Source organism: Apis florea, unplaced genomic scaffold (assembly GCF_048593485.1).
Source record: "Apis florea isolate Af1SG1 unplaced genomic scaffold, ASM4859348v1 contig_3203_pilon, whole genome shotgun sequence".
Classification (NCBI taxonomy): Eukaryota; Metazoa; Arthropoda; class Insecta; order Hymenoptera; family Apidae; genus Apis; species Apis florea.
The window spans coordinates 4276543-5154880 of record NW_028256723.1 but is presented as its reverse complement, the minus strand read 5'-3'; the positions used below and the strand labels follow the sequence as shown (position 1 = coordinate 5154880).

Sequence of the window (878338 nt, the reverse complement as noted above, 5' to 3'; positions counted from 1 at the left end):
CTTCATCGTCTCTTCATACAGATTTTTATTTCTCTCCATACATTGAGAGGTGGAATTCGAAGAAATTTGAAGATCGAAAGTTCGAAGATTCATTGATTACTTTAAAAAGTAAGAACAAAGATTAAAAAGTTGAAAAAAGTTTGAAAATTCAGAAGAAAATTCGGAAATCTGAAATTTCTAAAATTCGAATGATCGAATTGGTTTGATTCGGATGTTATTCTTCTTCTTGATATTCTTATATTTAATATTCGAGTTTTCACGAGTTTTTCTTGGAACATCGAGTTAAAATATGTAGATTAATCGGGATTCGTATATATAATAAAGAATGCAACAGATACATTCAAAAGTCTGTTTAAATCAGTTTGGATCAATAAACATGACGTTCGAGTTTAGCAAGAATTAATTGAAGAAAATTTGCTGAGTAATTTCATGAAAAAATAAAGTTGTGTCTTTTTTTCTTTATATATATATATATATCATTATTTTGAAATCGAAATTGCAAATACTTTATTTGCATCGTCCATTTCCAACAATAATATATAATGAATTGATCAACAAATCAATTATTCCCCAATATTTATTCAAGCTTTCGTAAATACCCGCATAATTATTTAATTGCTCATCCAATCAGAAACCATTACCGAGATGCAAGATTAATGCCTTTATTTTCGATTTTCTGAGGCTGACTCGCAACACTCGATGGATCGTCTGTCTTTATCCTTTCTATAGGAACTCCATTAATACTCGGTAACGCAATAAACTATATTTAGGGGGCGGCATGGCGTACACGTAGTATGATTTGATATCTCCTGAAACGCCACATGGCCCCTCTGAATTTCTCTTTTCCTCTCCGCTACTGCTGACTTAATCTCACTCTTTCTCCTTCCTTTTTTCCATCTTTCCTCTTCCTCTACCTCCTTCTCTTACCTCTTCTGTTTCCTTCCTTTTTCATCTACTGGTGGAACTTCACCATTTATATAGCCGTGTAACTTGTACTCTTCTTTGAGAGATTAACTTTTAATGATTATCGATCTTTTTATAAATTTCTTTAAAATTTTTTTTTTTTTTTACTTTTTCACGTTTTTCTTTTTTTCTTTTGCGACTTTTTTTTTCCTCCGAATCGATTGAAGATCTTCCATTGCACGTGAATGGATCAAGTTGTGAGATGATAAAAATTTCTTTGATGATAAAAATAAAATCTCGAAATTATTACATTTAAATGTATTATTGTTATATCTTTCGTTAAGAAAGTTCAAATTATTGGATTGGATGGAAAACAACAAAAAATTAAAGAAAATAAAAGTTGAAAAAAAATATATATATATATATATTTTAAGCTAAAAGAACAATTGAAGAGTTTTTTTTTTTTAAAAAGCAATCGGAAATTTGAATGATCGTGTTGGAAAGTTGCACGGGAAATTCGAGAACTTAGAGAAAAATGAAGAAAGATGGGAAAAGGAACCACGTGTCATCGCGAGAAAAATAAATAAATTCCGGTTGCTGCGTTACCGACAGAGCGCAGAACACCATGGTCCAACTCTTTGTTTACGTCTGCTGACGTTTTCCGAAAAAATAACCTACTTAACGACGGAAATAATAATTAGTGAGCGAATCAGCCCAGAAACCCACGAGACTGGCACGCGTTTCGTGCAAAAATAAAATTGTTTCTCCTTTAAATAGGTCACTAATTGTAATAATATGAGATTTGATTCATTTAATTGCTATTATATCAAATAAATATAAAATTGATGATTTAACAATACATACATATATATATATATCAACTTAATGATGAAATAAAGTTGAAGTTTTGTAAACACGATTATAGAAGAGTACAGAAACGATAATAATAATAAAATAACTTTATTTTAAAATAACTTAAGCACTATATATATATATAGTGCATATGCTTTTTCTCATACCGTATAACCCATCTTCAATTCTTAACCTTTAAAACCAGTCACTAGTCACTGTTATCTCAACTTAACTTAACCATACATGATATTCGACTAATCGACATTCCACCTTTCGATTTTCGTTATCGCCGGAAGTCACTTAGCTGCAATATATATCTATTTAAGAAATAATCGCGACAACTCCACTCGGAGGATAAAAAAAAGGGAGCGTGCGTCGCATGGCGGAGAAGTGGGAGAAAGCAGCTTCCAACCACGGACTGGAAGGGTCTCGTATTAGCCCCTTGGCCGTCCAATTCGGTGTCTGCTGCTTGGCTCGAGGGTGTAAAAGTGGCAAAGGGACACACGCATCGCATCGAAACGCCGGCAGCTTTTGCGCTGTTGGAACGCAATCCAGAACACCTTTTAATCATCCTCTAATCTATCCCTCGTTTGTGGGAAACCGCGCATCGCCTACATACGAATGCACGTACATAATGCACATCATTAACATATGTACTTTTTCTTATTTCTGTAAATATTAGGAAACAAATTGAAAAATTTCATTTGGTTCGTGAATTTGCCAATTTATTTTGCTAATGTGAGTTCAATATTTATTTGAAATTTTCATAATGTTTTCTAGTTTAATTTAAGTTTTCTTTTAGTCTAGTATTTTTTTTTACAAAGGTTACCTTACACGCGTAAATAAAATTATGATGGAAAGTGAATATGTACTTTTTCTTATTTCTGTAAATATTAGGAAACAAATTGAAAAATTTCATTTGGTTCGTGAATTTGCCAATTTATTTTGCTAATGTGAGTTCAATATTTATTTGAAATTTTCATAATGTTTTCTAGTTTAATTTAAGTTTTCTTTTAGTCTAGTATTTTTTTTTTACAAAGGTTACCTTACACGCGTAAGTAAAATTATGATGGAAAGTGAATTGATATATTTACATCGTGATTAAATAATGTGTGTTCTCAAACAATTGGAAAATTGGCCCGATTGAAAAATTATTCCTGAAAAGCGTGGCTCTCAGGGAGGAGCGTGGTAATCGACCGCCTGGCATCAAAGGGAAGAAATTAGTCGTCCTTAGAGAAGTGGTGGATCGCGCGGCGTCTGCCTTTGACAACGTCTGTCAAGAAGTTTCTGCGACCAGACTAGCAGTCAACCACTTGACCAATTGCTTTCTCCGCTATCTATTAGGAAAAAAAAAAAACCTAAAATAAAAAAGGAGAATATATGGAGAAAAGGAATTAACGGGGGAAAAGTAAGAGAGTAAGCGCCAGGGAAGAATTTCGGAAGAGAATTTCAAGCAACAAATATACTACCAGTCGCAACATTCCATTTAAAAAAGATCGATTCTACGTATTATACTGATAAGTATAACAAATTATTAAGCGTGGATACTATGTCTGGTAACAATCGAGTATAAGGCCAGATGCCTTTCGTTATCATTAATAATTTATTACATTTTTTTTTTTCTCGACATTTTTCTAACTCTGTCATATGTAGGTTTACGAGCGTGGTGATTCATTCAATTAACATTCTTCGATAATGTAGTTTTTAATCCGTATACTATTTAATGACTCATACTTGTGCAATACGTTTATTATTTAGTTTACGAAAACATTATTATTATTATAGGCACTATCGAGTATGTATTTATTATAAACTGTCACTTTTTACCATTTACCGTTAATTTTTTTTCATTTAAATATTAATTGATGAAGTGACACACGATGGAGAAGCATATGTGATGATAGAACAGGAAAACAGGTGCCAGTTTACTCAATATTTATATGATAGGTTCTCTCTTGGGATTGCTACCGTTTAGAATGAATCCCTTTGGCGGCAGGGGGATATTCCAGGAGTCATTTTTCTAATTTTATTAGTCAAAATAGTAGAAAAAATGGCAGTTAATCTTGCTACACAGGAAATTGTGGTCATTACAATTAAAAATAATCATTAAGAAACAAAAGTTAAATTAAAAAACCAGAAGTTTCAAAATGTTTCAAAAGTTTAATTTTATTTATATATTTTGATAGATATTTATGTTTTTTCTACATTTTTTTTTTTTTTAATCTCTACATTACTGTTCTAAAAAAGTAAATAGTAATAAATATTTTATTACTGTTAAATGATATCTCGATTATCTTGTATCTTGGAACAAAAACGGCGTCGTTTGATGTCGAGCACGCCATTTTGGTAGTAATGGGTAAAGAGTCGAAAAGAACCGCTGAAGGAGAGGATAAAAAAGTTTGTCAAGAAGGGAAAGAAGTCACTGGTTACGCCCTCATCTCGAATTTCTCGCGATGAGATCGCCAATAGTAGTGGGCGTCAATCGGTAGGCTCTTTACACGAAATTCGATATGGATCTTTCTCCCATCGACTGTGTAAATGCTTAGCGAAGTTTTCATCCAAAATCTTTTTATCATTCATTTTTTTATTATCCATTCCTTACTCTTTAACATACATACATCATAATTCTGTTTAGGGTTAAAATTTATTTTAGGATCGCAATTAAAAATTAATAATTACTCTGAACAAGAATAGAAATGTTTATATAAATATACTTAAAAAAAGAAAGTATCGAATAACGGATATATCTTTTTATTTATACCATTTCTAAAGTGATGTAATAGTAAGAGGCTGACCTTGAAATTTGTTTGGCGCCAGTCTCTTATTGCAGATCTTTTCCTAGAAAATTTACGAGTTTTCCTCGGTTTTCGTATATACCAAGGAGAAAGAAGAGACTCTAATCGTTGACGTAGGTAACCGAAAAGCTTCGTTCCTCATGTGCAACCACTTGAACTTTTTATACATGTCTCTTTGTATTTCACACTCCAATCTTCGATTCATCTTCCTTCTTATTTCATTTTCTTTCACCTTCTGCGAATCTTTTGACATCCTGAAGATCCCTTTGCAAAATAAATATTTTATTTGAATTTTATTTTAGAATGATTTAGAAAAAATTATTGAATTGTTGTACAATTTTGTTAAAATTGTAACTTTATATTTTATGCTGTAAAAATAAAAATTTTTATGAATAAAAATATGCCATGACTTTCTTCGATAGAGCATATGCTATTTTTTTTATCATTCATTGACATTACTCTTGTTTCTTATTTCTTTGTTTTGTTTATTTATTACATTACATAAAAAGGTTCTAAAAATTGTTCAAAAGAAAATTCTGCACGTGTGTGCCAGATCCGTATTTCCTCCATACTTAAGATTCGAAAAGTTGCGGCAGCCGATTACGAAAGCAGGACGAATCTATTGTACTCTAACTTCAGACACAGATGTAGTCTCGTGAGCACAGTATTGTGCGTCCCTAGCTTCGGATTACACTTTATTGAGGCACTTGTCTTTCCTCGATGGCGCGTGACACAGGTTAAGTTGTCTTTTGAAGGAGACAGTTTTCTTTCATTTTTTTGGTTTCCTTAGTTCATCGAGGGAGGTCGGCGCCAGTCTCATTGCGGGATTCCGTCGATATCATAGAAAAAGGACACAGTTTCTTTAAATATACGTATTGGTATCCGGGAAATTGGAGAACGTGCACAACGTGTAAAAGGTCAGTCTGGAATTCGATTTGTCTCGTGTTCTCTTTGAAATTCAAACCAACCAACGGAAGTTGGATACATGTAATTTTTATGGCAGACTGCAAAATTTTTTAATTGCAAAAAAAATTTACACTTAACTAAATTTACACCTTATTAAAAAATATCTTAAAATTCGAACAAATAATCCAAATGATACTTAATTTCATCATTAATAAAATAATACGCGCATAAATATATATATATATATACATATTATAAAGTCTAGATATTTTATAATAATAATTTCTCCTAAAACATCTGTTTCCATATCATTCCAAAAATTATCTAAATCACTTTCCACATCACTCTCTCGAAAATCCTCAGTAAATATAACAATTGCGTTTTGAATTGCTTTTCTTACTTTACCAATTCATTGTGCATGTTAATAAAGCGTAAAAAAAAACGGACGAGCGGTAAAGATGGAAACTACTATTGACTAGGACATAAATAACATTCGCGAGAAGAATGGAAGACACAAATGTTTTTCCGTTGCGAGTGTTCATTGCGGAAAAATGGTGGGTTCTCGCAGATGTCGACCACATTGATGACGACCTGGCACTGAAATTCGCTCCCTGTTTTCTTCGCTGCGGGATGTCTACTATTTCCACAGACTGCGACAACCTAACCCCAATTTATGCAATCACTACTTGCCATTCACTCCTCCGCAATAACTAAATGCATTTCTTTCCGAGTGGTGGCACTATTAGCAATTGGAACCGATACTTTTGCTAAAGATGGTTCTATTATTGATGAGATGCGTTCATAAAGTTATTAACCAAAGATTTTTGATTCGTTAACAGCAAGAATGTTGGAATTATCTATATTTTTTAGAAATTTAATTATTATTACTATTATTATTATTATTATATATTATTATTAATTATTATTTCTATAAATACACAAATCATTTAAAATTGGAATTTTAAAAATTACAAGTTACTATTTATTACTAATAAATATTTTTTCATAATAATAAAAAAAGAGCATAGAAAATAGAAAAAGATTTTACAAATATATCTTACAAGATATAAATTGTAAAATATAAGATTTGTGCAAAACTATAATTTAATATTACTTGATGTATATATATTGCAAAAAAAAAAATCTAAGTAAAAGTAAATTATATAATTCTTATAAAAGTCAAAAAGTTTTTTCAACTTAAGAACTTTCTTTTCGAACTATAATACTTGTGAGATTTTTTTCAATTGCTTGCCCAAGTTGTTAATCGTTCAGAAAGCACGAGGATCCTTTTTTAAATACTTGACCGAAGTGTTCATGAAAATACAGGATCTGTTTTCCCACGAAAGGGCGAACGTCCCAAGGGTGTTTTAAGCACGTGTTGCAACTGCACTTGCAACCCTTAAAATGTACTTAGTTAATGATGTCATCAAATTCCCACATATTCACCATTGTCTATCTTTTTATCTAATAAATCATTCATATAATTCTCCTGATATTTTTTATTTAATTGCTATTCTCGATCCTTTTAGATAAAACGACATTCTTATTTTTATAATAAATTATAATTATTTCTTTATTTCTATTTTTCAGATAATTTTATCATTTTATATATTTATTATTTATAATTTATATTTTTTAACAATTTTTTTCAATAATATTATATTATAAAAATTGTTTGGATACAATTTTCTACTTTTTTTATACAACATGAATTTTTTATACAACAATAATTTTTGTATAAAAAAAAAAAGTAGAGAATTTCATTTAAATTGAATTTGAGGAAAATCACTTTCTCAAAAGGGTCTCTTGATCGTATCGATTTCTTCCACGGATAAAACAAGCAGTTCTTTCTCTTCTCGGTTTACTCGCTGCTTCTATGGATTGCGTGTAAGAAAGAAAAATATGTATCCGTGTAAAAAAGATCGGTCGAAGTAAAAACATTAGCCTAAGTAAACAGTGACACGAGCTGAGGCTAATATACTAGTAACTAGAAATTAACCTGACCTCTTTTACTCTTATTTTAGAATTATAGATCATTACGTATAGCTAAAATTTACATATAATAAAATTTTGCACTAATATTGCAATAGTTTAATCAATCTTTTTTATCAAAAGCTTCATATGATTTTTATTTCCATATATTTCTTTAATTTGGTGGAGTTCTTTATTTTGATGAAGTTGGATTATAAAGAAAAAAATAAAAAATAACCATATTATATCATGTATTAAATAATTTTTTTTTATTCAAAAAAGAAATAAAATATATTAAAATAAAAACGAAATTTTTTATTAGCATGAATTATAAATACATTATAAAATATTTAAATATATACAATAATATTAATATAATAAGAATGTTACTAGAAAAATATCGATGCTATATAAATAATGTAAACAATATTAGTAATTCGTTTTGTTTGATATACAAGAAAATAAAGCGTAGCGAAAGAAATATCTTCACAAAAAAGGAAACAATCTAATAACTTTATTTCTGTTTATTTTTAAATCTCTAGTATTGAATTCTATATATAATCTATAGTTACAAGATTTAACATTGATTATTTAATAATTAATTAGTTTATAATACTGTATTTTATATATTATTGACTTAATTCATAAAATAGAAGAAAATAAGTATAGATACATAAAAGTTAGATTAAATAAAATATTTATAAGTATTGAATAAAAGGTTAATTGAATTTCTTAAAATCGATAATTGATCTGAACTGATAAGAAATCCGTCGTTCATTAGTATACAAAATTATTATTATTATATTATTAGTACCTATATTTAAGTAGCCAATTATTGAATTAAATTAATCCAAATTTCTAAATAATTATTATTTTCAATTTTTTAATTGGCTGTTATTAATTTAAATTATAAACTAAAATGAAAGACTATAGTGTTTTCTATTTCTACTGGTTTTACTTTCTTCACACCTATCAAATCTCATATATCATAAATTGATATATATATAAAGATATTTTTTAATTATGTTTAATAATTATCGATGATTTTTCACAGCTGATTTGTACCTTCATTTCCTGACTAATCTCTACGCATTTAAATTATTTTTGATGGATCAACATCGAGTTATCAAATACGCTTTGAATTGGAACAATAAATACAGAATGGGCTCGAATTAATAATATAGTTGAAAAACAGTGATTTTTGATATAGTAACAAATCGAAAATATAATAGAATTTTAATTTTTTTTCTTCACGAAAATCAATTTTAAAAATTATCTAACTCAAAATAATATAACATATACATATTTATATAGAAATCCTATTTTTATGAATGACTAGATTCGGTGTAACTTGGATTATTTATATTTTTTCAGTTTATATTTTCAATTAAAAAAAAATTTTTTTTCTATGATTTTTCTTTCTTGAATTTGAATATTAGAAACTGAATAAAAATATTTTTTAGCTAGTATGTAATAAATATATAAAATTTATTTATATATATATATTATATATAATGTATTTAACACATATATTAAAAGCTATGTAATAAAATTAAATTAAATATGTTAGAATGTTTTTAGCTAAAATGTTGAAGTTGAATTGATCTCAAAGAGTTATATATAGATTATTTAATCTCAACATTAAATCTCAACATTAAATAATCTATATATATTTAAAATGTTATATTAAATAATTCTTAAGAATTCACTTAAAATTTCATTAGATTAAAAGACATTCTTAATTCACATACAAAAAAATCACTGTTTACTTGATTATATTCTATTCTCAGCCACATCCAAAAATAACTAGCATTTTTGAACAATAACAAAATAAAAAAAATATTCATCAGTAACACTAATATCAAACAAATATTTTCAGATACAATGTAACATGCTATTGATCATTATTTATAAAAATCTTTATATAAACAAACAAATAATTCTGGGATAAAATATTATCCCGCTTTTTTTTATTGTTATTTCCTAATTTTTCTTTCAATTATGTGTAAATAGATGCTTGACCAGCAAGCAGATTTAATATCTATGAATCGATTAGTTACTATTATTAGTATTCATCTGATTCATTATTTGAAGTTTTTCTTCCTGATCAAATCCTGATTTACGGATGATTCATAACTATGATCTATTCTAGTCTCCATTCCAGAATTCAACTGAGTTTTATCCGAGTCCTCGCTATAACCATTATTGTGATGGACATTTCTCATTTGTGACCACGAATTTTTGTCTTCAGATCCGATCACAAAAATAAACGGACACTTGTCATCTTTATCATCGTCTTTTAAATTCTGATCGTATATACTGCCTATTTCAGATTTCTGATTAAAAGTATTTTCAGAATCTTGTATCATTGTAGATGACGAATCTTCCGTAGAACGATAGATTTCTTTGCTGGAATCGGTAGAACCAAACATTTTTTCTTGGTTTTGTTTAGAAGATAGATTCGACTGATTCTTATGAGACAAAAAAGCACGATCTAACGTCATAAATGGCATTTCGAAGCACAATGTCCAAAGTGCAGAAAGAAACATTGTGAGACAGAGATTGCTGAAGAAGCTGCGAAGCTAAATGTTTTGATAAATAATTAATTAGTTAATGATATTTATAAAATGTAAATTTAAGATTAATTTCAAATTTAATTTAAATTAAAAATTAGATTTGAATTAAAACTTAAATTAAATTATTAGATTATTTATTAAAATAGATATTTATATTAATGTCATATATTCAAAATTTAGAATTTACATTCTGAGAATTTGAAAGTTTGAATTGTATTTATTAAAAATTGATATCAGAATTAAAATTTTTTAAATTTATGATCACTTACAATTGCCATAGTCGAAATTATACCAGTAGTACGAACTGATCCAGCTTCTACTAATAAAAATACGAAATGGCACAGATAAGCGCTGTAAGTTAATTTACTGAAAGGAACCCAACCCTTCCAAGAAAGAAAATGATTCACGAAACCTTAAACAAAAAAGAGTATTATTGGAAATTTCATATTTATTATTTTATTAAATTCATTATGAATTTCATTAATAAATATAATTTTTATGATATGATATAAAGTATCTCAGTATTCTAGAGGTTTAGGACAGATTTTCTTATAAATATTAAATTAAATATTTTTTAAGCATTCTGTTAATATAAATACTCGGCATAAAGAATATATGTATATTGTAATATCAATTAGGCAAAGAAAATAAAATTGATTAAATATCGGAATTGTTTTTTGTAAAAATTTTATAGAACAAATACAGAAAAGGAAAGAAAATAGTGGGATAAGGATAGAAATAAGATAAAAATTGGGGAATTAGTGCCATCTTTAGATTGCCGCAAATGAAACATAAATATAGACAAAGAAAGTAGATAATAGAACAAAGTAGAGATAAGATAAAAATTAATTATTAGCGCCATCTCTTGAATATTAAAGCAACATCTTTTCCAAAGTATTCAAGAGATGACGCTGATCTATTCTATCTTTCTCTGCTTTTGAAATATTTTTGATATATAAGAAATGGCGCTGATAGTCAATTCTTATTTTATCTCTATTCATATTCTATTATTGACTGTCATTTCTATTTGTATTTTTTTGTAGCACTCTAGAGATGGTGCTGATTTTCAAATTTTTACTATATATCTTTCTTATTATTCTATTATTTTTTCTTATTGTACAAAATTTGTAAGCTCAAAAAATGATTCCAATATTTAAATAAATTTATTATATCTTCTTTATATAATATATTGATTCAAAATTTAAAAAATCTTATTTATGTTTTATTGTTTAAATTTGTATTGAATTTGCAAATATTAATATTTCTTATTATATTATAAATAAATAATATTATATACAATATATATAAATAAATTTAATTATATTATAAATAAAAAATATTATAGAAATTATTATAGGTATATTTTAAATGATAAATTTATTCTATGTCAATATATAGAAATATGTTGATAACTTAAATATAATATAAATTAATAATAGTAAATCATTAATAAAGAAGATGTAAAAAAAAAATTACTTTTTTCGAGATTGATATTTTAAAAACATGTATGAAATTCAAATTTCATGTTTATTTTATAATTCGTTTGTGATGTTTATGTTGGAACTGAATAATTTAATAATACAAAATATATAACAAAATATATAATATATTACATTTAAATAAAAATAATGGAGATTTAAATCTTACCTCCATATCCATGGGCACAGCAAAAAATAAGCCAAGAAATGGAAAGTGCAAAAATTTGCCTATGAAAACCTGCATAAAAACTCGCTTCTAGTTCGTTATAAGAATAGTTATCGAAGTACATCCATAAAGGACACATGAATATGAAAAAACCAGAAGTTATAGCTATCAGCCAACCAAGAATCACATATATCTGAAAAAATATCGATTTTATTAATCGGATATTGGAATTAAAAAAAGAATACATCGAAATATTTGCTTCTCTGTTTAATAAATATATTTAATATATTATGATAATTTTGTTTTCATATTCTCATAGAATATTTAATGAAGTTCTATGAAAAATTTTATGTATTAAAAAAAATTTAAATGAATCATAATTATACTTTTGATTTATATTATGTTTATTTTATGAAAAATATACTTACGGTATGAATTTTTATATTTTTTGATTTATTTTTGTACAATAGATAACCAAGAGCAATACCAATAATATACGATCCATATCTATTGTAAACCTTTGTATAAATTTGCATATAAACGTTGACCAAATCAGTGTTACTAACAATAAAAAAATAAAAATATTAATGAACAGAATATAAAAATATATAGACAACTAGTTTTTATAAAACTAATTAAAAATATTTATAACCAATAATGATGAAAATTTTTTAATATACATATGTATGTTCACATATTTTAGATTTATGAATATTATGTTTAAATTGTTTAAGTTAATATCTAAATTATTTAATTATCTAAAAAAAAAAATGTTTGGCTTAAAAATCTGCATAATACGTCCTTATATATATTGAAATAATATATTTCATTATTAATAACATTAAGATATTAATTATAAATTGAATATTTGAAATCCATCCAATTTGTAACAAAAGAACAAAGAAAAGTCGAAGCAAAATATCTTAAAATGAAGAGTGAGTAGTTATATGCCAAATAAATCAGACATTCCAACACAAGACATGATAATAAAATGAAAAGAAAAAAGAAATACAGGATATTCAAAAAAAGTTGTGCTAAATATTAAAGATATATAGTGGTTAAAATTAATAAAATAAATAATAAATATAATATAAATAATAATAATAAATAATATTATTATAAGTGCAATAATTAGCTAATGCATTTATCGATTGATATTTCGATTATAATTCGTTATTTCTTCAATTATAGTAATCGAAATTAATCATTTATAAACATTTTTAAAAAATAAATTTTATTATATTATTAATTGATCTATTGATTAATTGATTAATTTATCGATGTTCGAAAACGAAAAAGAAATTATATTTGTACATAATTTTTACTTAAAAATTGAATATTTTATTATTTATATAAACATTTATTATTTATAAGTTAAACTTGTATGATTTTATATGTAATGAATAAATCAAAAATATAAACAAATATTTACTCAATATTATTCTTTTAATCTTAATAAATATTATTTACTATTAACATTTAACACATCTTTTTGTCGATACTTTATAGAAAACACCAGAAAGTAAAAGAAGTAAATTGCTGCACTCACTCCTTATAATAGAGCATAGTTCCATTGAGCCTGAGATTGAATGTTATTAGGAATGGTATTAGAATGGAGGTAATTAGGCCTAGCAGGAAAACGAGCCAGAAGAAAATTTCTCGCGTGAACTTGAGCATAGGGTATAAGAAAATCGGCGACAGCCAGACGAGTTGCATTTCGGTTGCCAAATACCAAGATTGAGACATGCACTAAAAACAAAAGTAAGAAATAAACAATTATTGAATAGGTTGCATTTAAAGATTTTTCCATTTACTGTGTACAGCATATTAATTTTTTTCTCTTTGTTTTCTTTCTCTTTTTATTGTAACTTAAAAATAAAAAACGTTAGAAAATGAATTTAAAATATTTAAATTTTAATAAGAATGTTTATTAAATTTTTGTTGATTAATTATATGCATATTTTTTAATTTTTAAACAAAATATAGAAATAAAAAATACAAATGCACAACTGCATTACTTCCTTTCAAAGTCATGCAATATAGAAAATGATAGATAACAGATAGAAATCGATTCATAATCAAATAATGCACAATGCACGCAAAATAATTACATCATTATATCCTACTTACGATTCTAGGTAGATGAATATAATTGTTCAAGTAAAGTAAGTTTGTCCACCAGTTTTCTCGACAATAATCTCTATTGGCACCTATCCATTGATCCCAATGGGGGCCTGAGCTAACTTTGTAAAACAAAGTGGCGTAAAATCCAATCATCATAGCATAAGCCGGAGTTAATCTTAAATAACGATGAAGATAAAGACCGATCACATTGAAATATTCTCTTGGACTTTTCTCCTTTTTTATTAAAGCTGTGTATGCTATTAGAACACCGCTTATGAGAAAGAATGTGTCGGTAATGAGATTTGCATTGAGTACTAATATACTAGCCCAATTTTTATGCATCTTGAAAAGTATTAAAAAAAAAATTAAAAATACCTATATATTTTATATTTAATAAAATATACTACTGTATACTTTATTTATGCGCTAAAAGTTATTAAAAAAAAAAAAGCAATTGAAATTTTTGGTATTATTACCTGTAAAATCTCGTTCAAGTTCATTTTAACCCCGACCACTTCTGTATAATAAGTATGACCATAAATAATCCAGCAAATACTGATATAACGTAGTCCATCAAGGCAATTGATCGAATTATAATGCCTGTTCGTTTTTAACAAATTTTTTCCATTCGTGTAAACAGAGAATGAAGTCAAAAGGATATGTTTCTTATCTAGATAAATACAATTCATTTATATATTAATTATAATAATGAATAAAATTATGAATTCTTAATAATGATATTATTAATTGAAAATTTATTAAATAATAACAAACAAAATGAAAGTTTATTTTGTTTTTAAAATTTTTAATATAAAAAACCTTAAAAAAATAAAGAATCTATAAAAAACTTTCCATAAAAATATCTTAAAAGATATTAAAATTTTTATAAAAAATTACAACAAATTTTTACATATTGAAATAAGTATATCGAAAACTATATAAGATTGATATGAACGTTTTATGCAAGACGAACAACGTGTCCTTAACACTGATTATTATCGCATGATTAAGAATATTTATCGGTCATATTCGATGTAATCTCGCGATTCGATCTTTTCCTGACTTCTTTCCTTCGTAATTGCAATGAAAACAAGATAAAATGATTGATCGATGGATTTTATCAATTATCGATCAATTAATTTTTACTTATATAATTGAATGTATATCTCACCTTTTTGGTTCAACGTACTCAGATGGCCTTGTTTAGCCATGTCGTAACTCGTGCTGGCAATTATCACTATTACGAATATCACCAAGATCGATCTGAAATTTAATTCAATCCATAACCACGTTGCGGATATATAGATGAAAAATTATTTTTAAGAATTAATTTAATTTTATAATTTATAATAATATAATTAATAAAAATTATATTAACTTAATAATTTGTATATGTATTTATACAAATGTTGTTTAATATATATATTCGTACAAAATGTTATTTTAAGGAAATATCTATTATTTATTATTATTATTTATCTTTATAATTAAACATTTTTTGTTGTAACAATATTATCTATTAAAAAAAAATAAATAAATATTTGAAAAATCATTATAAATATATATCACATATTAGAAAAATGTCATAATTCAAAATTTTCACTTTTTGAATTATTGATATAGAAAAAATTATATTTGTTAGTAGAATTTTGGATATGATATTCTTATGGATTTTTAAAACGATTCGAATTATTCAAAGTCGTTTTCTCTAATCTAATAATTTTTAAAACATGTCATTTTTCAAATGTGCTTGAGGAGATCAAAATAAAATATGAAAATCTGATAATATTTTCCAATTCCACTTCATTCTACTTTAATATTATTTTTGAGAAGAATCTTTATCTTTATTAAATAATAATATAAAAAGTATATATAATAGATAAAATTTCGATTGACAAGTTTGCCGTGCGATATGCGCGTTCAACCTTGCCCTCGAAGCACCGAGCAAACAACGATGCCACCGGTTTCCCGTTACTGCAAAAACCGCTCGTATTAGAATACGATATGTGCATAAATCTACATACATGTAAACCCAGTCACTTGTGTCGAATACAGCTCGATCTGTCTCTGCGGTCCGGCACGAAACATTTACCACCATGTCCACGCGGTCCTCTACCTTCAGAGGGTCGAGGCTGAGTTCGAGCGCCTCCTGGATATCTGTTTGATTGCAACTTGACGGAACACACCACATCCATTCGTAGTTCGACGAACGACCCGATTTCCAGCTCGTGTGTCCCTGAAACAAGAAGAAAAATGCTCTTTCCTTAAAATTTTGCTTTTATTTTGATATAGAATAGAGGTGGATAAATACCCAAAATTTGGAATAAGTTGATAAAGTTGGCAAGCATTCTGAAAAATTTTGATATGTATTAATTAATTGTCGCACGGAATTCCTGAACGGAGATGGAATACGCTACTCCTTCTATCACTAAAAGTAGTTCAATTCTTTTCTGATGAATTTTTGCAAAAGAACATGACTCCTACATTATTCCTATTGTTACTACTACATTAGACATGTCACGTGACATGATTCTATGCTTGGTTTTGGTGAAAGCCTGATCACGTGACATATTTCTGCCTAGTATAACAATAGTAGTGGGGATAATATAACGTATTCTCATTTGTATTCTTATATAAAAATTCGCCAGAAAGAAATCAAGTTATTTTTAATGGTAGAAATGATAGTATAGTGATCTTTAGTCCAGCAATCCTGTTGTCGTACTTAAAATTCTAATTGTACCTGTTACAGAATCTTTCCCGAAACTTGAGAATCTAATTTCTCAAGTTTTCTTTTTAATTTCTCAATTTCTTTAATTTTCAAGACATGCATATGTTTTTATTAAAAATTTAAGATACAATGAGGAAACACAAACATTTGTAAGAAATGTTTTTTTCTTTTACTTCCAAGTCCAACGAAACGAATAAAATAAAGAAAGAAGCTTGTCTCAAAAATTCTCGGAATTTAGCATTTGCTAAATTTTACAATTTAACATAAAAAATATATATAGATATATAATTGTCTGAGAGCACTGAAAGCATCAAGATTGATGTTGCAATCAAATCCAAATGTCAACTCCTGAATCCCAATTTATTTATCATGCAAATTTAAAAAATGATTATTCATAATAATAAATTATTCAACGTTTTCAAATAATCATCTTTTAATGAAACATTTTGTAAACATACATTCAATAAGTATCAAAAATTAAAATTACGTTATTTTTGTGATATTCTAATTATCGTAAAAACTTCTGATTAAAGATCGATCTTGATGTAATACGTGATGGTATTTTATATCAAATAACGATAAAACGACAAACTGTCAAATGAATCTTAGTTCAAACATATTTTCGTGATAAAACGTTTGTAATAACATTTTTAAAAAAATTAGGAAAATATTCTTCCTTCTTCATTCTTCTAAGATATTATTAATCAAATATATATATTGTTAATAGATGAGATACGAAATAAACCACATCGATATACTTCTTTTTTTAGAAGTAAATTTCACGAAAAGAAGAGTCTTGATATGATACGTTTCGTGTTACTGTGAGTTGCACAACATTCTTGGTAATTTAAGAAATGTGACGTAATTGCAAAATCTTGGTCAGAAGTTGGTTGGAAATTTATAAGATTACATGTATGCAATAAATTTTGATTGTTTCAATTGAAACTCGAAAATCTTTTTAAATTAGCAATAAAATGATTTTTAATAAAAACCAACAAATAAAATGTTTTTAATTAATCAAATTATTATACAAGTTACATACAAGTGATCAGAAGTACTTTTTCTCAATAATAATTGATCAAAGAAATGGATAAAAAGAGAATGAAAATTATTAAATAAATATTTGTATCTACTTACCGAGGCAATAGCTATATTCAGAAGTAGATCACCTATATCGAGTTGGCGTGGTTTACCATTGTCCTTCGCGATTTCAAAATTTACCGTGGCGCTGCAAGCCTTCCCGGTGAATCCGTGTTCATTTTTCACTTGTAAACATTCATCATAATTACCTAGTTGCTGATAATTGCCCGTAATTACGCCTGGTGGGATTTTCACTGAGGCATCGTACACTAGAAATGAGAAAAAATGCATTTTTCCGTTTAATACTTTCTTGTCTTTTTTTCTTTCTTCTCCAATTTAACCTCAATTTAACCTACAAAGTTCATTTTATACAAAAAAGTTTAAAAACTGAAGCTTGCACGCGCACTTGTTTAACAATAAGTTATTGACAAATTTAAATAGATGTATGAAAATTGGGAACGAGATGCAAAACGTGGGATGTATACTTACACGATGCGTATATCTTGACTTCGAAATGTGATTAGAAATAAGGATAATGATTGAATAAAACCGTATCTTTTTTTAAGATGACAAGCAATACGTAATTTAAACGTATTCGAGAGAGACAAATTAACAATTAGTAAATAACAGGAAAACTGTTGTATCACATAGAAATGCAAGAATTGAACGAAAAGAAAAATACATATATATTGAAAAAAAAAAAAAAAAGAATGTGTTGAACTTATATTTAAAAATAAAAAAAAATGAATATAATATTTATAAAATTAAATAATTGAATAAATTGAAATAATAGAAAAGAAGAAGTTAATACATTTATAAATATAATATTAAATATATATATATATATATATATATGTATGTATGTATTAAATTCGAGATAACAATTTTCGAGGAAAGAAATACTCCAAAAAAATGTTATTGAAATGTTTAATCGTAAAATTACTTTGAAATTCAGAGAATTTCGGGGGGATGCATTGCATAATCCTATTTATTTAAAATATTAATTGTCAAATTTTTTGGGCTAATTTAAATAAATCTTGATATAATATGATATATTTTTAATTTTTTCATGTTAAAATAAATAATATAGTTATATATTCAAGATCCACTAGGCCGTAGAATATCTTAATCTTCGCGGTTAAATGTCAATGCTCTTTTAATACGAAAGTGTACATGCAATGGTCAATCAGACAGGAAGTATACGGAAATAACGCGGGTAACGCATGAATTGCGAAATTGGTCGTCTGATAACGGATTAAAAACGAGAAAAAGTGATGTGCGCAATGGAGCGGATTTTTCATTCATGTTCGATAGCGAGAACACACTGGCTACTCGCAAACAACCCTGCCTAGTTATACGATTATACAATTTCATCTATTTAAAGTTGATTGAACGAAGCGCATCGATATACACAACGCGCGATTGTAACGTGTAAACACGCCGTGTTACATAAACTGGTAATCGAAACTCGTAAGCATTGCGCAAAGTAGAAATCGCAAAACTCAGTTCAGAAAATATATGCTTCTATCTGTGTTCATTACAATAAATCAATAGAGATATTTAATTGACAAATATTGAAAATATAATCGTATGATTTGAATCGTGTCATATTTGAAGAAAAAATGCTATGTAAGTACAATGGCATGCGATGTAAATATGTCTTCTTATGGTTTAATAAAAATATCACTATTTTTATATTTTTATTAGTGACACTTTTTTTATATTGTTCTCTATTGTTCTCCAGTTAGAATTTCATTACTTCATTAAACTTCTTGCAAATAAGATATAAAACTAATTATGTGCGATGACTATTCTAAACTATTCTTCGATGAAAATTTTCCATAATGATAATTACACGCCATTTTAACAGAAAATACGTCATCTTCGTAGAAACGTCTGATCGGGTGTCTTTTACCTTTCGCAGAACCTTGAGATCGTTCACTCAACGTATACTATCGGTAACCTTCAGCCACAAACCACGAGGAATTATTGTAATTGTTTGTTAATACTTTTTCTTCTTCTTACAAAAAATAACATTGGATAAGAAATTCGTGATATAATAAAATTATTATATATACGTATTACATATGAGTAAAATCATAAACGTAAAAAAAAAAAAAAAAAAACTTTGATTTGAAATGAAAAAGATATTTCAGAAAAATATAATAAAAGTATTAGATAATATTTGAAGATATTAAATCATAAAAAAAAATATAGAATTTATAGGAAAATTTAAATTAAAAAAATTAAAAATATAATGTACAGATATGAAATAAATTTTCTATAATCTAAATATATTTCTGATCTAAAGAACATGATGCAAAAGACGGATTTTTATATATATATATAAAATATTGAAAACATTTTCAAGAATTCATTTGACTACTATAAATTATATGACTAGTAAACAGTATTACATTTTCATTTGAAATTCCGATAAAGAAAAAAAAAATAATTATATTTTTCTTAGAAACGACAAAGGTTAACAACATCTTGAGAATCAATCTGCTTAAATGCGCACTTGCAATGAATGAAGCGTTCTAAGGTCATGAGTTCGTTTGCTTCCTCACCGGTATCTATGTACATCGATGACCAGCTAGTTGCATTCTAAGTATCGCGCCAAGAAATATTTTTTTTCGAAAGAAAAATTTTCTAGTTTGCGATATATACGAAGTGTGATTCAGTAACACAGTAAATTCTTGCAATTTTATGATTATACTTTCCATTGCACGCTATATATCGTACGTATTACGCATATTACTTGCGTATATATTTTTCTTTTCTTTGTAAAAAAAAAAAAAAAAAAAAAAAAAAGTATTTTTCCAATAGATAATGATATGGAAATTTAACAACGATATAGATTTAAGGAGAAATTCTTTCTTTGATTTTGTTTTTAAAAAGGTTGTGTATATCTTTAGCCAAAAATGTAACAACTAATAAAAATATACATATTTTTTTGATATAAATGAATTATTTATTTTATATCGAGCATGATATATAACTAAAAAAAAAATTAGAAGTGGTTATAGAATTATCGAAATAATGGTAATACAACGAATAAATAAGATCAATAAGATTACTCGAAACGACTTTGGTGATATTATTAATTATACAACTGATTATCCAACAAATTATCCAAATATATTTGGATAACAATAATCAATAAAACAAAGCAAAACAATGATTTGACTCTAAATAAATTAAAATTAAAATGGAAGGTTATTGTATAAATCATAATGACTTAATAACATAATATGTATCTAAAGGTCATCAAAATATGAACTGGTCTCTTTTTAAATAATACTTATATTATTAATGGACATTATGATCAGCAGATAACATATCATAACAAAGATTATTTGGTTGTAATAACACTAATGTTTTGTAAAATAATGTTTTCTAATTGGTATAAGAAAAGTCAGAAAGAGGAAAGATCGATCGATCGTCAGCGAGCAAAAAGATCGGTTCTGATATACAAGGACGGTCATCGGCACAGACGTTATTCTTTAGTGACCCAGTTTATACTTGTCTCATGACGCACAGTTCAATTCACCGATGGTGAAACTTTTTCCTCATTCAATTATCTTTTTTTTTTTTTTTTTTTTTTTTTCACATTTCCTTCTACAAATCCTTGGTAGTTCATTAACATTTCGTCAGATGACATCACTAGTAACTATTTACCATTTCTGCAAATTTAATCAAAGATTAACATATGCCTGTTTGATGTCTTAAAGAACAAAAAGAGACATTTTTATATCATTTTTATCTGTTCCGTAAAGCGATTAAAATAATAACTTGTCGAAACATAGTGAAGATAAATAGAAGGTCGTTAAATAGAAAAATGCAGGAAGATTGTATGATGTTGCAACTTAACCTTAAACACCGCTTACAGTTCTTATCGAAAAAAACAGGAATGTGTCGAAACGTTACAGGAAGAAAAATGTGTATGCTAACTAATAATAATTAATAATAATTATTATTGATGATATTGTTATTATTATTGCAGGATCGGATTTTTCTTTCTACATTGTTCTTTCATCGTTTGATGTCCGTTACCGACGGTTTTAATTCACATTAATAAGTGTTCTTCTTTCAGCTTTTAGAAAGAAATGCTTGATAATGATAGTAAATGGAAAATATGATACATATTAACATTGACCCTAATAATCTTGCAACAGTTCTGACTGGAATAAATGATTAAATGTTATCAATTCGAAAATTAAGAAAAATTTTTTCATTAAATTACGAGATTCAATAATGCAGCAATTTAATGTGTCTCCCTCGTATCTATTCAAAGTTAATTTAATGTCAATATTAATTAGTTATAATGAAAATTATTATAAGAAATATTCATTGATTATATGATTATGAAATTATACAAAGTTTGACAAAATTTTTTATAGCCAGAACAGGTTTGGACATATTTCATTTAATATTATGATTCTTGAATTTTAAGAACTTGCTTAAATTTTTTGTTGAAACAACATTAATCATCGGTTCGAAATTCATCCGATTTGTCAATTGTTTTTTTTTTTTTTTTTATGTTAATAAGAATTGTTTACTTTTTAATTTTAAAAAAGAGAAGATCTATCTATTTATTTAAATATAATTCATATAAAAATTCAATATAAAAATTTTCACTCGAGGTAAATAACCTGTTCCCACCTTGATTTCTCCATGAGATCATTTTACGAATTTATTCAAAGAAGAAGAAAAAAAAAGGAAGAAAGTAAAGAGATCATCTTGATCCAATTTTTCGATTTTGTTCTGAAGTCATTCGAATATTATAAAGAATAAATAAATAATAATTAAATATTAATTATAGCAGAAAGAATCAAGTTCAGTGATATTTTCTACGATGATTTCTATCCTTTCTATTTTGAAGGTCCTTCTGCAGTTCACTGGCCTATGTTAAATCAATTGAACGAGTCTGAACCAAACAGATAATCGCTTACCCAAAAGCTATATGTATGAACATTCTAAAAATGTTCAGATTACAGAGAAAATAAGTTTTATCTCGTCATTTAAATATTGCATTTAATTTTTTTTTTTTCTGTATAACGTTAATCTTAAATTTTAGATCAATTATTTTATTCTGTCGCTCAAAAGTTTTTTCAGTTTTTTTTTTCTAATCCCGATTTTACTTTGTCACATCATGGCTCATATTATACGCATATGATATACATAGATTTGCTGGGAACTGGAATATTTTATATTAATATTTCAATATGTTATATATAGTTTTATGATCGAAAGAAATGATTGGAAATTATATATAGGGTGTCCATAATGATTCGAACTATTCCTTTAAAAAATTAGATTTAAAAAATTGTAATAACCTTTTTCCATAATTTTACGCATTCCTATATTTTCAATCAAAGAAACAGATTCTATTTTATATTATCCAACTTAATTAATAAATTAAATAATTACTTAACAAGTTTTTCAAAATCACCCTTCATTTGTAATGAAGTGATTCGTTTTCTTTATTAAATTTCGTACATATTCGTATATATTGAAAATTCTTTGAAAAAAATTTTTTTTTATCATATCTTACGTTATATTATTCGTATCATATTCAGAAATAACGGAAATTCTATCTACCTTCGCTGACAAGTGCACAACTGCACATAGAAGCAACGCTACCAGTTACCACTCATGGCAGTGTCCGTAGCACTACCAATTTAGGTAATAATATAAAAAAAAACCGTTGTAGCTAGAGGAAATAAGTATAGATTTGTAAACATTGTTTTTAAATATTTTAAATACATAAATTTTCTAAAAGTTAATTTACAATTTTATATGAGAATCAGAAATTACAGGTTGATTTTCAATACTTGTGATGCTGTATAGTAATACAGTAAACAATTTCTCTACAACAACATCTATCTGTATATAGTAAAATTTAAAAATATTGTTTCCCTTATTATCAAAAATAATGAATGTATAAATTTTCCCTCCTTAGAAAAAAGATGAAATGAACATTTTCTTTGTTCTATCATATATCTGTATAGACATTGTTTATAAGTCTATTTATATCTTACTCCTTTTTTTCTTTTTTATTTAATTTACAATTGTTTGTAATATAAAAAATAACAATGTTTCTTATATTTTAAATAAACAATTAATTATACTGGATCTATAAATGAAATTACGAATCTGATTTATTATTTGTTCTAACGCATGCTATGATTCATTACTTTTTATTTTTCATTTAAACCGTATAACAAAATTATAAGATAAGGATTTAAAATAAAATAAATTTGATAAGAATCTTTTAGCAACAAGTTCAAATTCTTATCTTTTTGTTTATCTTTCCATATTTTCTTTCATTTATTTGTTGTAAAAATTGACTTCTTCTCAAAAACTCAAAAATTTTTATTTATAACGTTCAAGATGATTTTTATACATAAAAAATTTAAAATGTTGTGCTTCTGAATATGCATTTACACAAATACTATCAAATATTCTTAATATTATTAATAGATTTTTATAACAATTTATTTTAGGCAAGTTTATAAATTACATTTTAAATTTAATTCGAATTCAATTAGATTCAAAATACAACGCAAATTTATAATATTAATTTGTGATAATATATTGAGGTTATCTTATCGATGCGCTACTAGCGGGAAATTACAACTCGTTACTTTAAATAAAAAAAAAAAAAAAATGCAAGAGAGGTAAACAAAAAATCAATATCGATTTGATATTCATCATGATATGATAATTAAATAAGAATAAAAAATTCTTAGAGAAAAATACATCAAAAAAAAACGATTGAAATGTACAAATTTCCATAAAAAACTAAATAAACAAATAATATATTTATTTAAGTTAACTTAAGAAAAATAAACGACAACAAAAGTAAACGAAATCAACAATTCAGAAGTGGAAAATAGATCGACTAATTGTTATTGTTATTAATTTAAATGAAATTGATCGCAATCTCTTAAAATAAGAAAAAAGTATTTTATTTTTAGCTAAATATATATATGTATATGTATATGCACGTAGATTTATATATATTATATAGAATTAAAAAATAGTGCGTTAACCTATCTTCGTCTTGGTTTAATCATGGCTTGTAAGAATCATTTGCTTGTAAAAATGAAGGAAGAATCTAATTCATTATCTCTGTGTAATCTGTACTTTATATATTCTATATCCTACAGGATATCTTATGCATGTCTACATTGCATCTTTCTTGATTAAAATGCGACAATTTATTATTTTTTTGTTAACAATTTATTTTGTTACCAATTGGATAGTATAGGATGATCAAATAAAAAAAATTTTAAATTCGAATTTATCCGAAAGATTGAGTTAGAAAACATCGTGGACACAGTGAAATAATTCATAACTTAAAGTTATAAATTTATTCATATCAAGGAAGCTTTTCTGAAATTGAAGAAATAGAAAGTAAAAATCATTGTCAGTTTATACATATATTATATATATTTATAATTATTATATTTATATTTATTTATAATTGAATAGCTATCTAAATAGATAAATATTTTGAAATAAAAAATTAAAAAAAAAAAATAATACTCAAATATTATTATAATAGATAATATTATGTATATTACTATATATATTTATACTATATTATTATGTATAAAATATATAAAGCATTTCATATATATATAATAAATTCTTTAATGTTAATTATATTTGCATATACAAAAAATTGTTTTGAAATAATTCTAATCTTTTTGCAAAAGGATATTGTGATCTTCGATTTGATTGGCATTTGAATATTTTTAGAAATATATCGGAAATATTTATATCTAAAGTAAAAATCTATAATATTTACCGACACGATCAAAACAGAAAGTCTTCTTTTCTATCATTTTGTTTAAAATATAAAACTTTTTCGCAAAAAAGCTATATAAAATGCGTAATATAGTAAGTAAATTCCGCTAGAATATTTTTCGGGAAGAATTTATTAACATAAGAATATAAATTTTCAGCCACGAAGAAATGAAACATGCAATAGAGAAATAAATGATGACTAGTAAAAGTAAATTCTATTGAATAAATACTTATTAAAATATATATATATATATTAAATATACTAAAAAGAATTGTAACAATATAATAATATTTTAAATTTTCTGGATTAAAATTTTATTAAAAGCATATATTTATTTATAATGTTATTATTTTATGGAAAACTTATAAAAACTATGAAAATTAGAAAAGTGAGATATTATCATTATATACTATCAGTTTACTAAAATCCTATTATTTCTTTTGAGCAAATTAGAAATCTTACTTAAAAACTTCCATATTATTTCACAATAATGATGACTACTAATTCCTCTTTTTGATTAATCTTTCATAATATTCACATCCATTTGAGTAAAAACAAAATTTCATTTTTGAAAATTTTTATTAAATCTTAATTAAGAAATTTCTTAACTGGTTTATAAATCTATTAAATAAGGAAGCAGTAATAATAATAAATAATCATAAATTTTTCAGAATTTATATATATATATATATATTATATTGAAAAAATTTAATTCAAATAAAATGAAACTAAGGATACAATGGTTTCAATGTAAAAATTCTTAGTAACTTTTTAATTTTTTTAATTTAAATCAATTGTTGTACGAAGCTCTATATGATTATTATTAAATATCAATTATGATACTGATAGTAATAAAATTATCGATAAACTTGATTCCTTTAAATAAAAAGGATATTGATTTAAGATGTCCTCTCCATATACATGCAAGTCTTCATTGGAATAGAGGTTGCAGAATATTTAACTTTTGATTGATTTTACAACTTCGTTATATTTCTTCTATTGACTATAATCTTCATTATATCTTTTCTACTAACTATATGTTTTAGGTAATCGTTACCTTGTTGGTGATCTGAAGTGTTGATTGAGAAATTGATATTAGTTTCTTTTTATAGCAAATAAACCAGAGATCTCTATTACAGCGGCGATTGGTCGTTCGTTTGAAAGATTAAGATCTGTGATAGCCGAAAAATCTAAAACCCATTTCTTTAAGTCACTTTTCTACTTTCTCTGTTTAGTCATCTACAACCGCCGCATTATGTTTAACTCTTAAATTACACATTTGTTTTACTTTAATCAAACTTTTATTTTTGAATGTGGAAAAAACTTATAATTTTACAATTGAATTGAAATCATAATTGCAATGTGCAATGGATACAATCCTTTTTATTAACTTCGATTTTGATGAATCAACTTGATGAAAAGATAAAAATGAAAAAAAAAAAAAAAAAGAAACGAAAAAAATACAGAAATAAAAATTTGAAGAAAGAAAAAAAAATTTCAAAAAGACTATATTTATATCTCAAATTTTATAGCATATAAATAAAAAAAAAAATCAAGAAAAAAAAAAGAAAATATTTTTGCTATCATTAAAAAAATTTATAGAATTAGAATTATTAAACTTAATATTTCATATTTACAACATCAACACTTTTGATTATTAATATTTTATTTTACTTTAATAAGAGTAAGAGTACTTCAAGATAAAAAATAAAATTTGTAATAAAAAACTATTTAATAAATTGTACTCACTCTGCAGTGCCCATGGTGTATAACGATTAAGCTCTTTCAAGTAAACAGAGCTGTCTTTGAGGCACTCTTCTGACGCTCCATCGAGGGGTGCAAAGGGTTTTGACAGAAAATCCAGTAATATTCTTTCAGGTTTATCAACTGTTAATTCAGTGAATCCAACCGATATTAATAAAAGAAACAGAAAACCAAACGAAATGAAACAATCAGATTTACGATTAAAAATTGGAAATCTATAAAATAGAATATCACAAGATTCCATAATGTCAGATTATTTAGTGTAATTTGACATATGTGTCTTTTCGACTAAAGCACGTGGTGTACGTAGTCACGTGTACACTAGTGGCCCTAAGTATGCACGCGTAAAAGGAGCGTAAGAGACGTCAAAACGTGAACTGTACGTTCTGTCAATCGCTGGTGCATTTATATATTGCTCGAACCGCAGGCATGATGAGGGGGATAAGAGCATTCGACTTGACGATGGGTATACCTCTTATCGATGCGACCAAAGGATTACGCGTGCGAGTAATATAGTATTTCTTTTTCAAGGGGCATACGATGAAATAGATAAGGATGAGGGAAAAAAGAGCAAAAAAATAATAGGATCGCGTTAAATATATATATATATATATATATATGTACAGGAACAAAAGGATCGAATGGAAGAGAGTTGTATAGAAAGATATCTTCGGTTGTAAATCCCTGGATGGACAAGATTTTTTCCCTGCATGAATCAACTTTTATTTATTATGTTTCAATTGTTTGTTTATTCAGTTCAACAATAATATTCAAATTAACAATATGAATATTCCTCGTCCATTTTTACACAATACAAATTATTAATAATGAAATGTATTTTATATATGTATTTATTAATTTATAATAGTTGTTATTGGGAAAAGTCCTTTAAATTAGAAAAGTGTTAAAAGTGTTTATATTATAATAAGGAAAAGTGAGGAAATATCGGACAGTCAAATATTTAAAATATATTTGTTTTTTCTCTATTTTATTTCTGATCCAATTAATTATTATTCAAAGATTCGAAGATTCGGAATTGTTTGCAAAGCAATATATACTAAAGCATTTAGTAATTAATATTTTGACGTAAATAAAAAATAATAAATATGTATTGTTTTGATTAATTTTTTAATTTTCTGTTTTATAATATATCAAAAAAAATAATAGAAACAATTATTTCTTAGAACTATAAGATTTTATTAAGATTAATTTCTGATTATGTTTTTGTATATTTATACATATTATACATATTATAGATTTAATTATTAAAATTGTAAATGTAATGTTTAATTATAAAGATTTAAAAATTAATAATGTACGGTTCAGTAAAATTGATTATAATGTTTCAGTTAAGAATGAATGGAATCACAAAATAGTTATAACCAAAAACAAGAGCAAAATCATATCTTTATATATACCGGTAATATATATCGTTTCTTTATTACTGAATATTATTACTTTTTCTTAAAATGAATAAAAAAATAGCGAAGCAATTCAAAAAACAATTTCGTTTAATATATATTTTACATACATAAACGCGTGGAATTTAATTTAATTTGGATAATTTTACTATTTTCTGATAATCAATTGATTAACTATATGTTCCCTAAATCATTTCGAATTCTTGTAATTAATATAATTATATTATTTAACACTACAACTTATCGAATAATAAATTTGTTTTTTTTAAAATATAACTTTCATAAAAATAGAACAAGATTTAAATAAATATAGGAATTAAATATATGAAATGTGTAAATTTTAATACTTTATTATCTAATTGAAAAAAATGTTCTCACAAAAAACTGTATTTCAAAATTTGAAAAATGCTAAGATTTTAAGGAATTTCATTCCCTATAATTAATAAAATAAAATTAATAAATATCACATCATTTTAATTTTCAAAGATACTTCAAAACTTTCTAGAATTTTTAAAAAAGAAAAAAAATTAAAAAATTTAATATACTTTTAATCATTTATGTGGTAAATTAAATTTGAAATTAAAAAACTATACTAGCAAAAAATTATTTAATTAATGTAAAAAAATATTATTCGAGAAACTATACAAATTTCAATAATTCATTTCATTAATAGCAGAAAAGTTGGCAATCGAAAACAACTAAGAAGAATAAAACGAAAGAAAATTGATGTTATATAAACCTGTGAAACGGCCACGTATTTAGCACGTAATTGTCGTATACAATTAGAGGAAACTATCAGGAAAAATATACGATAAGTTTATTGACCGATAATCATATGTACAAAGAATATTGTTGCTAGGAAAAAAAAGTCAATGCGTTGATGTTTTAATTGAAAAATGAGAGAGAGCAACACAGTCAAAGCAAAAACAAAATAAAATTAATGCTCAATCTATATCTAAAAAATAATGCTCAATATCTAAGAAATTAGAATGGTTAGGTAAATCTTTTTTCTTTTTTTTTTTTTTTTTTTTTTTGCATAAATTACTGAAGATAATATTCTAAAATTTAATTTTATTATAAAGAAAACATAAGTGAATTGAAATCTATGATTGACATAGCTCCTTAATATCAGTAATCAGTATGATTTTATATAATTGGACGATTTCAGATTTATTTCATTTTATCTGACAAAATTTAGAACGACTTTGAAACTTCTTACGGGTATTAACCTTCGTTACATAGAAAGTTGGTGACTTCGAGGAATTTAAGAAAGTTGTCTATATGAACTCTACTGTTTGTTTCATAAAAATTATCAAAAATGAAGAATGTAGGTTAGGGTAGAAATTGCATTCAATTCGTCCGTCATCAATTGGTTTAATCTTTCTTTGTAAAATTAATTCAAATTTTAATTGTAATCTGTTTATATTATAATGAAATTTCTCTTAATTAATTTAAAAGATTTTCAAAATTTATAATTTATATAACAATAAAAGTTTGGTATTTCGAGAAAATTAGAAATCCAATTTTCTTTCGATTCGTTATTATATCAATATAAATAAATAATAACAATCGAATCTCTATGGATGAAACGATATCTAGATTCAATCCAATAAACTTTGTATTAATCACGATGATTATCCATACAATAATTTGTTTATACAAGATAATGCAAATAAGATTCGAATCTTCATTACACTTTAAAATTTTTAAATTTTGAATTCTAATTCTTAAAGTAATTCTTAATTCTTTCTTAATTCTTAATTTTTAAATTATGACGTAATGATAAATTTTTCTCAAAAATATTTTTAATTTTCATTATAAAATCTATAAACGATGTTTAATATCTTTGATATTACTAATGTTATCGAACAGATTGCGGTTATCACTTTTAAGATCTTTAGCAAAGAAATCATCTTATTATATATCCTTAGTATCTGTGTATATAAATACAAATAATTAAACATTCTGCACAATATAGAAAAAAAGAAAGTAAAAATTGAAAACATAAATAAGTAAAAAGAAATATATATTTAAAAAAAATATTTAAAAATCATATAAAAAAAAAGTTTTTAAGTGAATTTTCAATCCCAGAATTATTTTCACACGTCAGAGTTTCGTGGTAGTTGTAATACCTTATTAACGATACATATTTCGGTTATCTCGATGAGAAAGTTGAAAACGGGTCGATCTTTCATTGGTGAAGGCACGTTAATACGAGAGCAGGGGCCAGTTTATAAGAAAAGAATTCAATGCTCTTTCAATGTAAAACTTTATTTTTTCCATTTTATCTTTTGTCTTGTAGTTTATAAATTTGATTATGATTTTTTTTTTATTTCAATGTTAATATAGTCTTATAAAAAAGATATATTTTTTATATATATTTATATCGTATATATTATATTTATATGAAGATGGAATTATAGATATGAGTAATCAAAAATATTACTTAAGAATCTTTGTACACTATGCTAGACAACATTCATATATGTATATCTTCAAAGTTCAATGATTCATACGTAACTATACACGACCTCGGAAAGAATCACGTCACTGTGAATTAATTTTGTTTACATTTCTAGTATAGATATATTATTAGCATATGATATTGTTAAATAACATGTAAATAATTATATCGTAAAATGTAAATTTGTACTTTTTTATCTTTTTATCTTTCAATAAACTTTTTTATTTTTTTTTCTTTTAACATTTTATTAAATTTTTATCTAAACTTTTATATATATATATATATTTTTTTTTATAAAGAAAGTGAAGAATTAAATTTTAAAAAGAATTATTGCATTATTTGATCACATATCAATCTAGTTTTGAAAAAAAAAATATAATGATAAAAAGATAGATCATATTGATTTTGATGACAATGATAATGATAAGAGATATTGCTTTTTTCTAAAAGTTTATCAAATATAACAAAAAGAATTAATAGCAAGAATTTATTGAAAAATAAACAAACAAATATTGTACTTAGAAAAAATAATGTCAATTGACTAATATTTTAATAAAATATAGAAAATAAAGGTGTTTAAAATATCTAAAATAAATTTTTAAAAAATACTGCGTAATATAAAACTGATATTTTCAATTATTGTATTTTAAGAATTTATAAATATGTCATTAAAAAATCAAGTTTATAAAAAGGATATAATAAAAAAGCAAATTAATATTGCATCAAAAATATATTTTACATATAATACATATTCATATAAGCATAATATGTATATTTATCTCTGATCATGTTGCTAATTTTCCTGCATTATTTTCTCTAAACAAAACAAACATTTCATAAACATATTTGGGAATAATTTTATCCAGAAAATTTTGATTCTATATAGATATTAAAAATCATAGCAAAATATTTGCAATTTTTATACAAAATATTATTATAATCTTAAAGGTTATAAATAATGAACTTTACAAATCAATTACATTAACTACATTAACAAAACAAAAAATATTGAGACAATACATTAAAGTTGGAATAATTTAATATCTCCTAAATGCAATATAATACAAATATAATACATTATACTAGTCTGAATAAAATATTTTTACAAAATATATATATTTTTTTCCGTAATAAAATAATTAAATGCAAATAGGACATAATTTGATCTCACTAAGATCATTAAATTTTTTTATTAATTCATCACCAACCTATTTTAGATAAAATTTCTTTAGCTTCTTCAAATACTTTCTCTGGTAATTGCATACTATTTACTTTATATACCAAGCCTTCTTTCTCAAAATATTCAATTATAGGTAACGTATTAGAGATGTAAGTTTCATGTCTTTTGACTAAAACTTCCTCATTATCATCAGATCTTCCACTACCTGCTGCACCACGATTTAAGCATCGCTGAGTACATACTTCTTTACTACATTGACAGAACAATACTCCTTTTATTACACATTTATTGGACATTGCCTATTAATGAAATAACATGTTAAAAATGTATATATAAAAAAAATAAATATTATATCAATTTATCTTTTAAGAATATAATTTTCAATTATTTTAACGATGTATATAATACTAATAAATTTATTGTTAATTTTATACCTCATTCCAACCATCAATATTATCTTGATTTCGTGGAAAACCATCAATCAGAAATCTTTTATGCGGACTATCAGTCATCTGCATCGCACGATCCAGAAGACTACAAGTAATTGCAACAGGTACAATTTTTCCATCTTTAATATAATTTTCAATGAGTTCTCCATATTTCGAATTGGAATTCATACGCTCCTCTCTTAATAGATCACCAGCTGATAAATGTACATAACCATATTTTTCATTAATGTTCCTGCACAGTGTACCCTTACCTGCACCAGGACCTCCCAAAATAAATAAAACTTCGAATTTCTGAATTTCAGACATTGTAAAAAGTTGAAGTTTACTTGAAAATACCTTGAACATAAAATACAGATAATCAGTTATACTTAAATACTTAAGTTCTCGGAAGTACTTACTTATATACATTTTGAATACAACTTCAAAACATTAAGGCGGGCTTTTCAAAATTATATACAATTTTATTAGAATTAAATTTTTAGCTATTATAATTATTTACATAGCCATTATTATATTATAATATAATAATTTTAAAATCATAAATATATTTAAAAACTTAATTGATATATTGATATATTTTTTTATAGTTATTTATATTCTATACATTTTGATAATTTAAATATTTAATATGCACATTGTTCGAAATACGAAATTTCATATACAATAATTTTATAAAATAAAAACTTTATAAAATATTTTATAGAATAAAATAAATAATCAATTTTTATAATAATCTTATTTTAATATATATTCATTTATATAATGTAATATATTTTTTATATTATTTTATATTATATTTATATATTATATATGTTATACTACTTACTATTATTCAAATCAATATGTTCAAGTAAAATCTGATTAAATTTGGCTTAAATCCTCTTTTATCTTTCAATTAAAACAATTAAAACGTTTTTTATTACTTATTTCTTCTATTAACTATTGCGTCGAATTATTATATCGAATTATTATATTATTAGTAAGTACGCATGCGCAATATACGCTGTTATATAATGATTACAAATATATAAGTAATTCTGCACTAAAGCATGACAAATTAATTTTTAGCATGGTTTAAGGAATTCCTTACATAATGTAAAAAAATGTCAAAGGTTTGTTATGATGACGTAGAGTTTGTAAATAATAATATTATTATTTTATATGTACGAATGCTAGTTTTAATAATGCATATTTATCATAATATAACTTGAATTAAAGGAAATTGAGGTTATATAAAAGATCATTATTATTTATAAATAATAAGAAATTGATAATGATGATAATGATGCGGTGGTATCAACAATTATTTAAATATGATAAATGTTTAAGATTTTATATGCGATTTAATAAAAAAAAATCTGTTATTCATTTGTGTTCTTCTAATGATACAATTCACACTATATCTTACATCTACAACAAATATAATTATGAAAATGGTAAAATAGAGACGCAAGAGACATTAAAGTTAAATAAATCGAATAAAAGAAATAAAATAACAGAATTTGCTAAAATTGCAAATATTCAATTAAATCAAAAAACTACATTTTCTAAAAAATTAGTAGATAATTCTCCATCTTTAATACAACCATACTTAAGACTTATAAGACTAGATAAACCAATAGGTAAGATAAGAGTTAATATAAATTATAATATGAATATGGTTATAGATTTTTTTTATTTAATAATTTTATATAATTAAACATTTTTAAATTATAATTTAATTTGAAAATAAACATATAATAATTCATTTTGTTATCATAAAATAAATGTAAATTATTAGTAATTCAAGTAATTAAAAATAGTTTTTATATATAGGGTCTTGGTTATTATTTTGGCCTTGTGGTTGGAGTATAGCTATGGCAGCAGCACCAGGTGCTCTACCAGATTTTCAACTTTTAAGTCTTTTTGGAATAGGGGCATTCGTTATGCGTGGAGCAGGATGTATTATAAATGATATGTGGGATCAAGATATTGATGGAATGGTAATATTGATTTTTAAATATTTTAATATAACATATTATAAAACAATTTTAATGTTAGGTAGCCAGAACAAAAGATAGACCATTGGTTACTAGAGAAATTTCACCTCTACAATCATTGATTTTTCTTGGAAGCCAATTAACTTTGGGATTGCTTATATTGTTGCAATTAAATCTTTATAGTATTATATTGGGAGCAAGTTCACTAGGTATTATTAAAAAAATTTTTAAAAAGTTTATATAAAACGGTATTTCTTAATTTTAATAATTAATTGCTAAAACTGTTTTAATTTGGAAAATGCTTTTATTTTAAATTATTATATATAAAACAAAAAAGCAATTAAAAATCATTAAGTTTTTTGTTATAGTCTTAGTAATAATATATCCTGTTATGAAAAGAATAACATATTGGCCTCAATTAATTCTTGGGATGACTTTTAATTGGGGTGCACTTTTGGGTTGGTCTGCTGTGCAAGGATCATGTAACTGGTCTGTATGCTTGCCACTTTATATTGCTGGAATTTGTTGGACACTTTTATATGATACTATATATGCACATCAGGTAAATTAAAATTTTTTTTTATTATATTATATTTATTATTTTGATTTTGAATATTTATTATTCTGATCATGAATTTTTGAAAAAAATATTGCACATTAATTTCCTTATATTAATATATTGTATTTTTTAAATTAATTCAATATTTTAAGTAATATTTGAATAAATTTATATTTTATAATAATACATGTTATATATTATACCCAATATATATATATATATATATATATATATACATATATGTATATATATATTGTATTTAAATTAATATTTATTATTTTATTTTTTATTTTTGAATTACAGGATAAAATGGATGATGTTATAATAGGTATAAAATCAACAGCTTTAAAGTTTGGAGACAAAAGTAAAATTTATTTATCTGGATTTAGTATAGTTATGATAACAGGATTAATTGCATCAGGTATATTAGCTGCACAGACTTGGCCATATTACACAGCAGTAGGATTAGTTGGTACTCACCTTGTCAATCAGGTATATCGTAATTATCATATAATTTTTAAATATCAAATATTATAATTAAAAGATTTAAATTACATTAAGATTACTATTTTTATTTTTTATATTAATAACGTTGTGTTATTTATTTTAATTTTATTATTATTTTATTTATTTCAAGTAAAGAAAAACTTACTTTTAATATATGTTATAGATATAAAATTTTAATAAAATAATATTTACTATATTTTTTAGATATATAGTTTGAATATCAATAATCCTGCAGATTGTGCCAAAAAATTCATCTCTAATCACAGGATAGGAATGATCCTTTTTACAGGAATTATTTTAGGAAATCTTATTAAAGTTTCTAAAAAAGATAGCAATATTGTACAAGAATCAGAAAAAAAATCTATTCTTATTAAACAAGAATAACAATAGTTTCATTATATTATTATAAAAAATTATTAAATATACATATTATAATTATGCATAAGTAAATTCTATATATTAAACATAGAACATGAGATAAATAACTGGCTGGTTCCAGTAAATTAAAGAATTAGTTTTAATTACATGTGTGCCATAAAACAATTTTAATTTTCACTTATAATTTTATCATAATGTTTTAAATAGATAATACAGTTTCTTAAAATATTTAAATAAAATTTTTATATAATACTATTTTAAATTTAAAAATTTAAAAATACACCAAAGATGAGGCTATTTATATTGTAAGTAGTAACTATTAAAGTTACTGTTATAAAAAATTGATTATAATAATAAACAAAAATATAAATAATGTTTTTTTTATGCATAATCCCAGTTTTTCGGTAAAACTTATCTCATAATATTTTATGATTAAATAAGAAAAAATTATATAATAAACATATGCTTAATAAATATTTTATTAATTATTAATTATTAAAAAATTATAATAAAATACAAAATAACAATAGATCAATTATATAATTAAAATTTTTTATTCAATACTATATAGATCAGTTTAGCATCATTAATTTCAATACAAATCAAAGTATTTATGTATAACAACTATAGTAAGTGAATAATATTTTTGCAAATATAGATATTTTGCAAATAAATATTAAAAAAAATTTTTTATTCTATATCAAATAAAAACTAGTCATTTAGTATTTTCATTATAATTTTATAATAACCTATGTTTATAACATTCTTTTTTTATTTTTATTCATAAAATAGGCTAGAATGGTTTACAAAAAAAGCATAGGATATTATATATATAATATTCATTCCTATTTAAAATTTAAATAAAAAAATATAATAAATAATTATAATATGATGTTTTTATATTATTAAATCAACTTACTTCAGATAAAGTAATTTGGTCTTTATTACAGTGTGTTTGAGTTTCCTTATTTATAATTTTTAAATCATTATTCAATAAAGTATTTGTTGTACATACTTTTGATATTTCCAAATGATTCATAGTAACTTTTTGTTCTAATATTTTCAAATTATATTGTTCCTGAGTTAACAAAGATTCTTTTATTTTGTCTAAAAGTTTTATATTTGGCAATATTATAGCTATGTAGCCTCCTTTATGTGGAGGTTCCAATAAAAGTTTAGGATTTTCTATTAATGCTTCATTTACCTCTACTAATTTTCCAATTATACAACATTTAATAATGTATGTTTTTTCATTTGAACAAGTAATTATACAAATATTGGAATTCATTTGTAAAGGTTGAGCACCATGTTTACTTTTACCAGAAACTTTATTCAAAACTCTATCTAGTTTATTACTAACTTTAAAATTTACTTTTGTTATATATTTATCACCTTGAAGAATAGTATGACTTGGAGCAAGAGTAAGCATACAAATACGATTACTATGTATTAAAATACAAATATCATCTGCAGGACTTTGTACATTTAATTTATAATAAGCAGTAAAATATCGATCTGTAATTGTAGGAAATAATCCATGATATTTTATTCCTTCCAACATATCTGTAACATCATAATCTGGAGGAAATGGAAATAAAGTATCATCATCATCATTTTTATTTGATAATAATGTACTTTCTTCATTATCTTCATTATCTGTTAACTCTTCTTTTTCCTGATATTCTGAATTTTTATCTATGTAATTTTTGTCTTTTAAAACACAAAATGAATCATTTTTTATATTATTAGATTTAGTTCTTTTTTTAACTGGTTCACTATTATCTGAATCGATATTCATTATTAAAATAATTAATTTTGTTGAAGATGAACTGTAAATTATTTATTAGAGTTAAAATACTGTCTCATAAACATATATATTAAAAATTAATCTAAAAAAAATTTTGTATATTTATTTTATTGTTTCAATTGAACAATTATATTTTCCCAATTTTTTCACTAAAAAATAAAATATTATATATTTAACATATAATTATAATTAAATATTTTATTACATAAATTTATAAAAAATAATTTAAATCATTCAAATTTTAATTATTTAATAAAACTTACGTTTCTGTTTTATGAAATAAATTATTTTTTGAAATAATTATATAGCTGTAGAAAAAAATTTTAAATGTTCACATTTATCTATAATACACATATAGTGAACATAACCATTTTTCACATTCTGTTATTTGTGTTTATCATGAACTGTAATTATTAAATGAATTTATTGTAATATAAGTATTATAACATAACTTTTAACTTCAAAATATTAAACGTATTACATACAATAAATAATTTGTAAGTTTTAACTTTAAAATATTAAACATATTATATACAAGTACAGTAATTGCTTTCATAATATATTATCGATAGATAATTATAAAAATTTATATTATAAATAATATTTTTTAAAATAATCTTATGAATATATTTAACACGATTCATAAAATTTTATTTAAATATTTCAAATTTAATTTTCAATGAACTTACAGTATAATAATAGTTATAAAATTATTTAGAAGTAAACAAAATCACGTGATCAAAATTTAGATAATAAGAATTAGCTTTACAAGTCTGGAATATAGAATATGGAGTTTTTTTTCCTCATAATTTATTTATAGAATTGCATGTTATCTACAAATATAAATAATAATAATAAATAAAAATTGTTTCCAAGATAAAATCTTATAAATACAATTCATTTTCATGAAAAAATTGATTTAATGAAAGCTTCAATATAGCTTGTATCTAAAGAACTTAACTAAATATTTAAATATCTAAAATAGATTATAAAAATGATTATTCTTTAGCAATAATTAAATTTGTATTTAATTTTTTAAATAACAACTATCACATATAATTTCTTAGAAGTAATTAATTTTTTATTAGTCAAATAGACAAGTGAAATTTAAACATAGTATATTATAATGTTAATAAATTGGCAGTCAAAATGGGAACAAAAAGAATATTCTTTTTCATCAACGATAATTTCATGTCATCACGATACTACATAATCTCGTATGACATTTTCAGTCAATATGCATGTTAATTTTATGAATGTATTATATGAACTCGTTGAAATCAACCAATCAGAATAGCATTCCCTCGATTGCCAACTTACTAACAATTACACTATAAAAGCGATATTAAACCATAGTAAAATGATATCTATAAAAGTTAAAGAACGTTAAACATCTACTTTCATTTTGCTTAAAAATCTTAAAAAGTTCCTATTGTCGTATTTGCGGTTATGTTTGTTAGAGGTTTAATTTATTTTAATATATATATTTTTAAAGTATAAATGGTGCCGAAACCTCAAAAATTTTATAAATGATTTGGGAAAACACAACGCTATTTTTATATATCTACCACGTCTAAACGGGAAAATATACTTTAACGGTAAAATATGTGTTCATCAGAACTTTTAATTTTATAATTTGAACAAAACATGTCAGATAAAAAAGTGGATACAGAAATTGTGCGAAAGCAATATACAGATGATGCAAGTTTTATTGATGAATCTGAAATTATTGATGTGTCTGTTTTTGATTTTGATGATATTGATAGCTGGTAAGCAGTTTTAATATAATTATTAATTATATGGCAGTTATATATATAGGAAAAAATTATTGAGAATGGTTCTGATTATATATTTTAAGATTGATTGCTTTTTTGTAAAATATTATCTATAATTTGTTATTATAATCAAGAATTTAACAATATTTTTTTATAATTTAAGAATGAATTATAAAATTATAATTTAAAGAGATAAAAAAAAATGTATATGCTAATTATTGAGAATTTTCAGCAATATTTTAATAATCTTGAAATATATTATCAGATTAATATTTTAAATAATTTTTTTACATATATAATCGCTATTTGGCTTTAATTTTTGAGATATTTGAAAAAAAGTTGCTATTATATTGAATTTCATGACAGCGCGACTTTATCACGAACATATACATACATGAAATATATATGAAATATATATACGTGAAATTTAATGTAGCGACAATTATTTTTTTGCAAATATTTCTAAAACTATGACGAAGCAGTCGTTATATAAAAAATTGTTAAAAATGTTAATTTTTATAATATTTGAAAATCATTGAAATCATATTGACTCTATTTTCAATAATTATCCAATAATTAAATTAATATTTCATTAATTAGAGTTTTTATGGACAAAAATTAATGGATTTTAAATGAGTCATATGTTAGATTCTATATAAAATGCATTTGTCTAATTTGAATCTAATTTGAATTTGTCTAAAAGTTTTGATTAAATAATGATATAATTTAAATATTTATTATTATTATTACTTTTTGATAGGTTGTATATACCAACAGAATATAAAGGAAAACCCATTGTTCATGATTTATACACTTGGTTAAAGACTGAGCCAGAGTTAACTTTTTCAGGTATTAGAAATGTGATATTAATAATCATTATATCATAGAATTATATTTATAGTTTTATATATATTATTTATATGTTAATTCAGCTAATAAAAAATCTATTGATACAAGAACATTTACAAGATCCAAGAAACGATCTTGTAAAGCTAGTTTTGAATCTATTTTGGAACCTTTATCTTCACCTGTATCAAATACATGGAGAACTTCAAATTTTTCAAATATAGAAGAAGATGTAAGTTTATTTATGTTTTTTAAATATTTTATATAATTTTTATATTTATTAATATATATATTATTTTAGTGTATATATTATATTTTATATTATAAAATTTTAAATATATTTTCTTTCATCATACAGTTAAGTAAATATTCAGACATATCTACTGCCAACAAAGAAGAAATTGTGCCTCCTATATTAAAAATGCCATCTAATACAAATGTTAATCTTTTTGCTGATGAGACTTTAACATCGGGTCAAGAAAGCATGGAAATATTCTTAAATATGTCTCATTTAAAAGGAATTGATTCATTTATTAATTTAATGGAAACTGGTCTTAGTGATCCATTAATGAATGTTTCACAACCTTCCATTTTTTATTCATCTATTACTTCATTACCTAGAGATGATTCATTATGTAATACAGAATGTGATAAAAATGAAAAAGCTTCAAATATGGTCCATTTATGTAACCAAGAAACTAAAAAGTGTGAGAGTTCAAGAAATTCAGACATTAATGAAACTTTTTTGAAAAATAAAGAATCAGACAATAATAAAAGCTATTGTCTGAACATAGCGAATAAAACATTTACAAATGAATTTGAGACTGAAAAAGAATTAAATGAAACCTATAGTGCAAATACAACTTCTGCAATGGTTGTATCAAATTCAGGTAAAAATAAATCTAATATAACTAATTTGTCTTCCACATACGTAAATAAAATTGATAATATAAAAATATTAGAATCAGAAAATAATGAGGAAAAAGAATCATACAATTTAAATACAACATATCCTTCTGCTTCTCAAAAAGCAGAAGATTTATTTATTTTAGATACTACATATTGTACAACTAATACTGAAAAAGCAATAAATAATATAACTTCAAATGATACAAATAACATGCAATATAATAAAGATCAAATGTATGCATTGGAGAAAACCATAGTTCATGATTCACCAAAAAATATGGTTGAATTTCCCATACCTTCTACAAATCCCTCTTTTTCACTAATTCATGATGATGCTTTAAATTCTATGTTTAAATTGCCTATTCCTCTTTGTAATCAATCAACTCCTAAAAATACAACTATGTTAAATTCTACGTATCGAATGAATAAAAAACATTTAGCATCATTTCAAATGCATAATACAGTATTAAATTCGACATTCAAAGCACCAACATTATTGAGGAAAGAATTATTAGCAGAAATATACAAAAGCAGAGATCATAAACTAGATTGTACATTTAATCATGTAGTTAAAGAACACCAAAGTGAAAAGCCTAAGAAGGAAATTGATGAAGTTCCAAATCAGAATGCAAAAAATGATATTCCTATAGAGAATAAATATAATACATATAAAAAGGAATCATCTATTAGTAAAATAAAGTCTTGTGCTGAAATAGCAAATGAAACAAGTGTCTGTATTAAAAATTCAACAGATAAAAAATACTATACATTTACTAAGAAAGGTAATAATCATGGTGGTAAAACTGATATGGAAAATGCAGAATCACCTGACAATGTGGATACTACATTTATAAAGCCATTTTCAAAACTGCAGAAGCGAAAGCAACATATTCCGCGAGCACTTTCAAAATTGCCACAATTTCTTCAAAAGTCTAATCCTAATCTTGTATCCAATTCATTGAAAACTGTTAACATGACAGGATATACAAATACATCTAATTTTGGTTATATGAAAGGTTCACAACCAAATATTGTAAGAGATATTGAAAAAAGTGTAGTAAATAAATTTTATTCTTTTGGAAAAATAAAAAGCGGTTCGGAACAACGACTTTTGGAATTGAATACAGGTGTAGAAGAACTTCAAATTTTGGGTGGTGGAGGATCTACAGAAAGTATTGAAAGTACACAGAGTGCTCATAGTGCACCTGATTTAGATGATAGACTCAGTACTTGTTCAGACAGTAGTCACAATTCATATAGGACACAGCCAATGAATATTGAACAATTACATCAGATAGTAAAGATGCAAGAAGAAAGTAAGTTATCTGATATTATAATATTAAAGATATATTATATGAAATATATTATTTTCTAATTAGGTTTGAAACAAGATGTAACATCTCAATTAAATAGACGAGTTTTAGAAAATGCCTGGGTTGATATGAAAAAAGATTTACCTTCTCCTATATTAAAAAATAATGTTAATTGTGATGGTGATTCGCCATTGAGTATGGATTTTAGTGTTAAAACAAGTTCTCCAATAATAAGTCCCACAAAATCTAGTCAATCAAATATTGGTGGTATGTTCATTTTTCAAAATTGTTGCAATTTATAAAAAATATATGAATCTTTTAAATTAAGTAACTAAATAATATATAAATAAAACATAAAAAATACATAATTGATCTTGTACATTTCATTAAGATTAGAATATTTTAAATTGAAAATATTCTAAATAAAATAAAAAAAATTTGTGATAAAATTTTCATCTATTTATATTAGATTTCTTTATAAATTTTTATAAATGATTTCAATGTATGAATATATATATGAATTATATAAAAATTAAATAGAAGTATTTCATTTTCTATTATAAAATATATATTTTTAAAATTTAAGAACTTGTAATGTAATAATTATTATTTTTACTTAAATTAATTATCATTACATGCATTATTATATAAAAATCGTTCAATTTATTTTTTAAGGTCATCCTACGGAAACTGTATTAAAACAATCAAATGAAGCGGATATAATAAAGAAAGTTGAAGTGAGTTCATTATTTATTTTATGTATATAAATTTTATTCATAAATATATTTTAAAATTATTTGTTAATATATATTATGATATTGTATAGGCTTTTAATAAACCAATTGTTGAAAACAAAACAAGACTGCGACCACCAATGAATTGGAAAACTGGGAATAGATCTTCAAATCTTACAAGTGCTATTCCCAGACCACCATCGCGTATACCAGGACCTAGATTTGGCAGGTCAACTATAAAGAATATCCCAGGTGATATAAAAAAAGGAGATATGTAAAATTATAAAGAATATTCATAATCAAAGTATGCATTTTTAAATAATATTTCTAATTTAATTTATATTCACATTACAATATATGAATATATATTAAATTAGTAATATTTAAAAATGCATATTCATATTGTAATCAATATTATAATATGTATAAAAGACGTTTTAAGTTATGATCTTAAAGGGAGGATTCTTCCAAATATAATAAAATTCAGTATTAATATATTTTCAAGAATAATAAATTAAAATTGAATTTATGTCATATTCTCAACCTTATTATTTTTGTTTTTATTTTAATACCTATTTATTTTTTTAAAACAGTGATAATTAAAAATTAAATTTTTTTGTCATGAATAGTTTGATTAATGAACAGATTAATTAAAATTTTTAATATTGAAAAATTATTTAAATTATATTATTTTATGATAGTTTTTAATTATTTACTAATTTGATTTTATTTAAATTACTTTGCTTAAAACTGCGATCTTTTAAACCAAAAATTACTTTTCCAAACTTTTATTTCTTCAATAATTATTTATAAAGTGCTTACATTTCAATTTGAATTAATGATTTTTATCTATTGCAAAAATGCAATAATATAATGAATGTGAATTGCAACATGAGATAGTCCCCATTACATGTGTAAAAATATAAAAATAATTTTTTATAAAAATATTGTTAAATATGAAATAAAATTGCACATCAACAAGAAAAAAAATATATATATATATATATACATATGATGTATATTATATTTGCATGATTAATAATATACCAATAAAATTATCTATATAACTATAAAAAACATTTTCTATATTGACATTTTTATAAAATTACTGCCAAAAATATCAATGAAAATAGATTGATACAAAAAATATTTAAGAGTAAAAAAATATTTAAAAATAAATTTATTTTATATAAATATCATAGAAATGAATTCAAATTCCATTAAAAAAAAAAAAAAATTGAACAAAAAAATTATTAATGAAATAAAACATATAAAAAATATGAAATTTATATTAAGTAAAAATATAAATTTTTTTTATAGAAATATATTATCAAGATTTAAAATTTAATCATATATAACATACTTTTATAATAATATTTAAAATTAGAATCATCTCATCTTATTTGTAGTACTGATATAATACTACATTCATTTAAAATACATAAGTGATGTATATTCTAAATTAATTGGACATACAGTAATTTATGGTATATCATTAAATCTATGCAATATTTTTGTATATTTTTGATATTCTTAAATATAATTTCTTGCTGATTTGCAATAACTATATTTTTAATGATAATTTTGTATTAGCTCCTATATTCTGGAAAAAAAATGTTTTTAAATATAGTGAAAAATTAGTAGAATGCTTTTATAATTTTATTTATATTTTATCTTTCTCTAAGTTATAATTATTAAAAATTAATTGCAAAATTGTTCGCATATCATAGTATATAATCTATATGCTATAAACTGTAAATTTCTAATAATCTTATTTATATATTACACTACATTTTGTATGTTGACAATTAAAAATTTAAATTGTACGTATTGAATTTGTATATAAAATATTTCAAGCTAAAGTGTCTTTTGATACATTCTAAATAGCCTTTCATTAAATAATAAAATATGTAATTGATTTGAAATTAGAAAATATAATTCATAATAAATAAATTTATTAATCTATAATAAATAATAAAAATGAGAAATTAAAATATCTATATTGAAATGTATTAATTGTATTTAAAATATATAGTAAGCTCTTTTTTGAATAGATTATTATTTTCAATTAAATATTTTTCTTTTTTTTTTTTTTTGTTTTAAATTAAATATTCTAAAATGATATTTTGTATATGTAATTTTGAATGAAATAAATATTTCATGTAACTTTTTGTTTTATTATGGAGCTTACTAAATAATGTATACAATAAGTAATTATTTATTGTATACTTTGTGTATTTCATTTCCGTCCCAAAATATCATTTAATGCATTAAACCAAAAAATTTAAAAATATTAAAACACATGTGTTTACGAAAACATTATACAAATGTGTTTACAAAAAATACATTTTCAAAAAAAAAAAAGAAAAAAATAAGTATATTTTGGATTTCAATAATTTCAAAATAATATTTTAATGTTAATGAAATAATATACTATGATAAATATATTAAATATCAAAACTTTGTAAAAATAAATTGCTAAAGAAATAATATTTATAATTAGAATATCTGTAAAGGGTTCCATTATACAGTCTTAAGAATTTACAAATGAATAGACATTAGAAAATGAAACAATTTCTGATATTTTCAAAAAATTCAATTTTAGAAAAGACTATGCAATATTATTGACTCTTTAAAGATATTCTATATTTATGAACGAGACTATTTTATGTCGAAATATTTTAAGTTTCTTATCAAGTTTCTAATCAAGTTTGTGAACGATTTATATTAATACTCTTATACTTGATGCTCTATTTAATATTCCTCTTCTGTAATTCTTTGCTCGAAGTAGTAATAGTAAGAGGAATAATAAATAATTCATTAATATAAATTTTAGAATTATACGTAGTTGCAACTTATCTATTTGTCAATAAATTTTAATGCTACATATTTTATGGTAAATCGTTGCGCTTATTGCATTATGTTTGAATTTCTAACAATACAAAAATGAATTTATAGTTATTTCATGGAATATAATACAAAATATATTTGATCGTATTTTAAAATATTAATTCTTAATATAATAATGTGAAATTAACTCAGCAATTTTATATAACTGATAAATGAGAATTGAATTTATAGAAATAGAAGAAAAAATTAAAAGATCTAGTTTTATATGACACAAGTTTAGATATATTTTAAAATGACAAACAAAAAGATAAAACTGGTAAAAAATAATAACATATTTAATGAAATATATGAATAATATGAAAATGAAAAATATAGATTTTTGAATAGTATTTTTTTATCATTTCTTTTTTTCATTGAAAAAATCCACGGAAAAAATTAAAAATATGTATTAATGTAAATAACAAACAAAAGAATGATAGTCGTATTATATTCTTTTTATGTTTTTAAATTTTAGACCTTAAGTGCCTTTATTGTATTTCAATACAAAAAAATTTTTTTGGAGTATTTAATGTGCAAATTAAGGTATCTAAATATTTGCTCATTAATTTTATTGTTCAGTATTTATGTAAAAATTTCATGTGATGTTTTTGTATTGAAGATAATACTAATAAAAATTTTATAGTAATAAATATTTCATATTAACTATTTTCTATTCCATACCAAAAATATAATTTCTTAATATTTTTTAAAGAATCAAAAAATTATTTTTATTATATTAATTATTATTAAATGAAAATTGTACGTATAAATTTTTTTAAATATATTTATTAATATATATTATGATTTATTTCACATAAAGATCTGAAAACCATAAAAAGTTGCAATTTATATTTATTCTTAGTGATTAGTGAAAATTTAATTCAATCCATTGAACACTTTAACTTACAATATTAAATGCGATAAGCTAATTTTACAGATTTTATTTTTTAATTCATACACGCGAACACACATAATTAAATTATATTAATACATTTGATTAAATTAATACATCTTAAATAACATTTGATATTTACATCATCAAAGAAATGTAAGAAATAAATAAAAAAAATTAATCAAATATTTTAAAATGTTCAATTAGCTTTCTAAATAATATTAATATTATTTAAAAAATTTAAAGTATTTTTAAATTATTTTAAATTGATTTTGTTTTTCTTAAAAAAAATTGTTTTAAAAGAAATATTTTTCTTTGATAAAACATATATTTATTTTATATATTATATATTTTATATATTTTATTACAAATGAAATTTAAGATGTATAAAATTTATAAAGCTATAAATTTCCAACATTTCTATAATGGATTACAATTTATTGCAATTTTTTATTATTTTATCTTATATTACTTTATATATAAATATTTAATATTATGTGTATACATTTATAATATATACTAATGATTTTACAAATTTTTAAATAATAAATTTTATTTTCTGTGTATGCTTGGTATATGTCATTATATAATATTTGTATTTTTGACGAAAACATTATATTTTTCTTATAAAATATACAGTAAAATTAATTATTTATTTTAATGAAATTTATTTAAAAAATTTTCATGATTTAAATTCTTACAAATGGGAATTTGAAAAGAAGAAAATAGAATTAATTAATTAATAAAATTAAAATTTGTAATCTGTCTTTTGTAATTTTCTATTGTACAATTAATATTACATAAAAGAATAGTATTAAAATATTTTCGTCAATATTTTAATTTCATTTATTTTACATTGAGAATGAATATTATCATTATATCTTTGGTATTTTTATAAATATAAAAAATTTTATATTAATAATAAAATAAATGTTTCAAATAACAAAACATATATCAAATAAATATTTGATACATATTTTAAGTAACATGTTTAAATAATAATTAATACAATATTATACAAAGATAATATTTATAGTAATTTAATAATAACATATTTTATTAATATACCTAAATATTAAAAAAAAATTCTTCAAACTGTGAAATGCTATATTATTTAATGAAAGCTATGCATAATATATTTTCGTGTAAATAAAAATATCATTGTAAATTGTGAGATTATTGCATAAGAAAAAATATTTTTATATAAAAGTAATAAATTATATATAATTAAGTGATTATCTAAATTTTTAATGACAAATCTAGAAAAACTTATAGACAAATATTCTCTTTCATTTTAATTTTCAAAATTATATCAAATTTATATAATTTTTTCCATTATAATTTAATTAATAATAGAATATGCTTGATATCTTTGTTCTTCATACAAAGATACATAGCATAAAAATAATTTAACATTTATATACTCTGTACATAATTTTGATATGAAAATTTTTTATCATCTGTATCATAGGCAGTAAGTTGTGCAGTATTAATATCAGTATTATATTAATATGTTGATTTTGAGCATATAAAAAATCATTTTTGTAAAAATATTCATGATAATATTAACATGTAATGTAAATATCTTGTAAAAACCAAGTATTTGATTGCACAAACACAGTTTGTAATATTTCAAGTATTAATTAAGGAAATGAATATATAAATGAAGAATTCAGTTTTTTTTTCAAATAATAATTCATTAAATATTATTTCATTAAATATTATTAACGGTAAAATATGAATGTAAAATATGCATATTGAAATGCATATTATAATACAATATATTAAGATTAACAACGATACAATATATCTGTAGTATCTTAGTTTGTTATCTTAATGTTTGCATAATACATCAATTGTGAAATATATATTTAGTATTTAAAAACATTTTCCATATAAGAAAAATGAACACATGATTTATACTGATTATTCTTAGTCAGAACATTTTAATAAAATAGTTACGGATATGTTTGTAAAAAAACATCATTGCAATTGATTGTCCATTGCAAATTCTTCTAATGTAGTTTATCATTTATAGATGTATGATTATTTTTATATTCAATTATATTATTCACAAGCTAATTTACTATCAAAGCTACTTAAAGCAATAGCGAATGCTTGAAGTGTACATAATGGAAACCTGTAATCCATTGTAAAAACATCCTCTGCAACGCGGCCAAATTGCATAACAACATAATCAACTAAAACACAAAGAAAATTATAAAATAATTTTCGAAATTTGATACTTTATTTTTATGAAAAAATATTCTAAATCACTACTTTTAAATTGTATGTTGATGCATAAAAAAAATTATTTAACCAAGAATTCAAATTCTATATAATTTTTTCATATTTTAACTAATTATAAATATTATTATTGTTTCAGCTTTCAAAAAATTAAAAGTTTTTCAAAAAATGACAGAAATTGAATATTATTATTCAAATTATATAATATTATATAATATTATATTATTTAATATTATATAATATTAAATAACTAGTAATTTAAATTAGCACTTTTTAATTTTTTTATTAGTTAAAATAAGATAGTCTTTAAATGTAAATTTAAATTTTATAAGAAATATATTAAAAAAAAATTATAAGATATAATATTTTTAAATTGCATCTTAATTCATAAAGAATATATTATTATATTTTATAAAAAGAATGTAAATACTTAAAAAACTAAATATCTTTTTAACTAAAAAATATGAAATACAAACCATCACTATCATGTACAACTTGAAAATTTTTCACAGAAGCTTGTGTCACGCGTCCATGAAAATTAAGTACATATGACTGCGTATCGTCGTTCCATACAGGAGTTTTATTATGTAATTCTATTAAATTATCCATATTTTTTGTTTTCCATCGTTCTGTGAAAAAAAATACAAATATAGTTTTAATAATATTTATATTGAAATAATAGTTTAAAAATACCAAGTAATGTTTCAGATTCATCTCGTGGACAAATTTCAACTCTTTTTTGATCCGATGTCATTCCCGGAATAATGACAGTCATTTTACGTGGTCCTTTAAATCCTAAAACGTTAGTATCGTATATCACTGCAGCTAACTCTTGTCTCGGATTAAAACGATCGTCTCTTTTGTCATCTTTTATTAATGAATATCCATTATCATATACAGTAAACTGTGTTCCCAGAAGATTCGATCTTAATTTTCCAATATAAGATTCGCCTGCTCTTGAAAGATCAGTAGGATCAGTAGAAATTAAATAGTTACTTGTTGTACTTTTTTTTCTTTTACGTCCAGCCAATAAGAAAATCTATAAAAATAAAATAAAAAATAAGTAAAAAAGAATATTATTTTCATTTTATTTGTAATAGACTTTCTTTATGAAATTACATACCTTTTTTCCATAATCACGTTCTAAATGTAAAAAATAGGTTGGATAAAGACCACGATCCATACCTTTTCTATCTCGTGTTATTCTACATTTATAATGCATTTTTTTATTTGCTGGTTGTAATACAAAATGTTCTATATTTCCTTCCACATTTCCCTCTAATTCTGGACTCTAAATAAATATATATTCCAATTTTTAAAACATTAATTGTTAATTTATTTAAACTTATTAAATATAATTTATTGAAAATTATTTTTTAAATTCTATCATCTAAGTTACTGTTAAATATTTGTATTTTTAAAATAAATTTTAAAAATTTATTACTATATAAATTATTTTGTTTATTTAATTATTTTTTTCAAAAAAAGACTTACTGAAGAATTGTTTTCTCTACTGATAAGTGTACTAGAACCATCTGAAGGTGCTACTCTAAGAGGTGAAGGACATGGTAAAGATTCCGAAGGTGAATGTATATCTATAGGTGATGATTCTTCATCTGCACAATCAGCAGCTTCCATAGCTTGATAAAAATTTCCTTCTGTGCTAACTTCTATAACAAAAATGCAACATTTTTATATATTATTTAATACTTAAAATTAAGCAGTTGATTAATATATTATAACCATTAATTCTTGCTTCCACATCCTTATTCTCTATAAATGTATTTAAATCTGTATTTGTTTGTGATATATTAAACTGTAACGGTCCATCATATCCTAAAACAAATACAATTTTTTTATATATATTTTCAGTCTATATAGTTTTTTTAAATTATTAAACATACCTCGAAGCTCTTTATGTGGATTCATCCATTTTGTAGAATGACTTGTAAGTTGAGTGCTCGATATATTAGATGCTTGTACCATTCCACCAGCACCACTTTGTCGTTTTTGTTTCATTTTTTGTGCAATTAATTGTCTCTATAATTGATTAAAAAAAATTAATTTTAAGTACAACATAAAGCAATTTGAGTTTCAATATAATTCTATATATATTATTGTATTTCTTGTAAAAATGTAAATATATTATCTTTTTAAAACTTTAATGTAAGATAAAATTTTTTAATTTTTTTAAATAATATTAATTTTTAAAATTTATACTCTAAAATTTGTATTAAATTTCTTTAAATCTATATTTACAATATTTATACAAAAAAGTACATTTTCCAGTAAAAAGAATATTTTTTTATAACTACTTTGAAAATATTTATAAATATTTAAATGACCTATTTTTTATTTTTCTATGTATATATATATACATAATTATAATTTAATTTCAAATCGTAAAAAAATTATAAAATTATGTATATTTGTTATTCAAGAAACAATATATAATTTAATAATATTTTTTTTTAAATATACAAATATAAAATGCGCAACTACAATTTAAATTTTAAAATACAAAATCATTTAAAGTTATTATGCATATACCTGTTGTTCGAGTTTCTGTTGTCTTAAATCTAGAGATGTCATATTGTCGATATGTACTAATAAGAAGTATGACATGCAATTGATTTCCAGAAAATAATCCAAATCTCCTCAAAAAATTAATTTGTTTACGCTAAACATATTTTGTCGCCCATAGCTACCTAAGTAACTATAAAATAAAAAACCCTAACGTATTTTTAAGAAGAAATTTAAAGAGAATCATAAAATAACTATAAAATGAAAATTCTGTAGTACTAAAATTTTAAGAAAATTTATTTTAAACTTATATAACATTTATAATGAACATTTATAATGAAAATAAATAAAATAGTAAATAAAAAAATGAAGTATTTTATTTTAAAAATGAATGAAATTTTGATCTAAAAAATCAAACATTCAAAAAAATCTATTTTTTTTCATTTCTTTTTATTCTTTTTTTTTTTAAATACTATAAAAATAATTTCTAGAGAAATACATATAAAATAATTATTATTTCAAATTGAATAATTAATATATTAATAAAATTATATATAATATATTAATATTATAAGATTTAAAAAGAATTATTTAAAAATTAAATTTTTATTAAATTCTGATTTATGACTTATTATTATAATTAAAATAAATTTCACATGAAAATTAATGATATTAAATATTTTTAATAGTATTATTATAGTGGTATCACATATTAATATTATCAATAAAATCATAATAAATTTAAAATTAATATCAATAATTTAATGTTTTCAACTTATTTTAGATTCAAACATTGTATTAAAATTGGTAATTTTTGCTAATATTGTGACTATGATTGTAAATTTATAATTTATATAAATTTATGTTTTAACATTGCGATAAAAGAAAAAATATAATGTAGTTAACATTTTTCTAAAGAAATTGGTTTATTCACTACCTTTTAATATAAGTATTATAAATGTAATAAATTAAATAATATATAAATATTTAAAATAATAAGTATATAAAATTTGGGAAAATTTAAGGTTATATATACTGACATATCAATGAAAAAATATAATAATGATAATTAAGATAAAAAATTGATTTAGTTATAACAGTAAATTGCGTTAAAAAACAATATTAAAATTTTATTAAGATTGTAGTATTAAAAAGCTATATAAAAATATCATATATATGTAAATGTATAATAATAGTATAATAATAATTATATAATAATTATATTTCAAAATTATATTGTATCATTATACTGTTAAAAATTAAAATAAAAAGATGCAAAATAAAATTTTTTAAATTCATAATTTTATTTCTATTAAACAATTGGGGTATAAATAAAAAAAATAAAAATAGGGGATATTAATGTATAGTTATTATTAAATAAAATAGTAAGTTATATTAAATATATTTAATTGTTATAATTGTTATAATTGTTTTAATTATAACTATATTATTATTTATATAATTTCATTTCTTGAAACAAATATTTCATAAAGTCACAAGATATCTTAGGAATCCGAAATTTATATTTTTTAATAATTAAATTAATAATTAGATAAATCTGCCAAATTTATTTTTTTCATGATTTTTACAATTATAATTTATTTGTTATATATATTATTGTATATTCAGTTATTTTTTGCAGATATATTTAAAATAATTTTATATATAAAATAAACTGCATTATCAATTATAATGAATTCAAAATTACTATGATTTTTATATTTTAATTGATTTGATTATTTACAGAAATAAAATTTATGTAATATTAAATAAGTATTTTATTTAAAAAATGATTGGTGCATATAAATATTATAATAAAATTTGAGATATTTAATAAAAACTCAATTTACAACTTATTCAAGTTATGTATAACATTTATTAACATTTACATATGTTATTTCATATATGCAATATAGATTTTATTGATTCATTAATTAAGAATATATTTTATATTATGTATTTAATATTTGAAAATAAATTATTTTTCATTTTTCTTGTAATTTATAAAATACATTAAATACATTAAGTACATTATGAAGTAATTAAATTAATTATGATTCCCAATAATCATTAATTTTATAAATATAAACTTTAGAAAATTATATATTATATGAAATAAGTATAATAAACTATAAAAATAAACAATAATTAAATAATTATAATTATATTATGAATCTCAAAATAATAATTGCATATATTTATGAATGATAATAAAAGTTGTACAATATAATCAACTTTTAATTATATTTTTAATATTTTTTAAATTATTTAACATATTTATTTAAAAGAGAAAAGATTTGTAATTACTAATAATTGGGAATCATTGATTTACAAAGATCACATTTACAGTTCTGAGATCATGTTTGAAAACATAACAGATGTAGAAAAATATAGAATATAGAACAAAAAAATTATAGTATTTATTTTATAAAGAAATACTGATTTGTATTTTAAAAAAGATATTAATTTTTTATGCCAATAAATGTTAATTATTCAAAATATTATTAACAATGTAAATAAAATATAAAAATATTAAAAAATAATTTACATAATTATCTTAATTATTAAATTAGAAATTATTGTTTAAGTTGAAAATAATAGAATTAATAATTTTACTTATTATTTTCAATTCCAATAAATAAAATTATATTTTTTTATCACAAAAAATAAAATTTAGTTAGATCATATGAAATTCATGTATAAGTATATGAATACACATACACGAATATATATATATATATATATATATATAAAATTCAAAATAAAAATATTTGTAAGAGATTATTAGATTTGAATTAAAGTTTTGTTTTTAAAACAATACAGGAAATATTTTCTTTTATTGTATTACATATAAAATTTCATATATTTTATTGCATTTTTTTTATTTCTATAGATAAATTTTAATTCATTATCTGAAATATAATATATGGCATAAAATAAATAATTAAATTTTCTTTTTATTTTGTGTTAATAATATAATTCTTATGTAATATATTCTATGATGCATTCTTTCTATTAAGAATTAAATGAAACTGTAAAAATTTTCAATTAGTTCTAAAATATTAATAATTTTTTGATTATTATCTTTTCTGTTTCAAAGTAATCAAAGAATGTAATTGTTGAGTCTTTTATTTTATAAATTTTTCCAATACTTTTCAAAATTTTATTTTTTCAGAATTTCAATTAAATAGAATTATTTGTTTATAAAAAATTAATTCTTTATAGAAACTAAACTTTCTGTTAATAATACTTTCAATGTTTTAATACTTTCTGTTGTTTTCTTATTTTTAAAAAAATGAAATATTTATATAAAAATAACTTGCTTTTTTTTCTATGTTTATTCTAATTTTTCTAAATAATACTAACTAAAATAATTATAACTTTTATATTTTATTTGAAAATATTTATTAAGAAATATATAATCTTTCAGAATTCTTATTAATCTAATACAAAATAATTATTATAAACTGATTTATAATTGTATAAATGTATTGATATATAAAATTAATTAAAAACAGAAAAGAAATAATTTAAAAATTAAAAACTTAACAAATAACTTTTATTTACAAAAATTGACAGTTTCATTCAATCCCTGATATTTTACAATACTTCTGTAACATTAAAATACAATGTGGAAGCACAATTATTGTTACAGACAAAAAGATGTAAAAGAAAGAGAACATATTTTTAAATTATAAATTTAAAAACAATATTCAAGCATAAATTATTAAAATTAAATAACATGTATTATTAAACATATGATAAATATATTAACAGTCTTTGTTTTAACTCTATCAATTAATAAATTCTGGCATTCAAAAGGAACTTATTGAATATAATGTATACAATACAATTATAAATAATAATCGCGACTATTTCAATTTTTTATTTCATATAAATAAAATAATTTTTACTTTTTTATACTAATTTAAATTTATATTATATTAATCTTCATTCATAATAAATTTAAAACTTTTGAATTTATTAGAAAAAATAAAAATTATATTTATGTATATTATTTAAATATACATATATTTATTATATAAGAAGTTAATGAAAAAAAAAAATATATATATATATATATACACATACATATATATATATATTTTCGTAAATTTATTAATACATACATAAGAATATGAAAATATTTGAACTATATAAAATAAATAATAATTTACTAAATTATATAGTAAATTATTGTACCTTCTTTAAACTAACCAAGGGGAGACCATATTTTTGCAGCAGACCTTTATAACAAAAAAAAAATTATGTTTAGTATATAAATAAAATAATAAAATATATTTAATAATAAATTACTTATTATTACAAGTAAGTAATCCCGGGAAGGACGATCACATTTAATCTCGATTAAGATTTTATAAAATTTAATTTTATGATATAATAACATTTTTTACACAAATATTTTTTCATAAAATTTTATGATTTTTACTTAACATTGATTAAGTAATCGCGAATATATCTATTTTTTTTTATCACTTATCTATATTTGAAAACTATTTTACTTATATGTTAAATTATTATATAACATTTTCATACAGAAATAATATAAAGAATAAAAATAATTTTTATTTTATAGTAAAAATATTAAAGTAATATAAAAGTAAAAATATTATATTATATTATAATACATACCTTAGACATGAATGTGGCATAGTATTTACTTGATGCCATAACATCATTGCTAAAAAAATACTCCATGTACGTAAGGGACATAATATAGTAGCTAATGTTCCATATGCTAGCCAGAAAAAATAAGCCATACAGGTTTGCATTATAATTAATAATATTATTGGTAAATATTGTAAAATAAAACAAATTTTAGACAATTTATTATTTGGCTTAGTAGTATTTTGTAGCCTGTAAAATTATTTAATTTTTTAATTATTACATATATATTTCATATATTACATTATTTACTCAGTAATAAATATAAATATAATTTAAAACATTTGATAAAAAATTATATTTTTTATCTTACCGTTTATCTACTTTATTAGCTAGAATTAGCATTAGTGGTAGATGGAAAGAAAATAATTGAAAAAATCCATAAGCATAAGTAAAAGCACCAGGCAAAAAAGAATTTCCAATGAATGTTCCCCAAGCAAAAATTATACCTGTTTGATTTTCTATTACTTCACCAACTGCCCATGGACCTTAAAATTTTTTTTGCAAATTGAATATATTTTCCATTTGAAGATTGAAATAAAATTATATGTATTAATATATATTAATATTTGAAATATAACAAATATTTTTTTAAGAAATTTAATTTTCTATTTAATCATATGATTTTTAATAAAATTATACTCATTATCATTTTCTTACCAACTGTTAAATATAATGCATACAATACTAATGGAAAAAACAGACGATCAACAGTTGATAATATCCATAATTTTCTAAGCCATGAATGAAAAAATTTTATTCTGAATCTTGGTCGATGTATTTGCTTTCCTAATTAAAGAATATTTCAATTACAATTTATAATTAATATTAAAAATTTTACTTATATGTTAAATTATTACATAGAAATAATCAACCTAACATTTAGTTATTTAATAAATTAAAATTAATCTTTTTTATTTTTTTAAATTTCATATAATATTTTAGTGTTTTAAATTGTAATACTTAACATATTATATAACATGTAATTTACTCACTCTCACATAATATATGAAGAAAACGAAGTATACATAATGGAATTACTAATAAAACCAATACTGTTCCAAATAAGAATTGAAACTGTAGAAGAAAAAATCATATTAATATATAAACTTACATAAATATATAATTATTTCATGATATATATTATATTACGTACGATATTACTGACATTAGACATAAGTATAAGTCTAGGTAAAATGCGAAATGATAAACGTGATCCATCAAGAGCAAATGGTTGAAATATTGTTGTTTCTCTTCCATCTATATCTATAACTCTTACCTGTAATAATTTTTTTTTGTTATTAATTTTCAATTTTTAAATTGTTATATAATAATAATATCATTCATATATGGCTATAACCATTAAAATTGTTGAATTTATTAAAAATTTTAATGAAAAAAATACCATTAAAAATAAATAAACATATTTTACTAAACTCGAATAGTATGTATTCCTTCTCTGTAGTTTGTTGTATTCCATTTCAAAACATAGAGAGGTCCTTTAATATGTTCACATTCAAACCAAAGTTTATCATCTAACTGAACTTCAACAATTTTTATCAGTGCTATTGAAAATGCCAATATTCTACAGAATAATAAAAAATAAAAAATATTATAAAATTTTTAGTAGTAAATAGTTACATTTACATTATTCATTAATTATCTAAATATATATATTTCATTATAAAAAGATATTTACCTAATATGAGTAGATTTAATAACAGACATTATATTTTCTTTTCTAGGCATCATATATAAAGCATGTTTAGGATTAGTAATTAATACTACAGGCCATTCCTTATGTTTTACATCAATAAATGAAAATTGACCATGATCTATTACTCCTAAACGATACCTAAAAATGAATAAACACAGTAATATTAATTTTTTTAAATCAACACTATAATTATTTATAATAATATATAAAACAAGAAAAATATATATGCCTCTACTTGAAATATAATACAATAAAATATATTACATTCTATTATCTTTCCAATCTGCTAACTCTAGCTCAAGAAATCCTGCTTGTTGTAATGTATACATATTAGGCACTGCCCCACCAAGAGTATGATAATGCCCACAAAGATATACCATACTTTCTTTATGTTTACCTGATATATATATATAATATATGAATATATTATAAATAATATATATAATATATATATTTTATATATATATATATATTTATAAATAAATATATATATATTTTTTATTACCTATAATATTTCTAATATTAGTTTGTGATAGTATACAGGATGTAGGATAGTGACCAAACCATATTATAAAATCCGTATTACTATTTTTGGATTTATTTACTAAATTATATATACTTTTAATTTCATGTTCATCTAACATGCCAACAAAATTGAATGGTCTTCGCGGGCCAGGTTTTAAGCAAGCATCTATTGCAATAAATGTGTATAGTTTAGAACCAATATTTATAGTATACATATAAGATCTAGGATGCTTCTTTCCTTGAATAGAATAATTTGAATAATAATTATTTTTTGATTCAAGAGTTAATACATTAAAATTATCTGAAATAAATTTAAATAATATTGTATTAATAATTAATTATGAATATTATTATAATATATTACAATATACAATATTAATTTTAATACATATATTTTATGTATTATATATAAATAATAAATTTAAATTTTCATTTTATAAGTTTATGTAGATAAACATTATATATTATTATTTAGTATTTTAATAAATAATAATAATATGATGTGCTTCTTACCATGATTTCCTCTTACATCTAACCATAGAGTTCTTTTGCTAACTTCAGTATCATCTAAAATACGTTTATAATATTGCCATTCTTCTAATATTTGTTTTGATCCCATTTTATCTTTGGCTTTTGCATCTGTGAGATCACCTATTAAATTATTATATTACATATATTATATTACAAATATTAAAAAACTAATTTTATAAAAAATTATTTTAATGTAAAAAAATTACCTGAAGCAAGCACAACAGAAGGTTTTATGGTACCCACAGTAATATTACAAAATTCTTTTAATTCTGTTATTCTAAATGGATCTTGAAATATACTTATGTGTATATCTGATATCTAAAAATATGAAAAAAAGTGAATAAAAAAATATTTAAAAATTAATTAAAAAAAAATTAATTCTTTTATATAATTTTTAAATAAATAAATATTTTTGTTATAAAATAAACATATAAACATACAAACCTGTAAAAACCATATTAAATGATCAAATGATGTTCCAATATCATAAAATTTTGGTTGTGACCATTCTTTTTTCATATCTGTATTATGCAAGGTATCATCTAATACATGATTATCAACATTGATCAAGTCAGCAACATTTGCTACAAATATTGATAGCATTAATACAAAGACCAAAAGAATTACAGTAGATTTCGTTATTTTCATTTTTAAAGGAATGTCCTAAATATTTTCTTTTTGAGGCTATTTTCTTGTGGAAGTTAACCACCTGTATATTTTCAATGTTTACAAATTTTATATATTAGGTTATGCTTTATAATAAATATGACGTTCATAATAACACCATTTATTAAAAGCAAAAAATTTAGAATTTCGGTTTTTCATAATTTTACGATTTTTCAAGATTGATTAATAATTATTATATCAGAATACAAACAAATTGAATTTCTGATCATTGCAGAACAGTAATGAAAAGAGTTGACATGTCTACGCATGGCAGTAACAGTGGTATTCATTCAATACTTAAATCATTAATATCATTACATCACATCTTAATCTAATATTCTATGAAATTTTCAAAAATTGTATATTATTGTAATTAATAAATTTATAAAGATTTATAAAACTGTTTTTATATTTTACTTTATATTTTTTATGGTTAGAATAAGTATTTTATATTGCAATTGAATATTGCTTAAATCATATATTTCATTTAATTATACATTAAAAATGATCTCATTTTATTTAATTAACAGAGATGTAATTTTGAGAAAATTTAATTAAATTTGTGGAAAATTCAATATTTATTAATGAAATGTTTTGTAAAAAATAAATCATAATGAAAACCACTGGAACTACCATTACTAATAATTTTCTTATTACACTGAGGCATCTGTGAATGTTGTGCAGTGTCAATGTGTCCTTCTTAGGAAAAATAAGGGTAGTGCTCAATAGTGACATATGTGGCTGATTTTTAATTGAAGCAACATAACGTTCTTCTTCGTGATGTTCTAATTTTTTTTCTCTTGACACTATTTGCAGCTACTTGCAACCGTACGTTATGTTTATTTTTTTTAATCGTTATTACATTTCATACTAAACTTATTTTATTTTTACATTTTAAAGAAATCAATTATACATTCATATAACCTAGTTTTACATAAATTATATTTTAATACTTTTGTAAAAACTTTTTATTCTATTGTATTGTTTAATTTATATAAATTAATGAATATTATGTACATAAATATCTATATATAAATAGACTCAGTTTAAAAAAAAATTCAATTTTTTTAATGATTAAACAAAATTTAATTCGTTTTTGAAATATTTGAATTTTCTTATAATTTTGATTAATAGAGTATATAGCTAATTAAGGTTAATCTTTTTTCGTTAATGAAATTCCTATTTTTGATAAAATGTTTTTATGTAATGTTTAATGTATTTATGCAGAGAAAAAGCATATAAATTGTAAAATATAAATCTTGTTCATATATTAAATTATTTATATATTTTATATTTATTTGGAGGAATTCGGAAGTAAAATTCTTCTTGAAGCAGCACGATAAAAACGTGATATGAATATATACTTTGATGTTAAAAATATTCAACTTAATATAATTGATAATCTATTAAATTTATAAGAACTGTATTTTATTTAATATCTGATCTTAAATAATTTTAGTGAAAATGAATTTATGTATTTTATTATATGAATTTAAATTTATATTTTATATTCGTGAAATAGTACAAATAATTATACTTTCTAATATGTAATTAAAATATTCAAGATTATCATTTTTAAAATTTGAAGAAAAAATAATTTACATATTTTTAAATTTTAAACGTAAATAATAACGTTTTAAATTCAAAATGAATTAAATTTTTATTTTTCTTCAATATAAATTTTGTATATTTTAGATGGCATCTAATGCACTTGAGGAAAAAATAAATAAAATTCGACAGCAAAATGAAGAAATTAGAAGAAGATATGAGGTATATAATTCTATATTATATTTAATATATAAAAATTTATAATAAATTTTATTTATATTTTTTAATGTAATTATAAACATATAATATTTTATATTGTTGATAAAATTTGTTTTATAAAATTATTTTTATTATATTAGGAAGTTGAAGAAGATAAAAAAAATGCAGCAAAACTAAATGCTTTGGTACAAATGGTACCATCAACAGATTGGCCAGAAAGAAAAGAACCACCAGAATTTGTAAATCCCCCTAAAATTAAACCAAAATCAACCAAAGAAAAACATGAATATACATCACATTCCCATGCTGGGGAAGGAAAAAAAATTCATTCTTTTGCTCAAGTACATAATAGAATTCATATTATTAAATTTATTTTCTATTATATGTATGTTTAATAATTTGAATTTTAAGATAAAATAAAATATCACTTAGGGAGAGGGACCACCACCGGATCCTAAATACAATTTTTTAGCAGATTCTGAACGAGAAGAACCTAGTGTAGAATACATAAAAGAAAATAATGGGAATAGATCTCATCATAAAGTAACAAAAGGAAGTTTCAGAAAAAAGATTAATGGCAGAGAGGGTAACCAGAAAGTATGTAATAATGTTGTTTTTATAAATCTATTTGATCAAACATAAAGAACTTCATTTTTATATATAGGATATTAAATCAAATAAAGGAAATTACAGAGATGAATCTCAACCAGCATATGATGCTTGGAGAGCAGAAAGAAATCGTATTGATGAAGATCGTATTAGTAGACAAAGAACTGCAGAGGGCAATTGGCGTAGGGAATGGGATAATGATAAAGTATAAACAAATTTTCATAATATATTGAATTATTAATTATAAAAATTTAATTTCGAATTTAAATAAAAAACTTCATAAATATTAATAATATATCATTGTTATTAAATTAATATTTAAAAAATAATTGTTATTAATTTGTATTAATTTACAATAATATTATAAATTAAAAATACTTTACATTGTAGGTACATATTATATATGATGCAGTAAAAAAATCATCAAGGCCTACATTAGGAGATTTTACAAAAAAGGATAAAGATTCTGATAAGAGATATCATGTTAATAGTATGTTCATCTGTTACTGTTAAAGTTTCATGTTACATAAAGATATTAGAAATTATTTTTTTTTTAGATAATGAACATGTCAATTACATTCGTGGAAATCATCGTCCTCATCGTGGAACAAAGAACTTTTACAATAATTATGAAAATCGGTCTTATAATACTTATGATCAACATAGAAATAATACAGCAATATCCACAAAAACTCCTGTTTCTCCAACTTCTGAAGAAAGAACTGTCATTGCAACTGATAAAAGTATTAAAGTCACAGTAAATCAAAGCAATATAACAAAAGGACCTGTAATGAGTGTTAAAGGTAATACATATATTATATTTATATCAAAATTGCATGCATTTGAGATTATATAATTTGATAAAAAATATAAAAAAAGAAAAAAGTTAAATGATATATTTTTTTTATTTTTTTTATAAATACAATAATGTATTCATGTAAATACACTATTTTTTATTCGAATCAATTTTTTGAAATATTCTTTATGAAAAAAATATTAAAATATAATATTTAAAAAACTTATGATTGGCATGTGCGCGCGTGTTATATAATATATGTATACATATATATATGATTTACATATACGTATATATATTAATCTTTGTGTAATTTTGATATATGTAAATTTCTTAAAATATGTAAATTTTAGTGAATTCACCAAGTATAGCCGGAACTGGAAGAGTTGGACCACGGCAAAGAACTCGTTTAACATATAGTCATTCAGATGTCGATACACCCTCCTCTGAAGGTGAATCGTTTTTCCGTCAAAAATCATTTGAAGATAAATCCAAAGGAATTTATTTTAATAATCAGAAATTCTCTAATATAAAAAGATCTCATTCACAAAAAAAAAAGGAAAATGAGACAAAATATCAATATCATTCAAAAAAAGATATAAAAAAGGAAGATAGTGATTCATATAAGCATTACGAAAATGAATTTAAATCTTATACACAAAAGGATCAATATAAATCTCATGCTATTAAATCATCAAAATCTTTAAAGGAAAATATAAAAATGACAGAAGATGATTCTTCAAATGTAAATGTTTCGCAAACACACGAAACTCAAGAATGTTCAACTCCTAGTAAAATAAAATTGGAAGAAAATGCTGAAATGAATATAGAACATAATGTTGAATTAAATATCAAATATAATGATGAACAGAATATTGAATATAATAGTGAAAAAAAAATTAAATGTAATAATGAACAGAATATTGAACATGATGCAACAGAAAATTGTTGTAACATTCAATCTATTAAAGTATCAAGTATAGAAAATGTGCAATCAAATATTGAGAATAAGATGACAAATAAAATATCATCGATAAAAGAAATAAAAATTGAAGAAATTTCTTTGTCTTCTATATCAAATGCAGATAATTTTGAACACATTACCAAAGATGATATCGATAAAAATAGCTTTGAAAATAACAATGAATGTTTAGATTCTCTTATGAATAATGTAACAAAAGATTTACAAGAAAGTATGTCTTCCGAAATATCGGTTCCAATTAATATTCAGTGTAATGAAAAACAAATATTAGAAAATAATGAAATATTTAATGATGTTATTGAGATAGATACAGATCTTCTGTATAAAGATGATCAACAAAAATCAAAACAAATTACAAAACAGTTTGTAAACGACTGTGATAATATCGAAGATGAAATTACAGTGCAACAAAGTGTAGAGGAGATAACAGATAATTCTGTATCTTTGTTGGAAGATAAAACACATTCTGTGATAGAAATTAATAATCAATCAGTATGCAATAATAAGTTAATAGAGAAAGAGCAATTAGTACAGAAAGAAATATTGAATTTAGAAAATACAGCAAAGAAAAATAACGTATCTGATAACAATTTAAAGGATACTATGAATTTTTGCGAAATAAAATCTGAGAATATTTTTAGTCCTGCAGATGGAAGTGTAGATGGAAATTCAATACAAGAAAGTAAAGATAAAATTGAAGAAATAAAAGAAAAAGTAAATGAAATAAATGATAAAATATTGCAATAAAAACAATATCAAGTTTTAATAAAATGTGTAATGAATTACACCTATACTTTTTGATATTAGAAACATTTCTATTGTTCATTATGATAAAAAATATTGTTTTAACGTATCATTAGGAATGAATTTTAAAAATTTTGAAAATACTAATAACTGCGAAATTTCTTTTAATAGTTAAAAATTAAATTGTTAATTTTTGATTTGATTTTAAAATATTTCACAATAATAGCAATACATTTTAATTGGTTAATTTATCATTTAACATTCATGAAAAATTAAAACATTTATTTTGAAGATTATAAATATTTTCAATAAAATATTTATAAGATAATTTTAAAATAATGAAAGAATTATTATTATTACTAAGTGATACTATTTGCGCACAATCGTCAATGCTATTTAATTAATCCTTTGTGAATTTACATTTAATCATTCTTTGTATTAGTATTTGCTTTAAATGAAAAATTTTTTTTTACATACGTTAATATATTGGAGATAATACTATTTATATGATTATCTTCTATTTTCATCTACAGAAGGATCCATTTTTATCTATTTTTTTCTTTTTTTTTTCTTCTAATATTACATTGTTACAAATGAAAAAAGCAATGTAAATATTTTGTATAAAATATTCGTTTTTGTTTTTTTATTTTTTAAAGAAATAAAACTGCAAAGGATTAGTACATTAAAAGTTAATCTACTACAGTGCTTTTATAATATATAGAAATTGACAAGGCCAAGATTCGTATTTCTTGATACTTTATATAAAATTTTACGACAATAGAATACTAACATCTGTTCAAATAATATGCGATCTCGAATGATATTTTTGTAATTGGCTCTAGGAATTAATTGTATATTGAAGATTGATATATGTGTACACAAAAAATGTTGTATACTTTAATATCATTGGAACTGTTGATTTAGGAAAGAAAAAACAGAAAAAGCAATCATTTATAATATTCTAAATATTATAAACATTAAACTATAGGCTATATTTATTTGTCTTTAGTCTAAAAACAATGTTACGTTACTTTATAGTTTATATAATTTATTTGCTTCTTTTTACTAAAAAATTATTTATTGCACGTTTTTTTTTTATTATTATACGATATTTTGTTATATGCTTGCTTTATGTTTTATCTTTCATTTAAAATAAGATAGTAATGAGATGATTAGCCGAAAAGGATATCATTAAGTGTTGAAAAAAAAATTAAATTTTTAACAATTCAAAGAGGGAGATGATTTATAAAATATGAATATCTATTATTATTATAAGAAAATTTGAATATTTATATGTTTATTTATAATTAATAGTTTTCAAATTAATTAAAATATATAAATTTTCAATTAATAAAAATTAACATTTTTTAAAATATATATTATGAAATATATAATGATAAAATGTAATAATATTAAAATTGATTAATGAATAATGTTATTAATATAATTTTTTATTAATTGTATTTATTTTCTTTATTATATTATTTTCAATAATTAAAAATAAGTGCCATTATGATTTTTTCTTTATTAATTCAAACTTTCTTTTTTTCTCTAATTCATTATGGTGCCATTAATTTTAAAATTGTTCCTCAGATCCCTCTATATTATGATCCTCGACAAGATCGTTGGTTTCTATTAAATTTGGTGGTGCGTAATCCAAAGCCTCCATCATGTTCGTTATTCTCAACCACAGTTTTCTATCTGTAAGATTATTCTGATACTTAAAAAAAAAAAAAAAAAAAAAAAAAGAAAAAAAATAAACAATAAAAATTGTTAGTAAAATGAGATATTGTTGTATATTTTTTCCTTTATTATATAAAAAAAACTTATAAAAATAAAAATGTATTCAAATTATAATATATTTTTTTCATAATAAATTTTTGAAATAATTATTTCATTATTTTATATTAATATGTAACATTTCATTAAGACTTCTATTTCCAATCGAAATAGATAGGAATAAAATTATATAGATTTCATTTGAGTAAAAAAATATAAAAATTAGATCATAATAAAGAATATTGTTTAGTTTATTTTTGAACGAATTAGATATTTTAAAAACATTGAAATTTAAAGAGCATTTTTAATCCTATTATTTTTACTAGTTGGTTTATTAACAGATTAATATTTACGATAATATTTTTTTATTAGAGAATTAATATTTTTTATAGAGAAATATGATTTCAGGACATCAAAATATAATTTTACAAAATACTAAAATATCACACTAGAATAAAATGTTATAAAAGTTCTCAAAGATTAATTCACTATAAATAATTAGAAAATTTCATACTCTATATAATGAAAGATAGAATTATGCTTTAATAATAAATATAAGAAACTATACTATATAACTATATAAACTTACTTTGATTATTTCTGCATAACATTGCATAAACTCGTCGTATCTTCTAAGAGTCATGTTCAAAAGACATAAGTAACCCCACACTTCTGGATTCTGATTATTAATCCTGTTTGCTTCTGACAGGGATATTTCTGCTTCGTGAAATTGACCTAACTGAAACGAAATGATGTGTGTAGAAAAAAAAAAGAATTTAAAAATTGAAGACATATGTCAACAATACTAAATTATTAAAAGATATTATTATAATTAATATTTATTACTAAATGAGATTTTTCAAATTAGTAATATTTATTATTAAATTATTATTAAATTAGTATATATATAGTAATAAAATAATTTAGGAATATATATAAATACCTCATAACAACTTTTACCAACCCCTAACCAGGTTAAGCAAGAGGGTGAAGATTTGCATACACTCAAAAAAATTCTTTTTGCTTGATCAAAATCACCGTGACTGTGAAAATGATATCCCAATCTATAATTAATGAATGAAAATATATCAATTTTATTATTTCATTTTATTTTATAATTTTGATATTTTTTATTCAAAATATCAAATTACTTATATACAATATAAGAAACAGAATGTATAAATATTATATATATACTATAAAGATTTTGAACAAATTAATTAAAAATTATTGTTTGATATTTTTTATACGATTATTAATTACCTAATTTCTACTAAATGCAAATCTTTAGGCCTATCGAAAAGCATACGCGCATGTTGATACAATTCTATTGCTTTTTTGATATCTCCTATTTTGAAATAACAGTGGCCCATTAAACTACTAATCGAATAATCCTGAATAGATTAATTAAAAGATATTAAAAAATTTGTTAATAATTTGTTTATAATTATTTATAAACGTAATATTTTAAAATTATTTTGTTTATAATTCTATTGCTAATTATAAGATATCCTGTATCTACTCATTATATTTTTGATTTTTTTTATATTTAATAAATTATTGATAAAATTTGAATTATATAAACCATTCCATAAGTGTATCGAATTTCCTTTAAATGAGATAATGCATCTTCATATCTGTTAGATAAATAATGTTCCACTGCCATATAGTACAAGACATGAATCGATCGATTGGAAACTGACATTTCTTCTGCTAATGCCATTTCTGCAAACTGAATATTGTTATATTATAATATTTTTGAAGATATATTTATGCAAATTGTTTTTTATTATAATTTTTTTCTTTACTTCATTTTTTAAAACAAAACAATCAAAGATATTTTACCTCACAAAAGTTCAATTTCAATAAAAATATTACAACATTTATATACAAATTATTTTTTGGACAATAATCCGTGGACCATAAAAGCGGTTTTTGATCGAGTATTATAATGTGAGTTTTATCTTGCATACATTTCTCTGCTATACGAAGCGTGAGATCCACTCCTAAGATATGAAATATAATACTAAATACATTTTCATTTATTTGCATTTATTTTTTGATTCGTTTATTTGTATTTTCTTCTATATCTTATCTATTATATATTATTTTATATATTATTATTACTATTATTATATATTATTTTTTTTATATTTTAATCTATTATACATATATTTTCAAAATTTTTATCGTTAATTTTGTTTATATATATAATAATAATCTCATATAATTAAATCTATTATTTTATAAGTAATTATATTATTAAAAAATTTTTATACCTGGATAATAATCGGTTCGTATAAAGAAAAGATGTAAAATTGCCCAGCCTTCAAAGAAGCGTGGATGTAAATAGACAATAGCTCTCAAAAATATCTCAGCCTCTTTGTATTCTTTATTCTCAAAAAAGATTATTGCGTATATCAACAATCTAAAATCATTATAGTTTGCAATATAATATATGTTATATAATTATTCAAATAAAAATATATTATTTTAATTTTTTTATAAATTCTATAGAAAAATTATAGAAAAATTATAATGAGTGGTATTAGATAATATTACTTTACATACGCAATTGGGTGTTGTCGATCTAGCATAAGTGCTTCTAAACAGCATTGCTTTGCACTTTCTATATCACCTATTTTCTTAAGAAAGATTGCATATAATGTCCAAACATATGGATCATTTTTATTCGATTGTATCAGCTGGGAAAATAATAAGATTATTATTATATTTATAAAATAATAATTAAATTAGTATATCGAAATAATTATCGTTTTAATTATTAAAGAAATTAGTTAAATTACTATACTCATTTTAAATATTTTTTTTTTTTTTGAATTGTCAATTAAATTATATATGAAACAAAATAGGATGTACTTTATATGTATACTTTTTATGTATATATATATATTTTTATATGTCTTCATACATTTTATATGTATATTTTTGTATTTCTATTTTAAAAAAACAATAAAGTTAATCAGATCAGATATCAGAATCATCTCTTGAGAATTTAAATTTTGTGGAACAAATGTAGACAAGAAGATGAGAAAAGGATAAGATAAAAATTAAGGAATCAACATTAATTCTAAAGTATTGCAAATGAAACATAAATATAGATAAAAAGAGTAAATAATAAAACAAGAATAAGTATAAACTAATAAATGACTGTCACTGTCGTCTCTTAAATAACAGACAACTTTTTTAAATATTTAACAGATGCCGTTGATTTTTATCATATCAAATTTTTATCATATATCTCTGTACTTTTTTCTCTATTTGCTTTTTTTGTTCTTATTTTTGGCATACAACTTCAGATAAGGATTATAGGATTATTATTAATTTTAATTTTTATCATATCTTTTGAAAAATCTTTTCAAAAATATGTCTTATATTTTGAATGAAATTAAAAAATATGTTATTTTCTCAGACATACAATGTATCTTTAAAATGATGACTTTGCAAAACATACGTATTTTATATGATATATAATTTAAAGCCTATTTTAAGAATCCAAGAAAAATATATTTCGCATATCATTTCCTTTTTCATTAATTACATTTATTATTATTATTTCATTAATTATAATATATTTTCCTGATATAAAATTATAAAATTTCGAAAAATTTTTATTTTAATTTTGTCAATTTTTAATATTTTAATATTTTATAAAAAATTGCAATTATATTATATTAAGAGAATATAATTTGAGAGAGATTCATAAGCATATGCATGTTATATAATTAATTAATTATAATTAATAATTAATTAATTAATTAAATAATGATCTTTATAATTTACTTTTAAATAATTTTGTTTAGCTTCATTCAGATTTCCAAGTTCATAAGTTTCTTCAGCATACAAATATATCATTTGTATATTTGTACTTTTTTCTTTTTTATTCATCAAATCATTTTCATTGTTTTTCGTAAATCGACATTCAATTATTTGGTTTAGAGCAAGATGCATTTGCTCTACTAAATATATATATATAGAAGTGATAATATTCTGTGAAAATATAATATAAATAAGAAATTTAATATAAGGAAATTTAATATTATATAATTTTAAAAAAATATATTTTTTTTTTTAGTAAATATTATATGATGGTTTAATCATTTTGAAAAAAATTACAATTTTTAATTTTTTATAAAGGAAACTTATAAATAAATAATTAATTATTTTTTGTTATGTTGAGAAAAAAAAAGTGTAAAAGTATAAAAAAATATACGTACATGAGATTCCTTAGAACCTATAAAATTTAAAGGCAATTTGAATTTTTGATCTATCAAAATAGGAATTTTCATTCTTAACGTATTGCGAATAGTTAAGTATATTCCAGTTTTATAAAGATATTGTTTGAAACATGTTATTTCATCCTGAAGTTTAAAGAAATTTAAATATATAATAATATTTTTATTACAAAGAATTATTTAGCAATCCTCTGAATATCTTAAATATTATCTTTTTATCTTTTTTCATGTTTAAACCAATTTTAAAACTAAGATTGCATTAATTAATAAATTAATTTTTCAAAATACTTTTTAATAATTTTAACATTACTAGTTTTGGATCGAAGCAATATGATTCTTGTGCCTTTTGACCTTTTTCTTTATTTTCTTCACAAAAATCCTAGCTTAAGAAAATATAAAAAATTCTATAATTATAAATATTTTATATTTTTATAATTTATATTTTTCAAATTTTATATTTATAAATTTTTGATAGAGAAAAAAAAATAAAAAATATAAAATAAATAAAATAAAAATAGAAAATTTTTATCATAACATTGAACATTCTCATACTCGATAAGATTCTGTAAGAACTTCTGCCAATTTTTGAATGCAATGTTTATACTGTTCTTCTGCTACGTTATTAGAGTATACATAATACGGTTTTTTTTCCATTTTAGATATTATTTCATCTATCCTATATTAAAAATAAATTAAAAATTAAATAAAGATATAATAATTTTATCAATTATAATTAATAATTTTCTCTTTTGAATGGAGAAATAATTTATTTTTCGTGAAAATTTTCACGAAATAAAAGTGAAATTATATTAATATAATAAAGCAGGATTCTTTGACTTACAAATATGTGAAATCCTCCTCGATTTTACAAGCGATCAAAGGTTCGTAGAATTCGATATCAACTACTACAATTGTAGGTTCCCCATTTTCATTAAATATTGGTTCCCTTTGATTTTTTGTTTCAATTTCTGATTGATTCGATTGCGAGTTATTCTAAAATTATATATATTTTTCAGTAAAATATTTCATTACTATTATTATTTTTTATTTTGATTAAAAAAAAAAAATGAATCCATAATTTAATTTGTGACTTATTATAATAATTTTATATTTTTTTTACCTTTGATTTTTCGACTTTATTTTTTTTGTCTTTTTCTTTTAAGTCTTTACGCGATAATTCGAAAACAAAGATATTTTGATCGATTCCTAACTTTTCCGATAAGTCTGTTGCATTATACGTATATAATTGGCCCACGGCTCGACAACTTGTTCCTGTACATAAAATATAATTTTTAACACGTTTAAAATTTCATAGACACGTATACTCTTATATTGGAATATAATAAAATTTACTTCCTGGAAAAAGTAGTTCCGAAATATCGATGTAACACTGATACAGCTGTTTCCTAGTCGATAAATCATTTTTAAATTTCATTGGCGAACCTGCTGCTACTATTTCAAATTGGAAAGGCCATAATTTGTGTCTGTAACACCAGTCATTTCTAATAAATTTTTTCCACACATATAATAATAATGATAAAAGTTATTTTAAATAAAAAAAATATAAATATTAATATAATATGTAATATAAATATAAATATGATCAAATATTTATTATTAATATTTATTAATTTTTATTATTTTTCTGTTATCTATTATTGTTGATTTGATAAATTTATGAATATATTATTATTTGTCATTATAATATTAAAAAATCAAATTGTAAAAAATATTTAATTTCATACTTTGTAATATGATCTCGTATTGTTTCAAGTCCTTTCTCCCATGCGACACAACGAATCAAAGAATTCCATTCTATTCGCGGTATATCTTGGGATATCTTTTTCTTTAAAAATTAATAATAACAATTGTCAATAAAAGATGCGTGTACTAATGCATATTAACATTTTATTCCTTTTTTTATACCGCTAAATCGAATTGCTTTTTGAATTCATTTTTAATTCCCATAAAATCACAGTCTAGTTTGTATTTCGATAATTGAGCACGGTTTTCTATGTAACGCAAAGTATTCCATCGTTTCGTTCTCTCGATATCGCGGTGTTTCGTCCACTTGCCTTGATCGAAAATTAAATTTTTTGGAATCTAGAATGAAATGTAAAAATCAATGAAATAGTAGAAAATATAATAATAGAAAATATAATAGAAATATTGATAAAAAATTTTTACAAATAAAAATATACCTCGCTATCGGTATACGCTATCGTGCCAGCTTTATATTTGAAATTATCCGTAAAAGTTTCTGGAATGTTGTATATACTTTCGACTGTGATATAGAGTAAATTAAACGCATTATTTGCATCAGTGATTAATGTTGAAAGATTAACTGGAAGATGATCTTGTGAGGCCGTTACTGTTAAACGTGGAAGATTCTGCCACGATACTAAATTACCATCAAAGAAAAAATTAGGCGTTTCTAGAATTAATTTTTCAGAGAACTCTTTTTCACCTAAAAAAATTTGAAATTATGAATTAATAAATTTGAATTTTCTTCAAATCTTTTATCATTAAAATTTTGCAATTTAAAATAAAATTTAAAATTTGAACATTTTGAACATTGAAATTTTGAAGATATGAAATTCCTGTGAGTCCTGAAATTTTTCAATTTGAAAATTTTTAAAATTGTTAAATATAAAACGAAAATGTAAAAATTATTAAAATAGAAAAAAGAAAATTTAATTCATAGTTCGCATATCTATATTATCAATTCGTTGGTTTCAAAAAATTATGAATATAATAATAATAATAATAAATATAATAAATAATAAAAAAATTAGAATAAAATTATTTTAATTACCTAATATAATTGGAATTATATCAAAATTACATATTCCAAATAATTTTGATGTGAGAAATAATCCAGATTTTGTGCTGAATATCGATTTTTTTTTATTCTCATTTTTCTTAAATTCTTCTGAAATAGATAGATTCTGAATAGATTCCTCATCATTTTCTATTATTTCTACAGCTTTAACTACATAAATATACAAATATTAGAAATTCATATATTAATACTGCAAGCAGTATTTTATCATATAACTATTAGATACATAAAATGAATTATAATAATATTGATTTTTACTTAATATAGGAATTGATACAATTGAATTAATATTTTCTTTATCACTGGGAATGACTGGTAAATTAACATTAAAATTGATTATAGAAATGGATAATTCATTAAAAGTTGATTTGATTAATAATGGATCACTCTCTCCCAAAACAGTACCATTATGTTCCACTATGAATAGCACATTTATATCCTCTTTTCTGAACTAAATTTTTAAATAATGTATTGTTACATATACATTGTTATACACACGAATTGAATTATTAAAAATTTTCTTTTTTTGTATAAATATTATTTATAATAAATTCGATATCGATTTTATACGTATAAAAATGAAAAAAAAATGAATATAAAATTATTTGTTTTCATACATAATATAATTATATATAATTAAGAATTCAAAATTTATATTAATTAAATATTTATGTTCATTTAAATATGTATATACATTTTTGATTTAAAGAAAAGGTTATCCGTTATATTGAAAAAAATTTTATATATTGCTAAAACTTACAATATTTTCAATGGTATGTAAAGATATTTTGATATTTTGTTCATTCTTTATATTTTGCCATTGTACCCATTCTTCCATTTTAGGAATGTTTTTCTGGAATATATTTAATAATATCAAAATTATATTCAATTCAATGCTTCAATTGTTTCATAAAAGGAAATGCGAAAGAACATATTTAATGAAAGATTAATTTCAAAAAGTAGATTATATAACACGATATTCTCGAATGAAAAAATCGTTAAATTATCACATTCGTAAATAAAACATGTATACTTTAAATACGAAATTCGTACATAATTTTAAATTATATATAAAATCGAGCGCGCGTAACTTCAATGTGTCTAAACAGTACAACGATCGATGCGGAACTGAGTTGTTATGAATCTTTTGATGACGATTATTTAATATGAAAGACGATTATAAAATATGAAATATTTAAATGTTATAAATTTCAATATTTAATATTGTATTTTTAATAATTAATAATTAATAATGTGTTTTTTTTTTAGAACAAATAAATATATACAGGTATAATTAAAAAATATACGATATAAAAATAAAAATATCATAAAAATAATTTATTGCATAACAGTTAAATGAATTATACTTTTCATTAATTAATTATAGGATTCAATTTTTTTTTTCTTTTGTCTTTCACATAAAATTTTTTGTTCTTCCATATTGTACATAACTATTTATATATTTACAAATTTGTAGCGCTTTTTCTAAATTATAACAATAATTCGAAATAATTTTCTATAACTATATAAATAAATATAAAATATAATAATTTATAAAATTCAAAAATATTTTTCATATCAAATAATTAGTGATAATATTTTAATTTTATTGATAATTTTTTAAACATTGATGTTTAAACAAATTATTAAATAGCAAATTTATAAAATATTTTAAAATGAATACAGATTTTTATCATTAATTAATAATTTTTATTATTATATCTGTTATTATAATATTTTATGTTATAATGTAAACTGTGATATATTCCAATTATTTGATGTTAATAATATTTGTAATATTATTCTTTGAATAAATTAAAAAAAATTTTATTTTTTGAAATGGAATCATTGCCACAAGCAATGCATACCTTTCTTTAATTATAATCTAATCATAATTTCTTCCTGCAACTCCTTGTGGAAGAGTTGGTGAAGTAAAAAAAAGCAAAATTTTATCGAAATTTTGCGAATTATTAATTAAATTTATATTGTTTATAATTTACTTTCAGTAAAAGTTAACAATACCATTTCACGCATATCATATTTTATTTTATTAATAATTGCAGCATAAAGACAAGTATTTGTTTGAATAAAGAAACGTGTAAATATTTGAAATTTTTAAATAAATCTTTTCTTTCATTCCGTAATTCATCTAATTAATTTTATGTTGTTAAAATTTATATCTAATGTCTACTGAACAATTACAAATTTAAAACATTGGAAATACCATAATTTCAGTATTTTTAATTGAATCAATAAAATTTTAAGTTTTAAAACTTTATATAAATATTATTTATACAAGAAAATTATTACTATAAATTATAATTCATTTAATTAATAAATTGAGCATTCTGATTATTGATAAATCATTATTGCATTATATTAATCTGTATATAATTTCATAAATTTCATTAACATAACTCTGTATAAATTTTTTATAATTACATGTTTCTGATTTCTCAAGAGACAACATTTCGAATAAGTATTATTGAAAACAATTTCTGAAAGTAACAATTACATTAATTGATAAATAAAGTATCCAAAATAGAATTGTAACTTTAAACTTTTTTATCTTTTATATTTAAAAGTGTGACGTAAAAATTATTTTATTATATTTCTTGTTTTTTTCTTAGAATAAAGTTTACATTTTATTATTGAGCATAAATTATTTACATAATGTGAATTTCATATATATTTAAATTTTAATTAACTATTTGTTTATTAACAAACAATAAATTTTTTTAAATTTAAAAAATTATACTCCCGTATCAAATTTATCTGATATTTTGAAAATTATATTTTAAATTTTATAAAAAAATTCAGATGCAAAGCATTATAATAAAATAACATTGATTATAAAGTATTAAAAATTCACATTATGTAAATAAATTTTTTTTTTTTTGTTTCTAAATATGTATGCTGTTTATACAGCGGTATAAAAAAGAAATGTACGGACATACATCAGAGTATCAAAAAGTTTGAAACATTCAAATCAGTCATTTTAACAGAGCAATCATGCTTTCATCTTTCTTCCATTTGGTTTATGTGTCAAGGAAGAAAACATATGTTCGTGCATACAGGAAAAAAATAGCAATAATGTGAAAAAAATGTCTTTCATAATCTAGATAAAATTCTTTAATTTTTCCCCGTGCACGAAGATCGCATCGAATACGCCACTGAAACTCATAAACAGCTTCAATTTCATTTTTCACAAGAAGCAGTTTCGTTGATTGAACAAGATCCAGACGGCGAAGCGACATGCAAGATTACACGATCAATTATTTGATTAAAGGGCTTTTAAGGTTTTGTCAATGTGTCTTAAAGTTGTTTCCGGTACAGCGTCCGTAAGAGCTTTTCGAAATCCTTCGCAACGTGTAAGCCTTCGAAACATCTTTTTTGCATGATTTCTAAAAAATTATAATATAAAAAATATAAATCATTTTGTAAAATGTAATTATGGAATAATTTATATTTTTAATTAAAAAATATTAATCGATATTTTTACCTAGCATCCAAATTTCCATCAATTAATAACCTTGCACCTGTAGAAAGCAATTTATCCCTTACATCTTTTGGTAGAATTAAAGTATGCTCCGGTCCTATCCGATCGACTATCGAAGCCAACAATCTAGCCGTAGCAGCTCTTACGATAGCATTTTGATGGCTAAATAAAGGTATAAATAATTTTTTCATCTAATTTTTCAATTTATCGTTAATTGCATGAATTTTTTATATTCATAAATAACAAATAATTCACCTTGCACCACATTGTACGATAACCGTGATCGTTTTATGAGGCGGAAGATGTTCTATCATTCGATCCAATGCTGCATTACTATCCGATCGAAGAAATCGATTAGTATCTGCTGTTCTGTGTAACAATGATCCAGCTATATCATCGAATTCCTATTAAAAATAAAAATTCATATCATATCTAAGCATTTAATGAACACAAAATAAAATAATTTACCTGATCTATGCCACGAATCTGCGAGCTAAAAATGTCTCCGGCGGCTAAACATGCTGTTCGCGCCACTTGAGAGCGAAGACTTTTTATTTGACGAGCTACAAGTCGATTTATCGTTGCTGCAGCACATATGTCTAAATATTCGGGTTGTTGTTTTGCAATCTGGGATAATGTTTTTAATGCTTTCATAATAATTTCCCTGTATGAGAAATAAGAAATTAACAATTGTAGCAATTAATTGTATCTATTTATTATTTAGTTAAAGTTTTGTTAAATAATAAAAACTGAATATATAATATTGTTAAATAAGATAATAGATGCTGATTTATTTTTTAAACTAATTTTCCTTTTTAATTATTTCAATGATTTACCAGTCTTTATTCTCAAGTTGAACAAAACATTGTTGTACTATTGGTTTTATCTTTTCCAAGTTTCCTTTGCTTCGGCCTCGCGAGCGTACTGAAATGCGAGGAACTCTTGAAGGCTTTCGTTTGGTTGTAGGGCCTGGTTCTACAGATTGAGTCTAGATATAAAAATTATTTAATATATTCAATGTATTTAAAATATTTCAATAAATTTTGTATAAAAGAGATTTTTTTTTTTATATTAAAGAATTATATGAAAATATTTAGTAGAAGATTAGCAAAAGTTAGGACGAAAATATTACTTCAATTTTTAAAATTCCTGGTTCAGTGTTCGTCTCACTGGAACTATCTTTATTTTGTCCATTTTCCAAATCATTGTTCTCACTGGATTCATTAAAAAACTATAAAAAAAGAAAGCAATAAAAATACGAAAAATCTTAAATGAAATATAAATATAAAACAATTTAAATATTTGTTATAATAAATGTGTTACCCTGAGATTTTCTTCTATTTGAGTACTAGTTTCTAGACGGTTTTCAATATAATTAGAAATTTCAGAAGATGAGTGAGGTCTAGAGGCAATAATGATGGCTGGTGATTCTTCTGATTTCGATTCTCTTCGCGATTGACTTAATTCTTCTGATTGAATAATATCACGCTGTATTGTGGAGGAAATATCTTTGTCTTTATTTAAATCTGTTGAATCATTGTCTTCGGATTCAAAATTCTGTAAAAAAAATATAATATAAACAAAATATACACTTTCAAAAGTTTATTTATCATTGATCTAATATTTAAATAGGTTATATCGTTATATATATTATTATAATTTTGATTTTTATGTTTTTTAACTAACCAATTTATGTGGACTATTTCGAGAATCACATCTTGATGATTTCGACGTCTCGAAGTTAATAGAATTTCTACTTGATGATCGATTTGATTTTTGTGAACTGGCGGACTTTCTTGAAACCAATGTTTCTTCATTTTCAGAATCCGATTGTAAATTCTTGTTTGTCAAAACAGCTTCATTTATTTTTTCTATTTCATCAGAAATACTAATTTCGTTCTCAGTTTGATTTTCTTCGAAATATTCAACATGTTCTGAGTTTCTGGATACTGTACGATTTCGATCTTTAAATTTTAATTCTTCATCACTGTTCCAATCATCTTTGGATCTATCATCGTCGATAGATATATTTGTTACTTCTATTTCAGTTTCGATTTTTTTATCCAACGATATCTAAATAATAAATTTTTATAATTGAATTATAGCTCCCTAAATTTTATTTACATTTTTTATCATCAATTTTTTTTATTTCAAATAATTTTAATTTTGTTGTCAGATTTTAGATAAATATATACCTTATTCTAGTTTTTATTTCATTTTTATTTTATTTATATTATAATTAAAAAAAATATTTTTAAAATATAAATATATAATAATATTAAAACAAATATTTACAAAATCGACTGTATCTCGACCAGGAGGACTTATTTGTCCGGTGATAATATTAAACGCTGTATCCACATTTTGTCCTTCAGGAGTAGACGATCTGAAATCACTATCATCTTGGGTATTCTGCACGTCTTGTTCACTATCTTGATGATCGTTATTTTCTAATGTTTCTGAGGATGAAAATTCTTGGTCATTCACTGAAAATTTAATTTTTCAATTAAAGGAATTAAACAAATTATTTTTTTCTTTAAAAATTAATTTTAATAATTCTTTATAAAAAAAATTGTTCGTTTAGACAGTTTAAACGTTACGGGTAAAGTATTGATTACATTCTAACGCTTTACACGTTCGTCCGAGGTTAAGAACCTCGCGTTCCAGTTCGTGGACTTTCGATCGTCCTACAGATCCTAAACGTTATTTCACTTTGCTTTTAACGATTAAAAGTTTACTCAAATACTTCAATGATCTTAATTCATTCCTTGTATTATAATTGTTATTTATATATACAATTTATTGATCATTTGAAAAAAAATCAATATCTTTATGAATAAAACAATATATATTTACATGTTGTAATAATATCAAATCATTAATATTGTATTACATACATGGATATTGTTTTTCCTTTTAAATTTTTAAAGTATTTTTGAAGCAATAAAATTATTTCTATTATTTATATATACCTTCATATTGTGTTTGAGCGACATTCAACGTTTTCCGTCCGAAATGATCATCTGGTAAAAAATAATGTTTATTTTTTTCGTTATGTTCTTCTTCCTTTACCGCTTTGTCTCTGGAACAAAAATTTTGATAATGAATAATAATTAAAAAATATTTGATTCCTAGTTTCTTTATTTTAAAGAGGAAAATATAAAAAAATAGTATTGATTCATCATATGTGAATTCACACTATAGTTTTCTGAATACATAGCTATTTTTCTTGCATAAAATAATCTTAATAAATATCCAGGACATAAAACTATAAAGGATGTATTGTTTATAAGAAGATACTAACTTTTATTATATTACAAGCATATAGAATATTCAAAATTTTCAGAATATTCATTTAAAATTTGTTATTATTGAAAAAAAAGGAGATCAAATATTTTATATTTATTTTTTTTTATTCTTGATTCATTTATAATTTTAAAACAATTTTTGTTTCAAATTCTCAAATTCGAATTATTTTAAATTAAATTTCTTAAATATCTAAGATAATTATATTTCTCATTTAAAACTTTCAAATTTCGCGAAATTTAAAAAACGTACATTGTTTCGTTACTATTCGATTTCAAAGGAATTACTGGTGTGGTATTAACCGTAGTAACAATAGTTAAAATAGAATCCTCCTCTTCCTTTTCAATGTCCACTGGTTGCCTGCATCGAAAAGCGCATGGACAATAACGAAGAATAGTATTTGCGATCTTATATTCTTTTTTTCGTAGATCACGAGATTCTTCGTTGAAATTCTGATCTCTTTCGATCGAATTCGATGCTTTATTTTTCAAAACTATGGCTTTGTCGCCCTGATTGCCCTCTTCTGGCCAGGCACAGTACTTAAAGATCATTTCGATTGATAATGTCTATCAATCACGATCGAAAGTCTTTGTCATGCTAATGACGCTGTTTGTATAGTTTATTAAAGTTATTTTTGTACAACATCAACTTAGCGCGCACGCGTGCATTCTTGTTTTGCAATTTAATGAATTTTTTAGGTTATCCTCGCTATAAATCCAATATGAAATTATTTCTTCCGATATGAAAGATTTGTTTAAATCATTAGAAAATATTAATTTATGAGTAATTTTATGAGATAATATCATATTAACATTTGTTATAATGAAAAATTTTTTTTCTTTTTTTTCATTTTTTTATAAAGTTTTATTAAGTTTTCGTCATACTAATTAATAAAATACGTTATCATCATGTAGCATAATAATCATATATAACATTTTTCTTATTTATTTATTAAAAACACAAAATTTTATTTTTAACGAATCCATCTAATGAGATTTATATATGAATTAAGAAATATTTAATTTAATTATTGATCTATCCTAAAATAGTATCTATTAAAATAAATTATTTCCATTTCGAATCTATATAGTATAAATGATGAGTAATTTTTATCCAGATAGCTTTGAAAAAACTTTGAAATAAATATTAATATTTCAAAAAATTATAAATTTGTGTTTATCTTTTTAAATAACGAATAATCATAATATCTTGTTATGAAATATTCAATGTGTATTTAATACAAATATAATTTTATAATGAAAATCTTTGAATGTTATAATTTATTAATAAAAAATTTATAAAAAATATTTATATTTTAATTTTCTTTTATTTTTTTAGATATTAAAATAATAAAAAAAAAATTTGGATATAATAATTGTAAATAAAAATAGATATATAACATGTGTTGTAAATAATAAATTTATATATTAAAACGAATATCAAATAAAATAAAAAAAATATTTATATCAGTTAAAAAAAATATTTTTTAATATAATTTTCATTAAGTTCTGATTAAATTTCAATATTTTTATTATAATACTTTATTTTTCTAATTTTTTAAATTAATGTAACTTTAATTATCTTATATTTTTAACACTATTGTTTTTTGTACAACATTTATAATAAATAATATTTCATATATTTTTATTATAAAATTTCCTTTTAATTGAAAGAAGAAAATAAAAGTATAAAAAATAAAATCAATTCGATGGCTATAATCGGTGCACACACCGATCAATCATCATAAGATGTAAAATATCGCGATAATTATACTGAAAGTGTATCACATTCGAACACATAATCGCGTACGATTAATTTTCGAATCATTTTAAATCACTTTAACGAATAAAATGAAAATGGTCGAGCACACGATCAATTAATTCTTTTGTTTTTTTAGAAAACAGAAAAAAGAAATCGAAAAAGGGGATAAAAGGAAATTCCAATAACGCGACAAATAACGACGCACGCACGACTGTACCCCAGCGGTAAACGTCGGCTGTCCCGATGCTGACCGTTGCTGCTCCCTCCATTCCGGTCACCCCCTCTGGTCCCCCCGTTTCTCTTCTAATGCCGTGATACTACTACTGAATGACTATACACTGACCGATCGAGTCCTTTCGGACGCCTAGCTGAGAATTTTATAAATATAGGCATTATAAATATAAAGTGAAAATAAACAGATATCGTAAATTGTGATTCTGTGTTCTTTTTTTTTTTTTTATTGTTTTTTTAATCATATCTTTTTGATTTTCGTACTTTTAATATTATTATGTTATCAATAAATCAGGAAAATGCTATAAAATGATCCATTATATTTTAACCTTAACCTTATGATTTAACCTTCTACTATGAACTTGCTATAAGATGTTTCTTATATGTTATATATGTAGATTTCATATCAACAAAAATATCGAATTACTTTTGATATCATTATATTTCAAGTCACATTATTTTAATATTATTATAGTTATTAATTTAATAGTAGTATATAATATAATATTTATAATAATGTTTACATAATATATGTATATAAATCCTAATTTTTTTTATTTTAAATTATAATCTCTAAATTATGAATTTTTATATTATTGATCTAACCTAACATGTACATATACTAATCATATATTTTGTATATATATAGATTTTTAACTTTTTGATCTAAATTAAATTGTATAATTAAATTATATAATTTTTTTAAAAATTTTGATTTTAATGAGTTTAATTGTTATATATTAGATTATATTCACGGCGTAATTATTCAATTTGAAATATAATTGCAAATTTGCTCTTTCTATTCTTAGAAATATGATGTTCGTAAATAAATAAAATATAAGATTAAAGAAATAGCCATTATTGCTCATTTTTCGCACTGTATAATTATTTCTTAAAATAAATTATAATTGCTAAAATTTTTCAAAATTATTTTAAATTAAATTTATCATTCCATGAAATTAAACTCTATAGTATAAAGTAACAAATTATTTAATATATTATATAATATATTAAAAATTATTACTGAAGTAATTTTTTCTTTAAAAAAAAGTTAAATTCAATCAATTTAAAAAACATTAATAACACCATAAAGAATAAAATGGCCATTATTTAAAGACGATTCAAGGATAAAAGATAAAGTTCTGACTCACGTTCATTTTAACACTGTGCTATGAAATCGATCGAGTAAACAGAATAGATTCGTTCCGATATTATCGATTCAATGTGTAAAGTTTTCTCTTGAAAAGTCATTTGTTATATTCTTAGAAATGTGTTAAGAAATTTCTTCGGTGTTATATATAGTGATATTATGATTGAAATATTACAAAAACTGTGCATTTGTCACCTTCCCAGAAGTATAGTTAAAAAGTCATAAAAGTTGCACGATACGTCTAGCAATGTATCAGTGATTACAGTAATTTTCCATGCATATATATGTGGAAATAATAATTTCCTGAAGGGACAATGGTAAAGAATAAGCAGAAAATCGACACTAATACAAAGTTACTGATAATACCACCATGAAATAGCGTCACTAATTGTAAAGTGAGATATAAAACCTGTAGATATATATATATATATAGTTACGATTATTGAATTTACTTTGTACATTTCTTACAAGTAAATGTATAAATATCTAGAAACATTTAAATTGGTATTGGAATTCTTATGTAATTAAAATTTTTAAATTTTAAAACATTTAAAATTCTAAGTATCTAAATTATTGATATATAATTATGGATATATGAATTCTCGAGTATTCATTTAAATTTTGAATTCTTATCCCGACCATTTGAATTCTTATCTGAAGAATTATTATGTACTTGAAATCTTTAAATTCTTGTATATCTCTAAATTACTAAATTTTTTCATTCACTTGTGAATTTTTCGAATTTTATAAATATAATTTGTTATGCGATTATCAATTCTCAATTATCTATATATTGATCATATTTATATCGTCATAAATATTAAATATTTATAACTGTTTATAAATATTTAGAATTGTCTAAAATTAATTATTTATAATTATTAATAATCACAATTATTTATTATCTGAGATTGTCTATAGAAAGTGATTACTAGTATTTAGCATGTAATTAATTATACCTAATCATATTCGTAAAATAATAATTGCATATTATTTTCAAACAAATACGATTTAATTTACTATTTATGAATACGAAGTTCAATCTATTGATTTAATTTAGAATATATGCAAAATAATTAATAAAAAAAATTAAAAAAGAAAATTAATAAATATCATGCATAAATATATTTACACTTTTTTATTTTTAAATTAATATATATTTTATAATATTTATTTGAAAAGCGTAAAATATTTTTAAAGAATTAATTATTACTTACATATCGAACATAGATAATGCATGAACCTCGTTAGAAGTCGTTCTAAACTGTTGACGATGATATAATTGAGATGGTGATAACGAACGTAATCTTCTTCTGTAAGGAGTTTCAGTGCTAATCGCAGGAAAATATTCGCTAGTTTGAGCGTCTGATGATGTTAATTCAACATCATTAACTTTCTGAGCACCTACGTCTTTTGTTTTACGATAAGATTTCATCTATAATGAAAACGTATCTTATTAATAATATTTAAAAAGCTTTGGCAAGTTGCAAAGTTTAAATTTTAATATATATTATAATATTTTGATGAAAATAATGATACTTACATATGATAAATTTTTATCATTATTTTCGCCGGTTCTAATAAAATCTATTTTACTGTATGGAGGAGTCTTTTGCAATGGCCGAAAAGAATTTTCATCCACAAATCGTCCTTCTCGATGTAAAGGTGTATTGTACCTAGAAAATTAATAAAACAAAGAAAAATTTATGTAGATATCACGTAATATAAAATATTATAACAACATAAAATTAATTTCTTTTATCTATTTATAAAGACAATACTTACATATTGTACATAATAAATGTTTGTGATTGATTATCATTTCTTGATGGTTGATGACTTTCTATAGAACTTGAACGCACATATTTAGACTTGATGTCAGATTTTCTCGAATGTCGATCTCTTTCCATAAACTTTTGATAAAATCTCGAGTTATTATCCAAAACTATTTGATTCGTATGTTCGTCGACATTCTATAATATTTATTATCATTTATTCTATTTATTGTATCATTTTTGTAATTGTAAATTGTATTCGATTATTATGTAATTATTTGTTAATTCAAGTGCTTACATTTGTATTACAATCTACATTTGTATTATTTAGATTCTTCATTGAACGGCAATTGTCATAATGCATACTTGTACTATTTTCTTGTTTATTTTTTCTTCTCTGATACATAGTTCCACAGCTTCTATTAATTAATTCCATTATTTCCAATCTCTGTTATTATTCAAAATTTAATTCATTCAGAGCTGTGATTTTAATGAGTATTTTTTGATGATTTTTAACGATAGTTCCGAATTTAACTTTTACTTAATAAAATAATTTAATAAAAAAAAAAGTACTTACTTGATTTAATAGTATTCATAAAATAAAAAAAATTCATTTATTTTTTTTATATATCATATCGTATATTTTTTTATATGTTAATTGTTTAATATTTTATTTATTTATTTAACTTTTTCAAAAAATTCAAAATACGCAATTTCACATAAAAGCATGACGCGGCGTGATCTTGCAATTATTAATATTATAATTTAAATTTTTTTATAAAATACAAAGATTATATATCAGCTGTGAATGGATTAACAAATATATAATTAAAATTATATAATACCTAATATTTTCTTCTTGAGAAGTTCCACGATTGCTAGAATTTTCCATAATATTCTTTGATTTTTTCCTCAAATTAACATTTATTAAATCTAAATTAGAAGATTTGTCTATTAAAAAATTATGTTCCGTGGATTTCGGAGCACTCTCTCGAGTATAAAATAAAGGAATTCTAGATTCTATTTTATTATTTTCCTGTAATGTATTTATTATTACTAACAATTATAAATTATTGTATAATGAATTATAAATTGTCATTGTTATAGTTATAATTGATAAATAAGAAAAATTAGAAAGAAACAAAATATTAAGAAAATTATTTTATCGAAGAAATAAATTTTTAAATATAATACTTCGTTAACTGACCATTATAAAAGATCAACAAAATTTCTGCATTTTCTCTTACTTTTTCAATTGTATATTTTATTATCATTGTTATTATTAAAATCATTTATTATTATATATGAAATTATTAATTTAAATTATAAATTAATTTTATATAAACTAAGAATATAATTTATAAAACTCACTCTCTTTTCAAAATTATTTTCAATAATATTACGATAATTCGCAGATTCTCTAGTAGTTCCTAGATTTCTCGTTTGATTTCGAAATTTTATGTTTGAATTGAAAGCATTACCTAAAGTGTAACAAGATAATTTAAAATTATTAATTGTTCTTATATCAAATATAAGAATAATAATTATATAAAAATATTATAGTTACCACTACAAATACTCGTATTTACGTTTCGATTTGTTTGAAAATTCAATTCATCTTCACATAGTGTATTCTAAATAAAAAATAAAAATATGCATATACAAATACATATTAATTGTACATAATTTTGTATACATATATATAAGGTTATAACAATAATAATATAAATGTGAAAATAATTTACAAAAATAATTTACTGTATTACTATTTTTAAAATAATATTTTTTTGTAATTAATAATTAAAAATATTAACATACTAACCTGAAATATCTTTAAAAATTGGGTAAAATTTAGATAGGACATAATATTATTCGAACATCGTCGGAATTGATTATCATCGGTTTATAAACGTGTTCTCCACGCGAAATTAAAAATAACCCAACTCTGCGAATGAATTTTCTCATATCTATTTACTCGATAAACCAATAAAAAACAAGACAAATGGTATTTTCAACTCTACTGTACTGAATTCATCTACAGATATCACGATACGATTAATCGTTAATATAAATATTGCAAATCATGATTGTATAATAAAAAATTTCGTTTCTTTATAAGTCAGTTAATGTTAAAGTGAAAACTATGAAATGTGATAAAACCATATGTTACTTATATACATTGCAATTTAAATTCGTGCATATATATAGATCCAAAATAAAGTCATGATTTGCAATTTAATGCTCCGATTTAAAATGTTATTTTATAAACGAAGTTGACTTCACGGCACGCGAACGAACTTCAACAATAATAAAATTAAAGTTTTTTTCTCAAGTTTATGTTTTATTAATAAGGTCTTTGAAATTATTAATAATTCAATATATAAATTTTTTTCTTATATAATGTAATAAATTACGATATATAATGTTCTTTTAATGCTCTATATTAACTCGATTCTATTTAATACTTATTTAATATCCATATATGTATATCTGTGTAATTTGGATATTTGAATATTTGAATTATGTTTAATTATATGAAAGAACAAGGTTAAGGAAATTTAAGCTTTTTCATCCTTTTTTTCAAGGCAACATATTCTATTTCTATTATAATTAAATTAATATAATTATACAATTTTTATCCAAACTAATTCCATATAAATTAATATTAATTTATATGGAATTAGTTTGAAACTTAGAATTTTACCTGATTTTGTGATGGAATTATTTGCCATACTACAGGCTGTTCTGTCTTAGAATGCATACCAACTCCAAGTGCAACGAAATTTGATCTTTCGTTCCATAAATTCTCACGATAATTTGTATTTTCATTTCTAAAAATTACAATTACATCAATTTTCTACTAATTAAGTGATATATAAAGATTATTATTATTTACAAGAGAATTTAAAAAGAATTTTTAAACAAAATTTATAATATTTATTTGTAAAATTATAAATTATACAGAATAAGTTTTTTATATCATCATAATTTATGAAAAATACATTATAATAAGTAGCTAATTTTAAAATTAAATTATTATAAATATGATTATTTTTAAAAATATATAACTATAATTAGAGAAATGAACAATTGATTTAATGTATACTTCAGAAATATATAACTATAATTAGAGAAATGAACATGAATTGATTTAATGTATACTTCAGAAAATTACCTTGCAAATTTTTCTTTATTGGAAGAATTCTTCGTTGTTATAAATTGGCCTTTAGTACGTCCGATAGCAGGTGAGATTGAACCACTTCCAGCTACGATCCAATCGACATCAGGACCTACACAAATTTCATATATATTAAAATAATACATATTACCCGAATAAATGAAATTTATATTATTTTTTATATTTTATAAACAAAAGTAATCTATTTTTTCCAAACATTTTAACTGTAACTGTAATTATTCGTAAATTTTTTTAAAATTAATTTGACGAAGAAATAAAAAGGATTCGTCAGTAATATAATAAAAAAATATACCTGTAGCTATTTGCACAGTAGGTGAAATTTGTAAACCATATATTACAAGACCGTCCGCAGAGACCAGAGGCAAAGATTTTCGTGCCAGACGAGCTCTAATAGCAGACATCATTGCCTCTCCATCGTGATAACCTTCCGATGCTCGTTTTCCTGCTGCTAATACTTCCTAAATGTAGGATAAATTATATTTTATTATTATTAAATACATTATTATTAAACATTTTTCATAAATAATTTGTTTTTGCGTTTGTAAATAATTATAAAATTATTATTATTTTACAAAAACAATAAAATATCACCTCTGATTCATAAATTTGTGCTAAAACAGCTAAAGTATCAAGTGCTGCTTGCCGAACTCTGCGTCGTCTATCCCTCAACATTTTAGCTACTTTATTAGCCATAATGTCCACTTTGAATTCCGTACTTGGAAATGTTATCAACGAAAAAATTAACAATTGTAAGCAATTTTCCCTGGTCTAAAATATCGAAAGGATAAGAGAGTAGAATTATTATGAGAAAAAAATGTTGATAAAAATAATAGAGAAATCTCACCTTCGCATTCCTAGCATTCAAACATTGTGGTTGCAGAAGCTGTTCCAAGAGAAGAGCAGGCCTGAGCCTAAGCATCGCGATTCTGGCCAATTGAGCTGCGCTTGGTCCACCATGCCTTGCTAAACCCCATGCCAATTGTGGTAAACGTTTTCTCAAAGCTTCTTCGCTTACTCCAACTACGACTACCTGATGCCAATAAATGAGAATTAAGAACTTTATTTTTAACATGAGAAATCAGAATCACAAGAATTTGAATCAGAATACAAAATTTCTTTATAAAAATAATATTACCTAAAAATTTTATTTTATTCTCTTTTCCGCTTTTTAAAATAATCATTTTTTATTTTTAAATCATATAAGATAATAAAAAAGTAATACCTTTGTTGTTAAATAGTAAAATATCATTCTACTTTTACGTGACTCTTAGGCAACGAGTAATTTATGGAACTTTTTCTTGTGACCCAGCTGATATTTCAAGTCGTATCGTATCTTAAAAAGTGCTTAACAATTTAGAACTGCATTTATATTGAAATTTAAAAAATTTCAAAGTATAATTTCTAAACTATTTACTTTTTTAAATATTAGCGTATATATTACTGCACACAATTTAGGGTAGAAAAATTTCACACTCAACAATCAATATAAACAATATATCATATAAAACAAAAATAAAATCATTACTTTCATTATAAATAAATGAAATAAATCATTTGATCCAAAATGGAATGCTTCGATGACTCATATTATATTAAAGCAATGAGTAAAACAGTTAGATTGAAGGAGTAAATTTGCGAGTTACCTTCGCCACAGCCAAACCAGCAGCAGCTACACGACAGCTCCTTTCACAGCCTAGCACTGCATGCAAAAGAGATCCTAATCGGGGTTCTATCGCGATTAGAGCAGAAGACGTTCGCAAAGCGGACGCTACTCTCTCTAAACCTCTGACACGGGCACGCCAATCATCCTGGAATGATTATTTAATTTTATAGAAATATATACAATATTTGATTGAGTTAATCAAATTATATTTTATCTTTTCTCTCTTTTTTCTTTATTTTTTTAGTAAAACATAAATTTTTCAACAAAAAACAGAGAATATATAATGAAAAAAATTCTATAAAAGTATTTTGTTTGATTTTAAGACATTATATCTCTTATATTTATATCAACATCTTTTTCTATGTATGATCAAAATTGAATAAATGTTCGAATTCAAGCACTTGTGAAGTAATGAAATTGAATTTTAATTTTGATACAGCTCAACTAGTGTTAAAAATTCTTTATATTTTGCTGAATATAAAAAGGAACAGTCAACAAAAGAGAAAAAAATGTCAAGAGTTAAAATAAACAGTTTCATAACTTATTAAAGTGAATTCTACAGTAATGGGAATATGGGAATGACTAATGATTACCGAGTATTTACATTGTAAATTTTCCGATCTAACGTTATCTAATTTTTATTGTAATTTTTTTCTTTTTTTCTTATTTTTTAAATATAATTTTTATTTATTTACTATTTATTACACAACAATTCAGTGTTATTCATTTTAATCTTCATTTTAATAATATGTAAGTACAAATTTCATTTCATACTTCTAATTTTATATATTCTCTTTTATCTAAAGAATAATAAAAAATTATTCTTCTTTGCCAAAAATATAAACTATATTATACATATATAAAATATTTATATGAAAAATGTTATTTATAAATAATGTCGTTGGTCAAGAATCAGCAGTCGTCGACTGAACATTATCGATCGTTGCAGCAAGTCTGAATGCAATGCACTGGTAATATCTATATTTGCTTTCCGATTTGGTTCTATTTACATGGAAGTGGTCAATATTCTCGACTTTTTATAATCAAATCTATTTATTAAATCTATGAAGAATAATGATATTATATGTCACATCAAATCTTTTTAACTTAATAAAACGAATATATCGTGTCTTTATTCTGAATTCATCAGATAACATTTCATGCCTTTTTTTTTTGCTTCAAGCTCTATTATCACTTTTTATTTAATTTAAATGTAAAATTATTATCATTTTTAGTTATAATATAATTATAAAAAAAAATATAAATAACTGTATTCGATTTATTTAATTTCTAAATTACATAATGTTTAAGCGGATTAATATCTTTCTTGCCAGACTAATTTCTTATGCTTCTCCTAAGTAGTACATATAGATTGTAAGACCTAACAATCTTTCTATATCACATGCTTTATAATAAGTTTATATATATATATATATGCATAATCTTAATCAATAATAGTTTATCAGATATTTAAAAATAAAACAATCGTATTAATTAATCTTAATTTGACAAATTTTAATTTATTAATCGCTAAATAAATTTTTTTTTAAAATAAAACTTTGTTATATCTGAGTTTTGTAAGCTTTTAAAAATGTAAAGTATACATTCTTATCCACTTCTTATTCTTATATGCTGTATATATTTGATTTTTATCATTCCATTCCAGTTTATTTCTAGATTATTTTAGAGACCTAAAGTTCATTCTAGATCATCTTTTTAATTACAATGAGGATTCTTTTCCTTGTAACATTAATTGCATATGTTTCTATCGGATTATGTTTATTATTTAATTGCTAAATATCAATGTGATCAATATAAGAACAATACACAATCAATAAAATAGGTAGAAGACCGATATTTTGCAAGCAACACATTCCTAATTATTTTCTTATTATCAACAAGTCGCGCTGTATAATATTACGCACAAATTTCTTGTTTTTCATCCATGGAATATTCATACTGGCGCCCTCCAACATCTAGAACTATTTCAATGGTGTCCGACGGCTGGAAAACGAAGCAGCATGCATAATTCATCTAATGCTTTATTGCTACGAAGATGGGAACATTGTTCAAAAGAAAATACCTGTTAGAAATATGATTAATCCTAGTCGAGTAATGCTGTGATTCTTTATGGAAATTATGGTAATGAAGAAATTCCATGAAGAAAAAGATAATAATGGCAATTAAAATAATATATACATACATTTTAAATAAAAACGATAAATCTATGTGAACATTATTTATATTATATTTGACTCATTGAAAATATAGAATAACTATAAAATGATCATAAATCATTAAAATTGATTGTTTTGAAATAGCAATTTGTTTAATTATATATAATTATATATATATATATATATATATCTTATATATAGATATATATATCTGTTAAATAAAATTGATTATAAAAAACATACAGTTAAAGTCATAAAATACAAAGAAAAATGATATGATAAAAATTTTGTAATCTAAAGTGTAATTAAAAATAATAAAATTTTTAAATATAAAAATATTAAATTAATTATTTATTTAAACTAATTACACTTTCTAAGAAGTTCTTAAGAAGAAGTTTAAAAGAATCAAATAATGACTTTTAAAATTCCATATGTAAATTGAAATAATAAATGTAAATTTTGAAAAAAAATAATTTTTTCTAGAAAAATAAATTAACTTAAAAGTTAGATGAATCATTAATTCGTGTGTGAAAAAGAACAGTACTTCTTTTGTGCTGAGAATTATATGACATAGAGGATCAATATTAAACGATTTAGTTTGCTTTTTTAGTTCTTATTACACAGTACGTACAATGATATTCATGGAAAGGTTTAGAAGGACCTTGAACTTCCGTTCAAGAAGAATACTTTTATAATATTTCAAGTGCATTATTTCTTCAGGATATTAATAATCACAATAATGTTTCACTGTTTTTTTTTTAGAAATCTTATACATATAGTCAATTTTGTGCATATAAATATCACTAATATTAAAAAAATTGTACTCAATATTCACTAATATATAAAGAAAAATGATAATTACAAAATTTAAATTTCTTGATTTTTATATAAAATTTTTTATTTAATAATTTTTTTCAATAAAAGATTTTCTAAATAATAAAAATTTTAAAATAATAATTCACAATAAAAATTTTTTTTCTAATTTTGAAATTTTATGGTAAAATATTTTTGTAAATTATATTTATTTCTATTGTATAATATAATAATGATACAAATCTTTTTTTTAATTTACACGATTATATTTCAGCATAAAAATACATTTTTATCCACTATCTATCTGACCATCGAAATACCAACTAACCAAATTAATATGTAACGGAGTCTCCTAGTCTTCGTGTCGAAATGCATTCAACTTGACTTTAGGAATGAATTTACTTGATAACATTAGATAAGTTTAATCTAGTTGATAATGCAAAGAAACCTTCATCACCGGAAAAATTTCTCTTGTTACGAATATTTATTCAATTTATATCTTCTTGTAAGAAATTTTTTTATTTAAAAAATTTAAATACTTAAGAACTTTGTTAGAATAATTAGAATTATTATTAAAAGAATATTTTCTCTAACGTTTAAATAAAACACATAGTAGAAATATTTACTTAGCAAATTTGAATATAAAATTTAAAATTTTACCATGAAAATTTTTGCTACAGGTTTAGAATATTCTAGATCCATCACTGTCAGAATGCTAACACGAAACCGGTCAGTCAATGCCTTACCAGTGAAAAGAGATAATATTTACTTCATTCTTCTCTTAAATATTCTTTTTAAAGTAAAATTATAAGCATTTTGAAAATAATTTTTAAGAAAGTTTTTTTAAATAATTTTTTCTAAATATCTTTTTTTACCATTTTGAAAAGTTTTAATATGTGAAAGTAAATAAAAATTTTTCTGAACTATATTGTGTAATAATTTTTAATTTTTTTTTATGTATTATTATTTATGATAAATACTTGTTTCTATAATAATCAAAAAATTTTCTTAATAATTAACTTTTTTAATAATTTTTCTTCATATTCATTGTTCTTAATTAAGTATCAATATATAATTATTTTTAATATTTATATTAAAATTTTTATATTTTAGTAATCGTTATATTTCAATAAATTAAATAAAATTAATTGAAAATTTAGTATTTAATAATTTTTATATAATATAATAATGTATAATAATTTTTTTATATAAAATAAATTATATAAAATAAAAATCATGTTCAGAAATCGTATTAAAATTTTGAAAAGAATTCTGAAATATATTATTGGTTGTGGATTAATTTTTTTTATCATAAAATCTCTTCTCGATAAAGATAAAGATGAAACAAAATTAGAAGATTTAAACAGATTATTAGTACGTAAATAAATATAAATTTATAAATAAATAAATTATATAAGAAACTTTTTTACATCAATAGAAGACTTGATAAAAAGAATTAAATAAAAAAACGCATTTTAATAGTAAGATTTATTATTTTAGATTGAAACAGAAAATGAAAATTTAAAACGATTATTGATTGTAAAAAACATATGTAAAAAATATAATTTAGGAATATACAAGGAATTTAATAAACCATCCATATTTAAACATCCACCAGCACCACAATATAGTGTTTTTTATATTATCAGGTTAGTTAAATAAATCATTTAAATCAATTAATAAAGTATAATAAGAAACTATAGTAATAATTTATTATTATTATATTTGTTGATATATATTTTATAATTTCTTAATTATTTTAATATCAATAATTATATATTTTCATAAAATCTAAAAATAACTTTTTAATTCATTATATATAATATATGTGTAACGAGTGTTGTTTAAATCAAATTATCCATTGTGATTATTCTAATAATAACTGATTCAATTAGCAGTGTATCTATGTACATTATTTGCCACGTAGATCACGCGATCTATCATACTGTCCAATTTACAAAGCCGGTAGTACAACGTGGATATACAATTTATGTCTCTTAATGAATGTTACCGAGGAGGAGTTGAACAACGGAAAGAAGCAAATATCGACCATTGCTAGAGGAATAATACCGGAACTCGAATTTCCAGAAGCAGAAGAGGTAATGTATTGTTCATTAATAAACAGCACATTCGTATATAAATTACATTGTAAACCAAATGTGATATATCGTTGATAATATGATCAACAATATATAATGAAACATAATCTATTAAAAAGAATAAATTATAAATATTATTATTTTGAACGTAATCTATAACCTATTTTAGCTTATAGCGCGAATTATATTGTATATAGATATATTTCGAATACAAAAAAATAAATGAACAAAAAAATGCAAAATTACTTATTTTTTTATTTATATAATAAATAATAAATATATTTTATTTATATACTGTGAATTAATTATTTATAAATTGTGTGAATAAAACATCATAATAAATAAATATAATACTCACGAGCTTAACAATTTCTGGAATAAATAAATTGAAATCATAAATTAAATTATAAACGGAATAGCATAACTCAACTTCTCATAGAAACTTTCATTAGAATTATATATCTATATTTCAAAATCTTTGATTAATTCCGTTAATATCTATTCTTGCAAAAAGACTAAACCTAAGAAATTCAAATAGGTGTTAAGGACTACGAAAAAACTGCTAGTGGTAAGGCACCCATTTGAAAGATTGTTGAGCGCGTATCGCGATAAACTGGAAAACTCTGTGGCTGGAAGGGAACACGGGACACTTCACTTTTATCAGAAATATGGTAGCAAGATTGTTGAAAAGTACCGTGGTGAGTCACGAAAACCTATCGACCGCAATGTATTCATTGCTCAAATACTAGGTTAATAACGAGATATGTCACTTGCTTCTTAAGGGGCAAACTTCACACGGCCCAAAAGGAATCAGGAGATCAGACAGAAAGGCGTACCTCCACCGGCGGGAATTGAACCAACTTTTCGTGAATTTGTGCAATATTTAATTGATACTGATTTGCCCAATTATGGAGATGATCATTGGATGCCGTATTATTGGTTCTGTGCACTTTGCATTGTAGATTACGACATAATTGCAAAGGTAATAATTCATATAGATTAATTTTACAATTAAATTTTGAGGGATTACGATACATAAAATATGATAATACTTTTTTTTCAATTACTTTTTGTTCCCCAATAATTTTTTTTTATATGTTATCATATTTGTCATGTTTCATAGGTGGAAACATTATATCAGGATCAAATTTACGCGATTCATAAATTAAATCTTCAAGGAAAAATTAAACCAAGATGGCAACATAATCGTAGTCACTCGAATGCATCGAAAATATATTTCAGCCAGTTAAATAGAGATATGGTAGAAAAGTTATATGAGAAGTTCAAGTTGGATTTTGAACTTTTCGATTATTCACCATATGAGTATTATCAATATGTAACAATTTCCTAATATTTTGTAATAAATTTTTCGATAAAGATTCTACACACAATATTTTTTAATTTTAATTCATTTAATTATATAACATTTGATTAAAGTTTGTAATTTATTTCATAAAAAAATGATTTTCATCATCATACCACATAATTATAGAGAAAAGACAATTTTTTTATAAAATTGTGACATATTCCTTATCAATAGCGAATTTTACATTGCGTGATTTTCTCAGTATATCGAACATACCCTATTAGCTTTTCGTCTCATTCCACTCATTAATTCGACTAAAGGGGGAACCATCAACTTTAGGACAGATCGTTCTGATATATTACACCGAACTAGGTCAATCGATTTCTATAGCAAAAGTTCGTCGCGTGGTGTAACGTGATTTAAACAGCATCAATTAGACTCACCTATGCGTGTATCGACTCTTCGTTTTGTTGTTCTTACCTTATTCATCTTTTTTCTTATTTCCAGCAACTATCGCATGTAATGTATATGTACGTATATTCGATGGATTTGTTTAATGTAGAAATTATGAATAATTATCGTCGAATGTTTATGTTTAAATATCTTTTTTTATTAAGCATTGTTTATTTTAATTTTTATTAATTTTTTATTTAATCGTTAATTTAAATAATAAAAGATAATTGATACACATATTATATTTGAAAAATTAAATTATATATTAGTTATTATATATTATATATTATTTCTCAGAAAAATAAAAAATAAAAAATAAAAAAATTTTTTGAATAAATTCAGTAGTTATTTACTGTATATGTATATATGTGTTTCTAGAAATCTAATTCGTGATGGAAATAATTAGTTTGATTAAAATTGAATGGTATGAAGAGAATTCGTGGAGGAAGTAATTAAAATTATTAAGTATTCGAGAATGATGAATATTTGATAGATATTAGTACGAAGCAAAAATTTTTTAAATGGAATAAAAAATTTAACAAGTATTTGACATTTGAAAAATTAAAAGTTAAATTCGAAAAGATTTTAAAATAGAAATTAAGAGAATAATAATAATAATTTGAAAAATATTATATAATATTTAAAAAATTATTAGAAATATTAAAAAAAAATTAAATGATAGTCAATAATACATATAATACATATAAAAATCATTGAAATAATAAAAATATCGAATTATTAAAAAAAATGTAAAAAAATATGTAATTGAAAAAAAATATGTAATAAATAAAATATTTAATTGTAAAACTTACTTTGTTATGTAGATCCTCCAATACTTCATGATCAACCAGTCCTAGATCTTCCCAATTTGGTTCATCTGATATAAATTCCATTTTGTCAGACCTATAAGTAGTATTTTCATTTTTTCTGATAATACTTTCACTTCCTTCGTCATATTCACTTATTTGTTCACAAACAACACTCTTCGACACATAATCACTATTATCGTTTCTCGAGCTATTCATTTTATCACTTTTTAATTTTACATCTTTCCGTATAACTCCATCTTGATTTAATTTTATATATTTTAATTCTGTTTCATTTTTCACCACAGAACCGAAAAAAGAATCAACTTTTTGATTGATATCTAAAGATTCATTTGTTTCTTCCATATTGTTCTTTTGAATATTTTCAGATGTTTTATTTTCCAAACAATCTTTGTTAACTTTAATATCAATTATTTTATTCTGCATTCCAAAATCGTCAGATTCTACTTTTGAATCATTCTTAGAAGTCTCTATTATTAAAGAAACATCTTCAGAATGATTAATTTTTATATTTGGATTTATTGCACTAATATTTTGACTATTTTGTACTAACACAACTTCTGGCTTTTTAATTTTGTCCACTTTTCCACCAATTTCAACAATCTTCGTGTTCTTACCGTTTGCACTAGACTCGATGTTATATTTATTATCTTTATCTTCTTGTCTGCTTATACTTTTCTTTTTTCTCGTTTCATCAACGGCGTTATTATTAAATAGAAATGGACTACTAGTCCTAGTAAGAATACTCTTTTTAGGACTCAGTTCCGCATTATGTGTATATATCTCTCTCTTGGGGCTATTAGAAACAGACCTGGATATTCTTCTATATTTTCTAGGCTCTCTGTGAGGACTACAAGGCTGAGAAGACGGTCTAGAACGGTTAATGGGCATTTTAGTAACAGGTGAAATCGGAAGCGGAATTCTAGTTTTAAGAGTAGTTTCTCCAGACTCTGTATCATCACTATCAGGAGTCCTTAATTTAACTATTTCACCTCCAAAATGAACTCTTCTAGGTGTCTTCCTTTTATCAAGATCTTCCTTCCCTTCAATCACATTTTTCATATCTCTTCCACTTTCTTCTGCATTCTGCTCGTCTCCACTATTATCCTTCTCCTCAAGAATCGTCATAGTGATAGCTGTCTCCTCGTTGAACTTAATTTCTGTTTCTAATACCACTCTGGCCGCTGGCATATTAGTAATCTCGTCCTCTTCTTCAGCTATACCAGAAGTGTCGCTGTCGTTTTCCCATTTACCTTCCAAATTTTTCTCTACTTTTTCCACGTTCTTTCCATCCGTACCCTTTTTTAGGTTCTTCCTATTAGATTTTATATTATAAATTTTGGATAAAATCTCGATATTCTTCTTCAATTTGTTGTCATAATCTTCCAGATAGCTCTCGAATTCTTCCACGCCTATTGCATCCCGGATCTTCGTTAACGATTTTAATACCGCCTCTTGATGCGGTACCTGGGCCAGCCGGGAGGCCAAGGCTATTGTTACCTCCTTGACAAATCGGGAATCAGGCGATGGACTACTCGACGATGGAAACAGGAGGGAGGGTACGCTTAAGATCACACCGGTGGTAACGTTCGTCTGAAAGGAATTCTGTACTTCCGAACGATTTAGACCATCCTCAAGAATCTGCAAGAGAACGATCAATACAATTGCGTTTAGATATCGATCCATGATAATATACAAAATAGTGGGGAGATTGCAAGGTCAGAAATTGCTTGTGCATGGATCTGTCTATCTATCTGATATGTTTGCCGAAAATTTTGAAACATATTATGAATATAACATGAAAATGGAAAAGGATAATTTGTGAAATGTTATTAGATTTATATGTAATATCCTATAGCTTGTAAATAAATTAACGCTCTTCCATACGCATATCTATGAATGATTTTTATTCAATTATTTTAATGTTACGAAATAAAATTAAAAAGAAATATATCATCGAATAAGATTCTTACGTTTTTAATAGTATTTTCTCTGTCATTACTATGAATAAGGAAAACTCGGAAGGCGTCCAAGGCACCTTTGCGAACGGCTGGTGCAGGGTGACCCAAATTATTGACCAGTTCTGGTACCACTGGTTGCATGACCTTGTCCACGATGTCAGCATTCAAAGTCGGTAGCACATCTATAAGCACACGAAGAGCGTGCTGACGCACTTCCCATTCTGGATCACGTAATCTATCAGATATTTCCAAGAAGGTTGAACGGGTATCCACCTCATTTGGAAATTTTCTAGTGCGTACCTGAATAGTGCAATAAACAAAAAGAAGTATGGATAAAAAATCAATCCTTGAATATCCTTTGTTTTCTTTATTTATTATAATGCATTGTTAAATAGAAATTTCAAAACTAATGAAGATTAAGTGATTTTGAATTATTAAATATTATTACAGTTAAATTTATTTAAATATTAAATCAATTAATTAGATTATAAAAAAAAACTCTACTTGAGATTAATATAAAAATTAATTATTTGATATAATTTATATTTTTTAGTTTATTTTTAATTGTTATTTAAAAAATCAGATTTCAAACAATATTATTTGATTCATAAGACACATTATGACGCGGGATAATTATACGAACCACGTGTTCCCAAAGAGGAGTAAGTTGTATCGGTTGGCCGTTCGACGAGGTCAATGTCATCTTTCGAGAGAGTCGTTGACGGTGACCTCGAAGCGTCGGGCTCTCTGGTGTCGAATAGAGATCGAAGGGAGAGAATCGTGCCAGAAGTGGCGAGGAATCCTTTTGGGGCTGCAGAGGCCCCGAATTCGTCGATCCTGTCATAGATGAGGCGAATTCCAGACACTCGGACATACGTTTACTGTTACGTCTTGTTTGGCGAAACCCATGGGTCCTTCATTGTTTTCCACAAGGATCGTTTCTCTAATTCCTTTAGATCGTTCATGCTGTCATTTAGTTGATTTATCAGTCGGCAATAACGGTAATTAAATAACGAAATAACTTGATTACGAAACTTGATAAATTTGAATATAGCAGAATCATTTTTAGGTCCTACTATTTCGCTTCGTGACTTTTATTTCAAATGTTTATAATCAAGAAAAGATTTGAAGTAAAATTTATCCATTCAAAATTTTATTTTCCAAAAAATTAAATTTGAAAATTTCTCGCAATTAAATACACATTCAATTGACTTTTTATTGAAAAATGTCAATAATTTTAAATTCAATTTTTTGAAAAAAGAAATAATAATAAACAAATAATAAACTTTTATTTTGTTCTATAATTTTTTATTATTTCGATTAAATTTTTAATGATTCATGACGAATTTAAAAACTATTAAAAGCTATAAATTTCTCATATTTTTAATAAAAATAAATAATGTTTAAATTTTATTAATCTAATTTTTTGTCTATAATTTTTTTAGCTATGCTACAAAACTATTTGTTTAACATGAATTAATTTACAATCTAGAATATAGAATATAGAATATAGAATCAAAAATTCTATATTTGATATTTATAATTTTATAATTAATCATCAATAGATATTTTTTGTTACTTCCGGAAATACATACCTGTAAATAAAATGATTGACATTATAATAAAAATTTTAATTAACGAAATCTCATTTTCGATTTTAGTAAAATCTGTTTCATTATTAATTTAGATTTACTTAATATATATCGAAACACGATTATATCATTATCTATATTTTTGATACATTTATATCTTATTGTTAAACATTTTCCCACAGTTCTTTTACAAAAATACGATTAACAATCGATTGACAAAATCAACCAAGTAATTTTCATTTCCAAGTATTATAAAACAAGTTACAATTATAAAACAAGTCTCCCCTAGTAAATATTTAAAAAAAAAAAAGTAGAGGTAAAGTCGTAAAGTTTATCATTGGATCTTGAAACACGAACGTTGCATAAAAGTAGTACACGAAAGGCGATTGCATAATCCAAAGAAAACATGCGTGTGTCTCGGAAGAAAGAAAGGGTTGTCCATTTGCCGTAATAAAGGATACATATTTTTCTAGCGCATTTAATTTTGCCTCAACCGTGAAATTTTTTTCAGACGTTTATTTATTTATTTATTTTTTTTTTTAAATCATCTTTATATATTAGATTAACAATTATAATATCGATGTTATCGAATCATCATCTTTGATTTTCACTCGTGAAAATTTTATCAAGACTGCTCATAAGACATCATCTCACTTTGAATATAGTTAAAAAGACTTAGTTTAATGTCGTTGACCTTTCAGATGTTAATACACTAATCGTAGATTTTAATAATGAATTGAATGCAATGTAATTATGTTGTATTGAAAATAAGACAAAGAATTATTAATTTTATATGAAATTATTCTTCTTATTAATTTTTTAATTATTTAATATAAAAAAATAGAATTAAATGTTATTTTCTGTTAATTTCATAAATGTTATGATATAATTTTCAAATTATAAAACATATTATAAAGATATTATATTTACAAACGAATAAAAATACTTAAATTGATTTACATAAAAAATAATATATGAAAATTTGTTGTATAATTATTTAATTTAAAAAAAAATAATTCTCTTTAAAATACTATTTTAAGTTCTATTTTATCATAAATTCATAGATAATATTAAACTGAATTATTTTATTTTAAATTATTAATCCATATTTTTGTAATTATAAAATTCTTAAAAAAAATTATATCATAAATACAAATAAAAATATTTTTAATTATTAAATTAACAAATAGCAACATTGCTAAAATTATATTTTAACTGTTAAAATAATATTTTATTTATGAAAATATATAAAATTTACCTTTAATTTATCTTTTCACATAAGAGATAAGAATTTTTTAAATTGCAGTAACATATCTTACAATTTGTAATATAATTTTCTATATCACATAGGAAATCTTTGTTTTCTTTTAAATGTACACTTTACGACAAGCAGCGCAACCATCGAAATCATGTAATACGGAGTCCACGTAACGGTAGTCGACATGTGACTGCCACTCTTCTATTCCAAAACTAAGGTAGTTGCGGGTAATATCGACCATTCTCTCCCCACTTCTCGAAAAATAGTCTTATATAGTTACTTACATATATGTATTGTAATCATAAATGAAAAATAATTGATCTCAAAGAAAAAATAAAACTAAAAATAATTTAAATCATTTTTTGATATTAATATCAAATTTAATAATATTTTTTAAATCAAATCTTCCCGCCAAATAAAATTTCGATAAATCGAAAAATTCTTCTTTAATTTCAAATTAATTTTTTATAGAAATGTTATTTATTAAATTTTATCATTATATTTTAGTGCTTTAAACTGAAAATAATTTTAAATAAATTATTATTTTTTATTATTTCATTATTATTTTATATTATACATTTAATAATATATGTTTTCAAATTATTTATCAATAATCACATATTGATATATCATTTAGTAAGTTAAAATAGGCAAATATATTTCATATTTTAAATTTTTATAAAAGAAAAACATAAAAAATATTTTTTAAGTTCAAAATACTTATATTAATAATTTATATAAAACTTTTTTATAAAATTGTTTTTCATTATCAACTATATAAATAAATATATAAATATATCTATTCCAATATATTATATCTATTTTATATATTTACATAAAATTTTAATATAAATCAATAATTTTGAATGCACAAAATAAATTGAGAATATATACTAATAAATAATAATAGACAACTTATTAATGATTTAAAAATACATATATATATACATTAATATATATTATTATTTGTGAAGAAATAATTTCAATTATTTAATTATATATATATAAATACAATACAAAACTTCCAGTATAATTTAATCACTATTTTTTTTTACAATATATAATATTAATACAATTAAATTTATTAAAAATATTTACTGTACATTAACAAATTTTTTTTAATTCTATAATTAAAATTCGATTCTTTAATTAATAATATCACTACATTTTACTAAAATTTTTTACTAAAAATCATTATGCAGTAATCAAAATGATTTCAATAATAAGTTTTCATTTTCTATGTAATATAAATATTTAAAAAACAATACAATAAATAATGTAAAAATTTATAATGAAATTATCTCTGTTTAGTAACTATCTAAATGTGTTATTTACGTTTACTTAAACATATATATATATATATATATATATATTATAAAACAATACAATATGCATTGCATAACGAAGATATAAATAAATCTGCATCAGAAATTGATGTACAAAGTTAGTGAAATTTTTTAATTTACTTCTACTAAATTAAATTATCAGCCTTCATTCGTTCTTTGGTCCGAATATTTTGTACAGGATTTTGTGAGTACAATATTACTGCATAACTCACTGTAGCAATAGAAAGTATTGTATTTAAATGAATAGGAATATTAAATATTAACCAGCATAGAACTGCTGTAAATATAAGTTCTAACGCACTGGCAAAAGTTTTTAAAATAGAGTTCAAGTTTTTCAAAAAAAAACTTGTGATAATCCCAATTGCTGTATTGTTTAACATTATTATAATGATTTTTGGTTGCATAAGTATACTAAAATCAGCATTGTTTAACAATCCAGAAACATTATTTTCCGATATAAAGAATAAAATGAAAACTATAAGATTGCAAAGAATACTATCAATGTACATAAACACATTTTGTACAAAAATATTGATATTTGCTCCTTGTTCTTTAAGTAAATATTCATTGTAAACTCCGGCTAAACAAGAGCAAATTGTCTGAAAAAAATTTAAAGATTATTTAATTTCAATTTATATAAGTTATTATTATTCGCAATTTAATTATTTTATGATATAAAAAAATAAAAAAATTTGAATATCAAATTTTTTAATTATTTAAATTTTAAAAGTTTCTAAATTAAAATATTTTTTTAATAATATAATGTGTACCTGTACAAAAACTAAAATTATGTTACTATTTAAATTAAATTTGGTGTTAAATATGTTAACATTAAATTTCAAGTCCATATGTTTCACCATACATCCAATAGTTAATAATACTAATGATAACCATTGTTTTAATGATAATTTTTTATTAAAAACAACCTAAAAAAAATAATATTTTTAAGAAATGTTGTTTATAATTTAATCTATTAATCTATAGAAGAAAAGAGTTTAATATTTACCTGGAAAATAACTCCAGTCATAACAACACGAAATTGTAATAGAACATAATATGTTGTTGGATCAAATACGGATAAGTTGATAAATGCCAAATTATTGTACAAACAATATAAAAATGATGGTATCATATATAGCAATAGCACTAAAATAAAAAAATCATTATTGATATTAAATTTATGATTTTAATAAGATTGTTTATACTATTTTTTTATAAAAAAATTTCTATAGTATAATTTTTTGTATGTAATATTTTACTAAAAATATAATTTTTACAAATATATCAAATATCGATAAAAAAAAATTTTATAAAAATAATAATTCGTATTACAATAAAAAAAATCTTTTATAAATCAAAATAGATATTAATCACATTAAATTTCATATTACAATAAAATAAAATTATTCATATGAAATAATGTTTCTTCAAATATACATAATCATAAACTTTATACTATAGCAAAAAAGAATTCTTATGAATTAATAATTTTAATTTATATAGTTTCTTCAATTTTATAAATACACAACATATATATAAATAACATAAAAAAAAATTATAGAAATTGTAACATAGAATTGTTTTAATTAATGCAAAAATGATTCTATTTAAAACATTTCCTATAATATTATAACAAAAATATTTAAATTTTGACTTTAAGAAATTTTAGAATTTAGCAAATCAAGTTTTATTATGTAAGAAATAAAAAATTTAATAAAAAATAAAAATAATAATATATTAAGAATTCATTATTAAAAAAATAAATAATTTACGAAATAATTCAATCTTCATACATTGAATTTATTAAATATCTTTACTAATTTTATAAAATTATTTGAATCAATTATTTATATTATGTTTAAATAATATAATAATTTATATAATTATTTATTTATTATTATTTAAATAATTTTAAATAACATGACATGATAATTTTGAATTATTAAACCATTATAGATTATTATATACATATGTATAATTTATAAATTACCTGTTTTATTAGTTCATAATTTTCGTATAATTAAACTTAATTATTTCAATTTTAAATCTCTAAAATATATTTTTACCTTTCTTATTTCCTGTTACTTCTTGGTATAAACTTGTAAAACTATTGCTAAAAATGAAATGATTAAATTTTTAAATATTTAGAAACTTAAATGAATAAAATTTAATTCTTTGACTTACTCTTTACAATATAATATTGTACAAGTAAATAATTTTAATACTTCTGTCATCAATACTACCATAACAATATTGTATTCATAGTGACCATCTCTTTGAGACCAAGTTACAATAATACCTATAATAATGATAATTTCACAATTAATTTGTATATTAAAAATACATTATGTAATTTGAAAAAAATTACAAATTTGAAATTAATAGAAATTTTTATAGAAATTTAATAATTAAATCAAATTATTATAAATAATAATATATATTTAAAATCGATAAAATGATACATACTTTATTAATAATTAAATATAAGTTCATATTAATTTTTTTTTATATTGTTATCATTTTTATTTATCATTTTGTAATATTTGTTTAATACATACTAACAGAGAAATTAAATGAAAAGAAATAAAGATAGAAGAACTTAACCACACTTGATGTGTACCTTGATTCACAAAAAGGGCCATATATGAAATAAAAATGATAGGACTCCATCTTCCCGGGAATAATTCCCCCCAATTGATGGTTCCCATTACAAACTGTTTTATGTGATATTATTACATTAAAAACATTCGTATAATATATATATGTATATTGATGTAATTGCTTCTCTAACAAGACGTATTATGAACTGATAATACGAATGAACGATAATACGATCTATGCTGTTAAATATTATCATATAAAAAATTTGTTTACTCAAAAGATAACGTTTTTTATTTGATTAAAATTTTCCATTAAATTTTAATATTTCATTATTTTTAATTTCTTATTTTATTTATTAATTATATTAATGTAAGACTAAAATATAATTTTTTTAATTGATTTCATATCTTTCATTAAATTAATAAAATGTGTCAATAAATTAAAAATTAAAAATTTATTTTCCTTTAAATTTAAAAAAAAATTAATTCATTTTTTGTAAAATTTAAAATAATGATATAAATAATAATAATATAAAATAAAATTAAAACATTTAAAATATAATAAGGTTATTATTTTTTATAATATATAAGAATAAATATAATTACATATTTTATTTTTATAATCTTTTGAAAATACATAAAGTTTAAATTTATTCTTGATTTTACATAAAATTTATTTACATATGGAACAAAAAATTTGTATTTAAGAAGAGCTTTACAACATGCTATAATTTATTAAAATTCTGTGATTTTTTTTTATAACTATTTTATTATTTTATTATTCATTTTTAGCTTTTTATTCGCTATGGAAGCATATAAATAGAAAAAGTTTCTATCATACATAGAATTTATTATACATATGTACCATGAAATATATTACAGATCACTATTATTACAAATATTAACAATGCTGATATTATACAAGATTAAATGTTCAGACATAATTTTATTAAGTGTATGTTAAATTATATTTTTTTATAATTTTTAAACATAAAAAGGATATTATAAATAATTTTTTTAGTTTAGAATGATAAAATAAAAATCAAATTAAAATATTATAATTTATAAATAATTATAAATAATAAGTATTGTAAATAATAAATAATCTGGATTGCGAAAAGATAGCAGAATTATGTATATAAAAACTCATTATGAAATTTTTAAACATGACTATCAGCATAGTTTTAATAGAAAATTGAAAAAAATTGAAAAAGTCATATTACTTAATCTTTTAAATATAAATTTCAGAAAAAGACATACTCACTATGAAAAATTTTTGTATGAATTATAGATACATATTTTCAAAAGATCAAAAATCGTAAATTTTAAAAATTCTTCGAAATCAGGCAGTGTAATAAGTATGCCTGTAAAAGTGATATAACTGTTTACTTTTCAATATATTTTGTACCTTCTGTAAATATTTTGTAAAGACATTTACTGACTATTACTACAAAATGTAAATATTATAACCATTTCTCGAATCGTATTATGTTAGGACCAACTATAACATACAGATGTTATATAGAAATATATGCATAAAATGACAGATTAGCTTATAATTCATAGTTTTTTTTTCTGTCAAAAAAAAAAGAAATTAATTATTTAATATTCATAAATATCAATGTCACGAATCATATTTATATAAAAAAAAAAAAAACAATAGTTTGGTTCATGGCACTCAATCTTCAGTTATATTCCATTGTAGATAATCATATCAATGATTTGCAGAGTCCATTACCTCTCCTATTCAGTTTCATAAGGCCACTGTTTAGCCATAATATAATAAAGCCATAATAAAGTATATATTAAATAGTAAACTAAATTAAATATTATTAATATTAATATGATATTATTACAAAAAGAAATGCCAAAAATGCTGTTTCATGTAAGTGAAATATTTCTGAAAATAGGTAAAGAAAGATTATAAACGCAAATATAATTATTAAAAGTAATGACTTAGTAAAATCACCAAAATCTTAGAATCCAAGTACGAACCATATTGGCCATCTTATCGATGATACATCGTGTTAATTTCATATATGAAACACTCAGGTTATTCTTAAAATCTTTTTTTTTTTAAATCATACTAATAAAAAATATACTATAATTATATATTATTTAATTATACAATATTTGTAGTACCATTTAGTTAAGAAAATTGTAATCAATCAACAAATAAAAAAATGTCAACTCTTTTTAGTCCATAAAACTGATTTAAAACAAATAAATTTAATTACACGTAATTTTTTACTTAACATCAATTTGATGTTTTCAATTGTTTTAAAATCTGTTGTGTAATTAATTTAGTAGCCTCACTCGCGTTAGGAATAAGAAATTTATCCATATCTGAAATAACTGTATCATTATATTGCGTTGTACCATATTTAAATGTAATCAAATCTGAATGTCTCTTTCTAGATGTTATTTTAACAATACTCGTTAATGGACGTTTCACAATTACATGAGCTGCACCTTTTCTTTCTTGTATTTCTCGAAGTACTATAAGATAAGTATCAGTAACCAAAAGTATACTGAAAAAAATGATACATTAATATATATAATTTAAAATATAATATTAATAAATAATAAATGATGCTAAGTAATAAAATACTATTAAAATATGATTAAAATATTTACCTATCACAGAGATCTCCATTAACTTTCACTTCTTGACATTTAAAGGAATGTAATAATTTTGGATCTTTCATCCACTGTTGAATAGAAACAACTTCAATAGGTTCTTCACTTTCATTGTTCGTCATTGTCATATCTATAATATATAAATTATTACATATAATAAAAAATGTTTACATAGTGCAAAAAATTAAATTCAGAATCTTATATAAATATTTATCATAATAAAAAACTATTATAAAAAAAAAAACAAAAAAAATGTAATGCTTAAGATATTAATACTTAAATCTAAATACCATACCTAATTCTTGATCATCATCTATACTAAATACTGGAGCCGTCTTTTTTTGACGTTTGATATATTCTAATTCTTTGCCATTTCTATTTTCCACATTATTATGAACGCTTGCAGATGGATTAACAATGTAATCAAATAATTTTCCTTTTACTTTTTTGATTTTTCCAAAAAAATCGGAATTATTATTTTTAACTTTGGCAGGACTTGTTTCATTTGAATTTGTCTCCGAAATATTAGCACTACACACTAAACAATATTGTGAATTATGATCGACAAGACTAGAAACTACTTCATCACCAAAATATTCATGTATAGCTATAATGAAATAATCTTCCATAAATTAATTATTTTACAACAAATTTTAAAATTAGAATAAGATATAAAATAATTACCTTGATATCCTGATGTAACCATACTAACATACTGAGTATGTTTTTGTAAAAAAGATGCAACTACCATGTGTGTATAACGATCTTCTTCTTGTCTACCGCTTCCCAAAAAGCAAAGATGTTCACCACCAGCTTGTGATCCAACAGCTAATGCTTGTCGTTGTGCCTGCAATAATCCTTGTACAGCTGTAGCAAAAGCAGCAGGTTCTTGCAGCATCTAAAATAAAAATTTATAAATCATAAGATTCATAATTATCAATAATTAAAAAATATAAAAATAAACATACCAAATTACAATCTAAATGAAATGCAGTTGGCAGATGCCCTGCATTATATTGTTCAGCAGGTCTACAATCTACTAAAAAAAATCTAACAGATTCAACAGAAATATTAGGTGTGGACGGATTCTCGATTGAATTCTCAACTAATTCTTGAGCTGATACAGGTAAACAAAGTGCATGTGATATACATTTTTCATCGAAACTATCACCAAACATAATAGGATATAAATCTTGTTTAAATGATGATGGTGTTTTCATTGCATAATACTGTGCCAATGAACAAAAATCTGTCACATCTTCTGCTTCTAATGCACAGGGCATAGCAGCAATGGCATCTATTATACTCTGCTTATCATTATCTGTCATACTTAAGATTTGCTCCCTATAAAACATAGTAAATTTCAAAATAATTTTATTTTTTTATTTTAGCATTGCTATACATTATATTACCACAATTGAAAAAAAATAAATTTTGTAATTCTTACCTAGCATTAATTACCATAATAAGTGAAAGAAATAACATGAAAAATGGATCAGCTTGCATAAAATATAAATCCCACATTGTACAAACAGCTGGCAATGAACATACTCCAGCAAATAAAGTTGTTACCCATCCCTTTGTATACTGATCAGGAGATACCCTTTTTGTATCCAAGAAAGAACATAATTCTGGTTCATGATAAAGTAATAATAATCTTAACACTGAACTATATGTTTCACCTCTAAAAAAATATAAAATATCTTTATAAAAAGAAAGATAGCTGTACTAATATAAGTTTAAATATAATAAATTGCTAACTATAATCTCATTTTAATAATCCATTTTGATATTTTTTATTATTTTTATTTTGTTAGAATGCAAATAATCGATTATTAAGAAAATTATTGATATATTCCATAATAATTAATTTTCATTTTTAATTATTTTTTATCACATTATTTAATTTCTCCTATATTTACATTAAACAATTATATTATTTTTCAATAAATAATTTGATAATTTAATAATTAAAGTTAATATTTTCAAATCATCCAATTATTCATTTATCAGATCAAAAAGGATGAAAGTTCACAATATTTTTTAAAATATAAAATTTATTAATTACAGAATACTATACCTAGGAATATAAAAGTCTATTATTGCTTCAAATAAATTATATGTTGCACTTCGTGGAAGTTTTAGAGCTACTAAAGGACCCAATAATTCTATCCAACCATTTCCTCTTTTATATTGTTTCCCTTTACTCTTACAATAAAATGTTAAAATAGATTCTAAATCAGAAACAACAGAAACTTTGTCTTCATCATCATTTCCTAATTTTGCTGCAATAAAAATGCATATTTTTGAAACTATAGCTTGAAATATATTAATTGATTTATTAATTAATTTATTCTTATATTATCTTCTATTATTTTTCCAACATATTTGCTTAATTATAATATATAATATAAAATAAATTTTAATTTAAAGTAAATTGAATATTTATATTTATAATAGTAAAATTAATATATTTATGCATATGTATAACATAACAACATTATTATTAATTATAACATATTATTTAAACAACTTACCAACTAATTGCTGACAATCATCACGTATAATATTTTGTTCTGGTAAATCAAATACTTCATTAAACTGATTTAATTGATTACCCCGATCAATAACATCTAAACAAGCTTGCCATATATCAGGTCTTAAATTTATAGGAACAGACCGTCCTTTACAAATTGCGTATATATCAGATGCAGATGGTGCTTCAGTATCAAGTAAAGCTGCTTCTAGTTCCAATATCCTAAACAATTATTTTTTATTAATAAGAAAAATATATAAAAATAAGAATAATATTAATAAGAAGATAAAAAAATAATATATTAGAAAATAATTTCCTAATATAAAATTATTTTTTTAAAGATTTATATAATAAATAATTAAAATTAATATTTTCACAAAAAATTATTTCAATTTATTCATAATATTCAATTTTTTTTATTTTATTCTTTTATTAATGCAAAAGATATAGTAATAATTTGTACAATTTTAAGATATAATTGATAAATATATTAAAAAAAAAAATAGAAATATTTAAATATCTTTTTTTAACCTAAAAAATTAAAACAAAATTTATCATGTAAACTAATAATAGAAAATTTGGAAAATTATAATATAGATTTACTTATTTTTAGTACTTTAGTATAATTCTTATGTATTTAAAAAACGTAAGACAAAATAGTGTAAAAAATAATATCGGAAAAAGTTAATCGAATTAAATTATAAAAAAACATATCCAAATATTTTTTGATGAAACAAATGATTAAAACTCATGTTTATTAAAATAAAAATTTCTTCTAGCTAAAAAAATGTTATAAAATTTACCAGGTGTTTTCATCTTCTTCTAGTGCCATTTTGATAAACGTCACACTTATATTGTAATGTGTGAAATCGTAAATTCGATATGAATTACAATTTTCTAGAATGCAATAAATATTTTTGATCACTTAGCATTCTTCGTTCAATTTCATATCTTTTATTACATTTCTCATGTTTTATGTTCTTCTTAAAATTCAACAATCTATAGATAGCACAGACAAAACTTTGCTCTTGTTGACAAACCGTTGCCATCTTTTAAATAAAATCTTACGCTAGCATAAAAATACTCGCTAATATTAAATAATGTTATTTTATATATATTTATTTGAACTTTATATTCAAAAGCAGATGTTTTATATTGATTTATAAAATTTCTTTATTAATAATTTATACTATGAAGTATTTTTTTAAATTTTTAATAAAAATTGGAAAAATTTAATAAAGAAATTATACACATTTATATAATAAGTTTTATATATTTTGTATTGTAAGATATAAAAGATGCTAAGAAATTTACATTTTATAATATTTATGGAATTCAATGACTTTTGTACTTTAAAAACTTACATCATCGATTTAATCTAATCTATTACAGACTTGTTATCAAATATTTATATAAAATATTATAAAAAACAATCCTATATTTATATTACTTTTTTAGATTTGATATGATATTTATATTTATATTAAAAATATTTATGACAAGAAAATAATTTTTAAATACAATCAATAATAAAATTATAATTTTTTTTTAAATTTAATATTGTATATCATCCTTTATGTCATAAATATAACATTATTGATAAGACTAAGCGCTAAATTCAGACAGTGGTAGAAATGTGTACTAAGCGAGTCGTTTCTCCGAGGATTCGTCTGCAAGTGATCTTAGTGATCTTTCCGCATGGTTGCTAGATTGTATATTAGTTCTCACTGTCAATTTTTGTATCGGTGAGATTAGAAAAGAAAAGTAAAATCAACAGAAATCCTTGTCATTTCAAGTTAGTGAAAAATTCGTAAAGAATGACTGGTGCAAGTGGCGCGAGCGTGACCGGTCCGCTACCAAAATGGCAACTTGCTTTAGCTGTTGCAGCGCCGGTCGCACTAGGTCTTGGTTATATGTATTATAAAAACAGCTCTAAGCCTTCTTCAAAGCCTAGTCGTGGTAAATCAAAGAACTCAAAAAAAAATGGCGCACCAGCCACCGATAAACAAATATCAATCGATATTGATTGTCCTCCAAAAAGTACAACTGAAACAGAGGTTAGAAAAATTTTGACGATTTATGTTTTATCATTAGCAATGTATAATATATATTTCTTTAAGCATTTTCAAAAGAAAAAATTAATTTTTAATATATTAATTTTTCATTATTAAATTTTTACAAATGAATTTAAATAATAATAAATCGAATAAAAGTAGAATAAATATTTGCACTCTTTGCATTTTACATTTCATTTATATAATATCGAATATATAATTATAGACTCTACTGGAAAAAGCTCAGAGATTAAAAACTGAAGGAAATAAACAGTTCAAAATAGGAAAATACGATGAAGCAATAAATCAATATAATAATGCTATTGAAATATGTCCAAAAGAGAATACAGAAGCTCTTGCTACATTTTATCAAAATAGAGCAGCTGCTTATGAACAACTGGTAAAAGAAGATTTTTTATATTATACTTAAATATTTTATAATAAATAAATATAACTATTAGTTTAAATGACATTAAAATATATTATAGAAAAAATATAGTAGTGTAAAAGCAGACTGTACAAAAGCTTTAGAATTAAATCCAAAATATGCCAAAGCATTATTACGCCGAGCAAGAGCAATGGAATATTGTAATGAATTAGAATCAGCTTTAGAGGATGTGACTACTGCTTGTATTTTGGAGAATTTTTCTAATCAAACTGCAATTGTAATGGCAGATAGAGTTCTAAAACAATTAGGTAAATTATACATATGTAATATAAGATATATATTTAATAAAATATAAATATGAATTTTACACTTTTTTCAGGTAGACAGCATGCAATGGAATATTTGGCAAATAAAAAATTAGTTATGCCTAGTAAATATTTTATTAAAACATACATCATTACTTTCCATAAAGATCCTGTTTTTTCAATGGTTCAAGATATTAATTATAATAATTTACCTATGTAAATATTTTGAAATTCTCTTTTCATATCATTTTTAATTTATATATTTTTTAAAATTGTTATTAATTTATATAATTAAAATTTTACTTGCTTATATTTTTTATAATTTTTTAGGGGTTTTGCAAAAGCTTTAAAATGTGTAAAAGAACAAGAATATGATGATGTAATACCGCTTTGTACTGAAATAATCAATAGTTCTGAACCAGATATACTGCCATACAAAATGAAAGTAGTATTGTTACGTGCTACATTTTACCTTCTATTAGGACAACATGATGCTGCATTAGAAGATTTTGGAACTATTATAAACAATTCTACTGTTTTAAAAGATATAAAAGTGCATGCCTTAATAAAAAGAGCTGCCTTATTTATGCAATTAGAAAATCCAGATAAGAGTTTCTGTGATTTTGATACTGCTATTGAGCTTGATCCTGAGTGTGGTGATATTTATCATCATAGAGGACATGTAATGACATTTTTTATAATATAAAAAATTTTTTAAATTTCTTAAATGTACTTAACTAAAAGTAAAATTATATATATATTAATAATATTATATTGTAATGTAATAATTGATAAAAATGTATTATGTATTATATGATTGTAGGTAAATTTACTCATGGAAAAGATAGATGAAGCCAGAGAAGATTTTAAGAAGGCTGTTGAACTGAATCCTAACTTTGGAGTAGCATATGTACAAAAGTGTTATGCAGATTATCGTTATGGAATGATGGAAAGAAGTAAAGAATTAGTAGAAGAAGCCATGAGAAATTTTGAAAATGCTTTTGAAAAATTCCCAGATTGTCCAGAATGTTATACTCTATATGCACAGGTACGAAATCAATATTTCAAAATCAATAATAAACATAAATTTACTATATTATATTATATTATGGTATAGATGTTAACGGAATTACAAGAATATCGAAAAGCTGATATTTATTTTGCTAAAGCAATTGAAAAAGACCCATGTAATGCTACAGTTTATGTACATAGAGGTTTATTACATCTACAATGGAATGGTGATGTAGATAAAGCTATTGAATATATTAATAAAGCATTAGAAATGGATGATAAGTGTGAATACGGATATGAAACTTTAGGAACGATTGAAGTTCAAAGGTAAATTAATATTTTAAAGCATATATATATATATATATTTCTAAATTTAAATAATAATAAGCAATAAAGATAATAAGCATTAAAGATAATAATAAGCATATAATATATTTATAATAATTAATAATAACACTTTTTATATATATTTTTTGAATTATAATTTTTTATTTTTTTAATAGAGGAAATGTAGAAGAAGCGATGAATCTATTTGACAAGGCCTTAGCGTTAGGTCGCACAACAATGGAACTTACACATATTTTCAGTTTGAGAGATGCTGCAAAAACACGGCTCAAGATAAAAGAGAGATTAGGATCAGATGTAATGTTAAATTTCCAAAATATTTCATAAGTTTTTATGAAGCTATTAAACATTGAAATTTCAAATAAAAATGCACGTGGTTACCAGAAATAAGAAATGAAATTTGATATCTTCTATATGAATATAATTTTATACAAGGTTTTAATAGAAGTTCTGCAATAATCGAGACATTCATTGCTTTTACAGCTATTTATACTATATAGTTTAATATAGTTGAAGTTATATTGAATTTACATAATTTATTTGATTCATGAAATTTGCTTCTTTTATGAGAAAAATTTCATATGAAATAAAAGTTAGTATTATAATATGAAATTATTTTCCAATAATTTCTGTAATAATAATTTTTTAAAATTGCATTTACAAAATATTTAGTTTATTTTTACTAGATTTAAGATTCTACAATAACTATTCATTTTACAAATTTTATGCGATCAATTACTCACTTCTTTCACGAATTTAATACAATGCTATTTAATACAATAATATTATTACATTTAAATTGCTAAAGTATTCTAAAAATTCTTTGCTATATTTAGAAAAATATATTTTATATATATATATATATATATATATATGTTATGCGATAAAAAAAAGATGATTAAAAATTCGCATAATTTAATAATAATATTTGTAAAAGTTTACCATTTATTGTAATCATGAATTTAAAACTGTATTTTGTATTATTTTGTATATAAAGCTTATAATTTTTAATCAAGTTATGTATAATTTATATATAAAAATATTAATATTATTGTGTTATATTATTTCCTAAGTTATAAATTTCATTTTGTTGTAACCTAGTTCCTGATGAATTGTGATATTTGTGATTAAATACCATTAAAACTTATAAACTGGAAAAAAATATATTTTATTTATTTATATTAATAAAAAATAATATTTACATAATATATAACTGTTCATAAATGTACACTCAGAATGATTACAAAGTATAAAACTATATTTTAAAAGATTTTATGTAAAAAATTTTTTTACATAATATACATATATTACTTCATTATAAAACAACAAAGTAATTTTGTACTTTTTAAATATATGTTTTTAAACTTCATAGAAGATAGAAGCAAGAGGATATCTTATGAGAAATGCTAATGAACTGCTAATAATCTGAAATATCAATAAATTTTAGCATATGTATTAATATATAAATAATGAATATATAGTAGAGTGCAAATTATTAGATTTCACATTTTTATGTTTTTCATATATAAACATGAAAACATTTGATGTTTTGAATAATATCATAAATTAGTATTAATTGCACAGTAAATATAAAAATCATTTTTTTGCAATAATTTTATCTTCTAATTATAATTAATTTGTATATTTTTATTTAATATATTATATATTTAAAATATTTAAACATTTAAAAATGTATTGCAAAATGTATTGTATGTATTTGCAAATTTGTTTATCTGCCATTTTTATTATTACAAATTTAATACATATATCATATTAAGATATTTTTAAATTTTTACGGATAATATTGATTTTGTTTTAATAGAAGAAAGATTAATGATTATCAATTTTGTTTTTTATTACATAAAATTTAAATTTGTAGCAAAACAAAAAAAATAATTTTAGTTGCACATCTTAAAAACACAAAATTCACGATCGTAATTTATAAAAAAAACTTTCTTTTACATATTTTTTTATAATTTTTTATTTCTCTTAATAATTTGCACATTTTTACGTATAAATTGTTTATAAATTATTAATTAAATAAATTATTTCTAATTTCTTACCTGAATTAGCAATAAAATCAATGTAAGTGTAGGTTCTTTCATCGGACCAGTTTTTATAAGTACATAATTAATTAATGTAAAATTATTACAAGTAACAATACCTTTATCATCTTCTTGCCATTTTATTATGTTTAATTTCCTAAATATCCATGCTATAAATTTACCTATAAGAAAAATTTATTTAATTTCAAATTAAATTGAAAATCGTAAATAATCGGAAAAAATATACATAAATTATGTATTCTCATACCTATAATGCCTATATCTTTTTTATTAAATACTGTAGTACTAATTTCTAATTTATCAGTTTTTTTATTATATCTATAAATAAATTTTGTTATGTAACAAATTTTAAAAATTATTATAGAAGTACATATTTCATTTTTTAAAACTTACTTCGGCAATCTGTGTCTAGGGCATGGTATAAAATGAAATAATTGTGGCACACTATAAAGAAAATTAATTATTTGTGGAATGAAAAAAAGTAAAGTTGTTTTACTGAAATGTCCAATAATACCAACAACAGCAAATGTCATTCCAGATAAATAACAAAAAGTATCACCTACAAATACTTGTGCTGGATACCTTGAACAAAAGAATAAAATTTTTGAAAAATTAATTTCATTATGTGCAAATATTTTTTATATATTATCATTCATTATTAAAACGAAAACATTTTAACAATTGTAAAACAATAATAAAATAAATAATAAATAAAATTAAGGAAATATTCTTAATTATATAGAAAATGGAAATATAAAATAAATAAGTATTAATCCTTCTAATTAATTAAAACGAATTTTTTTTTATTATTACAAAAGATAATAATATAAATATAAAGAATTTTATATAATTTTATATAATAATCAAATGTAAATTAGATAGGTTAGATATACAAGCTTTTTTAAATTACTAAAAATGAAATATTTGTAATATTAAATATTTTAATTTAGATTAAAATATAGATAATGATTATCAATTTATAAATTTTATTCTATAATTGAAAAAAAGGAAAAATGAGTACTATTTTAAATAAAACATTCGTAAATTATACAAAAATTCATGGTTAATATATATTTAGTTTAATATTAATTTATGCAGCTAACTTCCATTTATTATTATTATTCGTAACTAAAAAATTTTTCATAATTAATTAATTGCTAATATAAGACGCGTGCGCCTTAAGAGAAATTACAAACGCGCTTGCCAGTGAAATACAGTAAAAGAGATTGCGTAGAAGGAAGCATTTGGACAAATCGGGCGTGGTTTTTCAATTCGTTACACTCTCAGCAGGCGGTCCAAGTATTTTAATGGAACGATGGAATATTTTTGAATAATAAATTAAATTTGTCAAAAGATGAAAATGTGGCGAATAATCTTACAATTAGTAAAATACCAAAAGTTGGCTAAAAAATATTCAAAATTTCATGTTTTAAAAAAGTTGTTAACAAGCGATTGAGGTCATTTAAAATTAAATGGCACGTCGGGGAGCAGTGACATCACGATTTAAACGTCACGACGCGAAGGTATTCATATCATTATTAGCGTCAGACCATATTGTGAGTTTGTATACAAATTATGTACACCTTGTATTCGAAACATCATTGGAAATTATTTACCGATTAATATTCAAAATTTCAACACAAGGTGAAAACTATACTCTATACACAAATCTTCATGTAATAGAAATTTTTCTGACATATATGTTTTTTTATTACTTTTATATTTTAAAAATGATTTTTAACTATTAATTATCACTTACGTTAAGCGTAACTGTAGTAACTTTACTTACTACAAAAATGAAAAAAAAAAGTGAATTATAATTGCTATATAATGTATCATCAGCAAATTCAAACTTCATTTCATAGACATATACATACATATTTATGGATGGGCTCTTTTAGCAACAAAAATGTTATGATTAAAGTAAAATTTTTACAAGGCATAAAATGAAAAATTAATAAATTGAAACAAAAAATAGTGCCATGCAGCCCCGTCTAGATGGGAAACTGGCTTTATTATATACATTATTAGTTCTACAAGTCCTGATTGTTATGATTTATGTTGCTACAACTCCACCTTCTGAATTAACTGTATCCACAACTCATACTTCCGTTACATTTGTGAAATTTGAGGAATCACAAGTAAGATTTAAATTTTATTTAAATTTACTTTTAATCCAATTTTAGCATTTTAATTTTATTCATAATCTTGAATATTTATGTTAAATTCCAGGAACCAAAAATTCAACAAATTAATTATAAAAAGTTTCCCATCTACCAGACAATCAATGAAGAAATAATATTAAATGAAATTAAGACTTTTACTTTGTTCGAAGTATACAATCATACTATTTGTTGGAAATATGGAGTGGATGAATCAAAAATGAGAGGCAATGAAGATCTTCAAAAATGTATTTGTATACATGGGTGGCATGGCTCGGATTGTGGACAGCCAGAAGTTGTTTGGAGAGCAATCATGGCATCAAAGCAAAATATTAAATTAAAGCATCGTAAAATAGCTAGACGTATCATTCATACATTTTTTCTACATGAACATAATTCAGCAATTGCAGAAGTGATAGTAGAAGAACTATATAATGTAGTAGATCTTTTTGTAATCTGTGATTTTAGTAATGCAGAGGATAATTTCCATCATAAACTACTTAAAGGTTTATTACAACAGAAACAGAAAAAAATTTTATATATTAATATATCAACGAAGTTGCATAAACCATCAAGAATATTAGCTAAATATATTTGGGAAAAGCTTAAGACTATAATACGAAATTTAAAAGACGACGATATTTATATAACAACTGAACCAGAACAAATATTAAATTCCAGGGCATTAATGTTCCTCAAGGTATATAATGGATGGCCCCAACCTATTGGTTTTAGATTAAGATGGTCTGTTTATGGATTTTTTTGGCAACATCCTCTTAAAACAATGATAACAGTTGGTGCATGTACAATTGGATTAATGCGTGAAGCTTATCAATCAAATTCTATCATGTTGGAACAACTGGAAGGAGATTTAAGTGAAAGAGATAGTCTAGGTTTAGTGATAGGAGATTTAAATCATTATGGAGGGTGGTACTGTTATTTATGTCAGGCACCCGCAAATATTATAACCAGTTTACATAACAAAGTTAAATCTAAAGAAATTCAAATAGAAAAAACTATTGATGTACCATTCATTGAGGACCTAATAGGAAGTGGATTATGGTTAGATGGGAAAACTAATCTTCTAAGAGTCTCTAAATCTCAGGATCTTTATTTTGCGCCTGAAACAATACTTAATAATACATGGAAGTATGACTGGCTAGTAGAAAATTTTTATGCTAAGTTAGACTATTATTGACATATTAGTCACACCTGACTGTGATATTAACTCATACTCAATACTCAATGTAAACTATAATATTGTACTGAATTTATATACTAAAATAATATGTTGAATTAATTATAAATGTTAAATGATTTATATACATATAACTTATAAAGAAAACATATAATTATTTCTTTCTGATTTATATTCCTTCATATTATTAAAGATTTTATTATTTATATATATTTATTTACTTAATTTATATATAACTTACCAATTAAATTTTAATAATCCCAATGATGTTGCTATATATGGAAGCATGAAATATAATGAAAATTGATGTGCTTTCCAAAGATCTCCTGATAATTCTATTAGATTAAATAGAAGAATACTAATTGAAATTATTAAGCTTTGTCCAACTTCTAAACCATTTATACCAGCTAATATATTTATGGCATTTGTACAAAATACTGCTAGCATCCCCATATATAAATAGTAAAATATGCAGAGATCTACTGAGAAACCAAACCATGGTCTTAAGGGTTTTGGCACAATAATTAATGTAGAATTGAAATTAATATAATACACCATCAAAAGTGGTAATGAAGCAATAGTTGGTAATAATAATTTATGACGCCACCGAAGATCCAAAACATCATCAGCAAAACCCAATAGTAACATACAACAAATTGAAAGTAAACCTGCCAAAAACTCCATAAACTGTAATTGAAATTTGTTACATTATATCCTATTTATTTTTAAAAAATTTATTTAAAAACTATTTATAAAAATTATTTGTTACCTCATTATGAGGAAAATTTATATCATTAAGAATATATTTTGTAAATGGTATAGGAATAAACAAAAAGAGTGTTATAAGAAAAAGACATCCAGTAACAACACCTAAAGCTTCAGGCCTGTAAATGAATTTATACATATAAATTACCTGTACTTACATTAATATCCACTAGAAGAATAGATGATGTATATAAAAATTATTTTTGATAAATTCACTTACACTTTTTCACCACTCTTTTTATTCATATCAATACCGTATAGGTTAGCTTTAATAAACATATTTTTTATTTTTGGGATTAAACGTATAGTTAAAAAATACATGATAATTGACATAAAAAAGTTAATTAAAATTGGAAAAATAAATTTCCAAGTATCTTCATTGTATTTTACATTGAACATTTTTAAAATCTTATAAAAATATTAAACAAGTCGGATTACACATAACAAATGGATGATTGACGTGGTCAATTACAAATATAATCAGTTATATATATCGTTCTTTAATATAGATAGTGTAAATATAATATTATTTCTAAAATGATATATAAAAAAATGATAATTTAATAAATATATATTTTATTTTCAAATATACATTAAACACATTATATTATTTAGAAGGTACTACATAAGTCATGATGGTACACCTACATAAGAAGGAGAAAAAATCGTTACAAAATTTCACTCCGATTTGTAAAATTTTAATAACAACAAAACTAACAAAATATTTTTATTTGTTTTATTTATTATTTCATTTTATAATATTTAATACTTTTATAGTATTTTGTATTAATAATAGTTCTTTTGATTTTTAGATGTTCAAAATTTTTTATGAATTATATACAATTTTAATAATGGTAAAAATTTGGTTTAAAAATGACATTTTAGTCTTATTGAATAAAATTCATATTTTGATAAAAATTTCTTTTAAATGAATATATAAATTCATTATTAAAACAAACATTTTTCTTAGAATACAACTGAGGTAATACAGTGTAACAATTTTAAACATTGTTGATATTTAAATATAATTATTTAATTTATTGTTTTATTTTCGATTTTAATACATAAATTAATTATATTCTCTAATTTTTAATTAAAATTTAATATGCATAAAATTCATAATGATGATTTTAATTATATTTTAATATTGTTTAACCTAAAACTGTCAAATATAAAATATATTTTTCTTCACAATGAAGAGTGAAATGAAAATAACATATTAAATATTATATATTATTAATTAATAATGAAATTAATATGTATATTGTATATATAAATTTTTTATTTTTCAGTGCAAACATTATTTTTTATACAATTAATTATCTAATTTATAGATGGATAGTGAAAAACAAAAAGATGAGATTATTGCATTGGAAAGTATATATAATTCAGAAGAATTTTTATATCACAAGGAAGATGATCATTATCAATGTACTTTTATGATATTTATAAATCTTCCAGCAAATTATCATATTATATACAAAAATTCTACACAAGATGAATCTGAGCAAAAGATTAAAATCTCTTATTTACCACCATTAAGACTTCATGTTTTTTTACCAAAAAATTATCCTTCTGAGTTACCACCTAAGTTTACTTTATATTCATCTTGGTTACATCTTTCATTATTAACTATATTATGTAAAAAATTAGATAAATTATGGGAAGAAAACAAAGGACAAGAGATATTATTTACATGGGTAGCTTTTTTACAAGAGACTTTAGAATTCTTAAATATACAAGACAATCTTAATATGAGTTGTGCTTACACACATTATAAAGAAGCTTTAGAAATAGCACACAATATTCACAAAAATAAAATAGATAATGTAGATAAAGAATGTAATGTTGAAGATGCAAAAAATAGAACAATGAAAGAAGTTACTACCAAGTATTTAAATAAAAAAATGATAAGAAAATATTACGATAAAAGAGCTATTTTAGATTTTCCTATTGGAAGAAACCCCATACAAGCATTAATTGATTATAATGAGAAGCGTAATCAAATCGAATTCAAAAAAAATTTCTATACTTGTAAGATTTGTTTTGTGGACAAAATAGGAGAACACTGTACACAATTTTTACCTTGTGGTCATGTATTTTGCAAAGATTGCATAACTGGTTATTTAGAAGTAAGAATTAAGGATGGAAATGTGCAAAATATTTATTGTCCAGAAGAAAAATGTACCTCTGAAGCAACTCCTGCTCTGGTAAATATTTCTATTTGTTTTCTTTTAAAAATAATAATAATTTTCTTAAATAATTCTTAAAAAATATATTTCTTAAAAAATAATAAATTTATTATTTAATATAATCAAAATCTTATTACTTTATTTGTAGATAAAAGACTTAGTAAGTTCAGAATTATTTGCAAAGTATGATTCTATATTATTAAATGCCACATTAGATACTATGGGCGATATAGTATATTGTCCGAGACGTAGTTGTCAATATCCAGTTAGTCGTGAACCAAATGAACAAATGGCAAATTGTCCAATTTGCCAATATGCATTTTGTGTTTATTGTAAAATGGTATATCATGGTATAGAACCATGCAAAGTTTATTCAGGTATATATTTTATAAATTAATTATTAATTTTTAATATTATTAAAATATTATTTGTAATATTTTATTTAATATTTTAAAAAGCTATAAATTAATGTCTTAATTTTGCCTTGTTGCAGCTGAAATACATAAAGTGATAGCTGAATATCAAGAAGTTTCTGATGATAAGAAATTACAAATGGAACAACGTTATGGAAAAAAACAACTTCAAACTTTGGTAGAAAATGCCATGTCTGAAAATTGGATTAAAAGTAATAGTCAGAAATGTCCTAAATGCCAAGCTGCCATTGAGGTATTTAAATTTGTGTGTATATATATATATTTTATTATATATAGATATACATGTAAATATATTTATATAGAATATACTCTTAGTATATGCTCTTTATTACAATTATTTTACAGAAATCAGATGGTTGTAATAAAATGGTGTGTTGGCGATGCAATACATTCTTTTGTTGGTTATGTGGTACTATTCTTGATCGTAAAAAGCCATATAAACATTTTCAAGATATGAATTCTAAGTGCTATAACATGTTATATTATGGAATGTTAATTCAAGATGATGATAATGCAGATATTCATAACTTTCCGCCTTATCCAATTTATGAATTAGAAGATGAAGACTTCTTCGAAGACATTGTAGCATAAAAATAAAATAAAACATTATCACGTTCAAAAGATAATAACCATTACCTGTTACTTTTTTTTTTTTTTTGGTGAATATATAATTAATTTTGAAGATTCAGGCAGCACATAAAATATGTTAATTAAAACTACGTTTGTTTAATTCCTATTTATAAAAGTATTCATGTACAAAAAAACATATAATAAATGTATATAGCAGAATTGGGCAAAATGTAATCTGATTAATGATTGAAAATTACAATTAATATTAAATCCAATTATTAATAGTGATTGCTGATTATTAAATAATCAATAATCATTGATTAATGAATAAGAAAGGAATAAGAAGTTGTAATCAATGTTCATGATTGCTTTATTAATTAATTATGAAATAATTATATTTTTGATTATAATTTAATCTGTACTTTCGCTGTAATAACAAGACTGTGGATATTTTTTTAAAAATATATATATTTTTTACATAATTTTACATTCTTAAGAAAATCCTTAGAATAAGTTATTTATTTTTAATGTAATTTGCTTTTAATACAAACATTTCAAAAATTTTATCTATATAATTGTGATAATTTGTGTTTTTAATACGTTTATTGTAACATATAAAAATGTGAATATGAAAATAATCTCTCAACAGGAGCCAAAAATGGTAGTAATGTATATAAAATAAAAACTTTTTTTATTGAAAGATATTTATCTAAAATACTTAAATTTCATTATTGTTCATATATTAAATATGATATTTCTAATTCTGTCTTAGAAGAAGAAATAAATTTATAGTTGAAGTGTCATTATTAAAATCGTCTAAGTATCTAATGATAATCATTGAATAATTTAAAAAATACTGATTACAAATTATATAAGATAATCATGATTGCCGATTTATTTCAATGATGATTGACTGATTAATAATTACTACGATTACATTAAATAATCGACTACAAAATCGATCACAAAAAAATTGTCCAATTCTGGTATATAGTATATAATATATTTTTATTGTATTATATACAATAATCATATAAATATCGAATAAATTAGAAATTTCTCATTTTATAAAAATTTTGTATTAAATATAAATATGTATATTATAATATTTTATACTCTTGTGAGTAAAATTATATTCATTATAAATAATATAAATATTAACAAAAAAAATAATTATTTAATATAAAAGGTTTAGGTTTTCTGAAAATAAGGACTTATTGTTGCTCATGACAATTTGTCTCTTTATTACCAAAAAAAAAAAAAAATATATATATATATATATATCAAAACAGTCATAATACTCGAATTATTTAGTATTCTTCGGCACCTTCTCCTTCACCTTCAGCGGAATCCATACCGACTTCTTCATAATCTTTTTCAAGAGCCGCAAGATCTTCACGTGCTTCAGAAAATTCACCTTCTTCCATACCTTCACCAACGTACCAATGGACAAATGCACGTTTGGCATACATCAAATCGAACTTATGATCAAGACGAGCCCAAGCTTCCGCAATAGCGGTTGTGTTTGACAACATGCAAACAGCACGTTGTACTTTGGCAAGATCACCACCAGGTACCACAGTTGGAGGCTGATAATTAATACCAACTTTAAATCCAGTTGGGCACCAATCAACAAATTGAATAGTACGTTTTGTTTTTATAGTGGCGATCGCTGCATTTACATCTTTGGGTACAACATCACCTCTATACAACATACAGCAAGCCATGTATTTTCCATGGCGAGGATCACATTTCACCATTTGGTTTGCTGGTTCAAAACATGCATTCGTAATCTCTGATACAGAGAGTTGTTCATGATATGCTTTCTCTGCAGAAATAACAGGTGCATATGTTACCAAGGGGAAATGAATTCTAGGATAAGGTACTAAATTTGTTTGGAATTCAGTCAAATCAACGTTCAATGCACCATCAAATCGCAGAGAAGCTGTAATGGAGGATACAATTTGGCCAATTAATCGATTTAAATTAGTATAAGTAGGTCTTTCGATGTCTAAATTACGGCGACAAATATCGTAAATAGCTTCATTATCAACCATAAATGCACAATCGGAATGTTCAAGAGTGGTATGTGTAGTGAGAATTGAATTATATGGTTCAACAACTGCAGTAGAAACTTGTGGAGCAGGATAAATAGCAAATTCCAATTTTGATTTCTTGCCATAGTCTACAGAAAGACGTTCCATCAAAAGAGAAGTGAAACCAGAACCAGTACCACCTCCAAAAGAATGGAAGATAAGGAAACCTTGAAGACCAGTACACTGGTCAGCTAATTTACGTATTCTATCTAATACAAGATCTACAATTTCTTTTCCAATTGTATAATGACCACGGGCATAATTGTTAGCTGCATCTTCTTTACCAGTAATCAATTGCTCTGGATGAAACAGTTGACGATAAGTACCAGTACGTACTTCGTCTAAAAAATTAAAATTGATTTAATGATAGATTTATATAATAAATTTTAAAATATAAATAAAATTTAATAAAATTAAAAGATATTAACCAACTACTGTAGGTTCCAAATCAATGAAAACTGCTCTAGGTACATGTTTTCCTGCACCAGTTTCACTAAAAAACGTATTGAAACTATCATCTCCCCCACCAATAGTTTTGTCAGATGGCATTTGTCCATCAGGTTGGATACCATGTTCCAGACAATATAATTCCCAACACGCATTACCAATCTGGACACCAGCTTGTCCAACATGAACTGAGATACATTCACGCTAAAATAAAAATATAAAATATGTTAATCATAATAAATTTTTAATAAATTTTTCAAATAAAGAAATCAAATATTAAATATTCTATATTTAATAATTTTCATATTTAAAAATATTTAATTGAAAAAATAAATATTTAGTTTTTTAAATGAAAAAAATTTTATAATATTTAAAGTTTAACGAACTCAACTGTTCAAATATTAAAAACGAATTACCATACATTGAGCAATTAAGAAAAAAAAATTAAATTAAATTAAAAGAATATTTTAAATAAAATATCAAAATTTAATCAATGTTTAAAATATATTATGCAAAAAAATAATTAAAATAAAAAAAAAATTAAAAATATATTATTTTAGTACAAAACCGGAAGCCGGCCGGCATTTAACCGTTACAAAATGGCTGTCTTGTTCTTAGTAAGGAAGTATCTTTTAATTTTTTTTTAAATATTTTTTAAAATACCAAAAAAGTAAAACTTACCATTTTGTGATGTAAAGAAAACTTTCAAAATTCTTAAAAAAGAAGTAAAAAAAATGGACGTAGGACGATAGATAGTTGGCTAAAGCAAGTAATGGAGCTTTCGCTAACAACTACGACACCTCCGTCCGAAAATCGTCAAACGAATGCATTGCCGGCCATCACAACGGCCATTTATACCCTCGGTAGGCAACTTCATCAGTGTACACTGATTGGTTGTTGATGGCCTCATTCCTTTTCGTGATTGGTCTTTTTTTGACCGCAGAACTCATGACGACTGAACACAGTCCTTATACGGAAAATATAGTCCCATATTACAACATAATTATTTATTTTATTGATATTAACAACAATATATTTATTTATTTTTGTATACTATATTAAAAATAGATAAAATTAATTTTTAATTAAAACACATTTGAGCAAAATTGAAAAATAAGTATGAATTTTACGTAGAAATGAATTTTATGCAGTTGCAATGCATGATTGTTTCTTCCATATTTGGATTATGCATTCTGATTGGTGACTCATATATGTTCCTCTTATAACAAAATATAATTCAATAAAATTTTTATCATATATCAAATTTGAAAGAATATTTGATCAAAGACTTAAAAAAATCATTATTCCGTTTGTTTATCTGTCTTTTTTTTACATATATATGATTTTATATTAAAAAAATATAAAATTAACAGATATATGTAAAATAATTTATAAATTTATTAATTCTTTAATTATTTAGCAATATATATTTTCATTTGATATTTGCCTAATAAAAAATTATTTAATTTTAAATATAAATTGATATGAAATATAAAAATTTCGAATTTGTAAGGTATAAAATAATAAGTATAAACAATAATTTTTTATTAAACTCTATTTACTTATATATTTTTTAAAATTTTTTATATATAAAATTTATAATTATATATATATTCTAATAAGTATCCAATATATCTTTAAATTACATTTAAATATTGTAATTTACAAAAATAAATAAATTTTTAATACAATTTTGATATATTATTATTATTATTAAAAACTATTATTGTAAATAATATAATTTATAAAATTTATATTAAAACATGTTGTATTATTTCATTACTAAAGTGAAATTAAAAAATTTTAATATGACAATGATAATGTAGATATATATTTCACAATATTTGGATTATATTATATATATCCATATTAGGTATTGATCTTGTCTCTGTATACTGGGTGTTCTAAAAATATAATTATAATTTTTTTAAAAAACATTAAAATGATTATACAGTAAAATTTAATAATTATAATTTTTTTTTCATTGTCAAAATATAAAAGATTGCTAAATTAATATATTAAAATATTATAATAAAAAAATCCAAATTGAAAAATAATTTAAAAAAAAATTAAGAAATTTATTTTAATATTACATTCAAAAAAAAAAATTATAAATATTTATAAACAATTTTAAAAAAGTATAATTAATTTAGTATTAATTAATTTTTATTTAATCATTTTAATTTAATATTATATATATTTAATATAATATTAATTACAATATCTATAATAATTAATTCTAAATTTTTCTAAATTCAAAATTATATAAAAATAATCATAAATTTTTGAAAAAAATATTATTTATATATAATTTATATAATTTACGTAAATTAATATATATTTATATATAATATTATAATATATTATAATATATATAAATTAAAAAATATATAATAAATTTAGCAAAAATTATTTACATCATTATTCAATCATTATTAAAAATAAAAAATATTATTTTATTATAAAAAAGATAACATAAAATCAAAAATACAAAGAACTTAAAATTAATTTAAAATCTAACATAAGATTGTCTGTAAGCTTTTGATAGATTGAATATATGATGAATTGTAGTTGATATATTTCCTGTTTACGAGCACAAGCCATATCCATATCCCTTTATTTTTGATTTTGCGATTGTAATTTATTAAATAATGAATTGTTATTATTAAATAATGAATTTTTAACTTTTTTATTTTTTATCTTTTTCAATTTTATAAAATCTTTTAAAATCGATTAAAATGACATAATGTGATTTAAATAGAATCGTAGAAAATAAATAGAAATAAATAGAAATAAATAGAATCAATTATTATTTCTATGTTATAATATAAAAGTTTTTGAAATTTAAATCGATTATAAAATAAATAAAATAAATTATAATATTTTTTCTAATTAAATAATAAATATGTAATTAATAATTTTTAACTTTATTTAAATACATATGCATTTATTATAATATATATTTTTTTTATATAATTTTAAAATTTAGATAAAAATTTACAAAAATTATATTTGTATAGAGTTTTATATAGAATTGTGTTATGTAACTTAAAAATATAATATTAATTACATTTCAGATGATGAATTTATGTATTAAAAAATGTTATATTCATAATAATTATTATTACTATAAATAGTAAATTAATAATTTTCTAGTATATTATATTAATATTGAATTCTCAGATGGCACTTTCATCGCTATTTATATGTTACTAAGCAACATTTTTAAAATAAACATTAAATGAATAAAAGTATATGTATCAATTCTATTAATATTTTTGTGATTAACTTATGTTGCTTTGTTAAATAAATATTATTTTAAATTAATACAATATTAATATGTCTAATGAGGACATTGATTTTATTAAAGGATATTCACAACATATTGAAGATAAAAACAAACAAAATTTAAATCTTTGTTATGCATATCCTATTATAAATGAGAGTTCTAACATCAATATTTTTACTACTGACACTAAAAATCTACGTAAATTATATCAAAAAATCACATTAGTTGAAGATGGATTATATGTTTCTGACACTCCATTCATTTACAGTGATATTAAACTTTCTAATTTGAATCACATAAAAATCTTAGAATATGAGTCAAAACGTAAATTTTCTGGTAAATTAATAGAAATTGTAATTCGTGAAGTAAAAATTAATACTTTGACTGATGACAGTGATTCTGTTAAAATCACATCTGTTTATTTATTATTCAAAAGAAAAATTATTTGCAAAGCAAATAGTCCTTTTAATAGAAAATTACATAAATTATTAATTAAAAATTCTGAATGCAATAATCTTTTTATACAAGTACATATTAAAGGTGGTCAGTCTAGCATATTACCATTACCATTGCCGAAACATAATATTGAAAATTATAAAACAGAAATAGATTTTGCAATAGGTGACAGTTTTGGTAGAATACATGCTGGAACAGTAATATATACAATTACTTTAAGTAATTATGGTGAAAATAAAGAAGAATTATATAAGAGTCATTTTAATAAATTAAGTAATGATCCAAATGATCCACAAAATAATTTATCTTTACTTAAGTTACCAAAAAGTATTCATAAAAAACAAGTAAAGTATTTTTTGCTGGAAGATCCAGCATTAATTTTCAATGCAAATTTGGAAATGATTATTTCTAAAAAAGTTGAAACAGAACAAATAAAGTTACCAGATATAGTCATAATGGAACAACCTATATTTTCTTTATTCAATATATCATTTCGAGATTTATTTCAAGTTAAACGTCCATTAGAATCTTCATCTAATACTTTTAGACATCATACAATAGGAAAAACAGTTTTATCTGTTACTATTTTGCGAGGGATAGAAATACCAATTAGAGAAGAGTCTGCATTAGTTCAACCATTTGTAGAAGTTGAATGGGGTAACATAATACATTCAACTTCTATAGCAGAAGGTTCAGCACCTGTATGGCAACAAACAATGTACTTTGAATTACAATCAAGACAAAATGACGAAAATTGTATAAAATTTCGTTTGTATGATCAACATCCTGGTTGGGGTCAACAATGGTTAGGTGAAGCTAGAATTCCTCTTGAATACCATAGAAATTATCAAGAGCTTGAACGATGGATTACATTATCTCCTTTATTTAGTCCAAGTTTATTATTTGGATATATACAGGCTAGTCCTGGCCAATCATGTACGCGAATTTATGTTTTGATTAAAATAGAACGTTCAAGTACTCCTAAATCAGTTGACAATATTACTATAAATACATTATTAAAAGGAATTCAACGATGTCTTATTACATCATATAAAATCAATGGTATAGAAACTCCAAAAGATGCTGCAAGATTAACAATGCTTTTACCATCATTACCTAATTATTATGGACCAATTACTCCACGTCAAATATTGAATATTAAAAAAGTGGATCATTATGGAAGAGCAGCTTTACTTGCAGTATTATTACAAGGTTTTAATCTACAAACATATGTTTTATTAGGTATGAAATAACTTTAAAATATATGTATATTTAACATAAAAAATGAAATTAAATTTTTTTATGAGATTTTACTAATATCTTAGGCTCTTCTCAAATAAGTAAATGGACGTCATTTGTTTTAAGCATTAGCGAAAATGGAACATATACATTATGGGATCCTGAAGTTGGAAATTATTATAAGTTAAATGATAGCCATTGTCCTTTAATGAAAGTATCTCATTTGATTAATCATTTTGGTGTTAGTAAACAATTGTTATTATATTAATTTAAAATAACATATACTTTTTTTACTAAAATTTTTTTACTAATATTTTTAGATATGGGAAAATTTGCAGAAATCTGCTTTACCTCACAATCTTAAATATGATGTAAAATTAAATAAAGAATGGCGATGTATTGAAACTACTACTTTAAAAAAAAGTGATCATATTATTCAAATATTAGATTTAAATATAACAGAAGAAGAACAAAAGCAAATGAAAAAAACCGCTATAGATATAGAACAATCTTTAAAAGATAAATTAGCTTATTGGAGAAGTATACTTGGTTTACCAACACTCTTTAATCGACATGCAACAACTATTTTAAGAAATTTTATTTCTAAGATGGAACAATCCTTAGAAATACAATTAGATAAGAAAAATTTGAAACAATTATATAGATCTTATCATGTTCATGGTTTCATTTTAAATAAACGTGAATGTCATATTGAAGATTTGAGTGAACATTTACATGCAACAAAGATTTATGATATTAATGAGTCAGTTGAATTTGTTGTGATATGCCAAATACAACCTTATATTGGCAAAATTTCTTCAATTTGGTTGGCTGTTATAATTCTTAAAAGTCGTGATTAGTTTATATATTAATGTTTAATAATATTTATTGATTATATTTTATTTATTAGATACTTATATATTGTATATATACTAATATACTTATATATTATAATTAATATTACAATACATACAATATATACAATTTACAAAATAGAAAAAAAGCATCTCTTTTTATCATATTTATTTTAATATTTACTTAATTATAAATATTAGTTTTAATATAAATTATTAAATAAATATTTTTTATTAAAATTAAAAGATATATAAGAAAAATAAGAATGATTTTTTTTTTTAAAAAAAGATATATATATCTGCAATTTTTTATCATCAATTCTTAGATACAAAATTTAATAAAATTGTAATAAAAAAATATAAATTTTTATTGAATAAATTAATGAGTTATTCATTATATAAACCAAAGATTTATATAATGAATCATATAATATATAATATATAATAAGTGTATATGAGATTAAAAGTCCATAATAAAATTCTATATAAGAATTATAAATTATAATTATATTGTCTTTAATTAGATATATATTTGTCAAAAACATAAATTTTTGTAATTCTAATTTTTATAAATTCAACATATTTTATAAAATAATATAAAATATATAATATTTTAATTTTATAAAATTAATTATAGCACAATAGTCCCTAGATGAATACAAATGTAAATTTTTAAAATTTTAAAAAATAAGGAAAAAGAGAAATGATTTGTAGACATTCATTCATCAACATTCATTCATTCATCAAAGTTTGAATTTTTATATTTTCATCAATTAGATTTTCATGAAATTATTGATAATAGATTGTTTAAATATTTACAACAAAAATGAATGTAAATATGTTTTGTTATAAACTAAATTTAATTATATGTATATTTAAAGTAATATATATTTTTATTTTACTCTTTTTTGTATCTATAATAATAGTAATAATTGAAAGCATTCATTTTTATTAGGAAATTTTTGGTAAATCAAAAATATAAAAATTTAAATTTTTGTTAATGAATTTCTAAAATTTACTTTTTTGATTTATAAAAATTTCTGTCAGTTTTATGTATGTATATTATTGCTATACAGTATATTACAAAAAAAAAAAATTGAGTTTAAAAATTTTATGAAAGAAATAAATATTCTTACAATATAGTAAGAATATTATAATATTATAATTAGTCTGGTTTTAATACATTATAATGACAATATAACATATACAATTTATAATTTGTTTATCTAATTTTATTACCTGCTTGTATGATTTCAATATTATTGGAAAGGTATGACAAACTATTGAAAATAAACATAATGCATTTGTTGATTTATTGCATTGCGCAGCAATGCGCTTTTTATAACAATTGCAATGTTCTTGTACATATTTCGCTAGTAATAAAACATAATAACAATATTTTAATGTTTAATAATTATAAAAGTAGTTTAAATAAACAAACATGTGTAAAAAATTCCAATTAATTGTTATAAATGATTATCATATATTTTGTGTATTTTCTTATACTTCAAAAATGAATTTAAAAATTTCGTGATGATATTTTGTTTTTATGGACGATTTTCATTTGTGCGATAATATCTATATTTTTTCAAATTTCCAGAAAATTCTGTATAAAAAGTCTTATTATTTTGATACTTTTAGTTGGAATGTGTAAAATTTTCTACACATATAATAATACATTACGCGCACATAATATTTGTAAAGTATTAATTGTAGAAAAATGTTTTATATAAATCTTTACCTAATTTATTAATATCTTACCAATTGACATAGTGAATTAGTTTTTGTTTCACATTATGTCCAAATAAAAATTTGACTATTACTGCTAGTTTGTTACAAACAAATTGATCTTTGATTGTAATATTTTATTATTATGTCACAAAAGCCATATTCATAAAAAATTTCATTAAATAAGAAAAAACCATGTATAAAGAGGGATAACGTTAGATATATAACTATAAAATTCTAACAAAATTTTTTACAATTTTTAATAGTAATTTATATGTTAAAATGTTATTTTCCATTTATTTAGAGAGGCTGTATGCGTAATTCGTATAACATACTCAAGTATCACGATAAAGTATTAACTAGACGTCAAATGTGCAAATGTTAGTACAACCTTTACGTGATCGCCATATTTGAATTCTAACCTTAGATCTATTGCAAGAAAAAACCAAAGGCAGTTTTCGACATGACGATTCATTTCATTCTTTTTTTTTTTTTTTTTTTACAATGCAAATTTTAACTACTGGTCACAAAAAGATCGCTTAGTTTAAGCTTATATAACATTACCGTAATCGATCACATTGGATCTTATATAATTCACCTACTGATAACTAAACTGCTAATGAAGTTGACTAATTTATATTTACAATACCTTAGACCAGCAATTCGTCAAAGTTTGTGTTGCTGATCCAAAAATAAAAAAAAATTCCAGGCCGATGTATAATCGCATTTACGTTAATTCGTCAGAGAAATATCGGGTCTTTATATTAAACCCAATTTTTCTATAACGGTATAATGTATTAAGCACCGCGAACAAAACGGCAGTTGCAAGAACTAAAAATTTCGATCAAATAGATTTGGTTTATCGTTATCGATTTTCCAATTTCTATTCACTTTGATTTTATAACTAAATATGTATATCGTAATTCGATCTTTAATATTTTAAAGAAGAACTTTGCATTTTTCACTGAATCTTTTTACATACACCATTTGCATATCCATTAGCGTGTCCATTTGAAATATTTCCATTACACACAGCTCCATCGATAATTTCTTTCTTCGATTGAGTATCTACTTTCATTTTTTCTAATTGTCTCTCCGCATATGCTTGTTTGCCCTAAAACATTGATAATTCAAAAATTTTTTATGAATTTAAAAAAAATTTAACTATTAAATTTATATTTAGACAAAAATTTAAAAAATATTTTGTGAAGATTACTTTAGCAATATAAGCTTTGGCATAAAAGTTTCCAAATAAAACGATAAAAGAGATCATGTAAATGACAAGAGCATATTGCATCCAAAGTGGAAAATCGCATCCTGATCGGATACCATTGATGCCAAGAATTAAGGCAGTGGTAAACTGGATCAATTGAAGGATCGTCAAATATTTTTTCCACCAGAGATATTTAGCTACGGAAGGTCCCAATGCGGCCAAACCATAATATGAATACATAAGGACATGGATAAAACTGTTTACCATTGCTGGAAGGAAAGCTGAAATATAAATATTTTCAATTAAAAATTATATTCATTTAATTCAAATTAGCTTCAATAAAAAAATAGCTTTAAAGAATAAAAATTTACTTATAAATTTAATATATAATTCATTTTTATTCATTTTATCAAATTATAATTCATTTATATCCAATAAACAACAATAATTTTAGCAAAAACAAGTTCCTATGATTTCTAGTCAATGTATACCAAGAGATATAATTTTTTATAATTCGGCAAACTTTCTATGAAATTTTTTATTTATTACATGGAAGCGATTAAAATAAGTACAATTAGAACACATTTATCTATTGTTTAATATCATTCAAATTTAAATTTTATTGTACGTATAATAAATTACATATTAATTATAATAAATATATTAAATATTAATTAGAAAATCAATGTAATTAGAGAAATGTAAGTAACTTATTATTTTTTAATTATGTGAATATATTTTATTTCTTTTATTTGAACAGATATTAAAAATAATAAGGAGAAAGTAAGAATCTTTTTACTTTCTTTGTTTATTAACTTTTACTAATCCTCAAAAATAAATGAGTGAACGAAATGTTATTTCACTTTGTTACAAAAAAGCTTTTTATTTTCTGATAACTGAATTTTAAAACTTAATAAAGAATATAAATATAATTTTATATTCTAATATTAATTAAGAAAAAAAAAGAAATTACGAATCAAATAACTTATTCGATAAAGTAATTTGAATAATAAATTAATTGTCAGAATATATAAAATAAATGGTTAATAAATTATTTTTCTTATTTTCAATCTTTAGATTGTTTTTAATTAAAAATAATATATTTTTTTAAATAATAAAATTAAAAAAACTTAGTCTATATATATATAATTAATTTCTAATTTTTTATCTTTTTGACATTTTTACAAATGATTAGAGAGAGTTTGATATAAATTGCTACTTACTAGATCCGCTTGGTACCCACTTGATACCAATCCACCATAACGAAAACATGGTAGAATGATGATAAACATGAAGGAAGCTTAATTGATTATCTTTTTTCCGTAAAATAAAGAAAAATGTATCACAGAACTCCAAAAGTTTGCTAAAGTAGTACCACCAGACAGCATGAGCAATCTAATAAAGAAAATAAAAAATCGATATTAAGTAAATATATTTTTTTATGTATAAAATTTATTTCAATTAATATTTTTAACATACCTGCAATTCATCTGGGCGAGTTACATGTCTAATTGGTTGACACACATAACTATAACGTAGTCTAGTGGATGCTACGAATAACTGCAAATAATAAATTGATGTATTAAATATCGATTGGTATGAAAAATTATAATTTTTATAATAAAAAAAAAAATATACTTGTATCGCGATATACGCATTAAGACAGGCCATTGCAAGATTATACGGAACAAGGGCCCATGTTAGCTTGAAGGCTTTCCGATTTCTCATGATCTTTGGCCCAGCCCATACAATGAGTAAATACAACATTGTATATATCAAAGTAGGTTTCGGAGAATCAACCAAAAGCCATCCTCTCGTTCGTTCATCTGTAGATTAGCATCAATTATAAATGTATATATTTTCACTTTACTAAGAATGAATCTTTATAACATAATGACTTTGACACTTATTGACTTTTTAAATGTTATTCTTCAAGTATTTATATTAAAAAAAATTTTCTTGTTATATATATGTATATTATAATTTGAGATAAAGGACTTAATTTTTTATTAGTTCATAATATTATGTTCATTTTTAATATAATAAATATATTACCAGCGAGGGATAACGTCCAAAGATAATAATTGTAGGCATCGTTTATTAAAGTTGTTGTAGAATTAATTAAGTTTGCCATTGCCTACAACAAATATAATAATTACAAACTTTTTATAAAAATTTGTGATATATATATTTTTTATAATTTTTCTATATTTATAAATGTAAATAGAATGGAAATTATTTGGAAGTTAAGTTAATTATAAATGATAATTTCGCAAGATAATTTCTTATAAATAAATTATATATTATTAATAAAAAATACTTAATAAGTATTTTTAATTTTAAAAAAATATTTTTTTTTGTATTTACGCAATTTTTCCTTTACTATGCAATATATTTATATTTTATATATTTAGGAAAAGAAAACTAATGTATGTTAAAATAAATATCGATTGTAAAACAATATCATATATGTATATATAGGTTTATATGTTATTATAATTACAATCATATATATAATAACAATCATATTTAATTAACAAGATTTTATGACAATAAGAAAAAAAATTTTTCTGTAAAAATTTTATAAATCTGTAAATTTTATTACTTGAATTTCAAATATTCAAAACATCTGTGTTGTATTTAATTATATCTGTATTATAATTATATCCAAAAAATATCTGTATTATATAATTTTATATATTGTATTATTGAACCTGTACCAAATTATTATATTATATTACAAATAAATACATGCAAAAATAGTTTATAGAAATGAAGTTTATATTTAAATCTTTTTTATAAGTCTTGCGTTTATATCAGAATAAACTAAGTATTTTCAATACATAAAATAGATTTTTTTTTTTTTAGAAATTTTTATGTTAAATATATATATCTTAAATATATCAATTTTTATGTGATAATTTTTTAGAATTTTTATTGTCTATGAAATTCGGTTCAACGTTCTAAAATAAACTTAATTATAAAATAAACGAGTATCAATATATATATATATATATATATTTGCATTTAACATAAACATTTATCTATAATTTTTTTGAAATTACAGTACAATTTTCATCAAATTAATAAAATTAAGAAAACATATTAAATGAATTATTGCAATAAAAATAAAACAAGTTTTTTTTGTATTGATTGGCGCATGCATTCGATTTACCATCATTATTGTACGCTTAATGAACAGCTTCTACGTATATACATTATCTGGTCGTTCACTTAAAGATAGAAACGTCATATGTAGTAACTTTCACGTTATACCGAATAAATCTAACGCTATCTCCCAATAGCGTCTGCGTGAAAACACGTTTCGTTAGATCTTTCAAATAGCTTGGTTTCAAACTGATTCGATGCTCCGATGGCAAAGTAGGAATGTCTACTTTCATTTACGATCTAATGTTGCCGTGAACTTGTAACAAGTGCAAGTGTATGTTCTCCCTCCGCTATAGCTTATTTAGCTTTCATTTTGTTTTAATTAAAGCATCTTATGAGGCGTTGATTCAATCTGTGAAATCTTACGATGCTGTTTCCAGCTATTTCTTGTCGAAAAATGCTCGATTATTTCCAGATTTTTTAATTTTTTTTTTTTTATATATATGTAATATATATATATATATATATTAATTTAAATATTATTGCTATTATTTTTATTTTTAATAAAATTTTATCATTGATCAATGATGGAATTAACTATAATGTATCGATTATCTTTTTATAATTTATTCTATAATATGTTAAGTAGTAATATCAATCGCTTGAAAATTTATTAATTTTTTAATAATATTAACAACCTATTCGGAAATATTTTTTTCTATATCAAATTGAAAACATAAAATAAAATTTTTATATCAAAATATTGGAAATGTAGGTAAACTTCTTCAGGCTCTCTCAGATTTCTCTCCTCATGATTAAACCAGTGGAACAAACTGACGTTTTTATGCTACTTTAGAAATAAATTGCGATTCATATTAATCATTTCTACTACGTATAGTGACAATAGCTGATTCAAATCGTTTATAGCATTCTAACGAATGATCTCTTGTGGAGAAAGTCTTTGATAAATAAATTCGTAATCTTTGGAAGCTGAGTGAAATTACCTATAAACCAGTTTTTTCTTATAACAATGAAACGTGCCGCGTGTATCTCACAGTCAATATACTTTTTCTTTATATTTTCTTTCTTTTTTTTTTTTTTCTTTTTTTTTTTAATAATAATAATAAATTATTATAGCTTTAAAAAATTATAAAAAAAATATATAAACATTTCTCCTTTGATATCAACTATCAACATATCAACTATGAAGTTATTCAATTGTAAAATTGATTTATGATTATGCTTGCTTTGCATTTGATGTCGCGTTTGCAAAAGAGATATATGTATTATACGTCAACGTATGATATATTCTTGTAATACTTTCTTTTTGCCTTTAACGAATCGCTCTAACGAATTGGATTATGCAATATAATATAATATATTATTAATAATTAATTGCATTTTATCATATGATGAAATATCTTATAATTCGATTTTTATTTTTTACAAATATCAAAAGTTTTGATATTTTATTTCTATTATTATTATTTTCTTTTTATACCAGCGATCAACGTATGAAATAATTAATTTTCGAATGGTATTAATCCCAATACCGAACGACAGTAATTTAATAATAAAATACAGAAAACTCTTACCTCGTATAACACTAATCAGAGTTAAGAAGCTAATGACGGTACTCTCGTGTCTCCTTCTCGTCTTCTTCGACACACACCAACGGCGAATCTCAATTAAATATTCAATAAAAATGTCTATGTCGTCGAATATAAAAAAGAAATTGTCACAAAAACGGCCTCTAACGATCTCCCCTTTGATCTTCTCTCTCCTGCACAACGCGATCGCGGCGTTGTCAAAGTGACATGACACGAGTATCGATAATTTCCCTTACGGAACCAGGGATGACACCGAGCCGGGAGGTGTCGCCGAATGATCAATATTCCGATTCTTTTCACGAGAAAAGGATCGTCATACGACGAGTTCGATCGGCAAAGTGGCAGCGTCTCGTAGCCTCTTCGCCGGTCCGCTTTATAACTTTGGTGTCGTCCGTCTGGCGATGCTCCTGCTGGTAGCAGACAAGCTCACGTTCCCGGAGGTGGTACGATTTCATCGGCACGTGAAACGTTAAACGAGGCCAAAACCCCTCCGCTGCTCGAGAGGTTATATCGATCGTGGGGATAGATCGCGTGGAATCGGTCAAACCGATCAAGTCCCATGTCCCACCCCGACATTCGTTGCTTTCCCCTCTGCGGTTATGGAGGATCGGCAAGCTCGGAGTCGAGAAGAGCCCTCTGTCGCCGCTTCTTCCGTTTACCACTACTTTCGTCGGATCGAACAATCGAAGATTTCGAGAGCACTGGCTACACAACGTTATTTTGTGCGTGGCCTCGATTCGACGAGGTGAAGGTTACGATGTGCGGCTGGCTTCTTCTTCTTTTTTTTCTTTCTTTCTTTCTTTCTTTCTTTCTTTCTCTCTTTCTTTTTTTCAAACCATTTAAGTTTCGACTTGACAAGTGGAAAAGTTTCTGGACCAAGAGAAAGGGAAAGGACGCAGAAAGATAGGATGAGTAGAAAATGTAAGATCGCGACGTTTAAAATTGTAGGATCCGTTTGTAAAAAATTGCTCTTTTTTTTTGAGAAAGATTGGAATTTGAGGAAGAGCTTGATGATGAAGTACCATAGTTTAATAGTTTACGTGATAATTATACATGTTAGTAGTCTGATTGGATTGGATATATAAGCGAAAAGTGTAGGTAAATAAGGCATGAATTTTAATAAAATAGCGGAAATTAGATATTAATGGCAATTTTTTTCAAAGATTGAAAAGGAAAAGATAATCTTCAAGAAGATAAATAAGATGAATTTCAAATAAGCAATTATTATCTTTAATTAAAATCAAGAGAAGTTTGCTTTTATTCCATTTACTTACCATTATATTTCTTTCTCATAGAATATTTAAATTGTTCGTGAATTTTTATACAGTCGTTAAATACCAATAGAAATATGCACAAAGCTATTTTACGACATTTTTTAAGAAAGGTAGCACAGACAGATGCGAGGATGTAAATATGGATTTAAGAGAAAGCGATACGAGGCATAAAAGTTGTCTTCGGGGCGACAAATTAAAATAGGTCAGTGGTCCTTTAACCGTAAAATACATTTCCAAATATTCGAAATTAATTCGACCCTAGATCTTGATAGTTTGTCATTTAAATCGCTGTGCGTTCATATGTTAATGCGTAAAATATTTCCCGTTGATCATGGCTGAAATTTTTTAATAAATTAAAAGGATAAATAAAATGATTGAAACATGTACGATAATATTGTAAAGATATATTACGCCATTTCATATTGACATATTGAAAGTTAGAAAAATCAATTTTCTAACATGTTAATTTGCTAAATTAATTTATAGACTGATTAGAATAACGAAGAAGAAAAGTTATTGATGAAGCATTCTATCCGATTCACTTCTTTTATAAATTATTATAAATTTATTTTTACATAAGTAAATTTTTATTATTTCTATAAATATCATTTGAGAACCATGAAATGAAACGTAACATTTAATAATAAATTGTACACTCATTTCGAGATAATATTCTTACAATATAAATAACCAATGAGAATTCAATAAGAATCGAATATTATTAGAAATTCAAATAGAAATTCTACACTAGTTTCAAGGTGATTTATGTTAAAATAAATAAATTTCTCCGGAAAGCAAGAAGAAAAGGATAAATTCGAATTTGCTAAACTCGAATCTTGCTTAATTGCACGAAAATTATCACAACACACAAACCTATTTCTTGCGCAGTAAGAATTTGGGATTATAATAATCAAACTGTATTGCAAATCTGATGAATCGTCAATGAATTCGAGTGGAGAAAGAGCATGTGCTTCTTTTAAGAAATCTGTAGACGGAAGTAAGAGAAAACCAGTTTCGATTCATCTCTCGGACATTTAACGGGCAGACTGTTCTGAATGTTTTTCAAGCGTATACTGGCATAATCGATATAGGTATGTAGCGCAATGAAGTTATAAATTAAATTTTTCCAATAAGTAAACTTCGATTATAATTAACGAATAGTCACCGATATGTATATATAGATGCGTGTTATTTTTATTTCCTATATTGTAATGTATATGTAAAAGTACACGTGCAATTATCCGTACTTTGTATATTCAAATTATAACATATCCCTTAAAACGAGTTAGTAAGATAATAAACGATGACAAATACATATCTAATTTCATTTCAAGAAATCAAAGAACGAATGTAAAATAAATAAATAACTTGAAGAGAGGAAAGCATAATTGAAGATCATTCTATTTCGCGCCACCTGAGATCAAAAGGAATATTGCGTATGTAATTGCGGGTGCTTGCAGTGCTTACAGAATGTATCCATCGTAATTGTTGTTGATTCATTCTTTCTTTCGTTGCATTTCGATAAAACTCGAAGACGGAGGAAGTAAGGAAGAAAAAGATACAGGAATCTGACTGCAGAAGGAGAAAGCGCAACCGGTTACTTTCGTCGGCGTATATACTTGTTCCATAGTTCAACCTATGGTTTTTTTTTCTTCGCACTTCTTTTTTCCCATTCGCCTTATAGTATATCTCGGTCAAGGAAATGCTCGTTGACGGAAGTTCCGTTGCTTTTTTCTTATTTTCATTGATTTTTTTTTCTTTTTCATTGCTAAATACGATAAGAAAAAAATCAGTGATTTTTTTGATACGAGAATGTATTGCATTTTAAATTTTTAAAAATATGAATGTTACACACACACATATATATATATATATAAAATTATTATTATTACTTTTATTTATATCGCTTCCAACTTAATGAGAACAGATAGAAATTTGTAAGAAGATCGAGAATAAAATGAGATCAATAGAACCCAAGTTGCCCAGAGCAAACTTTCATCCGAATTAATCTTTCCTTCTATATATTTCTATATGTGTATATATACATGTATTGTATAGTTTATGGTGAAGTTAGTATCGTTATTATTGACAGTATAACAGATTATCACACTATGTAATAATTATCGTGCATGTGCAAAAATTAACTATACGAATGTATATTTATTAGAATAATATCACATGTATTTATCAATGTTTGCTAATGTTGCAAATTGAAGAATTTTTAATTTAATAAGAATAATTTCTCTAAATATTTCTCTTTATTTAATATTCCTCTTATTTCTCTAAATTTTAAAAATGCATTTGAATTAAAAAATAAAAAATTATTTTTCTTTAAAAAAATGTAGCTTTCTTTAATCATTTCGAATATTTTTTGAATAATTTTTTAAATATTCTTTGCATTTCAAAAATTAACAGTCAAATGTAAGAAAAATCTTGAAAATATAATTTCATTAAAAACATTTCGTTAATCGGAAATTTTTATTCTTTGAAAACAATTCTCCTCGTTATTAAGAACAGTGAAAGTAATAATTTTAAGTAAATTAAAACCAATTAATATTCTGCATACAATTGATTGATTTCATTATAATTATAAAAATTATAAAAATATAACGACAATAATATATCATAATTATAATAATATAGAAAAAATTTTTATAAAATAAAGAATTAAAAAGAATTTTTGTTTCTTTCATAATTATTTCCTATGCACTTTTTTTGGCACTACGTATTTGTAATATCGTAAATCTTATTGCAATAGAGAAAGTTACGAGCTATCGTCATAGTTCATTTTATGCATATTTTACTGCAACAAAAATATAATGTTTTGTTCAATTACATACCATACTCGATGAATCTTTTCCTTGTGTTAACAATTTTGTTAACAATTTAAATGTGTATCATATATTTTAAAAAATATACATATATATATATATATAAATATAATAATAATTGAAAAATTTTGTTAAGATTGTATAATTTGAATATGAACATTTTTTTTCTATAAAACTTGAAAGTTTAATGTAGAAAGTTTAATATATAATATAAAATATAGAAAGTTATAAGTTTTGCTTTAATTTTAGATTGCAATCGAGCAATTTTATAATTAATTAAGACAAATTATCGTATTAAAATGACTGTTTGTTGAAATTGACTGATACTGATGCAATATTACGCGAATTGCATATGCTTGCATTTTTATGACCTGTAAAATTTGCAATTTAAGCGTCATACTTGTCGTTAAAGTTGCAATTTCGATGAAACAATTTATGTGATTTCAAAATTCACACATGTTTTTTTTTATATTTAAATGGACAATTTCTTAATATAAGACTTTTTTCTTAATGAAAGTTAAGAAATTTTTATATAATCAATAAATTTTTTTCATTAATGGAGCAAAATTAAACTCAACTATCTATCTATCTATCTATCTATGTATAGATAATATGTATATCTGTTTATAAATCAATAATTAAATGAATTTTTGCTTCGTTGTACATAGTACGATCCATTTTTTTAAGACTAATATTTTATTAAAAAAAAGTATGTCATCATTTCACAAATCCATTTTTTTTTTTTAAATATGAATTGAGAACACATAACTTTGAAAAGTGTTACAACTATGTACTATGAAGTATGTGCTTATTCTGCACAACAGGATCAAATGGATACGAATCCTAGTCAAGCGTCATAATGTCTATAGATATCTATTACTGTCAAGTCAGATAAATTGCATACTTCTCTACAGATTCTCGATGTTAAAATTATAAACAAGAAAGATGCAGAAAGATACTAGAATAAATTTTGCAAATCTTTTAATATATTTAATTATATTCATGCACAAGTATTTTAAATTTAAAAATTTTGTAATCAAAATATTGTAATAGATAAAATGTCGATTAAAATGTCACTTGATATTTTTACGTTGAAGCTAATTCACAACGTTAAGTTTCTGAGTGAGATACGAGGTGTTAAAGTAAGTTATGAGGCCAAACTATACTACCATCTTATATTTGTAGCTGCAGACTATAGAAGACTATAGAATCATTCATGATTTCTAACCTCTTGTCTGCATTCCACATTTCATCTATAGGTTCGACAACGACATTTGACCTTACTTGAATATAACTTTCCATATTTTACCTGTAGCATTTTATGTAAATATAGATTTGTTCACAGTATCTATTTTTTATAAGAACTAATAAAAAAATCAGATTCATCGGCTTATATTAGCTTCATAATTATTTGGTTCTGGCTGATAACACATTTACTTATATCACTATACTATTAATACGAAGAATAGGTAAATATTAAGTCTCTATGGCATATAAACTTTATCCTCGATTAAAAAAATTTTTTTCATTTTAGATATACACTTTTACGTTTTGTCACGGTTTAATGACAATTATAAATTCATCAAAATTATGCAGTAAATGTAAATTAGTCGTTTCCGCTATTTCCTCGAGGCTACGACTTAATGAGTAAAACTTAAAGGTTAGATCCTAATTTCTTAATTGGAATCGTATAAACTCGTATTGATCATTATCATGGTACAGCGCTGGACCTAAATCTAACTTTGTGAGAATGAGCATGCCGTGGGAATGCGGCCTAATGCTATACCTACTGGCACACTTCAAATTTGTGAACGATCATATCGTTCGTACGAATATTGCGGAAACGAATATTGCGAAATGTTGGTCAAACATGAATCTGAAGTGTTAATATTTGATCATGTTCATTAAATATTTGTCAAGTGTTACAAACGTTCCGAGATTCGATCGTAAATATTTCATTGTTTAAAAATCGTCATTTTTCATCATTGTTGAAATTATGAAATGTATACGATGTTTATACGATGTTTACGTATACGATGTTTTACTACGTTCGATGATTAATCAATGAACAATATTCGAGAATTGTTATTAATTAAAGAAATACTTAATACTCAAATATTAAAAAATTAAAAGAAACATTTCGAAAATATTTAAAGTCCATGATTTCTTAGTTGACGAGTAAACGTGATAATAATTATTATATAATAAAATAAACATATAAATAGAATAATGGATAATGTAAGAAGATTTTAATCTTCATATATGTCAAGCACAATAGTATTGAGGCAAACGTGTAAGATTTCTAGCAAGTACAACAGCTTCGATCCTTTGAAACAAAAGAATTAACAATAATATGAATAAATGTAAAAATATGTCTTTTTCGGGTTTTAACGCATCCATTCGTCAAATTGGCCTATTCTAATTACAATCATAATGTTTATTAATTTTCAATTATTTGCATATATATAATCCATAATAATTCTGATTAGTTTCTCTTCTATTATTTTCTTATTATTTAATTTAATTTAATTTTTTCACTTTTCTTTCATTAGCAATTTTAAATATTGCGTACGTTTCATTATACACACACACACACACACATATATATATATATATATATATATATATATATATATATATATATGTGTGTGTATAATGAAAAGGATATGAACAATTTTTTGCAATGATTGAGTTCATATTGGATATTTGTATTAATTCTTAAAATATTAATTTTTTTTCATAACTATATATTGATAAAAAAATATACATTTTTTATTCGCGCATTCTTTTTGAATATACGCAAATATCTTTATTTTCTCAAAACGGAATAAGAATATATGTAATTTAAAAGTTGAGATTAAAAAAAAATTGCAAAGAAAATTTATTTTCATTTATTTTGAATATAAGAATTAAAGTTCTCTCTTTAATTTAAAGTTTTCTTCATTCTTACAATAGAATATATTTATTTGATTATTAATTATTTGATTATTTGATTATAACTTTTTATAAATACAAACATTTACAAATTACAGATATAGATAAAATCATGATAATGAATAAAATGAATAATGAATATGCAGAAATTAATAATCATTGCAAAAATATATGTTGATGAAAACAGTACTCATGACAAAACAAAAGTAATATTGCTTACTCTTGAAAATTTCAAATATTCATACGATTATTTCAACACAAGTGTATCCGATTAAAAAATATTTTCAATGGAAAATTTGAAATATTCCAAATTTTTTTAAATTCCTTATATTAATTATCAATTATTAGTTTTATCAAACTAATATTCCATAAACGATTACATTGTTCGAACTTTTTATGAATTCGTCGTCGTTTATGTCGACATTTATATTTTTATTTATTGTTTTCGACAGCATAATACATAAAATTTCCAAATGAAAATTTGTTCTGAGGCGAGTAATTTGAAATTGTTGTATCTGATACTTGATCTGAATAGCTGAATCAGTGAAATTGCTTTCCATATTCTTGCGATAGTCGACTGCAGGTGAATGTTCTGTCTAAACGAAGGGAAAAGTTGTTAGATAGAGAGTGGTTACCACTTCCTTTCGAGGTAAGACAGATACTCGTATAAATCAATTGAAATTATCGATACTCTTTGAACTCTTTGAATCTTGCTTTTGTTGTTATTGTTATTATTGTTCACTCGATTTGAACAAATTGATATTATTTATAAAAAAAGAATTCGAAAATTTCAAATAATAATAATTGATTGTTCGATGTTTAAATTAAATTTGTGATTGCAATTAGAAATATATACTATATTATAAAGTAAAAGAGAAAAATAGAGAGAGAAAGAGGGAGAAAAAAATAATATGAATATTCGTGAAGCTAAAAGTAAAGAGTTAAGCAAGACGAGAAACGTTATAGTGAACGTTTTCATTGCAATGTTCAATGCCATTATTATCGTCTGTATCGACACAGATAACATTTTCCTAACACATGACTAGATTGGAGGCTGCATCGTACTTTCTTCTGCACCGGTCGCTTGAACTTACCATGATCACCTTACTTTCGAGGTCAATGTCTAGATCCAAGAAAGCATGCAATAACTATTGTGTTAACAATTTTTTCTTTGTTTTATTGATTATGTTCAACGATTACATTCATTTATTAAAATAAACGATCATAGGAAAAAATGATAATAATAATTGTATTAATCTGTTTTTTGATTTTGTTAAATTTATATGTAATTAATATGTTTTTTTAGTTTTGTTATTTTTCATTATAAGATTTTATCGAAGAAGTACGAATACTTTCATTGCAATTTTTTATTTTATTACATCTATGAATTTTATTATAACTGAATAAAATTTCTCTTTATATTCCCTCAATTATTGGTTAGTGATGAAAAATAATTAAATTTTATTTAAGTATTATCAATGTCTAATATGTTTTGGTATATAATTGATCAGTTATTATGCTCTTTTTTTTAAATCGATTTCTTTTTTTTTTCAATCAGTTGATTTCTCCACAATGTAGATTTGCAGCGAAGAATCGATCGAGATTGAAGAAGCAACGAAAGTGAAATTTCCCCGATACAACAGGTACAGCGGGATATGTTTACTTCGCACATTTAATCCTGATTGTGATTTTTCTAACTGATTATAGTATAGAATTTCCATTTGAATAATCGGACAACGAAAGTTACTTAAACCAAAAGAAATATCTATTATTTGATAGCGCTAATGTTTGTAATTAAAATTTTTTGATTTTGTTTGATTTAAAGAAAACGTTAAAACACAATTTTCGAATACAAAATTTATATTTAAATTTATATTAAATTATATATTTAAATGAATAAATAATTTTTCTTTTTTAAATGTATATATTATAAGTTAAAAAAATTTAAGTAAATTAAATAAATCAAATATCGTTAGAATAAAACATTTTTTATAACTATTTTTTATAACTTTATATTTTATCTGAACCGGATGTAACTATTTATTCAGTAAACTTCAATCACATTTTACATAAAGCAAAATTTTTGAAGGTGAAGATTAAGAAAAAAAACTGTTTTTGTACTTGTATAAATGTTTGATCCCCATTCCATTTTTAAGCAAATTCACCATTATTTGTTCATTATTAAAAATAAGAAAGTACAAAAACTAAAAATCATATGTTTAAAATTTGTCGAATATTGAATATTTAGCATAGTTTAAATTTCAAAGGTTACGTACATATATCTATAATATATATTTATAATAATAAAAGCGAATGTATAAAATTATTTTCTAGCATATTTGTTAAATTTAAATTATCACGATTCTTGAGTAATTTCGTTTGAAACGTAATTGTGAGAAGTATTATACAGATTATCATAAATCATGTATTACCATAAATCATTGAATTAAAATTAACATTGCTAGATTTACTCTATGTAATCAAATATTTGATTTATAATCATTTCAATCGTCACGTTGTTCTCGTACAGCGAATTTCTTAGAATATCATAGTCGGGACATGCGCCACGAGGGAAATACGAAATTATAACCTTTAAAAAATTTTAAAAGAATGTCGACCTTTACTAATTATCCAATATTTTATTTTTAAACTTGGAAGTAGTAAAAATTGATATCACAAACATAAAATTCAAGATTAAAAGCCATCTTTGCTTTATCTTTTATGATTGTCCTTCTTATTACCAATCTTAAAATTAATAGGCAATCTATCGGGATACTTTTAATTTAAGAATTCAAAATATGGATAATTAAAAACAATTTATTAAAAATAACATGTTTTGCTGATCCTGTCATATAGACATCTTACTCGTTCAAATTCAATTTGACTAATTCTCCAAATTTTTATTTTTCAGAAAATTACTCACCGTCTTTTTTTTTTAAACTGCCACAAAATTCGCAAAATTCATATCAGAAACTTGAACACCAGTGGTGGTTTCGCGTCAAGGACCTCGTAGACATAGACCTCGTCGAACATCGTTGGTTATCGTCGAATCTTCATTTCGTCGATCTTCTACGAATAATCGTCCAAATTCAATAGAGGAACTCACGTAACGTATATTTAATCGAGTTTCAAATTAATCCAAGTCACTATGCACAATTCATCGATGTATTTGAACAAAAACACGAAAAAATTCGTTTTAGATTTCTCGAGCGTGCACGGTGCAGGCGCCGACCGGCCGCCATCATAGAAATCAATAAACCGCTAAGGGGAGTTTAGTACATCGATTCTATATTCAACGAAACGTACAGTTTCATGGTTAATCACCGTTCCTTGCTGAGTATCAATGAAATCGAAAGAAATATATTTAAGAATTGATGATACTTTGAATGATATTTTTACTTACGAAGTGATAATATTACTAATTGTTTTGATTTTGTACGTAATTTAGAATCAAATATTTATAATAGTTATATATACAAATAAAGATAACCTAATCTTTTTTAGGTGTCAATTTAACACGTGTTGCGGACTGTTCTGTGATTGTTCTACTGTTTTATCCATTTTAAATAGGTATGATCATCTGTATCTTAACTTAAAACTATAAAAATATCAATTTATTATGTATTACGGAGAATATATTATTTTATATTGATTATATTTTCTCTTCGTAGACAAATTATCTATGTCATGATTCTAATGAGAATAGAATTGTGATTTCAATAAGAGAGTTAAAGAAATTTTTAAGAATCCAATACTTCAATAATTAATTAATTGCTTAATTTTACATGTTATTTATTGATTGTATTGATTGTAGTGAAGCCAATAAATTAGATTTTGTATAAACACTAAGATTTTCACTTTTTTCACGTCACGTAAGTACATAAATTTAATAGATGTAAGAATAAGAAAATAATAAGAAAAAGATACGAATTGTGACATCAAAGAATGAAAGTGCACAAATTACGTTAGAAATAAATAATTGTTCACAAATATGCTCATAAAAGTTCATTAACGCATATCCGCTTTATGATGATTCTTTAGATGTTTTTATCGATTCGGTTTTGATTGATTGTTTCTGCTCAACATAATTTTTATTACGTATAATTAGATTATTTGAAAAAAAAACAATGGGTGTTTGACGAAGAAGTAAATGAAACGGAATTTACCTGATGGAAATCAGGAAATATAATGAAAGAAAGAAACCAAGAAAAGAATTGATGAAAAATTTGTATGCGTTATATATATGAACAAAAAATAAAATTTTTATTTTGTGTTATAAAGTTATTTTAATCATGTTCAGTATTTTTATTTTATAATTTTTTTTTTATGTTGTCCTAAATCCTTAAAATTTTCATAATAATTTCAAAATAGAATAATTCGAATGTTGGAAAGCTTGAAAAAAGATTTTCATAAAAAATGCGGCATCGATTTAAACATGAATTTATATATAATAGTAAAAGGTAGTACAAAAAAAAAATTAAAGATTATGTTACGCTTTCTTGAACTGTATGTATGTAAAGCTTGTTATAATACAAGTGACTATTGTATGTAGTTCTATTACATGTCTGTAATGAGATTCCATTCTTTTCCAATTCATTTCTATTCGATTGAATTTCAATGTCTTTAAAGAAACTCGCCTTCAAAAATTGATTGTGTTTAAAAAAAAAGAATAATTTTTAAAATATAATGCAGTAAACTTCAAGATATATTTATTTAAACAATGTAATCAATTTATGCTCAATTTTTTTGTAACACATATTATAAAATTTCACGAAATATATTTAAAATTAAAAATTGTTAAGCTTGTAAATTTTCACACTTTCGATCTTTTATATTTTCATAATCCGACTTGTTAATGTTATGTTTTCACGATTGCGGAACTAATCACGTATATCGCATCATTCCAATGAAAGTTTCTCAAATACCAACATTCTTAACTTTTTCTAACAACACTTACTGGATAATTATTCCATTAGTTATTACAATTGTATACTTCACTTCATATAAACAATCCAGCAGGTTTTCCTTATAGGTGAAACATAACCTTACGTATTTAAACATCTTAATATATGTAAAAAATCAAGGTGCTCAAATTTAGAAAGAATCTCCACTATCTATAATTAATAAGAACAATGCAATTCGCGAAAAAGTTCTCAAATTATCTTCAAAAAAGATAGAAAATTGAAAAATTTTTGTGAACTACAGGTGAGTTACCTATCAGCCAATCGTATTTCTATCTTCTGTCAAGAGTATTGAATATAAAAATATTGTCGGCATTGATATTTTCACGAGAAAGAAAAAATGGAAGATATTTAAAGTATATAAAAGTGTATAGATATTTAAACGTGTGCCTTTTATGTTCGAGGAGAGAAATATAAATGGGACAAGCTAAACGGTCACACAACCATGACTTTCTAGACGTTGTGACTTTTTGTCGGGTAACCGGTCGCTGTTTATACTTCCGCCTACGCCATGCTTGAATTGTTTCCCTAAGCAAAATTTAAAGTTTATTTGGTATTTTTTATTTGGTGCAAATTTATTTTTGCGTGAAAATTTAGATCGAATGAAGAAAGTTCAAGAAAATTGCTATGAATGATTTTGAAACGATTAATTATTTAATAAATGTTATTCGATTGAATAATTAAATTATTATATAAATATTCTTCTTATACAAATTGATGCAGAAATTTTATTTGTATATTTTTATAAATTTAAAAGTAAAAATTGTACGCAATATTAATTGCAATATTAATATTGCAATCCAAGATACTTCAAAAATCTTTAAGAATAAGAAATGGAATCTCTATTTAAGCTTGCAATCTTTTGATACGGTGTATAACATTAATGATGGCATAATTTATAAGCTAGTATGGATGCATGACAGTGATATGCATCCACACTACCATTTAATGCATTCACTATGTTTTAAGCCAGGTTGACACCGTAATTATATGTACTTATATATTCTTACAGCATGCATATATATAATAAAAATGCATATATATAATATATATAATAAAAAAATTAAATAAAAAAAAATCTTATAATATAACAGAAAATAAAATAATCTAAAAATAAATAATTCAATAACATATTATTTGTAAAAATTTTCCAAGAAGAAAACTTTCAAAGTGAATAAATACAACACTTTTACACAAAGTGTGTAAATGAATGATTAATGATTTTCAATGGTTGTCGTTCGTGACACAAATTACAATTTCTAAAAAATCATATTTCTTTTATTTAAGAACTTCGATTCTTTTAAATATTATGTTCTATATATGCTACAGATCTTTCGTTATTACTTTAATACAATTTTCTTGACAACGTCTTTTAAGTTACATCATAATACGCACATATGTAAGTACAAATTTAAATAATTTAATAATATAGAAGTATTTTTTCATATAATTCTTCGTTATCTTCATACCTTTTTCAAAATCATCGTCATTATCCATATTAATAGAGATTTTGATGTCAATTTAAATATCGGACATCATATAATTAATTTTTCTATTATACATTGTTTTGTTTTATATCAAATCAAACTATACAAAGAAATCCGGAAATTGAGAGGAAGACTCATCGAGGTCGCCGATCGAGGTCGAGTTTTAGACGCTGTGACGTCTAATCGTACATGTGGATGATGTTGGCGATGTCGGTACCGTTGTTTTCTCATAAGATCCTGGAGAACGGGGATGTGAATAGTCGAAAGATCGGAATCTCGAGCTCTCTTTTGACGTGTGTTGAGCAGCGCGCCTGTTTTCAACAGCCACTCACTCTCTCTACTTTTTTCTTTTCCTTTTTTTTTTGATACATTTCAGAAACATGTTAAACAGAAAGTTATCTATGATAACATTCGATATCGCTGGAATCTTCCTTTACGATAAGTTTTATGGATGTATCTAAAACGATTTGAGGATTATAAGAACATAAAAAATATATTTTTTTTTATTAACTGTTTAAAATTAATTAATTTTCTACTGTTGAAAGAAAAATTGTTTTGTTTGACCTTGTTATGATGATTGGTGATCATTAATATCTTATTGTATGAATTATAAAAAATAATGATTATGCTAACGTTATTAAAAAAAGATTTTATTTTTATTTAATAAAAGTAAAGAAATTAGATAAAAGATTTCAGCTTCATATACATGCTGATTTATTAAATTATATTATCAGATATTCAAACAGGTTTCAAATAATCTATGAAACCTTATAATTGTAACACATAATGGTTTTATTCCTTTATTTCCTGAAATTCAAAAATTCGATGATTGTAATATTTTATTGAAACAAATATTTCTGTATCTATAAATTTATTTATACTTATTATTAGTACGCAATTGTAAATATTAATATTAATGCATACAGATAACAAAACATCTATAATTTCATTTAGTAAAAAATAAAAACGTTTTATTAGAAGAAAATCGCAAATGTTTTTTATTTTTATTTCTTCTCATCAGCTTTCAATTACTTTGTTTTTTATACAAAATGTTAAATGAATAACGTAACATATTTGTTTCTCATATTAAAAATATAATTGTCAAAATATTTGAAAATCAGTTCACATTTGTCTCAAAATATCAAACATAAATTTTATATAGAATAATTATGGATAAAAAGAGTAAGTAACAGAAAAAAGATAGAGATAAATAAAGAGAGAATTAATATCATCTTTAGAATATCGCAAATGAAATATAAATATAGATAATAAAAAAGAAAAATAAGGAAAAAGACAAAGATATGGTAAAAATTCGAGAATCAGCGCCATCTATAGAGTGTCGCAAATGAAACATATATAAAGAAAAAGAAAGCAAATTATAAGAGAAGGATAGAAATAGAGCAAACATTTATCGAATTTACCTTTAACGCCATCTCTTAGGTTTTTTAAAAACTGAAAAAAGTAGAGTTAAAATTGAAAACTAGCGCCATCTCTTGAATATTAAAAATATATTTCTAAAAGCAATCAGAAGATGGCGTTGATAGCCAAATCTTACACTGTTTCTATCTTTATCTTAATATTTGCTGTCTCTATCTATACTTGTGTTTCATTTACGGCACTCTAGAGATGGCGCTGATTTTCGAATTTTTTTATCTTCGTCCTTTTCTTATTATTTCCTCTTTTTGTCTATTGTTTTCAACGCGTGATCACAAACGAGATACGGAATATGAATTAAAGACACTTTTATTATTTTTCTTTTAAAATCATGATATGTTTTAATTTTTAATGTAAAAAATATAGATATTATATTCCCGACTTTAATGCATTTCTAGGACAACAACCTCATAAAACATAGTTTGCAATTTGTTACGCATTTCTACATGTCGTATATCTATTTTATATAGAGGTTATCTTAAGTATCTTGATTTACGTCGATGTTTTTTTCTGTAATAAAAAATGTTTCAAATAAAACTTAAATATTTCAAGGAATATATTTTATAATTGTTTATATTTTCTTAGAATTTTCTTATGAAAATTGAATTTTTTTTAAATTATATATTTTTTTATATATAGATAAATGCATAAATAGATTTCCTAATGTACAATTAAAATTTTTAACAATAAAATTTTTAGATTAGAAAATATAATTTAACAGAAATTTGCATGGATATTGAAATTTCTATCTAGGAAAATATAATCCTAGAAAATGACTCACGAAATTTTTCTAGAATATGATGTAGTTATTTGTTATACTTATTATTTACAATACTTACCGCTTTAAGTTGACATATTGGCAGGAATTTTATGAAAAGTAACATATTATTCTGTTTCATATTTAATTTTTTTCAAATGTTATATTTTCAGAAAATGAAAAAAAATATAAAAAGATATAAAAAAATATATCAAAAAAGATATATAGAAATATAAAAATATATTCTATACATTATATTAGAATATTCTGTATTATGTACAACCGTATTAGAAGTAATTCTATCTGAAAAAATAAGTTGAAAATATAAAATAAAATTTATTCATTCGAGGCTTTATTTTCGAATAAAATAAGTTTAAAAATTGTTCAAGTACAATTAATTAAAATTGATTATTTCTCGATTAGATACGAATAAACTATCGATAAGTAATTATTCTACATGTAAAAATAAGCAAAAAATATATAAAATTTTATTTTATATTAAATCTTTGTCTTTTAGAAAATTAGAAAAATAGAAAATTTAGAGATTGAACATGTACATATAATCGAGAAGTCGTGTAATTTGTGAAAGTTAAAAGTGAATTTTCAAATTCAATTTTTTTCTTCGAAAAATAATTTTTAACCTAGAAAAATTTATTTTATGTTTTTTGCTTATTTTCACATGCCCATTCTTATCTAATCAAATACGAAATAGTACCAATTTTAGTTTGAATTTGAAAAATATTTATTTTATTTGTTTTATTCGAATCTTTTAAACGAAGTTTCAAATGAACAAATTTTATTTTATCTTTCACATACACTCATCCCTTCGATTGTATCATCAGTTATCCTGTATAAAAATACAAAATACATATAAAATATATAAACACATATACAGAAAAATTATGTTATATATAATATGTTATTATAATATAATTTATATATAAAAATACATAGATTTCTGGCACGTATATTTTTATATATACGATTTACGATAATTTAGAATAGATATAAGATTAAATTATTGCTGCTGACAACTTCTATCGTTGAATCGTTGTACAACTTGAAGAAAAGCACTGCTAAACCGAAGATATTTGACGATATTTGCAATTGAAATAGATTGCACGTAACTACCATAGTAATAGGTTAATTGAAACGCGTAATAGCCGGGAGAATGGTTGATCAAAACGTATCGGCAGTTGACGAAATTTTATGATGAAGAACACGATCCTAACAGTACTCTTTTACTCATGCTTGAAGCTTTTCGCAGTGTGTTCCAGTGTGAGGTATAATAATTTAAAAAAAAAAAAAGAAAAAAATATTAACATTTCTTCAATTTACATCGATTTAATATTTTGCTCCTTATTTTTTGCACACTTGAAATGTTTCAAATATTCTTCTCATCTTTTATACATAAAGTTTTTTACAATTTAAAATTTTTTTTTTTTTTTTAATAATTTTATCAAATATTCACCTTTTTCGTAGCTTATTGACCGATGATGCGAAAAATTCTACTCTTAAGTCAAGGATCGTTCTCCCGGAGCATTACGTAAAAGGTTTGTCAGCATTTCAACGAAATACTTTTTCTTGGAATTTAACCGGAAAAAATACATTCGATGTACAATTAACATACAATACGTACACATAATGTTTCTATCAGCAATATTTTTATTATCATCGTTTCTGAGACTTGCAACATTTTTTAGATAAGTTATAATATAACAACTTATCAACATATCAACAACTTTTTTTCATTTTCATTTTTTCATTTTCAAAATTGAATTATGAAATTATTCTAAACAATAATAATATGACGAAGCAATATTATTGTAATTAAAATAACGTTGAAATACTGTGTGATTCACAATAATTAAATTACACATTTGATATTAAATTATGAGGAATTTTTGTAAACCTTTCATTAATGAAAGTGCGAAATTTTTCATTATTTCCAAATACATATATATATTGCGTGTCAGACAAACAATTTATGCACTTACTTAATTAGATAAATAATGAATTATATTTTAAAATCTGCATTCATTTTCATTTGTATTGTAGAATTTCTCTCTTTGCCGTGTTATAATTGATCGAACTTTCCCTCAGATATATTCTACAATATTTAAACTGTTTAATTCAATAGAGATATGCAACTCGAATTCGATGAATCATTATAAATCAATGGTTCTCAATTTGTAGGTCGTGACCCACAAAGAGATTGCAAAATGTTCTTTAAATGATCAATTTGGTTCTCATTTTTAATTAATATTGATTTTTAACATTTTTTTTTATATATATATATAATGGTATGGCTCCTCTATTACTAATCGTGTAAAAACAAAAGATTACCTTATCATTTCTTCTTTTTCTGATAACGCAAGATTTCACACGTGTCCTCCTTTCATTTCCACGCGCTCTTGACACCATAGCACGATAACTATAAAAAGCGAGCAAGTAACTGTCTTTAACAAAAAAATCAAGTTTTTTTGAATATATTTTTGAAAATATCTTTTCTACATTTTTTTTCTTAATTTTTATTAATTTCTTTTCTTTTTTTTTTATTAATTTTTTTTTTTTTTTCGATATGACAATGAACGAATTATTTGTGCCCCCCTTTCAATGTTTTATGGATATTTTATATCGATTACATGTATCGAATTATCTACCGATCCAAAAATATTTTTATGCAATTTTTATAAAATGCAGACGTAAATCAAAGAATATATAAATTTCATTGAAAGATATGGGCGCGTGTGAACACTTTTTGAACATAATACTTCATTTAAAGGCGACCAGCCAAAGCAACTTCGTTCGTTTACTATGTGAAAATATTATTAAAACCAACTATTTTGAATTATCTCGATGAACATTAAATTTGGGATATTGTATATGCGCAATTTGTTTAATGATCTTAGGTGTAATTATATTCTAATGTATCGTATTAATTTTTTTGTATCAATACAAAAATGTAAACGCAGAGATCAGGCCTCCGTCAAAGCAAGGTTTGCCGGTGCTCGTGGATTTCAATATCTTCGTAGCTGATATTAATTCAATAAATGTGGAGGATATGGACTTCCGGTAAGCCAAGATCGGCAATCGATCAATTATCATTTATTGTATCAGATTGGTCAATGAACGATTAGTATCTAATTGCCTGTGTATGCAATTTTCATAAAAAAAAAAAAAAAAAAAGATAGAATAAAAATTATATTATAAAATAGGGTGGATATGTTCGTTCGACAAAGTTGGATCGAATCTCGACTCGACATGCCGGATTATATTTTCGAGGAAGGCGACGATTATGTCACGTTACCTCCTGAATTCTTCGACAGTTTATGGCAACCGGATCCTTATTTTTTAAATGCAAAAGTTTCCGGTGAGTGATATCAAATATCGATACCTTCGATTTATTTTAACTTAGATTAGACGAGATTTCATTTGAATCAATCAAGATAAATTTTAATGTTAACGGTTACGAGATATGAATAATATTATGGTTAAAAAAAAAAAAAAAAAAAAAAAAAGTAAATTTTCAATTCGTTCAACTCTTCGGAATTGTTTTTGTTATAATGATATTATACGTTTCGATTCCGTCATAAATGAAAGTTCACAATATGACAAGATATGACATAGACTAAACTTTCTAATATTTTATCGCAAGTTTTCATTAATCATCTGTGTTATCTATGTACGTGTTATATCCGACAGTATGTCGATAACAATCTTGATTTAACTTGATGCGAGTACTACATCTATCTATCACTGAAGTGAGAAAAAAGAAATAATAATAATAATAATAATAATAATAATGTAAAAAGTGACATTGAAATGACCTTAATGTTTTTATTTTCGTAATGACTTTTCGGAATAACATGTATACGTACGGATTTCAATTTCGAATATCCTATTTAAATTTATAAATTAAATTAAAAACACTTTCTTCGTTTTCTTTTTCCTTTTCAGAAATTGCAGCGTTGAATCACAAATTCTCCTCGGTAACGTTGTATAGGAATAAAACGGTGAAATATTCGGCACGAATGCATGCCATCATCGCATGCCAAATGGAATTTCAATTGTATCCGATGGACATTCAGATATGCCCTATCTACATAGAAAGTTGTAAGTTCAATGGCAGGGAAAAGGATTATCGCATTATTTATATACACATTCCGTAACTTACTAATTACATTTTAACTAATTAATGCGATTAAAATCAATCCATTCTGCAAAAATTCTATACACTAAACGACTTATGAGATTATATATTATACCGAGTAGCGTAGAGTATAATGATAAAACAGATTGTTAAAACAGATTGCAATTTTCAGAATGACAAATGAAATGGACATCATTTGTATTCTACTTATATTCATGTAAATTATTAAAGATGGAACATTTGTCTCTTAATCCAATCTTCTTATTAATTAGCATTATTAATTTGTGTTTTTTATTACGTTATATATTCACATATTGATAATAATTGAAATTAACAAGCAGAGTGTATCCTATAATGCTATAAACTCTGGCCCATCAATTATCATTCATTTCTATCCAACAAGTCATCAAACTCGACAGAATCAAATTCTACATTAACTTGGAAAAATTGCTATACTCGCGATAGTTTCCTATCACAAACGGAAGTTACGTTTGAGATGGGGAACAGGTGCTGTCACGGTGAATCCAGAATTGAAACTTCTACAATACGACATCGGGAAGCCTGTAGTTGCCGAGGAAACAGTCGATTATATGCTCGAAAAAAGTGGTATGATCTTTCTCTAATAATTTTGGAATATTACGAACAATATGTATGATTCGATGATTTGCAGGAAATTTCTCACGATTGGTAGTTTTCTTCCGTTTCGAGAGGCAAATTGGTCATCATTTGATACAAACGTTTGCTCCGTCCACGTTGGTAGTAATGTTATCTTGGTTTAGCTTTTGGCTGGGATTAGACGCGATTCCTGGTCGCGTAGCTCTTTTAGTGACCAGTATGCTGACCTTAGTTACTATGTTTACTGGTTTAAAAAGCGATATTCCTCCAGTTGCTTATGTGAAAGTAAGTCCTTTTATTAATATTTCATTTTATTAACACATCTTATGAATACTTATTTTAATATTTTATCTAAAAAAAATGAAAGATTCAATAGTGAAAATAGTGAAACGGTTCAAAGAATCATAGCATATTTCTTTGCTTTTATTAATCATTAGATTATTTTATCGTATTATTTATTATAAATTAATATTTATTATTTTTTTTATGTTTAGGCATTAGACGTTTGGATGGCAGGTTGTATGATGTTTGTATTTGCAGCTCTTGGGGAATTCGTAGTAGTCAAAGTACTCGATTTGCGATCCCAGTTGGAGTACGATTTGCAAACGTCGATAATATCTCGACATTATTCAACAGTTCGTATGACAATTTTTTCATTATTTTTATAAATATTATTAAAATTAGAATAAAGATTTCATTTAATACCAAAATGAAAATTCCTACGAAAGATTAATTATTTATAACGTCATATAACTTAGAAGTTATTATATAATATTTTTATTTTTATTTTTAAAATTTTATTTTATCTTCTTATTATTGTATACATATATATTATTTATAACATATTGATAACACTTATCTATAACAATTCTTAATTTCATATTTATTTAAAAAATTGTGATCACAATATTTTTCTTAATAATTTCTTTCAAATATCGATGTTCAAGTGATCTACACAATATTTTGTTATATTTTTTTTTTTTTTTTTCATATTTATCAAACTTTGTCAATTTTCTCTTCAAATCAAAAAATTTTGAATATTTAATTCATTTCATCTTTCATTATGTCTTTTGATCCTTATATAAATTCTTAATCATTCAATATATATATATATATATATATATGAGCACGCACATTACTCAAGGTTAATACCGATATATTAATCAACCAAAGAATCTTATGAATTAATGATTAACAAGGAATTCAATGAATGCGTCATTAGATAAAATATAATAAAAAGAAAACATTAGATAAGATACAATAAGAAATAAATTTTTTGTATAAAAGTAAATTATCACTGCCCTTATTTTCTTATATATCTTATTTATTTATTTATTTAATATTATCTAATATTTTTTCAGTCAATGAGTATTTAAGCAAATTAAAAAATTATTGAATAAAAAAGATATTTTTTTTTTTAAATTAGATGTCATAAAAAACATTAAAAAAGAAGGCCTTGCATAAATTAAGTAAAATTTAGTGTCTCTCTAACATTGATAAATTTCCGTGAAATTTCTCATATTCTAAATCATCAATTATTACACTTTACCATCCAAATATGATGCATGCAAAGATTAGATAACATATTATATTATTCATATAAAGACATCTATTAATAATTTTTTCGCTATATTTTTTTTTTATATTTTCATATGCCAAAAATATCTTTTAATAATTTTTGTTAAATTTATTTTAATATTTATTTAATTAAATTAATTATTATTTAAATTATGGAATTCTATATATATAAAAGAACTGAAAATAAATTTTATAAGTAAAAAATTTATTGTTATTATTTCAAAAATAAACTTTGCCATTCGTAATAGAAAAATTTCATTAAATACTAATTACATTTTATTAATTTATAACTTATAAATAATAATTTATATTATATCAGACATATACCAAAACTAATTAATTATAATATATAGTCAACTTAAAAATAAAAAATATCGTATTATTTTTAGCGTGCAATTGCTATCGAAAAAGGGCAAAGCATCTGGGATTATGATTCAACATATATATCAAAATTAAAAAATAAGAAAGTTGGTAGTAAGCATCTTTTGCAAAATGCATGGTTAGATCCTGAATATCCAATGATACGTGTATACAAAACACAATCACAAACAATAGATACTTATAGCAGAATAGGTTTTCCTATATTATTTATGTTATTCATCATTTTGTATTGGCCGATACTTCTACTTAAAAAAGCAATGTAAAATTATAAAATATATATAGTAAATAAGAAAATATAAATTATCAGTAAAACTATCATGTTATAAAAAATTTTTCATAATTGTAATATCTTCAAATAAAAAACTCTATTAAAATGTTATATAATTAAAATATATGAATAATTTAATTTAATATATAAATAATAATATATATTTTTATATATAGTTAATTTAATATATTAAATGAAAATAAATAAAATAAATATTATATGTTATATAATAATTAATTTATTCTAAGTTCTCAGTTATTATAAAAAAAAACTATATATAATTTATATAAGTTATACATAAAATATTTATATACATATATTTGTATTCATATAATATTTATACGACATAATCTATTTTCTTATAATATATATTTTATAATTATCTTATATTGTATATTTTAATTATTTTCTATTTCTTCTATTAAAGATTTTTCAAATTTTTTGTCGATTTCTATTATATCTATTTCAGAAACAATTCTTTTAGCTTTATAAACTCCAACTTTTTTTAAGTAACTCATTGTATATTGATTGAAATCACATCTGTAATAATAATAAAAAAAATATTAGAAATTATTAAACAATTTATAAAAATTATATATTAATTAAAATTATACTACTACATTTTACTTAGATCATCATATTTCTTTTGCATATTTTTTTGCAACATCAACAATATTGGCATTTGAAGCGCTGCATTTATTCTTGGTCCATGTTTGGTCAATATTGTTTCTATCCAAAGAAGATAAAAATGTATGTGTCTAGTAAATTCCAGTTCTGATGCTATGAATTTCAATACTTTCTCGATATAAATATCAGATAAATTTGTCACGGTTAAATCAACTGAAATAAAAAATATAATAAATATATATATATATTGAATGGTAAATGACATATTAATAAATTATTAATAACTTACTATCTGAACAGAGAATATTTTCTATAACATATTTTATTAATGATTTTTCATTTAATTTCAAAGCCATCATTAATGCTGAAAAAATTTTTTAATAACATTTTTTTTATTGAAGAAATTGAAAATTATATATAAATTACAAACCTTTTGCATATTGCATTTCATTTAAAGTTTTTTTCACAGTTTCTGGTGTAATTCCTAATTCCAATTGAAATGGATCAAATGCCAATCCAATGTCTAATGAATATAATAATAATCCTTCCGTCGTTGCCGCAGCCCAAGCTTGACCTGTATAAAAAAAAACAAAATTAAAATTAGAATTAGAATTACTTATTCATAATAATTAATTAAAATAAAATAAAAAAAATTTAACCTGTTGGAGAAAATTGTAAACTATATACTCTAACTTCTGGTTTTATATTTCTACTAGCCATATCTCCACTTCTAACACCTGGTAATCGTATTTTTACATTTCCTCCTTCGTATTCATCACGTTCTTCCACTAACGCCAGATTTCCAAATTCTGTTAGATTTCGTCTATTTATAATATCCTATTAAAAAATAAAATTTTATTGAAAAAAATAGTACTATTTTCCATTATAAAAATATTTTAAAAATATTATAAAATTAATATAAAAAGTTACACACATCAACTGCATCTAATGATCTATTTTGTGTTATAATAAATTTTTTTACAAGTATATATTCCTGTACATTATAAATGCATATATTTTTGGATTGTCCTCCAGCTAATATACATGTACCATCAGCTGAATAGCAAAGAACTGAAAAAGCTCTAAAAATTTAATTTTAATTTTTGTTTAAATTACTTTTATATTATTATATATTATATAATATAATATTTCTTATAACTTGTATCTATAAAAATACTTACTTGCCCTTAAGACTTTTTTTAGCGGTAATAAGATCAGTATCAGATCTTCCACTGCCTAGATCATTTCTTCCTTCAATACTACCAATTTGTACTGCTGTTTTACAATGAAAAAATGAAATTTGTCCATCTAAAGTAGCAACTGCTACTTCTTCACCATTTGGCTTATATGTAACAAATAAACCATCAGCAGTTAACTGTAACGTTTCATGAACAGAACCATTTTCAATCGCATTCCATATTTTTAAAGTTTTGTCCCAAGATACAGATACTAATTCGGTGCTTGCAACACTTGGATTAAATGCCAAACTAGCAACTGGACCTTCATGTCCACTTAATATCTAAAAATAATAAAAAATATTTAAATACAATTTTTAAAAATTTTTAAATTTTGAAATAACAACAAAAAATAATTTGAAAAATTTAAAAATTTGCAAAATTTTGTTTCAATTTCATATTCTCTCTTTCTTATTCAGATTAAAAATTTTTTATATAAAAAAAATGTTATTTAAAATTAAATTCATATAAAAACATCAATATTCAATGTAAAATACCTCTAAAAGTGTACCCAATTTAATACTCCATAAATAAATTTCAAAAAAATCTTGACCTCCAGCTGCAAGAAACTCATCATTTGAATCTAAAGCAATGCAGGAAAATTGTACCGGTCGCGGCGAAGTAAGAGTTCGAAAATTCCTATATCTTGCTAAATCATATGCTCTAACAGTGCCATCAAGAGATGCAGAAACAATAAATTTTCTATTATGACTAAATATCACTCCTGTTATTGTAGATGTATGTTCCTGAAATGTAATAGAACAAAATCCATTCATTGTATTCCATAATTTAACTTTTCCATCATCGCCTCCAGTAACTATGTATTGACCATCAGGACTGTATGCTAAACAATTCATATTGTTACTGTGACCTTGTTGCTTCATAGCATAAGTTTCACTTTGCCACTCCCATACTAATAATTGACCAGCTGTAGAACATCCTAAAGCTATCCAATCACCAGTTGAATTTATGGCAATAGATGTAATACACTGATTTGAAATACTAAAAAATAATAAAAATTAAAAAAAATAAGTTATATTAATATTAAAACAATTGATAAATTGAGATATGATTATACCTTAACGAATGTATCATATTTACATCAGGCATTTCATATAAATAAAATGAACCATTACTAAATCCTACGACTAGAATATTTGTTTGCTGATGATATGCAGCTGCAGTAAGTGTTATTTTTTTTTTCTCATGCTTTTGAACTTCATTACTTAAATAATGACGACATAATTTGGTATAACGTAATTGCTTAACTCCTGTTTCATTTTCAGTGTCTTTTACATCCAGTTCAGATGAATTTTCTAAAATATATATTATATTATATATTTCACAATGTTTTTATTACTATCATATATATAATATAAAATTATAAAAAAAAATTACGTGATTGCTCTAAGTTATATTCATAAGCTTTCACTTGTTTATCTGTTTTTTCTTTAGCCTTTTCAACATTGATATCATCTTCTTCGTCACTATCTGCTTTCTTGTTTTTCTTAAATGGTGGTGATTCTAATGGCATTAAATCTTCTGGATCAATTGTACATTCCCAAATGCATAGTTGTCCATTTCTTTATAATATATGTATATCATACTATAATAAAATGTTTTTCTAAAAATTAGATTCAAATTACATACCTGCTAATTGTAGTCAAATCATAATTTTTTTTTTCAAAAAAACATGTTACAATTTCATCAGAATGACCACCAAGATTAATATATCTAAAATTTACATATTTTTCTAAACTATAAATTTTAGTAGCCATATCTTTAGAAGCAACAGCTAATAATTTTGAATCATAAGACCAATTAACAAAAGTTGTGTCATCCATAGCTGCATGGAATACACGTTCCATAATAAATGGATTATATTCACCAGTTTGCAAGCCAGGTGCATTAAAAATAAATACTGAAAAAATAATCATTATTTATCTTTCATAATTAATTTAATAAAAAAACTTAATTATATATTAATTATATATAAATAATTATACCATTATTTTCTTTGCACACTGCAAAATGTTTACCATTTGGAGAAAACTTTACACATCTAACACGTCGTTTAAATCTGTATTTGTGTATTACCATTTTACTAATCATACTAATTATATGAGCTTCACCTTCTATAAGAAAATTATTTAAATAAAATTATATTGAAATTTTAAGATTATTTTCTAAATAAAGTATATAAAAATTATACCTTCATTAATTACAATTAATATTGATCCATTAGGCGATAAATCTATGTTTATATAATTATATCGACTTTCTATAGGTAAAGTATTTGATTTATTACTGAAAATATTTATAAAATTATTTTATTTATAATTATATATAATATTATTATTTTATTTATTTTATATTTATATAAAATTGAAATATTATGATATATATAATAATAATATGATAATAATATGATTTAAATGGCATAAAAATTTTTGAATAAATATTATACTTACTTTTTTAAATCATATATTGTTATTCGATTTCCTACGGGACTAATAACTGATGATCCATCTGGAGTAAATATTAAATCTCCTTTACGATAAACTGCACCAAGTAGATTACTAAACTATAAAAAAAAGTTAAAAGTATAGTTATATTTTGTCAATTTTTAATATTATTAATTTAAATATATATTATATAATATATATATTTATATAATATATAATTGTTTTTCATTGGATCATAGATTTTTGTTATTTTGAATTTAAATAAAAATATATAATTTCATTTAAAAAAATTTTTGAAAATTAATACTATATATTATATTAAATATAGTGTTATACATTGTATTAAAAAGTAAACCTAGGTTAGGAATACATTAAATAATTTTAACATTTTTCTATATATTTAAAATATTTATTTGAATAATTATTATTTTATAAATCATAATAAACACATTTTTTTTACCTTATATGCAAATTTCATGATGCTTTAAAATATATAATTTTTTATCAATTCTTTAACAATCACGTTTAATGCCACATTTGAATTAAACATACTATAGTTACAGTCACTGCATATGACTTCCGTTCAATGAATCCAATCATGTATAACAATTAAGGCGTTGGCTCAAAATTTCAAAATTTTTTTATCAAATTTGACAATTCATATAAAATAATATGATAACAAATACAAAATAATTACAATTAAATTATTAATATTGTTTTAGTATACATATTCAAAAGATTATTAATAATATCAATTACAATTCTCATGATATTTTATATAAATTTCATTTTTTATAAATATTTAATAAAAATTTAAATTTAAAAATTTATATATATGAAAAGTTTATTATTATGAAACGAATTAAATTAAAATAATTTATTCAAAATAAAATATATATAACAAATTTCATATACAAATGCAAAATTTATATCCAATTTTTTTATAATTTTATCTATAAAATCATCAAAAGAACATCTATATTTTATATTATAAACATATTAAATCATTACAATTTTATTTAATTAATTTTTTTTAATCGAAAATATAACTGACTATATTTTTGTTTAAATTTAGTCACGTGTTGAAATAAATTTTAGTAAAATAACCTCAAAGTTCATTATAAATTTTTTATATCTTTTTTTAATAAGTTTAAATGATAAATGAGATTTCCAAAGCAATATCCAATATATTTCTAGATGAATTTAAGCAATAGAAATGATTGTAAAACATAAATAAATACAGGAAACGCGTGTCACGCGCTCCAAAGAGCAAAAGCTTGCGCAATAGGCGTGCGCGATGATCGAATAGAGAGACTATAGCGCGACTGACGTCAGATATAAAAGATGAAAGACGGCACAGGATTCGCTTGCAACGCTGTAGTCCGCAGTCGCGAACCAATGGCAAGAGAATAGACATTACCGAGCTTCGGCAGCCTCTTCTTCTCTCACTCGTCACTCGTCACATGACCCGCACTCCTGCACGATAAGCCATATTTGACAGTGGCACTAGTTTAGCGAAGTGAGTGCGTGAAGATCGCTCTTCATCCGACGTTCGCGTTTCGACAACCTGTAAATACTCGTGATCGATTTGACCTACGAGTCTTGAACACATCACAATGTCCGACGAAGATCATCCTATTTATGCGCCCTTCTTTGGAGTAATGGGCGCTGCCTCAGCCATTATATTTTCTGGTGAGTTTCAGTTGTTTAAATTTGGTCTGGACGTTTGATCAAAAAGAGCGCGAATACAAGAATTTACAATTTGTAAAATAAAAGACAATACAATTATCGAAAGAATAACCCTTAAAAATATATTATAACATTGGCAGTTCTATCATACACACGCCATTTTCTTTGCTACAAATGGCATAAAGTATGGAAAAATAAAATAAATGTTGAAGATTAATCAATTTGTGTAATCAATGTCTTAATGAATATTTATATTCATTGATTGTTCATATAAATTGTATTCTATTCTTTATTCATTACCAACTAACTACATTTTAACGATTAATAAGAATAAATACCTATTTTCATGCTCTCGTAAATTTATTTTGGTATGCTTTATTGTTGTCAAATCTGTCACCCGGTGATATATAATACAGTACGCCCAATACAGGTGTGTCCAAATCCGAAGTACTGAAGATATCAAGGATAGAGATTCAATTTTGAAGCGCCATTTTTTTAGGCACACAGATCTAGGATTTCGTAATGTTCCGTAAATGCAGTCCAACCAATTTAATTTTACATTACGAGAGAAACATTCATGCGCCGCGTTTGAGAACTGAGATATTGGCTGTTATTTCGTAATGCTGACCTCGTTGGATAGTTTTTGAATAAAAGTCTGCATGCATTGGTTCATGGGCGCGGGAGGTAGCTAATATAGGATTTACGGAGATCAATGGAAGATTCCACCAGATGCAATTATCGATATTACGTTTATTAATTTCAATTTTAAATTGATTTTTCAATTCTTTTTATGTCCTCTTATGATAGCAAAAGAGAAAGCATGTTCAAGACACGCAAACTTAAACTTTGAAGTATCGTCGGCGAGTCCCTATCAAGGAAATCAATACGAATCCCTTTTCCCGTGTGCGCCAGTCTTGAATGGACGATAACATACAAGAAAAGTTTGATAATTTATGAAGTTCGAAATGCATAAAAAATCTTGATTCATATCCATATAAAACTTAGAAATTAAATATTTCGTGGTTATATTGTCTTTATTTTATATGTATATATATATATATATATGTATATATATAAATATGTATATATATATATATATTATATACATATATATGTAATAAATACTTTCTTAACTTATTTAAAACGTAAACTTGATCAAATTATGAAAATTAAAAGAAAAAAAAATTATCTACTTGTGCCACGCCCCCTACTCGCGGAATGGGACTTACATGATTATCATGTGACTGCCAACGTGAGAATCATGTGACTACGATTTTCACTCACGAAGGAATTATTTGTCATGGCATTACCTGAAATTTTATATATTTTTTTCAATTTCAAAATTTTGAGAAATATCTATAAATTGTGATATCAATATCATAGACATTGGCCGTCTGTGACCTTTTAATTAAAGATCAATATTAAACGAAATCGATAGTTCTTGATTTCTAAAGAATAATTTTAATGCAAGATTTGAAATCTTTAATAATTAAATGAGAAATAATTTCAATAATAATAATAATTATCTTAATAATTATAATTTATTGTTGTTTATAATATCAATTATAATTATCAAGATATAAAATGTTTATTTAAATGGAGTTTTATAAAAATTTAATTATAAATTTAAATATAAATATAATATATAATATATAATATAAAACTTTTGTATAATATCTGGATATTATAATTGTTGAATGATATATATAAAAAAATTTATATCATGTATAATTGTAGATCTAATTATGAAATAATTGTTTATGTAATTGATAAATAGAGATAAATGAAATTAAATAAAATATTGTTTTATTTTCAGCTTTAGGAGCAGCATACGGCACAGCAAAGTCAGGTACAGGAATTGCAGCCATGTCTGTTATGAGGCCAGAACTTATCATGAAATCAATTATTCCTGTTGTTATGGCTGGTATCATTGCCATTTATGGTCTTGTAGTAGCTGTTCTAATTGCTGGTGGTCTAGAAGAACCTAAAGGATATACTTTATTCAAGTATGTTGTATAATATTACTTATTCATAATTCTTTTAGGATAGTTCAAATCAAATCAATAGAAATATAATAATTAGTATGCATACAAAAAAAGTTTAAATTTGCCCTTTATATGTGTAATATTGTACATATATTTGAAGCCTAAATTATTGTTGTATTGATTTTTTATTTATTATTGTTTCTATTGATATTTTATATCCAAAATATAATTTAGGAAAAAGTTATTATATTAATATTTATATTTATATATTTATATTATTATCTATAATTAAAGATTATATTATTATTTTGTAAATATTAAAAATTTAATGATTTTGAATTAACTTTAAACATGATTTAATTTATGATTTAATTATATAAGTATTGTTCATTCTTTACATATTGAGAAAAATTTAGATTTATTTCAGATCATTTCATTAATTATTCTAAAAATCTAGTAATACATGTTTTTAATTAATCAGTTTTAACTTAATTTTAACTTTTTTTGCTTTATCAAATATATATATAATCAACTGTTATTAAATGTATATAATCAACTGTTGTTTTTTTCTTTCCATAATTAACAAACAATTTTTGATCTTTTTACTAGGGGTTTTGTACATCTGGGTGCTGGTTTAGCTGTAGGTTTTTCTGGTTTAGCTGCTGGATTTGCCATTGGTATTGTTGGTGATGCAGGTGTAAGAGGTACCGCACAACAACCTCGCTTGTTTGTCGGTATGATCTTGATTCTAATCTTCGCAGAAGTATTGGGTCTCTATGGTCTCATCGTTGCCATCTACTTGTACACCAAGTAAAACAATTTTAGTAGCAGGAATGCAAGACTCGTCGCCTGCAACCAACAACGTTCCCCGACTCTTAAAATATTACGACTTGTTTCGAGATTTTACTTAAACACATTTTTTCCATGCATACTCACATTGATTCATCTAAGCATCCTTCTGTAATACTGTATTCAAGTTGATATTAGAATCCAAGCATTTAATAAGTACATATTCATTACATAAATGACATAATTGTTGATAAATATTGCAAACAAGTAACAAGAGTGCTGAAAATCTAATTAATTGAGTAAATATTTTGAATTGAAAACAAATAATTCTCTCTCTCAGTCTTGCATGAAGAGGATGTATGTACAGAAAAGCAACAGGCGACAGGGAGTTATACTAAAGAAAGACCTTAAATATCCCATGTCGAACATTTCTCTTTCACTGTATAGTAATCATTTGTAGTGTAGTTTGACATTGAATTATCAATTAAGATAATCGGCTCTACTGAGTGTATAAAAGAAAAAACTGTTAATGATAAAAGAATATTTAGCACAATTATATATATTAAATGAGATTGAAGTGACAGTATACAGATTGCAGATGAACGTCTTTTATGACAAAAAAAAAAATGAAATTGTAATATCTGAATTAGAAAGTGAAAAGAATACGCAAGATTGCGCGTAAAAAACAGCATAATATGTGATGGTTGTACAAACTTTTATCTTAAACTGAAAAAGAACATAGACATTGTACAATCGAAACTATAAGACACAAAGTATAGTATGTGGAATGAAGTTTTAGGGAGAAAAATGAAATGAATGTGAGTAGATAATGGACAGATACATGATAGTATTAAGTCAATTCAGAAGCTGCTGGACGTATCGGGAATTTGCACTTATAGGTAGCAATGTATGTATGATTTACAAAATAATTTTGGGTGACTGCAAAGGCCAGCGGTAATTTCCCTTTTTCAGCTAAACATGCTTATTTCACTTTTCATTAGATATATATGCATAAATATATATGTTAATGAAGTGACAAGTATGTTGATGCAACACAAAAAAATAATTCCATACGTTCCAGCAGATGTATGACTACCTAAGAAAAGGAGTTACGAGATAATAATGGTAAAAAAAAATAATTTGTACATTCCATAATAAGTTTGTTCAGTACAGGCGAGCGGGCGCTTATAATGGCGCAACAAATGTAAATTTTTTGGATAAAAAAAAAAAAAAGAAAAAATTAATTACTTTACATTTCTTTCAGGACGAAGTTTTTAAATAAATATAATTATGAAATTATTTAATATAAATAAAATTATTTTGGTAAGTTCATTGTCATGGGAGCTGGCAATGAACTTCTCATTCATCATGGCCTTTTAATCGGCCATCTCTCTTTATAATAAATATGTATATCATCTCATAGTCGAGGACAAGAATTCGTTGCGCCCGCTTGTTAAAATTTTATTGACTGCGCAGTATTTTCTATCTAAAACACAATAAAGCTCAACGTGTAGGCGCATTTCCGGGAGAGAATAAACATGTAAACACTTAATGTTTAAAAATGTTTTAGCTTGCAACTATAGTGCATCAAAAAATGAAAAATTCTTTTAAATTTATCTAATCGAAAAAAAAAAAGAAACAAGAAATAGAATGAGTTTATGCTTCAATGTATCTTTTCATCGTTTATAATCCTCGCTTGAAAATGCACCTATATTATATTAAATTACATTATTAAAAAAAGATTTTCCCATCAAATAGTCATTAGAAATTGAATTTTTAACAACGATAATAGAAAGAAATGGAATAAAAACGGCATAATGGAAATAGAAGAAAAATTGAAAATCTTTTGAAAAATTCGTAACTACAACGTATAACACAAGTGAAATACAAATGCGAGCCGGGGAGCGGTGGTGGTGACTTTCCGCAACGAAGGAAAAAACGAAAAAAAGAGAGTTACAGAGAGCATAAAAATGATCTTCACTTCACATTCGATAAAATGCAAAACAGCACATGAATATATTATGCCAATTACCTCTGTTCCTCCTTTTTCCTATCTTCCTAGATTCCTATTTCTCTAGTAGCGATAATTTAAAAAAAAAATCTGCTATAATTATAAACTATGCCCGTATAATGTATATATCACCCGCCATGCTTTACAGAATATAATTAAAATTTTTTAGACTAGATTAGGTTAGGTATTATAGGATACCAAAACCTTTTGTAGTTGTGAGTGAACGTAAAATCGATATGCAAATAAGCATGTATGTGTGCGTTATGTGTGTATAGTAAAAAAAGGAAGACCGATGAATGCTAGTACGCGTGAAGAAGAATGAATGAAAAGCAAAAAAATAAAAAAAAAAAAGAAAAATAAACGAAAAAGCACTGGCAGATGGAGGAAAGATACCGCCGCCGCCGCTGCCCCCAACGTACTATCTTCCAGTGTTATTAAAAAAATAGTCTCATTGTTGAGCGCAAAAAAGTGATACTGATCAATAATAATTATTTATGTTATAATTCGTCCTCGATGTTACAGAAAGAAACCGTGTTTAATAAAAATTTAATTTGGACAAACAGTATCAGTACTCACTTATATCATCGAAAATTTACCTAGCTGTATACATACACTATATTATTAGCGATAAGAACAATTAAACGCATGATGTTGATAATCCATTTTTTTATCACTGCCATTCAATTTAAAGAACCATGCTTTCTATATTGCATCATTGGTACCTATACGTCTCATTGTAACATTTGATGTTTTACGTGTTCGAAAAAAAAAAAAAAAATATAAAATGAGATAAAACAAAATTTGTGTAAAAGTAATTGGACAAAAAAGAATCACGAAAAAAAAGAAAATTTTTATTAATTCGCCAAACATTTTCTTTTAACTTTTTAAATAATTGTCAAATACTCAACTTCAATATATTTGTTCGGTACTTGTAAATATATAATTGTTTGCGTAATATGTTTAGTAAACATAGAAAATTAAATTAACATTGAACGAAAATTGTTCTTGAAACCGCATATAAAGGAAAATGCAAATTTATTATGTAACCGAATTTGTTCCATAGATAGAAAATTTTATCTGCGCGTTTAAATATATATGTATATTTACATCCCTTCATATGTCATATACCTACACATGCGTATATACATATATCCGTACATATACGCATATACGATGCATAGCCAAAGTAAAATCAGGTCATTCGCGAAAATAAATTGATATCCGAATTACTTTGATTTAAAATAGTACCATTGTTAACCACAATATCAGAGTTTGTTAGAGAATTGTTAAATGAATCGAAAGTAATAGTAAATATTACTTTAACGATTTACCTTTATTAAAGTTTGTGTAAATATCTTTAAAAATATATATCAAGATGGAGTCTGATTTATTTATTTTATATTATATTTCAATGATGGTATAATATTTCAGTTTATTTGATACTAAAAAAATCACAAAATTGAATTATAATGACATAAGAGACCGTTCGCGCGCGTAAAAAAAAATAGATTATTGCACACATTATTTTTTAAATATATCTATATTGTGTTTCAACAAAATATTTTGCATCATGTTATAAAATGCATATGCACGATTTGAAAAATGCTGACACAAATTAGATTTTATATATACTAACGTATACATTTTGTTGTATTTATTTAGCAAATTATTCGTTATTTTTTTACTAAATGTAAACTAGATTATTGACTGCCCCCCAATGCGAGAATGAAATTCGCACAAAAACTAACATGTAGAAAGCATTGAAATCTTTTTATCGATTTCATGACAAAAGTATATTTTAAAAGGATCAGTAAAATAAACAATTGTTAAGGTAAGATCAACAAGTAATGTTTCGAACGTTTCGAGATAACTTTTTATGATACGACAAAAGCATTATATATGTATATTGTTTATATATATAAGACTAATGGCAGTTGATAATATATTACAATAGTTTAATGTAAATGTTATTAGTAAAATAGAAAAAAATGTAGAAAATCGTAGAAAAACAAGGAAAAATATCTTTACGTATTTAGATTTATAGTTATCTATAATTTGTTTATGTATACGCAGTTATGTTTTTAAAACAGGCTCTACATAAACACCAAATAAATACTTTTTATTAGAGCCAAATGTGTAATACTATATTGCATGCAGTAATAATATATACTGAATGCATCTTTTTTTGTAATAGTAAATTTAGTATATTATTATTTATTTTAGTAGAAATTATCTATTTTATTCGATAAATTTCTCAAAATTTCAAAAAACGTCATATATATTTATTATTTGTTTTCATTCATTATATTATATATGTCTAAATGTGCAATATATATATATATAAATAGGAATATTGGTACGAGAAATATTGTTTTTAATTATTTTGAGCGATTTTAATTTACAGATTCAGCAATCTATTTTGTGTACTAAAATATTAACAATTTGATAGTCAAAATTTTAATTTCAATTTAATTATTCCTTTTGTCGTGAAAACTTCATAAAAAAATGTAAATAAAAATAGTAAAAGCAGAGCTATATTCTTCTTTCGTAATCAATTAACATTAAGTGTTCGATTATCGATACACGTAAGTATACTAGTTACGTACTTCAAAGAAATTGATGATACGTATACGTATACGTAAAATTGCAGTTACAAACTTTATTAATTGCAATTATTTTACTATTAGGTTACCATTTTAATTTTTAAACATATATATAAATATCAAATGATTTATATTCGTGAAATATAAGTACTGAAAAAAATATCAAACATTTGTCAAATCATATTTTTTCCAAATTTAAAAATTAAATGTACTCCACTGTCGCATTTATAATTTAAAACACTTTTTTTTTCTTCTTTCATTGTCGATTATATAAATGTAGTTCAATGATGAATTTTTAACCGATGAACTATATTATACAAAACTTTTTTTTTTATTATATATGTCGTTTAAATAACGTGATCTATTCTTTATGTATGCTACTCGAATTATATATGTATATTCATTTATCAAAACAAAATTTAATACAGTATTACATATCTGAATATTTTTGAAAAAATAAAATATACACAAAAAGTCATATCAATTTTGAATTAATCTTCAAAAATGTATACTCCGTTTTTCATATACACGTTAAAATAACGATAATTTTAAACCGATGAGATGAAGAACATAAACGTGATTTCAAAGCGATGTACATATAAATTGAGATTCTTATGCTAATAAATGGATATATGTATATATATATGTATATATATATATGTATATATATATACATATGCCAAATACATTTATTAAAAATCATCAAGTAAATATAACAAGAAACAACAAAATAATAACAAAGAGTGAATATTCATTACGTTGATTTTTATAAAATTCGAAATAATTTTAAAATCGATAAATAAAATTAAGATTTCCTAAGCAAAAAAATTGTTAAAAAAATTTTAAAAAAACATAATAAGCATTTTTATAATAAGAAACTCAATTTTTTCATAAATTTTTGTTTACCGTGAATGGCGAAAGAGCGATGGACACAAAGTCATAAAGATGATAATCCTAGGAACAAATTTTATTGATAAAGATAAAAGAGATTTCTTATCAGTTTAATGTCTATGATCAATTAAAAACGTTTATAATGTAGTCCATTACGTGAGAAATAATACTGACGATATTATACATGATTCGTATGTTGCATTATTGTTTTTTTTTGTTCATTTTCAATTAATTTATAATATATGAAGAAAAATAAATTAATAAAGTTGAAGTACAATATCGCATGTAACACAATGCTGAAAAATTGAATTGTATCAATCGATATTATTCATTCACTAATTATCATATTTAAATTATTATTATGTAAATATTTTTTTTCATTCATCAAGTTTATAATAAAAAGGCAACAAGCAAAACACATAAGTATACCATAAATACCCATTAAAATATTACACTATCGCTATTAAATATATTCCATGTACACAAAATATTTTCAAATTAATATTAATTCTTCGCAGCGACGATGAAGTCATTATTCTCAAGAATTAAAAATAAAACAAAAAATGAATACACATTCGATACACATGATTCGATGAATTCACTGATTTTTTTTAAACAAACTCTGGAATATATTTTTGAAAATTTCAGATTGATTAATTTATGAATGATGCGTATCAATGATGTATTCAAAAAAGAAATAGATTTAACAATGATCGATTCAACATAAGTATTTGGACTGATCATGCTCTGATTACTGGTACATGAAGCAAAAAGAATGCAAAGTTGAATACTTTAATCTGGTAACAAAAATTAAAAAGCAATGTGGTAATAATAATAATAATAGTAATAATAATAATAGTAGTAGTAGTAGTAGTAGTAGTAGTAGTAATAGTAGTAGTAGTAGTAGTAGTAGTAGTAGTAGTAGTAGTAATAATAATAATAATAATAATAGTAATAGTAATAATAATAATAATCGTAATAATAATAATATTAATAATAATAATAATAATTTTAATATATACATTGTTCTGAAACATTATTCATAAATGAAAGAAATATATATATATATATATATGTATATATATATATCCAAATTCTTATGTTCAATTAATCGGTATATAATAATCATTACGTACAAGAAGAAGTTTAAAAAGATTAATTCAATTAAAATTGCTACTAATTGGAAATGAAGAATATGTAAGAAAAATCCATGGATTTGTTTCTAAATCAATAATGTCTGCTTTCTTCTTTCACCGATCACGAAAAACTGCGATATTGCACTAACTTTCTTTTAGGCGAACTTATGGCATCGTGTCGGTCTAAAGGTTACGCACTAATTAAAAAAAGATTGTATGTCGATGCATAGAACTCTATTAGGAAAGACTACAGGCAGGAAATGAAGGTAAGGTGGCTGTTGGTTCATCGACAGAACAACCAGGGGGCCATCTGTAATAAATTACACCAAGGTATGTTTATTTTTATAATACGATTTAGTCATGTCACTAATTTTTTTTTTTAATGTTACGTTAAAGTGAATTGTGATGTTGGCTGCTGGTTGTTATTGAATAGTTAGAGTAGAATTAAATGGAGCAGCAAATAGAGGTACATGGGCAAAAATGGTTTGGTTGATTGGTGTGTATAAATATGACTCAGTTTTGCTTTTCAAGATCTACAAATTCATTTGTTTGATTTTTTTTTTAATTTTAGAGAGAATTAATTAATCGCGCTTCATATATTACTGAGTCAGTTTCCTGTTCCTAATGGATATTTTCTTTGTTTCTTTAGGAAAAGTAGATGTATTTCGACTGTTGTGATGAATTATATAATAGTAATAATAATAATTAATAATAGATAATAATTCCTCATAATAAATGTAAAAGCTGGTACACAGAGATAACAAGCGACTCGTTGGTGCCGCGGACAAAAAGACTTACAAAAACGTGACACATGCACAATACTAGACAAAAACTTTGACAACACAAATCACCAGACTAATTTTTTTCTTGTTTCCTTCTGCACCGATGTTCATACAGCGGCGAATGTTGATATATCTGCTGGCCGAATATGATTACAAATCATATCAATATTCAATTATCTAAAACATTCTAAAACTTCTTGCTTAGAAAGTCTGTTGCAAACCACTCGAGCGGTTGCAAATTTTCCATATTTCCATTTTTTTTCTTTCTTTTTTTTTTTTTTTTTTGTTTGGACATTATTGTAAAGTCCTTTTCTTCCTTGTCTTCATCTTCTTCTTTGAACGAGGGCTTGACACAGACTAACAAGATGTTTGTGGCAATGGATGGAGACAACTCAATTAGTAAACTGAAACCGCTTGGTCCAGTAATATAGATAGCAAAACCCTATTCCAAATTATAGGTAGCCGGAAGAACATATTCTTCTCACAGTTTTTGCATTCTGTAGTTTTTATTGTTGTCATCATCATCGTTATGATCATCACTTTCTTCTTCTGTAGATGCATTATCTAGCCATGTTAACCAACTATTTACCTACACCATTTAATTATCATTAATTAATATACTATTTTTATTTAGTTATTATAACTTATTAATTATTATTATAATTGATTAATAAATTATAAGACTTCTATATAATATAATAGATATGTTTTACAAAAAGACAAAGTTTTTACATAGATATATTTATACTTATATTTGTGATAAAATAACAAAGTCATTACCATTAAAAAATATTTATCAAAAATAAAAAATTAAATTTTAATATACTTTTAATTTATAAACATACTACAATTACTAATTAGAACACATTACTAACTAAGAATTACATGAAATTTTAATATATAATATTATAAAATAAAATTCTATTTACCTCAAATAATGCTTTACCCTTGCCTGGATAAGCATCAGTAACACATTCTTTCCATTTGAAATAAGCGTCTTCTTCAATCACTTCTAATCGGTAAAGCCCATCAAACCATCGCAATAGCATTCCTTTTGGAAAATTGTGCGAAAACCAAAATGCTTGAAGTGCATGGAGAGCTGTCACTTGAGACTCTATATCGACGAAGAGTAAGCGCATCAAACGAGCATATTTTTCCAATAATGCCTTTTCTTTATCTATTATTGATTTGCCTACACTAGAAGGATCAACACCAGGTGCCAGTATTGTTTCCTAAAAATATAAAATATATAAATAATTTAAATATTAATATTTAATTATAATCAAAACATATACATTAATGATTGAATTTATAAAATTTAATTATTAAATTTGACTTTTTTTTCATATTTTTATTTTTTTCCCTTCAGATGTAAAGTGATTCTATAAACAGTTATTAAAAAATAAATCAAAATTATTAAATTTAATTATTTAAATTAAATTATTTAAATGATTTGTCATTTCTATTTAAATTTTTTGAACAAATAAGTTATAATTAAAAACATTTAAAAAGTAATATTATGAAGATTTAAAAAATAAAACATTTAAGAAAGCATTATTTTATTAATATTTTTCATGATTAATTTTATAAAAGAATTTATAAATTGAACAATTTAATATTTTAATAGCAATTAATGTTTGCAATGCTCTTATAAACAAAATATTAAAAAATATAATATGTATATATAAGAAATACAATACAAATACAATACAATTAATAAGTACAAATTATAAATAGTTTATATATAATAACAATTTTAATATATTTTTATACTAACCTGTGTAATGTATTTTAAGAGAACATTCATCAAAGCGTTAATAAATTCTGAATCAGAATGATGCGAAGGTTCTAGCTTTTCTTTGATCCATTTGTAAAGAGTATTAGGATTTGGGTCATATTCTAATTGACGCCATATATCTCCTTGGATCTTAAGAAGTGGATAAAGGAAAGTCAATTCTCTGTCCTCTAAAATCTCAGCTAGTCTTTCTTTTGTCTTATCTGCTTCGGGTAGCTGACTGATAAGATTCACCTTGCTGTCATTAAAGATTTGTGTTAATCTTGCTTTGCCTTGGCTTTTATGTAATTGCTGAAGTGTAAGTAAAAATAATGGATGATGTTGGCCATTTTCTGTCACAGCGACAAGATCGGTTAATTGAATTAAATTATCCACAATAGCCTTGGCTGTTAAAAAGGCAACATGAGAAGCTACACAAGGCACAGTACTCTCTTTTTCTGGTATATTGGATACTAGTTCTTTCCATCCTTCATGTATCTGCTGTATAGTAATCACGTCTGCTTTCTCCAATTCAAGTATAAGTTTAGCTGCAAGTTCACGGTCAGAATCTCCACGATCTAACGTATTAGAATATAATGTATAAACTGCATGTCGTAAAAATCGTTCAGGTATTTTAAGATCTTGAAAAGCTGTTATTGCATCTTGAATGTTCGTATGCGAAACAAGATCGTCCATTAAGGAATTCACCTTCTTCAGTATCTCCTCTCTAGAAGTTCCTTTATCCTTTCTATCACGAGCTTTTTCTCTTTTATCTACAGGACCTTGCTTTATTACAATTGCTGGTGACAATTCCTTGTGCAGTAATGGCGAGCTGGGTTTTAATGTGCTTGTACGTAGAAGAGGTATTTCTGATGCTCGTCCTGGGAACAGATCTATTAATATAAATAATAATTAAAAATTGTTTTATTAATACAATTTTACATAAAATATTTGTATTAATCATAAAAATTTAAATTATTTATTTATTTATATATTTATTAAATTTAATTAAAAAAATATAAATGAATGATATATCATTATATTTTTTTAACCAAATATTATAAACAAATTTCTAAAAAATTAAATAATATTTTATATTGATTAAAATACATACCACTGTTGAGAGGTAGATTGGGATTAATATTCGTTTGTTTAAACATCATAGAATTAGCTGATGGTCTTAGTGATACTTCTTCTGGATGTCCAATCAACATCTTATTTTTATTGAAGCGTAATTGTTCTTTATTGCTATCTATAATTTAATTAAATATATTAATAATATTTCAGCAATAAACTATCATTTAATCAAATAATACGTACTGTTATTAAAGTTTTGTGGTGAATTATGTTGTTGTTGATTGTGTTTCCCTTGATAATTGTTTTGGTGACGATTCTGGTTTTGATAGTAACCAGGTTGGTTACGTTGACTATGACGGCCATAAGTAACCCCTGAAGTTCCTGAGAATCCATTGGGGCTGAATGGAGATGGCATGCCAAATGATGGAGAAGTTAATGGTATACCTCCCATCATATCCATATCTAATCCGCCACGTCCCATTTTTCTTAAAAATTCAGCTCCGAGACGATCCTCACGTCTATGGAAGCCATTTCCCCTCGAAGACTCTTCATTATCACTGCGGATTTGATTGATGGGCATTGGACCTTCAGTGCTGGTAGCCTTACGTGGTACCCAGCCATCACGGCGTAACTCAATAACATCACGTAGCATAAACTTGATGCGTAGAGGAAGATCTCTGCTTTCTGCCAAGGAGTTCATACGTTTGAAATATTGATCCATGAGTCCGCGGCCTTTATCCGAGTCAAGGATGCGGCCACAGGTACGCATGATTTGGCAGAGGCATTCAATATCCTCAGCAGTGTCCCCCCTGGATCTCCTTCGCCTTTTCTTCTCCAATAATTGCAGGATGCAACGATGTAAGATCGTTTCCGATACGATTCCCAATTTTCCCAATTCTCCGATGAATTTAATGTTACCAAGCATTTTGCGCTTAGCCACCTGTCGGCGTTCCTCTTCCTCTGGGCCAAGTTCATCCTGATTTTCGAATGCCTCACTTGCCTTTGAACGATTTTCAAATTCGTCTCTGCACTTATTAAGAAGAAGAACTGTGAATGTGCTTTGGCCTTTTTGACTTTCAATGAGAGCTTTTTTTGGTTCAAAGTTTGCAGCTTCGTCAGACAGCCGTTTGCACAGCTGTGCGTACATAGAACTGTACTTGGGTTCATCAAGTGCTTTTTCAAAGATCTAAAAGAATAGTAATTTGATATAATATTAATATAATAAAAATTAATAATAAAATGTTTATATTCCTGTTTAAATAAGATTTACATTAAAATTATTTAATATTAATTATTTAAATATTTTATTGTTTATATATGAAAATATGAATTAAAATCCATAAATATGTAAAAAATATTTATCATAACAAAATATGTTAAAAAATTTTTTTTTTAAATATTTTTTATTATATTTAAATTATCAATATATTTTATTACTATTAATAGAATATTAAAAATTTTATAAATATATATTTATGTAAGATAGATCATTATATTTTTAATAGTAAGTAGTTTATATTTTAAATAGTAAATAGTAACGCAATAAAATATTTGAATAATTTTTTTGTAAAATAAAAACAAAGATTAATAGATTAAAATATAGTACGATGTTCAATATCATAAATAACCATGAAATACCATAAATAAATGAGAAAAATATAAAATCTTTTTGGTCTGATATTTTTGCATGTTATTATAGATCTTATTGTTAGATTTACATAGTATAGATTACATAGTATATATATATATATATACTTTATAAAAGATTTATAGATTTTATGTATTTCCTTATAATATTAGTTAAAGAAATTTTAATTAAAAAAAACATAATAAATGAATTATAATAAATATATTTTTTATTATTCTAAATATATTTGAAAGATTATTGAATTGATTTGTTCAAAAATTTATTTGATTGCACAATTTTGAATATTCTTTCTTATATTTTTTTAAAAAATAATACAAATTTATTTTTGTTTATACCATTTTTATATATTGCTAAATACTTACCAAAAAAATGACACCTTTGAGAATCACATCAGAATTAAGCTCAACGTTGAGCAGGTCGTTGCTCAGCTTTGCGAACTTTTCCGGCGTAAGCTTATTAAGAATACCCCGCACCTTTCTAAAGATGAAATTATTTCTGCTTTCTGGGGTGAGTGCATCGCGTCTAAGAGTTGAAGGAGGGATCCAGCGTTGCTCAGTGGATAGGGAGCGAATATCGTCCCTGGAAGGCATCGAATTTTTTTAATTTGTGTATTATAAGTAAAAATGAGCACAGAAGATTGATTGGGTGTAAAAAGAAGCAGCTCGTATGATTGTTACAGTCAAGGTAACTTTGTAAACCCTGACCTTCCTCCCGAGACACGAGAAGCACCCCCCGATCCTGTGGGGTTGTCCGTTGTTGCGCGTGTTTTGGCCTCCTAAGTGATAAATCACAGCACACAGATCTTCCTTTAGGAAGCTGAAACAAAAAAAGATTACAATAAGAATATCAGTCATGTTAATAATAATTTATTGCTTACACGCATGCTACTCCATCCATGTTTGACTATTAATATGCAGCCTTTTGTACCTAATGATACAAAAATATGATGTATTAACACACATGCAGTTAGAATGCTTAGAATACAAGTTATTGTGCAGCCCAAAAAAAAATATATTATAATTTTACTTCTTTTACAACATTAATATATCAGTTATTTTTCAATTTATTAAACCTAATTTATATTTATTGAAATATTTGAGTTACATATAAGAGATATATAGAGAATTTTATAGTACTATTATTAAAATCATTTTAAATTGTTTTTATTAACATTTTATAAACTAAATTTTTTTTATAAAAATTTATCAAAAAAAAAAGATTAAATCATGAAAATAAAATAATAATAAAAGTAATTTCAAATGAAGATTCTTTTGATTTTCAAGTATTAGTAATACATATATTCATAAAATATAAAAAAAGAATTTATTTTCAAAAATAAATTAAACTAAAAATATAAAATATATTAAATAAAGATAAGAAATATAAATTTTGATTATGTTTTAATATGATAATGTTGTAATATAATTCTTCGTAGTTACATATTTCTACAAATTGAATCATGTAAAATATGAAATGGAAAAAATTTTAATATAACCAATAAATATAACCAACAAATAAATTAATAATTATAAGAATATCAAAAACATGTTTAGTGTCATATGTACTGTTTCACTTTTAATAATAAATATTATGGAACAGACATTTAAAACCATTTATATGACATTAAAAAATAGAATAACAAATAAAAAAAAGAATAAAATAAATTTGCTTTTCTTCTATATGTTGCATATAATAATTAAAAAAGAATCAATTGCTTATTAATCTTATAATAATCAGATTTTTAACAATAGGAGGCACAGATTAATGTGTGCAGCCTTATTGCGCTCACAAGTAAAGGTCTTCAACGGACAGGACGAGGACCTTCTCCAGGGAAACGGCTTTGATCTTGAGGTATCGGTTACGAACAAAACAACCAAAAGCCGTGGACGATGAACGTGGAGAGGATTGTATGTGGGGCGCGGCTCATGGTCAGACGGTCAATGAACCTTTCCTCGCCTCACCTCGACCGATCTCGGCTTCTGTCGTCAGCTTGATCGGGCGAGGTCGGACAACTTCGTCCTAACTTCGACTAAGGTCGTCTTTGACCGTCTCCACTGAGCAATCCATGTATTTAGGGTGCGTGGCTGAAAAACCTTCATTGTTTTCAATTATATGGTGATGGATTGAGAAAAAGAATGATTTTATCTCGAAAACAAAAAAATTCCAATATCAATTTTATGCATAGCTCTTCATGCGATGTTATTTTTCTGCGAAATAGCAAGTATTTTTCTTCAACACGAGAAATACTTATCATTTTTATATATTACATATTCGCTATAAATAGAAATTTTGTTTAGCGAATATAAATATGCAAATTTAAATTTGCAAATATTTGATTAATATATATATATAATTTATATATAATATATATATAATTAATAATTTATCACGGTAATATTATATAATTATAATTTATTTATAATAATTTATACAATAAATGAAATTCAAGTATTGTGTTCAATGTTATGCTCATCTTTATTAGTAATATTATTAATAATATTATATAATGTAATATTTTCTAAGAGAATAAATACATAAATTCTTTTTAATTAAAATAATTTTAAGAATAAATTGATATTCTCAACTATAATAACATATTATAAAAGAAATAAGTATATAGTACTTATTTTTTATGTTATTTTGAATAATTTTTATAAATAGAAAGTTTAATAATGTAACTCACAAAAATTAGTACACAAATATTAGTACAAAGTTTCTCACTTGATAAAAGCGAAAATTAAACATAGTCAAATACGTACATACATACATTATGACTTAAGAAGAATTGCTTTAAAGTTGCACGACGAAGGTCGTCGTCTGAAACATGCTTCGCATTGAAAATTTCTTTAGTGCATTAAACCGGTATCCAATCTCGTTTTCTTTTAAACTTATATTACCTTTGTTGTCAGACAAGTAGTTTTATGAAGGTAACTACTAGTTCAATTACTAAAATAACGATTGAAATTTCTTCGCAGCTCTAAATTTATCTGCTCAAATTTAAATTTAAATATATATATTTAAAGATCTATCGCACGAATATTTTTTAATTACATGTGACAAATGAAATATTTATATTCGAAAAAGCTTTTGTAAATATATGATCAAATTTTGATTAATTACTGATAGTAATATTTCACTTTTATATTTTAATTTTTTCTTTTTAAACAATTTTTAAACAATTAAATAATTTTGTAAATGATTTTATTATAAGTTATGAATTTACATAAAACATGCACACATTACGAAGATAATGCATTCCAATATCCATGGAATTCTGAGATCATGACACCGGAAGTTCAAAATTCCAAGAGAAACAGTTACAGCAATATTATATTGTTTGAAACAAAGTTATAGCTCATATCAGATTAAATGCGTTGAAATTATATTTATAAATTTATTATGCTAAAACAAAAAAATTTTAAATTTAAGATTTTTTCATTCTTTCGAAATTATTTCTCAATTTCAAACAAATTTATATTTTTTAATTTTATAAACTTTTAACTTTTAAGAATATCTTTAAAAATGACTATATAATAAAAATTTTATATGAATAAAATTAAAATATATTAAAATTGATAAAAATGATTAAATAAAACAAGAATAGAAATGATATAATATTTTTAACATGTATTATTTGAAACGATATTAAACAAGACCTTAAAAAATAATTATGCACAAAGAGAGACACGTGTCGTCAGTAAACGAAGAGATAACAAGGAAATGTATAATGAACAGTTGCTATCTTTCTTTGAATACTTTGAACACTCCAATACTCTGTTTCCTCATGACACGTCACTGATGCGCCGTGACGGTTGCTTTCCACAAGTTAGAACAAGGGTGCCAACTTTTGAAGGCCGACAATGCATAAGATCAGCAGAAATTGTAGAAAAAAGAAAGTGAAATGCTTCAAAATCGAATAAACATTTTCACCTCATATTTAAAACAATCTATAGAAAATACTTTCAATAAAATTCCAAAACATGTCTTTAAAAAAAAAAGATAACAAGTATATTCATTATAATACTACCAACATTATAGATTATAATTATAAAAGGAATAGCATTACAAAGGAAATCCAAATTCTTTGTTTCAAAAATTTTTGTATAACGATAATTCATATTATTTAATTTATATAATTCATTTCATCGTTTAATAAATTTCATATAACCCAAACATTTTTCGAATTCAATTAAAATCTTATTGTTATAATTGCAATTTTTTGTAAAATAGACATAATCGCTTTTATTCGTTTATATCTACATAAATGATACGTGCATACTTATAAAAATTAAAAAATTTCTAGTAGATGACACAATTACGTATCAGAGTGCAAATTAGTCGTACAAAGTGGACAGCTGAAAGAAAATCAGTACGTCTATTCATAGTACGATAAACGTTTAAGTCTGCTATAACAAAGAGGCCACATACGGTCGTCACACGTCCGACGTAGAAACAGTCATATGGGCGAGCATTTAAAGGCACACGGTAAATGCGTTTGCTATGAGTGCGCGTAATACATTGCCCCAAGTATTAAATGTTGCAATCGTTAAAATTCCAGACCATTAGTATACTATTATAAAAATTAAAATAACAAAGTTCTTCAGATCAAAATAAATATTCCCATTTTAATTAATTTAATGTAAGTTATACTTCGCAATATAAAATCCTTTATTCATTAATCATTATAAAATCATAACTTTCTTTTAAGTTTTTTAAAAAATATAATAATTTCAGTTTTTATTAAAATTAATTTTTTTCAATATTGTGGTAAAAGAAAATAGATAAAGAATAATTGCCAAAATGCAAAAAGCTAATTTGCCAATAATGCAAAAATTAAATATTAATATTTTGAATTTTTTAATTTAATTTTAATAGACAATAATGATTAAAAAAAATAGATAAAATAAAGTATTAAAAAGAATCAGATTTAATGTTAAATATATAAAATAGATCTAATATATACTTAAAAGCTTACTGCTCTGTATTTTGACTTTATACTCAAAATTTAAAATCATATTTGCACAAAAATTCTAACAAAACGTCAGAAATGACAGTATACGCCTGCTTAGTTTCGTGCATGCTTATGCGTGTGCGTGCACATTGATCGATGATACATATGCATATTTGTACATATGTATGTTTATAAGAGTCTACCGAGCATCCATTGCAAAATGAATGTTTTAAATAGTGGAAAATTTATCGAACCGAATAAAACATATTGTCAGAAAAATAATTAATAAAATTCAAAAATAAAATAAGATATAGATAATTTTTTGAAAAAAGAAATGCTTGACGTAAGCAGTAGCAATTTCTAAAATAACGATTCAATTTAATCAAGTGAATGAAAAGCAACCAACAATCGATACTGAGGAAACGTATTAATTTCAAAATTTGTCCAAAAGGAAGCCAGATAACATTATATAAAGAAAATTACTATAAACATCGAAAATTATGTTCATGCATGTCGGAAACATTAGAAAAAAATATGTGTTTTGAATTAAAATATAAAGTTCTTAAAATATAAAATAAACATGCAAAAAGCTATAGAACAACCTACGCTAAAAGTCACACCGATTAAAATGTCAAAAGTAGAAGTTGCGTAGGTGCTCGAAAACAACACTTGATTACCACTCTTGAATTACAATCTTTTTTTTTAATACTAAAACAAGGATTAATTAATTAAGTAAAAAGATTGCAGTTATACTTGAAAGCAATTAATAAAATATGATAAAGAATCGACAAATGGAAGATGCGTTCAGGACCGACATGACGCACGACCTATGTACGAGCTATATTGACTCCAAAGCAACCCTCGAGAAAATTCTATTAAATTTTAAGATTTTTAGTAAGATCTTTTGTAAAGAAAATATATACGGCGTGGTAATCTAGCGTTAAATTCGTTATCGCGGCAACCACACAACCAAAAATGCATAATTTTAGGAATTAAAATGATGAGAAATCACAATAGCGTTTACTTACGGCCGACGGTTGTTTCTGAAGGCTTTCGCAATCTGTCGGTCGTACTCGGGAACTTCCGTACCGTATGTCTTGTCAAGCCAGTGTCCGCCATGCGACTAACCTCCGGTTCCGCAGGAAGATAGCTTTTTCATGATTTCAACTGCTCAACAGAAAAATTTATTATTTTTTTTTTTTACTTTTATCGTTTTAAATATATAAAAAAATATTAAAATAAATTTATTATTAGTTTTGTTTTTGATTCTAGCGGTAGTAATATATAAGACGGCATTTCAGACACATTTCTATAAGTTGTTAAAAAATAATTTTATATTATTAATTAATTTTCTTATTAACTTAATTTAATAACAAATTTTTATAAAAAATTAATTTAAAAATTTAAAGATTTATAATTCGTTTTTTTATATTGCAATAAGATATAATAATGTTTATAAGATATTATTTTGAATTTAGTAGTATCGACGGTGTTATAGACATGTTAAACTATAGTTATTTACTTTTATATTACAAGCAAGTTTAAAATGCGATAAATATACATTGTATTATTAATAATTTATTACCAAAGAATAAATATAGTTTTATTATACATTAATTAAAATGTTTGTTTCCAATTATCATATTAGAACTTAAAAATGTGAAATATTGATAATATAGGAATTTATTAAATTCGCGGCTGTGAATACAAAGAGACTATTGTCACATGGGCGGTGGATTAGATCATTTAAGCAACTGTCAGTTTCTAAGATTCGATACATAAAAATAGTTCTTCTGATTTTTAAATGTGAATTAATAAAGCAATTTATATTTAGATATTAAGAATATTTGTGATAAAATAATTCAGGTTTGTTGCACAGTTCGTGATGTTTATTTTCATTTATACTTTATATTTTTAATTTACATTAATTTAATTCTTCGTATATTCGTCATATAGTATTAGATGATTATTCTGTTCTATGCAATCACGCAGAATGGTTTTAATACATTGATTAAGATTTAATTTATTATAACATTCATATAACATATAAAATTGTATGATATTATTGGGTTAATATATCCTTTTTATAATAATTTTAAAAATATTCATTTAATATTTACATTATATTATTTTATGTAATTTAATAAATTTTGCATTTATTAACGGTATTATTATCGACAAAAGATATAAAATCATAATTTATATAGAATTTTATTAAAATTCTATACATAATTTGAATATACGAAATATATATTTATTTAATGGTATAATAAAAATTATATAAAAAATTACATTAATTTTATATTAATTTAAATAAACTACAATATATAAAAATGTTATTGTACATGTATACGTTGTTAAAGTTTTAATAATGATTCATATATATGATAGCATATCAATGTTCTTCATAGATTTGTCATAAAACTTTTATTACATATTTATATATGAAAACATTAGTTGCATGTAAAAAAATTGTTAGATGAAAATGTTCATTAATATTTATAATATAATTTATAATATTCATAAATATTTTAATTTTTTGTGAATGAAAGAGATTATAATGCAATTTGTTTTTATTTTTAGAATGGCTTATAGTTCTCAAACATATGGGTCCACAGATCAACGGACAGATGTACCTGATGTAGGATTTAGTCCTACTGAACTTTATAGTCTCAGTGAAAATATTACAACTAATATATATACAATTAATACAAGTTGGAGAACACTTGAACGAGCATATAAAAATGTTGGAACCAATAAAGATAATCAGGGTCTAAGAGATAAGGTGTAAGTAATTTTTACATTGTATTGTAATATAAAATATCACCTAAAATAAAGATCATGTAAGACTATATAATATTTATTAAAAATATTCATGAAAAAAAATTATATATTGTTAATATAAACACAATAAAAATAATATTAATAGCTCATTACATAAAATATATATATAATAATAAATAATAAAATATATATTTCTTTATTTTATATTTTATTCATATTTATTTTCTCTTTATTTATTTTTTATAAGACATGTCACACAATTAAGCACAAATCAAGTAGTAACACAAACAAGTAAAGATATTGCAAGACTGACAGTGTTAATGAGGCGAGGTGATAAACAACAGAAGTTGCAAATTGAGAAACTCACTACTGATTTCAAGGATGCTTTGCAAAGATATTCAGATATGCAAAAGGTAAGTAATATTTTAATATGTATTTTGTAATTTTATTGAAGTATAATTTTATTATTATGAAATTTATTATAAAATTTATAGTCAATTGTGGAAAAAATGAAGAGGCATATTTTGCTTACAACTAGTATAGAAAATCCTATGAATTCAGAAGAAGAGGAACAACAACGTTTACTTCAAGCTCAGGAGGATGAACACAGAGTGACACAAAGGTTTGAATGTAAACTATACATTAACTTATAAATAAATATACATAGCTATATTTGCACATATAAATAGTGAAAAAAGCTTGACTATTTCTCACAGTCTGCACACAATGGGTTCAGAGATGGCTAACATTATTAATCTTATTAAAGATTTAAAATTCAAATAGGCTTTTTTCATGATTTTTATAAGATGAGCGTATTTTTGTGGATTTTATAATATGAATATTGAAATAGCTTGAATGTAAAAATTTCACTGAAAAGATTAAATAATTACAACATATATTATTAATATAGAGAAGTTATAAAATACACTTGAATGTGTGGTAAGTTTGTTTTAATGCATATTAATACAAACTCTGAAATAACATTATTCATTATATCAAAAAATAATAAAAATGTAATCTGCAAGTAATTTCATTTTTCTGATATGCGTAGGAATCTTGAATTTCAACAAGGTTTACTGTTAGAAAGAGAAGATAGAATAAAACGGATCGAAGGAGATATTTTGGATGTGAACCAAATAATGCGTGAATTGGCAGCATTGGTATATCAGCAAGGAGATACAATCAGTAAGTGATTCTGTTTTATTTCATATAAATACTTAATTTTTGTAAATTTTCTTATAATTTTTTTTTGTTATAGATACAATAGATAATCATATAGAAAATGTACATGGGAATGTTGAACTAGGAGCACAAGAGTTAATCAAGGCAAGTAATTACCAAAGTAAATATCGACGAAAAGTTTTTGTCCTATTGTTACTCGCAATTATAGTCGTTATTATATTAATTATTGTTCTAGTCACTAAATTAAGTTAGCGCTCCTAATTATCCTAGATACTGCGAGCGAATGGAAAGGGTTGTCTCAATCTATCTTACTGATTGTAAAACTAATATTATGGAAAAATATAAATTGTCACTTTATGTATCAGATATGCAATATGGGGAGAGGATAGACTTATTTTATATTCATTTGTAAATTGATTAATTCAAACACATTATTTTTGTTTATCTTTGAACTTGTAAACATATATTATTTTCATTGCATATTTGTTTCTTATTTTCATTTTAAATCAATTAAAATTTAATAATTTAGATTAAAATTACATGTACAAGGATATTAAGTATCTGCATTATTCTTTATAACATTTGTAATAGAAACAAATCTTTATTTTTGTTACATGAAAAAATTAACACAATATTGATTATTATAAAGAAATAATTTTTGTCGTACCTGTAACCTATTATTTAGCAAAATCTTCGATAAATTTTAATTGTATTATACATTATTTTCACAATAAATTGTACAGCATTACAAATACAACAAGTGTTTAAGTAAAATGTTAATGTTATATTATAATTTCAAATTTTATGGTAACATATATTATTTACTAAAAATTTAAATTAAAAGTATATATACTCTATTAACTAATTACAACAATTTGATTCTTATTATCATTGAATAATTATTCATTTATTAAATAATTTTTTAAATAATAAAATTATTTATTTATCTTGAAAATTCTATTAAAAAATACTTTCAATATTTCATGATCAATGTTAAAAAATTATAAATAAATACATAAAGTAATTATAAGACATGAATTTGTCTTAGAAATAAATAATATGAAATAAATAATGTGGCACTAAAATGATCAATATTAAAAAATTAATATAGACAATATATTGTAAACAAATTTTTTGTTTGCATTTTCTATGCATACTATAAATGCTACTTTATAATATGTTTTTACTTAAATGTAATTTTCTATTGCATATACTTTGTTATTCATAAATGTTACCTATATTTCTTGCTCAATTTTTATTAATCAATAGAGTATAATGAAAAGTGATAAGTAAAAATTATATTTTAAAAAATAAAAAAAAATTTGTTTTATTATTATATTATATATAAATAAAATAAAAAAATGCTATGTTATAAAAATAATATCATATATTGATATTAATATATTAATATTATATAAAACTAATATTATTATAATTATATTTTTTTTATTTCAATTTGGAAATATAAATTATTAAAATGGAAATTAAATTATAATCAAATCAATTACTTATTGCTTTTCATTTTTTTACATATGTTCAAAGTTATGTATAAATTAATATATATTTGTATGTATATATATATACATACACAACTTCTTTTACAGATTAGTCACTTCAATATAAAATATGTGATATTAAGGAAAAAATAATGATTTATGTTTTTTATGTATTTGATTTTTTACTTTTTTATATGTATATGAATACAGGTACTAAGAGAAAATATTAAAAATATGCATTGTATTACAAGATCTTTATCACATCATATAGAAGATACTTACTGCTAATTTTTCCAAAACTGTTTTCAAGTTCACATTTTCAAAAAAAACTATATTATTATTGTAATTCTTATTTACTATGTTTAATAATTTATTGAAACAAAAACTTCTATGAATATATAAGGAATGACAAAAACATCACATTTTAGTCTAAGTATAACTAAATTGTATAAATTGTGAATATATAATTTTTTATAATCATTCTTTAGTAGAATTATGATATTGTTTATTATGGATTGTGTTATCTTTGGTAAAGCATGCAACATTAATAATGAAAAAAAAAAAAATAATACGATTAATTATCATAAGATTGAGACAACCATTTTCTTCAATGTTTTCTTGTGAATCGATTTGACTCTTATATGATTATTAGGCATTCCAAAATCTAAAAATCCAGTGTGATTATATTATTATTAAGGTTATAACTTGAATATTGTATATATATAACTAACCACTGACATTCAAAATAAATTGCATTATATATGATACTAATATTGTTATATCGTTAACGTATATACATATGACAATTGTTTTGTAGAATAATGAATTCTATCATGCTTTATTGTATTAAATAATTGAATTACGTTTCGCTCTTTTGTTTTTTCTTTTAAAATGTATCATGTTGTTTATAATATTTTATTAAAAAAATTCAATTTTGATTTATTTGAATGTAGAAACAATAAAATATGAAAAGATATATATATATATATATATATATATATATATATATATATATATACATATATATATTAATAAAAGATTTTAAAAATTATTGAATGATATAGTTTTGTATTAATTTTTTTATGTTTCAAATTTTTTTTTTCTATTATAAATATTTTTGTGATAAGGATCATCAAGTTTAATAATTATATATAAATAAAAATATGATAAAAAAATATAAACAATTTTATTAAGCTTTAAAAACAATTATTGTTTAATATTTTCATTATCACAATATTTATAATTTATTGTAATCGAGATGTACAAATTATATGATATTATCAATACATGAGATAGCACTTTAATATTTTTTACTACATTTTTTTGTTTATGTTTATTTAAATTGTGTTTAGTTTATTTTATATACATAATATATATATTTATTTATTATATATATTAATGGTTTAATGTCACTATGAACTTATTCTATAACATATACTATATTCTATATTTTATAATTATAATAATAATCACTTTTATATTTACATGATTATTTAAAAATTTATGATTACAAATTTATTTTTGAAAATTAAATTTTTTATTTTTTATAAATGTAAGATTTATTTGTAATAACGTAAATTATATATTTGAACAATATATAATATATTATATATAATATATATATTATATATAACATATTAACAACGAAATTTATATGATTTGAACAATATCTAATATACATTTATAATATGTAGCAAAAAATATCATACAAGAATGAAACAGAAACATGTTCTAATTTGAATAAAATGCAAATATTATATTAATTAATAATATTAATTAATATTATATAACACAATTATACTTAAATATTTGACAAAAAATTTGAAAATGATTCATGAAGCACTCAGTCTTAATACATTTATGTATCATTTTTTTTTTAAATTGAAATCATAATCATATATGAATATATTGAAAATTACAAAAAGACAACAACAGAAAAAAATAAAAATTATAATACTAATATGAACATAATATTTCTAAGTTTTTAATTTATTTTGTTGTTGAGATCGTCTAGCTTTTATTCTTGCTTGCAAAGTAAGAAGGAGTCCTGCGAGAACGTCATGATTAGGCAATTTCTTGGCAAATAATAGACGTTTTACTGAATCATCATAAGTTAATAAAGCAACCATATTTTGTAATAAAAATCCCTGACAGTATTCCAGAAGTTGCATAGCATTGTAAACCTGAAAATAATTATTAAAAGATACGTTATAATATTATATTATATACATATATTATATACATAAAATATTTAATTAAAATACCTTTGCATGAATGTACATAGAAACGATATTGTCAAGATCAACCATTGAAGAACATTGTGCCTCACAGTACCTAAGTAAACCATCTAATTGAAAGAAATTCGCGGCAGCCATTAATTCCAAAACGTCACTTTGATTAACTTCTAATTTAGCACAACCACCATGATATAAAAACTCCATAACCATCTAAATATTAAAATACAAATTTAAGTTTTAAATAGTTAAAATTCTTTAATTTTTTTAAAATATTACATACCTGAAAGATATGATAACGAATATCATTAATTTGTACAATAGGAGGATTTCCCTCACACAATTTCGAACTTAACATATTCCTAAATCTCGGTGATGATGTAACCAAAACAATTTTATGACCATAGAAAACTCTGCCTTCTACTCTGAATTGTACATCGCTTAATTCTGGATTATTTACAAATTTAGGATCTATTCTAGATCCACTAGAAAGTGTTGTGTCTCGAATGGGTTTTATTGGTTCCCATCCAAAACATGTACAAAAAATATCTGCAAGAAGAAGCGTCGTACCTTCTTTCTGTAGAAAAAATACAAATCGAAAAATATAAAAAAATATTTTTTATTATAATCTTTTTAAAATCAAGTTGAACTATGACTTACCTTACTGTATCTAAAAATATTGAATAATAAAGGAAGACATTCTTGTACGAACTGTGTTGAATAATCATCTGGACATACTTGAAGAAAATCTTGAAGCAATTGATCTATTATAGAATCTAATCTCATTTCATGAGCTGTTGCTAAACTATGCATCCAACAATGTAATGTCCAACCCACTTTTAATCCACGAAGTTCCATTGTGATATCTACAAAATTATATTTAAGTATTCTTTGTATAGATATATTTAAAATTCTTTTTTCAAATAGTCATTTTCAAATTTTTGTTTTACCTAAATGGTTGCTTTCCGCACTATGATACATCGCTTCTTGTAAAGCTTTATTTTGAACTTTATTAAAAACTGGTTCTTTTCCTTCTCTTCTATTTCCTCTTCCGTCTACAGTTTGTTGTTGTGGACTAGTATTGGCACTACCTTCTGCCAAAATTTCTTCTAATGATAATACTTCTTTTTCTCCTCGTTTGGCCGAGAAATTTAATGGATGAGATAACAATTGATGTAGACAATTCCTTTGACCATGAACTGTTGCTACTGATATTGCACTATAAATATATAAATTAACTTCATTTTATTGTTCTTAAACAATTTAATTACTTAAACAATTTTTTTATATAGGATGAAATGATGAATTTTTTTAAAAATTATTTAAAATATTCCTATTTTGATTTCTCAAAATCAAAAACTATCGAATTTTACTTGATTGAAATGTTAAAAGTTTTTATTAGGATAAACAGATACGTTTTACTTGCCTATAACAACCACGTTGAGCTGAACCAGAATATGAAAATGAGTCTTTTATCAAAGTTGATAAAAATGGTTGGGCTCCATGAGCTAAAAGTAGTGCTACCATTTCAGAGTTACCAGATGCCGTAGCTGCTTGCAATGGCGTAACCGTGGATTTATCTTCGCTTAATTTAGCACCACCTTCAACAGTTGCACCTCTTTCTAATAATATTCTAGCAATGTTACAATGTCCTAATAATGCTGTGTAAGTTAAAGCAGTCCAATGTTGTGTTTCTGCATTGAATCCAGATTGATTGCAGCATATGTTATTAGAAATACTATTGGATATGTTTGGTGAACTGGAAAACGAATTTGGAGATTGCATATTTTTTCCTGGAGTCATTATAGATGATGATGATGCGACTGGAGTTCTAACATTTGATATATTTGGAGTAACTGGTGTTTTGGAAGGTGTATTTGCTGATTGTCCAGTAGTTGGAGGTGGACTTTCGATATTCAAATCAACGCCAGCGTCTAATAATGCTAGAACAGCTGTTTCATCATTATTTATACATGCTATCATTAATGCAGTAAAACCATTATCGTTCACAGTATTAAGTTTTGTTGATGGCAACAAAGGTATAGCTTGAGCTATGAGATCTGCACGACCACTTGTTAACATCTTGAATGCCATATCCATAGTTAAAAGACGAACATATTCAGAGTCATCGATACGTTTCGAACACACTGAAATTTCCTCGAAACTATGAAAAAAAAATTGAATATTTGTTATGATATATTTTAATAGAAAATATTTTTAACGAAGAAAGTAATAAACATATATAGAAAAATAAAAAACAAATATAAAAGTTAACTTTAATAGTTGAAACTAAATTTTAGAACGTAAATATATATATGAATATATATATACCATATGGGTCTGACGGGACAATCTACACCAGGCAATAACAATCTGGCAGTTTGATTAATATCATCTTGATCTACAACTAGTCCGTGCCTATGTTCTGCATGAGCAGTCGCAACTCTTAACCATTCGACAAGCGGTGGAAGTACAACGTATGCTCGTTCATACGCAAGCTCTTGTATTCCAGAACCTCGTTCACCATGTTCTAACTGCATAAATACTGCTTCATTATTTTACATTTAAAAGACAAAGCCAATAGTTAAGGCAGTAGATAAGAATCAAATAGGCAAACCTGTGAACACCTCATGTAATAAAAGAGAGCGTTCAATGCCTTTGTTGTCAAAGGTATAGTTGAACGTCCAGCTTGCGCCACTTTCGAGATCAAATCTATTAGTTCCGATATCGATCCTACACAGGTGGTTAAAAGTGATGGTTCTAATGTTGATCCCGCTGCATCTCTTCCGCTACGGGATGATGACGAAGAATTTAAAGAACTGACACTGGCCCAACGTGGCATGGCAAGTGCGCCTGAAAAATATTATACTATATCATACTAATTATCATAAATTAATAATACCATATATACAAATATTATAATATAAAAAAAAATATTCATGTATTAATCAAAATATTATTCTTTATTCAAATTATTCAATAAATTTATTTTTAAGAACAATTTAAAATAGAATACTTATATTAAATTAAGAGCAATAATATGACAGATATAAAGTTTTATTTATTTATTAAATATTATTATATATATTCTAAAATTTTGTTTTTTTGAATGTCAAAAAAATAGTGATGATTATTATATATTTAAAAAGTTTTATAATAAAACGGAAAATTTTTCTAAGTTTAATTAATATTTATTTTAAATTAATAAGATTTTTAATTCAATTTATTTTAAATAAATCCCTTTTTATTTTTTTTTAAATAAATTTTTCTAATATATTCATATTATCTTTTAACAGTTATTAGCAATAATAAATACATAATTGTTAAATAATAATTAGCTTCTAAATTTACCTGATGCTGTTCGACCAGCATTAAGGTGTGCATAAGGTTGAAGAAGACCCCATAAATCTCCACTATTTGCAATAGCATGTTCCAACATAGTTGCAGTTAAAGTTGTATGAGAATCAGTCGGTATACATTGCAATAGTATTTCTTCCAATAAATTTTCGATTCCAGCGGTTAAATATATAGCTGCATATTCATGTATCATTCTTCCTAGTCGTACATCAGACATCCAGCGAAAAAATCGTCCTACTGGTAATTGTAGTCCTGAACGAGATGCTTTTGATTGTTTTAGTTGATCACCGGATACGGCGAACATTGCTGCAGCACGCAAGCACGCCTAATAAACAGATTATTAATTGATAAATATTTATAATATCTAAATCATTGATAGTTTGCTTGATAATATATATGTTACATAATGGCTAACAGTTTGAAATATATTTATTATTCAAGATTTTTGAAAAAATATATTTCTATATATTACGATGAATTATAAATTCTTGCTTTTACACATACACATATATATAATCCTGTTTTATCGACTGATTGTATTACAAGTAATATTACACACGATAGAATTATTTATAAAATAGTTATAGTATTAATTATTAAAAAAATTACTTCGATATTAATCTTTCATATAATTTCTAAATTTTATATCTTTTTTATATATATATATACTTTATTATTTTATAATCTGTATTTATTTCAATATAGTATATTTTTATATTATTTTATTATCATTACCTTTTATGAATCATTTCCTCTAAAGACATATATAAAGAAAAATATATATAAATTAATGAATTTGATTAAACTATCTTAAATTTATCTTAAATTATTATAAAATTTATAAGTTAATAAGTTTTTATAAGTTTTTATAACTTAATCTGTAACTTGATCTATAAAATATTTTATATTATATCTATAAATTTTTATATTAAATATTATCTTCGATTAATTATTTATTTGGATTATTTCTTAATTAAAAACTATTTTGATTATTTAATAAAAAATAAATAAATAATAAATTAATTTTATTTAAATTTAATTTTTCTAAATGTAAATTATATAATATTTTTTAATATTTTTAATAAAGAAAAAATTAAGGAATATGTCTGAATAAATTACTAATAATCCATATGATTGATTAATTCTTCATTCTCAAGTAATTAATTATCACATAAATAAATTTCATGCTCTATTTCACATACCTTGGTGCAAGAATCTGCCAAAGCCGGACAGAGCACAATTTTGAATGCGCTATATACTTCGTGCTTGCTACATAGACCAACAGGTTTAGCCAATCTCTGAGTTTCTCGACCAATTCTGACCAGTGCTCTTTGTAGCAAGTAAGAAAGACGTGGTATCGTCTCCATAGAAACTTGCTCCATATGCTCCCTAGTACGACCATTTTGCAATACACGAAGGACGTCATGATGCGTCCATGGTAATTGCTGTAACTCCACCAATCGATTGTGAGAATCTACCCAAACGAATTCATCCGCACTGGTTACATTGGTATTGATAGTTTCTAAGCTCGAATGTCTCATCAGCCTCCTTACAGCTGGTTCTGAACTTTCGGATCCACTTAAAGAGGAATAGGTGGAAGACGATTTATGAGAACGCATAGTAAGCTGCTGGATTGCTAGTTTTATGTCTTCTAGACCAGAGCCTGACCAGGGAACCTGTAACTACAATAAAGTTATTGGATAAAGAATTTAAGAATTTAAAAATTGGATTGGCAATTCTATTAATAGCATATTGAAGACACAAAGAATAAATTATATGTAATTTTTTACAAATTAAATATGTTTTATTTAATGATTAAAAAAAATAAATCTATTAATGTTGATTTGATAATATTTATAGATTTTCAGAACGAACGATATTTTAAAAAAACAAAGATTTTTTAATTATATTTAAAAGATTTACAAAATATATTTTTTTCAATTATAAAATAGTATTATACTATATATATATATATATTTGTCAATATGTCATTTAAAAAAACCAAAAACACACCTTAGCAGGTGTAGCTCTATGTCTATTGCGATTCTGTCCAGATCTACTCCTGCCATTTCTTTGGGTAACCGAAGCCGATAAACGATCGTCTTCTGGTACAGAGTTTAATTGCTGCGGACTGTGTGCTCTATGGTGACGGTGCGGTGGTGAACTGCTACTCGTATGCCCACCTGTGTCCGACATACTTGCATGTCCAGAAGATCGATTCTCATCCGATGAGCTATTACCGGTACATTCTGGTCGCCTCTATAAAAGATGTTTCTTTTTCAATGTTGTAGTAATAGATTTCCAAATGATGGATCGTGAAGAAGAATAGATTTTTTTTTTAAATAGATTTGAAAAATTAAAATAAAATTTCTTAGAATTATATAATGATTCTCTCTTTTGAAAATAAGAATGAAGAAAGTTCAGTTTCATCTTTTTATATTTCAATTTAATACAATTGCAATGATATGATTATTTTATATTAACAGTTTAAATATTCTTATCTTTAAACATTCTTATCCATTATACCCTGTTTCATAAAATTGTTTTATAAAAAATTGTTAAATACCTGAAGGGCACGAATTTCATGTAAACTAAGATGATGATGTTGAGAGTGATGAGGATGTTGAGGCGTTGGTGTTGGAGCAACGCTATCCGTGTCCCTTTCTGCCACCATATGAACCATATTGTGAACTCCGTTTTTCGATGAATTTTCCGTGAAGTCTTTCGAATATGGATGACAATACAATTCTCGTCCGCTTCCACCAGCCGGCCTGGTAAGAAAAAGGTAAAATGATTTCTTGAAATTTAAAAAATATTTTTAAAAATTAATATTTAATTTTCTATAATTATTATTTAAATACCATCATTATTATATTATATTCACACAAGTAGAAGACAGACTTTAGAATAAAAATGTTAGAAAATGTAATCTTTAATAATCACCGGAAATATTTAATATTGATTCTTGATAAAATCTAATTCATGACGTAAACTGTGTAAACACATTTTTATTGAAAAAAACCTCATCAATCTATCAAAAATATTTTTAAAAAGATAAGATAATAATTATAGAAATTTAAATTTTTATAATTAATATATCCGCAGTATTTTTTTAAATAGCATATTTATTTTATCAATAAGCTTATCAATACGTTTATCAATTTAAGCTTATTAATTGATAAGGCAGTAGAGCTATAATTTAAATAATATTAAAAAAATTTTAATTCTAAGTAAATGTTTAAAGTTTATTTCATATAAACTTTATGTTTTATATTTATGTAATTTAAAAGATATTCGAAGATTTTCTATCCATAAATTAATAAGTATATAAATATCTAAAATTTGTAATTTTAAACATTTTTTCAGACAAATTAATCATTACCTCGCATCTATTTTATTGATTTCTTGAAAGTTCTCTCTCTCTCTCTCCCTCCCTTCCTCTCCCTCTCTCTCTCTCTCTCTCTCTCTCTTCCCAAGAATTAATTCACGGAGGCATTTGATCGATAAAATCAGTAGATAAAAATTATAATTCTTCCTATATTTATCCTATTTATATATTTTTCTACGTTCCTATAATATTATATAATCTAAAATTACATATGAATCAACGTGTTTCTAACGTATAAATTAATCGATAAAATACTTGAGGAAGACAGATCCACGTATATCCTGATTCTGATCTCTTTCTTTCTATTGTTTCTCGTGCTTCGAATTCCTCGACGAACAAAAGGAATATAAATTTGATTCGTGCTGGATTCAAAAAAAAAAAAAAAAAAAAAGGTATCACGTTTCAAAAAATCTATACGATCGTTTTCTTAGTAATCCTCTCTTGGATCCATAATTAATGATCCGGTTTTCATGTAAGCGACACATCGAAGTTTATATATTTCCAAGTCAGATCGCGTTTCTATCGAAGATAGAAAACGAAGAATTTTAACATTGAAAAGATTAAAGATTCGAGATATATCAGATAAATAAGGATTTAAATAAAAACTATTCGATTAATTTTTTTTTTTTCTTTCGTAAGAAATATGCATTTTCAAGTCTCGGTTAATCTATTATCTATAAATTAATTTAAATATCCACTCAAAATCCTCGTAAAAATATCCATATCTAATTAGCAATTTAAATCGTTCGCATTATAACCTCGTTTCGTTCAACGGATCACGGAGCAAAGATGCCAACTGACACGACACGTTCATCAAATCTCCCAACCTATTTCTCGCAACCACTTATAACTATTTGGAAAAACCGTTAACCACAGCGAAGACAGGAGCACGGCGTGGTTATGCGAATTCCATGCACGAACCCTACGGTACATACTCATTTTTCATCGTCACGGTAAACGTAACATTCGCTTGATTTACCCCCTCAGGCGCCACTGCTGGACGAAGCTCCAGTCTGCCTTGAACCCGGTGTTGTCCCCCGGCAAGGACCAATAATCCACGACCTGGCTCTCGTCCTCCTCGATCCTCAGCACGTCCTCCCTGCTGGGGCTAACGTTCACCACGATTTCGTGCGTGACCTTGGTCTTCTCCACCTCTTCGTTGCTCTCTATCAGGCCCAGTGTCGATCGTTGCCTCTCATTTTTATCCATATCGCCACACCTTCCGTCCTCTGAACTTTTATCAACTTGCCCCTCCTTTTTGAAATCCCCTATCTTTCTCGATTCCTCCTTTCTCGCAGCCGATTGAACGACTTCTTTGCCATTTAATTTGTTCTGCCTCTGATTAGTGTCGCCAAAGTAGATCACGGTCCTGTGAGCCACATCTTTATCGTTTTTTTTCAAATTGTCACCCACCACCACGTGGTGCGCCATCGACTCTCCTCCCATCTTACGCCTGTGATTAGTCTTCTCCGTTATGATGCCATCTTCGTCGCAAGCTGATTTAGGCGTGTTGTCGCTTACGTTTAACCATTCCTTGGTCGGAGATTTACTTGCGAAGGGGAGGCCGCGACGTAGAATGAAGTTGACGCCCTCGCGGCGAGGTGGAGCCTCGAGATTAGCCGGCATCCTGCAGTCACTCAGCTCGCGACAAATCATACATTTGCAATCCTTTCCTTCGCATGATTCTCGTTTTGTCGATGGCATGTCATCAGAAACTTTCGTGTAAAAATCCGTACATTTTGCGGTAGGTGAAGTTTCTGTCGATTCTTTGGGAAAAAGGAAGGATGGTTAAAAATCGGAAATGATGAATTCTAAGTGTGTGGTATAGTAGGCTCATTCACCCATATCTCAAAGGATGTCCGCCGATTGACCGCTTTTTCTTGGTTATTCGAAGAATTATTGCGATTGTCAAACACGTAAAAATAACTTCCTCGATTCGGAGGAAGGAAGTTAAATTTGATGAGCAATTTGTTGATGATTAATGCTCGAGGAAATTGGAAAGTGATGGTTTCTTGAATCATTCAAATTGATTTGACGAAAGAAATGATTTTTCAGATGCTCGAGATAGAAAATTATTTTCTTATATCATTCGCTGTTGCTTCAATGCTTATAATACTTTTATAAATTAAAAATCATCCTTTTCACTTTGCAATTTTGCAAGCACAATTAAAAAATCACAAACAGTTTCTTCTTCGACACTTTGCACATAGTACAAGTTTGAATACACGAAAGTTTCATCCTGGAAATTAGACTATATTGGATCCAATTCCATTTTATCCACGCTCATTCTACTACAATCTACGATCTTTCGAGCTGGCTTCGATAAGTTCGTTTCGATATTGGATCGATACGTTTCACCTATGATATGAAATAAATCTCGAATGATCGCTGATTCGTTTTTGTTCTGTCCCCGTTCCGACACGCGACTGAAAACACTGTGATCCACAGTGACGGGATCAACAGGTGAAACGCATGCACTTCCTGCGCGAACCGCAATGTCGGCGAATAGAGCACAATCTCCCGTATCACTTTCCTTTCGTTGTTTCTTTTCCCCCTTGAATTCTACCACAACGTAACAGTGTCACAAAAGCGGGAGCATCGACGGTTATCGCGTGCGAATATCTTTCTTTCTCTTTTCCTTTCCTTCTTTCACTATATTCTATCCTCTTCCTCGGTGAAAATATCCAATAATGATGAATTTTGACTTTTGCGCCAAGAAACATACAGATTTGTGGAAAATCTTTTTTTACTATTTATATTTTTGTGTAGATTAAGATAGGATGCAAGATTGATTCAGAAAACACTATTTCGAACACTGTTTTTTTTTTTTTTTTATGTCTCGAATTGGACAATTGGTATACGTTGTAAATCATTTTATTTCCTCTTTTAAGATAAACATTTCACTGGGCAGAACTGGTGAAAAAAAATTATAAAGCTTATGAAACTTTTTCGTTTTTCCATTGTTGTTCGTACAATTCAATTCAAAAAAATTAAACCCAATAAATCTCAAACACGATTTGCCAAATCTCTCGCATAGTTGGAGAATGCGACGAACTCGTGAATGATTCAACTCTCACTCACTTCTGATTCAAATCCATTTTTGTCCGGCAGAAATTTCGTTATCCAAGAATTCGTGAGAAGAAATCGTAAGAAATGGTTGCAAGAACACCAAACATAGAATACAAGAGATCAATTACGCGCGTTCACGCACACGGACTTTCACCGTTCTGCTCCGTGGAAAATTGATTCCGAACGAAATATCTCCAATTTCTAGTTACGGCCATCAATCTATTAGAACTCATCCATAAATTACTTTGCAAATATCATTTTATACTTCAAATGATGCTATCTCTTTGCTTTATTTAACTGTGAACTTGTTATTATTATGCTATTTCATAAAATTATCCAGTCATTTGGATTATATATGTTTCAGAAGAAGTACTGTTAGAAGAAGATGAATGAAGATTTTACGATTTACAAGCATCGACAGATATTAAAATGTTCCTTCTAGGAAAATTAATCATATGAAAATTTCATATGATAATAAATCGATTGATTATTAAAAAAATATATATATATATTTATAGATCCTTCTTTTCACAAACACATTAATATTAAAAGTATATCCACAAAAATATAAATAGTTATAAATGAATTAAATGTATTAATAATTTTAAATTAAATCACTTTAATTCGATAAAAAAAAGTGCACAATTACGTGATTAAAGAAATTGTTACAGTATCCATTAATAATTCCTTGCCAAACTGTTTTACATTTCAAATGATTATCCACTACACTCTTTCATAAGATACGTACGAATCACAAGAAACTTAAAAAGCTACTTAAAAAAGTAGCTAGAATTACAAAAAAAAAAAAAAAAAAGAGAGAATAAAAAACAGTAATGATAACAACAACGAGATATAGAGATATAAAATTCTCGATAATGTTTCGCGATAGGACAAGATTAACCCACGGCGCAGTGTTCTACTTTGATCCGTGATCGGTGTATTACGCACGCGTCATCAGTTTCTTGTCCTGCTCCGTGGCGTGGTTAAGTGCTGGCTGCCACTTGTAAACTGTTATGCTCTTTTCACTGGGCAGAGAGCGTAGGAAACGGGAGAGTGCAAACGAACAGTGTCTTTAGAAGCCCCACCATATACGTATGTATACATATACGTGTATACATATGCACATAAGCGTTTACATTTGCATTTGTTTCGAGGGAGAATTTCCGGCGACCATCCTACTTCCTATGACTCGAATCGCCCTAACCACGTCCCGTGACGATTCTTGAACATATAGCTGTTCGCCATCCTTTCATCGTACTCTTTCAATCCCTTTTCTATGCAAAACGTCGTTTATCATGATCAAAGGGCGTAAACTGTTAATTGGTAAGGTTAGGAAACGTGATTCACGCATGTGTGAATGAAAGAATATAGTAAACGGTTCAGTGAACGGTTTTTAACTTTGTGTGTGATATTATAAAAAGTGTAATTATATTTCAAGTAGTTGAAATATATAAATAATACTAATAATATTTTATTTTTTATCTTATATCTTGATATTCGATCAATAAACAATTGAAACATATGAACAATTGAAATAATAATATTTATATTTTCGTACAATATAGGAAATAATGAAAAGAAGTAGGCAGATAGTGTCTCCTATTTCCGGTAGCCTTTTACAATGGGAAAGAAAATTCTCAAGAATTTTTCTAACATGGATAATCGTGGTGGAAGACATACAATGCGGAAAACAGGCAATTAAGTAGGTCAAAATTATTTCGAAAATACTACGCATAAAAGAATAAAATTTACTTATACGTGAATGAACATATTTCTTTTTAAATTAAAAAATTATTAAAATATATTTTAATTGAAGAAAGAAAAAAATAATTATTTTCTTATAGATACAATAAATTTTAAAAGATCAACGATCATAAAACATTCTAATTCATCTCGAATAGCATTGTTCCTATTGAAATATACCCATGATAAATTCGCGTGAAAGTCATAAAGTAATTTTACTCTCTAGACAAACCGGTCTTTATTTTTTCTTACTTTTATGAACTACATTCTAATATACGTGTTCATTGTACATGAATACAAACTAGATTATTATTAAGCTTTGTTAAAAATTTTTGCTAATCTTAATCTTACATTTGAAAATTGTACATGATTTATTATTAACTTTCAACTATTAATATAATTTACATAAATTGATTGACTGAATGATATTTTATTAAATAATATGTAGCAATTCATGATTTATTTTATATAATTTTACTTTTTTATCATTATCTTTTAAAAGTTTAAAAATGTTTTAATCTATTTTTATAAACTGAAATTTTAAAAAATATCTAAATTTAGTTCGTTAATACATTCAATAATAAATTAAAAAATTTATCGATAAAAAGTTGTTCAAATAATTCTAGATTTTTTTTTGTTTAAATAATTTTGTTGTAACATTTGAATAAAAGTAATAATTTCGAAAAGCAATTGAAATTAAAAAAAAAAAATCTCGCAAAATCATTTTAATCCATCTTCTTTTCTTGAACATTAGTCACATTTCACCAGCATATAATTCTTCATTCATAAATTCATTTTCGTCCCATTTGAATAAAGAGTTCTTTCTCCTTTATATCGCCTAATTAAAGACCAATTAAATTTATCTGAATTATCGGTTCTCTGAATTCTCTTTCAATGAATAAACAGAACATTTGGCCCAACATTCGTTTTATTCGTGTTGCGGACATCTTTTCTGAGAATGCAGAGAACGACGGAAGTTTTTAATCTATAACGCGTCCACTAAAAGAAAGGTTTTTACAAAGAGGAGTTCAAGGCGTATACACATTACATATATTGTCCGTGCTCATCTGGCGAAACTCCGGTGTCAAGGGCGACAACCATTGCGACTGAAAGATATTAAATTAATTAGCGAACCGTGTCTTCTTCCTTTAACGTCATAATATAAGTAATAGAAAAATTGTAAGAAAAATTATGTAGGTAATTGTGTTGAAAATTGTAATACAGTTTTTCTATTTGACTTATACATTATAAGTGGATCAGTCTGTAAAATTAATAATACAAACACTATAGAATATAAATAGCTTTCGCAATTTTGTGTTCATAATATCATCTTATCCTCTATCATTTTTATCCTCTATCATTTAATATTCAATATTTTAATACCAATAATACTAAATTTATTTAATATTAAACTTTTAAATTTCACTATTATATCTGTGTGACACAAGCCATCTTTTAACCGTTGTAATCAGTTCGTAAATATGTACTATATATTCCTATTTCAAAGCCTAAATTCATCTAAAGTTTGACTCACACATCCGGTAATTAAGAATTAAGCCTGACTCATCAATTCATTCACTAGAGGACTGAAGCCATCTTGTTCTAATTAAACTCAGCTATTCTAGCAAAATCATTCTTGTACATCGTTTCCAGCAATTATACATATGTCGTCTAAAATTTCAAATTCAAATCTAAATAAAAATTGCATGGATAAAAATTATTGGAGGTGAAATGATATATAATCAATTGTACGAATTCCAACGGTAAAATCTCGATTGAAAAGAGATGACACGGATCTGAACAGAACGATATTTAAACTACTCAAAGAGGAACGACTAGAGTTTAACCAGGTGGAAAAAAGATGCTATACATACATAAATTTTAGTGAACTGAAACGAAATATTTCATTGGTTAGAAATGTTAGAAGTGGAATGGAATAGAATCAGAGCGGAAACTTCGATATTTATCTCGTTGAATAGTTTTTGCCACCTATTAACATAGTATCTAATATAGGAAATAAATAAGTAAATCGTATTTCACCAGGTATGAATGTGCAAAACGAAACAACGCATGCTTCCTCATCCATAAAATCTATTACATCGCATCGAATCAGTGAGCGAAGTGGTGATTTAATAGTGTTTGGAATTTTCCAACATCAAGTTCTATTAACTGGTTGGCAGGTGTCTGAACCTTGGGTCAACCCTATCATAAAAAATATATCCACCAAACTTCGATTAAGGATATGATAGGATAACAATACATTATATATATATATTTTTAAATTTTAATAATTTGCTATCGAATAAATCGAGAAAAAAATTTGTGCGTCAAAAGATAAGAAAATAATAATTAATGTAATCAATAGAATATAATAATATTGGTTTGTTCACATTCAAACTCCGATGAGATGACATTTCATGTACTAACCTAACCTTCACGCGGTTGAAATTAGCACACAATTAAATCGATTCTCCAACATAAATTGTAACAATACACTTTCCATTTTTATTCAATTCACTAACGAACAAGGACGAACATCATCGGTTCTCACTTTTCATCTTTCGTTTTCGAATTTCCTTTCATTCATTAACTAATTAACAAATCGTTGCATACTACTTCTAGTTTCATAAAAAAATCAATCTAACTGAATCACATTATCATTTTTTCACTCTTCAGTTCTAATGTTGAGCAATGAAATAAAAATTTCGAAGAATTTCGCGCAATCATGTGAAAGGAGAGTTTTAAATTCATTTAATTAGTTATTTGAAAGTAGAGGAAATCGTAACGGGAGATAAAGAGAGAGAATGAGAACCGGGTGATCGCGATAATGATGCGCGTGAGAGGATGTGCGCCAATGCTTAGTCAGATCTGATCGAGATATTTAGGTTAACGGCCTTTCTTATTTGTCTTCCTTCTTCTTTTCGTATAGATGATTTTAACTGTTCATTGACAAAGCTAAATTGATTTAGATTTTTATTCTTTTTCTTTACGCGATGATTATTATTATCATTCGTTAACGGTGTTTAAATGTACATTTCAAATTATAAATTTACGAAGTTTAAAATTAATGTAATAATATTATGTTTTGAATTTTATCTGATATTCAATGGTTTAATAGTTAACAATGGTAAAGGAGAAATCTGTTATAACATTATTAGATAACTATAATGTTTTATTTCTTTTTTCTATGTTCTTACTACTATTTCATTATTATTTTAATTTGATTACATTCGTCAAAATATAGCCTACAAAATTTTTTAGTAATTAAAATAATTATATATATTTCGTATTTATCAGGATTTTAAAAAATATTATTATTCTAATAAGGAAAATTACATATTTAATATTTACAGTTAAAAAAAATTTTATTTTAAAATCTTAAAATTTAAAACAATCTCTATACATTCCAATAAACACTTTATTGCCACTTTCAATTTCCCACACCCAAACTTCAATTAAACTTTCACAAGTAAGAAATAAAAAGCAAAAAATAAATAAAAACAAGAAAGAAAAAATCTAAATAAACGCTAAACAATAGTATAAACTATTCCAATTGAACAATTCGTCCATTGTTAGTCTTTTTTAACGGTTCGTTGAGAACGTATATATATATGGTTCACCATAACATTGGGAAAAACATTCGATATAAGTATTTACACATGATCATGTTACAGTTTAACAGTGCTTATAAAATTGTATTATATAATACAACATAATTCAAGACTCAGAAGTTAGATAAATGGGAATTTATATCCTGATAAACAAGAATAGTCCTTATTTAGCAATATCAGAATATTTATTACCTTTTTGTTTTCGTAAATAATCATTATAGTATGAATTAATTAATTTTAAAATATTTTTATTTTAACCATTAATAATTTATATACATAACACCATTAATAATTTTCATGTTATTAAATAACTTAAATCAAATATAATCCTACTTTAATTCTTTTTATTCGAAAAATAATAATTTCTTCTTGAACAATTTTTACTGAAAATTTAAATTGCATGAAATATAGAAATTGCAATACTTTTGCATTATTTTTTATTTTTATCAATGCTAAATTTAGCATTGAAATGGATCCTACATATTGCATTACACCCGGTTTGAGGACAATAGTGTATTTCAATGGAACGGGACCCGGGGGAGTATCGCGTCACCGTAAATCGGTCAGGCAACAAGCTACACGGACGGGCTTTCTCTTCGATAACCCTCGATAACCTTAACTCGACACGCGGAATATTTTGTGCTTGCGCATCTTCGTCGTTTGCTCGTATGCGCGCGCACTTCATGTCTTCGCGATTCTACCAGTGATTTGTCCCCTCGGTTGTTTTATGGGGAACCTTACTTAATTGCACGTCAATGCATCTAAAACTTTAATTTTATGTTTAAAGATATTTTGAAGAGGTAAAGTAAATAATAGAATACAGCGATAAGGAAAAAATTTGATTAATTATATCTATTTTTTATTATTCTCATTTTCAGAATGACCAATCTTCTTTCAATTGTGATTCACAAAAAGATCAACCTGATAAATATCGGGATAAATAGTTAAAGTTATTTTCTTTCTATTAAATTCGTATATTATATCTTTTTAAATTATCTAATCACTTCTTCAAGTTACAAAATAAACATATATATATAATGTGAAGTTTCTCAATGTACCATAACCTTAAAGCACAGTTCCTTCTTCCGCGAGTAGATAAATACAACATAAACTTGGTTTGATATTCAAGGGACAAAGATCTAATCATTGATTAACTACGTCAAATAAATTTCGATTTTTCATATAGTTGGAAAAGATGAGGGTAGAGAGAGATGAGGATTATTCGTTATACTGTGAATTTTATAGAACTTCCCGTTGATTTAATAAATAATTCTCGTGTGCTTTCAAAGAAGCTTAGAAGATACACGTCACCTCGTCTTCTTATCCCCGATGATCATTCTTATACCATAGAGATTGCATCCGCGCATTCCTCATACATACGATTACAGCGAAAGATGACTGGCGTATTTTTTGCGGTCGTTGACTCGTTCGAAATACAACGTGCCCGTCGTTTAAGCTTCTTTAAACTACCTTGTGCACGCACACGCATATGTTTCTTTGATCTTCTACTTCTTGTATGATTGTGTGTATTTCAAATACAAAGTTTTGTTGTATGATTTACTTCTAATAAATTAGGATTTATATTTCCATATGTCAAATTAATTTTGGACATAACCTATAGTATGAATCGCATAGTATTTTGTGTAGATATATATAATCGTTTTAAAGTTGATTAGTTAAAAATCTGATCATGTAATTTAAAGATAATCATGTAATAATATTCATTTCTATTGTCGATTCATATATTCATGTAAAGAAATAAGTTTTATGATCCTTTATTTTTTTTTATAAATTTGTGTTAAAAGATACGCATTAAAATAGATAGTATTTAACTTGTTTTTATTATAACAAGTTACATATTTTCCTTTAATAAGTTATAAAGTTATAAGTTATAATTAAATTTAATAAAAATCATCTATTAATTTGTATCGAAGATGAAACTGAATTTCAAAGTTCTTATGAAATGAACTTTAACCTTGAAACAGGTCAGTGACCGTTTTCATGTGGAAAGCTATTTTTAACCGAAGGCAAAATCGAGAGGAATACGATACGCAATCGATAATTTTAATGTTACGCATCGATGGGCAATTATTATCGATTATAATTCGGTGTCATACATATTGATAAGGCCACGATGTGCTGTGTTTTACATACGAATCACTGAGCGTGCACACGACACGCTCGAGCGCTGGAATACCAATGAACCATGCATATACAGAATCTCAAAGCAAAATCCCGACCTAGAAATCTTAAATTTCGTGTCACGAAACGATTCTGTTCCGCCTTTTAAAAATTACGTGGGCTTTTTTATACGTTTTAAATTCTTTTGCCTCCCTAAATAATTTGGATATAACATAAATCTTTGTCCTTTCCAATTATTACTTTTTCGTAACCTTATTTTTTTTAAATATATACAATTACTTTTTTTTATAATATTTTTCGCATGTTAAAGTCTCTATAATTATTATTCCCCCCCCCCAAAAAAAAAATATTAAAGAAAATTATCTTTTGAATCATAATAAGTTCAATTTGATAATCACTGCTATTTGATAATCAGCATTTTTTCACTATTTATAATTTCATGAAACTTCGTTATAAGCAATATAAAAATCTTAAGAAACTAAAAAAAAAAAAAAAATATATATATAAATAACAATTTATTTATATTTGAAATTAGTTATCGTATATAAGCCCGTTATATTGGGTGAACGAACTTCGAAAAGAACAAAATTTGTGAGCCTATTACGTGAACCCTTAAATTTCAATGCCTATTTGTATGCCGAACAGATTTTTCAGGAACCGAAGCCGTGGTGCGCGGCATGGTGTCGATGGAACTAAATGATGGGGAAAGGGGAGGTGTGTCTTACGAATATATGCTCGTTCGACATCGTTAATCGAATCGGTCGTAATTACGTACATCGTAAATTTTAATGATCCTTAATCGGATCGGTAAGTGGAGTGGCTTCTCTTAACGGTGATGTTTTGAGATCCCGCTAAACACTGAATTAAAAAGAAAAAAAAAATTTTCATTGCATGCCGAGAACAAAGATCTCTAAATTTGAATGTTTTAAATTATTACGGAAAAGGAATTCCTGAAAACCATTTTTATAACGTAAAATTTTTCATTATAACAATTTTCCTTTTTTTGGTTAAATTTCGATGATGCTTTAATAATAAATAAAAATATCGATATAGCGATATTGAGATAATAGGACTCGATAATCTATATTATATCGATTTATGACATTTTTATATTCTGAATTCCTATCATCAGTCTCATCCGAAAAAAAGATCTTCTCTCTTTGAAATTATGAATGCTTCTCCAGCATTACAGGGATGACGCATCAATACTGAGTCATCATTAGGAAGCCCATGTTTATGTTACAGATCATCGATAGCCAACCGTAAACTTACATTACAATTAATTGACTACTTGAAGAACAGTAGCAAGTGATTTGACATGTAAACGACAGCCAATATCTTCATCGGTATTCGTGATTATCATCAAGAAAATTATCAACTATGAATATCATGAATCAATCGCTCTACATAAAACATGTAATCTCTGTGCACACGATTTATTTCATATATCAAGTTAATAAACTAGTAATAGATGATAAATAAATCACTCAATAAGGGTTTACAAACGATTTAGCAGCCATCTAGTGCTCAAAGTAATACTTTACCTCCATTTTCATATTTATCAACGCCCTCTAGATAATAACTGTAACCTGTTATAGTTACCTATATAAACCAAAGATGAATTGCCGTCGATAATATTGGCATTTCATTATCTACTAACCTATATTTGATATTCCAAAAAAATAATTAACAAAAAATATTAATAAAACAAATCATATTCATTGCAATGTTAATAATTTCATGTTGGAGGAGACTGAGAATGTTCCTATGTTTCTTGGACGGTTTTAATCGATCTTTATCAGGACTAGCGGATTACCATGAATACAACCATTAATCAGATCTCTGTTAAGATCGATATCGATTACAAATGGATTAGCAGTAGGGTTCACGGAAAATAAAAGAATACTTACCGACGTGGCTTGGGTCGCAATATCTCGTGACCAGAATCGGATATGCAGATACTCAGGCTTAATGGTCCCCCATAGTGTTCTGGAGGCGCACCGGTTTGGACAGTCTGCTGCTGGGGACTGGATATACCGCCAGAACCGGAAGTGCCGGTCAAAAACAACGGTTGCTGCCCACAACCGTCCATCGTGGCTCGCTCGACGTTCATTCTGCCTCCCGTTGCTGATTGCACTGGAAGACCTGTGAAATTAAAAATAAAAACACTTTGAGGTCCTGTACAAAACATGGTGTTAGCTTTTCTTCGCAGAATTATGGATTTATTGTTATTGATAAAATTGCTGTATTATACAAACCGAATTATATAACACACCTGGGATAATTTTATTTGTATGTTCTACTAACAAAAACTACTTTTCTATGTAAATGAATTTCTATGTAGAATAAAAAATTAGATTTTTAGATTATAAATATTAAATATATTACATTTAAAATTATTTAAAATTAAATTTGACTAAATTTTACTAATTCTAAATTTCTATAAAATTTCATATTATATATTTCATATGTATTATTTTTCGAAATAATTTCATTAAATATCGAAAAATATAATATCAATAACATTTTTTTTTTATAATAAATATCGAGCGAAACTGATTTGTGAACACGTATAGAAACTCAGTGCGAGAAATCCGCTCGATAGGGAAAATCTTTGGTGGAAAGTAATTATATGAAACTTTCTTCTTGGGCTCGAAGGTCATTAACGAGCATCTGGATGATTCTGAGAATAATTAGCAATGCGATAACATCGCTTGCAAGAAACAATTATTTCTCTGTTCATACGAGCAGTGTGTATCTTCGCACCACGAGCGCGGCGCTAATTACCGTTGGAAATGTGCCGAATACGTTAATAGGAAGAGTGTATCTCTTGGTGTATCGTTTGTTCCGCGCGACGTTCTGGTATCTTTTGTGAAAATTCATTGAAACTTTCTCCATTGAAAATATCTCCACGTATAAAATATACTGGAAAAAAGGATTGAATAAATTAGAGTGAATTCAGACTCTTATAGGAGAAAACCTTAGAAAAATACATTGCAGTTATTACAATAATGATAATGTTGGATTCCGGATGACGAGATAAAATCGAGAGTAAAACATTTTATACTTTTAACTTTAAGATTAATTTGTAAAATGTATTACGTTCATTATATATTTTTCACATTAAACATAAATATTACATTTATTATTATCGTCATATGTATATATATATATATGCGTGTTTAGTTATATACATTCCATTTGTTTTATCAGAAATAAATAATTAGTTCTGCGTTCCTTTCAAAGAATTTCAATAATATATGTAGGAAGAAAAACGAACGACTACATGAATTTATGAGATTAACATTTTCATATAGATGCATCGATATGAAAATACTCATGAATAATTATTATAAAAAATATATATATATAATAAATATATATAAAATTACAAAAATATATATACATATATAATACATTTAATTCTTCTATTTCGTGGTAAATGCTTTTCTTAATCCCGATGCTAGCGCAATCTGTTCCAGGAAGTGGTCCAGTTCGGTCCAGTTGATAACTGGTTTTCAATAAACCGTTCGTAAACATGTTCAGACCCAGATATCACATAGACGACAAACCTTCTATATTAATTATTAAATTATTTATTCATGTAGAAAATTTTTAAAAAATTTTTAGACATACAATAATAATATTTTCAGAAAGAAAGTAATTAAGGATTTATTTAAAATCGAACTTTCTTATGAATATTCTTTTGCAATTTCCTTATAAAAAATTGATGAATGTACAAAATGTATAAATGCATTACTATATATAAATAAACATCGATATGAAGATCAATACATAAATAAATGAATATGATTAACAGAATGATATTAATTCTTTAAAGAGTTAAATGAAATTCGCACATCAATATCTTGTTTAACCAACTATTATATATATAAATTATATTTTATTCGATTATGTAAATATAAGATGTAGTTTGTAAATATAGTGTAGTTTTCATGTTAAATTTGGTCAATAATGTTAGTGAAAATAAACAACTGTATTTTTAATAAATTTTTAACATCTAAAATTATTCAAATATTTGATATTTGAAATGCGAATAATATATATATATATATATATGTATATATAGAGAGAAATATGTATTGATACACATATCATGATTAAAAAATCTTTTCAATTGTTATTTTAATTCAAATTTTTGTTAAAAATTGATCTACAAATTTTCAAAAGAAAACATATTCTATAATATTCTATAATAATATAAATTATTAAAAAATAAAATAAAATATGTAAAAAAAATAAGAATCATTAATCCACATTGCAAATATTAAGCACAGGTATTGACATGACGCGGTATTGACTTATTAGAAGTTTGCACCAACAAGGATCGGCGAGAGCATGATCTCGTGTTGCTCGCTTTGATAGGCTCTTGTATGCAATTACTCTGGTTGGCTCCCAAAATGCTTCCTTAAGTGTGCATATCAGGAACAACTCGTCTTCCCTTCTTCCAATCTTCTTGTTACTCTTTTTCCACGCAAAGTGAAAGCACACGCCCTTTTCGCGGAATTTTTATCTATGTGATGTTAATGAGATGCCGATATTTTTTATAATTTTTTCTTTTTATTAGAAGTATTTATACTATTTCAATCATATAATAATTTTTCGATTAGGTTTGAAAATCTTTATCATAATGATAATAAAATAATTTGACTATATTTCCTTTTATTTGTAGATACAATTCATTATAATTCAGTTTTTTTTTATTCTGTTCTACTTCTACCATGCTTCATTTTCAATCTTTCCACAATTCAATTTTTCTATTTCATCACTCAAACACAAATAGAATATAATAATTTTCAAAATTAATAAAAATTTGAAGCGTTATATAATACAACTATTTAATTATATATTAATTTCTTTTACAATTTGATTATTCTCAAAACAATCTGAAACTAACGTACTAAAAAATGATGGTGCATTATATTTTTTTATCTTGTTAAAATATGATTTGTCAACGATAATAATAGTCATTTAATTTCCATAACTATCAACTAGCAAGTGCAGATAAAAATCAAGAATCACGCTTGAGGCGGTTAAAAACCTGCGATGAAATTCCTATTAGGTGATTTTTAAAAATTACTATTTATTATAGAAAATTAGAATTAAAATTATAATTAATTTATACATTATTAATATAAACACTATTAATATAATTCATCGTTCATACGAAAAGATTTATTATATTTGCACATGGTGACAATAAAAATAATTTGATGGTCGAGATATTTGCGAATTGCTAAGGAAGCAACAGAAAATTCGTGTTCCATGAAGCTACACGTGGGTGTAAACAAAAGTATGATTCTGCTTGGGGCACGGAATGTGCTGGACGCTGCGCTGTGTCCTATACACCGGCTATGCCGCATGGCAGATTAAGCGTATACGTACTTACATACGGCGTGGCATGGTATACAGCCGTCCGCTTCGCGGCCGCCGCATTCCAACGGCTGCCCAAACCAAAACCTATATCGCGTATACCTATCTCACTCTTGCCTTCTCCTTTCAACCATGTGTTTGCTCTTTTTCCCCCCTTATCCCCTCCACTTGTTCCTTTTCACCCCTACCACAGCACCTTTTATTCGACCCTCTTCGCAGGAGAAAACGTGGCTGCACATTGTCTCCCTTCTCTGTCTCTCTGTCTCTTTCTGCCATGCTGTTTCTATTTGTCTTTGTTTCTTCTTATTATATTAATATTATTTTTAATTAGTATCGACTGTTGCTAATTATTAGCCAAAATCTTAAGATTTAAAGTGGATTTCGAATCTACCGCCAATAATAATACACAGTGTTTCCAAGCGACACTTATTCTATATAAGTATTAACTGTGCCCGATATACTTTTTAACTTTAATGATCAAACGGGATTTTACGTGGCAAGGTCATTGGCGTTTCTCTTTGATATCACATTTGTCATGATTTTGCAATGAATTTTTTGATCGATTCGATCGATCATATGTTATTTGTGTTTAATTGGTGATCGAACAAATCACAACAATCGGTTTCCTTGTTTGTAGGATATTGCGAAATCTGAATAATTAATAAGGACGAAAGTCTATTTGTCATTATTGTTTTATACGTTTCTTCATTATCCGTTATCCATATCCTCCATCTAATCGATTCAGCAATAAGATACATATAGATTTTCCATACATTTCTCCAACATATATTACGAGAATAACATCTTAATAACCATTTATAATAATTTTTTCCTGATTTTTGCACGAGATTATTGAAATTTTACAATTAGATTAACATTCAACAATTAGAAAACACATGTATAAGAATTGACAAATTTATAGATATAGTTCAACACAATGATCAATGATTTAATAAGTTAAAGTATTTGTATAATACTAATCAGTTTACGATAGAATTGCGTATAAAATCATTGATAAAAATTTGAAAAAACATGATTTGAAATTATGCATTATATATATATATATATATATATATATATATATATATATATATATAAATTAATTGTAAATATATGCAAATATAAATAAGTGAATGAATTATGTACATATTTTCAAAAAAACATAATTAATATTTATACATATAATTTTGATAAAACAATTTCTTTTTCGATTATCTATTAGATATCAGATGAGAAAGTTAAATCTTGGACCCGTATGAGTGCCTTCGTATACGTCACTGAACAGGCGAAAGTCTGAGAAGAAGGATCATGATCTATCAGACGAGTGTGCAACCTACGCGATAACCGGTTAGCTGTAAATCTTTTCAGAAGTCCAAATCATTCTTTCACAAAGATTTATATGATACCTTATGATTTTTGAACAAATCAGAATCGATGAATACTTGACTTTGAGCGAAGAAATAATATTAAACGGACGGACGAGTTCGATTTTCATGAGAATGTTTCATGTATTTGAGAAAAATTTAATTTTCGGAAAAACCGGTTTCAAGCAGTTATTAGATATTAGAATGCACAAACTTTATTATATATGTAATATTACTTTTTGATAGTGAATAGTTTTTTAATATTTTATTTTAATTATAAAAATATTATTAAAGTTATTGAAATATTAAAATAATTTTATTTTATATAATTTATATTATTGAATAAAATTATAAATTTATAACGAATATGAAATATAATTTATAAAATTTAATTATTAAAATAATACCGAATCAATTTTTATTTTTATATTTTTTAATATAATTAATAATTTATAAAATCGCTTTTTAAGTAGAATATATGTATTTTAAAAATCTTACCGAATTTTATTTAACGTATTGGTAGAGATGAACATATGTATTTATTCGGGACATGATGGGCACTCAAGGAACACTGGATAAAATTATGAACAAAAATTCACTTTTGCTCAATGTTCACGTTGTACACGAACATTTTTTGTTTTTACTATTCTATCAAAATATATATCACGTCGCAAAAGCACATATAACTGTATGTACATTTCGATGTTCTGTAAAACTATAAACACATAAGAACTTTTTAAACTGTACCATGTAGCAATGATATTGGTATAAATGCATGATGTGAAAATAACAATAGTCAAGGGCTACAGAAATAAAACAAATTCACCTTGTTTCTTTTAAATCGTCACTAATATGATATATTCTATTTTTTTAATAAGACGACATATCCGCACATGCATCCGATCAAGTCGCCGCTTTTCGACAGCTGTCAATTACGAACAACACAGGCGCCGCGTTTGTACAGCATCCCAGCAAAACCACTTTCGGTCCAGACTATACAGAAATCTCTTGTACAAGGAATAAACGTGGAAGACGATATTTCTGCCATCTATCGATTATTGTGAGAATCAGCGTTTCGTGATAAGTATGATGGGATTGACAGTTGTTTGAAAAACAAGATGTTTTAAATTTTAAATTAAAATTTTAATTTAAATTAAACTTTAAATATACCATTTATTTGACATAATATAAAAATAGTGATTTAAAATTTTTATACACATTAATATTGAATAATTATATTCTTTTAATTATTTTAAAAACAATTCATTATATTTCAAATAATATAAAAAATATTTAAAATATTCATGAACTTATAATATATATAATATTAATAATATAATTTAATTTCATTTTTTGTAAAAAAAACTTAAAACTTAAAATTTTATATATATTTTAATTAAAGAATATAATTTTTCATAATTATAAAAAAATTATTTTTAACATTAATATATATTATATCTTATAAGATAGAATATCAATATCTCAAGAATTAAGCCTTGATTATAATAATATTTGTAATAAGAAGCATTTAAAAATTGATTACTTTATCTTAAATACATAATTCTTAACAGTACTTGAATATGCATATATGTATATATAGCTACGAATTCAACACATACATAACTATTGTTTCTGATTTATTGCTAGTATTTTAAAAAGAAAAGGTATAATATACGTCATTAGCTAAGTATTATATAATCTCGAAAATTCAACGAAGAAGTATGTCTTTATAAAGCACAATTTTTAAAATTATAAAGTTTAATCAAAATTGTAAATATGGATAAATATATATATCTATTTATAAAATTTTTTTTAAAAAATAACGATTAAAACTTGAAACTTTCAAAACTCTTAACAAGAACAACTCTTAAATTATCATTCATTATATATTTATTTATTTAAATATAAAGTTATATATTTATAATATATTATAAATTTAAATATAAAATTTTATGTATATTAAATTATGTTGAAATTTACTAATGATATATGTACAAAATATTCGTGCAATATTAAAAAAAAAATAAAGAAATAAAGAAATATTTAGATAAAGATTATTTAATAATCAAATCATAAAAATATCTTGAATATGGCTATTTGTGTTACTTGATATATCGAAGATACATAAAGAACAGAAACAACTTCATGTGAGTTCGACTAACGATAACGATACAAGTCAGCAAGTGATCTGAAGCAAACTGCATCCGTGGACAGTTAAAGGGGTGTGCGCCCCGGTTACTTAGATACAATTGTGATTCTTATATTTGACAATAAACTTTAATTTATACTATATGAATTGGAAATAATACGTGATCGATATGGGTGAGTTGTGTGATAATTCATGAAGGTACATGTTTCCGAAATCACACTGAATCTATCCAATGAATATAAATCTGATCGGTGGACGATTCATCTAGTTTTTTCGGGATATATTTGTATGTAATTTCGACTCTTTTGTCTTTCTAGGAGGATTACTCAGTTATTTTCGTAATTTACTCGGCAGCCGGGAAATGCGAATTTTAATTTTAGGCTTGGACGGAGCCGGAAAAACTACAATCTTGTACAGGTGTATTTCACATTGACAATTTTCTATATTCCGCTTGACAGTTTATGTTTTAATATATATGTTTTAATATGTTTAAAGTTTGATATGACATTATAATTAATTATTTATTCGCCTTTATTTTCATGAATGGTTCATATATTTGAATGTTTATAACCAATAATTAAATATATGTTTATGTGGCATAACAATTTAAAGCTATTAAATGTAAAATAACATGCATGTGAAATTGTTTTCAATATTATATTTACTAGATTGCAGGTTGGTGAAGTGGTTACAACAATACCTACTATAGGATTTAATGTAGAACAGGTCACATATAAAAATTTAAAATTTCAAGTATGGGATCTAGGAGGTCAAACTAGTATAAGGTATGTAATGATAGATATAAATTAAAAATATTTTTTATTTATTATATTTTTATTTTATTTAGTTTTACTCTAATTAGCTATTTTAATCTAATCTTTAAAAATGTAATATAAGATATAATAAATGTATAATTATATTTTAAATTTATAGACCATATTGGAGGTGTTATTATTCAAATACAGATGCAATAATTTATGTTGTGGATTCGGCAGATAAAGATAGGATAGGCATATCAAAAGATGAATTAATTTATATGTTAAGAGTAAGTATTATGTTGCTAACATAGAAAACTATCAATAATTTTAAGTATTTTGTCTGTAATTAGATTTTATTAAATAATAATGTATGAACAATTTGATATGAAAGTGATATTAACAGCTGAATATGAAGTGTTCTTAACATACAAAATATAATTTATAATTTTTTAATTTTAAAATTATAGGATGTTCTTATATTATTAATAATATATAAATGTATATATAATATTTGTATATATTCAGGAAGAAGAATTGCAAGGTGCCATTTTAGTGGTCTTGGCAAATAAACAAGATATGGCAGGATGTTTAAGTGTAGCAGAAGTTCATCAGGCTCTTGGATTAGATGCTCTTAAAAATAGAACGTTCCAAATCTTCAAAACATCTGCAACAAAAGGTGAAGGTCTTGATCAAGCAATGGACTGGTTATCAAATGCACTACAAAGTAGAAAATGATTAATATTATTAAGAAATTTTTTTACCTAAGCCTTATTAAAAAGACTAGTCATATGACTAGTCAAATTGAACAAGCCACGCAAAGCTGGACACTTTATTCCGTTTATTTATTATAATTATATTTTAAATAGTCTTATTTAATCGAATTTCATCGAAAAACGATATTTATAATTTTCATAATGTGAAGCAGGGAATAAAAATAAAAACAAAAATTTTATCTTTCTATAGAAGTTTAAATGAAATAAACAAAAATTTATTCAATTTAAATATTTTTTTTCATGTCATTTTATATCATTGCTGTATTCTTTCTATGTAATTTTTATTATTTCTTAATATTACAGCATCTTCAGATTTTTATTATCATATAAACAATATAAACTTCATCGATCCTTTTATTAAATTTTTTAAAAAATTATAAATTTAATATTATATTGGCAAACAATAAGTGTAAAAAAAAAGTGTAATGTATATTAATATAAATATATTACTTTTTATTATTAATCAAAGAGATTATTTATAAATATTGCAGTAAAATTGGAAATCGTTTGAAGTGTCAACATTTTGACATACTGTGTGAATAGTTATGTAAATATATGTAATTGGTTTAATTTCATTCATATAATGTTAAGGTACATATGTAAAATGTTCTTTTTTATACAAAAGAAAAACCTAACATAGAAAACAAAAAAGATTTTGTGAAAAATTGAAGCACAATATCTTGAATGATATTTATAAATTTGTTAAGTATAATAATACTGCCATACAAAAACAAATTTAGTATTTCAATCATATTTAATATTTGACAAAATTAAAAAATATATTTCATTATTTTTATTTAATATTGAATTATTTAGTTTTAATACCAAATATTAAATTCTAATTAAAGTATTAATTATTCAAATAAACTTCTTGAGCAATGTTATATAATTAAGATTTGATAACTAATTTATGTATTTAAAATCTATATAAATACTATTTCATAATAAATATTTCGCAATTATTAATTGCATTTTAATTATTCATTCTAATTAATAAAATTGATTGATCTAATTAATAAGATTATATAATTTTTGAATTTTTAAAATGTATCTATATATATAAAAAAAAATTTCAATTTATATATAATCAAAAATATATGTTATATTAAATTATATTATTATAAGAATTTATCCATTTTTTTATGTATAATTTGTAAAAAAAAAATTTACAAAAAAAGATTAAATATTTTATATTAATAATGCAATATTTGTGTTTTATCCTAGTTTTTTTATTTTCAGCATTGATATTGTTCTTATTTTGATTAATATATATATTTATTTTAAAGTTATCTTTTTTGTATTGAATCAACAACACATAAACATACCTGTTTACTGATCTATTGATATTACCATGATGGAATTCCAAATCTTTCAATTCGTTTCATTTGTGTATCTAGTTCCAATTGAACTTTCTTTCTCATATAGAATATTGGACAATCACGACTGAAAAGATATAATATTAAATTTAATATCATTATATCCTAATTTAATAAAAATGTATGATATTTTTCAATTGTTTAAAGAGTGCACCTTGTGCATAATACTTCTTGATGAAGACTTCCCTGACATCTTTGACATTCTGTCCATAATCTACAAAACTTTTCTTCTAATTTTCTACCAAGATACAATTCATTTTGATATAATTCTGCTTCTTTTGGTTCACAATATTTACATAATGCCATTTTCTCTCTTTCCGGTACAAGAACGGCTTTGCAGCCTAAGCATACTTCCTTTTTACGTGTAAATGCAGACAAAGCACCAACTTTTGATGTAGCAACAGATTTTGTGCGTGTATGATCTCCTTTCAATAAAAGTGATTCAGCTTTTTCACCAAGAATTGGTTCAAAAATACGTACTAGTGGTTTAGCTAATTGATTTTCTAAATAATAATTTGTATCTATAGGAATGTTATTTTCTAAGACATAAATTGGATCTTCTGCTTTTTGATAAGCTGGTGTGCCTTTGGCTGCTCGTATAAAAACATATGGTACTCTATCACCAAGTTTTGGTGCATTTCCAGCATCTCGTTTTTTCATTTTTGCTGCTAATTCAACATGTGCTTGTTTAGCTGCATAATCAGTTTTAGTTAATTCTTTTGTAATTACTAACTGAGAAATATCTATACGATTACATAAAAGGTCACTTATAATTTGTTTTGCATAATTCATGGCATCATTGGGATTTCTACAAAAAAAAAAAGCATAAATATAACAGATTGAATACTCTTATTTTATTATATAAATATGTTATTACCTGTCAATAAGTAATTTTTGTAAACAAGTATTCATCATATTAGCTACTAATGGACAATTATCTCTTCGTACAGTTTCTAGACCTTTGCAATCCATTTTATCATATTTATCTGGACGAGTAAAATATAGACCAGCGTATCGTTTTTTATTAATTAATAAATACGGAAAATATACTTTTTCAAATTCCAGTTTTATTGGTTTTAAAAATTTTGAGGATACATATTCCGCTGCTTCTCTGCCAAGTTCCATAGCTTCTTCCACTGTTTTCACACCAAATTTAATCATAACAGAATCAGTATCACCATATACGACCACTGCATTATTTTTATATCCTTTGGAAATGCAGTATTGTTCTTCTACTTCCTGTTTTGTTCGTTCTATCATAGTACGTCCATATGCAGTGACACTCTAAAAATTAATATTTTTTATTATATGTATAAAATAGTGTAATTTATTAAAAAGTTTAAATATTAAAATCCTACTGCAGATATTTCCAAACATGGCAGTTTTCCCATTTGTGCTCCGGTAAAACCATACACAGAATTAGCAGATACTTTTAAAGCATATTGTCTACCATCTAAAACTTTTTGTTTCAATGGATCAGTTTCTTTTTTCAGTTCAGCTTTTGCCGCTTTTCTAGCTGATAAAAGATTTTCTAAAATTTCTGGAAGGATTCCTTTTCTGATGTTAGCTTTGATAAATTTTGAATCATTAGGAGTTATAGTAATATTATCTGATTGAATATTGTTTTTAGTCTGTTTATCGTATTTTAACAATGTTGTGTAACATAAGTTGTGGGCCATAATAATACTAGGATATAAAGAGCTAAAATCTAAAGTTGCAATAGGATCATTATAATATCCACGTTTTGGTTCTATAACTGTTGCTCCTTCAAATTGTTCATCACTAGCTTGACCTCGATGCACTGGCATTAAATAATCTTTTTCTCGAGTCTGAAATTAAATATTTTTAGTAGAATTTTAATTGGAATTACAATTAACTAGTTTATTATTGTTATTAACCTTTCTCAATAATTGTGAAACAACTTTAATTTGTTGACCTCGTGTTAATAAACTAGATATGGAAACTCCAGTAACTCTTGCCATTTCCATATAAATGAAAATACACATTAACTTATCCAATAATCTAAGTGGTAAATATGCATCTTTCAAACAATAAACAGCAAGTCTTCGACGTGTTTGTGCATTACCATTTTGTAAATCTGTGATAATACTATGATGAACATCTTCTTTTTGTTCTTGTAAAAAATGATAAGAGACAGCATTTAAAGTATAAGATCTTAATTTATAATCTCTAACCAATACCTAAAAACATAAATGTAAATATTTATTGTTATACAAGTTTATAATTAATAATTCTAAGATTATTGATTTTACCAGTAATAAATCAAATGGAACTCTTCCTTCAAAATTAATAGATTTATTTTCACGACGACCCATTTGTTTGCTTTGAAGTACTTGAGTTTTAATTACAGATTTTATATTTTTTATTCGACCAAGGAAATAAAAATCTCTTACATTAAGATGACTTGCTCGATTAATTAGGTAAGGAAAATCAAAATTATTTATGTTATATCCAGTAAAAATATCAGGATCTAATTGTCTCACAAAATCGGCCCATTTCTAAAAAAAATAAAATATAATATGTATTGGTTGATTTTCCAATATGATTAATGCAAAGTTAAATTTAAAATAAGTCATACTTCTAACATTTTATGTTCTGTCTCAAAACTTAAAACTTGACAACCAACAATTGGTGCACAAGTGTCAAGAGTGAAAATATTTCGTAAAAATGGTTCTGATTCTCCTTGCTTTATTACCATATTAGCAATTTGTATCACTGGATCATGATTTGGTTCAGGAAATATACCTATATTTATATTAAAAAAATTAAATGAATTTATGTATCATATAAAGAGAAACATTTGTTTAATCAAAAAAATGAATTTTTACCTTTGCGTCCTGCACACTCAATATCAAAACTAAGAATTCTAAATGGAGCAATTTTTGACCATTCTCCTTGTGGAGCATGTGCAATAAAAGTATCCCATGCAACATCAACTTCTAACTGACATCTTGCAGTTAATGGTAAATTGTGTCCAAAATGTTGTCGAAGCTTCCAAGTTTTAGGTGGTAATTCAATCCATGAACATCCAACTACTGATGTATCAACCATAAATCTTAAATAAATAATTATTTATTTAAAAAAAAATAAAGATTAAAAAGTGAAAGATATAATTCAAATGCACACCTAATATCAAAATCAATATTGCTTTCAAAAGCAGTATATTGATGCCTAAATTCAGATAAAATACTCTCTTCTTCAACTATTTTCTTACAACGTGATATTAATCTTGGAAGTGCTAATGTAATTTTTAAAAACAATGATTTTTCATCTCCTGTATATCCATACATGTTTTGCTTAAATACTCGTTCAACAGCTAATACAGCTACTTGAATGTTTTCTGGATTGGATCTCATATCTTTCAATATTGCTTTATCTAAAGCCTCCTAAATAAATAAATAAATAGATTGCAATAAAATAATTTGTGATATTTGTTTAAAACACACTGATACATATTGATTTTTAAAATAGATAAGATAGATAGATACCTTAAATAATTTACAATGGTGATCATTAAAATTTGTTGGTGCTATAACATATAAATAAGGACTAAAACCATGAACATGACAACAAACTGAATTTCCTAATTCTGTAACACCAAACATTCTCATTATTGGTACAGGAGGTATATTACTACCTGGCATTCCAGGCAATGGTATACCTTGAAAAAAATTTATTTATTATATTATTTTTAAGAGCTAGAATAGAATAGATTTTGTTGATATTTATAGTATTATTTACCACTATAATGATCAATTTCTATTTGTTGAAAAATCAATGCATCTTTCTGTGGATTTAATTCTGGAGGTGAAGGCCTATTCCATTTTGAAGATGTATTTTCTTGTTCAGGACCCTAATGAAAATTTATTAAAAATGAGTAATTATTCAAAAAGATATGCTATATAATATATAATATACATAATAAAACAAAGATATACTATATAATATATAATATAGGACATGATAAAACAATAAAAAAATATGCGTACAATTAATAAAAAAAGCATTTAAAAGCGAATTAAAAATAAGTCAATGAATGAAACATAACATTAAATGCATGATAATTAAATTTAATTATTTATGAATATAATATATTAAGTTGCATTAAAATAAATAAATCATTGCAAAAAAATAAATCATAATGTATATAAAAATATATAATAAGAATAACTGGAAATTAATATATTAATTTAGTAATATATTTATGCAATAATATGCTTAGTAAGTGTTTTTATTTTAACAAACATACTTTTGTTACACTCATTAACTCACTGCTTTTGATGTTTTATTTAATTGCACAGGAATTGGCTAAAATAATAATAAAATATTAATAATATAAAATTAAAATGTAAAATTACCTTATATATAAAATTATTGATACAAACTTTTGTCAAAAAAGAAATTCATATATTATAATTTTTATTTAATAAACATAATTGATATAATATTTATATACCTCTTCAATAACTTGAGACATTGTATTTCCAAATTCATCTTCCATTTCATCCATAGTAGCCAATTCTGCTTCAAATGAACCAGGATATTCATCGTCATCTTCATCTCTATTACTAAATAAAAAATATATTAAAAGTTTAATAACAATAATAAGTAATAATAAAAATATATAAATGAAATAAAAAATATAACAACAATAAAGATAACATACATGTAGAATTGAAAGATATAATATGAAAGATATAATATTAATTCTTTTTATTTTATTTTATCAATTATTTGTGGCATATACATTAATTATATATAAAAAATAATATGTAAATTAAATTTTTCTCAATATAACTTTTTTTTAATAATTTAATAAGAGAAATGTAAATGTACAATAATAAAATAAGGTTAAAACAAATTTGTTAGCAAATATTGTAAATATTTACCGATATTTTGCCTTTTTTGCATTGGAAGATGCTGAAAATTGTCTCTTATTCATCTTATTTTATTATATTTAAAATGACATTAATTAAATACGAATATTTTGCTTATAAATGTTGAGAGTATATAGAAATGGCGCGAAAATATTTCAATATCTATAGTTACTTTCATTACAATTAAAATTACATAACAAGTTGTTAATATTGGAAAATAAATAGCTTTCATATTTTTAATAAATTATTAAAGATATAATTTTTATTTAAATTTATTTGAATTAAATGTTAAAAAAAGTTATTAATTGTTTTTAATTTAAAAAATAAAAATATATATAAATATTTAGTGAAAAAATTACATATTCAAATAAAAAAAAAATCACTAGTAAAAAATTTTTAATATTCTAGTAAAAATAATCGAAATAAATAAATAAAATTGCACATAATAAAATTTGTATGTAAATATTAAAAAGAATATCCATAAAATAAGTTATTTTATTATACCATAAAATAAATAGCAATATAAATGTAATAATGTAATTTGATTAAGTATAAAACTTAGCTTATTGATAATATATTAAAATGTAATTTTAATTTAATATTCAAATAACAAATTAAAATAACAAATTGTTATCATTTCTTAGTAATTTTTATTCACTTATTTTAACTACATTTTGATTATACCGTACCAATGAATTGGAATAAATTTTTTTCCCGTACATCAGATCAGAGAAATAATGAAAATGAGAATGAAACGGAAACGGATGATGATAAGGACATCACTGATAGCAATGTAACTGGATCTACCGATAAATATTCACATTTTCTAGGAACGCATTTTGAAAAATTTTCGCATAGTGGCTTATTGCAACGATTTATTCAAGTGACTTTTTTGATAATTAATATTGTAACATTTGTAAGTAAATAGTATATAAATAATTATTATAATATAATCAGTAGTAAATTTTTAATATATTAAAAAATGAATTTGTATTAAATTTTTTTTATTTAATTTGTGATTTGCGTAAATATAATTTTAAAAAATCGTTTATTACAATAATTTTAATTTATTTAATATTTTTTAGAATTTTTTAGAATAGAAATGATTATGTAAAAGTATTCTTGTAAGAATATTTTTATATTGATTTTTATATATTTATTTAAATAGTTTTTACATAACTTTATGTAAATTAATTAAAGCTTGCAGGCATTGTTGGCATTGTAACCTCTACATGGATTTTCACAGATAGTAGGATAATGTTAAGATTGATAGATCAACACTTTTTTATTACAATATTATTATTTATAAGTTTAATTGCCTCATTAGTGTCATTATTGGGAATTCTTGGTTTACTTCGAAGAAGAAGAAAATTCTTGAACATTGTAGGTTTTGATAATAAATTAATAATTACAAGCTTGTTATATGTTCTTTCCTTCCGATACAATATTAAATCTTATTCAATTAAAAAAAGACACTTAAAAAGCTATTTTATTACAGTATGGTATTTGTTATTCGATATTTCTATGCATTATATTTATCAGCGCTATAATGAGTTTTTGGATTTTCGAAAAAATTACAAAAAGAATTCAGGACGACATGAGCGCCGCCATAGAAAACTATCATTCTTCATCCTTGAGTAGAGAAGCTTGGGACAATACCCACAGATATGTAAGACCAGTTTCTTGTACTTACCTCAAGATGTCTCTGAAAGATTTTAACTGGACTTCCTTGTTTTAAAAATTAGTCCTTAAAAAAATTATATTTTAGTTAAAGTGTTGTGGAATAAAATCCGCAAAGGACTGGACCAAGTATCGTGTTGATATTCCGAAGAGTTGTTGTCTCGGATCTATCGAAGAAGTAAATTTTTTTTTGTTTGTAAATAGTTTCTTGAATACATACATTAGTATTGATTTTCATATGAAATACCTGATATGAATATGACCCGTAATGTATATAATTGATTTTAAAATTGAAAGATATCGAGAAAATATTTAATCAAATAAATTTTTTAATATTGTGCTAATAATATAGATCTTCTTCCCATATTTGCAAATCAATAATGCAATATATGAGTTATCACGCTTAATTATTAAAGGTCGTAAAAAATAGTCAGATAAACTTCAAACTATCTTGTATTATCATTATTGACAATAATTATTGAAAATTTTTTTGTTTTTCCACAAACTAATATAAATTATATATTTTTGAATTATATAAATTGACTTTACATACCCTTGAATTATTGTAGAATGTCTCTTAATATGTTTTAACATAAAATATCATGTATCAGGCATGAAACATTTCTAATAATTATATTAATCTTTTCGTATTAAACTATGAATTACGAATTTTGCGTAACATTTATCCACATGTCCAAATTTTTATGGCAATATATCATTTATTGTTTGATTAGAATTATTTGTTTAAAACAAAATCCGATATTTTTACTTCTTTTTCTCTTATTAAATTTACAAAAAAAAAAAATTGTTTATAGTGTTTACAAATGACGGAAGCGGTATCTTATAAATCAGGATGCTTGAAAAACGCTGTGTTATTACTCAAGTCTCATATGCACACGATTAGTATGTCCGTGCTGTTGATTTTTATAACTACAGTGAGTCGAACGATTCCTCATTGAGAACATAGACAGTTCAAAAACATTCAATTGACTTTTCATTTCAGTTAATGAGTTTTCTTCTCGCACTCTGTGTACTTGCTAAAATGAAGAGAGAAGACTGAAGTTCCAAATCAAAAACATCAGAACATACGCAAAACGATATTTTATTCGGAATGAGACGAAGGTGAACGAGGATCAATGACTGTAGATGAGAGAATAACAAACTATAAAACGTTTTCCCGCTTTTATTATCATATATAGATCATATATTTTCTGAAAACACTTAATATATTGTACTTATGATAGTAATATTGTAATTGTTACTGGACATGCTGGTTGGGTTTTCGCGACACACGTGTACGACAGCGGAATTTGTTTCGAAAAAAATTTTCTTTCTTGTCTCTCTCTAATAAATGGAACCATCGATCGATGGATGGCAGTTCGAGATGGCAGTCGTTGAGAATTTTTTTTTCATCGCGCGATACAGATGAATAAAATACGTTTATAAAAATTGTCTGACCATCGTTCGCTTTCATCCTCGAAAATGGGCTTTTGTATTGCACGCCGAATTTATCGAAATTCACGAAATTGATCGTAATATTAATAACAGTAGGCAAAGTTATAACGAGAATAATCTCGCCGTTATATTATGCGACGCGAAATATTGACATCGTAATAATTCGTCGAACGCGATACAGAGTATATCTTTTGTCTTTATCTCTCCCATCGTCACTGGGCTACGCGAGCAGCACCTGTGCTTTGCACCTCTTATTTTTTTTTTATCCCACGAATTATCTCTTATCATAATCATGTACAGTAATCCCTGGATAAGTGTCCACTTTTCTTCACAGAAATTATATTCTTTATCTTTTTTGTTAATTAGAATAAATTGCAAAAAATAATAATTTAATATGTTACTTCCCAGATTATCGACGACTCATCATCAAATCTAAATTCTTCAGCTTAATATTTATTTCATTGGACTAAGACTAATGAAATGAAAAAAATTGAAGTGTCAAGAATTCAGTATCATCATTGTTTCTCTTATAAGTAGGTATTTCAATATAATATTTAAATTTATATAATTAAAATAAACTCTATCCTATATTACTCGCATAATTAAGTAATTATTTATTTCATGTTATTTGAAATTTCTTATTTGAAATTCATAATTTTTTTTATATAAACTTTGGAATAAATTTTAATAAATTAATACAGATTCCATTCCTCAATTGAATTCGATTGACGGACGTGTTAACCAGGTGTCACTGTATACATTATACATATAATACCTACTTACATACTTCTGTATCCGCATACGTGTTACGTGTACATGTGTTGAGACACACGCACCAGTCTGATGTGTTTGGGTATGTGTGTGTACGTGTATAGAGAGACATTGATCGGAGGACAGGGCTGTGGGCGCAGTTTCCAGGCAAGTTCCATCCAATTACAGATATATTATATCATAGCAAACATCGTGACTATTTACAATAAATACAGTCGATTAGATTATATAAATAAAATATATCGTATCATTAGTTTAGGTTTACAGCAACACGTGACAGTAAACAATTAGATCAGCGGCGAAGTAGCATAATCTACTTAGGGTAGTGGTCGTAGTAGCTGTAGCATGACTGACTGCGCATTCATTCTCCATCTTTCTCGCATACGTTTCTTTCACGCATACATTCTTTCCAATTTTTCTTTCATTCTTCTCTCTCTCTCTCTCTCTCTCTCCCCCTCTCTTGATAGATCATTTCATATACTCAAATTTCTGTACTCTTCCTGATCTCAACTTCGTCATTTTTAGTATAATCCAAAGACGAAGTTCGTTTTGTGAGAATCGAGTACACCTCACGTGGTCCGACGGATTCAGCTAGCTCGGCCATAACTATTTAATAAAGACATTTTGCGATCATTTCCCATACAATCTGTGTCTTTGCACCGTAATGATAATTAATGCGATAATAATAGTAATGATGACCATCATATTTCGTTCGAGCTTTTTCTACCCCGTTAATTCCAGAAGTATTTATATTTATATATATATATATATATTTTTATATGTATATTTATATATTTATATTTATACTCGTATTTATAAATATGCTCGCGCGTTAACTCCGCAGTCGAAAACTTCGGAGTACATATTCATTTATCTTTTCTTTTTTTTTTTTTTTTTTTTCTCTTATAGAAAGTTTTTAGTGAAACGAGACGAAACTTCACGGAAGTTAAGAGAGCGAATCTGTTCACTTGTTTTGTCTTTTTTTTTTTTCCATTTCATTCCATATTTCTTTTTTTTTCTTTTTTACTTTTTTTTTGATACTAATCAGATACTCGAACAGTTTAATTGAGTTCTCGCGACCCTGCACGTTGAATCCGCCTTTTGAAACATCGATCAACCTGCGTCGATCTGATCCGTTTTAATAATTTGACACTCGATATTTCTTCTACTTCTTCAGTCATTTTTGAAAAATAGTTAATTTTTTGAACGCCATTGCCGATTCAACGATTATACACAGTATATATATATATATAGATTATACGAATGAATAGGGGCTCAAGGGTGGAGGGAATCGGAAGGGTAGGGGTAAGGATCAAGTGTGGAATTTTTAAAAGTCCACAAAATAGAAGCTGTAATTCGATCACCAATTATCTCAGGGTCCATCGCGCGAATATAATCGGTCCTTCCGCCATACAGAAGAAAATTGGCGGAAGGATAAAGAACGATAATTATAGGTTATGTACAAGTGTCGAACGCGCAAAAATGTTTGTTTGTTTTTTTTTTAATATATTTAAAAAATTGCACGCACAGAAAAAAAAGGGAATCGAAAGAAGATATTCAATTTTAATCTCATTAGAGACATGAGAGCTCGTTTGGACCACAGAGTTTGAAGAATTTTTGGTGTTCAATGCAGCTCTAAACACTTGCTCGAGTTAAAAATACGTTACGAAGCTTTCCTATATAATCTCTTTTTTCTTTCTTTTCTTTCTCTTTGTTTTATATATTTATATATTTTGTATTTTTTTTGTCTTTGTTTATACATTCAGCGTGTAAGGAAATTCTTTTTTTTAAAATGTTTTTTTTAATTCTTTTCTTATTTATTCAGACGATAATGTCCTATCTATCCATCTTAAAAACGGCACCGTCTAAAGCCATATTCATAAATTATTCGATGATAAATATTCGAAGAAACGGGATTTTAAATTGCAAAGTGAAGAGATCGAGAAAAAGAATTGCGGAAAAAATTTAGATACAGTTGGAACGGAACAAAGAATCGTGACACTTAAGAAAGGACGGAGTGGGGATAAAAAGGGCGGGGCTCAGATAAGTTCGGACGCTATACACGTGGAGCGGGCAGTGAGTTGCTAATTGGGCAATTGTTTTAAAGGTGAGGATTTTTAGCGGAAACTGGTGCTAAATAATATTTTTACATAGATGTACCTATATGGCGTTCAGTATACAACATAAAATCGATCGATGCATATCGAGCATTAAATTTAGATACACACCCTTAGTACTCGGCGAAGAAACATAGTTAACGTTCCATTATTCATATCCAGCAAGCACAAATATGCAATAATATCTCATGTATACGTATTATTACTGATAATGGAGCTTATTCTTTGTCTATCTCACTTTCTCTTTCTCTCCCACACACATTCTCCACATTTTCACACTTTCTTTCATTTTCAATTATAATTTAAACAAATTGATATTAATTTGATCGTTCGACATTTCCTTCTGCTCCATTCATTCTAGTTGCAGAAAACGAAACGACGATAGATCTTTATTTATTGTTTTCTTATTGATCATTCTCACGATAATTCTCTCTCTCTCTCTCTCTCTCTCTCTCTCTCTCTCTCTCTCTCTCTCTCTCTCTTCCTCTTCCTCTTGAACAACAAATCATACGCGACGCGACATCAATTCTCGAGGAAATGGTCGCTAGCGCTAAGTAGGGGAAGTGGGTAGGATACATCCATCGTTAAAAATATCTTAGCCACGCTATGCAGTGTACGTGTGTGTGAATTGTGTGTTCGTGTACATCGACATTCTTTTAATTAGTCACGCTCATTGTCGAATGTTGCACCGATAATTTCTTTCTTTGCATGGAAAAGCACCACTTTTATAATACACCTTAAACACATCGCCATTTTCTCCTTTTTCTCCATTTTCTCCTTTTTGCCCCATCGACCATTTAAATTCGGAATATCGACTCGAAACGTGCTACGTTAATCACCTGTCTCGATCGAACCACTTACTTCGCCATCATCTCGCGTTCTTGCAATACATTCATCGACACATTGGACGCTGATCAATCGTTATGCATAGCGACGGAACTTGATTTTTTTAACTTGATTTTCCTCAGCATTGACAGGGCCATTCATTGTCGAGATACACGTGCGCATGTTCCTTCCGCTTTTATTTGCGATCCGTACATAGGTTATGTTTATTCCTATCGTCTTATCTCGACAGAATCGTCTTTTTTATTAATTTTTTTTTTTTATCTTTTTTCATTCACCTAAGTACAACTAAGGTATCGCGTGTGTAGACAGGTAGATGGATACACAAAGTTTGTTTCTTCGCATGATAAATCGACGAACGTATGCTTCGTATGCTTATCTTATTGGAAAAAGTTTATATGTCAATGTAAAGCTATATATTGACTAGTTTCTCTCACTCGATTCGCTCGAACGACGAATGGCCTGCTTTCTGCCTTTATTTTTCGTCATTCTTCTTTCATCTAACGACGCAGTGATTCGTTACGAGTCAACGATAGTGAACGCACATAATTTTCGTGATTCCACGATCGTCTTCATTAAGGAAGTCTTCCTTATCTCGCGAAGAGGAAAACGATGAAATGGTCCACGACCTCTTTGTCGTTTCCCGTAACTATAGCAAGAACGAAAGGCTTCCTAACGAATTAATAACGAATTTCCTTAATATGGCCGACGACGATAATATATACTATCAGTCCGCAAGAGTCGCGAGTTATGGCAACACGGTCGTGCGCGGAGGCAAAAATTTTCTCCGAGATGCTTACACACTACACCCTAAATCGCGATACAATATAATCGATATAACGTTAAATGTTTTTGGCATCTTCGAAATACACAAATAGACTTTGGTATAAAACTTTTTTTTTTTTTTTTTTTTTTTTTTTGTTTCTTTTGATAGTGTTCGGATAGTGTTCCATACGAAGGACTGCCGACTCGCTGCGGCTCAATTTCTTCCTTTTTTCTTCGATCCAATTCTCCAACCTCTTCTTATTCGTTCAGTCGTTCGTTTGGAAATTCCTGTTGCTTTAACGATTGGACAATTCTCCCGGCAGAACAGAATGTGAATCAGGAGAGGAGGACTCCCTGGTTTAGAACGGTAACTTACTGAGATTAGCAGATTTTGTCCAACCACCAAAGTTTACAAGTGGGGGCGCCTCTCCTCCTACGCCGTTTTTTACTAGACGGATCCACAGCCTTCTTCGTAAATCGGATGTTATACGGATCTTCCGCGAGTTCTGGATACAACTGTGCGTCGTGGATGTATTCACCCTCGTAATTGGACGCGGATCCAGATTTCAGAATCTCATCTTGTTCGGCCACCATCCATTCGATGGCCGTTGGCGTGTTGGCCTTTAGCGCCTCACGTTCCCTGTGCCAGGCCTTGCGAATAGCGGTCGCCTTGGCGTGATGGAGCAGTCTTTGTTTCTCTTTCTCGGCAGTTGTGCCGTAACGCAGATTCACAATATAACTGGAGCCGTGGATCTTCACGTCTATCAATGAACTACTACCACTTCCGTTTTCGTTTTCGTGAAACGTTGTATTAACTTGGCCACCTAAACGTTTCAACTGACCACGATCTTCACTAGCTCGCCACGTTTCTTCCTTCACGAAATAAAACGCGTCCTGCTGCGCACTGTGCACCACAAACGTGAAAGGGAGAAAGTACGAACGGTTAAATACCGACGTGAACACATCGCCATAGATGGCGTTCGCGGTTGGCACGCTGGACACTACTGCTTGGCCATCTGCAGTCCTCGATACTAAAATTCCTTTTCCAAATGGAGGATCCGAGGCTGCACCCAGACGGCTGGGTATCAAGTCGCTGGTGTCCTTTTTAAGGGCTGAACGAGGCGGCGCTGATAAACTGACGGCATCTCCCGAATGCCTTTGTGCGATATAGGCTAGAAATCCCGATTGAACACCGAGGTTCCTGGTTCTCTTCTTCTTGCCAAATATGGAAGTGCCTGGACCCAAAGCTGGAGGAACGAGGCTATCTGGCAGTTCGTCGGGGAAAAGTTGAGGTGCGAGAGTCTTTAAATCGTATCCAAGAAGCGACATCCATGATATGTGATCTGAGAATAAGATACCAATAAGTAAATATTTGATATATTTTTCGATATTCGTATTTATTAATTTGTATCGTATAAGTATTATTATAATATGATGTAAATTAAGTTTTTAATTCGTTAATAATTTATTTTTAACTTACCAGTTGGTTGATTTGGTCGGTCCGTGTGCCTAACATCAATAGGATCGTTCCCATTGAATCTGTACAAATGTAGATGTGTCGGTGTATCCACTCTGTCGAGAACATTCTCCCACAAGGGAGACATCCACTGGCCTATCAATGGATCATAAACTTTACCGTTTGGCATATGCACTAATGACGTTACCTAAATTAAAAAAAAAAAAAAGAAAAGAATTTAAAGAAATGAACATATCAATCAATATTATAATAGAGAACAATCATGATTAAATTTAATTCACCTGATCTAGCAATCCTCCGCAAAAATCAACAGGCAAATATAAATAAGGATTCGAGTCGTAAACAATATGCCCGTAAGGTGATCTCATTATTTCTCTGATACCTTCGCCATACTGGCTGAAAATCATGATCGGAGTTCCACACTGATCAGTGGCGATATAATATTTGTGCCGATAAACTTGAGCATAAATCAAATGCCCTCTATCGTCGTACACTAACGACATTAATTTACCATCCCTTGGACTATAAATTTGACTCACTTCGTGGGGACGTTTTTGATTGTTATAAAAGAATTGAGTAACGTTTCCATAATTATCCTTTCTTGTAGCCAAACGATCCAGATGATCGTAATAATAACGAACATCAAAGCGTCCACGTTTAGTCGCGCGAACCAAAAGTCCTTTAGCATTATAGTTAAATCTTTCTTCTCTGGCATTCTGCACCACCAAACCTCTGTTGTCATATTTATACAATCCTTCACCGAATTTTACTATCCTATCCATGCTATTGTACTCCATAGGTATAGTGTTTCCTCGATATGTCAGTGACAACATGTTTCCATTCGCATCGTATTTAAATCCCCATGGCTCTTGAGCTTCGACCCCGGTCAATTGGCCGTCACAATCCCAGGTGTAATTCTTCACGTTGGTATAAGTATTGACGGCCACATTGCGAGTGTAAGTCCTAGTCTGATTAATACGACCACGAGTATCGTGTGTAAATTCCATTCTGAAAACCTCTAATTGGTGAATCGTCAGTGTCACTTGTGTCTCTAAAAATCTGTCATCTGTAATTCTCGAAAACAATGCAGTACCATCGAACACGGTGGTCTCGTTGGGCTGAGGTCTGGTTACTTTGAACTGTCCAATTTGTTCCAACATACCTGTTTTGGGACTATACGCTATAGTATGAGTTGGAAGAGTTTGGCCACCGATTCTACCTTGAACATTTACCAATCTGAAGTTTGAATCATAGTCGAACGTAAACTTTGCATTGCTCAGTCCAGTCTTTGCACCGAAATCTATGCGTTCTTCCACCAATAGACCAGCGCTATACTGATAGTCCCATTTGTACTCTACGTCTTTCTCAGAATGAATCACTTCCGAGGGCAAACCGCTTTCTGTATATCTAATTTCACTCTTTCCATCACCGTGAACGACTTCAGCAAGTTGTCCTGAAGTGTGGTACCTGTACACGATACGAGCTCCATCACCAGGGAACACAGTTTGTAACAAGTTTCCGTCGTGACTGTAGTGTTGGAGATAGGCTCTGCTGCTGCCTGGTGGAGTGTAAGTCACTCTGAGAAAACCTAGAGAAGTTTGACACGAGAACGAGTGTTTAGTTCCCGATGGGAGGATAATGTGACGTAGTCCACCATCATCGTCATATTGCAAAGTGAAATGTCTGTCACTGGCCAGAGTAATGTTGGATAGCACATTGAAATCGTTATAGGTATATCGTTTAGTTCCATCCTGACTACTAGTGACCTCTGACAATTGTCCATGACGATCGTATCCATACGATTCATCGGATGGACCCCACTTCCAACTTTCTATTCGATTGAATCTATCATATGTGATCGTGAGATTGTAACCTTGTTCATGCGGTTGCCAAGTCAGGGGTAAGCCAGCAGGATCGAAGGTAACAGTAAGCAACGGGTTTCTCGTTTTATCATAGAAAGTTTCTCGTCTGAAAGCTTGTTCGAATTCTACCCCAATAACGCGTGTATCGTTCACCCAAATTTCTCTGTTTAAGGTCTGTTGAAAGTGGCTAACGTCGCCGACTAGATTGTACGTAGTGGTCATAGTGTTGGTTAATTCACCAAGAGACATCAACTGATAACTCCACATTGGCAACATTTCGGCCTCGACTGGTAACGCAGCTTCTAGAAGTGGATGTTTTGTAGTGGCTGCACTTAGCACTCTACCACCACCAGGAAGGAGAACCTCTAAACTGCTGTTAGTGAAAGCGATCGCTTTCTTGATTTTGGTACCATCAGTAATCGTTAGCATCTTTGATCTCTCATTTTTCATTTTAAATTCTACGGTTCTTTGCTTGTCTCCTTTTGACAAAGCTTGAAGCGGGGCTGACACTTTGACCAATAGACCTTCGTCGTCAGATAGATCCGAGAATAGCTTCAATTTTTCACCAGTAGGTAGAATGACATCGGTAACACGACCCAAATTGTCATAATTGTAGATATACGTTTCACCACCCCCTGATCTGCTTGTCAGTAATCCTGTTGAACCATCATAGGCAAGTGCAATTTCAGCCCTTCCTCGTTCAGACAGTTTCTCCAAGAAGCCAACTGCGGAAATCTTTAATTCAGATTTATGATCTTGTGTATTCTCTATAGAACTGACCACACTGCTGTAATCCCTCAAGAATTGAATCTTATTTCCAGCACTGTCCGTCACGGTAGATAATTTTCCAAAACTTGTGTTTTTGCTATACAAGAACGAATAACGGGTCTTACCAGATGTTAAATCCTTCGTGGAGATGTGTTGACCGTAACGATTGAACACGTATACCTCGTTCGATGGTGGGAAAGGAATATGGAATTCCCCACTTTCATCATGATTTGGAAGGTACGGTTGCAGTGCTAAAATGTGCAGGCTGCCTTGATCAGCCACATGAAGGACGCCATCTGGTGACACGGCCAGAGCAGAAATGGCTGTGAATTTAGCATTCGATGACAGCAAAGTTTCTGTACTACTAGTGTCATCAGTACATGCGCAACTTTCCAGATCTTTACTGCTTGGAGTAGTATTATTACATTCACACTGACCACGCAACCTTTCTTGTTGTTGTCCAGCAAAATGGGACATTTTCCCAGAACTATCTACAATTTTTATAGAATTCACTCTGTGTGAATCGCTTTCTGCTATGTAGAGTTCACCAGTTGGACTGAAACTAACGGCAAGTACAGAGCCAAGTACTTCGTCAGATTTCTTTGGACTCGTGGTTGTCGTCGAATTTACTTTTTTTAGATCACCATCGTTACTGTTTCCATTATTATTGGTATTACTAGTGCAATGGAGTGGTGTTCCAGCTACTACGCGAACTTTTAAATCGCTTGTAAGTTTCAAAACGAGCCTGTCATCGATGAAATGAAGGGATCCATCCAGAGGGCTTAAGGTTAATCCAGTTGGCCATTGTAATTGGGCTTGATGAGCGGGTATAGCACCAACGCATGGAGCCGGGGACCAATGATTGTGATGTCCGTGGTGTCCAACTAATGTGTGAATAATTCCATGAGGATCTACGGCGCGTATGTTTCTTCCATCGGCGATGTACATAGTCTTATCGGCGGCAATGGCGATTCCTGTTAATACAAAATAAGTAGCAAGTGATAATATAATGGTAAGGAATTAGTTTATTAAGTTATATGAAAATGTACCTTTCGGATGAGCCAATTTGGCGCGAATAGCTGGACCTTCATCGCCACAATGACTTTCGTCACCAGGAATACATCTTTCTCCACTTCCAACTATGGGCTCGATGTTGATACTGGGATGTTCGACATCTTTTAGAGATAAAGCTCTCAATATTTGATGTTTTTCAGGATCACTGATATATAAATGGCCATCCGCAGGGGAAACACAGAGATAATAAGCATAAGCCACTTGAGTTGCACTGAAAATATATATTTCTCATTATTCAAAAACTTAAATCTAAATTTATAAAGTAAAACATTTATAAGGGATAAACTATCTTTATATTCCATATTTCAATATGGCCTCTAACTCACCTTAGTGTCAAAACAGTGTATACTTCCCCTTCAGGTGTAATCCTGCGTACTAGATTGAAATCGCCAACATAAATGCTTCCATCTGGACCACTAGTGAGCGCCACTGGTGTCAATAGCCTAACGTCTTTAGCCAAACCATCGCAATCTTGACACACCAAGCTTCTTTGCAATCCAGTGCCCATCACCACTTTCACAGTGCGAGGATACTGTTTGAAATGCAAAGTGGTACCATCTCCTTTCTGAAGTATTCCTTCGTGAAAGTTGTAGTGATGGTGAATGTCCAATCCCCAGCCTCCAATATCCGAAATATCGACGTCGAAACCTTGCAACATGGCTGTCTGCGTTTCCCAAATCACCGCTGGACAAGTGGAATGTTGATAGCCTATTGAGATCCTTGCCTGTGCCACACCATACACCTTCTGTTTGTAAACGTTCCTCTTGTTCCAAGCAAACGTGTGCGTCAAATTTGGGTCTGCTTCATAGGTCTTCGCGTGCAATGACCCCTCAATTTCAACGTGCACGTGCACATGTGTCAGCGACTTTGGGATAAACGGTCCAGTCAATTGCATTCTAACAGTCGATAAATAGCCGGCCGCCTGGCTACTCTGATACATCAAATGCAAGTTCGAGCCTGGAATGGCAATGCTTTCTTGGACGATCTGCAAGGAAAAAAAGAACAAAGAAAAATTCATAAGTTTGGTTTCAAAATAACGGTTTCGATATAATAAAAAATTAATGGATAGAAATTTTGTAAAAAAGGAAAATATGTACCTGACTTTCAGCGAACACCAAACTTTTGCCCGGAAGACCGCCCACCTTTTCCGGCATCCAAGTGCTGACGATGATTGGTCTCAATAATTCATGATCATGTTCCAAGCATGGACCGTGCTCGCTAAATAGTCCCATCGATATCCCTGGGAAGCCTATTATATTGTATGCCATAAATGGTAAGGAACTTAAAAACATAAAACACTTAAGGACGGAACAAAGACGGCACACACGATCAGCAATGGGTCCCTTATGAATTCCTTTGAATTTCCCTTATGAATTTCTTTGCATGTTGAAAGACAATGATGAAGCAATAAACAATTAACATACATTTTATCCATAAAATAAAAAAAGAGAAATTAAAAGATAAATAAAAAAAATAAAATAAAAAGAATGAAAAATTTATTACAAAAAAATAGTCATTCAATGTTTTAAGTATGAAATATATTGGACCATTGTTTATTTTAATTTCAGTTGATTTCGCAACACGATAAAATGTGAAAAAAGACAAAAAACTTAAAAAAGATAATGATAATAAAAAGTTCGTACTTACCAACGGCTGGACTGGGTGGTTGGTTGGATTTAGGGGATTCGTCTTCCTCGTTAAGAGTCATCACCACAGGTGGCAGGACTACTATTTGATTCCATGGCACGAACACCGTCCTCGTGAGGGGTTTGAAAGGGCTACGTTGAAACTGAAGTGTTACCGCACCACCACCATTCACTAACACATCGAACCTGGTCAAAATACGAATGTATTTCAAATTTTACTTTTCAATATTACATTAGGTTATAATAAACTATATATTTATTTGATTCTCTTAATTTCAACTAGAATTTCAAAATTCTAATTGCAAAAAATTATAATTCCGAATTTAAAATTTTTCATAAACGTGTTCAAAAATTGATATTAATATTTGTAATTATGTATTGCATAAAGATTAATTTCAAAATATTCTTTATCACTTTTGAAAAATCTCACTTAATAAATTAAAATGTAAAAAATTTAGGATACAAAAATTTGAATTATACAAACATATCGTTATTCAATTTCAAGGAAACATTTCAATAAATAGTTCCCTACGCGTCCTCATTCCCTCTTTCATTTTATTGTGCGTTCTTGTCACGTAGCGACATCAACAGGCGACAAATTGAACTAAGCCGTAAGGTCCAGTCCCCGGAAACTTTTGCCTGGACACGTTTGAAATCCGATTTTGAAAGTTTCTTGTCGCGTTACAAACACATGAATCGTGGAAATGTTTCGCGAACAGGATACAATATAAGCCGTATTCGCAATCAAACAGTGATAAATGCGTATTTATCAGGGAGTCTGGCTGCAATAACTGCCAATCTATCACGGCCCCGTATTCATTAACCCGTGAATACAACGAGAGAGTTCTATCTCAAACTTTCGTTTGGGATTATGTGAAACTACGAATGCGAGAGAGAGAGAGAGAGATAGAGAGTGAAAATGAGACAAGGATAGGGACAGATATATATATATATATATACACGGAAATATTATCGGTGAACACATATACCAATATATGCATATTCTCTCTCACGTTTGCAGTTTAGTATATTATGGTAAAATTTTGCTGGTGATCCGACAAAAGAGGGAAGAAGGGATAGACATAGGTCAGACTAATCACGCAGGTTTGCACGGAGTAATTAGGAAGCTTTCGACATCATTAGCTCGAGCTTTGATGTGGTTTACAGGGCCAACTCCTCCGGCTCCGTGTTTCAGGATTATCCTCGCCAGGATTACTATATACCTGTTTGATATAGGTGTTTCATCATCTCCCCACACCCCTACCAGATCTCCCACAACCTTCATTACAATGCACCCTTGATCCTATTACGAAGGGCGTCCAAGCTGGCATACACATTCATCAAGGACAAATACTAATATCACGCCATATGTTTATGTGTTTATTATCGGTACGAGTGTTTGTACACGTTTTTGTTTTCTTAAGAGGAAAAGAGGGCGTTTGTTTCGTTACAATCGTATGGTTATGATTGATTGATTGATTCAAAGAAAGTAAATTCGCACTTTAAATGGATATACATATATCGTACGAGATAATTTCATCTATAGTTTCTACTTTTACTCTTCTCGTATCATATTCAAAACGATATACAATAAAATCATAAAATCAGTCACTCACCATCCATCAGCTCTAGTTAATGTGAATCCAAAGCGGGGGTCTCTGTCCACGGACACCCTGATGCCTACTATTCCAATTCTTTGTTCGGTTACAACTTGGCCTCGCATCACCGCAACTCGACTGTTACAAATCAAAAATATATCGAGGTCTTTTGAAATTGGATCGTATCGTTGATCCGTTGAACCGCGAAATGAACTGATCTAAAATCCTTTCAAATCATATTATCATCGATATAACAATTAACAATAAAGAAAATTTAATTATGCATCACTTCGAATTGTTTAAGAGAAAAAAAGATTACATATTGACAAATTTTACAAATTTTCAAATAATGATAAAAATTATAGGAATAAAAAATTAATTAAATAAAAGGAAAATTGTCGAATTTAGTAAAATTTTAATCGTGCAATTCAAGTATCGTAAGATACAGTTCGCTTCTGTCCATCAAATCAGCTTCCGCGGTTCAACGGTTCAATGCGATCCAATATTCTCACATCGCTGCCAATACAATCCGCAACTCCATTCGAGTCGGCATTTACCGGCCGCGTTGACTCGCACAAGGGCAGTTAATGGCTTTGGTCGTATCTAGAAGCGATACAAATTGATTTTACAAACGAAACAATGCGCGGCGCCATGTGTTCGCGCCGGGCCAGATGTCGCCATAGTTGGTTTCTTGATCAACTAGGTTAGTTGTCGCGTATCGTATTGGCAACGACGCGGAACATTTTCTTTCAGTCACATTCACTTTCTTGCAATTTGCGTGATATTTATTCATGGTTGCATTCTTTTAAAGGTTTTGTTCATTTTTTTTTTTGGCTTGATTGTGGGTAGTTGACTTTTTTTGTAAAGTATCGAGCAGATTGTCAATTCGGGAGCAAAAAAGAACACGATCGTCCTGAGGCAGGTAATAATAATAATAAATAAATAAAAGGTGGGTGGTAAATTTTCGTGAAAGTAGAACTGCATGCATATATAATCATGTATAAATAGATACTTAATAAAGGCAATGAAAAATTTGTACGTAATAAGTTTTAGGGCTTGGATTATCTGCGGTATATAAAAGTTGGAATATGTTGAAGCTGAATATTTTAAGCGATTTGTGTATAGTGCTGAATATAATGAGATTGATGTAGGTAGGTAAGATAATAACAATAATAATGATGATGATGATGATGGCAATAATAATATAATATATAGAAAATATGCTGTGTATCAAGCATATGTACGCAGCTTGTTATATCAGATACCGCTTAATGAACTATATGTTTGCAAATAAAGATATCGCGTATGAAAATATTGATTCTTAATTATCTTCTTATATGTACTTGCTATTTGTTGAAAATAATAATTTAAATAAAAAATTGAGAAAACATATTATTTTGCAAATTATATTTGAACACTATGAATTATAATTTAAAAGTCGAAATGAATTCAAAAATTTGCGGCGTTCCATGTGCCAACTTAATATTTGACATGTTCAATTTACTCGCAACAAACAAGATTTATAAAGCGTAGCCGTCGAGAAACAATATAAAAAATATTCGCTTGGATATTGTATGAAAAGTCGATATAATAAATAAATATAGATCGTGTATCACATGATAACGTCAGTGTTTAATTATTTTTGAAATATATTGCTTATATCTGTATAATATTAAGAAAATAATGAAATGAACACATATCTAATAAAATTTCCACATCTGAAAAGATTTTTTTTTTTTTATACATATTGAATAAAGCCATAGAGATGCTGAAATATTTATATCTATATTTGTCACTTTTAATGTCTAATTAAGAAATAAGTTCTAATAAATTAGAACAACAAAGTTACAAGTTCACGGTTAATATTCAGATTCTGCTATCTGTAACACACATTTCAAATTATTCTCACATAATGAAAAAACATTTTTCCTTTATCATTTTAGCAAATATCAAATATCAAAGTATGGTAGAACACATACAACAAGCTGCATAGATGCATTTGATATTTGTATATATATATACAATATATATATATATATATTCATTTGTCCCTAAGGAATTGCATATGGGGTCATGATTCGTTCTTGGAGGATCCAGATATTCCCCCATGAGAATTAAAAGTCTGACGATATCCAATGGACAAACGATCGTGTCGTTCTCGAGAACGATCAAAGCCGTGTATAATTCCGGCTACGCGCACCATGCCACCGTTCTCGTTCCTTCGACGACTTGGGGATCAAACATTACCTGGGTGCTGATCCTCCAAGTACGAGCATAGCAAGGTGGCAGGCACAGTCGTCACTACTGGTAAAAAAAAAAAAAAAAAAAAAGAAAACAAAGAAGAAAAGAATCTGAAATCATAGTGAATCGTAATATAAAAGGAAACAATTCGAATCGAATTGAAAAAATAAATCGAAAAGAAGAGAGAAACGGATATATATATATTTTTTTTATATCTATATATATATATATATATATATATATGTGGCTCAATCTCGAACACACCGACATCTGGTGGCGAGCGCGTAAGACTGAATAACGAAAAAACAAAGAAAAATAATAAAGAAAGAAAAATAAAAATATGGACGGTCTCGCGACAGAAAGATCAGCGCGATATAGCGACGCAATGCCGAATTCTGTCTCTCTTTACTTGGATTTTTTTCATTCTTATTGCTCTGTCAGCGATACGATGTTTATATATTTTATCGCGCCATATTTCTTTTCCTCCCGCGCGCGCGACATTCAAACGTATCGAACGACTTTCCTCTCTTTTCTGCCTTCTCTTTTTTTCATCTTATTATTTCGAAAACTTTTTTTCCTTATTATTTATTTTAGATTATAGATACTCGTTCGTTTCCTGTTCAAGAATATATATAATAATTGAACGATTTAATCAGAAATGATTTCATTTTCTCTTTTTTTCTTTCATTTTCTTTCTCTTTTCAAAAAATTTAATAACTCACGAATTAATTCACCAATATCGAATCGAAAAGAAATCTTTTGCAGTCTTCTTCTGATTTATGAGAAATTATTATTATTGGCTTTAACGTGAACCACGGACGGATAAGGACGAATCGATTTTTCTCCAAAAGAGGGTTTCTGTCGTGTTCTGTTATGAGATTATAACTTTCGGTGGGTTAGATAGCACGGATCGGTTAAAGACAGACACAGGGCTTTGGTGTAACGGGGTTATTGGCACATTGTAGACAGGTGATAACAGACGTAGACAAGGGACAAGGGAGGGATTGGTCGTTCAGGTCCTTCGTATCATATCATGTATCATAAAGCTGTGTATTGAACGGTTCCGATTTCGTAATTATTGCCGATCCGTCGATTCGGAACAATACATCATAACTTGTTTTTTTTTTCTCATTCTCGTTTTCATCGTCATCGTTTTACATTTGATTTTATTTTATATACCACGATTAGTTAGATCTCTTCCACCGCTTATGTACAAATATCTATTATGCATAAATATAAATGTTATATGATGATGTATATATATATATTATTAGGTTAATAATCGACAAACGACGGAAAGGAACAATTGAACAAAAAAATGGAACGCAAGAATATATATGTTTTTGACGCAAGAGGCGCGCAATAAAGTCAGCGTTCGTGTATAAGATGCTAGGGGGAAAAAAGTCACTAGAGACAAATTCGACAAGGGCTTATGAAATACACAACGTACATAAAAAAGTGCAAGCCTGGCAACACAAAAAACAACACAAGACCAGACAGGATATTGTTACGTAAAAAATGACACGATTCTCAAACATACTATTACTTGGTTTATGACCGGTTACGTTATATATCAGGATAATCGTAGTAATAATAGCTAAGAACTCAGCGCTAAATAGGACAAGATGACAATACATAAACAGAACAATAGAGAAAGAACGGAACAGAACAGAGAGAGAGAGAGAGGGGGGGGGGGCGGATAAGAGCAGGGTTATAGACAACGATCATCCGACGACATATCACAGATAACACAGAGACAATTCGATACGATTGTACTTTCAATGTAGATGTGAAGAGAGTAACAACCCTTTAGCTGTAGCCATACGTTCGCGATTTCGATTTCGATTTCATTTTAAGTTCAAATTTTTCTCATCTAAAGATAAGATAGATTTATTCTGTTACCGATCGAGTAAGGTTCTAGTATAATTTCTAATATACAGATAAGATAAATGCAGTTAGAATTAAAATTCAATTGATAAATTAATGTAAATTTCAATTGATAAATTATTATTAAACATTGATATTTCCCACAAAGATATTGTCGCACAAAGATATTGTAAAATTGAAGACGTTGGATCATAATTTGTTTCACGCGAACTATAAGCGGCAGCCGTCGGGTCAAAAATGACAAACAATACGCAGGTAGATAGATAGACAAGATAGACAAATACAGAGAGAGAGAAAAAAAAGAGAAAACAAAAATGATTGAGCGAGAAAAATAGGAAAATGATAAAATGAAGAAACAAAAAAAGACGATAGACAGGCGATTGGAATTCAGAAGACTCGGGGATATGTAGAGATGAGTTGAATAAGCGAGGTTATGTTCAAACACTGGCAAAACATAATTGGCAACGTAACTGAATCGAAAAGACGTTAGGGACAATAAAACGGAAGAAATACATGTGGGATGAGCGAGAATAAGATCAAACGAAGATATATATATATATATATAGACAAAAGAGACAAAGACATAGACAAAAAACGATAACTGAACAAGGGAAACAGAGAAAAAAGAGAGACGTGATACGCAGGCTAAGGGTATGAACATACGTATAAATATATAGATAGATTACATGTAATGGGACATACGAAAAAACATATAAGATGAATGTTACGAGCGAAACGAGCAAATAGATGGTACTTTTTTCAATTTTTTTTTTTTTTTTTAGTTCATAAAAAAAAAAAATTTTTTTTTTCTTTTGGATTAATGAACGATTAGCGAGAGAGCTGCAACTTACCGCGGTGTAAAGGAACTCCAGAACGTACTACGTGTGGGAAAAAACCAACGAGAAGAAAGGGCGTTACCACGGTCACAGAACCCGCGTTTGCGGGCAAAAAAACGGACGCGCGTACGCAGCATTGCGCGAGCAATCGTTTATTTCGCATTTTCATCGATTTCTTTTCTTTCTTTTTTTTTTTTTTTTTTTTTTTTTACCGCGTCGTTTTTCATTCAAATTTTCGCGCCATCATACGATATTGCTTTTCACGTGTACGTTACGACCGATGGTTAACTTTCGGAGAAGTTCATCCCCACCACGCCCGTATTCCCTTCACCCAATCCACGTCCGCGCCAACGTTTTATCGCGTACTTGCGAGTTCCACGACGAAAATCGAATGCTCCATCGCAATGTTCCGCACGCCGTTACAGAAACAATAGACGTAGACACACACTAATCAAGCATACCCATCACACACACATGGTTTTCGTCAGTCACGCAACATGAATACAGTCACTCGCAGACTCATTCAACATAGAGTGGTAATACATGACAGACACAAGTTGGAAACTACGCACACACATTTGTATATATACGATTATATATATATATATAAATATTTATATACATATTTTTATATTATTTATATTATAAATATATATATAATATAAATAACATGTAAGTAAATAAATAATTTTATATATATATATATATATATTAATAGATATATATATATATGTATTTGTAATGTATAGAATAAAAAGAGAAAGAGATGGAGAGCTCGAATATCTTCTCGCATAATCAATGCAACGGATAATGCACACGTGTTAACGAGACACACGGGTGTCGCGTCGTATGGAATCCAACATTGTCGACTCAACGTCGATTCGAGATTCGTCTGAGTATCGAGTGAGTCGAGAGTAACGGAAGGATCCTCTTATCGCGTTGAAGCCAAGCTTGGAACTGACAATGAGGAGAAATTCCATCAGAGCCTGGACTTGCCATGTTGGCAGACGATCTTCGAATATTGATTACGCTCTGTCCGAGCAATCCTGATGCCAGCCTGAATTTCTGATTCACAGGGATACTTGTACGCTGCCTGTTGTCCGCTCGAGATTCTATTTCAAAGAAGTGAGCGAAGGGGGCAGGAAGAGTCTAGCGTTTTCTCGTTTTCGTTCCATTGAAAACACACCTTATTCCGTTCCTCGAAGTAATTTGCATCGCGAGTCGATCGAATTAATTTCACATTAATTTTAGATTGCATCAATCGTAAATTAATTTTTGGACAAGTGAATCGATTTTAGAATGAAAAGTGTAAGTTATTACGATTGATTAATTCTATGTAAATATAAAAGTCAACGATGGAAGAAATGAATTTGCTTCAAGGATATACATTGAAGTTTTTTTTTTATGTAAATTTTATCGATAAATTATTATTATTCTTTATATAAGTTTATTAAATATAAATGTTGAAAAGTAAATAATTTACAAGGGATTTCAGATTTCGTGTTCAATATTAAAAAATTTTTATTATCATAAAAAAGGCAAACAAAATGAGTTTATACAATAATTTGCTTCCAAAATAATTGAAATTATTTTTTTCATAAATTAATTGAAAAATATAATTGAAAAATGTAATCAAAATTATGTTGTTGATTCCGAGAAATATAAAGTTTTCGTTATATTTCGAATTTTTCTATGCTTTCATTGAAATAAGAGCTAAAGAACTCGCCTTTAATCTTAATTTCTAGAATTATATTATAAACCACTTTTCCTGACATCTTGTTAAAGTTAAATTTTTCTCTTCATCTATAATTTAATTAAAAAAGTAATAAACACGTACAGTATAATAATTCAATTTGTATTTGTGCAATTTGTTACGCGACTGTTCTAACAAAACATGGAAACTATCTAATTACACTTTTTCCCCCCTTCCAAAAAAAAAAAAATCATAACGTTATGTATAAAGTTGACTTGCTTTATTTACAGAGAATTACTTTCAACCGTAATTTACATATTAATTTAATACGTTCTTTTTCTCTTTGAACTTTTATATCAAAAACAAGTTTCCATTTCATCGTATTTCAAAGCAGATCGTATAAGCTTTTATGCTATTCCTCCAACCGGTAAAACGTGCCCGAATCCCGAATAAAGTTGTTGGATTCGTAAAAATTCGTAAAAAAAAATTTTGTTGGATCCGAAGTCGAAAAAAAAAGGTGTTTCAAGATGGCAGCAAACATGCTTGGAAAAAGCCAACGATTAATATCGACGAAAGTACTTCACAAGATCAAAATAAAATTGTGCTCTGCTCTCCGTAGATCTCTTTCTCGGTCACACACTGAAACTGTGTGGTGTATCGAAAACGAATAACGTTTCGTTTCGTAAAAACGTAGAAATTGAGTGAGTGGACGCACGAGAAAAGCGACCGAACCGCGACAGATTTCAAACTTGTGTCTACCATTTCTAGAAATAATTTTACTCGGGGACGATCGACTCTCGGAATTCGTCCTTTCTTCAATTTCGTTTCTAACATCTAACAACTTAATAATAACCGATTAATCGTACAAGTTAGATTCGTAATGTTTTAGGTTAGGCGAGTACCGCGACTCGAGCGTCCCCTTGCGCTTTATCTATGAATTTCCCAATGTCTGTGAACTGCTTTAAAAAATGGCCGAAATAGCTGGTAAGTCACAAGAGAAATTTGGAAAACGACACGGTCTGCTTATCGCGTTACCGTTCTAAGGTGAAATACACTTCTTGTTTCGTTCAAATAACGCGATGCCTGAAAGCTGTACATGTAAAAAAGAAAAAAAGCTTCACGCGGGAAATTTAATCCACAGCAACCGATCGAGAATATACCGAAAATCGAGTCTCTAGAACATTTCTCCGTGTGCAGACTTTTTTTCAATCTCTCTTTTATTTTTTCATTCCTTTCATTTTCTCTTTTCTCCGTTTTCTTTTCTCTTTTCGTTTTTTAAATCTTTTTCGATTTCGACACATTTTTTTCTTTTTTTTTTTTTCTTTTTTCTTTTTTTTGGTCTGTACTTCACAATAGTCTGTACGTGAAACGGAGCCTCTTTCGATCTTCGGCTGTAGGGTGAATGGTGATTTGGTGGTGGCAAGGGTACACACAGAGGATAAACACTAGACAAAATACACGAATCCCCCGAAATGCGCTCGCTGCCGCGCCAATGCGTCGGCCAGCACGCGTCCCGAGCAAATCTTCATCAGTGTTGAACAAAGGATGCTGACCGTGAACGCGCCAGACTAGACTTCCTCGGTTCTATGCTTTTATTCATTTAACGAGTTACCAACGTATTGTCTTTGCTTAATTCTCAACGTAATTCCTAAGATAAAATTGAACGAATATACTGCTCATGATCAAATATATGATTTTTCTACTTTAGAGGTTATGTTATGCGAGGAAAAAGCATTCTTTCGGATCCTTTAAAAATAATAATATAAAAGTAAATAAATTGAAATAATATTAATCAATTATTATGTTAATTTTTATTAAAAATTTTATGATTATAACATGATTCATCAATTGATTCTTTCGCATAATTTGGGCTATTTAATGAATTTATTAACGACACTTTCGTTTTCTTATAAACAACTGACTTTCCAAATTTTTTACATTTTTCTTTTGAAAAATATATCTCTATTTAATATTTCATTCAATACATTATTAAAAATATTTTAATATTCCAAGAAAAGATGTCATCGATCTCGACTCTTCAAAACGGAAGTGCGATTATTCGACGAAACTTTTCGCGAATTCAGGTCACGAGACAAGATTCATCGCGTGACACGGAAGTGAATTGCAAGTTAATTAATATCGGATGTTGCACGCGAGGAAAGCACCTTTGATCGACAATGTTTCCGAGATGATCACTGACGCATTCGGTATTCGGGGGAGGGAGGGGGTGAAACACGAGGAGTAGGATGGTCAGAGGGTTGGCAGGGTTGTCACCCACCGGGGGCTCTCTTGATAATTCAGCTGTCACGGATACACCCGATTGTTTGGCATGGCGATACAAGTGAATCGAATTGAATCTTTTCTTTTTCTTTCTTTCTTTCTTTTTTTTTTTTTTTTTATTTTTCAACACTTTCTTCGTCACTGAAAAATCGCTCACGATGGGGAAAACGTTATTCGAGTGAAAAAAAAAATCAAAATTTAAGAAAAGAATTCTTTTAAATTACATATTTTTTTCTCACTCTAATCTTTAACCATGTATATTATAATATTTTCTACGATGTAATATTTGTTTCGAGAAAAAAAAAAAAGAAAATAGAACAACGATTAATAACAAATATTTCAAATTGGAAATGTAATGTGTAAACAAATTTAATAATTAAAATATTTTTTAATTGTGTAACAATTCGATTATTAATAAATAGATCGATACAGAAATCTGTAAAAATTGTGTTACGAAGAATTTTTCAACGATATCCCCATCGTCGAGCTTCGAAAAAATGGACCATGTAAACAAAACTCTTGAGCGGAATCATCGTCCGTGTGTGTTCAAACACGTTTCTCGAATGATGCGATGTGCTTCTCTCACATTTTGTTTTTCTACAGTGTATGTAACACACACTGCACATGTGTGTATACATATATTCCTCGAGCTATTTTATGTGAAACACATCACGTACGTGCCATACGGACAAACAAACAAAAAAAATGTCCCTTTTTGAATGAAATCAATGATCTGCGCAGTTCTCGTGGATGATAAAAACGAGGAAAGTAACAGCCGCGTAATATGTAAAACGCATTCGAAAATTGTGAAAGGCCAGAAACTATGTCACGCAGCTATGCTATATGTTTCTCTTTCTATATGTTTTTCCTTTTTCCTTCTATCTTTTATCTTTTCGTTAGTTCAACAATAACGTGTATCGATGATCATCGAACGAGCCAGTCGTTGTTAATTGAAAATTAACATTTTTGTTTAAACTTTATAAATCTTGAAAATTATAAAGTTTTAATTAGCGCATGCAATTCAATAGATATTTTAATTTAAAAATTGTATAAAAATAGTAATTCTTTTTTTTAAGATCTCAATGCTAAAGAAATTAATTCTTCCAATAATTACAAAGATAAATCTTTCCCATAAGAGGGGAACCATCAAAAAATTTTAAATAACTCTAATTAAATATAATTTTTTTATCGAAATGAAACCTTAAAGATTCCTTTCCTCCAATAAAATTTCTTAATTTCCAGAATCTGATACGTTCAAATCTTCCCTTTCATAACCAATATAATTAATAATCTTTCCATTCAATCGGTTGATAAAGTAGAAATTTTTCTTGAAAAGAATGAAGAAAAATTTCAATTGACCGACGGAGCAACGACTCGCTCGCTCGCACGCCTAAACGCAATTATCCTGTTAGACGTCGTAAAAATAAAGTATATATACAACTAAGCGTTCATCTATAAATATTATAATGATTTGACTGAATGTGAAAATCGTATGAGAAGAATTGATCGATCTTACCTTTCGGTGTACTCGTTCATATGAGCGTAACTTTGTACGCTATTCTCCTCAACGAGGAATTTCACGCGCTGGTAAAAGGACGCGGTCACGCTGGGCGGTTGTTTACGCAGAAGGACGTCCACGGGATTATTACTAGTAAGGCACATGATATGCTCTGCGCAAGCTGCGTGCGAGCAACACTCGCTGTCAGAACAGTCCATCATGCCATCTGAGAAACAGTTCTTTTTGGATCAAATTATTCACCGAATAAAACGCAATTAAAAATTATAAATTTCGTTGTGATATTAATTTTTGATAAATTCAATAAATTCTATAAAATAAATCTATAAAACCTTCTTTGGAATTGAAGAGAAAAAAATTTAATTCAACTTTGCTGAAATTTTTTGAAAATTTGAAAATGGACTTTTTCGATTTGTTTAAATTTTGTAGAAAAAATATTAATTATAGCGTTACAGATACAGAGAAATTACTCGATGTAATAATATATATTCCTTTCGTTTCTTTTGATTTTTAATATATTTTACTTACCCTGATCATTGTCAATAAAGTCATTACATTCCATTTCCAGTCGTATGCTACAATCCCTGCCTGCCCAACCGGTTGAACACTCGCAACTGTATTCGCCATCTTGCAGAGTGCATAGTCCGTGCCGGCTGCATCCGTTCTCGCATCCAGCTGTCAAGAGAATGTTTTAATTGAAGATATCGGGGCAACGATCGAAGTTAATTGAAAACCGATACTACCTATTCGAGAAATAAACGATACAACGATACATGATTTCGTGATAGAATGTATACATATATATCTATCGATTCGGAAAAAATTACATTTCTATAGAAACGATTCTCGATTAAAATGCCATCATCGATTTGTAATAAATACAGCTCAATTGAGCTCAAACTTAAACCTAGATTTGAAAGTTGAAATACGTATTTTAGTTTTGATATTTTAATATTGGATTATACATTATATATATCTTTCTATCTTTTTGAATAGATTTTTTTTTTTTTTTTTTTTTTTTTTTTAGATAATGTAAGACACAAAAACACGTAAATAAAAATAGATCTGTAGAATAGATAAATTTAAATACTGTTTAAATTTTACATTAATTAATTTTTGGCTGATTATATAGTCTCATACTTCTTTGCCTGATAAAGCGTTGAGTCCTTCTACTTATTTTAGTCTCGGATAAATATCGTGCAACAAAATTAATAAAATAATGATTACTTAAAGCTTCAATTTTAAAAAGACTCCATAATTTATAGGATCAAGTATCTATAATTATAAATTTAAATGCTTCATTATGGGTATAATTATAATACTTACGCAGCGTGCAATGTCGTCCGTTCCATCCTTGACTGCAGACGCAAGTTCCATTCTTGCACTGGCCATGTTCCGCGCATCGTGGATCGCACGGTTTCTGATCGCATTTCGTGCCAGTCCAATCATCGTTGCACCTATAAAACCCATATTTTCATCAACCCTTGAAAATTCAATTCCAATTCTCCCGTTGTACAATAATTACGATGAAATTTTAATCAAACGTTCAACCATATCGAAAATAAATCCGCGTCGTTAAACTTCAATTAATTTTAAACATCATAAACTTTAATCTAGCGATCTTAAGTTTAAAGATCCACCACTTCAACATCCAGATTCCTTTTCCAGATCCTTTCGTAACATTATATTCGTCTTCTTTCCACTCGCTCAGAAGAAATCAGAATCCGGTTTCAAGAGATTGCAACACGATTGCGATTCAAGATAATATTCCGAAAGTGTCGTGGACAATCCCTATTGGGAGGGATGCACTCAGCTTTATCTCCCAAATGCAAAATTGATTCCCTCCGCGTGGAATCCTTGAGGAGGGAAGGGAAAGGACACGGGTTCCGCCAAGTTACGAACTCGTCATCCGCGGTTGGGAACTTTTTGCGCTTGCAGACGCTCTTTCCAAGGGGAGGGGAGGGGGCGAGAGAGGCGCCAGCTTTAGAATATGAGAAAAGAGATCCTCTTTCGCGTCCTTGATTCTGACAAAGGGAAGGGAAGGTGGGAAGGGAGGACGGTCCTCCGGAGTAGTGATAAGTTGGCGGCCACCCCTAAGACAGAGCCTTTTTCTCGCAATTTTTCACCTCCTTAGCCTCCGACTTTTCGTGCCTCCGATCTCGCCGGCAATTTACTCATTTTTAGCCCCTGCACTCTAAGCGCCACCCTTCCCCCTTGCTTAGGATTCCGCCACTTTCGAATTTCCCTCCCTTTTTACTTTATTCCTTTTTACACGACGTCCCTTATCCTCTCAACTCTTAATTTCAACTTAATAGTCGAATCGTGACATATAATTTAATATTATTTTATTTATAATAATTATAACTACCCAGTTGAGATCCCTCGATATTTTTCAATTTCTTTTTTTTTTTTTTTTGCTAAAGTTAGAAAATGTTATCTCGATTAAATTTTATATAATTTAAAGTACACTTATTTTCAATTCGAGAAAGATATCTCTCTCTGTGATATTGAGCAGATTGAGAAACGAGGTTAAGAGGAAGGATTACACGCATCACTTTTCCTACTGAATACGTACGCGTCCGGATGATTAAATTTAAATTCGCGAAGGACGATAACAGCCGCATGCGAATTCAATGCAGAACGCGTACTAACTTGCAAAGACCCTGTTCGCAGGTTCCGTGTGGCCCGCAATCGAGGCCGCAGCTTGGTTGTGAACAATCCACACCGGTCCAGTGTCCCTCGCAGACGCAGCTTCCGGATTCGAGATCGTACGTGCCGTGGTCAGAGCAACGTGGCAGGCATTGGTACACCTGCTGATCGACCTGGTTGCACCTTTCACCCTGCCAGCCTGCTTTGCAATAGCATTTACCGGCAACGCATGCGCCGTGGCCACTGCAGTTCGGATCAGGACAATCAGCTGGAATTTATCGTTAATTATCGTTTGTTGTTTTTCTTTTGCAGCGTATTGTTTAAAAAAAAAGAAAAAATGTTTTTTTATTCCATAAAAATCTAAAATTCTTAATCTAATCTAACATAATCTAGCACTATTGACGATCAGTCAATTATTGACAAATTTCGAAAATATATTTCTTTCTTTATACGAATTATTCAAATCTAACCTAGCATTATCGACAAGCACTTGTCGTCATTATTATTGACAAATTTCGAAAATATATTTCCTTCCTTCGAGTTATACGAATTATTCAAATATATCAAATGTTTAATCTAGTCTAGGCTATTGTGCTCAATTTCAGGTTAATCTAACATAACCTAACATTGTCGACAAGCACTAGTCGTAATCATTATTGACAAATTTCGAAAATATATTTCCTTCTTTCGAGTTATACGTATTATTCAAATATATCAAATGTTTAATCTAACCTAGGCTATTGTGCTCAATTTCAGGAAAGTAGTACAAATAGTCTACACTTAGCTTTGTTTTGGACCGTCTTTTGAGAGAAAGCCGCTAAAGGGGATGGGCATCGGTGATTGTGCCCTGGGCACCGACGAATGAGCTAACTTTTTAAATTATGGCATCGGAACAATTGCATTATTCCCGTGGATTCCAGCTGCCCCGGGGAAATTATGAAACTTAATTCCAAAGCGTCCCGGCAATGTGTCGTACGTTACCATTCACCTTATACACCACCGGGACCGGTTATACGCCATCTTTTGACAATATTTGACAACTCGTATGAAGTATAAAGTGAAAAAGGTCATATAGATGTATGATTTATGAAGTACATAAAAAAAACGCTTAGTTGCAAATATAATTCTTAATTTCACAAATATCACATTATGTTTTCACGTAACAAATTAGATTCGAATTCTAGCCTAACCTAATCGTCAAACAAATGCATCCTTGATCGTGATATCAATGGTAGACTTTAATGCGAAACGAATATCCCCCATCGTTTGTCGAAGAACGATAGGGAAAGAGGCGTTACGACGAAATCGTGAGAATGTCAGAGACAAAGCGTCCCTTTTCCCGCGAATAATTTCCCCATTCGTTTCAACAACGTCATTTTTCCGTCCATGTTTCTGCGGAATAGGTCTGGCAAAGAACACTTGTGAGGCGTTTAACTCAAATTTTATTTCTTCTTTTTAAACGTAGAATCGTCAGAGAGATTAGAATAGAATTTTAAGAGACGTGCAATTTAAAAATCGTTAAACTTAATTACAATTATAACTGTATTTTTAATTTCAATTGTAACTATAACACACGGAAAAAAAAAAAAAAACGACAAAAAAAGCACTTTCACACCGATCCTTTTAAAGTACGATGATACTAAATCAAAAATAATGCCAAGATGCTCCACGAAAGGATTAAAACAACCATTAAATAGTACGAAACTAATCGTCCACTTGAATTGCAGCGATGGTTGACCCATATATAAATTCAACGAGGGAACGTGCATTAATTATAGGTTATACACAGAGACGTGCGGTATACGCTCGGCTGGCGTACGAGGGAACGTGCATTACTAATACCTTGAATCTGTCTGGTATAGTAAAGGGCAGGACGTACGGTTGAATTATGGTGAAATTAATGGCGGCGTGACAAATATGAAGAAACAACATCCGACGCAGAAATAGACGTTAGGAGGTAAACGTTCATCCGCGAGCTGTACGCGTTTCCACTGCTCATTTTTAATGTTAAAATATGGCGTGACACATTGCGCATGCGCGCACACGCAGTTAAGTACAATGTTATCCTTAATGAACTCAAAAGTTGGATCTATCCGAGACATTTTAAGGGCACATTTAAATTCCGTGTCCCGTGACATTCATTTTTTTTCTGCCCCGTTCCTGTTCCTCCTCTTTCCCTTTATTATTTCTACGTACAGTGTGTCACGAGAATAAGTAAAAATCTACTCTTTTTAAATTGTTCTTATCCTCTTGAGAAATAAAAAGTAATGGAAAATATGAATTATCGAATACGTTGCTTAACTCTTCCAATGATTAATCGTTATTAGATAAGAAAAATCAATAAAATTAATTAGAAAGATTCATAAGATATATAAAACGATTCGAATTTTCATTAATTAATTAGGTAGAATACCAATCTTTTTAATCACGAACGCATATATCCCGGATAACCTAACGTTTTAGTAAAGCAATTTTCGTTCTGGATGGTTTTATCACTAGGAACGTTCTTAACTCAAGGGTAAGCGAGAAGCCGGTTAAACAATTGGTCTTAAGGGGTCGTTGCTAGACGTCGAACGCAGACTTGGATCATTCGCCTAACTAAACTTCCCCGTTCTCCTTACTTCGTTTATCTTTACCCTCTTCTACGCAGCTAAAGTCGTTAGCATTTTTATTGAGCAATTCCATTATGAAATTAGAATATTTTTTTTTTTTTTTATCTTGCATTTAAACTTCTTTCTATGATATAATCACTTTAAATGTTCCACTCCATTCTCTGAATTCATATTTTATTTCTTTTTATTACATGAAAATAGTAACTTTAACTTTCCGTCTCGCGCAACGAAATTACTCGTTAAACGTATCCACAATGTGTAATAACCAGACATGTTTTTAACTTACGTTCGTCGCAGAAACCGCCTTTCCACCCAGGATTACATACACACGACCCTCTAACACACTGTCCGTGTTGATTGCAATCAGGAACTTGGCAGTCTCCTAATGGTATATCACATTCGGCACCTTTCCAGCCGTCTTCGCAATGGCACATACCGCCACCATATTGTCCGTGAGACGAGCACAGTACCGGGCACACGCTTTTACTGCAATCGGCTCCCTGAAAATTTTTATCGGTTCCTCTATTATCTTTTATTCTCTCTCTCTCTCTTTCTCTTTCTCTCTCCTCCTTCATAAATATGATCGACGAGCGACGTTAGCGACACCATTTCGCGATCTAATCGTTTCGATCAATGTGCAAGTAATTCTTTCGAGATCGTTACGCGAGAATAGTACTGATGGACGGAATTGAATCGTTTCAGATTCAATAATACAATTGTGTGCAAGATTTGTGGCACCGGATTTTAGAGATTCTGGTTTGAACAAATGTTATTCTTTAAAATTATTGTCAGTTGGTATTACGATATTACGGCGTTCTTAAATTATTTTTTTGAGGTTAGATTGCATTCATTCTTTTGATTTTGATTTTTTATGACTTTGTGAATTTATCTTCAGAACGATAGAAATTTGTGTAATTTAGAACAATATTAAAATCTTCTATTGTTGCTTGTTAAGATAATTAATAAGTTAATGACTTTCACATTTATTCTTTTGAAACATTATATATATATATATAATCGCAATAATTTAATCATATTAATCTTAGAGTTTCGTAATCAATTAACGTAATATTAATGTGAATATGGCCATATGTTTATCTAGTTGAAGCGTATATATTCTAGCTGTCCACTTGATCCTGATTAAAATGACCTTACCTTGCCCGTTACGTAACAGATATTTCACTTCATCAGTCGAGGACTAACAAGAGAAGTATATATATCGTATAGATGAACGGTTCAACATAAATTTTGCACATCGAGTATTGTACAGAGATATATCAAATGGAGTACATTGTTTAAAATTTCGTAGAAAAGATCGAATCTACGATTAATATTGTAACGCAATATATTCCTAATTAAAATCGATCTTCAAAACTGCTCAACGTCTCAGTCTTGCAAGCTTAAACCTTCCAAGAAACCTGAGAATATCTACGCACCTGATACCCGTCGATACAGTCGCATTTTCCAAGATAACAGGATCCTCTTCCAGAACAGTCGTTCGGGCAGGTTGTCGATACACCCTCGGCTTCGGTCACGACCAGGGTGACCTTGTATGGCTGCAACTCATCGTTATACACCGAAAGGAACCAACGTCCAGTATCCAGATACTGAAGCAAGCTAACGTTCACCATCATCGGTTCCACGATCGTTCTCTTGATCAACACATGTTGGTACGAGCGACTGTCACCAGATCGAGCCTCTGTCGCCGCCGTTTTCATGAAACTGACTGCCTCCGAACTGGTATCTCTTTTCAACCTGTGATCCACTCTACCACCTTTCACAAATTCCACAAAATCATACTGCGTGACACTTGGCGCGACATTTCGCCTCCCGTAGACGGCAAAGTTCGCGCCCCAGGGCAGAGTAAGATTCAGTCGAATGAAGGCGGGCTGCTTGTTCCGGAACTCAGTGTTCCAGAAATGGTAAGGCGGGATCATGGCCGAGTGAGCCACGTTGTACGCCTGGAGCTCGAGCACCGCCGGCCATTGCTGGGCTGATTGCTGAATCTGAGGATCGCTCTGTTGGTCTCCGGCGCTGTCCGACGCACTCGAGTGCTCCGCGGTGCTTGTCGGTAACGACTCTGCATGGTAGAAGAGAAATTTGATTATTTCTCATGTATGTAATAAACGTAATTCTAAGTATTTTTTAGAAATATCAAGAGATGTTGTTCCCAAAAAAAAGCATTGTTAATTTAAAATATTTTATTGGTTAAAAACTGTAACCGGTTTTTAAAGTTCTATTCTGTTAGTATTCTTTTCGATTTCAATAGTATTTTTGTAATAATATTCACGTTGTACGTATTGTGTTAAATTCTCCGTTAATTTTGACTCCGTTTAAACGTTTGTCGTGCTATTTAGTAGCTCATAGTCTTGCGACAAATGCATACCAATAGTGTAACTCGATGAATGTAGGTACACATCGGAACCGATATTATTCTCGATGCGGCCATTGTATAGTTATATATGAGACGGCCGATATCAGGACAGGGGAAGCCATTCGAACGCGGCAGACGTCTCCCAAAAGCAATTACCGCGAGACGTCGTACATCGGAGTATTTACATCATGCATAGTGGATGCAAATTGATACCGCCTGATATTTACCTTCGGTGGGTATTTGCGTTGATATCGGGTCGTGAACGTGCGCGTTCTCATGAGTGACAGCCTTCACGTCTTGGACTACCACGCATTTCGTGCTGTCTATCGGCCGCATCGAGCTCACTGCTGAAAAGAAAACAGAGTTTGCCCTTTAACCATTAACCAGGAATATGTCAATAATGTCAAAGAGAGTCATTTCTGTTTCAGAATAATTTCAGATTTTCATGTCTATGAATGATACTTTTGAAAAAATTATATTCATATGAATGTACGGATTATTTAATATACAACAAAGTGAAAACATTTTGTTTTTAGAGGTTAAAACGTTTCCACATTCTATATAAAATCTATTTTCTCGCAAACCGCGTGATCTCGTTGCGAACATTATTTGATCTTGCAAAGAATGGCATCAAGAATGACACTCGAGAGAATTTCTACAATGCTCGACCACCACGATATTACATCGCGTATAAGAAAGTTGTAGTACTATCGTTGGCCAGCTTTCTTTATAAATACAAGCGCATGTATACACACAGAAGCACGTGTATATATTTTACGGTCCATACAACAAAAGTGCACGCAATCAACTTGTTATATTCTTAATGTAGGTGGCCACCACTTCAGACAAAATACCGCCGTAACGCGACTCTTTTATTGCACGAGGAATCAGGAACAAGGCTTTGGCCGAATGTACCGTGATGTCCTAATGGCTTCATAAATTTAAACAATCGCTTTCGAATTACATGGGACACTAGATATCCATGAGGCGACCTCTCTTAGTAACTTTTCAAGATGGCAATCCGAATGACAAAGACCGCGTCTTCTTTGTTTCCGTATTTAATGCGTATAATCGATAATTGACGAGCAGACAAGGTAAAAATTTGTTCTTTGTGGAGTATGTCTTTGTATTGCGAAAGCGAATAGACAGAAAAAGTCTGAACGCAATATTTTGTTCAAATTATTCTCTGTATTTTTAAGATTATTCATGAGAACATAACCTAACCTTTAATTATTTATTAGTAAGTAAGAAAAAGTGATTTTTTTCTTTGCTATAAAAATAAAATTGCGTGAAAGTATAATGATTTCATAGGGTTATAATGTAACTATAAATCATACTTCTATTTATGTATATATTATGTGTATTAGAATGGAAAGGAGCCATAAACTATAAAATATATGATTTTTATTACAAAGATTCTATCGCGTATATAATGATACATGATTTTCTCTATAAATCGATTGTATATTCGATTAATCTATATATGATTTTTTACATATCATTAGTTTATATATAGCAAATTCTTAATACAAGCAATCATAATTCTAGTTAAACGATTGTCATTTGAGTTTGCAACGATCATTAAAATACCAACATGCCATATTTATGATAACACTCTACAAATATAATTTCAAGCGATATTATTGTACTCGATATTAATTTCAACCGATATTTATCTACTCGATATTAATGGGATTGTAAAAGAAACAGGACACTTATACTCTTTCATAACGATCTATACATATGTATATGTATTCAATTTATATATGGACAAAAATATTAGCTTGAGATTGAATGGAGGAAATAAATTTTAATAAAAGAGGTTAAAAGTGCAGATATAAGATATTTTAATTATTATAATTTTTGCTTCTTTCAACTAAATATTATTTTTTCCTATAATTTTTTTCTATAATAAAAAACGAGATATTTAAGATGCTTTAGATGATATTTATTACATCTTTCAGATAATAAGAGCAATTTAAAATGTTATAATAAGTCTGGCAATAAAATCGTTATTCCCGATCAAGAATTATCATGATTGAAATAATTATCTTTCTCTATCTATTTGCAGTATAATGTATCTAACAACATCTTAACTTATCAAGACACACCTCATTTTGTGCTTTCAGCTAAATTCACGCATTATCATCGAATAATTTGACAAATAGAGAATCACATTTTGATTATTAATATTTCACTGTATATTCGTCTATTTCTCTTTCTCTTTTTAAAAGCTTTTTTTCATGTTTTGTTGCATTCTTTTGATTTATTGGACATCTCTTATTGCATGTGCAATAGTATTTCCGTGCAGGAGTCACATGGTCGGCAGTAGCGAAAACCATCCAATCACACGCGAAGTCGTTGTCATACTGACAGAGATAGTAATTTATGTGCGGAGTAATATTTTCTTTTCCGCGTCATCCAGTTGAATTCATGGGCCGGCAAATAGAATTCCCATGTGCATGACATTGTACGAGTGTGTTCCATTAGTGCATCGACGATTGATATGTATATTTGTCAGGATGATCTTTGATCGTGATCTGTTGTTAACGGATCTATTTATATCGAGTTAAAAATCGTCGATGTTTGTCGATCACATATTTCGTTTTCATTATGCATTTGATTATTTTTTTCTCTATGCATTTGATCTATATTATTTTGTTTTCTTTTTAATTATCGTAGTTAAAACAATTAAAAAAGAAATATCAATATAAAATAAAAAACAATTATTCTGTATCAAAATTTTCTTTTAAACTCTATCAATTTACCATCGATTCATCATTCTTTGGACAAAGGAAAAAGAATGAAAGAAAATAAGATGAAAAACTCCAAGGATGCAATTTCAATTACGATCATCGCCTGTTTGATTCCACGTGTCACTGGCGAAAGACAAATTACTGTCTCTTGCGCGTGAAAAAGTACGCATGCGACCTCTGTGTTTCGGTGATTTGCACGCGACTGTACAAAAATAGACTAACTCTGGTTGCAGATACCGTGCACTGCGAAATAACTGGAAAAGAAGGGGCGTCCTCACGAGATCGACGCTGCTCGTTACGTAACTATCGTTGGAAATTGAGTTGCAGTGAACTGTGAACTGACCTTATTTCGTTAGCATCAAGAGCAACCGTGGCGTCGTTTTCGTCCTCATTTCTCGTCGATCGTCAACCACCGTTTCTACGTGCGTTACGTGTGTCACATGAGTTTCTCTCTTCTGTGTATGTGCTCGTATGCAACTATGTTGCCTAACCTCGAATTACGAATTCGAATTGCATTTCTTCTATGTGTGTGTTCAGTGTGTTAAAATCCGTACGTGTGGCGAATTTTATTGTAGGAAAGGTGAATTGAAATTCGCGATAGCGAAACTCCAAATAAGTTGTTCGACTTTGAAGATGAGATTCGGATTTCCCTGTGGGCAGTGTGAATAGTGGAAGTCGAAATTCATAACGTAAACACACATACACATATACATACCAAAAGAAAAAAAATGTAATAACTTATCAAAGTCAGTTCAATTTATGAAAAGAATATCGCGTTTCAATGAACTTTTGTTATTTTTTTATCATTTTATTTCAAGATAAATATCATAGGAAAGTTATATTTCAAATTTAATTAGAAATCGAAGTATTATATATGTATATTCATTAATTAACTCTCAATTAAGACTAGTTTCTCATTAATTATCAATAATGAGAAATTTTTAAATATTCGTTAAAATTTTCAATATTTTTTCAATATCATCTTTATACGCTTTTAAAAGATAATACCAAGTTGCAAATTGCAATATTAAAAGAGAAACTCGACGAGATGAGGGAGACAGTGAACTTTCATTATCAAAATCGCCGGAAATTTGAAATGGGTTGAAGGATGAAACACGTCCCCCTTCACTCCCCCAACCAACTCATCCTGTTCTAGCACCTTGATTCACCCTTTGATTCGAGACAGGGAAAGGTGAAGTCGGCTGAGAACGACAGGCAACTCGATCGACGAGAGCAAAGGAACAACTTTTTCAATTATATTCCCTCAGATCGATAGAGCGATTCATTCCCGAGAATGATTCCCGGATTATCGAAGGATTATCCGTTCACCCACGCCCACCTTGTGCTTCCGCTTTCTTTCCGCGGGTTTTAATGAAATGTTTACCATCGATCCGTCCATCGTTCCTTCTAATCCATTGATACTAATGTAATACTTCTTTTTTTACCAATATTTCAAAATAAAATCGTCCAGATCCTTTTTAAAATTTCTTTATTCAACGCTTAACTTTAGAAGGAGATTCTTAGAAATTTTCCCATTTATTCTTTTTGGAAAATTTGAAAAAAATTTTACTTTTCTAATTTTTAAAATTTCTAAAAAATTATTTTAATAGTCACTCTTAATTTCAGGAAAACCTGCATTAAGATATTTTTCTTTCTACGCACTGCAAGTAAGTGGTTTGACTCTTGGTTTTTCTAGAATTAAAATTGCTATTTTTAATTATTTTTAGAGATTCAGTTTGTCTTAATTAATACACATTGTCTCCCATAATGTACAATACACGTAAAACGTGTATTATATATTATTTTTAAGAATGAATAACAATTAATGAGAATATGATATCAAAAAATTCGAGAAACATTCTTTGAACGAATATATTAAAATCTTGTTGCAAGATCATTTTTCTTCAAAAGGTATGCTCCTATTGCATTTTTTCTCGCCAGTTTATGCACCGTCGTAACGATAACTTTAGGAATCCATGTAGAAATCAAAACATTCTAGTTCGACGGGAGGAAAAATGGCGGCGGGCATGGAACGATTCATTTCCTCCTCTTCCATAAAACGCTTCGATTTCCTTTTCACAATTCGATGGAAAGAAGTGGGTGCAAAAATTCGTTCGTGATTATTAATAGTCGATTCGAGTTATAGTGGCATCAACAACAAATACCTCGAATATGTTCAGAATAACGAGAGCAATATTTAAAGGTGGAAAAACCGGGTCTGTTTTATTCGATTCTGCGTCTCTCTCTCTTTTTCTCTCTTTTGTTGTTCGTCTGCGGAAATCATTAAATTGCCGCATAAGAATTATTTACGAAACGATTCGTTTTATCAATTTAAACGATTTTTGCAAAATACGGTTTTTAAAATCAATATTCAGAGTAATTTCGTTTCAAAGAGATAAGTGAACTGAAGATACAAAATTCATTTAAGAAAAAAATCACTTTACAGGAATTTTCCAAGTAAGGTCCTCCGTCCAGCTAGGAAAATCCGTCTCGAAGACCTAGGAGGAACGCGTGGAACAAGGGAAACGAGAATAGAGACAGAGAAAAAGGGAGGAAAAAGGAAGGCGTGGGTATGGAAGAGGGTAGTTTGGATGCAGTAGCAAACAGGCAGATTGGATTCCCGACTCGATTTACCGGAATGCAGAAATAACAGCTGGCGAGGTCTCCTCGAGGCCGATCCGGCTTTGCAATCTTCTCCTCTTTTCTTCCTTCCGCTTTTCAGACACACGAGAGAAAGCGACATGGGGCGGACAGAAGAAGAGGAAGAAGAATGCAGACGCCGGCTTCGAGGGACAGTTCAGTAAAGATGAACTCAAGAATGTTTTATACACAGGATGGATTCACATAACTGGACCATCCTGAATAACATTTAAGGCATGTGTTCTGGCAAAAATTGTTTTCTACTGCTATTTTTATCGTCCCATGGTCGAGTTTATTATAGAAAGAAAATTTAAGATTTATTATAGAAAAGAAAATCTAGTGAAGATAAATTTGAATGTTAACGGAGTTAAAGACTTGGCCAAACCGTAGGAAAGTGGATAAGCGTGGCAATGTTCAGACAACTCGTTCGAAGTAGAAACATCGGTTAATGATCAGGCACGTTATAGTTAACTTATAAGCTATATTCTCTAAATTATTATAATTCAATATTCCAATAATAATTTTGCCTACATCATAATTCCATATATATTTTTTTTATTTATACAAAAAATTATGCCAAAGTCTTGTAAGTAGAAATAACTGACATTTCTCAGACACGTCATTACATAAAAAATACTTTATTTTCTTATTCTTCCATGATACATCACTTTCTTAATCATTTTCCAGCTTTCATTCCATCCTTTAATAATCTTTTAAATTTTAGTAATTCTCAATATTTCGGAATTATCAGTAGAATATCTATACACTTTACCAGTGACAATACACGTCGAGAGAACAATATGATCCATCTCTAACTTTGCTTCCTTTCTTTCACGCTAAATTCCCTTTATTCCATCTGCTTTCGAAAAGATAAAGCGTAATTCCAGGATAAAAGGGACCTTGACCGCCGAGGCTTTGGATTCAGGGATTTGTCGAGCCGAACCAAATGCAAAAACGCAATTCCGTCAGTATACTGTATCACCGCTAGAGGGAGCTAGTGTTTCGCGCAGATAACGAACAGGCGTTAATTTCTCTAATCGGTTCCCTTCCCGCCTTCATCGCCCCCTTTCTTTCGACCGACGATGCAATTTTCGTGTAACAGCGTCGGCTAAGCTACTCTCTTCTCTGGACTCTTACCACTACCGCCCTCTACTGTTCTTTGATCTCACGTTTCTTACTCGCTACCGCGTGGAATAGTTAATCAACGAGTGAGCTGGGAGAAACGTGGGTCGAAAGTTGTGAAAGTTTTATTGCAGAGTGGCTTGCGAGTTGGCTTTTAAGTGTTACGGGCGCATGTTGTAGGTCAGTTTTAAGTATGTGGCTTTTGGAACGTGAGTAGTCAAGGAGGGAAATAATTTGGCGGAGATTCAGTTTAAAATTATATGCTTTTATATTAGCTTATTAAAAGTAAATAAATATCGAAATATTGTTGGGTTTATATAAAAGAAAGTTAGAATTTAGACGTTTTATAAAATTTGTGAAATATATACAAAGAGAAATTTAGAATACGGAGCATATTTTTAAGATCCATCAGCTTCAAACTTGTTACTGTTTGCAAGTTGAGTGAGCTACAAAATCTTCAATAAACACGATTATCAAGAGGCAAAAATACGATCGTAACTACGCATAAAATACGATCTACATTTAACCATGGTAAAGAAGAAACGTTCGAGCCGTTTCCTCCCATTTAAAGTTAATGCCTATCGCGGAATAGAGGGATTTTCTTTGAATCGACCTCATAAGCTCCTCCGAGGATCCTAAATTTATCGCCAGTAAAACCTGATACGAATCGTCTATACGTTTCAAAGTCGCGGCTATGATATCGGGCATCTACTTAACTTGTTAAAAAAAAAAATATCACTAAATACATAATTTGCAATAAATATTTCACATTTTTAATCAAATTCGACTTAAAATACAATATCATATATTTTACCATAATACCTCTTCTTATCAAATTTATTATTACACAAATGATAAGATAAATCCAAATAATCCACTTTCCCTTTTAATAATGTTCGAACAAAAATTTTCGGTCTCCCAATTTTCTTGCGAGTGTCAAAATCAAGCCGATATCTCTTTCCATTTCTCGTACGATCGATTCTCGCGTGACCATTCAGGCTCGCCCTTTACACTCTCCCCAACGAACACCGAGGCATAGAGAGAGAGAGAGAGAGAGAGAGAGAGAGAGAGAGAGAGAGAGAGAGAGAGAGAGAGAGAGAGAGAGAGAGAGAGCATAGTGTTTCTCGAGGCTGATCATTATTGGCCGGAAACGCGGCCACGCTGTCGAAGCGCTTCCTCGCCATCGGTCGGCAATATTTTCACCTCTCCCCCAACCGGATGGAGGCAACCGCCGCTTGCTACTAAATGAACCATTGCGCTAGTAACGTTTACTACGCGGTTCCGCGCGCTTCCTATCGAAGATCCGGACTTCCGTCGTTAAACGGTATTTAATTTGCTGATATACTGGGCCACGAGGAGGACATCTATGTTCGCTGGCTAGATCTCTAGCTTCCCTTTTAGACCGCTGGATGTCACTTTCTCCGCCCAAGGCAACTTTCTATCCCTAGACGCTTTGATGAATGCTTGCTAAAGATTATGCGTTTTTTGTAAATGTATTATAGGCACGTGTTTCGTAACTGATCGATTTTTATTGAAACTTTTTTTGGGGGGGGGGGAGGGGATAAAAAAGGAATTGAAAAAGGAATCTTCGCTCTTGGTTTTGTTAAAAATTTCTGGCTGGATGGATACAATGAAACGGTTGGAAGATACGAGGTTAAAATTTTGACGCGGTTTATACCAATAATGGAACAAAGGAAATAAATGAAGAAGCATTCATACCTGCGAATGGGAAAAAATGGTTGATTTCCAGCGACTAATAGTTGGATTTTGATTTAAAAATTTCATTAAAAAAGAGAGGAACAATAGCTTTTATTGAAATATTATGTTTAAAAAGAGAGGCAAGCAAGAGGAATCTAGTGAATATATTTCACGGCGAATGGGGAAACAAAACGGAGTGGCATGGTTAGAAAAGCAGGAAGCATGGCGAAAAATTTCGATCCCCATGCGCGTGGGGTTAAACGGTACCCATGCAAGTAATATGGGGGGAGCAGGTGAAATGCTAGATGAATTTTAATTTCAGCTCCATTACCGCTCGTTCATAAAACGCCACTGATGTCGTTGTTCAACAGTGCGTGCAAATTCGAGGAGGGAACATTTGCATCCTGATTGATCTTCATTGGAATAATAAACCATGAAATTTACCAATTCGAAACCAGGCATATCGAATTTTTTTTTTATACGAAACGATGAATTCCACGATAAATTCAGCGAAATAAACAAGGTGAAACGAATATCGAATTTTTTCCTTTGTTCTTGATAATAAATAAAAAAAGATGTGCAAAATATATTACACATAGGATAGATGGAATAAAAGAATACAATTTTTACAAAAAAAAAAAAAAAAAAAAATAAATTGTTCAAAAGAACGACTCTATCTTCTTAAATCATTAACTCACAGACATATAGCATATCATCAGAAACACATCGCAAGTCCAAAAGACAATTTTCGTCGTATCGAAAGCAAATCGAAATCAACGTTTGTAGGCAGATTGTATATTTCGAGTTGGGGAAACCAAAGTCCAAGGAAGTGAATTTCAATCTCGTCTCTTTAACCGGATCTCCAACTCGATAATGAGTTATTGTAGCATAAACTGTGGATTAACGGGCAGAACTGTGGATTTTCCTGGGGAGGGGGTTATGGCGATAGATTTACGGAGACCAGCGTAAATAAGAGCCACCTAGTGGCTGATCGACGAACCTATTCGTACATAATGGATGAATTAACTGTATTTTGATTCCCGCGCACAGGCGGCCTTTTCAATCGCGGCCGTTTCCGCGTCACCGCGAACCGCATCAGCGAATTTCTGAATGTAGCCGCGTGCATCGATTCGCCACAAACCAAATTCGAGTCCACTAAATTTCGAAAAAAATCTATGATACGGTTATTGATGGAACGACGAATCCCTGTACTGCGATTTTAGTATTTTTTTTTTTTTTTTCTCTTTGAGGTTAGGTCGATTTGATCGTGTATCGATGCGTGTTACATTTGGTTTGTTGGTGATTCCGTGTTACCAGTGAGAAAAAAAACGCGTGAGAACGGACGAAGGTCGTCGAAAAAAAGCGATTTTCGTCCGTCTTATGAATTACATTATATGCACTTTTATCTATTATACCGCCTCCGTTCTTTCGAATATATAATCCATTAATTGCAATTTTCAAGGTAAACGGACAAGAAAAAAAAATAGAGAGAGAGAGAGAGAGAGAAGGAATGAGAAACGCTTCTTAAAATTCACGAACTTCCCCTGTAAGCTTATTAGTCGATTGAATATTCCACGTTATATTGCGTTTACTTACTGGCGAAGTAAGCCAGCATCGCTGTGAGCGCAACAGCGAGGAGGATCAGTGCAATCGAGAAACACTTCCAGGAGCATCTGTGCTGGCACCGTTTGTCGATGTGAAAACGTGACGGCGAATAAGGTGAATAATGCGGCACCGCTGCAGCGCGAAGTGGAAATCCTGGCATTACCATGGCTTGACCTTGGGCGCCCACCGTGCCTGTACCACCATTTCCAGCGGCTGCCCCCAAACCACCACCCAGAGAGCCGACTGTCACCTGCTGCTGCGGCGGAGGAAGCCTGCAACACGCGTAGAAAACCATTATTTATCACGTTGCCGATCGAATTATTTATTTGTATCGTTGTTTCGTATCGTAATGGAGGATTTTTTTCCTTTTTTTTTTTTTTTTTTTTTTCATTTCACTTGAAAAATATCAAAGTAAGACGAAATTATCATCCACATTTGCCTAGACACGATCGTATGGAACGATGGGCAAGCTTTCTCGACTACTTTTCATGGAAGAGACGCGTTTAAGGTTGGGGACGTCAAACCTACGTCAAGGATTTTATTTTCATCACAGGCGATATTTATCTTGATCGGTATCGAGAGGACACCTCTTCTACCCGGTCGTGAAAGAGGTCGTGAAAAAGGGATTCGATACAGGGTGTTATGAACAAGTAACTTAACCAGGATTTTTCATTCAACACGATAACGTTTCGAGATGTCAATACCGCGTACGTTCTCAGAATTCAGGATGATGGATAAGGTAGATATAACGACGATTTATTCGAGGATTATAAATCGACGGAAATTAATTTTTTTCTATTATCTTTTACACAAAATTTGAGAGGAGATTATCATTTGATCAACGTATTTGAAATTATCAAAATTTTGTAGTCGCACAAGAACCATTAAAATATCTGATATTCCGAGCGGCGAAAATTCGACGGAAGAATAATGCCAAGGCAATGGTCGGATGAAAATCGAGCTAAGCGGCTGCACGAACTTAACAATACCACCCCGAAGCGCCAATATTGAATTTTCCGCTTAAGATTCAACCGAGCTTCCAACGATGGGCAGGTGTTGTAACAACGGGACGGAATTACGCGGCCTGAAAACGACGCAAATTGGGCCACGGCCTGCCGCTGGTCGCCCCTTCGATCGAACAAAATGGCGAATGAATATTTAAACCTAGGACGAGCAGATATAATTTTCGTAAAAGAGGCGAAAATTTTTAGATAGAATTTTTGAATATAATTTTAATTCTCTTCGAGTCGTAAATGAGAAGATTAGTATGATTAATCAGTTTCGATCATCAAGATTCAACGCGAAAGAAAGATTTCAATAACACCCATCTGTCATAAGATAAGCTTACGAAACTTGTTACAAATATATTAAAGAAATAACGAGGCGAATTTATGAAACGAAATTTCAAAGGAATTTCCAACCATAAAGTTCGCTCTCCGCCATTATATCATATTCTTTTTTTATCAATCTCGCCGAGGCTCGAAAGAGAGGGCGATCATTAAGATGTTTCACGTTGCTCGTGTAACGTATTAGTTATTTAACAACGCTCGATAAACATCATAAATAATTGGGAGTTCTTACCGAGCCTATAAACGTCTGCTCATATTTCTTTGGAGGCAATCGGACGAGGCAAAGCAAGGGATCGAAGCAAGGGAGAGAAAAGAAAGGGTATGGGCGACGCGAAGGTAAGAGAGCGAAACGGAGGAGGAACGAAGAGAGGGAGAAGAAAAGCGAAACATCACTGGCAGAGGGCCCGATGTCGGTGCTTTACCGACCGAGCCCGACGGAAGAAACAAGCGAAAGAATAGTAGCGAGCGATAAATATTGCTTTTTCTTTTGGAGATCATTAAGTTGAGAACAGACGGCGGTAGAAAATTAATTTACTAAAAGTATCGGCGGATTCGTCGCAAAAACGGGCCGGCGAAAGAACTTTAATGGCGAAATAATGGGGGTCTTAAAAGTTGGACGATAGCCAGTGACATCTTTATTCGATCTCTGAATCGTCGTCTCGCTTCCCAAAGGCTTCCCTCTTTGTCACGCTTTTCCAGAGTAGAGTGTGTCGCCGTTGCTTGTTCTCCGCGAGTCGCGTGCAATTCATCGTGAAAAAATGCGTGGCTTAATGAACTTGATCGTGGCGCTGCTATCGAGTTATATTTCACTCGCTACGGTGTCCTTGGTCAACGAACTTTTTCTCGTTCGAAAACGTTACGATATTATTAGTAACGAGATTGTGAATACGTGTTGAGTTATTCATTTATTTTTTTTATTTACGTACGTATACGAATTGAAAGAGGAACATATAATGAACATGCCATTTTTTGATAATGATATTTTTAAGCGGGTACACTCGTTTCATGCGACAAAATATTTCGTTGACTTTATTACGAATGCTGATGGAAAATTCTTGTACTCGTATATAACGCGTACATTTGATACGATAATAACAAAAGGAACTTTGACGAAGCAAGTTGCACTTCATTGTTTCGTCGAAAGTTAACTGCACTAACGTTTGTTATAGAACCAAGTTGCACGGTGCATATAATGAATAATGAATGATAATGCCGTATTATCATACCACTCGATACCACTGGCACAACTATGCTCGTACTTCATTTATCATTGTTATCTAATCAATAAACATAACCTCTTTTTTACCACAACGTATAGTATATTCATAAGTAGATAATTATAGATTACTGTCTAGATATTATAAATGGTTACTATAATTACTGTAACGTTTACAATATGAAAACGACACGAAATGGTTTAACGCGTTTTTAAACGGGTTAAATGAAAAGCGAGTTTGGCACTTCCTCTTTTCACCGTTTCAGAGTGTAGTTGTCGCCGTGATTGAATAAAGCAAAGGGCCATGTTTCCAGCTCGAACGTTTAATTGTGATCGGAAACGCAATTCCGTAACGCGCAGCACTAATCAACACCCGCGGCGCGAATAAAGCTTTAATGAGATTGCGAGTGTAGTGAGGGAGGGGGACAGACAAGGGCGGCGAATTTTCTTCCGACGGTGACAAATAAATACAGCTTAGGTTAAGAACCTTCAGACAGCTGTACAGCCGTTTCACTACGGACAACCAGATTCCTGATTGCACGTAACGGACAAATGAAGCGAGGGGAGAGAGTAGCTGAAAACAAGATGAACGACTGTGCAGTGGAAGAGAAGGAATGGAGTGGAAACGAGAACGAGAGGGGAAAAACATGGCGGAAGAACGAAGTAAGCAGCAATTCGGCGCGTTAACATCGTGGCCCCTCTTCAACCCGAGTTAATCCATTTGCGCCAGTAAATCAGTTAACTGAAATTGGGTTATATTTCCTAATCGATACGATGGATTAGGTTATCCCATGGTACGCTCGATTCTTTGTCACAAGATTCTTGTTTTGGGATAATATCAATTTCTGTTTCATAATGTATAGTAGTTTCGATAAGATTTCTGAAACACTTTTACCTAAGAGGAAGAATATCGAGTACGAAATTTTTGAGAAAATTCAAGATCGAATAAAATTTTTGTATAAATATAATTTTATAACTTGTGATGAAAATTATTTAAAATTCAGGGAATAAAACTGGCAAGCGTCGCATAGGGGAAATTTCTACGGTTCGCTCGAACAAAATTCCCTAGCCATTACAATCCCTCGCGATGGTGATAAAATTTCTACTATTGCCACAATGTTTCCCGTCCCGTCACTATTTCTCCAATATTCTAATTCGAGACACGTTCAACGTTTTAGGCTACAACGTTCCAAAGCTTGCACATCCGCATTTCCTCTACCTTCGCCTCTCCTATATACGTGTTGCCAACCGTTCAATGTTCACGTTGGCACACTTGCGCGCGCGTCCACGACACCTACACCGATTAAGGGAATTGACCAGCTATCTGATATATTGGAAGTTAAAAGGGTAATTGCGCGTGGCGTTACTGTCACATATTGAGTCGAGTGTTGTCTGAGTGGAAGATTGGAGGATAGGGACGAGCGTGTGATCCAATTATGATGTAACGAACGCGTCATTACTCGGAACACGCTCGACAACGAGGCGCATAAGCTCCGAATTGTGGTCAGGCATCAAACGTCCTTTTCTGTCGAGTCCCGATCACTTCGTTACGTCTCGTCCCTCTCCGTTGCCTCGACGATTAAGAGCGAGAAAGGAAGGGTGAGGATGAATGACTAAGAAAGATAAAAAAAAAAAAAAATATGTTTCGAAGAAAGGCAGTTACAGTTGACCTCTTAAAAATAAAGCCATGCGAATAATTCGTATATTGAACGAAGTCATTTTTTTTTCTTATACACAATTTTAAATTGTTTCATCGAAATCATTGCGTACAGATATTTGTTATTTATTTAAAAAAAAAAAATATTAAACTATTTTAGTGGAATTGCAATGATATTGATTATGAAAATTGGACAAGTTAAATGGATGTATAATATATAATTGTCTTAACAATATATCGTTTCAAATATTTGCTGCCGAGTGAGGAGCAAAGTGAGAGGGAGAAGAAGAGATAAGCTGGTTTATTCATTGCGAATACGATCCGTGGAAACGCTGATTGTAGGTGCGCGCACATGTCGGAAAGGAAAGACACGTCCAAAGAATTCTAATAAAAATCTGACCCCTTGGCGCGTTCTCGAAAGACAGGTAAAGCGACACGAGAATCCGTAACTCGACGCCAGGGGTCGTCGTCGCTTGAAATTGAATCGTACTTTCAGATGAAGAAGACAAAAAAGAAAAAAAAGAGAAGAATCGTGACTTTTGGTGCAATAGAAAGTTGAAATATTGTCCAGCTTCAATCTCTTCCACGTAATTTTTTTTATTTTATTATAATTTATTACCAAGCTTGCTTCGTTTTATAAATTACACGAACTTTCTAAGAAGGAAAACGTCCATTCCAAAAATATCATGGTTCGACGAACTGGAGCAAAATTTGACTCGTCGGGTCAGTGGTTGTTATTAAGTAAGAGATGAATTCTCAAATAAGTCCCATAGTTTCGTATCTCTCCAACAGTTGAACTCGAGAACAGTGGCTAATGTCAGCGATGTTATAAAATGTGACACCAGGCAGCTGCCGCGTGCTCGGTAATACAATCTCGTGTAAATCCTGTCTCCTCTTCTTCCATGCCCAGTACCAGTTTCCGTGGTTTATTGCTATCCGGCGTCGCATTAAAAGCGACTACAAGGGACAGTTTCACTGAAATCGAACCTTTAACGTTTGTACACATACTCGTTAAATCGTTTCTAACCTCAATACATGAGCAAAATTTATAATAATCGATTATAAATTATAAAATAATTGCTTTCTTTTTTAAATATAAGTTTTATTTTGAGAAAAATAAAAAGTTTAATCTAACAAAGAAATATTCACACATTTCACGAAACGCATTAGTTGAGAAATTTCCCGATCTGCGATCCTAGCGCTACGGTAGAAAGATAAAATTACGTGGCACGTGAGAGGAATCACTTCTCCTTTCGAACGAAAATCTAATCTTTATTTGTCATGTTGGATTTAATGTGTGGCTTCGTCATCTATTGATATTTCATGTTATATCTTTTTGTCCCTAGAGTATTTTTCTTAACCACGTGAGCAAACAAATAAGAAGAGAGCGAAAAATAAAGAAATATTTTGATCTAGTGTCTTCTTTTTTGGTGAACGAAGTTGATACGAGGAAAAGCGATGAAATTGTTTTTATTACATCCGAAAAATATTCTCTAATGTTTATCGAAGATATAATAATAATAATCGAATACTTTTATTACATATAAGATTTTATTTGTAAAACCGAAGACGCGTAACTTCTTTTTTTATTTTCTCTTCCAGATCATGATTGAACACCATTTATAATGCGCGATAAGATATGTGGCGTATGCGCGCCCAACACTCAAATCACGCGAAAACTTTCATCTCACGGAGAAAAATACTGCAGCGCCTTCGTCTCTTATTCTGTTTCTTTATTGCGGTCGATCAGAATTGAATAATGCAGAGGATGTTCTGCATTCAAAGGCGAATTCACCAAGAAACGATACTATCGTGGAGACGTGTGAGGATACGTTTGTGTCAGGCTGTCACTATTCTTGCGTATAAACAGTGTAGCGTGTGCTGCACAAAAATTTATGCACGAAAGACTTTGAATTCGTTTCGCCGGTTTAGTATTAACGCAGATTTATGCCGTTACGCGGCGCTCGTGAGAGAAATAGTCAGGTACGAAATAATCAGATACGAAATAAAGAAGCAAAAATCACGATCTACGTATTTATAAGATCGTGTGTTAATTTTGTGTTAAACAAAAGATTTTGCATCAGATCACGGAATAATTTTTTAAATGTAAAAATTCATATTATAATAACATTTGAAAATCGTTTTGAATCGTTTCTCGATTCGTCTTGAACAACGAAAATCGCTTATCTTTCTCTTTTTTTCTCTCTCTTTTTTTGCACTGTCGAATAAAATTGGCATTTCAGGTACGGAACAAGCACGCTGACAATCACGATTTCCCGTTTCGAGGCGACGAAACGAGCGAGCCAGCGCCGTGCTCCTTCTTTTGTCGTCACGGCGCAATCTACCGACAAGCCTGCCAAATCGACTCGTCGATTCGTCCGCGAAATCTCATTCCTTCTGCTAGCTGCATCGTGTGATCAGTAATAGCAGTTTATTTATATTTATAGGGAAAGAAATTAATATAAAAGAAATTGTATAATGTGACCATGATTCTCCCATGAAATTTTTTATTTATCTCTTTGAATGTATTTGTTATTAAAACAAGCTTTATATATTTATTGCTGTTTACCTTTCATATTTTTTATCACGTTACATTAAACGTGAAAGAAAGTTGTTGAAATTCAGCTCGACGCAGAATCGCAAAAGATTAACGAAATTAAATTATTTGTTTGAAATCGTATAAATATAAAATTACATTTGCACATAAATTCAATGCTTCAAAAGAGACATTAGTTTGCGAGTTTTTATCCATTCGTTGAAGAAAATATCCATATCACAGCGTCGTTGCGAATCAAAAACAGGCCACTTAACATGATATTACGTCAAAAGAGTGCTGTGAGCTTAATTTATGAATAATGAATAATCCCCATTTTCTGTGCTTCGCTTTAGGTTAGGTTAGGACGATTGAATTTGACGAATATCGATATATGCGAGGCACACGTGACAAAGGTCTTGGTTGAGAAGTTTTTTTTTCATTTTTTAATTTGATATCCAATCGTCGCGGTAGATGGCACCTCTGTGTCCATCTCTTAAATTCTTTGTTCCGTGTCGCGTTTAGTCAAACGTAATATTCGTTTCAATTCGTTACACCACCATTGTCGGTTCGAAAATCGTCAGCGTTTCAAAGTCATCGATAGAGAGACGAGTAATGCGAGGAAAACGTTTCCAACGAGCGTTGGAGAACGCACTAACGAGAGGATTTAGTGGACCGTTTTTACTCGAGACATCTCTGTGAACGATTTTCTTTAAGCGTTCGTTAGAATCGACTGCAGGTTAGACGACCTCCTGTGTGTGTGTGTGTGTGTATGTGTGTGTGTGCGTGTATGTGTACGTTCATGTAAATATTATAAGTGTATAGATAAACTCTTTTTTATAATGTTTACGAATGTTTCATCAGCGAAGAATTTTATCGATTTTTCAATGGTTGATTTGTGTGAAAGGATTTCCGATTTATCATTCCAGTTTTTCTAAGCGTTGATCGTTAACTGTGAACAGATGTTTGAAAGAATTGGATGAATATAGACCATGAAATGGGAAGCATGTTATTTGTGGATCCCCGAAGATCTATTTCCAGAATCTTAATGAATCAAGAAAAATGATCCACGTTTCTTTTGCTATTATTTATAATTTGTCACTGTTGTTACTTATAATGGTACGTCTGCTTTGTTTACAATTTTTTTTTATAATCTTTTTTACAATATTGCATATATCGAGCGATACACTTTGCACAGAGATTGCATTTCCAAATAAAATTCGCGTGATGGATTACACGTTTGTTGTGCAACATTCTCGTTCATAGGAAATATCAAGCGCAAAACCCATGCGAATATGGAAAATTACTCAGGCATGTCGGGGATTCGCGTACCGCAACGACGAGGAGGCTCTCTTTCTTAGACACGCCGTATCCTTTAAAAAGGTACGTCGCCATTGTCAGACCGCATATGCGCGCCCTTCCGTAGCGAAAGGGTTGCTCTTTCGCAGAGACCGACTTGAAAGCGCCTTCGCTTTGCGTTCCCGTCGAGATTGAGACGTGAAACCATTTGAATTACTACGAATGCGCGATGGAAGTCACGGATCATTTCGAATGTTATTCCTTCGGTATAGTGACGTGAACTCGATACTCGTGTACAATATACGAATATTTTGATTCGATACAAAATATCGGATATCGTTGCTTTGTGATACGGAGAGATGTCGAAAGATTTGTACGAATTTTAAGAATTCGTTTTGAGATTCCTCCATATAAAACAGAAGATTACGTAATGTAATCTATATGCAATTATTGTGCAATAATGTAAACTGAACAAAATAATAATTCTATTTAACAAAAGTATACATTTTGGACAAATAAATACAATTAAAAAATATCTTTAATAAATATATTTCACAATTTTAAATAGGAAAATATTCGATCCTTCGAATCCCTCGCCATTGATACACCAATCTGCTATCTTCGTTGCCAACAAGCCCTAAAATTATGCACATCAGCACCCGAAACTTCGAAACATCGTTTCGCAGCATCGGATCACGGGAACCGATACACGATGGCAGCACGATATTGTCCAAGCCGGTCACGTTCGTGGCTGCTGTTCGCGACACGCGCGCCCCACCGACAAACGAGCGCGTCCAGAGAGAGATAGACAGAGCAGCCGAAAAAAAAAGACGAAGAAGCGTCATTCGATGGGAGAAGAGACGTTATTACGAGACACGGACGAACGGAGCAGGTTGAACTGGGGAAAGGTCGACTACGTGTCGAGATGAGTTAAGAAAAAGATAGCGAAGAACAAAGACGTTTGGGGTTAGGGTTTCCACGATAGCTATCTCTCTCTCTCTTATTTTGCGCTACACATATACACTTTTTCCTTTTTCACTCCCTATCTCTGCCCTTCTACGACACAACGCAAAGCTTCGAAGGATCGACACCGAAGTATATGTATCATCACCCGTGGTTGCAAACTTTGCCACTATTCGATCATCCACCCTTCTGGTTCCATGGTGGATGAGCATCGCCTGTCGCATTCTAACAATGCGAACAACGTGGCGAAAAAGAAGGAAGGGGGGGGGGGGAGAGAAAAGCTGCGAGAACGAGTCCAGAGAAAGAAGGTGGTAGGGATGATGCCAAAATGGGAGAAGGGGAGAATATTACGCCACGTGTGCCGGTAATAAGAACGCGCGCGCGTGACGATAATGCAAAAATACCTGGCCACCGACGGCGTTTTTGTCCTCCTGTCTTCCCATGACTCGCGTTCCTTCGTTTTCTCGTTATCTTCACGCCTCCCACGACCACTCTTTCTTCCCTTCCCCCAACCACTCGATATTGCGTTGTTCTTTTCTTCGACCGATGACGCTGTGTCCCCCTGGATCGTGTCTTATTTTTGTACGGTCGCGACCATTACAACTTTCACGTAACTTACCGACAGCAGGTATGGTCGGTAGGAGAGAGAAGGGAAAAGGAAAAGGAAATTGAATTTAATTCTAATTTAGATAATTATATTTCGACGGAGATCGAAATGTATTTAGAGATGCATATGATTTGGAAGAATTTTAAAAAAAGGAATTTCAAATTAGAAAATGGATTAAAATGAAAGGATTAAGAATAATTTGATAGAAATGTTGCGAGTCATTAATTTTGCCCCTTGAAATATTTTTTGTTTTATGCAATGAAAAAAAAAATTAAAGTATATCGAAATTTATAATTCCACCTATTCTATTCCGAAAAATATCGTTCCGATTTCTTACTTATTAAATTTTTCTTCAAAAATATTCTGCTCGTATTTCATCGTTAATCACATTTACGTTGGAAAGCAGCTTCGAGGGGATGGCCGTGCCATTATTCACGGTTTCCTCGAACACGAATCGTTGCTCGTGCTCCTTTTCCAAAACCTCCAAGTGTCCCATTAGCCTGGAAATCCGGGAAGTCTCCGGTCAAGTACGGTTCACCGGAAACGGGGAAACAAAACGAGTTGAGCTTTGACGTTTCTGTTCAACCCTCTTTTCACCGTTCGTCGTCGGTGAAAAACGATGAACCAGAAATGTTTTGAAGTTTGAAAACACGAAGGCGAATTCAAACACGAATAAATCCCGAATAATCGAAAGATGCCAATTTTAAACTTATTAATCAAAATAAATAGAAATTTCCAATTTTTATATTTCCACCATTCCAAAAAAATTAACTCGTTCTAAATCGTGCGAATATTATTTTCATCACTAAACCAAAAACTCATAAAATCAATGATAAAACGAAACTACAATATAATATTATACTTCATCTAATAAAATACGATAACTTTTCACAATTCTTTTTCCATTCGCCATATCGGCGTGCACCATTGCTGCAAAGTACCCGGAGAGCTCGCTGAACTCTCCTGACTTCGGCCTTCAAAAGAATTCTTCGCGAGCAAATCGCTCGAAAACTCGTCGCGTAAAGACAATTGAGAAGAAGAAGGAGAAACGTCCCCTTCCATCTCCCCGCTCCTTTGTCTCGTGAAACTCGGCTCACCGCGGACGGTTGGTCAGTGACGTAACGAAGAAAAATCTTAGAAGCGTACAGTGGAAGAGAACGGCTAAAAGAGGAGCGGGGGGGGAGGAGGAGGAGGAGAAGGAGGAGGAAGGGAGGGGGAAGAGGAGGCAGTAGCCGCAGCATCGAAGCGCGAGCCGTCATTATTTTGAGTGCGACACGGAGGACGAGCGGCGCCGAGCCGACGAGCCGAGAAAAGGTCGGTGTTTTCTCTAACGACGATGATAATGCTGTGTTTGCAAGGCTCGCTCGTCCGCCCGGCTCGTCCCATTTCCGAGGAATAACAAATGCGGCCAGATCGTTACGCGGCACGCGACATTAACGCGCGCGATCCGTCCACAGCTGTCTTCAATGACCCGAAAACTACAGCGAAGGAACTGGGGAACATGGCCAACGTGACGAGTAATTGTTCAGTCATCCATTTCGTCTCCTGTTTCATCGCCTCTTTCTTAGGATTGGCTTTCTTCTTTTATCTTTCATTTTATTCCCGTCCCTCTTTTTTTATTTTCTTCTTGTTGCGCGCGATGTGTACACGTTTTAGATTCGTATCTTGCTCGGAAGATGTGGTTCTTTTGTTTTTGTTTTTGATTTTATCATGACAAATTATATATTTTATTGTAACAAATCGAAAGAAAGAAAGACACTTCTGTTCGAATTTTTTTGACAAAAGCAAAATGTGTACGGTGTGATACATTATGTAATCTTTTATGGAAAAAAAATCCGCGAATTAAGTTTGCCCAGTTAACGTGAAAACATTCGTATCGGCACAATTACGGCGGACTAGTTGTTACGAGATAAATAATATTTGCTCTTCACACGAGTGGGTCCCAAGTACGGTGCACTTCAAGTAGCCACTTAGTCATGCTGCCAGTCCATTGTCTGACACGAAGTATCTCTTGTCGATCAGCCGCCTACTCGCCGTATAATAACGTTAATTTATCTTTTATCAACTTTCACGAACGATTAAGAACTTCTTATCCTTATTCCAATGTTATCGCCTTGTATCTTCGGCACAACAATACTTATTCTGCTACCAAAGGGGCCATTCAGAATCATATTTTCCCACTATTTCTCTCTTCTTTTTTTAATCTTGCCACATTATTATTTCCTATCTCGTTTTTCCAACTATTCTTCTTGAAATTCCTCATTTCTTTCTTCTTCCCCCTTTTCATACTTCATATCCACACTTCTGAACGCCATATTCGTTTTCTTTTCTCTTCTCATTTGTTCCTTTTCTTTTCACGCTTCATTTCTCACCATTCTACAATTTCTCTCCCCATCCTCTCTTTCCGTCATTTTACTAACACCTTTTCTCTCTCTCATCAGACTCTCTAGTTAAGAAAAATTAATAAATCACAAAAAGGAAAGAAGAAAAAAGCGTGCAAAAATGTATTCGATCCGCAGGTACAAGATAAACCTTTTCAATCATCGAATTCATAATTCATTAACAGACGACACGTCAAAAGTTTAAACTGAAAATCGCATATAATTAGCATATGATTTTAAAAGCACGCGTCACTTGTCACGTAATATATATATATATATCACTCATATCGCGAAAATCACATCGATTTCGACGAAAATGCATCGCATCCTGCGAGTGATCTTTAGTACGAGTAATCACCGCACGTTAATGATTAACGTCGCCCCGTGTCACGCGCTCTCAAAACGAGTTCGAATTTATTAGGCTCGCGAGAAATCGTTGTGAACAACGTAATTAATGAACGTCACGTAGCCGGCCGACCAGTGAAATTAATTGATTCGATGCGACGCCCGTGTTTCTCGCTTTTTATCTCGGCCGGTGGCTATCATTAGCTTCTTGCCGACTAATTATTCAACGAGCCCCTCTCTTAATAATTGTTCTGTAAACCGTGCGAAACGAGCGTTAACGATGCTTTTAACGATTTCGCTCGATTCGATTATACTCGAACGGGCGGCCGATAGAGAGAGAACGAGTTATTGACACGAGCGAGTGCTGAAATATAGGTTATGGTCGATTTGTGTTCTCATTGCTTGGAAGTAATAACCGAATTGAGTACGAAAAATCCGAGTAGAATTCAATTTCTTGAAACAATCGAAATATCATCAGTGTTTTGACGATATTATGCTCGAACGGGAGAGTATTATCGAAAGATAGGTTATGATTGATTTATGTCCTCATTGTTTGAACATAGAATAATAAGAATCTATGGAATAAATTTTTCGAAGGAAAATTTGAATGAATTGATATCGAAGAAAATATTCAAAGAATTAATTTGTACGAGACGTTCTTACGTAACGAATGATCTTCTTGAATTCGATCCCCTTTAGCGACCACTTCCACTTCGATCCGTTTCCGGAAAAGCTGACCTGCGTTGTCCTGAGTCAACTGTGTGGGCCAGATAAATCTAATTTCAAGGGTCACGATTGTACACCCTGCATTATATATGCTCTGTCTACAGACCGACCGCTCAAGTTGGCCGATATTTGGACGTGGTTCTATGTACGAGGAACGAGTGGCTACGTCTTCCCAAGTTCCGTCCAATTTTCTTAGCGTCTCCTGACTCGTGGAAAAATTAGTGGCGACTCCTGTTGGATCTTCAAAGAACCAATTTATCGCAATTAGCGCTGCCTTCATTCGTAATTAAAACTTCCTCTCCCGATTGTGTTTTCAATTGCAAAATTTGTTTCTTAATTTAATTGATCGGAATAAAAAAATATACAAGAATCGCGAGGTAAAAATATATATATATATATAACGTTAATAATTAAGGCGATGATAATAATTTCATTTATAAAATTATTAATTTAAATGTTTTACTTTAAAGAGAGTTGTAATTTAATTTTGCTATAGTAATTTATCTATTATTTATATGCAAATTTCGATCATGCATCATTTGATAATAGTAAAAATCCAATAATTAATATCTGTTCACCGAAGCAATGCTATTCGTTACTGCGCCTATAAGTGGTATAAACTAATTTTACCACGACCGATAAGTATCAGAGTGATCACAGCTCCCTCTCTCCACCGTTTAATGAACTCGAAAATTACTCGATCGCGCAAGCTTTCGCTCGTCGACTTCCGACCACAGGACATAACCCTCGTTCCTCATTTAACGTTCTATATACGTACACTAGTCGCGTACTTATCTATTTATACATCGAGAGTGTCCGTGCACCGTTCATTCAAGCCTGTGAGCCTGTGGGCATGCGCAATAAGAGAAAAGAGAAGAACTCGACGATTTAGAGGTTAAAATGCCGGTCGTTACTCGATTCATTCACGATATAACTACTCTTTTTCAATGTGTCACACCTAGAAACGAAGAAATCGAACGACAACCGTGCTTGTTGTTCAACGTAGTGATATCGTTGTTCAATCGTTGTTTTCGATACGTGAAAATTGGAAGGCAAATGATTTTATGAAGATTAAAATGATTAAAAGTAATACGGAAACGTTGAGAAGGGAGTAGAATTTCTTCTTTTTAAATTCTATAAAAATAAACTTACCATAAATGACTTGTATTGATAAAAAAGCGAATAAAGGAAATTCTTGAATTCTGTGGGCTAAGCGTGTGCGCGAATCGTTTCTATTTATTGCTCTCAAACCGTGCAGGTGGACAAGATTTATGACAACAGGAAACCCGGGCTCGATCCGTTGCAAATCTATCCACCGGTAATATTTCATCCGAGCATGTACTTTACAGTTTTTTCCGGAACTTATCTCGGATATCGGAATAAGCTTCCTACCGATCGATGCCATTTCTTCCAGCCAGTGTGTTACCAAACGACAAATAAGCAAATAATAGGCAGCCATCCCGTACAATGGAATAAACAAGGATATTTACACGCTTATTCCGCAAGACAATTCGCAAGACAATATCAAAGACAATCAACAACGTACATTATATATCTCCCACACAAATCTTCTCTTATACCTTATCAATAGAATCAATTTCAATCGAATAGAAATTTTTCTTACCTAAAAAATTCTCCCCCTCCTCTCTCTCCGTAAAACGAAAATATTTAATTAAAATCAAACGGATTTAATTAAAATCAATTCGCCACGAAAGCTGTCGCTGAAATGCGAAGACGTGATTCTAAATTTATAAAGATCGACGACGCGTCACACCGTAAAGGGTCACATACCATAGGAATGGAAGCTATAGTGGACGGGAATGGACGCTGGGAAACGGAGGACACCGGCGCGCCTCCTGGCGGAAGCACTATTTCAACGTAATTGTCGTCTCATCGTTCCCTTTCGCCCGTGCCGTCTCCGCGTACATACCGATTGCCATTCGGGATCTTCGTTTCGGTGTGGGCCCGAACGCACACCATATTACGTCTGCATAGCTACGTCCTCGGCTGGTAGACACCTAGCCAGACGAAATTAACCGTGGCCGCACGAGGAAAATGCCGGCAGGAAATGACGGGTACGAGCCTCGGGTATTTATCGACTTCCGCTGGCCAGCGTTCGCGTCGTTCATTTTCGTTTCAGTAATCGGCAAGCGGAGGAGGCAAACGGAACGGATTCGAGATTATGTCTCGAGTGGGAGTGGTGGGGGAGGAGGCAGGAGTGGGGGTAGGAGAGTTCTTAGAGCGCGTGTGTATTTTGGGACACGTCCGTTTTGCGAGCGTATGAATCTGGTAAGTCAGGTGTGCCGGCCAACAGGAAACAGGGAATTGGTGTTTCTTTTTTTTTTTTTTTTTGGTTATATATTCGGAATGAAGGAATGTTATATGGAAAATGTTCCCTTTTAGAAGCGCAGGGAGGAAAGTAAGTATGCGAAACCCGTCGGTTCGAAATATCGTTATGATTATAGCGTAGTAGACGTTGCAGACATACATGTACACGAAATGATAAACTGGAATCGAAAATGAGAGACGAGAATTTATCTATTAGAGATATTTATTTAAAGAATGTGAAGAAACTATTACTTATAATATCTCACCGTGCACTCTCGCAAACGAAATTATTACTAAATCTATTATTCTCTCGAAACACGAACACACGATAATGTTGATCATACCAATTTCCACTTCTCGATTCCGATAAACTGTACCGGTCGATGAAACGATCACACTCGTATCGAGGCCGCGCGGAATACAGTTTCGAAAGGCATCGCGGGTAACAATACAAATCGATCGGTAGGCGCAACGATACAAGGACGACGATATCGACAAATTGGTCGGCCGCCCGTGGACGGATATATCCGACAGAGTTTGTTAGTCTCTCGCGCCCAATTTGTCACGCATCGCCACGACGTTTCCATGTGTACGCCATAACTCTTCGCCCTTATGTACATCTATGTACACCTTTTGCCTCCCTCTCTCTCTCCAACTTCCTTCATCCTCGTTTCCTTCCCTTCTTTTTCTACCTCCCTATCAATTCTATTTCCTATCATCCACTCCTTCACCCTTCGACTTGGAAAGTCGAGTAGTATTTATTTCAAGCCGAGTTCCAAGAAGCGGCGAGAAGAAAAACAGTAGAAAAAGCGAAAAGGTTGGAAGGAAGAAAGGAAGGATCGTTGCTTTGAATAAAGGAGTTTGGGTCGTCGTAGGTGTTTAATCGAAGGGTGAGAGTCGAGATAGAGAAGCAGAGAGGATCGTGAAGATGGACGCTGTTTATCTCGCACCTGGGCCTCTTCTAATTAAGAGGAAGTTATATATTCGCGAGCCTCTTCGCTCTTGGAAATGGACGACCAGATTCGTTTCTTCAGTCCTTGATCGAACGATTCGGAACAATTTTAAGGAATTCCTTTTAAGCAAAATCGTGTAACGTGAATCATGTTACTTATTCATCGAATCGTAGGAAAGATATATCTTCTGTTTCGTTTTTTGATATGAAAAAAAAAAAAAAAAAAATAGGAACAACAAACGTTTCAAAATTTACACGTTAACAATCACTTAAGTTGTTATATAAATCGTGAACGATTTTTCAACTCTTTGATACTCGGTAAAATTTCATCTATTATTTGAAAAAAGTCGCGGAATTGAATTTTTGAAAAAATAAAAAGCCTCGTCGCTGATTCTCTTCGTTCGAGTTTTTTTTTTTTTCTTTTTCTTTTCGCCGCGGAAGGGCGAAAAGTGGCGCGAAATTCCATTCTTGCGATATTAATTATGAACAACCGCGACACAGATTACAGGGAAACTTAGCAAATTGCCGGCCGTTCAAAAGGGGGGCGCGCTATCCGGTCGGTATACACACGCTTTTAGATTTTTCACGTGGATAGAAATTACAATGTTGCGTAACAGCGGCCCGGCACGCCAAAAAACTTGTCGTTTCGCTTCAACGTGGATTTTAAGAGCCGCGCCAGGTGCGATGAAAAGCTTTATAACTGCGAGTCACGCTAATTTTCCCCGCGACCGCGATAGTTGCTCTGTCCTTCTCCCTTCCACGAGCGAAGATCACCATCTACTCCCATGGTAAACAATAACGCGTATTCCCTATTTTTTGGGGAGAGGGGGAGGGGGAAGCGCAAATAGAATACAGAATGGTGTGCTATAGTTTGTTTAATCAATCACCATTAGAGAGAATATTACATGGAGCAGCGAAGCGTGTAACGTAGTCATGGTCCTCTGTTTGTAAACACAAAATGCAAATACAATAGCATAACAATCGAGGAACGCATTATCGCTCGGTCAATCCACTTGTCCCCTCGTGCTGCCTTATCGACAATGCTAGAATATAAACACAATTAACGAGCAACGTAATCGAGTTAAGTGTTTTGTAAAAATGAAGTTCTGGGGGAAGGGGGAATGTGGAACGAGGTTTCCACTGTATTTTTTAAGAATGAAGGATATATTGCCATTGAACGTTATAAATGTGTATATAATGTGAAAAACTTTTGTTTTTTTCTTTCTTAAATATGCTTCCGGCGCTTTTTCAGCTTTATCGAACATTCATGTATTTTTCAATTCACGATTATACGCATTTTTTTAAAATCCTTTTCACATTTGACAATAAGTTTATTGTCCTTTTTTATCTCATTTCACGTCTATCTGTTTTATAACTTAAAGATAATGTTTGTACAGGTTTGGAGGCTGATTTACATTTACGACGAAGTAATAGAATAATGTATAAAAGAAAAATGTACAAATCCTATTTTATTCCATAGAAACAAAGAAGTTTTTTTTTATTATATTCAAAAACCTATATAAAATCCTGGTTACTATTCGAATACAATTCGTCATGTTAAAATCTTTTTATTTCAACCCGTGATCCTCACGAAATTAAAAAAAACTTTATCCTCTTATAGTCTATCCATTGTTATCAAACTTCTACACGATCCTTCGTTATTACAATTTTTTTCAATTTGCTGAATATAAATAAATAAAAGTAAATAAAAAAAGTATAATAAAATTATACTCGATAATTACATTCGAAAGAATTACATTTCGCTTACGCCATCTTATTCTCCTTTCGTTCCACATCGCATTGAATATTATTTGTAATGTATTAAAAAATAAAATAAGATACGATTATTGAATACTAAGGCAAACTTTCATTAATCCGTTTTTTTTTTTTTTTTTTTTTTTTTTTTACAAAGTGACACATTCATTACACACTCTTATAGTCTCTTTACGTTATGTCGAATAATCATCCTCGATCCCAGCAAACGCGATAACCCAGTAAAGGGTAACGTTGCACGTCGAAAGCAACGCTACAAAAGCGCGCTCTCGTGCGAACGGTATTAGTCGTATTGTGCGAATCGGCGAGGCAACATCTATTCCTCTATACGTCAATCCCTCGAGAGAATATTAGACGCGGGGAGCCTCTGGTTAAAGCTTGTCGCACAAAGACCCGTTGGATCCGTCATGAATGCCAATAGACATTTAGATAACGGTCTCAATAGGAATTCGAGTAAATCCGGGGACGAGGGGAGGGAAGGGGGCAGATTAGTCGAGGCTCGTGTCATCGTTTCCACGGAGATTAGTCGCCGCGATAAGATGTCGCTCCTGTTCGTCATACATATAGTACAAAGCCAGAAAGAAGAATGCATTCAGAAAGTAAAAAGTGCCGTTTATTGGTTATTTCTTACAGAACCAATATATGATTCCACGCGTATAAAACAGCACGTGTATGATTATTATGTAAAAAACTTTTATGAACGTGTATATTTTCTGTAATATAATCATTTGTATATAACAGTTTTGTAACATAACCTCAAAAACAAAAACGTACGACGTATCTTGTTAAAAAGCAGAGAATGAAAACGAAACGAGAAGATATGTGAAAGGGGAAGATACGTCTCTGTGCAAGTTCGAAAAAACGTTTCAGAAACCAGTGAGAGGAAGCTAATTAAGTCCGCGAGATGTCTCGTTAAGATCGCTGATGAAGACGTTTGTCCGTGTTGCTTTGGCGGAGAACTTTGAACTTTGGTGGAAAAGGCGACGATGTTTTTATGTTTCCGTCTCCCACTCTCCCATCTCATTTGAACTCTCTACGCTCTGCGTCGACGACGATAATTTAAACCAACGGCCTCATGCTTGCGAGTATTGCCGATAAAGAAGAATTCGGGAAGTTCGAGTGGAAATATTTCGAGCGTCCCGCGAGTCAGCAGGCTGAACGAAATAATTCTGCGAGAATTACGCGATCGTTCTGCATCGTCGAACAATTCTCTACTCTCCGAGGATTTGTTTTCAGAAAATAAGGAGGTTTACGAGCGAAGGAAACATGTTGCTTTGAAAAAGAGACGGCTTTTGGATTTTTTATTATGAGATTATTGCACATTTTATTTACAGAAAATAATCGAAGGATTAAAAGTGAGGTTAAGTGAGGAACGAGATTTTTGAAGATATGTATCTTTTTATCGAATCGATCTTATCATTCCATTCCATATACAGAATGATTCAAAATTCATGGTATAAATTCATGGAATCAGAGAGATCCTATGGCTCGAAATAAAATCAAGAATAATATTGGAGACTTCATTTTCGAATGTATGAATGTTTGACAATTTTTCAAACATAAGTAAAATTAATTCCTTGTGACATATAAATAAGCAAAAAATATAGAATACATCTTTTTCATTTAAAAATTAGTTTTCGAGAAAATTGAATTTGAAAATTATACGACTCCTTGGCTGTATATGTTCAATCTCTCCTCATATAATAGGACTTAATATATACAAGTTTTATTCTTTTCTTATTTTATTAACAATTTCTATTCAATCAAGAATTTCACTTTTATTTGAACAATTTTCAAACTTCGTATTATTTTCATAAAACCTCCCCTATATCATTTTTTGAAGCTTACTTTAAAATCTGCCACGCTAAAAAAGATCAAAGAACAACAAATAAAGGATTTTCCATCCCTTGTTATTCTTAACCTCAAATAATAACATTCATCTTTCTCGGGGAATCCATGAATCCCTTTATTCGAAATCCTGTTGCTCATCAAAAGGGATGTATTTATATTCACGCGAGTCGAACACGAGGGAGGAAGGAGTCTATCTAGGTGGCGCGACTGTATCTCGGAAGATAACAAGGCGACGTATCAGGATCATTCGTAAAGCTGTCGCTCGGGCGATATATCAGTATCCTTTTTGGTCGTTACGGTGACACACCCCTTCACGTGGAGAGACCCTCGAATGGGACAAGTGTCGACGCGTTAAACGACGACGCGTGCACAGCGACAATACGAAGAATATTTTTCGGCGCAAACTGTACCCTCGTTAGTTAACGAGCATTCATCATCGTATTGTTGTCGTTAGCCGCGGTCTTCATGGTTATTCGAGCCGCCCCATCGAAATCACAATGTGACCAGATGCAGACACCGGGTACGGATAAATTTTCCTCATTGAACGCTCCTTCTTTTTCGACAAATTTAAATTTTTCATTCGGTTGAACGAGAATTGAATTTTATGTTGGAATGGAGGTTAGGTTCGTACGATTTATGGAAAATATATTTATAGAGAGAAAATTTAATTCTTGATAGAACAGAATGTACACTTAATTCTTCTTCTTTAAAACATTTGATGTAATTTATGTTTTTACGACACTTTTTATTAATCTACAAAATAGTCGGGATTTAAATTTAATCGAAATCGGTTACATTAAAATAAAGTGACCTACTATCTTAGATTACTAGACGCTTGAATTACGACACAACGGGTCAACAATTCCCTCGACGAAAAAAACCTATTTTCTCAACTCGACACCCAACGGACGAGAATTTGAAACGAGGCTCGAGACAATGTCGAGTTACGTTTGCAACCTGTTCTTGGACTGATTCAACTTAGAAAGTTAGCTTGCTTTCCCGTGGCAAGAGAGTAAGTTACGAAGGGATGAGGGAGGGAAAGCTCGTGAAAAGGAAGGTGAGACTTTCGTGGAGCTGTTGGCTCGCTATGAGATATATATTTGCAGTTTTCGAAAGAAACTTTTTTATTTGCTGACACAATAAATATTTGACTTAAGCCAGGCAGCAGCCTGAATGGATTCTTTCATTCTTAACGAGCATTCTGATTCTCGATCTGCTACCTTCCTTCCTTCCAGATAATCTGTTGTTACAGTTTCTTTTTTTTTTAAACCAATTATTAATTTATTTATCGCGATAAGAGATTCGATATTTGAATATTTTTTTAATAATATTAAATCAGAGGTGTTGAAAATGAAAATTCTCTTATCACACACACACACGCACACACACACACACACACACACACACACACACACATAGAAAAACATCGAAATTTTTCGTCATGTTTTCGATTCAATGAAAGCTCAGAATAAGCTCACGAGTCATAGGAAATCGCGAGGAGGGAGGGGGGGGGTCTCTCTCGCTATTCTTTCTGGGTCGCTTTTAAATTCGGATTTTCCTGTATCCCGGTCTGGCCTACTTCGCTCCCGGATACCATTCTGCATGTAACTGGATGGAATGCTCGTCGAAAATAGCGAAACACAGAGAGATCGAGAGATAGAGATAGAAAGGCAGAGGGGGAGGGGGGAGAGGAAGAGGGAGAAAGAGATAAACCCTGTTCCAGGACTTCAAAGCGTTCCAGTTGGCGAATAATGACATATATACAATATGAAACCGATGCTGCGTGATCGTATTTCAGTCCCCTCCCCTCTCTCTACCCCCTCCTCGCCATCTTCCTTTCTAGGGTATCAAGAATCTACGCGAGATGTCGCTCGCATTTTTTTTTAAGAATAAAAGAAAGAGGGAGCGATGAATCGGGTCGTGATATTATCTCATATTAATCTCATATTTCGATTTTAAGGATAGATTTTGATATTTTTTTATATAAGGCACAAATAAATCGAAAATACGCAACATAAAATCTTTGCTTTATTTGAGAGATTTTGATTCATTGGCATGGTTAAGAAAATTTAAATGTTGAAATAATTTATATTTTATAAATGAATTAAAAGTATTTCAGAGAATCTTTTCTATTTATTTTAATATCTTTCAATATTGTTATTTAACGAAAGTATCTCTCAAATATTGGTTACTTAATTTGAATGGATGATCCAATTATTTCAAATGGCTTATTATTGGAGATGAATACGTTAAATGCAAATTTGCACATCATTTGAATTGAAAATATGGTTGGCAAGCAAATTTTATAGCCTAGAGAGGGAAATTAAAATTAGAGATGACTGGATAAATTGAATCGTATGAAAACATACTTTGTCAAAATAAAAAAATGTTATACAATTTATCATAAAATTTAACAAGGAAAAAAAAGTATAGACTTTTATTTAAATTACTTTAAAATTGTTCGTACGATATTTATATCAAATCCATAAATTTCAATACATTCAATGTAAAATATCATTCGTCATTTGATCAATTTAAAAAAAAGTACGTGCTTAAAACATCTTAAAAAATTTCTATCAACTTGTGAATTTTTCAATTTCAGAAAACAATAAATAATATCACCTACTCTATATCTTCCTTTGAAATCACATTCACGAATGATGTAAAAAAAACCTATTCCAAAACAGCATAAAAATATCGTCTTAAACGGATAATATTTATCCAGCAGCGGAGAAGCAAAGGCATGTCTAGTATCAAGGGGAAGAAAACGACGAAGAGGATTTTTATTTCAATCGTTCGAGCTTCCACCAAACCCCTCTCTCCGCTGCTGTCAGGATACCAGCACTATTTTTCCAACTTGTTTTGGACCGTGTTCCAGGTATACGGTCGATGGCCGGCCTCGACGGCTGGGGAAACGTCGAACAGATTGACCTAGTTCAACGCCGGCTAATATTCACAGATAATGCGAGAATTTTCTCATTTCTGCGACGCTCCCATCTCTTTTGCTTCAGATAAGGAAAGAGAGCTGTACCTTTGTAATTTCTGTCGTCTTGAACCAGAATACCGACCGAGCAAACTTTTTTTCATTGCCAGTTATCGTCGTTGTTGGCCTCATCAGCGCCCTCTCTGTTCATCTGTTTCCAAGAAAACATTGATCTCCGCACTAAAATTACTAAATCTTGGAAATCTTCTGGATTTTTAATTAGTGTAGATCAAGAATTTTTGAAATAATAATAGAATAATAATTAATTTTTAATGTCTAAGTTGGATGCAATTTCTGATAAGTAATAATTGTTGCATGACAACATTATCGACGCTATCATTCGCATTTTCCATTCTAATTTGCATAATTACCGTTCAGAGGATAGGAATTTGTGCAATTACAACCATGGTGAAACATCACTAGTGGGCTTTCCCGCTTGGATTCTATGCTTGCAACTTCTTTTATCTCCTATTGTTTTCATAGAATACACGATGAGAATAAATTAAACACAAACTTTAGAATTCAATGGAATTTCTTCTAGAAGTAAAAAATTGTTTAACAAAGGCATAGTTTAGATATGTATTCAATAATTTATCCATTTTTCAACGAAACAAAACCTGCATTTGTAACATAGACGCATATAAAAAGAAGACAAAATTCACCTCTTCTTTACCTTCTCCTTACATTTTTCAACAAAAATCATAATTATTAATTATCGTTATTGATTGCATCTTACAAAGTCACAATTTGTAGAATGTCAGCCATTCACGTCGTTAATATCTGGATGATCACTCCTATCGCGATTACTGCTCGGATTATCGCAACTGCTCCAATCACAAGTTGCGAAAGCGCGGCTGAGATCGCAATTCGCATGATCGTCGCGAAGTGCAGCTCGTAGGCTCGCAATTATCGCGATTGCAGTTTAACCAAGATCGAAACTCGCGCACGATTGCAACTATTCCGATAGTAACTCGAAGAATCGCAACTATCGAGATCACCGGATCGTGAGAATAAATTTTTGGGATTGCTGATTCCCGAATTGGGAATATTGAATATTAAATGTCGACTGATAGCACGAAATTAATAATGTGATATTTATTAATGTTTAATTTTTAATTTCAATATTTAACGTGATGCTACTATTTTATTAAATTTATTTAAATGTATAAATTAATCGAAAAATTAAGTAATAACATCGAACTGATTCATTATTGAAAGATCGGATATTATATCTTATTATATTTTTTATTACAAAATTTTAATTGAATATCAAAAAATCAATTTGTTATGCCTTTCTGAGAAGCTTCTATTTTAGCTGTTTTAATACATTGATAAATCTTTCGATTCTTTACGATTCAAAATTGAACAACAAAATTCGAAAACACGAAATACATACGTCAATCCACTCAAATTCGACTGTAACCAATCAGATATGACACTTCGGAACATCAGTTGAAACCATAATACACTATGTAACGAGTTGTTTTCAGAAACATCCTGACCGAAGTTAAAGTTAACAGCAAAACAAATATACGAATTTCTCTTGCAACAGTTTCGAATTCCCTCTCTAAACGTGCTACACGAACGTTACACGTTAAAAAAATTTATTATTTTTTATTATAATTTATAAATTGAATCTAATTTGCTTTACCTGAGAGGCCTACTAATATTATCTTGTACCTTTAATAAGTGATATATTTGTTACGAAATCTATTTCTTTATCATAAAATTTTATTTTCATAATTCAGGCATTAATTCTTTTAGATTGTAACATGATGTCTTGCCGCGACTAGATTGTGCATCGATCCTTAGTACTTACACTGCCGCTAGAGGGACATAAGCGCCACCATTAATCTCGTTAGCATTATTAGTACTGTCGGATATAAGTATTAGACCGGCGGAAGAAAACTCCCGTGTTCGAGATTCGATCTCGTTTTTAAAGGATCACCAAGTCTTGACTTATTTTCTTTGTAAAGCAAAGGATTAAGACTTGTTTTTACTTTTATGATATGAATTTTTATGACATGTATTTCAGCATTTTCAGGGATTACAAAGGAAATTATACTCCATCTATCATTCAACATTTCAATTCCATCGCATCCTTGAAGAAATACTTTTATGTAATATTAATGTAAATAAATAATGTTAAAAAGAAAATAAAAATATTTTTCTTTAGATAGAAAGTGTCTTTTTATTTTAATATAAGAAAACAAAGTAACTTTTTCTCCTTATTAATAAATAAATATATTATTTATTATTCCTCCTCCCCATGAGTGAGGAAAATATATATATATATATGCATATATATGAATTTTTTTATTTCAATACATATGTTTAGCGTGTAAAAATTTTTTTATGTTATATCAATAAATAAAAGAGAAAGCGGGGAATATCCCCAAAAACAAATATATAATATAAATTTTTAAAATGAAAATAGGTGATGTGTCTAAATGGCCACAACTTTATTTTCATAAAATATCAAAAAAATGAAATATATATATACTATTTAACAACTATTTCAATATAAATGTGCCACAGTTCTTCTATTTTGTATCTTTTGTTGCGTATTTTTTCTATTTAATATTTCAAGATAAATTAAAAAGAAAAATATTTCAACACATGCCATATAAGAACATTAAAAATATTAACTATGAACATTTTTAACTATGCTTCAAAGGAATTAATAAGATTATATAATTTCTTATATATATTATTTAAATATTCTATTTGATTAAATACTTTCATACATCATTTTTGGAACAAATGAATCGAAAAGTGAATAAAAGTGAATAGAGATAATGTTAATAAATATGTTGTAAAAATACGATATCAGCGTTTAAAGATATATTTCGACTATACAGAAAGAACATCTTGGAATATAACCTCGTTTCCTTTTCGGTCAGATTTCCAATTTCTCGAGTTACCATATAGACGGTCGTTGCCAATCTGTCTGTTGGATTTTGGCGTCTGACTGTCGTCGAGCAACTTACGTCGCGTATCGCATCGACGCACACGGACACACATATACATAACCGCTGCACGCGTCAGCTTCTATGGGATCTAATCGACGAACTTGTAATTACTTCGTCGACTCGAGATGGGCAAGGGACAGAGAGGAAAGCGGATGCAATTGATGAAACAAGAAACGCGATGGATGAGAAACAAACAAGAAGGAAAAATATGGAACAAAAGAGAAGAAAGTGGAAAGAAGATAAACAGAAGATGGTGGCAGTTTTATTTGATCGCGAATCGATGGAGATATCGACAGATGTAATGCCACTTCTCAAACTGAACCAGCTCGTAGCTATCTGCCACTTTTCTTCATCTTCTGCTTCTTCTTTCGTTCTAGACTTGGGTTATAGAGAGGACGATGAGAGGAAGGAAGGAGGGAGATTCTTTTCGCGAGTGTGATTACCGAACACCTTGGAAATCCATTACTTTATATCAGTTTTTCTTAAAGGGCTTCCAGTGATGGCGCCTCCTTAGAAAGTTCCTTGGTCAAGTGCTCGGTCGTCTTCGGCTTTATTCATCCCACCACCGTTATCTCCAGAATTTTTTTTCTTTTTTCTGTCTTTCGTCGCGTCCTTTTAAAAAACCTTTGGGTTTTTCTTTTATTTTTCTTTTTTACACGATTGTTAAAAATCTTGTGATAAACGAACTACTGAAACTAACTAGTTAAATGCGATTAATCACATTTCTAAATGATAAAAAGAATTCAATGGATTTATCTTCTATAGGAAATCTGTTACTGTTAGTGCTGAGAACGTAGAAAAGAGTATTCATTCATCTCATCATGTTCATCTCGTGTTTCGCCAGAGATTTTTAATCACTTTGAGCGAATTCTTGGCATCACAATGAAATTTCGAGGTTCGACGCGGACCGGATTCCTAGTCTATGCGTGTACCGGACACCAACGTGAAATAACGTTCGATGAAAAGCCGTCGACATGGCTAGAAGTCCGGGGATTCGAGGCGGCTTCTCAAAAGGCCTTTGATAGAATGCAAATAAAGACGAACTTTTTTGGTCGTGGTTAATATGGAATCTTAAATCTTTCTGATCCAGGGTGGGAGAGAAAGAGAAAAAGGGTGGAAGGGGGAGGAGACAGGGAAGGCGATGAAGCTTTTGTGCAGAAAACCACTGTACAATCGACTACAGGATGGTCCTTTTGGTAAGGATGTTGAAATTACTTTCTTCTCTTTTACCTCTTTTTTGAAGTGTCGTGAAAAGTTTTATTTTTTAAAGAAAATCAGTTTAAAATTTGTTAAAATTTGGAACAGGGAAAGAAACGAATGATTTAAATTTAAATTAATTATGGATAATTTTAAATGAAAAGAAATAAAATGAAATTATAATTATTAGATAATTATTATAACATTATCAACATTTCTTTTAGACGAATGTTTAAAATTTATAATAAGGGAAATGATATATTTTTCATATATTAAAATCATATAATAATAATAATAATAAAGATCATAAATAAGAAACATAAAATAAAACTAAATTGAATAATTTATTTTTATCTAAAAAATCATTTCTCTCTAAACTTGGCTAAAAGTTTCAACTACACTGTAGCCTCCATTCAATATTAAATTCCTAACGACACAAGCAGTGCCTCGAAACGCGGACCTACTAAGATTTTCGTTTAAATTATGAATAGATTTTCTTCCCTCTTCCCACGTCTTACTACGAACCTAACCACTACGCTTCCGTCATCACCAGACTCGATTCAGTTTGAAGAATTCTCCTTGGGATAAGAAGAAGGAAGTCGAACAGGAACAACGGTAAAGAAGATCAGGGCGCAAGAGAAAAGAAAAATGGGACGAAGCTTATGCGAAGCCAATTAATTATCGAGCTTCTCTTCTTTTATACTTTTACACTTGACGACCTCTATCTCCATTTTACAAGCGGTAGATATTATTCTCACGGACTCCTCTCTCCACCTCCCTCTGCGCCATCATCTCTTCTCCCTCCAGGAGGTAAAATCGAGCTGGGGATTTCACCTCTTCCCCCTTTAGACTTTATTTATACGGGCCGAGCAGAGCGGTTCTGCCCTCGTGTTGAGTTTTGTATGCCGGAAGAATTCGGTGACGCCCTCTAATGATGGTATTATACTCGTTCCGTGAACTCACGTGATCGCCCACCCCGCTTCAGCAAGCCCTCTTTAATGCTTCTCTCCCCTTTCATTCGTACATGTTGAAATTCGCTCGTATTATTTCACATATTCGTTAGCTAATTTATAATATTAATTTTAATCAAGTGCATTGCACCTAGATTAAAAAAAATTCATCATGATTTATGATAATATAATTTTACCCTTAGTTAACGTTTAATTTCTCGTGTGCCTCTTCATTGAATTTTTTGTTTTTGTTTTCTTTCCCTGTTCTCGTGCATACATTTTCCACAATGCATTTTTCCATAGTTGGCCGGTCGGCAAAATTTTCTGACCATTAAAGAATTACACGGCACGCCGGCTCACATGCGATTAATTTATTTCGAGCAAGAGTCACGCGCGACGAGTCGTCGTTACCGGAGAGAGCAGTACCGTAACTGTCCCCCGAGAAATCTGGACGAAAGGTCGTGGCTCCCTCTACCTTTGTCGTCGTTTTGCAATTTTGTCTTCTTTCTTTTTTTTTTTTTTTTATGTTTTTTTTTCCTCTTACATGAAGAACGTTGCTTTAATGTTTAGCAAAATTGAATTGATAGAGTTGCAATTTATATAATGATTTGATTTTATACAGTTGACAGATAATAATCTTTAAAAATTTGAAAACTATTATATATTGGTATTCGCTTAAAGAAGATGAAGTATTAATGTATATATAACGTTATAGAGAGTATATATATATATATATATATATATATATATATATATATATATTACGTTTTACATAACAATTGTTATACATTTCCTAACTTTGTTAATAATTTATTCCATAATCTGTAAGATATTGAACTCGTAAAGAAGGATAATGTTGATGAATATTCCATTTTCTATTCGATTCACAGAAATAGAATTCATAATAACCGGAAAAGTAAAGATTGTCAAACTGGAACAAAAACACGATTTACAGTTACATGTGACTTGGACTTAACCTAACCTCTTACTTCCTTCCATAGGGAAACATCGCGATGCCTTGTTCCACGTACTGATTCCCTACTGATCTTTTTCTTATTCCTCGATAATCCTCATTGAACAGGCATACATCATCTCTGCTTCATACGTTATCGTCACAATTCGAAAATTAACACGAAAATCGACCAAATTCCCTCTTTAATTTTCTTGCGACACAAGCGGCAGCGTCGTAATGAAACGAGAGAATGCACGTAACATTGTTGGTGGCGCGCTGGTAGGTGGCCACGATTTCGGCCGATGTATTTGGAGAGAGAGACCACGTGACTTTCGGTGACAGCGAAGCAATATGTATCCGCGCGGCCGGTCAACCGTTAATATCGTCAAACGAACGTGCGGATACACGAGAGGGCCGGCGAAACGGGCGTCCCTGTAACGTAAATATGACGTAAATATCGCGTTATCGATTGCGAACACGCTTTATATGCGACGAACCGATCAACCTGCACCGTTATACTTTACTAATCAACATGACGAATTGATCAATTTCAACCGACGAATTTTAGATTGATTTCGAATTCGGTTTTACGTAAACGTGTTCGAGGGGTGTTGTTTAAAAGATTATTTCGATTCTAGGACAATGGTTGTTTACAGATTTTATCGATTATTTATATTTTTGATTCTGTTTCGTATGAAAATTTATTTTGAACAATTTTAAATTTATTGCGATACGACTCCTTTGAAGACTGGATACCGCTCGATCTTTATTTATGGAGTCAAAATCAGTTGTTTATTAAAAAAAAAAAAAAAAAAGAAGAAGAAGAAGAAATTATTAAGTTTTCTCGTTTTTCAATCAATCGAAACGTTCGCGAAAATTTAATTGGTATGGAACAATTATACATTCAGCAGAAATTTTCAATAATCTCTGTAATAATAAAATTTATCACAAGTTAATATTCTGTTTTATTATGTATTCCTGTTTACATATTCCGGCACAATAAACATAAATCTAAAGAGGGATTGAATTGCAGCAAGATATATTATAGATCAAAACATAATTAAGCGCGCGTATATTCGGCGAATATTTAAACTTATTGTTTATTTCCTCGAAAACGGGGAGGGGGGAGGGGGAGCTTCGTAAAATTTTATTCTATATTTTCGACTTATTTTACGATCGTCCTTTTTCCAATTCCACCGATTAAGATCCAATTTAAATCAAACGTTTAAAAAAAAAAAATCTCATCTTCGATCTCCTCCTCGATGATGATACTATCTGTCAAGATGTACAACCGATTCACCAATCACAACGAAGCGCGCAACGCGGATTAGAATCGCTTCAATTCGAATAAGTCGAACAGTTGTATATTGTTCGCGCGCTTAACAATGTACAAGCGCAATTGCCAGAGTTCGTGCTGCGTGAAATTAACCTTTGCTCCAAAACTGTGGAGACAAATGCACGGCGCGCAGTGAAAAACGCCGACTTTTTGTTGCGTCACGGAATACGTGTATCGCCAGAGACGTTGCCATCCCGTGTTCCACGTTTTAATTACGTCACCGGTGGAGATGCAACAACAACAACAACGCAACCAGGCCCACTCCTGTTCGTTAATTGGAATATAATTAATATCCCGTTGGCCGTTGTCCTAACGACGCTTGATATCGAACAGAGGATAACGTAAAATATTTCACAATGGTGGTTGGCAGTATATGGCAAGATGTAGATATATATTTCACACTATTGTTAGCGACACTATTAGGTAGCGTAATCTATCTAAATACATAGTGTTTTGAGGTTAGAAGTTTGTATTATAATTTAAAATATATCAATTCAAGTGAATTGGATAATAAATGATGGAATTGGGAAGAAAAGAAAGTGCAGATTCTATGGAATAAGTTAATGATAAGAGTAAATGCAGGATATAAAAGAGGGATGATAGTGACAATAAGGTTAACGATGGATCCGGTAGAAAAGGTGGATTGGATTTTTGAATAAATTACGGATAGAACCGCTTTACAAGACATGGCTAACGAACCTACTTCTCGGAAAAACGAGAGGTCGAAAGAATAATCTATCATACTTACATGCAGGCTATACACACATCTGACGATCGACCGTGGCGCCACGATATATCTCCGTGGCCACGGTTAGGAAAGAACAGTCGTGTCGCGAACACGTCGGGGCAACATGTCGTAAATCGCTTTAATAAACTATGAATCCGTTGATTTGTCGACCGAGGGTGATTTACGGTGCAGCCGTTGTGTTTGCAGATATCGACAGGCAGACGACTATAATCGACGCTTGAACGTGAGTTAGCATAATTAAATACATTTTTCGCGATGCACTTAATCAATGACACGATCAAATGATCGAACGTGTTGCTGTAACGCGATGATTGGCGATGTGTTAAAATTGACGAGTGATTTAGGTATGTTTCGTTCTTTTCAATCGATAATCAAAATTTTCATATTAAACGACGAACAGAACATAATCCAGTGTTGCTATTTTTCCAATCAGATATCTTAAGGAAAAGTTTTTTTTTTTTTTTTTCTAAGTGTAATCGATACTCACAATTTTATACTCGTAAAATATGTTAACGAATATAGATGTGAGCCGCCATTAAACATTTTATTATTTCATTTCGAGTGTGTGTGGCGTGTGCGACGAGAGAATTTCGATGCCATTAAGTAGTGTCAGTGTAGATTGGCATAAAAGGTTGACGAGAGATACGTGTATATATGAAATGAAAAAAATGAGGAAAAAACTTGTCGAATGCATGCACATCGTTAAAAGTTAACAATGCAACGAGGGACGCAATTATACGGTCTTGTGATGTTTCCACTTTGCATTTATTTTCGTCGCATATTTTCGATGTACAAACATTGAAACTCGTCTCTACGCTTTCGAAAATGAGATTCAAGCATTCGAGCCAGTCAAAGTTGTACAGGATACGAGTTGGAAACTGGTAATTGGTTAATGTGCATATAGTAGCGACATTGCAATTGGTTAAAGTGCATAAGACGAGATGTGTCGTACTCGTTATTTCCTATTTCTGTATTTTTAAATTCATAAAAATCAAACAAACAGATTTACATTACTATTAACCGCTAATTAATTACGAGAAAAAAAAAAAAATTTTTTATTTCGACTGTTTCGAAAAATAAAATTATTCTTTTGCGCGAAACACTAACACGTATCAAGCATCGAGTTTCGAGAGATTTAAATAAAATCAAATTCACGTACCTATCAAACGTAATCTCTGAATCTTTGCACCCATCTCTGCTAGGTTGAAGCATTAACCAATAGTTATCAGCGATCACAATACAAGAGTAAACACATTAATATGTCACAGAGACTATAGCCGCAATTCAGCTCGCATTTGTTTTATCCATACCACAAGATGAACATCGGATTTCCCATAAACTTCGAAATCGAATCGATCGACCGACGATTCTACAATTTATGATTGGTGGATGTCATTAACGTGGCCAGTCCTGCTAGGCCGACCGCAGCGCTCCACCATCTCATCTCAAATTCTAATTATATACTATTATTTGCGAGTCGAGATCGAATAATTTTTGTGAATTCAATTGAAGAAAGGAGAAAAAATAAGTGAGATATTCGTCTAGTTTAGTTTCCAATTATTAATTTAACACGTTCAAAAACGTTTGCAAGATTCCAAGAATTGGAGAGGATAACGGCAGACGGCTTAAGTGGGCAAAAAATGCGAACGCTTAAGTGGGCAATACTGTACCTATTTATATCGTCGCGCATCCACGACGCGTTTATGTTTTTTTTTCCTTCTCTTGCTCGTTTCCTATCCCTCTCTTTCTAATCCCGGCGTGGTTCGTGCGAGGGTTACGTCTCGAGAAATTTTAGAGCGGTGTCTGGTGTCATTGGGAAACGTCTCGTCGGCGAAAGGTGTGCATTAATCATGACGGTCGAATCCGCGAGAGTCGAAGCTCGGCAGTCAAGCGTGGCGACGAGCGACTCCCCGGTCGTTTGTCACTGCGCGCGCCTCCTACGATTCTCCTTTGAGCAGATCCTTGATGGAAATGCGACCACGCGGAGCGGACCGTACAGTTTTCGCTTCAGACTGATGCGTGCGCATACGTGTGTTACTGTCGCGTGTGCTAAAATGAATGCGCTTTTATGGGAACCGATACGTAATTGCTTTCGTTGATGTTATTCTTTCTTTGAATACATAGATAAATTTATTATAATAGTATAATAAAATGGAAAAGATTTATTAGTAATTTTGACAGATATTGATTATATTCATTGTTGGCATTTGGAAAATTGATATGCTCCAAGGGTACAAATGATAGGTGTATTGTGGGGGGCTTATTGTTAAGGGAAAATTTTTCTTTTCGTCTGTATTTTGTATTGTAAGTTAAACATTAATGAAAATTAATACACAAGATCCTTCTCGATCTTATATTTCTAAAAATCTATTTATTAAGGGAAAGAAGAAAAATAAAGTTTAATTATACTCTGTTGTATCGTATTTTTCGTAGAAAAAAAAAGTCATATTAAGAAAAGAAAGTCTCTTCACTAAAGCATCGAACCTTTTTCGCCACCAATTTTCTCTATCTTCGCTCAGGGAAGAGCGATATGAGCTCGCCCTAGTTTCAAGAGTTATCGTGTATAAACCGGTGCCAGTGAAGATGTTTGATCCCTGAAAGTCCACGAGAAAACGTGGAGGGCAAAAAGAACGATAAAATAGAAACGAACGAGACGTTCAATGGAATCGTCGGTTAGATAATGGATTTACGATATTTATTGTTAGAAAATCAATCTATTTGGACAAATCTTTAATTAAAAACGAACCTAAATGGAGAATGATGGAATAACGCGATGTGAGAAATTATCGTCTTGAAATACCTTTGCAAATAAATATCTACACTTTTGACAATAATATATTTTTCTCGAGCAATGATTATTTTATTTTGCATGTGCACTTTGCTATGTAAGATCCCCCCACGAAGGAACATCCATTTCTTCAGAATGTACGCACACGCCCTTTGCAAATAGGCAGTAAACTTCTTTGGATATATGCACTCCACCCTCCTCGAGTAAAGGTCACTTTTATAGGCTATACACACGGACCCTTTGCAAATAAACGTTCCCTTATCAAGTGTGTATACTCCATTATACATAAATATATACATTTCTTGAAATTTGACAACCCGCAATTGTGATATTATTAAAATATTTATAGTTTTCAATCTTTTATAGTTTTCATCAAATATCAAGTAGTAACGGTCAATAATCGAAGCGACACGATCCAGAAACATATCTGTCTCTGAATAAGAGATTCTTTTTTAAAGTATCTAACAATTAACGCTATTGCAAATATCCCAAACCACATTTACATATCTACGTATCTCCAAGAATCATCCTAAAACAACAAATTTCCAGGAAACACGACATTCGTCTTATTTCTCGTTGTAGCCATTTCTCCTTTTCTCGAACGAGTTCGAGCGGCCAGAAACTTCTGTCCCTTTTCAACAACAAAGAATTCGATCTAACTCAAAGTCTCAAGCAAGCGTGGCAACTTGCGAGAGCGTCAGAATTGAAACGAAAATTCCGAATTCCCTAGATATTCGCCGAATACGTGGCGGCAGACTTGCGAACTATCGCGATGAACACACACACACACACAGCCAGCTATTCGCCGCTCAAAAATTTCGATCGCGATTCTCATGCAGAAGCGCGCTTCGGCGGTGAAAAACTGGATCGCATGCAAAATTGATCAGCCGCGAGTAGGGAAGAGTTTGGAACGCTTGGCCGAAACTCGACTCCGAGGGCCAACGGTCAACGTCGCCTCGTTTGCGCTTCCTTGTCCACCAGCATCTCACTTTTCGCCCCGTCGTCTCTGTTTTCTATTCCGAGGGCCGATATTGATCCCACCACTGGCTGCCCACTCATTACTTTATACCACGCTTGTACATGTCGTTTCCTTGCGCACGGCAGGCAAAATATTATACTCGTGTCGAATATGATGCACGATTTTCGATCGAGAAATTATGCGTCACGCTTTCAAGATGGAATCTTTTTTATCTCACCGAGATGCGAATATCGAGTCGTATCCAATCCCAATCGAGCATAATTCGAGCATCGCTCGAGAAAGACGTCCTTAATTTCGTCTCCGGCCACTAATTTTCCCCTAGCGGCGCACAGTGCAATCTTGCATAAAAATTACATACGAAATGTGTCGCACGGTGGCGCACCCGTCGCGCAAAAACGAGAAAGAGTACGTGCATGCGTTACATGCATGCAGCGGAATATTTTATTCGTTTACTTAATACACCACGTATTTGCGACTCACGCTGCTTAATATTCGTGGGGGAGGAAGGAAAATGAGTCCACGTTTACGTAAGTGCACGGTCGGTAATCGCGTTTCCCGATGCGGGTAGTACGAAGACGTCGGCGAATGCTCGGAAATGTATCTAGAATTTCTAATTTCAAAACGTCTTCTTTGTTGATAAAAATATATATTCTCGCGGTTTATTACGCAGCGTTTTTATTACAATTTCTTTATATTCGTTATCTTTTCGTCTATTGGTCTGTTCGGTAAAAAAAAAAATATCGAACAGAAACGATACTTTGGATCCCGTTCCAGAGATACGGAGCATTCAATTTCAGACTGCGGGCAGGGAAAAGAAAGAGCGAGGGCAGGAGTAAGGACGGCGATTGGATAGAGAGAGAAAAAGAAGAGCGTAATAGGAAATCGGGCCGAGAGGTAGCGCCACAGACCGGAACGGAAGAAGAGAGATTTGAAGAGAACGAAATGTAAGAGGTTAATTGGAATAGATAACTACTACGCGGCGCGTGTGTCGATGTGTATCTTTCGTGACAGCAAGATTTCTCTTACTTGCCACATTCTTATTCATGTTGGAAATCATGCAACGAAACATGATCATATTTTACTCATATGTTACAAATAACGACTTGATGTTACATACGGTAATCAATATAAACCGACTACGTGAATTTTGTAGGTTATACGGCTTGGTTCCTTTTCGCGACGAGGTAAATGTTTTCTTCGCTCGTTGCAGGCGGAGTCTCGTCATTAACGGTTAACGGCCGTCGACTGTCGCGCGCGTTTATTTACATTGGGACACGGAATATGCTGTGATGCACTCCGACTGAGAGAGCGGCGAGATGCATAAGGGGATGTTTGTTGAAGCGAGTGGAAGTGGAGAGGATGTGAATAAGATAGAGAAAAGAAAGAAAGGGTATCTTGCATTTTGTATCTTGAATTTTGTATTTGAATTAAATGAAATATTTGAATGATCACGAAAAAAATTCTTAGATAATAATAATAATAATAAAAGAATGCTAATGAGAGAATGAATATCAGTTTGAATTAGAAACAATTCCTCTGTAACGCTAAATATCAAAAGCTCTATTTTTTTTTTTTTAATGATAATCGTGTTTATCCATACAGAAAGAAAGGTGTGTGTTGAGAGAGATGCAGAGACAAAGATATGTCGAATCAACATGAATTTCAGTGGCGTTTGTGAATGCTTACATTGTCATTTACGTTGGTATTTACATTGACTGCATACTGCAGCTACTAAGCGATGAATTACTACACTCTCTCGAATTTCTCTTCCCCAATCGTCTATTCTAATATCGGTTTCGACTCTCGTTATAGCCTATATACCACCATCGAATTGTTTTCTTTTGCCACTCTTTGTTTTATACACGCAGTCAGTCATATTTGTTTCTTCGTCTTCACCTATTTATAAACTCGCCGATACGTGTACGCTATTCCCGCACTCAGTTGAATGCGTTTATTTATTCAGCTGTTTGCACTTGCGGACGAGCGGAATCATGAACGGCTCGCGCATGTGTTAATGGCGGTGGAAGCGTGTTCGTCGCGAGCCACGTGATGTCAACTCCGCCATGGCATAATTTGTGTATTATTTATGGCGCTGGAACTTCTCTCGAAAAAAAATTTTCCAGGAAGATGAAAATAGCTTAAGGACATACGTGATTGTGTGAGTTTGATATTTTTTCCCTTGCCAGACAAAGAAACGTAACGTCCTCGATTTATACGATGAAAATTTAATTGAAAAGTGGAAAAAAGTGAGAATAAAAATAAAGGATTAGAGAAAACAGAAATACGAAGACGCGACTGGGTAACGAGTAGTTAATATCGTGTATACAGTACTGATAGTTCCACAAGTGCCTAAGTTTCAAGACCATCAATTCACGGTCCATCACAAACAGAAGTGTTAGTAAGACAATTTGCATTTCTGTTTAGATTCAATTTATGTTACTAGAACTTAGTACCATCTTAATTCCCTAGTATATATTCGCCCGAATCGGTACGATAAACGGATTGCTATGATATTTGCATTTTTAAAAATTTGAAATTTCTAATAAATAATTTAAATTAAATTTAATTTCTCATTCTTCCCATCTAAATCTTTCGATATTTACATCGAGCAATAGTATATCATTTTCACTTGTTATCGGCAAACTTTTGAAACTTTCAACTTCATCTCCTGCGTCTTTCATTCCAATAGACAACGGACAAACTCGCTCATAAATTCTCCAAACGAGACCGTATCCAACTGTAAAAAGAACAAGTCTCCGTAAAAACCAACTCTACTTACTTCGCCAAGTATCTATGCCGAACTGGCTCTCGGATCGCGCTCAAGAAAACAGTCCAGATGGCGCCACCGGTCGACAAAGAACCCCGATAATCAGAGATCAAATGTCGAATCGGTAGTTCATCGAACGGTCGCAATGTTCTTGCTGATTATCGAGATGCAATCCTATAGGTCGGGAGAATCTGGGACAGACGGAAAAACGAATAGAAAGAATAAAGGAACAGGCTGGAAATGAGAAGAAACTAGGAGAGAGAGAGAGAGAGAGAGAGAGAGAGACTGCCGATGCCCAACGAACTCGAGAAGAGAAAGCGAGATTCGATCGGTAAAGAAGGATCGCGACCAGTTCCTCGGAGACAAGTTGCGAGGTATTAAGTAACTGGAAGCTTCGTGTCTTTATCTCGAAGAGGAGAAGCGTAACGCGGAAACCTCCTCCTTGTTTCCCTTTCCACCTCCCGGCTCCCCTCCACTCGCTCGTAGAATCCTCCGCCGTTTGCGAGCGTCAAGCACGGGCACGAGATAGATTTTACGCAAGAATCTCGGGGACGAAGCGGCGCATTACGGATAATAAAGGAGATTGACTCTAAATTACAAAGTCCGTTGCAGACGGCCGCATTGAATACCTCTCAGGCACAGAAGCGTCGCCAAATCGGTTTTACGGTCGGCAGGTGGTCCTGCAGACTGCTCTTCTGCACTTACGATTCGTCTGCTTGTCTCAACTCCCCCCTCCCCTCGCCCCGTCACGGTTCCACCTAGCTCCGTTACCCCCACCCTAGTTCAGCCTAGTTTCTTCGCTATTAATTGTTACCGTTCCAACGTAGCGTGGCGCGGCGGGCGACGATAGCGCCACCAGTCTTCTCCCGTCGCGTTCTAATTACACGATTAAAAGAAAGTTAATCCGCGGACGACACGCGGACGCGTAAACAAACGATGGGGAGAGACAATCGGTCTCTCGGCGTGAGCGGAAGAACGACGACGACCGGGCGACGAGTAATTTAACGCTCGACGAGATTTATTAAAATTTTCTTCGCCTTTTTTTCCCTTTCGTTGGAGAGGAGGAGAATGGTTGTTGGAGGACGGCATGCGGGCTCTCTCTCTCTCTCTCTCCCTCTCTCTCTCCCCGGTATAAACGGTTTTTTGTAGCGAGCACGCCAGCGGCCCGGTTCTTTGTGGTAACGGCCACACGAATTTCCCCTCCGGTACTGCCACTAATTTTCGGAGTTATACTCTTTTGTGCGCACGTAATTATAAACACGTCCGCGCGTTCCTACCAAGTTTTCTCGCCGGACAACGGAAGCTTGTCTAACGACGATCTGTGGATATTTGTTCGTTTCAACGGGGATGATGAAAGGGAAAAGTTGAAATTGGATTCACTTGTTAATAGAATGTTTGTACGATAACAATGTAAGAATTTAACACGAAGTGAAGTGCGTTGAGATTGATTAACAGGTTTTTGGTTAGTAAGTATCTTTTTCGAAAAGAAAGATTTTTGCAAGTTTGTTATTAATTCGGATAATAATCCAAGGCTTGACTAATAAATGTAACTCGTGTAACTTGTACAATGAGAATTTTTAATTCCACTTGATTGTGCACACGATAATCCTCATAATTCGTAAGGTATCTTGAGTAGCATTGGGATAGACTAGTCTGCTTAGCACGTAACACGAACGCCTAAACGTGAGATTGGAAGGCGAGAGGTGGTGGTGGCCCAGTTTCAGTGAAATGAAATTTATTTCATTAGAAGCGCCTGTGACCGACGTAAAACGAATTCTTCGGCCATTTTCGACTCAAGACCGAGCCCGCTTGAATTTCAACGCGGAATGAAATTTTTTGGCTTCATCGCCCAAGTGTTAAAGGATCAAAAATTTGAATGCTTGATCAAAAACAATCCTTTTTCTGTGGAATTTCAAAAACGTTCAGTTTTGTTCAATTTTTTTCTTCTAATGCAAAAAAAAAAAAAAAAAAAACGATGTTAATCTAGTTCACTTCTTACGAGTAATTCACGAGAGAAGAAATAAGATCAGGGGACATTTAATCGCCGTGCATGCGCGGCTATTACGACTAGCTTTTCCAGCAGTCGTCGTAAAACGCACGACCAGCATCGTGCTATTGCTAGAAATTTCACCGGAGTAGAATCGTCAGACACATCGAGAGAACAGAAGAGAGTGAAAAAAAAAAAAAAGAAGAAAAGAAAAAACGAATGAAAAGACCAACAAAACCTAAAATGCGTGGAAACGAGGTGGAAAGGTAGGCAAAACACAAGCATCGTGTCTTAGCCCGATAAAGGTGGGATACGGAGTGGTTTAACCGCGATGGTAAAAGTGCAGCGAGATATCCGCTCGGTGGAGCTTCGAGGCGTCGAGACGGAGCTGAGCTTACACAAAGGATAAAGACCAGGAGGGTGGAAGGAGGATGAAGCTCAGAAGGGGGTAGCATGGAACACGCGAAGATGAAGGAAAGAGCATTATTTGAATAAAATATTTGAAAATTGATTATTTAAGCGATCGAGTTATTCGATTCAACTTTAAAATAAATTATAGTTGTATAAGTATTGTATAAGTAAAATTTTTGGTTCAAGTTTGGTTCAATTTCTTATTATACAGAATTTTTATAATAAATGCAAATCGATATAGACATACGTCCATATTTCCGAATCGTGAATTTAATCATTTTTAATTATTAACTAAAGATTGTTTTATTTCATAAATCGCTTACACGAGTGAAAAATGATTTTTAAATGTCTGCTTGAGCAATACTCTATTATATACTAAATCATTTAATCCTATTTAAATCGCTCAAAATACAATATTTAAAGCTTAAAATTATTCGTTTCCTTTTGAAAACACCAATTAATATACGAATTTAATAAATTTAATCGCGAAACAACTCATCGTTCGAATCGTTTTTCGATTTTGTCTGAAATAAAATTCGCCAAGTTTGAAAGCGTAAGAAAAGCGTGGAGGATGAAGGCGACGGCGAGAGCCACTGGGGAGGGAGACAGTAGTGGCGCACTCTGGAGAGAAACTAGCAGAAATAGAGCGAACAAGAGGAAAGAGATAATGGAGGAGGATAGAGGAGGAAAGATACGAGGTGGAAGCTACGAGAGAGGCGCTCGGCTTGGGAGTAGATTTTACGAAGGTGGATAGGTTCGAAGGGGGGGAAGGTAGCAAGCATGCTATACGAACTGATGTCCCTTGAGGTCAGCCTAGCGTGACTACCTATCAATTGCCGAGACTGCGTCTAGCCCGCCTAAGTGACGCGATGCTGGATATACTACGCTTGGATATTCCACAGACACTGGCTCCACGTCGATTTTCCGTAAATACACCGAGATAACACCAACTTGTAGGTACGTGCATATTCTGGCCTCCAGTAGCGAGGCTCAACGACTTTTTACTTGGTCTCGTGCGTGGTTCCGCGCGTCCCTTGTTTCTCAATTGTCGTCCGTGAAACTTTGGACAGTGAAAGTGGCGCTGGTGTCGGTTGAGGAAGGAAAAATGGAAGTTAAGATTTATGATATTTAATATTCTGAATTTCTAATTTCAAGTATATTCGAGATTAACGCTAATGTGACTGTATTTTGGGATAATACGTTGCTTTTTACGAATATTTAAATGGACAAAGTAAGATAGAGATTTATGATCTTATTAATTTGTATTTATTTCGCACGGATTATAAATATTTTGTAAAAAAAAATATATATATATATATATAAAATTATCGTTATCGTTAATTTGTAAATTATTACAATTTAATAATTTATTACTTGTTAAGTGAAAGATTATTGGGAAAAACGTTAATAAAAGTTCATAAATTTTGCATTTTCTGTGAATTAATGTTTAATTATTCTAAAATTTATGTAAGCTTCTTTGTACATTAAAAATGTATTTACGTTAAATTTATGTTTTTACACCATTATTCGTCGAATGTGTCGTGGCGCCAGATAAAGTGCAATAATTTTATTTCACCATATTTTAATATTCAGCGGATTTCGGTGAATTTATATTTCTTTCACGCGGTTTCTAATAATTAAATATGGGGCACAATTTAAAACGCGATATCAACTTGGTAATTACAAACTTTATAAAATTGGCATTTCTCATACGCAATGTACCTAATGCACACGGTCCACAAATTGATCGTTAGTCCGCAATATAAACGTAAAAGCATTAAAATGCAAATGTAAATGAACGCAAATAAACGGAAAGGGACATATAAATGGTTAAAACAGATGTTAAAATTGCATTCCACCTCCCCGGCACGCTGATACACCAGGCGTCCAGTTATATCTTGGAAAAGGACGTAATTTTACGTCAGCGGCTTTCGATGTGTTAATATGCTTTTAAACATTGAATATTTTTTAGCTTGATGCTTTAAACTGTATTTTAGGTATTTTCATAAAATATGGAATGCATAATGCACTAATTTATTTAAATTTTCGTCATTTCCTTTTTGCACGAGAGATCCATACATGTTTGCAAACATTATTCAATATTACATATTTTCCATATAAATTTTCCTAACATATTCCATTTACTTCGTTTTCGAATTAAACGAAATATTACTTAATTCATCTCTTTCAATCAATGGTATTTGTCTGTGCATCCAAGAATCACTCTCACGATATTTTCAAAGAATAAGGGAAGAACGATCTCAGTCATATATTCGTCGAAATATACGTTTACGTAGCGTGATTGTTCCCCAGTTGACGGAAAAATACCACCAATATCCCATAACAAGTGTGGAATATTCTTGGCGGGAAGAAAAGTCGTGCCATCGCTCATCCGTGGCTGTCACGGAGAGAATTCTTGTTCCACTCGTGAATCTCTCTTTTATACGCGCTCTCTCACTCTTTTCATCTTTACAAGATATTTTGGACCACCGAAGCCAGCGTGCAAAGCTATGGGTGGTCGCGTTAATATCGAACAACTACGTTCGAGATCGCTGCGAAACCAGAAACACTTCCGGTCGCGCGCCCTTCTCGTTTTAATGGCGGAAACAATCCTTGGAAAAGCCCCGACATACCTTGGGGGATTTTGCGTGGAATCTCGGTGTTTCGGATTAAAGATATCCCTATTTGTCGGGATAGTATGGAAATTTAAAAATATATCGGATGAGATATTATTTTACTCTCTAAAGATTTGTTCAAATTATTATATTATAGGTTTTGAGAAACTTGGCTCAGAAAAATTTTATTCTCTATTCCACTCTCGCCATTTCTGTACACGAAAACTGTTCACTTTTCCTTCATTACGCATTCATCGATAATTTCTAGAGTTATTGTGTTCCTCGACACGTTACAAATTACTTCTTCCAAAGTTTAGATTCTGCACACCTCTTGACCATTCGTTCGCCGCGAGACAACAACAATGTAGCGAAGAAACGATTCAAGGCACGGAAGGCGGAGAGAGAAACGTGATGGTAGGTTGTTTCGGTCATGCGACAAAACGGGTAAATTGCTCGAAGAAACACGACGCTCTCTTTATGACGACCTATTGTAAAAACGCGGGGAGAGAGAAAAAAAAAAGGATGTGAAGCAGACTGGAATGGGAAATACGGATGACCGATAGTTCAACACCAATAGAAGCCACCAAAGAGAAATAAAGGCTCGTAGACAACGTGATTGAGAGAACACATCGATTGAGAAAAGATGAAAAAAAAAAAAAAAAAAAAACAAGGCTGAATTTCACGCGATGGAACAGGTTGGAAAATATTGGAGGAAGAAAGCAGAGATAGGAAATGGACAAACGCAACGAAGTAAAGAATAAGGAGAAAGAGGGAAAGAGTAAGAATGGATAGAGGATCAGACGAAGATAGTGACACTGCTGAAAAAAGTCTCGCCGGACCGGTACAGGGGCAAGAGGGTCCTTCGCTAGACTTTTTTACTACCTTGTTGACAAACCTGACACCACATGCTACATAAAAGAGCTATAATTTCGAATCGTAAAAATTATTTTCAAATGTTAAGTTATATTAGGATAAAACTTGAAGTTGAAATATTTTCGAAACTATTAATTAATTATATCTATACTATCTCTAGCTTATTCGTATATACGTATCTTAATCGTTATCTTAACTGCTCGAATACAAATCATAATCAGTCTTTGTATATTACGAGAAATAAAAAATTTTTCATACTATATTTACCTATGTTAATTGCATCGAGGTTTAGACACAACTGTTTCATACGTGTGAAAATAGGCTTCCAATCAGCATTCCTTCCGCGAGACTTTTTTCCAGCAGTACATAGAGAGTAGTCTAGTAGTGGGACAGTGTGATGTATGGTTACGAGGTCGGTCGCATCACAGCGAAATGTCGGCGCCGTGCAGCCGCCCCGCGTTGCTTGCTTGCCTTTTACATACTTCACGCGGTTCCTCTAACCCTCCTTTGCCATCTATACAACTTTCCTCCCCATCTTCGTTTCTCCTCTTCCACGCAACTCTCTCTCCTATCACTTTGTTTGCCTTTCGGTACGCCGCGTTACCTTTCGGCTCCATCCACCCCCGGCGCAAGTGCATATCGATCGGACGCGGAAGTGGCGGATACCCCCTTTTTGCTTTCAGTTCTGGCAACCGATTTTTGCGCACGTGCGATTTTTTCTAGGCAACAGATAAAGCAACACCGTAATAGCAGCGGTATGAATAAAGGTAGAGTGACTATGATTGCGTTTCGAAATTTTTTATTATTTTTTTTTTTAAAGAAATTCCTCAATTCCCAAAGCACAACACTGTCTGTTTAGTTTCAGCAGTGTTACTTTGGTGTATCGATAACTGGTTTGAAAGATATTTGCTATATAAGGAGGAGAACAAAAACGAAAACGAGAGAACGTTTAACGGAAAGACTTCCATTACGTTCAGGGAACTTCCACCCAGGGCAAACAGGTTGCATTGGGATTTCCGTGTTTGCGTCGATGCAAATGCTTCTCCCTTCCTTTCGGAACAAGCTTCGAGGCTTGCCGTCACACAATCACCTTGTTTGTCTTAGCTTCCAGTTTTGATACACTCCTTGCCGACCGAGCTGCGCATGCGCTCGCGAATCCGAGCAACTTCTTCCATTTCGTACAGCGTGGATAAGCGTCTTATTGTTTACGCTAGGGATCATAGTTTTAGAATGTGTAATAAAGAGACACGTGTATTTACACACGGCGCGAATCACTTATGCAAAATCAAGAAATCTCGTTTTAAATCACGTTCCAGCGCAGAATACAGAATTTTGAATGATTTTTTTTCATTTATATATCTATATATATATATATATATATATATATGCGGAGCACGTATTGACCTTCGGTTGGTAACATAGGATTGGGATGAAAAAAATAAGCAAGATATACAAGAAATAATTGAATATTACACGTGGCAGAGGAGAAACTTCTAGTTCTCACGCTCACGTTATCAGAAAATTGGCAAATTATCGTTGGCTCGCTGTTCTGAAGAGAAAGAGCGGGAGATTTAAATTTTCCTGCGCGGCAAACTTGAAAGTTGAAGTTCTTCCCTTCATCGATACTCAGGCTCGTAAACTTCGTGGAAGTTTAGTTGGAATTTTTTTCCCCTCGGTAGTCTCGCTTTATTTTCTTTCTCCTTTTTCATTTTCCCTTAGATGGTAATTCGTGAAAATTAAACAACAACGCGTTTCCAAGATGTTCGATTAACCATAGCATTCTTTGGTTTATTTGAAAGTTCTTCTTTTTTAAACACATTCTTAAACACATTTTGAAATATTTTTGAAATGTATAAAGCGAAGCGCATGATATTTATACGAGTAATTAGCAGTAACACGAAATTAAGTTGGAATTCTCGAATGATAATACCCAACAGTCATGGTACGTTAAACTTTATAGCACAGAATGGACCTGGGTGGGTTCCAGAAAATGTATTCAACTTTTTGCCAAGGAAGAAGTAGAGGAATAAAGTATTTGAAAGCAGACACAATCCTAATTAGTGTGAAATTATATTTCTTCTAATGTTGTATATTATAAAAAAACAACACTTTTTATTCATATTACTCATTTGATTCGATTTATCGATAATTAATATAATAAATAAACACTAATATAAAAAATCCATTCCTTTATTATACCTCCATTATTATATTTGGAAAAATGATGATGAGAAATGTTTAAACGATTCTATTTAACTGGTTCTATATCCATACGTATTAAAAAAGAGAGCATAGAGAATAATAACGAAAGTTGTATAATGTGGCAATTCAATTGGTATAACTGACCGTTTCGATTGCGATCGATGCACCTAATGGCACCGGCGTCCTGACCCTAATTAATATTCGCTTTTAATTGCGGCTACGTTTCTGAAACGAGCGCTCACGCCTCATCGAATACTTCCGGTTTTGCGCTTTTATCAAACCGCATGCGTGCCTCCACTGTATTGAAAATCGAGAACTATACAAGTTAACATTTTTCAACCTTTCTCGAATCCTCCTTTCCTTTTACAAAAAAAAAAAAAAAAGTAGAAGAAAAATTTTTTAAATATTTTTCAAAAACAAAATATTTGGCAACACTGCTTTCAAGAATTAATTACATTTATACAACCCTTATATAATTGTTTTCTTAATCCGATTTTTCCTGATTCGTTTCAACGTACGTAATTGTGGCGATTTCACATGGAATAATGACAAATTGAAAATCACTGACGCAAAGTCTACAAAAAAATCTAAATTTTTTCGAGTAATTTTTAATTTCACACGAATCGACCATTTGTCGAGACGAGAAGGCTGGAATATGATTTAATTGAACGATATCGAGCCAAATCCAGCAAACATTCCACAGGAAGTGTATATATATATATATACACACACACGCATAATTTTTTCCATCGTTCCACTCAGCGTCGCGCAATAACTCCGATCCCTCGTTCAAAGGGGCACATCCAACCCTTATCCCCTCCCACCCCGCATGCCGTTAGTCGCAAGTTTTCCGTTTCGAATCAGCGCATTCTCATCGAACACGAATCGATTTCGAGTACGGGGTTTGTCATTAACCCCGTTCTTCGGGCGTGAACCTTCAAACGAGCCACAATTCCATCGTGCGTGCACCTATATTGCCCTTCCAACTGGCCGTCCCTCCCCTGTTTAACCCTCGTCTTGCAACCCTTTCCCATCCCATTTTCGACACGTTTCTTCTCCCATCCAAGATTTTGCAAGCTTTTCGATTTAACGGAGAGACTAATAATGGATCGTGTTTATTTGTGCAAAATTTGAGAATATGACGTATATACGTGGTATGTAAAAATATTCAAAATGAACGTTTAGAAGTATCAGAGAAATGATATTAGCAGCCTCGATTAGTTGACAAGTGCGTATATTCACCTGTGTTTTCTAGGAGAAAATTATTTAAAGTTGAATCATGCTATTAATAGTTTGAGAGTATGGAAGATAATTTCGAGCATTTGTAAAAGAATATAAAAGGAAGGAAAGAGTGTGATGTCTGTCGATTATTATTAAAACCGATTCCAAAAGCCCGGGTATCAAGCTCGGAGATACAATTGGCGATTCAATTTCACGGTGAAAAATCGGAACGGTTTATTATCGAGATCCCCAATTCGAGACGATAAAAGTCGCCGGAGAAATCAACTTTTCAATAAGTAAGAGAATTCATTCTCATAACGGGTCAGCTTCCGTTTACACTTGGTGAACGGCCAAGGTTATCGATGATGAGAAAAAGAAAAAAATTGATTACTTAATCAAGGATTGGATATAATTGGTTGAAGAGGAAGAGGGGCACTGAATTACCTGGATATAGAATAAAATATTTGCTCGTGTATTTCTCAATTTTGTGAATCGGAAAATTTATATTTCTGATAAAGTAAAAATGGCGGAGATATTCGACGGTCTTTAAATAGATAACGAATGGTATGGCGCGTTTCGAAAGAAAGGTTTGACTACGTATAAAAGCCTATTCTTCGGTAAAATATCTAATACTTTAAGAATTTCAATATTCTCTTGTACTTTAAGCATTTGATAAAAATATTTCTGTTCATCCTCTCTTGGAATTCGAATCATTCCCCTGAATTTTCCGGATATTTGGAATCCCCGGATCGAGTGGCATAATATCGAATTTGAATTTCGCGCGAAACCATTACTTTGCAGTCTCACTGCTATCATATAAAAAATATTCGCATAAATTAATCATTTCGATTAACAACGGAATATTTTAAAATAAAATTTCATGATAATTAAACGTATAAAAATCCTATATACATATGTATAATTAATTTTTCTCTCGAGATTTAATTAAAAATTTTTAATTTCTCGCACAATTCGTATATTTAAAAAAAAAAAAAAAAAGAAAAAACATTATCAGATGTTTTTAATTAACAAACGATCAAAAGATTATAATCTCCAAAATTCGTTTTGTTGTAAGTTAATTTCTTAAAATTTTCGAATGTTTATAACGCACAATTTGTATATCCGAAAAAAAAAAAAAACAGATTTTTAAAATTCCGGATCGAAATCTACCAGACCTTTATAACCTCGAAATAATTCACGATTTTAATACATTCACGTAACGGTTCACCATTCCCGAATCTCGATAACCGCAACAATAATAGCACGTACATTATCACTGATCGGCATTTTCACGTTATAATTGCACCATTCCGAGCAACTGAGAACGCGTAAATATACCGGTAAACGCAAATGAAGCTCTCCGGATGGCTACCATTGTTCCCGCGTCGTAAATCGAAAACGATGATTAAACTCGATATTTGCCGACGCGACGATGCGCCGCTTCGAAAAGAAGCCGTTTAAAACGTCTACTTTTCGTTCAACTTTAAAAAAACCTCCACCTTGGAAAAATGAAAGTGGCATTGGAAGTTTAGAAATAGCGATAATCCCACTCGTGAATTTACTTTCGACACTTTCAAACGTTCGTTGATCTAATTCGTCCAATCTGACAAATTATTTCGTAAAACTTGTGGAAAGGAATATTTCCAGACACGGAATACGTCTACCATTGCGACTTCCAAATATCACGCTGATTCGATCGTTCAGAACTTTGTAATTTGAAATTAATATTGGATTTAAAATTGAATTTTTGACGAATATAAAATATAACGCGAGAGATTAAATCTGAAAAAAGGCTATATATACCACCAATGGCTGTGTTAGATTGCTAGGCAAGCGCTTGAGTGTGTACATACACGTATGCGTGCTGCTGCGAGAGCGTAACGTGGGTATTTGAAATAGTAACGGTCGTTTATTTCGTGACGTGAGAAGAGATAGGACATTTTACTAAAACGAAACAAACGAGTTACGATTCAATAGAAAAAAGTTTTTGAATATTCCCATGTATCGTAATAGAATGAAATTATGCGATGGAATAATGATATACATGGAAGATTTAATTAAATTAAACGTGTTTCAAATATTTCGTTTTCATCATTTTGTCACAATCGTGTGATAATCACTGTGATACATATTTGTTGAAATTTGATCAGAAAATGATTCTAATTTAAATTTTGTTTATTTTTTTCGTACGAAAAATTTTTAAATACATTTATTTAAAAATATGTGAATCAATTTATTATTAAAGCAAAATTACTTTAAATACCCTAAGAATATCTATAAAAATTTTGAAACATTTTATTATTTTTGCATAACGCATTTTCTTATAAAAATACGTGAAAACTCGTCGTCGTTGAAACTTTGTAAAAAAGATTTCGAGTTATTCAAGAAATAAATAGTTCTGACAGTTTTCCCGATAGCACGAAACATTTATCACAAAATATTTGTTTGTAAAATGATTATTTCAAATTATTCGAAATAGTTAAATTCATTCCGCGCGTTCGAACATTATATACGCGAGTTATTTTGTTAACTTATACTTCACGTGGATATTTTCACGTGGAAAGTGATCATTAGAAACTCGTCGAAATTTTTCTAGCAAACGAAACAACTTACTACGATTCAAAACAACGAAACAAAATTTTGGAACACCTATTCTCTTCGTTATTCCCAGCCGACAAATCCACCCACGAATCACTTAAAACATTCCATCCCTGGAAAATTCACCGATAATCCACTTGTTACACCCTGTACCCAGAAGCACATAATAGAATCTACGACTTGAAAGAAATCCTACTAAAAATTTCCACCACTTCGTTGGATAATCGAAAAACCTTCCTTAATCACACATTTTCCACTTTGATCCTTCACTTACGCACACTTTTCGACAAATATTCGTTACCATAACTTCCAATCAATCGAATATCAAACCAAAAAGAAAAAAAAAAAAAAAATACATAGAAAACAAAATTATATATCGCAGCACGTAGCATCAGCATCACCAAAATTATCATCATCATCATCATCATGATCTTACCGGACGTGGCGTCGCGGCAGCGGTGGTGGAACGGGGCTGTGAAAGTTCTCCATCATCGAGTACGAGTCACGGTCGGACTTGTGCTCGAGAGCCTCCAGATGGTCGAGTCGCAGCAGCTCCGGTTCGCGGGGTGAGTGGAGCTCACAATGAGCGACGTGAAGCAACGGCCTCAGCGACGAACCGCCTTCGCATCGTTGCTGCCGCGAAGGCGGCCTCGCCACCTGCCTCTCTACACCATCCGCGGTATGCTGCTCGTCTCCCCAGACCTCGAACTCCCCCGCCGCGGAATAGTCGCCGAATCCACCGTTACCCTTCACCGTTGCACCCTTGTTGCGACGATTGTCGATGAGTACGGGCCACGGGGAGCCCCGTTGCTCCTCCTTGCCCTCTGATACGCGCCTGTCCTCCTGTTTCCGCTTGTATTTCACCAGGTACTGGCGTTTCTTGCTCGAGAGGGACAACGACAGGCTGCCTCGGCGGTTAGAGTAACGACGGCCCGTCAGATTTCCGGCGGACGCACCGCGATCCGCATACAGGTCCTTCCACGAGCGAGGCAGCGTATTCTTTTACCCTTCAGGATGTCAGCATGTCACGTTGCTTCTATCCGCTGTTGAATGGCCGCCCGATTATTCGACGTCGTTATTCGATCGTTGTTTCGAGGTTGGTTCGTTAAAACAGACGCATTCCACAATGATTGAATTCGTTTCCGTGATTAGCCGTCGGCTATGGACCCGGCTAACGTGTACGCAAACTTTGTTATCGATCTGTCAACGCCAGCGAGAAAGTTCAACTCCCGCGCGATGCTACGCGAAACGGGGATTAAGTGGATGGTCCCAGTCACTGGTCCGCCGTTGAACAGTGGACGATTATTTCTTCGTTGTAAAGGACACTTTTTGAATAAAAGGCAGGTATACGTTGTTCAGACGGCTATCGATGGATGGTGAAAAAGTTGGTTGAGGTATTTTTGTTGATCACTTTTGCGAAGGATTGATCGATGTTTCAGAATCGGACGACAGGACTCGACGCGTATCCCTTTCACTGCAAACACTTTCGAAGCACTGGAAAAACTCGATAATTTAACACTTGAACACTTTTCTTCTTCACCAATTCCGAAACCGTATCGTGTTATTCCTTTTTCCAAATATAAAAAGTATAAGCGAGAAGTAGAGCGTTTCCTCAATGGCACATCACTAGACAAACGATCCCGATGACAGAAGCAATTCTCTTCCAAGAACGAACAGCCAACATACGTCACGGATACTCTCGACACGGACGAGCTAATTGGGTCAGGGGGTTGAGAACTGCACGCAAATCCGTGCCGGTGGAGCGTGAGCAGCGTGCCCTGAAGGTCCCAGGGGTGCAAGTGAAGAGACCGTGTCGCCGAGGACCAACCAGTTACTCAACAATTTCTCTCATCTAGCCTCGCTACTCCTTTTTTCGAATCGCCTTTAAACGACAACAATTATTTCGATCCGTTCGCGAAATGAATGAAAATCGAATCAAAGAAAGAAGAAAAAAACTTCGAGGCACTTCACGAAAAACGAAGCTCCAATAACGATCGTGCCGAAGCGTGTTTAAATCCGTATTCCAATCGTGTGATCCCTGCCGTCTGCTTGCGGCTTAGTTCGTCGTCTTCTCGAGCGTAGGTACCGAGGAGATATAGCGTACAACGAGAGGTTACTGCACCACCAACGTTGTACCGTGCTCGTAGACTCCCCTCTTTATTGCGTTCAGTGAGAAACGATCTCGTTGTTCGAGAGAGAGAGCACGCTCGAGGGAAACGTACACACTCACGCCAGCTGCAGATCAAAGACTGAAGGGCCACAGCGCCGCAACGCCCGGCACCGAGTGACACTGAGTGTCCCCACCACGCCGCTCTCGACGCGCATGCGTGCCACGCGCTTCAGATCACCCCCCCAACACCATGAACGGATAAACCGTTGGAAGAGAACGCCGCCACGCGGGTGGTGTACTCACTATTCGTCGTCACGGCGCCGTGACCATCGTATCGCTGTGACTCGTCGTGTCTACGCTTGTTTTGCGATGCGGATCCGCCGGGGTGTCGATATCCGCGCACAACTTCTCGCTGTTGGAAAGTTTCGAGAGGGATTGCTCGTGGGACGAAGGCTGGAAAGTTCTGGGTTTTCAGTTTTTGTCGGTGGCGGTTGATTGGATATTTTTTGATGGAGGGAAGCAAGGGAACGAACGAGGATCGAGGTTATTCGGTGGAATTGAAGAGGTGCGTGGGTAGCTCGATATGGGATTACGGTGTGTGGTCGGGTATCAACAAGTTAGGTAGAAGCGACGACGTGAAATGGTCAAACGTGGTAGTGGTGCGTGTGCTGATTTTTATCGTGAATTGTGATCGTTGTAAAGATCGGGGAGATTTTGTTCGAATGTAGAAAAGTGAAGCAGATCATATTTATTTTTAAATAAGACAAGTCTGTGATACGGCGATCAAGATTTTTTTTTTAGAGTTTAGATCATTTTAAAATTTATTAAACCGTTTATTCGAGTAGATTTTAGATAAAAATGTTGGAAATTGAAAAAATATTTAAACATCTTTTCTTTTTTGATACTTTTGATCTAGAAATGCACACAAGAATTTTACGTTAAACGTTTTTCAACGTTATCATAAAGAAATATATAGAAATTTTATTATATTTGAAATTAATAATGCGTTTTGCAAAGAGGAAAAATCTGCTTTCGCTATTGTGAATTTACTTGCTCTTTTGTTCCGTATATACGCGTTGGAACACTCTGAACCGTTTTTCTTTCTTATTAGCTTCATTTTCAATGTCGTATAATAGGTTATGTGCGACTTCCTTAGATGTCGTGATTTTCCTTTGATCTTTGCTGGTAAATGAAAGGAATTTTCATCTGCAATTCATAACGCAATAATACCGTACTAACTTTTCTTTCTATAAGTATAGACGTATTTTTATAGTTTTTATCACGTTGTAATTATAAAATTATTACGTTTTCATATAGAAGAAGAGATTTTGTATGGCTATGGAAATAACGAACGAGACCATTTTGTAAATTCTTTAGAATATTAATTGAAATTGACGAAACACTTTAATTTCTATTTTGTTTTTTCATTTTTCACAAAAAAAGAAACAACTTTTTATCCTTTATATATTATTACTTTGGGTCAACTTATAATTTAGAATTTACGTTTATATATTACATTTATATATTACGATCGATTCATTACAGACTAATTTCTGCATTGAACAAGTTATATCGCTAGAAATCTCTATTCACAGATCTCGTGAATCGAGTAAACTTTCAACTATTCGAAACACGGTAAATGAAAACGAGGATGCGATGTAAACAGGTCAGACGACACGTAAACAGCGCCACTACTGATCGTCTGGAACTACGGAATAGATGAGCATGCCTGTCGTATCTCTGTAAGAATGAATCCATCATTAATATATCTAACTTTGCGTAACAACGTTAAAGATACAAAACTTTCAATTATATCATCATGGTATATTGTTCCGGCAAAAAGATAATACAAACGACAAAACAGAAAGCAATAATAATCACGAAGATAAACGTTAATGCAATACGCGAAGCGTATTAACTGCACAGTTTATAATTAATAATATCGTGTTACAATTATCGGTCAGTAAATAGACAAGGAGTGTATCGATTTTATTACAATATCGTTTACCTGTGCCACCGATGAAAATAAAAGACGAAATATCCTGCGTTGATTGACTTGCATCCCAACAATATCCGTCTCGAATCGTAAAAATAATCGCGTTAAATGAACAATTATATCGTTCGAGGTTCAAAGTATTATGCAACGAAAATACGTAACTTAAAGATTTTTTATTGCTTTGGAAGATACAAAATATATAACGTTATACGATTCAAAATTTATGAAAATAGAATTGATTAAATATATCTTTTTCACATTCTTATCAAGATTATGTCAAAGTAAAATTTTAAAATTTATTTCTAATGATTTCGTTAAAAGAAGATTGGTGTAAATATTTGCAAAATTCTCTTTCAATCTTTCGAAATCATACAACCTCCCCATCCTGTAGCTAACGAGAAATCAGTCAAGTATCAATACGTTCAATTTCTTCGGCTCGACGAACAGTCATGTATTACCACTCCATCCACCTATACACCACTAATTAAAACCTCTTGCTCGTGAAATCGTCGTTTTCGACGATTCCTATCCAGTCAAAGAACCGAGCTACTATCATCGTCAACTCGTCGTCGATTTAATCGCGTCGAAAAGGGTGGCCCTCTCTGCGCCGATTACACCACGCTTGAACGAGACCGCGAATTCCGTCGAGGCGAACTCGAATTTATAATTAAATACTCGATCGTAATTTCTCGTCAGCCTGGTGACGCGTATCCAGCCACGATGATCCTAAATCGCTCTCCCCACCACCCAAGCGTTACTCTATCCCCACTCCGTCCCCGTCTGTATCTAGACATCTTTGCAGATGCGACGAGGGTTATAGAGATACTATTGACTCTCTCGAAGCTATTCCGTCGAGAGCACGACTCGTGAGAGTGTGCCCTCCGCTCGTTGGGAAGTTTAATTATCCCCTTCGGTACATCCTGCTGGTCGTTGATACTGACGAACAATCGTGGTGGCGCACAGACGCACGCACAATGTACGTATACCACGGGCGGAATGGAGACGCTTCGAATGGATGAAAGTTAGGAAGAAGAAGGGAGCTAGATGGATGGAGAAGTTGTTTTAGTCGAAATCTGCCACGGCAGCCTACAACGTTTACCCCTTTTAGCGGTGGCGACTCCTGCTCGCTTGCCATTCTTTCGTCCAACTATCCAATACATATGGGGTGTTTGTTAAAACTCCAACTCAAGGCTGTTAAATTTAAAATAATTTTGAATACAAATAATTATGATAACTTAAGAAACATTTTAAATTCTGTTATTCTGATAATTTGATAATTGAATTCTGACTCATTAAAATTGAGTTCGATAGTTTTATATACTTTTATATTATGCAAAGGATCTAGAGTAGGTAATCCTCGTATAACGTGCTACTACAATATGTTTCGATACAATTTCAAATCCGTCAATCCTCTATGCCTCGCATTACGGAACACCCGTAAAACGCAAATATGCTATGACTCGAAACGAGTGGCGTAGAGAGTGTAGGTACGGTGAAAGGAAAATTCGCGACAGAGCCTTTGATGTCGCTTAAACAGAAAACGTCGGCCGCTGCAGTTCCACGACTTACATTCTTCCTTCCTTCCTTCCTTCCTTCCTTCCTTTCATTCTCTCTTTCTCCCTTTCCTTCCTTCCTTCCTTCCTTCCTTCCTCTCCTCCTTTCTTTCAACCAGCTAACTCCTTACGATCGTCTGGGCACGTTGGATGCTTTGAATCTCCCTCCTCTTTTCTTTCCTCTTTCCTTATCGACATGCATCTTGGTCCTTTTCTGCCCGCTTTGAGAGGCCGCCACGACTACCGGCAGCTCCGCGACTATGAAGATATCGTCCTTCTGCCACAAGGACTCATTTGTTCTCCTTATCTATTCGGCAGGCACTTCTCCGCCTTTGGGACATCCGGACGAGCCTCTTTCTCGTCCGCCACTCGTGTAATTTGCATTTCGTATACACACGATGCAAACACAACGTATATACACGCGCGTGTACGCGTTCACAACCGTCAACGCCATTTTCTGGCCACGTGAGCGGCGTGGCCGGAGTGGGGGGAATACAAGTGGCGTGAAGAGAGGCGAGTTTTATCGAGCACGAACGAGGAACAGATCGAGGAACGATAGCACGTTTGAAGACGACAAGCGGCTTTGACGGCGCGTTCCTTGCGTTTGCGAGCGACCTGCCCTCTCGCTGCGGGCATTGTACGAAATTTCTGCTTGTTTTACGAGAAACCAGCCGACTGCCCGTGGCGTTTGTGATTTTAACTCATACCTCATACCGGTGAACTCTACTAACTCGCTCCTTTGTCAGAGAGCAGCGTTTGCACAGCGAAATTCGCGCAGCACTCTCTCTCTCTCTCTCTCTCTCTCTCTCTCTCTCTCCCTCTCTCTCACGGCCGGGCCGCGTTTCTACGCGTTTCATTTTGCATTTTCTAACCTGATCGTCGTCCAATCGTATTCCATTTGGCCGATTAATGAAATGAAATTGGAAAAGGTAGGTGAGATGGAATGAAAAATTACGGTTGAATCTGATAATACGGTTATTTGTCCATCGAGATATATGTGTGCCCATTGATTTCTGGATTTAGATAAATCGATCCCCAGATGTATATGTGATGCTGCTCCTGCAGTATCGCAAATGAATTGTAACTGTTCAGTTACCCTATGATGAATTACAACGCTTTAAGATCGATACTTGTTATCGGTTTACTCGACTAGAGGACAACTATCGTTAGCTACTATTAAGCATAATTCGAGTACGATAGTACTGTCTCGTTTCGAAATATCGGTTATCAAGAATTAATATTTCTGTTGATATACTTTTTGTAAAAGTTATAATGTATGTAAAAAATGTATATTTTTTTTTTATTTTTACATTTTTATCAAAAATAATCGTAATTTTTTAATAACGATAAAAATGAAACCTAATGAAACCTAAGAATGTTCGTATAACTTTTAGTGGTCAACAATTTTTTTTTTTACTATTTTTCATCTTTTTCCTACATTTTTATTATGCAACGTTACAGATACTATTAATTCTTAATGCGGAAATACGATGGAATGAAAAGAAGAAGGTATCTGCATTCTTTATAACGCTTTCTATTATTACAACATGAAAACGGTAGTATTAAGGGAATGGACAGCGTCGTTAATTCGTGTAAGATCAATCTGCTTTAACATTAAAGACAAATTGATGGATTTTTATAATATATCTATTTATTAATAACTTATCTTCATTGCAACGATAATGTAAAACAAAAAGGTGAAAGTTGTGATTAAAAAGGATTTTAATATCATTGAAAATTAAAGATTTTTCGGTTAATTTGTATCGCGGTCATAAACTACGACGCGTATCTTTTCAACAGCACGCGACGGCCACGCGAGAACAATCGAGATCCACGAGGCACGATTTCGCTCGTAAAGCTGGCTCGCGCCTTTTGAATTTTCCCTGGCCCTCTTAATTCAATTTTAAACTAATTTCCTTAAACCGTTCTATATGCATGGATATTGTCCGGCGTCCAATCTTCCTAAGTTTTTTAATTCAATTTCAAACTAATTTTCTTAAAGGCTTCGACCCTCTTTGGAGATCCGAACCGCGCGACCAACTTACTCGCGAGTTACCAGCTGAACGCTTAGTGGTGTCATTAGCTTTGCATAAAAGGAAAGCGGACAAGTGGGAAGTAAGGTTATTTTTTATCACCACTTGTAGCCCTCTGTCGGACATTATTAGCAACTACGCTACGCATACAAATCCTCGAAAGTGAAAGAACGTCAATTAATTATAACACTTTGCCAAGAAGAATATTTACAAAGTATATGTAAATACGTAACACAAGTATCAAAATTAATCAACACTCGATATTTCAACGATACTATCGAAGATAGAACGAAACGAACGAAATCTGAATCTATATAACCTCAATTTCTCGTTACAAGCAAAAATAAAATCAGATCTTTTCCTTTCCAGATTTTGAAAAAAAAATACAAGATCGAAAAATTGCAATGCGTTTGCCTCGAATAAATAAATAAATAAATAAATAAAATAAAAAGTTCATAAGTGAATAAATATTTTTCCATGAAAATAGAGCATCGCAGAGAACGTGGCAACGTTCCTTTTCGTTCGTCACGTGGCGTAACACAAACTCGCGCGCCTCGTTCGCCAGTTTCACCCGCTGGAATGTATTAAATCTCTCGTGACAATGACGTTTGCATTTCTGAAGTGCTGACGCGACCCATACAGGCCGTCGGGCGTGCACTCGAAACAAGGGTACATCGTTTTCACGACGACGCCGTGTTTTTTTGCTCGCGTATACGAGCGTGCGATATGGGGAACAGAGACACTTGACATCGGCTGTTTGCTCGAACACGCGGCAAACATGAAAAAAAATATATATATATACATATATATGCGACGAGAACTTCCGATCGGTAGACACGTTATCAACGGAATAAATCCGACGGTAACGCGAACTGTCCCAGAGAGAGAACGGCTTTCGGCATTCAAATCGTTTCCGCCACCAGTCTCGAGATGGTCAATTTATGTAGAGAGGTGCTTTCTGCGTTTCATTTACAACAGATAGCACGTACGAGATAAAAATAAAAGTTATGTATATTTTTTATCGAAGCGTTTGTTAAAGGTTTGATAAAAGTTTTTTAGACGTGTTAATCGATATTAATAAAATTGCATATTAATAATGTTTATTCGAAGTTTATTTCTCCTTTCTACGTATTAAATTTGAATTTTTAGGTTATATTTTGTCATGATTTATCGAGTGTATTTATATGTTTACCGTTTAATAAATTATTTAAAACAACGTACGAGATACTATGATAGCTATGATTCTCCATAGCGTTGAACCGAAAGAATTGGAGGAACCAGCCAATCTTGATAAAACCGAGGAAACGATTATTTCAACGTATCGTGCACAGCTGGATGATCGAATTAAATCAATATATTTGTGCTCACTGTTTCAAAAATCGCTATTTTCGATCAAAATATTTTAAAAAATAATTTTTAGAAACGTCTCGATATTTTTTTATTTTGTGATTTTGCGATTTATAGTACGGTTATCGTGTAATATTTTTTTTTGGTAGATTTGCGTTAGAGGCGACAGATTAGATCAAAATGGACGAGCCTCTAATATATATGGCCAATATATGGTCTGGTTGTAATATCGTACCACGGGGAATACGAGAATGGAGAGATTGGCCGGTTTGATTTCTCCGCCATGCCAATGAGCACGCCAGTCGATGTTGGGGATCTCGGAATTGTTCCAGCTAACGATGGGCGTTCGACGCCCTCAGAGTTCTTGAGCGATTCGGTTGTGTAAGCATTGGAATGCTCCTGAATGTCGTAAATTATGCAGAAGCGAATTATACAATCAAAGAGATATCCAGATGTACGGATTAATTTAAATTTGTATTATTATTATTATTGTTATTATGTAGTTTGGATAAATTTATATTTTTACATACATGTGAAACGAGTCGAGCACAAATTTCAATGTTCAACAATGTTAACCTATGATAATTTTGCAACTTCATTCGAGAAAATTTCTAAAAAAAGTTTCACATAACCTCAATCTCAAGTTAACACACGCACGGAAAGTGTCTCGAAGCGCCTTGAGTCTGTGACTGTGCTACGTCACTTGTCTCTTTTTCTCCCATTCCCGCCTGGTCCCTTGCGATTCTCGAGCATTCATAGAATCTGACAGGCATAGGCCGTAACGTGACTGCTTATTAAAAGGAACGGGCACGCTTTATTTCGCCAAGGGAAACAAGCGACAAGGTAAATATTGTATGTCGAGTTGATGTGCGTCCACGTTGTCGCGGAAACGCGGCAGGCGTCCTTTGAGTGCCTCTTACAGGCCGATGCCTGTTGATGCCTCGTTTGCTCTGTGATTGAATGGCCCGCTTCGTTTGCTCAAACCACGCTCGTGCGAACGTAATTTATGGGATACGAATGCTTTTTTCTTTTATTAATCCTTGCCCGTGTTTCACAGTGATGAAAATTTTAACGACAAAACGCGACGATTTATTTCGATATTCAAACAATTCGAGGAAACCATAAATCTAACCTCATTTCGTACGCAAAGAAACTTATTTACTTGTTGAATCTGCTTTACATGAACGAAATTTTAACGAGTATCCGATTATTTAGATTATTGGACTTCAATTATATGAACTATACCGTAGATTGGTTCTACATATTTGAAAGGGAATACTAAAAATAAAGAGAATAATAGTAAAAATGATATCACGGAAGACAAAATTCGAGAAGAAAAACTGGTTCAAAAATCTTTCAACGAAACTGATTAATTCTGCCTACGCTATTTTATTTCAATTACCAATGTTTAACATTTTCGTTTTTCTGAATTTTTACATTTTCTATTCTTCTATTCATCTCGAACGTGTGATAAAAATTCAATGTAAAATTTAATTTGCCAAATGTTACACCACTGTTTCCTAACTTTATCTCTATGTTATAATTTAAGATCTTAATTACAAGCGATAATCGGATGACAAATCTCTTGGATGATTATATCTCTTAATATAACCGTTCAAAAAACGTTCCTATCATTTTTCTACCGAATCATTCGATGATTTCGAATACCATTCTCTTCCAATCTTCATTCATCCCGTGTTTCTCGTTTCATTCACAGCATCACCTCCGAACCAAACGTAACGTAATCTGTCATAGAGACGAGGAGAACAGATACCACGAATCTTGCAATTGGCACGGATCCAGAGAACCGCGTTATCGCCACCGTCCACTGTATGAACTCTCGCTGAATTGCCTCGAATCGCGTTGGCAGCGTGGCGAAAGATGGCGTTAGCGGCGCAGACGTCATAATATTCGTCGCGACGTTGACCGCCATGAGTCGCGATTAGGCTCGCATCGAGAGCTCGATCGAGAGGTCGATCTGTTGTTCGTGAAACGCGGATTGCACGATTAATGGGCAATCGAGAGGCAGACAATAGGCAACGAGTCCTCCTCGCGAAACCTCCTTAATGCTGGCCGCTTCTTTAAATTACAGCCGGCCGTTCCGTTCGTGCCAACCACTGCCCCCTCCACCCAAACTTCTCGAGGAGAGGAAGCTTGTATAGTAGCCGACGAGTGTTCCGGCAAGAAGGGTTTTCGCGTTGGAGACCGTTGAATGGACATTGCGCGGCTTCAAGGATCTTTTCTTTCTTCTTTCCTTTCTTTTTTCTTTTTTTGTAACGGTGAGTTGAGCTTTTTTATAAAGTTAGATTCTTTTGTTGTGGAAATAGAAAGTGGATAGCGTTGATAGGTATGAATGTTGATTCGACTTATGAGAAAAAATTTAATGAAGTTGTAATTATTTTATATTTTTGTATTTTATTTACTAGTTCGAAATTTCATTAAACGTTTTGGATGAATACTTTTTAAACAAACCAACGACTTATAATTCCATTTCTGTCAATCAAAATTTTTCCTTTCATAAACGGCAATTATTTTGTCTGAATCATCGAGTTGAACGTACTACTACGTTTTCGAAGTACGCTTCAACATAAGCATCGACACGTATTTTTTTTTTTTGTTCTTTATTTCATTCAGCTGTTTCGAAATATTAAAACGTCACGACGTATTTAAATTCACTGGTTATTTTGAAGCGTATTTGTCATCCGTCAACAACGAACGTCGCCGCTATTTTTCCTCGCGCAGCGCGAATCACTCGAAAAATATATTCTTAATGTAATTACGAACGAGCTTGTTCAACTCTCGCGATATTTCGCGCGAAGAAAAACAAAAAACGAAGGAAGAAGAAACGAAAATCAATTTTCAACATATCATAGAAACATAAAAATTTGATAGAATTGAAATCAAAAATAAAATTACTTCGATAATTTATCATTTCAAGTAACCGCAAATAACCGTGTAGTGTATCATACTACTGATTGCAATTTCGACAAGTAATTAATACTTAAGCTTCACTCGAAATTTTTCAACGGATTAATTTAATAGTACCCCTAATTATTTTCTGATCCATATTAATATAACAAAAAAAAAAAAAATTAATTTTCAAAACTTTCTCCCAACAAAATTACAATTTTCAAAAAAAAAAAAAATAACCGCGTATCCTCATCCTACACACACAATTCTCGAAAAGCAGGTTCACCGTGTGTAACCATCCATCCGCCACAAAATTCGTACGTCCCAATGCGCGCACACGTGGCTCCGCCGTGACCCCACCTCTCGCCGCCGCCACTCTGCACGCACGTGTGCGGCCGCATTCCTAGCGCGCGCGTGCATAATGCACGGAGAGCCCGCTGAAAAATATATATTCGCGGTACCGAAAGGGCCGAAATGTATTCACCCAATTATCTCCGCATCGGCGTGCCGAACTTTCCCCCACCACTGCCCCTCTCTGTGAGCTCGAAAGAACGAGCTGTTCCACCGTCCTCCTCCTCCTCCTCCTCTCTCCCTCTCTTCCAGGCCCCCTCCCTCCGTTCCCCATGGTCGACAGCGCATTTGCATGGAATGCATTCATATGAAATCGACCATTCTTCCAACGACTTCTCGAGCAGGCTGTGTATCCCTCGCGCATACAGCGCGTGTATGCCTCGTCTTCCAGCTATACGTAAGTATATGCGAGAGAGAGCGCGCGCGCGAGATAAATCCCGACAAGGACACTCGAGAGAGACGTAGGTAGCGTTCCTCCGTAGAAAATTGGTTCCGGTAATGACGACCTATCTTCCGCCCGTTCGTCGTTCTCTTCTGCGCGATATACCGCGGATATTACCGCGGTGGATCTGGGAGGGAGGGGGGAGGAGAGGGGGGGGGGAAGGAGGGAATACGATTTTTATTCTGTTGAGAGCACGGTTGTGAATTTTTGAAATTTTCCTCAAGATTTTAGGGAACGATTTTCAAGTCAATTTTATTATTATTATTATTTTTTTTTGAATTAATTATTTGAGAAAAATATTTTACGTTCGAAATAAACGATGATGTACAAAGTAAGATGTGCTTTTTATGACTATAAATGAATAATCTTTAGTGATGTATTTTTTTGCATAAAATGACGTAATCTAAGAAGTCAAAAAAAATTTTTGATTGTAATGACACGAAGTGAAATGTATTATCTTGCGGTAACTGGCCTGTTTAAAAATTTTTCTCTATAATTGAAAAATATTTTTTTTTAATCTGTTTTTATTATATTACGTATCAAAACAAATTACTTGTTTATTTTCCTTAAAAACGAACGCACCGTGAAAAAAAATATTATCAAAAGTTTCTACAAACAAAAACTTTGTCCTCCTCGTACACACGTGAACGCCCCATCTCACAATCGCACGATCCCCTTCCAATGGACCACCCAGTATATAAAACCTGATTGCATTAGCCGGGGAAAATGGTTCGCAGGGGTGATGGTCCGCTCGCGTTGCAGGCTTTCCAGTCTATTTTTTCTATTAGCTCGCAGCGTCCTCTATTAATTTATTACCCCGGATTGCTCCAGTTATTACGTTCCGTCCCTTCGTCACAATACGATCGTGATTCAGGGGTCTTAGGCGAAACTGGGGCGAAAAATCTGTGGGATGAGAGGAATGAGCAATAAATAATCGTAAAAAGTATTTTACTTTCTCAGGCATAAGATAATTCTTACACGTATGTTGCATTGCCCCAACCTGTGTTCTAATACCCATAAGCCTATAATTACTATAATTACGTTTGCCCAACATGTGACAAAAGATTTATCGCAAAAAAAAAAAAAAGTTATAGCTTCGAAGGATACTGTTTCATTACTCTTCATTTTTTTTTTTTCATACGAATAATTAAATTGTAAAAGGCGTAACGAATGAAGAAAAATTAAAACGCACGAATGCGTGTGACACACGAAATATAATAATATTCACGCCACGCGTGATGGAATAGTATGAGATTATTATTATACAAAGAAAAATCCATTTTTTTTTTGGTAAAAATCAACGTAAAATAATTGATACAAATATTTCACACATCAATCATTATAATTATACGTGACTTCACATAACCTAAAAATTATCCAACATTAAAGTTCTAATATTTTCAACGATCTAAAAAAAAACTTCTCAAATATAATACTTAATTAATCTCGTTATCACGATAATTTACAATGCTGTAATTTTTTTTTCTTTTCTTAAATCATTTATATTCCAAACATTCCTGCGCAACACGTAGCAATAGTTAGGCACGAAAGATGCGTTATGCATCTCGAAAATTATCGATATAAGAATATTACACTTCGCTATAAATTACTCAAGAACGATAAATTACTCATTCGAACTCCTGTTACAAAATGTACAGGTATATCCTGCACAGATTCCACTAAAGCGAAACAAAGAGAGGGAAATGGAGATCGATAGCATCTCTCGCTGCGCGGCCATGAATTATAACGGAGGCAGGCAAGTAGCTGGAAGCGTGGCACGGTAAATAACGAATAGCGTTTACGTTGTCGAAAATGACTGGTAGATTGTTTATGTCAAGATCGCTTAGCCGGCCTGTTTGCCGCTCGAGTCGAGTCAACGTGTTTTCACGGTTTACTCCGTCGTGGACGTGATAAACAGGATACGATGGCGTTTGGGCAAACTGTAAAAGCATGCATCAATGGCGTGCGTTATACAGTGTGGGATATTTTGGCGGGAATATCAAATAATGCTTCGATTAAATTCAATTGATTGACTTGAAATCTAATCTAGAGATGTATCGATTTTTTTTTTTTTTTTTTATATTTTAGAAAATCATTCGTTGATTATTATCGACGAATTTTCTTTTCGGTTGTTCGTTTATATTTAGATTGGGAAAAACAACGAAATCGAATTTATTATAACATATTTGATTTCGAGTGCTCGTATTGATTTAGATTATGCAATCGATCACACGCGATTGAAATTTGCATGAGCGCATGACAACAATTTCTACGAACGCGAAATCGTTACTTGCAACATGGTAATTCGATTCAGTCAGATATTAGCAAGATTGTAATACGATGAATTGTAATTCTTTGTAAATGAAAGTCACTCGACCGACGTTACAACCCCCCATCGATTTACAACTTTGTACGGTTACAGATTTCACCGTTGAAATTCGCTCCGCTGCAATTAATTCGATATCAAGTCGGTCGACCAGAATTCCTGCGATTGCAACCTATATATAGCGATTACAATTTCTGCGATCGTAACTATTGATTGCAATTCTTGCGATCTCTGCTTGCTCGCTTGTAATTCCTGCGATTGCAAACTTGTCCCTTGGTTATAGGTTCTTGCAATTACAACCTGTTTTCCATTGTAATGTTCTACAAATTTTCCACACTGCGCATTTTTATCGATTACTATTTAATTGCGAATTTATATCAACCGTGTTATTATCTATATTATTATTTATCATTAATCAAAAGCATTCATAGCACCTAATCGAATTTTAATAATAATACCTGATCGATTCTACGATCTTCTACTACTTTGGTTGTATTAGAAAGGCGAGATACATTTTATTATAATTTATATACAATCGTAATTTTCCTGTTCATCAAATCCGACGAAAATTCTCTGATAGTCATTCGATCACAAAAATGATCGTTGAAATTTCGAATCATGCTTGTGAAGTGGTAATTCATACGAGTCCTCTGAACTTCCTCTGAAAAACTACATGGAGACGGCTGCGCCGACATTCGACCGCGTAACTGCTTAACGGCCCGGAAAGCGAAAGACCATTACGGTGAATCACACGCTCGATGACACTCTACTACTTAGGAAACCATATTAGGCTGACGTGTTCGCCTGTTAACTCGAGGAGACGAGTCAACCCTTTTACATGGATCAACAATATTTGGAAATATTTTTATGATCTCTTTCTTTTCCTTTTTAATCCTTCAATTCTCCCTGCGAATTTTTCTACCTAGTTTTAGTACGCCTTAGTACTGACACTGTCGATGGTGGCGCCACTTGTAGCTACGCCACCGTGCTCAACGGTGGTCAGTAGAACCAGTCAGTGTGTCGAACGTAGATAAAGTTGAATGAAATAACCGTTTCGAGCGTCGGACAACAGCGCGGGAAGGGGCGGCGTTATATTATTTATCGAGCCAGACAGAGAGAGAGAGAGAGAGACGCGGAAAAAACGGGCGAGGAGAGAGCGGGAGCAACGTTATAAATTATACATGGCGGCGATTGCATTATCATAATCGTGGAACATACCGGCGCGGCATTTTAAATCGTATATTATATGATCGCGTAGCGAATGCGAAAAACAAGTCACGCCCTTACGCGCGCTATCCACGACGCGCGGAATTCTTAACGAACGTGACGAGAACAATCGAGCGATACGAGGCGGAAGGCGGAAACAAAAATCGCGGGATAATGCATTTTTCTCTCAAATGAACGCGTGATCTAGTTTTAAACTCTTTTTCTTTTCTTCTTCTTCTTCTTTTACGATAAATTGTTTAATATATTCGATAAGGGGTGACGCAACGTGTGCGTCGTGAAGATTTCCTATTCTACGGCGGCTGACGTGTACACAGTTCAAATCGTTCAAAAAATACGAAAAATCGAAAAGAAATTCGGTTGTTCTTTTGTATATGCGTCTAATACAAGTGTTGGCATTGATATGTGTGGCTATTTTAGATTAGTTTTGCATTTTTCAATTGTTTTTTTATATCAAAAATTCCAGCAGGGATTTTTTTTTATATTTCTCACATTAAATGCTAAAATCTATTAATTGCTTTGTTACGATTCGTTTTTAAAATCTTTTCTTAGAATTTTCGATTGATTCGAAGAAAACATTCGTCAAAGTTGGGAGAGAATTTTTTTCCTTGGCGAGGAAAATTAGAAAATGTTAGGTGATTCTGAGGTCGGAAGCTCGATAGTCGGCCATGTTGTTTCGACACCGGAGTTAGCGACCGATATCTCGTTAATTGGCGTAATTATTCAACGAGCCAGACCATTCGTCCCACGTTGGCGAATTTTTGCGATCGAATGGATCGATTAACGAGTGCCTCTTGGAACGAGTTGGGGGAAACTGGGACGATTAAGATATATCGACGTCCGATTCATAATTAAGGCTTGGGGAACCCAGGCACGAGCACAAGTGCACGAGCTCGCAAAGATGTGGGATCAAGCGGTGACTATCCCCCAGGAAAACGTGGAATTACTTTTCTCTGATTTCATTGTGGAATTATTATTGGAAGGGAAAAAAAAATTACTTCTTATTTGAACGTCTATTATCGTCTAAATGTTCAATCGTATTGTGAAAAAAGTGAATAGGTTATGCTTCGTGTAAAAATTGTAATACAACTCAGAATTTTTTCTTTAAAATTTAAATATACAATAAAATATTGCGTTATTAAAAATTAGAATGAGAGTAGAAGTAAATAGAAATTTGATTGATAAGGATAACTTTCATCCGAGTATTAATAGAAAGATAATCAATTAGGTTTGAAATGAAATTTGAAAGAAAAAAAAAAAAAATTCGTCCAGTGCTACGTGGATAATTCATCGGTACAACAATCTCAATCGGAAGATTCAGGTTCGAATCCTGATCCAATAATCCGATCAACTGGTTCTTTCTCTGCTTGCGATTCCATCGGATATATCGATGGAAACCCTTTTTATACAAATGTAAATCTATAAAATAAAATCCTTCAAAAATATACATTATCGAAAGAAACCCTCCAATCAATCTGTGTCGCATAAATCCGTAACGTTTAACGTTAATACGTACGTTTATATATTGTAAAAATTCCTACTGAAAAATTTTGTAAAAATATTCTTGAAAAAATAAAATTGTTCGAAATTTTTTCCAACGTGTGCTCTAAAAATATTTTGAGATAGAATCCAGCAAGGTTTCTTTTTCGCAAAAAAGAGCAAGCGAGAAACTTAGAAAACGTTTAATTAATTCAAAGATAGCGCGCACGCAACAATGGAAATGGGGAAGGAGTGGGGATAGCACGATGACAGCAGCGTGTCTAACTGGCGATCGAACGATTCATAACATATGACACGCGACGTTGGACGTTGGAAGTGTAATGCTGGGATCTTATCGAATTGTGTAGAATTTTAGCTGACCAATCTCCGCTTCATCTAGTTAAAAACTAGATTTTTCATTTATCGCAATTATTATCGTAAAGAACATTTCACGTTATCTCCTAATGTAATTATTTTCTCGACAGATATACGAACAGGCATTAGCAATCATCGTTTCGTATTAATCGTTACATTTACATCGTATATTTTCTCTTATACCGAAAATGTATCGCAACCTCACATCTTTTAATGTAATAAAAATTCTTTAATATGTACCAAATATATATTGTTTGCGTTACTATTCATTATCGTATGTATAAATTAATCCTAAAATACGTGGAACGTGAGAGCAGACGTTTCTAATTTCGCTTATAATGTTCACGGGTGGTCAGAATCGAGAACGAGACCGTCTCCGTTGGATAAACCGAGAGCCAACGAACGACGAGGGTGAAAGCAGGCTTGTTTGCGTGTGTGTGTGTGTGTGTGTGTGCAGCCGGAGTTGGGGTAATTGATAGAAGTGCAAGGAGACGCGGATTGTTTACCCGAGGACTGGCTAGCTAGGCGAAGGCACTCAACTACACACTCCCGTCGTTCGTTTTGTTCCAGCCACGGCCACTCATTCGCTATCCTGCAGATTTTGGCTAGCGCCGATTGGCCGACAGCGCCTCGTAGCCGATGTCTGACCACCTAGCGGGAGGGTCGTGTAATTAATGCTTGCTAATATAGCTCGAATCTGCCCAGCCGTTTTCAGCACTCGTCCTCGTGCTGTGACTGGTGATATAAGTGCGTGTGCGTGCAATTTCCACCCCAACGAGGGAGAAACGTTGGCTTAACTGAATTGGACAGCCGTTTCCTTGATTTTGATCATATATGAGGCGAGAAGCTAACCTTGGTGTGATCCAAGAAGGGACAATAACCGTGTTAAGTAAGACGAAGAAGAAAAGAGGTTATGTACTTGTTGCTTCTAATATTTCATTTAGTTGATACTTTATATTTTTTAATGTATATTTAAATAAAATATAAGAATATACGTATCGATGGTTAAATAAACAATGCTCGTTAGAAATTCAACTTAACCTATCTTTTGCTTTTCCTTTGTACGTAATAGACACTCAACGTCCGATCGAAATCAACAGTTATATTTATAATAAATTTATAAGTTTCCAAGCAACTTTTTCAAAGTTTTCATTGAGATGTAATTATAACAGTCTGCTATTATGGAATATCGCTTATTATTAAGGGATTGGCAGGGGCTCCGTAAACTATCGACACTGGCCGTCTCGATAGCTCGATTTACAGGTATTTCGCAGAAATATAAAACATTGATTCGATACGACCGATTGTTTGCTTGGACTCGGAATCGATCGGTCTGCCTCCCGTTCACTGACCTGTCCGTCGACCTAACATAATTTTTTTTTTTTTGCTCGTCTAGAATTCTAAAAAATAAGATGCGCAGAAATTTAAGAATGTCGTTTAAGAAACAAAAGAGATTAATGGATTCCCCCTTTTTTTTTTTTGATAAATGGATAGAACGGATCATTTCTAAAATAATTCATCAATGGAAAAATTGTTTTTCCAAAACAAATCGGCATCGATCGATAATTCTTAAAATAAAAAAAAAAAGGAGAAACGACGATTCGAAACATTTTCCTCAAATAATACCGCGGTAATGTTACACAAAACGATTGATCATTTAGTCTATAACCCTTATTCCATATCGTCCTCCCTATAGTTTATGGAAAAAGAAAAAAGAAAAAAAAAAAAATACACGACAGCGTCGTTGAGAGTAGCGATCGGTTATCAACGCGACGCATTAATAAACCAACGTACACGGGGGCGTTTCATAGTGGGTGGTTCACGACGATCGAGCCACGAGCTGTCGTCGATCATCCCTCCGGCTCAATTCTCACAGGGAGAATTACCCTCTTCTTAACCCTCCGCTGTTACGCTACATGTTTAGGATACGAGACTTTGCCAGACTTTCAGGCGTTCGAGCTTTACTTTGACGCGTAATAGGTGTTAAGCAAAAAAGTTACCAAGGATTTATAAAACGGTTATAAGGGAGGGAAAATTTTGTGAAGTTTTTTTAAAATTGATAAATAATAAATAAATAAGTGAAATAAAATATGCAGGAATTTTTATCGGAGAAAAAAATATCATAATCAATTAAGAAATATATATTTAGGTTAAATTATATTTGATGTAAAGAAAACGAAGAATCGTGTACATTTGTAACATTCAAAACTGTCGTATGATTTATTATTATCGTTATTTCTAAGAATTCTTCTCCATGTACAATAAACGTATACAGAATTTCCTCGTGGAACGCGCATATTCAACTACACGAATTTCCAACTTAAATAACGCATAACGATACATTTATAATTTCCTCCGCTTCCGTCATCGTGCGCCTGCACATGCACGTTCAACTGCTGCTGCTGTACAAAGGCAGTTTGCAGTACACCCTCGGAAACCAGTATCAGAAAGGACGAAGGAAGGCAGGAATTGTCGCGGGATCGAGCGGAAACGAGGCGGTCTGGTGCGTGATGCGGGGGTCAAAGTTCTGCCGTGAACATCAAACGACCACGCGGGATTACCGTGTGTTCCTCATCTCTCTTTGCGTGCACGTGTCACCCGCCGTGCACGAATCGTGAGTACAGGCGTACATTTGCTCCCTCTGTTCCAGCGGAATAACGCTTGTTCACGTCTCGCGCAGCCGTCCTTCCGTAAGTATTCCTTGTGACGGTCATCGCCGATGGGGCCGCGTGAAGGGAGGGAAATCATACGTACAACCACGTTTCTTTCTTTCTTTTTCTTTCTTTTTTTTTTTTTTTTTTAAATAACGTGATGCTCGAAATTTATGCTTATCGAATGGAGGAGTGCTTTCCAAACTAAATTCATTTTCGACTCGATTTTAAAGTCGTTTCGTCTAAAATTGTAACTTTTTGTATTACTTTCCTAGCAAAAGTAAGTTAAAACAATACTTAATCAAATTATATACTCGTTTTCTTATAAATGTTTCATTGTTTTATCTTCAAAACTAATCCAATCTGAAAACATCAAAATTCTACAAACATCGTATCATAAAGTCGTGTCACGTCGTTTATCTAATTGACAAAGTTTCGAGGAAAACTTTTCCAAATCGCGAAAAAATAATCTTGGGGAGAGGGAAGTCCGACCTTGAACGGAGTCGCAACGGAAAGAAATTATCCTAGGTGTGGTAAATCAGCCTTACGCCGGGCTCGGAAGTTTGGCCCAACGGCGATAACTCGCGACCCTCGAGGGTTCTGGGACGAATCTGCAACCGCCGGGATTAGGCACGTCTCGTCTAACATGCTGGAACGAGTCGAGTTTGCGGAACTTCCTTTGCCCCGGTCGTATCGTATTTCACGAGTTGCACGTGCGAGAACGCGCCCTAACCTTAAACCTAACCTCCCCCTTCGATCTTGTTTACGTTGAAACAATGCACGCAGAAATTGGGTTTCCACCACCGATTTCCACCAATTTTAACGGCCACTTCGATTGATTCCAGCTTCGTATACGAGTTTCTCTCTCCCCCTTCCCTTCCCCCAAAAAATTGGTTAACACGTCGCGATTTCATTGAGTTCCTCGCGGGGGCCAAATGTACAACTGTCGTAGTAAGAAAGTGAACAGAGCGATAAACGGAAGTAGTTTCAATATTTCAATAGAAAATTTATATTAGTTCTTAGTTTTCATCAACGATTCTGAATTAATTGTTCGCCTCTACTTTTACTTCGTTCGTTTCCAAAGTCAATTTTAAGTATTTTGGTCTGAATATAAGCCTCTGATTGGCAACTTCAGGTAATAATAATTCTATCTGTGTCACCATATAATTTTAGATTTAAAATTGTATAAAAATGATTCGCCAACAAATCATACTTGTCCCTCTTTTCCGTTTCTATTATTCCTAAATTTTAAATTCTGTGATTCCAATGTATATTTTATATTTATATTTCAGTGCTTATTCCATTAAATTTCTTTTAAAATTCCGCTTTAACACTTTGCATTCATATGTCGCCATTATTAAATATTATTAAGTGTAATATAATTATACATAATGTAACATTGTAGAGGGTTCTTCTTACTCGATTGATAACCTTCTTAAGTATAAATACGAATAATCTAAAATCTTAGTTTTCTTCAAGAAGAAAACGTCGCCCATATATTAAACAACACGTTTGCATAAATTGGATTTCAAGGAACAAACGAGATCGTCGAATAAACACACGCGGATTCGTTATTAAACAATCGTAACTCTCTCGTAACGAACGTATTATTCACTTAGAGTTCGATACGCTGTCGTATTAATATTTTTCCTAGGCGGATATCCCGATACACGGACGAGACATTACATCTTTTTTATTATACCTTATTGACGACATCGTGTCACGTATCGTTGAAGAGCGGTTTGAAGACGGTCAAAGTGGCTGAATCGATCACGAAGTGAATCGAAGGCTTGGCGGGCTGCTATTTTCAAGGTGTACCGTTACTGCCTATCCACGGACGGGGAAACGCGTCTCCCGGAACAAAGAGGGTAATTGCAGGTTCACTAGTATTGCACTTATTCCACGACAGACGAGAACTGTCAACGACACGCGACGCAGTTTGACGCGCGTTCACGTGGAATTCTCTTGTGTAAATATATATATATATATATTTGTACGTATGCGTGGTGGTGTCTTTTTTTTCTTTTCGAAACTGTTTTCAGAGACCTGTCATCGCAAACTGTAGACTCGATCAAGGGAAACTGATCGAGTTTGTTGACCATCGATGGACGCTTCTGTCGTCAACTTAACGCAAAATGGTGAACGTGAAAGGTGTATATTGTACAGTTTTGACATTGGGCGGGTACACTGTTGTGAGGAAAGAAAGTGACGATGTGGCGTTTATTCGATATTGTTATTATTGAGAATTTGTTATTCAGTACTGGTAATGGCAGAATATTATTATTTGCATTTGGGTGTATACTAACTTCATGTAAACTTGATGCAATTTTAATTGCTATTCTATTAAGGATCCAACGTATCCAAAATTTGCAGCAGGATATATAATGTACAAAGCAACAGGTACACGCAATTTAATCTCCATTACATAAATACATTTATCCATCTTATAAAATTATAATCAAACAGCGTTAAACATTAAAAATTTTTATTTTAAGAGAGAATGTGTACAATATCGTGAAAGTTAAAAAAGATGAAAAAAGAATTAATTAAATAAATAATTCCTCTTTCGTTTTCTTTTTTTTTTTTTTTGTATGTATGTAATACATATATGTACGAATGAAGGAAAAAGAGAAAAAAGAAGCGAAGAAAAAGAGACTTATAAAGCGAACAGATCGAATCATCCCATCCCATAATATATGACGCAGCTTATAGGGATGGCTGCACCTTGCACCCTGCAACCTACACACGTATTCGATTGGCTGAACTGCGTTGCAATGCAATAATATCGCAACGATCCATCACATCTCCGTCGTCAATAAAACATCCGCCGCCTCTCGCACCCTTGTATGACTCTCTCTGTCTTTCTCGTATACTTTCACTGTTCAATTCGTTCGAACCTTTTTTTTTTTTGTTGCCTTCGACGAGTATCTTTTTTCCCCCCTTTTACGATAAAATTGAAATTCGTAAATTGGATTTTTTATTTTTTGTTTCGTTTAATCAGTATTATTAATATTGAGATTGAAATAAATATGAATTTTTTATTTAATCAGAAAGTTTTAATTTAATACGTTAAATATTTGTTATTATTTGTTATTAGCTTCTAAAAAAGTTAAAGTAAACTGATTATTAAGATTTTCAAGATTTTTGAAAGATTTCAAGTAAGATTTTGACGAGAACGAATATATATGTATATGCTTCTATGTTCGTGAAAGTATAGTCGGCAAACACAGTTTCCTTCGATCGCGTGGCTCAAGAATGACCAACCACATCTTGGCTAATCAGAAATTATTAGCTCGAATAAGACCGAGAAATAGATTTATAGACTTTCGTGTACGTTAAGTAATAGATTGAACACGATTAGAAAAATAATTATTTTCGTTCGACCACGTGTTTTTCAAATTCATACGCGTGTATTGAACACACTCATAATTGATTATTAATTTTCGCTGAAATTTTGTTCTATTCTACAAAGATGATTAGATGCATGTCATAAATTTAACTACATATTTGCATTTTTACATTTTTTTTTTACAATCAAAAAGGTTTTTCTTTAAATAGCAATATCTGGTTAAATGTTCAAAGATACAAAGAGACCCATAACCATAAATCAACGTGACTCTAACTCTAAAAAAAAGTCTCCGTCGGTAACAACGACAAGGTAGCTCCATCTGGTCAATATAACTCTACGCATCGTTCGCGGTGTCAATTCTTCTGGCGAAATTTCGATTCCCAGTCGCGCGTGCACGGCCTTTCGTCGAGGAATCCGTCCGACGGATGGTGGAGAGCAAGAGGAGACAAGAAGACGCGGCACCCGCCCTCTCTTCTTACGGATTGAATTCCCTTTCATTGAATTGCAAAGTAGCGTTCGGTGAATTTAACGCGGGAAATCGCGACGGTGTGTCCTTCGTTTCCCAGAGGTCGTCCTCGACGTTGCAAAAGAATATCGTTCCTCGATGCCGTTTGATAGGAAGCGGGGAAATTCAATAGGGAGTGCCAATTATCGCGCAGAATTGGATACCACTTTCTAGGGAGAACGAAAAGAAAATCTTCCTTAAGTCTGTGTGTTTACTCGTGTTCATGTGTACGAGAGATAGAACGAGTAAGAATGAATGAATGAGAGAGAGGGGGAGAGAGAGAGGGAGTGCAAAACGAGCAAAGAGCGAGGACGACGATTTGAATGGAGGAATATTGGATACAACGATGGAATAATGAGTGTCGGTATCGGATCGCGCCACGAGCAAATTATTCGCTTCGTAATGTTGGAACTCGCGATGTAAATATCGCGAGTGGGGTGATGGCTCGTGAAAAAAGTCGGGAATGTTTTAGTGCGGTGAGGTGAATAATGTGGCGGAGTCGGATGTAATGGATATGTTTTTGCATAGGACAGTATATTGTGTGGAGTGGTAAAAAAAAAACGTTCAAAGACTAATATGATTTATGATAGTCGTTGAACAAAAAATGAAATTCAATGATCGTAATATCGTAAATATAAAATTAAATTATCATTAAAAAAAAAGTTAGAATCTAATCTGTTCATATTTAAAATGTTCAACGAGGAGCAAATGATGGAAGATTAGTGAAATCAGAAGGGCACTCGAGAAAGAGAGTTAAAGACCTTCAGTAACGATGCAATAACATTACCATCGAGGTACAAAGCCAAATGAATGGATGTATTCCACGTGTGCCGACAGTTCTGCAAGATAGTCGAGCATGAGTGGCAAACGTGGGCGTAGAAAATAAAAGGGAGCCGGTAGAAAGAGCCACGAAATAGCCCGTGTTAGGTATCTGCCCTCGCTTTCTGCGTCCACTGTTCCTACTCGTGTTTCCCCTTTCACGCCCCCACCTGCCAATCCCCACCTTTTCTTCTCGATGGCAGCGCTCATGTTCGACGCTTCGACAGTCTTTGATCCCACTGTCCCTTACTTTCTCTACTGTCGCATTTCTATTGCGTGTCTAACGTTTGGTTACCCTTCGACCTTTGCTCGATCCTTTCTCTTTCTCTCTCTTTCTCTTTCTCGTTCGTTTTAGATTTTTCTTGTTCTCCTCGTGCATCGCTACATTTTTTTTTATTTTAATGAATTGTGAAAGTGCATTGAAGGACAAGATTGGAAGGAGGAGAATATTTTAATAAAAATGAGAGGTTATGGTGGCTATTGCTTTACGTGAATATAAATTCATATTTATATCTTATTCATATTTAAATATCTTTTTTCTTGTTACAGTAAAATCTACTCTTGACGTTTAAAATAGTTGTAATATTTAAGCTAAGAGATTAAGTTAAATTTAAGCTAAGACGTCACAGGCGTTAAGTCGAAAGGAAGTTTCATTTTGCCATCTCATAATTTTTACCCGAGTCAAAGAAAGCATTTCCTTTCTCCCGGTTTCAAAGTTCTCTTCTACGATTACAACTGTAAAAACACGTGTTGCCACGAGATCTAAAACGCGATATTTTAAACTCCAGTGACTTTTCTCTAAAACGCATGCATATATGGGGCAATGCGTCGGTGGATATGGTCAATCCTTGACCCGGATGTTCTTCGTTTTCAAAAGACTTCCGCTTGACCTTCATCGTAAAGCGAGAAATAATTTTTTTTCCATGGAGAGGAAACGCTTTCAACGAAATGCACAAACACCTATTGTCAGAATCTTGATTTTCCTCAAAGAGTTGTCGAATAATCAAAATTGAATGCCTTTGATAATTCTTTTTTCGAAAAAATAAAAAAAAAAAAACAAAATTTATTGTTCTAAAAATGAAGTAAATTAAAGGTAAAGAGGAAAGTCTTCAAATGACTTGAACTTTGCCAATTGTTCCAATTCGACTCGAAACGACGCTTCGTCGTGTCGATGTTAGCTTTAATAGAAAATTATTTAATACGCGTTCAACAACAACAACGAGCCGTCTTCATTTCGGCGAGAAGAAGCTTTGTCGAAGCGATCGTGAGCGAGATGGAACGAGGTGGGGGAGCGAAGAGGAGGTGAAGAAGGAGGAGGAGGAAGAGTAATTTCGATTTCCGGCGGGGAAACAAGGATATTTCGCGTGCCACGACTATATTGTATTCCGTTTCGCGGCGGTGCCATTCATTTTTGATGCGACGGACAAACGGAATCGGCGAACGCTTTATGACAAGGACCGACCCCTCTTTGATGTTTCTTGCAGCGACTTTGTTGCACGATCTCGCGTAATAACGCGCCACCAGAAGGATTCTCTCTCTTTCTCTCTCGCGAAATCTCCGCGTCGTCTTGCCGTGGAAATGTAACGAACCCGCGGAAATTTCATTCGTGGCCGCAATCTGCGCGAAGCAAAGACGATGGGTGGCGCTGAGATCGTACGAGGTGCTGCTTCGGAAAAAAAGGAAAGCGAACTTTAATACGCGGAGTTTCTTGGTGTAACGCGGGTAAATACGGCCGCTTTTTACGGGGGAGAAAAGTGAAAGTAAGGCGCCGCTTTTTTTTTTTTTATTTGCTCCGGGCTCTGAGGTGAACGTGTCTATTTGCTTTTTGTGCCACAAACTTTGTGAGGTTATGTCGAGATGGTGCTCTTCTCGTGCGTAGAGTATTATTTTTTCTGTTTTATGGAAGTTTGGCGTGCAAAGTGAGTGCGCGAAAGGAGTGGAAAAGAATACTTGATATTTTTTCTTTCTTTTTTTTTTAATTTTCCGACTGGTATTAAAAGTATAGTGTTGTTCGTTTTTATGGAATGTGTTCTTAAATACTGATTACACGTTTCACAATTAGATAGGAAAAAATAATTTCAATTGCGCGTTCATTTATATGCATTAGACCTTTTGCAAATCTATTTCGTGATAGCCACACCTAACCTCATTCACGCTGCACGCGAGCAATGCGCATTAATATTTTTCATTCGCTGCATTCGTTGTTTCCGGACCATCAAACGTGTTTCAAATATTTTCCAACAATACGAAACATCGATCACACACTACCATTGCATTCGTGTTATCCATGAAACTTCAAGACACCGTTTTATTTTCGTTAACCTCTCAAATGCGTGGACAAGGTGGCGCCAAAATGCGCGTGTCGTGTGAAAACTAGTCCGTTTCGTTCGTGTCGAAGGCGATACGTGACACTTAATGAGCGGGTACCAGTGAAATTGTCTGTTTTCGCGAAGGGAGTACACCCTTTGAGACGTGTCATTAAAGATTGTTTGAAATTCGTTGCGTGTCAAACGAATTTTGTACATCGATGGAACACCATGCGAGAAGACGAGGGATAATCGCTGTCTATTGCCATTTGATAAATCAGTTCCGTGAACCGATTCCGAATTCGCGATTACGATCAATTCGAGTGTGCACGTGATCCTTTTCGTTTCGTATATTACGACTGTATTACATCTAAAATGTTACATATGCGCAAATAAATACAGGGTATGATTGCCACGATATTTGCCCCTCGATAATTTAAACGTACAACCATTTCTCAAAAAATAAACCTAATATTCTTTACGCGAAATTTAGAAAATAATTTTCCAAGGATTTCACTTAAATTTAAATTCTAAAAATTTCTGAAAAAAAAAAAAAAAGAAGTACCGTCTGTCGAAAGGAAAAAATAGATATCATTTTCGATTCATCAAAATTTCTTCACCGAGCGAGACAGGAACAAGTTGAAAAAAACAGGAAGAGGCGACACTCGACTTGTCCAATAAATCAACCGATCAATAACCTCCGGCGTCGTATCGAGCTCCCATAAATCCCCATCTCTCTCCGTCTCCTTTTGATCGCGTCTAAAAAAAAAAAAAAAAAAAAAAAAAAGAAAGCAGAGAGACATACCAGATATATATACACGTCGGTATGAACGAAACGTAAAAAAGACAAAGATAGAGAGTTTCTCATTTCTGACAATGAGCCCTCTCCCTCCTCCCTCCCCCTGTGCCCCCGTGGAGCACAAGTTGCGCCGCTTATCGGCCCTTCGAATTTTTGCGGACGAATGCCGATACGGAATTAATTCCTTTTAACCGGCAGATTTAATAAACACCCCTCCTCGTGCGCGCTTGTATCGCGTTCCCTTTCAATATGGCCTCGCCCCTGTTTCGTTCTTTCACCACGCGAGCGGCGCTCCTCTCGACGCTCGAGTTCCTTTTCCCTCCCCCTTTCCCTCTGTCTCTATGCTCGCAAACGGATCTTTATGACGTGCAGCACGCCATAGGGGATTCACCGTGGAAGATGGACCGTGAAAACGACGCGACTCGCTCCGCTCGCTCGCCGAGCAATTATGTCGTTTAAAATGATCGGGCGAGCGACGGCTGCCGCGATTTTTCGAGCGCATTCCGTGAAATCGATGACGCACTACTGGGATGTTTTCACCTCGTGTTTCGTCTGGATCGTTTAATGTCGCGTGTCGATGATAATGTTCCCTGTTCGATGAAGGGATAAAAAATCTTTGGAGAGAGAGATGAAGATCGAGAGATTTGAATTTCTTCTTCTCTTTTTTTTTTATTTTGTATCAAACTTTTTTCTTTCATATTTGAAATATTAAAAATATTAAAATTTGAAGAATATCAAGCAAAGTAATAGTAGCACTTTCGATTATGTACTTGCATGTAAGAAATAAGAGTGAAAATTTCACTGCAATTAAGTTAAAAAACGTTATTTAATTGATTCATTTGCAAAAAACAAGATCATATTTTCAGTTAAATAATAACATACGTTAAATACATTAAGTACGTGTGCAAATGTATCATTGACAATTGGACTGACACTCGGAATGTTAAATGTACCATAAACCATTGAATCTATATTTAAATTTTACATAAACGATTAAACACAAATGGCGTACTTACAATAATCGCAAAGTTTTATTATGAGTAATTTCATTTCATTACGTTTTATTTTAAAATATATATATATATATATATATATTTTATCTCATTATCTGAAAAATAAAGTTTCATAGAAGTACAAACTTTATAATTTGAGCTTTCCTAATTATATATTTGCGCAGAGTATACTTACAAGAGTAAACGAAATTTTGCAAGCATTCTAACATAAGAATGTAAGTGATTTCCTTCGAGACCAACAAACTTCAGTACAAACCCATTTGTTCCCCTCATCCCATTTTCACATCCCATGCATTACAATTGTTCAAAATAATGATAATCCTAAATGAAACGTTATAGCATCGCGCATAGTAATATCATTCGAGCTACAATTCTGCTAATATCAACGCATTTCTTGTGCCACACTTCAGGGAATAATATTCAAACATATTAATTTAAATGAACACATTTCTTTCATTCGTGTTACGATACATTTGCACATGCCTGTTGCATCTCTGTGTAGACATCTTTGTAAGACAAAGACATAAGATCCAGATCAACATAACCTCTGCGTATCCAATTTCAATCGAGCAGGTAAAAGCAAAGAAAAAAAACTATGTAAATATGTTACTGTTAATATCAATTATATAATCGATATTGTTAAATAATAATCAATAATGAGCACTTGCATCTCTATCATACACGAATCTTTCCATAAAAGAACATTTTGTCATTTACAAATTATATAGAATAAAATATATAAATAACTTCAATGATATCGTTAAGCAAATTAGTCTTGAACCGTAACTGGGTCCTGATACACATTCGCGGTTAATTCGATTTCGATCGTATTAAGCGACCGTGTTTGTCGTCACGCGGTGAAAATTCTCATTATGAGCCCGTTGAACGCACTGCTTGTAATAATTCGAAGCGTGCGCGCGCAACAGCCACCGGCGTGGCCAGTTCTCACGTCGAAAAGTGATAAACCGTGACACTAGCTAGGTTGCGAGAGCTCCAGCGCGAAATTAATGCCATCATTAAGTTTGATTAAAGTTTTTACGAGGTGTCAAGCAGTGGTATCGTGTCTCGCGATTAAATGGTCCGCTCGACCTCCTCGTTGCTATTGTTCAACCCGATCCACGGCGATTACGCAGCCACGTTACTGCTGCCATTTTTTCAGACTTGCCATACGGCGCATGGTTGGCATCAGGTGACAACGGAGAAATTTTGTTTTGAAATATAATCTGTTTTTTTACGATATAGAGATATTTTCTCATCAAAATGTATATATAAAATATCGATACAAATTCAATTGTATCCGAATAAATAACTAAATCATTTAAACTTCAATATACACTTAAAATTCTTGAAACTCAAACCGTTGCTGCTACTTTTTTCCGATTATGCGATAACTGAGCCCCACATGGACAATAAATCATCAGAGTTTCAGCAAATTCTTGGCAAATTCGCTAACCGATTTTATTGGACCGCCAGTTTTGTCGAATTTGCAATAACGGCAGGCTGCCCCTCTCGTGGCCACGCAAGTGAAGTGATAGCAAGTGGATAGACGAACTCCGCGACACCAGATGCGGCGCAGCCGGTGGTTAGATTCTCGGGGACAACAGCAGCAACGACAGAAACCGAATCGGCGAACAGCATACGACTATCCTTCTCTGGAACGGGCCGCCCTTTATCGCCCCTCCCTTGTCTGTCTGCCGTTCGCTTATCGCATGCTGACTTCTCCCCGCAGAGCGGCTTCTCTTTATAGTTGGCACCGCAAAGGAAGTCGTGGCCACGAACTTGCTCTAAAATCCCCTCGTCCGCACGCACTGTAAACAGACGTGGATGGGGATCGGAACGAGCGACACTCACGCCACTCGCGGTCTTCTTGCGTATAATACCTGCGCTAGTTGAAGTAAGTCAAACAATCTTGGAACGCATTGCTCTCACAACTCGGCTGTCTTTGGATCATCGCGAGCATCGCGGTTTCGTTGGTTCATTATTCCAGTGATGGTGCTTTTTACTCGTGTTTTTTTTTTTTTTTTTTTTATTTTCTGCTTTGTCGTGCATATATTTTTTCTCCCCCTTTTTTTTTCTTTTTTAAGTTATTCTCGGTCGATTAACCTCTCAGACCTCTCAAACACGTCACGTAGGTGATACTTGTCTTACGCCCATCATACCTATCCAGAGGAGATCATGGATGGTTTGTGGATGCTAATCATTTAGAGAAGAGAAAAATAATAAACTGGTCGTAATTTCATCTGTCGAGTGGAGGAGACTCTTGTGATGGACGCTCGTAACAATGCGGAAAGAGGAGTGGTAGGGGCTGTGTTAGGGCTCGTTGACGGTCGCTTTGATTTTGTTTTTTATCCGTGTCACCGGGGAGGTAATTAACGAATCGATTAGCTATGCGATCGAGGGTGGAACGAGGTGCTTGAAAATATAAGAAGGGGAGTATTATGTACAGGGTTGTTTGAAGGGACCCTTGCGGCTTTCTTGTCATAAAATGTTTGTTCTTTGAGAGGTTTACTGTGAACGTTGAAATAATTCGACTTTGTAAGTAATATATAGCGGATAAGCCTCGTTTGATGCCTCTCAATTAATTATTCGTATTTATTATTTTAAAATTATTAATGGTTATTTCATATATATATATATAGATGTGTAGATCGTATCTATATGATTATCTCATGCATAAGAAATGCAAGGGTCTCAACAAGATCCAAATGTATTTCAAATTTTGTCACACGTAAAATAAGACAGTTGCGCGAATGAAACATGAAAATCTGAAGCTATATCTTTCCAAATATGTCGATATTCTTCTGGAAATCGACACAAGGAATCGACGGACGTCCCAAGAGTGAAACTAGGTGAGGAACCGAGGGTCTCCATGTCATTTATTTTCAGGGAACGGGGTCGAGCTCGAAAATTCTGAAAAATTATTCCTCCCAGCGGGCGTGCGTCGCGGATTTTTAAATATTCCATATGTCATCGCGGCACACGAGGCAACGTTTTCGAATGCGAAAGGGAAATACGCGTCCCTGCACCGCCATCGTTCGGTGAAATAATAAACGATCCATCTGTAAATGAAACATTCAGAAGGGCAACGATGAATGCAATCTATAGAGTGTCCCTGAGAAAATTGCTCCCTTTAACTTTTCTTTATAAGCTTTCTCGTTTTTCATTTTTTTTGTCCATTTATATATAAATTTTCTTAATTTTTAGAGAAACAAACATTTTTAAAATAAAAAAAAAATTTTAAAAATTGAAGGTAAACAGACGAGTTCATTGATCAATAGTTTAAACTCATTCAAGATCATATATAATTGTCTAAAGTATTATATGTAGGCAGAGAATATCATAATTCGATATATGTTTCACTTTATTTTCCTCTTATTTTCAAAGACATTTTGCATAATTCAGGTTATATTTACGTCTGACTTTGTCTTCCTTATTTTTTTTCATTCACAAAACACTGTCATGTAAAATAAAAGATTACGAACAAGTTACGTGAAACGGTCGTGAATATGTAACGTATGTAAATCACACGAGTCGCGTAATAACGCTTCCCCTTTTTCCTTATTCTCACCTTCGCAAGTTTTTTTCCTTCGTCTAACCCCACTTCTTCGCATCTTTCATCCTTTCTCTTGCTCCAACACTGTTTTTATGATTGCTGTTTCGCATCTGCATGGTGGCGCAAGTGTGCCCCAGTTGTTCGCGACAAAACTGTCGAAGTTAGAGTGTGACGTGATTCGACGAGATGCGATTTTGATTGTGCAGAAGACAAGTAAATTCAATATTTGCATGTTCCACACTTGTACATTCTCTCTTCCATTACGTTTATCTTATCACGATATATATATTCTCATGTAAAATTACGAATTATGTCAAAATATTTGTGGAATTTAACCTAACCTAATTTAACATCTAGACGCTCGATCATTCAATTCTCTCTTGATTTTCTTCGTAACGAAATCGTGCGGTATACGCGATCACAATAGGTCACAGAAACTCGCCAACAAATAGTTCTAGAGAGAGAGACAGAAAGGTTATTCAGGTAATGGACGTAAGGTTTTCTAATGATTGGGGCTACTTGTTAGTCGGTGCTCGTTAGGAGCGCAGCTTTGTCAAAGAGCCGAACGAAGACGCTAATTACAGAGAGGGCTACTTCCTGGCTACGTTTGCGTCTCCTTCGCGAAACACAGGTCAGATGATCACACCGCAAGAAGGCAACTAGCACCACTAACTGGACGTTGAAACAATTGGCCAGTTTCCTGCCGTACCTTCAAGGGACATACATCAAAGACGAACGTGGATCTCATGCGAATTTTTCTTCCCTTTTGACGTTTCTAGATGTCGAAGCAACAACAAGGTAAATTACTATTAATACTCAAATTATATCCTTATAATTACGATGATGTTTGAAATTTTACAAACAAACAAAGAAGCCATTTATTTTAATATAAAAAAAAAAATCTTGCCGCACAAAGAGCAAACTGTTCCCTCGCGTATAAATGGTTTTCTAGTGTAATTCAAATAAAAATCGTCTCACAAGTGCGTTTATAGAGTAATCTCACATTCAATGTCCGCGTTCAGAGGCAGAGATATCGCGACAGAGAAGCCCTGTTCTCCCCTGTAAACCATATATAATTACAGTAAGATTGTTTTCGCGATCCCTGGTGTAATTATAAACTTTTCAACGAAGAATGCTCTTTTATCGGGGCAAATTTTCCCCGCCATCCCCTCCCCTCCCATCCTTCCTCCCTCCATTCCTCCTCCTCTTCCTTCGTTCTTTTACTACGCGCAGATATTCGAGATTTTCTCGTTCGTTTTTCTCGATAGCTGTACGGCAACTTCATCGCCAACTTCCGCGACGATGTAATGAGAGGATCGAGGAGTATCATGGCCGCGGATATCCATTGGGTGATAATGGGAATTGAAGTGAGATGAAATCGTTCAACTTCTTGCACTAACAGTATATATACATCAATGATGGTAGGTGGATACGTGGCGGAAAAGATAGCTACGAGGTCGTGAACCGAAGCGCTACGCGGGGACACTAATTAATTTAGCCGCACCTAGGATCACACGTGCCTCGTATTCACGTCGTATCATCTATTGGGAATAAGGTTTAAAGTCACCGATACACGAAGTTTTTTTTTTAGCCTACTTAAAATGATCGAATTGTTCTTATTAATATTTTATATTTTTATCTTGTAAAGTAAAATGCAATTGAGATTTTTACGACGAAGAAGAATGAAATTTCCAAATTAGTCAAATGATCACTTTAATCTATAAATCTAACCTATAAATGTTACAATCTATACGTTTCAATTCGTCGTTTGTAAATTAATATTTAAAACTTTTGTTAAATTTATAATTTAAAAAAAAAGAATCCTACAAATATGATTTGTCATAATTAATCAATTATGTTAATATTGATATATCAGTGTATATAATACATATATTATCTTCGCTATTTTCTCGTATTTCTTTCGGTTTGTTTTAAGGGCAACGTATGTATGTTGGAAAAGTAGTGAGACTTTGAAAGAGGAAGTTATTCGCGCGGTTATAGAGGAGGACCGGCTTTGAGCGTCGAGCCTAACGAAGTGAGACATTCAGATGGTCACTTGATGCTTTCACCATATTCGTGCTATTACGCAGTAACAACGAGCAACCTCCATAAAAGTAATGACACCGTAACTACCGTCTTGTTAGCGCGCGGCAAGCGACGCCAGTTTTACGTCGATCCCAACCACTGTGCATGATGATATTCCGTGGACTACGCCTTGGGCTGTTTATGAAAAAGGGTCTTTTCCGGTATACAATCTTAACTTTCGGTTAAATTCTTTCACGCTGCTTTCAATACGATTGTTTGCTTACTTTACGATACGCGAATAATTTTATTTGATTTTTTTGAATCATTGTGTTAAAGATTCTTTGTGTGTGACGATAAAAAAAAAAATAAAAAAATAAGTGAACAAAATTTATTTGTAGATAAATAGTTGAGATAGAGATTAATTTATTTCTATTTCCTATGTCCTAAAAGAATGAGACTTTCAATCGTATATTTTGATTTGTTATCATTGTCTTTCGATTATTTACCTCTCATGTTTCTTTCCACTCACAAATTCTTGAGATGTAATGTATTCTTCGAGATGGGGAATTGGTTGAAAATATTATCTTGTACTAATGTATTTTTTCAAAGAGAGACACGGTCGTGTGGAAACAGCATGTGTAAACCGACAAGATAGAAAGATACTTGTACCATTCGCAGCAGGATATTCTTTCCAAGAATTATGTCGCTTAATTCTTCATATTTTTCTCATCTTCCCTACGTATTACACGTTTTTGTTTCCTACGATAATTCCTACATTCCCTGTCATTTTGACGTACAAACAAGACACAAAACTGTTGAGAATTTATTTTAATTACCCAACCCAAGGATCTAAACCAAAAGAAAAGAAATCTTACGTACTGCTGGAACATTTCATACCACGACAACATTAAAATAACCACAAAATTTCTCTCATCTTTCTTCAACATTATCAGACCATTCTAAAATCGACCCCTCGAAATTCCTCATATCCTCTTTATAACGTTACTATTGGATAAAAGTCATAAAGAAATTCGAAATGATCCATAACCCATTTCTGATCCATTCGTATTACCATCGAAATACGGTTCAAGGAAGCGATGTTTCCGACCGTGGTCAAAAGAGATTCTTCTCAAAAAACGAAATTAAAAATGTCTATGGTCGATCTCCGGATATTTGCCGGAGCGAGGAGAGCGTAAAAGGAATCAGCAGTTGAAGATCGCATCTCTTTGCAGTATAGGTTAGGATGGTGCGCGCGCGCGTTTCCCGGTTGTATTACACATTCTCTCTGCGTGGAGTAGATTTTAAAAAGCCTCTCTGATAGGGGCCGGCACTGGGGAATCTTTATTTATGAAGTCAAGCACCATACGACACTTTACTGGATCCATCGTATCCTTTTACGCTGGTGTGGAGAGACCGACATCTCTTCGCGCATGCGCGTCTCATGTACGTATATACGTGAAAGATGAACTGAAATATCCTTCGAAAGAAGACGGAGAGAGACAAGTCTATCAAGTCGTACGATTCGAGGTTAGGTTTGGTTTAAGATATATGAATCGATGTACTGGATACAAAGAATAAATTGTCCAGGGATATTTTAATGTATTTTAAAAAATGGGTAAATGGATTTTCGGGAAAAAATTTTCAAAAAAACGCATGTTAATAATTTTTTCACGTTGTATAAAAAATATATATACAAGTCGGTTTAATTAAAGAAAATGGCAATTGCAGTTTGCTGAAAAGTCGTTATACCTATGAAACAAGGAGAAAATAGATTTTCCCATGCTATTAATTTTCTACTATACCTGCTTCTTCTATTTCAAACGAAACAAGAGTTATAATCCGATTCTACTAAAGAACGATGATATAGATACTGTTTAAATTACAAAATAACTTCCTATAACTACGCCTACGCTAAAGACAGTAGATATTGATTGTTAAATATAAAGTCTATTCCTTTGTCAGAGGAAAATAAGTACCTTATTAATTCACTGCATAACCACTTTTATAGGTTATCACATATACCTCGATATGATACATAGATTCCGAAGAATTATTCATATATGATAGAATCTGTTGTTATTTTTATCGTATGATTATTTTAAACAAAATAAAAATTCTCTTTCTTAAAAAATGGATAATACTTATTACATTGCCTATTATGATTGTGTGACACCGACGAACAATAGTACTATGTTAGAGTTTAGAGTAAACGTAGATATAAATTTTTGAGCTAATAGTTCCTTGAAATAGAGTTTTCTTTATACGTGGCAATAAGTTCAATATATGTTTTATATTCTAAATGTAATATTCTAAAATTTATGTTAAACGGGAAATCAAATTATGATTGAGGTTATAACTATGGTTATATCGTCATTATTTAAAAATCGAGTTAACAAAGATTTCGAATAGGAACAAACGGAAGAAGTCAGATAGTTTGTCTTAACAGAATGTATTAATGATATATAAGATTGATATTTAGATTCCATTCATGATTATTTATTATGTCACAAGAAATTTCCAGTTTTCATGTTATACCGGAAATAGGTTATGAGCTTCATATATTGTTGTCGAAATAGTTGATGGGTATATCAATATAAATATTTTGAGAATCGTGTAACGTTTTTATGTATTTTATTTGAAGAATAAATAAAAGAATTGTTTAAATTCCTTTTTTATATTTATAAAACGATATCAATATTACCAATATTTGTTTAATCAAGAAAATATTTATACTAAGATTCACGCATTTTTGAGATAATATTAGCTCGAATAAAGATTACTACCTTTATATCGATGGTATTCCATCGATAAATAATCGAAAAAAACCTTTTTTTTTTTTATTTATTTCAAAACATCCGTATATTTTCCTTAATACTCTCGCAAAATCCATTATTTTGCAGAAATGGAAAGTTTGAGTGATCGAAAGATGAAAAGTGATCGAGAACAGAGATAGAGCGACGAAATAAAGATAAAGAGAGGGGGGGGGGAAGGTAACCACCGATGAAACTCGCGACCGATCTTTCAACGAGATAAAATGAAATAATTCTCGTTGTCAGTCGAGTTCGAAATCCTTTTCTCTTTCCCTCCACGCTTCACTTTTCTTTCCACCAGTGTTCGACCAGCGCTTCGATATTTTCGCGTAGATGAGAAAAGGAAAGAGGAGGGGAAAATATTTGCTACTCGTTCGCCGGATAATTCCGTGAAAATTAAACGCCAGGAAAGAGATGGAAATTACGATTAGATCGTGGTTTTTATAGGCCGATATTCGCCAATTTTCACAGTGATTTTTTTTCCCCGCTGTTGGTTTGCACATGGAACAGAAAATCACACGCGAGTAATTTTACTTATGATTTTCATTTCATATGAAAATAATCTTCAATCGCGAGATTTTTAAAAGCAGAAATTTCGTTATTTGTTTGAATATTGAAACAGGATTAGAGGGATAGAGATTGGAATTGAAATAAGTTTGGCCAAAAAGTTTTGGCAAGCCTCTGTGTATCGAGGAAACGCAAAGCTACAAGGGCATGCCATCTCGAGATCATGAAAAGGCATCAGGTCAGTCGAATATCAAAAGACTTACTCGACTTAGAATATCAAGATGAAACGTTACTTCCTCGAGAAATGGATAGATAAATCTATCTTATTGCTGTTTAGATTTTGTTTCTTTGAACGATCAGAGATGAAAAATACAAGAGAATATTTCCTCTTGATATTATATAGAACGATATTTTTGAACGGTTGTTCAAACAAATGTAACAAAAATAATAATTTGGAATTTAAAATATTTCGTATATAATTCTTTCGTAATATCTTATATTACCTTTTTTCCATATAATGACGTAAAAAAAAAAAAAAAAAATCTAAAGAACTCGTTCGAGTTCCTAAGCGACGCGATAAACACGCCATTTCCTCCTATTAATGTTTTCTCGCTGAATAAATATTTTTCCTCGTTCAATAATCGTACCTCTTGACATCGAGCAAACAATTTAAAACAACCTCTACGTCCCTTCCATTTACGTAAAAATTTTCTTAGAAGCAATTTTCTCAACTGCTCGTCAGCAATCCGGTTGTTATTCCACATCCGTCCACGAGAATTGTTTATCGGCCAAACAGATCCTTCAACCGATGTCAAAAGAGCGTCGTGCACTCTTCATTCCAGCAAGCCTCGTTCGTTCGACGTGTCTAGCTTCGACCAATAAGCGCGCGCGCGAAGGAGAAGGTGAGTGAGAGGAAGAGAGAGGGGGAAAGTGATAGGGTGGGGTGAGCAACCGTTGGAGGTCGCTTAACACGTGGCCATGACAGTCTCGCCCGTTTGATCCCTCGAGCTAGCCATCCCGGCCATTCCCCGTGTCCCAATTCAACGGGAATGATGATATCGAGCGACAATAATTGGAAAACTTATTAAACCCTTTCCCCCTCGAGTCCGGCGTATTATTCTTTGGCCGGATGACTGGCGGGAGTAATCATCTTCGTTGAATACTGTGCCGCTTCTCCACAGTTTATTGTAAGTTCGATTAATAAGAAAGAAGCGCGAAAGAGTTGTTTGCTCGTTCCTTTGTGCTTCTGTTCCGGTTGACTGGATTATGGATATAGTGGTTTATTACTTTTCGTTTGTTTAATTATCTGTAGACTGTCACGTTACTTTGAGGTTAATATCTATATTTCTCGTTATTATTTTTTTTTTTTAACGTTTTATTTTATTTTTGCTCGTATTATTATATCTCGTTCTTGTGTACATAGAAAGTTGAGGATTTATGGATATATATATATATGTATATAAGGAAATTAATGCTCAAGTTGTACAGGTATAAAGGTATACAACAAGAGCGATACAATGCAACGATACACTGAAATTAACACATTAAGGATCGTGTATTTACACACGTCTCAGCGTTTCACTAAACTTGAGATAAAGTCCGTTCTCGTGTGTTTATTTACGTAGCAATTACGTAGTAATAATAAATTACACGGAACACGTGCTTGGATATTTTACCGTCCATGAAACAATATTCACGGCCTTTACCTTGGAAACTTTAAAATGCATTTATTTATTTCGAAAATATATTTTTTCTCTCGATATTTGACATTTATTGGAAAATAAATTTTTAAACAACGATTTCTTAATTCTGATAATACGGTGTTCTCGTAGTCTCGTTGAAATACACTCCCCTCAACCCCGGGGAAAGCGCATCTTGATTGACAGTCATCCTTCCTCTTTTAACCCCTCCACTTTCAAGAGCTTCAAGGGCTCTAAAAAAAAAAAAAAAAAAGAAGAGAGGAGAACAGCAGCAGGAAATAAAACCACGGTCTGGACCGTGTATTCGACCGCGGAGATTATGGAAATTCCGAGAAACGACGGACACGAAGGACTCCTCAAAAGGATAGCACGTTGCATTCAACTCGCTTTATTTTCATTGTGTCCTCCGCTCACGCCACACCGTCGCGGAGGGTGCTGTCAACGGAGTTGCTCTTCTGCCTATCGTCGCGCCACCTTGTCCCTTCAACCCCTTTTTCGCTTGTCCCCGCCTGAAGCATTATTTTTTGACCAGCTGTTATTTCGAAACGATCGTGTCCGACTATGGACACCGCCTGTCCAACAAGGGCGTGGGATTGGTCCACTGAATTCTAAATTTAAAATTAATTAACCACGAAGTTAAACGATATAATATTTAAACAATTCGAAATGTAAGAAAATTTTGTAGAGAGGAATATTACTGTGAAATATTCGTTCATTTAATTTAATTATAATTATTATCCTCTTTGAGGCTCTAAAGTTACGTAATGTTGGTGCTTCTCTCCATGAGATACTTGCAAGAAATAATGGGGATAACGATTTCCATTAGTAGGACAAAATTTTAATTAATATGTAAAAGCAAATGTTGCGTATATATCTACGACAATGTGGAAGGTTTTAATGGATCAAGAGATGAAGGGAAAATTATTTGCGATTCGTGTATTATCGATATAAAACAGATATTGATCCAGGAAACCAGTTTATTCGGATAAGAAACGATTAATTATCGATGTAACTGTTCCGTTTGGCTGAGCCGTCGATCCACTGTTTTTCCAAGATTTTCAATTCCTTTGAAGGTTGATAATCGGGAATTAAACGATGAGAAGATAAGAAAGAGGAACTAGGCTACTTGGCCGTTGTCCAAGAGCATTACTGGTGGAGCCCGTCGCAGAGGAAAGACCGGCGATGCTACAAGTTTAAATAGTGAAATTGCCGTGGAATAAGTAACAAGCTTGTAATATTTATGGAAAGTTACTGAAACCCAATTGAATTCATTATCTATTTAATAAGAATACTTCTGGGAGACAATGGTGTCTTTGTTTAAATCGCTGCAATTGAATCCTCAAGAAAGATTCTATATTTACAGTAATTATTAGAGAAAATATATTCTGTGCTCAAAAGAATAAAGCAATAAAACGGATAAAGACTCGATTAATGAAACAATCTTTCGTTTCAAAGAAATTAATCCTACAATTTTGTTTGTTGATTTTTTTTTTTTTTTTTTTTTTTGATTATAAATCAAGATATATATTTTTATAAATATGATGATAAATATTTTAATCGTGGTATTAGTAATCGTTGTCTTTTCCCACTGATGTCTCTATTATCTTGACGAATGACAGCTTGTTATGCAACTACATCGGCTATCTCGAAATCTCTGGTAGGATCGAGTTGCTTATTTTTTTACATGACATGCAGGGGTGGCTCGATGTAACCCGATAATTTCATCCCCAGCAAGCTGCAATTACTCGATTTATCATGGAAGATACATTCCCTCCTTTCATACATTCGATCCCTAAACATGATTCCATTAAATAAGGATCGAAGGTGAAACCTTTTCATACTTCTTCAATTATCGATGCTCCAAATCATGCGAGACCCTAATTATTTATATCATAAAATATAAAATAATTATATAAATGAATATGTGAAATTGATAAAACTGGATTGGAAATAAAACTTTTATATAAACTTTTTCCATTCTCTAACTCAACAGCGCCATCTGAAGCATTTTAAGTTTACTGCAACTTGCAACTAGTTAAATTGGAAAGATCGGCCATTGAAAATTTCTAAATTTCGCTTCTCTCAAAAAATTTTCTAAAACCAAAAATCCATACAATTTTTTTCTACTTCCGAAATCAATCTCCCCTAAACTTCATTCATTCAGAATCTTATATATATATATATATTTCGACGATATTTCGTATATGGGAAGAGGAAAGTTAAGCATTCCTCCCTTTTAAAGAGGCAGAGGGAGCTAGGATCGCGCTTATTACCGTTGGCGGGGTCGTGTCACCGCTAGGAAAAAGAAAAATTAACAGAGGAAAGTTGGGGCGGGCTTGAAGGGAATGAAAATTCGAAGGGTAGGCCAGATCAAAGGACCGGTGGGACAGGGAACCGTTGAATCTCACGGAGAATCTCTCTTTCGCGCGTTTCCAGCTAGCGTGATTCGTGCTCAACCGGATCGTATATTATCGCCGTCTCCTGGATACACTCCACGGAATCGAACGGGGAGTCGGTCGCCGACTGCCGAAATTTATTAGCTCTAATTCCTTTCATGTCACGGTCAAAGGTAAATCTCCGCCTCGCGTGGACACTGTCCTTTGAAATAAAAAAAAAAAAAAAAAAATCGTGCGGCCAACTTTGAAAATTCAAATTGCCTTCCCACGATGACGAGCTATTGTTTGTAATGGATTATCAGTGGAACGAGTCCATGTATCGGCGTTAAAAGTTCAAGTTTTTCTCCTTTATCGTCACGAAAATATATGTAAAAATACTTGATCGAACTTTTTTTTTTTTTTGACAAAAATTTAAAAGAAAGGAAAAAACATTTTTCCGAAGATAATGGAAATTTTGACGAATAACGATTTTGTATAAACAATTTTTTTTAGCATTAAAAAATCTTATCCGAGAAAATATTTCCGTCTCTTTACCTCGATCCTTTTTTGGACGACTTGTTGGACGTACGTAGTTAAGGGTAGTCGAGTCTGCGTACATACCTGAAACATAAAAAAGAAAGGAAAAAGAGGATGAGTTGGGTTAACACGGTCGTCCCGCAAGCAAAGGAAGAAAATCGAAAGGAAACGGCCGTTTCGTCGAGGCGAAATCGTTCGACTACGCGGAGGCAAATAAATTATTTCTATCCCCTCCCCTCCCCCGGCTCGCATACAAACAGCGACAGTTTGACTGCGGGGAAAAAAACTCTTGGTCCCTTAATGAACGCCCGCTGAAAAAATCCTTTGACGCTTTCTTCCCGAACCAGCTCGAGCAAACTGGCAGACAGCATCGATAATCATCCACGACGATGAGAGCGCCATCTGCCTCGCCATTCTCGCCACAGTTTGTTTGGTTAGGAATTATTCGTGCTCCTCTCTCGTTCCTCAGCGAGGAAAAATGTCGCGTTACATTTATTGACAGCTAATCTGCCATGGTAATTGACAGTTTTCGCGTTTCTCTTGGCAAAGTGATTACGATTTAAAACGTTTACAAAAACATTGGTGACAAGAGATTGCTTATTCTGCATATATTGCCATATCGCGTTGAAAATAATCGGATAGATAAGTTTTGTCTTTTGTCATATTTGCAAATAACGTGCCCGTGGAAACGAAATCTTTATGTTAGGGAAAATGAAACAAAGCAAAGGTTTGATAAAAGGAAAATTCGTTTCCGGGACGATACTCGATGTGCATACGATACAGTGTCGCGTGATCCTCGAATTAATGGGAACTGGTCGTTCAGAGTTCGCATTTAACGTTCATCGTGCACGCAATGTACCGTAACAGAGATTGTTCCCTAGATGGTTGCGGGTGGTTTATTAAAATTTGTACGCGATACGGAGAAAGAGAGTATTTCGTTCAAAAAACAGATAAAATAATACGCGAATAGATGAACGTGTTGCAAGTGAACGAGTATCATAACGTATTCTGTTTCGTAACGTAATGTTTTTGAGGTTAAGTAAATTTCTCATCATTTTGATAAGTGTATTATTATTGTACTTTGAGATGAAAATAACGAAAGAAAATAAATTACGAAATATCGAAAAATTATCATATTGTGATAATAAAATTACTTCTATATTTATAGAATTATTTATATAAAAATATTATAAAACTTTTAAACATATAAATTTCTCTTTATCGCGATATTTATTTCTTTCATCTCCACTTTCTTGGTTGAAGTTTAAAACAATTAAATCATTCTTCAAGGTTTATTTCTATAATACTCATTCGTGTGGAAGGTGTCTAAACTTGAGAATTACTCTTCGAGTAACGAGTGTCACGCGATTCCTGGTTGAACAACCTTTAAGACAATATACTATTTGCACTAAGAATTTTCCTACACGTCTCCCATCCCCCCCTTAAACGTCTCCCATCCCGGCGCTTAACTTATCCGCGATGGCAGCACCGTCGCGTAACTTGAATGAAATTTTAACAATCGTAGAAAATGCTTATGTTGTACGAAATAAAATTCTCTTTATTACAGAGTGATTCAAATAAAGGGTTATTTTCCCATACGAAAATTCTCCATTTTATTTTATTTTCAGATCAAACGGTAACAAAACTTACACAATTTTATATCACGCGACAAATTTTTTCAAAAGGACAAAAATTATAAAAAGATCCTCCAACACATCTCTCTCTCTCTCTCTCTCTCTCTCTCTCTCTCTCTCTCTCTAAAGGAAATTAATTCTCATTGCATAATCTTCATAACCATCTGGCATCCTATCATATTTTCTTCTCCACCGTTCCAATTACTTCGAAAGCGAAAATCGATCGTCGCGAACAACCGACCCCGCGAACGTGTTCCCCAATGAGGCTCTTTGTATTCTGAACCGCGGTTAGCCCATAAGGATACTCGTGGATCTTTTAACAAGAGTGCACACGAGTCGTAATCCTTGATCCTTTCACCGCACTCCTCGATTCCTAGGAGATCGTCAATGCCCCGGTAATTTTCGTCGGTGACTCCGCGATTCTTGAAACGTTAATCTGCCGTGGGTATGTAAGGGGGGGGGGAGGAGAGGGACCCGGCCACTCGAGGATCAGGCCGAAAAAGGAAGGGTTGATGGATTGCGTTTACCGCAGACGCGAAGACAGAAGGGGGCGTAATCCCCTTGATGAGCTGCCCTCCAACGAAAGTGCTTTGTGTGGAGGGGGAGGGGGAGGCTTTGTGTTTCGCTCTCTCTCTCTCTCTCTCTCTCTCTCTCGAACGTATTTAGCGGGAAGATCCCATCTCGCAACTCGCGTTCTGTTTCTTCTTCCTGCTGGCATTAGGACTGCCTTCGATTTTGTCGATGAAAGAGGAATTTCAGATTGGGGATTTTGGCTTTGGGGGATGATTATGCGTTGTCGAGGCAGGTATTATTGTGGGTGGAAAAAATTGTACGGGGATTAATCATCGCATAAATCGTTGTATATATAGGAGAAGGAAAGGCAAGTTTATCAAATTTTTTTGAGACGAGTTTGTATTAAATTCGGATGGAAATTAGCGCCAGAGAGTCTTGTAACGTTTCGTTTACATGATGAAAAGATTAAATTAAATTTATTAAATATTAAGTTTTATGTCGTTAAAAGAAATCTATTAAATCTATTAATAAATTGTTCGCCCGGTTGAATCTTTTGATTTAGAAAAAGGAAAAGAGATAATTCAACTTGATTCTAATGGGAATCATTGAGTTCGTCTGAGTTAAGCTAACTAAACATTCTTAACGATATCAGAAAGATCTTGCATTCTCTCTACTTTTATCCTTCCCCTCGCAACTTTTTCGAACCATCGCGCTCATTAACCCAATTCACAGAGTTGGCTTCAGTCCCCTGGTAACGAGGCAACAGTGACCCGGTAAACGTTAACCGTGACGAAAAATAACCAATTGAAACTGACTGCACCCAACTGTTCCTTCGTATCAATTAATTTCACCAAAAAAAAAAAAAAAAAAAAAGAAGGAAAGAAAGAAAAAAGGATGGAGTTTGATAAAACGTATATTTTCGTCCATAACTTTCATTGGCTCCACAGATCAGGGACAATCTATCTCTAGTAAAGCAACAGATATTGTTAGAATGTCTCCTTGGAGCGTAATCCGTGCACATTCTAATTGCATTTTGCCTGGAAATATGTTTTAAATAAATATGTCCTAGTGTTGTTACAGAATGGAACGAGTATGAAGAGCATGAACTAACTCTAGTGATATTGGATAAATGAGATCGATTGTAAGTCGGTGAGACTTAATGCCAGGAGAAAAATCAAAGAGTTTTGCACATTATAATATCAATAGCAGGCCCATGGCTACCATTTCTTCGTTCAGGAATGATAGAGCTTCGAAAATGCATGGAGAAAAAGGAAAATTATTCGTAAAAAGACATTGATCGTGAGAGAAACATGTCCAATAAACTCGTTTCATGGACGTTTTTGTTACCTTTCATCACGCTCGATTACTCTTTTTCATATTTTCTAGAAACGTCTTAAATTGAGGCAAGAGATTTTAAAATATGTTGTGGAGAATCAGAAAATGGAATTAGAAAATAAGGCACTAAAATGATACACTTTCATTCTAATCACGATGGAAACAGATACGACAGATAGATACAGTGTCAATCTCTGTTGTACGTGGAGAAATTATGCAGTGGTCGCTCCCCCACTTTCTCCAACTACGTCCCCTGAGGTGGCATATCATCGTTAATTACGTCCAACCTCTCTTACGCATTTCTGCACAATCACGGTTATCTCTAACCCTCTGCGAAGCAACAGTTATCTCGGTGAACAGGTCCATCGCAAATCTGCATTTGCCCCAACTTCGAGAAAGACTCGGCTTGGGCAAAGGAATCAACTGCTCGAGTTCCTGAACGAATCCGTTTAGTTGATTTAATATGTCCGTCCCCGGGGGAGGAGGGAAGGAAGAGGGATTGTGACGTGACAATAAGTGGCGCGACTCTATCTCCGACTGCTCTCCACAGACTCGTTCATTACGCTCGGTTTGTTTATCCTTCCATCTGTCCGACTCCGGTGATCCCTTATTAATCCTCGAACAGCCTGCCTCTATTCCCTTCCCTTGACCCCTTTTAACGCGAGAAGAGACTCTCGACGAGCCGCGCCGAGTTCTGAATCCTCGTTGAAAACGACGCGAACATAAACCGCACTCGCGGCCAAAAAATAACCGATACGACAATCGGTCAGATTCGGGTAAGTTCGTGGCGCATCTCGAGTACCGCATCGTTTACGCTCGGCTGCTGAGACGAAAGGAATAGCCAAGAGTGGGGGACCTCGAGTGGTGGGGGCCGCAAAGGTGATATAGAAGAAGGAGTAGGGGGACGGGGAACAGATTGGTGCGAGACGCGACAAAGTTGGCTCTGAAATCCAATTAATTCAGTCTCTGTCGTAGACAATACGGTCGCCATCTTGATTTGGAAATCTAATTTAGCCGCTCTTTATTTATGATAACGCCCGCCACTTATTGTGCGTCGTGCCGGTACAAGGGTTCGACAAAGGATTGAAGACGATGGAGGGGTGCTGTTGTCACATCCAGCTTAGACGACGGAGATTCGTTTCACTTCGGGTATCGCGCGGGATATCCGCGCAATGCTTGTGGGCACGGAGAGGGGTTGCTTTTCTTTAATAATCTTTTAATGTCGGTGACAGATATGTAAAATTTAGATATACTGATTTAACGGGAATGAGAAGATGATTGTGGAAAAAATTCCAAAATTGCAAATTATTTTTTTGTATTGTATTTGGAATAGAATTATTATAATAAAGATCATAATAATTGGAAGTTTATTTTTTGAATAATAAAATATTGATCTCATCTGAAAATTGCGGATAGATCAAAGATTAGATATTATAGATAACGATATGAATTGTTCAAGATAGCTTGAAAGAGGATTCTCAAAAATAAAAATTTACAAAAAAAAAAAAAAAAATAAAGTAACATTGATTACATCAATCTAAATTATTATTGCTTTTTTTTCATTATCTTTATTACATATATATTTTATTCTATAAATTAAATTAACATTTTTATTATAATTTTCTCTAATTTTATTAATTATAAAATCAGAAAGATTTAGAAATAAACAAATCTCAGTTTCAAATTTTAGATCTTTTTATATATATATTTCCATATGTTATATAACAATTTTTGCATACGTATTCTTTTGAAATAAAAGGATTAAATCAAGTTAAAATTCGAACATTTCTCATTTCCATCAATGGTAACGTATTGTCACTAAGATTTTTCAAGGAATTTCCATAACACGTATTTGCTATTTGAAAGAATGCAGAAATAAAAACTCAATCGCATATAGTTGCTCTTTCTACGATATATCGTAAAGTGGAATTCGTCTTATTTCTTTAGGCGGTGAAGTAAACGTTTTGTGCCAAGAATCTTCATTGGCTTTTATGCCAAGAATCTTCACGAATCGATTTAAAAAGAACTATAAAATGATTAGCCTATATTGAACTGAAATTATTACATTATTAAATTATAGAAAAGAATTTATAACGAGATGTCATGTTTCAATATTGCAATGTCTACGATTAAGAAACTATAGATATTAGCTAATGCTTAGTACCGATATTGCCGCTAGGCGGCTTCAAGCGCTATTACTATTCTCGTTAATATTATTTGTATTGTTATCTTATAATTACTAAAGCGGGCTAAAGTATATATTGAATTTTGGTGATCAAGATTGACTCTTGTTTTTGAATTGTAATCATTCCTCTCCATGTTTTTATGAGATGATGGTTTGAGGTTTGATATTGTATTTTTTTATGCCATGATGAATGTATTACAGCTGAAGTAAAATATGTCTACATTTGAAGATAGAAGTTCCTGTCTCTTTCTTCCAAGGAATAAAGTGAATTTTTGTGCGTAGTATTTAAGAATTTATGTATGTTGGATGTATGTATGCGCATATTTAGAACTAGAAATAAGAAAAATTTCAATAAATTTTGTATATAAATAATTTTGTATACTTTTTACGATAAAAAATTATATCATTGTACATAAAATTGTATTAAAAAATAAAACTTTATTTTAGGCCTTTTTTTTATCCATATTTTTCATTGTGGATTTTAATTCAAAACTCTCCAAAATTAAAATTTTAAAGAGAGAGCATAAAATTTACAGAAAAAAGTTTTGCAATGTGTAATTAGAATTGTGCCTAGAATTATATAATAGAAAATTTTATATGAATTTTATTAAAAAGAATATATTTATAAGGATAATATATTAATGAAAATTATTAAATTAAATTACAAAATCAAATTGCGTTTTTTGAGATAAAAATTATTCATATTGTTTATTATATTCATTAAATTACATCTAATATTATTTATTTATAATATAATTAATTATTTGTGATTATAGATAAACAATGACGATTTACAATGAAACAAAGAAATAAAAAATTTATTTATATGAAAAAAAAGAGAAAAACAATTGATAATTTTTCATTTGCAAACATGAAACACTCTTGTTAAAACTTGTTAACTATAAATCTTCTTACAATACTTATGTTACATCTTTGTGTTCTATTTGACGTTCTCTTGATCGTTCTAATAGGCGTCCTCTGAAAGCAGACCTTACAATTATATCAATTTATCTTAAGAGCGGCGGTGCGCTGCGAGAATGGGACAATCGTCATCTATTGACAACTCGAAACGTCGGTACAATTAGAGGTTAGATACAGAGAGAGATTGGATACACTTAAACTGAATGAAGAATGTAGTGTCAATAAGAGCTCTTTCTATTATACTTTGAAAAAAAATCGGTTCCATCAACTGAATAAAGCATAAAGAGAAGAAACATCTTAGGATATAATAGTGCTCTTGTAAATAGTATTTCAACAAATTTTAAGTATTTACTATCACAAATGTTACACGTTACACTAGTTTCTTTTTGCACTTGCGTTTGAAATCGCATCATATTGATAGTTTCCAAAAATCTTGAACATGGATCAACGAATGTCGTGAAATAATTATCAATTAAAAAACAATACACAAAGTATTTTAAACTTTCATATAATAATTGAATCATATTTTCCACATAGAAATATGCAAAAACATTTGCGTATACAGACTCCCGCCATTCTTCCCGCATTCATTTACATATTCTTAGATTCAATAACAACATCAGTTCCTAGCTTTCAGAGGCAACAAACTCCGCTTCATGGAGTCTTCACGAAACTGCTTGGTGGAAATTTTATGAGTAAACGAAGCGACTATCAGTAACAGTTTCTCACGGAATTCAACCATAATTTCTTCAACCATAGAAGATTTATCCATCATGGTTGTAACATAAACTGCAAAGGCACTCTGACAATCAGTTTATGTTGGTATTATAAATTCTTGCAAATTACAAATTGTTATGGAAAAAAATCTACATTCTTAAAATAATATGAATTAAAATAGTATATCTTGATTCACAATCAATGAACTTGAGATACATTATTTTAACCAACAATCGATCCATTATTCAAAATTAACAAAAAAAAAAAATAAATAAATCCGTTTACGTAGCCCAATATGCGTAACAATACCACGCGAGGAAACTAGGAAGAAGAATCATATCATCCAGCGTGCCAAAGAGCCACGAGGACCAAACACATTTCTCTTCATTTTTTTCTCGAAATAAGAAAGAGAGGAAGGAAGAAAGAGAGGAAGAAAAAAAAAGGAAATGTTCCCAGTGGTGGTGGTAGCCGAGATGCTTCCGGGAGCCAAGAAGTACTTTCAACCACTTGCGTTCAATTACTAGTGGCGAGGTTATGGCGGGCTTCTCGTGTCGAGGCCGTAGGAGTGGTCTGTTCGCTCTCTCGTTCCTCTGCCACGCCTGGTCCGCTTACGAATCTCTTCCAGTTAACGTCCTTCCCTCCCTCCACCATGGCCCTACAACACGATTCTCTTCTTTTGTTCGATGGTTCTATCGGGCCATCGTGTTCAAGGTGTATCGTGGGCGAGTTCCGTCCAAGTCCAAGAGACTGGACGCCATTCGAGGCACATCTAATTGACCAGGTCTTAATGAAAATGATCCGGCCACCCTTATGGCGCTTCCTCTATTACCGACTCCTGGCCAATGACGTCCACCTTGTTGTCCATTCGTCCACGGAAACAAGATACCGGGCGGGCGTTTCGCGATTATCGTCCAGAGCAGAGATTGCACGCGGATCTCTGGGCCAATTAGAGAAACCGACGGACGTTACTTACAAATGATCGAGCTCGGTAATTAGCACACGCTGGCAGTTTTATAGTTGGAACGTGAAATATTTAATGAAGAAGAAAAGTGAGATCACGTGTTCGAATGTAGACATGATAAATTTTTACCCAAATCTAATTACAATATTAACCCACGTCGCTTAATCCTAATTTATCAATCTTGGATAAATCTATTCGACTAAAAATCGTCGAAGCAAAACCAAAACAGAGAAGAAGAAAAAAGAAAGTCTCGATATGCAAACTCCGCGTTAATTAACCTGGGCAAAGGGTAGGCCATTGTCGAATTGAAAATCTGGGGAAGAACACGTGACCTCGTTAAACGACATCCGACTTATTAACCCGAATTCATCTGGCCGTTTTGTTGTTCGCTATGACCACTATAAACCGGCGAGTTTTACGACACGCGCAATGCCCGTTGAAACATTCAGGAGATTAATTTGAATGAATGACAGACTGGACGTCCTGGGTCCCGTGGGAGGGACCGGTCTACGCCCCGGTGATTGCCGCTGAATGGCCTCTCGCTTTTGCACCGCTGCACTTCTCTTTCCTTCCCTATCCCTCTCCTTTCTCCTTCTCCTTCTCCACGCCTCGACTGTTCCGTTTCGGCGAGCCAACGTTGCTGATTCGAGCCGCGTGAAATTGCTTCTCGAACAGTCGTTTTCCAGTGTCTAATTAGGGGGCGCGCAGGAGGATGACAGGAGGAGACGCCTAGTGGCGAAACTCGATGACGAACTCTCTTTTCGCTCTTCGATTTTGAACACGATTCTCGGACGGGGGGAGCGGAATAGATGTTTGAAATTCGATGGAGGGGAGTTTGCGAGGTTTATGCGATCTGTTTGGGGAGGAGAAGGGATTTATTTGGATAACTTGATGTTAGTTATTTCGAGTGAAAGGCGATATGTTTTTTTTTTTTAGGGTTAATGATTTTTTTAAATCTATTATTAATCTATAAATTCTTTATATTACAGCCATTATATAATTCTTCTGATCGGAATGGGATCGGAGAGAATAATTATTGGTCATTTTCAAAAGGGAGAAGTGGTTCTCGGTTAATTAAGGTTGTTATTCACGTAACCTGAATATACAGCTGCGAACTACGAGAAGGTTGGAAATTACAGGACAAAAAGTGATGGTGACCCGAATTCAGAATGTCGTTACAAAGTTTTCTTAGGATGGGGCATCTAATTTTGAGAAATCACAGGGAAGAAGTGCCGACTTCCGTGGATAGGGCAGGTGCTTCTTGTAATTTGTGTCAACTGCTTATTAGATTTTGAAAGGGATTACAGTAATCCTACCGAAATTTCCGGCCCCCGAGGGGCAGAAACTTCGCCACCTTAGGATTTTTCCCTATTCTTAAGACGTTACTTTGCCGCGTCATCCCCAAAAACTGCTAAACCCTCCAATTTTCAACGGTCGGATATATTTTGTTTGCCCTACTTACCGGCAACAAGTTTAAGTTTCGCAAAGCACTTCGTTACTTATTAACAAATAACTTGAATCTTGAGAAATACAATTTAAAATTATATAGATGATAAATAATAACCAATCATTCATACCCAACTTATCTCGAATTTATTTCACATTTATTTGTCCAACTTGCATAACCTCAAATCTCATTTCATGAATCCATACGGGTCATTCAACCGTCTTCCAACCATTTTCCCATGCCCTGCTACCTCTATATAACTTTCAAGAGATCACTTTCCACCACCTCAACATCGTCGATTACAGGCCAAGTAGGCAAAAAAAAAAAAAAAAAGTCGAAACATAACACAAGTCGAATGAGATCAGAGAAGCGCGTCGCATTGGGCCAATCAAAAATTCATCGACTCGACGCCATCCTTTTATCCTCTCTTGCGCTCTATTACGCATGTCATCGAGTACGGCCGTGTCAACGTGCATTGCTGGCGCAAATAGGACGCAGATTTGTCTGAGAGCGCGTCTGTTTCTCATAAAGAGAACGTTTCTTGATTTCGAAGAAGACTCGGCATCTACGAGTCTTGTATTTGTCTTTCAATAGAGAGAGAGAGAGAGAGAGAGATTTTTTTAAATAACTATACATCAATGAATTATATATAAACCAATTGATTTCTAGTTTAGTTTCCAACACTGATTGTAATGATTAATTCGAACGGAAGTCGACATTACGTTGGATAGAATGGAGGATTGTCTGACATCTGACATTGATTTAGGTTGACAGTTGTCACTTTTGATTCCCATTGACGGTAGATATGTGTTGTATCTTGATTGACCCGTATAGTACGCCTGTAAATTCCATTAAGATGAGCTCAATTTACTTTTTACATTTTCTTATCAAATAACGTGATGATAAAAAGTACTGTTATTCGTATAAAATCTTTCATTTTAGTGCACACGCCGAATTATTAACACATCTCATATTCTCGATTATTAAATCAAAATAAAATTACAGATAAAATTGTATCGTTGGATACGAAGAGTTTTATTATATCGTCAATTTGCAATTAGAATTCTTTCATTCAGAAAAAATAAGCATTGATTTCAAAACACGTTGTAATTTCGTCACTTTTGGAGAAAATTCATTTACAGAAATGAAATTTATCTATCTCAAAAAAAAAAAAAAAAAAAAAAAGGAAAGGACTTTTCTACTTAAAAATAAATGTATACAGCGTTAAAAATAATTTCAATCGACCTTCAGAACTTGAAAAAAGAAATTAATTCTCTTGAGTAAAGCAATTACCCAGTACGAACCAGTGAAATATCGTATTACGTGCGACGTAGTTATCAGGAACTGGTAAATTCACGGGTTGTTAAAACGAAATCTAGCAATACAAATTGTTTCGTGTCGCTATCGTCTCGCGTTCACCAGAATCTAAGGGTCAAAGTAGCCGAGTCAGTGTGGCTGATTTACAACACGTGGAGACTGTTTCCTGCCGCTTTCTGCCGCGGTCAGCATGACGATGATTCCGTGTCACGGTGTTCTCGAACCTCGTGGCGAGGTTTAATAATAAGATGCGAACGCGGCAGATCCATGCGGGTGTTAAACGGGATTAGATGGCGGACGATTTTTCCAGATTCCCATAACGGGATTAAAACGAGGGTGTATTATTATATATATCTTGAAATTAGCCGGCACAGATTTTCGCTGGAATGGAAATTATCCCGTTTCGACGTTGTTTTCGATGACGCGTGGAAAAGTAAATAGCGTGGAGAATTTTTAATTGCGCGTAACTTTGTAACGATAAATTGTACAAACATTTTAATTTAATTTTGTCCATTTGTATCGTGCGTGAAGAATCCGTATCTCCGTAATTATATCTCGATAATTATTCCATTCCCTTGAAATTGGTGAAAGGAAATTTTGAAATTTTTCCACCACCACGTTCGCCTTTATATAAAAGAAAGAAGGAAATAAATGGATAGTGACGTCAAGAAGCTATCGAAATCCACGTTTCTCGTCTCTTGTTATTTATCACTTATCTTTAGAAACAATTTCGTACCTATTTCGTTTAAGTATCGATTACAATCTCAAATCTCTCTTGAATAATGGCAACGGGTCATATTTCCATTTCACCCTTTTTCCAAAAATGCTTAAAAATAAAAAAAAAGGGGGAGGAAAGAAAAATACAATCACTTAAATTCAAAACGAAGCGAGGTTAAAAATGGCAAGTTAGCGCGAGGCGTTACAGGAAATAGGGAGAAAGAGCTAGCCTCAGGGGTCCGCGCAGACCCTTCTCTCCCCTCCCTCTGATCATTGTTCCTGCTTTACGAGTACTTACTTGATCCTCTCTTTCTCTTATTCCACGCGAAAAACGAAGAGAGGAGGAGGAGGAGGAGGAGGAGGAGAGAAATCGGCAGAGAGGGGGGAGCGAATTTTCGTGAAAGATCGCGCAACAATGGGCCAGTTGAAAGGATCGGGTCGACCTAGTTCCAGCAGGTCTGGAACCGAGCTGGTTTTAGAGGCGAAGTTAAACCGCGGAGCTTTTCAATCAACTTTCTCCGGAAAGTTTCACAGCGATGGCGGAACGACGGCGAGATAGGGGGTGTAAGTGAAGTACGGGGGAGGGGGAAGTGGATTATTTTTTTCGAGGTTAGACAATGTTTTTTTTTTTCGCGAGAAATAAGATCATCCACGCGCGAAACAGACGGGGATTATAATTTTGCAGAGGGATAAGGATTATTCTTGATCGTGCAATAAGACACCGTGGAAGAATTTATTGCACAAAGATGTTTTCTTTTTAAAGTGATTTACGATTTCTTCTAATTTTAAGGACGTTAATGTTTTTTTTTTTTTTTTTCTTTTCGAGTAAGACAAGAATTTTTCGCATTTTATCGACGCAAAAAAAAAAAATCGATAAAAAAGAGGGATGTGTTTTATCGAGACGCGATGAACTGCTAAAACTTACAAAGTGAGGTTAAGGATGCTTCAATTTGTTTTTTTTTTTTTTTTTTTTTTTTTTCTATTTTTAATACGAATGAGTTTCTCCTTCCAAACTCGTGGCAATCCTTCACCACTTTTTTGATCTTCGAGTTACTTGCTCTGAATATCGAATTAACGTCACTGAAAGGGAACGCTTCTCCTTTGAAATAAAGGAAGCTGAAAAATAAAGGGGCGAGGAGAGGGGGAGGGGAAGGTTAAAAAAGACGATCGAGGCGCAGGTTGCTATCTTTGCCGGGAACAAGTCGCCGGGAAAAACTGGTCTGACCCAGTTCCAGGACCGATACGATGACGATGGCCACCGAACACCGCTTCGAAACGATTTATGTACAGACTTTTTTCCACCTCTGTCGTATCTTTTTCTATTTTTCCCCCGACTTTTTTCCCACGTTCAGCACGTGGATATCGATAGGTGCAATCTTTCACAGGTGATTCGGGGTGGGAAAGGACAGAGCGAGAGGACTCTGTTCAATTTTTGGTTAACGCGGGAAACACATTCTCCCCTCTAACCTTTTCGTATATATGGGCGAGATATCCTAGCGACACAGTATCTCGTGGATGCAACATTCTCGACGAAATATCTCGCTTGTCTTTTCGAGATTTAAATACGCGCGGGAATGGGATAAATCCGTAAGATAAAATTTTTAATTTGTCCAAGTAAAGTCGAACAATAATTCATGTATTGGAAAACTTTATTAATCACGACGTGATGAGATACTCGATTAATTTAACGAAGACGGACGAACTTAAAAATTCAAAATCTATCGTCCCTCTGAGAAAATTTGTATTAATTCAAATCGCGATAATTTAAATTCTTCATCGATCGTTTCTCAATTCTCAACGGGTTATTAATTACATCTGTTTAAGTCGAACGTTTCGTTATCTATACATAAGAATCGCGTATCAGATATCCACTCTAAATTCAAACGGACAGACGAATTTTCGATTATTCGCGTATCGCGATCACGTGGACGAAGATTGACGTCTCGATAAGCGGAACACGTGAAGTATCGTTACGAAATTTTCGTCGCTTCGAAATGTATTTCATCCTTGGAACGCGATAAAATAATCAAATTTATTCTCTTGACCCGTCACATTAATTTTAAACGAGCGAAAATTAATCCATCGACGAATTTTCTAATTTGTACAATAACCTCAAAATACTTACTTAAGTATTTATGTTAAATAAAACCAGACGTTCGTTAATACGCTAATAAATACAATGACAAATTCAAAGTCTCTTAAGAATTCTTAACATCACCGCATTTGGAACGTGCACATAACCTCTCGCCAAGAAATCTCAATAATTCAATCGCGATTCGACTGGCCTCGCGGAGAGACACACACTCCATTCCCGCAACGCATTACACCGAAGAGAACACGTGCGCCATCTGCATACATACGTCGAATTACCGAGCACCTGTTAGACCACGAACAAAACCTTGTTCGCTTCTCTTCTGCTGTACTTCTGGTCTGTCGAGCGCTATCTTCCATCTACAAGGTATTTTAAGCGGTTCTATGGGAATAAGAGAAGGAGAGAGAGAGAGAGAGAGAGAGAGAGAGAGAGAGAGAGAGAGAGAGAGAGAGAGAGAGAGAGAGAATAGGGAAAGGTGAAGAGAGAAGGACATGCCGGCGAAAACATTATTTCCTAAGAACAGAGCTCGCTTTGTGAGCGGGACAGTTTGAAGTGCGTCCATCAGGGAGCAGATGCTGGGGGCGCACGAGTGCCGTTGAATCATAGATTCCTAGATTACAGGCTGACTGGAAGGAAAGCGGGAAAGGACCTTGCTGAAATGCAAGAGGAGATGAGAGGGTGTCGGTGAAACGAGAGCCGTGGACAGAGGAGGGAGTGAGGCTCGGTTGATTTAACGGAGCCTGCTTCTGACGAAGCGACTCTGTAATTTTGTTATTTCGCTCTTTTTTCCCCTCTTTTCCTCTTTCCTCCTCGCGAGGCGGGGAAGAAGAAGACAGAAGAATCTTACGTTTAACAAAGGATCTGATTTATGAAGTTATTAAGTTTCAAGTATCGTGATTGAACTTAAGACTAGGATTATTGTACTTTTTAGGTTAGGTTTTCGCATGGTTAAATGACAGAATTATATTTATAGTGGAAATTTTTATTTCTTCTGAACAATTCCATTTTTTTTTAAGTAATTCTAAAAAGAAATATGGGAAATGTGTAACGTGTATCTACGAATGGTAAGAAAAAAAAAAAAAATAGGACGATATTATTGAACACTTCCGTAAAAATTTACAATCGTTTTATAGCTTGCAGCTTTGACGAAGAACACATGGCTCAACCGTTCAAGAAAAAAACTTGGACTCACTATGTATCGAAGCTGCAAGAGGACCAGCTGCTTGGAAAGACAATAAATACGAAAGGACAGTAAATGCATACAAGTGGAAACAGATCTTTTAAAAAAGACGTTTATATATGTCACTAAATTAGTTAAAAAAAAAAATTCAATAATTTATTTTACATCTAATTACGTCAGAAAAAAAAACTTAATTTTTCTATCCAAGCTTTTTTTTTTACACTACTCGTCATGCATTTTATTCTCTCTCTCTCTCTTCTTTTCCCTTCCTATATCCTCGTTCCTTGTCTCTTCATACGATTTTTTGTCTTCTTTTATTTTTTTTCCCCTATTATTTTATACCATGCCGATAGAATTCATTCCTGAACCATGGGCGAGATGACACGCGGCCAGTTTTTATTTCATTAATTATTGGAATACCTGAATACCAGTCAGTTTTATTCGCGTCTCCCCGAGAATTTTCATTAGTAGCAGTTTCAATAGCGGCGTATGGCACTTTACTGATTGCGTGCCGGCCACAATGGCCGGCAGAGCGCGCAATGCGCGCGGATCGGCCGTTACACGACGAGCCGCGAGCCCCATGAAATATCGATGGCAATAAAATTTCATGGACGCAGGGTAATTCTATCGTTGCCACCGCCGTCGTGGCCACGCTCGAAGACACGCTCTCGCGATACCTTTCCGCGAATTTTTCGCCCGCCAACCGAATTTACGACGGTCCTTCGTCATACCAGCGCGAATTAAAATGTCCACCTGGACAGCCAGCTTTATCGCCGTGAGAATCTTACGTGTACATGGACGCATGGATCGAGAAAGAAAATAAAAAAGATTTTCTGGAAGATCGCTTATTGCGATTTTTTTTTTTTTCTTTATACACTCTAGTGATTATAAATTCTTCTAAAACTTTTGTAAAAGTTATCTAATTTATTTAGAATTATAGGTATGGATCGAAGCTCGAACAGAAACATTCCACAAAATATCAAACAATCTTTCTCTAAGATCTTTTACGCGTGTTTTACGCGTATGTTATCTATATCTCACGTGGTATGTTTCAATATTTTCGTTCACGTGGCGTAAAAAAATTTGTCACCAGTCCGAAACGGCCCATTATTCCGGCTCTTCAATCTCTCCGTCGCCACGACCCTTCGTCTTTCACCTCGAATTAGGTTTGACTTGTGCTCCTTGTCGCGAGACGTGGACGGTTCATAAATAGTGGAAACAGTGTCGTGTTTCTTTGACAGCGGCCGCTAACTCTCGGGTTTTTCGACTCGCTTCTTATTTTCAGAAGCGACGATTAATTTCCAGCTACGAACGAGCTGATGAACGACGCTACGGGCGCGGCATGAAAACGAGACGGACGTGGCCAGGCGAAAGAGATGAAACGAGGAGGGGATAGAGAGGGAAAGAGAGAAAGCGATGACAGCGGCACTTTGATGTCACGAAACTCGATTAAAAATCTCTGCGCCCTTCGGAATGAATTGCAATCGTACGTCGAGAAGGGTTAGGAAAGTTTATTTCTTCGCGTGTCTACCAACCTCGAATTTCATAGTTAGCGGCAATATCACCGAGCGACACTCGCCAAATTTTCTCAAATAATCACCATCAGCCATCAGAGATTAGAGTTAAACGTGAAATTGGATGGTTACACTCATTCGAGTTTTATTTATATTATACGAGAAACACTTTTAACATAACCTCAAATGTTGAAATTATTTCGTACGTATTCTTCTAACCTGATTTCACATTTTTCTATATTCTATATTCTGATAGAATCAATATAAAAATGATTTCTCGATCGACGAAAGTTCACATTCATCTAAACAACCAGGCCAAGAATGTAAATATTTCCAACAACGTATATTTATCTGGTCCACGATGCGCACACCATCGAAAAGTTTCGAAAACACACGAGCCCCTTTGCTGAACGATTCTCCGTCGGAAACGCATTACCGCCATCAGAAGTGTTTTGAAAAGGTTCACCTTTCGCCGATTCTATTTACGAGTTTTTTTTTTTCCTCTCCCCCTCTCGGCCGAGACATCCACGACACCGCGCACGTCGTAATGAACTCGGACGCACGGGATCGTGGTCATTTGCGAGCGTTCGCGCATGCGCATATTTTTACTGGCATACCGACAGGATAAAGATACATCAGACCGCGGCCGACTGATTCTCGTTTGAATAATGGAGAAGCAAAACCTCGTAACTTTGGTCAATGTTATCTCTCAAAGCTTTGTCTTCCGTGGCCGTGTCTCATCCAAACTCATTTTCATAATTGCGTACTATGTCATAGCTTTTTGCGCCCCTATTTCTGCCATCTTTTGCAGTCAGCGCGCCGTTCTAATTCTCTTTTTTCCTCTCTCTCTCTCTCTCTCTCTCTCTTTCGTTTCCTATCTTTTTACTCTTTTTACGCGCAGACACAACACCGCGTTAAAAACATTTTTAATTACTTTAAATTCCGTTTCGTAACGTTTATTACGGGAATGTAATCGTAACGTTTGCACGCTCGCTTCCTTCCGTACGTCTTTGACCTTGCCTCGATCGTTTTTTTCGTTGATCAGAGAGTCGTGCAGGATCATAAAGTCATTTTTTATCTTTTTCCTTACTTAATATCGTATATAACGCGTAACGTAACTCAAAATTTATTGAGTTATTGAATTATTGATTGTTACTATTATTTTTTTTTAACAAGTTGGTGTGCACATTAAAACAGATCACGTATTTGGAATTATTTATAGAATTAACACGAGCACGTAGAGGGGGTCGCTTTTACTTATGGAATAAGAAGAAAACGTTTTATGGAATCCGTAAATGGCAAGCATGTTCGCGTAGTGGCGCGGTTCAAATTCGTTACATAATTCAGCTGCGCATTTGCATAAATTCAAATTGCACAACTGTGTGAGCTTACCTATGAATAAAACTGGACCGTGAAACAATGTATGCAACATATTACATCAACGAGCATCGAATGGAACGCTCGAAACGATTTCGTCAATTAGGCTAACGAGTCGACCGAATTCCATCGAACCAATAAATTATTAATCCGTATACATCTGTCTATGGGTAATCTATACGTACGTATTATGTAATTTCATCGAGAAATAGGTTATACAATTGTCATTCGAAACGAATAAAATTTCAAGCATCGATCGTGATAATCTAAATTATTTATATCTTTACACGTTAGACGGTGAAAGGAATTATAATTTGCAAAATTATTTTTTTATAAAAATATCGCGTTTGAAGAGCGAATATTTCTCGCGAAAAAAAAAAGTATCAATTAACATGCAAATTTTATACACTAATCTAATCCCGCAAAGTTCCGTCTCTGTTTTTCTAAAACAATCATCGTACAAATGCAAATTCACGAAACGATCTACACCTCCTTCTCCTTCTTTCCTCCAGAACGTTTCGATTCGAACGTGTAATTAACGAAAGAATAATTGGCAATAAATTATCATGTAGCAGCCGTGGATGTCTTTTTTTTCCCCTCCTCCCTCCCTCCCTGATAATTCGAGGTTAAGTGCTTTCGTAATTTAATATCGTTTATCCGTATCCGACTCAATTTTCCACGAAATTAATTAATTAATTAATTTGGAAACGATAACCTAATGCTTGTACACCGTTTAAATTCGAGAGTTAAATTCGATCGATTTGAAGCAGAAAAAAAAATATTTCTTCGTCTTCTTTTTTTTTCCATCTTTATCTTTAGATCTCGACAACGTGTAACCTTAAAAAAAAAAAAAAAAGAAAAACGCGATATATTTCGTTAGGTGGTCGTTTTTTATTTTTTTATTTTCGAGATTAATTTTTTTCACGAATTCCATCACGAAGATTTTTTTCTTTTTTTTCCTTTTTTTTTTTTTTTTTTTTTAACACAGAGAGAATTGTTGAGCGACACCGCTCAACGAACGAAAAAAAAAAAAGTCTCTGACAAAGCAACTTTTTTTTTAATTACATCTCACTAATATTACACATTACCCGCGAAAGATCTTGGATGAATGGAAACGCATTATTTATCATGCCCCTCCCCCTCCTCTCTTAATACCAGGGCTTCAATTCAACGATCCATAAAAATTTGTCGGATTTTTTAATACTAAATTTTCTTCCCTTCCCTTTCATTCCGGCCGGTTCAGTTGAAAATTTTACACCGTTAATCGCTGCGATCGATCGGTGGAGAGGAAGGAGGGAGAGTAATTTGTACAAGTCGCGGAGTGATGACACGCGAATCGTGCATTACTGGGGGGTGAGTTTGTGTGTTGTAAAGGTCGGCGATCGATGTTGTCGTCACAGTCGCGCAGCAAGGCAGGCCGAGAGTCGTTGACTTTTCAAAGAAAGTCGGGCTGCAATAAAACGTTATTTATAGAACTATTATTCAACGTTCTTGCTTATGCAACTGAATAATGAGAGCCTTTTTTTAGATTTATGTTCAACGCCTGTATTCCTCCACAGTTCGCCGATTCCGATCTGTGAAAATGTGAAGCGTGTTTCTTTTCGAGAAGGAGAGAGAGAGAGGGAGGGAGGGGGGAGGAGGGAGGGAGGGGAAGGTGTTTCGCTTCATTAGCAGTTCATTACTCGTTACAACCCTCGAGAAGCAAGGGGGAAGGGACATGTTAATTGAATAGACTCGCTAATTTCACGGGAGTTATTCCCGTCACCTCTTGGAATAGATTCTTGAATGTGAATAGAAAAAAAAAAAAAAAAAAAAAGGAAAAGAAAAAGAAGAAAAAAAATATATATCTTCTTGAAAAAGATAGGTTGCACGAGGATTCGTTAATTCGACGTTACGTTAACATTTCCATTGATGCTCAATTAACGCGTGTGTAAACGAGCGTTATTATGGGTTTTCACGAATTTATTTTTCTACTCTTAGTAAAAAAAAAAATCTCGCAAATTAATTGCAAACTTCGTATATCTGAATACGAAATATTTTCGTATAATTTTGTTTTGGAAATTCTCAATTTAAAAAGATGTTTTATCGAGCTGTTTCACTACGAGCAAGTAGTGCAAGTCAATGATATATGTTCCAGTATATAAATATAATATTGATCAACGATAATCGAAGCATCATTTAACAGTTGGAGAAACAGTTGGATTTTTAAGTGGAAAATTATTTTCGATTATTTTCGATGCGTGAAAGTATTGTTACACGATTATAACGATAATTCGCAAACTTGAATCAACACTTTCGATCAAGTATTAGAACCAATCGTTGTATAACGAAAAAGCAAATTTTTTCGAGCAAATAAACAATCCGCAAAAAAAAAAAAAAATAAAATAAAATAAAAGAGAGAGAGAGAGAAAAAAAGGATGGAAATGAAAGAAATTTCAGAATTCAACGCGGTATCCAGCTCTCAAATCTAAAGATCCAAGCGAAACCCAATAAATCACGTCGCGGATGGTTTCAGAAAAAGCGAAACCCCGGCAGAGCAAACAACGGTAGCAACAAAAATAAACGTGGCGAACGCTCGCAAATCGAACGAGGGCCAACACTCTTCAAACTCCAGAAATAAAAGCTTTGCTCGACAGTCAATACACACCCGATGGCGAAGGTGAATGGACCTGGACCCCCCGCGAGAAAACGAAGACTCCTTATAACCATAGTATTAGCTCCGTTGAAAATGTTTCTCCTTTTTCTTTTTTTTTTTTTTGTACGTGTTTTTTCCTCGCAGAAAAGAAAAAGAACGATTAATCTTTCCACTTCCTTTCGAATGATCCGAATACTTTATTTTCCGCGAACCAAAAATCTTTTCAACAAAATTGTTGAAGATTTATCAGTCGAAATTTGGAAAATTTCGTTTCATTAAAATCCAAATAATCTATTTATTGAATAGAATTATTATTGGAGGAAGGAATTTTTGAAAGGTAGTATATTTCAAAATTTAAAAACATTATTATTACAAACTTCCTTCGTCATCCAATCTGTCTATTTATCGAGTAACGAATTACTAAGATATTGGGGGGAGGGATGGGCTGCAACGCGAAAGGATTTTTAACAGGCAGTGTACCTTTTACGAAATTTCCAATCGAAAGAAATGTGCTTCGACTGGTGTTTCGCTGCGCAGGTTTTCCATCCCGATTCAACTGGGCTCGGCTCATTTTTCCTTTTTTCTTCTCCCCTTTCACACGGACGTTTCCCAATTCGAGCTCGCCTGCACGTGAAAATCTCTGCACGGTCAGTTTATTTTAGACGGAAGACGCGAGTCGCCCGGGGCCTGTGTTTACGCGCGTGTGCACGCGAACAGGACGAGGAGAGAAAGTGCAAGCAATTTCACGGGCAACACACGGCCAACCTCTCTTTCTCTCTCTCTCTCTCTCTCTCTCTGCTCGGTGGTTGCAGCGGGTCGAAGAGCGTAAAAGGCCGCTGTTGCACCACCCCTCCTCCTCTTCCGTGGAACGCACTTACCCAATCCAAACGGCCGCTCAACCGTGTGCATCGCGCGCGCGTTAAACACGTTGCGAGCTGCCAACGACGATCAAAAGTGCCGTCGCGTACCACTTATTGTGGAGACAGCCTTTTTTCCTCCCCTCCTTTCCTTCCTTCCTTTCTTCCTTCCTTGCCAACAGAGAGACAGAGAGAAAGAGAGAGAGAGAGAGAGAGAGAGAGAGAGAGAGAGAGAGAGAGAATCTTTTGCGTGTAGGGGGAGAACGGTTATAGGGGTTGGTTTCTTTAAATAGGGATTGAAGGGTTTCTTGGGTTGGAGAATCTGATGAGATCGACGATACTTTTAATTATGCAATGGTTCGAAGAATTTTTATAGGAATATAGAAAATTATCTCGCGTGCACGCATAATTTCGGGTTTTCGAGGCTTAGTTTCACGAGGGGGTCGGCTTCCATTTCGAGTTTTGGAATTGTATCGCAAACGAGAGGAATCCTCGTGATATATAACAAGCCGGGTCGGAGGGAAAGAGCTTCCCTCCGTTTGCCTTTTGAAAGTAAAGAGTTATTTAAATAATAACCTTGCTTTACCAACGCACAAAAGTGTAACTGAGATTTCGCCCAGCCGTCTGGAATAGAATGCAAATGAGAGAAGACACTGCGAGTAATTATCCCCTTCTCCCTCTTCCCTTCCTTCTTTCTCTCCGTCGGTTGTCTCTCTCTCTCTCTCTCTGTCTCGCTGCCTTCTTGCATCTCCCTCTCAACCATTCGTTCCTCGCTTCCTCCATTCCCGTCGCACCGATGCCCGTGTTTTACCGTGTTGGAATTTCTGCGCTTTCATTGCGCGACTCTTTGTGTTTACTCGTGGGGGTCAGTACACGTTTCCGTTGAATTCATCAACGTTGTTGACAAAGCTGCGCGTTCCTGGCCCGCTATCGATAATTTTTAATTGCGCCTCGCAGACAACGGTTAATAATTGACGCGGAATTCCTGCCAGAGGACCACCGGTTGAATCAAGTACCCGGGTAAACGAAACAGGAATGGAGAGCTTTGCCCGTGTATAATTGGACGGACGCGGCTCGAATAAAATTGTTGAAACATTGAGCCGCATTGATTAGAATATCCAATTAGGATCTTTTAAACGGCCATATTTCTGTCGTTGTTTTATTTTTTTATTTTTTTTTTCTTTGGATAATCCATGTAATGATCAAAAGTCGAGATAGAGAATAGCGAAACGAATTATAAAAAATGATTAATCTTTCATCTGTTCCTCATTTTTACAGTATAATGTGTTTCTCGCGTGTCGATATAATGATAAAACGTGAATAAAATGAAAAGATAAATAATTAATCTAACACTAGAAATATATATTTACATTAGTGGATTACTCGAATTCGCATATGTTCCAATTTGCATTGCTTCGATTTTATCTTTTCTTAATTTTGCCTCGTGATCTAATGTTTCTTTTCTTCAAATTATGCAATAATTATAAATTAACTTCTTTTGATTCGATAAAAATGTAAGGATTATACATCGGATCGAAAAATTATTGAATTAAATGAAAAATGTATCAAATTAACATATAGTTAATTGCACTTCCCAAATCCGATTAATTTATTACATAATCTAATTTGTAATAATCTTTCAACGAATCTTTCCTAACCTAACCTATAAAACGCATCACACCTTTACCTTCTTTTATTCGTATCCTTTAAAGCAAACGTTCCAAAAACACTGACGTCGCGGCAAGAAACGAGTAACACATCTCGAGTAGCATTTATTATTGAGCTTAACGCATATTAACAATACTAAACATATATATTTCATGTTAAATGAAAAATGTATCAAATTAACATATAGTTAATTGCACTTTCCAAATCCGATTAATTTATTACATAATCTAATTTGTAATAATCTTTCAACGAATCTTTCCTAACCTAACCTATAAAACGCATCACACCTTTACCTTCTTTTATTCGTATCCTTTAAAGCAAACGTTCCAAAAACACTGACGTCGCGGCAAGAAACGAGTAACACATCTCGAGTGGCATTTATTATTGAGCTTAACGCGTTAAAGAGCAATCGACGCGGCGCACATGTTACCATTGCTTCTGTGTAAATAATGCTCGCTACTTACCGGTAATAGCGTCATTCACCGCAGCTGTCAGACGCACAAAACGCGCTGACGCAGCGCCCTCTCGCGCACAATGCTCGAAACGATCGGATAAGTAATTGTAACGAAAACGATTGCCGACCATTGTGCCGCCACTAAGCTCCGTTTAATTTTAGCGTTAAGCTTTATTCAATTGATCCGTCGTCGCTGTTGTCGCCGATTGAAAACACGCCGTGTTTCTATGTTCTTTTGGTGTTTGCTCGAACCGCCGAAACTCCCTCTTCAAACACTGAATATCTTTTACATCGTTTATAACTCGAACACTCGATCACGAGTGATAATTATGCTATTCCGTGCAAGATTTTTGTCGATGGCAAGGGACAAGTTGGTCGTTGTAATTCTTGTTCGATGATCGAGGATTGTTTTACACATTGGATAACGTAAAATACACGGTGCGTAATTTTTTTCATCCGAAATATTTCGCTCGTTTTTAGGAATATTAAAAAATGTTCCAGATGAATAGTTGATTAGTTTCGAGAGAAAATTTTTTTTTTTTTTTTAGACGCATAGACGTCATACGAAAGTCAGTTTTATTTTTTTTTTTTTATTTTCGTATTTCGCAAATTCGCAAGAAATTCAATTAAGGATATTGCTGTACACACAATATGCAATAAAATGGTACAAAAATAAATAGTAAAAAAAAAAAAAAAAAAAAAAATACAAAACCATCTCTTCAAAGAATTAATTTTTATATTTTCGATACCTTGTCCATTTGTATTTTTGCGAGTTTACACAAAGAGTTTACATCATCGATGTCGAGCCACTCACGCGATACTTTCCAATGATTAAATCCGAGAGAAAAACTCACAGCCGATACACACTCTCTGCAACGTACCTCGAGCAACGATTCAATTTAAAGCGCCGTCATTACCGGAAGTAGCCGTGTAATTAAACAATTATTTCAATCAATGCAGTTGTACTCGATTTAAATCCGAAACTCGCGCGCTTCCACCGTTTAATCAGTCGTCCTCGTCTCGGGTGTAATCCATTCTGCGACGATAATTGGAAAACAAACGGTGGAAACGTCATCCGCAAACGCGCGAGTTTCGTTTTTTCACCACTCCCCACTCCTTTCCTGTTTTCCTTTGTTATTCTTCCTTCCTTCTTAACTTCCATCCGAATATACGAGTTACACGTCCAACGAAACCTAACATTTTGGACGAGACGGTCGATCGAGATCATTCGAAATATCGATTAATCTCTTAAACAAGTTAATCATTCGTCCATACACAATCATTCCATTACCATATCGATATACCCTGCCGGCTCGAACATCTGTAAAAACTATACCAAACCCCTAGTTACCCCTGCCAAACCATGATCGCACCATGTTCTTTACGTAACGAAACAATGAACCCGCATCCAAATTCATTCATTTTTATCGATCAAAAACAAGGTGGATGGACGTACGCGTTTTTAAAGAGATAGGGAGAAAAATCGGAGGAAGGCACGAGAAACACGCCTCGTTTCAACAGGGCGCATCAAATCGATACGTACTGCCGTCTCCGTTCACCCTGAACAAAAGGGAGGGGTGCGTAACGCACATACAATACGCGATGCACACGTGAAATATCGCGTGGAGGGAACCAATTTCCAAGTTCTCTGAGAGGACCAGAGAAATCGGAGGGTGGCGTGCATCTGCGAGGCATGTGCGCTCGAGACACCCCGTGGCGTATCCGAGAATTTGTTTGGGTCCGCTGTTTTCCACGGCCCACCTATTAAACCTATTTTTGAATCACGGACCTTCTTTGCAACAACGATCTTGCGAGTTCTTTCGTTCCTATTTTTTTCACTTTTCCTTTCTTTCTCTCTCTCTCTCTCTCGCTCTTATTTTAAGGGTGCATTCGTTTCTTTGTTTCCCTTCTGTTTTTCTTTTTTCTTTTTTCTTTTTTTTTATATATATATATATTTTTTTTTTCTGTTTCTCGCTCCCTTGCTTCTGACAAGGAGCCCCTTGTTATTCGTGCGCTCCACGAGTGCTTTTTCTATACAGTTACGAATCACGTGCGTCCTTTGACGCGGAATATTGTTCCGGATTGAAGGAGGAGAAAAAATGGGATGGATACTTGGATGGTTGGATTATGTGGAGAGGGTAGGTTCGTTTTTGTTCGAATATAATTTATTTCAATATTAAGTTTAGCAATAAATGTTGCAGATTGTTTAAAAAAAAGGAATTGAATTATGAAACGAATTTATTTCCGTTCAGATTAGATTTCGAAAGAGAAAGGAATCGTCCTAACGGCATCATATTCGACAGTTGAATCGCGTGACAGTCAGAAATAACACGGCGGAGAGAGAGATTACTGGCGTTTCGTTCTGAATTTGCGCCTCCCTCGTAACGTTACCTGCGTGTGCGTACGCGGGAGAAAGGAAGAATGGACGAAAATCACGTTTGCTCGTGCTTATTTTACAGTACTGAAATCGGGAGGAACGTTAACTGCGCGACACTCGCGATTTTTATAATTGTATCCTATAGAAAGTACCATTTCAGATTTTTGACACGGATCGAACGGTCTTGTGTCTTTTTCATCGTTGCTATTTTAATTTAATTATTGCTATTGTGTTTTAATTCCCATCGCCGGAATTGTTTCTTTGAACTCGATGGCCCCAATTAAAATTTTCGCACAGTTTCACTCTTTGTACTACAATTCTCTAAAAAATAACACACTTTCACATTTGCAGATATGCATAAAGATGCAAAGAATCAAATTATTTTCCTTCGAAGGAATATTTCCAGTTCTTCTTTTTCTTTTCTTTTTGACCACGAGAAACGGTCAATTCTCCGAATTATAGTAAGAAATATTCCATGCGTCCATCGAACGCCTCACGAAACAGCGCAGATTAGATAAGCTTCTTTTTTTGCTTCAGACACTTTCCAGAGCGTGGAAGAAAACATTTAAGCGGCGTGTCAATGAGGCGTGTACGTATACGGAGAGGCTAGAAAGAGAGGCTGGTCGTTTTCTTCTTGTCTTTCTTCCTCCCGCACGAGTATAGTCGGCCGTTCGCCCGACTCGTTACCCGAAACTCATCGTTTTTTGTCCCCTGTCATAGATGACACGTTCCAAGAGGTCGCTATCTAGCGAGTTTGCATGGGCGTTTAAAAAGTAAAAGCGAAAACCAGACACCGGCCTCTCGTAACCTTCTACCACTGTTTTCACTGTTCCCACCGCTCTTTTCTAACATCGCCTCCACTCTTTTCGGCGTGCACGCTCTTAAAGCCTGTCGGTAGTTGCTGAAAATGACAGGGCCACACACAGCGGCGTGTATAATGCACTCCAAAGCGTCGGCTAATTGAATCACCCGGCTAAAAGCTTCGTCAAATTTTTGCTCACGAAGTGACCGGTGCCGCCCTCTGCACCCCCGCCATCTTGCCCCCGGCCGGGGGGAAACGACATTGTTTAGAAATTAAGTTATTTTTCGTGATGGAGTTATGCGACCTCGACTCGATCGTTTCGTCCACGATGTTGACGTCGACTTTTCCCTCTTTGTTTGGTATCAGACCTCCGTGTAAATATATTGCAACGGTGAGGGTCGATAAGGTGATTTTCCGGGAAGGTATAGTTGAACGATGGAAAATCAATGTGATTTTTAAATTATCGTCGTATGACGATAATTGGAGAAAATTTTTTAGTTACGATATATAAAAAATTAAAAAACATTGTACAATTTATTGTTAGGAAAAACGAAAAATAAAGAGTAGAAAAAGAAGAAAGTAGGAGAAAAAAGTAGAATCGTAGTAGCATGCAACATTGATAGACAAGCTTTTGAATTTATGCTCAAACGTAATATAGAACGATGTAGAAAGGCTCAAAGATCAAAGGGCGCTACGAATTATTATACATGGAATATCATGATTTCGAAGCAGCAAAGCTACAAAAATATGAACTAATATTTTTCACTTTATAACACGATTTGAATAATTTTAAGCGTTAAAATAAAAAATAACGTAAAAAAATTAATAATAAGTTTCAAATTTTGGAACAGAAACTTTTACAAAAGTAAAAATACAATGTATCTATGTGCAATTTAATTTCTTTCTTTGTTTTGTAATTTCTATTAATCAATTTAAAAAAAAAAAAAAAGAAAGAAAGAAAAGATAAGTAACAATTAAAATACGTGCAAAACCTTTTACCAAAATCATATTTTCAGTAACGAATTTTTCTTATTACAGAAACAACTCTACCAAAGGTGTAGTCAAAGCAAAAATTCGCAATTACTCGATAGCTTTACCGAACGAAAAAATTCCACGACAAGGATTTATGTATCGCTGTAAAAATTTCGATTCGGGATTGTGCAAAAGTAGTGGTTGAATTTTAATTCGGTTCGTCGTTTACGAAGTCAATGTTCACGAATTTTTTTCTCTTTATCTACGCCAGTAATGAAACAAAGCTTTTGTAACATTTTTACGCGTGAATATTTCCCTGCCATCTTGCGTCAATTGTTATCAACTTCGAATACAAAGCTAACTATTCGATGCTTGGGAATTTTCGAATGTTTCATCTCTCCCATGGCCATATAATAAGAAATTCATTATCGTTTAAACTTTCTTTCTTCCCATTCTCCTACTTTCCCCCTCTTTTTTTTTCAAGAAGTCGGTTGAAATTTATAATTTTTGCGAAATTTCTATCGGTGATATTCATGTCGAAAAGAAAAAAGAAAGTAAAAGTAATCAAATAAGTTTAATTCGAGTGTTGATTCGAATGAATGAACGATAATGTTCATTGAATCGTAATTAATAGATTGAAGACGTTTCTATAGCTATATTAATATTGTTAATATTAAAACTTGAATATATTGTTAACACCGAAACAAATATACCATTCAATCCAATTGCACAAAAGCCTCTAACACTTTTAAAGGCTCCTAACCCCACAAAAACGCAAGCATAACGTCGTTTTTCCCGCGGACACTCGTGTGCCCAAACCTCGACCACCACCCGCCAGACATTCACTATCGAGAGACAAACCAAAGAAACAAGGGAAAAAGGACCAGCCTGCACAATAGACCGAGCCGAGTAAAGGGAAAAAGATCGCACGAGCAACGAACCAGGAACGTCGAGAGGGTTAACCTAAACCGAGCGAGCTACGTATGTATGTAGATAGATGCGGAGCGGCACGAGTACGCATGCATAAAAACGCGTGAACGAGTGGCGAGCGAAAGAGAAAGAGAAAGAGAAGGAGAGGCGAACAAGTGTGGCTGCGACGATAGATCCCGGGATAGACGGTGTGTGATCGGTGTGTTGAAGCGTAAAAAAAACAAAGGGTCCATTGGCTCCTCGTGCACGGTGCACGCGCATAATGGTGGCCGCATAGCTGGCATATGGCAGCGAACAAACAAATACACTCGCCAGACGAAACGGAGGAGGCCGGTTTTACACCTTATGGCGCTGGATTTCGAAAATCGCATTGAACCGACGCGTCGCGGCCGACGATACGACTGTGGTGGGGGGAGGATGGAGAGTGGGATGGAGATGGAGCGTGGGCCACGCTTATTGTTCCGCGACGCCTCGCGTGAATTAATTCCCCGGCCCAGAATCGCGAACAATCGCCGTTGCAGCGTATCTCGTCCGGTCACACCTCGCGTGCAACAACGAGATTGCAGCTTCGTCTCGCGTGCCACGGTCTCCTCTCCGCAGGTTGCGCGACGAAATAATAATATATCCGGAGAGTCGGCGATAGGTTGTCTCCTCACGCTGTGATTCGACAACGAATCGCCAATGTGCGTGGTTCGATCGTGGCGCCGCGTGGATCGCTGCGAGCGTTGGCGAAAAACACGGTCGTTGTTCATCGACGATGGCGATGGAGGATCGTATCGTTGCGTGTGCGATAAGGGATTTAACGGAATCGCGTTTACCGGGTGTTTTCGCAATTTCGCGGGGAAAAATGTGTGAATGCTTGTGCCACGGACGAGCTGCGAAGTTGATTTAATTTGATGGGCGGGAATGTGGTTCGGCCGATTTGGTTAGGGGAGATCGGCTAGAGATAGCGTGCTTTCCAGATACGAGATTTAAATGTTAGACTTTTCTAATATTTGTTTTAACTGCGTTTGATTTTTTTCATCCATTATATAACGTTTTTTCGTCAAAAATTCTTTTGCATAAACAAACGTCACGTATGTATTACTCGAAATATTTATGTAAATATTTTGAACAGATATTTTATTTTGTCTTTTTATATTTTGGAATCTTTAAATCCATCTTTCTTTCTTTTAAAAATTCTTTCAAGGTAATTAAAGCGTCCCAAGGATTATCAACAAATATACAATATTTTGATCCGTCTAATAAATTTACCAGAACTCTTGCGCATGCGGCGGAAACAATCGCGTTAGGGCGCGACATTTAAAACCGGCTAGTTACGTCATATCCATGTGTGTGGTAGTCGCACACTTTGCGGGTCAGGGGTGCCTTTGCATCCAGCGTAGTGAAACGCAGTTTTCACGGTTTTGCTGCGAGGGTTGCGAATCAGCTGGCTGCGCGCCTACCTTTTTAAAATCCATGTGTATAGGGTGCTTGTACGCCAGTTTAACGAGGCCCGTGTAAGGATCCAGGCTGCACATAAGCCTATGGAACAGCCTACCCCTCGACAGATATTGAATAAACGGTTAAGGGCTTGGCGTAGCATGTTAGCGGTTTGGGGCGGGACGACCGAGAAAGAGAGAAGGGTTGTTGGATGGCTGAGGTGTGCTACGGTTCGAAATTCACCTTGGATTTTACGTGTGAGCTAATGGATGGTATTGAAAAGATTTTTTTTTTCTTTTTTGGTGATGGACTGATTTAAAAGTCATGGTATAAAAATGATATATTTTAAAGAATAACATTTTAATAATAATTTTAATAATTTTGTAGATATTTAAAAAATTTTTCTAATTCTTGTCATTGTAGATCTAATTCATACAGAGACGCGATGAGGTAGCACGAGAGGGGAACGAAATTGAGTTACAGGATCAGGAAAGAATAAAATACGCACTACTAAATGCAAAGTTTTTAGCTTCGACGCCGACGAAGGGATCGGTCTTGGAATATTACTCAATTTAAATGCGAACCAGGATGGGAAAAAAGGAGGGGACGCGAAGCAAGGACAGACGGGGAAGGACAGAAAGAAAACAACCTCAAAACTTCACTGTCGTTTATACGACGTCTCGTTACGTGTTGGTAAACACTGGCGTGCCCGATACCGCTTTCAGTGACTTTCCGTTGCGTTTCCTTCTTCGTTCATCTTATTCATATTGAAAATAATTTTAAATAAGTTTCTTTATTTAAAATTATTTTATAAATTATTTTAACGCATTAATTATTTATGTTTCTTCATAAGAAAGAAAATGTGATATTTGCAGTACGAAAAAATAATTCTAACCATTCGAGTCACTTTTTTTTTTCGTTCTTCCAAATTCCCTTCCAACGAAGACATCCCCGCCAAATAGATGCACGTGTTCTCGACGTATTATCGCCAAAAAAGTATTCCTCGTTTCGTGTGACGGATACTTGGTCCTTTTATCTCGGTGGTAGAGCCCCTTTTTCGACAATACGGCCATTTTGAGGGACGATCTCCAATGATATTGCGATCGTGTCCCTATCAGGTAGTTTTTCACTTTATTAAAACGGGGACTCGAATAGATGGAGCTCTTTTGTGGATCGTGAACAAGATCTGGAAACATCTGATAATGTTGTATCGCTTAGTTGATACTCGTAGAACATTATCAAAATATTTTATTTAACTTGAATACTGAAATTTTTTTTTCTTATTTATATATCGTTCGATTATCTTTCTTCGAAGAGAACGTTAAAAGATCGTTATTTTCTAAAATATTGCATAGAAATTTGATAAATAAGATTTATTTAATCTTTGCAAATTTTTTGATATAAAAAAAAAACAAATAGATCGCGCCATAAATATATATTTGAACAAAAGATCTGTTCGAAATCCCCTCTCCTAAAAGAAAGACCAAGAATCCTTGCAAGAACTTAACCTTAACAAAAATGAAGAAGACACTGTTTACAAGCCTCGGTGACACACAATATCGATCCATGCTTCTTATTCATCGACCGACGAAATATTTGTCGGAGGGATAATCTCTTTTTCAGTGTTCAATAACGCCTGGCCAGAGATTTCACGTCGATTCGGCTGAAGAAGCACGAATCCGTGGCGTGGTGGGGCTCGAACAACAAAAAAAAAAAAAGAACCTCTTGCGCTTCACCCGTAACATCTGCTGCCCCACGAAAATACCAAACGTCGCTTATATTGTGATCTTCGTCAGGGTGTATATACCATACACGGATCAAGGAATCAATGGTGCACCATACAGGGATTGGATTAAGTCGATGCAGTCGTGCACCGTGACATTTCTATTGGAGGCCAGAGACATCCTATTTCTATATACAAGGCTCGTACTGGCAAAATAATAGTATTTGTAGTTCAAAAATCCGAGAATAGAAGATTCGAAACGCTGTTCGCGATTATTTTTCCGTGATTTTAGTTCGTGCAGGATTATCCAGGGAACGGGGGGTCTAAAAGATTTTTGTCTGGTCATCTTTTCGAGATTACATGCTTTGTTGCACGAAAAAAAAAAAAAAGGAATATAGGTTAATTCGTTTCGTGTTTTAAAGTAAAAACCGATTTATCCTTTCCAAAATTGTTCCCTCGTCGATCAGAGCACAACAGTTTTAAATTCTCTTTCTTGAACATTGCATTAAAGTTCAATAATGACAGGTCGATCGATGGTGGTGTAGTTTCCAATACGATCAGCCATCATGGCGAAATTCTCGCGAGAGACTCACAGTTCGCGGCCACGAACCATGATCTATCTATAGATTGGTTGCGCGCGTGTAGAAGCGAGATTACTCGCGGCGAGACGCTTTTCGACGGCAATGCGCGTGAAAAGTGATTTGCACGGCCGCGAAGCTTGATGGAAGGTCTGTGTTCGTACATAAGTACGCGCGTGGATGCATGTATATTGCACGATTCGATCGTGAATGCACTCCGCCGATAAAATGGAACAAATCGAGTTGCCGGGAGGAGGAGCGCCTTGCGCCTAGACATTTGAAATCCGATCCTGTCCGCGTGGAATCAGCCATTACCAACCGAGGACGTGTTTCACGGTTACGGATTTGATTACCAGAGAGCCAAGTTGCTCGCGTGACGGGCCAATGGCGGATCGAATGGTTGGGCGTGTCGTTGCAAAATGCAAAGCCGTTGAAAGAATGAGGGTGGAAGTCGGATGCATTAAAGTCCTCCAATAATAATCCAATAATAAATACTTTCAGGTGAAATGGACGGAGAAATGGATGGACCAATCGTTTCCGTGGATCGAGTTTTAATTTGCTTCATTTTTATCGCTGTCCTCTTTCGAGAGCGTAGCGCATTTACGTACGAATCTGTTAGGCTTAGTTCTTGATATTGGCGTAGATGGAGCTAGCGTGCAGGTGGGATTTATCGGCACGTTAAAATTTTAACAATTTCGCCTCGTACCAAGTATCGTTTCATTCACCTTCTGTCAGCTTTCGTCGTTTAATATATGTTTGTTATACGTGTCGTTAGGGAATTCTATTGACGGACATACTGCGATTTACTTTAAGATCAACCCTCTCTAAAACGTTATCGTCATAGATAAATGAAGTGTCATGTTCCCGATCACTTGTTTGGCATGATGCTTCGAAACAGAAATAATTTAATTTCTATCCTTTTCACGAGTGATCAAGGGAAAATCCAATTTAGACAGGTTTCATTTTAGGGATAAAGGGGGCCCTTGCCGTCTTAACCTATACGCATTCGGGTAAGGTTGTAAATCTCGTTCAAACTGGATCCCCACATTTTTTCCTTCTCCATTTTTTTTATCCTCTTTATAGATAATAATATACATTGATGCAAAAATTTTAAACTATCTTAAACTTCGATTAATTACAATTTTTGTTGTTATTGCTTTTTCAATAATTCTCTCATTTTAATTTTAATTCAAATGATAAAATATCGTAACGAATAACGACAAATAAATTTTCTAATAAATTTTCGACGAAGTTAACAAATGAATAAAATAAAATAATGTAATATATTCTGTCACGAAAATGAGGTATTATATTTAATAATTGATTCGTGTTTTTCACAAAAATGTACACTGATGTACACAGACACACACATGACGCCTCTTCGAACGGCTTACGGGATCTGCTGACGTTCTTTGAACGCATTGGAGAGAAGAAGCTTGATTCAAATTGCGTTAATATCGCCGGGGCGAAATTTTTCGTATCTCGACGATTGTAATTGACGTCGTCGCATTCAGGGCTCGTTCGCCCGAGGATCCAGCTGTCACTTTGAATGGTACGTGATTGGGAGGGCAATGAAGCGAATTACGAAGCGAATGTGCGTGGAGAGGAAAAGGGGCGAAAGTGTATCGTGAAGTATCGTACGCCCAGGTATAGTGATATATCGTTTCTTGCCGACCCCACTCCTAGCCAGTGATAGTAATCTCGTTTGCCGGTTTAATGTATACACGCCCCGTGTCCTTTCGCTTAAAGTCGACGTGCAACGCGATTCGTGTGTATCGTTAGCTCGGAGGAACACCCTTTGCGAAATGTACTTTTCGAATTAGCTTTGAAATAACGAATTCGTTTATTGTTTGCAGCAGTAATCGCGTTCCTTGCTCCTTAACTGTCCTTATTCAACCAATTTTCAAATTTTCAAATTTTCGTCTTATGTAACACGAAATTCGAAACATGCTAATTTTTTAATCTAACGTATCTAAATTAATATTGAATTTCCAAAGAAATATTTTTTATATTCAATACATTTTCTTATCCATCATCTATATTCTCTGCCTTTTTTTGTTAACAAATTCATTAAAAAAAATTTTGCAAAGGAAAATGTTGCTTGAAATCTCCAATATGATCCCACATTTTTTTAGGACACCCTATAAAGAATTAAATGGATTAAAATTGCATTTAGCACGAGCTTTCGACAGACATTAAAAAATAAATCCTGTTCAGTTGATGGCTTCACTACACCTTCCCGTTTCTGACGATTGTAATTGATCATGGTAGGGATCCGAACTCTTGTCACTTTGAATGGTGTGTGATTGGATGGGCAATACGAGAAGGGAATACATGAAATAGGATGCAGAGAACGTTAAAAAGGGACAATTGTAAGGCGAGAAGAATTGGAATGGAGGGTAGTTGCACGGTAGGTGGTGAATTTTTCTATGTATATAACGCTTAGAAACTTGAATTTATGTATCCTCTTACGTACGCAGTTCTCGATACGAATTGGAAGCACTTGGACAGCAATGTAAATGTTGATCTTAACGATACTTTGGCTTCGAACAGAAATTGTATTGTATCAAGAATTACGTATTGTGTTCCATTTAACATTTTTCCAAAATTTTCATCATATTCCATTTTATCGTTATAACTTAACGATAACGCAATATCAATTATATGATAGTTTCATTTTATACGAATCTAGAGAAGTGTTGAATTTGTAGAGTTACAATCATGTTGTAATAAGAATGAATATTCAAGTTGAATTTAGGTTAGGACGTCCGAGAATTCCAATATCAAAGGCAAAATTGTCGTAATGTAATAAATATTAATAACAGGGAATTATAATGGCATGCCGAACGATGTTCGAGGAGATCGAATGAAATGATTTGTTCTCTACAGCGAGAGTTAATTCGTAATTTTAGACGTAATAAAAAAGAAGTCTTAGTCAATGAAATCTAATCGAATTTTTTAAAACTAATAACAATTATTGTTGATTTCAATAAATAACTTAGGTTTTAAGTAGTTTAGTAATTATCTAATCTTATCGAGATATTAGAAAAGTATCGTATTATTGATTTTTAATTTTCACAATAAAATGAAGAATTATAAACAAGAGGACAACGTTCTTATTACAAAAAATTAATTAAACTCACTTGCTGAATCAATTTCATTTGCATAGACTTTTTACATAAACAACCGAACATAACCTCAAAACACGTAAAAACGGCAAGTATAAACAATTCGAACGAAGCGTTATCCAATCATTCATTTTCAACGAGGTTAATATTTACAGAGTGATCCAACTATTTTTACTCGGGATTGGCCTGTCCCACGTACACTCACTACGGTCGACATCTATAGAATGCATACATAAGTACGTCCTTCCAGCCTTAAAAGTTACAAAAGATGCAAGAAAAGGAAAAAATTCGTCCAGCGCGATACGCAGACCCCTTCGAAACACCCAATTCTTGCCGATGTTAATATTTACAGAGTCATCCAAGTGATGTCGCGACGGTTGCGAAGTCCCCACTCTACAGATGGCTATGTACATAATATATGCGTTATGCCCGCACGAGTACAGATCGTTTCATCATAGCGAGCCGAGTTTTATCAATGGACAATGACGGAGAATTTATTTTTTACTTTACTACTAAAAGTTTTTATTTTTTTGCATTGGATAGAGTTTTAATGAATATCACATGGCAGATTTACTCTTAAAGGCGGTCTCGAACTTTTCGAAGAGGTTATAGCACGCGAGAAATTTTTTACAAGGTATAAAACTTAAAAAGATGTTATTTGAAAGATTTGGTTAACTTGGCTGAGATCAGAGATTTTTACGATACTTTTTTATCTTTCAGTTGAATTCAAAGTCTGGTCTGAATAAAACATTTTTATAAGAAGTTCATAACTCACCCATCTAGCAATAGGAAGAATTTTCATCGAACTCGAAGACGAATTCTGGGTTTATCATATCATTTCATATAATCCAGAATTTTTAATATCTCAAATGAAACGAAATATTTTTTTACTTGCAACAAAACGTGTCTTTCAACTTTATTAGATTGATAACCATAAAAACAAGGGTTAACTTAACCTATATGACAAACGTATCAAACAATTTAACCCACAATTCAGCAATGAATTAATACAGATTCCAATCATAATGAAACACCTTATACATCCATAATTTGCATATGCATGATACATATGTACAAGATACACGCACGTACGTTCACATGGCTTTGAGGATGGTTACGAAAGCCCCACAGTAGCAGGGTTACCCAGGTAACGCATCATTCCCCGTGTACCCATGGAAACCAACCCAGACTCCGATCTCTCCCATCAACAAGCCTTTTCGCATTCCAGGCTGATCCTCGCGGCCTGTGATCACTATGAAACGACTATACAAAGTCGCGTGCAAGCCACGTGATCCACCACTAGAGCAACAACAGACCAGACGGAACTCCTCTTCTCGCGAATCCTACTATTCCCGGCATTTAAACAAACGTTGAATTAGTTTATTATCTATTATAAATTAATAATTTGTCGACGAAATAGAATTATTTTTTATTGAAAACTTATTATAACTTAAATTTACACATAAAAGTATTGCTATTACTTGAATTTCTCATATCACATTTAACCAACAATCATTTTTTAAAATGCATTTTCATATATGAGATAAAACTCTACTAATCACCAATAGATCTAACCTAAAATCTCATTATTATTCTTATTAAAATTATTTTTTATTGAAAACTTATTCACTTATTCGAAACTTATTCTTTATTCTTTCAAAAAAAAAAAAAAAAATGTATATATAAAAGTATTGCTATTATTTGAATTTCTCATATCATATTTAACCAACAATCATTTTTAACTGTTGTCGCATTTTCATATATGAAATAAAATTCTATTAATCGCCAATAGATCTAACTATCTAACCTAAAAGCTCATTATTAACCAGCAAGCATTATCCAATCCAAAGGTGGCGTTCCATTGGCCGTTACTAGCCTCTGATGTCGTTAACATCCGTCGAATCGCGAGATGCTTTAACGAAGCAAGGAGCATTTCCATAGAGGATACAATAGACGCGAGTTGCGTCTCGACGCGGAGAGATTCCGGCGTAATTGCGACTAGGCCCGGTGCTTGCCGAGCTGCCAAATAATTTCCTCTCATTAACGCAACTTAACGACGGTCAAACAAAGCATAAATCTTCCGTCCGCCTCAGCCTCGAGGGAGACAGGCGGGCGGGGGAGAGAAAGAGAAAGAAGAAAAGGAACGGAGAGCAGTCCTTGATGGAGCAATTATTTTGATATCGGGACCACTCGGCATTGGCTCTCTTTTCTTTTTACTCACTTCCTTCCTCCTTCCTTCCTTCCTTCCTTCCTTCCTTCCTTCTTTCATCCACTTCCGCCACATCTCGACTAGTTCGCTGATGATAGCTGGCTATTCCACTCTTACTCCTGTCGCCGGCGTCTATTCTTCGTTAAATCGGACTTAATTACTTAAATCCCGGCGGGAAATGCTGATGGATCGGTTATAATTAAAGGGATTCTTACAGAGGAGGACCCTACCTTTCCATCCTTCGTCCCATTTGCCGCCCTCTCTATCGCACTCTGCCTGTACTCGAATCCCTCGATAACGGTATCCGGTTCGTTCCTCGAGGATAGCCCTTTTTCATTCAACGCGATAAACGCGACTCCAGCGACCAGCCGATGTATTTTCCGACGAGAGAAATTTAGACGACGACGACGAGTTCCCAGCTCTCGATAAAGCTGCCTTCCACTTTCCTTCTTTTCTTGCTCGTCTCCTTATCTTTTTTTTTTTTTTTTTTTTTTTTTTGGTAATTTAATTTTTGCTTTCAACCGCGATCGTTTCGTAATATTCCTCCTTCGATGGGAAGAATTTTTATTCGTTTGAGAATATCGTGAAGTTAGGTTATGTTTCTCTGCAATTCTATTATTGCGTTCTTATTTGTTTATTAAATACAAGTTACAATGAATTTTATTAGAAGACAAAATATCTGTATCTAATCATTGACCGAAATGTCGGATTTCTATTTCCGTTGATCCTCGCCTCGAAAAAATTCGTTATATGATTTATCGAGTATGGGGAGCAAGTGATTTTTCCGCGTCGACAAACTCAAACTAGGGAGTCCGATTAATCGATCTCCGGTAATAATTCACCGGGTATAATCCTATCGGTCTGTTTTTCCAAAGAATGTGGCTGGCCAGTGTAAACGAGCCAGTATACACACACACACATACACGTATACCGATCGAGTAATTCGTACGAATGAGAAACAATTTGCACCGGGCCCGTTTTAATTTCAATTTTGATTCGTCCGCTCTGTACACCGCGTGCGTTTCACCGCAGCAAATGTAAATCGTGAGCAAACAAAGAATCGACGTGGATTCGTCGCACACGACTGCGTGTACTTCTCTTGTTTACACAACGTTGTGTATACGCGGTGTAAAATCGTCTTAGACTACAGTTGCACGTATATTCGGATATAGAGATTAGATTAAAGAAATTAGTTGATATTGTAATCATCGTTTGAACGAATTATTATTGAACAGATAATTATATAACGTATTGCTATTAACATCTGTTATTTTAACGCGAAGAAAGTACCGATCTGTTTATTATTACCGTATAATTCGACGTAAATTCAGATATTTATATATTATCAACCGAGAAAACACTTGTTACACGTTTATAGAAATATGTCAAGTTTTATAATTGCAATTTTACATATTTTAAAAATTTTCAACGAATTAAATAAACTACTTGCGTTACGTAAGTCGTCGAAATTGAACACGAACATGTTTAACACTCATCCATTTTATTCTACGAGTACCGCGAATTTCACTGTACCGTAATGAAATCGTAATATCTCATTTGCCTCTTTCTCTCACCCGTGCACCGTACACTGTTGCTTTGAAATTTCATCCTATACTTCGTTCCGCTGGTGGAATATCAAAGTATCATATCGTAGAATATCATCGTGCAAAGGAATTTTAATCCGTCATGTAAAATCAATTATTATCTATTATGACACCACTAATCAATTATTATTTTAAGTAAAATGAAAACTTCACATTCATATTCTTTTTTAAATTAAAGTGTTTTTCCTAATTAGATTCAATGTTATTTTTCTCAACTGAAACTTATTCAAAATATGATCTCACACTAGAAACACAAGGACTATACATCAAATTGTTGCAAAGAATCGTTACTATCAGTTGCTTCCGAGCAGACACATAAATTCTCCAATAGTAATACTCGAATTAGTAATCGAGTCCGTGGTCGAGCACGATGAGTTACGAGTGGTCTATATCGAAGACGATATGCTGAATCGGTCGCGTACAAAGTTGGCGTAAGCTCAACCGTGAGATGGCGTTTGTGCTACACTGACGCGGACTACGAGATGGACAGACACGGAAACACAGCCGTAGACTGTGAGATGGATAGATCGGTCGCACGCTGTTCGTCTGGCTTAGCGTGCAGTATTGGTTACCGTCGACGTAATATATAACATCTTGTAACGTCAAATGGATCATAATATTGCTAGAATGTAATGCCAGCTATATATCTGGATTCAGCTTTTCGCGGGCATTGGTTAATTTTGCGTGGAATCACATTCGGTTTTAGTTCAAAGAGTGCGAATGATGTTTCTGAGATATTCGAACGATAAATCGATTAATCTTGCTTGTCGCGTCTATCTATGTGTATATTTTTCATGAAAGCAGAATATTGCAAGTACTTCCTCGCGAGATAGACGGGAATAATAAGTTCGATACACGAGAAAATAATTGGCTCGGTTGTTTTTCGCGAAAATTCTGCGCATCGTTCAGAATTTTTGCATTTTCAAACCTGGCTTTGCAGCAAAAGCCGGTTACGCGCGTAATTGGCCGTTATACGATCGCCTGATCCAACGTCGCGAGCGCAATCAAGAATGGGATAATACCTTTGGAACCGGTGAAACGATTTTTTTTTTTTTCGAATTAATATGTGGATATTTGAAGTTATGTAAAAAATCGTCACGTTCGTTTATTTTTTCAGCTTTCCAGTCCAGTTCTCGATAGTGTTTCCGGTTTATTTTTATTGCATATGTTCCTCTGTTTTGAATGTAAATAGAGTTTTTAACGAGAAAATATTTTTTTAATTGTATAAATTCGACGTTAACTCTTTGTAACTTCAAATTTTGTTCTTTATGAATACACACTATCCACCAACATTTTGGAAGCGGCCATTTATTTTTTTTGCATGAAATGAAGAATATTTTTTTACAAATAATTACGAAAACTTATAACAAATTGGTCTATCGGCAATTATTTTAGATAAAACAAAATTTTAACTTATTCAACTCTTCGTACTTTCGCTGTGATTTTACTTTGATAACTTTTCACTGAAATTTCTCATTACTATCAAGCTTCTTTTTAAACTATAACCTGTTAGCTAACAATTCCAATGCCCTAATCACTTCTACATTTACACATTACGTAATTATATAAGTTACAAACACGGTCCAGCACGTTTTTCTCTCCAGCATAAATTACACAACGTCGGTTTTCATTTTTGTTGAAATCCATCCTCCGGGCCGGTCTGCATCGAACTGTCTATTTACACAACCGGGTTCGCGTGTGACGCACAGCAATGCAAACGTGCCCTTATTATAATGTATTCCCTTCGGTCTGCCCTCTGAATCCATTCCCATGGTTAGCCGGAGGGGTGAATCCGTTGTAACGTTTAGCAGAAGGAAATCCTGTGGGGTTAACCGGCCTCTGTTGCCGCCTATATATATATCGGGTCGTAAACAGAACGACAGCGACAACGACTGCTCGCAGAAAAAAAAGCCGGATTTTCCGGGACATAGTCCTAAATATTTTTTACGGCTAGCTCGTCGAGCCGAGGTGGAAGTTACGATTATACGTCTTATTACACGCTCTTGTTGATGGTTGCATATTTTTTTCCCTTTTTTTCTTTTTTCTTTCTTTCTTTCTTTTTTTTTTTTTTCCAAGCTTTCGTTTTTGAGGTTATGTCGAATTTATATACAACAGTGGCACTCTCTACTAGTCAGATGTTCTACATTTATTGTTGCAACGGATGACTGTTTTAATTCGAAACGACGACGAGTGTGATATTTCAAAAATGTGAAATTTTAGGATTTACATAACCTATATATGTTTCCTTATAAACGGAATCTTTAAACAATTGAAACAATCGTAAATTCTTATCGCAAAATTTTTAACGATGGATTTTAAAAGAAATTTCATAATCTGTACATTTTTATCAATGACAGAATTTTATATTTAACCCTTAAACATGAAACAATTGTAAATTCTCTTCGAAATGTTATTGCACACAATATCAAATTCGAATTATTTCACAAAAATATATTATAAGAGAAATTTTAAAAAAACTTTTACATCTTTTAAGACAGTATCCGTTCAATATTTAAATATCGAAATAATTGTAAATATTGTCAAAACGTTATCAAAAGTAATATCAAAGACAAAAGATCGTGATATTATAGATATAAATTATTTCACGATATACGCGTTTGAAAGGATTACACTTTGCTTAATATCCGGCGGGAGAGGCGAACGAAGAAGAGGCACGAGATAAATAGTAAAATGTTTCGCATTTCGATGCTAACCATCCTCTCAAAGATTCAAAATCGCACGAGCTTCGCGTACATCTGAACGTATCATAAACTTCATTTACCCATAACTCGCTGTACGCATTGGTGGCACGCGATCTGAGAAGTACTGATGTATATATATATATATATAGCAAAGATACCGTTGCTTGTTACAAGCAGAGCTCGCAATATCGTCCAAGTGTGGAAACAATATCACCAACACGAGCGTTGGCATTGAAAGCTCGTACCGTGCAGGGATATGCATTCAACTAGCCCGAATGCTTCCTACTTCGATCTGTTCCTGCGCCAGGACGCAATTGCATTCCGGTAAGTCTTACCCCGTGGCGGTTCCCCGATTTTACGATGATTCTCGAAACCGGAGGATCTTGCAATTAGGTAGCGGAAAATTCAACACAAGTTCAATATTATCGTTATTACAAACTTCTGTTTCACGAGTTTTCTATATTATTCGTGCACGTGTAAATCTGAAATTTAACAATCTTATTCTCTCCTGTTTTCATTACTGAAACGTTTAATACGCGTTTCTGTTTAAGAATGTCTATAAGACATGAAATCATATCAGTTTCAAACCGGTGATTGTTACCAAAAATAAAATATCAAATATGGCCAACGAATAAATTAAAAAAAAAAAAAAAAAAAAAAACATTTGAGGAAAAGCTACAATTTCAGGCTCGTTCAATCCGCCGTTAAAATCAATTAATCTATCCAATATAATAATCCACCCAATTTTAATCATTTCCATTATCTCCTCGCAAACACCGCGAGGAGAGAAAAAGAATTCTTCCCTTCCAAGATTGAAATTTCACCTCCCCTCCTTCATTCGTTCATATTTATTTAATCAAAGGTATCGATTCACCACTTAGGCAGAAAAATTCTTATATATATACCACGGATTAGCATGGGCTGGTTCCGCAGTCTTGGGCGTTCCACCCTGCCTCTCCTTCTCCGTGAAGCTAAAAGGAGGGGGTGGGCGGCTTAATTAGCTACGGTAATCACGATACGAGGGGGGCAAATCCAAGTTTGATTTACCATTCACCTGTTTTATCCGGATGCAATTATGCACCCCTCGATGTGTATCGAAGTGAACACGTATATATATATATATATATATATATATATATATATATATATATAGGCGGATTATGCGAGGGCTCATCATCCGTCGACTCGACAGAGAGAGAGAGAGAGAGAAATTTAGGGGAGATGGTGGGAGGGAGAGGATGCTTTTCGCGTTTTGCCCCGTTACCCCATGTACAGCTGCATAACTCCATTGTTGTATCGATTGTTGTGCCACGCAAAGCTTTGCAGTTCATCCCACCCCCTCCCAAGAAAGGAGAGAGAGAGAGAGAGAGAGAGGAAAGGGGAGAAGATGGCTGGCTCGGGTTAACGAGCTTTTTCAAACTCGATTTTCACGACGAAAGTAAGGGTAAGACGAACGCGTGGACGAACTGTCAAAGAATAAACGGCTTCGCACGTGACACCCTCCCCGTTTCGTATTAGCCTTCTGAGAAAGAGAGAGAGAGAAACTTCTCATGTTTCCTCTGTATCCTTGGATGAAAAAGTTTTTCCAAGATTCTTAGCTACGGTTTCTACGGTTTCTACGTTTTGTGCGTGTGTGTAAATATAGTTACTTTTTTTTAACTCACTTGAAACGCTCGAATAACATTTATTCATAACGTCGGCTGTTTGTAGTTATTTACAATTACTTATTCGATGCTTTGAATATGTTAAATGAATCGAAGTAACTTTATTTTGAATTTTTATTATTAAAATCTTATTTTCGGTTTCCAGTAATAAAAAAAATTCTTTAATTTATAATTCTATGTCGAAAATCGAGAGAGAGAGAGAGAGAGATCTTATCACTCATCACTCATGTATTCTCTATCCCTCTCTTCTCATGTATCCTTGGATGAAAAAATTTTTAGTTATTTTTTTTAAGCAATTACTTACGAATAATATTTATTTATATAACGTCGGCTGTTTGTAGCCATTTACAATTACTTATTCGATGCTTTCAATGAATTTTTAACTTGGATCATTAAAATCTTATCTTCGGTTTGCAGCAATGGAAAAAATTCCTTAATTTATAATTTTATGTCGAGAATCGAGAGTCGAGAGAGAGAGAGAGAGAGAGAGAACTTGCCAGCAAAGATTAAACGTTGTATAATTCGAATAAGATAATTTTGTGATTGACTCGTTCGTACATTTTTATTTGAAATTCGTAGATGGTATTTAATCTCATTCCTCGAATCTGAGGATTCGTTTTTTTTTTTTTTTTTTTTTTTTTTTCTTCTTAAACACGCCATTCGTTTAATTCAAATTGTTCAAAGGAAATCGTGTATCGTTTTTGTACGCACGCGCGCGTCTTACTTCAAAATTTCAAACGGCAGTTCTTTTCAAGCTCTTTGTCAGAATTCAGAAATTACGTTCTTTGAGACTAGTCGGATTTTTTTTCTTTTTTTTTTTTTTTTTTTTTGTTGCTCGTTTCTTTTTCACTCCAAATCTGCAGGATAAAAGCAGCCATTTAATTTGCGTTCGTTGTTTCAAGCCGCGCGCCACATTCATCGAAATTTTTTCCTCGCTCTCCTCCCCTGCCCCCCCCTCCCCGCCCCCCTCCGCCTCCTTCATAGCGTAGAATTATTCGCGTCGCATTCTGATTGTTGCTTGTGCAGAGAATTCATTGGCCAACTCACGCTGCGGCGCATAGATGGCAATTATAATCTTAATTAAAATGTCGACGGATGTCGAGCATTTGGCAATCAACGGAGTGTTTTGCGACTGCTACTAATTACATACGGCCTTCGTTATGGCCGTCCGTCCCTCTCTACGAATGCTCATCTTTGCATAATTTTATGTAACGAGCACAAAATATCCTATCGAACGAAGATACGACGTCTTTCTGTAATGATAATAATAATAATAATAATAATAATAATTATGTAATAAATTGGCAATTGGTAGAGAACTTCCAATTATCGTTTCCCATCCAATAAACCATTTCCTTAAAGAAATTCGTAACGAACCTGTTGTTCCTTGAAAATTTTTCTGTTGAAATTTCTTTTCTTTTCTTTTTTTTTTTTTTTACAGAAAGAATTAAACAAATATTTTTATATTATTTTTGCAATCTCGGCCTACAATTTATTCCATTTTATCTCGTAACAATTAATACAAAAGAAAAAAATATTTAATTAGATTTTGTTGGCCAAATCAATATTGGCCAACAAATTTCTTAATCTCCATAACCAAGATACACCTTTACACAATAATAACAATTATTCTTCAGCGAAGAAAGAGTCCAACGACTTCACGCTATCGGAACGGTGGCTCCCTCTCTTGTATCCGCGAAACGAGTTCGTGCTTAACCCGGTTTCGCGGCGAATAATTAAAATAATAATTGTGTTTAAACCGTGCTGAATCAGTGGTATTTGCAAAGTTAACGCAGACCGTGAGCCGAGAGCCGACAGTGAGTCGCGACGGAGGACAAAAGACGGCGAATATCCGCGTCAACTGGTCGGCTTGTAATCGAGGCGGAGGTGGTGGGAATGGTGGATGGAGGGGGGGATAGGTGAGGGGAGGAGGGACGCGATTAACCGAAACGAGTTTAAAATCCGGGAGTCTAATGTACGTAATCCGGGATGCAATTTATTCAGCGATCCCCGCATAAACGGACGTTTACACGCGAAACACCGAACAATCCGCAACGGGCGTCGTTTCGGATTTCAAAATATTAACGATTCCATCCCTCCGGCTATTAGTTGCAATTATTCGGCAACCGGGCTTATATCGCGTTTCAAACACGAAAATCGTTGCCCGATACAGAATCGGAGAGAGAGAGAGAGAGAGAGAGAGAGAGAGAGAGAGTTTCATTGGAAATTCGCGTGAATATATATATATATATATCTATCTCTCTCACTCTCGGTTTCTTTTTTTTCTTTTTCCTTATTTTTGGGCCGCGGCAATTTTCCCTTGGTTTTTTCGATTTCGTCGAACGAAATCCTTGCAAGAGAGGAGCGAGCGGAACTCATCGCGAATACTGACACGCCTCGTTTACTTTAATTCCAGCCAGACATGTCGCTCGTATTAAATATAAATCGAATTCTCTTCCCGAATTGCTATCCGCTCTTCTACGGCGAATATTCGAATGCGTGCGATAGGTTTAACGGGGAAACCTTGCAACGTATCACGTTGCTTTTAAGAATTCTCGGTTATCTCTGCCGGTGTCGGGTTTCCTCCTTTGTTTTTACGGGATGTAAACATTTCTTATTCTTTTAAACGTTTCTTGTTTTTAGAAGACAAAGAATTTCAGTCTTAACTTGCGAAATAGTGTTCAAGTGTTGTTACGTTACAAACATAACCTCAAAAATAAAAACACGGTTACGTGAAAAGAAATTATCTTGGAATCGTTAAGATGTTAATTTATTCTTACTTTTGAGGTCTTTTTTATTTACACTTCGCACGACGATTGTAATCGCATGCTTTCCTCCGCTTTTTCTCACTCGAAATCTTTTCACCGGTTACGAATCGACGACAGAGCTCGTGTTCTCGCTATTCAGTGGTTACGAGCAATGTCATGCTCGTTGTTCCGCGGGAACGGTTTGAACGATTTCGAGGGGCAAGGGAATTTGCTAGCATGCTTCATCGCGTGTAATCAATTGTAGAGGGTGTAGAAAAATCGAAGGAATATTATATGACTGATTGATCTGATACGAGTCCAAAGCGTAAAAAATAATATTTATCGAAGATAATCTAGCAAGTATTCAACAATATAATATGTTTTAAAATTTAATAGTTTAAATATTATATACTTTTAAATGTTATATTTTTCTTCTAAAACAACTTCTAGAAATTACATTAACTATTACAATTGCAATCCCCATATGCATAGTATAATCTAACTGTTTTAATTAATCTATAAAGGCAATAATAACTCTCCGAAATAATCTGAGTTATTGTATATCTGCAATATTACCTAAATATCCTTCAAAAATTATATCTATCATTTTAAACGTTGTGTCTAACATTACTCACTTCTTTGCATTCTCAATTAGAAGGTTTATTGGTTAAAAAATTTTCTCTGTCGTCACCCATGGGCGTGCAACGAAACAAGCGGTTAATGGTTGGCGAAAGTTACGGGCAGAAAACACACTTGTCGGGGAAGAATAATGGCCGCGAGAAAGGGAAACGACGTATACTCGAAAGCACGGAATAACGCCGCTAATGTATCTTTATAACGGGGGCGAATCGAGTTTTATTACGACTCGAGATTCGCTCGAATATTCTCGCCGCTGTTTCCGTTTGACCCTGGCCTGTTGCTACGCAACTCACGCCACGATATCTCGAACGAATGGAGGGGGTGGAGGAAGGGCTTGTTTTCCTCGCGCACGACGCTTCTCGCTTTCATTTAAATCACGCCGAAGTAATCATGAAGCGAGGAAAATAATTCGAGTTAGAACTTCGGCCACAAGGGGCTGGAATACAGCGAGAAAAAAAAAGGCAAGGGAAGAAAGAGAAAAACGTGAATTAAAGTCGAGTCTTAAGATGAGTGGGTGTGACCAGAGAAGAAAGTTTCGAGAGTGGTTTTATGGTTTATCTCATTTTGTATGGTGTATTAAACGAGATCTTTCCTTACTGAATTTGACTAAATTCACAACAGGTAGTGCTGAGATTTGATTTGAAAAAAAAAAAATTTTGAATTGTTTGTACGTGTAATCTTATATTATTTTATTAAATTTTTCATTTTCATATCTTATCGTCGCTTGTAATAAATACAAAATTAAAGAAATTATGAGAAGAAAATTCTTTTACGATTGTCGATATTCTAAAAAAATATCGTAGTAAAATTCGAAATTTGTTGGTGTGCCTCAACGATTGTCGAGTGTCGAGAAGGGTCATTCAGTCGGTCGGATTGGATTAGAAAAATTTATGTGGGCGGCGATATCGCGAAATAACATCGGGAATCCGGATCTTATTCCTTCCTGGTATATCGATTGCTTTCTTTCGCGTTCGCCCCATGTTCGACTAAACGATAATATTGACTGCACCAACTCTTCTGTACACTATGCACGCCGCAGACTCCCCGTTGCTATTTCATATCGTATCTCGCGAATCTCTTCACCGTGTTTTTTCTCTTTTTCTCTATATTTTTTTTCCCGCTATTTCTTGCTCGCCATACCAGTTTTTTGTCTTAATTTGCTCGTCGCTAGGATACGTCGCGTGTATAAAGTATAGCTTATAACGTGTAATCTCTTAAAATGTTATACATTCAATTCAAGATTCGAGAGATGAAAAATTTGTAATTATTTATGAGTTTGATGACTCATAAGCACGTAACGAAATTGATTTAAAAATAATGAATATAAAATTTCATTTTATTTTTTATATGCAACATATTTGAATACTATTGCGATCAGTCGATCATCCTTAGTAGTACCGATCATCGCTACTAGGCGGCCTCAGAAGCCATTGCGATCTCGTTAGTACTATTCGTGCTATTAGTGCATATAAGGCAAAGAATTCGAACGATAGTTTTACAAAATTCTTTTTTTTCGTTCTTTTTTGTACTTTTACAGCAAAATAGATGAAATTAAGTAATAACAGATTTTTGTTGAAAGAAGATTGTTAAATTTTGTTATTCAATGGTTTTATTAAATATAGATTTATTAATTAAATTAATAACAGAAACGGAATAATCTATATGAATTGAGATTATTATACTTAGTGAATTTTGTGGAATATATGTACATTAGAGAAATATCACGGATCTAAACAGAGATTTAATGGCAATTATTGGTGGAATAATTTGAATAGTGAATTAGTGAGATTAAGGAGAAAGTTGTTTATTATCATTTATGGCAATAATATAAATGGAATATATTTTCCGTTTCTGACAATAATACGATAAGTTTTCCTCGTGAAGTTCTTCAACACCAAAAAATTACGCAACATTTAAAAACAAAAGTTCAAATGCCGCGAAAATGTATTTACATCCAATTTTCGATTGTTTACCCAGCTCGAATTCAGAAGCACTTTCGTCGTCTGCGAAACAAAAGATGATCTGAGAAAGATGGAAAAAGGAATCTGCGAGCTTTGATCTCGGTCCTTGCGATCTCGCGACTCTTCAGGATAAATAAATATCTCGGTAATTCGATATCAGTCCATTAGAAGAAAAACAAGAGGAGCCACGACGGATAGAATTTTCCGCGAGAGCGGATAATTGAAATTGGAGCCTTGCTCGCTTCGCGTGCACTCTTCTCGACAAGCTTCTTCTTTTTACTTCTTTTCTTTTCTTACAAGAATGTCTTTGCACTTTTTTAATTACTACGAGTAAAAGAAATAGTATAGTAAGATCATAAAAATTGGCCAGGTCAGTTGAAAGTTATTTCAGGATCGTTTTTAACGATCGATACACGATGGAAATAAGGAAGATGTCGTTACTTGTCAACTCGGAATTATTTTCTCTTTTTATGAACTATTTAAAATATTGTGTATAACATATTGGAAAATAGATCGTATTTTTGAATCAAAGATACGTACGCAAGATAAATTATCGTCGCTTAAAAGATTTAAACTATCATTGACATTCGAGTCGACGATGTAATACGTCTTTTGCCGTATTATTGAACAGGTTTTTGCATAAATTGTAATTAACATACCATTAATCATAATTAGAACAGACGTGCACGTGTTCTAGCAGATTAATGTTTATGGTCGTAGATAGACAGAGATAGAGTGAATTTTATGGACGTGAAACCGAGTCGAAACCAGCAAAGCGGGAATCAGACGACAGTTCAAAGTATTCGCTGGTCCCATTGATAATAAACGTCAGGTATTAACTGTGACGTAGTGGTTTTGACTTGAAATTTTGGCGTTAGTGGAAATGATTTGGTCGATACATTGTCAGACTCGTGGAAAATACCATGAAAGACTGAGATTAATTTCTGGAATTTTAACATACTTTATGATACGCAAATAGAACGGATATATTGAAACATTATGTGTGCGAATATTTTATAATTTTATAAAATTATTAAATAAGCGAATTCATTATTACATTACTTCTTTCTATTATCTCGAAAATTAATCATAAACGATATTTATTTTGTAAAAATTTTATTTCTATATTTTCGATTTATTTTCACACGTATGAATGCCCTGTCAATTATTCAGTCATATCCAATCATAACCAAATTCACGTGTACTTGACAAGTTTTCAAACATGATTTACTAGAATACATCTCTTCAAAAATAAACTTTAATACATTTTTTTTTTTTTTTTTTAAGTATTTTATTTTAAATTATCCTTGTCTCGGTTGTATCATAATTAATTTAACGCTTTCCCAAGTATTTTTTTTTTTTAATCATACGTAATGAAAAGCCATTTTGCAATATTCGTACTAATTAATGAATCTTAATAATAGCTAATATAATCTTCATAAAAAAATCTTATTCATCTCCTATCTCCCTTATTATTCTTTCATATTTAAGCTTCAAAATTATTAAACGAAAAAAAGAATTACGTTAGAGATCTTTTTATTATAATATTTTATTTAAATTTTTATTGTATAATTAAAACAACTTCGCATTATTACGTTTCATTTCTAAAAATCAATATTTCCAATATTTACTAACTTTGATGCTACACTAATACGGAATCAAAGTTCCAATCAAAATTTCAAACAAGTGAGTTATAAATCCAACACATTGGCCGCGTCTCCAAGCGGATTTGTAATTCCGCGCCGCCACCCGTCTCCTCGATTTCAATTTGATGAATTTGTTTACGAAAACGTGCGCCCCCTATTGAACGTCGCGCCAACGAACGATGCAAACGCCTGTATTCGAAAATTTTTGAGCCGCGGTAACGACCGCCCCATTTACCCCCACCGTCGAAGAAGGATTTATGCCAGTCGACCACCACGTGACGTTCGATCAAGGTGCATCTCACACGCAATGCCGCAATTACCGGTGTAATCGAGAAATTCTGGGATGACCTCTGTGCAAAAATAGAATCTCTATTGCATGACCTGTATGGATAATCGTATAATTAATCCATCTTCTATAAAAATCTTTCAAATACATCAGATACAAACGATGTATTTCACAATGATTTCACAATTTTTATCGATCTAATACGCGTGTCACAATTGACAATCCGTGAGTTCAACTCTTTTCTTAACCGATGCGAAAAATAAAGGAGAATAAAAGAAATATTTCACACATATTTCGTATTTCCGTTTTTCAACGACCTCTGCAACCGTCAACGCGTTAAATTTTTGCGGGATATCCTGGCCGAGAAGTTTTATTGTACCGCGGCGAGTAATTAATGATTAGTTGCGAAAGTTGTTTTAATCATGAGTTTAAACTACCGATATGACAGAAAGTTGCGCGATCCGACCGATTGACGGTCCCAGATCTGAAGTCAGATCGTAACATATTATTCTATATTCTATACTTAATATATAAAATAACAGGTTAGATAATTTTAATCTTGCTATTCCTTCAATTTGGTACATAAAAAATCTCCAGGAAAGTTCAATTTCAAAAGAAAAAAGAATCTGTATTATAATAAAACTGTGTAATGTTCCATTTTAATTTTATAAGCGAGGAATCATACAAAAAATAAAAATTTAATTTTTAATATCAATAACTGAGAGATCATTTCATATATCTTTCTTACAACATTATGTCTTCAGAATTTTTTTCGTAGCATTTTTTTATAACGAGTAATCAAAAAACAATCAACTTTTAAATCCGTATACCGTAAAATAAGCGTGTCTGGGAAATTTCATTTATTCGAAAAATTAAACAAATTATATTAAAACTAATTCAATAGGACAGGAACAAAAATGTCTCGAAAAACAACAGGCATGAAATAACATTTTTTCCATTTAAATATCTTTAAAATGAGAATGTAAAACAAATTACAAACTTTTTAATAATAAAGTCATTTGTCAATTGTCTTACCTATACACATAAACTGTATATTCTTTCCTTGTTGTATGCGACACCCTCTATCGTTATCGACGCAAAATAAACACTCACCGCTTAAATTTAAAATGTCCACACATAGGTTGGCATCGTTCAACCAATGAGCACGCGAGAACTCGCCTTCACGATTTTTACGATCTGTCCCAGTCCTCTATCTGGCCACGATATCGATCATGGGCCACGTCCGAAAATTACGTTCCGTTGTCGCGGATTTACGCGTGAAATTTTACACGGGCACGGTGCCGTGTAAACCGGCCAAGAGGCTGCCGCCGTCCGGAAAAATATTACCGACGGTATCACGCGGTGTCACGCGAGCCGTTCGTCGAGCTCGCATGCGCGGATTTTTATTAACACACCGGCCACTGTCGTGTTCGCCGGCATTCTTCTTTTTCACGGACCCCGTTCGTGAATAGTGCGCTCTGGTAGAAGAGTAGTTGGTCCGTCCGTTTTCTTTTTTTAACGTTGAAATATTTTAATCTGGATGGAGAAGGATTGATTGGTAAGAATTTTTGAAATTCTTATGAAAAATTTCTGCACGAAATTATAGGTTAGGTTAACGCTTTAGATAAGCGTCTCGAATCTGTCTCTACGAGATGTATCTATGGATTTTATTGCAATATGTGAGTGTAGTAAATTCAAATAGTCCGATGAAAATTGGATACGATCATTGTAACGAAACTTTACCGTATCGTAGTAATGAAAAAATACGTAGTGTATAAGATCCTAATGTCATGCTATGCTATTTGAATTTACGGCAGATCGAATTTACGACTTGTTTTATATCTCTCTCACTCAACAGTAATACGTATAAGATCGTCTCACGTCTGTATCTTACGAGAGACAGTGTTTTTTTTTTTTTCAACTCGTAAAAGATTATTACAAGGATAATAAAGTGGAAGAACATTTTAAATATGATCATACTATTCTCGAATCGATCCAAAACGATCCCTGACTCGATTTTCAAAATCGGCAAATCAAAGAAAACTTATCTCCCACGGGCTAATCAAGGATACACCGTTGTACATTATTTACCAACTTCTAAATGACGGAAATTACCGAGTCGTAAACCTGTCCAAGGATGGTGGAAATCAAAGTTTCAAAGAATCGCAATCAACCCAACTCCTCCACCTTTAGAAGTAACAAACCTGCCCGTCTCTGCCCCAAACGCCTCACTCCACTGCGAACGAAACGAAACCAACGAAAAAACAGGAAGGAAGGAAGGAAAGAAAGAAAGAAAGAAAAGGAAACTTAGGCGCGTGCATTAAAAACTCTTTTTCTCCATACAGGCCACAATGCCACATTCAGCTCAATTACCCCGACGAATTTCAAGCGAGCCTGAATTACACATTACAATCCCACGGAATAACAATAACAACAACGACGACAACGAGGATATTGTAACGCAATTACGGTCGTGTTTCTTCGAGCGTACCAACCCAACAGACGTCTTCCCCCACTCCGTCTTGCGGGTAATAGAGGTAGGGATGAGAAAACGACGGCGAGGAGGAAGAAAAATAAGGGTCCAGCCGCGTTTTGCGTCTCGTGAAAAGCGTAAGACTTTTTTTGTTACTTCATTCGAGGCAAGCATAAAAGCTCGAAAAGGAAGGGAAGAGAAGAGATAGAGAGAGAGAGTGATAGAAGAGGGAGTCGCGTGAATTGAAACCGAGATTAAGACGTCTGCCGGGAATTAACCCCTTGATAACCTTGGGACCAAAATTTTGGAAGGAATAGACGATTGTCAGAATTGTTAAAAATTTAATTATCAATCCAGAGATTATAGAGAAATAAAGTCTTTCGAAGGCAATATATTATTGATTATATGAAGCGTTAATATATTCACCTTTGGAGACTTGATTATTAAGTCTACATAAATTGCTTGTAACAACTCTATGAATGAGTTCTTCAAAAATTCTTCCGTTTATTTCTGGAATCTCTTCAAAGAGTTTCACGATTTTAAATAACGATCCTGATAATTAAACGAATCAAACGATTGTCGAACAAAAATTATTAACACGCTACAAACTGATCCTTCCTTTTATTAATTCAACGCATTATTTTAATACTTCCTTTCGACGAATATCACTTCGTTTAAAATTTCGTTTACAGGGATAACAGAAAGAATTTCCTTCTTGCGTTGAATCACGCAAGATTTCACAAGAATGCGCAACGTCGATTCAGAAAAAGAAAAATCCGAAAAGAAAGGTAAACCGTGGTTACATCGGTGGCCCACGATAAATCTTTCGAAGCCTTATCGTCGCGCCTCATAATTCCACGATCCTCCCTCGTAAAACACGTCGATCGTCGTCCCCTTTCGATACCGCGCCGGTGGTCTACCATCGCGGCCTTTTGTCCACAGGTCGAACAGGTGTAACGTTATTTGTTCCGAAAATATTATACCGCGCTATGTTTGCAATGTCGAAATTGTGAATTCAGCGAGTTTCATTGCGGCCGATGCTTGTGCTTCGCTTCCAGTTATTTACGTTTCAAATTTGAACGTCATGAATATCATCGCATATGTATTCTGTTATTACTGAAAATATTTTTTGAAAATTTTCCTCTCTACACGTGGTGCTAGTAGTAGCGGTAGTGCGTTTATTTATATTGAATTGAAATTTATATTGGAATACACGCGCAAAGTACACAGATCTCTCCAATTATGTTAAATATTCCGGCATAAAAATTCGTTAATATAGCCCGAATGTATCGACATCGAAAGTTGACATCGCGATGAGAAAGGTGGAAAATCACGGGAATCTTTTTTTTTTTTAAGACTCTTAGGAAGTTCTTTGTAAAATTCGTATGAAACAACGATGTTTCATACGTGTCGAAATAAATCGCGATAAACAACGCTTTCCTTATTCTCCTCTACCGTTTCTCTTCCGTTCGTCCAATAACGATCATCCTTTTTCGTTATCGTTTTCGAAAGGCTCCGCCAATCAGGAATCTCGAGAGGAAAGATAACGAGCAGATGGATAAAGTGCGGTAACGGGAATCGGGGGAAAAAGAGAAGAGGTAGAGGCTTTCCTTTCGATCGAGTGCGGATGACGGTTCTTTTAGCGGAATTGCTTCGGTTAATAAGCGATAAGTGCCACCAACCAGCAACCAGTTTTCGTTTGCCAGCGTCGTATCGATACAGAGGGCAGTTCCATCCACGCGATTCTATGGCGGAAATTACGCTCTCGATCGTTCTCGTGAACAACGTCTTGCAACAAACAAAGTTTAAGGGAGCAAACATTTTATTTTTAAATTAACCCATACATATTCCTCTCGCTCATATATTTTTTTTTCCTTCTTCTAAACATTCTAACATTCAATCACTACTGTTCCAACTGCACTAGGATCAAGACTCGATTATTTCCACCTTCATTTTCCAGACTTATCCAACTTTTATCGTAATCAAAAAACGGCCCTCCTCCCAGAGCATCACTAATCATTACCTCCCTCTGCTTCTCCCTCTCTTTCTCTCTCTCTCTCTCCGCTTTCAACAGAGCGCATCGTTAACGATCCGAGTGTGGCAGGAAGAAAGGAAAAAAAGAAGAAAAAGAGAGGTTAGGTCCGGCGGACAGAAGAGAGAGGCGAAACCTTTGGCGAGCGAGGGCCACACGCGTGTGTCCTTTCGGTTGCCTCAGCAACAGAGTACCTTCCGTCTCGCTGACCCGTCGTTTCCGGTGACACGGATGGCCTTTCCTCTCCTCCTGATGTTTCAACCCAGGCTGCAACTTCGAGGAACAGAGAGAGAGAGAGTGACGAGGGGGGAAGTGGCATTGTTCGACGACGGCCCAACTACTTTTCGTGGTTGAACGGAGAGAGGGGGGGGGAGGGGAGGAGGAGTTCTACGATCACTCTTGGAATTATTCTGCGAATGGGGGGAGGAGGAGGAGGAGGAGGAGGAGGAGGAGGAAAGGGGAGGACCACAAATTCGCCGATGTTTTTACGGCGTTTTACTCGATTTACGAATATCGCTCGAAGGAATGGAATTTAATTTGACCAAGAGAATGCTTTTCGTGGTGGATGGTTTTTGGTGAACCTTCCGGCCGGAACGTATAAAACGTAACGCGGAGGCGGGGATATCGTTGGGGGGGGAGGGGGAGGGGAAGGGGGCAAAAATATTCGATTATTTGTGTGCATAGTGAGAAAGAGGAGGGGGGAGGGGTGGGAGGAAGTTGTGGAACAACGTTCGAGTTGTGCATGTTGTGCCTCTGTGTGTTATTATTGGTAACGATTATTTAGTTCAATTTTCGCCGTGTTTGTCTTTGGCCGATACACGCACACGGCAGCAACCTAATTATCGTTGCTTTTCCCCAATTACCGAGCAATTAATTGGAATTATCGAGGAAAAACGACGTGGGACGATTATCGCACTTTTTGAATTACTCGAGCCTGTCTGATCTAAACGTGGTTTGTTTTAATCCAATTATATCAAAGTGTTGAAGAAGAAGAAAAAGAAGAAGAAGAAGAGAAAAAAAAAGGAAAACGAAACGAAAACGAAATTCGAATTTCGCATTCACCGACACGATGGGAGAATATAAATATCGGTTGTTCGATAAATTTTGCCCGGGAAAAATCGGGAATCAATATTTATTCGATTCGAAATAGCGATTTAATTAAACGGAACGGGGTAATTTTTTTTTTTTTTTTTTTTTTCGGTAACTCTACCAGTTTCTCTCTCGTTGGAAAAGAAAATGGCATAAATCGAGCGATTAAACAGGCTTACTCGCGATCACTCGGCTGTGACCTCGTTTCACGCTGCATTCGCTTAACCCGGTGAGTATAACTCCATTAAGTCGCACTTAAATATCACTTAAAACGTCGTACGAATTCATTCCTCTTGGACCGTTACTCTTTCATTTCACAACAATATCGTAACAATAAGAACGTGGAATTCGTACGCAAGCTTGGAAATGTTTCTCGTTCGTTTCGTGATGAATTTTTTTTTTCTTTCTTTTTCGTAGAAAAGGATATATAAGGATATATATATAAGGCTCGTTAAAAAATTCATGATCGAACATATTTTTCATATATGCCATAATACGAATAATAATTAATTAAAAAACAATAAGATTCAACACGTTGTTTAAAAAATAAGGTAAATGGCAGGATAAAACTTAAACGAACGATATATTTTAAATTTTCGGGGGTAAAACGATATTTCGATTCGATCAAAGACCGGAAATGCTCTCTTTTTTTAATGCATTGTATACGAATATTCTGAATACGCATAAAGAATGCTTCACGCGTGTGATTTCGTATACATTCAAAATCTAAAATTCCAATATCGATTGACCAAGGTGTATTATTCAGTATAGGAAATCGAGTTTCTAGATTACTTCGTAAAATATTGAGTACAGACAAATTATAAAGAGAGAGGAGGGGGGAGAGCGAAAAGAATAGCAGAAACCATTACAACATTACTCCTTAAATTATTAAATCTGTCGCCTGCAAACCGTGATAACAAAATAAAGTACCCTAAACATTCGATTTTATGCATCACACTCCCTTCTGCGAATTTTTATTTTCGTAATCTCGATGTATCTAGAAATATTTAAATTTTCGTACGATAATACAAAAATTACGAACGCGTTCAGGCATTATTTGCGAAGAGTGGCCGAAAGAAAACGTATCCAGAGAGATGGACTCGAACTCGTTACACCAACCGCAATAAAAGTAACGACGCGGAACGAAGGAGTGGTCTAATTCGATATTTCGCGTGCATTGGCAACGACGATCGTGGAAAAGAAAAAAGGAAAAAAGAAAGAAGGGGCGGTGAAATGAAGGGAAAGGAAAGAGGCGCGGTACGGCGTTCTAAATATTTTAAAAGTTCGCCCTCATTTGAATTGAAACGTCTTCGAAATCATTTCGCCCGCCATTTTGTCCGCGGTTATTGCTCTTCCGATCACGTCCAGCGCTCCATTCAACCGATTGATTTGAATATTCTCAACTTTTTCGCCCGCTGCCCTCCACCATGAGATCCGCCATGAATTTGCAAGAATTGCCGCGAATTCGAAATTGCCGCGCCAATTTTATTGGCCGTACGCGAGCTCAGGGAACCGTTAATGACTCGCTAATTGCCGGAAGTGGCCGGCTGAAGATTTGTAATCGTTAGAGAGGCATTAAACGACAGCCTCGCGGTGGATAATGGCACTTCTGCGGCTCGATGCCGCTGTTTTCCCGTCGCTAATATCCTGTCCGTTAATACTGGCTGGCCAAATGTTGTACGAAGCAAGGATCGAACGTGTCCAGCGTTATTAAATTTGCTAATTTGATGTTTCATTTAACTTCGTTGTTAGAAAAAAAAAAGAAGGGGAAAAAAAAGTATATTACGAGCGAACAGGTTAGTTGTAGCGAACGTAGATGTCGCTAAGTCGAGTGATTCATTGTTTTCAAAGTATTACCTTTTTAATATTCGTATTTATCTTCGTGATGTTTATTAATCATTTCAATAGAATATTTTAAAACTGATTATTGAAATTAATTGATGATCAATGGGATTAAAGTAAAAGTATTTAATAACTTATTTATTCTCGATTATTTATAAAAATTTGTGTAATTCATAAAGAAATTTGCCTACTCCATTGACAAATTGAATAAAAACTAATTTCATGAAATTACAAATGATCTCAACCACAACAAAACCACAAGTAAATAATAAAACTTAACCTATAAAGTGTAACATAATTCGCGCCCTCTACAAACGAATCAATAGAACGAAACTTTCTTACATTCATAAAACAATTCATAAAATTCTAAATCGTTTAATAAAATTTTATGAAATTACAAAAAATCTCACGACACGAAACCACAAATAAAACCTAACCTATACCGCGTTATAATGGATTGCCCGTAACACAACTTGCGCCCCCTACACAAATTTCAAATTCCTCTCTATACTCTCTAGCACAAAAAAAAAAAAAAAAGAAAAAAAATCGTATCGCTTCGATTTATAGCGATCACGATATGCAAAAAAAGAAAAAAAAAAAAAAAAAAAAACGGGAAAGAGTTCGTTGATTTCGGGTCTAGGCGTGCGAGAGAAGGAGGGAGGGATACGCGTTCACGAGGCAGAGTCAACAGCACGGTCGATTTTTCGCGGCTTAATTCAACCACGCGAAATCCGGCAACTAGGTAAACCGATAAGTCTCGCGGATTTGTCGGCCGCCGCGCGAAAAATCCGCTTACGTGATCTGGCTTACGCGGAAATCTGTGTTATTGCCTGTTGGAATATGGATGCGTCAGGATATGGCGCTTCCGATCGAGATCTCGCGCGGGAAAATTCGTCGTATCATCTATACTCGCTTACCTGGTTACGGTCGGAGTGGAAGCGACCCCTGGGGACCGGGCCGGGTAGTTGCGTGGATTCCCTGACATCAAGTACTCTGCAACAAATGAAATGGAAACGTGCTTAATCCATCGCGTGTGTAATTAATTCGGGTAGTTTTGCGTATGTTGATTTTTGATTTTGGGGCGTGTTGAATTTTGACGAGATAGAATTCGAAGAATGTTGTCGAGAAAAATCATAAAATGAAATAAAAGAATTGATATTTTTTGAATAGTACAAAGAATTTCGTCGAGCGATAGATAAATATTTGTTATAAATATTTCTATTTCCAAGTAACAAATAATAAGAAAAAAATGATAATAATATTGGTGCAAAATTGATACGTAAGGAGGCGAAGAAAATCAGCTTAACTGCTTAAACCGTCTCGCGTTTCCATCGTTATAGATTAACAACGAGCAAGTTCGGTAAAAGTAACGACCTCGTAACTAGTGTCTTGTTAGCAGGACAACCGGCAGAAGCTACGGCTGATCTTGCTAGCAACTTGACCTGCGTTACCACTACGAGATAATTGAATTTATTAGCTACGACTCGCTCGACGACTTTTACTCCGGTATCCACGAATTATAGTTATACATGGTTGCTTACGGGCTTGCTTACGCATGGTGGACATTTCTAGAGACGTATTTACTACTTTGCTTAGTTATAGTTCAGATTTTTTATACGTATTATTAGTTTTCGTAATTTTATTTTTCATATAAAATTCAATTAATTTTACAAATATATCTAAGTTCATTCACGATCTAACTTAACGACACTTTGAAATCAAACGAAAAATACATATTTTTCATACATAGAGTTGTGAAAATAACCCCAGTCAGATAAATGTTTCATATATATATATATCCGTATACCCTATTTCAATATTCCACGTATACAACGAATAAATAGAATTCTGATATTTATTATACATATCAGTTTATTTCACATATTATTTCCATATATATATATTTCATAAAATCCCTTTAAAAAAAAAAGACATTTATCTTTAAAGAAAAGAAGAAATCTATCTCACAAAAACAGCGTCATTATATAAACCGTATCGGTACAACAGAGCGAAGAGTACACAGCGCCACCAAATCTGCATCGATACGCATATTAGCGCATTGGGATCCGGGTCTACTGGTTAATTTTTAAGCCTTGTGCCCCGGTCGATGGCAGTCTGACGTTGCAATTCAATTCTGCCCTCCTCCGTACCGAGAAGCCAGCGGCTCGAAACGTCATGCATATTCTAGTTGGTGGAACGTCGCGAACCGCCTTCCCTTTATCTGTATAGTTAATGAGTTCATAACTAATGTAACTCCTACTGACGTTCTTCCATCGATCGAACCAAGACGGCCATTGTAATTTTTTCTCTATACTTTTTCAATTTTGAAATACTTTCAACATATTACTTAATAACACCAAAGATAATTAATAATTGTCCGCGTAAAATTTCCTTTCTCGAAGCGTAACGAGGTTAAGCGACGTGCGATACCCGTTTATCCCTACAAAAAAGAATAATGATAAATAAATTCTGTTTCGTAGCAGAATTCAAGTGAAAAATTAATTTGCAAACGTTATTATATTCTACATGTTAGTGGATTTACAAAACACGTTGTAATCACTCTACGAGGTTAGGTTAGATTAACAACGTGCTTCACATTGTATAGCAAAGCATAGAATATAAGAATAAGGTTTCAAGTTGCTTCTTGAAATTACCAATTAAAGCAAACGTTGAAACCAAACAAGAAAAAAATGGGGAAGGGAAGAAAAGAAAGAAGTTTGGCCGGGAGAAGAAAAAATTACTGAAGCTGAACGGCGAGTCATTAGCGAGCAGAAGAAATGAGGTTAACGTTCCTTCTTGCGCTTCGACGCAGCAAAGTTTCGTCTTCATCGGACCGGGGGCAAGGTTGTTTCAAGACGTCTCTCGCCCCCTTTATCTACCCGGCAATTCGTCACTGTCCTCGCGTTTCAGGATTTTTACGAAATTTCCCGGATCCTCAGGCCACGCTTCGGTACACACCAGCATGACGAATCGTCGTCGCGATATTGTTCTTTTCGAATCTCTAGGATTTACGAACTACGTAAGAGCAAAATACTAGCGCATGCGCATCTTGGACAGAGACTTTCTTAAGCTATATTATACAACGATGTATAGAACATACATCGAAACGTTAAAAGGTCATTCGAAAATAAAAAGTTTTTTTTTTGTAAAAGATGAAATATTTAATTTAAAAAATTTTTATTTGTGGTTTTTATGATGAAAAATAAAATATTGCAAGATTGAAGATTATTATTTTTTTTTTTGTGAAGAATAAAGTATGTAATATTATTATTTGAAAAATTTTATCCCGGAATGAAGGAAAATATTTTGCAATGGAATTCTATAAAATGTTGCTCTCAAATTTTAATGAAACTTTGTAAACAAAAGGATGAAAAATTCAGAGGTTAAAAATTACGAATAAAAACAAATAGCTCTGAATTGCAATTAGTAATCTACGTTCATAGTTTTTTTTTAAATATCGATTTACTCTTTGTATACTATATAGATGTATTTTTATTTATTTACGAATTTTATTATTAATGTTGAATTTGTATAAATTTGCAAATAATTTCCAGTTTAGAGACACGTGTTTACATCAATTGTAGTATCTGACAATGAGTCAAAATCAACGACCTAGATAACACATATCAAATATGTGTTCCCAATTAAATATCTTGTTTACCGTTTGAGTAGTAGATATTACAATAAACGCCTATATTGATTTTATCTCACTCCGTGTACCGTTTCAAATAACACGTGTGTACAAACAATCACGCGTTAAGAACTGCACGAGCTATTCGATGCAACTGGATCATTCGTGGATCTGCAAAGTGCAATTACACGTACTCCCTTATGTTTACAACCTGCCCGTGTTTACTAACAACTCATCGTGTTCATACGCATTGGTCAGTTTCTAATATGACGGAGATTAAATGTTTTGCAGTCAATATTGATCATCGTAAAATTTTATCGATTGTGAACACCAAGAAATTAGATTTGGTCTAAAAGTTGAAACGAAATATTAATTCATAAATGTTGACAGCGTGGAAGTCGAAAATAAAGTTTATTATATAACGTATAACACGTATATATTTTGCAAACTTTATTTAAAAACTTGATAATATTTTGAGAAGATATTTCTTATAATAAGATACCATTAATATTCAACGTCAAAAAGATATTAAATCTAACTTTGGTTCACCATGTGTCGTGGCAAACTTATTTCGTATCTTTAATCAGCATACTTTGGTGACAAATCCTATATATCATTACTTGCAAAATGTTCGCTATATATATTCAGTGACACTGCATATAGATTATCCACATATATTAATCGCAAAATATATATGCATATACTGAGATCTCGTTATTGTTCTTTTTTGCATATGACGAGAACTTATGAAGAGTACGTACGTATCAGAAAATATGTTACGCGCATGCGCGAGCACGCTGACTTAACAAACACGATCTTAGCACAAACTCGAGTCGGCGAAAGTAGCATCGCTGCACTGGCTAAAAACTGTACGGCTAATTTCTGGGGAGTCCGCTTAATCCAATTTACGACTCGCTGAAACATTTATGCCGCGTAAAATTTGCTTATGCAAATCACGCGCAGTAGTTACCAACTCGGCATAGTTTTACACGTCGAGTGTACGATCGCATTTTTTTTTTTTTTATTCAACATTTTACGCAAAATATTTAGCCATAATAACGTTAACATTTTTTAAATTATTTTAAATCAAAAAAAAAAAAAAAAAAAAAAAAAGAAATCAAAATTTATACATTGTACAAGCGAAATAGCTATATTCGATTGATTCTAATAATATTCTCAATTCCATTTTCAATTTAGATAATCTGTACCACGGTAATAATTCGTTTCATGATAATAACTGGCAACGGAACAAACAGTTCGTTGAAACACATCTCATCCTTCGAGATCACGTGTAAGGCGTGCAAAGATGTGGCGCTGTGAAGAGTCAATTGTCGAAATCATAGAACTGTTATACCGACCGATCTAAAGGACGCATAATCCGAATCTTACAATCCTTCGTAGTTATGATTGAAATTACGGCGTCATTTGCAGCCGGAGGGTCGAGATCAAAGCCTTTGATCGTTGCGTTCGAGAGACACTGTGACAGACGCGCACGCGCGCGCGCACAACTCACCCTTTGTATCATCGAACATAAATTGTTGCGCGTCAGACACGCGGTCAGCGGCCATTCCACGCGTAAACAGTCGTCACGCCGCCACGCGTGAAAATCGGTGGAAACGAATACCTAGACGAATGAACGTACAAGCGTTACTAGCGACATCTAGTAGTCGTTATAGAGTTTTGGTTTGTGCTATGTTCTATGCATGCTCTGCTCCATAATAAGATTCAATGGTATTATGATCTACAATCCAGACATTTTTCTCGTGGGGCCATTCATTGGATGGACGGATAGAAATACAATGCGATCATAAAGCAAAGTTTTTATCATGTAGTGATAGAATTGTGTGCAACATTTTACAGGATTTCAATGGAGAAAAAAAGTTAAGGCTTTCAAACTTTATGTGTCTTAACATTCGTTTGTTAGGCATTTGATATGTGAATACTTTTATGATTAATTGATTTTCAATCTTAATTTTTTTCAATAGGAAGTTCTTTCTGTAGGAGGGAACTTTGCAGTGAAACTGGTCAACGAATAAGCCTTTAGTTATGAAAACTCAACGTGACAAACTTTAATTGGTAAATAAATAATTGGTATTTTATTGCAATCGAGTTCAATAATTTTAACTGGTTATTATTATTGAAAAATAATTTCTAAATTATTTATTATAGAAATTTTTATTAGTTTATCAGTGATGCATCTTCTAACTTTATTCAACTTAACAATTTGTTTCATTATGTGTTTCTTTTTTACATATATATATACGAGATTAAAAATTAAATTTCCATAGCTTTTTTTCATAAATAATAGAATTTTTATAATTTATTTTTATCTCCTCAAGTTCTGTTTCCAGAAATATAATTTATTTTCTATTTATTCCATTTAAAAACGAGCAAGTTTCATAGCGATAGAACCAATCAAAAAATGCTTTAATATTTCACATTTCTCTCTGATCACTGCCATTTTCATCGTCACTGATAGTTCGAAAGTATTCGTATGCACGAGAGGGATGTTTTGCATTTGTGTTTTTCGTAAAATATTAGCCAAATGAAAAACGATTCTAAAAGGGATGGAAGATGTACTTCAAGCATTCTCGAATATGATATATCACGTATATATTTATATTTTGGATGGTTTATTTAGTTTTTGCTACGCCTTCGAATCTACGATAAAAGAAATTTTTATCGTACGCGTGCGTATAAATTTTAATGCGAAACGATGTTTACGATATTTATGTCTCTACCCACATCATATCTTTATACATAACATTGTTTGTTTCTGAACACGCTTCGAATATTTTTTAAAAGAATTATAATAACATGAATATCCTTCGAGATATAACATTACGATTTTTAATTATTCCAGAACACATTAAAAAAATTTCTTTCATCTTTCATCATGCATAATAACCATTCCTCGCTCCATTCTAAATTCACGAAAAAAATTATATGAATGAGCTCTGAACGAGAGTTTTCGTCCAATATCACACCACGAATGCATGCTCGAAACGTCGAAATTCACCGCACTCCGTTTCAGCACGCTCCTCGAATCGATCAAACTGTCCGCCGTTGGATGCAGAACATCGCGAGCGATTGACACTATTTTTTCCCCCCTCCCCCTTTTCCCTTCCTTTCTTTCTTTCTTTTTCTCTCTCGCAAAAAACGAATGTATCGAGCGAGAGGGAAGATCAATCATCTCGCGTGACTGTTTAAGCTCGCTCGATGAAATTGCCGGTTCCGTCGGTGGTTTCGTGTTTCGACCGATTTTCACTGTGAAAAATCGCGACATCCGTTGTTACGATCGTTGCCTCTCGTCATCTTAACACTCTCTCGCGGTCGATAATTCGCCTCACTTCCGAAAATCGGCCGGCAGAGAGCGCGTGTCACTATATCTAACCTTCTATAGTGTCGTGTAACCTATGATCGAAAGTGACAACAAATATTCGATTATTAATTTCTCTAACAATTTTGTTCTTTCGAAATTCAAGATTCACCCATATAATTAAGTCCTTCTAATCAATTTCGATTCATTGATGAATTTCTATCGAATAACCAATCTATTAAATTTCATTCTATTTTTGTATCCGTAAAATACAATATAAATAATACTGTTTCGGTCTAAAAATCTCAACTCAAGCACTTCTCGAATCGCAACAACGTTCAAACTTCGAAGGTATTCGTAGCCAAACGGGTGGAACGATCGACGCCGATCCAGTTCGGTCGAGTTCCGCTTGAAAAAGTGTCATTACCCGTTAATGGCGCGGCAACAACTGGGTCGATGCACCACTACGGTTAATGACACGAGCTGCTTCGTTCCAACGACCGTACGACCAATTATCTTATTGCGCTGATCGCTTGGATACTCGTGGTGCGTTTGGATAATAATCTTCTTAAACTGTTTTTCAGCGAAAATCCTCCTCGAAAAAACGTTCGATCGATATTTATCGAACCTCTCTATCCGCTCTCCATTCCATTGTGCGCAACGACCTCTGTCAAGCTCGCGTGATCGAACCCACGCGCCATCTTAACGAGAACGATCGAGTTCTGCCTCCCCACCACCGAGGAAAACTCTAAGCGCCAGTCTGCCACGCGAAGAGAACGGAACGGAAGAGAGCGAAGGAAACGAGAGTGAGCAGAGAGTGAAAAGCGTAGGGCAGATAGAAGCGGTGGATACGAGAGTGATAACCGGGGCGATAGCGAGCAGTTGGAGTGACAGTCGAAAGGACGTGCAAGAAGCTTTGGTGTGGGGGAGGGAGAGGCGGCGTTGCAGGTTAGAAAATGGAATTTCGGTGGCGGGAGATGCGAGCAAAGAGCTGGTGGGGCGGGGGGAGGAGAGCGGCTAGAGAGAAAGAAAGGGAGACGCTAGACAAGGAAAGGAGGGGGGAAAAAGAGGAGAGGATGGTGGATGGGCTAGGTCCATGGATGGAGTGGATACAGTTGAGTCTGAGGGTTTCTTGGTTGGTGGATGTTTGGCTGTCCGCCAGGGAATCTCTGGAGCGCGACGGTTACCTTTTTCTCCTCGGGGAGATCTTCTCGCGTAGAGATACAGGATGTTTCAATATATATATATATATATATATATATGGCTGTAGTTTGGACGAATGAACAACGAAGGAATTTGAATTGGTATATAATGAAAGAATTTGCATGTTAATATTCCGTTTAACTAACTTGTGTTCTTACTAATTACAAAATGTAGTATTATTTAAATACCCGTAGTAAAAAAATATTCTTTCTCAGGGGATTCTGAAACTCGTTCTGAAACATCGATAATTCGACGCTTCGATTTTGCTTCATAACTTCATTATTTGAAACAATCTCGTAACACTCTGATTAATCGAAAAGATGCAACGTTCCAACATTGTCCTTTATTTATTTGCGACACTTTAAAACGAGAATTAATAAACGGAGTTAAATTAATCATCAAAAAAATTTTTTTCTAAAGATTCACGAACAATTTAACAATGAAAAGATTTCTCCAATCCGATCCGTAACAGCTCAATTATGCCGCGCAAAATGCCACCTTTCGCCGCGTATCCCCACATCGTTTTTCTTCATTCCATCCAGCCCGTTGGTGAAACGCGTGGCGCTGGTGTGCGTGTCCGACTGGTTGCGTTCGCGGAGCAAACAGAGTGTCGCTTAAGACTCCGTAAACACCGGGTTGATTAACGATAATGGCGATCCCAGGCTGATTCTCGATAGTCTGCCACTCGATCGCAGGATTTTAAGGGAAGTGCGGGAGGGGGGGGAGTGGAAGGGGGAGAAAAGGGGCAGTTATGGCGGCGACGACGAAGGGTAAACCATCGTCGTGTGGTGCATTGTGCAACGAAAATCGTTGGCCGGCCAATGGAAACAACGAGGCCGGGGGGGAGGGGGGAGGTGAAGGTAATCCATGGGGATGCGTGCCCGGGCATCCTGATCGCCGCTTTAACCCTTATAGGTTTGCATGATGCGTTATGATCGTTAACAGAGAGTACTTGGTGAAGAGCCGCGGATATTGTCTGACGACCGCTGCCGCCTGTGGTTAATCGACGATCGTTGCTGCTTCCATTCGAAGCTTCTTGTTCCATCCTCCCCCCCTCCCATCCATTTTCGCTCCATCTCTCTTGGGCGGATAGCGTGGATGGATTAATATAGAATTGGGGAACGGGTCGCCTGAAGCCGCGGACTGGCGAGCTGCGGTACAATTAGCGGCAAGCGTAAATGCCGTTTGGGACTACGTTTCTCGCGCTTCGCGGGCTATTAGCAGCGTTTCCTGCTGCGGAAGTTGTTGTTGCATTGGTTTACTGGGAAGGGTTGTTGAAGGAGTTGCCGGTGTTCCTGATTTCTGTATATAAGTTTGTATATGTGTTCGAGGGAGAATTGGGAAAAGGGGTTCAAGTCGTGTTTGCGAGGATGTTTGAAATATAACTTTGACACGAAATTAATCAAAGAAGGGATTAAAATTTTGATATCGTCGTTAACGTATCGTGACGAGACATCGATGTTGGTTTACGCTGATTGTTCTGTTATTATTGTTTCTGATCCAACGGAAAATGGGGATCCTAAAAAGCGTGGTCTTGATCCGTCGAATTGAATTGAAGAAATTTCACGTGAATAATTCGAGTTTGTAGGATCGAATGGATACAGCGAATTTTCCCTTCTGTCTGTCAACAAACGGTTTTGCGCCCCTCTATCCTGTACACGTTGCCAATATCTTCAGGTTCCCATCGATTCGGCGACTAATGAATGTTTATTAGTATTAGAATCTGCCTAGGTGTGTATCGTGCGAGACAGATCGATACAGGTCTAGACGTTTGTGTCCCGAAATAATCGATTCTAATCTGATACGAGATCCATCAGTCAAAGGGTGAGAGACGATCCGTAACCATTAGGATATTTTTGGACGATTCTAAAAGGAGGGAACAATTCCTTCTTTCTCGTTTATCCTCGAATTGCTAATAATTCATCTCCAACCTCGTCGATCCTTCATCAAAATGAAATATCTAACAATGTTTCCATCAATTTTTCCAACATTTGGTGGTAGAAATTGCACGAGCTTTTATCAGTTACTAATTTTAATATACATTCTAGAAATTTCCTTGAATTATTCACACGTTCATTCCATCAATCGTTCACGAACCAAACCTCCTTCCCCAAGTATAAAATCTAATTATCGTCCCATCGTCAGATTTATCCCATCGTACGAACATCATGATTCAATTTGGTAGAAATATCTATAACTAACTAAATCGTAAGATACGCGTTACATTTGCACACGCGTTACGTGCGTAGGAGTCCGCTATTAGAAGTGAAACCGGAAATAGAGGCGGCTGAACTTTAACCAGCTTCACGGTGGAACGGTCTCGTTCTCTTCATCAACTCAAACTGTGGAAATTAGCTTCTGGCCCCCGTCCAGATTACTTCTACACGCTCTTTTCCCCCTCGTTCTCATTTATCTCATTCCTTTCCTCCCGCTCCCTTCTCCCACGGAACTTCTTCTCTAATATGTTAATTATGAAAACGATAAGCGAATGATAATCAGCCACGGTTATTTCGAACCCTTTGCCTCCTTAACACGGTACCAATTCGCCCGTTATCGTGCCAGAACGAGTCGAGGAAGCGAGCGTCGTTTAGTTAGGATTAACTGCCGCTAGAGGCGCGACTATGTTCTTGTCTTTTGGAACATGCTGCTTGATTGAACATTTAAACGAGATGATTTTTCTCTTCTTTTTTTTTTTTTTTTAAGTTGGAAATATTATATATAGATAAACAACAAAAATCATAAATAGACGATGTAAAAAATTATGGTAATAATTTTTATCAATCTGTGTCTTGATAACCTCGAACGAAAAATTGATTTCGAACATTTTGTACAGGTTTCTCGACACCTGCATCAACTACACGATACGTTTGTATTTTAATCGCCACCACCGTAATATTTATCATCTGTTAAAATTACCAACATCCGTGTAATGGCTCATTACAATTACGAATCGCCGTTTTTCAATTATATAATTAAGTTAATCAACTCTCCAGGGCGTAAAATTAACGATAAAATCTGATACAATGTTTTCTCGAAAGTAACGCGCAGACGAAAGTTCCCACGTTTCCCAAAAATTCCAGCTGGAGGCTGAAGGGAATATAAAGCACGAGTTGTTTCAGAATTGGGACCGGAATAAAATATCATTAACGTAACGAGTCGAACGAGGAGTCGCTTAAACAACGGCTCTGCAAATGATCCGATTCGTTAATGCAGTCGCGAGCAACCGGTGAATTAGCGTTGGAGACAAACGATTATACGATTTAACGGACCGGTTAACGCGTCAATATCGTTTTAATATCGTCCTAGGAATAATTTCGATCGATATAACAACGATAAAGAGACGTATCTCTTTCAAGGCGTTAAAATTTATGACGAAAAATTATAATTTTATAGAAATTGTATATTGGTTGATCTTTTTTTTTTTTTTTGGATATTATTGATTAAAATTTCCGAAAAGTTTGTTGTATATGAAGGAAGATGGGATAAAATCGAGCGTTAAGATACATTTTTGTTTGTAAGAAATCATCTGTTTTGAAATCAATCTGATTACAAGAGGAAAGAAACTTTTTTGAGAGAAAGATAGAAAGTGGATTTTAAATTGTGATTTAAGTAATGATTAAATGGTTCTTTTTTAATTATAAAATTTTTCTTTTTATTATTTAAAAAATAATAACTTATATCGATTTATATTAATTATTTAAAAACTAGTTTTATCTTATTTAACTTACTTTTAAGTTAAGACTTTTACTCCAATTATTAATTAAACAAATATTGTTGATATTTCTTAAAATTCATTTTTCATAAAATGAATTTATTATATAAAATTTATGAAAACAATTTCGCAATCGCTCTAATCTCTTAATCACGTTTTATTAAAAAAATATATTACATTACAAAAGGATTGCAATATATAAAATAGTGTAAAATAGAACGTTTGCGAAAGGATAGAATAGAAACAAATGTTGAAACGATATCGATTTTAGAATTACTATTGTAGTAAGCAAAAGAACCGATACCATTGTATTCCATGGTTGAACCATGTACGCATTACATATGCGAGCAAATTCCGCGTATGGCCGCGGATAAATTGCAATAAGCGCCCTCTCGTCGCGCCAGCTGCCGGCGAATCGCGCATTTACGTCACGTAACTTGTTTTACATGGCCGCTTTTGTTCTGCATGAATCTTATTAGCGCCAACCCATTTTGTCGGGAATCGAGTTAAATGCAGTTTTACACATTAAACCGTTCCTGCTGCTTGCTCGTCATTCCTCCCAAATCGGAGGGGGAGGGAAGTTCGTTACTTTCGCCACACCGGTTGTTGATCAGTCTCGAAAACGATCGATTTATAATTACCTGTCATTTGATCGACTTGTGTTTTCTTGCGTGTTTTGGTGTCAATGTTGCATTTTCCACGATGAAGAAAATCCGAAATTAGTGTTCATTGGTGCGTTCAACGATTCGAAGAATTTTAAGAATTGTGGAAGAAGCGAATGATTCGTTCGATTATGAAGGTTATGAAGAATGTTAATTCGCAATCGTAAGTATTTCTATTGAAATTCTGATCGTCATTCCGATAATCAAGGATATCATAATTACAGAATGATTGTACAATGTTTCACATATATACATGTTATAAATAGAATTACGAATAGGATATAAATTCATAAGCTCGATTCGAATCTAACCTAACTTTCTCCTCGACGAGAATGAAATTACATTCTACTACCCGCAATTGTCGCTGAAATTTCGTGGAAGCAAACGACATTAACACGTTTTTAAATGAATCAGTGTCGCGAATCGAGCGTGGGGGGAGGGGAGGGGAGGGGAGGGGAACGAAGACGGGACGATGTGACGGGTAAAAATATACGGTGTTCTTTTTTTTTCTCTGCCCCGCGGCATTGTTTCTACGGGGAAAGTGGTTTATATTTACCCTCGAGGGAAGATGACTTTTATAGGAGAAGCGAAATCCCATCAAGCGCATAATATAGCCGCCTATCGAGTTCGTTCGAAGCGGAGCGCAATCGACGCGCGAACAATACGCTTCGGTCCCGAGCGATATAATCGTTAAATATTTCGTTTCGCCGCTGTATAAATCGTATCCGTCAAAGCGTTATTTTTTTTTTCTTTTCTCTTTTTTTTTTGCCGCTTTTTCCTTTTTCCTCCCATTATTTTTATTTTTATTTTTATTTATTTATTCATTATTATTTTTCTCTCTCTCTCTCTCCTTCTCTCGTTCGACGTAGTTTGTTGTTTTAATCCGAACTGTTAATCTCGTAGATCGATCTCTAGCCACGGCAGGTAATTCAATACGACCGGAACGAACAATTTTCATTCATCAGCGCGAATTCCATCAGCGAAGATATTCCACCGTTTGAAACAGTGCGTTGAAACGAGGTGGGGAGAGAGAGAAAGAGAAAAAACAAAATAGAGAAGCGCTTTAGAGATCAGGGCTTCGATATTTTTCTCGCGTTTTCCACGCTTTCTGGCTGGTGTCGCGCGATCTCGATAGTGAATTGTAGGTTAGACGGAGAAAGAGTTTGCCGCACGAGTTTCTATTATACTTATCACTTTGTTCTATGGGTGAAGGATTCTCGATTGTCGCCGTCGTCGCTCGAACCTAACCTATACGGACGGTGGGATTTCTTTTGGAGAACGTTAATTGGGTGGAGTATTTCTTTCTGAGAAATTTATTCACTCTCGTGCCTGTTTCAGACGTATCGTTTTCAAGAGTTTTCAAGATAATTATCTCGTGTAATTTAACACTCAACTTTATATAACGATTATATCGATATCTTATTTTTTAACGTTGATTTCGTTCCTCAAATATAATCGAGAAATTGAGAAGGTATCTTCTGTTTTTATCTCTCTTCTTGTTTCTATTTGCTATTGTACTATACACGCACAGTTTGCATCATGCAAATTTTTACATCGAACGAGGGGAGGGGAGAGAAAAAAAAGCACGTATAAATATTTATCTATTTGAAACGTATTTTGATATCTATCTTTTTAAATTGGAAAACGCTCCCTTGTGTTCCGATTTCTTTTTATTCAAATTCATCCCAATTCAATCAGATTGAACGGATGAAAATTCGTTTCTTCGATATTTTTTCTATCCCAATTTGAATAATTATCTCACAAATTGTTCTTACTTATCTTATCTTAATATTTCGCCAAGACATTATGTACCGATATGTTATTCAAAATACAAAATTTATAAACATATTGCTCCCAACAACAATGCCAAAAATTAATAATTTTTTAATAATAATTTCCTCGAATACTCTTTCAATGATTTATTTATAACACGCTCATAAAAAAAAAAAACGTCCAAATACAAACCAAAGAAAACAAGGAAAACCGTAGGAACAAATATATCTTTTAGATTCTCGAAAAATTTCACGTTCACAGAAAGAAAAAATAATCCTTAATCCTAATACGTTTATTTAATATTAATATTGCATGAATGCAACTACCTTTATAAATGTTAGTTAATTGAATATTAGGATTTTATATCATTTTCCAATTCTTTATTCATTGCGTATATTTCATCTGATAAATATTCTCTTTTAGGTAAAGCACACTAAAGAGGTAAATTCTGTTTTAAAGCTGTTTCATGATATACATATATCGAATAGTTTCCTTTTTCGAGGCATAAAATTTTTAACAAGTGGAAGAATATCGAGTGAAAAAGATTAAATCTATTATTATCAGTATCGTTCAGGGCACGCAGAGATAAACGCGGCCCATTACGAGGCTGACTCGCGCACAACTCACCCGATTCCCACACGAAGAGCAAGAACGACACCAGCGACACGCCAGCCGCCTCAATTCTCCGTGCTCGTCGATTAAACGCGAACGAACGAGATGGTCGCAATTTAAAGGGGGCGATGATCACTTATGGAGACACTTGTTTGCGCGTTTCCGCGCGGCGGGTGCGCGCGGGCCAAAGCCGAAACGGGGGATGACAGGGCACAATTGACGGCCGCGGCGATAGCAATGCCCATTTTATCCCCACGGGGATATAAATAAAAGTCAAATTGAGCGAGGGTGCGCCGCTATGCCGCGTCTACAATGTATTTACGCAGCCACCACCACCGCCTCCTCTCCCGTAATTTCATTCCAGATAAAAATCCCGCGACCCTTAACCCTTCTCCACGCCGATATTTACATTTTTATTCGCGTGCTGATATTTTTGTTTACTCGCCTCGTCGCTCCCAACGATGCAGCCCCGTCGCATCCATCCAAAATTCAAGCGTCAATTTTTTCCTTCCTCTCGTTCGAGGAATTCGTGAAAATACTCGCGGAGATTAGTGCTTTAAACTCGCTCGATAATAAAGAATTCCATTAAAAAAAAAAAAAAAAATGAATAAATACGTTTCAAGAAAGAAAATGTGTCTTTCGTGGCGTTAAATGTTACCTAGATGGCGCGCGATTAATACCCTCGAATTCAATTAGCTGGCGTGCACGAAGAATCTTCGAACAAAACACGCGAACGGCCGCGGAGAAAAGGTGGGCGGGAAAACGGCTATGAAGAAAGGAAAAAAAGAAAAGGAGAAGGGGAAAAACGGTGGCGAGCGCCACCCCACCAAGGATTGCATTAATTCCGCTCACGACGCGTAACCCTAGCAATAAAGTGGCGTAATTGCCGATGCGTTCGTGCCCTTTGGACGAGAGAAGAACACGGGCAGAAAAGCCCGGTTGGTGGGAGGGAGAAGGTGGCCTTACAAATCCAGCTCGACGCCCAGAGGCCCCACACGACGGAGCACGGCAGACACGAAGCCGACTTATGCGAGCCACGTGCGCCATTCTAATTTGCTTACGAGCAGGGTGGCCTTAAAGCAGAATGCGTTACGGGGAACGCGTACGTGCGACGACCACCACCGTGCCACGAACAATGAGATGGCGTGTCCTCCGCCCGCTTCTCCATTTCTTATTGTCCTAACCTGGACGCGACCCGTCCAACCCGACATTTCTTTTTACACGGATCGAATAAAGGAGTCAAGTGGCGTCCCACGTGACCACGGATTGTACACGGCCACAATCGGTGGATTGTTTGTAATGGGTGGGATTTCGGGCGAAGTTCGTTCCTGGGTGACACTGGGGGATCAGTGGGGTAACGTAGGATTTGGAGTGGTGGTTGATAAGGTAAGAGAGATGTAGAGTTAGGTTAGGAGTGGATGAGAGGGGAGTTGAGAATCGTTTGAGAAATTGGAACAAAATGCGGAGCGGTATCTGTTAGATTTTCTAAAATTTTTCGAAAAGATTCGTTTGGCCGATATTTTTCCATCGAAATCGATGCGCTCGTCGCGGAAAGATGTTGCAAATTTTATTCCATTCCTTCATTTCGCCGCTATCGTATCCAAGCCAATTTATATTCCGCTGGAGACTCGCGCGGAAAGCCTGAAGGACCTAATATAATCCCGGGTACAAGGGGTAGCCGGTACGCCTGGGATCTAACCTGCATACATTTCCCAAATAGGCGCGTTAATGTTAAGAATACCGCACGCGTGTTTTCACGCCGGAAAAAAAAAAAAAAAAAAGAAGAGGAAGAACCGTGACGAAAATGTCGGAGGAATTCGTCGCTTCGAAATCTGGACGCGTATCATCCAATGACTCTTTTCATATTTGGAAATGTATGCTCGATGATAATTCAGAATATACGATCATTCAACGAATAAAAGACATCGAAGAATAATTTTTCTACGACTAGAATATGTTTTCTTGATCAAAAACTTTAAAGTTCGTCGACAACAGTTGCCATGTTTGGTCACGTGACTTTCGACCAATCATCGGCAACAAAAACATGAAAAGATTAGATTAGAGCTACTACAAAACGATTATAAATTTTTATCGTTAAAATTCAAAAATAATTTCTTTACGTAAAAATTTATAGAGATATTAAAAGTGCATGTTTTCTAATATTTTCGAATTCATCAGGTTAATTCATAATCTTCCTATATATATTACTTACTATCATCAACAACTACAGCAACGTCTATTATATATTCCGAGTTCATAATCGCAAGCAGCTAAAACTACGGCAATCGCATTTACCGCGATACATCTGGTGTGGCGTAACTCGGCAAATTAGATGACGTCATAAGGTAATTTGAGCAGTCTCAAAGGAGCAGCTTTAATTCCGTGTAAATACGCGAACGAACAATTTACAGCTGGAACCAGGCGATGAAATTTGCGATTTGACCGATAATTCTACCAAGTTACGCGCCACCCGACATTTGCATTGTAAATCATCGATGTCGCCGACGTGGATCGCTTAAGGAGTTGGTCGACAAACTTTGTAATCATATACAATCCTCCAGGCGGCGCCTTTTTTTCGCCGAATAATTAGCGACACCGCCTATCTCCGCGCTGGTGTTTCGGTGGCGTGTCTGTTGCTTCCCCGTATCACCTTTAACAGGTGAAGTTTTAAGGTCAAAGTTAAAAGTGGACCTGTTGACCTGACCTCGTTTCATCGATCAGAGAACACCGATCATCTGATAATTGCGAACTTGTTGATGTTGAATAGTTTTTGAAGTTGTTCAATTTACAAAGATTTGATTTTTATTTTATATTAAATGTAAATGATGGATGGCAATTATCTTATTTGTTCTCCTTATTTTTGAGGAATAAGTTAAAGTTAATTTTGAAATATTATATTAGTAAAAACAATAAAAAAAAAAAAAAAAAAACAAAATGAAATTTGGAAATATTATTATTAATTTCAGCAATAAAATTTCTATCTAAATAAAATGATATTACGCAGTTATTTTTTCCCCTTTTATTAAATTAAATTGTTAAATTTAAAGCATGACTTAGAGGACAAACGAGTGAACATTAACCAAATCCAAACCCCTCGCTTACCAACACGATCTATGTCTTCTTGCGTATAATAGTGATGCATCGTTGCTGCTGGGTCGGCTTGCGGTAGCAATTGAATCACTCAGGCGACAGTTTATGGCCGTACGATGATCATCACGACCAATACAGCGGTCACTTTACTCTGCTATTACTCACTTCCATCTCAAACAGTCGCGAGATCGCCTATTCGCCACTTCCTGCACAGTGTATAGTCCGTTTCTAAACGATATAAGCTCTTTATCCGAATTCTAATAAACCGAACACTTTATCCTCCTCAAAAACCATACATCTCTCACGAACAAATTCGAAATATAAATCCACTATACACCCGTAGAGAACAAAAACGCGTAAACAAGTCACACGACCATCGTCGAACGAAACGACGGTCGTTTACCTTTCACCTTTCGTCCCATAGCTCACACAGGCAAATCGAGAACAAGCATAATATAATCCTCGATACTTCCTCGACGATAAATCGTCACGATCCCGCCAAGGCACGCCTTGTCCCCCGTACGGCGCGCTTAATAATTTTCGACGTAGCTGTCAAACTGACAGATCTATCGAAGAGGCGGCCACTTTACCGACGGCACTGTTTACGGTTACACGAGATCCGACACAAGCACACACAACATAACAGAAGCAGTGTATCATTCGTTCGTTGCGAATCGCCAAACACACTCTCGAGTCGCACACGAACGGTCGTTCGCGTTTCGAACTTTAAGGTTATGAGGGAAGGCTTGGGATGCTGTACACGCACGTAACACTCGACCAGGTGGCGATCGCTCGCGTGGCTGAGCCGGCGGGACGTGTGAACGAGAGAGGGACAGAGAGGGGCGAGGAAAGGAAGTTCACCGTGGGACGTGAACCGGGAAATCGATCGGTACGATGGAAATTTTCCCGGCGACACGACTCGATCAACAACAATCGAAATACGGGCCAAAACGACAGGTCCAACAACATTGTGGTGGAAAATGCTGGTGGTTCGTTGCGCGCGCATGCGCACTGCGTCCACTGAGCGGCGGCCACGCTTCGACGGTGGTGCCACCACGGTGGTCCTTGATACCATTCGACACGCAGCACGGCCGCTATCCCCGCGACATTTCTCCCGCTGCCTACTGCCACCTACAACCCCCCAAAATCCCCCTGGCCTCCATCGTACGCGTTGCAAACGTTCATCGGCCTACAACCGTCGCCGCCGCCGCCGTTCCCGTCGTTGCTTCTGCCATCCGCCCCCGACCCGCCATCGGTCGCTGCGGTATCGATTGGCCCAGTTGTCCCTCGTCAGAACGCGCCACTCACACTCCGACATCCGTACCGTCGCGCTTTCTTCGTACCTTCGTTTTCTTATTTTCGTTTGTTTCTCTTTTTACGTCGTAGCTTGATTTCAATGATTTTTATGCAGGGATAAGATTAGTTTTTAGGTTATATTCGATAAGATAATAAGATTTTTCTCGTATGGCAATTAATTAATCATTTTTCTGTAATGTGAAAATCCTTGAGCTCGAAGAAGAGAGTTTTATTTAGAAAGGAAGGTTATTTGTATTTTTCACACAAACTAACCTGTTTAAGGAATACTATTATAAGGGGATACTTTCAAAGCAGTGATTGTCAAACTGTTTTTTTAATTTTTTTTTTTTTTTTTTACTTGAAATAATTTTAATCGGAGAAAAACTAAACACATACATTTCTGAAGAGAAATTAATTCTAAAAAATGTTTTATTTTATTTAGCGTTTTTTATTATAATTTACACAATTTATTACAATTACGAGAGACAAAATAAACGAATACCTTTTTTTTTTTTTTGAACTCGAATTTACAACTAACGAACGATCAATTTGTCACGTGACATAAACTAGCTTTTGTTAAAAAGGTATCGACGTGAAATCGGTGAAGACGGATGGATCAATTGCACGATCTGCATCCTCTTCAGGCTGTGATCCTCACTTGAGGATATCTCAAACAAGTTGTTCACGGAAGGACAATTACTGAACTATAGGATTCCGACTGTAGACGGTTGTTACACAGTTCGAAATGCTGCAAGAACTTTCGATCATGGCCGGCAATCCACCGGGAGATATTGCATCCTACTCGAAGAAGCTACTTGGAACATTCACGCCGATACGCAGCCTCTGAAAGCCGAAGTTGCCGGGAATACGACACTTCTTCGTCTTTATCGCCGATAAAACACTCTTCTACAATTTGGCCAAACGTTTCCAAGCATTGGCTTGCCTTTCGTAAATGCGCGGACTCTTCACGAATTCATGGTTGAGCATATATATGAATATATATATATATGAAGTATATGAAGTATTTATCGAATACTTATTGAGATGGAAGTAATAGGGATGAATCTAAAATAACATGCACCTCTTTTGGTTATCATACGAAGTATATATTTGGCAAATAAAAATGGATATTTCTTTTTTACATAAAGATATGGGAATATATTACTTCAAAAATATATATTCAAATATTTTTATTACATGAATCTAAAGATTGATTTCAATACGTTCTACTAATGGATTCGATGAAAGAAATAGAGAAAATGCATATGCAAGCATAATAATTTGGTAAACAATAAAAAGAAAAAGAATAAAATTAGAGACAAGAATAATTGCGTTTAAAGTTTTCTTCTGTAGCTATCGACAATTAAAAGTTCGTAGGGAATATCCCTGAGGTCCTGCAAACCTCCTTACATGAACGAATGTAGGGCAACTCGCTGGGGAGTACAGTGGTTCTCAAACTAAACTAGACGTAACTGAGACACGTCTTGTACTACGTTCGTTTCTATAATGAGCCACGTACATCAATTTTTAATGGCAAAACATTTCCAGGTTAAGTTAGATTTCGAAGTTTCGAGTGTCGAATTTAAAAAAATATCTTGATAGACAAATATTCATATTCGAAAAAAATATCATCTTTTTAACGACATAAAATTTCTACCTTCGTAAACACCTAAAATTCTCAAATTTCCTGACTTCGAAAATATTCAAATTAATTTTTAATACCACGAAATTTCTAGGTTTGCAAGAAATCGCGAAGCTTCGAAGTTTCATAAAAATGTACAAAAAAATATCAAGACTTCAGGAATATTTTTTAACGCCACGAAATTTCTGAATTTACGAAAATCACGAAGTTTCTAGTATAAACAAACATCTAAATAAAATCCTCGAAGTGTCGAAATTTCAAATTTAAAGAATCCCAATACAAATCCTAATACATTCAAGAATATTCGCGTGGTCTGGAATTTTTCCAAAATTCTTAAATCGCGTATAATATTCGTCACCGCGTCGAAATAGTGAAAATTCCAGTGAAGCCAGTTATAGAAGCGGTCGCAACGAGGGTGTAGGGGGCAAAAGCGATCGTGACGGGGGCGAGGCAGAAAACAAGAGGGGCGCATAAGCGACAAAGGGCCGGCATTATTACGTGCCAGGGCTGTATGCATGACAATACCAAGCGAGATTCTCCCTCCTCGCCGGATCCCTCGACGCGATTCTCGCGCTCTGTCCTCCGTCTTTGTCCCGCTCGGCGGCCCAAGGGTGGAGTCCCGTGGGTGCGGCCCAAGCACCGTCGCGGGACCACCGCCGCTTTCACAATGCCGCGCTAACAAGGTCAGCAATTAATGAATCCGTGGAAACGGTAGGACAGAAAAATACGTTGCTCCGTGGGGACCATCATGGAGCGCAGGGTGGCTCGAAATTGCGCCCAACCGAAGAAAATGAAACTGCTTATGCGATGATGGCGGAAGAATATCTGGATATCGTGAATTTACGATGGAAAAGTGTTACAGACTTTCCATCGTTCTCCTTTTTCGTAATTGTAATGAAATTATGGTAAAAATATCTTTTATTAAAGTATTGCCAAGTAGAAAATTTGTTAGAAAGAATATAATACAATGTAACATTTTTCTGAAATAAATTAGATATGTTAAAAGAAAAAGGGGGGAAGAGGCATAATAAAGGAAAATCGGCATAGTGGTTTCTGGTTCACCCGATGTATTTTTCACGTGTCGATGATCCTATGGTCGCGCGAAAGAAATCGTACACGCGTTTCAAACTTTTCCGTCCCGCTCTCCCTCCTCACTCTGCGACCGTCCTCTTTATGAAAACTCGCCACCATTCTCGTCCGACTTGCTGTGGCAACGGATGAACTATTTTCCGTTGAATATTTCGGAACTATCAAAAAATATCCTTTGAGGTAAGCATCGTTGGAGAGGCCCGCCGGTGGTTTGCATTCGCCTACCGTGAAAATGGAACTCTTCAAAAATTGAGCGCAACGCGCTCCAGATTCAACCGGCTGATATTTCTATCCAGTTGCAATAAAAAATTCTCCGCGTTTCTCCACGTTACAAAACAAAAAGAAAAAAGGAAAAATAGGAGAAACAAAGAGGAAGAGAAGAGGATAACAGATACGAGCGATGAAAGAGCAGAGGAAGAGGTTATAATTTAATTCGAAAAGTTTCGACACGATTCTTCTTTTTGATAAATAACACGGAAAAAAAAAAAAAAAAGAAAAGAAAAGAAAAGAAAAAAATTAAATTGAGATCGTGCAAAAAACTTTGTCAATATTTCAAATCGTATAAAGAAAATTGAAATGGTAAATTTGAAAATATATTTCTTGACTGAGAAATAATTTGGTCGCGTTTGCCTGTTCCGTTGTTATCGATAAGCAGTGACTAATGAAATTAATGAAACATCACAAGTCAAGATCGGTGGCACGTAGAAAAGAACACGTCTGCAACAGCAGCGCAACGGTGCAGGGAAATGGTTGGAAAATAACGAAGGTAAAACTGGGGGCCATTCATCGCGCACGTACCGCGATTTTTTACCCCGGTAGCAATTCGCACTTTTATGATTTCGTTTAAATTACACGGTCCCCTGTTCGACTGGAAATATTACTTTGGTAAATTGGCCGAGGGGAAACGAAGGGGGCACGCGTTATTTCCAAATGCATCGAACGTGAAATCTTCAGATGCATGGTTACTTAATTTAATTCTATTATAAAAGAAACGATAGAATTCTTTTTCTTCCTTTTTATCTATTTATATAACTACCACCAATTGCGTAACTGTTAACTCAACGCCTTGATCTTGTTGTTATCAATAAATGGCATTAAATTTATAATTAAATGGAATAATGTTCAATTTTTCAATTGAAAAAATATTTTTTCAAAGGATTAAACAGCAAGCTTGTGTTATTCTAATTATTCCATTCCACTCGAGTTCGTTAACTATTTCTCACTTTTATCGATGCATATCAGGCTATATAAATAATCGTCCAATGTATATAAATTTACCTGTCTGGATATAAGTACGGCCATCGTTCTAAGTGGTTGTACAGTCAGACGCTACTCAGCTACACTTCTACCCCGCTGTAAAAGTGCCAGTATCATTAAGAACAATGAACCCATTTAGGTGCTTGCGGTGACAATGAGAAACCGAGGCGCTAGCATCTGCAATGGCGGCAAGTGGCCATGGTTACCGGCATTCCAACCGGAAAGGGCTGGGAAAAATCATGGAATGCGGATAATTCGGCGTTTAACGTAAACGTTGAACACACGTTCCATCCCTAATGTTTGGAACGATACACAGAGCGGTAGAAAGCAAACCACTGCCGCGACATGGATTCCTTTTACGCGCATCGGGAGCCACTAATTACAAGGGGCCGGTGAATTACGTAACTTTCACGAGGCACTACATTCTAATTTGCCCCGATCGTTAAAAGTGTCTTCGCCCTTGGTTTATGCATATTCATCGGCCAATTTTCTTTCCTTCCTTCCTTACTTCCTTCCTTCCTTCTTTCTTCCTCTCCTCTTTTCCACTTTTACATATACGTATATACAGTCGATAAGAATCTTTTCCTAGGGTTTTATATTGTGGTTGTTGTTACACGATTCTGTTTTGATGTTAAATAAAATGGACAGGATGTTAACGTAACGGATCCCCTTTGGAGAAATTCGATTCTAAAGGATGAAACAGATGAATGTTTTTATTGTTATTATTAAACAAAAATACCGGTTAAAGTTTATTTGTTATAAACAATTGACCGTGCGTGTCCTCTTTTCATCTAATATGAATTTAAACTGTTCATGAAGTTTAAAGAAGAGGCTTTAAGATTTTTATACGTCTACTAAATCCTTCGAATATAGTAATATACTCAGTCATAAAAGTCACTTCTCCCACATTCTTATTTAAAAAAAGAAATCATCGCATTTACAATTCATCAAGTTCCACGATACAATATTTTCAGGTTGGATTTCCAAGACAATGTATGGAGACACATTTTGTGCTCTTCTTTCCTTCGAATAGTCTTTTCATTTTTAATAAATCGAATCGAGACACCACTTGATTCAACCGACCCGTCCCCTAATCATCGTTTTGTAAATTAATGGTGGGCAACGTCGCGCCGCTTCGCGGTTGATCGTGGCGCGGATATAATGCACCTACGCGGCATCTCCAATTAACGCGGATGACATCGTTGCATTCCAATAGATACGAACACAACAAACGTGGACTGGAATGAGTGAGAGAGAGAAAGAGAGGGGGGGGAATAACGTTTCTCATTATTATACAACGTATAACGAGAGGGTATAATTACCTTTGTTTATACGGTGTACTTCGTTATCTACGATCCACTAGTGCTAATTATCCCTGTTGCAACTCTTGATGCTTGTTCTTTTCTCTTTTTCTTCCTCTTCTTTTGTCCATTTCATTTTTTTCTTCGATAGAAGGAGAGAAAAAGAGAGAGAGAGATTTTATAAAGAGGAGAGAAGGGGGGGGGGTCTAATGACAAGTATAGGTAGTGGAGGGTGAAGAGGAATAGGATTTTATGGTTTTAGCCAGGGTCGGTGTTGTAGGTTCTTGGCGGAGTTTATGACCGGTTTATTCATCGTATAACGATCCATACAGTAAATTCTAATCTTCGAAGTAGGGCGTATTGGGTTTCTATGGGTTTATGTCGTGGGGGGAGAGGGTAAATAAGGAAAAGGAAATAAAAGGATAATGAAAGGGAAACAAATAAAATCAACAGGAGGAGAAAGGGGAAAGAAAAATAAACAGAGAGAAAGAATTGAGTGAAAAGAGAAATTACAAGAAACTGGAGGGAAGAAAGGAAAAGTAAAAGTGAAAGGAAACGAGAAAGGAAGAAAATACAAGATCGTGCTTACTTGAAAAGTAATTTTCCCGAGAAAAACTCGAGAAAAATAATTTATTGAAAATAATCCAATTTCAAATCGCTTCTTTCTCTTCAAAAATGATCACGAAACTCTTGTTCGAGAAGATCCTCTCTCGAACAATCGTGCCACCCGATAATTTACGCAACAAAAAAACGTGTAACATGATCCCCACCTGGCTGCGCTTGTCGGGAATTAAATTGGCCGGTCAGAAGCAAAAAAGAAGGAGGAAAGGGTGGGGATAGGAGACAGAGAAAGCGAGGCATCCCGAGCAAGCTGATTAAATCAACGAATCGAAACTTCACGGCGAGTCGCGGTCATTCAATTTCCCCCAGACTCTCGAAGGCTTTCGTCGATGCGGCGGTAACCTGGCGAGAGCGAAAACTTCTCTTTGACCGTGGGCCGCGCTCGGGAACGAGACGAAAGATGGCGCGAGTCGAGGGAGGGGCAACGATCCGTGGGAAGGGATAGGTTCGCGAGAAACGGGGATACACCGTTTGAGAAGAGTGTACAGTTGGTGGAATGAATAGAGTTACGTGGTCAAGTTAAAGCGTCGACAAATGATCCAATGCTACGAGCAGAATTATACGTGGAATGCATTTAACGTAGAATTGACCGCAAAATTATCTGGAACAATATATCGTTATGTAATGTAAATAAAATCCATCTTATACCTCGGTTAACGATATGGGTTCGATTCATCGGCTAAATACGGTAGAATTTCGATAGAGCTTGTATGGAAATTGCCAAAATCCAACGAACGAGACTCGAATTGTAACGAATCATAATACTGTTATACTTCTTCCGCCAACTATACCTGTAAGCAGGTACGAACAGTAGAAATGGAAGAGTAGACGAAAAGACAGCGAAGCGGAGAGCGTGAACGAGAGAAAGAGTTAGGGGGAGGGGGAGGGAGGGGGTAGAAGAGTTACGGGAGCGCATCCACCGAATCACAAATGAGTTGCAAGACTCGATTAAGCATCTTCCGGATGCATTATTAAGGGTACCGGCTAAAGGGTGGAGTGGACTGGTCTAGAGGGTTGGATACGGCGACGTCAGCCAACTGGGGGTGAGGGGTGAGCAACTAATGGGTTGTAGCCGGTGTGTGCAGCGGATTATACGTTCTCGGTCAAGTCGGTACAAGCCTAGGTACGCGTAGAAGCTCGGAAGAGGACTCGAGAGGGAGAGAGAGAGAGTGAGTGAGATAGGGAGAGAGGGCAGAGAGGATGAATCTGACGAAAGAGCGGGAGGATAGGTCGAACTAGCTCCCTTCAAGCTTAACCTCGAGACTTTATGAACGTGGAGCCGGAGTTGGGACAAGATAAGGGTGAGACCTTCGTCGTGTCTTCGTATCTTCGTTGCTTGGAATAGTGGATGGTGGAGAGCGTTCCCCCACCTCGAGTGACTTCCCCACGCGACGAAAACGCGAAATCCGACCGATGCTTCCGCAGACACGTAGCCATCGTTGGCCATGCTGCGCGAACAGTCTTTCACCGATTAACGATAATTAGATTTGCCAAGATTTTATAACGTGATTTTTCTAAACCTGTTGCTGTATTTTTAAGATAATGTTGAAGAAACACAATTGTGTTTCATCTGTTTGAAATTTTTACCAACGATTTGAAAAAATTCGTTACTGTTAAACTGTATAATAAAAATGTAACGAGATATAACTGTCCACAGGGAATTGATCAACAATCTCATAAAAGTAAAGTTGACTGAACAGCGAAACGTAAATTGAAAACGATATAAAACCAATTCTTCGTCCATTTCACGTTCTCCACGAATTTGAAATAGTAAACTTTTATGGAACAGTTTATATTTTTTAGAAATGGATACTTTATATATCGGCAAATAGAAATTGGATCGAAATATCCCCTATCAATCGAGTTTAATTCCTTTTAAAATATTCTTTCGACGATGATTCCAACCTCGAAATATCCAGCCGGAATACGCAGCAATTCAAATCTACAGCAAGCAACTCTGATAAATCCGAGTGATACGAGTGATGTTTTGGAAAAAAAAAGTTGTCAAAACTGTGCTAAAATTTGAAAGGCAAATTTCTATCGGCCGGCCATAATCGATGCGACACGCACGACACATAACCTCACTCAACGACATTTCACCGTCGGTGGAATAAACTCGCGAAACGAAGATTTTTCTCACACGCGCGTATTCTTCATACATATACGCAATAAACTTTGTTCTCAATGATTGCCAAGTTGCATTTAGATCCTAGGCTACGATACGTTTACGAGATATTCAAATGGTTGGATATTTTCCAGACACGTGTTCGTATCGTACGTCGAACGCGTTATGCTTTGTGCCCGCCACTGTTCGCGCCATCTTGCGGATAAGTATCCATAACCGAGGTGACAGGATCAGTTGTGACGAGGTGGAAAGAGATGGACTACGGGATTTCAATTTTTATAGCAGCTTAGACCGTAATTCGATCCTTATTCTCGCTTATAAACGTGAAAGAAGGGGTCGTTCATCGAACAAGAAACGGCAAAGTCATGGCTAATGATGAAACGAAAAGGGGATGAGAGGAAGTCGACAGGCAAAGTGGATTTTTCGATTTCATCGCGAAAATTTTTTTAATGGTTTTGTTTATATTTGAAACGAGATCGAAATTCTCTGTGTATCTTTTCGCGAAGCATTATTACGTATTAATATTCAGAATGTGGAACGATTAGCTCGATGACTGTTCGTTCTGATCCATATTGATTCCAAGAGCTTGTTAAAATGGAGTTTACAATGTATATTCAACGCTATACAACGGAATATTGATAAAAATTTGTTAACTTTATTAACAATTACTTTATTGCACAACATATTTTTGTAAGGTATTAGTGGACTTGTAAATGTTTTATTAATAACTTATCCATTGTTGCGATGTTTTTGTATAACTTTCAGTTCCAGCTAGCAGCAGCTTGAATATCTAAATTCAAAGTGTGTTTGTATGGTAGATGTACGTGAAGCATATGAAATGCACGTATTAATAATAGTTCGAGGCAACACTTAAGCGCTATTTTACAACAAAAGAAAAACATTATTTCACGTTTAATAACGCGCGCAATTTTCCCATAAATATCATCAAAAAAAAAAAAAAAAAAAAAAACAGGCGACGATAAACTTTCAAATTATAAATAAACGAAACGAACAAATAAAACGTTATTCTACATTTGCGCGTGATTTCGAATTCGAATTACATAAATTCATTTATTTATGCATAGAGAGCATACATTACAAACAAATATAAACAAAAATGGGCACGAAAATGCAAACGAAAATTTTCACCAAATCACGAATCGGATACGTAGCAAACAACAAGATTCGAGAAAAAAAAAAATCAGTTAAATCGAATATTAACTTAAACCCGTCGACGCAATAACGGTGAATATCGCGTGAATGATTACGCGAGGGGATTACCGCGGGGCGGCGGACAGCGTTACTATCGCAGCCGACGCCGCGACCAGCAACGGCCAGGAGGTCGCCAGCAACGCCATCAACGCCACCACCACCATGGCCAGCATCCCCATCGCGACGACCGCCGCCACCACTGGCAGCATGACCGGTGGATAACCTCCGTTTGTAATATTATTTCAGGTATGTGTAGGTATGCACGCACGCAGGCCTATTCTAATACAGCGAACACCTGCGTGCGCGTATATATATATATGCATATATACGGAGAGACAGAGAAACGATAGCGTTCGCCACATGTTGGCTGTCTGAAAGCGGACGAACCGTCTAATGGCGCAATCGAGCACTATAAAGGGAGATAACGGTCCGAATATCCGCGAAATACTCTCGAACGGCGTTGCTTTTATTCATATCCGCTCGACATAGTCGTCGAACACGCTTTTGCATAGTTATCTCGGTTGTCTGTCTCGCGTTCAAAAGTATCGCGTCATTAGCGACATCTGAACATCACGAGGCTGCGCGCGCATCAGTGTCACGCAGCGTCTTGTTTACATTTTCACCGGCACAACTTGCGGCTACGTCGTTACGGCTCGCTTCATGCACCGACCATTTCCTGCATCTTCCGATTACTCTTTAGAAATGGAACAAGTTTCAGAAATTATTTCACAACCATGTCAACAACATTTCTTGTAAGGTACTGAATAGGTAATAATTGTCTTGAATCTTAGTTTTATTAGATAGACTTAACCTGTTTAATTCGAGATAAAATGATGCAACATATTCTTTTTGTATACAAGTATTGTCAGGACTTTTATGAATCATTTCAATCATTGTTGAATACATGTACTTATCCAATTGGAAAATGAAACAAATCTAGTCTAGAAATACGCGGAATCCAGGCGTAACGTGCCACAACGTAGTACGATATAAAGGCAAGAAGGAAAAAAAATAGTAATGACGTTTCGACGACATCGATGTTATCGGCGTGTAGAATTGCTTCGCACCCTGTCCTTTATACTGTTTAATATCGACTCGTGTTATCCATCGTCTGATCGGCCGATAACGATATTCCATCGACGGGAACACGTGCCTTGGGCGATCGAGAAAAAAAGATTGGTGGTGGTGTGGAGTGGGGAGGGAAAGGGAAGCGTCACGTGCGCGAGATCTTGATCGTGTCAACCTCGTTGAGGGACACGCGTTATTCGTGGTGACAGTTGCGCAGCGGAGATGGCCCTGGGATTACGCTGCCATGAGGATAAATCCTCGAATGGGGCGCGCGACTTCTGGCTGCCCGCGTCGATCCGGACACGGATGAGCGGATATGCTCGTGAAACGCGAGCTGACACGCAGATCGGCTCGATCTTGGTTCCTTGGTTACACGTGTGCGGTGTTGGAAAAGATGAAAATTGTTGGCAAAGGGAAATAGTGGGTGGATATATTATGTGATGTAACGTGATATTTTGCTTCGTTTGAACGAACTCGTGGATTTCGAAGCACGTGTGATGGGAACAGGTTACGGAATTGTATGATTTTGATTATTTTTTTTAAATTGGATAATTAATAAACGTTGATATTAATTATCGTAAGCGTCGAGTTTATTGTATTTTGAGGTTAGGATAGATGGAAATAACATCTAGCAACTTTTTTAGATAAAACTAAAAAGCATACGACAAGATGATGGCAATATTATAAGATTCGTGTCTGCAAGCACATGTCTAACACGTGCCAACCTACCTAAATTTCCATACGTGACAGCAGGCACAATAATCGAATGGATCTACTGGAGTAAGAAGCGATCGCGTCAGCGTACGAGCGTTTAGAGGCATAGGCCGATATGGTGTCGAGGCAATTTGGAAGAATTTCGACCGTAACCGTACCGAATGTGTCCACCCATATATCATATATACGATTTAACTGGGGTTTCCCCTTTATCTCCTAAAACACGTGACTTAATGTTTCTTGCTTCCAACGAAGAATAAATTATAATTTACATTTATAAAAAATTATCACGATGAAATAAAGTTAAAAAATGATCGTCAACGAAATCCTCCGCATTCCCTCAAGGTCACCTCTCTCGAAACAGAGCAAAACGCATACGAGGAAAGTGACATTGGACCGGGTGACTAGTTACTCTTCGTTGACCTCATCCTTTCCGGTTTCATCCCCCTCTTGACACCTTTTGCCGACGTATCCCCTTTGCCAGCGAAGATCAATACACGCACTCCTCTCTCTTCTCCCTCTCTCTCTCTCTCTCTTCTCTCTCACATGACTTTGTACGGATTCTTTATTCAGCATCGACTGTTTTGTATTCCAGAGGTGTTTCGGAACGCTGTTTTCTTGGTCATTTATCGCGCGTTATACTCGTCGCCATGAATATCTAATAGATTCGCCCGTTCTTTTCCTTTACGTTCCATTAGTTTTTGCATTGTTATTCATAGATTATATCAGATGGCTGTAGCTACGCGTCCTGTGACCTGTCGTTTCGTTAAAGCGACGAGCGTCGCTTTTTCCTTTTTTTTTTTTTTTTTTTTTACATTGATTTTATTCCCATCGAAAATAACGTGTCACTGGCACGAGATGTCCCGTGATTGAAAATATGTATATTGGATTCTCTCCTCCAGTGTAAACACAAATCTCTACGCATTTCGTTTATCTTCCAGATAGATAGAGCCTAGGTCGGCTAAATTTTCGAATCGAACTCGAAAAAGCGTTACTTTTTTTTTTTTTTTTTTTTAAAAAGCACCTCTTCCCGATTCTTACCCAGAAACTACTACCCCTACTACGTTCGAGCTGAAACAGAAGCGACTTGCTCGCCAACTTCCGCCAAGGAAGACCGTGGAGCCCTTCCTTTTACCGATCCGATCCGTTAGCGAGCGTATTTTCCACGGGACAGCCGTGGAGGAAGAGGGGGGAAGGAGGAGGGAAGGCAGAATTATGGAGATAGCATTAGAAAATTTATACGACTCGAGCCGGCTCGAGTTGGTCGGTGGGCGCGCGGAAGAAATATGCCCGGCGGATAATCGGATTGAAGTTACTGCACATACGTAAATGCGCATCGGAAACGCGTTATTCGGCTATTTTTAAAAGCTGTTTTCCACCTCATAACGCTGAATTCGACGAGTGTGTTGGAGGGAGGGGGGAGGGGAGGGGAGGGGAGGGGGAGTATATATCGTATCGCGCCATCGAGCGCGCAACCTGCGAAGCGCAGCAGAAATTTTACAACCGCCTCGCCTCTCCGTATCCGCGCGAAGAAGATTTTCGCTTATAGGCCCACGCGTAATTCTCGCATCCCCTCCCCTTTGTTCAACGTCGAATGAAATCGTTCGGACACTTCGAACGTTTCCTCGCCGTTTTCGCGTCGATTTTTTGTCGCGTCATTCGATACTTTGTTCTTAATATTAGTGTTAGGAAATAGTTGAACTAGAAACCAAAAGTAACGAACAGGAGAGAGTGTATTTAATAGATACTTTTGTTCTAGTGTACTGACAAGCAATAATCCAGTGATAATAATTCATACATAAATACATGTATAAACTCGACAACTAGTCTAGTTGGTATTCTTGGCAGAGTTAATTCGTTGAGAAAGCAACTAATTAAAAATTTTTTCAGTAATTCAAGTAATTTTAACTTTATTATATTTGATCCTTTTTCATACAAACTGTTTGACACTACACGATTAAATGATTGAAGCAACTTGTTCTATTAAATTTTGCCCATCATTGATTCTCGGATATATTATTTTCGAATGTTATGATCATGTTGTAATGATGTAATTACTAAAATTATTTATTGCGTTTCATATGTTTCTATAACAACTTTGAACTTTTTTGAAGTTCTGGCTAATTGATATTAGTATTGAACGCTTGGCCAACAATTTTCTACTACAAATTATAATTTTGAGAACGTTTCGTTTCGATGATCGAAATTAAAAAAAGGAGAGGAGAGAGACGAATAACAACAAAAGCGAACGATAGGCAAGTTGAGCAAAATGGAAACGAGTTTCTTGCCAGATTTACAATCCCATGCGAGTGACACGCCTGTGGAAAACAGGTGGACACGAAAGTTGGCCTCTGGAATCATCATTCGCATGTTTCATCGTTAAAACGCAAACGAATTCCACGTGTACCAACCGAATGACCAGAGTTCCCCTCCCCTCTCCCATCCTCCCACCATAGGTGTGCAACTACACTGCGCTATTCCTTGCTTTGGTATCGTCATAAGGATACGAGAAGACATCAAGGATTTGTAAAAGAGTCATATTTTATATTCGTATCTCTATTAATTTCAAATATGGAATATTATAAATGGAGATTACATAAATTAGTGAAATCTACATTCTTGAAAAATCTCCATTATTTCATTGTCTCTACTCTCTTCACAATTATAGGTTTCCCTTGCCAAAATGTTCAAAGAGATCTACAAGTAATTGGAATCAATTTCGCGAGCTGCGAGTCAAAATTGAGTTTAAAATTTTTTCAATTCTCCCCCTCCCCGTTTTACAACTTCCCCTGGACTTTCCTGTCCACGCTTCCCAAAATTTCATCCCTAACGACCCGACACACACACGAGGCAATCAAATCCCGCGTTTCCGCCCCGCGATATCTAAACATCACCCCTCCAGGAAGTCATCGAAACGACTCTCCTGCTCCCGGCTTCCGGCCGCCGAATAAACCTACCCCCTTGGCAGGCGATCCTCGCATTAGCATTCCAAAAAAACTTACCGACCCTCTCTTCCTTCGTGACAAACGGGGAGAAGACAAATGATGGGATTAGAGAGGAAGAGAGTAGAGTGTAAAATCAAATTAAAATCAAATTTGGAATATTAGTTTTTTTTTATCTCTTTCTCTCTCTCTCTCTCTCTCTCTCTCTCTCTCTCTCTCTCTCTCTCTCTCTCTCTCTCTGAGTAAATTTATTCGTACATAAGTGTTGGTATATTCGTGGATGATTTTTAAAATAATATAGAATGTTCTGATATCTTGTTGCCCTTCCAGGAAAAAGATGGTACAATTAACATTAACTACCAACTCTCCATTTAAGTATACATGAAAAAGAACATCGTCGATTGTATAACAAATATTATTTTACCGTTAAAAAGTTATATTTGCAAACAAATTAATAATATTCTTCGACATACGTTGCGCTTAGACTTGTTCGTGCTCGTCGGCGGTACATACCCAACCCTAACCCAGTCCTTTCTTTTTTAATAACAAATATTTGAGACACAACTGTGCAACTGTGAAGATTCCATTCTAATAATAAAAATCTCAATGCTCTCTGTCCCCTGTGAAAATCGATCTCACCAACTCGTGGCTCGTTTCGTCGGTCGATGGGGAGCATGATCGACGAGCATCGATAAGGGTTGTAACGTCGCGAAGAAGACGAAGCCGTTCCGATCGCGGCTTCGTCGAATTGGCTGGTTGAACGACTCCTTCGAGACCGAGACGAAGAGGGAAAAAAAAGAAAGAAAGAAAGAGGGAAGAAGCGGTAATAGCGGTCTGTATCATTATTGGCGCGTTGGTATAAGCGCGATGGTTATTGGAGGGACGTGAATATTTTCGTTCGATCTCATTGCGATCTTCGAACGAAGCCAAGTGGTGAGGCGATGTTGAAAAAGAAAGAAGAAAACCTTGTACACAATTTATCTCGAAATTAAATTTTTTTTCTTCTTTCCTTGATAGAAAAAAACGTTCTTAAAATAAAAACTTCGTGTCTACGATTATAAGCTTCGATTGTTTCAAATTTATACAAAAAAAAAAAAAAAAAAAAAAAAAAAAAAAAAAAAGAAAAGAAAATGTTCAAGTAAGATCAATTCGGGTAGGAAGCACGTTTATCCTGAAACTCGCATTCTTTTTTCATCGATGGGAGAGGCGAGGACGATTTTCGTGAAAGTTTCGGCGTGGGGGAAGGAGGAACGGGGCGGATGAAAGACGGCCGTCAGCGAGTTTCCGGCGGATTCGAAAAGTCGGTCGTCGCGGGCCACGTAAAACCCGGGGCCGTCCCTCTTTCGTCGCGTGCGCAACGGGGGGATGGAAATATAGGCGGTCATCCCCTAAACCAAAGTAACGACAGCCGACGCCGGCGGCGTCCATACGTCTTCTCCCTAAACCGGCCGATAAATCGAAGAAATCGATTGCTGATTGAATGGAGCCAAGTAGATTGCCGTTCACTTTCCCAGACGACACACCAAGGATCCTCCTCCTCGCGCTCCATTTCGTTCTCTTTCCTTTCGAATAAGTTGGCAAGCGTGTGTGAGAAAGCGTCTTAAATACTTGTCCTGTGATTTTTTGATGAATGAATGAATGATTGTTGATAGGATCTTGAGTTTGATGAAATTTTGAATATAGAATAATATAATATGTACCTTTCCTCTTTATTCCTAATATTTAGGTGTTTCGTTAATTTACAATCTCTCGTAGCTGACGATACTAGCGCCACGCGGCCATTAACTAACTCTGGTACTCGATGATACGTTCACCTTTATATTTTAATTCGAATCGTCAATATTTTTCCACGAACGAGAGCTGAGAACTTGGAAGCCCGATATTTAAAATATATCCGTTGAAAATCGGAACAAATAAGAGAGGAGGGGGGGGGGAGGGGAGAAGTGGTTTCTCGATCTTATCTCGCGTCAAGTTCCAGTTTCAACGGGGAAAACCGTTATATTCCTTTTTTAAGTTTAAACCCCTCCCTCCCCTTGCCGATGTTGCTAAGCTCGTGCATCAAACATGCAGGCACGATCGTCTGAGGAGGAAAACGGAAGTGGAGGAATGGAAAGCAAATACAGCGTTGAATGGTGGCCAACGACGGTATATTCCAAGGCTCGCCGCGATTCGTCTTTGTACCTTTCCAACTCGAGGCAAACCGACGAGCAACCCTTAAAGTACCTACAAATCACCCGGCCTCCCAAAGGACGTGTTTCCACTTGCTTCGAAAACTAAAAGGTAACCTGACCCCGAGAACCAAGTCAATCTGGGACACTGAAATTTTAATCGCCGCGAAGGAGCTTCGATCTATCATCGTTTACTTCCTTCCGTTACGCGTTCGATAAACGAAATCACGTTTCAGCGCACACCGGGGGGGTTGAAAGGTCGATGCATTTTTTAAACAACGGGAACTTGTTCGTACGAGGATCGTAACCTTGTGCAAAGACATAATTTTGTATCGGCCGCCGTTAATATTTATATAACGAGAAAGGGTGGTGGAAATGAATGGATCACGAACAACGTTCAATTGACGATTCATGGCCGGTATTGGGTTTCGGGCCGGAGCACTCCTCCCCTTTGTAACCCAAGATAAATATTAAATCGTCGAAGAAAGAAATTTGACCGGTTCTATTTCGTAAAATTTTTATTTTACATTCGACGTTATTTGAAAATAATACTCCATAGATTTTTTTTTCCCCCGTAATCCATGCAAAATAATTTCGCCTCATCTAAACTTCTTTTCTCTTTAGATCCACGAATAATATCAACACCCTGTATAATAATGTTTCGTGATCGAAGATGATTCTTCTATTAAAAAAAAAAGAAAAAAAAAAAAAAAGATTCGTTTTCAAAAATTCAAATAAGAAGGAAGGCTCTTTATTTTACAATTTTGCTTAAAAAGGAAGCTTCTAACGTTCCACGTTCTTAACTTACTTTTCTTATCCATCAGGACCATCATCCACTTCGTGCTATACAATTTCCTATACAACCAGATCCCTCCCCTCCCTCCGATATTGTTCCAGAAGTTTCGATACTTGGCAGGGATTAATATCAACCGGCTCGCCGCATAAACTCTGTAATATCGATCGAAGAAGCGGAGTAACAAGTTGTTCAAATTTCGTCTTCTCGCCGCTCTCCCCCCTCCTCTGACGTTCCCCAAGACCGACGTGCGCGACGTCGATCTCAGCTGCACGCTGCTCAATCGCGAACAACATATTGCGCGCCTGATACGCTATTCCGGCTTAAATAATACAGGACAGGGCTGTAATTCGCGGGGGACCGTCAACGTCAACCCTCGCACGAGCGCGAAATTAGGAAGGGTGCAGGCGAGGAATTTCAAGGGGTTACACCACTGATCGTTGATCGGTCTATCGCGGCGGCCATCGCGAGCGTGACGAGGATAGAGAGTGTTGCAGAGGGCGCGCGAGAGAAATTGGACTTGGAGGGGAAGAGGAGGGGGGGAGGGGGGGAGGGAGATTTTAAACGATCCACGCACGATCCTTCGCATTTCTAACATAGGTGGACGCCCGAGTGGGAATAGTTGGGATGTGCAGCTGCAGAAAATTAAAAACGAAAGTGTGGAGATCGATAGCGCGAATAGCGTGGGCCCTGTCACTTTCGGCGGACAATAAGTTGGCGAAATAATTTATTTTATTTTGGTTTTTTTATAGCAAGCGTGACGAGAATGGAATGGTTGTTTTCGTTCTTGTTATCGTGTAAGCGCGTTAAGAAATATTAGACTGGAAGGAAGGATTTTTAAATCCTGGTCCACGCTAACTTCTAATGGAAGCTTTGAATTTTTAAGATGGTTAATGCAAATGGGGATGCGCAGAAAGTTAAAAACGTTAATTATTCTTTGGCAGAGAAATTTCGTATGGATGAGTGGAACGTCGAGAATTGGATTATTTGATTCATTGACAAACTATATAATTGGTAGATGTAAAAGGAAAGAATGAAATGTGAAATGGAAAGTAAATATTAATTTTTTTGTTTTAATTCAAAAAATAATTTATTGATCGAGAGATTTTTCATTAATAAAAGGTAAATTATGCTTTTCACGAGAGAAATTACGTAGAACGATAATATGAGAATAAATGTTAATATTTTGCTTTGATATTTTTAACGAATTAAACGATTGACATTATACACAAGAAAGTGAAAATTTTTTCTTAAAAACATTTTTTCTTCCATAAAATGTAAATTATGTTTTTAAATTTTACAATATTAGATAGTAAATATGAAAGCGTTTAAGATCATTTGATTTAACGTTTTATCATATTTTTATTAAATGGGCCAATTGGGGTTGGTCGCTCAATTAGCTGTGTATCGCAACAGGTGAAACATATTGAAATATAAATAATTGCGTTCGAATAAAGTATTTTCGTATTATACCGAATCGTGTGCATAATCTGCATTGTAAATGAGATTCATTTTCGCTGCACTTCGTTCGCGATCTGCATACGATTTTATTTTACGAGCAAATGGATTTGAAGGAAACGACAGGAATTAATCCCGAAATGGATGTTCGAAGTGAACAAAAATTTCGATATAACTCCTTTTATTAGTATTTTATCCCTGAATTTATCAATTTCACGAAATTCTCACAAGATTTATTCGTTATTTCCAGAAATATTGTAGCGTTATTATATATCCAATTTTGCACGACACGAGTTTAACCAAGAAGAATCGACAAGCGGACGTTAATAATCTGCATACAATTTTATCCTCGACTGTCTATTTCAATTGGAACATTAATTGTCATTTTCACCGTATTCGTTCACGACGAGTAGCAAAATGCAATTGGAAAACCGTATCCGTCGCTCAAGCCTCATTAAAAAAACCCTAGTGACAATGAAAGAACAAAATCATTATCAAACTTACACGTATTCTCATCGGATATCAATTCGAATCATTGTATAATTTTCGTCTCGATCTTGTCAATGTCAAAAAATTTGGATCGAATGATCGATAATTACGCAAGAACATCGCATCACGCTTTAAATTAAATTATTAAAACGGTTAAAAATTCATTATTTCATTATTTCCTCGTTAATCCGAATTCTAACCTCAAAACACTTCCATCAGCCACGCGACATTAATTCACGTCCACGCAACTTTATCCTTCATCTTCTAAAACGTTTCTGTCCAAACGAATACATCACTTCGGTTATGTACGCATACACACACACATACACGTCTCATCGTGGAAAAGTATAGAGGACAAGGAGTATCGGACACGCGATCACTTTCTGATAGCGTCCTCCTTCACTGCCGATAGCAGATAAAGATTACGTTGGCCGAGTCTCTTCTTCACCGGTCACGATGTAATATTTCTAAGTTGCAGAAATATATTGCAACAACGCCAGCGACTCGAGTATCCTATAAACCAGAGTCGCCCGAGCTTGAACAGAGACGGAGTATCTGGCAGCGGCAACATCGCTCGTGTTAGAAAGAGAGAGAGAGAGAGAGAGAGGAGAGAGGCAGGCGCATCGTGTCCGGGCACGGGCCAAAGCAGGGCTCGGTTGATATTGAGAAGCAAATTGAATCTGAACGGTGTCATAAAAGATGGATATCAGATTGCACGTGCCTCGTCTCGCCTCAAATATTGTCTACAAATTCGTTACCAACTTCGTGCCTCTCTGCCTTCTATCGGACTTTATCAATCTCTTCGGCTGTCAGTTCGTATTCTCCATCGGCCAACTCTCGAGGCAAGGAACACGGAGTTACGATACGCGCTGCTTGATACATCAAGGATGCAGATGTATCGATCGAGCATAACGGTGGAATCGAGAGGCGGCGACTTGGAACAAGTTGCAAAGCGGAAGAACGTTGTAGATATTGTCAATAGATGTTCGAGAAAATTTTTTTTCATTGCATTGTTTTGAGATAGTCACGAAATCGTTACGTTATTTAGAGAATTGAAAAACTTTTTCTTGATATATAAATATCGTTTGCAGATGAATGATTATTATTACGATAACGTAACCTTCATAACCTCGACCTCGAAAAAGTAACGAAAACTTCTTTTCTAGAACTAGATATAACGATCAAAGCAAACTCGATCAGATGGCGCTGATCGCCATCTTCCTTTTCTAACACTCGAACCACGCACTCTACAGTAAATTCTCCAAGTTAAATTCGACACTAACTTCGAGACACCTCGCGCACCCAATCTTCTCAATTTTCGGTAACAATCGAATTGGCCCGGTTTCCGCTCGAAGAACGAAACTCCGTAATTGTTCGTGTCGTTGAACGCCTGTTGTACATCGCGTGACTGTTCTCGATCGACGAGGAAGGGCGACGGAACGTCGAAATTGGAAAACGGTCGATCGCGGATAGAAGAGGCCTGTATTCACGAGTCGCGAGCGGATATCCAGCTGTATCGGGGCGCATTATAGAAGAGAGCAGCGCGGAATAATAAAAGGGATCGCAGCGCTCGATAAGAAAGGATACGACGCGAATCGAACACCGGGTCCCCGCTAATAATGCAGACATCGCGATCCTCCTCGAACCGTTTTCACCGTTAAAGCGCTTAAATAATCGTTTATTCCGAGGGAATTCGTAGTCGCGCCGACGATCTCCAGGATATTGCCTCGCGAACGTGTTATTGGAAACGGGCACGAATATCTAGCACCGCGTGCGACCGCGCGTTGGAAAGAATCCTCTTCCTCCTTGCTTCTCACTGAAAATTTTCTTGACTTTCGACATAATGCGAATGATTTTGAGGTTAGGTAATCAGTTGTATCGAGCTACGTGTTGTAAAGAATAATTTTAAATGATTTTGAGGTTAGGTGTATCTTGTTGTGTGTACCTATGTTATAGAGAATAATTTACTAGAAATATTTTTATTCGTTATTATTTTTCTTTAATTTGTGATCAGTGATTGGAAGTTTAAATAACATGGAATAAATAAGTAATAAAAATTCAATTTTGCGTTACTATCGTCGAATACTGTAAAAAAATCCCGAAAATCCTTTGAAAATCAAAAGAACGGAAGAGGAGGAGAAAAAAGAAAAAACGATATTCCTAAAAGTTATCCAAAAAACTGAGTCTGGCGAGCGAATCGGCCGATAATTAACGACGACGAACAATTCGTTTCTTTCTCGTGGTGAAAAACTGGCGCGAGCTCATCTTTTTTCCGCGTGTCGCGCACGGCTCCATCCTTGCGGCGTGAAAAAATGGGTCTCGTTACCAGATGTACGTGTAATTAATAGCGGCTGCAGATCGGACTAATCAAAAAACCATTCCACCGTGAACACGGGAGAGGAGCTGTTCAGCATGCGTGATGCTGTCGAAAAAGAGAAGAAAATTAGACTGCTTTTATTAGTCCCGGGCCCTCGCGTTCGACAAATACGGATGCAAATGTAAAAATGGCTCGGACTCAGCCGGACCGGAAACCTGTTTCATTCATATTCATCCTGGCCGTTGGTCGCTGCTGTTCGCGCGATGCTGCTCGCGGAATTTCTTCCATCGCGACAGTCACATTCAATCAACACCGTATCTGCCTCTACAGGATGTTTCAATAAATAAAAAATTATAGGAATAGACATCATTCAGGCTGATGAGATGGAAAAAGGTTTAATTTTTAAGAATATTATATTGTCGAATCGTTACGAAAGTGTTTATATGATTCTGTAGAGTGTTTTAATAGAAAGAATCATTAAATTACAGAAACAGATTTTTTTTTCGTTACATTTAATAAAAATTATATATCTAGTAGAAGATATCGTCAATTATTTTTAAATTATGAGATTTTTAAGAAATTTTTCGTTTAGAAGAACATTTGGATAGAGCAAAAAAGAACTGAATTATATTCGTGTTCACGTATGATTGATATTATTTTTTTTTAAGCATTGGAATATTTGCCAAAGTTTGGTCACCTGTTTCTGAAACACTCCATACACAAACACGTTTACGAGCTACACTGTTGGCAAGCTACAGTCGACTGGTTTGGAAATAAACTGGTGGCACGGAATTTTTTGCGTACCTGTTGGGGGGGCGGGGAGGAGGAGGTGGGGGAGAAAAGCGCGGAATCGGCGTCCCTCGTCGAATGTTTGGCGAAATATTTTATGCGTTCTATGGGATCATCGCGTATTTACGCGTCGAGATGCGAGAGCGCGCCACCGTCGTGGAAAAAGCCACAGGGATTTTCGAATCGTCGGTTGTTTACACTTCTATTTGTACATACCTAGCAGTGGTTAAACGCCAGGTTACTTTTTGACGCAGTTAGAAGGTTCAATGGGGTTTTAACACCTTTTTTTTTTTCGCAAAAGGATGAATTATGTTGCGTTTAAACGAAATGAGAATAAATCAGCGAATAATTAAAGGAAAATAATGAAAATGAATGATCGAAAAGCATGTATTCGTATAATGAAATAATAATTTTAATTGCAATCAACAGAGAGAGAAAACATTTTTCTTGTTACAATTTATGAATTCTTGATTATTTCTTGCGAAAAAAAAAACGATGGTTCAACTTTATCGCGGGAATAAGGATCGAATCAAACGAAAGGTAGTGTCCGTGGCGTTTCAACGGCGCTATCTCGAGTTAAAGTTGAAGTTTCCGGTAATTCTCGTTGATCCAATTACGCTACGCAGGGAATATGTAAGTTGGCGAGCTGGCCATAAGCGCCCGATTTCTAAACAAAGCACGAAACGCCGAAAACACCGCTCTCGACCATCCATTCTTAAACCGCATCCAGCCAGCTAATTCAAACTCAAATAAAAGAGTTTCAATTGGGAGAAAGAGGCCGGAATTTCAGCCATCTCGATGAATCTTAGGTGTGTGTGTGTGTGTTATTTAACTTTGTTTCTACGTGATGCTTCTCGCATAATTCGTTCTCGTATCTCGAAAAGAATTTGTTCTTTGATTAACTTTCGTTTAATACTATTATACCTAAATTATTTAAAATTACATCAACATTAATTGAAATTTGAAAAATGTTACGTCTAAATTATTATCCAAGAATACAGATATAATTATTATAACAAGAATTTTCCAAATATTTGCAAGTTATTCAAAAAAGTATTTAAAACTATCTTTTTTGTAAGTAAAATAAAACAGCAAAATATAACAAAAGAATAAAAAAAGCATTACAAATTCCAAAGATATTAGAATACAGATCGAAGAGAGCGTACACATATTTACAATAGGACAAATAACCACTTTGTCCATCCAATAGTAAAAGCGGTCAAATATTTCACCGACACATCTCCCCGTCGCCGTAGCGTCGTATAAACGGACAATATATAGCGAAAACTGTTTACGTGCTCAATCGATAGCCGCTTGTTGCGTCCTCGCGAACCAGCGTTTCTTTCATCCGACGTAAACACGAGCCAAGCCACTCGAATCCGGCATTCGCCGGTTTCGCACAGAGCCGTGTGCAAAGGGCACGTAGCCGGTCGCCTTTGTGCAACGAAAGACCAGGGCCTCTCGTCTCGCTTTTATTAGATCCCTGCCGCGACTACGTGTACATGAATACGAAACTTCGTAAGCACGTGCGCGCGCGAGCATAGACGCCTGTCGAGATCGTATGAGTCGTTATAAACTTGCTTCTTTCTTAATCCTCAGAATTAAAGGACATATGTCGTTGAATGAAACGAATTGTAAAAAAATTCTCGAAATCCCTGTCAATCTCACAACTATGTCTTTCTGATGGTTCCTCTATCCCATATTGTTCGTCTCCTTCCTCATTCTCGTTATAATATATATTCGTAAATAACCTGAATATTTTCCATCTCGTTTTCGTTCGTTTTCACACCGTGCATACCATGCACACGATGATTGCAATTGATGAAATCGTGAATGGAGAGTCAAGTTGAATGGAATCAGACATTACGAGATGCACGAGGATCGTTCTATAGTGCCTTGGCAGGCTGTCGATTAAGCTTGCTATGGTTTGATGCGAAACGGTAACGAGGTTAATTCCTTCGATGGCAAGGCACTGCGATCGGGGCGACACGAGTGGCTGCGCGCGCAGGGAATCGGCTCTCCATTTGTGACACGTGGAAAAACAAGCGTGTTACAGGTTAGATAATTGTATTATACGTATTTATGAAGAGAATTTGCGTATTAAAGAATAGGAGAAATAGTTTTATACATATTAATATTAAATAACTCATTAAAATAATTTTTTTAATATTTGAAACGATGCTTGAACATAAACAAGATTGAACTATTGTAATCTTAAGATAAAAGATATACAAAATAGATTAAACATGACATTCAACTAGCAATTTCAGTCATGGTTGTATATTAATTAATTGTGGGATTTACTGTTCTCGTTATTCGCGATTAATAAGTATCGCTCGATAACTTCCCATTTGCCAGACGTACGTGCCCTCCATCGAGACAACCGAGCGATACGCCGTAATTAGAACACGAATTCGGTCGACTACAGTCGCCATATTTTACATTGTATTACGTTGAGTTGCCACCGATGAATATAGTGGCGTTGTAACTATGTAATCTATTACGTTCCTATATGGAGGAATGTTATCTAAATTTCGTATCCATGACGTACTATCGTCAAGACGAGTCGAATGAAATTAAAAAAAAAGAAAAAAATATGATATTCTTTTATATTTTTATAATTCAAAATAAAGAATAATTCTTTATTAAAAATTAAAGATAAAGTAATTTCGACTTTATCGTATTTTAAATATTTTATTCCATTTATTTTACAAAATTGTTTTGTTTCTCTCTCTCTCTCTCTATATATATATATATATATATATATATATATATATATATATATATATATGTATAGCAGAAAGTTGGCTACATTATTTTTCTCGAAGATAAATTCTTCAGAGGCAATTGCACGCGACTGGAAACCAGACGATCCTGATCCATTCTTATAAACGACAAATGTACCGGGGTATAGCCACCCGTCCTGAAATCGTTACTGTCACTTTGTAGTCGGAAGAGTTATGACTTTGTTGACGATGCCGGATGAACCGAGCCGAATCGATGGAACCCTTGGCTTTAGGGTTAGCAATGAAGCTCGACTAAAGCTTCGTTTATTACGCCATTTTGCCTTAATTAGAAAGTATCACGATGGATTTTATGGTTGTGAATGAACATTGCATGTTTAATGCATGATGATCTATATAGAATGTACGGGAGTGAGATATGGGAGTGAATAAGAAATTAGATCATAAAAAGATATGCATTTACTTAACATGTTTTTTACATTTTAGATTTTTGTAAAAAATATAATTTAATTGATAATTGAAACTATAATAGATACAAGTTACATATATTTTCTCAACTATTAATCTTCGGAGATTATATATCATATCTAACACTATGTTGCAATTTATAATATAATATAATTAATAATATAATTAATTGCGAGTCGTGTGTCACGTGAGAGTTGACAAGAGAGAAAAATTTGAGTGTGTTAATCATTGTCTGTATAAATATTTATTTTTATACTTCATAATTCATTCTCACAGAGAAATTTTATGAAAAATATTTAGAAATTTGTAATTTACTTCAAAAAATTCTCCATTGTGAAAATATACAAAAATAATATCGATTATTAGAAGTATAGTCTTAGACGGTTAAAAATAAAAAAAAAAGCTATAATAATTGCCAAGAGTATAAGATAATTATCTTTATTAGAATTACTTCGTTCACATTTTTAACAAGCCAAAAATGAACTAGCAAATAAATGATATATATATCATCACCAATTTCTCTTCATATAATTATCTTATCGCTTTAAACTTCACAGATATGTCAAGCATCTTGCATCAAAATCGACATAACATACCAAAAGCGATACTCATCCATAACTGACGCTCACCAATGCTCGTAAACTTAACCAACTGTCGAACAGTACTACTCCTACCACCAACGCTCCCTGCGCACTAAACCGCAATAAAAGAGTTCCGTAGCCAAACATCGAGACAACCGGTTATACGTGGCTCCCCCTTCCAATAACGCACAAGAGAGAACAGGCACAAGTTTTTGAGCGGTGAGGTGCCGCGGGTAATCGGTCTCGCTCGGCCGAGTAATAAATTTCGTGTCCACCACGTGACCCCGATATTCCGACCCTCGAACGTTGCCCCATCGTTCATCCTATATTTTATCGCCGCTGAAAATATATTCAGGAAAATCCAACGTAATCGGCGATCCTTCCTTCTTCTCCCCCACCACCACCACCACCACCACCACAATGTCGTAATTCCCATCTCGTCCGGGACGACGAAAAACCGTGGTCGAGGATTCGATCGGGTTTCACGCCGTGGCCCCGCGGATCAGCTTTCGGATTCGCCTAGGATTTAGATCATTATCCCCCGATACGAGCCGGGAACACGTCGCGGCGAATCGACGAGGGTTCCGCGGCGGCGGGGTTGTTCTTTGATGCCCCACAAATCCGTGCGCGCGAGACGATTAATGTCGAGAGAATGCTGGACTGGACAGAATGAAGCATGCGTCAGAATCGGAGAGTTGGGTGTGTGTGTGTGTGTGTGTGTGTGTGTGTGTGTGTGTGTGTGTGTGTGTGTGTGTGTGTGTGTGTGTGTGTGTGTGTGTGTGTGTGTACGTAGATATAGAATGCGCAATGTTTCTGCGGTTCAATCTGTGGACACGACCGAGGGGGGATCTTTGGATTTGGTAATTACCGTGGGACGATTTTGATAGAATGAAGATCGAGCAATTTCAGAGAGCGGATTGAGAGAGGCGAGTGGTATGGGTATTTTAATTATTTAAGTATCTCTTACATACTCGCTGATCTATTGTTTGGGATATTTGAAATGAGATTCACGATTAAAGATTAATATTCCACCTTTACTATGTTTCTCGTAAAATAAGCAGATCTTGTGCTTTCCATGTATACAAACATAACCTAACAACTGATCCGCAGGAATAACCAGCATCAAACTGGGGAGAAGAACATTCGTACACATGTACTATCCACGAATACGAAAAAACTCGAACAAAAGAACTCTCATAACTGCATCATCAAAGGCGAATTTTAGTTCGAATACTACAATCTGTTCGCAAACACATTCCGTTTTGGCAAGTTTCCTCGCTAAAGTGGTCGTCAAAAAAGAGCGGATATTCTCGAAATGGAATATACCTGTAGTCGCGCGTGAACGAAACGTGGATATGCACATGGTTCGTGAACAACATTAAAATTATCTGATCATCTATGAATTGCGATATCTCCCTTAATTACGAGTATTAATAAATTTCCACGATGTTAGTGCAGAAGCCACCGCTGAGCGGCGCTAACGAACACGTGACTAATTGATAAAACACGTGGAGGAACGCGTTATTGCCTCGTGATCGCGCCGCGGGATCCTTTTCTCGCGGATTAAGTCGTAACAGGCAAAGCGGGCGAAATGAAAGCGACACGTGTCACGAGCTGTTAATGCCCGCTGAAAAATGATTTCGCGGTCACCATGGGACGCCATCATCGATGAACGTGCGATTAGAGGTCCAATAAAATGGTTGGGGATTCGAAAGGAGTGAATTCTCCCTTTCGAACGTGATTATTGTGGGTTCTAATGATTTTCAAAGATTATATAATGTTCTATAAGCTGCACGTGTTTCGAGGTTATTTATAGATACATTAACATGAGAAATGAATCAAATTTATTTTATATTAAATTTTTGTTTTTAGTCACGGTATATATTATATTGAATAAAAAAAAAAATATTAATAAACGTAGGTTGAAAAATTTTCAACAGTTTTGTTTACAACAAAAATATTTTCAACATTTTAATCAAATAATTTAAAAGAGATTTGAATTTCGCAAGACATGTGGAATATCTTCTGTATCTTCTCGAGGAGCCAATAATAAATCAATCATGATAAAACAACATAAAACAAAAAAAGATTATATTCCAGAAACAGTTAAGCTTTCCTCATATGAATCTCGAATACTTTTTCCCTGAATATTCAATATCTAACTTCTACATCTTAAACAATTACCTTCGACAATTTCATCATCGCACAAAGATATCAAAAAATTCTTTAACCTCTAAATCCGCTATATTGACATAAACCAAAGTTACCTAATCTGCCTAACCGACCCTTCCTTCATACGATCCACGAGTCGATCAGCAAAATCGCTCCACCAACAATCCATCTTCCGGATAAATTCTATTTTGTAGCATGCGAATCAGAACAAACTGCAGCTTAGCGATAACGAGAATCTGAGTGGCGGGCGCCACTGTCGCGGATACGGAACGAGGCACGAAAAGAAGGGTCGGCGGAGAAAGAGTGGGAAGACACGAGGCTCGGTAGTAGGGGGGGTAGAGCGAGACAGAATGGCATTTACACTGGCTCCCGGCCAAATCCCACCTCATCAAAATGTCGGGAAGACGGGCTCGGGACGAGTCAAGGCAACACGGTCTGAATGTCATCCCTTGAGAAAGTATCGTAAAGTACAGGGTGGAGCTTGATATTTTTCGACGATGTACAATAGAGAACGGAAGAGGCACGACAAATGCGAGGGGGCTCGCGAGAGTCATCGTTCATTTTGATCCGGACCTGGGTCCTTTGATCGTCCCGCTGATCAGCACTTTTATAGAGACGCGATTAAGTGTCGGAGGGGAGGAATATATATATATATATATATTTTTTTTTTCCGATACGTAAACCGTCGATTGTTGCGATTCTTTGATGTCTTGGTGAAGGAAGGAGGAGTATTGCTTTTTTTTTTTTTTTTTTTTTTGCTCAATTGAAAGATAAATGTGAAAGATGAATGAATGAATGAAAAAAAAAATGGTATTAATTGTCGAAAGATTTGCATAATAACGATCGAAGTGGCAATCAACGTGCGTATTCAAAGATGAAATTGAATGACGCACAATGGGTTAAAGAACGGTCTAAAAAGAGACACAATAGGACGTAAAAATCTACCCAAGGGTAACAACGTCCAACAATAAAAGAAAGAGATAAAAATTAGGCGTATCCTATTCCATCTATTCGTCCCTATTCTCTGTATACCGGTTTTCTGTTTCTCCCAAAGAATCGAAAGGTTACGCGAGAAGTAAAACGAGAGAAAACGAAACGAGCATTATCATCGACGCAAGAGAAACGGAAACGTGACTGCGTATAGCTGCGAATACGTTCAAAGGGAGCCGGTCCCGGTCCTCTTACGCCCCGCCTTTATTCGCCAACTATGCGATCCGCTGTAGGATTCTTTTTGAGAGATAGGGACGATCCTGTTTCGTACAATAAACGTTCTCCGTTTTCACAGCCGACCGGCTCTCCCCTCCCTCTCTTTATTTCTTTCTCTCTCACTCTGGAAGGAACCTCGCCGGAAGCTGTAGGCATCCTATTATAGGCGTTGCGATCGCCACCCCTCTCGGTGTCTCCCCCCTCCATCCTCCCTCGCCTCCCCCCTCCCCTCACCCCTCGCCAAGGAGAGAGAAGAATCTTCGCGAGAGATATGAATGAATGGTGGCGACGTAATAAGAGATGAATTTTTCACTACTTCTTCTTCGCCCCTCGTCTGTCTGCGATTCCTCTCCTCCTCCATTGGAAACTGGAAGGAACTGTTCCGGTGTTCGTGAATCGATTCCACGAATGAACCTTGCTTTAGCATCCTTTCTAGGATGGACAAATCCTTTTCAAGCGAATGGAAGAAATTTTATAACGTATATCGTATTATCTTTTAATATTTAACAATTTTTTTTTTTTTTTTTCAATTCAAAAGATTTCTCTCATCTCGAAAATACGATTTCATTATTTGTGACACCATTTTTTATCGTTCTTTTTTTTCCTTTTATCTTCGAAAAAAACGTGTTTTCGAAATCAGCCCAGTTTATAAAAATAAACTTCGTTCAAAGTCGAATAATAAAACCATGTATAATCTGTGTCGCGATTCACAATTCGAGGCATATTCGCACGATGTGATCCACGCGATAACTCGATAACTCGCGAAACAAGGGGGCAAAATTATTTGGTGAAAACTCTCTCTAGAAACGAAAAGCACGGGATTAACCTCGTTCGATATATATATATATATATTCGCAAACTGGCTAGAGTTACATTCATTTTTGTTTACGGTAGAGACGCAGATTTCGATGCAGATTTCACCGGCACTGTTTTCGCAGAGTTTGTTTCCTTCTACCTGGGAGAAACTATTTTGTACCGTAATATATCGTTCGACAGCGGGGAAACAAACTCTGGACGATGAAACACCGTGGCCCAGGAAACCCGTGGCCCGGCCGGAAACGAAAAGCAGCTATCGAGCTGCCGACAATTTTACCGGGAAATCGGATTCCTCCCCTCCCCCTCGCCCCCTCTCCCTCTCCTTCCATCCTTCTCGCCCATCGTTTTCGTTTACGTTTATTTAATTACGCGGTGGATAATGATGGCAAAAATGAAACGAAAAATATGCAATTAACGTGGATCCCTAAATTAAGTCCGATGAGGATAAAGAAGCAAAATAAACGATGGAAGATGTTTGCTTTCAAGTCGAGGCTTGAATATGAATATTTCTGCAACCATCGCGTTATTTATACTTTTTAATCGTCTCGTTAATTTTTTGTTTCGTCAAGTCGTGTGTTGAATTTTAAATAAAATAAAAAATGTATCCGTCCTATTGTACCTATGTAATCGTGTAATCGATTCAATAGTAGAAAATGAAAAGAATCTGAAAAGAAAAAAACTAATAACAATTGTCGTTTATGTATCAATATAGAAATAATATATAATTATATAACTAAATATATTAACGAAAATTAATTAACATTGTTTTGTTTAGTATATCTTTACGCAATTACCATAAATTTAGATTATCAACATAGATTATCATTTATATACGCGATATAAACTTGATCAAATATTGATTATTATTTTGGCAATAATAATAGACGTAATTAAATGTAATAAGTTGTCATGTATACAAAAGTTCCTGTTTACGTTCAGCTGCACGAGATTAATATACTAGCGTTTTCGATCGATCGGCCTTCCTCGTGGATAATTTTTGATCGGTGATGCGTGTCCCTTGCACACCGTCTCCTTCTCCTTCTCCTCTATCGATACCCAGTTACCATCAGTCCCCCTAATTTTTTACACGCGAGAGACGCTCGAATTCAAGCTAACAATGTACAATCCTCTTGAAATATATTCCGCTGCACGTATCCATTAAATAGGGCCTGTTACATTCGCCACGGGTTAGCCCCCCGATTATACACTACGTTTGCCGATCGAGCTTGCGTATTCTGCCCATATGCCCACTGCCACCGTGACAAATTAGCGATACGGAATTAGTGCGCATGCGCTGTCCACGGTACAAGGCATCGTGTAAATATCACGTAGAAGAATGTACGAAGAATATAATGTTAATATTTTCAAAGGAACATACAATTCTTTGGAGGATCGATTCTGGAGGCCAAAACGAAAAGACATGAAAACCGATATGCAAAAATTACGATCGAGGCTTGATTGTTGACTTACGAAGCGAGACGAAGGCAGAGCTCTCTCTCTCTCTCTCTCTCTCTCTCATTCTACGTTTCGCCTATTCCAATTCCTTGCAATTTAATAAATAAATATTTTTTTACATTCTATATTTCATTTTTACATTTGTTCCGCCCTTAGAATCGATTTTTCAAAGATGTTTTTATTTTATATTAATACCACTTTGTTGCAAATTTGTCTTAAGATTAGTAATGAATTGAAGTAAACGTGTTCGATTCGAGGTTAGGAGCGCCATCTTCATAATTTTAGGTTATACAATACCAGAAACTCGTGCATGGGTGGATAAACATGGATAGAGATGTACCACGAGCGTGGGAACGAGATGGAATTGTTTTTGTTCTAGGGATTATCTAAATTAACTACGAAACGATTACGAAAGCAGGCTGGGAGGAAGACAAGAAAGGAAGAACAAAGAAAGGTAACAATGGAAAGTTTGGAAATTCACATTGATCGTAATATCGCAAGAGTGTTTCGTGAGTTGTTTCTTTTTCCTTCTCTTTTTTTTTTCCTTTGTCCTGAAAGGAAGAGGACCTTGTTATTTCGTTAGCTCGCTTACAATGCACGCCGCCAGCATTTTTGGGAACAATACGAGGAGAGAGAGCGTGGCCGCGTGCGTCCACGCGAACAAAAGGGGGCCAAGGGAAGAGACTTCGCAGCGAGAACGATAATTAACGGCTTTGATTCGAACTTCCTCTTTGTTTGTCCTCCTCTGATGTTCTTGTTTGTTGACCGTTCTTCACCAACTTCTTGTAACCTTTTTCTTCGTTGTTTATTTATTTTCTTCCCCACCTTTCCTTTTCAGACTTTTCGGCTCTTATTGATCTATCGAGTGAAAGAAGTGTCCACGTGTGAAGATTCACGGTTGCTTGTGAAAAGGTTTTTTTTCCAAGCGGTTAAATTCCACCGAAGATATATCTATTGATTATCGCTTAGTTGTAAAAATTTTTGAACAAAAGTATTCTAAACTATTTTTTATTCCCTCCTCCCAAAAAAAAGAAAAAAATGTCTACGATGAGAAGGAAAAAAAAAGGAAGTAGCACAACTCAACAAACAAAATCGCAATTCAAATTATCAAGGATTATATAGAAGCGTGAGAAGCTGTACATCTCAAAAGCAGTACATCAGAAGCTGTCTCTTCGAACAGCTCGTCGCTTATGCTTTAATTCCCGGGCGGATCCCCTAAGAACCTTCATCCCTAAACGATTCAGAACGATGCACACAGGCTGCGCATTAAGCGCAAGCAGACGGATTCGCAGACGATCGGGAACGAAACGACACGTGCGTCGACGTAACGTGGCATTACTCGTTGAATCGTCCGTGATGTTGATAGGGGGCGACGCGAGCCGCGCACCTGGCAATATCCACGAGATTACAGGTTGTCGGGCCGCGTTACGCTTTGATGCTCGTCGGTCTGGAAATGAATAAGTATGCGTCCAAGAAGACGATCTGTCCTCGCCTTTTGTTGCAGGTGGTCCCGTGCCATTGTCCCCTCCCCATTCAGAAATCCACACCACGCTGGATGGGGAGAGGTAGTGGAGTGGGGGGAACTCGCAAAAGTCATGAACACACGCGTGAAACTTAATAAACGATCTTGAGTTGCCTATTCTCTGGAAGCCAGAAGACGATAGATTTTATCAGTGTCTAATACAGAAAAAGATTGAATAGATCAACGTTTACATTGTTCGAGAATGTTAATGAAACTGATATGTAACTTCTTATGAAAGTTCTTATTAAATTCATGAAAAGTGTAATTTATTTGTGCAGTGATTGAAGTCATCTTTGCTATAATAGATTAGAAAAAGAATTGTTTTCTTGTAAGTTTAAGTTACACATCAATAAAAGGTATATTGTTAAAAACTCTTAATTAAAAAATATCTACTGTTTACGCGAATGAGTTTCAATCAAGTAGGAAATGCAAAATTTAATATTAGCGGAAATTCGATTTATATTGTGTATCGTGATATAAAAATATCGTAGCAAATATTTTTCCAATAAGTATTACCTTTTTCATCAAGATCTCAATCGCTTCATTTCCACTTCATTCTCCATTTCTCAAAAACATTCATAATAATAGACATCCCAATAACCGTTCGTTCGAATCCCAATGATTCGTTCATTCTCAATCGTTCTCGTATTCCACATCGATTCATCACACGATCACACGTTGATTTTCGAAGGGTAACCTAAAACCTGCACCCGTCACCATTCGGTGTACATATACTTCATCATTCCTCGCCACTCAAATGATCACCAATATCGTTAATCATCCGCTTATCCCTTATTCATAGATTTCGATTCGGCACGAGCTAAACAGGATCAGGATGTGAAATCGTCAACAATACACGTTGCACGATCAGATTCGACTAGTAGGCATGTGAGGGCGCCACCGTACGCGCACGAACCTGTTGAAAGTGGCGCGGCCACGGATTTTCAAGCAAGCATGCACCTTTTTGAGACAGTACATGGACAGTATAGCGGGACAGAGAGTGAGACAGGGGCGAGCGAAACGATTTATTTCGCGTTTAAGAGTGACGTCGCGTGTCTGCCACATGGAATATCGTAAATGGGATTTTATTCAGGCGGACTTTTTCATAAGCGAATAATTAGGCTATAGACGCTTCACAGAGATAGAATGCGAACTTCTGCCTCAAAGCTTTCGTTTCACGGCGGTGGTGATGGTGGTTTATAGCGAGTGGTGGGGAGATGAAACGATTGTCGCTTTTAATCTCCCTTGAATTTTCGGCTGGCTCCCGAATGGGCTTCTTTAACCGGCGTGGAGAATGTCGAGTGCAGCCGGCTATTCTTTCTATTAAAAAATTTCGAAACCAGAGCGACTTTCAATGGAATTCCCTTCTGTGAATGTCTTCGAGTCCGTGAAAGGCCTACGAAACGCCGCTGTGAAACTCGACTCCGCTTAAACGACCCAGTTAAAGCGCTCCTTTCTGGACGTTCGTTAATGTATCTTTGTGAACTTATTCAAGGACTAATCGCGATTCTTTTTCTTTTAACGTTTTTCGCTTCGTGGTTTCGAACGAACATATACAAATTGATTTATCCTTGTTTCGAGTTACGAGGAATGCAGTTTTTCAAGTATTACTTGATCATTGATTCGTAAAACTATGAATTTGTTGACGTGTAATAGATAACTTTTGAATGGAAATCGAACGATTTATCAATGAAAGTCGATAAAAGAAAAAAGAGAATATAAACGAAAGATACTTTATTATACACAAAGCTGTTATAAATCCTCGATATCCTCAGTATAGAACTACGGTTTAAACGCGAGGATATTCGACGTTAAGATGAACTGTCTATATCTGGAAATCGATGGGTTATATAGACGACTCGCGGAAGTAGATATTGTTGGAAAGCTGGGTAATAAGGGGCGTGGTAGATTTGATCGTGTGTTCACAGGGACTCGTTAATGAATAAGCTAAGCACATAGGGAATGTAACTATATATCTTGTTCGATACTAAAACTCGATACTTAAATTTTCATGAAAAATTTTTCACAAGAAGTAAGAAGTTATCGAAAAAGGTCTAAACTAAAAAACATCCAATTTCTAATAGAATAAACGCATCAGAAATTAATAATAATACTTGTTTGGTCGCGGTTACGATCCACGATTCAACATCAATCTCGTTGACTCGATTCATTCGTTCAAATGGAAAACGTGATGTCCCCGCGAAACGAATGATTTTTATTATCTCCACCAGATGCTGGAAACGATGTTTGAACGCTTCTAACGCGAACGATTCGCAATACAATCACGTTCGACTGTCTTTAAACTAAGCCCTCCTCGAGACTCGTCGGCCGTAGGGAAAATTAAAAGAAGAACCCGATTCCGGTGCAGAAGTCACGCGTGAAGGATCGGTCGAAATACCTCTCGTAATGGAAACGTTTAACTTTTGTATCCCTCTAAATGTTACGGATTGCTGGGGGGAGGAAAAAAAGGTTTTCTCTCGTGGTTTGCGTTGGCAACGTTCAAGAAATAAAGTTTCACGGATCAAATGCGAAATAACGTGGCGATAATTGCGTTTGAAATATAGAAACGATACAATTCCATACAATTTATCAATATGGCGATTGGATAAAATATATATTTTTTACTTTTTTTTTTTTATATATATATTTTTCATCGTAAAATAATCGAGTCGAGCTATAAGTTAACAAAAATAATGATAATCGCTTGCACGTCACGATTATTTTTCTCGATAAAATAAATTACCTTATTTTTCTGATTTGTATATTTGTAAAGAAACGAATGGAGATGAAATAATAATAAAAAAGAAAAAAAGGTTATAAGAAAGGACAAGATTATTTGTAAGCGAAGTTTAATAATTTTTATTTCGTCGCATGAGAGATTTTCTTTTTTTTTTTTTATCATAGAAAAATGTGATTTTTCATTTATAACTTTGTCTGTTTGATCGGCTCATGGGTTCGTGGTAAACTTGTACTAAGCCGTAAACTTTTCCGGAGAGAGAGTTTTATTAGGAAGGCTTGTAGGCAAAGTATCGATCCCTGTTACCCTTCATTTCTAAATCCCTTCATTCCGATCAAAAGTCGACTAATAGAAATGTAATTTTCTAATGTAGAATACAGGATATCTTTTATTACTGATTGGATCAGTAATTTGAGAGAGAAAAAAAATAAATAAATAAATAAAAGATAAAATTTTTTTATGTTTGACACCATATGGAAATATTTTTTAATTTTTCTTGCCTTCAATGATACATTATTCCTTTTATTTAAGAAGGAAATTTATTTTATTTTTAATTAATAGCTAATAATGAGTTGTAAGTTTTTTTTTTTTTTTTCGTATAGAATAAAGAAAAGAAAAAAGTAACAATATGTCTTAAAATAAGTCAGATGAATAGCAATGAATATCATATCAACAGCGAACCCTAACCTCAACGAATGAAGTTGTATGTATACTTTATAAGACGAGTTATATAAGATTCAATAGATATGTGACGTGTAGGTTATTGTACTCTTTGGAACAGTATAGGTTAAGCAACATATTTAAATTGCGAAGAAATTTATTTTTATTTTTCCTATATTTATTTTTCTTGAACAAACAAATGAAATTTAACAACTCTTTGGAAAAAGATTACTCTCAAATAAAATTTTTATTAGTTTCATAATTAATTTCTTTAGTTTAGCAGAAGCTCTGTTTTCACATCGAAATCGAGAATCATTATTGTAATTGGAAACCTCAAAGAGTTTCGCATTCTATGTAAGTACACATAGTTTCATCGTTTTGTTCTCCAGCTGTTCACCATAATTGTTTTCTACTACCTTTTGAGACCGTTTACCGACTCATGTTTATTTCTCAAGACACCTAAGCAATTGTCTGCAATTTATCAACATTAAGCCTTCCTTTAGCCGCGGAAACAAATATTTGTACGCTCTGTTTTCGTATAATTTATATTTTTCATCGACAACTTCCATGCAAACTTTACGAAACAAATAGATATAGAATATCAAAATACTTCATTACCATCAAAGGATAACATAACCTCTTTGTTTATGTTTAACATGCTTTAAACTTTAAAACTATAACTCGATAATTGGATCGATATCCATAAGATTATATTCTTAAATATAAATTCTTCTTCAAAAATTTCTATAGAGTTACAGAGAAAGAAAAACCATTATCCAAACAAAAATAGACAAGAGACATATACTTCGATATTCCGTCTCCACTCGAGCGTATCGGCAGTTCCAATAAGTGGCGCGTGTCGACAGGCAGGGAAAAAACGGGGCACAAGCCGCAGGAAACGATGCACGATGACGTAACGTAAGCTAGAATGGCCATTACGCGGCGGTTACGCAGGATAATCGATCGGTGGATGAGCGACATCCCGCACAGATAAATTAGATGGGCTGCCAATAACGCTTATTAGCGTGCCAAGCACAGAAAACGCCGCAGGCCAATTATGAAAAGCGGGGAGAGCCGAGTGTGGTAGTAGTGATGCCGAACCGCGAAACGGGACGCGAGAAAAACAGGCATGGGTGAAACGCGAAAAATGTCGAGGCAGAGCAGAGTGGAAACGACGAGACGCGAGTCCGAAAATGAATTTGCGGTCTTGGCCAATGGGCGAGGCCGATGTCGGCCTGCCTCGTTATCAGATGGACGTCAAAACCCGAGGATAAAGCTTTCATCCACGGGGACGGCCCTCCTCCCCCGAAAACCGCTGTCCCTTTCACGCCTAATTTGCCCGACCGCCGCGTAAATCGAATTAATTGTTATTCAGCTTTCGATCGTATGATTTCACGTTTCGTCCACGTGACCGCCGCGCCACCTGGATGGGCGCATTAGCCGCGGGAACGTAATTGGCTGGCCGGTGGTCGACGACGTTTTTGCCCGATGACAGCTCCACGCCACGCGCTCGTTACGCGCGCTCTCTTTTGCGTGGAAATTCGTGTTTCGTTCGGTTCGAAATAGGTGTGGGTGTAAAGTTTCGCAGGATTTTGATTTTCGTGGATTGCTGTCAGAGGTGTGTTTCGTTTCGATGCTGTCACGACGTGCTTGCTCGATGTGTTATTATTTTGGCAGGAATGTTTGGCTCTTGTCTTGTGACATTTTTCGAGAGAGAGAAAATAACGTTACAGCATTCGCGATCAACGATATATGTACATACAGGAGTTGTTGTATTGTTCAATTGTGATATATTTTGCATTGTCTCGTAGAAATTTCGTCGTTAAAAAGGATTTATATCAAGATCGGTATTATCGATATAATATTATCATCTTGTGTTATCAATTAATGCTCTTATTTAGATAGTTTTTACATTATTATCTACCGAATTGCAATCTTATCTTCAATGCAACGTAACTTCTATCGCGACAACGCTAAATCATTTCTATCATTATTATCAAATCTTGCGTTTCACTATAACCTCACTTTCATCGAAAATATTCGTTAGTTTCACTTATTCCTTCAAGACGTACGATCACGTGTTCGACTCACGCGCGACACGAATCAGAAGAAGGTCTTGGATTAGTTTTAATTACAATCCCGATTGCGATTTCAATAACAATTTAGCCGGTGTCCCTAGTTGGGTTTTATTATCGTATAACGGAGAGACTTCGCGCGCCAAATTTGTCAGGAATCTCACGCAAAATTCGCGACGGGCTAGCAATCAGTCGCCATTCTCATGTTGTTGCACCGCAGTTACGTGCCGCGCTTACGCGCGATATTACGCGAGTATGTGGTCGCCGTCCGTCCACCGGACCTTTCCTCGCCATTGCACGCGACACGTACGCCCAAGGGAAGCCGGCTTAATTAAGCGAGCACCGTCGCGTCGTCGCCGCTCGATGGCCCCGGCTTATTTGAATCCGGCGTTCATTCAACGCCGCTATTAAAACATACCTTGTACCCTGTTTTCCGACTTGGCTTGTGTTGTTCTTTTTCCTACTTTTTTTCCTCTCTTTTTTTTTTTTTTTCCTTTTATCTAAGGTTAGAAGGAATTTAGTGGAAGATAGATGTCGCCACAATAGTAAGATTATGAATATAGCGGCTTTCGAGATGAAATACGAGAGGTTAAGACGAAGTTAGATTGTTAAAAGAACGTATACGAAATATATGTAGGAAAGTTGAAACTGTGTGTAGAATTAAAAATACCTTAAATGATATGAAGTTATGAAATTAAAAATAGGTATATTTAAATTTTTTAACGATGTTATATATATATATATATATATATATATATATATATATATTTCGCGATAAATTTTATTTTTTATTCCCTTTTTTTTTCTTTTTCTTCTTTTATGAGAAGTTATGAAATTTTCATGGGAGTGGAAATATAAAATTATCTCCGACTGATTAAACTTCGCAGTAAAGTAGCATTAAATTCGTACCTGTTTAACCTACTTGCCCGATGTTGTTCGCGATCCCTGCCGGTGATGTATTTTTTTCGGCTACAACCTTTTCGCATTTCTATCCTTAATTACATTGCCCGCGGCGCACTTCTTTTATTTCCGGTCTTCTGCTCTTCAAGGACCAACGAAACGTTCCATAATTACGCTGTGTTATCTTTAGGGCAGGAAAGAAAGAGGAAAAGGAACAACGAAAAATCACGCTTACCCTTGCATTATAATTGAACCCGTATTTTTTTGTCATATATATATATATATATATATATATATATATATATATATATATATATATACGAATTTCTCAATTGTAATAATTCAAAGAACGAAATGAAATAATTCAAAATTGGAAATATGAGCAAAAATGCTCGATAAAATTTCACAAAATTTGTTCTAACTAAATTTTTAAGTCAATTTTAGTATTTTATATTTTCGACTTATTTTTTCAGGTAATATCACTATTTTTTTTTTTTTTTTTTTTTCATTTCATATAAAAAACATTCTGAAACGCGAGAATATGCTATATTCGACTGCATCGATTTATAACCGTCATGGAAACATTTAACAAACAAGCGAACAATATAGGCTTCGTTGTTTTTTTTTCTTTTTTCAATTCAATTTTCATTTTATTTCATTTATTTATTCTGTTTTTTTTTCTTTTTTCAGAGAAAGTTATTATGTTGTTACTTCCAAGCACAATACGTACTATAAGCAATAAATCGTTTTTACGTAGAATCGTTGGAATATCTGTGCGAATACATTCACGATGACGTTATAAATTCATACTCGATACTTAGATACATATTCATATTCAATTTGACGTATAGCATTTTGTGCAATTGATTTATTGTTATATACAAGTTACATTAGAAAATTTCTTATATTATAATAAATATTTGTGCATATCTAGTAGGAAATAAATATGATAAATTGATATAGATTGGATTGTGTAATAAAAATGAATTGTGAAAACAGAGAAAAGCTAGTGAAAAATATTTTCTATGATACTCCTCTGTTTTTACGTGCTGTTGAATTCGATGGTATGTTGAATCGGCGTAAAAACAATCCAGATATTATGAAAGCAACGATCACTGTTATTATATTCATTTTTATTATTTGTTTTCGATAATCATTTTACTTTAGATTATGTGCTCGCATTTATTAAATACTGTCGAAAAGTAATTCAATGAATACGTATTTTTAATATCTGAATTCTTATTTTCAAATCTGTATTATAAATTCATTTTCAAAATATAACGAAAACAAAATATCAATTTGGTATAGCATTACATCTTCGTATATAAATATAAAGTTTGCACTTGAAAATTTCCATATTCATATTTTTAATTCTAAATAAAAACTGTAATCGATTTTAAAACATTCTAAATGCATTATTTAAAAAAAAACTTAAAATCTAATTACATTTATGAGGACAAAATATTTGATAGTTTTCATTTGTCAATTTTTATTTGTTTCAAGAAATAAAGTTTATTAAATTCACAACAATCTAATTTCATCTAATTTCATCTAATTTCCTGTCCGCAACGCCATCATTTTTCATATTGCTTTGTTTCGAATTGCAAACATTATCTCACGACGAACACTATCTGTAATATATTTCACCGACGACCATCGCATAATGGGATTTTTGCATTACTGACCCGTTTAGATTCTATCAAAGCATTATATAATACGTATAATATAAAGCAATATAATAATACGTTCGTTATCGAATCGCAAATTATTCTACAGGGGAATATAGCATAAATAAATGCGTCATGTTTCTTCTCGACTTCTCCTCTTCTTACTTTCTTTTTTTTTTTTATAGGTTAGGTTTCCAACCAAACGTCAGATATACACTTGCCACGATCGTTTATTTATGGACTGATAAAAAGCGGATAATTTTGCGTGGTCGGGCGGCCGCCTATTACGTTATAAATTATCGTTCGACCATCGGGGTTGGAAATTAATTACCGTTGGCTCCGCTATCACTTTTATGCGTCGCGATAACCGCCAACTGGCGGAAACAATGACGCTGGATGCTGTATCTTTTGGAGCGTTATCAACGCGCCCGGACCTCTGCATACACGCTATTTTGCTCGGCTCTACTGCAATTTTCGACCGGTGGGATAGGACGGTGAAGAGAGGAACCCGAAGCTGCATTGGAAATCAATGTGCAAGCGATTGTGTGCTGCTTCGTTTGCCCAGCGTATGCTGTCCGTGTAAAACGAGAGTGAAAATGTAAGGTAATTTTTTAAATTTTTACTACTCACCCTACCATACATATATTTATCGATCGAAATTGTTTACGAAATCAATGATATTTCGTTGCAATTGTATTCTTCCATTTAATTTTCACCAATTTTCTCATTCATTTATAGTATTATTACCTTCAATATTTAATGTATCAAAAGTAAAAAAAAAATAAGTTCAATCTTATTTCAGAAACGTGTCCCCCCCCCCTTTCCCTTCCCAACAAATAGTTCATACTAAACAATTCGATCATCCACCTGTGTACAATCCACCTCTTCCACGCGCTCTTCCTCCTTTATCCAAGCTATTCCGCAAGAAAGCCGAGACGTCTCCAATAACCGGCGCAACGTAGCGAAGTAACGACGACGTGGAAGGCGGGGAAGAGGAGGGGGATACGGCTCGATGGTAGGGCGGAGTGATTCTCGTATATACGAGGAGGTTAAAGACGCGCACGAGAGTCTTCTTTCTTCGAGACGGGCCGCGTGCTTCTTCCTTCCATCGCCGTCCCTCGTCGCCGTCCCCTTCCCCCACCCTCTTGCCGTCTTGGCAATCGCATTTTCCGAGTGGCGCGCTTGGAAAAGCCGCCCTCTTATTTGCAAGATCCGTGCGCCACCGGTGGCCCGCCCCGTGCTACTCGACCGGCGGCTATAATTGAAGAATATTGCCCCGCAAGGCTCACAAATGGAACACGACTCTAATTTCATTATCCGGGAGCGTGGCGTGCGCCGACGTTGCCACAGAGGGAATACGTCGCGTCGCGAAGGTGACTCGAGCCGCTCCTTGTATTGCTATTAGAGCACAGCGTAGAGCGGGGCCGGGTGGGGTGAGGGGAGGGGGGACGGACGGGCAGAAGTGGGGGGAGGAGGGAGCGTGAGCGTCCTTGATGCGAACGTATTACGGCGGAGAGCTGGAAAAGAAACAGGCTTAACCGAGGAAAGCTTTCTCTTCTTATTGCAACCTTCAGAGGTGGTTGTTGGCGACGACCACGTGTGTAGTTCGTTTTGAATGCGTTGTTTTTTTTTTTCTTCTTCTTTTTCTTTTCCTTTGAATTTGTTGTAAAAATTGAATTTCTAAAAGGATTCTAAATATGCGGTGTATCGTCCGCTTAAACGTTCTTCTCGATTTCGCCAATCAGCGTATTCGAAGAATGAATATGATGTACGAAACGATTTCGAAAAGATAAAAGTTGAAAAAGAACGCAGATGAGAATTCGAGAAGAGAATAAAGGCAGCCTCGAAGTTAAACTGCACCACTAGCGTTCGCGCGTTAAGTAGTATACATCAATGCCATGTCAGCCACGGCATTAAAAGATGCTCGATCGACTGTTGACCTTTCCCTTCTCCCCTATTTTATTCTTAATTCAGTCTGTAATCGTGCGGATTAACAAAATTTCGTCCCTTTTATCGCGGAAAAAGCAATTTTTATCGTTCGATTATCGAGGCCAAGAGTGTCTATACGAGCAATCGAATACGGAGTGGTCACGACCGGTGCAAAAAGGAGTTAATACGACAGGAGTCGCTCGAAGGCGGTCTCTCTCTCTCTCTCTATATATATATATCTTATATATATATATATAAGATATACCTTTAGTAATACGGCAAATAGTCTCTTTGTCGAGCAAAGAAAGGTATCGATTTCCTCGGGTATACGTCCTGGGGAACCGAGTCTCGTTTTCTGAAAGGGCTTAAAAGATAACGAGTAAATCCAGCAACGATAGGAACGCGTTCCTTGGAAGAACACGAACGCCGACCCGTTGCTTATGGCTCGTGATTTATAAACATGGACGGGAGAACCGATGCTCCGGATATACCTTGGGCGAACCTTCGTCCCAGAAATACGTGATAAAAACGATCCGGTTTGGATAAAGAAGATAGGGAAACTGATATTATTGGATTTCTTTTGTCGAGGTTTCGTAGATTCACTGTTTGTTTCCTGGTATAAATTGAAAATTTTTCGATTTCTATCGGAAGATATAATCGATGAAATAGAGATTAAATTTAAAAATAGGATTGAAAAGAATACTTGATGGAATCGTTTGTTATTAATTTTTATCAAACGAATATTTTCAACGAATGACATGTCGAACGAGGAGAGAAGAAAATTTTTAAATTTTCAAATTTTTTTTTTCGATGGAACAAGTATTTAATCATCTAAATTAAAAATTGAATATTCGCATTATACAATAATTTCCTCTTCTTTCGAGACGCAAGAGTTACACTCAATTTCCCTCAAACTAAATATTTCCAAGTGTCGAAGCTTGGAAGCGGCCGCCGTCAAAGCGATATCTACCTAAAGTTATGAAGATCACCATCGCAGCGGCGTTTCCCAACTATTCCCAGGAAATTTTCATCAGGAAATTCTCCAAATTCCCCAACGAACTACGCGTGTCCTATAAAAGTATTTCCTCGAATCTCGGCCCTGGCCCTAAAGAATTAACCACTTAACGCACACGCCTCGTGTCTTGGATTTCTCTTGCGACAATCACCGACGTTACAATATTACGAAACGATCTCCCGCCATCAAAAATAACTTCTCAATCAATCAAAAAATTCTTAAATAATCAAAGAAATTCGACATACTCCTCTCCCTCCCTCTTCAACTTTCTTTCTAATGACATGTCTCTTCTGTTATTAAAAAAAAAAATAATAATAAACTTACTTTCTAAAACGACCAGAGATCAATTTCCCCGTTAGTTCTTAACGTCCATCCAAAATATACCATTACGATCGACTACGTCTTCCATCGATCAACCACAAATTACTCGAGCACGAAAATTTACGAACCCATCCGGTATGGCCATCAGTTTCATCCATTTGCTCGGCGTTATCACCGCGAGCCGAGTGTATTTAATCCCGAAACGAGTAATCATCGATGGGATTGATCAGAAAGCATTGGAGGCGGGTTGGAAGGAGAGAAAGTGGCGTTCCTCCGCGGGAGAGGAGAGCAATGATCCGATCACACGAGCCACGAGGCCGGACATTTACACGCATTTAACCCTTTGACAGGCGGAAACAGAAGCGCGGCGAGTTGCGCACGCATCCGGCGACGCACATGCTTCGGCATCCAATTATGGCACGGCTCGCCGACGCTAATTTCACCCATTCAGGTATCATGCCGCGCCAGTCAATGGGGGGTCTGATTACCGATTGTATAACGCTCCTTTCCATTCGTCATAGCGTCGCTCTCGTTTTATCTCCACCTCTCGTTTCGTGTATTTTTATTTCTTTTTTTTTTTTTTTTTCGCTTTTTATCCTCCTTCCTTTGCCATTTTTGGCGCCAAATTTTCGCACTACGAGAGAGAAGGGAACAATCTCGATACGATAAGCACATAATATGGAACGAATTCGTCCAATCCAAAGAGAAATGTAAAGCTTACTTTTAGATTTGTTTTCGCATAATGTTTGGATATTGCTATAAGTTTCATTAATTGGATCATGCTTGTTGTGTTACATGATGCCACACAAAACTTCAATATCTCAATTGTTTTTTTTTTTTTTTTTCATCAAGAAGACAACCATATCGATTCGTTTCCAAGAACCAGTGCAACTTTTTTACACATTTTTACTCGCGATTTCAACGATTTCAAACATATTCTAAAAACATTTGATAAATTATCGAAAAAAAAAATAATTTCAATAGCGAATAATTATTAAATATGAAGAGGAGAAATATTACATTTCGAATCTAATTGTTCGAAGCATTTATTTGTTCTCTTGTGAATGGAGTTCTACTGTAGTTGAGTGGGCGGCCACCAGAGTGCGCGCGTGAGTTCGCGCGCCACTCCATCATGAAAGTACGGCTCGGCTGTCAATTTTGCAGCTTATGATCGTAAAACGTGGGTGTTCCGTGTTGCAGATAAAACTTACTCGTTTGTCGATCCCATATTCGATCGTGGTCGAATGAAATCCCACACTGTTCGTTTTCGATGATATCGATTCATTGCAGGCCATAAAATCGGTTTTGTTTCGTTCGTTCATTTGCTCGAAATTTAGCTGCACGGAACGATTTCAGAGCGATTGTGTGTATTAGAAACGGTATGCGTGAGATCTGTCGACGATAAACTGTGACATAATGGCGGGAATATGATTGGAAGAAAATTTTATCACGAGAGCACTTGACTCGAAGGTTTGGTCAACTTTCGTCGATTCGAATCTTGGACAAATTGGTCGTCGACAAAGTGGTATTGAGCAGGTAGGAATTGTTCTCCGTATGCGTGAATGTAGCTGTCTCTATGGTCCTGGTCCATATGCTCGTTAGAAGTGCCAAGCTTGAAAGCAAGACAAACTTTTGGCTTGGATAGTTCCTGTCCCTCGTGTTGTATTTTCCATTTCATGACGTGGGTACTTAATTAACCCTTATTTAGAAACTCGGTTGACAAAATGTCGGCAAAGTTAAACTGTGCCAATGTCTCTCCCTTCTCTTTCGGAGAGGTTACGTATTTGGGTTAGCGGGAAGATTATATGCATAGAGCTTATTATAAAGCGCTTTATTTTTCTCTTACAGATATTAATTCTACAAGTTGCAGTTCGATTTGATTGCTTTAATGCTTGTTTGTGAAGTGAATTAATGTACACGTGTAAGGGTGTGAATACAGACAGATGTGTATCAACAGTCATGCGAATAAAGCCACAAATTGTTTAATTGCAATCATCATTGCCACGCGTAATTTTGTATTATTTATTCCAATCAGTGGAGATATATTTTTATTTCTTTCATCGTGATCACTTCGTTAACTCTTTTGCCTCATTTAGGAAGCGAGCAGCCGCTTAATAAGCCTGCTATAGATAAAATGGTTCAAAAGCAATTCCCTTTGCGATTTTGTATTTAGTTAACAAAGTGTTGTTACGAATACGAGGGTATACGTGCATTGATTATAATCGCATTTGCGAACGCTTTACTTCCTCATTGATTTTATACGCACTTTCAATGAAATTCAAATTTTATAATAACATTTTCGAACCAAGATGATCCTGCATAAATATTTAATATAATTTGTTTTCAACGATGGAATGACGATGAACAGAGCATCGCGCTATTTTTATAAAATTTCGCGTTATTATCCTGGACTATTATTTCTTTTTTTTTGCGTGAAAAACATTTAAAAATTCTTAATTGAGGCAAACGATGAAAACGATGAATAATTAATAATTTTATTTATTATTCTGTATTTTTATAAATAAATTTTCCGTTCTTTCGATGATAACTTTTTCTAATTTTGGAATCTTTCACTTTCTAACGCTTCTTTCTAAGAAACAAAATTTTTTTTCTCTTTCGTTTAAAAAATATATATATATATATAAGTTTAATCAAAGTTTATGAAAAATCCTCCGCTTTAACCGCAATTTCAATATTACAAATTAAATGTGTAATTTTGGCGCACACTTTACATGGTGTATGTAATAAGCTACGCGGTAGCAACGACGTTTATTACGAACGCTTGCTTTCTAAATCGAATTTTTTTGCACGCCGTTTTCCGGTCATCGCGTAACACGCCTCGAGGCATAATTAATAAAGCAACTGGAAAATTAGGTTCTCCCTCGTAATTTTAGAATCGCAACCGCGAGTACCCTCGGTTATTATCTCATCGGCGATCATTAAAGTGATGGTCCCGAAGCTGTATTCAGAATTTGCAGATATTTCCCTTTCTTTCTTATTCTTTTTCATTTTTTAATAATTTTAATTCGTCAAAAGTCGAAACAACAAAGCAATTTTTATTTGTTTTCAACTACTTTTAAATTTAATCCAACAAGAAAGATTGAAATAAGAATAAAAATTTGTAAAAACGAGTTAATTACCTGATTTTACGTACTATCACAAAATAATGTAATACTAATACGAATGTAATATAAAAGATTAACCTGTCAGCAGTGTGAATATACTCATCATCTCAAAATAAGGCACAAATGTAAATAATAATGACATAAACAAAAGAACCTAACCTATACGCGTGCACACATTTGCAAAAACAATAATTAAATCAGTAAATTTATTACAAATAAATTTTCCCTCCTTTTCCTCCTTTCGGACAATTCTTTCCAGAAACCAATATTCGCGAATCTTTCGATAAAAAAATTAAAACAAGAAACACGAATGAAATAACCTTTTCATTGGCAAGCCTACGAAGTCCTGCGTCCACAGAATTATTCCTCCTACCACAGAATCCACAGTCGATGCGTCGCGTCGCGTTACTTCGAACCGGTGGCCAAGGACTATTTGTTTTTCGCGTTAATTCGTTTTTATTTTATTCGCGATACAGGAATTCCGTCGCAACGTGGCGTTGGTAAACAGAAAACGGCGTCGAGAGGCAATTCTATCACGTATGCGCGTGTCTACGTGCGCGCGCCGCTAGTAGACGCTCGCGCGAACGAGCGTTGGCAAATATGGTAATGCGGGTGGAATGTGTTTTCACGAAGCTTCCTCGAAACATCGTGATCTTTTTTTCAGATCTGTTCGCAAACAATCTCGCAGCAGCTTGACCAGTTCGAACAATCAGCCTCGAGCGTCTCAACCACGACAAGGATAAAATCACTTCGATAAAAAAGAGAGGTTAGATTTCTGTATGGTTAGATATAATACAGGCAAAATTCTTGGTAAAATTGTAATTTTAGAAATTTTATTTTAAACTTTTAACTGATTTTTTAAATTAAAAATCTATTTTTATAATTATTATTAATGAGAAATAATATTAATATACGTTTCCAACTGTTAATCTCTTTAAAATTCTAATCAAGCCACAATCTAATCAATAAGATAAACTGTGTTAAAACTTTCACAAGTTTTAACACGATCGCAAAACTTTCTCCAACATATATTCCTCTCCTTCTAACCTAAGCCTGGTTATTAAAGGCGCGCGCGTGGCATCCGACAATTCAACCCCGTAATTCCTCAATCACGCGTTCGTTACGGAGATTCACCATCGTGGTAGCCCCCCATAAAGCAATACCAATATTACAACCTCCATTATCCTAATCGATGCCCGGTAATACCGGGCGCTGGGGTTGCACAAACGTAATCGAGAAGAGACCCACACCGTTTTGGCTACTAAAGTCGATTGCGTTTCACGACCCTTGCGATTACGGTCGATGATCCGTGGCGGAATAGGTTTCCGTTTCCAATCGTTTACGCGCGCGGCCAGATGGCCGAGTGTGGCCGCGAAATCCTCCGGTTAATCCTTAACCACGACGCGTTTAAAGTCTCTTGGAAGATCCTTGGCCACAGTTGATCGGAAATTCATGGGCCATCTGTTGTTAGTGTCTAGCGTGTTCGCCTGTCGCGTCTTAAATTACGGCTGCAATGAATTCGTGAGCGAGCGCTACCTCGCGGAATCTCTGTGGATTACTGTTATTGTGCTTACCCGTCTCTTGGGATTCTGATTCGTTTGTCCAGTTCCAAGCATTGTGTGCAAAGAGTGGCGCAATGGAATATTGAATATAAGATTTTATTGAGATAGAGGTTTGAATAAGTGAGTAGGTAAAACATTTGGTTTTAAGACGATATTTACACGTAATATAATTATACGCTCGGGTATAATTCGCGTGGCGGTTAGAGATAACCTATACTTTTTCGATGTTCCAATATTATAATAATGAATAAATATTGAGTATATCGATGTGCAAATGAACGTATTTGAAATTATACGCGAAATAAAATTCGATTTCGTAAATATCGTTCATCGTTTGACAACATGCGAAATAACGTAAATGCAATTTGTATCTCATAAATCATTTTCGGCTGTACAGACGGTTAATCCGTTCTTTAAAAAGACGAATAGGTTGCGCAAATTAATTTTTCGGAATATTATTTCTATGATATGTAAAATGGAGATTTATAGTTGCAATTATTCGTAAAGCTATATCAATTCGCTTCTCTCTCGCCTTCCCCCTCTCGTTATTAAATAAATTAATTAATTAATCGATGACATCGTATTGCCCCTCCACCCCCTCCATTACCGTCATTAAGTTCCAATTAGAACTGCATCCGTAACAGTATTTAACCGTACGTTTCGTATATCTGGTTAAGCTGAACTGTTAACAAATTAATTTTATATATTTTAAACAATTACAAAATCCAAAAATCTTCCAAATTTTAATTAACTCCGTCAAATTCGTTCCCATCCCCATCAATTATGTCATCCTCTCTATCTGCAACACAACACCCGGGTTAAACAATATGAATTAAATCCGAGGCTCGAATTACGAAACAACAAATCTACACCCAGTGGAAAATGATTTGGTAGCGTGCGGCGCGACAAGCGTCACACGATGGCGCAACGGTCGAGCGAAAAAAGCTTTTCATTTATCCCTTGAACTTTGATCCCCCCGTGGCATGCCACTGACAGCTTGTTCAATGTTTACTCGGTCGTTTGTCCTGCAGACCGGTATTTGGTTAATCAGCGAGTTAGTTGTCCATGCTCGAATTCCTGCCGCCATCCCCTTCCGGTTGCCGCTCTATTTGCCCTTCTTCCTTCCTCCTCCCCTCCCCCTCCGCCTCTGTTTTCTGCCCACCTGTTTTTCCATTCGCGCACTCGCTCGCTGGCCCTTTGCCGCACGACAAACGCGATTTATCGGCCGGAATTTATCGAACGCGTTCGCGCGTTCACGCACGCTAATGCGTTTCTACCGTTCTAAGATTCAGAGATAGCATCGCGCCTCGATTCGTGGCCCGAGATTAGGAAGACGATTTCACGTTGCGTGATTCAATTTTTAGTTGAAATTTTTTTTGTAAAAAAGTTGATAAAATTGCGCGGCAAAGTAGTATCGAAAGGATACGTCTTTAATCCTTTCGTCGCTAACGACCTCTACAACGTGAAGATCGATATTTGTGTATTTTGTTATTATTTGTGTATTAAGTTTTTGTGTATTAAGTTTTTTAAAGCTCGATAAATTTGTTAATTGCATTGATGTGTATCGTGTATTATTTGCACGCGTAAAAATTTTACATTAAAAATGTTATAACATAAAGTTTTTTTAAATTATTCGAATAATTCGGAGGAAAATCTACTTCTTCGGAGAGGAAGGCCACGGATATCGCAAAGAAAAGATTAAGGGACAAAATTGTTCGTCGCATGATAAAAGAGAGGTTAGGTAGAGGTTAGGTGGAAATAATTGTTACTGTGTAATTTTTTGATTCACATCTTTGTCGGGGAAAAAGTTAGTTACAAAATTATTTTCGCCCCGACAAGTAATTTCGCAAGTGCGCGTATTTCTCCATATATTTGTCAACCTGTATTATCCAACAAACATGATGTATGATAACAGAGAATGCATGAACTTTAAAAAGCAATTTTCTCCTATTTTTATATTCCAAAATATAATAATATATCAAGTTTTTTTATTACAAAAGTAGATCGTACTATCGCAAAGGATTATCTTTGTAATCTAACCTAACTTAACCTTAATCAAGAATAAAAAAAAAAACAACGTGAGGTTTTTTATTGTATCCAAACACGTAATAATTTTTCTCGAATGAATAAACACGCATAGACACAGACTCACATGTACGGATCAAACTGGGTCACCGATAAATCGAGAAGTTCGCTAATAAACGTCGAACATCTGCAACAATGCGTATCAACACATAAAATTCGATTGTCCAACAAATTAATTGTGTGTTCTCGTTGATCGAATATCGCTATTCACCTGGCGTTACGTTAAATTGTTTGTGCTCTAATTGCTAATTTCATTAGAAATTTCCATTGCGACAGCAAACGGTGCTTGATAATTAACGGCGGAGGAAAACGATAACCTTTGTTCCCGACGAGTCGTCGACAACGCGACAAATCGATGCAGACGAATCGAGCCGTGGAAACATTTTCCTCTGTTCGTACTGTGCCCCGTTCTCCCCCACCCTCCTGGCCTATCGTGTATAACGGTGTCCCGCACTCGAACCGGTTGGAATTCGTCAACTTTTAACGATCACGATACCGTATCATTGTTTGCTCGTGTTACCGTCTCATTATTTTCCCGTGGAAAGGTAGCGCTTGTTAAAAGCAGCCGAGCGAGCGGAGAGACCAGATGGGACACGGCAATGTTTTAAATTGACTCGCAGCGCGCGCATAAAATCCCGACGAGATCCGCCGGTAATGCTGAATCCTTGTGGATCTCTCGAACTCTGTCCAATGTTCATTTTTCTTTTATTTCCGTCCTTTAAATTGGATATATCGCGCAGGCTCTTTGAACAGATGCACTCGTGCTCGTCTCGTTCGTAGAATTCGTAGGAAATAGCGTACGATGAAATATTTGTAGGTTAGGTGAAGTTTTATTTCGTTAACGAAACATCGATTGGTAGAAACGATCTTCACACCGTCAATTCACGCATTAACAAGTAAGAAATCACGATTGAACTCAGAATAAATAACCCCAGTATTCAAGTATTCCCCACTTTACGAGGTAGATATAACCTCGATACAGTTAATTTGCACAATAACGATTCCAAACATTCAGTTCTGCATCAAAGACAAAGCGTCTGGATATCAGTCTGTCGTAGCAACTTCGTCGCTGGGTTGCAGCAATTTCACAGAAACTTCGGCGTTCAAATACCGTGAGAACGGTTCTTGCAGCGCGGCTTACGTACATCGCAAAGTTTCGGATCATGTTGGCGCCATATTTTCTCATCCGACCCTCCTCCTACCGGCGACAGTTGAAACTCCCTAAAAGTGTATCGAATTTCCATTCGTGATATCCTCCGAAACCATATTCTTATCCACGGAGGAAAACGAGGGAGACGAGAAATTTCTCTAATATTCTTCCAATTTCGCCGTCTAAATATAAACATCCGTCGTATTTCTACGAGGCGGATAACGTAATCTGATCTCTCTACAGTGAGTCGCCGATCGTCGATGACGACATCGTGTGTTGGAAACGCACCGTCCTCTCGGTTTCACCGTACTCTCTCCATCGCGATGTGTATGCGTCAACTTGGCGAGTTTGCGTAGTTAGCGTTACTTGTGCATTAATTGAGGATTACAACGGCGGCGGAGATACAAGGAGAGGTGGATCGGAAGGAGAGAGAGAGAGAGAGAGAGAGAGAGAGAGAGAGAGAGAGAGAGAGGCGAGTGAGAGAAGGAAAGTCATACGGCTGAGCGGTTAGGAGGGGGATCGACAAGGCGACAAGAATATAGCGAGACGGAGACATAACTGGACGAGGACGGAGAGATCTCGAGATGGTCGACAAGCGTGGATACCAGACTCATAGCGCAGCCTTTGGTCTCAGAGTCTGATGCACACGGTAACTTTCCTAATCACCGTACGAAGCCCTGAGGTAGTCATCCGCGGAGCCATCATACCACCGCCTAAGTGCAGTAGACACGGAAGCTCGATTAGAGACGTCGAAATCGCGTGCACAATAAGCGTTATTCGGATCGTGGATGACACTGTCGACTAGGTTAGACCAACGGTGTTACACCTGTGCGTTCGAACTTGTGCCACTCTTTCCCACCGGTGAGACTCGGACTCGACGTTGATGTATGTTCTAGCTTCGACAAAGGAACTCGTTCCAAGCGAAAACTCGGGAGAAAACGTCGCCCTGGAGATTTTCAACCGACCAAGACAAGTCTGAATCGTTCTAGTCGAGCTGGTTAAATTCGGTCGGCGAAACACGGTCGTGAAGCCTTGTTAGCTGACCGTGTCTTGGGACTGTATTAGAGGTGGACGGAATGAATAACGTATGCACCGATTGTATTTAAAGACAATTGGTATTTTTATGAATGTTAAATATTATTACTATTTAGTTTCGGGTATTTGTAAAAAAAATATCTATGCTATCTTGCCATTGTTAAAAATTAACGTGAAATTCTAAGAATAGGATAGATTAGTATTTAGCGATATAATATTAAACAGGCAACCCGGTCGACGGAGAGTTAAATACCAATGAGAAGTACGGAGAGATGTTGACTCGATCGCCGCGCCACACGGTAAAATAACGAAGTCTCTTTAACCAGTGACGCTTCGATTGTGCATCGTGTCATTTTTTTTTTTTTTTTACCAATCCACTCTGGATTTGGCGTCTTTTCTCGATAATGATGACTCGTAGAAATTTTAAAAGATTCTTAATTTTTACGAAATTTTAATTAATAATAATTACGTTCGAATAAACGCAATCTCGTGCACGCAAGACGATCTAATATGAATTAAACAGATTGGCAGAGAACAGGATGTTTACATTGGTTTCGCGGCGAAACTCGATGGAATGACCCGAGGCGGTGCACGTACTATGTAAGTTTTGCGAGTGTAGAAGAGGTTCCTGTATATGTTCCTCGTGTGTTTGTTATCCAAGTGAATTCCGCGGGACATGCTACGAGTAGTTTGGCCCGATGCGGAACGATGTCTGAGCCTACAAAGCGGCTCTTTGTACGTTCTGCAGAAACTTGTCTTTTCCCTTTTCAAAGTGGGTTCAGTCCTTCCGTTTTGGCTAACTCGATGAGGCCGTATGTATGCCACTCTCGGAAGAGGTCGATGACAGGTTTGAATGGTTGGCACAGGTCGTTCCAGAAACGTGTGTATCGAATTCACTGCAGGAATTAAATTTAACATTGCTTTGAACTATTGTTTAATTGATAATGCGATACTCTTGAACGGATGAAGGTGAAAAAGATTTATTTTCAAGCAGATTTTTATTGACTTATTTTTAGGTTATTGGAAATAATAATGATTTATATATGCAATTTTCTATCATAATTGATGATTTTTTTTTTTTTTTTAGTTTTTTAATTTATTTCAATTGAGATAATTAGAAGTATTTAATTTTTAAGGGAATAAATAATAATTCGTATTGATATTGTAAACATAGATATAGAATATGCACGATTAAATAATCCCGGAGAAGTTTAACGTAATTGAGAAATCGCGTCATTAGACGTAAGAAGCTTGAGACTGTCTTGGAGGTTAACTCGTAGAAACAATTAATTCCTTGCTAATGAGTTGCATACTCTCTTGTATGCTCAGCAAAATTTCCAGATTTGTCCGGCTTAATTTAATTCTGACTCGTTTAAATCGAATAAAATCTATATTTCCAAATGTATCTTTAATCGTAATACAATCAAACGTACCAATTTTATAATATTTATCGATATAGGCCTACGTCAAAACTAATTTCTCCACCAAAATTATACGTCATTCTGTTATCAACAGATCATAAATAACGCTAGAAAAAAAAGAGGAGAGAGGAGGGGAGAGAGAAAAATAAATTTAAAGATAAAATGAGTCGATCGAGGATTAAAACCAACGTTATTCAATTTACTGAAACAAACAAGACCACTAATTCTATTTCCAGATACGAATAAGAAAAAGAAGAAGACAGAAGATCGATCCTCTTCGTCCCTTTTTGCGCGGTGAATCCCGATTGAAGACGATAAGAACGGAAGTTGTTTGGTCTTCCAGTGTTTATTCGCGCGGTTCCAAGCTTGGCTCCAGAAGGGTTTAACGATAACAAGTCCAAGGCATGGGGAAATTAAAGTCGCGCGTCCTAGGAAGCCAGATAGCCGACGAGTTACTCGACTTTAAAGCGGTCACAGAGACGTAAAGCTGAATAATTGCATTAAGCCGTGGCGAAGTAAGGAATACCGCGATATTTCATGCAATAAACCGCGGCTATGTCACGAGCGGAGCTTAGCTTTAAACTTCCACCCGCGTCCGTTCCAACTTTCAACGACATATCACCGGGCAAACGTGAGAAATGGAAGTATCTTTGCTCCTTCCTTTTCCTCGCTTTTCGAGAAACTTTGCGATTTGCATATATATGTATTCCTTTATCGATCGATCGTTTTTTAAAATATTTTTTTTTTTGTTTAAAAAATAGCACTGTTTCAAAATGTTAAAACGAAAATTGAATAGCGGGGGAATATACATTTTGATATAATTAAATTTTTCTGGATTTTAAGTTTATTATTATTTATTATTTATCAGTTTAATTCCAATATCCGTCACCGACACGTGAAAGGTCCACAAAACTGCACTCATTTCTACGATCTATTGATTTCCACTCTCATTACACTTCAACTACCGTTAGAAGGTTTCTCCATTATCGGATTTCTCGAATAGTTTCTTCTTTCATCCACCATTTACTTAAAACCACCATGTTATAATAATTGCAATATTTTTAAATCGTATAATATTAAACTGAAGATAAGGAAAGACCAGTTCAGAAACGTTATACGTATTGTTCACTGGTGGAAAGAAGTCTCGTGGGACGGTACAGGGGCAAGAGGGGTCGTCCTTCGCCAGGACCGTCTATCCCCACTTTGCTTTGTTGACAAACCTGACACCGCACGTTACGTTAGTAATAGGAGAAGTATGAACTTGAATATTCAAAATCGTAAAAATTATTTTCATTTATGAAGTTATGTTAGAAAATATTTTCGAAACTATTATCTATATCTAGCTTATACGTACAATTATTATCATAACTATTTGAACGCATTAATAAATTAAACTATCGTTACAAATCATAATTAGCGTGTTATGAGAAATAAAAAAATTTTTTATATTACATCGATTACGTTAGAATTCTCTGGATGCCTATCCCAATGAGATTTAGATCGTCGTTTTGGATTAGTATATGTGTGACGAATATGAAAATAGGCGTTTCCTTCCAAATTAAACAATTAGACCCGCATTCTTCCCGACTTTGTTCTTTCAGTACATCAAGTTGTATTCTAATAATTCGTGATTGATCGTCAGATAGGTAGAGTCGGTTTTCGAATTCGGTTCGAAGCATTTCAGGAAAATATCGAATTCGAGGATGGGATCGCGCCCGAGGTGCGAACCCTCGTGGAAAGCCACGGGAGAAAGATTTATTGCGCGAAGAAGGAAATGTAGTTTGATCTTTGAAGATGAATACGCCATTCCGAATCGCTCAGTGCCGCGGCGCGTAAGGAACCGGCGGTGAATTTAGAGAAGGGAAGAGCTCACGAGACACCCCCGCCTCGTGAAAACGCAATTCTTCATTCTTTCGCGAGATTTCTCGGCGAAAAAGGTGTCGGGCTTAACGAATTGAAACGGGCGTGCATCCTCGACTCGTGACAGCGCGGAATACCGATTTACTCGCGCTTCGACACTCGTCCAAAAAAATTATTTGTTCTATTTCATATTTCAATTTATAATTTCTTTTTTTTTTTTTTTTTATACTATTCGATCCATTTGCTCGATCTCGATCTTCGTTATACGATAGAAATTAAAACGAACGTTGTTCAGAAATATCTCATTTCCAAGATTACTATTTTCAAGAATATTATTAAGCGATATTAGAGATTTAATTGCAACGTATCACATATTATTGCTCTTCACAATCCACTTACAATTATTGGACCAAGCGCCTGAAAAATAAACGCCTACCAAAAATCACATCCACGACTTATTATCAGCCCTCACCGTTACGTTATCTCCGTCCCCCAACTCGCATTATCCTCTCCCCATCCTCCCGCACCACACCCCCGTGAAACTGCGATCGAGCCAGAAACGAAGGTACACCCGGTGACGTTATCGTCTGAAAATCATTCTATATAAACACAGGACTTAGCCGGCTCACCCCTTTCTCGATACAACTCAGGCCGAGATTGACCGAGGTTTGAGGTGCAGAGAGCGAGAGAGAAAGAGGGAAAGAGAGAGAGAGAGGGGCAACGATAGGGGGCTGGCCTGGCAGGGTTGAACTATCGTGCTCCGGCATATTCATGAGCGCTGAGTGCGCAGGGTTTGAACCAATATATACCAGCTTCTGTTCCTCCCTGGTTCCTGTGTATACAACCGTGTGCCACGCACCAACGTGTGCGCCCCTCCCCCCCCTTCCCTCCAAATACACGTACGAGGCGCCGTATAGGAGGACAGGGCTATCGTAAGTGAGGGTGTTCCGTTTATTCAGCAGCTTTCGCGCGGTTATGCGACAAGTACGAAGAGGCGACACGGGGCCGCGGATCCCGCAACTTCCGTGATCCGATCTTCCGCGTTGGACGTCTGGTCGGTCGGGGAACAGGGCAACTTGCGACCAAAGGGATGGGGTATGGTGTTTACATAGGTGGCAGGTCGCTGTGTTTTTCACCGACACTTTTGCCGAGAGATACAGTTTGTCGTTTTCTTTGTTTTTTTTTTTTTTTTTTTTTTTTTTTCTAGAGGTTTTAGCTCAAGCTGATTCAGATTGTTGGAGAAGTGGTTGTTGGAACGGTTGTGATTTTTCAAGTGTTTGCTTTTCAGGTTTCAAGATTTTATTTTGCCGGCTCGTTCAACTTTTCTTGAAATTCATTCTCCGCTCACTCTCGAGCGAGAGATATATTGAAAATATTATTGTATAAAGTGGAGAAAACGATCAATTGTAATTGTGCGTGAATCGAGCCAGCCAATGCGAAATTTTAACACGCAACAAACTTTGGACGCCGTTGCAACTACAGTTATCCTTAGCGCACGAATACTCGACGTAGGCCAACCGTAACTGATAACGAAAACTCCGCTATATTCTTCTCTCAACCGAAGGACTAGAATATTTCACTGCGTGCGCAAGTTAATATATTCACGAAAAGAATAAAATCACATGGAAAGCAACTTTTGCCTTTTAGGCGCGAATATTCCCAATAAAACCCGCCTACATTATTATACCAACCATACCGTAAAGCCAGTCAGCACGCTTTTCGGCCCAAGCTAACGCGAATATCATCGTCCATTAGCGGAACGGAATGGTCGATCGTCGATCGACCTGCCCTCTGGATCGTTCCCATGTAACAGTTTCGCAAACGCCTCGCTGAACGGAACGTGACTCGCGGCCCATTTCCCTTTTTCCACTCCCACTCGACCTCCTACTCTCCTCTCCTTCCCCCTCCCCCTCTCCTCACCATCCCCACTCCACTCGCGATCTCTCACTCCAGAACTGGCGATGGGTTGACGTAGGAAAGCTAGAGGAACGCGCTTCTCCTATCCATCGGGCTCGTATTTCAAATCAAACGGTTTCGCATTTTGCATGCAACGGACGCTCGCATAGCAGTGGGCATTGACCCGCGACAGTTCGTATGTGGGTCATTTCCATCGCGGCCGAAATCGGTCCAATTACACCTATTATTATCGAGCGGTGCAATTACTCAGCGACGAATGATAAAAAAAAAAAGAAAGAAAGAACAAAAAGGAATAACACATACTCTCTCTCTCTCTCTCTCCTTTTTGATCGTTGGAAGAAGTGAACTGAACGTGGCGAATTGTCGGCAATATTAAAACTTCCATCCTCGACTGTTCCATCCTTGATATGTATAGATTCGATTCGAGAAACTCGGTTGTTTGCGTTAGTGTCCGTTAGAGGTTGAGGGAGGGGAGGAAGAGGGGAGGAGAAGCCGGTAGATAAAAGTCGAGCGGGGACGCAGTTCGATGCAGGCCCATTGAAATACTTTAATTAACCCTTACGGCGCCTCCTTTCCACCCTTGCGGAGGGATGGCGAGCAGTTTGCTTAAAATGCTTTGTTGCTCAAAGGATCAGATACAACCGTTGCCCCCGCGGAGATTGCTCGCGAGGTCAAACGATGTGTAAATCAGTCGTTTGCAAGTATCGAAGATGGACGTTGGGGAAGGAAAAAAAAAAGAGGGGGAGAGGGATGAAAAAGGATGAAAGGTTGATTTCTTTTGCAGATGGTAGGTTTAAAAAATTGTTACATTTTTTATGTATCGATTGAAAATTGCTTATTCTAGGTGGGGATGTGAGAGTTGAGTGTGTCGTGTGCAGTGAAAGTGAGAAATTGAATGTTTCGTTTCTGTTTTAATTTGTTTAACGTGAACTTAAATTTTTCAACTGATAGAATTATGATCGAGAGAGTTAGATTTGAATTTCAATTTCAAGTACACCTATTGAAATGAAAAATTCTGAAATTTTAAGGAGATTAATACATCATTAGTTGTATGTAGCCTGTTTAGTTTAATAATTTTCTTGCAAAATGTTCGAAAGATTAATAAAAAAAATAAAGTTGGAAAGCTTCGGCTCATAAAAGTTAAATCTGTTATTTCTGCACAATTTTTGAAATTTTTCTATTATACTTAATTCATACTTAAATTTTCACTAATACAATGCACAATTTTTCTTCACTCATTTTTTTAAATACAAAACTGTTCGTTTTTCAATAAACAACAACGTTTATTTTCTTCTTATTTTTGGAATAAATCAAGAATTTTTATATTATTTATACTTAAACTTTTATACTATCATAAGCATTACATTTCGTCCAATTCAACAAATTTTATAAACAGCTAATACTTTTTGATAAAATGAAATTTTGCCGATTATATTTGTTTAACAATTTAATGTGTTAATAAATAAACCTCTATCGATATTTTAAACTGACTTTTGTCTTCTTTAATACTTCAAAGACGTTACAAATATTATTAACACTCTACGTAACTACATTAAAATCAAATTTTTTTCCTTCATTCGTAACAAACGCATTTACAATCGTGTAGATTGTACAAAATTGAACGAAAACAAATTTATTATTGGCCAGAGGCGATTAATTTAATATAATCGATTGATTTTCATTTCCCACCTGTGAAAGACGGTGTGTAACGATATTCTTTGAGCTTTCGTTCGTTCCACCATCACGGTGGCATAAATTTCACCTATCAAGCACGCACTCCCCCCCCCCCCGCCCCCGTCATCGGATTTCGCACGGTTCGGTCAAATTTTATCGTTTGCATATCGGAACGATATCCCACGTCAATATTAAATGTCATCGCTGGCCAGGCGCCGGCATTAACTAATGTACAACGACGTTAATCTATTTTAGCTAACCGTAGACCCGTAGCAATCATAAACTATTTTGCATATAAACCATTCGTCGCGGCTCTGGCCCGTTGGAAAATCATTTTGCAATTCATTCCACATGACGCGGGACCGTTAACGCAATGAAAGTTAAGCTCGACGCGTCCAATTTCCGTAAAATCGACGACGTTCATCGAATGAATATTTTTTAACAATTATAATTATGATATTTCACACGCTTTGTTTCTTTTTTTTTTTTTTTAATTTCTTTGTTGAATAAAAATAAAATTCAATAATTTTTGAGAATATTAACTAACATGGAACATTTTAAATGTTATCAAGAATGATTAACTTATTCTTATTTTAAAAATATAATGTATAGAAAATAAATCTGAATATTGAATAAATGAATTTTACAATATACAGTATATACGCTAACTGTATTAAATCTCATTTTTATCCTGAGAAGAAATGGTAGATCTCTTTACACAGAAATATCGAAGAAAAATAAAACAATATATAAGATAACATTCTCTTCTTCTCTTCTTGAAAAGGACAACGCTAAAACACATCACAACATTATCAAGACCCAGCAGAAAAGATAGAAACATTTCTACTCGGAGACTTTCCGCGTATGTACTATACAGTTACATAGGTAACTGGTTGTCCGGTAGATTACATCGCTACTCACGAGATGGCGCAAAAAGTGGAATAAATAAAGCACAAGCGAGACGTTCGAAATGAGAAAAGGCATAACACGAATAAAAGCACGGATAGTTTTCTTTCCCGTTCGTCACACAATTCGATCATCGTCAAAGGAGAACTTATCGATCTAAGTCGAACAAAGGAGCTGCTTTAATTATCGACTGTGTCTCTCGCTGGCACACCCACTCGACTATTTGGTGTTCTTCGTGAACTCGAGTTACGTGCCGAGAGGGGGGGGAAATCTGAGTCGAGCAGAGGCGAAGGGAGAGGGCCGCTGGTCCAGTCTGTCGCCGTTTCCAACCAGCCGGTAAAATAATATGGGCTAGTCCCGTTCCCTTAATAAGTAAATACGAAATTAGCATGCCGAGTCCTTTGCCGATATAAATCAAACGAATTAATTACGACGCTGACACACGCGGCTCGCAACCACCTCTTCCGGAAGAAAGAAGCGTTGTCGAGGGTGATTTGCATAGTAAATACTAATAAATCCCTGCCCATGGACGCGCACGTATACGGACGAGAGGACAATTTAAAAGCTGCTCGCGAACGAAGCGGGGTCCGCTTCATTTAACACGCCACGGTGGCGCTGCTGTCTCGAAGAATTGAGACGAAGGGAATATGGGAGAAATGAGACGTTTCTTTGGATAGAGATGGGTAGTGTGCCGATAGTAGACAGTTATCCCCAACGTGCGATTCTCGTTGATGTTCTTTCTATCTTATTCAAGCTTATTGTTTCACACTTTCATTAAAGATCTCAATTCTTAGAATATTTATCCCATGCGGGTCTACTATTGAAACTCTACGATATTGTGTTCATTGAAAATAAGTCTCGTGGAAAGATAAAAGAGAGACAGAGAAATTCCCTCACTTCTTGGAGAAACCATGTGTTTAACCTCCTAACGTAATGTATTAGAAGATTTCCCTTGAATATTTAAAATGAATAGAGAGATTCTATTGTGCAAATAAGTCATAATTATTTTCACTTATAAAGTTATGCAAGATTGAGTTGCATCTCATAATTTTAGTAGATTTTATTGCCCCTCTCTGTCTCTGTAATTTGATTAGTATTGTCTATGGTGACAAATAGAATCTAAAATGTGAGAATAGATTCTATCTGATCTTTTCAGAAACGAATAGTAATTAATCATGAAGACAATTTCAAACATTAATTTTACATTGAATCAATCAGTGTAATATGTTTACATTATGATTGTTATACACGCCGGTAGAGTAAAATTACGTTTAAGATTTTTTGAATATTTTTGAAGATAAGTTTAATTTTATTTATCTTCTTGAAAAATGTTCAAAGGAATAGATGAATAATAAAAAAATAATTATAAAAGCATAGAGCTTGTTCATCAAAGTCAAATCTGCTACTTTAGCATATTTTGTGAAATTCTTTTACATATAAAATGTTTGTTCTATGTTTGCACAACTTTTTTTTTCACTCTTTCAAAGATTTAAAATTCATTTTACAATAATTCGAATAACAATATTCACCCCCTTTCTTTCGTTCAATTCAACAAATTCTGTAAATAATTAATATCCTTTGATAAAAATTAAACACGATATTTTTTACAAAAAAAAAAAAAAAAAAAGAAAAATCCACCGGCAATGTGTTAATATAGGATACATATATAGGATTATAACCGTGTAGCAGTGATGTTTCATTTGCAACAATACCGACAATCGTAAAGTTACAATTAAAATATTAAACTTTTCTCTCGTATCTCGTATTTTTTTTTCTTTTTTTTTTTTAAATTAATCCATTCGAGTTTCCACACAAATTCAACAAGATGGGGATGTAACTGATTCGCTAGTAACACGTGCAATGCAGGATCCACTTGAAATTTTGCCATGCGACAAGTAACACGATGATGAATATCGGATAACGTGTAACGTGATCGGACATGTAATTCGATTAGCCCTTAAGTGAACGATGACCGTTCGCCACACTGTGTTATACCGCCGTTCCTCCACCCAAAGAGATGGAACTTAAGAAATTTCGCCCCCTTTCCCATTTGACACTCCTCGTCATCGATCATGCCGTCCATCCGGCCACTTCGATCCCGGAAGTTTACAATGCACGAACATAACCACGATTAGGTATCTGCCCTTCGATGTTACATCACCCCAACACTTGTTTCCTCGCCTACGATATCGAATGTCCGAATTTTATTCTCCCAACGTTTAATTTTTTCCTTTCTCATTTTTCTTTCTTTTTTTTTTTTCTTTTTTAAACAAATAGGAACAGAAAATTTAACACGACTATACTTTTAATATAAATTTCCTCCCCCCCCTTTTTTTTTTTAATCTTTTCGAATATCAGGGAATATTTAATTAAACCTCGTAATCGTAACCTGGGAGATTGCTCATGAGATAAAAAGGAATAGGTAATTATTGAAAATCATCCACTTCTTCGTTCGCATCCACAACGATAAAACTTCGTATTACACTTACGTTTATTACAGCCGCTGTCAATTACTCTATTCGGCATTTTTATTACCAATTTGCCGCGTTTTAGTATTTTCGCGATATCGTCGTTGATTGTCGAATCGATCGAAAGTGGGAGGAGGGAGGAGGACGCGGGGGAGGGGCAACGTTTAATAATCGAAAGACCAATTCGAAAGAGACCTTTCGTTATTGCATTCCAGGTCAAAGTTATAAGTTTGTTGGAAACTTAGACGAAACGAGAAAACAGTCTGCGAGGGCCAGTGTACCGCCGCGAGAAAGGATCAAGGAGATTTATTTCATCCCTTCCACCGATGGAAAATGAACCGATGAAATATATATATATATATATATATATATATAAAACTTCGTGGAGGAACATCCCGTGCGATTAAAAACCGGAAAATAAGTTCCCGTTTGAATCGAACAGTTCGAAAAAAAAAAAAAGAAAAAGAAAAAGAAAAAGAAAAAACGGAATGGAAGAAGTCGTTCGCGATTTTTATCCAACGAGTCGATATTTCAACGCGGAAGTATACAAATGGGCGAAGTTTGGTTTCGTTATCGAACTTCCGTTGCGGGAGTAGGGGTTCCTCTGATTTCTCAGAGTGTTTTTGTTTTGCTCGAAAAATTATCGAGTTTCCGAGGGAGCAAATTCTTGGAAATGAGTCTATCAGTTATCTCGAAAACTCTGGCTGATTTTTTATAAAAATCGGTGATTGGTCCCACAGTTTACTCGAATTTGTAACCACCCCCCTTTGATAAATTATTGCCTAGAACTGAAGATTAGAACATTCGAAAAATTTCTGCCCCCCTCCCCGCCTCCCCTCCCCGGTTCGTATTCGTATCCATGTTCAGTATTTGGAACAGTGTCATAGTGTATTTTTGTCGACCTAAATTTCAACAAAGTCACGGAGCTATTATGTGGCAAAATTTTAGCTATATATATATATATATATATATATATATATATATATGCAGATTCCGCAAACACGTCGGTGATTGACGGTGGAAGCATTATTATTCCACTCTATATGTCGGTAATACAATACGAATGGCACAGATAAACATATCGATTTCCGCGGATGACGTATGCAGCATCCACGGTAAACAACATATGGTTCTCGTGTGACGTAGCACTACGTCACCGGCCAACAAAGTGACAATGGAACAATGAGCATTCCGCGGAAGAGTCACTACATCAAGGCTCGAGTAGGATCCAGAGGGAGGCATAAGTAGCTGCAGTTCGATGCGGATGACATTTCATTAAATATGCAGATCGATGTTTAAAAGCGGGGCAAATAGTAATCGAGAACCCATTGGCAGCGATATATCAGGCCAATTGCGAGTTGTGTGGATTTGTTTATGTTGGCAATCGTGGAGAATTGCGGGAGAGAAACGAACCGTGTGATTATAAATCGAATCTTTTGTCTCTTGTTTTAACAAATAAAAGATCTTCAATGCCAACAATATATATTTCAAAGTTAAAGTTCTAACTCTAAACAAAAAAGATCCCATCAAAGATACATCTACGTATTACCAAATTACCGTTAATCCATTTAAACTCGTTAACCAACTTCCCTTCGATCATCAAATCCCTTTACATCCAATACTTATCTCCATCTTGCAACACTCAATGTAATCCTTTGCAAGCTGCGCAACCTGACACCCTTCAATCCTTCATGGCGGCACCATACGTTCTTCCAATTTGATAACCGACTCAGATTACCGACCGAGCTACAACCAATAGTCCCTCGACCGTCAGGAAATGTTACTCACACGCGCGCTCGTCGCGTAAAACGACGCGTACACACACGTCGACGTTTCGATATTTAATTTGCGTCGCAGCCTTCACTCTACCCCCACTCCGCCGCTTTCCGCCACGAGGCACAAAGACATTTTGGGTCGGGTCGACAGGCGACGATTAAGCCTATAATCGAATAAACAACGAGCCGACGTTGCTCATTTAGCAAAGGTCGCTTTATCTGTCACACACAGCCACCGATAACGCGACCCACCCAGGCAACGTGCGTGTGTGTGTGAGTGCATTATGCATAGGGACGGTGCAACATAAATATCTCTAAGAGAAACCGAGTGGAGGATAGGCTTTTCATTACTGTTTGGTATCGTGTTTCCAGCCGCCCTAACGAGTCGAATGAAGGGTTGTCGTGGCGTACTGCGCGAACTGCCTGCCGCCACAAGTGGAAGGGAGAGAGTGTATAGTGGAGGGAAAGAGGCGGCATGCGAGCGTGAGGTTAAACGGGAACGAAGGAGGGATAGAGACAGAGCGGAGAGCGAACTGAGACGAGGTTGTTTGCAGTTTCCCTCTAATTTTGTTGGAAACTTAGTCGTTATACTCAGATAGTATCATCTTGTTTATGAGCTTATACTTAGATATCGTTCGATACTGACGATTTCTGCCTGCCTGATTGCTTGAGATATTTTATTATCGCTTTATATATAAATTTAATTGATTAATATTTCGTTGATATTAATTTTATTAAAAGTGCCTATTTTTAGCAATTGCAAGAATAGAAAAAAAAAAGTGTGACGTGGTATTGGATTTCAATGATTTCGATAACGAGACTATTAATCATTAATAAATTGCTTTCAGAGACGACGTGATCAATATTAAATAAACTTGAATAATTAAATACTAAATAGAATAAGATAAATGTATTAACTTTAAGTAATTGTTATTTGTGCTTATTCTATGTATATAATAATATCTTTAACGGTATTAATATTATATTCTATTAGAGGGTCAACATACTTAACCTCAAATTGTACAAAGTAATGACTAGCGCCATCTAACTTTACCGAGAAAATCATATCACCACGAGTCCATTTACGTTCGCCCGACAAGGCAATGTACTTTTATTGAAAAGAAAAATATATATTGGATAAGTTCGACGGAGGAGTTCGAACGACACCGGGGAAATGTGAAGGTTCCCCGGCCGTTTGGGACTTCTGCAGACGCCGCGGACAGGCGAGGATGACGTATAGCAATATTTTGTGGCCCGCAACGTGCACCCTTTCCAGTTTCTGTTTATCATCGTATTACCAAACTTGGCCAATTCACTCCCAACCACAACGAGATAACATTGACCATAGAAATGTCCTCAATTTTAAAAATTGCTCAATGGGTATTAATGTTACCAAGAAATAATGACTTTAAATATAATCAAAAAATTATATAATTATCTTAATAAATTATATAACTTTTGTTTCTAGTTAAAATTGATTAATAAGCAATAATTATTTATATATATTTAAAATTAAATAATTAATCACAAAGAAGACTTGTGTATGTAATAATATAAGTGTAAAAGTAAACAATTGAAAAGATTAAATGTAATTAATAATATTTTCTTAATTACAAATATTAACAGTTTGACTTGTTTGACTTATTACGCTTACTCGAAAATTCAAGGCAACGAGTGAACAAGGAAACTCAAACAAAATTTCATCTAATTAAACAAGTAATCGATCGAAAACGATAAACATTTTACTATATATCAAATTAATTTTAATTTGAAATTAAATATATAAGAATATATTCGATTTGTAACATTTATTTTCGGTTCATATTAGCTAGAATTCAAAACAAGATATGAATATTAAGAAAGAATATTAAAAAAAAAATAAATATAAAAAAATATATAGCATGTATTCAAAAATGATAATATATTTTAGTTATCTTATGATATTTTAATATGCTCAACTTCTATATTGCCACGTTTGACTTAATTTCTTTACAAATAAAGATAAGACATCTCACAGTCAAAATATTACTCATAAGATTCCATACAAGATTATCTTACTACTTAATATCGTTTACTGATGCATTATATTTCGATATTTACCGAAAAATACGAAATATATTATTCATCTTATGATATTACTTAGCAAGATATCTTTTCTACAGCATCTTATGAGTAATTTTATGTTGTAAGATGTCTGATCTTTGATAACGAAAATCTAATAATTATACCTGATAACACGATTAATACTAACGAGAACGCAATAGTATTTGGAGCCGCCTGGTGGTATTTGTTGATACTAAAAATCGGCGAGCATTGCAGTTGATTGTGAATATTTAACCGCAAAGATTGGCATTAACGATTGATAATATGGAACTAATGATATCACGTTGGAATATTATTAATGATGATTATAAAAAATATATTTATAAATTTTATAAAAATATTACTTATAAATTATTTTAATCTATTTTTTAATAGCTTTCAACTAACTTTTACGAAATTAATAAACTAATTGAAAGTAGAATAATACATACTTAACCATTGCGTTCATTTGCCGCGAAAAATATTCGATCCAATGCTTACACATCGAAAAACTATTCAAAACTAAAAGATAAAGCTTCGAGCATATCTATCGTCAATCATTTTCGTTTTGCTTTTTGACTTATAAAAATCACTTTTACCTTTAACACTATATACATTCACTTGTATCACATCAAACGATAAACGTGACAATTCCAATACGTTTATCGTAACCTAAAGAACGTCGTACACGTATGTATGAATGTATACCAGATGGACAGCGGCCAGGAACAACACACGCAGGGGGGGGGAGGAGGAGGAAAGCAATGTACGTTCCGCACGCGCGGAAAAATAAATCTTATTGTTTCTGAAATCGAGTTTACCCGTGCGGTCCGGCTGTCACGCTCGTCAAGCGGCACGACAAAAAGTTTAACGATGTTATCGCGCTGTCCAAACAGAGGTGGCGACACACGCGTGCCCAGCCACTGGCATACCGTGCAAGCAAATGTACACAACACGACGCTTTCGTCCTCGTGATTTGCGCGCGAGTCTCCCGAACATTCTGACCGGTCGTGTACGGAAAATTACACTCGACACTTTGCTCCAACATAGAGATGTTTCCGGGGAAAAATGTCGTTTTCCTGACCTGTGGACATTTACGTTGACAGTGTATTGCAGTGTATTCATCGCGAGAATAATGGCAAGTTCCCTTTTTTGTTTCACAGAAGGCTTTCGAATGCGAGTATAAGTTATGAAGAGATTATCGAGTGTAAAAAAATGTAAGTAAAAATGTTATCTTTGATATATGAAGATAATTTTAGGATTATACTTTCAATAATATCTATTTAAGATATTATCAGAAATTTTTCAAATATATAAAGTCTTATTTATTGCACATTGTTGTTAACCTCGCAAAACGAGGTTAAGTTCTTTCTTTTCACACCTCGATTCAAGTATTCTCCGAAGAATCTTTGTCTAACAATGATTTCTGGAAAAAGAACGACAATTTCAGTGAAACGTTGGGTAAATGTTGCGATTCATCGCGTGTAATGGAAGCGGTATTTGTTTTCGCGTGGCAAGTAGTACACGAACGCTTGTAAAATCCCACAGTACCACGGGAAATCTCGTCGAAAAATTGTTTCTGCTGTTGCAACAATGATCCTCAGCTATGAGTAGTTCTCGGTACGGGTTTTATGTACATTTCGGTGCATCTGTCATCGATTCAAGTGAAATTTCACATAGTTTAAGCCGCTTTTCATCGTGTATGATATTTCATATAAGATATATCATCAATGATATTTTTTTTTAAACTTAATTTCTCATATTTTTTTCTATTTGAAAATTTACTCGAATAAAACAATAATAAATTATATATTTGCGAATTTGTTCTTGATGATGTTATGATATTTGCATTACAACTTTACAGTTTTTTTGCAACTTTTTTTTTTTTTACAACTTTATCTTTAAAAACGTACAATTTTAATTTAAGAGACTAAAATGACAAATTTGATCCACCAATATGCCAATAAACCAAAGTGTTTAATCATTAGTGAAACGCTTAAAAGTGTTATAATTTACTCTCGAAACAAAATGATTTCCATTGAAGGAGCAGAAAATAAATTAAAAAAAGAAAAAGAAAAAAAAAACGAAGAAACACTTGACAAAGAATTTTTGCTCTTCCTCGATAATTAATAACGAGAGGTCCGTTTAACGAGTGATCGAAGACCTTCCCAGGAAATAGTCGAACGAAATCAGGGAAACGGGTAACGAGCGTCGCCCTTAAATTCAACTTTTGCGTCTCTGCTCGTACACAGACACACGAATCCCTGAAAGAAACGACCGCTCTTCCCCCCCTCCATCTGTCCAATCGTTCAAAAAACGATACAATTAACGCGAACCTAGGCGCTTTTCGTCGCTCTTTAAAAATATCTTTCTACCATCGATTTGGCAGAAGTTTCTCGAACGATCGCTCATCCCCTCCCCATTCATTCCCCACTTTCTCGCTCGCATTATGACGATCACGCTGCACAAAACACGGTTATTGTCGAGTCGAAAAGCGAGAGAAGGCGAGGAACGCAGTCTCATCTCGCAGATCTTCCAGTAGATCTATCCTCGAAGCTGTTGTTCACGGCTGCTATTCAAGTGTAATGTCCGACTGAACGTGATTCGATCGAGGCGAAAGCGATAAACTCTGGCTCTGAAAGTGCACCGATATTAATAATCGGCCCCGACGAGCCCATTCAATCGAGTTCGTAATATACCTTTCGGTATCGGCCTCCTTTCGTATTAGTCGAGCCGTGCTATAGCCGTTCATTGTCATATTGTCGCACAAGTGGCATTGATAGGCGCTGCTTTAGACGGGGCCTCGCTTATACACGGGTATAAGCGAACATGCACGTCGCCCCGTACGTTGTCTGTCTTGTACACCGGTCCTCGTCTGGATAAGGGAGGGAACGGTTGCTCCTCCGCACTATGCTTCTCCTTCTCACTTTGTACTCCTGTTCCAAGATCGCGACTGTGCACGCAGCTGTAGATGCTTGTGTACAGGATAGTCCGGTAACGATTAATGTACGTGTGTCGAGCAAGATGGTGGTATTAGAGAGGCACTTTATACGATTACGCAAGGTTAAATTATACGTATAGAGGCGCGTGGAGTGATGATTCTGATAATAATTTAATTAAAATTCAATACGAGGATGAATATTTATAGTGTGAGATAGATGATTAAATTTTAAATCAGTATAAAATGTTGGATATTAAAATCTTATTCCGACGAATTTCGATTTTGAGGTTAGGCGAATTTCTTATCGAATAGACGAGCAATGGGAAGCGATATCTTATTCTATTCTGCAAAAGATCCAAACGTATTTCCAAACGATATAACAATCGTAATATCATATTCAACTACCAATTTACCAAACGATCCGATACATCTTCCGCAGTCGCGGTGAATCAAGTTCATGGAGAGCGTGCACACATTGTCCGAAACGCAGACGCGTTATAACACATTGTACCATTACATCAAAGTATAACCATAGCAACATACGACTCCGTGACAAGTGCGCCAGGGATTTCGTATAATACGCGACGACAGCGCCGCTCGCTTTGACGGTGTTACGATTAAGCCTTTTCACGCGACAGTCGCGCCATGATCCTTGAAATGGGCCCACACGGTTACGGTTAATTCCTGGATTCCTGGATACAATGACCATTGTTCGATGCAGCCTGTTTCGATCGCGCACCGATCGACCGACCACGTGCACGCGCTCTCATCCCTTCCGACCATCCCCTTATCCGAACTCGAAATTGGAATGCACCGGCGGCGATTCTGTTCATTATGTCCTCCCTGTACGTGTGTAACGTACGTTCTCGTTCGTTGGATGGTAAACGTGTTTTATTATATGCAACCGGTGTGGCGTGGAATTTTTTGCCAAATAGGTTAATGGGTCAGAGGAGAGAGAGAAAGAGTTGAGGTTATAGATATCGGAGAAATTCGCAAATTGAAAAATTTAAAATTGGAATTATTTTTCTTTTGTAGAAAATTTGAAAAAACCGAATTATAAAAAATTGTAAATTTTCTAACGATCTATTTTGAAAATTGGCATTCTTATTCTTAGCTTTAGAATGCTAGGATTATTTTTCTGAGAGGAGGTGGAAGGGAAAGGAATTGACAAAAGTTGTTTTTATCACGAACACTCCGATTGTACGAGAGGATTCTACTAATTTTAAACTTTGGCAAAACAACGTTTCATATCCACCGATATAATAGCGTATGAGTTATACAAGAAAAGTACAACAGTTGTCAACTCCCCTTCACATCCTCGAGCCGTAACTACCAAGCAACTTTCGCGTTTCGACGTCGACACGGTCAACACCGGCATTTCCTCGTCGCCAATACGCTCCACTTCCGCCATTGAAGGCAAACAGGACGCGTATCGGCAGACGTTGGGGTAACTGACAGAAAGACGCGCGCAAACTCTCTCGAGCGTCTTATATCCCTGTAATATCAAACTTTCGTAATATGTTGCACGCAAGAAACAAGATTTAGGTGCTTAAAGTCGCGGGAACTTGCATATTCCGCCGCGAAGTAAAATGTCGACGCAAAAAGATGTGGCGTGCGCGCATGAGGGGGGGGGGGGAAGAAAGAAAGAGGACGGGGAGGGGAGAGGAGGGGGACTCGTGAGTCTCTTTCGCGGAGGAAGGAGGATAGAGAGAGAGAAGGAAAAAGAAAAGGTCCTGCTCGTAAACCGCGAACAGTTATTATACGTCTTCCAACGAAAATACTAGCTGCTTAACGAACCTATTCAATTTATCATCTCGCTCGGTTTCATTACGCGATCCAATTAGTAAGCTCCTCTCCCGAAAGCAGAGGACACATAATTCTTGTTAACTCTCTTCCTCCAAGTCTTCGCCATTCGTTACACGAACTAATTAATTACCGGAACTTTTTCATCGCCGAAGGAACAAAAGCAGTAGTTGATCGTGATAACGATTATTGTTTGATTCGCATTATTGTAGTATCGTTTATGACGTGCCAAACGTTTTGGCACACGAGCGAGCGCACTCGTGTCTGAATTGGACACTTTCTTTGCATCGAAGACACTGCAATACACGCGACAAGTAAGTAAAATCTTTTATTATTATTATTATTTTAACGAATAAACTTAAAGTATCTCTGACAAAGAACGTGAATTATTTTAGGGATTAATGGGGGAAACGATCAAAACGGGAGAGGTATGTAAACTGCACGGTGGTATCGCGGCGGCAATAGAAGTTCCAGCCACTTCAATGACAGGTCCTCGTATTTCTCGTGGCGCTCTCTCGAAAGAGAGAGAGAGAACTCTAGGAGGCCGTGGACGATTAAGTTCCCCCCTCCCCTTTCTCCTCGCGTCTCTTCCTTCGAGCCTCTCTCACCGGTGGTACAGAGCGTATCAATTTCCTTTAATGTCACTTTGACGATGCCATTAACAGATAGACACACACCGGCTCTATCCACCGTTTACCTACGTCTACCTCCGAGACAGCGAGCCAATTGGAGATGCGCGTCTGTGAAGCGTTTCAGGGAACAATCCCGCGCGTCGTATGGGCGCGTATTAAATCGTTCTTGATGGATTTCTGCCACTGAATTGGTTTCCAATTTAAATCTCGTATATATATTAAGATAGCGCCGCCTGTTACTTTGTTTCTCGTTAACTTCGAAATAGATCGACTTATAAATCGTCAATGCCAATATATTGTATATTTGATAATTCTTTCGATTTGTTTGTCAGGAGCTTGTAATTACGAAACAGAAATTCCGACTATTGTACGAATCGTTAATTGTTTAAGATAAAGTTACGAAGCGAATGAGGAATTTCATTCTGCTGATAAAATATTAATTATCCTCCGAATCGAACTTTCAACATCGAACGATTAACAACTTAAAAACATACTCCAGCGCCCTCTTCTCGATCAATTTCTTTCTCCCCCTTTCCCTCCACCATTTCCCTCCTCTTATCCCATATTCCATCTCTTACGTATCTTCGTTTGCCTCGCCACTTTTATTCTTATCTGCCCTACAATTTCCATTCCTTCCTCTCCTCTCTAATCCAGTTTGTTTACGGGCCTCCGTACGCGATCTCGAGTGGATGTACGGCGAACAGGTCCCGCGGGTGCAATTGTCGCGGCACAAATTACCGTGACCCGAAATCGTCTGGATCAGATCCCTCCTCTGAACTAGGTCCTAGGTTATCCCAAAGATATTTTTCAATCCTCTTTCTCGTCACATCGTTTACACGCGGGAATGGGATGGGATGGAATGAGATGGAGAGGTTATAGGTTAGGATGCATATACTTTTTTTTTATGGTAAGTATTAGATGATTTTATAAGTAATTTTTTTAAATTGATAAGAAACAGAATATTATAATAAGTTGCTGAATCGTGCTACCTTAATTTTAACAAAAAATATTTAAATAAATAACTATTTTACATGTAAATGATTGTACATCTATATAATTATATTTCTAAAGTATTACAGTCTAAAAAAGTCTAATAGAGTACAATAGTTAATTTCATAAGCATTATCATATTCTCAATAATTTATTATAATATTATAATTTATTATTATAAGAATTCAGTTCGGTTGTTCTAATGTTAAAAATAGGAAAGGAAAACAAAAGAGGAAATCAATGGGACGCTTATCCGTCGAAGCAAGAAGGATGCTTCGTCTTTCACGTAGGCGCGAATGAAATCGTGCTCGGCAAACCGTGAACACCGGCCCTCTCGAGCATTTTGAACGAGTGGAAGAAGAAGGATGATGCACGTCGACGAGGCGCGGATAAAACGCTCCGCATTTTTCTGAATGCGCACGCAGGCCAAACATGGCCGCCAAGGCTAACGACGCGCACGCAACGTGTGCAACGACGCGTGCGAGTTTTTTCGCTTCGGTTTGCCGATCGGTTTCGAACTCGAAGCTCAACCTCGAATGAATTGTCGTAACTGTCATCATTGTAGTTGGAATTTCGAAAGATGGAAAATCTTTAGTGAATTAATTTTCGATCTTTCTCTGGTCGTCAAACATTAATACGATGAAACATTAATTTCTGTGCGTATTTTCCGAATTGTTGCTGGATGGCGCTGTTTGAACAGCGTTATATATATATATAATGGGGGAACGTGACTGACACGGGATCTTTTTCGTTGTTGTTTCATCGAGAATAGAGTTGGATTTTTATTGCTACGGATTGATAATACGCCACGTTCACAAAACGTGTGCAGTAAAATTCGAGCGAAATTGATTCCTTAGTAGTATTGGACGTTCGATTTCGACATCTTTCACGGATTCATTGTGTATCCTAAGTAATTCTGATATCGTGGAGGATTAGATAAGAAAAGTATACAATGACAAGATATCTATCCATATCTTTCCTTGCAATTAGATGTATATGAATATTCAAATCGAAGAAAGTAGAAAAGGAGGAGAACAGAAGAAAAGTTCTTTTAATAATGGTAATAATAAATTAATAATAGTATGACGATTGGTTTAGTTTCAAGAGAAATAATAAAATATATTTTTAAAAAAATAAAATATTTCGTACATTTGAGAAAATGATTAAAGAAATACTTGAATAAATAAATGAAGGGATATCCAAATATTGAGTGTAGGTAGTTAATGGTCGTGTGGCGCTAGTGTCGCTTCACCATTAACTTGTCATCTAATATCACCTAGCCTTGAAAACTACGTTGCATAGGAAAATCATGAATCACAATTATCGTTCTAAATAAAATAATTTGATTTATGGATGATTTTATAGTAATTATAAATTTTTTCATTTAGGAAATGTTCTTGTTATCGTTCGCGTGACATAACTCATTTACAGTTTGTAAGGAAAACTTATTAATATTAACCCGGTGGAACAAGGTTCGTGTAACTTTTACAAGAATCTCGGCATCTAACAATAAATGCTCACGTAGCTTATTTTTCTTTCATTTTTATTCGCGTCTTGTGCCGTTCAACTGGTTTTGAATATCGAAGCCACCGCCTCTTTGCTACATAACACGCAAACGTTTCAATGGAATTTAAATTACGGATACTCAACCGGATCGGATTAATTTGCCAGTACGTATCGAGTGTGATTTTATTATCTTGCTCGCTCATTATACATTTATTTAAATTCGTCATTAATATAAAGTGACCCAGTAATAAAATCGTTTTCATTTCGAACATCTTAATATGGAAATGAACATGGCGTTACTCGCCATGTTTGCAAAATTTTCTATTTATTCTATTATCAACGTCGATCATTGGCGCCTTATACCGATAAAGAAAAAAAATTTTTAAATCAAAACTAACGATTCAAATGCCACACTTTCGATACTTTGCCAAAAAGTTATATAAACAATATATCGAAATTAAAATATCAAATTTTATCCAAATTTTATCCATTAAAAAGATGCAAATACATTTGAGAATAAAATTATGGAATTAAATTACTTTCATGTATTCTTTAATAAATGTTCTCTCTATTTTACATTTTTTACAAATGTAATTAATATTCTTATAATTTTCCACTAACGAACTCTACATATTATACAAAATTTCTTAAAACGGGGAGAAAGTAACAGAGGAAAAATAATTGAAAAGGGATCAAAAAAAAAATAAGTGACCACAATCGTAACGCGAAGAATTAAAGCCGCGATGACGACGAAGTGAAAATGGGTCGACGAGGCTCGCTTAAGCGGTCAGGAAACTGTTATTACGGAGAGTTTATGGCGGGGACGTCATAATAAAGATAGCAATCTTTAATATAAGCACGAATATGGACATCGTCGTTCGGTATACGCGCACTTTCTCGAAGAACGTGCCGCACAGAATTTCCACCTAGATAGATAAAAACGTAAACGACTCGCTCGTCTGTAACGCGTTTAAAGCCCCTCGGACGAATTGAATAATAAACGTTATTTCTAAGCCAAGGTTTTTCTTTTTTTCTTTTTTTTTTTTTTTTTATTATTATTAACGCCATCGCGAATTTAATCCACCCGCCAATTTCCCTCTACCGCGTTCCGTGATCCTGCATTATCGGATCATATCGTGAACGTTTCCGCGGCTTTGATAACATTCGAAAGAACGCAACACACGTCGAACGAAATATAATATTATTGTTTGAAATTACGTTACGTACGTGTGATCAACACGTGTCTCGATGTTGTCGTTAAATTGGGCCGTGTGAAATTGGGATTGACGAAATTGATGGTTTATTAAATATCGTTCTATCGTTAATTCTTCGATCAATCCGTGGATATTAATGGAGAATTTTTTGTGCGGATAGAATAAATCTGCGACTGACTTAGGCATATTTTCGTAACTAATTATTTCGTTAATCGTCCAAAAGTTTTTCTTTCAAACAATTTTCTTAGATTAAATTGGATTAGTTTCAATCAAGTTTAGTTTTATTATTGTTAAAGATAATCGATGGCCTCTTTACAGTTGAATTTAAGAAAACTAAAATCGAAATCCAATTCAAAGCTATACAAATCGACCAAGTCAAATGATTTTTATTCAATTTGAATTTTAATAATGAAATTAAACAGAGAATTAATAGATTAATTAATCGCAAAAATTTATTCCATATTTCATAGCTTATATCGTGTTTTAAATTAGATTAAATCAGATTGATAACTTTAACAATAGCAACAACAACCAAGTAAAACTTCCACATATAAAATATACCATTACCATTACAAAAAAAAAAAAAAAAAAAAAAAACGAAAAGAAAAAATGTCGACGAATTCCAACTTGAAGGAATCGGATCAAGATCATCAATCACGATATCCCTCACGCGTCTCAGAACAGAACATGAGATCCATAATTGCAATTGGATCCACGGTTAAACGCCTCCGTCCCCTCCCCCTTTAAAAAAAATTTATTCCTCTTTCCACTTCATTTCCCTCCACCCAACAACGTCCATCACGGGGAGAGAACGCTTCGGTCCTTTCGTTTCGCTTGAGAAAATCCACGTGCGAACAACGCTCGTTCGAACGTGGGATATGTATGTGCGCGCGTACACATACCGTCCTCGTGGATAAAATTGCCAGCCATGGAGGGGAGGGGGAGGGGCCCTCCCCTCAAAAATTTGAGGCTATTCTCGGAATGCAATCTCAAAACGCGGAGCTAAAAATGCACCCTCGCAATTTCGCACATATTACCGCAAGAATGCGCGCGCGGAGGGCGAGGAGGGGTGGCGATGCGGCGTGGTCAGGGGAAGGCACGTGCGTTTTTGCGCTCTCCTTCTCGCTCTCTCCCCCCCTCCATCCCCTGTAAAAAGACACCCCCGATATCTCCCGCTTAATATCACGGTTTAAACGAGAATTTTTTCATTTTTCCTCCTCGAGTTGCGTGTTTTTTTTACACTAGTGAGAGTCGATTAGACGGAATTTTTTTCAAAGAGCTTTCGCACTTTTGACTTTAATTAGCAATTCTTTCTCCGTTCCTCCGGCTCGCGTGGAAGAGAAACAGAAATGGAACGGAGAACGTTGAATATTGAAGATTTGGCCAAGTTTCACGAGGTTTGAGGAAAGGCGTGTTTTAATTTTTTTTTTTTTTTTTTAATTTCAATTTTATATTTGTTCCTTCTTTGTCGTTCTGCTCGATAACGGGGATAAGAGGAGATGATAATGATATTATTGGTTTTGGAGGAGTGGGGGATGATGTCGAATGTCATGTCGGTATTGTGTTCGAGGGAAGAACAATTAATGAAAGGTGTCGGGTGAAGAATAGATTTTCGATTTTGATTTCTTGAAGGGATCGGATATTAAAAAAGTCACGAGATTTTTTAATTATTCGTATAAATTTGCTTTTTAGATTTAATTCTATTTTTCCCATTCGTTTCCTCTTCCGCGTAATAGCTTTGGCTCGAAGAAAGCCGAGTGGATTAATTAAATTCCATAACAGGATTGGCACCTCATTGTACATTTTCCATTATGACACAATGCTTTCTTTGTTCGTCATATTTTCCTTGGCAACGTTAATTAGCTGTTAAATATTACGTCCCTTTAACTTAATAGCATAGCGATTAGTTAGATAAAAGTGTTTATTGGGATACGAGAATATAGTTAATATAGTTTATATAAAATATCGTGAGAAAACAACTCGTATTGGCAAGTCGTATAGTAAGTGTATATTTCGATTTAAAACACGAATATTAGAATGTTTCTTTTTATTTTAAGATATCTGCCTATTATCAACTCTTTTCTAACAACTCTTTTCTAACAACAGAGGAAGGAAAAACGCTTTATGGTTTACTTATGTCCACTCTCCACAAGCTCGTTCCCTCCTCTAATGATGTACCGTCAGATTTCCCCTTACAACAGAACGAAAGAGAAACGTTGTTATCTTTAATGAGATGCTTCTGTCGATACGATTGTTTAAAATATTCGCTCGTATCTCGTTCTTCTTCTAAATTTACGAATATTGAGATATTATACAAGCTGCATACACAGGTCTATTACATTTATTCAATTTATTAAAATTATCCTTAACTTCGCTTCTTTCAACTGCAAGAAATTAATCAAAATAAATTTTAAATAAACCTCATTCAAAATCAATCACCCAGCAACATCGTTACTTTTATTAATTTCTTCCCCGAAATCGAGTGCAAACACATAGTTCTCGACTCTTCAAAAAAATTTCATCCCTCTATACATATCAATCTCTTGCGATCATAAAATTGTTAATACCTCACAAAAATTTTAATTTTTAGAGAATAAAATCTTCAGCTTGTATCTTGCATCTTATTCAAATTCAACCCTACTCTTCCAATGGAAACGGAATAATATACGCAGTTCCTTCAAAACACGACGAGTCGTTGAACCTCGATCGGCTGAGTTTCCAGGCGTTCGACGCGAGAGGGCAGACGCGACTACGGCCATTAAAATATTAATTTCCGTCGAGCGAATCATTTTTCTTTCCTTCTTTCTTTCTTTTTTTTTTTAAACCGCGTATTAAACGCGGTGTATTTATCCCTCTCCTTCCCTCCCCCCCCCTTCTCGATTTTGTAAACGGTATTATCGGGGGAGAAAAAAAAATGAAAAAATAACGAGTCGTGGAACGCGATGCGCCCGATTCTTTCCGCAGCAATAACAACGCAATAACGCAATTTCCACGAAAACGAGTCGAGGAGAAATGGAGTTTTGTTGCTACGTAAAATCAGCTACAAACTGGAATGAGCGGGCGCTGTTTACGTTAAAACGATAGATAGAGGTGAGCGGTGATATTGCCGGGAAATCTAAATTAATTGCGCTTTCTGCAATTTAATACCCGTTGCATATTGATCGGTGGAATTTGCTTCGAGGGTGGACGGAGGAGGAGAGGAGAGGGAGAAGAGGGATCCGCGGCGCGGCGGTTTACAACGCGGCGGTCGTGTTTCGTTGATCGAACGCGAATTATCGTTAATTAGTTATCGCCGCGCGGAAAAACGTTTGGCGTCCGTTCTGGCCGCGGCCGAGTTCTTCACCGCTTTCACGAACCGGCTCGATATCTTCTGCATAAATACGCGGACAAATATTGACCCTCCCCCGTTGCCGTATGCAAAGACGATTTGTTTAATTTATCGAATGTTAATCCGGATTGTGCGAGTGGATAATTTTGCGGAAAAGTGATGTCGAGGCACACAGTGTTTTTTAGCGCTAATATTTGTTCTTGTTCGAATCAGTGTTGGATCGAGTATGAATGTTATTTTAAATTCTTACAGGTGTTATTAAAGGCAAATTTATTTTTATATCTTTATTATCATCAAGTTTCGAGGATTTATTTAGAAATCCTAATTTTTAAAAAATAATAAATGAAACTGTAGAGAAATCCTACGATCGAGTTCGAAAAAAGGAGAGAGAAAAAAAAAAAAAAGAACCGAGACGAATCGAACGTTTTATCGGAGAGTTTTTTTTACCCAAATTTTTCGCTTCGATCGACGGATATTTCGTAAATAGAGGAGGAGGGAACGATAAAATGGAAATCGAAGAGACGTCTATATCAGTTTATCGAAGCAGATGGCCAGCCTCCCGCGATTAGCGCGCCATCTGGTGGAAGTTGCTTATCGGAACAATTACTAGAATTTCGCAATGTAATGACAATTGCAGGTAAAAAGCAGGGAATTACACGTTCGTGGATTCAATATACGGTAGGTTAATCGTTCGGGGTCGTCTACCGGTTGCCAGCCGAATCGTTAATCGGCCCATCAATTGCCCTTATATTAACAAGAATTTTTCTGCCGGGGTGGCCCCGACGCAATTAAAACTGGCTGAGCTGGAAAACGATAGCGGTGATCAACGCTTAATGCGACCGGCTACGATGCAAGAACCTCCCCGACCGTGGAATATCGTTCGAGCTACGTCAGCATGGACACCGAATATATACGATCCAGTTGAAACTTCACTGGAAGTAACCGTGGAAGATACTTTCGTTTGGTTTTCATCTGTCATCTTGAATCAATAGCGATCGATTTTCTTTAAATTCTTCAAATTCAATTTTTTCGAAAGCCTCGAAAAATTTATTCTTCCCTTGTTATAAGAATATTATTTACAATACTCTAAATATATGGATAAAAATTCAAATATTGTCAGATTACTATTACCGTAAAATTTTTCAGCACAATCGACGACGTATCATCGACCTCGAAATAGGTTAGTTCGTTACGAGTACGGAAAACTTGATGCAACAAGACCAACGAGAAGGGTACCAAGAATCGATTATCTCCACTGAATAAAACGTCACGTATATCGAGTGTTTTCCCGGAGAATAATTACGGATGGCGAAAGTACGTTGATTAAAGTTTCAGCTGAAAAATCAACGTTGACGGAAGCGTGGATAATGGAAGATACTCGAGCGCCGCCGCCGCTACCGCCGCCACCAATCGGTGGCGAATGGTGGAACTACAACTGGGCCACGGTTATCCTCGTTGCGGAAAGTAGTTTCAGTTTGGAAGTTGCCGTATTATAATTTCTGAACGTCAAAGGAACAAGCTGTGCGCGCCGCTTATCCCTCAAATTACATTCAACGTTAAACATATCATACAGCCGATTGGGCGGAGGAGGATGCGCGAACGAGACTGATGAACTCCAAGGAAACACAAGGAAAATGGGAAGAACAGGGAGAGAGGAGAGTTTCGAGGTTGCAAGAGTGACTGCTCAATCTTTCACGCAGCCTACCTCCGGTGATTAATGTGAGAACGTCTTAAGTATGCCTCATGATTTGCGTACAACACAAGGAAACTTTGTTCAATTACTTTCCAAGTTTTGGAGAGATTTTATTTTAGAGAAAACCTTTGAGAAGATTTAAATAAATAAATATTTTTAGATGAAAAGTGAAAAGTAAAATAATAATAAATGGAATCTAATTTTGTAGAAATATTTAATTCATATAGTATATATTTGCGATGTTAAGATTTCAAATATTGATTTCAAAGTTTTAAATAATCGTGTCTAAGAGGATTCAATAATCCAATAATCTAATAATTTTTGCTGTCAATATTCATTCTACGAACATATATGTAAGAATACATAATAGAACGTCGTTATAGGATTCAAATATCTGTTATTCAATCATTTTATTACAAGGGGGAGAGATTAATCGATTTGATTATTGGATAAGTACTCTTTGTCAATTGAGATAACTATAATAGACAGGTGACAGATTCTGTCCGATTAGATTGGACTTAATAGTAAGTATGTCCAATAATGCTTGAAAACAATCGAAAACATTGTTGTTAAATTGTTAAATTAAAGCTAATTTGATTAAATCAATTTTAAGTTACCTTATTATAATTGAAGAATTTTTACAATCGTATCTCTCTTATTTTAATTTACGACCGCTTTTATGATATTATTAAAATTACTATTACCTAACCTAACTAAATTTAACAACAAGCATATTTAACATCATGTATGAGTACAAACATACTCTCAAATATAATTCGGTTGAACATATTGCAAAATCCGCTTCTCTGGTATCACGACTTTTCTAGAAACACAAATCCCATAAAAAATTCTGAAAGAACTCTCCTTCCAGCGATGGGGATCACGGCGTCATAAATTCTCGCCCGGCCGGCCGACTCTAAAGCAGTGCCATCTAGGCAATTTGCATCAATTAACGACGCCATGGAACGCTCGTGGAACATTCACCGTTGCATTTCGACGTGATTACGTTTCACGATTGCGGCCCGGTGCTCAAGATGTAATATCTGATAGAGCGGTACACGTAAATGGTTTTAAGTGTCGGCACCTTTCTTACCGACCCGACTTAATCGCGGCTAGGTAGGTGGCGTGCGCCGATTTCATTACACAGTCGATCGGCCACGCGACTCCTTGCCAATGCATATGCACGAGACTCGAGCTACTCGAGCCGGCTATTACCGTGCTGCATACCGCAACCCTTTCCGTCTGCTCAAATATAATACGGCCGGATTTATTCACAGCGCAAAATAAATTTTCCACCGATAAAATTTCACCGAATAAATTTTGTTTTGTGTCCCTAACCGACCGTCGTTCTCCCGCAAATTTCCGCTAATGCGCCCCCCAACGGAGCACCGCGTTGCATCGCGATTTCAACGGCGGTGAAGTGGTTGGAATTGGATTCTGGGCTGGCTTTAGTCGCGATCGTTAACGTGATTCGATGAAAGGAAGCGCGAGTAAAATATATATCGCAAGTTTATGCAGGGAATTGGATGCTTTGTATTTGAAGAAAGTTATCGTCCGATTGTGTTGCTGTTTCGTGAGAAGATTAAATCGCTTCGCTGGATTTCGTTAAGGTTATTCGAAAAGAGTACGAAACTATCATTCATCGTTCAATCATTTATTTCTTTCAAATGTCTCTTAAGTAAGTATTTTAACACACAATCTACTTTTTCGTTTGTTTCAAATAATGCTCCTGTTTGATCTCATTGACAAACGTCGAGCTTTTAAATCAACGAGTGAATCGGAATCAAATCTGAAAATGACAATAACACGCAATCTATTTCAAACTTATAGGCGTATAACTCGAAACATAATAATTACGCGTCATAAAAATGTTAAATAATATAAATTTAATATTTTAAAGAATTTTTATCTAATATATTTATCATTTCGCTTCATCATAGCGCGTTTGAAATCTCCTATTTCTCACTGAAAACCTTCTATATTTCTCCCACTGATCATCGTGACAAATCTGTCAACCGTCATCATTTCCTCAAAGAAATCGTCACGATGCGACAGCCGTATAATCCACAGCCCGCGTTTACGTCGTCCATGCTCGACCGCATTCGAACACTCTAGCGATCCTATCTGTCCCCTTACTTTAGACGTTACGTCCACACGACCGGTATTGCGTCCACGATAATCCAACGAGAGAAGAGCTCACGATATATATATATATATATATATGCGTGTGTGTACGAGTTGGACCTTGGTCAAGATTTTCACCGCGATAAGAAGTGCCGGCCCACCTCACAGCGCCATCTTACGGCGAATTGGACCGTTCGAGCGCTTAGCGCCATTATTGCAATGTGATCCACTATGTCGATGGGAATCTTGGATTCGAAGCGTATCCCGGAACGAGAGGAGTTTGTCGAAGTTGGTCGAATTTAGTTTCACTGCTTTTCGTGGGAATTCTTGATTTATGTCAGTTGTACGATTGACGTTATATTTTGTGAAAAAGAAGATACGTGTGTGGATCGTGAAGTTAAGGTTAGTTTTTTTTTTTTTTTTTTAGTAAAATCTAAAATTGTTTCAATAGAGCGTGTAAACTGTTATGTTATAATAATTAGTTTCGATAATTAGAGTAGGTGATCAAATTATATCTGGAAATTATCGTTTATTCGTTTTTTTGTTAAGAATGGAATTGAAAAATAGTAATTCTTAGGCTAGTACCTACAACGATGATGATGATAATATTTATTAAATGAGATATTTAGTATGCAATGAATTACAATTTGATAAAGAAAAGAATTATTGTTTATATGATTTTACAATTTTACGTTTTTATAGTTTTTATAGTTTATACTGAAATTGAAAAATCAATATTTTTTAAAACGAAAACAGTGTATTATTTTTTTTTTTTTGTAATTATACCATTGCAATATACTAAACAATTTACTTTAGACTCGAAAATATTATTATATTTTTTAAATAGCTTATACATTTTTATTCTTCGAAGCATTAATAATAATTCGATTCTTTCCTAAAATTTATTAAACCTGCATAATTCTGAAAAATATAACTAAATATTTACTGTACCACGAGAACTTCTTAATTCCCCCTAATACATTCGGTTACGATTACGACAAAATTTATTCCACGATTTTTTTACATCTCAACTTTTATCCACTGTCAACCAAAATCCTCTTTCCGATGGAACACATCCTCTTTTCACCAAAAATGGAATAAAAAAAAAAAAAAGAAAAAAAAGAGGGACGAACGAAACTCAACGCGTACCCCCAACTTTTCAGCTTGTAAAACTTTCGTGTGTTCGAATTTAGATCGAGTTAGCGAATATACGAGGCTATGGTATCCCAGCTTGGTGGAAGACGTTGTTGCTATGCAAGATACATGAAGCACACGACGTAAGCGGGCAGAGCGCGGCAGCTCGAAGCAATTACTTTTAATATCCGAAAGATTTATAGGGTGGAAGAGTCGCGGGGAGCCTCCGCTTTTCCTATTCTCCCTTTTCCCCTCTTTCTCCCTCCCATTATTGTTCCCTCGCACGAAAACGTGAGCACAAACAGTACTCGGTTATCTCACCCTCACCACCGTTTCCTGGAGGACACGGATGGAAAAACTGGCCTGCGATTCGTCACTCTCGCAGCTGACGCTCGTCCACTGATTTCGGCCCCCCGGAATTATTGCGTTGTCCGCAATCTCGTCGACAACTTTTTTCACCGTCTTCTTTTCTTCTTCCTTTTCTTTTTTTTTTTATTGTTTTGTTTTTCGCCTCTTAAGTTTTTCTTAACCTCTTTGACCGTGGAATACGATCGTGGACACATTCTTCTTCCGAGATTAGTTGCGTTAGTTGCTAACCTAACCTAACCATTGTCATGTAACCATTATAAAAATGGTTAACGTTGTGAAGATCAACGATAAAGCGACACTAGCGCCACATGTGACTATAACTACTATTATAATGTATGTATATTTATTATTATCTATTGTGAGTTGTTTTTCAATTTTTTAATTTTCTTTTAAAACATTCTCGCATAGAAGATGTATGTTTTAATGGTTTAAAAAAGATTTCTTCTTGTTTTCAATAATTTTTCATCCAAACAACAATGTCATTGAAAATTTCGAAATCATTTTTTTTCTGACTTATCTTATCTTTGAATCAAAACACACGATTTTGAGCACGATGCTCGTGTACTTTTTCTACTATAGATTTTTAATCGGTCTATTTTTGTCGAATAGAACTCGTGGCAAAAATATTGAAATATTCACACAAAGTTTTTCAATAATTTTCAATAATTCGATGCATCTCTTTAATTATTCTTACTTATTATTTCTACTCTTTCGTTATCAAATATTCAAATATCATTATACCCTTTATATTTATCCAAAATTAATTTTAATCTCTCCAACTCGGAATTAGAACGCGACTTCTTTTAATCCATCGAATTCTTATCAAACAACCAGCGTATAAAACTCGAACCGGCAAGAAATCCAGGAATTGCCTCGTTCATCGAAATCGTCTACTACAGCTCGCCTTTTATAGGGCGTAATTTCAAACGGGCTTGTATCGTGTATCGGTATACCCAAGGATAAGTCCGTAGGAACATTAAATCCGAGACATCCCCTTATTACACGGCGCGGTACGTTGTTTTATTAGACGCTCATCGCGCCGAGGGTACCGTTAATTTAACCATGGCGGTTTTAATTTGTCGGGGAGGCGATTCCCCCTCCCCCTCCGCCGCGCGGTGAGTCATAAGTCGAGGCACCGTGGATAATAGAATCCGAAGCGTGGCCGTTAAAATGGCTAGAACGGTTAAGTGTTTAATCGGCGTTGATGAAAAAATTTCATTTGCAAACGTCGCCAAGCCCCTTTCGAGCGCGGAAACATCGGCGTGAAACATGAAACCGTGACACGCCGTGTGTGTGTATATATATGCACGTAAGCTCGATCGATGAACGCGGACAAATTGGTCCGAACAAATTTCGATTCATCAATATCGAATGTTTCGATATTGATTATTTAATTGAGATAATATTTCTTGCCCTTGCGAAACGAATGATTGAACGTAGTTTCGTTGTTAACGGCTTTCTAAGAAGTTTGATTTATTTATGCAAATTTTGTAAAATGTTTTAAAATCGAAGGAAACACGTGAGATATATATATATATATGTGTGTGTTTCCTTAAAATAGGAAGGATAAAAATCCTTGAAATGTCACAATTTAAAAAGAAAAAAAAAATCTTCTAACCTCTCTTCACACTGTTCACACGAGTCAAAAAAGAGAAAATTCCACAACTTCCAAAATCGATTAAAGTTTACCAGTAAGCAAGGGAACAAAAACAATAAGCTCGAGCCGATATATCTCGGTCTCGTTAGCTGGCAATAACTTGTATTAACTTGTTATTTAATTAGAAGTTTCGCTAAAAGGCAGTCACGTCGCGAGCGTGCACGCATGCGCTGTACCCAAACTCCTTGCCCGAGAGCAAGGAACCTCGCCTCGTTAAAAAGCATTGTACAGTTATTGTCCCTCTCGTACTTACAGGCAAGGAAACGATTCTCTAATTAGCGAGTCTCGAACATGGCTAGAGGCAAGGATTGTAACTGGAGAGAGCGAGACACTCGACATATTAACGTAACGTATTATATTTTTCCTTAAAAATCCTGCATTCTTCTCTTATGTATACCAAATAAAAATTCTCATCTCTCCAAAGAGTGAAGAAAAATCTATCTTATTATCTACGTTGTTCCTTACACGATTTGTTTAAACCGTCAAAAGATCCCTTTTTCCTCATCATTCTTTCAAATAATATTAAAATACTTAGAAGAATGTATATACAATATGTAAGCAGTAAAACCCTTATTAATTATACAAGAATATCCCTATCTTCTACTGCTACTCTTACACGGATATTTGACAGTCGCAAAGGATACCGTCGAACCGTAATCGTCAAAGCCCCCATGCAAAAAACTCGAGAGGACGCCTTTTGCTTTCCTCGTGCGAAGGATTAGCTCCATTCGCCCGTTATTGTTCGACCTGACTTTTTTTCTCTACCGTGTACCTTTCTTCGAGGAAAGAGGAAGGCAAAAAAAGGCGGAGGAAGAGAGAAACCAATACCGTGTGTGGGACAGATCGAGAGAGAAAGAGAGAGAGAGAGAGAAAAGAGCAAGCGAAGCGAGACAGTAAAGAGCCATACCGAGAAGGAGGGAAGATAACGATGGAAGAAGAGAGACAGAGAGAAGGAGAGGTTAATGCAGGAACAGGAGAAGAAAAAGGAGAGAGTTTAGGCGGTCGTTTCAAAGGGGCTTCGAGAAATAGCGAATTCACTCGACGTCTCTTTTCTCTTCTGTCTCTTCCTCCCCCTCCTTTCCCCCCTCCCGCCTCCCCCTCTTCTCTCCTTTCTCTTTCCACTCCGGAGTCGTGGTAGAGTATTCCCAGCTCCCCTCCCGAATCCTCCCCGCGCTGGCTGTCCGTGGCAACCCCCCTTTTCCTTTTCCACTTACAGGCCGTATAATTTCCCCTCGTCCGTGCATCATACACTCACTTATTTTTGCGCTACAATGAACCGAGCGGACGTGCCGGTGGGTTAAGCACGGGGGCGGTTCACGGGGATCTCCCGTGTCGAGAGAGAGGGAGAGAGAGAGAGAGAGAGAGAGGGTAATGGATGGAAGAAGGAGGGAGTTAGAGAGGAGAGAAGACACGCGCAAGAGTGGATAGAGATGGGATAATGGGAGAAATGGTTGGAGAAAAAAATGGAAAGAGAGAAATAGAGGAGAGAATGATGGACAGAGAAGGATGAATAAAAATGGGGAGGAAGAGGTGGAGGGATAGTTGGAGTAAAGTGATTGAGGAAAGGAAATATAGATGGATAGGGAGAAGGAGGGAGAAAGAGAGAGAGAGAGAGAGAAATGGTGAGATAAAAAAAGAAATTGTCGTGGGGGAGAGGAGGGGGGAAGGTTGGAAGATGGATCCAGGGGGGGAAAAAAGAAAGAAGCGGCAACCCTACGACGAGCCAGTGGCCGGATAAATTATTACTTTCGTTCTTGGTGAAGCAATATCTGTGCTAATAGGAAATCACGAAGGGCTTCTAGCCTTCCTGCCACGTCCCCGACGTCCTTTTCGCCTAACAACGATCATTCCACGTGGAAACGCCACGCCAACTTGTCAGAGGGGCGCCCTCCCCCCGTTTTCCCTTTCATCGCGCCTGTTAAAAAAAAAAAAAAAAAAAAAAGGATACGAGAAAATTACCTGAATTCACCATGCATTTCTTCTTTTTTCCTCCTTTTATATCGCTCCTTTTCGCGTTCTTCTTCTTTTTTCCTTCTCTTTCTTTATATTACTTTCTTCTATCGCAGATATAATTCCTCGTTGTTGGAGCTTTATTATTTCATCCATTCGCGTTATTATTCGTTTTTGACACCGCGAGGAAGATTATTTTTTCTTAAAGATCTTTTATGAAGAATTTTAAAATTTGTTTGCTAGATCATCTATTCGCAATCTATTCTTTTTTTTTATACATAAATGATTTAAGATCGCGAAGAATATTAAGATCAAAGTGTTGTTGTTGTACAACGACGTAACAGTTACAACGGTTAGAATTCAAAAATTCAAACGAAGAAAAGAATAATAGGAGAAATTTGACTTTTTTTTTTTTTTTTTTTTTTTACGAGAAAATTTGCATTAATGCGTTTAAATACAAATAACTCGCATAACTCGAATAAATTACTTGAAATCTTTGATTAACTGGCAGACGGTAAATTTATCGGCAATAATTCGCAATAAATGCGATTAATATAAAGTTACGACCCCCTCTATATGCGTAACTACGCTTTAATATTCATAAATGAACCGAATATGATCCTATTTTCCGGTTTATTAGCTACTCATCGTTTATGTAAAGAACCATTTCCAAATCATTTGTCGGTGTTGAAACCGAATTTATTGCCGCTAACTTTCAATAAACGTTACGGGGGAATTCGGTGTATTACACGCGGTCGTGTCTAATATTTGGAAACGAATCAAACACCCACGCTTTGCCACCCATTCGTCATCCGCGGACGAGCCGCCATCGATTATCGAAACCAAATTTGTTCTCTGATTATATTCCGATATTTCATAAAAATTCTATCCCACAAATTTTATCCCGCATTATTTATTCTCTCCACGTTATTCGCGCCTATCGTTTCCTTAACGTCTCTCGTCTAACGAGTCGGTTTTTATACAACTCTTACGTGACATAAATCAAGTTTTACAGCGTATAATAACTATTTAAAAGATTTTGTTGTTTTCATTCATAAAAAAATGTTCCTTCGATTATTAGTAGGATTATTCAATAGAATACATATATTAGGGATTAATATAGTTAAGATATGACGAGCGATCGGAGTTGTCGAGTATCTTTCTCTGCAAATGTAGCATCGATATTTCATTTTTATCATTAATTTTTCTTTTCAATCAACATCGTCAACACCGTAAACCGTACACATCTTCAGTTAAAAAGACACGAAAACAATCTCCACCCTCTTATAATCAATAATATTAAAAATTAAATTTTCATTCTCAATGAAAATTAGAAGCACACGCTCGTACAATAATAAAATGCGTTCCCCTCGAAAACCCTTTGGCAATATTCGACAATAACGATAATGAAACAGCAAAATGTCGAAACGACGTTTGAAGGGATATTTTCTATTTTTCTTTATTACTTAACCGGTGAAACGGAGCGAGCAATTAACATCGTCCGATAAAGATAACGATTAACGATCTCGAAGGCACGCAAGTAAGTAAGTAAGTAAGTGAGTAAGTAAATAAACTCGAGGGAATCGGTTCAAGTGATGAACGAGAGCGAAGTTTCTTCTCGACGAAACCTTCGAAGAGAGCGCAGACAGATATTATACTTTCTTCAGACAGACGACGACTCCCCTCCCCTTTTCCATTTTCTCGAAAACAGCCCCGCGAGAGACTGGAATTAATTAACGTCTTCTTCGACGTGAAATCGAAGGAGTGTGCACGATGACGAAGGGGACGGTTGGCAACACCGTCGCGGTGCGTGACAAACAACGATTCCAACCTATTCCAACCTGCGGAACAACGAGTCCCAGGTTGGGCACCGAGGTTCTCCACCTCGGTAATTATTGTTATTCGGCGGCGTGTCGAAAACGGCAGACGTGGTTACTCTCCAACGGACGGATCCCTCCCCGACGAGGCGAACCAAGATGCAAATCCCATTAGGGAACTTGACGCGACTTCCTGGGGTAACTGCTCAGTCGGTGGAGGAGGAGGAGGAGGAGGACGATGGAGGACGATGGCTCGAGAGGAATAGTAATTTTTGGAAGGAGGCGAATTTTAAGTGGAGGGTGTTTGGAAATTTGGGACGATGTGAATTTATATTCTCAGCTGTGGACTCTGTACGAGGATTTGACGTACAGAGAATTTTATCGGTTGGTCTTGGACTGGTGTGATAATTGGAGTGATGAGGAATAGCTATTTTTTGAAATTGATTATTATTAATATACGAATTAGAAGAAAATTAAAACTTAAAAGTTCGATAATGTGAATGGATTGTGTTCTTTTAATTGTGTACTTATTCGAAAATATTTGTATATTATTACATATTTTCTTTTCTATTCTATACTAATAGTATTAATTTTTATATATATATCTAGCCATATTCACATTTTCAATGAAATGATAAATTTTATGATAAATTTTTTAAAAATTAAATCTCCATATGTAAACCGAAAAATAATAATTTTGTCCAACTAGCTTCCATTATATTCGAACCACTCGCGCAAAGAATTTCGCGCAAAACGGCTGGAGAACGGCTACATGGAAAATGGCGAGTCCCGCGAAATTATCCTCGTTATCCACGGTGCCTAACCAAGAATTTGCGCATCGATAGTTGGACTTAGAGGGGAAGGGGCGAAATCCATAGGTGGATGAACCGATCCTCTCAAATTGGCAATCGCTGAGTCGTGGGAGGGGAGAAGGGGCTCGCGTAACTCCGTCGGTTTTCGCGTGTTTCCGCCGCCCTGGAACGCAAACATCCGGTAAACCCGACGTCGAATGTCTCGTGTTTGCGGAGACGCTCGGTTTAATTCGCGAATTTAAATGCACGCGCACGCCCTGCTCGTCACGGCTACAATTACCGGCGTGTAACTTACCTCCCGCCTGTGTATTCGCGAAATTTTAGCTTTTGGACGGGCAATAAGGGCGAGGGACGAGGCCTCGAAATGAGATCTGTTCGGGAAACGATAATGACTTAAGCGGCCGAGATACTTTTCGTTGGAGAAAATATTAGTGGGTGAAAGAAATGTAAGTAAGAAAGTATTATAGATACGAGTTGGATTAATATGAATTTGAGAATTAAAAATAAAAATAGGAATTTATGATACGATTGATAGATTACTTCGAATTAATATGTGTTAATGTTTAAACGAGTTACTTGTTGAATATTTAGATATTTCAATTATTGCAGGTATCATAGAATTATAAGGAATAATTTATATATACGTTCATTTTCCAATGTAAAATTCTATCATTAAATTCACAGTTATTTCTACATTAACGATTAAAAATCGTAATACAAGTCACGTGGAAATTATTTTTGAAAGTTCACGTTTAAAAACGAGGTCAAATTCACGAGTTAAATCACTCGCGAATACTACGTAGAGTAGACACACTTGTATTCTATCCAGGATCACGTGATCCGTAGTTAAGAAAATCTCCGTACGTTTCGCTCGGATCGGCGGATAACGCGCTCTGCGTGCGGATTCTTGGTAAATATTTGTGCGACGATCCGAGAGTCGCGAGTCGAATGCGTATGGGAGACGGCGATCTCTCGACTATGAATTTCAATATCACGTTGGGGCACAAATTCGACGACGTCTCTTTTCCTTTCTTTTTCCTATCTCGAAATTTCTCAAGAAAATTCAATTCCTCCCTTCTCTTGCTGCCCGAGAAAATTTTTTACGCGCCGTTGTGAAAATATTCATTAGACGAGCGAACGAGAGGAGGGCGCCACCAGCGTCCCCCTTAAGGGGAGAGGGAAATTCCTCTCTCGTCCGAGGTCCTGCGGGGAGAGGCGCGTTTCAAAGGAGCCGCCGAAATAATCCGCTATGCATAGCTTCGACCCTCCTTCGCACGGCTCGCTATTAAATTCGGATGCACGGGACCGGAGGCTACGCGGAGAATGGTTTGGTAAGAGCGTTGTCGTGAGCGCCTTCTTCCGATCTCTCTCGCGGGATGTCAAGCTTTTCCTTTGTTTTCGCCCTTACCACGAATTATTCTTGCATTCGTTTCTCGGGGATAATTGAAATTTTAATTACACTCAATGCCGTAAACACGAATTTTCGACAGATAAATGCAATGTAAATTAAAATTCCAAATACATTGTACATTTCTTGTATAAATAAAATTGAAACACCTTGTACTATTACACGTTCTTCTTCTGGTCTTCCCTCCAATTCCCCTTCTTTTTGATTAACCTATGCATTCTTGAAATCGTCTCGCCACCATTTCCAGCCGCGTGAAAGTTTAACGACAATCCACGATACCCCGGCAAGTAATCCGAACCGGTTCCTTTTTCCAATTCAAGAAACTTTGGAAAATTCCAGTCTACGATAGTAGTTTTACGAGTTTAGTGAAACACGTTCCGGAGAATGTTGGCAATAATTGCGACAATGATTATAATATCGATTCTAAGAAAATATAACCTCACTTGTTCTAATAAATTTTTTCAAAATCGTTTCGAGCGTCCCCTCTCGAAGATCAACTTTGACGAAAGGTCAGGGTCGCACAAGTGCAAGAGTCTTGTCGACCCAACAATTTCTAGTACGCACGAAATTTCGTACAAATTGATATTCTTATATCGAGATCAATACACGACGAATGTTTCGAGTTAACAATTTCAAAGAAGAGAGAAACGTGTTACGCACGTCGAGCAATCGAAAAATAATACACACAGGAGGAAGAACATCTTGTACAAACACGAGAAAGCGAGACGAGGATTATAACTGTCTGAGCCGGTGTAGCGGTCGAGACGCAAGGTTTTTGCCAGGGAGTGGGAGGGGAAGGAGGAGGAGGAAGGAGGAAGGGAGGGGGAAATCTTGAGACGCGTGGATTATACATCGAGATTATGCATTATGGATATTTTTAAAAAGGCGCTGCACGAACTTTGCATCCCCCTTTGCGGGCCCTGGGACCGAGAAAAGTTTACACGGACGCGATTCCAAAGGAAGCCTCTTCTTCGAGATTTTATCATCCGGCTTTGTTGAATAAATTACGAACGTTGAGACAGGAACTTACTCCGCGCGATCTTCCTTCCTTTCTTCCTACACGTGATTCCAAACAGAAATATATCTTTCTTCTCTCAACACACTCTCGCATTCGTTCAAACTGCTGTATGAATCGAAACGAAATAATAATAATAATAATAATAAAAACAATATTCCAAAAGACCAAATTCCGTGCACGTTATCAATATGCTACGATATTTCCGCGAGTCGATCCGTTAAGATCTGTCCACCTTGGATCTTTTCATTTCCAACGACATATCCCGCGCGCCACCGATTCCCGGAATGTTTCTGCCAATTATCCCATTCACGATAGCCGCTTTCATACCCGATATGGAAGATCGGGGCGGCGGCAACTCGATATCACCTCTTGGCTGGCGGAAATAATGCGACGAGACGGCAAGGAGGGTCGTCGGCGAAACGTTGGCAGGGCAATGGAGAAAAGGGCCTATTCCCGCGTGAAGGGACAATTTGCCAAGAGAATTTCAAGAACGCAACACCTTGATCGGCACGAAATGAAATAAGCCAACGAATATTAATTCGGCTACGCCCAGCGGGGAGGGGCCGTTCGATACAGATTATCCGACCCCCCTCCCCCTCCCCTCTGCCCCCCCCTCCCTCCTGGCAAGATGCGACGGAGGAGGGTTTCCGTTGCCAAGGAAAACGCACCTCGTACGTCTCTGGACCGACGTTATCCAATGGATGAAATATCGAGGGGGGGAGGCGTGGATGCCTCGCGTGATCGGTTTTGACGGTTACTTGATAGACGGACTTACCGCCGTCTAGTATCGATTTATTCGAGATTCGATTTATTAGGATGGACATTGATTTTCTTGTATTAGAAACTGTCGAGAAATTACGCTTTATTACTGGACGACAATTAATAGAAAATACATGTATTGGATTTTACGTTTTTTTTCAGCTGATTAGAAAAACGGAATATGGGTTAAAGATTTGTAAATATTAAAAAATAAATTGTGTGTAATTATGGATTTATATATTGCTACAAATTATTTCATATTGGTGGGTGAAATCTTTGTTTAAAGTTAGACTCGAATAAATTGGTGAAAGTGAGGTTATGTCTGTGAATCGAAAGGTACGAATGCTTATCTAAATACTTCGAGTCACGAGCACGAAACTTAAAATAGATTTTCCTTTTTGGATAAGTGGTTCCAAGCTTAAAGATTTGCGAATAACAAACGTGTAATTACGGATTTACATATTACATTTAATGGATAAAATCTATGTTCAAGATTAGACTCAAGGTCCTTACCGAAAGTGAGGTTATGTCTGTGAATTGGAAGGTACGAATGCTTATCTTAAATACTTCGAATCACGAGCACGAAACTTAAAATAGATTTTCCTTTTTTGAAATCTATGTTCAAGGTTACTTAACGAAAGTGAGGTTATGTCCGCGAATTGGAAGATACGAATACTTATTTCAATTCGCTTATCAATTTTATCGATTTCCTTCTTCGAACCACGAACACGAAACTTAAAAAAAAATAGATTCTTTTTTTTTTTTTTATAAGTAACTTTTGTAGATTGAACATTGCACACGTGCGCGAAATCGAACGAGAGCTCGATGCACATTTATAACGCTGGCGGGTCACGCCATCACCTCCGAGATTCTGGCCTGGCTTTCGCTTGGCCAACTTATGATCGTTACCAACGGAACATTGTGTAAGCCGCGATAAGCGCATAATAGTTCATTCTAATCATTATTTAAAACGGTCCTTCCTATCGTGCCAGACTTGTTAACTGCCCTGTAATCTTCGTGGAACGTTACTAATTGTATTAAACCGGCTCTGTCCTTCGTGATGCTTTATCGCGTTTGTTAGATCCGCGTCCATATCGACCACGAATATTTTATTTCACGCCTTACGTATAATAAATATTCATTCGATCGATTTATCATAACACTCGTACAATCCTATGAATTTTTCACGATGAACAAACGAATCGTGTATTAATTAACACGATCGATATTCCGAGTTACTCGAATTTTATTGGAAGACTCGCGAAACGATGATTGAAAACACGTCCACCTAACCTCTCTAACAAATCTATTCTTCATCTTGTCATCTTCGACAAGTTCCAAACACTTGAATCACATTAGCACAGGAGAAAGAGAGAGAGAGAGAGAGAGAGAAAATATTCCACCAATTTTCACCAAACTTGCACTTTCAATTCGCCGTTAAACCAGATATTTATCGCTCTCATAGCAACGTATATATTTGCAACGTTTTCTCCAACGTTGTTCTTAGGGAACAAACTTCGCCCGGCTCGGCGGTAAACTTCATTCGCATAAACGATTTTATTAAATTCTCTTCTTCCCGAGATTTCGCAAACACGGTTATATTGAAAAGTAACTTACCTTCCCTTGGTTACAGAAACACAACGATGAAACGTTGCGGGCGCGGTGAGGGGAGGGGAGAGGGGAGAGTCGGAGAAGAGGGGGAAAGGATGGGACAGAGAGGTGGACCGAATCGTTTACGTCTTGAATATTTATGGAACGACGAAAAGCGAGGAAGGGACATTTTCGACTTAACAACTCGTTAATAAGTTCCCCTGTTAAACACGGATCGTGAAACTTTCGTTATAATTAATCGACCCGTTCCCCGTTTTATTTCTCTTTAACAATGATTGGTATTCTTTTTTTTTTTTTTTTTGTGAAACGTATTTACGAACGACAAGACTGGAAATAAAACATTCTTCGACCCTTTTACTGCTTTTGCTGCTACTAACTCGCTATTGCTGTTTAAATGAGAAGAGAAGAAGAAGAAGACGACGAAAAAAAGAAAAAAATCAATAGTTGCACAAATAGGATGGCGATGAAGGGGATGAACGCGGCGTTTAAGAATCAACCAATCGTAGGAGGGAATCGGATCGGTTGAATTTTTTCGCTATCTCATAATATCCGGCACGAGGGGTCAGAGCAATATCAGAAAGTGTCGTACGACGGCAATACCATTACGTAAAGGTGTCCGCAGGTATACACGTGTTACGATCCACCGCTTCTCGAGTAACTCGAGTGGATAGGGGGGTAAGGCCTCGAATTTACTTTCTCCGCGGAATCAGATCGGCCATCTCGATGGAAAATAGATATTGTAACCCCAGACGGGGTTTTTCAACCGAGCCGATTCTCGATCCGTCCGTGATACGACGATAATTGTAGCTGCCCGATCTCCTCGCTTCGAGTAACACTTTTACAATAACAAGTATCGAATTCATTTCGTAGAACATTAAACATATACATTATTACAATGAAATAAATCGAATTTTAATCGATCTTCTTCTTCTATAAAAATTTGTTCTTTACGTATAAAATATCAACAGGTTAGGTTATTCTCTTTCTCTTTCCCATTTTCTTTCTATACACGAGATTACACGTAATAAACATCGAAGGGGGATTCCATCGATATCCAACCTGATCTTTGATAAAATTCATTTCGAGTTTACGGAAAAGGGGTGGAGGTGTCGATGGCTGATAGTTCTTATTTTAATCCCAACTCCCCCTCGATACAACAATTCGTCGAACGTTAATATCAATTTCGATTCCAATAAGAATTCATATCCCAACTTCTCCTCAAACTGGTCTGGACAAACAAAACTGTGAGAATTCGCGACAAACCTTTTCTCTCTCTCTCTCTCTCCGCTTCTAAATCTTCGTCTCGGCACACGCGGAATCTCGTTACACGAGACACCGATTCTTCGTGGAAATAAGCTTCCGGCTCAAAGAAGTTTAATAAGATGGGACGATTTAATGCGCACCGCAACAAGTTCCTCTCCCCCCTCTCCACTCCTGTCCTGGTTTCACGGTTTCGATTCGAATCGCGTCTGTGCGCTGTTGCCACACCACGTCGAACGAAAATTACGTTCACGAGTTAATATCACCGATGAAAATTGGTGTTGATCTTGGCCGTAACGTGGCCATTTAAATGGATTCGCGTTCTCGGCTCTTTTCGTACGTTCCATTTGATGTGAAAGGAAAAAGATTGGAAGAGATTGGAAGTATTTTGTTCCTTTGTATCTTCGTTCAGTGTTCGATTATTCTTATTTCTCTGATTCTTATCGATTGAAGTTATTGTTGTAATTATTCTAATAATGAAAGAATCACGAAAATAATCGAAAATACGAGTAGCAGTCTACCCATTACTTACTGGAATTTTTAAAATTAAAAAAAAAAAAAAGGAAAATACGCATGAAAAGAAATTTTTCCAAAAAACCTTGGCATCGACTTGCGTCGTACTAAGTGCTAAGATCACTATGAGAGAGTGATTCCATTGTCGAATTTTCACCTGGTTGCCACCAGCGTTTCGTGTACTTTCATCTCCTTCCACCTCCATAAATGGAACGTAGATTTCGCGCGGAGATTCTGCTCCCTGACGTTTGTATCCGATGATATATTAGGCGGAGCAATCGATTATGGGAACTACGATTATCCGGAATTTCGATTATACGAAAATCTGTTCCCCGGAATATCGATCGAGAGCCGTTTCCGGATGGGTTTCCGTTTATTAACAAGCTAATATCGCCGCAAAAACGTTAGATGGTATTTATACGATGCAATGAATATGCAAAGTGCCAGGAAATAGAGGATAAAACGGGTACAGAGGAAACCGAGATTTAATCGTAGCCATCCACTATAATTTCGTGATTACAGGTACTTGTTGTTTGCATAAATAATATAAAAAAGAATACTTCTTTGAAGAAACGATTATTAATCCAAGACGAAGCAACGTAGTTGGAGTAATAGGAGCTAGAAAGTTTCTGATTTTTATAAAAAATCATTACATTGTGTTTGAATTTCTAATACAAAATAATTACCTAACCTATAAATTTAATTTACAAAAAAAAAAAAAAAATAGATATTTTCAGATATTATATAAATCGTTATAAAATTTAAATGCTTCTCAATGTGACCGATCAATTATCAGTTCTCTGCCTACATTTTATTTAATCTGTTTAAAAAAGAATTAAAAATATTAACCTATAAAAGTTGTACGTCACAAACGAAAAATAATTTTTCTCATACATTTCGAAAATTAATTTTGTCCAGTTAATATACGAATTATTCGCGCTGTGTCGGATTAACAGCCGCGATTATCGAATTCGCGTGGATCGCTTAGGGAGAAATATCGCGTCACCGGAAACAGCCGCTTTCCCACCGAAAAGCAATTTTCAGCTTAAAGGCTTCCGCGGTTTTTACGACGTCGATATATTTTTTCCAATAATATCCGCGGCCTCCGGAACAGATCCACAGATTTCGGCACGGATAAGGGAGAGGGATGGAGAGAGAGAGAGAGAGAGAGAGAGAGAGAGAGAGAGAGAGAGAGAGAAAGGAGGGAAACGCGATAGGATAGTTTACAATCAAAATCCAGCCGGCGAAGCAGACGATTAAGCGGTCCCTCCCATCTTGCGCCGGCAAAAGTGAGATTCAATTTCCGCGGGCAGGCGACCGTTCGTTCTTTCCACGGTGAGTTGCGAGGCGCAACGTTGCCACGTTTAAGCGGCCCTTCCACGGCCACGATTGGGGGATCGCCGCTGTAATGGTTTTGGCGCGCGATTAAAACGTGGTGCCAATTAACGAGAAACGCCGATCTAGCTAAGATTGAGGTAATCTGTTTTGATGAGTCGTTACCCTCCAGTCGTTATTTTGGACTATCGACCACCTCTCTCTCTCTTTCTCTTTCTCACTCGATACTCGACGAGCTGGAATATCGGTTTTAACGTTCGAAATTGGGAATTTCGTTTCGTTTATTTTCGGAAAATTTGAACAGGTGAGACACGGGACACGTCGAAGTATCCGAGGTAAATATTTGTCGGGCAAAAGGATTTTGAATTTTTTTTTTTTTTTTATAATACAGTCTGATTTCGACCGATGATGCTCGAGTAGTATAAGTAGTATAAATCGATGATAGATTGGACGTTGTGTGTAAAGTGCAAGTTTTAATTAATTGGCAAACTGTTCGATTAAGCATACTTTTTGAAATATAAGGCGAAAGAGACGGAGGAGCACGTGTACAAATTATTGTGAAACGAATAATCGTCTCGAATTATAGGCAAGGCGAGAGTGTTAATTATAATCATCTAATTAGAGCATCTTCATAGTCGACCCGTTGGAATTAGGGGATGATAAAGCCAATTAAAAAATTTTAATTTTCACGTGCTGGAAAATGTAATGAAATTTTTCGCCGTTCGTTTCGTTTTTTCCCCTCTCTCTCTCTCTCTCTCTCTCTCTCTCTCTCTCTCTCTCTTCTTCCTCTTTTTCCACGCCCCACCAACCGTTTTCCACCACTGCTTCTTCCGACGAGCTGTGTTCCATTTGGTTTCTTCTCCTCCCTCCCTCTTTTATTTTTATTTCGTTTCCTGTTCCCCCCCCCCCCCTCCCCTCCTGTTTTAATGTTCTTTTATTCTGTTTTCGTCACTGAAATGCACTCCGCACATTCTACTCTAATTAAATTTAATCTTACCTCGAAAACGGTTCCGTTATTTCCAACTAACGAATTCACGTGACCACGATCAGCCGCTATGGATTATCGCCGCAAATTTATACTCGTTGATTCAAAGTCTTTTCGACTTAATCATTAACACGTCAATGTGAGAATAGAGTTCGGATATCATCATGTCGATCGAGATAATAGTCAAATCATCGAATTGTTGTCAATTTGTAGAAAAGAATAATGTATTTTTAATTTATTTTAAATATAAATAAGGAAAATATATATATATATTCTATTCTCGATCCATGATACAAGAATTTAGATTATTTTCTTCAACGATTACTTTTCTTAATAACTTTCATCAATTTTCCTATACGTTCGAATAATATATTTCGTTAAAGTGCAATAGACTCGATAAATATCGATCGTCCAAACATCGACTACTCGGACTTCCAATTATAGGGATGTTGATTCGGTTGACTCCCGATTATTCGGACACGTAATCAGAAATTCTCGCACTCGAGACAAGCGGAAACTGCTTCAACTCCCGTGTATAATGGAACGAGTGCCATTAACGATGTGACCCGTTAACCGAGAAGAACAGAAATTAACACGTCATCTGGTTCATCAATATCTTGAACTTAATAATTCATTTATCTAATAATATCCTCTCGAATCTAATCGCATCGTTTATATTTCTATTACATTTCTATCTCATCACGTGTTCGCCATTGTTAATTCATTAATTCATTGCTTACGTTTTATATAGAATTATACATCTATCCGATAAACACGCACAATTATATGCATTAACATTACCCAATAATCCACTTACACGAAAAAGAAAATTTCTCATATGCTTTAAAGAAGTGATTCTAACTATCATCACAAATCCTCAATGATTATTCGTAATTGCGTATCAACATTTCAGAAAAAAAAAACAATTCTAAGAGATAACCTACCTTTCCAGATAACCAACAAATTTCGACATCCTTGCAAGAATCGATCGAGTATTACCGTATTTTCGCGACAATAGAAAAAAAAAAAGAAATCAAAACTTTCCTTCTTAACCCAACAATTCTTTTACTTAAAAAAAAAAAAAAAAAAAAGAAAAAAGTAAAGAAAAGAATTCTCATACATTTTCGAGGTTAATCGAGTCGCAAGGAATTCTCGATCTCGAGCGACCGTCGCGCCGCGCCGTCTGGCGGCCAAACGGAATGCTTTATGCGAGCATCGAATGGATCGGGTGGCACGGCGTGTGTCGCGGACGTCTTATATAAATTTCTCGACGACAAGTGTTTCAACGTGCCGCGGGCTAGCCGCTATTGTTCTCCCCGCGATAAGATCTCGCGCTGAATCCAGCACCGGTCGGCCGCCACCGCGAGGACAGTTTGAGTTATGCCGGCAACGAAGGAAACGCTCGCCTCCCTTCCTCCCTCCTCGAGGGTCGCCACGAGGAGCAAACCGTGGCAGGAGGGAGTGAAAAACCAACGTGATGGGTTCGGGCAGGGAGGGAGAAAGAAGGAAGTGTGGAAGACAGAGAGTGTAACGTAGGTTAGGTAACACGAAGGATTTATAGGAGGTTACGCATCACGCGAGTCGGCCCATTAGATTCGTGGACAGGTATTCGTGAAATGCGACGCTGTTGCAGAGCTACGGTCGCTTTCGGCGTATCAATTCGGCCGGGTGAATTATGAATATCGGGTTAGATCTCGTTTGTTGGAGAGGTTTGGCGGACTTTGCGGATTTATACTTGACATATGTATGTATGTATGTATGTGTTCTTTTCGAGGTTTAATTGTAAGTCAAATACGAGTCGATTAGTTTTTCGATTGGTTTATTCATTTTGTTATTCATTTATATTTCGTAATTAAAAAGGAAAAAAGAAATAAGTATCTATTTAAATGTTCATTCTATTTTTAAAAATAGATACATACGTTCTTTTCTGTTCCTTTTTTTATTTGTTTCTAAGTCAGTAAGTTAGATATATAATTTGACTATAGTTTCGTATTTTAATTAATAATTTAATAATTGTAAATTTTAATATTTCTAAATATAATATTAATATTTCTTCTAAATGTTCAATATTATTCGGTGATACGAAAAGAATCTCGTTCCGTATTGTTTTCTTCATATAATTAAATATATTATTGGGCATTGAAAAATTAATTAGCTTCGAATGAATTTAACTAATAATTTTAATTAAAATTCTCTGAATAATACAGAGAGTGATCAATGAATTAATTATTGTAGTTATAATTTTAATCTTATCTTTAACGAATCAGAACAAATAAATCAGAACAAATTTTTGACTCGAATAAAAAATTCTTTCCAAAAATATATCATATTTATAAATTTAACTTCAAAAATCTAAATAAATTATTCGTGAAAAATTGTTCGTTGAAGATATTTTTCAATTTCCACGAAAGTTGCATTTATCAGAGATGTCTCTTTTTTCCAGTCTACGACAGATGAAACACAGAATTTTTATTCAAAGAATAAGAAAAAAAAAAAAAAAAAGAAAAAGAAAGAAACGATGTTTCAGATGTACCAATCATAAGTATTCGTTGAAATTTTTTTTTTTTTTTCTTTTTTAAACGTTTCAAATTACAAAGAGTTCCTCGAGAGTTGCATTTATCGGCGATGCCCCCTTTTTTTTTTTTCTTTTTTTGTCACGGTCGAGGAGATCAAAGCGATTTTGCACCGCTGATCGATCGTGATTTGTCGTGTTTGAACGTTTCGACGGGTTTGATAGGAGAAACGTTTGGCGTATCGATCCGCGAAAACGTGGCAAAAAAAAAAAAAAATACAATTCTGTCGAACGCTAGCTCTTTTCCGGGAACACTGTTGTGCACGGGCCATTTGAAAATCTGTTGACGAATTTTGCACGAATATTGGCTGTGAATCGGGACACCGTGGTTCCTAATTCGATAGATGGACGTAACAATTTTTTTCCATTTTTTTTTTTCCCTACAATTCGTTAGTTGAACGAATATTGCAAATAATGTTTCGATGCATCTGGAGAATTGGCGAGGAAAAAAAAAAGAGAGAGACAACAAGTATTTGGCGCGGAATGAAAATTGAATTCGTTATTATATTATTGGAGCGTTAATAGGATTCTTTTTTTTTTTTTTTTAAGATTCCAGCTCTCGATATCTGTTATTTATTAATCGCCAAGAGACTAATTAATATTTATCAGACGGTTGCAATATCACTTTCACGATATCGACGTTACCGTTTCAAACGTTATCCTTGCCTCCGAGTCATCGATTTCCTTCCCCCTTAGAAGAAATTTTCAAAGTGCGAAACAGGTGTGGCTAAACGTAATCTTCGCGGTGTATCGTTTATAATAAATGGATAGCATTAAAATATCTCCCCTTTAATCGACAGGGAATCTTTTATGTTTCTTATTATTTTAAGGCAACCGGTGTAATTACCGAGATGGGCATGGATTAAACGAAAGCGAGTTGAATAATTTACGCTTTTGCTTTACGGCGTTTAGAAATGTAAAAATGAATGGGCATGAAAATTGGTCGACGAAATTCGTGAAAAGGATGAAAGATCAGATTCGTATAATTTTCAATTTATCGTGCGCCAAATTTTAAATGAAAATCATTTCATTTGCCGGATTCGAAACTTTTTTTTCTTTTTGTCGAAAATAATTAACGCAGATATCGATATCGAAGATATGGATTATTATTATTTTTTTTTTTTAATGAAAATAACATTTTTGTGGGGTAATAAAGATCTCCATGATGAGTTAATAAATCTGTATCACGAACAGTAGACACGAAAACAATGAGGAAAGTGTATGCATAATAATATAACGTATTATGCGCATAACGTATTGTGCATACGTGCATAATAATACAACGTATGATAGCAATGATGTTAGTGCAGAATATATAACGTAACACGGATAATAAAAAGAATTATTAAGTATTATTAATAAATATAATTAAAACATATGTGTAGTATCATTCGTATTTATTTTATGTATTCTCTCGAACAATTATCAACTCTACTCACCGTACGAATTATTCGAAAATTTCCAGGGTTGAAAATTTATATTCATATGATTATTAATAATATCTTAAATGTGAGACGAAAATATTCATATTTGTTTCATATATTCTTTCGAACAATTATGAACTCTACTCACCGTTCGAATTATTCGAAAATTTCCAGGGTTGAAAATTTATATTCATATAATTATTAATAATATCTTAAATGTGAAGGGGGGGAGGGTGGAGAAATTTAAATTGCTCTTATCTATAAATGCAGGTGGGAGTATTATACGAGATGGGCGTGTAAAGGGTTAATTATTCATACGCGCACGCAAAAAAGGTATATTAATACGTCAAATATTCTTTTTTCCTTCGCCGGGACTTGTGAAATAAAACGCGTGACGGAAGATCAAGCACTACGTCATAGTTTAACTTATGGAAGGCGTCTGCCCGCCCTATCAACAAATTTCAACTTTTACAAACTGAAAGACGTAGCACTGTGTCATCACTCATGGAAGGATTAATCGTATCGTGTGAAGTAGAAGCTTGAAGTTCGTTCAAGGGGCTCAGCCTATTTCATGATTAATCAGAGCGACGTGACATGCCCGGAATTTTGATCACGAATGTTGATCACCGAAACAAATTTGTCCTGAAATTTGTTGCGCCCGTTTTAAAAATGAAAAAACACGTATCCAATAACCATCAACAGTTAAATAACCACCATCCATTAATCGTATATCAATCGAAAGAAAGAGAGAAAGCAATCCCACCACAATCCTAATCAATCATCTTCCAAAAACTAATTTTTCCACAAGCTTGAACTTGCACAACATGCTTTCACAAAACTTCCAAGAGCTTCGAACAGGCTCTGCAACAACCACCCCCGTTAAATCCACGATTCCTTGAGCTGCCTTAAATTTACGAAAAAAAAAAAAAAGAATTCGTCCATCACGAAGATTCACTTCGACGAGAAGTAAAGAAAAGTGGAGATATTTCGAATTGAACGCGCGTTTCTCGGATCGAATTAATCGAATTTCCGCGCACTTTGTTGTGGCAGCGGCCAGGCTATCGACAGGGAAGTTCGGCCCGGAAGAAGGCAAACATTCGTCGGTTTTCCGCGGGTAAACAGCCCTCTGCGAGGCCGTGGATCGAATTCGCCTCTTAAACGAGGGGAGAGGGTGGGGCTGAACGCACGCAGAGGAACCACGTAACTCGAAAACGACTAAGGGACGGGCCCTTTGAAACGGCTCGGCTCAACGAGGGGGCTCGGCGAGTTCGCGGAACGCCGCTTGAAATAATGTAGTGCGCGCCACTCGCGGAAGCTAATAACCGTGGTCGTTGGATCTGATGTTATTTATGCGAAGAAAGGGAAAGAAATGGGAGGGGGAGAGATTCGTGGGGAGCGAGAAGGGTGGTAACCGTGTAACGATGTAATATTGTCAATAAATGCAATTATTTATTATTAGTTTTTATCAATTTGATTGGAATGATATAAATTGCTTTAATAAGACTTCTTGTCCGACTATAACAATACCACACTACTTGTCTCATCATATCTATTAATGTTGTTTAACTGTTCTATGTCTAGGTTGTGATCTTTCTGCTCTGCCTGATCGTTATAAGCTTACTCTACTTGCTCGAATGTGACGAGACTATACTATTTATCTTATCTGAACGATCATATATATTAATTTTTTAACTATAATTTTACATTTGCCTGTTATAAATATCCAATTTATAAATAAAATTACCTGTTTTTAAATGTCTTAATCAATGTGAATTATTTTATATAAAATGTTTCAATAAGTTCAACAAATTCAAGATTTTATATTCGTTGAGAGGAAAAAAAGGAAACAACGGCAAAGTAACGCGAGAGTAATTTACTGTAGCACTGCGGTAAAAAATAGTCGTGGTAAAAACTCGTATGTACAATTTCAGACTTTTTTTTTACTTTCCAAATAAATCCTTGCAAAGATGCGGCCGGTCTCTAAGAGCGTTTTCATACGGTTTCGTACCGTATCGCGACGCTCCCGAAGGTGCAACAATAATTATTTCTAATTTCCAGTTATGCAAAAATACGTAAAGCTTAAGTACCCAAGATAATAATATTCGCTCCGGCGTAGGCATCCCCGGAGGTACGGTGAATTTTGTGGCGCAGAACGCGACCACTAACCTTGGATTACAGGTAATTTCGACGAAACCTATCTTGGAAATACGCTAAGTTGCTTTTCTTCTCGACGACGAATCGTGAAGGTGATTCGAATCCTTAAGATAGTCCAACTTTCCATAAAATTTATTAACCATTTATATCGAATGGATAGGCAACAATTATATAAGATATTCAAATTTAAAAAAAAAAAAAAAGAGAAACACTTGTACTATCAAATTAAATATTTAATAATATTTTTAAAAAAATAATATTCTCAACATTCTATATCCAAAACACTGATGAACCTCTTCTCTCTCCAAAACACGCTATTCATACCAAATAGACGCGCTAATTCCCCGAAACAAATCGGTCCAAATCGTAAAAGGACCTCGATCACACACTCGATATCACAGCAATATACTAAATAATATCACTAGCGCCGCCATTCGCGATCCGTGTTCCACGCGTCACACGAAGGGAGGTTAAACACGGGGCCACGCAGTCTGCACGGATTGTTGCGTTGATCGCGCAATAAACGCCGCTTAACTGGCGCGGCAAAAGTGCAATACACCGGCAATCCCCGCAGTCGGATAGAGCGTTGGCCGTCAGAAAGCGCTCGTTGACATTCGATGCACACGCGCGTCGTGCGTGAAAAGGATTTCGACGTTATTGTCTCGTCGCTGCAGCCTCCATGAAAAACAGTAAAAATTACCCAGCCCGTGTATAATTCGACGTACACCGGACGCCCAAGCTGATTATTCGTCGGGAAATTGTGAAACGTGCGACGAGGATGGAACGACTGATCTGGTAGTGGGGATAGAAAGAGAGAGTGGGAGAGGAAGAGGAGCCGAGTTTATTGTCCACGCAAGAATTGCCACCGTGCGTATACTATACATATATCTCTCGACGGTGGCGCCAGTTAGTTACAGTCTCGTAATGGTTGGCATTAGCCCGAAAAACACGGCGATTTTTCGGTCGCCATTACGCGCCGTCAACGCTGCGCTCGGGCTTTATCGATTCAACGCGCCGCTATAATGGTTGCTTTTCAATTTTAGTCGGTCGTGATTATATATAACTGTCTGATGGCCCCTTCCCCGTTTCTTTTTCCCTTTTGTTTAAGTTGAATTAGACGGATTTGAATGGAGCGAAATGTTTGGTGCATTTGTCGTTGTACAGGTTATACAATTGTACAGGTAATTGTAATTATTGTATTTTGCAAGATAAATTATTTTGTTCGACAAAATATTTCGAGAAAAATTTGCCGAGAGAGGGAAACGCGATAATTTCCATTTGGAAACTAAAATTTATTAAGCGAATTTAAAATAAAGCTCGTTCAGTCTGGTAGGATGCGTCTGATATGCGTGTATTACGCGAATGCACGAGGTGTAATGCGGAAGTTCAGAATGTTTTTTCCTTTTTTTTTTTTCCCCTTGTTTTTATTAGTACGACAGGTTAATACGTGTTGGCGTATTACATCAGAAAAACGTGTATTATATACTTTAATTAAAATATATGGTTTTATGTCTGGTTCATTGTTAAACCACTCAAATATTTATTTTCATTTACACGTTTGATGTTCACACACTTATGATATCAAATACATATATATATATATATTCCGAGTACGAAGAGACATCTCTAAAAATATCTTCAATAATTTGCGCTTCTCAAAAATTATCGACGCGTAGACGAACTACATCGCATAAAACCACACAAACAAGACTCTTCCCTTCTTCGCGAACACACAAAAACATCCATAAACGAACGAACGGTTTCACCTTGCGTTATAAATCTATATAACACAGACACAAACATAACGAAGGCCTCTCTCTAAAAGCGAAACCATTTACACTTTATGACTTCGAAGGTCAATGGAAAAAGGCTTTGATAACGACTCGAACCACAAAGCTCACCTCTCCCCCCCCCCTCCCCTCCTCCCTGTTGTTTTGTACTTTTCTTCCACCTCTTGTAGACGAGGGGAAGAAGGCGTAAAAATTGGAACAAGGTCGACAATAAACGCATCGATTTTTCTCCGATGGTTGAGGGGAGAGAGAGGTGAAAGAGAGGGGGATATGATCGCGGTATTCAATGAAGCTTCGCGGTCCGTTAAAGCGATACGGCTTATCGAGAACGCATTACAATAAATTCGTGTGTAAACATAGCGAGTAGCGCGATGGGTGGCAAACGATACACCGAACCAGCGAAACATAGCACGTAAAATTCCACCGATCCTAGGAAAATACAGATAGAAGCCAGCCAATCGTTTCGTATTGCTTCGCGCCACCGGAAACAATCGCGTTTGGTTAAACGCCGCACGATTACCAGGAAGATTCATAATCTCTTGTATAGCTTATTTTTCAAATTTAATTTCCGATTTTCCTATTTTCCATTGGAGGATATACATGATTAAAAATTTTTAAGTTTTTCGACGTGATTTTCGACATGTAGCGTTTTCTTTCATGTTATATAAATTTAAATGGATTGATAGAAGTTTATTTTGTTCGTTGAAAAGCATTAATTTCGAGAGGGAAAAAAAAATAGGATAGAAATTATCGATATATAATTGTACGAAAGAAATTGATAAAAATGTAATCACTTTATTTACACGAGATGGAAAATCATTCGCACTAGAGCAATTAAAATTAAAGGTAAAATCGATACGAAAATCCCACGTATGATACACGAAGGTTAAATGCTGATTAAAAGCAAAAACGTTGAAATCGATGAGGGGAAAAAAAAGAGAAAGGGAGAGAGAGAGAGAGAGAAAAGTCATATTTTGAACATTATTAAACGAAACGATTCGTGATCGCATAAAATTGGCATTCCATCAGTTTCGATTGTGAGATGTGATATCGGATAAAAAAATTTTTTAATTGAAACAACAATCCCGGCGGGAATGACGAAAAATAATTTTGCAAGCAATATGGCTACCGCCAACCGTTCGAAAGCTTAAATTCACGGGGACTACAAGCCGACGCATCGAACAATATTATTAAATTAAACATTATGATTCGCGAGCTGCGCGCGGAAAACGCGTCCTACAATATTATTAAATCAAACAACCGCGCACAAGCGATCTTAATAAATTCATAATACCTTCGTGTATATTTTTAGGCATCGGTATCAATTTTCGTTCCGGTAGATATTTCAAGATGGTAGATAAACATTTACGGGATACCGTACCTAGAGAATCATGGATAATGAACGTAGAATCAGTATCAAGACAAACAAGGAACGCGATGATAATAAATCCTCCCATTCACATTGCCTCTGAATTATTAAAGCCGCGTTAACCTGTTTGCCGGATCGTTTCTTAGGCGGAAACTACTTCTGGCACGAGACTAATGTGAGAACAGAAATTTGGTGTGTTTATAATGAGTGACTGGGTATCCAGCGTTCGAGATTAAGGCAATATTTCACGTGGTAGAACGTGTAGACGAAACCGAATCTCTGAGAGTAATCTAAATTCTTAATACGTAAAAGGGATATGTCTAACCTGGAAAGACTTACTTTTAAATTAATCCATAATTCATAACCGAATATTCAATTGCGGGGCTAATATCGCGATGTTAATTTTAGAATACCAGAAATTTTCTGAATGTACTTCTAACCTAGATTCACTAGCAGAATAATCTATTATTATTTCAAAAAGATGACAATGATATTTCTTGAAATGTTTCAATGATCACATGTACTATATTTTTATTAATTCGTTATATAATCGTATATAATCAAATCCCTGATTCGACGTAACGTTTTCACGAGTATAATTGCCTGGAAGATCACATAAATCGTAACATGATCGACCTGTCCATGTCGATCCCGAAAACACGTTGTAACACGGTCCAACACTCGAAAATATCGTCTCCAGGTAGCCACCGGATGATTAATGACTGGCGATAACCCCTGTTGGTTAATAACGCGCCCCTATTATCGTAGAAGTGTTTATAGCATCGGTAAACGTGAATCGAACATGGCAGAATGTAAATCGCACGTAGAACATGTACGTATAGGGGGAGCCACGCTGGGGAGTGATCGCAGCGCACGTGTGTAACGTCGAATATTCGGGTAAAGGAGTTGGTGGTGGGGGAAGGCAGCTTGTTACGAGCTCCCATGCCGGTACAAACGATGTTTAGTCGCCGAGCAATATATTAATAGTGTGTACATAGAAATATAGAGAAACGAATACACACCGAGTATATTTACAATGAATTAACGGGGGCGTTAATGCAAAATCCCCGGGACTATACTCGCCATTAGTTTAAACAGATTTCCATCGCACCCGCGATCTCGCATCTACATAACCGGGCGGAGAGAGGGCGCGCCGCGAAATTAAACACTCGTTCGTTGAAAACTGAACCGCATTACCTCGAGCTAGTGGGCCGCCTCAATCCTCTTCGAATTTTCAAACAATAGGTTGATACGTTTTGTCGGTTAATGTGGTCAACGAGAACAATAATTCTTGGTAAATATCCATTGTGGAGATATTGTATTAATATCGATAAAATATTTATTGATCTTCCAAATATTCTAGAAGATTTTCTAGAAGAAAGCATATCGTTACATATAATTATAAACTCGAAACTTTAAGAAAAGAATAGGAAAAGGAGAAATTTAAGAAAGGAATAAGAATTTTTGTCATTTTTTTTTTTTTTTTTTTTGAAAATTTATATTCACTATCATGAAATAATTCTTCTGAGGAATTCTATTCTGCCATTATTCCATCTTGAAAATATTATTTTCACGACATTCTCCGACGATCCGTTTTCTCGTTCACGGATGACGAATTAAATAGTAATCAGTTCTAATAAATTCATTCAACCTCTTCCCTTAGTCGAACACGGTAGAGACGGACTTCCTCTGCGTTGGCTCACCGGAGAGATTTTATCTTTCTCAAACTTTCATAACTAGCGGGCTGCATTGGTAATGTATCTTCAAGGATTCAATAAAGCACGAAGGGCCGTGGAAATAATGAGGAACGCTGCCGACGCGTGCACTTCGTCAGCCGTTCCCTAATTAATTCCGAGTAATCGCGTAGGAAGTTAATTCGATGCGTCAGCGATCGGCATGCGTGAACACGACGAAAGGGTTGTACAATGTTCCTTTATGCTTAATACGTGTTCTTGTGTATAAATCATTCAACTTACTTAACATTATCAACGTAATTTCGTATATCTTTAAAATTGTCACATTATTAATTCTCAATTCTCAAAGAAGGAAACCTAACCTAAGATTCGAATGACGTTGGAAAATTGGCTGTATGTTTCGTGGCGAAAATTTCGACACACGATCGAGACATGACACGCAACAAACTATTATACACTTACCCGAGTATTTTTCCGTCTGCATCTGATCGGTTGGCACAGCAAAGTTTCCCGTGGCGTTCGGTGGACAGCCATTTCGATTTTGCTGCGTGCGCAGTGTGTGGGTCGCGTGCAAAGACGGTCCACGCGGCGGCACTTCTGGTGGCGCTGGCTCCGGCGGCGAATCTCTACCAGTGTCTGCAAAAAGTCGCGCAAAAACTTGAATTCCCGCGTTTCTCCCGCGCCATAGATATCTTATGCATGCGCGTGTATTTAAAACATGCATAATGTGTATTCGAAAATTTTTATTCGTTGAAATTCTTCTATCTCATTATATGTCGATTTATTCCTATATAATTTTTCTCACAATTTTTATTCCAAATAACAATAAAAGATTATTAGAATAGTTATCAAAAATAGTGGTAAGATCGAAAAGAGAGACTATCGATTGTATCCGTATCAAAATTGTTCGTGAATAGGGGCAACGATGTATATAGGATAGCCACAGTAGAAAGAATGGGTGTCTTCATCGATGCGTGGCACGCAACGTTTATTTCACGGATGGATGATTGCGTATATAGGCACGATTATACGAAAGTTCCATTCTCTCTCTCTCTCTCATTTACGCCCCCTTATCCGTGTTCACGTGACACCAATGGATTACTATCCAGTGGAAACGCGAGCAATTAAACAGCATCAATGACTAGCCGTTTCCTAATTACATTTCGTAAATGGGGATATGAAGGATCTATTTTGCACGATATTACGCGAATGAATAAAATCTTTTTTCAAAAAAAAAAGGAAAAACAAAAATTTTTAATCTTTCTCCGAATACGTAAATTTACGAAATTTTCTTCAACAAAAATTATATTCAATCAAATTTCGACAAGTATTATATTTTCCTTCCCATCTTACGTCCCATCTCACGTTGCATCTTTATTACACCATCTTGCTTTCATCATCGCGAATAAAAAAAAAAAGAAAAAAACATAAAATCTACCGAAGATGATGCAATCTCTTCACAATCTTTGTATCGAGGAAAATATCTCGAAAGTTTCTCCTCATCCACGTTGTAACCAACGTTTCGTTGGGCTTCAAGTGTAAACGCTTATTACACCGTTTAAAAGCCAGCGACGGTAATTCTAAAAATTTTTCATTTCCGGCCAGGGTGCTCGGGGTATCCGGCCCTTGGGGGCCCGGCGTTGCGGGCATTCCGGAGCCGAGTTGCTTATAAAGTTATTCAAACTTGTAAGGAACTCTTCTCGGCGAATAATTAAAGTTACCTAAATGCAAAGGGCACAAAAGAAGGGCTGGCAGGCATGCTGCAAGCGATACAAGCGTTCAGCCACGTATTCACGATGTAAACCGTACGCCTGCCTGTGTACGTGTATTACACATTCGCGAAGAGTAAACATGCTGGTCGTTTTTTGACTTTACGAAACTGGAATTCAATTTCGCCAAGTCCTCCACTTATCTCACTAACGAATCAGCGAAGATTCATTCCATTTAATGAAGAGTTAATTACGATTCAATTTCAATTACAATTTCTACCAATTTGTTTACGAAATGGAATAATAAAAAAAATTACGCGAAAAGAAATTATTTCTTTATCTCTTCTCCACTCCTTTTATCTAATTATTTCCGGATAAAATAACTCGAAGAATACTTTCACCCAACATAATTGCATTTCTCATTAAAAGATATATATATCTTCTCAAACGATTCTCAGTAGAATTCACCGTACAACAAATACCTGGTTGCATAAAGGGGGGAAGGAAGGGGAGGAAAGAAGAGCCACACATATACACACGCACAAACACTTGTTCTTCTTTGCTTTTCATCGAACAACGAACAAGCTCGTTAGAATTTAATCGTACTTATCCGGAGCAAATTGCAATCTGTATACGTGATCCGTGTATATCTTGTAAGAACACGCGATGGATAATAGAAAGCGGGTGCAATAAGGGACGATGACGCGGCAAATCGATAACGCGTTAAGCATATATATAATTGGGGCAATGTATAACCATTAAGGGTTGTTAATGTTACAGGGCGCATTATTGTAAATCAAGGTTAACTGCAATACTGTGGTTTATTACGCTTTCGCGAAGCTGTGTAACTTGGTTTGCGGCAACTCCGACGCCGGATAATGGAATTTCGCTCTTCGGCCATCTGGATTAAAATCTATTAACTTAGCGATCGCAACTTCGCCGCTGTGTGCAATTGCGTGTACGTGTGGCGATTACCTGCGACTAATTCGCGAAAATTACATTTAAACAATGTTGTTCATCGATGATACGCTTGAATCCCACGGTATACGTACAATAATAAATAAATAAAGTGATTGTCGTGAAAAAATTTTTCAGGATAAAATGAAAATTGGATATTTAAATATATATATAAAAAAAAATATGTAATTCGTGTATTTTGATTATTTTTTTTTTTTTTTTTTTTTGGACGAGAAGAGAAACCGAGAACTGAATAATTGAGGAGGAACGTTGAAATTTGTTGTATGAAAAAAAAAGAAATATAATGGATTTGGAGAGAAAAAGCTATAATAACAGAGATCCAATAAAGAAAATTAATTACAGCTTAACCGAGCGAAGTCTCTAATGTTTCTGACGATATATAATTTTATAGTCCATTGTAATAATGTCTCTTTAATTATGTGCCTTATAAACGTGTATCCTATAAAAATTCTTTTTCTATAAGCTTTTGCTCGATGGAGCTATAGCCATAGATCGAAACAGATCCATTAAGTGTATTCAACAGACTAAATACTAAAACTATACTATAATAGCGGTTTATTACAAACTACGACATTGACACACGATGACGTACGTACCTGTGAAGTAAATGGGCCTGGACAGAGCTGCGCGTGTGAAGGAATGTGCAGAAGAGAAAAGTGCGTTAGTGCGGCGAGGTTAGGCTAGGTGCGCGCGCGAATTCGAACGTGCTGTTAAAAGTGATACAAGCTGTCATGATAAACGGAAAAAAAATCGTGTGACGCGTAAATGGTGATAGAAGAAAGAAAGAAAAAAAAAAAGAATGAAAAGGAAAAAAGAAATAATAAACGAATGATGCTGAATGACACACGTTCGCTCGTCGCACGTTGAAAGATAACCACGATGTAACGAGATCACATGGCCTAGATTATGAAGAATCGATAATTAGATCGTTCGAGCTCGGTTTCCGCGTTGACAGTTGTTGGAAAGTTTGCTCATTAACGCGAGCCTCGTTCTTTTTTCTTTCACTATATTTCTCTTTTTTGGTGAAATTCTGAACTCTAATATAGAAAATATTGCGTAAGTATATTGATATAATAACAACAAATATCAATATCATTAATTTGATGCTATTTTCACGAAGCTTAGTTTTACGGTAACAAAATCAGGCAAAAAAACTTCACCTAACCTAGTCAGTCTCGAAAGACAACGACGACGACAATTCGACAACGCTTAGAATTACTAGAAATATAAATAATGTAGCAAATTTCGTACACATGGATTGTTGACTATGGTTACGCTAGAATTAACCAACAACGTTGGTCAACACCAACGTGAATTACAAATGAAGACCGTTTCTCTTCTGTGCACGTGAACGTTACTCGATATTTTCCGTAATAAGCGGTGATAATTGCTTAATTAAAGCGAAGCGTGAAACGCGCAATGCGTTCCTGTCAACGACAGCCGCGTCCGTCCCGTATCTTGGACGATTTTACCGTCGAAACGTACAATTCGTTGCAGTTATTGAACAATCCGCCGGCATTGTTCGAGTGTTGGGAACACCTGTAACGCTCAATTACGAAGTCGATAGACCGTGTTGACGAGAAAAATGCCCGCCGCGACATCTCGTGACTCCTCGATGAGTTATCCCTGTGCATTTATTGGCGAGGACATAATACGGGCTTGGATACGAACGTATTAAGTTTTTATTTGATTTCTTCTCTGTTCATATTTTCGAGTCGAAAATATTTGATATAAAATTTATACGTTTGTTATACACACTATATATTTTTTAATATTCCGTGACAATATTTTAAATTTTTCTCGTTATCTCTCCCTTTATTAAAAGTTAATCTCCATCGGGCATTTTCCATTATCCGATGTGAAAAATTATCATCGTCATTTATCGTTAAAATAACAATTTCCAGTTTATAGTATATATATATATATATATTATAGTATATATATAGTTATAGTATATATATATATATATTATTCCATCTGTTATCGAGGAAAAATTAGATTAGATATATTTATTGATTTTAATTACTTCAAAAATAACATTCTCTTCTTTCGATCAATCGAAAAAGAAAATAGAATATCAATTCGTCATTGCGTTAAATTTCCAAAATCGAAACATTAGAATATTCATTCTTCCATTATTTAAATGAACAAATTTGCAATCTGCAAAACTATACTTGGCGGTTAACGATGCGCGAAGCGCAGATTATTGCTAAACTGCGACAACAATAACGGTATCGAGGGATCGTCATGGCTGTCAGCGACGTAGATGTAGATTATAATCGTTTATCGGTTGACCTTTTATTTCGTTTCTAGACAAAATCGTTTTACACGGTACACGGCATAATGCTAGCCGGAGGCAAACGCGACGCCCGCATCGAGTTAAAATCGATTGTGTTGCCAGGATGACGGTCAACGCGACGTCATTGACTGCGGTTCAAATCGCATTGTGATATGTGATGGATTACCGTTTATATCGAAGCGTACATCAAATCGAAATCAATTTTCTTTCGCGATCGCCAGAATTATCTTCGTTCAATGTAACCAGCCAACCGTTCCTACCAACCGTTGAATATGGAAAATTGTTTAACTTCAGAAGCATTGTTATAGTTTGTAACGGCCTCCAAATATCCTTCCATCGTGAGAAATATTAACGCATAATTGATTTAACGTTGCCTCTACGTTGTTCGACATCATAAGAAAAATATTATTCATTCATTATCGAATCCTTTTTAAATTATATATATTTCTTTAATTACAAGCTTTCTTTCTTGAATAAATTAAAAAGTATGCTACAAATATGCTAGATGTATATATCCTATTCGATATAATTATATAAAATAAGAGAAAAATTAAAAGGAAAGAAAATTTGTATTATTCTCCACTTCTCTAAATGAGTAACCATTTTTTTCATTACCTATTTCATCCCAATAATGCACTCGCACCGAATATTCGACCAATTTAATTTCTCTAATCTCTTCTCTGAATCCCAACCAGCAACTGGTCCGAATTAGCATCGTTAAAATTGGCGAAACTCGTTTCACCCTCGACAGGGAAGGACACTTCACACAGGGCGCTTATTTATTCACACGTTTAATTCTATCGATAGAACGTGGACAAAGTGGAAGTTTAGTCAATCGCCACTAACCAATCGCGGATCGTATTGGCCGGCGGTGGACAAAGGGGCCGAACCAGGTTATATCCCTGGTCCGTGGATAGAGTTAGTCAGATGTTGGCAAGGGTGCACAAGGTGGCCGACACTGACTTGATGCGGTTAGCGATTCGCGCTGCTAACTCGATTTGATGCTCTAATGCCTTCGTCACGTCCGACGTTGCCGCGTATTCATGTAAATACGAATTATTTCGTCCGCAGGAGTCGCTGCGGTCGAGACGTTCGTTGACCAGCACTGCTCGACCATTCCTTCCTCGTGCAAATTCATTTGCGAGTCGATTCCAGAATTGCAGTGGTATCATCATTTGGGATAATAAATTTATTTCCATTTTATCCTTTTATATTTGGAATGCGGAATATCGTATGTATAAATATGATGTACGTGTTTATTAATAAAGAAGAAGAAGAAGTTAAATTTTATTGATAATTTAAATTTTATTTATCTAGTTTATAAAGAATTATGAATAATGCATTTACGTTTTTTAATAAAAGAGGATGATAACAACAAGGGATGATTGTATTTTAAATATTAATTTAAAGCACACTTTTTAAACCCAACCCTTTGATGCTTACGAAATTAGAATTTTATTGTTGAAAAAAGGAAAAAAAAATTATTTGCAATTTTTATACAGAGGGTAAAGTAAATCTGGTTAATTTAAAAAAGGCAACTTCGAAATACAGTTTAAATGAAAAATGAATTCGAAAAAGGAGAGTTATGAAATTTGTTTGTTTTCTCAATGGAAAAACTAGGTTATGAAGTTCAATTCCCTGTAAAAAAAAAAAAAAAAAAGTATGTTGCTCGAATCAAAAAGGATCGCCTTTCCGAATAATTCATAAGAATTCATAAAAAAAACAAGATATACATATTTTTAAATACATTTGAAAAAAGGAAAATAAAATTAAACAGACCCTTTATTTTATCCCCTAAATATTATAGTACTTTAAATATTTTATGTGCAATATTTATCCACGTTATTTACGTATACATTTAAATTTTCCACACGAACGTTTATAAAATTTGATAAAAAATTTTTCCTCTCTTGGAAACGAAATTTTAATTGCAGAGAATTAAACAGCCTCGACGAATTATAAACTGGAAACTTTGAAATTTAAGAATATCGGTTTAACTATTTATCTAATGCCAACATCATCGCTTATCATTTTTATTCCTACGTTATTTCTACGTATGTAACAGTGGTTCGTTAAGAATCTCGTTCCCCGATGGTAACATTCGATAAGATTCGCCCTGTTAAAGTTTCCATGGACGGGGAGGGAGTATGAGGGGAATTCTCTATTTGGTTTTGTCGAAACGTATAACGATTAAGCTCAATATTAGGTTACCGCGTGCCCGTAGATTTTCTGGTTGGAACGAAGCGGAAGAAGTGCAACGGTAACGATAATGGCGGACACAGACTATTGGCATAGTTTTCAAGTGGTGCTTAAAATTATTCCTATTTCGAGAAACCTGGCCACGATCCAGGCTGTCTCGTATCTTTTAGATAAGGTCCACAATTTACACCGAAAGAAAAAGGAAAAAGAGAAAAATATCTAGCGAGGAAATAAGAGCGAGGTTAAATTTTCTTCTGATGCAGCACAAATTTTTGACATTTTTATACACGTATTTCTCGTTTTAAAAGATACCAGTTCTATGTATGAAATTATTAATAGGTACGAAAATTTTTGTAAAATTTATATTGATACATATTTATTATATCCTATTGTGTTAACACAAATAGACTATATATTATTTATTTACAATACTCCAGAGCGTTCCTAATTCCTAGATTTATAATTGAACACTTATCTGGACAAATAAGATATATTTTTAATTTCGAAAATTCGATGTCGATTTGAATTAAAATTTGTTTAATATAAAATCAGTAATTTTTTTTAAATTATACGTATACTTTCTAACCTTAAAATTGCTATTTTTGAATTCCGCTGTTCGACACTATCGAGAAGATATAGAAATGGGTCAAAAATTTTGGGTGTCCGATAAAAAAAAATCGAGATTCAACCTCCAGAGAGAGAGAGAGAGAGAGAGAGAGAGAGAGAGAGAGAGAGAGAGAGAGAGAGAGAGAGAGAGAGAGAGAGAGAGAGAGAGAGAGAGAGAGAGATGGAAAAAAAATATTTAATCCCATTCACGATCGATACCAGTGTCTGTGACATCTTTTCCTCCTCTATTCGTTTTTCCGTTTTTCCTGTAATTTATACGCTTTCCCAGCGATCGTATTTCACATTAAACTGCCGACCGAATGGATCAGATGTGCACGGCCTCGTTCAAAGATGCGGCTCTGTTGGCCGCATTATTTGCAATTTAAATAATCCGACAGATCGGTAATTAATCGTCCGGTCCCCGACATTTTTTCCCCCTTTGGAATAAGCTAATATCGGCCCAGGATTTACATTGGTATATACGCGGATCCGAATGGACACACACGATCGGGGCGCAGTTAAATTTTCTAGGGCAATCGCCTCCAATCGATATTATATTTGTTGGCTCGCGGTTTCGTTTCAGGAAATTAAATTCTGCGATCCAGAGGCCCACCCATCTCTGGTGGATACACGTGTTCTTTGATTCACCGCCTTAATTGCCTCCTCGAATCTTTTTATTTCGACGGTAATTGAAACGGTAATGGGGAATTTTTTTGCGTGATCGAACGTCGACGAACGAGAGACACTTTTCGAAATGTGCTATACACTATAAATCAATGGTCATGATAAACATTGATTGACAATCGTTTGAGAAATATCGTTTGAGATTTTTTATTGGAAACATTTTATATTGAAATTTATATTGAAACTGATAGAAGAAGATTAGCATTTATATCTTTGCCAAGATCTGTAATTCGAGTTTGAATCTTAAACGCTATATTGCCTGTCGGAATATCCCTGCGGTCTAATGGAGATATCTCGTGGCATCTATTAGCAAATGGTTCCCAATGGTCAGCGCTTGCCCGCGTTAACCCTGTGCTCGCCTTCCTCAGAAAGACGATTGATATTACATTAGATCAGCATAGTCTAATATAGGCCAGTCGAAAACCGTGTTATAGAATTGCTGGTCGCAAGGGGATTAGCGGAATTATATTCCTAAAGGATCATAAACTTAGTAGGCATTAAATGTAGCAAATATATATATATAGAACTTTTAAAACATAAGTTGAGTTAATATATTCGCCGTCACGAGTATACTCGTTTAAATTTGTTCTAATGTAAAACATTTTGCATTAGCAAAATCTTTTTTGAGTCATCTTCTTTTTACCCGTGATTTCTGATCGTTGCGTGCGAATACGAAAAAGGATTGTGAAATTCCCATTACTAATAATGAAACAAACGCAAACATTCAAAACAGTAATGGCAATAGGAATGATATCACATGGTTTGATCCTAGCAGTGAATAAAGATTGTGCGAGTTTATACAAAATTTATAACATAATCCTTCTCCTAAATTAACCTAACTTTCTTGCATCAAATACACTCTTCGCCTTCCTCCCTCGAATGTTAAATTGATTCTACAATTTCTCATTTCACGGTCCGAAAATAAATTTAACCAATCCTCACGGAACAGGACACGGTAGTCTAACCGGAGGCGACACACGCACCATCAAATATCCACATCCGTCCCATCGTCGCTCACGTGTCACTGATACGTCAACGTCAAGAAGTTTGATCTAGCGATCCGCTTTAACAGAGCGCCCTCTCTATGCCCAGGAGGCAAACGTTCAATCGAGTATCCATGTTCGCCGCGTCGCGCCATCTACGTACCCAACTTTACGTACGCGATCCAAGAACGCCTCTACATAGCCGTAGCTCTATGCCGGGTCTTAATCCACGCCGCTAATTTCCACGGAATCTACGCGTAATGGGATCACACTTCGCCAAGCAGAGGCAATGACTGGCGGAGCGGCAAATTCCCGGACGAAACGATCCGTATCCGTGCGGTGCTCGATCTTTGGCCCTCGCTACTCTTCCCTCCTTCTCCCCCTAAGTTGTCTTCTCTCGTACCGTCATAGTTGTTTCGCGATATCGGCAGACGACTAATTGGGGTTCCGGCGTCAACGAAACACCCCGGCTAAACGAGATTCGACGAAATTTCGTTTAAAAGTTTGGCAACCAGACTCGTCGACCACCACGTCGAAAACTCGACGACGTCGGGCCACGATAGGGCAGGAACTCGAGAAGCCGCAAAGCTACTTTCTCATCTCCGTGGTAACGCTAAAACTGCGTTACACTGGCAAACGTTGTCCCGCGACCAGCCTAGGCCTAAATACCCACGACATTCCGAAACAATATAGCCGCTCGGCTAACTTCTACGCTGACCTACGTGGCAACCAACCCGGCCTCGCAACTACTAACTCGGTTACGCTCGAGGCTCTTCGACTGTCCCTACCATTGCTTTCTTCTCTTCGCCCCCCCCCCCCCCCGCCCCTACCACCCGTTCCAAATGAGCTAAAGACAGCAGAAATATGTTTTATCATTCGTTGCGCATGGCTGGAAAGTTGAAGTTTTTTTTTCTCAATTTATGGACATGGAAACGTAGAAAGCAAACGTTATTTTCGTCGTATCAATTTCATGACCGATTACATCGATGAGCAACAATACTGAATCACGCAAACTTAACTCTCACAACCGAGAGTCCCTTGGTTATTTAACGAGCCGACGTATAAGGCAGTTTGCCGATTACGACACTGTTAACCGACGGAACAGTGGCGCGCCCTTTGAAACATTTGCCTTGATCTCACGATCCCCCTTTCCCCTTCTTTTCGCCTGCGGCCATTTCGCGAAGCATTGCAATTACGGTACCTCAGAATCGTGCAAATCGAGTGTAATTGTTCCACGGTAAAGATCTACGAGAATTTAAATCCTCTCGATGGATTCTTTGGTGAGTTGACTTATTCGATTCAAACTTTTCAAAAGAACTCATCGTATAAAATATTTTCGAAATTTATATCCATTATCTATTAATTTTTACAATTCAATTCCAAAAATTTTTAATAATACGTGCATATTTATAATTTTTTTTAAATAATTTAAAAAAAAATCTTAAAAATTCAAAAGACCAGAACTTCGACATTCATCGATAATTATTGGATGTGGAGGAACGACGTCGAATACATACGAGGAACAATACCTGGATAAAAATCGCGGATTCTTCCGGTCGAGCGGGGTGACTATTAATATTAAGCTTTTAACGAGGAACACGTTTACACGAAACCCGATTTAACTCCGGCCAGGGGCTCGATACCAGCCGGTAATCCTGTTAGTCTGGTAATCGTATTTGAGGCACGGATCGTTAACTTATCGCTCCGCGGGAAATTTTACGTTGCGATTTCCGGGACCGGTTGTGCTCGCGGCAATCAATGAATTTATCCGCGCGCGACTACCCAGTGTTTCGAAATGTGGATTTTCTAACTCTGTTATCAATGATATTCGATCGTAAGGATTTCCTAACTTCGTTGTTTTCAACGCGGTTGGTTAGCATTGGTCTTGACATATGGCGGTCTTTCTTTATTGCTTGTATGACATATTGAGAACTCTAATGATATAAAATTTTAAGAAATGATATTAATTATAATGCCTCGATTATTAAAAGTACGTATAATTTTACTCTATGTTGACATAACCTCAATAAAATTATCGATCGATCGATAATAATAATGATTTTTAACACGCTACGTATAATTTCACACTTCCCCGATTTTGATATTCGATTTCAAATTTTCTAACCTCTCTTGTGCGTAATTATGCTCATTATCTTATTTGATCGTTCTAAATACGTGATTCGAAACATTTCCAAATCTAAAATGTGCTTTAATTCCACTATCCTCCATAATGTTCAAATTTTAATCTCAATATCCGTAACGATATCTTTATTTTTTTCGACAGTTTTACTCTCAAAACTATAAAATTGTGCAAACCTCGCCAATCTCGTTACGCACAACTTCATCACGTCTTTCTAATGTATCGTTATATATCGTACAGCATGATGTTCTCGAATTTGCCGGCAGATGGAGTGACTGCATGCAATGGACAAAAATAATACGACAAACGGTGCATGATGCAATGACAGGCAATGATAATGACGCGAGAAATAGTAAGGAGCGAACAGGTATACTTACCATTGGTGAGATGCATGCGAGAATGCTCGTCTGGAAAGACGGTTTCGGAACGATCGCTAGCCGTGGAACTGCTGCTCAAAGCGCTGGTGTGACCTCGCCGCGTTCGTCGCCCCAAGGTCCCTCCGCCGGTGCTCGTCTTTTTCGATGGCGCCGCATAAACCGTTTCACCTGCGATGTATCAGAATCGTTGGAATATCTTTGGATACATTAGAATATCATTCGGAGAGAGACTTCCGGCAGTCAAAGCGAGGCGGAATTTGAAGATGGTACGCGCTTTTGAAGGGAAATATAAATTTTGAATGACTGTGCCTGTTTATTTAGGCAGTTGAGAGAAGAGATAAAAATAAAAGAGAGAAAAATGTGGGAATAAAATTCTCAACAATACTATTCGAATAATTCTAAGAAAATGTGGAAAATATGAAGAAAAATTTTTTTCAATATTACTGTTCGAATTGAAAATCAAATCGCAATGTTTAAACGCATTTTTAGATATAATTCTGAAAGAACGAGCGTGCAACCGACTACGTAAATTGTCGATACAGCGGAAGGTTAATATTTACAAAAGCCGGAGACGAGATATCACGAATGTTATTTCGAACCACTGGTAGCGAGCTCTTGCATTAATCACGTCGACCGGGTTGACTCGCAACATAACGGGTCTCGTCTCGTGACATTTGTAAGTATCGTCTACATTGCAAGCGTGAACGCGCGAGCGCATCAGCGAACGTAGCTCCGCTCGTGCCTCTAATTAACTCCGCACCGTTGCCATTGCGGGACCTCTCCGATGATATGCTCCCGTTGTAATGATGCCGGCGGGAGTTGGTATTCTCCAGGGGAAACGGAGACGCCTGTCGATGATTCGGCGTCAAAGTTGGTGGTGGCGTTGGAAACGGTGTTGTCGGATTATCGGTGGTCGCTGCGCCCTCTGTGTCCGACCCCGTACGATACGATCGGTCACCAACACCTGCAAGCAGTAAATTTTGCATGGTTTTTAGCGTTTCGCATTGACAAAGGTAATTTCGGGGGTTTCGTGATTTTTTGCACACAGTTTTTTGGAGGCGAGTGATGTATCAAAAAATTGAAATTGTATTTTTCACTATCGTATAATAAAAATTGCTCCCTCAAAAAATGTATAGAATCAAGTTATTTTTATCGGCCACTTTCTCTTTACTAAAATATAAATATTTTGTTTTTCTAGATTATATTTCGCAGACCATTTCAAGAGACCATTAATTTTCTCCTCGCCAAAACAAGCATCCCTAAACTCCCCTTCGATTTCCTTTCCCACTAGATTCCATTAACTCATAGACAAAGGGTCGGCTGTATCCTCAGCGGGCCACGTCGAGCCTATCCCAACGCGTCTGCTCTTAAATGCAGCCTCATTGTTATCGGCTTGTCCATCGAATCGAACGAGTATCGCCCCCTATGATTGTTCAAGATCAAACCGGGATGTAAACGTGATCGTCGAACGGCAGATTCCTGATTTCGTCGTCGTTCGATGACTTATGGACAGTGTTGTGTACTCCGTGGCTGTAGTCATCGACACGTTTAGCGCGCGTTTCAGCTGGTAGAGGGCGTACGCTCAAAAACCATCTCGAGAATGGCTTTCGCGATATGGCTATCATTTCGTTTTATTGCCGCGTTACTTGGAAAGCTTCGATTTGCCTCGTCAAGCTATTCTTTCGTCCGTTTCATAGGCAGCTTGCACAGCCACTTCGACTCACGTTGCTTTAACTTCGCGTTTGCTTAAGACTACGAGCACAAGTTCTTCTTTGAATCGCCACGGCGCTGTTGTCGCGAAAACGTTCTGATTCGGGTACGTTTCGTTTCTATTAAACATCGTGGTAAGATATAAAAGTTTCCATTGTACAATGTAAATCATTAATCAATTACCAAAAATAAAAAAAACAAAATTAGAAACAATTAAATTCTGTTTACAATAACTATTATATTTCTTTTATACAGAAATAAATATCTACATACGTATATGAATAGTGATCATTTAAGAGGTTAACTGGTTTTTTGCAGTCCCTTACCTTTCGCAAGAACAACGAAAATGTACCAAAAAACATATTACACATCACATCCGATAGCCGTTGCTTCGAATCATTCCAATTTCACTCGAATCGTTACTCGTGGGCTCGTACGACACCCGTCACGTACCATCGTATCCTGTTTACGCGCAGGCATCCTGTGCGCTACCTATTGGCTGTGACAATCGGCGCGCATCACAGCAGCCAACGGTTCATCAACCGTCGGAATATTCTTGTCGACGACGCTTGATGGTCCATGACGCGAAAATGACAGTGCGCGTAGCTCGATTCGACGATACTTTGGTTTAAGTATATCTAACATTTAGATTGCGGCTCAACAATTCAATAGACGTGACTCTGTTTTAATTCAAGACGGATTGTTGACGATGATTTCGTTCTTGGAGATTTTTGGAGAATATGATTCGCTTTAATTGAATACTATACATGCACATTTTATTTTGACATATTTTTAAGATAAGACGTATACGTATAATGTTTCGCCTTTGCTTGGAATAAAATTAGAGGTTAGGTTTATTTCTTGATTGACAATAGCATTATGATAAGCAGTTAATGTATTATTTGTTTCTATAATTGTACAATATATAACGTATTATGTAAAAAATGATAATATTTCGTACTTTAATATTATTATTTAACCGTGATTCTAAATAATATCATCATAAGTATTATTGTATACCTGAATAAAAAAATTTATTCGTATAATTTCAAGTAATTTTAAAATATAAGAGAACAAAAGCAGAAAATCACGAATCAGAGTAACAACGTACGTTACAAAATACCCGAAATATCTCGGCTTAGCTAATCCTAACCTTAAAACGGCGAAAAACCGTACGAAAAAACTGTCTGGTTGTGTAAAAAAGTTAGTGGTGGATCGGGGAAACGTTACGATAAGAACTCTGGCTCGTTGGCTGGATTAGGAAGATGGTTAAAGCCAGTGTTTCGATAGCCTCGCTCCTATTTATCAGAGTGTAAAGAGGTGTGAGACTACGTGGCCGAGTACTTAAAAAGATCAACCGTGTTCCGCTATCCTTTTCATCCTTGTTCGCTATTTAACCTCGCCATATTATATCGAGAGCAATTTTTAACATAATTTCAAACAGATGTATGATTTTAACGTAATTATAATACCGTTTATACATTTTTGTATTGATAAAAATATTTTATCATAACGCTTCTTTTCTTTCTTCTTTTAATAATCAAATATTCGTTCTGCTTTTTTCAATTCGTTTTGTCAATAATTAACGCTGCCCTTATCACGACGGGTCAACTTGCTGTTATTATTTCTCGATATAACGCTTGGTCATATAGCTTGTTAATTCAACTGGAAAACAGGCGCATCGATATTCGTCTCGTTAATTGGCGGATAATTGCCCGTTCAAGGAACGCACGATGTAATATACCATTAAACTTTGTTCCACCGCGAAGGACAAAAGGGTAGCAAGATAGCTGGAAAAGATGGGCGCGACCAAAGAGTAAGGGGGTGGGGTTTAGTATGGAAGAGATGAGGGGATTGAATCTTGTCGGTAATTAATGAGGAAAGTTTTACAAATAGCCGAAGGCATAGTCACTAAACGCCTTAGCGAGACCGTGAATTCCATCCGCAAGCAAAATATCCCGCGAAAGTTAGTTTTTAATTGATAATTATCTTTCCCGGTATAAACGGTAATCAGCATTCCATTCCGTTTCCATTTCTGTCCATCTAATTGCTCTTTCTTCCCGCCGTTGAATTGTCTACAGGACAGAGAAAGAGAAACGAGAGGGAAGACGAGAGTTTCGAGGACTGTAAATAAATTGTGCGTATATATTTTGTGCGGCCCGGTAAAGTTTTGTTCCAGAGGGAGAGAGAAAGGTTTTGCAAGTATTCATACTGGGTGATAAAACTTACTTGATAAAAGAATGCTCTTGAATGCTCATTACTTCGTCGAGAAAAATAAAACGTATTGCAATACATCTTTTAAGAATTCTATTTATATTTATATATTACGTATTAAAATGTTTAATTTACAAACATTAGACATTAAGATTTTAGTAGTATTAAGCATGTTTTGCAAAATATTCATTGAAAATGACTCGTGTATTGTTGTATATACTTGTTGTTAGCAAACACATTCAAACATCTTCAGTACATTAAGCAACGTAACCTTTACTTCACTTTATAAGTATTATTCACCAAAATTCAAAACAAGTTTATACATTACTTACACACTTACACTTATTGTTAGCAAACAAATTCAAACATCTTCAAAGTATTTATCAAATCGGTGCTCAGATAGAATTAAAATGAGATAAGAAACTAAACTTTAATTTAACCAAACAAAATTACTTTACAAAATATCTAAAAGTATCCTAAAATATCATAACCAAAACCAAACTTTTAAACTCGAACCTAACCTAAAATGGTTAAATCGCTCATTAACCTCTTCCACAACATTAATTACTCACATTTAATTCTTCTCATTTCCCGACAATTTCACGAATTTCATGCTGATCTTCTACATCTCAATCTCGCTCAAAATGCCCATTTCGGTCCGCTTCATCGTGACAACGTTCCCGCGAGATCAAAGATCGGAAGCGAATCCAGCGAAGAAGGCATCGTGGCCACGATATAAAGAGAGATACGGGCAAGATGGGCAGCCGCGATAGCTCGAGACGTCTGAGAAAGCGAGTAGCCGAGGGTCGGGGCAGCGGCGCTGATATTGCTCGCATTAAACTTTCATATTCAATCTTGCCACCCACCGGTTCGGCTCTTTCCCTCGTTCCCTTAGCCGGAAGGTCGAGAGCAAGCTCAGCCCCACATGTAATTGTGTTATGCCCTCTTTTCCCTCCTCTCCCCTTCCACCATTTCTCCAGCTCTCCTTTTCGCGAGCTTTCTGCTCTTCTTCCCACCGCTACCCGACCCCAGCGCCAGTGACGTTTCTTACGCCTCGTTCTCGCAATTTCGTTGGCCGCGTTTTCTATAGATTGGATTTTCTAATTTGCGCTCTCGCCCTGGCTTCCGGCTTTATACAGTATACAAGCGAGAGTAGGTTTCGGGGCGGATGTTGAAAGTTGTGTGAAATACGATTTCGCAAAAGTCGTGGAGGTTAGAATCGGGAGATGGTCGGTGATATTTTTGGGTGCGCGTGTAAATTGCGAGGTGCGACGTTTGTAGGTTATGAATTTCTCAGTTGCTCGGTCGTTCGTATGATATTGGGATATGATAGAAAGGTTTTCATGTCGCGTATATCGATTGTATTTTTATCGATATTTTAAAACATAGTGGAAATATTTTTAATTTCTGAAATTCGGAATCTGAATTGAGTCGTGACTCTCCTCAATTTAAATTGGGTTATAATTAATAATAGAATGAATCAAAAAAGTACTATTCTAAAGAATATTTCATATATCATTCCAATAAAAACATAATCTAATAATAAGTTTTACTGCTCGATTTATGATACATCTAAAAAAAAACAAAAAAAAGAATATCATACTTATGAAAATTCAAGTCCATTTTTTACATGCTTGCCATCGCTAACGAGCACTCAACGTACAGGGAAAAACGATAGTACCACTCGACACCATACTCCTATTTCTTCCTGCCCCACCATCAACCTTGTCCATGGTTATTCTTTATTCCACGGTATCACGTGTCGCGTATTGTGGAACGTGTAACGACGCGTGGTACGCGAGTCAGGTAATAAAATCGATAGTCGAGCCGGTCAGTTTTGTCGCTGTCGCTCACACTTCCGGTCAGAAAACTAAATCGGCCCCGTATTCGAGGCCAGGGGCAGAAAAATAATAGTGTTGGAGCGTATTCATTCGATAGGCCGTGGCTAGTCCATAGAATCGCTTTGATACACGGTGGTGGCGCTCGCATCGCCATGTCTTGTTTATTGTACCGACCTGGCGTTGATTGGAAATATTGGTTCGTCGTTGTTTGCCGTTATTCCGGGCACGAAGTATCTCAGAACAATGTCCATGGTGGCGCAACAAGCGCCACTATTTGCCTTTTATTCCGAACAACGATCTTGCGAGACCCGTCGTTCTCAAAATCCGTCAATCATTCTGTCGTATTTATGGAGTTCTCGAAACAAATAACAGAACCTTGGGATTCATAGTATTACAGTGGCTCGATTTATCGTCATATTTCGAGAGGAGTTCACTTCGTTCGATCCCCTTTCGTGGTGTCCCGTTCACGAAGGGGCAGACAATGTACCGAGAAGGATGAAAAATGAGCCGACTATTTTTCTTCGATTCCTTCCTTCGATTGGACATAATACGTTGCTGGAAACGATTAGAACCACTCCCTCTATATAGCTATATTTTATCGGTCGATAAAGTATTCATTAGTTTCGATATCGACGTGGTATTGACTCTACGGTAGGAAGGTAGATGTAATCTGATGTTCTTGGAGGTTATGTCTGATTTTATTGACAGGTTAAATGGATTTCGCGAATTATAATTGCCCACGTAATTGACTCCATTGTAACGATTTATCGAAGCGAAAACGAATATAAATATATTTGGAAATTGAATATTTTGAAATTGAATATTCGTGAAATTATAATAATTTATTTGCTCAGCTATTAATTGAAGCTAATTCGAAAGTTTTATCTAATATAAAAATAAAATAAAAATATGCTTCTTTTCTCTAAAATAATAGAAAGTCTTTGCGATGATAATAAGATTAAGATTGAATTTTCTTCTACACTTTTTGAACAAATTTTCTGAAATCTTCTGATCGCATAATATCCAATAAACGCTTTTCTTCAATTCTCACGAAACACAACAATTTACAACAATTCATTCGTTATTCTTAACATATATATATACACACAAACTTTTGCACAACAAATTTGCACACAAAGTTTGACCTCTCCTGATACGCATAACCATCCAATAAACGCTCCTTTCAACTTGCTACGTACAGAAGACATCAATTTGCAACAATTCATTCAATATTCCAGCCGTATCCACGGTACGGAAGTTGTACACATCCTGCGAATCGGTGAAACGGAATTAGCGCGACGGGGGTTCCCCCGGGGGCGGCGAACTTTTCCAAGCAAGCTCGACGGAAAGCGAGCGTCCAAGGTGCATTCGATGACCGGGCGGCCGCGCTGTCATGGCAACGGTCCACCGCAAACAAAATCCACCCCCTCCGGGGGCCTCCGCGACGGTCCTCGGCCACGGAAGGAATTCCCGTCGAGCTGAAGAAAGCCTTCCCTTCCCTTCTTCCCCCCTCGCACTCAGTCAAAGACACGGGCCGCTGCGAATTCCGCTTCCGGCCACTGCCCGCCCCGGGATCAATCTTTGAGGGGCTTGTTCCAGGAAACTCGGGATCGCCTCGCTGAAAATTGTGGCCTCAACCGCCGAGGAAAATTTACGAGCTGCGATTTAGGGACCGGTCGGCAAGTGTTAAGATGTTAGGGGGGATGTTTCAAGTATTAGGATCGGGGGCACCGGCGAAGGGAGATTTGATTGTCGTGAAGGGTGAGAAAGCGGTTGCGTTGGAAGTGTTGAATTGGAATTGTTACGTAACGGGTTAATCGAGGCAATTGTTTGCCGCAATTGTTCGAGATTGCGCATTTATTTTTTTTTTTTAATGTTTTTTTTTCATTTATTATCTTCGTGTCACTTTTATATGCTCTTTGAGAAACAATTACACGGATCTTTTTCTTTGTACTGGTCACACTTCGAGAAGTTTTTCATCCGAATTTATTGATTAATTGTTTTTATTAATTTTTTAACTTTATAACATCCTAATTATTAGATATTTAGTATCGTAATTAAACTGAAATAATTTTTTTTATCCAAACAGTTAACAAATTTTCTTAGATATTTGTACAATTATTTTAAAAGTTAATAATTTTTTTTTGTATATCATCAGATCGATACGAACGAACAATCAAAATGAATAGTGCGATCTAATTGCGATCCAGGATATCCGCGGCAGTCGACGAACTCCTCTAATTAGTTGCGAATAGTGTTACGTCCGAGAAGAATCCCTTCGATCGTGAAACCTGACGATTAATCTGGAACGTCGGTAATTTTATGCGTTTCGGCTAACGAACGTGGGGCATTCGACGAGGGTTGCGATGAAATATGACTGTCGGAAGATAAATTGGGGTTACGGCAAATTGCTGGCGCATCCAAAACTTGCTTAACCGTGATCGGTCCTCGCCGATAAATATACAAATTAGCGATAAAGAGGGGGTTGATGGAAAGAATTGTGTGAATTGTGGTCATCGAACTTTGGATTTTTCGAATCATTCGCTTCGTTCTTTTTTTTTCTTTTTTTTTTTTTTTAATTATTTGTGATTGACAGTAGTATAATTTATCGGGGCAAATTAGTCCTCTTCGTTCATTTATACAACTTTTCCTCTTTATTCTTTTATTACAAAGCATATTTAATTGCCTGCAAAATTTCTAAAAATTTCAATTCACGTTATTTATAATTAAATAAAGAGAAAGGGGGGGAGGACTGGTTAAAGAGGAAATAATAAAACGTTATAGAGGGCGACGCTGTGCACCAAATATGGCGCTATGCGCTAAATAATAATTAAATGCAATATTACATATTTATCAAATGCAAAGGGGCGGTAAGGAACAGCAAAATAATTCAAAAATAGCGTAGAAAACAAAGCTGAATATTAATTTATTTTTAATTTTAGAAATCGAGCCTCTTGCATCCTTCCTCGTATCGACTGTATTCGAAATAATTTCAACGAGGCGTAATTCCAAATTTGAAAGAAAGATCGATTTACAACGAGTCGAGTAATAAATCCATCGGTGAAAATTCTCGCCCATAAGTTAAACACGAATCCCCGAAATTTGAATAGCATCGACGCGTTCGAGGCTGGCCTTTCCCTCTCATAGCAGCCTAAATCAATATGAAGCTTTTACCCTGCGACGTAGGGGAGCCATCCGCAGAGCAGGACACGCTCGTAGTAGCAGGGAAATTCTGCTCATCGAGAGTCCTTACATATCGAAATTTAATATATATCGGGAGAGATGTGCTAACTATATAAGATTTCAATACATTCATACTTGTGAGAGAACGATTCTTATTCCTGTTAAGCGAGCAAAAATGTTGATAATTATTTCTTCGCATTATAACCGAGTGAAATTTGTATCTTGGATGAGAAGAAAATTTGTCGAACTTAAATTATTTAAGCAACTTGGTAAATAAGCGAGATTTAAAGATACAAAGTATTCTTCAGAAGAGTAACACTTTTCCAATCCAGTTCATTCTATTAATTTCTGAGGGATATATAAACAGAATCATTTCAATGTGAATGAAACCAGTGTTTTTTCTTTCCACGCGAGAGAAAATTAAAATCCGTGTACGAAAAAAGAAAAAAAAAAAAACGATCGAAATGACGCGAAAATGAAAATATAGAGAAATATAGAAAAGGAAAACAATAAGCACAATCATCGGGCGGGAGGAGGAGGAGGAGGAGGGGAGGAAGAAGAAAGGGAAATCACGTTCCATTCCCTTGAATGAATGGGGCCAATGGTTAAAACAATATCAAGTTTCATGGTCACGGTCCATCGAGGACGGGATTTTCCCGAATGTTACGTGGCTGCCCACGTAAAATATAAAAACACCACGCGCAGGAAAGCGCGTGTACACGTGTACACGCTCGAAGAAAGAGAGGAGAAAGGTGTGCAACAATCGTTGGAAAAATCGATTTCGAAACACGAGCCATCTCTCCTTGAAATGAATCCTTCCCCCCCCCCTTCCCTCATTCCCCCCTCTCTTCTTCCTTCATTCTCCTCATTCTTAATCGGCCGTTGGGCGAACGCGAGCCCATCCAACTTCTCCCCCTCCTTCACGCACGAAAAGAAGAGAGAGAAAGAGAAAGAGACAGAGAGATAGGGACGGTTGGGTTATCGTGAGGCGGCGCACGATAAAGAGGGGAGGAGGGAGAGAGGGAAGGAGGGGTAAAAATACGCGTAAGAGGTTTGTAGAGAGCCGGGGCGCACAATGTGTCTTTTTACTAACTGTCATATGCATAGGGAACAACGGGGGCCGTCTACACAGAGGCCGCTATCGAAAAGCAATTTCCGAGACGTCAAATGGAATGGAATCGAGTCGGGCCGGGAGGGGGGAAGGGAAGAAACTTTTGGTGACGTTTTCCGTTTGCGCGTGGATCGTGGCGGCTCGAGGATCGAGATCACTTTCTCGGGAGTGCGAGAGTAAGGAGAGAGAGAGAGAGAGAGAGAAAGAGAAAAAGAGGAGGAAAGAAAAAGGAGGAGGAGGAGGAGGAGAAAATAGGAGAGGAGAAGAGGGTGGGGGAAAAGAAAGGAGGAGTAACGAGGAAGAAATAACGGGGAGTGGGGGAAGGCGTATCTTCAACAGGTGAAAAGTGTCGTCCGTTGAAAAGGGCCACTCCTCGCTTCAACGTTCTCCCCACCATTCCTCTTCCTTCCGCTTCTTAAACCGCAAGCTCTTTCGTGAAAGAAACCGGCATCCATCGTTTGGAGAAAACGAGCCGCCTCGCTCCGTCGCCGAGTCGTAATAAGTCGATGCTGTTACAGTTTGGATTGTTTGATGCATTTTCTAAAAGAAACTTTTTTTCTTTTGTGCAAAATGCAGAAACAGAGACGTATTTTTAGGCGCCACGTGGCTGTTGGATTAATTAAGATTTGAAAAAAAGATTGGACGAGATTAGGGATATGATAAAAATCTAACGAAATTATTTCTCTGCAATTCGTCCCGCTGAAGATAAATTGATTAAATCTTCATTCGTGGAACGAATGTTTCTGACTCGATACGACAACAACAATGAACGAATTCGTTAAACGTACCGAAGATTTTTCATCTCCAAAATTATATTCGTTCTCGAATAATCTGAGAGGAGAAAACAAGCGCGTTTATTGTTTGATAAATCGGTAGAATTTGGCTCATCAAGTGTACAAATCATTCTAATTTCAATCTGTCATAAACCATTGAATTGCGTTTCAATTTTCGAAACGAACATTTGCCGGATCGAAAAATTTGCGAGAAAATCACCGCGAGAAACTCGTTAATGTTTCGAATAATCGATCTCGTCTTTGTATAAAAAAAAAAAAAAAAAAAAAAAAAAAAAGGAAACTTGAACGAAATATTCGAAACACGTACAATTCGAGGAAAAAAAAAAATAAAATAAAAAAACAACTATACTATACATCAAAGACGTCCAATTTGAAATATAACAAAGTTAACGCGAAATTCGAACGAAATTTATCTCTTCGTATCCGCGATTATCAGAGCGGATAGAATAACCGCGGGATTTCGACTAAAATAAACGCGTCTGTTGCATCGATTTTGCGGCGAAATAAAGCCACTGTCGAAACGGGAAGAGGGGGGAGGAGGAGGAGGAGGAAAGTCGCACGCACGATTGAACTCGAGCCTTTAAAGTAGGGCATCGAACCGATGAAACTTCCTTTCATGGAAGACAAGAAACGTTCTGGACGTTTCCGTAACGACGTTTAATCGCATTTCGCGCGGGCAAAAGTTCCTAAAGATGGTTCTCCTCCCCTCTTGCCACTTAACGAATCTTACGAATGCTTCACTCGTCGAGTGGCGCTACAATCGGTTCACTTAACCTGAGAAAGATAGCGAAAGAAACCAACTTAATTTTAAAGGTAGTCGTATGTTGATAGTGTGTGAAACAATGAAGATGAAAATCAAATATCAAATGTGAAAAGTGCTGATAATCCGTTTAACTTAACAAGAAAAGGTAGAAGAAAATCTGTTTTAATCTTGGAATAATTCGATTCGATAGAGCAGTAAGAAGATCTCTCGCTCTTGTAATATCGATCTGTTATGCATCTACTTCGCTTCACTTAACGCGAACTTAATTCAATTGGTTAATAAATAAACTACAATTGATATTTTTTTTTTACAACAAATTTTGTTTTGATCTATAAAATCGATCCTTTGATATAAAAAATTAAGAGTTTGTATAAACGAGAATTAATATAATAAAAATTAAATCTAATAAAAAAAAAAAAGAAATAACGAAAGAAATGTGCAAGTTTTTAGATTATTCTTACAAGGATATGATGGTACATAAAGCAATAGTGACGAGAATTAAATGTCAAATACGAAAGGTGGTTGCTGGTAGTGGCAATGTGTAATTTAAGAGGGAATGGGGATGGAATGGAGACTGAAAGGGAAAGTGCCACTTTGAACCCCTGGAGAGTCTTTCGTTGCTGTGATTAGGTTATATATGTTCGTGATGGAAGAACTAAGAAAAATTGCGCTTGACTTTTGAATGAAGTGGTTTTTTAGGTTAAGTGAGACTATTCAAGAATTGATTTGATATTATTGTATTAAATATTAATATACTGTATTATATCGTTTCCATTCTTTATCTTGTTCATTAATGAGCATATCTATTGATTAAAAATTATATTATATTATAATTATTTATCGAAATTGTATTTAAATTTTTAATATAATATTGAAAAACTTTATTCTCAATTCAATCTATTCTTTTTTGTGCGCGCTCTATTTCCTATTAACGTTTCGACGTCTATTACGAGGGAAATATTTTCGAAACATTTCGTTGTACAACTTGCAATGCTATGTTCGAGATGTTTTAAATTAGTTTTACGTCACCAGTGATTGCATAATTGTTACAACCGTTTATAGAACTTACATTCAACAACAAATCTGCATCTGTTTGTTCAACTCTCTAATAAAAGATTCGATGATCGATGAAAAACAACAAGTTATAGCAGCGAAATTTGTTATTTAACTCCGTTGCATTTTTAAAATGTCATTTTAAAAACTTTGCAAAAAATCGAATGCAAATCCTTGAAAAAATATGAATAAATTGTTTTAATTGAATGTATAATTAACGACGTTTATTTAACGAATCTATAGTATTTTTATTTCAGGAATTGCTGGAATCGATTTTATCATCGAGTATAAACATAACGGGGGAGGAGAAAAAAAAAAAAAAAATGAAACGAAAAAGTAGGTAAATATCCTGGCTGCTAGCCAAAGCAATAAATCAGTTGTATTAAAATGAAAAATAGAATTTTTATTCTCTCTCTACCAGCTATTTTTAAGAACACATTAATATTATCCTTGTAAAACGAATAACGATCTTTCATCATATTATAATTACCATAACAATCCCGTTTTCATTAATATAAAATAAATAACAAGAAATAATAAATCTAAAATATTTTTAAAAATTCGAAAAATTTTGATTAAAAAAAAAAAATAATAAAAATTCGAGTCCAATGATCGTACAACAACAACGTATAACTCGATTACATTAAAAATTCAACAAAAAAAAAAAAAAAAGGAAAATCGAATCAAACGAAAAAAAAAAAACCACCATTTTTCAATCTCATCTACAGCGCAAACCCTAGGGAAAAAAACAAAAAAAAAAAAAAAAACAAAGAGAGAAAAAAAAATCTTGAACATCACATACAGTGAAGATAATTCGTGCGTTTCGTTGAAACGTTTCAATCCTCCTAACTTCCGTGCTGGCCGGCGACGAGCTCGGGCCGCCAGAAAATATTTTAATGCATTATTCCGCGGAAGGGAAAACAAACGAGGGGAAAGGAGAAGATGAAAGAACAAAAGGAATGGACGGACGCGGCCGGCGAAAGGGAGGGAAATTGAAATTTCAGAGCTCTGTATTTTCCACACTCCTCTCCTCTCCCCTCCCCAATCCCCCCTTCCCCCTCCGCGTTGGATTTACGTTCGTTCACGATGCGAGGAGCCGCGTTATTTTCAAGCGTAATGAATGGCCGTTACACCTGTTACGGGGCTATATTTCACGAACACGCCGCCATTGCAACTTCCCTCGTCATCGTCATCGATACCATGAATTAGTTATCGACGCGTTTCATTATTCGCGCGGCGACGATAGCACGGAAACCGCAACATACCGTAGCTCGGGGGAAACTTCCTTCCCCCCCCCATCCCACCCCCCACGCGAGACCTTCTTTTATTTTATATTCCACCGCGACGTGGGTCGTTTCCTGGAGGGAAGACCAAGATTCGAGTCGATAGAATTGGCTATGGGGGAAGGAGGGGAAGAAAAGGAAAATCGAAGGAAATGAAACGTGGAACGTGTGCAGGAACACGAACTATAATTTATGGCGTAAGTGGGATGGGATGAAAATAAATAAAGTACTGTAGAATGGGTCTGAGTGATAGAAACACAATCGATTGTTTATTATTTTCCATTTTAAAATGGAATAGACGAAACATTAATCTTCGTGTTGATATTGTTCGTATAATGATACATTAAACTTTCTGTTTATATATTTAATTATTTAATGATCTTTTAATCTCTTCCATTGACCTTTTCATAGTAATTATATTATAAAACGTCTCTGATATTTTCGGTACACATTAACTTCTACGTTCACAGAAATAATATGTTGATAGAAATAAACGATAACCGTGACCAACTTCGGACCATACGATATACTATCGTTCACGAAAGATATCCCGGAGAAATAAATTTCCGTTACAGGGCTCTTTCCTTAAGATACAACGACACAAGGCGCAATTAAAATAGTAATAACATATTCGAGGAAGCGGCGACGGAAAGAAGATTTAACACCGGCTTGCGAGCATGAAACAATCTCAGCCACGCAGAGCGGGCAATGTATCAAACAGATTAGAAGATCTAAACCCGGCGCATTACAGGTCCGGAAACGGCCGGCTCGTAACGTATTTCAACGGGTTATCGTTTGGCGCGGAACACAGCCATGGCGGCGGTGAGATGTGCATTGTTAAACAGCGAACTCGGTAAATTCATTGTAACGAGGCGAATACTTCCGAGAGAACCGATTTCAAGTACCGAGAATTGATTTTGCCGTTTTACGCTTCGAAATTGAGCTAGTTAAAAGCTTCCTTCCGACTCCCGGGATGTAAGAAATAATCTTATATATGTACATTCATTAAACTCTTCATATTTCATAATTTATGCTATGCTCTTTGTTACAGCAGAACTCTACTTATTGTTGAAATAACTTTCGTCGATGCTTAATTAAATAAATTCTAGAACTCGAACTATTACCCAAATTATAACAGTTATGCAATGCATTGCACAATGAAACAAAAACAAAAAAATGAGCTAGAATCTAAATTTCATTAGATTGAAAAATCATAAATATAAGAAATCTATCAGATACAAAAATAATTTATCTCATTAATTATAACGAGAATGAAAAATCGAAAAATCTCACAGATTTTACCTAACCTCAATTCTTCTTCGCACCACGCGAAACAACGCTAAAAAAAACTCGATAGAGATGCATTCGTTGAATCGATGGTACACGGCCAAGACACGAACCGTGAATAATTCCTTGTGCCAACCATTCATTTCTCGGCCGATATAAATTATTGCCGGGAACGCATTAATTTCCTTTGCGAATAATTAACAGCCTACCGGACAACGAAACCTTACTCGAGAGCCAGCAATGGTCAGTCTTAACCCCGCCTTCGCCAAAACGGCCGGTAACCTCGCGCATGGTCGACACCTGAAATATTAATCATGACTTACACGAGCCGCGGTCCGGATCACAGCTATTCTCTATCTGCATTATTAAGTGGGCTCGCGCACGAGCATAGACCCGACCGTGGCGCCGCGAAACGGATATGAATGGTACCTTCGATGTTGTTATTCCCAAGTGAGGTGAAAGTACAACTGCGTGCGATTCCTGGATGAAACTGATATTGCAATAGGATCGATAGATATGATTTAACTGTAGAGTTTTATTCGAAAGATGTACGTGTGATGAAATCTGATAAAATTGACCAATTCGTGGTGAAATTATTATTGAAATTGGATGAGAAAATTTTGAAAAAGGATTCAGAAGAATAATAGGTTAGAAGAGGAGAAAATTAAATGGAAATATTTTTTGATAAGAGTATGATATATAAAAAAAATGAAATGTAAATGTAACAAAATTAATATATAATAAGTATAGATATAAATAAATAAATAAATAAATCAAGAGAATAAGAAGTAAATAGAAATGTAAACTATAAGTGATGTTTTTTATGAATTCATTCGTGAATATCAGTCACTGAGTGTTTTATTTACAGTTAATGATTCGATTCGATGAATGGACTATAGTATTAGTATTTATTACTGAATATCTTTACTTTAGTCTTCTTCAAAGTAATATTTTTCTTTTTTACTCAGTATTAGTATCGATATTAGTATTTTTAAAATTATTTTAAAAATGATTTATTATTAATGCCATTAAAATATCTTTGTCATAAAATGTCGAATTTTTACTAGCCTAAAATCCTGAAATATGAGCGATGAAATGACTAGGTTCCTGTGTAATTCGCTCGAGTATTCTTCGTGTAACGAGGCTGGTAAACGCCATCATCTTCTTTTCAAGCATTACAGGCCAGCTGGCTCTCTGCACTGTAAAAACAACACTTTCACCCTATTATTCCCAAGGGTGTGCATAGAAACATGAAGGTTCGTTAAACACAACGTGATTTATTGGTTTTTCGTTCGGATTTTCACGACCCCTTGAGTGTTCTCGTTCCAGAAAGCCATATCGTATCCTTTTTCTTTCATACGACTGGTATCGAGTAGTTCGTGATGTAAACGCTCGAGTGCGCTGGTGTTGCATGAAATAACCTCATAATCGCTCTTTCTTCGATAGGTACAAAAATGATTGGTATATTTCTTAATGATCGTATTAATTAGACTCGATGATTCGTGAAATTAAAAAGACTATTTTTAACAAGAAATAAAAATTCGTTTCAGACAAATTTAACAATGCAATTTTCTCTTTTCCATCCTTTTCTGGTCCAGTGATCCAGATGACTTGTACAATCAAGTACAAGTAAGGGTATAATGATGATGATATTAATTTTTTTTTCTTTTTAATAACGATAGAAACAATTTTAACACACATTCTGTAGTAATGCAACACGGCAACTATCTGAGAGCTATTCAAATGTCAAAGCAGTAACTGGGCTAGTAATCTGCACGCGATCGTAAATGTAGATTCGGCTGTAAGTGACAAACTGTCTCACGAATGATAAGGGATAGGGGATCGGCTAATATCCAAAGTTGTGCCACGATCGTTGTTCGATACGACGCGACATGGCTATCAAGCGATAGATGCGAAACTACGCACAACAGTATCTAATATTTCCGAAGGACAAGAGTTATCGCCCCGCTCTAGTCGGCGTGTATTCGAAACGGTGAAACACGCTCTAGATATTGGCAGAGTATTTTATCTTTAATTCATATTCCTTGTATCCAGCGCCGGAAATCCAAAGCCACATCTATTACTGTTATCGGTAACAGCTAACCTCTGTAGTGCTTTTACAGATCGAGCGAATATACATTTGAATATATTCGCTCTTGAACACCAATGAACACGAATTTGTAATTTTGCAACAATAACACTTTTATAAAATTATATTATAAAATTCCCGGAGAATATTTTTAAACGATTTCATCATTTCATCATTCTGCATCGATCCGTCATTAAAATCATTAGATCGACGTAATAGTAGATCGATACATCTCCTATCCCTACAGTCTAACGTTGAATTCGATTAATCATACGTAATCGCGCAATCTCCTCGAACGCCTAAAAGTTCCGCTCTCCGCTCTTCAATTCAATCACCGCCATCGCGAAAGAAGGAAAAACAACAACAACGCCGCCGAGACAGCGAGGGGGAGAGCGCCATCTACCTCGAACTAAATATTTTAAGCGCACGATCCATTAGATCGGCCAGCGTAATGGCTGGCAAAGTATTAAATCCGTTCGACGGGAGAAACAAAGTTAGCCTCGAGGGCTTGCGGCGGGCCATCGCGACGATGGCGGCCGATGGTGGGGAGAGGAGGGGCGAGGGAGGGGGAGGGGAGGGGGAAGGAAGGCATGACGAGGAAGGAAAGGCCTTCGTCTCGCCTCAAATTCTGCCGAGGCGCGGCGGCCGCAGATGACAGCAAACTGCTAATAGGAGGCAAGTTTTAAATGCGTGTAACGTAATAACGCGTGCATTAGGCGACTACTATGGCGTCGGCGGCGTCTGCGGCGGCGACAACGATAGCGGAGCCATTCTCCGTAAGGGGTAGTTTGCCTGACAACTCGATTACACGATACCGGCCCGGCTGAGTGGCAAGTGGTGATATATGGCGCGCATATACACACAGCGCCCTCTGTCTCTCTCTCTCTCTCTCTCTCTCGAGTCACTTAAAATAATGAGAAAACCTCGGTGTATCGGCTTCTCGCTTGCTTTCACTTTTTCCCTTTTTCTCTCCTTCTCTTCTCTCTTTCTCGCTCTCTCTGTCTGGATCTCTTACTGGAAGGACCTCTATAACAGATTCTCGTGGACGTCCATGCTGTTGTCGTTGTTACTGGCGTACCCGATCACTCTAACCGCGGCGAGTAATTATCAAGGTGAGGATGCTTTTTAATCTTAATGGGAGAATCGAGAAAGCAATGGAGAACGGGTCATCGTTGTATAATAGATTCATCCAGGGGGTACTGGAATGGACGGTGGGATTAGGTCGAGTTCTGTTTTATGATGGGCCAATGTTATTAGAGCTCAGGTATGGAGCTTAACTCCCCTCCATTGGGCTTTGAGAGAGTGGAGTGAGGATGATAGCATTATGTGAGGATTGAATGTTGCTGCTCTGTTAGAACTCTGCGTATAAGTAAATTTTATCGTATTGATGAAACTTTTTTTTTAGAATTTGTTAAAATTATATTTGTTAAAATTATAAAATATTGTATTTTTCTTCAATATTAGGTTATTAAATTTAACTAAATTCGTTCGAAGATATCGTTACGATTTAACCATGAAAAGTAACTTTTTAAAACAAATTCGTTTGACGGAATAACAACTCAGTAAAATGGCTTCATCAATCGTGATAAATGTAAAGATAATTATTTTGAAATAAAATCAAGAATCATTTCGTTCGACTGTTAAATTAAACACGTAATACAAATAAACTTAAATTCAATAATTCTATAAAGACTTTTGTGCGTTGGAACATTTATATAATAATGTTAATGTATATCCACTATAGCAAAAAGAAGTATATATTGTACAAAGTTTGTATCCAATTAACCAATCTTGTATTCACATTGACGTTAAAATTCAAACTCTGGATTCATTCCTTTTATTTACTTATAGTCAAAAATTTTGTATTTCGTTTAAAAATATTTTTCCATACTTATATAAATATTAACATTTATAATAATTGTTTGTCGATGCGAAGATATCTTTTCAATATTATTAAATAAATTTTTATTGATGATAATATACGAAAATAAAATATTTTATAAATTTAAAAATATTAAATGAAGATAGTTAAAAACATGATATAATCAAAATATGATGTAATATTAAAAAATAATAATAATAATAAAAACGCTATGTTGCAAGATATAAGCTTTTACGATATCGAAAAAACAAGTAATACAGTATAAATCTTGTTCTCTATGGATAAAAAAAGTCCATCAAATCACTTCAATCTCGACCACCAGTCCGGTATATGTATATTTACATAACCTGAATCATGTGAAAAAGTTAGTTCCGATAAAGGCCGCCAGAAGTCACCATCAGGACGCGTTTGATTTCAAGCCGGTGGCATGGAAAACGGTTTAATTACTCGACAGCAATAATAAAGCTGGAGAAATATCGTCTATCCCCCTTTTGGATCAAGGGGCAACGTTTCCTCGTTAGGGGTAACCTTACCTCCGGCATGTTTATTCTGCCGATGAGAAGCCGCATCTACGTAAAACGAGAATGATATTTACGTGGAGGTCGGTATGTAGGAGACGGAACGAGCTTTATGATCAAGCTGTGCCTCGACGGAAGGAAGGGCGGGTTTGCCACGGGAAACGGGAGATGCGTATCCAGTTCGTAATTTGTGTGTAGCCAGTAATTTCGTTCTTGCGCCGATTGCGATGCCTGTTGCTTTATAACTGCGAAACTCTGCGTTTACCGGCCAATTCGTGATTATGAACGATTAATCGAGAAATCGAGTGTAATTGATTGCATAAATTGTAAATGATGCGTGATAATGGATTTATTGAATTTTTACTAATAAGTGGAAGCAGCGAATAAAGCAGTGTATTTTTTTATTATAACCATTATGGTATATCATCTCTGTTATATAATAATTTCTAATTTTGCTCATAAATTCGAGAAAATAACATTCTATTTGCATTGCCACGTTATTTTTCGTAAATGATGCGTGACGATGATTTTATCGAATTTTATTGATAAAAGAAAGGGACGAATAAAACAGTGCATATATTCTCTTTCCATTGCTACATTATTTTCTCGTGTAAAGCCGAATCGCCGTTTCAGAAATCGCGAAAATCATCCATTCGATTTCGTAGAGGGCGCCTACGTCGCGACCCGATATTAACGACCGGCATTATCCAGCGACGTAGACGTTTTATTTCCACTTGACCGCCGATATATTCCACCAAACTGCCTGCAAATGCCAGCGCTTCGTAAGCATCCAATGAAATCGCGCGATCCTTCGTTCGTTACAAGCAATAACAATCGTATCTGTTCGTTCACCCACGATTCGTTGAATCCTGAGAACGTATTGCCCCCCCCCTTCCTCCCCCCCATTGAATGACGAGTCACCATCGTTTCGATAGTAGGTTCGAATGTCACGTAAGGAAACCTCTCGACAAGGATTTAAGCCGAGAATTTATCGGTGGGCATGTGTACAAGTGCACGTGTACGGGCGTAACGCAAGACTGGACCGTGTTGCGGTGGCGCCTGGTGCGCGATATAGCCGACAGAGGGAACTGTATCAACGCTTATGTTTGTTGCGTAGGCCTACCTGCGCGCCATTCATCTTCCATTTATGTCATGCGAATATTAGCGTGGTCCTTTGATGCAGCTCTCGCATACCGCCAACTAGTCCTGCGCTATGCATTACATCGCAGATTGCCGTGCGAGGTTGTGTATCTCTTTGTGCACGTTGCATTCTTTGAAAATATTCTAACCTAAAGTTTGGATGGATATGCATTCTACACACGTTGAAACAACCAATTCAGCTTATCTCTCATTATCCAGGTATTCTTCGATCAAACAATTCTGCGCAATTGAAAAAAAGTTTCTATTAATCTTTTATTATTATTAAATGATAATACGTACTGATATAGAAGGTTAAGAAAAATACTTCGAGCCATGAATTATTTATAAGAATTAATCTTTATTGAATATTCATTCGTTATTTACCATTAGTTCAAAGCATTATTCGAAAATTTCAAAGAGACACATCAGAAGTGTCTCAGTTAAGGATTAATAGTTTTTTTACACCATGAATCAACATCGTATCAATACATATACATCTCTTTGTACAATCGATAAACTTTTCAATGGCAAGCAAAACGGATGCCATCGATAAACGTACACTCGGTATATCTCCAAGGAAGGGACACGGAATTATTCGAGCGTCTGTCGACAGGTCTGTCTGAAGACGGATACACGCGCCGGTCGATAAGATTTATCAGAGTTTTCTTGTTACGCGGCGGAGCAGCCGGGTCCGACAGAAATTCGATCCGGTGCATTTTAATGAACCGGTTCGCTGGCAATAGAGTGATTTAAATGGATCGACCGTCTGTAACACAATTATTCAAGAGATCGGCCGAGGAGAGAGGCTCTCTGTAATTTGACGTTCAAAGCGATTCCCAGACACGTGAATTTCGATCGCGCGATCAGACGTCCTTAAATTATTCATCCCTCCTGAGACTCGTGGCGCTCGTGTCTTTCTTTCGCCCATGATCTTTCTCGCTCTAATTTCTCGAACCTCGACGAAAGAATAAGTGGAAACGGCCGTCTTTTCCCTTTCTTTTTTTTTTTCCTTTCTTTTCTTTTTCTTTTTTTTTTTTTTCTTCCTCTCCGCGCTACGAAACTTTTGTATTACCTTGTAACAAGCATTGGCCTTTGGAACTTTGGCCATCTAATTTCGTACGTTAGCCTCTTCCGCCTCTCTGACCACCGAATATACGTTGTTAAGTATAACCCTGAGTTATGGGCCTTGCAACTTTTTCTTTGGAAATAGAAATAGCGACGCTAGCTTGTTACAGATAATGCACACTCTAAAAATACGTGTATGCTAACTTCCACTTCTCAGACAATTAATCGCAGTGCGATGGCTTTTCTTCAATTCGCCATTAACCTACACTCACTAAACATTATTATAAATTTATTAAGCTATTGGTGATTAATTACATGTATTTTTCAATATTGTATTCGTAAATTTCTTTTTTTTTAACAATTCGTTTTTCCATCTAAGTAAAAAATTTAAAAAAAAAACAAATTTAATTGCTTCCACAGAAATAACAAGTTTCAAACTTCATCATTCTCTATTATATAATCATCGATGAACGATTAAAAATAATTCTCCAAAGAAAAAAAAAAACACTTGAAATATCGGTTTGAAACGGTGTTCCATCTCACACTTTTTCAAAATTATCCTCGAAATAGGGATGATCGTACGTACATCCGCGTTAATCGATAGCGTGAAAAGTATCCCGTGAAAAAAGGAAACCGCGTACTTTAATTCCTGGTCCCGATCATTTGCATGTATCGCGGTAATATATTTCACGAAGCCGGAAACCTTGTGGCGGGCCCATTAAAAATTTATTCTCGGCTTAACAGCGTTTCCCAAGAATCCGCGGAAGAACGTGCCCAAGCCTGCGCGACTCCGTAATGCGTTGTAAGCCGAAAATACTCGGTAGCGAGACGGAAAAATCGGGATCCAGGACTGTCTTGATTCACTGCCGCTCAAGTGTCTTCACATTCGCCATCCTTCTTATTGTTCCTCCATGTTCCATTATTTTTACTTTGAATTCTATCGTTATATTCTACGGTAGAATTGCTTACCAAAATTTGTGAAATTATAAAATTTTTTTTCTTCCAGTTTAACCAACTTTTTCGACTTGATTATTCGTGACAAAATTTTACAAATCTATTGAAAATTAACATTATTCAAATTAGAATATAAACAAAAAAGTGGGGGACGATTGTCTCTTATATTCGAAACTTTTCTTTCTAAAATTTTCTCGATTCTTTTTTCGCCAACACTTTTCTCGCCAAGCCAATTATTTTCTTCTTGCTTTATTTTTTGTGAGAGGGAAGAGGGTGGGTGAACGGCAATAATTAACGCAGCAAGTTCCACCCGTGATTCGCCATTGTACCTATATCTGACCGCATCAAATTAATAGTCCGCGGCGTCTATGCAAACGCGACACGGAAAATCAACACTTACAATGCCGCGGGAAGCTATACATTATCCGGCGCGTTATCGGCGTTGCGCGCGCGCGCGGAGGTCAATATTTTCCATAGGAAAAGCGGCGAAGCGTGATGCGGCGAACCGTAGAGGCCGTGTGTGTAATGAGTTGACAGTGTGTAACAGTGTTCCAAGTGGGCATGATTCTGGACATTGATATCTGCACCCCTCGGCCAAATCGTTGGACACCTTCCGGATATTGCAAGCAAAAGACGAATAGTTGTAATAGAGTTTTGTGATCTACGTTTTTCATATAAAGAATTGTGTAATCTCATTTATTTTATCTAAATTGTGCCGATTACACTCGTCATGCATAATATAATAATAAATATAAGTTTGAAACATAATCGTATCACTCAAAGTCAATATTTTTAATCCCTCTGCAATATTTATAATTTAGAGAAATAAAATTTAACCTGCGTTGCTATCTATTTTAGTATTTAAATTGTGTCGATTATACTCGTCATATACAGAGATTAACATTATCATATTTTAAAGGCATATCACTCAAAGTCAATATTAATTTTTATAAATTATGTTATATATGGAGGAAGTATTCAAGGAATAAAATTTAACCTGTAATAATTGCGTTACAATCTGTTCTACAACTGTTTAAACTGTGTTGAATATATATAACTAACCGATTTTAATAAATATAAATATAAATTTTACCATAATTGAATTTATTGAATTTATTATATAAGGATCATGAGTTTTCTTTTTTTTTTTAATTCAAATAAAAAAAGAAAAGAAAGAGAGTTCAAGAAAGATTGGAGAACAGTGATATAAACCAGCCTTAATGCGGCGACCATATAAATCTAGCATGGCCCGTTATTAAAGCATCACTCTCACTCTATCCGAGAGGAGAGATCGTAAAAGGTGTTTCGATCCCGTGATATAAGAAACGAAACGTGCGACAATGCAAGGTTTTACGAACGCGGCTTCTTCCGTAACAGGCCTGTCAATCGTTCGTAACACGACCCGCTACTCACGGAACGTAACGGTGATACCTAATAAAGTGTCGCCGGATTATTTTTCACCGAAGGACGCTCCTGTATAGAACCTGTGAATTGACGTCGTGCCATTAATGCAATATAATCCTTCGTCCACTTCGCCGACACGAACCGTTGTCTACGTACGAACGCGGTGAAAAAGTGGCGGATCGACACACTAGCGCCACCATCATAAACTCGAAGGACGCCTACGAGACGTTGATATCGAAAAATAAAACCGAATCGAGACAAAAACAAATATCTCAAAAAGATGCCAAAAAATTTCCATTTTGACTTTTTTCTTTTACAAATTTATCCTTTTCTACATTTTATCAAAAATCTAATTCAGTCAGATTCCACTATTATTAATATTAATAAGTATTCTATTTGGATTTCATTGTTCAACTTTTGCTCGATATTGACGACAAGTAATAAATAAATTATACTATATTCTCATAAAATACTCTTAATAATTAAACTTGTCTATAAGATTAACGCATTAACAACTCGACATATAAAGATGGCTTTCTCTCTCTCTTTCTCTCTCTCTCTACGTTCTCACTTCTGACTTCGTCTAAGATTTTACTTTATGCATGGTCCTTTAGGGGCGCCACCATCGAAACTTCTCCTCGTAGAGAATTTTCGCTCGATTCGTGTGCCATCCCATGTTTCACGACGCGAAATCGATCGCGTTCCCGCGATCCATGGCGCTCATCAATTATCGTTGCCGGTACTCGAGACCGACGCAGCCGGTCGGGAGGTTAATTAACCGCGTGATTCCAAGGCGGCGCGGCGTCTGCAGTGCGGCAATCAAGCGTGGCCTCCCAACAACCGCCGTTTCTACCTTCACCATCGAATGCGTTTCATGCGCGTTGTATCGAGAAACGCGCACGCCATATCGATCCAGGGCCAAACGCATCTGTGTGCACGGCCGATCGTCGGATGAGAACAGCCACCAAATTGATTTTCTTTAAATTTTTAACAGCGAGCCAAAATCTCATGTACATATAAATTATTGTATCGTATCTTGTTTCTCTTCAAAATTTCTTAGAGGTTAACTACACGCTATTCTGCTTTCCATTTCCATATTAATAAGCATTATAGTTAAAAAGTAGAATTAAATAGATAGACTCTTGTCCACCTCTTTCAAATTTCAAATTTCAAGTATTTTCTAGCATTACATTGCGCGAAGCGTTTACGACTATGGTAGGAAAGAAATATTACGAGCCAAACTGTTTCGAGATACTGTTCGCGACCGATAGAGGTCGTTCTCTTTAGATACGCTCCAAGTGCAGTCACGTGACACTGTGCCGCGACGAATCGAGGCAGGAGACGAGTCGAGTCGTGTCGAGTCGAGTGAAGGGTGGGGAGGGGAGGATGAGGAGAGGAAATGGGAGAATAGGATGAAAATGGGGGAACATCGACGAGGGGTAGAGGCTGGAACGATATATCGGGGAAGGGAGGGAACGGTAATCGGCAGCAAGTGAATTGGAACAAATGCAGACAGACATGAGGTGGGCTACTGGCTCGCTTGATACCGCAACCAAGAAATATAGTATAAACCTAGTGCACTGGTATTAATTGAGTTCTCTCTCCCCTCCGTCTCTTGTAACCTGCCTCCCTCTCCCCTCCCTCTTCTCTTCCATCTTTCTCGACGGCTATTTTGTCCGGCTTCAAGACGGAACGAATCGATGAAATCGTTTCTAGAAGGGAGAGTAGGTGAAACGAGAAGTCGCGTCGAGGATCGCGACCCAAGATCGGACGGATGCGTCTCTCGATGCGTTTTATGTTGCTTAAAAGTAAGATACCTGGTTGGTACGTTGCACTTGAGAGGAATTAAGAGGAAAGACCCAGTTTTTGTGAATTCGAGTGCCATTTGAATAATTCATACGATTCAAATTATTTTGGATCATTGAGAACAATGTTTGTAAAAGAAAAAAAAAAAAAAAAAATGGTGATTTTAAGCAGCGTACATGGAATAATGGTGAAACAGTTTCGAATCGGAAATTTATCGAAACGTTAGAATTGTACGACACGTTCACATTGTATGGGGGAGGCAAAGATTATACCATGGCGGATATGTAGGGTATGAATTTGTAGATTTAATCGGGATATAACTGGTCGTATCCGAGGCCAAATAATGGCCGTGAAAGCGGAACGCGTGATATTAAACTATTATTTGCGTAAGTAGTAATCCAAATAAGCAGTCAATGATAATGCAGTTGTGCGGAGCTTGGTATTTATACGATGTACCACAAACGAGTCCCGTAATCGATATACTTGATATACAAACGGATCGAGAACAAAGGCGACGATACACTATTATCCGCGAAAATTCGTAAGGTTTTGAAAAAGCTTGCAGGTATAAATACGTAACGTAAACAAATACAAAATCCGTCTTGTTAATATCTTAAAGAATGAATCTTTCACAATTTCCAATTCAAGCGAGTATCTAACAAAGATTTTCGATAATTCAATTTTTATATACATCTTACAGTCTATCATGAACTCTACGAAATAATTATGTTACATTAATTAATTATTATTAATTATGATTCAAGAGTCAAAAAAAGTCAAAAAAACGCGACTATCAATCGAAATAATAATAATAATAATAATAATAATAATAATAATGATAAAAAGAAACGCTGTATTTTTAAAGCTTTGTTTACTCTTAAGTCCGCGACGCGGCGCTGCGATCGCCGCCAGATCTCGACGATCTGGGATTTCGCCTTCGAACTTAATATCCGGCCGCGCTCGTAGACGACGCGAGGAAGTAAAACTAATTTCGTAAATCCTTTAATCTACGCGTTTGCCGGGGAGTCGAAGGAAGATTATAGAAGCGGCAAGAAATGAGGGATGAGGATCAAGGGGGAGGGAGGAGGAGGAGGGTAGACGGGTGAACCGAATGGTCGAGAGCGTGGTTCGCGCCTGTTTGATGGAATATGATGAACGAGCCACCCTGAACTTTATTATTGGCAGCGGCAGATCGAGTCGAAAGAAACCAAAAAAAAAAAAAAAGAAAAAAAAAATAAAAAAAAGTTGCCGTCAGTCAGCCGGCGTGTATCGTTAAACTCTGCGTCCAGAACGAACTTCTCTCTCTCTCTCTGTCTCTCTCCCTCTTTGTTCATTCGACAGGCCATTACTCGATGATCGCGCCTGTTCGCGCGGATATTTCCCTGCGCCCGTTCGTTTCACGCTGCCGATTTAATTGTTGCAATTGAAAGTTCATAGGTTGCTCATTAAGTCGCTCGTTAAAGTTCGTTTGAATCCGGCTGGAAGACTGGCCGGACGAAGGGCCATCCAATCAGGGCTCCGCCTTAGAAGTCGAATCGTTACGTTAATTTCTTTTGTCTAGGAGGGAGGGGGGAGATCGATGAGATCGGTGCTTCCGCTTAATGAATGAAGATGACGGTTGTAGACATCGTTGCGTAGCTCTTTTTTTTTTTTATTGTAAGTTGCGAACGTTTGTTTGTTATTGTTGCAATTTTTGCTAAAAATATCACGTGCAATTTGATGTAGATCTCTTCAATTGCTCGGTATAAAAGATAATATGATTTTAAAAAGATATACATATATTTTTTTTTTAATTTGATAACTTTTTTGAAAGTATCGTTTATTAAAATCGCCAACTTCTTCACATATTTTGAAGTTGTTATGAGTTATATGTATGAGTTATCGATTAAAAAAGAAATAGTTATTCAATTATTAATCGTTCCATATTTCAAAATTCCCGATTTCAATAAACAATCAATCAAAAGTATCGTGGAAAAATTTAAAAAGACGAAGCCGACAAGGAGAACTAATATTCCATGACGGACAAAATCAATCACCGCGACGGTAATACTTTTCCCTGTTCCCACCCTGAAAATCCGCAGTCCCTTCGATAAATTACCAATTCCCTCCCCCCAATACGTTCCTCTATAACTCCCATCAAACACCGTTCCTTCCCCCAAACACGTGGCCCCCGTGATACCGGCCACCTACGTCCGCGAAACTTTTCCCCAGGCCGGCGCAAGCCTCTCGATCAAGGCATTAAACATCAATTATATCATCACTCACTTCCATACTGTTGCGCCAAGAGGGAGGCGAAGACCTGGCCCGGGCTGCGAGCGCCTCTACCGGCGGACGAAACAGACGCGGCGCCTACGGCGTGACGGGAATTCTCCTCGTCGTCGCTGCTCGATTGAGCACTGGGCCCGTAACCGCGCCTCTCTCTCCATTCTAGGGACCGTTGACGGCGCAGCCCACGGCCCCCGTTCCCGTGACCGCGGCCCAGCGTGCCCTCGCCGTCCATCACTGCAGCATCTGTAAATGTAAAAGTGGGCGAAATCATTTTTCTTGCGTGCAAATTTGTGACGTATAATGGTATTTTATCAATTGAAGAAATACTTTTAGGGCACAGTAAAAAGTAAAAGTAAAAGTATTAGAGCAAAAAGTATTGGATGAAGTATAAATTTTAAACGGAATGAGCACGTAAGGCAATAGTGCATAAAGTCTGTCTTGTTCATTGGGCGATTCCGAGTTGAAATTTCATAGTCCAAAGAGCAGCGAATGATCTTAAGGCGGTCGATCAAGCCAGCTGGATCGTATCCCGAAGCATCAATCAGCTGTCTCCGTAATCAAGGGAGAGCTACTCGCTGTGAGGACGTCTCCATGGGAATTTCGAGAGGTATCCACCACTCAATTATCCGATCCCGTACACATTCAAGCTGCTATCGATTTCGAGGTACCCTGTTCTCCGCACAGATGAGATTGAGTAAGTAATTAAATATTCTCGCCAGAGAATGGAATAGTTTTTCCCTTTTTATCGAAGAATGTAAAATGGCAAATCTACTTACTATCTTGTACATCGCATTAATAAACATGGAGATTTCGATGATGGTTATAATTAAAATGTTGAAAGAAGAAGCGTTTCGAAGTAGATATGCGTAAACACGTAAACATGGGAAAACGGGGTCCACACGCATGGACTGAAAAACGGGGTCTACACGCACGGACAAATTATTCTGCAATATCTTAAGGAACGAAATTTTATATGTAGGTCAAACGCAATCTAATGTTCGAGGATTGGATCATTATTTTTATTCTTATTACTTAATTTCACTAGTTCTCGGCAACTTGGAGTTAATTACCAACTTCTCGTAACAATAGACGAGCCAAATATTGGAGGAGGCGTGGAAAAAATTTCGCGCAACAACTGTGTATCCGCCGGTTACATCGGGAAGGTTTTTACACGGCCCAGAAATCATCGGCTGCCACGTTCGTTTCAATTTCAAACGCTTCGGGTCAACATCTCTATGGAAGAGCAAATAAATATTCAGGTTCCGGGGGAACGCTGAAAACCACTTGAACCACGTTGATTTCAACGGCGGCGGGAGGATGGGCGAACGAGAGGCAGCGGTACGAGAACGAGTTGGCCTCGAAATTAAGAGCAACTAAAAATTCCGCCGTTAGTCGAAAGTTTATAAAAAAAAAAAAAAAAAAAAAAAAAACTGAACGCGATACTGCCAACGTTCTACCGTTAGGCCATGAAATATTATGTACAGGATGACACGATCATTTTTGATATTGTGTATCTGTTATTCTGAATCTGTCCGAATTGTTTATTTACAAAAAACGAGCCTAGAAATAAAAATGTCTGAAAACTTCTAAACATTTTATCATCGAATATATCTTATTTAAAAAAAAAAAAAGAAATATACAATTGAAACGTACTTTTATATTCTACAAAAGAAAAAAAAAAATAGTAATCCTGAAATAATTTATCCTGTAAAAAAAATTTTGAACATCGTTAAATTTTGATAATAATCAATAAACATGTATTGCTATATTTGAAAAATAATATAACAATAACAAAAAGAACATTAATTTCGAAAGTATTTTGCATATCCTGTCTGTTGCATACCATCAAACGTTACTTTAAATAAATTTAAATGCCGGGGATAAGCCATCCCCTGAAAACACGTTCTTATGCATCGCCGGCCACATCTAACAGCCACTTTTCTCACTTGCCTGAATGCCTGGCTAAAAGGTCGCATCCTCTACAGACAAGAGGGTGCTTTACGATGTTTTGTTTCACCGACCCTTCAGACTACTCCTTCTTCGTTCGCGTGCAAGCGTGCCCAGAAAGTGATGGTGAACTTGTCAAACCGTAAGTGAATTGGAAAACTATCGAATTAATGAATTCTACTCCTTCTTTCTCTTATCAGAAACATATTTTATTCAACTTGCGAGTCAGTGAAATTTCGAAAAACTATATATTTCCTTTATTTGAATTTTTAGAGATTTAATTGATTAGAAGAAAATCCTGAAAAATAGTATTTAACGGAATTGATATCGAAATTTATCAACTATAGTTTCCAAAAATTTTAACAAGAAAATGAAAATTTGAATTTATTTCAATTTCGAAGCAATTCTCTTTGAATTGAAAAAAGAAACGATGTCGATTCTGCATGATGTCGCGAATAAAACGCTTTATGATGCATCATTTACGATCACTGCCCTTCCACCGTTCGTTTCACATATTAAGAACTGCACCCAACCTTTTAATAGAACACTTTCATAAGGAGCCATAAACGCGGACTACTCAACCATAGGCCACTCTTATTGCTATAACTTATAACACGTGGCATTAACGGTCGATAATATGACAGTCTTGTACAATATAAAAACTTTTACGCGAAACCCTGTCGCGGAGTTGCTGACTATATATCTGATACCGTGTATCTTTTTCACGATGTAAAACTTTAGGCTTTGTATATAAAGAAAAGAGGGACCATCCATTCTTTTATGAAACGGTCCACATAATGCCCCTTTTAACTACTTCCCTATTCTTAGCTTGAATATTTCCTCGAAAGAGGTTATCTCGTAAGGGCATCTATTATAGATCTTGCTTTTAGAACTATCTTCTCGCTATCTGTATCGTAAGAAAATATTTTTGATCCGATAAGAAAGGACATTAGTCATTTTCGAAGTGGAAAGTATTAATTTTTACGCGTGAAGTTATATATTTTTTAAATTTCTTTTACAAAATAATTGGTAAATATATTTATATTCAATGATTTACGCATATTCCATACCAAGATCGATAATAATGTCGAACTAGTTTAAATTAGTTATAAGAAAGAAGTAAGAAAAAACAACTAGCGCCATCGACATTCAAAAACGAACGAACCTTACATAATGCATGTCTGTGCTAGCTTATGAGAGGTACGCGAGATTGTCGTTAAGAAAGTATCGAAAAAGTTTTGGTTGACCCGTTGTCGACAACTTCTTGGCAATAATATACACGTGTGACCCGGCCCGGGTAATAAGAATAACTTTTTCTCTAATACCCGTGCTCGTCTTGACGTCGGATGTGTCCAACGAATCTTCTCTCCTCCCACCATATTCTCTCTCGCGTTCAATTACGATTCTCAAGTTTCGCTCGTGCGTGAAATATGACGCCGTTGCCTCTCGTCGGGCAAACAACGCCGCGATGACTCTAATTTCCTGGACAAAAGTGGGATCTCGGGAATGGGGGGGATTGTTTCAGTCGACTCTGTGCGTTTCTCGGGATTTATTAACCGATTTCGAACTTACGATCGATGCTTGAAGTTCGTCGTTTGATATCTTGAAAGAAATTTATTGGGCAAAAAAAGGAAAATCTTATTTCACCTTGAACGATCGAAAACTTTTTTTCCCCTTTGTTGATAAAATCCGCATTGCATTCTTATGAAAGAAAGAAGAGGGCAAGGAATATTCCAATTCTAAAAACTAAATCAATCAACCTAATTCCCAAAGTAGACTGCCACTTATCTCGCGACAATCCTCCGTTTCGTGACTTAAACCACTTATTAAATCCAAACTATCGTTAGTCGGAGTCCGCAGTCAGCTCAAGAATTCTTTAATCGAATTCAAAGAACATCGAGCAAAGTTCTTTCGCGACGATAACGCAAACAGGTTTCCGAGAATGGCGAAAGAACGAGAACGAGTTAAGCGGTCACCGAATTCCATCTCCCTCTCTCATTCCCCGTAAACATAAATCAGTCTGCAGGAGCCTCTCGAAAAGAGGTTAAAAAGCTGCACACAGTCCTACGTACGCACGCACACTTGCGCGCATGCGCAATCATTACACGGCATATCGCTACGAGCATGTGTATGTGTGTGTAACACGTAAAACCGCGAGAAATGTCGCGTCGTAATACCTACAGCGAAGAATATAGTGGCACTCCGACTTTCAGGCCACGAATTCAGTCTTAGAGGCACGCTATAAAAGGCTTTAAGAGTTTCCCCGTGTACGCGCGAATTGAGCGAGATTTGCATGGCAGTGGCTCGTGGCGGGAATTCCGCGTGAAATGTCGAGCGACTTTTTTAAACGGCCTAACCTAATGAACGCGACAGCCGGCGACATTGTTCAACTGTTCCACGGCCAAGCTGGACGGTTGCACGATGGTAAGAAGGGCATCTGAATGCATGAAACATAGGCAGTGCCGCTGGTCGTGCCGTCGGATATGCTTCGTGAGACCGACAATTTTGCATATTCATCGTGCCTCGTAGACGTGGATCCCCGTTGCTCGTCAACAGGGAGGCCACGCTTTGGTTCTTAAACGTAGCAGACACCGTACCTGCCGTCTTCTATTCGCGCCATCTCACCATGCAGGGTAATTATGTCTGTCTGTAACCTCGTCGATGAAATCCCCTCGAGGGATCCTTTCCCATTCTCTCTCTCTCTCTCTCTCTCTCTCTCTAAACGTTCCTCTCGAGTCGTCCTCGATGACTATGCTCCTCGTGAAAATTTGAATAACCGTTAATTACATCTTTCCGCACCGTGCGACACTCGCATCGTGTATTATACGCGTATCATTAAATTTGCTTTGTACGCGGCTCGCGAAATTCGTGATTGCCTTACACGTACGCCGTGACACGCGTGACACCGCCATTACTCGTGTTGAATACGTGTATACACGAGATGGCGCACGCAATCACGCCGTGACTGTTTCGCCGAGCGAAAAGCGCTGCCAACGGCTAAGGCGATCGAGCGAGCGGGGCACACTTCGATGAGTTATGTCATCAATCTCCGAATCTTTTTATTGCGTTACGCAAGTATCAAATTTCAGAGCGTAAATCTACACGTTTCTACTCGCTCTTGTAGCCGATAGAATGCGATGGATCGTCGTACAAGTTGTTGCATTGAATGCGGCTCTTGGATAGTGGTACGAAGTTTGTCGATCCACTCGAAGGTAATGTAATGCGTTGGAAGAGGCGTACGAAATGATGCGTGCGTAATGTTGCTTGGATAATATATTTAAAGTATTGGTATAAAGGGTGTATACACCGATATATCGTGGCGATAAATTTGAAGTATGATTTCGACAGCCGCAAAAGAACGTCTTATTTAGATTTAATTTATTTCTCTTTCTTTAAATTATTATCATTCATTCGATAAAACAATTGATTCTTAATCGTGATAATAACGAAATAAAATTTTCACAGGTATCCACCGTTTCTCACTCGTTCGTCATCAGTGTCAAGTTTCCGCCACGCGTATCATCGAACGTTCCATTACTCTTCGACCGAACGAACGAGGAAACCGGGCGATTCGCGGTCGCCAGTCGGGAGACGAAGAAAATTACACGAGGCGCGGGACAGGCGGTATTTTGCGGCGCAGAATGTCAATTAAACGGTGTGGCCGATTAACCATAACCAAAACCTCGACAAAGGCCAGGACCCGTGCACCGTTTCGCACTCCGGTGGGTTCATCACGCGATAATTTATATGGTAATTCCAGGGACGTAATAAGTCCCCCTTGGCAAACTCTGGCTGGTGGTGCCACTACACACGAGCCAACGTATCCAGCCCACGTTCTACCACGCTGACCCCGGACGTTCCATCGGGAGAGAGAACGAGGCTGCCATGTACACATCATTACTAAAAGCGGTCATCGATTCATCGAGCCTCGGACCAGCGACGCCCGTTCTCTCGTCTGCCCGTCGATCCTGCTCTCTTGTAAGCGCGTACACGCGCCTTTATGCGCGATCACGACCTCTGATCTATGCGGTGTACGTGTGTGCGCGAGAGTGTGTGTATAGAATGGCGCGGCCATTGTCGAATTTTCCCACCACGATTCTATGTGTTGGATTTAATTAACACCATCTCGTTAACTTTCGTTACGGATCGCCGTGTTCCGATAGGATCGACGGATAAAGATGAATTTAAATATCGAGACCTTTGCCCCTCGTGATTAGCCTCGGCTCTATGATGGACTCGTTAGATTATACGTATGCGGCCAGACATGGCTTTTTCTCGAATTTCGTTTTTTCGTTGGAGATATGATGGATATTCGTGTGGGTTTTTTTTTCTTGTTTGTGTGTGTGTTTTTTTTTTGGGGCAAAAAATTGTCTGTAAATAGAATTTTTTTAGATAAAGATTAGGTTAGGTAATTTTTTATTTGATACTTATATTTTTAATTTCTCAGTCATATAGTTATAAATTGAGCAGTGTTAATGTTGAAGATACTTGTAAATATTTTGAATTATGAAATATGAAGAACCATTAAATATTCTTAAGGTGTCAAGTTTGAAAGAAATTGATTCTTTCTATTTTCAATTTTTACTTTTATCTTTCACGAAGTCTTCGAAAAGAATCTACTTAAATTTTATCAGACAGTTTATATTAAAATCTCGTTAATTTATGATATATTGATTTACACAAACAAAAGAGGGGAATGGATGGATCGTTAAAAAGTGAATAATATTTATATTATTAATCTAGTCTCTTGTCAAAAATTTTGAACAGATATTTGATGATATTTTTTAAGTGAAATTTTATATGACCAAGTTCGGTATACATTTCGTTACAGATAGGATGGCGAATAATTGAAGTTCTTGAACGAAACGATTATCGAACAACCGCGACGTGAAATGTATTCCAAAAGTGACTGCACTCAGGGACGATGTTGATTCACGCGGACGAGAGAGAGAATATTAAAAGCAACGATAATCGATGAGGATGGATGAGGTTATAACGTTACGGTGGAACGATTTACTCATAAATTTTGTTTGCTTCCGCGAGATCGAAAAACCGCGACGAGCGGGGGTAGAGGGTGATGTTACACAATAAAATATATGTATACGCCGTGTAATTTTCAAATAAATCGAATACATCAACAATAAGTGATTGTACTGTGCAGTATAATAAAAAAAAAAACTTGCGTAGTATAATAAAAAATTTATTGCTTTCAAAATTAATGTGAAAAAAAAATTCATGTTAGCGAGAAAATTTATTTTTTTATTATAACAAATAACATACGCATATTATAATTAATATCCAGAAAAAAATGACAATCCAGGTGGTTTTACAAAAATTTTAATTTTTCACGAATTGATCATTTTTTTTTTTTTTTAAAGTATGGACTAATACTTTTTTTTAAAAAGTATTTAGTTAAGTATATCGTCGATACGTGGCGCTGCATTGTTCTGTTTGTCAGCTTTGTGTTATTACTATTCTACAGTTACAGTAAAATAATTGAAAAATAAACACTTCGACAAATATATATATATATATTTTTTTGTGTATCAAATTTTTAGATTATTATTAATTTTTTGTGAAAATAATATGAAAATATTTACACGTACGTCTTTATTTACGTAATACTTCAGATATAGTATTCCTATCCATTTAGATTCCAATTTCATGTTTCACTTGTTCTCGTTCAAAAAGCTATTTTTATTTATGGAGATTATTTGTTTGATTATCAATTTACGAGCGAAACACTTTTTGAAAATAGAACAAATAATAAAATAAAGTCACAACATGTTTCTACGAAAATTTAAACAAAATACGATCGATTATATTGATTTTAATAATTAATAATTACATCAATCGAACGAATGATGTGACGAATGACGAATTCAATTTTTCCTATTTTGATCCCATTATTTCAGATATCGTGAAAAAAAAGGGAAATCGATGAAAGGAAAACAAAAGGAAGGAAGAAATTACCGTTTAATTGATTACAGAGAAGAATTTCCACATTCGCTCGTCCGTGCAGGTTAAAGCACCGGTTGATTGAAGACAAACGGAGCCATTGCTAGATCTTTCAAAAGCAACTCGTTTGAGACCAAGAAAGGGAGAATGTAGCTCTGACTACAGTGATTGCGAACTCGATTGGAGCGTCTATGTCTGGGTTTAAGTGTGTTCCAACTCGTGAGATTCGTAATAAATTTTTCAAAGTAAAACGATTTGAAGATAGAACGCTTGAAAAATATATTTTCTATTATGTTATGCGATTATCAATGATACTTCGTCATTCTTTTTTTATACGATAAATATGTCTCAAACAATTACTTTCACTATTTTCGAATTAAAACTAATTCTGAAATTAAATTTTTATTATTTATTTTATAAATAAAATGTTTTATTATTTTTTTTTCAATTAAATAATTGTTAATTGAAATCTTCGTTAAATCTTTTGTGTTGCATCATGATTCAACAGACGGGAATAATCTAGGGATCATTGATTCGAGACCAAGAGCCAGAGCTTTTAATTTCATGACACGAACAACGATGACGCCACTATTGAATCGTTTCTCCCCTTTTTATAGCCTCGAGCTTCATGAACATTTTCACCGATGTTTCCTCCAATAAAAGGAAAGCAATACCTTCTTTCCTTGTGTTCCCCAATTTCGACAGTAATCCCGGAGAATGCAATAAATTTCTCAGAATCGTATCAGATGGTAAACGACCCAAACAAAGACACGATTCTTGGAATCGTTATTTGTCTAGAGACGTAGCACGTAATTAATTGGTATCTTTCTTTTGAATTGCGATCGTGAATTCGATTCAAATTTTATCAATTTATTTTAATAAAATATGAATTATATAGCGCTTCATTTTACGTGTCATGAAAAAAGAAATTTGAAAATGTGTTTAATTAATAAAAAATCATCACTTATACGATCGAAACTGTATCGTTTGAAATTCATGTCATATACATATATTTCACGTATGAAATATTCAAAATATTTCGAAATAAAATATTTCATTCATGCTTTTTATAGAATGACAATTTTTCACCTCTGGAGAAGGGATATAGTTATTTTTTCTCGTACAATTAAAATTTGTCACGAGTGATGAAGTGGCATGCTAAAGTTCAGTTACACTAAACTCAATTATTTGAAAAACGAATCCCATAAAGGATAGGATAAATATAAATTTAAAAATTTTTCGTGAAAACTAATTTTTTCAATTATCTTATTCTAATATTTTTTTTTTTTTTTTTTTTTTACAAAATACGTCAAGTTCATTTCAATTTATGAATCAAAACAAGAATACGATAAATATAAGATAATAATAAAATTCTCTTAGAACTATATAGCTTCATTTTCCCTCATTTTTTTCTTTTTATACAATTTAATTTCAGTTAAACGTAAAAATAATAAAATACCTAACCTATAACTTTTCATCAGTCAATTTAATACAATAACTTGCTAATATTAAAATATTAAATTATTATATAAAAGGACACAGAATTATGACTTATTTTAGTCATAATTCCATATATAAACATATATATCCAAGAAAGTAGATTAACAACTAAATCATCCAAACATCGAGTAATCAGTACGCATTATTAATCACAGACACATGGAAAGAGACAGATTGCGACAACGATCGCTTCGATCACGTTGAAAGGAAACTCTGTACACGTTAGAGGTTAGTAGTTGTTGCTTGTGTATCGCAGCTACAGTAATCTACGACGTAGTTTCGTCTTCATTTACCAAATGGCCGGTAAATCCGCGCGTCACACACCATCACGGTCATGGGGAAAAAGCAATTCGGCGTCACCGAAACTTAACTGCGATGTAAACTCATCTTGGTCACCTCTATATCTATTTCTAACCTACATCGAACCACTGCTATTCAACAAATCTGTCAAGACTTACGTACCGTGACTTCTAACCTGTTTTTCAATGCAAAATGATTTCACTGTTGTATTTTTGCGAGTATCCGCTGATGGCGTTACTGTACATTGAATATTTTTCGTGTTTCGTGAATATTATCGAAGCTCACGGATGGTTTTTAATAAAGGTAAGCGTGAAATAATTTTGTATATGATAAATGATTGGAAGATTGTTGTATTAATGTTGTATTATTGAAAAAAAGTTGTTCACAATGTGATAGAAATATGACAGTTTTAAGAATTGGAATATTCAAAAGAATAAGATTATATCATTAATGATATAACCAAAAAGATTTTTGGACTTTTAAACAAAATATATTTTTTTTCTTTGAATTTCATTGTATTATATTGTCATTTTTTTCATATTCTATACTTTTATTATAATTTATATAGTAATATATTTTTAACAAAACTGTTAAATATCTTTATTTGTATGACACTTTTATATTATTTTTAACTATAAGAAAAGCAAAAAAATATGTGAAAATTATTATTAACATGTACACTTTATACATAAATGAAATATAAGTGTATATATAAAATGTATACTTTTAAGTATATACGAAATGTTTTAAGAATTTAAAAAAAAAAAAAAACAATGTTTCTTTCAATAGAAATTACAATAAAGCATACAACGATTTCATTAACACAAGTAATATCATAAACTTTGACGAATAATAGAAAGCATGGAAAAAAAGAATTCTGGTTGTGCTTTTAGCCTGAAGCAATGGTAATTCTTTCTTTTTAATAGATCTTTAAAGGATTCTATTTAGTTTCATAAAAAGAAAAGAAGAATTGAAATTGATCAGTTTTATAAACTCTGCAAAATATTTACTTTTAACAAATTTATTACATATTTCGTCACAAAGAGTATATATACATTTTTCATTATAAATCGATTTAAAAGCGCGTTCAATGTCACTTCCTTATTTAATTCAATAAATTACATAACGCGTGGTTGCAACTATTAACTCGAAAGTTCAAAAAGATTGTAACTTAAATCACGACACTTAAGCCGACGCGTACCTTTGATGAATTTTTTTCATCGGGGGAAAGTGCCATCGAGCTCGAGTAATTTAAATTTCAAGAAGCATCGTGCACGGGGGGCCGGAAGTGCTCGTTACGTGGCGGCAACCCTGACGACAGTGGCGAGAAAATCGGTTCGAATAAACGAAAGCTGACCGTGGTAACGAAACACGAAAATAAATCACTGAATTAAAATGAACGATTCGATCCACAGTGAAAAGAAGAAAGGGAGAGGGATCGAGCAGCCTTGGGCTACGAAAAGATTTTAAGAGAAGCGTTCCAAGCTTTACGTAACGTTCCTTCATTTAGGAAAGGAGGAAACGTTTGATTAAGGATTTCCTACAGTTTGGTCTGGAAATAGTTTTTTCTCGTTTGCCGTCTTGAATTTGCTTTTTGGATGAAAAGAGAAAGCAAGAGAGAAAAAAGTTCTTAAAATAAGAAAGGAAGAATTGGAAAAGAAAAATATAGTGAAAAGTTTTGAAATATATATTTAATCAACTGAAGTTTTTTATGATGTATAATATATTTTTCATTTAACTTTATTACCTGAAATATTTAAAATTTTAGAAATTAAGCATTTTCTCTCAAATTAATTATAAGAATATGTGTTATTAAAATATTCATGATTTCAGAGAGAAAGAGAGAAAGAAAAAGAAAAAAAAAAACTACATTTTCATCAATATTTAAAATTTCATAAAAATATTTTCTATATAAAAGTTTCATATTTTTGCGTGAAAGTATGTAATATAATATTTTCTTTAAAGCTCTGAATATTCAAAAATTAAAAAAAATATTACATTAACTATACGTAAAAGTATAAAATTTTTGTAAAAAACATTTTTATAAATTTCAATTATAAATTTTAAATAAAACAAAAATCTAATGAAACAAACTGTATAGGAATTTTGGCAATTTCACGATATTTTGTATACTTCATATTTCATAACTAATTATCTTTTGTTATAGATTGATTTAAACGTACAATGAAATATAATATTTAATTCAATAAAATAGGAGAATCAAGAAAAAAGAAGTTTATCGAATATGAAGAAAACGATAGACATTGAAAATAATTCTTCGTAAGAAAAAAAAATATGATGAAAATTTTTTTTCCCCTGAAATATTTTAACGTTAATTACTTTTTCTAACTATTTTTAATTATTTTTATTATATTTTATTAATAAATTATACATATAAATATGCATATAGACAAGTTTGACAGGCATTTCGATTATTATTTTTCGATAAAATATCTTCTGTAATTGATAAATTTAAATGCACCATAAAATACGATATTTAATAGAATTGTTACGAGACCATCACAAGTTCGAAAAACGTTCAATTAATACTGATGAATCGAGTAATTATAGATATACGATTAATTTTTATAATTATTCTGTACACGACACGCACATATTTAATTATAGAATTAATTCTGATATATAAAATTTTATTAAATGTATCTAATAAAAATCTCATAAGTCACACAAGCAGTTTAATATTATTTCGTAAGAAATCTTGAGCTGCATCAATTAATCACAATCACAAAAATATACGATTTCATTTTAAAAGATGAAAGATCAACTTTTACTTTCAATTTAATTTTAAGAAATGGTTCGATCATGGTATATGGAACAAAATGGTGGAAAAAGCAGGGAAATCGAGACTTTTCGACCAACCATTGCGCAATCCCCTTGAAAACAATATCTTGGTAACGTAAAGTCGGCCTTGGAAATTGGATTGTCCTTCAAAAGTCCCGCGGGCGTTCTAAGCGATGATACACTCGATGAGACGCCTGTAAAATGCGTGGAACGGCTTCCTCCTCCACCGACCGGCTCATAATGCTCGAATAAGATGAAATTTCCAGAGAAGATAATTGGACAATGTAAAATGTAGAAAACGTTGATCCTTAATCCTTTTACGACTATGAACCCATATATGCATGAGCTTCTCATGATGAGAATCTTATCGTGAAATGAATTCTAACAGCGTAGAATTCCCTTCAGATCCTAACCTCAATCATAAGATTAATAATACTATCACAGATCATAAATAGTTGCTTAGACGATATCAAACATTCAAGAAATCCACCTTTATATATTAATCACTTGCTCAAGCACTTATCCTATTTCCGAAATCAAACGCGCATCACCGAATTACTTCTAGACTATAACGCCTAATCCGAAAAGGCTATTACCGTTTCGAAACGAGACCCGTAACGATGCTCGTTTCCCAACACTCGCAAAAACTACTCCCCTCTCCCTTTTCTCCCCTCCCCTCTTTTCGGTGACCGCCTCTTCCAGATCGTATATAATCCGTCTTTCGTTCCTGGCACTCGAGAAAAAGCGTCCTCTTCCCTCGCCTTCTCCACCTCCCTCCCTCCCACCCCCTCTTCTTTAATGACAGTCACAAGCACAAGATTCGTGAAAAGTAGGAGGCGTAGTCCACCGGTATAAAACGCCACTTTCTCCCCACTTCCGTCACTTTTCCTTGAGCGCAAGAATGCAAAGCGGAACGAACGTTAAGTAAAAGTAGCGACGGCGCGACGTTTTACGCGCGGTGCGCCGCATAAAGCCTCTTACGCGCAAGTAAATTGTAAGTCCCTTATAGCCGACTGGTCAACAGCGTAAGCACTTTCTCGTTGAGGACGCGGCAAAAACAGCTCGGGACGACATAAGGAGATTAGAGTCGTTATTGCGTGCGCGGTCCCTCCACCGGGTATATAGAGAGGCGAAACTTGCGACGTGGAAAGAGTCGTGGGATTCCAATGGTATTTCCAAAGGCGCGGGAAACCGCGAAAGTGACGGAAAGCCGGGTACAAAAGAATCGGTCCGGCCATGTCGGTATTAGGGGAAGCTGCGTAACCGGCCGAGAGCAAAATGCGTACAATTCGATGGAAAGTGGCAACGATTCTCGACTTCTCGCGTCTTCGTTTTCTTCCTGTTTTTAAGTAGAAACGTCTGGATGATTTGAATTGATGGAAATTTGATTGAGAATATCTTTGTTGTATCTGTGTATAGCTTTGTTTTGCAATATTATAGTTGATTATTGAAAGGTAAGAAGAGTTGTATAAAGGTATTGATTTAAGCGAGAGGTTAGAATTGTAATTTACGTTAACAAGTTGATCAATAAATAATTAATGGAATTCAAATTGATTCAAGTAATATTATGAATTATTCGAAGAATTACTTACAGTGACACGTCAGACTGGTGGTCAGAATCTGTTTATTGGTGTCCGCGTACTCGGTAGAACTGAAAATAAAAATATACACAGTACATAAAATGCTTGTTATTAGAAAATATTCAATCATGCGCTCATTCTCAATTATTCATCCATTTCGTACAAAGGAAATCCTCCTATATTAATATTTAACTTTCGTTATTATTGATTCAAAAGAAAGTCTCTTAAAAAAATTCTTCGTATTATATTTTTTTCCAATCACATGATCACATAATTCGACTGCAGTACTGTGTACGCAACGCAAATAACCAACAACGCTCGATCGAAACCAAATTGACAAATCTACAAATCTTCTCTTCTCGGGTCAACAAAACGGACCTTCGTTAAATTTATACCCCGAGCTTAACAAATTTACGAACGGTATCGCCTCGCCGGATATCCAAGCCTCGTATCTGCTTGCACGAACCACTCTGTTGGCGCTCGGTTAATGAAGAATTAAAGTCGGCCTCCGTGTACCTATTACGGAACGGGGGTTGGAACGATACACGGCCAAGCCGTGCAGGAGACCCCGTGGATTCCGAGGATCCGCGAGCGGTGCATGTTTGATGCCGGAAGTGCTTCGAGGCCCGGGCCTACCATCCTCTGGCTGCGGTTTCCGCAACCTCCGTAGGGTCATTAGCCAACCATTCATTATGCAAGTGCGAGGCAGTATTGCGTCAATATAGAGGGGAGAGGAAGAGGGGCAGATTGTTGGCCCAATCGATAACAATGCTCCCTGTTTACCGGACGGATAATCAACAAACGCAGTTTCTGCTACCTCTGAAGACCAAGCAAGTGGGAATTACCCAGTCTGCCTCGTTCCCAATGATATTGCGTCCCGGAAGTATTGCGGCCCCCACCACACCCTTGTCGTCCCAACGTTCGTGTCTGTGTGCGCGCGCTCGTCAACATCCCTCTCGATTTTGACGCTATATGCGTGACATACGCGGCGCTAGGTGGAGATTTGGGAACCGGAGGGTGTTTTTGGCGATTCGCGATTAATTTGGATGATTGTAGAGGGGATGGAGAGTGGTGTTTGGATGGTGGTTTCGGGAACAATTGTCTTTGGAGCTTGTGGTCTTGTTAGAGGGCGTGAATGTTGTGCATACTACATTGTGGATAGCACCAGTGGCAAGAGTGTCGTTTCGCTTCCCACCTTCTCGCGAAAGAACAATAATTTCTCACGCGTCAAGGCATACTCAATTAAAACTAGTACGTTTTGAATAAAAAATTTCAAAAAACACCTCTCAATATTCGCATTCACATATCTATCTCCTTCTATGTTTCCCGTTCTGGGAACAATTGTCTTTGGAATTTATGGTCTTGTTAAAGAATGTTGTAACGTTCACGAGTTAAATGGTTAGGCACTAAAACAATGTACTTTATATCGATATAAAAATATGCAAAAAAAAGAAAGAAAAAGAACAATAGAATAGTCAAAAGCAACGGACACTTATAAAACAAGTACGTTTTGAATAAAAACCTTCGAAACAATCTGCAGTCTCAATTTTCCTTCCCTCCAATCCAAACTCCCAAAAAATAACAAAGATATCACGCGTGTCGTAACGATACCGTGCACCACACACCAGCCAGATTTCCCTCGACCACCTGATATCGTCCCACAAACCTTAGTCACGCAACAAAAACAATCGACCAACCCCCCTATCCTATCCTTCCCTAACCTGTTACTCGGCCTGCTGCATCGAAATCCCGCCTCCTCGTTCCATTCCAGATGGACCACCAGCCAGCTCCGGTCAAGCAGCCAGAATGTTCGATATTCGGCGGGTGCGACAGACAGGAAGTCCGGAAGTATGAAACGAGGAGATGAAAGGGGCGATATTTCGAAACAGGAGGCACGGATGGAGGAGGGGATGGTGAAAGTGGCCGGAGAAAGATAGAGATAAAGATAGAGAGAGAGAGAGAGAGAGAGAGAGCGCCCCTTTGATCTAAGTTTCTGGGAATGCAGGCCGAGCAAGGGACAGCGTGCGTGGCGCCCAGGAAGTTGCCGGTAATTTGCTTAGTTGAATTAGATTGTGAATTTTGCACCGCAGTGTTTGAGACCATCGCCCTCGTCTTCCCTCGGCCACTTACCACTGCAACAACCTCCCACCTTTCCCCTCCTCCTTCTCCTCGCGCCGTTTTCGCCGCCGACCTTATAATTACTGTTCTATCTTCAGAGAGAAGTTTGCCAATTCGTTGCCGGCTACGGGAATCCGCGCTTTGATCCGCCAAGAAGCGGGCGCCACCCCTGCCTGAAGAAGGAAGGGGACACTCGCGGGCGATTATGCCGGCGTGATTTCCGTCGCTTTGATCGCGGGGGAAAGATGATCCCCCGCGATGAAATTATCCGAATAGGATCGGCACTCGCGTTTTGTGCCATTTTCTCGGCACGCTACTTTGACGATTCCTGGGATACAAAATACAAGCTGGGCGTTGCACTAGTGTTTCGTTTGATGTATTTTCAGTTAATCGCATCGAATTTTTTCGAATAAGCAAGCAGATTCGTACCAAGAGACGAAATTATCATCCCTATAGTTTTCATTGCGCCCTGTCGAGCGAAAAATAATACCAAGAAAATCGAGAAGATTGGGGGGGGAGGAAAGAAAGGGAAAAGATGGTCGACCCAAATTCGATCGTCGTCGAATTCCTGGCGGCGCACGGTCTCGGTGATTCGCGTGCGGATCGCGATATTGGCAGACGCGGCTACATACCGAGGGAGGAAGACGTGGAGGGGGGTAAATATGTATACACACGTATACACGCGGGTGTATCGTTGCACGCACCGGTCGGGGATATAATCCCGTGGAAAGCAAGTGTATGCTACACGGGTTGCGTGCACGTGTGCGAGAGGGGCCACGCGTGCGAATCCTATACGGTGGGTTTCAGGCACGAATGGGGGATCAATGTTTTATCGATATTGCAGCAGACGCGCCACTGATACGTCTCGAGTCGGCCGTCGCGCATATATAGCGCGTGCTTTCTCCCGTTTGCTCCAGGATTTATGGATTAGCGCGTGTTTATCGCCCAACCTCTCGTGCCCCGCCCCCGGGGATCGTTTTTCTGCGGAGGAGCGCCGCGTCGAGTAAGGTGGACGAAACTGATTTTTCTCCACTTTTTCCTCTTTTTCTTTCGGTTTCGCCTTGCGATGCGGCAGCTTAATTGAAGAAGTAAACAGATATGGGTTACTGTTACCTGTACAGGGTCGTGGATGATCGTTAAATGATCGATTTTAATCTCAAGATACTCGTATCGCTGGAAAATCAATAAGCAATTCATTAATTCCAGCAAGTGTGACTACTTTCCAAAAATATTTATGCAAATGCTATGCCACTTGCGTTGCAAACTCCGCTTCCAATTTTATTCTATAAAATATCCAACGATAAAAATTCTTCAACTATTCGAGACGCACGATTTTAATCTAAACTTCTCATATGGATCTTTAACACGTTTAGTAATTTTAAGAAGCGTGACACTTTTCAAAGATGCAATTTTAATTTCAAGAAACTTTTCGAAATTGCTCGAAGGCAGAACAATGGATTTTATCTATTAAAACAATCCATTAATTCTAGGAAATTTATCATATCTAATTTTTTCGTCTCCTATTCTACGAAACATGTGTTCAACGACCGTAAAAGTTCTCGAACCACGCGCGCGCCGTTCAAGCGGAATCGTGGAAACGCTTGTCTCTCCGCATAAAGCATCGATCAACGTGCGGCGCGCCGGCTTTAAGCGCCCAGACGCTGTCAAAGAAGCATCCTCGTGAACCGTCCTTCGTCTCCCCGGAGGCTGGTTTAAAAGACGAGAGCGCAATTTTATCGCTTGGCCTTGGCGTATCGAACACCTCGCCGTGGAAAATTTCCAACGATTAGGGGATGGGGTTGTAAACAAAACAGCGTTATGGAGGAGAGACTTTGCTGGAGAATCCGAAAAACGAAAAAGAAAATAAAGGAAGGAAGGAAGGAAGGAAAATGATGGTGTAATTCGAGGATAAGAGGGCTGGAGGGGCAAGATATGGAAAATGGGGTGAAAGAGGAGGATGGGGGAGGAGGAAAAGAAAGCAGAGAGATTGCCGCCGTCAGGAAACTTTTGTTTAAAATTGGAATTCCTTTGCGGCTCGTTGGGACTAGGAATGCAGATAGGAGGCGGAGGCGCGACGAAAACGGTGAGAGTGGATGAGAGGCGAAAAGGGAAGTGGCTTTGGGAAGGGAAGAGGCGGGGGAGGGGAAAAAATGGCAACGATACGCGATATCCGTCCCGTCATAAAGGAAAGATTCTTACCAGGATACGAGCATGATCGAAGAGTCGAGAGACTAGGTATAAACGTTCGTATATTCCGATTTTAAAGGATTTTCGAAAAAAATATTTTTCGAAAACTTTGTCCAATATTCTTACGTTATAAACAAGAGATATCGTCGTTTTAAAAACTACTTCTCCAATTTAAACTTCTTGTTCAAGTGATCTGAGAATCGAAGAAACGAGATACACGTATATTTCTACATTTCATATTTCAATTTCAATGCACAAAAATATTTTGTTGAAAAATTTGAAGACCTTAAGTTTCAGGTTTTTTTTTTCTCTCCCCAAGAAAAGTGTATTTTAAAAATCTTTCGTAACGTCGATTTGTTGGGATATGCGGCGCAATTACTAACCGCGCGGACGGTTCACGAAACTGTCGAGCAGTCAGGAACGCCGATAAATTCCGCGGGCCGCAATGTTCTTCGACTAGAGGCAAGATCTACATGCCGAGGCTCGAGCCACCGATAAACACATACTATTCGGCAAACCATGGCAGCCGCTTAATTAATTTGCAGCTATCTTACGAGGAGGTTGGAATCGTGATACATATGTAGCCGCAGCTAAACGCATTAACCCATAATTATCCGAAATTACGGAATCGCCATGTCGTCTCTGAGACATTTTCCATCCTTCACTCTCTCTCTCTCTCTCCTTTACATCTCTTTCTTGCTCGGTCGCGCCATCTCGCGACCTACTCGCGAACACTCGAACAAGCGTTCTTTCATCTTGCTAATTATTCGAACGTGCCCCGTTGGCACTGTTCTTCTCAGACCACGAAGATCGAGATCGAGAAGCGAGACGGTTTTAGAAAATTGAAATTCGATCTGATCTCGAGAGTTTTAGTTTTAGTATTAATAGTTCAATTGATGGATTTACAATTGAAAGAATTTCTGAAAATATCGATGGAAAAATATATTCTGGAGAAATTGTGTTGAATCGTGAATGGCGGAGATCTTATTTTTTGAAAAATTCGATTAAATTTAGGTTGAATGTGAATAAATAAATGTGGCTACTTCGATTTAAATGGGTATATTTTTGTGAGTATTCTTAACAAAGGATTTAATTATTAAGTGAAAGATTCGACTTGTTCGAAGATTATTGCGATGTTTCAGGATTGCATTAAGAAAATTAAAGCAAAAAAGTAAGCTTATTACGGTTCAAAACTAAAGGGAAAAGAAGGATGAAATGATAAAAAGGGATCAAACGTTGGAGACGGGGGAGTAAAATAGAACAAAGGAGAGTTATGGACACTTTCGAGGGAAAATGGCACCACGCGGTGGAATCTTCTTTAATTTGTAGTGGGAGAGGCGAGTGAACAGCCTCGGAATCTCGCATCGGGATTGATCGTCCGGAACTATGAAATATCGTCGCAACCGATGACGTATTTCATTTCGCCCGTCACTCATTTTTTCCTTCCCTCGTTTTTTCTTTCCACCCTTTTTTTAAGACACCCATCACGAATATCGATCGGCTTTCAATCGGCTAACAGATGTCCGTGAAGAAAAATCTATGCGAGCCGTCAATTTTCAACGTTTAATCGAATGATTCGAAACCCAAAATAATGTTTATTTTCATTATTTTATTCATCATTATTTCATTATTATTTCATTATTTTCGCACAGAGCGCGTCAGAAAAATATTCATCTTTATATTCACTGTAATTGAGGAAAAAAAAAACATATTTTCCATTTATCAATCTTAGCAGAGATACGAAAAGATTTTAATATTATTTCCAAAAGTGTAAGTGTAATATTATCTTCTCGAAATATAATAATAAAATAAATGCAAAAAATGATTGTTAGGTTATGAGATTATAATAGATACGAGAATTTAAACGGATATAAAAAGATGATATAAATTCTACATAGATACATCTCGATTAAAGATCGATTAAGGATCAAAGGACGAGAGAAAAATGCATTGCCTGCGTATTAACGAAATGAAATAGAAACAGAGACGAGTTAATTTTTACCTATATTTCCAACAATGGAATCCATTTAACCATTTCTGTCTTCCCGCACTTTTACCCTGATGAGTTTTAGACAGGGTGTGGCTGATTCTGTCAAGAAAATTTAGTGGCGATTCTGGCGACCAGCAATTAGAGAAAGTAGGTGTGCATAAAGTTCGTTCGACCGGTAATGGAGCGGGGAAGGCTTTACGATCGCCGTTTATCCGCCTGTATAGCGAAGGTTAGAGAAACTGTCTTAATTTGAAACGTTCGAGCTTCATTTACGGTGAATTTCAATTCAAACATGGGAAACGGGCTTCCCTTAATCGGGCGATAAACTTAGCTCGTGCCAATTACTCGCACAAAAACCACATGACGATCTTGCATCGTTGTATTGCAACACGTGGAATTTCCGTATCAAGTTGGCCAAACCATTTAACTCTCACTGAATTTTTACAGTATCTTTTATGAGTATAATAAGCACAGCATACTTTTCTTTTCTAGTTGTATCACTTTTCATCAAACTCTTTTTCAATTATTTCAATATTCCTAAAATTACTAATCTAACCTATTTCTATTCATCGAATCTAGTATCAAAATATATATATATATATATGTTTGAAAACAATAATATCCTAGAATAAACTTTAGCTGAAAAATATATCGTTACATTTGAAATGAGCCATTTCCCAAGCACCGATTTAATATTTCACGAGACACGATCGACCTTCTGTTTCCAGCTGCAGATTTGCGAACAGTAACCTTTAACCTGCAACACGAACGAAATACAAGGAGAGAACGGATTCGAACACTGCAGGAGGGAATCGATTACACGACCTCGTCCCCGATCATTCGGGCAATTAAAGCGAGGATCGAGCAGATAGTCGCGTGCATTATTTGTACGCTAATGCTCGACTCGATAGGAACGATCAAGCTCCGAGCCGACAATAATAACCTCGACTCGGGGTCTGCTCGAAGCAGATTACGCAGGGAGGCACGCGATGGCGCTCGTGTGCGTGCACGTGTAGACATGCGGCCTGCCTGCTACGACGACGACGACGACGACGACGACGAAGTTGTTCACGACGAGAACGAAGCCAAGGGGTTTGGCTGGTACCCCGGCATCACAACTCATCCTAATTACATCTACCCTCGTTTCCGGATTCGGGAGAGAGCTTTCCCATCAACACAGAGGGTACAGTAGGCACTTAATTAGTATTGCCAACCGGACTCGGCGGCGCGGAGATCGCTGCAATTGAGACGTTTAACTATATTTCCGCCTCCAAAGACTATTACCACTTTGATTTACGAGCTAACAGTGAAGAAAGAGAGAGGGAGAGAGAAGGAAGATGAAGGTTTCTTCTTAGCTACAGGGCTAATTGCATCGCGAGGACAATCGCCGACTCACGACGTTTTAATCTGTTCGATTTAAAGGACTTAGTGTTTTCCATTGTGCTAGGTTAATGTGCTGCCCTCAAGTTGCACGAATGCGAATTTGCGGTCCGGTAATCTGGTTAGAAAAGGAAACGTGACCTCGTGAACGGAGAAAAAGGAAACGAAGTTTTTTTTTCCTCGTGAGATTGATGTTGTTTTATTTATTTCGAGATAAGCTCGAAAAAGTTTTGAATGATTTCTAGTTTGATATAGATTGTTGATAAATTTTTATCGATGACTCGACCACAGTGATAGAAATAGTTTTGTGAAATTGCATTTTTAATTGATATTCATCGATATCCATTAACAGATACGATTCAATTTATCAAAGTTGGAAAGAAATTTTAACGATTTCTATAAAGGAAAAAACGTTCTCTTTCTAGAAATTTTTGCCAAACGATTCGCACTGTTAATGAAGCATCGGGAAGATGATTTAATTGAAACGAATTCAACGTGACTAATGAGGCGATGGTTGGCGTAGTTCTTGCGATATGGATATACACGACAGTTTAAAGTGGGTTTCGCTCCGGTTTCGCGAATCATTTATAACCGTGCTCGGTTAAAAGATCTTAACGCTCGCGTGGCGTAAAAAATGAATCAGTCGACCAACTCGAGCCCACTGGCGATTTCATCCCGCTGCTACATTATTTCTAATTACCAGAGATTTATTAACGCGGTCCCCGTGAGATCTCCGCTTCTGCCTGGTGGCCGTGCCACGTACAAAACCTATCGTGTTTTGTATCGTGAAACAATCTTTCTCGAGCGTGTATTTCGCGCGTGTAATCCCATTTGGCGCCACTTCTGGCGATCCTTCGAATAGCCGTTGTGACAGTGATGAGAAAAATGGCGTGTAGAAATGAACGTACCGTGATGTTAAATGGTTTGTACGTATTTTTACCTGTTGCTAGGTGAATGAATTGTTGAAAGATTTTATTAGCGATAATATATTTTACTTTCCTTTATAAATATAATTTTATAAACACTCTTCATCTTTGTTTTTTGCACTTGCATGTACATTTAACATTTCTAAGCATTTCTTTCTTTGATAAGTAAATATGATTTTATAAATATTTTTAAGAAAAATTGTTAATTTTCATGAATTAAAATTTTGTTTTTATCGATTTCTTCTTATATACGATGCATGTATATATGTCTAACCTTACCTTAATCCAGACTTTTTCTCTTCGATTATAAAAGTAATAGAAAGTTCCATTACTTATTCGAACTTCGTGACAACCGCGATTTCCCCTCCTATATTTTCATTTTACTTTTTGCTACGCTACTTCAGGGTCTCGTAAATTCAAATTACCCGCGCATTTATTGCTTTCTCCACGACCAACCTCGCATCGAACAAATTGTAGAAGAGAGTAACGCGGCTTATAAGAAATACCAGAGTGCGTGGCGATCGCGTATAAAGGAAGCCTCCTACAGTTTGTCGCACGCATGAACGAATTCTGCGCCAATAAATTCCGCGTTATAACGCGCTTCCCATAATAATATTCGCGGACTTCTCCGTCCAATGGCGGTCCACAATACGCGTTGATGATGAAACATCTCTCTGTTATCGTGACCATCGAAAATGAGATACATTCAAATGCTTACCTCGCGTGTCCAAAATTATCAGTGAAATTGCAAACAAGCGGTTTGTTATTCTACGTACGGTGCCTACGGTGATGCGAATCATTGCTTAGGTTAAGGACGGATGGTGTTGGAAAATGTTGGGTAAATATTTACGAAAAGATTATCAACCTCCAAGATGATTTTTTAATGGTATAAAAATTTTACTTGGCATTATTATTTATTATAAATTCTAATTTAATGTATTTGCGTTGTGTTTGAGTTAACCTAACCTAAATTATTTCGATCGAAGTTTTTGTTAATAACTTTTTTAATGAATAAAATCTTCACAATACCACTCATAATAATCTCGACATGATATTAAAATTATCCATTCTATTAATTCTAATCTTATAAATATTTTTTGCTTATTTATCGCATTACTAAAATATACTACATTTTAGTTTAACATGTGATTCCATTCTGACAATTTTGAACATTTAGAATTTCAATAATTTTTAATAATTTCGAGGCATTTTAGCGCTCGTTCATGCTTCAGTTTATTACGCTTCGTCACCGACCCCGTTCCTCAAAAATAAAAGAGAATTCTTTGCATGATCGAGCTCGAAGTTTATTCGTGGCGGGATATAGGGTGGGCTCAAATGACGGAGAAGAACGAGGGAACAGCTGTCGAAGTAGGGATAAGTGGAAAGTAAGAAAGTCAAATTGTTGGGCGCGATCTCGAAATTGGGGATGAATCGAGCAGCGAGGACAAAGTAGAGAATGATGCAAGAGGAAGATGTCCTCTGTGAGTTGTATCGCGATCGAAGTAACAGGTTCATTGAATTAATTTTCCTCGAATTTCAATCCAAATATACTACGTGTAAACGATAACACGTGAAACTGATTAATTAATTTAATATGCTTGCGCGCATCCGATAATCCTTTCACCTGATAAATAATTTTGCGAGTACGTTCGATTCATTTTCCAGATTTATTTTGACGAATCGAGTCCATATCCGCATATTTTCTAATATTAATAACCCCGGTACGATTAATAATTATTAATAATCATTCCATTCTATTGGAATATAATTACTTTTCCGAACAAGAAATGGTTCCGTTCGGTTTCACGGTTAATTTATTCATGAAAAGATTTTATACATTCAGGGATATTTAAAATAATAAAAGAATATTTTAAAAATTCTACACGAGTCAACAATCGCTTTTTCGCAATTCTGTCCAAGAAATTATGCAAAATTTCCAACAACTTGGTTTCGTGAAACCTATTCCCCAGGAAAATTAGAAATTTTAATTACGTTATAAAATATATATATATAAAACTTGGCAAGTTGGCGGATGAAATTCGCAGATAGCAGCCTTCAATGATTAAAAAATTACCTGTCAGTCTCACTTGCGCGATTCATTTCGCGTTTCAACTTATTTCTCGCCCGCTTCGCTCCATTCGATCTCGTGTCCCCTTCTTCACCCCTCGCGTTACTACCCCTATCTTCTAGAAGGTGACTGATTAAAGAAATCCACGTCAGATGTTCTCATCTCGAGGCGGGACGGCTGTCAAAAGGTCGCGTTAATTGCAACGTGCCTGATTGATTAAGGTCTCGATCCTATTAACAACCGAAGAGGATTAGGCCACCTGTATTTCAAGCAGAGATCGAGGATCTTATAATGACATTTCGTTGAACGAATTTACCCCTTGCCTCGTATCGATAACTTTTTAATTTTCAATCTTCACTTGCACTGGTGCGACAATTCTCTGCCTTGTACTTTGTAAAGAATAACGGATTACATTTTGGAAACAATATTTATATTCTAATGAAACGATATTATTTATCTTCGAATCTGATATTTATCTAACATCGTTTCACGTAAAAAAAATATCGATTCAAAGAATTCCAAGTTCGTGGTTTGAGATGAAGCAAAGCTTGAAGAATTATATACATTTTCGATTACAAAAAAGGAAAAAAATCTTTAGGCGAAATTATATTCAAAGAAGTGTTAAAACTTCGACGAGGTGGTCTTCCTTTTCTTAGAAGAGAAATTTTCCATCCAAAAAAAAAAAAAAAAAAAAAAGAATCGCGCTACGACATCCCATCATATCCCACATACCTACCTAAAAACTTTCATTAGAACGAGAATTCTCGAGTTAGGTGAATTTCCTCGCGGAACAATGCGCGAAGAATTTTTAGCTGACCGACCTACCACGTGTCCGCCACGATGAATAATCACAGGCGCAGTTGGAAAGATACGGGAAGACGCAAAACGGCGCGCAATAACAATTACACGGAGGAGGACGCCGTAATTGGAGATATAGAGGGAAGCCGAGGGGCATAATGGGCGACATATTTTGCATGAGAATACAATCAGCGCGATTCAGTGGCCGCAAATACGGAGCGTACGTATCAGTGTGAAATGTGTCCCCTGCATACGTAACGATAAGTCAAACCTGTGATCGAGAGCCGGGTTGCGCATGCGCACACGCTCCTGCGGAAGAGCAACCGCGGTTGAATAGGGCTAATTTATCTTATTAATGCGCGTGCCTCCTCTCCCTTCCCTCGAATCACGGTTATTAGCGGTTGTTCTTTTTTTTTTTATCCTTCTTCTCTTTTTCTTTTTTTCTTCCAGGTGGACCAAAGTCACGCCTACGCCTCGACACACAACGTTCCTTTCATCGCGAGTTGATGGACCGGAATGAATCCGCCATTCGTGACGGAAAAACGCGAACGACGCCCTCTCAACGACCGGGTTTCCTTTTCAACCAATCTCGACGCACGTGTAGATTCTCCCCGATTCTTCGAATAATTGGACGAAGATTTATCCAAGTTGACGAGATTTGAAATGTTTGTGAATTTTTTTTTTTTTCTTTGATCATATTTATAGTTTATTTTTATTATTATTTCAAGATTCGATCGATTTTTGTGAAAAATTTTTCGTGAATACGAATTTTGGGGAATTTTGGAACTTAAATGGAGATTCATATTTCAATTAAATCTTTATCGTAATTAAATTGTCACACATTCCAGAGAGATATTAGGATTAATTCTATTGCTAATTAACAGAGAGAAAATTTTCTCTAAACGCGTAACGCAACAAATCAACAAATTAAAATCAAATAAAAACGTAGCAAGAGCAAAACTCTATTTTTAAAATATTCCATACTCGCCGATTATTTATTTCGCTTTATCATTTATCGTTACCACTTCATTATTTATTCCATCGTCGAGTACCCACTCAATCGTTGTTTATTCCCGATCCACTCTCAAAATTGCATCGTATAAAATAAAAAAAAAAAAAAAAAGAAAAATCTACGCCCCCTTTATCGCAAACCGTTTATGGAATAATTTTCAACCGAAAAACTAAAGCGGCACGCATTTACGGCCCGCCGTTGAACAGTTTTAAGCCGCCCCCCCCCCCCCGTTGTAAAATATCGGTGGCGTCGAAACTCGAGCACCGTTGAAAAACGTTTTCACATCGTCGATATTAACGGCGAAATATTGTTGCCGGTAATCCACGTATTAATAGACACGGGCAATTAAAACTTGGCCAACGGAACGGGCCCGATGATGTAGAGAGGGAGGGAGGGACTTGTGTCTGTCTCCGTGCGTTCTAACAGAACCTCGAATTCGCTGGCGTATCGCGCCAGTTATGCGAATTGATACCGGCAATTAAAACTTTCGCCCCGATCGTGCTACGATTTCGCCTCGTAATTACGCCCCGCCAATGTTCTGAAGGGACATTGGCCAGGTTGAAGGGGGCATCTTCCACCGTTTGTTAATTCCTCTGCGTGATTTCGATCGGTTTTAATCCTTCCGATCCTTCCGCGCAGCAAATATTCTGATTCCGACGTGAATGATGGTAATTGATGAACGACAACGCACGAGGATATTCAAGTAATATATACAGCGAGTTGAAAATATATTTGAGAAAAGCGATCAGAGAAATATATAAACGGATAAATAAATGTATATTTTATTTTTACTAGTAGTTGGTTAATAAGAGTTGTTTTTTTATAAGATAATAATAATAATATTCTAAAGTAAATAATGTATTTTTACGTTCACTTCACTTTTCATAAGTGAATTAATTACGATTTACGTGTACATTTATAGTTAATAGTCACGTGGCGCTAGTGTCGCGTCACTGATCGTCAAAAAGAGCAACGCCATAAATATCGAAATCGTTAAAAGTTGTTTTTTATAGTTGATAATAATATTCTAAAGTGAATAATATATTTACGTTCACTTCACTTTTTATAAGTGTACTAATTACGATTTACGTGTATATTTATAGTTAATAGTCACGTGGCGCTAGTGTCGCGTCACTGATCGTCAAAAAGAGCAACGCCATAAATACCGAAATCGTTAAAAGTTGTTTTTTATAGTTGATAATAATATTCTAAAGTGAATAATATATTTACGTTCACTTCACTTTTCATAAGTGAATTAATTACGATTTACGTGTACATTTATAGTTAATAGTCACGTGGCGCTAGTGTCGCGTCACTGATCGTCAAAAAGAGCAACGCCATAAATATCGAAATCGTTAAAAGTTGTTTTTTATAGTTGATAATAATATTCTAAAGTGAATAATATATTTACGTTTATTTCACTTTTTATAAGTGTACTAATTACGATTTACGTGTATATTTATAGTTAATAGTCACGTGGCGCTAGTGTCGCGTCACTGCTTGTCAAAAAGAGCAACGCCATAAATATCGAAATCGTTAAAAGTTGTTTTTTATAGTTGATAATAATATTCTAAAGTGAATAACATATTTACGTTTATTTCACTTTTTATAAGTGTATTAATTACGATTTACATGTATATTTATAGTTAATAGTCACGTGGCGCTAGTGTCGCGTCACTGATCGTCAAAAAGAGCAACGCCATAAATATCGAAATCATTAAAAGTTGTTTTTTATAGTTGATAATAATATTCTAAAGTGAATAACATATTTACGTTTATTTCACTTTTTATAAGTGTATTAATTACGATTTACGTGTATATTTATAGTTAATAGTCACGTGGCGCTAGTGTCGCGTCAGTGATCGTCAAAAAGAGTAACGCCGTAAATATAAAAATCGTGAAAAAATTTTTTTTTATAAAGATTTCAAATAAGTTAATAATAATATTCTAATACACGATATTTTTCATGAATGGACTAATTACGAAGAGAAGTTTACGTGTATATTTTTATGGATCACGGTAGGTTACGCCATCTGTCGCGTCCCTATCTCCCCAAAGCCAAACCTAAAACGCTGTCAACAAGTAGCCGTAGTAACCTTTTCGCGAGCAACCTCTCGCGATAACCGCGACACTTTGACGTGTCGCTCTGCTTAAGTATCCACGACAAAAGAATACTTGTGAAAAGGGACGAAGGGAAAGGCAGGCAGTGACTGGGTAAGTGTGAAACGAGGGAAATCATTCTTCCAGAAGGGTGTTACTTGCTCGTTTCAAATAGAGTGGAGGGTGAGAGATCGCTCGGGATGGGAAATGGATTGATAAACTGCGATGATAATTGTTCCACGGTAAAAACATATATACAATAATATTATCACGATGATGATAAACGCAAGAACTATACTAATTTTCTTTTTTACATACGAATCGAAGCATTGGCAAAGTATTGTAAGATCTATAATATCGTTTTCTCTTTTATATATATATATATATATATATATATATATATGTATATATAAATGGAATTTTCTTTATCCAAGATCATTTAGATCAATGTATTATATATTCTATTCTATACCATACGAGAACCACAGGGGAAATCACGATGGAATTTTTTTTTCCAGGAAAACATTTTTAAAATTCAATACTTTCTCGACCAATCTCATATTTTTATGTCATAATTTCAAGTTTTTACACGTGCATCTTTGTATCAAAAGTTCAAAAAAATCACGAAAAGTAATCGACGCACATCGAATTCAAATCGTTTCGAAATCACCGAGATCAAAATATAAGCGCGCACTTCTTCTTCTAGGCGTTCGCTCCATCCGAATTTTGAACATTCGATTGTATATCGGCCGTTACGGGACAGCAGGTCGATAGGAAAAATGGCCCCGTGTTATAATACACGCGGCGGAATCGGCAAGCGTATAAAGTATAATCGGTTCGGTTATTAAAGCGAGCGACGAATACTTCATTAAAGTGCTCATCGAAATTATCATATTAGAGTGGACTTAATTACGGGATCACGGGGGAACGCAATTAACGCACCATCGGTGACGATCGCGATTTCCACTCCCACTTTCGTCCCCAATGGCCAGCGGGATCTCGAAAATTATTTCCCCGATAGATCAAGCGTTGATCACGTCGCTTCCCCTCGTTCGTGGGCAAAAATGGGATGGCGTTAGCCCGGAGAGAGTGAGTGAGAGAGAGAGAGAGATAGAAGCACGATAGAACGATCGACGCCACGAAATATCGCAAATTGGTATTAGCGGGCAATCGAGCACGAAATAAACAATCGCGTTTTAAACGTAGATCTCTGGCCACGAGCCGCCATCGTCCATTTGTCAGGGAATATCACATTTTTCTCCACGCCCATCCCACTTGTACACAGAGCGAAATAAATCGCGGCGAATAAAGAAACCACCAAGATATGACCTTCCTCTCCTCGTCTAGCCTTCTTCCCCTTTCCTCCTCCTCCTCTTTTATCGCTCGGCTATTTCTTTCTCCGCCATTTTATTTTACTTTCTCCCCCACCTTCGACGCCTTCGCTCCTCCAAGAACGTTCCGCGAGACTCCTCTCGTTGTCTCTCCGCAGGAAAGCCTACACCTCTTGCTGCAGGATGCCGTGAAACGTCGAGTCGAGGAGGGTTCGAGGAATGAGGGTGAACCTATCTACCTACCTACCTACCTACCTACCTACCTCCGCGTCCTTACTCTTTTACTTCTCGAGCTAGCTGGTATTGTACTCTCTTTTGGTATTTCTAATAACTTCTTCTCCTCCTCCTTACCGACCGAGCCACCCCTTCGTCCTTACCCCCTCGGGCCTCCACCGTCGCCGTTTTCTTCTTTCTTCCCCCTCGTCTCGACTTCACAATACCGGCAGTAATCCGACACTATCGGACCTTCTTCCTTCTCTCTCTCTCTCTGTCTTTCGGTTGCTCCTCAACCATCAACCTTCACCGTCTACTTCGGCTCACCCTCTGAACAACAATTACTCCGCCATATTGTCCGCTCTCCTATATCGTAAACGAAAGAAGGCGGAGGTCGAAAGACGGAGAGGGCGTATAAAGATGGAGCGGCGGGATCAAGTTTTTAATCACTCTCCAATGTCAGCGGGGAAAAAGAAATGCGAGAGATGCAGCGGCAGGGAGGAGGCAGACCTCCTGGCTGCCCGTTTTCTTTCTTTTTTCTTTTTTTTTTTTTTTTGCTTCCTCCCCTATTTTTCTCTCCTTTTCCTTTTCTTCCCTTCGTGCGAAGGCGTAAGTGTCGCCACCTACGAAGGGCTTTCTCTCTTTCCTTTCTTCTTCCACGCGGAAGAGGAAGTCTCTCCCTTTCCCGCGTTTTGTGCACGCACTCTTCATGGGGAAAGAGGAGTGCGTTTATGCAGATGAAACAACTTCGTGCCCGCGGGTCAATGACGCGCTAACGATCGTCACGTTTCCAAACCTTCACGCACGTGCTGATAATCGAATACAGATACAGATGCTGGTTGTTTGTCGATGTGATGTGATGTGTTTGTCGATGTTATATTTTGTTTCTTTTTTTTTGGGGGGGAAAAAAATCAAAGCGATCATTTTTATATCCTTGAATATATACTTGGAAGTCTTCGTTTTTTAAAGAGTATATTCTTTGGACTTGGACAGACGAATAGTGGGAATAAAGTATGGTATATTTATTTACGGATTGTAAAATGTTAGAAGTTATATAACGAAAATATGAGAAAAGGTATAAATTTTGTTAAGTGTATTCGATACTTCTCTATTGTGTGAACTGCCTTTGTAAATACGAGTTCAACATGGCGGACTATTATTGTAATTTATTGTAATTATTTAACGGAGAATAATATAACATTACGTGTACGTTTATTTCTCTATGTATCGATATTTTTGATAAAGTGTTTTTATGAACTTTTTATTACATGAAAACGTTTAAAACCCGTAAAGTTTGAAGGAAAATATTCTTTCAGTCGATCACAAATATTTTCTATGAATGTATGAAAATGAACTTTCGAATAAATTTTCACTTTTAATGAGAGAGAGAAAGAGGGGGGGACCCTCGGATGAAACGATTTCTTTTTAAACAAGAAATATTAATTTTCACAAAAATTATAGATCAACGTGTACGCAATGTAATCAATTAATGTAATCGCATAAGAAGTTGCGTTTAATCCACGATCGAGACGAGTCAATTTTTCTCCTCCAACGTTATACCGTTAAACATTGTAATTCTCTATTTTTACAACGCAATAACAACGTTAACTTCATCGCGAAGTTCTATCATTCTATGCACTGCGACAATAACGATCGTTTAACGCCACATTTATGCGTTATAACGAAGCCACCGACTAATAACTTACGACCGACGTTATCGCTTTACTCGCCTGATTAACTTCATGCTTGAGCCTAATTCTCCACCCATCCGCTAGGCTGCTTCACCTTCCATCGTGTTTACATCCTTACTACTTGAAATGGAAGATCCTTGTATTGCTCTTCAATTAGAAAGTGTCGATGATCGTACAAAAAAACCGATTTATGATAAGATAAAGTTTTATCGTGATTTTGATTTTCGTAAATCGATGGTATATATAACATAGAATTAGAATTCCAGAAAACTAATTTAATTCAATTTGTTAAATTTCTTTTACTTCTACATATTGAAATAATTCAAAGATTTAAAATATAATATAATATACACAGTTACGTTTTTGGAAATAATTGAAATTTAAAGAAATATATGTATTTTTTTATAATACATATAAATATTTTACATATACAATACGTGTATAAAAATCGTGTTAAGTTAAATTCGAGGACGAAGTTGGAAATGGAGAATTGGTCGTATCACCGTCAGATGTCACTAGTGATCGGACTGCAGCGGCTTGATTGCTAGCCCATTGTTAGCGCACGTTTCTCGTTTCTGTATACGAAAGCAATGCAAGATACTTTTTCATCGTGTTTAGATTTTAAAACAATTTGAACAAATCATTCGGGCAATGAACAAATATTCATTTGTTACATTCACATGTAAATAAAATCGTGCGAAAAATATTGTAAGTATTGTGATATTGTTAGCAACACTTAAACAGTGTTTCACATTTATATTCCGTGTGACAATGTGGCCCGAATAAGTTGATTCAACGATACCGATCGGACAGATTAATCTCTCTATAGGGATTTCGGAAAACGATAGTTTCGATTTTGAAATATTTCATCTCCAAAAATAATTTTTACACAATTTATATATACAATATCGAAAAAACTTTTTCAACATCAATGATTATTTATTAAAATTTTCAAGATGAGTTTAGAGAGAAAGATTGGAAATAATATTTGCAGAATTTTTTTTTATATAAAACGTAAATACAAATGAAAAATCCAATTTTCCTAGACTTTCGATTCAAGCGACTCTCGCAATCAATGATACAATTATGCAAATTTCTTAAAATAGATTTACATTCGCATCCTCCACTGCAAGTCCTCGGCTAATTTGCTCTTCAACGACTGCTAGACACCAACGAGAGCGCTTTCGTCGTTCGATCCTCGGCTTGTTCGTTTAATCCGGAATGACTTCGTTAGTATTTCTCTCTCTCTCTCTCTCTTTTTCTCCCTCTTTCTCTTTCTCTTTTTTCACGAGCAAGATCAAGTGCCGGGGAATATGATTTTCATCGTGGCCTCGACGTAGCCAAGGCCTCTTCACACGAGTGGTATGTAATTACAATTCCTTAAGTGCACCAACTTTTTAATAACTACTTTTACAACGTTGCTTGTCATTTCGTCAAATGAAACGAACCGACGGGTAATAATACAAACTACGAAATATGAAACAGTTCGCGATTAAACGCAATGAAATGGACAGTTACGCGAAAGTTGGAGAAAAATGTTAAGGGTTTTTTTATTCCAGACTTGGTTGAAGGTAATACTCGAGCCATTAACGACGCTTGTTTCCTCGTTGTAACAAGTGAGATCAAAGATTGCAAAAATTGTACAATTTTAATATAATGTATTATTTCAACAATCCTTTCGTTACATCGCTTTGCCAGAGAAAGAACTAATACATTTTTAATTTTGAAAAATATTTATATATATATATATATATATATATATGCGAGTGACGAGGATTCGTAATAAAATAAATTAAAAATCGTACAATTTGAAAACAATATTTTTTTCTTTTTCTGCGAATGGTAGAAAATAATTTTTTAGAAAATAAATAAGAGAAATTCAATAAAAATGGCGAAGATATTAAAAGACAATCGTTTTCACGCTATATCGTCTTCCATTATGTAGAGGTGGATACGCGAACAGTGTATCCTCAAGCATCGATGACAATCCCATCGATCACTTGACGAGAATCCCCCTGCCTCATCGACGCACAACTTTTCATACCGTGTTCAAACTATCCGACGTTTTCCCCCACCCGTCGATTGTCGCATGCATATTCTATCCTACGTTTACGTCGAGACGCGGCAAAGATAGCCGACGACTGTTCGTCGTCGTCGTCCTATAGATAATTCAGAACGTAGGTGAAGACAAAACGATAATGATAATGCAAGGGCAAGGTACAAACAGTATTCGCCTATAGATTCGCTACAGTCCGCGTTTGTTGCGGGCACACTTGTCAGCGCCATCGATTTCTATTGTACTTCCCCTCACACTTTGTTTCACGTCTACGTTTCCAATGGTGTTATTATTATTATTCGAAAATATTGAAATTTCGTATTGATTCTAGTATTCATCGATCGAACATAGTGGGAGTAAATTTTGATACGAGTTAATGTAATATAGGTTAGGTTTATGTAATTGAATAACGATAAAAAGAAATTGGAATTTGATTGGCATGCATAAAAAAGCGATTGAAAAAATATAGCATGTGAACATTTATCATTTCGTTCCTAACATTATCATGATAATATATATTGATTTTATGATATCAAAAATGGAAGCCATTCGAAAAAAATTTGTTAAACGATTAATAAGTTATAAGTACTAATTATTAGATTACTGTCATATTCTGGTGATAAAGTTTCCAATTCTATTTTTAAATATTCAAAGAGAGAAAAACGAGAGAAAAATATGTAAAGAAAGAATTGAAGGTTTCTATGATGATAGAAAAGAAACAAGTAGAAAAGAGAGAACATAACCAGACCTATGTCTGACTCGACGCTGGTTGCTTCCACTACGAGGCAGCCGCGTTTACGACGCGAGACACGTGCAAGAATATCTGCAACCGCGAACGAGATCGATACCGCGGAACGACGGTGTTCGTATTCAAGCTCCTTTATGACCATACTAAAAGGCACCACGTGAAATCAGCCCCGTTGACTTTCACCGTGGCTCGACTGATCCGGTTACGTTGCACACTATCGCTTTATCGATACGGAAGAGAATCCGAGCTGCTATCTACTTCGCTGGTTAAACGCAAACGTGTTCTTTCAACAGGAAAGTATGTCGTATTTTGTGCTGCTTTTAAAGTAAAATTTTGAGAAAAGACAAAGTATCTCTACTTTCTTTTTATTTAGTATATAAATAGATAGAAAATAATGTTACGTTTTATTATTTTGTTACTATTTGTTATCAATTCTCTATCTTATTTCTACATTATTTTTCCTTTGCATTAGAAAATTAATTTTTGTCTAGTAAACGTCTGTTTTTTTTTTTTTTTTTACTAAATGATTAAAAATAGTTTAAATATCGTAGACACTAATTTACAAATATTATAATAGCATTATTATCACATATTTATTAATTCTATTTATTGTATAAATATATAAGCAATGTAACAAGATATATTTCCATTCTTAGTACCACCAGCCCCATCCTGTGACCATTTTTAACCCTTCGAAATATATTTCAAAGTTCTCGATCGATAATAATAGTGTTCCGTATACCTTTTCCTTCCTTACCGACTATATTCATCAAAACTACCCTCTGCAATATCAACACTCGCTCGGCAACTCGTCAACAGCTTTTTCTCTGTTTTACCCTCTCAGTTACCGTGCAATAATAAAAAGATATCCTTCCTAGACTGATATACGTAAAAAAAAATTCTACTTCAACAAAATATTTCGTAATAAAATTATTAATTTCTTTCTCAATAATCTCAATTATTCAAAATGATCCACTTTTTTCATTATAAAACTTGTAACAATTTAATAGAAAGCAAACTATTTAAATAAAATAATACAAATAATTTTGACTTGGTTTTTTTGGAAAATTATTTTACAAAAACTTAAAAACATAAATCACGATCCACGATATTAAAAACGTAAATGCCCGGCAAAGCTGCAAATAAATTATACTCGTATGACATGTTTCGTAATCACACGTACCATACGAAGTGCCGTTTTGAACTTTCCAGGTCAAGAAAACTCGATGCCAAGCTAGAGTGGCCAATTCAACTGCTGATGAGCTGCTACGTGAGATGGGCCTCTAATACCACGAATTTCACCCAGTTGTAGGCCAAACCCATCCCTTTATCGAAGATCTATCCAGCAAGCCTTTGATTGCTGTCCATGTAATTCTAATTCGAAGCTATCGAAAGAAATTTACCTTGTCTTTTATTCTAGACAATGATCTATCAAGAATCGTTGCATCAATTTTATTTGATATCTGATAAATTTATGATTAATATGGTATTCTAAATTTCTTTAAAGTAAAGAAGGAATCTTAAAATCGTTTGAAATTCATGTCAAACTTCAATTCATCGCTTTAAAAATGTTTGAACATTTATTCAGAAATATCATAAAATCTCAATTATTTTATAAAATTTCTTTCCAATGAAAATTTTAACACGAATATCGATGTTACAAGAGCAAAATGCATTTTTAATTAATTATTAAACGTTTATAATATGGCAATATTAACGATATAAACACACTGTGTGAATCGTGTAAATAAAAATTGCAATTAAAATTTATCGATTTCATAATAATGCAATCGATATTTGCTATCCGACTAAATAAAAACCTGTAATATTTAACTTTTTAAATAACTTGACGAACGTAATAAAAATATTTCCTTCGCAATGTAACATAATAAAATTGATATTAAAATACTCGCAATTACACACAACAAAATTCCAATTTATATTTTATCCTTAAATCAACTAATTTCAATACAGATTTTCCTTCCCCCCTCCGCGTAAATTAAATATACACAAAATTATCACTCCTACATTGAATCTCTATCGATTACTTCCCAATTATTCTCCGTTTCTCTGAACAAAATACATATAATTTTAATAGTTTCGATAAAATATTTTAACGCTTATCAATCACCCAAATACACGACTATATTTTCATTCCTCCTGGCTGTACATACCCATTTTCCATCCCCTTTAAAACCATCCTGTTCCCAGCTACAGCTACAGCCCAATAACGGTGGAACAGTCATATTAAATCCCTATTACCCTTTTTTTTCAACTACCATATTCTTGCGAATATAGAGAGTGGAGGTAGATCGTTCGAAAACGAGAATTTGAATTCTTCGAAGCGTACGCCATAACCGTGGCTGAAAAACGGCTGAACACGGTTGGTCCATGGCCCCACGTGATATTTACGGGGCGAGGGCAAAAGTCGAACGCGGTTTTTCACCACGCGGCTTCCCTGTAATGGGCGAATTATTTGCATACCCTCGCCCATAGCACACACCGCCCCGTGGATTTACGGGGTATGCGCGGGCATTAAAGAGTTATTATCTCTTTCGCGACCGTTGGCATTCCTCGCCTCGCGGCGAACGACCTTACAAATGTGACGTTATTTATCACACATTTAGAGGGACGTGATCGCGGCTCGTTTGTTCAACGAACGAGTATTATTATTACCGATTTTGGCACGTTCCATCTCATCCTTGTTTAATTATCGTTTGTTTGTTAACGAAATTGTGCGCCATTTATAAATTAACGCGCTAAGATCCTTCCTACGTGGAAATTTCGTCGTACAGATTCTTCCGCCAGTTTCGTGGTTCCGTTCCGTTGATCCAGTTTAGGTGTCCTTTTCTTTCTCTCCGCTTCCTGTTCTTCTCTTTTTTTTTTTTTTGAATTTTTTATTCTTCCCCTCCCTCCTCCCCTCCCCCTCTACTTTTCTTCCTTAATTTTTTATTTTCCCCGGCTACCTTCGTGCTTTCGCTCGGTTCGTTTACGCTGGAAAAACACGGTTGCGGTTTAAGCGTGTTTCTGTGCGAATGCTTTGGGAAATAAGGAGAGATTTATCTGTTTAGCGTGTTTGCGCGAAAAACAGTTGAGAGGGCGGAAGAAGGGATTATTTAAAAAATTCAATTTTTTTTTTTATTATTCATGCGATTGCACTCTGATAACGATAGCCTCGATCTATGTATGTAACCCAAGAATGAAGAAAAAAAGATAAATTAATTTTAAATTTCTCTCTTAGGTAAAATAATTCTGTCGAAATCTTCCTCTCTTTCCTCTCTTCTTTTTTGGAACGATTACAATTATATTCTTGCTAAAAAATAAAAAAAAAAAAAAAAAAATAAAAAAGGCATTCCAATTAAATCACGTTCCACGATTCTCTTTACATTGCCTTAGATCGCGATTTCAATCCTTTTCCCGGTCCTCATTATCCTCGTCTCGAGCATCAAGACGCCTCGAACAGACAGGAGTTTTTTCCTTTAAAAGCATCTCCTTCCATCACGTCCCTTCCTGATCTATAACCAACGAATCTTTCATCGATGTGAAGACGTTCGTAAACATCCTCACGATTCTCTCTTTCTCTCCTCCCTTTTTCTCTCTCCTAGATTTCGTTCTCCGGTCCAACTCTCCAGAATTGTTTTTACCCGTCCTCGTGATCCAATGGAAAAAAGGCGCGCAGACTCGACCGACACACGGTCGTGCGCGCCATATTGAAATTTCCATAGGTATCAGTTGCATGTAGTTGTACAGCTTACGTACACTCGGACGCGGCCCCATACACGTATACACACGCGTGCACCGGCGACGGGAAAGGTCTTAGGGTCTCTATTGGATTACAGAACAAGCGGCTAGCACTCAAGCCTCCGTAACCCCTGCCACGCTCGGGGCAAAGTAGTTTAGCTTTCGAGTATAGCCTTACCTATCTAGCCTTAGCTTGCCTGTCCATCCGTTACGTTATGTATCCAGGATACAACCTAACCTCGCCTTACCTCGAGACGTTGGGTCTCGCGTTATCCCCCACTCCCGTCCCGCCTATTCTATTCGCTTTCTTTCACGTTCTCTCTTTTCGGCTGCGTCGCCGTCCCACGCGCAGCTAAAAGAAAAATAAAGAAGTGGTTCCACCTCTCGGCCCAATCTGCAATCTCGCGATTTATGCGTACGTGTATTAGAGTTAGGAGAGGCGAGACGCGACGCCACCCACTTTTTCATTTATCTTCCTCTCCGATGTGTCGTCTTTGCGGGATCGATTGGAACAGAGTGGATTCGAAGAGTGGAGTGGAAAACGTACGTACGCGAGGAGGACTGTGATTGAATTCATTCGATGTAGCAGCTATATTAAATGTGGTTTTGTGTGTGTGGGGAGGGAGGAAGAAGTGGGTTTCTCGAGTATGAGTTAATGTTGATGGATTAGTCGAGAAGATGGAAGATAAATTGTAGTGATGTAATATAAAGACATCCTTTGTTCCTTTTTCTTATTCATTTATATTTGTGTAACTTTTTGGATCTTACAATTTCATTTACATTCTTCACTTGACGAACATGTTCGAATTTTATACTTTCATTAGTATTTTTGTTTCAACGTCCGAGTGATTATTCCGAATCTACTTATTTCTATATATTCATATCCATACAAGTTTGAATTAAATTCGATTCTTATTTGTCTTTTTAAGTATTGCACATTTGTTAGAAGATGACATGTGCGTTGACATTTTAGATCCAACAATAGGCATATCGAGATAGAGTGAAATAGAATAATTTCATTGGATTGACCTCCCAATTAAAATGTCAATTATAAACAAACAAAATTTCTTTGATTAATTATATCAATTCTAATAAAGTCGTTTTATTTTACTTTACCTCTATTTATGATCTTCATCGATCTTTATCACTGTCTTCAATCAATACAGTAGTGAAAAAGGTGAAATAGAATAAAAGCATGTATATTCTGCCTAGCCATCTTTTGGCGAACGCATTGTAATAATAGTTTTCTGTCATCAATAATCAGTCGCCAGTTATATATATATATATCATAAAACGCCATCCAGAAAGCAATTGTATTGTGCCTGAAGAAATATCATCAGCACCGGTTGGAATGGCACGTATCATATTACACTGTTAAATTAGCACTGTTACTTTCCCGACAGCGGATTTACGTCTCGTGAGTCGTTGTCTCGCGCATGCGCTCGTGCGTACAAGCAGACAACAGCAAGCAACTTGACCCAAATAGACGAAATCGTTTCTGTTTGTCGGACACTGGCTGTTGGCAAGTTGTAGGGGCGCGCATCACGCGGCCATCTATGCATAAGAGTGTAACGTGTGTTACACACCCGAAAGACCATGTTATTAAAGTAGTAAATTTCAACGCTGCTATGATATGGATTAGACTTTGTCGACTCGAAAACTTTGTGCAATCGAAGCGGAGTTGGTGTCACTGGTTGAATTTCGTCTTACGAGTGAAATTGCTGGTGTAATTTCGGGGATACGGAGTTCGAGGATGTGTATGCATGATCTAACGTTCTATGTACGTTGTAATTGAGATAGTATTTGTAGACTTGGGTTTGCTGATTGCTTATTTTAATGGAATTTTTGAGTTGATTTAATTTTGTTTTCATTATTATTGTAGACTCCTAAAATTTTGACAAAATTTTATTCTTCCTGAAAAAAGTTGATAGATAAGAGAAGAAAATTGTTGAAATTGGAATTTTTGTAAAAGAAAATCTTTATTCCTATTATAACATATCAAGATCAATTTTGTCTAATTTTGTGATTCAACTATCTAGAAATTTGTAAAAAGAAAAGTGATAGTCTTTTTGAGGTTAGACTCGAGGATAAATTTATGTAGTAAGGGAATATTGAATTCAGACCATAATATGAAGGTAGTAAATTCTATTCGCCCTAGGTTACAATATGGGTTGCAAGTGACCCACTTTAACGTATTCTAATTAATTTAAAAAGTGTAAAATTAAAATACCTTCTTGTGTTACAAAGTGTAGAATAATTTGTCATTTAAAGACTGAAATTACTGACAAAATCGCTTTACAAACAATTTCAGCGTGAAATTATTAATCTATTAACAAGGATATTTCTTAATTAAAAACTCCTTTGAACTTAAAATTAAGAAGTTGCATATAGAATTAAAACAAAGACTCTTTGCTTAAATCTCTTGATTCGAATCTTATTAAATGTATTATTAAATAAATATCTTAATATGTGATATAATGCACAGTATATGTGATATGCTATAGCTACAAAAATATTAAAATTTATTCAGAGAAAAATTATTTAGAGAAAAATTTATGTAATATGTCAAACTCTATCAAATCTGTGCCGAAGTCACGAAAACTTCATTAACACAGTAAAATCGGCTGTGGCATGTGGGTTAGACTTGCACTTGTTGTGCGCTTGTTAGCGTAAAGCGACACAGGATTAAAGTTAGTTTCAATTCACTATATCAGGGTCTTCCATGAGAACTGAAACTGTGTCATGCGCAGTTCAACATCGAACGAAAACTTTCGAAAAATATTTTTAATCCATTATTCAAACAAGAATAGAATTCAATTTCAACTTTTATCATATACGAATATAAATCTATATGAATTAAAGTCCGCAACGAATTTTTATCGTGTACTCGCTAACCTAGAATAGTGTTATCTCGAGTAAAAGGGTCATTCCTAACCTCGCTATAGTTGTGTCAGCCGACAGTGACATACTGTTCAGCTCCGGAACTGTGAAATATCTGTAATCTGTCGTCAGAAATGGGTTAAGTTTAACACGAAGTTATTGTAGTAGTTAAATATCGTCTTGATATAATAATAAATTTAATATCTCTTGTTATATAATGACGAGAATCACAATAAACTTTTTGATTCTCAAAGTTAACAAATCGACGTAATAACGAATTTTTTAAAATAATTTTTAAATATAAAGTTGGCAGTTGGAGATTGTCAAAATCTCAATTAAAGAGAGATTTCATAGCGACTGAAGAAGTCACGATTCGTCATGAGAGTTGTATTAAGTTCACCACGACGTTATTAAAGCAGTAAATTTCGTTCCCTCGTGGGACCCGGATTAGACTATAGCTGGCTCAAAACTTCGAGGATGCCAAAGCTGCATCCCGTCTGTTTCACAAATGGTTTCTATCAATATCGCAACTTGTGTCGTCTATGACGTTGTCCGAGGAACAAACCTTGAAAATCTACCATCTTTGAACGAACGTGGCAAAAGTATCGAATAGACACTTTAGAACAAATGTATCCCATCGATCGGACACGTGTATGCACGATGTGTCGAGTACCATTTCAATTTGCACATTCTATTCTTCGCTTTCTTAAAATCATACGATCTTTCTGCACTTTTATTTCACATTATTCTTTTCCTCAACACACTTAATCTTACTTAAACTTACAAACTTCTGAACTTTGTCATTTTTTTTCAAAAAATTCTTACTCAACTCAAAGTGATCTCTAACTTGTGTTCACTGATCTTCTACGACAAAATGCTCGATTGATAACTGTTATCGACCGAGCAACAACTGTTCCTCGATCCACGCGCATGCGCGTGGATCGAGGACACGCGAAACGTAGACTTCACGATTGAAATTGAACAAAGATCTCTCAATTACAATGCACTCGTTCTCTCTGCCTTCGAACGGTCAAAGAAACGAGCAACGTGTTAACGAGGGGAAACTTTTTCGAATTCACATAGAAAGAAAATCGCGAAAATCGGAATTTCCACGGGCGGATCGTCGCAGCTGGAGCCTGGATCGCGGTTAGAGACAATTTCGAGGTTGGAAGTTGGATGGAGGAGGAGGGGGCAGAGGGCTGCCAGTCGTTATCCTGGAAATAAGCGGAAATCGAAATTGACGCAGAGAATTTGCCCGCGGACCAAGTTGTCGGCAAATGGAACGCGAGGCGGAACCATGTTGACGAAATAAAACGCGGAATAAAGTTACGCCTGTCCCTCCTCACCCCTCCCACCCCTTCCTGAAACCAGATTTATGGGTTCCGCCCTCGATTTGATTTACAATTGATTCTATCCGAGCCTTCTCGCTCAACCGAACTTGTCCTCGTAATGGACATTGCTCGTCGATCCGTGAATTATTAAGATGATTTATTGCTCCCGATTTGCCACGTTGCGCTCGATTGATTCGTTAATTTTTTTCTTTTTTTTTTTTTTTCGAAAAGTTCCTTTTTCTTTTTCCTTTTTTTTTTTTTTTTCGATCGATGCGTTCAATTCGAATATATGCGATTCCAAACGATTCGTTTATAAACGAACGAAATTTTATTCTGGAAAAAATGATGGAAGGAAAGAAGTATCGCGAAGTATTATGTATTTTTACATATATATTTATATAGGTAAGAAATATTTTATATTTTTTTTAACTGAAAATTAATAATAACAATACCATGAATCGATGAATATATATGCAATTTTAGCTTATACGGAGGTTAATATGGGTTAGCAAATTAATTTTGGAAATTAATTTTCCGTTGTTAATATTACATGAATAGTATGAAAATTCTCTAAATGCGATTCAATGAATTATCGAAATTATTGTAGAACGATGTATCTAATTAATTGACTAACAATTTAATCTAATTTGATCTGTAATTTCGAAGTATATTATTTGTCACGAAATTTGGGAATAAAAATTTGGATGTTCAGTTTCGATTTTCCGATCTCACAATAAATATGCTAATACATATTGAGATTTGAGAGTTTAAGCTAGTACCAAGAGTAAGCTAGTTTCTAATAAGTGCTAAGCTTGTATTTTCAAACTTGAATTTCGATCTCTTTCCTCTTTCTTCAATGGATAACTTAACAATACATTGAAACGAAAGCAATGAATGAACAGATTGAAGAAATAGAACGGTGTCACGAGTTGGGAAAACTGTTAACGAGGAGCTGGCAGTCGGCCAGTTAATTAAAACCAACATGTTTCTTAACTAGATTCTCCGAAGTATTATTTTAATCCACTCTGGATATATTTAAACTCGTAATCGCATCTACTATAACTGCATTCTATATCTTTTGAAAAGAACGAAAAATTCAATCAGCTTAAATTCCACGTTTAAAATCAAAAAAATAAATAAATAAATTTATTGATTTAATTTTTTTCAATTTTATATATCTTCTTAAATATTATTTTTCCTACTTCAATCTCTTTTAAGTACTTTTTATATCATTTACAATTTTATCTTGAAATATCAAATGCAACATAGTCGACATAGTCGTTTCTTAATTTTAGGCATGTGTCGCCCTCTACATACTCAATGTTTCGCTACTCAAGAGAGACGTAGCGTGCAAGTGTAAAAATTGCACTTCCGAATTTCCAGCGACACGTAGAACAGTCTTCTGGGTGTCTCTCTTCCATTCTCGTCGGCTATCACGCAATACTTGACTCAATGTACCTACGTGGACAGCCTAAAGGTACGTCGTGCAAGAAACAAAAGGAACGAGCAATAAAAGTTGACCTCATTGCTACTGCATCGTCGATTCTCAAGGTGAGATTAACGTGAATCTTTCAATAGGCCAAGCTTATCAAACTTTCAATACGAATTCACTCTAGCGTCTTTCAATGGAAATAAATTCAAAAATCTTTAAATTAAACATCATTTAATCCTAGCTCGTTCTATTTCCCCGATTCATTGTTCGATCAATGGGTAAATGCGACTTTTAAAAGAATCTGAATCCGAAGTTTTCACTAATAGGTATTCGGTGTACGAAGGTAATAACTGTTTATTGGAACCTATTATTAGTTTTATAAAATTCTCGACAAAGGTAATATCGCGCGAAAGGGAGTTACTTCCGGTAGATTGACGATCGAAGAAGAAAAAGGTTCTAAAACGAAAGCGTTCCGCTGGTTGGGGCAGTGTTAAAGGCGGTTGGAAGTTGTTCGTTCGATTTCATCGTTATCGCGAGTTGACTTCACTTTGCTTAATGAACCAAAGAGACCCGGGATCGGTGTTAGTGACTCGCCGTGGGTGACGCCGGTAGCGATCCATTATGCTGAACTTGTAACGCGTTTAAAGTACACTTACTAGGTGAACTGTGAATCATCCACGTCTCGAATTCGAGTTATGGCTCAAATATTCGCTTTTGACTTTAATTCCTCGATTGTTGATACGCGAAGTTAATTGCGGTTAAAATATCCCGTCAGTAATGGAGTTGAATAAAGTAGAACGAGTAAATATGAATATCGTAGAATGATTGAAACAATAGAAAAATTTACAAGAATTTTTAAAGATATTTTTAAAACTATGACATAAATATAGAATTTTTAAAGTTGGAAAGCCATCTTTTATCATTCTGTGTTCCAATCAATAACACAAAAATCGTTGGAATTTGTCAAGTTTCATCTTACGATTTTCATTAATCTAACCTCGTCAACGAAATATTTAAACACAATAAATCGTTCCAAAAGAAAATAATCTTGGTCAAAAGCGCTATTAAAATCTTAACAATTATATCACGTTACCTGTTCTCGATCTTCTCAAGAGCCAAGAATACGTTTCCAAACTTCCACATAGGAAGAGTATATACTTAACGCCAAACAAGGATAGCTAGTTGCACAGAGTTTAGGAGAAGAGCTAGGACTCGGTTGGGGCGTTACTCGTAATTGGAAACTGGCGCATAATTATCCTCGCAGCTGGTTGCCGCTCTTCTTGTCCGGTTGGTACACACACGCCTAACGGATTCTCGCACGGCTGCCGGCAAAACACCGTCATTAACGTGCCTCGACTCGTCAGTGAACGATGCTTCAAGTGTCTTCGCCCCACTTGTCGGCCGAAACTCACCGCGGTTAGATGCATTTGGGCCAAAGCGCCTTTGCGGTCCGGACACAGCATAATCGTTGCCGCGAAATCCGATTGCGGTTGTTCCGTTGGATTAAATGGCGTCTGAATGCTGCACGATCATCGTCGAATCCACCGTCAGGGGCGTTGTAATCGTCGCGTTCTTAAACACGCTTCGAAGCGTCGCGAAAATATTCGGCCGCGTGCACATGTGGATTCGTTTGTTCGGGCATTGTTAGCGCGGTGGCGCGCGAAACCGATTCTTGCTGACTCGAGAGAGAGAGAGAGAGATTTCGATCTATGCCATTGAATCTCTGTACTCGTCTTTAATTTAGGTTACGTTGGTGCTTTAAATTCATGGTTAAATATTTTTTTTTTTTTTCTTTTTTTTTAAGATTGATGAAGGAAAAGATAAAGAAATAGAATATTTGTGTAAGCTGATACGAGTATTGTTTTGTGCGATGTTTAAATAAAAAGAATATATTTGTGGAATCGTTAGGTGTGATTTCATTCTCATGTTACACATCGTTTCGCTGATTAAATTAGTTTATGCCCATTCTCTTTTTTCTTTTTTTCGAAATAATGGCGAATATTTGGCTTTTGAACTTCAATGTTGTACTTTGAATATATTATGTGACATTTATTTATATATATTCGACCTACTTTAAAAGTTCCATTACCTTCATCAATAAACTTTTCCTCAAGCCTCATTCGAACTTCTAGACAGGAAAAGAGGTTCGATTGGTACTACTATTGGTAAAGAATTTAGCCTCTTTATTAATCAAGACTTCCTTCTTCCTTAATTGGTCCAAAATTAACGCCTCATTACACGATTGAAAATTCATCGATAATCCATATATTTGAAATGAAACATCGTTTCTATATAAAACCTTTTGTAATTTCAGTCTTCATTCATTTCACACTCGTGTCTCAAGTGAAAAAGAGAAAATAAAAAAAAAATTCATTTATTAAAATGTCATCGAATTGAATGAACGAACAAACGTGAGAATCGTTATTAATGATACAATTTTTTCATAAATTAACTAACGTCAAATAACATTATTCATTGGAACAGATTTCTCGATTCATTTGATAATAATCCACGTTGAAACAAAATAAAATTCTCCATCATATATGATTACTGATAAACGATTTATTTGAATGGATAAATTGAAAGAAAACGAGGAAATCTTTATCTCTTTTCTGCTGTTCATCGACCGTTTTTTCCAACATGTTACTGATATTTCAACTGTTCCTCGATTCTCTCGTCAAATCAACATTATTTATCGCTGTTCCTTTTCCCTTGGTTTATGTTTTCATCGCTGTAATGGTTGACGCGACAAGGAATCAAGCACGTTCAATTGATCGTTGGAAAATTTTTCCTGATTGTGGATACAGAGTCGTTAACGAGTTCTTTAACATTTCAAATGTTTTGAAGATAAAATTTCTACGAGGTTAAAGATAAAATTATTTATATGAATTCACGATGGAACGAAATAATTATAATTCTATAAATTTTTACAATTACGTACGTGAATTATTATTGTGTAATTTAAATATTAAATATTGTTTTTCTTATAATTCGGCAACTTAATTCTTTATGCAGAAACAATATCATTATATTAATATAAATTATTATATGTTATATTTTACTTTAATTTAATTACAAATAGCAAGAATCGCATGTAGAAGATTGATACAATACCCATAGTGTCAATAAAATTATTAATGCCACTGTTGTTTAATTAAAATAAATTTAACGAGGGATTATTGCTCTACTATAATAACTACAATTGTTTTGCTAAATTATTCAATAATTTATATCGATAATCATATATTTTATTTCCTATAAATAGTCCTAAATTCAACATTATAAAATCTATCTATTTTTAGTCATAAAGAATACTTATTATCCTCCCAAGAAAAACTTTGATACAAACGATGGAATTTTTATGACTCAGGATCAAATTTATCATCGCATAGATCGCTGAAACGAACTTTTGCTACAAATATACCACGATTTCCATTTTAGATGTGAATGTAACTCTATGCACCGTCTCCCTCTGGTTGAGAAGCTACGGACTATATGTATAAGCGGTTCACTGCTAAATGGATAGAATGGGAAGGACCAATTGCTTGGGTTGCGCAATCCCCCGGATCTGAATCCATTCCATTATTAATTACGGAGGCATCTAAAATCCATCGTTTACGCAACATCCATTAATAGTGGCGAAATGCTTCGCGAAAGCGCGGGCTATAGTTGCCAATAAATTTGAACAGTGGTTGCATAACGGGATCGTGTGCACCGGCAAGTTTCTAATCCCGCCATTACTTAGAATATATCCGTGCTGCTCGCAAGATTATAGGTTACGTTTTCTAAAATTTTACATTCGACTTTTTTTCTGCTTGACGGAAGCAAAAGTAGGAAAAGTTCTTCCGGCAAGAAGACACCGTATACATTTTGCACAGTTATTGTTCGCTGCATCGAACTTTTCTTTTCGTCCCAGTTTCTTAACTCTTCTTATTTCGACGTGGCGCTACAGATATGAAAAATAAAATACAGCGAGGAAGCAGGCGAGGAAAATCGGAAAAATCGTGGGAAAAAAGGCGAGATGGGCGAAAATTAAGAAAAAAATAATCAAGCTTTGCAAATTTGACAATTTTCCTCATCGACCAGTTTATTGATAACTTTCAAAATCTACTAATCACCACGTTGTTTAATACGAAAATTGAAGCTGAAAAAAAATTTATTTCTCGCATTTTTCTTTCTTTCTTTCTTTTCTTCTTTACAACGCCTCGACTATTATCTATCGGACGTGACTCGACATTGCGAGACAAGGGGCTGCACAAACGAATAACGACTTTCTCATCTTATACGCAGTCCAGACCACGCATCTGTTTCTAATAGTACCGTCCACCCTTCTCCATTCGAAATCTCTTCACGTAACAGACACGACATCCTCCCAAGTTTTCGCTCGTTTGCACGATCTGTCCTACGATCAACTTCACATAACCTTACATCAAACCTTTCTCGCTTCACTGCCCTCGCTATCCTTCGAGCTCCCATCGTCGAACGGACCCCCTATCGAGATCACTTGACGCCCTGTATCTTCGAGGAAGCTTTTTAATATTAAATCGCATCAATCTTTTCAACCCTCCGTCACTTCGCGTCTTCAACAATGCTCTAGGAAGGCGCGAGGAGGGGGGAAAAAACGGGGCCAACGCCGTGTTTGCCATCTCTACGATGTTGCAGTCCTGATCTCTCAATAATACGAAACAAGTGTATTCGATTTGTTTTTTTATTTATTTATATTAAGTTTTTATGCAATTATCTTTTCGCTCTCTTTCTTTCTTTTTTTAATCTTTTATGTAAATCGATTTTAAAAGTTAATATACAGAAAATGTCAGTTGAGGTTTACAAATAAATCCATTAATATTAGAATTATTGCTGTTTTGAAGAATTTTTCATTTTTTAAATAAAAAAATTCTAACTCGATCTCTCACAAAAGGGAGTTTAACATCGGTTGTTAGAAGCGGCGATTTTCGAGCCAAGCCAATATTGCTTTTCTTGATCGTCCATTCCCTTTGTTCTCTTCGATAAATACGCAGGTGGCGCTAGTGAGTTATTTCTCAAGAAAAGGCAGGACAAGCGGAAAAATTCTCTTCTCCCGTTAATTCCATTTTCTTTGTCCCAGAAGAATCTTGCTAGAAACCTAGCAACAATTCATTTAAGTAAATACATATTTCTCGAAACTCGATCCCGCGCATCAAATTAGTGTCGTTGAATTCTGTTTCTGCGTGTTCGCTCGACCAAATGTTAATGAATATGACCAGAAATTGCAAGAATCTGGTAAATGCTGCATCCTACTCGGGCAAATGTGGCCGCCGTGTGGCACGTCGGTAGGTGTTGACCCTAATTTTACACCCAGATTTCTAACCCACTCTCTGCTCTCTGTTGCTGCTCTTCGAAAGCATCGGAGAAACGGATCAAACGGATCGTAAAAATTTGCACTCCTTCATTTCATTAAAAATTACTCTAAATACCCTAAATATTTTAATGTTAATCTCTGATTGTAAAAAAGAAAAAAACCTACTACTTTTGGGCTATTAAAGATTACATCCCAAGATTACACATAATGCTTCGAGTATCTACTTTAATCTCGGTGATCTCGAGCATCACGGGGTTATCAAACAAACTCGGTGTTACCCTCGATTTCCTCTTTTCGAAAGTTACACCGATTCTCAGGGCGAGCCTCATTTGAATAATAAGGAGGGGAACGACCGTCTTCATTCTTCTCAATTAAGCCGATCTACGGACGGTATATAGTCGAGAAGGAATCGAAAGGGTCCTTCCATGTTACTTCGAAGAATTCTTTTAAGGATTTCTTTAAATATTGACTGAGCACAATCCAAAGAAGAAAGATCGATGGCTGGGCGAGGAGCCACGTGATTCTATCACGTGACCTCTTGCGCGGCCATTTTTACATTTCTATTAAACTTTAATTAACATGTTTTTTTTTTTTTTTTCGATCGAAAGGTGCACGACCGAGAATAAAATCGTCCTCGTCTATTCTAAAACTATTGCGTTAAGCTTGAATTCTTGTTCGAGGATATGCAATTAATTTATTATCGTACATTTAATTTTGTGTCTTTTATTTTTCTGGTTAGGTTTATTTTATAAATCATTGATTTACAAATTTCAAAGATCTGAATTATAAAATGTAACTTCTTTTTAACTTTTTAATTATAAATCTTTAATTTGTTACAATCTGTTTTCTTAAATCAATTACAAAGCATATCGTTTTTATATAAGCAGAAGTTCATTTGTAAAAAAAAAATAACCGAAATTATTAAGATGAAATAAGTTTTACTCGTTTCTCTCCTGTTACGAATATTTATCGTGTCATTAAATAATTAACAAATTTTCGAAACAAAAATAATACATAAATCGACAATAATTTGGCTTATTGAATCACATCGTCATTTATTATATCGTTTCTATTTGAAAAAAAAATAAACAAGTCACGCTGCGCCTCTCTACACAATACTCTTCCCCACACTTCGTCAATCCTTACCCAATCACGGTTTATAATGAACTTTTTTCCGTCCCGCCATTTACGCGCCCCCTTTGTCTCTCACCGTCCTTGAATATTTATCGAAGTTAAACCGAGACGAATTTAATAAATACGTTATGATTTAATCGGGAGGAAGCCGAGTCAAGGGGCTCGAGATTACGCGCCCAAGGGATTGGAGGAGAGGGTGGAACAACCGCGGTATATAAAAAAAAGAACGAAAGGAATCCCGGTTAAAAGGCTGATGAAGGATCCTGTTGCCCCGTGGGATATGGACGGGTAATGTAAAAGAGGGAGAGAGAGAAAGGGGGGGGATGTTATGATATCGTTTAAATATTAATCGTGTCTTGGGTGAAATTTATCCCTTGGCGTTTTGAATTAAAAGAAATTTCGCGTACAAATTTACCGGTTGGTTAACCAGTGACGAGATATTTTCCTTCCTCTGTTCATTAGAATGAGAAACAATTGCGAGAAACAACAGGATAATGTAAGGGAATCTGGTAAATCGATCCTCGTTATTGGAGATTCCTTTTTCGACGTATCGGACGAAGCTCGTCGTTAGTTCGATTTCGAATATTCTTATTCGTAATTCTATCGGATAATATTATTTATCCGTAACGCGATTCTTCTTTCCTTCTATAATTTTTCATTGTTTCTCAATGTGGAATAAATAATAATGGACGGTGGAGATATTTACGAGCGAATCGGAAAGAATTGGAAAGTTATCGAGTTAACTTGCTCTCGACAAGTTTCCAAGCTTCATTAGTAAATTACACTAATCCGGAGCCAAGCATATCTGTTGGCTTTTTTAGTATTCCGCGTTTTTTTTTTTTTTAACACGTGTTTGCATTGCAAATCAACCTTTTATTCGCCACGATATTCGTCCCGTTCGTAATCCATTTTTCTCTTTGATTCTTCTACACCGGTTTTACAGATGTACTCCCATTACCACGGGAGACTGCATTTGTTTAACACTGCTTGAGAGCAGCGCCATTGAATTAACGAAACTTTCGTCCCCGCCAGTCAATCCCCTAATTCGCGCCAATTTTATTCTCCCCGAATTGTTCGACGACGAATTTCGAAACAAATCCAACTCCTCTGCGGGACTTATAATCGAGATGACGAATCAAAAAAAAAAAAAAAAAATTGTTAAAACTAACGACTTAACAAACACGAACGAAGTCAAAGTTTAACCACCGAAAGTGGATGGAGAGAGAGAGAGAGAGGACATGGATAATAAAGAAAAAAAAAAACGAAATAAACAAGAAAATATAGCAGAATCTAATAAAGAGTTTGTAAACTCCACTTTACAAACTTCATCCTTAGATATTCAAACAAACGAGCATAGAAACTTTCGCCGACTCGTTTAAAAACGCCTCCTCCTTCCACGAGGAAACAAGTAACCTCAAATGTGTTCACACACCGACACCGATCCTCCTAATTAGAACCACTTTGAAGCTAAAAAAACACCACGGCTCTCGATATCTTTCCCGCGTGGCCGACCCTTGAACCCGGAACAACCACCAAGAATCGCGGCTTCTGAACGCTCCAGATCTCCAGGTCGAAACGATAATTGCTCAAAGTGAGGCGAGCTGGGTTCGGATTTCTCTCTGGTCGCGAGGCTACTACCCTCTTATCTCCCGTCGTTCCGCCGAGAGATTATCAGGGAGGGAAACTGGCGCTGTTCCCGGGGAATCCCAAACCGGAGGAGAATGGCCGCCTCGAAAGAAGGGCGGCGCTGCGCTCGACGCGCTCCAAGAGATAATGTTAATATCCGGCTCGGTTTTTGCTAATTGCCGATTATTTCAGTTTATTCGAGTCTTTGTTCTGTTCGGTCACCTTATCCCGTGGACACGAGTGCCAGGAGAAGAGTCCAAGAATCGTCGGCTTGGTACGCTTGGTTTCACGCGATAGCCCCGGGGAGGGGAGGCTCGGAGAGCATGGTCTGATTATTTTTTCGTAATCGCGTTTTCCACGTGTTTTCGAGAGGATAGACTTGGAGAAATGAGTTAATTTATCGAAGGATTAATACTTCTATTAATTTTATTAATAGACGAATAATAATCTCTTCTATTTGTTTGAACGAAATTTTTCAAGCTCAAAGGATCATACATTTGATATTTTTTTTTTTTTCTTTTCATCGGATTAATATGATGTTTTGGATTAAATTTTTTCTTATATATATATATGTTAAAATATTTCTTATAATTTTCATTAAATATTTCCAATCCATTATTGATTTAATTAACGTTATAAATGTTTCAAGTAATCCTGGTCTCCTCTCTATTGCATTTCCATTCCATTCGAAATTTCATTTAACACTCACTTTCTCGATGCACAATTCACCGATACTCGTATAATACTCTAACAAGACTTCGCGCGTTCGTTCGAAAACAGTCGTTAATCATTAACAACACGCTTCGTGTATCCGGCCAATCTATCAGACAACAGAACCACATCGTATCCCATCGAGCATTCTCGAGCGGAAGACAGGCCTTTTTTAAAATTCTCCGCCAATTTTCAACCGAACTGTGTATATTTTTGCCCGGTCACGCGATATCACGACCGCCACTTTTTACGATGTTAAAGAATAATCGCTCGCTCGAGGTCTCGCCGAGCCGCTTCGGCCGAGCCAGAGGAGGAAGGGAGACCACGTGAAACGGCGGGGGAGGGGGGATTGGAGAGTAAAAATCCCTGGATGGAGGGCATAGGGCCTAGATTAAACGCGATAATACACCGTCCTGATACCTTTTTGGCCCCGACGCAGCAAGCCTCGTTATCCGCTTTCCCTCGGCAACGTTCGCCACGCCACTCGCAAGCGGTGGCTCCACAAATTTTGCAAAACACCGATATAAATCGTTTGATAACGCGTCTGGCCCTGGGCGTCGATATATACGCTTGGAAAAAAGGCTGGCGCGCGGGCAGAGGAAGGGGATGAGGGGAGGAGAGAAAGGGAAACAGAGATAGGAGTGGGGTGGAGGAAGAGGAGGTGGAAATTTGGCGAAACGCCAACTCGAAGCCGTTTCGAAGGCAAGTATAAACAACGATCAACGACGCGTCGAGCTGATATCGCTAATTGCAAAAACTATACGCTTTTGGTCAACTATCGTCCTCTGCCTACTGTTGGCGAAATGGGTTGGAAAGAGTGATCGCGAGTAGAAGTTTGATCTTACGGTGTGTGGTGGACGTGTGTGTGATAGTGACGTAATAGTATTTGCAAGCCAAACGTTTAGAGATTAGTCAATTTGAATGAAGTTTTTGGTTTATACGTGGTGTTATAATATATTTTGAGAATTTAGAGATTAATGCAAGCACAAAAATTGATTATTTATTATGTTATAAGAAGTTGAAGTTTAAACGAGACAGAGATAGAGCGAGGTAGCTCTAGCTTCCTCACATGGCGGCGCCACTGTTTCGATATGCCTCCGTCTCATTTCTAGCGGAAGTCTAATTTATCTATAACTTTTATTTATTATTTAAATATGCCACAACCGACACTTTTATAGGCCAATTTTGTTTCGATTTCTAGAAGCGATCTTTCGAAAGTAGCTTACGTATTGGATTGATGAAAAAATATCGATTTACTGTAATTCTTTTATGTTTTATACAGAAAAAAACAATCCATTGCAATTATTAATTTCAATAAAACGTAAAATCGAAAAACTGTTGACAAATGTTTGAATATATCAACCGTTGTATAGCGAAGTTGTTATCTTTTTTAACTAAATGAATAATTTAACAGGCTGGAAGCTGAAATATGCCATACGTGTCGGACATTTCTTTTGTCCAAACATCGTCCAAAGTTATATTTGCTCATTATATTATTCAAAGCCGAAACTATTCGAACGAAACTGTTCGAAGAATATAAATGAACTTGATCCCTCGATCTTAAATTAATAGATATACGTAAATTCTCATGGATTGTTTAGGTAACTCGTTAACTGCTTCACTCGCAATCAGCGATTCACCGCGAATATTCCACGTCAACCTTTCGCTAACTAGTTTCTGTTAAGACCGGAAAGACGATACTTTAGGCCGGGTAACAACACGCTTAAAGTTCCCTTTCCCGAAACTCATGAATTAAACACACACGAAATTTCACGATACTGCATAATGAAGAACCTAACTACCCCTTTGGGATTTTTCAGGGCTGACGTGAGTCATGCGGCGTGATCTTGCGGTGTTTTAATATAAGGTTGACGCACATAAAATGATGTTCCCTCAAATAGAACTTTGAACGTATCTATCTCCTACGAATTGTCATATAATTGAACGAGAATCAAAAGATGAATAAAAAAATTATTCATAGTAGATATACAAAATTTCGTAATGGAACAATTTTATGATATTGTAATTTGAATATTTCACATCTGATTTGGATCTCGATTTTCATGTGCTTATCCACATTTTATTGTGATTTACATTATCATTGTCAAATAAATATCTCGATCGAAGAAATAAATTTCTAAAAAGCGAGATAGCCCGAGCCTCTAAAAGCCTTGACGTTATTATTACCTCAAATTCGATCGATTTTACAATCCTATCGTTTGGCAAAAATCTAAAAATCCAACCTCTTCTTTGTAAAAATATTTTAACACGCAGAATCTTTAAATTGAACAATTAAAACTTCGACTACGATAAATTTCCAAAGTTTTCGAGTCTTTATCCAATTCGCACGTTTCTCAGAATCTTTGACGAATCCTCCACGTTGTTATCATTATCATAATTATTATTTCAAATTCGATCAAATCTCACAATGTCTCGGATATTGCGCGAAAATCAGGGCGCAATCTCTCCTCGAGGAAATATTTTTAAAAGGCGGGCAACGATGCGCGGGTAATTAAGCATCTCGGCGTTGCACGGCCGCTCCACAAGCCGGGCAGTAAAAACTAAATAAATAGGGGACGTCCGGCGTAGAGTCTGGCCACGGCGAAACACGCCCGGCTGGATCAGCCCTGGAGTCTGCACGCGGGCAGAGCTTGCGCAAACACAAAAGCTCACGGGAGGTGAAGAACAAACAGCAGTGACTGTAAGCTGCAACGTGGCCCGGGGCGCTGCGGCCTGTGTGCTGTTGAGAAAGGAAGGAAGGAAGGAAGGAAGGAAAAGACGAGCAGGGAAGGGGACGAACGAGCGGAGCGGAGTGGGAGGGAAGGGACGGCGGACAAAGACGGGGAAACTTGGCCGCCACGGAGTGAAAAGATGAGACAGAGGCGGGTGCCTATACCCCCGAGTAGGTCCCTCTTTTCGAAGACATGACCTCATCGTGTCGTTCTTGAAGATGTCGGCCTCCGATAGCGGGAGGAACGCATGCGGGGAGGGGTGAAGGGCGGATGGTGAAAAGTTTCGTAATGTCTCGTCACTGTGGTATAATAATAATTTTCTAGAAGTTGGATAATGAATCGGTATCCATTCATCAGATGCAGATGATAATAGGTAAGAGTAAGGGAGGGAGGAAATTAAGATTGGTGGAACAATAATTGAGAGGTATTATGATTGGATAGAAAAGTGATGGAAGTTTGTTTCAACTTTCGTTTCGAGAGTGCATTACCACCAACGTATCTATAATGAAAACAGACTTCCACCGGTCACATCGGTTCGACGCCACGAGTTATATATACGCTCCCAACTTTCCAGTCATGTCGGTTCGACCGATATTTTTCCAACTTTCCAGTCATGTCGGTTCGCGGCCCGTCTAAACATCTTATCCCGTTTCCGAAAGAGAAACTTTCCACTTCTCAAACTCCACATTTTACCCCGCGCAATGAATAATTACTTTCAATCGACTTCGCATATTAGCCTTAAAATCACACGCATAATTGTGGAAAAACAATAGGAACGGATATATTCCGAGTTCCAAGTGTACAACTTTCGCGCTTATCTATGCCGACTCGAAATACGTGCTTGTTCAACAAACGCACCTTCGTTCGTCGTCCCAGAATCAAATCCTATTCGAGCTTGATCTCGAGCGCGTTCCGCGACAAAATGTAAACGCGCCCTAACAGCCTGTGTCACTTTCCTCAACTATACTCAACTGAACCGTGCATGCCGGTTTTAATACATCGAATTGTACCGGGTCGTATAGTCTACGTAGAGTGTACGTATACTTGATATGCTCTATTTTCAACGGAACGAAGATCCTCTATCCTACGTTTCAAGGCGGAAACGCATTCCACGGTGCAAGAAACCGGCCGGATCTTGGAATCCTTTCAGGCGTAGACGTTGCTCGCTCCGTTTGAATACCGTTTCTACGGAGGCTTGACTCCTCGAGCATTTGAAGCATTCCACTCGCAATTCGCGATTCGATAAACTGGAGATCATCCCGAGATCGGAATTATTTTGTATTTCTCAACCTAAATTCAACCATGGTTTCGTTACTTTTGGAAATTTATAATTTTTTAAATAGTTTTTCTTTGTTTTCGTGAGATATTCTCATGGGTCTTTCGTTGCAAAATTCTCAATCTCGATGATTGAATAGAACCTTTGTCTTTTAGTTCAAATTTTTTTCAAATCATTTTCAAATTTTCTTTCTCTACTCTGAAAGTTGTACATGTTTTTATCAATTTTTATCGAGATGCAGATGTCGCAAAGAGTAGCGTTTGAAGAATAACAACGATGGATGGAAATTCAGGCTTTTCGATTTTTCCAAGATTCGAGAACGAAAATTTGTTTTACAGGTTTTCTCGATGCTTAGATATCGTAAGATTCGCCCCAATGTGCTGACCTTCTGCTATTTTTAATGGCCTACATTTTTACAATACTTTTGAACTTCTAAAAGTATCATCCGTTTAGTTAACGGATATAAATTAAGTTGTAACTTCACTCTTCGCCGAGATATATATATTTTCATAACTTCAAAAAGTGTATTTAGTTTTTTACGGTAACAAAGTCGTTTTAAGGAAAATTACACTGGACCCTGGCTGGCGCCATTGTAATATTCTCTTAGCCTTAATTTTGTCTACGAAGAGATATAAAGTCGAAATTCAATATAAATTTGTTTCAAAGTTTTCACTCATCGTCTTTGAACATTTAAATATTATTCAATCAACAATACTTTGTTAAAATGATTAATAATGGATGGTACAATCGCATTCTACAATTCACATATTTTACGAATATTGATCGTAATAAAAGAATATTTTAAATTTCTTTCCAATCTACATCCACCAACATTGTATATAATAATTAATTTAAAAAGGAGAATTCCTGAGTGATTCCAATAAGCAGTGTACGTCACGATTATCACATTATCACGTCACTATTAAATAAAAGAAATCCTTAATTGCATATTTTTGGGAATGAAGTGATTTTCGGATAGAAAATCCCGAGATTTTTCACGGTTAGCGAAACATTAAGCGCTTTGATCGTTCAACGCTGATAGTTGCAATGGCGGCGATATCAGCGATATTCGATTTTCCGGCGCAGCGGTCGTCGGGTTTCCGGTCGTTTTTAAAAAAAAAAAAAATATACGCCGCATGGTGGAGCGCGATTTTTGTTCGAAGCGGGAGCGAACAGGTGGCCTGTGTCTCGAAAGCTAATCGAAACGCTTTTCGAAACGTGTAAAAAAAGAAAAAAAAAGAAAAAAAAATATCGTCACTGTGTACACATAGTGTGGAACACATCAGTTTACGATTGATTTTTGAAATTTATTTGCATCAATTATTGCGAAGATTATTCGTTATTTTTCTATTAGCTTAAGATTGTTCGTTTAAAGAAAAATGGATTTGAAATTGAATTAACCAAAAAAAATGATATTTCAATATTTTTTTCTTTTTCTTGTTGAACCCATTTTTGGTTCGATTATAATTATATTAGAATTTGTATGATTAGGTTAGTGGTTCGTTAACTCACCTATTATTTTTGGCGTTGGAGAGGTCAACGATCGTTCTGTAACAAAAATACGTACGTTCGGTTTTAACTTCTTCGAGGAACATAATTATTATAACGTATAATATTACAATTTATTTATTGAATTTTATATTTTTTGCGTTTAAACGTAAAAGAGTAACAACTATCTATATATGCAGCAATTATAAATACGTCATATATTATATTAAATTATTAATTTATCCTCTAATTAATTATATAATCAATGTTTCAAATTATTGCCAATTCCACTTCATAATAATCAATAATATAATTTTCATTATATTTTCATTCGATGTAATATTTATTTATTTTTATCTAGTGTATGAATATGAATAGAGTACAATACAGTTCGAAAACAATTTTATATCGATACTTATATCGATATTTATTTATTTTTTTTTTACTTCCTTAAAATATTTCAAAATATTTAATTATCGGGAATATCAAATATTCCTAAATTTCAGCGCATCGATTCGCACAGATCAGAATAGCTCAAAGCTGGCCAAGTATAACTTATTGCATCTAATCTAGCTTCATCACTTAGCTTGCAACTAGGTTAGTGGACGCGAGCTCATCATCCCAGGAAGCCTTGCACTTTCCAACTACGTGGGGGTAACTTAATTTACGATACTTCCACCCCGAAAACCAGTGTGTCCAGGTAATGAACGGGCGAATGTTGCGTGTCCAGTGTTCGTTCCAACGATCTTCGAAAGTTGAGAATCGTTGTGGATCGAGTGGCGGCGCTGTGATCGTTGAACAAAAATCGAACGTGAATATATATATTCGATCTTGAATTTTTGTTATTTAAATTGCACAGTAATGCACAGGAGCAATTAATATTCTTTAGTGATTATACAACGATAAAATTAGGTGTTTATCGATGAAACGTTTGTAAGAGATAATAATGGGTTTAATTGTTTCCAATTTGGCAAATTGAAACTGAAGTTGAGATTAAAATGAAATTTCACGGTGTATGAGACCAATATGTGTTTGTCGTTGCCCAACTATTGTTTGTATTTGCGAATTTTAACTCGATATTGCAAGACAGCAAAGTGATTGTTTCACCGTAGTGGCACGATGAATTATCTGATCGAATGTGACGATTGAATTAATAAATTAATACATTTACAAAAGTTTTTTTTTTTATGATTAATTTCAGATGTAAAATTAAATTGAAATCGATCGTTGAATTAAATATCTCGAATCAAAAAATTCTATCTTCCTTCCTTTCTACTGGATAATTTATAATTTAAATCAAATTTTAATCATCGAAAATAAATTATTACATAACGTAAATGTTTCTAAATGAAATCGTTCTTCGAAAGAGAGAGAGAGAGGATATTTAACATGGATTAAAGATTTTTTAAAATTTCGTGATAATTCAATTTGAATTTAATGTTTAAACAACAATGTTCTTTCTATACCTTTCAAAATTGTTTGAATAATAATTTTGTCTAGCATCTAGCACTTTATTCGTGGCCTGTCCCAAGGTTCGTTAACTCGTGGTCTCGTTTTAAGACGTTATTACTACGATGATCGAATACCGCCTTATTACCACTTCACGTCGTCTTCCATCAAAATGGAGTCGAGTCTAACGTAAGCTACACGTTAAGGAGGGGAAGATGGACGAGTGTTTCACTTGCATTTTATTAACGTCACATTTTAGACCGTTCATTACTTAATCCCATACCCTTTCTTTTTTTTTCTCTTTCTCTTTCCCTTTATATTTTACTTTTTATAACACAAACGCGTATATATTAAATTTCAAAAATTCAAATTCAAAATTGAAATTCTTCTTTGAAATAACACGCAAGAATTAATTATACACGATACATTGTACAATTATGTTATCACATTATTTAGTTACACAGTATTACACGCGCATCGCTTCGTCTAACGTAAACTTAAATTGCTCATAACTCATCCATAAATAATCCGACCAAATAATCCACCTTCAAAGCCATCTCACGAACGTAACTTCAGCTTCAAACTTGTATATACGTAACTTTCAACTGATTATTTACACGTCGCGTCATCTTCTCATAATTCTCGAAATTCTCATCTAACCGATATAAATCGAAATATTGACACGTCCTTTTCAGAACGAAAGACGAAAGAAAAAGAAAGGAACAAATAGATGGATAAAGAAAGAGGATGAAAAATACGGTAGCCTTGTTGTTGTTTCGCGGTGTGCGTGAACACGCAACAGAGCGTAACGTATGGCCGTTTGCTTTTTTACGCGTCTGCGGATGAATCGGTAACGGCATTTTTCGCCAAGTGACGATAAATTACAGCGGCCGTGACGACGTGTGCAGTCATCCGCGCGAGATATGCGCGCGATAAATTCGATGGATAATCGGTCGGAATGGCGCCGTTACGGAGAAGGGGAGAGGCACAGTCGAAGGAATTATCCAGTCCTCGTTCGATCGTCTCCATCCATTTTGAACGAAATCGAACGAACGGGAAAAAAAGAGTTTGCTTCTTGTTTGTGGCATTCTAATTATTATTAATATTCATCTGTTTCATTATATTTGCCATTTCGAATTGTATAATCTTTTAAAGTCGAAACTGAATTGACTTTGAATATTGCACACATTGGTGATGTCTGAACTGATGCTCGAAGCGCTATCTACTGCCGTACGAATGTACGATCGTTTATATACGATACGAGTTTCGAGCGAACGATAGCGATACTTCAACTATTTTGCGGCCAATTGTAATGATTCTAATTTAATGCAAACTGTATCGTTGCTGAATTCTATCTCTGTATTTTATTTCTATTTTAACTGATTTAAAAGACAGTCGTTTGTTTGTGTTTCTTCCAATCCTTATTTTTCATGAAAATGCGCACTAAGAGGAGCTTCAGGAGGTTTGTGCTCGCTTCCACGGTGGTCCGTCAGGAGGCGTGCAAGTATGACTTGTGAGGTGGTATATCTCTGTGTAAATTGAGGATCTGGAAAGCGTTAAGAAATTATACCCGCTCGTAAATTATTGTTAGTCCATTGAAAGTACTCGAGTTGTTGTAAAGTAAAAGCCAGGCTCTGTCTTGTCCTTCGTACATAATCCGTGTCGAGATCTTTGCATTACACGTTAAATTTGAAAGAAATTAGGATATATAAACCTTTATTTAAAGAATGAAACGATAAAGAAACACTTAGTTGCGATATAATCCAAATCTAAAGATTAAATATCAGTGTGATCTCTCTATATCCTCTCCTAAATTGACTTCAACTTACAGGTTGGAAAAGACCTACCTTAATAAATCAAGGCTTCTAGAGCAGACGACGACCTCCCTGTCTTATAAGACGAGAAATTTCTTCGTTCTCTTGAGAGATGAGAGTGCGGATCGATTTTATATCGCTCGATTGTCCGAGCAATCGTTTCCTTCGAATTTCTCCACCGTGATAACGTATTGCTCCTCGCGCAAAAGTATCCTTGGCCGCAAGAAAAAGTCGAAAAGAGAGAGAGAGAGAGAGAGAGAAAAGAGAAGGACGGAAGTCGCGGCGAGATAACGGTCTACCGTAAGTTCCGGACAATGTGTTCGATAGGCGAACGCTTTTGTCGTAGATTAGCAGCACGATTCGAGCCCTTGAAAATCTAAAGAAAGATGGGGAACGGGATATTGTTTTCTCGCTATCTAAACGGGTCTGACTTGTCAGAGGAAAGGAGGGGGATCGTGGAGATTGGCCACGTCGAACGTCGATTCGATGAAATGGTTTTTGACTTTTTCCGACTTGAAGCTAAAGGAAACGTCATTCGAAGGAGTGTATTTTCGTTTCGTTGGACGAGATGGAGGATCGAACCCATTTCTGCGATTTCGTTCGTTCATCTTATCATTCAATTCCGTCAATTATTTCCTTTTTCGTAATTTTTCAAGATTTTTACGAGACGTAGGAGAGTACATTGTGCTCACGAGCAATATATTGCATATACAGCGTGGATTAAACGGATAACATAGTGCACAAGTATGTTCTTTCTCGAGTGAAAATAAGAAAAGATTGTATAAACGCAAACGCTTTAATGAAAGAGTTTTAATAAAAAGTGATATGAAGTGTATCGTTCAATTCGTGGCAAAAAATTAATAGGATTAAAACGAGATAAAGATAAATTCAATTTTTCTAAGATGTCAAGCTTGCATAAAGACCGTTTGCCAAAGACTTATGTTTTATAATTAATATAAAACATTCTTCTCTTATTTTTACTGATCCTTATTCAATCCTATACAGTGTAATCGATTAATTAGAATTTAAGACGGCATTCGTAAAAACGAATAATCGAAACCTGCGTTTAATTTAAAATAAATACCGATCTCCTTTTTATTCCTCTACTATATTTCCAGTAGTTTCATCCATTTAGAGAGTTAAAAATATTTGACGATATCATCGAAAGTAGGAAAGTAAGATTTTTCCACATTTTCGGTCGAGTATAAAGCTATTTACGTATCCCATTTTTCGGAAAAGGTTCCTTTTTCTTCTTTCTTCTTTTTGCTTCTCCTGAACAGCTCGCCCTTTCCACCGCCCTTCTGTCGTGTATATAACAGGATGAGCCGCTTTCAACGTGAGTCGAAAGACGTTCGAGAAATTCGCGATGCTCAACTCACAATGAAATGGTTGGCCACAGACGTAGTTGAAGTTCCATGGCAATGAGATTAAGGCCTGATGCAACTACGACGCCATCTCGATTTCGCGGAGCTGACGCTTGTGCTATTTAACCGGCTCGTGTTTTTAATGAAAATAATATGCATAATTATAGTATCCCAGTTATGGTTTTATAAAATATAAAGTTTCGTTGAAACGAAAGTTTTAATTTTATTTCTTTTTTTTTTTTTTTGTTATCGTTTGAATTATCGAATGAATTTTGGGATGATTATCTTTTACTTTTCGTTCGATAAATTTTCGAAAAATTTTCGGATAAACTCTGACCCCGTTATGTTAATATTGAATATTGAAACGAAAATCAACAAATATATCGTTTTTGACAAAATTTTATTCAGGTTAAATAAATTTTATGATTTTTCTTTTTTTTTTTTTTTTTTTTTTTTAGCAGATAGATTGTAATAAATTTTGATGAACTGCTTATTTAAATATTATGAATGAAAAATCAATTGCAAAATCATATTTTAACGATAACCAATAATTACGAGTTTAATTTTATAAATGAATATATAACAGGTAATATAAAATTTTCGATAAAATTAATATCATATTATTTGATATTTTACGTAATCTACCATCATTTTCAATATATTAAATTAATAATTTTTAATAACAGCTCAAATCCACACGAGTTATTAATATTTATTAATGTAAATATAATAACTTAAAAAAAAAAAAAAAAAAAAAAAAAGAAAATACACAAGTACATTTGCATGACGATATTGCTCAAATCGCGATTGTTTTTTCAAAAGTATAATAATTTGTATAATAATTCTGACAAGAAGAAAAATTGTCATGGAACGAGAAAAATGCGTATAAATATTTTTTCTATAAATATATTTTCTACAAAGAGTTTCGAAAATTTAATCACTTGTACAAACATTATTATAAAAATATATTTTCACCAATGTTCAACGAAACTTTTTCTCGACAATTTACTTTTATATTATACAATATTTTATATAATATTATTATTTTCCAACCGATTATTTAACGCGAAAGTTTTAAACAATCGAAACACGATCGCAATGCATATAATTACGTTACCGCGGTCGATAAAACATTATTAGATAATGCGGAAATATTTCACATTACGAGAAAGTGAAAGAAGTTGAGCGTTTCATTCGAAATAAATCAAAACATCTTGAATTATCACGAAACACATAAAATTAATTTTAAATTTTTAAATTGGAAAATGGACAAAAATTGTGTTATTTATATGTCTCTCTTAATTTAATGAGCGACCTCAATTTCAAACGAATTTATTAATTTCGTACAAAAAAAGTTCTCGAAATTTCGTATGGAGATAAAATTGCGAAAAAAAAAATCGTAAAAAAAAAAAAAAAAAAAAAACGAACTTAGAAATACGACCTACATTCCAACACGCGAATACATAATCGAGTATACAATAATGTATTCCCTTTTGCATTCTTCGATGTATCATCCCCTTTCGCAACCTGCTCACGTGGCGCAAAAATTATCTCAAAGAAATATTAATAAATAATTATTAGCGCCTCGCTTAATTTTCACGTGCGATTGTATTTATAAAAACAAAAAAGAGAGAAAAAAAAGATTTCATTACAACAGCTTGTTGACTCGTAAACAAAAGCTCTACAACTTGAGAATTATGAATAATAGATCAGATTGCGTCGAGGCAGCAATTGTGAAAATGCATGCATTTTAAAAATTTTTTTTTTTTTTTTTTTTTCAAATATGATATTCGTATCGATGCAAATTGGACGTTCTAGCGTGTGAATAATCGACAAGATTTTGTCGCAGTGGCACGGCCCAAGGGGTTATTCACTAACAAGATGTCAATGCTTTGAATATATATATATATGTATATTCTGCATACGTGTATGTGTTGTATCAGAAACAAAAGACGAAACAAGTTTCTAGTTTTTCTTCGATAATGTTTTTCATCGATAGAATTGATGAGAGAGAAATAGTAGTACATAGTTGCATAAATCTGAATTGATTTAAGTATCGTGTCAGATTATACGTAAAATGTGGGAACAGTGAAATTTTGTTTAAGCATCGATGAAATAGATTTGTTTGCATAATGCTTTAAAGGATAGATACAATAAGTTACACATGTTGGAAACTAGTTATACAGGATTAAAGTAAATGTATGATGTAAATTTTTATGAACACATGTGTGTTTATATATATAATAAGCTATCCTTGTGACAAGTGGAGATTATTTCAAAGACTGATTTAAAGTAAGTATCTTGTTTATTGTAAAAAATTTGATAAATATTTACGAAAAGTTATCATCCCGAAGAAGAACAGAATTACGAAGATTTTACTCGGCGATCGTTGTTTACTAAACAAGAAAGTTTAACGTTAAAATTTTTGTTTAATCATCAATTGATTTATATCAATTAATTTTAAGTTTGTACGCTTGTAAAACTGATTAAAAATAACCCGATTTAACCCGATTTTGCTTCGAAGAAAATAAATTTTGTTGATAAGTTTTCAACGAACGCCAAGTAAAAACGACACTGCTCAGGATAATGGCCTTGAAAATATATTTGAAAAAATTATCGAATATCTTTTTTTTTTCTTTTTTGCAAAAAAAAAAGAATTAAAAATTCTTACAAATTTTTCAAAATTCTGTAAAAATTGTAAATATTAATATATGTTATGTGTTCGTTCTGCAGTATTACCCCTTTTAATTACCATTCTTCGCGAATGTAAATTTTATTTATCTCCGTACGTATTTATACTTCTGTAAGCCACACAGACAGTCACAATGTTATTTAAGACTTGCGCTCACAGCTAAGGAAACTCGGGACTAAACTTATTTCTAAAGAACGGCGCACTTTAAAACCTTTTTCCCGGAGCCTATGTCTCTAGACCGGGCAGCAATAAAGCCTCACGATAGTGCACGAGCGCTTTATAATTACTGGTTTTAATCTCGCAGCATTATTTCTGAGGAAAAATACACCAGGAGAAATTTTGCCACCGAAACAGGGGAGGGTTAACAAGAGTTATTCATCGCGAGATATTCTTTTCGTTTATTCTATTTTACGCTTGAATTCACTCTCGTGTACTTAGACGAAAAAAAAAAAAAAAAAGAAAAAAAAAGAAAAAACAAAACGGAAGGAATGCAACAGTCTACATTTATTAAATTTTCAAGATTCTAAATTGACATTGAAACTTAGATAATGTAATTCCTTCTTTTTTTTTTTTTTTTTTTTTTCAGTATTATAAGAATATTTTTGAACGTGAAAGTTTCCAGGGAATCGTTTTTAAAATTTAGAACAAAATTCCAGAAGAAATGAACATGGATCGTAATTTATCATTGTACTCGCTAATTGGCATAGAATTGGGGAGCAAACAGTTAATGGAAAACAGATATTGCCTTCAAAAGTTGATGACCTCACTTTGACTTTTTGGTCCTCGGATATTTAATCCTTAACGAAATAGTTAATAGACATCAGTTAACAAGTCCAGCGATCAAGTCAGCAAATGAATAGAATACGTTTGTGTTAATTGAAGCAGTTCAGAACTGGAGATGTCTAATTAACGCGACATTGGCGAATTTCTCTTCCACGAATTCTCGTCCAGGAATAGATCTTATCGTCCAAACATGATATCAACAGCATTGGCTTTAATTGCAAAAAGTAGCCGAGATGACTTTGAGCTTAAATTAAGATACTTTACTTGTGTAATTAAATGCAGTTAAAATTTGTAATTAGTTATCCAATTACGAATATAAATGAAAAAAGGAACAAAATATCCGTGATATTAAAAAAAAATAAGTTTAACTTTAATACAATAAGAGAAAGAGAAAGAAACAGAACGATATTTATTTATTATCTCAGAAATAACCGAGATCATAATTTCCTAGGATCAAAATTAGATAAATTTATGATTAAAATTGAAATGAATTCCCAAGACATAAATTAAACTCGTTATAGTTAAACGAATAGGAGCAAGAATGAAGACAAGTATTTTCTCTTTATCCTCCCACATATCATTAAAAATCAAAATTCAAGAAACGTTAAAAAGCACAAAAACTAAGATTAAACGACTTCACTTTTCACTCAATATTATTTGAAAACATCGATACTACGATAACTCGTTGCCTGAACGATCGTTCCATCCTCTTCTCCTTTCTAACAAAATGAATCCGTGCACAGCCCTTTTTCCATTGATATGGCAGCGCAATGGCGGTAAATCACGGGAAGCCGAATTAATTGGGTCAAAATCATTATCAGCCCTTCTCGCTGGTTTAATGATCTCGACCCTGGCCGTTCAACTTGAATTACCGCCAGTACAGTGCATTCGTTGTCTCGCGGATATCTGCGCGCATGCACGAACACGAAACGTCCGTGTGTGGATGCGAGAGTGAGCGGAGGGGTGATCGTGTTCGAAGCCAGGACGCGTCGTTCCAGATAATACGTCAACAAGATCGAGTCGAATTGATATAGGACGCGCCAGGACCGTTAATTCCGCGTGAAACGGCAGGAAGATACGGACGGAAGGAAGCATAACCCAATATCCGATTAAGGTGACTTCGGTGAATACCACTCGTACATCTTCCAACAGTTCGCAAAACTGTGCGCTTCTAGAGTTTGGATAACATTGTTATCGTCTTTGCATCGCGTTGTTTTCGCCATTTGTTTTCATTCCTCGAATACAGTTGCAAATTTATTGACCGCATCTCTCCTCTGCTCGCTATTCTCTATTTTGTGTTTCGAAAATTTATTTCTAATTTTTAAAAAGAATATATATACGTGTGTGTGGATATTATCGTATATTTATCTGATCATTTTAGTTGTCTCGCTATGATCATGCTATCCTAATATTTTTGACTAAGATCGAAATGCTTAGGGATAAGAAAAATGATGTTCCAACATCGTACAAGTCCATCCTCGTGTTCTATATCTAACGTTGATCAACCAAACATTAGACTAGTGACATTTTTCTCGTATATCAAACGACATCGGTAACATTCCATGCGTCACGGGAAAAAACGGTTCGAACAGCTCACGTTTAAAAGCCTGACAATCATCTCGTCTCCACGAAAACGTCTCACCAGCCCATTAAACGTGAAAAACGAACTTTCCACTTCTTCCTAACCTATCTATCAATCATACACCTTACCCACCGCCAACAATTCAAACCTCATCACCGTTCACGATCCAATAAATATTAAAATCGAACCGCACGCGCAACGACTTCGAGCCACGCTCATTAATGATTCATTTTTTACGGACAATACGTCGACGAATAATTTCGCACGCCACTAAATCGTCATTTGTCCCCTCGTTTTTTCGCCTCTCCGCTCGTTTCCATCATACGTACAAGCGCGCCATCTACCCGTACCAGCGTTAATCGGTCGGAATTTTTTCTCGCGAGCCGCCACGCGTAGCCGAAACGCTCGTCACGAAACGTCCGCTCGGCGATCCGTTCAATTTCTGTTGAGCGTAATAATAGCCGGCCAGTATTAGTTAGGTTCACAGGCATTGGAACGCGATCACCGTACGTTTCCAGGGACAAACGACCGCCGGATCCGGCATCGACGGGACAAAAGACACGCGTAAATAGGCGGATATCGATGCGTGCACCGGGCAGATTTACCAGCGGTAATCGGCCGTGCGTATTAATGAAAGTGTCGAGGTTATTGTTTCGAGCGGCGAGGCGCGAGCGTATTCAGCGGTGGAATAGGTGGCGCTGGTGTGTCATTCGAATTAATTCGGTTTATCGGGAAACCGTAACACGCACCAAACGACACGGCGGGCTGCACTTTGGAAAAAATTGCCTGGCTACCAACTACCGTGAAAGTGATCATGCGTGTATTCGATGAGGGAGAATAATCTGCGAATGGTCTGTGCCCGATGCGATGTCTGTTTCGGAATTGGAATGGCGAATCGTGCGGTAAAATTGTATCGAATGGTTGTTTGTTCGATAGAAAATGGAAGATTTTTTTTTTTCATAGATTTGTGTTATCGATTTTATAATGTAAATTATCTACAAAAGTCTCTCTAAAGATATCTGACATATGTGTTGACATTATATATTCATTTTAATTATTATTTAAAATAAAATGATAGCACTTCTTTTATGACATACCTATGTAGACATCGTAAACCAGGCCACGGTTACATGTCGCGAGTGTGGTTTCACAGGATGGGGAGGGGAAGAAGACACAGGGACAAGTCGGTGCCGGGTTCCAACAACTTGAACAAGTTCGCAATGCTCGCTACCTTTTGCATGGAATAAACTTCCATCCGCCGTAACTTTAAAATTGATGATCTTGGTCGGCTTACACGTAAGCGTATACGAGCTCACCTGTCGAGGTTTATCGTGGCCCAGGGAGATGCTGCTTGCCCCGCCAAAGAATTTATTTCGATTGGCCGTTTAGCCGCACGGTAATTATGTCTCGTGGGGTGGGGAGGAGAGAAACGTTCGCGTGTCACGCACCCACGCTATTGAAATATTACTGAGAAACGTGCAACCGGTATGTATCTTGGTGAAATAGAACTCTACGTTCAGATTATTTACAGTCAGGTGGAATTTGAATTCTTTCTTGTCTATAAAATTTTATTTAAATTATTAAACAATGAGAAGAATACAAATTCAATTTTGACAAGTAATAATTATCGAGTTGAAAGATTTAAGGTTATGTCAGAATCATAAATTAGCAAATTTGTATATTATATTTAATTGTTATATATAAACGTTTTAAAGATTTAATATATAGTTCGAATTCACGATTTTTCACTTATCCATCCACATGATATCCAATCTTCGAGAATAAATAATCTCGACGTACACAATATGACACACGTAATTCACACAAACTATATGTCAACACAATCTATATCTAAACATATCATCCGGGAACACTTGTGAGATAAGAGCTCGACAAAGTATCGTATTCGCAAGTCAGTTGCCATCAACAAGAGATAAGCCTGTGTACATGGCGGGTTGTCAGGACGTCAAATCGGCGAGTAATCTCCATTATCGTGGTCTCTCGTATATGAGAATCTTCAGCTGGACGTTCGCGAGGATATAATGTTTACAAGGCTCGAAATGCTCGTGTGTACAGGTTAAGAGAAATGAACGATCGTCGAATTATTATCGATCGTGAAACGAAAATTCTCTAGTGTGCGACTGTAAATTCGCGTATGTAGCGACGATAGAAAAATTCCACATCCTGTGGAAATCGTCCGGTATTCGAGTGTAACGTGGCGAAAGTCGATACGAGAACACTTCGTTTACGGACCACTGGGTTGTCCAATCGAAGAGTGAACTTCTAACCTAAGTTTCCCATTTACTGAAATATTCTGACGGTGGACTGCGCTTGGTCGTTCAATTTCTCTTTTCGATCGTGTACGAGTGCAAATAATCTTGCGATTTATTTAGAGAAAAAATTCTTGGCGTATGTGTTTATCTCTGAATTGATTAAAATTACTAATCAGAAATAAATATCATTAAAAAAAAGAGGGAATCAGTCATTCATAGCGAAACAAGTATAGTAAGAAAAGCGTAGTTGAATAATTAGAATATGATATTATTATTTATTTATTAAGTAGAGTAAATTATTATAGTCGTGAAATAAGAGAAGGCATTTTTAAAAAAAATTTTTATCGTATTATTGAAAGATATAAAAAAAAAAAAAAAAGGAAGAGAGAAAAAACGAAATCAAAAGAACATAAAACACGTAATTAAATCTGTATCGTTGTGAAACGCGTTGGAAGTAAAGATGGTAAATTAAAGAGTTGTCGCATAATAAAACAAAGCATTCGCCTTGATTTCGCTTTTGTCCTCGATTTCTCTGCTTCATGTGCATCACCGTAGACTGTTGAAAATATCGGGTATAAAAAGCATTCGTAGCCTAGCACGTTGCAATTACGCCGCGATTCCATTCAGTGTACGAGAGGAGATCGTAGTCAAAGATAGTGGTGTTCGATTGAAATTACACAGGTGGCGTTTAAAGCTTACGAGCATTTTTACATTGTAAGTGTCGGAATTTATAGCTTACGAGCAATTACACACTTATCCACTGGCAATTATGGGAGCAATTAACGAACGAATTTTGCCCATTTATTTAAATTAACCTACCATCGGTTGATAATTTAATTCGTGTAAAATCTTTATTGTTATTCCACAACCAAGGGGTGAATTGAATACGAAGGAAAGAAAAAAAAAACGGGTAAACGCGTTGTTATTTCATTTCTTTCCGATTGAAATGATTAAAAACGGGGAAATAATTACGAAGGGGTACAAAATATCAATTCGAAAATGAAGGGGAAGAAAATTAACGAGAACATGAGAGCATCGTTCTAACTTAATATTCCTAATGGAGTTCGAAAATTAACGAAATATCATGGACGATCGATCAAAGTGGCGTGTATATGTATTTATTCCTTTCTTTTTTTTTTTTTTTTTTATTAATACGAGATTATTTTGTATCTTTCGCGTTTAAATTTCACCGGAAATCGGCATCGCATCGATTTACAGCTGTAATTTCAAACAGAATTTTGATTGGAAATGAAAGTGTTTACGCTTTGGTTATATATTCTTGGGAACGAGATAAAATAATTTTATTAGCTTTTAGTAGTTTATATTGCTTTAATAAATAGCCCGTTAAATTGTCGCGTAAAATATCAGCTTGGATACACATCCAAGTTAATTGTGCAATATTATTCCTTTCGTTTATTGATATTATTCAAACTTTTGCATTTACGATAAAAATAATTTCACGTTACTCATTCGGAAATTCATTTCCTTTCGTTACAATTCTCGCGCGAAATTACCACACGCGCTTATTTTTGTTTCCCGGAACTATTCACGAAATTATTCCTTTCGAGGAACTAATCCGCCACCCTGGTGACTCATCAGTCGCAAAGAAATCTCTTGTCGCGATTCAAATTAATTTCCAAGATTAAAGCTGCCGGTATCCCGTGGCTCTCGCGTGATGCGCGCCTTGTAAACAAGATGGTGCACGCGGGAACTCGACTCGCGCGCGCGTGCACGCTCACGTGCAAGAAAATCCAAAGACGTTGTAACACTGAGTCGCAAGTTGACCTCGTCCCAAGTTTGCCTCGAGACCGAGATAATTGTCGGTGAGTAACGTCAGCCTCGTCTAAGTAAGATTTAACTCGGCGCAACACGGTATGATTCGGTTATAACTCGATATTAACTGTAACGAAGCACGTCTTGGCTCACTCCAACGGGGCTTAAGCGCCATCGTGTTAACGAAGAACCTATGTGCGTCTATACCGAGCCATGCTCGACCCGCTAACTGACCTACACGCGTACACTTCTGTATGCACGTATATAGGGTGGTCCACAGTGTCTATACTTTAGAAAGGTGAATCTGATTTAACTGAAATAAGTAAAACTTTCAAGAGTTATGGATGATTGAAGAAATGTCCGTTTTAGAATCGAGTTGAAGCGTTATTATTATTATTGACGTTAAAATTTGTTTTGTGTCTTTTCTTAGATATTAATTAAGGGGGTAATAGAATAGAATAAAAGTGACAAGTAGAATAAGAAAATCATGGACCAAAGTGGAATAAACCAATTACAAATAGATAAAGTAAATTAGAACAATTATTATCAGTCGAATAAAATAAATAGAATAAGAAAACCACGGAGCAAGTATGATAATCCAATCATGGACAAGACAAAGAATAGGGCAATTATTATCAGGATAATGACAAAGAGGATAAAAAGAGAAGATAAATAGAACCAATCAAATATAATAAGATAGTCGTGACGAAACTAAAGAAATAGAAATCAATAAATAAATAACGCATTAGAGATAAATATAACGTTTATATAACACTTTTCACTCAGTTTTATTTCATTCAGATTCATCTTTTCAGGCGTGAATTTATGAATCATCCTGTACACCACTCACCGCACACAAGCGCGCATACATAGAGACACAGCTTGATTCAAACACTTATACACGAACACGTGTCAGAGGAAGGACGATATAGACAACAAACGGGGAAGGGCGTAGAGAGAGAGTAACAGTTACGGCATACGGTAACGCGCCAGTATTGACAAACATCTTCATTAGCTGCCGCTGCTGCTTGTGCGCTATCTGCCTACAAACGACCTATATATACGCCCTCGCCACTACTTCACCTGCGTCGTTGGCCGCATACCACCAATACCTTCAGACACGCCACCGATTCCAAGCCAAGATTGCCGTTTGATTCGAATTAAAACGACACGTTCAGGTGATGGCCACGTATGCGCTCATATTCGAAGTCAGTTGCTTTCTCTCTGTTGTCGTGGGAAAAGTTCGATCCATGTTTGGATACGAGAGATGAGTTACGATCGAAATTTCTGCGTTTCGTGTACGATGATTACTTGGTCATGGAGTTTCCTAAATACTTGTCATTCACACTTAATGCTTAGGGGGCGCTCGCATCGCGTTTAGTGGAAAGTTTAGTTCTAGAGAATCTGGGGATATGCATTGTTGGTATGAATTATTAAGTTATCGCTTTTCCTTAGTTTAGGGAAAAACTAGACGATATTTAATGAAGTGTTGAAGTACAATTTAAATTATTAATTTATTGTGAAATGTAGGATTATATAATCATAGCCATAAAAAAAGGATATTGAAGTTTTATTAATGAATTAATATTTTCAAAATTAATAAGACTCTTCAAAATTAACAAAATTGTAGAATTAAAATTTTTTAGAAAAGAAAAAACGTGATTGTGAAAACAATACGTATTATTCTATTCAAAGAACAATTTGCTTTAGCGATGGATTGACAAGAACAATAAAGAGTCACAAATATTCCATAGCTTGTATTATGTAGAAAATATGTCCCAAATAATTATTAACAAAAAGAAGATATTTAAATTCGTTCGTGTTATTAAATTTATCGAAACAACTTCTATTCAAAAATTTTCCATACACGTCGATAATTTCGTTCGAACATCTCGAATAATGATGCATCTGAAAAACCTGTCCTCTGTAAAATTTATCCAGGTATTCGACGATAAAGTGGAAATAGTGTAGTAAAATCCAGATTTTCCCCTAGGCAAAAAAAAAAAAAAAAAAAAAATACAAAAATAAATTCGATTGTAATTCGGCGTAGTTTACGAACACAGATTAAATGGACAAATCGTCCGAGAGAGAGAGAGAAAGAGAGAGAGAGAGGATTAGTGCACGCGGCCAAGTAATGAGCGAAAAGCCGTGGTATTTAACGAGCTCTTAATTCGTGGACTTTGTGACTCTGAATTTCCCTTCGAACGAAACGAAACAATCGCGCTGAATCGGATCAGCTAATGAAGTTTCGATATTCTTGTAAAGCGAGAATACCGTTTCACTCGCCTCCTCGAAAAATAGAGAGAAGACTTTTCAAAGAGATGTTCCTTCAACGAAAGAAAGCTGAACTCTATCGCCATTAAAAGACGTGGCTTCTTTTCGCAACCGAGTCGATGTTTTTCCGTTTTCTTCATTTTTTTCCTTCTCCTTCTTCGTTTTTTATGCTCTTTCTCTCCGCGTCCATCGAAATTATAAATACTCGGCGAAAACGTGAAATCCGCTTGTTGAAATATCGAAAATTCGTTAATTAAACTGCATGCCTAAAAGGCGAACAGTTTGTCGACTGGAAAATATAATACGAAGCGCGGGAAAATTGAAAGCTACGCTTTGAAAATATAATTTTTTTTTTTCAGAGTGTGTATTAAAAATTGTTCAATCTTTTCTTTTTTTTTTTTTTCAAGGAAAGTTAAAATTTACATACGCAGATTTTTAGAGGAAAACTGACGACGTCGGATAAATACGATACACTCGAAGCGATTACGAGAACCGGTAAATCAATTTGTTACGAGAGCATCGTGTCGAAACATGGTAAATGGTTTTCTATATATTTTGTACAGGCTACTTATTCGCGAATCCTCGCGATGATTTATGAATGAAAGTTTACTTTGTAAGCTAAACGATGTGTGAGCGATTATATCCGAGCTATAATAAGGAAATAAAACGAGCTGTTCCATGCTGCGAGATGAAATATTTACGTTTATTATATTTTATGCTTAACCTATTTAGGAAGATTGTTGATAGTAGCAATATTTGTTGCTTCATGATTGTACATGGAATATTGTTCTATATATAATTTTAATTGTTACAACAATGATATCGAAATATTTAAATTAGAGATAAAAAAGATAGTAATAAGATTACATTAAAACAAAGTTTATTTCACATTTATTATTGTATAATTTATCCACAAATTCTCCTCTTAAAAAAATTAAGCATAACCTACAAAAACAATACTCTTACCGAAACAATCCATTTAAATCAACTTTCACTTTGCAACATATTCTTATTTATTGTCCATTAAAGAATAAAAAACATAATATAAGCTCACACACTCGCAAAGAGATAGTTTTCTGATGCGAAAGAAATTCTAACGAAATCATTTAAAATCGAGTTGACAACGATCATCCACTGCGTCGAACGTACAAAGAACGGTAGCGACAGTGGCGACAGATGCAATAACGGCGACATTAACAGAAAGCAACGACGCACGAGCGACGAAACAACGGTAGTTGCGATGCAAAGAGGTAATGGTCATAATCCTGTTACCAATTCCATTTGTCGAAACAAACGAACTCCGACCAGTACGTGCCGGCAACGAGCATATCTACCCCATTGTCACTAATACAGTTTCTATCCCTCTTCGAATTGGTCCCCTCTCTATTGTCGATAATTAGAATGCCGGTGCGATAGGGTGCGCCACTGTCAGACTTCACCAACCTTTCACGTCAAAGCAGACGTGTATTAGACGTGATCGTACAACGGCGATTGGGTCAGTTTCGTTCTATGGTCAACTACTACTTTTATATTTGTCGAAACTGTATGGTTACGTGTGCATATATAGAGGTGGCTTATTTTGATCACGTGCTATTAGCTTTGATATTATGTCCCCTGAGAGAGGAGTTTAGCGTGATTAGGGCGCCTGGAGGTTAGGGCTTTGATTTATCGCCATAGCGGCGTTTGTTTGAGAATATATGGGTCATGAGTGATATTTGGCGCTGGTTGAAATTAATTAGTTAAATTTCGCGATATAATTGAGAAACTGTGTATGATATTTACGAAAAGATTATTTTTCTCATAATTTCGAAAACTCATAATTAAAAGGACAAAAGATTAAATTATTTATTTTATTATTTTAAAAATACTATATAAAAATACACAACTCAACAATTAACACAGTGGACATTAAAGAAAAAAATTATAATCAATTTAGATTTAATGATCCTCCAAGTATTTTAATATCTTGAGCAAAGTTGTAGCATTCTGATAAATTTTCTTATATCTCCAACAATCTACGAGAACGAATCACTATGCTCGGTGCAAAGAAACATAGAGTACAAACGCATAATAGGTGACGCTATCACTTTCCAGTGATACGAAGGCACGACCACTTGAACGACCGTACCAGGAAACAATGTTGCTTAATGTGTTTCTTTCTTGGAAAGGTGGATTCACGAGTAATTGTCGTTAAAAGTGCACGTCGAGGCTGAAAGTTGGCGACGCCCTCCGATTGGATGGTAGGAAATGCGCGACCGTGCCATTATTTCCGAGAATAGAATCATTTTCGATGCTATTATCCTGAGTATAGCCGCACTGCAGTTCAACAGATAGACACAATGGCGATGTTTGCACCGTACAGGCATGCATACAGCCAGGCAAGTAGATTAGCTTGATAGGTGGTACAGGCTAGGACTGCCCAGCCACGATATGCTTACTAGATTGATAATACTGGCACGCCGGGGATCGAACGGCCGATAGATAAGTAGAAGCTTCCCCGTATAGATGATGTTCCCGCTTGGCTGTATACTACTCGGTTCATCTAATTGCTCGTAAATGACGGATCGTGGTGTCAGCTAGAGAGCTGAGGAATCGACTTGACGATCCCTCGGTCTAACTTGTAACTGTCAATTGGATTATATTTTACGATGATGTTTCGGGAATGTTGGATCTGCGACAATTTACGATTGTCGATTTATTTTATTAATGGATATTGATCTTGGAGGGAGGGGTGTTTGAATGTTTTCTACAATTAATTCAAAGCCGAGCAATCGATTTAAGATTTATATCTGTCTGTGCAAGATTTACAACGTTTCAAGTTTCTAACCTACAAATATTCTTACTTGGCAAATATTATAAGGTTATTCCGTTGCTTGTATCGTGCGCTCATAAAATGTTTCGCGTATAATTTATCTTTAAGCTACGTCAAGAGAACTTTCTTCCTAATAACACTGCGCTAAAACACGGCGCTCGATATTAATCACTAGCCGAGAAAATACGGGGACGAAAGTTAGTGGAACAACAGAGGACGCCGATTCCGCGCTCATGGCCCCTAAATTTCACGGGGACGCGATTTTATCCGGTATTAATCCCGTGGATGGCAAGCTGTCGCACTCTTCACGCAGCTTCCCGCGCTCCGTTTGCAACATATTGCAAATCCATTACGAGCGGCGTGCTTCGGCTCGTAAAGTTTATCGCGTTATCCATGGTCAGGCGTGTCCGAAATGCACGCGCAATATTCCTGTCGTGGAGTGCATTTCTATGCAGTCGTCCGCCATAAAAGTGAAAAACTTTCCTTTCAAAGTATCCGTAAAATTCCACGACCATTATACACTGGTCGGTGAACAGGCGATGGCCAGCGCCATCGTCGATTTTGTTTCGCTTCGTTGCCGCCAGAGGTCTCGATTGTCCGCCTTTTACGTAAATTACGTAGCCATCCATATTTTGCGCGATGAACACCTATTGGAAATTCGATCCCGTTCCATATGAATTTCAACAATTCGTCGTTAATTTTAATTAAAAAATATAATAAATAATGATCTTATTTAGGCTTTAGCGAGAAAATTTTTTTTTTAATTTACTCAAAAATCCTGAAAAATATATATATGTGTATATAAATCGCAAAAATATCGATTTAACTTCGCGAGTTAAAAAAAAAAAAAAAAAAAAAAAGACATCTTAACAATGTCCCATTGTTCGACTTCGATCTGGAACGCGCGATAAACGCGCTCGATCTAATCCATTAGCGGCAACGTGAAACTAGTACGCGCATTCGTAAAATAAGACTGTCTTTCCAGTCGAGCGTTACTGGGTCGAATTCGGTTTTCTTCTCTCTCTCTCTTTCTCTCTCTTTCTATTTACTTTTTTCCTCTTTCTTTTTCTTCTTCTTTCTTTTTTTTCTCTCTTTTTTTCGAGCCTAGGGAAAGACCGATCTGCGGTGATTCGGTTGACCTACTTCTAAATCCCAGCTACGACGGTGATAGAGAGATACGGAATCGTCAAAGAGCATCGGGAATATCCGAAGATTTGAAATCCAGATGGATGGACACGCAGATAGGCGGATCGAACGCGATGGATCACAAAGAGATCGCGTTGACCGGCTGATGGAGAGAGAGTAGTGGACAGAAGGAAGAGGGAAGACAAAGGAGGAGAAAGAAGAGAGAGAGTGGGGAGACGCGCAATAGGTGCTCTGAATTTTGTCTCGATAGATGGAGTGGCTTAGGATGGAGAAAGATACTTGAGTGGTCGGTCGGCGAGTATCAGCATAAAAAATAAAGTGAAGACTTTTCAGAAGAAGATAAAACTTTATTTACGCAGAGAAACGCAGAGAATTTTAATGGGCAGATTGGATATGATTCTGTAACAATGATTCTAAATTTTATTGGAGAGCGATTCTACGAGGAATTTTTAATTTTTAAAATATATTAATTGTTTTTGAATTTTAAAAGAGATACGTTTATCTTAAAAAAAAAATATGGATATACAAGTCTTACGATATTTTAGGGAACTGAAGGTTTTCCAATATTTCTGACAATGTAATCTACCACGATGGAAATATTTCTCTAGGGTGAACTCTGTAGTTAGGCGTTCCTAGACCTTTGAGGTCATTCGTATTACGCTGTCTACACTCCATGAGTTCTGTCCGCGAACGATGAAGCGAACAATTTAACGGCATACCGACAGATCTTGATTCAGGAAATTCCGAACTATTAATCCACAAACTATTGCAGTTATTCTTGTATGTCCATTAAAAATAATTGTCATTCGCCGGAAAATTGTCAAATTTCCCGTAATTATTCCTCGCAAATTAATATTCTGAATGGATAATATTATTATTCGTCTATTCAAAAATTTTCCGTGTTTTTAATAATCATATCATTACTTTACTACAAACAATTACATCATGTCACGAGCGTACGTTTCGCATTCGCGCCAACTAAAATTGTGTTAATTAAACCTTTGTAAAATTTTCACTCCGTATCCAAAGTTGATATAATGTATTTCGCGTCGAACTTTCAAGTCGCATATTTTCCATTTAATCTGGCGTAAAATATTTCGTGATATCAATTACACAAAATATTCCATTTTAATTCTTATGTAATAAAATTCTCTATGTAATAAAATTATCTTTCAAACTTGATATTAAAATTATACGATATATTTTTTCGAACTTTTCACTGCACCGTGAGACAAAAATAAATTTTATGAATTTTCTTTTCTCTAAAAATTGTTCTCCAAATATCATAAAATAATTTAGCATAATTTGTATACAAGATGCGAGATCGACACGTTTGATCGATACATCGGAAGATTATGAACATATTTATGCGTTTATCGTGATGCCCACCGAATTTCGAGATCCTTCCACCGCCATTCTCACCGCGGCCGTTGAATTGAATCCATCTATCAAGTTCAGCCATCGCGATTGGTGCTTAAGGTCGGTTTGTATCCCAGCTTAGAACAAGATACGTTGATTGAATAGCGGTTGATGTACGAGCGGGGCGATATCGAAAAAGGAGACCGTATCAATTCGCTGGTGCGCCATCTGGCAAAGAAAAAAAAAACTTCAAACGGATAAATAACCTTTAACGAGACGCCTCCTCCTCCTCCAGACGATAACGTTTCGAGAATTTTCACAATTTTTCGAAAATTTATCCGCCCGTTTTCATTCTTGGCTTGGATCGGTTTAACTCGTTTTTCAAAAATCGTTCGATTCGAAAGGAGCTTTAAAGGAAATAATTCTAATTCTGTTTTTTTATTCCAGTCTATAATGTTGTAACTCGCACCATCATAATTGAACTTACATTTCTAATTCGTATTCATATTTTGTGGTATTATTTCCCATAGGTAAATCAATAATTAATTAAAATCTTCATCTAAGACAATTATAAAGGTAATATTATCGCCGATGATCATCGACCATCCACCGTTTACGTTCAAGAGGGTTAATAAATCATTGATTATAGGATGAATTCAATGCGCCAATCAATTATTGATTGATTTCTAATACCTGTAATTTAACACGTGGACGATCGATCGATCGATCGATATTTCCGCGTTCGTAAATTACTTATCGCAGCCGGCGATGATTCGATATTCATATCAATTCGGGATGAAATAGTCGAATTACGTCGCCGTACCTAAGTCTGATTAATTTCGTTACTTAATACCTGCCACTCTCTCTTCCACTCTCTCTCTCTCTCTCTCTCTCTCTTCTCCGTGAATTAAACTCGATCCCGTCGAAACTCCGCTCTTCCTCCTCTTCTTCCTCCATCATTTTCTTCCCGGCTGCCGCGTCGGGCTCATCGAGAGATGAATTATTGAAAACAAATTTTAAATGAATCGAAGAACCAGTGAGAGAGGGGAGGGGGAGCTCTGTTCCACGATCCTCTCTCAAGATCTCATTTCAGCGGAGTATAATTGACGAACGAATTTTCTTCTTCTTTCTTTTTTTTTTTTTTTTTTTTTTGCGACTGGTAATCCGAAATTTCTCAAATCGAAAAAAAGTTTTTCTTCGACGAAATACGCGCAGAGCGCATCGAATATTTCATGCTTACTTCAAAGTTAGAAAGATATCTAATTTTCAATTTTGTAACAAGATTCGACGACGATTCCCCGGCACGACTGTATAATTTCAAAACTGATATCCACCTCAGAGGCAGTTACCATTTTAGAGAGAGAGAGAGAGACTATCTTCTTTCGACCACTTTGTGTGGATGGTACGTGGATCCTCGTACCATCCACTTGAAAAGAACCACCATTGTGCCAAAGAATATTCAATTGGTACGTGGAATTCGCGGGGAAGAGGGCTTAATTTGATTTCTCTGCAATAAAAGATTATGGAGCTGATGGCCCCCTCCCCTCCCCCTCCCCTCACGGAAAGAACCCACGTTTTAACTGTTTTATCGCTCTATTACCCTCCTTTATGACGAGAGCACGATAAAACTAACTACAACTTTTAAAAACTTTCCTTCTAGATACTGGTGATAAATGAAAATAACGAGATATCGATAAATTTTTAATCGTCACAAATGGAATTAATCATCAAGAATTGATTTAATATGTTACGGAAAGATTATTATTATCATATGTCCGATTTGAAGTGATTCGAACATTTTCTGCGAGTATTAATATTAGAATAGTCATATTCATCGAATTTATTCATTTTCATTATTTTAGTGTACAATAGTTGGTGGAAAGAAACACTTATCGTCACGTATACTAATCCAAAATGACGATCTGAACCTCAATGCATCAGCGTAGACAGAATCCAAAATATTTTAACGTATCGATGTGTGTTGTAAAAATTCTTTTATTTCTCATAATATGCCAATTATATGATTTCTAATGAACTAATTTATAAATGTAATTTTGTAATTCAAATAATTAATATAATAATTGTGTGTATACGAATAAGAGTTATAGATATATATTATATCAATAATTAATAGTTTTGAAAATATTTCAGCTTTCTTAGATGATTATTTCATAAATGAAAATAATTTTTACGATTTTGAATATTATATTATATTTCTATCCTTTATTACAAGTGTGTGGTGTCAGGATTGTCAACAAAGCGTCTGAAGTGGGGATAGACGAGAGTTCTAGCGAAGTTCTCCTCTTGCCCTTGTACCGTAAAACTTCTTTCCAACAGTAAACAGTAAGTCCAACTGACGTGGAATTGTGTTATAATTTCACATTATTTTTAGCTAATATAATTATTTCACTGTGTTAGTTACAAATTAAATGATTGATCCTCAACCTCCCATATGTAAAATATTAGATACTAAAGGATTGTGAGTCTAATTAATATGAAAGGAAACATTTATTTTCATACGCTTTTCGTTTCTACCATAGTATTTGTCACGTATACCAATCCAACGACGATCTGTACCTCGATGCATATAGCGTAGACATATATTAGAAGCCACAGAATTCTAATATTTTTATTTCTCATAATATGCTAATTATGATCTGTAACGATAGTTTAATTTACAAATGTAATTTCGTATTCGACTAGTTAAAATAATAATTGTACGAATAAATTAGACATATTTATATTAATATTACATCAAAATAATTAAAAGTCCTAACTTGTGAGTTCAATTGAATTTGAAATTGTATTATAATTTCACATTATTTTTAACTGATATATTTATTTCACTATAATAATTACTTACAAATTATAAATTGAATGACTCTCAACTCCCTATATTTAAAACATTAAATATATTGCTAATTCATCAACAAACTGAAACAATGCAATTAGAGTAACGAACACTTGCCTCTTTCCGATCTAAATCAAATAAAAGAAAAAAAGAACAAACTTGCCAGAATGTCTCCCTTTTCGCATTTACACGAGAATCAACCCGAATTAAAATAATTCGACATTTTTCCCGATCCAAAGAATCGACAACAAAATACGGCATTTGTTCTGCATTTCGATCGGGATATTTTCAGTTTGAATCGAGAATTTCGACGCGTTTAAAAATTCTTCCCGGCGATTGGCCTCCACTTTCAAAGCGTAACGAACGCGGAAAAAAAAAGCGAAACGGAGGAGAAATCGGGGAAATTGTTGCATCGACAATTAAATCGCGCATTCGCGAACGGGTTCAATTAATACCATCGTTTCGGTTTCGCCCATTTGAAAAGCGGCACGCGGTAATTATCGAAAACCGAAATCCCGATGTCAAAACTGCCATCATCCCCCTCGAGCTTTCTGCCGCGTACGTAGGTAAAAATTAAAACCGGGGCTGCGTTTCGACAGTTACGAATCATAATCGGATCCTTCGAAACAATTCCATATTTTATTTAGACCCTGTCCGGGAAATTGTTTTATATTCTGAAAGTTTAAAATCGAGTTAGAATTAGAAAATAAAAGAATCGATAACCGGAAAATTCTTCTCTTCCTATTTCGACGAATTTATGAATTTTAATATTGGATCTCTTTTTTTTTGCATAATTGAATTAATATTGTTGGTTGGAAATTTCATAATTGTTATGATAATGATCATAATTTTTGGGGGGGAAAAAATGTTTATAAGCAATTCCAAATTGAAAGCTATTGCAATTTGGATATAATTGTGAAAAGTGTATAAAGAGACGATAGATTTTTACACAGCGAAATTAATCAACGAACTCGTCGAGAATCTGTTTAAACGTTAATATCAATCTCACCGTTAAGTTATGCCCCGTTATTTCTCACACGGGTAATTTTCATTTGCTTTCTATGAAAAACGAAGCGCGTTAGAAGAATTACATTGAAAAATTACAGATACACGGGACATAAATTTCGAGAGTTTTTATAAATACCCCTCATTATTCAACGTCGCTCAATTTCCTTAACCTCATCTACGCTCTGCCATTTCTGAAATCACGGTAGACCATCTGTGGCGGTACACATTTACCTTGCTTGTGAACGCCCTTTAAAATACTTCGCCATTTTGTATACGTGTATACAATCTAGGGTTTCCAAAACCATTGTCGAAACTTTCACGAATCGGTGATGGAATATTGCTGCAAGAAATTCGCCATTAATCTAACGCCAGCTATATACAACTATATACAGTCACGAGGTTAATTCATTCGTGATATTAACGACAGGTAACGGTTCGAAACTTTATAATTTATTAATAAAATGATTTTAATATTCATCAATCTTGTATCTCACCAAGTAATTCTTTCTGATCGAACAGTTTTAATCAAAAAATCGTCTCGCAAAATCAAGGCCTGTCTCTAACATAAATTCATATTTATAGATTCTGTCTCCTAAAAAATTAAAACACCAATTTCACTTAAAAAAAAATTATACATTATACAATTCATCAGACTAGATCTCCTGTTCGTATAATAATTCGACAAGTGAAACACACCAAGCAAAGTTAGACAAGTAGAACAGGTCAGCTGTAGTAGTCAGAATCAGCCTATAATCGTGATCGAACAAATCCCATCGTAATTGACAAATTTTATCTATCAAGAAATAATTATATCTATACCTCGAATCGAAGTTCAAAATTCACGTCCAAACGAAACAACAATCCTATTCACAAGTCGAATTATTCTTTCTTCCACGTTAGAATAAATTTTATCTATCTTGAAAAAATTCTTGAATCTTAACCTAAAACTCATGTCAAACCGAATCACGCACAATCGTTTGTCTCGTCACGCGTTAAAATGAATAATAACAAATTTTTATCTATTCTCAAAATTCGAAGCGAGAAATTCTCGAAAAATCGAATTTTCGAGTTAAAATTCACACAGTCAGAACGAAACAACGTCGTTACGTTTCGTTAGCGGCGCATGCGCGTAGCACGCATTATCCTTTGTCCCGCGTTAGAATACGGGGATCTCTCGGCGGCGGGCCGAGGCGCTGCATGCATCATTGTCCAACCGGCGTTCTGCGGTGGTAATTGTCATTTGATCCCTGCTAACTCCCCACCTAGTAGTACATACATACATACATGTAGCGTCCGCGGTTCCCGGCCCGCCTTCGGGACATTCATCATTTACAGACAATTGCCTCAACTTGCCTCGCGCGACGCGCACCCTCGCCTTGCTCTGCCCATACTCGGCTCGCTGTTCATCGACGCCATATATATTCCGCACACACGACCGCTAAGTACACGCGTCACGCGAGGCTAAGACAGCCGGATGCTTGCTCGATGGATGCTAGATTAAACGTGGCGAGCTCCTCTTCGACCTTGTTATACGTCACCACGTGTTTTCGAATTCGTTTCGTATGAGGAGTCATTTTAAGAACTTTATGCGATTATTGAATAATTTTATTCAAACGATTTATAATTTCTTTATATCGTTATATTGGATTCAAAAATTATAGTGGATATAGGTTTGATATTCGATTTAACGGCAGGTTTATGATCGGGAAGAAAATTCAGAAGACGGACAGCGGAGAATGTAATTTTCATTTCAAGAAATGGAATTTTGATGGATGAGATGATTATTATAGACCGGTGGTGGTACGATTTTACATTACAGTGGAACGAGAGATCGTTTTATAACTGGACAAGTGAAATAGGGAGCAGAATAGGCCTGGTGAGGATAATGGAATAAAAGCTATAACCTGTGTAACAAGCTTAACCACGAAGCTGAAACGAATGAGAATAATCAAATCCAATCGGAACGAGGCAATCGTTCGGAACAACAGAATCAGTTAAAATTATAATTTCGATCGGAAGGAGATCGCGAAAACGATTAACAAGCATTAATATAACTTTATAGGAAATATCTTTTCAGAGAATCTCTTTACAATTGAAAAAAGAAAATATGTTCGAGCGATCCATTTCTCGAACATCCTCCATCCGTGTAATATGCATCGATAATAACGTGGAGGGATTGGTTGGATTCGTGAAACGCTGTCTGTCGCGCTCTATCGATTATTCATGGTGCAAATCTCGTAAGTCGTTTCGTTGCGTTCGCAATATTCGGCCACGATATTCATGAGGCGAGGGGAGTGGCGAGCAGTGGCTGAAAATTTTCTCGGTGCGGCTCGCGATAGTTTTAGAACATTAGAGCTTAGGAGAAGCATTCGTCGATGGCCTGGATAAATCCGGCTTTGTAACCGATCAAGCAATTTGATAGGCGGATTCTTTCCACCCGTAGAATCTGTTTTAATCAGCTCGATTTTAATACCGTGAAATTATTTTCGATTTTGGAAATTCGTTGCCAGCTTAGATTTTACGAGGTTATGAGATTTCTTTTTTATAGGGTTTTAAAAACGATAAAAAAAGAAACACTCAACCAACGCGAATCAATCGAAACGAATCTGTGAAACAAAAAATGATACACGAAACAATCGTTAAATATTCCATGAATTTAAAATGATTTTTTTTTTTTTAAATACTTCGTCCAGGTATTTTATTATATGGTAACAAAAAAAAACAAAAAAGGAAAAAATACATTTTCATGCATTGTCGGATTGGTCGATATCCCATTTTTCAAGGATCAATAGCGAAATTCGTCCTTTCGCTGAATTATTTTATTATTCGACGCGAATCGTTCCCTTCCATTTTCATTTATTTATTTATTAATTTTCGAGTATTTTGTCATCCCGTTTCCGAAACGAAAACAATCAAAATCCAACGATTGTTCCGATCTCATAATCGTTATTATTTCTACACAAATCGAGTGGGAATCGGCGATGAGAAGGGGAAAAAAATGGAGAAAAAAAAAAAACGAAAGAATCATTTTGAAGGCGATTAGTCCCCCAACGTCGAACTCGGATTATTTGACTTCCGATCGAAACGATACAAAGGGATATGAACGTTTCAATTCATATCTGGGTCATCCGTTCTGTTTAATTACAAGCTTGAATTCTTTATCGGGAGGGTTGCACGTGAAAATTACGAAAATTACAAGTACTTGTTCTCAGATCGATAATTCGAGCTCATGCTCGATTAAAAATAAAAATAACAACTGTGTGTGTGTGTGTGTGCGCGCGCGCGCGCGCGCGACATGCTCTTTCCGCTGGATACGATTTTTATTGCGGAAAAAAATGATTTTTATGACGCGAACAATACTATCTTTCGATAAAATACTGCCGATAAAACGACCAAGAGTGAAATAAATTTTCTCATCATCGAATATTGTTATGTATGTTTTTTATTTTTTTTATTTTTTTTATTTTCATTTATTTTTTTTTTTTTTTCCATTTCGCACACATCATTTGTTCCTAGGTTGCGGAAAATAAAAAATCACAAATTTTCTCGTGGAATCCGATTTTTTTTTTATCAACTCTTTCGATAATATGAAACGGTTTTCGTATCATTGAATTGTCATAAACATTTTTGCGCGAACATTATAATCGTTCGTCAAAATTGTTGCACGCAATAAATTTCGTTTAATAATTGTTGAAACGAAACGAGTCTGATTTTTGTTTAATTCATTTAAACTGTGACGAGCTTAAAAATTGAAAAATGGATTTTTTCTTATTAAAAAAAAAAAATTGCATATTTTAGTATCAATGGCAGTGTTGATATGTAGAGGCAAAATGGAATTGATATAGCGATAATGACAATCGATGACACAATGACAATCGTACAATAGCATAATCAATGATACTACATAGGTATCCTAATAGAGAATTTTGATTATAGCACGTAGCTTCTCGTGTCTCCTTACCATTCAATAATATTATCTAATTCTAAAGAACTTGATCTTATACAATTTTACATATTATAAATTAAAAATTTAGTTAAAGACCCAATTAACATCCATTAATTGATAAAACATTCTCGATCAAAAATCCATCTAAATCTATTTCTTTCATTGTCAATACTTTCATAGTCCCACGAGTACAGATGGCGCGCGCCGTCATCGGTAATGTTTGTTCTTTAATTCCAGATTATAACACCTCGTGGCGCGTCGCCATGGTCGCGATTCTGGCTAGTCATAACAAGGTTGGCATACTGCGTTAATTAATTCACCGTTACATAAATAAATAAGCCATCCATTATTCATGCGAGCCCAAGCCAGGTCCATGCGCCTTTATTATTCAAAATCGAAGCAACAACTTTGTTTTTATCGAGTTCCACTCTATGCTCTAGGAATAATAAAGTATCGAAGCGAATTTTCGAAGTGTACGTTGGTTAATCGCGCGTAAAAGTGCGCGGGGAGGGGGTGGGAGACGGAGGAGGAGGAGGAGTTGAAAATATCGCGAAAACTTCCTCCCCCTTGTTAAAATTTAACGTCTTCCGGCCAATTTCGAAAGTTTTGTTGATCATCAATATTGATACAGATTGCGGCGAGCAAAATGGCGGACGTTGCAACGAGATATCGTTGAGGGAATTTGTTATTGTTTGTTCTGGAGGAAAGTAATTGTTTAAATGGGAAACGAACCGATCAAGTTTTCCTTCCCCCTCTCCCCTCCTCGCTTTACTCCCTCTCTCATTGGATATAATATAATTTTAACGGATTAATCACGAATTTCTTCTCCTTTTTTCGAGAATAGAAAAAACAGTTGTTGTATCATCGCGCGTGTTAACTTTTTTATATGATAAAAGTTTTTTAGAAATATTTATTCGTATTTCTGTCTATTCACGAAACATCATCAAACTCGAGCGGAAATCTGAGGAACATGCGTGAAAATTTGTTCAAAAGGAAACCAAATCAAAAGCTGTAACTCCATATCGTGAAAATACTCGTGGCGTAATAAAAATTCTACGAGCACTCTTAAAACGCAGAATATATATCATGTTTACATTGAGCGGAGCGAAAGAAATTCAGGAAAAATGTTTTTTTGAATTTGCACATGCACGAAAATCTAATGCAAACTCTCGATTGATATCTATATTTAATAAAATAAACGGGTGGAAAGAGCACGTACAATAAAAATGTTCTATTTATGAGATTGAACTTTTGAAAAATTCAACATCGCGATGAGAAATTAAAGCGAACTTCTTCCCCCCCCCTCCTCTTTCAAAAAAGATTCATACAAAAATCGCTTTCGTTGCATCACTTTTTTCGATGTTACTTACTTAAATCGAAGAGATGTGCAAGCATTCGTATAAATTGATCGTGAAATTTAATATTTGAATTGAAGTAAAGGAAGATACGATGCTACACGTTACGTGCTCCCTCAAGATGCGAGAATTTTTTGTTTAATTAATCGAAAAATTTTCATATCATGTTCGAATTTTCGAACATTTTTGCACGTGAATTGAATTTTTAATAACGTTAAAAACAGATGAACTATGCGAATCGGCAGAGTTTCGAAACTATAGAGACTTTTGAATTACGCTGATTGAAATGCCTGAACTTTGAAACTGGACCTTCCTGGGGAAAAGTTCAGGACTTTAGAACTAGCAACGTGAGAAACATTTAATCCCTATACGTTCCTGAACTTTTTGAATTCAACTATACTAGCGTATAGAACTCTTCTCCCCGCCAATGAATTACCAATGAATTTTTACTGTCCCCCCGAAATCACTGGACTAAATTTACCCATAACCTTTTTTTTTTTTTTTTTCGAAACTTTTATAAATACAGATCTCTTAAACGATTGAAATTTGAAATATTAAATAGAACGATAATTTAACCATATTATAATCGAGATTCCTGAATAGAATCACAAATTTAGAATCTAGTAATAATACGATGGAAATTAATTATTCAATATTGGAGAATTTTAAATTATCCTTGAATGAAATTGAAATATGTCTTACTTTACTTACTCTCTCGATATATATAAAACTTATAAAATTTATCAAAGTTTCTTCGACCAAAGAAGAAAACCTCTCAATTTCCACTCGAAAGTATTTTTCATCATCCTTTGCGCAAGAAAAAAAAAATAGAAAGGAAAAATTTTACTATCATTAGAGACTACTTCGTTATTTCCATTAATTTTTCCAACCTGTTCGATCAACCGAGATACACGAGACGCGAACAATTAGCATGGCAGGAGATTCGGCGCGCCATCAAAGATAATTACAGCGTCGAGGGGTCGTGGCTACGAATGCCACGATAGCATACATTTCAACGGAGGATCCGGCTTATGAGATGTCGGACATCCGTGCCAATTTCGAGCCGGGGATGCAAGCATTTCGCCGGAGGAGGAGTTCGATTCGATCGTTTGGCATTTCTAGTATTAATCCCGGTATCGAGGTCTCCAGAGTTCGATAGCTATGCACTCGAAAACGATCCTCACCCTCCTTACTCCTCCCCCCCTCCTCCTCCTTCGCCATGGACAAAAGCTAACTAATTTTCCCGGCCCATATTTCAGGGTTCGCTTATACCGATCGTGAAGCGATACCTTTTGTTGCTCGAAACGACAGCAAGTTCGAGTCTCGAATCTGGCTCGAGAATGTTCGTGATCTATCGTTCGGAATTATCGTGGATAATATTTTTAGAAAGTGAGTGAGTTAAGTTAGAGTTTGTTGTTGAGTAGCGTATTGGAAAGAAAATAGATTTGACGATGAATCGATTATTCGATTGTTCGATGATCTTCGACGAGTGTCAAGATGGCGGATCGTTGCGATTCTACGCGCACGAGTTGCACTAAACGTCACACTGTGATTGTCACTGTCGTAATAACGATATTCTTGCTATCCGTTTTGTGAATCTGTTAATTAAGGACAAGGTTCGTGGCCGGCGTTAACGCTGGATGCCTCGAAACGCTGGGTTATGAATATTTATCGGCCCGCTAGCCGTTACGGGAAAATGATAATTATTTCAAAACTTGTTACGTATAATTTATCCCTTCATTTGTAATAATACGTTGGACATTTTGGTTTAATAAAGATATCGCTGTCAACGATCCATATCCGCGTATCGTGATGAAATCGATTTAGAAAATATATATTTTAACTTTATAACCTAACCTAAAATCATTTTATAGTCATTTTATACTTGGAAAAATATATTGTGAAATTTAAAGTAACATAATGTGGTAAATGTTAATAAAGGTATCGGATCACCAATGACCCACGTATCATGATAAAATCGATTCAGAAAATATATTTTAACTTTATAACCTAACCTAAAATTCAATTACAATTTAAAATTTGTTTTTTTTTTTCTTTAAAATCATTTATTTGTCATTTTATACTTGGAAAAACATATTGTGAAACTTAAAACATAATGTGGTAAATGTTAATAAAAATGTCGCCACCAATGACCCACGTATCATGATAAAATCGATTCAGAAAATATATTTTAACTTTATAACCTAACCTAAAATTCAATTACAATTTAAAATTTGTTTTTTTTTTTTTCTTTTAGATCAAGATTTTCTTGTCACGAGTCATTTTATATTTGGAAAAACTATTACTGTGAAAAATATTGTGAGAAACTTAAAATATAATGTGCGTAAGTTAAGCAGTCAGATGAGAGTTCGAGAGTGGAAGTACTGCGGAAGGTGACACGCTGAATCTATTGCGGTTCCGCCATGAATCTTCGAGGTAACAAGCCGAGAAACTCTGTTTACGGCTTCGAGGATCGCGAAATTCAGAATTCTCATTTCCTTCAGATCGGGCGCGACGCGCGCGAAGGGTGATTTAATGAATTCCCTAGATCTAGGGGAAATGTGGCGAATGGTTCGACGGTTGAGTCGTTGCTCGAGATCGACAGAAATCTGCGGTTCCGTAATGTACAGGTTAAGCCTGTAATTGGTGGTGAAAAAACCAAATGGCAGATTTTATGATTCCAAATGTGGTGAAATTAAAATTATTGTTCGAAATTATTGGTTTCTTTTATTTTTCATTTTTCCCTAAAAAAAAATAGAGATAAATTGAGATTGAGAGTGTTATTATAAATTTTCTTTCAAATTGTCAGAGATAAAATTTGAGTACAACAAATTGGAAGATAAAAATAAATTTAAATTTTCGAATTAAACGATATATGGATGGATAAAACAGGGAAGGCATATTCATTGTCTAGAAGATAGATAATAATTTTTTCAAATAAATTTTTTTTTTTAAATTGATATAAATATCTCGTTTTCATTATAAAATTATACGTTTATAAATTATCATAAATTACACGATTACAGGATTATTTCGAGAAGCGTTTAACAATATGTATGAAGCGTATCTTCGAGGAATAACTCATCAGACATCTTTATGCATGTCATACCATTTTGAAAATTGTAATTACCTTATTTGTTTGCGCAAATTCTTGGCTAATTAATACCGAAACTTGCAAATTAAAAACGGTATATCTGCTATAGCGGTGGCCGGCGAAGCGGATGATACATGTAAAATTAAATTAATTTCGGATTCAAATAATTATTCATTAGATGCATAAACAATCAACCGGTGGATGATAAACCCCCCCGCGTGATCAATAAACAAATTGACCTGCTGATATATTCCATTAGCGAAAGCTTCTCCTCCCGTGGTGTGGACGGCCGAATTTATTTTGTTGCGAGTTGTGAAAAATAGAGAAATTGAATAAAAAAAAGAGAGAGAAAAAAAATCATTCGAGTCAATCTATATGAAAATTAATTCTATATTCTACATCGATCCGTTAATTAGCTAGAGAAGCTAGCGTAAATTCGTGTAACAAGGTCAACGCTTTCGAATATCGTATTTAAGCCATCTTCAAGAAATTTTTGTTTCTTCGCTTCGTTCAAGATAAGAAGAAGGGGGAGATAAGAGAATTTTTTCCAACGATTTTAAATCATTTTCAAAGATATATTATCAAGTTTAAATGGATCATTGGAACGATGAGAATAACCCTTCCTCCTCCCTCTCTCTCTCTCCCCCCTCCCCTCTCCCCTAGATTGCTGATGCAGTATTCCTCCGAGCCCCGATATTCGGCTCGCTTGGAAGATCGAGCTATTCAGACCATCGACGAATTCTTTCTCTCTGATCCCTGAATATTCGAGAAATGGGCGGCTATAATTTAGCCGGAAATAGTTGCATAAATCTAGGCTACTGTGGGGATGTTATTCGAATGAAACATCGAGCTCGCGTTAAAAACAATCCTCCTCTCCCCCCTCCTCCCCTCCCTCTCCGCATTCCAACTCATTCACAATTATTTCACACCCTTAATTAATATCGATAATATCCAAATCCTTTCTCTGCAAATCCTTCCAATATGCATAAATATGTATAAATTGTATAAATATAAAAATATAATATAAACGTGAAAATATGTAAATATAATGTATAAATATCGAAACTCTTGCGAATAAAATAAAGCGACCTCAACCTTTAAAGCGTTTAAAGCCACGAGCCGTTTAAAAATCTTCTCCTACCTGAAGTTTCTATTCATTCGCGTCGAAAAATCGATTCCTAGAAATAATATTCGCTTGAACAGCTTCGTCCAAAGCAGGAGCCTTCGTCGTCCAGAAACAGGACACAAAACAGGGTGGACGATTTGTCACTGGATCGGGCATTGTAACATGACAACGTTACGATTAACGCGAGCGCCAGGCCGAGCCGTTATTCGACCATTTAACGCGCGCTCGCCCTATCGCGGCCGGCTCCCGCCAAATGAAGTTTCAACGCAATTACGGGCGACGCGGCGGGCCGGCTAGGCAACCAAGGATTCCGTTGCTCGAGGATTCTCGTTCTCATACATTTACGCTCGGTTTCATTTCGCGTTACCGCGACGTTATCGTCTACCCGACCACTCTCCCCTCGCCCCTTCCTCCCTTACAATCCTAGTTCCTTCTCTTTCTCTCTTTCTCTCTCTCGTTTTTTTCTCTTTCGCCCGTCGCGCCATGAAATAAACATAAAATTAAATTGGACCCGAGGCCGACAGGGATTTCTTGGACCTGGAGAAAGAGAGAGAGAGAGAGAGGGAGGGAAGCCACGATAACAATTTCAACACGGATGCGACCGCGAAAAATTATCGCGACGATCAAATTTCTGGGACGATTTACTCGTTAATTGGCGGAGGAGCTGGATGAAGCTGGTTGGAGCGAACGAAGCTTCTTCGAAACGTGTGAAATGACAGGGTTGGGTGGGGTAGCGTGTCGTGGTGGTGGGATTTCTCATGGAAAAGGATTCGTTTTTTTTTTCTTTTTTTTTCTTTGTTGCAATGCGCCGCCGGTTACGTCGGGATTTGTTGAATTTTCGTTCGAAAATTTCGTTGCTTCTCTTTCGTCGGGGGTGATGAATTTTTCGAGGGGGTGGAATATACCACCAGGAACAAACTACGATGAAAATTTGATTAGGGAGGAGGGATTAAGGGGGCGAGGATGAGAAATGACGAGAATGGGATTAGATTTATTTTATATGCGGGCAAATTTGATGTAAATGAAATATGAGGGGGCGAATTATGAAATTCAGGATATTTGTAATTTCGTAATATAAAACGGGTCAAGTTGATATAAATACTTTCGTCGGATTTGGGAGTGAAATTAAAACGATCGAGAGAGCATAATTTTATTAGTATGTTTATTTAATTAAATACGTCACTTTAGGGATAGAATTTTACGCAGTGGTAAAAGTACGAATCGAGACGAAACGTTCTTTCGAATGATTGGCCTAACAATGTCAGATTAAATGATAATCTGGAATTTACAATTTTTCCATAGTAATTAAAGAAAATTTTGACTTTCGTCGTATTAAACAAATGTAATATAAGTTTGAGAAAAAATGCAATTAGTTTACTGTTCGTATCAACTTTTCTGATTACTTCGCAATTCACTTACCAACGAATTTCATCTTCATCGTACAATAACTTGTATAGAATACAAAAATAGATGTATATTACCATGTGAATTAATTACAAAATATCCTAAATAATTTTGATTAAAAATTTTGATTACGTAATTAGTGATTCGAATTAAACGTTTATAATTACAAAGTTTAGGGATAACAAGTTGTCCAATTTCTAACAAAACATCAAATGAAAAATTATAAATCTCACTGTATCCTCCATTTTCATGAGTCTCTGACAAGTCTCTTTAACTTAACCTTATTCCTTCTTTTTCCTCTCCACGATCTTCATTATAATACAATAATACAACATGGTATACATCACACAGTATTTTTATTTGAAATATATAATAACTGCAAATTATTTAATAATGAATTCAATAGGAAAGAGTTCGAAAGAAAAAAATTTCCATTTCTCTTTTTATCTGCGAACAAACAGTATCAAAGCTGCTAAACAATACATATATCTGTCGATTGATTCGAACCTCGAAACGAGAAATTCTAAAACTTTTCGATACCTCTCGTTCTTCTTGTTTCCAAGGCAGAAAACTCGAAGATTGAAATTCCGTCTGCGCGTTGTTGTTTGAACGATATCGAGGCCGCTGAAACGGCTGACTTATGACTTCGTGGGCTGTACACACGATCCGGGCACACGACCGTTTCAGATATTCCTCGACACGGTCCGTCGTTGTTTACACTTTGGCTAGAAATTTGAAACATTCCACTGGACCGAGGAGAAACACGTGTAAACGATACGTTCCACATCGATGCTCTTTCTTTTTCTCTCTCTCTTTGTCTCTCTCTCTCTCTCTCTCGTCGAAGGCCACATCTCGATCTGTCAAAGTCGTATTTACGCCTGAGCGATCCTCCAAATTCCAAAACAAAGGATTTCCAACGTTTGCTTGTTTAGCTTTCGCTTTATTAGATATATGGTGGACACGAGCAAGATGGATATGAGAGTTGGTCGATGAACGATTTTTTAGAAAATAGTCTCATAAATGGAAACTGTTCGAGTTTTTTTTCTCACTTATAAATAATTACACCAAATATTTGTGGCTCGCCGTTATAAAATAACGTTGGTGAAAAGATCGTAAAACGTTCTCACTTCGTTACTTTAAAGAGAAACAAGAAAGAAAAATATATCGTTTAATTCTTATATTCTAAATATCTTGAAACTTGATGAACCACGAAAATATTTTCTAAAAATGTTTTACCATAATGTTCGTCCAATCGATACGAGTTAACATTAATAACTAACTAGTCGTCTAAAAATCGTTGACCGCATCAAAGAAATTCTCTCTCTCTCTCTCTCTCTCTCTCTCTCTCTCTCTCTCTCTCTCTCTCTCTCTCTCTCTCATTCTTTACAAACCATTATTTCGATCGCAAGTAAATACGAAGAGGGAAGGTCGCGAACAAAAGCCGGCAGGCTGCCTATCCTCGTTTCTTATTAAACTCGGTGGCCGCACGAAAGAAAGCGGAAGGTTATTGCGCCCCGCCCCCTCCCATACTTCCGCGTACGAAACTAATAAATTGCATCAAAGGGGGCGAAATTAATTTCTTTCCAGAACGAGAAACTTTTTCGCGTTCATTTTGATTACCACTTTGAGCCCCCGCTATCTCAAAGGTGGAACTGCATTGTTTCTTCAGTTTCACCTTCCCCTTCCCTCCAAAAGTGTCCAAAGGTGAACGGAGAAAAAAAATAAGAAGGATGGAAAAGAAAATAGGATGGAAGAGGCATCCTCCGCCTCATCTCTAACGAGCACTTTAATCTTCGTGGAATCTTGAATAAATAACTGAAGCAAAATTCGTTAGTCGAATTAAAAATGTTGTTATTGCTTTTCCAACGAGTTATGCCCTGAAGGGATGGAGCGCAAAACGATCCATTTTCTTCTATTCCCTTCGTTCAAACCACTTCCTTCCGACACGTTTCCTCTTGCTGGACAGAGAACAGAGTCTTCGTCCTTTCTTTTGAGATCCCTTGTTCTGTAAGAACTGTTCGCGGATGTGGTTGACCATCTAAATCAATGCGCAAACCAAACCTTGAATAAAAGAGATTTCTCTCGTTCTTGTATTTCGTTTTTTTTCTTTTTTTCTTTTAAGAGAGATCGTTTGGAAAAAAAGGAATAATGTGAGAAAATTTACACTTCGGTTTACCATTAATAGTTTGTGATATGAAAATTTTTTTGAAAATGTGTAGTAGAAAGTAGACACTTTGAGTTTTAAGATGAGCTCAGGTGAACTGTTGTACAATGTTTTTTCACGAAGTTATAGCAATTCTTCGATCAAATTTTGTAAATTTTATTAATTTTTGTAAATTAAAATTTTGTGGTTACTTTTTAATTTGTGAATATTCGTGAATATTATATAATTGCATTCGGAATATATTGAAAACCGTCCGTGCGTGTGGACCCCGTTTTCGCGTCTACGGGGTCTACCACGCTTAGAACAAAGAAATGCACTTGCATATTAGAATTTGCTTAAGAAATTCTTTTCGAAAGTTATAATCACGCTCTAAGATCAAACTTTTATCAAACGAAAAATTTAATAAGCACTATTATTCAAGCTATTAATCTATATGGAGAAAAATTCAAGGAATGACATTAATTTGAAAAGTATAAACGTCACAAAGGATAAAATCAATTTTCGTGCGAAATAAGCATACAACGACACAGCGACACTAACTTTTCGGCGGTAACACACGACTCTTCCAATTGCATTCTCCTAATATTTATCGCTGAAAGGGATTCCAATACCAAATCGCCCCTACACAACGTGCATTCAGACACGGTTGTCGCGTGCTTAAAATATTTCAAGCGCACGCGAGAGCAAAAGAGAGAGAGAGAGCGTGCATTGTCGAGGAAGGGGAAGTGTAACGTTGAAGAATTTACGCGGCCGCGAAAGCGGCATTCATTTTGCCGCAGTGTAAAGGCGATAGTGGGTTTCCAGTGCGAAAATATGAATTCCAGCGTTAACAACTTGCCGCCTTCTGTACTTCGTAAATCTTTGAAAAATGTCCAAAAGAAATGAACCGACCGTTGTTACGCGCCAATTTTCGTTTATTTCGAATGTATCTTTGGTCGAATTATTATTAATTTTAATTTAGCAAAGGTAAAAATAAACGGGAAATTCTTATCCACGTGAAAATTCCAATCGATGCATTATAAATTTAACCGTGCTCGATACGATTCGATCAGCAAAAATACGGTTACAATGGTCAAGTAATGGCATTTATACCGTTGCAATTTAATAATTATTTCCACGAGTTGGGTTACAAGTTTAGAGATACGATAAATATAAGCCGATAGGTTTTGTACGGTTTTAAATGTTTGTTTGTGTAGGGTAGGTGGAAGCGTGGGGGGGGAATGTCGGTCGGTGATAAATATTTGAGAGAAATGGCAGCGTGTGTGGAAAAATAGTGGAATTCGAGAATTTATGGCATCTATCGTATTAGTTAGCGAGAGAAGAAATTAAAAATGTAAAATTAGCTTAAAAATAAGCAAACAAACACTTAAAAACTTGAATAAAAAATTCTTATAAATAATTTTTAATAACAACGAAAACTTCTTTCTCCCTTAACGCGCAAGAAGTTCAAAAATGACGTAATAAATTTCATCAAATAAAAAGAAAACATAGCTTCTCACAATATACAAAACAAACATCGTTCCAATACGATACGATATTTCGATTTAATCTTAACCCGCTAATCTCCACGCGATTTTCCTCTGCTTCCTTCCTTCCTTCTCCAAACGAGTGAGAAAGGGAGAAGAATACAAAGAGGAATGCGGGACAAGAGGGAGAGGAAGAGAACGGCGCGGACGGAGGAGCAGGCTCGGTGAAAAAGCATCGAATTTCAGCGAGCGACGCAAAGGATCTTAGCAGCGGGGCGTCCCGGCGGAGCGTATTCTCGAGTCGGGTCGCCAGGCAAAATCGATTATGCCCGAGCTTGAGGTGGAAGGGAGAGAGGAGGAGACGGTCGGACACTCGTTTCCGGGGAGCAAACAAAAAAGTCGCTGAAAACCGTCGACGGTGGCCTTCTGTCTCTCTGATATGCAAACGTAAGCTTCGCCCAGGTGTACGTGTATGTATAATAAGAGGGTCCAGACTCGGGTGCTGGATTATTGCCGCTGCATCCACAGTCCTCCTCCCTCCCCGTCGCCCAACTGTATATATATATATATATATATACACACACACACGCGTGTATATACGCGTGTGGACAGAGGTACAGGTGGCGCTGGAGGGGGGAGAGAAGGACGTAGTTCCGAAAACGATTCGCGAGTGAGTGGGTAGGAGGAGAATGATGAAGGGAGGAAGAAGCAGAAGAGGAGAAGGAGGAGAAGGAGTGGAGAGTACGAGTTTCACCCGAATGCATCGATAGCACTGCCCCAGTTTCTCCCTCCCCCTCGCTGTTCTACCTCTCATCACCCTCCGCCAGCAGCCCTTCCGCCCTCGAGCCCTCCACCTCCTTCCTCCTTCTCTCTTTCCCATCCTTTCTCTGGTGGGTCGCGATCCACCCACGCGCCCTTCCATCCCTCCTGCCTTCCTCGCCTCACCTCCCTCCTGCCGCGGATTTATAGGCAGCCTTATCGCTGCATCCGCATCCCTCGATAGACTTACCACGTATGCGGACGCGATTTCCAAAATCCTTCGAAATAGGTGTCCGTGTGTGGATAAGGAGAGGCGAGTATGATCAGGGAGACGAGCTTCTTTTGGTTCTGATGGTCTCGAGATAGGATTCACCAGGGATACGCGAGATGTCTCTGCTGGTAGATTGACTATCACACTAGTTCTTTTTTAGCATCAGTTTTTCTTTTTCTCTCTCTCTCTCTCTCTCCTTTTTCGTTGAAAGAAGTATAGAAAAATACTTAAAATGCCGGAAGGATAGATATGTATATTTAAATTTCGTTTCTTTTAATTCCGATGATAAATTTGCGTGTGTGTATCTGTCTATTATTTTCGTGCATTCTATCGTTATTAATGTATTACGTGCCATTACAACTCGGGTCCTTCGGTGACCTCATTTCGGTGTATTTCGAGGTTGAAACATTAACGCGTTCATAATGGCCACGGTGAACTTTCCTTTTGAAGGTGTTGATGTTTCCAGCGCGTATAATAGAGGTGACGGTGTGCAACCAATGTCAGAATGTCTTGTAGAAATGTCTGCATAGAGTGAAGGGGATAGAAAGGGATAAAGGGAGGGAAAGAGACAGAGGAATCGTGTATGCTCGAGTAGTTGAGTTGAGGTCAGAGTTCAGAATTCGAAGAGATGTAAAGTGAGCAACTGAGAGTCAAAGAGGATTAGAAAGATCATCGATGGAAATTGACAATGGAATTATTTTTAATTATTGGAAAAGTGCAACTTATAGATTCTGTACTTTTTCCATTTAAATATTTTTTTTTTATTAAATTCCTAATATAAATATGTGATGTAATTTAATTAAACGATTAAATATTAACGATATATTTATTTTTGGAACAGCTAGAATATAAATAGAAATTGAGATAGTTTGCCAATGTGAAATGAGTTTGGAATATTTAAGTTATTGAAGCAGGTTAGAAGCAGGTTTAAAATGGTTTGAAGTTTAAGTCTCTGAAACAGAAGAGGTCTCGAAACTTTTTGCAAACCTCTGTGACTAGTAGTCTCGTACAAGCCTGCAAATTTTGCCAAGTCTCGAAGGTGTCGAAAGTTTGAAATTTTTTGGCCCACAACTTTCAAGATTTTGAAACTCCTTTCAGCTTTGAGACAAGTTTAACTTGCCTGTGAACTCTATTTATTTATCGTACGACGCTAAAATTTATCATTTCTTGTTCGAAAATAATTTACCCGATCTTTGATAAATAATAAAATAAATTAAATTTCAAACGACAAAGAATAACAATCTCTTCTTTCAATTTTCTTTTAAAAAATCCTCTTTTAAATCGTTCAATATCATATCTCAACTTCTTCAACGGGAAATAAATAAAAACAAATCAAAGTATGCCCGACCTAACTCATCGAATCGATATAACCTCAACTTTTACGATGGAAGGGAACCGAGTACCGACTTGAAGATTTCAGCCACTCTGAAATTCAAATAACTTTCGTTAACCCCGGATTCATTTTATCCATATTGCGTTTCGTCGTCGACTTATAGCGCAATTTGCATTGTACCACTTGGCTCCGCTTATCAACGATCTGGCGAACACACTAAACCTGTCACAGTGGCGGTAACGAGTTCTCGAATCCGAAGCCGAGAACTTCGCACCTTAACCTCAAGAAATAATCCGCGCTCGAGACGCCATCTCTCGATGTGATTCTGCCACGATAATTGGGGCATATAATGATTCTCGTTAAATCGGTTAACAATTGAGTGAATTTTTATTCAATTTTAATCCAACGTGAAATTAAACTTGGAATTAACGTAAATTGATTGACGTTAACCAAAAATTAATTTAATTTCTTCTAATAGTTTATATTAAGTTTGGGTTAGATTGTTAATAAACAACGACAAATAAAATCTTCGCAGCACTTCTTAATGTGTTGATCTTGTGACAACATGTTAAAAAATCATTGAGATCAGCCTTTTTTCTATTTCGACTGTAAAAAATCATTAATGATAGGCAAAGTTAATACTCACGAGCCGGTATATATATATATACATATCTCAACACGTTCCAGTGTATGGACACCGGTTTTAAACGACTGACATTTATATAGGAGATCTCACTATGGACGACAGTTCGAACTGCTCGATTTGGTCGCGCAATTAAAGGAATTCCGTGACCGTTTTCCGATGCGAGAACCAAATCGATTCCTCAGGTATTCTATGCGCCACCTGATCAAATATAACGCGCACATCCAACCGAACTGCCCGATTACAATGAACTAATAGCATTTGTGATTAAAGCGCGGATCACTCGGTGTTACGTAAACACGGGCCAAGTGATTACTGGATTGGTCAACAATTAATTTCTTGCTACGCTTGCCCGACAATCTCCGTCGCGTTATCGAGTATTCTTATTGGTGAAAATATCCTCATTATCAATATTTGATAGAATTCACTAGTACGAATTAGCGTGGAAATTAATTATTTGATTGAAACGGAAAATTGTATTAAATTTTGATAGGATATTTGCAATGATTGATGAGAATTTTATATGAATTGAGATTAAATTAAAAATATGATAAATTATATAATTCTTGATATTTTAGATTATTATTGGTATTGTAATAAGAAATGTTTGAATCAAATTCGATTATTTTAATTAAAAAAGTTGTATTGTATTTATACGTTTCAGATCTATTCTTATATTTATGGTTATAATTAAATTATAATAAAATTCGATTAAGAATTTATGAATGTATAATTATTAAAATACCATATCATAATTTACACAGAAAGTGTTATACTAGTTTTAATCGTTTAAATTATTTTAACCAAGTTATTAAAGTTTATTTCGATAAGAATTACATTATTTTTCGTTGGATCCGACATAAATGAGGAAACGGTAAGAGAGTTTTATTATTCTACGATAATTATCTCGTTCTATGTCGGTGTTCTAGTTTAACGATAATGTCAGTTCCAATTCGAATAATTCTAGGAGGAAAAAAAGATTCTTCGAAGAAAAACTCAAAAATATCTTGTTAACTCGTCAGAATAGATTAAATGAAAACATTTTTCAACTATTTTCAACATTATTTCACATAAGAGAGACAATATTAATATTAAAACATAAAAATATCTCAATTTCAAGCTCATAAATTATTATTCATAAGACTTATCTTTAAAATAGCATCCAAATCCCACTGTCACAACCATTAATTTTTCTTTGCAATGCATTCAATCTCTAAATAATTTTATGCGGAAAGATCTTCTGTAGCCAGAGTATCGCTGTAATTAACCATCGTGAGGACTAGACTCCCCGATATATTCTCCGTCGAAAGGGATCCGTCTCGAGAAGCAGCATTAAACTACTACTAAAACGGGATAAAAAGGATCTCTATATGCAATGCAAAAACGGATAATTCCTTTGGACAGTCCTATAATCTGTTTCTGTTAATACTTATTTCAACAAGTACTCGTTCCATAAAAGTCTCAAGAGCAACGAGGGTCATTTATCGTGTTACGAGAAACGCTATTCCACTTGGCGTTTACAATCCGTCTGACAAAAATGTCCCTGGTGTCCCAACTTCAAAGCTGCCTACTGTAATAAAATAAAGAAAATTGTACGTATTCTGCTCAACTAACGCTTTTATATTAATATCACGTCCTGGAGACTTTTAATCATCTCTTAAACATTATTTTCTCTTTGCTTCCTTCGTCTAGTGTTCCCTAGAATTGAATTTCGAAAGAATCAGGGACACATAGGTACGAAGAAAACGAAAAGATAAGAACAAAGGACAATGTCGCTATCCTGTAAATGTATATAGTTTGATCGTGATATAGATTGCTTTTTATAGAAAGAAATATATAAAGTAAGTAATATAAAGTAGTTGTGAGAATCGTAGCCCTCTGTTGGTGGTAAAACAAAGTAGTAGTGATCTACATATCCGAGAACGTAATTATTGTGTAGATTTACATTTTTAATTTACATTTTCTCGTTCTATATTTGCCACCAGAGAAACATATTTGTATCAAAAAGCATACTAGCGTCTCTTTTATACTATTAAATCTTAATTTATTCAATTATTCAATTATTCAACATACGATAATAAAATACTTTTTTCTTCTATGAGATTAATCATAGAAAAAGAATGAAATTATTCAGAAAATTATTTCATTTTCAGATGAAAATTATACTATGGAATTATTTTTGTTAAAATTTAGAAAGGTATGAAATTGAATGATTGAATTGAAAATTGTATCGACGAAAAAAAACACATGGCCTAAAGATCGACGCGAGGCTAGCATCTCTGTGGCATCGATCTACATTGGATGCATTCGAGATTCGCAGCATGCAAATCGCTTCCAATTATTGTGAGTGGTGCTCTCTTTAGCCACCGAGCAGGACAAGCTTTCATTTTGGTATCGTTTCCGAATCATCGTCCGTGACGATCGTTCGACGTTCATTACGAGTTGATCGCGACATTAACGAGGGGTTAATTAAAAATCGACCGAAGAGAACTCTGAAGGGATTGAAGAGATAATTATTTTCTTTCTTCTGTTTTTTTTTAATTGACTTCACAAAATGATTGTCAATATCGAAATGTGATTTTATCTTCTCATCACTTTTATTGTCCTCGATAGATGGTAGAAAGGTGTATTGTGTTCAGTGAATTCTCGAGTATCTGATTGGGTGTTGGAAATTTATATACACGTTTTCATCTGAAATTTCAAGAAAAATGTCACACTGGATTAGTACAAAAGATTTATTATAGGAAATACAATAAAATAGGAAATAAAATAAATAAAATAGGAATAAAATAAACAATTTTCCAAATAACATTTCAATAAAACAAGCAAACAATTTATTATATTTAATCAAAATATTGATCTATTTTCATTTATATTCCATTGCAAACATTGCAAACATTAATAGTAACACATTATACGTTAATAATATATTCAATTGCCATCAAATTGTTGATCATTTCAGACAGGTCAAGAATACATTTGTATAATAGAACTAGAAATTCAAGAGAGCCTATACTTTTCTCTAATACTAGGCTATGTAGAAATAATACGTCACAAGCGATTCAGCCTCAATTTGCGAACTATAATCGCGCCAAACCCGACATTCGTCACAGACAAGTGCAATTAATACCCAATGTATTCATGCGACACCATTTTCTTCCATCGATCAACAACCCTTTTCTTAAACTGGAACGACTCAAAAATCATATAGAGTTCAAAACCAAATTGATTTCTTCTCCTTGTTCAATTCACGAAAAAATAATTTTCATAATTTTCATAATCACTGCTTTATCATAAGTTTTCCTAGGTTAATTAGATTTAGCTACTTTAGAAACACTATAAGACATGAAAAACATCGTTATAATATTTTCAAACTAATGATTATCAAATAAAATAAAATATTATTCCTGCTTTCTTTTGTTTTTATTATTAAATTCTCTATCTCTGCAATGACTCTATGAAAAATTCTTCAACAAATTTTAATTTTTTTCTCTTTCACTTTTACTTAAAATAATTTTAATTTTAGTAAAAAAAAAATAAACGTCTACGTATATATATACGCCTCTGAAGAGATCTTCGATGATTAGCAATTCTCCGTTTGAACAATCTATTTTCGATTCGCGATAATCACATGATAGTAAAGGAGAGATGGAAAGGAAAGAGAAAACATCTGTCACAGAAAGAGTGGGGGAAACGAAGCGTCGTATTTCCTGGCGCGCGACATCGAGCACCATGTAACGAATCGGCTGGGGCTCGTAGCGCATCCTGAGGAAAGTAAAGCTTTACCTGGTGCCGAGTTTAATGGTTGTACCGAGTGAAGTTGCTGGTCGATCCGAAGAAACGACCCGCTTTACTATAAATTCCAGATAAGCCAAGGTTTACGGTGGCGGCGTATAGTTAAGACGTAGTTGCATCGCGGAAAATAAACAGTCCACGAAATTACCGTCTTCCTTTCGTTTGTCAATGCCGGATTAAAATCGTGCATCTATCGATCTGTGTTTATAGAGAAAGTTAGATTGTATAGTCGAGGTGAAAATACGATACGAAGAGTGAAATTTGACGCGTGATTGGCGGAAACGATGAAGTGAGGTTATGAAATGGTTCAAGTGTGGTTCGAGTTTATATATTTCGGAACGCGAAATACAGTAATTTATAAGTCTGAATAAAAAGTTCATCAAGTTGTATAATCCAATACATTGTGTGTTGATGTTGAAAACTACAACTTTATTACGTGACATTCTATTTTATTACGTGCATGTTCGTTAAAGATATGTTCTTTATCTGATTTGTAATGCAACGATTCTCGCCATATCGAATATGTCATCAAAACGCATTACTAATTTTTCTTTACGATCATGTGAATAGATCTTTAAGGAACAATATCTTTCTAAAACTATCTGTAACATTTTAATTCAATTATATGGTTGCAGTTTTGTATTAAAATTATGAACTAGTGTAATTTAATTAAACATTTAAAAAAGCATTTATAAAATTATACTGATAAATATGAATGTATAAAGTTTTTTTCACTTCATTTTTATATTTCTTATTACAGATTAATATCTTATCTGCAATCTACAACAGTACACTTGTCAAATAAACCTCTCGACTGATGTTCCAGAGATATTAATGCAAGCAGAGTACTACTGGCAGTACTAGTGCTCTGTATAAAGGGAACTCGACGTGTGATTACAGTTGAATAGCGGCATCGTGATCGTCACATGGAATATCTTAGCAAACTCGAATGAACCTACACGTCGAGTAATCCACGAATTTAGTAGCTGTTCCATTTGCCACACTAAGCAGCTACTGATGGTTGTCAGAATTTCGATCGATACGTAGAAATGAAGGTCAATAGATGTAGAGATAAAGATATTGTACATACATATCCATTATTTTACAAGATATCCAATAGTGATACTAGCGCCAAGATGTAAATTCAAGTAGAAAATAAAAAAAAGAATTTTAAAAAGAATATTAGAAATCGATTCGTTCATCATTCACGAAAAATTAATACTTTTTATGTATCGTTAATAATTTTTTTCATCATTCGTATTCATAGGGTAGAAGATCGAATATATCACTCTATCATTACAGAAAAAAAAAAGGATCAATAACCTTATCTTGGGAGTTTGATAAGAAGCAAGTATGATTTTTCGCATGTAATCGAATGGCGTCGAAGATAAAGTCACGGCCTCCTAAGATCACGGCGATGAAAATAAACGGGCCGCGTGTGTTATTAGGTGAAATTTAACGTGGCGAAAATACGGAACGATTCGCGTGAATTCGCTCGTAACTAATTCGGCTTAAATGAGACAAGGATAATGATATACGAGCGGCGGAGTGTGACATCAAGGTCGGCGGCAACCGACCGTGAAATATCACTGGGATGAAAGTATTTTGTTGCTTCTCTTTGTGGATACCAGTTTTTGGAAAGGAATAGCGCACGTGTGTATATGTGCGCGCATGTGAATGCGTGGATATAACAGTAGGCTTTTGACATGCGTGAACATTGTTGAAGATATTGAATGGATAAGAGTTTATAGGACGTATACAGTGTTGTACGCTTTGTTGTGTTTCAGAATAGCGAGATTTACGAGGATGTAAAGAGGACTATATACATCGGAACAATGGATAAGGAAGAAATATTTTTGAAAAATTTTTTTTCTTCATAATAATATTTTGAAATAGTTAGATTTCGAATATCGTAAAAACAATAACAGAATTACATTGTATCATCGTTATTAATTTTCTTCATTGTGACAAGCAATTAATGTGTAGATTCAAGAACGTCAATTAAAACTTTTGCTTTTATGATAAAATAATATTTTATCACAATACTGTAAACATCAATCTATACTGTAGATCTCTCGATGCAATTTCGTTGAGAAACCTAAAGCAAACTTAAAGCTGCAAACGAAGAATCTTCGTTCTCAGATATCCGAGATACCTTCGTTAAAACAACCAACAATTTCGGAGATAATTTCGTGGTGTGGATAAGTGCACTTTCTTATATAGTTTATATGTATAGATATATACCAGATATAGAGAGTTACTATTATGGCAGAAGTCCATGTTCCACAAAACGTGATCCAAACTCAGTCCACGAAAACAGTTGTTCCCTGAATATACGGTAATATAAAACCGGAATTATCAATTATGTAAATGATAAATATGTACAACGAAGAAATAACATTATTTTAAAATATAAATTTACCATATAAAATTAATATTATATCAAGCAAAGAAAATACAATAATATATATATCTCACGAGTATAAAAAATATTTATTCGATGTTGATAAATGTTTAGACGGCAACAATTATGACAAAAAAAAAATAAATTTCACGATAGATAAAAAAAAAAACGCAGAGAAGAAACATTTTTCTCGTATTTGTATTCCGCTTTCATCAATTCAGTCGTAACATCTTCGACAGATTTTCATCGTGACATTTTGCAATTCCAGAGTTCAATTTTTCGCTGAATATCAAACGGACGAGGCAATTTCTACGAAGATTAAGCATTAGGAAAGGAACGAAGTGGGCAACTAACGGATAAGTCCTGTTAGGAGACGAATGGTTGTAGAGAGAAGAGACACGATACTCGACGAGGAAAAGCGTTTAGAGAGTTAGGGTAGTTCTATCAGCGAAAGTGATGATTTACTGGACGACATAAATAATCAAATATTTTACGAGACGAAGAAAGTTACGACGATTATCGAACTCGTGATGTTTCAAATATTCTCGTGATCTGTGAAAAATGATTGAATTTGTTGACCAATTTGTTAAAATGTATAATATAATTCAACGTTAATTTATTTTATATTTATACTTTACGCTTTTACTTTATATAAATTTTTGTTTCGTCTACAGTTGTTTATGAAAATTTTCGTATGTCTTATAAAAAGTGCTTTTAATGAAATTGTGGTTTGGTATACATAATGAGTTACTGGACACGTGTGACTTATAGTGGCGCTAGTGTCGATGAACCATCTAATACACGATAGCTGTGGGTGTTTAATTTTAAACGAACTTGAAACTTAATTTTTATTCATTATTTTCTTTATTCATTTTTTTAAAGTCTATATCTAAATAAATAATAATATGTGTATAACAAAAATCTTTATAATCAATAATTTCACATTTTGCTTTTTTCTTTTTTATAAAATTTCTTGGTCGTAAAACTTTAAATTTGAATTTTGTATTTTATTTGCACCATTTTCTTTAAAAAAGAAAAAAAAGAAAAATAATTTTTGGTATCTGTTTGAAAAATAAATACAGATATGTAATATATGATAATTTCGTGCATTTAGGTCGTGAGACGTCAAAAATTGATCGCATAAAGATTCGATTAATTAAACCGGTTCAATGGTACATATTTCATGGCCACGTATTTCCTGTCAGTCGTGTCCATTAATTTACAAGCCGGCCTGCATTGTTTCTGCTGACACACGGTCATTCATCAACTTTTATTGAAAATTTTTCACCCTCGCGTTAAACTTACGACGAATATCGTGTTTCAGATTACAAGATCACGAATCGATCAACGAATCCATAATAAAATGTTGATTTTTCACAACAATTGGAAAAAAATCTAATATCATCTATGAAAACTTTCTTCTCTTACATAATTACAAAGTGTTTTGCTCAAGTTTATAAAAGAGTCAACTTTCTACGAAAAGAAGTATTATTAAAATCAGATATTAGAAAGTTTCACAAGCTTGTTTACAAATTTTATTAAATATCGAGGTCAAGATAATAAAGTACAATTCACTTGAGTTTAACTAGTTTCTCGTGAAATGATACATTTAATTATAGGTAATATTAAAGACGGAATAAAACTAACGTTATTTTATTTAGAATTATAAGATTTATAAGGTTGTTACATTAAGTTCGGAAATTATCTGATGCATAAAATAATGTTTCATAAAAGTTTTTTTAAAAAGATACCATGATTGAATGACAAAAAATTTTTCTCCATTCATATTTACATATGAATTGTACAATACTATCATTCAACTGTTATTAAATACCGTTGTTTTTTAACATGCTTCATAGTTCCGCCCTTCCATATTTCTGCCAATGATCAATGAGAGCTAGAAAAGTCATGCTCGTTTAATGTACAGTTCCGCTTCGAAATCGAATTGCAAAACGAAAACCATTATTCAAATGCGCATGGAATAATGCAAACGATTTTGTTTATATATCGAGAGTTGACTCGATAAATCGCCGCTTTGCGACACTTTATGGTTCCTATCTAGGACGTATTACGAGCTTCAAAATGGTCGATCGAATAAAATCAAATAACATTGTTTAGCATATAATTAATGAGCGAGAACGAGAATTTTATGTTAGAAAATTTTTACTAGTCAAATTTAACTCACAAAATATTTGTCATAAAAAGCATTTAAATAAAATTATCGATTTGATAATATAGTATAAATTGAAATTTAAAAGAGATCAAAAAATTCTATTTTATAAACAGTATTTGTAAACGTACAAATATTTCTAGATCATTTTCTAGTATGTTAATAGCGCATTAACATATTGATTAGTCAATAAATCGTTTACTGGTGCAGCCAAAATTGGATACTATCAAATTCGAAGCAAATGCTAAACTAACCTCTAATTTCCCATTACCACTCCCTCTAATCTATCCAACTTCACCTAAATCACGTCTATACCTAATCGTTTGTCCAAACAAATTCCATCAAAACCACCGAATCTTCCATTTCATCTAACCTCGAACCGTACTACACAATTTAATATTTCACCATGCACTTTTCTGAACATTCGGAATCTACAACACGTCACAGTGAATTTCAACGAAATTTTCTTCTTAACCTACATAATAAAGTAAATCGAAAGGCTTACAGAATGGAAATATTTCATTCTTTCTTTGCAATTTATCCACTTATGTAACGTAATCTCGAACTAAAACTATTAAATATTTCATCAACCACTTTCGAATCCGCAAATCGTCACACATCGAAACATGCGCGTCCCAACGAATCGTTGTGCACGAGTGTGTCTCAGTCACGCAGAACGGTGGCGCTCGTGTCGTAAAACTAAAAGAAAAAACGCCGAGACCCATCGTTGCGCCACTCGAACGGAGAGGATCGTGTGTGGGTGCGCGAAGTATCGATAAATCGGCGGCGAAAATTCGGTGTGGGCCGAAGTTGACCGAGATTGCACCCGGCGGAGCACAATAACTCGCTGCATCAGGCGGCAGGATTTTTGCCGGCGAATAACTCGTGTATGCGCAAATACCGTCCACGAGCGTTTTCACGCTCCGGTAAACTCTGTCCTATTGAGTCGAGAGCAGACCGTACGCTGCTGGCCCGTTCTCGCCGCGTAAATGCGCGCGATCGTTCGATAACGCGAGTGTGCCGTATGCTCTTTCTCTCTCTCTCTCTCTCTCTCTGCATTTCTACCCGTAATTATAGCGGTTCCAGCTATACACGCCTGGATCAGTACAGCTGGCCTCCTTCCATTTGCCTTTTCCCGCGCTTATTTGATCAGTAACACGGCAGAGATATTTGAAAGCGGATATAGGGACATGGTGGATATAGAGTGATCTAACTTAAGGTGACCTACCTTAATTAATATAGTTACTAATGGATCGATTTTTTTTTTATGAACGATGGAATACAGAAGTTGAAGATGATATTTGAATTTTTTTTCAAATTAGAAAAAATGGAATGTTAGCGAGTTGGATGATGGAATAAAAATTGGACGATGGAAAATCGAATTATGAATAAATATTTGAAAAGGGATTGACAAAGACGAAGAGATATTCTCAGTAACGTATGAGATTGAAAAATTTAAAAAAAAAGGAAAAACGACGGGGAAGCAAAAATGTAGCAAGTGTAAGCGGCAGCAGTTATTTGTACTGGGTGGAGATGGATCAATACATTTTTCGAATAGAAAGGCGAAAGATATTAAATTCCTGAAATGTTGTGTCCTTATCCAATATCGTGCAAAAAAAAAATGTTCGTATTATACGAGAAAAAAATATCGTGTAATTTTATTGGCACCGTACTCTTGGAAATTTCAATCGATTCTGATTTTGTTATTGCATAAAAAATATTGTTTAACATTTCGAAATGATTTTCAGAAGAAAAAAAAAAGTATCGGTATCGATCCAATTTTTTGTTGAAGTTATTTAAATATATAATAAAGGAAGTGGTTCGGGCATAATTGCTTTTGATTTCAATTAAGTTCATCGAGAGTGGATTGCTTATGAATAATATTTGTCCGTTTGATACGAATCCGTGTTTTCAATATCGTTGCTCCCAGAGAGAAGCAGTTTTATTAATTCTGTTAAAAGAATCTGATCGCAAGGATATTAATATCGATATGATCTTTTCAATTTGTTAAATATCATTGCACGAGAAAATACTTGATTTTTATGCAAAAAAAAAAAAAGTTAAAAATTTTAACACGTATTTATATATATTTAATTTATTCAAAAATTCGCAAACGAAAGAGAAGTAACTATTTTTAATTGCTTCTCAATTGTTTGAAGAATAATTCAAACAGTATTTTAAGATAATTATACAACATTCTCGAACAAATGACAAAACTCGATCTAAGTTTAATTGCCATAGTTTTAAGTTAATTAATTCGCAACTAGTAATTACGAACTTCTGATCTCATTTCTTAAGAAATAAACATTGACAAATGATCTTTATTTTTTATTTTTTGAAAATTACTATGCCCTTAATCTTATCTTTGAAACGCGGAAATATTATGGGTTATGAAAAGAAATAGAACAGTAAAGTGGAATAAGACAATCACGGTCGAACAAGTAGATCAACCAATTTAAAGATCGCCACATGTATTAATAATATCTCTAAATCAGTTTTGGAATAATCGATGCGAGTTAAATATTTTAATATAAACTCGTGAATGCAGTTAATTTCCATACATTTCCATGTACAAATAAATAATTCCTGAAATAAAATTAATATTCGACGACGATTCGTGTTTCACTTTTTTGAAAAAATATTGCTTAAAAATATGGGATTATCACCCATGAAAAAATATACGATGAATATCAATTCTCAGAGTTTCTAATAGTCTATTCTGGAGATGGTCCAGAATAATAAATGGTGATAGAAATTTTGTCCACTCAGGGACGCATAAGGATAATATCCACGGAAGGATAATAAAAAATTATTATCCCGACACCTACCGTTTTTGACGAAGGGTTGCTCAAGCATAAAGTCATAAACTTTTATTAACAGAGGATTCGGAATAAATACGAATTTTTTATGAGCAATTTCATTCGAAACAATGAGTAATAAAGTATACAATGAGTAATAAAGTTAATTTGTGCAATAAATCAAATGAAAATTGTTAATTTATAAATACAGAATTTTTATAAAAATAAATTAAAATAAATCGAGTAGAATCTCCTGTATTTATTTTTCTTAAATTAAATTTTGGACACGTGCTTATTTATGACAAAAACTAAAATAATAAAAACTATCACATTACGATAAAATAGCAGAAAAATAAGAAAGAAAACCACTTTCTTTTTACTTTTGGATCTTAAATCCTTTAGTTCTTAAATCAATTCGGACACTTTTATGGTTAACCTCGAGAGTTATCCTAGCAGAATCGAGTGCCACACATTCGTAAAAAGAGGTTGCTTCAACGACCCTATCGTTGAAGAAAAAGACTCGAAAGATAGAAATCCTATTTAACGAAATTAAAGCGATAAATTCGAAGAATTCAACGATACAAATTTTTCTCTATGATATAAAAAAAAAATAATATAATTTTTTTTATAAATTATACAATTAAATTATCAAATTTTGAGATCAATCGCCTAATGAAGTTAGGATAAAATTATTTTTGAGGTTAGGTTGTCCCAACTTTTCAATATTGCAAAGTCACGACATTTCTAAAACTGGAAGCTATCGAAACTATCGAACGTTACAGCAACAAAGCTCGACGAAATTCGCAAAATAATGGCGCACGTGTTCCAATTTCACTTCGTTCGAGCATAATGGCGGAATTTGGTTTGCATCATTATCGCTTCCGCTTTTTCGGTTAATCGCGCTTTTTAATTTTTTTTCCCCCGCCATTGATTCTTTCGATATTGTCAATGGTCACGAATTTATCCGTTGATATTTTAATAGCCAGCGTCCCGATTTCGATTTTACAGATTGTTTGCGCGAGTCGCGATTGAAAAGCACGAGTTGCGTATCCAGTTTGAAACCGTTGGATCACTTTATTTCATACGCTTGCTACGCGTTTAATCAACAATCTCTTTTTTGTTTTTTTGTTCTTTTTTTTTTTTTTTTGTTTTTTATCTTTTCTGCATCGAACATCTACAACGATCCGCTCGCTTTGATGGTTCGATTCCTCTATCTAATAACAAAGTCAACAAGCGAATAATAATCGAGATTATTAATCGATGTTTGATCGATCGTTTCCCTTTGTAAAAAAAGATCTATCGTCGTTTCACAATTCCGGATGCCTTTTGTACTCGAAACTGCTGTTTTCCGTTTTTGTTTCCTCTTCTTTTTTTTTTTTTTTTTAACAAGACGATCTCAAATCGATTGCTTTTATTCCAATCGTTCGATTAAACAAGAAAGAAAACGAAGAAACAAATCAAATTCTATACAACGAAGAACATTTTTTTTTTTTTAAATTTTCGAATAAAACACACATTCGCTCGAAAATTTGATTCGAAATATGATTAATTATGGATTATAAAAGTTCTCCAAAAAAATTAGGGAGGAGAGGGAATATATCATCGAAATATATTCGCTTTCTAAATATTCCTTTTCTTCATAACGTATAACGCTTTATCGAAATACACAACACTGTACGTTTCCTATCCCGAAATCCGAAAAGACACAAAATTGAATTAGATGCACTCCACTCGTACAAAAGAAGGGAGAGTAACAAACTCTCGAAAACTGGACGGATTTTGTTCGTGAAACGAGTGACGATCGGTCATCCAGCGATAAATCACCAGATATCTGTATTATAGGTATGAAGGTACGCGTGGAAACGACAAATCCACATTGGGCACGTGGGCTGCGCAGATGGCGATCAACGTGCACAAGCTTCATTGGTTGGTCACCGTTCAAGAGTGTATACACGGGTGTGTTGGAAGGGATACTCGGGGCCTCGGTTGAAAACACGCTATAAATTCGTCGAGTTTCGTCGTCATCCGAGCCGAGACCGTGCACAGACTGATGATGAAAGGCATGCTCTCGAGGAATATAGGTCGCTAGAGAAAGAGAGAGAAAAAGGATACACTCGACTACGTATACAAATAGAAAGCGGAATTCCTCTTGGTTTTTCTTTCTTTCTTTCTTTTCCTCGATTTCTTTTTAACCTTACGATACTATACGTAATTCGTGATAATGAAAGAGAAATATAGGAAATATACTTTTATCAATGATATTTTTTTCTGTGTAAATTCTGTCTAAATTTTCTGTGTAATTTCGTGCAGTTTGATTCACAGAGATTCGAATCGAAATTTTCGAATTTTGGATTTTGTACTTTTGTTAAGAAAAAAAAAAAAAAAAAAAAAAAAAACAGAATCATATTCATATTGTCGAGGAAAATGGGGAATAATTTGGAAATTTCCGCGTCGATAAAGTATTATTCGCAATTTCTTTTCCCGTTTCGATTGATGAAGAAATAGGGAGAGAAGGATATCGAAGAAATATTTCTCCGCTTTACATTTCATATTTCTCTCTCTCTCTTTCTCTTTTTTTCCTTTTTTTTCCATATCTATCTCTATTTGAGAATATATTCCCTGCGCGAGAATCAACGAGATTCCTCTCCGAGGAGGGGGGGGTGAACTCCTCGTCGTGCATTCTTTGCACTTAAAAGACGTGTATCCTAGTCACGAAAAGACACGTACACTTTTCCTATATCCAATCTACTTTGGATCTCGTGCATTCCGCGAATTCATTCTCGCATTCCGATTCCAGTGCGTCTTCGATTTTAAATAATCAAAATTCACGCTCGGAGGGGGGAGAGGAGGGGCGGGGGGGGGGGGTGAGAGGGACGATCGATAAATTCCCACCACTTCGCGTCGAAAAATAAAAATTCGTCCGCAATATTTTCTACGATTGTTCATTATCGAGATTATCGAATCATAACGTTATAAATTCTGGAATGTATGCAGTTAATCGACTGCGTATAACTTTAACAACTTTACACAACCATTTGTGTTGTAACAAATCGAATCTAAATAGTGCTTCATTCAACAAATATTCGAACGCGCGATCTTGAACTTTCGTTCGATAATATGCACGCAATTTCGGCAAAGTATTTTCCGAACTATCCATATTGCAGCGTTTAAGGAAATATGTGTTCATAGAGTTTACGATACAATCAGATTGTATAATAATTTTAATAAAAATAATAATTCAAACAATTTGTTATTCATTTGTTTATTTCAATTTCGAGTCTCAAAGATAATAAAAAGAAGTTTCAATTTCGTCAAGGATCTCAAAAAATTTCGAGTACAACGAAGAAACCTAAAAATAAATAGATATAAAGAGGAATATTTTCAAAGACACGAAAGAAAAATCGTAGCGTAGCTATTAAATTAAATAAGATTAAGACGCAAGAAATTTCCTTCTCTCTTTCTCCCCTTTTTATTCGAAATTTGTTGGAACTGACAGATTATACCGAAACCATTACATAGTCTGGAAGAAATTTTCGGTGACCCGAACGTTAAACTTTAATAAATGATGAAGAGTGGAAGACAGGGGCCGGCCGACTTGGCGGGCAGAGATAATTCCGGACGATTTTTCACACGAAGGGGGGTTAAAAAGCGGCGCGACGTGTCAAAAGTGGGTACAATGGCGGAAGGGGGAGAGGTCGCTCGGTCGCATTCTTCATCAAGTGTCAAAACCACGAGGACAGCTCGAGGAGGGGGAGGAGGATCACTTTGTTATCCGACTTACATCCGATTAATTAGCAACAAAGAAATCCCCCATCCCCGCCATTTTCGCTTCATCCTTCGGTTTATATAAAGCGCCTCCCTCAAATCGTCCCATAAAACGTTTCATGGAACGTTTACTCTCTCTCCTCCTCTTATTTCCCCCCACTTTCTACCTTCTCGAACGAATTTTCACACACATTTCACATTGTTATCCTCTAAATAAAAACGTTTCTTCGTTTTTACAATTCTTTCAAAAATTATAAAAATTCCCCGACATTTTCTCTCGAATACACGTACGCGCATCAAAATATACGAGTTCGCATTTTAACGAGCATCGAAGCGGAACGAGGGAGAGGAGAAAAAAAGAGAAGGAAAAACGAGGAAGGAGGAGAAGGAGAAAAAGAGGATGCGCGCAGCGCAACGACACAATTTACCATGGCTCGCCATGGAACGATCTATTCGCCAGAGGCAGCAACATTTTTTCGAATATCCACTCCGACATCCATGATCCTAAGCGCCAAACGCACACACACGTTCGCGAAACGTTTTTCAAGGGAGTCGTATCTCCCTGTCGTGGAGCGAAGTTTCCAGCGCCATCGGTCGGACGAAAGAAGGATAGCGGCCACGGGCGAAAGGAGTGGGGATCGATCAGCTGATTCCTCCAGGGTGTACTAAAGTGCCGCTTACCCGTGTTGGCGGCGCACCATCGCGGCGACGTGTATGCGCCGCGTACGTGTGTGCCGGCTCGCACCGCAACAGGCAATATAACTTTCTTGCCGATTAATTTCTCGCCAAGCGAGCGAGCGAACGAGCGAGCGTGCGAAGCGACCTCGACGCGCATCTGGAAAACGATAATGAAGTTGGACGGGGCGAGGAAGGAGGTAGGGGAGGGCATTAAGAGCGAGTGGTGGGGAAGGATTGGGAAGTTTTTGCGCTTGGGAGATATACATGGTTGGGTGTGCGTTGAAGTTTTGGATTGCCGGGTGGTTGACGATGGATGTATAATAGAGGAGTGGAGAAATGTTTTAGAACATTAAATATTTTAGACGTTGGGGGATTAGTGATAAGGAAGAAGGGATGATCGATTAAGAAGGAGTGTGAGAGTGAATATTTTAGATATTAGAAGAGGATTTTAGGGGATGGGATTAAGGTGTAAGATTTAGGTTTATCGTTTTGAACGCTTTGAAGATTTAGATTTTGCGGTTAGGGGATTGTTCACGATGCGATATGGGTTGCTGTGGATTAATAGACAGATAGATATCTCTGTCAGAGAGAATATTTTAAATATTGAGGATCACGGTATATCGTGAATCAATAGTGTAAAGTAAGTGAGTGATCAGAAAATAATCGAAAAAATCCTTTCCTCGATCGAGGCGCGCCTCGCGAAAGGGAGAATAAAATTCGTGGAACGTGAAAATTTGATCGAAGATCAAAGTGGAGATCTCAAACGATTAATTAAGCTGAAACAAGTTCCTTTACGCTTTAAATGCTTGCGGAAAAACGCTTGTAGGGGAAGTTTCAAAGAAACGGGGAATCTTCTCAAAGCTTATAAAACTTAAAACGTACGTATTGTGACATTGTAATTACCTTTTATGCGACTCTTAAACATAATTACAATTAATCAAAGAGACTCGTTCACCCGCCAAACACTCCTACAATGCGACGCCTTGCCTTTCTCCTACATCTTTCTCCCTTTCTCGCTAACCTCTCTCTTTTCCTTTCTTTCCTTCTTTTTTTCTTTCTTTTTTTTTTTTTTTTCAAATCACCCTACCTCTCCCTCCTCGCAACGTTTCCACAACCGTCGAGCTTTTGTTCTACCCTTTTTCTCTCTTTCTGTTCGCCCGACTGGTTACCGGTGCTCGGCGCTTTTACCTCGCTACTCCGCCCGCTTCATACTTTCTGTCGTCCAGACCTACTTTCGGACTCATCGCCATTCCAACCGCCCCCTTCCTCTCCTTCACTTACCCAACGGCCGTGCTGCTGCTGTGTTCCATTAATCAACTCCCTCCTTATAAAGAAACGTTACGAGTTTAAGGAAGCAAAAATTGGCGATGCATCCGTTCCTCGATACGATTCCTGTTTCTCTTTATCGTGATCCACGCCATCGTATCGTTCGAGCAAATTTTGCGAAACAGAATTCGAAGTGTTTTTTTCATTATGGGGAATCGGTTGTGAGATGGGACGATTCGTTTAAAATGAAGAATATAGGAAAGAATATGTTTAGAACGAAGGAATAAACTGTGACTCGTGTTATATAGATGTGGCTTTTGTTTTATTGAACTCATGACGCACAGTGGTTCGAATGATGGAGAAAATTCATTTTCGAATATTTCTTTTTGAATTAAAGTTAAGTAATTACTTTAATGATTTGTGAATAAGAGTCGAACGTAAAAATTTTCTACTTTTTCTTTTTTTGTCATGTTTGATTTCGCAAAACTAGATTAAAATTAATTTTAACGTTTACGGCATAACCGAATGCCTGCCATCTAGCGGATTCTTTAATTCTTTAGCTCTCACTGATATTTATGGATTTTAAACTATCTTATGTTATAATATATGCGTTTTTATCATTGTTTATTTATTATTTATTTTGGAGAAATAAGGAATAAAAATACTCGTAACTTTAGTTGGAAATTTCTTTATTTCTTTCGATCTTTGAGCGGTCGATATGCAGAAGATCTTCTTTTTCATTTTATAATTTTCAGTTTTATTGTTCTTTTCGTTGTTTTGTTAAATTATGGAAACACCATTTCTAATTCTCAAAGTTCCAGTTTTATTGTGTTTGTTTGTCAAATTAATTATTATTAATTGCCTGCTACAACTTTTTCGTATATTTATATATTTTTTTATATATTGATTATTTTTCTTTTTTATCCTATACTAATTAAATACAATGTTAATTTTTCTTTATATATATATCTTTACGTTATATACATTTTCAATGAATTAATAAATTATAATATGGAAGCAATATTGTTTTCTTCCAAGAATTAAATCTCCATATAAATATCCAGTGAAACCCAATTCACATATAAATATACAAGTCGCTTTACATACATAAACTCAACAATTTTGAAGCGTTGAATGTGTATTTTTAGTATCAAGATGATAGATGATTCAATTTATAATTTATTCAAGGAATATTAAACGAACGAAAAGAATTTAACTTATAAGCAACATTATATTCGAACGATGATCTATTAAATAATAAAAATAAAGATTTTATCCAAAAAAAAAAAAAAACCAATTCAATATTCTCCAGAAAAGCATTGAATTATAACTTAATTCGTTATTTTTTAATTTTTCCCTTGATATTTCGATTTATAAATAAATTTAAATAAAGAATTAGAAGAAAAAAAAGCAAATACAAGAAGTAGAAACCATTCGTCGCTCTCATCAGATTTATTACCCTTCCCTTTAACACATCTCAGCGCCACTTGCTCTCCCTTTTGAGATCGCACAGCCTTCCACCCTCCATTCGCGAAACGTGAAATTCTGAAAACTTTTCTCGCGTACAACAACGTTTCGAAAATTCGTGGGATAGGTTTATCGCGTTATCGCGTGGGCGAGCGGTTAACCGGGACACGAATTGGGAGAAAGGTCGAGGGATGAAGGTGAAAGGGCATTAACATTAGCGGAGAAAAGGGGAGGTTTCGGGGAGTGAATTTAGGAAGGGAGCAGTCCTGGGGAAAGGAATTATAATCGCGGGTAAAATGCTCGAATTACAGAGATAGGATTGGATAGATTAAAAGAGATTAACGAAACTCGGAGATGAATGTTGCACGCGTGTGTTTGGAACCGCATATTCTTGCATACATATATATGTATGTATGTATGTATGTATGTATGTATTTCTATCTGGCCCACTTTCGACCGCTTACTTTTGACTGTAAAATAGAAAATATTAAAGTTTTTAATGGAGTTTCCTGGTATCGTTATAAAAAAGTTTAAATTCGAATTTATAAATTATGATGAAATAGAAAATTTCAACTTTGCAACGAGGTATCGTTGTAAAATAATTTGAAATTAAATTTGCAAGTTATAATTATAGAATCTAATTGAGAAACGTCGAAATAGCATTGTTTATAACGGGACACGTCATCGTAGCGAGTTTAAAATTCGGGTTTAAATTATTTCAATTAATGTTAGAAGTTGTATATACATCAAGTAGATTAAGTATTCAAGTATTCTTACGTATCTGTGTTCAATTATTTCCTTTTTTGTAATTGACTTTTTGAATCATTTTATTGGATCGAATATTTTTTTTGGTTGGCTGATTTATCGTGCATTATTTTGCTCGAAATTGCGTATGGCATCAACAAATATTTAATTGTTGCATACAGTATGGAAGTTGTTCGAGTTATTGATAAACGTAGTTCTAAAAGCACCGATCGTAACAGCTTTCAATTTAGTCCTTTGATGGTATCGCGATCGCTATTATCGTAGTTACACGCTGCTATTATCGCTATTTCACACTGCTTTTACTAACAAAATTATTGTTAGTGTTATCGCTATTCCTATTATTGTTATTGTTATTACAATTATTCAAGTTATTAAGGAGATTTATTCATTTCCATTATCGATACTTTCCCTTCCCGAAACTGCTGTTGCGTTCTTAAGAAATATTATTATCACATTTTGCAAAATTACATTGCAAAATTAGCGTTATTTCGATATTTTTAAATTTTATTTCGAGATTTTAACGATATCCGTTATAAATTCAAAACGATAGTTTCGTTAAAATCAGGACTAAATAAATTAATATTTTTTGATATATGTTTCAGTAGATTAAACACGGGAGAAAAACTTTTATAATAATTCATTTATGCGTGTATGTATAGATTTTCACGAAATGGAAATAAATTTCGTCCGAACGTATTTATTTACTGTACAATACAGATAAATAAAAATTTTGATCAGCGTGTTAAATTAATCACTTTCAAACATCAATACGTAATTTTTATGGACAAGTTAAAAAGCGCAGGATTTATCATAAAGGAGTCAAAACATTTAACACGTTCGTGTTGTACAAAAATTTTTAATTATTTTCCACGAATCGATTTAATTTTAATTTACGAAATTTTCTAATTTTATTAAAATTAAATTTAAAAAACCGATATTATTAAGGAACGATGTAATTTCCTTCCTTCTTCATCTTTTCTTCAATATGACTTTAGATTTGAAGATATTTCTGATTCGAATAAATTAATTAATTTAGGTATATTGAATATATGTTTAGCTTGGATCAGCTTAAACAATCTCATAATCAATCATTCTCACGAATAGTCATTATCTTCAACAACTGAAGAAAAAACAACTATTTAACCACATTGTCACATCTCTCTCCAACGTTCAAAAACTTTATTTCACCACTTTCTCCGCTTCAACAAACATTCAAAACGATCAGAAAAATAAGAAAGCAATTTCAAGAAAGACCCAAGTTCCTAATGAACGTTGTACTGTTTACTGCTGGAAAGTCTCGCAGGCGCAAGAGGCAAGAGGGGTCCTTCGCTAGAACCGCTTATCTTCAGACGCTTTGTTGACACCACGCACTACGTAGCAATAGAAGATCTATAATTTGAATATTTAAAATCGTGAAAATTATTTTCATTTATAAAGTTAGAATTAAAATCATTTAAAACTGAAATATTTTCGAAACTTTTAATTACTTTTCATATAATATTAATATAATATCTATAAGTGTATATCTAGCTTATTACTATACATACAATTATTATCTTAACTATTCGAATACAAAATTACATTTATAGATTAAACCATCGTATTACGAAAAATAAAAAAATTTTTATATCATATCGTTACAATTCTTTATGTCAACGTTAATGCATCGAGGTTTAGGTATAGATTATCATTAGTGAACGTGACGAGTAACACAGTGAAAGGAAAAATGCGTGCGGAAATAAGCGTTTCCTTCCAAATTAACCGCAATTTCTTCTGCGAGACTTCTTTCTCACCAGAGATCAGTATAACATCGTGCGACGAAAAAACCATGCGTGTCTCTATCCGTCGCATCTCACGTTCACGCTCTCTGCTCTGCCTCTCTCCCCCACCGCGAAAATTGTTCGGCCTCGAATAGCGTTCCAACGCGTTGCTCGGTCGGTAAAAAAGGAAAGAAAAAGAAGAAAGAAAGAGAGAGAGAGAGAGAGAGAGAGAGAGAGAGAGATGAAAAAGAGAGAAATCCTTTTAAACCGTGCGAAGCGGAAGCGGTTGGCGGAGGAAATTGGCCAAGCACACGAGGTCAGCGTGAAACGATCCCTGAGAGCTGTTCGCGAGGGGACGACGATCAAAGCTCAAGCTCGGTCAAAGTTATCTGTGGGAAATTATCTTCGCCTGCCCGACCGAGCTCCCACTCACGCTTTTTCGCGCGCGCCTCGTGGTCGTTGAAAAAAACGCTCGCGCTGCAATCACACGCTTAGCGTTTCTTTATTTTTATACACTTAAGAATAGAAAGGAAATGTTTGTTGTTTATTTTTCTTCTTCTTCTTTTTTTTTTTTTTTTTTTAAGCAGAACTTTTCCCTTGATTACTTGTTTCGCTTTTAAATTATTCGACGTATGTTTTCAAAGATGGGCGAGTGTTCAAGCTACGTTCGAATTGACAGACACATTTTAAGAAACAAGTAATTCACTCGCAAATTTATATTTTTATCCGATCTTTATATAGAAGCAAAAGTGTATTGTGTTATAATTAACGGTTAATTCGTTTCTTAATTTTTCTTTGGAAAAATCAATACTGTACACCAGTGTACACGAATATACAAGACTTCCCATACCTTTTTTTACAAAAATCGACACCGCAGCACATATTCTCCCACCTCTCGACCCGTGGCCCGATAAAAGAGAAATTTCAAGATCGCAGCAAAGGTCAATAATCCCTTGTCTCTCATCGACCCGGCGAGAAAAAAGGTTAACAATCCTCCCTCCCCCCCGGTCAATCCTCCAAATCCTCCAAAGATATTCTCGCGTTTTATCGCGACATCGATCGTGGACGTGAAAAGGGAAGGAAAAATAAGAGGAGGAAGGGTATAGGGGGACTAGACACATTTTTATGCATGTATTCGCACGGCTCCCTCTATGCGCCACGTACGCACGGCCATCTTCCTTCTGAATGGGTGCAAGCGCGCGCATCCACCAGTGCTGAGTGCTCGTGGCGCATCTCTGGTTGCACGCACACCAAGCCTGCCAGCCTGCACGGGCCTCGATACTCCCCGATAAATATTTGCACATGGGGCTACAGGGAAATTTCTTGAAAACGCGCACACCCACCCCCTTCTCTCCCCGGTTTTCCTCCGATCAGATCCCGTTATCTCGTTCTCGTATATTGGTGCTCTATGGTGTGTATGTGCCAACCCCTTTCCTTCGAATGTGCGCCAGGAGATTGTATAATCGGGAGGAGGGGGGAGGAGGAGGGATATTGTGTTGGCCAAGGAAAATTTGATATTCAGAAGAGGGAGGGGGAGGGATCGGTGGCCTTTGGCCGGAATTTTACCGAAACTAGTGCGAGTTTTGGATAGGTGAGAGGGGTTAATTGCACGGATGGGGAAAATTTGAGATAAGTTTGAGAACGAATGGCGGAGAAGTGAATTATTATTGGGCGGATGGAGGAGGGAGAAGATGTTAAAGTTCGATTTTTAAACGTGATGGATTAATTTCGTCGTCGAAAATAGATTATTATGAATTATTATGAAATTATATATATATATATATTGGTTGAAATATTAATTTCTTATTTCTTGTGAAATGCTCGTCACGATTTTCTAAACCTAAAAGGTTTTTAATCTCGATAGATGGAGGAAATTCCAAACAAGAAATCTTATTAATAATATACTTCGCATACGCGAAAATTTTATATGTAAATGGGGATGGAAAAAATCGATCACGTCGCTCAATAATTCGTTCATTAAATACACGATTAATCTTTCGCAGAACGAAAGCTGTACCGTTCGGTCGCGACTGCATCATATTAGCATCGCGATCAATATTGCCATTTAAAAACGTTTCAACGTTGCAAATGCAGGTAAAAGCAATTAAAGCATAAAGGGAGAAACAAAGAATATCGCGGAACAATTTTATTGAAAATAGAGGGGGGGAAAAAAGAAAAATCAATTTTAAATTCTTCGCTCCATTGTATTTAAAAAAAAAACAACAACAACAACAAACAAAAAAACACAAAGAATTCAATGAATTCAATTCTATTGTTCACGACGTGAAGTCCGTGCTATTATTATACGATTAATTATTTTAATCTTTTCGTTCCTATACAAGATGAAAAATATTTACTCGTTATTCAAGCTTACGATTCTTTTTTTTTTTTTATTAATTTTAAATTCAGATACGTATATTTCGAATCTCATTGTTATCGGATTGATTTTTGATAGAATAGAATATTCCTTCGAGAATTATTTGAGAAACAATAGAAAATTATATAAATTTCCAATAACCCAACAATTGGGTTATAATAATAATAACAGAAAACAGCAGAAGTATTGCAAATTTAATAAATAAGCTACGATGAAATAATATTCATTTCTCAATTCTCGCTATTTTCTTCAACAACGGTGCAAATCCTCTGGTAAAACGAAAAGGACGAAGATTAAAAATTGTTTCAACGACGCTTCCATCGACGATTGGGAGCGGAAAAAAATGGATGTCTCTGATGCTCGGAACGACGCGTCTTTTCCGCGCATAAACGCGAGTGCATGTCGTCTTTGCGACAACGAAAGGGGAGAATACAAGTGTGCAAGCGAACACGAGTTGCCACGATGGGATTCTTGGAAATTCGAAACGAACGTTCCCCCTTTCGACACGCGATTGCGCCGACTTTCGATATAATTTTCCGCGTTCGATGAAATCAATGGATTTCGACGCGAAACATCCCTATTCTGTTCTCGAATCTCGAAAAGCTACAAATACAAAATCTTAAATTTTACCTTGAATTTTCATTTTTCTTCAAAAAATTGACCTTGAATACAATTTCCTTTTTCTAATTTTTTGTATAATCTAATATTAAAATATTTAGATTCTAGATCTTGTCGAAACCGTATAAAATTTTTTAACCATAAAATTTTCGTACGAAATTCTAATTTCTCTTTTAATCAAGCAAGAACAATTACTTTGACGAATGAAAAATATTCTTTCCAAATTTCTTGCATCTTCATTTATAAAAAAAAAAAAAAAAAAAAAAAAACGACTTTTCTTCGCCTAATAAAGTCAATTGAACATTGCCATCGTTTCCATCACGATTCACACTTACGATTCGTCGTAACACCACTTCCTTCGTACGTAGTCCCTCGATAAAGCGCCACCCACGGGCCTGGGTGTAAATAATTGTACAAAACGGTGGCGCGCGAATCGGTATGGCGGCGTGGCGCGATAAGTGAAAGTCACGCAATAAAATCATTCACCGGCGAGAAATAATTTTCGCGGAACTTGTTGATCGCGTAGATGCACGAACTGGAGATAAAAAACCGGGAGGGGGAGGGGAGACACGCTAATTACCATAATATTATTTATATATTTCTGTAATGCTTGGTAACAGGCGAGAGCGCGTGAAAAGTGTGCACCATTTTCCTCCTCCTTCTCTCATTTGCGCTTTTTCGCAAATTTAAAAGCAGAACTCGATGCCAATGTTTCCACTTTTAAACTTCAAGATCGCCTATAATTGAAAAATTCGTAAATAATTATTCTTGATTGTTTAGATTCCCAAATAAGATATCTTGAAGAAATTCTTATCTTGTATAGCATTCGTGTGATAATATTTTTAATTGAAAAATTCGTAAATGATTATTCTTGATTATTTAGATTCCCAAATAAGATATCTTGAAGAAATTCTCATCTTGTATAGCATTCGTGTGATAATATTTTTAATTGAAAAATTCGTAAATGATTCTTGGTTATTCCCAAATAAGATATCTTGAAGAAATTCTCTACCTGATCCATCCTATATAACATTTGTGTATATAATATCCAATTAATAATAAAATCAGATATTTCACTTATTGAATCGAATGTTTTAATTTGTTTCAAGAAAAATTCGATATCATCGCGAAAAGATGGGTTTCAAGAATAATTTCCCTTCGAAAACGTGAATTCCGCGTGACGCGCGCATTAACAATGATTGGGCCAATGAACTGCGATGTTATCAACAAAATGCAGCGTAATCATTATAAGTGGGTTAACAGATGACGACGGACAAACCGCTGGAAAATTGCATTACGGTGGTTCGTCGCATTCGATTCAATTCAATGGGTCCAAACTACTGTTGCAAAGTGTCAACCCGTGGACGTCAATTTATTCATAAAGAGGGGGGCAAAGTTTCGATCCAATTACTTTCCGCTCCGTCTTTCCGGCCACAAGTCAATAATACAATTCAACTTACAGAAGAGAATTTGCAGAATCGATCTTGAAAACTTGACTTGACAGGTTAAGGGTCACCGAACATTCTACTCCTCGTCGCATTCTTCCCCTCGATTTTTGGAATATCAGATAATCCTAAAAAAGATCCTCCTAAAAACACACACAAATTTTCCTAAAAATAAAATAACATATTCCTCTCGACCCTTTCTTCCATACCAACTTTACAAACTTACTTCTTTCCATTTATTCCAAGATTAATCCCAAAAATAACATCGCCTCCGTTAACTTTATCCATAATGCCATTTAAAGAAAGGAAATAAAATTAATAAAAGGAAAAAAGAAAAATTAAACAATACGAATCGTAAAATTATAAATCAACATCGTAACTACACGCACGCACAACACGATAAAATTTCGATATTCCTCTCCGTTATTAAACGCTTCTCTCGTTCGTCGACCGCCATCAATCGGCCGACCGCGCAATAATTCGCGTCCAAAGTAATAACGGGGCCCCGGGCAGAGTTTTACAAAAACGGTGTATCGAGGAAGCCGCAGAATGGAATGGAATCCGTTTGGCGGCGGTGGCGAACTTTTAAAATGACACATGCACCCGTATTCGATGCACGTGACCCACGTGCAACGGCTCGAATCGAGGGGGAGGGGAGGGAAACCGATCGGGAAACGATCCACGCGCGCGTTACGTATTGACCCACTTCCCGATATGAATCTTGTTCTTTGCTCTCCAGAATCAACCACGTCGAGGCGATAAACTTTTTTCGTAAAATCGTCACCACCGAATTCCACCCTCTCTCGTTGTTTAAATCGCGTGTCAGAGTACGTGGTTTTTTTTTTTTTGCTTCTTTGGAAAAGGATGAGACGATTTTTGAAATATAGAGAGATTATTATTATTATTATTATTATTATAATGGTGGAATTGGAAAAATTGTGCCAGGATTTAATAAAAATTAATTGCTCGGTATATTGTTTCAAATTCTTTGTAGAAAAATTCTGAGTTAAGCGAGTGATAGAAAATATAATTGAAAATTATCAAAGGATGGAATTAAAATTGTTCCAATTTATATGGCTCGTCTATGTATAGCCTTCGTAAAAAGAAAAGCGAGAGTTCAATTAATGGAAAATGTAAAAAAAGAATGTCATTAAAAAAATAAAAGTATTATTAAGAAAGATCAAATTAAAAAGCTATTTGCGCTAGCTGCATATTGCTTCATGTTGCTTTATAAAAAAAAAGAGAGAAATAAGATGGAGATCTAACTATGTGTGATGAAAGATGTCAGAGATGTGAGAAGAGAAAAAAAATGGAGGAATCGTTGTAAAGATGAAATTAAAAAATAATTATCCAAGATCGTGAAAAAAGTTTAAAAGCATTCAACGAAGCAGCTAGCAAACAGTAGCCAATAATAGATATGCCAGCTACGTGAACAATACCGTTCCATCAGCGTTAAATTAAGAAGAAGTAGAACTTTGTATCAAGTAGAAGCTTTTGTTCGCGGCAGAAATCATATCGTCGAACGAATTGCAACATCCCGTAAATCCAACTCGCGCGACGCAATAACATCTAATTGCATCCGAATTAGGGCAGGGAGAAAATTAGCTAAGGTTACGAGGAATCCCAAGGAATGTACGAGGGATCTAGGTTAAACGCTTGATTACTCTTCATCCTTGTATTCTCTTATCACCGATCCCTACGAAATATTGGATTTTCCGTTGTATCGAATTTTCACTATTGACTTCAAGCATCAGTGATTGACGTGTATCGCGCGAGCCATCCTCTTAAAAAAATTCTCTTTGGGAATTTTAGAACGTAATGACTAAAATCGTGAATTATTCCATTCTACGCAATTATTTTTCCTCTCTTCTTAAATATTATCATTAACCGAATAAATAACAACATATATTTTACGCTAATTTTAATTTTAACGTCCAAAAATAAACGCCGAATATATCTTCGATGCGGATTAAATCTATCAAACTGGCAGACCAGCACCACCTAGCGTCGACGGGTTGAAAATTAGAATTATTATTCGGCCTGCGCGCAATATAGCAGTATGCACTCGGCCCAGTTCACTTGCCCGATCTTGCTTACCAGCAACGCGAGCTTTAGCGGGATTAAAGCGTATCGAGGGATCGTATCTATGAACGGGCCGGATGTAGTATATGACATTGTGGCACGGTTGAGACCATTTGTTTTGAGCCGCAAGTTGTTCGAGGCGCTAGCGATAAGGCTGCACCTACATAAGTCAATTTCAAGTTTCCACGGCGCCTCGATCGACTCTCCCCCCTCCCCCTCTGCCTTTCTTCTCCGCCCACTTCAGTCGCCGTCGCAATAAGGAACTGCAAATCACGCGTTTACGTTTACGAGAAACTTCGACATCGATGAGAGCTCGATCAAAAGTGAACGATCGATGTGATTCGGTAAATACGCGTTTTGAAATAACCTTTTCTCGGGGGGAAAAAGGGAATTGTGTTTTTCCAAAGATACGTGAAAACGATCGTGAAAAGTGAGGTTACGTGATTACCATTTCACACGGATGGAGAATTGTATTGTTATTGTTGAAAATTTCATATTGTTACTTTAAAATTATATATAGTTCATACGTAATATAATTCAATTTTTTACGAAATTTGACATTTATTATATTTCGCAAGTTTGGATTCTTAATTAATCTACTCGGATCGAATATTTTTAGAGCGTAATAACTCGAGTTCGAAAGTGCATTCGGTTATTTCAACAAGTTTTCACAAAATAAGAGAACGTCACGTAGCATTTCAATTAATAACTAAAATTGCAAACTCGTAAAAGCTCTCTTCATTTTCTCGTAAAGGATAACCAACGTTATTTCTCGGCGTTCAATTTTACAAGTGAACCCAAACTCATAATATTATCTTAATAAATAACGTAATTATAAACCATCGCTTGAGAGTGATGTATTACATTCCATTCGCTCGCAACTTTATCAACTTTCCTCGCAGCGTGAAATTTATTTTGGGGAGGAATACGTATAACGTGTAAATCGATGATACATGATATACAGACGTATCCATTTTCTTGTGTTTCCTATTAATATCTTGGCGAGTATCTGACTCGCGAATAACGACGCTAATTTAAGGGTGGTGCGCGGTCTGTAACGATAAATTGAATCGTAAGCCGCACCGTATCCGCACTTCGAGAGCTATAAATCATTCATTGTAACTCGAATCGATAATTTCTGGCCGCCCTCGGGTCTAAACGTTTTGCAACGTTCACAATATTTCCAGAATTGTTTCACTATTTCCTATATTTTCAAAATGACGAGTATTCGAAAAAGTAAAAACGATAAAAATAATTAAAGAAATTCGTAAATAGATGAACAAACGAACGAATAGTTAATAAATTATGTGGCGCTAGTGTTGCGTCGTAACTATATCATCAACAATGTGATAATAAATTTTTACAAACCCTCGGTGAAATTTAATAACGAACGAATTCGTAATACAACTGTGCGTCATTTTTCCTTTTTTTTAAATTCAATTTTAATTCAATTATTCGCCAGAGAAAATCGAATCGAGTTTAGAGAACCCTTAACGAGACCTCTTTCATGTCTCGAAGCAGGAGCGTTAACGTATCTTGTTCGTCTCGTAAGAATATTTGCGGTACGCGTATTGGAAATCGCTTTTAACCCATCGCCCCTCGAGCTTTCACTTCAAGCAAGAAAGGCGCGGCGCGGCGGTTTTCGAGGCCGGCTGGCTTCTTTTCCCATCCCTTGTTTAGTTCTTCACGCCCGTCGACGCTTCATCCCTGAACTCCTGACACGGTCGAGACGCGATCGATAACTCTCGATGCCTTATACGCAAACATTTTAATTCATCGAGCACGGTTCAACAGCAACGCCGGCTTGTAAATTTCAATTTGAATTTCACGAGGTTCGCGAAAACCTTTGTGCGCGATTCGTGACTACTTTAAAGGAAACGTTATCCGATTTCAATTTGAATGAAAGGTGGATTCGTTGCGGTAACGAGTTGAAGCGGAGTTTCGTGTAATAAGAAACGTACACCGTTATACTTATTAACGGTGCGAACTTCTCTCTCTCTCTCTCTCTTTTCGAAATTTAAAGAGAAATATATAATTTAAACAGAGAATCCTATCGAGATCTCGAGCAAATTGAGACTAGTGTAAATCGAATTGAGCGTGCAACAATCACTACCTATCCCGTCCCAAAATTGAGATCTGAATTCGAAGGTAACGAATAAAAGGCATTCTATTTGCACAAAGGTATTAAACTTGCAATTATGTATGTTGCAATGTATATTTATATCGATTTTCTTTCTTTTAATGATCTTTTCAATAATTGGCAAGCGAGGAAAATTTATAATGTTATAATACAATTTTTAAAATGGAGATATCTGTTTTAAATTACGCTGTAAAAATTCATATTGAACAATGTCTGAATTAAATTGCACGTTTCCAGAATATACTCTTTGTTGTATGCGAGGACTGTTTCTAGTTGAAGCGGCTTCTAGGAAAAATCTGTTTGCAAAAGGTCGGCGAGTGCCGAAGCACTTCCTCTTAATTAACTCGAGTCGTTAATGAAAGTCGAAAAGTTACCGCCTTGAGTGGCGAGCACACATCTCATAAACTCGCGGCGGAAATCCTTTTAGATAAGGCTGACGCCTCGAACTTCCCTCTTTGTTTGGAAAACGAGCGCAGAGAAATTTGTACAACCTTGCAACCGTCGGCTAAATTGTTTGGACGTGTATTATGCGCAATTTGACGCAATAACGTATATTACGTCCATTTCGTGATATATTTATCGCTGTTTTGGAAAATGTTTCGTTGAACAACCGGTTGAAACGAATATCGTGTTTTCTTACGCTTAATTGATAATAATTTTGAAACTTTCATCAATAATCAAGAGAATAGGTCGTAAAATTTGCAGGTGTAATGTAACGTAAAAGCTGGTGGAGGATATATTGAATTGTATTGAAAAGTAATTTTCTCGTATTTCGTAATAAAAGAGTTTTTTTTCAGTATTCAACAATTCTTTTTGTCTATAATTCCAAAGTTTTAACTCGTTTGAACTCGATGTTTGATAATCTTTTCATTTTTGTAAAGAAAGTACGTGGAATTTCATTAAAATATTTCAAGCAAATCTTTTAATAATTCTATAATGAAACTTCTTTTATCAAAGTAAAGTTTAAATTCTCTTAAAAATTTCAATTATAAATATAATGCATGCCAGTTTCAAAGAAACTCTTCTAAATTGTTCAATTATATTACTACAATCTTATAAATATTATAATATTATTTCTAAATCAGAATTTCTCTTTAAACAAAATTTAAGAATATTAAAACTCTGAATATAACAATGTTTAAATTTATAATAAAATCAGCATCAGGTTCCTTGAAATTGTACCTTATTTATTTTTCAAGATATTCGTTGAAATATTACATACTTGTTTGCTAAGATTGCTTAATGTGTCAATGTTGCTCATCGCGAAAACATGTATCGAGAAGAGAACATGAAACTATGTCTGAAAGAACAAAGCAGGAAGCAAGCATAAAGTTGAACGAGTTCAAATTGAAGTCAAATAACATGATCTAAGTAAATACTCCGGTATCCTCTGCGTTCTTCATCACAAGCTTTTCATCGTTCTCTCTAAATCTTTGTTTTTCGTAACAAATGCTTTTTTTCTTTATTTATTTATTTTTCTCCTTCCAATGAAACGGAAAATTGCATTTCTTTTCTTGGAAATAATATTGATCGTTAGAAAACAGAATAACACGCGACAATTGTACAAAATTGTACACACTTAAAATTTAATATTGCTATTTCAATATAATATTATTTAATTTCAAATTGGCTCGATTCTTAATACAGACTCGATTCTCTCGCTAATTGATCCCAGATTCGAATAGCGAGCGTTTAACAAGACACATGTACTTCAGTTATTGCTCCTGTGGCGCTACTAGTAGCGAGCGTCACTCGACCGAATTCACCTTCTTTGTGTCCAAGCAAATATACATTGAATCGAAAAGAGCGAGGAGAGGGACAACCGTATAAATTTCATTTTTGTCGTAGCTAGTCCGGTTTATCGCATCGAACAATATATTTCACGATGAGGAAATCCACCTTTCTTCCTTCCACCGCGAAGGTGTCCTTCAACGCGTGTCAACTGTCATCGCGCGACGAAACTTTCGAAACGATCGAACGTTTTCTCTTCCTCTCTCTCTTTCTCTCTCTCTCTTTCTCTGTGCGAACGGAACTGCCCGGCCATTTTTCTTCTGCCCCTCGTCAAATTCTATCCTCGCGAGAAGCATATGGCTTCATGTCGAACGAATGTTGAACGAATGTTGAACGAGAGTTTGCGACCGACTTTCGAGACCAAGATGAAGACGATCATGGTTTCCTTTCGAAAAGGAACGTTTGTTATGAGTTCGTTTGACGAGTTTGTTTTGACTTGGATTAGCGAAATAAAAATTCACTGATATTTTTCTTCTTCCTAGGATAAAAATTGCGAATTATGAATAGAATGCTTTTACAATCATCGACTTGTTAAATTTATATAAATAAATAACAAGAAGAATTGAATATTCGCAAATACCTAATTTAATACATGTAATACAGTATATTAGGATATCGTTATGAAACACACAGAGGAATAAACAAACAGGTAGACACGCTGAGCTATCTAGCAACAAACGGATAATCGAAACATCAACAGACGGAGCGAAGCGCGTTCTCGGTTCATCAGGTGAATAACAAATTTGTGGCAAACCGTCGAACTCACCCGCCTAAGAGAATCTGGTATGCGTATCGCGATCGTAACAACGATATTCGTGGGAATAATAGAAAATGAAGCATTTTCCAATAACAACGAGCACGCTAATGCCCCGTTCCCTTTAATGGGCAATGCTCTCTTTATACTATTCCTTTGTCCTGTCCGCCAGGACGACACAAAGCATTAACATCCGGCGACACGAGCAGCGGAAGGAGGACGGTTAAAGTTGATACGCTTCGTTCTCCGTAATTGGTTCTATCCAGCGGATTCGCTTTGTCTCGGTTGTAAGAAGAAGAGAAACCGGGAAAGAAAAGAACAAAGAAGGAAAGGAAAGGGAAGAAAAGAAGAGAGAGGAAGAGTGAGACAAACGAAGCATGCTGTTTATTCCCCGTTATAAGCTTTCCGTTCCGGAGAACGCGCGAGAAACGCCGCGGAAAACGCGAGTCGCGAAAACTGCAAGGTAAATACTTAAAGAAATGTAATATCTACGAGAGCGTGCCGATGTAAGAGTCGACGTTGAAATAACGAAAACGCAGCCAGCGAATACCAACGTTTCATGCCTCAGGCTATGCTTTGCAAAAGAGCACACACATATACGTATGTACACACAGGTACAGGTATAGATGTTACGTATACACTGTGTGTATGCGTGACTGGCGCAAGCGCATGCGCATGAATCCATTACGTGCTTTCTATGGTCTGCTTTGATTCAAAGTAGCTAAACCTCACAGCATCACCGTCACGGCTAATAACCGTAACGTAGTGATTAAAACCATAAAATATATTAGAAACGGACGATGGACTCTCCTTTGTGAAAATTCACGGTCAACCCCATTCTTCCGAGTGAAAATAATCGTTTCAAACGAAATACATTTTTCACGCGTTGCTTCTCCGAGAAAGAAACAACGAGATTAATTCTCTTTCCTTTTTTCTTTCAGGAAACACGAATATTTTCGCGATGAATCTGCTCTGTTTTCTGTTTATATGAAAATCTACGATAGTTCGACGTAATCTACGTTTGTATCTCTTTCCAAACCCGATATAGGCTGGAAGGCTTAGAAAGGGCAACAGAAAAATACCGGCCATTGTTCGTTCCGCTTGGGAGACTGCGCTAATACCAGCTTTATCAATTTTTTCTCGGCCAATGGAAACAATTCAGCTAGCCTTCGCTGAAACATGGGCACTGAACCTAGCTTGCTATATCCATGTCGATTTTTATGGCTTTATATGGAGTTCTAATTGGCTAGTTAAATGATTATGCGATTATAGTTACTGTTATTTGTGACAATGATAACGTATGTAATAGGATTGTAAATTGAGGTTAGAAGTAATTGAATCGGATATTTAGAAGATTACATGATTTATACAGGATTCTAACTAACTTTTTCATGAATATATGGTAAGTATTGATTTCATTTTATTGGTCGAATGATTATATAATTATGGTTTGCTATTTAATGGGAAACAATGGGAGATTGTGATGAATTGAGGTTAGCTGATCGATTTTTAAAGAAATTTGATTCACAAAAGTTTCTAACAAAAGTCTCTTCATTTTTTTTTTACGTTTAAGAATAAGTAATTGTAAGAGAAAGATTTATAAGATGATTTAAACGAAAAATTCTTTGTGTCAAAATATATCGGTGGTTGTAATTCAACAATCCTGCTATCTTATCAGTTATAACGATCGTTATGTATCATTTTAATCGTTTACAATTAGCATTAAAATTTAGTTCAACATGATATTTTACATGGAAAGTAACTCGTTGTAAGTTTTAATACAATCGTAAACTTTTCTGACACATAATAGCGGTACATATTTTACAACTTTTTTTCTTTTTACGACTAGTACGTATACTCATCTGCAATAAATTATTTTTCAACACAACATTATTGCCTTAAAATACTACTAAAATATATATTACGTAAAACAAACGAATATGCAAAACTGCAAAATATAACCTCAAAATAAACAAACAACAGTTGCGTTTTAAAATTTAAAAAAATTTAAAAAAGTTCATTACTTTTAATTTTTCTGATACGTCTACTATAATCTTCATCAAGCTATGAAAATCTATCATACATCAATCAATTATAAATCATATGTACTTAATAATGCTGTAAACATATTGCCACGCCGTATTGCCGATTCGTGTTACGACGCGTAAATCGACTCGGTAAATTTACAATGGAAACAAGCATTCGCGCAGAGGGCAGCACGGTGGCTTCGAAACAGTCGGCCATGACGTTTAGCTTCGAAACGTGTCGCATTATAATGGAACTTTAATATCAATTTATGGTAAGCGTTCCGTGATGGCTTAATCTCTAGTTATACCGGGCCACACGGTCTACCTAAGGGGCTTACAGTTGCTTCGCTTTATTACTGATGTATGCGTGTTCACGATCGCTCGTTGCACAGAGGGCGCTTACAGACAGTCCAAAGGGGACGCCATAGCCATGCGCTAACCACGTTTCATCCATTTTGCCGAGAATTTTCGCATAAACAGCATCGATATTTATTCCGAGCATCGTTCATGGTTTTAAACGTTGTTACTCTTCGCTCTCTAACATTTTTCACTAGTTTTGTTTCGCGACCGACGACCATTTAGAGTCATTTGTCACTCCGGACTCGATCTCTTCGAAAGACACCACTTACCCGAGTAGATTCAATAACGAAAGCACACCTTAACGCTATTTATTCATTCGATATACTTTTTCTCTCTTTCTGTCTATCTGTCTGTCTGTCTGTCTCTTTCTCTCTCTCTCTCTTTCTCTCTCGCTTCCCCGACGTAATTAAAATAACGACGAAAGCAACGCTTCCCATAAATTGAATTCCAACGAGGAGCCGATAACAATTTCTCGCCTCAATTAATAAAAATTGCTCTGTATCGATGCGCTACGAGATTTTATTGGATACTCTCAGGTTTTTCTGTTTTATACCTTTATCGATCTTGCATATATATACTCGTGGTCAGCAAGTGATGAAACTTTGCTACGGGAGATTTGCAGATATTATATGAATCATACTACGTGAACTTTATCTTGTTCCACGTATTTTATCCAAATAATATCTTCATTTCGCGAGGAATAAAATTAAGAAGAATGCAAAACTTTCGCATATCATGGTATCATTCTAACCTATATCCATTAATTCACGTTAAAATTATTTACTCGTTGTATGTCTATACATAAAAAAAAAAAAGAAAAACACTGTATAATAATCAAACATTATCCCAAATTTCAATATTCATTTCAACAATAGGCACGTAACGTAATCACGATCTAAACTATCTCTTTCTCTCTCTTTCTCTCATCGTTGTATTTCTTTTACCGGTGACCAGTGGTTTCCAGTGACATAAATAACGCGTTCGCACGGCTTGTATTCAAGTTTTAACAGAAGGCACAATTGCGAACAATGGAATTACATATCTCTCTACTCTTCCCCCTGGTTAACGGTATATAGCACGGTGGGGAACACACGTACGTACATTGTTAATAGATACTGGCGTGATACAAGTGTGTGGAACCTGTATAATTCGCCAGCAGACCCTCCAGACCAAGCTCACGGCCCCGTTTCGCTTTTTGTCGGCGAATTTATTCGTCGCCTGCTACAAATTAGTCATCAACGGGGAACAATGTTATCGGGGACGCGCGACATAGATGGCGTTGCGAAATTCGGCCGAAATGGGAAGGGAAAAAAGAGGGAAATTGAATCGTGGAGAGAAATGAGCGTTGAAGAACAGATTGTGCATGCGGCCGTGGCAAGTAGTTTCACCCTCTCTTCGTATTAGTTATTTGATTTTTGAGGTTATTATCCGCTTTCGTCACGCTTTCATTGCGTCTAACTTTCTTTTTTTGAGGTTATAAATTTTTTTTGGTTCCTTTTTTTTTTTTTTTTGATAATTGTATATAGAGTGTTGCGTAATAAGCCATTGATCGTAAGTTTGAAGAAATTATGAATTGACGTTACGTGACGTAATTTACTCTTATCAAAATGTCGAAAGATACGATGTTCGTATTTTAAATAAATTATAATCCCTTTCTACGAATCGCGACATTTATGTCTTTACTCTTCGCCCTTTCATTAATTTTTCGAGACACGGAAAAAGTGATGAAATCGTAGGGGAAAAAAAAAAAAATAAAAAAAAGAAAAACGTTGACAAATTCAGCGTTACCGTCGACACGACTTATCGGCGAATCGAACATTACCGGCAATCAGAAAATTAAATCAAGCCGCATGACCACCATCAATAAACACGAACTTCCGCCCGCGTTGCACGTTTTACGTCTATATTTTTTCGTTGAGCGCATTAAAACAGAAAGCAAAAGATAAAATAATTTGTATCATATTTGATTCGCGTTTTTAAATAAAATTTCGAGAAATTTCCATTTGTACAACCCTTTATCTCAATTAACTGACGAATCCTTTCAATCATGTTCAACTCAATCATGACGCTCTTACAATTTTAACTCGTAATATATATATATATATAATTTTTTTTAAAAGTATCTTTATTTGTTAAAAAAACAAGAGCAAAACTTGGGGCAAAAAAGTCACCGTGGCGGGATAAATTATTGACCGACCCTCGCGTATTACATACCTTGGATGCTCGTTTCGTTCTGTTTTTGTTGCCATCGCGAAAAAAAAAAAAAAAAGAAAAATTTCTTAAGGGCGTGTCATCTACTCGACTCGAATCCGGCGACACTCGTAACTCGTGCGAAGTTTTTTTCATTCACCTTAATTCCTGTAAGTTTCATACGTTCCTTTAGGGCCTTGGTGCTTTCTCATGTTTAGTTAAAGTAAATAGAGGGAAATACCGTCTGAAAATTGCTGGAGGGCCGGGGTGTACAGATAAAAATGTCACACTCGTGTCTCCGGGGAATAAGTGAACCCAAGAGTGAACCCGTGAGCGAGATGTAGATGGAAATAGGAGAGGAGAGAGGTGTGCTCGCGTGTTACTCGAGCAAACTGTACACGTTCTTTGCTGCTCGGCGGCGCTCGCATCGCCGGTGTTAGCTTTATCCTTCATCTATCTCCTGCTCTCTGTTACTTTCCACGGGCTTCGGTCTGTCAACTGTTTTCAAATTAGCGGCCACCACAGACAGGAAGCTAATGCCATCTCGCTTTTTCGTCCAACGATTTTTAAAGAGTTAAAGAATTTCAATTTCGCGTGATATAATTTTCATGTTGTTCCTTTTTTTTTTTTTTTTTTTAGCGAGAGTTATGAGAATTATTTTTCATTTTTTTCCCGAACGGGGCAATATTATTTTTCTAGAAAATTGTTCGATTATATTGTTATTATTTTTCTCTTTTACGAAGCTATGAAATTCTGAAACTTGCAATTATCTTGCTTGCGCTTTCGTTTAAGATTTAAAAGAAAAGAAAAAGAAATCGAGTCGGGGAATTTAAGATTTGAAAGAATCTGGGAAAGAATCGTGAAATATTTTTAATTTTTTTTCTTTTTTTCTGAATGGAGATTATTATTTTCAGGTTGTGAATCTTTATTGCTCTCTTACGGTTATTCCTTATATTTATCGTCTAAGGCTCTGACAAAAAGTTAAGAAGGATGAGATTTATGGGAATTATAAAGTATTTAGTTATATATTTTTTCTTCCTCCTTGATATTTTCTGGGTAGAGATCGTTGTAGAGATTATTTTATCGAAAGAATCATTGATAGGATATAAAAAATATATTTGTAAAAAGTTTCGACTCTCTCTGTATTGTTCAAGTAAATTTTTATGTTTCAAAAAAAAAAAAAATTGTTGCATATATATATATATATATATATATATCGTTTCCTATCGACCAATTGAAAATATGAATTTTCCATTTACGAGCTTTTAGCTTTTCGAAACAGATTTTTGACGATTTTTAGATCATTTTGGATTGCAGTTGTATTTCCTACAATTTATTGTAACTTTCAAATTACATCAACCAAACGTGCGAAGAAAAAAGATATTTTTCACATTAAAAAAAAAATAACAAAAATAATATTATGCGATCTCAAAATTGAGTAAGAAGATTAAGAGATGGTAACAAATAATTTCAGTTCATACAGTTTACGTTCAATCTCTCTCGTAACCTTATAAACGGTAAAATTACGAATAAAACTATTTTTCAGAATTTTTAAAATAATCAGAATTCAATTTAAGATCGTTGGTGTATCACGTTGATCTGTTGTCTTTCGTTCAACGTAGAGAGTGATAATTATTCACGGTGTGGCAATTTTGAACAGATCGCGAAATTTTTTTTATTATTAAACAACAACTCCACTTACAGATCGACTCGCGAAGGGGTAAAATAATTGGGTTGCAAAATCGAAGGGATCCGGCACTTGCAGATAACGTGGCATATTAAACGACGCGCATCTTATTATCGGCCATTATCCGCATTTTATTATCGGTTCAACCAGAGCGTCAAAATATACAATTATCGAAATATCGATTATCGTCGATAATTGCAGCCGTATAACGACGATCTCGTTAACGACCGCCGTCCCTCGTTGTCGTTTTATATCTATTTTACGTTTCTACCATTAAAATCGAGACGCCACAAAAAAAAATTGAAAAGAGGAAAAAGAGATGGGAGGGAAAAAAATTAAAAAAAAAAAGAAGACCAGAGAGAGAGAGAGAGAGAGAGAGAGAGAGAGGAGAGAAATAGGGAGAGAAAAAATAAAAGGGGAGGAAGAAGAGAGAAGTGGTGATCACTGGTCGCGAGATAATCCGTGGATAACAAGATCAAATGGCGCGCCATATTCATTTTCAAGTCTATTCAATCGAACAAACGAATAACCCGACCCATTGTATTCGACTCGCTAAACTTAATTGCAGCATCGCCCAAGGGGCAGGGGAAAAAACGTGGTTTTTCATTCGGTTTACAACTGGCGGAACTCCAGATTAAAATCGGCTCCTCTTTGCACGCATTACGTCAAAGGTTAATTAGATTAGTTCGTTTCCGGAACATTTCGTATCGCGGGGGCAACGCATTATCACTACATTTTTCCGTAATTAAACGAGAGAATGGGCAAGAATAAGAATAAAATAAAATCGAAAATAAAATCTTTTAAATAGCAAATAATATCGAATTTTCTATATTAGAATTGTATTATTGTAAAAATTTGATTTTTTATATGAATATTTTCTATATGATAAATATCTAATAATTGAGTATTGACAATTTTATTAATTATAATTTATTAAGAATGGATAATTTAATTTGATTTATATTTGAGAAATTGTGATTTGGCAGGTATATCAAGATATGTCGTAAATTACTATCGACCTCGTAATTTATCGTATTAATACATATTAATGCACCACATAAATTTGTATTTATACATCAATCATTATTGCGAAACTGGTTCATACTCCTAGTTCTAATTAGAATTTGCTGAATTCTCTACGCATACTATATATATATATATATATCAAATGTGTAGTTATCCTCTCCTTCTCAATGAGAGAATTTTAAACGATATATCTATCGACTTTAGAATTAATTCGTATTAAAATTAGAAAGTATTTAGAATGAAAATGAATAATACGATTGAAATATAATAGCATTATAACTTAAAATCTAAAAATCTTTTTTTCTATATAATACGCGTTCACTTTACTTGTACTATTGTATCGAGACTAGTGCTCTCTCGCGGTCATTTTTGTTACTTCAACAGTATTAAAATGTTCGTTTCACGAGACAAGGTTAATTCCCATTGAACGAGCAAATATCCGAAAGAGGTTAGATATCGAAGCATTATATCAACCTATAAGACGGGGAAGGTGTGAAAAGTAACTTAAAAGCTTTCATGACGAACGAATCCACGCTCGACAGAGTTTCGAAGAAGGAGAATCGCGTGTCGAGACGACCGCTCTCACTTCTCGTTCCGACTTTGGTAATCCCCTCTCCGATCCCATGCTGGCCACGAATGCGCCTCCTGTTCGGTGTATTACCGTTCAGTATGAAGGCTGTAATTATCGATAATACCCGAAGAAGTGGATACCATCCGACTACTGATCCTCTATATGCCTCTTTTCTTCGCGATTTTTACGTGTGTGAAATATCAAGCTCGATAATTTCGGCTATAACGAGAAAAAGAACGAGATTATTTTCTTGTTTTCTTTTTTTTTAATACGTTCGAGCGGAAAAATATGATTGCTGGGGGAAAAATTTTTAAGATAATTCTCGATTATTTTTTTCTTTCTTTAGAATTTTTTGCGAAATTCTAATTTTGATTTGAATTTAATCAAATCGTATATAAAGATATTCGTAATTAACTTTGCATAATTCCGAATATCTGTTCCGAATTTGTATAAAATTCTGTGAATTTTTAGAATGAAATTTTTATAGCGATTTAACAGAAGAGGGGGGAAAAAGGAAAAGAAATGAAGTGAGCATGACGAAATTTTAAATTAAATTTGAAAAAAAGAAAGTGTAAATTACTTCCAGCGTAAATGTAAATTTTTTATGAATAGAAGCAAATTTAGATTGACATTATTACGTACAAATAGTATTTGAATTTAAATAATTAAAAATTTCTTATTGTAAGTATTGATTAAAGTAAGAAATTGACTAATAAGTAGCAAGGATTTTTTTTTTTTTTCACGCGCAAAAGACAAATTATATCAATCGACTCAAAGATTTTCCACACAAAAGGATAATTAATTACCTCCTGTGTGTGAGAGGAATTATAGCGAACAACGACATCGTTGCTCGAGATTTTCAGATACTTTCAAGCCACGTCACAGTAAAATGGCTTACAAGTTGGTACTTGTTCAACAACCTCGGTCGTTAAAATATTTATTGGTTCTTTAAGGCTTCCAGTTGTTCAACAACCTTGGTTGTTAGAATATTTATTGCTTCTTTAAGCTGATTGCGTCTTACATCTCAGACTTCTTTGACCCGTGAATTTTTCTTTGTAAATAACATATAAGCTCCCTATTCTGTTAAAAAATTCAAGGAAAGAAGATGCAAGAAGATGCAGATAAGAATTTTTTATAAGTATAGAGATCAGTTTTTAGTCTATTGAAATATATTATATGAACACAACTTCACTTTGGATTCCAAATGGAATAACTTGGATCCTGCACAAAATAAATATTTCACAATAATATTTTTGTACAAATATATCGACAATTCCGTTTCTCCGTTACCATTATTTATCAATTCTTGTTCTCTGTTCAAGATTCATCGATCTCATTGTAGTTTTTAATTATTTTCGATTTATCTAAAATTCTAAATCTTAGAGGAGAATAAAAATAGAGAAATTTCAAACAAATCTTAAGAGTTTAGGGATTTTGCTGCTAGGGACCCTAGTGTCTCCGCTTGAGCACTGACGTAGATTTCCCTAAGGTTAAATGAACAAAATTTATTTTCGTTTTACGATCGATAAGAAATCGGTTAATATTATTAAACACATTTTCAACATTTATTCCGTAAATAATGATATTCTCAGTTAATCCTTAAATAACAAAATAAAGAGGAGACACGAATCCTATTGACAAGGAACAAATCGTGTTTGAAATTCCATCCATGGTTCGAATTTTGAGACAGATGGGGAATAATGGAAACCGTGTATCGGTCCAGTTGTTTTCAACTTGGAAGTTGCAACTGTCGCGGAAAAGCGACGCGCGACAATTGTTTCCATACTCGGTGGCGCCACGTACTCGCGAGACCTTTAAATCTAACTAGATTAATTGTTGCTTGAATACCTCGTTCATTACGGATACCGTAACATTGCGCTGAATTCGTATCGAGTTCTCAGCCTGTTACATTTAGAGCTGCAATTGCAACGTGGCCTTCCTATCCGAGGATAGCATAACCCTGTGTGTTTAATTACACGTGCCAGATCGTACGGGTTAAATAATACAAATTGGTTTCGAGATGGATCGAATTCAAACAAGTTGACGTGTGTGGATTTCCGTGAGTGGCTCGATAAGTTGATATTTTTTTTTCAACCGTGCGTACAATTTACGATATTCATATTTATTTAAAGAGATTATTTTCGATAATTTCAGAAACATAACCTAAAAATAAAGGTAGTTTGTACTTTTTAGAATTCGATTAACCTCGGTTTCTGAGAATCGATTTATTGCATAACTGGTTAAAAATACGAATGGAATGGATTCGAGTAATTTTAAAAACTTTTCATGTTTCTTTTCTCTCGTTTTATGTACAGGTATATTTATGAGTTTATTTGCCCCAATTCAAGATAACTTTCGAACTAGTTTTTGCCAAGCTCTCGATATCAGTTACATATATATATATCTTAAGTTTCACAACAGTTTATTTCGAAACTACATTTTCATTCATTCTTAAACAGATTGCCTGTGCAGGAAGAATGAAATTGAACGACAATGAGTAACGGAGAAACAAGTTCGTCGAAATCGATCGAGGGACCAGAAATTAATTACGAATATGAATTTCTCAGAAACAGATCGAATACGTCAATCTCTTCGCTATTACCGGAACACGTTTTCTCCTTCGATTAATTACCATAGATACCCGCATAGGGTTTAACTAGCGTACACGCATAGAGATCAATCACCGACGAGAGTATAACTGTGATCGTTTGGCGCTGTTGTGGAAAATTTCACAAAATGAGAAACAGTTTCGATCGCCTTGTCGTTGTCAAATCATACAAAGATCAGGTATCTCCTTATCGCGCTCGTTCGCAGCGTAAAAATTTCCAGAGTCGTTCGCTAATAAAACGCTTGAGACAGATGGCGTTGCTGCTCGGCCAAGCGAAAAACGGTTGTCATTCATGCCTCGTTTTTTGAGGATCAGAACACGAGTTAAGTACTAAGAAGAAACGTACGTGTTTATGGCTCGCGGTCTCTTTGGATTGGATCTGAAAGGGGCAACATCGAACCAGTGTTGGATAAAACCTAATTTATTAATTCATTGAAAGAGCATGGAAAATATATTAATTAGAAGAATGATGTAGAATATCATTTAAAAGTATAACGGTATCTTCATTCAACTCGTGATAGAAATAATTTTCGTGCTCGATATACAATTTAATTTCAATTTGATCGAAAGTTTCGACGTTTAATTGCTTTTCCTTCGATCTCTTTCTTTCTTCCGCGCTCAACGAAGTTCTACTTAAGCAAAAAAAAAAAAAAAAAATAAACGCTACTACTCTTGATGCGATGTAACATCTTTTGATCCCTGATGAAGTGAATTGGGGCAATTCTCTTCATTGGAAGCATCCAAAAAAAAAAAAAAAAAAAAAAAAGACACCGATGCCATCAAAGAATCACTCAAAGTATTTTCCATCCGTGCACTGGATAGCCAACGCTGGCATAAAGGTCAAAAGTAACTGGCGGGCGTAACGAGCGCCATTGTGCGTCCTATAACAATAGTCCTCGGCCGTTCTTGCATTTCCACCTTCCCTTAAAAATACATACACCGACCTTCTGAAATAGCGTTCACCTCGTACGAGGTTCAACTTCTCGTGATAGCGTGTTAACGGATGGTTAACGCATTCTCCCGTATCTGAACGACAGATCGGTGGAGGAGGGAGGGGGGGAGGGAGAGACGGCGGTGCCTTTCTATTCCTGGAAAGCCTTCGGTGGTGGGGAAAGCGAGGTGGAGGCGAAGCCGAGGAACCTTCCTCCTCCTCACCCCCCTCTCCCTCGTTGATTCTATCGAGGAATCGTAATTTTCCAAAGGTGTTATTCACGTAAACGTGATGGCCGTCCGAATACGTTGGCCGTTAAAAAGTTATGAAAAATAGTGGGTCCGGGAATGGCGCTTTGCCATGCTCGGATGAAAAACCTGGGGAACTGGGCTATAACTTACGAGTTAAAGCGATTTCGAAACCTGGTGGAACTAGGTTCGGCGTGTTTTCCTTTTCTTTCCTCTTTTTTTTTTCTTTTTTTTTTCTTTTTTTTGTGAAAAAGATGAAAGTGGAACTGGTGGAAAAGTTTTGGTAGATCGTCGTACCGTTGTGACCGGTTCGATTCGTGGCGATGAATTTTTGAAAGGAAACGAGTGAAAATGGAAAATGAATATTTATATAGCAGAAATATAGCGATTACATATATATATTTCTGTACTATATTTTTTTCATTTTTAAATGAAGCAACTGCCAATAACTCGCGAATTGATATAATTGACTTACCGTAAGAAACGTAAGGGTTGAAAATAAAATTGGCGTAGTTTCGTTTCGAACTCACCTGAAACAGAAAAAGTTATTTTTTTTTTTTTTTTTTTTCTTACTAGAGGAGGATATATTCATGAGAAATTATGCAGAAACGGTTCGACACGCGTTATATAATGGATATTTTTGAAACGAAATTCAGATGTACGATACGTGGAAGGCTGATGTTGGCTCAAGGTCCGCATTTGCCACGGCCGTGTCTCGTGGGTCAATTTTCCGAAGCTCTCTCTGTGTTTCACGGTTCACTTCCAACCTTTTCAGAAATGCATGCCGTCACCTATCCAGCCGGCATGCACGCACGCGCGTACGCGTTTAAAATTAAACACGCGTCCTGGATGCCCGAGGGCGTGAAACTTCAATTTGCGAGAATAACGCGATCCGTACGCTTATTTTTAAATTTACATCCCGGCACGCGAAGAAAGCCGGTTGTTTTTTTTTTTTTTGTCAGCTAATTTGTTTCGTGGAAAGATTATTAGCCGTGAAAAAAAAAAAATATTCTCCGCTTTGATCGAAGTCGCCCTGTGACCGATGCGGCGTCGATAATTAACCAGGGGGTGAAAGTTTTTGTAAAAGTTTATATAAAACCATCGTTTAATAATTTTTAATAATTTTCGTACCAAAAACAATTTAGGATACGAACAGATTTTTCTTCGCTCCTCAAAAATTTCTTTCTCTCCGTCGTCAATTCTTTAAATCAGAGAACAATTTGATTAAAATTAAGTCAATCTCTTAATATCTCAAGAAAAGGTTCAATTCATTTTTTCCAGAAAAATTCCTCTGTTGCCATTTCTCATTTATCATCGAACAAAACGAACATATAATTCCTGAATCATTATCTTAAAGAATTCTCCTGTTTTCATCCTCTCCTCCTCCCCTCCCTTTGCAAATCGAGTAGAATAATAATCGACGTCGGTCTCGAGGATTAAAAAAGAAAGAAAAAAAAAAAAAAAAAAGAATCCCTTCGTGTTTTTTTTCTTTTCCTTTTTTCATCCATATCCGAAATAATACAACTGAATCGTCGATCGAGGCGTAATTTAATATTTTCACGGAGCGAGAGGGGAAAGCGGCATCCCCTCCTCCGCCCCTCTTATCCAACTGGCATTCGACGCAGGATTTTTCTGCTCGGTGCCGCGCGGCGACGAACCGAAAGCACGTCAAAATACATCGAGACTCGGGCACGAACGAGCGCCCTTCGAACGTTTCATCAAATTCTAACGCGATACAAGAACGTGACAGAATTCCCGGGCCCGACTCCACTCACGTTGCTCCTCCGTACGTAGCCGCCACCCACTCGCTCTGTTCACCAACGAATCGCGTCGAGCATAAAAATATTTCTCTAACCGTTCCCCGGTAACGGAAGGAGGGGGGAGGGACACGTGGGAACCCATCAAGACAAAATACACTTGTCAGTTGTGACCGATGTGTACCGCCATCTGCTTTACGGATTGCGGAATATTCCTCCAAGGCAACGAGGTAACTGCTGAGAGAGAGAGAGAGAGACAGAGACTCGAGTAGTGGATTTGGCCGATATAAAATATTCGGTGGCGATCTCTCCTTTTGGGAGAGGCATAATTTTGTTTCAACCCGAAAATTGAAATGATGAAAGAAGAAAAAGGAGATTTCTATTAATCTAGGACAGAATTTTAAAGATTATTTCTTATCTCGTCCGTTCGATTCTCTGATGGAATTAATTTAAAAATGAGATGATAGAGAGAAAAAAAAAAGAAAAATTTCCCGAAAAATCCTATAAATCTATTCACTCGCGTAAAGTAAAAAATTTTAATCTATCTCGAATCCCTCTATCAACCAACGCTTATAATCGAACCAAATCCTTTCGCCACGCGCCCCAAGGAGATTATATTTTAATCCCCCTCCCCTCCTCCCCCTGTTTTTTAAAACAATATTACTTCATCAAGCACTGCGATTCACCGAGGGAGAGCAATCAAACCGTGACCTATCCAAAATTCCTCGATCCACCACCCTTTCCATCCCTATTTTCCCACTTAACGGCCGTATCGACCGGATTATCCCAAATATTCGATCGAATAATTCGGCAAACCTCTTCCAACCATTTCCAATCGTTCGAAACAAGGCCTCGGACACGGTGCAACACCACGTACTCTCGACCCGCTCTCTCGTCACGATTCTCCCAACACCGAAAGTTACATAGCCTTTGCCCGTGTCCAGCAACGAAGTCACGTTCGACAGAGCAGTGGAGAGAGAGAGAAAAAAAAGTGTATCTCGGTCGCTGTAGGAGTTGGATTGAAAAATTGATCGGTCGAAAAATTTGGAAGAGAGTTAGAGTCGAGAGAACTTTTACTTACGAACTTTTCTCGAAAATAACATTTACTCGAGCTGCCGCACAATTCGATACCTCGCTCTTCTTCCGTATAATTTTATATTTCGAATTGTTCGGCCGTTAGAATGCTACGAATTATTCAAAGTAAGAATTATCGAGCAAAGTTTTATCTTTAACTTGGACCGTTAAAATTTCCATCATCCGAGCGTTTCGGTATCGATTTCAACCGGCGAGAAAAGCCTTGACTCGAAGGTGGACCGTGTGCCATCGAAGAGTGGGGCGGACGACCGTGGAGGGGAGAGGGAGGGGGAAGGAGCACGTGGGAGAAGCTTAGCCGCCCTACTTGCCGCCACTAATGTCTCCTCATACTAACTACCTTCTTATCCTCGATGGCGAGGGCACTGGCCAAGGCAACGGAGCCAGGTCGGGCTGAGTCGGGAGAAACCATCACGGATAAGATAAGATGGATCCTGTTCTTAGTCTCGATTTTTCTATCTCCTTGAACCATCTTCCGTGACATCCTCGCGATTAACCTGTTCTGGTATTATACTGGCAATTATTGGTACACGGGAACCGTTTGGCTTTCCCTTTTGGCTCTGGTGAAATTTTCATTGAAATTTTTATTTTGAAAAATTTTATCACTTTTTATCATTTTTTGTTAACTTTAGAGGATCGATTCTTAAACGAGAGTCAGTTACACAAACGTGTTCGAAACGATTTTTCTTCAATCGAATGAAATGTGGAGTACGATTCAATTTAATTGATACTCTTGTAAAAAGTGTAAATAAGGATAAAAGTACAAATTTAATATAATTTTGATGATTATTAATGCGTCAAACGTATGATTGCACAATTAGAAATTCATCATTCAACAAGTAAAATTGGATAAACTCCAAAATTAATAACATAAATATAAAATTCATATCAACTATGAAGAAGATGCAAAAAATATATATCTCTATATTCTGAGACTGGCAAAAATAACTTTTCCAAGAATCATACAACCAATTCAATCATGCATCCTACTTCCATCCAGTTTACAACTCTCTCCTTCCCCTTTTATTCATGAAACAACGATCGTCAAGTCGTTCGCTTAATTTCACATAACAAAAAAAAAAAAAAAAAAAAAGGAAAAAAGAAATCCACCGGCAAATTTCTTCCAGGTCGAAGGAACCTGGAAGATAAGCGTAGAAATGGGAAAAACAGCTGCATGATGAAGATTGGTCGGGGCCCGGATAATCAAGCTTGGCCATCTCCGTCCCCTCCATCCCTTCGCGCCCTTAATCCCTCGCAACAACGATGCAGCTCGCGGCATAGTTGAACAAATTGCACCACTTTATCGCTTTATATACTTTATACACTCGCGTAATCTTTATCGGTTGGACGAGAGAGAGAAAGGTGGATAATAATCGTCTTGGTGATATCTTATTCCTGGTATCGTCGCCAAGTTGAGGAGGAACGATAATGGCGGTGGGATAGAGGCAGCATTCGTAAAGGAAGGAAGTTACGGGGATTCTTTGAGCACTGTGAGTGCCAACAACTTCAACCCGTATAACTTTGTAACTGGTGAGAGAGCAGAGGCACTCTTTGCGCCATCCGTGGAAAGTTAACAGCCACGACTGTGTTCCGGTGTATATTGGTTTTAGAGCGTCTGGCTGGAATTTGATATTAGGATTCCTGTAAAGGGATCAAGGGTTTTGGTATGCGAGGAATGGACCTCGCGAGTATTTTGTCAAGCGGCACTTGTTGATAAAGGGCGAGATTAATAATTTTTCTGAAATAGTGTTGAAGTTGAAGGGATAAAGTTAGCTCGGTTCGATTATTATTATTATTATTATTCGAATAACAACGCGGTTATTCGTGCATTTTAACAAGTACTTAATTATTCTATTCTATTCTATTCTACTTTTGAGTTTTGAATTTCAGAAATACGGTTGATTGAAGTATATTCGCGAGAGTTTGGTGAAGGGATCTAAGGAGGTGTTAATTTAAAGATAAATGGAAACGTGCATATCGATGTTTCACAATTTTTCCTGCGTTTGTCACGAGGAGAATCGTATTTCGAAACGAACCAGAGCTCGAAACGAACACCTTTTAGCGGGTAAAAAAAAAAAAAAAAAAAAGGAATAACGGGGCAAATAATCGATACGAGTTTGATCCACCACACCGCCTGTTATAAATGCATGACATACGGGGGGGCTTGCGCTTTTAATATGTCGCGAAACCGTTAAATCGAACCGCTTTATGTTATACGTGTACAGGCGCAGTGTCTCTCCATCTTTTTTCAATTACGACCTCCTTCTATAAAAATGTTCAAATAACTTGGTGGCTAAATCTGTATAACGTGAGGAAAATTTATTTTATATATATGTGTGTGTGTGTGTGTGTGTGTGTGTATAAAATATTGCTTTTCTTACTTCAGATTTTCTGAAAGAAATATTTATATTTTGTCAGCCATTATTATTTTCCAAGCGCACGTAGTTTGAATTATTTTTCATACGATCCAAGTTTCTAAAAGTTAAATAACCGCACGAACAAAATCGAACATTTTTCCAAGTTTTATACGAGGCTGGATATGAGATAGTAGAATTCAAAACTTAATTTCGATACAGATCGAAAGAAACTCAGAATTTCTTTTGTATTCCGTCAAACATGGAAAGGAATAAAAAGGAAAGTCACAACGAAGTATCGATAAAATTGCTTATCCAACAATAATAGAAATTCTACGACCATTCTTGTTTAAACTGACTTGTTTAAATAAAATAAAAAAAAAAAAAATAAAAAAAACCATCGAATAAAAGCGACGAAATCTCTGATGAAAAAATTTCGTGGATCCACCGGTTGAGAACCACTGCTCGATGGAAACCGTATGCATACAAAAGAGAGATAGAATTATGCGATCAACGAAACGCATTAAACCGATCGGTTAGAATTTCATCCGTTAAATCGCGTTAACGATATCCCTTGTTTTTATTATATCGTTGCAATTAGATTAAAAGGATTCGATTACTTATTATTCAACGTGAAATCGGCCGGAGAGATCGAGCCGAGGGGTTGAGTGGTTCCTATCCCGATTCCTTCCTTCCTTCCGCGGGATCCCGGCGAAATTGATTTCAATAAGACCGACCGATCAAGCAGATTAATCACATTTCCATGCTGGCTTGCTTGAGTCGACTTCTTTGGCATTTTAAGGTCGGTGAGCAAAGATCGGGTATATCTGCTTTTTCTTTTCTTTCTCTCTCTCTCTCTCTCTTTCTCTTTTGTGAGTTAACCGGGCAAACCCTTGCGCGAATTGATTCGAAGAATAGGGCATTATCGATTGTGGAGATGTTTAATGTTGACGTTTTAGGAAATAGGGGTGGATCGGGATTGTTTGAGATATCGAATGGGTATATCGAGTGGATCAAATTGATAAAAGAAGAGATTCAAGAGAAATGGAAAAAATTTAAGATTGGATAGATTGAATTGATCGCGTCACAAGGGTGATTTTGGAGATATTTGTTTATATTAATTATATTAAATTGGAGAAGAGTGATAATTCGAAATTTTTTCTTATCGATGGTTTTATTTTATTTCGAGAGAATATATTTATTTTTCTATTGAAATTTTGACAATTTCCTATTAACTATTGGATCATGAATAATTTATAAAATTCGAAATGCGAAATTCGATGAATAATGTATTGTGCGAAATTAATTCTATCCTAAATAAAAGGAAGAGAAGAGAGAAGAGTATATTTTTATTAAACTTGAAAAGTGATGCTACCTATTCTTGTCCTCCATTTTTCAAAGATGTATGGTTTTATTTCTCGTTTGAATAAATATTTGTACCAACATTTTGCAAATACAAGCGGAAATTGTATCTTTATAAAAAAAAAAAAAAAAAACAAAACACAAAAAAAAAAGGAGAGGAAGGATGCTCCACGATAATAACAAATATCAACTCAATCAAGGTAATGGTATAAAATGAAGGAAGGGAAAAATTGAAAAACGAGCAAAAAGCGCAAACAGAAAAATGCAGTGCGTCAGCAAAAAGCCTATCGATTCCCAATACAGTATTACGTATCAAGCCTCGAGTAATCCCCCCCGCATTTCCATTTATCAAAATCTAAATATCAAATATCTTCGCAAATAATTCATTTCCATATAAACCGTTCGAATATTACACTTGTTATTCGAATTTTTGACCCAAATTGGCCATAAAAATATTCCGTTGAAATTTGAACGAATATATCCGGGTCGAAATTTAACGAAGGGTTAAAAAGAGAAATTTGAATTTAGAGCCTATTTATATTCAATTTAATCATGTCGAAATCGATAGTGCGAACGTATGAAAAGAATTCTATTTTTTGAATTTTTTTTATCGCAATAATATAATAAAAAAATAGTTTAAAGAGGATTTTCGAACAAATACGTCGAATATTATTCAATACAGTTTTTAACTTGTGTAAAAGGTGTGTAAATTTTTAAATTTTTTGTTATGATTTTTTTTTTATATTTGCAAAAATATAATTTAAATATAGATATAAAAAATAACACGCAATACGTCCACAGAATCGTATATATTTACCATCGGTAAAGTTCGTGTGTTATCGTACGACCTTCCGAAGCCAGCGGGTCCCCATTTATATAAGGACGATGAAATCGCAACGGAAGCTCATTTACCGCTGTGATCTTGTATCGGACGGATCTAGAATTTAACGGAGTGGTTTCGTAAATAGTACAAGGACTCTCGACTAATGTTCTCGACGTCTTTTAAACATTGCTTCGTTAAATATCATGCTTAAAATTCTACATTTAAAAAAATTTTTTTCTTATTTTTTTAAAATCGTCCAAATTATACATATATATATATATATATTATTCTCACTTAATAGAAATCTTCTCGAAACATCAACAAGAAATATTTTTCTGCTACAATGCGAACAATATTATTAAATTAGACTTTGCATTCTCTCAAAATTGATAACCAATATTTATTCAATCTTACAGCTCCCTGATCGTTCGTTAAAAACTTCATCCACGAATAAAGGTAATTACAAGTAATAAAGGTAATTAAATTTATTATACAACGCCCTGCCCAACGTCAACTTCTCAACGTTGAGCGATTACAATCACATTGAGAGGTACAAACAATATAGTTGAACGCTGTAGACCACGGACGCCTATACCACTCGTCCACACCCATTATGCCATTATACGTTGTAAACAAAACACGCGCGCACAAACGGCGGACCGGCAAACTGTCGACACGGCACAGGAGAGGAGAAGGATCGAGGCAACGGAGGGGGAATAATTTCGCGTTTATAGTTCATTTATGAAATCATACGTTTCACGCGTTCATTGGTAATTCGCCACGCATACCGGCCGTGTTACGCGCGTCGCGGCCTAAATGCCGCATTGTAAGCCCGCCACCTACGCAATTCCGTTTAAGTGGCGAATAATTGATCCGTACAATGTGACCGTGGCGTGTTCCATTGTGCTGCGCCGAGCTGCCCTACTTTCGATCAACAATGCTCTGCCCGCTATTGGAAACACAGAACAATTTCGCGGTGTTGATTATCGAGACTTACGCGCTTGCACACATACGCGCGTAACACGGCCGTATCCACGCGAAGGCATCTAATAATAGTTAGCCCAGAATCCTTATAATGCCGCGGCAATCGTGGCTCGTGCGTTAATTAACAATACAAGCACCCGAGGCAACCCTACCTGCGTGGACCGTGCTTAAACCACGTGATATTTCGTTTTATCGAGCCCCTACAAATTTCCCCCTAATTGTTGCACAATGGTGAATTCGGTGGTATTAAGTGGTGCGGAGAGACTACGGCCGTTAAGGGTTGTTCTGTTTAACCAGTGTGTTTTTGGGAGCTGATGTTGGGTTTCGAGTGGCGTGGTTCGCGATGGAATTATCAAGTTCGATATTATACAATAGAGTGGAACGAAATACAGGATCAACATGCCCTTTTGTTTTATTCGTGACGTGTAATAGCGGACAATTGTTGCTTTCTACGAAAGTAGAATTCACGGTTTTTTGATCGCCGATGAGTGATGGGCGAGAATTTGATTTTTAAATGAGATTAGATTAATGAAAGATTAATGAAATTAATTCTTCGTTTACGAAAAAACAAGTTATGATTCAAGAATTCTCGTTTATTATTTGTTTCTTTCTACAAGACACATATTATATGTTATCTTTCATCTTGAAATTCTATGCGACAAGAAATTGGTTATCAACCGATTTGTCGTTCGACATTGTTCGAAAACGAGAACACGTTTCAGTCCGAACGGGAAGATTGAAAGGAGAAAACAGGGACAACTCGCACCAGAAGAATGAATAGTCTTCTGCATCGTCTTCGTTCCTCTCTCTCTCTCTCTCTTTCTTTCTTTCTCTCGACCGTTATCCGAGAACCGGCCACAAAGCAGAGAACTAACGACGAACAATTACCGTTTGAAATTCCCTCGAAATAAGGTCAGCCTTGACAATATCCTAGGAGCGATGTCGCTGTGTTTTTCCGCCTCTGGATTTATTGAATATCGTCGGCTGGATGTATCTTTGTCTTCGAAAGAACCGCAATATTCGAGTTGTTTCGAATCGCGCGTATATTTTCATTGTACTCTTATTCCTTTAATCCTTCTTCTCCAGTTTCCTTCTTTTTGTCTTTTAAGTCTCGTGAATTTATGTCACAATACGACAAGAGCTTGATTTCTTATAGTTAAAACCGAGTATCAATATGTGAATGATTAACATTTGGTTTAAACGATGCTTTGAATTTGCTTATGATTACGCTTAAAAAATTAGGTTAATTTTAGGCATTGATAAGAGAGATTAAATTCTATTTGCGAGAAAATTTTTAAATTAGAAATATATTATTTTTAAAACCAAAAAATTTAATAGGATGTTAACAGACACTATGCATGAAAAATCGAGGAGCCACATTCTATGATCCATCGAAGAGTGAAATTTTCTTTACACAATATTGAAGGGTATCCAATTGACAAGGTGAAGCACGATCGTGGCGCCTCATCACAGTCTCGACTTAAGAATTCCATAACCTAAAAGCCGGTAGCAAAAACACACCGTGGATAGTGTTCGTCGCGACGGTATATGGTCCCATCAGGCATTTAACGTAGAGCTCGGGTCGAAAATCTCAAGAGTATATATCTTTTTCTTATACTTCAAAATCAACGCTATCCAAGATCAAGATATGACAAATAGGAAAAAAAATTAATCATTGCGTTGTTTATTACTCCTCTGTTCGAGTCGTGTTCGAAATTTTATCGTGATCAATTTTGTTACTTCTAGCAAATGTCCAAGAAAAATATTTAATGAAACTTGTTTCCATGAAAATGTGTTATACTTATGAATTTTAACTCGAAAATTATATTTTTTTTCTTTAAATTAGAGAAATTTAAGATAATCTAGTACTATTTTTTAAATCATATTGTACAGTCATATTTAATTTAATTATTCGATAATTTAACAATTTTAAGAAAAATAAAATTAATTAATAAATTTCACTTTTATGAAAATGATATTCTATGAATTTTCACTCACTTTTCACTTTAATTTAAAAAATTTAACATAATCTAGTAATATTTTACCTATTTTTCCCCTAGAATTTGATCACGTGATTTCATTTTCATCATATGATTCAATTGAATTAATATTCCTCAATAGGGGATATATATCCTTCGAGAAAAGTACTTCAAAAATTTTTACCTTTTTTTCTAAGTATTTTTTCAATGCACGATCATGTTTCCTCTAGAAATTATTGATCACGTGCTTTTATTTACATCACGTGACTCAACTTGTCGAGTCATTTCGCGAAGCAGACAGAAGTCAACGAACGTCTTTTTTCTTTTTTTCTTACCGATTTTAATCATGTAGCGAAAACCACGTCGCCAGGTCTTTCCCTCGTAGACAAACGAAGCAATTTAATTAGCATTATCAATGCAATTTCCGCGGCGGCGTCGGAACTAATATTGGAGGCGACGAGGCTCGCCAATGTACGTACGTAATGTACACGATATTGGACAGAACGAGAGACGAACGGCTAGGGCATGTAGTAATTCTGTAATATTGCGGGTGACGGTGGTTAGCCTTAGGGAATGGGCAAACAATGACGTCCGACCGCTGTGGCTCGATTGCCGCGCCGTTTCCCACTGTCGAACGATGACAACGTAAATACGTTGTAGGGAATTATTTGACCGACGCTTTGCAAATTATCGCGGCATCTAATGTCGATGCGCGTTTCCGCCATTGTGAACGGGGCGAAGAAAAGTTCGCAGCGTGCAAGTTGGATTGTCGAGAAGATGCGTTTCCTAACCTCTTTTGAGATGCGACCTCCTTTCATAAGTTGAGAATGACTGATCATATAGAAATGTATTTTCGATAGATACAAAGTATTATTTTTGAAATTAAAATTTTGTTAGAAGAAATAGGATAGTAAGAGAATGGATATGGAGGAAAAAGGTAAGTTTACAAAACTGAAATGTCGATATATTTTTCAGAAAAATTATTCGATCTCGATAGACCAAATTTCGTACAATTTCATAGTCTCTCTTTGGAAAAACATTTGTGTGAAATAGAGATATCGATTCTCTTTCTCAAATATTGTCGAAATTTTTATATTTCGATATATGTAAACATCATCATGTTGGCATATATCATTTCGAGTAAACGTGTATCTATTCAATTTTATTTTCGTTTATAAACGTAATGGAAAGATTCTACGGATTCAATGGAAGATTGTCTATTGTCATTGTCTCGAATGGAGTTGGTTTCGTTTTATGAAGGCAGTTGTAATACAGGGTGCATCCGCATCAAAACGAGTACACAGTCGCATCTATATAACTGCGGAAATAGGAGCGGTACACGAGCCATAATACATTGCAAACATTTACTTTACTCCACGCTGTCGCTCATATTTGTCAACAACTCAGCAACGCTAAGTAGCAATACCTAATTCGTTCTACGCTCGATCGATCTCTCTCTCTTTCTCTCTCTCTCTCTCTCTCTTGAATTTTCTTCGACAATCTCAATGTGATCTAATATGAAAGCAAATATAAAAAGGATATGTACACCTTGATATAAAAATTTAACTAAAATTTTATAAGAAAATATTTATACGCTAGCAAATATATAAATAACGTAGATATTTATTTTAATATATTTTTTTTTTTTAAAAATAGGAAGTTTCGTTTCAATTGTTATCGTTTACAAGTTACAAAATTGAAATTTGTTTCGTCGTAAAATCAGAATTTCATTGGATCTATTACGTCGTATTTTTGTACGTCGAAAAATTTAATTGTGTATTCCACGATGAATTATACACATCGATTTATGAAATGTCGATAATAGATAAAGTATAATATAATACTGCTCGTCGAATGCATCCATTCGTTTGTTCGCGAAACAAGAAATAGTTCAAAAGGATTTAACACTTTTCAAAAAATAACGAATAATTTTTCCCACAATTTTCCTCAAAAATCACGTCCCATCCAACGAGCAATAAGAACCCAATTCCAATTTCGACGTTATCTACATTACGTCGAATAGAGAGAGAAAAATAACGCATCGAATCACAGTCTAGAAAAGAAAAGTCTGATCTTTAATGAAACTTTAACGAGACCATCGATCTTCGAACACTTTTTTCGCCACTTGGCCGATTCGATTAATCCTTACATACGAAAAATCTCAAATTTTATTAAATTTCATTCGGTGGCCGCGGCCAAAGGGGTTGCTGCACGGCCATCAACGGCGGATGCACAATCGACGAAACCAATACTCGGCGTTTCTCGTCGAGCGGGCGAAAAAAGGGATGCGTATGACGTTACACTCGAATAAACTAATTTTGCCCGAGCATACCGCCAATTCATCGAGAAAGAGAGAGAGAGAGAGAGAGAGGGAGAGAGAGAGAACGAAGAAAAGAAGGGGCCAGAACCCGATTCTCAGCGCGTGGTGTGTGCAGAGAGGAGTGGTTGCATACAGAGGGGAGGAAGGGGCGGTGGAAGTCCGCTGACCACGGTTTTAATTTCCTTTCGATATCCACAGCTCCCGAAGGTTTTTCCCCTCTCTTGCTCTATTAATTCTGGATACCCTTGCGGCCGCGTTATTTTATACCTCGAGATTCTCCGATTCCACTCGCATATGTGTGTGTGTGTGTGGGGCTGATCTCGTAGATCGACGAAAAAAAGAGGGGAAAAAATAAAAATGGATTCATCGAAACGAACCACGTCCGACAGATTTCGGGGAAATCGAAATTTCGTACCCCGAATCTCTCTCCGTACGTTGATTTTGGTTTCAAATGTATTTTTATATTTTTCATTAGGAGGGGGCGAGAGAGGATCGGATCACGTCACGTTGGCGAGCGTTTCGCTCGTTGTGTATCGATTATATAACCGGTTAATGTTTGCGCGTACGTATTAATATTTACCCTTCGTAATTCGTCAATATTCGTATTCGGGAGAATAAAAATCAACAAGAATTTCGACGAAACTCTCTCGGACGTGGAAATTTCTTCTTTTTTTTTTTTTTTTTTCCTTTCTCGTGAACGTGGAGAAAAATAACCGGAGAAACGATATTCTTTGACGATGCTCGACGATGAAAGAGATGAAAGATTTTTCCACGCGGTTGGCATGGAAGAATGTGTCGAGGAATATATTGAATCGAATTTCGGTTTATGATTTTTGTCTCGCGCTCCAATATCACTTTCTTTGATACGAGAATTTCTAAAAGTTTCGTGCAAGATGGTGTGTGTATATATACTTTTCAAGAATGATTAAGCATCATTTCGAAGAAAAAAATTAAATCGGAGGAAGTGAAGTATCGATAAACGCAAGATAAACAAATGATCGTTGACGCACTCTTGCGAAGGAGGAGACATGAATATGCGGTCGAAGATCGAGATTAAATCGATCGATCGGGTGCATTAGGTAGGAGAAATCGCCACGTTAGGTTAGGTTAATGCAAACGTTTACACAAGAGTCCGTAGGAGGGGAAAGGAAGGGTTGCATGCGCCTCAAGTGTTTGAGGGAGGGTGAATGTCTGAGAGTATGATAACTAATACATAACCTCGACGTCGGTTGATCAGGTGAAAAGTACACGGGAAATATTCGACAATTCGGCGTCAATTTGGTATCGTGGTCTTTGGAACGTGTCAGCCACCTGTGCCGGATGTCTTTTGCGTAAAATGGATGAACTTGTGCATAATATTCGATGGATCATTCTGGGTCACGGATATCGCTTACTCTGCACTTCCTTTTCGTTGGAAGAATTTTTTGGTGGAAGAAAAGTGTACGATAGATCTTCTTCGCGTGGATGTTGGTTTTTTTTTTTTTTTTTTGGAAAAATGATAAAAAATAATCTACTTTTTACATTCTTATTCGTTGATCGCTTAAATATATTAATGTTTTCATTACGTTAAATTAGGGTTTTAACACGATATGAAACGATGTGATATTAATTAAGGAAATAATCGAGAAAATGTCGCGTTGAAATAATAGAAGACGAGATGGATGCAGACATCAGTTTTAATTGCTCTTCTAAAAAAAAAAAAAAAAAAAATGAGCAAACTCTTCAAGATAAAATGATTGGGAAAAGGTAAGCCTTTATAATGATAAATTTCAATTCAAATTTGGTGGATTGGTTAAATGTTAAATAAATATTCCACTCGCTGTTGTCATTAAAATATTATATATATATATATAATGTGTAAAAATGTCTTGGAATTCTCGCGATCGATATTGATTTTTTTCTATCCAAGATTCGTAACATGGAATTTACAATTCTCGAGCAAACTGGAATAAGCATGATTATCCCCTTGAATATTTAATCCTCGAGTTAATTTTATCATCGAGCCGAAGACGGATACAAAATTCATTCCAGATATAATATTCATAGCGAGAACAATTGAATCGAATTGAAATAATTTCTTAAAATTGAACGACAAAATTGGAAATAAATGAATGATATTGTCGATAATTGACATTTAATCGATAGATGTTACGCGGATATCTCATTTTTAACGAAAGAAAAGTAGATTTTTTTGAAAAATAAACTAACTTTAAATCTAAATCTTGAAATATTTTATAAGTTTCAAAAGATTCACAAAACATTAAGAGTAGTGGAATTATTACTGAAACTTAAATTCCTCACAATATGTTTTTTACTATTTTCTTTTAATAATTTATTATTAATATCTTTCTTTCAAATTTTATTCAAAGAAGAAAATTCTACTCGCAATGAACCTTCCAAAATTGGAATTCAAGATTCAAAAAATCAACAAAAGTTTAAAAATCAAACTAGCATCTCGCAAGTCTCAATTCCACAAGAAACGTGCAACGAATATCCATTAGAAAAATACATTACAACACTTCCATACAGAATTCATCTTCAATCGAACGAGGATCAAGAAACTAGAAACAAAACGCACGAAGAAACAAAAAACGAAGAAATATCAACAGAATTACTCGCAGAAACGTAGCAAAATTTCTTAAAAATTTAATATCCAAAAATCGAAATTCAAGATCTAAAAAGATATAAAACGAAGGTACAAGAATTAAACCAACAATAGACAAAGCCTCGATTCGTCCAAGAAACGTCCAAGAAACATTACTTAAAAATACCAATCATACACAATCCGGACAAAGATCAAGAGAACTAGAACGCGAAGGAACAACGAAAAAAAAGAAAAAAAAAAAAAAAAGAAAAGAAAGCCCGTTAACAAAGTTCCCTTCCTAAAAAAAAAAAAAAAATCTCCAAATTCGCCGCAGAAACGCAACTGAGCCGGCGTATCCGGTTGCGCAAGGGCCGGTTCGCCTCACCAAAAGTTTCACTTTACCCGTCCGCCGGAACAACGCATAATTTCGGGTCAGGGGTGGAAGTGGCAGCTGTTATACGAAAAGTTTCCTCGGGAATAAAGGGGGTGGAAGGTGCAGCTGGCCCACCGTGCAACATTCCACCGGCAATAATTCCCGTTTCACCCGATTATTCGCGAGGTGTTTACGAGGTAACCGAACCGAGGTGCCACGCGCGTATGATAATGAAAAAGGAAAGGAATTTCCTCTTTCTCTCTCTCTACGATTATTCGTTACATTTATTTACACCAGGGTGCACCAGTAGGTTGTAAGTTCTTTTTTTCGCCGATAGGGGCACGAGCTCGCGAGAAAAGAGATCGAGGAGGGAGTAGAAGGCCGGTCACGTGCACTCTGAGAATCCTCGAACCATAGAAACGAGCGACGGACCAGAACAAATTGCCAAGCTCGAGGCTGGTACGTAGATTCGATGCGTTTGCGTTTCATTTCATCTTTTAGGGAGCTGTTTCGATATTTTGAAGATCGTGCCAGATTTTATGTATTCGAATTATAAAAGCGATTAGAAGATATGGAAGTGGTTTTGAGTATTTCAGAAGAAACTAATGCGAGAGATTTTTCTGTAGAGAAATTGGATTTGAAGAATCTTTTTCAAGGTTGAATGCGTTGATAAAGTTAAAAGATTAATGATAAGTATCTTGATAAGTACTCTCTAATTTGATAATTTTTGTTCGATAAATTTCAATTTTCTTTCTAAAAAGTAAGAAAAGCGTACGAATGTAAAAATGTAATGAAAAAATATAATTATCCATTTTTTTAATACGCATTGAACAGAATAAAATTTCATTAAAAATTAATAATAAAGGATAAGATATGCACATATATATCTAACGCGTTACAGTGAACGTTGTGTTAATTAAGGAAAGTAGAATGGGTATTATGAATAATATTCATATTTCAAATCAACTTCTGTACGGTTCATTTATGATAAATTTTTCTTTTTTTAATGCACCAGTTATCAGCTAAGTCAAGCTGTCCTCCAACTCGTTCCTCAGGAGGGGAAGAATAGAATTGAATCAGGAACGTGGTAGAGAGGAAATCGCAGAGGAGCAAGGTAAACGGTCGCAAGAACCTGGGAAGAATTTAATCGAGAAGCCTGTAATGAATACGGCGTGCTGCCGATGCAGAATTTAAGAGGTAATTAAGTGAGAGCTATGGAGAAGGAAGAGGCTGCGAAAGCGATAGGAATGTTGTCGATATCGATGACTAAAGCAACTATTTATTGCAATACATCGTAGGGTCCTGTAATGGAGATTTCGGTTCATCTTACAATTAATTAATAAAATACTAGTTCTAATATACATGCAATATAACATTTTAATTAGTATCACGAAACAAGCAAATTTAATTAAATTAATTACAATAATTAAGTATATGATATAATTTTATTGAAATTGCAAGTTTGAAGTAGACAAAGATGAAAAAAAATGCATGAGATAAAATCAATTATTAATGATTACTTAAATTAAATTTAAAGTTCAAAATTATTTCATTAGAAAAAAAATATATTCAATGAAATTTGAAATTTTTATTGTATATTATATATATATATAATATTGAAGATCTATAATAAAATATGGAATTTTAAGATTTTCATTTAGGCGTATTCGAAATAAACAAAAAAATCGATCGAGATCCATAAATGTGGAAAACACGAGACCACGAGATAGGGGAATATTTTTTGGGCACGAATCATACCTTTCAAATATTACAAATAAAGTAGCAGTAATTGTGCCGCGTAGAGGCTCGATGGAGGTGAATTTTCAACTGGCCGGCAATAAAACCCATTTTACAATGTTCCACCACACCAAATAGAATTTCACCGATTGCCTGGCCGAGCGGGGACAACGATTCGAATGTAGAGGCTAATAATTCAAAAAATGTTTCGGGCAATATCGAGCGGCAAACGATATGGGGCTTACGGTTTGTTTTTGCCAATGTAAGTGATCTAGCCATTCTGTCGATTCTTTATTGCTTTTTTTCATATTGCCGCGTGAACTTTTATTGCCACGGCTATTATGATTATCCTTATTTACGATAATCCCTTTGTTTGTCCAAACATACATTTCCCCTCGAAATTATATCGAATCATCATCGAATCTTGTTTGTTTAAAAAATTATATATTACAGAAAGAATTTTAAACTTAAATCTCTCTCTCTCTCTCTCTCTCTCTCTCTCTCATAATATTTCTTATTTATATGATTTTGTATCGATACATTTATCTAGAAACGAAAAAGATAATTTCGATTTAGAAAAAAAAAATGACAAATGATCGTATAACAAATTTCTAAATTAATTCACAATTATAAGAAATAACATTATCCACTTTAACAAATTTAAATCTCAAAAACAATCGGACACTGTCTCTTTAGATTTCAAAGTCTTCGGTGGTCGACGACCAATTTTTCAACGGCGTCCTCGATCGTGATTTTCCAGCCAGTCCGGTATCCGGTCATCGGTCCTTCGCTTGAAAGCACAAGCACCAACCCCTCCTTCCACACGCGAGTTGGCCGGACTTGTATTCAGATTGAAATGTATGTAAAAGAGCCTATAGGTACATAGTCGAGGATCCTACGTCTTGGCCACCTTTTACTTTCCCCGGTGGTCCATCTTCTCGGCTAAGTAGAGTGTCCACTATCCAACCAGATGCTTTCAACGCTCGAGAGTCGGAAGAAGGACAAGTGTAGACATACCGTGGCACGCGGACGAGCTGCGTTATATATCCGTGTTGACTATCGATTACCACTATACGTTCTATTTCTTTTCAACCTCTCTTTTCCTTACAAAGACGTGAAAATTGATGCGTGCTCGTGAAACAATCGCGGAAAAGCGATTGTTTGTGATGGATCTTCACGAAATACTTTCAATATAACGAAAGAATGAAGATTTTATGGATATTTGTTAACGAAACATGGAACGAGCATTTAAGAAAGGATTTATTAATTGTAACATTAGTTCGATAATTTTGCCAGGGTGCATTCTTTTAAAAAAAGGTAATATTTGTGTTGTGCAAGCAAACAAAAGCATTGGCATTATTTAAATAATATCTTTAGCTTTGACAAATGTAATAATAATCGAAAATCCAAGTGCATAAGACCGAAACAATTATATACAACTAATCAACTTATCTTCATTAGCATTTTGCACCCGTTGATAAATTAAATGTACAATTAAATTTCTCTGTAGAAACAATAACGAAGTGAAAAAGACCAGAAACGTTTAACCGCGTTCTGCACGATTCTCGGCCATTACACGAGAATCCACAAGTGCCGAGAAAAAACGGTTAACAAGAAAGTGGCGGTGGCGCCATCGTGGTCGATTCACGCGTAATCGACAATCGTGAGAAAATTTCGAAATAATTTCGAGAGCAACGAAGCGCGGAAAATTCAAACGATGAGTTGTAATTGCATTTTTTTCTATCTCCGTATTTCTGTATCTGTCTACTCACTATTTCTCTATCTTCGTTGCAACTGTCATCACTACCAACTTTCTTTCCTTTCTCGACGTATTTCAGTGAATAGCAACGATGAAACATGCTTGCGCGAATTTGACACATTTTCATTGCACGAAAGCACGCCGACAACATATTTCCACGTTTTTTCTTTCCTCTCATAGCTCGCTTCCTCTCTCTTTTTCTCTTTCTTTCTCTTTCTCTCGAGCTTTTCACTTCATTACAACAGTTTGTCCTTTGCCAGTTATTTCCCTTTCCACCATTTCTCTCGGTATTCGTTCCATTCTTTCTCTCGTCCTAGCATCTCTTTCTCTTTTTCTATCTTTATACGCACGACATCCCGTCCAGTATATCCCCACTCCTCTTCATGTCCCTTTATTCTTGTCCCTCAATTTCCTCTCTCTGACCCCCACCATCCACTCGATGTGTTTGGTCCATTCGCAAACAATGCCGCGATCGTTCTCGCGCCTCCGCGCCATTTTCGCTGAATAAATTTAATTTAAATTTTCCTGCCGTTCGAAGCGTTTATTAAGTAAATATATCACGCAGGACAGCGGTTTATACACTCGGATATTTTCCGCGGGACGCGATCGTTCTACATCTTTTCATCTCTTTCCCTCTAACCTGCAATATATATATCTATCGCGTCCTGTTGCAGCTGGCACGCGTACGCATGCGCGAGCGCGTTCCACCGTGTGACGTATGGCTCGGGCGAAACGTCGAAACAGGCCGGCCTCGATGTTTACGCTATTAATTTATTAAGTTTCGTTCTGTCGCTTCCGACTTTCCCCCGAGTGGGTTCTCTGTGCGACGTGCAACGGCTACTCGTAAAAATCGTTGGTTAAATTCATTGCCCCGCGTGACCATACCTCTCTGTTCGCTCTGTGACTAATCGAGGATCTCGGTGTGACGTTTTGCAGGATAAATCTTGTTGTTTCTCTTTTACTCCCTTTTTCGTTCCGTTAATGAAACGAACGGAGGTAATCGAGCAAATGTATATTACGTTATATCTCTTGAAAAATATTATCATGCAACGGATAAGGTTGAATTAATTGAGAGGCCGGTTTATGGGATAATCTAACCTTTGAGGTTATGATATGTTTATACGTTGAAATTAATAAAGTTGTTTGTTGATAAGATATTATATATCTTATATATGTTCTTCAGTCATATCAAACATATGATTTATTAATTTATTATTTTGGAAATGGATAACTTTAAAAATATAATTATATTCTGTTTGATGATCAATGATTAATATTTTTTACTCGATGTCTAGCTTAGATATAATATCATTATCATGCAATATCGTATTTCTGGAAAAAGTTTTTCCAAAAACTGTACCAAATATTTTTTAACCGAATCCATCTTGATTGATGCAACGTCGATCTCAAAGAAACGTATCCTTTATACAAACAAGCGACGAATGATCGCGTTACAACGTCAAAGGATAACGCATCGACAAGAAATTGGATTTGCGACGTTGCAAAACCAAGGTAGCGACTGTCGATCGGCAACATGCGGCTGTTGATCGGCTCGTCTACTGTACAACATAATACCGCCATTAAGCTGTTAGGCGAGGCATCGAACGTTGGTGAAATGGCGCGGTGTTAGAAGCCGTGTGCAGACAGACGGACAAAGGGAAGGGAGGGCGAGAGGTAATATTTGCAGCCATTAGGAAGCAATTAGCCAAACGTGAGCAGCCCTTTCATCTTCAACGAGCTAAATCCGATACTTACGGGTAGAATGTTTAACGTAATACGAGCCCTGGACTTTCACCGTGGTTAGAGAAAACGAAACGGCGAGCGGACACGAGAATGAACTATCCTCTCTCCCTTTCTCTGCTGCTCGTGAATTCGAATTCTGTACGTTAATTTTGAATAAACGTTCGATCAAAATTAACCGTTTCGTGTTACGGTTAATTTGGTGAATTTCGTTGATGGAACTTTACTTTCGTTATAGTTCAGGGAGGAAAAATTTTCGTGAATTTCGGTGAAACGAAAATTTTAAACAAATTTATCCCTTCTTTTTATAAAAGGTAATTCGACAATTTCGAATTTTCAAATGATCATTTGGATAATTTTCGAGGTATATAAATAGTGGTAAATAGAAAAGGACAATATTCAGATTCATCGTACGGTTTTTCGTTTAATTTCTTTAATAGTATCGTGGAAAAATTTCTAATTTGAAATTATATACGAATAAAATTTCGCTATTATTTCATACCTCACGTGTCAAATAAAGTCTTGTTTAAGGATAATCTTCGTTTACGGGATACTTTCATATTCCGAGGAAGTTTATAAAAATTCTAACAATCCTCCGAACGAAAGGAGGATATTCCATCTTTCGAATTCTTCAAAAAAAGGAATCAACGAATATAGAAGGAATGAAAATTTAAACTCGACGACACGCGGATAAATTCGATCGAATCGATATTAAACGCTCGCCCCAAAATTAATCGTCTCCTCCTCGAAACGACGTAAAAATTTCATCGTGAAAAGATCCTCGGTCCTATAATTCTATATCTTCTTGTATAATTCCGAGATCCCCTCTCGTGCTCGAATTTCACCGGCCAATCCTCTCCTCTCTCCTCCCGCTCCTACTGCTACTATTTGCCCATTAAAAGCTCCAAGATCCACGGACGCCTGGTATGAGGACACTTTTAAAATTCCGTTTGTAACAGGACTGGCAGTGGACCGGCGTTAACTCGTCGTCGCACAGGTGCAAGCTGCTCGAAAACTCTAGGACACGTTCACCGATGTCGCAGTCCTCTCTTGCCCCCCTCCCTCTCCCTCTTTATCCACTCTTTATCCTTTCTCGTTGACGAAAAAAAAGGTTGGTCACGGTGCAACAAAAAGATAGAAAAAAGAAGGGAAGAAAGAATGGAATAAAAGAACGAGCAAACACGAGAGGAGGAAAAGAGAGACAGAGAGAGAGGAGGTCGTATAAAAAAAAAAAGGAAAGAACGCGTCGACAAAAGAGCGATCCGATAAAAATTGCCTCATCACCTGGCGAAATAGTAAGCCAGTAGGGAAGATTGCGCCTTGGATTAAACTATTGCAGAATGAATCTTTAACCGCTGCGGTATAACGAATAACTAGAGAGAGAGAGAGAGAGAGAGAGAGAGAGAGAGAGAGAAGGGAGAGAGTGCCACTCTCTTCTTCCATCGAGGCGGTCGACCCTTTTGATTTGAATGTAAGAGCGACTTTCCGTGCAAGAAGCTTGAAAATGTAAAAGCCATCCGCTCGAGAGTTACCGAGCCGAGAGAAGGAAAGGAGATGGAAGAAGAGAGGGAGGAGTGATGGAACGCGGTGGATAAGAAGGGAGAGAGAGAGAGAGAAAGAGAGAGAAACGTATTGCCAGGAAGAGAAATAGCGAGGAGATAAGCGAACGAGAGAGAAAAGAGAGAGAGAGAGAGGAGGGGGGAGAAGGGTAGAGGAGTAACATAATTGCTTTTGCAAAGGAGGTCGCAAATTTACCGTTCACAGTCGGTCAGCGCGGCTGAAAGTGTCTTCTCGAGCGTAAGCTTTTTAATACGAATCCGGGAACTACTTCTGGTTTTGAAAGCGTCGAAGAAGATCGCTTCCAACCCCCTCCTAACCTTTCCCTACATTCAGCTTCCACGTTCCTTCTCACTTCCATTTTTTTTCTCTCTTTCTCTATTCTCCTCCCTCTTTTCCTTCTCTTCCTCCTCCTCCTCCTCCTCTTCCTCCTCCTCCATCGAGCGGAGGAATCGGTACGACCGGTATACCAATCGCTTTCTTCTCCCATCCGGTTATCGATTATCGATATTTATTGCCACCCGGTCAGCCCTTTTCACCTATATATCCCCCCTCCCCCTCTCCTCCCTCTCCCCCCTACCAAGTTTCGAAGCCGATCGAACACACCATGGACCGGTGCACACGATTTTCTAAACGGCTTACAAATCGGCCGGATACCTCCTCTACCCCTCCTCCTCCCCCTCCCCTCCGAACCCCGTTCGCAGCCGTGGAAACGAGCTCTCGAGTCGTCCAGCTGCGCGTGTGATGGAATCAACTCGATGGAAGGAGAGGAGGGAGAGAGAGAGAGAGAAATATATCGCGTTATGATCGTCGCGATAGAGTGAAGACCGGTCACGAAGGTCCCCTCGTGGAATGGAATTTCGTGTCCACGAATTTTGCATACGTCACGGTTGCACGTTCACAGCCGATGTTGGATATCTGGTAAGGTGGAACAGCCACTCGAGAAGAGTGTGTATTATGGTTAATGATGGCAGGGAAATTTCAACGTTACGCATATGTTCGATTAAAATGTTTTAAGTAAAGTTTCATTCGTAGTTGCTTGACAAATTTACAAATTCGTCTGATTAATGACCGATCCTGTTCTATCCTGTTTGTATTCGAATTTACATTTGCAATTTTCGATGAACGAAATATATATATATATGTTGAAGAAACTTGTTTAAGGCAATGAGGGGTATAATGATTCGCCAATTTAGTTATAACGCATTTATTATTGTATACGCGCATATATTAATGGATGACAAAAGTATTAATATCTTTTTGGACCAATGATTTTACAAAAATTCAACGACTCTTGCGTACGTATAATTTTTTCTCAACGCACTGTTCGAAGATGTCAAGCGAGCAACGTGATTTCGGAAGTGGAGGGGGAAATTTAATTACACGATTGCGCGTTTATCGGGAAAGGTTATTATTTTCCATGGATTATAATCTTGTAATTAAATTTGTTGCTGCGCACGCGTTGCTTCACTCGCGTCTCTGTTTTGTTCTCCCGTTGATTATTTTCCACCGTTATTACGCGGCCACGCGTTTGTCATTAATCGCCAGGATTATTATTTTATATTTCCGGGAATCGAGTTCCCGTTTATTCATTCACCCTTGGAAGAGTAAATTTTGGGTAATTGTTCGTAGGTGGATCGCCAACCGAGGGGCGATGTAACGCGTGTTGGCAAAGTTTCTCGAGGAGGTTTAAAACATAGTTTAGCAGGATATCTTTCTATTTAAACAGGTTTAGTTCTCCGGAGTTTCTTTGGTCTCCCCGTGTTGGAAAGTTTAGCTTCACCGTACAGCTACGTATGTATGTGTGTGTGTGTGTGTGTATATATATATCTTGAAAATACTTTAGTCTGAAAGCAGAGGAAGGGTGATTCGTTGTACTTGTAATCCTGATGCGAGATGTAAAAGGCCCCGTTTCCAGGAAATTAATCCATTAATGTGCAAACGATTCCCTTCTTACCCCACCACTTACCGTCGAAATTTCTCGCCGATAGAATCGATGTTATCGATAAAATCATCGATAAGAAAAGTATATTGATTCAACATCGAACCAATCGATTCTTCGAAAAGAAGACGAGAAGAACGAGAATTAATTCCTTAACAGAATCCAGAGACAAACTGTTCTCGTTTACGTCCCCTCTGAAACTATAAACAACCCTCAACATGCGAACATCCTCAACAACCCCCGAAAAAAAGAAAAGAGACGAACGAGGAGGAGGAGGAGGAAGAAGAAAGAGAGCGACAAAACCCTTCGAGCGAAACTTCGAGCGCATAAACCATTCCTAACCTGGGGAGAAGGAAGTCAGTCGCGAATCGATGGACAAACGGGAGTGGCGGCGCAGATTTTTCATCGCTTTCCAGGGAAGAGGATACGAATGTTTACGAGCGGCCACGTCGTGAAGAAGCGCGATTTACCGTGGTCTGGAAACAGTTCTTCTCGCGGAGAAAAAGGGGAAAAAATATACGAAAACACGTTTTCCATTCGAGGTTGGCGAAAAATGGCGTGATATTCGGGTTGTGGGAGGGGAAAGAGGAAGAGAATCGTTAGAAGTGGCGCGATAATCGTAAGCTTCGACAGAGCTGACGCTTCTTTTAGGGGTGGAAAGTTGGAAGGGTGAGTTCTACGTGTTATTCGGCGAACTTTCTCAACCTCGTTTCAGAGGTGTCTCTTTTTTCTCTCTCTTTCGCCCTGATATTTAATCAGAGAGTTTGAAACTCGATAATAATGATTGCGTTAGTCGCGACGATTTTATCTCTCCACGAGGAGGAGGGGGAGGAGAGTTTTGCCGGGTTAGGGGACGATGGAAGTTGGGATGGAAGGATTTAAAGGATGTGTGGTTGTCCGGTGTGGAGTTCGGTGGGTAAATTTAATTTGTTGTGGAGAGGATTAACGAGGAAGGGAACGATTATTCTTTAATTTTGATTCTTAAATTTCGATCATATATGTTTGGCTATAATATCTATAAAATTAGCCGAATTCTTTTTTTTTTTTTTTTCGATTTTTCGTTCGTCGGATGGAAGAGAGAGTTAATAATTAATGGTTGATATTCTTTCTCGTTGGATGGAAAAAATAAAGGGCGAGGGGTATTAGTGGAATAAAATAATTATAATTACATATTAAATTCGATAATATCGGTAAAATAATTTTCCATCACATTCAACAAGTACTTTACCACGTACGCGCGTCTAATTATCCACATTGTGTAATTATTTCGTAATTTGAAATATAGAATGTATAAAAGAGTTTATAAACAGAAAAAGAACGTTTCCTCTTGTAACAACGTTTACGCTCCCGCGATAACAAATATCGCGATAAATACGTGCGCGTGTTTGATATGCAAGAAGAACATTTCAACAAACATTTGGCCAATGAAATCTTTTACCCGATTTCTACCTCGCGTGAAGAAATACGACGAACGAAGAAGAATAACCACGTTTTCTCGTCCCCGATGTATCCATAAACACGAAATAAATACGCCTTCTCCCTTGATTTAAATAAATTGCACGATTCGAAATTTTATTCCTTTCTCGCGTGAGCAAATTATTCCATGCTCGGCTCAAGATTGATCGTGATATCGGCACGAATTTTTCAATCGATAAAGCGATTCGATGACAAGATCGACAACCATCGATAATCAGGCGGACGACTATAATACTTGAGCCGATAAGTAGAATAAAACGATTGTGATCAGACAAGCGACTTGTTCATCGATATAAATCAATCATTCACAAGTATACATTGAACACATATATTGTAAGTACAGTGAATATGTATATATTTATACCAAAATAATTTAAATAAAAGATATATCGATATATATCAACATGATTCGCAACAAGTTCGTTGATTGAAAAAGAAAAAATATGATCACGATCACACGAATAGTAGTTGAAACGCATGGAATGGAATAAGTCAGTCATAAATCAGACAAGTAGTGTAGCTATCATGTTACAATACACGTTTAAAAAACGAATTGAATTTGAATTGAAACTTTTAAATTATATTAAGAACACATACATACACATATATACTTGAAAGGAGGAAAGTTTAAATACCCAATACTTGAGCAGTGAGTAGAGTAGGGCGGACAATTTGCAAACATTTCGCAAGAAAGCATGCGCGCCAGTTCCCCAGGCGCTCACAACGAAACCGCACACGCGGTTCTATGGCATTAGAGTAACCAAACGCTATTCCGCCCAGTAGTATCCCGCAACATGAACGAACCGCAATTAAAAACGACGACCCAAAGGAGACTCACGGATAGACCGCTCGAGGAGATGTGGTTAACCGAATTTCGCCTCGGAGAGGCGCGGCGTCCCGTTATTCGTTTATTCGAAGCGGCCATCGTTTCTTCCCGGAGAGCGAACATCGAACATCAACGCGTCCGAAGACGCATAGCAGGTAAGACGACGGTGGCCCCTTGAGACACCGATGACCGTGAGAGAGGGGGAAGAGGGGAGAGGACGTGGAAGAGTGGGGGAGACTCCTCGATAATTGACTCTTTCCTCGGCTGTCCGGCCTCTCCCTTCCAACCCACCTAATTTATTTCCCCTACGTGGATCTGTACTTTTCGCGCCTGCCTCGCTTGTCAACAAACAATCGAGAACGAACGGAAGGACACGACCAGGCTGTACTGGATCAACTGTAAATTGGATCAACCGATTCAGGTGTCGTGCACGCTGTCTCTTTCTTTTTTCTTTTTTTCTTTTTTCAAGGAGTAAGGAAATTTTGGAAATTGAAAATTTTTTATTGAATCTGTGTGTGCAACAGAGTATATATATTTATTATTATTTGTATCGTTTATATTATTTATTATTGTGGATCAATGGAAATTAAATTAGAAAAGTATTCGTTGCAATTTCGATATTGAATTCGATACGGTTTTCGTTGCGTGTTCATACGGTCACGTTTGTTTCGTATATGTGTGTGTGTGTGTGTGTGTGTGTGTGTGTGTGTGTATGCCGTCAAATTTTCGTTATTTCGGGGAAAAATGAATAGAGATATGTGTTTCGCGAATTTCTATCACGGTGTATCGATATTATCAAGCGAACGAGATCCTCCCTGAAACGACTCGTCTGAGGAGGTCCCATTGACCGCAGATGCCTTTAGAATCGGTTTTCAGAGAAAACCGAAATCGCCGGCGAAACCGACGATTTAAGGAATCGAACGCTCGACAAAATCCAAGTTATCTATCGAGTTTCATTGGTCGGTGGTCGATCGTAACCACTCGTTTGAGTGTAACCAGAGAGGCCAGGATGCGATGTCAAAGTGGCGTGGAAGTAACAAAAGTGTCGTGTTATTTTTTTTTCCTCTTTTTCTTTTTTTTTTTTTTTCAAAATATATCTACGATCACAATCTAGAAGAAGAAGAAGAAGAAGAAGAAGAAGCAATATATTATTCTATTTTATTAAATTATTAAATTAAATTGCGTGCATTCCATTCCATTCGTGGAATAAATAATAATTGATTCGAACTACTTACTTGAAAAATAAGTCTCTTTGAAAAAAAAATTCTTTAACGGGAGAATTAGTGATGAAAATTAATTTTTATACACAAGTGTAATACAAAACACGAATTTACCGTGGGGGAAAGTTACACTTGATTAACAATTAACAATTACCGATGTCGCTTCGTCAAAATATCCGTTATCGAAATGGATAAAAACAACAAAGTGATGAAATATTTTCATCTCCACCTAATGAACAAACATATCGCGCGTTACAGCCGTACACGCCAGTTTCATCTGCAAGATTACATAAACATCTTGTTTGCCGAATCGATATCGCGCTAAAACCACGGTCCAACTTCGCAATCAGCACGAGGGGAGGGGGGCAAGGGGGAGGTGCGCGCAACTGTAAAGCATTCGTTAACGATTAACGCGCGGCGGGGTTATCCACGGGTCACGGCGGGTTAAGGCGATATAAATTAAATTTATCAAGGAAAAAGCGTTTCCGTGTCGAAGTCGAGAGTGCAGTTGTGGTGCGGAGTGATCGGGGCTAAAAGAATGCGCTTTGATAGAATCTCTATTCGTGTACTCGAATCAATCTCGGGGAAATCACTCCCTTTCATCGTTGTTTATTCTCCTATCCGCGTCATTTGCATCCACCAGCGTTTCACACTGTGGGCCACATTTTTACTTCTTCGTCTTGTCCACCATTTTCCTTTTCTTCAATTTACGAACAAAATTTTTAATATCGATTTACCCGATATACAATTTTTCTAGGGGAAAAATAATAAGGGATTCAATAATAGTATATCAAATTATGTAGTACAACTGTATTGTAGATCAATAATTGGTCAGACAGGTACATTGATCAAACAAGTGTAATTAATGAACTACAAATTGATATATTAGAGGGATTAATGTACCTACGAATAATTAATAAATTAACAGCAAAATTTTCCTTCAAGCTTTTTTATGGATAAATCATTGACGTGTTAATTCGTGCATTCTTTTCGCGTCACTACGTACCAATCGTATTCTGCGCAGTAATTCCCTGGTGAATTCCCTTGGATACGAAAATCACCTACGGGATTGCTCACGGCATGCAGCGAACCGACCCGTGTAACGAAGCGGCCGCTACTACGAAATCGGATAAGAAGCGAGTTGATCGGTGGCCCACTTTACCGACCCACTGTTTGCATAGCAGTAGAGATGCGCTTTAAATATATAATACCGTTACCTGGAGGCTAAACTGTCATGGCCACGTGTTGTAACTAGCCTGCAGAGTGCGCTGCTTAAACGCCTTGTTATTTTTCCACGTGTCGTTTCGGGAGAAGACGTGCAAGTGTGTGTCGGGCGATGATTATTTAAATTAAGGAATATGATTAACCGAGATGAGTAAGAGAGATAAGGGGAAGGTCAAGTAGCTGCTGTTGTCTCTGCGTAATTTCCTTGCGAAACAAGGTTAAGTATAGGGCGGACTTGTGAGAAAATAGATTGGTGAACATAACCTGTTAATTCGACTCGAATTTGAGGAAAGAAATATTTGTAGTTGCAATACGATTTTCTTTTTTCTCGAATACATATAAAAAGTGAAAATGTAAATGTACAAAGGATGCAATATAATAAATATAATTTTATATGATATAAAGGATAAAAAAAAAGTGGCGAAGACCAGCTATTAATCGTTGGAACGAGAACAGAATGACGAGACAAATAATACAAGTGAATCATCGATCTTTTAATTACACCGTAAACTATTATTAATGGTTCTTTAAAAAAAAAAAATATCAATGATTTTAAAATGGAAATTTAATGATTATTAAAATTATACAACAAAATTAATTCGACGGTTCAACGAATTAGTTTTTTTTTCTCTTTTTCCCTCGTATGAAATTGATGCATGTCGTTGTGCCGTATACTCAGTTTTTTTTTTTAACGAGCTAAATCGTTACGTAAGCGATTATTAACGTAAACGATGAATTACATTTAAATTTAATATTACGAGGTATAATACGTTCTCCATTCAATAGCGTTAAAATAATATTAAAACACAAACGCGCACGATATTATTACATTCATATTTAATACGAAACGTAATACGGTAGCGTGTCATAATTATCGTCGCTCGAGCGACGCAACTATCGGCGACACATTTACAATCCATAAAGTTATTCCATGAAACGCTTTCAAACGATTATTCAAACGATTTTGTTGAAAAGGCGATAAAAACGAGGGAGGAAAAATTTAGCAATCTTTGTTCCCACGAAAATGTAAGACAATAAACCGGATAATGTAGAAAATGTTCTTCCATCTTCCAAGGCCAATACCGCTATCACGAAACGGAACAACGTTTATTTTTCCGCGCTCGCGAGTCGTTTAAAAGACTCGATTTGCCGAAACATTCTTCATTCGTTGTCACACAGCGATTCGCGATATTTTATGTCTTTTTACAACTTGCCTGTACTTTGTTCTTCCTGTAAATTCACTTCACGTCGTAACTTCCTCTTTTTTATCGCACACGTTTCTTATACACGATTTATTCAAAAAGCACTTCGATCATCTACCAATTGCATTGAAGCATGAAAAAAGGTAAAAACTTCGAGAAAAAAAAAAACGTAGAGAAACAATCGCTTTAAAGAAATTCTAATTAAAAATTAGAATACCAAATTTGTGAGAATGATGAATTTATCGATGATGAAATTAAAACCGTATAAATATATTTTCCAATTTTCTTTTTCAATCCAAGAACGAAGAGGTGGGCAAAAAAATCGCGTAGTTTGGTACCTGTTCTAATTTAATAGTGGAAACGGTGCGCGGGGATTAGGTCAAGAATTTAAATCCTCGGAACAACAACTAGGGCCATCTGCGGGCCGTTTCTCTTCGATCGTACGTACCATTCTCGGCGACCAAGTGATACATTTTTCAGCGCGCGCGAAGGCAAAAAGAAAAAGGGAGTTAATTGGTTCCTTTGGAACGTTGTATATTTCACGTGGAGGCTCGAATAAATGTGTATCGCGGAGAGTGTAACATGTGAGGGTAATAACCGTTTCGCCGCGGAGCATTGCCCGTTGGCGAATCGGGAATTGAAAATAATTTCCACCGTAAGGCCGGGGAACACGATTTAATTAGCTGTGAAATGACATTTTTTTAGGTTCATTAAGCGGTAATTGGCAGGGGCTGCGTCCCAGGGGTTCGAACCCTGGAGACTTTTTTTTTTTTTTTTTCTCTCTTTCCAAGGAACCTATCTCTTCCGGTGCGAACAGGCTTGTTGGACTACGATCATGGCGTACAACGTAGTGTGGCGTAGTGTGTCACGTAAATTGCGTGCGAGATAACGAACCGCGATTACGAACGAACGAAGGGAGGAGGTTGGTAATAGTGGTCGCAGTTAATTTCTACTCATAAACAATTTGAGTTAATTTTTAGAAATTTTCATTCATAAAAAGTAATAGGAGATTTAAGCAGGATATAACAATTCCTCTTCTCAATCGGGAGCGCTATTTCGTTCGAAAGTTCGTTCTAATCCTTTTAATTGTTAAAAAATTAACGACTACGAGAGAATAAACATTAAGATCGACGAAGCAAAATATCATCGATTATTCCACCTCGTCCATTACGATATATCCCCTCGCATGTTATAAAACAAGAGCTAACGACTAACCACCTCACAGCCTAACCCCGATTTCTAACTCCAACTTTATAACTCGCCTTCCTTGACGCATCTCCCCCTTCCGTGTTTACCACGATACACGGCGCTTGTTAATGCGCGATCGACGCGGCCTGTTTTCGTTTCGCGGAAACTTTCACGATTCCACCGGTCCCCCTCCGTCGGTAAATCAGAAAATAACCGCGATACGGGCGCGCCAACGGTGGCAACACACCGTTTAACCGTGCAATTACCCTCGTAGCTTCCGCCGCTCCCCCTCCCCTCCACCTCGTCTTCCTCCCCTCCCCCACTCTCCCACTTCCATCATCGCCGCGTATCCGTCGACCGAACTCACGCCCGTCGTTTCATGCTATCCGTTCCGCGGCTTTTACGCCGGTTTTCAAAACAGGAAGCACAAAGTTTTCATAATAACGCATCCTCTTCGCTAGATAGGGAGACCCAATTGCTTCAGGATGCACACAAGAAGGGTGTTCTGCCTACAAAGGTTCGATCTTTTTTTCCTGCCTCGGTCGCATCAGCACGGAACAGCGAACACGAACCGTGCAAGCCTGTGTGTGGAGAGCCGAGCATGCGGTGTGCGGTGTCGCGCATGCGCAACCGGGAAACCTTTTTCCCGAGTTGAGAGGTTAATTTTAGAGATTTCCTCGTTCAAAGGATACGGTGGATATATCGGGGAGGGGAGAGGAGGGAGTTTGGACACACTTTTCGATGGGGGAGAAAGGGGTAACTATCGTATTCGCTGTAGAATAGTACGCGTAACTGGTTTTAGAGCGAGTTACGACCGCGTGGCGTCGCCCCTCTCTTTGAATCGAATCGTGTTCCAGTTCCTTCTTTTTCCCCCGTTTTTTCTGTTTCGACCTCCTACCACCGGGGGACGCTCGAACTTTTGGAGGGTGTGCGTTTATCAAACGGGATAAACGGTGTTGGGGAAAATAAATTTTAAATCGCGGTGATACGATTTAAGGGAGCGTGAACCCGATCGTTTCTGGTGAGAAGAATTGTGAGATAGAGCGTTAAATTGAAAAGAATGGAATAATGGTATTGTGCATACGGTATTTCTTTTATTACGGATTATAACATTAACGTTTCATTAATAAAATAATAATGTTATTACAATTTTATAAGAGTTCTAGAAGAAGCAAAAAATTTTATCCAAAAGTTAAAATTAAGATTTTCTATGTTTCGTGGCAACAACTTTGATTAACCTTTTCCCTCTCGTTTAACGCTCTCGTAAACGAGAACTTTTCTCGTTTATCGCGAGCCGCGACATATCTCGCGCATATTTAGCTCATCTCTCTTCGCATCTCGTGCATGCGCGCCAAAATTAAATACCGGACCAAGTATCAGCTTTAAAAAAAATCTTTCCAAAATGGTGCACTGTTATTTGACGCACTTAAAAAATGAAAATCGAAAAATCCACGCGTATACCGAGTTATACCTATATTTAAATCGATCCACTCGAATATTTTGAAAAAACCATCGATGATACTGAAAAATATCTTTAAAAAAAAAATTGAAAGGTTTGAAAAAGCGTGTCATTTAATGCAAAAGATTTTTCCCTATAAATCGATACATAAAGAAAATTTGGACAAATCAACTTCAAGTTAAGTAACAGTAGGATAGCATTGAGCGGACAAGCAGTGTAATTCAGTTATGGTCAGACAAGTAGAATAGGTCGATCGTGATCGAGCATGTTGGAATAAAGAATTAATTTACGAAATTTTTCGAACTTTTGCACAATTTATCGTATCATCAAAGGCAAACCTATTATACTCGAAGAATTTTTTTACATTTAAACGACGTTCTTTCTCGCCCAAAAAATTTTTTCACTCGATAATTTCCAAGATATTTAGATGGATCTTTTTCTCGTCGATCGTTTACGCAAAATCTCGCGATATCTGGATGGAAAACGCGCGTTGATTGTAAAACTCTTCGACAATCGGGCTAACTCCTGTTTTTACAGGAGCGTAAGCTAACCCAGCCGAGGGAGGAAAGCTGTTAGGGTTTGCCTCTGTTTGCCATCAAATGCTCGATCTGCACAGGTCGTAAACGATTAATGGCTTCCCGGACCGCGTCCTGTCCTCCATCGATTCTGCGGGAAAAAAAAAAAAAAAACAACAACAGAGCGTTTTTTTCGTCGCCACACGCGGCCACGGAATTTTTGGCCGTACGCCCGTCGAGTTATGGGAGTAATCCGTCGGTGGAAATTATTCAATTTTCTGGGTTATTTGATGGTCATAAAATGGCGTTCGATCGTGGCTACCAGTTTGAAAAGAATGATCGAAATTCGGGGTGTGAAAACGTTGATATCATATTTCTGTGATTTGTTACTGTCCGTTTTTTTTTTCTTCTCCGTTGCAACGTGTGACCAAATGTATCGAAATTTGTTTTATTTTCACGGGTTCGATATTTATTGATGAACGATGGGTACTGACGATACAACGTAAATTTTTCGTGTATTTTTTAAGTACGATGATTAATGAAATTTTTTTTTTCTGTATTTTTTTGAATGGAAACCTTTTTTTTACAGTAATTTATTTTACAAATTACAATTTTTTTCAGAATTTTTTCAAAGATTTTTTTTTTTTCTCTATCCAACCTTTTGGTTAAATCTTGAAACTTGAATTGTTCAAGTTATCGATCACGTTATCGTAAATTAACTCATGTTAATATAGATCAAGTTCGAATTAACACTTTGGCAACCATCGTGGAAATATATTTGAACTGGATTTAGTTTATGTAAACGATAGATCGCACTAGATTGAACTCACATTTACATTAAGTTTGCATTAGGTCGAATTAGCTCGAACGTGGTATTCGATTATGTACAGATTTAGGCTAGGTCTGAGCGAGGTTTGATTTAGGTCAAAACTAGATTGAATTATGTTTGACTTATATCTTGCATTATGTTTGGATTGGATCGGGCTGGTTTACGTTAAGTATTCGGTAATGTGTGGATTAAATTTTCGTGTGATTCAGAAACTGTCTGCAATTAGAATCGAAATATATATCGAATATCTCCTAATATTCAAGACTTTATTTCAACAAAAATGACCAATTTCCCTTTCATTCCTCCTCTCTATTACTATACTCTTCATTTTTTTTTTTTTAAGATTTATAATTATCCCTGAAAATTTTCAATTCATCTGCTTATTAATATTCATCCCCAAAATTTCCAATATCGAATTAATATTTTCCATCATCAGAAGACACAATTAACCCGTGCATCTTTGACAAATTACGCTCGAATACCGCCTAATTAAATTGCTCCTCGAGATACGTTCAAAGATTTTCCACGGCATTTCTCCCTGCCTCGTTCTCCAAACGCAAGTGGAGAACGGATATAATTCGATTCATCGGGAATACTTGTAGACAGATGAAACGAACCACAACTACAGATTTTCGTAAGATTGAAATTCAGCGACGAGATTTTTACTTTTGAGTTTTCACCCCCCCAGCCAACTCGAAGGGAACTCGATCAGCTGTTTCCTTTTTCCCTTTGATTTCATCCAATGCCTCTTTCCCGAAGAACAACGGGAACAACATTGTTTTTGACACGACAATTTTTCCAAACGTGTCACGCTCCCCTCCCCTCTTCCTCCTCCTCCTCCTCCCTGCGCAGAGAATCACCAGGAGCGTTGAAAATTCGTTTGCTCTCGTATCGGTCATTTTATTTATTTATTTCTTTTTTTTTTCTTTTTTTTCTTTTTTTTTTTTTACTGCGTCCTGTTATAACACAGAGGCTGCGAGGCCCGGAGGAATTTTACTTTCGCCAAACGATTCGAATTCTCGCTTCGAAAAACCGAGGGAAAACCGGTTTTATATAAACGAGATAATTTTATTCGGGCAATTGCGCTCGCAATTAATATAAATAAATTTCGTTTTAATAAGAGGATTGAAGTGAAACTCGATACGAACTAGTGGAAACGGGTGCGTCGTTTAAATAAAGCTTAATCTCTATGAATTTATTCATTTTGTGTTTTTCTCGCGTCGAGTTATTATAGGACGTGTTTCGTTTTCGTTTCTTTTTTTTTTAAACATCAAAGAGGTTAAAACGACGAATGAGACACAGGTTAATGAATTCTAATGCGTTAATTGGCGCATCGATAATTATTTATGGTAAGCGGATTTTTATTTCACGAAAAGGAGAGATCAAGGAATATTACGTAAAGTATAACGTTTAAAATGATACGAAATGTAACGTTTAGAGGATTGAAAACGAATCGAATTCGAGATTTGCTCGATTTATCGAACGTAATTTGCTTACATTTTCGAGAATAATTAAAAAAATCGTGACGACAAATTTTTTCGTCCAATTTTTTTCAAAATTTGTAAAACGAAAATGTACCAATACCTATTAAGATCGACAAATTCTAATCTTTGCCGATCTACGTTACCAACAATAGCTATTGCAGTTTTCGGAACGAGATTTGCAAATTTAAAAAAAAAAAAAAGAAATATCATCGTTCTTTTTTAAAAGCGATGAGAACGGAAGTCTGGGTTCGACCCTCGAGCTATGATATTTACCCTGATGATGGTGGCTCCACTTGCATAACGCTTGCAGAAATGTAACAGAAAAAGAATCGAGAAAAAACAACGTGAAGGAAGTTGCAGGAACTGGAAATATCCAGTTGATGGAAAAAGAATCGAGCACGGCGGCTGTACTACTCATGTATTCGACAGATTATGCTAATAATCCGGGAGTTTCGTGGATTATCGGCTCGAAATACTCGAAACGCAACATCGAGATGCCAGAGAAAATATTCGATGCGATATTCGGTGGAATTGTTGAAGAGAAGAATATTCGAATAAAATTAACGCTGACTTTATAAGTTTTAAACGAATAATAAATTTTTTCCCATATTTATTCTTGAATTTTTTATACTCTTAAATTAAATGCGGATAAAATCACTCGAATTATCGAATATCGGAGAAGAAAAATTTTACGCGTTAAAAAGTTAGGTTAGGAAAAATATCTTTACAAATATTACTCGCGACATCTATATCTATACATTATCTTTTCGTTTCTCTCATCCAGATGAATTAATCCCTGCGAATTAACGAAACATGTGATACTCCTATCCGATAATATTAATCGGGAGTAATAAGGCGAAAAAAAGAAGTTCATTAATCCAGTTTAGTAGCAACAAGTGCGATTCTTAACGGTGCGCAACTATTACCGACGAGCGATTCAATCCGAGGCCCGGCCAGCCTTTAATCGTAGAATTTCGCGGTAAATCCAATAAGGGGGATCCTTCTCGCATATTACACCGTTCGACCGGCTAAATCTCGTTACCGATATATTCCCATAAACCGTGGAAGCACAGGTAAGACTCTTTATGCATCGCCGCTAATCACAGTTCGACAGAATGGGTTGTCGATAGAATTATACTGCGAATTATACCGCGTCTTCGATCGATCATGCGATAGATAGAAGCGATATCCGAGCTTGAACCAAACACCGTTTCGATAGTGTTACGCGGCTCGTCTGGTGAATCACTCTCTCTCCCTATATTTTATTTATAGACAATAAATTTAGTATATAGTATCGATACGTGTGTTTATATTCGTGAGATATTTTAGAGGGTAAAATAAAATCGAATCGTTTCTTTTATTCATATCTGAATTAGTTAAATATTATTAAAAACATTGTTAAAAATACGAGGGTTAAGTTATCAAGCGTGCGAAATAAATTCTTTCCCCTTTTTTCCCCAAATTCAAGATTTTATTACATAAATCAGATATACAAGATTACCCTGTTTCTGTCGAAGATTCTTCTCGCGAATTGGATTTTCATCGAGCGATTTCTCTGACTCACCATTGTCGAACTTGCATCTGAACGATCGTCGTCTTCCAAATTAAAATTTCCGGCTTTAAATCTTTGATATCACTTTTTGCACGTTTTGTAAGAATAGCATTCTCTCCCAGTACCACGCACAAACCATTTCAGTAACTTCAATAGCCGATTTTCTAAGTTGGAATGCAAAAAAATAACAGTGAAGTAAGACGCGAATGACGCTTCTCGCACGCCATATCGCTTGAAATTGTTGCATAGGACTGAGCGATTAGAGCGCTCATCACGACTCTTCTTAGAAACAAAAGAACATTTTTTCAGATGGCACCACAAACTTATTCGCGCACCTAATATAAGCTAATTATAAGAGATTACGAACGAAAGAGGTTAAGAAATATATAAATATCAAATAATGCAATAATGATCGAACGATGAGATGATAAAACTCTTCGTTTACCTATTTATTTTTAATCGTACACGCGGAGAAAAAGTAATAGTTTTACAAATTGAAACTGAAACGTATCGCATTGTGGAACGATCAACGTGTAATCGATTGTGGAATGTGCAGGATTAATTAACGATCCGTTTATTATTCGGTTCGCGGGAAATTATTGCGAAAACGTAATGAGAGAATGTAAAGAACGAAACTTGCTGAAATAATCCATGAAAAATAGTATTTGGCCGAAACAGTCAATAAACACGAGACAAAACTCGCGACAATACGAATTTGTTTGTTATCGCGAAGGATGTGTATATTTCCAAAAGCTCGCGCTTAAAAACACAACGACACACCATCATCATCCTTGCGTATCCATACTTGTTTGTAAACATGCAAAATTAGTGAAATACTCGCGAGTTTAATAAGCGCTCCCTCGAATATTTGTTGTTCATCGTTGTTCCACTGTAATTGTAGCTTAGACAGATATTAAAATGCATAATATAGTTACGTAAAAAAGGAAATTTGATCGAATTGTTCGGAAAAGTTACGTAAAAGTGCCCATTAACAGCTGTTGGACGTACAATGAAGCATTGTATCACGCTATGGAAAGAATTACCAATTACGTATCCGTCCATCTGAAAATAATAGGAATTGTTTGGAAAGACCGTGACTTTTATCGAAGGAAAGAGAGAGGGCTTAACACGATATTTATAAAATGAAATTTTATTCGTAACGTTCTTTTGACGTTATTAAAAGGGACGATCATTTTTCTCTCGTCTCTTTTTTAATTTTTAATTTTCTTGAATCTTCTTGAAAAATCAATCGTCTGACTCGATCGAGACGATCCAAAACGGTTATATCGTGGAAATGATCGATATATCAGTTTCGTGCAACTGATCGATAGATTTATGATGTTATGGACAATATCGCGAAATCCGGATTTTCGATACGATATCGAACGCGTTAATACTCGAGGGACCCATACAAGCCATCGTATTTGTTCGATCCTCTTCACGAAAAGTGTATACTTGGGAAACTGGGTTTGAAGAAAGTGAAAAATTCGAAACAGAAGGAAATTATACGAGTTGAGGCGTAAAAACTTGAAATTTTTTTTAACTTCCTTAGCACAGTTTCCAACGCGATATTGATTTAAAAAACACAGAGAGAGGTTCTCGATTTCTCCCCTCTCCATAAATTTGCATTTTCGAATAGTAGTGCAAGCTCCTAGTGGAATTTTAAGGAGAGGGAAGCGAAAACTTTGTAATTTTTTTTAAACGTGTCAAACGCGAAACAGGATCATTTTTTTCAATCTTTTGTCAAGTTTTGTCAAGGTAGAGATAATTCGCCAACGAAAGAAATTTTTCTCAAACGAGAATCTTTTGTACATGTATAATGGATATGATGTCGTAATGGAGATTTTTCAAGTTTCGTAAGAAACTTTTAACGATGTCTCTACGTGGATATCCTTTTGTTGCGTAATAATTAATTAAATATTCTTTATAATATTTTTGAAAAATGTTGCAAAAAATTTGATTTGACGAGTCGATCTTGTTTGAAAACAAATTAACTAATTTGTATTATTTTATTTTAATAATATCTTTGAAAATGTGATGCCAAATACATTTCATTTGTAAATTATGCGTATAATAAATGATTTAATTGATTTAAGAAATGTATCACTATACCATAAATTAATTAATTACAAATGAAAGAAAAGGATTAAACATTTTTGTTTAATAAATATATATCTATACATATACATGTGTGAGCGCCATTTGGTTTCGTTCTCTCTAATAATACAGATTTGAAGATGTAGACTTGGGCGCCTGCCAACAAGCTTTTCCCTATGCACTCCCTAGTCTTCTAATATTGTTCCTCCATCTGGTCAACTCTCTTTCTCTCTCTCTTTTTCTCAGAAAAGTTAACCTCCAAAAATTCAAAATGCATTTTTCGTATAAACTCTTCAATTCTTTCTTATATTGTTAATACTTTAGTTAAAACGTGAAATAATATTGATAGAAGAATCGACGAATTAAAATTTCCACATAACTCAATTAAAGAAGACGAATCATCTTGTCATCCAGCTTATTTGTTATTTCAAACAACAAATTTATATTTTATATATCTTCAATTTTCAATATGGTTGCAATACAAGCATCAAAAATATTTTTACACGTTCACAATTGAAAGGATTAATATAAACAATCCCCTTTTCATTAATCTTTAACTCAACCGAAATATTCCACAAAGAGAAATATTCCGTAAAGAGGAATGCAGTAGAACATTTTTTGCCAAGCAATTTGAAACAGTCCATTTCTACTTCCACACCACCATCACGAGCTTGTTACCATAACTGGAGTCCTACATGAAAAGAAAAGATCGAGGAAACTCCATTCTGGAGATTCGCCACACTGAAGGAATACTGGCAGTGAAATTATTTTCAATAAAAAATCAAGCTACCATTTCCAACTTATTCCTTCTCTTTAAATCACGTTGCCACTTCACAAGAGTCTCCATTTTTTTTCTTCTTGCGATCTGCAATATTAATTTGTGTCCATGTTATTTAAGAAATGCTTTTGATTTCATTCCATCGTCGCGTTTGCTCACCATTGTTGTACCATAATGGAATCAGCCATTGCAAGTAAACAAGCGAATATAGCGATAGTAGATCGAGTGTAATTCGAAAGCAAATTTGAAAGACGAAATTGAGATTATTGAGAAATGAAGTATTGAAGGTAAGAGAAAAATAATAATGGAAATTAATAAAATATTCTACGTGAATAAATTGAAGGATCACTAAATTTATAGAGATCTAAAGAACAAATGTATCACGCAATGTACAGGAGCCATATTTGTGCAACTTGTTCGTGCTGTATTTAAAAGATTTCGTTTAAAGTGTTATGAAAGATGGAAAAAATCGTAGACTCAACTTTTCAGAGCTCGTAATAGAAAACTCTAACTCTAAATTTTGAAATGATTTTATAAAATCGTCAACTATACCTAGAATCGATTTTCCAAGAAAGTAAAGTTGAGAACAATGAGAACATCGACAGAAGTCGGTCATCGTCGAACGAAAAATCAAAAAAATAAATATATCCGCTGTGCAGAGAAGCAAAACTAAAGAGATAAACCAGTTAATATAAAAATTCGAATCAACAAAAAAAAGTGTCAACAACGAGGAAGAAATAATCGCGGAAAAAACGAGCAAAGATCTTAACAATGTTTGACAATGGCGAGGCCGAAAGTAAAGGAAGTATCGAAGACGTCGATAAGAAGGAAGACCAGGGCGAAAATGTCGAAGGCTACGACGTCGGTTGCCTCGATGATCGATAGATGTCACGTTGTATAACGTTCGAGTGCCACGTTCCACGCGTTCCATTCTTCGTGTTTCTCCTGTTCGATGGTGGAGGAAAGAGGAGGGGATAACGCGACCGTTTCATTGAATCCACGACAGCCCACGATAATTTCCGGCGAAAGAAGCCGGGAGATGAAGCGTAACCGGCCGAGATAAGTGCGCGACGACATACTGGATGTTGGGTGGCGATGGTGGTCAGAGCTGGCGGAGCAACACCGTGGCGATGACAGGGCGATATGTCAAACCATTGTCCCTCGTTGCTTCTCTCCCGCCACTGCTTCCTTCTCTCTCCATGCCACCTTGCTTTTTGTCTACGCCGCGCAAAAACCGGCCGACGGCCAACGGCGGTCGATGCATAAAACAGCCGCCAGTCCTTTTCAAAGGATCTTTCGTGGAGGGGGGAGTCAAGCTGTGCGTGAACTGTGCGAAGAGCCTCCTCCTTCCCCCTCGCCCCGTGAAATTGTATATTTCAAGGTATTTCGTTACCGCTGCTTTGAATTTACATTGCTCGGTTTGCACGTGACTTTTTGAAGATGTTCAAAAGTGTGGTATTCACTTTTATTGGGATTATGAGAGAAAGGAATATAAAAAGCTGTGAAAGAAGAATTGAGAGTATTTTGTGAGCTGCGTTTGATATTGCTTTACTCTTGGAGGTGAGTTTGAGGATATATTTCTATCATGGGAGAAGAAGAATATAGAAGCTTTGAAAAATAGAGAGGAGAGGACGAATTGAGATTATTTTGTAACTGCATTTTGATAATTTGAATCACATTTGGATGTTCTTCTATATTTTTTTTTTTATTGGAATTATGGGAGAAGAAAAATATAGAGAGCTGTGAAAAAAGAATTGAGAATATTTTGTAGCTGCGTTTGATATTGCTTTATATTTCGTGAGTTTTGAAGATGTTCGTCTGATGATATATTTTTATCATAGGAAAAGAAGAATATAGTTCTGGAAAATAGAAAGAGAAGAAAGAACGTTGCATTGAATTAAGATTATTATTTTGTAACTGCACTTTGCTAATTTGAATTACATTTAAATGTGAGTTTTGAAGATGTTTGTTTGAAGAGAGAAGAGAAAGAATTGAGATTATCCTGTAACTGCATTGTGGTAATTTGAATTAAATTTGAATATTTGTATATTTATATTATTTCTATTAGAATTATGGGAGAAGAAGAATATAGAAAATTGAGTGTAGAAGAATTTTCTAGCCACATTTTGTAATTTGAATTACATTTATTAAACACGTTTTAAAGATGTTCGTTTGACTTATATTTTTATTGGAATTACGGGATTTTTGCTGGTATTGCATGTTTCGATGTTGCGAGAGAAGAAAAATATTCGGAAGTTATGAAAAAGTTAAATAGAAAGAAGAAAAAGAAATTTGGGTAGAATTGAAACTATCTCGTGCTGAGTTTTGTTAATATTTTTTGCTTCGGATTTACATTCGGATATGAGATTTATTTGCGGTATACTTTTATTGAAATTCTAGACGATATTGTATTTTCTGATGCTGGCGGGAAAAAAAAAAAAATATGAAGCTCCGAAGAAGTTAAATAGAAAAAAAGATTGCCCCAATAAATTTTGTCCTTACCTTTTTGAACCGGGCAAAATTTCTTTTTGAAAAATATTTATTTGCCATCCGTGTATTGAATTCCATCCGATATGTTATTAGAGAAAAATAAGAGAAGAAGAAAATTTGCCATCCACTTATTTATGGAGTTAATTAACCCCCCAATTAATCTTTAATCTTTTAACGAGCAAATAAAACTGCCTCATTCTCCAAAGTCGCCAGACATTGCACCATGGACATTACAAGACACGCAAGGATCATCCTCTGTCCTAAACCCAATCCTTTAATCGTTTATGAACTTGGATACGTCTTGTTCAGTTTGTTCCAATCTGACCAAGTCTCGAGCCAGAGAGAGAGAGAGAGAGAAAGAGAGAAAAGAAAGAAATATTGTAATTTTAACGAGGGCGGGCCCGTGCACTCGAAAACACGGTATTTAATCGACTATACCCGAGACCGTAAAAGTCGGTGGCGATCCCCCGTCGGTTGGAAACAAAAGTTGGATCGAACAAAGCAATTATAGTCTTGAAGTTGCTTCTGCGCTACCTGAAACTTCTAACCGCATCTGGTATTCATCCGAGGGACTGTAATAAAGGAGAGGACAAGACGGAAAGCGCGCTCCAAAGAGTTGGGAGAACTTTCCAACACCGTCTCCCGACCATCGGCCAGATTCGAAAAGTCGCCGATTCGTCCATTGGTGAATTTGTATTCGTTTTATTTTAAGCCCTCTACTCGGCGAAAAAATATTTGATTCGAAGAATCGAGAAAACGGCGTTTTAAATTTCTTATTTTATAAAAACAGATCGATCGATGGAAATTATTCGAGTCATTTGTAATTAAAATAATTATTCGTTTTAGATTTCGTGCGAACGAAATTTTTCTCTATTCTGAAACTTCCGATCCGATCATCCTTTATTAATCTTTATGGATGGAAGGTGAACGTTATTTAAAAAAAAAGAAAAAAAAAAAATCGTTCAACTTCCACGATCGTATATAATTGCGTATGAATTCGAGCACTTCGTCACCGTGTACGTGGCCAAATACCCGTTAAACGGGATCCCGTCGAAGCATCCCGACGAAATCTCCGTTTTCCTCGTCGCAATATGTTTAAGTGCTCCGCTACAAGCACTTGCGTTTATTTCCCAAACCGCCAACCTCTGGATATATATATATATATACACGAGTCTAGTCTTATATCTTCAGTGCCTTCTAATTATATTTTCCATCGGCAACCTCAAAGTAAATGAAACTCGAATCAAAGTCTTGGCTCGGGGTGCGGCCGTTTCGTGTAGAACACAAAAGAAGAAGAGAGACGAAGAGAGAGAGAGAAAGAGAGAAGAAGGAAGGCCATGCACTTCCACGAAGACCCACGTTTGCGTATATTGGTGGCGAAGTAATCTGAAAGAAATCAGGCCTCAGAGAAGAGGGGAGGCCTCAACTTTTTCCTCGATAAAAGCAATTATTGCGCGAGCATCGTTGTTCGAGCAAGAAACTTGCACGCGTAGAAGGTATTGAGTTTTCTTCGGTGTACGTTGTTAAATTGGTTGTGTGGACGAAATGCGCGAGGAGAACAAGTTTTCAATGACAAAGAGAGAGAGAGAGAAGGGAGGAGGAGGGGGGGAGGGGAGACTCTTGATGGAAATATTTGATGCGTTTGCTTGACGAATAAGTAGAAGTTTCTCGTCTATTTTCCTACGTGCTTTTGTAGTTCCTTTGATTTCAAGTTTATAGGAAACGTGATTCGATCTTTGGATTCTTGTTTGTCTCGCTAACCTGCTCGATTAAATGACCTACTTAACAGATCGATCTCCTCGGTTTCTCCCAACGGAAGTTTCGAACCTGGAATTGTTGATGATTCGTAGATAGAAATAATTTTTTATTTATTTAGAATCGATATTCCAATCGTTGATTTCTCGATATGGATTTTTCAATTGCATATACTTGAAAGTAACTTTTATAAAGCTTGTGTATTTATTTATTTTTTTTTTCTCTCTGATATTGTAAGAAAATTTTTTAAATTTTCGTACGTGTAGAAAAATTTCTTTAGCAAAAAAATCGGCGTTATAAAAGAATACATTTTACCGTGATAATGATCGAGCATACACAGTGAGAAGAACGATAAAGAAAGTTAAACAATGTAACTTAAAATTCTCTTGACTTTGCACCAACGGATTATCATCTACACCGTTCATTAATAGAACTTTTTCAAACAGTAAAAATGATAAAAGAATATATCGTTTAAAATTAACATTGAATCACTTTTTAATTAAAGAGATAAAATTTACACATTTCTCCGAAAGAAGAAGATAAAAAGACCGCGTGAAAAATGATTCTCCGTTACCAACTATCTATCAATATCCTTAAACCTACCGATCACCTATATCAACGCATATACTCATTTTTCAAAAGGAGTTGATCAAACAGAAAGGAAATCGTTAGCTCCCCTTTTAATCCAAATTTCGGTGTACAAAATTCCCGACATCGGCAAAATTTCAACATGGACATCTTTATAAACACTCGACAAACGAACGGAACAAGCAACGCTGATTAAAAACGACGCGCGTCCGGAACACTACTACTACTACTTCGCGTTGAAATTCAGAAAAAAAAAAAAAAACCGAAAAACGGAATTTATTTCACTACTACCCAACTCGTTCCATCCACCTTTAGCATCACCATTCCAGTCATGTTCCACGTACACGTACACACACTCGAAGTGACTACAAGCCTCTCTCTCTAGTCCCCCCTCTCTACCAGGCAGGTCGGTGATAAATTCTCGAGCAAACTGCGGCATGACATCGAAGGAGACATCGTATAATATCGGTATAAATACAAAACTGCGGCCCCTAAACGTTGCAAGAAATCTCCATCCGTGTCTCGCGGAGGTCTGGTCCCCTGAGAAGGCCTCGACAAAGAAGGCGTGAAGGTGGTCGGTGGAGGAAGGCGGAAGCAACGGATAAAAGAGGTTGTTTGTTACAATTAGGGCCACTCTTGCGGACAACTCGACGCCACCGTGCTCTAACCTCACCGACCACTTCTAGCGCGAGCGCCCTCAGGATACGTTCAGTCATCAGCGCCACCTAGACCGGCATTATGCGTAATGGCGGTCGCAATGTTCGAGGGATCTACCGCGTCCTTGTTCCGTGAAGCGAGACAGGCGTGCCTATTGTGCGTGATTACCGAGGTAGCTCGTCTAAGTGCCGGTACGAGTACGTGCGCGTAATTGTAAACTGGCGACATCCAAAGCTATTGTGTCTCTGGATGGAACCGTTTTGTTAATTCGATCGGTGTAAAGTGTTGAGGGATCGATCTTAAACGTGGAAATGTATTGGTATCGCGTTACGTTTTAATATTGGAAGGATCGTTCGATATCGTTTATTTTAAATATTTTATCCTGTTTTTAGCGTATTGCAAGAATTTCTCATCGTATATAAATTTAAATTTATCGATTCCCAGTGACTCAACGAGAAATGTTTTATTTCTATTCTATGTACGTTCGAAAATATCCTTTTATTATACCTTTTGGTTTTATTAATTCTCGATTACTCAAACAAATTTCCTCCTGCTATATATACAATCGTTTATCTCAAAGACAATTTTTTACTTTAATAACTCAATTTTAATAACTTTCCTCTAAACGATTTTGAAAATAATTTCTTCTCTTCATTACACGTATAATCTAACTATAGTCTCGAACTATAATTTCATTATTCTGATCTTCTAACTCTCTACATCTTTCCAAAAAAAAAAAAAAAAGAGATATCCTCCTTCTATTATGCACAACCAATTTATCTCATTATTAATTTTATCAATTTTATTACCTCTTCCTCGCTTTATTCATACCATCCGAGCCAAAACGAAACCGTTTTATCATCTAAAACCGAAATATCCATGTCTCGTGCTAAATTCAACTCGCTTACACCGAGCAACCGAGAAACATTGGTCGGTAATACAATCCTTATAAGCCGGTACATCGGCCATCAACTCGACAAAGAAGCAGATACGAATATATATATATACGAAACAATATTCGAGATATTCCAGAAAGAGAGAGAGAGAGAGAGAGAGAGAGAATAGCCAATAACACGGCGGGATTCCTCGAAACAAAGGCGGTAGAGATCGCGTGTATCCAAAAGTCCCTTTCATCGATGGCAGGTCATCGAGGTGAGTGGACACCTTTCTGATGACGAAGGCATATTGACTCCACGGCACAAAGGACGATGCTAACGCCAAAGCATTCCGAGACGGGGATCATATCTGTCTATATTCATGAGCAATACGTATACCGGGGACGGCGTGCGGAGGGGGTGGTGGAAATGCAAATGTCGTGCCTTTCCGGCCGAAGATCCGGGTACAATTTTCACGGAACCCAAGGGAGGACATACGTTTCCCGCTCGCTCCACGTCCGAATATATATTATAATAGAACGTAAAGAACGATTCCCCAGTTCCACGGATTGCTTTCCTTCACGGCCCTGCTATTTTATCCGTTTTTCGGCCGAACTTATATTCTTCCAGATAACTGTACTCTCTCTCTCTTTCTCTTTTTCTCTCTTTATATATATAAAATCATGCGTTGTTGTTGTTGTGGATTTTTTGGGAAATATTGAATCGAGACTCAAAATTTTCAAGGTTTTTGATGAAATCTGATTCCTTCCTTTATGGTCTACCTTATTTTATTCGCTCCCTATTTTTCGGCCAATTTATATTCTCCAAATAGTTGTACTTTCTGTCTCCCTCTCTTTTTCTTTTTATATATATATATATGTGCGTTTGTTGTATTTTTTGGGATGAGATATTGAAACTCAAAATTTTCAAGATTTTTCATGGTTTTTGGTGAAATCTGATTCTTTTCTTTATGACCTTCCTTATTTTATTCGTTCCCCATTTTTCGGCTAACTTATATTCTTCCAGATAGCTGTACTCTCTTTTTTTATACTTATACACCTTTATTGTATTTTTTGGGATGAGATATTGAATCGAGACTCAAAATTTTCAAGACTTTTTATGGTTTTCGATGAAATTGTGAAAAAATATTTTTTTATTTGCAAAGGAAGATATTTAATTGAGTATGAAAATGCATGAAGATTTTAATAAGAAAATAGTATATAATTTGTGTATAGAAAAATATAGAAGAATATTAATTTATTAATTGTATAGAAAGATTTAAAGAAGCATTAGCACTTTTTGTCTTTTGACTTGAAAGACGAAAAAAGAATATTAATAATGTATTAATTATAAAGCATTGAAATGAAGAATATTAATAATTTGTCTCTCAATTAACTTGATTACAGTTTGGAATAGATTTTGGATAGCTTGGAATTTTATCTTTTATACTAATTCCAATAATTTCATTGATTTTCATTACAATCTATTTTAGAATCACTCAACAAAAGTTATTTTTATGGTGATTAACGATCAGTAAAAATTAGATGATTCAATAATAACGTATAATTTTTTCACTTATCTATGAAATTGCAACGAGAGAAATGAAACGTTTCGTACGTGGTTGTAATTCAATGGCCGGTGACTATATAGTTGATCGACTGACGAGAATTCGTTTCAATTATAATGGTCGAACGTTGAAGATCGACGTCCGTGCAAATATGAGGATAGGTTTGGAACTGAAGGGATAGTTGGAAACGAGGCGATGGAGTAGAAAATATAGGTCGTGTGGAAGAATAGGTTGGCCAGGTTTTACTTGGAAAAGTTAAGATCGAAATTGGATATTTAATTGGGATCGAGTGTGGCTTCTACGAATAAACGTTCTTCTTTCTCTTAAAGATTTTCTCGATTTATTTATTTATTTATTTTTTACGTATGTGATTGACGAAGCAATTTTGGCAATGTGATACGAAAATTTAAAAATTTATCACCATTTTCAATTTTGCATGTATAAATATCGTGTAAAATATACGTGATAAAAAAAATATCAATTTACTCATCGAAACTTCGTATTCGTTTTCGATATTTTCATACATTCCCAATAACTTTCCCAAGCTTTCTACCTTTTCAATCTAATTCTTCTTTTTCTTCTTTTTTTTTTTTTTTTTTTTCTCTACCAACTGTGTAGATCTAATTAATTTCCGAGAGGCACTCTACGTTATACCACTAGAGGATTTAAGTCTCCAATAAAAATTGCGATCCCATACACGAAGAAAATACTTATTTCCCCAGAATCAGGTCATCTGATTACCTGTTTTTATTACATCTCGAAAAAAAAAAAAAAGAAAAAACATATCTCTCGTCGAATACATTTTTCGAAACGAAGAAAAGGAGGAATTTCTTTCGAAATTCTTCGCGCAAAAATTTGCAATGGAAAAGAAGAAAAAGGAATGAATAAATCGGAGAAAGGGCCTCGTTTTCGAGGATATCGATTTCGAATATGGCGGCTTCCCCATAGCATTCGCGTGTCAATAACAATTCTAACGATCATCCTTTTCTTCCAACCTCATCCAAACTCCTCGAGCAAAACATTGTACGTATACAACAAGGATAGATCAGACTGCTGATCAGATTTTCATGGAAAATGAAATTTAAATAAATAAAGATCCGTATTTAAATATTTGCATTTCGATAACAATCAAAAAGTCATCGTCATCGTCGTCGTGGAGAAAACAATTTCAAAAAATTCGCGTCTTTGGGATAAAAAGGAGGAGAAGGAGAGGAGATATCAATATAAGATTCGATACGGGTTATTCGAAAATTGAAAAATCAACAGAACGATTGGGGAGGGAATCGATGCTGGGTGGTGGCAAGGAGGCACGCAAATAGAAGTTAGCCTCCGGTGTTTGTTGGCCGGTGTGTGTTCCACGTTCGATAGATTGGAACACACGATGGAACGGGATTCGAGTGAATCGTTTCTCTCGAGTACGTTTGGCAATGACACCGAGAAGAACAAGTCGTCCTCAAAAATAGCCGCTGATGCAGCAGCAGATTTGAGAAAAAAATGAGTTGAGTTAAAAATTTGGAACAGCGTTACTTCAGCCCTTTCGATCATCACGTCCTCGTATAAAGGTATACTAAATAAGTGCTTTTGGTAATTTAAATTTTAAAAAATGTAACATTCGTTTGTATTTTGATAGGAAATTGTTTTTTTTTTTATCATACGTCTTCAAAAGTTCAATAACTTATTTTATGTAGTCAATAACTAAACTTTTATAACGCAGTGCATTCATATTTATTTTGGTGAAATAAAATCTTTTTGAATACTTTGAATTTTCAACTTATACTGCAACCACTTGAACATAATGTTCCTTGACTTGAAGAGAACATGTCTTTTTCTGGAAACCTCCTGTTTTAGATATTTTATACAACTGAAAAATCATAATTTAATTCAAAGAACTGCTTAGCAAATGATTTTTTTTCCAGGATTAAATAATTCGTGATCGAAAGGGTTAAGTAAATTATTTATGATGTAAGTTTGGCAATTATTTGTGATTATTGTTGAGGAACAAATTATCGAAGCGACTTTATTCTGTAACTTGATTAAATTCTCTATCATCTGTCTCTTTGTAATTTTTCGTGCCCCGAAACCCAATTATTCTTCGTCTGATTATTTTCCAATTAAAAGTTAAAAGTTCGAAGATATTTGTGTTTTATTATTATTATTATTGAAATAGTACGAAATATTATATGTATATATATATCTTTGGATAACGAATTTAAATTTCATTTTATAGATGTTCATACATAAGTTAAGGCGAGATTAATAATATCTCATTCCTTAAATGTCAATGTGTCAATATGCTTGATATCTAACAACACTCTATCGTTGCAAATAAACGATATTTAATGGGTTTATTAAATTGGAAGACGCGTCTAGCTCGATTTTGTTTTCCAATATTTTTTAGATCGATCGATTAAAACGATTGCTCGATCGATCGACAATAGTTTATTTCCGAGACACGTTTACTTTCGTCAGAAAAAGAGGTTTTACTTAATTCACAATTTAATATTCAACCACTAAAATCCTTCAATTTAGACTTTCCAGACTCTTCGAACCGAAAAATCTTCTTTAATATTTTAACTGCAGGTGTGGTTTATAAACCATATATTAAAATTATAGCCAAAGGCAGTTTATAAACATGTTAATTTTTATTATTTTATAAAATTATATTACGCTAAAATAAAGATAAAATAAATACGATAAAAAAATCTTTTAAAATATGATTTCGATAATATAATTATTTTATAAATTACAAAAAGTATACCAGTTTCCACTCAGGAAGAAATAAAAGGTTTATTCTTATATTAGGGAAAATTCACAAAAATATACTTTAAAAGTGATTCGAATAACGGTCGAGACGAAACTAAACTTTTATCTTGCACTAAAAGGACAAAGATATGATAAAAAATAAAAGCACGCCGACAAAGTATGCATTTTACAATCAACAATACGAAAAATAAAATGGAAATAAGTATATATACATTCTGATTTTAAATTATATCGTCTAGTGTTATGATTTGGTGGTTATAGTAAAATATTTTTTTTTTTTTTTTTTTGCATTTAGACTGCGCTAAAAATATCTCCAGTTGAAGAGTTAAATTGACACTCGAGGAAATAAAAAAATATTTCCATTCACAATTTCCAAAAAAGAACGAAATATAAATATTTCCAAAAATAGAAACACAACGAGAAGAGAGGAGGATGTTGAAGATGCTTCACGCGTGAAAACGCATAAGCATAAGAAGTGAAAACTGATAAAAAAAAAAAAACTTTTTAAAAGATATTTCCATTCACAATTTCCAAAAAAAAAAAAACAAAATATAAATATTTCCAAAAATAGAAACGTAACGACAAAAGAGGAGGATGTTGAAGATGCTTCACGCGTGAAAACGCATAAGAAGTAGAAACTGATAAATAAAGAAACCTTTTAAAAGATATTTCCATTCACAATTTCCAAAAAGAACGAAATATAAATATTTCCAAAAATAGAAGCACAACGAGAAGAGAGAAGGATGTTGAAGATGCTTCACGCATAGGCCACGACAGGCCAATGTCAGCCATTATCGAAAGAAATAGAAACTGATAAAAAAAAGAAAACCTTTGAAAAGATATTTCCATTCACAATTTCCAAAAAGAACGAAATATAAATATTTCCAAAAATAGAAGCACAACGAGAAGAGAGGAGGATGTTGAAGATGCTTCACGCATAGGCCACGACAGGCCAATGTCAGCCATTATCGAAAGAAATAGAAACTGATAAAAAAAAAAAAACCTTTGAAAAGATATTTCCATTCACAATTTCCAAAAAGAACGAAATATAAATATTTCCAAAAATAGAAGCGCAACGAGAAGAGAGGAGGATGTTGAAGATGCTTCACGCGTGAAAACGCATAAGCATAAGCGAGGCCAACGTCGGCCATTATAGTTGGGAGAAGTGGAAACTGGTATCGGGGGTGGTAATCTCCTGTTCGGGAAATTTATCCGCCATCCAGCCAGCTTCCGGCTACATCGCTCTTTCCAACTCCTCGTTTCGACCTTCTCCACGATTAATATCCACCCCAAGATTCGCTACAGGATAAGGTTGTTCCCGCGCGCTCTCTTTCAGCCTCTCATCCGGCCCCCAGGATTTAAACTGTTAATCCTTGGCGCGTTCGTGAAAGGGCCTCCTCCTCTCAACTTTTGTTAGAAAGGATCGCGATCGAAATACGTTTGTTGCCCATGCAAAATTGCCAAGGACTTGGAACTATTTTCAATTTCTTTCTTTAAAACGTTGAAGGGAATTTTGAGTACGGTGGTAATGAAACAGGTTAACAGAAAATAATTTATCTATATCGTTATCTATATTGTTGATAGGTTTTTTTCAATTTGGCAATACTTTGTTGTCACTATTGTAATACATGTTACTTTTTTGCTTTTTACAGGAATCGAAATAAGCGACTTAAGTTCATTTTATTTGCTAAAAATCAAAGTAAGTTTCACTAATTTTTTTATAATCCCAAAATATAATGGAAAATAAGGAAAAAGAAGGTTTTAGCGAAGACGAGTTTGCACAATTGTTATTGGTCTTTAACAAAGTCTGAAATTCCATTACAACAAAATATTTTTCAATCAACTTCAACTATATATTTAACGCTTTAGCAAGCTTTCTTTAACAAAATTTGCTCGACCCAGCAAAGGGGTTAATAATTGAAGTTACTTCGATGATTTGTTATTGTTCGTAAAACGTGATAATAATCGCGGATAACTTTATACGAAAAGAGGATCGATCATTAATATCCACGAACAATTGTTCGAGCATTTTAATTAAAGCGATTGCTCGAAGCGAGTTCGCTTTGTTCGAGATTTTTTATCAATTGGGTTAATAACTTTCGCCTTCGATATCGAGATGGCATTGTGATGATCTTCAATTTTTTTTTTTTTTTCTAATCCAACACTTGAGATTTTTCAAAAGTTAAACGAACGGAACGGAACGAAATATCGTGGAGTGAAGGATTTCGACTTTCAAATGGTGCGCAGCCTTCGATCAAGCACCGAAAAAAAAAGAAAAAAGGACGTCGATTCGAAGAACGATCGGGGAGGAGGAGGAAAAAAAAAAAACTTGGACAAGTGTCACTTTCAAAAACTTGACTTCGAAAAAAAAACATTGCGATCGATGCGCTCGTGTCTTTCGAGAGAGAGAGAGAGAGATTTGTTTCGAACGATCGCCAAACTACTTTCCAAGGTCTTTTTTAACGAGCAAAATTCAATTGACGAGCCGATTCATCGAAATCTATGTCGCGCTTTAATAGAACCGAACAAGTGAAAACGGAGGAGGAACGTGCATGCGGAGCGCGTATGCAAAGCCTTTTGAAAACGTTTCGCCACCGAAAAGTCTGTTTCAACGAGGGAAAAAAAGTGCAATTAGTTCGAGGGTAATCGAATGGAGAATGGAAATAACACTTTCTGATAAAAAAAAAAAAAAAGCGACCGTCCAACTTGCGTGTTGAAAAAGGGGCGATTTTTTTTTCACAAGAACAACCCTCCTCTCTCTCTCTCTCTAGATGCGTGAAATATGTTGCCAACGTGAAAAAAAAAATATACCTATACGTAGAAAGATCCTTAAAATCGTTGGCTCGTCCCTCTTTTTATGCAATCGATCCGGTGACGATTCCAGGGTACGAGCTGTAAAAGTTTTAGGAAGCACTCCGGTAAACTGCATTATTCAGTTAAAGAAACTATCGGCAACCTCGCGGCACGAAACCCCTCGAGTTTAATTAAACTTGATCCTTCCAGCACATCCTTCGAAGGATGAACCGATCACGAATCTCTTTCTTCCCTCCCCCTTCATAAAAATGTGAAACGAAACGTAGTGTATTCAGATGAAGCACGCGAGAACGAATAGAAAAATTCGAATTTTTCACTTTTCGAAGTGATACTGAAATAATCGAGTATCATTTTGCGTCACACGAACAAATTTATCCACTTGGAAAAATTAATACAATTAATCCCCCCAAAATTCTCAAAACACAGTCGTTATTTTTATAACATTCTCTCCCCTTCCTTCAATTATTATCCCTTTAAGCGAGATACGTAAGAAAGAAAAATTAAATTTCTCCCGTGTATAATATATATATAATACCCAACCTGACGTTTACCAACCCCGATTTTATCCCAGAGCAAACCGCTGAAACAAATTTCTAACCGGCGGTTACCAAAACAAAGTGGAAAAGCGACACGGTATCGCGGAAATAGTCGGGGGAGGGGGGCAATCAAAGGGGGACGAAAAAGCGAGCACGATCGGCCATTTTTCCCATCGTAACGGCGAAACTTCGAAAACACGTTAACCGGTATCCGAATGGCATCACCGTTTTCGAGGTAAACGGCACCGATCCGCGTGTAACAGAATCGCGGATTATGTTAACGCGATATTCGGAGCCAGATACTGGTTTTCGATCTAGCCAGAATCGTGAAACTTTTGCACATTTCACCGATGGTGGAACAATAGGGAACGAACGTTTGGGATGTAATTTGGAGGGGGTAAGTTCGGAAAAATTAAAATTGCTGGAGAAAAGGAGCGGTGAAAAAATTGTGGAATGAAATTTATTAATTTGTGAAATTGTTTCGTTGGAATTTTAGGGAGAGGGGAATTTTAGAAATTTACCTTTGCGCAAAATGAGATGAAAATTTAAATATTAGAGGGTGAAGTGGCTTTGAAGCACCTTTCTCGAAGGAAGAAATTATGTGATGGAACTATGTTCGAAACAAATTTTCAAGGGAATTGATATGGGAGGAGAAATTGAACTCTTCGGAATTATCGGCTCTTAAAGAGATCGAATGGATCCCTTTAGAATTTCCTTTTTCCTTTTTTCTTTCTTCTCCTCTCTCTCTTTTTTTTTTTTTTTGATATTGGAAATTAATAGATGTCGAAGAATTATCGAGGAAGAAACCTTCGAGAGAGAGAGAGAGAGAGCCAACTTTTTCGAACAATTTTTAAAATTAATATTCCGAAAATATTAAAAGAAGAGAGAGAGTCTGAAACGTTGTCAAACACCTTTAATTTAATCGAGAGTCAAAGAGAGAGGATCGAAGGCAAATAATTAAAAAAAGTAAGGGCGAATGAGATTTAAAAACTTTTTTCTCATTAACAATAATCAACAATAATTCCAATTAAATTTTTTTTAATAATAAAGAGTTTTTGCTTAAAACTCGTATCTTAACATTTTTCATTAATCGCAATAATTATTCTTTTCACAAAATTTTTCGCAAAATCATCACGATTCTTCCTTCATCAATTCAATTTTTTGACAATTATTATCAAGACACGATAAACTTTCTAACAGAATTCCTCGAAGGCAACGATTAAAAAATCGTTTCGTAATATGATCCATGATATAAATATTTCTTTCCATTTTCATTACACTCGTCGTATCTTAAATCCTAATCTAATATAATACAAATCTTCCCTTCCTCAGATTCTTCTCCCCCTTCCCTCCAATAGATTCATCAGCTTTTAAATCCGCTTACCGCTTTATAAATCCATTCGAGAGAAAATTTTTTATTCCAAAATCATCGCCATCTTGTTTATATATATATATATATATATTTTATAGCAAGATTAGTGGTGAAACTTAGCTTCTTCGTTTCGAGGTCTGAGAAAATTTCAGCTGAATTTTCAACGAAACTTAACCCTTTGCACTCGTATTTATATATTAAAAAGGTTACCAATCGAGTAACAAGAGTTCTTAGAATGTAATTACATTATATGCAATTATACGTATAGAATATATTTACTTAATGCGATGTAAATGTAAATACATGTGCAATGATAAAACGTAGGATGCAGGCGACTATATGGCGTGCATACGAGTGCAAAAAAGGAGGTTAAGAAACTCCTCCCCGGATCAAAGCGCGATCCAGTTTCACCGAGTTCCGTCAGTCGTTAACAACGGGTCATCCCCCCTCCTCTTCCCCGAACTAATGAATTTGTAATGCTGGGAGGAAGAAAGCAGGGACGTTAACGTTATTTTCAATCCGTTCGACCGTTTCGTGATCCGTCGAGAATTTTGCAGCGGAGAGGGAGGGGTGGGTTTGAAGAATTTTCAAATGTATGAAATTCCATAGCTCTGAAAAACAAGAGAATTAAGTATATATATAAAGGAGACATAAAAGGAAAGGAAGGAAAGTGAAAATGCTTTTAATCACAATGTTGCAACATGAAGAGTCGTATGTGACATTGATAATGGATGAATAAAAATGGACGAGCGTTAGGTCGAAGGGAAATAAGCAAAGAATGTGAAAATATGATTAAAAGGAGTATATATGTATGTGCAAACAAACTGAAAATGTATAATAAATAGAGAAATCGAAGAGATAGAAATCGATAAGGGATATACGATAAATAAATAAGCTAGACAATCTAAATAACAGAAAATTATGTTTTATACTTGATTTTCTAATCTGAAAATATAATTTAGCATTAAGTATATTCGAATCACGAGCTTAAATAGGAATAAAATTATCAATATGCAATATTATATACACGATTAGAATAAGCTAAGCTCCAAGCTAAGTAGTGTGGGTCAGTGATTGGATGTCCAGTGGTGTATGTCAACGATCATTCAGACAGATGGTCATATTCAAATGCTAGATCAGCGATTACTCGGTCGAGTAGGATGAATAAGAGAGAAGTGAACGGAAATTATAACGGTTCTAAACTTAAGAATAAAGTTACTTCGAAGAATAAGTTGCTTGAATAATTTATTACTCAAAGCATCGAATAACCGCAGTTAACCGTATTCGGCTAACAATTCCGGAAAAACGATCAACTATAGCAACGATTCGAATAAATATTCGAGCGCATTTAAGTAAACTTATTATTTAAAGTAACTACTTCGTTCGAAATTTCAACCAATTTAATATTTCAACCCATTGATAATTAATCCTTTAATCTTGATCATATATGAATCACACGCCGATCATTGATCTCACAATTCGTTTAATTTAAAACGAACTATTTTTCGAAAAGTACCAAAAAGGCATCTTCTTACGAATACACACACATATATATATATATGCACAAACACGACATTCCTTTTAATTCCTCTTTTTTCGTCGATAACGTTTACCACTCTGCCGTTAGAACGCGATTAACGCAAGCTCGAAACACCTAATCCAAGGCGTCCGTTTATCCATATAGAAGGAAGACGCATAGGCCGACACCGCAGTAAGAACAACCTATCCTCCTCTGAAAACGATCCACAGAAACATCGCATTAACATAATCCCGGTGTATCCTGTAAAGTCGTTAACTTCCAAATCGTCCAGTGCTACTCGGTTATCTACTCTCGAGGTGGCGAAGAAACGAGAGAGAGAGAGAGAGAGAGAGAGAGAGAGAGAGAGAGAGAGAGAGGAGAGAAGAAAAAAGAATCTGGCGGTGTATCCACGGCTCTAAGCCACTCGCGTTCGCGTTAACGCTTCCTGCGCTTTTTGCGACCGGCTATAGTGTCACCACGCTGGTGATATTTAACCGCGTTAATCCGCTTGCTGCGCGGTTAGGTCGGACGAATCGTAATTCCTCGGCCGTTGGAACGAAGAAGACGAAGGAGAAAAATAGAGATCCGCCTGTGCGATGTAAGTTCAAGTGGGAGCATCGGTTAAAATTTCCTTAAAATTGTTTTTCCCTGTTCTTTGTACAGAGAACCGAGTTAAAATTGAAGTTTCGATCACTTTAGATATGTAATTTTATTAAATATAATTGTAAAGAAACTATCGAGAAGTGGATTTTAAGAGAGGATGTTACGAAGAATATTCGATTTGTCGCAACGAGCGTCGTTATTTAAAAGCATCGAATTGTAACCGAGTTATATATAGTTTCGTTAGCACGCGTGATCGATATATATATATATGTCTTATACATATGCATAAGATCGAAAAAGATTGTCATTTCGGAGGCACCGTCGGTAACGATGCGATTCGTTTTGCGGTGATTACCATCGATCGATACGATCGGTTCGAACGATCGATACTTTTACTTTTAACCCGTGAATCTCGTGGACTCGTCGTTTTTCGGATTGTCGAGCGCGTGATTAATGGGCCGTGGGTCCCTATTATCGGCGGACACGGTGTGCTCGTTTCCGCGCGTCACACACGGCCGACATAAGTACCGTTCTGACAGGATAACTCATTTCGGCCCTAGCCGCTACGTTAGGGGAGGCCGTGTCCGCTAACGAACATTCATCCCAATATCCACGTACCGAGCCAAACATTGGCAATTAATTCTAACCGTGTGCCACGAATGCGCAGTATCTGTCCACTATCAGTTCCCAGCTCCGGGGAGTACGTGTATGTGACAGCCGAACCCATTTCCCTACCATACTCCCGCCTCCTCCATCCTCCTGATATTTCCCTCTGTCCCTCAACGTTGCTACCGCCGATCCTCTTTCCCCTCTGTGTACTGTCCCTCTGTCTCTTTGTCCCTTCCTACCTCCTCACCCCCCTCCAATAGCTCTGTGACTCTATCAAGTTTGATCCCAGCGACCGGTCCGTTTGGCGCAACGTCATTGCCTCTCTCTCTCGAACGTACATACACACACACACACACATACACACATACTATCCTTGCTCGAGATTTCCATGTCTGGAAGTTGGGCCGGTACCGGTTTACCGGTAGATCAGTATCGGTACAGGTATTACTCGAGGGTGAAACGAGCATCCCTTATTTATTCCGGTATTATCTTCGATGATGGAGGTCGAAGAAGAGGGAAGGTATGTTATATATCTGTGTTTATTGGAATTTCTTTTTTTCTTTTCAAGGTTCTTGGATCGGTTTTTTCGGGATGCTGCGCGGTAGAATTTGTGGGGATGAAATGGAAATCAGAAACTTGATAGAAAAATTGTAATTTGGATGCGGTAATTAGGAAGTTTGATTTAATTAAAGATAGTCATTCGGTATTCGACAGTTTAATTATGAGAATATAAGGGAAGAGATTTTGTAAAATCAGCTGTGGATAAGGTAAGATTGGATAAATAAGATCTCTTTACGATCTCTTGATTTGATTTTTACCAGAAATTTTTACTAGAAATATATTTGACGATATTATATTATTAAAAAAAAAAAAAAACATTTCTCCCCCTATTGATCGCGATTATTCTCTATCGAGGGAGAAGGAAAAAACTCCCACTAGGCATTATTCCCAAGTGTTACGATCCAGAGTTAATGATCTATCCGGATACATAACAGAGGAATGCGAAAGGGATCTTTAGCGATTTAGATTCGTTGCAAATAATTTATCTCGTATTTTAAAAATCGACGAAAAATGAGAGAACTTTATAATCCGAAATGAATTCGCGATTTTCGTTCTTCGATTATAAGAGTATTAATGGATGATTACTATACATTACATTGAAACAATTATCTTTCGTACATTTGAAAATGAATTTCGCCCAATTATATATACATTATTCGAACCATCTGTGCGTCGTAACATCTCGCCTACTTTTAAAAGTATAGATTTAAGTCCAATTACGCGAGTCCAACGACTTACAACGTGGCAACGTGGCAACGTGGCTCATCTATCCCCAGCCCGAATCGGCGACGCCTCGTCGCACCGTTTTATCTCTCGATATTTTTACTCGATAGTTTTCTCTCTTTTTTTTTTTTTTTTTTTTTTTTTTTTGGTTTTTTTCACGCGATTCACGAGGCACGAGGTTAAGAGTCGTTGTATCGCCCACGATTATGACACGAGAAGGGGAGGGGGGGGAAGGGGAGGGATGATCGAAGAGTGGGACGGTTACAGCGTTTCGCAGTGTAAATTGAAAAGAATGGCGGGCGCGGATCCATCGATCGCTCGCGCCCTGTCGCGTTTTTCGACGGGTCGCGTTTTGCCAGCCGTTAGAAAGGATGGGTTTCGTTAGCAGAGTTTATGATTGATCAGCCTGGACCACTTGACTCCAATGAAAGTGGATGAAGAAACGTGGGAAATTGATGGGTGAAATGTTCTGTCCCCGGGAACGTTGCACCACCGGTGATTCATGCCGTGTGAGGTGTGAGCTGTAATTTTGTGACCTCTTTTTTTTTTTTTTTTTTCAGAGAAAAATGCGTCTGTTTCGGAAACATCGCGATGGTATATGGCTATTATACGCGTATAGTATTATTGCTCGTAACAGGTTCCCATTTTTTACGAAAAAGCTACGCTACGTGTATTAATTTTATTAAAAACTCATTTTATGCTCGAATTATATTTTCCGTTAAGTAAAAGTGAAAGTTATGATGGACCGACGAAAAGGACGATAAATGTTTCAGATTGTTCGGGTTAAAATTTATTTATCAAATTTTATTACGGGAATTATTACGTGTCATTTTATTACTGCCGTTATAAATCTTTGAGCGAAATTAAATAGTATTTCTTGATCCGTTTCAAAAATAAAAAATTGAAAAAAAGAAAATAGTTAGATTTCGAAAATCTTCGATTGGTTTCTTTGGCATTCGTACATCCCTTTCCTTGATTAAATTCAGATATTAATGTAGCATAGAAGAGATCGTATCTAATTCTATTATTCATTCATTTTACTATTTCTCAGCTTATCAAATTAGTATTTGTTAGTATTTATAACGATATTAATAACGATATACAACAAACGTTAACATTAACTCTAATAAACTTTCGAATATCCAGTCTATCTTTTATATACTAATCAAATTAACAGTTACGTGGTAAAAGATTCATAAAGAAAAACGTAACACGTTTCTCATGAAATTCGAGCCGCAAAACTGCCTCTCTTCTCTTCCCCTCCCTTCTTTCTCCTCGATTATTACGCGCGGATTACGCCGCAATTAGCGCAGGAGGACGTCCAAGGAGAGTCGCGTGAGGTGAGAGCAGACTCTCTCTCTCTCTCTCTCTCTCTCTCTCTCTCCCTCTCGTCAAACACACTCTTACCCAGGGATCACGTAACGAGAAATCATATTGCGCCTGTGGCGGCTTTATTTTAAAACAGGCGGTTGCCCCCTTGTTGGACTTCATTCACTTACCATTATCCCCCTCGGGGTTTCGCGTAGGGTGACTACAACAAAACTGTCGCGCTTTGCGGAAGGAAGTAGTTACGTTTTATAACCCCGCGCAATAATCGTTTCCATGGTCTAGAGGGCGCTCGATGTGCTCGCGTATCGCCCGTGCATATCCATTTCATGGGTGTACATACACCACGGTGCCAAACGATACAACGTGTCTCCTGGTGGATAATACTTGCGGACAATTTCGTAATCATCGAGGCCAAGATCGAATTATTGGAAATTTCGATGATTTCAATGAAACTTTTCCTGATATCCCTGATTTTCTCGCGAAGAGAGCGAAGAATTTGACGTTTTGAATTCGGTGCTGTTGGATTTTTTTCCTTTCCTTCGTGTATCAATAACGATGGTTCTGGAACGAGAGGCAATTCGTTTGAAAAATAAGAAAAGAAGTGTTTAACTTCAGTTCATTATTTCAGTGTATATATTTGGAGAAAGATAGAAGAAATACAAGCGTCTCTAGTTGAGCCTTGTTCGTATCAAGTTACAAGCAATTTAGATATGCGTCAACTTTTGTGTTTTCGTCTTTAGAATTGATCCTCTTGAGAAATTCTATATATATATATATATATGGAACTGCTGTACGTATTTCCAATCTACCAAATTCTCTCTTTTAATACTACGCATTTTTTCATCCCTGTAGAGTGACGAGGATAGAACTCTCAGATAAGAGTTTCTTTGTTCTTCAGAATCAATCAATTAAATTTCCTTTTTTTTTTTTTTACATTTTTTTCTACTTTTCTTCTAATACGCATCGCTCGCATACACCGAACAAAATCTTTGCACTGTCCTGCGCAAAAAAAAAAAAAAGAATTCTCTTTCTTCCGATATTCATTACACGTTCTTTCACCCGTGTGCAACAATTATTATCTACCGTGTGCAAACGGTGAAAGGGATCAAAGGGAGCGACACTCGAATCGAAATTACCTTTTTGCTGCGCTCCTTTGTTCCGCGTCGATCACCGGTCGATCACCGGCTCAATCAGAAATATATCGAGTGCCTCTCTCCTTCGAAACGCCAGCCCAAGCCCCGGGGAACAATGAGCCGCGGTGTACCTTCTGATCCTTACGCGATCCAATTGCCAGTTTGCCCTGTTATCCCGCGGTGCTGTCAAAACAATACGCGCCTCTCGCCGCCTGTTTGCGAATAAACCGCGAGCACGCGCCTTTATTTCACCCTCGGGAGACGTCCCTCCCTCTCCCCCCTCTCGTTCAAAGCTCTCGATCGAAAGCTTTCAAGGTTATCTCTGTGAATTCGCGCGAAAAAAAATTGGCCCATTGTCGATGATGGTTTTCGACGATGCATAGGACTCGTATCGAGGATGGTGTTTATCGACCGGGTTCACGATCGCGGAACCGGTTACAATCGGTTACCAATCGGTGGATCACGTGCGCCGTCTCTGTTCGATATTAAAAGAGATAAAATTTAATCGTAAGAATAATGTTATATCACTTTATCGTATATTCCTCTTGAATAATATATATTGATAGTGATTAAGAAATTATTTAATATTATATTATTGATTTATATAAAAATGGATCTTATTTAAAGGTGTAAGAATATCAATTTTAATGATTTTTAAGAATAATTTATTAAGAGAATTAATATTTGATTTGATAAATTTTAATCCATATGGTTTAAATTATTTTGGTTCATAAATTAATAATTTTAAAGATATTACTTTTAGGAATATAAAATTGAAGTATTTGTATATTTTTTTTTAAAATCAATATTTGATATATTTAAATATGAATTAATGTTATAACAATTATGATTTATATAATTTATTTAAATAGCTTATTTCAGAAAAATTCTAATGGCAGTATTTTCGAATATTCAAAATGTTAACCCTTCGTTATTCGAGGCGAAACTAACGATACAATTGTTCAGTGAATTTCTTACGACTAACCTAAAATGATCTCACGCACAAATTAACGTAACAAAACTTTTCTTATAATTCTTATAAAAAGCTTTACGAATTTATTCTTGAATATTCTAAAGAAATTAAAAAATAAATAAATATAGTTAAACATCAAAAAATACAACTTTTGTCATCGTTGAAAGTTTAAATCAATACAGATCGATCTAACCTAACCTAAAATTCGCAAAAAAAAAAAAACGCTTAAAAAGGCTCGAATTAACGTATCGTTTCACATTCGTTCGATAAACAAATGTCATGGGTTAAGGGCGTTTCGAACATCTTATGGCACGAGGAATTCCATTAAAGTGGCCCATAAACGCGGAAAATTCATTTTTGCATGGGGAGTGTGACGCGTACCCGGGGCTATTCTCCAAGAATAAAAGCAACCTTTCCTCCACGGAGGGGATTGAGGCGCCACCTACGAGGAAGCAGAACGTCACGTATTACGGGGAGACGGCCGTGCACGATAGCCAATAGACGGGCATCGTAAACTTATACGTAGAATGCACAAGTGTGTGTATAACCGACAATCTCATTGGATAAATGCACAATGCACGATGGGGATTAGGTCCTTACGAACTTTATCGATGCCTGCAGCGGTATCAATTTCTCGAGTATCGTACTCCTCCTCCCTCCCATTATGGAAATATTTCGAACGAAGATGTGATCGAGGACCAATCGATGCCAATTGTATCTTGCGCGTGATATTTCGATGTAAGTGTTAAGAAAATTTTTTTTTGCTCGTACAATTTTTCGAGTTGCTTCCTATTCCTAATTGGAGAACAAAAAATGATTAGATCAATATTCGTTAACCATGAAATTTTCAGGATATTCACGAATTTATCGTTTCATTGTCGATCATTAAAGATAAAAGGAGCGGCCATTTTTCTCTTCTATCACTCGAAGAAGGAGTGTAGTACTAATAATCGTACGTTCGATCGAGAAGTTGGCGAAATTTTTTCGTTTCCAAATAAAATTAAGACGCGTATAAATAAGTAAGAAGGAAAAGGAAATAAACGAGGTCCATTTCGTAAAAAAATTGAATATAGAGACGTTGGAGGATGGTGGGAAAACGTGGATAATATAATAATAATAATAACAATAAAAGGGAGCAAAGTGTGAAAGAGCAGCCGTAGAGATGTCGCGAATAATGGTCGGAAATAAATTTAGTTGCGGCGCGGTTAAAGAGGTAGAAGGGAACAATGGGCGAAGCGATACAGCCGAACGATTCGGTTGGATATTCCGAGTTATCGTGAAAAGGTTATGAGGGGAGGATAATTTTTAAAGTTGCGCGCATTTCTCTTCTCGCAATTAAACGTGAAATAAATCAAGCTTGAAAAGTTTAAATCGAGAATCACAGCCACGGGATTCGATCTCTTTAAAACTCGATCAAATATACGTATTTGCGTATGTATTTAAAATTAATTCGAGGCTTATCGAGGAACGTTCGAAACTTTATATTATTTCTACTTTTACATCCCCGAAAGTCTTTGAAACTCCTTAAACTCCCATTCCCTCGAGACGTCTCTTTGTTCTTCAACAGCTTCCCTCCTTATTCTTCCGCTTTGTTTGACTTTGAACAGTTAATTCGCCCCTCGACTCTGACGTATATTCATATTTTATTTATACCGCGAAATATAATAGTGTTCCGATAACACAATTGTGTCGCATCGATATATCCATATATTCGCCTTTTATCCTATTCTACGCGCGAGAACCGTATTGTAATATATATATATATATATATATATTGTATATTAATTTCACGAGAATAGAGGGGAATTTTGATAGTTCGTGATTAATCTAATTGACGGCCAATTCCATCTATTTTAATCGTTAATTGCGAATTTGCGGTCTACGATTAAATGCAACGTTTCAATTATGATCTACTAGTTAATTACATTTCATGGGATCTCTCTCTCTCTCTCTTTCTCTATCTCTCTCTTGTTATTTTCCCAATAAAGTTAAATTCGGTGCAGAATATTCAAAATTCTACACCTTTTGTATTCGCAATTTCCCCGGCAACAACGCAGCGCGTTCAAGCGTTGCATCAAGTTGCCTCTCCTCCCATTCTCACACCTTTCTCCTCCTCCCTCCCCCACACAGATGAATTTTGCCGACATTCCTCCTCCTCCAGGAGGGGCGAAACGAGGAGATTTTCGACTAATGCCCGAAGGGAGACGAAGTTGGAGCGCAAACTTGCCGCCACTTGAATTTTGATCGTGTTTACGGAACACCCTTTGTTCCCACAGATTCGAGACGAATATTCGTCGGACGAACGAATTGGCGGCGATCTAATGTAAAAATGAAGGGAGAGAGAGAGAGAGAGAGAAGGAAGGCGTGAACAGGCGACAAAAGTTTTCACGGTTGTTCGATGAAAATTGACAATGGCTTGCTGCTTAAAACTTGGCCTATTAAGTTTATTGAGATCGACGCCTGAAAGTCGAGGTTAGGAGGAGACCAGTGTTGCCATCTAACGGCGATAATTGGGTAGTTTGTCAGCTTTGCATAGGTGTAACCGATTAATATTCACTTGAGATATTGTAAGAAATTTGTACTGAATTGTTGATGCATAACGCTGAATTTATAACTGGAATATACAAATCTTCTAAACATTTTGCACAAGGATTAAACGACAGGATATTCATGAGCATAGATAAAAATTGCTCGATAATTCTAATTTTTCTAACCTCTGAGGATCTTAAAGCTGAGAAATAACACGATACAATCAATCGTGCGATCGCCTCGTGTGCACCTTATGTTTGCATAGGATCGTAAACTGATCGTAACTTTGAACAAACCTATCCCAGTTGGCGAATTAGACGCCCTCTCAACTTCACCGTTTAAACACCGTTCCATTCGCACCGAGTTTAATCGTCACGTGCGGTACACAAATAAAAGTCAGCGACCGTTGCACGCGTAATATTTTCCACTAATATAATAATTAATCTCGCTTACTTACACGAGTTGACTTGCGTCGACGAGAGATACAGATATAGGCAGGCTTACCTGAAACAAAAATTAATATCATTGAATCTTTGCCACTCTTATCGTTCCAATAAAAAAAGGAAAAAAAAAGTGTCAAATCATTTTTGTCAAATTTTATCGTGTTGAAAAGAAACATTTTTCGTCTACGAATTTTTAACAATTTTTAAACAAGTCGATAAAATGAATTACCGAAGGAACTTCCTTCATCCAAAAGCGGCATTTCCGAAACAATAACACCTTGTAAAGCGTAACAACTGGTACACAAGGGCATAAAATCGAGCAAGAGGAACCAGGAAAAGAACGTCAAACGTCAAAAGGGGGAAGTTACGATCCGGCAAAAGACAAAAAGGCCTTCGATGGAGAGAGAGAGAGAATTGTAGGCAAAGAGCGAATCGCTTAATGCCGCTGAAATTCGCAGTATTCAGTGGCGCCGCTTCCGCCGGCGGCGCTTCCGTCGCGGTTATGACGTCGTCGTCGAAGAGACAGAGAATTGAAAGGTGGTACGTACGGTTACACGGCTGAAATACGTTCTCTCTCTCTCTCTCTCTCTCTCTCTGTTTCTCGTCGGTTTTCATCCGGCCGCGGAAGAAAAGAGGGGCTCGAGCGCAAACTATACGGAGATACTAGCGTGGAATCTATTTCAAATTACTTGGACGAGAGTTCTCTCCCCCTGATGGACTTATGGAGGCCATTTGTTTTATCAGTGTTGAAAAGAGCTCGAGCGCGGACAATGGGGCCAAAAGGTTCAATGAATACTCTCCTCTGTCCCTCTCCAACAAGCGCAATCACGATTGAATAATAAAGAGAGGTTGGCGCTGGCGGATATTTTCAAATTTCGCGCCATTTTCTCGCGAACGAAAAAAATAAATAAGAAATTGGGTTAACGAGTTGGTTTATCCTGTTTTACCCACATTTTAAATATTTTTTTTTTTCCTGCTTTCCTCTCGTTACTTTGTCCCTGCGTTCTCTTAAAGCTGAATCGATCAAAGAGAAAGATCATAAATAATTACGATCATCGAGTGGTCGATGATTGAACGGTATATTTTTTCGGATATTATTTGGAAATCAAAGAGCATGGAATATAATAACGATTGGATGTAAAATTTGTAGAAAAGAAGAGGATTAAATTGTCCGTTTATTCATGCGGTTTTACAATTTGTCCTACGATTGAGAACAAGTCGGTCATTTTTCTTCCGCTTTCTGAGAATTCTTAAATGCAAAGTTTCCTAGGTCTAACAAGTTACTCAACAGAATGTTTTGTGATTCTGAACAAGAAGATTCTGAACAATGCCCTTATTTAAATAAAACTCGAAATTTCCTCTTGTCAAAAAAAAAAAAAAAAAAAAAAAAGTTTATACATCCAGTAAAAATTTCTTTACTTTAGAAGAGTTATACATTCGAAATCACAAGTTGAATGCAAGTGGCGTACCGACGTATAAAATTAAAGAAAGAGAAAGTTATTCTACACGCAATTTTTGGAATTTCCGCGAAATTTAAAATAACACTCGGCTCTATCGAATCAAACACGAGCAAAAGTACGAGAGGGCGGTGCAAAACAAACAATTTCAAGAATACCATTTTCTTAAAAAAGACAAACCGATCTGACAGAATCTTCGACAACTTCTTCCAAACTCTCATCCCTCGACAAAACCCAAAAACACACGCTGGCCCATCAAGCGAGCGCAAGCAAACCGACGGGATTACACAACGCCAAACAAACTCGAAAACAAACACATCAAGAAGAAGAAAAGCAAACCGTGACCGAGCACAACTCTATTCCTCCCTGTCGCTCTTCCGCGCCTCCCCCAATATTTTCACTTTGAAAAGTAAACCCAACCCGATCCTCAAAGAACCAAAAACTTAAAAAAAGAGGGGGAAGGATTAAAAAAAAAAAAAGAAGCGGAATCGAAAATAAAGGGAAAAAGAGAAAAGGCGAAAAAAAAAAAGAAGTACAGGTAGATCGGTAATACACTCGTTAGACAGGCGGCAACGTTCATTCGGAGAGCAAATTGCCGGCCACCGTTCCGACTGGTGTTCAATCGGAGAAAAAGCGACGGCCGAAAATTGGCATCGATGAAAGAGAGGAGGGTCGCCCTCCTCCGTCTCCCTTTTCGCTTCTCTCGCCAGCGATCAGCCTAATTAGTCGGACACGCGCGGCTTGTCGTTTCGCCGATTCTGGTTGCTCGTTTCAGGGGCGCTGGTGTGTTAACCCGTATCGCCGCCAGAGCGCGTACGCGAGTACTGACGCGTACACGCGGATAATTGGAGGGACTATCCAAGTGTGACCAATTTTTCGCGTCTTTTTGATTATCTTCCTTGAAACTGTCTGACTTCGATCGTTCTCGGAAATTTTGATCGTTGGAGATATAATTTTATTATATTGGATGCTATAAATTGGAAGACGAGGAAGTTGAATGTTCGAATCGTGGATTTATATCGGTTTTTGTGTATAAATATCTTCCTTATTTTATGCAGTAGCTAAATTTATGCTAATCTTTACAGAAGGATCAAATTCCTTCGAAGTGTTCTTTTTTATCGACAATTTCAATAATTTCGAATTTCATCGCATCGCATAAATATCCCTTGAATATTTTTAACAATTATAGGTTTTTAAATATTTTGTTACCTTTTCTAACGATAGGAAGAAGTAAAAGAAAAAAAGAATTTGACTGCTACAAAACTGTAGCGACGTGTATGTCGTAAATAAAACTTTTGGAAAATTTTGAACTAGATTGTTGAACCAGAGTCCACAGGCTGGAATTCAACGCAACGAAATGGAAACCATCGCTTTTTGTATGACGCAAAACTTTCGCAAAGAATCGTGAAGGGGAGGAGGGGGAGAGGAACACGATACGAAATAAATTATAAGTCTAATTCAATCTTCTTTCCATGTCACGAAAGGTTTTATGTCACGATAATTACTACCATTGTTGTCACTTGGTTATTTATGAGTAATCTCCCGGATCTCTCGCATCTACGAGTTGGAAATAAAAAACGGGCCAATGGCCACGTTTGTAAGTTTGCAGTAGAATGAATCTTGCATGAAATGCATTCTGAACATTCCCTCCAAAGATAGGCAAACAGAAGTTACCGTGTGGCGTAAAACTTTTTTACAATTCGCAGGTGAGATTAAACCAGACAGTTGTGTAAACTTATTTCATCAGGGTCTGGGAACGGTCTTATCTCTTTTATTTAGATTAGCTTAAGTTTGCGTTGAGAATTAATTTATATACTAGCAAGCTAAAATCCCAAAATATAAATTTTCTTTTGTCTTATCCTAAGAAACTGAATCAATTTCTTGCATTTAAATTAAGTTTAGAATTAGCTCGATTAAATTTATATTTAATTATTCGCGATCCAAAGATATAATATTTTTCATCATTCATATTCTCTAAATCAGTTTCTTGCATTTAGATTAGGTTTAATTCTAACAAGTTATCCGTTGGAATCTCTAAATTCATGTAACACCCTTTACACCCTCACACTTTGATGGAAGGGTTAATATATTATTGGAAAGGACCTAATCCAACGTGGATAAATCGTGGACCGTGAAGGTAGGTGTGAATTTCACTGCACGCGACCACAGCCGCCGTGTTATAATTCCTGTAAATTGGGCGGAGCCACGACGGCGATAAAAATGCAAATTGTGGTCAACGGGGGGCATCTTGCTACGTGATCGTCGCTTGTAACGCAGGGAACGCTTGATACAACTTGAACAATGAAATTAAGAGAATTATAAATAAGAAGCTCGATCAATAACGTTAATCATAACCTCAAATTCAAATCAAATTTATTAAATCGAACAATTCCTTGAGAACAGATTATGATACAGATATTACATAAATAGAGCATAAATCCATGGCCTTTAATCTTTAATCCATCTAAATAAGAAACTTATAACTCGACGAATAAAAGATTAGAGATTAATCATAACCTCAAAATTTATCGAATCGAACAATTCTTTGAGAACAATTCCTTGAGAAATTGCGATATAAATATTACATAGATGGAGCATAGATAATTATTTCAATAGTAAATCAATCATTATTTGTTTGTTAAATCCATTGTTTTCAATCTATCGAAACAAGAAACTTGTAGCTCGACGAATAACGCTGATCATAACCTCAAATTTATCGAATCGAACAATTCCTTGAGAACAGATAATTGGTTCAATGGTAAATCAATCAGGATTTGTTTTTTAAATCCATTGTCTTCAATCCATCGAAACAAGAAACTTATAGCTCGACGAATAACGCTGATCATAACCTCAAATTTATCGAATGGAACAATTCCTTGAGAACAAATTGCGACACAGATATTACATGGATGGAACACAGATAATTGTTTCAATGGTAAATCAATCATTTGTTTTTTAAATCCATGGTCATTGATCTTTAATTCATCGAAATAAGAAACTTGTAACTCGACGAATAACGCTGATCATAACCTCAAATATATCGAATGGAACAATTCCTCGAGAACAGATAATTAATTCAATAATAAATCAATCGTGATTTGTTTTTTAAATCCATGGTCATTGATCTTTAATTCATCGAAATAAGAAACTTGTAACTCGACGAATAACGCTGATCATAACCTCAAATTTATCGAATGGAACAATTCCTCGAGAACAAATTGCGATATATAAATACATTTACATTTGGAACGGAACAGGACCATGGATAATTCGTAAATCAATCGCAATAATAAGATGATATGATTTGTTTTTTTTTTTTTTTAATCCATGGTATCGTTACAGAAAAAAATCTTTAACCCATCTCTCTCGTATAAGCGCGTTTGCGTCGTAGCAATTTCCACTCGGCTTCCTTTCACCCTCGAGTCACCCCATTGACCCGAGAGGGTATTCCCTCCGGTGTTGCCTCGTGCTGACCGACTCGTGTTTTTTCCCACCCTTAACCCGAGCCAGGCGTGAGGTTAACCGTGAGGGGGATGATCGGCCGAGGCGTAAATTCGGAAAAGAATCGAAGGGAACGCCGGAAAAATACCTCTATTACGATCTCGAGACGAAAATTCCATCGATTCGCGGGGCCGCCTGCGAATAAGAATGATAAGAAATACACGCTTTTGATTCTCTTCCCTTCTTTCCCCTGCTCCCTCGTCCATTTTTTAAACAGAATCATCGCTACTCAGTGTTTCTGCCATTCCTTACAAAATTTTGCTTACATATTATTAACGACACCGTCGTACAGGTACGCTTATTTTTATCGGGTCGTTGATTTCATTTTTAAAGTGATTATCGGATATCGATAAGGAAAATATAGGATCGCACGAGGGAAGAAAAAGAAGCTGACCTTCGTATCTCATTAACCTGAGAAGGATGAATCTATTCCCGCGATCGTTGTCGCAAAATTGCGCAATTTTTGCGGGAAATATTTTTATGAAACTCTATACGGCATAGTGGTAATGGTATTGTAAAATATTATCTTTCTAGAATAAAGTTATATCGTGTAACATTTTGTGTAATGGTATATAAAAAGTAATTCTTCAAAATGTACATCTCCTTGTCGTTCGTTTACCCAGAGAAATTTAACCAACCACCGTTTGATAAACATTCAACGGAAAAATATGGCAAAAAGTTGAAAAACACGGCGGATAGCGCAGATTTTTCTTTATTCCACGTGTCCGACTTAAGCTTGCGCGATGATTTATCGTTACGCGTAATTTCGTCAACTTCTTTCTCCCCGTGGCGCGATGTATATAGTTGGTCGTGGTTTAAGGTGCAATTTTTGCTCGTACATGAATGTTAGAAAATCGCCGTTTCCGTTTTAACATATCCCTTTTATATCCTATTAAAGAACAATTGAACAAATTTCTCAACGAATAATGGAAAATTAATCAACGTTTAGGCAAGAAAGAAATAATTACTTTGCTCCTCGATTATATCTTTTAAAAATATTTGAACACGAGTATCGATCGAATTGAATAAAAAAATAAAATGTATGCAAAAATACATTGAAAATTAAATTAAATCCAATCAAAATATCTTTCGTGTCATTCCCCTTCTATCCCATTTACGCGGAGTATCTTACATAACCTCAACCCCAACGATTTAAACCTCGTTGTTCGCTCACGAGAAACCCTTCCCCCTCCCCTCCTCCCTCCAATCGTGAATCGAAACCGTACCAACGAAGGAAGGGAAGAGGGAGGGGAGACGAACGAACGCTTTGGAACAGGATACGTTCTCGTCGATAGACGAGAGAATTTTGTTTGTGACAGCCGCTCGGGGGGAGGGGGGAGGGGAGGCACAGCTTTTATCCTCCGCAGAGAATGATTAGCCATTACGCTAATACGTTGGCGAATGGCTTCAACCTTGGGACAAACCTTTCGAGCGTTCGATCGAATTGATACCCGTTGACAAATACGTTTAAGAAACCGGTCTGCTCGGTCCGATTGAGCCATTAATTTATTCCTCGCCGCTTCCTTCCTTCCTTCCTTCGAACGACGATTTTCCGCCGAGGTGAATTTTCGAATAAAAATACGCGTCTCGCTCGACCAGCTCGTCGAGCGAGGGAATGGAGGGAGAGCGAAAAGAAAAAAAAAAAAAAAAAAAAGAGAAAAGGAAAGAGGAGGAAAGGAGGAGGGAAAAATAGGAAAGGAAAATACGCGGGGACAAAACGTCCATTGTGCCGTATGAATGTACACGTTGCGTCGTGCATCGATTACTTTTTACACGTACGCGTACCTTCTGCATAACATTTCGCGTAGCGCACGCGAAACCATTTAAAAGCGAATGCAAATAAAAAGCGGGCTTGATTGTAGCGCGAACCTACATGTTTTCTTTACACCCCCCCCCCCCTCCCCACCCCCCTACCTTTGTTGCAAACCTTGCCTCGCGACACAACGGGCGCACTTGGAGGTGGAGCAGGCTTTTTCAAAATGGCCGCTGCTCCTGCCTGATCATTTCCATTTCTAATCACCAACTATGATAAAAGAAACTGACGATTCCAGCGTCCCTCCTCCGGACGGAGATTTGAATTTTAAACCCGAGCCGTGAAAGAGCGATATTGTTTGCGATCGAAGGGTTTGATCAATTTTTTTTTCTCTTCTTTCTTTTTGGAGGGAGAATGCTGAGAGAGTATTTTTTTTTTTTTTTTTTTTTTGAAAGATCGATAGTATCCGTTGCGTGATGATATTAATGGAAAATCTTGGAAGAATTATCGAAAATTGTTGTTAAGTGATTAGCGCGTGAAATATTTTTATCGGATTTTTTTTTTTTTTTTCAAAAAAATTTAGAGAAATTGTGTCGGGAATTTTGTCGGGAACGTATGAAATATAAAATCGGAAAAACTGTCGAGAGGATTGTTGGAACTGGAATACGAATTTCGGGGATTAAACCTTGAACTATCGGGTTTAGAAATAAATTTTTCCTTTTTTTGGATATATGGAGTGTAGTTTTATATATATGTATATATTTATACACTTATATATTTATCTTGTAATTTTAACACTCGGTATCGAGCGAGATTCTGAGCAAGCTCGAAAGCACGATAATTCCACGCAATATGCGATGTTTGAAATAAAAGGATTTGAAATAAACTGGAAATAAAATCCTCTCATCGTATTCATAAAACGAGATTTATACGTTGACAATCGACTGATCTTTGCAAATCCGCTATTTGAAAATGAAAGTTTCAATTAGCTTGTCAAACGTAAACATGTATGCACGTATGGATTTCACGAACATGAAACCGTTTTATGTAACCTCGATTGCACAACTGGACAGTCAACGTCGTATACATCCCTAATCAAAAGACATTTATTATTATACTTGTAAAAAATCAAATATCTATTAATAGTTGCCTATCAATTTTATATTTTTAACGATACAGAAATTATATTAAACGAAAGTCTCAAATTAGATTTTTCATCCATCAAAATTCTAACTTATACACATTTAATAACTACATTTCACATTACTGTTGCTTTACGTTATTACACGCAATAATAACCTCAAAATTACATCCCAAACAAACATCGTCGTTCCAAAAAAACCAAAAAAAAAAAAAAAAAAAAAAAAGAAAAGAAAGAAGAAATAGCCACATTTATAGATACCGAGTTACAGGTACAAGAAACCAATAAAACAAGGCAAAACGAGAAAGTAACGAGGCCCAACCCTCGTCGCCGTCCAAAAGCAATGACGTTTCCATTCCTTCGACCATAAGTTCCCCGGCCCGGTATCGTTTCGCGCCCAACTTTCGTCCGCCCAGGCATAATGATATCTGGTCGTTTTTCTCCCTCGGCGAAATTTATGGCGTGATAATAGAGGGTAAATTAGAACCACATGACTGGCCGCGCCATCAATCTCCGGGCCGCGACCACTCTGCCCCCTTCCGGCCAATAAACCGAACTTGTCGCGTGCCTTATAGCGCGACACACTTGGCGAATTCCTCCAAGATTAAAATCTTCCTGCCGGCAACCCTTCGTTATCTAATTATCCTGCCAGCACGGTTATCTACACGCTTCGAAATCACCGCCCGTACTTCCCAACCCTTCACGGCACGGTGTAATATTTTTTTTTCGCGGCCATCTCGCGCTCACCTCCGCGAGATTTATCGTTCCTTCGACGAGGAACGCGCCTTTCTTTGTTGCTTGCGATTTTATTTATTATTTTTTTTTTTTTCGTCCTTCGTCTCTCTTTTTTTTTTTCGAATGATAAGTGGAATGTTATTAAAATTGAGGGACGTGAAAAGAAGCTCCGCTCTGTGATCACAAGGGTCAAGGTTGCGGATATCAAGTCTCAAGGCTGCGTCAAGTTTGAGACAGATTTCAATAACCCACTGAATTATTAAGTGTCTTCGAACGATCCTCCTTGTACGGATTATATATGGAGAAGAGGGTAAGTAAGTTACTGATATATAGATTCTGCCTGTTGAGCGTTGTTATCGAAGTATCGAATGTCGATAGAACGAAGTCAACTATTTGCAATGACCAAAGTTAATAGGCAATTCTAAATCATCGTATGACAAAGATCGTTCCCTTCGTATTCTTATTTTCGTTTAATTAGAATCGTTTTCCACCACTCCGGAGAAGATCAAAAATCAATCTCATCTCGCAAGGAAATGTATAACGGAACGTGTTCGAGATAGGGCACACGTGGTTGTCGCGGCACCACGAAATCCGATTACGGGCGAGCTTAACTGGCTCACGCGTGGAAAAACTAATTTCACGGTTCGTTAGGTATGCGCAAAAATTGCGATGCGCCACAGAGACGCGTCGCCGCAGTAATTCACTCCTTACCGCGGCGGCAAGAAAGAATGGAACAACGAGACGAAAAAAGAGAGGAGAAGAGAAAAACATCTAACGAGGCATGCGGTTCCAGACGAACGCCAAAAGGAAAGCGACATCGCGGGAGAGCGCATTGTCCCGAGTCGAAACGCGAAACGGTCATAACGAATCGGCCACGCGAGAAAGAAAATCGTGAAAATGTTTTAAGAGCGTCGTCTTTCAACCGCAAGATCCTCTCTTTCGCGGCTGCTAGCCGCGAGACAGGGCAAAAAGATCCAAAGCGTCCGCGGGATGATGGAACGGGCCGTGCCGGAAGAAAACACAACGGCCGGAAACCGGCCACAAAGACCATCGCTGCTAATTAGCAAGATTACAGCGGCGCCGTGCCCTCGCCACGGTCGGCCTTCTTCTTTAAATTCCAGATGCGCCTGGATACGAAAATTTCGAGACGTCTAGCTCTCGAGAAAGAAATGAGCAAAATCCGGAACGATCCGAAAAACGTTGTTGACGATAGAATGGATAGCTATTACGTACATCGTGTCGTTTACTTGTTAACAGAGCTGGTTGGTTACGATCCGTGAATAGGAGTTTCCGTTTTTACGTGAGAATCCAGCGTACACGTGTTTCTCCGTGGTATGCTACAGTAGACTGGCCGCATAAACGTGAAAACGGGGTCTACACGCACGGATGTTCCGTAAACTGACCGCCTGGACACGAAAAAGGGGTTTACACGCACGGACGTCCCGCATTGAATCCAGTGTGCAACGATGCTCGTGTTACTTCGTAACATCGTACGAGCATGTAGAATTTTTTTAACAATGAATTATTTAAATTTTTTTGTTATACGACGTTACAAGTTATCTATTACGCTCGTCTCGTGTAATATTGTGGAATTTGTTCGATACGTCACGTTGCAGAAACAACCAGCTTCGATAGAAGAAACGATCGTAGTTTCTCTGGAAATCTTGAGATAGATGGGCGACCATGCTCGAAAGTTTCATGGTAACAAGACACGATGAGAAAGTGACTGGAAGGAAGGAGTTTATCGGTCGAGGGATCTGAACGGTACGAGGACAAATTTTAACTTCGCCGATGACGGAAGTGGGAAACGTTACGCGGGCAACAATCCTGTAATCCCATGCAAATGGTCGAGGCTGATAAGCGAGCGGAGAGTTGACGGATCCCTTCGAAGCAATCGTTGCTCGGTTTACTTTATCCTATTTAACGAATTTAAGTCTTTCTTTTGGTACAACTTTTTTCTTCTTTTTCGCCAATTTCAACGACTGCTAACTTGTTTCTCGTTTCTCTTAATTTCAATCGTAAATCAGAAATTATATAGATACCTAATTAATAACAATTTTAATCGTTTTTCCATGAAAATTTCAAAATCAAAAATAAGTAAGGTGTACTATTCTGAAAAATAAACAAAACAAATCTAAAAATAAAACAAATCATAAATAATATCATGAATAAATCCTATGGGAAACTGCATTTGTGTATCAATTAACACTTCTCGATCGATTAAAACACGAGTTATTACTTTGTGCGAAATTTCTTTATAAAGTGAAACTTTGTGTACGTGCGTACAATATTTTTTAATTTCCTCAATTTTTAAATGTTCGCAGTTTTTTTTAAAATTTCCATTTTGTTTATACACAAAACAAATGAACTAGTCAGCCATTCTATTTCTTCTCTTTTTTTTTTTATTCCATTGATTTGCCATCGAACCTTGTTAACGCGGATTTTTAACCGAGGCTCGTATAATTCCTCGTTTCGGTTACAAAAGAGCTAGCCGTACTTTTACTGTAAAAATAAAGGTTTTCGGTTATAAATTAACGGTCGTAGCATGTATATTTTGTGTACAAAACACGATAGAGATGTGTAAAGAGATCCATTGAACCGTGTTCCAGTCAAGTGCGCGCGCACCTGCACGTACGTATATTTCAAAATCGATTTTCACGAGAGCAATAGCTCGCATGGAAAAAATTGCATTCGGCATTTTTCGATTGAATTTTTTAAAAAGAGCTCAACCTGTTTCAAATTTTAGCACGAATTTAATAACACACACACACACACACACACATTTCGATTCGTCGTAAACTAACGGCGTTTTCAATAGCATTTTATCATTATAGACATTATTTTTCCAAATGTTTATACATATCGTTGATTCATACGCGTGATTTAAAATTTAATTTTAAAACTGCAAACTCGGATTTTGTATTATTAAAATATTCCATGATATAATATCGCACATTTTTTCCCCCCATTTAAAAATTAAAATAGATATAATTTTCGATCGAAATAAATTAAAAGTGAAAAGACATTCATTGATAAAAAATAATGTAATTACGCATTTATTTGACAAGAAAGAATTCACGTATACGTTCCATCTCAACAAACTTGTCATTATTTTCGTAACACACTTCGAAATTTCCACTCAGTTTCCACTCTTTTTAACTTTAAATTTTAATAAAAACAAGTGATCTAAATTAACCAATGTATAAACAATTCGTTGATCAATCTGCTCGAAAGCAGCTCGAATCCATCGCTACCTTCACTGTAAACCTTCATTACGAAAGCGAATATTCGACGAAACCGGAGAACGCGACTTAAATTAGCGATAACACCGCGCTTCCGAAAGTCTAGAGCAACCAACCGCGTGCTTCGTATTTATTAACGGAGACATTCCACTCTCGCCACGGGTGAATGAAACCATCACACACGCACACCGCAACGTTAGAACGCTGCGTTCCACTGCTCCACTGTATTTTTACTTCGTTTTATCCGAACTGACTGAGGTTCGTGCATCACGAAGAACCGTACGCAAAAGTATCACATTTTCCTTCACGCGTGTCTTCGTGTGACGACAGACCAACGTGGGTTAGCATAGGTTAGTGTACGTCGAAAGTATCAAAGACAAAGGAATGAACTCGTATTTCCTCGTAATCTCGTCATTATGGTGTTCGTGGCGAAAGAGAAGGTGGTGTATGTGGGACAGGAGACACGGAGGAATATAAATTTTCTCGAAATTTGGAACTACGGTTTTTGGAACAGAGAGAGAGAGAGAGAGAGAGAGAGAGAGAAGAGTGGCAGAATTGTAACGTGAAATGGGTCAAGATTTGAAATGTCGCGAGGAACGTTTTCGCTGTGTTCGTGGTCGTGGATGAATGTACGGTGAAAGTAAAAGTAGTTTTACGGGAGAAGATATTTCTCGTGGATTTTTCGAAAAAAAAGAATGGAAAATACAATCTCAAAATGATTAAGATCACTCTAATTTTCAATATTTTTTTTCGATTATTAATATATTTCGTACATACTTATTTATAATATATATTAAAAATAATATCTTATCATCTTTTTTACTATAGAGTATTTAGTTAAAATATAGCGTGAACGATGGAATGTGACAAGCGTTTATGTTACTTATAAAATACTTGTATACATATCACATTGAGGAAAAGAAGAAAATGCAATGCAACAATAATTAATTAAAAAAAAAAAAAGTTAACAAAGATATGATATAATTAAAAAGAAACTTTTAAATTTGACGGAAAATTGGAAACGCGAAAATCGCTGGCAGAAAATGTACGATGATATCGCGTGAACGCGAAATATCAGGTTGAAAGAAAATCACCAAACACGATATTCGCGTCTTTCTTCCAGTGCAATTTACGATCACTAATACCCGTGACAACCCCGCCCCCTAGACCTTATTCCAGGACAAAGGAGACCAATGTTTATGCTCTTCCACGGTGGCGCCACCGTCGCGGCACGCGAAACCGGAAATCTGCATGATATTTGACGATTCATAAATTCTCATGCGGAACGACTGTGTCGTACAAAGCACTTATTTCCACGTGACGGTATCACGTTTAAGCGGTTCCCGTGAAATTTCGAGGCCGTGCATGCACGCGTGCCCACGCCAACAACTGGGTAATGAAATATGCTTTCCCGATATTCCAATATTGCCGAGGAACAATTTATCTCCTTACGAGTGGCCAAAACGAGTTGGATCGTAATACGATAATGAAAAAAATCCTCCGAATAACTGCTGAATATTGTTTTCCGTCTGAACGGGTACCCGCCTAGCGGGCTGGTAATTGAAAGTCTAAGGCTGATTTATCGATACATCCGGAACACCGATGTAAATAACATTTGGAATAACTCTTCTCCTCTTCCTCCGTTTTCTTGCCTATCGATGAATTCGAGGAATAATTTTTAGTCGTCGCGACACGGCACGATGAGCCTTTCAGAAATTCGCGTCTCCCTGGATTCGATCCAGTGGTTCTCAATCGCACATGATACTTTTCTCGAGTATTATTTTTATTATGTTTATGTATCGTTGTATGATGAGATTTTTAGAATTTTTCTGGATTTAATCCAGTGGTTCTCAATCGCAGATGATATTTTTTTTCGATTTTATTATGTTTGCGGTGAAACATCGATGTAAATGATATTTGGATCCTTCGTCTATTTTCGTCTATCGATAAAGTTTTAGTCGCCGCAGCACGACACGATGAGGCTTTTAAAATTCGCGTTTCTCTGGATTTAATCCAGTGGTTCTCAATCTCAAATGATATTTTTCCATTTTCTATTACATTTTATGATATTTGGATCCCTCTATCGATGTATCTATTCGAGGGAATAATTTTTAATCGTCGCCCAGTGATTCTCAATTTATGGATGATATCTTTTTCTCGAATATTATTTTATTATATTCATTGTAGTGTCTTGTGATGATATTGTTTCTTTACAAATTAATGAAATGCTAGAATCGATTGAATTTTTTTCATTTCCTCGAATGAAATCTAATTATAAAGCGCTTAATCCGCTTGGAACGATTATGACCAATAATTAAATATATATGTTTTAATTTCTTAATCGAGGATTATTTGGAGAAATTTCAACGAGAATTAAAGAAGAATTTTAAATGAAAGTATCGCGAGTATTTAAAATTAAATTATTCCAAGTGATCTCGTCCGAGGAAAGGAATCACGAATTTTTATTATTTATTTATTCATTTTTGATAGTTGATAAAATACGAGAATTATATCGAAAAGCTTGTTTATTTTATCGTAATTTTTTCGTAAATTCGATACGAAATTTGAAATCATAAATCAATTTCGTTTTAATTATTTTCGATGTAATAATTTCCATTTCATTTCATATTTTATTTTATTTTATTTTAATTTTTTTTTTTTTTTTATTCGATTACATTTGAATATTTCAATTATGTACGAGCATTGCATAATATTCAGTTCCAGTCAAACATCAACGACACGACTTTCGATGACAACGTCGCAATTACGACCATAGTTGAATCAATTACTACTATTGACAAAGAGACATTAATTATTCCGCTAATGTCAACAGATTAAAATAGATTAATATTACTCATATCCTGCGAGTAATTATATTATTCAACAGAATTTCACACTTTATAACCCAACAAAGAATCTTGTTTCCAATCCGGAAAGAAGAAGATCCAATTTAAAATCAATATAGAAAAACATTATGCAATTTCAACGATTTTTTTTTTTAACTAAATTATATTCCCACAACAAATGAATTTAAAAATATTTAATAACCGATCAACAATCCAACAATCTAACCCGAAAATACACAAATTTTTCTATCCTTTAAAATCCGTCAAAAATTAATACAATCATGATTTCGACGTTAATAATAAAACAAAACGTAATAATATACTTATTTCTTTGATAACATTTGAATAATTAATAATTTGTACACTGATATCTTTCATTTCATCGCTATTAAAAATTTCAAGGGTGGAAAAGTTGCTCATTGTTATTTAAAATATATTTCGAACGTGTTCCGCGCGCGAAAATTTCATTTTCTGAAAATATTAAATTCCAATTTCAATCTATTCTCGCGCAAGTATTACCCCCGTCGCCCCTCCTCCTTCCATTTTCGCCGAAACCAAGAATAAATTTTCGAACTCGACGCTTTATCGGTATCCTCCCACCCTCCCCCCACCCCTCCGCCTCCCCACCAAAAATACATCTCATACGTCGGAGAAATTACCCGTCTTAAAATAAAAAGAAAGGAAACCGAATTCGGCACGAACGAGAGAAATAATTCGATCCGTCTCGGCTCCTACAAATTAATCCCTAAAATAAAAAAAAAAAAATCTCGAAATTATAACAACAATGTGGTTATCTTTCGAACGAATCTCTCACGATTTATCTCTCCTTTAATCTTTCCTTCAATCTCAATTGCTCTACAACTTGTCTCGTTGCGAAAAAAAAATTTTTTTTTTATTCACTCTTTCTTCAAACTTTCTCACGTTACGTTACATTGCAGCTGTTTATTCATTTTGAGGCCATCGATTCTCGAGATAAATATAAAGTTCGCAGGAAGAATGCACAATTGAGACAGATCGATTATTCGTGATGATTATTTTTTCAACGTTATTTTCTACGCTCTCATCTCATCATGCATCGAGAAAGGAAGAATAGAGAATAAAAAAAAAAAATATTATTCGAGCGGTTATACGCCATTTAACCTTTTAGAAATGCAGCAAAATCGAAATGGCTCGGTTCGAAGCGTTTCAAACGCTTTATAACACAATCGAGACCCGCTACAATATACTTTTCATCATTTTCGAACCGAAAATGGTACCGTAACGCACATCGGTTCCATTATTAACCCTCCAAAAAAAAAAAAAAAAAAGAAAGAAAACATCGCATCGTGTTTCGTGGCACAAAGAGACAAATATGATCGATAGCCCCGGTGAAACAAAAGTACGTCAAAAAATCATATATTGTACGTAACGTTTAAAAATCAAGCAGGAGAAAGAGAGAGAGGGGGGGAAAGTATCCTCTCGAGAATAAATGGACACGAAAAAGAAGAGAAAGAAATTGAGAAACCGTGTTCGAAACGAACACGGCCCGTTTCGAGGAAGAAGTTCGTTCGAAAGCTCTTGGCAACGATTCTCCCGATGAAGGATCCACTTCATCCATTCTCGACGTGAAGAATTTTTCGAATCCCTATCGATCCCAAAAGTGGGTCGAACGAGGAGAGACTAAGGTTCCATTAAGAAAGGAAAGGAAAAAATATATATTTCCGAGAAAAATGTTTTGGATTTCGGAAAAATGGAATCTCCTCTTCCTCGAGGATGGCGGAGTATCGGTATCAAGTTTCGCAACCTTGGCGAAAGAAAGGGAGGGAGGGAGGGAGGGGATGGATGGATTCGGACGTGAATGGCGGGCCAAGGGCACGCGAGGGAGGAAGAGGCGACGACGAAGGTGTCCAACAGACGAGCGCACTCAGCAAGGGATGCCTAGCTGTCTCCGATCTGACACGCCGGGATTACCGGCGAAAGAGGAAAAACGCGTACCACCTTTCCACCACGAATAGGACAAAAATAGGGTCTGGACTCCCCTCCTCGTGCCGGACACGAGGAGAGAATGGTGTGGCTACGTATACAAGCGTGTGTTATAAACGTGTTGTTACGTGGGAGGGATATTTTTTTGCTTTGGATAATTTGGATAATGAATATTCCGAGTTTGTTTTGGATTCGATTGATTTTTAGAATGATGCCGTGCTTCTCGTGACATTATTGATATTTAAACCGTAATTTGTGTACATGTGTCTTTGGTTAGTAGTTTCTGGAAATTTGGAGAATTAAAAGTTAACTAATTAAAGAAGTAAAAATTTTGTTTTTTAGAATGATCGTGCTTTTTGGTTAATAGTTTTTTTGGAAATTTGTCGATTAGAAGATAACTTAAAGAAGTAAAAATTTTGTTTTGGATAATTTGGAATGTTATTCCAAGTGAAAGTTTGTTTTGGATTCGATTAATTTTTAGAATGATGCCGTGCTTCTCGTGATATTATTGATATTTAAACCGTAATTTGTGTACATGTGTGCCTTTGGTTAATAGTTTCTGGAAATTTGTCGATTAGAAGATAATTAATTGGAGAAGTAAAAATTTTGTTTTGGATAATTTGGAATGTTATTCGAAGTTTGTTTTGGATTCGATAAATTTTTAAAATGATTGTATTTCTCGTAGCGAAGAAATGATGTTATTGGTATTTAAAATATAACATATATTCATACATATAATGTCTTTGGTTAATAGTTTCTGAAAATTTGTCGATTAGAAAAGATAACTATTTGAAGAAGTAAAAATTTTGTTTTGAATAATTTGGAATTATTCAAGTGGACGTTGGATTCGATAAATTTTGAGAATGATTGTGTTTCTCGTGGCGAAGATGATGCCATAAGTTACTTAAGTTGGTTAACACTTTATTTGTCGAACAATTAAGAAGATGTATTAAAGAAGAAAAAACTGTTCGATGCTCATTTATCAATATTCATTGATTAATATTAATAAACACCATTACAAAGATACTTATTGTGAAGCGTGGATTTAACAAATGTGAAACTAAGTTATCAACTATATTAAATAAAATCGTCGAACATTTTTGCTGTTATAAATGAATTTATAGTGAAGGACGTCCCAGGATCAAACTGCACTATGCAATACGTTCCACGAGTAATTGCTACAAAATACTTCATAAAAACATTTTTGAAAGATTATTCGGCCCCCGAGATCGCCAAATTTTTATCTATCTGGGGAACAATGAAAGCGTTCTTGTATCGTTCAAACGTAAAAAAAGCAATAAAAAGAATTAGAGAACACGTATTCAATAAACTGAAACAAGATAAAAAATGAAATTCAAAGAACAATAAATTTCCCCAAGATGTCAATGTAACGATGTTCGATCCAGGGAGATCCAGCTTGTATAAAAAGCTTTCCATCGTCGCATTCATAACACATCCAATATTAAATTCAATTCTAATACAACGCGAACGAAATTCGAAAATTCAACAATCAATCGAAACTCGCCCGTTTTTAAAATACGAGAAAAAATAATAACAATAACAGGAAAAGGAATAATCGCGGGAAACAATTCCGACCCAGATTGTACACGCGTCCCAGATTGGAATAAGAAAATTATTGAATTATCGCCGGCCATATTTCAAGGGGATGGCGGGGCTTCCCTTCTCTTCCTCCTTCCCCCTCCTCCCGTTCCCGGATGTGCACAACACGCGAGATCGAAATACCGTTTCTGCGGCGGCGGATTAATACTCGGGATTAATTAACCGTGATTTATAAAAGTCCCCCCACCGTAGTGGACGTGTACGCGGGTGTTTGTCAGATCTGCGACAGAGCAGAGAAAGGAGTGGAGGTGGTGAGAAACACCGAGAGAGAGAAAGAGAGAGAGAGAGAGAGATTTCGGGGTAAATTAACCTATTAAATCGTTTGCGAAACGGGTTTCGCCGGATTTCCGATTGAATTCGGCTCCGCCGCGGTTTAATTACCCGCCCATTATCTTCTCCTCATTATCCGGATTAATCGGCTATCTGCGGATTACGCAGTGACAGGCGCGCGCCCTCTTCGTTGAAAAGTTTTTCCTTCGTCGACGTTCGATTCCTTTCTTTCCTTCTTTCCTTCTTCGTCTAAGAAGAAGAGAGGCGACGAAATGATAAAAAAATGAGAGAATTAACGAGGAGTCTAACGATTGGAGGCTCCGCTTTGGCGTCCGCTTATCTCCCCTCCCCCTCGCCTCGACGAGTAGCCGCTGGGCTGCTTTTGATCAAAGTTCCGCCGGGGTGGAAAAAAAAAATTTTCAATTAAACGCTCGTATCCCTTCGATGAAAGGAGGAGGGAAAATAGGGGGAGAGAGAGAGAGGGGGGAGGGGGTTAGAGAGCGCATAAGCAGAGTGTGAGTTATTCCCTTTGAAATCGGTCGAGAAATTGCGCGGATGCAATGCGTGTATTTTTCAAACCCTCCCCTCCCCCCTCCTCCGTGATTCGAGAAAGGAGGGTAGTCGATTCGAAATTATTTGTTAATTTGTAGAGAAAGCACATATCGTATAGCACGGTGAATTTCGTTAAAATAATTTATTTATTAAAATCTGTCGGCTGTTGCAATAACCGTTCTTTAACGCGTTCTAATATAATCCTTTGTTAAGCCCTTCGTTTACTTTATTTGTAACTAACTTGATGACTGGATCGCTACACGGACGAAGCAACTTTTAATTATTCGTAAAAAGTTTTCGAATGTATATATATATATATGAAGAGATGATACTGAAAAAAAGATTGGACAAATCTCAAAGAACATTGTAATTTATACACCGCGGGACCGACTCTCGTCCCACCTGGGGGGCGACAGTGGCGACAAAAGTTTTAAATATCCCCGATCCCAATTTACACGAGATCGAGAAAAGGGGGAAGAGAATGGACACGTCCAACCGGCGAAAAAAAAAAAAAAAAAAAAGAAAAAAGAAGAAAGAAATCCTATTAACACCCACACCAGCTGTTGCGCCGGTCCCGCCGCTTTGATTTCATTATTCCTCCAATTCCCAGTTCCGTATCTGGCCTCCAATAATAAGCTCGCGAGCAAGCAGAGCAGTACCGTGACCACACGCACGTGCGGTCGAACGAGAGAGAGAGAGAGAGAGAGATGGTACGCGTGGCCGATCGTAACAGGGAATACACGAAACGAGCCAACTTTTTATTGAGATCGCGCGCTAAACTCGGCCGCCATCTGCGCCATCTGAGCGTAAAGTAAAATACGGTGTTTAATATAAAATGGTGGCGCAAACAGCGGCCGTGTTAAGCCCGCTTTTAAAACCCGCGTGTCCCCGCTACCTTTCCCCGCCCCCCCCTCCCTCCTCTCTCCTCCCTCCTCCCTCTCTCTCGTTTAATATTCGACGCAATTTAACCAACGGCTGATTAATCCGTGACTTTTTCAATAATTCACGCTCAATAATCACCGCGCGCGACTAATCCCCGTTACCCATGTGTTATCGATTATTAATTGCTAATTATTCCCTCATTATTACCACGTTACCCGAGGCGTTACCGCGCGACCGCGTGTATAAATCACGTCCACGTGTTCTTCTCTTCTCTTCTTTCTTTCTTTCTTTCTTTTTCCCGAAAAAAATAACGTCAAGTAATCGGGGAGGGGAGGTAAATCTGGTGGAAGGGAACGGATTGGATTAACAAATCGATGCGGCTCGAAACTCTCGAATCCCCTCCCATGCTGGTGGGTAGGTAGGTAGGTCGAAAATCCGGAATCAGCGGCGTACGCGTGCAAATCGACCTCGTTTTCGCGGAAATGAAAATTATAGCGGGTTTCGTCGGTTTCGTTTATTCGCTGGGAGCGCGGGCATAAAGTGGGCCGCTTTAATCTCGAACGTCGATAACAACCGTGTTGAAAATAAGAGAGGGAGAAGGAGGGGAGGAAAGAGGAAAAAAAGAAAATAAAGCTCGAAGCGGGAGATCGGTGGCGTGGGCTGGTGCTTGGCCTCGAACAACTAGCGCCACCGTGGTTCGGTACTCCGAGGACCAATTAGAGGTAATAATTTCGTGGCGACGTCTGCTTGCTTCGTGTCGTAAAACATAACCGCGTTTAGTGACTCGTAAATGTCGCGTAGATATTGCGCACAAACCCGCGATAAGGGTTATGCGTCGTTATGCCGAATATGCGGCAAACTGTATCTTAGTCGTAACTGCTTGCATACGTGTACATACATGTGGGATATTTAAAACTTCTGGAAGATGAACGTGAAAAGTAAAGATAGTTCGTTTTCCTTTCATATATTTTTTTTAATCTTAGATCTTTATTATATATTATATATTAAAATTGCAGTTTGGCCTAATAATTAACCTAAAGTGGCTACCTCCTTATGCAAATATCAATTATCCAAAATAACCAGATAATTTCTCAATAACCCTATTTTAATTTTGATCTAAAATTAAAAGATTTTTCACAAAGAGAACTTTCTTCTTGCTACATCTTGGATGTTTGGATCTCAACCTCCTTATCACAAATTTATATTATCAAAAATCTCTCTCATCTCTTTTGTTCAACAACGTAAATAACAAAGATAATTTCTCAATAAGCCTATTATAATTTGACTCTAAAGTTAAAAGATTTTTCACGAGGAAGAACTTCCTTCTTACTGCAAACGAATATGCCGGTCCAATATCAATCCCTGGCTCGCACAGGTTGGACGGATCTTAACGGATCGTCGTCTCCTCGAAATTTGTCGGGGAGGCCACCTTTTGTCACGAGAAACTCTGTCTCTCTTCTCCTCTTTCCACCGTTCGCCGCAACAACGTTTAATCTGCTTAGTCGCATTTAGACTGCGTGGGAAACTGCACTCGTGTAACTAGATCTAGTGAAATCTAGTATGTCCCTAAAATCGAGGCCGTGTTCCTGTCCACGGTGAACTATGGCGGCCCATTCGCCCACGGTGTGTCTACAAGCCCGCGTTACAGATTTAAATAGTTCTCTCGCGCGCCCCACGCCTACACGCGAGCGAGGAGGCGGCTCCCTCCGACCCCACCCTCGCCCCAGCCTCTCCTCCCCCCGGCCCCTTGATCGGAAGCTTTTGTAATTTCATGGTCCCGCGCGCGCACCGCGTGTTTTTGCCCCGATAAAGATTATTGGAGGGGACTCGACGTTAATCGAACGACGACGACGACGACGACGACGACTCCGGTTCGGGTCTAATGAAACGATTCGCTGAATTCCAGAGCTTAATCGTGCTTATTCCAGCCAATCCACGTGTATTTTAAAAACGTTTCTGCGATATATATTTGTACATTTGTTGTTTTCGAAAAATTGTTCGTGGAATTGCATCGATGAAATTTTTAACCTCAAATGGACACGTTTTTTTTTAGTAGCATTTTCATTTGTTGGAAATTCTCAAGGGTTAAATAATATTCCTCGGATAAGAGATCGAGTGAAAAAAATGTTTTTCGAACTTATTCTGTTTCTTTGTCTTTTTTTTCTTTTTGAAATTCTTGTAATGGATAAATAACTTGGAAACGAACCCTTTTCTCGTGTCAGGATGAAGGAAAAATAATATTTTATTTTTAGGAGGTGTGTGTGTGTGTTTGTGAACGAATGAGGAAGAAATGTCGTAAGCGTGATAGAAAATATGAAAGGAATATATATATATATATATTTTGATCAAGATGTGAAATAAAATTCGAGAGATATTTCGTTGAAAATGTATAATGTATTTCATATATATTGACTATGCTATTTTTAATATCATTCACATTATTTTGGATTGCTGGATTTGACATGGTCATTCACTGTTGCTTTTCTTTGAGACGTTGCGAAACATGGCTAAAAATGTGACGCCATCGCGTTCTGGGTATTCATCGGGAGACATTTGTTAGGTAACAGCCTCTAAATCTGCAGCTTCATATATAAACTGCATATTTTATCGACAGAAAGAGGTCGTGTTGATACGGCGCAAGATGTTCCAGCAAATATTCCGATAAATGCTGTTCGTTTCCTAGAAAATCTGTCAAGAAAACTCTTCTATCGAACCGTCTTAAAAGAAGGTACAATCTCGAGGATAACTTATAACCCCATATAAGAAAATTATATATATATATATATTTCTAGAAAACGAATAAAATTTTCGAAAATCCTTTAGGGGATATTACATTAGAATGATTCGCCATTTTAAAATTATTTAGTTTTTAAATTATTTCAATCTTTCATTCTTTACTGTATTTTATCGCCTCGAAACAGCCATTTCTTCTCTTTTAAAGTGCAACAAAGTAACCTTTTTCTCAATTTAAATATCACGAAAATATATCCGTTGCATGAGATGATACAGTAAACGGTCACGTCCATTCTCGTATCCAATCCACTCTAAAACACCACGTCTCACATATCCCGAATATTTCATTCACATCCAACGTTCGCGAATCCATTCACGTTCCAAAGTAGCCTCCCTCCCCCTCCCCTCTCCAAATTCTGATCGTCATTCCTCGAATTCCTTTGTTGAAATATCTCCCTATTTCAACCCCGAAGTGCGAAAATACTTATATCGATGTCACATCAATTTACCAGTAATTCATTTGATAGAGACACATTCATTCTTTTCATCATCATCATGTTGAATACATACATATAATCTCAGCAATTTAATCAGCACAAAATTGAACGATATTATAACCAAGTTCAAACTCGGAAAAACGACGAAATTTCAATACCTAATCATTTCAATATCTAATATTACATTGCTATATTGACGCTAATGATTTGTATAATAATTCAATAATTCTAATTAATAATTATAGAAATTAAAAGAAGAATTACGATAAAAGGGATACAATAATCTTAATTATCCTGTTCAATTGCAAAATCATATTTATTCTACAATTCAGGCGAATAAAAACTAACCTAAAAGCATTAACGAGTTTTCTGGATGACACGCATATTTTCGAGACACGTTAGATTTTAAGTGTCTTAAAATATCTCCAAAAAGCTTCGATTGCTCGAAGCCACGACTAATATATATCCCGATCGACTAATTCAATATCAATCGCGTATCCGTTTGGAGATTCGTTAAAGCAACTCGGATTGCAGAGAGCGAGCAACATGTGTCGCCTCCTATCGGCTGTTTCCCTTCTTCTCCGTTTCTCTTTCCCTCCCCCCTTCTTGGTCGCTTTAGTCGATTGCAGTTTTTTTTACGCGAGGCAAAACCACGATGTTGGCAACGTAGGAAGAGAAACATAATACCGGATACAGCTTATCCGAATGCTGATAGAGCCCATGAGAATCCGGCGTAAGCGCGGCCGTAGTAGGCTTACCACGGCTTAAGGCTCGTTTCTCTTCGTCGCTCTTTCGCGTTCGTTTCTCCGTTTCCCTCCATTTCTCGTTGGTAAGCTATCGTCTGAGCGGGCCTCGCTTCTTCTCTCGTGAAATACGCCGCATTTAGAAAGGTTATCCGAAGGCAGAAAAATGTTTTTCCAGATTATAAAATAATACTCTCTTTTCGAGCTCCCCTCTCCCGATGTTTCACTTTTGTCTCCTCCCATTTATTGGCTCTCTTTCGAAGAAGTATCGCTTATTTTCACTTAGAATTGAATAAGCTTGGGAGGTTTAAGGTTTTTAACAGAAGTGCTGATGCGTTCATTGTTTATCATTGTGAATTTTATCGCGAAAACCGGCGTATTATGGTAGAGCGTTGTTATCGACAGGATACTCGGTTGAAAGATGATTATTTTATTTCGAATGTCTCAATTTTGAAATGTTTGTATTTTATGGTTAGGGTGATAAATTTTTGAAATATTTTTGTACTTGTATCGTGATTAATTTGAATTATTATTATTATTTGATAATAAATAAGTATTTAAAATTAGTATCCATAAATGGTGAATTATTTTCACCATATCTAATATATGGTATCTGGCATATTTATGTCAACATAATGTGGTAAAAACATATGTATATATGTATATACATTTGCATTGTGTGTATTATGTTAATGTTTTAATACCGATTGTTTATCATAATGTTATTGTTAATTAATACGCGAGATGATTTGTCAAAAAATATATGCAATAATATATTGACGGAATTCAAAATACAATTTATTCTAATATAAAATATCTATTCTTGTTCTTTTATTGTCACTGAAATGTAAAATGGAAGGGTAAATTGAATCGGAAAAATCGAACGCTCGATGATTGAAGGGTTACACAAAGAAAAAACAGTAGGAGGAGACGCTAAAAATGCCATTTTATTTTTACTCTGTAAGACGAGTTCAAACACCTATCACGTAAGGTCATTCAAGTTCATATCGAAACAATGTAATCTGTAACGTAAAAATTATATTAATTTCTTTCCAATCCATCGATATAACGTATATAATATATAATTTCGTAGTTTTATTCTATTTTCAATTGTTATTGCACCAAAAACAAAAAGAAAAGATAATGTTGCACTGAGAATTAAATTGATCTTGAAATAAATTCAATAAATATCCATTCATTTATCTATGAAATAAATCATTAATTATTTTCTTTCCACTTAGTTTTAATGAATCTGTTGTCCCACTTCGAGCTCTATATTTTCTTATAGATTAAAACAAGATATACGTTCGTATACGAATTAAATTAGCATATGTAGACGTGTGAAATATACTCTCTTTCGTTTTGTGCAAATATCTACTATAAATACTATAAATAGCTCGCTCTCGTACTTTCATTTCACGAGATTTATAAATATTCAAGATAGAAACTGTAATAATATTTTTCATTCTGATAATACTAGTGATTTAGTAATTTTACTATGGAAACAAAAAAAAAACTTAATCTAACCTAAACACAATCCAATCACAAACAACAAACTAACACAAACAAAAACCCTAGGAAGAGAAGTTATACCACTCGAGCGCCCCCTTTAGAACTCGGTCTCTATATACATAAAGATTAATTATATTTAGTCTCGTTTCCTCCTCGTATATTTCGAGTCAGAATTCCAATGATCTTCGACTTAAGGATCCCGACGAAATCCGTCTCGCAACAAAATTTCACGATTCGTTTATGATCGAGTTACGACTCGGAAGATTCAAACATGGAGTGCGGTTAAAAATCAATTACGGGAACGCAGCGAACGCACGGTAGCTTAATTTTCCATTAAGACTCGGTACGCGTCACGTTAATTACGTTATTTCTGTTTCGAATGGAAACGGCGTAACGCGGCCGATTAACGATCCATTTAAACGAAGTTGAGACCTGATTGAAAGAAGAAATATAGTTCACGGATGCGGCGCACTCGAAAGAATTAAAAGAAGGAAGGAAGATTATGAAGATTGATTGTCGTTTCTTAGTCGTTCGTGATGGTTTACGATGTACAGTATCTGACAAAAATTTTAAATCTCGAAAATATACAGAAAATAAAAAAATAAAAATCGTGAAAGTTGACCCTTTATGAATAATAAGATGGTTTGCGATATTATAGTAGCCTATAAAAATTTTTCAAATCTCGAAAATATAAGAATATAACCTTGTCCATTCTTTATTCGATGACGATGTTCTTTCGAAATCGAGGCGAGGAACGAACAGAAAACGAATGAGCGCGAAACTGGCACATGTTTGCCGTCGAATTCGCAGATCAACCTCAGGAAGAAAAGATTAATGACCGGAAGAAACACGCGCTTTAGCAGCTCGAGTTCACACTCGATAAAATTTGCAAAGCTTCGTCGATCCGTTCCCACGTAGTGAAAATATAACGCGATACACACACCGTGGTAAATACGTATGCGTATATCCAACCATAATATTGGTTGGAAAGCATCTTTGGGATTTTCCATTTCCATCGAAGAATCGGCACAGACGTGACATCCTTCGCGAAAATCGTAAAATTCCTCTTTCAACACATCCTCTTGCACACGATCACGAATTTACCTTAACCTGAAGTTTAAAACCTTAAAACCGATTTACAATGGATTCTAAATTCTAGTTCCATATTGGCAAAGCAAAGAAATCTACATTTTCTTGTTGACTTCTTCAACAATCTAATCCAATTATAATTTTTTAGTATTAACCTTAATTGGCTTGCTTAAGACTTGTTATATATCTATTATCTTAAGATAATCTTATGTATCTATTATCTTAAGGTAATTTTAATCCAATATGGCGTCGAGACACCAACAATTATGATTGGTATTTCCACGACGCGTAAGTAGCGACCTCTGATTCGATTTCTAAAGAACGCCAGTTTTTACGTATGCGCCGAGTTATGCCGATTGCGGAACGTGAAACATTGCGCGCCACCACACGTCCGCTGATCGTGAATCTCTCCCTTGAGCACAAGAGGAATTTCAAGAATGTTCGATCAGATTTCGACGCAGCGGATGTGCCGTATCGTATCGTCGTTCTTTATTCGAATTCCATAAAATTGCCGATGATATTCTTCGGTGTAAAACGGAAGGTTAAAGATATTTCTGTAATATTACGACGATTTGTGGACATTCGTGAATTCTAGAGGGCGACACTTGCACTTTATGACTCTATGTGTTTTAATTTCATTTTACGTTATGGGTTCGAGGAATTGGAAACATCATTAAAAGGTATAGAAAAATCCCAGATATAATATTTTATAATTTTTGAAAAAAAAAAAGGCAATTTTTTACAAAGAGATATAATTTTTTTATGAATATCGTTAAATTTTTTTAAATCTTTAATATTTTTTTATGTTTTTACGTTTTAAAATTATCGTAAAGTGCATATTTTACATATAAAATATAATTCCTCGACTTATTTCCTCCAAATATCTCTCAGAAGCGACTTGTTTCAGAAGCGACTTGTGTCAGATGTCTATCCCATAAACTGGACTTTCAAAAGTCCCGACAACTTTCAAGCACAGAAATCACAACTAGTTCTCGTATTGTCGCTAACAACTCTCATACCGTCTAACAAATTTACGTTTGCATCGAATCAAGTTGACATTATCAACGTAAAATAAAATGGATGTTTTATAGAATATCTCCACTGCTTCTATGTAAATAATTAAGACTACTTCAAACAAATTGATCACAGTATTCACCATTTCCTATTCCTAATTACACTTGTATCGTATATCTTAATAAATTTCATAAAAGAAAGAATAATGTTTAATAAGAAAAAAAAAGTCATACTTTTCTCAACTACGGCATATCCATATTCTAACCTAACCAAGCCATATCGAAGTCGCCTATCGATTACACTTTCCATATAATCGTCCTCTCTTCTATGTCACCAACATTCCACGAAGTCACGACACGCCAGGGCCGATAATCATGAAGAATGGAGGAAAGTTTAAAGTGAGGAATCCATGAATGATCACCGACAACCCAGCTTTTCATGGTTCCCTTTAAAATCTGCGTCACGTAGACCGTAACACGCGGCACTGTACTTGCGAGCTCGGTTAATGGCCGTATTATTAGTGACAATCGCATTAAGGATAATTGCGAGCGTCATAGCGCGCATAGAAATCTATACCGATTCGTCGTGAGCACACCGGTTACGCCACCAAAGTACACGAAACACGTTTAATATGCCGTCTTGAGCACAGAAACTTATGGCAGTTTGGCAGTAGTATGCTCGTTCGAAGATTTAGCAGCACCCTTTGCTCGGATACCGTGAACGATTAAACGGCTCTGTCGGTAAAATAGTTGGCAGCTTATTCGGGAATGGCTCGGTCGCGAGTTTTTACTCGGCTTCCATCGTTCGCTCAAGTTTTCAAACGACTCGTGGCGAATCGGTACTCGGCTAAGCTTTCAAGGAGTGACGTGGTTCGCGCGTAAAAGACAATGTTCTCGTCGCCAATGTACTGGAACGACTGCTTGCTACAGAGTTTCGCCCTGCCATGCCGTTTCCTTTTTCGCCCGTATACCCGTGTACACGACCGGCGTAACGGTTATTCTACGTTGTATCGAGACGATGAGGTTAAGCGTAATGTGGTATTTTACTCGAGTTGATGAGTCGAAGTCTGGTGCGTGGAAATTTTAGACGATGTGTTCCTCGTGATAATGAATTTCAAGGGGAATGAGAGGATGATGTTGCCATAAAACGGTTAAGAGGTTATGTTACTCGGATGATTAAGGATACATATCGCAACTTATATAATAATAAGGGGAGAGAGATTGATTTTTTAAAATTAACTTGTAAATTAAGTACGTAAAGATAAAGATGATGCAAGAATCGAAGATGGTATTTTTATGATACGATGATAGGAAATCAAAGAAGATTGTGAAATGTGACACGATATCGGTGAATGATTCGCGACAAAATTTGCAATAGAAGATTCATCTTAACAACTTTATAATATTTCTAAAACACAAATTATGAAAAGAAATTGGTTTTTAAAATATGATCTGATTAATATTATTGAAAAAAATAGTTTACCTCTAATAGAAACAAACAAATCGATAGAGGAAAAAAACATTTGGACGATCATTTCCGCGTTATTTGCTGCCAAGCACTCGATCTAATCGACACGAGGAACGATGAAAAGACGAATATATATTTTTCCATGAGTTCAGCGCCGATAATCGAATTGTCAGGATAATTGTAGCGGCAGCAATCCAATCACTCAATTAGAGAATAACAATACATATATATATTATATATAGTATTGGCATAGACAGCGACGAGCAGCGACAGTTTTCTGTCAGTTTGTTTGTTGAAAGCTTCCAACATCGAACAAAGGATGCCATTTTGCGAAAGCTACCGATAACAGGACAAAGAATCGAATAGGATACAGATGTCGGCCGAATGAATACTCTTGCAAACAGTTGTTTGTCCTGCACGACGATTGAAGTATAATTATACATGAAGGAAAGTAATTGACGAATGCTGTCCTCTTTGATACTCGTTACGCAACGACGATCTTCAGTTCTTTCTTTTTTCCTTTTTTTTCTTTTTTAATTGTTAAATTAATTAACACTATACTCTTTCGTCGCGTTCCTTTTATCCTTTTCTTTTTGTCTATTCTTCTGTTTAAATAGAGATCGTATACGGAGATTTTTATTACACGTTATAAAGCTCGGTAATAATAACCGATATATAATATTTTTCCCAAGATTAAGTGACATATTTTAAATGAAAAATAATGTGCGTGTGTGTCATTGTCTTCAAAATAAGATATTTTCGTAGAGAGGAAAAAAAAATCGTACAATGACAATTAAGCTAAAATCTTTTTTAGAGAAGATTCTGCCAACGTAATCCCATGCTCATTTTTCTTCCTGTAGCGATTCACTTTTCTTTTTTTTCGCCCTCCTCCTTTCATTTTTATATTTACTTTTCTTCCCGGGGAAAAATTTTTATTCTCCCCGTGTTCGTGGCCAAGGTAAATTAAACACAGAGTGAATATACGAAAGAGAGAATATACAACAAAATATCGAACGGTATACCGAAGAATTGAGAATATCACCTTATATATATATATATATAAAACCATATTCACCCGTCTTATATCCCAAGCTTTTCAAATAAACCTTCGCTAATGAAGTTCACTAATGAAGTTCACACTAATGACCCTCAAACCCTTCGAAACTCTCAAACTTTATGGATCCAAACACCGGAGCGGTGCGTTCTCAAAAGTTGTAACATATACGCGTGCTCTAAATCCATCAAAACTATGTGTTTTCAATCGTGGTCACGCTCGATGATACAATTCTCTCGTTCAAGGATAATAAGTAATTAGAGAAGAAACGAAGGAAAAATCGATTCGCGATACGATTTTACCGACCGGGCAATCAAACCCAGTGTTATTAAATTTGAAATTACCGACACACGATACGATAATCGATAAGTTGGTAGGCGTTCCATTTCGCTCGTTGCCCTCTGTTAACACTCTGAAAGATCCTATCCTCCCTCTCCCTCCTCCATTTTCCAATCCTTGAAACGTGATTCAACGCGGAATTCCTGGCAAGGAAGGTAGAAATACGACGCCGCGTGTATTTCTTATTGGAGATGCGATCGAATATATACATACAGAATATTCGAGAATACGCGAGCACGGGTTCCTTTGACTTCACGTTTACCAGACGCGGGCTCGTCGATCTGTTACGCGCTAATCGCGATAATCCACGACGTCATAATCTGTGTTAATATCTAATGTGACTGTAATTGTATTGTATACGGAAACACAGTGGAAATAGGGATGAATTATTTGGGATTTATTGGATCGGCGAAAAATATTTATTCCGATTGTGATGCATGGATTGTATATAATGGTGTTGTCGGATCTGCAATGATTCGGTTTGAACTTTTGAACGAAAGATTTTCTTATATAGAAATAATAAATATATATATATATTTCCAAGCGTTTTGTCTCAGATATGAAATAGGAATCTCGATCGATATTTTATTAAAATATAAATATTTAATATTAAATAGTTAATGTAGCGATTGTAAAACTGGGATATAAGAGTAGCTCGTGTAATTTGAATTTTGAGAAAAATATTTCGTATAATTTTTCGTTTTCGAACAATTCTTCCAGCGGACGATTTACGTGGTGCGATCTCTTTGGAAATTTGGGGCCGAATTACTATAATTTATTAAAATGCGCTTACAGTTAGCCGGATATTAATGAAAACCGCGAGAGTGAGCGTGAGATTTGCATTGGTTAGCGTGTGACGCTAATTAAAAGAGACTTACCTGCACGTTGCATTAAAATGTAAATCAGTTCTCGAGGCTGCGTTCGGGCTGACCGATTTCAACCGGTGGAAACTTGTGATTTCGTGATTGTGTAGGGGTTAGATATATTTGCATATTTTGGCCAATTTTATTCACAACTTATTTTCTCTATTAAACTATTAATTTAAGCTTTGATAAACGATATTTTCTTCTAAATCCACCTCGAAAATTCTCCTTCCTTTGATTAAAATCGAATAAAAATTTAAGTTATTTAAGAAAATTATGCGATCTCGAATTTTAAGCGTTTGAAATTTTAATTTTAAAATCTCGAATTTCACGTCAAAATTTGGCCAATAATTTCCGATGTTGATTAATTTCTAATTCGTAAATTGGAATTGTATTAATAATAAATACATCGATATCGAATATGCGAAATTAAATCTGAGACAAGAGTGTCTTTTTTAAATTGTCTAACCCGAAATTCGAATCCGATTAATTCATGAATCGAATTAAAAAATTTAAACAGCGACGTCGAGATTGGAACCACGCATCATTAAAATCCATTTCCTGCTTTCAAACGTCAAACCATGGAACACGGAGAATTACGCGCTTTCCAAAAAAAAAAAAAAGAAAAAAAGAAAGTAAAATTCGTCACTCGTCATCGCAACCCGCATTGAAATGACACACCGGTAAAGAAATCCTTTTCGCTTTGGTTCAAAGGAAAAATTATACTGCAAAAGCACAGAGACTATTTAACGAGGTATAATTTTTATCTGAAAAATAATTTACCAGGAAAAACGAACACGAATGGTTGATCTGGCTCCTTTCTCTGTTGATTTATCCATTCTCTGTAAAACTCGAAATTTTTTTCAAGAAAACGACAATTTTTAACTATGGAAGCTTCTCTTTTCTGTATTATAATCCTGGAGGGCTGAAAATGTTACGAATAGCGATTTGAAAGAGTGATGAGTTTTAAGGAAATAAAAATAATTGAAAATTGAAAAAGACTGATATCACAATTTTTGTTATCTACAAGAAAAGTGTAATTGAGAAAGAAGTTTAGAAATTCGTTTATTTGAAGAGAGAAAGAAAAACTCGAAATTTTTCGTCATTCGTATTTCTACATTTTTTTAAATAATCACCACAACTTATCAATCAATATTCCTTCTTCTAACTGTTCAAAATTTTCATCAAAAGTTACAACATTATTAAATTAAATATTATATAAACTACAACCCGCTTACCAATTTTTCTTTTATCCCTACGAAAAATTTTCAAATTTATTAAATTAAAACCTCTCTTATTCAACAATTTCTATAATTAAATACAGAAATTAAACGTCTATCATTCACCTTCATTCACCATTTTTTCAGTTTGCCGCACTTTATTTTTTATTTCTTCTTAAAAAAATTCGAATCACCCAAATTCCGCTTTGTTTACAAGCAATACCGCGCGGTATTTACAAAAAAAAAAAAAAAAAACTGTAAAACAACCTATCCGTAAAATCAGAGCAAATAGAAGAAAAAAAAAAAAGAATCGTTCTATCAATTAAACAAAATCCAGGCTCGCGTAAACTGATGCAAATATTTTCGTGCACGCTATACGAATACGCGCAATATTGTCCTTCGAGCAAACGAGATACCGATCTCGAAACCGCGATTAACCCGCCCCACTTTGCTATAACGTTATCATTATCCTGGCTTCGTGGTACGCAGGCAATGTATCCTGCTCGTCCCAAATCGTTTTTTTTTTTTTTTTTTTCGAATATCACGGGAAGAGTATGAAAAATATATCCCCCCACGGACCAGTCCACACAACCTAACTCGAGGATTCGTCGTCGTATTTTATAAAGCATCCTTAACCGTCGTTCCCTTTGGTTTCGTTGTGTATTTATTTATAACGAAGCTTTGTTACTTTTTTTCCCCTTTTTTCTCGATTAACGATTAATAAATTGTCATTTCGATTCGATCTTTTCGAATTTTCTTTTTTTTTTTTTATTCCCGGTGAAATTTTATTATTCCTTTTTATTTGTTTATCCGTTCGTCTCGTTCGTTTAGTGGATCGGTATCAACAGTATCTATCGTTAACGAGTACAATAGCTTTCGACTTATTGAATGAAATTTAGTGTAGTGGCAGTTTATTATATCGATTGTTAAAAGAGATTGTTTTTTTTTATCATTTTTACTTTTTTTTATCGTTTTTACAATTTCGAGAGGAGTAAAATGAAAAACAGAAGAATTTTCGAAAAAAAAACTACCTCCCGAGTCAAAAATAGAAAAATCGCTTCGAAATTTCTGAAAAAATTTCGAATGTTCGTCTTCCACTTGTATCTATTCCACTCGTGACACAACCACTGAATTTATTGCTCGTCGAACCGGTTCCTCGTTGAACGAAAGGGTTTGAACAGGATTTGACATGGACAAGGCCCGGGTCGTCGTGGGTATAATAAAAGGGTCCGTTCCGCGGCTCTACGAAATACACGCAATAAGTCGTCCGATAAAATGAAATATTTTCGTAACATGCGTCGAGGGCGCATTAATTTCGTTCCGCCGGAGAACGAGGGGGGGAGGGGGGGAGGGGGAGGAGGAGGAGGAGGAGGAAGAAATTAATTAGAGCCGGCCGAATAAATTAAAAGCTGCACTCGCGGCCGTGACGAAAATTTATTTATCGAATGAAAATTTATGAAAATTTATTCCGATACTTAATGAACGGAAATTTCTTCGCGATTTAGCATCGCTAATATTTGTCGGCCGATAATTCCGTGTGATCGTGTTGTCCCCTCCACTCCCTAAATCACGAAACAGAAAAATCAAATTCGCTTGTTTATTCTCGCTTCCTCGTCTTCCGTCGAATCTCTCTGTCTTCAAAGGAGAGGAGGGGGGGGGGGGGGGGAGAGAAAAGAGAACTTTTAATATTCAGCGCCCGACAGGAAATCCGATTTCCTTTTTCTTTTCCAATGAAAGGACACTTCTCTCCAACGAGAGCCTGTGTACACGTATATTCACGAGATTCTCTCCTTTCTTTCGTTGGACGCTATGGCGAAAAATACGCGAAATACGCGAGGGATATCAGGGAACGGAGAGGAAAAGGGAAGAAAAAAAATAGAGAGAGAGAGAGAGAGAAGATGGCTTGCTTGCTTGATCGGAATTCGATTACCTGATTGTTCGATTATCCGGGCTTCCAAGAGCGGAGGGACACAATTTCTGACGACGAAAAGTGTTTCCTTTGGACCATACAAGCTTCGCCCAAGTTTATTCCGAGACAGAACTAGCGAGAGCTAGTGATTTGATTTCGAATAAACGTACCTCGTGGATGCAGTCGTATCGATCGAATCATTGTTGTCTTAAACTTTTGGGATAGAGTAAATATAGGAAGGAGGATAGGGAGGACATGTAACAATCGCGATCCTATTTAAAAGCTTGTTGAGATTGAAATTATCTCTTCGATATGTATTCCTTATGTATAATATTCGTGTGGCTCGAATGCAAAACCATCCATTCGTCCGCCATTTTCAGAAAAGAAAAAGAAAGCAGCCAACAAGAGAATTATCCCCGTTAATTCTGGTGAAAATCAACTTTCTTGGATAGATTCGAAAGTCAAACTTCGAGTCAACCTTAACACCGAAACTTCTACCTCGAGCCAACGAGCGAGCTATTGTGCTTGGGTTCTATTCGAATCGGACACTCGTGCACTTGATACAATCCCACCCTCGCCCTTTAAATTTAATTCAAGACAGATCGAGTCTAAATGAATTCGTTCGAACTCTCTTCTGATACTTCACGATACTTGTTCGAAATATCGACGACAGATGGCGAGCGTGAGTTATCCGCCAGGCCAAGATTTCTTTGCACCTTCTAACGCCACCTGTTTTCAAATAGTTCGCATTTGCAATTTTCAATTTTATGTACAACTCGAGAAAGATTAAGTTTCTAATATCATTCGAAACGAACTGTATATACACACAAATGTTCCAGAGAAGAAGAAAACAAGAAAATAAATATCACCGGTATTGGCTCATTAATTTCAAAGAGCGTTGCGAAGAAATGGTTTCGAGGGGTCTCTTCTCTACGGAAACCGGAAACAACAAGAGGGGAGAAAAAGGAAAGAGACGAAGAACGCGACGAAATTGTCGTTCGTTCACGTTCGTTCCAATTGACATTAAAGATTCGGAATAACAATTCGGTCGCGAGATGACAAGAAAATGGCCACCGGTGGCCGAAAGTTTTTAGGAAGGTTTCCGCGATTTTATACCGGTTTATTCCGCGGTTGACGGGGGTGGGGGAGGAGGAGGAGGAGGGGATCGAGATAAAACGAGGGGCAGTGAGCACAACCGCTCATTGGCCGTCGTTGGAATTTCCGGGACAAAGAGCCAACTTGTCCCAATGTAAACTCCGTTATATCTCTCCTTCCCGTTTCGATGATTTTCTTTCCCCAGTTTTCCAGTAACCAACAACGTAAACTCGCCGGTGTTATTACGTCCTACATGCGGGTTTCTATCGCGCCACGGGTTGAATGGGCGAGCGCTGACAAGAGCTAATGAAAATTTGCACCGCGCTCGGTTGAAACGTTGAATTGAATTAGTTATGAGTTTGCGATACGGGCGCGATACATAACTCGGCTGTTTTTGGAGCTCGTGAAAACTTTACGCGTTCAAAAATATCATCGTCGTTCACTTACAACGACACTTTTTTCCCACCCGAACGCGATCAGCTTGAAGAATTTTATTTTTCACTTTTTTCTCCTTAATCCTTTGAAATTTTATTTATTTTTATTTTTTTTCGCGTATTATTTTACTAGTTTTTTTATTAGAAGATTGAACCGGCGTATTTAATAAAATTGTACGTTCCAGTTCAAAAATTAAACGTACCGGATCGTAGCAAGAATCAAATCCAAACATCCCGAGATGAAAATTCTAAATTGCGTATTGCACCACGTTTCTGAAACTTTATGCGTTTAAAAAGTTATCGTCCACTTACAACAAGACTTTCTTCTCTCTAAAAAGCTTTAAAATTTGATTTTTCTCCATCGTTTGTTAATCCTTTGAAATTTTATTTTTCCTATATATATATATACCATAATTTTTTAAAGAAAATTAAGCGTGTCCAGTTCAAAAATTAAATTGGTACAAGATTGTAACCAGATCTAATCAAATCTAATCAAATTCTAAACCGACGATCGCGTACTGCATCACGTTCCTCGATGATCTCGACGAGGCAGACGTTTGCGGTTCGAAGCTTTAAGAGTTAAAAGAAAATAAAAGAAAGAAAGAAAGAAAACAGGTAACTCGATTGCAGTGAAAAGCGAATTTATCGCAAACTCGACGCTCCGGTACAGACCAACTGTGAAAAATAGCGACGGTGATTGATCCACCAGGCCGCCCCATCCACCCGTCGTTTCGTAATTATGCAAATCTGCTTTCCTCCTCTCCACCTCCTCTCCCGCGCTCGCATTTTTCTTCGTTGCACGGACACCGCGAATGTCCGCGTCCCCCTCGATTGTGCCTCTGTGAATCGCGAAAACAAGGGAGGAGGAGGGGGGGAATGGCCGAGATGAATCAACAGTCATCGATGCTGCTCTCGAAAAATGGATCGAAAATATTCGTCGAATGTTTTTCGATGTTAACGCTCGAAGAAGAAACGAAGTTGGATCGTGGTGAGAGTTGTTATATTTTCTGGAAAATGAATATCTTTTGGGAAAATATTAATTTCAACAAAGTTTATATAAAGCTAAGCAAGCTGGATATCGTAACGTTTGTAATTAATTGAAGTAATTTCTAAAAATTATTGGAAAAGAAGATTCTCCATCTTATTAGGTGTTGAGACGTTAATTAAAGTTTCGAGTACTTTTAAAAAAAAAAAAAAGTAGGGTGGAATTTTTTCTCAAATGTAATTTCTATATTAATTCAAATGGAATTATTTCTTTCGCAAAAGTGCATGCAACGCGTCGATATTTCAGCAGAGAGAGAGAGAGAGAGAGAGAGAGAGAAACAATTATTTCGAGAAGAATTGGGAAATTTCGCCTGGGGACGGAGATAAATCCAGCCCAGTCATCGCACGTTTTTAATTAACACGTCCAGCGTGGCGTGGCTTGGCGGTAGGTCACGACATCGCGTTGCCACGAACCGTGTAACTCATCGATGATTGAAAACAGGTTCACGCCGGCTGGTCGCAACTATTCAACCAACTATCGCTATGCCCTTTTGTTTAATTTGCACGTCGATACCAGAATTTTGCATTCCTGGTATAATTTCATATTCTTTTTTTCCTTTTGTTCATTTATTTTTTTTTTTTTCTGCCAGCGTAATCGTCGAAAATAAAGGTAATGACGCGTGATAACGTGGACATCGCAAACTCTCGTGTAGTCCATCATTGAATAGAATATTCATGTATTCATACAATATCAAAAATATATGTCGAATTGAATATATCGGGTTATATAACGTATGAAATGTGTATACATACAATTCGAATGAAATATTTCATCAGTTTTGGAGGCGAAGGATGATCGAAACTAACTTGGAATAAAATGAATGCGAATAAAGTTTTCGTTTGTCCGTTTGGTATTTTAGTTTCGATTAATCTACGATCGGTATTATCTTAAATAATAGTGATCGTGATAATTTGGATTAGTTTTAGGTTAAGTTTCGTTTTAAAAAAATAACAATTCGAAATTCACTCGATGAAAAAACAGTTAATTTGGAAAAAAAAAAAAAAAACTACGAATCGTTCCACAATCGATCCCTCGCGTAGTACAAACACTCTACTACAGAGATCTATATACATTCATTTCCATCGAACATTTGCATCTCCTTTTCCATTTTAAAAACTTTAAATTTTTATTGCGCTAAGCATTGTTTCCTCAAACTAATTTCCATATTCGCACGTTCGTCATTCCATGGAAGTTGTGGAATTTAAAAAATTCTTTATTCGTTAGAAATTGCCTTTATCGCCTGGACTGTTCAATTGTGTTTTTATCTCGAAGAAAAAAAAAATAATAATAATACTTCACGTAGCGCACAACCTGCTAATTTCGAAACGCCCTATCACAGATCTAAACACCTCTAATTGCATCGAGCAATACATTTGCAGCATATTTCTTCCTCGCCACTTATCCTCGAGAACAGGCAACACGCATTTCCTCGCCAATTGGCTACAACCTGTAATCCACAGCTCGACCGGTCATAATTTTCCTCGGATGAGGCCGAAGTAGATGGCGTTGGCGGCGTGACGAAATAGTCTCAACGTTTCCTCGCGTATCTCCGGACTCGATCTCCGAAATGAATGAATTCCAATTTAAAACACAATGGCCTCCTCCTTCAAAGGGGAAACGTTCGAAGTGATTAGAATTTTCGAAGTCGAGCACGAAGTTTTCCCGATTGAATCACATGATGACTTCACTCGTAACTCGAAACTTCGTTCGTCGAAAGACGTCCACGGGGATAGTGCGTTACCGACGTGAACCTAACGTTTAACCGGGCGAGCTCGAAACTCAATTTACGAGCTCAAGCATTGTCCCGGCACGCGTGTTTATAAATAGACGAGAGACGAAGTTATCATAGAGTTTCTTCGAAACATTTTGTTGGCGGCAATGTTCGTAATGCATTTGTCTAGATATTTTATTTTTCAAACTTATTAATTCGTTATGTTGATAAAGTGTCTATCAATTTCTAAAAAAAAAAAAAAAATAAACGATAAATGTTATTTCTTCAGACGAAATCATTTAAGTAGCTAATTTGAGAATAGAAATGACAGAATATCGACAACGGCGTAATAGTAGAGTGATAAATGCGACAGATTTTGCTATTTCTCGAGAACATTGTTCGCGAGATTACCGGCATTTACAAGGGGAAACTTATCGACAGAAAAATGGCGGTCAGATAAACAACACAAATCTCGATGACCAAACATATTAGTATCTTTTGCTTGGAAGATTGCATTATATCGGCCCAAATATATTTTCCTTTGTCGATTGTTTTTCCTCGAGGATGGGATAAAATGAAATAGAGTGATAAAGTAAGAATAATGAGTGGAAATAAACGTTGAAACATCTGTAATTGTGAGCAGATAAAAAAACTAGACGCTCGAATCAGGTCACTTTCGGATATTTCTTCGTCCAACGAATCTCTCTCAGTGGTTAAATGGCAATCTTTGTTGTAAAAAGTTTATTTAAAATTCCGAAAGTACGCGTATGACGTCGATATCGATCTTCGTCTGGAAGAACAAATTCAGGGATCTAATTTATAAAAAGTAAGAAAACATTTTGCTAGGTAATCAAAGCTAACGAGGATATAAAACCAGATGAGAATACGGGAGAAGGAATCTAGCGCAACTCGCGATTTAATAAACCAACAAGCAACTCAAGATCGAAATTATTCTGTATCTCCATCCCATCCAAAATTCAAACTCGGCTTTGCAACATTAATTTGAAATAGATATAGCATAACAGATACAGGGAGAGGAGCCGTCTTATACCTACGATCCAGGGCGAAAACGAATTTACAACTCGTTAGTCTAAATGGCACGCCCAACGATCCTTTGCCAACTTGTTCATAATACCATTCTCTATTAAATATCCTTGCCGATAGAAACTGATTAAATTGTAAAATTAAATTCAATTCAACTTTCCACCTTTCGTTATACAACGATCCAGTTATTATCCGGGGAAATTTAATTGCGATTTTTGACCCCGGGTGAAATAATTTAATCGAAATAACACACTCTTGCGATCTTTAATCTCAATTACATTCTAAACTGGTATTCCTAAACTATCGATAAATAAATACATATATTTTGATTCCAAAGCAAAATATTATATACAGAGAAATCGAATCGTTTCGAAAAACGATATTTATCGTAACGTTTCTCCAACAAGATTCGTTATCCCCCTATAAATAACGAGAGGTCACATAAACGACCTTCCACGACCTTCCATCGCCTGAACGGCCGCCACCCAACACTTCCGCCCAACAAGGGTGTCATGTATCTTCACCTTCTCGCGGATAACAACAACAAGAGTCGTAATTAATTGATCGGCGGCCGGTTCTAATGTTAATGGCGCGAAACACACCAGCGCCACCAGCGTATTTTCAGTTTGCCCCTAATGCATTCGCACGGACGACGACGGTTCATGCGTATCTTTTGATCTCGCCAACGCTCACCACCGCCATCTGTGTATCCACGCGCATAGAGATCCGTATACCGTGGCTGGTTGTGTGCACGGTTCGGTATAAAGGATTGTTATTTACGGCACGGTTTATATTTCATCGGAATATAATGGAAAATGGACCCAACGTTATGCGCGGCGTATAGTCTATACGCTCTCCCCCTCCTCTCTCTCTCTCTCTCTCCTCTCTCTCTCTCCTCTCTCTCCCCCTCCCTCTCTCTCCTCCTCTCCATCGCGCATATAGTATATCCTTGCCGTTCTCGCTTTGGCGCGCGCCCAGCGGTGCATTTTGACATTTGTTCAACGTTGAAATATGCGCCTATAAGCATCTCTGTAATTATTCGAACGGTTATATTCACGCCGTGACTATCTGAAATTATTAGTCCATCCGGGGGAGGGGAGGGAAGAGAGAGAGGAAGGGAGATAGTCACACTGTCGATTTACGTGCCACCGATTACGGCCTGTTATTTAGTGGCCTGGCGCGTTTTAAGTTGAAATCGGTTAACTGGACATTGTTTCATTTTTATATGAAGATTGTTTTGATAGATAATTTTTTTTTTTCTTGAGCAAATATAAAATGCTCGATATACGGAGGCTTCATTTTGCACGGATATTTTATTAGGAACGTGAGAAATTATTTACGTGAGATATATATATATATATATTCAACATGCGTTGAATTCTTTGAAAATCGAGCGATTAGCGTTGGACGATTGAACGAGAAGTTTTGAACGATGTTTCATTTTTTTTTTCTAAGAAACTCGCTCGGATTGCATTATCCAAAAAGTTGGCAACCTCGCCGCGTAAGTTGGATCTTTCAACTTAAAACTTTCTCAACTTCAAAAATTGACAGGATTCAAACGAGCTACCGCTTGCTTTGCAAAAAACGAAATCCAAAAGAATATCCTTTGAAATTTGGCTTCCACTTACAATTACAAAGAAGAAAAAGGAAGAAGAGAAAAAAATCACGCGTCTACACGAGCTTTCAAGAGAAATTTCCCGGGAAGCGAGAAAAAAACGATGTTGCGGAAACGAAGGAGCGCGCATCCGGACTCGCTCGTTTCGCCAACTTTTTCTCTCGAGGCTCGCACGCGACTATCAAAGAGCGCAATTTCCCAGTCGTGGCGAGAGGGCGCCACGGAAGTTCCCCCCCAGACGTTGTAGACGCGCTCTGGCGGCGTGCACGCGCGTGAACGTTCGCATGTCCCAGCTCAACTTTCTCGTTTCCCTTTTCTCTCCCGTGCAGCTCGCGTGTCCGACCGCAACGCTCGTTGCTTTTCATCTTACGATACTTTCGACGAAGTTGCGACCGGCTGGAGATGCGGAGAAGGCTGGCAGGAAACGGAACGGAAGACGGAGAGGCGAGGGCGAGAGACGAGGGAGATGGAAACGAGGAGAGCAACGGATTGTTCCAACCGGGTTTACGAGGTCCCTGTGGACAGGAAAGCGAGGGGACACGTCGCTCGTCTGCGAAGGAGGGGGAAGGCGTTATCTTGCCGTGTGTGACTCGAATAACGAGGGCAGTCTTGAAGTCCACTCGGCGGACGTTTTATCGTGGGCAAAGTTAATGCGATTCCTGTTTCTACAATTTCGGTGCTTCGTGCTCGATTTCGTCCTTGCCTCGCCTCCTTGAACGCCAAATTTCTTTTTTTTTTGTGACAGGAATAACGGAGGAGAAAGTTGAATGCATACTGACTATTTGATAGAAACGAATCGTTTTTAAAGGAAGAAGAAAGTTCGGTTCGACGGATCATCGTTGATTTCGATTATCGTTGGACGTGGAGATTTTTGGAGTATTTATGGTAGCCGCGTAGTCTTGATATACGGTGGCCCTTGGGGCAATGGAATTCGTGAAAGTAGGTTAATATATAGGTTGCCTCATAAATCAGCCTCAAGTATGCCAAACCCTTGCGATAGAATTCGCTCCTTATAAATCAATAGCTCACTCGTTGAAGAGGATCCTCCGATTCTTCGGTTCTTCTTCTTTCCTCCCAGACACTTTCCAACTCACCGATAAATTTGATCGACGAGACGACATACATCATCGTGTATCTCTTCTCAAAAACCTGACACTTTCGACTTCTTACTTTTTAATATAAAGCATCGCAGTATACAGAAGTTTTCCACCATTGATCGATCAACTAATTATCGACGTTCAAAAGATATTGTAAGCTACCCTTTCGTATCGTATATCGCGCGATTTAATTTTTGTCCCTTCCCCAGTTAATTTGACATCGTCAAACGCGTACAACGAAAAGAAAAATCCGCGCAGCTGGGTGGCCGGCAATAATAAAGTTACAAATGGAGGATGATCGAATCAATGAGCGGAACTTAATTGGAGGGTAATTGGAACGGAATATCGACGCGGAATGTCGGGGATGAACCGTCACGGCGGAGAACGTCAGAAATGAGAAAGTTTGGCCGGGGTAATCTTCCGTTCCGGGCCGGCTCGCGATCCCGATAGGCGTTATATAGTCTCTCGACCACCAGCCACTCGGCCATTAATTCAAACTCTAATCTCCAACGTAGTTTCCATACTTTTATACTGATCCTCAATTTGGCGATTACTTTCCACCGTGTACACCGATGGCGGTGGTGGTGGTGGTGGTGATGGTGCGCCGTTTATACCGCGAGATTCGCCCTGCGGAACGCGAATTTGTCACGACATCTATTTTATATCATGGCTCGCCGTTACGGGCCACCGTTTAAAAATCATCTATAAATTATGCAGGCGGGGGCGAGCACGTGATATTAAAACGCCCGTTCACCGGCATAATGTCTTCATACATATGCAACGGGCATGGAAAAATTCTGAAACAGAGGAGGGAGGTTCTTAAGGATGGCCAACAAACCATCGAGAAGTAGACGTTTGATGGCGCTCTCTCGAAGCGTGGACGCGTCTCGAGAGCATGGTAATGGGTTCGAGGAGAAGAAAAAAGGGTGGCATGACGAGGATATGTAAAAGTGAATTGTGAATCTGAGATACTTCATAAAAACAAGCGTAGATTAGATAGACGTACGAGCTCGTCTCTCACGTCGAAATAGACTTACGAAACGTCCAATTTTCCTCTAACGATTGTCGCTTTATCTTCTAACCTATTAAAAGATGCTCCGTTATTTATTAGATATCGAATCTTCAAGATACGATCGTTTCGTTCAAGTCAAGCAAGAATTTTTCCGTATTAATCCAGACAAATATATTTCTCCTCCCTCTTCGCAATTATCGATGAATAAGCTACGAGAAAAAAAAAAAAAAAAGGAAAGATCGATACAAGGAATAAAATCTATAAACCAGTCCGTCGAAAGGGAAAACGTTTCGAACATCGAATTGTGCGCCGATAATTAGCCCGCGTTTTAATTTTTGCCTAAAACCCCGATTCCGTTTCCCCGATAAACAGATTTGCCGCGCCTCGCTACAATCAACGCAATTTATACAAGAAAATCGACAGCTAACCGATAATTAACAACCACGATTACACCGGTTCGGTATACTAATCAACGGGGTATAGGGGAACACGGTGATCCCACTGAATAAACTGGGTAACAGTATTACCGGTGTGTACACAACACAAGCAACGACGAATGCGCCCAGACAACTAATGCCGAATCGAAACAAATTGCCCCCGTGTCTTCCCCGCGATTAATCGTTATTGAATATTACGACGCGTATTCGTCTCGAAAAATGGCGGCGATTGGGAGAAAAAAAATGGCCGCTCGAAAGGATTCGTCGAACACTGGTTTAATATTTGTGACGCGCGATTTGAAATTTACGTGGAAATTTCGCGTGAATGTGGTTTGTCGAAATGGAGGAAAATCATGGTGCGGATCCATCGATAATGATGCGGCGACGATTCATAATTCGCGATTATAATAAAAATCGGGGGAAAAAATTTACTCGACTCGAAAATCGTGTATTAAGCCGTTTCGTAGTAATTAAACGGTGTTTCGCGGATTCGATATCTTTTCGACGTTCGTTCGGTAAAATGGACAGCGGTTGATATTTTTTTTTTTTTTTTTTTGCGCGCGCGAGACGGAAAATACTCGTGAACCATTGTCCGGGATATTATGCTATCGCGCAAACTGTTATGGATGACAATGGTTGGCCGGTGGCAGGTCGGTGTAATTTGCGTACGCATTTTGCAGACCGCTTTGTACATTTATTATGCGATATTTCGATGATGTAAAATTATTGAAAGTGGAAATGGTTGATAATCGAGTATCCGTGCCATTAGCGGAGAATTTTTCACTTGTTAATATTATCGCTTTTTTCGAAACGTTAATAAAGTTATTCACGCGGGATACGATCCTAATAATACGTTTATTTTAACAGGAAAACAGGAATCTTAACAATTAACGAGCGTTACGAAGAAAGAAAGCTCTCTTTCTGATTACCAGGTGTATTTCTATAATAGAAAGTAATTTCATTATCTTTCATTATCTTCGAGATACAAAAATCTATAACTTAATAGAAACAAGAAAATAAGAATTTTCCAATTTTAATTTACGATAATCCCGAATATAAATATTTTAAACTGTTTCGTATAACAACTTGTAACGATGTAAATTGTTATCACCGTAAAACAATAAAATTAAAGAAAAAGAAATATATTTCGCGACACTATTTCCTATACACAATCAATACACGAGCAAACAATCCTCGTACATACACAAATATGTACGAACAATATGTGTATATACATACCAATCACGTGACTTAATCACACTCATCGATCCATCAATCCCCAAAAGGGTTAAACTACATTACCAAGTCCCAAATTACAACGCCTATTAGACGCCCCTAACCCGATCACGAGGCGAGCACAAATCTTCTTCCAAAGGAACCCCTTCCCTCCCCCTCCTTTCCTCGAATCGATCACGAGGCGGCGATAACTGCGGCCAAAGCCGGGAAAAATGGGTCGACCACCCCGCCGCCACTCGAAAATGAGTCGAAAACTGTTCGAACCGGTTTTATGCACGGATGCAAACCGGTTTTCGGTCTTATCGCGCGCGCGCGCGCGGTGATTTATCCCTCCCCCCCCGTTGTACACGGTTGCCCTACATACACAGGAGGAGGAGGAGGAGGAGAGTCGTGGAGCGTACAGGAGCGAGGAAATAGGAGCATCCACTTTCCTCCTCCTCGGGTATCGGTGGAAATCGACGAGATCGGACAACGGCTAAGCGATAAGCGATCGACGATAAAACTTGCGCGAGTTGACACGAGCGGGTTTTACGATCGGAGGGTGAGAATTCTCTTTTTTTTTTTTTTTTTAGGGGCTCGACGAGATCTTTGAAGGTGAAAAGAAAGTGTGTAAGCAATGATGGAAATGGCGTACGAATTCAATTGGATCCAATTTTTTACAAAATAATATAGTTTTTAGTTCATATTTTTTTTTTTTTTTGGTCGTATAACGTAAGAAACGTAGTGGATCGAATAATTAAAAATAATAATTAAAAAAGGTCGAAATATAGCAGGTATAGACGTAAATCGTTCATTAATCGAGAGAAAAGAGTAGAATTTGTTCGTTTGTTTATATATTTCCTGTTCTTTCACGGTGATATTCGTAGGCTCGATCGACCCCCTTTCCTTCGTTTGAAACTTGGGTTCCTGTGGATGGATAGCGATGGTGGATGACCTTTCTTTCGCTAATGAGATTCAAGTGCAGGCCACTCGTTGGACACGAATCTGGCTGGATACGAATTATTAAGTTAACACGTGACGAGGAATCGAGTTAACCCTTAAACTTTTAAAAAAAAGTATATTTTCTCGAGAAGAATGAAATAACAGGGAGTGAATTTGAAAGTAATCCTCTTATATATAAGAATTTACACACGTGTATGAATCATGGGTCTAGAATTATATACGCTATAATGTGCAGAATTAGTTCACTATGTTATTCGAAACATGCTTGCATGCCAGATAACTTTGATTAAGGGTGGCAATATTAATGGCTGCGAGAGAAATTTGATTTACGATCGGGTGGACTCGTGTTTCTTTTTCTTTCCTTTCTTTTTTCGCCCGATATCAAGGTGATACGACAAAATATATCCAACACAAGTACAGACGAAGGAAAGAGAAGTGGAATATTCGCGTAACATTTCAGTAATTTTTCAACATTTATTGTACGCGATATTTATTTACATTTCACTCGGGTTCTTTCAACGTTCGGTCGATTTTTGAAGAAAAGAGTAGGAAAAGAAAAAAAAAAAAGGAAAAAAAGAATTGAAATAGACATTGATGGACAATCGAAGCGGAAATATCGCCGGTTTCCTCGAGAAAATGTGTCGAGCTTTTAAAGTCATCAAGCGGAAAAGGAAGGATAATAAGTTAGAACGAAAATATACGAGATAATTCGGGTCACTGGCTCGCTCCCACAAAAGCCAGTGTAATCCTTTTCACGAGCAATGCGAGGTAAATGACTAGAGCAACGGTCGATCGGGTCCAAGACCGTCTGTTTATCTCCTCGCTAGGTGAGCCAAGCTTTCTCCTACCACTTGTTTCTCCTACCTTCGTGAATCTAGTCTACCAAAAGTTTGCTTTAGACAGCCAAGTTGTACAGTGGTCTCTCTACGTTAGCTGGTTTTAAATAGGGTTTTAATTCACGTTGAATTTAAATACTAGCCTAACTTATTCGCATTAACTTCGTAGTTTTGGATACCAAATTTTTTCGCGCAAGTATATCGATTTATTATCGTAATTTTTCACAAAAAAAATTAGAAAAAGGCGATTTACTTCATACATCTGAATACCAAATCTCCCAATTCTGCATAAATAATAAATTTTGTTAAATGTAAGTATATATCGATTTATTATCGTAATTTTTCACAAAAAAAAATTAGAAAAAGGCGATTTACTCGATAAAAATATCGATAACCTAAACTTAACATGAACTTCATAACTTGGATACCAAATCTCGCATATCAATTCTGCATAAATAATAAATTTTGTTGAATGTAAGTATATATCGATTTATTATCGTAATTTTTCACAAAAGAAATTAGAAAAAGGCGATTTACTCGATAAAAATATCGATAACTTAAACTTAACATTAACTTCATAATTTGAATATCAAATTTCGCGTATCAATTCTATACAAATATTAAATTTTGTTAAATGTAAGTATATATCGATTTATTATCGTAATTTTTCACAAAAAAAATTAGAAAAAGGCGATTTACTCGATAAAAATATCGATAACTTAAACTTAAGATTAACTTCATAACCTGGATACCAAACTCCACATACCAATTTTGCACAAATACAATTAATAAATTTTGTTAAATGTAACTATGTCAATTTATTATTATAATTTTCCACGAAAAAATTAAAAAAAAAAAACATGATTCACTTGATAAATGTGCCCTTTTCGTCATCCCAACCATCCCAACAAATCAAAAGGATTTTCATTTCCAAATACAACTTGAAAAGAATTAATACTAACTTTCGAGCAACGATACCAAACGATTCGACTATTCATCTCGCGAAATACCGTTTATTCATCGAACTTTCTCATTAACAATTAAATTTCACGATTGCGAAATAAAAACTTATTCAAAATCCAAATGGATCCTCGCGCGAGGAATATTCAATCGTGGAATCGATCGCAAAAAAGATCGTGGCAAACAAGCCTCCTCCGCCATACGGGATTATAATACGATTCCGTGGAACTTTAACAATCGCAACTAGCTAAACTAAACAGATTTCGTTGTACGGGGAAACGTCAATTCTGACGTATGCGTTTGATTTTAACAACTTGTATACACACCGATACCGCAGGTACCCGTGACTTGCTCGTAACTGACGGCTTGACGTTTGCACGCTGATGTGTACTGATTTTGGATTTCCATCCGGGCTGGGCGGGGATAAAGGGGTACGTGTATTCACGGCTAATGAGGAAATCATGCCCCTCTACAATTAATCCCGGTCGAGTTGAAATCGTTTCTGCCAAGCACAATCGAGCCGTATCAGCTACGATCTTAAGACGATCTTATCGTTCAGACAGGATTCAGATTCAGTTCGTAATAATAGGAGAACGGCCTCGAAGGAAATTTTATAACGGAAAATTATTTCAGATCGTGTTAAAGGTGTCCTTTCAGCTGGTCCAATTAATGGGGGATGTAATTGGTTTCGGTTATTATTTCGAAATCATAAAATAATTGGAAACTCCATGAGAAAACACGAAAAGAATGACCGAACGTCTTTTACAAAATTTAAAATCGACAAACATGTTGTTTGCAATTGATTTCGAAAAAAAGAAATTTCATCGAACAAAACGTGACAATCGAGCTGTATCAGCTGCAAGAAGACGATCTTATCGTTCAGATAACAGTCTCGAAGGAAATTTTATAACAGCATCGGAAAATTATTTCAGATCGTGTTAAAGGTATCCTTCCAGTTAATTAATTAATGAGGGATGTAATTCGTATCATTTCGAAATCATAATGCGTAATCATAAAATAATTGGAAACTCTATGAGACCACGCAAAAACACGAGCAATTTTTCTTAGCACAAAAAAATAACCAAACGTTCATTTACATACATTTAAAATCGTGTTGTTTGCAATCGATTTCGAAAAAAAGAAATTTCAACGAACAAGATTCAGATTCAGTTCGTAAAATCGTAATGCGTAATCATAAAATAATTGGAAACATAGAAATAATTTAAAAATATATTTTTAGCACAAAAAAAATGACCAAACTTCCACTTGCAAAATTTAAAATCGACAAACGTGTCGTTTGCAATTGATTTCCAAAAAAAAAAAAAAAGAAATTTCATCAATTTCAACAAAATAGAATAGAGAAAGATAGGATGGAAAAATAAGATAAACGAAGGAGAGAGAAAAAAAGGAAAAAAGAAATCGTATCCCCATTGACCAGATAACCGAGGGGTTGTATTCTGATCGCGCATCAGAACGATATCGCGTTCCCTAACTGCAATGCATGTAACGTGCATATGTGTGTGTGTGTGTGTGCGCGTGTGCACGGATGCAACGCAAAGAAGGGAGGCGAGTGGATGGGCAGGCGGGGGTGTAACAAATAACGCCCGCACTTATCTGAGTCATGCACTTTTCAGTGACAAGGGCGTATGATTTATTGCCTACAACCTTGCTACAATGAGTCCAGGACGTGTTAAACTGACCGCGTTCATCATTAAAATTAATGGGTATTGGATACCAGCGGCACGCGGAAAGGGGATAAGCGAGACAGATAGAGAGGATCCAGCGAATAAAAAGTATCATCCCGTAATTATTTAGCTCTTCTAATTGTATCTCGTCCAGCAGAAAAATATTAAATAGGATAGTACAATTTGGAAAATTAAAATTAAAAGAAACTTAGAACTTGCAAACTACACTAGGGCTCGTGGACAAGGATTCGTTTCGGTGAGTTGGCAAATTAAGGGGAATAAATTGAGGGGAATCTCTTGTATCGATAATGGAGGGCCTGAACTATATTTGATAATACAGTTTGTAATTAGGTTGCAATTAGGCTTGTGATTAAACGATAAAATATTTTTAACAAAATTTCCAAACTCGTCTAATATCTTTTTCGCTGCCATTAAACTTCAATTTTGCTAGTAAAAAAAAAAAAAAACACTCTTTAACGCGACACGAAAATCCTAAACTAACAAACATCGTATTAATTTGCCTCGAGTAAAAGCCCAATGGCGTAGAAACCGGTTCTCGTAACGCTCTCACGGACGCTCGAATAAAATTCACCTTGGACGCGCGTCGTCGTGGATCGATGCGTTGGGTTGAGAGAAAAAAAAAAAAAAAAAAAAAAAAGAAAAAACGGAGGAGGCGACGAATTGAAATTCGTAATAGACGGCGGCGGATGCGAGACTCGTGGAAGGTTCGCGTAAAAAGCACTTCCGGGGCCGGGCGCCGAAGTTGTGGAATGCGTTGCGCCGGCAATTTGCGCGGAGAAGGGCGTCGCCACGAGTTCCGCCACACGGCGGAATCCAATCGTACATACCTCTACGTGCACACGCACTCGTCTCAGGTGTTTAACCGTTCAACGTCGGCGAAATTGTCCCGGAAGCGGCAGACGTCCATTGTGCGGGACGAATATGAAACGTGTTAAACTAACCGCCAACATCCATTAAAATTAATGGGTATTGAATAGCGGAGATGGTCCGCGCGAGATGGGACGCGCCGGGAAGTCGAATGAAGTGGTTGGCGGTGCTGCCATCTTCCCTGGCCAGACACCTGGCTAGATCGTGAATCGTTGAAACCTTTCAGCCATACCCGATACAAACTAGCCGCGATCGGATAGAAAAAAACTTCGCTGCCAGAATCGTGAAAGTGGAAAGGGAAAAGTTGAGAGACTCTGGGTATTATAGGAATTTTTTTACTTGTTTTCTTCTCTTTCTACTATTATTACTGCGTAATTATTATCGAAGATTACAGGCCTAAATTGATGTAGAAATAAATTACGTACCGTTCCGTTTTAATCTTGCTTGCGAGGATAAATATATCAGAGTGAAAAGAATCAATGAGCGAAGAAGAAAAATACATCGTACGTAGAAAAAGTAATTATTACTTCGATGAAGCCAAATTATCCGAGATTAATCAAAAAAAAAAAAAAAAAACCACTACGAGAGAATTTTATATTTCTGAATCGAAAGATTCGTCGAAACGTTTAATTACAATGTGCGTAATGCGCGCGGATTCACCCGTGTTATCGCATCGATTCGCATTAATTGACACGCGATTAAGGATGGCCGCGTTATGTTCGCGCGGCTTATCTACCCAGAACACAGAATCGCCGCTTGTATCGAAGAGATTTCTCCCCGTTAATAACGGCGATGATAAACGCGGTACAAAAACATCCGTTAAATCCCCCCCCGCTACGATGAGGTGGAATTCCATTTGAATAATAAAAGAACGTTGTGGAGAGGGGAAGGGTGAAATACGCGAACGGGAGAGTCCCTCGAAAGAGAACGCTAATTCAAGGGAGAAAAGAAATCCCCGCCCACGGTTAACAACCGCTTTCGCGTTTCGCTTCGAGTTATACTTGACCTAGTGGCATCGGGTAATCACTTTTCTTTTCCGATGAATTCCACCCTCGATATTCCCGGAAGTTATGCCGCGACATCGGGACAGTAGAACGTCCCGCCTTGTACGAAACTTCCGAGAAACGGAAGCTCGATAATATGACGGTCGATCGTGCGAAAAAAAGAAAAAAAAAAACGAATGGCCGATTCTGTGTAATAGGAGAGAGGAGAGGAATTTATCAATTTTGTAACACCGTTCTAACCCGTGTCCTTTGCGAGAAAGATTTTATAGATTTCCTTTTACGCTTTGACGTTCAACGAATTCGTTTGTATTTGATATATAGGTGTATATACCTCGTGCAACTGGGTCAAGTTGGCTTTGAAACCATAGAAGGTGGAAAATTGAAATTTTGTTAGGTCACGTTGAACGGTTTACGGATGGCGCACCGTGCGGTTTTGTATTGCACGTGTTGCGGAAGCAGGAAGAAGAAATTATTTTAATTTCACGGAACGAAATTTATCCGTATCTTTTATCGTTTCAAAAGCTTCGTGCTGTTACAGTGAGGTTATAACGATTAATAAATTTCGAGAAATTTCGAGGTCGAAAATTCAAAAAATATGTATTTTTATACCTGTTTTGTATGTACTGATGCAGCTTGTTTAACAATGATCGCGTATTTTATTCACTTTTATATTTGTTTCCCTATTGTACGCGTTGGAATTCGCTCGATAAGCTGCGTAAAATGTGTAAATGAGAAAGCAATATCGTTTAAAGTCAGAAGTTTCTGTTTCCAATTCAACTTCCATAAATTTCGTTACAAAACCGACTAACGAGCCCTGCGGAATACGCAGCGAATTTCCTGAATTAAAAGGGAGGCGTTGTTTCGTTAAAAATTTTGATGCAAAAAACGATACCTACATTGTTTTCCAAGTACAAAGATTCCAATGATTATGTTACGTTATAGCGAGAAATAATATTCAATGTAGGAATCTCTGCCAGCTTTTTAACGAAGCTAATTGCAATATTGTGGAAATTTATTCGGATATTATAAATAATACGAGTAATATAAACATTACAATCGCAAAACTGCATATTTAAATGATCAACGAAATATATAGAAAAGTATAAACATATTTCATTGCTAATATCATGCATTTTAAATTAATTTTATGTTTTTTTCAATATAATTTTCTTTGAATTATGAATTTAATATTTCTAAACGTTCATTTCATTTTAGAAATGTTATAAATTTAGGTCAAAAATATTATTATGATTGTTGTTGGTATTAATATTTTTAATAATTTTAATAATTTTACTCATATATTAAATATATTTTTATAACAAAAATTCTCTCCATGAGAAATGCGAAAAAGAATAAATTATGCTTGCTATATGATTTGCATTTAACCAAATAATAGAAAGATTATATTTTTAATTTCTATGCACATATTTTGAATGTAAATTTTTTTGGTTACATCGTTTCTTTCTTTAAATTGACTGTGAATTGAACAAGTTATTATTTTTTACGTTATGTCATATAAGTTTCCAAAACGTTAAAAATTGCTTCGATCGTTACAAAAAACAATTATCAGATAAAAAAACAGAGAATATTTTCATTATACGTGAATGATTTGCATTGAACGTTTCAGCGAAAACGAGTTTAATCTATTAAACAAGTTTGATCGTTCAAACGAATCTAATGAATAAGAAAAAAAAAATGAATCGAACAAATATCAAAATGATATATCACAATATATTACCCAACGTAAATTAGGTGAATTCTTTCAATATAATTCAAAAATAAGAATATTCCATTTCGTAATATCAACATAACGAAACATACCTTTATTTCAAACACGCCATGTTTCGAATCATTTTCATTATCACACATTCATCTATACATACATACATACAGTCCACTGCATACAGCGGTATGAAACTAGAAAACAAACAAATCGTTAAATCAATCAAATCTTTCAACAAATTCTAATATATAAATATTCCTTTTTCTAAAATTAACCTTGCATTCGAAACACATTTAATGGTCGCCATTAACACACGCGTCACTTCAAATCTTCCTTGCATAACCTCACAAACGAATTCAACGAACGAGAAAAGTATACCACACAAACATCGAAAAGTCTCTCAACGTCTCTCGAAAGCAAGTATCCCATCTCGTAATACGAACCCTTCACCGAAATCTTCCTTAAAACCTTTCCATTAGCGCGCATACTCCTCGAAATTCGCCTCCATCGCTAATGATCCACGTTGTAACAATGAAATTTCGCGGACAGGTCGGAGATCGTAGCGCTCGAGCGGGAACGACAGCAAACCAGAGAAACACAGCGGTGAAGAAGGATAGAAAGAGACAAGAGGGACAAGAGGAAAGGCAGAGCGCGGCGAGGAGGTAGCACAGGTAAATCGATCTGTCGGCGCACGTAACACGCGGTTAAGTAGCGCGTTAAAACTCCGCGAACGTTCCGGGTATGCTTTCAGCATATTTGCATAGGACTCTACTTTGTGGCGCATACACGCACATATACGATTACGTTGCATTCATGGTTATAAGAATGGACGTTTGTGTGGTCATACGAAACGACAAGGGAATCGAGTCACCGAGATGCACAGAATCAGTTGAAAAATTGTTTACACTTATTGAATTATTACTCTTGAAAAAAAGCAGATTTCGTAATTACTGATTATCTCACTGAACGATCAACGATGACCACGTAATTCACAGATATTCCGCGAAATGAAATTAAAAACTCGCGTTGAAATGACTTGCTTCCTCTTACTTCGACGAGTAATCGAGTAATCGATGCGTCATGTCGCGACGTTCGATTATAAAATTCGATATATGAGATAATTATATGGTAAAGCGACAGAGGGCAGTGGTAGTTAGATTACGAAGTAATATCGCTCTTCGACTTTAATGGAGAATTTTCTTTTTTACAGAGTGATATGTGAATAATTTGATGTGTCAAGTTTTTTGTGTTTTGTTGTCAACGTTACGTAAGATAAGAATGTGATGATTGAGAGAAAATATTGGAGAATCGAGAATATGTGAGTACAGGTTATCAGATTATCATTATTGTATTCTGCAATGAATTTGATATTAAACTTTCGATTATTAGTTTCTATGTAATAAAATTTATTGTAATTGTTATTTATTGATAAATATTAAATATTTTTAATATTCAAAAGTATTTCATATATGATTAATAAAAAAATGGAAATAAAAGTTAAGTTAATCTTACGACTTGCAAGAGGTTAGAAAATGTTATGAAAATGTTATTTTCTTGTTCGCGTAAATTTAAATTAATATTCTTATCTCCTTTACATAATTTTCTTTTCATAAAGCCTAATTATATACTTATATACGCATATAATCAGCAAAAGAAATCTAAACAGAAACAATTTTCATTAAAAGAGGTACTAAGAAAATGTTTAGAATATTTAAAACGGAATATTCTACTTTTCTTTCCGTTTTTCTTTATCTCTCTAATACTTGCTCGCGATTCGCTGGTAATTTAAAATAGTGCTGTTTGCATTTCCCTTTCAATTATGGAAATATCAGCAGAAACGTTGGGAACTTCAAGTATCCTGAGCATAGTTAATTTCTATTACATTTGTATATTTAATCTTCTCTCCCGGAGGAATAATCGCCTCGACGGGGCAGAGATTCCGAAACTTTTGATAAAACTGTAAATAACGATGACGCGGTCACAGTTTGAACTTCGACAAGAGTTCTCTGACCTCTTCAATTAAGCGATATTTGTTGAAAAAATTACGAAAATCGAGTCGAAAGTATACTAATAGCTCACACAATGTTATATAACTCGAATATTTATTTTATTTTTTTAAAATAGAAAATTAGAATATCACAACTATTAATAAATTCATTATTCAAAATATGAAAAATTTATTCTTTAGATTATTCAATTCTTTTTAACGAATTTTAATTTCGATAAAATTCATTATAAAAACACAGAGAAGAGGAAGGAGAATAATTTTGCCTATACTCCAAGTTAACTCGAGTTACCGAATATTCCTCATTTTCTACGAATTATTCTCCATATTATAATCTTAAAAACAAACGTCGTCCGATTTCTTCGTCTCCGGATCTGTGTTCATCAGCAACATCAAGGAATCGGGAGATAAATAAAACGCAGTGAAACGCAGCATTAAAAACCCGTTTCCTCTTTCTAAACATCGCTTTCAACATTGCACGACCTCAAAAAAAAAAAAAAAAAAAAAGAAAGAAAGGAAAAAAAGAAAAAAATGAGAGAGGAGATGGAAGAAAAAAATAGAGTTCGCCTTTTTGCAGAGCACAAGTCAAGCAATAAAGCGACGTATCGTTCCACATTTTTCTTTCCTTTTTTTTTTTTCCCTCCCCTCCCCTACATCACTGTCAGCTTCTAGATCACCGTTAATGTTATATATCGGGCCGCAATACCGAGAAAAATTATGCGCTCTCTCTCTCTCTCTCTCTCTCTCTCTCTCTCTCTCTCTCTCTCTCTCTCTCTTTCTCTCCCCTACTCGCCATTTAAAAACGTCACCGAGTCGATATTAATAGCTGTTAAAAGCGAGGGTGCACTTGTAATCGCGTGAAATCAAGTTACGCCGCGAAAATTGGCCGCAATACGCTGTAATAAAAGCGATTACTCGAATAACTCGCGGTTACCGGCGTTGTCACGTGACCGGATCATTTATGGCCGGATCATTGGCGATGCGCGGATAAAAGTTCGTGCACCATGTAACGAGCGGGCTCCGTGGCGGTTCGCCGCTTTGTAAAAGCGATCAACTTAATTTAATCGGCTACCTTCGGCCTCGAAACGCGCACGCGCATACCATCCACCGATTTAATCGGCAATTAAGCTTAACGAATATCGCGCCGCGGTGTTGGCGGGTTTTCCAAAACGCGGGTCACGCGGGCCTGTTTGACAAACTATTTACCGAAGGTTAGTGACTAACTTTATTTCTATACTGGATAACCATTGGAATGAATAAATAAATGTAATAAAATCATTCGATACGGGTGACAAACTTGTTTCTACTTTTTTTTTTTTTTTTTTTTTTTTCTCTCGAAAACGAAGGGTTTACATCACTGCTTTGGCATCGATAACGTAAATTTTAAAAGAGAAGAGAATTTTTTTTTACTTACTTACTTTTTCGCGTTTTGGAAAGTGATTATTAATTATTAATACATATAAATTTAGAAAATATTTTTAAGCATTTTCGACGTATCTTTTTTTATTCTCGATTCGTATCACTCTCGTGTAATTTTGTGATAAAATAGATGGAAGCACAATCGACGTGTTGAAGGAAGATATTCCTTGATATACACTTTTGATTGAAGTAAAAGAAACTAGAAACAGAATTAAAATTTTTTTGTCGTTCTACTAAAGTAAATATAACGGTATAGAGCGGCAAAGTTGAACGTCACTTGAATTAAAAATTACCGTGTAAAAAGTAAGAGAAAAGTGTCAGACACGTTGAACATATCTTCCCAGATATTTTAAATATTTGCCGTGGGCAAAGATCTTTTTATCACGTCGTTATTAATATAAGATTTTTACTACGAGCTTCCTCAATCGAAATATTTTCTACGATGTTATGGGAGCTTTACATTACCTTTCTACCAGCTTACAAGCTTTATCGCAGGAAATGGATATTAATTTCGCGAGTAACGAAATTATCGATGAATATTTAAACGTCTTCAAAGATTATAAACTGCTTCCCTTTTAATGAATACTTTCCTAGAAAATTTCCTCGTATTTCGACGAATAATTCCTTAAAATATCGTTACTTTCAATTTCATTTTAGTTTTTCACGATCGCTTCATAAAGAAAAACCAATTCACCGATATAATACGAATTTATAATTAATCCATAATCCAACGCATATCGTGTAACAAATAACAAAATATAAATTATACTACAAATTACAAATACTTTTTAAAAACCATCTTCCTTCCATCGACGAAATCGCAATTCAAAAGCGAATAATCTTCATTACACGATTTTTTAATATCGTTTTATTTTAATTTCAATTCTTACGCGTGCGTGAAAAAAATGGTGGAAAAAGTCTCTACCCGCGAGAGACTCGTAGAATAATCGTTGAAAAATGTTTGCGCGCGAAACGAATAAATTGGGCCGCGAAATACCGCGAGATTTATCCGCGAGAAAAAGGGTGAGAAACGAGGGGAGGCATCGAGGGGCTGGGTACAGCCGCGTGGGAAAGTTATTCGCGCGATTTCCAAAGAGTTCGCAAGGGGAGTGAGAAGAGGGGGCATCTCTGCTTCACTTTCGAGGCTGTGAGAATGCGGGAAGATGATCTGAAAAATGGGTCGAACGTTTTAAAAGTGTATAACGCTCGTAAAAATAGACAAGTTGGAAAGTGGAGAGGAGGGGAGGAGGCGGGTTAACGTAAATCCACGAATCTGTTTTAATATACTTTGCGGACATTGAGAAATAACTTTATTTGCGAGGAGCATATTTCGAAAGATACAACGGATATGTTGTCTAAATCGCGAAAGATTCGGCATATATTTTTTAAAAATGAAGATAATCTCACGTTCGAACGTAGTTTCGTTTAAATTTTTATTTTCGAGAAGTAGATGGACGCGTAAAAACTTTATCGCGAAAAGTGAGGATCCGTTTAAGTAGCACAGTCTTAAATTGTTCGGACATTTCGAGTGTCGGTCATCGTGCAATGTTGCGTAAGATTATTTTTTATCGTGAAAAGATCTTTTTGAAATTCGAATATCGTTGTACGTGTTTCGTTCGATTTTATTTTGAAGAGATAGATGGACACGAAAAGTGACGATGCGATGTTTAAGTAGCACAGCCTTAAATTGTTCGGACATTTCGAGTGTCGGTCATCGGTCATCGTTGCGTAAGATTATTTTTTATCGTGAAAAGATCTTTTCGAAATTGAACGTGTTTAGTTCGAATTTATTTTGAAGGGATAGATGGACACGAAAAGTGACGATGCGATGTTTAAGTAGCACAGCCTTAAATTGTTCGGACACCTCGAGTGTCGGTCATCGGTCATCGTTGCGTAAGATTATTTTTTATCGTGAAAAGATCTTTTCGAAATTGAACGTGTTTAGTTCGAATTTATTTTGAAGGGATAGATGGACACGAAAAGTGACAATGCGATGTTTAAGTAGCACAGCCTTAAATTGTTCGGACACCTCGAGTGTCGGTCATCGGTCATCGTTGCGTAAGATTATTTTTTATCGCGAAAAGATCTTTTCGTGTTGTCGAAATTAATTCGAAGTAGTAAATAGAAAATGGAAAAATATAAACAAAACGCGTTAATTCCACTACTGGCTGAACCTTTAAGTAGAATAGTCTTAAATAGGGTAGACGCTTCCCAACGTACAATTGCATCAGATCAACATTTCAAAACGACGGCAACAACAAGAAAGAGACTCGTTTGTGGATCGTTTCAAATATTTTTTTTTTTTTAATTTACATTTGCAACTGTGTGCATTGAATTCAATATCTTATTGCATCCAATATCGAGAGAGAAAGAGAGAGATTAATCCGCTTGTTAATGAAATAGTTTTTCCCCGCTTATTCCGTGCACAAACATACGATTTCCCCGAAATCATCCTTCCAATCCCCTTTGAAACAAGTTTTCTTACACTCGTCGTCGTTCTACGAGGATGTTTCGAAACGATTCAACCAACCGTGTGGAAAAGCGCACACGCCTTATATATATATATATATATATACACATATATTATCCAGGTTCATAAGGAAATAGAACACATAGGAAATATAAAGATCATAACGAACACCGCTACACCGCTCTCCTCCTCCCCTTTTAATACGCGATTCAAATACCCGGTTCAAAGCATCCCGTCGTTTAATTAAACGGAACGTTTACAGGCGACTCCCGCTCCTTCGCGCGGCAATGAACACGAAGAGGATTAATCGACGTCGAAAAACATTTTCCCAAGAACACCAAGTGCACGTGTGTATAGACGCGCGTTAGATACACGTAGTGTGTGAAAATCACTAGCACAAAGGGGAACAAAAGAAGCGGAGAACAATCGAGCACGATCGTATAAGCTCGTCTAATTCACGAGTATAACTCTCTCTCTCTCTCTCTTTCCCTCTCTGATCGTAATTTCATTCTCCGAAATTTCTACCGATTAATACGGAAGCATCCGGATATATACCTAATTCTCTCTCTCTCTCTCTTTCTCTCTCTATAATTAAATACGGATAGAAGCGGGAATAATTCACGTTTGCTCGAATCCTCGCGACAAAGAGATCGCCATCCATCGATATCCGGGAGGACTCACCTCAATTCGATGCTCTGATTCCGTTTATCATTGATGCTGACGATCACGTCGCGAGGCTGTATGGTGTTGTCGTCGTTGCACTTTGGGGAGGTCACTTTGCCGCACAACGGTTCACCAGAAACGAATCAGATCCCTCCCTCACGCGACGATGCTCGCCGTGTCGCGCGCGCTTCCACGACGAGTTGTTAACGATGGCATTTAGCGCGCCAAACCAAGGACAAAGCTCCGTCCCGTTCTTGGACGGTTCAATCCTGCGGGCCACACTTTCGTCGTTTCAGAAATATCGAAGAATTTCGATAAGAAAGACGGGTAAACAGTTCTCGTTTCACCACACTCGAGTCGAGAAGGAATTATTCGTCCCCGAAAACTTGTCGATTATACACACGCGAGGAGCAAGTTTTTCCTTCTTTAAAACACGATTGAAACGCGGGGAAACCAAAAAAATCGGGATCCGATCGATTCACTGATTACGAGGCAACAACATTCTACGGTTACGTGAACGTATCGTGACACGAGGTTAGACACCACAGCCTCGTTCGAAACCCGGCACAGACGAATATCACCAGCTGATCCCGCTTAACCGATAACCTGTTACCGATCGATCGGCAACGGATCGAGAAAGAAACGCGCGACAACGAGAGAGAACGAACGAAACGAAGGCGAAAGCTCGAATATACATGTATATAATAATAACGATCGACGATAAACGAATAGGATGTCGATACGAGGGAAGCGCACGAAGTAAGAAGCACACGAAAACGGGGACAGCGAGCACAGCGGGAACGTGTGTTTGGCCGCGCGACGAAGTAAACACTTCGCACGAAAGCTCTCGACTGGCAGGGATGACCGAGCGGCACAGTTCAGTGGTTCGCGCAAGTAGCTCGGTAACGCGGCGTAACAGTGCGCAAGCTGTGCTTTTGTGCGCCAGATGCAGCAGCAGCCCCCTGTACAATCGGTAAGCTGACAGTTACTCTCTCCCTTTCCGCCTGGCTGCAACCAACCTCGCCTCTCCCGCCTTTCTTCTTCGCTCCACGATATCTTCCTTCTCCCTTCTCCCGTGTCGAACCAGTTAACCAGTCGCATTAACGATAAACATCACGCGAGCACATCGTCGCTCGATTTTCCGTTGTTGTCGATCCGAGGATACGCGAGGCAAATTCTCGGGAGAGAATTGAGAGAGAAAAGGAGAGAGAGAGAGAGAGAGATGATTGGATACGAGAGATCGCGCGAACACTACGTTCTCCCCCTTTGCCAATCCGTGGTCGGACTGACGAACTCCGTGGTGAGACTGACCGCCCGACCTGTGTGTACCTGCGCCGCGGCAGAGCGGCCACGGTGGATCGCGAAAAGTAACTGGCGAGCCGACCGACCCCGATTGCCTCGAGTCTGCGCCCTGGCGACATTTCTCGTGTACCGGATATAAAATATAGACGCAAGCTACCGTGTACGTGTACCTACGCGTCCCGTTCTGCTCCATTCTGCCTTCACTCTAGCCTCATCCACTACTCCTCTCCTTTCCACTCTTTCTCCATCTTTTTCCTCTCCTCTGTCCCACGTCGTATTCACTTCTCTCTCTCTCTCTCTCTCTCTCTCTCTCTCTCTCTCTCTCTCTCTCTCTCTCTCTTTTTGTTCGTTCGTTTTACCACGCGCGCGCCCTCCACTATCTCGTCGACTACGGCTTGAAAAGGAAGAAATCTTGCAACTCCTTCCTTTCTCTCCCCGTTGCACAGCTTTTACTCCTTCTCGCCAAGACTCTCCACTTTGTTTGCCTGTTTTCCCTTTTCTTTCTATCCCCATCCGTTTGCTCCCGCGCCAACGTGCTCGCGTGTCCGTCACATGGATGCCCTGTGTTTTTTCTTCTTTTTCTTTCATCGCTTTGGCTCGAGTTTCGACTCAACGGCGGCGCTAGTGAGTTACGTGGAATATATTCGTGAGTATCGTGGCCAGTGATCGGAACGGTCGAGCTCTCTCTCTCTCTCTCTTTTCTCGCGTGTCGGATCAACTTCTCAATTGATTCGCGGTTTGGTCCGGGGTCGATCTGGTTAAGTAGAATCCCTGGTTTCGGTGGAGTTCGAATCGAAGTCGTTGTTTCTTCTGAAAATCAAAGTGAATCGAGTTTGAAACAAAAGTTGGGGTGAAACGTATCGAGAGTTTGCATCGCGGTAAATCGTAAACGGTCTCCACGGAGTATGTTGTATTATTTGTATTAATCTCAAATAGAATTTTAGATTTTCCTCGAGTGAAGTTTGTCCATCACGAATTCGAAAACTTTACGCGTTCTATTTCGATAGAATATTTTTCTTTTGCATAGAACCAATAACGGATCGTGTTCATATCGATTTGAGCCAAGTAAATTCTGTCCTACGTTTTCGAATTATCTTTGTTCGCCCAAATTTCGGGTATTTCGAAATAAATAAAATGTACGGCTCCCCCTGACACGTGAGCCAAGTTTCTCAGTTGTCGTTAGGCCCGAATTGGATCTGATTTAGGAGCTCGCTAGGTCGAGGTTAGACGTAGTCTACCTGCGGACTGGGTTAGGCTCGGATGAAATACTGCTCCCGTACACGTTGCCACGATCCTCCCCACCCGAAATAGAGTTGTCATTTCCTTGGGAGGCAGAGTTTGAGTTATGTCTAGATTAGGTCCCGGAACTTCCCTCCGTGAAGCTCGCTGAAGTTTCTTTTCGAATTCGAACTCGTCATTTTCCCCGGGTTCGTCGAGTTTTCACAAAGCGACTCGAGCCTCGAGAATCTGCCGTGCGGTATCGGCGTTTTAGATTAAAAAAAAAATCGAAATCGACCCTTGTTTCGAAGGTAAATACTATTTTTAAGCTTTCTAGTAGCGATGCTACTATTCTTTGACTCGAGTTAAATGAAGAAACGTACTTTCTTCGTAATTGTTCGTGAAAAAAAATTCGAAATCCATCCTTTGATCAATTAAATTTATTCGAATTAAATTTACTATTCCGATTTCTTTTCGCGTTAATTTTTCAAATTTGCCAGTTTATTTTTTTGCGAACGATTTTACTCGACGTGGTTATGCGAAATTTCACCGCGTTAACCGTCTAACGCGATGAAATATAATTTTAACATCGTTTGCACACGAACTAATTCCACGACCATTTTTTTCTCTCTCTCTCTCTCTCTTTTCCTTCCCGTGTTTCGCGTGCATCAATTTCTCGCGAATGTTATGAATTCGCTGGCCGCCCACGAAAAAGGGGCGGTCTCCGTGTAATTATGTTTATCACTGACTTTAATACGCGCTAATTTATCAACGCGTTTTAAAGCGTGATTCGAGTCGAGTAAGCGGGCAATGTCGACGAAGGGATACGAATTTTTTTCAATGTTCCTCTTCTCTATCCTTTTCCTTTCCTTTCCGATCGAACATCTGAAACAAAAGTGAACAGCATACAGAAAACGATGTATAAACGCTGTAGAATTACATTAACGCGCACGTTTAATTCGTCCCGTTTCTTTTTTCTGTATCTCGTTTCATGTAGACAGAAAAGGCACACATTTGAAATTGCGACGTCACGATTAAACTCGTAGATTCGTATCCCTTCCTCCTTTCATATAATCGTATTCTTTTATAAAAACGTATTTTTTTTTTTTTTAATGATCGCAATTTAATAAACCAAGATGATCTTGATCAAAGATTACACGTGTTACGTAATATATTTCTTCTCTTAATTAGCTTAGGCAGGCCCGTTCCGTCTCTTATCGATTGATATAAGCAACGTTTCGAGGAACGATACGGTCGCCTTTCCGTGAAATAAAATAAAAACCTATATTATTCTCGGATGGACCCGTTAATTCGACACCAGTTGTCCAATTAACGAAGAGGGTTCCACGATACTCGAAACGTGAAAACGAGATTTCCGGTATTTCGATAAAACACCGACCACACAACTCGCGCAAATTTCCAGCTACACGCTCGCTCGACACGAGTCTTCGTTATCAACCGCGTGATACCGACGAAAGGGTTGACGCGCGACGACGATACCCTCTCTCTCTCTCTCTCTCTGGCGTCGAAACGTCCGAGCAGGAGCAAGCAATGGATACAAATAGCGTAACAAGCCACGCCTGCGGAATACATTAACGCATCGGACGTTTGTTTCTTTCGGGGCAAACAACGGCACGGCGTAGTGCACGCTCCACGCAAACACGATCCAACGCGTCCAATTTGCAAGCGTTATCTTGAACACTCGTGAGTTGTATTAGCGAGACAGTGGGTCAAATAAAGTTGGTCGGAGAGGGAGGGGAACCAGGCTTCCTTAATTTCCTGTCGTTAACGGGGGAGGAAGGGAAGGGGCGGATGATTTAAATCTCGCTTTGTTCGCAGTTTCAACTTCGTAACGAATCGTGCCACCGATTACGAGGTTTCGAACGGAATTTCAGAACGATGGCCGGGTAAGTTGGAAGGATCACAACGATTTGCGATTTTTATTTTTAAGGCTAAGGTTCGATTTGTGTTTTTGAAATTTAAATTTCATTCGAACGGACGCTTTTCAGTTGAATGCACGATCGAAATGCTGCACGCGTCTTAATCCTTTTTTTAATCTTGTGAAATGGAATCCTTTGGTAAGCATAACTCATAATGGAGTTTGCTCGAAGAAGAAAAGGAAATCGAGAGCCAATACTGATAAAAGAAAAGGATGTTGAAATCTGTAAGTCGAAATAACTTTGCGTAATAATTAATAATATCCATTCGTTTAAGCACGCGATTTAAAAATCAATCAAAATTATATTTAATCTTTCCCAAAGGATATATATATGTTCCGAACCGTTAACGTTCGACGATATTATGTTTACACGATGTTTATCCAATATCATTTCCTCCATCGACAAATAAATTTTCTCCATACACGCGCCGTGAAACACACATACTCTAAGTACATAAACCGCCGCTCACGGGTGAATTTTGATGGACTCCTCTTGAACCTATACCCCCTCGAATGCTCTCTCGATGCTCCCTCTGATTTCGTCTAAATTATTCGGCATATTATATCGACCGAGTTGTCATTACACAATTTGTTGGCGGACAAAGTGAATGCGAGATACCATTTCTGTCGGGTCATTACATTTCGTTAATGCACGAGACCCTTCCCCCCCTTATTACGGAGTTGATAACTCGACGAAATTCATGGATTACGCTCTATACTCTATCCATCTCTCTCTCTCTCTCTCTCTCTCTCTCTTCGTGCCGCGGAGTGGTTATGGAACACATAACCTATAATTCGAATTTCACACTACCATCGTCTCTTTAAGCATTGATCGTACGGTCACTTAGTCCTATAGATACGCGGATTCGTCGGAATAAAAATATCTTGCGAATCGAAACAGCGAGCATTTCGAGCCGATATATCTCTGCTTGGAACGTTTGATCGTACGAAAGTCGACGCTACATTTCCGTTGCTTCGCGTTTTAAACACTATTAAACACTAAAAACAAGCAGTTTAATACAGCGGGCGCCGGTCATTAACTTAGTAATTACTTAATTAGCACGACAAAACAAAACGCGTCAAAGTTGTATGATATACAATACAGATCGTTAGTTACATTTCTCCGTGTAGATGGCAGTGAACACGCTCCGCGTAACGCGTATAGGTTAATTGGAACGGCGAGTCGCGACGTGCACGCGTGTTGACGAAACGCTTCGTGACTTTCGCGAATCGTGTTGTATTTCACGTTATACGTATGCATCCTGTATAATATATTTCGTGTTATTTCACCGCTGTCGTGGAAAACAAAGTTCTAATTCGGGAAATTCCACGTTTATATATATATATATTTATCGCGGTGCGTTAGACGATAAAGTGACAAAAGTGTCGCGAGTGGGGAAAGGGAAGGGCAGACCGTTCCCTGCTCGAAAGTTGACAATTTTAGATCTTAAAGTTCGAGAGTAAATCTTAACTTCGAGGGGTTGAAAGTGGAATCAAAGTTTTAAGTTTTGCCTACAAGTTTTATCTTACTAGCGTCATTTACACGCCGCGCGGCGAGAAAAAAGGGAAACGCGCAAACAATGGGACTGATTTTACCGTTTCGAATTCACTTGATATCCATCGGTCGTTACTTTTTTCTGGATGTGAAAGAATGTGAGAAAGTAACTGGAATTTTATGGGACACGTTTTACGAGATAACGAATATTGTAGAAATAATAAAATTGGATTGGATGCGATATATCATCATTTTTTTTTTTTTCTTTCTTTTCAAATATCATTTTATAAAATTCTGCTATATTTTCTAGTTCCATTTCAACCGTAAATTTTCAACTACTGTACCATATTTCTGACTCCTAGATCGTTCTCAGAATTTCTCAAAGTTACATACTACGTTTTGGACTTGCTGCCAGGAATGTATGAATAATGTAAGGAAGTAGGCGAAGTCCATTCAAATGAGCAGTAGGGAAATATGATTACTATTACAATACAAATGACGAAGAAGAAAATTTTCCCGTTTCTTCGTGGCACATCTTTCTTTACTTTGTACGCGTTACTTTTCTACCTCTAATTCCACTAAAAGCTAAACTCACTGAACACATGTCTTTCTAAAGTACCGAAACTTCTTGTGTTTCTTCACGTTGCGAAACTCGAGGGCTCAAAAAGTCCCTAGAAGTTTTCAAACAGTTATCACATGCCACCAATACCCAAGACTATATATACTATATAGATATAGAAGAAATACCTTACAGAAGAAATTATTCAAAATTGATCTTATAATCTTCCCTAATAATAAGAAAAAAAGTTCTAGAACGTGAATATTAGAACACATGAAGTAAAACTTCATTAATCGTCGAGATCGTCCAAAACTTTTTGAAGAAGTTTGTTACTTCGATCAACTTTCGTCATCAAAATTCTTACATATCAAAATTATTCAAGCCAAAATTAGATCTAAGAATTTCCAAAGAAATCCAATTAACTATCAAAATTACGTCAACGTATGAAATTACGTACGAAACGTCTTTGCCTGACAAATTACAAATCTTACTACTTACGCAATCTTTGCTCTCCTAATAATTACATTCTTCTTTACTCTTTCACGATTCGAACAAACATCTATCGATAATCACGATTAAGATGGATGCCAATCCATTTCATATATCGTAATCATACATCAAAATCAAACTCCTCCTCTCTCAAACGTCTCTCAACCAAAATATAAACGCTTTCAACACGATGTTTGCGATATCATCGGCGAAAGATACAAGTATTTAATAATCGAGAGGAGAAAAGTGAAAATGAAACCGTCACCGATGAAACGGTATGGAAATTAATCAACGATTAACGTTCTTGGACGCGTATCTGATGGCGCGTGCATGACGTAACGTGGAAACGTTAATTCCTGCCGGATGTACACGTCGAGAGATATGTGTCTGTGTATGCGTATACGCGCGCGTGTGTGTGTGTGCACCTTTGCCGTTTCACCAAACCGTGGCACGCTTCGGAATGGAGGGCAGCAAACGGGGAGGGCCTGGCATCATTCTAATGCATCAAGCCACGTGCACGTGTATCGAACAGACTTCGTGCGTAACGAGACAGCCACGTTCATCGTGATAATCTGGCTTCGAGTTGCAAGGAATTGTTCGGCAGAGTCACGTATCCCGGTTCAAATCCCCGGTAATTTTCTGGAAAAAGAAAAGGAGAATTCACGGTTCGATGTTAATTGTGAATCAATCTGTGCTATCTGTGTCGTCGAAAAGAAGAAAAATTGATGATTTTTAGAACAGCGATACAAGTGATTATTGCTTATTATCGGTTGAGGGAGATTTTTTCTTTTTTTTTTTTTTTTTTTTTTTTAAGAATTGGAACGACAAGATGCGATTATCCAGGGAGAAAATTAAGAGCTTGTTACTTCGTAAGAGAAGAAACCGGTGTTGATGAATTGTGTAGTCAAAGTTTACTGGAATGCTAAATTGTATCGTCGCAGAAACGAAAGTCAAAAGATTTCTGGTTAAAAAAAAAAGTGTGAGTGAAGTTCTTCTGGGAAGATTTATGGTTGAAAGTTTATTTTCTATAAATGCGGAAATCTTTATGAAATGAACGTGTTAGAAAGTTGCATTGCATACGCAAAAAAAAAAAAAAAAAAAAAGAAATTTAACGAATTAAAATTAACATTTCGTTTGCAAGGGAAAGGGAGGATGCAAGGGATAAACGTATATCTATCGTAAAACATAAGAAAAGAAGAAAAGGTATTTTAGATTTAAAAAAGTCTAATTACTTTATACATATTTTACTGCCTCTTTGTCACATTTCATAAACTATAACTATAACCGCACGGTACGGATTTAACAAGTACGCTTTATATAACCAGGGGGAAAAAAACTACGTCAAAAAATACGCAGGAACTTATGAAACCCCTTGAAAGTGCAAAACCCCTTTGAAAGCTAAAAAGCAAAACCAACGAGAACATTTTCACTACGATTAATTAATCGAAAAGTAACTGTAGCTTCGTGTTGCACAAAATTTACAACTCAATTGCAACTGAGGACGATTTACAATTTGCAAAAAAAAAAATTAAAAATCCTCGAAAATACTTTATTTACCTATCTACCTCCGAAAGCAATTCAACGTTTCCTCATAACAAACAAACCGGTCTCTAACCTCCACATCTTCTTCTACACTTTCAATCCGTTACATCTTAACTCTCGACAAGCGTTCCCAAAGTCGCGTCCTAAGTCACCAGGATTAACCGCGATTGGCCTGTGGCCGATACGACTCTTCAACGAAGATGGCCCCGACGCCGAATTCCAAGCCAAGCCGAACTTCGATTCCCGAAGGGAATCGGCCAGACAACACAAATCGGGCGGAACAGTATCTCCGATACCGGTCGGATAGACGAAACTCGAGGCTGAAATAACAGGCGTCCATATTGGAAGATCGACCATCTCTGGATTCGATCGATGCTTATCCTCCCAACTCGGCCTCGATACGATCTCGATACTCGTTGGATGTTGTTGGCCGACAGTTTCAATGAGTCGGTTCGAACACCGTTCGAAATAGATTCCCACGATTCAGCCACGTTTAATCATGTATTCGATCAACGTCCAAACGATTCGATGACTGACAGTAATTGATCAGACGCTAAAATAAGATCAATCAGTTCTGTTCGTCGAATAGACGAACGCCTAGTTATGCTGAATTCGATCGTTCCATGTTAAACGTGCAACGTATCGAGCAAAGTATTTCGAGGAAATGGCGAGTTTATTCCTCTTGCTTATCGTACATTTTCCGGAGGAGGCTGCAAAATTTGTGTCAAAAAATTTCCCATACCTGTCGTGAAATCAGTCGTGGAATTAAGTTTTTGGATTTCCTAGGGTTAACTAGGATATCTAGGGATTCCTAGAATCTTATTATTAGAGTTTAAGTCGTTTAAATTCCTTTCGTTTTAAATTATTTCGGCTACTATCTAAGAAACTAAATCTCTAACCTCCATTTTCGTATTTACACAAATTCTGCAAGCTCGAATCCTCCGGGGATTAAGCGAGATAAAAGTAGTTACGTTCATACAATCGTGAATCCAAGCCGAACGAGCAGCCAAGTATAATAATTGTTGCGCCGTTTAATGGTGCACCGGTGTCGAGTGAAATTGCCAGTCGTAAATAACGCTCATCTACTTCTTTCTTGCCACCCTGTCTTCTTGGGATCTTGAACGTTTAATCGTCCGCTATTTTCAAGCGGTCCCAGGACGAGGCATTGATACAAAAAAAAAAAAAAAAAATTGGCCTCGCCAAAAACGGGTTTCTCCTTAATGTAAGAAATAATAAATATCTTCGTGTAAGAAATATGATTCTGATTGTGTCTGCGCGGATAACATCCCTTAGACAGCTCGTGCATGGCATGCAGTCAGCCTAGTCACTTGTTATGCATGATATATTGCGGCCTGCTTTCTACGTGTCTTCGTTATACCGCTGTTCATATCTCATCATCCCGTGATAGCTGGCTCTATTATGCGAATTTTCAAAATAACGTGCCAATTATCCGCGCGGAATCCGTACGGATCTGTAACGCCCTCCACGTATCAAATTGAACGTCGGCGTTACGCAATACTGTACATGAAAGGATGTGTAAAGGGAACAAGGATGTAACAAGAAACGAAACGATACACGTTTGCACCCGTTGGAATAATGTACGATGATTTAATGATGAAAAGCTTTGAACGATAATTTATTATTATTATTTTGTTCTTTTGTGTGTGTGT

General features: G+C 34.0%; 31 protein-coding genes and 16 long non-coding RNA genes across 91 annotated transcripts; 28 read left to right on the top strand and 19 right to left on the bottom strand.

Moving 5' to 3' along the window:
* Window positions 1–2673: 2673 nt before the first annotated feature.
* Window positions 2674–6172, bottom strand: LOC116414444 (uncharacterized). Of its 2 annotated transcripts, none has more exons than XR_015292993.1 (2): window positions 4551–6172; window positions 2674–3092 (listed from the first exon to the last, which is right to left on the bottom strand). It is a non-coding gene; the product is annotated as an uncharacterized LOC116414444 (long non-coding RNA). The 2 variants fall into 2 exon arrangements; XR_004224978.2 differs by lacking the exon at window positions 2674–3092 and adding an exon at window positions 3896–4382 and having other exon boundaries at window positions 4551–6164.
* A 2988-nt stretch (window positions 6173–9160) lies between these two features.
* On the bottom strand, window positions 9161–27541 carry LOC100869826 (nose resistant to fluoxetine protein 6). The gene is made up of 11 exons (XM_012486994.3): window positions 27148–27541; window positions 17637–17848; window positions 15796–16007; window positions 14943–15034; window positions 14248–14441; window positions 13778–14113; window positions 13197–13396; window positions 12076–12208; window positions 11651–11840; window positions 10273–10415; window positions 9161–10009 (listed from the first exon to the last, which is right to left on the bottom strand). Exons 1-11 carry the CDS (start codon window positions 27404–27406, stop codon window positions 9512–9514), a joined length of 2469 nt encoding a protein of 822 aa, XP_012342448.1. The 5' UTR covers window positions 27407–27541; the 3' UTR covers window positions 9161–9511.
* Window positions 27542–31758: 4217 nt separating this feature from the next.
* On the bottom strand, window positions 31759–33655 carry Dak1 (cytidine/uridine monophosphate kinase Dak1). 3 transcript variants are annotated; one of them, XM_012486997.3, is made up of 3 exons: window positions 33075–33655; window positions 32662–33012; window positions 31759–32526 (listed from the first exon to the last, which is right to left on the bottom strand). In XM_012486997.3, exons 2-3 carry the CDS (start codon window positions 32980–32982, stop codon window positions 32248–32250), a joined length of 600 nt encoding a protein of 199 aa, XP_012342451.1. In that variant the 5' UTR covers window positions 32983–33012; window positions 33075–33655; the 3' UTR covers window positions 31759–32247. The 3 variants fall into 3 exon arrangements, with proteins under 3 accessions (XP_012342451.1, XP_012342449.1, XP_003693829.1); XM_012486995.3 differs by having other exon boundaries at window positions 33503–33655; XM_003693781.4 differs by having other exon boundaries at window positions 32662–33084.
* Window positions 33656–33696: 41 nt separating this feature from the next.
* On the top strand, window positions 33697–36472 carry Coq2 (ubiquinone biosynthesis protein COQ2, mitochondrial). The gene is made up of 7 exons (XM_086911227.1): window positions 33697–33788; window positions 33895–34298; window positions 34492–34658; window positions 34717–34864; window positions 35024–35217; window positions 35518–35706; window positions 35926–36472. The coding sequence occupies exons 2-7, from the start codon at window positions 33950–33952 to the stop codon at window positions 36103–36105; spliced, it is 1227 nt and encodes a 408-aa protein (XP_086767353.1). The 5' UTR covers window positions 33697–33788; window positions 33895–33949; the 3' UTR covers window positions 36106–36472.
* A 390-nt stretch (window positions 36473–36862) lies between these two features.
* On the bottom strand, window positions 36863–38842 carry LOC100870067 (protein Abitram). 2 transcript variants are annotated; one of them, XM_086911228.1, is made up of 3 exons: window positions 38596–38842; window positions 38170–38310; window positions 36863–38055 (listed from the first exon to the last, which is right to left on the bottom strand). In XM_086911228.1, the coding sequence occupies exon 3, from the start codon at window positions 37895–37897 to the stop codon at window positions 37010–37012; it is 888 nt and encodes a 295-aa protein (XP_086767354.1). In that variant the 5' UTR covers window positions 37898–38055; window positions 38170–38310; window positions 38596–38842; the 3' UTR covers window positions 36863–37009. The 2 variants fall into 2 exon arrangements, with proteins under 2 accessions (XP_086767354.1, XP_003693996.2); XM_003693948.4 differs by having other exon boundaries at window positions 38170–38628.
* Window positions 38843–39304: 462 nt separating this feature from the next.
* Window positions 39305–45345, top strand: LOC100870188 (uncharacterized). Of its 4 annotated transcripts, XM_086911224.1 has the most exons (8): window positions 39308–39675; window positions 40442–40530; window positions 40614–40759; window positions 40886–41417; window positions 41562–42752; window positions 42816–43016; window positions 43425–43486; window positions 43576–45345. In XM_086911224.1, exons 1-8 carry the CDS (start codon window positions 39554–39556, stop codon window positions 43759–43761), a joined length of 2529 nt encoding a protein of 842 aa, XP_086767350.1. In that variant the 5' UTR covers window positions 39308–39553; the 3' UTR covers window positions 43762–45345. The 4 variants fall into 4 exon arrangements, with proteins under 4 accessions (XP_003693997.3, XP_086767351.1, XP_086767350.1 ...); XM_003693949.4 differs by having other exon boundaries at window positions 39305–39675; window positions 40886–42752; XM_086911226.1 differs by lacking the exon at window positions 42816–43016.
* Window positions 45346–48533: 3188 nt separating this feature from the next.
* Window positions 48534–52257, bottom strand: ktub (Tub domain-containing protein ktub). Of its 2 annotated transcripts, XM_003693782.4 has the most exons (8): window positions 52062–52257; window positions 51416–51551; window positions 51255–51347; window positions 51006–51181; window positions 50635–50802; window positions 50205–50550; window positions 49988–50140; window positions 48534–49465 (listed from the first exon to the last, which is right to left on the bottom strand). In XM_003693782.4, exons 1-8 carry the CDS (start codon window positions 52134–52136, stop codon window positions 49332–49334), a joined length of 1281 nt encoding a protein of 426 aa, XP_003693830.1. In that variant the 5' UTR covers window positions 52137–52257; the 3' UTR covers window positions 48534–49331. The 2 variants fall into 2 exon arrangements, with proteins under 2 accessions (XP_003693830.1, XP_086767247.1); XM_086911121.1 differs by lacking the exon at window positions 51255–51347 and having other exon boundaries at window positions 52062–52231.
* A 2578-nt stretch (window positions 52258–54835) lies between these two features.
* Window positions 54836–60894, bottom strand: LOC100866340 (transmembrane protein 62). 2 transcript variants are annotated; one of them, XM_086911222.1, is made up of 14 exons: window positions 60819–60894; window positions 59938–60077; window positions 59700–59811; window positions 59476–59613; window positions 58943–59263; window positions 58702–58834; window positions 58420–58575; window positions 58158–58305; window positions 57877–57999; window positions 57716–57797; window positions 57381–57509; window positions 57034–57208; window positions 56688–56912; window positions 55572–56281 (listed from the first exon to the last, which is right to left on the bottom strand). In XM_086911222.1, the coding sequence occupies exons 1-14, from the start codon at window positions 60892–60894 to the stop codon at window positions 56248–56250; spliced, it is 1992 nt and encodes a 663-aa protein (XP_086767348.1). In that variant the 3' UTR covers window positions 55572–56247. The 2 variants fall into 2 exon arrangements, with proteins under 2 accessions (XP_031772529.2, XP_086767348.1); XM_031916669.2 differs by lacking the exon at window positions 60819–60894 and having other exon boundaries at window positions 54836–56281; window positions 59938–60793.
* Window positions 60849–66844, top strand: LOC100866456 (uncharacterized). The gene is made up of 8 exons (XM_003693784.3): window positions 60849–60987; window positions 61855–61929; window positions 62067–62267; window positions 62359–62523; window positions 62591–62740; window positions 62926–63025; window positions 63093–63338; window positions 63685–66844. The coding sequence occupies exons 2-8, from the start codon at window positions 61855–61857 to the stop codon at window positions 65058–65060; spliced, it is 2313 nt and encodes a 770-aa protein (XP_003693832.1). The 5' UTR covers window positions 60849–60987; the 3' UTR covers window positions 65061–66844.
* Window positions 65653–75064, bottom strand: LOC100870544 (cilia- and flagella-associated protein 70). The gene is made up of 22 exons (XM_086911221.1): window positions 74988–75064; window positions 74695–74787; window positions 74193–74385; window positions 73908–74084; window positions 73294–73559; window positions 73019–73195; window positions 72838–72938; window positions 72446–72576; window positions 72213–72364; window positions 71934–72085; window positions 71645–71768; window positions 71403–71471; window positions 71075–71218; window positions 70641–70847; window positions 69408–69541; window positions 69116–69264; window positions 68682–68842; window positions 68422–68568; window positions 68100–68230; window positions 67780–67900; window positions 67426–67575; window positions 65653–66777 (listed from the first exon to the last, which is right to left on the bottom strand). Exons 2-22 carry the CDS (start codon window positions 74770–74772, stop codon window positions 66634–66636), a joined length of 3108 nt encoding a protein of 1035 aa, XP_086767347.1. The 5' UTR covers window positions 74773–74787; window positions 74988–75064; the 3' UTR covers window positions 65653–66633.
* A 181-nt stretch (window positions 75065–75245) lies between these two features.
* Window positions 75246–103200, bottom strand: LOC100870786 (uncharacterized). Of its 4 annotated transcripts, none has more exons than XM_086911218.1 (27): window positions 103005–103200; window positions 100798–101104; window positions 100167–100454; window positions 98179–99834; window positions 90499–90663; window positions 89700–89885; window positions 89447–89623; window positions 89148–89313; window positions 88832–88946; window positions 88361–88487; window positions 87224–87290; window positions 87028–87137; window positions 86502–86692; window positions 85955–86075; window positions 85667–85854; window positions 85425–85557; window positions 85099–85316; window positions 80406–80515; window positions 79729–79919; window positions 79120–79506; window positions 78757–78990; window positions 78566–78664; window positions 78270–78421; window positions 77902–78097; window positions 77689–77837; window positions 77437–77595; window positions 75246–77338 (listed from the first exon to the last, which is right to left on the bottom strand). In XM_086911218.1, exons 2-27 carry the CDS (start codon window positions 101026–101028, stop codon window positions 77218–77220), a joined length of 5937 nt encoding a protein of 1978 aa, XP_086767344.1. In that variant the 5' UTR covers window positions 101029–101104; window positions 103005–103200; the 3' UTR covers window positions 75246–77217. The 4 variants fall into 4 exon arrangements, with proteins under 4 accessions (XP_086767344.1, XP_086767346.1, XP_086767345.1 ...); XM_086911220.1 differs by having other exon boundaries at window positions 79729–79892; XM_086911219.1 differs by having other exon boundaries at window positions 85955–86072.
* LOC100870662 (carbohydrate sulfotransferase 11) lies at window positions 94221–96998 on the top strand. Its single transcript, XM_012486986.2, has 6 exons — window positions 94221–94882; window positions 95009–95157; window positions 95436–95607; window positions 96146–96305; window positions 96390–96589; window positions 96731–96998. Exons 1-6 carry the CDS (start codon window positions 94745–94747, stop codon window positions 96956–96958), a joined length of 1047 nt encoding a protein of 348 aa, XP_012342440.2. The 5' UTR covers window positions 94221–94744; the 3' UTR covers window positions 96959–96998.
* A 1235-nt stretch (window positions 103201–104435) lies between the features above and the next one.
* senju (UDP-galactose transporter senju) lies at window positions 104436–107192 on the bottom strand. 2 transcript variants are annotated; one of them, XM_003693790.4, is made up of 6 exons: window positions 106971–107192; window positions 106535–106649; window positions 106417–106463; window positions 105357–105496; window positions 105121–105276; window positions 104436–104949 (listed from the first exon to the last, which is right to left on the bottom strand). In XM_003693790.4, the coding sequence occupies exons 1-6, from the start codon at window positions 107056–107058 to the stop codon at window positions 104476–104478; spliced, it is 1020 nt and encodes a 339-aa protein (XP_003693838.4). In that variant the 5' UTR covers window positions 107059–107192; the 3' UTR covers window positions 104436–104475. The 2 variants fall into 2 exon arrangements, with proteins under 2 accessions (XP_003693838.4, XP_086767343.1); XM_086911217.1 differs by having other exon boundaries at window positions 106817–106996.
* A 355-nt stretch (window positions 107193–107547) lies between these two features.
* Window positions 107548–113197, bottom strand: TBC1D23 (TBC1 domain family member 23). Its single transcript, XM_003693786.4, has 9 exons — window positions 112930–113197; window positions 112128–112348; window positions 111671–111875; window positions 111038–111274; window positions 110559–110934; window positions 110275–110488; window positions 109886–110197; window positions 109588–109720; window positions 107548–109481 (listed from the first exon to the last, which is right to left on the bottom strand). The coding sequence occupies exons 1-9, from the start codon at window positions 112956–112958 to the stop codon at window positions 109208–109210; spliced, it is 2001 nt and encodes a 666-aa protein (XP_003693834.1). The 5' UTR covers window positions 112959–113197; the 3' UTR covers window positions 107548–109207.
* A 188-nt stretch (window positions 113198–113385) lies between these two features.
* On the top strand, window positions 113386–117293 carry Tom70 (translocase of outer membrane 70). Its single transcript, XM_003693787.4, has 8 exons — window positions 113386–114183; window positions 114407–114580; window positions 114669–114876; window positions 114948–115089; window positions 115204–115555; window positions 115697–115921; window positions 115991–116211; window positions 116388–117293. The coding sequence occupies exons 1-8, from the start codon at window positions 113944–113946 to the stop codon at window positions 116554–116556; spliced, it is 1731 nt and encodes a 576-aa protein (XP_003693835.1). The 5' UTR covers window positions 113386–113943; the 3' UTR covers window positions 116557–117293.
* Window positions 117294–117378: 85 nt separating this feature from the next.
* Alg7 (Alg7 dolichyl-phosphate N-acetylglucosaminephosphotransferase) lies at window positions 117379–123054 on the bottom strand. 2 transcript variants are annotated; one of them, XM_003693789.4, is made up of 7 exons: window positions 122641–123054; window positions 122425–122539; window positions 121897–122342; window positions 118689–118877; window positions 118543–118613; window positions 118293–118456; window positions 117379–117654 (listed from the first exon to the last, which is right to left on the bottom strand). In XM_003693789.4, exons 1-7 carry the CDS (start codon window positions 122817–122819, stop codon window positions 117589–117591), a joined length of 1230 nt encoding a protein of 409 aa, XP_003693837.4. In that variant the 5' UTR covers window positions 122820–123054; the 3' UTR covers window positions 117379–117588. The 2 variants fall into 2 exon arrangements, with proteins under 2 accessions (XP_003693837.4, XP_086767342.1); XM_086911216.1 differs by lacking the exon at window positions 118543–118613 and having other exon boundaries at window positions 118689–118739; window positions 118810–118877.
* Mgat3 (beta-1,4-mannosyl-glycoprotein 4-beta-N-acetylglucosaminyltransferase) lies at window positions 118861–121863 on the top strand. Of its 3 annotated transcripts, none has more exons than XM_012487019.3 (3): window positions 119372–119818; window positions 120161–120436; window positions 120528–121863. In XM_012487019.3, the coding sequence occupies exons 2-3, from the start codon at window positions 120278–120280 to the stop codon at window positions 121653–121655; spliced, it is 1287 nt and encodes a 428-aa protein (XP_012342473.1). In that variant the 5' UTR covers window positions 119372–119818; window positions 120161–120277; the 3' UTR covers window positions 121656–121863. The 3 variants fall into 3 exon arrangements, with proteins under 3 accessions (XP_086767340.1, XP_012342473.1, XP_086767341.1); XM_086911215.1 differs by having other exon boundaries at window positions 119396–119939; XM_086911214.1 differs by having other exon boundaries at window positions 118861–120436.
* Window positions 123034–125845, top strand: LOC100866925 (E3 ubiquitin-protein ligase RNF14). Of its 3 annotated transcripts, none has more exons than XM_086911211.1 (6): window positions 123034–123110; window positions 123233–123402; window positions 123755–124630; window positions 124761–124989; window positions 125106–125278; window positions 125392–125845. In XM_086911211.1, the coding sequence occupies exons 3-6, from the start codon at window positions 123755–123757 to the stop codon at window positions 125635–125637; spliced, it is 1524 nt and encodes a 507-aa protein (XP_086767337.1). In that variant the 5' UTR covers window positions 123034–123110; window positions 123233–123402; the 3' UTR covers window positions 125638–125845. The 3 variants fall into 3 exon arrangements, with proteins under 3 accessions (XP_086767337.1, XP_086767338.1, XP_003693836.4); XM_086911212.1 differs by having other exon boundaries at window positions 123048–123110; window positions 123713–124630; XM_003693788.4 differs by lacking the exon at window positions 123034–123110 and having other exon boundaries at window positions 123204–123402; window positions 123713–124630.
* Window positions 125846–126833: 988 nt separating this feature from the next.
* On the bottom strand, window positions 126834–129149 carry LOC100867049 (tubulin alpha-1 chain). Its single transcript, XM_086911213.1, has 3 exons — window positions 128841–129149; window positions 128141–128363; window positions 126834–128053 (listed from the first exon to the last, which is right to left on the bottom strand). The coding sequence occupies exons 1-3, from the start codon at window positions 128841–128843 to the stop codon at window positions 126927–126929; spliced, it is 1353 nt and encodes a 450-aa protein (XP_086767339.1). The 5' UTR covers window positions 128844–129149; the 3' UTR covers window positions 126834–126926.
* A 2195-nt stretch (window positions 129150–131344) lies between these two features.
* Window positions 131345–135395, top strand: LOC100870909 (coiled-coil and C2 domain-containing protein 2A). The gene is made up of 3 exons (XM_012486965.3): window positions 131345–133146; window positions 133230–133384; window positions 133464–135395. Exons 1-3 carry the CDS (start codon window positions 131499–131501, stop codon window positions 134001–134003), a joined length of 2343 nt encoding a protein of 780 aa, XP_012342419.2. The 5' UTR covers window positions 131345–131498; the 3' UTR covers window positions 134004–135395.
* On the bottom strand, window positions 135294–151945 carry LOC100868287 (very long chain fatty acid elongase 4). 2 transcript variants are annotated; one of them, XM_003693799.4, is made up of 7 exons: window positions 151619–151945; window positions 138994–139075; window positions 138577–138764; window positions 138418–138498; window positions 138162–138333; window positions 136942–137219; window positions 135294–136839 (listed from the first exon to the last, which is right to left on the bottom strand). In XM_003693799.4, the coding sequence occupies exons 2-7, from the start codon at window positions 139070–139072 to the stop codon at window positions 136687–136689; spliced, it is 951 nt and encodes a 316-aa protein (XP_003693847.1). In that variant the 5' UTR covers window positions 139073–139075; window positions 151619–151945; the 3' UTR covers window positions 135294–136686. The 2 variants fall into 2 exon arrangements, with proteins under 2 accessions (XP_003693847.1, XP_012342421.1); XM_012486967.3 differs by lacking the exon at window positions 151619–151945 and adding an exon at window positions 141642–142227.
* LOC147657164 (uncharacterized) lies at window positions 143941–152544 on the top strand. Of its 2 annotated transcripts, XR_015292991.1 has the most exons (5): window positions 143941–144021; window positions 151607–151806; window positions 151896–152130; window positions 152200–152265; window positions 152367–152544. It is a non-coding gene; the product is annotated as an uncharacterized LOC147657164 (long non-coding RNA). The 2 variants fall into 2 exon arrangements; XR_015292990.1 differs by lacking the exon at window positions 143941–144021 and having other exon boundaries at window positions 151607–151801.
* A 2124-nt stretch (window positions 152545–154668) lies between these two features.
* Window positions 154669–155831, top strand: LOC147657163 (uncharacterized). Its single transcript, XR_015292992.1, has 2 exons — window positions 154669–155055; window positions 155254–155831. It is a non-coding gene; the product is annotated as an uncharacterized LOC147657163 (long non-coding RNA).
* A 2659-nt stretch (window positions 155832–158490) lies between these two features.
* On the top strand, window positions 158491–164907 carry alka (glycine receptor subunit alpha alkaliphile). Its single transcript, XM_003693793.4, has 9 exons — window positions 158491–158617; window positions 158817–158887; window positions 160310–160409; window positions 160553–160707; window positions 161295–161450; window positions 161953–162093; window positions 162158–162387; window positions 162597–162737; window positions 164070–164907. The coding sequence occupies exons 1-9, from the start codon at window positions 158544–158546 to the stop codon at window positions 164322–164324; spliced, it is 1323 nt and encodes a 440-aa protein (XP_003693841.2). The 5' UTR covers window positions 158491–158543; the 3' UTR covers window positions 164325–164907.
* On the bottom strand, window positions 163869–169244 carry LOC100871027 (periodic tryptophan protein 2 homolog). The gene is made up of 15 exons (XM_012487030.3): window positions 169117–169244; window positions 168663–168775; window positions 168404–168498; window positions 168198–168326; window positions 167842–168112; window positions 167590–167774; window positions 167270–167507; window positions 166689–167193; window positions 166138–166475; window positions 165891–166038; window positions 165616–165793; window positions 165387–165530; window positions 165246–165320; window positions 164950–165169; window positions 163869–164869 (listed from the first exon to the last, which is right to left on the bottom strand). Exons 1-15 carry the CDS (start codon window positions 169132–169134, stop codon window positions 164728–164730), a joined length of 2799 nt encoding a protein of 932 aa, XP_012342484.2. The 5' UTR covers window positions 169135–169244; the 3' UTR covers window positions 163869–164727.
* Window positions 169245–169524: 280 nt separating this feature from the next.
* Window positions 169525–175692, top strand: Vha16 (vacuolar H+ ATP synthase 16 kDa proteolipid subunit). The gene is made up of 3 exons (XM_012486931.3): window positions 169525–170348; window positions 172162–172351; window positions 172940–175692. Exons 1-3 carry the CDS (start codon window positions 170273–170275, stop codon window positions 173142–173144), a joined length of 471 nt encoding a protein of 156 aa, XP_012342385.1. The 5' UTR covers window positions 169525–170272; the 3' UTR covers window positions 173145–175692.
* A 2993-nt stretch (window positions 175693–178685) lies between these two features.
* Window positions 178686–191124, bottom strand: NAT1 (N-acetyltransferase 1). 10 transcript variants are annotated; one of them, XM_086911208.1, is made up of 9 exons: window positions 187939–188853; window positions 187801–187868; window positions 185746–185857; window positions 185404–185620; window positions 183637–184579; window positions 183431–183568; window positions 182320–183209; window positions 181472–181774; window positions 178686–181131 (listed from the first exon to the last, which is right to left on the bottom strand). In XM_086911208.1, the coding sequence occupies exons 5-9, from the start codon at window positions 184538–184540 to the stop codon at window positions 181024–181026; spliced, it is 2343 nt and encodes a 780-aa protein (XP_086767334.1). In that variant the 5' UTR covers window positions 184541–184579; window positions 185404–185620; window positions 185746–185857; window positions 187801–187868; window positions 187939–188853; the 3' UTR covers window positions 178686–181023. The 10 variants fall into 10 exon arrangements, with proteins under 10 accessions (XP_086767334.1, XP_012342397.1, XP_012342394.1 ...); XM_012486943.3 differs by lacking the exons at window positions 187801–187868; window positions 187939–188853 and adding exons at window positions 185919–185968; window positions 186831–186978; XM_012486940.3 differs by lacking the exons at window positions 187801–187868; window positions 187939–188853 and adding an exon at window positions 191021–191124.
* A 356-nt stretch (window positions 191125–191480) lies between these two features.
* On the top strand, window positions 191481–203403 carry Syx13 (syntaxin 13). 3 transcript variants are annotated; one of them, XM_086911202.1, is made up of 7 exons: window positions 191710–191858; window positions 192576–192779; window positions 193024–193189; window positions 193271–193398; window positions 193828–193961; window positions 194035–194102; window positions 203100–203403. In XM_086911202.1, exons 2-7 carry the CDS (start codon window positions 192577–192579, stop codon window positions 203124–203126), a joined length of 726 nt encoding a protein of 241 aa, XP_086767328.1. In that variant the 5' UTR covers window positions 191710–191858; window position 192576; the 3' UTR covers window positions 203127–203403. The 3 variants fall into 3 exon arrangements, with proteins under 3 accessions (XP_086767327.1, XP_086767328.1, XP_031772542.1); XM_086911201.1 differs by lacking the exon at window positions 203100–203403 and having other exon boundaries at window positions 191481–191858; window positions 194035–196515; XM_031916682.2 differs by lacking the exons at window positions 191710–191858; window positions 203100–203403 and having other exon boundaries at window positions 192553–192779; window positions 194035–196515.
* LOC100871268 (ankyrin repeat and BTB/POZ domain-containing protein 2) lies at window positions 196617–222683 on the bottom strand. Of its 4 annotated transcripts, XM_086911200.1 has the most exons (14): window positions 222255–222683; window positions 216909–217143; window positions 203612–203816; window positions 203059–203304; window positions 202248–202727; window positions 201040–201370; window positions 200306–200541; window positions 200020–200222; window positions 199115–199852; window positions 198639–198907; window positions 198349–198554; window positions 197972–198265; window positions 197719–197901; window positions 196617–197637 (listed from the first exon to the last, which is right to left on the bottom strand). In XM_086911200.1, exons 2-14 carry the CDS (start codon window positions 217109–217111, stop codon window positions 197431–197433), a joined length of 3801 nt encoding a protein of 1266 aa, XP_086767326.1. In that variant the 5' UTR covers window positions 217112–217143; window positions 222255–222683; the 3' UTR covers window positions 196617–197430. The 4 variants fall into 4 exon arrangements, with proteins under 4 accessions (XP_086767326.1, XP_086767325.1, XP_086767323.1 ...); XM_086911199.1 differs by lacking the exon at window positions 222255–222683 and having other exon boundaries at window positions 216909–217295; XM_086911197.1 differs by lacking the exons at window positions 216909–217143; window positions 222255–222683 and adding an exon at window positions 205413–206260.
* On the top strand, window positions 213413–213894 carry LOC147657162 (uncharacterized). Its single transcript, XR_015292989.1, has 2 exons — window positions 213413–213656; window positions 213735–213894. It is a non-coding gene; the product is annotated as an uncharacterized LOC147657162 (long non-coding RNA).
* Window positions 222684–223398: 715 nt separating the features above from the next.
* Arl1 (ADP ribosylation factor-like 1) lies at window positions 223399–226636 on the top strand. 2 transcript variants are annotated; one of them, XM_003693797.4, is made up of 5 exons: window positions 223399–224078; window positions 224223–224322; window positions 224574–224690; window positions 224839–224950; window positions 225189–226636. In XM_003693797.4, the coding sequence occupies exons 1-5, from the start codon at window positions 224075–224077 to the stop codon at window positions 225396–225398; spliced, it is 543 nt and encodes a 180-aa protein (XP_003693845.1). In that variant the 5' UTR covers window positions 223399–224074; the 3' UTR covers window positions 225399–226636. The 2 variants fall into 2 exon arrangements, with proteins under 2 accessions (XP_003693845.1, XP_003693846.1); XM_003693798.4 differs by having other exon boundaries at window positions 223635–224103.
* On the bottom strand, window positions 224998–232418 carry PolD1 (DNA polymerase delta 1, catalytic subunit). Of its 2 annotated transcripts, XM_086911186.1 has the most exons (15): window positions 231723–232418; window positions 231290–231401; window positions 231106–231141; window positions 230575–230686; window positions 230322–230494; window positions 229960–230219; window positions 229662–229888; window positions 229412–229578; window positions 229086–229331; window positions 228711–229013; window positions 228171–228641; window positions 227690–228096; window positions 226967–227620; window positions 226762–226879; window positions 224998–225327 (listed from the first exon to the last, which is right to left on the bottom strand). In XM_086911186.1, exons 1-14 carry the CDS (start codon window positions 231773–231775, stop codon window positions 226783–226785), a joined length of 3318 nt encoding a protein of 1105 aa, XP_086767312.1. In that variant the 5' UTR covers window positions 231776–232418; the 3' UTR covers window positions 224998–225327; window positions 226762–226782. The 2 variants fall into 2 exon arrangements, with proteins under 2 accessions (XP_086767312.1, XP_086767313.1); XM_086911187.1 differs by lacking the exon at window positions 231106–231141.
* On the top strand, window positions 232343–234773 carry LOC105735559 (uncharacterized). The gene is made up of 6 exons (XM_031916700.2): window positions 232343–232626; window positions 232911–233093; window positions 233209–233379; window positions 233479–233568; window positions 234206–234325; window positions 234394–234773. The coding sequence occupies exons 1-6, from the start codon at window positions 232402–232404 to the stop codon at window positions 234448–234450; spliced, it is 846 nt and encodes a 281-aa protein (XP_031772560.1). The 5' UTR covers window positions 232343–232401; the 3' UTR covers window positions 234451–234773.
* On the bottom strand, window positions 234558–327410 carry LOC100871383 (tenascin accessory). The gene is made up of 18 exons (XM_086911185.1): window positions 325671–327410; window positions 275667–275947; window positions 266082–266201; window positions 264917–265560; window positions 263767–263980; window positions 260872–261136; window positions 259546–259676; window positions 258748–258894; window positions 258220–258427; window positions 252746–252772; window positions 247785–247904; window positions 246170–246354; window positions 245620–245771; window positions 244849–245507; window positions 244498–244733; window positions 241100–244422; window positions 240822–241005; window positions 234558–240684 (listed from the first exon to the last, which is right to left on the bottom strand). The coding sequence occupies exons 1-18, from the start codon at window positions 325724–325726 to the stop codon at window positions 239723–239725; spliced, it is 7914 nt and encodes a 2637-aa protein (XP_086767311.1). The 5' UTR covers window positions 325727–327410; the 3' UTR covers window positions 234558–239722.
* On the top strand, window positions 245655–246430 carry LOC116414446 (uncharacterized). The gene is made up of 2 exons (XR_004224980.2): window positions 245655–245795; window positions 246091–246430. It is a non-coding gene; the product is annotated as an uncharacterized LOC116414446 (long non-coding RNA).
* On the top strand, window positions 248365–261227 carry LOC147657161 (uncharacterized). Its single transcript, XR_015292979.1, has 3 exons — window positions 248365–248917; window positions 249823–250073; window positions 260893–261227. It is a non-coding gene; the product is annotated as an uncharacterized LOC147657161 (long non-coding RNA).
* Window positions 268884–271124, top strand: LOC116414445 (uncharacterized). 2 transcript variants are annotated; one of them, XR_015292986.1, is made up of 2 exons: window positions 268884–269041; window positions 271057–271124. It is a non-coding gene; the product is annotated as an uncharacterized LOC116414445 (long non-coding RNA). The 2 variants fall into 2 exon arrangements; XR_015292987.1 differs by having other exon boundaries at window positions 268884–269299.
* Window positions 280981–284230, top strand: LOC147657160 (uncharacterized). The gene is made up of 3 exons (XR_015292935.1): window positions 280981–283169; window positions 283360–283549; window positions 283697–284230. It is a non-coding gene; the product is annotated as an uncharacterized LOC147657160 (long non-coding RNA).
* On the top strand, window positions 306865–399255 carry LOC147657157 (uncharacterized). Its single transcript, XR_015292981.1, has 2 exons — window positions 306865–307016; window positions 398780–399255. It is a non-coding gene; the product is annotated as an uncharacterized LOC147657157 (long non-coding RNA).
* LOC147657159 (uncharacterized) lies at window positions 327631–329609 on the top strand. The gene is made up of 2 exons (XR_015292984.1): window positions 327631–327909; window positions 328940–329609. It is a non-coding gene; the product is annotated as an uncharacterized LOC147657159 (long non-coding RNA).
* Window positions 358960–360787, top strand: LOC147657158 (uncharacterized). The gene is made up of 2 exons (XR_015292988.1): window positions 358960–359173; window positions 359644–360787. It is a non-coding gene; the product is annotated as an uncharacterized LOC147657158 (long non-coding RNA).
* LOC100871615 (uncharacterized) lies at window positions 365444–869405 on the bottom strand. Of its 8 annotated transcripts, XM_086911193.1 has the most exons (11): window positions 724162–724491; window positions 723951–724078; window positions 655911–655946; window positions 611592–611650; window positions 597490–597735; window positions 569888–570091; window positions 569128–569295; window positions 557615–557788; window positions 427597–427672; window positions 368348–368413; window positions 365444–365650 (listed from the first exon to the last, which is right to left on the bottom strand). In XM_086911193.1, the coding sequence occupies exons 2-10, from the start codon at window positions 724028–724030 to the stop codon at window positions 368386–368388; spliced, it is 1071 nt and encodes a 356-aa protein (XP_086767319.1). In that variant the 5' UTR covers window positions 724031–724078; window positions 724162–724491; the 3' UTR covers window positions 365444–365650; window positions 368348–368385. The 8 variants fall into 8 exon arrangements, with proteins under 8 accessions (XP_086767319.1, XP_086767314.1, XP_086767315.1 ...); XM_086911188.1 differs by lacking the exon at window positions 368348–368413; XM_086911189.1 differs by lacking the exon at window positions 368348–368413 and having other exon boundaries at window positions 723951–724100; window positions 724162–724468.
* Window positions 456497–457332, top strand: LOC147657156 (uncharacterized). Its single transcript, XR_015292715.1, has 2 exons — window positions 456497–456810; window positions 456937–457332. It is a non-coding gene; the product is annotated as an uncharacterized LOC147657156 (long non-coding RNA).
* LOC116414395 (uncharacterized) lies at window positions 601895–604583 on the top strand. Its single transcript, XR_015292982.1, has 2 exons — window positions 601895–602072; window positions 602905–604583. It is a non-coding gene; the product is annotated as an uncharacterized LOC116414395 (long non-coding RNA).
* LOC147657154 (uncharacterized) lies at window positions 636356–703602 on the top strand. Its single transcript, XR_015292985.1, has 3 exons — window positions 636356–636481; window positions 641445–641700; window positions 703183–703602. It is a non-coding gene; the product is annotated as an uncharacterized LOC147657154 (long non-coding RNA).
* On the top strand, window positions 644261–645372 carry LOC147657155 (uncharacterized). Its single transcript, XR_015292983.1, has 2 exons — window positions 644261–644518; window positions 645023–645372. It is a non-coding gene; the product is annotated as an uncharacterized LOC147657155 (long non-coding RNA).
* LOC147657153 (uncharacterized) lies at window positions 758301–759634 on the top strand. Its single transcript, XR_015292980.1, has 2 exons — window positions 758301–758437; window positions 758994–759634. It is a non-coding gene; the product is annotated as an uncharacterized LOC147657153 (long non-coding RNA).
* Window positions 869406–878338: the final 8933 nt, after the last annotated feature.

Bases quoted from the DNA above. Each gene is read 5' to 3' on its own strand.
- LOC100869826 (XM_012486994.3), bottom strand. From the start codon at position 27,406: ATGGAATCTTGTGATATTCTATTTTATAGATTTCCAATTTTTAATCGT. The intron at 17,849-27,147 runs GTGAGTACAATT...TCTCATTTCTAG, and splicing joins TACACCATGGGCACTGCAGA to TGTACGATGCCTCAGTGAAA. The intron at 14,114-14,247 runs GTAATAATACCA...ATACTTTTCAAG, and splicing joins ACTTGAACGAGATTTTACAG to ATGCATAAAAATTGGGCTAG.
- Dak1 (XM_003693781.4), bottom strand. From the start codon at position 33,084: ATGTATATAAGTAAGTACTTCCGAGAACTTAAGTATTTAAGTATAACT. The intron at 32,527-32,661 runs GTATAAAATTAA...TTTCATTAATAG, and splicing joins ATATTGATGGTTGGAATGAG to GCAATGTCCAATAAATGTGT.
- Coq2 (XM_086911227.1), top strand. From the start codon at position 33,950: ATGATGATAATGATGCGGTGGTATCAACAATTATTTAAATATGATAAA. The intron at 34,299-34,491 runs GTAAGATAAGAG...TTTTATATATAG, and splicing joins AAGACTAGATAAACCAATAG to GGTCTTGGTTATTATTTTGG. The intron at 35,218-35,517 runs GTAAATTAAAAT...TTTGAATTACAG, and splicing joins ATACTATATATGCACATCAG to GATAAAATGGATGATGTTAT.
- LOC100870067 (XM_086911228.1), bottom strand. From the start codon at position 37,897: ATGAATATCGATTCAGATAATAGTGAACCAGTTAAAAAAAGAACTAAA.
- LOC100870188 (XM_003693949.4), top strand. From the start codon at position 39,554: ATGTCAGATAAAAAAGTGGATACAGAAATTGTGCGAAAGCAATATACA. The intron at 42,753-42,815 runs GTAAGTTATCTG...TTTTCTAATTAG, and splicing joins AGTAAAGATGCAAGAAGAAA to GTTTGAAACAAGATGTAACA. The intron at 43,487-43,575 runs GTGAGTTCATTA...GATATTGTATAG, and splicing joins ATATAATAAAGAAAGTTGAA to GCTTTTAATAAACCAATTGT.
- ktub (XM_003693782.4), bottom strand. From the start codon at position 52,136: ATGTCATACTTCTTATTAGTACATATCGACAATATGACATCTCTAGAT. The intron at 51,552-52,061 runs GTATATGCATAA...AATCAATTATAG, and splicing joins AACAGAAACTCGAACAACAG to AGACAATTAATTGCACAAAA. The intron at 51,348-51,415 runs GTATGTTTAATA...TATTTGTTTTAG, and splicing joins TCCACATAAAGAGCTTCGAG to GATATGATGGACCGTTACAG.
- LOC100866340 (XM_086911222.1), bottom strand. From the start codon at position 60,894: ATGTCACTATTGAGCACTACCCTTATTTTTCCTAAGAAGGACACATTG. The intron at 58,576-58,701 runs GTAATATATTTT...ATTCATTTTTAG, and splicing joins GATTGGAAAGATAATAGAAT to GTATCGTTTAGGAGTAATAG. The intron at 57,209-57,380 runs GTAAGAAAATGA...AAAAATTTTAAG, and splicing joins TGCATTATATTTAACAGTTG to GTCCATGGGCAGTTGGTGAA.
- LOC100866456 (XM_003693784.3), top strand. From the start codon at position 61,855: ATGGCATCTAATGCACTTGAGGAAAAAATAAATAAAATTCGACAGCAA. The intron at 63,026-63,092 runs GTATGTTCATCT...TTTTTTTTTTAG, and splicing joins TAAGAGATATCATGTTAATA to ATAATGAACATGTCAATTAC. The intron at 63,339-63,684 runs GTAATACATATA...TGTAAATTTTAG, and splicing joins ACCTGTAATGAGTGTTAAAG to TGAATTCACCAAGTATAGCC.
- LOC100870544 (XM_086911221.1), bottom strand. From the start codon at position 74,772: ATGGAAGAATGGGTACAATGGCAAAATATAAAGAATGAACAAAATATC. The intron at 70,848-71,074 runs GTACGTATATTT...ATATTTTCACAG, and splicing joins TAGGTTCTAAGGAATCTCAT to AATATTATCACTTCTATATA. The intron at 69,265-69,407 runs GTATGTAAAGTA...TAATGATTTTAG, and splicing joins GATCGACAACACCCAATTGC to ATTGTTGATATACGCAATAA.
- LOC100870662 (XM_012486986.2), top strand. From the start codon at position 94,745: ATGTTCAGAAATCGTATTAAAATTTTGAAAAGAATTCTGAAATATATT. The intron at 95,158-95,435 runs GTTAGTTAAATA...TTTGCCACGTAG, and splicing joins AGTGTTTTTTATATTATCAG to ATCACGCGATCTATCATACT. The intron at 95,608-96,145 runs GTAATGTATTGT...AAATTCAAATAG, and splicing joins AATTTCCAGAAGCAGAAGAG to GTGTTAAGGACTACGAAAAA.
- LOC100870786 (XM_086911218.1), bottom strand. From the start codon at position 101,028: ATGTCCGAGTGTCTGGAATTCGCCTCATCTATGACAGGATCGACGAAT. The intron at 99,835-100,166 runs GTAAGAATCTTA...GTTCTCTTGCAG, and splicing joins GAGAAAATACTATTAAAAAC to ATTCTTGAGGATGGTCTAAA. The intron at 88,488-88,831 runs GTAATTTTCTGA...TGTAATTTTTAG, and splicing joins AATAAAGAAAAATTTGCAAG to AAATGAAAATACAAATTATC.
- senju (XM_003693790.4), bottom strand. From the start codon at position 107,058: ATGGGAACCATCAATTGGGGGGAATTATTCCCGGGAAGATGGAGTCCT. The intron at 106,650-106,970 runs GTACACATCAAG...TCATTATTATAG, and splicing joins GGCCCTTTTTGTGAATCAAG to GTATTATTGTAACTTGGTCT. The intron at 104,950-105,120 runs GTACACATTATA...AATTTTTTTCAG, and splicing joins TAATTTTAGTTTTTGTACAG to ACAATTTGCTCTTGTTTAGC.
- TBC1D23 (XM_003693786.4), bottom strand. From the start codon at position 112,958: ATGGCACTAGAAGAAGATGAAAACACCTG. The intron at 110,489-110,558 runs GTATGTTTATTT...TTTTTATTTTAG, and splicing joins TTCATTTAGATTGTAATTTG to ATGCTGCAAGAACCTGCTGC. The intron at 109,721-109,885 runs GTATGGTATTTA...TATATATTATAG, and splicing joins AGATGATGATCAAGAATTAG to ATATGACAATGACGAACAAT.
- Tom70 (XM_003693787.4), top strand. From the start codon at position 113,944: ATGACTGGTGCAAGTGGCGCGAGCGTGACCGGTCCGCTACCAAAATGG. The intron at 114,184-114,406 runs GTTAGAAAAATT...ATATAATTATAG, and splicing joins AAAGTACAACTGAAACAGAG to ACTCTACTGGAAAAAGCTCA. The intron at 116,212-116,387 runs GTAAATTAATAT...TTTTTTTAATAG, and splicing joins GGAACGATTGAAGTTCAAAG to AGGAAATGTAGAAGAAGCGA.
- Mgat3 (XM_086911214.1), top strand. From the start codon at position 120,278: ATGCAGCCCCGTCTAGATGGGAAACTGGCTTTATTATATACATTATTA. The intron at 120,437-120,527 runs GTAAGATTTAAA...GTTAAATTCCAG, and splicing joins TGAAATTTGAGGAATCACAA to GAACCAAAAATTCAACAAAT.
- Alg7 (XM_003693789.4), bottom strand. From the start codon at position 122,819: ATGTTCAATGTAAAATACAATGAAGATACTTGGAAATTTATTTTTCCA. The intron at 118,614-118,688 runs GTAAGTTTTAAA...ATTTATTTATAG, and splicing joins CCTAGACACAGATTGCCGAA to ATATAATAAAAAAACTGATA. The intron at 117,655-118,292 runs GTAAGAAATTAG...TTGATATTTCAG, and splicing joins TGATTTTATTGCTAATTCAG to ATTATTAGCAGTTCATTAGC.
- LOC100866925 (XM_086911211.1), top strand. From the start codon at position 123,755: ATGGATAGTGAAAAACAAAAAGATGAGATTATTGCATTGGAAAGTATA. The intron at 124,990-125,105 runs GTATATATTTTA...GCCTTGTTGCAG, and splicing joins ACCATGCAAAGTTTATTCAG to CTGAAATACATAAAGTGATA. The intron at 125,279-125,391 runs GTATTTAAATTT...ATTATTTTACAG, and splicing joins AATGCCAAGCTGCCATTGAG to AAATCAGATGGTTGTAATAA.
- LOC100867049 (XM_086911213.1), bottom strand. The intron at 128,054-128,140 runs GTTAATATCTTT...TTAATTTTTTAG, and splicing joins TTTGGAACCTACAGTAGTTG to ACGAAGTACGTACTGGTACT.
- LOC100870909 (XM_012486965.3), top strand. From the start codon at position 131,499: ATGTCTAATGAGGACATTGATTTTATTAAAGGATATTCACAACATATT. The intron at 133,147-133,229 runs GTATGAAATAAC...CTAATATCTTAG, and splicing joins ACAAACATATGTTTTATTAG to GCTCTTCTCAAATAAGTAAA. The intron at 133,385-133,463 runs GTTAGTAAACAA...TAATATTTTTAG, and splicing joins ATTTGATTAATCATTTTGGT to ATATGGGAAAATTTGCAGAA.
- LOC100868287 (XM_003693799.4), bottom strand. From the start codon at position 139,072: ATGGCAAACTTAATTAATTCTACAACAACTTTAATAAACGATGCCTAC. The intron at 138,765-138,993 runs GTAATATATTTA...GCTAATCTACAG, and splicing joins TTGGACGTTATCCCTCGCTG to ATGAACGAACGAGAGGATGG. The intron at 138,334-138,417 runs GTATGTTAAAAA...TTTCTTTATTAG, and splicing joins CTCGCCCAGATGAATTGCAG to ATTGCTCATGCTGTCTGGTG.
- alka (XM_003693793.4), top strand. From the start codon at position 158,544: ATGATGAAGAACACGATCCTAACAGTACTCTTTTACTCATGCTTGAAG. The intron at 158,888-160,309 runs GTTTGTCAGCAT...ATGTAAACGCAG, and splicing joins CCCGGAGCATTACGTAAAAG to AGATCAGGCCTCCGTCAAAG. The intron at 162,738-164,069 runs GTTCGTATGACA...TATTATTTTTAG, and splicing joins TATCTCGACATTATTCAACA to CGTGCAATTGCTATCGAAAA.
- LOC100871027 (XM_012487030.3), bottom strand. The intron at 168,327-168,403 runs GTATAATTTTTA...ATTTTCTTATAG, and splicing joins ATTAATTGTAATTAATGAAG to AAGGTGAAGCTCATATAATT. The intron at 165,321-165,386 runs GTTTGTAATTTA...AAATTTTTTCAG, and splicing joins TGAAATGCAATATGCAAAAG to CATTAATGATGGCTTTGAAA.
- Vha16 (XM_012486931.3), top strand. From the start codon at position 170,273: ATGTCCGACGAAGATCATCCTATTTATGCGCCCTTCTTTGGAGTAATG. The intron at 170,349-172,161 runs GTGAGTTTCAGT...TTTTATTTTCAG, and splicing joins CTCAGCCATTATATTTTCTG to CTTTAGGAGCAGCATACGGC. The intron at 172,352-172,939 runs GTATGTTGTATA...TCTTTTTACTAG, and splicing joins AAAGGATATACTTTATTCAA to GGGTTTTGTACATCTGGGTG.
- NAT1 (XM_012486939.3), bottom strand. From the start codon at position 185,631: ATGCCTTCCAGGGACGATATTCGCTCCCTATCCACTGAGCAACGCTGG. The intron at 184,580-185,403 runs GTAAGTATTTAG...CTATTCTTTTAG, and splicing joins TCAAAGGTGTCATTTTTTTG to ATCTTTGAAAAAGCACTTGA. The intron at 183,569-183,636 runs GTACGTATTATT...ATTAAATTATAG, and splicing joins ACCACAAAACTTTAATAACA to ATAGCAATAAAGAACAATTA.
- Syx13 (XM_031916682.2), top strand. From the start codon at position 192,553: ATGCAATTTGTTTTTATTTTTAGAATGGCTTATAGTTCTCAAACATAT. The intron at 193,190-193,270 runs GTAAGTAATATT...TAAAATTTATAG, and splicing joins GATATTCAGATATGCAAAAG to TCAATTGTGGAAAAAATGAA. The intron at 193,962-194,034 runs GTAAGTGATTCT...TTTTTGTTATAG, and splicing joins TCAGCAAGGAGATACAATCA to ATACAATAGATAATCATATA.
- LOC100871268 (XM_086911197.1), bottom strand. From the start codon at position 206,137: ATGCCATCGACAAAACGAGAATCATGCGAAGGAAAGGATTGCAAATGT. The intron at 201,371-202,247 runs GTATGTGAAATA...TCTGTTTATTAG, and splicing joins TGGCAGATTCTTGCACCAAG to GCGTGCTTGCGTGCTGCAGC. The intron at 197,902-197,971 runs GTATGTAATATT...TTTAATATTTAG, and splicing joins TTCGTTATCATATCTTTCAG to ATGGTTATGGAGTTTTTATA.
- Arl1 (XM_003693797.4), top strand. The intron at 224,691-224,838 runs GTATGTAATGAT...TTAAATTTATAG, and splicing joins GGAGGTCAAACTAGTATAAG to ACCATATTGGAGGTGTTATT. The intron at 224,951-225,188 runs GTAAGTATTATG...GTATATATTCAG, and splicing joins AATTAATTTATATGTTAAGA to GAAGAAGAATTGCAAGGTGC.
- PolD1 (XM_086911186.1), bottom strand. From the start codon at position 231,775: ATGAATAAGAGACAATTTTCAGCATCTTCCAATGCAAAAAAGGCAAAA. The intron at 230,220-230,321 runs GTATCTATCTAT...TTATTTATTTAG, and splicing joins ACCATTGTAAATTATTTAAG to GAGGCTTTAGATAAAGCAAT. The intron at 229,579-229,661 runs GTAAAAATTCAT...ATATAAATATAG, and splicing joins TGAGTGTGCAGGACGCAAAG to GTATATTTCCTGAACCAAAT.
- LOC105735559 (XM_031916700.2), top strand. From the start codon at position 232,402: ATGAATTGGAATAAATTTTTTTCCCGTACATCAGATCAGAGAAATAAT. The intron at 233,094-233,208 runs GTAGGTTTTGAT...ATTTTATTACAG, and splicing joins GAAGAAAATTCTTGAACATT to TATGGTATTTGTTATTCGAT. The intron at 233,569-234,205 runs GTAAATTTTTTT...AATTGTTTATAG, and splicing joins GTCTCGGATCTATCGAAGAA to TGTTTACAAATGACGGAAGC.
- LOC100871383 (XM_086911185.1), bottom strand. From the start codon at position 325,726: ATGATGGAGAACTTTCACAGCCCCGTTCCACCACCGCTGCCGCGACGC. The intron at 266,202-275,666 runs GTAAGTAAACGC...TTTTCTTTTCAG, and splicing joins GATGCTGGCTTACTTCGCCA to CAGTGAGCTCGATGCGGCCG. The intron at 258,895-259,545 runs GTAAGTATTATA...TTCTCTTGACAG, and splicing joins CGGACGACATTGCACGCTGC to CTGGATGCGAGAACGGATGC.
- LOC100871615 (XM_086911188.1), bottom strand. From the start codon at position 724,030: ATGCGACGAGGAGTAGAATGTTCGGTGACCCTTAACCTGTCAAGTCAA. The intron at 570,092-597,489 runs GTGAGTGATGAT...TACTGCTTGCAG, and splicing joins CTTGGCGCAACAGTATGGAA to GTGTTGGTGACCGATCGTAT. The intron at 569,296-569,887 runs GTGCGGAGTTAA...GATACATCGCAG, and splicing joins GAGGTCCCGCAATGGCAACG to GTGAAACGGTTTATGCGGCG.